Source organism: Ambystoma mexicanum, chromosome 6q, assembly GCF_040938575.1.
Source record: "Ambystoma mexicanum isolate Mex_15411 chromosome 6q, UKY_AmexF1_1, whole genome shotgun sequence".
In the NCBI taxonomy this organism is placed as follows: domain Eukaryota; kingdom Metazoa; phylum Chordata; class Amphibia; order Caudata; family Ambystomatidae; genus Ambystoma; species Ambystoma mexicanum.
Window position 1 is genome coordinate 150,413,899 of NC_090937.1, and position 1,153,433 is coordinate 151,567,331.

Below are 1,153,433 nucleotides of genomic sequence, written 5' to 3' on the forward strand. Positions count from 1 at the left end.
AATAAGTCTTTGCCTTTCTGGTGTTATCCTGCATAAGTATTTGTTGAAAAAAGATTATAGTTCGTTAGATTCTGAGCAGTCCCTACGTTGTAGCGATCTCTCTTTCTAATATTTTCCCTTTATTTTACAAGTTCTCCGAAAAGGCTAAATGCTGCGGTATGACTGCGACTAGACTCAGTTTGAGGAAACATTTTACAAACATAAGTTCATCTTAACTGAGTAATTGAAGCCTTCAGAGACAAGCGCTGTAATAACTAAGCGAAGAAAACTTGTTGGAACTTCAGGTAAGCAACATATATTAAACTTCTTCTTTCTTATTTCTATAAGTTAATTTGTTAAATAAAAATACCTTTTGTTTTGCGGGTTTTCGGAAAAAATGTGGATGAAATACCTTTGGATGATGCAGAGTCTGCTGAGGAAACTTCTGAATGGAGGCACTGCGACCGTGAAGGAAGACTGCTGTGAAGAAGAGTCTGCGGCTGTGAAGGAACTTCTGACAGAAGGTGTGAGGACTACGAATTAAACAGCTGACTGAAGAAATACTTCAGAGTTACTTCGGTTCGGTAAGTTGTTTCAAAAACAATGTAATTCTGTTGATTTTCTGTGGAAACTAATGTCTCTGAACTTTCTTTTCTTTGACAGGTTCTGTCAGGAATTCGTCGGTAGCATTACTTGCTGCCAGCGGAGAAGACGTGAAGCGAGAGCTCCAGCGTAGGCAGGGCTTAAGTAACTCCATCTGCAATACGTCTAGTATGTGCTGTAAGTTAACAATGGACTTGGCGGCAGCCATGTTGGATGTATGAAAACCAATGTAAGCGCTATGAGAGCCTATGGATGCAATGCTATGAATGAGACAAATGCCATTTGTGCCGGGCTTGTAGCCACTGTTGACCCACTGACTGCTGTGAAGTTCCTTGCTTCCCTGGTATGCCTGAATGGGAACTGTGCTCCTTTACTGAATCATGACCGTTTTCTCCCCCAAGAACCCTCCCAAAGATGAACTCTCCTGTCCTGGCTTAGTAGGGTGGTTTTGATTAAACTTCTGAAGTAATGAATGTTTGGGTAAGGTTCCCAAGTCCTACCATGTGGACCAAACCATTTCCAATCTACCAGGTAGAATAATTTCATTTTGACAATCTTGGAATCTAAAATTTCCTTTACTATGAATTCTGGTTCACTTTCTATAATTAGGGTTTTGATGGTGGCTCTAATTTGGTCCCTGGACTCAGTGGTTTTATCAAGGAAACATGGAATACTGGATGGATTTGCATGTGGGATGGCAATTTTAATCTTACTGCTGCAGGATTGACAATGGTCTGTACTGGAAAAGGGCCCAGAAACCTAGGTTGGTGCAATATATTTAGAAGACAACCATACCTTGTCCCCCACCTCATACTCTGGAGATTTTCTTCGAAGTCTATCTGCAAATTTCTTTTGGTTCTCCTTTGCTGCAGCCAAATGTCATAGAACCTCTTCTTGCACTCTGGTAATGTTATCATGAAGACTCTGTACTGCTGGCATCTCTAAAGATTATGTGGGATCAAAGGTGGAAGTGTGCAGATGCAAACCGTTCTCTATGTAGAAGGGAGTATAGCCTGTGGAAGTATGTTCAGAGTTATTATAAGCATACTCTGTGATCCAAAGGACATCCATCCAAGAACAATTTATCTGGTGGAGGAAACATCGAAAATATTGTTCAAGAGTCTGATTGATTCTTTCTGTTGGACCGTCAGTCTGTAGGTGGTGACTGGTAGACGCACTTCAATTTTAGCAAATTCACAACATTTTTTGCCAGAATAGGGATACAAATTGGCTCCCTCAATCTGAGATCACAGTAGATGGAAATCCATGAAAACATACAATTTGTTCCAGGAATACCTTTACTAAGACTGAGGAAGTAGGAAGCCCTTTAAGGGCAAAGAAATGTGCCATCTTGGAAAATAGCTCCACCACAACAAGAATTGTGTTATACCCCAAACAAGCAGGTAGCTCCATAATAAAATCCATAGAAATGGTATGCCGTGGCGCTGGTGGGAAGGGTAATGTTTTAAGCAGTCCTGCTTTAAGGTTTTATTTTGAGCACAACTACCACAAGTTTGAATGTAATGTAAGATGTCCTTGCACCATGTTGGCCACCAGAAATGCGTCATGATTTTGGCCGTGGTCTTAGCGATTCCAGGATGGCGTTCCAATGAGGCTCCATGGTAATCTGCCATAACTTTCTTTTGTAACTCCTGATGGGATGGGTAAAGCTGACTCTGGAAATAAGGTAGACCTTCTTGAAGACTGAACTTAGACCCTCTTGAATTCCAAGCCTCTAATTCTTAAGTGGCCATTTTTAGTAGAATTTGTGCCTTCAAGTCTTCTTCTGAGGATCCAGTGGCTCCCAGCACATTCTCTTCGGATTTATATTTACAGGTTCTGCTGTGCTTTGAATCTCTTCTCTTTCTCCAATCCTTGGCAAGGCATCCGCTTTGCCATTATGCACCCCAGGGCAATAACTGAAGAGAAAGTCGTATTCCACAAAAAATAACACCCAAAAGGTGTTGTCGAGATGACTGAGCTTTGGCGTTGCGCAAATATTGCAGCTTTCGGTGATCTGTTAAAACTGTAACAGTATTGCGGGCCCCTAACAAGTGGTGTATCGACTCTTTGAATGCGTGTTTGATTGCTAGTAATTCCTTGTCTGTGATGCTGTCATTTAATTTGGCTGTTGAAAACTTTTAGGATCAGAAGGCCGCAGGATGCAGTTGTCCGGTTTCGTTATCTTTTGGGGATAGTACTTCTTTCATTGCTGCACTCGACGCATCAGTTTCCACTACAAATGGTAGCTCTGGTTGTGGGTGTCTCAAAATGGGAGAAGTGGTAAATGTCTTATTTAATGTCTGGAAAGCTTCTCCTGCATCCGTGGTCCAGGAGAATGTCTTGTGTTTTCGCAGCAACAAAGTTATTGGGTGGACCAGTTGTGAACGTCCTGCAACAAAGCGTCTGTAGAAATGTGCAAATCCTAAATAACTTTTGACTCCGTTCACTGATGTAGGGAAGGCCAATTTAGAACTGCATCAACTTTTCGGTTGTCCATTTGGATCCCCATAGGCGACAAAAACGAATCCCAGGAACTCCACTGAGGTCACGTGAAAAGAACATTTTTCTAGTTTAACAAAGAGCTTGTGTTGTCGCAGTTTCCGGAGTACTGCTCTTACATGGGTTATGGGTTCTTGGACCGAGTTTGAGTAAATGAGAATGTCATCAAGGTCCACTACGCTGCAGACATCGAGCAATTCGCATAAAACATTGTTCATAAAATTCTGGAAGGCTGCTGGGGCGTTGCATAAACCTAAGGGCATGACTTGGTATTCATACAATCCATTTTTTGTGTGGAAAGCAGTCTTCCATTAATCTCCTCTTTGATTCTCACTAAGTGTAAGCGTCTTGTTTAGTAAAAGCTTTGGCATCCTTAACTTGATCCATTAACACTGGAATGAGTGGATAGGGGTACCGGTTCTTGACTGTGATCTGGTTGAGGGCACAGTAGTCTATGCAAGTACGAAGGTCCCCTTCTTTCTTGGGCACAAAAAAGAGAGGAGATGCCATGGGGAACTTAGAGGGCCGAATGAACCCATTGGCCAGGTAATTATCTAAGTAGGTCTTCAGATGAATATTTTCTTGTTCAGTTAGGACATACATTCTGCTGCATGGGGTGTTTGAGCCAGGGATCATATCAATTTGGCAATCATATGGCCGATGAGGTGGCAGCACGTTAGCCGGTTCTTCTTCAAATACTTCTTGAAAGTCTTGATACTCCAGTGGAAGAGTTCCTGTCAATCCTAATATGTTCTGAGCATTGTTTACCTCCTGAGAAGGCCTGATTGCACGGCCACCGAATATGATTTGCAAAATTAATCACAGCCCACTTGCTTCTGTTGAGGGATACATTGTTTTTAGCCACTTGCATGCCCAGGACAGATCATAATTGAAATGCACTCCCATATAGTGAAATTCCTGCACATGGCGAATTCTCACTGATTTGAAAGAAGAAAAAAGAACGTTGTAGGGCACTTCAGATGGCATAGACATAGACGTGTTACTTTTACACGTGTATTGTTAGTCCTTTTTCCCAGTACTATAGACTGCATTTCTCCAGTTGTATGACCAACCTTAGGGACATTTGTTTTGTTTGTTTTGTTTGTTTTTATTATTTATAATGCGTGAGCGTACAGGTATCAGGGTGCAGCCTTTACACGAATATTCGAAACTTATTTACAGTACACAGAATATACATAATACAAGAATAAAGTACACCAGTGTTATATACAAATAAGTTATAGGCCAGCAGGCCATTATATACAGGTAATTATAAACAGGTAAATGGGAGGCACACAGGCAGGTAAGCAAGAGGGCACAAGTAGTTTCAGTATGTGCAGGGGCGCTAGGCGCTTCAACGTCTATTGGGTCTCACGTTTCAGCCATGAGATTACCAGTGAGCAGAAATTCTGGTAGGGCATGTCAATTCTAAGGTTTGGAGGCAGGGAGTTCCACAACAAAGCAGCTTTTACTGGGAAGCTGTTGCCCCCTATGGTGGCCCCTTTGTAATGGGGAACAGATAGACGGTTTCTGTATGCGGTTCTGGTGGGTCTTAGTGATGACTGTCGGTGGAATCTGTTGATCAGGTAAGTTGGGGTGGCATTGTTCAAGGATTTATGAATGAGTGATGCCATTTTTAAAAAGGATTTTATCTTTGGTGGCTAGCCAATTGTTCTGTTGGCTGAGATTTGTAATGTGTTCCTTTCTGGAAATGCCCAAAGCTGCTCTTAAGGCATTGTTCTGAAGGGTTTGCAATTTGCTAGTGGTAGCCTTGGTAGATCCCAGATAAAGGGCATTGCAGTAGTCAAGGCGAGACAAAATAAGAGCTCTGGCGAGTGTCAGGCAACTAGAGTCCGACAGGAAAGGTTTGGCTTTATCAATATGGGTTTTTCACATAGAATCTCTAGAAACTTTTCTTCAGGGTTCTGCCTTGAACATAGCATGAAGTCCTGCACTCCTTGGTAAAAACTATAGTTTTGGCATGCCAATCAATCTGCGGATTATGTTTCTCTAGCCATGGAATTCCTAAAATCACCTTAAACTGTGGACCAATAATTAGGTCAAACGATATCTTTTCCCGATGCCCTTCCTGGCAAAGCAAGGTACAAACTTCAGTACACATCGTCACTGGTCCGGATATTAGTTGAGTTCCATCTACAGCTGTGACATTTTCTACCATAGCCTTTGGATGTATACCAATACCCATCTTGCCTGCTAGTTTGTAATCCATGTGGTTTCCAATTGCACCACTGTCCACTTATGCTTCCAGGGAATGCATCTTGGAAGGTTGAAAGTCACTACTTAGGATGACTGCAACAACAAAATGAGAGACCTGAATTCCCTTCTTTTGGCTCAAAAAGTTGACCTCTACACTTGTCGGGTGTTGGAGTTTTCGGGCTGTTCATTTTCTGTGATTTTTCTGTCCACCTTGTCTACTGCTCCAACTGGTTTTCATGGTGGTTTCACTGGACAGTTTCATAATTTATGACCCGCTGAACCACAATAGAGACATAGGTTCTGCTGTCTTCTCTTGTCTCGTTCTTCCTTAGATATGGGACCTCAAACACCTCCTACCTGCATGGTCTCAGAACGATTTTCAGTCATTTGACGAGTTCCGGAATCTTCGGAATGAACACAAAATGATTTAGCCTCTGATCTGGCCCAATCAGAGTTCTGGTTCTGCAATTGGTGATCCAGCTGTATGGTCAGGTCTATGAATTCGGCACAACCTGTAGGAGGATTTACTAATTGTGCTAAAATATCCTTGAGTTCTCCTCTCAATCCTCGATAAAAGAGTGTGGTTCTCTTCTCTTCAGGCCAATTGGTTTCTGCTACTAATCAATTGAAAGAGGCTATATAAGCCAACAATTCTTTGTTACCTTGGCGTAAAGAGAGCAGGTCGTTATCTAAGGCCTGACCCTGTGCAGGCTGAGCAAAATGTTTCTCTAACTCCTGCCGAAAACCAGGAAATTTCCTCAGTAATGAATCTTCTTGATTCACTAAGGGTATGGAGCAGTCTGCAGCATGTCCCCCAAATATAACACTGCAAATGCCACCTTGGCCTGATCTGAAGGGAAGACCCCAGGTCTACATAGAAAGTGTAAATTGAATTGGATCATAAACACTGCAAAACGGTGTGGATCCCCTGCAAATCTCTCTGGGGCTGCTAGGGAAATATTCCCGGGTCAAACTACTTCTAGAGGAAGACTGGGAGCGGAAATGTGACCCTGTGAAACCCCACTAGGGAGTGGTGCTTGTCCTGCTTGGGACTGTAGCAATTGGTGACCCAATTCCTCAGTGTGCCCTCTATTAACCACCAACTCTCTCCTAAAAGAGTTGGTTTCAGACCTAACTGCATGGACCTCTGCCCTTAACTCTCCTAAAAGCTGGGATAAATGATCAATTCCTGTGTCCTCCATCACGCTCAAGTGGAGTAGTTTAAGTACTGGCTTCGTGTTACCTGGAACTCCATGGGAGCATAATGCCTTCTCAGTCAGAGGATCTGTTATTTGGGCACGTTCGGTCTCTTTTTGTGTGAAAACAACAATAATAACAATAGAACTTCTGTAATTTCTATTTGCTGGGCAAAAACTGTACAGCAGTGCACCTGTGTTATTTCCCTCCCTTCTCACCTGTGTTTATGTTTTGTGGAGCTCTCCATTCTGTATTCTAAGGGGCGCGTTGGTTGAAATCTTTAAACTTGAACGGCTGCGGTGAATGGTTCTTGTCAGAAATAAGTCTGTGCCTTTCTGGAGTTATCCTGGATAAGTATTTCGTGAAAAAGGATTACAGTTCATGGTTATAGGTCAAAGGTTTGAATGCAAAGGATCGAATGACAAAAGGGTTGAGTCAAAAGGACTGAAAAAAGGGTCAAATTATTTATTTATTTATTTTATTCTTGGCCCCCCCCCTAAATCCCTATTTTTGGTGTAAAAAAACACTTTTTTTATCTATACGAAATCCCCCAAAAAATATACATTTAAAAAGAAAATTCAACCCTTTTGTCATTCGATCCTTTTCGGTCGATCCTTTGACCGGACACCATAGTTCATCAGATTCTGAGCAGTCCCTACATTGGAGAGATCAGTCTTTCTAATATTTTCCCTTTATTTTGCAAGTTCTTGGTTCGCGACTATACTCGGTTTGAGGAAACGTTTTACAAACGTAAGTTCGTCTTAACTGAGTAATTGCAGCCTTCAGAGACGAGTGCGGTAATAACTAAGCCAAGAAAACTTGTTGGAACTTCAGGTAAGCAATGTATGTTAAACTTCTTATTTCTATAAATTCATTCATTAAATAAAAATACCTTTTGTTTTGCAGGTTTTTCAGAATAACTGTGGATGAAATATCTTCGGACGATGCAGAGTCTGCTGAGGAAACTTCTGAATGAAGGCACTGTGACCGTGAACGAAGACTGCTGTGAAGAAGATACTGCGGCTGTGAAGGAACTTCTGACAGAAGGTGCAGGGACTACTAATTAAATAGCTGACTGAAGAAACATTTCAGAATTACTTCGGTTCGGTAAGTCTTTTCAAAAACAATGGAATTCTGTTCAAATTATTCGAAATTAACAAAACTCACTTCTAAGTCTGTGCTGAATAACTATAGCCTATAATTCAATTGGGTAATCAATTTTGTCCTGTTGACATGCGAGCATGTCAATCAGCTTTCATTTCTAAATATACACGCTGCGTGCCATGCAAACATGGCAGGCAGCATGGACAATGGATCCCTATGGGGTCTGCCTGCTTTATGTTACTGCACAAAGCTGGCGGAACCCATATTAATTTCCAGCATTTGCGGTGGCATGAATATATCCATGCCTGTGCAAATGCTGGAACATCTGTATGGCAGAGAGGAAGGAAGGTGTCCGAAATGCAAGCTACACCCTGCCACTCTTCTCTGCCATAAAAATGATTGAAAAAGTGGCATGGTGTGATTGAAATGTCTTAAAACCTTACACAAGGCTTTTACACCTTCCATTCACGTTAGACCACTATACAAAATGAGCTCTGATGTGGCTCCTTCTGTCTTTCGCTATTACTTTTTTCTTTGATTTGGGGAAAGAGCTGTGTCTGTCCACAATGCCTCAGTTCCGTAATCTGGTCAGATCTGCCAGTTGAAGAGCGTCTATATGGAGCCTCGCATGCAATCATCTAACCCACTGAGGTTTATTTTCATCTGTCTATTCTTCCATCCAAACGTCACCCTTGGGCTCCATGCATTTGTATACTATATTACTTCCCCCAATAATTTCCCACCAGGTCATAGTGCACCCTTTGCAATAAATCTTCTTTGACAATCCTTTTTCTTATATCCAATATGTCTGCTTGATTCAGCCAACGGTCTTCCATCCCCAATGGTCCAGCTGCCCACTTAATATTATTTAACCATGGTGCCGACTACGCACCCATGATGCTTACAATGCCTTTGAATGCTTTTTATCCATGGACATGCTTGGTGTGGACCCTGCATGGTTCTTTTGTAAGAGTAGTCTTGTCTTTACCTAATTATCAATACCCAGCTGAGCTAGCTGCAGCTTAACTTTGGTCATTTGGAGTTAGAGCATGAAGTGATGTTTAAAACGTTGGCATACAATTATTGGAAAGGGAGTTCAAATTTGCATAGCCCCATAATCCGGCCCCATACAGGACTGGCCATTTGACCTGAGCATTGTTTACCTCCTGAGAAGGCCTGATTGCACGGCCACCGAATATGCTTTGCAAAATTCATCACAGCCCACTTGTTTCTGTTGAGGGATACATTGTTTTAGCCACTTGCATGCCCCAGGACAGACCATAATTGAAATGCACTCCCATATAGTGAAATTCCTGCACATGGCGAATTCTCACTGATTTGAAAGAAGAAAAAAGAAAGTTGTAGGGCACTTCAGATGGCATAGACATAGACGTGTTTATTTTACACGTGTATTGTTAGTCCTTTTTCCCAGTACTGTACACTGCATTTCTCCAGTTGTATGTCCAACCTTAGGGACATTTGTGAAATCAAAACAGGGTCATCCCCACAAGGAAGCATTCTGTGGTTTGCATTGTGGAGCATTGCTGCATCCGGCATAGTTAGATTGATGATTACTGATACTATGTTGCTAGTAAATAAATACATTAAAAAGTGCTGGGGTGTAAACACAGCCTTGGTGTTCACCCTTCTCTATACGGAAAGATGTTGGGGTTTTGCCTCCGGAGCGCCATCTGACTACTGGCAAATTAAGACTATATGGTTCTCAAATGGTGTCAAGGAATGGATCTGCTATATTAAAGGGGGGGGGTACAAGTCTCTACAGAACATTGCCATTTTTTAATTTACAAAAAAGGACAAACAAAGGAACTTTCTTAAAGACTATGGGCATCATTACAACCCTGGCGTTAAGGGGTTAACAGGGCCGTAAAAGGCTGCAGTGCCGTTAAACCCTTAACGCTCGATTCACACTTTAACGCCTGCTTTTTGCAGGCATTAAAGTCCAACCCGCTAAGGGACCTTGGTGCTAATTACGGCACCGTAATTTGCGGTGCCGTAATTAGCGCCTTCCCCATTCCCATTGAGCCCTATGGGCCAAAAATGGGAATGGGGAAGGGGCCATGGTGAATGGGGATTTACCGCCCAGCCAACCTTGGAATGGGGCGGTAAATCCGCCATCCACCATGGCGGAATCCAGCATGGACCATGGTGCTAATAGCACCATGGTCCAACGCCAGGGTTGTAATGAGGCCCTATATATTTTTGTAAAACCAAGAGGAACTGGAAGTCCTGGTCTTTAGTCACCATACCTTTTTTTTTTTAAATATGCATACAGAGGGGATAGTATTTCATTTGATGCACACCAAGATTCTAAACGGTTGCATAGTATCTTCCCATATGTTTTCCCTAGGCAGTCAATATAGCTATCACCACTGCTTCTGGCATGGAGCAGAGAGTGGGGCGGGGGGCGGGTATACCAGGCAGGTAAAGGCTCGCCAGCCTGACCCTAGGCATGCGTGAGCAAGGCAAGGTCCACCGCCACAACTTCTGTTCATTAATTGATAGTCCCACCTGACCTTTCGACTGAAGACAGCGCCATCTTGGATTTCCTGCAAGAGCAGGTCTCTGTTCATGGCTTCATGCACTGTCCCAGGCTCAGGCAGTCGACTGCTGTGCCATCTCTTCCGAACACATGGTCTTCAAGCACATTGCCCATCTTCTCTCTTTTGCGGGCAGATTCGGGGAGTGTTACTACTTTTATCAGCTGACTCCACCGATCCTCAAATGGACGCATGATACTTCTCTACAGTTTCTCCGGCTGTGTCGCAAAAAAACATTCTTGCATGGTCTGAAGGGGTTTGGAAGTAATATTCCGAGTTGGCAGTTGGGCTCATCTAGTGGGGTACTACTATGTCATTGAAGGGGTAGTGAACCTGCAGCATCCCACTCCATCCACCCTCTGGGAGGTACATGAGATAACAACAGGAGTTACCCAATCCCTTGTTGCTCACCTCCCTCTCATAATAGGATGGGGAGTGCTAACAACTCACCATATGATCGATGTGTCTATAAACCCTGGGCTATTTATTTACCAGCTGTCATATAAAAAGGCAACTTAACAGTGATCGAATTCCCCTTCCCAGTTTTCCCTTGCAATCTAAACATGAACGTTTAATCTCTGTCCGCATTACAATTCTTGGCAAACAGTGACATGTTTAATGTCATCCTCAGTTCGGGGCCGGTGGCGAAGCACGTGCCATATTTTTCATTCATGCTATACATTATTGCAGAGTCACACTAAAAATATCTTTTTGCACATGCAGGATTTTTGTTCATTCTACACTGACACCACAGTTCATTTTAGATGCGTGTCTTTACTTCGTGGTAAATGCGCAGTTTGCTAGGTTTTTGCTTTGTTAGCTAACATAGGAAGATTGCAGATCATGAGCAGGACAGTGAGGGACGACCCTATCAGCAACAAGCATTGACAATGCCAACAGTTTGGGCTTGTTTGTAGGCATGGTAAAGGCACTTGCCTGGCACTTCCGTAGTGACATTAACTTGCCATTGATGGTAGCAGGGGCAAAGTAGTTTGAGTACCTGCGCATATAATAGCAGTGCCTGGCAAATGCCTAATATTTACATACAAGTCAAACACGTTTGGCTTTGCCAATGCTTGTTTTTAACAGGCCTTCCGTGAAACTGACACATAGAGCGCATAACTCGAGTGGCTGGATGCAGACCTGGTTAAGACATTGCCATTACACCGGTTGCTTGTTTACAGCTCCAATTAGTCATTAACTCTCAGAAGACTGTTTTGAAGAAAAAAAAAACACTGACAGGCAACTCTAGTGCAAAGTTTGATGGTAAGGCTTAAATAAAGCGAGGTCAAAAAGTTCCCATGAGGTGGTGTTTTGGAAGGGGATGGGCAGGAACTGGGTGGGAATGGCTATGGTGATTAGCATAGCCATGGGCAGTCAATGGGTGGACAAATAGCCAAACAACACATACAAGCTGTGTGCTCCTCCTCAGACGCCATTTCTCCCCATCTATGCTCTAATGCAATAGTTTTGGCTTATAGGTGGTGCAAGCCCCACCTCATAGCCCAAACTAAAACAGTCCAACTCCATTGATGGCTCTGTGACCTAGGCGGGCTGCCTTAAATTGACTCTGTGTGCTATGCGCAGCCACTGGTGTTCATACAGCACAGGTACACGTCCATCCATGAACATTCGACTCGCTGCGTGCGCATCTGTGAGAATGGTGTGCCCATGTGTGGGTCAGGAGCTAGCTGTGCCCAGGAACTGAAACTTCACTTCACTAATGAGGCCCATCTAGACCACACACATGTCCAGAGTTCCTGTGCTCCCATGCAGAATGCGGAGGTGGCATGACCCAGCAGTGTGGGATTGATCACCCTATGCGGATGTGGGGTTCAACTCCTTTCCATACGGATAATGCAACAGACAAGAGTAAAACAGAAAAATAAACAATGGATTGTATTGCTACCAAGAGGAAGTTTCATTGTGTTATTCTGCCGAAACGGGGAAATGAGGGACACTTTAGAGACAGTCGTGTGGAGAGGGTGCAAAGTGTCAAACATTCATTTCTGCCAGAAGCCGCCCTGAAGACACCTTGAAGAAGAAGAATCATTGGCGAAACCTTTCCATCCATCTCCATTTTGGTTTTCGAGGCCAGTTCATGCGAATGTACCCACCTTTCAAGCATAACTCATGGATAGCCGTCGCGAAGGAATCACATCTGTGGTGTCAAGTCCCCAACCTAACATTACCCCCTCCCCCCATACAACCATTAAAATCACGTGGAAACATCACCCGTGCTTGCATCCGGCTCTCCAGAGAGGCCCATCAACACGTTGTAGCTGCAAGGGTTTTTTTTTCTTCCAATCAGGGATCAAATGAAGCATCATTCTCAGTGGTCTTCTCGCACCGTGTTGCCTCCCAGGACCCCGCTCCCTAATTGTGTTTGATGGTCGTTTTTGCACAGTGCCTCATTCAGCTCCGCGGAGAAAAGCGGCCTCCGTTGGATCCGGGTGGGTTCGATGTCACCCCCCTTTTTGTTAAATGATTAGAGATCTTGGTGTCCTGCACGGGGCGCTGCCACCTTTGACATGAGAGGGGCGGCTGCGTTTTAATCTAGGTGAGATTCGTTGTGTCTCCGGCTGCCACTCTCGGTTTCTCCCACATCTGTTTGAACTCGCGTGAAAATCTCAGGTTCACAAGACAATTACGATATCCGTAATTAAGGCCGCCTCTGTGGGGCAGACGCTGAGCTCGGCCAGACTTCTCTCTGTCTTCTCTACTGTGTCACTTCAAACTAATAATGAAAGCCACTTTAATGGTTTGTCAGGAACAGCAAGCCGCAGGGTGTGCGTTAAGCTTAATTAGAATGAGGTGTATAGGGGATATCGTCTTCTGAGTTGGACATTGTGAAATGTGCTGTATTGTTAAACTGAGAGCACACGAGAAGGGGCTTACAAACTATATGTGTCCACTCTAGACGGCAGCAATAGAACACACGAAATGATAAAGTCAATAGCCCTGGCATTAGATAATTCCACTTGAATTCCCATGTGCAGGGCTACCGCTATCATATGCCCAGGAACAAACACACGTGCACAAGTGATTCCATCAAATGCTCCACTGTAGCCTCACATGGTGTGACGGCTGCAGCCTTGTTTGCCCAGGCGCAACAAAATACACCTATGTACAGATTAAGATATCATAGTCCCTGGTGCAGCGACCTACTTTTTTCAGGCATATATCATCATTCACTGGCATCCTCCCTTGCTTGCAGCACTTTACACCTCTCTCTCTTTCTCTATCTCTATCTCTCCCTCTCTCTCTCTTTCCTCCCTTGCTTTTGCTCTCTTTTCTCATCTTTTTGCTCACTGTTGCATTCCTGTTTCACAGCCTGCCTCTACCCCCCCCCCCCGCTCTCCTTGCTAACAAATGCAATAAACAGTAAACACCCAAGCTCTTGGCTTTACAAAGTAGCAGTGCACTGCTCTGCAGGTTTAACCTCCATATAAGGTGTGAGGAATTCGACCATCGGCATGCTGGGCATGCACTCGCTTGGTTCATTTTTGAAATGTTTAATTAAATGGAGGCTAATCCGCACATAATTTCACATTTTGTCACACCATGACAAAAGCATAGACCTGTGTACTCTGGCATGGACACAACCTACAGGCGCAGTCCGCACTGTCATAGTTAGTTGGAATGTGACAGCCAGGAGTACACAATGTCATATCCAGGAAGGTGGAGGACTGACCTTCCCCCTGACATGGTCAGCCTGATTAACTGACAAAGGCTCCATGGAACCAACCTGCTTTTTAGTTGGGCCTTGCAACTGGTGGCCGTGATTAACATACTAATAGAGGACACCTCAAACAGGACCACATAGCACCTGGCTGCAGGAGACAGGAAATAAAGGAGACAGGAAACCCAACAACTTCAGACATAACTGTGTCCAAATGAAGACAGCTCCTGCCCTCAGTATCAATGACAATGAATTGTATAGCTACGACTGTTGTTTACAGTAGGCCACCCCACTAGGGGGGCCCCATTTATAAGATACGAGAATGTGGTATGCAGGAGCCAGAGAGTCTGGTCTCACCATAGCTACAACAGAGACTTGCCACTTTGTCAGGGACCACACAGGGGCGACCATTAACCAGAGAGACTCTTTGCATTAAACAGACAGGAAGGGAAGATGGTTGGGACTTAGTAGCACAAGGGCTAGAGCCCAGAGCTCTTTCTGTTGAGAGAAGTGTTCAGCCATTTTAGTTCTGGGGCACACTGTGTTCCTTTTTTTACCCCTTTACTTTTCCTGTTTTAAATCACATTGGTTATGACCTCACGCATACAGGAGATTGTTGGTAGGGAACCCAAGATTGTTTCATTAAGGTAGACAGAAGTGGGAGAATGGGAAAATACCCTCCCCCCAGTCTCATCCAGACCATGGCCTAGGGGATCACGGCCTAAGCACCCCCGCGAGAGGAGTTCAACCAAACCTCTTCCTTACCAGATGACAAAGTATCCTGTTTCAAAGGCATACACGTATGAGGAACATGCCCACTAGTACGCCCTGGTCAAGCCGACGCCTGCGCCAGAGACCAGCTCGATTAGACACCAACCATGAAAATCATCATCGTTAGAGATGCCATGACGACATAGCCAACAGACAAGAACACTCGTGCCACCATACACACTGGTCACTCACACACCAACCCACACGAGAACATACTCAGTGCTATGACATAGCGGACTGACATACCCACGGACATGCATCGTTGTTATTTTTCACATAGGCCTTCTACAGCCCCACAGAAATGCAAGATGCCTGAAGAGCTCGCGTATATGCTTGCTGATGCTTTCCAACTACCTATCCCTATGAAGACGACACCATGTATACCTAATACTGCTTGTGACACTCTATCGCCCCGCGACCCCCATACTATGGGTTACGTACCTGGCCCAAGTAGGCTGCAAGCAAGAGTCCCCAGGCAGGAGCCTCACAGACGGAAATCCTCCCAAGACGAAATGCAAGTGCTGACCATGCAGAACGAGCCCCCAGTGGGAGCTCATAGCCAAGGCTGCAATGTTGCAACCCACATGCCGTGCTCCCAGCGCCAAGGTTACACCTGCCGGTGCCAAGTCCTCAGAGCCGATAAACACAAATCTAATGCTCATAATTCTGCTCCATCTACGGTCTCCCCACACGTGACCAAGCCGAACTGACAAGATGCCAAGCTCGCCAGACAGAAAAGTCGCCAGGGTCCCACGTCTGGGACACAATCTGCAACAACGAAGCTGCAAGTTGGACACCTACAGCGATGGGAAATACATGAGTACCAGCCCTTAATCGGACCTGTCCATTGTCCACCACAAACACATAGTTGCACATTGCTGCCAACGCCAGGTACACCGCGAGCTGGGAACGGCGATGGTCCCAGGCTTGGGGGCTCGCAGGAGAACCTATCAGAATACAAGGGGCTCATCACTGATGCCATTACCTTAGCCAATCACCAAGTGTCCCCTTATAACAATTTAGGTGTAGCAACTGTTAGGGACAGCCCAAGTGTACCACCAGACCCGTCCTTATCCACTAATATTTCCTTCCATAGGCACCTATAATAACCCTATCACTCGGGGGACCAACCAGAAGTGGCGTTAGGTTTTGTGACGATTCTTCCCAGGTGACGTAAGTAGCGCATCATACTGCTGTAGAAAGGGCCTGCGAGCCCCACTAACGTCGAGAGCCTCTCCGGATACATACGGTCTGAGCGTATCCCTGCCGTTACTCTAATAAACAGCAGTTATTACCTTGCTCTTGAGTGTGTCTCATACTCCTTTTGGGACGCAAGATCACCCCGACAAAGCTTAACCTACACCAGCCACTGTGGCCCACTTGGCTTTAAAAGAGGGCTGAGCCCCTCTTTTGGCAGATCATCTGAAGACAGGAATTGAGAAAGGAAAACTCAACCTTGGAACCTGACTGTAGGTACAGTCTTCCTTACATCTTCCACCAGTGAAGGAAAGCCAGGATGTCCAAAGAGCGAAGCAAGATTCCCCACCCCCTTATACATCTCCCAGGGAACAGAGGGAGATACAGAACTCAGGGGACCCTTCAGCCGCTGCAGATCCGCTACCCAGCCAGCACGCAGCATGCCCTGCTAGTCTCTGCAGCAAGCTTCCTGGATAGGAAGTGCCCTAAGGTCTTTGAAACTACAACCAAGGATAAGGCAGCTGCCTGCAACACACTCCTCAGCTTTGGGCCGTCTGCCTTAAAGGATGACACTAGCCTGTTGCAGAAGCTGGGAGAAGTGATAGTTTAGAGCCATACAGGCTTTGTAGTCATGTCTTACTGCCCTCTTTTTGATTTCCCTAGGTTATGTCTGTTTGTCTTGCACCCATAAGCCCCTGGGTCCATAGATGCGCGGTATAAATGTAAAAAGTATGTAAAGTAAAGAAGTGCTGCAATGAGCCTCTACCGATATCTGCCTTAAAGGACATTTTCAAGCCTATCGAGACCCTCGATCCGCAACCAAAGCTACGCTGACTGTCCTCAAGCCGCCATCGCTTAGAGACATCTGAGACATCTCGACCAGTGCTTCAGAAGTGCTGATCAGCACTGAGGCAATGATTCCTGACAATGATCCACCATGTAGGCCAGCCTGCTGCTGTTCGTCCACCTTCGCTCGCCGAAACGTTGTGCCGCCTGATACCCGCACCGACTCCTGTCTCAAACTCTATCACAGAAGCCTGCAAAGCACCCTGAAGCGGACTCTATCCCGTTGAGCCCCAAGAACATCTATAGCACAAGGTACATTGCGCTTATGTCCCACTGGTCCTTCCAAGAAGGCCTCTAGAGACATGTTAAGATCGATTGCTCCCTTTGTGCTAAAGCCAAGAAACCTTAACAAACTATTGTGGTTATTAACCATACTGACTCCCCTCTTGTCAGTATCCACAGTGCATCCCTTTTCCTTCCTTGAAACTGTCCTCTGCATTCCTTTACAGGGTGGGTTGTAATTCGTAGTGTTGTTAGACTGTTGTGATTAATAAAGTAGATAGTGTTAATACAAACTTGACTGGACACCACTTTTATCATTGGGTAATTATTGTATGTTTGCTGTGTTGCAACTAACCAACGATCCACAACCTTTTTGGAGATAAGCCTGCCGTTCCAAATACGTTACCAAAATTGGACAAGGAGGTTTATAATGTGCTTGTTATTCCAATCTTTTCAGATCCCTTCTTGTGTATTAGCGGTGTGGGGATGTGGACCACTGGTACCCCGTGGGTTGATTTGTCAAATAAGCAGTGGCTATAATCAGAGTTAAATGTATTTACTGTAGAAGTATTCTCGATGCACAATATTACACAGAGTAGATGCACACTCATCATGGCAGAATCTAGATGCAGTGTGTTTTATCTTTAGATTATATGATATGATATAGGAGGGGTCGGCAGATGGTTTCTTAAGAAGAGGATGCACAAGAGAGTGCTTCAGGGGGGATGGGAAGACTCTGGTGGTGGTGAAGGGCTGATTGCAGATATCAGCCAGGGCAGGAGCCAGGGAGTCGATGTGCTCCTTGATAGTTTTGGAGGAACAGGGGTGAACCTGCTTAGACGAGACTTTCATAGATCGGACTTGTCTAGAAACCTTGTCTGCAGAGAACAGGGGAAAGGCAGAGAAGGAGGGAGGAGAGGTGGCTGCAGAGGGGCTATAGGAAGAGCAGGGAGTATAGGGAGGGAGGGGATAGGAGGAGAGGATGAGAGTGAGGACAGAATGTCCTGAGTTTTAGAGATGAAGTGAGAGTCCAGTGCCGTGCAGAGGGCCTGGGAAGGGACAGGAGAGGTAGACTGCAGCAGGATTGGCCAGTTCCTTGCAGATTTTAAAGAGTTCAGCCGAGTTGTTAGATGCTGCAGAGACGCGGGCTTGGATATGAGCTCTCTTCTTGGATTGGACAGAGAGCCGGTATTGCCTTTGGAACAGGCGGCAGGCCAGTTTGTCAGAGGATGTACATGAAGCATGTAATTTCCTCTCGGCCACCCTGCACTTGCGTTTTAGGGTGATGAGATCTGAGTCGTATCATGAGTTGCACTTGGCCTTGGGCTTCAGGCGGATTCTCATGACAAGGGCCAGATATAGCAGAGTGGAGCGTGGAGAGGTCTGTGTCAGGGTGAGAGTCAGCCAAAGGGGGAGGAGAGGGGGAGAAGGTGGCAGCGAAAGCCTCAACTCACACGCCCTTCATGGGTCGGATGACCGAGAAGGTGGGTGGCAGTGCTGGAAGTGGCTTGGCCTGAGGGGTAGGGAGGGTGAGGTGGGAGGAGAGGAGAAAGTGATCACTCCAGGAGAGAGGAGTGGAAAGAGGGACAGACAGTGGAAGGGCTGAGGACATCAGGACAGAGAGAGAGAGCCTGCAGACAAGGCATTCAAAGGAGTAGGCCTGCGTAGGAGTGAAAGAAGCAGGAATCCACTCAGGGAACATCAGGGCTACACCCCCTCCAGAGCGGTTGGGCCTGGGTGCGGAGAGGATCTTGTAGCCGTCAGGTAGGAGCGTGTCAAAGCTGGTGACAGAGCTGGCCGTGAACCATGTCTCGGTGAGACAGAGGACATCGAGGTCAAGTTCTTCCAGGAGTCGACAGATATCAGAGGAGTGTTTGACAGCAGAGCGAGAGTTTAGAGTGGCAATATGGAGAAGGTTGCCAACCTTGAAGGACTTCCGGGGAGGGGTACAGATCAGAGGTACGCCCTTCGGAGGTGTAGAGGGAGCCCGAGAGGGGGCAGAGAGGGAAGGTGAAGGCAAGGTAGCCAAGGAATGGGGGGAGGGGACAGCAGGAGAAGAAAGGAAATTGATGAGGCGCAGGAAGCGTCTACCAAATGGTGAAGGTTAGCCTGAGGGCTTTGGATCAAGACGGTCCCATTCAAGTAAAAATTAATGATGACCTTAGAGGAATTGAAGGAGGCCAGGCAGGCATCCCAACGGGTGCCACCATTAATGGGAGAAGAGGAGAAAGGGGAGAGCACAGAGACCATGTGAAGGGTCCATTGTTCTGGTGAATGAACAACAAAGAGGATGTCGGTGAGAGTTTCCTTGGAGAATGCACTGGTGTAGGTATCAGCGATAGGGAGGCCTGGGTTGAAGACCAGGATGTCCTTTTTAAACTTCTTCCTACCAAACTTAGTGAGGAGAGCAGGATAGTAATAGAGAAGCAGTTAGAAAAGATAGGAGAGACGGAGTGCACCATAGAGTAGGTGGGAGAGTGGAGAGTTGGAAGGGAGAGGGGGAGGCACTAGAGTAGGTGAACAAGACAGCGAGAGGCAAGCAGGTTGTACCATAGGACACGGTGACTACCCTCAGGAATAAAAGCGTACAAATGCACGCTCTAAGACAGGAGAAAAACCTAGATTTGAGAATCCTGAATAGAGGGAGAAAGGCCTAGGTTTCAAAATGCAATTTTAAATACTGAGGCAGTGCATATTAAACAGGAGAAACACACCTCGATTTGAGAATCCTGATTGGAGGATCTCACATAAACATTGCTAAAGCAGGTGGGATATCTATCTGGACGTTGAACTCTGCAAACGTTATAGGCCTGATTCGTTATATTTCAGTTAATGTTTCTATGCCCTTACAAAATGTACGTAATTTGTATTCCTCGAGTGACATACGTGTTTCTTCATTTGTAGGGTGCATTGCTAAATTTTTGGTACATTCCTGGTTCAGCTCCCGGTATACCATTTATGGTTCAATTTTACCAGTTAAAGTACTATATTAGGTATGGTAACCTCCACCTCACATTCAGGCATGAAAGATTATCCAATATTATTATGCGGTATATATCCAGCGCAGGAAATAGGCCGGAAAAAGACAGAGCGGCGCTCTGCCAAGCACTATCGCACAGACGTGCAACCCGTGTGCGGGTTGCTTGTGCGTGTGATAACTGGGCTTCAGAAGAGCAACCCACGTTTCAGCAAGCAGACGCTTTCAGTAGACTCGACAAGGCAAACTGGATACAGAAACAGCCAAAGCCTTACATACTTGTTGCAGCTGGCCATACTGGTATGTCCTGCAATGTACAGGCATTTTTTTTTTCTTTGGGTGAGTAGTGTGACCAATCAAAACTGTAGAGCCCAACTCCCATGGATTGTGTTCTTTGAACCTATACCTTATTGCGTGAACTAGCCTTGGGCAACGCCCCTCCCCACCACCCCTCATCCCTCAAGGATGAAAGGGTTCCCCAGTACATTTGTTCCATTTCCAGCACTGTATAATATATCTAAACAAACATGAGGAATACACCTGTTGTATTCTTAAGGTTTAATCAGCTGTTGCCTGTGAGAGATGAGGGGCGTGATAGGCGTCTAAGAGCACGATTCTTGCATATAAAAACTCTGAAGCAGGAAGAGAGCGCTCCGGCAAAGCACCGCGTGCTGGAGAGATTCATGGTGACAGAAGGGAGGGGATGGGGGGGGGCGAGGGATGAGTGATAGCGAAGTGGGAGAGTAAAGAGGGGGCGGTGTAAACGCTTTCCTCCTCCAGACAAATCAGCTGTCTGGAGGAAGGCGTAGAAAGGGGTGTGGGGTTGAACTGAAGGGGGATGGGCTGATTATCTCCACGTAGTGAAAGTGCCCGGGAGAACAGCAAAGGCAGGCGGCATCCTTCCGTGTATCTCCCGCTCCACACCTCTTTCGCTCTTCGTTTCCCTTTCTCTCAAGTCCCCTCCTTCCTGCTCTCCATTCCTCGCTCTCTCTAATCTGCTCGGCAGCCAGCCCCCTCGCCGCTCTTGGGACCACACTGGCGCAAGCCCCCGACAGACTGGACCCCTCTCCCAGGATGTACTGAAGCGGGATCTCATCCAGACTTCACTTTTTGGACACCACTCCTGTTGGAAAATTTGCATATTCAGCTAGCCCAGTACGCATTGTCACGTAAGTATGCATGCCAACAAGTTATCTCCCACCCATCAAGGCGACGTGTTTGCGTTAGATCACGTGTTTACTTCCAATATATTACATGGCATTTATCAAAATGGAAAGTAGGTATTTTTCAGACTGACAGTGCAGTCATATTTATTTTCTGTGAGGCAGAACGGTTGTACAGCATGGGGTTGAAGGCGTGTGCCAAGGGGGAGGGGGGTGGGGGGGGGGGAAGAATTGCATGGTGGTTGAAAGTGCACCTAGAAAAGCAGAACACGCTGGCGATGGTTTTCTACGGGTGGCAGTTCGTGTTGCTGAATTGCTGGGTCTAGCAAGCTGGGCTGTGTCCAAGACAGGGGGAGAAGAGATGGTACTGTTGAGTGATGATTAGTGAGGTGTGATTGTGCACTCTTCCCTAGCCTATCACTGCCAACTAAAGAAGCATCCCTTTTGTACCCGTTCGCCTAATTTGCCCCCTTAGCTCTTTATGGAGGTCCGTCGGTTTATCGTCCACCGCCCCTAAAACACCCGCTTCCTTTATCACCCTGCTCCCCGACCGCTGTTCACTCAGAAAGGACTGGATCCTCTCCCTTTCTGTCATCAAGCAGGGAAAGGGCACCAGAGTGAAACCATGTATTATTATGTAGTCTGGGGTGTAACTGCTTACAACTCTCCAGCGGCTTCACTGCAACAACAACATCCAGAGAAAATGACAGTGATTAGAGTGAAATAACGGCGCTAGCCCGCTGTGCAAATCCAGAGCGGTGTTTCCGGTCTCCAGCCACCCCACCCCTCGGATTGCCGATAGCTCCTGCTGCTCCAGTGTCATTTGCACAGACCAGGAACCCGGGGTTGTCGTGCGGTGAAACGTGCAGTTGCCACAGGGCAGCCGTTATTCTAGCGTGCAGTGGCGTGTTTGGCGCAACCCTGTCGGCCAATGAAAGGTGTTGGTGTTGCGGCGGGGTGTGGATGGACACCTGCTGCGCGCACGTGCACCTGCCCCCCCTTTCCGGGCACGAGGGCGGAAGGTGCCACCTTGGCTTGGCTGAAGGGTTCAATAGCCGACGTGATGGGTATTAAAAATGTGTACTTTTCTGAGCTGAATCCTCCCAAAGTTAAATGCCAGAGGCAAGATAAGGATGCACACATCCAACATGAACCCCATGAACTACCCATCCAAGCAAATCATATTCTCCTGGTAGTCGCAGCACATATTTTCAGAAGCGACGAACAGGTATGCTGCGCTGGGTGAATACGATGTAAAGGCTGCACTTACACACTAACAATAGCTTATTTCACGTAGCGCTGCGTGCCGCAGTTTTGATTTGCAGCGCTTAATATATCTAACTTGGAAGTATGAAGGACTGATATGACTCTAATGGGATTCACACCTGTGACCTGCAGGTCGCACAGGGGGCGTTTAACACGCCCATCCCCACCTCCCCTCCCCCCAATCCGCCTGAAAAGTGCATAGTTACTGTGGTCATGTTATCATGGGAAGAGGTGAGATATGCACCATTTTGAAAGTATTCCATAGCATGAAGGAGTATGTCTGTAGGTCAAGCGCTGCGTGAATTAAAGAACACACAAAACACTTTTGCATACACAACTGTGATTAATGGCACTCAGTTGTAGAACCACAGTACGAGTGTTTTGGCTGCCTTTTCAGTCTTGCACGTTTAACGTGACTTTCAGCAACCGTCACTTTGTACAGTACATCTTACTCCTGACCATACATAAAATGGCCGATTTTAAATATAAAGCCACTTCTCCACTTCAGTGGAAACCGTCTAGCATTTGTTTTTCTGTCTTGCCTTCCCATCTGCCATTTTGTATCTCCCTCCCATCCGTCTCCATCCCTCCAACCATTCCCCATCACATGCATTCCGGGCAGTCACTGTAGCCCCACTGATTTCTCTCCTGTCGTCACTAAAACATCACATACATGAAACCACTAGGGAGCAGAGCTCTGTGACAGGAAGCGCTTCAAGGCTCTTCCTTGTTAAGATGAATACGTGTAAGGAGATAAATAAAAAATAAAAAAATAAATAGTTGAGCCATTTTTAGTTTTGGTGTTTGATTGAGCTGAAGGGTCACTTAGTAACCAAAACTTTTGCAATGCAGTACTTCTAGGAGGGAGATGGGATGAGAGAGAGAGAGAGAGAGAGGTACAACTTGTGGGTGCTGTTTGGCTATTTTCCCACTCATTGACTGCCCATGGCCTTTCCTACCTACTACCTGCCCCTCCCAGTTCCCACCCACAACACACATCTCTAGTTTCTCGTTGAGCTAGCTTTGTCAAGCAGTAGCATCAATCTTTGTGCTATACATACATGTTAAGGCAGGTCTGCATCATGGTTGGGGATGGAATCTCTGAGTGTGGAGAGTGTGGAGAATGTGGAATGTAAGTGTCATGTCATTTAGTTTGGATTGTGGAGGTTTAAATAGAGTTATCAGTTAGTGTGGGCAAGGGTGGCCAGTGATTGTATGAAGCGTACATTTTGTGATATGTACTGGATCTAATGGAGCATCAACTTAAATCAATTAAACCTACATGTAAACTTACCTGGAGACGTTGGAGAATTATTATAACATTGCCGACGAGCTGAAGAACCAGGAAGAAGAAGGCGTTGCTGTAGTCGGGGGGTGGTGGGAGCCTGTCACAGCAACTGCCATCCCAGGAGGACCTTGCCCAGAGGTATGCCTTGTCAAAGTGCCGGAGTGCAAAGCTGCAGTCCTGTAGAACAGCTGGTGAGACAGGGGTGGGCGCTGGAGAGTCTTGAACAGGACAAGGGGTACCCTGAAGGGGAACAGAGAAGCCTGGGTGCGCTGTTAGGTGCCAGTGTGGGTCATAGGCATGGTGAGGATGAGGAGCCTGGGGCCGTCCTGTAAAACTTGCTGGGTGCACAGTGTTTGGCAATGCCAGTGGGACCTGGAGAGCGATTATTGCAGAGCAAGCTGAAACAGTGTGGAAAGGCGTCAGTGCAGTGAGGCAAGCCAAGCGTGTTGTGAGGAATGCAGCATGAGCAGGAAGCTGGTGGTGCCAGTATGCTGGCCAGTGGGTGGCAGCCAGTAGTGGGTAGGCATCCCCATTGGAGGACACCGAAAGGAGGAGCACTAGTTGTGAAAAGTTGGGCAGATCATTGGAGAATACTAGTGGTGCAGGGAAGTGGACCCACATGAGCTCCATTGGCTGGTGGTTCTGCAGGACAATGGTGATGTCAACAGCACCCCTCATGAATGTTGGTTTGGTCAATACCAGCACGCAAGAAATGAGAGGCAGGAGACGACAGAGGAAGATACATTTATTTAATAGGATGCCTGATGCGCCGGAAGATGGAGGAAATTGTTTTTTACCCAAAGTGATGTATGTTGAAACACAAGCAACAGAAATGAGCCGTGGTTGCATCAAGATTCACCGGCAAGTGGCTAGAAACTGGTGGGACAAGGAGAAAGTATTTCCTGCTACAGATTTCGGTGAGTGGTGTGCCAAAAATGTGGAAGTGGAGGTAAAGGAGATAGTGTAGAAGAAAATGTTTGCCGTGCCAAGAGAGAAGGAGGAGATATGGGCGCAGCCCTCTTTTTTTGGGGGCCTGACTCTAGAGGGTTGAAAAGTACTTACAGTGATCTCTTTTCAAGCTAGTAGCCTCCTAGCTCCCCTGCAAGGTCTTGTTGACCCCCTGTCACGCCTTTGGCCAGGGAAGCCTTTATCTCTACCCTCCTCTATTACTGTACGTGCCAAGAGAGAGCAATAAAGATACAAAGTGAAGAAGAAGTACAGGGAGATTGCGCGACGAAGAATAGAGAACAATGCACAGGTCCATTCAGAAGATCGTGGACAGATCCAAGGGAGTAGACAAACTAATTACACAGAGACTGGTGATGTGGGCACTGACTTTGGGGATGGAATAATAGAGAATTTGGGAGTGGAACCTGGGCAGCACCAGTCTGTGGAAGAGTGCAGTTACACTTGCGTCCACAAGGTTGTGAATACCACAATGCTTTGGTGGAGTTCACACCAGATCTGCTCCAGTTGTTGGCCAGTTTGAGGCTGGGTCTACCTGAAGGTGAAGGGAACGACTGGAGCGAGAGCGATGAGGGTGACAGGAGGAAGGAGGTTGTTGTAGCTTCAAAGTTTAGGATGATTACAGGTTTTAGAGTGTTCTACCTGCTTGTAGTAATTTACTATGTGTGATGTTGCGAGGTATATCATGTGTAAGGGTGAATGAACATGCTATTGGAAGTTGTTGTTATTTGGGCTCTGGGAAGTTAACCTGCGAGAAAAAATATTCCTGTGAATGGAAGTCAGTGATGTCATGCAGGCTCTGGGTAGTCAACCTGCAAAGGTGAATGCAAAACAGAGTTATTGTTGTTATGCAGACTCTGGGAAGTCAACCTGCAAGTAGATGTTGTATCTTTTCTTTTTGTCTTTTCCTGTGGTCCTTCTGATTTCCATCTTCTCCTTAAAAGATTGAACATTGTTGTGTGTAATTAACTATGCAAGCAATGCTCTTATTAGCCCTGAAGAAGCTCGATAAAATGGGATTATATATTTCCTTGAGATAAGTGAAACACATGTAGACTAGGTTGGAGTTATTTTTGGAATGATATCATAGTTCTAACAGAACTATAGTTTTGGCAATTGTTAAATTTATGAGATATAAATAATATTGTAATACTCAAGGAGAGAACATATCCTGTGTAGGAAGAAATAACGTTCAGAATTGATGTCGGATACGAGGAATTTAGATTATATTCAATATTTAGGTACACAGATTTGCAGCAGTGAGTTTTTTGGTATAAGATAAAAAACGATGTTTTAGTTATTTTGGATTCATTATATCATCCTAACAGAACTATATTTACCAGTAACTGTTAATGTAGTAGAGATAGAGAAGATTGTAAACCCAAGGAGATAACATATCATGGGGAGGATGAAAGCAATGCTCATAATTTTCATAGGATACAAATAATTTGGAGCTCATTGATAATATTTATATATATTTATAAAGGTGAGTCATATGGTAAAAAATAAAAAGAAGTTTAGTACAGCGCATGTGATGTCGATGATAATCATTATTTAAATTGTCTAGTGAGTCAAACATAATATTGTGAGATAAGAAAATGGTCGCTAGTTCAATAAAACAAAAAAAATCAAGCGTACAAAAAACAGAGAAATTAAAGTGAGACATTATCCTCACATCCTGAGGTGTTCGTAAAACCAAGAGATCTACTTAACAAGTGGGCAAGTATAGGAACCTTATATAGAAGCAGTGAGAAGGTCAACATGAGAATTGATTAGACGTTCTTTGTGGGTAGAATAGTAATTCAGGAACCTGGCACAGTGATGTGGAGGCAGAGATGTGAATTTGCAGGGAGGACTTTGGTTTGAGTTGTGAGTCCACCCCTTTCACAACTTGGTGTCGTGGCACAGTTAAAGAGTAGGGCCTCATTCCGAGTTTGGCAGTCATTTTGGTGGCAATTCCAGTGAATTACTGGCAAAATCGGTCAGCGTTACCACCACTTGTTTGCATGGATTTACCCCGGGATTACAAATGCTGGTAGATTGGTACTAGTCATAATTCTGGGAGTCAATGGGATTCCATGGGTTTTTTGGTGGAATTACCACATCGTTATTCTGTCGCTTTTTGGCTTTGAAGTGCAGGATTTACCTCCAGCATGATGCTGGGGGTAAATCTTCCACTTCAAGGTTAAATATCGCAATTTGGCAGTGCAGTAAAAACCGTGGTACTTCAGTTGCCTGCAAAAAACTGCCAGTCATGGAATTACCTCCACTGTTTACTGCACAACCAAACGTGTAATGAGGCTCTAGGCCTTTGAAGATGAAGAGTGTCTTTTGGGTTTATGTTCTTGTACTCCTACCATTTAAGATAGTCGTTCTCAGGGATCCAAGTGAACCATCAATTGTGCCAAACCACCTCTCATCAAAACAAAAAATGATAGAATGAAAGCAGTACGAATAGTTGGTTCTTTGCTTTATTAGCTAGAAATAACATTAGTCAGGAAACAACACAATTTGATTTGAACAGAATTGGGAGGATCAGGAACTAGCACAAATATGTGCAGTAACACCACACTTTATACCTAGAAGATAATAGTATTGAGGAACTGGTCCAAGAGTAACACTTAAACATCACAAGAATACCACTGTTCAAAGCCTGCTGTAAATGAACAATTCAATGTGAAATTCAGACGTGCTAGTCAAAAAACACTGATGAACATTATGGAAGATAACATGGGGAACATCAGAATGCTTCATAAAACATGTACCACCATTTTACTCTGCAGAGGTTACCGAGCTAATGAACTATGCAAGGCACACCACTGCTTCTTTTGAGCCCCCCCCTTCTGCATCTAGCTCATGTGATGAATGGGCTACCCGCCATAACGACGTGGCCATCTGTTCTTAGGCATACATTAAATATGTATAATGCAAAATGTAAGCTTAACTATTTGAAGAATTTGGCTGTTTTCCTGCTGAGAACAATATATGGTGTTGAACCCTGCAACTCCCAATTTTTCTGCAAACACACTATTCCCTACCCCCTCCTGTTCCCACCCTTCTCCAACTGCTCTCTGCATGCTTAAGCGGACTCTTTCTGCCACAGGGCCTTACAAAACTCCAAGGATATAAAATTCTGTTTTCAGTGGCCTCATTATCTTAAGAATTGATTTTGTAAATTTGAACTATAATGGCTGCCACTCTTTCAGGATCAAAAGGCTTGAGCCTGTCCAAAAGACTGTTGCCCTGCTAATCTGCTTACCAGAATATAGGGACTGTATTTGAGAAATAGATTGGCTTCCCCTTCAAATTCAATTAGTCTAGCATCTGCTTCTTAGTGTTAAGGCAATCAATCATTTGGTTCTCAAAAGAAGGGAAAAGCTGCTGGGACCAACATGATCCCGGTGGACTTTTTTGCCACCGAACTCCTGATATGGGTCCCCTCCTTGACCAAACTGTTTAATGAAGTCTTACGTACCAGAAGAGCACCAACGTCCAGGACTGAGGCAATCATCGTCACAGTTTTCAAGAAGGGCGAGAGACACCATTCAGCCAATTATAGGCCTATTTCCCTTCTGATGCTGGGGAAACATTTTTGCAAAAATATTGCTGGTCCATTTGGAAACATGGGTTGTTGAGACTGGTACTCTGAATCACCCCCAGGCAGGCAGGGTTTCTAGGGGGTATCAGTACTGCAAACTAGTCACTAACGCTCTGCTTGATTTGCGATAAGTATATCAAGTTATGGAAAATTGCTATTTACTCTGTCTTTATAGACCTCAGGATGGCCTTTGACACTGTTCCCAGGGCCAGATTGTGGGCTATTTTGTCAAACTCGGTATTCCGCCCCCCCCCCCTCAGAGCAATTATGTTACTATACCGTGAGAACGGGGCTAGGGTGTGGTTTGACATGGGTGGGGCTTAATCTAGTAAAGTGTGCATCGAGATATGAGTTCGCCAAGGATGTGTCTTAGCCCCCATTATGTTTTGCTTATTTATAAATGGTGTTATCTGCAAGCTTCTGTCTCTCTCTCTCTACAGACGCCCCTACACTAGCTCATGATATAATCACAGTTTTGATGTTTGCCGATGATGCCATACTCCTGTCTTTGACACCGGGGGGACTTTGGCGCCAGCTGGAATTTTTTCTAGTTTTTGTGACAAAAATGGCTTGCTAATAAACACTGATAAAACCAAGGTCACGGTCTTCAAGAGTGTCCGGGGGAAAAAGCATCCAAAACTTGATCTGGCACTAAATAGGCCATGTATTGAGCAGGTAAAAAAGTATGACTACCTGGGTATAACTGTGCATGAAGACTGTTTTTGGGGTGAACAATCTAAAAAGGCAGAGTTGACTTTGGCTAGGTATGGTGGTTCCATAGCCAACTTTGCTAAATCTCATAGGGGTGGTGCTGTATGTGTGGCTCTAGAGGCCTATAAGGCCCAGGCCAGGCAGTCTGCTGTTTATGTTACTCAACTATGGGGATGGACTAATTTTGCACAACTATCTGTGGGAGAGAACTGCTCTCTTAAAAATGTACTTGGGTGTTCCATCAAATGCACCGACTTTCCAGATCCTTTTGGAACTGGATTTTCAGTTTATTAGACAAATATGCAGAGCAAAGCCTCTCCTGCATTGGGTTCGATGGTGTACACATTTGAACTTTTTAAAATACCTATTAGCCCTAAAAGATTTAATGAACCAGGAGGGTGGACTATCACTCCCCTGGGTGAGGCACGTAAAGTTCAAGTTGCTCCTACTGAACCTTGAAGAGTTCTGTGCCCAACCCATGTCTATTAATGCAACCGCAAAAGCAAACATTCTGCATCCCTTTAAAGAGGAAGAATGAAGGAGATAGTGGAGAGATCAGGCCCATCATTGCAGTTCTGTAACTACTGTGCCCTTAAACAGGTGTAGGGCTACAAAACCTATCTTGATGTTATGAGTCCTAAGACAATGTGCTCCCTCTTTTGTAAAGCCTGCTTCAGCTCTGTTTACTAACCCCTCACTTTTACCGCATGGTCAGAGAGCACCCTGAAAAGCACTATATGAATATGAATATGGTGTCCGCAGAGTCTCAGAAAAAACGTAATGTTTATAATGTATGTGTTTGTGTTACAGTTTAAAGCCTGAGGACAGGTTTCTTTTTTACAGTGTATGATGTCAAATAAAATAGTTTTGATTATTAACAAGAAGTGATGATCTGCCATATGAAAAACACAGACTAACTAAGCAATCTGTTTTAGTGGTGTGCAGTACTCATATCTGCAGGTGTGGTAGGGAGGGGTAGCCTGTGTCCCATTCACATATATAGTTAAGAGTGTTGGTTCAGAAGATTAATGGTTTCAGGGGATTGCAGTGATCTCTTAGTTGCTTCTTCTATAGTCCTGATAGGAATCCCACCTATGGTTGATTGAACAGGTTGCAGCATAGGTAGAGGGGCCAGTAGGTTGATGGGGATGGAACTAGTTTGGGGTTCCTGGTATAAATCAACATAACAAAACATAAAGCATCAGCTTACAATTTTGTCAATCCAGAAATATATGGTAAGGTACAGTTGAGTGGAGTGGGAAACAGAATCCAGTGGGCTCGCCTAGGGCTGATACGCAGGGCCTCTTTTTGGAATCACAGAATTGTATAATTCATGACTACTTCCACAGGATGCAAGACTCCTTTCAGCAGATTTCACCATTGTGTAATTGCACCCAGCTGGGACGGGTTTGAATGAGTGATAGGCGAAGGGATGAAATCAACCATCCTTCCCTTTCAGGGACCGCTCCGCTCCCACACCATTGCTGGAGGCATCTACTTTAAGAACAAATAGTTTGTGAACATCCGGCTGTACCAAGGCAGGAGGAAAACAGAAGGCTTCCTTGAGAATGGAAATAGGTCTGGGGTATTCGCGGAAAGTCTCACTGCGACCTGGATGCGTCCATTTGAATCATGCAGTCAATATGGTTATAACCTGTGTCATACATGGGAAGTCTCTGGAGTCAACCCTTTGCTCCAAAGGTTAATACATTTAGTTTAAATGACACGTTTTTATTACTATTTTTGTCCTGCGGTTTACACGTGTTTCGGCCGTGGGGCCTTTTTCAAAACCTGGACAAGAGCTATAAGTATGTGATAGTTAGACACCATATAGAAATGTGTGCGTGAGACAGACAAGAAGGGGTTGGAGCAGGGGAGTATTGTACTGTGAGAAAAATAGAAGATCAAGTGAAAAAGGGAAAAGGAAAAGAGAACCAATGAACAAAAATATAGTACAAATTGCCAAACCTATACGTTTTGATAAACCAGGCATCATAAAAATGGTCAAGATAAATCATTAAGACCATCTAGTCGAATGACATCCAATCATTATTTAGGGTATCGTACTCACCCCAAAGGTACGTTATTTTGCTTCTGCAGTTGAGTAAGATGGTTTCAACAATAATTCAGTTAATATAAGTTTGAAATGTGTCTGAATGATTGAAAATAACAAATGGTCTGTATAATCTTTCACAATGTATATGTATGCAATTTTGTCATATATCATACTCAACCCTGAACTGATTTGCTTAAAAAAAGGGACAGACTTATTGCACACATTGTATGCTTAAGGTTGAGAATTTGTCAGTCTAAACATTGTTCTTTACATCACTGTACACTCTAAATTGTTACTTACTCTAAATGTGTGAGTTTCATTTTAGAGACAGGTATTGGTCATACAGGTAGTAGCCACATTATGGGAGATTGACAGACTTTGGGCCTCATTACACGGTAGGGGGAGGACCAAGGTGCTGTTAGCACCTTGGTCCATGCCGGTAAAATACCGGCACTGCCTTGGAGGAAAGGGGAATTACCGCCCAATTTCAAGGTTGGCGGGGCGGTAATTCCCCCTTCCCCCATTGACCTTTCCCATTCCCATCTTTGCCCCATAGGGCTCTATGGGAATGGGGAAGGTGCTTAATTTGGTGCCGCAAATTGCGGTACCGTAATTAGCACTCTGGTCTCTTTGCGGGTTGGTTTTTAATGCCTGCTAAAAAGCAGGCGTTAAAGTACCAACCCACAAAGGGACCTCGTAGTAAGGCGGTAAGGGTTTACCGGTACCGGTGCCCTTATCGGTACCAGTAAACCCTTTCCGCCGTCCCTGTAATGAGGCCCTTTGTTTTTTTATAATATTTGAAATACTGGAGAAGTAGACTTTTGAAGGGTTTATACCCTGTTTAGTTACTGTTAATATGCCCTGTTTCTTTTTCCGCCAAGTACAATTTTGATCATTACTTGATACATTGCTGTCCTTAAATTTCTCAGGACGCTTGCATGTAAATTGCTTTACACAAAATAAATGGCAAATGATTTATTAATGGAAAAAATGAACACTTATGCACACCTAAAATTCTTCAGAATAAAGCCAATTTGTTGGTTTTAGGGTAGGTAGCGAGATGCTGAGGAATGTAACACAACCCTGACACTCGGTTGTGGGTTTGAGAAAACTGGAAAAGGGAGGGTGTCTACAATGTTTGGCCCCCTCGCATCCCCTGCACACTCAAGGGTACTGTCAACAGACAGTCACTATGTATGGTTCTCTAGGTGTAGATATTTGCAGCCATGTAGGTACCACACATTTATGACTTTTAAATGAAACTTCATGTGTATACTTTGACTGTCAAAACTTCAACTAGCGTGTTAAGAGTTAGATGCATGTAAAACTAAGGTATAATACCTTTATTAATTCCTTACGGCCGACCGTTTACTAAATACAAAATAAGTTAACAATTATTTCTGTAATGCATTGATATCACTATAGGTTCTCTAAGAGAAGATTATATGTATCTATATTTGTTTATTCACAAATATTGTTAATAGAAGTCTCTTATTAACCTACATTCAATTTATAACTAACATAGTTGCATAATATCCAATTATGTTCAACATTTAACAGTCTCTGTTAGTGTTCACACGTGATAATCCATAAAAACTCAACGGGTTTTGGGAAAAATCCCTTCTTCTGGAATAAATGTTACAGAGTCTCAAAGTATTTTACTGTCCATAGATTTTCTTCAGTTACTAAACTTCAAAGGTGATGTATTTCTTACTAATTATCTCTGTCAAGATTACACAGTATTTCCTACCTCACATTGGTGCCCCGAGGTTGTATCTATGAGCATAAGTGACTAGTATTGAATTTGTTTCAGTCTTCTCTGACCCAACTTGGTAAATCAGTAACCTATAAATCAAAAGGAGAATCTACTTAGTAGAAGAAAATGATTTTGAGAGTGAAAATGACCAGGTAAGTTTGTTATTCAGTAAGTTTGAAGGAAAATCTACCTTGTTCCTTAGGTTGAAGGGAACTTCTGATGTCCTAGCTTGATTAACTAGGGTGCCTGTAATACAGGGTGCGGTCCCAATGCCCTGCCGTAATGCAAGTCGCTCCAAATTCAAAATGCAGGGAGGGGGGTATCCTCCTTCGGCTTCAAAGTGGGTCAGAGCTCCTATGAAGGAGAGACAAAAAGTAGCGGAAAAGACTATTAATGTCTTCAAAAAGGCATTTTTAATTTTTAAATGGATGAGAATAGAAGAATTAGATAAAGATCTGTGACGCCGGTTCTGCCTAGAGGGGCTTACCTTCAGGTAATATCTAGAAATATGCAGTAGAGGTTACTGTTCACGAGCCCATTGAGGAATGGGCTGCCAGTTTGCAGTGTGTCATGAAATGAGAAAGGCTCGTTTTAGATAAGCAGGAAATGGATTCCTGCGTTATGCGCATCATACGACACATGGCATCATGTGCACGATGACGTCATGAGCGCGATGACATCACATGTAAACATGTGACGTCATCACGTCGTACGCCGTGCGCCGTGCGCAATCAGTGCATTGGAGGTGGTTGATAAAGAATATTAGGCATGTTAGTTGCGATCCCTATAAGGACCTCAGAGCATTCAATATGTTAAAATTAAATCAATCCATACCCCCCTCCCTGCATTTTGAATTTGGAGCAACTTGCATTACGGCAGGACATTGAGATCGCACCCTGTATTACAGGCACCCTAGTTAATCAAGCTAGGACATCAGAAGTTCCCTTCAACCTAAGGAACAAGGTAGATTTTCCTTCAACCTTACTGAATAACAAACTTACCTGGTCATTTTCACTCTCAAAATAATTTTCTTCTAAGTAGATTCGCCTTTCGATTTATAGGTTACTGATTTACCAAGTTGGGTCAGAGAAGACTGAAACAAATTTAATATTAGCCACTTATGCTCATAGATACAACCTCGGGGCACCAATGTGAGGTAGGAAATACTGTGGAATCTTGACAGATATAATTAATAAGAAATACCTGTGGTTCGCTAAATGAGTAAGTTACAATCTGAGTATTATGATTTCTCTTAGAGATATCAAGAAACATCACCTTTGAAGTTTAGTAACTGAAGGAAATCTATGGACAGTAAAATACTTTGAGACTCTGTAACATTTACTCCAGAAGAAGGGATTTTTCCCGAAACGCGTTGAGTTTTTATGGATTATCATGCGTGAAAACTAACAGAGACTGTTAAATGTTGAACATAATTGGATATTATGCAACTATGTTAGTTATAAATTGTATGTATGTTAATAAGAGACTTCTATTAACAATATTTGTGAATAAACAAATATAGATACATATAATCTTCTCTTAGAGAACCTATAGTAATATCAATGCATTACAGAAATAATTATTAACTTATTTTGTCTTTAGTAAAAGGTTGGATGTAAGGAATTAATAAAGGTATTATACCTTAGTTTTAGATGCATCTAACTCTTAACACACTAATTGAAGTTTTGACAATTGAAGTATACATATGAAGTTTCACTTAAAACTCATAAATTTGTGGTACCTACATGGCTGCAAATATCTACACCTAGAGGACCATACATAGTGACTTTCTGTTGACAGTACCCTTGAGTGTGCAGGGGACGCGAGGGGGCCACACATTGTGGACACCCTCCCTTTTCCAATGATTTATTAATAACATATGTCAAGTAAACCATAGGTGGTGTAATAGTTTTGATTCTTTTAAGCTTGAAGTACCACACTAGTTGTTCTACACTGTGTTTAGACATTGTCCATGTATGGGAAATAGAGATTTTCCCATGGTTTTGGACGAAATCTTGGATTGAGCCAGGGTTTCTTTGATGGAGTGTATGTGACTGTAGCTCTGCATTTGAAGGTATGTTAATTTCCATTATTAAATGCATTTTGATTATCACAGACTAAATGGTTTAGGAATTCTATCACAGGAAATTTGAAAGGACATTAGAAACTGGACATACATGAGCACAGTATTGGAAGAAACGTTTGCTTTCAACAGTTTTCAGGTACTGAGAAGGTTAGTGGACTAACTGTTTCTATAATTTCTTTATGATATTAGGTATTCCTAAATGCAATATGCTCCTTTTGGAGTTCTTTTATTAGACACTGAAAGAAAGTTTGATCCCATTGTTCCTGAAGAAGGGTGCTGAAATATACCGAAAGATGTTGACACGGAGCAATTTCTGTTAATATCACTATGGGACATATAGCATAGTTGTATACTATTATCTCTTGGATGCTGTTGAATACTTTGGATTTAATAGTGAAGATATAACGGGATGTCTAACATTGTTTAAGAATTAGATGACTTGATGCATTATAAATGTTGTCTTCCACTTATTTGATGTCAATCACTATTAAGAATGTTGTTATTTTTCTTATGTATGCATTGATATCATGCATTGGAATGCATTTGCTCTAATTTAAAAACTGCCTCAAAACAATGTTTTTATTTATCAATATTTTGTTTTATCTTGTTTTCTTTATTACTTTAAATTATATTTAAAAGGAAGAGATTTTTTGAGTTTTATTTTATTGGTAATGTTTGAATAATCCTGTTACAAGTGTGTTATCGCTTACACAAATAGTCTTGGTGTAACATTGATCCATTGTTTTAATAAGTTTCAGCTGAAAACCTTTGAATACCAGCATCTACAAGTATCCAATTAATAGAATCGTCTATCTTTATTTAGAAACATTTGTTTGGCAGCCTAAATCATAATTGTGGTTACCTTTCAGAAATAAGTAAACATTAAAATAAGTTCCTTTAATTAAATCTCAAAAATTAAACAAAATATCACCCAATATTACTTTTAAATGCAAACAGCAAACTATGTTGTAGATGAGTGTTTGCCAGACCAATAGACAGTATTTCTTGGCACAATCTCAGGATCGACTTAAAGGTGAACTACATATCAAGGAATAGAACATTACTCTTTACATGCCAGTCACTCGCTAAGTACCTGTATTTGTATAATGTCCCTTTGTATCGGCCATCATGGCCCTCTCCTTCTTGTGACCCATCTAATCTTATGACAATACTTATACTTACTTAATACTTAAGTTAATACACTATCAAACAAGATACCGCTGTGTGCTTTCAAGATCCCATTGCTTGTAAGACAGACTCCCATCAAGCTAGCTGGCTTACATTTTCTCCTTCTGGTCAAAACTACTGGATTTCTCTTGAGAACACATGTTCAGATGATTAGAGTGAAATGGCTAACAATAAGTACACTTTCAGGTGAACTTCCCTTATGTGGAAGTTTTTGAGGGAAATCTGTGGGTACTTAGCTGCATTTTTGTGCAAAGTGACTGCAGAATTTGATCTATCTTTTGTTTAAAATGCTCAAGTTTATCTTTTGCGGTGTCCCTGGCGGGAATAGCTGTAAAAGCTGATTCTTAAACCAAGGTCGACAAAGCACAGTATCTGTTCTAGCTCCAAATACTTGGATATTTTCAGAACTTCTGAAATCTTAGTTGTAGGGCCCAAAACCAGATCTACTTCAGTTAGGCCAATGCTCATTCCCTTAGAATGTGTTTCTCTTTGCAACCTCCATGCCTACTAGGTGTTCAAGAATCATTAGGTATAAAGGGCTCTTTCCTGTTGATTCTGATGCTTGTTTGCTATTAATGAATTCTATATAGTCCTCCCAGGACACCAAAGACCCCAGAGACCCATCAGCTCAGTTAGGCTGCCCAGTGGTGACATACGTGATAATGATGACAGCAAAGGCTGTGACACTTTTGTACAGGTGCCATCTGCCATTACCATTAAGAGGTTCAGTCTCCATGAGCCCTGCAATGAATGCCCTAATATTTCCAATTAACCTGCAAAGGAGGGTCTGAGCAGAGTTACTCTACCCTAATTTATTTTCAGGATTATATTCACTTTTATGTCTTTTTTTTACACCTTTTGCATTTTTGCACTTTGGCTCCTTCTCTTAAAATACACTATCACGGTTGCACTCTTACTTCTATTGATATCTCATGTTTGATTTATTTCTTTATTTTCAACTTTCCTCTGCAGATCTGCTACTCTATGTTTGCAACATGTCTCAGTCGAGTGACCATAGAGGTAGGAAGAATTAAGAGGGGCAGTGCTGCAACGAAAGCCCGGCTGGCAGTGCAAACACACACTGGCATGGCCGTTTAGGCCAATTTTCAGGCCATAAGCACTTTCTGAGCCATACTGGCTTGTATTGCCCTTGAAATTGACAAAGGGGGAATGCCACATCACTCTTCCGGATATAATAGCGATTACTATTTATTTTCCAGGGCTCCTATGTACACTATAATGCCAAACAATAGCTTCTGCAAAGCAAACTGCCTTTGGTGCAGCATCTATGGCAATATTCTCAAAGTTTGACTCAAAAGCACAAAGGTTTATAGTCAGAATTTAATAAAACAATTCCCTCTTTCCTTATGGTGTTCTTTGCCCCATTTTTTCTCCATTCCTCTATAGTAACTCGACTGCAGCTGGTTGATAAGCCTGGCCCTTCCCTCCTCATCATGTTTTTACATGGTTGCTGGGAAATAGACAGTTCCCACTAACCAATCTAGGCAGATTGCCTTTTTTTGTACATCACCCCCAACTCTTCACCGCACATAACTGGGCATACTAGCTTTATAGAACATGATCTCAGGCTGTAACTGTAGTTATGGGCCTGTTTGAGCCTGTAACTGGGTCTACACGGACCGTAACATCCGGTATGGTTCTCTGGCTCTGTCCATAATGCTTAAGTTTTAAATGGGAATTGCTCCAGGAATATAAATCAAACAGCATGCTTGAATCAAGGATAGTCCTCAGCAATCACTTATTTGGGATAAAAAAATATTGGTCCAGAGTCTCAAATTATTTTCGGCTCAAGTGAGAAGATGTGGTACCCCTTCTCCCTTAGTAATGAAAAAAAAGGAGAAGCCCGTTTCACAAAGGGCAACTGAATGAGCGCATCTGAAATGCAATCATTCACTTGCTCTATCCCCCTCTTTGCGCATTTGCAATGATGAGTTGATACAGCTAAATTATATTTCAGTACTGGCAGAGTGCCAGCAATTTTGAAAACTTCCTGAGCACTCCTGCCTCTGAATGACCCCTTAGTAGGATGGTCTGCGGGAATGGTGATTGTCAGCTATGCACAAACATGTTGCTCTATAATGTTGCATCTTTACCATAGCTTGCCAAATACAACACAACTAGTCTACAAATTGAGATTATCACTTACTTGGCTCAAAATACTGTTAAATTATTGTGCAAAGTAGTAGACTCTGGACCAGAGTGTGCTAAAAATCCATTTCATGGGGCGTCATGCTATGAAATCTGCAGCAGCCTGTCCTTGCAGAAACACATAGTCAAGAAGGCCCAAACGGCCTGGCTCTGATTCACCATCCTTTGGAAAATCAAACCCTTCAACCCGCTGCAGGACCTCCAGGCCACAGTACAGACCCTTGTGCTCTAGCACATCACAGGGGGAAATGACCCCCTGCCAGGGCTCCCAGCTGCTCACTTGGCTCCCAAAAAAGCAGTCCACCAAGCTGCAGCATGTCTGATTACTGGTGCACAGATATTTGATCAAATCACTACCGTCCTATGTGATACACATTGGTTTCTTCTCCAGGTCACGATATTGTTCAAAACTGCATGTATTATCTTCATGAGTCATGAGTAGTACACCAGCATACCTGGTGGCTACGCTCGACTATTGGGTGACACATGATCGCAGCAAATCCACCAACCAGGTTGAATCATATCTTGTCCATAAAAAGAGCAAACACAAACAGTCCTCCTCTTGTCACGGACCCACCCTCTGGAACTTGATCCCTGTGTCGGCTGTGAATGCCCCCACAATTCTACAATTTGACAAATCTTTCAAAACATGGGTTTTTCAACAACACCTGACCAAGGACTAACTCCAATGGATGAACATAACGACACACAGACCTCAACTCACACTACTGCCCTACTGTTAAATGATGGCAGCCCAAACAGTGGTCTGAGGTTCTACTGCGTGGTGAGTGCTCTCACCACTTTGTATCTCCTGCGAGGGGGTAGCATCTTCAGAAGGCCTCCTTCCTGACTTCTTTTTCGTCTTTGAGAAGAGGCTTTATTTGATGAGGAAAGGACGTTCCCTCTCCATAGCCACAGTGTCTCCCTGTTAGAACAAGTTGGGCACTAAAACCACTGAGAGCAAAGCCCTGTATTTGGGGAAAACGCCATGGCAGAAAAAAAACTTGTTCTGTTGTGCACAGGATCAGATTACAGGTGGCAAAGAAGTTGATAGGCAAAATCGTGTTTCTTCCTGACCAGAATATTAGGGAGGTATTCAAAGTAGTAGTAGCTGGATACTGAGACAGGTAAGGTGCAATGTATTATGGAGGATAGCCCAGGAACGAACCTGTGTAGCCAAAAGGATCTGGAAAAGCAAGGAAAATCATATCCTCTATAGCGGACAGGGTTAGCAGGAGACAGAAGGAGGGAATGGAGGGTGAGCGCTAGAAATGCAATAGCACAACAGGAGATAGATCACAAGGGAGGTAGAAGCAAGAGAGACAAAGACAGGGTGCAGAGCTGCAGAACCTTGAGGAAAACACTAGCGTCTTACCCAAAGGAGACCACCGGGTTGCAACGCTCCATTCGTAGCAAGTCCGGAATGGAAATAGGATGGCGAGTCCCATCTTGGAAGAAGACTAGACAGGCACTGCAATGTTGCAAAAGCAGCGTGATGGAAACAGTGCGTGTAACCATTTCCATCGTCTCCACATGGAATAGCGTGGCTCTATGATAGTTAGCTACCCACACCCTGTACAGTGCTCCGCTGCTCTCGAGCTATGTCCGCGCATTAAACAATAAAATAAAATAAAATATGGTTGAAGTGCAACAAACCAGAAGGACTTGAAGTGAGGTGCCAACTAAAATATTGCCTAGAACCAACAGCAGGCAATATTCCTGGGTGATAGATTTCCTCAACAATGACTACTGACACCGTGTGAGAACCTGGGAAAAATAAAGTTTTGGATTGCTTGGTATTCATATTTCCACACAAAAGAACATGACATCATATCACAAGCAGGAGAAGGTGAATTCCAGAGATGTAGACCTAAAACCTTACCCACATGTAGGCAACAAGGGTAAAGAATGAATCCAAGAAAATAAAATGTAGGATATGGCACATCCATTGCTTGTTTTTGGAGGGGGGCCTGGGTACATTCCTCTTAGGAGTGGGACATCCATATAAACCTGTATGTTTCCATGAAACATATAGTGTATTACTCTAATACATTCCCGCAACCAAGTAGACTGCCCTCAAAATGTACACAATTAAAGCAGAACTCGTTTGCGTTATCCGTTCATCCGTCAGCTTTCTCTTTGACAATAGAATAACATAAGCAACATTACATGTAATGGGTCTATTTCACAGAAGCGTTTTATAATGGCAACACCCGATTGGAAAACGTTCTGGGAATTTGGCCCAATGTGCCATTGCTAGAGTACTTGTCATTGCATTACATTTGACTGTAGAGTTGTCAGAAACGATTGTCACAGTGACTCTATAGTATGCTATTCTGGCAGCTCATATTACTTGATAGCAGGTTCAGCCAGTGCACATTTCTGAAGCCCAGGGCAGATCCAGAACATTGGATTAATCACAAAAAGAAGAGATTGGTGAAATGAAATTTCCCATGAGTACTATATCCCATGCCTAAAACACACAAGGATTTTGTAAATCCACTAGTTAGACCAATAGTGATCATTTGAAACAGCAATTCTCAATTACTTGCAAAGCAGTAATGAACATTGTATATTATTGATTTTAGTGTTGACACATACATGTCAGTAAAGAGGGTGTGTTTATTCTTATTTGTGTTGTTTTAGTGGCTAAAAGCACAAATAGGAGGAAGGGCTATGGCCTTAATGTTGGAATTTAGTTTGTTCCACTAAGTAACATTGATTTTGTTGATTGGATAATATGGACAATATGTGTGACATTTAAGCTTACTTCAAAGCAACATTTGATTGGAACACTGATATATACTAATTAAAACGTTAATTTAATGTACAGACACATGAATAAAATAATGAATTGGACTGGACAAAGCTTTACACTGTTCAGCGTTTAATCCCATGGGTTGCCAACATTTCAAGGAGTTCCTCTGTAAAAAAAAAAAAAACCTTTTAATCCCCTGGTACTGGTGGAATCTGTGTCAGAGCACCAGTTTATTTTAAACATATTGAAAGTGCTCACAGAATTTGCTATTCATGAATGCAAATGTGTATGTGAACAGTTTCACCAGCAGGGATGCAGTTGAAGCATTTATATTATCAAATCGAATACATCATTATTTTGTAATGGTGTGTCACTTGCTGCCACTAAAATCATTCAAGGCATACATACTGCTTGGCAACATTGTTTGTTGAAATATTAACTTGTCATGCCAAATGTTTGAATCCATTCTGATTGCTTGAATGTTATTTATTCTTGTTTTTAATTGTTACTGTAAACTTTGTAATTTTTGTATGCAAACGACTTGAATTAGTCATAATCATTAAATAAAAGAAAAAATAACTACCTGAATCCACACTATTGCATACCCTCTAGTATGCATTGAAAGTGAAGGTGATAAGGATAAAGGTCAAGAATCAGCAGAATGATGACAGTCAAGTTTACCCAAAATATTATTCTAGAAACAAAGAGTTGAATTCCATTACATGCTATCACTTATTAGAATGTTTCAATTCAAGAGAAGTCACATTTTATTGAAATCTTCTATCTGTTAAAATAAACAGTTTGCAATTAAACGCAAGAGGATTTACACACATGTTCACGTGCTTTCCTAATTGCCTTAAATGCAGGGGCTGTAAAACGAATGGCATACATTGCTTAAGTAGGCAGAAAGGGAGGGGGGAAAGCATGAGAGTTAGAGTACCACGATCAAGAGGGGCACCAACAGGATCGGTGGGTGCAGCAAGTGAGAAGTGTGGGTTAGTGTCAGTTAAAGAGACAGGTTTATAGTTGTTTCCTGAAAGGCCAGTAGTGAGGCTCAGCCCGCAACGGGGATGGAAGGTTGTTCCAGAGTCTGAAAGCGGTGACAGGGAAGCTGGAGCCACCTGCTCTGCTGCGTTTGAAGTGCGGAGTGGCCAGAAGGTTATAGGTCTGGCAGACTTGGTCTTGGCTATCCATTGAGAGAGGTAGATAGGTGCTGTGTTGGTGAGATATCGGTGTGTTATGGAGAGTATCTTGAAGTTGATTCTGTCTGCTGCTTTTCTATGCGCCGAGACATATTCCCTCTTTGCTAGACCCAGAGCTGCTCGGATAGCATTGTTCTGGTTGGACTCGAGTTTCAAGAGGTTACATTCTGAGGTGCCAGTGAAGAGGGAGCTGCAATATTCCACCCAGGAGCCGATGACCGCCCTGGCAATAGTCAAGCAGTCCTCTTGGGAGATGGAGTGCTTAGCAGCTATCATTCGTTTGGTGGTTTGGGCTGTTGCAGATGCAATTGTGTTGACTTGGTGTGTCATGCTGAGACTAGCATCCACATAAACGATAATTGTTTTGACAGAGGTAGATCATCAGGTTAGGGCAGACATCAATGGTGAAAGAGCAGAATGCAGGGTCAAGTTTGGCAAGGCATGAGGGAGGGTCTACAATCAGGATTTCAGTTTTCTCATCGTTTAAGCGGAGTTGGTGTAAGGCCATCCATTAATGGTGTTGATGTGTTTAGCGTCCTGGTCGTAGATTCCTTAGAGGGGGATAATGCCCTTGGTGTTATCAGAGTAGATAGTATAGGAGATGCCGAGTAGGACAAGGAGGTTGAAAAGGGGTTTGTTGTAAATGTTGTAAGGAGTCGGGGAGGCACAAGAGCCATGAGGGACACCGCAGGAAACTTGGGTAGGTGAGCTGCAGCACTTCCAGCATATACCCGGGAAGTTGTCTCAGCGAGGAATGAGGCCAGCTAGGTGAGGCTTCCTGGGAAAATTTCGCTGCAGATATGAGATGATGGCAGAGTTGTGTTTGACCAAGACAAAGGCTGCAGATAGATCAAGGAGAAGGAGGAGGGAAAGATTGCCTGCGTCACAAATATCATCCAGTTGATTTTTCAAGTCAAGTAGTGCAGATTGCATACCATGCCGAGGTCTGAAGCCTTACTGATATGGGCTGAGAATGTTGTGTTGTTCCAGGTAGGCTTGCATTTGAATGTAGGCTGCACTATGGAGTATTTTTAGGCAAAATGGTATGGTGGTTATAGGCCTGTAGTTAGTGGGGAAAGTAGGGTCAATAGTGTCTTTCTTAATCAAAGGGGAGATTCAAACCTCTTTGAGGTTGGCTGGGATAGAGCAAGTAGAGAAGGAGGTGTTGACAAATGCTGTGATGATGAGGGGCAAGGCCAAATGTGCAGTCTTTCACAATTGGCGCTGGGCATCCATCACCCTGACAGCGTATGGGTTTCAGGCTGGAAATGATGTTAGCAATTTCTGATTCTGTGACGGATTTGAAGCTGAAAGCTGTCTTGGGATCTGGAGCAGGTGAGGGGTATGGCGGTTGGAGGTTGGGGGTGAGAGGGTGTTAGAGAGCATAGTGGCTTCTTTGTCAGATGTGTTGTTTAGTTGTATGTTGAGGTCAAGTAGGACAATGACTTTGGAAGTAGGTTTGAGACTGGTGGTGAGGAGTTGAGTTAGGTCGTTGAAACAAGACTTAGGTGGGTCATGTGGGCGGCAGATTACATGGAAGGTAATGGTTGCCATAGGTGAGAGTGCAAGCTTGGCAGTGAGGAGTTTGCAAGATGTAAGTGCAGTGATCGAGGTAGTCTTGAATGTAAGGGAGTCCCTGTGGATGATGGTGACTCCACCCTCTTTGGCTACAGGGCTGTCACAATGGAGTATGTTGTAGTTTTGTGGGAGGGCAATGGTCAGCGCTGGGCCTGCTGCAGGGTGGACCAAGTTTAAGTTACTGCAAGGATATCTAGGTTCAGGTTGGTAATAAGTTATCTGATATCGGGGGCGTGCATGGTGATGGAGCGGGCATTGATCAGGGCGCATGAGATAGGCAATGCATTGGTAGTGTGTGCAAGCTTCCTGTGGGAGCAGGTAAAAGGGGGGGGGCAGTGCGCTGAGAGGGTGTGGTGCGTGCACGTAGGTGTAAGCGGCTGGGTGTTGAGAGGGGTGGGAGAGTAGCTGTGAGAGAGAGGTGTGGTTGTGCAGAGTGACAGTTTGAGGTTTCTTTCCACAGCTGATCAGGGCTGAGAGGGCTGGTATAGGTTGGATCTCAACATGGGCTGCTGGTTGTGTCTGAGGGAGCCTTGCTATCAATGATATTCACTGAAAGAGCTACTGGGAAGGGTTTAATCACATTGGAAATCTATTTAACACAAGCAGTCATATCTGTTGAAGCACAATTAGAAACACAGCCCCAAAAGTAATCACAAATGTATCCATATGAATGGGCTACCAGACTCTGCTGCTACTTGGTTTGTGCTGCTTTTGCACATGCCCTGTTGCTGTCAGTGGTACTGCTTCTGTGACACTGATCCGCCCAGCATTGCTGGGTGCACCAAAAGCATTGCTAGGGCTGGCAGGTGCTAAAATGATGCATGTCTTTACTTCTTCTGCATTCACTTCCTCATACATTACCGTTATCACATTTACCTCTTCATAACTTTACTTCTCCTGTCTATCACATCTTCTGACATTCACTTTGTCATTACCGGGGGCCTCCCTGTAGCCCCCCTTCTTTTCTCAACCCTGTTATTCCCCCTACTCTCCTTGACCGCAACCCTAACCTTATGGCTAACCTTGCCATATCCAATGCCACCTTAACAATGTGAATATGCAGACAAAGTTAGTGGAAGTAGAAGACATTTCATGAAGTAAATGTTTGACAAAGTGAATTTAGAAGAAGAAAGTGTCAAAGAAGTTTTTTAGTTGAGGTAACGGGTGGGGATACCAGTAATCCTGGAAACCTTTAATTGACTTCCTTGTACCGAACAAATATAGGTATTATCACGTTGTAGTAATACAGATTTAATTAGAAATACTGACACAATGTTAAATGAACAAAAAAGTGAGGAATCTATTTTTTGGTACTAATGTCGAAGAACTCTGCGCCCTTTTTATCTTTTGTGTTCATACAGTTAAGGTCGCATGTGTAATTAGGGTAACCGTGGAGTCCTATGATTCCTCTACTCCACTAGGAAAAGACCATAACACAAAGTGTTACCCTTATGTGTTACTCATGCGCCCAAGTTGTTTTTACTCCATACAGATGGAGAAGGAAATAAGGTACCACACAAGATTTGTGTTTTGATTCACCAATATTTATATAGAAAACTGTTGCCCTTTAGTGATGACACGTGTTTCAACGTAACCAACGTCTTTCTCAAATCAGGGCTGGTATCAACAAATGACAAGTAATATCAAAAACAGTGCATAATAAATTGATTTAAGTAAACACCAATGTGGTCCACAAGAACGTTTGCACATGCATGAATTAAGAAATAATTAACAAAATCATAATAACATGGCCATGTTTGGGGGGGGGGGAAAGGAAGGAGGTTTGTGGGAAAGCGAGAAGAGAAAAAAATATAAAAACACATGATTGTTAAACAATATGTCAATGGTGTTAATCCTATTTTTTTAATGAGTACATTGGTATATTTAGAATAATTTATTGTATGCTTATGTTCATTGTATTTCTTACCCAATGTAACCGTCCTCTTAAATGTTCTCAAAAGCTTGAATCCAGTCATGGGTTAAATCCCGTGTCCCTGTAGGGGAAGCATTTACATATGCTCGTTTAACTGCCTTGTATTATGGGCACAGATTGTGTCTCTATATAAAGTCTATCCAATGCTGTGTTCATGCTTTAAATACGTGCACACAGAAATTACAAGGATATGCTGTTCTCACCACGTTACATTGCATTCAAAAACTCTAGGGGAGGGTGTTTGTCCTTTCCTATTTTTCCTTTTCCTTTTGTTTGTTATATCTACAGTCGTAAAACACGCAGGCCCACATGTCCGTGAACCTTATTCCTTTCCCACCTGGTGGGCTTTCCTGCTTACCTCTATTTCCTCAAAGTCGTCCCTTTCAGTCCTTGTATGATTGTGTCTCCCAATCTCGTCTTTTGTTTGATCACGTTACTAGGTTACCTATGTCCTACTTCTGTTTCTATGTTGTCTGCCATATTTTGGGGCTGAAAACCTATGTCCTACTTCTGTTTCTACATTGTCCGCCATATTTTGGGCTAAAACTCTATATCGGTATTGTGTTTTGTGTTTGTTTGGACGTACGTTCACGTAATCGAAAATAGTTGCGCTCTTTTAAAGACAAAATGTTCTAATACTTTTTTAGTCTTAATGAAGCGGTGTGTAACACCAAACAAAGTTCATAACAAATGTTATTCTAAATGTTATTACAAGGACACTCCCTAAATCGTTGAAGACTCCTCCCCTTTTCTCCTTTTTTGACGCAAGTCATGTCAATGGGACACAAGTTACTGTATCTCCAAAAAATGTATTGGCATCTGATTAATTCTTGCGTAATGTGACAAAATGTGTCTTAATCAGTCTTGTGATATTATAAGACACAATGTATCATGCCTCCGAATATCATTATGTTAATCTTTTTGATCAATGTTGATGCCTCTGCCTAAGTACATTTCGGTGTGTATGTTATGGGACATGTGTACCTTTTTGTGTGTTGATGTTTCTGAGGTGATAATTCTTTCATGAAACCCACAAAACAGGATACTACATTTATAATATTTTCAGAGAAAAGAATACATCTCATTGTCAGAGTTTAAACCTTTTTCAACAGTTCTAAATTTGCAAATCATTCTGGCTTCTTCTTGTCGTAATTTCAGCTCCAAATTTCCTCCTCTTGGTCCTAAGGTTATTCTTTTTAGACCCAAAAATTTTAAAAGTCTTTTTTCATCGCACTGATGCTCTTTTTGCCAATGCTGTGCTAATGGTGAGTTAGAATTAGGATTCCCTATTCCTGAAAGGTGTTCTCTTATTCTAATCCTTAATTCTCTTATCGTACTTCCTATGTACATTTTGTGACATAAACATATAATGACATATATAACATATTTACTTCTGCAATTGATGTGTTCCAAAATTTGCTGCTTAATGCCATATGTATCCTGAAAACTTGCAGTATTGTCTATGGTGTATTTGCACATTGTGCAAGTCCCACATCTTCTGAAACCTTGTGTTTGTTTAGGTAACCAAGTATTCGAACTCCCAATTTCTAGTATAGGGAGCAGAGATGGACTCAATACATTTTTTATGGTTTTGGCTCGTTTGAAGATTATAGTCGGGTTGTCCTTAATGTAGTTCCTGACGTGTGGGTCCAATTGTAGCAAATGCCAATTCCTTTTTAGGATCTTCCTTAAAATTCCATTATTCTTACAGTAAGTCGTAATGAAAGTCACTTCCTCTGTTTAGTTGTTGATTCTGGTTTTCGTAGTTAGGGTGTCTGCTCTGTTAAGAGCTTTGGCTTTCCTTTGTGCTTTGGCAATAATCTTAGTTCCATATCCTCTGGCCTTAAATCTTCTTGAAAGCAGTTGACATTCTTGCTCAAAAGTTTTTTGTTCCGAACAGTTTCGCCGAGCTCTAATGTATTCTCCACTAGGGATGTTCCTTACAACCGAAGAATGATGACAGCTGGTTGCAAATAAAGTTGAATTAGCCTCTGTAGGCTTCCTGAAGGTCCTAGTCAACAGTTGATTATTTTTCACATAGATATTTAGATCCAGAAAATCTATTTGTTCTTTGCTGGTAATCCCAGTAAATTCAATCCCCATAAGGTTATTATTGGCTCTAGTCTTGAATTGTTCTAACTCCTCTTGTTCACCTTTCCAGATAAGTAACACATCGTCGATATAGCGGGTCCAAAGAATCACATGATCCTGATATATTTCATCTCCATAGATGTGTTTATCCTCATACATTGCCATTGTGAGGTTGGCGAGTGCGGGGGCAAATTTTACTCCCATCGCCACTCCTCTTGTTTGCTGATAAAATTCTCCATTGAAAATGAACACGTTATTTTGCAAAGTTAAAAGTATCATTTCCTTGAGCATGTTAACTGATTGAAATTTTGATGCAGTTTGATTGGAAAATATATAATCTATTGTCTCAAGTGCCGTGTCATGCCTGATGGATGTGTATAATGCCTTTACATCCCATGTGGCTAATATATAATCAAATTCCCATTTGATGGATGCCAATTTATTGATTACAGAAGTTGTGTCCTTCAAAAAAGCTTTGGTCTCAGTGACAATGGGGCTAAGTATATGGTCAATATACTGTGCCATGTTCATTGTTGCCCAATCAATTCCACTCAGGATAGGTCTTCCTTCTGGTACTTTTTCAAAAGCCTTGTGAATTTTTGGCAAAAAATATATTGTGGGTAATGTTGGTTGCTGCATATCTAAAAATGATCTTTCTTCATCTGTGATTAGCCCTTTTCTATGCCAGTTTGTTATGGATTCCCGCAACTCATTTAAGATCTTCTGTTTTGGGTTCCCTTCAAGTTTGTGATAACAAAAAGGAGTATTTAGATGGTTCTCGGCCATTGTTACATAGTCTGCCCTGTTCATAACCACAATTTTTCCTCCTTTATCAGCAGCTTTTATAGTCAAATTTTGATTCTGTTTCAATTCCACCAAAGCTTTTCTTTCTCCTTTGGTCAAATTATCATAATCTTGTTTACTTGGTCTTTTGTGTTTCTTTTTGTCTATGATGTCGTTCAGTTCTTTAGTTACTGCCTTGTAGAAGGTGTCGACCAGGTTGTCTGTGGTTAGTTGTGGAGTAAACTTAGATTTCAGTTTGAGATCCCTCGTTTGGAGACCAGTTTGTTGTATCTTGAGATTCTGTATGGTTTCATGAATCGGTCGATCTGTGGTATCTTGTAATGAACTTAAGAGGTGAATGTTCCTTATATCTTTAATGGTATAGTCACTATCCTCAATGTCGGGTTCTTTGGCATGAAACATCGGAACTTGTGTTGCAAAAAATTTCCTGAGTTTCAATTTTCTAACAAATTTGAACAAGTCTATGTGCACGTTAATTTGGTCAAAGTTGGTGGATGGAGCAAAAGAGAAACCTTTGTTTAGAAGTGTTATATCTTCTGTTTTTAAGTGATATTCTGACAGGTTCAAAATTAAGGTGTCTGTTTGTTCTTCTTGGCTGCTTCTCTTGCTCCTGCTCTTGTCAAACGTCTGAAATCTTCTAGAGCGTCTGGATGGCCTGTATCCACTGCCCCCTCTCTTGCCCCTCCTCCTGTATTCTGTGTTTGTACATTGATCTGCTGAGGTAATAAAAAACGGACCTGTTTTTGCAGAGTGATTTTGTTGCTTTTCTTGTACCTTCTTATCTGATTTAGAAAACCTTGTCCATCAAGTGTTTTTTCTGATGTTTCTGTCGTTTCTGTTTCCTTAATGTTATCTCCTTCTGATTCTGCATCTGAGCTGCCCGGAGATGTATTTGGTGTACTCTCTCTTGATATCGATTTATTGATTTGTCTATATTTCTCTTGAAAAGTGTAAACTCTATCATCCTGATAATCCCTATTATCACGATGGAATTTACGCATTTTTCTTAATTTGATTTCGTCTTGGTAGTCTTTCAAAATTTCAAACATTTTCTGGTAGTTTTTTTCTTTTGTTGCTTCCAAGGCTTTAGTTTCTGAAATTTCTTTCTTAATTATTTCTATTTGGTCGGTGATTCTCTTATGTTCCCTTGATGCGTGTTCTATTAAAATTTCTAACATAATGTTGGAGCTTTGATTGAGGTTTTTTTCCCATGAGTCTGCTAAATCCTTGTCTTCATCTTTAGTAAGGTCCGGAAAAATTAAGATCCTTAGGCCTCTAGGTATTTGTTTTTTGGTTACATAATTTTTCAAAGAAATTATCTCCCAGTATTTGTCCACTTCTTTCTTAGAAGCTCGTTCCAATTTAACAAATTTGTAACGTAAATCCTCTCTGGGTTTGGGCAGGTTTGATGCGAAAGCATGCACATTACTGCCCTTCGGGGCAAAAAGATTAACAGCATCCTCTTCTCTTGTTTCTAAATATTCTGCCATTATGGCTAATAGCTGATTGTTCCTGGTCAGCAGGTTCTGAAGTACCTCGATACAAACAACAAAAAAGTGAGGAATCTATTTTTTGGTACTAATGTCGAAGAACTCTGCGCCCTTTTTATCTTTTGTGTTCATACAGTTAAGGTCGCATGTGTAATTAGGGTAACCGTGGAGTCCTATGATTCCTCTACTCCACTAGGAAAAGACCATAACACAAAGTGTTACCCTTATGTGTTACTCATGCGCCCAAGTTGTTTTTACTCCATACAGATGGAGAAGGAAATAAGGTACCACACAAGATTTGTGTTTTGATTCACCAATATTTATATAGAAAACTGTTGCCCTTTAGTGATGACACGTGTTTCAACGTAACCAACGTCTTTCTCAAATCAGGGCTGGTATCAACAAATGACAAGTAATATCAAAAACAGTGCATAATAAATTGATTTAAGTAAACACCAATGTGGTCCACAAGACGTTTGCACATGCATGAATTAAGAAATAATTAACAAAATCATAATAACATGGCCATGTTTGGGGGGGGGGGAAAGGAAGGAGGTTTGTGGGAAAGCGAGAAGAGAAAAAAATATAAAAACACATGATTGTTAAACAATATGTCAATGGTGTTAATCCTATTTTTTTTTTTTAATGAGTACATTGGTATATTTAGAATAATTTATTGTATGCTTATGTTCATTGTATTTCTTACCCAATGTAACCGTCCTCTGGTGTTTACTTAAATCAATTTATTATGCACTGTTTTTGATATTACTTGTCATTTGTTGATACCAGCCCTGATTTGAGAAAGACGTTGGTTACGTTGAAACACGTGTCATCACTAAAGGGCAACAGTTTTCTATATAAATATTGGTGAATCAAAACACAAATCTTGTGTGGTACCTTATTTCCTTCTCCATCTGTATGGAGTAAAAACAACTTGGGCGCATGAGTAACACATAAGGGTAACACTTTGTGTTATGGTCTTTTCCTAGTGGAGTAGAGGAATCATAGGACTCCACGGTTACCCTAATTACACATGCGACCTTAACTGTATGAACACAAAAGATAAAAAGGGCGCAGAGTTCTTCGACATTAGTACCAAAAAATAGATTCCTCACTTTTTTGTTGTTTGTATCGAGGTACTTCAGAACCTGCTGACCAGGAACAATCAGCTATTAGCCATAATGGCAGAATATTTAGAAACAAGAGAAGAGGATGCTGTTAATCTTTTTGCCCCGAAGGGCAGTAATGTGCATGCTTTCGCATCAAACCTGCCCAAACCCAGAGAGGATTTACGTTACAAATTTGTTAAATTGGAACGAGCTTCTAAGAAAGAAGTGGACAAATACTGGGAGATAATTTCTTTGAAAAATTATGTAACCAAAAAACAAATACCTAGAGGCCTAAGGATCTTAATTTTTCCGGACCTTACTAAAGATGAAGACAAGGATTTAGCAGACTCATGGGAAAAAAACCTCAATCAAAGCTCCAACATTATGTTAGAAATTTTAATAGAACACGCATCAAGGGAACATAAGAGAATCACCGACCAAATAGAAATAATTAAGAAAGAAATTTCAGAAACTAAAGCCTTGGAAGCAACAAAAGAAAAAAACTACCAGAAAATGTTTGAAATTTTGAAAGACTACCAAGACGAAATCAAATTAAGAAAAATGCGTAAATTCCATCGTGATAATAGGGATTATCAGGATGATAGAGTTTACACTTTTCAAGAGAAATATAGACAAATCAATAAATCGATATCAAGAGAGAGTACACCAAATACATCTCCGGGCAGCTCAGATGCAGAATCAGAAGGAGATAACATTAAGGAAACAGAAACGACAGAAACATCAGAAAAAACACTTGATGGACAAGGTTTTCTAAATCAGATAAGAAGGTACAAGAAAAGCAACAAAATCACTCTGCAAAAACAGGTCCGTTTTTTATTACCTCAGCAGATCAATGTACAAACACAGAATACAGGAGGAGGGGCAAGAGAGGGGGCAGTGGATACAGGCCATCCAGACGCTCTAGAAGATTTCAGACGTTTGACAAGAGCAGGAGCAAGAGAAGCAGCCAAGAAGAACAAACAGACACCTTAATTTTGAACCTGTCAGAATATCACTTAAAAACAGAAGATATAACACTTCTAAACAAAGGTTTCTCTTTTGCTCCATCCACCAACTTTGACCAAATTAACGTGCACATAGACTTGTTCAAATTTGTTAGAAAATTGAAACTCAGGAAATTTTTTGCAACACAAGTTCCGATGTTTCATGCCAAAGAACCCGACATTGAGGATAGTGACTATACCATTAAAGATATAAGGAACATTCACCTCTTAAGTTCATTACAAGATACCACAGATCGACCGATTCATGAAACCATACAGAATCTCAAGATACAACAAACTGGTCTCCAAACGAGGGATCTCAAACTGAAATCTAAGTTTACTCCACAACTAACCACAGACAACCTGGTCGACACCTTCTACAAGGCAGTAACTAAAGAACTGAACGACATCATAGACAAAAAGAAACACAAAAGACCAAGTAAACAAGATTATGATAATTTGACCAAAGGAGAAAGAAAAGCTTTGGTGGAATTGAAACAGAATCAAAATTTGACTATAAAAGCTGCTGATAAAGGAGGAAAAATTGTGGTTATGAACAGGGCAGACTATGTAACAATGGCCGAGAACCATCTAAATACTCCTTTTTGTTATCACAAACTTGAAGGGAACCCAAAACAGAAGATCTTAAATGAGTTGCGGGAATCCATAACAAACTGGCATAGAAAAGGGCTAATCACAGATGAAGAAAGATCATTTTTAGATATGCAGCAACCAACATTACCCACAATATATTTTTTGCCAAAAATTCACAAGGCTTTTGAAAAAGTACCAGAAGGAAGACCTATCCTGAGTGGAATTGATTGGGCAACAATGAACATGGCACAGTATATTGACCATATACTTAGCCCCATTGTCACTGAGACCAAAGCTTTTTTGAAGGACACAACTTCTGTAATCAATAAATTGGCATCCATCAAATGGGAATTTGATTATATATTAGCCACATGGGATGTAAAGGCATTATACACATCCATCAGGCATGACACGGCACTTGAGACAATAGATTATATATTTTCCAATCAAACTGCATCAAAATTTCAATCAGTTAACATGCTCAAGGAAATGATACTTTTAACTTTGCAAAATAACGTGTTCATTTTCAATGGAGAATTTTATCAGCAAACAAGAGGAGTGGCGATGGGAGTAAAATTTGCCCCCGCACTCGCCAACCTCACAATGGCAATGTATGAGGATAAACACATCTATGGAGATGAAATATATCAGGATCATGTGATTCTTTGGACCCGCTATATCGACGATGTGTTACTTATCTGGAAAGGTGAACAAGAGGAGTTAGAACAATTCAAGACTAGAGCCAATAATAACCTTATGGGGATTGAATTTACTGGGATTACCAGCAAAGAACAAATAGATTTTCTGGATCTAAATATCTATGTGAAAAATAATCAACTGTTGACTAGGACCTTCAGGAAGCCTACAGAGGCTAATTCAACTTTATTTGCAACCAGCTGTCATCATTCTTCGGTTGTAAGGAACATCCCTAGTGGAGAATACATTAGAGCTCGGCGAAACTGTTCGGAACAAAAAACTTTTGAGCAAGAATGTCAACTGCTTTCAAGAAGATTTAAGGCCAGAGGATATGGAACTAAGATTATTGCCAAAGCACAAAGGAAAGCCAAAGCTCTTAACAGAGCAGACACCCTAACTACGAAAACCAGAATCAACAACTAAACAGAGGAAGTGACTTTCATTACGACTTACTGTAAGAATAATGGAATTTTAAGGAAGATCCTAAAAAGGAATTGGCATTTGCTACAATTGGACCCACACGTCAGGAACTACATTAAGGACAACCCGACTATAATCTTCAAACGAGCCAAAACCATAAAAAATGTATTGAGTCCATCTCTGCTCCCTATACTAGAAATTGGGAGTTCGAATACTTGGTTACCTAAACAAACACAAGGTTTCAGAAGATGTGGGACTTGCACAATGTGCAAATACACCATAGACAATACTGCAAGTTTTCAGGATACATATGGCATTAAGCAGCAAATTTTGGAACACATCAATTGCAGAAGTAAATATGTTATATATGTCATTATATGTTTATGTCACAAAATGTACATAGGAAGTACGATAAGAGAATTAAGGATTAGAATAAGAGAACACCTTTCAGGAATAGGGAATCCTAATTCTAACTCACCATTAGCACAGCATTGGCAAAAAGAGCATCAGTGCGATGAAAAAAGACTTTTAAAATTTTTGGGTCTAAAAAGAATAACCTTAGGACCAAGAGGAGGAAATTTGGAGCTGAAATTACGACAAGAAGAAGCCAGAATGATTTGCAAATTTAGAACTGTTGAAAAAGGTTTAAACTCTGACAATGAGATGTATTCTTTTCTCTGAAAATATTATAAATGTAGTATCCTGTTTTGTGGGTTTCATGAAAGAATTATCACCTCAGAAACATCAACACACAAAAAGGTACACATGTCCCATAACATACACACCGAAATGTACTTAGGCAGAGGCATCAACATTGATCAAAAAGATTAACATAATGATATTCGGAGGCATGATACATTGTGTCTTATAATATCACAAGACTGATTAAGACACATTTTGTCACATTACGCAAGAATTAATCAGATGCCAATACATTTTTTGGAGATACAGTAACTTGTGTCCCATTGACATGACTTGCGTCAAAAAAGGAGAAAAGGGGAGGAGTCTTCAACGATTTAGGGAGTGTCCTTGTAATAACATTTAGAATAACATTTGTTATGAACTTTGTTTGGTGTTACACACCGCTTCATTAAGACTAAAAAAGTATTAGAACATTTTGTCTTTAAAAGAGCGCAACTATTTTCGATTACGTGAACGTACGTCCAAACAAACACAAAACACAATACCGATATAGAGTTTTAGCCCAAAATATGGCGGACAATGTAGAAACAGAAGTAGGACATAGGTTTTCAGCCCCAAAATATGGCAGACAACATAGAAACAGAAGTAGGACATAGGTAACCTAGTAACGTGATCAAACAAAAGACGAGATTGGGAGACACAATCATACAAGGACTGAAAGGGACGACTTTGAGGAAATAGAGGTAAGCAGGAAAGCCCACCAGGTGGGAAAGGAATAAGGTTCACGGACATGTGGGCCTGCGTGTTTTACGACTGTAGATATAACAAACAAAAGGAAAAGGAAAAATAGGAAAGGACAAACACCCTCCCCTAGAGTTTTTGAATGCAATGTAACGTGGTGAGAACAGCATATCCTTGTAATTTCTGTGTGCACGTATTTAAAGCATGAACACAGCATTGGATAGACTTTATATAGAGACACAATCTGTGCCCATAATACAAGGCAGTTAAACGAGCATATGTAAATGCTTCCCCTACAGGGACACGGGATTTAACCCATGACTGGATTCAAGCTTTTGAGAACATTTAAGAGGACGGTTACATTGGGTAAGAAATACAATGAACATAAGCATACAATAAATTATTCTAAATATACCAATGTACTCATTAAAAAAATAGGATTAACACCATTGACATATTGTTTAACAATCATGTGTTTTTATATTTTTTTCTCTTCTCGCTTTCCCACAAACCTCCTTCCTTTCCCCCCCCCCCAAACATGGCCATGTTATTATGATTTTGTTAATTATTTCTTAATTCATGCATGTGCAAACGTTCTTGTGGACCACATTGGTGTTTACTTAAATCAATTTATTATGCACTGTTTTTGATATTACTTGTCATTTGTTGATACCAGCCCTGATTTGAGAAAGACGTTGGTTACGTTGAAACACGTGTCATCACTAAAGGGCAACAGTTTTCTATATAAATATTGGTGAATCAAAACACAAATCTTGTGTGGTACCTTATTTCCTTCTCCATCTGTATGGAGTAAAAACAACTTGGGCGCATGAGTAACACATAAGGGTAACACTTTGTGTTACAATGTTAAATGAAGGTAAGTTATATTGTCATTTGTCTATTGCAATTCTTTGACACTACACATTCTGTTAGTATGGTCTTGATAAACAGCAATCAGATGCCTTTCATACTGTTATGCAAGCTGAACATCTCAGCACTCCCTAGGATTGTCTGACAACCAATGTATTTCTCAAACCAGTTCATCAGATTGTTTCATTGTTCTGTTAAATTCAGCTTCTGAAAATGTGCTGCTGCCATGAAGGTGGGTTCTAAAAAAAGAGCTCATGGAGTAAGTTATGGCAATTGTCTCCCTCGTAACTTAAATTCACTGCCTAAAAAGCCATGTCTTCAGCTTGTGCATGAAGAGGATGAAACGATTTACCCGCTTAGAGTGTGGACAACCCCTGAACTCGCAATCTATCGTGAGGCAGCCACACATATTTTGGACATCGAGGGTGGTAGGTCTTTGCCCTGGTCTGCACATGTTAAGAAATGCCTGACCAATTTGACTTTAAGTGAGCAATGGCTTAACCCTCTGGGTATCACGAAAGGCACTGTAGAATTAGTAAAGTTGTATTTGGTGAGGCAGCTGAATTGGAACTTCTTAAAGCATGTCGATTAGCAATGGGCGAGTCACATCTGATCGGCAAGCATTTGCTAGGGCTTGAACAATACTTGCTGCATAGTCTATACATGACATTTGGACTAAGTCTACTGAACCTGGCGTATTGTTCAAGTAAGTGGCTCCAAGCTGGAAGTGATTTATGCAAAGTGTGTGGCTCAGCCAGGGAGACACTAAGCCATATTTTCTTCTTTTGTCAGGGTTATTGAGTGGCTCGAAGTAGGTATCTGAAAATGATCTGCAACGTATATGCGGTATGTGGTACAAACTAAGCACTTTTGCTGTTTAAGCACTCCAAAGATATCAATATCGTACATTGTGTAGCCAATTAGATCTACCCGGCATGCTGTATGAGATCTATATAATTGAAGATGGGGGAAATAGGGAATTAATTCTCCTGGCCTTCAAGATATTGCAAAAACAAAGAGTTGATGGCGGGAAGGTTTAGAATGAATCTTAACCTCTGGCATTGCTCTGGGCAACCCTCCAGACCATCGTTCTTCACCTGCCAAGCCATTACAGAAGGCGAAAGACCATATGCAAATCAGGCTTGGTCCCACCCCAAAAGGGGGAGTCCATCCCAAACTGATTGGTCACATACCTTCTGCGCGAGACCATAAGCATCCCGAAACATGTTTCAGTCTTGTTGGGCCTCATCAGTGAGGAGTAGCTTGGGTCTCTAGGCCCAGCAGGCACGGGACCCACATCTGGGTATACCTCTCCCACGGTACAAGGCTGAAACATGTTTGAGGATGTGGTCTCGTGCAGAAGGGATGTGACCAAGCAGTTTGGCCTGGACTGCCCCTTTTGGGGTGGGACCAAGCCTGATTTGCATGTGGTATTTCCCCTTCTGTAATGGCTTGGCAGGTGAAGAACAATGATTTGGAGGGTTGCCCAGAGCAATGCCAGAGGTTAAGATTCATTCTACACCTTCCATCCATTACCTGATTGTTTTTGCTTCAAGATATTGTACACTTTCTTTGATTTATACAACTAATTTGGTCTTCTAACATTTGTACTAATGAAGGCTACATTCATACTTTGCACATTAGACCATTTTTGTACACAATTACAATTAAGAAAACGATGCATAGATTTTTAGAGTCTGCTTTCGCCCTCGGGCCCAAAAGGTTCAGCTCTTGTACCCAGTTTGTATTGCTGGTTTACATAGTTCTCATATCCTTGGGTTCAACCACTGGTCATTGTTTTCATTATTTATTTAAACAATGTAATCTGGAGGTAATATCAGGACACAAGTGAATTACTGAGAATAGCTCCTTTGGCAATATGGCTAAAGATGAAGTCCTTCTTTTAATCATATTGTTTAATCTATCCAAGAATTGCATTTTGTCTGCACTGCCATTTTGCACCCTCTTTGTGGGTCCAGTCATGTAATTTGCCATCCAACCTGTAGGACATAATTGAATTATTTAGAACTTCACCCCCTGCACCCACAGAATTGGTAAAGAGTTCCTTCTTCAAATTATGCTGTTTAATCTATTCAAGAATCGTACCTTGTTTGTACTGCTATTTTGCTCATTTTTTTATAAGAGTCTAGCTATGATTTTTGCCTCTCACAATGATGCAATTTGGAGATTATGTTTTTGAAAGAGCTGAATAATTTAGACCTGTTTAAATAGCTCCGTTATCCACACTGGCAAACAGTAGGTCCTTTCCTAACGTTCATTGCGGTTAAATTACTGATGTATTGTTCCATTGTTTTATTGTAAAATGTGTTTTAAATCATATTGTCAAATGTTCCTATGATAAATTTTATGCACTGGCAAATGACGAAAGTCGGATAAAAAGCCAAATGATGGTGATGGTAATACAGGGTGGAGGGGTTGTGCCTAGAAAAGCTTGACAGAGATTTATCTGCAGAAGCGTACAGTCTCTGAGGGGTATATACTTGGACCATACTTTTTCACAAAGGGTCCTATAAAATACTCCACTGCTCACCCGGGGCCTCACAGGCCCCCAAGGGTAATGTGGCATGTTAAACCTGTGTTTCTATTTCCATCGCCCTGGCACTGGAAATGAAAAACATGTTCTGTTCTGAGGGTACTAATAGCATGGTAAGCAAAGGGGGATTGGAGAGAGGGTGGGGGTGCTTTAGAAGTTGGAAAGGCTGCTTTGCAACCTAATGAACTCCATGGAAATGTGCAGGAACTAGAACTTTGGGCTCTTTGTCATCATTTCGGGAATGTTGTTATGGGTTAGTTCTTTTCGTATTCTTCACAAGGCATTATTAGTGTAGAGAATTTGTAGCAATCACTGTGGTGTCAGGAAATTGAGGTAGTGATTACATCGTATATATGACGTTTTCAGAATCTTCTAAAAATGTTGCACTCTTTTGCACAAGGGGCTGTATTAAGAAGTTGACATACAGGGCAAATGGTTGAAACATTTTGCTGTTTCCCACTACTGTTGGTGTTTGTATATTTTAAGCATGCAATATTGTGCTAGTGACCTTGGAAGTTCAGAAATCTGTTTATATTGCCAATACTCCAGGTACAGAAATTCCTATGCGTTCAATACCGCACATATCCCAATGCCTATTTAGCTTGTTATATAAGTGAGGTTGCTTTTCCCATGTATTATCATCAGTGTGTTGATTCAATGCTTTATTGAGATAGTTCTCCCAGCCTAGAATGACAAGAGGCCTACACTTACCTGCAGGTTTCTCTTAGACAGGTTGGTCAGATTGGGAAATGTTCAGAATGTGTATATCATTTCCTTTTACTAAACAATGTCAATCATTTTAATGTTTGAGTTATGGTTGCTCTGTGTACCTCTTTGTCACAGTAGGGCCGGGTGGAAGCACATGATGCATTGTACTGCGGCTTTAGCGTCCTGAAAAAGGGGTTGAGTCTAAAAGTGATCCTTTGTGTCCACTGCAGTTCTTGAAAGACCTCTAAGGCCTTTGTGAGCCATGGATGTGTTCATGAAAGGGCTTTCCAAGGCCAAGGAGGGAGTGGTGGCAGCAGCAGAAAAAACGAAGCAGGGTGTGGCAGAGGCAGCGGGAAAGACAAAAGAAAGTGTTCTCTACATGGGTAAGTGTGGTTTCATCTCTTGGGTGCGCTGACGTATATCTCCATGTTTCGACGTATATCCTCTAAAGATTTGATTAGATGTTGATAGCAGGAAACATCAAGGATGGTATATCTAAACGTACACTTTATTATTATATTCATGTTCTTAAACCTGCTAAGAAACAGTTTTACTGCCATACCTTGCTATATTTTTGATCAGGAATTGTAAGAAAACTCTTCAATATCACCCAACAAAATATCTCAGATTTGTTTGCCAAATGAAATTATGAAAATCAAAAGAATTTGCCTGCTGATTGTTGGTTGCTTTTGTATGTGGTTATGTGGTCGAAACACCGCCATTCTCAAATAAAGAACAAATACAATACAGTACACATAGACATTCTCCGAATCAATGTAAGGCCAGGGTGCCATTCAACTCAGGAAGTGCTCCCTAAACAAAGCAAATGCCAACATTTCCAGTGCAATTCACATTTTGTTTTTGCATATATAAAGAAATCATTTGCTGGTATTAAGTTGTTAATAATAGGTTTTCAAATGTGAAAATTGCAGTTCTCATAAAGTAAAACAGATGCAATTCCACGTGCTGTTGCAAAGGATGTGTTTGCAATGTTCACTTGGTTGCAATGCAGATTTGAAGTACATCTAATCAAGTAGCAATTTCCATCGAAGAAACATGGAGGCTCTGTGGGGGTGCAATGCGAAGGTAGGTTCAGGAGCAACACATTGTAACGTTATGGAATTCCCCAGACACGCTTTCAGCTGCTCTGCACTATTATACGTGCAACCTAACACGCAGAGGAATGGATTAGAAGTCATTTATGCAAAAGGCTTAAATGGCCAAGTTCAAGCAAGGTTTGCGGTTCAAGATAACAATATCCAATTCAAAGCAATTTGATCTTAAAAATGTTAATTGCATACATTTGGTGATCCATGATGTGTACGATATGCATTTTGTAAATATGCTAACATATGTTTTGGGAAATGGGCTTATGTGTGGCGTGTGCACAAATACAATCACGTTGCCCAAAATGTCTTAAAAGACAACATTTTACAATTGGTTTGTAGGATTTTTTCAAAGATTCAAGAAAGTGTTCTTCAGACAGATGTGCTTCAGGGGTATACTAACACTGTATATTATGTTAATAGTTTTTTAATACTATATCTGTCACAATCATAGTGGTCACGTATTGCGTAATAAGAGTTCTAACAGGATTTGGTACATACTGTACAATCGAGATGATTTGTTTATTGTAAACCCCAAAATAATCGAAACATGGATTTAATGTGGAGAAAGTGTAACTGGGGACAGGGGCGTACAGATGGAATGTATGCAAATTTCAAACTTAGCAAATGAAACATTGGGTAAATTGGTGACAGTTACATAATAATGGACAGTGTTAAAGAAATGGCCACCTAGGCAATTCAATACTTATTTGCATGAAAATGCCCACACCTTCTCTTAACTATTAAAATGGAGCGAATAACTTTTTAAGAATAAATGGGTAGCCCTATTAATACCACAGGGTGATGTGCAAATGGAGTTTGCCTGAATGTGTCATGAGCAACATTATTTCTAGTTGGAAATGACCAGGCAAAACGATGACAAAGGTTCACAAAATAATGCAAGATTAATACATGTGCTCTCGGCCCAAGGACTTAAGCCAAACCTGCCCAGGAAATGCGAGTCCCTAGTGCCATTCTGAGAAGAAAACGCAACACAACCACTCCATCCTGTGTAGTCTTCTTCACAACATGCAATATGGCAATTGCACCAGTTTTATCCTGAGGTCCAGCTCAATCCTTTTCACTACAATTATTTGCCCCACATGCTGCAGAAACACAAGCAAAATATCCCCAAAATAAGCAAGAAGCCCTGTTAACTTTGACTCTAAAAGACTGTAGCACATAGTCCTGGACTCAAACCAGGTCTTAGCGATGGCAAGGGATAAGCACAACCTACATTGCACATTATAAGAGCCAAGGTAGCACGTCACCGTCGTCACTGTATCCAATTTTATTCAATATCTGCATGCAACCTCTGATGAGTATGATGTCTAAATTCAATCTTAAGCAGATGACACAGAGCTATACTTGCGGGTTGAAGATCCTTCTGTATCTTTTGCAAACATTATACAATGCACGGAAGAGTATGCACGATGGATGACACTAAATAAACTACAACTCAACCCTACAAGAAATTATATTACTCCTAAGGAGAAGGTATATGACTGTACAGGGGAGGTTATGATCATAGCTGGGTAAAAGTGCTTTGTTAGGTCAGCTACACATGTAGATGCTGTAGCAGGTTTCATGAATGAGCTTCAGAATGGCTTGTCATTGCCTAATTCTCCAGATGCTATGGTTTGCTGGGTCTTTTCTATCATACCAGATTCCTCCCTATAGATAACATGACCCTGATTAAGCATAAGGGTTGAAAGCCCAAGCTGTATGACAATGTAATCAGAGATGCAAAAAAGATCATTGACAAGACCTACAACGGATCCATATACATTCTCTAGATATTCAGGAGAACGGTAGTTGCATTCATAAGAGGAAAAACTGCTACGGGAACTGGGTGAAATAATATCAAGTTTCCAGAAGCATTAAAGTTTGGCAACATATGGGTGGCATATTGAATTTAGGAAATTCGAGAGCATTATGGGCAATATTTAGACAGCAGAATGGCGAGGGGAATTAATCACTATATAATGTCATAAATGAAGAGCATTGGGGGAGGTTTCTGGTCAAAACATGTAGTGCAATCAAGGATTGTGATTTGGGTCCAGGAAGAATAAATATAGAATATGATTACACTAGGATAGTTCAAGACATACATGGTCTTAACCAGTCTCCTGCTCCATGGCCAGGTGGGGTTTCAAATGCAGTTTTTAAAGAAAACCCGTCAGTGTGGGCAACTATCATTCGGGTGTTATTTGATAAAGTATTATTTTTGGGAGTGAATCCTGAATCATGGAGCATGGCCCATTTAGTGCCTGTGTTTAAGATAGGGCAGCAGGCTGGATCCAGACAACTATTGCCTGCTCTCCTTGTTAGATGGGATAGGAAAGACTTTTGCAAGCTTTTTTACCAAGTAGAATAAATAAGTGGGTTTGTGCAAGGCAGGTACTGAGTCCATATCAGACTGATGTCATAAGAGGCGTGTCAGCAGTCTGCAGCATATCTATTGTTAATTCACGAATTAAACCACAAGGCAGAAAGAAGAGGCTCCTTTATATGCCTTGTTCTTAGATTGTTCTGCTGCATTTGACACTGTAGATCGCGAGAGGTTGTGGGCTAAATTATCTGAAATGGGTGTCTCTGATGGCTCATTGCATCCATGTAAATTGCTGTAATATAACAACAGGGCTAGAATAGCATTGATTGAAATGGCAAGTTGTCACGTCCGGTTAAAATTAGAAGGGGGGGATCAGACAGGGATGTGTTTTAGCCCACCTTCTGTTTAATTCTTTCTTGGCTGACCTGGGTGTTGCATTTGGATGAGCTAGGACATTTCTGCTTTACACTGGGTCAACCTATTGTTGGATGACCCGCCTACACAGATAATGTGGCGGTGCTATATAATACCTACGTAGCAATATGCTTAAGTGCACGAGCAGTATTGCAGTATGCTAGATGAAATGCGCTAATAGTGAACATGTGCCAGACAAAATGTATGTTTTTTGGGAAGTTAGACAAAGTGCACCAGTCTATTGGTATCGGGGAAGGTACCATTGAAAGAGTCGGAGGCTATCTATATCTTGGCTATGAGTTAGAAGAAAAGACGGGTGAGGTGGAATTACAGTGGAAGAGGAAATTGAAGGTATTGACTGCTATCATTGTGCCTAAACGATGCGTGCAGAATACTGCTGGCTACAGTCTTATTTGACTGGTGCAGATTTATTGTCAGAAGTTAGTAGCTGGCATAGTAGTTTCTCTCAAGGCCTTTTACTCTGAATTGGATCATTAAGATGATGTCTTGGAAGGGCTTATTTGGAGCACAATTCTTGGATTGTCCAGGGCTACCGCGATAGAAGCCATATGATTAGAGTGGAGTTGGCTTCAAGCTCTATTTCAACACTTGTGAAGATAAAAAGAGGAGTACTATGTATTAAAATATAGACTGCAGAGAGAAGCCCTCTATTAGAGATACTGAAAAGTGTGTATGACTGAATCCAGTGGTCTATTGAGAGAATTTAAACCCATTAATGAGGGCTTCTGTTCGTCTATTGCATAGCATCCTGCCTGGGAGGAGGGGCAAGGTGCTACAATCAGATCCTTTAAGGATAGTGCTGAGAAACAGGACTGGTCATCAAATCATGATTATATTGGAAATGAAGTCTTTTAGCACCTTTGCAAGACTGCACTTTCAGTACAGAACACTCCAAAAGTACATCTACCCGTTTCCCTCTCCAGATCAGAGACAGATGTGCCTGCTTATTTGATTTAACAAACTGAATGTCTTTGCTGTCATAGGGGCTAGGATAGGTGTGCCGAAAATTAAATGCACCTTCTGTGCGTGTGGTGTACCATATTCTCTGGATACAGCAAGGCATACATTGACTGCCTGCCTTGTGTTTTTAAGTACATACCAGAGGAAATAAGGAGAACAGGTTGATGAAATGACTGAAATCCTCAGTGAAATATTCTGGCTGCGATGTAATTTGGGTGATAGTTCATAGCTGGTGCTGGCACTTACAAGAGTTTGAACTGAGGTTGAAGTAAATCTGATTAAGGTACTCTGTGTAGGGTGGGAAGTAGTATGCCCGGTTATTTGATTACTTTTGTTATATTGCAAGTATATGTTGCCTGGAGGTATTAATGAGTTATTAAAAGTGTTGGATTACATAATGAATTTATGAACTATTTGGTGGATGAATGTAATGTTGTGAAATGAATGGGTATGATAATATGTCATAGCCTTTATGATAAATTGAATCTTTTTGCTATTAATAGTGTGTTGAACATTTTATATATGTGTGTAAATGTTTTTTTAACTGTATCACACTAAATAAAAATAAACATTTTGGGGCCAAATGACTGTTTAAAGATTGTACTGTTCCTACTTCTTCACCTCTTCTATTTAACGCACCCTCCATCTTCGCCCCTAGCGTGAAGAATCTCAGGTGCTATTAGCAGTCCAATTTATGTTGTGACGAACAAGTGGGAGCTATAATTCAATCAGTATTCTACACTCCGATTATTATGATCTGCTCTCCCATATCTGATTACATCACATGTGCTAGTACTAGTGGCCTCACTAGTTAATTAAAAGCTAGATCACGCTAATGCTGTTCTTGCTGGCATCTCTAAATATCAGATACAATTATTACGGGTAGCCCAATACGCTGCTGTTAGGTTTGTCTTTGGAGTCTCTAAGTGCACATCAGTGTCTGCCCGTCAGCGTTTTCTACACTGGCTAGCAGTAGACACAAAGAATTTTTCAAACAAATCTCAGTCTGTTGTATAAATGTATATATGGACTTGAATCAGCATATTTAGTAGATAGGATCTCTTGCTACTGGAAAAAGAATTACTTGTGCTTCCCCCTTCCAGCTGTGTTCATATGAAAGTTAGACGTTTCTCCATTTGCGGCCCTCAACTTTGGAATTCTTCACCCCTTGATCTGAGAAATAAACCTTCCCTAGTGTTATTTCCGAAAGCTCTCAGAACTCACCTTTTTCAATGATTGTTCTCTCTCAATTGTATGGTAAAGAGCCTTAATTGCTTTATGAAGACCTGTGCCTAGTCCCAGTTAGTACTGCCCAGTTGCATGTTACAGAAGAAACAAGTACAAAATACAAATATAAATGGGGTGGTAAAGGAGGAAGCCAGGTTCTTAGTCCATGTCATAGAGAAGATCAAAAAAGCTGTCTGGATGTAAAATATAAAATATGAAGTGACCTAAAGTGGTGGTTGTGCAGTAAGGGCTCTGAAATCATGGATAACAACTTGTTGGGTTTATAAGTTCTGTGGAATATTTGTATCCACGCCAATGCACCACACTGCACCCCTTTGCCAAGGGGGAAAGAAAAACTGCCAGAAATGGAGGCAATAACCCCCGTGCGCACTAAATCTGCAAAACTGCGCATGGTTCATAAACCACAAAATAGCTGCGCACCCTGCCACACCCAGGCAAAGTTGGTGTAAAAACAGGAGTCACTGCTGTCACCTCTCACCTGTCATTTGTCGCTTGAAGCAAGGCCACAGAAGGCCTAAAATCCCAAAATGTTCTTAAATACAGCTTTCTAATCAACGGCAACCTTCAAAGTGCTGTTTTGGCGCTAAATTCAGTCATTTTCCCAGTCAATTAATGAAAGGAAAAGTGTGCTGAAATCATAGATTCTCCATGCAGTCAAAGGAATCCAGGCCTCCCTGCCTGACAGCTCCATCAGAAAATTAGCTGTCAAACCCAATTTAAAAGTGTTTCTGTTTCCTGATTAAAATTGCAAAATACGCCTATTTAAAGCATGTTTGTGAAGGCTAATTCTTTTAAAATGTCCAAATCCCTTATAAAATGTGCTTATATTTTATGTGTGAAATGAAAAGACTTCAATTTAAGGAACCCAGTCTGGAGCTAATCAACTGTTTAATTCTGATCTGACAGCCTGGCCTGGGAAAGTTGACATCTCAGCTTGACACTCCCTTGAAAACAGGAAGGCTAATGGCTGCTAATGGTTCCCTCATAATGACAACAAGGAGAATAATGAGGCCGCATTAGACATTCATCTGGTGGCTGAGCCCAGAACAAAGGACAGGCTGAGCATTGACCTTTGCTGGGAGGGACAGGATGCTTCCCTCTACACCCCACCCCGATCAAAAGACTGGACAGCTGCTGCTTGGGAAGGGGAGGTTACAAAGGAGAACTTTGATGTAAAATCCTTATGTGTGATTAAAATTTTAAACTCTTTTGCTGTGCAACCGAAAGAAGGATACATCTGACAAATGGTAGACATTAAACTAATTTCAGCCTTGTGATTTGAAGACATTGATGAAACTTTTACCATTTAGGGAACCAAAGTTCTGTAAAATGTCTTATTGTAGCTGAACGATCAATGTTGCAAACCTAAAATTGTATGTACATGATCAACTGATCAGCGCACAGAGATGTACCAAATTAGAAATGATTAATCCAAATGGTTATAGTTGAAATTGATAAATATCCGTAGAATGACCAAGACAGCTCGCACAAGGATGGGGAATGAATGTGAATGTAGACAATCGAATATCAAATATATGTGTCCAATTTTTATTAGGGTACATAACGTTAGAAATGTACATTTGTGCAAAAGTTATGTTTTGGTAAAAATCCATGTGGGAGGTCCTAATCCTGTCATAAAGATGACAGCTCTGTTCAGACCGCCAACCAGGACAAAGCACTTGCCGGTAGCCACTCACAGACATGGGGGTGTGTTTTGAAGTTCTGCCCATGCCATAAACGTTGTAATGTACAAATATAGGAGTTTCACTACACATAGGAGACACTGCTTCCAGAACCCATCCAGATGTCTGTGCAGCACCTTATTCCAGAACTCTTCATCTTGTAGCTGACTTCAGAATTCCCTGAAGATCCAGATTTCTTTGCAGAATCCAGACTCTAGTCTTGCTGAACTATTGCTAGCTTGACCCAATTGCAAACCTCCAGAATTTAAAAGAATAATTCTGATTCAGCTTGGCTTGCTACCATTAAGGCTTGCCCACTGAAACTTGCATCCTGCTATCTACCGTTTCCAATAACCAGAAGGGGCCCATTCTAAACCAGCCTGAGGCACAGTCCAAAATTGACCAGAACTGCGCCGCTGATCCAAATCACTCCGGTGGTGCCCTGCTGCCGGTAGACCTGATCCGACACTATGACCAGAACCGGATGGTCCAATTTAATTACAAAGGACTGTAAGTATGAATAAGAAGAACAGTGACCCATAGTATATCTGCATTGTGTTATCCCAATCTCAACCCATCCCATCTTTAAATTCAGAACCCTTATATTGTTATAATCCTTCTTGCACTAATTTTCTCCCATGTGTTACAAAACCATAACTCCCTAGTGATTTTGAATAACTAATGTAAATCCCAGAAATCGAGTATCGACCATGGAGTGGTTGCGCTGGCCATGTAGCTGTGAAGTTTCGTGTGTGGCATCCTCATTTCATAGTCATTAATATAGTGGAATGAAACCCATCTGTCATTTTTTAAACTGAATTCCTGTTTTCATTTCTGCACCTATTTTGCAAAAACACCTCACTAAAACCTCTATAACTCCTTCAGTTTTAAAGATAGAAACGAAATTTCAACTCTCACCGATACCTAAGACCCTTAGCTACATCCACAACTAAAAACATCGGACAGTGTATTTGACCCTTTTTCTCCAATATTTCATAGTAAAAGTTTTCTGCGAATTTGCAATTTTTTCCAAGTTTACACGTGTCATTCTCCTATTTTAAAGTGCTTCTTCCATCCCATCCTGATCTGAAGGGTGTATTGTTGTTTATATCATAGCTCATATGTGTTAGGACTTGTGTAGAGTTGCTTTCCTTAGAACTGTTCTCCAATTAAGCGTTTTTGCACCCTTTTGCATTATTTTACAAAGCCATTCTCACTTGTCAGTTCAAAAGTGTAATTTGCAAACCGGTTTTTCTCTCTTGTTTGTGCTGGGGAGGGAAGATTGCCTATAAATTCTAGAACCTGTCTTTCATTCCTGAATACCTGCTGGTTACTCACATTGGTGTAGGATTTCTCATTTGTATTTAAACACATTTTGCAGGGGGAACGATTAACCTAAACGCCATCTGTGCACAAAGCAAAACTGTTCTTTTTCCCGTGTTTCTATTCTGCATTAGTATAGTGAATTCAAGTGTTTTGCTTATTTTTGAATTGTATTGTCACCCTTTTGGGTGATTGCTGCCCTATATATATATATATATATATATATATATATATATATATATATTAAACGTATGTGTGATTTGAATATTACATAAATAAATACATCTTTACCCTTACAAACTAGCCTGATTCCTGGTTCAGTGTGACCTGGGGGGTATTTTGAGACGGGTGTGATATGAGTGGTATATCATTCAGAATACTGAACTTATAGACAAAAATAAATAAGAGTTTCATTGCGCGCTACATGCTGGGCGAGACCTGGGTGAGTGCCTGATTGAAATCCCTTACAGGTCCTGCACCATGTACACAAATGGAGAAATGGAGGTAACATATTCTGCTATCTGGAACACCACTACCATGCTGGCAGGTGTCCCACCCACACTGTGACAGAACATGTGGAAAATGCACTCACTATTGTCCCATAATTGCTCTAGCAACTCAAACCTAGCCAATTCCAGTAGGGGATCTCTAATAACGTGCAGCTGACATTTCTGGAGACCATGTCCCATGGTGCATGGGCACACAGAAACCAGTGTTGCTGTTCTAGGCACTCAAGTTATACAGTTACCATTGGGAAAGCATGTGTCTTGTTATTCATATCGGAGACCACCACTGTTGATCTTCAGGCCAGATTGCAAAACAGATTGTAAGAGGTGCCCACCACAGGTTCACCTGTAACACCTACCATTCTCGTCCCACCACAGCCAAAACAAACACAAATAATTCTGAAGGACAATAGGAGTGGTCCACAACTCCCCTTAAAAAACGACTGCACTAGTCCCTCCTTTGAACACCAGAGAAAATATCAAACCCATGCCACAAAGTATTCCCAGAGCTCTCGGGTAAGCTGGACCATGTGCACCAATTCAGCCAATGCTACATTAAGTGGCAGGCAAATAAAGAACATTCCAGTCGACTGCCACAGACTATATATCTCACAGCCAGGAAACAAAAGACAGCAGTGAGCTATTGTAACACTGTGATGTCAATGTGTGTGATCTGTCAAGGTTTGCTGCTATAAGGTACCAACATTGCCAGGCTTGCTCATGGATGCGATATGCCCAGGGAGAGGCAGAGGACATAATCAGGAGAACGTTAATGACCAGGACTTTGAAAGTGGTCCATGTGTCATGGAAAGAGTGTCAAGACTTTATTGTTGTGAAGATTAGAGAGACCTCTGTCCACAAGTACCACACAGTGAGAAAATAACACCACTCTCTGTGCAATCTTTGAGGCAATAGGTGGGAGATGCTGGAACCCAGAACCACGGAACACTGAAAACCCTGAAGCCGCTGTAAAGCAAATGGTAATTAGCACCAAACAATCACAGTAACCAAGACAGTATAGAAGAAGGGTTGTGTGACTGGCTTACCTAGTAATGGCAGTAAGGACACTGCTAACCACACAGGGCTTAGGGGATGGATCCGTGGGGGGCATGTGAGCAGCACCCTCAGATGGAGGTAAGGGTGAGTTTGGAGTGCTCACTGCGGTGTTTAGCAAACACTGATTTGGTCCACCTGTAGTTGACTTGGGAAGAAGCAAGGAAGTCTGTGAAACAATCCCGAGGTCTATCAATGATAATCAAAGTCCAGATTCAGAACGCCAAAACAGAAGGGAAATCCAAAAGAAGTCTGTGATGCAAATCCGAAGTTGTAAGGTCCGTGAAACAAGATCATTAGTAAACGCTGAACAGAGTTCCAAGGAAACAGCTGTGAAGCAACGAGCAGAATGAGACTCACTATTTCAATACCGATCGCTTCCTTGTCACGTGACGCGCAGCAGCATCACATGAACGGGGACTTGAAACACGTCATCGGGAACCAACTGTCACGTGACACGGACGCGTTCGTCTGTGATTGCCATCCCCAATGTGCCATGGTAACTGCCACTGAAGGAATGGGTACAGCCGGGATTGTGCATGGCGCCTGCCGTGCTGTGAATCGGCGAATCGCCCCAGAGGGACATGGGAAACTATCTGCTCACGTGACCCCCGTCCTATGTGGGTATTAGAGGGGGGAGAAGCGGGACATGAGCGCGCTGTGGGGAACCTAGGGGTTGCAGAGACATGTGTAAGAGTGGGGTGCATGACTTGGGTTTGGTCCAACAAGAACCTCTAGCATTGGATACAGACCAGTACTTTGGATGTCCAATGATTAAGAGAGGAGAATTCAAATGTTGTTTTTACGCTCATTATCCCCCAGTCACATAACCTCAGGAAAGAACAAAAACAATGACAACTGCAAACATTATTGTAACACATGTAACTCAATTAAGCATATAAATATCTTAAGATTTTGACAAACAACTGTTTAAAAGTAAATAATAAGGAAAAACAGCAATGAACATTTCAAGGTACAACCACATAAACCTCAAAACAACAGTAACAGCATACAAAATAATGGACGCGTCCACAAACAGCCAAGAAAGCCTGAGAAACATGGACATACCATCACGACAAAAAAACCGAGGACCTCACATTAATCCTAAAAGAAAATATAACGGGAAGATAAAGAAGCAAGGATCATTAAAATGCGAATATATTTGAACAGAAAAATGCAAACATATGAATAGCAATGAACTCCCAAAAGGTCCTCGAATTCTTGCATCAAGTGTAAGACTTTCCCGACTCTGACCCATAGAGAATAGAAAAAACCAAAACATGCACATCAATTCCTCTCACTCTGCACACACAACTTTTTCCCAAAACGATTAGAGATAAAGTGAAGAAGGCGAAGTCCACATTGTGCAATGTCTGCCAACAATGTCAGTGTTGGGTTTTGGCGTATTTAAAGCTCCTGAGCAGAGCATCTGTCAAAAGTGTCCCATGTAATCACCTGCTCATTCATCCAAATGATTAGCATTTTCATCAGTTACAGTAGCCAGGTGCGGTTAACGCTGGAGAAAAAAGCAAAGGCTGTTGTAACAAGTGTGACGCATCTGTTAAATCTTTTACTGGCACACTGTGCTGAGTGCTATTTCTGAAATGACACTAGCTGTCATGCAGCTGAGGTTTCCAACACGCATAGACTAACCCTTTCCACACTTTTCTTTGCAGAGTCTTAACTCAGTTTCACCAAGTTACCCTGTTGCTCAATCAGCCGAGATCCCGCCCTAAACATTTCGGTGACTGTATCTTACAGGTTTACGCCCCACGTGAATGGAATGTGTTACCCACTAACATTTAAACAACTCCATCACTACTCGTTTTTAAGAAGCAGGTTAAGACATTTCTTTTTAATTTACCAGACATAGATGTCCCTTCTGCTCCTAGCCCTTCCTTCTTCTTTCATGCCGTGCTTTGAGGCCTACAGGCATGTAGCACCCTATAAAAACTGAAATAAATAAATAAGTAGCCTTCCAAGTAGACTCTGTGAAGTCTTCCCACCAGCATTCTGAAAACACTGCGATGGTGTCATTCTATGCGTGCTAAAATGACTGACTATATGCAAAAGGGGACAAAGAAAGCCCCTACCAACTGGGCTCTAGCATAGGCAGAAGTGCCTACAATGCACTTGATACTGAGCCTTTGGGAAAGCGCTCATTGCTAGTGATCACAGATGTAGCAGGAGCAGAATATTTAGGCAGAAAAGGGTCAGGAATACAGTTGGTGATTAATGGTAGGCCGCACGTTTGTCATGATAACTGAGCAAGGATGTGTATTGTTCAGGAACAGGAATATGCAAAGGGAAACTCCCATTGCAGAAGCTGCATGCACCAGTACTATCCACAAACACTCGAGATACTGCAAACTAATATGCATAATCTGTTGCATGAGGGCTTGAAGGCACATGCTGATTAGAGTCTTTGCAGAAGTAGCTGTTTACATGGATCCCTTGCACGTATCTACCAATTCCAGAAGGTACTGCCTTGCAGCGCGCCGGGAAGCCATGCGCTGCAATACTGAAGATATATGTGAAATATGGTATACTGGTATAGTCACCATGGTTACCTAAGGCATGTAGAATGATGGAGGATGTTTCAGAAGGAACAGCATCCGGTGCATTATTTCCCGAGCTAGCGCCAGTGATCGTGAGTGGCAATTGGCGACTGGTATTTAGTTTGCACTTTGCCCACCTCTCTATATGCCTGTTATGAAAAGAACGTTTCTGCCCTCTGATGTATCCAAAGACTTGCTATCATCCCTCTTCACCAACCCATACTGTCATGACACTGCAAGAAAAGAGCCATGCAATTAGAAATATAGTCACTACTGACAGGTGACAAATACAGAACATTCAAATGAAGCAGTGCACTTCTAATGGGGACCCCTTGCACTTCACACATGAACAAAGATAACAGGAGCATCGTGAACAGCATGGGAAATCACACGTCCATGTTACTTTTTCTGTAATGTCTCCAGGCATCCCCAACCATGGTTTACACACTCTAATTTACTTAAGGTTTCTCGAGTGCACAAGGGGAATCTTTGACCCTGATGCTGCTACATAAGATACAATGGCTCTCAGGGCCATGTTCTTTGCCATGCTACAAGGCCTATGCTTGGTATGTACCATTGCTGCTTGCCAGCATTGTGATTGTCCAGACGGAAATCAATGATTTATTGATGGACCTCCTATGACCTTTATCTACTCTTAACTTTACACACTACCAGATGTATGTTGTCTAGTCAATAGCAATGTGCATGTTTTCTGACCTGCTGTTTGAATTTAATCCCCATGCCCTAATTGTGATTTGGCATTTGAGATATAAAGACTATGCTTATTATTTATTTATTATCTGGTGTTCTTTCTATCTCCTATAGCTCATGTGTGTATTTACTGTACGAGATTGAAGCTTATCAGGATTGATATGTTATCATATTGGCCATTTCTGCTTTTTCTTTGAGGACAGATGTGTTCCTTATATTCCACCCTCTCTTCTTTTAAAGACTTACATCTTTGGAATAACGTCTCTGCTCTTGTGCCTCGTTCCACTGACTTATCTGTCCTCTTCTTATCCGACTCGATCATATCTATTTCTATCTTTACATACACAGCACATATGTATTTATATAAGTATTTATGTAGAACCTTATTGTCATCGTCCTTTCTATATAGAACCCTCAATCTACCCAACGGATGACCATGGTCAACCTTGCCCACAACAGACTTAGGACAGCCCGAGAACACCTCAAGCCCCTTATCGACCAATACTAAACATTCTCATTTAGAATTCAATATTCACTTCTCTTCAGTCATTCATTGGCACACCTGTTCTAACTCACACCGTCCCTTACTACACTACCCACCTTTCCTCACTCTTTTTTTTCAAGTAATTTCCTGCAAAAAAGACCAAAGTCCTATGATCCATTGGGCAGGGACGCAATATGCCAATAATTCAGAAAAGGTTTACATGCTTTGAGATTACTATGGCGGTGAACTGGTGCAGTTTGAAACCACATTAATGTATAAATTAATTGGTATGAACCCATATGTGTTTTATCTGAGGCTTTAGTTCCAGACCTTTGCTGCACACAGGGCTGATGGCTATGGCCAATCACATTGGGCCAATAATGAACAAATCTCCATTCTAGAAAACCCATTTTGCCAGACCAGAAGGAATGTCTTGATGACATAATATGGACATCACTTCTCATTCGAGCCTGGATGCTTCTCCAAAGGCGTGTTAAAAGCGACTGGTGCTATTCTTTGCCTCACACCATTCTTGCCAGTCCTCATGGAAGACAACGTGCAGAACACTGACAGTGTGTTCGCTTTGGGCACATGGGGACATATTACAGAAACCTTGCACTGGTGGAAGTCTATTTATCACTGGAGTCGCAATTACGGCATTTTTGCACTCATCACTTGTGCTAGGACTACGCCAAACATTGCGCTTGATCAAAAATGCATTGAAAGAATATTTTCTTTTGCATGTTGGCACATTGTGCTGCAGAGGGTCTGTAGAATCGTCCTGGGAGTTTGAGGACATACTGCTTCTCTATCTTACTTGTACAGAACAATGCAACACATAATAACTTCCAGAACACCCTCTAAGTTTGGATATTAGTGACCAATTATCTTAAAATTATATATTTACTATGATTTCTCACCAGGTTCTTTGGGGGGGGGGCTAGCTAATATTCCCAAATTGGGCAAATGAGGATCTCAAGCTTTGCATTTCAGACATAGGTAGACTTAAACGATGTATCTCATGTTAATTCACAATGAACGTATATAACAGAGATTAACATTTTGAAGCCTCTCGGTTTAGGCATTTAAGAGTTACTAATCCTTAGGTTTAGGAACAATTGTGAGGCCATCACTGGTTTAGCTGGTGACCGGGGCATAATATTGCCAATACGTGCTCATAGGGGTCTTGTGTGACATTTCAACAGTCAGTTCTCAACTCTAATGTTTGGTTAGCCCAATAATCAGTGTTTAATCAAGCCAATATCTGTTCAGCTAACCTTGAGATATTCTGGATGCGAGCTAATTTTCCACATGAGTATCAATGTGAGGGTGTGTGGTTGTGGATTCTTGCTACTGTGTGGCTTTATGCTCACTGCTTTCTTCCTCAACCCGCCTCTTGAAAAACTGCCAGATGAGCCATCACTTTCCAGAGGTCTACATTTGTGCCATACACCACACACACACACACGTAGACATACATACTAGATTATAGAACATTAAGAACAGGATGGCATTAGCCATACCATCAACATGAAACCATGCTGCACGTTCTCATTAAAAAAAAAAAAAAAATGAAAACTACCATAAAGCACCTGGTCCCTTCAATACAAGTAAAACAAGGACTCTCACTTTCGGAAAAACTGGGTACGTGGTGTGACCCATGAGCTGGGGAACCTATAGATTGTGGAGCTGCACACAACACTTTTTAGACAAAGGTGGAAAACACAGTGAACTGCGCAGGAGAAAAGTGAAAACAATGCAGTCTACAATCTGAAGCAACATTGACTTTCAGCTTCACCTCTTCTCCAGCATGGCATTTATCATACAGGAAGGCGCCACCTTGCCTTGGATTTCACCATGGTGATGTTGCACAGGCTGTGTTCAGCATCTTATTCTGCAGCACTCATCGAAATGCCATCAGCCTCTACATGTAAGTCTCGGCCATGGCTTTATTTGGAATACACTTTCAAATCCGAACTAACATTTTGGGCTGAGTTTCTGCAAACCCTTTTGGGCAGGTTTAGTCACCTAGGCACCCTTGGGGGTTTGCAGGGGTGGACGGCCGAGTACTAGGTCACTAGTGGCTATTTCAGAAGGACCCATAAACAACTGTTCACCCTGTTAAAAAAGACAACACATGTGCAGGCAGTAGTAGAATTAAACAGCTCTTTACATCAGTGGACAGGAATGGGCAAAGTCAGATGCTTGCCATCAGTGCAGTCTCTGCTGCACACAGTGGGGTCAGTTCTGTCACTGTCTCATCATTCACAATTCAATGCCAGCTGGCAGTCCTACGAAATCTACCTCTCCACATGTATGCACCAACTGATTACGTCAGAGAGCTTTTAGTAATGGAGCATACATACAATGTCATCCAAACATTAGGATCATCAGTCTCTGTCATGTATAGTTTCTACAGCAAAATGTTGTTTTACAAGATACTGGGAAAGATACGTTGTCTAATATGTTGAAATTATAGATTCCATTAGGGTGACATGAATAATTCCATGTCCGCTGTATACAAGCCCACCCCTAATTTTGGGCAACAAACAGGCAGTGATATAAAGCTGTAATTCAACTTAAAACAAAGTTGGTCTCCAGGTTTTTACCAAGGAAATCACAATTTTATATGCTCATAAACAATTAGCCAACAAAACGAATTTTTCCCTGCCTACATGAAACTTACTACTTCAATTCACACAATCATTAACTTATGTAATCAGTTCTAGGTATATATCATACTATAAAATATACTGCACCTTTAAATAAACTCCTTCTGTAATTGCTTCTATCTAAGCAACACAATATAATTCAATGATAGAATTGCTGCTTACAGGCCAGTGTGAATATACATTTAAATAGAACTATTTCAAAATTCTTCAAAAACACTTGTTTTTGTACGCTATCAAAACACTTACGACATCGGAGAAAAGTTATTTGAACAATTTACATTTATTAACACCTATTCATTCTGCTTAGCTCCCCAGTATAAGTGTCGAGTTGTGTAATGTATTGGCTATGCGCAGGTCATTTAAATGTAGAGAATAATAAATTACCAGTGACTCCTGCAGGTCTGGAATAGTAAAATAACACTCTTAGGGATAATGCCCTCACCTCTGAACACATATGTGTGCGTTCTCATAATATGTATGTGCAGCTCTCTCTAAACATGTGTATGTAACTTTCAATCTATATATGTGCACGCCTTTCAATCTACACATGTTTGCATGACTTTCACTGTACGTGTATTTAGTCCTCCATGTATTCCTATTAATTTGCCTCTTGATCTGTAGGTTTGCGAGTTGGAGATGTACCATTCTCCAGTAAGATGTACCATGTTTTGTCAGCCTTTCCCTGTCACATTCCACATCGCTCTACATGCACAATTAAAGATAAGAGATTTCGGGGGTTTAACATGTTGCACCATTTTCTGTGAATAGGGTACATTCTCTGAGCTCATTTCTGTTGTGCAAACATATGATTTATGACTAGACTCTCACCAGTCACAAATCTGCATGATATCTAATTAGACAATAGTGTGTCATGAACACACTATGGTCCGGAAGATTCCATGCCAACATGAGACAAGTATTCTATTTTTAGTTGGTATAATTCTACAAAAACAATATGTATTTCACTTTTACAAAATGCTGTTAGTTTTACACTGCACCACTCAATAAAATAAATGAATTGGGATTTAAGGAGATGACATATCACTTGACGCTCAATTTAAATTGGAGAAACAGGGCACCATGATGAACACTGCACCAGTATCTTTGTCACATTATCTTTCTCCTGGATTCCCATCCCTTTTGATTCCTTGGATTTTACTATATGTATATACACTTTCTCAGTGCAGTGTTGTGAGTTGCACTCCCGAAAATAAAGATCACCACCAAAAAGATAAAAAATCCTAATCTTTATTCCAACAAAAGTAAATTGTCTTTGTTTTCTCAGATTGTTTTTTCCAGAGAAACCAGCAGCTTGACGCGCTTTAGCACAAACCCGTGGCTTGTTCACAATATATATATATATATATTTTCCCGCCTTGAAACATTCCAAATGCCATATCATATATATAACATTATTTTTACACCTCGGGATAGCAAATAAAAAGACTATTGACTTTTTAGTCCCATTTAAATGTAAAAAGGAAGAAAGACGTTAATTCTATCCACAGCAGCAATGTGTAAGTGTTTGTTTACTCAGTAAATCAAACGCATTACTACACTACAATGGCAGACAAGGAAGGCAGCAGAGATGCAGAGGCGTCCATTTTATTTAATGAAACCTTGCAATCACTACCAAAACAGGCTGAGAAAGCAATGCCACCACAAATGAAAACGATACAACAGAAGATGTTAAAATTGGAAAAATTACATAAAAAGGAAACTAACAAATGGTGGGAAATCAAGTCCTTACATAATTACCTGGACAATCGGAGAATACCCAGAGGCCTTAGAATTTTTACCATACCAACATATGAAGACCCAGATCCGGCAATGCTAAATGAATGGGGGGAAGCCACCAATGAATGTTCTTTTAAAATGTTGACAATATTGGTTAAATATGCTAAAAGTGATAGAACCAAAGCGCTCAAGGAGATTGAAAAACTTGAGCAGGACGTATACAATGGTCCAGATGCTGAAGCAGCAAGCAAAATAAAGACCCAAATGCAAACCAATATCAGCAAATATGAAGAAGAAATAAAGGAACGTAAACAAAGAAAGTTTTTAAGAGACAAGGAAGACTATGCCACAGGTCGTATTTATACATTTGCAAGAAAATATGATAATGTTTGCAAAATCATTCAAAAAAAGGCAGAGGTCAATGATGAAAATGCAAGTCCGATAGAATCAGAAGTCGAAGGGGATGCTAGCACTTCCACAGATGTCTCAAACTCAAGCAGTGAGGACACCCCAATTAGGTTACATTTTTTAGAGGAAATGAGACTTTTACACCAAGTGGGAAAAACAACACAAGTGCGAAATACAAACAAATTCAAGCAATTTCAAAAAACAACTTCAGCAAAAGGAGGCCAACAAGAGGGCACCGGGGAAAGAGGAAAAAAAGGAGAGCAATCGACAGGCCGTCTGACACGCTCTTGCAAAACCAAGAAGAATATTCAGTAAAGGATACAATGCAAGTAATTAACTTATCAGACAGACCCCTAACTCAACACGAACAGGAAGTACTAGGAAAAGGTCTGACATTTTGCCCCACAGCTAACTTCGATTACTCCCAAGCGAGAATTGATCTATACTGCTTTATCCGCAAACTAAGATTGACTAAATGTCATGCCAATTTGAACAACGTGTCAATGCCTGGACTGAACATAATTCCTTCACATCTAAACATCAGTGACATACCGGCCTTAAGAGACCCTGTTAACTTGGGAGAAAAGGAGATTATTCAGATTCCTCAACATGCAGTACAAGATGAGTGGCAAATTGAATTACCAACAGAAATAGATTCCTGCATGGCAGCTCCCAGTGGCATGAAAAACAAGTCCAAATTCAATCCCTCCAATTTGTTTTGTCCTACGATAGATCTATTTGAAGATCTTGTCATAGATGATCTCAAAAAACTGACGATCAGACGAAGCACAGTCCAGAATATGACGAGATTGCAACACACAGCGATGGAAAATTTACAAGCGGACACATCGATCATTCTCAGATCCTCGGACAAAGGTGGAAATGTGGTAGTTCTTAATACCAAGGACTATCAGACAGAGGCAGCTCGGCAGTTAAATGATACTAGTAATTATGTTAAACTGCCCTGTAACCCCTACCCAGAGTATAAAGTACAATATGACACCATGTTGGACCGATGGTATAGTTTGGAACTCATTACCACTAAAGAGAAACAATATCTAAACAAAAACCATCCCAAAACTCCAATCATACACTTTATACCAAAAATTCATAAATCCATGATTAGACCACTGGGAAGACCCATTGTGGCATCAATAGACTCTCTATTTGAAAATACCTCTAAATTTGTTGACAACTTTTTGTTCTCCTTTGTGGAAACTTTACCTTCGTATACAAAAGATACTACAGCATTTTTGAACCAGATTGCACACATTCCATGGCAATCCAACTTTCTTTTGGTCACGTTAGATGTTGTTTCCCTTTATACATGCATTACTCATTCAAAAGGTTTGCAAGCAGTCAAAAGATTCCTGTCAACCAGATCGCTGAGTTTTCGAGAACACTCCATTATGCTTTTAGATATGCTTTCTTTCATTTTAACACACAACACTTTTATGTTTGATTCTAAATATTATAATCAAATTTGTGGCACGGCAATGGGCACAGCAGTGGCTCCTACCTTTGCTAATCTATACACGGGTGCATGGGAAGAAGACCTTTTCCATAATGACAACTACAAAGAACACACAGACAAAGTAATTATGTGGCAAAGATACATTGATGACTTATTTATTATTTGGAGTGGGACGAACACTGAATGGATAACTTTTTTACACATTCTGAATCAAAACCAGCAGAACTTACAATTTACGGAACATCACAGCAAAACAGAAATAGTTTATTTAGACATCAAGGTGAAAGTCATTGGAAACAGCATAAGCACAGAACTGCACAGAAAAGAAACGAGTACTAACACATTATTACATGCAACTAGTGCGCACCCACAATGTCTCAAAGACAGTATTCCATACAGAGAGTTCTTACGGGTAAAAGGAAACTGTAGCGAGAATGAAGTATGGGAAATAAATGCCAAAAAAACTGCGGCTAGATTCTCAATCCGAGGCTACAAGAAAACAGTTATAAATAAAGCCTAAGACCAAACCTGCAAAAAAAAACGAGAGATGATTCTGGCTAAAAGAAGCACACCCAAAGACCTAAAAAAGAATCAACCGTATGAAGATTGCTCACTTAAATTTATCACCACATTCAATTCTGGAGCAAAGGAAACCAAACAGATCTTAAAGAAACATTGAATCTTCTGAAACGAGATCAGGACATCAGTCCACACTTGCCAACACATGCCACTGTGACTTATAGAAAACCACCTTCTATACAAAGTAAACTATCACCTAGTATGTTCCAATCACCTAAACAAAGTACTAACACCTGGCTAACTACCAAAATATCAGGTTTTCTTACCTGCGCTAAATGTAAAGCATGTTGTCATGGAATAAACATGAAAATGTTCTCACATCCTCGAACGAAGAAAGAAGTTAAAATCAAACAAGATCTGAGATGCTTTACACAATTTGTTATCTATGTGATTACTTGTTCCTGCAATTTATTGTATGTTGGTAGCACCAAACTGGAAGCCAGGCTAAGAATATTGCAACATCTACGTGCAATTAAAAATCATGATATGTCCTACCCACTTGCCAAACACTTTGAAGAGGTACATCAAAATGACATCAGTTCTTTTAAGTATTTCATTATTGACTCAGTAAAAAATCACCCAAGAGGAGGGGATAGACTGCGAATACTTAGACAAATGGAATCTAGATATATAGTAGATTTTAATACCAAGTATCCTGGAGGTCACAATCGTGACAAAGAATTATATGCATTTTTGGGATCTTGAAAATTCCAAGACTCCAAAATTCCAATCATTGAAAGACCTGAGCCTTTCCCATCTTTTCCAAATACTCTGCATTTTTGTATATTTGGTGTGCATGCACAATGAAATAAGGTTTTTAGGAAACTAGGGTTGATATGGACACCTGTGCATCTTTATGTGGTTTTTCCTGCAAGCACTTTTTACTTTTATTGTGTGTTTTTTTATATCACAAACCATTTTAAATTAGTAATTTAGCTAAGGGAGAGGATGTTTTATCTTTAGTTTCATTGAGTGCTGTTTTTATCAATATGTAAAGTGCATTTATCATCCAGTTGTCATTCGCATCGCAAGTCTCCCCAAAACGTCTATCAATTGCAGGATTGCTTTGAATGTAACCGATGGGATTGAAGTATGGGAGAGGGCAATAATTTGAATGTTAAAAATATTATGTTCCATATCCACTAAAAACTCTAGGCATAAAACACTGACACATGAATGTGACATCTAGTACTATGCACTTTAATCTCGAGTTGTAGGTTCCTTTTTTTCATCAAATGATATATTCATACATTGTGGATTTTATTATATTTTAATTGTTTGTATTTGAATTATAAGGTGTGGTTTTAACACACAACATCAAGCACTTTAACTTTTTTCTAAATATGCCCTTATAACAATTTGAAAAGGCAACATTTATTCTTGTATTTGCATTAATTACCTTTTACCACATTGCCAAATATACAGGTTAGCACAGTTACAATATATAGGCGCCCGCAAGGGTAACATACTGCCTTTGTGTCTGTATCAGACCAACCCGTGTGTTTTATTATGAATAGTCACAATATATATTATGGACTTCATGTTTTCCTTAGTATATTTATGTACAGCGGAATTAACCGGTGTATGACAGAAACACACCATAGAGGCGCCCGCAAGGGTTACATACAGCCTCAAGTCAGATATATATATATTAATATGGGCAATTCAGAGTCATATTGGGATAGTTATTCTTACATTTGTAATGGGGCTTCCTATTTTTGGGGAAACAGGTTGGACCCTCAATCTGGAGTTGCTGCATCAGCAAAGTCCTTTTTCAGCTGTCTGTCTGCAAATCAGTCTCCAATATTCGGTTTGTTCATCTCTCTCTATAATGGCTCTTTTCCTCATCCTGCCTGAAACCCAGTCATCCAGATGGTGTCATCTCCCAAGCCATCTCCTTCCAGGTGTATGCATCAAACTGCATTATAATCTTCTGCTCCTCACTACATCTTGTGACTAAAGTGTGGCTTCCAACAGTCCCATGACTACAAAAGTGGGAGGGAAATTCACTCCTCATGTTATGGGGAGGCATTCTGTTTAATTTAATGTAACTTGGATGTGAATGTGTGAGTTTATAAAAATATATATCACCATAATCTACAGATGAAAATTCAGAATTCAAAACACGGATTGACAATGTGCATTGTGTATTTGCAGATATAATAATGTTTACCATGTATCTTCATGTTTTTACATTATGCCTCAGACAAATGCTAGGTTTGGGGAAAGACATATTTTGTACCTAAGATTTACAATTAGGCTCGTGTTTCTAAAAGCTTCCCTTATAAAGGCATATCACATTTTTTTTGTACCTAAATTATGACACTTTTCAACAACAAAAAACATGCACACATTTGCAAAAACCCTGCTTTCAGATCCTTCCCATTGCTTCTTACACTAGTTTGCTGCAAATCAGCCATGTTTTATTTTTTTAAAAGTGTCAAAATATACATACATAAAATAGTCATATAACTGAGCCCCACTTGACAAAATTCATTCAGTCTTTCCCCAAACATTCAAGGTTGACTCTATGATCTGTCTGAAAACATTTCTCCACATTCATCAAACTGTAACCAAGATATAAGACAACTAAAAATGTTGAGATCCCCACTCTAATGTTGCCCTCTCTTGAAAAAATCCCACCAAACTTTTCAAACATATTCATATCTATGTCTAAAATCTTTTTGCAACCGTTTGTGCAGATTCGTCAAATGACACATTTATAAGCCTTTAAAATATTTTGGGACCCCCCCCCTCTAAATTTGTCCCCTCTTCACAAAACAGCACCACACTTTGTAGAACCATTCAGAGTCAGGTCTAGAATACATTTCTAAAATGCCATGCAGTTTCAATGAGTGGTGCCAAAGCTATAAGCCATCCAAAAACTGCTTTTCACCAACCCTGTAATTTAGAATTAGGCATAAATGTCCCCGAAAATCTCATATGTTCACGAACATCACAGGACTGCCCCGGACATCCAGCCTGTTTGCGGACTTCAGGGCTTCTTATGGCCATATCCCATCCCATCCTCATCACCACTCACTCCCTCAGAGATTGTTTCATTAGTTTGACAAGAGCAATGTTGTTTTTTAACATGTTTTCACCGCAGTGTTCTGGGACTACAGGCGCAGTCCGCAAATCCAACATGGTGGGCGTTTCCCAAAAATAGGATGTACCTCACGCTTTTCACCATCCAATCAGCAGGCGCGTCCGATGTCTGTGGACATCACGCTGCCCTCTGGGCCAATCGGAGGCCCGTCCGCGGACTGGAACAGGGAAGTGAGTCTGTGGACCGAACCCAGATAGCACACATTTATTTTTGCCTACTTTTTGGATGTTTTAAAGAAACAACTGGATGGGTTTACATCAAATGTACAAAAGCATGCTTTCGTGACCAAGCCGCCGCTCATGCCGCACATATGGTGAAAATCCATCAAGCGGTTTGGGCTGTAGGCATGAGCACATTTTTATTTCCATTGTATCTATGGGAAAAACCACGCATTTCTTACCCCCCATTATAAGTTTGCCCCCCCCCCCCACGTGGATGAAACCTCACCAAACTTTTCAGAATCAATCTGACAGGGCCATGTACCTTTTTTGCAAAGGATTTGTCCAGAAGGTGTGAAGTGATAAGCCACTGTGTGCAACTTAACCATAACGTCTCTTTAACAAAGTTTTTTCAGTCAATATATATATATATATATATATATATATATTGCAAAAGGGTGTCAGGAAAAAGGTGCAGGTAGGCAGATGAACAACACCTCCAACTTTAGCCAAAATTATTTTCCTTTATTTTATCAAAAGTTGTGCAAAACATCATAAAACGCATACATAGCAATACCTGGTCAGACCAGGCATAAGGCACCACTCACCCCAACGGGTGGAAAAACGCCACACGTTTCGCTCGACTCGCGAGCTTCCTCAGGCTTGTAGTTGTTCCCAACTAGTGTGTTCTCGTATTTATATTAACTCATAGGCCATGTCATGTGCTCCTCCTAACTGTTACTCATGCGTCACATGATACACAGTTCAGATTTTACTGAAAAAGAACTCTATGGTTCTGCATGGCCGAAAATCCGCCATCTTGGAGTGACTAAGGTCTAATAGACGTAAGTGTAAATATATGAAGATAAAATACTGATAAATTATTTGAAATTGAACTAGCGCGTGTAGATAGCAGAAACAGGGGGAGTCAAACATGCCATGCCTGAGCGAGAGAAAATTTATATCAATGGAGAATTCCTTAGGGCGAAAAGAGTATGTAGCAGATTTCCAAAAAGAAGCCAAAAATATTGGCAACAGATTTGTGAACAGAGGATACTCGGAAAGTACAGTGACGGAATGTTTTATTAAAGCTGAAAAACAATCGAGAAGAGATCTCTTCAAACCACATCCTAAATAAAAAAATGAAACGGTGGCAGTGCACAGTGGTGGCATGAGTTATGGTTACTTAGCTTACCATTGCTGGTGAATTTCCAGTTTTACTTGTAACCATAACATCCCATTAACACATTTTTTCATTGAAATTCATAGGTTTTTATTAGTGCAACTTAACCGTAAATTAAGCTAAGTAAGTTAAGTAACCATAACTCATGCCACCACTGTGCACTGCCAAGCCTAACACCCGGACATGAAAGATGGTATCACAAATGTCATTGATGACATCACATATCTGGGACACTTGTTTTTGTTTACTGACATATCTATATCAGGCGGTGTTATTCACTGACAGACAGGATAAAAACATTGAACATGTGTTATATATCTAGACATTAATCATCTTGCATGTTCTTAAAGTACTTTCATTAGGGTCTGGTCTCAGCTCATTGTGCACATATAAGGGGCAATAAGCAGGCCTCAAACATTTGTATACCTGATGATGAACTTTAATGTTATTGACAGTTTCTGATGACGTTGTCTCTTTCTTCCTTGCTTTAGTTTCCCTGTGTGTGTAGCTAGTAAGGCCCCAAATGGCATCCACATTCCAGACATAAATGGCTGGTCAGCATCTGAAATGTTAAAACGTCTAAGGCCATGGGAAGGTCATTACAAGTCTTTGCAGCCAGATTATGGAATTCAATTTGAAGATGATACACAGAATTGATAAGTGTTTGCCTTCAAAAGAGAATAGAAACTGTTATCTGCTAATTCGATTATTGTTTGGTCTATCCTTGTGGGTCAGTGCTGAGATGTCCAGTTTGGGATGTAGCACTATACAAAAGACATATTAAATCAAAAATACCTCTGTACAAACACTTAATGCATTTCCTAAGTTGAGGACACTTAAAAAGCAGTGTAAGTGTTGGTAAAAAGCTAATAACATGGTCCCGAGAGTCAGCCAAGTAAATGAAAGGTGAAGAGTGGTTATACTGAAGGGTACTGTGGTCAGATATGACAGTTACTGGATCTAGAAACCCACACATCTAATAGATTAAGAACTTACTTCTGACATGTTCTAAGCCTGCAGTTTGCACATTCGAATCCTGAAAGGGCTGACTCTGCTCTTCATACCTCTGAGGTGGAAACAGTGAATGAAATTACATCTTTTAATAATACATTTTATAGTGCTTTATAGTGGGATCCAATAGGTAGAACTATACTAAAAACTATCATTCAGCAATAGATGTGGTGTTCATACTACACAAATGTAAATAGTTTTCGACTGCCTCAATTTACACTATTTAAGAAACCAACTACGATATTGATCGGATAGCTGAAAACGGTTAATTGTTCCATTTGTGCATATTCACTACAACGCTTAGAAGGTAGATATAATCTAAACAACTCCAATTTACAAATAAATGTGGAGGAGAAGTTGGAAAAGTACAGTGGCATCACATTGCTATGTGAGTAGAATTATCCATAAGGATTTATTCGAAGAGGCCTCCCTGATACTTAGACATGAAAATAATCTGTGGAATAAATTAGTTCACACAGACAGTTCTGATCCCAAATGTCAACATTACTATGTAATGAGTAATCAAGTTAAGAAAAAGGTTTTTCATAGAAACGGGGAATGGAACAAATCAAAAATAACAATCATTCAAAACGTGAGTCCAGAAATAGTAGACATAATGAAATGGCACTGAAGATGTGCTGATGATGAAACACTTGTACATCATCACTTTGCAGGTAATTTTTAAGATCACAATGAGATCCAATGTGCATTATTTCATGGAACTGCCAATGGCTGTAAAATGAATGTCAGGACCTTGTTATGTGGCTTTGTGATTTCAAGAAGAACCATTGTGCTTGTTTTTTTTATATAAAGGATTTGACTTATTTGTATATTCTTTAGCTATTCAAGTTATGTTGGGAAGATAGCTAGCAGGTACTGATATTATAACTTTATCAGTCTGAAACACATAACCTAAACTCCAGTATCCCTGAGCTCAGCCCTGTCCTACTGCCCACGTTTTAATCTATCTCTTCCAGTGAAATCTAAGTTATTGAGACTACAAAACCTGGTCTTTTGACCCGATTCCTGTGGGAAACTCTTAGACAGATAATTCTTCCCCTTGGACACGTGGAAAGGGAGGTGGAAGTTACTGCTTCAGCACTGGAATTGATTCAGTGCTCTTCATGTGACACCGTGTATAAGGTGCCAAGGCACTATGGATAATTGAATACATTTATTGGAAAGCAGCCCTTGCATTTGTGGCATATGTCCAGCTTGTACAACGGGACCAAAACAGGTTTTGACAAGGAGTGGTGATAACGTGCTCTCTACTCCATGCCTAGACACCAAACCCAAAATGCTCTTCTGCAACCTCCTCTGCCCACAGAGTTTCTGTTGGTCCATCTATCTGGGCTGCTATCTTACCCAATAATTAAGCAGATATAATGCATGGCTGCCAGTGCTACCAGCCACATTCTACATTATGTATTTTCTGAATGTGTCATTCCGGAAATACTCGTATGCCATTCAACTTACAAGGGCTCAAGCAATTCATGAAGCATAATGCCATACATCACAGGACAATAATTCCTCTCTTGCACCCAACAAATGGGATAACAACTCATGAAAATATTCTAAAAGATATTGACGATGAAGCAATGGCCTGTCATTATCTCTTAAGCACTATGTGCCAAGCTAAGAGAAATCACAGCACTTCTCAACAGGAACATGTTTGTCTCACCTCTTGGTGGGGCAGAAACCATGCCAAGGATACCACAGCTTCAGGTGACCTCTTCACCACAGCATTGGAACATATACCCTTGTGACAGATACACCATAGAAAAGATAAGAACTTATGTTGACCACAAAAGGCATGTAATGAATGTTCTATTCAGTGGTTCTTTATATCGCTCCTCTGCAATCTTCTGGTGGCTTTGTGGTGTGTGGTCCTGCAAAAGGAGCAGAGGGGTGGGTAGAAGAAGAGGCTGGTGTGATTCCTTTGATGTTGATGAGTACAGGGCAGAAGTAGCCAATCCTGCGTGCTACTATGGTCTGTGTGCTTTTTGGTAGTGACACTTGGGTACATGTTTTATCAGGAGTGGAAAAACACAAGACCAATTAAATGACAACATAGAGACCCAGGGAGAGCCATTTATCTGTGGGGATAAAAGTGCTCAAGAGGTAGCGGGCAATACAGTGAGTTTGAGTAACTTCACCAAATTTAATAAGGTGAGTTGGTGTGAACATGCATACTGCTTCCATATCTGTGATTATCCAAATGTGCTGTCTAAGGATGTTCATAGGTTGAAGTGAGAATTGATTATTTGAAGACGGCAGAGAGGTCGAAGACTCACAAGGAGCCCTGTTATCAGAGACTGAGGGTAGGCAGACGTGGTAGAGTTCTAGTCTGCCATTAGGCTGCAATTATAAGTTCTATCATTTTCTGTCCTTCAGGATGAAGTGTTCTCCCGGATTTGGGTTCCGTTTTAGGCTTATTATGTAGTGGTGTCCTCATTTTGAATGGGGAAAAAAGTTGCTGAAGACAGAGCCAACTGAGTCATATAGCCATGTCCCTGATTGGGCGCTGTTTCTAAGAGTATTGAACATTTTGATGAGGCGGCCCCGAAAGATTGTGCACTGAACAGATGATGTTCCTAAGTTCATGATGTTGTTGATGCTATTATGTTACCTGATCCTCTCACATCAAGGAGGAATATGTGGTACTTTTGTGAAAACAGAGCACTCGTAAGTCAGACACAGCATCTAAGTCCATGTCTCTAAGGGTGTCTGCCACTAATGTAGAAATGGACACAACACTACAGCTAGAAGAACCATCACCAGAAACCGCTGCTATTTCACAAATTCAGGATGCCAATGACGCCATCAAATATTGATATTATTCATGAGCATGCTCCAGGCAAGGATGTTTAGGCGAGAAAGTGATGGCAAGTAGCACCACAAGCCCCAGTCCCCAAGCAGAGGCACTAACAGAGCATTCCTCCGTGACCCAACAAACGAATTGTAGAGTTGTAATAGTTGTGCTCTATGTTTCATGCTTTCTTTCTCTCCAGATATGTCCTCCTTTCTTCTTCTCAAAACCATGATTTTGTGAGCTTGAGATGCCCAATTCACTTGGCAAAATATGGTGTTCTTCCTGCTGCCTGCATGCTTGGGCAAATTGATGTTGCAAGTCTGCAGCAAAACATCCTTACATATTTGCAAAGTGCTTCTTCCTTGGGATTCTTGCTGTGAGACCCTGTCCCTTGAGACAAGTGGTTAAAAATCAGGCACTTTTTCTTTGGAACGTGGGTCCACAAAGGCAGCCAGCAAGTACTTAATGTCAACTTTTAATCCAGCTGCCTGTGGATCCCCACAAAGGTTTAAAGCAGGTCTCTCAATAGCTGTGCTGCACTGGTATCATCTGACAGTATTTTGCCATGTAGGTCAGGTTGAGCTCCCTTAGGTAGAACAAAGGGAAATCTTCACTCAGAGATGCGTTGTGATAGCTAACCTGCTTGGTGGCCATCTCAAAATGCTGTAGCGCAGACCAGACATTAGACAGCAACTGCCACTGAAATGGTGAAAAACAAGCCCCCATCTAGAGCTCTGCAATGGCTGTTTCAGTAGTCAGTGATAGTGTTGCACTGCTCACATTGCCTGCCTATTATGTGTAAAGTAGATTACCAATGGGTGGACATCAAGGTCTTTAATTTGCCCAGTGGCAATTTTTCTCACACTTGAAGTTGGTGTAGTTGACATTTGGCCTGGTAAATCCAGCTGAAATGGACCCTGATCTTTTGGATCACAGTGTCAATTTCTTTGGCAGGCTAACAATTGGTGATTAAGTGAGTGACCACCAGGTGAAGGAGATGTCAAAGCTGGAGATGTGCATTTACATGCCTGTTTACAAGGTTGCAAGGACATTTCAGCCAATGTCTGCTGCCATAAATGAAATGGTCTTTGATCGCATCCATTTTCTCCTAAATGTCAACACTGCTGTTGCTTCTTTCCTTCAAACCCTTGTAAGCATGCTGTAGAATTGTACATACTTGCTACCCTTTTGAATTTCTCCTGTACCCCTCTTGGCTGTTGGTGGAAGGAAAGACTACCCACTGTGCAGTGACGGCCATGTAGTACATTTATTTACCACTGGTCCGCATGTCCTTGGTGAAGTCTGATTGATTGATTGATTGATTTGTTTATTTATAGAGTGCCTTACACCAAGGCACTGTACAATGGAACAACTCATACAGTGAACAACAATAAACATTGGGAGCAAAATTACATAATGAATCATTCGACAACAAAACAGTGCAAAAAGCAATTAACTGAGGGGGAGAGGAAGTGGAGAGGGAGTAGGATTGGTGAGGAGGAACAGAGAAGGATAGAACGAGTGAAGAATAGAAGGGAGGGAGAATGAAATGGGAGTGGGGAGAGAGGAGTTAGAAGAGGGAAAGAGGGGGGAGGAAGAGAGAACAGGGGAGGCCTTCAAGGAGGAGAGTGGAGGAGAAAGGATTTAAGGGAAGTGCGAAATGAGTGAAGGGTCGTGGAAGAGCAGATTGAGAGGGGGAGTGAGTTCCAGTGAAGAGGAGCAAGGAGTTGGAAGGAGCGGAACCGGGAGGAAGCACAGGGGCAAGGAGGTACAGTGAGGAGGAAATGGTCAGCAGAACAAAGTGAGCGAGAGGGGGAGTAAAAGGTGAGAAGGGAGGAGAGATAGGGAGGAGCAAGACCATGTAGGGATTTGAAAACAACGTAGAGAAAGCAGAATTTTAACTGTAAGTGGAAAGGTAGCCAGCGAAGGTGAGAGAGCGAGGAGGAGATGGAGTCACGGGAGGTAAGGAGACAAAGAGTATGAACAGCGGAATGGTAAATGGATTTAAGGGGGGCAAGCTGGGATGCAGGAAGTCCAGAAAATAAGGGGGAGCAGTAGAATAGTCGGGAAAAGATGTGAGAGGAGATAAGGAGTTTGGTCGCATGGAATGTGAGGGATGAACTGCTATTGTGACGCCGGACCCCACACTGTTGTCATAACCTCTTTGAACAATCCCGGTACCACTTTCAGAGAGAAGAAAACATCCTAGCGTTGATCAACTTTTCCCATAAGGTGCATAATCCTGCATTTTACACAACTCAGTACGGCAAGAGATATGTTGCCAACATAACATTTAGCTTAGCATCAAACATAGGATTTGTGATTCGTGCCATGCTCAATTTCTTTCATAACACTGGGCCTCATTACGAGGCTGGCAGACGCTGAATGAACGGTGCTGGTAAGGTACCGGCACCGTTCATCCTGGGCCGCCACATTACGGGTTTGCTCGCGGGTGGCGGTATGCACCTCTGGTAAGAGCAGCACATCTTTCCTTGCCTCTCACTCATTTTGTTACGGGCATGGTGTTCCAAATGTGTACAACTCTGTTCCCCTTGCCTACCTGAATCTCTGCTGCTCCATCCCAGGTGAATCAGGTGAGTGTGACTCTCGTACAAACTGCACCCAGGGATACCTGGCACCACCTGATCCTCTTCCCAGATGTCAAACGAAGGCATGTTTCTTGCCCACACATGTCAAGAGACAGACACTGACTGGTCCATCACCCAACTCCCGGTATCTCTGCTGCTCCCTATGACTCTCACAGAAGCTGTCCTCATGGATTTCTGGCTGCTCCTGATCCTCTTCCAAGATTTCACCTCATGGTATGTGTCTCGCGGTAAGAAAAAGATACTGGATGGTTTGTCATTCGCCTCACAGATTCTCTACTTCTCCCTTGCAGTAGATATGGTGAGCATGGCTCTCCCACAAGTTGCCCCCTAGGAATTCATGACTCCTCCCACTCCTCTTCCAAGCTGGCACTTGATTGCAGGAGTCTTGCCACTCACATCAAGAGACATTGGGCCTCATTACGAGGTTGAAGGTAGCCATTGCGCTATTAGCGCCATGGCTGCCTCCAAACTAGTTCCAACTCCGCCCTGGTGAATGGAGCAATTACCGGTCTATTCCAAGGTTGACGGGACCGGTAATTCCCCATTCACCAGGGCCATTCCCCATTCCCATTTGAGCTCCCATAGGTCTCAATGGGAATGGGGAAGGTGCTAATAACGGTACTGCAAATTGCGGTACCGTTATTAGCTCTAGAGTCCCTTTGTGGGTCCCGTCCTTAACGCCTGAAACAACCAGGCGTTAAGGAATGACCTGCAAAGGAAATTCGTAGTAGGGCGGTAAGGGATTACTGGCACCGGTGCCCTTACCGGTGCCGGTAATCCCTTACCACCCACCTCGTAATGAGGCCCATTGACTTATGGGTCGACCCACCTCCCCAAATCTCTGGGCAAATGTGTTGTTCTCCCACCCCAATTCAGTGAAAGTGTCATGCAGTGCTGCATAAGCAAAACCAAGCCTAAACCTCATTCTATGGCTGGGTACCTTTAACTCATTACCTCTCCCTACCTTACTTCATACAACTACTCTTAAATACACACATGTGGCCAAATTGCCTGAGCCGGCCTCCAGTATCATTCTTCAGGCTCTTTCTGAAAGCTCCCTGACACTGAAGGGGGGCATGAGCCACGTGTCCCCTTTAAACCAGCTGCACGACCATCAGACAAACTTTTCAAAATATTTGTCTGAGGTTCGTCCTTGATGAATAAACCAAAATGTATGGGATTCTGGTTTGTTGCTGGAATATCCTTCTAGGCCTAACACACCCTATCATGCCTTGGCCTAGTAAACCAAAAGTAGCATATAATACCACAGGAAAGGTGCTAGGTCTGGAAAATATCTGCGGCTACGCTAATGTCGTGACTCAGGGCTAGCTAGCCTTTTGGTTGTAGACCGTGAGTTTCTATCCATGGCTACAAACAAAAGATCCGGGGCTATAGCCCTCACCCCCAGTCATCCCCTAGCGACACCTCTACAGGAAAGCATACTTAAAAAAAACACAGTATAATGACCTAACACCATAGTTGTGAACGTATGTGTCCTCCTTTTCTTATCACGAAAGGTCAACATCACTAACATTTTATTATTGAGCATTCTTTGACTCACAGTTACTCCCTTTTCAGCTTTTGTTTTACTGATGCCTAGTCCTTATTTCTTTTATCCAATCGGTCTTGTTACCAGCTCTAATCTTCATGTGGGCCCTGTCCTTGCTCCCAATGGCGTGTCTGCATATTAGTAGGTGGGGCCTTTGCTCATGTGCCTGTGTCTGTAATCGAGGAGTTGGTTTCACCAAAGCCCCGCATCACATTTTTAGCCGAGCAAACGAACATTAAAAATGCCAGTAGCGTATAGTATGGTATTGTTTATTTATATAGAGCCTATACACAGGCAAGTGTTTCAAAGCACTCAAGAAGGGTGGGAACATGGGGAGAAAACAAAAAGTCGCTCAGAGCCCTTGAAATTCTGAGATGATAGTCTGCACAGGTAGAGTACGTGTGTGAAAGTACAGTTAACAGTTTGGGAGACAGCAAATAGGCCTGCCAGTGATTCTGCAGAGTTAACAGTGTAATCAAGGGGTAAAGACAGGGAGACTATATACAAGCGCAGTGCTTACAGATCGAACAAGTGCACAGAAGGTGACAGGGAGGGGGGATCAAGTGCACCCGGTATGCATATAGAGTCATCTAAGAGATAAAGGGCCTCATTCCGAGTATGGCGGTAAGGGATAGCGGCCACCGGTAACGAGACCGGTGGCGGTGATCCCTTACCGCCATACTCCGAGTTCCCTTTGCGCCCTCGCCCTTAACGCCTGCTTTGAGCAGGTGTTAAAGTCGAGGGCGCAAAGGGGCCTCCAAGCCAATAACGGTGACCGTAATGAACGGTCACCGTTATTTGCATCTTCCCCATTCCCATTGAGCCCTATGGGGGCTCATTTGGGAATGGGGAAGACCCTTGGTGAATGGGGAATTACCGCCCCGCCAACCTTGGAATGGGGCGGTAATTCCGCCATCCACCAAGGCACTGCCGGTCCGGGTACGGCGTCAACCAAGGCGTTAATAGCGCCATTGGTTAGCGCCGTACTCGGAATGAGGCCCAAAGTATTCATATATTATGGCACATTAAACCTGTACTAGCAAAATACCTGGTTCCAAATGGGCATAAATGACCCAATTGAGGAGAAAGCTGAATTAATTAAATTGTGGGGACATTTGTGGCTAAAATAGTCAAGTGAAAATTGATGCATAAAAGCTGTGAAAGTTAACCCATGCACTTGTGCGATCTGAATGACACCTGAGCTAGTAGGATTGTTTTCTGTCTTCTCTCTGTTCCCCCTCCCTTGCCTCATCGCGGCTTGAAACCCTTGTGTATAGGCGCGTTATAAATGCCATATCATATCATATATCATATCATAACAGTGTGTCAAAATATTTTAACAGTTGCGGCTGATAGGAGACTTCTCAGGATAAATGCATCAAAAGCATTTGGGCCAATTGGCAAAAAGTGCTCTTCTCTTTTGTGTGCAAAATACATAGCAAGGGAAGAAACCCCAGCATTTTGCTTGTGAACTAATGATCAACAATGAACCTACATGACGCAGAGTGCGGTCAGGGAGCGTGCTAGTGAAGAAACTGACGCAGTAAAAACAAGCATTGGGAATGCCAACAGATAGGGCTTTTGGCTTGGTAAAGGCACGTGCATACTGGTATTAACTGGCCATTGATGGTAGCAGATGAAAAATGGTGTGCGTACCTTGGCATCTAATAACAGTGCCTGGCAAATGCCTAATACTTATACATAGGCCAAAACGTTTGGCTTTGGCAATGCTTGTTTTTAACAGGACTTCAGTGAAGGACACGCAGAGTGCTTATAAATCGAGTGGCTGAAGGCAGACTTGGCAAGACATTTCTTTTACACCAGCAGCGGCTTTACAACTCCAATTAAGTCATTAACTCTGCTTTGAAAAAACACTGGCAGGTACTTCAGATGCAAAGTTTGATGGTAAGGCTTGGTTAAAGGGAGGTCAAAGAGTTCTCATGAGGAGGTGTTTTAGGTGGGAAGGGGCAGGATTTGGGTGAGAATAGCCAACGTGATTAGTATGCCAATGGGCAGTCAATGTGTGGGCACATAACCAAACAACACCTACAAGATGCGTGTCCCGCCTCATATGCCATTCCTCCCTATTTGTACTCTAATAGCTCAAACCAAAAAAAAAAACCTTTACTTGTTAGGGGGAATGCCCTTCCATCTGTTGATCATGGCTTTCCTTGTCCAAGCATGGCAATTTCCAATTGTTCAATATTTTTTCAGGTCCTCAGTAACAGGCTTTCACCCAAATAAACCCTCATGCTTGGAGTATGCATTCTAAAACATATTTTACATTTCCACCTCACAAACCAGAGACAGAAACTTAAAAATGTGATGTTGTGCAGTGATGACCTTTTAAGGCCCGTCACTGCAAATGTGCACACTGACCCCACATGGGAAGGGGGGCGGTGTGATATTTAGGTACATCAGAAGGGGCTAGCTGTTGGTTCTTTGAACAATCTGGTTACCCTCCCTCTTGTGAAGTGGCTACTGGGAACACAGAGATGCAAGAGACCAAGTGCCCCTCACACCCCATGCCTAGTTCATTCGTAAATGTGTGTAAACTCAGAGTAATCTCCTAGAACAGGCCGCTTACTTCATGTCATTCAGAACCAGTGAAAGAAAATCTATAAGGCAGCGGCGGGCAAAGCGCTCCCCCCTTCATTTCCTATCCTGACTGCAAACTTGGCACCCTGCGCTCTTACTATAGTTTAGTTTAGTTTATTTTCTCATATAGTGCACCTCACCCAAGGGTTTCTGGGCGCTTACGGTAGATCCTCACTTTACTGTCCTGACGATTAACTACTGACTCCCCTATGTTTGACTTCATATAATTAAACTACCGAATAACGTGCAATCACTATTAGTATTACTCGTACCCATTACAGTGACACTCATTTGATAGACCTTGAAAAGTTTCAAGGCGAAAACAACCCTGCCATGTTGATGGTTGTGGTTCATGTTTCCCTGTCTCATATAATGTTAACATATGTTCCCAATGATTGTTTCAGTTGATAGAATCATGAACAAGTAGTTATGAGCTGTTCCTAAAACATTAATAATCGGTCTAATGTTTGAATGGACTTTTGAATAGATGTTTGCTCCTCCTACACTATATAGCTTTGCAGTCCTGTTTTGGTTTTGGTGTTTTTTGGTGGTGTAAGCCACCAAATATCACCAAAACAATAGGTACTGTAAAAAAGAAAGGAGAAAGCAACGTTCGGGAGACGATGGCGCAAGCACAGCAACTTGCTGACGCTTGGTGATAAAATGGCTGAAGCGCCAGCTGGGCCCTGTTTTTTCATTTGCTTCCGTAATTCGACATGCCTTAATGATTTCCTCAAGATGGAATTGCATTGTTTCTGTTTTGCCATCTTTTTGAGACAGAGATGGCTTGTTTTTCCCAGGCTCTGCCACATCGTGCCTGGTGCAGCAGGACTCACTGGGAATGAATGAGCCAGGATCCCACTGCCTGTCCTTTCAGCCCATCCATGATTGGTCCAGGGCCCTACATCAAGAAGAGTCTGAGCCTGCATCCCCATCCATCCACCCTACTCCCACTCTCTCTACCCCACCCACCCTACTCCCTCTCTCTTTACCCCACGCACCCACCCTATTCCCTCTCTGTATACACCATGCACCCACCCAACTCCCACTCTCTTGAAACACTTGTGTAAAGGCACGTTATAAATGCCATATCGATCCACCAGGGGGCGCCGAGATGTGTTGAAGCATCTCCGCTCGCCTCCCCGCAAGGGCGCTGATCGAGGGACCCGAGCCCCCCCCGACACCCCTGGAGCGAGACACCAACACCCCCCCCCCAGTACGAAGGTGCCGGGCACCCCCGGTCCAAACCTGAGACCCGGGAGCGGAGCGGAACCGGAGTTCCGAGCCAACGAACTTCGAGGGCGCAAAGCCCCTCCCTCCTGCGGCCCTGCGGCTCCGCGGGAAGCAACTGCGAGCCCGGGCCCAGAGAGGACTCGTAAAGGCCTAGGCGTCCGAGGCCGAGGGATCCTGCCGAGACCCGACGGCGGCTTGCGGAAGTGGAACGGCCCAGGAGGTGGACCAAGGAGCGGGAGAAGGAGACGCTGCAACAGGACGAGGAACCCCCCCAGGAGTGCGCAGATTCTGGCGAAGCCCGCGCGGGGCGAACACGAGTGGCGTGGGCGAGGCCCCCCCGAGGTAAGGAGACCAACCCCGGGGCTGGGCACCCACCGGGGGCAATAAAACTCACGGCTCCCAACCCAAAGGGGGGAAAAAAAAAAAAAAAATATAACGTAAAAAAACAAAAGAAAAAATAATAAACGGGGTGAACCTGAGAAAGGGAACCCCCCGCCCACGACAAGTGAACTGCCAGGGGCTCCAGCCCCCCCACAACCTCCTTCCCACCCCTGGCCGCAGATATACCAGGGGCCCCCGCTCCCCCCAGGACGCAAAGGAGACGGGCAGGCCCCGGCGGCCTCAACTATTTGGGGGCGGACACCGGGGAGCAAGAGTGCCCAGTGAAAGCCTATGACCTGGAGGGAAACGCTGCAGAGGTTTCGGCGCCCATCCCTGGAGCCCCATACAACCCCTGAAATGGCCGCCCAAACACAGCAAGAAACAACAGAAGCAACCTCGGTCTCCAGGGGAATGGCGGCCCTGTTGGATGAAATTAGAGGATTCCGCGCTGACATCACTCTTAGGCTGGACACCCTAGACAAAAAGGTTGACAACATAGAAGACAGGGTGCAGTCGCTGGAGAACAACACACCTTCGAGTGACATTTTCGAATCGCAATTTGACATGCGCCTGTCTGAGCTTGAGAGGAGAGAAGAAAAATGCTCATTGAAAATGGACGATTTGGAAAACAGGGAAAGGCGCTGCAACCTGCGATTTCTGGGCTTCCCGGAACAGGACGGGGAAACCCAGGCGGACATTATCAAGGCAGTCAACGCGGTGGTGAGAGTGCTTTTTGACGGAACTAACACTAACGAACCCACCATTGACAGGGCCCACAGAGCAGGGGCAGCCTCCAGGGGCCCCAGATCCGTCTTAGTTCGCTTCCACTATTTCTCCGAGAAAAGCAGGATCCTCGAACTAGCTCGCAAGAAGGGCCCGGTGGAATGTGAGGGGGCCCAAATCTCCGTATACCAAGATTTGTCGGCCTTCACTCTGGCGAGACGCCGCCTTTGTTCCCCTCTGACGAAAATGCTCCAAGCCAAGGGAGTCCGATACAGATGGGGGTATCCTTTTTCACTTTCTTTCGAGCACGAGGGATATAAGTATACCCTGATCACCGAAGACGACATCTAAAGAGTATCTGGCGAACTCCTAGATAACTCGGAGTCTGAACCGGGAGACCGCGACCGTGAGCGCACCCCGAAGGGCCCAAAAAAGATCAACGCTCCAAAGGAGAGGCGCAGAGTACGAGGCCAAAGGAAATTCAGGAGAGTGGCACCAGCGTCGCCGGACCCTCAGAATAACTGAAATAAAATGCTAGAATCTGATGGAAACCTTTTCCGCACGACGATGCAAAGGGGGGATGTTGTTGCATTTCAAACTTTTGCTACTAGCCCGAAGGGGCGGGGGGGGCTCGAATGGGTGTTTATAATGAGGTAACGAGCCCGGAGGGGGGAGACATGGTTGGCCGGTTGTGTGACTTTGGGACGATGCCTCAACACAACCAGGCGATCTGGGGGGGGGGGGGTGGGGGGAGAGAAGAGGGGATGTTGGGATGTTGGGGAATCTGTTATAGTACGCCAACGTTTGGGGACTTGATCACACCCTGGGGGCTGTTCCTAACCCTCAGCTTGGTGCTGAAACATAGAGGGAGTAACAACGCTTGCAACTTTGAAATTGGAGCTAGGTGCTTCACAATGCGTCCTAATGGATGATTCACTCCAATCCTTGTCAGTGGGGTCTCTGAACGTTCGGGGTCTCAACTCACCCACCAAGAGGTCACTGCTCATGCGGGAATTTACGAGGACGAAACTACAGTTTCTCTTCGTGCAAGAGACCCACTGGGTTCGGGGGAAAGAGCCCAAGCTCAAAGCTAAAAATATAGATCAGGTATTCTCAGCCTCTACCCAGTCCAAGAAGAGGGGAGTGGCTCTACTAGTGTCCCCCGGGGCTCACTTTGGGTTTAAGGTGGCACAGGCCGACCCCGAAGGCCGGTATCTCATGGTAAAAGGGGATGTGCGGGGACGCCTGTTCACCTTGGTTTGCATATACGCCCCAAATGAGTCGCAGGACGTTTTCTGGGAGAGCATGAGGGGGACAATAATGTCATTTGCGGAGGGGACCCTCCTGGTGGGAGGGGACTTTAATATGGTGCTCTGCCCCGAAAGGGACAGAAAGTCTGTGAACCCTTGTCCCAACATCCGCCTCCACAAAAAATTGGCCTCAACCTTCCAGGCAGTGAATGGGGAATTGGGGCTGTGTGACACGAGTACACCCAAGAAAGGACTGAACCCCGACTACACTTTTTATTCTAAGCCTCACGATGCCTTCTCGCGTATAGATTATATTCTGGTTGATTCAACTATGCAGGGTGAGATCTCCAGCGCTGGGGTGGAAACCGTCCCCTGGACGGACCATGACATGGTGAAGATTAGGATTGGCCTCCCCCCTGCCCCTGTAGCCAGCTCCCGATGGAGTTGTAACGACCTTCTTCTACACGACAAGGAGACGCGCCAAACCCTTCTTACAGCCATAGAAGATTATTTCTCCCTGAACGACAACGGGGAGGTGGGCACTATGGGAGTATGGGAAGCATTTAAGGCAACCATCAGAGGCACCCTAATTGGCATTGGGGCGGGGAAAAAGAGGGAGAGGGACCGGGAAGAGAAAGACCTGAAAACCAAGATAGAGGCCATACAACCGGGTGGTAAACTGAAAACACAGATGTTCCCTGGGCAGTGGGAGGAATTGCAGAAGCTGCGCTCTAAATTGGCTCACCTCCAGATAGGGCAAACGGAAAGGAAGCTCTCATTTCTGAAACAAAAATATATGGAAAAAGGGGAAAAGGCCGACAAGATACTGGCCTGGAGACTCCGCGAACTTAGGAACAGCAGGAGAGTGAACTCAATCCGCTCTGTGGACGGTAACTCGACCGCAAGGGACTCCAAAATAGCGGAACAATTCAGGCTATATTATGAAAAATTATACTGCTCAGAATATAAGGGGGATGGGATAGAAGTTGATAGGTTCCTGGACTCCCTCCCTGTCCCGGGCCTGCTCCCAGACAAGGCCGGCACTCTGGAAATCCCTATTTCCCCGGAAGAGGTAATTGACACTATCTCCTCCCTAAAAAGTGGCACGGCCCCGGGGGACGACGGCTTCTCAGTCAAATTTTATAAGACCTATAGATCCACTCTCGCCCCCTTCCTGGCCAAGCTGTTTAACTGTGCGCTAAACCAAGGGTCCCTCCCGCCCACAATGATGTCAGCATTGATAGTGGTCCTACCGAAAGACGGCAAAGACCCAGCCCTATGCCAATCATATCGCCCCATATCACTCCTAAACACTGACGTCAAAATACTGGCGAAACTTCTGGCGAACAGATTGGTAAAATTCCTCCCCACCCTGGTACATGGAGATCAAGTGGGCTTCATCCCGGGGCGCCAGGGGTCAGATAACATCAGAAAAACCCTCGACCTCATGCATGAGGCCACCGAGCAGGGAGTGGAGGGATACCTCCTTTCACTCGACTCTGAGAAAGCCTTCGACCGGGTCGAATGGCCCTACATGATCAAGGTTCTTAGGAAAATGGGATTGGGAGATAATTTCTGTAGGTGGGTCGCAGCTCTATATAACTCACCCTCGGCGAGAGTATCTGTTAATGGGGGTACATCCGAACCCTTTTCCCTTTCCCGAGGCACCCGGCAAGGCTGTCCCCTGTCACCTCTCCTATATGCCTTGGCCACGGAGCCCCTGGCTATAGCGGTTAGGAACGACCCGGAGATTAGGGGTATACGATGTGGTGAGTGTGAGTTTAAGCTCTCCCTGTTCGCAGACGATATATTGGGCTATCTGACCAGCATTCACAAATCCCTACCGAGGCTGTTTGATCTCATACACTTTTTCGGCTCCTTTTCGGGGCTGAGAATAAACGCATCCAAATCAAGCATTATGCCAATGGGCCCAGGGGAACAGGATATTGAGAACAAAACCGACATTCAAGGGGTTAGAATCGAGCGAGCATCCACAAGGTACCTGGGCGTCACCATCCCCAGAGATCTGTCACTCCTATACCAGGGGAATTTCCCTGGAATCCTCGCCCAGGTCAACAGCGATCTCAAAAGATGGGCCCCCCTCACGCTCTCCTGGCTTGGACGCATGGTCTCGGTTAAGATGAACATTCTACCTCGCCTTCTCTATCTCTTCTCAGCTCTCCCTGTCGCGATACCTGAAGCCTTTTTCGAGGTGCTCCAGTCCCGCGTCCTCCACTTCATATGGAACGGCAAAAGGCCCAGGGTTAAAACTTCCACTCTGACCCTCCCAAAGTCCCATGGTGGCTTCGGACTCCCCGATTTTAGGCTCTATTATAAAGCAGCTCAGCTCAGGGTGATGTTGGAGCACATGCGGGACGATATGCGTACATTCTGGACGTATATCGAAGACACCCACGCACATCCGAGGAAGGTCAGGGACTATCTCTGGGCCCCTCCCAGGTCACTCCCCCCACAACTCAAAACACATCCTACCTTAGCAGTCCTCTGGTCACTGTGGAAACCCAGCAAAACTAATAACTTGATATCTACATGGCCTTCTCCTCTGTCATCCCTCTGGGGCCCGCCCATCGATCTGGACATGAGGGGCTTTCGGGACACCCAGGCCTGGTCTGACATGGGACTGGAAAGAGTCTCCCAGCTTACACGAGAGGAGGGCTTCATTGAATACGATAACTTGACAGATGCTCTGGTGGACAAGCCCCCCACGGTTTTTGAATTCCTGCGGCTGAAAGGGATACTTACCCAATCACGGTGGTCCGCTCAGCTTAGCCGCCCCTTCACCCCATTTGAACTAATCCTGGCCAAAAGTAAATCTCGCAAAGGTTCGCTATCTAAGTTTTATAGTGTGCTGATTCTAGCCAACCTAGAAGGCAGACAACCCTTCAAGCGCATATGGGAAGAGAGGTTGGGGATGCCAATAGAGGACCACACCTGGAGGGCGGTTTTCAAGTGCATTTTCACAGGCTCCCTTTACACAGCAGCTATGGAACATAACTTTAAAATCCTCCATTCATGGCATCGCCCCCCGGCGCTATTGTCTAGAATGTACCGGGATGTTTCCCCCCTCTGCCCCAGGGGATGCCATCAACGGGGAACCTGGTTTCATATGTGGTGGAGTTGCCCGTCCATACAGGTATACTGGACGGAGCTCCTCAGTTGGATCAAAGATATCGAGGGTTATGGTCCATCTTTGCACCCGCTGGAAATCCTACTGGGCTCCCCTATGCCAGAGTCGGAGGTGAATGCCTTCCCCAAGGTTATATGCGCCATGCTGCGGGCAGGGAGACTGGCGCTAGCGCAAAAATGGAAAAGTGTCCTGGCCCCCTCCAAAGAGGAATGGCTCTGCAAGCTCAGAGTGATATTCAGCTACGAAAAACTCTCGGCAATAGCAAATAATACTATGTCTGATTTTGTCCAGGAGTGGACGGCAGTACTGCTGCATGATGATTGTATCACTATGCGATTGTAGAGGGGCGATTGAACAAATGCTTAAACTAATGGATGCAATGCGCTGGTCCCCACGCCCCTCAGAGGGTTGATCTTGCCCTGACCTAGTCACCACATGATTTTACCCCACTGTTTCAAGGATCACTTTTCTTTATCAAAGCGCTATGCAAGTGTTCTTCCCTATGCTAAATATAGTTGCATTTTCCCTAAAGTTGGCGTAACAATTGTTTGGGGGGCGGGACTGGGAGGGCGGAAGGGGGGTTGGGAGTTAACCAGAAAATGTTTTTGACAATGTGATTTTTTTTTCTTGCATTTATTGCGGGTGGAACAGGCCAATAGGCCCACCCTGTCGTGTATGTTGTCAATAAAAAGATTTAAAAAAAAAAAATAAATGCCATATCATATCATACCACACCCACCCACCCTACTCCCATTCTCACTACACCATTGACTCACCCAAATCCCACTCTCTCTAACCACCCTACTCCCACTCTCTCTACCCCACCCTATTCACACTCTATCTTCCCCACCCACCCAACTCCCACTCACACTACTCCAGCACCTACTCCCACTGTCTCTAACCCCCAGCCACCATACGTCCACTCTCTCTTCCACCCACCAGCTACACCCACTCTCCCTTGATCAACACACTAGCCCCAATATCTCTTCCTACACCTACTCCCTACCTCCGCTGTCTCTACCCCCACTCATAACCTCCACACTCTCTACCCCAATTGCTACCTCCTCTCTCTCTACCCCCCACACATTCTACCCCCACCAAACCCACCCCCAGTCACTCTACCACCACCCAACCTCCTACACTCTCTACCCTCACCCAACCCCCTCCACTCTCTCTACCCTCATGCAACCTCTTCCACTCTCTCTAACCTCACCGATGCCCCATTCTCTCTACCACCACTGACCCAACCCACATTCTCTCTACCACACCCACCTTACCCCCTCACTCTACCCCCACCCATCCACCGTACCTGCAGTGTCAACCGCACCCACACACTGTACCTCCACTCTCTACCCATCCAACTCACTCTACAACCCACTCACTCACCTCTCCATCAGTGTCCATCCCCTCTCATCCTTTCGCTCCCACGCCTGCTTTATTTCTTACCCTCTCACTCAACCTTTCTCACTCATATTTCCTCTTGCTTATCCTCTCTTAATCATATTCTCCCCTGCTCTTTTCTCTTTCCTTCTCATTCTCTTGCACACCCGCGCCCTTTATCACATCCTCCTTGCACCCTGGTACCTATAAATGCTAAATGCAAATAACAGCAGTAAACGCCAAACGTATTGGCATTGCCAATGCTTGTTTACTTTTTCATTGTGCTTGAAAATCTTGTCTGCAAAGTGTAGTAGTTCTTGTCTAACTTGCCAGAGATCTAAAGACCGATGTATCTGCTCTTAAAACTGTATCATACTTCAATATATGTACTAAAGAATTGCTTAAAAACAAGGGTGTAAACACCTTTTCATAATATGCTGCATTCTGCTTAATATTACATTGTATTTATTATATGCTGCTTTAAATACCATGAAATGGTTAAAATACGTTTGCTTCCTCGCGAGGGGCCTTGAGTAGGGAGGCAGCTGGACGTGACACATTGTCTAAAACATTGGGTCTATCTAAACCCCTACATATTGAGTCACTCAAATAATAGATTGGCAAGCAAGTAACTGGCTGAACAAGGTCTCTATGGAGTTTCAGAAAATAAGTTTTCTTAATGACTTTTGAACCATTGCATGAAAAAATCTGAAATAATTCTGCAGTAAAATTTCAAAGTGGCGAGCTTTGCATACCAAATGTCACATTTCTTTATCAATGGCTTCATGTTTTAATAAAATGTTTCATTGATTGTGGTTTGAACTACTTTTAACGTGGGGTTTTCCCAATTCAACCCGAATATCTTAAAATGTTCTGCTTACATTTTACCAATTTTTTGGTATGCACCTCGATTTCATCAAGAGTTTTTTTTTAAACTTTTTAAACCTATCTATATTTGGCGAATGCCCAGAATGAATGTGCATATTTCATATAAACTGTAGTAAAAAGCTTATGAGTATTACAGTTCATACATTACTTCATTGCATCTCCTGAAAGGTCACATGAAATTCAAGGCTGTTTTTGAAGTCAGTTTTTTGATGCAATTAAAGTGCACAACCTGTACTAAGAGGATTATGACTTTTACAGTTCATCCATTATGCAATTTAAATGTCTGGAAAACATGTATACACTAAAGTCATGACTGACATTAATGTCAGTTTTCAGGAGCTGTACATTGCATACAAGTGCGAACTGTAAAAGTAATATATGCCTCTTGTACCTCCGTTGTTTAGATTAACATTTTGTATATCTACACTAATAACAAACACTCTTACTACGCGTGCTCCTAAGATACCCGCTCCTACGCACATGCTCCAATGGCATGCGCTTCCATGACACACACTCTTAAGACACAAGCTCCTATGACACAAGCTTCTACAACACACGCACCTATGACACACACCCCTGCGACACACAGTCCTGCGACACATGCTCTTCTTATTACAAGCACACTTAAGACATACACACCTATGACACAGACACCTACGACACACACACCTATAACACAGGCACCTACGACATGGGTACATACTTCTATAATACATTCTAAGACACATGCTCTTATGACAACAAACATGCCTACGACAAGTACTCCAGTAACATGTGCACCTATGACACACACACATACAAGACGTGCATCTACGACACAGGAACCTAAGAGGCATATTAGTTTCACAGTTCATATATTATGCCATTACATCTCCTGAAAACTCAAATGAAATTTAGGGATGGCTGTGATATCAGTTTTCAGGTGATGTAATGCATGAACTGTATCAAGAGGTGCATGTGTTTTGCAGTTTGTCCATTACACACTTTACATGGCTGACTTTGATTTCAGTTTTCAGGAGATGTAACGAACGGAAATATTTAATACAAACTGTGCAAATAGGAGTATATGTTTCACATTTTATATAGTCCACCATTACATCTCCTACAAACTCACATGAAACTCAGGGCTGCCTTTGATGTCAGTTTTTAGGGAATGAACATTGCATACAAATACAAACTGTAAAACTCATATACCCTTCTTGTATGTATTGAAAACGCACATCACAATTAGATTTGACTTTAATGTGAGCTTTCAACAGTGCATGAGCAGAATGAAGGTACATTTTATTTTAAAACCCTACATGTTTGTGTGTGAGAAGAACATTTCATATATCTACACTAATGACAAACACTCTTACTTAGAAGTGTACCGAATAGTAGATTTAAGTATTTGGTAGAATAGTTGGCTTTTTAATAAAGTTATGTAGACAAGAAAAACGCTTTGTAAATTAAATACATCTTTAACTTATGCATATCCATTCTTTATTGCTTTTCTTTTCCTTGTCTACAGAATATGTTTGTGTAAAACATGAATGGAATAAATTATCAGAAAATAAACTGTTCAATACCAGCACATTTTGTATTTTGTCCATTCTTAGGTGTTGCTTGTTGGGCAGGGCCCAAGTAACTAAGACTGGTTCAAAAGTATAGCATGCATGTATGCAATCACTGTGACGGAAGACTAGGATGTGTCTACTTGTACTTTTAAATGCCCCTTTTGGGCGCCTGCACCACTTTAACCTTTTGGCTCCAGCGAGGCAATGAAACACAAAGGAAAAGATGACAGCAATTAGCACCATGCTGCCTGCTGAAGTTCAACTGAATACAAGCCTTTGGGATGCTAAAGCCATGCCCTTTACCTGTGGAACTGAGTGGGGGTTAGTTATTTGAAAATATATCTTTTTATTGATAGATAGTATTTTTCTTTCTTTTTTGGGTGGGTATGTTTGTGGCATTTTGAGGCATGGTAAAAGACACCAGACAAAAACATATAGGGAATGCTGAGTCCTCCATAGTTTTCGGCTGACCCTGTATGGTGATTTTTAGATCTTTAAGTGGTATGTGCATGTTTATTTTGCTTGTTTTGTTCCCTTGTACGTCCATTTGGTCCAGTGTTTCTAAATTGTAAACTTGTATCTCCTTGTGCCTCATTACAAGTCTGGTGGTATACCACTGGGAAACCTGACGGGATACCACCAGATGAAATTACTGTTACCAGCACTTAGTCTGATTGAATTAGCGGCAGATTCCAAGTGCCTGTAAGGGTAAGTTAATTCCCATTCCATGGAGTTCCCTAGGAATCACTGGGGGGATTGCTGGTATTACTGGCACTGGTAGTACCGGTGCCCGAAATACCGGCTGGTTTTTGCCAGTGGGGGCCTGACTTACCTCCAGCTCTTGGCTGGAGGTAAATCAGGCCCCCACTGGCAAACTCTGAGTATGCCGGTGAAGTAATGTGCCGGTAAACAGAATTAGTGGCACGTTAACACTGCACCAGCAACCTCCTAATGAGCTGAATTTCGTTACACCCTTACTCTTACTACACACGCTCATAGAATTTGCACTCCTACAACATGCCTTCGTGTGACAAGTACTCCTATGACAGACCTCCTACAATACACAGTCCTATGACATGCACAAATATGACACATGCACCTATGACATGGGCAAAGACGCCAAGGGCACCTGCGACTCACACTCCTATGGCACACTCTTACAGCCCACATTGTATATCACACACTCGTAAGACATATGCTCAAACAACACTGAATGTTACTATGCATGTTCCAACGGCAAGTGCTCCTATGGAATATGCTCCTATGGCACATGATACTATGGCACAAGATTCTATTAGATGTACACATACAACTCACACCCCAATGGCACACTCGTACATTGTGCATTGTTACAAAACATAATCCTAAGACACATGAGCAAACAACACACACAATTACTGCACATGCTCCTATGACACCTGCTCCTACAACACATGCACCTATGGCTACTGCTCCTATGACACATGCTCCTATGGCACACTCTCCAAGACATACTCTTCCGACACATACTCGTACTACACACGCTCCTATAACAAATACTCCTATGACACACCACACACACACTCTTACCACACACGCTCTTACAACAGACACTTGTGACACACTTACATCATGTGGCGATATGCTATTATGACAAATGTTCCAAATCAATGTACTATACAAAATGGGCATTAAAATTTAGATGATGTGCATTACACATGCTGAGAATACATGTACAGCTGTGTTACACAACAAAAAATGTACATGTACATGTACATGTGGACTATGTACATTATACATACTCATAAACACATGCTCATAATGAATGTATTGCTTCTATACAAAATGTATATTTAAATGTACACTCTGACTGTCATGTCAGTTTTCAGGAGGTGTCATTTATATTAATCTTTCATACAATCTGTACAAATATATGTATGACATTCATAATTTGTCCATTGCGCAGGTTACATCTCAAAACTCACATTAAAGTCAGAGCTGATTTTGATGTCAATTTTCAGGAGATGTAATGAATGTACATCTTTGATATGAACTGTGCAAAGAGGAGTTTGAGTTTCACAGTTCATAAATCACACAATGTACATCTCCCGAAAAAACTCCCAACAAAGTCAAGGCTGACTTTGTTGTCAGTTTTCAGAAGATGTAAATTGCATACAAATACAAACCGTAAAGGTCATATGCACCTATTCTATGCATTGAAAACTCACATTAAAGTTATATTACACTTTAATATGTGCTTTCAAATGTATAGAAGGCATACAATGTATGAGCAGATTGATGGTGCATTTTATATCAAAACCCTACATGGACATATGTGATGTGAACATTTTCGAATATGTACACTAATAACACACCCTTTTGCAACATGTGTTCTCCTATGACACACACTCTGACACATGCCCATACGACACGTAGTCCAACCACACACTCCTATGGCACACGCTTCTCCGACATGTGCTTCTAAAACACATGCTCCAATGGTACATGCAGAAGACGTAAGAAGTGTCTGTAGGCCCTCTATTGAGAATGAACATGGTTCAAATAACCTGTTCTATGGAATTGCTTCCACTCAGGAGGGTCTATAACCATCTTTTAGCTCACTGACACTTTACAGAGGAGAAATATGAATTTTGATACCAGTCTGGCCCCACCCACAATGGCAGCCTAGCACCGAAATGCTAGGCAATAGTTCTCCAAACCAAGAGTACCATTAGCCAAGCTAGACACATGTTTCGACCTTGAGTGAGGTGAAGCTAAGCTTCTCTAATGCACAGTGATCAGGGGCTTCTTGTCTGGATTACCCCGTGTTATTTAGGGTGATATATGATTTTAACATAATACATTTTTAGTTTTGGCTATTAGGTGGCACGGAACATGCATTGTCATTAAAATAAGAGCTTTAACATGAGAGCTTGAAACAGGGGCTTTGGATCCAGGTTTGTTGTAATGCTTTTCAATGCAGGTTGGCATATTAGGATGGATACATGGTAGTTTGACTATGTGTCCCAACCATTTAACGCCCATTGCTCAGTGAAATGTATAGGAATTTCCTCCCATTCACACTCCCATCCCCACCCATTTTCCTGCCAGCCATACCTTTTGCACTCTTTGGCTGAATTTCTACTGTGTGGTGGATTTGTCAGCCATTTTAACTCCCAAAATGGCAGCCGCCATGTTTTAATGTTATAAAAAAGTTATTTTGCTTGATTGATGCTTTAAAATCTATTGACTGCAGCTTTCAAGTAATGTTACAAGGCATAAAATAAGCAGTGTCGCATAGCAATTTGCTATGTAATTCGGTTAGTTTGCTAATTAAATTGACACTTTTGTAGCAAAGTTAGCTATTTAAGTTACCCTTTTCAACGAAAGCACTGCTCACCCTGAACTCCTCTCTGGCTCCCGCCACCCTCTTTTCTGTTCACTGCAAGTTCAAATGGGCTAATGAAGGGAGGGTGCAATAGTAATTCTCACAGTCACTCATACATGCCAAAGGGGTATTTGGGAGTGCTAGGCAAGATTTTATATTTTAGAAGTAATCTGGTTGATACTTTTATTACGCTAAGTATGTCCTCTTTGGCAAAGACCAGTATGTGTAACTTTTTTTTAAAGCAGTCATGCAATTCCATTCCTAATAAAAGTTGATGCATAATGCTGTCATGACCCGGCAAAATTGCCCCTTCTGGACCTCATGGTCATTGTCACGAAGGGCTTGTACTCCTTGTTCCTTCCAACATGGCCGTAGCAAGCTCCGTGCTACGCACTAGCTTTCAAGTTGTGGCACGTACTATAAATTGGTCACGCCCCTGCAGGTCCGTGCGTCTCAACGCTATCTTCGGTAGTGACCCGACGTGTGCTTACTCTCTACATTGGTTTCCTTTGATCCTCTTACTTCCTTCCTTGCCTTTTATCCTGTTCCTGGATTTTTCCCCCTACTTACTCGTTCATCGCTAATCCTGGATACCCAGGAACCACGAACTTCCCGGCACTCTGAACGCGTCCTGCAACCTGACGAGGCTCGGGCGAGCCTATTCAAGACCCAAACCATCCACAGGAAGAGTCCTGCGGCCGAACAAGGGAGATCCCGATCACAGGTGAGACGGGGAGATTTACGACAGTTTGAGACGCCAAACGATCAATACAGATTCTACCATGGAGAATGCTATTCAGGACCTGATGCGCGGAATGCAAGAACTTTCCACAGAGATGCAGAATTTAAAAGCCGAGAATGCGGCGCTAAGACAGCTTGTCTTGTCACGTGACTCCGCGAACAAGGACAGCGTATTATTGGGAGGAGTGGTTCATAAATACGACGGTTCAACAAAGACCTTACGTGGATTCCTGGATTCTTCTTTGGTACATTTTACCTTTAAGCCCTACTATTTCTCAATTCCTAGGGCTAAGATGGGCTTCATAATATCGCATCTTTCCGGTAATGCCCTTACATGGGCCACTCCTTTACTCAATTCAGGGGATGCTCTCCTGGATGATTATGAAGGGTTCATTGCGGAACTCAAGACCATATTCGAACGTCCAGAGCTGGTCCACGGTGCTCAAGAGAAGTTACTTGACTTCCAACAAGGATCCCAAGACATGTTGACCTATGTTACCAGATTCAAACAGCTAGCCAAAGAGGCGGACTGGCCCCTGGAAGCCAGTTTTACCTTGTTTCGCAGAGGTCTAAGTGAAGAGATTAAGGACGAATTAGCCAGGGTGGCACGTCCTAGTTCATTACAGGCCCTCCTGGACTTGTCCATGCAAATAGACTTCAGATTTCAAGAAAGAAAGGCCGAAAAGAAAAAGAATAAAGTCTCAATTCAAAGAAACTCCCCAGAGAATACTACAAGGACAGAATCTGCCAAGAATCTGAGCACTGATTCTGAACCCATGCAACTTGGAGCCTTTCGTGGACCAATTTCCCCGCAAGAAAGGTTAAGAAGGATACACACAGGCTTATGCATGTATTGTGCCTCAGATAAACATCTAGTTAAAGAGTGTCCTCTGGCTCCTCCCCGACGCTCGGGAAACGCTAGCTCCCGATCCTAAATGGAGCAAGGTTTCGGGAGAGCGATGTTTGCTCCACATCAATTCCATCCTTGAACTCTCCTGGACAAAACAAATTGGTGATATTACAGGCCTTTTTATCGCCATCCAAGGACAAGGTCTACCCCATACTGGCCTTGGTGGATTGCGGAGCAATGGGAGTCTTCATTGATCAAGATTGGGTCAGAAGTCATAACATTCCATATGAAGCAAGAAGTTTTTCACAGCCAGTGGAAGCAATTGAAGGAAGACCTTTTTCCTCAGGACCCATAAGTCTGCAAACAAGGGACATCCATCTTTCCATAAATCATCATCAAGAAAGGATTGTGTTTGACATTATTAAATCAGCCCATTACCCCTTGGTTCTGGGCATGCTCTGGTTACAAAGGCACAATCCATATATTAACTGGACGGCCGGATCCTTATTCCTGGGCTCGGAGTTCTGTATGAACCATTGTTTAAACCTGGATACCTCAGTCACAGCTCCTATAATTCTACCAAGATGTCCAGAGACACCACTCATGGTTTCCAATATTGTACAAGTTCCAGAGATCTATCAAGGGTATGCTGATGTATTCTCTACTGCCATTGTTTAAGCCTTACCTCCACATAGACCCGAAGACTGTGCCATAGCTACTGAACCCTAAGCAGTGATTCCCTTTGGCAGGATGTTTATCCTTTCAGAACCCGAAAAGAGAGCCCTCCGGGAATACCTAGACACTAATCTTGAGAAGGGCACATTAAGACCTTCAAATTCACCAGCTGGTGCTTCATTGTTCTTCGTTCCAAAAAAGGATACCAAGGAGCTCAGACCTTGCCTGGACTATCAGGGCCTAAATCAATACACCCTGAAAGACAGATACCCACTACCCCTGATCTCGGATATCCTTGAAGCTGTGAGAGGTGCAGTGATATTCATGAAACTGGATCTCCGAGGTGCTAACCATTTGATCCGTATCCGGAAAGGAGACTAATGGAAAACAGCCTTTAGAACACCCTTTGGTCACTTTGAATACCTAGTCATGCCCTTTGGTCTTACTAATGCTCCCGCAGTCTTCCAGCGTTTTATGGATAGGGTGTTCTCTGACATATTATTTCTCAATGTTATCGTCTACTTGGATGACATATTGATCTTCTCCAAGGACTCCTTGAAACATGAAGAACATGTAAAAGCAGTACTTCAACGTCTCTGTGAAAATCAACTCTTAGCCAAACCAGAAAAATGTTTGTTTCATGTTACATCAGTTCACTATATGGGATTTGTCCTTAGTTCAGAAGGAATTAGTATGGACCCTTCAAAGGTGAAGGCCATACTGGCTTGGCCCGCCCCAACATCTGTTAAGCAAATACAATCCTTCCTGGGGCTTGCCAACTTCTACCGGAAATTCATTCCCACCTTTTCCGAGATTGTTCAACCCATTGTTAATCTCCTGAAGAAAGACGTTCCATTTAACTGGTCTATACCACAAGACAAGGAATTCCAAGGCTTGAAAGAAGAATTCACTCAGGCCCCCATCCTGGCCCAACCTGACATAAATCGTCCTTTTCTAGTGGAAACTGATGCCTCCAATTACGCCATAGGAGCAGTTTTAAAACAAGAATCTGATGATAAGTTGGAACATCCCATTGCTTATCTCTCACGGACCCTGACCACCAGCGAGACTCACTACTCAGTTCTGGAGAAGGAGTTATTGGCTATTCGTCATGCCTTCACTGAATGGAGACATTTACTCCTGGGTGCTAAATATCCAGTTCAAGTCCGTACTGATCATCGAAATCTTCAGGTCCTACAATCCATGGAGTGCAGGAACAGTAGACAAGCTCGATGGGCCTATTTCTTTGCTCAATATCAATTTCAAATTTCTTATGTTCCTGGATCGCAAAACTTGATTGCCGATGACCTTTCTCGGTGTTCCGACTACGTTCCCTTGGAGGATAAGATCTATCCTAAAATGTTTCCACCTACAATCTTTGTAGCTCAAGCGATCAATCTCCTGGAAGAAATCAGAGCACAGACTCAATTATCTGAACTCTGGAAGGACATATCGAAGAAAAATCCCTGGTGTCTGACAATCAAGGAAGGATATTTATTCAAGAACAATTCAGTGGTCATTCCGACAAAAGAACTTCAACAGAAGGTAATGAATCTATGCCATGATACTCTTCACTCCGGCCATCGAGGAGTAACCAACACCTTCCGACTTATACAAAGACAGTTCTGGTGGCCAGGGATGAAGTCCAGTGTAGTTCAATACATCAAGACCTGTTCTATTTGTAGTCAGAACAAATACGATAATCAGAGGCCGGCGGGTCTGCTTCTACAACCTATGCTGCCAACCAGACCCTGGGAAGTTATTGCCACTGACTTCATTGTTGAATTACCACCTTCCCGAGGATATACAACCATCATGGTAACCATTGACTTGTTCACTCATCTAGCTCATTTTACACCATTGTATAAACTACCATCTTCCTCAGAACTTGCTGGAATTTTCCTGGAACATATTTTTCGTCTTCATGGCCTTCCTTCCAAGATTATTTCGGATCGGGGACCTCAGTATATTTCACAATTCTGGAAACATCTTTGTCGTGTTCTAGGAATCCAACATGCCCTTTCTTCAGGCTATCATCCACAAACCAATGGGGCAATGGAACGATTAAATCAAACCCTGGAACAATATCTTCATTGTTTTGCCACCAAGGTTCAATACGATTGGTCTCTCCTTATACCTTTAGCCGAATTCTCCTACAATAACTCAGATCATTCAGCTCTCAAGATCAGCCCTTTCTATTGTAGTCAAGGTTATCACCCTTCTGTTTTACCATCAGTTCTTCCAGAATCTACTCCGGTACCTACACTTGACTCTTGGATTCAGACGCTGATCGACTTACAAAGAGAGGCTAAGGATCAGTTAGAACAGGCCCAGACTCGAACCAAAAGATATGCAGACTCTAAGAGAAGACCATCCCCTTCCTATTCAGTTGGCGATCAAGTCTGGTTAGCCTCGAAAATGTTACCTCGACATCTACGACCAAACAAATTAGCTCCTCGCTATTATGGTCCATTTTCTATAAAGGAGATCATCAATCCTGTCTCCTTCCGACTTAAGCTCCCGGATTCCTGGAAGAAGATACATCCAGTCTTCCATACTTCCCTGTTGAAACCCTATGTTAGTTCTACTCAAAAACCCTTCAAACCCACACCTGTTTTTGTGGACGACCAGTTGGAATATGAGGTGTCCAGGATATGTGATTCCAGGTATAGGAGGGGTCGACTACAATATCTGGTCGAGTGGAAAGGCTACCCCCCTAGCGAGAGAACATGGGAACCAGTTTCTAATTTAAAGACCCCTCGTTTGCTCAGAAGATTCCATCTTATTCACCCAGGCAAGCCTGGAGGAACCAGTCTTCGGAGGGGGCATGCTGTCATGACCCGGCGAAATTGCCCCTTCTGGACCTCATGGTCATTGTCATGAAGGGCTTGTACTCCTTGTTCCTCCCAACATGGCCGTACCAAGCTCTGTGCTACGCACTAGCTTTCACTTCGTGGCACGTACTATAAATTGGTCATGCCCCTGCGGGTCCGCGCGTCTCAACGATATCTTCGGTAGTGACCCGACGTGTGCTTACTCTCTACATTGGTTTCCTTTGATCCTCTTACTTCCTTCCTTGCCTTTTATCCTGTTCCTGGATTTTTCCCCCTACTTACTCGTTCATCGCTAATCCTGCATACCCTGGAACCACGAACTTCCCGGAACTCTGAACGCGTCCTGCAACCTGACGAGGCTCGGGCGAGCCTATTCAAGACCCGAACCATCCACAGGAAGAGTCCTGCGGCCGAACAAGGGAGATCCCGATCACAGGTGAGACGGGGGGAGATTTACGACAAATGCATAACTACAGTATTGCTTATGTAAAACACTGCATTGTCTCCATGGTTTACAGTAAAGTTTAGGTTAGTGTATCTAAATCTCATGTCAACTAGATTTGTTTAGCTGGGAAAGATGCATCGCATTGAGTAAACACTTTTGAAAATGCATATAATTACAGAGCCCACTGCTTTTAATGGCATATCTAGTTCTGTGACCTACTAGTGGCATTTATCTGGCCAACTGGTGCTCAACGCATGAGCATACCATTTACCCTGAAAGTGAGATGGCAGCAAACTACAATAATCCATTTAGTTTGACCAGTTCTATGCATGCTATGCCATCTACTCTTCCCAGTCTCTTACTTTCTTTCCTCTTACATAATGAATACACAAGACTAACTAGATGTGTACGCAAAAGTATGATAAAATTTCCATCCAGACTGCACATAGACACATTTACTGCAGTACCACAGAGTGTGGTTAGCCTCCAGAGCTCACTTTGCTCTATGATTGTTTGCATTATATATTAGCACCTGCAGGAGAGAGCTGGCCAATATGTTTTCAGAGCCTTTTATCATATTTATATATTTGTGTCCATTCATGCAGCTAACCTTTTACATTTTACAGACACTCAGGCAGAGCTCGCAGAGTCCAGTTGCCAACTCATATAGTCAAGTAGATTTTATGAAGGACGAGTACCATTTGCATGGGTTGTTTGAAACGTTTATGTAACATATAATGTCAAATAGGTTTCACTGAGCATAGCTGGCAGCAGTGTGCCAAACATAAAGTGGGTTTTTGTGGGGACATACAATGTTTTACAGAAAGCATATTTACCCTTTGTCACCCGTTGCTTAGGGTCAAGTGCATTTCTTTTAGGTCGGGTAGGTGAACTAAATTATTCAACCTTCAGGTCTAGTGGAATTTTAAAGAATTTGCAAGGCCTGATTTGTCTCACTAATATCATAATAAAGCGTTACCAAAAATGCTATATTGATGCTCATTTTATGTTTTGGATGCAAATAACTTCTAGTGACATTAAAAATATTAGAAACACGCAAAAAGCTGGATGCACTCACCCATCTAAGTCTGGTGCTCTCTCAACTGCTCAAGTTGAGCTTTTTCAATTTTTTAATAGCAGTTACTTAGAATTCAATTATTCTCCTGTAGATGTACAGCCCTTTCTGGAAATCAAAAGTACGCAATCCTTATGGTTTCTTTGTGATATAAATCAATGCTTTTATTCATCCAATATAGGTTATCTGATAGTAATAAATTAACAGTAGTGAGGGAAACAATTCCCAAGTCTAAACATAGCTAGAGAACCTATGCATTTTGGAGGGATTCTCCAACTTCAGGGCTCAAATCATGGCATGTCATGCATTCTGTCAACACATCAAGTCCATATCCACACAGCAAATACATTATAAAAGTACATACCATTTGCGTCCATTTGCATTTTCAAAATCAATCCATAATAAAGAAAAAAAGAAGGAGAAACAAGCAAAGTGCTGCAGTGAACATTCTGCTTTTAAACATACTTTGTGCTCATTTAACGTTATTACTCATCCATCTCTCAGCCATGTATCTGTGTTAACATCAGATAAAAAAGGGGGGGACCACATGTGTTTATCTAGCTGCTGACTACTATTATTAAGTGTGTTTCAATAACGCAATATCATGATTGTGAAAAGAACATTGTTTACCTTACTGTCTTTGGTTTTCACTTTCCCGTAAGAATCGAGTGATGCCAAAGTTGGGTACTGTAAGCATAAGGTTGCTATTATTATCCATTCACTATTCCACAACTAGATGCCTGTTCTTTTGATCTGGTGCATCTAACCTTCTTCTCGCAGAATCTGCTGTAGTGCTGAAGTCGCCCGTGAGTGCGTGCTTCTGGTGTTAAATGTATTCTACGTTACTTAGGCAATCAGAAGAGGCGTCATGGCACAGTAGCCAACGAACTGACGTGTCAGCAGCATGCGTCCCGTATCCCCATGGGAACAGGGGAATGGGAGTGGATTGCGCGTTCTGTATGGTAAATTGCATTTTTGGTGACGGCTTGTTAATATTACAGCTTGAACTGACCTCTCGTGTTCTAGTTAAATGTCTGCATGTGTCGCTAGGTGTCTGCACTCATTATTTACTATTATGTACTGTTGAGTGTATCAATGTTTTCTCATGCAGTATCGTTTATTACGTACACATGCAATGGTATCCCAGTGATTAGTCTCTACAGTAGTGTGTAATGTGACTATATGCCCATTCCCGTTACGCTACCCATTCTTGTACTCATGTTCTCTTGGTGTAATATTCTAACCACAGAGAAACCTTGTAAAATGTCAAAGCAAATTCACATACCTTTTGAAGACAAAGACATAATCACATTGCAATTTACTGACTGCACTGATGTCTATGCAACTATATTCAAATGTACACAGATAACGTACCTCATACCAAAAATATTTACATACTCAGAATGAACCTGGGCGGATACACTAATTTGCGCATTGGACAATTTTAGAACTGAAGGCACTCTCAAGTACTCAAACATTTAAATTAGCCACAAGTGGATACAATAACATTCACAAACAGTAGCGTGTGATTTAGAGATAACAAGCAAAATCCACTTCTTCATTGAGTCCCTTTGGGTTAAGTGTCCCTAAATGTTCGATCCAACAGGATTCTCTCCTGTCAAGTCTCCTCTGTATGTTCTCATATGGTTTTCTTCTACTTAATACTTCCAAAACCAGGAAGTGTATTTGTGCCAGTTTGTGTCTCTTGTCTACCCAATATCTTGCCACTGCAGAGTTCACATTTTTGTTGAGTATGCATGATCTATTGCAGGTCGCATAGTCTCTTAGATTTATTTTTTCTCCAGTATGTGGATGGATTAATGAGATTCCCTTCTGTATATATCTGCAGTTGCTACATTGCAAGCATGGAAATGTCCCTTTGCGTGTTGTCACCACCTTTTTAGCAGGTGTCCTTGTCTGTACTAGACAATCCCTTAAGTTCTTGCTCCTCTGGTATGCAAAGGTGGGATCATCTTTAAACAAATGTTCTACTCTTTGGTCACAGGAGAGTTCTTCCCAATTTGTTTTGATTATGGATTTGATCATGTTGCTTTGGGTTGAAAACCTTGATACAAATACCAGCAGTGGATCCTTTTTAGGTTTTGTCTGTGTACCTAATAAGTCCGCCCTATTCATCAGTTCCACTTTAGTCTTTGCTGTCTCAATTTCCTCCAATTTACAGCCTCTCTTGATAAACTTCTCTCCCATTTTTGTTAGTTCTAGTATAGTCCTCGGGATCACTAATTATGCGTTTGACCCTAAGCATTTGGCTATAGGGCAGATTGCGTATTAGGCTGGGTTGATGAAAGCTCAATCTGTGGAGCAAGTTATTATGGTCTGTGGTCTTACTATAAATGTTAGTCCTATATCTGTCTCCAGTAGATTCTACGTTGACGTCCAGAAAATTGATGTTTTTCTTAGAGTATTCATAGGTAAACTGAATTCTTTGGTCAATTGTGTTTCGATATGCAAAACATTATTTCAATTGATCTTCAGTACTGGTCCATATTCCAAATATGTCATCAATAAAACATATCCATATTGCCAAGTTTTGTTTCCATACTGGGTGATTTAAGACATAGGGGTTGATTCCGAGTATGGAGGCAGCCATGCCACTTTTAGCGGCATGGCTACCCACATACCAGGTACCGGGTCTGGGTTCCCTGAATGGGGAAATACCGGGCCATTCCGACCTTTGAGGGCCCGTTATTTCCCCATTCAGGGAACCCAGACCCTTTGCATCCCCATTCCCATTCGAGCCCCCATAGGGCTCAATAGGAATGGGGAGCATGCTAACAACGGGCCTGTTAATGACGGGCCCATTGTTAGCATGAGGGACCGCTCACGGGACCCGCTAAGGACACCTGGTTTTACCAGGCATCCTTAGCGGGTCCCACGAGCAGACCTCGTAATGCGATGGTAGAGGGTTGACGGCGCCTGCAGCTCTACCAGCACTGTTAACCCCCTACTGCCAGGGTCAGAATGACCCCCATAGTCTGTTTGAAACTTGTGCATGAATGTATTAGCGTAGGCGGGCACCTTTGTGGCCCCCATTGAGGTTCCTGATGTTTTTAGAAAGAACTGTCCTTTATACCTGAAGTATGAATTTTCTGATATGAACTGAAGCAACATTATGATGAATTCCTTCTGTCCTCCGATTTATCCTGTGTTAAGTAATAACCATTCTACTGCTTCGATTCCTAAATCATGGGGAATGGAGGTATACAGACATTTTACATCTATTGTGAATAGGATTTGTTCTGATCCATATTGAACTCTGCCAAGATGCTGTAAAAATGAGTGGTGTCTTATAAGTGGCTGCTTGTTGAATGAGAAGTAGCACAAAGTAATCAATGTACTTGACAATTTGTTGTAATATGCTGTTGATTCCTGCGACAATCGGTCTTCTGGATGGACCTGTTGGGTTTTTGTGCAATTAAGGTAGTGTATAGAAGTTAGGTATTTGTGGATGACTGTTAAATAAAAATGTATGCATATGATGATTGATCTAGCCTTCTTCTTCTGCCTTGTTCAGAAGCTGCTCAAGGTTGTGTTTGATAGACATGGTGGGGTCTCTATCTAATCTTGCATATATGTTCCTGTCTGCGAGTTGTCTAGTGCATTCTTTGTCATAATCAGTAGAATTCAAAATCACCAGGGCTCCGCCTTTGTCAGAACAGCATTGCTAATCAAATGGGTGTGTTTGCTAATCAAAAACATTTTAATTAGCAAACTCTGCTAATCAATTTTTGAAAACTAGTGTATGCCTTGTGTCATACATTTTATGGTATTGTCTATTCAAAATAAACAAGGTACTGTAATAGTTTTGTTTGTGTTTAAAATGGCTGTGAAAATGTACATCTAGTGATTTGTGTGGTGTTGGTGTAGTGTTTTTGATGTAAACATTATCTAATTGGCTGTTTAGTGGTGATGTTATTAGGATGTGATTGGCTGTGCAGTGTCTTTTTGTTTCTCAAAGTAAGCCATTTTGTTTTTAGTAAGCCATTTCTTTCTACATTTGAAAATAGCAGTGAAGCTGTGTGAAGAGACCAGTGAAGCTGTGTGTTTTGTCTGGGTAACATTTCATGAGAGAAGTAAAGCTGTGTTTTGTCTATTTAATTGTTCATGCGTCGACATGCTGCCTCTCAGTCCCTGGTCTGCCTGCACAATGCAGTGGCTTGCAGCTTTCCCTTTGCTCCTTGAAAGCATACTTGTACCCTTCCTCCTTCAGGACACCAAGGCATGCCCTTCACCTGTGTGGGCAAACCCTCTCCATCCACCTTCTTCCACCTTTTCCTCCGTTCCCGACCGGTGAGACATCAAAGGGTGGGGGACAGTTATAGAGAGGGAACAAATGCTGTATATGCTTCTTCCCAACAAAGCAGCCATTTTCTACATGACTTTGACTGCTGCACCAGTTTGCCACCTGTTCGGTGGCAGTCAGTAAATGTGAGCCCTCGAAGTGCTCGAAACTCAACATCAGTGCTTCAACCTATATAATGGAGTAAATTTGTAAACAATGCATTCATAAAAAGGTAAACACTATACATTAGTTCAAAAACAAATAAATATGAATATCCACATTATGATAGCACTATGGTATTCAGATACCTCAGCACGCACCCCGTCCCCTCTTCAGAAGCCACTGGAAGTGTTCTTTCCAGAGTTGAGTAAAAGTGCACCATCAGGAGGTGAATGCAGCAGGGCCGCTTGGGCGGTTTGGATGAAGTTCAGCTTCCAACAACGTCACCATTTCCATGATAGTCCTATAAAGTATTACATTGGTGCACCAGCATTTTCCCACTGAGGGTCTGGCTGGGAGGGGGAACTGCCCTTCCTCTGAATCTCTGTGACCCTGTCCACTCTACAGTGGCAGCAGGAAGCCCTGAGAAGCGCTGCATGGTGCAGCCTGAGGAAGCAGCAAGGTGCATTCGGCTGCTGTAGGACATGTCCAGCCCAGCCCCCTCTGCCATAAACCTTCCACATTTCACACGTGTTTTGTCTATTTTGCAGTGGCTCGTGTTTGTTTGTTTGTTTATTGATTCACAAAGCGCACCAAACCCAAGGGTATCTGGGCGCATTTCAAGTAAAATTCAATTTTCATTAAGACAAAGGGCCTCATTACAACCAGTAGCTGTGCCGGTAATTACCAGAGTAATTTTTTTCCAGCACCCGGCAATGGGCATTTACCGGGGCATTCCAGCCCTGCCAGACCCGGTAATTACCCATTGCCGGGTGCTGGTAATTGTCAGTCCCCATTCCCATTTGAGCTCCATAGGGCTCAATGGGAATGGGGAGCACAGTAGCGCCGGTGCTACAGTCAAATTCAAGCAGAACGTGTAGGTTGCCAGTCCAGGAACTACGGTACCGCAAGCTTACCGGTACTGTAGTCCCCCGACCGGCAAACTTGAAATGACCCCCAAAGTCATAGTTACAGTCATTATATACAACAGATACAGCAGGGAACATACAATATAATACAAAATGAAGGTGCATAACATCAATTACTTTGTGAGGACATTGTATTGATATTAAAGGACCTTTCTATAGGAATGCTTCTCGATTCATTGTTGTCTTTGCAGTGCTTCTCAATGTCAGGTTTGTACAGAAGTTGTAAAAATGTAGGATTGTTTAAAGTTTTATATGTTTGAAGATGTGGGGGTATAGCTTGATTAGTGCTGTCAGTTTTGGGGAAGGGGCAGTGGGCATGAATAGGCATCTGCATGATTTTCAATTTGTAAAAAACGTGACTAACAAAAAGTCTAAAAAAGGTGATTGAGCTCTGTTTTTGATTGGCTGAGGTTTGTACATGTCCTAAAGTAAACGATATATGAATATTGGTTTGAGAAGTATGATCCCTGATTCAGATTGTATATTTATATATCAAAAGTTGATGGTGTTGTGTTAACTTTGTTATGTTTATATTTGTATGAAAAAGAGTTCAGGAGGATTGGGCATTGATATAGCATAAACTAAAGTTACGTTTTGCTTTTTTTAATGATGTCCCTGAAAGGAGGCGCTAGCCAATTAGGATGCTTTGAATGCAGACTATATTCTCTGGTATGAGCCTGAAGTTAGGAGTAGCCTGAGTGCTGCTGGCCAGTGTCCCCTTCCCCTGAGCATCCTTGCTCTACCCGCCCCTCCCTCACCTCTTAGCACCCATATAGTTTCCTAGGCAGGTGCTTAGGGTGTTTACTTTAAAAAACAAATGTATGAGCTTGTGGTGTGGCTCTGTGACATGCTACACCTTTAGAAGTCCATTTCCCTGTTGGGAAAATGGATTTCAGGAACTAGGGCGTAGCGCCGAGGTGCAGCGCAAGGTGTGTTTTTAATTTCAATGGAACACCCTAAGCAGCTGTATGGTGTTAAGGGTGTTTAATTTTAAAAATCAAGAAACAAATGGATTTCAGAAAGTAGGGCGTAGTGTCGAGTTGCGCTGCAAGGTAAGTGTGTTTTCTTTTCCAATTAAACACCCTTAGCACCTGCATGGTGCTAAGGGTGTTAAATAAAAAAAGGTATGACCTTGCAGTGTGGCGCTCTGCCATACCGTACTTTCTGAGGTACGTTTCTCTGTTGATGATGTCACAGTTATGAACAGAGAAAATGGATTTAAGGAACTAGAGCATGGAATCGAAGCGTGCGGGAAGGTAAGTGTCTTTTTTCAATTAACAACCCTTAGCACCTGCGTAGGTAACATCACACATGTTAATGAAGATATAATGTGTGGCTGCTGGCCGAGACTGCCGGTAACAGTACAGTTTCATTTGGGCCTTTAACTTGGGCGATAGGCAGTAACCGGTAGGGTAAGCCTGATGCCATGGTGCTTAATGTTAAACCCACCTCCCCCCAGTTTAGATCTTTTTTTAAACTTTTATGATGGTTCTGAAAATAATCTTTAGTTGGTTAAGGACGGGATGGGAGGGAGTGGATGTAGGAAAGATAGGTGGTAAGTACTGTGAAAAACCTGAAGGTGTCTCCCTAATTAGTCCCTGGGGATCTGTCTTTTAGGGAGAATTCTCACCCAAGTGAATAATTCCCTCTACCTTAGAGCCCTCCAGCTCTTTTGATATAATTTGGGACTTTGAACTTTTCATTTTCAATGTGTTTTACTTTTGTGTACTTTGGTTATGGAGTTTTAACACAACGAGATAGGCATGATCTTTTTCTGTGTGTCACACAGCACCTTCAGTGCAGTGGAACAGGGGTGTCTTTTAGACTCCCCAAGGTTTAAATACCTTCTCTGGGACTGACTACTGTCTCCAAGAGCATGTTAAGTTAAATTGACTTTACTAGTCACATTAAATTTACAGACCCAGCTCACACTATCTTCCTATAGAGTGCTGGAGGGGTTGCCTAGCATCCCCTGAGTCAGAACACTCATGTAACAGTCAAATGTTACACTTTCCTACTAGATATGACTGGTGGCAGTGGTTTAGATCAAACTACCATGATTTTTCCCAACTGCGAACAACGGTAGCTAAACATCAGACCAGCCATGTTTTTCAATATGGTGCCCAAGACCTATCTGTAAAAACAGACTCTGGTGTACTTTTTTCACCATTTATTTTTGGAAAGGTCCTTCTTGTGTTTAACTCTGCGCGCCAAACCACGTTTTGACCCTTTGCTCATTGGCCTTTGGCGGTCTTCAGTGCTGAAGCCCTCCTCTGGCGCCTGAGTGTCTGGGATGGACAGGATGTGACCGAAATGCCCAAAGCTCCCTGTGCTTAGTGTCCTAGGAGACCTGAATGCACTCTGGCGTGATTGGCCAGCTGGCTGTCCGGCAAGGACAGCCACCCTGCTGTGTGAGTGACAGCCAGGCTGGAATGAATGGGGGAAAACTGTTTAAAAGCAGGTCTCTGGGACTTGGAAAGTCGACCACTTGAATGAAAGAACCGAAGACGAGCTGAAGGAAGAGGACTGCTGCAACTCCTGGATGACCGGTGAAGCCCTGCTGCAGGTCCGAATTGCCTGAAACTCCATCGACAGAGAAACCCTTCAAGGTTAACTTCTTCCCTTGAGTTTGGTGGGAACAACCAACTCATAAGCCACCTGGACACCGTCCCCATCCTGGTCGAATTATCTTCAGAGTGCTGTTGAAAACCAGATAGCCAGTGGGAAGGAAACCAGGTCGTGGACTTTAAGGCACTCACACCTTAAACCAACATTTTGCCAAGCTTGTGGCCTCTTCCCTGGGCAGTGCAGGAACCTCTCAACGTCCTCCTTCTTGTCCCCACGACAGAAGCTCAGGAACAGCAAGATCTGCTCGAACTGCCAGGAACAACTGCCACAGCTTCAGCTATTCTTCACTTTAAAGGTACTGTGCAAACGTGGTCCGGAAATCTTTTCGGCCACGGTGAAAGTTTGAGAAACTTTCCCCGACTTCGAAGGCTTGGCTTTCCATAAACATTTGTTTAACTTTTCGTCTGACCAAATTCTTCTAAGATCTGAGGCAAAGACTTAACCGTTTACTACCAGAACTGTGCTATCCTATACAAAGACTCTGAACCATTGACTTTGGCCCAGGCCTATGAACTGACGTGCTGCTTGTAGTTAACTGAAACCCTTTCCCTGCCTATGAAAGTATTTGTGCTATTGATTCTTATAACCTTGTCTTTTTACCCCTTTTTAAAGTAACTGAAGTGCCATTTTGCTCCCACTTAAAGGGAGCTGAACTTGTTCTGTAACTTATTGATTGTGTATTTGCAGTATATTAGTATATGATATTGAGCTGCTCTTGCTGACACTTTTAGTCTTAATTGCATGTAGTGATCCCAAAGGGTACTGCATGTGATTCTGCCTAACACTGTCACCCAGGTGGCCAGGACACGGTCATCACTATTGGATCCAGTTCCTGGGGGTGGACCACTGATGGAGGATCACCAGGATCGGAGGTCCTCGGGTAGTGGAAGTAGGACAAGGTATCCCCTTCTTCCAACACCTTTTCCCCATCCTACCACATAGGCTATTCAGAAACACTGCCCCCTCCTTTTCCCATACAAACACTTTCGCATACCACGAAAGACAACAGACTAACACCAGAGACGTTTACCTGACATGTCCCAACACAAGTGTCAGGCAAAGTCAGGCAATTGACCAGAATCACACACACCTGATGGCCCTTTCCCCTGCCCACAGGGATAAAAGGTGGAGCACAAGAGCACAGTATGAGCAAGGCAGACCGCAAGACAGGAAAGCTAACTGAGCACAACAGTTCAAGAGGAGGAGAAAAACAGTGCAAACCGAGAGGGTGACAAGGAGAGAAGCAACCTTGCCCTTTCCAAGTCAGCCCTGTGAAATCTCTGTGGAATGAATCGTAAGACAGCAAACAATAGCTGAAGTGTGTTGCAGCAGATGTCAGCGGTACACAGGGCCCTCCTCTGCTGATAATCAAGGTGGGGAGAGATGCTTACCACTGTGGTACCGGCCTTGACTCCAGAGACAAGTTAAGCCAAATGGTTCATCACAGCCAGTGAGTGGAGGGGAGAGCTGATAAGAAACCAAACTATGCTGGATAAAAGTAGCAAACTTCTAATTGAAGAAAAGTACAATGAATTGTTAATACGAGAAGGGATAACCAGCTGCAGGGTAGTCTGGCACCATGTGGGTGCTCAATTGATAAACTCTAGTTGAATACCCTAGTGTTGAAACTACTGTTACTAGAAGGCCTTGGGAACGGGGCAAGAAAGGGGTCAAAGTGGTCATACAGGGGTCTAGCAAAATCCCCTGTACAGTCGAAATTCTTTGACCGGCAGAAGATTGTAAAGTTATGGGAAGTGAATCACGCATTGTAAGAAAGTAGAAGACATTGTGTGAATGGCAAGAGTGAACAAAACAGAGGGATGCCCATGGAATGGGATGAAGCCTAAAGTCCTGATGAACAATGTATTGACAAAGGTGAACCCAACAAAGTGATGTCCACAGTGAACTGTTTTGTTTTTTAATGCTAAGGGGTGAAAAGCCAGCACCCCATTCACAAGTGAATGCAACCATGAAAGCTTTTGAATACAAGCCAGAGTGAACCCGATGGAGGGATGCTGATATTCGAGAGGGGTCTGAGCCTGAAAGTGAATCATCATCCAAATGCAATCAGAAAAGAACATTTGGTTATAATTTTTGTACAAAGGAACTGTATATGGATCTGAAGAGGGGGATCCAGGGGTGAAAAGTTTTCACCCAATGTACGTATGAAAAGGAACTTTTATTTGTTATTTTGAATACATCAGGTCCTCAGAGGCAAGCGACTTTTTGTATAAAAGACTTAACTACTGAAGGCCCTGATAGCTGAGAACGGAACTGTTGTCTCATGTTGAGAAAGCTTGAGCGTGTGCTGTGCTCAGGAGTCCCACCTTGTCCCGTGCTCAAAATGTGGGGAAGGGAGACCCCGCCTACCACATCCTGACTTATCATTTGTCAACACTTCTTTCTTTCTTGTGAACCTTACCCCAAACTATTTTGGTATTTAATTGTAAGGACTGGCAATACAATTTTTTAGTAAAGGCCCTTTTATTTGACAAGATGCCACTAGGACTGCCTTATTTTTCATTTAATGGTCGTAGCTTGCTCCCATCTAAGCTTTAGGTTTAGATTAGGCATTTTTCCAACCTGCATGTTCAGTTTAATAAACACCCTTGAACTGTGATCACTTGTGTCTGTCTATTCATGACACCATGCCTTTCTTACAGTACACTTTGTTTGACAAGTTTTATATATATATATATATATATATATATATATATACATTTTAATAAACAGGTAAAACCAAACACAGAAAAGGGAGTACAAAAACAGGCACCCTCTATTTCCTCAAAGGTTGTTGTATTCAGTGATATTGCCATATAGCACTTCCTGCAGGTGGAAATGACACCTACTGTCATGACACCTACTGGAGACCTGCACCAGTGTGGAAGGTCCAATGCAGGAGTGGCAGAGTCAACACTCCCATCAATGGCACCAGATGAAGTTGAGGGGAGAGATCCACGGAATGATGCAGCATTGCAGTTCCGGTGGTGGGTTGCAGGGTGGATTGTCTGTTACTGGAACCTGCTCCTGAAATGTTCGTCCACTCGCCACCAGGGGGTCGACAAATGCCTTGGTGCCCAGGCTCTGTGTAGATACTGTAGAGAATCCTCTCCTCTGCACCTTGACACATAATGTGCACTGTCCCTTGTTGATGTCTGACAATTAAGTGTTTTAGGCACCTTGAAGTACTGCCAGCACAGGGAAGTTGTGAAACACCTGCAGCAGTACTTCTTGGGTGGAGATGGCCGTTCTACTGACTCTATATCTTCTGGGTCTCCAGGGACAGTGAAGAGGTCAAGCACTTCGGAGCTGGAGGGTGCCTTGGGATGTTGTGTCTCCATCTCCAGAAAATCATCAGAAAGAAAAATCAAAAGAGAAACGATAATTAAAACAAACAGGATACAAAATGCTTAAAACAGGAATAAAAAAAACTGAAACGAATATAAAAGAAACAAACCAACAGAAAGCAAAGTGAAAAAAATGGGAGAGCATACAGGGACAAGGTTTTGGATGAAAAAAGTGCTCTTTGTACAAATATGACAGTCAAAGTTTGCACTGTGACTAGCTGAATTTATCTCCAAATCAATGGGAAAGTGTCAGGTTTTCTCAAGAGTATATATATGTGATTTGCCATTTGTTTGTGTATGAACCAATCAGCTCTCGAATGTCCTACTGTGAACATGTCTTAAGGCCAATATGTTTGTAGATTAGTTTGGACCTGTGAATCACGATTGAAAAATAAATTGTTCAGTTTTGATCCCTTTCATATTAAGTATTTTTGAAAATGTTAAGTGCCGATTTGCTTGTTAAGAAGATCAGGTGTGGCAAATACTTATTTCTAAGAACAGTATTGCTGCTCACGCTAAGGTTTGAATCGTACAGTTAAACAAACTAGTGTATGTTTTTTTCTCTGTTTGGTTTGTACTTTTTCCAAAAAGAGTGCAATTATCAATGTTTTTGTAGTGTTACATTTTCCCTTCACATAAAATAAACTTATTGGGAGATTAAGATGCAGTTTTCCTTTCATTGGGTTTATATGTGATTCTCGAAATGCATTGTTGTTCAATGTACTCTTCCTTATCTCAGTCTGGTCTGAATAATTCATAGCATTATGAGTTCTCAATTCATTTTGGGTGGGGGGCCAAAACAAGGTACACTTCAAAAACATAATTTCTTCTGATTCTTGATTCACATATTGTCTTTGTATTTTTCCTTTTTTGTTAATTCGCGATCTCAATATTCAAAGGCATAACATCTAAACAATATATGAAACACATGCACATGTGATTGGAGATGAGTAACAAATGAAAATAGGCAACATTTTCAAATGTGTATGTATTTCTAAAGTACTGGGACGAGTAAGGGGGCTGTATGAGATCTAGATTAGTGATACAGTGGACATAACAAACAGAAAGCAAGGATTTCACATGTTATGAGTAGTGTTTTCACTACACGTGAATAATGTTCAATTAAGACAGAATTTACTCATTTGTATAGATACAGTTCATGAATCTAGATCTCATATCAGCACATCCTTCTTCCTCATCCCAGTACTTGTGTAGATCTAGATCTAAGTATTTCTATGAAAAATAAATGTTCATATTTATAGGTAGTGCTTGAAAGGAGTTCAGTTTTTAAATTATGCAAGGGATATTTGTGTATCAACTCAATCTTCCTCATTACAGTCCCCCACTAATCACAACTCACTGTTCCTTATCACAGTCCCCAACTATCCCACCTCACTCTTCCCTGTCATTGATCATAACTACCCAACCTCACTCTTTGTGTCACAGTCCTGTAAGCAAGGCATGGTATCAACCAGTGAAGATAGACACAAGTGATCACCGTTCAAGGGTGTTTATTGAACTTCAATGGGCTGGATGAACGCCTATAAAACCCTAACTCTAAAGAAGGGAGCAAGCTATGACCATCAAAATAAACACAACACAATCCTAGTGGTGGCTTGTCAACATAAAAAGGCCCTATACTAATAGACGTATAGTCAATTCTTACCTCTAAATACGAATAGTGTGGGAAACAGTATTACGTAAAAGAAGTGTTCAAAAAATGATATGTCAGGATGTTCAGGTCGTTGGCCTCCCTTCCCCACGTTTTCAGCACGGGACAAGGCGCTACAATTGAGCTTAGCAAAGTATCTGGTTTCTCTAGCATGAGGATAATGTTCAATCATTAGCATCAGGGCCTTCCATGCCCAAGTCTCTTTGCCTTCAAAGTCTCTTTCTTTCAGAAGGCCTGATGCAACAAACAATACGTTATTTTCCTCAGGATTTCTCAAGTTCTTAGTTTCTCATGCGATTAACTATTCACCTCTGATCCCCCTCAGCCGGGCTCAGATCCTCTTAGCACAATGCTCGTTGAATATTCATGCATCCAATTTCTCTGTGATTCATGGTTCATTCTGGATCCCCCGAGCCGGACTTAGACCCTCTTAACATAATGTTCAATTAGTCTCCCTCCACCAGAATTGGACCAATTTCAACTTAACTTTTAAACTCAAACGTGCTTTAACCAAAAGCTCTCTGCTGATCTCCCTCTGTCGGACTTGGACCAACTTAATCTACTTTGTCATCAACTTTCTTTATGCTATTAACATCGAAGACTTTTGATTGTGCACAGGATTTTGCTTGACCCGTTGAAGGACCACTTCAATTCAGAAATCTTTGTTTCTCTTTTGCTCTTGCCACCTTTCAATTGGATACCTTTACAGAGACTTTGGAATGAGCATGCACGCGGTTCCAGACCACGCTGTCGAAGGTATTTTTTCTTAGTACTTCAGCGTTTAAATTTCAAAAACAAAAATCTGCTTTCAGTTCTCTTCACTCGTGTCTTATATCAAATGCTTCAACACTCATTTTCTTAAGGCCACATTGCTGCTGCTCGCAACCTTCATTCAAACACAGCCCGGTCTCACACAATTTCCTACAACTCACCAGTTGTGTGTAACTCTCAGCTTGCGGATTTTATCTTGGAGTCAGGACGTTACCGTGGCAGCGTCTGCTCCTCCCAGACCCGATTGGTCGTGCAGGAGGGTCCCTGATATCTCGGCCTTACAATAAAGGATTCTCTGGTTTATATTCCAGGCATTACACATGGTTTTTGAGCTTCAGAAAGCACAACAATCAGTTTTTGGAAAGTTCAAAGGCAATTCCCTCCTTGTTCGCTCTTCTCGGCTTGCTGCCTTTCTCCCTTAATTTAGCTGATGCCTGCATTAAGCTGTTCCATCATGGGCTCTGTATCGCTCCTCACTTTGCTGAAAGTGTGCTCTTGTGCTCTGCCTTTTATCCCTGTGGGGAACAGAATCATTTTTGATTGCCTGATCTTGCCTGGCCTCAAAATTGAGACAACATGGCAGGCTCTCATAGGGAGTTATAGCCCTCGTATTCCTATGGGGAATTTATCTGTCTCCTGGTTAATTTTTCCTCATCCTAGTATGGTTGATAAAATCGGAAGGATGACAATCTGGGGTGTTGCAATGTTTGCGGAATGAATTAGAAAAATCCATAAAATAATAGTTTGGAGTGCTGTCGAGGGAATAACCAGGATTATAGTTGTGTAATGGAAATAGAAAGAATGCATTTCTTATTGGTTTCTGGAAAGGTCGAGGGGAGTATTGATATGTTGCTTCTCTATGAAGAGAAGAATGCCCTGTCTTGTCTGTGTTTCCCTCACCTGCGTTTTCCAAGTATCCCTGGGAATACCCTTGTAGAAACGCCTCAGGTTTCTCACAGTACCAACTACATAATTTTAGTCTTTCTCATCACAGTTGCCCAATAACTCCACACCGCTCTTTCTCGTCACAGTAAACCATTATTAATCCTTTCTTATCTAATGGACACAAGAAAATAATAACTACTAGATAAACCCGATGTTGCGTAGCTCAAGAACAGATACTGACAACAAATGATATGACATCAGGATTGTTGTCAGAAAAAAAGACAGAATAACAAGTTGTAGGAGGTATAGCATAACAAACCCTTAAAATTCAGTGTCAAAACTTTAGTTCAGGGGCAGTTAAGGTGAATAAGTTCAGTGCAACAAACCCCTTGAAATACAGTGAAAAAACCGAAGTGACTTTAAGGTGCACAAATCTGATGCAACGAAACCCTGGAAATGCATTCTAAAAAACGTTATTTGAAGTGTTGTAAAGGTGCCGAGTTAACACCACAAAATCCTTGAAATTCAGCAGGTGCTGCAAGCTATGTGACCTTAAATATGATGGCCCCATTGTGCGGCCCCTAAGTACACTGATGACATCAAAAATGGCACCCCTGATAATATCACATATGACATCAATTATGGCATCATGAGTGATATCACTGGTACAGGAGATCATGTGTGCGAGAAAGAGTGATTCAACATTTAAAAAGCATGTTTCTGTATATGTGTACATTCAGCTTAGTCTTTCATTACTAGTACAAACTCTGCTATGACCGGCATGCATAGTGCATGTTTGTCTTTTTATTGTTAAATTAAACACTTTTATCACATTGAGGTTGAAACCCATGTTGCTAATAGCCATAATACCTGCAGAGGTGAGCTGGACTGGCCGCTAATGCCACTGAGGCCCTGTGTTGGAACACGGAATGAGAGCAAAACTGCATCTGCTGCCTCAAACAGATTCTTTCTTTGAAAAGGAACTTTCAAAAGGAACTTCTGACAACTGCAGAAACATTTGGTCGAGTAAAGTAATTGAGCGTTGGTTGATAGTGTTGGCAACGGTCTTTGTAATCGTTTTATGTAGCAGGTATTACCTCCACATCCCCCATAATGCCAGTGTGGAGGACGAGGAGATCACTGTCAGTTTATCCAATAGAGAATGGACCCTGAGTTTTTAGCCGCCATGTCCCAGGCCCCAGGCAGAAAGGTCATTCCTGCACCTGCCAGTGTCAGATTGGCCCCTCGGCCTTTCGGTAATTGGCTGGGGAGAAATCGTCCCTGGTTAGCGGGGGCTGGTTTCTGGCCATGCCTGGGCCGGTTTGGAAGAAAAAACAAATGGAAAAAAATATATTTTATTTAATTCTTTTTTTTCTTTTACTTCAAAAAGCTGTTCATCCTTCTTAGGTCGATAAATGAGTACCAACGCAGGTTGGGTGATATTATATGCATAGTTGTTCTATAAAAAAAGAGCTTAAGCGTAAGTGCTATACAATAACATACATCATTTGGCCTTGGACATCTGCTTGGATTCACAGTAATTTATTGTACTTAGGAACAATGCTATTTGATGCCACTTCTGTTTTATCAGGGGGTGAAAGGTCCTGTTTCATCACTTCCCGGGATGTCACTTTGGGGTGGGGACAAATGACATCACTTCCGGTAATGTCATCAGAGGTGAAGGGTCGTGAGGGGAGGGGTGGGCCACTTTTTTGAGGCGCGGGTTGGGACACTTTTTTGGGTGACCGGGCCTATTTCTTGTCCCAGTCCGATCCTGGCACCTGACACTTGTTGAGAGCTCAACAACAGTTTTTGCCTGATGTTATCAAACCCTGTAAGCTATATTGACGTTAGCAAGCAGGGCCCTGCAAGATCCATTCAGCTCCTGAGGAGAGACCGTTCTATGTTAAAACATCACAAGAATACTAAGCCAGATGTCATTGAAGAGGTGCAAATTACTTATTTTATATCGAATGCAACTGACAGAGTAAAAACGAAGGCATTTTAAATGAAGTTAATAAAAATAGCTAGACTTTTTAGTTGACTTAATTATACTAAAAGAGGTAATTCTTTCCAAATATATTACAAACCACTGGACGAATTTTCACCAAATGTGCGGCAGGAGCAGCAGCTTGGTCCCGAAAGCGTGCTTTTGTAAATTTGGTGAAAATCCATCCAATAGTTTTTTTTAAAATGATCAGAAAGTAGGTCTCAAAAAATTAGTGATATCTATGTCTGCTCCGCGGACACACTTCCCTGTTCGCTCCGCAGGCAAGATATCGATTGGCTAATCGGTCGCGTCATGTCCGCAGACATGTGACGTGTTCGCTGATTGGATGGTGAAGAGCGTGAAGTGCGTCAGATTGTTCCGATGCGCCCGCCATCTTGGATCCGTGTTTTGGTGTCCGCGGACATCGCCGCAAAAATGTATTAAAAAACAGAACATTGCACTTGTTAAACTTATCAAATATACTGTCTGGGGAGGTGAGGGTTGATGAGGATGGGATGGGATATGGCAGCAAGAAGCAAAAAAGTCATACGGTACATTTGGAGGTGTTCCACAATATAATGTGCGTAAAGTACAGGCAAAGGACTAATGTGTCTGTGTTCAAAATGTATTTAAAATAATAATGGAGTCAGACTGCCGTCCCCTAGAGTCTGGCATCTGACGCAGCCACCTGCAGTGTCTGATGGAAAGAGAGGCCCTGCACGTGTATGAGAATACGAGTTCTCATAGATGCGTTGAGCCACGTTGTTGCAAAGTGAGAATGTATTTAGATTCTGAGTGAAGGTCACCAGCTTTGATTTTTTGGTTGAGAGCTAAGGAAGCCCACGCATGGGACACAATGTGTTAGGTTCAATTGTTTTTTGTCCTTGAGAGAAAGGGAATATTCCGTAAGGAATGCAGTGAGAGGAGGTTTGTAATAATGAACATTTGATAAGGTTATGCATTCCAAAAGTGTGTAAGGAACATGTAAATTCAGTTTATGAAGAATCTTTGGTGCAAGCGCAGTGAGCGTTACGGTCTGTGATGTCTGTGATGTCTGTGATGCCATCTTTGATGTCCTAGTCTTAGCAGTGCACGGTGGTGGCGCGAGTTATGGTTGCTTAGCTTACCATAACTTGCGAATTTCAGGGGTTTTGTCGGTTTTACTTGAAGCCATAACGTCCCTTTAACAACGTTTTTTTAATGAATATACATATATATGATTTATAAACATGTTTCTCATTTCTTACGCATTTATAAATACAGATAAACTCCCTGTTCTTCCCGAGCTTGAACACATGCCCCTTCTCTTTCCACCTTTGAAGGTATGCTTTGAACCTGGAGAGAAGCCTCTGTGCCGCAAAACACCCTTCCGTCTGTCTTCACTCCTCCTCTTCAGCTCTATCCCATCCTGCTCCTGATCAGACGTGTTTTTATTTTTGTTTTGGCGTATTGTGTGTGTTATTTAATTGTGTGTATGATGGTTCGGTTATTTTTGCTTCCCTAATATTAAACGTCATCTTAATAAAAAAAATGGGTTATGCCTCTTCTTTTTCATTGATAGAAAGATTTTTAACAGTGTATTGGCAGGGGTAAAGAGCTTTTCTACTCATGCATTCGCTTGTGCACTGCGGACACCAGTGGATCGGACAATTTCCCCTTTCCAATGGGGTCCCTCCAGAAGCTATTCTTTTTTAGGTTTTGGAAAATAGTTGTCATTTGAGCAAAATACATGAAGCTAAAACATGTTGATATGAACAGGGTTGCAGCTATTATCTTCACTGGCAAAGTCACAGGAAGCAGATTGTCTGTGTTATCTAAACACTGTCATATTATGGTGATTCATGATATCCAGTTCGACCTGCAATAACACCTGTCTAAAAAAGAATGGCTTAATTGGGGCTATTCGCAATGTGACACCCAGAGAGTCTCCCTGAGAACTGCGTGCTCACCTTGTGGGTCTGAAATTACCCGTTTGCATTTGTTCAACAAGTATTATTAGATCATTTCTTCTAAGGTAATATAGAAAAACAACAAATTATAGTAACATTTTAAACATAATGATGATGCAATGTTTTAATATAAGTGTGTTTAAAAAGCGAGGATGACAGATGTAAATAGTAATGCATTTCGGACCATTATCAGTCTATCATCAGGGCTCTATCTACATAGACAAGAGAGAGAAAACATAAAAATAAAAAACGATAATGGGGGATGATTCATATAAGGTACAAAAAAGGTTGTCTCAGGAGGATAGCTTTGGGGCAACGTGCTCGCCTTGGAAGCAAGACAACATGGAGCAACACAGGTTCAATCCCCGGGTCCACGCTTAGTACCTGGGTATTAAGAGCGTTATAAATAACCAATCATATCATATCATAACAAAGCATAACATTAGTATCTTTAGTATCTTAATTATGTCATAGCTGTTTCAGCTCTCACTGTATGCATGAATCATCATGCAGATATTAACCAGAAGCAATCCTGTACAGAAAAATGAGGGGATGCAGGAATCAGCGTGGGCAAATAAGGTTCTTGAAAAAATGTCATTTAAAAAATGTCATGTAACAATGAAAAAATATCAAAGATAAATGAAAAGTTCAAAATTGAAATAAACCAAAAAAAGAAAAATAAGAAAGATATATCTGTGATAATAGAAAACCCACTAGTGTAGTCCTGCAAAAACAATAGCACGCAACTTCAGGAAACAATACTGTATGTAAAATAAAAATGGAAAAGAAATGGAAAATCCCCAAAAATCTGGATGTATACTTAAAACAGAGTAATGCCATTAAGTTTCATACCTGTCTCAGCCTATACAGGCAGTCCCGAGAGCCTGTATCCTGCTCTGATGGCAGTGTATAGGTAAATGTGTTAAAAAGGAATCATAATTTAAAGTCCAACGCTCCTCGATGGCATGAGGTCAAGGTGCAATGTTACGGCACAGCACAGCGTGTTGCGCAACGCTACTATGTTTAATAAAAATGAGAGTCATTATCATCATAGGACAAAGGTACCAATGCACCATGATATGATATGACATTTATAACGCACCTACACACAAATGTTTCAAGGCGTGACGAGGCAAGGGAGGGGAACAGAGGGAAGACCGAGACAACGATCTTACTAGGCCAGGTGACATTGAGATCGTGCAAGTGCGCAAGTGCAGGGGGGTGGGGGGGAAAAGTGTGAGGAGGAAAGGGGAGTGCAGTACATAGGATAAACAGTAAATAAATAGAAACAATAAATCGGAAAAATTTTATGTTATTGCATTTCTAAACCACCAAAACCCGTATGCATCCAGTAACAATAAAAAAGAAGTGTGGCCTGCTGGTTGCAGGTGCAAGGGTAAGTGCAGACATCAGGTATCAAGTGCTGGTAGGGGGCTATAGGGAAGCAGAAACAGCCCCAGAGAGCAAGGGTTGGTAGTACAGGTGTGAAACTGGCTGGGAGGGGGCCTGGGCCCGAGAACAGGGGTAGCCAGGTGATCAGTGCAGTTTCTGCTAGGAGTTCAGCAGGGGATAGGAGAAGAGAAAGCAGAAGCAAAGAGGAAGGACTTGAGGTGCTTCCGGAACTGTAGATGGCTCTCCTCAATTTTCAGAGAGGCAGACAGGCTGTTCCAGAGGCAGTCCCCAGCCAAAGAAACAGATCTACCACCAACTCATTGCTTGGAGAAGCGACTGACCCTGAGGGAGTTGGAGGCTGGTGAGTGAAGAGCTTCAGAAGGAAGATATTTAGGAAGAGAGAGTTGAAGGTATTCAAGCCCCAGGCCCAGACTTCCTTGTGGACAATGCAGAGGGTTTTGAACTTAATTCTTGAAGCCTCTGGGAGCCAGTGCAGAGATTTCAGTCCTGGAGAGATACGATCCCTGGGCTTGAGGCCAAGGACAAGTCTCGCAGTCCTGTTCTGGATGAGTTGCAGAGGGCGGAGAGTAGAGGCAGGCAGATTTAGAAAGAGTTTGTTGTGTTGCAGTAGGCCAGCCTAGAGAGAACCAGAGCTCTGGAGACAGTGAGCTTCTGGGGGAAGGAGAAGAAAGGAAGAATACCTCTGAGGAGGTGCAGCTAGTATTGTGACTTCTTAGAGACGTCAGAGATGTGAGGAGAGAAGGAGAGTGTGGAGTGGAAGATGACCCAAGGTTTTTAGCCTCACAGGTGGGAACAGGAAGAGGGCCAAGGGAGGCGGGCCAGAGAGAGACAGGAAAGGAGGGAGAGGGTGTGCCAATGAGGAGAATCTCAGTCTTACTGGCATTAAGGTAGAGGTCATTGGCGGCACACCACTCCTGGATAGCAGACAGACAGTCAGAGATGAGAGAAGGATAAGAGTTGGCTGAAGTGTCATTCGCTTAGCAATGAAATTTTGTCAAAAAAAATAAATAAAGGAGATTAAATATATCTATGTGCAAATGCACATGTGTTCTCTGCGCTGCTCCATAGTTACACCACAAACTGCTCCATATCTTTATTGACTTTTCTATAAATATGCCGTTCTTTTTAATTGGAGCTGTTATCACCTGGAATGCAAGTTTTACTATACAGGAAAGTCCATATTCCATGCAGGTCAGCATCTTATCTACACCACGCTGTTATTTTTTAGTTTTCTATGGTCCCGACACTGTCCCCGGTTGCCCACCCCGCCCCACAGATACACCCTCACTACTAGTCCCTTTTCCCTGCCAACATGAACCCTTCAGCCGGAACGTACTTGACATTTCTGTCCCTCCTTAGCCCGTCCTTCACTGCCACAACAACCATAGAATTGGCAAATTGACTATATTTTCATGTTTGTGGCAGGCATCTTGGTTTGTATTTCTTTAAGGGGATTCAGCATGTGTGGTCCACACAAAACTGCATTCTTTTGATGAAAGCAAGTAGCACCCCGACATGCATGCCTGGGGTGCTGATTACACTATAAACCTTAGAGGGGAAATGTACCAACTGGCAATGGCCCACAACCCACATTACATCAAGAAGAGGTCTGTTACCAGCTGCTAAATCCCCCTCCTCGGCGTATATTCTTGTGTATCTAAATGTGTTAAATCACCCTGTTTCAGAACAAACTGAGCTGTCTTAATATAATGTGTTAAGCGTAGCAAATAGGACTAAAACAAACGTTTTGAACACATGTGCACATTTGAGCATTTCGATTTCTAAACCATGCAGCATTCCAGTACTGTGGCCTGCAGTAGCAACATGATAAACCATAATTACTTATTTGTTTTATTGTATTTATTTATTTTATTGTTTGCTTGTTAGGCGTTTATACAATAAGACAGTACGGTTTCAAAGCACCCACAGGGTAAGGGAGGGAGCAGGGGTGGGAGATACATTGAAATGCATAAAAACACAATATTTAAGAGCAGTGGGGAAGAAAAGGAAAAAGAGGATGAACCTACTATGAGGGAAGGGGATTAAGTGCTGGCGAGTCTGAGCTCATGGATGAGCCACAGATGAAGTGCTAGGAATGTTGAGTGCAACACGGCCTGGATCCGCGAGGGGTGTAAGTGCGAGCCTCCAGGGTGGAACGTCTAAGTGCAACTGCAGAGGTTAGACAGAAACTCTGCCGATTGGGTGAGGGAGGTCAGGGCCCAGAGGATGCATAAAGGCCCAGGACACCAATCGCAGCAACTATGGGATTAGCAGGGGAGAGAAGAAGTGAAGGAGGAGGTAAAGAGGAGAGTTTTAAGGAGCTTCCGGAATTTAAGAAGATCCTGCTCAAGATGCAGAGTGAAGGGGAGGCTCTTCCACAGAGGGGATCCAGCTGAGGAAATCGAATGATCACCAGCCGTGTTTAGCAAAACGCTTTATACACAGAGAGTTTGAGCCAGAGGAGCGTAGTGGTGTAGAGGGACATTGTTTAGTAAAATAAATTTGAAGATATTGTGTGCCCAGACCACCTTGTGGATAATGCAGAGGAATTTAAATGTAATCTGCGCAGCAACCAGGAGCTAGTGAAGATCTTTTAGTGCAGTAGAGATGCAGTGCCCAGGTTTAAGGCCAAGGACAAGTCTTGCTGCCCCATTCTGGATTAGCTGGAGGGGTCGCAGAGTGGAAGATTGTAGATTCAGGAGGAGGCTATTGCAATAGTCAAGTCTAGAGAGAACCAGGGCTTGGGTCACATTGAGCCTCTGGGGGAAAGGTTGAAAAGGGGAATTCCTTTGAGCAGGAAGAGCTGAAAGTGGGACTAATAGTCAATGTCCTGAGTGTCAGGGAAGAAGGAGAGAGGGGAGTCGAAGATGACTCCAAGGTTTCTGGCTTCAGAAGAGGGAACAGGGGAGAATCCAAGGAGGAAGGCCAGAGTGACGGGAAGAAAGAGGGAGCAGGGGTCCTGGTGGGAAGGATCTATGTTTTACAGGTGTTGAGGCACGGATCATTGGCGGTGCACCAGGATTGGATGTCAGATAGGCAGTCCGGGATGATGGATTGGCAGAGAGTTTGAAAAAGAGCTGTGTGTCGTCTGTGTAACACTAGAAGTTGGAAGAGAAGGTTGAGAGGAGGCGTGCAAGCAGAGCAAGGTAGATGTTAAAGAGCCATGGGGAAAGGATAGAACACCACAGGTGGAGAGGGAAGTTAGAGAGGAGAAGGTGCCCAGGATAACTTGGGAAGAGAAGTCAGTAAGGAAGGATGTCAGCCAATCCAGTGCTCATTCTGAGATACCAAGGGTATCGTGGAGTTTTTGCATGAGGATGGAATGGTTGACTGTGTCAAAGGCAGAAGAGAGATCAAGAAGAATGAGGACAGCTGGGGAGTTGGAGTCCAGAGATGCGAGCAGTTCTTGACAGGTGTTCAGAAGAGCAGTTTCCAGGACTCTGGATTCTCGGAATCCAGATTGATGGTCGTGGAGACCACCAACAAGTTCAATTTGCGAATTGAGTTGGGGTAAAAACAACTTCTCCAGCAGTTTCCCTGGGAAGGGGGTGATGGAAATAGGGCGGTAGTTGGCATGGCAGGTAGGTTCTGATTAAGTTTTTTTCAGGAGTGGTTGCCCAAGCGAGTGCTTAAGGGAGGATGGGAAAGATCCTGTGACAAATGAGTGATTGCAGAAATCAGCGAGAGCAGGGGCAAGAAAGCCCATGTTATCCTTGATGGTCCTGCATGAGCAGGGGGGAACCCTGCTTAAAAGAGGCCTTCATGGAGCGGACACCTCTGGTTACTTCTTCAGGTGTGACGGGGGTAAAGGATGAGAACTAGGATGGATGAGGGAGGGGGGCATGGAGGTGAGGGGGTGTGGGATGGTATGTGAGGGTGTGTAGCAAGGGAAGTAAGGATTTCCTGGGTTTTGGAGGCAAAGTGTGAGGCCAGTGTATTTCAGAGGGTATTGAGGGAGAAGGGGAGGAGGGGTCTGAGGAGGGGTTGGCTAATACCCTGCATGTCTTGAAGAGTTCAGCTCTGTTATTGGATGCACCAGAAACCCGTGCCTGAATGTGGGCTCTTTTCTTGGCACGGATGGAGTGTCTGTATTGCCTTTGGAGCAGGCGGCGAGCCAGGGGCGCAAGCTCAGTGTCGTACCAGGAGTTACACTTAAAGGCAATGTTCAAGTGGATCCTCATTACTGGGGCAAGAATGTCAAGAGTATTGGTGATGGAAAGGTGGAGGTTGCTGAGGGCAGAGTCGGAGGTAGAGTCAGAGGTGGGGGTAGGGGGATAAAGGTGGAAGTGAAGGCAGCCGCAGACACTTGCTTCATCGGGCAGATGTTAGCGAACAATGTTGGTGGGACCTTCGGGGGCAGTCAGGCGGCCAAGGGGTTCAAGTTGGAGCAGAGGAGAGCACCCCGTGAGCCCAGTAGAGGGGTGACTAGTGGGGGGGGGAGAGCGAGGTCAGAGTGTATGAGGGCACCCAGAGTTTGTCCAGCTGAGTGGGTTGCCTAGAAGGGAGAGTGAAGAGGGAAAGCGAGGTGCAGAGGTCAGTGAAGAGAATGGATGCATAGCCTGTGGAGTCCAGTTTGATGTTGAAATCACCAATTAGGAGGAGGTTGGATGTGTATGAAAGTAATGAAGAGCAGAAGTTGGCCCATTCAGAGAGGAGCATGGTGGTGGCGCCAGGAGGTCAGTAAATGGTAGCAATGGTCAGGGTAGATGAAGGAGAGATGACCAACTTGCAAACCAGGCTTTCAAAGGAAGAGTAGAACTGGACAGGTAAGATGGAAGCAGGAACTCACACAAGGAAGATCAAGGCAACTCCACCGCCAGAGCAGTGAGGTCGAGACTTGGATTTGATCTTGAAGCCATCAGGGAAGAGGGAGTTAAAACAGTGACTGAGCTAGCATTGAACCTTGTCTCAGTAAGAGCAAGAATGTCATGGTAAATGTCTTCAAGAAGAAGACAGATGTCAGCGTTGTGTTTTCTGGCTGAGCAAGTGTTAAGAGTTGCCAGGTGGAGGAGGTCTGTGCTTATTCGAGCCCAGATGACAAATGGTCTAAAATAAGTCATTCACAGTAATCTTGAGTAATTGAAGTAAGCTACTGAATACAGAGTGATCCAAAGAATTGCAAATAAATTCAAAAATAGTCTGAGGTATTGGCAAGTAATGCAAAAAGTAATCCACTTTAATCCAAAATGATCTGTAGTAACCTAAAAGGTATCCAAGGTAATGTAAGTATTTGCATTATGTACTTAATAGTCAAAGAAAACCTACATGTCAGCAACTGGATCCCACAACCAAACATTTAAAAAGGGGTTTTATTGTATCCTGTGTTTTGTACATCACTTGAACTGCTATGAAGAAGGATTCAGTGGTGTTGTGTGTTCCTCCCTGTGCACTGGCCTCCCTCTCAATGTCTGTATATCTACCAACAGCACCCTGTAAGCTTCATTCTTTTCCACCATCCTCACCCCTCTTTTCCTCAATGCTCAACTCTAATGACTGGCAGCCCCCCTCAAAAGTGACTCTTGATTATTCCTGAGTCACTGGTTCAAAGATTCGGGCACCTGCGAATATTGTTGGCCACTTTTTTGGAGCCAATCTTACCCATGCACACCCCTATATTCGCCTATTCCCACCAATTCCACCAGCACCCTAACCACTAGGATCAAAGTCAACATTCTCCACTGTTTGCGGGAACCTACTAGGCCCCATTGTAGCAGTGGTGCATCCTATAGAGCCCTGCCGGGGCCCTGACATTTTCCGCTCGACTGTCATTGGTGACCCATGCATGAACCTCATACTTTTCAGGACGAATGAATAGAAAAGTTAAAAGGTTTGTGGGACCTCAAGCCACAGTGAATTTGGGTGGTTCGGGTTTTCACGGTAGTGGTTTGCCGTAGTCTACTCATTTGCCTCTTTTTCCCCCTCACTCCTTGTTTTTATAAAACATTCACCTGCTGCTTGTTTTGTCTTCTAGAAAGTCCTCTGTGGCATTGGAAATATAAATATATTAACAGTGATAAATGTGAGATACTGAAACGCTGACATGCACAGTTGATATAGCAGGTCATTGGACGAAGAAGGGAATATGTGTTTCTTACTCTGGCTAACTGTGGCCAAAAATGTAGATTCATGACAAAAGAAAATTTTTCAAAGCAAATTTGAAAAATCCGGTTTGACATAGGTTGTAATCATGATATTGTAAGGCAAATGTAGCAGTCATCTTTCTGAGAAAGGCCAATGGTGAGAGTAGATGGGCTTAGGCTCATGGTTTTGTCTCCCGTCAATATCCCCACAAACCCCAGGAAACCTTTCCTGTACACATTTGGTGATGGGAGTCCCTAAAACCATGACATTTGTTCAATGACTCTGCATTCTGCACATAGTTTTTTATGTCAGTGACCATCTGCCCTCCAGTACTGCAAGCTGAAGTATGCTTAGACAAGTGAAAATCAATTTTACAAGCAGAAAAGGTTCCCAAAAGTAAGGAACTCACATCCCCTGCACTCTATCACAGGACAGAAAATAGACAAGGGTTTAATATTAGATCTCCGAATTGTTAAATTCCTATTACTAGTCTCATCTCAACGCCTCAATAAACTAGACCAAGCCTTCAAGTCTTTCAACATTGATGCCAATGACATTAAGGTCTCTAAGGACACTAACACTCAAGGCATAAATCTGGACTCTGCTCTCTCACTGAACAGACAAACTAATGCAGTAAGGTTGGCATCAGCCTATACCTGCAAACTCATCACTGCATGTAGACCTTTTCTGAACCCCCACAATTGCATTACCTTGGCAAGAACAATCATTATGTCTAAGATCAACTACTGCAGTGCCCTCTACCTGGGGACTTGTCAGTCCAACCTCAACAAACTGCAAACAATCCAGAACAATGACATCAGGGCGGCTCTCAATATCCCTAGGCGCTCCCATATTAGCAACGTCAGATCCGATCTACACTGGCTCCCAGTAAAACAAAGAATCGCCTTGAAAACACTAGCCTTGACTCATAAATGCCTGGACAACAAAGCCCCACCCTACCTCTCCACCCGTGTCACTCTCCATACCTCCACACGACCCATTAGAACTCCACAAATTCACAGCCTCATTTTGCCCAGATTTAAACTCCAAAAAGCCAGAGGTGTGAGTTTCCCTGTCTAGCCTCGAAGCTTTGGAACTCTCTGCCTGTTCCCAACAGAACTGAGCCTTCTTTTCAAACCTTCAAGAATAAAAACAAATCCTGGCTTCTCACGCAGAACTCATGAAGCACTTCATACAAGGCCTGGCCTAACCTCAGGGTCGCTCTGCTTTCTTGTACATGTTATGTTATTTGTTATGTTATTACAACTTATAAAGCGCACGGTCACCCAAAGGCATCATGGCGCTAGAAAGGGAGCTGCTCCGCCGAGGAGGGACCAATGGAAAGGCCGGAAAATTAAAATAGGTACGTTTTCAAAGCTCTTCTAAAACCAAGGTGATCCGCAGTGGTTTTAAGTAGCGAGGGGAGGCTGTTGCAAAGTTTGGGCGCGGAAATAGAAAATGCTCTGCCGCCAAACCTTTTCCGGTTAACTCTAGGAACAGTAAGCCGGTTAGAAGTCGCGGAGCCGAGATCCCGATCCGGTATGTATCTAACAAATTTAGACTGTAAAAATTCGGCTCCCTGGGCGTGAATAGCCCGGTGGACGATGCACAGAGACTTGAAATGAATTCGCTGCTTCACCGGCAGCCAGTGAAGTTGGCGTAACACTGGCGTGATGTGAGCACCATAGGGAGCGCCAGTGGCTAACCTGGCTGCAAGGTTCTGCATACGCTGAAGGCGGTGGATAAGACCAATCGGTTGTGACAAGTACAGCGACCATGAGAGGACTTGCGCAGCCACCACAAGAGGGCGGAGGGCTTCGGGGATCATAGGCATGACCCTCTTGAGGACCCGGATCTGATGATGAGTGTGGACTGACAGACTGCCGTTACCTGGTTAGCCATAGACAGAGAAGCGGAGAGGATGACCTCTAGGTTCCTTACTTTACTGACTGGGCCCGGTAAGGGGCCAAGGGAGAGAGGCCAAAAAGCAGGGGTCCACAATAGGGGGTTGGGAGGGGATCCTACCAACAGTACCTCCGTCTTGTCCCCATTTAACTTTAACCAATTCTGGTCCATCCATATCCCGACAGCCTTTAGACAATCGTGGAGGCAGGCTGAAACCTCAGTTTGATCCTGGTCCAAACGGATCATGATTTGTGTGTCATCCGCGTATGAGTAACAATTAAGCCCATAAGAACGGATGAGGCAGATCAGGGCCCAGATGTATATGTTGAACAAAATCGGCGATAGAGAGGATCCCTGGGATACATGTCGCCTATTTACCTGTTTACTTTATTTATTATGTCTATATATCTTGTATAGGTACCTTCTTATCTTTATTGCCTGTACATCATTGTATTCATGATTCCTCTACGAGAATTCTGCTCCCCCACATCTTCTTGTAAACTGGGGGAGCTTGAACCTCTTGTCACTGACCCTTACTGTAATGTACTGTAACTGTGAATGCAAGACTATGCGCCCAGATGCCCTCGGGCCTGGCTGTGCTTTACAAATAAACTAAATACAAATTAAAAGTTAGGTAGATTACTCAATGTCAAGTTATTAACATGAAATATTTTAATTCATAGCACATTACTGTTTAAAAAATATATTTAATGTGACCCAATGCGTTTCGACAAAACCTCTCTTCTTCAGGGGTCTTGGTGAGATGTTGATTCAACAATTAATCAAACTTAAACAACAATTTTGTCCTTTGGATATTCACACATATCTACCTTTATATTCTCATGGTCCTGATGGTATCAGTGCTCAAGAAGGGCTCATATAAGGAGCAAAGTGAGTGTCAGATATCAGATTGCCAACGTAGTGTAGCCGATGAATTCTTCTTCCCAATGTACCCCTCTGGTTTTGATTTGAAGAAAGAACCAGAGCGATCAATTGGAGAAAAGAATGGATGCCGATGGAAATCCAGGGGTACCAATGGAGCAACACAGGTCGAGATGCCAAATGCCAAAGGAGGACTGGATGTAGGAAAACACAACAGCAGTTTGAGGCCAGACCTGCAAATGTGAGATATAACAAACACACCACAGCAGCAAGGTTTGAGTTTGTGTTGTGCCAAAAGATCCAACAACCGAACAAGGCAAAGAAGCAGTCCCAATAATCGTACCACACAAGTTTGGTTAGCATAGGATACAAAACATACCTCCCTTCTCCCCCCTGGATTTAATTGAAGAGGTTTGCAGCTTACCGGTGGTTCTGTCCCAGGAGAGAGTGGGTAGCAAGCGTAGAAAAGGTTCCAAGCAATCCACGAATAAATGAAGTCCAAACCTAACCCGATGGCACGAGGACGCCTAATAACACCCTGACCCGATGACACGAGGACGGTAGTACACACAGGGAGTCTCTAGTCCATGTACCAATTCTAAACTCCAAGAGGTCCAAGTTGTCGAGAGAAAACCAGAAGTTTCAGGGACAATCTGAAAGTGAAGAACCGTATGCAAACGGGGTCCGGCAACCACCTGATGTAACGTGGTATCCAAGGAGCAGGCAAGGGAAATCCAGTAACAGTCCGTGGTCAGAGTATGTGACGAGGCAATTAAAGGCATAGCGTTCAGGAAGAGCAATCCAAATAGCAGTCCGCGTCGAGGAGCCAAAAGTAATCAAGAACTGAGGGGAAAAAACAGGAATAACAAGGACAGGATCTGATAAACAAGATACAAGGAAATAACAGTGAACAGAGTTCGTAACGCCACTAATCAGCGATCAGAAGCACCGATCTAGGTGAAGGAGGCGCTAATAAGGAGGCAAGTCACATGACAACGCGGCGCGCTACTCGGCGTGGACCGTGGGAGGAGGAGAGCGGACGCCAGCGTTGCCATGCCAGTTTCCAGGCACCAGGTTTCGCGCCTCTTAAAGGGACACGAGCCCGTGGTTTGGAAAGGAACGAGTGCCCATGCATGACAGTATCCTCCCGCAAAGGGGCCCTCACCCCCCGAGTGGACCAGAAACGGCCCAAAAGGACAGGGGCATGAATATTTCCAGCCGGTTCCCAGGTGCGGTCCTCCGGACCATAGCCCTTCCGATCAACCAAATACAAACGCCGCCCCCTGCGCACCTTGGTGTCCAGGATTGCAGCCACCTCATATTCGTCGAAACCATGCACCCTAACAGGAGAAGGGCGTAAAGGCAGTTTGGTCAATGGGTGACAAGGTTTCACCAAGGACACATGAAACACCGGATGTATCCTCCAACTCGAAGGTAGGGCTATACGAACCACCGCTGGATATATGACCTGCAGAATCTTATAAGGACCCACAAAACGAGGTAACAAGGCACGTCGACCCGGTAATCGTAGGTTTTTTGTAGACAACCAGACATTCATGCCTGGGGCATACAGAGGAGCCACAGAGCGGTGTGCATCAGCATACTTTTTCGAACGGCTCTGGGCCAGAACCAGTTGGCTTTTTACTAAGGCATGAGTATCTGAGAGCCTCTTAAAACAACTCAAAGCAGCGGGATTGTGGAATGGCAGTTCTGCACCAAGAGGCAAGGAACGCGGATGTCGACCATACATTGCGTAAAATGGGGACATATGGGTCGCAGAATGGAGGGAATTATTGTAGGCAAATTCCGCCAACGGCAATACGGAGACCCAGGTACCTTGACGTTGAAAGGTGAGGCAACGGAGGTACTGTTCCATGGTTGCATTTAGCCTCTCCGTTTGACTGTCTGTTTGAGGGTGGTAAACGCTGGAATATCTGCCATCGATACCCAGGGTTGTGGTCAATGACCTCCAAAAGCGAGAAGTGAACTGCGGTCCCGATCCGTGATGATCATAGTAGGTAGGCCGAACCTTCTAAACACGTTCTTCAAGAACAGATCCGCTAGCACCGGAGCAGTAGGGACACCCTGGCATGGCACAAACATAGCCATCTTGGTAAAGTACTCAATCACTACCCAGATAGTGTTGTACCCGTCCACCATAGGTAGTTCTACGACGAAATCCATAGAAAGCATTTTCCATGGGGCATCGGGTACAGGCATGGGTTGAAGTAGGCCCACAGGTTTACCATGATGATGTTTGCACTGGGCACAAACAGTACAAACCGCTATATATTCCCTTACGTCTTGGTTCATAGAGGGCCACCAGCACCATCTTCCCAAGAGGTCCAAGGTCTTTCCAACCCCTGGATGGGCTGCTACTGCAGCATCATGGCACCACTGCATGGCGGTACGCCTGGTATTAGCATCTGGCAAGAATATTTTTCCTTGTTTATAGGGTAGTGAGTGAACGAGCTCCAAACCAAGGCTGGCAACCTCGGAAGGATGAGTACTCACCCGGTCCTTAATCGAGACGGTTAAGGAGGGACGTAACGTGCAACCACACACCACTTGATTAGGTAGTAACAGGGAGCCGTGAAGGTTGGAAGGATTCGGAGGTCCATGAAGTCGAGAAAGGGCATCTGCTTTTGAGTTCAAGGAACCGGGACGGTAGGTGATGATGAAATTGAACATCGAAAAGAATTCATGCCACCTAGCATGGCGAGCCGTGGTGCATTTCACCGACTGCAAGGCCAAGAGGTTTCTGTGATCAGTGAAGACCTGGACCGGCTCGGGAGAGCCCAACAGATGATGCCTCCAAACCAAGAATGCGTCTCTGACAGCCAATAACTCGCGCTCCGTGATAGTGTAATTTCTTTCATAGGTCGTAAGCTTTCTGGAGTGGTAAACCACTGGATATAGGCTTTTGGTGTCTGGACAATGCTGGGACAAAACAGCGCCCAAGGCTACATCAGAGGCATCGGCTTCAATGACAAATGGTGTATTTATATCTGGATGCTGGAGAACAGGAGCAGAGGTGAAGGCAGACTTCAGGGTTTCGAAGTCTACTTGTGCCTGCGCATTCCACGTAAATGGGTGTTTAGTGCTGGTAAGGGCCGTCAGTGGAGAAGCAAGGGCAGAGAAGTCTTGGATAAACCGCCGATAAAAATTGGCAAAGCCAAGAAACGATTGCAAGGCTTTCAACGTGTTGGGACGAGGCCAGTCGCGAATAGCGGATACCTTGGAACGGCTCATCTGCACGCCCTGGTTGATAATGTTATAGCCCAAGAATTCCACCTCAATAACATGAAACATGCACTTCTCCAGCTTGGCATATAGACGATTATCCCTCAGTCGCTGCAATACGTTAGAAACATGAGTGACATGAGAAGCAATCGAGGGGGAATAAATCAAGATGTCATCCAAGTATACAACCACATATTGGTCCAACATGTCATGGAATACCTCGTTAATGAAATACTGAAAGGTAGCTGGGGCGTTGCACAGGCCAAAAGGCATAACGCAGTACTCAAAGAGGCCATACTTAGTTTTGAAAGCGGTTTTCCATTCATCGCCTTCGCGTATCCGTACAAGATTGTATGCACCCCTTAAGTCCAGTTTAGTAAACACCTTGGCCGAACCCAACTGATCCAGCAGAACCGAAATCAGGGGAATCGGATATTGGTTCTTGATCGTGACTGCGTTTAAAGCCCGATAGTCGATGCAAGGGCGAAGGTCCCCCTCCTTTTTTGGGACGAAGAACAAGGGAGAGGCAGCAGGCGAAGGAGAAGGGCGTATAAAACCAGTGTCCAAGGACCGCTTAATATAGTCCTTCAAAATCAGGTCTTCCTTTGGGGTCAAGGAGTAAATCCGCCCGAGGGTACCTTGGCCCCTGGAACCAGCTCAATAGGGCAGTCGTAGCGTCTGTGTGGCGGAAGTACCTCTGCCCCCTGGGCATCGAAAACATCCTTGTACTTTTGGAATGCCAAAGGAAGCGTGGTATTGATAACTGCTCCACGGTACCAGCTAGCTCACAGAGAACACGGCCTGGATTGACCATCGAAGGGATTGTCAGACAATGACTCTCGCAGAAATGTAAGAGAACACACACGTCCCCTGAATACCAGTCCGCAGAAGGATTATGCAGCCTGAACCAAGGCAGACCTAGTATGAATCTGAACTGTGGTGCGGCAATGAGGTCAAAGGATATGCTTTCCTGATGACCACAATCCGTGGTCATGACCAGATCGATGGTGCGTTCCATCACTAGCCCAGAGACCAGGGAAGAGCTGTCAACAGCATTCACCATTTCAGGACACGATTTAAGGACAATCGGAAGACCCAATTCCCTCGCATAGGAGGCATACACGTAATTCCCTGTGGCTCCGGAGTCCAAAACCATGCTAACATCCTTTCTCTCAAGACCGGAGGCCATGAGTGACACAGCCAGACAATAAGGGCTACACAAAGGGGGATCTGTAGATGAAACACCCGGCGTCTGGATCCCTTCAGTCACCGGGTTTTGGCGTTTCCCTGTTTCTTGGTAGGTCTTTCAGAGCATTCCCTGAGCAGGTGATCAGATGCTCCACAGTAAAAACATAGACCGTTCTTTTTGCGGTGTTCCCTGATTTCTGCCGATAGAGGGTTTCTTAGTGCCCCTATTTGCATAGGTTCAGAGGACCCTGAAGCAGGAACGGGAACAGAAAGATAAACCGTAGGAGCTGTTCTTTTCTCTCCTTTCCTAGCTGCCTGTCGGGAATCGATCTGAAGAACCAAATCCAATAGCTCGGGGAACGTTTTGGGTATCACTGGAACCGTGGCAAGGGTGTCCTTCAAAGAGTCAGACAAGCCCTTATAGAAGAGCAAAGCCTTCTTATCTTCGGGCCAACCGGTTTCTGCCACCAGCTGGTTAAACTTAGACACGTAGGCTAGCAGAGAAAGATTGCCTTGTTGCAGACTGAGCAGTTCTAAGTCAGTGGCCTGTGTGGCATAACGTGTGTCAAAGACACGACTCATGGCATCTATTAAAGCATCGCAATTACACAGAAGGTGGCTACCTTCTTCCAGCAATGGATTCGCCCAGGCAGCAGCAGTGCCCCCTAGATGGGACAACAAAAATGCTGCTTTGGTGGTTGCATCTGGAAAAGAGGCAGGGCGACAAAGAAAGTGCAACCTACATTGATTCAAGAAGGTCTTGAATGTTTTGGGGTCTCCATGGAACCGTTCAGGAGGAGCCAACGGGAACTGGGCCGTCATATAAACAGGTCCAGTGCCCTGTTGAGGAGGGAGAGGACCTGCGTCAGGAATACCCGCCAAAGGAGACGCCTCGGCCCCCCGAGGCGACAAACCTGCTTGCAAATCATCTATGCGCCGCTGCGTAGCTGTATGGGCAGCGGTCATATCATTGCGGAGTTCGGCCACCAATTGCAAGATGGTGGCCAAGGTCTCATTGGCATCCATTGAGGCTTCTGATTCTGTCAGATATCAGATTGCCCACATAGTTTAGCCGATGAATTCTTCTTCCCAATGTACCCCTCTGGTTTTGATTTGAAGAAAGAACCGGAGCGATCAATTGGAGAAAAGAATGGATGCCGATGGAAATCCAGGGGTACCAATGGAGCAACACAGGTCGAGATGCCAAATGCCAAAGGAGGACTGGATGTAGGAAAACACAACAGCAGTTTGAGGCCGGACCTGCAAATGTGAGATATAACAAACACACCACAGCAGCAAGGTTTGAGTTTGCCTTGTGCCAAAAGATCCAACAACCGAACAAGGCAAAGAAGTAGTCCCAGTAATCGTACCCCACAAGTTTGGTTAGCATAGGATACAAAACATACCTCCCTTCTTCCCCCCCGGATTTAATTAAAGAGGTTTGCAGTTTACCGGTGGTCTGTCCCAGGAGAGAGTGGGTAGCAAGCGTAGAAAAGGTTCCAAGCAATCCACAAATGAAGGAAGTCCAAACCTAACCCGACGGCACGAGGACGCCTAATAACACCCTGACCCGACGGCACGAGGACGGTAGTACACACAGGGAGTCTCTAGTCCGTGTACCAATTCTAAACTCCAAGAGGTCCAAGTTGTCGAGAGAAAACCAGAAGTTTCAGGGACAATCCGAAAGTGAAGAACCGTATGCAAACGGGGTCCGGCAACCACCTGATGTAACGTGGTATCCAAGGAGCAGGCAAGGGAAATCCAGTAACGGTCCGTGGTCAGAGTACGTGACGAGGCAATTCAAGGCAAAGCGTTCAGGAAGAGCAATCCAAATAGCAGTCCGCATCGAGGAGCCAAAAGTAATCAGGAACTGAGGGGAAAAAACAGGAATAACAAGGACAGGATCGGATAGACAAGATACAAGGAAATAACAGTTACCAGAGTTCATAACGCCACTAATCAGCGATCAGAAGCATCGATCTAGGTGAAGGAGGCACTAATAAGGAGGCAAGTCACATGACAAAGCGGCGTGCTACTCGGCGTGGACCGTGGGAGGAGTAGAGCGGACGCCATTGTTGCCATGCCAGTTTCCAGGCACCAGGTTTCGCGCTTCTTAAAGGGACACAAGCCCGTGGTTTGGAAAGGAACGAGTGCCCATACATGAGTGAGGTGCGTGGATAGCATTCTGTCCCTGGTCACCCATATAAGAATAATGATATAAGGTATCTATTCCTCCCTAACTCTTACATTCCTATTTCAGCATGAATAAGTGTGAAATGCCCCAGCTTTTCCACAGTCAACTGACATATTTGAATTCCTCTGGTGTAGACATCTACAAAAATCGAGTGATCATCATTCAATATCCTGAATATATGAGTAATCTGTCTCCTATAAGTAGAATATATGTCAACATCGAATATAAGTATCAAGTGGGTAAACACCTAGGCCCTATGTATGTCCATATTGGTCTCATGATCATTATACTCACCCTGCCTCTTAATGGTGATATTCTAGGATGAGTGAGGTGAATTGTGATGGATGTTGTATCTGTCAAGATCTCTCTGTGAAGGGAAAAGTTATAATGATGGGCAGACCCCAGTTCATAAAAATGGGCGGCCAAAGTCATGTGTTCTCAACCCTGCATGGTAATACAGTTTGTTCTCTCACCTGCTACGAGGTGTGTAAGATATGGGGGTATAGCTGCTTCACAAAGGATCTCTGCTAAGGAGCCAAGACAAAAAGAGTAATATGATGTTAGGTCATGTCACCATGTAGGGATGTTTAGTGCCCAGGCTGTCATAAATTATCATATATGCCGTTTTTACCTTTATAGCTGTCTTCAAATATATTCAAAATGCAGCGAAGGTAGGAGTTCATGGTTCCTGTGTTCTATCACGGCTGCCCAAAAATGATGCAGGGCAAGATAGCCGCTTAATGTAGCTGCGTGTGTTCATTGAGTGATGATGCCATATGGTAATGATGGCAATGACGTTGTATTTGTGAATAAGCTGGCAGTTCCGGTCAGATCGCAGATCCTGATTATTTTAGGAAATAGAGCTTGGATAAACTTTGTGTATCCCTCTGTTCTACTATTCCAGATGTTAATAAATAAGATGAGTGCAACAACATTACATAAAAAAGTGTTAAAAGAGTGTTAAATGTCAAAATGTCAAAATGTCAAAACAGAGGGTGGGAGGGTCCAGAGTCCTGTTGGTTTAAGAGTGCTAATAGAACCCTAGAAACATAACTAAAAATACAAGGATATAAGCTAACGATTCCCTCCCAATGATGAGCATATGTTAGATCAGATGTTGCGCTCCTAATGTCTCGTACAGTGTAGTGTGTAGTGCCCAACCTGTCAACCAAACAGACAGAACAACGATCCTACTAGGCCATCATTCAGATTGCGCAAGTGCATGGGGAGGGGGAAGGGAAAGTGCGAGGGGAAGGGAGAGGGGGAAGTGCAGTATATGGGATAGTAGAATAAAATAAGATACATAAAAATGGTTAGTGCAGACATAAGTGCCGGTAGGTAGAGTGTAGGGATACAGAAACAGTCCACAGTTGCAGGGGTTGCCAGGGAGGCAGTGCAGGTGAGTGGGCAACTGGACGGGCCTGGGCCCAAGAATCATAAAGGGTGGCCAGGTAACCAGTGCTGTTTCTGCCAGGAATTTAGCAGGGGAGAGGGTGAGAGAAAGCAGAGGCAAAGAGGAAGGTTTTGAGGTGCCTCCGGAACCGGAGATGGTTCTCCTCAAGTTTCAGGGAGACAGGAAGGCTTTTCCAGAGGGAGGCCCCTGCCGAATGCGAGAGATCTACCACCAACTTGTTGCTTGGAGAAGCGACTGACCCTGAGGAAGTTGGATGCGGATGAGCGAAGAGCTTGAGAAGGAAGATATTTAGGAAGAGAGAGTTGAAGGTATTGTGCCCAAGGCCCCACAAGGCTTTGTGTACAATGCAAAGGGGTTTGAACTTAATCATTGCAGCCACTGGGAGCCAGTGAAGAGATTTCAGTCCTGGAGAGATACGATCCCAGGGCTTGAGGCCAAGGACAAGTCTTGCAGTCCTGTTCTGGATCAGTTGCAGAGGCAGGCAGATTTAGATAGAGGCTGTTACAGTAGTCCAGACTAGAGAGGACCAGGGCTCCGGAGACAGTGAGCTTCTGGGGGAAGGAAAGGAAAGGAAGTCTACCTCTGAGGAGGTGCAGCTGGGGTAGTTTGACTTCTTAGAGACGTCGGAGATGTGCGGAGAGAAGGAGAGTGTGGAGTCGAAGATGCCTCCGAGGTTTTTTGCTTTGCAGGTGGGAGCAGGAAGAGGGCCAAGAATGAAATCTTTCTAGTAAGAGCATTACTATGAGCTGTGCATGGATTCATTTTGATCTTTATCAACAGGCAAGTGACTGTGAACATTGCATTGAGGGGATTTACACTTAGTGGCCCTTATGTTATCAGTCAAAAGGTATTGCTTGAAAATTATGGCATCAGGACATATTTGATGTAGCTACTGGGGAATCAACATGACAATAAAGTAAAAGCCCAGCAGAGCTATCTATTGTAGAATTGGGGAGTGTATTAGCAAGGCACTTTGGTCATTTGGCTGTGTATGCTGTCCTGTCACTGATACTATTGAACCTTCCATTGTTTTGCAAAAATAGAATGAGCTTTAACAATTGCCCTATTAAAGAATAACCAGTTTGTGTTGGGGGAGGTGATGGGGATATCTAACCCCACTTGTACTCATGAAAAGTGTGTTATTACTCTACAACGCTTGCCATATTTCTGGCGACGCCTCAGGATAACCAAGCCTATATCGCCCAAAGAACAAAATCACCTTGCTGTCTATCATGTTGATAAGAAAACTTTATAATTTTGGTAAAATATAATTTACACATATGGATATAGCTATCATTAGGTGTGCTGGAGGGCTTTTAAGATTCAGAGAATGCCAACAGAAATGCCATATCAGCAAAGTAAGCCAAATCTTACAGATCAGTTCAGATTCAGATGAGTTAAATGTTCATTGGACTTTGCACACAGTTTGGGGTTTCATCCTTCCGAGGGCTGATCTTCTTTAACCTTAATCCTGTTTTGTTTAATGCAAGATTTATCCATACGACAACAACTGTATTGGACAGACCCAGAACCTTAATAATTAGTTAGTGTTAGAGTAATGGTGCAAAATCCCCAAAGCAGGTCCCCATTCTTTAATTTTGCCCCATCAAAAGGATGCAGGCTACCTCCTGGGCCAAGAGCTGCATGAGGAGTGACTCTGGTTTTCAGAAATAACAGTCACACTGATCAGCGTGGTCTTGTTTTACTGTATAAAAGTCAGACCAGCAAGACATGACCATATGTCCGCACACCTATGTCTATCTGAACAAAATCCCAAAGGAGTAATGCTGGTCTGCAGGTAATGTGGTGGACCAAGAGTCAGACTCATAGCGAACATTTCAAGGGTGTTTATTCAAAAGTAAAAGGAACAATGCCTATCTATCCCTATATCTAAGAAGGAGTTCCCTAGCTTACAAACTAAACTCAGGGTGCTCGTCTGTTGTCCAAAACAAATGTCTGTCCTCTGTCCAAACCTCGCCTACTTACTACCTAGCCCTACCACTTTTAGAGAACAACAGAAAAGTTAAGCCAGTTCCTTGTGCATCCTTGTGCATCAGGCTTAGGCTTCACCCCGGCAAAGGTCACTTGGGTATCTCTCCTTATAGTTATTCTGCTTACAAAAAGAAAAGGGTCCATACAAGATCACCAGAAATAAGTCTTTACTTTCCCCAATACGTTTCCCAATAATAGTACTTCTTCATGTAAGGTCAAAGTCTTAGGGCCTCATTCTGAGGCTGGCAGTAAGGGGTTAACAGCGCTGGTAAGGGTTCCGGTGCCATTAACCCCTTACTGCCGCATTACGAGGTCCTTTAGCGGGTCACGCTAAGGGCGGCTGGTTTGACCAGGCGCCCTTAGTGGGAGCCGCTAAAGGACCAGGGAGCTAATAACGGGCATGCTATTAACGGGCCCGTTGTTAGCTCCCTCCCCATTCCCATTGAGCCCTATGGAAGCTCGATTGGGAATGGGGATGGGTTCCCTGAATGGGGAAATACCGGGTCCTCCAAGGTTGGAATGGCCCGGTATTTCCCCATTCAAGGAACCCGGACCTGTTATGCGGTATGGGGATAGCCGTGGCGCTAATAGCACCATGGCTACCTCCATACTCGTAATGACACCCTTAGTCTTTTTGCAAAGGGGATCCTTCCTTTATTTCCTTCCTTTATTCCTCCTCAACCAGCTTATTTGTACTTCTTTTACCTTACGATTTACTTGGGGGAACCATCCAGGTTCGCTTCTACCTTTTTGTTTTACAATATCTGTTGGTTTTATAGGATCATCCCATTCCTGCTAATTATCTTCTTGTGGGTCCTGGCCTTTGCCAATATTCAATGTTCAACTTTCTAGGGAGCTTGTGGCTGGTCTGATTTCCAAATCTCTTGCTTTCTACTATTTCTCCCTTCCCTGGGCAACCCAGGCACCTCTGAGGGTTGGCATCTCAGCTTCTAACTCTGAAGCAGAGGATCCATTCCTCAATATTGCTCTGGCCTTGGTGTTCGTTCAAGAGCCGCAGGCCCACCACGGCTGTCTTGTGGTCACACCACCAGGTGGGGCAGGTCTTCTATCCCTGTCTCCGTGTCTGTGCCTCTTGGCTGTCTCTGCATCTCGATGAGGAACAAATGACTTATTTCTCTGTATTGCTGTGGTCTTGGCACTCATTTGAGGGCCCCAGGCCCACCACGGCTGCAGCATGGCCACGCCACCAGGCAAAGTGTCTCTTCTGTTCCAGTCTCTCTAGCAATTACTCTGCCACTCTAATTTCCGGCCTTCTGTCATCTTTCTCTCTCGCTCAGCCACTTGCCACCACTGTCTCTGTGGTAGGGCGGGACTACACTCCTTCTGGACGTCCTTGCATCAGTGGCTCGCTGCTGTGTAAGATTCTTTCCTCCTCCTTCATCATTTTAAGTTTTCTACTGTGTTCCAAAGGGGCATGTTATTCCTCTTTGATCTTTGAGGGAAATCTAGCGTTTGCTAAAGGCAGCGAGATGGAAACAATGTCACTGTTCATGGAAGGTAGTACAGAAATAACTGCAGGCTTTTCAGTTCCCATATTGGTGGACAATGCTTTTCCAATAGGCAGTTCCTTATGGGAATGGGAGTCCTTTTCCTCTAGAGGGAAGTCACTGTCCAGTGAGGACCCTCTTGCCCAGACCCCTAGGGAAGGTCTTGTTTAGTGGGCTCACCTCCCTAGCCTCAAACGGTGTGGATCCTTTGCGGGAAGAAGGGATGAATAGTCCAGATTTGTCACAATACTCCCTGCTGGATATTAGAAAAGAGCCCCGAATTCTTGGCATTGGTGTACGCCTGAGAGGCGTGTCTTGAAAATGATGTGAGCTGCCACCTACCACTGTATTCCTCAGAACCCAGACAACGGAGGTTACCAGCTGGCAGAAAATATGCATTTCATTGTGATGGCCTTCTCAACAGGATCAGAGGGTTGCTGTGGCACATACCAGAGAGATCAGCAGTATCAATCTCCGGGGACAGGTCTGAAAGGGACATCTTAAATTACAGGCAAAAGCTGAAACAGGCAGAGATGATGCAGCAGGGCTTGATATTAGGGTTTTCAGTATCAGAATGTGATTCTTGTACAGTAAGGTGTTGTATTAGATGCATACTTGTTTCTTGTTTCTCAGGAAGTCAGACAGGAGAAGATTATCAATTGATAACAGTAGATGAGCAAAAGGCAGAGACATTATTTTGATTCTGCCTGCCATTTCCCATGCCTACATTATCAAACAGATATTCCATTAGTTCATTAACACATCTTTTGAATGAAATTAAATGCAAATAATTAAAGATATTTCAATATTATGTACAACTACTAATTTTCAGAGAGAGATTTTGAAACTCCTGTGTTACAAGCATTTCTTAGATCTTCATTAATTTGTACTATAAAATCTAGGTAAATACTTTATGCCACCTATATTTCGATAGAAATGTGTCTATTAGCAACCAAGCAATGTAAGCATGGTTTATCATCAATCCTCCCACATGGTCGAGTGATATACCTGCACACATGCACCTCAAAACGCCTTAGAAGATATGTATGTATAGCTGTAATACAACTGTACTCTTTATTGTCTTATTCTGTGGAAACTCTTTCATACGTTTTACTTGACTTTCTATTGTAAGTAAGCAATTGTTACAAATCATTTGTATTCAATATAAAGATGACCTCATTCCTTTTCACACCCATGACATATCTTTAATTCTGTCAAAACATAAAATCATGGTGGAAAAAATTACTTAAGTTCAATGGCCCACAGCCAATTGTGCTCTAGCTGGAGAAGTTGGTGTTTCAAAACAAGCAAAGGAAGGCTCGAGCTCTATACCATCTGCTCTCTAAGTGTAATTGGTAGGTTTATACAGTATTGCTGTTTGGTGTTTTTCTTGAGATTTTTGTCAAGTGCCTTTTGTCTAACAACCATGCATGCTTATGTTCCTGTGATTTGGATTACTTACACAACTTTGATCTTTTGAGTTTTGAGTTATGTACCATTGTTTTTGTTGTCTAGTGAGAATATGTTTATCAGTTTGTGTTTGGTGTTTTACTTGTGAAGGCTTGTGAAGTTATAATATATGTTAATTCATTGTCTACCTTACATTTGTGTGATTTGTAAACCTAATACAAATTGTTCTTATGTTTTACAGCTGTAATCACAGAACACAACACAGAATAACTTTAGGATGTAATTCTGATTGTGCAACGAATGTACCGCTGGGAAAGATGAGGTATGACATTGGCCTATGTGTGGGATATAACATGAAAACATGAGCACATCAGGATTTAGCATGTACTTGTAGGTATTTGTTATCATAGTCCAGGCCATATTTTGAATCACAGCTCTTTAAAAAAAATATGTTTCTCCTGATGCATGCTTGTGAAAATGCCACTAAAATCCATTCATATGCTCCTGGTCATGTTGCATTATTCTCCGAATCTTTAAACAAAACACAACAATGCTAGTTAGTTCCACTCTACATGCATTTATGAATGGAATGTATAAAGTTCAAAAGCTGGAAAGCAGGGGGGAGTTTAGCAGAAGTGATGCACCCAGGGGTTTATGGGTAGAACAGGTTGACTGAAAGGTTCTGTGGATCGGGTGGTGTGGACCACTCTGGAGGTACTGGGTAGCGTTGAGTGGGGTGATCAGTAACTGGTGAGATGGTTTTTGAATACTAGGGTCTTCATGTCTTTCCTGAAGTGAAAGACTTAGGAAACCCATCTGATCTGTATTTAATAACCTGTTCCAGAGAAAGAGTGAATAGCAATAAAAGCCTGTCTCATCGTTATTTTCTCTCTTGCACCTTTATGGTTCCAGTATGCTGATGTTGTGGCTTCTGATTGTGAGTTTGTCTGGCAGAGTGGTGTTTAAGTATTCACTGCTTAGTAGGTGATGCAGGCTGTATTAAACGGTATGTGTGCCTGAAAGGGCAGCCAGCTCAGCTCCTTAAGGATGAATGTTTCTTAGTCCTGTGATGATATATCATGTGCAGCTTGCAGATGGTTCAAGTTGTCATCTGATACATCTGCGAGTAGGGCATTGTCACCGTCCAGGTGGGAAATGACCAGGATCTGGATGGCTGTTCCGAAAATCAAAACTTGGATAAAGGCTTTACTTTAAAAAAAGTTGATACCATGTTGTTTGTGTCTTCATGGTAAGGAGTGTTTTGAGCGACAGGCGACAGTCAATGGTAAAGCATAGCATTGTTGCAGTGAGAGAGAGTCTGAGTTTTGAGCCTGTTGAACTTCCATTTTGTCAGACATTACTAGACTCTGGCATGCTTGGTAAGGTTTTCTAGTTGAAAGCATTTGGTTGTATTGACCTTTTCGAAGGCACTTGACATCCAAGCTTGATTGAAGGACAGTCAGTGTTTGAGTGAGTTAGTGGATGTTGATGCATCTGATATATTAGCTATAGCTCTTTATTGGTGTATCTTGAGATTAGAATTGGAGAGCAGTTCCCCCAGAGGTTCCCTGTATAGTAGTTGAAGTTGAAATGGGACAGGATGTAGCCTTATGGCACTCCACAGGTTGCGCTAAGTTGTTGGGCCCTGTTTGGGCCCATCTGGCTGAGTTTGTGTTTGTTGGAGAGGTGCAAACGCAGGCAAACTACTGCAGCACTGTTTTGTTTAAAGCTTTTTGGTCAATGGTATTAATGGTGGCACAGGGGTTGGGGAGAATGAGGATGAAGAGGCCCGTGTTTCTAGGATGTGAAGAATATTGCCGATAACTTGGATGTTGATGGTCCGTGCTTGTATCATGTTCAGAATCTGGATTGGTAGTGCTTTAGTAAATTACGCTGCATGATCCTTTCATGTAGTTGGATGTCGATGGTCTTCTCACTCCATTTGCACAAAATGGGAGATCCATGGTGGGGCAACAGTTGGCTGGGTTGCCCGAGAAGAGTGTGCTTTTTTTTAGAACTGCGACAATATGTCCACTAATCTGTCTTTCTGTAACGATGGGAAGATGATGATGTTGTGATTCTATATGGTGGGTTTGAGGCCTACAAGAGTGTTGGTCAGGTCTTCTGGCATAGTTGTGCTGAATTAAGTCCATCTTAATATTTTCAGAATTTGGTCCCTTTCAATTTGTTATAGGCTGTTTGCAACCATCAAATCATTGCCCTGTCTGTGAAGAAGTTGTTGATGGTTTTGCATTTGTCTGTGGATTGCAGTATGTTGGCGCCTGGCATGGGTTGATAAAGGGTTTTACGGCTTAGTAGATCACTCTGCTCAAACTAGATGTTCCCATACTGGTTCCATGTTGCTCTCCCATCATACAGAGAGCTGGAAAATCCAGAATGTATTCTTTAATCCTAATGCCTTAATGTTCCAAAGCTGGAAAAGGCAGCTTCCAATATTTTGAAATTCCCTGTGCATATGCATGGCTCACGTTTACATTTGATCATAGTCTTATATTTTACAGACAGGCAGACGTTACAATTTTTGACTTTTGCTGATATATGACAACCACATTTTTATTCAGCCGTTCATCAGCCTAATCCAACTGCTTTGATATGAAAAGTGGATTGTTTGTGTATTGTATATTCCCTTAATATTTGTGCTTTGATTATTGACCTTTATTGTTTATAATATGCCCCCTACATTGTTACCCTCATTGGGCCTCATTACAAGTATGGTGGTAAGGCAGCAATGGCGCTGGTATCGCTACTGGCACTGTTGCTAACGAACTGCCATACTACGAGTTGTGCTCGCGGGTCTTGGTCTGCCCTCCAGGTCCGACCTGGCGGGCAGTGCGGCATCTGTGAGCACGACTCGTGGATACACCGGCACCCATAGGGCTGAATGGGAATGGGGAGTCCCTTATTGCCGGCACCCGCAAATGGGCAATTACCGGGTCCGCCGACCTCGGCATTACCCGGTAATTGCCCATTTGTGGGTGCCGGTAAAATCACTGGTCCGGCGGCACCCATGTCTTTGTTACAGGCACGGCTACCGCCAGACCCGTAAAGCGGCCCACTGTGTTTGGTGGTTGTTTGGCGTGATTCTTTTAACTTTTAGCTTTTGTTCTTAAATCCAAAGTATCTACAGAGCTAGGATACTGGGACTGGCTGGCTGTACAGGAGTAAAGGGCAAGTCACTACTGTTAAATAGGATGTAAAAGACCGCCCCCAGCCCCGCGAGTTGGCCGACTTGGTAAAGGAGCCTTATCTTGCATCATATTCAGATTGTGATAGATTACCATTTTAGAGCACAAAGGCTAGAATTACTATCAACTAGACTAGCAGGATGAGCACAAAAAAGAAAACACAAAGACCCCTTGTGGTAGAACTTATCCCATGGCATCAGGTCTGTTGTCTAATTCTCCAGATGCAATACCACCAGCCTCTGCACCAGCAGTGTAACAGCCAAGAATAATGCACAAGACGAGGCTGTGCCTGTGACAGTCCGTCGGCTGGTGTCAGTGTAAATAGTGAAATGACAGCTTGGTGGGTGGGAGAAATGGAAGACAGGACCTCAGACTGCCAGTGAGTGTCAAATGGCTTGATCATTAGCGAAATACCAAATGTTATGTTGTTTTGATATTGTTCAGTGAGCCGCGGAAGTTGATCTTTAGACACATGCCTTCAGTGAACCCATCCATGCCTGGCATTAAGCCCAATAATTTCAAAAGTAAAGTGCAAAGGCTTAAATTACTAACACATGGTGAGGCAGACCTTCTATGCCACGCCATCAAATGCAACGCAAGGTGATCCATCTATAATAACAAAGGTCCTTAGCTTAGAAAACATAGTCAGTCAACGCTTGTAATGATGGTATACTGCACAGGCATGGGCATGGTCTGCATGCCTCAGCCTTACCCGACTTCAGCGCAGTCTAACGAGAGGCACTTTCATGTTGTGTTGCCCTAGTCTAAATGAATAACACATTCTCGCTGTTTGGCATGCGGCCATGGCACTGGAAGCTACACACTAGACTAGGGGAGTAACATCAATATCATCTTGGTTATCGATGGCTGCTCCTTGGCATATAGTCCTCTTTGTGAAGGGGGTGGCAACCGTACAACCGTGCGGTACATTCAAAAGCTGCCTGCGCTGGGCACGAGTTATGGATTATGAACAGTGCAAGTAGTATCTTCTTGTTTGTAAATCAATCACGTGTACACATGACATAATATGCATTCTTATTTACTCTAGAACTTTAAGTAGAAATAACCGCTGCAATGAGCTGCCACATTATGTCAAGTGCCATTGCCATGGTGCGTCAGCCCTGATGAAGTCATTCTGATCTGAAACGAGGATTATTCTTTCAATTTGGCGCCATTGGCTTGTGTCGGCAGCATGTTATGTTCGAACTAAGATTGCAATACGTCTATTGCTTCAAAAACATAATTTGGGAGCCCATTGCTGCAGTTATTTCTACTTAAAGTTCTAGAGTACATATTAATGTATAATTAGTACACATGATTGTTTCAGTGCTCATAATGTATAACTCAAACCCAGCACAGGCAGCCTCGGTAGGAGTTCCATAGAAGTGTTTTGATTTAGGGCTGTGGGGTGAATTGCAGCTTTACCCAGGCACAAGCAGCAGGGCTGATATAATACAATTCTAATATAATCATTCCAAATAATTAAAGGGACGGGTGCACTGGTGGAGTTTTCACCACTTTCTGATCAGTACATTCAAATGCTTCCTACAGCTGGTAAGGGGTTGCTCACATTCATATTTGAGATTCCCGCTTTTTTAAAACTAGGCAACAGGGAGATTCTGCTGGGCCACAGATTATGTTGATTGCCTGATAAATTATTTCCATCTTCCAGGCTCTCACTGGGTTTCAGTCAGGCACTATCTGGTAATCTGGCAGAGTTTCCAAACACCTGGAAAGTCAATGTTCAGACCAGGTTGATGAACTCTTTTACCAGTCTTGGAAGATCAGTTATATGCCAGATGGCACCGATCCTGATGGATAACCACAATAAATGATGGATCTTTAGCAATGGATGCACGGGTGACCCTCGGCGTGTTACAAATTCCATGGTATTCAACTTGGACAAATACTGCACATACATTAAGGGTTCTCAATTGGTAAACTTGTAAGCCACCCCCTCAGATCCCGCACCTCTGTCAGCTCTGAGATCAGTGTTACTGCAGTGTGGCAAGTTTGAAATCCTGTAAAAGTTGGTTTGAAGCTAGGAAACAGTCCTGCCCAGCCACCCACTAAAACTAAAATGACCCCATCCCCACCCCCTCTAGACACTGCATTTCTTGTCTCCTCTGCCTCAAAATGGCTGGACATGTGAACACGGAACCGTGGGTCCAAAGGTCGCAGTGTGGTGGATACTAAGCTCCACCTCACTGATAATCCTAATGAGGTAGACATATGTCTGCTTTTTGACCCGAAACCCGATTCAACCTGGAAACTTTGCCTTGGATCATGTTCTCTGCAATGTGTTGATGCAACAAGGGCGATTCTCTATGAAGACTTCAGGTACATGTGTGTCATTGTCTTCCAACATGTAAGACTCATGTAAATAAAATATTTCTGAAAATTATGGAACGATATAATTCTACAAAATTGTCAAGGCTGGACTTTGATAGTACATGTCATGGTACCTGCTACTCTAGAAAGACCAGAATGTTAGAAATCTGCAATATTTTTTTAAAATATAGTTTTTGCTGAACCCAGTGAATCCTTGGAAATGCACACAGGTGTGTCTACCCCTTTTTCTGACCTCTGATTCCTGACCCACCATGGCTCCTCAACTGCTACCAATATGTGTACATAATGTGGTGTGAATGACTTTGTATATATAAACAAGTTGGGAAGACCCTTTTAAGCTACCTATTGCAAACCTGCAGTAATGTTCAAAAGAAAGGCTATCAAGCTGATACAAATCTACTAATCCATAATTCTTTCAATGGGATGTGAATTCAAATAATGAATTAATTCATTTCACTTAATGAAAATCCATAACATTAAAATGTATATGTTATACAAATATAATCTTTTTACTCTTACGACATTCATCACATGATAAAATACCAGTTTTTCTTACAGACCTAACTACATATACAATCATAATCGAATTATTGTCATGTGTGTAAAGAAGGAAAACACAGGGAGTTACAAAACAGAAATAAGAAGGAAGAATAACTAAAAGAAACACAGACAAAACAAATAAAATACAAAGTAAAGTGCATATTTTATGGCATACTATATTCAATATTAGAAAATGGTTTTCTCTTGTAAACATCTTCCCTTTATACAAACAGAGAAGAAAATACATAATGAATTATACATGTTCATTTTTAGTTGTGTTGTCTAAAAATAAGTTCCCAAAATTCAACTCTGGACGTCTGTCCAATCAAAGCGTCTGTGCATTCATCAGGGAAATCATTTGATCATTTTGTCTCTTGCTGTGAATCTATTATAGGGGACACAATATTGTTTAACTCCGATTTGTAACATTTCAAGCCCCTTCTAAAAGAAGTACAATAACAATTCAAAATGACACAATAGTGTTTAGAGAGGGGATGAAGAGGTTAATAGTAAGTAGATTAAAAATGTCTCACATATCGGAGCTCCAAAGCAAACAACTGTCTTAAATTCCTCTATAGTCATAAAATCAATCCACTATAATATTCTTACTTTGATCTGCGATCGAGAGCGATAAAGGCTTCTAATGATCAATTCCACATTCATGCAATGTTTAAGCCAGGTGTCATTTTAAGACACACAAAAGAAAATGACATCATGTGTATGTTCTGCTCTATTTAAGCAATAAACCCTTGATCGACAGGGGCATTATGTAACGACTTGAGGGCCACGTAGATTATAGTGCCTCCGTCCCCAAGCACCAATCGGAGAAGAGCTATACCACTCGCTGATCGGTTATTGAGGCTGCAGGTGAAGGCAGGAACAGGATACACCGGGTCCCGGATGGCTGAAAGGAAAGCCACGGGTTAGAATGCAGATAAGGTAGTAACACAAACACAGGTAGTAGGATTATAAATGACACCTACCCCAAGGATGACCGGTGCTAACGTGGGACCTAACTATTCCTACACAAGGGAGAGGGCAGCAGAATGCAGGTAGGCAGTCAAGGTTGCTGTGATTGGAGAAGCACGGGAATGCACGATGATGGTGCCGAAACAAAACCAGAAGTCAGAATCCAAGGCAAACAAATCCAAAGGGCAATCCAGGTAGGAGTCCAGCTGAGAAGTCCAAGGGTCAAAATCAGCTCCAGAACGTTATAATCAAGGGTAATCCAAAAGCAATCCAGGTAAGCAAAGCAGAGTCCAAAATCCGTGAAATCCAGCAAAAGTTCCAGGATTCGCCACTAGCCAACAAGAAAACAGCTGAGAAGTGCTGAAAGGGCTGACTGATGCTGTTTTTAAGCATCCTTCCGGGTCATGTGACTGCCCACCTGGACACATGACTGCTTCTTATTTTTCTTATTTTTTCTTATTATGCTGTGGAGCATCGGCTTCCCGGAGTGCCCGCGAAGCTGGAGGGAATCCTGGCCCTCCTGCAGGCTCCAAGGTAAACTCCAGGATTGGCAGGGGCGGAAGCACCAGGAACGCCACAAGGGGCATGGCCTCACCGCGGGCCGAGCGGAGGAGAGCCGTGAACGCCCGGACTGCAGGAAAGGTAAGGAGGCAGGGGCTTGGGAAGGCGTGACAGAGCACCCCCCCCGAGGGCACATGTCCACGTGGGCTGGGGGGATTATCCCTGTGAAAAGAGCAACTAGCAAAGGGGCATGGACCTGACTAGCGGGCTCCCAGGACCTCTCCTCGGGACCATACCCCAACCAATCTATTAGATAGTGAAGACGACCCCGGATGACATGAGAACCAAGGATGGAACTGAGCTCGTATTCAACCAAAGAGCCTTTCAGTGCTGGGGAAGGGGGCAAGACAACCCACATCCCCACTGGACAGGGCTTAAGGAGGGAAGTCTGAAAGACCGGATGGATGCGCCAAGAGACAGGCAGTGAGAGGCGGTAGGCTACAGGATTAATGACCTGGGTCACTCGATAGGGACCGACAAAGCGGGGCAGGAGTTTACGGAAGCCCAACAATGGGAGATGTTTAGAGGAGAACCAGACTATGTCCCCTACAGTGTAGATAGGTGCCGTGACACGTTTTTTTTGTCTGTTGTTCTGCACATTCGGACCTGAGATTCCCGCAGGTGCAGTGAGGTCTGAGTGTGTATGTCCCTTAGGTTGTTGACACAAGAAGAAACAGAAGAAGGTAGTGTGGGAGGTCAGGAATAGGAAAGATGCGAGGATGTTGACCGTAGAGGGAATAGAAGGGTGAGTAGCCTGTGGAGGAATGAGGTGCATTGTTGTATGCAAACTCGGATACATGGAGTACCTGGTACCAGGATTGCTGATGTCGCAAGGAAATACAACGTAGGTACTGCTCCATGGATTGGTTGACACGTTCGGTCTGCCCGTCTGTCTCGGATGTTAAGAGGATGAGAAACGTGTGTCGATTCCTAATAACTTGGTGAGGGATCACCAAAACCGGGATGTGAATTGCGAGCCTTGGTCAGAAATCAGAACGGAAGGTACACAAAGTAACAAAAGACATGACGAAAGAAGAGACTGGCCAGAACAGGGGCTGTGGGTATTCCGATGCAGGGAACAAACCATGCCATTTTCGAAAAGGAATCGACCACCACCCATATCGGTGGGCATGTCAGTTACAAGTCCATGGTGACTGTGTGCCAGGGTCTCAAAGAAAGAGGTAACGGTTGTAATAGTCCTAGGGGTCGACCTTTTCTATATTTGCACTGGGCGCAGATTGAGCAAGAGGCTACGTAAGACACTATGTCTCTGCACATAGAAGGCCACCAGCTCCAACGCTGGAGTAAAGCGAGTGTACATTTTTGGCCAGGATGTCCGTTGACGGCTGCATCATGAGACCATTCCAAGGCTATGGTGTGGGTGTCGGGGGTAGGTAAGTATAGTTTGTTTTGTATGAATGGCAACCCATCATGTACCTCTAAGTCCCAGTCACCTAACTGATCTGGGTGTGTAGCCACCCAACGGCAGAGTGCAGTCAATAGATCCGGTGGTGGTGTACACATGCAGATTACATGTTTACTGTCCAGAAGGGTTTTGGGAAAGATGGTTAGTGATGTGCCCCCGGGGATGCGTGAAAGGGCGCCCGCTTTTCCATGTGCGATGCTCAGACAGTGTTTTATGACAAAATCATAGGCGGAAAAAAACAAATGCCAACGGACTTGCCAACTGTTGGTGCATTTAAATGAAGCCAGATCTTGATGATTGCAATGGTCAGTGAAAACCGTGACTTGATGTTTAGCCCCCAATAAATGATGTCGCCACACCTGAAAAGCATCCCTAACAGCCAAGAGTTCCTTTTCTGTGACCGTGTAATGGCTTTCTGTCGGTGTGAACTTACGTGAATGGTAAGCAACGGGATGCAACAGACCAGTGGTGGGGCATGTTTGTGCTAAAACGGCACCCAAGGCATATGAGGAGGCATCTGCTTCCGGGACATAGGGTATTTCTTGGTTGGGGTGTTGTAGGACAGGGGCAGTAGTGAAGGCCGTCTTGAGGTTGGTGAATGCGTTCTGTTGTAAGGAGGTCCATATGAAAGGGGTGTGTGGACTTGTAAGGTGAGTCAACGGTGTAACAATAGAATAGAGGAAAAGCCTTCGATGAAACATCTATAGAAGCTGGCGAAACCAAGAAATGACTGTAACTCTTTTACCGTTTTCGGCACTGGCTATTCCACGACTGCTCGGACCTTGGCGGCATTCATAGCTAAACCCCCAGATCTGATATGAAATCCCAAAAAATCTACTTCATGAACGTGGAACTGGCACTTTTCTGGTTTGGCATAGAGATGATGAGTTTGGAGTCGTTGTAGGACCTCCCGGACATGCACGATGTGTTCCTGATGGGTCTGCGAGAACACCAATATGTTATCTAAGTAAACCACCATAAAGGTGTCAATGATGTCATGGAAAATGGAATTCATAAACCTTTGAAATGTAGCGGGTGCATTGCAGAGCCCAAAGGGCATAACAGTGTATTCGTAAAGACCGTACTTAGTGCAAAATGCCGTTTTCCATTTGTCACCCTCACGAATGTGGATTAGGTTATATGCTCCACAAAGGTCGAGTTTGGTGAACACTGTGGCGTTGGCTAGGCGATCTAGTAATGGGTTGATGAGAGGAATGGGATAATGGTCTTTGACTGTGACATGGTTGAGGCGACGATAATCAATACATGGGCGAAGCTCTCCTTTATTTTTTAGGGATGAAGAAGATGGGACTCGCAGCAGGGGATTGGGATGGTCGAATGTGTCCCATTTGAGAGACTGGTGTATGTACTCTTAGAATGGCATCCTCTGGCGGAGAGAGGGAATAGATTTTCCGCAAGGTACAGTAGCCCCGGGAACCAGGTCTATGAGGCAATCGTAAGATCTATGAGGGGGCAGATGCTCAGACGCCTTTTTGTCAAAGACCTCTAAATACTCATGGTATTCGGGAGGTATGTTGGTAGTAACGAGACCTATTACATGTTTCGAGGTATCCATTTCCATCGGTTGAGGGTCGTGTAATGACATCTGAGAAATGGCGCCCAGTACTTGGGTGGGTGTGGTTGGGTCTGAAGAGGTGAGGCAATGCTCTTGGCAATACATCGATTAAAAAAACACAATGCCTTGGGACCAATTGACGACAGGATTGTGCGTACGTAGCCATGGGATGCCAAGGATCAAACCATATTGTGGGGTAGTAATCAAGTCAAAAGTAAGAACCTCTTGATTTCTGTCCTTCATAAGAAGGGTCACTGGTGCAGTTTGTTGCTTGATGGGACCAGAAAGTAAAGGGGACCCGTCCACTGCCTTTACTTGTTTGGGTTTTGGTTTGTTCTGTAGTGGCAGGTTTAAGGATTCTGCAAGTGTAATGTTGACATAGTTACCCGTGGCTCCAGAGTCGAGAACCAATTGTACCTGGGGTTTGATATTATCAGCGTCAATAAGGACAGCGGGGAGAGACAGAGGTTGCGTGGCTGGTGATAGAGAAGGGGGCATAGTGTGCTATATAGCCAGGCTCGTCTGTGCCCCCTGTTCTAGGGACGAGCCTTCAGAAAACCTGAGGGTCGTGGTTTGGGCCGTCTGGTACACTCTTTAACGAAGTGACCATTCAAGCCACAGTAAAAGCAGGCGTTGGCTTGTCTGCGTCTTTCTCTCTCGGTAGGGGATATGGGACTACGGACACCCCCGATTTGCATGGGTTCAGTGGGTGGTTCAGATACGGTAAGATGGGTGGAGAACGAGGGATTGAGTCTTTTGGATTCCGACCTTCTTTCAGAAAGCCTGGTGTCCACTTGTAACAAAGAATCTACCAATTCAGGATATTGTGTAGGGGGTGAAGGAACAACAGCAAGGGCGTCTTTCATGTGATCGCTTAACCCTTTATAAAAAACAACTGCCTTCTTCTCCTCCGGCCAGGCTGTCTCGACTGATAACTGATTGAACCGTGTTATATATTCAACTCAAGGAGTTCTAGATCATGTGTTTGTGCCTTGTGACGTGTATCAAACAACCTGGTCATCTCTGTTACTAATCTGTCAAAGTCATATAACACAGGACTATCATTTTCTAACAATGGATTAGCCCAAGCAGCAGCAATACCTGTTAAATGGGACAATGTGAAGGCTGCTTTAGTGGTGAAGTTGGGGAAGGCCTGTGGGTGACACAAAAAGTGTAACTTACATTGATTTAGGAAGGTACAAAACGTCCAGGGATCACCGTGAAATTTCTCCGGGGCAGCTAACAGGAAGGGTGTGGGTACATAAAGTGTGGTTTGGGCGATTGGCACTGCGGGGGGGTCTGGCTGGGATGGGGCATCCCCGAATTCCACATCAGGAGGTATAGCATGCCTTTCACTTTGAATCGTGTCTAATTGCTGATGGATGGCTGCGGTAGCGGCCGTCATGTCAGCTCTTAGAACAGTGATCGCTTGGACAAGGGCAGCCACCGGGTCCCCGGTTGAGGCTTCCATAACCCTGTGGAGGTGGCTTCTCAGTCTGTTATGACTTGAGGTTCACATAGATTATAGTGCCTCCGTGCTGAAGCACCAATCAGGGAAGAGCTATACCACTCGCTGATCGGTTATTGGGGCCACAGGCGAAGGCAGGAACAGGATACACCGGGCCCCGGATGGCTGAAAGGAAAGGCAGGGGTTAGAATGCAGATAAGGTAGTAACACAATGAACAAAGGTAATAGGATTATAAATGACACCTACCCCAAGGATGACCGGTGCCAACGTGGGACCTAACTGTTCCTACACAAGGGAGAGGGTAGCAGGATGCAGGTAGGCAGTCAAGGTTGCTGTGATTGGAGAAGCACGGGAATGCAAGATGATGGTGCTGAAACAAAACCAGAAGTCAGAATACAAGGCAAACAAATCCAAAGGGCAATCCAGGTAGGAGTCCAGCAGAGAAATACAAGGGTCAAAATCAGCTCCAGAACATTATAATCAAGGGGTAGTCCAAAAGCATTCCAGATAAGCAATGCAGAGTCCAAAATCCGTGTAATCCAGCGAAAGTTCCAAGATGCGCCACTAGCTGCCAAGAAAACAACTGAGAAGCGCTGAAAGGGCGGACTGATGCTGTTTTTAAGCATCCTTCTGGGTCACGTGACTGCCCACCTGGTCACGTGACCGCTTCTTATTTTTCTTCCGGGTCACGTGTCTGCTAGTCGGTTCACATGACCCATTGCTGGGGAGTGTCGGCTTCCCGGGGTGCCCGCGAAGTTGGAAGGCATCCCGGTTCTCGTGCAGGCGCCAAGGTAAACCCCAGGATCGGCAGGGGCGGAAGAACCAGGAACGCCACAAGGGGCGGGGCCTCACCGTGGGCCAAGCGGAGGAGAGCCATGAATGCCCAGACTGCAGGAAAGGTAAGGAGGCAGGGGGTTAGGAAGGCGTGACACATTACCAGGCCAGTTTTTCACTCAGGATTTAACGTTAGCCTGGGATAGTCCCTGCCCTAGTAATGCCTCCGACAGGATACACACACAAGCTGTAGTCGTTTCTCCCTTTCCATGGTGGACATTTGCCACGATTGAGTTTTACCAGGAACACAGGGATGAGGGATGAGAGATGAAGGGACGCACGGTAAGTGGGGGTGGGTGGGGGATTTGGAAACTGGGGTTGGTGGTGGGGGAAGGTTGGGAAGAAGCATGTAGTAAAACCCCAGTTCCAAGCTTTTGTTTGGCTGCATGGCCTCCCAATCCCCCTACCTCCTCCTCATTCATGCACTCATAATAACTATAGCATTCCTGCTGCTGATAGTCCCATCATCAGCTGCAATGAAGGGAATGACTTTGAGTAGTAGTCTTGGCAAATAATGTAATAGTTATGCAACCTCATTGCTGCTTGAGTACCACCACCTTTTATTCAGAATATATATGTACAGAAAGGTTTAGTCAGTATTTGCCATTGGACTGTATCCATGTTAATTAACTGATAAAGAAATAGTGTATATAAAAGTATGTCTAAAATTGCCATGACACAATCTTATTTTTTTATAAAAGATGATGATTATCTTTGGGGGGAACTTTGCCCCACACAATGTGGCTCCCCCTATTTGATATCCTAATTTTCTTCATGCCGCTCCTGAAATGAATTCAGCCCCAATGCCAACAGCCTCCATATGTCTACCATAGACACGTTGGGAGTTGAGGTTCAAGTACAATAATGATGTTGAAAGCATTGGTTTGAATGTGGAGAGTATCATTTCATTTTCCTAAATTAAGATTTCCCCTAGGATACACTTTGTGTATTTTGGTAGCTTTTTCACGAAGATTATTCCTTAAAGTAAACATTACTTATGTTGCTGTTTAATTTTAGGAGTCGGTCTGCATTCACTGGATGTAAAACTCACCCAGATACTGGACTCATCCACGGTAATGCAGTGTTGAAGTTATGTGGGTACAAGAGGACGGGAGGCAATGAATCGCCCACACCTAACCTCACTGAAACTGCTTGAACTGGAACGAACCGACAAACATTACTCTCTGTAGCCCTTAAATGGAGTTTCTGTTTATTTCTTTAAAGCATGGTTTAAATAAACCTTTTAAAATTGAAAATGTGTCTTTGTTGTCAATCATGTCTGAGTTTCTTTTGTCAGTGTTATTGTGCAAGTGTGGACACACCAACGTGAGCAGATTTAAAATCACCTTTGCATGTTTCCCTAAGTCCTCCGTCAAGGCCAAATTAATCTTTCAGAAGTTACCTGATTTATGATCTTACATTCTCTCAGCATTTTGCATGTTGATATACTGTGCAGAATGCTAATGAGTGATGATGCTCAAATGGGAGTGAAAGTGTTTGTGCTTAGAGATATGGTTCCTTTAAAGGATGTGCTTTCAAAATCATGAATTAGCTTAATCCATTATGTGCCCTGGTGGTTTTCCCTCCCACCTACCCTTTCAGTCAGAAGAGGGCACGTTAAGAACTTGCTCATAAGGTCATGTCTTCGTCAGCCATTTTAGATTGTGCTTTTTTATATTTGCAGTCCTAGTGAAGTTCTCGTTGCATATTTGACCTATATACATCTCGACATCTATAATTCCAATTTTCTTTAGGGATGTGGAATAGTCTTTTTTTCTGATTGTGCTACTAGACAATAGAATGTAATTTCTGTTGCTCTTCTTTCATGTTGGATTTCCAGTCATCCAATGTATGCTCTGCCTGTGTTTCAAGCCACTCTTTTAAAATGTTATCTATTCTGTTTTCAGCAAAAGGCTACAATATTCTAGGTTACCCATCATCACTACATGTTACGTTCTTTAATATTTAATAATACAATTGAACTATCCCTAGGTCCACAAGCTGAGCTCCACCAATCTCGGCCTGGTTGATCTGTCAGAAAGGTTATTGTTTAGCTGTAGGCTTGCATCTTGAATTTTAGAATGCCTGATTTTGTTGCACAGCTATATAATGGCCTTTATTTTGTGACCCTCATGTGGAGATCAACTCACAATTTGTGTTGTATTCTATATGGTATGTATAGAGCGCCCAAAGGCCGCAAGGCATCAAGGCACTAAGGGTGAGAGGAAAACTGTTGGGCAGTCAGGCTGAAACAGTTTAGTTTTTAGTGCCTTTAGTGTTCACAAAATGTTGACATTGCCAAAAGGATCCTAAAATGTCAGAAGTTGTGCTATACAAAAGAATGCTGCATTACATTAGTGTACACATTATTTACATACTTACGTTTTTTAAATCAAATCAAGTATGTTCATAAAAAAGATACAGAACAGTGATTTATTACAAGACACTGTCATTTTAATTAAAAAACGAATGAAAACATATATTTTCAGATGAATATAATCATAAATGGCAACAGCCCATGCAATCAGGTATTAATGCATTGATTGGTAAGGTGATGTCATGAATGAGGACTTTGGTAAGATATGTTAAACGTGTTGCCAACTCTTCCAACTTCAAGCAAACAATGACAATGCCAGTACTTTTGCTTCCGGTCAGTGAACACATTTTCTGTGTTCTTACAAAGAGTGTGATGGTACGGAAGTGGGGAAATGGGTGAAGGAAGGACACAGAGGGGCCTAGAGTGCAGAAGGAGAGGGACAAGGAGGAGGAGTGAAGGAGCGAGTTAAGGTGACGTGGCTCGCTGTGGTGCACGGGACAAAGAGTTATACATGGAATCCGAACGGAAGCATTTGCACATTACCGACTCCATCACTTATGCGGCTGGACTAGTCTCTATCAAAGTGCCATTATCTTCCTTTGAAGGACCATCACTTTGCTTGGGATGTAAGTCCTGTAGTCCTCCTCCCCTCATTCCAAGGATCCATCCTTTTGCGTGGGCTGCAAAACCCCTTCTGCCACCCTGGTCCCATTCACCTACTGTCACCGGGGTCGGTGATATCTTCGTCCGAAAGTGTAGCTTCTGAAATCTCCCCCTCCCCCGACTCCTCACCTTCTTCTTCCTTCCAAGAACCCTTCTTTTCTTTTCTTCGAGTAGACACCTTTTTTTTATGAAGATAGGGACGCCCCCGGAAGGAAGCCACCGTGCTCCCCAAAGAAGGGAGACCAGGGGGCCCACCCCCGGGATCGACCAAGAGGGGAAAAAGCCTTAGGCACAAAAAACCCCTGTAGAATCGTTGGGTGTCTTGTAAACGTGGAACCAGGAGTACTCTAGGTAAGATCTGGTAGAAGTGACTGAAGACAACACGTGGAGTGAAGATTCAGGAACACAGGCAGTCCATTAAGAGGTCCGAGGAACTGGTACACAGGCCAAGTGAGGAAGTACTGATGCAGCAAGCAAAGGCAGTCCAGGGGAACAGGCCGGAGTCTGGTACACGGGAGGTCACAGAAGCAATACTGAAGGTAGGTGAAGGAAGAGCGGGAAGAATAACAGACAGGAAAAGGAAAAAATGCGGTAAGTGAAGATGGGAAGGTGGGAGGGGAAGCTAGATGGAAGGAGGGCAAAGGAGGATTATTGCGAACCAAGAGAGAAAGGGAAAGGCAGACAGATCCAGAGGAATGAATTACAGACAGGTTCAGACAGGGTACGAGGACCCGACCAGCAGCAAGCGAGAGAGCAGCGCGAAAGCCACAGGCAGCAAGCAACACAGCCTACGGACGAAACCGGAAGCGTTGCAACGCGTCCGTGACCCGGAAGTGGCTGGTTAAAACACCGGGCCGCGGAGCGTCTAGCCAATCAGAATCAGAAAAAGGAAACCAGGAAACAGGGGGCGTGGCAAAGCGAACAAAGCTAGGTTCTGCGTCGCCAGCGGCTCCATAGACGCCAAGAACTCGGCGGTATGACAGTATGCCCCCTCCTATACGCTCCTCCTCCGGGTTTCCCTGGATGGAAAAAGTGGTATTTGCGAAGTAGGACAGGAGCATTAATGTGTGTGATGGGTTCCCAAGAGTTTTCCGAAGAAGGGTAGCCTTTCCACTTAACCAAATATTCCAGCCTGCCCTTATGATACCTGGAGTCACAGAGTTGGGCGACCTCATATTCAGCTCGAGTGGAACCCTGGGGAATAGGAGTCTGTCTAACCTGTCGTGCCCATGTATCAGCATGAAATGACTTAAGTTGGGAAGCATGGAAAACAGGGTGTACCCTTTTTAGGTTATTTGGTAGTCTTAGGCGAAAAGCCACAGGATTGATTTTCTGTATGATCTCATATGGCCCTAGATATTTTGGAGATAACTTGGAGGGATGTACCCAACGAGGTAAATATCTAGTGGAGAGCATAACATGGGTACCCACATCCCATCCTGGTACAGGTCTACGATGTTTATTGGCTTGAATGCAATATCGGGCTTGGGCTGACTTAAGGCCTTCTTCTACCTTCTTGTGTGTCTCTCTAAGGAGGGAGAGTGAAGAATCTACTGAAGGTACGTTAGTAGAAAGGCCTGAGACAGGAAGAATGGAGCGAGGGTGAAAACCATAAGTACCAAAAAAAGGGCTGAACCCCAGAGCTGCATGTGTGGAGTTATTATAAGAGAATTCAGCTAGAGGGAGTAGTGTGCACCAGTTGTCTTGTTGGCTGTTGATAAAGCATCTTAAGTACTGCTCCAGGGTTCCGTTCAAACGTTCAGTTTGCCCATTGGATTGTGGATGAAATCCAGAGGTGAGAGCTCTTTCAATACCTAGTCTGCTACACAGGGCCTTCCAGAACTGGGAAGTGTACTGACTACCCCGGTCTGAAATAATCTTGTTAGGTAAACCGTGTAACCGGAATATGTCTTGGAGAAACACTTCCGCCATCTTGGCTGCCGTAGGGATGCCAGGTAATGGGGAGAAGTGAGCCAATTTGGTAAATGAATCCACTACTACCATGACACAGGTGCATCCTTCAGACGGAGGTAAATCCACTATGAAATCAGTTGAAATTGTGCTCCAGGGACCCTTGGGTACAGCATTAGGTTCCAGTAGACCAATTGGTCTTTTTCGGGATGATTTACTCCTCAGACAGATGATGCATGACTGAACGTACTGCTCTACATCCTTTCTCATTGTAGGCCAATAGAAATGTCTTTGAAGATAGTCGTGAGTACCAGCCACACCCCTGTGTCCTCCTAGTTTAGAGTCATGACACCAGACAAGTGCGGTTTTACGAAAAGCCGGAGTGGGTAGATAAAGTTTTCCTCCTACAAGGTAAAGACCGTTCCTGATTTCATAGGCCAGATCTTTAGAGTGTTTTTCAATTTCAAAACGACCTCCAGAATCCTCCTGTACCTGCTGAAGGAATTTAGAAATTATTCCGATGGTCCTGGACTGGGGAAACATCCGTTCAAGATTCGTCTCTGACTCTGACAGGTAATCACACCGGCGGGAAAGAGAGTCGGCTACAACGTTATTTTTTCCCGGGATGTAAGTTATGCTGAATTCGAATTGTGCGAAGAAATGAGCCCATCGGGCCTGTCGAGTATTGTAACACTCGAACTGTTTGAGAACCTGTAAGTTCTTATGATCAGTCCTTATGGTGAACGGGAACCTTCCTCCTTGAAGTAGATGACGCCATTCTACACAGGCCGCTTTCATGGCTAGAAGTTCTCGCTCAATAACCGAGTAGTTCTTTTGGCTGGAGGTTAGGGTCTTCGAGAAATAAGCCACCGGATGTTCTGTACCCTGGATTTCTTGAAGAAGTACAGCCCCTATTGCGGCTGAAGAAGCGTCCGTCTCTAGAATGAACGGTAGATGTTGGTTTGGTTGTTGTAAAATGGGTGCTGAACAGAAGGCTTCTTTAAGAGTACCAAAGCTGTCTTCTGCCTCCGTTGTCCATTTAAATGGAGTTGCAGATTTCTTTAAGAGCGAGGTGATAGGTAATATCTTTTGAGAGAAATTCGGGATGAATCTTCGGTAGAAGTTTGCTAACCCCAGGAATCTTTGTATCTCTTTGACTGAGGTGGGTGAGGGCCATTCAAGGATGGAAGACACCTTATTAGGATCCATGGAGATTCCGTGGTCTGACAGAATGTATCCTAAATAAGGAATGGAGGAGGCTGAAAACACACATTTGGTGAGTTTAACCGACAACTGGTTTCTCTGTAGTCTTCTGAATACTTCCCTAACATGTTCCACATGGTCTTCAGGAGTACGAGAGTATATCAGTATGTCATCTAAATAAACCAATGTGGTTTGGCACAGGAGATCTGAGAATAGTCTGTCCATAAATCGTTGGAATACCGACGGGGCATTTACCAATCCGAACGGCATTACCTGGTATTCAAAAAGTCCGAAAGGAGTCCGGAATGCTGTCTTCCAGTCATCTCCTTTCTGCACCCTGAGTAAGTGATACGCATTCCTCAGGTTGAGTTTGGTAAAGATGGTAGCACCCTGTACAGCTTGTAAGATATCGGTTATCAATGGCATAGGATACCGGTCCTTTATGGTAACCTTGTTTAGACCGCGATAGTCTATACACGGCCTCAACTCCTTAGAATCCTTTTTTGAGATGAAGAACAGTGATGCCCCTGCAGGGGACTTGGAAGGCCTAATTAGCCCGTTCTCCATGTTGCTGTCCAGGTACTTTCGGAGGTATTGTTTTTCTTCTAATGATAGTGGAAACATCCTACCGAAGGGTACCAATGCACCTGGGGTGAGATCGATGCAACAGTCTTCAGGCCGGTGAGGAGGGAGCTCTACGGGTATCTTTTCAGTTGCCACTTCATTGAACTCCTTCAGGTAGTGGGGAAGACAGTGCACCGTTTTGACTTCGCAACTATTAGTGGTCTTGACGGTCTCGAATCTTGGTTCTGGCAAACATTCCGATTTACATAGTGAGGACTGAAAGCTAAGTAGGTTTCTAGACCAGTCAATACAGGGGTTGTGTCTGCGTAACCAACAGGTACCCAGGATAAGAGGGAAGTGAGCAGCTCTGATGATATCGAATGTGATACTTTCGGTGTGTTGTTGGATGGATAAAGTAAGTGCTTTAGTGGTATGAGTGATCAAACCCGAGCTCAAAGGTTCGCCATCAACTCCTTCCACCTTTTGATCTTCATTCTTGGCTATCCTCTTGACTCCATGTCGTTCTGCCCAATGGGTATCCATGAAGTTTCCTGCTGCTCCACAGTCGAGTAGTGCTAAAGCGGTTACTTCTTTGGGGCCTACTCTGAGAGAAACTGTGAGCACCATCAACCGGGAGCCTTCAGATGTTTCTGTAGAGGATACAGAAAGTGGTGCGTAGGGACTAAAAGCAGCCCCTCGGTAATGCGTCCCAATGTTTACCGAGGGCGAGCGTTTCCCGATCTTCTGGGTGGTACTTCCGGACAATCTCTTAATAAATGTAATGAAGATCCACAGTACATTCACAAGGAACCCTCCCTGCGCCGTTTCCTTTCTTCCGGTGTCAGTGGGGCTCTGGTGGTCCCAATCTGCATGGGTTCTTCTTTAGTTGTCCGTTGGAAGGGTACAGATGCTGGTGAAGGAGTCTCCACGGGAGGGGGTGCGCTTAGCCTGATCTTCCTCTTTTCTTGACGTCTTTCCGTCATCCTGAAGTCAATTCGGAGGGTAGCTGTCAGAAGTTCGGCGAAAGACACCGGTCTTTCTATTCGGGCAAGTTCGTCCTTCAATTCCTCCCTTAAACCTCGCCGAAATATGGTATACTGAGCCTGTTCCTGCCAACCTGCCTCTGCAGCCACCTGTTTGAAAGTGGTGATGTATGTCAGTAAATCAGAATTCCCTTGACGGATGTCAAGGAGGTCCTCCGAGGCCAAGTATGTACTCTCTGTTCGCAAAAAGGTTTGTTGAATCAGGGCCTTAAAGGCATCGTAGTCCTGTAAAACCGGGTCTGACTGGTTTACTAGAGGGGTAGCCCAAGCCAGGGCATTTCCGATCATGTGGGTGATCATAAACCCCACCTTGGCGTGATCTGAGGCGAAGGTCAGAGGGCGAAAGGTAAAATGAAGATTGCATGCGTCCAGAAATTCTTTAACCTTCTTTGGGGATCCATCGAACTTCCCTGATACTAAGGGAAGTGGAGGTAAATCGGCTAAAGGTCTTTCTCTGTCCGTCATACGCTGTTGAAGGGTGGCGTTAGCAGTCTTAAGGTTCTGCATCTCTAGACTTAGACTTTGTACAGCGGCTACGAGTTCTTGTACCTGCTGTGGGGTGGCCATCTCTTTTGGGCTTTGCAAACTGTCACCGGGGTCGGTGATATCTTCGTCCGAAAGTGTAGCTTCTGAAATCTCCCCCTCCCCCGACTCCTCACCTTCTTCTTCCTTCCAAGAGCCCTTCTTTTCTTTTCTTCGAGTAGACACCTTTTTTTTATGAAGATAGGGACGCCCCCGGAAGGAAGCCACCGTGCTCCCCAAAGAAGGGAGACCAGGGGGCCCACCCCCGGGATCGACCAAGAGGGGAAAAAGCCTTAGGCACAAAAAACCCCTGTAGAATCGTTGGGTGTCTTGTAAACGTGGAACCAGGAGTACTCTAGGTAAGATCTGGTAGAAGTGACTGAAGACAACACGTGGAGTGAAGATTCAGGAACACAGGCAGTCCATTAAGAGGTCCGAGGAACTGGTACACAGGCCAAGTGAGGAAGTACTGATGCAGCAAGCAAAGGCAGTCCAGGGGAACAGGCCGGAGTCTGGTACACGGGAGGTCACAGAAGCAATACTGAAGGTAGGTGAAGGAAGAGCGGGAAGAATAACACACAGGAAAAGGAAAAAATGCGGTAAGTGAAGATGGGAAGGTGGGAGGGGAAGCTAGATAGAAGGAGGGCAAAGGAGGATTATTGCGAACCAAGAGAGAAAGGGAAAGGCAGACAGATCCAGCGGAATGAATGACAGACAGGTTCAGACAGGGTACGAGGACCCGACCAGCAGCAAGCGAGAGAGCAGCGCGAAAGCCACAGGCAGCAAGCAACACAGCCTACGGACGAAACCGGAAGCGTTGCAACGCGTCCGTGACCCGGAAGTGGCTGGTTAAAACACCGGGCCGCGGAGCGTCTAGCCAATCAGAATCAGAAAAAGGAAACCAGGAAACAGGGGGCGTGGCAAAGCGAACGAAGCTAGGTTCCGCGTCGCCAGCGGCTCCATAGACGCCAAGAACTCGGCGGTATGACACCTACCGTCATTTCTCCTTTGCTTCATCCGCATCCAAAAGCCATGATCCATATGTCACATGACCTCGGGCTCCTTAACATGCATCAATTTCCATTTTCTCTGAGACCGTATGACTGTCCCCTCTTCATGGTTCCTTCATTAATCTCACAGCATCTACCACTCTCTCATCTAAAGCAAATTCAGCCAATTTAGACTCCATTAACCAACATTGGGCCTCATTACGAGTCAGGTGGTAACCCTGCCGGTGCTACCGGGTCAAAATCAGCTCCAGAACGTTATTATCAAGAGGTAGTCCAAAAGCAATCCAGGTAAGCAAAGCAAAGCCCAAAATCCGTGAAATCCAGCAAAAGTTCCAAGATTCGCCACTAGCTGCCAAGAAAACAACTGAGAAGCGCTGAAAGGTTTTTAAGCGTCCTTCCGGGTCACGTGACTGACATCCTGGTCACGTGACCCCTTCTTATTTTTCTTCCGGATCACGTGACTGCTAGTCGGTTCACGTGACCCATTGCTGTGGAGCGGTTTGCTACCGGCGGGTTTCCGCCAGACTCATTACATTTTATCGGCGCTTGACTTCCCGGTGCCACCAGGACATTACAAGTCCCGGTGGCACGGGAAGTCAAGTGCCGTATTACGTAACTCCCATGGGGAGATGGACGGGCCGGCACCGTTTCTAACGGTGCAAGCACTTCTGTGAAGAGTCTGCCTGCTGTGGCCGCTGCACCCAGGAGGGTCAGACCTATTATGCGCAGCGGCCCCGGCAGGCAAACTTGTAAATTGCCAGTTCGGAAAGAAGGGTGCTGGTTTCCGGACCAACAATGTCGTAATGAGGCCCATTGATTAACTCTCCAGAGTTTTGTTGGACAGTGCAGAGCACTAGTGGTGGTGCCGCATAAACTCTGTAGATTTGGATGAATCTTGGTTTGCAATTATATTTTTATTTAAGTTTTCATTTTGCGAAATGTGTGTCTTTAATGGAATTGTTTGTGTAATATTTTGCTATAGTTTATTAAATCCATGAAGTATTCTTGTAGCAGTTATGCTAGGCAAGCCTGTAGATTAATTCCTAGATTCTTCCAGCGTGATATCGTAGCCGCAGAATGTTGCAATGTTGTGCAGCGGCATGATTAGGTGAGTTTTTCAGCATAACCTTGTCATGGCTGTGGCTTCAGGTGTGCATATGGTGTGCCCCATTCCCACTCATGTTTACTCTAATGTCAAGTGAACACTGCCTTTTTGGGTTTGAAATTGTGTGTTGGCACCATAGCTGTCACGACTGCATTCCACCAAAGCTCCTGCCAGCCTCACAATTACAGTGTCACTGTGTCTGTTCTGACTTGAGTGGTAATTTACACAGCTCTTGTCAGATAAGAGCTCACCGGCATGTACCAAGTTATGACAGCCAGCGGGCTCTGAGGGCAAGTTCCTCTCCGGCAATGTGATGTGATGGGTTATTTATAACGCACTTAATACCCAGAGGTTTCTAAGCGCAGACCCGGGGATCGAACTTGCTTCCAAGGCGAGCACGTTGCCCCTGAGCTATCCTCCCGAGAGAACGCTTCTATGTGAAAAATTGCAAAACAACATGGCGCGCCCTATTATTTGGTCTCTACCACAGCTGCCAGCATGGATTGACTACATTTTGAAAGAAAGGGAAATACAATACTTTAAAATATTACAGAGCTATCTGCTAAACAACCAAATACATTGATTAATTGTATCTGACCTGCATGCTTTAGTCACATAACGAATAACAAGTTTAATTCCTGTTTCAAACATTGATTTCATCGGGGGATCTTTTCTGATGATACAACCCACAGCAATATATAAGAACATATATAAGAACTTCTCAAATCCTGCTTTGCACCGTGGTCTGTAAATGTCGACAAAATTGCCTGCAATCCAGATTATTATTTTTTGCCATTATGGTACAGATAATTGAATTCAAAGGATCAAAGAAGGGACTATGAACTACTCATGGCTGACATGATGCATGGGAATGCATCTCTGCTTGACAACATCCATAGAGAGTACGCACGAACATAGCTGGTACATGGCCAGGCTTGGTTTATTAGAGAATATAACTTTGAGTTGTTTGATGATATTTTGGTATTATTTCTTTTTTCATAGATTATGAGCAAGTTCATTTACTGTTATAATTCAAAAATACAGCTCATTTTAAATAGCGAGGCACGTTAAATGGAGGCATAAGCGAGAGGCATAATGCTTTTACACCTGCGTTCAATGATTAGCTGTATTTTGCAGCACTGACAAGAGGGAGGAGTGGCATTGAGCAGAGAGAAGAGATAAGAGAAAGTGCTCCTCTGGCTCATAAGCACGCCTTCTTGTACGCCTGCATGAGATGTTCATGCAGGTGTACAACAAATGGATTCTTACCTGCCTCAATTATGTGCTGGATCAAAATCTAGCAGACATCAACGAAATCCGTAGGCAGCATTTACATTTTCACAAGTGCGATTATGAAAGAGTAAAAAGTGAGTTTGGCATCACATAAGTACTAACGCTGGTGGCCCCCTGCATGCAATTTAGATACGTTTTTTTAATTACCCTAATAGTCTTTTCTCTGGCATCCTTTTTTTTGCCATAACAAGTGCTGCTACCAAACAAACTGAACAAATATTAATGTCATTATTTCTTTCCTGAATATAGCTTTCACCCAAACATCCACACTTTAGCATTCATAAATTGGGTCTACATACCCTCCAAATCTTACAGAAAATGCTGTATTAGTTTACTTGCCCATTCTGATATACCACGTTTCCGGAATCCGTACAAAAAATGAAAAAGAAAAATTTACTGAATTTCGACCGTCCGAAAAGTATGTATGGACGACATTTTTGAAGAAGTCCCCCATTCCGGGGCATTACAGTGAACAAATGAAGCGAGGGCTGTGGGGGTGTTCCCTGCACCCCTGTTCACTGATAGTTCAGCAGGGGTTGCAGAGGTGGCCCCATACCACTTGGAATAACGTCGGGAGAAAGAAAAGAAAAGAGAACCCTGTGACGCCGGTTCCTATCCGCGCAAGTGAAGGTAACCGGCATTGCAAAGGGATGCAGGAGATGGCGGCACACAAGGAGGTGTGTAGCCCACAGGTAAGTAAGGCGTGCAGGCAAGGGGGTTGTGTAAAATGTACAGAGGATGTTTTTCTCCTTTGTACCTTTCGGATTCAATCAATTCACGCTAATCACGGTTTCCAGGTGCCCTCAGCCATCCTAAATGTATTTTACTCTGCCAGTGGCGGCTAGTGAATTTTTAAACTCAAGGTGCATGCATATTTTTCCCAGCTATGCCATAGTGACCAAGCGTAGCAAAGGAGCACAAACACATTAAGGGAGGTTTGAGTGGTTTAAGCAAGGGCTAAAAGTATGCATTTCACAGTACCGCTTTCAAATGAAAAGACTAAAAATGTATACGTTTTACAGGAAGTTCTTATGAAGAAGAATTAGGTATTTCAATACTCCAGTTTCTGGTACAATTCACACAATTTTCACAACCGAACAACATGTCTTACTTTGTAAAATGCCACAAACAATCACAAACATGTCTTTATATCACACAAAGAAACACAACCAAATTGTTTTTGTCACCTGAAAAGGAGGTCTGTCTCTTTTCTAGATCAATTGATGTAAATAAATCCTGATGTCATTGTATGTCTGATCACATACTGAACATGCAGGTTTTGGAAGCTAACATTGAATGTCAGCATTAGCACAATGATCTCATGAAAAAACACCTTAGTATTGAAAACACTGCAACCGTTTTATTGTGCTATTCAGATGCATCATGCATGTACAGCATAACACACACACACACACCCATATAAAAAAGACACAACAATACAAAACTGCCCCTAAATCCCTGACCAAACTAACATGTACTTGTGGCCCTCTTAAGTGGTACCCTCAATACAACAGGTGTAGTAAATGTATGTCAGCAAAATTAAGGACAGATATATAAAGGAGAAGCTTTTTCCTAAGGGATTTGCTTTGTAAAAAGCCAAATCAAGAATGCATATGTACAGAGGCTGTCAGCCTAATGAAGACCGTATGAGCCATCCTACAAGTCTTAAATAAAATGGGAAAATGCACTGTCTGTTAGGTGTCACTCTTGCTCACTTCTTGTAGAGAAATAGTGCACACCTATCTTTAATATGTGCACATTTCTCAATATCTCGCTTATTGAGTTCCGGAATTTCATAGATACGTTGCTTTTCAATAGACAGCATAGCCAGTGCATTAAGTCTGTCTTCAGTCATTGTATTTCTAAGGGATATTTTCGTCTGTTTCAGGGTTGCAAAGCATCGCTCAGATTCTGCTGTGGTCATTGCTGTGGTCATGAGAATCCTCAACAAAATGATAGTCTCTGAAAATTGATTTTCAAGATTGTTATCAATAAATAGCCTAAATAAAGCAAAAGCACTGTTAGCAGATTGGGATTCAGGTCTTCCATAGATCATGGATAACTCAGTGTGCAGTTTGTCTTTATTTAACATGGGATATGCGTGGACAGTTTTACTCAGTACTTCAACAGGAAAAGATGCATTGTATCTCTGAAACTGGCCACTCTGCAATAGTGTGCTACTTACAAGATGTCCAGAAAAAGCCAAGTGTTGTGTGGCATTGACAATGATAATATCACACACTTCCTATGCCACTTGGTTCAAGTGCTCTAGCTTTGTTCTGGTATTTGTAAACACAGAATCATGTGGCAGTTTAGTATCTATATTGTAAGTGGCTTTTCTTACCTTTTTGATGTTGCTGCCAAAGTCTTTTGTGGCTTTTCCTACTTACAATGTATCAATGTCTCTATTCTGTAGTTGATTATAGAGAATCTCAACATGGGGCATAATATCATGGAATAGAAGGAGAAAGAAAATAATCTGTAGTAAATCTGTAGAAATAGAATCAGCTGAGGAATCTGTTAAATGAAGAAAACAATACAATCATTCAACTGCCTTATCATTCTCATCAAGATACCAAAAGACGGAAGCCACCAGAGAGAGCGCAGATGAGTGCACTTTGAAACTAACCTGCGTTCCAACCTGGAATAAAAGGGTCCTGAGCCCCCCCTTTTATACACCCCTGACCCACATTGACTTTGGGGGCTCACTGCCCCCTAAGTGGGTAACTTGGTGGCCTCTTTTCTTGTGACTTTGTTGTGGCAAGCTGCAGAACCACTGTGTGAAGCGTAGAGCGGACGAGGGTCATGGCAGGCCATGAAGAGGAACTCCACCAGCATCAGACAGCCGGTATACGGGAGGCCATGGCTCTCCTTGGGCCTTGCATTGCTGGGCACAGAAGTCCGACCCTAGTGGGAGAGCCACCCAATAAATTATGTGTTGGCACCAGAGCTGTCTACCTGTAGGAGCAAAAGGGCCCCTCCAAGCAGATGCCCACAGCCCCCAGGAGGGGGACAAGATGAGACTTCTTTCCTAGTGAGTGGATGTCCCCTTTCCTGCCCCCTGTCCCCGCCCTGGCACAGAGATGTCCTACAGAGGAAGTGCCAGGGATCGAAACTGTGTTGCTCTGTGTTGTCTTGCTTCCAAGGCGAGCACGTTGCACCTGAGATATCCACCCCTGAGCTATCCTCCCTGGTGGGGAGGCTTGCCTGTCAGGACTTTTGTTGATGTTGCTGGCACAGAAGGCTCCTGCGCTTGGTAGTCCTGTGCCACCAGCCCCATAAGTGCCTGTGCACTGCACCCGCATACGGCCAACCTCCAGGTGTGAGGAGCTGCACAGGGTGGGGGCCACTAGTAATAATAGGGGGCCGCTATTATTTATTATTAACCTACCCTCACCTGGAGCAACTGAGTATTGGCTGGGACACCCCCATCAACCCTTTGGGAGAGGTTGAGTGTCAGAGGCATTTTTGGTTATTCCTGCACGGGGAGCTGCCTCCTTCCCTCCTGCACCCCACCCCTGGGGTAAAACGTGGCGGGGAGTGTTTTCCCCTGCACCTAAGCACTGAAGAGCCCGGAAGAGGGGCAATAGCCAGAGGGGACTACGCAGCGGCTCGTGGGTCCCTCCACTGTCCTGGGGGCCAAGCACACCATATTGCCCTGGAGGATGTTATGTGTGACACACAAAAATAAAGCAAATTCGGAGCCCTACTTTGCGAGGTGAGAGAGAATCAGAGCCTTTCACAGCATTCTGCGCTGAGGGTGTTTGCATAGCACCAGAGCACACTCCGCCTTTGGATTTGTGGCACAACGATATCCGGGGGATCTTGCAACTATTGACGAGCTTAGCCTCTCCTGGATGGATCAGGGAGCACCTGGTCATGCATGGACTGGAGGTCCTCCCTACAACAGTTTCACTATTCACAGGCCCTACCCTCAACACTGCCGTTTTGTGATAAAACCATGGCGTTGGGACCCGGGGACCAGATGTTCACCAACAGAGACATAGCTTCCCTGATGGAGGAAATAAGGTTTATGAGAGCGGACATAGTGGGAATGTTGGACAAATTCAACCAACGAGTGGACAAGATGGGCGACAGGCTACAACAAGTTTTGAAAAACCAATCCTCCTTAGACACTCTGGAAACACAGATGGACATGAGAATAGCGTAATTGGAAAGGAGAGAGTCAGAGATAACCTTGAAGATGGACGACTTCGAAAACTGAGGAGAAATAACCTATGCTTCTTCGGGATGCCGGAAAAGGAGGTAAAAACAGGGACGGAACTCAGGAGAGCAATACACGAAGTGGCATAAACCCTGTTTGAGGATGACTCAATCGACAATCCCAGAATAGAAACAGCCCACAGATCTGAGGGGGGCAACCTGGGGCCCGAGGTCAGTGCTGGCATGCTTTCACCACTATCCAGAGAAAATGAAGATTCTGGACAAGGCACGACAGAAAGGTGTGGTGATCCACAGAAAGCTAAAGATCACAGTCTTCCAAGATGTATCATCTTAGACCCTAACGAGGTGCAGAATGTCCAGTCCACTGACTAAATGGCTAAATATGAAGGGCATTTGCTATAGATGGGGCTTCCCTTTTTTGATTTTATTTGAAAATTATGGGTATACATACCAGTTGATCACTGAAGATGACATACCAATGGTCACAGAGGAATTGGTGGGGCTCCAAGACAGGAGGCCTGGTGAGAGCGAAGACCAAATCAAGGAAGAGCAGTTGCGCATAAAAGAGTCAAACAAGCATTGCATGCCAAGCTCATGCGAGTCCAGAAAGCTTAATAGTCCCCCGAAGGGAACTTCCTGATGACTGAATGGATTTGTTGCATTTGTTTTTTGTTTGCATTCTAAGGTGCCCTCAAATACTTGTGGGGAGAGTGGTGGTCTCTTGATGGGAAGTCAGGGTTGCCTGATCTTTGGGGGGGTGGGGGGGTGTGGCATTAAAGACAATGTCACTCCCAAGGAGGGCAAGCACTGATGTTGGTGGGGGAGAGTGGAGGAACAGGGGGTGGGGAGTTCCCTAACAAGCAAAGGGAAGGTTTGGAGGGGGGAGAGTTGTGGTTGAAATTGCCATGGGGAAGTGTGAAAGGGTTAAGATAGGGATCGTTCTATAATTGTTTTGCTAATAAGGAGTTGGTTTAAGCCCAGATATAGGTTAGGGTGGGTTCAGAAGTTGAGAGGAGTAATTGCAAATTCGGGGGACACAAGAAGTGTCACTGGTGGTCCAGTCAGAGGTTGCTTTGTTGGCTTACCTAGCCTGGATGCTTCGGAGGTGGAAGGGGGTGTCAGGAGTTGAACATTTGGGTTGTTGTTCTCGAAAGTCTCAAGCACTGAAGTGGAGCCCACAGGTTTATACAACCATGAAGTTTGATTACAAGGCACTGTTACGGGGTGTGAGGATGGGAGTTACCGGCTACTGTATGAGGACAAACAAGGGCTGAGTGATGGATAGTGACATAACAATTGGCTCCCTCAATGTTTGGGGGGTCAACTCCCCGACAAAGAGATCCCTCTTACTAAGGTAATTCTGGAGGTCCCAGTAAGATGTCATGCAGATTCAGGAGACGCACTGGGTAGTCGGGAAGGAACCAGCCTTGAAAGCAAAAGTTGTAGGAAAGGGCTACAGAGCATCGGCTACTGTTAAAAAAAGGGGAGTGGTGATTGTTCTTTCCAGCCGTCTTAACTTCGAGGCTGTGCCACAGATGATTGACGTGGAAGGGAGATATGTGTTCTTGAATGGCACGCTAACGGCTGACACTGGGTTCAGTCTACTGCCCAAACGTGGGACAAATACAGTACTGGGAGAGGCTCAGAGATAGGCTGAGCGACTTTGTGGAGGGCTCCTTGGTGTTTGAGGGTGACTTCTGATCCATGTCGCTCCTGACCTCACACCAACTAATGATAGGCACGGATAAAGGGTGGGCGATGACTCCCATCAACAAAGTGGGCAAGGCCTTGACTAGCGCCACTAAGAGGTCTTTTTGCACATCTGCCAGTGGGTCACCAAGCTATCTGATTCGTGCATGTGGGGCCTGGGGGGCTGCGCTGAAAAGTGCCATTCAAACGCCACATACACAGTCAGAAAAAATGAAATGTGCGATGCTCTGCTCTTTCTCTTGAACGCAGTTTATTTTATTATTTTACAGGGCAGAGGAGAGAGGGAGCAGCTCTGCCCCACGTGCCCTCAATAACGAGCCACCACTGTACTCTGAGAGAAAGTGTAAAAAGAGCAATATATATGAATTTCTTTAAATCTATTTCTACGAAGTGAATATTTTTTGTAGTAAATTCACTACCTCACAAATCTTTTAATTTCTAATAAACTAATTGTATATCATCCTATTCGTTCCAAATATCACAAATATTACCGTTCACTTTATTTTCTGGCCATTAAAAATGTCATAAGGCTGTGATATTCAACACTCCGTTTATCACAGTAAGCTAGTTATCCAAACTCTTTTTTTCAAAAAAAGCTCTACAACAGATAGGGAGTCTTTACGACCCGGGTGGTAAGGGATTACTGGTACCGGTAAGGGCAGCGGTACCAGTAATCCCTTACCGCCCTATTACGAGGTCCCTTTGTGGGTCCTCCCTTAACGCCTGGTTTTACTAGGCGGTAAGGACGAGACCTGCAAAGGGACTTTGGAGGTAATAACGGTCCCGCAAATTGCAATTTGCGGGACCGTTATTACCGCTTTCCCCATTCCCATGGGGAAGGGCCCTGGTGAATGGGGAATTACCACCCCGCCAACCTTGGAATGGGGTGGTAATACCTCCATTCACCAGGGCGGAGTCGGTATGGGTTTGGAGGCAGCCATGGCGCTGATAGCGCCATGGTTACCTTCAAACTCGTAATGACCCCATAGTATTTAATAGCTTGCCCAATATGTAATTGGGAAGCAAGCTTGCATTTAATCAAACTACTTACTGCCCCAGAAATATAATTACTGACAACTGGGACAAGAAAATCAAACCTTTCACAGGATCGGAGGTACACATTAATTCAGTCAACAAGCAATCAACATTTGAAAGCCACTGGGTTATATAATTATTTTTCAATAAGTAATTACAAAGTTCAGGAATACTTTTGAAAGTCTTGCCCCAGGAGACAACAACTGGGAAATGTTCATTTTAGATTCATCTAATTATGTTACTCGACCTACATAAATATTTCCAATTGACTGATTACTGGTTTAAACTTAGGTGATTAAGAAACAACCAATTGTTTGAATTTAAAAAAGTGACAGAGTCCAAACAAACACACATTTTACTCCATTATATAGTGTAAGTCGCATTTCGTTTCCATCTCTGTGAATGGGGCATTATTTTTACAGTCAGTAGCTAGATATTTATGTGGACATCCCTGGGATCTGATACCTGGCAACTCCAATCCCAATTTGCCTTTTCGGACTATCTGTACCCTGAGCTACAATATCTGCTAGAAGCGGCCACCAATCTTGTAATTTTTCTATGCTGCAATTAGTCTTTTATCTCTGTAAAGAAGCATGTTTTATGAGCATGTCCAACAACGCATTAATCCTTTCAATTCTTGATTGATCTGCCTATACTGTTTGTGCTATGTGTGGACAGCTTATAATTATTCACATTCTCTTAGTTCGGCACATTTCTACATTACCCCTGATGCATGTACAAGCACTGAAAGCAACAGGACAGAAACATGTACATATCGTTTCAATGGGTTATCGGATGGGTTATTGAGTAGCTGATACACATAACCATCACAGTTGATTTGTTGTTTGCTTGCCATTCCCTTACGTACGCTGTAGTTTCATGTAGATTATGAAGATATGATCATGAAGATATGTCTGTTCTGAATTTATAGTGATTAGTTTCCCCATTGGATTTTTGAATGTGGCTCGTTCTCACACCTCAGGTTTTGGAACTAAACAGAATGTAGGTATATGCATTTCGAATTTGCTCCAAAACTGTCTATCGTTTTATGTATTTTGTACAATTTTGTAAATTCAGCTATATCATTACTTTGATGTAGTATAAAATCTTGCATATACAATTTAGTGACTTAACTAATATAGTAATGATGATTGAATACATTAATTAATCATAATCAATGTTTTTTAGTGTCTTACCTATAAACATATACTTAACTGGTTCAATTTAATTCATGCTTGTTGTACTGATGTCTGCTGGATATGGGCTGAAGGTACAATAGATTGGTCATCTTCACTCCACAGAACTATTATGTTTTTGGATATATACATACCAGTCATTTAATGTGGTGTTATGCTGGAGTCCTTAATGATCTTTGGTTTATGTATGTTGCAAAAATGGACTCATATATTTTTATCAGTGTTAAGTAGAGTAATTGCTATGAAAAGCCCACACGTCTTATTATCATATTGTTTAAAAAAAAAAACAAATAGAAATCACTACAGAATTCTTAGAAATGGTGTGTCTATAAATATTGAATCAAATAGAATATTATATACAGAGAAACACACGACTGGCTCATGCTGAGAGAGCACTAATCATATAATTGATATAATGCAGCATGGTCAATATTGTTTTAAATAATCTTTTGCTTTAAAGTAGATGGTCCAGTATTTTCAAAACCCCACCCACCTGCTTAGCCCTGTCCCTTCCTTCCCTTTCTTAATTCTTTGATGAATGGCATCTCTCAGCCGGGCATCAGAAGTGAAAGACAGTTGAAGAAAAGAGCAATTCCTGTTTGGATTTGTTTGGACCAGACTGACCAAGGACCAGAACCACTGCTCCACTAACATTGGGTAATCTCCCTCAAATATGTGTTTCACCCCTCTCCCCCAGGAGCCCATCCCTACCATCAACACTCATCGCCAAGCACACCAGCAACATCATGGATACCCCATCTCTACAACGTCATCCGTGTCACCATATACCTCCTCAGAACTCCATCACTGACCACTACACGAAAACCGATGCTCGCCATCGATCGCTCTGCAATCAATCATGCAGCAGACATCTCCAACCTCATCAGCACACATGACTTGGAGGCCATCTGCATTGCTGAGAGCTGGATGACATCCACCTCCACTCACATTCTAGATGTTCTCATCCCCAGTGACTACAGAATTCTACAACTAGACCTTCTAAACAAGAAGGTGGAGGCCTCGCCAACATTCACAAGGCATCATGGCTGTTATGAAAGATTTCTTAATTGTAGGTAATTTTCCTTCCATGTGGCAACCCCTAAACTTTTTGCTGTTGTTTTCACCCTGATCTAGACTTTGCCAGAGAAGCGCAGCCTTCCGCCGCACTCCTCTGGGCTTTCGCTCCATTCTTACGGGGAAACTGACATGCCCTTAAAAAAGTCAGTACCGGGAAACGTTTTCCGTAGTTCTTTTTCTCATGTTGCAGCTTTCGCGCAACATGACACAAGAGGGCACTGTAAGCTAAGTTACTGCTCTATTGGGTCTCTGGTCACTCTACAGGCCCTAGACACTCTCTTTGGATTGTTAACAAACGGTGCAAGTGAATCACAGACGGGACTGGTGTCAGCAATCGTTTCTTTGTGTTTTGAGCTCCTTTTGGCTGTTTAAGCACGTTTCTCGCGCTTAGTCCAAAATGGTGGCCTGGCTCCCAAAATGGCCAGACCACAAGGCTCTTTGTCCTGCCCGTTGACCGTCTTGCCCCCTTCACCTTCCCCCAGGTTGAGGCGACCCGGGGCCTTCCTTATTTGGGCATGTACTTTCCCGCGAAACACAGATGCTTTCGAGGGCTTCTGCATGCCTTGTGTGTGCCTCCAGCATGTGGGCTGGGATGTCTGGTCCCAATACAGTCTAGTGTGTCTTGAATGCCTGGGACCACAGTGGTCCGTGATAGGTCCATGTATGGTGTGAGTGTTTTGTGAGCAGATCTCCCATTGGGTCCCCTCCGTTCTGGCGCAAAGGGAACTCTGGATAAGAGGAGGCTGGAAACACCACTACCATGTTGATCTCCTGAGTTCTCACGAACGACGGATACAGGAGCCAAGTATCCTGCAACTAAGAGGCTGAACGGAGGAATCGCTGGTGACCCGCTGAAGGACTGCTCCTCTGCACTGCGGTCACCCTGTGAGACCATTCTGCCTCTGATCGAACGAGAAGGCCTGTACTGGTACTTCGACTCTTTGGAATAGTGGGAACAACTATTCTCGTCATCTTCGTCATCTCCTGCACGTAAGCCTTCGGAAGCGTCCCTGGGCCATCCAGTGGACTGACCAGCCTACCCCGGAGCCTTGCTCTGTAACCGCCGTCAGGTTGCTGCTGTATTCCAGTCCTTAGCACTCTCACACGATTCGTACACTTGGCATTCCCAGGTCTGAAGTGAGAAGTGTGCCTTGGGCTGAAATACACACGTCCGCTGCGTTGCCCTGCTGTGGTAACAAACTGTGCGGGTTCACTGCTTTTGGGGCATCCTCAACTCTAAATTCTGCCGCTGCGGAATCTACACCGAGACGTCCCCTGCTCGTATCTGAACCTGCCAGCACCGAAACTGACGCAGAGAAGCCTGGGTCTGCCTGCATCGGGAATCGGTGAGTAGCAACGCTAGGAACCGATCGCCCTCCTGCAGTAGCCTGTAGCTTTTCCTCGCTGTGTTAAACAGCACGCCTTTTCGCACTCGCGCTCTGCTTCTGCCCACAAGTGGAGGCCGCGCTTGAGTAGCGGAGATCTGTTCGTCCTCATTTGTTCACCGCTCTGAACTGCCTGATTTCCTTGAAGAGACTCCCCTTGGCCCGTTGGCACCAGCGTGTGCAGGTACTTTTGAGCACAAGGCTTCACTCTTCGTAGGGCTCAGACTTCCTTCTAGTTAGGTGGCCTCTGAAGGCGAACTGGGCCTAACGATTACTTGCACTGCCTGTTTTCCTCCCCATCTAGGTGGTCTGCATATTTTGTGCTTCTAACTCGTTAGACCATTCGGTAATTGTATATATATTGTATTTAATTGTGATGTGTTGGTTTACTTGAGTTTTACCGTGATTTTTTACTATGGTCAATGTTACAGAGGCCTTGTAATAAATGTGTCTATATTTTTAATATAACACCTGCTTGGAGTGATTTGTAAGTGTCCTTGATTTGTGTGCTCATTGCGGGCTTTCAGTCACCCTCACCCCTCTTGAGACTTAGTCTTGACCGCTGCCATCGCTACCCTGATTGGTCTTGCTTGTCCAGAGGTTACCCTCTTCCAAGAAACTAGGCTGGCCTTCTGAACCTCTGCCCATCCAGGACAGAGTTCAGAAATCCATCTTAACAATGGCCATGCACCCAACTGGATGTCACCACCATTGGGTCTTTTGAAAAGCTTTCCTGCACCTGCATTCATTACATTGCACCTGTTGGAAGCCTGGCTCAAGAAAATGCACAATTGTTCCAAACATCTATTTTGATCCCTGGCAACATGCCAACAGCTTTCATGTTTCCTGCATCTATTTATCTATTGATCTTACCAACCCATAAATGTTATCAGGACGAGCGCATCTTAGAGGTCCTCATTCAAATGTCCTTTGTGAATCGGGCCCTGGCTGTCACACTTGCAGTTCCTTCCCCAAAACAGGGAGGGAAATGCTTTTTTTCAACATTTCAAGGAGAGGGCCCATGATGTGACATGTGCCGCCAGCAGCCGTGTGGTTGCTGGGAGCCTACCATACATTAGTGTTGGGTGTGTCCAACACTAATGTATGCAAGGGAGCTGGACAATGTCCATCTCCTCCTGAAATGCGCAGGTCACTTTTGAGTCTAGGGTGACATACGCATTTCTAAAAGTAGCACAAATGAAACAAGCTCAGTCTCTGTGTTCCTTTCATTTGTGCTACTTTTGAGAATTGGCCCCTTTTGACTGAAAATCATAATCACCACTAAAGTCAGGTTACTTGCGCCGCAATGCAGTTCATTCGGCCTGGTTGCGGGGTTTAAATAAATGAAAATCAAATAAAGCAATTTCCAGAAGACACAGGATAATGCCTGCTCCTTAAGTAAACCATCAGATACACCATCGATTTGCAGATCTTTCTCATTCCGGTCTCACACCATATTCATTTTAGTTAGACACGGGAGACATGTTCATTTTTCATGATATTCAATTTTAATGATTGCAAGATGGAGACAGTGCAATATAAATGTCTGATTCTAGAGAGACTGCATTATTTCTTCTCAATACGGGCCAGACATATTTGCGCATTAATGAGCATGTTGGATAGATAATTCAATAGGGACAAACATTAATGATTTATTAAAACATGAAAAGAGCAACATATTGTGCTTGTTGACACACAATGCTATATAATATTCTTTGCCACAAACTGAGCTTTCATTCCTTTATCATCACGCTGTGCTAACATTTAAATGTAGGCTCTCATTTACAAAAAAAAAAAAAAAATCTTTATCCGATTCTTGATTTTACATTATTTCCCAATATTAATGATCCCTCTTCAAGAGACACATGTACGTCATCTTACTCAGGGTTCCACGATGGATGTACCAAGGCTGAAAAAGAGGAATGCCCTCCTAGCACTATATATAGTGAATCCTGATGAATCTTGATCAAAAGGGTTGTATTTAATTCAAAAATGTATTGGCTGCTAATTATATATATTTTTTTAATCAGGTATCTATACATATCACAACAGATGCACTTTTTTTATGATGCCTGATTTTTTTTAAGTGTTCAGATTTCGTATTCACAAAGGTGACCTCTGCATTTCCAGAGGCCAGTGTGCGAGCAAAAATGATGTGCCGTCCAGCGCCTTTAATGCATTAAAGCCAAGAGCTCAATCCTGATACTAATGTATGCTGGCTTCTAGCACCCACTGTAGTGCAGAGATTACATTTCAAAGTGAGCGGTTATTTCAGGACCTTTCATTGTGAAATGACAAGAAGAAAAACCTTTCTATTCCTATTTGTGAGATAGAAATGCAAGTGGGACACAGTAACAAATCATACATACCACTGCTCGTGCATTTTTAAATGCATGAAAGGTCAGTAGCAAGCATCTCATGTAGTGCATGCCCTTGTGTACCTGTCGCATGCACATGAGAATGCTTTAGTTTTGTGTTTATTTCAAATTGCATTTTGCCTTGTGAATAATGGATACACACAGACATGTACAGAAATACCACTGCTTCCTCCTGCTTTGCCTCTTTCTGCAAAGGTGGGCACATTTGTTTATCTGTGATGTTTACATTCCGATCATCTTTGTGAATTGGGAAAACAACCATTGGCACAAGTAAAGGGGAATACGGTAGTGCGTACTTTTACCTGCACAAACAAAAACGTTTTTGAATTGGGCTATGTATCTGCATGTAGAATGTTGCTTCTAGTAGAAGACTTATCAATTTGGTCATCTTCTGCTGGTTCTATTCACATAGTTAGCGCATCGCGTACTGAAACAAATGGTGTGGGATTGTAATTTCTAAAATACATTATATTCTGTAACACATTTTACTACACATTTTGTTACCATTGTCTTACTTCAAACAAAAGTATAGAAACATGAGGGTTAAGTGCAGTAAGATAGGATATGTGGTACAAACATATTTGTGAGAAAAAGCGTTTGAAAAAGTATTAGGAAAAATTATATTTTTTATTGTCTGTAAAAATGATATTTTTTACAGGCCGCTTTTCTGAAACAGGTCTGATGTGCAAAGTTTAGTCAAACAGTACTAAGTTGCAACTGATTTATGTTTGAATATTTTTTTTCCTGTGTAATAACCAGCATTGCAGCACGTGTGAGAAATGGCATTAGAGTCAGCCCCTATATTTGTGAGGGAACTAATAAGATATCAATTAAATTACATTCCAATACATTAAAAACCTTGTTGTAGTGAACATCCATATTAGACATAACAGCAAGTAAATAAACAAAATGCATACATGTCCATCAACCCAAAGCAAATAAATAACATAGTAGATCAAAAATGCTTAACTCAGAACATTGCAAATACTACATTTATCTAACAAATGCGTGACCTAAACACCCTAAAATGCGTAGTGCATTACAGCAAATACCTCCAATTCTCAAATTCTTATTGCTGCCTTGAAATAAAGCTGGAGGGCCCATGCAAAAGCTATGTCTGGAATTCATTTGAGGTAAAAAAGAGTTTGGAAACACTGCAAGACCCACTGCCTCTCAAAGGACGTGTCAGCTTGGTTTGCCACAATGTGCATGTTAAGACTGAATAAAATAAAAAGCATTAAGGTTTTCTCAGCCTTGTGGCATCGTGCACAAATGGTGACACTCTTATTTAAACTCTGCCATATGCCAAAAGTATCTGCCAGTGGCAGGCAACAGGCAAATCTTAGATATCTTAACCACTTTCTAAACATTTTGTATTTTTGTGTATTGTACTTTGATTTACACAGCGCTTTTCGCCAAAGTGCTTAACAATAAGAAAATAAACCGTACAGTTCAAATAGTAAAATGACATTAAAAACAATTACAAAGAAAGCAAATGTGCCTTAAAGCCAGAGCCAAAAAGAGAGTAAGACGGAAGCGGGCGGAGAGAGGAGGAGCATTTCAGTAAAGAGGAGAGAGAAGAGGTAAAGAGCAGAAATGGGATTGTGCACAAAGAGGACAAGGGACAGACAGAAGAAATTGTGATTATGAGGGAAGATCTCGAGTTGGAGAAATAGAATGAGAGCAAAGAGGCGAGATATATGAGGGTAAGATTGTGGTGAGACTTAAAGACGACTAAATAGAAAATTGAAATTAAGACAAGAGTCATAGGGTAAATAGATAGACTTAAACAGGGTTAGATGATTAATAGGAAGTCCAAAAAGAAGAGAAAAACAATAGAGAAGACGGAGAAAGGAGAAACTTAGAGAGGAAACAACTAGTTTAGTATCATGGACATTGAGAACACGTTGAGCTTTGTGGATATTAAACACGTGAGTCCTGCATGCATGGGAGAGAAATGAGATGAGGGTATTACGGGATAAGGAAGAATCAATAGAGATGCCCAGCCAGATCCTGGGCAGAGAGAGAAATAGGACGTGAGGAGTGAGGAAAGGAAATTGGGGGAGGAGACAGTGCAGGGTGGGCAGATGAGGCTGGGGAAAAAAGAACCTGGGTTTTAGAGGGACTGAGAATGAGATAGTGGACAGACATCTATGACTGGATAGCCAAAAGACAAGTTTAAGTAGCAAGAATAGAAGAGGAAAAGGACAGAAAAGGATAGGTTTCATCGGAATTCAAGATAAATGGGACAGGCCAAAAGATGAAATTAGAGAATCAGGGGTGGGGGCGTGGGGGGGTATATAGAGAAAAAAAGATGAAGAGGGTGGGTAGGTGAGGCTTTGCCAGCCAGGAGACAGAATATGTGCATTCACAAAGGTAAGATTTGAGCCAATGCAAAACATCCCCAGTAAAGCCAAGGGAGGAGAGAGAGGAGAATAGAATGATGAACAGTGTCAAAAGCTTCTGAAAAGTCCAGAAGGATCAAAAGAGAAGAATGCTTTGCTTAGCGTGCAGAAAGGAGTGCCTCACAGATGGACAGAATAGCAGTTTCAGTAGAATGGGAGGGTTGAACGCCAGATTGGAAGCGAGAAAGCATAGGATTGGTAGTAATAAAGGAAGAACGTTTGAAATAGATGAGGCATTTAAGAAGTTAGCAAAGATTCATTCATACACTCATTTTGTCATTTGTAAAGCGCCTTTCACCATAATTATGGTCTCAATGCACTTTTGGTTTAACGCCCTCGGAGTGATCGAAGTCCAAAATATGGGGACATTGGGAGGTGCTATTATGTGTGCGTGCATTTCGACCATTAAAGTTATGAGAGGGTGGCCAGGCCACTGCTAGTCACCAATGTCTGAATGGCATATGAATGAGCAGAAAGGAGGTATACTTTGAATTAAGCAGGAGAGCCTATGTTTAAGTTAATAGACAATTATGTGAAAGCTACAGTTCTAATTTTTTGTCATGAAAGGTAGCCTCATTCTTATGGCAGAAGTGTTGTGCAAAAGTGGTTGAGTTATATGTGAGTGCAGAGGTGTGTGGGAGTGAGGCCGTGCCTTCGGCTAAGTTATGAAAGTGTGGAGTGTGAGAGGAGAAAGTGGGTTAGCTGTACAACCAATATTGTCTACACCCTGGGTTCAATTCATGTGTAAAGAGCAGTGCGTAGTGTCACATATGATCTAAGTGCAATAAATAAATAAAAAAATACTCACCCTCTGAGTATATATGTCAATGATATCCATGTGAATATAGACCCATTGGGGGAGGAAGTATATGGCAGAAATTAGACAGAAGAGAGGGATCCAAAGAAGGTTCTTTTAAGAATTGGAAGAATAGTAGCATGCTTTAAAAAGATATAAAAAAGAAGGATTGGAAGCAAGATGTTAAATAGAGCAGTGATGTATTAGAGATGGGTAGATTTTGGGGTTAAGAGAGGAAGGAATAGGGTCAGAAGGGACTGAAGTGGGATGAGCTCTGGAGAGAGACAGGGCAGTGTTAGTGATGGAAATAGGATGAAATCAAGTCATAGAGGGGGAGTGAGCAAAAGAAGGAGGGCAGATGCAGAGAAAGAGGGAATAATTGCAGGGTGTATAAGAGCAACCCTCAAAAGAATTAGGGGGCTGGAAGAGAGGAATCGAGTGTAGGGTCAGGTGAGGGTGGAAAAAGAATACGAGTTAGTGTTTGGAATAGGCTACGGGTGAGACGAATAAGAATTAAGAAGGTCAGAATAATAAGATTGTTTAACAGAAAGAAGAGCAGTGTTGAAAGAAAAGTGAAGAGCAGAAAGAATCAAAGAATCTGAGCCAGAATGTGACTTAGACAAACAATGCTTGTGCCACAAAGAGGGTGCCGCAGAGAGCGGAGCTGGGGCATGAGTGAAGGTTGGAGGGGTTTTCGGTTAGGAAAAAAAGGAGAAGCAGGATATAGAGAGTTGGGAGTGGAAGATAAGGTTGATGAAAGAGAGGAGACAGCTTTAACCGCTGAAGGAGAGCCAAAGACCAGGAGTGGAGAGGCGGGCCCTGACACTTCTCCAGTGGTGTCAGCTATCCAAGTAAGATACCTCTCAATAATACTGTGAGAAGTAACAATAAATATAATGAGCCTCCTTTTTCTTATCAGTAGCTTAATATTCTCACTCCCAAATATTTTGCAAAATACAATCGCTTTAACCTTTTACCTAAAAATAGATGGGGTGTTAAATAAACTGGTGCCTTACAGTGCGCTCAGAATATAATTAACCAAGGTTATTTTCATGCAACAGACTGGATGTAGAGACCCAAGAGGATTCATCCTTAAAAGAGAGCTTGTACCACAAGGATAGGCAGAGGCATACTATTCTACTTCTGGAATCATCATAAATATTACGCTGATTTAACTGATTGTGGAGAGTGATGGTGGGGGTAGGTTTAGGCAGGCTCAAGATTAGTTTGAAGAACACATTTTCAATGTTTTAATGCTCGCACCTCCACAAATCAGAGCCATACAGACCAATTTCATGTAATGAAGTCCAAGACATGCAGAAAACATCCTCAATCGATTGCCTATTTGAGAAATTAATCGAATGTAGGATAGCCCCGTTCACCAAGGCTATATGGTAAGCTAAGAAGGTTTAATACTGCCCTCATATCAACTGCAGTGGTCTAACAGGTAACAGCACCAAGGATTGAAAAGGAAATGGTCTTTTATGGCCCCACCCATGTTAAGGAGACCTGTGTATGTGGACCAATGGAAAATGGCTTAATGAGAGGGAGGGAAAATAGGGATAGGAAAACAGAAAGATTAAAAATGGTAAAGCTAAGTGGTTGAGGGAGACAAAATGTGATTGTTGTTGTAAAGGTGCACGTGCATTCATTGGCATTGGATCAGATGACTCGTTGATCAGAAAAAGCGAATTAGAACATCTTATGAAAACAACCATTTCCCAGTAATGCCATTTTCAAGTTTGAGGACCATAGGCATGGTTTGTTTATCTATGGGTGCAAAGCCTTTTAGATTTTCTGAAAAGACTCTCCCAGTTTTTCTCCATTCTGAGAAAAATTATTATCAAATTTCCTTTTCTCTGCCTTCTATTAAATCCTTAAACATGGCAGAATTAACTCAGTGCTTAAATTCATACTTCTATAGTTCACATATATATATATATATATATCTTTTGTAAGCGATATTCAATCAACACTACAGCCAAGTCAATGCCTAGTCTGGGATGCTGAGGAAAACCCTTATTAATGTATTTTTATGTCTAGTTCAGTACTCTGGATGACCACCCTTGTATAACACCCCCTCGTAGAATCCCCCTGACCCCACTGAGCCAAGAAGTAGGTTTGTTTTGCAAATTAAAAGGTTTATTTGAAAAATTAAACAATATATATATATATGTATCACACTTTTATAATAAATTAATATCTGATAGTACACCGAGACATATGATGTTGATCAACAATGGGTAATCTGGCACTAGCACACTTCTTTACAACCAATGAGGAGTTAGTATAGGATGGATAAAGTAGCAAAAATACTTTTATGATTTCAAGGGAAAAGCAATGAGGAATAAAATGCAGTACAGGAATACTTGATATGATTTTAGCAAAAGATAAGATAATCACTTTTTCTCTGGCAATTCACCCCCCTCCCCTATGCAATGTAAGAAATGGAAGGAGATGGAAAGAGGGGAACACAGTTCTCAGGAATGCAATCAAATACAATACGAAACTCAGTCCCCCCCCAGCAAGCTTAGAGGAAACAGGTAGGAGTTTGAAACACAGGCCCAAAATGCTTTTAAAGGTGATGGCAATGGATGGGAAAATGTGCCAACTGATTTTAATTCCCTCTAGAGATTCAGGGTGAGTGGGAGATGCGTGTTGGTATTAGTTCAGGCTCCCTTTAGCAATGCTCTATGAGTTATTACCAAGTTGCAAACGGATTTTAACAAAAGAAAGAATGGAGCTGCTATTTTGACAAGTGGAGAAATTGAGCCAAAATCGCAAATCGTGGTAAATTTCGCGAGTGCGTGAATCGTGATTGCGGAAAAAGTATAAGGAGTAGGAAGTCGGTTTTAGGTTCGTTGGAAAGCTTAGATTCTAAGCCTTCAGAGGAAAGTTAAATATCGTTCCCAGCCCAAACGGTTCCAGAGATACGTACGATTAAATAAAGGTAGATTTCCGGATTTAAAGTAAAACTCAAAATGACAGGTGACAGCTTGCAGCTGCAGAATTGACAGGTGACAGTCGTGCAGCTTTAAAAATGACAGATGACAGGATTTCTAGGAGGCTGTTCTACTTAGGTTAAAATAGTTTGGATTAGATTATTTTAACTAAGAGATTGGTTCTGCACAGTTCTGCTAGGTACTCACAATATAAATTTGAAATAGGCCTCGCCACGGATCTGGTCAGGTTTTGGACTGGACTCCGGTTCTGGTCTCAGCACTTCACAGTGATCTGGGTCAGCTCTCTGGTTCTGCTCACAGCGGTCTGGGTCACTCTGGATCTCTGGTCTGGTCTCTGGCAATTGTTCTTGGCAAAAGAATTCAAACAGCTCGCCCGGCTGTGGAAGAGTTTGCAAATGATTTTAAGGTTGCTGAGGCCTGCTGAGAAGAGTTCTCAGTTTGTGGGTTTAGGCCCTTGCTTTAAGTTCTGAAGTAAAGTTCTGGTCTTTGGAGATTGATGGATTTGAAGTCTGGATCTCTGGATGTGAAGTCGTCGGTCAGCATGCTCCGCAGCAAATGGAATTGAATCTCTCCACCTGTCCCAGCAGTCTCTTTTTATGTGTTTTGGAAAGTGGGTGTGTGCGTTGGTCATAACTAAACCTGCCCCTCTCACTTGTCATTGGCCCAATTCTCCCCTATCCCATGATTGGGGGAAGGAAATGTGAGTCAGAGTGATGCTGTAGGTTTTATGGTCAGCGGAACCTCCCCTTGTCAGATTGCACACAAATCTATTTCTGACCCAAATACATATTTATATATGCACCATTTTTCTAATATTATAGGTCCAGTTAACATATTTTCTGTAGCACCAAACCATCCGATCCCTGTCTTTGTACGATGTCGTGTCCACTGATAACAGAATTCTCCCCTTTTCATCCAGATAACGACCTCTAAACCTTTCCAGATTTTACACAAATGTGCACCAGGGATATGGGTTACAGATGATAAAGTGTCAGATTTTTAACATGCATACATTTGGAGTGAGACCCTGTTTTCCGCTAGCAACCCCCCAGAATACACCACAGGGTCCTAACGCCTCTTAAAATGTGCACAGAAAAATCACAAAAATAATGATATTACTTATATAATTCTGACAAGTCCGCGCTATGAGTTATCTATCTTTTTAAAATTATGCTATGGTCAAAAAAGGGGTGTGGCTTCCCACATCACAGGGTGGAATAACTGGTTTATCCACTTCCCCCAAGCTCAGCTGCTAGCAGAGGCACTGCCCCTCCCAGTTTCCCCTAAGAGGAAGCCACTTTTACGACGCCCCCAATATAACATTTGCCTGAGTCCAGGACAGGCCTTTGTTCAACTCCCAGTAGTCCCCAGCTGCTCCACCCCTAATCTAATCAGAGAGGTGACAACTCCTTTTGGCAAGGGGAAGAGTGGCTGAGCATGTTTCAACTCCTGTCGGGGGTAGTTGTCAGGCAGAATCCAGTTTCATTAAGCCAGGTTTCAGCTAAATGTCACTTTTTGTTCCCAGTTTAAATCACTTACAATTTTTACATATACATTAAATAATTACTTCCTTCAAGTCATTTCAGAATATAGTTTTACATTGTATCCACCTCTTAGCAAGTCTTTCCTTGGTCTGGTTTTGTTTCATTTGTTCAGTTTTACACAAAAGTCTGGTGGTTTTAAAACGCTGGCTTTCTGATCGTGGTGAGTACTGGTAATGCAACCATTTTTGGGATTAAGAAAATTAATTCCCCTGAGTTGCTTTTTTTTTGGCAATCAGCATTGCCATTCCCAATGGTTTCAGGCTACTGTGTGTGTAGCCCAATGGTGGTTTTAGGCAGTGCCCTCATGTGCTCACAACATAGGCAAAAATGGGTGGCAGCCTATTCTTCATGTTTTCCCTGTGCACTCTCTGGGGAGTTCTGGCCATCATGATGTTTTCCATACCAGTACTGCACAGTTTTACTGTAGGGCTTGGATGCATGGGTAAAAACATCCCACAAGCCCCCCTCTTGCGATGGCCATTCTGTCCTTTCGCTGATGGAACTCGCAAGATCTGGGATGTTCACCTCCTCTTCTTCCAATTCCATGGATGGCACAGTTCAGCATCTTTTCCTCCCTCTAGTTGGATCGATCAGTTCTCCTCGCCGGTCCTGATGGGAATATTGGGCGGTACCCCGGGCCCCTCGGGTCTCTGCTCCCGGTCCCCGGTCGTCCTCCTTGGTCAGTCTCCATGGTTTCATCTCTCCTAGGATGATAAAGCAAAGCGGCAATACACATTCCTAGACATTTTTCCACCACTATTAATGGTGTGGCGAACATATACATTTTATGAATCAGAAGATATGAACATATACATTTTCTTTTTTAACTTAGGAGACAAGAACATATATATATACAAGGATCACAGAATTCTATATGCTATATGTGGAATATTTTAGGGTTGGAACTGAATTACTCTAGAGCGGCCCCCTCTGGGATTCCAGTGGATTCCTCCAGTTGTTGTAGAGTGTGCCTGGGATGGCAACACTTTAGCTGATTTATATGTACCCACTTGTCTTCCCCTTCCGCCAAACTGCCTTTGGGGATGCGGATCTTGTAGGCCACAGGGGAGATCTTGTCTATAATTTCAAACGGTCCCTTCCAGGCAAAAGCATGTTGAAGGTGTTTCCTTAAATTCTCCACATACTCATGAGTTGTGGAGGCATTTATCAGTGTCTGCTCTTGGGTCCTGTAGAGCAAATGCGGGGGAACCACCATTTTGCGTCCAGTCATCAACTCAAATGGTGACATTTTGGTTGCAGATGAAGGGGTAGATCTGATGGCCATTAGGACCAGAGGTAATCGGATATCCCAACTTGGGCCAGAATCTGCCACAAACTTTTTTAAGATGCTCACAATGGTTTGGTTATATCTCTCTACTGCTCCAGAAGAAGCTGGCCTGTAAGCAATATGTAACTTCCTTTTGACCCCCAGTATCTCCCACATCTTTGTCATTACTTCACTGGTGAAGTGGCTACCTCTGTCTGACTCAATCCTTTGAGGTAGACCAAAACGGGAAAAGATGTGGTTAATCATCAGGGCAGCTGCTGTTTCTGCCTTGCAGTTTGGTGCCGGGAGACATTCCACCCACTTGGTAAACAAGCATGTAACGGTCAACATGTACTTGTTTCCTCTAGACGAGCGGATTACAGGGCCTACAAAGTCGATTTGCAAATCTGACCATGGCAGTGTCATCCCCCTCTTTTGGATAGGCGCACGGTGTGTGAGGGATGATGGCTGAAATTGTGCACACACAAGACACCCCTTCAAGTATTGGTCAAGGTCCTGCCCCATGTGTGGCCAGTATGCAACCTCTCTTAAGATTTCCAGTGTTGTGTGAAACCCCCTATGACCGGCGGTGGCCGCATCATGGGCGTGACTTAACATCAGGCTTCGGAATGAGGTAGGAACCACCCACTGATCGTGGCCAGCTTTGGATTTCCTTACCACCAAACCGTCTTGGATTCGGAACATTTTTGGACATTTCATCAACACTCTTAGGTCCTCTTTCCCAATGTAATCGGTATCCGTCAGGGGAAAGTTCTCAGGGTCCTCAGGGTGTTGGTAAAACTTACCAATAATTGGATACCCCTTCTGAGCTGTAATTAAATCAGCATCAGGGGTCTCCTTACTCCATTGTGCAGTTGAAAGATCATTGTGAGCATTTGTCTGGGACCTAGTGATAGCAGTGACCTGGATTTCCCCCAACATGGACTCTATTTCTATTAGATCCCCTTGAATGGCCCCAGTTTTGGCCAGCTGATCAGCTAAGTCATTTCCAGTTTTGTCTGGTCCCTCTACTTTGGAATGACCCTTGATCTTTTTCCAGTAAATGGTCATCCCATTTGATGTGACCAGATCATCAATGTTTTGGATTAACTTCCCATGTTTCAAGGGTTTGTTATTAGCACATAACACGCCTCTGGTTTTCCAATTAACCAGGTGCTCCACAAACCCGTTCCGTACATAATCCGAATCTGTGATTATGACCAGTCTGTGGAGTTGATGTTGGACAGCAGTGAGGATGGCCTGATGCACAGCCATCAATTCTGCCTCCTGACTACTTCGGGGACCAATTTTGTATCCAGTGGAGGGTTCTGGGAACTCCTTCACCCATGCATTCCCTACGCCAGCCACCAGTTCTTTCTCCCCGTCGTTGTCAACATGGTAAGAGCACCCATCCACATAGACAGTGGGCATTCCCTCACACTTGTCTTCTTCAAAGACTTTGTGTGGGGAATTAAGGTATGCCTCCATGTTGTCCTTGATTTTAAGACTTTCATCCTCGAGACAGTTTTCTCTGGCACAATCATGTAAGTCAGTCAGACCTTGCGCGAGGGGACTCTTCTTGTTTTGGCCATATCTGACCTCCACAGGAAAGCCTTGCATTGACAGAATCCAGGAAGTAATTCGGGAATTACTCACATTTCCGGCCCGGATTCTGTCACTTTGGAGATATTGCAGAGGCTGGTATGGAGTCTCCACTATGATGTGTTCCCCCTGGATAAACGGGCGGTAATTCTTCAATGCCCACACCGTTGCCAGGAGTGCCTTCTCACAATCGTTGAATTTTTCCTCCGCAGAGGATAAATTCTTGCTCGCATAGGAGATTACTTTATTGACCTTGTCATGCTTTTGGTATAATACTGCCGTCAAGCATGTATTAGAGAACCCTGTCTCCAGGAAGAACTCCTTGTTTCTGACAGGGTAAGCTAGGCAAGGCGCTTGTGAGAGGCTTCTTTTGAGTTGTCTTACTGCCTCGGATTGTTCTGGACCCCATTCCCACTTGACCCCCCCCTTCAAGAGATGAATCAGGGGTCTAGTGATCTCTGCGTAGCCTTCAATGAACTTTCTTCTGTAATTAGTCAGTCCAAGGAGGCTCCTTAGTTCCCGCAGAGTTGTGGGATCCTTCAGTTTCTGGAGTGCTTCCACTTTCTTTTCTTGGGGACAGAGAGCCTGAGGAGTAATCTCATGCCCCAAGAAATTAACACGGGTTCTACACCACTGTGCTTTCTGAAAGGAAAGTTTTGCTCCGGCGGCCCTCAACTGCGTCAGAACATAACGGATCTCCGCTATGTGTTCTTCCACAGATGAACTTTTGATGAGGACATCATCTACATAAGCCACGTTACCCCTCGCACCCAGGTCGGGCATGGCCTTATGTAAGAAAATGTTGAATTCATTGCCGGAGTTGAGGTATCCGAAGGGAGTCTGGGTCCATGTGTACTGCTGGCTCCCAAAGGTAAAAGCCAGTTTGTATTGGTCCTCCCTACTGACAGGCATGGTCCAGTATCCATTGGTCAGGTCTATTGCTGTGAATACCTGTGACCCCTGAATCTGGGCCAGCCCTTGGTCAATGTAGGGCAGAGGCCATCGGGAAGTGTGAACCCCTTTGTTGAGCTCCCTAAGGTCGGCGCAGAGTCTCCACTGGCCGTTTGGCTTCAATATTCCCAGCACCGGATTATTGAAAGTGCTGTGGACTGGACGGATTATTCCCCGGGACTCAAGGTTCTTAATTATTTCAGTAAGGGACTCCATGGATGCGAGAGGCAAGCGATATTGCTTCACAAACACTGGAGTCATTGCAGGGTCCGTGGGAATTGTTGTGGTGTGGATGTCGGTGCGACCACAGTCATATGAGTCTAACGCAGAGATCTTGGAAATCCAAGAAAACTTGTTTCAACTTTTGCTTCTGTTCCAGAGTCACACAGGCATCAGCTAGGTTGACTCTCTCTTCCACCATCTGCCTGAAGCCTGGAAAGACTTCTTGTTTGGTTATCTCAGCGGCCTCCTCCAGCTGGGTTGAGAAGTCCCTGGTCAGAGTGCTGATTTGGACCGGAGGCTTCAGGTGGGCAAGGCAGCCCTCATGGACCTGGAAAATCACCTCATCCCCTCTGAAGTCACAAGTCACATCTTCCTTACCATAAGGGCAAGAAGTGTACACCAGGAACTTCCCCCCATGCCGGGTGAACATCCTGTCTGGTGTTGTATTGTCGCTGTCAAAACAGTCCTTGGGGATCGGTCCTAACAGTTCATTTCCTAAATCAATGGAGAAATGTCGGTCATCAACCGCCATTCCAATAATGGTAACTGCGGCTAGAGTAATACTCTTTAAGTCGCTGTTATCCACCTCTATTGGAATGGTGTCATGTTCTATGTTGACTAATGGTGTTGGGTTTACCCCAACCCTTGGTGTTGGAGAGAAGCATTTAGATGTATATAAGCATCCGGGGTTTGCAATTTTTGTCCTCTTTTAACTTTCACTTCCAGGGAGAATTGTCGGGTCCTTTCTGGGATGGTGACTTCCTCTTTGATCTGAATTTCAACTGCATAAGGTAGCAATTGAGCTGACCTAAATGCTTTTTCTGGATCATCAAAGCCCATGGGATTATCCGCTAATCGGGACCAAGCTTTGAAGTTTATTAGGTCCAAACTAATGGCAAAGCGATTGAGAATGTCACTGCCTAAGTAAAAGGTGGCAGTGACGTCTCGCACGACCCAACAATTATGGACTATGCTCTTGTTGCAAATGGAGATTTTGAGCATACACCTGCTTGGCAGGAGATGTTTGGAATTAGGTGCTTCCAGGTCCATTTCCCATTTGTCTATCAGTTTGAATGTGGGAATGGCTGGATCTTTTGGGAGTTGGCTGAACATGGCTTCGCTGATGAAGCTCTTACCGTTGTTCACACACTTGAGCGAGAACAGAGTCCTTCACATCATTTAACTGAACAGGGATGAACAACTGCTCTCCAATTTGCTGAATATCAGCCAGGCTCTGAGCTGATTTCACCTCTTTCTGGACTATAGGAGTGGGAGTTTCTGATTGTGGATTAGTAAAGTATTTCAGAGTGTTTCCGTCCAGTGTGGAATACCACCTTAAACTGGAAGGAAGGTTGATTTTCAGAAATAGAGAGGACCCCCCATCACTAGTCTGTTGTCCTACTGCTATTACTGTCACGTCTGAAATTTGGTTGTTCTGGAAGTGAAATTCTACTTGGTCAGATTTTTGTTCAACCATATGGAAGGTGCCGTTTAAACTAACATGGTTGACACTCTGTTTTAATTTTATTGGTCGGCTAGTCTGGGTCCACAGGACCTTGTTTACACAATCTATTAGGGGTGACAACCTTCTCAGGAGGTCATTCCCTAGTAAACAAGGGGTGCCCTCTGGAGTCACTACTATGACCGGGTGTTTCACCTTGTGTCGTCCAATTTTAATGTCCAAGTCTGCAGTCCCCTCAACGGGAATTTCCTTCCCGTCAAAGTTCTGCAGTTGTCCAGTAAGAGAGGTGAGAGGAATTCGGTAATTCTCCCCCCTTCCTGCATTTAGTTCCTCAAAGGCCCTTTTGGACAGAAGAGTAACTTGAGATCCAGTGTCCACCAGTGCCAAAATTGTACCCTGCCCCTGTACTTGTACCGGGGCATAGTATCTTCCCTCCTTCTCCTCAAGGGGGCACAGATAATGCACATTTTTGGACAACTGGTGGGCTAACTTTCTGGTTTTGGGCATTGCTAGCGAAGAGATTTGGGCAGAATTCTGTGGAGAGCCTGGGGAATCTGAAAGAAAAAGTTGGCAACTGGAAATGGTTTCGGGTTCTGGGCCAACCCCCCCTTTTTGGAGGCAGTCCTCAGGATGGGTTTGACCCACGGGATTTTGGTATTGTCGGTTCTGGGATGAGATGATGGGCGGCGGTAGCTCAGTCTCCACATCTCCCCAGTCTGAATTGGCATCCCTTGGGACCCATTTTTCCCCCATCTCTGAAGGAGAAGATCCTTTTCCCAGGATCTTCTGAGGATCCCTCTCCCTCAAATTGGAAGACCTGTACCTCCTCCACAAAGTGGGTCTGTTTGGGTCCTTTGTTTCTCCTACCTCCTCTCTGCTCCTTGGGTGGCAGACTTTCAGGGGTAGGAGATTTTGTTTCCGGTTCCTGGTTTTCCAGGGGCTGTTTACAAGTTGGGAAGGAAGCTTCCTCCACGGCTTTACACCCCCCTTCCCCTTGTGCCTCCTCCCTGGGAACCCGTGGGTTATCGGGGTGCTGCCCCCGTCATTGTTCTGGAGCACCAGGTCCAGAGTTTGGGGCATTCTGCGGTGGCATGCTCATCTGAGGGTTTTGTTGAGCCCTCAGTATGTGACCCAGATCCCGTGCCATATTTTGGACCTAGCGCTCAAGTTGTGAAACCCGCTCAGGCTGATACGGGGCTCTATTTTCTCCCCTGGGCTGATCCCGGGAAGGGTAGCTATCCCTTCTCTGGTAGTACCCCTGGTTGGGAAGATTTTGGTACCCCTCCACCCTTGGCCTCCCCTCTCCCGGATTAGGTTGTCTGGGCTCAGGGAATTGGGGAAAGAAGGATGGATGGTTTTGGGGTTGGAAATTGGGTGGATACCTGGGAAAAAAGTTCTGTCAGGATTTGGTGAATTTCTGCCCTCCTGGGGGAAGTTAGGAGGGAAGTTCCCCGGGTTGGGCGCTTGGCTGGATCCCCTCCCTTGGGCTGGAGGAGTCCACACATAACCCAGGATGGGTCGGTTTCCCTTGTAGCGGGGACTTACATAGTCAGGGGAGCGGGGGACCCCATTTGTGGGACTACCTCCTCGACTCCCTGTCTGTGACTGGCCCGAGGGCCTTCTGGGCCATGGATTATTTGGTGCAGGCAGGTTTTTAGGCCCCCCTATCTCCAAATCTAAAACGGGGGCAATCTTTACCTCTGCCACCTTGGCAGCAGCAGGGGTGCTGTTGGTTTTGGGGTTTTTCGGCACGTTATTTTTATTTTCGATAGGCTTCTGCACCTCATAGATCCGGGTAGCCTGTTCAATGACCCAGTCTACAGATCTTTTCTCATGAAAATCTCTCACGAGCTGGGTCATTATGTATTTGGGTAAGGCATGGAAAAATGTATTGATAAATTCTCTGCTATCCGTGCGTACCCTTCTTGTGGTCTGCGCAAAAGCACGCTTTAATTCTTGCACAAACTCTTGTGGGGCCTGATCCTCCCCACATTGCAAATTGTAGGCTGCCTTGCGAGCCTCTTGAGGATTTCTGTGCACGGAAAAATGTTTCAAGATGGCCGCCCTGTAGGTGGACCATCTTAAATGATTTTGGTCCACCAGCCCCGCAAAGAAACTGGCGTATTCTGGAGAGAATGTACATTTGACGTACTGGATGCAGCTACTGCTGTCCTTCAAATGGAAAGTCTCCATCATTTGCTCATAGAGCTCCAAGTGTTCCCAAACGGAATACTTGGCGTTTTTATGATAAGGAGTGATGACACTCCTGATTGCCTTTATTTGTTTCAATGGGTCCTTAAGCAAGGCCCTTTTTGCCTTATTGGCCTTTTTGGTTCGGGTAACCCTGGTCCATTCATCCTCCGACTCAGAAGCACTGCTCGCAGAGGTGCCCGTCTGATCTTACAGGTTTTCCCGGATTGTGCGAGCCTGGGAATGGCTCGCAGAATGTGGGGACCTGGTCTCCTGTGTCCTGTAATGCTTAGAGGAGTCTTCATATCCCTCCTTGCTGCCAGGATTTGATGGGTATCCCCCCCCACTGACCTAACTGGGCAGAGGTTTTCAGGATGCCCTTAATGGGCCTACTATCCTGGGGTTCCCCACTAAATTGCACTGTGCTTGGGTGCCCATGCCCGGATGCCCGCCCCTCCATTCATGGGTGGTACTGGCCTATGAGGCCCATACTTTTAGCTGGATAGTAATCTGCCATCCCTGTGGCCCTGTGCTCACGTGCGCCAGGGAACATGGGGGTGGCAGAGTCCAGGGACTGGTAGAGGTGAAGGCCTCTGGAATTAGGGCTCCTGAGGTTATGCTCAGGAGTTTCTCTTTCCCAGCGAACCTCATCTCTATCCGCCCCTGTTCCCTGTTGCAATGCAAGAGCCTGCACTTTCAGTTCCTCAGTTAAGGCCTTACTAGACTCTATCAGTCTCTCATGCATCACTACCTGTTGCTGGAGCCTATCATTGTGCTGGCAGAGAGCCTCATTCTCTCTCTGAGCCTCCTGATTGGTCCTGGAGTACTGGGCCAGTCTCTGCTGCAGGAGGGTTACCTCCTGAGTCCCATCCCTACTGGCCTGCTCCTTTCTTGCCAGAGCCTCCTCCACCCTCCTGGTGTGCTCTAACAAGTTCTGGTGTTCTTTTTGGAGGTCACCCAGTCCCTGGAGGGCCAGGTGATTTTCTTCCATTTTCCTTTTTAAGTGGCAGACTTCCTGGCTTAAGGTATCCCTTTCCTGACTAAGAGCCTGCATCTGTGCCGCCAGGTCGTCCCTTTGCCTTTGGAAGGCACCAGCTTTCTGGCGCTCCTGATCAAACTCTGCCTGGGTATCCAGGTCCTTCAGAATCAATTTATTGCTTTCCTCTTTTTCCCTATCTAGGTGACTTTGCATGGTGACTACCTGCTCAGCACATGCCCTATTGAAGTCTAACTGTTGCTCCAGCTTTTTCTGGCTCTGCAGTAGAGAGTCCACACCTTCTTGGTACTCCTTCTGCAAGGCCAGAAATCTGGTATCCTGGTCAGACTTTTCCTGTTGCAGCACATCCATATCCTCCTTTATTTTAGTGATGTACTGTCTGCTGTCCTTTTCTGACTCCTGGCTCCTGAGCAGCCTCTGCTCAGAAGAGTCCAGATCAGATTGGGCCTTCTCTAACGCCATCCGTTGCCTATTTGCCAGATCTTGGCCTTCAGCACATTTGTCCTGCATGGCTCCCATATATAGGTACAAATATGCCGCTATCCTGGCAATCTTATTATGTTCATCTTTGGCTTTAGGGGCCATATATAGTTCACTCAGGGCCACATGTATGGGACCCCGATCTCTCCATATATCTGACCATGTTTCAGTGACCTGTTGCGCGATTGCCTGCAACCAGACGGTTTGGTCCTGATGAGTCCACTCACCTCTCACAAATAGCTTATGTAAGAAGTGCTGTCTGGCTATTTTCATATCTACCAAGGTCGTCATTCTGGAATTTGAGTGCCTTCCTGATTTACAGAATTTTGTATTTTATTTTGCAAAACAGACCGTTTCCTTAGAGCGTTCCTTTGAGGGGTGCTTTCACAGTGTAAAACAGCGTGGTGATCTAACCGGTTATGTGTATCTGGTCAGTTGGCACACTGAATTATTCTGCACAAATGGTAAATCTAACCCAGAATACCCCGGACGAGCCCCCACTTTTGTAAGCGATATTCAATCAACACTACAGCCAAGTCAATGCCTAGTCTGGGATGCTGAGGAAAACCCTTATTAATGTATTTTTATGTCTAGTTCAGTACTCTGGATGACCACCCTTGTATAACACCCCCTCTTAGAATCCCCCTGACCCCACTGAGCCAAGAAGTAGGTTTGTTTTGCAAATTAAAAGGTTTATTTGAAAAATGAATCACACGTTTATAATAAATTAATATCTGATAGTACACTGAGACATATGATGTTGATCAACAATGGGTAATCTGGCACTAGTACACTTCTTTACAACCAATGAGGAGTTAGTATAGGATGGATAAAGTAGCAAAACTACTCTTATGATTTCAAGGGAAAAGCAATGAAGAATAAAATGCAGTACAGGAATACTTGATATGATTTTAGCAAAAGATAAGATAATCACTTTTTCTCTGGCAATTCACCCCCCTCCCCTATGCAATGTAAGAAATGGAAGGAGATGGAAAGAGGGGCACACAGTTCTCAGGAATGCAATCAAATACAATACGAAATTCAGTCCCCCCCCCCAGCAAGCTTAGAGGAAACAGGTAGGAGTTTGAAACACAGGCCCAAAATGCTTTTAAATGTGATGGCAATGGATGGGAAAATGTGCCAACTGATTTTAATTCCCTCTAGAGATTCAGGGTGAGTGGGAGATGCGTTTTGGTATTAGTTCAGGCTCACTTTAGCAATGCTCTATGAGTTATTACCAAGTTGCAAACAGATTTTAACAAAAGAAAGAATGGAGCTGCTATTTTGACAAGTGGAGAAATTGAGCCAACATCGCAAATCGCGGTAAATTCCGCGAGTGCGTGAATCGTGATTGCAGAATAAGTATAAGGAGTAGGAAGTCGGTTTTAGGTTCCTTGGAATGCTTAGATTCTAGGCCTTCAGAGCAAAGTTAAATCTCGTTCCTAGCCCAAACGGTTCCAGAGATACGGACGATTAAATAAAGGTAGATTTCCGGATTTAAAGTAAAACTCAAAATGACAGGTGACAGCTTGCAGCTGCAGAATTGACAGGTGACAGTCATGCATCTTTAAAAATGACAGATGACACGATTTCTAGGAGGCTGTTCTACTTAGGTTAAAATAATTTGGATTAGATTATTTTAACTAAGAGATTGGTTCTGCACAGTTCTGCTAGGAACTCACAATATAAATTTGAAATAGGCCTCGCCACGGATCTGGTCAGGTTTTGGACTGGACTCCAGTTCTGGTCTCAGCACTTCACAGTGATCTGGGTCAGCTCTCTGGTTCTGCTCACAGCGGTCTGGGTCACTCTGGATCTCTGGTCTGGTCTCTGGCAATTGTTCTTGGCAAAAGAATTCAAACAGCTCGCCCGGCTGTGGAAGAGTTTGCAAATGATTTTAAGGTTGCTGAGGCCTGCTGAGAAGAGTTCTCAGTTTGTGGGTTTAGGCCCTTGCTTTAAGTTCTGAAGTAAAGTTCTGGTCTTTGGAGATTGATGGATTTGAAGTCTGGATCTCTGGATGTGAAGTCGTCGGTCAGCATGCTCCGCAGCAAATGGAATTGAATCTCTCCACCTGTCCCAGCAGTCACTTTTTATGTGTTTTGGAAAGTGGGTGTGTGCGTTGGTCATAACTAAACCTGCCCCTCTCACTTGTCATTGGCCCAATTCTCCCCTATCCCATGATTGGGGGAAGGAAATGTGAGTCAGAGTGATGCTGTAGGTTTTATGGTCAGAGGAACATCCCCTTGTCAGATTGCACACAAAACTATTTCTGACCCAAATACATATTTATCTATGCACCATTTTTCTAATATTATAGGTCCAGTTAACATATTTTCTGTAGCACCAAACCATCCGATCCCTGTCTTTGTACGATGTCGTGTCCACTGATAACAGAATTCTCCCCTTTTCATCCAGATAACGACCTCTAAACCTTACCAGATTTTACACAAATGTGCACCAGGGATATGGGTTACAGATGATAAAGTGTCAGATTTTTAACATGCATACATTTGGAGTGAGACCCTATTTTCTGCTAGCAACCCCCCAGAATACACCACAGGGTCCTAACGCCTCTTAAAATGTGCACCGAAAAATCACAAAAATAATGATATTACTTATATAATTCTGACAAGTCCGCGCTATGAGTTATCTATCTTTTTAAAATTATGCTCTGGTCAAAAAAGGGGTGTGGCTTCCCACATCACAGGGTGGAATAACTGGTTTATCCACTTCCCCCAAGCTCAGCTGCTAGCAGAGGCACTGCCCCTCCCAGTTTCCCCTAAGAGGAAGCCACTTTTACGACGCCCCCAATATAACATTTGCCTGAGTCCAGGACAGGCCTTTGTTCAACTCCCTGTAGTCCCCAGCTGATCCACCCCTAATCTAATCAGAGAGGTGACAACTCCTTTTGGCAAGGGGAAGAGTGGCTGAGCAGGTTTCAACTCCTGTCGGTGGTAGTTGTCAGGCAGAATCCAGTTTCATTAAGCCAGGTTTCAGCTAAATGTCACTTTTTGTTCCCAGTTTAAATCACTTACAATTTTTACATATACATTAAATAATTACTTCCTTCAAGTCATTTCAGAATATAGTTTTACATTGTATCCACCTCTTAGAAAGTCTTTCCTTGGTCTGGTTTTGTTTCATTTGTTCAGTTTTACACAAAAGTCTGGTGGTTTTAAAACGCCGGCTTTCTGATAGTGGTGAGTACTGGTAATGCAACCATTTTTGGGATTAAGAAAATGAATTCCCCACAGTTCTGAGTTGCTTTTTTTTTGGCAATCAGCATTGCCATTCCCAATGGTTTCAGGCTACTGTGTGTGTAGTCCAATGGTGGTTTTAGGCAGTGCCCTCATGTGCTCACAACATAGGCAAAAATGGGTGGCAGCCTATTCTTCATGTTTTCCCTGTGCACTCTCTGGGGAGTTCTGGCCATCATGATGTTTTCCATACCAGTACTGCACAGTTTTATTGTAGGGCTTGGATGCATGGGTAAAAACATCCCACAATATATATATATATATATATATATATATATATTCAAACTTATCTGCACAGACTTAATGGCGTAGTCCTGAGCCGCACTCCCAGAGTGAAATTGCACTTTGAAGTCAAGTGTGTTCCACAAATTGCACCGCAAGCCAAATAGATTTCAAATATCCTTTAATAAACAAATTATTTTTAAAAAAGCATGGAAACATCCAAACCTCGCCCAGCCTGAAGAAAGTCCACAAAGGATGACGCGTTACGCTACTGTTCGTAACTTGGTCACATGATCTTGCCTTCATGATGGACACCCCTTTATTCCTTTTTCCCCGGTCGTCTTTCCATCAAAACAGAAAGAGGACTGGATCCGCTTTGCAATAATCCTGCCTGGTGTCGGGATTCGGCCCGCCATTACAATGCTTGCTCCGCAACAGTTTTCAAAGTTTGTCCAAACATATGCCCCATTGTTATACATTTGTTTTGATATCGATTCAGTGATTGTATTAACCGCCAAGTTACTTTTTCTTTATTAACGTTTTCTGTGAATTTACAATGTCAAATTCTAAACCTCTCGTCACATTCCTGATAGAGAAATGTTTTTCTTCACAAGCGGGAATGTTGTGCAGCATAGTGAGAGCGGCCTTGACTCTCCGCAGTCCCAAATTGACCATGTAAGTAGCCCTACTGACTCGGAGCTACCCAAAGTTCGCCTAATGTAATAGCCACTATTCTATTGGTCTAGTGCCTCTAAGGTGTTTGATGCATTATATAAAGTGCCATACCCCTGTAGAGTTCAAAGCATCTTCTGACGCATATGGAAACCTCCAAAACTGACTAGCCATATGTAGCATCTGACCCATGTGTGCAGATGCCATAAAGTGCATAATGCAGATTCCTAGTTACGGCAAACTCTCTGCCTCATCTCATAACCTCCTAAAGTGAGTGATGCAATTCAATACGTGGGGTAGGGATGACAGCTGTGTGATACGTTTCCATTCCCTATGTCAAATATACTGTGTCAGTGCAATAATAACTGATCCAGTACCTCCATTAAAGCTTTGGTGAGCATAGCTGCTAAAACTATCTATGCAAACTTAACAGTACCCCTCCTGCAGACGGAATGTCAATTCTCTCATTGAACAGGACCTAGTCAAGGGAGTTGATGTACAGACTGACAAAAAAAATGTTGTGGCACAAGGCACACTTAGGAGTTCCACATTTGACAGAAAAGTATTCTATACACTCAATTTTCAAGCCAAATCTCACACAAGTCTCTATATCACAAAGAAACAATTGAATGGACAAAAAGTGCTTCATCATCCTTACACAAATTAACTGCATGCAAAGTATGGTTATGGTCCATGATGACTCTCTCAATGAACTTGATGTCATTTACTATTTAAAACCTCTGAAGAGGAAATACTCAAATATGAAAGATCGCTTGGAATTCATAAAGGTCATACATCCAGGCTTATCTGAAAATGTTCTAGCATTCCTTCTGCCCAGAGCCCATTCTCCCGAGAACTTGCAAAATATTAGGCCCTCCCCGTCACACCAAACATCTGACAGGCGGACCTCTAGCAAACCACATCCTAATTCTTGGTTCTAATCAAAAAGCAACCTGTGGAAGTTCATTTCCACTTTAAGATTATCATCACCTGAATTTGAATATATGAATTCTGATTGTATGGCCTTGCTGATTTGATAAATGCAAAGCAGCAATATTTTCTAAACTCTTAAGAAAGTTAGAAAGTGCATTATAAAGCTGTATCAATAATATGTAATATTATAGAAGATATGAAATCCTAATCACGTATACGTTTGTGTAATTATGCATTAACTCTTTTTGGGTAAACTCATCTACACTGAGACCTGTAAACAGTGGACCACTGAGTTCCAGCGTTATTCGTGTTAGCAGATTTTGCATAAATAGACTACATTTTCTGATAACAAAAAACAAATGTACTTCAATTTGGGACAAAATGTGTGAAGATGAACATGGGAGGGACAAATTGAGTACCGTAGGAACTCTTATTCTCACTAGAGTCATAGATGGTGTGGCAACTGTGGCCGCCTTTCTGTCACCTTTATTGAAAGATTTGGAATTCTAATCCTTAAAACACTCCAATCATGTTCTCTTAAAGTTCTTTGACAAATGTTATAGATTTCCCATTGGTGGTATGTGCCACAGGAAAGGAATGACCAAAACAAATATTAGACACCTGTATGAATTATTCCATGTGCAGAGTTCTTCAGTCCCTGCTCTCCCTTAAATACTTTGCTGTTCTTCCTTCAAGTAAAATCTGCTCTTTTGTTTTGGGATGGGCGTTATTCGTGCATACACACCCAGGGCCACATCACCAATCTAGAAGAACTGGGATGGAAGATGTTTTTTCTATATTTGGGAGTGGGGGTGGAGGGGCAGAGGCTGGTTAAGAACGGGCATGGAAGCAAATATTGTATTGAACCTACTACATTCCATTTTTATATTTTGATGAGTATGTTTCTCAGAGACCATCACAACAATGGCTTTTGATGGTTCTTCTATCTGTTTAAGGGCTGATGAAGGATGAAAGCTCTGCAGCTGGTTAATATGTAACTTGCATTAGTCTTTTTGATCACCTTTTGTTATTCATATTTTAAAGGAAACTGGAGATATCCTATTTGTAGTTTTGAAGGATCCTCTCCAGGAAGGTTAAACAGTCCCTTCCCCAGATTCATTTCTTTAGGAGTTATAGTGGTAAATCTTGTCATGTACCTTATACTCCCTTTTTGAAGTTCCAAGGTCATTGACGTTTTTAGTACCCAATGTGTATTCTGTTCTAGTCTGTTGGTCCAAGAGAACAGCATATTATATATTTTTCAAGATTTTGACATAGTCATAAGTATCAAAGGCAAAAGAAGGGTTAGACATCACAGCTTTCAGAACTAAAGATAATCACAAGTCACAGCTACCTCTAGAGCCCACCACAAATGGCTCAAAGACTCCTACATTGTTTTGTTATACTACTCAACTCTTCCCCTAGATGCAGGCTGGTAAGTGCAGTAATGTTTACGTTTCATGCTTAAGGTTGTTCACATCTTACTCATCACTTCACTGACTAGCCTGGTCCAACTCAATCCTTTGAGGAAGACCAAAATGAGAAAGGATGTGATTGATCATCATCAGGAGATGTTCCAAATCAATATGTTCCCACTGTTGGGCTCCTGTTTTGGTTAATTGGTCTGCCAAATCATTTCCTTGCACAAAGCATACCCCAGGGTTGTCAATTGACTAGATGGTCTACAAATACATTTCAGACAGACATATCCACAATTCATAATGATGACATTTATGATCTATGGAAATGAGGATGGCTTGATAAATGACCCTCATCCCTGCCACCTGACTACCATAGGGACCACTTTTACAATCCACAGAGTGTTCATGCATGTCACCCACCAGACACTGTTGATTACAAATAATTATCAGTGATGTTGTAAGATCCAAATTCTAATGTCACCTTAGCCCCACAGGTCCTATCCAGAAACATGCGGAACATCACTGCAGCCAGGCTTTTGCCCCTGCTACAACCCATTAGCAACTCAGTCCCTATCGCAGACAAGTACCAATCATTGCTCGTGGACAAGTACAACCATACCTTACTACAGGCATTAAACACAATTGCTCCGCTAAAAACATGAAGAGTCAAACCTATAGCCCAACTAAACAAGTGGTTCTCAACTGAGTTAAAAACCCTACATAGCTCCAAAAGATTCTCTGAAGTCCTGTGGAAAAAAACACCTTCTAACTTAAACAAGGAAACCTTCACAACTTGGACTTCCCTATATAAAACCGTCATTCTAAATACCAAAGGAGAGACCTACAAAGTTAGAATACAAAATGCTAAATCAGGTTCAAAATAACTATTTACCATCCTTAGGGAGTTGGCAACCCCTGTTGCACCCATTGAATCCTGCATCAAAGATGACTCATGGTGTGCCAATATCCAAAAAGCCTTACTTGACAAAATAGCTCTGCTGCAATCCAAAATTGAAGTCAAAAAGCAAAGGGCCTCATTACACGGTAGGCGGTAAGGGTTTACCGGTACTGGTATTTTACCGGTACCGGTAAATCCTTACCGCCTTACTACGAGGTCCCTTTGCGGGTTGGAGAATTTAAGGCCTGCTTTTTGCAGGCATTAAAAACCAACCCGCAAAGGGACCCAGGGAGCTAATTACGGTTCCGCAATTTGCGGTGCCGTAATTAGCGCCTTCCCCTTTCCCATTATGCCCTATGGGGCAAAAATAGGAATGGGGAAGGGCAATGGTAGAAGGGGGAATTACCGCCCCGCCAACCTTGGAATGGGGCGGTAATTCCCCTTTCCACCAAGGCGGTGCCGGTATTTTACCGGCATGAACCATGGCGCTAATAGCGCCATGGTTCTCTGCCTACCGTGTAATGAGGCCCAAAGTCTGACTTTGAGCAGCAATCTCAGCGAGTCACACAACTTACTGCCTACTTCCGCACCCATTCCACTTATCCCAGGTATCCACCAAGGAGGTAGAAGATATCATAGCCAGCCTAAAACCTTCTAAATGCCAGGGGGACATTTGCACAGCCACTAAAATAAAGGAAGGAGCAAAGGATTTTGCTCCGTTCGTCAAATCACTGATCAATGCATCATTTGAAACCGGCATAGTCCCAAACAATCCCAAGGAGGCATGGGTCATGCCTCTTCTAAAAAAAAGTAACCTAGACCCAAATATACCCACCAACTACAGACCTATAGCAACAGTGCATTTCTCCTGAAAATCCTCAATAAAACTGCATACCTCCAAACTCAAAAGCACCTTGAGGACAACAATCTCCTTGGCCTCCGTCAATCAGGTTTCAGACAGAAGCGTGGCACTGAAACGGCCCTCCTCGATCTGAAAATCCAAATGGATGAATAAAAAGACAAGGGCAAACTGGCCATCCTCCTGTTGCTGGACCTCTCAGCAACGTTCGACTTTGTCGACCATAATATACTCGCCAAACACCTGACCTCAGCAGCTTCCTTTGCCCGAACGCCACTGCCTGGATGCAATCCTTCTTAGCATGCAGGACTATGAGAGTCTGCACACAGTTAGCCTCAGCCGAACCTGTACCAATTGTTAGGAAAGATTTCGTAATTGTAGGTAATTTTCCTTCCATGTGGCAACCCCTAAACTTTTTGCTGTTGTTTTTCACCTTGTTCTTGACTTTGCCAGAGAAGTGCAGCCTTCTGCCGCACTCCTCTGGGCTTTCGCTCCTTTCTTACGGGGAAACCGACATGCCCTTAAGACAGTCAGTACCGGGGAACACTGTTTCCCGTAGTTTCTTTTATCATGTTGCGGCTTTCGTGCAACATGACACAAGAGGGCACTGTAAGCTAAGTTACAGCTCTCTTGGGTCTCTAGCCTTCTACAGGCCCTAGATACTCGTTTAGGATTGTATCTGATCGGTGCATGTGATTCAGGGACGGGAATGGTGGCAGCGATCGTTTCTTATGTTTTGAGCTCCTTTTGGCGTTCTAAGCGCGTTTCTCGCGCTTAACCCAAAATGGTGGCCTGGCTCCCAAAATGGCCAGACCCCGAGGCTCCTTTGTCCTGTCCGCTGACCGTCTTGCTCCCTTCACCTTCCCCAGGTCGAGCCGACCCGGGGCCTTCCTTATTTGGGCATGTACTTTCCCGCGAAACACGGATGCTTTCGCGGGCTTCTACATGTCTTGTGTGTGCCTCCAGGATGTGGGCTGGGATGTCTGGTCCCAATACACATCCTGGGTGCTAGAGTGTCTAGGGTGGTGTGAATGCCTGGGACCACTGTGGTCCGTGATTGGTCCACGAATGGTGTGAGTGTTGATGAGCGGATCCCCCATTGGGTCCCCTCCGTTTTGGCGCGAAGGGAACCGTGGATAAGAGGGGGCTGGAAACACCACTACCATGTCGATCTCCTGAGTTCTCACGAACGAAGGAATACAGGAGCCAAGTATCCTGCAACCAAGAGGCTGGACCGAGGAATCGCTGGTGACCCGCTGAAGGACTTCTCCTCTGCACTGCTGTCGCCTTGTGAAACCCTTTTCACCTTTGATCGAACCAGAAAGCCTGTACTGGTACTTCGACCCTTGGAATAGCGGGAACAGCTATTCTCGGCATCTTCACCATCTCCTGCCAGTAAGCCTTCGGAAGCGTCTCTGGGCCATCCAGCTGACTGACCAGCTTACACGGGAGTCTTGCTCTGTAACCGCCGCCAGGTTGTGTAGTATTTCGAGTCCTTGTCACTCTCACACGCTTCGTACACTTGGCGTTCCCAGGTCTGAAGTGAGTAGTGTACATTTGGCTCAGATACACACAGCCGCTCCGTTGCCCTGCTGTGGTAACAAACTGTGCGGGTTTCTTCGATTGGGACGTCTTTTTACTCAACACGACGACGAGGCGTTCCCTGCTCTTCTGAACCTGCCAGCTGCTGAAACTGATGCGGAGAAGCCTGGGTCTGCTTGCATCGGGGACCGGTGAGTAGCATAGCTAGGATCTGGTCGCCCTCCTGCAGGAGCCCATTGCTTTTCCCCGCTGTGTCAAACAGCACCCTTTTCCGTACTCGCGCTCTGCTTCTGCCCACTGTGGAGGCTGCGCTTGAGTCGCGGAACGTGTTCTTTTTCTTTTGTGCACTAAACTGAACTGCCTGATTTCCCTCGAAGAGCTTCTCCTTTTGCCCGTTGGCACCAGCGCGTGCAGGTACTTTTGAGCACAAGGCTCCACTCTTCGCAGGGCTCGGACTTCCATCTAGTTAGGTGCCTCTGAAGGCGAACTGGGTCTAAGCATTATTTCGCACTGCCTGTCTTCCTTCCTTTTTAGGTGGACTACCCATTTCATGCATCTAACGCTTGAGACTGTCGTATTTGTATATATATTGTGTTGATATGGTATGTGTTGGTTTACTATCGTTATATTGTGATTTTCTCGCTACGGTCATTGTTTTAAAGGCCTTGGAATAAATGTGTATATATTTTTAATATAACAACTGTTTGGAGTAGTTTGTAAGTGATCTTGCTTTGTGTGCTCATTGCGGGCTTTCAGTCACCCTCACCCCTCTTGAGACCTAGTCTTGACCGCCGCGATCGCTACCTTGATTGGTCTGGCTCGTCCAGAGGTTACCCTGTTCCAAGTAATTAGGTTGGCCTTTTGAACTTCTGCGCCACCAGGACAGAGTTCAGAAATCCGTTTTAACAAATTGGTGGCAGCGGTGGGATACGACTGAAGGTATCCAGTGTTGCGCACGAACTAAGGCATTTCAGGTTATTCCAACCAGGACACGTAGTGAATTGTTGTAGTCTAACTTTAAAAAGGCCATAGTCCTATCTAACAGTATGGAAACAAATACCTTGTTAACTTTAAATGCTTCCAAATCAGAAACATTGAAAAAGATGTGTGCGGAGAGAGGTGTTTCCTCTCAAGGCATGAAATTGGAAATGATCCAAAGAATCGTGGCGTGGCAAGAAACGCAGCTAGACGCTATAACTTCTGAGGACAGTGCGGAAGGTGGTGGGGCTGCTCTCACTGGTAGAACCGACGGTTCTGCCGCTGCACTGATCCATCGCGACCACGAGGACAGGGAGGATGAGATGTCTAATGTTTCCTCTGCCAGTGCTGATGGGGAGGCTATGCTTGAATTCAAGAAGCAAGAGCTGCGGTTTAGGCAGCAGGAGCTTGAATTCAGCATAGCCAAACTAAAAATCGAACAGGCAGAAAAACAAAAAGACAGGGATCACCAGTTGGAACTGGCCAAGCTTCAGGTTGCAAATGGGTCCAAGGGTCCTGGACATGGGTCTGGGGCTTCCTCTCATCCACGGTTTCCGAAAGATCTGCTCAGTGTGTATGAAGAAAGGAATGACATAATGGACTGGCTGAAAGCATTTGAGTATGCATGCGAAGTTCAACAAGTTGACAATGCTGATAAGATTGCCTGGTTACTCAGCAGACTGCCCCATTCTGGCTGTAGTGCCGTTATGGAAATGTCGAAGGCTGAGCGAGCTGATTTCGCAATGTTAAAGCAAACTCTCATTTTAAAGTTTGGGAAGACTCCGGCCCAATATTTGAAACGTTTCAGAGAGTATAAGAAAAAGGAAGGTGGTACTTGGGTATCTTATGTCACTGAGTCCTTCAAAAACCTAACTGGCTGGGTCGAAGGTTATAGGGTTTCTACCTTCGAAGGCATGATAAATCTTGTCATGCTGGAACATATTTTTGCATCTTCTTCCCCCGAGCTTAAGCAGCATTTGGCCGATTCGAAGGAGATAGATCCTAAGAAGCTGGCCATTGCAGCCGACTTATGGGTGTCACATCGAGTGTCCCATAAGGACAAAACTCATCCTGGTAAGCAGGAGGAAGGGAAAAAGTCCAAAGATATGGAGGGTGGAGAATCTGATAAATCTTCTCATAAGGGCCACAAAAAGAAAAATAAGGGTAAGACACAAGAGAACTCATAGGGTAGTGGAGGCCAGCCTCAGAAACAGAACTCTGGTTACAATAAGCCTCCCTATGTAAACAGACCCAATGGATCTTGTTTTGCTTGTGGAGCAACTGACCACGTGAAGGGGGATCCCCGGTGTAAGGTTAGACCTTTGGGGGTCCACTCCGCTAATCTGGCCTTCTCCTCCTACGAGGAAGAAGAGATTACAGGAGCATCCTTCTCCTCAGACTCATTTCCCAGCGGGATAGAGACTGAGGTAGTTTTAGTTTCCCTGGGTTCCTGGGAGCCTAAAGTCGCAGAGGCTTATGCTAGGATTCCGGATAATACCAAGCACTACTTTAAAGACAGTGTGCTGATCAATGGAGTAGATACTCCAGCTCTTAGGGATAGTGAGTGCAGTCGCACTGTAGTGGATTCTACCTTGGTAGACTCAGAGGAAGTTGCCAGAGTTACTCTGATGCCCACTAAGTTGGCTGACAGGCCACTCCGTATGTTCCCAGTAATACCTGTAAACCTTACTTTAAATGGTACAGCAGTCAGGATTCCAGTGAGCATTCAGAGAAACGTCCCGGGAAAGGTCTTGTTAGGTAATGATCTCAGAGCTTTAGGGCTTGTAGGAGACACTGCCGAAAGACCCTACACACGGTCTCAAGCACGGGCAGCATTGGCCAAGACCAATACGCTGCCCCAGCCGAAGGGGAAACCCAAGGCGAAAGGAGTCGACAAGTCAAGACGAGGGAAAGAGAATATTCCCCCGAGCTCGCCTACCACGGCGGTGGAGGAAGTTGGTCAATCGCCCGGGCCTGACGAGGTAGGTGGCGATGCCTGAAGTATTTGACCCCAACGATCATCCTGAACTAAAAGACTTGTTAGTTGAAGGAGGTCCTGATAGGGACGAATTCAGTAAAGGCCAACGTGAGTGCCCATCTCTGGAAGGCCTAAGGAGACAGGCCAGCTCCCAGCTTGAGGGTGAACCTCCTGGGACGCATAGGATTTATTGGGAAGGTGGACTCCTGTATAGTGAGCCCACAGAGTCTACAGAAGGAGACCATAGGAGGTTGGTGGTTCCCCTTGCTGTTAGGCCCTTCCTCCTGCAGTTGGCGCATGAAGTTCCCCTTGCTGGTCACCTTGGTATGAAGAGGACCAAGCAAAGGTTATCCATGCACTTCTACTGGCCCAAGATGGGGGTGCAAGTAGAAAGTCACTGCAGGAGTTGTGCCTCCTGCCAGTTGTCTGGTAAGGTTGGCGCGACAATCCAAGCTCCGTTGGTACCGCTCCCAGTTGTGGGGGTACCATTTGAAAGGGTAGGGATCGACATCGTTGGTCCCCTTGACCCGCAAACATCCTCGGGCAATAGGTTTATCCTGGTGCTGGTCGACCATGCAACCAGATATCCTGAGGCCATCCCATTGAAAACTGTAACTGCCAAGTCAGTTGCAAAAGCTTTACTTGGCATATTTACTAGGGTTGGCTTCCCTAAAGAAGTTATGTCGAACTATATGCAGGCTATGTGGAAAGAATGTGGGGTCACCTACAAGTTCTCTTCTGCATACCACCCCCAGACCAATGGTCTGGTGGAACGTTTCAACAGAACGTTAAAGAGCATGATTGGGGCTCTGGAGGAACCTCAGAGAAGAAAATGGGATCTTCTTTTACCATGCTTACTGTTTGCCTACCGAGAGGTACCACAGGAGGGTGTTGGCTTCAGCCCCTTCAAATTTCTGTTCGGTCATCCCGTACGGGGACCCTTAGCCATCGTCAAAGAGGGATGGGAGATGCCCACTCCCCCTGTTACTACCAACGTAGTTGATTATGTGCTAGGGCTCAGAAAACGGATGGTACTTCTGATGGGCTTGGCTAGTGATAAATTGAAGGCAGGACAAGCGCTGGTGAAACATTGGTACGACCAGAAAGCTTCCCTCATCAACTTTACACCTGGTCAGTAAGTCCTGATCATGAATCCCATAAGGCCTCGAGCTTTACAGGACAAATGGTCAGGCCCTTACACAGTGGTGGAGCCCCTGGGTGAGGTTAACTATTTAGTGGACCTTGGAAGGCCTGGACAGGCTCCAAAAGTGTTTCACGTGAATAGGCTGAAGGCTTTCGTCCCAAGAGTCGAAATCGCAGCACTGCTACTGGCTTCAGATGTTGAGGAAGAGGAGTCTGAACCTCTCCCCGACCTGTTCCAAAGCGGTCCTTCAGATAGCTCCTTTGAGCGTGTCCGAGTGGCCCCTCACCTGACTTCTGATCAGCAGGCTGAGGTGAAAAGTTTGCTTAAGCAGTTTTCCCCCCTGTTTTCACAGTCGCCTGGTTTGACACCTTGGTGCAAACATAACATAGACACAGGAGACAGTGTACCTACCAAAAGTAGGGGATACAGGATGTCAGACAAAGTACGGTCTTATATTAAGATCGAGGCAGACTATGGCACCATAGCTGCCCCTCTGACTGCCCTCACAACTCCGAAGAAACCCAAGAAGGTAACTTGGACCGACGAGTGTGAGAAGGCCTTCAATGGCTTAAAAGACTCCTTGTGCCAGGCCCCTGTCCTCAGGGCCCCTGATTATCAAAGACCTTTTATCGTGCAGACGGACGCCTCTGACACTGGGATAGGACTTGTACTATCAAAAGTATATGAGAAGGGTAAGGAACACCCTATTGGTTTTATTAGCCGCCAGCTTAAGGACAGAGAGCTCAGATGGTCCACGGTAGAGAAAGAATGTTTTCTGTTGTGTGGGCCCTAAGGAAGCTGAGGCCCTACCTCTCTGGGACCCACTTCACTGTCCAAACTGACCATAAGCCCTTAAAGTGGCTAATGAACATGAAGGGGGAGAATCCAAAGTTGCTTAGGTGGTCCATAAGTCTACAAGGCTTCGACTTCACTATTGAGCATAGGCCAGGTGTCCAACATAGCAATGCTGATGGGTTGTCCAGAATGTTTAACCGACCTGAACAAGAGACTCATCCAGGGGTGGATTAGTTCCCCCTGTCCATAGTCTGGGAGGGTCGAGTGTTAGGAAAGATTTCGTAATTGTAGGTAATTTTCCTTCCATGTGGCAACCCCTAAAGTTTTTGCTGTTGTTTTTCACCTTGTTCTTGACTTTGCCAGAGAAGTGCAGCCTTCTGCCGCACTCCTCTGGGCTTTCGCTCCTTTCTTACGGGGACACTGACATGCCCTTAAGACAGTCAGTACCGGGGAACGCTGTTTCCCGTAGTTTCTTTTATCATGTTGCGGCTTTCGTGCAACATGACACAAGAGGGCACTGTAATCTAAGTTACAGCTCTCTTGGGTCTCTAGCCTTCTACAGGCCCTAGATACTCGTTTAGGATTGTATCTGATTGGTGCAAGTGATTCAGGGATGGGAATGGTGGCAGCGATCGTTTCTTGTGTTTTGAGCTCCTTTTGGCGTTCTAAGCGCGTTTCTCGCGCTTAACCCAAAATGGTGGCCTGGCTCCCAAAATGGCCAGACCCCGAGGCTCCTTTGTCCTGTCCGCTGACCGTCTTGCTCCCTTCACCTTCCCCAGGTCGAGCCGACCCGGGGCCTTCCTTATTTGGGCATGTACTTTCCCGCGAAACACGGATGCTTTCGCGGGCTTCTACATGTTTTGTGTGTGCCTCCAGGATGTGGGCTGGGATTTCTGGTCCCAATACACATCCTGGGTGCCAGAGAGTCTAGGGTGGTGTGAATGCCTGGGAGCACCGTGGTCCGTGATTGGTCCACGAATGGTGTGAGTGTTGATGAGCGGATCTCCCATTGGGTCCCCTCCATTTTGGCGCGAAGGGAACCGTGGATAAGAGGGGGCTGGAAACACCACTACCATGTCGATCTCCTGAGTTCTCACGAACGAAGGAATACAGGAGCCAAGTATCATGCAACCAAGAGGATGGACCGAGGAATCGCTTGTGACCCGCTGAAGGACTTCTCCTCTGCACTGCTGTCGCCTTGTGAAACCCTTTTCACCTTTGATCGAACCAGAAGGCCTGTACTGGTACTTCGACCCTTGGAATAGCGGGAACAGCTATTCTCGGCATCTTCACCATCTCCTGCCAGTAAGCCTTCGGAAGCGTCTCAGGGCCATCCAGCTGACTGACCAGCTTACACGGGAGTCTTGCTCTGTAACCGCCGCCAGGTTGTGTAGTATTTCGAGTCCTTGTCACTCTCACACGCTTCGTACACTTGGCGTTCCCAGGTCTGAAGTGAGTAGTGTACATTTGGCTCAGATACACACAGCCGCTCCGTTACCCTGCTGTGGTAACAAACTGTGCGGGTTTCTTCGATTGGGACGTCTTTTTACTCAACACGACGACGAGGCGTTCCCTGCTCTTCTGAACCTGCCAGCTGCTGAAACTGACGCAGAGAAGCCTGGGTCTGCTTGTATCGGGGACCGGTGAGTAGCATAGCTAGGATCTGGTCACCCTCCTGCAGGAGCCCATTGCTTTTCCCTGCTGTGTCAAACAGCACCCTTTTCCGTACTTGCGCTCTGCTTCTGCCCACTGCGGAGGCTGCGCTTGAGTCACGGAACGTGTTCTTCTTCTTTTGTGCACTAAACTGAACTGCCTGATTTCCCTCGAAGAGCTTCTCCTTTTGCCCGTTGGCACCAGCGCGTGCAGATACTTTTGAGCACAAGGCTCCACTCTTCGCAGGGCTCGGACTTCCATCTAGTTAGGTGCCTCTGAAGGCGAACTGGGTCTAAGCATTATTTCGCACTGCCTGTCTTCCTTCCCTTTTAGGTGGACTACCCATTTCGTGCATCTAACGCTTGAGACTGTCGTATTTGTATATATATTGTGTTGATATGGTATGTGTTGGTTTACTATCGTTATATTGTGATTTTCTCGCTACGGTCATTGTTTTAAAGGCTTTGGAATAAATGTGTATATATTTTTAATATAACAACTGTTTGGAGTAGTTTGTAAGTGATCTTGCTTTGTGTGCTCATTGCGGGCTTTCAGTCACCCTCACCCCTCTTGAGACCTAGTCTTGACCGCCGCGATCGCTACCTTGATTGGTCTGGCTCATCCAGAGGTTACCCTGTTCCAAGTAATTAGGTTGGCCTTCTGAACTTCTGCGCCACCAGGACAGAGTTCAGAAATCCGTCTTAACACCAATCTCCTGCAGAGTCCCACAAAGCTACTGTGTCCCTCCCACCTTATATAATATCTTTACGAAGCTCCTGTTCGACCACTTGGATGACTTGGGTGTCACCTACACTAACTATGCAAATGACACCCACGTCCTCATCACTCTTAAAGGTTGCTACGACAAAGATTCCAAAATGATAAACAAAATCTATCTTCACATCGAGGCATGGATGGCCACCCATGGCCTATGCCTGAATGACGATAAGACTGAGCTTCTTCTCATAGGCATGCAGTCCCACCTAAACAAGCTAGATACCTCAACAAATCCTTCAACATGTATGGGAATATCATCAAAGTGTCTAGCAAGGTCAAAACTCTAGGCATCTATCTGGATTCCACACTCTCCCTCACTAAGCAAGTCAATGAAACCGCCTCAGCTACCGCATACACTACTAAATTGATCAATGCCTGCAAACCATTTCTCTCCTCCATCAGCTGCATTATCCTAGCCAGAGCCCTAATTCTCTCCAAGCTAGACTATTGTACCACCTTATACTTAGGCTCCAATAAACGCAAATTTGAATAAACTTCAAGTGCTCCAAAATAACACACTTAGTTCTGCCCTTAATATCCGTCGCGCCAACCATGTCTCAACAACTAGATGTGACATATAGTGGCTCCCAGTTCGAGACAAAATCTTACTTTGAACCCTAGTAATCACGCACAAATTTCTCTCCAACACTGCTCCAAAATATCTGGTTGAAAAATTCACTAGGAACCAATCTACCAGACCCACTAGATCAAATGATCTGCACTGTCTCAACATCCCTAATTACAAACTTCAAAAAGCTGGTGGATCCAGCTTCCTGGTTCTAGCAGCTAAGCTCTGGAACTCCTTGCCTACAGCACTTAGAGCTGAACCTTCCTTTTGGATGTTCAGAAAAGAAGCAAAAGCTTGGCTCTTCGCACAGGTACCTTGATCAATGATCCCATTCTTGTAACTCTCTGCTATTTATATATGTACCATTTCAATTGTCTCATCTTGCTATCTGTATTATATTAACTGTTCCCTAACCCACATTGTATACGCTGTACCTGTCTAGCAAAATGACATGATATGTAATACAAGTCTTCTGCTCTATGTTCTTCTCTTGTACCTACTGTCTACTGATCAAGCATATGCACCCAGATACCTCAGGGTTAGGTGTGCTCTATAAATAAATACATAAAATAAAATAAACATAAACATTGGGAATCCCTTGGCATGTCCCTACCTGCTAAAGCTCATACAGGGAAGCTTGAACTACATCACTAATATCAATAGTTTTTAAATATTCTTCTTCTAGACAATGATTTTTGGCACAGTCATGCTTTGCTGTCAAGCTTTGAGCCATCATACTATTTATATTGTGTCCATACCTGGTTTCTACAGGGTAGACTTTCATATGAAGAATTCAGGAAATGAGAAATAATCCTTTAAATTATGGTATTCTCAGTCCAATCTGCAAACATTGCAGAGGCTGGTGGAAAGTCCAAACTATAATGGGTTCTCCATGGACCAAAAGAAAATTGTTGTTCAGTGTCCATTGCAATGCGAGAAGTGTTTTCTCACATTCATTGAAATGAATTCCTAGTTCCTAGATCACAGTTCAACAGCTGTTGGGAAATGTGCATGTACAACTTCTGGCTCTTTACTGAGTTAGCCAAACAAGGATCTTGGGAAGCACTTTTCTTTTACTGTTTCAGATCCACTGTTAGTCACACCACTCCTACTTCCACTGTGCCTTCAACAGATGGACTAAGAGCTGAGGGATCTGAGAATACTTTACCATGAATTTAAGATTGTAGAATGTCAATCATAAGACATCTTTAATTCACATGGATTTGTGATGTTCTTCGTTTTCAGTAATGCTGCAACCTTCTTTTTCTAATGATCTCCTTGCTCTGTTTCATGACCACAACAGTTTACTTTGGTTCTGAAACATTGGGCTTCTGGATTGGTAATGTATTACTTGTTTTCTGCAACTGGGTCAGTAGGTGGTGTATCAAAACCATGTGTACTTTATAATGATTTTACTTTTTATTAATAGGTCAGACAAATAGGACAAGCTCCCATTTTTTCTGAGTTCATGAATGGCCTTATGTTGGATTATTTAAACATAATTCCCCCTGTTTATGAAACAAACGAAAGGGTGTATGGGTCCACACAGTCTGTTGTCCCTGAAAGGTAAAGACACATTTATATATGTCAAATCATCGGCAGAGTATACTTAATATCCTTAAATCTGTGTAAGGTCCTGATTGATATAAGGAGGTATCCATCTTGACAAGTGTATCATTTTATGCAGTTTCCCATAGGTCTGTACAGTCTCGAATTGTGCAAATGGTTGTAGAATTCCAGGTTCTGGATTTTTAAAAGTACTATGATGTGTGTGCAAAGTCTGTAAGTGATTCTACAGATGCAAGAGTCAATCAGTACTTTCTCATAAATACTGGGGTCCTGTATGGGTCCACTTGTTTGGTTGTATAATGTAGAGATGTACTTCCACAGTCGCATGAATTAACAGAAAAAAGTGTCCTTGAAATCCTGAAACACCTTTCTCATTTGTTGTTTTTGTTCATCTGTCTCACAAGCATTAGCCAGAAAAATCTGTTCTTTGCCCATGTAAAGCAGGTCTGAGAATTGGAAAGATGTTTAATATATCTTGAATTGTGTGGACAGATCTATTTCTATTTACGATGCCTTAGTAGAGAGGTAATTACTGGTAACTCAGGATTCTGTTTCATGTCACAGGTAACACCCTCAACCCGATAGGGGCCAAGGAAGTATACCAAGAAATTCCCTGCTTGTCAAGTGTAGAGTGTTGCTGGTATGATATTATATATATTATTGAAAAAGTACTCTGATACTTGATAACTGATTAGATTTGATAAATCCATCACAATATATTTAGAATAAATGGGCTTTCCAATAGAGATATTCAGAGACAAAATGATACTTTGTGGATCCTTGTTGTCAACCAATACTCATATATTATCCTCTTAAGTTCTACTAATTGTGTTGTAAGAAGATGAAGTCTTTGTTGCTGAAGAATGCTTTTTAAATTATCGAAAGCTTATACATTAGATACATTTTCACATTCTGATATTTCATGGTAAAATATATATGGACTCATTACGGGTTGGCTGGTGCGCTATTAACATGCCAGTAATTACGTATACTGGCACGTTATTGCACCGGCCAACCTCGAATTTGCTGGTGGGATGGAGGAATCACCTCCAGCTAAAAGCTGGAGGTGATTCCTCCACCCTACCACAACAAAAATCACTGGTATTACAGGTGCTGGCAATACTGGTGCCTGTAATACCAGCAAATCCACCATGGAGTCATGAATGGGGATTAACATTGTCAACCCATGAATCGGAATCGGGCGAGTGCCAGTAACTGTATTACCATTTGTTGGTATACTGGCAGATCTACTGCGTGGAAACCGGCAAGGTCATAATCAGCCCTAATGTCTGATACTTAGTGGGATAGTAATTTCTTCTTTATTCAACATCAAAGGGCATCAATTGAACAGAAAATAATGCTTTCTAAACATTGCTGGTATGCATGAGATTGCCCCCTATACTGGACCAAACATGGCTATTAATAAAACCCAGATTAAGTGGTAATATATAAATTATGTCATTGCAATGTAAAAATAAGGTACAACATCTCACATGAACTAGCAATTATGTTCTGGTATTTTGATCCGACCTCTAAAAATCAACATTAATAATACGTTATTTAGAATCACCCCTCATCCCTTCTCTCTCTCTCTCTCTGCACGTCTCCGGAGGATAGCTCAGGGGCAAAGTGCTTACCTTGGAAGCAAGACGACACGGAGCAACACAGGTTCGATCCCCGGGTCTGCACTTAGAAACCTCTGGGTATTAAGCGTGTTATAAATAACTTATCATATTATATCATCATATCACTTGCACACTCTGAATGCTCACAAGGCATAGTAGGACCGTCTCTATCTTTTGTTGTTATTTTTAATTTTATTTCTATATATATTAATTTATTTATTTATTGTTTGGTTGTTAGGCTCTTATAAAGCAAGTAAAATACTGTTTCAAAGCACCCACAGGGCCAGGGGAGGGAACAAGGGAGTAAAATACATTACAAAACACAATAGTTAATAAAAAGCAGTGGAAGGAAAAACCTACTATGCCTTCTGAGTATTCAAAAGTGCATAAGTGGTGGGGAGTCCAAGCTCATTGGTGAGTCACAGATGAAGTACTTGGGTTGATGAGTGCTATAAGGCCAGGAGCCACGTTAGGAGTAAGTGCGAACCTCCGAGGCAGACGGTTTGCCAAGGCAAGTGCTGAGGGAAGACAGGAGCTGGGCAGATTGGGTGTGGGAGGTCACAGCCCCTGAGGCTGCATAAAGGCCCCAGACATCAATCACAGGAACTGTGGGATTAGTAAAGAAGAGAAGAAGGAAAGGAGGAGATGAAGAGGTAGGTATTGAGGAGCTCACAGAATTTAAGAAAGTCCTGCTCAATGCGCAGAGGCAGGGGGAGGCTGTTCTATAGGAGGGAGCCAGCTGAGTGTCGGTGCCAGAGGATCGAAGTGGTCTAGAGGGAGAGTATTTATTAAGATAAAGTTGGAGATAGTGTGATCCCCGGGCCCAGACAGCCTTGTGGATGATGCAGAGGGATTGTAATGTAATCAGTGCAACAACCGGGAGCCAATGAAGAAGTTTTAGGGCAGGAGAGATGCAGTCACTGGTTTAAGACCAAGGATAAGTCTTGCTTCCCTATTCTGAATTAGCTGGAGGGGGCGCAGAGTGGAAGAAGGTAGATTCAGGAGGAGGCTATTGCAATAGTCAAGCCTAGAGAGAACCAGGACTCAGGGAAGATTGAGCCTCTGGTGAAAAGTGTGAACAGGGAGAATTCCTTTGAGAAGGAAGAGCTGAAAGTGGGACTTCTTGGCAATGTTCTGAGTGTGAGAGAGGAAGGAGAGAGAGGAGTCTAAGCTGATTCCAAGGTTTCTGGATTCAGATAAAGGATCAGGGGGAGAACCCAAGGAGGAAGGCCGGAGTGAAGAGAAGAAGGAGGAAGCAGGGGTCCCATTAGAAAGGATCTCAGTTTTACAGGCATTGAAGCAGAGATTGTTGCAGATGCACCAGGACTGGATGGCAGATAGGCAGTCAGGGATTGTGGAGGGTGCAAGAGGGACAGCATGAAGTTTGAAAAAGAAATGTGTGTCATCTGTGTAACACTGGATGTTGAAGAAGAAGGAGCAGATGAGGCGTACAAGCAGGGCCCTGTGGGTGCTATGAAACACAATTTACTTGATGTATAAGCACCTTACAAATGCACAATAAATAAATACATGCTATTGAGATTAGATTACCATTCATTTAGAGGTCTGCATGTTGGTGCCTCCTGGTCTTTTTGTAACTGCCAAAAGAAATGTTTACTAATGAAACTTTTCCTTCATTAAACATATTTTTCAGAGAGCGAATCATTACATCAATTTATTTTAATTGGAAGAATACCTTTTCTCCTTTCCTTCAGTAGTGCCTAGACTGCTGATCTTTACTGAATTACGCATTGGTAGAGCTTGAACCTCATTGGAATTCTCCTGCGTTGAAAACCTCATTGTATTCCCAACCCGAGTAGAGAGACACTCATTATTAGATGGAAGGTTTCGCTTAAAGGATTATGTTAAGGTTTCCACACTAACACCCTGTTCATTCACACATATGAGATAGGTGCCAGGAACTTGCATATTTTCTAAATGGATATACATATGATGTTGATGCTGCTTACTTAAGTGACAAGTTACCATTTAGACTTACATAATTTGCACTTCTTTTTGGTTTTATCAGGTGGTAAGTTTGGGTCAGGAGGACTGGATTCAGCGAATTAACTGAAGGTGCAGGTCTTTGAAGAAAACGGTTCTCCAGTAAGAAAGGCATGGTGCCAGTAGTCAAACTATCACCACATTTGTAAGAAGTTGTTGCCTGTATAGATTTAGATTTTTTTAATTCCATGTACTGAAATCTCTTTGCCATTGAAAATTGTGCAGTTCTACAAGAAGGATATTAATAGCAATGTAAAAGGGGCAGCCTGTCTCTTTGCCTCATCCGTCTGTCTGGCTACCACAAAAACAGCCTGTTTCCGCTCAGAAGTCTCTCTCTGCACTCATTTGACCCACAGGATGCATTTTACTTCAGAGTATTCTTCACAAGCATTTGGTTCACCTTCCCCAGCTTTTCTCCCACCTTTATGCCAGTTATCAGCCCAAGTAATTACCCAGAAGCTTATGTGCCACTTGTTCTGCTTCAAGTAACAATGGTGTACTTGTTTCTTATGACACCTGACTGTTAACAACTTCCCAGTGTAGTTAGATGCTCTTTAACTCTTAAAAAGACTGGTTTCACAATGAAAATGGGGTGCCTCTTGGCTTGGGCAATGCTTGTTCTTCTCTTCAATACTTTAAACTCGTTACTTCTTTTGAAATAGAACAATTGTCACTTCTGGATACAGAATAGAGTTCAGTATTTCAGTGAAAACACAATTGGGTACACACAACCTCCCTTGCAAGTAGATTTTAAGGTTAAAAGTTGAATAATGAATTGTATTCCCATGTAATGATAAATTATGAGTTTCTGGCTTCCTTTGAGAATTGCAATTAGGCACACACAACCGTTTGATGTAGTTCACACTCTCTGTAACTTGTAACCCATATACAGAAAATGGTAGGTAATCGGTAATGGGTTAGGAAGTGTTCCCTTTTATTAATTAGGTACAAGCGACCACTCAGTTATACAACAGCGGTCTTTAGATACTTCAACAATGGTGTTCAAGAACTATAGCTTCTCATGCAACTATTGATCTTTAATGTTATATGTGAGTGCTACAATTCCATTGTCAATAAGACTTCAGATATAACAAACAGCTTTTACTCGCATTAAAAAATACACAAGTCAATTAGGAGCTGGCTACAGTTAACGGCAAGACTTGTACAGTTACTCACTCGCTGGCTTCATTGACACTGGTTTTGCAGGTTGCTCTGCTTTTCCGACTTCCTCTACCACTTCTACTGCTTCTGCCTCACTGGGAACACACACCGCCAGCACGGGTGTCTCCGCTCCGATCCGGACACTTAATTTGGGAGTTCCTTACATGTATTTCGCTGTGCAGCCTCTGCACATAAGATTTTGGGAGAACAGGACTCTCTCTGAACTTGTGTCCCTTTTGTTTTTCCACTTTCTTGTGAGTTGCCAGCCTCGTGCTTCTCATCTGCTGCTACTGCATCAGTCAGTCTTCCAGCACCTAATACTCCTGCTTTCCTGAGGGGGCCTTTTATGCCTCACAGGTTCAAATATTGTCTTCAGGTGTGGGCTATTAGCTTTAATTGCCTGACTACTGCAATCGCTACTAGGCTTAATTGCCTGACTACTACATCTACATGTGTCTTCAGCCCTTCATCCCAGTTTTACTGGTCTGTTCAACACCCCCTACCCCCCGATGTGGTCCTCCCACAGTACACCATCTCAAGGGTCAGAATCAGAAAGTGTCTGCCTTTCCCTGGCCACATGAGGAAGGTCCTAGACCAAGTTTCTGGGGTGAATCACCTCTGATTAATGACCCATATCGAGGAAGACTGGGAGGCATAAAAAGCCCCCTCTGATGCAGTCCATGAGGAAGAGCAGTAGCAGAAGGTGGAGTGGTTTCCCTTCCTCTATGTGGCAGCAGAGGCAGAGGTCAGATGTGAGCCGAGGTGCCAGGACCACAGTGGTGTGTAAATTGAATGATATTCCTGAGAGGGTCTCCGCAGTGGAAAGTGCACCATTTAGCAGTTTTCTCCACTGCCAGATAAGCACCAGTGGCAGGTGAACTCTAGATAGCTGTGGGAGCCAGGAGAGCTCTGATATTGACAGACATGGGCCGTATGGAGCAGCGAAGGAGAGGTTGAAGGGAGGTGCGGGGAAACTGAAGCAGAAGACCGAAGGTAGCGTAGTGAATTGATACACATGCCAGACCCGGGTAATTCACTGTTAGATTGTGCCCCTGAAGCACTCCATAACCCCCCACTGGCCAAAGCCAGGAAACTGAATCTCAGAAATGAGATAAACAAAGTAACGTTGAAGAGGAAGAAAACTTTTGATTACCGAACAAACCTAAAGCAAGTTAATTCTTCTGTTCTGAACCAAGCAGATGGCAGAATAAGAACCTGATAATCATACCAGAAGAGTGTGATTATGACATTGTGGGCATAAAAAGAGCCACCAACAAGAGACAGCAATATCCATAGAAGAAAAGACAAACCATCATTGCCAAAGCCAAAAGGGAAACATACCTAGGCAATTAAGAAAGAACCAGAATTGCCCAAGCCAAAAGAAGGTAGTTGAGAATTTCAGTGCTGGTAAAAAGTATTGCTCATCTGAAAAGGAGGTCCTAAGAGAAAACGGCTTAAAACACATTGGGCCTCATTACACGGTAGGCGGAGAACCATGGCGCTATTAGCGCCATGGTTTATGCCGGTAGAATACCGGCACCGCCTTGGTGGAAAGGGGAATTACCGCCCCATTCCAAGGTTGGCGGGGCGGTAATTCCCCCTTCCCACATTGCCCTTCCCCATTCCCATTTTTGCCCCATAGGGCTCTATGGGAATGGGGAAGGCGCTAATTACGGTACCGCAAATTGCGGTACCGTAATTAGCTCCACTCGTCCCTTTGCGGGTTGGTTTTTAACGCCTGCAAAAAGCAGGCGTTAAATTCCCCAACCCGCAAAGGGACCTCGTAGTAAGGCAGTAAGGATTTACCGGTAAAATACCGGTACCGATAAACCCTTACCGCCTACCGTGTAATGAGGCCCATTGTCAAACCAAAGTTTAAACGTGGAACATAATCCTTTTCAGCAGTTGGTTAGTTTGAAAGGGGAGAAACAAGAGTGGCAGGAAGGCTTCCCTTCTGAAAGTGGATGTTCAGAAGGTGTGACGCATAACCTGCAGAGAGGGTGGCAAGCACACAGGTGTAAAAAACAACACCAATGTGGTTCTTGTTTCCCTTGAACAGTTACTTATACTTGATGTTGTGAAGAAAAGACATTGCTAACCTGTTTGTACTTAACCTTTACCGCAGAAGTACTTGCAAGTAGTAATCTAAGCAGACAAGCAGAGAGCTTTGTCTTAGTAGGCCTGGCAGGTGAGTGGACCAGGTGGAAGCCATTGAAGTACTGTGGTCTGTTTAAAAACCTTTAAGAAGTAGAAGTGCCACTAAAGTGTTTATGTGGGTTAATTCGGAATCATCCTGACAAATTAATATCACTGAAGCAAGTGTTGTGTGAAATGCTGCAGAAATATTTTATATTGTAAAACAATGTTTTTTTGTTAACCGGTGCAGAAATAGCCTGACAAAGACCTTTTGTTGAAACCAATGAAATAAATAAATATTCTGTGCTGATGAAAAGAAGTTATTTCGAGATCTTTGTTGCAAGTGAAAAGAGGAAAACAATGTTGAACACTTGCGAACTGTTGGTTGAATACAAGTTGGAACTTTGTGTTATCAAGCTGGAACAAAAAGAGAACTTAGGTGGAACTGTGTGACAAGACAGGATATCCTTAACCTTTTTTGGAACTGTTCAAAAAAATCCTGCATGAATTCACTGAGATTAGAAGGAGGACCAGTTGTTATGGTGTGAATTTAATTGTTATATTTGTGTCTGTTAAACTGCCAGACATTACCTTGTTAGGTTGGTTTATGTTTAAGTGTGAGGGACCGAAAACGTTTGTTAGAGTGTTTCCTTTAGTTTATTTTAGGAAGGGAAATCATCATCAGGGTAGGGATGGTGAGGTCTTTATCCAGTCTTTTAAGTTAATAAAATGGCATCTTTTAAAAAACCTTCACAAAATTGTCTGCCTCACATTTCTGACCCCTGACACAGGAAAGGAATCAACCCAGGAGGGCACCCGCACCTGGAATATATAACAAACCCCAACCCAAGACAAATCGGTTACCATCTCCCATTACCTCTCCACTTAAAATCCTACTATAATGGAAAACAACAACCCATAACTATGGACCCATTGAATCCTAGAGTGCACCCCACCAGACTGCCAAACTGCACACCACAACAGACAGAACCTAGCAACTCCCAAAAACATTTCGAGAAAAACCCCAACAAGAATCAGAGCTAAGCTAGAATTCCTAACTATCCTAACTATCCCCACCACCAATAACAAAACTATAGACTGGAAAAAAGTCCACATACACAACCAAACACCCGACTAATACAAATAAAAACAAAGAACGCCATTACTCAACTTAATAGAACTTAATAGAACTCCTCAACGAAGGATTAGAGGCTCCAACCACATAACAGTAAATCACAGACTTGTCGAAGAGAGAACCAAAAATCCGACAGTCACCACCCCAACCGAGACGTGAGAAATGATACACAACAAACAACAAGAAAAAATGCACACTCTACACAGCAGTCTATTCAATGTGCAATCCATGGCTAAGCACAAAAAAGAAATGTATGACATTGTAAATGAAGGCGGCACTCACACACTCAACTTCACAAGAACATGTTTAACTCGAAAACTAGAAAACAATCACCCACAAAGCCATACCCGACAATTTCAAACTAATACACTCTAACAAAGAAAACAGAGAAAACCGAAAAGAGGATGAGGAATCACACTAGTGCAGAAAAACCACATCTGCTCCACTCCGTTCGCCTCAACCGACATAGCTAATGAACATCAAGCTCAATGACCAATCCAGTCTACTGTTCTTCCTGATCTACATACCTAAACATGGTGGGGCCCGGACTACTGTCTCCCTCAACTGAGATAGAAATCTATAAGGAAACAAAAACGCCCACAGGAGACACGTTTGAACTAAGTGACTGACTATTCCTCTCTCATACTCAATTATTCACAGTCTTTAACCATTCATATCTTTCTTCCCACATAGGAGCAAACCAGAAACTCATATACAAAAAAATATATATTTCAATTTATGCTAGTATCAAAAAGAATGTCTAATCGGGTCAATAGTCTCACAGAAATATTTCATCTAGTTTTGGCAAAATTACACTCTATACCACACAATAATTTGTCTGGACTTAATGCCTTAAATCATCACACATGGCCGTACTGAATAATCATGGCAATCTAAAACATTTCCGTTGGCCAAGTATCATCAGCAAACGCAAAAGAAAAAACTGATGGTTAACTTTGTGTTCCCCGTCTCAGACTTGTATACGTTCACTCATGCACTGTGTTAATGCAAACAACAAAATGTCAACAACAGTGTGTTTTGGCCTATATAAGGGGGGGGTCTGCTCTTAAATCGAACACCCCTCTATTTTTATTAGGCCTTCATCAGGACAAAAATAGAATTTGAATCCCCATGTTCAAAACTGTGGTGTTGTAATTTCTTAAAGTGGTGGGGTTGACCCTTCTTTTCTCAATCATAGCTCTTAGGACTTTTACTCGATTTCCCTCTTTGTTTGCAGTAGATGCTGTTTCTGGATTTGTACAATATATTTCACTTTTAACATTGTGTTTTACACCTGAATGTTACTTTCTTGGGCTTGCTAGTTTATTACACAGGTGAGTTTTACATCCTGCGATTCCCCTTCCAGCTGTTATATATGCTGTCACTCAATAACACTCTCTTGGAGCTCCTACGCTCGTGGTGTCAGCTCGCTACTGCTCTACAGACCGCCATCCTAGAACCCCAACTTCACATATCTCACAGACGCCTTTGACAACCTCTCCACTTACCTTGACAACATAGTCATCCTGAGGAACTTTAACATCTGGTATGAAAGAAAAATTCAAACCACAGAAAACTCCCAGAGCACCTCACTGGAAATACTCCACTTCAAACAAATAGTAAACGCTCCCATCCACAGTGCTGGAAACACCTTAGGTGCAATTGCCTGAAGAGATGGACTTTCAACTGATGACACAGTAGTACCAATCATGTGGAGCAATCACCATATGCTCACATTCACCATCAAACTCCCAAGCCACATGATGCCCACAAACGTAAAACTCCCATCAACAAACAAAAGAAACTGGAACAGTCTTGACCTGGAAGCACTAACAGATCTACTGAAATCAACCAAACCAAACACCTCATAGCTAAATAGAATGACACCAGACTCAGCAGAAGAGAAACTTGACACCTGTATCACAGACCTGCTAGACCAATTAGCATCTGCAAAACTCTTAAAACCCACCCCAACGTAAACTGCAGTAAAATTGTCCACAGAAGAACTGAGGGAACTCAAAAAACAAACCGTACAGGAAAAACAATGGAGAAAATACTACAACCAATTGGCCAAAAACAAATAGTGACGACAAATCCGAATTTACAAAACAACAGTCCTGAAAGCAAAGAAAGTATATTACACTACAAGAAACCAATCAGCAATAGACCCACACAAAGTATTGTTCAAAATAAAATAATCAATGAAATTAAAAACCCAACCTCATGCAACAAATGCATTGTACCATCACAATCCCTAGGTGACAACATCACAACCCATCTAAGAGCAAAAATAGAAGCAATACAAAGGACCATCAATGCAAGCCTCTGTACCATAAACATGCCCACAGAACCACCAGAAACCAGCGTACCACCAAACACCATACACCACAACACTCAAACGATTCAAGCCTGTAAGCAAAGAAACTTTCAACAAACTAATAAAAGACACCAACCTCGCCAGATTCCCCAATGACCTATGCCCACCGGGCATCTTAAAAAATCTCCCCAACCACAAAATGCCAGCCTCATACTTTCGACAACTAATTAATCTGCCCCTAAACACGGGACTAGTACCTAAAACATTCAAATCAGCATACATCAAGCCCATCCAAAAAATCAAAAGAGGAAATGTGGAAGACCAACTGCCAACTACAGAATCAAATCTACCTAACCCAGCAAAAATGCTTGGGAACCACATCCACAAAGAACTCCGCAACCTTGTAGAAAGCAAGGGAATACTTGAACAATCCCAAGTCGGCTTCAGACCCATGAATGGAATTGAATTAGCAGTTCTCTCCCTATGGGATGACTTAAAAATAAACATAGACAGACAGCCGCCTTCAACTCTATCAGGCACACAAAACTAATAAAGAGACTGGAGAGGTGTGGTATAAAAAACTACAATGCCTGAAATCTTTCCGCATCCACCAAACAGAAAGAACACACTTACCGCCATTTACTTCTACCACCAAAAGGATCACCTGCGGCGTACCACAGGGATTAAGCCTCTCCCAACTACTCTTCAACATCTACATGCCCCCTTAATGAACCTCATTCAAATCCATGGACTGACAACCTACAACTATGCAGATGACATCTCCTTCCTTCTTCGTACCTGACTGCCTGACTGCTATCCAGTCATGGTGCTCTGCTGATGATCTCTGCCTTAATGTTAGTAAGACAGAGATCCTTCTCATTCGGATGCCAGCAACCTGCTTTCCCCCTACTCTCTGTCCCCCTCCATGTGCACCCTCCACTCACCCTCTTGTTTGGCAAAAAACCTTGGGGTCATCTTTGACTCCTAACTTTCCTTCTCTCTGCACATCACAGACCATGCGAAGAAGTCCAACTTTCAGCTCCACTTCATCAGAGGCATCCTCCCTTTCCTCGCCTTCCTCCAGAAGCTCAATGTCTCCAGAGCTATGATTCTCTCTGGGTTAGACTATTGCAACAACCTCTTTGTCAATCTGCCTCTTTCCTCCTTTTCCACTCTTCAACTAATCCAGAATAGGGCTGCAAGACTTATCCTTGGCCTCAAGCCTCAATCCCTGGGACCGCATCACTCCTGCCCTAAAATATCTCCATTGGCGCCCAATGTCCACAAGGATCAAATTCAAGACCCTCTGCATCATCCACAAGGCTGTCTTTGGCCAGCTTTCTCTCCCTAAATACCTCCCGGCTAGATTTCTTTGGTCCTCTAGCTCCAACTCTCTGCAGGTCAGACGCTTCTCCAAGCAGAGAGTGAGAGGTAGATCTCTTGCCTTGGCAGGTGCCTCACTCTGGAATGCCCTCCCTGCCCCCCTCAGACTTGAGACAGATCTTCTGAAATTCCAGAAACTCCTCAAGACTTCTCCTTCTCCCCCACTCCTGTGCTAAAGTCCCTCTGCTGCTGTGACTCGTGCCTGGTCCCTTCTGAGTAATACTTGGGCCAGCCCCCACCCCCCCTTGAGCAGTCTACCCTGGCACCCCTTCAGCACTTGCCCCTGGCATGCTTCCCAGACTGGCATGGATCTGGTCACCCCCATGTGCACTGCACTTTTTCCCTTTCCCCCTTCCTATGGCACTTTACCTTAGTGGCTCCCCAAAGCACTTGCTCGGCCCCCTCTGTGCTCCCCACTCTAGAACATCTACCTGCTCCCCCTCCCCCTCTTCCCAGCCCTGCCCCGCCCTATTTTTCCATACTATATACCTCGGCTGCACTTTTTTGTTTTTGCTTTTGCAGTGTAAGAATGGAATGGCACAAGACCTAGTACAACCATTATTGTTTTTCTTTTTCCATTGTCCACACCACCCCCCCCCCCCGACTTTGTTTTGTATTGCCTGGAAACACTTGTGTATAGACACCATACAAATGTCCAATAAATAAATAAATAAATAAAATCCAACTAATCTTCAAGATAACCTCCTTCCTAGACACAAAAAACACAAACAAAAAATGCCTTCCTGTAATATACACCTGAATGACAAACAGCAATCTCAAGCTAAATCTGACCAGTGATCTCCACTCCAGAAGACAATGCAACACGGAGCTGGCCACCATGCATGGGAACCCAACTGGAGCCATTGATAAAAAAAAAAACTGGGGATGCTCATGGATCACAGGCTTTATACAGAACCACAAGTCAGCGTAATAGGAAAAATGCTTCTACCTCCTGAACTAATATGAAGAATACTTTATTACCTCAACTTCCCACACTGAACACTCTCAATCATATCCTTGGTACTATCAAAACTAGACTACATAAACAGTCTCTACCTTGGAATGCCAGAACACATCCACAATACTGCAGCAAGACAATTCCTGAGACTAAATAGAAGAGACTACATTACACCAGCCCTGATAAGTCTGCAATGGCTTCCAGTAAAAAAAAACACATTCAATTTACAACACTCTGCATCATCCACAAATCACTACACAGACAAGGAGCCACATTTCTCCAAGCTAAAATCACCTGTTACAACCAAAATGAAACACTACGAGAAAAGGATATTTGGAGAACTGCATTCTCCTATCTAACAGCCAAACTATGGAACTTGGTACCGGAAAAAATAAGAATAACAGAAGACCTTCTAACTTTCAGAAAATCGATGAAAACCTGGCTATTCAACTCACCTAGACAAGCATGAAAATGGGCACCCCCACAAACCATACTCTGGGACCACTGCAAACATGGAACAATATGGATTGAACAACCAACAATTAAACTACCACACACCCAGAGTCTAACAGAAACCAACTAACCACTACCTTTCTTTTTCAATGCTCACATACCTCTCATGTACTACAAATGCCCTAAAGGGCCAGCAAAACTACACACCAAAAAAATGCAAACCACACACCAACCACTAACCATACCACAAAACCAAATAGTTGCAAACACCAAACAATCAAGACACTGGAGGCTACCCATCTGGGCACAACAAACACAGTACACACAACAAAGCACATCTAGAAAGCTCACACACATAGATGCAAGTTTCTCCTGGTTGTGGAGGCATCAACAGAAGAACACAACCTCTATCCTATCCCTCTTACCACACTAACCAAACCCACCCACTTTACTTACAGATTCACATGAGCGCCTGGAGACGATGCAGATGGCAGCTGTGCACAGTATAAATCATCATAAAATAACATAAAATAACATAATCTCATTCTTTCTTTGAGGTTGTTTGTTGTTTTCTGTATAGGCTCATTCCACTTTTCTGTTGGAGGTGTCAGTGCACTTTTGAAAGAGAAAACTCCTGGTTCTTTTTCATCTGAGATCTCCTGTCTCTCAAAGGTCATTTTCACGTGTTTCTCTTATTCAAACCTTACTTTTCCTTTCACTTTGATTAAATAAAGGAATGTAAAGATGTCATAGTTGGCTTATAATTGTTTTCAGCAAAACTGAGGGGTGTTAATGGGGTATAAAGGCTTCCTCTAGGACTTGACAGGTCATTTCCACCATAGCCCTCTTTCCTCCTCTTGTTGCATATTTATATTTTGAAGATTTCCCTGTCAATGTCGATTCTGTCAACCATTGATTCATTTTGGACAGTCCTTTAAGTAGGAACGTCATTTGGGGGTCGCCAGAGGTCGCAGTTGCAATCTTTGGGGCCTTACTTGCCACCCCTAAAAAAATTATCTTTAAAAAAAAAACAGAAGCTGCAGAGTTGGGGTACATGTTTATGTTTCTCAAAATTAAAAGCTTCCCAAACGTAAAATGCATTTAAACCGTTACAGCGGGGTAGGGAATGGGTGTGGGAGAGTTTTTTGGGTTTGACTCGAACAAATATTTCAGCAGCATAAGCGATCTGACACCTCGGTCTAGAGTTGTTTTCAGCTTTCACCCTGTCAGGATTGTTCCTCTCAGCTTCCTCTAGCAACGCTGCTGGGCTTTGATGGACCAGTGTGTTAGCAAGAATCACACAAAGGAGGCGGGGGACACACACACGCATGCTTCAGCTGGTGTAGAAGATGCATATTTAACAGAAACTCTCCCTCTCGCCCCTTTGGTCCTTAACCCCCCAGGAAGCATTGTATCTTCAGACTTTTTCTTCTAATGCGGAAACTCATAGGTCAAGGGTTGTTTGATGCCACTTCTGCTGCCTCTGGCATTTTGGTGAAATGAGGTCCCTGCCTTTAAGGAACATTAGAAGTTGGGTTTGCCTGTTGGACCATCACCATTTCGCTAATGCCAATTGTTTAAACTGTCGCTCCAGCAGGGAGGCCTTTCCCAAGATCTCTGGATTGTGCTGAGGTGTTTTTTCATACCTTTATTCGTTCTGCAGGTATCACCATCCCTTTTAGTGGAACAGTTGTGGTTGTTCTGGTAATTTCTATTGTAAACAATAATTGGTCTCCACTTTTCCTGGTACTGAGACCTATTATACTGTGATTTTGGAAGACAAACAGGAATATTTTATTTGTTGTTAGTCCGAGGAGGAGGTGATTCGTTTCTCTCCTGGGACAATATCTGGTTTGGATTACCCATTGTCTGCACTTACCTCGCACTTGCCACTAGCTGGCCCTTGTTATTTTCCTGTATGCTAGTAACCCTGTACTGCACTTTCCCCTCTCCCTTTCCCCCTTGCACTTTTCCCTTTCCCCTCTACCTTGCACTTGCACGATCTGAATGACACCTGGCCTAGTAGGATCGTTGTCTGTCTCCCCTTGTCCCCCCCTGCCTCGTCACGCCTTGAAACACTTGTGTATAGGCGCGTTACAAATGCCATATCATATCATAATATCATATCATATCATATCATATGCCACCTGAAACTGGGTTCTGATTATTTATTTCCTGTGACAGAATGCATCCCTAGCCAAGATATGCCTACAACCTAAGTAATGGCATCTAACATAGGCCTCTTTTATATGTCGGTCATTATTTTGCATGCCAGGTGGAGGAATATTCTATTGGTTTTGAATAGAGGGTCTTCTCCGTTTGTTAGTATCTTTTACTGAGGAGTAACAGTTATTTGCCCAGTGCTATCTCTATGCCCAGTAATTGAGAGTGTTTAATCGCAGCTACCTAAATGGTCACTGGTACAAGCATCTGTTTGGGGGTCTTTTCTTTACTTTTCAGAGCTGTGGCCTTCTGTAATTCATAGATTCTCATGGCCTGAATATGAATACATTCCAATGATCTAGTATCACCCAAATGTCAGACTCAGTAACAACATATTGTGAAAGGGCACAGAAGAAAGTAGTTTAAATGTGAGATAGTTTGCATCAACGTGTCTGGAAATCTGGGTCAATGCAAGCTTGATCTCTTGAGCAAAATTTCTCAAAGATTGATTCTCAGCAGACACTCTGCTTCCTATGTGCTGATACTTTTAACATTGCTGCTTTTTAAATGGTCAATTTATTCTGATTTTGGTCAACCAATCCGGAAAAGGGCAATTTTATGTGTTCAAAATTATTTTGGTAATGTCTCAGTCCATTTAATGTCATCACCCATTTGTATGGTTCTAAATTATGACAAACAAAATATTTTGCATATTTGTGATAAAGTGTCATAAAGTTGTTTGTGGCTTTTATCTGTTTAATTGGATCATTAACAACGTGAATTTGTGTGTTCTGTTTCAATGTCATTTCATCTGTTTTCCACCTCTCTCATCAGAGTTACTTACTTATGTACCTACTCTGCCTGTCATGATAACGGCATGAAGGCTTCACATATACACAGAACAAGGGGTCTTCCCTGTTTTCCTTTATCCATTGCTCTTCTGCTTGTCTTTAAAGTATGGTGTTCTGTTCCTTCTACTGTTCAAAATCTGTGATTCTCTATCTAACCAGGGATCATGCAGTTCCTGTATGGTCCCTTGCGTAGAAAACACATTTAAAAAATTCCCTTCTGGGTTATGTTCCTTGTCTCTCAAAGTTAGAAATGTGTAATAAATTATCTCTCTTAAGAATCATGGGTTGTAATTACTGATCCTTCTATTCATTTTAGCACATTTCTACACTGATAATGTTTTTGATATCACTCCCAAGTCCACTTTTGTCCACTCCTGAAATACTAAGTGATTTGCTTTCCCCTGTTTTCACCAGCGTGTCCAGGCACCTTTACAGACAGCAACATTACCTCTTCTTATATCTCTGGTTATGATTGAAAGTTGGAAAGAGGATACTGTTTTCCCTCTATGTCTTGCGTAGGAGCAGCAATAGCAGATTAACGAGCTTTGCCCAGGAATGTTCTGGACAATGTGGATAGTATCTTAGGGAGGTAGGAAAATAACCCTACCTTCACAAAACTGGTTTGTCATTGTATTTTAGCCACTTGTTTGGAACTCAACCCTTTCCTTTTATTTCTGTTATCCATTTCAATTATCATATGTTATTTCCATTGGTCAGGTGGTTCACAAGATCCAGCAAGAATGGCCTGTCTATATTAATATTTATAATGTGTAGATCTGCATAATTGTCATGTGTTTTTAAATTCAAAACATTTCCTTCATTCACTAATCATTAGATTGCCAACTTGCTACCTCTTTACCCAACGTTCCTGTAGTTTGACTGGATCTGTTAGACTATTCAAAGCTATTTTTCTCCCAATGCTGCACATGTGTTTATCTTTTTCACTAATTATGTTGCAGACACCTTTTTTGTTCTTCTTGTGCCTGTATGGGTGTCATTTATAGAGTAAGTACATATTGTTATTGGATAGCAATTTCCCTTTCTTTGGCTGTGCGGGTGCTTTGTTGTGTGACTATACTTACATTCTGCTGTAGCTCATAAAAATTAGTCTATGAATTAATTTCTTTAAGAATTAGTCTCATGGTTGTTCCTTGACTGTCTTTTAGCTGCATTTTGAGGGTCACAATATCAATTTACAAACCATTAGTGTAAGCAAAATGATCATTTAATTTACCCTTTGGTTTATCCTGTGTCTGTAGACACGTTTTATGAGTGTCATTGGGACTCAATAACTCTTTTACCTTGCATTGTTTAGCTTCATTGTATATTGTAATGCATGCATGCATTGTTGGGAGGAAACCCTGTTGCCATTGCATTGAGGTCTGGTTGAAAAACAGGACATCCTGCAATGGTTTTATTTATTATTTTGTACTCTGATAATATTTGTGTTCAATAGCTATTAATTGGCTCTGCTGATAATATTTGAACAGTTTTCTTATAGGCATTAAGGTTAATATCCCTTTTTGTTAATATGCCATCTGTCACCTTGAGGTGAACATATTTCTGCTGAAAGGTTGACCAATATAGGTCTTTCATCTCACTTTGTAGAAGTCACAAATATTTTCTGCAACTTTTGGCCTAATGGAGCTTATTATTGCCTAATCTCTACTCCTACAACCTGTGCTTCATTTTGTTTTTTCACAGTGTGTTGAAAACATATTCTTGTTTGTTCTGTTGTGGTCCAAGAAACCATTTTGATGTCGGTTTCTCCCTGGAATTGTGCTTTTATGTATACCACTCGCACAGTTCCAATATATAAAATAATTGTGTCTGAGAGATTTTTTTCTCTATGAGTATTGTCTCATTGAAGAAACGGCAGAGTTTACACAAAAAATTGTGGGATTTCGCGTCTATGAGCAATAGTGTTCTTGAACCTATTCACTTGTGTGCTTTGTTCTTCAGTTAACCCTCCTGGGTAGAATAGGTTCCATACCAGGAGCCCAATTCTTTGATTCTAACTAGTACAGCCCATGGCTGTGGGCATTTGACATACCACCACTCTGGTCAATAACTTTGTTCAATACATCTTTCTTTTTGTCCTATTTCATCTATGGATAACGTGAATGTAGTCGGCTATACGGATGACTATTTTAAACAACTCCTAGGGGCCTCTTCCACACTACGTAACGAGGATGGTGTGCTCACAAGAGGTCTGACAGAAGATCAATTAGAAATCCTTAACCAAAAGAAAAAAAGGATAATCTGAACAGAACTACATGGCAAATTCATGCTAGAATACCTGAGAGCTGGGATAATCCCTGAAGGCCTCCAGGTACGCAACATCCCCAGGGTTTTCACAGACAACCCGAAGTTCACCAAGAACTTCAGTGGGGTGGGGAACAAATGTAGCCGGGACTGGCTGATTCTGGTCATAGACACCGCCAAAGAGGAATGTGACAAACAGGGTGCAGAATTGCTAGACCTAGAGAAAAAGTTCCTTGACGATAAATCTATCCAGGATGCAAAGGATAAATTAGACAAACTTGAACTAGAAATCATCAAGTTTAAAAATCTAACCCTTGATAGGAAGGTCGATAAGTTCAAAAAGGATCTGGCTAATTATTCAGAGGAAAAAACCTATCCTTTTCTCAGGCCGACATACTACACCGATCTGCAAGCGAGTAAAAACTACAGCAGAAGGAACAAATCAGTAAATTTTGCTGGAACCTCCTCTAGTGGAAGTGGAAGTACTTCAAGCCTACCTGGCGCAACAGGACAACAGCTACCACAACCTTTTTCTCCCAGGGGCGGACAACGCGGACGACCCAGGAGACGCCCAACTCAGCCAGGACAGCGCATGAGAACGCACCAATGGTATCAGAACCAAGGACAGAATCAGGGATACCAGTCTTCATCTTATCCGCCCGGACCATGACAACACCAGAGTTACGGCTCCTTGGCAAGGGTTTATCCTTCATCCCTGCCCAAAGGGCACGACCTTTTGAAATCGAATTAGAGCTACGAAAATTCTTTAGGAATATCCGTTTGAAGCATTTTTTTGAAATCCATTTACCATCTCTTAGAGAGGCTGCACTACCTTCACGCACCAGCGCAGAGATCACCACCGGGCTGAAAGAACAGTCCAAATTCTACCCTCCACCGGGCTCTACCCCGGGTGAGATTATCACTTTTGAAACGATTGTCATCAAAACAGTAATGGCCGGATTCAAAAAAGAAAACTTCTACCAGGACAATCTCGATAGAGAAGAAAGGAGTGCTATGAGAAGCCTGGAAACGGACAGATCTGTAACCATCAAGCCCGCAGACAAAGGGGGCGGCATAGTCGTCTGGGACACTTCTGACTACAACACAGAGTGCCGACGTTTATTGAGCGATCGAGAAGCGTACATACCTTTGGAACATAATATCAGCAATGCTTGACGCTGTGGGCGTATCGACTGGGTTTTCCGTTATGTTGTCCACCCCACTCGAACCCTGAGAGTCTTCCAATTCCCCTTCCTCCTCACCTGATGAAGATGAGAAGTCCAACTTCTTTCCGCGGGATCGACGAGTAAAAGTCCTCCTCTCCTTGTGTAGATAGGGTCGGCCTCGGGAGGAAGCCACCGCGACCCCTTGGGAAGAATCAGTGGTGACTCCCCCCCGCGACAGACAAGTGAGGCAAGGGGAAAAGCCTTACGGCACAAAAACCCCTTCGGAGTGTAGATATCCGATGCAGCGGAACGAGAGGATGATCCAAGGCCAGCTGGAATATGGGAGACCGGCAAATCCGGCGGGTAGGGCTAAGCAAAGGTGAGTTGAGAGAATGGCATTGAATGAAGTCAAGGGGGGGGGAGCCAGAGAGAGAGAGAACTCAAAGAGGCAAGGCAGGATAAGAGAAGGGATGCGAGCAATCCAAGCGCCCAAGTGCAATAACGGAGCGCAGGCAAGAGAGAGAAGAGAAGACAACAGAATGAGAGAGGTAAGCAGGGGAAAATAGGACAGGAGCGGAACACCGCCAAGCGAGAGAACTGTGGAGCGCTAGCAACGAAGAGCATTCAGAAGTTGCAACGCGCCGAGCCGCCGAGCGTAAACAGGGAAGTACACTCGGCGGCGGCCATGATGGAAAGGACTAGACCGCTAACAGCGCTTGGGAGCACAATGTGGCGGCACAGTCGGACGGCCGCCATATTTCCACCTCTTCCATAAACGCCAGGAACCTGCGGTTGTGACACATAATCCCACGAAGGATCTCCAAGATGAAATCAGAAGCCTTACGCAACACGCTCTCACCCAAGGTTGGATTTGTGAAGATGAAAAGATGTTCCTGAACAAAACCAATCCACGCATTCCGGCTTTCTACAGTCTTCCCAAGATGCATAAAGACTCCAAAAAACCAACTGGAAGAACGATTGTTTCAGCTTGTGAATCCCTCCTTGAACCCTTGTCCCTTTACACAGATTTTTTTCTGAAACCCTTTGTCATATAAATGCCTTCCTATCTCAAAGACACCACCAGTACAATCAATCTGCTTGATGATCTCGTCCTTACCACCGATAGCCTGCTTGTCACAATGGACGTTGAGGCATTATATACATCTATACCCCAACAAGAAGGCCTTGAAGCAATACGTGATTTTTTGAATTCCAGAACAGACCAAGATTCCACCCCAACTGATTTCATCCTTGAATGTACGAGATTGGCTATGTCAGAAAATTTCTTTCTGTTCCAGAACCAGATCTACAAGCAAGTAAAGGGTGTGAGCATGGGCGCCACCTTCGCCCCAGGCATTGCCAATTTATATATGTCTAAATACGAAGAGAATTATGTTTTCACACCAGAGCACCCTTTCCTATGTAACATCGCTCTATCGAAAAGGTATATTGACGATGTAATCATTGTCTGGAAGGGAACACCTTTGGAACTACAAGATTTTCATATGTGGATCAATTTGAGAAACACCCACATTAAGTTCACGATACATTGGGACCACCATCAAATAGATTTCCTTGATCTCCATATCTACAAGACGGGAGACCTACTAAAAACTGAGCTTTTTCGAAAACCAACAGACCGCAACACCCTATTACATTTCACAAGCTATCACCCGATGGGCCTCAAGTACATTCTACCGTATGGACAGTTTTTGCGCATTCGTAGAAACTGTTCCGACTTGCAGAAGTTCCATCTCCATGCAGCAGGATTGACCCAACGACTTGCTGAAAGAGGCTACCCAAGAAAAGCTGTTAGTCAGGCCAAGAAAAGAGCAAGATACACTCCGAGAGAGATCTGTCTGGGTAACAAACCAAAGAAAGATTTGGGAAGACTCGTGTGCATTACCACTTTTGGGCCCCTGAGTGTCCTAATCCAGAAAACCATCAAGAAGAACTGGCACTTGGTAACCCATCCCGGAACTTTGCAAAATGTGCCTTGTTTTGCTTTAAAAAAAAACAGGAATCTTAGAGATGCTCTTGTTCACACTTACATAGAGCCACCCTCGCAACCACAGCATACACTCTGGGACCTACCCCCGATTTCTGGACACCATAAATGCGGCCATTGCGTGGCCTGCCCATTGACTCTGCAAAAGAAATCCTTTGAACATGACAAAGTCAATGGACAATGAATGATTTCACCAACTGTAATACCAACGGTGTCATATACATAATACAATGCCCATGCAAGCTCCTGTATGTAGGCAAGACCATACGTGCAATTAAAATGCGGATCTCAAAGCACCATTCCTGCATCAGAAATACGGTAGCAGACAAGCCCTTAGTAGATCATTTCACTGCTAAGAACCACAGGGACACGGATTTAAGGTGCTTTGTCCTCCAAAAAGTTAAACCAGCCAAGAGGGGGGTGGGATTTGAATAAAACACTCACCCAGTTAGAACAGCGGTGGGTACACAGACTGAACACCATACATGCTGGTTTAAGTGTTTCAGTAGAATATAAATCCTTTCTGTAACCACTGATTCATGTGTTGTTGTTTTTTTCCCCAGTGCAATGTTGTTTCTACTTGTTTCAGAGCATTAATTCACCCTGCTCCATCTGTGTGAGTAACTGTCTGAATTGGCCTAACATATGGTTTTCTCTCACTATATGATATATGCACTGCACCAACAAGTATAGCCTGGTGTTTGTTGTGTGTGTTTTGAGGACCATATGAAGCATGCATTCATTTTTCTATGCATTTGTAAGCACTTCTTATTTCAGCATAATATGTATACTATGTGTTCATGACATGCACCACTGCCGCAATGCATTGACCCCCTTCCACCCATTCTTGAATTTATTTGTGGTCGATGGATGCCATGGCAACCTTTAGATTGAAAATAGCCCCTAAATTGCTTTTTCATAATCACTTGAACATTAGGCACACTAGTATTTGTTTTAGTGCAATCATACTAATCTGGATCAAGTGCTATACACCAATTCCTGGGGGCACTCGATCCTAGCCTGACTCTAAGATGGCTGCCATATAAAACAGCCTCTCTGTCCTGGCAACAGTGTTACTAACACTTTGCTGCCGGCTCTCCCCAGTGACTCAGCAGCTTGAGGAGACGCTGCCCGCTTTCTTTTTCTTGCAGAGTACCAGTTCTGCCTGATACACGATCCAAGGTAATTCTACTTCTACGGTCCCCAGCTTAGACTAAAACGAGGATCCAGTAGTTCTGGACTCTCATTGTTACTTTATATTTATCTTTTAGCCGTGCACCCAATGGCGGTTTGTTGTTTTTTGAGAGAGCACTCCTTGACCTTCTTACCTGGATTTTGCCGTTGAGAGGTAAGACTCATTTACATTCAACAAAGCATGTACTTTTATAACTATTATGTACATGACACTGGAGGGTTTTTCAACTCCCCACCAATAGTACTTGTTCTGTTTTGTATAACAGGATTACCTAGAGACCAGCCAATGCGGCTAGCGGATCTCTTATACAGTGCCTGTGAATTTACCCCATAGGTAAGCTGTGTGTTTTCAATACCTCTGATTTATTCTTTTTAAATTATTTTGCTCATACACCCGTCTGATTGTGGCCTCCCTCCCCTGCAGCACAGACGTCATTTCACACAGAACCCGTCCTGATGATGGCCATATGAATGATGAGGCTCATCTAGCTCAACTCCAAATGGCCGAAACACCTGGTGTAGACGCACTATTTCCCTGAAACTACAGCACATATATTGCTGTCCACACATGCACATTTCTCTTTTGTGTCCTTGCAAATGTTTTATGTTGTTTTAAGAACCTTGTTTTGTAACTTCACGCCATTGAATTGTGCATTTTTGACAAACCCCCACACAGATTGGGTTTGTTATACACACACTGTCTTTATTTTTGCCTGAAAAACGCCTTGATACAGTGTGTTGAAAACATATTCTTGTTTGTTCTGTTGTGGTCCAAGAAACCATTTTGATGCCTGTTTCTCCCTGGAATTGTGCTTTTATGTATACCACTCACAGTTCCAATATATAAAATAATTGTGTCTGAGAGATTTTTTTCTCTACGATATACCGTCTATGAGTATTGTCTCATTGAAGAAACAGCAGAGTTTACACACAAAATTGTGGGATTTCGCGTGTATAAGCAATGGTATTGGGGAATGGAAATAGATTGGGATGGTCTGACCGTAACCTTAAAGAAGCTAATAGTTGGTGCCAATGCCTATTGCTCAAAGATATGACTGCAGATGAGGCCGTTGATTGGATTGCGACCTGTATGCATGCTATGATGCCTATGGGATGTAAACAACTCCCTCATCCTTGCAAAATTTCCCATGTTGCCCCCTATGACAAGATCATTAATGCAGAAAAGAAAAAGATGCTTAAAGCGATCAAAGCTATTGGATATACTAATTCCCAGCTGGCTTGCTACACCCTGGAAAGGTGGAAAATAAGGAACAAATATAGGAACTGGCTATCCAGAGCCTCTACTGATAACATCTGCTGGCAAGCTATGGTTAAAATTCTCTTGACAGGTGATACGAAAAAACTCTGGGCAAACTTCAGAATGGTGTCTGGGAAAAATAATCAAGACTTAGCCTGCTGTATAGACAGCAAATCTTGAGGAGAAATTTAAGGGTGAATTTTCTGTGTTGGTAAAAAAAACCTATTAAAAACCTTCTGCTGAAACGTGATGATGTTATTGACATAATTAAGAAATTAAAATCATCTCGAGCCCCTGGACCGTATGCTCTATACAATATCATCATCGAGCAGAATCCTGACAGCTGGGCTGATACCTTGCTTATTATCTTTCGTAAAATACTTGATTCTGGTGTTCTACCTAAATCCTGGAACACATCCATTACAATTCCTATCTTTAAGAGTGGAAACCGTAATGTGCCTGCAAACTACCGATTACTTGCACTTACGGATGTACCCAGCAAAATATTTTGTACATTAGTTCTTCATGAAATAAATCTATGGATAGCAAATAATAACATCCTTGATAAGGCCCAAAATGGGTTCCGGAAGGGCTATTCTACCATTGATAATATTTTGCTGGTAAATACATTAGTAGAGCAGGCTCATATTAAATCGGAATTACCTCTTTATATTCTGTATGTTGATTTCTCCTCAGCCTTTGATATGGTAATAAGAAGCCGGCTATGGGAGAAACTAGAGGCGATGGGTATGCCGGCCCATCTATTATACATATGCAAACTGATGTATGAAAATAATACCACCAGAGTAAGACTGAACAATATGGGACTAATGTCTGACTTAATCTCTATTAAGCAGGGTGTTCGACAAGGATGTGCACTGGCACCAATATTCTTCAATCTATTCATGGCTGATTTCTGCAAGATATTCATAGAAAAAATGAATGCTTTCACTAGGATTGGAAACACCAAGGTGGGCTGGATCTGCTATGCAGATGACATTGTTATCTTTGACAACACTTATGTCGGGATCTGCAATAGTGCTAGGCTAGGGCTGTCTGCTCTTATGCCGATAAGAATGGTCTTAAAATTAGCATTACCAAAACCCAATTTATGGTCATTGGGACTGGGCGAAGTAATAGAACAACTATTTCTTGTAATATTGGGCGCATTAAAAGAGTTAATGCCTATAAATATCTGGGCTACGAGGTAGTATCTGGAAAAAAAGTGGGATGAATAACAATGTTCAGGAAAACAAGAGAGCTAAGGTTCTTTCTACTCCTACTCTAGGAGCAGTACTGCCATTCTAAAGAAAAATGCGGGATACAGCCTATGTGGAATCCGTACCATCTATAGACAGAAATGGGTGTCTGCCTTTCTCTATGGTCTTGAGGCTTCATACTGTGATTGGTCTAAGTGGGCAAAAAAAATTGAAGGGCTGATATGGCGCAAAATTATGGGGCTAAGCAATTACACTCCTATTGAGGCAATTAGGCTAGAGATGGGTCTACCCTGATTAACCTGAATAGAGCAAAGCTCTATATTAAGATTATGTTTTCTTTGCCAGACTCTTTCCTTAAGATCCTTCGTTCCAGTTTGGAGACTAGCACCAATGTGGTAATGACTAAATTCAAAACAATGAATGAGAACTTCTTTAGGAAGCTATGTTGGACACCGAGGTGGCAAGACGGTGAAGGTGCAATGCTTAAATCCTTGAAAAATGTGGCTGAGAAGCAAGACTGGGTAAACAGCCACGAAAAAGTTGCTAGTATGAAATCTCTAAGCTACTTTTCTAGGATGTATTTTAACTATAAAGAGCCACAAGAATATCTAATGCTCCTCCCATCCTTGATAACGCGGAGGCTGTTTATGAACATCTGCTTAAACCGTCTTGATGTCTTAGGAGTTAAAGGGGCATGGACTGGAATGCCAGCCCATCAAAGAACTTGCAGACTGTGCTGTAATAAGCTAGAAACAGAGACAGCAAGACATGTGCTTACAAACTGTTCAATGATGAAATCCATCTATGCTCATTACTACCTTAAATTTGTAAAAGATCTGGATGACATAACCCATGAATATTTCTGGTTAAATTGCTTGTCTGGTTATAGTCGTAGTATCGCTATAACACAAGTATGGAAATGTGTAAATAAGCAACTATGGAAATTTGAAAGCGACGTGAAATTATTGGAGGAATTGAGTAAAAGCCTTTGTTCCTAACCCTGAATATACCTCATATGCTGTGCAATGAACATAGGATCTATTTATGTCTGTATTGCTCCTTGGGATCTGATTGATAACTAATGACATTTTTTTTATTATCATTACAAATGGATCGTGTTAAATGAATTGTCATGTACTGGTATTTTTACTAAGGATATGTAAATGTTCTCTATTTTGTAGCCTGATATCATTTTTTATATAATTTTATATAATTTTGGTGTCGGCTAAATATGTGGAAATAATGTTTCTACTTTTAGAAATTCTTGTCTTCTTTTTTGTTGTATTTCTATCTAAGAATGTGTTAAAGTTTGTTTATTAAACTATATACACAATAAAAAAAAATAAAAAATAAAAAAAAAATAACCTTTATATTTTTGGAGCTCATTCACCTGCAACTATCTAGTTCAGACCGCACCTTCACATGTACCTGTGATCTTGTCACAATCTGTGTGGAACAATGCATTCATGTTTTAACAATAGTGATGTCTACATTGCACATTACAGCTTCAAGCCCTCATCTGTCCAGATGCATACTTTTAATTGGGTGGAAATATTTTCAAGGACAAGCTCAAACAATTATACTAATCAGGAGTTTAAATGGATGGAAATAATGTTGGTTTAATCCCACCATGCAATCTGAACAAAGAAATAGACTGGCGTGCTTAGAATATTTTGTTGTTATTTAAAAATAATAAAATTAATTCAAATGCAGCTGAAACACCCCTCACAGCTGGGGAAGTCACCAAAATAGTTTCACTAAATCCAGACTGTCAGGAAATACAGTAAAGAAACAATTTGAAACATGCATCACTTCAAGTGGCTGGTATTACCTTGCAGGCTTTGAGGGGAGCCAAGGCGTTGGTAGCATTAGTAAGGATGGTGATACTGTGGTCAAGCAATGGATCCACATCCTGAACAGTAAGCATTGGATGGTTGAGCGGGGGGCAGACAAGGGCACTGGTGAGGTTAGGGATGATGCAAGCCAGATGGGTGAGGTGTTGTGGCTAACATTCTTGTCTGGGTGACGACTGTTACTCCCATTACTACACTGTGGCCTGTGCAGCACCTTCCTGGATGGGACTTATCTGCATTTGCCACCTCTTAACTCTGAATTGTCACTTCAACCCTTCTTTTTCCTACCTAACTTAACTCTTTTGCCACGGGATTGACCCTATCAGCCTTTGTTGGACTACATACTCGAACCTGTATGTTTGCTGTTGCCACAATCCCGTGTGGCGTTGCTTTCTCATGTGTGCATCCAGCATTTGGTTTGGTCTTTCCTTTGTCACCTTGCATATTTGATGTAACCCCCCGTGCACGTGGGTGTGGCCTCCCTTTAATGCACCCATCATAATTGTGCTTGGTGTCTCCTGCATTCAACTTCTTGCAATCTCTTCACTCTGACTATTTCTAAGCCTTGTGCAGCATTCTTCGTATGTGTTTGCAGGTTTTATTCTTGACTCCTCACTTAGCCTTGTGTTTTATCTTATTGTAACCCTCACCTTCCTGTTTGCACTGCCATCTGCATGCCTGTTGTAGCCCCATGATTCCATGAGGCAAGTCTTTTCCAGTCTGCAGTCACTCATACCTGCTTGTCATAATTGCATGTCTGGTTTTTCTTAATGCAGTTTACCTACTTGTTCCTGCAATTTTTTTTATTTGTTTTGCATTTAATGTACCTCTCACCTTCTTCCCCTCCTGCGCTTCCCTTTCTCCCTTTCTGCCCCTTTTTCATAGTTCAGCACTTACACGTTCCAAATCATTTCACGGCCTAGTTAGTACACATGTGTTTGTTTTCTTCCCTTCTACTCCCTTCCTGCATTCTCCTCCCACACCCTCTACCATGCTCTTATGCTACAGCACTTGCACATTCCGAAGGTTTTAAGAACGTTTTTGTTTTTGTTTTACACCTTTTTTCCTCATCCTTATCCCCCCTTGTCTTGATGCGCCTTGAAGCACAATTTCTGCTGTATAGTGTGCATTGAAAATAACCAATAAATAAAAAAATAAAATGCATACTTTTGTCTCCCGAATGAAAGTAAATAAACCATGAAATGCAGAAATGACATCACGTATTCACACATATATCCATCCATAAATGATAATATGTGAATGACTGTTCTGAACCATAGATACTTGCAATTTGTTTACTTTAATGACAAGCACACACTTAACAAAGCATTTCATTGAAATATCTTTTGTGAAACTTGTCTACATCAACATACTTTAATAAACCATAGCAGTCATGAAAATAAAGGAAGCAAGCCAGACAATAGAATGTAGGCATATCAATAACTTGTTTTCTACTGGGCTTTGAAATTGGGCTTGATATGGCATGTTACTCAGCAGAAATCTATGAAAATATATTTGTGAGATTATATTTTTCACAACTACGCTTCGAAAGTTTGTCTTGTATATACGTATAGTGTAATCCTACCTTAGGAACAATGGAGCATTGTACATAGAACAAAACATTGGTAGCAAGAATTTCCAAAGTGTTCCAGTAAAAAGTAGTAATAATTATCACAGTACAATATATGGATAGTGTGTGCATTAGATTGACAGATTCTAGGTTAGACCAACGTGATATTGGAAGATTCAGGTCTTCAGTTCTTTCCTGAATTGAAGGAGACTTTGAGCAGTATGGATTGCAACTCGGATGGAGTACCAAAGGACCAGAGCTTAGTATGAAAAGTACTGTTTCCTAGTTTTCTCCTTGTGAGGGAGTCTAATTTCTAGTCTGGTGATGGTTTTACTGTGAGATGACCATGTGCCGTGCAATGTCACAAGGCCTAGTAGGCAATGTATTTATTCATTGTTATTTCAATTGTTTATTTACTCCCTTGTTGCGTTCCCTTTTGCCTTGTGGCGCTTTGAAACACTGTCTTATTGTACAGACACCTTATAAATATGCAATAAATAAAATAAATCAAATACATGTTGTTAGTTTGGCCATCAGAGAGGCTGTCATACTGACAGTGGTTGCCTTGTAGATGAGGGACAGAGTTTTGAACCAGATCTTAGCAGGCATGGGGAGTTAGTGTCATTCTTGCAAGGTGGGGTGATATAGTTGAATTTCCTAAATCTAGTGATGAGGTGAACTGCAGCTTGGTGGGTCGCTTTGAGGCAAGCCAGGTGAGCTGATGAGAGTCCAGTGAAGAGGGCATTCCCTTGTCGATATGCAAAATCACTCGGGCCTGCAGCACTGTTTGGAAGTTCGATGGTGCGAGACAGGGCTTGATCTTGCAGAACAGAGATATGATAACAATAATTTGAGCTTTTATTTCAATGTGTTTTGGGAAGGATAGATTGACGTACAGAAATCAAGTCTAGGAGTGTTGCTCTAGAAGTGAGTTGAGATGTGAACCCATTTCAACTCATTTAATCCAGCCACTTTTGAGTGAGTTCCTGTTTCAAGGTGTGGTCGAGGAGAATTAATTCAGTCTTGGTGGGGTTAAGCTTTTAGTAGGCACTTGTCATCCATGTTTCGATGGTTCAATGCATGAGCGAATGTGAGCAATATCTTGTTTGGCTTTGAAATGTAGATGCATCTGTGTATTATCAGCGTACTGATGCATCACAATGTTGTGGCCATCTGCGAATGAGCCTGGCAGTTCCATATAGAGGCAAAGTTGACCAAGGAGAGAATGTACATATGTATCTGAATTAGGAAATATACAAAGGACATTCTGAATGGATTTGTATTTGGTTCTGGGGGTGAGAAGCAAGTAAGAAGGGGAATAGATTCAACACACTGGATCTTTAGCTCTTATTTCCCTAACAAAGTCCTCTGCCAATGTCCTAATCACTAGAAAAAGAGAATTTAATGCAGGACATTGACTGACTAAGGCAGTTACAATGCACAGTTTTTTTTCATTTATTTGTGAAGTGTTTCATAATGCATCCAGAGGACACACATTCCCTGCAGTACTTGATTCTGAAAGAAGCCGTGGAAATTCAATTATTCATGTTAACTGAAGAGGAAAATGCCCTCCTCCAAGATATTCAATTTCTAATGGATTACAATATCTATATACACAAATGGGTCACTGGTTCTCTTATGTTCTCAATAGGTCTGTATAAACCTTTAGGACACTAGTAACCATCAGGCATGAATGGCCCTGGACCCTCTGGTTGGTTGTTTCACCATTTTGTCCCAAATGGAGGGACTCATCATTAGACAGCATCGGATTTCATGTACAGCCCTTGGGAAGAGATAAGAGGATTCCCAAGCTCTGTGCACCTTTTGACTCTGCAAGGAAAATCCTCCTGTTCTTTGGGATGCCTCAGCTCCCTGTTTGCAAATTAGGCATGGGTTTCCTCTGTCAAAATGGTATATGATTTAGGTTTTCAGGATTAAAATGATCTCCACTTAACAATAGGATTATTAGCTTTCATACCTATCATAGATCTCGCACATAATATCCGACAAAGCAATCTTCTACTATATCAACTCTCTGATTAGGTTGCTGTCACTTATGTTAATTTTAATGTTAAAGGACATTTGTACCGCACACTATCACCACCGTAGTGGTCCCTTGGCGCTCTGGCAGCTCTGAAAGAGGAGCGGAGGTTGAGTTAGTGGGAGGAAGCAGGAAAAGTGCAAGAGAGCAGTGATGTGCTGTTGACAGCCTCAGCCCGGTGGGTCCGTTGGCTGGGCTTGGGGTGTTTTGTGGTCCGTAGTCGTCGTGTGCTGTTGTGCAAGTCTATGTGTGGTTTGTTTTGTTGTGCATTGTTGTGAAGTTTGTGCGGATTGCTGCGTTTTAGGTTTGTGGTTGTGTTTGGTTAGAGTTTGAGGGGTGTATGCAGAGGGATGGAATTGTTAGTTGGTTGGTTAGTTGGCATTGCTGTCCTTGCAATTGTGGGATTCCATCTAGGTGCGGCACCTGCTGACAGTCACCTTTCTATCTAGATTTGACGCGAGCTAGGTTCAGAACTCTAAGTGTGGTGCATGCTGAGGATCATATATGCTAATAATCACATTTCTGAGATTCCATCTATGTGTGGCATATGCTGATAATCCCATTTCTGTCTAGATGCGACGCGGGCTAAATTTGAGAAATTTCATCTAAGTGTGGCATATGCTAACAATCATATTTCTGTCTAGATGCGACGCAAGCTAGGTTAAGAATTCTAAGTGTGGTGCATGCTGAGAATCATATATGCTAATAATCACATTCCTGTCTAGATCTGGCGCAGACTAGGCTTGGGAAATGCAAACCAACAAAGTCCACCTTTGCACTACCATGTGCCTGCATTCTTAGAATGTCATCAAAGGGAGTGTCTTACTTCTATTTATCCACCACTCTTAGGAGTGAGTGCTCAGCTATTTTAAAATATGTATTTCTTAAATACCTTCAAGTGTGTTTCTGTGATATTGTGCTAAATAACATAACATTGTTTGGAAGCATTTGATGATTTCAGTGCAATGCCTCTGAATCCTATCAACCACAGAAAATTGACGTTTATCAATATTTGTTAATTGTATGGGGAAATATATATTTTGTAAACCTTTTTTTTCATGTTTGCCTGACTGTGCAGTTGGTGAAGATTCAGAGAATGTACATGACGATTCCCTAACACGTATGGCATTATAATTAAGAATATTTTTGTAATTAAATGTCACTTTAATATTAAAACTATGCTATACATTTAAGTGAATTGTTCTTGAAAGTCTTCATTTGTAAAGTGGGGTTTTTGAGATTATAGATCATGAGCAAGATGGTCTTGAGAAACTATTCATTATTTTATTTTGAAGGATCACTTCTATGTGGGTTTTCATCTGGGACAATACCTTCCTTGATTAATGGATGTCTCACCATTATTCCCATTATGCAGTGCTTTCAAACTTACATAAAACCTCAATTAACTTTGGCTAGTGGTTTCTAAGGGAAATGGCAATGTGAACAGTTGAGGAAATGGTGATTACCTAGAAAGCAGCTCAAAATCCATCAACTTAAAAATGCATTAGGAGAACCATCTCACTTACTAGGACTACAGTTTCAAAATTGAACGCTGTATTTTCCCCAATGTTTCATTTCAACTGCAAAGCAAATGCACTGTTGAAGACACATCACAGTTCATCTATCTTACAGAGCAAATATTTGACATTTTAATGACACCTTCTAAACTGAATTAGCTACATAACAGTCTGCTGAAGTCCAATGGTATGAACTTACAGAGATATATGAGCATTGTTGTTTATTATATTTGATTACAGAATGAAAAGGTCACCTTTCCTTAGAATTTCCAAATAAACAAATGTGGATCTTACAAGTGATTTGAAGGACAATAGTCATACAATACGTTATGATTTGAAGTATCTGTTTGGACTGCTTTCCTTCTTTATATTTGCCCATGTGAGAAACATATAAGATTTATATATAAGATGAAATGCTACAGTTCAAAATGTGTATGCGCTACATTATGAAATTATGCAGATGACACAGTCTTGATAGCCAAAACCCCAGAGGCCCTTCAGAAAATGATCAATGCCTACGCTGACTTTATGAATAATTTGGAAATGAAAATAAACACCACAAAATGTGCGTTGATGGCTTCTAGTGGCAGGAGAAAGACCCCATGGTTTGTTTGGGGCAGTCATCCCAAGAGTTAGGGAATGTGGCTATTTGGGTGTTCGTTTTTCAGTGACAGTAACGGGTAAAGCCCATCTAGGTAAACAACAATTGAAGATGGCCCAATACCGGGGTGGGCTTTATCGTTTCATGGTCCGGTGGTAAGGCCACCCTTTTAGATTTGATATTGAAAGTGTATAGCACCCATGCAAAGGCTGCTCTCCTCTATGGTTCCTCTCTTTGTGATTCTACAAAATTGTTTGATATCCAGATTCAGGAAAATACATTCTTTAAGGGTGCTTTGGGACTTGTGGTATCTTCTCTTACTTATGCTGTGCCCCAGGAGCTGGGAGTGGGTTTCCTGAAGGACCAGTGGGCACTGGATCCAATCTTCTTTTGGTTACGTCTCTGGTTAAATGAGAAGGCAAGCCGCACATGTTTTATTATTCAGTCCTCTTTGACCAGGAACAATTGACAGAACATTACTTGGCTTTCTTTTATAAATCATTTCTTAACTGGAAGCAATGCCACCACACTGTTTCCCCTGAGCACGCCGCTGCCACGCGTTTACCTATAATATTATACATGCATGTTTACAGCAGCGGTCAACGAGAAAAAATTCAACGTGAGGAGTTATCCATTCCATCAAACCGAGCCGTAGCAGCCATTAGTAGTGTTGATCTGATTCAGCCATATCTCCTTTCGAGCTCAAAAAAGGGTGATCGCTGCTTGATTACCCGTTCACTGGTTGAGTGCTTGCTGGTGAGGGGAAGCACTGCTAGCTGGAAGGGCTATTCAGATTCAGAGAGCTGCCTAGCATGTGGAGCCCCTTTTGAAGATTTACTTGATTTTATCCCGTTTTGCCCTGTTTATATGGACATCAGAAAGGCCACTATTCTCTATGTGTTTAGACATTTCAAATTGAAACAACACCGTTCGGCATTATCCATCCTTTTATCTGCTGACTCTCCATATGTTGCCTGGGCATTGTTATCCTTTTTAAAAGCAGCTCTGTATCTCAGAAAAGGTGTCACGGCCATTCTGTGAATTGGATTTTTAGTACTTTGCTTACTTGCACTGAACTGATTTCTTTTTTCTTTTTTATGAAGGTGTTTTCTAATGGTATGCGTTGCTATGGACCAATGTGGAACATCCTACATTGTTATGAATTTGTATTTCTGTGCTGTATAATGGATATTCTCATCCAAATAAACATATTGAGAAAAATATGAAATTACAAAACATCCTTTCTTTTCGTGATAGAAACCCAGCGCTATCCCTTATAATACCTTGGGTAGTACCAATGTGGCAATATCTAACATAATCACAGTTGGTGATATATTGGGGACTAACAGCTATGTGAGGTGATTAATCACATCACATAGTTTAGTCTTTGCTGAGAGGTTAGTTCATTGCCTGGGTGAGATCGGGAGAGGGTTGGGGATGTGTAAGTACAAGATGCAAAAAAAGGAGGGGAGATTGGTAAGGTTTGAATACAGAAAATAAACATGTCACTTAAAGAGGGGGAATGGCTCAGTCACACCAGACAAACGTATTAATTATGCTCTCATCAATTAAATGTAATTGCTTCTCATATACATTAAGCTTGGGTTGGCTTGCTTAACCAGCAATGGCCAATTTGTATAGAGTAAATGTAGGTCAGTTTTACACAATGCTGTAAAACAGTGAGTCAGCAGAGTGTAGGAATGTACTCTGCATGTGTGAACTATTTCAGCACTGATAACTCGCTGGCCAACTAGCCTGCTTTAATACATATATGTAGCCTGTGTATTACATGTGTGTACTTAGTAGTGCTATATTATGTACTTGGCTGTGTTCAGACCTTCCTGAATATACGACCTCTTGATATATATTTTAGTAATACAGTATATCTGATCGAGGGATGCTTTTGGTCTCATGTAGAAGGGATGTGACCAAGCAGTTTGGAATGGTCTCCCCATTTTCCGGTGGGACCAAGCCTTATTTTCAAATGGTACTTCTCCTTTTGTAATGGATTGGCATGTAAAGACAGATGGTCTGGAGTGTTGCCCAGGACAATGCTAGAGGTTAAGAATAATTGTAAGTCTTCCAGCCATTACATATTTTGCTCTGCTAGTTGATGCAAAATACAATTATGAATGTGAGATAGTATATATGAGGTGCAGTATAAACAGTTATTTTTTTCATCAGGTTGTTATGGATATATTCTTTGAAACAATGATTGTATTATGTGTTTTGTCTCTAAATATGTTAGTAGTAGTTACGTTTATCCACAAGCAAACATATGTGCATGCATACACTATGGGCAATCAATCGTTAATTGTGTCTGTTCAAGCTAAAATCCATGAAACTGCTAATTATAAGGACATCTAAATTCTCTGTGATGGAAAATTAGAAGCTATGGATTTATTTTAAGTGCTAGTAGAATACAGTGAACTTTGTTTTAAGGTCATGTGTGGGGTTCCTTGAGGTTCCAAACTCTCCCCAGTTATTTTCAATCTAAACCTGAAACCCTTTGGAACTCTCCTAAATGGCCCCAACATAGCCATTCATCAGTACATACTTACAGCACTCATCTACACCTTAAGGCCTGTGGCCTAAGGACATTGCTCACCTCCATGAACGGATGTCAAATGCCAACCTCAAACTCAACCCCACCAAGAATGAATTTGCTATCATTGGTCCCCCCACCAAACAACAACTCCTGCAACATTGGCCACAAACAATGCATCTGGAATTATTTACCGCACTGCTGACAAAGCCACCCACATCATTAGATTTCTTTGTTTAAAGTAGGCTTTCCTTCCAAAAGCACATAGGCAAAAAGGAGCCAACCAGAAGGCTACAGATCTCTACACCCTGCAAAATCAAACGGATCATCTCTGAACTGTGGATTTACACATTGATTGGAGAAACAGCCTCCTTACCGGACTTCCACTATACACACCCCTTCCCCCCTCAAGGAAGCTCACCATGCCACCACCAGAATCATTACAGATACCTGCAAATCTGACAATATCACTCTGATATTGTGCAAGCCTCACTGGTTCCCCCTCCCTGCCAGGATGATATTCAAAACTGCATGTATCACCTAGATAGCCATCTCAAAGAAAACATCAATATAGTTGGCGGCTTAACGCCACGCATCTTGAGGCTTCCAAGAAACCAATATTGTCAACATAGACAGAGTTACAGTAGCATCATATTTTATTTATTGTTAATTTAAGGATGTGAGACCAAGTGCTCAACTTGAATGCCTGTTCACACTGATGATGAATATGCTTAAATTGGATCATGCCATTAAATCCTCCATAGAGATGGCTCAGAAGCTGAATCAAGCTCAATTGGTAAAAGCTAATTTGTGTCATAGGTCATAATGGCTCTAAAAGCGTTAAAAACCGTTTAACTATTTGTGGATTTTGAGGAAGGCTGGGATAGTGTTGGCAAATCTCTTTGGTGCAAGTAATGAGTTGTGCTTGCACAGCTCATCACTTGTGCCCAAAAAATGTGTATCCTATTCTCAAAGGGTGTTTGAATGTATGCATTCTGAATACACAAACTGAATTTTCTTGGAAATGCACATTCGCCAGTACCCATTTGGACTAGGAGCTAGGAAATGTGCTCTGTATGACAGGGCCATTGCCCACCCTGTCTTGCATTTTCTTTTAAATGGAACACCCACTTGCATTTCTATTCTTCAGTCAAGGATCAAAATGATGTATTAGTTCATCCGTTTCACATTGACTGTCCCTTTATGGCCCTGCCTCTGTGAAATGTGCCCCTAATAACCACGCAGGAGCAGGGAGCCTGTCATACACTGGTGTTGGGAGTGCACTCCAACAATAATATATTCATGGGGGGCTGGACAGTCTATCAACACTTGCACCAAATAAAAAACGTTCACCCTATTCTTAAAGGGAGTCTGAATGTGCACAGCACAGATGCGAATATCCATATGCCCTTTTCCACCCTCTTTGTCGATTTGATCAAATAAGGGGGTATGTCCAGAATCCACTCGAAGAATGCTGTTTGAAATTAATAGAAAATAGTTGCATTCCCCTGTGCCTATTTGGGATAGGCCCAATGGAATGCGTGGATCATGCCATACATTTTCCTTTTAATGGAACAGCAGCAGTATAAACTGCTGCAGTCCAAGTTGCATTTCTATCTTTCAAACAGAGATAGAAATGCTAACATTTCACAAAGGCACTGCTTTAAGAGGCCACCATCGTGGAATGTACCCGCAGCACCCATGGGGATGCTGGGAGGCTGTCATGCATTAATGTCGAGAGCACTGTCATGTCACTAATGTATGCAAGGGGGTTGACCAGTGCATCAGTTTATTGCCTCTATTATCTATTTATTTATATGTATTTATTATTATTTATCAGTTCTCCTCTGCTCTGCACTTTCCACTCTCCTCCTTTTATGCACTTTCCCCTTTCCCTTTCCCATGCACTTGCTCAATGTCACTGTGTCTAGTAAGATCGCTGTTGTGTTCTCCCCTGTTCCCCTCCCTTGCCTTGTCGTGCTCTGAAACACTTGAGTATGAGCGCGATACAAATACAATAACATATCATATCATATGATTTGCTCTGCCACAGTGCCCCGCTGAAATGAGCAGGTCACCTTTCTGGATAAGCTGATCTGTGCATTTCTAAACTAAATGCAAATGAAAAAGGCACATCCTCTGCACTTTTCTCATTTGCATTCATGTGTATGCTCCTGTTGTATCATTTCCTTAGCCACCTATAATCCTGAATTCTAGGATAGTTGCTCGTTGTCCTAGAATTCAGTGTTCTCAAACCACCACATACACATTTCCACACAAGTGGCTTGGATTCTTGTTCGACCTATTTTAACCATTTTGAAGCTCAGTTCGACTGGTTTGAATCTTTCTCGAACGCCCATTGTTTAGATAGGCTTGAATCTTTGCCCAGCTGGTTTCCCATCCCTAGTTTATATGTGTATGTATTTGTATGTATGTATTTATTTTTGTATAGCGCCGATAGCCCGTGGGCATCAGGGCGCTTAGGCAAACAACGAAAAACAAAACAATACAATAGGAACGTCTGCGCTAAGCCATGAGGTGGTCATAATCCCCCGTATCCCAGTTCATCATCTGAAAAGATGTCTCTTTTAATATCAAATTGAATGCATGGTTGGTATGTTTGCACAATATGCTGTGATAAACATATTCAGAAACACAAATAATGGAACTTTGATAGGGGCCACAGTGTGAAAAATGTAGGAATGTATACAATTATCATTTTATATCTTTTCAAATTGGCGACAGCATTAAAACCTGCAACGCCTTTGATAATTTCTCAAAGGATGTTCAAATAAGTTATACTGCTTAAGACACAATAGTAGATTTAGGTCAGATAACTCTTTGAAGAGTGACTCATGGAGTGCACACAAATAGAATGGAACAGATCTGAATCGTGCTAAAGGACACGAGTACCTTCTTTGGATAGATGATCTCAAAATATCTTGCAAAATATAGCGCTCACTGCACCTCATTATAATGGTACACGTTGATACATAACATCTCTTTTATGGAGTCTCTGCATAATTTTATATTATACAGGATTGATTTCATATCTCCAAGCTCATTCATGAGCATATAATAATATATAATGTATTACATATATATTGTAATAGAGCATGGGTATACATATTCAGGCAATATTTGGATATCTTGAGTTTCTGTGAGTGTGGCTTGCTCAAACGTTGAGTGTTCCCACATTCAGGTAAATAAGGTTTAACCACGTGTAACATTGTTTTGATATAAAGGAAAGAACATGAAGCATAGGGACATTCTTTGGAAGGTGTTCGTAGACAAAGGAGATGTAAATTAGAGCTTGTGCAAGTCAGGGGAGGGTGATTTCATGCAGGGGTCACAGCAGACCGCTGAAATATGTGTGTTTTTTAGGCCGGGGAAAACATCAAACCCCACAGAGGTCTGTGAGAATTATATTGCTGGGCAATGCAAAAAACACTGAGAAACAAAGCGATCGTTAGGTGAGAGAGAAAAAGAAAGCGCTAAAAGAGACACAGGACTGTCAGGTGGGAGAAATCACAAAACCACTTAGAAGCACGCACACATTTTTAGGGGAGAACAACTAACTGCTGAATGACAAATGTGTTTTTTAGATGGAGGAAAACATCAAACTGCTGATAAGGACATTTTGGGAGTATATAGAGAACTATGAGAGACATATGCGATGTAAAGGCCTCCCCATGGCATCCTGCACTGTTTTGGGCTCCTGTTTCCACATTTTAATGACCTTCAGGCAACATAGTCAAAATATGCCTACATGCCACATCAGTTGGTCCCTCCTTCAGTGCCCAACTGGCTATACTACCCGCAACAATAACACCAGTGCGGAGTTCCGAGGAGAGTCCCAGTCTACCCCAGAGGTTGATGCGAGTGAGGAGCTGCAGCAACTTGTGTGTTCTCTATTCTTTTGGATTTACTGGATTTACTGTTCACTGTTCCTTTAACATTGACTCTGACTCAGTTGACATCACCTTAAAAGGTGTACGCATGCGCGGAGCACTGCACGGAGTCCCGAGGAGAGTCCCAGTCTACCTCAGTCCACCCTGGAGCAACGGTCAACGAGAAACGAAGCACGACCATCTGTGTCAACTGTGCCATCTGTGTTGATGCTTTGTGGGTGTTGCATGATGGGCCCTCAGACAAGGCAGAAGCCACAAAATCAGCTTGAACTTGAGTGCCAAGGCTCCTTTTGCAATCCGTCATGTATCAACAAAACGGAAGTGGAAATGGATAGACTCTCTGCAGCCCTTGGTGAGGTAAGCAATGATGTGATTGCTTCTGTCTCTCAGTGCCACTCTTTGCAAAAATATTCCCAAAGTGTTTTGCCTCATCCCATAGAGTTACCATCATTGTCCTCATTGGCAAAAGCATCAGTAATATCACACGGGTCCTTGAGAGGCAGAAAGTATTCTTATAAAAAACGCCATCTCTCGCTGCAGCGACAAAGCAACCGCTTGATTCAGTAAATCTCTTGACAGCTGATGCTCAAGGTCCTGTGGCTGCCCACGCTATAAATGGGGAATGCCCATGTACGAAAATATAGAGCATCGATTATAGCTGTTACTGACATTAGCACTATTGAAGTGAATACATCTTCGTTCCAGTCGCCATTTGATGTTACGGACACAGAACTGTTGCTAATCCAAATATCATCAGAATCTGCCAGCCAAAACAATTTTGTTTTTGTTCCTCCAATTGAACAAGCTGAGAGCAACACAGAACTGAAACATTCGAAGGATGTACATTATACCGACAACGTACCTTCCACAACTTAAGACTTTTCTTCATCATTATCAGTTAACTCAAGATCTGGTGTATCTGATGCTAAAAGCCCTAGTTTACATATGCAAGTCATTTTGCCACCCTTCGTTGACATATCTGAAGTAATAATTGGAAATTTGCGTCCAGATTTGGTGCTATGCCCTCACGTAGAAATCAATGCAGGTAGTCAGAACTTGCTCCGGAAGCACGCAGCTGTGACTCAGGATCAAACGACCGAAAATTCACAGAAACTGCAAGTTTCGATGTCGTCCTCTGTGCAGCCAACAAAATGGCCGAAGTACATGCATTCGCCCCAGAGATCACATGAAATAAACCATGTGGGGCGAGAAGCACGTCTGACTGAGCGCTTGACTGCTGATTTCCATGAGATTAAGGAAAAATTAATTGACAGCTTTATTAATACACCAGCGAACACATTTTCAACTCCATGCAATCGGGCACTAAAGGAGTGTGATTGCCATTTGGTGCAGACTTTATCTACTTCGGCTACTCCTAGGAGCCTGGAGCAATGCAGAACACCGAACAGTAAACGACTTACAATAACCGATAAGTCATTATTCTGCCCTGAGGTTAATTTGTCAGGTCACTCCAGAAAGAAAATGGTGGACACCGCTGAGTCCATGTTACAAAATAAAAAATGTCGGCTGGCTTTGGCAGCAGAAATGCATGATCTGCCGCACAAGACATCTCCTTTGGAGTTAGCACACGATCCAAACAGTAAAACGAATCTGTCTGTGGCGGCTGGGATCCAAATCCATAACAATGGCTCACAGAAACATCACTAGCACTTATTCCTTTGTAAAGTTGTATGATTCCCTAAATGACTCATTGAAAGACAGAGGCGCACAACTAAACAACCTAATCTCCAAATTGGGAAATATGGAGCTCGCAAATGTTGCCTTAAAAACAAGACTAGAAAGAGAGGCTGAAATCTCTGCTCAATGGCAATATCGTCTGGGTGATTTGGCAACCAGATATCACGAGGACAATTATTCATCAATGAATGGGATACTCGAGTGTATGAAATGGCTAAGTCACACCGTTTATAGGAAAGCTGATCCTCATCCCCTGCATCCTACTACGGTCGATGTTGGAGGCCAGAAGATTGTTACGTCGCAAGTCCCACAGGGACCACTCATTCCACCAATTATAAAGTTGCCCGATTCCCGGCAACAAACTGCTCAGGAGTCGATTGCAGAAATCTCAAAAGTCACAGAACTGGTCGATAGTGCTGTTGCAATCCCTGGCTCGACTGGTTCGAATCTGAATCCAAAAGACATAATTGTCGGTACCAACAGGTTTAATATTCTTGAGGCGTCTAAAGACTCTCAACCTCTCGCACTGCCAAATATGGCCATTGCTTCAAATGAAGTTTCAAGCAATGAAAAGGAATTGACTTTTGGAATATTTTCCAGTGCTGCTAAATCACTATGCTTTACCAAATCATCAAAAACATGTGTGAATCCAAAAAATTCAACAGTTGATAATACCAAAAAGGTTAAAAATGTACAAAGAAAGAATTCTGCAAATGTGAAACAATTTGTTAGAAATCTGCCAACACCACAAAAATGTGGCCTCTTTCAACGCAAACAAGGGGAAATAAAATCTGGCGATCAACCTTACATAAATTTAAAACCGATTGATGATCCATCTATTGAAGACCATCAGATAAAAGCCCAAAAACAAAATCCTAATAAGCGGGCTTGACTTGACTCAGAGGCACAAACAAGTGAGGCACATGATGGCTCTGTAGAACTATGTGAATTCTCTACTTACTCGATCGACTCAGACGATTCAAAGTGTTCAGAAGACTCTCCAATAATTGTTCAAAGAGTCACTAATAAACATGATGTAAGATCGAATCATGGCCAAGGAACTGATGACTGCTTGATTGAGGCACCAATTGCTATTAAGCAGGAGCCCAGTGTTCTGGAAGCACTGTCTTCTAAGGTTACCAATTTGACCGTTAAGGCGGTTGCATCAACTTTGCATGCTGCTGCCTCGCAAATGACCAGAAAAACAACAACAAATTCTAATCCCAAAATTACATCCGCTCAAATGAATAACCATAAAATATGACAACCAAGAACTTGCGGAAGGTGATCAGATACACCAAGCAGCTCGGCCTGGAGGATTTGGGTGGAGAATCTGTTTCCTGAAGACAAGGAAGTTAATCTTAACAGAAGAAACGTGATGCAGCTGTTACATAATATACCATCATTACGCACAATCACCTCAGATGATATAGTGATTGTAGAATACATCTCAGAAGACTCAGCTGACAAGGTGTTTTTACATATAAAATCAACAGCAGTGGAAAAAACACTGTTAGCTGCAAAGGATGAGATATTATCATATGGCTTAGACATTCAGGTTGAGAGAGATCAGGCCAAACCATTGGATGATGTTGCATTGCAGACAAATGGATCGAAATCATCCAGTGAATTGCGTTGTGAGGCTTTAAGGCACCAATTCAATCTGAAATCGCCAAAGTCTCCAACTAAATATCTTCGAAGTGATAATGACCCAATTGCCAAGAAGCCCAGTCATTCAAATAATATTCGAGCATAACTAGCACATTCAATTGGTGAAGAACTCTGCGGGATAATATCATGGAACACTAGAGGCTTCCATCATTTATTCCAAGACTTTCCACTTCCTCTCTCTAATAACTTTGCAATCTGTCTTCAGGAAACTTGGCTGCGGGAGACTCCAGTTAAGGATGGCTACATCATTTTGATAAATAAGGCAGGGAAATTGCAAGGCGTCGTCCCTTCTCCAGACTCCTAACAATGGTGAATAATTCATACAAATCTTTAACACAAATATTTTAGTTCAAGGGACTTTATTGAACCCACCTTCCTCCCACAATGATCAATCAAAACATTTACTATCAATAAACACATTTTGAAATCCAGCTATGATCTCAACAGCTGGTTTCATCAAAGCAGTGATCTCTATAACTGACCCTTGTTTGACGTCCTCTCTAGAACTTGCAATAATAATCTGTGGTGATCTAAATTTCTCTTGGTTTGTATCACAGCAAATATGGTCATCTGATGTCCTTACCGTCTCCTAAAGAGGCGACATGTGGATGCAGGCCCTGAAATCTAGGAATTGTGAGATGCTAAATGGTTCTATTAAAGGATATATTCCTGCGGGTATTACCTGGCAAAGAAAGTTAAGCCAGAAAATGTTGGACTATATTTAGTTGTCCTCATCTTCGTGGTCAAAAACTGACAGCCTGAAACAGTGATCATCATATACTGGAATTAACTTGGTCACTGCAACGGGTATTTAACCACAAGGAGTACATCTGGACAGTGGAAATAAATCAAGGGGGCAATAGATTGAGTATCAATGAGTCCCGTATAATCTCATTAAGAAAAAGGTTAACTGATGACCTGAGTTCATCATCTTCAAGAATAAACTATTATCCCTTTTTCATTCAGTTTTGATAAAAAATGTCCAACACAAAGTTTCGTTTACAGCCAAAGAAATACATCTTTAGTGTGCAAGTAGGTTTTGAGAAGAAAAAAATGAAGAACAATATCAGACAACTAAAAAAGACTAGATGTGGAGGCAACCTTTCCGTAGAAATTAAGAAATGCAAAATGAAATATCGCAATTGGCTTAAATCTTTTTAAAATAATAAGAGACCAAGAATGTGCTGAACTTATCCTGAACTTGATTGTCCAACACAATTCCAGAGAAATGCGGAAAATTCTGAACAGAAATACCAGTCAAGAGGCAAGATTGGTAACCGGGATCACTATGTCAGTTTGGGAAGCTCACTTTAAAGGTGTCTTTAATGATGGCCTTGATTGTGCAGAGGCAGCGATTCCAGTCAGTTCAGAGCCCTGGGATGTCCGTGAACTCCGAGAGGATATTGTAAGAATGATTCAACAACTAAAAAACTCTCAAGCTGCTGCTCCGATGGGCTGACCAAAATAATGCTCAAGGTAAAAAAATAAGAATGGCCCAAATGTATTGTAGAGCTTTTTTTCCTGATATCTATTTCAAAGGAAATTCCGACTTCTTGGAAATCAGCAGTAATTATCCCTATATTCAAGAAAGGCAATAGGGATGAGCCGGCAAACTATCACCCCATTGCCTTATTGGATACAATAGGTAAGATCTTTGCTACTTGCTTACAATGTAAAATTACTGCATGGGTGACTTCCACCGGCCTGATGGATTGCCTCCAAACTGGCTTTACCAAAGACGTTGGAACAGAAATACATTTTCTAGTCATCATTCTTTTGAAACTTGAAGCCATGAAGTCTCATAAAAAACAGTTTATGGCCTTTATAGACATGAGACAGGCTTTTGATACCATCAATCGTACGAAACTCTGGAAAACGTTATTGGCATGGTCCTGCCCACTATCTCTACTTCATCCATTAATGGCACTACATAACAAAACATTGATTACAGTCTGCATCAATGGCAGCGGTCTATTGATGAATGAAGTACCAACAACTAATGGAGTAAAACAAAGCTGCCCTTTGGCAGCACTACTGTTTAAACTGTACATCTCAGACTTTTCTTAAGCTTTAAACAGTGTTCACTGTTTTCCACCAAAGCTAAATGGCCATCAGATCGGCTGGGCTTGCTATGCTGATGACAGTGTGTTGTTTGATCAAACTGAGATTGGGTTACAGCGACTACTGACCAAATTAGTCTCTTATTTACAGGCCAATGATCTCACAATTAATGCAGGCAAATCCCAAAATTTTCACTTTGATCGAATCACTGATGTATCGATAAATCCTTCAAATGGGCCACAGCAGGTGAAACAATTGAGTCTGTCTCAGTGGTCTGTTATTTGGGAGTTCAAATTAACAAATCCATCAGAGAATGTGATTGGGTAGTAGATCTGAAGCATCACATTCTCTATCCAAGATCAAAGGCTACACTTTGAATATGGCAAATTTACCCTTTCTCCAATAAGGTCCTTGTATCTGCAGAAAGCCATTCCCGCATTAACACATGGGGCTGATGCTGACCTAAATATTGATCATCGTATTTGGACAACATTAGAGGGCCATTTTTGTAGAGGGGTGTTGAGATTGCCTATAAGTACATCTATTGTAGCAATAAGACATGAAGTAGGCTTAGAGCCTCTATATGGGATCATTCAATGGAAATCTATTGCTGTCTTACGAAAAATGCATTTAACTATGGTTGCCCGGCCTTACAGAATATTTAAATCTACAGCTAACAATCCCCATTCTGGAAATCTGTTGAGTTGGGCCAAAAAAATCAGAAGACCATAGAAGTGCCCGATATATCATGGGATATGGTAATGGATACACCCCAACTTGCCAAAAAAAAATTACGACAGTGGAACTGGAAAATATCTTGAAAGATTTCCGTCAAGACCACATCGCAACAGGTTTTTGAGAGTTTGCTTGAATGCATACAAAACTAAAGAAATGTTATGGATGAAACAGGAAAAAGACACTCTAGACAAGCTATGTAGGCTCTGCACAAGCTTTACAGAATCTTTAAAACATTTGATCACCGAGTGTGGTGAATTATCTGCCCAGCGTTCATCATTTTTAGGCAGATTTACACCAGACTATGATCATATCGAGGAGTGGTGTTTTACCTTATTGTCAGGAAAACAAACCAAGTAGCCTTCATCGTGGTTGAAATGAATTTGAATGTCTTGTTTCTGGCAGAAGTACAAGAGATCTTGCAATTCGTGTGTAATTAAAGTTTTGTGATAAAACTAATTGTTACAATAAAAAAATTAAAAGAACAATAACACCAACAGGGTACTGTCGAGGTACCAGCAACATGACATTGCTGGTAAATGGCATAATTGGAGCATGCTGTGCTTGGCAGACATGTAGGGCCAGTTGCTTTGGAAGGCATGGATGGTGAGGGTGTTTGGGCTATGTTGTGTGTCTTCTTGTGCTGAACCTGCGACCATTCCCTTGTCAACATTATCATCACTGGAGAATGCTGTTGTAGTTGTGTCAGTGGCAATTAAGCTGGGTGCTCTGTACTCTGGCAACATGTGACCGCCATATGTGTTTTTGCAGTGCTGCCATTCCCAATGTGCAATTCTTGATTCATTGTACCTGTTTGAGTGCTTTCTCTCAGAGGTTGCATTCCAAAATGCATTCCTATACTTAAAAGTCTTCTCTTCTGCTAAGCTAATGCCCTCTGACGCCCATGATCAGGTTGACACTTGCATGTTTGGGGACGTTATCTAATCTGCATAAAGCTTGTCAAGGAACTCCTGTGCCTGGCATGCCCTCTGAAAGTGCTGCCCTAGATACAGAGGTTCCTCCTCCTTACACTAAACCATGCTCTATGGAACCACCCTATCTCATTTACCTAGTGCTCTTGGATCTCCAGCAGCATTGTAACATGCATCCCTCTATGTTCTCCTTCGGTGTGTTCAACTCTTCCTCTCAAACTGCTGCTGCACTCTCTCCCTGTCAAGTTTCCACCACCTGCTCTCCATCTACATGGTCCACCCACTGAGAGAAATTCAGAAAGAAGTCATGCATTTGCTCGGCACCTATCACAACCATGTTTGTATTTCATTGGCAACTACATCCTCCTCAGCCATCCCACTTATTTCTTTCACCACATCTGCCAAATGAACTCTCTGCATTGTCATGCCCCCTACCCACCCAAAAACCCTTCTTTTTTTTATTTCTTATTATTGTTTTATTGGTTAATCCAATTGTCAACCTTTAACAAATGTTACATGTAATAATCCTTTCCATCTCCAAGGCGGAGAACAGTACAGTGGGTACCATCTTCAAATATTTTCTTCTTAGATATTGTGGTTTCGGACATGATAACGCCAAGTGCCTTGTTGATTCCATCCTTTCCCCATGTTTACCAAAGCGGCAGAGAGTCTCTTCTTTACTTATCTGTTTCCTTAGAAACTTCACTTCCTTTGATGCTAATAGGTTCAGTCGACATCGCATCAACAGATCTCTTCCTGCTATAAGATCAGGTTGCCCTCTGCCCCCAAAGTTTGTGTGGAGACAATATGGTTCCAAAATTGAACGATGGTTGTTGTCAGACTCCTGTTGTTCCCTGACAGGATGAGGTTCCATCTATCACTGCTATCTAGCTCGGGCCCCTTCGTAGATATCATTTCTCGGAACCAATTTCTCTTATCCGTAAGCGCAGGGCAGATCATAATGATATGATGTAGATTCTCCACCATCAGTTTGTTCTCACAAAATCTACAGAATGCTGCTTCTTTCGAAATTTGTCTGTTTTTTGCCATGAGTTCTCGTGTGGGTAATTGATTCAATCGTAATCTTAAAAATTGGTCCATGATTTTCCTATCCGGAAATTGTTTGAGATAAGACGGCAGTTCATTTATTGCACGAATATCTATCTCACATGACAAATTCATCTGGTATTGGGATTTTCCAGCCATAGTACGAATCCAATCATTTTGCTGTATACTCTTTTTTGCGCATTGCGGTCGCTTCATTAACATCTCATGGGATATGGTGTTTATAGCCATTATGGGACTCAATGAGTTTTTCCGCGTTGCTAGGACTGTATTAGCCACTGTGATATTCCTTTCTTCAAAGACTCGATATGCTGGGATGTCTTCCTCATTCATCATCTTTCTGTATAATTCAAATTTTTTCCACTCAGGGAAAGCAACCTCGTGTCTAATTCTGATGATTGGAAAGGATTTTGGTAGATCCAATATTTTCCGCCAGAACAGACCTTCCAGACGGTCCCAAATAGATTGGTCAAGGTTTATCAGTGCCTCACTGCCATAGGTTAAAATGGGAGTCACTTTTTGTCGATAGAAAATGACAATCGGTTTAGCGAAAATTGACCAAATTTTCTATGTAGGAATAAGCCTTGTCTTGCCAATGACAAAGTTTTAGCTCTCAAATGATTTGTCCAGGGTATTTCTACTTGCGATTGGTTCACTAGGAGACCCAGATATTTTATTGATGACTCTTTGCTCAATTTTTTGTCATTCATGTAAAATTGGAACTCCTTTTTTTTTTTACTTTCTTTGCGTCAATTCCAGAATTTTTGTTTTATCAACATTATCTCTAATTTGTTTTCACTCATGTATTTTGCAAGCTCCCCTAAGCTTCTTTGGAGCCCTATGGCCTCTGCATCATGTTGCGCGAGTAAAGATTTTGCGTTCTTTGTCCAATTCCTGTATCGCTGTTTGACTTTGGGGATCTCATTTTCTATGTTCGGACATTTCCTTTTTTCAAGTTCCGATATCTTTCTCCGCATTTCTTTTTTATTTTCTCTGAGTTGGGGATTGTATGCGTGAGTATGGGTGTTCTTATTGCGGAGTTGGTTGTAAGTCTTCTGCAGAAAGGGAGTCAGAATCCACTCATAGTTTATTAGTTTTCCGCCAGTCTGTGTGTTGGACAGATATGTTGTTATTATTTTCCCCATTTCATTGTCATTGATACGCAGTCTAGTGCCTGCCATGTTGATTTCCAACGGAGGTAAGGTGATTTTATCTCCTGTACTATACGGCACTTTCAGGGTGATGGTGATAATATGATGGTCACTATTAACAGAACTTGTATTCGCTTGAGCTTGTCATTTAGGAACTAGATTTGCCGAGATGTATATATAATCTAGAATTTCTACTTGTTTTCCATTCGTCCAAGTAAAAGATGTAGCACTGGATTTCAACTTGTAGGTGCAGTTAAGCTGCCTCAAGGTGGTTTCCTTGGTCCAAATCCTTGCACTCGCTGATAACTGTGCTTTGTCCTTAAGTCGACCTGCTTGTCGAATAAATGAATATTGAGATCTCCACATACTATTATTTCGATCTCCTTAAGTTCCAAAACGAGATTATCTATCGCAGAGAACAGCATGTCAATAAAGTTGTCTGTTTCAATCGTTGCCTGGTTCCAATAGAGATTAAATATCGCTAACGTCTGAGGGGTTCCTCGATGTACGCATCCTTTAATCGTGCTAGTGGATAGAATTTCTATAACGGTTTGTTGGATCCAGGGAGAAATATTGGTACTATCCACCAGACGTATATTTTCTTCGATTTTAATCAGGGTCAGGAGACCAGAAGACGGACGTCCTATTTTCCGTGTTATTGCTGGGTTCATAGAAACGATGTAACCATCGCATCCAGGCAAAGTATCGATCCATGTCTCTTGCAGACAAATGATGTTATGTTTCCAGAGGTCATTCGTATTTGCACAGAAGAGGTGAGAGGACCCTCTGGTGTTCCAAGTGCATAGGGTCAGGGTGGAATTGGTCTTCTTCGTTGATGGTTAAGAGTAATCAGTTCTTGATGACGACACTGTCATGTAAGAGGATTCTGCCTCTCTCCAGAACGGTGTATTGAAAGAATTAATTCTCGTTGTTGACGTTGGCAGGTTTGGAGAGTCGACTTCTCTCCAAGATGGTACGTTAGTTAGATTCGCTCGAGTGCATTTATAGATCACTCTTACTGCTGACGAGGGCTTCCTGCAATGTGCGAACATCTCTGAGGCATAAACGGCATCCGCTCCTTGTTTCTCCTGCTTGTTATGTCGGGAGCACAATCCATTTCTCTTGATTGTTGTTATAGCTGTACATGAGAACCCTAATTTCAGGAAATGGGAAGCCTCCTTGATTATCTTTTGTATATTCTCTGTATTGTGAAATTGCACGTGTACTACATCCAATTTTTTCTCATCCGTGAATTCCACCAGTTTAATGTGACTTGTGTTAATCCATTGAAGTGCAGGAATCGCATGAAACAACCGTAGTGTATTTGTTCGATTCAAGATCAAATCATGATGGTATTTGTTTGCTTTCAATTTTTCCATTTTTAGTTCTGTATCTTGTATTAGTTCCAAAGGATTAATGAAGTGAGGTTGTCTCAATGTTGACCCTGCATCTTGGTCTATACTGTTTGCTCGCAATGACCTCTGGATGCTTTGTGTTCTTTCTTGTGGCTGCGAGATAGCACATTCGCTGTCTGAAATAGATTCCACGCTGAGAATTGACCCTTCTTGTTCCACCTCCCCCTCTATCACAGTGGAACAACTTCCTTTAGCAACCATGTCTCCCCTCTTCTGCTTGACCCTCCCCAAGACTCTCACACCACAGATAACAATGGCAGTTGGCAACATCTTTAGCTGTGGGCAGAAGATAGTATGGCCAACCCCCAGAAGCACAACATGCTCACCATGCTGAAGATACGGCAAACATCCTCAACCTCTGAGAGGCCAACCTCATCTTCTGAGAAGTGAACCTCTTCTTCCTGTCTTGCCCATATTCCGCTCCCAATCTCCCCCAAAGCACGACAACCGCTTCCAGGGCAAGATCTCAGTACCTTTCTGTAAATACACAGACAAGATAAAAGCAAGAAAGACAATTTTCTATGGCAAACAATTGGGTTCACACCCACCTGACTTACACAGACAGGTGGGAAGGCTTCTCAGGACACACAGAGACAAGGGAAGATGACTGACTAAGACATAGGATGGATTCTTTGCTACCACAAAGTAAGGTTTCTTAGGTTTCACATCCCATTTGTGCTTAAAGGTAAAATGGTCTAGGACATGTTTAAATAGGGCTTTTTTATTTGTTCTTAAACATTTTGGGGCGGAAAGTAAAAGGGGTGGAACGTTTGCACGTATGGTTGAAACAAACTGGAAAAAAACAAGGGAAACAACAGGGAAAACCGTTTAGGGTATTTCTTAAACTTTCATGATGGAAAGATAATGACAATAAAGGGAAAATAACGATAGGGCCTCAGAAACATAGAATCAGACAATGTAGAGCAAATAGGGTTCAACAAGAGCACGAACAGGGCTAAGCTTACAAGCCAAGTACAGCAAACTCCAACTAACCACACCACAATTCCACCATACCACCAATTTTGGGCCTGCCCTCCATATATTTCTGCTCTTACAATCGACCAGGCATATAGAGTAAGGAAACTCAAGTGAGCAGGAACAGCTTTAGGTTCACACTTTTCCTGAAGAAATGCATTGCCTCTGATTGACTAGGGGTCTGCAACCTTTGGCTCTCAGATGTGTTTGGACTACCATTCCCATCCGGCCTGTACAGCATAGTCAATGTCAGGAGATCATGGGAGTTGTAGTCCGAAACATCTGGAGAGCCACAGGTTGCAGACCCCTGACTGAGATTCAGGCATGCAAATTGGCCTGTTGAAGTTACCACGAGACTCAAAGTTGATGTCCTGTTCAAATATTTTCACTGAATATTCCCAATTCTAGATGTTAATCCATTCCCCTTTTAATGGACCATGTTTGTTATCTATGCGCAATACAACTGGGACTGAAACATGACTTTAAATAATGGGTATCTATTTTCACTTCAACCACTTTGTTACCATTTTATTAGAAAGCTGTTTGTGGAGGGTGTTTTATAATTTCTCTATAACTGTAAACCATTCTTCAGATGCTCTCCTGCCAAGATGGGCAACATCTATCATTTTAAAACCTCTAAGTGAGCATGGTATGTTTACCAAAATGTAGTACTGTTATTGCCGGCATTCTGGTTTCCTAATGATAGATCTTAAATTAGAATGTGATTATTCTAGTAAGTCTCTTCTCCTTTTTATAATAAAAATTAAGTTAGCGATGTTCATATCTATATGCAGAAGAGCACTCCGTGTATCATTACGAAAAAAAATAACCCTATGCAGAGATCAATTGCTTCCCCATCATGGCATTGCCCACTATAAGCAGTGGATCTAATGAAGTAACTCTAAATTTACCATCCTTGATATTCCTTTCAAAGACCACATTGCAGCAGAGCAACGTGCAAGATTGAAAGACCAATCACAGACATAATATCTACATTCCTGATTCGTAAAATGTGAGTCACAGGCATTCTCAAATAGTGTGCTATGTATGTAGAGATTTTATAAATGTTATTGGTTTTTCAATAGTGTTCACTAAACATAAAGGGAATAAGTAGAACACTGTGTTCAAGATATAATATGACAACGCATTCAAAATACAAATAGCCATGATAACAATTATGGCCAGAAAGCATTCATGGCCAGAAAGCATGTAATACAGAAACTGAGACATAAATAATTTGTTTTCCAATTATAGTTGTAAATTGTTAGAAAAGATGGCAACAGACACAGTTCATGAAGATGTGCCATATGTAGTTCCAAAGAAGAAGCAAAGAATGCTTAGTTTTGAGTTCCAACTTTCTCTTCCAGGGTGAGTTTTATCTGAAGAGCAGTGTTACAATAGTTTTATTGTTGATCAGTAGTTTTAGATATCTTATCTTTCGAAGAAAAAAATAAACCAAAATGCCAGGCTTTATCAACCTCTGGGTGCAAATCAGTATTTTTAAGGGAAATGTACTCAATCCATATTGTGCATGCTGAAATTTCCTTACACACAGCATAAACAATGATGGCTGTGATAGAACATACAACAGCAACTAAGTTCCTTTTACATTTCCACTGGAGCCATTGTGAAGGAGTGCGGGTGGTGCAGGAAGAACAGGTAAAGAGGTTTCAGTGGGAAGGTAGAAGGTAAGAGGCAAGGGTGCCAGGAATAAAATCAAGATGACAGACTCTCTAGGAAGGCATGTAGGTGGCCGAGAGAATGCAGACGGCCTCTGATGGATTCCACCTGAGTTCCCTGCCACCAGATTTACAAGACACTCTTACCTGGGTCTAAATGTGCCAGATTAAGTTTTGGTTTCAAACAGATTTTTTACACATGGCTTGACTGAATATATTCCAATGCCATCTAAAATTGTGCTTCTCTGAAACATTCTCCAGGTGCTCTACTCAGCTTCAGAAACCTCATATCCACCCTGCCCCAACAGATCACTCTGCAATCTTCTTCTCCCTCATGACCTCCCCATCCTGCCCCTCCCAGCAAAGCAACCATCCTCCTCATACCTCCCACTCCCTTGTCCCTCTCTGGAATAAAGTCGATATTAACCTCAATCTAGTCAACTCCCTCCTAAACTCACTCCCACTCTCACTCCAGGAAGGTCCCACTCCATTGAACTTTTTGATAATTGACTCTCCAGTGCCCTCATCCCCCATCTTCAATGAGACGTCCATCTCAAAGGCCACGCACCAACCCCAAGTGGTACACAGCGTACCTCAAATCTATTAAAACCCTTGAGAACCGACTGGAATGGACTTGGACAACCAACCCCACATCTAAAAACAAAAAACCTCTGTTGTAAGATTGACAGGGGCCTACCGGTCAGTAATTAGAAAAGGCAAAAAAAAAACTTCTTTGGGAACCGAATCACTAACCCTCATAACCCTAGCCAGGAACTGTACAGACTCATAACAGGATTCAAGATGCCTTGCTGCTCACCTCCTCCCCCCATTTGTCGCAATCACTCTGTGACTCCTTGTCCGAACACTTTCACAATATTATACTGATAGACACTGCTCCATCCTTTCTAAAGTAGCATCAAAACCCCTGCCTTCCCCCACTCTCCACCTAATCCCAGCCCTACCCCCTTAGACCGATCTTCTTCTCATTCTCCTCCCTCTCACACATGAATTCCTCAAACCTCTAGCTCAAAGCTGACCTCCAGGATCTCTTGATGGCCCCTGTCACCCCGCTCGTCTGAAGAATATCCTACCAACAACATGTACAGGCAGCATTGCACAGTATATTCCCTAAGGCCATCAAACCCTCATACGTCAAACCTCTCCGGAGAAAATGTCAGACGCCATTTGCACTCTGCCTGTATGCAAGCAAGACATAATTTAGACAGCTGACAAGCCACAATCACTTGGACAGACTGCCAGTATCAGCGTAGGGGGAGAGGGTCAATCAAAGGAGCAAAAGGAGGAGACACGTCAAGGGCAAAAAGACAATAAAATGATCTGTCCATATCACCGGGAATGAAGGAAATGAAATTGATGGAGCAGGCAGAGCTAAAATCCAGTCAAGGGTATTACCTGAATGGTGGGCTGGTCCTGTAACGAATTGACATATACTCATATGCAACAAAGAGGAGAGCAGCTAGACTGCATCTGTGTCTATGAGATTATTAGCATGGAGATTAAATCTCAAACAATTATTAAGTCTGAGAAATGTAGCTTCAAATCTGCAACTAGATCAATAAAAGCCAAAACAAAGGAGTCCACAGAGCGAGGATGGTATATTATCAAAACATGAAGGGACTGCGCATGCGCGAGCAACGCATGCGGACCTAAACTCTCCGGCTCCCGGCGGCCGCGGCAATTATCCTGTGAAAATACCCTCTCTTTTCTGATAGCAGGTTCCAGACCTCCCTAAGACCGTCGGTGAATGCACCTGGGCAACGGTCAACGAGCTACTGGGCCAAATCGGACCCGTGGGACCCCAACGCCGACTCGGAAAACCATCGGCCGGCTGGCAGGCGCGCCACGGCCCACGCAGCGCGACTGGAGACGGCTCCTCACCCCTCCCCCTCCGAGGCAGGCCTAAGCATCGCGCCCACGATACAACGGAATACTCCCTCGGGAGCTCCGCTCCGATCACCGGAGTGTCGCCGGAGGGGTGCGCGGGAAGCGCTCCGGCACCCCCCTTGCCTGGGGGCGGTCTCCCCCTCCCCCCCGCCCATTGACGAGACAGCACCACCCAGGGTCGAGCTGCGGCACACCGGGGACGATCGAGTGCCGCGCTCCCCATCCGGAAGGCACCACGGCGGCGGGAGCCGGGGCGCGACCAGGCGGGGGTGTGTGCTAGCCCCAGGTCCCGCCCTGCTTCCACACAACCCCTTGTGATCTTGATCCGGCGCAGGGGCCCGGGCTGCCTGAGACCAGGACTTGTGTGACCCGCAACAGCAGCGCAAGTGGAGGCGGCTCCTCACCCCTCCCCCCCGGGATACGCCAACACTGCCCAGCCGTGCTGCGCGCCTGTGGGGCGCCCACGAGACTACGACACACTCTCTGGGGTACCCCGCCGAGATCAGCGCGGTGCCGCCGAAGAATTGCGCCTCCTCTCCTGGACCAGCCACAAGCCTTTCATCGGTGGTCTTCCCCCCCCCCCCCCATCAGCGAGACCACCCAGGGTTGAGCCGCGGCACACCGGAGAAGACCTAGTGCCGCGCTCCCCATCCGGAGGACACCACGTTGGCCGGGACCTGATCACGACCAGGTAGGGGTGTGAGTGAGCCCCAGGCGCCGACCCCGCTTTTTCCCTCCCTGTTCTCCACACGACCCCTTATAATCCTGGTCTGGCGACAAGGCCCTGGCAGCCTGTGACTAGAACTCCCATGGACCGTAGCATGCAATAACTGCCCTGGGAACTTTACGGGGGCAAGACATCTTCCTCGGATCAGGGTCTCACTACAGCGGATCTGCGATGGGGGCACGGATGTGAGGGTCGATTTGCGAGACAGCTCCCCCAGGACACCGCAACCACGGGGTGAGCTCCCCCCCCACCTACCTACCAGTCGACACAAGAGACCCACACCCCCCTCCCCTTGAGGCCTGAACGCACCAGGACCCCCTCGTGTCACTCCTGGCCCAACTTCGTATTATACTCGTGCCGCTTGCCACCCACGACATGGGGAAAGAAAAGTCCAAACGCCAAACCCTCCAAAGTAAGATGGACTTTTATACAACTGGGCCTCGTCAGGGAGCGCAGACCCCGGAAGAGGATATTGCCAGTGAGGAGACTCAGGATCCCCCAATCTCTCTTTCCGATCTCATGAAGGCGATTGGGGACTCGAGAACGTCGCTGGAACTCAAAATAGGCGGTCTGTCCTCAGAGGTCTCCCTTATCCGACAGGATCTACGCAACCTCTCTACCAGGGTGGGCGAGGCGGAACAAAGGGTATCTGTCACAGAAGACACCGTCCATCGCCTGGAGCAACACCTCGCCACAATCGCTCAGAAAGTCTCCCAACTGGAATACCGCGCTGAGGACAATGAGGGGAGAGCGCGGCGCAATAACCTGAGGATCCTCGGAATACCGGAGAAAGAGGAGGGCCCCTGCGCTGAACTATTCCTTGAGGACTGGCTGACCCACGTCTTTGCCCCTAAAAAGTTATCCAAATTTTTCTCCATTGAAAGAGCACACAGGGTGCCCACCGGCCCACCTACCCCTGGAGCCCCACCCAGAACAATGATCGCAAGGCTGCTCAACTACCGAGACCGCGATACGATCCTGCAAATGGCAAGGGCCTCAGGCCCGATCACCTACAATGGATATAAGGTTGGATTCTACCCCGATTACACCAAGGAAGTCCAAAAAGCCCGCCAGTCGTTCGACTCGGTTAAGAAGAAACTCCAGTCATTATCAGTCAAATACGCCCTGTTCTTCCCGGCACTACTCAAAGTCTACTACGAGGGCACCACCTACCTCTTCCACAACCCCAAGGAGACATGGGACTGGCTTGAAACTCAAATCCTCTCGGGCCCTGGAACGAGGCGTACACCACTGGGCCCGCCTATACAGAAACCCTGGCCTGAGCGACCCTCGCCCCCTCGATTCCTGACTAATGCAGGCGACGACACGGCTGGAAACCCTACAGAAAAAGGATAAACCCTACGCAATATGGGGACGATCCTACAACACGTCAATATGGGATTGCTCACTTAGCGGCCGCCACACCGAGTGCGGTGCGAGCGCTACCACAGTCCGGGCGACCCCGAAGAAGTTCAATAAGTTAGAAGTTTTATGTTTGGGCGACAGGTGCTCCCAGTTGGGGGGGAAGTACAGGGAGGGGGGCGTTTAAGGCATATAAGGAATCCGATTTATGGATCGAGAAGGCATGACACCGACGGACACTGGCGAGGGGGGCGCGCACGGCCTCCGGGCGAAATGGCTATTAACACTACTGCTCTCCAAGCGACTGGCGGGTCGTCACGGATCAACCCACGAACGTCTCCTCTGCGGGAGAGCCCCTGCGCTCCCCTGAACAATATGCACCCGCCACTGATCCGTCCAGATGACGAGCCACAGCACCCACGCAGATAGGATGACCTCCAACAAGATTTCCTTACTATCCTGGAACGTTAATGGACTGGGCTCCAGCATAAAGCGAAGGCTGGTGCTCCAATATCTTAATCGCTACTCGCCGGACATAGCTCTTTTAAACGAAACACACCTGATTGGTACGAACTCCAATTTTTTCAAAAGGTCCAACTACCCACACACTTACCAGGCCGGATTCACGAAAGGCGCCAGGGGCACGATGATCCTCGTTCACAAACGCGTCCCCCTGCAGGTTAGGAAGGTCAGAGCTGACCCCCGTGGCCGTTATGTGTTGCTGCTTGCCGATCTCTGGGGCGAAAAATGGGGCCTCGCAGCGATCTATGCCCCTCCCACGCTCACGAAGGAACTACTGTCTGAACTGCGGCACGTCCTCCTGGAAGAAGAGGCCGATCTGTGGGTGATAGGAGGGGACTTTAACGAGGTCATGGACATCGATCTTGATAGATCTCATAGGAGATCCGGAGGCCGCCCCGCCTCTACGCCACTCGCCTTGTTTGCCGAAGCCCTGGGAATGACAGACACTTGGCGTTCACTCCATGGCGACGAGGCCGGCTTCTCATTCTTCTCTGGTGCGCACAGGTCGTTCTCCAGGATCGATTATGCCTTCATTCCCAGTAGCATAAACCACAGACTCCTTGCGGCTGAGTTCCTCGCAAGGGGAGTCTCGGACCACTCTCCACTCCTCTTGACCCTAAAGAGCGCCTGCCCAGGTCCGGATCGCAACTGGCGCCTGAACACATACCATCTGCGGCTCCCCGAGATAGCGGAGGAACTGGAAAAAAAGACAACAGAGTTCTTCGACCTCAATGAGGGCTCAGTGGACTGCCCGGTCACGACTTGGGAGGCATATAAGACAGTTCTTCGGGGAGAGGCTATCTCGGCGGTTTCTGCCCACCAAAGAAGACAAACCCAGAAGATCAGAGAGGCAGAGGCACATGTCCTGGAGTGCGAAAAACAGACCCTGGAGCGCAATGACCGAGAGACAAAGATGCCCTGTCCACGGCACAAGATGCCCTCAGTAACCTTGCCCTGGACACAGCACGAACTGCCCACCAGCTCGTCCGGAGTCAAATCTATGAACGTGGCGACAAAGCAAATAAAACACTGGCCTGGCTGGAGAGGCGGCAAAAAAACAGGGGACATGTCCGCGCCATCAAGTCACTGGATGGCACACTACTCACGGACGACCATGACATTGTCGAAGTATTTGCCGCCTACTATAAGAAGCTCTATACCCCACCCGCCGAGAGCTCGCCGGCTACACCCTCCCAATACCTCGACCGGATCGAGATTCCGAAACTCTCGCGACGCCAGTCGGAACTCCTGAATGCGGAACTCACAGAGGCCGAGGTGCAAGAGGCGCTTACACAGCTCCAACCCGGGAAAACCCCGGGCCCCAACGGCTTCCCCACAGAAACATGGAAATACCTCGGAGGTGGGCTATCGACCTATATGCACCGCATGTTCCTACGTAGCAAAGAACTCGGGGCGCTCCCCCCGGACCTCAGGAAGGCATGCATTATAGTTATACATAAACCTGGGAAACCTCCGGAGGAATGTGCCTCCTATCGCCCCATCTCATTAATTAATGGAGAAGCCAAGGTCCTCGCCAGAGCACTCGCCAACAGACTCCTAAAAGTAATAGAGACCCTTATTCATCCGGACCAGTGTGGATTTATGCCCAACAAGTCCACTCGTATGAACCTACGCAGGGTCCAACTGGCGCTGTGCAGAGCCAAAGAGATACCGGCCCCACTAGCCCTCCTGGCGGTGGACTTTGAGAAGGCATTTGACTCGGTGGGGTGGGACGCTTTGTGGGCGATCATGGACCGGATGAACCTGGGACACGCTTTCATTTCCTGGGTCAGGCTACTCTATGCACTCCCAGAGGCCACGGTAAGGGTAAATGGTAGATCCTCCAAATCATTCCCACTGGGTAGGGGTACGAGACAGGGGTGCCCGCTGTCTCCGCTTCTCTTCCTCCTGGCGATCGAACCCCTTGCTATTGAGCTCAGAGCTAACACCAACTGGACCGGGTTCGCCTGGCCGGGGGGGGGTGAAGACCGCCTTTCGTTATACGCGGACGACCTCCTCGTCTACCTTAGTAACCCTTGCACCTCATGCCCTATTGTTTCCCACATCCTTAGGGAATATCAGACCTTCGCAGGTCTGAAAGTGAATGAAACCAAAACTATCTATTTCCCAGTCCAGGGTGGTGATTCCGCGATCCCTGAGTCCTGCCCATACCACATCTCTATCAGGGAATTTACATACTTAGGCATACGACTTGACCCAACACTTGACAGGTTCCCCCAACTGAACCTACAACCTGTGCTTGAGCGGTTCAACAGAGACACTTCCCACTGGCAATCACTCCCTCTGTCGCTGTTGGGTAGAGCCGCGCTATTTAAGATGATGACCCTCCCCAGACTCCTTCACGTCCTCCAGAACGCCCCATTCACCATCTCCAAGGAAACCTTTGCACTTATCGATAGGAATCTCCGTACACTATTATGGGGAGGGAAGCAACCCAGAATCGCCCTTGATACGCTCCAGAGATCGGTCTGGGAGGGGGGGATCGGCTTGCCCTGCATACGTACATACTACCTTGCAACACAGATCGGCGTGGTAAACGATTGGATGCATGCTGACCCCACACTACCGCACATCCGTATCGAGCTGGAGACTATGGCCCCGCTATCCCCACTCCAGACATTGTATGCCACCCATGACCAGCTCCCGAGGCTTCCCAAGACGATTCACCACGTCCGCCGAGCTTGGCGGGAGGCACACAAACTGGTCGGCTGGAAGGGAATCCCAACACTGTCCCAACCTATTTGGCACAACGCACTCCTCCCAGAAGTAGTGAAAATGGGTGCTTTCGTTCACTGGTACGCAAAAGGGATGCACACACTGGCACATGTAATACAGGGGGGGCGCCTCCTAGACTTCGAGACTTTGCAAGAGCAGTTTGGTCTGACGCCCATGGACCAGTTTCGACACGCGCAGCTGGCCCATGCCATCCACGCCCAATTCCCAAACACGACAGACATACCCCCGTGCTCTCCCATTGAAACCAACATCCTCCCCCAAGGCATCCCTTCAAAGGTCACCTCCACTCTTTACCAGGCCCTCAATTCTTTCGGGACTCCGCAACTTGATGGGCTCAAGGTGAAATGGGAAAGGGATGTGGGTCAACTGGAGCCGGAAGACTGGGTAGATGCGTTGATGTCCCCCAGGGAAATTGGGATAGATAACAAACTCAGACTAATACAATTGAGAATTCTCCACCGCTCGTATCACTCACGGGCATCGATGGCCAGGTGGGGGGGACTAGATGATGGGACATGTATTAGATGCCAAATCGAGCCCGCCACCTTCTACCATATGATTTGGGAATGCCCAGTGTTACAGCTCTTCTGGGGGGACTGTATTAATAGGATCTCGGCTGCCATGGGAACACCAATCCCTAGGGACCCCAAAATGGTACTCCTGGGCATCTGGGGAGAAGTAGACCTGACAAAACATGGGAAAATGTTCCTGTTGATAGCGCTTGGGGCCGGTAAGAGACTCATCGCGGCCAAATGGGGCTCCGCTGACCCACTGTGCCTGAACCGATGGAGGAACGACCTGGACAGGTGTGCGGCCTCGGAACGCCGGATCTACAATGCACGAGGCTGCCCCCGCAAATTTGAGAAAATATGGGGCAAATGGCTTGACGCGCAGTAAGCCCCGCCGGTCGATACAACTCAACATCTTGCCTAACCCCACCTGCCTGCCTTGACATGCAACTGCCTGTGGCCCCTGGCCTGGTGTTGCCCCTCTTGCCTTGGACAATGTTTCGGTTGCTGCCATGCTATGCCCTTCTCATTTGTTGAATGCCGATGATTTATGTTGCTTGTTATGTTGTTATGCTTTAAAACTCAATAAACAGAGTTATAAAAAAAAAAAAAAAAAAAAAAAAACATGAAGGGTTTGGGATGCGGATATACAAATCTCAACTAACAGAGCCTCCATTTAAATCGTGGGCCAAAGGGAGAGCCACACAGTTCAGAGAGGAGCGATGGATCCATGCAGGTTTCTTCTGAGGAGGGCTCTGCTTTTAGGCTTCCTGGATGATGGGTTTTTGGCTCCAAGGGACATCCAGTGGCAAGATATGGCCTCCTTCTGGCAAACCCTGCATAAGTAGATGTTGGCCTCAAGGGAAACTCAATGTCAAGACACAGATGCCTTGAGTATATGTCTGGATGAGGAGATATTGCCCTCAAATGAATTCTTCCATCAAGACACAGATTTCTTGAGGCAATATCTGTGTGAGGAAATGTTGGCCACAAGGGACCTCCAACGCAAAGAGATGGCTACCTTGTGGCAAACTCTCAACATGCAGTTGGAGACATCAAGGGTCAGCATGCATACTGACTCTTCCACCACTTTTGACAGCCATCATCAGGATCTTGTTGGAATTTGGTCACTCATGCATGCATCCCTCTAAAGAGTGGCTGTAGCCAATAAGGACCAGGCTGTGACCACGCATGGCCAGAGTGCACCATCCCGGGATCCAACAGAGGGCAGCGCTTCCAACTGAACCACACAGGTGATGCCAGTGGGTCCATGAGCCCATGGAAGGAGCACACGTTATTTTCTTTAATGTGTTTTAGCCCTGTCTGCAGTGGACTGTATTTTTGTCATCCTCATGTCACTGCCATTGTGCTCTAGAGGGCAGTGACTCAACTGCTCATGCTACTAGGCACATTCTATTACTGGGTGACTGGACATGCAGCCATGCTCAGTGAAGTCAAACAATATGGTGTTGTGGACTTCTGCAGCTTCCCAGATACAGGTGAACATTCCATTCAACATTGATGTGTATATGTACAGTCTGTCAGACAGACTCCTTTAGCTGGTCCAAACAAATGTCCAGTGTAAATTCAGGTATCTTGCCTCATGCAGTGCCCACGCTTCCTTAGTTGACACCCATAGCACCCTATTTCCACTCAAGTACCCATTACCTCTGCTGGACACTGACCCTCCTAGCAGCAATGCAGTGTCCCAATGTTATGTGGAAGTGGTGAAGGATTCAAAGCACAACAGCAGTACCACCAGGTACGGTTGTGCACTGTCATGCATTTTCATGGCTGGTGACATATGCATCCCAATAGAGAAATGATGTGTAATTACTTATGTTGATGATTGGGCGATGTTCACTGTCACTGAAGATATGAGTTGTCCCACGGAAAGTTTGCGGTAGACTTCTGCACCTTGGACCTCTTTGGTGTGGTATTTCTACATTTCCCGATAGGAAAAGGGTTGACTTTGTTGAAATAGTGTGATATGGGGACACTTTGTAAAATATTTCCAGGACCTCTTTTGGTTCCCAGTCCACCACGGTACATGATGCATGAGCATGCAACACACCTTACTCTCACAATCCATGTAAGAGTACGATCCAGATGAAAAGTATGCATGCAGATGATGTGTGAAGTATGCAGCGCATTGCTGGTGAGGTGCGCGTGTGGGGGGCCTAAATGTCTTTCTGATGTGTCATGTGTCATGTTGCTGATGAGTTCTCATTCATGTGACCAAGAACTGTTGTTGGTGAAGGGTGTGTAACCTTACATCATTTTTTTATGTTTGTATATTCTGTGACTGGCTATGTTGCTTTCCGGCACATTTGGAGAGCATCTTCCTGCTAGGACATGGAACATGTTGAGGGTATCAGAGACATGCATGAGGAAGGAGTTGGTGGGCAGGTTTTGTTTTCCCCCATTGCAAGAGCATGTACATGGCAGTGGTGAGTGGTGATGAGCAGGACCAGCACAATGGTGCAGAGTAACCCATCATCAAGATAGCAGTAAGGTGAGACATGCGACGCAGGGGATCACATGGTATGGAGACATTGTGCCAGGCGCTGGCTTTGCAATATTTGGAATTTGGGGCCTGTGACATGGAAACCTAAACAGTAAATCAAAAAGAATGCATTGTTCTGTAAATAGGAAAAGGAGAATACAAAGAAAACAAAAAAGTCATGAATTAGAATTAGGCTAAAATAATAAAAACCTGTTATTTAAACAGTTCTTTCACCAAAGCTCTTTACAAAGAACATGTGTATAAAAGGCTGAGCTGCTCTTGCTGGGATTTGAACCTGTGAACAGCAGATCACTTAGAAGTGTTTAACCCATTGATCGATCTTAACAGATATGTATTTAAATATTTATAATAATTATAATATAAGTCCTTTAAACTCTTTCAGTTTGTGGTTTCCGAAATTATGATTGTAGAAATGTCCCCTTGTTGGTAAATGTGCATTGCACCTGTAACGTAGTCTGCTTGTTCTTTCTGTTTTTTTTGTGACCTACATCTGCTCCCTCTAATAATTTGAACCATGCATCTTAGGTTGGTGGTTGGTTTTCTTTCCATTTCCACATGATTTGTAAATAGGCTGTGATGGGTAATTTCCGAACAAGAGGGGGGAAAGAAGCCGGTACAGTGATTCAATACCAAACATCAGCGGGCAGTATAGATTTTTATCTCCATTTGTTTAATACTTGGGATTTGCATGAACCATGGCCTTAATTTATTCAGCAGTGGTTAAAATAACATGGCATCCACTAATAGTAATTATATCAGATTCAGAGGAAGAACATGGAGACACCCAAAGATCCAATGACAAATGCTGCCATCATTGAAAAGCCAAATGCGACTATTCAACCACTGGAACCGATACCTCCAAAGGACATCTTGAATGTGACAGAGAAGAGGACAACAAATATAGAAAAAGCCCAAAAGCTACATCCATCCAAATAAAGAAAGCTAAGAACCAAAAAGCAATGAAAAGAAAAAACATGGCTGTAAGAACATTTGTAAAGTAGGTGTTCTTTGCGGGCTTTATCAGGACAAAGCAAAAACAGAATGCGTGAGAAGGAAAATCCTGTGCCTCAGTGCACGGAAGAAAAGAGTCTGACAATGAAATGGAGGAATGCAGGAATGTAAATTTGGACTGAATTGAAAGATCAAAAGAAACAACCTAAGTGATGAATAATGACTGTCAACATCCCAAAAAAACGGACCCACATGCGATCAAAGGTCAAGCTATCTGTTTCATTTCGTACCCAAACAAGTTTAGAGCTCCTAGGGTTGAGAGGACCTCTTTCCAACATAGCTCTAGCTCCAATGGCTGTTGCACCTTTTTCTATTAAACTACCTAACATATCAGTAAGTTCGAACTTTAAAGTGTGCGAACTTCATCAATGAACAATCACGTCAAGAACCGAACTAGACTATCAATTGACAACAATGAGCAATAACAATTGTGGTTGTTGTAGGAATACTCTGCCTGTACTTAATGATGGTCAAAGGGGAAGTTGCTGTAATTTAATGACAGAACCTTACAAAAACACAATCCATTGCAAGAAAATATATTCACGCAATCCCATACAAGAAAGAGAGTCTTACACAAACAAAAATCTTCCCAACCTGAGAAATAACTCTGAATTCCCTCTCCCGAGTGGCAATAGATCTAACATGAATGCAACATCTTGCACATATCACCCGAAGCCTGAACACGAGCACATTAACAAAAGCACTAAATGTAACCCGATCCACCTCGAAGAACAGAAAATTTGCAGTGCCCCTTTGGTAACCAATGGAAACAAGATTCCAATTGGAATAACAGAGGCTTTTGCAAATGAACCCAAGACAATGGGATATTAGCATCCATTAAGAATTACCCGATATTATGCCTTCATCAGACCAACGCTGTCCAGAGTGAATGATGGGAGGCCATCGGGAGGCTTGTGCATAATAATTACACAAGGCCTCGGAATAGCTGCCACTGTATTCTCAAATGAATACAGAGGAGTACTAGGAGTAAGCTTAATGATGCAAATCGAGAAGGCAGAACAGAATATATTGTTAATGTATATATATATTGGCAACCCACCCATTGTGAACTCTCCATCGTGATAGAGGGATTGGAGAGGCTCCTTGAATGTTACAAGGACATTTTTCCAAATTCCGAAATAAAAATGGCCAGTGACTTGAATGCACATTGTATTTCTCTGAGCATAAACTTGGGGAATAAAATAGACTTTACCAACCAACACGCTCAACTCCTAATCGAATATGGCACTTATTGGAGAAACTTCTGGGAGGGTTGGGGTCTGATAGACACTAATGGTCAAAAACAGGGAAACCTGCCCCCTCATCCAACATGGCACAGAGATAAATCAGGATCCTGACTCGATTATATCACAGTCTCAGAAAATATATTTCCTACTCTAACCCATATGAAAACTATACATAATCCTGTTAGCGATCATGATTTAATAGCATTATATATGAATATCATGTTGAAAAAGCCCAAGATGTCCCAATGTAAAAATCTAACCCTGAACCAAAGAAAGAATAGACTTTCATGGAATGCACAAAGTCTAGAAAACATTAATAGTGTGGTCAAATACTTTGGCACTCCACCACCTATCCACAAAAAAACAGTAGAGAACTTTTGTCCTTTTATAATTGAAAAAACCACAACTGCCTTATGCGTAATTCAACTAAACTGTATTCCAACCGCTCTCAGGTCAATATAAAAGAAATTCAAGAAAGAAAAAACCTTAGGCGCAAAATAATAAGGATTCTAAGGTTAGGGCTCCTTAAAAACATCGATCAAAATGGAAATATATAGTCAACTAGACAAATTGGAATTGAATGGACTGTAAGGAAAGATTGGAAGAAGGTGCTTGTACTCCAAACCTGTGTTCTCTAAGCGTCCTTTGCTTCTAACTAGGATTGAATTCTATTCTGTCACTTGTACAGAAGAAGAAGCTGCTCCTATTTCGAAAGCTAATGATAAATATGCCTGACTCTCTGTATGCTGTTATAGGAATGCAAATAAAGAATGGGATAGGAAAACCATTCCACTTTTTCTCACAACTGTGCCAACAAATAATGGACACTCTCGATATAACAACCAAGATGTTGCTTCTCCATCCAGAGAAAGTAAAAAGAAATGTTCTAGACACAGATTGGGAGAACACATGTGATGAGAGAGGAAAATGAAGACTAACGAAAGAAATCAGCTTGATGTGCAAACAGGGGGAGAATTAACGTTCTATCTAAGGCAATGCCCAGATAGGCGCCTTAGCGAATTCTTCATGCGATTTTGCTAAAACTTGTTATATATGGGTGAGGTCCTACATCTCAGAGGCCAACAAGAAAAAGCAACCTGTAGTTTCTGCCAAGATCCTAATGAATCCCTAAATAAGAACCCGGTGAGACAGACATTAATTCCAAATGTGACCATTAGATGTTGTTTGTTATCAGCGCCCTGATGCCTGCGGACTGCTGGCGCTTTATAAGCACCCATAACATAACCAAACATAACAAAGCACGTTATGATATGTTTCCCTGCTCTTCAGAGCATTCAGGAAGATTGCTTTGGATGTTTTGCACACTGTTCATGAGTTTCCATCAAAAACTCACTAATGACTAATTGATCCTACTGCATGTATAATAGTTTCCTACATGGCTTCTTTCTTAACAAGTGGAGCTCTGTTAGTATGATTTATCCTACAGAGGGCAGTGTTGCCCCTTGATAATTCTGTCTTGACAGGCTTGTCTTGCATTATTTATGGTTCAGTTCTCACTGACTTGCAAACGTCATTATGATATGTTTGATGTACTTGCTTAGGAACATATATTGTTATATCTCTTTTGAACATGGGCTTGGGAACACGGCTAAGCTGATGTGTTTTGACCAATCAGTATTCCGTTTTCTGTCCTTTAGCTCGGGGGTCTGATATCTCTCTTTGTTGCTCTTTGGGGACCTCACTACTGCAACCAGGCCTGGGAAGACGCTTGCCCGCCTTGCCTTAACCAATCACTGCACAGCATTTAGTCTTTTGCTCTAGGAAGTAGTAACTTGAGATGTGTGTGTCTCCTTGCAAGGGTCCAGCTAATGTTTTCTACTGAGGGAGTGAGGATTTAAATCTGTGTGAGGATGTTAACTAGATCTCAAGGCCTATGTGTAATGTTTATTCAATGAATGTATGGTCATTCATTATAATTATGAATATTTCTTCTATGTTTCCCTAACTAATGTTAAATGATGCTGTATCCATTTAAGGACACCCTGTTATGCTTAACTATGAGGTGTATGCCTTATAGCTCACTGAAGCATGGCTACTAGTGCTTTGATGGACCTACACAGGGAGGTTTCTTTGTGTGTGGCTGCTTGCTTCCGTAGCTTGCAATTTCATCATGTTTAGGGCATTTGATGTATTCTCCAACATTACTATACTCACCAACCCCCCCCCTTTCATCCCATAAGGGAGGAATCTCTCTGCATATTCTCTGTTATACCTATCTTTTTACTTTGCCAGCCATATACATTCTTAGGTATCCATATTTGTGTGAACCATGGGTTTGCTGAGCGGCGACATGGAAGCACTAGACACAGTCTAGTCTCCTACCAAGATGCCCACCGCATGACATTGTTTCTATAACAACGCTCCCTGACCTCTACACAGTGTGTTGTATCTTTCGACCTGGAACCCGCTGTAGCGTTTGGCTGTTTCTCGGCTCTTTGCTATTTTCCTCGTTCCGTTTTTGGATCTTTCAGGCTCTGCCCTGTGCCCTCTTCAGCCCATTCTTGCAGACTGTTAGCTTTTCTTCGTTTCTTACCTTTCCTTCCGCCTACTCCCCCGAGGCTGCCCTCGGATTGTACTCTCTCTCCCTATACCCTTCCTGTGCGCCTCAGCTCTGCAGGTTCTCCCCTCTCTGGCCGCGGCATCTCTAACGGTAAACTCCCCAGTTTCCTGTGACTGTCTTTCTTTGCTATGCTTCTGCACACCCTGCAGCCGCTCTGGCAATTCCCGTAATTTCTTACTCGTCACGTGTACTTCCTGCTTGCTTCTGTTTACTTTACTTACCACAAACGATCCTCGCTCCGGGATCAAATTTGTATATTAAGCAGTTAAGCTTAAGGACTTTGCTGAGACTCCAATCTTCCACTCAGCATTACTTTGATACCATATCGAGATTGGACCACCTTAAGCATCTGCCAATTGTCACACCACTGAAGGGTTTTTTGGTGCCAAGAAGCTTTTTCCCTGTGTTTCAGGCAGGCTTCCTGGGGTTCCCTTTGGTCAGGAAACGATATCCTGCCAACGTGGCCTCCGGTGGAGCCTGTCCTTATCTGTACAATAAGAGGGTCAAGATTAAGAAGAACACCAAGGACCAGAAATCCTGGAAAAGAGAGACCTCGGAGACTAGGAGCAATTCTTCAGAAGAAAGAGGTGAGGAGGGGTCACGGGAGAGTACACCAGACTTTACCAGTCACAACAATTTTGTAGGTTTCTTCGACAAACACTATAATCCCGTGGGGTGCATCCCAAGAAGTCGTTTGGCCAAACAGCATTAATATCTATGCAGCACTCTAAATACTCCTCTAGGTTAAGGTTTGGGGACCAAAGGATGTCTTCTGAGCAACAGTGTACATCTTTTGGGTATCTTTTTTATTTCTCCAACCTGCAGTTGCAGGTCTGTTTGACATCTTTCATCTTTCCAACGAGGAGTGGCAGTACCTGTCGTAACTGCAAGGAGGTTACATTTATTTTTATGAAACACACAACAGGATGTAGTTATTTGATAAATTCACCAGATAATTATTAAGATAATAAGAACAGGAAACACAACTCGAAAAGAATTAAGGAGCCACTGTGGCATCCATAAAGTGAAGATCACTAGCTAGTCGTCATCGTTAACGATTCCTCCTGGTTTTTCCATGTCTGTTATCAACCTGGCCATTTGTTTTAGTGTGAGGGTCTGTATTCTGTCATCTGCATCATTAGGAGGAACTTAGGTACAGGAGGTGCTGCCAATCTTCTAACAGATGCTGCCTTCCATCGCTGTTAGTAGGGCTAGCACCATTCTGTTCTGCAGTGCTACAAGCCTCAGGGCAAGAAGTTCCTTGTGGATTGCATTGAGACCATTCTCTGGGGATATCTGAATCTATTTTGAGTTGGTGGCAATCTGTATCCTTGGAGCTAGCAGCAAGGCAAAGAATGTCGCTGTCTTTGAAAATAATCTATGTTGTGCATGTATCCTTCCTTGAGAAGCAGTTAGAACATTTGCTCTTCTTCTCCTTTTGTGACATTTTAATACTTCAATTAATCTGGCTAACAGGAGTTCATGCTGGACTGGTGACCCATCTGCCCTTCAGTACCCTCTTCTCTTCCACCTTGATAGTCCTGAGTGTACTGTAGATGTCATGTAGGCAGAAACAGTATAGATGGTTACATCGTCATATGCTAACATCCCTAGGGCTTCTATATGTGCCACAAGTTCTGCTGCCTGTGCTGTATAGTGTAAGGGTAATTTCTGTTGCATTTCTGTCATGCGGCAGGCTTGGAGAGTGTGGCATTGATGGATGGTTTTGGTGCTTCTTGTGTGAAACGTGGGTTTGCTGAGCGGCAGCATGGAAGCACTAGACGCGGTCTAGTCACCTACCAAGATGGCCACCTCGTAACGGCGTTTCTATAACAACACTCCCTCTCCTCTACACGGTGCATTGTATCTTTCGACCTGGTACCAGCTGTAGCGTTTGGCAGTTTCTTGGCTCTTTGCTATTTTCCTTGTTCCATTTTTGGATCTCTCAGGCTCTGCCCTGTGCCCACTTCAGCCCGTTCTTGCAGGCTGTTAGCTTTTCTTCTTTTGTTTTGCTTCTTACCTTTCGCTTCCACCTACTCCCCCGAGGCTGCTCTCGAATTGAACTCTCTCTCCCTGCACCCTTCCTGTGCGCCTCGGCTATGCAGGATCTCCCCTCTCTGGCTGCAGCATCTCTAACGGTAAACTCCACAGTTTCCTGTGACTGTTCTTTCTTTGCTGTGCTTCTGCACACACTGCAGCTGCTCCGGCAATTCCCCTTATTACTTACTGGTCTCTTACATGTACTTTCTGCTTGCTTCTGTTTATTTTACTTACCACTAGCGATCCTCGCTCTGGTATCAACTTTGTATATTAAGCAGTTAAGCTTAAGGACTTTGCTGAGACTCCAGTCTTCCACTCAGCATTACTTTGATACCATATTGAGATTGGACCACCTTCAGCATCCGCCAATTGTCACACCACCGCAGAGTTTTTGGTGCCAAGAAGCTTTTTCCCTGTGTTTGAGGCAGGCTTCCTGGGGTTCCCTTTGGTCAGGAAACGATATCCTGCCAAGGTGGCCCCCGATGGAGCCCGTCCTTACCTGCCTGATAAGAGGGTCAAGATTAAGTAGAACACCAAGGATCAGAAAACTCAGAGAAGAGCGACCTTGGAGACTAGGAGCAATTCTTCAGAAGAAAGAGGTGAGGAGGGGTCACGGGAGAGTACACCAGACTTTACCAGTCACAACAATTTCATAGGTTTCTTCGACAAACACTATAATCCCGTGGGGTGCATCCCAAGCAGCCGTTTGGCCAAACAGCATTAATATCTATGCAGCACTCTAAGTACTCCTCTGGGTTAAGGGTTGGGGACCAAAGGATGTCTTCTAAGCAACAGTGTCCATCTTTTAGGTATATTTTTTATTTCTCCAACCTGCAATTGCAGGTCTGTTTGACATCTTTCATCTTTCCAACGAGGAGTGGCAGTACCTGTCGTAACTGCAAGGAGGTTACATTTATTTTTATGAAACACACAACAGATTGTAGTTATTTGATAAATTCACCAGAGTATTATTAAGATAATAAGAACAGGAAACACAACTCGAAAAGAATTAAGGAGCCACTGGGGCATCCATGAAGTGAAGATCACTAACTAGTCATCATCGTTAACGATTCCTCCTGGTTTTTCCATGTCTGTTTTCAACCTGGCCATTTGTTTTAATGTGAGGGTCTGCGTTCTGTCGTCTGCATCATTAGGAGGAACTTAGGTACAGCAGGTGCTGCCAATCTTCTAAAGATGCTGCCTTCCATCGCTGTTAGTAGGGCTAGCACCATTCTGTTCTGTAGTGCTACAAGCCTCAGGGCAAGAAGTTCCTTGTGGATTGCATTGAGACCATTCTCTGGGGATAATCTGTATCTATTTTGAGTTGGTGGCAGTCTGTATCCTTGGAGCTAGCTAGCAACAAGGCGAAGAATGTCTCTGTCTTTGAAAATAATCTATGTTGTGCATGTATCCTTCCTTGAGAAGCAGTTAGAACATTTGCTCTTCTCCTTTTGTGACATCATTTGTCCTTCAACCATTGGGAGTAGTTCAAGGGACTGGGATTGTCCTTTGGGCAATTCTCATGTTTTACCAGGACCATCTTCACAGTGGCATTCAAAGTTACCACTGAACAGAGACCGTTTCACAAGGGTGGCAGGTACAATAGGCCTTGTTTCTGCATTGCCACGAGATGTCAATGACTCTGGCTGCCCCCTCTTCCAGTGCTGACATTACGTATATTCGGTTGCAGTTGGTATTACCTCCAATTTGCATTCTTCCTTTGCCCCCGAAACAGAATGTAGATCAAGTGAATTTCTATACGTTTACAGGTTTTTCATGTTGATGCAGACTTGTCATCTTGTTTGCGGGCATTGCACATACACTTCTACTACTTCTGTCGGTTTTCATTATTTCTTCTTCTGTAAATCCCACCAGTCACTCCACATTACATAATATTTGCCCCTTCCACCATTTCTTGTTCCAGGATGTTACACCTTCAATAACCATTTGTGGCTTTGCTGGACACTGTGCTTCTTCATCTTTCCCCATCCCTTCACATTAAACTTTGGATCTGGTTCCATTTTTATTCGAACTGTGTGTCCCTGGAGCTGCCCTTGCATTCTGCAAAGTATCAAATGTGCCAAGCATTGTGCCTCTAAAGTTGGCACTTCATGTGATAAGAACAGTGTGGGGGTGCAAACTGCATGTGGGATAAACCCACATATGTAACATCACTCATGTACCTGGGCCCTGCTGATGACTTTCATAAGGTTAAACCACACATTTTACCATCTGAGTGATGCTGATCTAACACTTTTTAAACGTCATCACTCATTTGTGTCTGGTCACAAGGTTATTTCTAAGTGTAAGTACATTCTCTATTCTTGTAGTATTATGCATATTACCTCTAATACCTGCATTTAATATTTCCATTAATGAGAAAGAAATAAGGAGAGAGAAACATTGACAACATATCCTGTAAATAGATTCTTAACATGTCAATGATTACTTTCTTGGACCTCTTGCATATTGATTGTTGCACTTGCTCTGCTGTGCCCGAAAGGCTTCATTCTAATCTTGTACTAGTTTTAAATGTTTTGCACTAATACTCAACTTTTGTTACATCCTCTCTGTTTTATTCCTAATGTCCATTGCTCAACAATGTTGCGGTGCTGTGCTTGTGTCTTTATGCAGATCTGTGAGGTACACCCAGGCATGCCAATTTGTTAGCTTGGCTGCTGTGTCTGTTGATTTCTCCACTTCGTAGGGAGCGGTGAAATTTGGTTGGTTCCACCATTGCATGTGAGGTCATGACTGAAGAGGTTCTTATGTTGCTGTGTCTTGCTGATCAGTTGGTGACCTGTTGCGCACTTCGATGTCTATCAGTGAAGAGATGAACTTTGCATAGGTAGACCAATTCTTAAGATATGTACTAAATTCCTCACCCAATAAATCTGTACATCTGTCTGCATCAGACACAATTCGTGTGGGAACATCTGGGGCATGCATTCTCCTTTCTCTCACCACTTTCTGGGTTGTCAGGTGCTGGCCCTTGCTTGGCTGATTACACAGACTAAATAGGGCCAAAGGCAAGCAGTAGAGTCAGCTCCTTTTGAGAGTCACAGAGCTTGGTTAATTTTATTTTTATCTGATGGTTTAGCCTCTCCACCACCCCATTTGCTTCTGGGTGGTAGGCAGTGCATAGTTGATGTCTTATTCCTAACAGTCAGTTGACTTCCCCAAGTAAATCGTTAACAAAGTGGGGCCCATTATAAGACCTCAGACAGTCACATTTGCCCCATCGGGGGGAAACACCTCCCTAACGAGATATCTGGCCAGGGATTTGGCATCTTTCCATGATTTGAGATCCTTCCCATCGGGTCCCCTTCTCCCTCTTTCTTCCCTTCACTCTGGTCTTCCAACACGGGCTCTCCCCCTACTCCTTCTTCTGATGCCATAAACCATGGAGTAGTCTTTGACTCCTCTCTCTCCTTCCACCCTCACACTCGGGACATTGCCAAGAAGTCCCACTTTCTGCTCTTCCTTCTGAAATTAATTCTCCCTTTCCTCACTTTCCCCCAGATGCTCAATGTTACCCGAGCTCTGGTTCTCTCTAGGCTTGACTACTGCAATAGCCTCCTCCTGAATCTACCTTCTTCGACTCTGCGCCCCCTCCGGCTAATCCAGAATAGGGCAGCAAGATTTATCCTTGGCCTTAAGCCCTTGGACCGCATCACTCCTGCCCTAAAAAGTCTTAACTGTCTTCTGGTTGCTGCACGGATGAAATTCAAATCCCTCTGCATCATCCACAAGGCTGTCTGGGCCTGGGGAGCACACTATCTTCAACTATATCTTACAAAATACTCCCCATCCAGACATCTATGTTCCTCAGGCACCAAATCTTTGTTTATAAAGCATTTTGCTAAACAGAGGGCAGGAGGTTGATCAAATTCCCCAGCTGGTTCCTTGCTACGGAACATCCTCCCCCTCCTTCTGCGCCTTGAGGAGGACTTTCTTAAATTCCGTAAGCTCCTCAAGACTTTCATCTTTACATCCTCCTTCCCATCTTCTCTCCTCTGCTAATCTCACAGTTGCTGTGATTGGTGTCCTGGGCCCTTATGCATCCTCGGGCCCCTGACCTCCCACACCCAATTGCCCCAGCTTCTGTCTACCATCAGCACTTGCTTAGGCACACCCTCCTTTCTGGAGGCTCACACTTACACTCAAAATGCCCCCAGACTGTGTAACACTCAACAAAACATCACTTCATCTGTTGCTCACCCACGAGCATGGATACTCAAGCACCTACCCCCTCTGCTCTCTCCCTTGCTGCACTTGCAGGTTCTGAATACTCACAAGGCATAGCAGGTTCATAGATTTTTTTGTATCCCTCCACTGTTTTTTTTGTTTTTTGTTTAAATATTTTGTGTTTTTATTGTTTTTCAATCCCTTGTTCCCTCCCTTTGCCCTGTGGGCGCTTTGAAACAGTATGTACTTGCTGTACCGTATACGTGAGTAACAAGTAAATAATAAATAAATAATAAATACATAAATCTGCATTGGCACAAGGTCTTGCTTCTATATTTTGGGAGTATGGGCACACTAACACTAGTACATACCTGTATGTGCTGCACCTGTTCACCATAGGAGTCTTTGAATGGCCCTTTTGTGTAGGGCAATGTTGCCTGTAGTGTCTTGAGTGTATGACCAGGATTTCATTTGTGGCATGTGGTGCAATTCGCCACAAACTTGTTGACTTGTTTGGCCCGATTTGGCAGAAACCAATCCTCAATAATGTCAGTAGCAATGTACTGCTTAGGTACATGCATACGAACATTTTGCTGCTCTAGGGCAATGTTTAAAAGCTCTACTGGCATCACTACTTTACCTGTGCTTTATTTACTCCATATGATATCTGTGGGTGATAAAGCACATCCTATTTTTACCCATAATGTGTTTTCTTCAGCTGGGGCTCTTTTCTGAAACTCAATGATGTGTTCTTTGGATAATGCACTATAAACCTCTGGTTATTTTCCTTGCTGAACTGCTATAACAGGCATTTGGCTTTCCTGAGGAAAAGGCATATAAGCTGCCTGTTTTGTGGCTGCATCCACAACTGCATTTTCACACAATATCAAATCTTTCCTTTGGAGTGCGCTGTGCACTTCACTATGGCTACTTGGAAGGGACCTTTTAATGCTTCAATTAGTCTAGCTAACACGAGTTCATGCTGGACTGGTGACCCATCTGCCCTTCTGTACCCTCTTCTCTTCCACCTTGATAGTCCTGAGTGTACTGTAGATGTCATGTAGGCAGAATTAGTATAGATGGTGACATCTCCATATGCTGACATCCCTAGGGCTTCTATAGGTGCCACACTTTCTGCTGCCTGTGCTGTATAGTGCAAGGGTAATCTCTGTTGCATCACTATTTGGAATTCTTCCTTTTGGCCTTTCACATATTGTATTACTGCTGCTTCTTTGTGTTCCTTGCAACTCTCTTGATCTATGCTTGATGACACATCTACATAGAGCACTTTGCCTGTGTCCAGGGGGACTTCACTCAGGCTGCTGTATTTGTCTTTGCTCTCCTTCATATACTGTGCTGTCATGGACTTTGTCTTGAGGCTCATCTTGAATGGCAATCCATGTTACTGGGTTAACTGTATGACACCTCACTGTGGTGACGGCTGGATTTGTTAAAATTACCTGATACCCACTGGATCTCTGTGTGATGATTGTTGACTTGTTTCTCTCAAAAAGGAAAATATTGCATGCTCAACATACAATGTGAGTGGACATCCCATAACTATGTTGGTGGATTTCTCTACTACAAATGCTGCAGCAGCTAGTGCTTGCTCGCATGGAAAGTGGCCTTGCTTTATTGGATCTAAAAGACCACTGTAGTACACTAAAGGCTTGTGTTTCTGTGATGATTGCTGAGTGAGAACTGCTGTCATTACCTGACCATTTTAATGTGAGAATAGGAATAATGGTTTGTTGTAATCTAGAGCTGCTAGTACTGGTACACTGCTGACTGCTATTTTAAAATCCTCAAACATTCAGCCATTTCTTCTGTCCATTCAAATGTGCATTTCATTTTCTTTGCTTCCTTACGGTCCTGCAGTAGGGGTCTGACATACGTGGAATAATCAAATGCCCATGTTTGGCAATAATTGCACAGGCCTAGGAATTTCTGCATTTCGCTGACTGTCTTATGCTGTCATGTGTTCCGGACTACTGTAGCTCTCTCTGGGCTTATATTTCTTCCTGCTGATGGTATGATCTGTCCCAAGTACACCACTTCTTTTTGGTAGTATTGTTATTTGTCTTTGTCCACCATGTACCCTTTATCTGCACATATTGTCATGGGGTTGTACTGTTCTTCTGTGGTGCTGCATACTAATAAGTCATCTATGTATTGTAGAACTACTAATGTTCTCTAAGTCCATTAGGAGGACCCTGTTAAAAACACTGGGATATTTGCAGTGCCCTTGGGGCAAATGAGTGTGCTGAAAACTTGTGGGGTGATATGAAAACACTGTCAAGTATTGAGAGTCTGAATGTAGTTGTATTGTAAAGAATGCGTTCTTGAGATCTATCAAAGAAAAATAAACTGCATCAGTGGGTAGGTTACACAACATTGATTCGGGGTTTGTCACTAATGGATATTCTGCTTCCACTATATCATTCAGAGGGTGCAGATCCTGAATGAATCTCCATGATGATCCCTTTGCTTTCTTCAATGGATATATAGGTGTGTTGCATGGTGTGTCTGAAGGCACTATGTTGCCTTGGTCAAGTAGAGCTGTAATCGTGTCATACAGTCCCTCACCTGCCGCTTGGACAATCAAATTTGTTTCACTCTAGGGAGTATGGCACTTGGTTTGAGTTTGATTTTAACTGCCCGTATGCTGGTCAGTTGCCCCACATCATGTGGGTTACTAGTCCATAGTCGACTAGGCACTTGGCCTAAGTCTTCCTGCAACTGTGATGGTGTTGCTGAAGCTGTCACTGTTGTTTGTGGCACCTCCCTGTGCTGTATTACCAAATGGCAGGGTATGATGATTTCAAAAACTATTTCCCCATCGGTTTTTAAGTTTGCAAATAGCTGTTCATCTGTTATCTCTCTTAATGGCAGTGTGGGTCTATGCATAGTACTGTTCTCCACATTATTCCTTCCTCATATGTGCCTATTATGATGACTGAGTATTTTCTCATGGTCACTGCCTCAATATGCAATGTGAAACTTTCCCCCAGGGCTTCCTTGTGTGGCATTGCTGATCTAAATAGGAATTCTGCTGGCAGGTGAAATATTACATTCTGTACACCTGGTAGCCAACCAATCAAAATGATCACTGCACATGTGAATATGGTATCCTGCAATGGTAATGCTCGAATTGTGTTAGTGCTGCAGAGTGCCTGTATCAATGTGGCTACCCTGTTGTAATGGATGCCTGTGTTGAACACATGATTCCTTTGTCAGTGAATGAAATAGTCATATTCAGCTCCTGAAGGAGATCCCTCCCTAGAATGTTAACTGGCGTCTCTGTGCTGTAAAGTAATGGTGTAACTATCTCTTGAGTCCCTATAGTGCGAGGTAATTTTTCTGTGAAAAGAACCCTTACAATTGCCCCAGACAATCCCTGAGTGTCCATACTGTTGTTTGTTAATGGAAACCGCCCTTCCCTTAAGTAATTTCGGGTGACTCCAGTGTCTACCATGAAGGTAAACAATCTATTCCATGTCTTGACCCCCACTTTGGGTTCCTTATTTGCGTATGGGGTCATCAAGAGGACTGGGAATGCCAGGGCTTGCTGTGGGCTGTCCTATTGTGTACATTTATTGAATCCTGCTGCAGTGTAATAAGCCACTGTTCCCTGTGGGAGGCGATTCTGTTCCCATGGTACTGTAGTTGCTTGTGTTGGAGACTGTTGGGTGACATGCTGCATTACATGAGGGATTGGGCACTGTATGGACTGTCCTTGAGTAGGTGCAATCATTTGCAGCAAGCCTATGTTCTGGGGTTGTGCAGATCCATGGGCATACATTTGTACTAGAGTGGCAGCTTGATTTAGAACATAACATCTATGTGCATAATACAGAGCTGGAGATTGGGTGGTATTGCATGGGGGGATTTCGACAATCCTAAAACATGATCAGCATGCTCCTCCAAACTGAGGTTGTAATCCCCCAAATCCTACCTCTCATCCTTGTTGTCAGTTACCCCTTGCCACATGGACCCCTCCATTGTCTTGCTGGTTATTATCTTGGTTTTTGTCCATTCTTGTGCTGATCCTGACTGCTGTTGTGCATCTGTGGGGTTTGTCACTATTGCTCTCTCCATGCTAACATTTGCTAGTTTCTTTGATACTGGCTTGGCTTCTGCATGCTGTGCCTTTTCTTCAGCCATCCCCTCATTCTCACGCTTGCATTGTGTACTTGTATCTCACCCCATCCATCTCAATGTGAACCTTGGCATGACTGGTCAGGCTCTGGTGTGGCTGACCTCCTTCCTCTTGGACCAACACTCCCAGGTCCAACTTGGGTCTTTTCTCTCCAGCAGCTTTCTTTCCACGTTTGGTGTTCCCCAGGGCTCTATCCTCTCACCCTGGCTCTTCAGTGTCCATCTGGCCCCCCTGGCCCACATGAACTCTACTTTCTCCTCTAACTTTCAGTGTTGTATGGATGGTACAAAGCACTCTTTCCATCTATCTCCTAACCCTCCTCAGTTATTCCTGACTATCTATCCACTATTCAGGCATGGTGTGCCGCTAACAACCTCTGCCTGAATGGCACTAAAACAGAGATTCGTCTCATTGGGGCTCCTGCTTTTTCTCACTCCCTCTGGCCACCCTCCTTGGCCCCCCTTGGTGTCATCTTCAACTCCACTCTCTCCTTCTCTCCACACATCACAGACCTTGCCAAGAAGGCCCACTTCCAGCATGCACCTCTTCAGAGATATCCTACATTTTCTCACCTTCCTCCAGAAGCTCACTGTCTCCCGAGCTCTGGTTCTCTCCAGCCTGGACTACTGCAACAGCCTCTTTCTAAATCTTCCTAACACTACTCTTCACCCTCCTCAACTAATCCTGAACAGGACTGCAAGACTTATCCTTGACCTCAAGCCCAAGGACCGCCTCTCTCGAGCTCCGAAATCCCACCACTGGCTTCCAGTGGCCGCTACAAACAAGTACAAGACTCTTGGCATCACCCACAAGGCTTTCTGGGGTTGTGGTCCTCTCTATACACAACACTCTCTTCCTAAATAACTTCCTTCTAAAGCCCTCTGCTCAGCTACCTCAAACTCTCTGCAGGTCCGACTCTTCTCCAAAGAGAGAGTGGGGGGTAGATCTCTCTCCTCTGTAGGTGCCCCCCTCTGGAATGCCCTCCCTGTCCCTCTCAGACCTAATTCAGATGACCTGAAGTTCCAAAAGCTGCTCAAAACCTTTCTCTTCTCTTCTCTTCTTCCTTTTCTCTCCCTCTACCCTGCTTATCTACCTGTCTGCTCATCCTGACTGGTGGCGTGGTTTCCTTCAGAGTCACAAAGGGTACTACACCGCCCCCCATGACCAGTCACCCTGCACTGCCTTCTGGCCTACCCAGCACTTTTGTTCTGGGACTACACCTGTTTAGTCCTCTGCCATCTTTGCACTTACTAAGAGCCATGCTGCCCTAACTTCTCTTTCCCTCGTACCACTTGCCTGCACTTCTCCCTGCACCCTCTCCCCTGCACTTCTCATTGCACTTGCACAATCTGAATGTCACAAGGCCTAGTAAGATCATTTATCTTGTCATCCGTTTGTCTCCCGTCCTTGTCTAGTGGCACCTAGAAACACTTGTGTAAAGGCACATTATAAATACTGAGGGCCTAATAACAAGGCTGGTGGTATCACAGCGGTAATTGCGCCAGGATACTGGCAATGCAAATTGCATTACCACTTCTCGGTCCTGCGCTAATAGTGTACACAATGAATTTATTGTGTTCTCCCATTGACTACATGTATTCATATTATTGTGTTATTTGTTTCAGCTAGGGAATTGTGGTTGTGATTCCCTACACAATGCTCCGGTTGTGTGAGTTAGTCCATACTTGCAGTATGTTGCTGAGTGGTTGATGTGTATATGGTATGTCTGGATGCGAGATGTGTGATGTTGAATGATTTTACATTTAATTTGTATTGCCATTCTGTTGCTGGTGCATGCATTATTGAATGATGTTCCCTGAACTGTAAATCAATGTTTTTTTTTTATTATTCAATCTCTACATTTTGGGCCAAATGTATTGCTCAGATTCCACTTTCAACTTGTTGCAATGTACATGAGGATGCAAAGTCTATATGCCTTTGTTTAGCCATATCATTTCCACCGTACGTCTCCCATGTGTCTACCTCACAGCTTTTAGACATCTCTTATGTTTGGGAAGTTCTTTTTGATAGTGTGAAGTCTTTTCGTTTGTAAAGCGTCTAAATATTATTGCATCAGAACAAATTGCTAATTCTTCTTTGAGCCCCGATGAAACTTAAAGGTCATCAGTGTTTGGCCTGTGGAAAGATTAACGTGTTTCTTTTTCTTTGGCTTTTTGTAATGGTCGTTCAACTCTTTGTATGCTGTGAGCGTGTCACACTACCAAACACACAGAGAGGGGTTGCACATTTTCTTTACCCTTCTTCTTTTCGTCCATTTTTCTTGCATTGTTGCACATTGTCTTAATCCTTCTTCTTTTCATCCATTTTCCCTGCATTGTTCTTATGTGCTTTTGCTGTTGGGTGTGCAACACTTGTAGATGTTTTTGGACATACGTCCGGATGACTGCCCTTTGACTGGTGTTAAGAAGCCATTTAGGTCAGAGCTTTCATTTGTTGTTAGGTCTGATTCATTGTCCTTTTGGCTAGTAATGTTATGCATTATATAGTCCTTCCCTGTTTGTCCTCTGTCACAAAAATGGACGAACAGAACACCCAAAGATAGGAATCTGATGTTTTCAACAGTTTATTGATGCATACTAAGTCATTGAATTACTTTGGAACTAACATAACAAAAGCCCTCCTGGCAACAAGAAAATAACATGAACCAATTACGAGGTTCCCTCTACCGCACAGCCTCTTGGGAAGTTTTCCCTGTGCAGGCAACCTGCAGTCTGGACAAGCCCATAAAAAGTAACATGTTGGAACAGTTCCAAGCTGGTTATCTGTTTGCTCTATCTCTGTCCCTATATCCTGTGGAAGGATTACTTTGGAACCTGAGTTCTTTCACCCCTTTTGGAGATGACAGACAGGTTGTGAAAACACCCACGGGACCTAGAGGAATCTTTACACAAAGAACAGGGGAGATTTTTTAAAGAAAAAACAGTTTTCAAAAGGAATAGTCAGAACAATGTATCCCCTGCTTTAGAAGAACCTACGTTCCTGAATTTGAGGGGGCAGGGCCTGTTCTGTAAAGCACGGTTTCATACGCAATCAATAGTGGCCCCAAAGGCCAATCACAATGTAGGGAAATAAAGTGTCACTTGTTCAAAACTTTCACTGTTGTAAGGTCTGACTATCTGAGACCCTGGTCATATTATAGCTTCTGTACTGTCCACATCATTTCCTTGGGTGTAACATGAACTTCAGTGGGTGTTTGACCCTTTTTGTCTTTACATGTCTTTAAAAGGCAACATTGTACTTCTCCAGCATGCCCTAAGGGCCTCCTGGCTTTAGCTGTTCGGCCTTGGACAACCCATGGAATGGCCAAATGCATAGTTCCCCTTCCTGCACTACGGATTCTCATTGCCTCAATTGTCCCTGCTGGTGACAATTTGATTAGCCATCCTTCCCACCTGAGTTGGTATAGACTGGATTTTCTACCCTCTGCTGGGGTACTTACCCTAACATCTCAGGTTAATGTTGATGGCATGCTCACTACCACATTGGTCTGAACCCCAACAAGCAGTTAAAGCATTCCAGTTAAAGGGCATCTATTGCCCCAAGATTATTTCACCAACTATCATACTACTCCCTGACTGGTCTCTACTGGCCACTGTCTCCAGGCACTCAGTAGGCCCGCTCCTATACCTGGATCATCAGCCGGTGCACAGGATCCCTAGATCAGAGTCCTCTCTAAGTGACCCACTCATTCTCTGACTCTACCCCAGTTGTTTCTCTAGATCTTTAGGCTGTTCGCCCTACCAGTGTTTTGAACACACATATTCAAGACTTGCCATCTGATATGACTCTGTGACCAACCCTCTCTGCAGTCCGGGCCCCACTTTCTTGCCACCAGTCCCTCTGTGGCCCCTCTCCTCCACTTTGGCCCTTTTGGCTTGCCCAGTGATGGTTCGCTACTTTGGACCTCACTGTCCCTCTCCTGGCTTTTCTGCCTCCTCCTACTCTTTGTCGCCCTCCTCTAGTTCCAACCATTCGCTCTCTCTCCATTTCTTTTCCTCTTTCAAATATGCATTTGCACCCTCCACCTCCAATCATCCACTATCATCCTTATTCTAACCACTGCAGATCCTCCTTTCCCACCTTCAACTGCAACCATCCCTCCCCTCCCCTTCCTCTGTTTCTCTCTCTGTAAAAACATGCTAAGTTCCAGGAATGATGTCCATAATGGCTCTGATTGACTTGACCAGTTCCATGCTGGACTCCCATTGCCCTGATTAGGTCTTCCACCTCGTGTGTACACCTTTCTCCCTAACTCAGGGTGAGAGGCAATTTCTTATGCACTAGGCAATTTTCCCTTCATGTTAGGGTCAGGCACAAGTGTCTTGCCTACCTTCTGGCCCAAAAGTCTGCCTGGGACACTTGTGTGCAGCGGCCCATGTCTATTTTACAGTGTTTATGTTTTTGTACTTTCTAATTCCGCAATTACTTTCATGTTCACCAGCAGTAAGAGGCATCAATGTTCCATGTACCTCTGGTGTGCATTGAGAGGTATGGGTTAGCATTGGGTGTCTCCCCTTTACCATGTCCAAGGGTCACATCATGCAACGTGTGGCTCTCTCTATGTCCCAGAGTGTTCCATTCTGTCTGGGCAGGTGTGGACGCAGTGACTTTGTCACATCTCCCATCCCTCTCTTCCACTGAGATACATCCCCTTTAGATTTCATCCCCATTGGTTTTGTAAAAGGCCCTGTTTTTTTCCATGGCCATCCCTCTATTGCCCATGTGCATTAACATCCTCTCCTTTATCCTATTGTATGAGCATTGTTTTTCCTGTTCATTCCCAAGTCATCTTTTATTTTTCATCCTGTCCTGCCATGTTCTGCTACTTTGTTAAGTGTGTTTAAGTTGTTTAATTTAAAATGCATTTTATTAATAATGCTGTAATGTAATGCTACATGGATTTTTGAAGTACATCATACATCAGCATAACAATTTGCAAAAAAAGACAATCCATCAAAGACAGAAAATGTTATCGGAAAGACATATATGTTTGAGGATTTGATGTCTAAATATCAAATGATCATTTGTGAGCCTCAAGTGAAAAGAATACTGTTCCACTGCCTGGCAACCTGGACAGAGAAAGATGTACCCAGATATTAGGAATGATCAGCCGAAATGCATGTTCCAAGAGAAGGGACGAGTTAAGTTCATAGTTTGTAAACTGATAGAAATGCAGGGCCATTTTCATTACATTCACTTCGTTTGCCTGTGTCTAAATATCATTGTCAGATCCTTCCACGTTCCAAATCATTACTGACTTTATCAGCCTCATCAGTGGGTGGACAAAATTATGTTTTGTCTCTGGTTGTTATTTCCAAATGAGTCAGGTTATGAAGTTGTACACCAACAATTTGTTATTGGAATCTAGACATGCATGCCAGCATTTTTCATCTTGAGTCTTGGATTTCTTTGTTGTGCAATTAGTGATAGTCCATCTTTTATTATAGTTTTATTAGGTATGAGGAACTTGCTTTTTTTAGCAGTACGGTCCCATGGAGAAGAGGGTGCACTCTCTGGACTTCCATTAGGACGTCCCACTTTCTTGGTGTGCGGGTTGGGTTGCGGAAAAGTATGCAGATCTACATATGAAGGTGTTGGTCCTCATTTCCCTCTTTAAAAGTTAATACTTTTAGATTTTAAGTTTAATCAACAGGATCTGTTGTTGATTTTATCAGCTTTTCTTTTGAGGTCCAAGCGCCTCATACTCTTGCGCCTTCCATTGTCTGTGGTTACTACATGCTATTTCCTCAACCTTGCCTATCCGTTCCTCAGGTTCTGGACATGTTGTTCCTTTAGGTTTACATTTTAAGCCAATGTTTAATATAGACATTTGAATGTTTGAGATCTCTCTTACGACCTGCTGAGAGGAATAGTGATGTCCTTCCAGTTCCTGCAAGGTTCTGCCTACAATTGGAAAAACAGGTTGTTCACATCCGTCACTCTAGGCTCATTATCTGTACTGGGCAGTACATTTGCATGCACACTTTCCTGATTTTAGGTGGTGCCTTTGCTTTTTCCTCAGGTTTGGTCCGCCTCTATCAGAGGCTGTAGTACTGCAACTTGTTTCCTCCATATTTGGGCTCATCAGCAGGTTGTATTCCCTGGGCTCGTGGTCCTTCTCATTTTGATCATCCTTGGTTGTGTGGGTGTTGCTTCATTCCGCAAAGAGCTGGAAGAGTGAATCATCCCTCAGTGTTTTCTTTCACCATCGGGCCCAACTATCTACTCGTTATTTAGAATTTTGCGATCAAGTGTTTCCTTGTATCCTTTTGCTAAGTGTTTTCTAACTTCTATATACTCTCATCTGCCAAATACACGTTCTGTACAGGTATCTATCAATCTATCATGTGTACTAATACAAGGTATTTTAGGAAAATAGCCCTGCGTGCTTTTTAATTTATTTCCCAAGAAGGCCTTTTACTTTGGTATGGTAATGTTTATTTATACAGCGCCTATACACAAGGCAAGTATTTCAAGGCACTCAAGGAGGGAGGGAACAGGGGAGAAAAACAACAGTAATTCAGAGCCCTTGAGTTTCTGAAAGATAACCAGTCTGCCCGGCCAGAGTAAGTGCATATAAAACAATTAACAGTGTATATAACAACAAATAGGTCTGACGACGATTCTGCAGTTTTTCCAAGAGCATAGAGGCAACACCATGCAGGAGGGGAGACAGGGAGGAAAAGGTAGACGATCTTCAAGGCATGGCACGTTCAGATCATGTAAGTGCACAGAGGGTGCAGGGGATAGGGGGGAACAGTGCAGGGGGATCCAGATGTGCCCAGTTGATCAGAAACGATGTATGTGCTGAGAGATGACATTCTCCTTGGGTAATTGACCGAGCGCAGTAGCAATGAGGAATGTGCTGGCCCTAAGGCAAGTGCTGGAGGACTGTTGAGGGTGCCTGGGACCTGTGAGAAGAGAGGGATAGAGTGGAGAGAGAGGTTAGCAGGGTAGAGGGAGAGAAAAGGAAGAGGAGAGTGGAATGTCTTAAGGTGTTTCCGGTACCAAAGGAGATCAGGCTCAAGATGGAGGGTGGCAGGAAGTCTATTCCAGAGGGAGGCCCATGCTGAGGATAAAGATCTCCCTCGAAATCTCTGCTTAGAGAACTGTCTCACTCGCAGAAGGTTGGAGGTAGATGAGCGGAGGGGTCTGGAGGGACAGTATTTAGGAAGGCATTATTTAGTGAAGATAGGTGTGTCCCAAGGCCCTAGAAATCATTGTGGACAATGCAGAGGGTCTTGAACTTGAATATTATAGCCATGGGAGTCATAGGAAGGATTTCAGCGCCTGAGAGATGTGGTCAAAGGCAGAGGAAAGGTCAAGAAGAATGAGGACAGAGGGAGTCTTAGTGTCAAGATTTGAAAGCAGATCTTCACGGGTGTTCAGAAGAACAGTTCCCATGCCTTTGGATGCTCTGAAGCCAGACTGATGGTCGTGGGGGCAACCAGCAGATTCAGTCTGGAGGGTGAGGTGAGAGATAGCCAGCTTCTCCAGGAGTTTGCCCAGTAAAGGGGTGATAGAGATGGGGCGTAGTTTGCCAGAATGGAGGGGTCAGCAGAGGGTTTCTTAAGCAGAGGGTGTACAAGGGAGTGATTAAGAGAAGTTGGGGAAACTCCAGTGGCAAAATAGTGATTGCAGAGATCAGTCAATGCTGGAGCGAGAGAGTAAATGATGTCCTTAATGGTTTTCGAGGGGCAGGGGTCCACCTGTTTGGACGAGGCCTTCATAGACTGGACCTGTCTGGTGACCTCATCAGGTGTGATGGGAATGAGAGAAGAGAGGAGAACTGATGGTGGGGCCAAGGGAGGCTCCAAGGGTATTGGTGAATGATGTGGTGTGGACGTAAGAGAGGAAAGGATGTCATGGGTTTTTGCGATGAAGTGTGCAGCCAGGGCAGAGCAAAGGTCCTGGGTGGGTGTGACAGAAGAGGAGGCTGCTGCAGGATTGGCCAGTCCCTGTTACGCTCACCTGGTCTCTGTGGAGGTGTTGGGGCACGGTTGCCGCCCTCCCTGAACTTGAATCACCCCCTTCAGGCCTCTCCCTCACTAGAAAAGTTGTGAGCGGTGGTACGTGATAATCCTGCTCCTGCGTAGAGATAAGAGTGTGTGAGTGCGCCAATCTGTAATTGTTGCACCTCTCAAATCCTTCACCCCAAAGTACGGTTTCTGTGAGCATAAACCGGCCCATAAAGCTCACCTGTGAATTATGGAAGATAAGCTCTCCGTCCTGCTACTCCTGGCAGGAGCTCGTCAAATGGGATCTAGTCCAGTCCAGCTACGATTATGCTTCTCCTTATGATTGGTAAGTCTTTCTTGAGCTCTTGTGATGCTGTTCGTTCTTTTTTAATGTCTTTATATGTTGCTCCTATTTATGCCAGCAATAATGTCTCTCTTCTGTTTTCTTCCCTTAGATGGAAATGTGGCCTCAATGCAACTGTGAGATGCGAGACGCGGCCGGATGGAAGATGGATGCTACCAGAATGTTCGACAGCATGTAAGTGATGTTTTAAGGAAAGCACAAAGTGTGGCGAAGCACAACCTTAAACTGACTATTTTTTCAATGTCTAACCTTGTCTTCTGTTTTTCCTTGCACGCACTGCTGACGACGATGGAGCGTGTCGTGCTGCTGTGCCAAGATGAAGAATTCGGCGGTCCGGAAAGTGTAAAGATGAACACTTGGTTTGCCGAAGAGATGTACAGGTAAGAACAGCTTCCGCCAATTGGTAAGTATGCTGGCAGGAAGCAGGATGTCCAGGAAGCAGGATCTTCAAAGGTAAGTCTGACCTCATGTGACGGTGAGCGTTACGCTGCTTGCAAGTGCAGAATAACGTGAAGCGTCTGTCTTGAGGATCGAGGCAGCTTATATAGCTGGCTGAGATCGTGGGCACGCCCATTAGGGCCGGTTTACCAGCCACACCCTTTCACTCCTAGAGAGTGAGAACGTGCAAAGGCAATACATCAGCAGCCACACCCAATTATACAATTGGGGCTTCTTAATAGATGGAATATTCAAGGTTAATGCATCCTGCTTAATGGATGGAATATTCAAGGTTAATGCATCTGAAGTGCTATGTCCATAATAAATGTTTTTGGTTTTAAATGGATGTTCTTGTGCACTTTTGTTCATGAGCCTGGTGCCAAAGGCGCCAGGCCAGTGTCCACCCAGGTCTTCTGTGCATGCGACCCCTGCATGCCTGTGCCCCTGACTTCATGACCATGACAGTTCCTTACAGAATTGGAAAAGTTTGCCCGTGTTGTTTGATTCTTCGGAGATCCAGGCTTGAATAAAGACTCTTTTCTTGGTGTGGATGCAGAATCAATATTGTCTTTGAAGGAGGTGGCAGGCCAGTTTGTCAGAGGGTCCACCTGATTCATTCCATTTCTTTTCAGCTCTCCTACACTTGCGTTTAAGGGCAGCCAGATCAGAGTCGTACCAAGAGTTGCACTTTTGGGAAGGCTTCAGTCGGAACCTCATGACAGGGGCAAGAATGTCAAGGGTGTTGAAGATAGAGAGATTGAGGTTAGCGAGGGCTGTGCCATGGTGGGAGTCAGCCACAGGAGTAGGAGGGGGAGAGTAGGTGGAGGTAAAGGCATCCGCTGTCACTCTTTTCATGGGTCTGGTGACTTTGAATGAGTGTCCACGTCAGGTGTGCTGATGCAAGAGGAGAGGAGAGCTTTAAGTGTGAAGAGAGAAGAGAGGGGTCCGTCCAAGAGAAAGAGGTGGTGAGAGGGATAGAGAGAGGAATGTCGGTAGAGATGGGAGAATCGAAAGTGTGGCCCGCTATGTGCGTGGAGCCAGAAGGTAAGATAGAGAGGGAGAGGGAATCGCATAGGTTGCAGAAAGCTCCTAAGGAATCAGGGGAGTCCAGATGGATGTTGAGGAGGAGGAGAGTAAAGAGGAGGCCAGGTTAGCCAATTCCGAGAGGAAGAGAGTGGATTGCCTTGGTGGCCAATAGAAGGTGGCCATAAAGAGGGAAGATTTAGGAGAGAATCAGAGTCTGTAGACTCAACATTTGAAGGATGAGTAGGCCTGAGTGGGTATGATGGACACAAGTGTCCATTCTGGTAAGATCAATGCCACTCCCCCTCCTGACCCCTTGAGCCTGGGTACAGAGAGCATCTTGTATCCATCAGGGAGGAGTGTGCCAAAGCTTGTGACAGAGCTGTCCTTAAACCATGTCTCCGTGATGGCGAGCACATCAAGATCCATGTGTTCAAGTAGGTTGCAGATGTCAGACGAGTGTTTGAAAGCAGAGCGTGAGTTTAGCATGGCAATATGGAGCAGTTTGCCATCTTTGAAGGTCTTCCGCGTGGGGTGCAGGGGATGGTGGTCCCCACCGAGGGTGGCACGATAGCCAGAGGAAAAGTGGGGGATGGCAGAGGAGCCGAGGCAGAGAGGGGAGCTGGGACAGTAAAACAAGGCCAGCCTGCCTGTGCAGAGGAAGGCACAGTAGACAAGGGACACTGTGCAGAGGAGGAAGACACAGCAGGCAAGGGAGCCTGTGCAGAGGGGAAGGAAGGCACAGTGGGTAAGGGAGCCTGTTCAGGGGGAGAGGTAATGTTTGAGAGGCGCAGTAGGAGCCTGTCGAAGAGAAGATGGTTGGGTGGAGTACCCTGAACCATGACGGTTCCATTCAGATAGATATTGATGATGTCCCTAGAAATGGCGAAGCGGTCAAGGAGGACCTCCCAGCGGGTGCCACCATTAATGGGGGAAGAGGCGATAGGAGAGAGAAAGGCGACCATGTATCAGGTCCATAGGTCGGGTGAGGGAATGACAAAGAGGATGTCTGTGAGAGTCTGCCTGGCGGAAGCCGTGACATAAGTGTCTGCAATAGGAAGGCCTGGGTTGGAGCCCAGTATGTCCTTCTTAAGTTTCTTCCGGCAAGATTTAGTGATAAGAGATGGATAGGAAATAGAGAAGAAATTGGAGAAGATAGGAGGGATATATAGTGACAAGGCTGGCTGCAATGGGGAGGAGGACACTTACCAGGCTGACGCACTGAGACACAAGAAGGATGGGGAGGAGAGTGGGGGGGGGCCCAGAGTGAAGGGGGCAGAGGGTCCGAAAGTGGGGGTGTTCAGACAAATAACCACATTTCTCTGCAGCAACCAGGTACAGTTAAAACGATTTTCAGGCAAACAACATGCTTTTCAGGCAACCAGACATTTTCTAAGCAGCAAGGGGGCACAGCCAAATCCGATTTTCAGGCAAGGGGGCACACCTAAATACGATTTTAAGGCAAGCAGACATGTTATAATCAGCAAGGGGGCACAGCTAAATGCAATTTCGGGCAAACAGGTGCTTTCTAAGCAGCAAGGGAGCACAGCTAAGTATGATTTCCAGCCAACCAGGTACTTTCTAAGCAGCTAGGTGGCACAGCTAAATACGATTTTCAGGCAAACATGCACTTTCTAAGCAGCAAGGGGACACAGCTAAATACGATTTTCATGCACTTTCTAAGCAGCAATGAGGCACAGCTAAATAAGATTTTCAAACAAACAGCATGATTTTGAAGGACACAGGAAGGGCAGCACAGCAATCACTAGATGGTGGAGTGAGTCACAGTGTGAGGGCAGAAAAACAGAGTCACCACAGAGCAAGGGGCATTTTCAGAATTGAAGACTGGGAAGGCAGAGTAAAGAGGTTCTATGGGGATTAGGCAGCTCCTGAACTCACCGGATGGTGCGGTTCGGGAAGAAACAGTCTGGAGTTGCGTTGAGAGTGAATAGGCCATTAGAACATAATGAATGATGGTGGCAGGAAATTGGGCCTGGAGCACAGCCAGGCACCGACAGGAACAGACAGGAGCCTTGGAGTGGGGCCTTGGAGGCTGGCTGGCATTCACTTGCCCCCGATTCTGTTTGGGCCTTCATGAGGCCCGATCAGTGGTGTCCAAGGAGCAGCTCAGCCCCTCCACCCTCGGGTGAAAACAAGGCAGCCATGATTGAAAGGAGGACAGCTGCAGCCTGAGGCTGCGTGCCAGCCCTCGGCACCAAAAATGCAGGACAATAAATCAAAATCTCTTTTCCTTTTTTTTTGTATCAAAGTCAACTAAGGAAGTAGGAGCAGCCGCAAATAAAACTCCACATGCACCGCTTGTGTAGGGAGTGCTAGAGGATTGCCCACAAAGATCAGCAAGGCCTACCTTTGTTTCGGGTTGGTGTAGGGGTGAGCCTCAGTCACGTGGCTGACAGAGAAGGCCCATGTAGTCTTGCTTCCTGCAAGATGGAATTTCTCGTTCTCGTTTTACAGAAACAACAGTCACATCTTCTCTATTGGAGAGGAACAGACTTTGCAAATAACTACCCACTATGTCAATCGATTATAAATACCTCATTTGGTTAACAGAGTTTACTTAGAGTTCCATCCAGTGCCACAGAGAAGTCCAAGTTTGTTGCATTGAGTTTTTTGGTTAGGTTTGTAGCTTCCAGTAGGTTTTAAAACTTGCTTTTCACTGCTGTCTTTTTCCAATTTTGTATTTCTCTAATTAGTGAAAAATGCCAGCTATCTGGTCTCCATACATTGTATTCTAATGCTCTATCTGCCACCCCTTGCCCCTTTCTAAGGTGAGTCCTGCCCTCTCTCCTGAATCCCTGTGATCTACTCACGTCTGGCATAATTGGTGGTTGGTGTGAATGTTTTGATCTGCATGAATATGGTGTTCGTTTTTCTCACATTTCTATCTACACTGATGCCAATGAGGTTAGTGGGGCTCCTAATGGTGTTCCTATCTGATGCGCTCCAAGTGTGATTTTGGCTTTCTCCATCTTCATGTTCTGCCACCTTGTTTCTTTTGAAGTTGTACTTTCAATGTGTTCAACAGGGTTTTATTAATCATTGTCTTTACACCCATGTTTTATTCTTACAGCATCAAGTAGTTTTTCAGTACATTTTGAGTCTTTAATTAACCCCTCATTGTTTTGACGTTGACACAAACACACACGTAATTCTATACACCTTGAACATTTGCATTTGGACAATGATGGTCCATCTATCTGCATTACACCTTCCATAACTTCAGCGGAATGATTGCATCTGTAACAGATGATAACAATTCATTATTGAATAAATGAAGACTTGAACATATAACACGTGTGCTGTAATTACATATCCCTACTGCAAATATGGGCATCAGAGCGAATATTGGTATGGCCACTCTTTTGGATCTGAAGAGATAGTTCTGGCCTAATTCACATTGAGTTTTCCAATGGGGTTTTGCCATTATAAAACGCCTCTGTGAATTAGGTCCTTCAAATGAGACTGTAGAAATTGAACTCGTCACTATTTACTGGAGATAGTAAAGCCTGTATGTACTTCTTTGTCGGCCATCTTGATGATATCATCAGTAGTATATGACCACCACCATAGATTAGCACCATGCACATTATTCATCTATTTTTAGTTTTTTATGACATCAAACCAGTCCCAGCCTTTCCTCACTAACACTGCCACAAACCTACAAATGCTGCCCTAAGTCAGACATCTTGAAATGTGCCACCAATCGTGGTTCAGCAGCTCCCACAGCTGATATGGGTGCCTTCCTTCGGAAAAATATGTGTATTGCATGTGGGACCCCTCATTGGTTGTGCCACCTTTCGCCTTTTTCTGAGGTCTCCTGCTCGTGCTTCGATTTCCTTCATCTTTGACTCTATCAAGACTCTCCGTCTTCTTATCCCTTGCTGGGTTTCCAATAAGGCTTGTGCAGATTGCTTTCTAAGCTGGAAGTTGATAGCCTAGTTATCATTTTTCATTTTGATAAGACAGCCCAGTAGAAGACACGTTCTTCGTCCTTAACCCTGCCCTCAAGTGGGTAGTGCCCATCGTGCAGTATATTCTCAGAAGCAGAAGGAATAACGTTGTACGAACTGTGAAATGGGAACTTGTTTTGTTTATGTTCTTGCAATGTATTTGCGGCTCTCACCTTCACAAAGGTGTTTGGAATGTACATGTGTGTGCTGGTGTGACTGAACGCAAAACAGGCTATAAGTATGAGGCACCCCCAGAGTAAAGTTACTGCTTGTTAAAAGTGTGCAGATTGTTGTGCTTTAGGTATTGAATTAAAAAGAAAGACGTGTTCATGTGTTGTTAAAACACGTTCGCCACAGGGTATATTCTCTTCGGAAATGCAATTATGAATCAAATGCACAATAAAACATGCCGATTGGCTGCAGGCTGTAACTGGTTTGTTTACTGCTTGAGCCATAAAAAAATGAACGTTTTACGCTTCGGATTGATTTTTCTCAAGCTGGCATTCTATTTTACCCTAAAGCATGCGGCCCTAACTACTTCAAAAAGTAATATTCCTTCTTACGGTGAATTTGTCTCTCACACAAACATTGTATTCTGTTCTTTTCCAGGATCGAAAACACGGGATGGGGTAGTGCATGGAGTCACAACAGGTAAGCACAACAACATTAAATCAGCACACATGCCATCTCCAATGAACATTATTAAACTTTCCTTGCAGAAATGTGAGTTAATACTCTTCAAAGCAATACCGTTTATTGTCTGAACAGCAGGGAGCGCATTTCAGCTCAACGCAGCTGTAATGTTTCATGAAGCCTAATGGACTTTGGTAGGTGGTCCTGATAGTGGCGAGATGCCTGCACTCTTCCCTGCCGGCATTGGGTTGGAATAGGGAATAGCTGTAAACGATCATGTTACATTACCACTTTACACCAGAGACCAGTCTCTAAACACAAGACCCCAATTGTGTTGTTCCATGTTCTTTTGCTTTCAAGACAAGTGCGTTGCCCCTCAGCTATCCCCCTCGCCCCAATAACGTGAATGCTACTGATATCTCCAATGTCTAGAGTCAATGAAGTTGCCAGCCTTTTGAGGCAAAGAAAGACAAAACCGTCTATTCAACAGTGGCTGTTGTGCTGCTGCTGAATTTGAAATCTTTAGAGTGAAGTTATTAACAGAGATGATTGACTGAATTCCGATTAGGCCGATTTATCTCGAGGACCCCAGTAATCATTTAAATATGTTAAGTGCTCAGGCCAAAGTGCTCTAGTTGTAACTTTTTCCATATATCCTAGTAAATCCTCAGGTGTAGTTGCTGTGTATACACACATCGAAGGTGCATGTTCTTCACCGTGTTGGGATCTGCTGTTTTTATGAGTTTAAAACACATGACAAGACTCTTGACTGGAGCTACAATACCCAACAATAGAAACCTCTGGGTATCAAGCGCGTTATAAATAACCTATCATATCATATCATCTATATACAATGCAGGGTAGTTGGACACAGCCAAGATATATTTCTGTTCTCCAATTTGCAAGGGATGCAACCGAAATGAAGTTTTCTCCCTGTAGTGTAGGAAACATCCATTAAAACTGTGTAACAAGACTCTCGCAACACCTTAGCTGGCGTCCAATAGAAATGTTTCGCATCCGTTCCTAAAATTACCACCAGTAAATGAGCTCAGAACTGCAGCAGACAACAGCAGATGGAGGAGCAGAAGCACATCGCCACAGCAGTGCATGCATATATAACATAGGCAGGTATTTTTATATACTTTCACAAAATTACACACACAAACACCACCTGGCCAGGAGGAACCATTGAATCGGTACACAGCTTTTGATAAAGGCAGCCGAGACACTACAAAAACAAACTGGGTGTGTCTCTTTACATTATAACAACAGAAAAGTGAGATTTTGCCTATACTTGTTTGCATAAGTTTTGTGTATTCCTTTGTTTAGTTTAGTCTGCTCGTTGAATGATGCCATCCCTGGACAAAGAGAAATGCTTGTTCAACAGTTCTCAAGGTTATGAAGCCGTTGGGAATGTTTAAACAACAGTCCCCAAGCAGTGATGAGCATTTCTCTCATATAATAAGGTTCACCTCATCTCGAAGCCTTCAGTAAACCACTTAGAACATGTCGGCTGGCTGTTCCTGTAGCTAATTTGCATTTTTTGTGCCAAGCGCTTGCCTGGGTAGGGCTTAATAAATGCTTAAATAAAACAGTTTAGACGCAGCTGCTAGGTTAGTCATTGTTTAGGAAATGCTTTTCATGTTGACTGTGGATTTTTGCAGAGATAACAAACAAAACATTTGAAATATCCTACAAGGCTAGTATCAAACTGTAACAGGTAAGTCCAAGTTGTATACACATATTGCAAAGATGTAAGTGGATGTGTGACCATGTCCCATTATGGGCAAGTATCAGCAGCAGTAATTAGCAGAAGGCTCATGAAAAGCAACACTTTTAAAAGGTGGAAAAGAAAACAACAACCATGTTTAGGAATTTAAGGAAGGCAACATGTGATTCACCCCTAGATCTTAAAGGTGGGGCATCTCTCCCAAACCTCAAGGGAGGAGTGATCAAAAAAATGTAATAATATCATGGTAGCGGTGCCTGGGATTTGGACACCATTTCAGCAGAATTTTTTTTCAACTCATTGGCATTGTTTTGAGAACAGCAGGGGAAATAATGCAAACTTATGCCTTTGCCTTCCTTCTGATTTGGCAGGTTCACTCTTATTCAGTAACTGCATATCAAATTCCCACCTGAAGATATTGTGAAGGGTTTTCACAAACAGCCGCATCTGTAGGTCACAATTTGGCTGTACGCCCTTTTTGATTGACAGCGTTTTGTTTACTGCTTCAGGTATTCGTTCTTAGGGTTTTACTCCCCATGCTCAGTCCTCTTTCCAATCATGTTTCATTGGAGTAAGAACCTTTGCCGTAAGAGGTAAGGTAATCTGAAAATCTCTACCTGAACACCTTCTGGATAGCACCAAGCTTTTCCATTTCCAAAAACTGTTTGTCATTAGGCTGTTGCAATCTTTCCATGCAACCCCATGATCCCCATGTAAATGTGTGTTCTTGGTGCCATGAGCCAACCCTGCGAATGTTGCTCTGTACATATGAACACAATACGTATGTTACTCAATATATACACAAGTCAAGAAGAAAGCAAAAGGAGTGTCAAGTTGACTTGTGATACCAGAATTGCCATTTTGGTGAAGTATTCCTTGATTGGCTTTGTGAAGTTTCTATGTTAAATGGAGGGAGTGCATGGAAATTCACAGCTAACTCAGTTCCCTCGTATTGTGTGTGGACAACCTAGTGGTGGAGATTTGTATTCTTTAAACAAAAGCCTGAAAAAACTTTTTTGTAGACCTGTCTACTGAGTACCTCATCTTGGTGCATGGATTATTTCATGTGCATGATGGCACCTCTTTGACAAAGAGTGAAAGCACAATCACCCTTTTTAATTGTGTTATCCAAAGAGAATTTCCAGGCTTCAAAGGTGTGGACAACTATAACCCTTTTCATAAAGATTATTGCATTTATTATATTTGTAGTAATGTCTTCAATGACCAAAAGGGAATTCACACACAGGGAAATGCGCCCAGCTACTCAGGTGGCTGGAAAAGTGCATAAGAAATGCCAGTGTCTCGTCCGCAAACCACCATCCACCTGAGCTGCTTCCACAGGGACTGTTAGATTGCATTCATTGTTGGACATTTGACCCTCCCTGTTTACTCCCACAATCCCATCCAGGCCCTCAAGATATCCTGCATCCCTTGTCCCACCCTTCTCCCTCCACACACACTTACCTGTTGGCCCAGTGCTTTTTGGTCCATCCTTTTGCCTGCCATAGTCTCTTTTCCATTTGATATGATGGTTGCCATCTTTTCTTTTCCCATAACATTTTATGCAGAGCCCATCTTCCATGGTTAAAAAGAAAACTATTTGCATCCCAGACTGTGCCTCGGGGCAAGATCAGCTGATTAACTATCATTCCTGCATCAGTGGGTGTACATGGGCGGTAACAGTCGGGAGCATTCTTAGAGAGCCTTGCTGCCCAATGTTGGGCTGGAAGATCATTACGCCCCTGTTAGAGGTATTTTGGCAGTATTTTTGGTTGGAGGTATTTTTGGTATTTTGTGGTATAATGGTGAGCATAACTTCAGAGTACCGCCTAACAATTGCTCTTATACCGGAGTCACTAACGATAAGCAAAGACTGGACTGGATTGTAGGCCCTTGTAGTATTTTATTTACAATACCACATTATGCCCTTTTGGCAGTATTTCAGAGTACATTTATCATGTAAATAGAATATTGTCATTCTCACCCCTAGCCCCTCTGAAAACCCAGTTCGCAACAATCAGTTTAGATGTTATTTTACCACATGTGGCACAGTGATTTACCAGAGGTGGTAATAATTTATTTTTTATTTTTTATAAAAGATAAGAATTAAGCAGAACATTCCAACAGAATAAACAAAACAGTGTTCTCTCGGAGTATTTTACATCTGTGACTCAAAACGAAATTGAAACATACAGAAATGCATCTCATCTGCAGTTACTTTCCCTACAATATGTGCTTTGAATTTCTTAATGAAAACTTCCCTCATGGTAGCTGGCTTTTCTGATAACCAGCTATAAATCCTCCCTTCTTTGATAAGTGCCCAAAGTGAAGCTTCTTTTACAACTTAGTTTCATTGCATGAAAGGAGAAACATGAACACTGCTGTCTACGTTTAAAATGTACAGCGCAGAACCTAAAAATGAATTACCCACTATACACTATCTGATCACAAATCATTCTTTTATGCTCACCTCAATTAGCTGAACTCACCAAGAATGATAGTTAATCGTGCATGTGTCTTGGACTGCTCACAACCCCAGTCTAGCTGCCGGACAGCAGAATTATTTATCTGATTCACTCCCTCTGCACTTAGAAAGAGCCTACAGAGTTCTCTGCCAGCCTTTCTGCCACACTTCTCCCAGAGTTAGCCGAAGAGTAAGAGTGCCCAAGACTGCAAACTCATCTGAGACAACTTCCAGCCCAGGAGCCAGAGAGAGTTAGAGAGACAGCCCTCCCTGCTGCCAGCCTTTTTAAACTGTCTGAACAAAGACTGCCCATGTACATAAATTGCACATATGTGAAATGTAAGAGTGCCAGCCTTTTTCTGTGATGCTACTTGTCAGTCAGTACCACATCCCTTGAAACTCAGCCAACCCTCTCGAAAGTTCTGACTGTGTTCATCCTGATTGCTTAGAATGGTAGCCAGGGAAGCAAATAGCTACATATCAGTGCTGTTTCAAGCTCTGATAGTCTTTTAAACAATAAACTAGCCTTAGCATAACAGATTTCACATTCCACAATTCAGACTTGTCACATCTTCAATCCAACACAGCAGCCTTTATTCTGCACATTTTATTTATTGCATTTCCAAGCTAATCTTACACAGCCAAAATGCCTTGCATCAGGTTTGTACACAACAATCATGAACTGATTTGCTCGGGAAGGTTAATAGGAAATATGTTATAAGTTAGATGGATAAGGTAAATTAGTATATGTTAGTCTTATGGCCCACAACATTTTAGTCCATGACTGAGTTATGGAGTAAAATCCATGTTGTGCAGTATCAATTTCGAATTCACCTTTTTGCTGGCATGTGCTTTATTTATTTACAGTATTGACATCTAATAGATTCAGCATAAGTCTCACACATGAGTCTCACAATCTTGTTCATCACCGGGATCAATCTTCCACCCCTGCTGAAATGTGGAGCCCTATCTAAAATGAAGAGTCACTGTTGAAATCTGGAGTCACCTCTCCCTACCACCATCCACGGAGGGGTGATAGCTTTATTAAGTTTCATGGATATCTTGCATATAGTGGGCGTAAGATGGGCACCGCACTGTTAGGCCGTTAAATCACTGCCACTTTCTCTTCCTCTTTTTCATCCTTGTCATGCCCCTTTTTTCATAAACAAAGTTAGGTGTGAAACGTGAAACTTGAAAGGAATAGGTTTCTGCAGCCTGGGGCAGAACCTTCCCTCACTCCTCTCATCCTAATTATATTTGCTTAGTGTCAACGGGCTGGGATAAACCAAACAAGATCCACCATGGGAATTTGCATCCTTTTGTTTTACTGACAGCTACATTTTGGGATTTAAGGGGTTCCATTAGATTGTCATTGGCAACACTTTTGACTATTTAAGTTTCAAATGGTATAGTTGCGACAAAGCTGTACTTTTCTATTTTCTTACTGTATGTACAAGGTGGTCTTGGTCATCAGTGACCTATGCATGCGAGCCCTGGCTCAGATCTACCAGAAGTTTACATGAAAGGAAACACAAAATGCCTGTTTAAGGGGAAATTATTTTTGCTCTTATGTGATTTTAACACTCTTTGTGAGCAAAATAGCTATTAGAGTCATTAGCAGTCTTGGGCGCGTGTGCTAGCCAATCAGGAAGCTCAGACGCAGGCTGCATTCACTGTTATAAGCCTGCATTCTGAGCTTCCCATGTGCTGTGTTCCCCTTGCCAAGTGCCTTTCTTGCTCCCCAATTCCCCCACGTCATTGTAATCGACACTCAGAACTGACTCGCTCTCCCACAACCAGCAGCACAGGACTGAAGGTAAATCTGTTTTTCTATTTTATTTTTAGAATTTAGCACCTGTATTTGCTTTGTTGAGGGTGCTAATGGCGCCTGTTTTCCTCCGGACCCAAGGCACTCTATAAATGTATAAATGAAAAAATAAGATATAACCGCAGCTTTGGGCCGACCCTGTCCATAATGGCCCGCCGCCCAAGTTAAGGGCCTGAGTGAATATAATCACCTCATTATGGTGTTAAAGGTAGTCTGTAGTAACCTTTTAACACTCTATGTTGAACAATGTAGGACATACAGATGTTTATATAGCATTAACGCCCTATTCCAAGGGTTGGGATGGGTGGGTGCAGCCTGGCAGCCCAAGTTATCAGCCTCAGCAAATCGAGGGCCAATAACGAGGGCACCAGGCCGTGAGCCCCCATTCTAGCTCTTGGAACGGGGGCTAACGGTATTAGCACCCAGGGTTACCAAAGTGGGGTGGTAAAACAAAAGTATTTTCATTCATTCATTGGGACGCTGCGCGCATCCCAATGAATGGATGGAAAGACTTAACCAAAATGGCCACCAGGGATATAGAAGGCGGGGCTCGGTACATAGGAGGCAGCCCACAGGTTCTGTAGACCATGGGCTGAGATTACAGGTTTCAACCTTTGATCCACAGAACCTGATTGGTTGTGCCCCCGACCCCGGGTGCTTATAACCATTTAGTCTACAATTAGGGCAACATTTGTAATTAATCTATAAACAGCACACAGGGGACTACCTGCAATTGCTCTAACTTGTCCGCATCTCCCGGGTGCTAGATTGATATATTTTGTGATAGGGTGCAAATATAATCTGAAAAAATATGGTTGAACCCCAGTTTCGGTGTTATGTTTCCACCTGTGACAAAATGTTGTAAATGCTGCATGCCATGTCTGTGCCTGCAGGCACATTTTAATGGATTCGTATGGAATCAGGCTTCTTTATAGATGTTGGTGGAGATGGTCTTTTATTTGTGAGAAAGAGCAGATGTGGGTGGTGGGACCGTACATTTTGAGCCCGCGTCTCAAACACTTCAAAATCACTCTCAGAGTAAAAAACATATGCAAGACTTTTTAAGCCTGGTATTTATTCATAATACAAATAGATTTCCAAGACCCTCTCTTATTCCAAATATTTTAGTTAGTTTCATCACAAAAAGTTTTTCATATTTTGCCATATATATTAACTTGTAGTGTTGACAAAGGATGTAAGTGTTCCTTGCAGTGACTAAAAACTTAAACCCATGCTGTTCTCCTTCAACAGTGGCTGAAAAGACCAAAGAGCAGGTGTCTCATGTCGGTGGAGCAATGGTGACAGGTGTGACTGCGGTAGCTCATAAAACTGTGGAGGGAGCAGGAAACATTGCGGCTGCTACTGGACTAGTCAGGAAGGATCAAATGGCAAAACAGGTCTGTCTCTACCAACTTCTTTTCAAAGCATGGGGTTAACCCAGAATGCAAAGGACGGTGAATGAAAGTTGTTGGTACCTCTTTGGCCAACTGCTCTTTCAATTCTCAATGAATCATTATTCGATAATCGTCCTCAGGTGTCAACACACATTTGACGAACTCCAGACATTTGCCACCTAAAGAAGAAATGGGCAACAGAATCAATGTTTCTTCATATGATTTGTAATTCAGTCCAATGCAATCTCTAAGTAGTGTAGAGCAATTGAAATAATATTTACTTTTGAATTATGTACCATTGCCTGGCTTCACCAGTATAGAATTGAAAAAGGTTCAGTGGGACAAACATGTGCTAAGGGTCATTAATATGCAGCTTTGGTTTGAATGATGATGGTCAAACCTCCTATTCATGGTGCAAAAAAAAGAGAATGTGTGGGACGTCAATGGTGTTAAACGTCAAGTACAATGGGTCAATCACAAAAGCCAATCATTTGAATATGGTGGTTTGGCTCGACCAGGGATCTGCAACTTTTTACTCTCCAGATATTTGCACTACATTTCCCATCATGCCTAGCAAGCATAGTGAACAGTGAAGGATCATGGGAGTCATAATCCAAAACTTCTGTAGAGCAGCAGATTGCAGAACCCTTGCCTAGTCCCTATATTAACTTCACTGCAGCAGCCATTAGAGTTTAGAGCATGACAGTGTGCTGGTGTAAAACTAGGAGATTTGTAGCATTGATGAAGCGCTTAAAATGTAATATCAAAGGAGTAGAGGTAGAAGTTTATCTGAAAACATAGTGGAACTGTCATCCCGGGAGGGGATGAGTATAGAAAGGGAGGATGGAGCAACTGCAAAAAGATGATTTCTAGGACCTTGAAAATGGTTGTAAAAGGTGGCACAACTATTATTAGTGAAGCATACAAGTAGTGGAATTCAGATCTGCTACCGTCCCTGCTCATTTCAAACTGTTCAAAGGAGTTCTTCACATAATGGGTGTGTGAAATTCACATCATGCATTCCGGGTGACCCTGTGAGACTGGCAGTTATTATTAAACCGTGCAGGGTGTTTGTCATTCATTGCATTTTCAATACACTGCGTGGAGGAGACCTGTGCAAGAGGATTCCAAATGCCTAGTGTAACCTTCTGCTATCTATGTTTGTGTTATAAAACTGGTGGTAGACACAAGTTTTGAGCTCAGGCCTATTCAATATGTGGATTCACTTGGCAAACATGGTGGATGCCCTGCAGAGAACCGCGTAAGGACCCCACCAGGGAGCCACACATTCCCCGGCTGATCAGTTAGTACAGTTTCAAGTGATGATTCTTTTCATAGAGGTTTTCCATAAGTGTGATGCGGCAGCTGGTAGCAGGACGGTGAACAGACGTGGATGCAATATGCAATTAATGGCAGCAAGTAGTCCTATTAAGACCGCACGTGAAACATGTTCCATGTGTGATGAATACATTGATTGTAGGGTTTGTTAAACATGTTCCTAAAATGGAAATGTATGTCATTAAAAGCACCCATCAATAAACTTGATGTATGTTATTGTGGCACTTCAAGGGGACATTTTTCGTGGCTGGCCTTAACGCACAGCTGCGGAAATTACTTTGAGCAAGGCTCTGTGTGATGGTGATATCACCAGTGCAGGGACCAAGATGGCACCACTCAGAACATTTCAGTTTTATCGGTTAACGTTACGTTGCTCGACTCTGTAAATTGTTTTTATTACCACTAGGAGTGTGTGCGTTTCTATTCTTTGGCAGCATCTTTCTATTCTTTGGGAGTGGACACATTTCTATTTTGTGAGCATGTTTCTATTCTTTGGGAGTGGGTACATTTCTATTCTTTGGGAGCATGTTTCTATTCTTTGGGAGTGAGTACATTTTTTTTCTTTTTTTTTTAATTACTTGTATTTAATCATAAAAAAAGATTTTTACAAGAGTGAATTTCATCTGGTCGATTTCATATTCGCATTGCGTCTTAAGATCAAGGCCAGCCTTACAGTTAGATTAGTTGTTAGGCCGTTGTAAGCCCAACCTCCGGTGTCAGTTTTGTTCTTTCCATTGGCAAGTTCAAAAGTTTAGCAGCTGCCGTAAGTCATCGAGTCTTTTCTCCTGTAATAAGGCGATTCCACCAGATTTATTCATTTCCGGCGAAGGAGGTGGCCGTCAAAGGGGTGAAGTAGGCAATCCTGGCTTGATGGAGAGCAGGGCAGCACATCAATAGATGTTTTATCGATTCAATCTCTTCGGGGTTTGCACAGAGTCTACAGGTTTTTTCCTCTGAACCTGTTCTGATCGCTAGAATTTCTTGGGTTCGTAAGACATTTAGGAGAGCTTTTAAGAAAATTCTCATCAGTGATTTGTCGGGGTATCTGTTGCATTAATCCATAGGTTTGTTCAATTTATTCATATTCATAGGAAGGTGGGCTAGAAGTTTGTTTGCTGATGCTTTTTCAATCGTGTTAATCCAGTCCAAACATTCCAGTTTTATTTTGATCCTAGTTGGATTTTCCTTCAGTTCTTCTTCGGTACACACTATTGTCTGTAGTTTTTGGTTTTGGTCCATAGCCCACAGATTCATATTGTGATTGGAGCCTTTTTCAATTTCTTTTGCCATCATTCGTTAGATTTCAAGACTCTCCGGGTGAATGATTTTTCTATATAGCTGAAGAGAACGGGGTAGAGTTTGGTAGACCCAGGACCGCTCTCCATATGTAGCCTTCGAGTTTTTGCCAGAGTAGTGGAGGGATTGAAGGTTTGGCGTCCATGCCATAGGTCAACGAAGGAACAATCTTCGCCTTGTAGTAGTTTATTGCCGGTTGAAGTGAGAACTTGCCGTATTTTCGGTCTACTAATCTCAGTTATGCTGTTAGATTTTTTGTTTTCGACCATAAATTAGCTTGCATGCTGCAAGATGTCTCTTTGAGATGCCATTGAAACCGCTCCTTCTTTTCACTGGCAGGTTTTTGTAAGATCATTATTTTTGTTTTAGATTTGTTAATCTCCAGGTTATTTTCCTGTATATAGGTTGAGAGATTATCCAGTTGACGTTGGAGACCAACCTGGGTCAGATCAAGTAGAACTAGGTCATCCGCATACAGCAGTCTTGAAATTCTTGCCGACCCTATTTTTGGTGGAAATGACCTGATCTTACTTTGGCTATCTTTGAAATCCCCCAGAAAAGATATAAACAGCGCCGGAGCCAGAGGGCAACCTTGCTTTACTCCGCGACACATCGGGATGGAATTTGATAGTAAGCCTTGGTTGTTTAGGCAAACTTTTATGCTGGTGTTGCTATGTAGACTGATTATGGGCTCCAAGATCGAGCCCGGACAGTCCCATGTCCTCTGTTTCGCCCACAGTTTCTGCCTGTCCACTCTGTCGAAAGCTTGAGATAAGTCGACAAATACAAGAAAGATTGGAGGGGCTCCTGTCAGGACTCTTTCTTTAAGTATGGTCAGACACATTATGTTTGCGCTGGTTCTTGCATTTTTCTGAAAACCTGTTTGCAGAGGATCAAAACACGTGGAGGTAAGTGCCCATTTCCGAAAATGTGACAAGAGGGTGGAGGCAAAGATCTTTCCAATAACGTCAAGAAGGGCTATTGGCCGATAGTTCAGGGGGTCTTCTCTGGAACCTTTTTTAAAGTTTGGGACGATCAGTTCTTTTGACCATGATTCTGGAACAGTTCTTTTTTCTCTGCACATTTTGAAGATTGTGCCGATAAGATTAGACCACTTGTCTGGATGTTGTTTTAAATCGCAGTTCGCCAAGCCATCAGGCCCTGCTGCTCTTGATGGGTTTAGTTTCATTGTTGTGGCTTTGATGTCACTTATGTCCGTTAAATCCACCCACAGTGAGTCAGTTGCTCGTATAATCTCCTCCTTGTTGCCTTCTGGTGGTTGAAACAAATTCAAAAAGTGCATACTTCAGTTTTCTTCCGAGACTGCGTTAATCATGTGTGAATTTGAGAGCTTATTGGGTTTGTTTATCAGTGCCCAAAAGTCTCAGGATTTTTTGTTGGCAAGTGCCTTCAACATCTGTTCCGAGTCCGCTTGATACAGGAGGCTTCTTGAATTTTTCAGCCATTGCTTGTAATGTATTGTTTCCACTTTAGGAGTTTCCCAATCTGATGGTAGGTTCCAAATTACTGCTTCTCTTCTTAGTTTCCTTATAGCTCTACGTTTGCATTGTATTCATGGGTCTCCTGGTTCGACTGTGTGTTGACATTTATTCTTGGCTTTTTGAAAGCCAGAAGAAGTGGAATGTAACTCGATCTAGCCACACCATCTTGCAATGCAGGATCAGACATTAAGGTTGTGAACTGGTCTGTAAGTTTACAGACGTCTGATGCGATCATACGTAAACGAGTTTGTTTGCGGATTAGTCTCGATTTTCGGATCGTAGAACTGCGACTTGGTCCCCTTGTTTCTGCATGTGAGATTCAGTAAGTTGTGATCGCTATGGCTTGTTTTAATGACGCTGAAGGAGGCTATATTGAGAAATAGAGATTTGGAGACAAAGCTGTAGTCAAGAGTGGCCGATGATGAATCACGTTCCCAGGTTGGAACCAGGGCTTCTGAGTCAGTCACCATGGCCGAGTTAAGGAGATTACGAGATTTCATAATTGCGTTCCATGCCAAACCCCTATTTGAAGCAGTTGAAGGTATGGATTGTTTTCTTGGAGTTGTGCAAGATGTTACGCAATTGGTGTTGAGGTCACCGCAGATCAGAATATTAGAAGATTTAGAATTGCGATTTCGTCGATTGTGTTGGTCACTTCCTCACACATGTTCGCAGTTAGGGTCTTTTGAGGGTTCCAGTACACATTTATTATTGCTACATCATCCTGTGTTCCAGACTTTGTCAAAAAGGTTTCCGGATTCCATGTGTTTAGAACTGCCAAGATTTCATAGGTCCGCTTTATGACCTTTATGATGGATAGACCGGAACCAATCCGGATAGCTGTCAGTAAACCTGACGAAGGACGGCCTAAAAGTCCCTTGTGGGCTGGAGATATTTCAATGCAGTAGCCGTCAAGTGCCGTTTATTTGCACAGCCACGTTTCTTGAAGACATCTGATGTTGTAGGGGCTTAGGTTGTGACTCTCAGGTTCTGTAAGATGAACATGTCCCCTAGTATTCCATGATGCTATGCTTAGGATTTCCCTCACAGGTGTTTTCGAAGATGGATGGGATGTAAGTAGCATCGACTTAGCATCCCCAGATGATTGCTATCTTTTTGACCCCGGAGTTTGGACACTGCGAAACCAGCTCCATTTGTCATTCCTTGTTGATTTTTCTGGCTCAGTCGGGGTTTGCTTAGAGACTCTTCTTACAGACCTGTCATTGAACGGCAAGGTTCTTTCATGGTCTCGAAGTCGTGGGGTTGTAGCAGGTTTTAGACACCGATCAGACTTGTGTTTTTGTCTCCGATCTTCTCTATGTTCAAATCTTTTGTTGCTGCTTGTCTTATGTGTCAGGTGGCTAGTTCCAGAAACTCCTTCCGATGAAGTGCCGTTGGATCTCAGGATCTTGTTCGATACTGATATTGGGCTTCTTCCCCTTCTTACTGATCGATATAAATCTTCAGTTCTGGATTTGAATCTATAGTTCTTTTTTGTGGAAATTCTGTGGTCAAGTCTTGGAGATTCTTTGGGGATCGCAGCAGGAATCTCGCATAAGTTGAACCCCAAGTGTGCTAATTCCCCGTATACATCTTGGGAGAGTTCTTCCACGTTTTTTGATGTGCAAGTACGCCTTTGCTAGCTTCTTTCTATGATATGGCTCAATCAGGACAAAATCGTCCGATTTTAGGTTTCGTAGAGTTTTTACCTTCTTAAGTGTCTTGAGAACCGTATTGCGATTTAAGACCATGTAATGGTCGATTGTGGTTTTTTGTTCGATTTTGAAAAGACGTGTCTCTGTTAGAGACGGACCTCTTTGTCTGGCATGTTCGTCTCTAGAGCGTCTCGATGGACTGTTTTTGCGGTTTGTATGAGTGCCTGGCACTGGAAGTTGTTTTTGATGCTTCTGAGCCGCCGAGTCCGGTGCTGATTTAAGATTTTTCAATTCTGGTTCAATCGTTTGCACCTAGGGAGTAGTTACCTCGATAGGATTGATGGTTTGGTCACGGTTCCCTTTTGTATTCACTGGGCTCATTATTCCACCTTCTGCTCCATCCAAATGTTGAGTTAGGTCCATCATTGAACTCTGGACTATAAATTCATCGATCGACCTGGGAGAGGTGGAAATGCAAATTACTGAGTTGTTGACGCTTTGAGTTGACTGAGGTAACTTCGGGGTTTCTTTTGATGATTCCTTTTGTTTATTTCTCTTTATCATCAGAGAATCCAAAGCCGACACTGTTTGCTCTCCGCTTCCTCTTGATTCATTGATCGTTGCAATTTTCAGCAATGGTTTACTTTTAGTCGTCAATATTGTCGTTTGTTGATTTTCCGTAGTCTTCTGATGTTTAGCCACTATTGGATTGGCTTGGGGAAGTTTTTCTGTTTGTTTTTTAAAGACTGGTGCCAGATCTTGTGGCGTATCCAGCACTTCGGTCTGGGATTCTTTTTCCACAGTAGCCGGAGAAGCTGGTTTAAGACGGGACAGGAGGTCTTCTAGTCGGCTCAGTTTTGCGTCCCATATATCTCTCTGATCTTTATTTTTTTGGTCCAGCGCTGTAATGAAACCTTCTACAAATATTAATTTGCTATGCATCATTGTGGCTAGGACCGAACTGTCTTTCAAAGAATCATTGATGGCTTCATACAGCTTTCCGAAAGGTGCTAGAGCTATTGTAATTGCTGACATGATTATTGGGAGATCTGTTTTTTTTAAGTTGAATCTTTGTTGCCTGAGGCTGTAATTTCACTGAGTCTTCGATTTTTTGGGGGGGATTTGGGACGTGGTGTTTGTTCAGACGCTAGGTTTGAAGCTTGCAAGTGGTCGTCAGATTGAAAAGACCCCACATCTGGGACCCGATGGTCAGGGAGAGGCTGTTTTTCTGGTGGCGTCGAGAATGGGCCAGCTTGTGGTTCCGGGCTACGTTTAGGCGTGGACGACATTTGTTTGCCCCGTGTTTGGGCAGAGTCTTTAGGGCTAGACAGCTTGGTTGACTCATGTTGATTGTCCTCTGTCACACGAGAGTTGTCAATGCACCGATTGCATTGCGGGTCGCTCCCTGTGGTTCTGGATCTTTGTTAATTTCTTTGTCCGATGGAACCTTGTTGATAAGGTTTGGTACACCCCTTTCGGGTAGCTCTTTTGTCTGGGCGCCTCAAAAGCTTCTTTCGATCCCATTAATTGGTTTTTGATGGCTGTTTGAATCTGGGCCTGGTTGGGCGGCCCAGAGGTTAGTTTCCTTGCTTTGCTCACGGGTGGTAGGTCCTGAATGGCCTCCAAAATTTCTGCATCTGATAATTCTTTGGTTTGGTCCAATTTTCTTTTGAATTGCTTATTTATAAAGTCTTTCAGTGCACTGGAGAGAAGGGGCGCCGGTAGGGTTGCCTTTCCTGTTTTCTTTGTTCTATTTAATTTTGTTTTTGCATTTGTTGTAATCTTTTTTTTCCTCTTTTGACTTTGTTTAGTGGCTTCTTGAGAGTGTTTGACTTCTGATTCCGGCACAGTAGCTAATTCCAGATGGGAACTAGACAAATCTGAAAGCAAGTCCGTATGGAGAAGTGTGTTTGGATTCCTTGGATGGACGGGCAAACCCTTTAGGGTCGCACATGGCACTTCCACTTCGACTGCTCTTTCAGCATTTCCCTGAGCGGAAAAATCCGCCCAATCTGTTAATGGGGGGGCCCGAGGGGCCGAAAGACAGTCTGTATTGCTTGACACTTCTAGAGAGGCGTGGTATTGGGCCTCCATCGTTATTGTCATTGAGTTTGCGATGGAACTTTTGTCCATCGTGGAGCCCTTTATGGGGCCCTCCGGTTCAGAAAGCAGAGCAACAACGTTCTGGGCAGGCTTTGCGCTAGAGTCTTGCACCCTGCGGTTAGTGTCGGACAGGAGTCCCGTTCTCTGGCGGCATCCGCCTTTACATTTGCCCAAGGCGACCCGCTTCCAAAGGGGCACATCCCACACCCATCGCTCACGACCGGCTGCACAGGGGTCTGGGCCAACCGTCCTTCGATGGGTAAGCCCAGAGCACCCCTTGTCTCGTTTTCGAGACGGGAAGGCAGAGCCTGTCGGGTGGGGGAGCGGTTGCCAGAAGACGAAATGTAGCGAGCCGGCTGTACCACAACAGGGCGGAAGGCGCCGGAGGACCCCAAGCCCTGAATCCGAACCACTGGAGAAACAGGTATGGCAGGTAGTGTGTGCATGTTAGGCTCAGTGATTTCAATGGGCGTTACTGTTTTTGCCGTTTCTGAATCAGAAATGTCCGACACATTAAGGGTCGTATTAGCCGATAGACTTGATGATTCAGAAAGAGTTGTCAAGGTACTTAAGGGTTCCGCATCAACCCTATGGGCAACTTCCAAGTTCTGGTCCTTTCTGCCAGTAGGAGCCGTTGTTTGTGTTGGAAAAAAGATAGTGTTTGCCATGTTCGTTAAACTCGTACTGGTCGTGGGTACGACTATTTTTGTCTTCGGTGATAATCTTTGTTCTTTTAGCTTTTTAAGGCTCGGCGCTGATTTAAATTTGATTTTCTTGTTGTCAGCTGTTTTCAGGGAGCTCCGTAGTATTCGGAGGGAGACCTCCGAGGAGGAGTCCATTGTGGCGGGGTTTACAAGCTGTCGAGGCCGAGTCTCAGGTGTACCAGTCGGCTTCAACAGTCCATCGTCTGCACGATGACGACTGCTCACCCTCTGCTCTCGATCCACTCACCGCTCCGCGGTGTATGACTGAATTAAAGCGTCTTCCAGCAAAGGACATCGTAGAAAGACCAGTGTGTGACTGCAGATGACTGCTCACCCTCTGCTCACACTCCGCTCACCGCTCCGCGGTGTATGACTGAATTAAAGCGTCTTCCAGCAAAGGACAGCAAAGGACAGCATAGAAAGACCAACATGTGAAGATGGGAACAATAGTATCCCAGATGAACGGCTGACCAGTGTTCTTTGATGAGCCAGGCAAGACACAAGCAGTGAATCTTCCTTTGCTCTGGACCTGTAACGAACAGCCAAGAAGCACTTACAATGCAAGCACATGTGCAGTTGATTTTCTGGCACCACAGGCAAAATCACTGCGCGCCACTCACACACACCAAATATGGATGGAGTGGGTACATTTCTATTCTTTGGGAACATGTTTCCTTTCATTGGAAGTCGGTATATTTCTATTCCTTTGGAATGGGTATGTTTCTATTATTTAGGAGTGGATGTTTTTCTATTCTTTGGGAGTATATTTCCATTATTTGGAAGTGGGTACATTTCTATTCCTTCGGAATGGGAATGTTTCTTTTATTTAGGAGTGGGTGTATTTTCATTGTTTGGGAGTATATTTCTATTCTTTGGGGCTGGGATCAATTATTTTCTTGGGAGTATGTTTCTATTATTTGGGTTGGGTACATTTATTTTCTTTGGGTGGATTATTTTATGCCAACTTAATTTTGATAACTGAATAAGTAGCTGTTCAGTTTTTCGAAAATACAACTGCCGCTACCATAAAATACATCTCCAACTCAAGAAAGAGCTCAGCCCGTAGTTGGCAAGTGGTGCTTAAGAACAAACGTCAAGATGATATAAATACTCGGTGGCACGTCAGATTGATATTGCTGTGTGAAAACATGTTCTAATTTTTTGACAAACCTGCTGTTTTCAGGATGTGTCATGAGATGATCCAACACAGTATTTGCACCGGATTCGAAAAAACTGTAACAATTGTGCTCACTTGTCTGACATTCTCTGTCAGAGGTGACAAAAAGGGCTGGGTGAAATGTCTCACTTAATGCTTCATGTTACCCAAGGAAACCCATTTTGGCAGGTCTATCATGGGTCAGCCAGGAGACTCCCAAAACTCTTGACCTCATTGGAATATGAAGGTAGTAGCTACCGCTCACTCTGTAATGCAAAACGTGCAAATTATATACAACTATTTGTATTCTTTGAAAATGCAAAGACTAGTGTCCCCTATCATCATTCAATTGGGTGTACATGACCCAGGGCTAGAGCCATTGAAAAACATTCCAGACCCTAGCGTGTCTGCAACAATGTACACAGTATTAGCGATATTAGAGTGACAGTGACCTCCCAGCCTTCCGATGAGTGCTAAAGACTGCAGACCCATATAACAAAATTAGGGTCTTAACTCCTCCCTGTCACTGTCTGTCACAGACTGGAAAGGGTTGGCAGTGCTGACCACAGCTACAGCCGACTCAAAAACAGGAAGGGGACAAGGGAGGCACCATTATCCACCACCTACCCCTGCAGTCCCCCCAGCTACCACCACCCAGAGAAGAGAAGGCAGAGGACATGAATAAAGTTTGAGTGTAAAATGGAAACTCTTATTTGTATGTGCACATTTTGTGTGGGTGTGTATGTTTGTGCGCTGGGGTTGTTTGGTGTGGTAAGGGGTGCAAGGTCAGCCAAGGGAACTAGTGGAAGAGTGTCTTTAAAATTGGGCAAATGGCACTGGCCACATGAAAAATAATTCCAGAGCAGCACTGGCATATATTGTTTTTGGGGACTGCAGGATTGAAACATGTTTTACAGGAAAAAGGCTGGCATACATTTGCCACAGCCAGCATACAAATGTGTTTCACTGTGGCAATACAGAAATATGTTGGCCAGAGCCAGCATGAAAGTGACAGTACTGGCAGATAATATGCACAGTGAGGCAGGAAATGTGTTTTTAAAGTGTCAATATCACACATTTTGGGCATATCCAACATAAACATGCCTTTTACAGTGGCATTACTGGCATAAACTGAGCTGAGCCAGCATGCAAATGTGTTTTATAGTGGCATGCTGGCATTTATCGTTTACAGTAAGCAGGAAAATGTGTTTTCACAGTTGATGTTTTCACAGTTGAATACTGGCATATATCTGACACATCCAGCATGAACAATTGTTTTACTGGGCCATGTTGTCATACATCGGGCACGCCCAGTATGAAACCTTGTTTTGCACGGCAATGCTGGCATACAGTGGGCAAAGCCAACATGACATTTGTTTTACAGTAATATGATGGCTTATATTAAACACAGCAATCCTAAAAATGTGATGTTTCATTGGCATACTGGCATATATTGTGCACAGCTAACAAGATAATGGGCCTCATTACGACCCTGGCAGAACGGGTTAAACGGCGCCGTAAAAGGCTGCGGTACCGTTCAACCCATTCTGCCACATTACGAGGTCCCCTCGCGGGACGCGTTAAGCACGCCTGGGAAAACCAGGCGTGCATTCCAGGTCCCGCGAGGGGAAGAGGGAGCAAACATCGGGCCATCTCGTAATGACCCGTTGTTTACTCCCTCTCCCATTCCCATTCAGCCCTATGGGGGCTGAAATGGGAATGGGGATGAACCGTGTCCGTGTCCTCGAGTGAGGAATTACCGGGCCATCCGAACTCGGAATGGTCCGGTAAGTCCTCATTCCGAGGACACGGACAAGGATGCGGTTTTGCTGGCAGCCATGCCGCCAATAGCGGCATGGCTACCGGCATACCTCGTAATGAGGCCCAATGTGTTTTGATAGAAGCAATTCTGTCATATAATGGGCACAACCAGCAAGAACAATAGTTTTTTAGGGGCATGCTGGCAGGATTGGGCACGGACAGTATCAAAACCTGTTTTAAATGGAAATGCTAGCATATATTGTTGGGCACTGGCAGCAGGAAATTGGGTAGCAGTGGCATTTTATGATGTGAGTCATCATGAATTGCTTTGGGAACCACTATCATTAAAACATCTTTTACATTGAAATGCTGGCATATATTTGTCACGGCCAGCATGAATATGTGTTTTAAAGCAGCAATATAGGCATAGAATGGGCACATCCCGAATGAATATGTGTTTTACTGTGGCATGTTGTCATATAGCATGAAAATGTGTGTTAACAATGTAAATACTGGCCCCTATGTAGCACAGTTTGCAACAAAATAATGTGTTTGATAGTGGCATGCAGTGCATCCACTTTGGCCAACCATAACCACCTTGCTCAGAGCTTAAATATAAAATCAGAGTCAAAGGTATCTACGATTCTCTCTTGGAGTACACGTGGCTTCAATCACTTGTTTACTAAACAAGATGAGAACATTGTTTTCAAACATTTTGAAATATGGTTCTTCAAGAAATGTGGCTTCTGGTAAAGCCTCTCCTATATTGGTTTGCAGTTTTTCTTAAAGCTGCCTGTAAGGGGCCAAAGGGCCGACTTTATGGCGGTCTCTTAGTGCCAATTAGGTATAACTTTGTATATGGATCTACGTTGTGGTTTGCCAGTAGCCAGGATTTTCTAGCAGTAAATAGTGTTTTAAGCATACTATTAAGGAATTACCCAGAGAGATTCTGGTAATTAACACTTATTACAACCCCCTAAAAAACAACCAAGACCTCTGCCTGGATATTTTATCTGATATTTTGACTACTTGGTGTGAGGAACATAGTTCTAATAACGTTCTAATTGGTGGTGATATAAACAGCCTCTGCTTAGGTACAGATCAGTATACCCTTTACCGCATCTGAGCATCAGCTTATGGATCCTGAATTGATTACAGGCAATGCCTGGATGGATGTCATGAATCAATGGCAACTTATGTGGTGATCTTTAATCTCAGTCTGCCTGGAAGAGAGGGAGTTTCTCTTCAACCCTGGATTTTATGTTCGCATCACAATCATTGTTTGATAAATGGGCTAATCATTTTACTTCCTTTAGTGACCACCTTGCACTGCAAATGTGAATGGTTTAAAATATTTGTAGTTGTCATATGGGCCCTTTCAATGACATTTTGAGCACCAATAATGGGACAAGTAAAAGAAAAACAAAAAAACAATAGAGATGCAAAGACAATTTAGGGCTGCATCTGGGAATAAGCCGAGCAACATAGTGGCGTGCTTTAAATAAATGAAACAAAAATGTAAAAATTGGCTTAAAGCCCATAAGCATCTTCTTATGCATCTTCTTATGCAAAGGGGTGCAGAAGGAATGCTACATAACCTTTCTTTAAACAACTCACAATGCTTTTTGGATATTAGGAATACAACAGACGTGCTCCAAGTTGAATCCCAAGTAAACCCTATTGCTGAATCCATTTGGTGTAAATTGTTATTGTTATTGTTATTTTGCACTTATATAGCGCCTTATATACCATTGGTATGGTCTGAAGGCGCTGGTAGGTTGAACGCCCTTGGGAACCGAAGTTCAGATCAGTAGAGAGAGTAGGGAGAGTCAAAAGGTGCGTGTGTGCACCGGATATGTGTGCAGCTCGTGCGGTACACAAAGTAATAGCTGATTCTTATTGGTAGGTGTGGTGGTTGAGAGATCAGGAGAATGTGTTCGTTCTGGCAGGATTTATCCGGAACGGATGTGGCTGCGTTAGGCCTGAGGAGAACGCCTGGCTGGGGGTGTGAGACCAGCAGTGTTTACATAGAATGATGTGGAGTAAGCGGTGGATGTTCGTATGGGAACAGTTATACCGAATGGTGTCATAGTATCTCTGTGTTCTAGTTGAGTGGTGATGTAAAGGAGAGAGTAAGCGTGGGGTGTGGTAAGAATGGTTATATGCTCTTTCAATGTGCAAACTTCTAAAATCACTTTCAATAGGCGTGTATGGACCTATACACGCCTATTACCTCTGTGTTGAAACCAGTGAGGGCTCTACCAAACGGTGATGAGGGACTGACATTTATCATGGAAGATATTGAAATAATAATTAAAATGTGAAACCTTCTAAAGGCTCTGGGTCCAGACGGTATCCCTAATGTAATTTTGAAATGTGATCCAATCGTATGGAGTTTACTACTCAAATTCTATTTGCCACAATTATCACTCATGAATTAATACCTCCTCCATGGGAATTATCGCATGGAATTCCCTTGTTCAAGAAAGGCGTCAGACTATCACCGGGCAATTTTCAGCCCATAGCCCTTTTGGAGTTGGCCAGTAATGTTTTTTTGGCCTGATTTTACCTGATTTAACAAAATAGATGTCTGATTGACAGAGCTCAGTCTGGTTTTAGGAAAAGATTGGGCACAAACCTCAATGGTTTCATACTCTCTATTTTGCAGAACGAAGTAAATAGGATGAGGCATACTATTATTTTTTAGCTTAAATTGACCTGACCTTTGTTTTTGATTGGGTTAATAGTGAACGATTATGGAGTAAGTTAATGACTTGCTTGTGCCCGCCACATTTGGTTGCCATTTTGAGAGACATTCATATACACTCCACAAATATGCTTAACCTCGGATGGCAGAATGTCTTGTCCTATAACCACACAGAGAGGACTGCGGCAGGGCTGCATCTTGGCTCCGGCATTGTTTAACATTTATACAGATGACCTGGCATCAGCCCTGCATGAAGTACCTACCGTATGCAGATGATCTAGTCATTATGGACCAAACACTGGTTGGCCTTCTGCGCTGTCTCTATTCACTTCAATCCTATATGCAAATGAATGACCGAGATTTAAATACTAATAATTCCAAGGTCATGATTATGCAACCTCACAGGAGACAATTTTTCTTTCAGAGGTTTCTGAATGAAACCATCATTGGCAAAGCTGACCAATGGGAATATATGGGATACACTATACTCGGATTATCAGTTACAAAGACATCATGAGAAAGATCTGTTTACTTGCCATCTATGTAGTGGTTCAGAAGTAAATGAAAAAAATAATGGAAAATGTTATCAATTTTCACTTATTCCTATCATTAGATTCAACAAGCAACAAGTTATTCCTAAAATGACTCATGGTGTATACGTATATCCCAGTAAACCGAAAATTGACTGGCTAAAAATAGAATTTATATTTTGGAAAATAGTATTGAATTTACCTAATGAGGTTCCCATTAGAGCTCCCAGATACAAACTTAGTCTTCTTTCCATCCGGGCCAATAGCAGCTGGAAGAAACTGTCCTTATTTAGGAATATTTTAGATACTCATGTTAACTCAATGTATATCGATTTAAACAATCTTATGCATTCTAAGGCGTCGAACACACGTAATAAGTGGATTCAGGGGTGTGTTATTTTATTCAAAACGCTAAATTCAACTACACTGGGTCTTTTTAATAAACCCTTCAACGTATTTTTTATATTTTTTTTATTTTATTGTTCATTTATAATGCACTTATACAGCAAGACAGTGTTTCAAAGCGCCAATGGAAAGTTACATAATTGGGACTGAATAAACTTTCAGGGTAATTCATGGATTATTTTCGCCAAAAAAAATGGGATTTGTGCGCCATTCTGCCCGCAAATCCCCATTTGTTAAACAGGGATTTGCGGGCAGAATGGCGCACAAATCCCGTTTTTTTGGTGCAAATAATCCATGAATTACTGTTTTGGTATTCGGCCTGTAAATATTAACTGTTCTCTTATATTGTGGCTAACGAAAAGGCACTGAAAGTTTTGCCTAAATATATAAGTAAGTTTCCCAATGAAAAATGTATGTTAGCCTTCTTGCGTTTGAAACTTATTATGTACCCATTCATGGAAATAATTGGATGCTGGCAAAAGGTGCAAAGAGAGAATAGATTGTGCAGATATCGTTTTCAATCTGTTGAAACATTAGAACACTTGTTTATTTATTTTACTGTTTTGCACTTAATTAGTTTGAGCTTTTGAAACTCTTTTGTACATAATGAATTAACACTCCTTCTAAAATAGTTCTGGTTAAGGATTCTTAATAGCAGTGAAACTGCCCTAAAAGTCACATCAATTAATTATGTGCACAACGTTTTGAATGCAGACTTTTATTTAGTGATTTTAACAAATGTAATTACTTTTATTCTTATCTATTCCTTTTTCTATCTTACAATTTTTGTGAAGAATGTATGATTATGTGTATTATGAAGATCACTCTTATTTTCCTGAATTATTGTTTGTGAAAGGTTTGTAATAAACCAAACACAATTGATTTAAAAAACGATAGTGACATGCTGGCAAATATTAGGCACAGCCAACATGAAAATCAGTATTTAAAATTGAAATACTTTGGTATATAGCACATCGAGCATGAATGAAAATGTGTAGTATGCCAGCATATATTGGACACAGCCAGAATTGTGTTTTAGTGGGCAATGTATAGCCAGCAGGAAACTGTGGTAAGCATGGCAAAGCTGGAATTTATTTGGGCACAACTAGCATGAAAATATCTTTTTTATTGTAGTGATACTGAGACATTCTGGCACAGTCAGCATGAAAATATGTTGATAACAGCCAGTATGAAAAATGTGGTTTTACAGTGCAGTGCTGATAGTGTCATGTAGTGTACACAGCCAGCTTGACCGATCATTTGTATGGGGACATGCTGCGATCTATTGTGCACAATCAGCATGAACATGGGATTTCATAATAGAATGCTATATTTATTGGGCAAAGAATGCCGTCAAATTAATTTTCAATGGCAATATTGGCATGCACTGGGCACAGGCAACACGAAGATATCCTTTACAGAGCTCAGCTAGCACATATATTGGGCAAAACCAGCATGAACATGTGTTTTGACTGTGGCAGTAGCGGTAAATATTGGGCACAGCCAGCACAAACATGTGTTTTGCAGAGGCATGCTGGCATGTATTTGTCTCAGCCAGTATGAACATGTGCTTTTCCGGTGGCATGCTGGCATCTAGGAAAATAAAGCATTAAAATGTGTTTTACAATAATGACATGTATTGGTCACTGGCAGCATTAAAACATGTTTTACAAGGTACTTAACGCATATATTGTACACAGCCATCTAAAAATGTGATTTTATAGTGGCATGCTGGCATATATTGGGCACATCTAGCATGAACATGTTTTTTGACCGTGAACATGCAAGCATATATTGGCCACAGCTATCACACGTTTTAGAGTAGCAGGGTGGTATATGTTGGGCACAGCAGCATGACATATTTCACCAGAGGCATGGGATTTTAGATCTGTTATACTTAATGTGCAATACATTGTTTTGTATTACTTGTTGTGTATTGTATTTTCTATGCGTAAGATTTTCATGTAAACCCATGGACACATTAAATACATTAAAAAAATATGCCTTAAAATGTATTTTACAAAGCAGTCCTGTCACATGTTTTTTGAAACATCCTCATGATTGTCCAATGAGAGAGGCAGCATGAATAATTGGTTGCAAAATGCTTCTCTGTCCGGTTGCTGACCTGAAATATATTACAGTTGTTTAAGTGTTTCCCAGAACCTATTGCAAATGGTATGGCTATTCGAACCAAAATGTCTAAAATGTGTGCTGTGTAATGCATCCTTTGAACCAATTATTAAAATAAAGAATTCTCAGATGACATCCCCAACAAACCACCCTAAATTGTTCACTTCACTTGCTGATATCCCTCGGGCCATTTAAGGGAGAACATTTGCCACCCAATGAGGTAAATACGAATTTCACATTTTACCTACTGTCATGTCACAGACTCATTTCTATACTAGCATAAAGAATATGAAGGTGAACAGCTCTAGAATTAAGCAGTGCCCTCAAGCACGTGTCCATCTTGCACTTGCACATTCAATCCCTGACTAGGATAACTCAGCCTTTCCCAATTCAGAGGTTCACAAATAGAGTGCCTTTAACTTTGGCAGTAATACGCACAGTAAAATATTTGCTTCATTGTTATAGATAGTTTGATATTTCAGTGTGGGAAAATGTGGTACATTACTGGTGGAAAAATACAAAACACTGTTTCATCATTTAGGCTCCTGGATGTGCCCTAGACAACTGCTGACAATCAAAGTGATCACCACTTCTAGTCCTTCATCTCTGTCCCCTTTTTAAGGTCTTCAAAGGAATCTGTTTTCTTAGTGACATATCTGTCAGGAGGGGCAAAACATGCTTTCAGAAAGAGTGGGTATGCTCATGTAAAATAGCAATATGTTCGCATGAAGGCACTCTGGCATTACTGAAAAGCAAACGGTTGGACCTACAACTTCAGTTTATGACATAGAGTTCCAGCATATAAGTAGATATGCAGCCACCTCTCTGGCACTCTCTTCTTCCTCTCTGACTACCCTGCCATCTCTTCCTTCCTCGTCTGCCCATTCTCAGACACCTCCAACATTTCTGCAGGGTGTAGCTCTGGCCTGTACCCCTCCACAGAAGTTCTGCAAAGGTGGCAACCAGTTCCACATTGCTACTAGTAACACTTGATTCACTGTCAAACATTCCACTGACAGCAGGCGTTTCCTGGAAGAGCTTGATTTGGATGTATTCTGTCTCACCAAGACTTGGTTCATGGACAGCTCTGTCAAGATTTTTAACACTCTCCTTCCTGATGGCTACAAGATCCTCTCCTAACCCAGAACCAACCGTGTCGGCGGGGGTTTAGCCCTGATTTTCCTGGAGTGAATCCCTGCTTCTGTCATTCCAACGCAAGACTACTCCTCCTTCGAATGCCTGGTCTGCAGTCTCTATATCTCTCCTGGCATCTCTCTCACTTTGGCTACTATCTACAGGCCGCCTGGTCACCCTCTTCCTCTCTGAGTGGGCTGACCTCTCCTCCTCCCTCCTTGCCTCTTCCTCTCAACTTCTCCTCCTCGGAGACCTGAACATCCACCTGGATGCTACTAGCCCCTCTGCGGGCTCTTTCACACCCCCTGTGTCTCTCTCTCTCCCTCTCTCTCTCTATTCTTCCCTCTGGCCCTACTCACTCATCAGGGTATACCCTGGATGTTCTGATCTCTTCAGACCTCTCCCTCTCTAACCCTCTCACCACTCCTCTCTCTTGGAGCAACCACTTTCTTCTTTCCTCCATCCTTTCCTTCTCTACCCCATGGGCCAAGTCGACCCCAGCACTGCCATCCACATTCTCGATCATCTGGCCCATGAAGCATGTGTCAGTTGAGGCTTTCGCTGATACTTTCTCTCCTCCTTCTACACCGTTGGCTGACTCACGCTCTGACACAGCCCTCTCTAATCTTCATTTCTCTATCTCTAACATGCTTGACGTCCTTGCCCCTGTCATGAGGATCCATTTGAAGCCCACATCCAAATGCAACTTTTGGTACGATTCCAACCTCGCCACCCTTAAACGCAAGTAAAGGGCATCGGGCGCACCCTCTGACAAACTGGCCTGCCAACTGATCCAAAAGCAGTACTGGCTCTCTGTGCTCTCTAAGAAGAGAGCCTGCATCGAAGCCTGTTTCTCTGCGGAATCTAACAACTCGGCTAAACTTTTCTAAAACTGCAAGGAGCTGACCAATCCTGTTGCAGTTTCTATCTCTTCTGTTCCCTCCCAGGCCCTCTGCACAGCCCTGGCTTATCATTTCACCACTAAAACCCAGGACAACCTGTCCACTCTCTCTTCCTCTACCTTATCTTCCTCCTCCTATATCACCCCTGGCCCCTCTTCAGACGTTTCTCCCCCTACTTTCTCCTTCTTTCCCCTGTTCACCCCGACAATGTTTCTAGACAAGTCCGATCTATGAAAGCCTCATGGAAGCAGGTTCTCCACTGCTCATGCAGAACCGTCTCGGACCATATCATCACCCTTGCTCCAGCCTTGGCAGATTTCTGCAATTACTCTTTTGCCACTGGAACCTTGCCTTCCCCCCTTAAGCACTCCTTTCTGAACCCCCTTCCAAAGATGCCCTCTGACAATCCTTCCTCTCTGGCTATCGCCCGATTTTCATCACTCCTTTCCTGGGCAAACTCCTAGACAAGCTGGCCATCTCCCAGCTTATTCTGCGGACTGAATCTGTTGGTTGTCTCCAGTACCACCAGTCTGGCTTCAGAACTGCCAGAAGCACGGAAACCTTTCTCCTGAACACCCGTGAAGACTTGCTCTTTAATCTTGACTCTGTCTTTCCTTCTGTCCTCATTCTTCTTGATCTATGCCTTCGACTTGGTCAACCACGGGATCCTGCTCAATTGATTCCGTGACAACCTGGGTATCACTGGTCAGGCCCTGGCCTGGTTGACCTCCTTTCTCACTGACCAACCCTCCCAGGTACAACTTGGGTCTTTCATCTCTTCTATATCTCTCTCTATTTGTGGTGTTCCCCAAGGGTCTAACCTTTCTCCCTTGCTTTTCAACCACTGACTGGCACCTCTTGCCCACCACATCGCTACATTCCGCTCTAACTTTCAGTGTTATGCAGATGATACCCAGCACTCCTTCGGGCTCTTCTCAGCCACCTCTGCTCCTTCTCTCATACCAAACTGTCTGGCTGCAATTCAGGAATGGGTTGAGATCCTCCTCATGGGGACACCTGCCCCCTCTTTTCTTCTCTCTCTGGCCGCCCACCCTTGTCCCTCAACCTGCACCTTCCAATGAGGCTAAGAATCTTGGTATCATCTTCGACTCCACCTTCTCCTTCTCTCCTCACATCTCTAACATCTCTAAGAAGTCACACTATCAGCTCCACCTCCTCTGAGATATTCTGCCTTTTTTCACTTTCCCCCAGAAGCTCACTGTCATCAGAGCCTTGGTCCACTCTAGGCTAGGCAATTGCAACAGCCTCTTTCTAAATCTTCCTGTATCTACTCTTTGGCCTTTACAACTTATCCGGAACAGGACTGCAAGACTTGTCCTTGGCCTGAAACCCAGGGATCGTATCTCTCCAGCTCTGAAATCTCCCCACTGGCTCCCTGTGGCTGCAAGGATCAAGTTCAAGACCCGTTGCATAATCCACCAGGCTTTCTGTGGCATGCGACTGCACTTCCTCCAGCTTTCACTTCCTAAACATCTACCTTCTGGAGCCCTCCACTCATCCACCTCCAACTCTCTGAGGGTCAGACGCTTCTCCAAGCAGAGAGTGGGGGGTAGATCTGTTTCCTGCTTGTCCAGTTGCCCTTGCACTGCCTCCAGGCTCCCCAGACCTTCAGGGTCTGTATCTGCAACTCTACAGTTCCGTGTCTCTCTGCACTTAGGAGCCACCCTCTGGCAGGACTTATTGAGTTACCAGCACTTCTCCCTCGCCAAACCCTGGCCTTTCTGCCCCTCCCTCTGCCTGCACCTGCAAGATCTTAATGACACAAGGCCTAGTAAGATTGTTGTTTTGCCCTCCTTCTGTCTCCCCCTCCTTGTTTTGTCGCACCTAGAAACACTTATGTACAGGCATGTTATAAATAACTTATCATATCATATCATATCATATAAAACAGTAGCTCGCCCATTTAATGTATAACTCAGTAATGCAACATGATGTCACCAAAGGGACATGGGTGAACCACAAAAGCATTACCAGCTATTCAAACACTGGGGTTCAGTTTCGGGCTAGTACAAAGACATTCTGTTTGCCCTTGGCTGATATTGTACTGGTGATAAAATGTGTACACTTGGCCCACATGGATGAACTAAAATTAAGTGCCATGATTTACAAAGCAATCTAATAATGAGTGATGGCATAAGAGAACATGGTTGAAAACATTCTGACCTAACACAAAACATGTTTGCAATGCATCTGCCAGACTAATCAAGGGATACTGAAAAAGTAATGGTATACTTTCATAAGACATCACATTTCTGTTTAATATAGTGTGGTGCTGCACCATGAGGTAGAAGGTGTTAAATCTCTGAGTGGCATTACCGGGACCACCAAATCAGTTACACTGTGTGAAACAATTACTTCTGCCCCACAGAAACAGGCACAGTTAAGAGACATGCCACCTTTGACTTTTGTGGTAACCTGGGCCCACAATGTTTGTAAAAGGATATATCTTCAAGAAAAAGGTGAAAAATATGACCTAGCCAGTCTCTAGGGCTCAAGGTTGGACAAGGGGGTAGTTAGTAATCAATAATGCTTCTCACTGTTCTTAGCGATTGAACAGCATCGTACCAGGCTTCTTGGCAGTGTATGATAAGTTCGAGGATATGAAGAGCAAAACAGCACCAGTGGGTCCTCATGGTCCAAATGTGTTGAACTGTCTCATAACATGGCTTAATGCAGTTTGACTGTGAAAAACAGAGTTCCTGGCTGATCTGGCTCTCAGGTTACTGTGAGTCCCAATCCAGGAGCTCGGGGACAAGGCAGGCCCTTGTTATCATTCTCTCAAACACAGGAAAGGTTTGCAAATACCTGCAAGGACTCTTCACCTCCAGTGAAATCCTAGGTACTAATTTAGCTGGCAGAGAGTCAGATCTTGCTCCAGCAACAGGTCACCCCCAATGTGCCCTGGGGATGGTTAGGGAGAAGTGCTTGCCTTTGCCTTGAAACAAATTCTTTCACCTCACAACTGAAGGACTCTGGAAATGACTGCTCTCCCAGCAGCATACAAACAAATTCTTCTTGAAGACTTGAATTCCAAAAACGAATCAGGGAAGGAATGGTAGACCCCTGTCCTTTATAGGTAAACGCCCAGAGCTGATTGGACAAAGCAAAACTTGCTTTAAGGGACCCAATCCCTGCCCTTGTGACAGGTGGTCTTTGCTTTATTGCATCACACCCAAAGCGCTTAGTGCTAATGTAAGTGGAGGAGAAAGTAAGGAAGGAGAGGTACAGAGAGAACCAAGATGGTGGAACCTTTCCCCAGCTGTGCTGAGCTCCCTCTCTCTGCACTAACCCTTGCCCCTTGTCTGGCCCACCAGATCAAATACCCTCTAGTATGCAACACCATGATGTGAGTCTTGTCCTTTTGTGTAGGGTGCCCTTTGATTGCTGTTTCCCAGGACAGATCCTGTGTTGGGCATAGCTGCTGCCCAACCTCACAAATGATCAGATGAGAGGCACAGTCTGTGGGTTTCCTGCCCTGCTGGCTGACAGGGACAGGCTTTCTGAGTAGAATACACATAAACCGTCCACAGCTGGCCTGGGCTCACAGCGTTGATGCTTGTATGATAAAAATCAGAGGTGGCTCTTAATAAATATGTCCACTGTCGACCACCATATCACACAGGGTGTGGCTTATATTTTCAGATTACCCTGCCACCATGTGGGGAAGTGCATCATAACCATATAGAATTTGGAACAGAGGTACAAACTTAAATGCATTGGTGTCAGAGCAGCTGACAATGTGGAGACCTGTATCCTCTGAACCTGCTCTGTGCCACTGGAGAGGAGGAGCTGCATGAGCCTAATACAGCAGGGCACATGTCAATGTCATGCATTGGCATTAAGTTTATGTTTAGCAGGCCACCCTTCCTGAGATTAATCAAAATAAAAAAAGCCAGGGCTTCTACACCCTTGCCAGATGGCAATTCCTCACACACTGTCCGAATCAAGGACAGACTTTGATCATACATAAGGCAACACACAGTTCATATTTCAGTCATGGTAGTGAGACCATCAGCACAGGTGTTTGCTCAATTTCTCATTCAGAGAAAAAGCTATGTGGACAGTCAATTTGTCCTATTGTATGTCCATGTACAAATGTGATTTGAGTTGGTTTGGGATTTCCAGTTTCCAAGAGTAAATATTTGAAAATGGTGAAAGACTTGTCGAACCACTTTGAAGCATTCGGGGTTTTGCTGAGCGAGAGCCAGGTGCACCATCCATCTTTCCTAAAGGCTGATAATGATATACTGGGCTGCGCTACATGTGTCATGCTGCCACTTTTCGCCTGAATTCTTTGTCCATCGACTTAAGCATTTCAGTGTAGATTGCAATAGAGAGGCAGCCCATTTCCATCACTCTCTCGAACAACTGCAGCCATATTTCCAGACAATCAGACAGGACGTGATAGAAATTAAGGGCTGGCTGAACAGATTGTGGAGCTTGTAACCAAGCCATGAACTGTGGCATTAATCTTGTGCTATTCACGCAGTGAGTGCAGCCAAGGTTGCCTTTCAAATTGCGGATTTTGAGGCACAAGTGAGTCATGTGCAATGCATGATAACAGATATCCACAAAGACGTGTATAAGCACTCTACTACACACACACGCACACACACACACGTGTGTGTCCTGAGAACCAAATTAACTCTGTGCCTTGATCATTCGCTGGCGCTTTTGGGATGTGTTGGACACTCTGGATTGATATGGCCATGAGACTTAAGCTAGACAACATTACCATTTTAAGTGCAGGTATTGACAAGCACTCTGTTCTTTCTCCATAATTAATAGAGACAAAGGCAGGGTGTGTTGGTGAGTATATCTATACCCAGGAGTAGGAGTGTGAACATGGGCAATCTTTGGGACAAAACGTGCCCTGCAGGTGTATTGTGACTCGTGCACATATCTTACAATGCAAAGAAAAGATGTAATGAAAACAACAATAACAGTTTTGTTACAAAATACCACATTTAAAAATACATACAAACCTATTTACTAAAAAAATGCATATTTAAAAAAAAAAAAAAACAATCGACAGAAACATAGTGTGTGAAGGCCATTTATTTTTTTTTAGATCCGAAACCTAATATATGAAGTAAGAGCAAATACACACAAAATGATCATAGTATAGGATAATGGGATGGCACCTGGAGTGGCCAATCAGATTCCAGGGATAGCACGTGCCATCCCAGGCCTCCCCCCAGACAAGCCACTCTCTGACTCCTTTTGTACAAATTTAGTGGACACAAAAAATGTTGAATTCACAGAGAATACTTAAATCATTTCAGAACTTGGATTGGGACTACAAATGACTAATTGGTGCCATCTGTGTAGGAGGTGACACATTAACTAACGCAGGTACAGATGTCCATCACAGCTGCATCCTTGAGGTGCATGGCATCATCTATCAGTACTCATTTCTACTTCACATGCTGGCTAAAGGAAAGTTCTGCACTGTGTGTCTATTCACCAGAAGTTGCCAAACGTAACCTTGAGCAGCCTGTAGAACACTCTTTTAAATCAGGGCTTTTATCTGATCTACATTTGATCATATTACTCCCTGGCGCCTGTGCAACTTTCTGAAGCAAAGTAAAATCCAACAAGACTGATCACCTAGAAGAAAACTGTCAGCAGATGTGGTGGGAGAAGCATAGCACCAGCCTGAGTGATTGGCAGAAGGAACTGAGTAGGTCTGACCCATATCGAATTGCACCATGAGCCAGTTCAAATCCTCATGAGTTCTACACAACGACGCCCCCAAAAGAATAAGCTGTAAAAGTCTTTGGGCCTCATTACGACCCTGGCGGTAAGGGGTTAACGCCAGCGTTAGCTGCGCCGACCCCTTACCGCCAACTACGAGGTCCCTTAGCGCCATGGCGCATTTAACACCTGCTTTTAGCAGGTGTTAAAATCCATGGCGCTAAGGGACCATGGAGTTAATTACGCCACCGTAATTTACGGTGGCGTAATTAACGCCTTCCCCACTCCCATTATGCCCTATGGGGCAAAAATGGGAATGGGGAAGGGTAAATGGGGATTGGGGACTTACCGCCCCGCCGACCTCGGAATGGGGCGGTAAGTCCGCCAACCACCATGGCGTAAACGTAGTTTACGCCATGGTGGTAAAGTCACGGCCCAGGCGGTAACTTACCGCCTGGGTCGTAATGAGGCCCTTTGTCCTGAATCACTGCACATTGCTGATCCTGCAGAGAGTAATCACAGGACGTTTCAAAGATTCAAAGAGCAACGCATTTTTTAATGTAAGGATTGCTTGCCAATGTACACTGTTCATACTAACCCATCCTCTTCTTGGCGTCTTCCAGTTAAAACACCATCAGTTAACAATGTTTACTTGAAAAACATGTGTCTTATCTCGATTCAGCGTGTGGATGTGGTAAGTGACAACCACCTTACCTCAGATTCCCCCCTGGAGATGTACCCCGTGGTGTCATGTCTTATCTCATGTCGATCCCTGATGTGATTTCGTGTATGTGCTCATGGGCTGAGCAACTGGGGTAAGGCTCTAATTTTAGATGTCCATCACTTCCCACATACAATTCATTTAATGGGTGCTGTTGTTGGAAATGTGATCATCTTGACGTTGTCTTAACTTAATCCCCCACTGCTTTACCCCCCCTCCGTTATGTAACAGGTAACTTTATTCCTTTGGACCTCTTTCTCGTAATATATCAAGTAACCTTGTATGCTAATGAAACTAGCTCCGAGATACCCAAGGGTTTTGTGTGCTGTAACAAATGCATAAATAAATAAAATACATAAATAGGCAGGATAGCTCAGGGGCAACGTGTTTATCTTCAAAAGCCAGAGAACTCAGCACAACACAGGTTTGAATCCCGTTCCCGTGCTTAGAAACAAATAATCATAAAGTCTTTTCACTAAATTTCATAGGTTTTTTATGCCATATCAGGGCCACTGTGGCCTCTGTCCACGTTGCATCAGTTGTTAAAGATTGTGGTCCAATGGCCATGTCCTTCGCCAAGTACACTTTGTCTTTGGCCACTGTCCATGTTGTCCTAGATCATATAAAGACGCAGACCCAATAGCCATGACATTCAGCCAAAGCCAATCGCTGACTGACTGACTAATCATATCTCACTGACCATGTCCTTTGGCAGTGGTCCATGGCCATCCTCTTTTATTCCTCAACCTTTCCACACTAGTTTCCATGAGAAAATCCATGTTGGTAGAAACTGACTAGCAGCGCTCTCTAGTTGCACACGTAAGTCCTTTAATCTGGAATGTGGCAGGGGCACGCTGCAAGCGAAGCGACCCAGGCTGGGTGTAGTGATTAAAAACTCACGATGTGATATGCCTACAAGAGACTTGTTTGGAGGAAGACCCTTTTCTTATTGCCTTATTGCCTCCTTTTGCGAGTTATGGGTATTTTCAAGCACTGCATGGTGCAAAGGATTGAGTCACCCAAGGAAGGGCTTGGCAACTCTTATACGTAAGTCACTTAACTGGCAACAGACAATCATATCAAGTCCCTCAGGCCAAAGACTTGCAGTATCAGTAGTCCCTCGTAGTAGTGCCAATTATAGGCTTTTCATCATTAATGTGTATTTACACCCAAGTGAGGATCCTAAAAACATGTTTGGTACCAAAGGGCTGGCTAGCATCGCTGATGGACTGCCCCAGTGATGTAAACAGAATCATCATGGGGGACTTCAATGCTAAATTAGGTTGACATGTAGATATTGACGATGATAGGAAATCAATGGAGGACACCTGTGGTATTCCAAGAAGGAACCTTGTCTCACATACTGCAGACATGTGAGGTACTTCTCTTAACACTTTTTTGCTTTATTTCTCTGTAGTCTAACTGAATGGGAGGTGTCCTGGTGATGTTCTCCAAAGGCCCTCTATCAATCAGGCAACAGAGCCTCACTGATCGATTACTGATCGATTACTGACTGGCAGACTGTTACTCCTTTTGGCAGGTAATGGACTTTGAGGTATGCAATTGCCCAGAAAGTGACCATAACCCATTGATCCTTTTCTGGGCTTTGCTCCTGCTAAGTTCTAATATGCCTCTCCTGTACCATCAAAATGTTTGTATACAGTGAAATTACTGAAGTAGAAGCTAGTTAACATTCTAGAAGTGGCTGTGTCAGGCTAAGCAGGGCTTTTTCTCTTCGATCGAAATGGATAATCCAGTAGAGGCAATCTTTGCTTACAAAGAACTATCCTCTTTTATAGCTGGGAACTACTGTCAGGTTATTAGCCTACCAACAGGCTTTTCCATTGAACAAGCGTAAGGACACTTGCTGATTTGATGGCACGTGTCGTAGGGCAAAATTCGAGTTATCGGCAGCATCAAAGAACATGTCGAAGCCGGCAGACAGTCTACACACTCTTAAACAAGAGCATAAAAAACTTCTAAAGGGAAAGAAAACAGCATTTATGGTGAGGCAGTGGGTCCACTTAGAAAAGACAATTATGGAAAATCACGTAAAGGGCTTCTGGAGTTCAGCAGCATGTGGGTTTTCAAGCATCTCCCATGTGCACAGAAGAGTAATCGCATCGTCTGAGTGGGTCTCTTTTTACAGTGCAATTTGTATGATGTTGAAGCAGAGGCCCCCTCTGTGCTTGGAAATTGAGTTGCTCCAATAGCAGGATTACTTTTTCATTAGAAGAGGTCTCTCGTGCTATAGAAAACTGCAAGTCTGGTAAGGGCCCCGGGCCAGATGGTAATAGGTCAGATATCTATACATGGTTTTCGGGTTGCTGGTTAATGTGATAGCACACTCCCTGGTTGTCCCTGGGAAAAGAGCACTATCACCCCTGATTTTAATAAGGGCATACACACAGACCCACATTGCTATCGCCCGATTTCTTTGCTTGATTGTGCTTTTAAGATTTTTGCTCGCTGCTTGGCAGCGAGGCTAGCTCTATGGGTGGCGGACAATGACATTCTTCCTCCTTTCCAAGCAAGATTTTGGAAAGCTTATACCACAGTAGATCATGATTTTGTTTTAAAAATCATAACTGAAAAGCATGTTTTAATGAGAGGTGGCTGTGTTTACGCTCCCTTTTGTAGATTTAGCTAAGGCATTTGACTCTGCTCCTTATTGTGGGTAGACTGCAGAAATTGGGTGTGCCGCCCCCCTCTTTTACAGCTGATTATTTGTCTTTATTCAGGCTCAAAGGCCTCTGTCGTGGTCACTTAGGTCAAGGGGTTGCTACAGAGTTTATGGTTAACAAAGGGGTAAGACAGGTCTGCCCAATGGCTCCGCTGCTTTTTATCATCTTTTCATCGTATTTTAATCCCAGTTTTTACCCAGGAATAACTGTTCCACCCTTTTTAAATAGAGTTAGTTACTCCACTATATTATATGCAGATGATGCTATTTTACTTGCCCTGACTCAAAAATGACTTGGCTGCTGTCTGAGTTATGCAGCTAGCTACTTTGAGAAACATGGTCTAAAGCTAAATCTGGCTTAGACCAAAACAGCGGCTTTTGGAAGTAAAAAAAAAAACAAATTTACCTGGTTGAGTAATGGAGTTAAGCTAGAAGTAGTGAGTTCCTATCGCTACTTGGCGTAGTTTTTTCAGCTAACTTTTCTTGAGCAGATGGAAAGTCGTTTTCACACAGGTTTGTGCGGACTGGCGAGATTCTGACAAATGTATTCAGGTCCTGTGTCCCAAGGTTCACTCAGCCGCCCTCTATATATCAAAATCTGGGGTAGCACAGATTGCCTTGCCCTAGATTGCATACAAGTGTTTCTCAGGAAGGCACTGGGTTTGGGCCTCTGTGCTCCTGGGGTGGCTTTAAGGCTGAAAACTGGTACCACACGTATTGGCAGGCTGGTTGAATTATTCCTTTTGGATTTCTGTCGGAAAATGTTTTCATGTTCCTCAGATGGTCATTTACCCTTGGCTGAAAGAACTGTACTATAATACGCAAAAAGTGGGTTATAGACATTGAACAGCTTAAGTCTGGTGCAATCAACAAGCAACAGCTGCAAACGATAACCAGGGACTTGGAGCATGGCCAAGCCATGTATACTATTAGTAACTTGTGTTTGCTGAGATTTTTTACTTCAGCTCGTAGCTCATCACCAATTGCTGCGTCAATTTGTTCAATTTGCTCTCCAGCACACAGGCGTATAAAGGCAATGGAAAGACTACACATCTTGTCGCTGAGAGTGCGCATGTCATGGATATACAAGAATAAGTACTGCTCTTGCGACAGCAGGACTGTCAAAGACTTGTCTCATTTTCTGTTAACATGTAAGCTGTTGTTGGCTTAAGGAGGCAGTCGTTATGTCGCCATTTTATTAATAATAATGTTACCACTATTTCGGAGACAATGCAGTTCATCTTATCTTGTACTGATAGCTGCTTTGTTTGCGACTTATGTGAATACATTAAAGACACTTTTTTTGTGCCTGGGTAGGACATTTTCTTTCATTATAAGAAATCCACCAATTTGTATATTTTAATTGGTTGTGTGCCTTTGAGGTAATATATTAATTAAAAGTAACACACAGTCGTATTTTATTGTAAAAAGTATTTTGTGTAATATTGTAATGGCGGAAGCTGAATAAAGTCTTGCTACTACTACTCCCATGCTGTTTCTGTTCCCACATTACCCATCCCAAGGTAATTCATTATTTTCCGATTACCATGCGAATTGGAAAATGCTGAACAATTTAGAACGCTTCCCCATTCTCAACTGCAACTTTCCATGTGCACCAATCCTCCTTTCAGGGAACCGCTCTTTATGTAAATTCTGTAAATCCTCCTTTGCCCTATACTACTACTCCCTTTCACTCACCAGTACTTGTGACAATCTTTTGTTTTTTAACAATCTTGCCACATTTCTGCAGTATGCAGTGGTAATTCCTTGGTACGGGCATTTTGGCACAAACAAGCTCACCAGCACACCCCTAACTGAAAGACCAAAGAAATATGGAGGCTTAGTACCACAAAATGAAATACGCCAATTACGGGTCGAAAGATATAAGTATCTTTATTACTGTACAGTATTCAAAGCCAATCAGATAGCTATCTGGCTCCCAACACCTCACAGTGTGTACCAGCAGACACAGTGAGGGGTGAGAGTACTGGACATCTTAATACTGGTTGTTTTATACATTTTACAATCATTGTCCAGCCCCTCTCCAAACTAATAATTTACATGCTAGGGTTCGTGCCCAGTGTATACGACAAATATGACAATATTGTTTAACAGATTTAACAAATTTGCTTGTCCATGAGGATACAATGGGACTCCGGATCATAGTAAACCTTGTTTCAAGGAAGAACACGATATATTAAAACCAAAGCACAAGGTTTGAGTTTGCTCTACATTGTTCCGTTGTTTAGATGAGGATGAGGCTTGTGAGTGCAGACAACACTTGGATTGCAGTTCATTCAAGTCACAAGGTTTGTTTGCATAGAACAAACAGTCTGCTCTCGGTCAGCCTAGATGTTGACATAACTCAAAGGTCGTTCGGCTCGGCTGTAGTTGAAAACACAGTCCACCATTTTAGAACATGAAAAAAGAGTGGAAATCAAAATGGCAAATGATTCTTAAAATGGCAGCAAAGTTGATAAAAAATCGGACCATTTCAGACGCGGTTTTCCGTGCAACGCGAATGGGTTTAGGCCAATATTCATATACACAAAACGGTATTATATGAATACAGTTTAACATAACTTTCCCCACTAAACATGTGTTCCTCTTTCCACCTCCCAAAGTCTAACCTGATGTAAAAAGACCCCTTTACTTCCTCTAAATAACATTTTGAACACTTTTCTTTTCCTCTTTACCGTAGGATTACCACTTCTCTCAGATTACTGCAGTAATAGCTTGCATCAAGGTAAAAATGGCGGGTTGTCATTTTTGAAAAGCCTCAATGATTGAAGACACCAGGGGAGATTTTAAAATTGTTTTGGGTCCAGGATGCACCCACTTCTCTATTACATTATTTAAAAAGTACCCAATATTTCAATATAAGTGTGCTGTAAAATGTACCATTTCAATTTGTTATTTTGAAACATTTCTCATTGCTGAAAACCACCCAATTCACGCAGTTTTGGCTGACACCCCCTCACTGTCATTCATGCACATTTGTAAGAAGTAGTGTGAGGAACTCATGGTGGCAACAATAAGACAACGACAAGTAATCACAGTTCAAGGGTGTTTATTGAACAATGAATGCAGGGTGGAAAAATGCCTAATCTAAAACTAAATCTAAAATGGGAGCAAGCGTCGACCATCAAGTGAAAAATAAGGCCTTTCTAGTGGTGTCGTGTCAAATAATATGGGCCTATACTAAGAAACCTATTGTCAAACGTTACAACTAATACAAAAAGGGTGTGCAATGGTTTTCAAGAAAAGAAAGAAGTGTTCAGAAATAATATGTCAGGATGCGGTAGCTTGGATCTCCTTTCCCAACGTTTTATGCAAAGGGTAATGTGGGCCTCCTGAGCACAGCACACGCTCAGGCTTTTGTAGCACAAGCCGACAGTTCAGTTTCAACCGGTACAACATACGCACAAGCTTTCTCAGCACAAGCTGACAATTCTGTTCCAGCTATCAGGTTCTTCGATGGTAAAGTCTTTTTGCATAAAAAGCCTCTTGCCTTTGAGGCCTGATGTATCCAACAAACAAACAAACAAACACAGTTCTGGTTTACAAATGCTTAGGTTGAAGGCTTCACTCCTGGGTCCCCCTCTTCTGGGCGCTGACCCTTCTGACACTATTTAGGGTGATGGCTTCACCCCAAATCAAATAACAGTTCCTTCATGGACTTCGGGTGATGGCTTCACACTTGGATCTCCCTCGTTCAGGTTCGGACCCCCCTTGGCTGTTGGCCTCCCTCCGCCGGGTTCACTATGGCTCTCAACAAACTCGTTTTCTTTCGGTTTCAACCAAAGTCTTTTCAACAGTTCACTGTGAACCTCCCTTTCTCTGGTTCACTTGATCAGGGTGATAATGGCTCATCACTGGGTCCCCCTCTTCTGGGCGCTGACCTTCTAATGACAATCGGGATTAACTCCCCTGTCTTTCTCATAGTGCTCCCCTTGGGGGTCCCCCTCTTCTGGGCGCTGACCCCTCTTCTCACAGTGCATGATTCACTCCCCTTGGGGGTCCCCCTCTTCTGGGCGCTGACCCCTCTTTACTTTCCCAATTCTCTTATACACAGTTCAATACTGGAATTTGCTTCCCTTGCTTTTCAACAATTTGTAGATCAAAGACTTTTGATTGTACAGGGACTTTGCATAACCTCCTGTATGACCACTTTGACATAATTTGGAGGTTCACCTACTGCCTTCTGGTATGTGTAGTTTCACTCAGACAGGGATTGACCAGAGTCTCTCAAGTTAGCACCTACGTGCATCTGGTTTTCCCCTTTTACAATTTACAGTTCTTTGAACTTTCTTTACATAGCCACTTTGCGACTTTCATTCACCACAGCCCTGCTCTTATCGGTTCTCCAGTTGACTCACCGGCTGTGATGAACCGCTTGGCTTTCCTTCTTTCGGAATCAAGGCCAGTAATACAGATGCAGGAATCTCCCTTGTTCCTGCTTATCAGCGTAGGCTTGCCCCGTGTACCTTTGACGTCTATTGCAAGACACTTGTGCTATTGTTCGCAGCCTTATGTCCTCTTCCACAAAGATTCTGCAGGCCTGGCACGAAAAGGCCAAGGTTGCTTCTCTCCTCACCACCTTCTCGATTCCCGCTGCCTTTCTCCTTCTCTTGAACTGCCGTGCCTGGTTAGCTGTGCCGTTGTTCTGTCTGCCATGCTCGTACTGTGCTCTTTTGCTCTGCCTTTTATCCTTGTGGGGAAAGGAAAGGGCCGTCAGGTTTGTTTGATTCAGGTTAATTGTCTGACTTTGGCTGCCCCTTAGATTGCGACATGTCAGGTAAATAGGGTGCATATTCTGTGGTCTGTTACAAAGTAAAGAAGTGTTTGGGTTATAAAAAGAAGGTGATAGAGTTTCCAGGTGTACAACATGGTCATAAGGGAAAGAGTTGTTACATGCAGTTATAGCCTTCGTATTTGGGTTCAGTGTGATCTCGGTAGGGTAGGTTTTGGAGGGTTTTTGAAACAAACGATAATGACCAGAGTTTTTATCGTGACCTGAATTGGGAAATTGTGGGAATGGCAGTGAGATGTTATGTTATGTTAATGTAAGTTATTGAGCGCACGTTCACCAAAGTATCATGGCGCTATGAAAAGAGAGATCAAGAAGAGCAATAACAAGGTTTATTAAAATAGGTAGGGTTTCAACAATTTCCTGAAAGCCAGATGATTGAAAGACTGTTTCAAGACCAGGGGAGATCATTCCACAGTTGCGTGGCAGCAACTGAGAAGGCTTTGCCTCCAATCCGGGCACGGCGAAAGAGGGGGACAACAAGAAGACCAGCAGAAACTGAGCATAGCTGTCATGTCGGGAGGTAGCGTATGAACTTGGTACGAAGATATTCAGCACCCTGGTCATGGAACGCCCGGTGTACCAGACAGAGAGACTTAAAAATGATACGATGGGATACCGGCAGCCAATGTAGGGAACGCAACACAGGTGAAATTTGGGCCCCATAAAGGGGAGCCTGTTGCTACTCTGGCTGCCATGTTCTGAAGATGCTGCAGTCTCTGAATACGCTATTTAGGCTGAGCCAGATAAAGCAAGTTGCAGTAGTCTAAATGACTGAGCACTAAGGCTGCGACCACAGGTGGATGAAGATGAACAGGAATAAGGGGAAGTACCTTCTTAAGTATTTTTAGATGAAAATGAACCGCCTGGCAGACTGCCGCCACTTGAGCCTACATAGAAAGTGAGGATGAAATAACTACACCACGGTTCTTGACCTTGGCAGATGGAACTGGATGTGGGCCCAGAGAAGAAGTCCAAAAGGAGAACACCCAAAGTGAGGGATCAGCGGGGGAACCAACCACCAAACCTCTGTCTTGTCCCCATTCGGCTTCAGCCAATTGTGGGACATCCATGCCCCCATGGCAGTCAGACATCTCAGTCTGATCGTGATCCAACCGGATGAAGATCTGAGTGTCGTCGGCATACGAATAGCACCTGATGCCAAAGGAGCGGATGAGGCACACAAGAGGCCAGATGTAGATATTAAAAAGGATCGGAGACAAGGCAGATCCCTGATGGACACAGCAAATAAGAGTGAAGAGAGTAGAGAGAAAGGGAGGGAGTGAAAGAATATGGGTTCTGTTGATCAGGAACGAGGTGAACCAGGCAAGAACCTGGCCAGATATTCCCACCTGGGCCAGGCGGGAGAGCATGGTATCAAAGGCCGCAGAAAGGTTGAAAAGAATCAGGGCACCAACCCCACCATCATCAACCAGCCTGGTCATGTCGTTTTGAACCGTCAAAACAGCCTGGGGTTTCAGAGAGTGACATTCAGAGGGATGGGATTGGTAGGGTTTGTTGGGCAAACGCAAATAGATGGGATCATGAAATGAACGCATGGAATGGTGGGAACCGTAGTGCACTATCTGGGCAGATGGGCGCTGTGGACAGTAGTGACTAGAGGGAACATAAAGACAGAGATTCTGGGAGATGTAATTTCCCACGGCACAGGGGTTTGGGTTCTGACAAGGTTTACCATAGGCAGATGGTTTGGTGGCTTTGGATAAGGGAAATTTTTTTGGAGGAGAGGGGTGGATTTGGTGCAGCCTACAAAAGCCCTATGGACTTTACCATCCTCATCTTCTTCCCTGATATGATACCATGTCTTCTCCGGGCCATTTCCTCAAACACAAACCTAGCTTTCCATATCCAAGTGATTCTCTCTCTTTCTCACTTTCCTAGAGTTGGGTTTTGCGAGCACCAGTTATTTCCAGACCACCTGAATAAGGGAGTCTCAAGGCTGGCCTGGGAGAATACCCTCAGGTTTCTCACAGTAGTTACAACCATATGATACAGACAATAATCTCGAGCGACCGCTGAATACAAATGTCATTAGAAGTCCACAAACAAAGTTGGGATTGGCCAACAGACGTTATTGCTTTGCTGCTGAATACACATTTTCTGGCATTATACATTTTGTATCTCAGAAACAAAAAGTAACAAATGATTGTTGAATTCCTATGGTATGGTACCAGAGTGTGGTGAGTGCTCTGATGGAGACAAGGTGCGTTTAGTGTTTGCCAGTCAAGTGAATGAAGGCAGGAAGTCTTGCTTTCAAGGTCCTTATTCGGCCAGATGAAGGCCTATTCAGGACCAGAGCCTTGATCTTGGGCCTATCCTGCAGTAGGACCTGCTGAAGAAAACAGCGACAAGAAGTGCCTTAGGGTAATGTAGAGAAACTGTGTAATTCTGGGCTCATTGTTTTTGATGTATTCAGCAGACCTATGTGCTGACTAGTTTGAATAGGATTGAGGTTTCTCTTTGGCTGGCTGTCAAGCTTGTACTATCCATTTGTTTGTCATAGGGAATTTTGCAATGATTGTTGTTCTTCTGGCATGGAATTTAATCTAATAGTGGCATCCAGCCTGTGTGCAGGGAACTTCTTTTGTTCAGAAGACCAGAGAAATCTGCCTGATTGTAGGAGTCTGCCAGATAGATATGTCTGTCTTGTGAATGATCCTGGAATCTGCAACCCTCACAACCCATAATGTATTATTCTGGCTTTCTAGATATGTTAAAGACCATGGGCCTCATTACGAGCATGGCGGTAGCCGTGCCTGTATGGTAGGCACAGCTACCGCCATGTTCGCTACCGGCACCGCCTCCCGCGATTGGGCAATAACCGGCCCATTACGAGATGAGTGTGCCGGTAATTGCCCATAACGGTGCCGGTGCAATCACGATTTCTGCTTGCCGGTGCCGCGCAGCCCCCTGGGGGGCTGTCAGGAACCCGCGAGCAGGACTCGTAATGCGGTGGCCCGGTATGAATGGTGCCGGTGCCTTACCAACACCATTCATACTGTGGCCGCCACCCTTGTAATGAGGCCCCATGCGTCATCAATCTGAACAGTGGCTATTTGCCTCTAACTTTGTCTTACCTTTGAAGAAGATAAAATCCATGTCACCCATTGGAGACTTTTGAGAAGGCTATTGTTATCCATAGTGACAAATCTCACAGTCAGTTCAAGTAAAGCTGGCAGTGTTTCCACTCTGCTGTTTACGCTTTACTGGCGGCCATGCAATCAGCAGTTTATCATGGTCTGAACACTGAGCCGATTCATTAAACCGATCAAAGTCATAGAGCAAGATCTATGTGTGAACATGTCTGTACTGATTTGTCGATAGGTGTCAGGGTCAGCGATTTATATGACATTTTGTCTACCAAAGAGGGGAAATAAAACATTGTTTTGATTTGTTGCCAGACTGATATGGCTATCTATGTATTCCTTGAGCTCAGACAACAGTGCTCTGGATGATAGATTGGATGTAAAAATGTTTTAACAACCCTGGTTGTGCTTGGGGTAAGATTGCCGTGTGGAATGTGGGGGCTGCCAATTCAGAAGCTGGTGGCGATGGAGGCCATTTTGAAGAAATATGGTATATGCCCATTGACTGACCTGTGTGTATGATTTTGTTGAAGACGGCTGATATTTCCAGTAGTATGAGAACCGATTGCGTGCTGTTGTCTGCATTTATTTGTGGTCGTCCCAAATTGACAGAAGTGCTGATGCCATTCCTCTAATGGGTCTGAAGCTGACTTGGGAGTGGTCGAGTGTTCCGTTGGTTTCTACGTGGTTGAGTAGAATTTTGTACATGTGGTTCTCCAATCATTTTGCTCGGTAGGGTAGATTCAATATAGGTCTGCAGTTGGTGGGATTTCCTGTTTCATTTTTTAGGAGGGGCTTGATATATGTTGATTTGAAGGTTTTAGGTACTATTCCTGTGTTTAGGGATAGGTTCATCGGTAGCTGGGGTTCTGTGGTGGAGGATTTATTTGAAGATACTTGGTGGGGATGGGTCACTGGGTGATCTGGCAAGGTTGGTGTCTTTCATTAGTGTGTTGAAAGCTTCTTCATCTATCGGTTTGAATCGGCTGAGTGTTTCTGTGGTTGGTGGTGTGCTGGTTTTTAGTGGTTCTGTATTTGTGTTTATTGTTGCATGGCTTGCATCAATGGTTTTTTCAATTCTTTTGATGTTTGTTCTTAGGTCATCCGTGATGTTGTCACATCAGGATTGTGATTGAATGACACATTTGTTGCAGGATGCTGGCTTTTTGATTTAATTGATGATTTGAAATAGTTATTTTTGTGGGTTTGTGACAATTGGATTATTGTGGTGTAGTATGCTTTTTTTGCTTTAAGGACTGCTGATTTGTACATTCTGAGTAGTTGTTGGTATTTATTTTTGTCTGATTGATTGTAATGTTTTCTCCATAGTGTTTCCAGTTTGCAGTCTGTTGCTCTGAATTCCTGAGTTCTTCTGTGAACCATCATAATGCAATTCTTTTAGCTGTGGCTTTGAAGGAATTTGCTGGTGCTAATTGGTCTAGGGCCTCTGTTATCTAGTTGTCAAGTTTTTCTTCTGCTGAGTCAGGAGTCATTATGTTTAGCTGGGAGATGTTTGGTTTGGTTGATTCCATCAGTTCTGTTAGGGATTCCAGTTCAAGCTTCTTCCAGTTTCATTTGGTAGTAGCGTGTATTATTGTGTTTCCGGGCAATAGTGGTTTCAGAATATGAAAGTGAATGGGATCAAGTGGTGACCACTCCATATGATCGGTACTGGTGAGGCAGTGGTCAAAAGTCCATCTCTGCAGAAAATGTTGTCTAAGGTGTGTCCAGAACCGTGTTTGGGTCTGTTCACTATTTGTTTGAAGTAGAGTGTTTCCAGTAGGGTGCTGAGGGAGTTTGCTGTGGTTTCTCTTCAGAACCAGATGTTGAAATCCCCCAGGACAATTATGTTATCATGAGTGGAAAGGTTGGCAATGGATTTAGTGAGCTTGATTGCAAAATCCAGGTTGTAGGGTGGCGGTCTGTAGATCAGGAGGAACAGTATGTTGGCCTGCTCATTGAGCTTGATGCTGACTGAGAGAGATTTGTCACTTGGGAGAGTGGTGTGGGGCAGATGTGGTCTTTGTGTGCCACTGGTGTCTATTAGTTTGAAGCTATCTGGTATTGCTTTGTGGGTGATTGTTTTGTAGTTGTCCTATAGCCATGTTTCTGTGAAAAAGAGTTGGTCAGTGCTGCCCTCGCTTAGGAGGGCATACATTTCTGTTTTGTGTTTACCATGGATCTTATGTTGACTATGCTGCAGTGTAGTTTGTGTGTTTTTTCCTTATGTGTTGTTTATTGTTGCCTATCCTTTCTTGTGTCTCAGTCAGAGTGGTGTTTGTTGGGTTTTCCTTTTCTTAGTTTATCTCTTCAATTAGTGTGTTTCAACACTTTCTTGGTTTTTGTTGTGTGGTTGGTTGGGGTTCACAGTGGCAAAAGTCTGTCTATGGTGGTTGTATTTCCATCTCAGAGTTTCCTTTGTTATGGCTCCTCATCCCCTTGTGTTGATGAGTTACTTAGATTGGTTTTATTTTCCTGATGGTTTGTTCTTTCCTTATGGGATCCTGTTTAGTTTTCTGCTCCACAGTGTGTAGGTTTCTGAGTCTCGTGGTGCTTTGGCCCCTCAGGTTGCTGGGGTTTTTGTGACTGTATGGGGTTCAAAGTGGCAAAAGCCTATCTGCGGTATTTGTATTTCCGCCTCAGAGTACCTTTTGTTATGGCTCCTGAGACCCTTGTACTGACGATTGATTTCGATTTGTTGTATTCTCGCAATGGTTTTGCTCTTCCCTTGAGGAGTTTTGTGCAGTTATCTGCTTCACAGTGGTGAAAGCCTCCCTGTGGTGGCCTAATACTCAGTGGCTGCAAGGTGTAACAAACCTTACGTCAGAACTGCACTAGGGGAGGGGATTCAGTGCAATGTAACTCATCACAACTTAAGTCAAATGAAACCAAGCCTGATTGAGGAGTTGTTGTGGATGAAGAAAGTACTGTAGTGGAACACCTTATTATCCAGTTTCAGGATGCAACCTTACCGCTGTGACAAGGTCCCTTACCTGTGTGTCGCTGAAGACAGCCACAGTTATAATTTGCAGTGTTGGGATACCAGTGCAGATAGGCAGACAATGGAGGTTCCCTGATGAGGTGAGGTGCCTTTACCTTCCGCTAGCCACCCGACCAGTAAGGCTGACCTAGGACTAACTAAAGGTACTATTTTCTATTACGTGGAGCCTATCGGGGGGGTGGGGTGGTCGGGAATGGGGTGGGGAGATGTGCAGGGGAAAAGAACGGAAGGACGCGCAGTGGCAAACTTCACTGGGCAGATGGGTTCCACAAAGTGGGCAGCCTCGGAGCGGAGCGCACCTGGATTCAAAGCAGTGGCAGAGTTCTTGCGGTAATAGGATTCAGTACTATGGTGCATCTTAGTGTGGGATGATTTAAATCAGTGTCAGTTTCACGTGGCACCTGAATTCAACACATTGGCCAACCTCAGAGCGCAGCAGGCTCCAAAGGATCCAATGCTCCAACCCATTCAATAGGAATCCATTGCTTTTACACCGACATGAAAATCCCATGAAGGTGTTACATTTGGTGCTCGAGTGAATCGGAAGACAGAAGCAAATCAGAGATGCAAACTCAGCTTTGTGCTCCTCTAGTTATACCTCTCTTTTGATCGATTGTGCTGTCTCTATACATTTTCCATCTTGCCTAAGAATCTCTAACAAAATCATCTATCAAAATGGACAAAGCTGACTGGGAAATAGTTCAATTCGGAATACACTGAAAAAGATCGCTGTTAAATTTAGAGAAATAAAAAAGTGACAAAATCGTGTTATATTGCTCGATACAAACTAAATTCTTCTCGAATTCAATGTATACTTTGCTGCAAGACACTTGCAAGACACTTGCTTAACTACTTGTCAGGGCTGGCAGAAGGGAGAGACTGATTGGAGGGAGATAGTGCTGACCACACAGTTATGATATGACATGATATGTTATGTTTTGGTATTTATATTGCACCTCTACACAAGTGTTCCTAGGCGCCAGTACCTCTACAAGCTTTCAAAGACCTCTCTGGTATTATGACACAATGGGGTGAAGTTAGTTTCCAGGGGCAAAGAAGAAGGGTATGTCTTGATGGCATCTGATTGGGATCATCTGGATATTTCCTTATCCTCCAAATGTTTGAAATCTTTTGAGCCCCTTCACACCCCTGTTGTTTAGAACAGCTTGAATCTTCTGCTAGCTGGTTCTCCCATTCCTACATGAAATGTGATTTGAGTACCTGTTATTTCATGGCATATAATATAAGAACCGTACATTTGATTGACCATAAGAATTGTGTTATGAAATGAGTAGCTGCCATTTATTGTGAAGGATGTGACTTCCTGATATTTAAACATATAATTGGCATATGATGTATGTGTGTATTTGATGGAAATACATGAGAAACGGTGCATGGTAAATAACAAATCAAATAAGTAGTAGACATGGGATAGCAATAGCACACATATGATGTACTAAATTGTATTGGATGTGAATTTAGGGAATAAAGTGTCAGATTGATGGGACTGCTTCTCATGAAATCTACATACCTGGTCAATGATGGTAATACTTGAAAAAATATAGTAGCGTCTTCGCATTTGCGCTAATTTGTGAGAGAGTGGTACCAGCTGTGAGTTGTGTAGTGTGAGGAGGGGGGTGTATAAAAGGTGAATGAAAGAGAGAGAAAGAAAGATGACGAGAGAGTGAGAGAGAGTGTCACACCGCAGGGGAACTGGCAGCTTTGGAAGAAGTGGAAGCTGCGCCCGCCCTAGCGGGTTCCATCACGTATATTTTTGAGCGTGCGGTGCAGGTCTAGTCGTCGTTGCAACATTCCTGACCTCAGTATTTAAGCCTTTTCACTTCCGGGGTCAGGTGCGTTGCAACGTACAGTGTTTTCGTCCTGTTCCTGCCCCGCTGACATTTTTCTGTGTAGCAGCCTTTTCCCTTCCGTATTCTTGTTTCACTCCTTCTTCCCTTTCTTTCGCTCCGAACCTTCATCTGGTCTTATTTCCTCGCCTACTTTTCCTCTCCTCCTTTGTCGGTTCCGTTCCCATCTAAACCCCTTCCTCCCTTCCGTTTTGAGATTTTCCTTCTATTCTTTTTCCGTCTTTTCTAGTCTCCTCCCTGTAAGGATTTCTTCACTCTTGTTCCTCTTCTTATCCTCCCTCTTTCCTATCGGTGATATCCCGGATTCACGACCTCAGCCTGTCTTGTGGATTGCCTCGTCCAGCCCTTTTTCTGCTAATCTGTACCAGAGTTACCTCCCGTTGATTCCTGTGTACCGACCTCTGCCTGCCATTTGGATTGCCTCGCCTAGTCCTCTTCTGTTTATTGTTCTGGAACTTTCATTGATCTGGTTCTTACCCGATTCTTCCTGGAATTTCTTCGATAACTGGACCGTGTTCATCCGATTCCTCTCCTCCTACTGCAGCCTCCGGAAGAGGTAACTAATACCTCACTACGCTTGAAGATCTTAATCTTCTGGGGTTTTTTGTGCCTTTGGCTTTTTCCCCGTATAACTGCGCCCGAGGAGGGTTGCCACAGATCACCCAGAGGGTGTCACTGTGGCGTCCTACCTTGGTCGTCCCTATCTTCAAAAAAAAGGGGTGAAGGCTCGAACTAAGGACAATCCAACGCTATCTCAACGCCGGAGACTTCAAGGTGAGGAGGAAGGGGAAGAAGGGGAGTCTGGGGTATCACAGGAAGAAGAGGAGTCTACTGACCTGCCTGACAGATTGCAACGCCTGGAATACGACATGGCCACACCGCAGCAGGTTCAGGAACTTGTAGCAGCCGTCCAAAACTTGAGCCTGGAAGTCCAGAATCTAAAAGGCACAAACGCAGTGCTACAACAGAGGATGGCAGAGCGAGAACTACCGACAACTGATTTGCCTCCCTTACCGTTAGTCTCTGGGAAGTTTGATGGCCAAAAGGCTAAAGGAGTTCTTGGATGCGTGTCACTTACATTTCTCATTTCGTCCACATGCCTTTACTTCCGGACATACCAAGGTTGGCTTTATGATAACCCACATGTCTGGCAATGCCTTGACTTGGGCCACCCCTTTAGTCAATAGAAATGATCCTGTGCTCCAGGATTATGAGGCTTTCAAGACCTTGATGAAACAAACCTTCCTTCGAACAGAGAGCACCTTTCTGGCCTCCGAGGATCTGTTGGACATCCGACAAGGAAATTCAGACTTAATGTCCTATATCACCTCATTTAAACAGATCGCTGTGGAAGCTGGATGGCAAGAACAAGCTCAGTATGTCATCTTTCGGAGGGGTCTGCGAGAAGAGTTAAAAGATGAACTTGCATGTATCGAACGCCCCTTAACTTTTGCCGATCTAATCACTGCAACTCTTCGGATCGATTTCCGGCTGTCTGAACGGCGAGCTGAGCGACGTAGGATTAAGAGTGGTCTTCCTATGCCCCCAGCTACTTCTCCTTCTGCACCACCTCCCTCTTCTCGTCTCTCGCGGGAAGAGCCTATGCAGATCGGCATTACCCGTTCTCCTCTCTCGGCAGAAGAACGTAGGAGGAGGCGAGAAGGGAACCTATGTATGTACTGTGGATCTTCAACTCACCTGCTTCGAGAATGTCCTGATGTGCCTCCTAGACGCTCGGGAAACGAGCACCCTCGGTAAATTTGGGGACATATTACCGAGGGAAGGAATCCAGTCCCTTTGTTACCCTCTCAGTCACCACTTTGGAGTGTTCTGACGATGATCGACTGATGGTGATGACTGTCACTCTTCTGCACGGCCAGACCTCAATTCAGACTCAGGCCCTTCTGGATTGTGGGGCCGCAGGTAATTTTATAGACACCCACTGGGCAGAGAGTCAAGGACTAACTCGGATAGCTAAGACCGAGGATCAATCGGTGGAGGGAGTTGATGGCGAACCTTTGAGCTCAGGCCTTATTACCCATTCTACTGAAGTCCTCACCATGCGTATTATGCAACATACTGAACGCATTTCCTTTGATATTATCAGAGCTGCTCACTTCCCGTTGATTCTAGGCATAGGATGGTTGCGTCGGCATAACCCTACCATTGACTGGTCTAGAAACCTGTTAAGTTTTCATTCAACCTTCTGCAAAGCAAACTGTTTACCAAAGCCAACCTTTTCCATGATGCAAACTTCCTGTGGGATAGAATCTAAATCCATACATTGCTTACCATCCTATTTAAATAGTTACGCTGAAGTTGTGACAGAGAAAATACCGTTAGAACTTCCTCCTCACAGACCCGAGGATTGCTGCATAGACCTGCACCCAGATGCCTTAGTCCCATTTGGTCGTATGTATCCCTTGACTATGCAAGAAAGGCATTATCTGAGAGACTATCTCGACAAGAACTTAGCTAATAAGTTGATCAGACCTTCTAAATCTCCTGCTGGTGCCTCCTTATTCTTCATTCCCAAGAAGGACACGCAAGAGCTACGTCCCTGTATTGATTACACAGGATTAAACAAGGTAACCATCAAAGACAGATATCCAATGCCTCTCATCTCTGAAATCATACATGCCGTATTGTCGGCCACAGTATTTACAAAACTAGACTTACGCAACGCTTACCATTTGCTTAGGGTCCAAACCGGAGATGAATGGAAGACTGCCTTTAGGACCCCTTATGGTCTGTATGAGTATCAAGTGATGCCCTTTGGCCTTGTAAATGCTCCATCAATATTCCAACGTTTCATGGACAGACTTTTTTCGGATCTTTTAGGACACTCTGTCATCGTTTATCTTGATGACATATTGGTCTTTTCCCACTCACAAGTCGAGCATAACACTCATGTCAAGGAAGTATTTCACAGACTCAAGGACAATCAACTCTCTGTCAAATTGGAAAAGTGTGTATTTTCGGCCACGTCCATATCATATCTGGGGTACATTCTTTCCTCTGAGGGAATTGCCATGGACCCTCAGAAGGTCAATGCTATTCTAGACTGGCCGTCTCCCAAGTCTGTTAAAGATATCCAAAGGTTCCTTGGGTTATCGAATTTCTACCGAAAGTTCATACCCAACTTCTCTCAACAGGTACTCCCGATGACCTCACTTCTTAAGAAATCTTCCTCTCCTTTCCAATGGTCTTCTCTAGCCGAAGAGAGTTTTCAACAACTCAAGCAAGCCTTCTGTTCAGCTCCCGTATTAAGACAACCTGACCAGCTCCATCCTTTTATAGTGGAAACTGACGCATCTTCTGCTGCTATCGGGGCAGTGTTACTGCAAGAGTATGAAGGGAAGGAACATCCAGTGTCCTATTATTCCAAGACACTTAACCCCAGCCAACGTAACTACTCTGTGATAGAGAGAGAATTGCTGGCTATGAAATTAGCGTGCACAGAGTGGCGACACCTTCTCCAAGGTGGAGAACACCCTTTTACCCTCCGAACAGATCATAAGAATCTACAGGTATTACGTCAATTTGAATGTTACAACACAAGACAGGCAAGGTGGGCACATTTTTTCACCCAATTTGATTTTAACATTACTTACATTCCGGGTGAACATAACTTAGTGGCAGATGCCCTGTCTCGACGTAGTGACTACCTGTCTGAACAAGAAACAACTACAGAACTGATGTTTGCAAGAACCCAGAGGATAGGAGCGGTGGCCACATTCCTGCAACAGGTCAAGGACAATTCTGGAGGGAGATTTGAAACAGAAAAGGTTAACAACAAGAGCGATTATGTAATCAAGGAAGGTTTATATATGGTTAAGGTCAAGTTGTATCTGCCTACTACGTCATTAAGGAAGACAGCATTATCCTGGTGCCATGATACCAAGATTGCGGGCCATCGTGGAATTCGGAATACGCAAGAACTCTTATCGAGATATTTCTTTTGGCCTAGGATGAAGGAAGAGACCAGGCAATACGTCCAGTCTTGTGTTACCTGTCTTCGTAACAAGTCTTCCACACAAAAACCTCTGGGATTATTGGAATCCGGTGCCATTCCCACAGGTCCATGGACCACTATCTCGACCGACTTCATTGTAGAGTTGCCAGTGTCTCAGGGTCGTACCTGTATAATGGTGGTCATCGATTCATTCACTAAGATGGCACATTTTTCACCCCTACCTGGTGTACCTTCTGCATCTTGCATGGCTGAAGTCTTCTTGAGTGCCATATTCAAGCTATATGGTATGCCTACTAAGATCATCTCTGACCGTGGCAGCCAGTACACTTCTCATTTCTGGTCTGCCTTATGCAAGCGATTAGGCATTGAAAGGGCCTTGACCTCAGGATTCCATCCACAATCGAATGGACAAACCGAACGTCTTAATGGTACTTTGGAGCAGTATCTCCGGTGTTTTGTCAACCAACAACAGGATGATTGGGTCCAGTTACTCCCTACGGCAGAATTTTCATATAACAACACCTGCCACTCTGCCTTAGGTTCCAGCCCTTTTTTCTGCACGTACGGGTATCATCCCCGTACCTTTCTTCCCTTAGCAAGCATTGAGTCCTCGGTGCCCTCTGTGGAAGCTTCTTTAACTACTATTCGGGAAGCCCAAGACAAGGCTAGACTAGGACTCTTAGAGGCTCAAGAAAGGAATCGAACCCAAGCTAATAAACACAGGAGACCAGTGCCCAATTGGGGAGTCGGATCAAAGGTACTTCTGTCCACTAAATTTCTACCACGTTGGGTTCACCCATCTAAACTGTCCCCTAGATATATAGGACCATACAAAATAACACATATAATCAACCCAGTAGCCTATCGCTTACAGCTACCTGCTCGATTAAGTCGGGTACATCCGGTGTTTCACACCTCTCAACTGAAGACCTTTATGGAAGATAGGTGGTTCTGTAGAAGGAAGAACACTCCGGTCCCTCCAGACCCCACTGAAGACGTCTATGAGGTATCCCAAATTTGTGACTCTCGATATCATAAGGGACGTCTAGAATACTTAGTCCACTGGAAAGGATACCCGAGGTCTGAAGACACATGGGAACCTAGAGCACATTTAAATACACCTCTCCTATTGCGTAGGTTCCATTTCAGACATCCCAATAAACCCGGTGGGGTGGACCTTAGGAGGGGGCATACTGTCACGCCGCAGGGGAACTGGCGGCTTTGGAAGAAGTGGAAGCTGCGCCCGCCCTAGCGGGTTCCATCACGTATATTTTTGAGCGTGCGGTGCAGGTCTAGTCGTCGTTGCAACATTCCTGACCTCAGTATTTAAGCCTTTTCACTTCCGGGGTCAGGTGCGTTGCAACGTACAGTGTTTTCGTCCTGTTCCTGCGCCGCTGACATTTTTCTGTGTAGCAGCCTTTTCCCTTCCGTATTCTTGTTTCACTCCTTCTTCCCTTTCTTTCGCTCCGAACCTTCATCTGGTCTTATTTCCTCGCCTACTTTTCCTCTCCTCCTTTGTCGGTTCCGTTCCCATCTAAACCCCTTCCTCCCTTCCGTCTTGAGATTTTCCTTCTATTCTTTTTCCGGCTTTTCTAGTCTCCTCCCTGTAAGGATTTCTTCACTCTTGTTCCTCTTCTTATCCTCCCTCTTTCCTATCGGTGATATCCCGGATTCACGACCTCAGCCTGTCTTGTGGATTGCCTCGTCCAGCCCTTTTTCTGCTAATCTGTACCAGAGTTACCTCCCGTTGATTCCCGTGTACCGACCTCTGCCTGCCATTTGGATTGCCTCGCCTAGTCCTCTTCTGTTTATTGTTCTGGAACTTTCATTGATCTGGTTCTTACCCGATTCTTCCTGGAATTTCTTCGATAACTGGACCGTGTTCATCCGATTCCTCTCCTCCTACCGCAGCCTCCGGAAGAGGTAACTAATATCTCACTACGCTTGAAGATCTTAATCTTCTGGGGTTTTTTGTGCCTTTGGCTTTTTCCCCATATAACTGCGCCCGAGGAGGGTTGCCACAGATCACCCAGAGGGTGTCACTGTGGCGTCCTACCTTGGTCGTCCCTATCTTCAAAAAAAAGGGGTGAAGGCTCGAACTAAGGACAATCCAACGCTATCTCAACGCCGGAGACTTCAAGGTGAGGAGGAAGGGGAAGAAGGGGAGTCTGGGGTATCACAGGAAGAAGAGGAGTCTACTGACCTTCCTGACAGAGAGGCAGAAGTGCAGATGGGAATAGAGAGAGATTAAACCACAGGGAGTGAGAGAGGATGGCGCGGGAGAGAGAGTAGTAACCATCTGGTGTTGGAACCTAACCCATTAATCCATATTGACAACCCTGGGCAGTGTTAGGCCAGGGCATATTTAGAAAATCTCCAGGGGAGCTGGATGATAAAGCTGTTGCCTTTAGGCCCTGCCTAAAGACTAGCACTAGAAGGTAAGTGCTACATGTCTCTAGTTTCAAACTTGGTGAATAGGGAAGCCTGGACTAAGGAGATAGGATGCACAAGGGAGGACAAGGGAGGGATGCTGCATAATGTATCTACCCAATCCCAGCTCTGGTGCATAACCCTGAACAATCTGCTCAAATTAACATTCAAGAGTCTGCACCGCTTAAGTTATTTAAAAGAATAAACATTGTTGAACTCTACAAATTTGTAAGACCATCTGTTACAACATATATATCGTCTTAAAATAGGTAGCTTCATGGCAAGCAAGCAAAACATCCCTTTTGTATTATGTACCTATAGTTTTCCCTAAAAAGATGGTTTTGTTTTGCACAGCAGGCTTAATTCTACAAAACCCATATTGATCCTAGTAAAATAGACACATTTTAAAATGGGATAGTAGAATAGTCTATTTGACAAAGTCACACATTCCACAATGCAACCTAGTAACCATTGCTGGAAGTTCACTGCACGTTCTGAGCCACATCAGCAAGGCATTGTGGGTACACAAATTCACCCAAAAGTAAGCATATTTCTCCCAGAAATTGTGGAAAGTGCTACTTTATAAATAGCTTAATCAACCCAAAATAGATATTTTGTAAGGCTGATCAGGACAACTACTTACCTTATTTCACCCTTATTAGGGATCATCAGTGCAGTATAATCCTGACAGGCTTGTGGTTGGAGTATTGAGGCATGTATACACTACATCAAGAAGGTTATGGTGGGGTAAGAAGGCATTGAAAAAAACGTTTCACCTGCAATGTGAAATGATAGTCCATTTGAGCCAAGTCACACATTACAAAATGAAACCTAGTATCAATCGCTGCAAGTTCATCTCTAGTTCTGATCCACATCAGCAAAGCATTGTGGGTATGCAAATTAGCCAAAATGCAATCCCCTTTCTCCATGAATATGTCTTTGTCATAGACGGCACCGCTACTTTATACATAGCTTAATCAAACCAAGACAGACATTTTGCAAGGCTGTCAGGACAAATGCATACCAGGTTTCACCCTTATTAGGGATCATCTTGTAAATGGGCTATACTGTTTTAATCGGTGTTGAAGTCAAGATCCCCTTTCGATTTCTGTGTAGTACCTTTATTTCTCCAGTTCTCGTTTGCTTTACTTATCATGTTATCTTGATTGAGTTCTCAAAAGTATCTGCCAATTCATAAACCAATCTTTCACCTTTCCATGAAACACCATTTATGCATGCTTTCGGAATCAGCTGATTTACATTGCCTACGTGTTAAAATAATGTTCCTTTTCATTCTCATGTGTGAATTGAAGTATCCCTAAATTTGTTTATATCAATGACCGCATTAGAGTTCTCATGTTAATATAAGGAACCTTTCAACACTGAAGCAAAATATTAAACAATATTAATTGAGTAGCTACTGGGTGTATCACATTTACTCTATTTGTCAATTTTATTTTATTTGAAGAATATCTATCCAATACAGGATATTGGGTGTCTGACTACTGATTGTGACCAGTGCTGGATTGGGGTTCTCTGTATTTTGACCGGGCTTTGCTCAAGTCTTGACTATTCTTACAAGATTTAGTTAAGTTATCAACACACCTAACATAATGTCTCATAACAGCCTCATAAGTATGACATTCTAAGTCCAAATATCCTGAACTCTCCAAGAAGTCATGTACCTTGTGGTGAGCTGTTCCTATGTTTTTAACTCCCCAATTTATATGATTCCTGCATTGTTAATGAGGACTATTTCCCATCTGTCATATTTTTCTTCCGGGTTTGTGGTTAATGCCCAATTTATAATCAAGGGGTTATGGTCACTCTCTTCTCTTGGGATGATTTTCGAGGAGCTAATATTAATGAGTCCTGGCCCACTTACAAATGCAGTGTCTATGAAGCTAGTAGAATAGTTGGTTACTCTGCTGTAGCCATCTGGAATATAGAGGTAGGTACGGCTGTTCAGCAGACACAGTCCGATAGGTATTAATGTTTAGTACCAGAATCCCCCTTTCTTGCTGTGTATCTGTTCTAAGGGTTCAGCTTCGGGTATCATCCAGATGTCATCCATTATTTTGTTGTCACAAGAACTCAGTGTTGTAGGTAATCTGGAATTAAAGTCATCAATAATGAACAGGGCAGTGTTTTCCAGCCTATTTCCTCGTTTTTGGTAATACCTTTATTAATAGCAATGTTTGAATTATTGCATTCGGTTCCACAGGGATCATAAATGATTATGATGAGTATGTGTGTGATCTCTTTTATGTTAAGTGTGTGTTTTTTACACTTATCAGTAAACCAGCACTGGGTCTGCCTTTTCTGACCATATTGGCCAAATGTTGATAGCTGTTTCTGCCATCTATCAAATAGGACTATGTACACCATGTTTCTTGCAGAACGTAAACGTCATAGCTGTCCATATTTTGCAAGATGCCACCTGGATCCTCATAGTGGGAATGTCCTCTGGTGTTCCAAGTAAGTATTATAATGACTTGGGGTCATTGCTATGCCCTCATCTTAGGTATTGTTGGTAGCTTAGAAGAAATCCAGTTCCAAGAAGCCAATTGCAGTTTGTTAGATTGTCCGCTCTTTCTATTCTGGTTGATGTGTACATCTCTTCTCCTCTATTGTGTAACCCTTATATCTATATTCTCAATTTCCCTGGTTTGATTATGGGTAGGGTTCTTGTTGTGTTTGATGTATCCAGTTTGTTGTCTGTGTGTCAACAACATTGTAGTGAGTTTCACCCTCAGTACCCCAGTTTTCCCAGTGATTATGTGTGCATCAGTGTCAATTAAGGTACAGTCACAGTGAAGTAGATCATTGAAATTACATTAGCATTGTCGTCACATTGGTCAACTATGTCATTGTTGCCCATGCTTAGTACCCTTTTAAAACATGTCAAATCTGTAATATGTCATTTCTACATAGATCTATTTTTTTGCAAAACGGAATTTGCATAGGGATTGCTTTACCCATGATCAGAGTATCATAGCAATATTTTTCCACTTGCTTCTGTTGGATATTTTTGCTGTTTTCTAGTTCATTACGGTGCCTAATATTAATTTTCTTGTCCAATCAATTTAGTAAGGGCCCGCTTGTAACTTTTATATAAATATCAATATTGTTTACACAGCAAGGTGTTTTATATGGTTTGATGTTTTGCGCAGGGCCAGGTAGTACATTTCAATGGGGGAACGTTGGTGCTTCCTGGTTTATGTCAAACAGTTCTTGCATTCGATCCAATGACAAGGATTCATCACAGTTAGCCAGCCGCATGCATCACGGACCAGAGTTAGTGGAAAAACCAGAGTGTTTAATACCAGCATGTGAAACACCATCAGCTTCATTAGAGGTCTGAGTTGAAGCTAAATCATTTCTAATGTAGTCTTTGTTTTTTTGGTTCCTTGTTTATTGCACTTATTGTCCTCAGTCTTTTTTTGTTTCTTCTTATTGGTTAGAAGACTATATGTTCCATCATCTTTCATAATTAATTCAACATTATTTGTGTTAGAATCAATAAAGCCACTATTGTTTTTCCATTTAGCATTTTCAAGTTTCCTTGTTTCCCCAGAAACCTTTTCAGGTATTCTTGCAATGTACAATAGGTGATCCGATTCATTTTATTTTGTTTTGTACTTCTTAGGTCTTCTGGCCTCATCTTCAGATCTCCTTAGGTCATGTTCTGTGTCGGCAGTATTAATGTGTGAGCTATCTTTGTGGATGGGACTATCCATTATAATGTGTCTCAATAGAATTTGTATTACCTTTAGAATCGGGTTTCTTCTTAGATACATCAGTCTTGTTACTAGGAGCTGTGGCCCTAGGGTCACGTACATTAAGTTACATTATATCCAGTATGTGTAGGCAGAGTCAGCCGCAGCTCCAATGACAATTCCAATGGTCGCTGCTGTTCCCCCAAATGTTATAGGTACTCAGGGGTCAGGTTCAGTAGTAATTGCGCCGCTTCAGCGTACCTGGCGCGTTTTGTGATCTTAACCAGGAAGTAGCTGGAGCCAGCCACAGCTCTAAGGGCAATTCCAACGTTTGCTGCTGCTCTGCCAAATCTCAGTAGTAATCACGTGTCTGTTTTGTGACATGTTGTGTCTTAGGTTTTCTTATATGTCTAGTAGTGTTCACTCTGGACACAATCATATGAGAATGCGAAAATCAATTGCATATCTAAATAATATGTTTTGATTAATTGACAAATTGACTCATTTTGAGGCTACATTTGTTCCGTTAATATAAGCAATTTTTGTCACCCCTACCATTTCTGGCATGGGCCTTTGTTTGGAACCAGGTGAAACCTTCTTCTTATATGTAATGTTATGTTGACTTATACCGCACACAGATGCCACCCAAGGGCAGTCTCCCAATATGTTGGCATCTTTGTTTGCTTGCAATGGAAATGTAATGGCATTTTATTGAAGTTCAAGGCCATACCCCATTTGCTTGCAAGCGTTCATGCACCTGTACATTTAGATAGCGATTGCCTCATATATTTGCTTAGAGCTCCATCAGTTTGCATGGGAACACGATCACCCATGAAAACACTTGACATCCCATTTGGTAAAAGAAAATTCACGGACATTCAATGCAGTGAATGTGAAACTTTGATTGCACTTATTATTTCCTAAAAGGTCTGATAATGTGTGCACTTTGGCAATAGGAAATATTTGACTTTTAATTGGAGATGGGGACAGACTGAATATTGACATGCTGCATGCACAGGGGCTCAGCCCTATCTCCGCACCCTTATTTAATTTATTTTTACGACCATTGACAGGATTCACTAGGAATACATTACACGGCCACGGTAGTGGCCGTGTAGTTATGGTTAAGTTGCTGTTTCCATGGGAAGAGCACTATTTGGGCGGCTTATAACTCCGCTCCTTCTGGACGAATCCTCACCAAACTTTGGGAAAAAAAGTAAATGGGCCACTCTGATTTTTTTTGCAAAGTTTGGTGATGTTTGGTGCAGGGGGAGAAAAGTTATAGGGGGGGTCCCAAAACGTATTTTTTTCCCATAGACTAAATGGGGGAAAATCTTTGCGCACGCCTACAGCTCAAACCGCTGGATGGATTTTCACCAAATGTGTGCCAGGAGGAAGACCTTGGTCCTGAAAGCGTGCTTTTGTTAATTTGGTGCCAATCCATCCAGTAGTTTTCCTTAAAATGACCAAAAAGTAAGTCTAAAAAACGTAATGATATATATGTCCGCTCCGCGGTCACACTTCCCTGTTCACTCCGCGGACAAGATTCCGATTGGCTAAGGGGCTTGCGTTATGACCACAGACACGTGACATGTCCTCCGATTGGCTGGAGTGAGGCGTGATGTGGGTCAGATTGTTTGGATGCAGCCGACATCTTGGATCCGCTGACAGCGCGACGCCGACCAGAGGCGAAATGCAGTTTTGGGGAGCGTTTTGGTGTGTCACAGTGCTTGGGCAGGTTCACAGAGTAGGAGATACTTGAAATACTGTATTTGTTTAGGCAGCAGGTTCTAATGATGTATTCGCCATGCCCTTGCTGTCCGGGATGTTTGTAATTACTGAAAATGAGGGGTGTCATAAGGATAGTACTTCCGTCCATGCTGTGCGCAGGCAAGTTGACACTGTTCTAAGGAGACGTGTGGTGTTAGCGAACGTTAAAATTGAGTACAGGCCGTAGTTAAAATTTTTGTTTCTATGGGTGTGCTCCTGAGTTATATGCCGCCATGGGTGTGATATGCTGCGGTGGTTGTGGCCAGGGACGAGAGTCTTGGGTGCATGGCTGTAGGCCGCAGGCCGTAGACCAAACTCCCAAGACTCTAGGCCCTGGCCACAACCACTGCAGTATATCACAGCAATAGATACACCCGTAGTAGCGCATAACGATCAGGTGGTTGAGGGGAGGGCCTAGAGTCTTGGGTGCATGGCCGAGCGCCATGCACCCAAGACCAAATTTATACGTAGAGAAGTTATAAGCCACAATGGGTGTGATATGCTGTGGTGGTTGTGGGCAGTACCTAGAGTCTTGGGTGCATGGCCAAAGGCCATGCACCCAAGACCAAAGTTATAAGTACTGCAGTTATAAGGCACCATGGGTTTTATATAGTGCAGTGGTTGTGGGCAGGACCTAGAGTTTTGGGTACATTGCTGCAGGCTGTAGGCCATACACCCAAGACTCTAGGCCCTGCCCACAACCACTTCAGCATATCTCATTCATATATCACACCCATACAACGGAATATCTATCTGGTAGTTGTGGGGAGGGCCTAGAGTCCTGTGTCCAAATTGAGCATATGCTGCAGTTAAGATGTTTCATTCTATGGGTGTGCTAATGATTTATAAACCACAATGGGTGTGATGTGCTGCGGTGGTTGTGGCCAGGGTCTAGAGTCTTGGGGGCATGGCCGTAGGCCGTAGGACATAGGCCATACTCCCAAGACTCTAGGCCCTGGCCACAACCACTGCAGCATATCACAGCAATATATACACCCGTAGTATTGCATATCGATCAGGTGGTTGTGGGGAAGGCCTAGTGTCTTGGGTGCATGGCCAAAGGCCATGCACCCAAGAACAAAGTTATAAGCACTGAAGTTATAAGCCAACATGGGTTTCATATACTGCATGGCTATAGATTCAATTATCTATGGCTATACACCCAAGACTCTAGGCCCTGGCTACCACCACCGCAGCATATCACAGCTATAGATACACCCGTAGTATCGAACATGGATCAGGTGGTTGTGGGGAGGGCCTAGAGTCTTAGGTGCATGGCCAAAGGCCATGCACCCCACCCCAAATGTATACGTAGTGGAGTTATAAGCCACAATGGGTGTGATATGCTGTGGTGGTTGTGGCCAGGACCTAGAGTCTTGGGTGCATGGCCAAAGGCCATGCACCCAAGAACAAAGTTATAAGCACTACAGTTATAAGCCACAATGGTTGTGATATGCTTCAGTGGTTGTGGCCAGGACCTAACGTCTGTGCATGGCCAAGGGCCATGCAACCAAGACTGAAGTTATAAGCACTGAAGTTATAAGTCAGCATGGTGTGATGTTGTGCGGTGGTTGTGTGCACAACCTAGAGTCTGCGGCCATGCACCCCAGACCAAAGTTATAAGCAGTGAAGTTATAAGCCACCATGGTTTTAATATGTTGCGATGGTTATGGGTAGGACCCACAGTCTTGGTTGCATGGCTGTAGGGTGTAGGTTGTAGGTTATACATCCAAGACTCTAGGCCCTGCCTACAGCCACTGCACCATATCACTGCAATAGATCAGACGTATAGATTAGAATATGTATGAAATGTGTGAAATTATACCTAATGTTTACTTTGTTGAGATTCGATATATTTTTTACATGACTTTAGTACTTGGAGGAAATATGCTTTTCTAATTACTGTGATAAAAGAAAAGAGGAAAAGAGCATGTTAGTGTTTAGAATTTAAGACTTATTACATTGTATAATAGACATTTTAGCTTTTTTTACCCTCATATTTCCTTTACAAACCAGTGTATTGTGCATTTTGCTCAGTTTCTATGTTTGTTTTTGAAATCATTGGGTCTGAGGGAAAAAAATCCTTGCCGGATTAAAAAAAAACCCTTTTTTTGCTATGCTACAAACTATTTCTTTGTTTCCTTTGAGTGTTCACTTGTTGTTTCTGATTAATGTTCTGTATGTTGGCATGTTGCAGATTTTTTAAACAGCTAGATACCTGTTGGCGTATTCTAACTGTGTATTTTTTGTTACGAATCTGTGGTATTCATTTATCTGTGTGGTTGTTCTACAATCTTGGGCAGATAGATACCTGTTGGCGTATTGTAACTGTTTATAGTCTTTTACTTGAATTTTTGTTAATGTTGAAGTACACATTAGTTATTAAATTTTGGCTTTAAGAAGATTAAATACGCGTTTGTAAAATTTGCTGGTAATCTCTGCTTTAGAGTAATGCTACTATCATTACATTCGAACCATCCACATTCTTTTTAATATATGCAGTGTAGTGACCTGCATTGGTTGTGGCTCCTGAGTGGTAGATTATACCTATTGTTGTGAAGGTTTTCTTACCAAGTGACACATGACCGTGTGTGAATCCAGTCAGCTTGCAGTTGTTTTTTGTACCATCTGCATTATAACGTAGAACCATTAGTATTATGTAGTTACTATGTGTTTGTATCAGTAAGGTGGAGCGATTATCTGAATTGCAGAAAGTACATAATCTGCCATGGTTTGCATTTTGTAAAAGTTGCTGAAATGGAATGGATTCACAATTAGGTATGGATACATACACACATTGCTCATTAGGGATTTGTTCCTGTGTCACATTGTTACAGAGAATGCATGTATGTTTCCACATGTATGAAATATGGAAGATTTCATTTATAGGTATGTTTTTGTTTTCGAGTACTTGTAGTAAGTACATTAGAAATTCTTGTGGATCTTCTTGTGAGTTTATAGTGAGTTTTACCATTCCAGCACAACAGTTCAATTCTTGTCTTATTCCGTGAACACTATACGTGTTGTCAGGGTTGTTTGTTGCGTTTCTATGAAGGACTAACATTTGCAAACACAATTGGTCTGTACTGTGTAAGTAAATCTTGTTAAGAATTGGTGGCAATTGAAATAGAATATTCATTGCTACATTTGCGTAGCAATTTACACCAGTTTCATTTGAAAATTTCAATGGACCAGATAGTTCTGTCTCCGAGTGATTTTTTCTGAGTTTCTGTTCCTTCTTTGAAGAAGTACCTGATTTACTTTCCCTAATAGGTTCTTCTTTGCTTGTGGTAATTGATGAAGTATTACCTTCTTTTGTTTTCTTTGAAGGATTTGCAGTCAGATCCTGTTGCATTTCTATTAGACTTAGTTTTCTTTTACAACATTTTCCTTTTTCTGGAACAGGATATGATTTCAGATGGGGGTGTACAGTGAACACAGTCGATTGTATTCTAAAATGCTAGGAATATCAGCGTTCACTTTACTTGCATCAAAGTTGATTAGAAATAGACCGTCAAGTGTACGTAAGCGTGATAGTGCTACGTAGCTCATGACTTCTTTAAAGACTGTCATGGAAATGCATGGAATAAATGTGCGCTGAAAAGGGGAGCGCAAGCGTGAAAATAGCAGCGCACGCATGCTAAAGCCGAGCAAGCAGCCGTTCATCGATTCATGTAATGCGCTGCGCTTTTAAAACCTGGGATGTGCGCTAAATCCGTGGGTGGTGCACACGTCACTAAACGGCACATAAGAAAAATGGGTGGAACATGGGGCATAACAGGCGGAATGGGGAACAATGCGTGAAAATGTGGGCGTCACGGGGGAAGTACGGGAGGTAAATGCTCCTAATGCCCACACGCGTGCTAACAACAGGCATTCATGGAATCGAACAGGGGAAACCCATGTGCCAAAAAAGATGTGCTAATCCAGAAACACGTACGCCCGCAGGAAGCGGCACCGCACAGCATAAAAGTGCGCGCAAACAACAAACAAGCTCCCATACGCTACAATGAATATACCGGTCCTCACAGCAGTGGCTGTGGGACACCGCAGGAGGAGGAGGATAGCCAGGCCCCGCATCTTTTTGCCCAGCAACAGTCTTTTTGGGATGCCTGATGACCAGGTGTATGGGAGGTACAGGTTTCCACCACTAATAATCCTAGAACTGGTCAGGGAGTGGGAGGATTACCTCACATCACCCACCCTGTGCTCCCAAACACTGAGCCCCTTGGAAAAGGTGCTCAATGTACTGCACTTCTTGGCTACTGGGTCATTTCAGCGGACAAGTGCCATAGTTGGGGGTGTCTCACAGGCCACACAGTCACGCTGCCTACATCAGGTGTTGGTAATTATGACTGCACGCCCGTCAGTCGCAGGCACATATACATGCCCAGAAGACCTGCAGAAAGGCAGGCTATCGTCCAGGACGTTTATGGGGTTGCACACTTCCCCAAAGTGCTAGGTGCCATTGATTGCACCCATGTGGCTCTACGTCCTCCCAGGGCCACTGAGCACATCTATCGAAACCGCAAGCACTGGCATTCCATCAATGTGAAGGTTGTGTGTGATGCCAAGGGAATCATCACCTCAGTATATGCCAACTATCCAGGGTCCAGCCATGACAGTTTCATATTCAGAATGTCACCCCTAAACCGGGACCTGGAAGCTGGGCGGCCTTGCGACACATGGCTAATTGGTGAGTATAAATGCCTCTGCACATGCATACAGGTCAGACACTGAGAAATGTGAAAACCCCACTAATGACAACCATTATCACCTCCCCAGGGGACAGTGCCTACCCTCTGAGCACCTACATGGTGATGCCAATTCGGAACCCCACCACACCACCCGAGGTAAGATACAACACAGCCCATATTGCAACCCGGGGCATAGTGGTGCGCACATTCAGAGTGCTCAAGTCACGCTTTCGCTCCCTTGACCGCTCTCGTGGGCAGCAGCTATATGCGCCCCCAGTAGTGTGCAGGATCATAGTGGCAGCATGTGTCCTGCACAACGTTGCAACCTGGCGGGGCTTGCCGGTGGACATGGTGGTGCCCCCACATCCCCAACCACATGCACAGCCGCTGCGTTTGGGAGGTGAAAGGGCACGTGGTGAGGCAGCCCATACCCAGCTTGTGGCAAATTACTTCACCTCAAATCCCACCCCTGCAGAGTGCACACAGGCCTGGCACATACCAACTGACAATCAATGATGATGACAAAAGGGACAGTCAACTGTCACAACCATACCACCCTGAGATTGTTCACCTGGAAGTTCTACATTGTGTGCATCCCTAGCTACTTAAACACACCCAATGCTGTGTCATTAAAAGGCACACATTAATGCAGCATAAAGGACTACCCCCTTGCAAAATACTACATCCAAATAGTGGCATGTCACCTAACCCCTCCCCATCTCAGCTACCCGACACACCATGGCATGGCATGCAATGTGAAAGCAACCAAATGAATGCAGAACACATGACACAAGTGTCACAAAGTGCACTGTCCCAAATGGAAAAAGGCCAGAGACAATTTCCTCTCAGTAATGAATAAAAAAATAACACACATTAACAAATACCAGCAAGACAAAACATCAGTACAGGATCCAACAGTGGCAATATATGACAGTAAAAAATTAAAGTAGTGCAAGTGTCACAACCTGACTAAGGCAGCACATCGACCCCTTCCAACTGCAGTGTGTTGCTGGTAGGCAAATGTGGCAGTGTACTGCATTCAACATGAACTGCATCTGCATAGGAGACGGCCTTTTTAAGACATGAACAAGCTACATGTATATAAGGATAAAGTCCTGGATGTAAAACTATATATAAATCCACCATGCAGTGGAGAAATGAACAACAATCCCCACTAGGGATGTATACACAGTTTGGACGACGGACTGCCGACACAATTTATGGGAGCCCAATGTCCCTGTGTAAGGTACTGTCACTTGGTCACACCCTTTGAGAGCCCATGGAAAGGGGAAGCAGGAGGGGTGCGTGTGTCAGGAACCCAAGTTTCTAACCCAAAGACAGGACAAGCCTGCATGTGCCCAGCTGGAATACACAGTGGATGCCTGTGGGAACCACACAAAGCAACACACTGTAACATTAATTCACAATCTTAAAGAAAATGGTTATGAACAAAAATGAAAATGCAAATGAAACATAGAAAAAGCGAAAGTAAATGTAAAGTAAAACAAACAAATTAAAATAGGAAGGTAAAAATCAGAAGCATAACAAAATAAAAATAAATGTATGAAAATAAGAAATCAAGATAGAAAAGAAAATAAATTTAAAAAATTGAAAAAATAAGAAGAAGAAATAATGATAACAAATGAATTGAATACTATTATCATTTAGCAAATCGGAATGAAATGTGAAAAAAGCAAAAAAAAATAATCAAAAATGACAGGGGGTGAGGGGGATGGGCACCCATGAGGTACGAGGTACAGGGTGCAACCCAACACCCACATGCGTGGATGTTGAGAAAAAAAACCCCTCCATGTAGAACTGCCGTCGCTGTCATCACCCTCTGGTGCTACATCAGAAGGTGGGCGTGATATGGGAGGCAGACCACCCAAAGCCCTGGCATGCTTCTCCATGGCAGCAAGCATGCAGGTCTGAAAGGTTTGGTTCTGCAGGATAATGGTACGGAGATCCCCACGCAACACCTCATGGGTAGCGCGCATTTCTGCCTGTATGGCCTCGCGTGATGCCCGGATCTCCTGAGAGGTTGCCTGGAGCTCAGCTGAGAGTGTGCGTGTCAGCTGCTCCAGCTGATGTTCTGAACTTGTATGCCGGAACACCTCAAGTTCACACAGAATATCTCTTAGGGACCTGTGTTCTAACCTCAGGGCATCCCTGTGGGCCTGTGACTCTGCAGATATGGCTGTGCGCAGAGTCTCCAGTCCAGCCCTTTGGTCTCTGTTGGACGGCAACTTGTCCTCCCTGTGTGAGTGGCAAATGGACACTGTTGCCTGCTGCTGGAGCTCCACCTTCCTTCCAGGGGGGAGAATCGAAGTGGCCACCCTATCCATGGCCTGAGCCATCATCTCACACACTGCCCCTTTTGTGCTGCTATAGTGTATATGGAGTTCTCCCACACAGTATTGCCTTGTGGCGCACGGCCACCGCGTTGGCGGGCACCACACCTGTTTGGGGCATGGTGATGTGCACCTTGCTGTGCTGGCACTGCCTGAGGCTGCAGGACTGCATTCATCCTTTGATCTGCTGGCCCAGGAACAGGAGCAAATGTTGTTGAGTGTGACCCAGCATCCGTAACCGCCATAGGCAGACTTTCCAACACTGAATGCCCCATAGAGGGGTCTACCCCCAGTGCAGGTGGGTTGGACAGAACAGCATCCCTGCCAGAAACACTCACCTGCGACGGGACATATGTCTCAATGTGTCATGAAAGGAGGTTCACGGAAGATATGGTCCCGGTGGAAACTCCGCTAGTCCTGTTTCTATCTCTCTGCAACTATGTATCTCTTCCCCTTTAAATGCAGGGAAGCCACGCCCCCTTAGTGCGTTGCAACTGTGTTGCGGTTTCCTCGCTCTCTGGTTCTCTCGTAGTTCCAGCCCTCCTTCGTTTCTTCCTGAAAGCCCTCCGTAGCGTTCCTTCCAGAGCTCATTTCTTCCTGCCTCTCTGTCTGCTGTTGTTACCTTTATCTGCATGCAGTATTCGAGGGTTTCTGACATTGTTTACTTTCACTTTCCGTCACGGCGCTCGCCGCTTTTCTTACTCCGCCTCTTTCAGTCCCTTTGATTACCTTACCTTCCTTACAGGAGTTCCCAGGTATCCTGACCACTTGGTCCCGTTTCGGTGCCTTCATTCTGGGGGTAAGAAGTTTTCCACTTGCAGATGTTTCTTTTTTGCACGTTAGTATGGTGACCTTATGCGCTTGTACCATTCTCTCTTTCTTAAACCAACTTAATCTCCTTCTATCTTTTCCCCTGATATTTTCCTTGGTTTCCTTTCTCCTTCTATGTTTCCACCAAAGTTTCATCTTCCTGTTTCTGGTACTCTTCCGCCCTCCATTTTTCTTTTCTTCAGAACCACAATTCCCAGTTCGCATCTTGCCTTCAGAGTTTTGTCTCTTCTTCGTCCGCTGGATCTCCATCACACCAGCCTTCAGGATCACACCAGCCTTCAGGATCAGATTTGCAGAAAGAACAGTTACTTTTCAACTTACCTGATTTATTCAAGTCATTCTACTGGATCGGACAAGCCATCATCTCCACACCTTCTTGCCATTCCATCTATAGGGGTTTTTATGTGCCACAGGCTTTTTCCCCCCCGTGGTCTGCACAGGGGGATTGTCATTTCTGTCTGTGACTGTTACTCAGCACGACAATTGTGGCGAGCTCCCGGAACAGACCTTACCTCTTCACAAAAAAAGGAACGCCTGATCTCTCGGCAACGATTCTTTCCGGATCCGACCTCTCCTCTGGCGAATCGGATCTCGAAGCACAGGTGAGCCCCACTTTTGATGACACAATGTCCGATTCACCAGCTGATTCATAGAGGTCTCCGGAATTGTATCCAGAGACACCCGTGGACAGTATGGTCTGTAGGAGTAATGGGTTTTCACCCACCACCACCCCACGTCCTCCACTGGTGCCCAGTTGTGGCTGTGAGTACTCCTGCCTCTGCGCCATCTCCTCCTGAACAGCATCAAGTGCCTCATCGCCTGCAACAACATAAAATAAAAGTAATTAAAACAGGCATGAACACCATAGCCCACACACATAGTCATGACGAGGCACACATCCAGTACATAAATGACACATGTCACACATGACAATAACTCTGCCATGCATGCACTGGCAAGGAGTTGGAAGGGGATGCAAAAGCAGACACTGAGGACTCCAAGATGGAAAAGCAACACATGTGCTGCATGCTGAATAACACTGGCATCACACATAGCCTGTGAGTGGCATGGACAATCCACATACATGACACATGCCAGCACACAGATGTCAGGTTGCATAGCCATGGCAGATTTCACAAGGACACCCAGATGGTAGCAAATCAGTACTGTCACTCACCCATGTGTGATGGCCATCATGAAATTGAACATTTAAGATAGTGTGACAAAACACGCATGTGCCACAAGCTGCAACAAAGCCAGTGTTAACTGCTGCAGTGATTACAGGCACATGGATACATCAATGGTTGGTCACTTCGACATGACAGAAGACAATTGTCATGTTGAACATTCAAACAGGGCCCGAAGTGATTGTGTGCAGGCCATGTGTAGGTGCACATTATTCAATCAGCTTGATTGGTGAAATCATTCCCATAATAAGGTAACAAATATGGGCCATTGTGGGGTGTAACCTATGTCTGTAGTATGTTACATTTGGGGCAGAACGGCACAAAAATGTGTGGTAAAAATGCTAAGGATTTCATTAATCAGGCAGAATGGACAGGAAAACAGTATGAACAATGTTATGGCAAGGTGGCAGTTGAAGGGCAAGTGCATTAGTCTGGTGCAAAATGTCTACTGCGGTCAGAAGGGATACTTGAAAACCCAAACCCAAGGCAGGGGTATGGTTTGGAGGCACCATATGGGTGACCCATAGCAGTCATGACTACACAGCCTCACCTGGCACTCAATCAGAACACATCACCCAAGCAACATACACATGGTTTGAACACACATGCATGGCCACTCACCGGACATTTATTCAAGATCTGGTAGGTCTCCCACGCCTTGGATCTGATCCTCTGTGATGAAGCCTCCAGCGATAGACTCATGTTCTGTGAGTACTTCCTCCTCTTGTGGAGACCCACTGCCAGTCACCAGAGTAGAGGCATGATTGGAAGCCAGCTTGTTCTTTGCTCTGCATTTGAGGTCATTCCACCGCTTAGAGCAATCATCAGCTTTGCGCCTCACAAATCCAAGGGAATTAATCTGGTCCGTGATGGACTGCCAGTGGGCCCTACGTTGAGCAGTCGTAATCTTGCACCCTGCAGTCACCAGCATTTCAGGGCCATGGGCCAACACGTAGCCCACAAGTGCGTCTAGTTCTGCATTATTGAAACTACGCTTCCTTGATGTGCTTGAGTGGGTAGCCGTTCTGGTTGGTAGGGGCTGAAGTGCAGGTCGACTGGGCACAGGAAGTAGCCAAAGGCACGATGACCAAAGGTCTCACTGCAGCCATTGGCTGCTGGGTGATGTTGGCAGGACCAACCTCGTGTGATGGACTTGGACCAACACTGTCCCAGCTGGGAGACTCAGAGCTGGGTGCATTGAGCTGCAGCTGCCCCTGCAGCCTCCTCACCCTGGCTACTTGGGGCAGCAGATGACATTGCTGCCCCAGATCCATGTGGCCTGGTGACATCAACTTTCACCGCCACATGTGGCTTTGACTTGGTGACATGGAAGTCAGCCTGGGAGTCATCCTGTGCCGGTTCGGTTGACAAGGCCTGAGCTGGGATGGTGTCAGCTGCATCTCCCCGACCCATTGTGGGGGGCATAGGTGTCCTTGATTGGTCCTCCACACACTGGCCTCTTGGGTCACCCTGCACATCCTGGCCACGTCCCCTACCGTGCCCACCTCTTGGAGGTCGGCCACCTTTGCTGACCTTACTGCTTGGTCACCTCCCAACCATGGCATTGATGTTGATGTGCGAATGGGAGGTGCAGTAAACCATTGTCCTGGGCAATTGGGGTGAAAGGGGTAGGGTACTAAATGGAATAAGTACCTTAGTGATCTAGCAAGGCTGTCTGTGACCCCTGGGGGAAGATGACGGGACCAGCAATGCTCAGGCACCCCGAAACAAAATTTAATGTGCACGCAACCCCTCGTAGCCCATATGTGTGGATTAGAGAACCCGCACTACGCTGTGGCACCCAGAAACACAAAAATAAGTGTACGCGTGGTACACGCAGGCTACAATGACCTCTGAATGGGTAAACGACACACGGGGGCAACCACAGTTGAAAAATACGTGTGCGACTCACTGTCTGCCTGGAAAAAGAACGTCAAAAAGATGCATTACCCCCGCCAAAAGAGGAATTGAATGCTGTCTGAGTATACAAGGAGTACAAACTGGAACCGTTGTGAAGTAATTGCGTGTGAAAAGACAAGAAGTACAAGAATCACCCGCTCGCTCTCCACAAAAAGCACGTACAAGAAAATGGCATCCTACACATACCTTTTAACCCAGCCCACACGTGCAACGTCACTTATGCACGTACGCGCTAAGGGCCTTTCCTCCAATTACCCGCAGTGCCACCCAGACGTGCAGTTTTTGCACATGTACAATGAACATGCACCCGTGTTGAGGGAAACGCCCTTGCGCGTTACGTCACAGATGCGCTTACACGCTAAGGGCCTTTCCCCAAATTACACGCTGACGTGCAGTTTTTTCATGTGCCAAATCACTCCGTATCAAGCTTGCCACACAACAACACACGGAAGACCACGATCCTGCCGAGAAGGCCATTTTCCTGCCCCCTAGAGCCCCGAGCACGCTCCCAACTGCCGTCTGCTGCTGCCTGCCTACTGGCCACGTGCCCTACTATTTGGTGCCTCCACGTCAGCCATCTGCAGGGGTCCAGTTCCTGTGACTACCCATGCTGGAACAGAAGACTGCCGACTGGTATTCCATCGCTCCAGAGCCCAGCCCCAGGACCCAGTTGCCCACCCACACCTGCCTTGGGTGTTGCCATGTCTGGCTCAACACCATTTGGCACCCGTGGCAACCCCCCAGCAGAGAGGCAGAGGGCTGCCAGCTTCTTTGCCATTGAAGTTGGCATCCTGTTGGAGCAAGTCCTGGGGCATTATGATGCCCGCTTTGGAAGTTCACGCGCTGACAATGAAGGACGAAAGAGGATCTGGATGTACATTGTGGCTGCCATCAACGTGGAGGGGGTGGCAGCCTGCGACATTCAACACGTCTGGAAGCGCTGGGAGGACTTCAGGTCCAGGACCCTCAGCAAGGCCCGGCACCTCTTGAAGGCAGCGGATGCTGAGGGGTGCCGGGTCCGCCTTATCAACAACCAGATGAGGGTCCTGGAAAGTATAGGCCCAGCGCTCCACCTCCAGGTCCTTGAGAGGCAGACCCATCCGGAGTCGAGCGGTAAGTGTGCATGCGTACTGATTGGAAGCAATGCATGTTTAGGTGTGCCAGGAGTGTGCAGGTTGGACATATGTCTTGGTAGGCCCATGTATGGATGTGTATGTACAGGGACATGAGCCTGCCGCATGTGAGTCCAGTCATGTGTGAGGCACATCAATGGCATATGTGTTGAAATGCATGGTGCCCAAATGCATGTTTGGGTGCACACATGTTTAAATTTCTGTGTATGTACTGTGGCCTGGTTGTGGTGTGACACATGGATGCTGGTTACACCTTCATGTATCTGCACAATGTACATGTGAGTGTGTGTGTGTGGGACACGTGTGCCATGACTGCTATGGGTCACCCATGGATGCATGTGACGGCGACATGTAGGAGGCTGATTAGCAGTTGTGACATGGATGCTGATGATTTCACTGCGACAGGTGGGGTAGATGTACAGATGCATGTATGTCTGGTGGCGTGTGTGCATGTGTTCAGCACTCCCCCTGTTGCCTGTGACGTCAGGCTATTCTTTGGATGCTCATGCTGTTGTGTGTGTATGGATGGTGTTGCTTGCTACAACATTCCTGTTAATTTGTGCATGTGTGTGGCTCCAAATGATATGTGTGTTGGGGAGTCTGATGCCATGTGGGAAGTTTGACACTGCCACTCATGTGCAACTGTCATGTGTGTATCAGACCATTGTACAGTGCCCTGATGCCTGTGTTCTATCTCTCCCTGTCTGCAGCGTCAACTGATGAAGAGGGCAGAGACGGTGCTGTGGAGCACAGCGGCAGGGATCCCACCACCAGCCGGAGATGCAAGGCCCAGCTACCCTCCCATGTTGTCATCTCGTCGGGGAGTGAGGAGTCTGGTGCCGCATCCGCGGACGCCGCTGCCGGGGGTAAATCCAAGAGGCGGAGGTCAGAGGTGGACTCCTCGGCAGCCGAAGGGGCAGCTGAGACCCCACAGGGGCCTATGGAGGAAGATGGCACGAAGTCATCCAGGTTGGAGGGGGCTTTAGTTGAGTAGGAGGCCGTGGAAGGCCAACGCATGGGGTCTGGAGGGGGGATTCCACTGGTGCTGGTGGTGCAGTCCAGGGGCAGGGACAGGAGGCAGCACAGGTGGCCGCGGAGGTGCCTGTGTGTAATCCTGTCCCCGATCCCGTGACTGCATCATCCCGCACCAGCAGGGATGCCTACGTCCAGACCGTTCTCAGGGAGGGGATGCGCGCACAACAACTGGCCTTCCTCTCCCTGCGGACATGGCAATCTGGGACCGTGTTGAGCCTGTCCTGACTGGGGTGGCGTTGCAAGTGCGTGATATTGAGAATGATGTGCAGGGTTCTCGTGAGGACAATGCACGTCATTTTGGATGCCTCGCAGACCACGTCGACCTACTAGGACGGGTCACCAGTGCTGGGTTCCTCCGTGTGCTGGATCTTCTTCCGATCCCCTCCTCAACTGAACCCCCTATACGCCAGTCATCCTCCATGCCATCTTCCTGCCCAGGTATTGCCTGGGAACCCTGTGGAGCTGCCCCTGACCCAGCAGCCAGGCTGGTGAAAGACACATTCCTCCCACAGTCGGGAGTCGGAGGTCCAGCAGGAGGACGTGCAGGCTACAACAGGCAGGGCACATGCACGGCAGCAGCAGGCTCAAGGTGGGATCGATGATGGCTCCAGAGGGGCAGGCATCGGCCGGAGGGCAGGAAAACCCTGGATTGGGGGTGTCTTCCGTGTGGCAGTGGTTGGGCCAGCAGATAAATACGGCGCGGCGGCGGGCGGAAGAGGCATGGCTCACTATGGTCAGGGCGAGGAACTCCATGCGCAGGGTGCTGAGGCAGGCTGAGTGCCTCAAGGCAATTCGCAGGAAGTTGGAGGCGGACATAGCATTATCCCTGCGAAACCTCGGGGCCATGGAACAGGGCGCCTCCAGGACGTAGAACAGGAGTTCAATGATGCCCTGGCCTGGGAAATCAACAAGTGAGCCGTAGGACTTGCCTGCCGCCATTGTATATAGTTAATTAGTGTTAGGATTCCTTTCTTTTTTCTTTCATTTGGGGCGCTTTGACTATGCCCCACATTTGTATATAGTTGTTTATTAGGTAGGTTTTTTTGTAGGTTTCCTTTGAATTGTTGGGCTCATGGACCCTGGATTTGTACATTGTATATAGTTCAAGACTGGATTTTACTTCATTATTTTATTTTTCCCATGGAGTAATGGATTTCTCTTTTTTTCTCCTTTGGATTTGGTTTGATGGACGAACACTTTGGAGCCATTTTCATTTGTATTCAGTTGGATTCTGCATTGATATATTTTCTTTCATTTTTTTGGACATCCAGCCTTTTGTTTCTTATTATTTTCTCTTGTGTGATTTTCTTTTATTCCATTGATTTTGTATTTAATACATTTTGGTTTCATACTTCAATTGTGTGGTATTCTCTCATTGGTTTCATGTATGTCACGATGTGGGTTTTCTCATTCACTTGCATCCATTGTGTGTGTGTGACGGACATGTATTGATGTGCATACTTGTCATCTGGGATGTATCATGTAATGGGGATTTCAATGTGGGGTGTATGGAATACTTGGTTGGGTGTTTGAACTGGGGTGGCGTGTGGTGGGATTTGGGTGGCCATAAGGGCCATGATTGTGGATCGTGATGACGTGTTGGGGGGAACATTAGTCGGGGCCTGCTGGCAGGTGCTTGTCAATGCTGGGTGGGTGGGAGTGCAGGGGGACATGAGTCGGGGCCTGCTGGCAGGTGCCTGTCAATGCTGGGTGGGTGGAGGTGCAGGGGGACATGAGTTGGGGCCTGCTGGCAGGTGCCCGTCAATGCTGGGTTGGTGGGGGTGCAGGGGGCCATGAGTCAGGGCCTGCTGGCATGTGCCCATCAATGCTGGGTGGGTCGGACATGTGTTGGGGCTCACAAGTGCATGGTGCCATGTGGGCTGCCTGCAGGGCATGACCAGGGTGGATGGGCTACCTGCAGGGCATGGCCTGGGATGGAGGGTAGTCCCCTGTGGTGTGGGCTGCCTGCAGGGCCTGGGGAGGGGGGAGGTGGCACACCCGGGAGGACCCACACTTCCAATTTGCGTATAAAACTCCCCGTGCACCCCTCAGAATACACGTACCCCTCTCGCACTAGCGAAATCGTGTGTAAAACACCCCGCACACCCCTCAGAATACATGTACCCCGCTCACACAAGGCCTATTGCGTTTTAAACTTCCCGCGTTCCACCAAATACACGTACCCCACTCACACAAGGCCTATGGTGTGTGAAACTTCCCGCACACCCCCCAAATACACGTACCCCGCTCACACAAAGCCTATCACATGTGAAACTTACCGCGCACTCCCCAAATAGACGTACTCCGCTCACACAAGGCCTATCGTGTGTGGAACTTCCCGCGTACCCCCCAAATACACGTACCCCGCTCACACAAGGCCCATCGCGTGTGAAACTTCCTGCGTTCCCCCAAATACATGTACCCCGCTCACACAAGGACTATCGTGTGTGAAACTTCCCGTGCACCCCCGAAATAAACGCAGCCACCCCATCCACCCTGGGCATGCACCACAGGCGCCCACTCACCCTCCCCAAGCCCCACAGGCAGACCAAACACCCTGGGCATGCCCCACAGGCAGCCCACACCACAAGGGGTTGCTTTTTCTATGGAATTTACCTGGCGCGAGCAGGGTCGTGTATTCAGAGGGGTGCACCAGTCCATTTTCACGCTTTGGCTGCCGTGAGCAGGGTACGCATAGTATTTAAACCCGATTACAGTTTACCAGGCCTGTAAACTGGTGCAGTGTTAGCGCGACCCTTTGCGCTGCATTGGGGATTTCAATGCCTTTTCCTTGTGCAAGGGGCGTTCTTGGGGGCGTAACTGGCGCTGCGGGATGTTCTCTGTGCTAGCACTCAAAATTCCTTGGAAATTCCATGAATACGTGGTGCGCCACAATCCTGTTTAGCGCACACGGCTGGCGCACGCTCCCTCTGTGCACTGCTCGCGTGCGCTGCCTCTGCGCTGAAATATATGAATTACCCCCTGTGTTCCCTATATCTATCAATGCTTTGTCTAGGGTAAGACCTTGGGATTTATGAATGGTGACTGCATATGCAAGAGTTAGAGAAAATTGTTCTCTACATACATACATGTCTTTGAAGAGAAGGAATCGAGCTGTTGAGCGCCCTATCCTTTTTACTTCTGAAAGTTTGTCAAAGAGAATATTGACAAACTGAATGCTGTTGTCACGTGGTTATGTTTGAAAGCCAACAACGTTACCCAGTGCCCCATTAACTAGTCGTTGCTCCACGTCAAGGTTACGTTTAAGCATTACTCTACAATTTAAGGATAATTTTAATATTTTTTCCAACCCAGCTGAGTTGGAGATTGAATGTTCTAAGGTATTTAGTCTTGTTGTGGCTTGCTGACACATGGGTAGTGTCATACCTTGTACGTCCAGTTTGTCTGTGGAGCAAATTTCAATTATTGGTTGCATTCTTTTTTTAACATTGTTTCATTGAATTTGAAACAGCTTGCATTAAGGCCATACAATTGACATTTTTCTGCGCTAATTGTTCCATAACATCAGTAGTACATGCGTTATCACCATAAAGTGCATGGATGTGCCGGTTTTTCAATATTGCTTGTGCTTCTTGAGATAGTATACCAATTCTAATACTTTTTAAAATGTTGGCGTAAGTGAGGTCAGCAGATTGACGCATGTTTTCTATTAATTCTCTGTATTGGAAATGTTGCCACAGGTTGATGTTTCCTATGCTGCCAACAGTTTTACGGCAGAGTTTGTGTCCTAAGCTTTTAAAAATAGGTTCACCTTTCACTGGGGTCAATTGTAGAAGATCTCCGAAAACAATAATGTGTTTTCCTGCAAAGAGTTCTTTGTAGTTTGTTTTAAGTACTTCTTGCAATCTGAGGTGAATCAAAGCCAACCTTAGTTTGGAGACCATGCCCACTTCATCTATTAGTAGCATTTTCATTTGTTTTAATACTCTGCATAGTTCCATTGCAGCTTCTTCAGAAAGTTTGTAATAGTCTAATTTGTTTTGGTGTTCTACTGGAAGAAGTAGTAATCGGTGTAAAGTGACACTGCCTATGTTGTAGGCAGCTAAACCTGTGGGGGCCGTTACAACAGCTGACAGTTTGTTGTTTGTCAATTGTTGAAGGAACGTGCTGATGATTTTGATTAAGGATGTTTTTCCTGAACCAGCTTCACCACTGACGTACAGCAGTATAGGTTTGTAATTTTGGCAGGTACATTCTTTATTTTTGTGTTGTACACCATGTGCAATTTCTTTTGTTACTTCTTCAAAAACGGTGCGCTGAGCTTTGTTAAGTTTTGATTGTAGTATAGTTAAGTCTTCTATATCTTGTTCATAGTGACACATGGTATTTCCCACTTCTGTCATAGCTAATTCTGCTTCATTTGCTATTAGTGGCTGTCCTAGTGGTTCTTGACTTCCTGTTGCAGAAGGTTGACTACTATTGGAAGTGTCGGAAGTGTCCTTATCTAGTTGGGCCTGGAGTTCTTCTTCGTGTTGCTGCTCATTGTGCAACATTGTTTTGTACTGCGTAAAGTTCACATCGGTGATACCGCTTTCATTTGCTTTGAAAGCGCCTTCATAGCAGTATTAGTTATCTAGTATCTCTTCCTCTTTTCTCCATGGTTTAAAAAGTTGTAGCAGGGACATGTAATATAGTTCTTTCTGTTGAGCAGTTTTTAATGACAATTTGACATGATTAATTATGCTTCATTTGGTTTCACTAAGCTGCCTTCTCAATCTGTCACTCTATATCTACCTTTGCTTTCTTCGGGTTTTTTAATATTTTTGTATGCAAAGTTTTGGGCTATGTGGTATATACACATGCTTTCCAAAGTGGTACTCCTGTTCAGGTAGTATGTGTCCAGTAAATTGTTTTTTAAAATGTCTTGGCTGTTGGGATCATTTTTGGCAATTGCTTCTATGTCCTCTTATGATTTGAGAACTCTTTTTCTAGATTTAGCAGGACCAAGACTTAGCCATACTATATTTTCTGATTTTCCATACAAAGCAGTACCGGTTAAACGATCTGCAGCTTCATAGGCACCACATTCTCTATGAGAGTGCATTTTTTATGCCTAGGCTGTACAATTTCTGAGATAGTGTTTTGTCTGCTCTGTTTTTTCTGCTTTCGTTAAGTAGGCTGTAACATATCGTGCAACTGCAGTGGAATTGTCTGCAATGTACTGCAAACCTATGTTTGCATTCCATCAGAGTGCAATGACTGCATTGTAATCATTGATATATTTTGATTCTTCTGTTTTTTTATGTAATACATGTTCTTAGGTGATTTACCTTTAACACGATGTTGAACTGAAGACATGAAGTTGTTCACTTCACCTGTTTCTGTAACTGGTCTAGGGAAACCAAAGCTGCATTTGGTGCAGTATTTCCCTTTGCTTTTGTATTTGCGATGAATATATTTGCCTCATTTGTGTCTTTGAAATTGTACAATCTGGCCATGAAGGTCACTATGTGTACTTTGTGAAGGGATTTCACAAGTGACATATTTTTGGATGAACTGCAAAACAGTGGCATCACTGTCCTGACCAAATTTAGGTGCATCTTTAATCCGTAAAAGCATGTGGATATGTAGTGCTCCTCTGGCTTGGTATTCTTTTTTCCAAAAGAAGTGTTGCACTTCTCTGAGGGGAGGAACAGTTTTATTACAAATAAAGTGTAGCATAGCAATGAAACGATGGTGGAAATATCTTGCAACATTAACAGGATCTAGAGAGCAATGTTCTCCAGGTGATAGTATATCTATGTTGGTTTTGTTGTTGTTTGATATGCATAGGCAATCATGTAAATCTTCCCATCCATATTCTGCACAACTTAATGTAACAAACCAAGTGGGTGGTCCAAGATTTCTGATCATACAATGTACATCTCCGTGCCGTCGGAACCAGTATTCTTTTGTACCACGCATGTTTGCAAACAGATTTGTTATACTTGATTGTAAAACCTCATCTTTTTTTACACTTTTTGTATTAATTGCGTAGCTGACATATTTTGAAAGTGGGTTCCAGATTTCAATATGTGTGCAAATCCGTAACATAGGGTTGCTAGTTCACTTTCAAAGAGTAGGTGGAATATGTATTCCACATTTTGTCTAAATCTGGGATCTTCAGAATACATTCGTAATCAGCGGTATTCTGATGCTGTTATCTGAGTGGGTCTATCATCGTACCTGCCTCCTTTGCCAGTAGGAAATAGTAGTGGAAAAACACGTGCTTCTATACTTTTTTCCCATATGCTCATTGGTGACCATTTGGTTTGTCGCATTTGGTAAGATTCTAGTGCATTATCTATCCTCTCATTAGATAGCAATGGATGAATTGTATAATGGTCCAAAAGAGTGGATACTGCAGCAGGATCCAGAAGTTCAAATTGACCAGTTTCTGCTGACTCTTCAATTATTTCAGTTGTTTCCCTTAAGCTTTCTTCAATATTTATTTCTTTGTAGTATGCATTATTGACTTTCAGATATTGCAAGGATTGTCTAACTTTATGTAAGTCCACGAATTGTTGCCAATTTTTTTTTGTCTTTTGTTGGTACACTATTTACTAAGACAATTAAAAAATGCTCTATTGGACGTTGCACTCCTAGAGTGTGCACATTTTCTGTCAGATCTAATGGCAAATAAACTACTTTACTACGAATGCCTTTCACCCATTTAGAGGTAGGCAATTTTGCTGTTTTTGGTTGAAGGCGTATTATTGCTTGAAATGGATGAACTGTTTGAATTATGATGCTCTCATACAAATTGAGTTGTTGCAGGGGTTTTGGTAGTGGGAATAACACCCAGTCATTTGTGATAGCATGTGAAGGAGTTTGGTTGCTGTCAAGTTTTGAAGTGCAGTAACTGCAAAGTATTAAGGGTTCACTTACTTCGTATTTGTTTTCTGCTAAAAGGTAGAGAGCTAATTCAAACCATTTGGAATATTCATTGTCTTCTATTGTGTATGTTATACCTATAGTTTTTGTATTAATTTTGTAAAAAGTTCTGCAGCAACACACACACACACATGGTTTGGTACTTCAGTGGATGTACTTTAAATTTTAGTATTTCTTTTTTGTATGTGTGTAATAGAAGGTTGCTATGTGCAGAATTGTTGCTAGTCTGTTCTAAAACTATTGCATTTTGTAAGTGGTTTTCACTTCTGAAATATTTTTTTCTGGATACGGTCGATTTCTTCTTGTTGGTATTTGGGTGTACCATGCAGAAGAGTGTTATTTAAATTGACTAATTCTAAAACTGGACTTTTAGCATTGTACACTTTATACACTAGATTTCTTATATTTGAACGATGTGTTGATGTCATTTTGATATCATGGAAGGTGCTTTTGCAAATAGGTCCTGAAATGCAGGCTAATGAATGTCCTTGTAGTCCTGTGTATTTGTGCACTGGACAGGTGTCCATATTTTGCAGCACTTTCATTTTTATTTTGTCTTTACCTTTCACATACTGATTGAGGAACTGGCGTAAAGATTTGAAAGATTTGTTAGAAATGTTACACATTGACGTACACGCCCATTTGTATACTGGACGGTCTGGTTCAGTCGAATGGAGAGGTAATTCTGAGTTTTGTGGGGATACTTTTGTAAGCAGTGTTTCTTGTTCCATGATGGTATTATTGATTTTTTTCATATGCTCATCCACTGCTATGGATGGAAATTGTGTTTGTTTGATTTTGTTTGTATGCTTCTTCATTAAAATATGGTTCTGTGGTCGTTGTGTGACTCCATTCACCTCCACAAATACTTAAGAAGTTATTTTTGCTGACATTCCGTTTATTGAGAAGTTTCTTTTGTAGTTTAGTACTTAGGTTTATTAGTGGTTTCATCCTACTTAACACTAAAACAAATAACTTCCTTTTGAGAAGGATTGCACTGTCTACGAGAGCTTGTAGGATTAATTTTCTACGGTAAGTTATAAGGGTTGAGGATGATTTTGCTCCACTTCTTATTAGATTCTGAAGGACTCTGTGGCGGAACATTTTTGCTAAAATACTTTATTACTATGGGTTCTTGCTCGTATATCAGGATTTATAGGAGCATTGTTAGCAGTAGTGGTAGCCAAATTCTTGTAAAGCATTTTCTGTTTTGTGACACATTTTGATCGAGGAGGCAAAGTTTGTGTAGTTGAAGGTTCCTTTGTTTCACTAAATGACTGTATTAGCTGTTTTGTTTCAACGTTTTGTACAAACTCTGCTAGAGATGGATCCTTACTTTGGACACTTTTATTTTCATGTGCTCTATTTCTGCATTCCTTTCTACGGACTTGCTTTTAGATAGGCATTCTTTGGGGTCTGTTGAAAAATAAAGGTATGGGTTGGTCTGTTTTACAATGTATGTGTGCTGTGTGCATGCGTCTATGAGTTTTATGGGGAAGATGTTTGTGGGTGTGTGTGAATGTGAATTGGGCACTTGCAATAAGTTGGGAAGGCTATTTTTCTATTTGTATATTACTGCACTGTGCTTCAGATGAGAGTAGAAAGTGAGCTAGTGGTGAGGTGAAGCATTAATAGTAAACATAATGGTATAGAATTAAAACAGCTATTTCTTTTGTAGTACTAAGATTCTAAGGCTTATGTATGTTATTTGTGTTCCAAAAACACAGGGATTTGTGTGCCATTCTGTCTGTTAATCTTTGTTTAATAAATGGGGATTTGTGGGCAGAATGGTTGAGAAATAGATGTTTTTTTTGGTGCGCAAATTACATAAATAACCCACACAGTCTCTTTGAGGAACAGTAAGAATATAAAGGTAGAACTGTACTTACTTTTTTTGGTGGATTGAACAGGTTTCTTTGGATATGTTGTTTGCAGTGTAGATGCTGTTGATTTTCAGGAGAGTGGTCTTCACTGCAATTGTAAAAGGAGGAAGTTAGTAATTTTGTGTGTTTAAAGCACTGATGTTAATGTAGATGTTCATTTTTCAGCCTTTGTTGGAGTATTCTCGTTTGATATTTCAACACAGTGTATGCGTGCATTTCATTTCACTATGTGCAGCCTTTACATGTTATTTGCAGTATGTTAGTTGAACTTGCTTCGCCAATGAGTACCATTTTCAGTTCATGAACATCCCTTGTTTTTTTTCAGCTGTGTTGTACATAGCAGAGAGGTTTGGCAGTGGAGGTCATTGTAGTAGATTGGAAACATTTGCATAATTTCATATTATAAGTAGGAATGTGAAAAATCAGGAGTACCTGAGAGGGAGATGTCGCCACATCAATCGGGAACGTTTATTTCTCATATAAGATCGCATTGGAAGTAGCATTAATTTAGGCAGAAGACAGTAAAAAAATGTGCCATTTTTTAATGGAAAATGGAGTTTCGCGCCTAAATCGGGAGGGTTGGTATATATGTATAGGTTATGCGGCAGATAGTAAGAAGTAGTGCGATTTTTCAACCAAAAATTGGAAGTCTCGCGCTTAAAGCGGGGGCGTTGGTATGTATGTATTGACTATGCAGATTTAGTTGCATTAATTTGTTTAGATGGAATCATAAGAGTTGCACATGTACTCTGAATAAAATATGCATACCTGTACTTTGTAATCATGAATGTGGGTATGCTTGGAGCTGTAAGTAGGAATCTGCGACACTTGCATAGTCATTTTTGTAGTAGGTGCTTTGCAATGATATGAGACTTGTATTCAGAGTGATCAACAGTACATTTGAAGTGCGGAACTTTCATGACAGAGTTAGATGTAGAGGTCTTGGATGTGATTGGTGGATGGTTGTGTGACTGCTTAGCTGTGTCCAATGAGCAAATGGATTCACAAGTGTTGTGGAAAGGGTAGAAGGACTGGCTAAGAGTTACGTGCCGCACGGACACCGTGCTTGTCTGCGGGTAGGGCGTGCCACATACGGGGTTTTACAGCAAATCCAGCATGGAAAGGGTACTGTAGGCATCAGCCAATCAGATGTTGACATTGTTGATTTGTGTTGAAAGAGAGTGTGTGTAGTGAAGATGGCAGAGGTGGATACAGTCAGGGTGTTGGTGCTCGGAGACATTTTTGTCCATAGTTTACAGCACTATTCTGAATGTAGGCATGTGGCAAAGAATTTCCATCTGAGAGGAGTGGAGATGGTGTGGAGCGCTGCGATGGATTGCAATGTAGAGACAATTCTCCAAGTTTGCAGAGATATGCGTATGATGAACAGTCCCCATGTGGTAGTTTTGCACTATGGTGCTTGCCATTTGGGCTATGTGAGTTCACGTACGTTGTTGGGAGATTTGGAACAGTTGGTTCAAGCAGTCATCACCATCTTTCCAACTGTGAAAGTAATTTTTTCTGGCTTACTCCCTAGAGCAAAATGGGACAACAGTTCTGTGTTTTGTCCTGATCAAAGTATTGGTAGGTTTGCAATCAATCACGGCATGCGTCCTTTCATGTTAAGAGCTTGTATATTTTTCTGCAGCCATGAGAACATTGTTTCCAGTAATGCGGCTTATTTTGAAGCAGATGGTGTTTCTTTATCTCTTTTGGGAAATGCCATGTACTTTTGGAATGTAAGCCTTGCTTTGGAGAAGGTTATGTAATGATTGTAGGAGTAAATTAATAAGAAAAAAAACACAAAAATACAAAATAACAGATGTCTGTCAGGCCTCATGCAAAAAAACCAAAAAAAAGGCTCTTTTCAGAGCCCACCTTAAAGGGGAAAAGGAGAACACTATTTAAATGTACAGTCGACACGCTCAGATCCTCTACATGTCCACGGACATGGCGGTAGTCTGCAGGCAGCGCATACTACATATGGGGATTCTGGGGTGAAGAGGCATGCAAATGAGAATGAGCGGAGCTAGGGATTGGTCAATTAAGTTCAGTGGGTGTGTTGTGAACTGAGAGATTTAGTGAGAATGTCTTTTCCCTGAGAGGAGAACAGACAGCTATAGCTGTGTGTGCTCGAAAATAGATTATCTGGGTTTTGGGAGACTCATGGATACATTGGTTGAAGGTGCATGCAGAACGTTGCGGTATATCTGAAGATCTTGGATTACCTCATGTGGAAGTGCACTGGCATGGAGTGCGTGGAATGAAGTGGCTGGACTTGGTACCTCTCTGTGCTACTTTACAGACAGAGCGTCATCCTGATATAATTATCATTCATTGTGGAGGAAACAGTTTAGGGCATGTGTCTGGAAGGTCTTTGCAATTTGCAATGAAGGAGGAACTTGAGAAGGTCATGGACATGTTTCCAAATTGTCAAGTAATTTTTTCACGTATTGCACAAAGGCAAATGTGGCTGCGTTCTTCTTTTTATGGTCCACTAATGGAGAAAGTGAGGCGCAATGCCAATAAGGCTGTGTGTGCCTTTCTAAGAGATGTTGGTATGTCCTCTTTCCACAATGAAAATATTATGTTTCATAGCACATTCATTTTTCGCAGAGATGGAGTCCATCTTACATATGCTAGCAATCAGATTTTTCTTCGAAATGTACAAAATGCATTGCAACCTTTTTTGCCGTTATAGTCACCTATTTTGCATTTCATGTTGAGGAATCCAAGTTTTTCAAACACAAACAACACCACCAAAAGGCTCTTTTCAGAGCCACCACTTACTGCCAGAGAAAAGTGCATTGGTTTTGCTACGGTTGCACCCTAAAATTTTGTCTGTCTGCAGACTTTTTTAAAAATGCGCGGACGCCTACACCGTTTACTTGGTAGTTCCTTTTTTGAACTGACAAAGGCGGCTCTGAAAAGAGCCTTTTTTTTAAAAAATGTTGTTGTTTTATTTTTGGGGATTTTGTACACACGACGCACTAGGGAGGAGGGGAAACGAGGGTAAGGAAGGGACACCAACCACAGGGATAAGAAAGGGCAGGAGAGAGAAAGATGTAGGGTGGCCCTTATTTAGGTAGGTAGCAGGTCTTCTGTGCTCCGAGACTGAAGTCTCGAAAGCACTTCGAAGACTCTCCCCCCTGCAGAGTACTGCCTCACAGTACATACACAATATTGTGACCTTTGAAAGGTAAGGGTCAACAGCATCACGAATAGCCTGTGAGGCAGCTGGAGGGATGCACGCTCCCACAGGAGTGTCTCTTGAGGTGAGAGGATCGACACGGAGGATGCTGCAGAGGAACTCAACCTACTATGTTCTTTACATGGTACCACTTTGTGAATGTCCGCACCGTGGAACGAAGTCAGGTGTCGCTTCATGGTTGTCGTACCAAAGCTGTACGCACCAGGTCTCCCATGACTCAGCACCAAATTGCACTAGGCTTGCACATGCTTTTGGGACGTTACCAAAAACGGTAAACAACCGCCACACCCACGACTCCCGGCGAGTGGTGGTAGTAGGGAGTTCCCCCACCTCATTCTCTTCATCCTCTTCTTCTTCGCTTTCTACATCCTCACGCGTATTTCCCTCTGCAGGCCCTTGAGGAGGCGGTGGCGGTGGAGGGTTTGGGGTGGTGCTTAGGCTGATGTAGCAACAGCAGCCATGGAAGGGGTTGGTGAGATAATCTCCACTAGAGCACTAAAGGCAGCAAAACTCAATCTACAATCGCCAGAAGTACAATGAAGATAAGCTCGGGGTGTGGCCTTTTATGGGGGTGGAGGGGTGCGCCTCATGACCATATCGATCACTCAAAAGCGTTGAAAAAGTTCCAAACAATATGTGGAAAGCTAGAGCTATTGTATGGGACATGTGAAATGGTGATTTTGTATTGTAAAATAACTTTGGCTTGTCTGCATAAGTTCTTCTGAAATGTTACGGAATCAGACAAAGTGCTCAATTTAGGGCACACGCTCAGCGTGTGTGCGGTCACATGATGACGTTGTGAACACATCCGCGAAGCAAATGGGTGCCCGCAGGACACCAAATGCTCAGGAACGGTGGTGCGCATGTGCGCGGGTGTTCTACGGACAGTGTTCGGGTCCTGAAACTAATTAAAAGTGCGACACAAGTGAGAAGGACAGTTACGGACAGGCGCGATGTTCACAGGACTTACGGGTGTGGTGTGCATATGCGTAGATATTCTGCTCACTGTACGGCCAGGTACAGTGTCCTTAGGACACCTCAATTCTGTTTGACTACGGACATGCCGGACACCGTGCCTGTTCTATGGCCAGTTCCATCTTCGCTGCGGACGGTATGGACAGGTATAGTGTCCTTAGGATATCCATATTTTATTAATTACGGACAGGCAGAACAGGCGCTCTGTCTGCAGACATTTTAACTCCTTAAAAAAAATATTTGATGCACAAAATTCCATTAAAAATAACATAATATTTTTATTATTAAACACATATTCAGCAATTAAGACAGAGAGGGGGAGGCAGACACTGAAACAAATGTAGGGGAATTAGGGGTTTCCAAAGGCTCGTTGTGAGGGGATGAAGGGATGGAAGTTTCGTCGAAATATTTATATTGTTCTTCAGGGTTTGGGGATAGTTCACTGGGAAATGGAGAAGGGGACAAGTACAAGTAGGACAGTGGTATCTTATTTTTCCTTTGTCGTGGTCCTCTACAAATTGACTTAACCCGTTTAAATTCTCTTTTAGCATGTCCACTTTGCCTTCTATGCGTTTCAAGGAGTCTTGTACTGTGTCTTTTGGTGGGCTTTGTTAATTTTTTACCTGGTCTGTTAAAAATAAATATATATATATATATGTTAAGTATCCATAAAGTACTGACTACTAATTTGCTTATGCAGAGAAGTGTGTACCATTATTATTGCTATCTTCCGACATTTTGCCATGCAGAAAATTCTCCTCCAGCCAGTCCAAAGTACTGCACATTTCTGGGTGAAAACAACAGAAATACATTATTTGTTCTGCACCTCATAGAAAAAGTGTACCAACATACACGAAAAATGAAGGTCACTTACTACTTTCTTGTAATTTGTATTCATTGTGTTGTGTTCGTCTACTGTCGCTCCTAGCTATACAGTTTCTGTGAGGTAATTACGTTGGAGGCATCTCTTTTTTTGGTATGGTATAATCCATTTCATTACACATGGTGTTTATATGGATGGGTTATGTGTGAGATATGTAGGATCCAATGGTTATCTATTACTACTTGCAATGTGTTTATGTGCTGCTTTTTAACCTTGTGCAGTTTTTATATGCCATGATAGAACAATTTCAAATACCCCCTGACTGTTTGGGTAGTGTTGCTCTCGTCCGTGCCCGTCCGCGGACAGACGCTCAGTCCATGCCCTTCAGATATCATTAGCAAAGGAGGTTCAGTATGTTCTACGTTACATGTACACAAAGTAAGGGAATCCTAGTAATGTTCTCCCAATTTCACATGATGAATGTGTACATTCCGTAAAAAAACTTTGTAAAAGGGATGTTATGGTTAAGTTGCCCTAATAAAAGCCTATGAAATTCAGTAAAAAAACTTTGTTAACGGGACGTTATGGTTAAGTTGCCCTGCTAAAACCCTGTGAAATTCAGTAAAAAAAACTTTGTTAACTGGATGTTATGGTTAAGTTGCCCTACTAAAAATCTGTGAAATTCAGTAAAACAACTTTGTTAATGGGACGTTATGGCTCCAAGTAAAACCGAAAAACCCTTGAAATTCGCCAGTTATGGTAAGCTAAGCAACCATAACTCGCGCCACCACTGTGCACTGCTAATACTAACACCCAGGACATCAAAGATGACATCAGAAATGTCATTGATGACATCACTGATGACATCACATGCACATTTACTTTGAATGAAAACTCTGTAGATATTCTTATTATAATGTTGACCAACAGGTGTCAAGGATCATTGGAATAACTATCAAGTGCTAATTAGTGCATTAAGCAATGCGTTGTTATACGTAACATTCTATTATGCAGTATATTAAGGTACTCCTGTAGAAATATAAGCATTGTGTGCAGGATACATGATGGAGGTGCAATATTCATAAGCTTGCCATGTTGAACAGTGAATTGATAAATGTTTTCTTATTAGAGTTTTGGCATGTGAAACATGTGATAAGTAGGTAATGAAAACAAGTTACTACATAATGCCATTATTATAGACACAACACAAAGAGACATCATCACATACAAATATGAGTATCTACACACAAATTGAAGTAAGGAAAAAAATAGCGGTACTAGAGCTAAGTGTTCATAACCTAACTGATTATCTTCATGCACAGACATTATTGCTCTGTTTCAAAGGTGATACCTACCCTATGCATATGCATAACATGATTTGACTGGACCCTAATGGAATTACTGTAAGAACATACTTGAAGGATAAATCTACATATATAGTACCTTTCCATTCCTGACTGTTACTGAAGAAAACCATGTGGCCTACATATGTCAGTAAAGGAAAAAAGGGGGAGCCAGACATGTGATGTCATCAGTGATGTCATCAATGACATTTCTGACGTCATCTTTGATGTCCTGGGTGTTGTGTTAGCAGTGCACAGTGGTGACGCGAGTTATGGTTGCTTAGCTTACCATAACTGGCCAATTTCAAGGGTTTTTCGGTTTTACTTGGAACCATAACGTCCCATTAACAAAGTTTTTTTTTACTATATTTCACAGGTTTTTAGTAGGGCAACTTAACCATAACATCCCGTTAACAACGATTTTTTTACTGAATATATATATATACATATTATATATATATATATATATATATATATATATATATATATATATATATTCATTTTTTTCTTCTTTTTTTGCATTTTTAAAGCACGCACACAGCCCGAGGACATCAAGGTGCCGTTACAGGAATTATTCGTTTTTTAGTTGCGTAATTGTTTTTTTGTTGTCTTAGTTGCGTATTTATAATGTGCTTAAATACCCAGAGGTTTCGAGGCGTGGACCCGGGGGGATCAAACCTGGGTGCTTCGTGTCGTCTTGCTTCCAGGGCGAGCATGTTGCCGCTGAGCTACCTCCCGGGTCTATATATATATACTAGATATACTTGTAAGCATTGTTTGCGAGTAGTTGCATGTCTTTTAAAGTTGACTGGACCACAGATAAGAGTTGGTTGATTTACAAGGTTGGTCGGAGGGGAGCGAGCCAGGAAACAAGAGCTGAATAAAAAGCATTAGATATACTGCCAAGAACTCCTCTCTAGATAGCGACTCTGCCACTCTAATGAGATGAAGCTGCTCGTGTGCTTGCAGCCCTATAATTATCTCAGCTGGATTAGCAATGCAGCTGGAGCTTAATTACCCCTGCGCTCTTTTCGAAAGAAACACAATGCTTAAGTGTTTTTCAACATCAACAGTTAACAATATTGTCTTTCCTCGAAATCGTTTATCATAACACAAACGCATAATACAGTGTGAAGCATTATTTTTAACTGGCTGTACTTGATGGTCATATGCCGATCTGGCACTCTCTCGCACTCACCATCTTTCTCTATCTTTGCACTCTCTTTCTCTCTCTATCGCCCTTCCACTCTGTCTCACACTATATTTCTATCTCTTTCTATGTGCTTGAGATTCTGGCGGGCAGGTGCACACTTGAAAGAGCCTCTGCAGCCGTTGCTGACAGCTGTGCGACTAGGGCAACAACTAAGGTATATTGGGGTGTGGGGTTGTGGGATTTGCAAAAGCAGGCATTAAACGAAAAACATTAAAGGACATTATTTAATTGTCCTTACATTGTGAACAGGCTCCTTCTAAAATGGGACATTGTCTATTATTAACTATCCCATATCATGTATAGTAGTCATAAAAGGACCGTTTCACTTGTCTTACTGAGCAAAGCATGTTATCAAAACCTAGAATAACCATATACATATTTATGTTTCTGATAGAAGGTTATCAAACCAAGATGAAGTATCTTCTACACTCCTACTGCGCTCTTGAGAAACACTGCTCCGAGACACAGGAAGGGGACACATACCACCAAGTGAGGGCTATAGGCTGTTTTGCATAGAATCAAAGACCATTATGGGAATATAAAAATGACCACGGATCTTTATATTTCAAAAATATGTTGATGTTAAAAGGGTTCTATGCTTGAATCACTAAGTACAGATTGGACACAAAACTCAGCTTAACATTTAAATGCATTTATCCTTTAGGCTTTTAATGTACGGATACAAAGGCTGTGATAGCAGTCATTCCATATCAGACCAAAACCAGTTCAGAGATAATGAGGGTGATAACACGCTTGGTGATGCAATAATTCCATTATCACCACTTCTTTGGTGGTAATGGTATTACTGCCATTTTTGCTGCACTAGTGAATTCCCCAATTGGGTGAAAAGTGGAGCATTCAGCAGGAGGTCAATCCACCAATTTACTCCCACAATTTTACCACAGGCAAAATTGCAAGTGCTACCTCTGCCAAATCCTCAATGGGATTCTATGGACCCCAAAACTGGGCATTAAAACCATTTCCCACTCATAATCCAGTTGTAATTCTACTGGTTCAAGCGCTGTTAACCATAACTGATTTGAGTTGGCTCGTGGAATAAGGATGGCTGTTTCCAAGCTTAGTTCCCAATGTACACACAAAATATGAGAACTACATGCATAGTATGTGCCATTACGTATTTGCCATCACAGCACTAGCTCTTTTTTTAAAGCAACAGTTTGGTACCTGTCGTTGACATTAGCATACTTTGCGTATTATCTTTCAACATGTGTTTCTCGTGTATAAAACTCTGCACTCTGTTGGCTGCATTTATCTTTTTAAAGGCAAGTGGGTGTGAATACAATCCCCCAACTCTGCTGTTTGTTTTGCCTCAAGTTGTGCCCTAAATGTGAGAAGGCTATTTTGCCACCTGATGACCTTTAGAATAATTATGCACACTTTTTTAGTCCAGTAATTTTTATTTGAGCCACTAGTCATCTAGTAGAATGACTGCCAGAGTAGGAAACAAACGTCTCCAAAACACATACGTTATTTACATGTTTTTTTTATATATGTAGCGCAACACTCACCCAAAGGCCTCAAGGCGCTCACAAAGACAAATACACAGGAATAACAAATAAGCTTAGTAGGGGAGAGAAAAAGTGACTAGCAACGTCCTTAAAAGAATAGCTGGGTTATCATATGCCAGTGAGTGAATTGATGTTTGTTTGTTTGTTTTTATTACTTGTATTGCGCACCAGACCCAGGGGTAACCGGGCACATTTTTTATAAGACAATTTACAGCTTAGTCACAGGAAAAACACATGGCAGAAAGAAACAAGAAATATACAAAGAATATATATATACACAATATACACAACAGGTAGGAGTGCTGGTGCACGTATTTACAGTTCTACTTAAGCAGGCAGTAACTGCTAGGCAGTAGGTGTGTGCAAAATGCAGAAGTGGAGAGAGATGCAGGATAAGTCCAGGCAGGATGGTAGTCTGTTATTTGTCTGCGTCTTTAATCCACCTTGTAAGGTTGTGTCGGAAGGTGAAGTATGGTTGGTTTGTCCGCAGGGTGGATGGTAGGAAGTTCCAAAGTTGAGCTGCTTTAACCTGGAAGCTACAGCCACCGACTCTGGACAATTTAAATCTGGGTGTCGATATGTTGTTAGAGTTAACGGATCTGGTGAGTCTTGTTGGTTTTGTTCTCGCCAGTGTGATGCAGCTATTGTTGGACAGGAAGGGTTTGCCTGCTCTTATCAATTTGCAGGTGTAGGCGGTGGCAGAAGCCATCGCGTTTGCCTGCTTGTTGACAGAGAGGGTAGAGTCCAGGTAGAAACCCAGAGTTTTTACCGCGTGAGCGGTTGTGATTTGGTTATTATCTATGTTAAAAGAGAGTAGTTGGGGCCCAGTTTTTTGAGGGTAGCGGGTGTGCCAAGGATAATGATTTCAGTTTTGTTATCATTCAGGCATAATCCATGAGTGGCCATCCATGCCTGGATGATGAGATACACCCTGTTCACCAAGGCCAAATCCTTATCATAATCACCAGTAAGTGGCAGGAGAATCTGAGTATCATCTGCATACTTAGTGTAGGTGATACCAAGAAGGTCCAGATCATCGAAAAGGGGCTTCGTGAAGATGTTGTAGAGTGTAGGAGAAACGCAAGATCCCTGGGACACGCTGCTTACAATGGGGATGGAGTCTGCTGCCGCGGTGGTGGAGAAGACTCTCATGGTCCTATTGTTGAGGAAGGATTGAATCCAGTCTGTGGCTTCTTTAGAGAGGTGCGCAGCCATGTCCAAATGCCTACAAAGGACCTTGGGGTCAACAAGGTCAAATGCAGTTGATAAGTCCAAAAGGAGGAGTAAAGCTGGTTTTCCTTGATCCCTTAGCTCGTCAATTTGTGCTTTTAGATCTAAAAGGGCTGTTTCGGTCCCGTGCTGGGGACGGAAGCCAGACTGCCGTGCTCCTAGCAGGTTGTTGGTTTCAAGATGTTTCTGAATTTGTGAGTACACCACTTTATCTATAATTTTTAGGAAGAATGGCACGGTGGTGATTGGGCGGTAATTCGTGGGTATAGCTGGGTCTAGCGTCTGTTTTTTAAGCAGTGGGAGAACCCAAGATTCTTTTAAGTTGCTCGGTATAGATCCTGTTGTGAATGAGGCATTAATGAGTTTTGAGATAAAGGGAGCCAGGTCTCTGGCTGCGTCCTTTATCAGTTGGCCTGGGCATTGGTCCCCCTGACAGTTTGATGGTTTTAGTGACAGAATGATTTTTTCAGTCTCAATAATAGAAACTTTGGAGAACTTGAAGCAAGGAGTGTCAGTGTTATTTTTAGGGGGGGGGGGTGATAGACATTTTAGGATTCGTATCCAAGCTGAGTGAGGCTTTTTTCTTGGCAATTTTAGATTGGAGAGTTGGCACTTTGTTAGCTAGGGCTAGCTGAATATTGGTGCACCATAGTTTGTCTTTGACACAATTGTCTGGCACTGGGATAGGAGATTCTATTTCCTTTAGGATGATAAAGAGTTCCTTCATGCTAGAGTTGGCTTCGGCTATTCTAGTGTTATAGGTTTCTCGTTTTGCCGACAAAATTTCCTTTTTGTAGAGGGTAGATATATCCCTCAGAGTGATTTTATTTTCTTCAGAGGGTTGTAGTTTCCATGCGACCTGAGATTGTCTTTTTTGGTGCAAAGTGTTTTCAGGTGGGGTGTGTACCAGGAGTTGAGGTGGGCTTTAGGTTTGCTTTGTCTCATTTTGAGCAGTGCAATCGAGTCCAGTGCAGAGGCCATGATTTTGTTATACTCATTCACTAGAGTTTTGGGGTCCAGGTTGTCTGGCTGGTAGAGAATTGAGTGTGGGAGGATGAGCGGGAGTAGGTTATCTGGGGTGATGTTTCTCTTATTCCTTGTCGGGATGGACGGAGCTGGCTGGGCTAAGGTAGGATTAGGTCTGTCTGTTTGTAGAACAAATGTTATAATGTGGTGGTCTGTCCAGATTTGGGGGGAGATCGATAGTATGGAGGCGTTGCAATTGTGGTCTGCCACCCAATCAAGTATTCTGCCTTTGTTATGGGTAGGGTGAAGTACTCTTTGTGAGAAGCCTAGTTCAGAGAGTAGGTTAACCACTCTGCTTGCATGTGGGTCGTTTTGGTCGTTGAAGCCCAGGTTAATGTCCCCTAAGAGGATGACCTGTGATGAATTTTTTAGGTTATGAGATAGAGTGGTGAAAATGTCCTCCTCGAAGGTTCCGATCGGGCCTGGGGGTCTATAAATCAAGTGGATGGTGAGGGTTTGGGAGTTGTTAATAGCTAATTTGACTGTTAGGCTTTCACAGGATTTAGTGTAATTAGCTGGGACTATCCTGGTCGATAGGTTGGATTTGACAATAAGGCCTATGCCTCCTCCACGGGCTTCGCTTCTGTCTAATCTTAGGATGGTGTAACCATTAGGGATCGCTAACATGATGGCAGGTCCTGCAGCGGCATGAAGCCAGGATTCCGTAATGGCCAAGAAGTCGAGGTTTTCAGTCTGAATGAGATCAGCATTCTCAATGGCATGAGCAATAATGGATCTGGCTTTAATTAAAGCACCTTTAAGGTGGGGGGTGGTGGATGGAGGTGTGCGTATCTTTTCTTGGGTCATGGCAGGGGAGTGCATGTGCACATTCTGTGTTTTGAGGTTTGGGTTGTGAAGTTTTTCTGTACTTCTATTAGGTGTAGGCTTGCTACGGTTGGACAATGTCTGCGTTCTAGCAAGAGGTTCATATATTTTACCAAGTCTGGCTCGGAGTCTGGCATTTCTGGATGTGGTGTTGCACGGTTTGGACTTGATTGAGCAGGGCTGTTGGTGTTCTTAAAGTTGGTCATTGTGGCTCGTTAGTGGTTGTGGATGTGTCTGTGTCATGGTGGGAGAGAGGGCCCAGAGTTGAAGGGTAGTGTAATCAATAGCAGGGACTGGAGCGATCCTGAGTTTGTAAACTAGGAATGCTGTTAGTGTTAGAAGGGCTAGTGTGACTCGTAAGGTTTGCATCTTGTGGTGTGGTCAAATCAAGCTTTAACAGTGCTATGTAGGTCAGCCTATCGGAGTAAAACCAGTACGCATAGGAACAAATGATTCAAGTGTATTGGGCAGCACCTAGGTTAGCAGTGATAATGAGTGACTAAAATACAGTGGGGCAACACATGGGAACACTTGACTCAAAAATCAATAGGCAGCACATATTTCAGTGTGAGCAATAGACTAGAATGTAATGGGACTGCACATGGAACACTTGACTCAAAAATCATTAGGCAGCACATATTTCAGTGTGAGCAATAGACTAAAATGCAATGGGACTGCACGTGGGAACACTTGGCTCAAAAATCAATAGGTCCGATATAAAACAGTTGACTCAGGTGCAAAGGGGTGACATCTAGGTTCAATATACGAGCAGTTGACTCAAATACAGTGGGATGACATCTAGATTTGAGATTAAAACAGTTGACTCAAAAGCAAGGGGGTGACATCTAAATACAACCTAAAAGCAATTGAGGATAAAGGCAATTGCCTGCGGTGCAATGGGCAGAGTCTAGACATGGAGCGAGAGGGTAATATAGAAGTGAGGGTAGACTGAAGGTAATATAGGCAGTTCGCAATGGCGGCTACGAGTGCAGTGTAAGGGGCCAGCCATGTAGATTAGTTTCGTTTTAGTTCCATATGCAGGCACAGTAAGGGAGGGCTCTTAGGTGTGGAGTGACCAAGATGAGTGATACTGTTGGTGCCTGTTATGTGTTGCCGGGTAATGTCTGTAACAGAGGGCGGCACTCTATGATGGTATCGTATAGCTGCGAGGCGTTGGGCTAATGCAGGAGGGCATTGCAACAAGAAGTATAAAGAGGATGATTATAGCGCTTACCAAGTCTCTGAGCCAGTTTGCAGCAGGGGGACTGGCCTCTGGACTTTCTCTGGACAGGCTCAGGACAGGCAGTGAGGAAGCCTTTGTTGAAGTGAGCCGTCGCTGTGGTGGGCCGGCTCAACTAGCCTACCAGCTCGTGGTTGGTGCACAAGAGCACCAGGAGGGCCAATCAAGGCGCAGTAAGGCTGTGAAGGAGGCGGATGCACCTCGCAACGCTCGGGCGGCCATCTTGAAGTTGCCGCAACTCGTGGTGGCTAATGGTGGATGCAATCGAATTGGGGCAAACGAGGAAAAATGAATAGTGCTGGCTGAAGTACAGGCCAGATGTGAATTCTGCAGCTTGCAGCAGAAATATGCTGCGATGAAACGGCGTTCCACCGCACTTTCAGGGAGACGATTTCAATCAAGCACAATTGTGCTGTGTGGCCAGAAGGCTTACCTTCAGGCCAGGGATCCTGGGCACTGCTCCTGAGGATATGGAATTCAGTAGACTGTACACAACAGGAACAGGAAGGCAAAATCTGATGGGAAGGAATGGCCAGTCGAGAACAGTACTGTACGAGGGAGAAGCAAAGCTTGATGCCAGGAGAAGGGAACAAAACAAATGGAAAAGGCCAGGCGAAGGAAGGGGCAGAGGATTCACAAGGTAGGAGAATTGATGTCAGGAAACAGGAATAGCAACTTACTGCAAGGGAAGCGTTCGATCAGAAGGAATGCAGAGCATTGCGATGCGCCGGGTAGCTGTCCCGGACTCCCTTATCTTCCGGGTCTGACCCAAAAGAATGTGTCATTAGCGTATGATGCTTACATGCAGCGTGTGTATGTAGCATACACTGCGGGCATCATGGAGTGGGCCTTCCTCCATGTGGATTTCCAGTTTAGTGAACGGAGGATAGCACAGGGGCAGCGCGCTGGTCTTGGAAGCAAGACCACACAGACCAACAGAGGTTTGAATCCCAAATCCGCGCTAAGAAACTGAACTCAGGTATGGTACTAGGTGCATTATAAAAAACAATTAAATAAATAAACCAGAAGGTCAATCTCCCATTAAGGAGATCCTTGAGAGCCCCCGCTATTTCTATAATCCTGGTAGTTCCTGTACAGAAATCTGTTGGCTCAGCATCCGTCTTAATGACTGTGTTAACACAAATGAAAGCCAGTCTTCAAGAGGTGCCTCCTTGATTCTATGTCATTGGTCATGATACCCAGAATACAATGTTCCACAGGCTTTCTACTAACAAGACAGTGAACTCTAGTTTGCTGGATGCTGCAATGGATGCCAAAGATTGAAGTCAGAAGGAAGAGATAGGTTGTGATAGGATGTGAGAGTTCTCTCACCTATGCATTCCTTCAGTGGAGCATTGCAGATTTACCTTCTGAGTTTTGCAATCCCAATTAGGTAGATTGCTGATAAACGTACAATTAGCTGCTTCCTGAAGACTTGGGCCATGGTGACAGTCCATATGGAGAACTTATTGAGTTTTTTTTTCCCACTGCCCAGAAATGGAGAAGGTGATGCCGAAGGGACGGCAGCTAACTTTGTTCTCTGTTAACCTCTCTGTCTCACTTGATTTGTCTAAATGCGGGAGCCCAAATATTGTGCATCTCTGGGTGAAAGGAGCAAAGTATCTGGATTGAATATTTTGAATGTTTGTAAGAGGGGTCTAGAATCCAACATGGGCTTTTTTGATCTCATAGCTTTTATTTTGATTGCTGATAAATTATGGACAGCTCTTGAGGATACATCTGCTTAGGCTAATGTGTGTGATCTGAACACTTCAGTGGTGCAAAAGGGCCTGGACCTGAGGTAGGGATAACTAACATGGAGTATCCCATGAAGTTTCCTCTGAGGTTCATCAATACCGTAATGCAAGGAACACACTGTTAAGCTTTTAAAGTTATTTCTCCTTACACGCCATGAATCGGTGGCCCCTTTCTGATTGTGCGGCAGTGACTACTTTTAGGATTAATGATATGATATCATTATTCAATTATTCAACTACCTCTCTGGGTGAATGAACATATGGTTCTGACTTAGAAGTTAGCAGTAGAGTAGAGAGAGGCCACAATCCTATTATATCGATGTTACCCTCTTCTGATTCCTTGATAGATCCTCAGAGTAGTCCCTGTGCCAGAATGCCCAGGCTCCCTTGCCAAACCTTGCAGGTATTCAGATCTGCTGTGATTAGAAGTGCACAGACGTATATAATGGTGATGTTGTCTCAGATGTCTTTCCCCCCATGGAAAGTCATTGAAGAGTTCATGGCACTAGTGGAAAACCAAACAGACCTCTTCTTTACTGAAATATTTCCTCCCAAATTCCAACCGGTTTATGGGCATGGCTGTTTTGATGAAGCATGCAGAAGAAAACAGTTGGTGCTGCTTTGAGTCTCATGCTGATGTGAGGGTCCCAAGAGCCCAGAACAAGCAGTTTACTAAAAGCAAAAAGTGTAACGTGGATCTCAGAAGATTTAAGGGAATTAGTTGTGTCTCATGATTATTAGAGCATCTGGGTCCTTGTTAAATGGGGACAGCGGCACTCACCCTAAAGGTGCATTGTAATGTCAGTGCAAATGTATGGTTTCAATACTTGTCACTGTTATGTGTGAACCTCCACATGGCTATGGATCCTCCTGATTTTAATAGAATCCTGGGGTATCTTGTATGTGAGCCAGGCAAGCAAGCTAGGGGGACCACACATTCCTCATGCTTTTTTAAAGCGATTTGATGGGTACCTTGAAGGAACAAAATAAAAACAAGGTTCTCAGTCCCAAAAGGATATGTGGATGTGTTCAAGCAAGGCCCTGATGTTTAATGCTGTATTTCATAGCTTTTGTTCCCCAGGGTAGTGTTTTCAGACCCTCTCTTCTTAATATATTTTCATATCATATCTTAAGTCCCTAAAGTTGGATGGTTCCTGGATTGTGTGTCCTTTGTTGCTATATTCTGGCAATGCAGTTGCCTTGGCAATGAGCCAGAAATCCATTCCTTCGTTGCTGCTGTCACTTACTTTTTACTGTGACAATAAAAGAATAATAATAAACAGCTTGAAGACTGAGGCGAAGGCGAGGGGAGAGGAATATTGTGTACCACACCTCGGTAAAGGAAATAGGTAACAGTCCTCTTGTTTTATTAGGGATGCACTTCTCAAGGAATGGTTCCAGTATCCACAGATAAATCACCTTATATCTTGGGTCAGGAACAACCTGCGCCTTTTAATGAGCAATGTGGTGGCTCTGTAATAATCCATGCTCTTCGGGCCCATCAGGACAAAGCTTTCTCAGTAGCTCTGAATGGGGGCAAACTTTGGCGCTGGGCGAAATTAAATGCCCTTGCCCCATTTGATGACACGTTTAACTGGCAGCTTACTACCTGTATAGGGGCCTCATCGGGTTCTATGAGATGGGAGCTAGGTATTACCTCTATTGTTGATCAGACTGTCTGTGAACTGCTCATTTAATAAGTACACAAGTTGTCTAATTTCAATGCAAAAGCCATAAGGCATCCCATTAAGTAAGTCCTATCCTTGGATAGTTACCATAGGGCAAATTGGCTTCATTAAATCGATGATGGCTTATTTTAGTTGGGAATTATCGATTGTGGCTACATCCCAGTAGCTTAAAATGAAGTAATGCTACAATATTGAAGGCAAGGTAATCGGGTTAAGGCAGCGAGAGGCGGTGGTCTAGTTAGGGTACGGTCATTGGCAGATATTTACATTTCAACATTTCCAGTTGAAAAACAGTACCTCTACCTGGCAGAAATGCCCCCCCTCCTTAATACAACATTTATATGTTAATGTTTATGGCATCCTTGAAATGTATTCTTAATACTCATGGAATTTGCTTTTGCTATTGTATCTTAATAGAGGCTGCAATGCATGTTCTTTTATTTTCTCCCAAGACGCAGCACCACCGAACAAAAATGGCTGCTTCTGTGCTTTTGTTTTCTGGAGGCGAGGCACTGTGGGGCTAAAATTCTCATTTGCCAAGCCACTGACTTAGATTGCCAACAGCTCACTTTTGGCTAATTGTATCTACTTAGCCTGGCTTAACAGTAGAAGATGTTTATCTAAACAGATTACAACATCTTTTAGGGCTTCATCGTAATTGTTCAATTGTGTACTTTTATATTTAACTGCAATAATCTACTTTTGTTTTTCATGCATTTCCTAGTATTTTATCATCTGTATTGTAATGGCATTGTTTTGCTGGCAATACATTTAAATCCACATTGCCTGATGGATCCCTACGGTCTGATATCGTATTTGCTTTCTATATTGTCGAGGCATTTAACGCTAGAATAGATGTACTCAGAAGGAGACGTCTATCTAAAGGTTGTTCACCTTGCACATAAATTAGTGAACTAAAACAATGGGCCTCATTACAAGTTTGACTGGGAACTACAGTAACGGTAAGCTTGCTAGTACTATAATTACCGAACCGGCAAACTACGAGTTGTGCTCGTGGGTGCCTTTCTGCCCGCCAGGTCTGACCTGGCGGGCAGAGCGGCACCCGCGAGCACAGCGTGTCGGATGCACCGGCACCATTGCAAATGGTGGCCGGTGCATCCGACCTCCCCATTCCCATTGAGCCCTTTGTGGCTCAAGTGGGAATGGGGAGCATTTTTTTCCATCGCCCGCAAATGGGCAAATAACAGGTCCGGAAAGGCTACCGCCAAACTTATAATGAGGCCCAAACTCTTGATTATTAGTTTTATAGTCTATTGCCCGCGATCTACAGATTGCAGGCACAGAAGACTGAGAAACGAAAGCTTAAGGAGCTCCGAGGACGAACCCCGGCCCACGCCACACATATACGTGCACACAGGGGCTGACAGGATTGACCTCAAAGCATCTGGAAGACAAAAGAGGAGCAATGAGAGGTGTGTGTGTGTGTGTGTGTGTGTGTGTGTGTGTGTGTGTGTGTGTGTGTGTGTGTGTGTGTGTGTGTGTGTGTGTGTGTGTGTGTGTGTGTGTGTGTGTGTGTGTGTGTGTGTGTGTGTGTGTGTGTGTGTGTGTGTGTGTGTGTGTGTGTGTGTGTGTGTGTGTGTGTGTGTGTGTGTGTGTGTGTGTGTGTGTTAACATGTATAAATACTAGTGACACTTAGCAATAAAACATTTATTTGCCTGTCTTCTGTTTCTAGAACAATCTGTTGGATATATTTACTTTACTTTATTTTATTACATTTGTATAGCGCTACCACTGACCCGGAGGCTTAAGCGCGCTAACGGTCAAACAGTACAAACACAGAGGCAGAAGGACAGCCAGCTGGAAGAGAGTCCATCAAAGCTTAAGAGAATCAAGACTTGAACAGTGCAACTAATTAAAAAGGAAGGTCTTGAGTCTTTTCCTGAACAAGGTGATTGAGGATTCCTCCCTGAAAGTCAGTGGCAGGCTTTTCCAAGCCACCGGCGCTGATACATAGAAAACTCTTTTCCTAACTTGAGTGAGTTTACATGCAGTAATGTTCCATTATGTGGCATTGTTGGACCTCAAGTTATGGCTATTTGACTTGATGACCAGTTTATCCTTCAGATACACTGGCACTGTGCTTCTCAGACATTTAAACGAGATTAGCATCAGCCGAAAGCAGATTCTCTCCTTGCCCGGGAGCCAATGTAGGCTCCTTCTCACCTTCGATACATGGTCCCTTTTGTTCCGGTCCATAATCACTCTAACTGCATTATTTTGCACTACCTTAAGTCTACTGACTTCAGTCTTGAACATCCCAACAAGGAGACTGCTACAGTAGTCGATTCTTGCACCGATGATGGCTCTTGCCAATGTTTCCTGACTATCTTTTGATAAAGGACGTGTGTGAGATAACAACTTAATGTAGTAAGAGGCCGACAACACCAAGCTACTCACTTGGGCCTTCATGTTTAGATTGCAGTCCAGGTAAACCCAAAGGGTTTTTATCCTGTTCTTGATTTTTATTGTACAACCTTGAATCTGACACTGAGTATATTTTGACATCATCTTGTGAGTTTTTACCTCCGTCCCAATGAGCATCAACTCAGTTTTTCCTGTACTGAGAGCAAGGCTGTTGAGACACATCCATTTTTGGATTAGGCCGTAAATCCTATTAATGTTCCGCTCATATTAGTGTAGTTGGTAAATTCAATGTTATTCTCTACTAGGACGTCCACAAAAGGGGCTTTAAATATGTTATAAAACATAGGTGACAGACATGCCCCCTGTGGTACTCCTTGAGACAACTCATTGGGTTCAGCATCTGCCAGAGTGCTACTCACTCTCCACTGGCACTCACTAAGAAAGGATTTGACCCATTGTGCTGCTGGTGTTGCAAAACATGCCACCTTTTCCAACCTGGTGACCAACATTGTATGGTCGACCAGGTCCAATGCAGCAGACAGATAAAGAAGCATAAGCATTGAACTTTTTTCCTGGTCTATATGATGAATTAGGCTGGACTTAAGATCGAGCAATGCCATCTCAGTTCCATGACGTTCTCTAAAGCCGGATTGACATCAATTCAAGATGTTATGTGTCTTAAGATGACTGAGGACTTGTGTGCATGCCACGCAATCTAATATTTCAGGAGAAACATAGAGTTTGATCAGTCTTGAGCAGCCTACACATGTTTCAACACATTGGGCTCCATTACGACCCTGGCAGTTCGGGGTTAACAGCGCCTTTAAAGGTGCCGGCGCCGTTAACCCCGTACCGCCTCATTACGAGGTCCCCTCGTGGGACCTGGTAAGTAACGCCTGGTCAAACCAGGCATGCTTACCGGGTCCCGCGAGGGGAAGAGGGAGCAAACAACGGGCCAACTCGTAATGGCCCGTTGTTTGCTCCCTCTCCCATTCCCATTCAGCCCTATTGGGGCTGAATGGGAATGGGGAAGGACTGGGTCTGGGTCCTTGGAGGGAGGAATTACTGTGCCTTCCGAACTCGGAATGGCCCGGTAATTCCTCATTCCGTGGACCCCGGACGCGATTTCGGCGGCAGCCATACCACCAATAGCGGACTGGCTACCGCCGAGGTCGTAATGAGGGCCATTGTCTTTATCAAGGCTGCCAGTTAATGCAAATTATACCGCAAACCAAATAAATAATATAGGCCATTGCATTAACAGAAAATCAAAATACACAAATTTGGTTAATTTAACAGAAAATCAAAATACACAAATTTGGTTAATTTAGAAATATATACATTAACATTTCATCCTGTAGATAAATTGATAGCACATCCCTGAGAGAAGATGGTAAATCATATTCTGATTCCAGTAAAACATTATAGTTGAACTAGTGAGGTCAGTGTACTACATATCGTGTAAGGTGCTCACTGTTGCTAGAGTGCACATGTGAAATACCAAAATGCCAGTAGATGCAAGGATTTCAATTAGCCGTAGTGAATGTTGTTGCCCTTAATGATAAATCAACCACCTCCAGGAATATTTTATGGGTGATATTCCTAAACCAATGATCTTATGGGTGCAAAGAGGAGGCGCTAAAATGGTCCAGGTAACAGACAATAAGGTGAAACTGTATGCACCTGTAATACACGCTCAATTGATTAAAGGTTCTAAATGATCAGAGTATCCTATGAGAGACGAAGACTTGAAAATTGTTTTAGAATATCTTACCCCATACTGTTGGTGAGTCTGGTATGCCGCACTCTGATTTGAAATTAGATTGCTGTTGGGACAACTAATATGATGGGTTGTTTATAACGCGCTTAATACCCAGAGATTTCTAAGCACGGACCCGGGGAATCGGACCTTCGTTGCTCCATGTCTTGTTGCGGCTAAGGCAAGCAAGTTGGCGCTGAGCTATCCCCCTGAGATGCTTACCTGGTAAAGATATACCCTGCGTTATATTAGCAAATGAGTATTCTTGAGATTATGATTACGCTATGTTGCCAGACTCCACTGTAATAGGATATGAGTAAATCTTCTGACAAATCTATAACGAGATCACCATATGCATCATTGTGATCTCTTGGACGGTATAATAATGATGAAACTTGGAAGTGTGAAAAGTAAATCACCTACTGTATACCAGTAGGCAGATGTCCGGTCAGGAATCATCCGATGAGGCATCTGCATTTCTTAACGTGTGTGCATCTTGCTGCAACAGTTTTTTATTTTTCTGGGTGTGGGTGGCCATGACGTATGTACGTGAGCCATACGCCAGCAACCAGACTGTTCAATAAGATAAGCAGAACTGTGCATCTGGGTTTGTCCAATATATATAGTTTGAGGTCTGAATCCATCAATAGGAGGTGCCAATGTTTCTGAACAATTTGGTAGAGAGTGTGTGCATTTTTTGAATATTCCGTAACAATATCCACTGTCTGCTTAGTATCCTTGATAGGCTTGGGTGAACATTGTAACAGATCTGTCCTTTTCTGTATCTCAATTTGATTACGGGATTGTTTAACATTGATACGAGAATACCCTCTTGTTTGAAATCCCTCTGTTATAAATTCACATACTTTAGTACATTGTATATCCTCGCTACAATTCCTCCATGGCCTATGGAATTCACCAACAGGTGTATTATTGATGGTAGCCCTCCTATGGCAACTGCTAGCATGCAGAACAGAATTTATTTCGGTTGGTTTGCAAAAAGTATTGGTTTCGATTTTACCATTTTCTTATGTAAATATGTAAATCTAAAAAAGTAATATTGCTAGAATCGCAGTGTCCTATCAGGATGATACCAAATTGATTGTTGTTTAGATAATGAATATATTGTGTAAAAGTCTCAGGTGTGCCTTTCCAGATGATTAGAATATCATCAATATATCTTTTCCACATAATTACATTATGATCAAAATCCTTGTTCTTTAAAGCATGAGTGTCTTCATATTCTGCCATAAAACGATTTGCCAGTGAAAGTGCATATTTTGCCCCATGGCTACCTCAGTGGTTTGCATATAGCAGGTACCATTGAAAATAAATGCATTGTTCTCCAGAGAGAATTTAAGAAAGGATTTCCGCATATCAATAGGTAGAGAGTACAAAGCGGAAAACAACATAAGTATAATCAATTGCCTTAATGGGCAAGGATTGGTCAATAGAGGTATACAAAGCAGATACATCTAATGTGTCTAGTAACACATCCTCTTGCTAAACAATATGTGCTAGGAATAGTAATACTTGAGTGCTGTCTCTTAAGTAAGAAAGTAATTTGAGTACTAGTTCTTTTATGGCATTGTCCATATACTGGGACAACCCTTCCGTTGCCCAGACTCTGCCACTAACTATTGATCTTACCGATGCGACAGCTTCAAAAGGTTTTTGAATTTTAGTCAGAAAATAAAGTGTAGGCATAACTGATTTTGAAATGAACAAAAATGTATTTTCATCATCCATCAGAAGCCCTAATCTGTACCAACCCATAATCAGAAGCTCTAAATCTTGTAGTTTTTTTTGGTTGAATTGGAAAGTAATTTAGTATAAAATACCAGTGTTTGCAGATGTTTGAGGCCCATGTTAATGTAGTTCACTTCTCTCTTTGTCCCGTAAGACTTTAGAGATCACATCCCTTTCTGGAATTTTCTCTGGACTCTCGTCACTGCTATAAACAGGCGGCTCATGCGTTGGATTACTGTATCCTGCCGCTGCTTTAGGCTCCCTTAATGGAGTCCACTCCTTCATCTTTCATACTATCACCATTTACTTCAGGTGCAGTGGAGGGGGCAGAAGGCTCAGCACCCCCCTCTTTACACTGGTCAAGCATCCAGTCTTCAGGAGGCAGGTCTTCCCATTCCTCATGGTACATCTTCCAAAGCTCTAAACTAGTAGCGTTTTTTCTAATTTCTTTCCCGTGTACGCAGCATGCAAATCCGTAGTCATGTGTTCTGATTTTGACAGCGATCTCCCTTATGGCCATGGCATGAACATCTTATTTGTCGAACCCATTCTGCACCATATTGCTTAAACCTGGGTGCGTGTTTCGGCAGCCAAAGGTGCATGAGCAGAGAAACATCTTCCATCTTGACAAGTTGCAATCGACTGTCAATACTTAGCATTATTTTACACAAGAAATACTTTTCAGAAAAACAATGCAATATGAGCACGCACCAATCGTCGCCGCTCTAAACCTCTATGTCTCACTTTATTTCAATCCACCTATACAGTCAATACTCTCATTGACTAAATAAATAAATACCTTTACTTTCAGCCTTTCGACCCTAATCTATTATTTGTCGCTCTTCAACATCTCATCATTTCCCCAACACAAATAACATATACAATAAAAAAACAGACAGACTGGCCAGCCCCACATATATCTCTGCCAACGCTCCTCTTGGTTACTTTCGCCCCTAAAATGACTCCTGATAGGGAGTGTGAATTGTTTACTTTAACAGATCTATCTGTTTGTAGATGTCCTTGATGTAGGATTTTGTGCTTATCTTATGGATCGATCCATGTACATATATATCTACTTGACACTCTTCATCATTAATTAAAATACCCCACCAACCCTCTGTTACCTTCTTCCTATTATTGCTTTCTGCATTTTAATACACAATTATTTTTGCCACCTTTCTCAATCTACTCACCATTCGCTTTTCCACTCCTGACCCTCGGGATCGTCTCCTCCTCGACGGGCCACCTTAGCCTCCGGTCCTCTCAGCTGCCTATACAAACCGGGAGGGGAATTTCCGTGAAAAAGGGACCGTTCCCACCTGTCTCATTGTCTCACAAGATCATGTTTTGGCTGATATCCACAGGAATCCTCACTGTCCTCCAGCTAAATGGCAGTGGACATCTGATATTTCCAATAACCTTAAAAGCCTACTGGGTCAACGGATCTTGAACCATCCTCTCTCTGCTACCACATGAACCCATAGACCTAGGGCCCTTTAAGACAAGGTAGCAATACTTAGAGATGGATGGGGATGCAGAATTTACTCAAACATCAATAATCAAAACTGACTCGGGAAGTTATCAAAACTTTGTTCTGTTTTATTTGCAATTGTCTAAAACAGGGAGGTTACAACGGACATCATCCGACGTTCGCTCAAGCTCTCAATACATTTTATGAAATACATAGCTTTTATAGTAAAAATTCATCATCAATGATGTCACACTATATGGAAAACTACAAAAACCTACTTAGGGATATGATAGGCTTTCAGGGAACATCTAAGTATACGTTCCTTACTAGCGGGAGTAGTGAGTGGGTCTCTAACATCAGGTGGACAACTAAGCCCTCCTCTAATACAAGTCATCTTAATCGTCATAAAATACACGACGAGTCATTGGTTACACAAACTATATGGCTCTCTTAATACATGGCCCTCCACAATTGGTTGGCATGCTTGCACCCTTCTGGAATATTCCTCACGCTAGCAGCACGCAGGCTACCACTTCAGGTGCAGAGAGGGTCGGTGTTGTCATACCTTCCGACCCAATTAGCCCAACATGTATCATCACTCTTGCCGTTTGCCATTCAATTAAGGTGTTGTAGTTGGCCTTGCAGAGACTCTCTGTGCCTGAGAATAAAAGGGAGTATGACATGGTCTTATCTTCTGGTTTCAGTGTAACTCAACCGAATGTCTATTTTCATCAGACCATGTGACTGGAGACCACGTTTTCGAGCTCTTTGCTGCGTATGATAATATTAAATGATGAATTCTTGACTCCTTCATTGTTTTTCCATTCCATTTCGAACAGAAGTTTGTTTCTTTCTCACGTTCATGTAACTACTTGCTGGAAAACCAGGATCACGGTAGCCTCAATTCTTGGTGCTGGGCTAGCCAAGCCTTTCTTGAATTTCTCCTTTGCCATTAGCAGTTTTCCAACTGTGCCACACTAAAAACCCTTTCCAATCACTGGGTTTCAAGCCTTGCTAAAGTGTATCGTGGAAAATCCAGGTTCTCTACATTCCTATGTGGGTGTCTAGTCAAAGGATCGAAAAAAAAGGGTTGACAGGACAAAGGATCGACACCAAAGGGTCGACAGGACAAAGGATTGAATTTTTTTTTTAAATTATATATTTTTTTTAGGTTTTCGTATAGGTACAAAAAATGTTTTTTAGCAAAAAAACAGGGGTTGTGGGGACCCGCCCCCAAAAAAAAAGTAAAAAAATAAATAAATAAAAATGTGATCCTTTGGTTTTCAGTCCTTTGGTGTCGATCCTTTGGCCATTCGACCCTTTGGTTGTCGATCCTTTGACCTACAACCTCCTATGTGTATACATTGGCGCATTGCCGCAAACTATTCACTATGTAGCCAGCCTTAAGATCACTTTGTCTACTTGCATTACTGCATCTGTACAAGTGTAAACTGATTTTGCATTTTCTTCATAGTTTCTTTGAATGAGCATCTTCATCTCAAGGCCGAAATGTTGCTCATCTTCGACACCTCCTCTTCGATGTTATAGAATGTTTATGTTCTTTCATTTTACATATCTTTTTAGGGTGCATCCGTTCTGCTTCCTGTGACATCACCAGTCTTCTTTCTCACTCATTTTCATATTTCTTCTGGGACTTCTTCCTGAAGAACTTCATTTCTTTGTGCATGCATATAGGGCTTTCTCAATGGATACCTTGTTTCAAGGATGCTTTGGGGTACAGACATCCTCACTGGTACTGTACGTGTTACAATTTTCGGTTCCCAACATATAAACAACATGGGGGGTGGAGCTTCTGGTAGGTGTTTGACTCCTCCCCTACAAAAGGCTTTGTATGAGCCACTGACTTTATTTAACCGATGTAGTGTACCGATGAGGAGTAGTTTGGGTTTCTCTTCATTAAGGCATAGTCCGTGTTGTGCCATCCAGGCCTGGATGGTTTGGTATAGTTTGTTAAGCGCATTGGAGTCAGTGTCATAGTTGCCAGACATGGGTACGAGGATTTGGGTGTCATCTGCGTAGTTAGTGTAAGTGAAACCCTGGACATCGAGGTTGTCAAACAGGGGTTTGGTGAAGATATCGTACAGTGTCACTGATACCCATGAGCCTTGGGGAACTCCACAGTTGACTGGTGCAGGGGGGGTCTGTCGCTTTGGTGGAGAACACTCTCATTGTGCGATTAGTAATGAACCGCTCTATCCAGTCTATGACTTAGACTGAGAAGTGGGCAGCTGAGGACAAGTGTTGGCAGAGTATTGAGTGATTGACCAAGTCAAAGACTGCAGAAAGGCCAAGTTGGAGGAGGATGGCCATACACACAAACTTTCCCAAATGTCCTGTAATGCAGACAGTCTACAACACCAGTGGTCACTACACACACAACTTGACACAGGGCCATTATTCTCCCATCAGCCCTCGGCAGAAAGGCAGGGTTTATCTTTGTTTGCAAGGGGGCTGGGAGGTCACTTTTGGTCACACTATAGGTGGTGCAAGGCCCAATAGGTTATATGACTCCGAATCATCATCACATGAACAAGAGCATGTTCTGGGTTTATCAATATGCATGAGGGCCAATGCACAGATGCAAAGATTCATAAACCAGGGGCAGAGTGATGTGACATTGCAAAGACAACATTACAAAACATGACCTACTATATTGACACAGGATTCAAATTTCTTTTCCTGGTGAAATCATACAAAGGACAGCTAAAAGAAAAATATTGTAAAGTTTCTTCCACTGTCAAACTCATGGGGCAGAGTGGAGAGAATATGTTGTCCCACTTAGCCCTGACAATTGCAAAGAGGTAAGTTTCCAGGGTGCATTTTGGTATGCAAAGAACATTTCACAGGGTCATCAATCAAGGTAGATACCCCTCTAGCATGTATGTGTCTTTTCACATGAGATGTTCATAACCCAGTGCCAGATTTATGCATCTTGTGATAAACACACCACAGAGATACTGGCACATATCCAGGGCATTACTTTATTGGCTTCCCTAATGGACTCTGGGCAAATCTAAATAACCTCCAGACCAATTTTGTAAGCAAGATACTTTATGTGTAGAGACCACCCCAGCAAACATACTTCACTGTGTGGCAGCAAATACTTCAAAGCATCATTAAATTCTGTGTGACCAACACCCGACCATATGTGCACCCATAACATTAGCGGTTTCAAAATAATCACATTTTGAATGGATAACAGGTCCATTTACATATGGGCAGGTACATTGAAGGAACTCCCCGGCAGACTTATCAACCTTTTAAAAAAAGTTGTTTTTAGTTATTTTCAGCCTATTGGAATTGCAACAACCCCACATTTCAGCTCCATACAAGGTATCCAGCAGAACCTGTGTTCTATAGACCTCCACTGCTGGATCCCATGAATTACGTTTTGATTATTTACAAATTGTATAATATGGTGCATTCTCTTTCCTTAGTAAGATGTATTTTGGCCACATGTTTTACCCCATTTTCCAAGACAACAAATACTTATATCAAAGTAATTCAACTGATTGACTTCTTCAATGATCTTCTCCTTGATGGTGAATGCCAGATTCAATGCGTGCCCCCTTCTTTTAGCACATCTCAACAAATTTGTTTTAGAGACATTTACCTTCAACTCTCTTCCATCAAGAAGTTTACAAAATGGTCCACTTGGTTCTTTAATCCCAACGTGGTGCAAGAAATAAATTTGAGGTCATCGGCAAAAAAAAAAGGTTTCCCAACTTTCTCTCCGGCTATATAACAGGGGCATCCGATACTCACATTGGAGAATTCTGCATTACATCATTGAAAAACAAATGAAAGAATAGAGGGGCTAGGGTTCAACCTTCTTATACTCCCCTTTTCACCCCAATTATGTTAGGGGTTTTGCTGCCCAAATCCCATCTCACTATTGCTGAAGAATCAGCATTGAGTCTGATAATCGCTTTCTACTGATCCATCAGAACCCATTTAGCAAGAAGTATGTCCCAAAATGTTGATCTTGGAATACTGTCAAATGCGGCCTTTAGATCAACACATGATAAACAACGACTGCCTTTGTTCAACTCCACATATTTATCATGAAATAAGCTTAATTTTAGCACTTTGTCGACTGTGCTCAGCTTCCTAGCAAAGCCCACTTGGATGTGACTAAGTCCTTCTGGTTCTTCCACCCAATATTCTAACTTGGAACACAGAATGTGTCCCAGAATTTTTTTAGATATACACAAGTGGTGATGGGTCTGTAATTGCCAGGATTTCCACAGTCTCCCCTTTTGTATATTGGAACTATTTCAGCTAAGTTCCAAATTGGGGGTTTTGAATATGAGCACATGATTAAATTGAACAATTTATTTAGATAAGGCATCCACATCTCTGGGTTGTTCTTAGAGAGATCAGCTGGCATGTTTTGCCAGAAACATGACTTCCCACTGCCATAGCTACTTTGGATAAACTCAGCACAAGTGGGGATACACCCCAGCACCTTTGTTCTAATAGAACAGGGAGCAAACACTGGTTGGTTTCCTGTTAGAAGTTTGAACATGTTTTGAACCATATACCTTCTGTGATGGCCACTTCAACTGTATTCAACTTATCACATTTTCCCAATGTCACAATCCTCCAAAACTCTTTGACATTTTTATTTTCTAGAGACTTTTTTTAGGGAACCCCGCATGTCCAGATAATCTATCTCCTTCTATTTGATCAGCAATTTCTTAAATTCCTCTCTAATAGTACTCGTATCTTTCCTAATTGCTGGGTCCCAAATGTTGGCTACCACCAAGTGTCTAGATTTCACGGTTCTACACTCTTGATCATTCCAACCATCTTTCCACAATTGGATGTCCGTTATCTCCACCACTGGCTTCTTCGAATACTTGCTAAAGAAGGTTGAAATCCCTGTGGCAGCTTCAATACTATCAGTGTCCTTATCTAATGCATCATCACATAAACTAGTGATTTCAGGCAACGCCCATTTGTATGCCTCCGACAAATCAGCAGCCAGAGCAGGCCCATCCTGCTTTAATCTATGCCTATTATTTGTTAAGCTCATTTTCTGGGTGGCATCAGTTATCTCTGTACTGCTGTGTTGTCGAGGGTTAGAGTGAGCAGGTTATGATCACTATCTGCTTCCTCTAGAACTTTAAAGCTTTTGACCAGGTCCAAAGCACCTACATCGACCAAGACATAGGCGACATATGTGCTCCTATCCCCAGTTCTATATGATGGAGAAGGGGGTATATCTGGTGCAACCCTACCCTTACAAGCTTTCAGGCCCATTCTAATAAATAGCTCAGCAGTTTGAGGGCATATTTACAGCCTGGATGTTTTTTCGTGAGCAGTAAGACCCGGTATTCGACAAATGACATCCTCATCCTCAAAAGGTTCTGCTATTTCTCCCCCGAGGTTCATACTGCACATTTAAATCATCTAATACTATGGTATACACATGATGCCCATAATTGTATTCTAAATCGAACCCCTCCAGTTTATTTAAGGTGGCCATGCAATTAATGCCACAAGGCCTGTTATAGACATTGAAAACACACAATCTTAGACCACAGTTGAACATTATATTTAAGCATTGTAAATCCAATGATTGGGTATCCACTACCATGCTTGTGCATTAAGTGTGGTATTAATCCAAACATTTAATCCACTTCTTGGTCACCCCTTTGCAGACTTGTTGACTTCGATTGACTCTTCTGATAAAGAGTAGTAGGGAGTGTCATTTTAAATGCTATATTGAACATTGCTGCCTTTGTTCTACTGTGACCTTCCTTATTATTCATGGAAGTGCCTACAAGTGCTTTCATGGTTGCCTTCATGGCTGCACATTGAAAGAGGGGAAGGGAGGGAGAGTGGGAGAAGGGAGAGGGAGGGGCATCATGGGGGGGAATGGAGAAGGAGGGATTTAAGGGACGTGCGGAAAGAGAAAAAGGTAGGAATAGAGCGGATTGAGAGAGGTAAGGAGTTCCAGTGGAGGGGGGCCAGGAGTTGGAAGGAGCGGAAACGAGAGGAGGCACAAGGGGAGGGAGGAACAGTGAGGAGGAAGTGATCAGCGGAATGGAGGGAGCGAGAGGGGGTGTAGAAAGAGAGAAGGGAAGAGAGATAAGGGGGAGCGAGATCGTGGAGAGATTTTAAGACTTGGCAGAGAAAAAGAAATTTAAGTTGAGAGTAAAAGGGGAGCCAACCAATGGAGGATAAGGAAGCGGAGATGGAGTCACGGGGGGAGAGGAGACAGAGCGTACGGATGGTAGAGTGATAGATAGATTTAAGGGGGGCAAGATGAGAAGAAGGTAGACCAAAAAGTAAGGAGAAGCAGTAGAGGAGACGAGAAAAGATAAGGGAGGAGTTTAAAAGTTTAGTAGCATGGAAAGTAAGGGAGGGGCGAACTTTGCGAATATTGTAGAGGTGGTAGCGACAGGCACGAAAGGTGAGTGAGATGTGGTGGGAAAAGGTGAGAGAAGAATCGAAGTGAAAACCTAAGTTGCGAGCGTGAGGCGAGAATGTGAGATTAGTGGGAGGAAACTGAATGAAAAGAGGAGGGGGAAGGGAGGTGAAGGGAAGGAAACAACTTCAGTTTTGTCAGAGTTAAGGGAAGAAGACATCCAGTTTTTAATAGCAGTAAGACAGGAGGAAAGTTTAAGGTGGATATCAGGAGTGAAGGAAGAGAAGGAAAGAAAGAGCTGTGTGTCGTCGGCATAGAAATGATGAGAGATGCCAAAGGAGGAGATAAGAGGGGCAAGGAGGGAGGTGTAGAGCGAGAATAGGAAAGGACCAAGCACCGAGCCTTGGGGAACTCCGTAAAGGAGAGGGTGGGTGGGAGAGGGGCGGCCACCCCAGGAAACAGTAAAAGAGCGGGAGGAGAGGTAAGAGGATAGCCATTTAAGAACAGATCCCTTGAAACCAAAGAAGGAGAGAGTGTTGAGAAGAAGGGGATGATCAACAGTGTCGAAGGCAGCAGAGAGGCCAAGAAGAATAAGGACAGAGGATTGCTTTGCGTGTCGGGCAGAGAGGAGGGAGTTAAGGATGTAAGTGAGGGCTGTTTCAGGAGAGTGTTTGGGACGAAAGCCAGATTGAGAAGGGGGAAGGAGAGAGAGATTAGTGACAAAGGGAAAGAGCTGTGAGTAGGCAATGCACTCAAGAAGTTCAGAGAGGAATGGGAGAAGAGAGATAGGATGGAAGTTAGAGGTGAGTAGGGGATCAGCAGAAGGTTTCTTCAGAATCGGAATGATGGTGGCGTGCTTGAAAGCTGAGGGGAAGGTGGCCGAGGAAAGGCAGGTGTTGAAGAAAGAGGTAAGGTAGGGAATAAGAAGAGGGTAGATCTTAGGAATAAGAAGGGAGGGGACAGGGTTTGATGGAGCAGACGAGGGGTGGGCTTTGGAGAGGAGAAGAGAAACGTCAGAAGGGGTGAATACAGACATACAAGTAGAGGGTGAGGAGGGAGAAGGGCGCGGGGGTCGATGTTTGGTCGGTGTTCATTTAAACAAAGGTCTGAGGTGGTGATCTGATACAGGACAATCTGTGAATAAAAAGACTGCAGCTATGATTAAAACACGGTTCAACACATTTGTGTAAAAGAAACTGATTTGCTAAGAATTCCTGCATAGACGCTTCCCATTCCAACTAAACTAAACACTATGGCATATTTTGGTTAATGCTAAATTTGACCTCTTTTGACTTCAGACCCCAAATTGGCAAACCCATTTCCCCATCGGTACTCTACAGATAGACAGCATGGGAAGTGTCGACAGGGAGTGGTGGAGGAAAGGAGACTTTGCTTTCTGTAGATCTGAATCCAATATTGTACCCATAAAACGAAATATGGGCCTCATCACGAGTTGGGCGGTGCAGTAAAATTGCATTGGTAATAGCATTACTGCCACATTACTGCACCGCCCAATCACGATTTTGGGGGAACATTGGAGGATTTACCTCCAGTTCTGAGCAGGAGGTGAATGCGCTGACTTTCAGCACATTTTCGGTGCAATTACCACGGTGCAATTACCGTCACATTCATTGCACTGAAAATGCCACATTGAGTCCTATGGCCTAAAATAAATTGGGGACTTACACCGCCACTTCTACTTGTAATCTGGCAGTAATACTGCCGGACCAAGTGGTGGTGACGTTAATTGCATTGGGTGGTATTCTGGTGGATTTACCACTGGGACACCGCCCCACTTGTGATGAGGCCCATTGACTGTGCACTATGGGGCAAACTTGCCAAACGCTTCACTAAACTGCAAGGGCCCAAAATGGTTTACATATTTACAGTTTACAATATGTGGTCTTAGTACAGCAGTGTTTCCTAAATGGAGTAGTCCATACTGGAAAAAATCCCTAAATATTTGCAAGCAGCAATCTGCACACAATAATTCTAGTGCCATCTGCATAGCTCTGCAGTATTTGATACAAATTCCGCTTTTTTGAGCTCCAACTTGGGTTCATACCTGAAAACAGAGAAGGCCCAGCCTCACGGTTTGACCAAAGGAGGTCTAAGGTACTCCACGGGTGTCCCTTTAATGATGTATGGATCTTGCTGAGCTACTAGACAAGTAGCAACCCTTCGGTTGATCATAACCATAGTAGTCAGGTACTTTCCCCACAAAGGCATGGGAGTGTCACCAAATGACAGTGCTTTTAAAACGATATATTGGTTCTACCTGACAAAGTATTTAAGCCTCTCTCTGGGATAGAGTGTTATCATGAATCTTCTCCATAACATTCGACTCCTGAGATGATGCAGCTAGTTGACCATGACCACCAAGGCGTGAGTAGAGCGCAGCTGGTAGTTCTGTTAGCCTATTCCAGGAACAGTAGCGAACCTTTACATCAGGGTCTGGATGACATCCCTGGCAATGTCCATCCCGGTTGGAGTGTAATTTATGTGACGGTATCAAATCTCCACCTTAAGATTCGCATTACATACTCCTATTTGTGGTAACTTTGCATGAGAGAAAGGTAGTATGTGCTTGCTATCTAATGTTTCACAGAATAGTTTGTCATAATAATCAGTGTGATGGGTGTCTAAGTCCTTTGACCATATGGGCCTGGCAGGAGTGTTATAACACACCCTTACATTTGCTAAATATAGTGTGGCTCATATATGCTCTAGTTAAAACAATCTGAAATGCCCATCACTAATGGTGCATAGCATATTTAAGTAATCGGGTTCAAAGGAAAGCAGGGAGGGAACCCAATTCCATTGTGAATTCATATGCCTTACTTTTTCACTTTAAACTTTAGTAGATCCTGCTCCAAAACGGGCCTTCCTCTCTTCTTTTCCCAGCAAGTCTATATTAAAATGGCTGAATGAACCATACAGCTGATCCATCAAACATCTTTACTCACCATTAAGTCCCTTATTCCCCGTTACTCCATGTAACAGCACTGGTGATTTCACTACCCACTCTACTATTGATAACAATGCCACTGATTCATTGGCGTTCCCATATGGGTGTTAGCACCTGATTGCTTCCTTAACATTGCTCCGGCATAAATTCCTTGTTCTATATACCAAAGATCCTTCACTGCACTCTCAGCTTCTATTGTTTTACTGTTATTCCAGCTGTGCTGTTCATCACTCAGAGAGGCTGTTTGCATCTCACAGCAATAGCTTATCCCTTTCTGATATCTATCCTCAAAGATTGTCCTTAGAAGCCTTTCCTACTAAATGGGAGTCGTGTACAGGTGTGCAGATCAGGGATAGATCCCGGAAAAAAAGAATTGAGATTCGTAACATATCCATACTGAAATGAAATGTGTGTATCTTTCGTATTCCAAGAACAGTGCACTATATCTGCAGCTGTGAGCCTTTATGGTTAACATTAATACTGCAGCGAACCCACTGCGTGGATGCAATAGGTGGAAGATGAAGGCAACACGAATTCCTTGAGGTAGATGTGTAACATTGGTTGCCTAGGTACAGGGCCAATTTAAAAGTGCTTTGATTCAAATGGCTCCCTTACTCTCTAGTTTGGCACAATCAAAAAGACATGTCTTCCCTTTAATGTTCACAATAAAGCATTTCAAACCCTCTGATGCCCTCGAGTGACGTTTCGCTGTATCTCTCGAGAAAGGCAGCGGATGGCGTGATTGCGAGCAATGCTCCGCTTTACACAGCAACAGGGACACACACACATAAGGGTACAGACCATTATTGGTGGGGGTGGGCATTCAAACTACAAATGTCAGCAGTGTTGGGGACTAGTGCACACACAATAAAGAAATGATTAGTCCTGTAGTTATTATAATTGTTTTTATAATGTGCTTAAGTGTAGACCCGGGATTTGATCCTGTGTTGCTTCGTGTCGTCTTGCTTCCAAGGCGAGCGCGTTCCCACCGAACTCTACTACCAAAGACCATTACCCTAGACCATTAGTACACCAAGCACGTTTGTAGCAAACTGAAATCAGGAGTAAGTACAGGAGGAAGCAGCAAGACAGAGTCAGAGAAACCTAGGGGTTCTGTTTCAGGAACTTGATATGGAGATGGGCATCAGTGCTGCCGACTGTGGCGCGCGGAGATGGTGGAAGTTAAGATTACCAGATGACTCCATGTACCTGCAGCACCATCAGAGACCTACGCTTTACTCGTGTAGTGATCCACCTTTGGTGCTTTATATGTCTTGTACACGACTCTCCTCTTTGCCCAGTGCTAATTTTAATTTGCACAAACATGATTATGCCTTCCAGGTACTTCTAAGTTAGTCAGACATGTCTTTGTTTGCAAAGGTGACTATCAGGCCGATTCATGGAATAATTAGCGCGGCGCAAGTGGCCAAAAACGTGCGATTCGCAGTGGAATAGCGAAAATCGCAGTACAAGTGCGAAAATCACACGAAAAGCAGCGCACATCGATTCATGGAAGGGCGTGCGCGAGAAAACCATCGGATGTGCGCTAAAAAAGTGCGCGGCGCACGTTGGCGCACAGGCCATCTAACGGCGTGCGCCAGGTCACAGCGAAAATCGCACAGGCCACAGCGAAAATCGCACATAGCGCGGCGGACACAACAAAAGTAGGCGGAACACGGGGCGTAACACTCAGAATGGGGAACAACTTGCCAAAATGTGGGCGTTACGGGGGAAGTACAGGGTGCAAGTGCGCGGAACGCCCACACGCTCGCCTACAACACGTATTCATGGAATCGAATAGGGAAAAAAAGCGCACGGTCAAACCAGCACACAGGCACAAACACGACCGCCACAAGAAAGCTGGCAGTAGCGTCTCTGCGCCTGTAATAAATGTGCGCCAAAAGGTGCGCCAACAAATAGCACCTATATACAGCTATGATGAATGTCCTATACTGTGGCCCTCCAGGACAAATGACGTGCCACAAACACGGGCACCCGTTGACTGAAAAATAACATGTGTGTGTATTCCGGGGTGCGCGGGAAGTTTCACACGCGATTTGGCAGGGTACGTGGATTTCAGGGGTGCGCGGGAAGTTCCACACGCGATTTGGCCGGGTACGTGCGCGGGAATTTCCACACGCGATTTGGCTGGGTACGTGGATCTCAGGGGTGCGCGGGAAGTCTCACACGCGATTTGGCAGGGTACGTGGATTTCAGGGGTGCGCGGGAAGTTCCACACGCGATTTGGCCGGGTACGTGCGCAGGAATTTCAACACGCAACTTGGCTGGGTACGTGGATCTCAGGGGTGCGCGGGAAGTTTCACACGCGATTTGGCAGGGTACGTGGATTTCAGGGGTTCGCGGGAAGTCCCACACGCGATTTGGCCGGGTACGTGCGCGGGAATTTCCACACGCGATTTGGCTGTGTACGTGTATTTCAGGGGTACGCGGGAAATTCTACACACAATTTGGCTGTGTGCTCCCAGGTATTCCCTGTAAACCCTCCACGGCCTGTGCAGGCAGCCGACACCACAGGGGACTACCCTGCACACCTGCTCATGTCACCCAGCACCCCCACCCCCCAGCCCTGTGGGGCACCCTCCACCAGGCCCCCACTCATGTCCCCTATCGCCCCCACCCCCAGCAGTGCAGGGGCAGCCTCCACCAGGCCCCCACTCATGTCTACCACCACCCCCTAGCAGTGCAGGGGCAGCACCACCAGGCCCCCACTCATGTACCCTATCACCCCCACCTCCCAGCAGTGCAGGGGCAACCTCCACCAGGCCCCCACTCATGTCTCCCACCACCCCCACCCCCAGCCACCGGGGGCACCCTCCACCAGGCCCCCACTCATGTCCCCTATCACCCCCACCCCCAGCAGTGCAGGGGCAGCCTCCACCAGGCCCCCACTCATGTCTCCCACCACCCCCACCCCACAGCCACCATGGGCAGCCCCCACCAGGCTCCCACCCATGTCTACCACCACCCCCACCCCCCAGCAGTGCAGGGGCAGCCTCCACCAGGCCCCCACCCATGTCTCCCATCGCCCCCACCCCCCAGCAGTGCAGGGGCAGCCTCCACCAGGCCCCCACTCATGTCCCCTATCACCCCCACCCCCCAGCAGTGCAGGGGCAGCCTCCACCAGGCCCCCACTCATGTCCCCTATCACCCCCACCCCCCAGCAGTGCAGGGGCAGCCTCCACCAGGCCCCCACTCATGTCTCCCACCACCCCACCCCCCAGCCGCCATGGGCAGCCCCCACCAGGCTCCCACCCATGTCTACCACCACCCCCACCCCCCAGCAGTGCAGGGGCAGCCTCCACCAGGCCCCCACTCATGTCTCCCACCCACCCCACCCCCCAGCCACCATGGGCAGCCCCCACCAGGCCCCCACTCATGTCTCCCACCACCCCCACCCCCCAGCCACCGGGGGCAGGCTCCACCAGGCCCCCACTCCTGTCTCCCACCACCCCCACCCCCCCAGCCACCATGGGCAGCCCCCACCAGGCTCCCACCCATGTCTACCACCACCCCCACCCCCCAGCAGTGCAGGGGCAGCCTCCACCAGGCCCCCACTCATGTCTCCCACCACCCCCACCCCCCAGGAGTGCAGGGGCAGCCTCCACCAGGCCCCCACTCATGTCCAACTCATGTCTACCATCACCCCCACCCCCCAGCATCAAGTGGCACCCTCCACAGGGCCCCCACTAATGTCTCCCTGCACCCCCACCCCCCACCGGTCAGGGGTATCCTCTACCAAGGCCCCACTCATGTCCCCCTGCACCCCCAACCCCCAGCATCCAGGGGCACCCTCCACCAGGCCCCCACTCATGTCCCCCTGCACCCCCACCCCCCAGCATCCAGGGGCACCTTCCACCAGGCCCCCACTCATGTCTCCCACCACCCCCACCCCCCAGAAGTTCATGGCACCCTCCACCAGGCCCCCACACATGTCCCCCTGCACCCCCACCCCCCAGCATCAAGGGGCACCCTCCACCAGGCCCCCACTCATGTCTCCCATCACCCCCAACCCCCAGCAGTGCAGGGCACCCTCCACCAGGCCCCCACTCATGTCCAACTCATGTCTCCCATCACCCCCACCCCTCAGCATCCAGGGGCACCCTCCAGCAGGCCCCCACTCATGTCTCCCATCACCCCCACCCCCCAGCAGTGCAGGGCACCCTCCACCAGGCCCCCACTCATGTCCCCCTGCACCCCCACCCACCAGCATCCAGGGGCACCCTCCACCAGGCCCCCACTCATGTCTCCCACCACCCCCACCCCCCAGCAGTGCAGGGCACCCTCCACCAGGCCCCCACACATGTCCCCCTGCACCCCCACCCCCCAGCATCCAGGGGCACCCTCCACCAGGCCCCCACTCATGTCTCCCATCACCCCCACCCCCCAGCAGTGCAGGGCACCCTCCACCAGGCCCCCACTCATGTCCAACTCATGTCTCCCATCACCCCCACCCCCCAGCATCTAGGGGCACCCTCCACCAGGCCCCTACACATGTCTCCCTGCACCCCCACCCCCAACCAGTCAGGGGCACCCTCCACCAGGCCCCCACTCATGTCCCCCTGCACCCCCACCCCCCAGCATCCAGGGGCACCCTCCACCAGACCCCCACTCATGTCCCCCTGAACCCCCACCCCCCAGCATCCAGGGGCACCCTCCACCTGGCCCCCACTCATGTCCCCTATCACCCCCACCCCCAGCAGTGCAGGGGCAGCCTCCACCAGGCCCCCACTCATGTCTCCAACCACCCCCAGCCACCATGGGCAGCCTCCACCAGGCCCCCACTCATGTTGAACCACCACCCCCACCCCCCAGCAGTGCAGGGGCAGCCTACACCAGGCCCCCACTCATGTCCCCTATCACCCCCACCCCCCAGCAGTGCAGGGGCAGCCTCCACCAGGCCCCCACTCATGTCCCCTATCACCCCCACCCCCCAGCAGTGCAGGGGCAGCCTCCACCAGGCCCCCACTCATGTCTCCCACCACTCCCACCCCCCAGCCACCATGGGCAGCCCCCACCAGGCTCCCACCCATGTCTACCACCACCCCCACCCCCCAGCAGTGCAGGGGCAGCCTCCACCAGGCCCCCACTCATGTCCCCTATCACCCCCACCCCCCAGCAGTGCAGGGGCAGCACCACCAGGCCCCCACTCATGTTCCCTATCACCCCCACCCCCCAGCCACCAGGGGCACCCTCCACCAGGCCTCCACTCATGTCTCCCACCACCCCCATACCCCAGCAGTGCTGGGGCAGCCTCCACCAGGCCCCCACTCATGTCTCCCACCACCCCCCCCAGCCACCGGGGGCAGCCTCCACCAGGCCCCCACTCATGTCCCCTATCACCCCTACCCCCCGGCAGTGCAGGGGCAGTACCACCAGGCCCCCACTCATGTCCCCTATCACCCCCACCCCCCAGCCACCATGGCACCCTCCACCAGGCCCCCACTCATGTCTCCCATCACCCCCACCCCCCAGCAGTACAGGGGCAGCCTCCACCAGGCCCCCACTCATGTCCCCCTGCACCCAGGTCCTCACAATCCCCAATCATGTGCGTTATGGTCAGCCTCCACAGCCAAAAGGCCCTACCAAGTAACCCATTCACCCACATGGAAATGGAAATTACATGTTACACCCCCAATGTTCATAAAGCAAAAGAACCCATGTCCGTCACACACAATGGTTGCAATTGAATGGGAAAACACCCAACATGACATAGCACCATGGCACACAATGAGGGCTGAGTAGCTACAGAACCAGTACTTGATTGACACATGTCCCACATGACTAAAACCCTCCCATGCATGCACCCTCACTGCGTATGAAGGGGAGGCAAATGGCACACATTGATGACATCAAGATGGAAGATGAACACATTTGCTGTATGCTGCCTAGCAGTGGCATCACACATTGGCCTGTGATTGCCAGGTGAAATACACATGCCATCACACAGATGGCATGTACCATTGCTATTGAGTGAAGATGGAGAGGAGGGCAGCACTTATTCATTCAGTCCAGTTCCCTCATGTAATAGCTTTTCTAATTCAAACAGGTCTGATTTTTCACCTGGAGCTGCCAGTCCAAAATGGTCCGATTGCACAGGGACATGTCTAAACAAATGATATCCAGGTAACAAAGTCACTCCACTTTACCATAGCCATGTCAGACATGTGACTAGAGGACTGAGAAATGCCTAGTAAAAGTGGTGGAATGCAAACAATCTGCCTGAATGAACAGAGAAAAATAAGCAACAATGTTGTGGCAAGGGGACACTTCAAGGGCAACTGGCATGCTGTTGGGCTAGATGTCCACTGTTGGCAGAAGGGATACTGCTATGGCCAAATGCTGCTGCGCAAAATGTATTGCATGAAGCACCTGGGTGACCCAAACAACTCAGGCGCACACACCCTCACCTGGCACACAAACAGAAGCCCTCACACACACACCATGCACATGGATGACACACACATGCATGTGCACTCACCGGACAATGCCTCATAATCAGGCAGATCTCCCATGCCTTGGATCTGTTCCTCCGTGACGTAGGTCCCAGCGACTGACTCATGTGGAGTGAGTTCCATGTCTTCTACTGGAGACCCACCTCCAGTAACTAGAGTTGCGGCATGACTTGAGGCCAGCTTATTCTTTGCCCTGCGCTTTAGGTCATTCCAGCGCTTATAGCAATCATTGGCTGTGCGCCTCACGATTCTAAGGGCACTTACGATGTCCGCAACGGTCTGCCAGTGTGCCTGGCGTTGTGCAGGTGTGGTCTTGGATCCTGCAACAATGACCATCTCGTTATCATGTGCGGACACATACTCGACAAGTGCATTCAGTTCGGCATCCGTGAAGCTGGGCTTCCTCGACGGGCCGGACTGTGTAGCCGTGTCTGGAGCATCAGCCTGTGCCGGACGAGCACTCTTCCTCTTCTGCTTGGAAGGTGGTGGTGATCCTGAGTGTCCTACGCCGCTCTGGACACTAGGGGCAGGAGCCCTGGTGGACTCTGTATCAGGAGTGTGGGATTGGACACTCAGCATGGGAGTTGGTGCAGGCATTGGCTCAAGTGTAATGGTGTCAGGGGGAATGTCAGCAAGATGGACTAGGACCGACACTGTCCTGGCTGGGTGTGTGAGAGCTGGGGTGGATGGAGCCGCAGCTGCCCCTGCAGCCTCTCCACCCTGCCTACTTGGGGCAGCAGATGACCTTGCTGCCCCTGATCCACGTGGCCTGATGACATCAACGTGCACCAGCGCATATGTCATAGGCCTGCTGACCTGGAAGTCAGCCATGGAGTCAGCCAGGTCTGGTGCCACAATGGGCTGGTCCAACAAGGGCTGAGCATGGATGGTGTCAGCCACATCACCCTCAACCAGGGGGGATGAGGGGGCATTATGGGTGCCCTTGACTGGTCCTCCACACATGGGGGGACAGGGTCACCCTGCAAGTAACGACCACGTCCCCTAACGGATCCACCACGGCCACCACTTGTGGCTCGTCCACCTTTGCCACCCTTACGGATTCCTCGCCTCCCAACCATGGCACTGATGTTAATGTGCGTATGGGAGTGGCTGTAAACTATTGTCCTGGGCAATTGGGGGTCAAAGGGGTTGGGTACCAGATGGTAATCGTACCCTAGTGCTCTAGCAAGGCTGAATGTGACCCCTAGGGAAAGATGACGGGTCACGCAATGCACAGGAAGCCCAAAAAGGGTGTGCGGAAAAAAAAACCTGCACTACGCTGTGGCACCCAGTAACACAAGAATGAACATATGCGTGTCACACGCAGCCTAGAATGACCTCTGAAGGGGTAGGCTACACACAGGGCAAGCACAGATGTTAGATACGTGCGTGACTCACCGTCTGCCAGGAAAAAGAGCGTGAAAAAGAAGCTCGTGTGCGCGATGGCAACACCCCCGCCAAAAGAAGAATTGTACGCTGTCTGAGGAGACAGGACAACAGTAGAAGGGAACGCTGTTTGAGGGAACAGGCCCAGGAAAACCAGAAAAAGAGAAAAAAGAGAAAAAGCTGTCAGAGGTAACAGGGAGTACGAACTTGAAACGCCGTGAAGTAAATCGCGTGTGAAACGACAAGAAGTACAGATTTCACCCACTCGCTCTCCACGAAAAGCACGTACAAGGAAATGGTGTTCTACACGTACCTTTTATGCAGGCCCACACGTCCAGCGTCACTTCCGCGTGTACGCGCTAGGGCCATTTCCACCAATTACACGCTTTGTCACTTCCGCGTTTATGCGCTAGGGCCATTTCCACCAATTACACGCTTTGTCACTTCCGCGTGTACGAGCTAGGGCCATTTCCACCAATTACACGCTTTGTCACTACCGCGTGTACGTGCTAGGGCCATTTCCACCAATTACACACTTTGTCACTTCTGCGTGTACGCGCTAAGGCCATTTCCACCAATTACACACTTTGTCACTTCCGCGTGTACGCGCTAAGGCCATTTCCACCAATTACACGCTTTGACACTCGGACGTGTCTTTCATTTTTTTAACATGCAACATTTCAAACGTGTGCCATATTCAACGTGCACGTGACTTCATAGACGCGCATACACTGGTGGCCTTTGGGCCAATGAATGTACAGACTGTGCTGACGCGCTTACGCGCTAAGGGCCTTTCCTCGAATTACACTCAGACGTGCTGGATTTTCACGTCCAAAATCACTCCGTATCAAGCTGGCCACGCGTTCACACACGGAAGAGCACGCTCCTGCCCAGAAGGCCGAATTACTGCCCCCCAGAGCCCTGAGCACACTCCCACCTGCCATCTGCTGCTGCCTGACTGCCTGCTGCCCACGTGCCCTGCCATTTGCTGCCTTCACATCAGCCAGGGGTGCTGTTGCTGTGACCACCCCTGCTGGAACCGAAGACTCCCGACTGCTTTTCCATCGCCCCACAGCCCAGCCCCAGGACCCATTTGCCCACCCACTCCTGCCTCTGGGGTTGCCATGTCGGGCACTGCAACATCTGGCACCAGTGGCAACCCCCGGCCAAGGAGGCAGAGGGGCACCAGCTTCACTGCCACCGAAGTTGGTGTCCTGGCGGAGCATGTCCTGGGGCAATATGATGCCCTCTTCGGAAGGTTGCGCGCTGACAAGGAAGGACGGACTCGGATCTGGATGGACATCGTGACTGCCATCAACGTGGAGGAGGTGGCAGTCCGCGACTACGAACGTGTCAGGAAGCGCTGGGAGGACTTCAGGTCCAGGACCCTCAATAAGGCCCGGCACCTCCTGAAGGCAGCGGATGCTAAGGGGCGCCGGGGCCACTTGTCGGAAGATCAGATGAGGGTCCTGGAACGCATATCCCCACCGCTCCACGTCCAGGTCCTTGAGAGGCAGACCTGTCTGGAGTCGAGCGGTAAGTGTACATGCATACTGATTGTAAGCTGTGCGTGTGGTGTGCCAGGAGTGTGCAGGTTGAACATGTATTTTTATGTGGGCATGTAGGGGGGGGGGGTGTACAGGGCCGTGAGGGTGACACATGCGAGGGGTCTCATGTGTGACACATGGTTGGTGCTTGTGTGTGTGGGCTTGCATGGCACAGGATGTGGAGGAATGATTGTCAGGTGTGACATGGATGTCGATCGGAACACTGCGACAGTTGGCGGAGGTGTACACATGCATGCAAGTTTGGTGGTGTGTGTGCATGTGTAGTGTACTCCCTATGTTACATGTGATGTGTGGATGACCTTTGGCTGCTCATGCTGTTGTTTGTGAATGGATGGTGCTGGCTGTTGCAATATGGCTGTGGTATGGCTCATGTGTGCAAGTTGAAATGACATGTGTGTTGGGGATTGTGATGCCATGTCTGAGGTTTACCAATGCCACTCATGTATGACTGTCATGTGTGTATGAGTCCATTGTACAGTGCCCTGATGCCTGTGTTTTCTTTCTCCCTGTCTGCAGCGTCAACTGATGAAGAGGGCGGAGAAGGTGCTGTGGAGCACAGCGGCAGGGGTCGCACCACCAGCCGGAGACGCAAGGCCCGGATCCCCTCCCAGGTTCTGATCTCGTCGGGGAGTGAGGAGTCGGGTGCCGTGTCCCAGGCCGCAGCTGCCGAGGGGAGGTCCAAGAGGCGGAGGTTGGAGTTGGACTCCTCGGCAGCAGAAGGGGCAGCTGGGACCCCACAGGGCCCAACGGAGGAAGATGGCACAAAGTCATCCAGGTTGGTGGGGGGTTTGGAGGAGGAGGAGGCCGTGCAAGCGACAGAGGCGGGGTCTGGAGGTGGGGATTCCACTGGTGCTAGTGGTGCAGTGCAGGATCAGGGACAGGAGGCAGCACAGGCCGCCGCGGAGGTGCCTGTGTGCAATCCTGTCCCTGTCACTGCATCATCTTGCACCAGCGGGGATGCCTACCTCCAGACCCGTTCTCAGGGAGGGGATTGGCTTACAACACCTGGCCTTCCTCTCCCTGCGGATGTGGCTATCCTGCACCAGGTTGAGCCTGTCCAGGGTGGGGTGGCGTTGCGTCAACGGGCCATGCGAGCTGACCTGCAGTCTTTTCATGATGAGTCTGCACGTCTTCTCGCATGGCTCGTTGACCGCGTTGACCCACTGGGACAGCTCACCAGGGCCGGATTCCTCCGTTTCCTGGACCTTGTTCCGACCCCCTCCTCCATGGAACCCCCTATGCCCCAGTCGTCCTCCATGCCATCTTCCCACCCATGTGTCACCTGGGTGCCCTGTGGAGCTGCCTCCGACCGTGCGGCCAGGCTGGTGGACAACAGATCCCTGCCACAGTCGGGAGTCGGACGTCCAGCAGGGGTGGCCACATCAACGACTGCACCCCAGCTGGAGGAGGATGTGCAGGCACCATCGGACAGGGCACATGGACAGCAGCAGCTGCAGCAGCAGGAGGCTGTAGGTGGGAGCCACGATAGCTCGGGGCCTTCAACATCGGAGGGGCAGGCATCGGCCGGAGGGCAGGAGGACCCTGGACGGGAAGTGTCTTCCGTGTGGCAGCGGTTGGGCCACGCCATAGATGCGGAGCGGCGGCGGGCGGAAGAGGCGCGGCTCACGATGGTCAGGGCGGAGAACTCCATGCGGAGGGCCCTGAGGCGGGCCGAGTGCCTCGAGGCAATCCGCAGGGAGTTGGAGGTGAACATGTCGGCGTCCCTGCGGACCTCCGGCCATGGAACAGGACCGCCTCCGGGACATAGACGAGGAGTTCGATGATGCCCTGGCCCGGAACACCACTAAGTGAGCCGCTGGTCTGGCCCGCCGCCATTGTATATAGTTATTTAGCGATAGGTTTCCTTTATAGTTTATTTTTATTTGGAGTCGACGGACACTGCTCCACCTTTTGTATATAGTTCCATTTTAAATAGGTTTTTTGGTAGGTTTCATTTCTTCTGTTGGGATGATGGACCCTGAATACTTTGTACATAGTTGGAATTTGGATTTGGATATTTTTTTTACTATGAATATTTTTTTCCATGGAGCAATGGTTTTCTATTTCTTTTTTCCCTTCATTTCCTTTTTATGGACTTGAACTTTAGAAGAAATGTTTTTGGATTATCATTTATTGATTTTAATTTGAAAAGGGACAGCCAGCTTAATTTTGTTATTTTTTTACTTGTGTATTTTGTTTAATTTTGATTGCCATTACTGTTGTTTTTAATACATTATTTTGATTTTTTCATTCTTCAATGTGTGGTTTCATCTCATTGTTTTCATGCATGTCATGATATGGGTTTTCAGGTTCACTTGCAACCATTGTGTGTGTGTGAGACACGTGTTGATTTACATTGTTTCCATTTGGAGTAGTATCATGGGCGCATGTAATACTTGGTTGTGTCTTTGGGCTGTGGTGGCTGGCCATGAGGCCCATGCTTGAGGATTGTCAGGGCCTGTGGGCAGGGGGGCATGAGTGGGGGCCTGGTGGAGGCTGCCCCTGCACTGCTGGGGGGTGGGGGTGATAGGGGACATGTGTGGGGGCCTGGTGGAGGCTGCCCCTGCACTGCTGGGGGGTGGGGGTGGGTGGGAGACATGAGTGGGGGCCTGGTGGAGGCTGCCCATGGTGGCTGGGGGGTGGGGGTGGTGGTAGACATGGGTGGGAGCCTGGTGGGGGCTGCCCATGGTGGCTGGGGGGTGGGGGTGGTGGGAGACATGAGTGGGGGCCTGGTGGAGGCTTCCCCACAGTGCTGGGGGGTGGGGGTGGTGGTAGAAATGGGTGGGAGCCTGGTGGGGGCTGCCCATGGTGGCTGGGGGTGGGGGTGGGTGGGAGACATGAGTGGGAGCCTGGTGGGGGCTGCCCATGGTGGCTGGGGGGTGGGGGTGGTGGTAGACATGGGTGGGAGCCTGGTGGGGGCTGCCCATTGTGGCTGGGAGGTGGGGGTGGTGGGAGACATGAGTGGGGGCCTGGTGGAGGCTGCCCCACAGTGCTGGGGGGTGGGGGTGATAGGGGACATGAGTGGGGGCCTGGTGAAGGGTGCCCCATACGGCTGGGGGGGGTGGGGGGTGGGAGACATGAGCAGGTGTGCAGGGTAGTCCCCTGTTTTGTGGGCTGCCTGCAGGGGCTGTGGAGGGTGTACAGGGAACACCTGTGAGGACCCACCCAGCCTAATCGCATGTGTAACTTCCCGCGCACCCCTGTAATACCCGTACCCAGCCGAATCGCGTGTGATAATTCCCACGCACCCCTGTAATACACGTACCCAGCCAAATCGCGTGTGATTATTCCCGCGCACCCCTGTAATACACGTACCCAGCCAAATCGCGTGTGATAATTCCCACGTACCCCTGTAATACACGTACCCTGTCTAATCGCGTGTAAAACTTCACGCGTAACCCTGTCATACACGTACCCTGGCTAATCGCGTGTAAAACTTCCCGCGTACCCCTGTAATACACTTACCCTGGCTAATCGCATGTAAAACTTCCCGCGTACCCCTGATATGAACGTTACCCGCTTTGCGTTCCTTGTTTGGCAGCCCTGTAAACTGGTCCAGGGTTAGCGCAGCCCTTTGCGATGATTTAGCGATTTTGATGGCTTTTCCTTGCGCGATGGCGTTCTTGGGGGCGTTAATGGCACTGCTGCAGGGTCGCTGCGATACTCTGCGCCACGGCTGGTTTGGGAGCCTAAAATCCATGAATACGCTGTGCACGGAAATCGGTTTTGGCGCAGACAATCGCACGCGGACACTCTGCGCCAGCCGCTTGCGACACTTTTCTGCGAAATTCTATGAAATACCCTGTAAGTGTTCAGCAGTGTCGCCCCAATCATACATTTTGGCCTGGTGCTTGAAAACTGCTTACATCATTCAACACTGAAAGCATTTCTGAAAATGTTTGCCGTGGCCATGCATGATGCACAAAGTCCACAAGCGATCACCACACTGCTACTCTTAGGTTCCCACCTCACAGACCTCGGCATTGCAATGTTGAGCTAGGCTTCTGCGTCTCAAGTATGTACCGAGTAGGATACGGCACATCATCCAAACTAATTATAAACTACCAGCAGATTTTCAGAATGACCAAGAAATGCGCAAATATTAACCATTGAATTTCATAGTGTGTAAATTGTTCTTATATAAACTCATTTTAGGCTATCCCATGCTTATTTATACAAAAGCAAAAGTGGTATTGCAAAACTAAAACAGCAACTCAGATGTATGTAACAAAAACTAGAGGCACGCCTCTCCTTCCTACAGTTAAGAACAACATATATGCATACAATTGTTCAAAATCAACCATTATCAGTAGTTATGCTATTAGTTGTTATTAACTATTTGCTTTTCCCTATGATATAGATCAATGATTGTAACTTTATAACATCAAGCGTAACAAATGGTATAAATCATTTAACTTCCACCATGTATTACTAGAACGTGTATTTAAATTTAAAAATATTCCCATAGACTGCAAAGAAAAGGACCAGAAAGAAGTTCCTGAACCAAACAGTAAATCGTTTTGTACAATGATTAAAGACAAACAAAAATGAACACAATTGACACACAAACAATATACCATACACAAATAAATAAAAATAATTGCATATGACTAAAGTAAGAGTTACACTTTTGAAACCTAAGGCTGATTTAATTTTGAGTCCTTCAGTTAGGATTAGTGCAACACGTATATGCCGACTAATGAGATATCAACTCATATATCCATGATCAGTGAGGTCCAATTAATAAACCATGAGGTTAGTTATGATCAATGTGATCTCTCATGGTTAATGTGGTTTGTGGTCAATGTGCAAGATGTTTCAGCAGGCATTATAAAGGCATATGCCTTCATCAGGGCCATATTCTTAATGATCGCTTTATCTGCATTTAAATCAAAATTATATGTCATCAATTAAAGGGATTGTAAAAAGATTAAATGATGCTGCTTCCAAAAATGTAAATTAACGATTCTACAACGTTTGAGTAACTATATTAAAAAAGAAAGCAAACACACCACCAAAACTGCCATCACAAGAATTGCCACACCAAGATTCACCCAGCCTGTGTGCTAGCCCACTGGAAAAATGTGTACTTAGAGAAGCCAGGGAACAACATAAGTATCATACCTAAGTGATTCCATTTGTTACTGCACCCTGCACAGACATGGAAAGAATTTGAAAGGTTTTAGCTTCATCCTTCCCCATACCATCAGAAAATCAGCTCACCTACACCAGTCCACACAGTAACGCCTAAAAATAATGCAGTTGTGGCAAAGCTTTGGAGTGGGACAGCGTGTTGCAACCTCTTTGAATATCAGTGCTCCCCCATTTTGTCAGGAGAGTGCTATGGAAGCATTTGAGCGTGGCTGCACATATGAAAGGTCCCATGGGAGACGAAGCCTGCTCTGTGCTAACCTGGCTAAAACGTTGGCGATATATCTATTGGCCTTCTTGTTTGTGTAAAACCCGAGATTCCATTGCCTAAGAGGAAAGGTGAATGACCATTGGGAACTTTCTAAATGACATTTATTCTCTCTCAAAGCAGTGCCAGAATTGAACGAGAAAGTTATGTCTGTAGTAGGGCAGGCACTGCAGCAGTCCGTTGGTCAAAAAGGTCACTTCACCATAGACCAATATTCAAATCATTGACTATGTGAATGCCAAAGCAGACTTTAACAACCAGGAGGGCTCGCAAAGTAATTCAAGTAGACAGCACGTGTATGCAGTTCACCACCATGCATTATTCGGCATGCAAGTGCTACAGAGCAGATGCCACAGGGGAGTTGACATCTCGATTTTGCATTACTCCTTCTAGTTTTCCTCTCCTGCAGTTTCTCCTCTCATTCAGTGATGGGTATATGCCAACAAGCTTTCAAACTGTAGCCTTTTCTGTGTCTCTTGCTATGTTCTTCTTACTTGCCCCCCATGACCAGACTCCCTCTGGCAGCTTCACTTGGCTTCTGCTTTTCATGTTTTCATGTCTCTCTCTCTTTAAATTCTATGCAGCTCTGTGCAAGGCTCACGATGCTTCTGCTCCAGCAAGAGTTGTCTCTTCATCTTCACTGTTAACCTGTGCCTTTGTATTGGCCGTCAAATGGGCCCTAGTCTATCAGTCCTCATTACGTTTCCTCCACCAGCATGACCCCATACCAGGTGCAGAAACTTCTCTGCTTAATTTAAACCCCACATTCTTTGCTGTCAATTTCATTTCAAACAATTGCAGTGCTTCAAGTCAGATCACATGACCATTTTCAGGGAAAACAGACTTCAAATCTATTTTGCTCCATGATGGCACTTTTACTAAACTTATTTTACGCACCTTCCTCCCCATCCCTCCCAAAACAAATTTAAAAATACGCTGGATGTCTTGCCACTCTATCTTATTTCCCTCATGTGTTGCCCTCCCCCTTAAAAGGAGAAAGGTAGTAGGTATTCTTCTCCACCCTGCCCATATCATTCACCTTGCTCCTTCCTCTGCCGACCCAAAAACACAGAAGAATACTTCAAATCTTGTCATCTTCCCACACATCTCTGAGTTTCCCCTTCTCCCTTATGCTATCATACTTTATAAGTGACAGCAATCGAGCCACAGGTCTGACACTGGACTGAGGCTTCAGTACTGTCATGAAGTCAGCCCCTCGTCAGCTGAAGGCAATGTGAGGTCAAGTAGAGGAGCAATGAGCCTTCTTCTTCAACATGCATGTGGTGTTAAGATGGCCCAGGAAAGTCCTAAATTACCCAGAGGACTCCGAGTCAATCCAACTCAACAACGGAGTAGACAAAGTGCAATACAAAATCCAGCTTTAGTATCATCCAAATAGAGCAGGGACAGCATACAACCATTAACATATTGCGACTCTCGGCACGCCAATTACAAACAACGGTTTAAGTAATTAGTACAACTTCGTCATAAATTACATCATCACGTTATTAGTTTAAACAAACCTACAGGGAATGGGGATTAGTTAGTGGTGGTGGCTACATATACACCCTATAGGGTTCAAACATTTAATTGAGCTACACTTGTCTGATGGCTCCTCTTGAGACCACCCCATATATTGATAAAGGGTAAATTATGTAATCTGTACAACAGGTAATTGGTTGGCAGCTTACTTCATGGGCGGCATAACACTGAGGGTTTTGATTGGCTCCTTGCTTACCAACCTTGGACAATTGACAGGTTGTCAAGACATGATAGTTGGGGAGAGAGGCCTGTGGATGGCGTATTATTTAATTAAAGAAGTTACCATCCCTCATTCATAGGCCATGAGACCAGACAATTTCTTTGTATTTGATCTTGTGTGGTGCCTTGTGTCTGTGTGTTCGGGTAGGGGGTACAGCAGGTGTCCTATCTGTGTTTGATTCTAATGAATAGGCTTTGTTGTTCAATTATGGGTCACGTGTGATGGCAATGTTTATGAAATGGAATGATCTCCTATGTGCAGGTATTTCAGCTATTTTTAATGCACGTGCTGTGTTTTTTTTTTTTGCCACATGGGACAGTCTTCAGTTACTCTTCATGGTGTCTTTTGCCTTTCCATGTTACTGCACCTTGCCTCCAAAAGCTGGTTGTGCTCCTATAACATTTAATTAATCTGTGAGTATCCAGCCGACATCCTGGGATTTACTATCGTGTGCCTTCTTCTGCTCTGACCCACCTTATTTTCTTGTAACCTTGGTACTAGTTGCCAAATCTTGTCTGAGCACTGCACAGATATGCGTTTTGAGTTTATCCAAAGTCTCGAGGCCTTTAGTTTAAGTAAAAACAGTTTGTGGCTTCCATTTTAAAGAAGATGGCTGCCCAATTACACTGTGGTTACTGTGTTAGTGAGCTATATTCACATATTGTTTATGTTACATTCACCTTATACATGCTAGTATTCTACATGTCTTGTGGATGCTATGTTAATATTCTTCATGTATAAATGCATATTTAACCTAGTGTGTATGTTCTTCATGTTGAGTGAACATTTGCTTTGTGTTTAATGTATGCACATGTATTGCTACAACAGTAGTTCGACTACTTTTGCCATCTTCAGCCTAAATGATCTCTATGTCCTGCTGTACCTGCCTGGGATAAGGGTCGTACGGTTGCCTCAGTGAGTAACGTTTCTCACCTCTGCAGTATTGGGCCGGGGAGGCAGAAGCTAAAGCTGACTCATTCGTCTGCCTCTCAGCAGTGGCTTCAATGCAGCTGTGTGACACACAGCAGATGGCTGCTCAGTGCCTGAAGCCTCTGTCAAGCAGAGCACAGGCTCTGTTGACAATATGCACCGCCTCCATCGCTCTCCTCCTGGCTCAGGAGACCCAGGATAAGCAAAAAGAATGCTATATTCCCTGCTGTGTGACTTCACACCTATGGAAAAAAAGTTCCATATTCCAGTGACATAACATCGTATTTGGAGAATATGCATTATGTCAAGTAGATATTTGCTCATTGCTGCCATTAGTCTAACCTTAAGATCTTACTAAATAAAAGTGCCAGCAAAGTTCACTTTGCACATTCCTTTCTTTAAGCAACCCATAACAAAATGATATTCGCTCAAAATAGGGTTTCTTAACAAAAATGGCATTGTAATCTGGGTACATTATTAAATTAAACATTGCTCTGATGCAGTCTTATTAACCAGGCTACTGCTCCATTAGTGATGTTTGGGGCGCATGCTTAGCAGCAGTCTTGCAGCCCCCTTCTATCCCCTTTAGAAGGGCGCTGTGAATGGTTATGGATCAGAAGCTTGGCTGATGCATCCCAAATATTCAGATGTCTCTATTCGCATGCTTTGGTCAAGCTCGCCATTTAATAAAACACTAAAGAGAGAGTGGGATAATATAAATACACCAAGACCAGACTGCACTATCTATGACCCTAAAAACATATGTGCCTGTTGATGCTTTCAGCACTGGTGTACTCTTGTTTAATTCCAGGGATAGAAATGAGGCAAAGTGTTCGGATACGCAGAATATGTCTGCCCCTAGTGAATTACGTGATTGGCTGCTGCGGACGTGCGTCTCCTTATGCACCCAATTGTCGTAATTACTTAACATGTCCATTACTTTCTATAGTGCTTTAAGAACACTGAAGTATGGAGCCATGTCTAAAAGCAATTTATGAAAAATAAATCAAACTGCTTCCTTCCCAGATTTGTCTCCCCCATGATTTGGAAGTCAGGCTCAGAACAGAAACTGGCATTGTATTTGCACCACAGTGCACATGGTGCATGTCACCCACGGTTTGCCCAAATATCTAATGCATACGCAACCCTTAAGTGTGTATCAACATGCATGGAATGCTTACCAGAACCATTTACTCCTAGGGCATGGGGGCATGTTCAGAAAGGGGACATGAGTGGAGGCGGCCGCGTAGCGGCGTGGCATATGCCACTCTAGATTGCTCCGTGCTGATTACTGATAGATGCAGGAGGTGGGGCAAGCCATCGCAGTGGCCCACCAGCATGACTGTACTGCTGCGGAACTGCCACACAGAGTCAAGAAGCCGTCCAGCACCCAGGCAGTCCTGAGTATGTGTGATCCACTCATCCTGATAGCTAGCTGCAGGTGCTTAAAGGGCACTGATGCTGACTCCAATGAGGTCCCTAGGGGCGGGTATGAAGTGACCCGAGCAAGCATGGGCAATTTTCGGGGTACTTGAGCCTAGGGGAGACTACTAGCACAAAGCAGGTTCACGGTTATATGTGAGTTAAGGGGGTTTAGCCGCTCCTTGTCACTCTCCCCGAGGCCAGTGCTGGCACCATGACTGCATCTTGACTGGGATGCTCTTGCTGCCTGAGCAGGAGAGGCCACATATGGAGGCGATGGGTATCTGTTTGGACAGGTCCCTCAGCTCTTTCGCCCTCCATCATTTCCCCTTTTTCTCTTCCTGTCATTCTGAGCATCACAAGGATATCGCTTGTTGCTACCAAGAACTATTTGTCAAAACATGTGCCCTGAAAACTGCAGAAAACCCTTTCATTCCACTCACTTGCCTCCTCCTGCCCAGATGTTCTGTGTTCAACCCTTCTTATTCCTACTGTTACCCTGCACCAAAGCTCAGGCTACCCAACCAGTTCATTATCCCTGCTTAAGTGTTTTCCAGCCGTGTGAAGACAACATTCATCGCCCACCTGTCCACAAGCTTTCAGACACTGAAGGCTGCTGGTGCCACGTTTGAGTGGTGCAGAGAAGCTACCGATGGCTGCAACCACTGCATCTTCGATGCTCACGCCATGCTAGTCACAGGCGAAACACACTTGCATGTGTCTGCTTCTCAGTACTTACATAAAAGAGGTAGAGAGCAAAGTGTAGCAATCGAAGCAAGGAGCGATTGGGATGCAGGATTCCCTGAAGCACAGCTTTCTAGAAATGTCCCTACTGTGACAGGCCAAGGCGTGTGCAGCACATCCCTGTGTCCTCTCCGAAACCCACAATTCACCACTCAACCCTTGAATCCTGAGAATTGTTGCTAAGTTTGTATTCTTGAAATAAGTTATTATTAACCTGTTGACGCTGGATTAATGGAAATCGTGTTTATCTGCTGTGCATCTAATCTAATCTAATTGGTTATTTATAATGCGCTTAATACCCAGAGGTTTCTAAGCACGGACCCAGGGATTGAACTTGTGTTGCTCCACGTCCTCTTGTTTCCAAGGCGAGTGCGTTGCTCCTGAGCTATCCCCCAGAGACCTCAACATCACATATCCATTCTGAACCATGCAGTGGGATGGGGGAACATGGGGGCAGTGGAAAGTGGAGCAGGGCTAGAATGTACTCCATGTAGTCCGATCCAGCCCCTTTAGAGGTGGTTTCTGGGTGTTTGGGGCACTGAGATCATCTCTGGGAGTCTACGTCATTTGTTTAGTTGGTTGTTTCATTTCAGTGTGCACTCCTGCGCCCCTGAAGGCTCCATCAGCGAAGTGCAAAGGAACTTCTAAGCATGAACTGACCGCTATCCTCCTAATGACTTTCCAAACTGCACCTCTCCCTCGTCGCAGATGGCCTGCACTGCACCATGACTTCCTCGGAGTGACGCAGACCAGCTAATCATCGGTAGACAGTTTTATCCATTTAAAACAATTCCTGTTTCCAGTTGCTGCTTAAATGACAGGGCCCTCGGGCGGTCCTTAGCACAGCTTTCCTGTGCGAGAACCGTTGCCCAGCTAATACTGTGTTCTTGCTAGCGGTTTCAATATTTAACCTACTGTACACAACCCTTATGTGCTACAGGCAAGTACGGTGAAATGTCATACAAATCTTACAAATATACTAATTAAATCTTTTAAAAGTTATCATGTAAACAGTCACCGCGCTGGCCCCTCGTCTTTCTTCATTGTTATCATACATTGGAAGAAATAATACAACATCCATATACAATGATAAAAAACAGCATTAAAAAAACCAATAAACTCAGAGGGCACTCGAGGATCATTTTAAGATTTGCATTAATCTGAAAATAAGTGGATGAAGCAACCTTTATATGGTCACGACAAAGGGCAGCTCCCCTCTGGGCAGCCTACATTCCCCATTCTCTGCTTGCCCCTGTTCGCCAAGGGACGCCTGCTGGGACGTCCTACTGCGACAATTCAGGTAAGGTGTTACGGGCGGTGAGCACAGCCATTAATGCGCTCAATAAAAACCCTGGCACTTCTTCACTGCTACCTTCAAATCAGAACATTGTGTAGATTACCTGCTGCATTCCCTAGATACACTGATAGATTTATTTTGGAGGCAGGAAATGTGTTGTACTTGGATGTATTTTGAGGGTGGGCAAGGTACTGCATTTAGATGGATTTGGGCGTAGGCAAAGCACTGCACTTAGATTGGGGGGGTGGTCTATGTATGGCACTTAAATGGATTTTGGGGGTAGGCAATGCATTGTATTTCAATGTTTTTGGGGTTGGCAAGGCATTGAATATAGATGGATTTTGGGGAGGGGTATGTATGTCACTTGAATGGATTTTTGAGTTAAGCAATGTATTGCACTTAGATGTATTTTGGCATTGGGCAATGTATTTCACTCAGATGGATTTAAGGGTTGGGCAAGGTGTTGTATTCAGATGGAATGTGGGGGTTGGCAATGTATGGCACTTAAATGTATTTTGGGGTTATGCAATGTATTGCACTTAGATGTATTTTGGGGGTGGACAATGTACTGCACTTAGATGTATTTTGGGTTGGGAATGTTATTGCACTTAAATGGATTTGGGGGTGGGCAATGCATTGCACTTAAATTGATTCTGGGTGTGGTCTATTTATGGCACTTAAATGTATTTTGGGGGTAGGAAATGCATAGTATTTAGATGTATTTTGGGGGTGGGCAAGGTCTTGCATTTAGATGGATTTTGGGTTGGGCCATGTTTGGCACTTACATGGATTTTGGGGCTAAGCAATGTATTGCAGTTAGATGTATTTTGGGATTGGGCAATGTATTTCACTTAGATGTATTTTGGGGTTGGCATGGTATTTCACTAAAATGGATTTTGGGGGTGGGCAATGCATTGCATTTAGAGGAATTTTTGGGTGGGCAATGAATTGCACTTATATGGATTTGAGGTTTGGCAATGTATCGCACTGGAGGCATTTCTGATGGTGGCCAACGTGTTAAACCACATCATTGCCATTGCTTCTGCTCTTAGACGAGTTATAAGTGTAGCCAAGGTTTTCACCCTGTGAATATCCATTAGGGTAGCCAAGTTGTAACACTTAGAAAACTTGTGCAATTGGCCTTTGTGCTGCACTTGGAAGGGCGATGTGGGTGTTGGTCACAGAGGATTTTGTGAGGGCAGCCTTTGTATTGCACAGATTGTAGCATTTGCAACAGAGGATCTCTTTTGATAGCCATTGTATAGCACTAGGTAAGGATTCTGCAGTTGACCAGGGTCCTGCACTTAGTCAAGTCCATGAGGGTGACCATGTTATGGATTCTAAGCGATTGTAGAATGTGTTCCACTACAGGGAATGCAGGTGTTGGCAGTATGCTTCCATCATGGTTAAGTGGGGTCTTGCATGTAGCCACTGATAGCTGGAAGCATGCAGGATATATCCCCCATAATTTATCAACCCAGATGTTTTAGAATTTTGCAGAATGTACCAATCCCAGGCTTTCATTTGATCATAACTGATGCAAATTTTCACACTCCTGCACGCATCTGCTTTCACATACAACTCAAATGACATTGTGCACAACACTTCTGCTATAAGAATGTAGCTACCCCCTCATAACCTTTACTGGCCATTATGCACGCACGCATACTGGCACCTCTTAACTTTCCCATTCCTCGGTCCCTCTGAGGGCATTCAACCAACAGCATGTTGGGACCATACCCATGGTGAAAGGTGCTATACAAATGATGAAATTAAATCAGGGTTTAGAAGGCAGTGACTAGCCACAGTCTGCGGTTGATCAGGCTGTGTAGTCTATCCAGGAATGGACACCAAAGCCCAGGGGAACATGATAAACAAGCACATGGAGAGGTCCAAGAGAGATAGCATAGCTCATTAAAGAGCAACTTGTGAGGTGCATGTATACAGTTTTCGAAAAGGCTGTGAGTTAAACTAGCCAACAATATTAAAACAAAGAGGGTTGAATGTTCCTGAAAATAGAAATTGAGGACACTACGTGCCAATATGTATGCTCCAAACAAAGAGAACTGGCTTTTCCAATGTGATGTCTTAGGGGCTTGCATTGTGTACTGCAAGAGCGTGATAATTGCAGGAGACTTCAATCTCTTCCTTGACCCACTACTGGACAGATTGGTAACTGTACACACGCGAAATTCACATGCTAGGGCTCATTTTATGAAAATGATTTGGATTAATCCTTCAAAGATGTGTGGACCAGTTGAGACTACACATTTTACTGGGAAGTACGTAGGACCTGCTTGAGAATAGAATACTATCATGCAGCCGAATGGCAACTGGCAAATGTGGAGCAAAGTTAAATTGTGATCATATCATTAGCAGATGAAACGTTGTTGTACCTAGACCTTTAACCTTCCGATGTGTCAGTCAGCACTTTTATTTTGCTTTTATACCCCATGTTTGCTGATGTAATAAACGAATAGATCTGTCAATGCTTGGAGAAGAAACAAGAAGTATATCACCTGCTGCAATGTGGTGGGACTCACTAAAGGCATTTCTGCAAGGTTATATTATCTCCTGCTCTGATGGAAATAGAAGAGATATACAAGATGCACTGATAGATGATGAAACAAGCATTGGCAATGTCCACAGTTTGGGCTTTTGTTTAAACGTGGCAAAGGCACTTGCTAGACACAGTCATGGTGGTATTAACCATTGTTGGTAGCAGGTGCAGAAGGGTGTGAGTACCTGGGTGTCTAATAGCAGTGCTTGGCAAATACCTAATACTTATAGACAACCAAAGCTGTTGGCTTTGCCAGTGCTTGTTTTTAACAGGACTTCTGTGAAGGAGACAAATAGCGCTTATGAATCGAGTAGCTGAAGGCAGACCTGGCTGGAATTTTTATCACACCAGTAGCACGTTTACTGCTTCAATTAAGTCATTAACTCTCAGAGACCGCTTTGAAAATACACTGGCAGTCACTTGGAGTGCAAAGGTTGACGGTAAGGCTCCAATAAAGCGAGCACAACGAGTTCCCATGAATAGGTGTTTTGGGCAGGGTGGATAGTAATGTATGGGTTGGAATATCCAAGGCACAAGTCCAGGGAAGGCACACTCTAATCCTCAACAGGGTGTTGTGTAGTGTGTTGTTCAAGTAGTAGTAGGGCTTACAGGAAACTAAAGTTGTCTGATATCAGGATGTTAACTGCTCAGTCAGTCCTAGTTGTAAAGGTCACGTCACTTTGAATGCTGGTATTTCAAGTCTGATTTATAAGGAGAACATACCACTGTATTTTCATCTAAGGAATTCAAAATAATGCTAGCTAAGATCCAGAATTCACAGGCCATCACTTTCAGGCTTTGTAGTTCTTTAAAATAAGTGTGAAAGAACCGAGGAAAGTGGGTAGTGTTTTTTTTTTATTACTAGGTTTATTGCAATTTACCATTTCCTCTCCATTAGGTACGGTCCATGCAGATTATTGCTGGGTGGTAAAAATATGTTCCACTTCAATTTAGCAGCAAAAATATGTATGGGTTGACCAGAAGGCAACATGACCATGGCCATTTCACTCGTTCTTGTGCTGGAACCCTACAGCATTTTGTATCAATGGTTTTGTTCGGTTTTGTTCGGTTTTGCCAGTGAAATTAAATGCCATGAAATAGTGGATCCACGGTGGCAGGCTCTGCCATGAATCCAGTCAACCATTTTCTCCTGCTCTGTGTGGAGCGTGAATCGGGTCTCTCGTGAATGGTACGGGCCACACACGTTTTTTTTTCAGCTGTCGAGTTCATTCATTTTGTAAACATCCCTTCCTGTGACGGAGAAGACGATGCTTTTAAGCCAGCCCCTTTATTAAGCTTTGGTGGGGGGTAACACGGTCTGTGGGAAGGCAATATCTTCAATAAACATACAATGGATTTTGTTAATTTAAATATCCATAAAATCATGCCAGGTGACATGGTATACACACATTCAAGTCATGTCAAGACAGGCTGCGAACTGAACCATGGAAGTGATGACCTATTTTATTCATTAGCATTTTGCTTGGCAGGAGCCCAGTTCAAGGCACATTTTGACACCTGTCAGTTGTTGCCAGAGGGAAGTATTATGGGGCCCATCGCTATCACTTAAGGAGGCTAGTGAGGAGGGGCAGACGCTTGGTGGGTAGCTCAGTCTGTGCCCTGTCATCCACAAACCTGCGGGTGGTGCAGTGGAGGTGGGTACAGTGGCTCCCCTGTTTCTTCCAAACAGAGAAATCGAAAGGGCACCCCCTCAGCATGCTGCCCACTGCCCTGCCAGTGGAAATGTGAATCTCTCAAAAAAATGCCCTTTCATCCCATAAAAGGGCCACCCTCCCTCAAAGGTGTGACCTGAATGCTGCTACCAACAAACAGCAGGGGGAAGGAGAGGTCTTCGTGGTTGATCATATCCATCGTTATGAAATGTGCCAGAGGCCCATGCCACCCATAAGGGAACTATAAACTTAGCTTGAACTCAACTATTCTGTTTTGTGCAAAAGACACCTTTCCTTGAAAGCCTCAGTATCCAGATCTCATTAGCCACCATTTAAAGCAATGAATAGTAGAGTAATGGCCCATCTGTGTATATCCAAGACAGTAGATGATCTTCATAAGTAAATAAATCAAGTACACATACATTCCAGAAGCAGGTTCCTTATGGTCTAGTTTTTCTTTGAGCTAAAGTGAAGGACCATTAGTGCATTAAGTAAGGACATTTGACTGGCAGATCAAGAGCATCATTCTTTATTTCTCACCACTCTCTTTTGTCTTTCTACTCCCTGTGATCCTACCCAGCAGGCAAGCAGGCTGGCACCCCTTTCTTCTTATTGTCAGTAGTTATGTCTTGTGGTGAACCTGCTCAGCAGGTATATATATGACATATTCATATTCAGTTGCCAGCAGGAAAAGGAGCTTGTGTTCACAGGGGTCATGCTGCTATTGTCCCTTCAATATTCTTATCCCTTTTTGGTTTGGGCTATTAGGAGGCGCGGAAAGCGCTACCTTCAATTTAAGTCGAAACTATTGTCAATAAAATAAGAGCTTTAACATAAGACCTTCAAATATGGGCTTTGAATGAGGGTCTCTAATGCGTTTCAATGGAGATGACATTTGAGGAGGGATACGCTGTGTATTTGGTGTTGTTTGGTTATTAAATCCCTCCCATTCCCTGCCCCAGGCCAGTCCAGGAGCATAGTCACAAGTCATTCTGTCCCAATGCATGCGCTTACCTGTGATGGATGGGTGTCACTGTGCAGTGGATTATGAAGCTGCAATGAGTACACAACAGGGTCCCACATAGTACCTGTGTCTGAGCGGGGCCATTTGTGCATTCTTTACTCACTGTGCATGTGCCACAGCTGTCACCAGTAGGAGGCGCTCGATCACATGAGACAAACATTGGTCCCTTCCCTTTACCGCAGAACCAGGCTTCACTATTCGTAGTGAATCACACTGATCACACTAGAACATGTAAACTCCATAACACAACACCAAACCAGGAAACCAAGAAATGGCAAATCCACAAGCCTTGATTAGTACAAGTTTAACATTATTACATTGCATGAGACGCATACACTGAAGGCGGCCACACGCCGCACACTTTCCACACAACTAAAGTGTTAGTGTTACTTATTCATTCACTGTGATCTCTGAGATGTGCTCTTTGAAGGTGTAGAGAATGAAATCACTGTCTCTTATTGGTTGGGGTTCATTGTGCACCTCTCCCCCCCCCCGCCAGGATAGAACACATATCTAATGACATGCTCTAAATAATGCTATTCATGCAGAACATGATAAGAAAGTTGATAAACAGGCCACACTCAGGGCTGATGAAACAAACATGCGGCCTGTGCAAATAATTCAATAATCGGTCCCCAGTTAGAGCAAATTAGCCCTGCATTATTGATTCTCAGAACAGAGAATTCTGGATGCTTCATTCTGATGCTCCCGCTTCACCAATAAGCCTTTCTGGGCCAATTTGAGAATGCCTTCTCTGTCCATTAGAATATTAGCATCTCTCCCAAAATGCCAGTGCTATCCAGTCTTAGGCACCCAGAGAGAGAGGCGAGCAGCTGGTTTAGCATGAAGTCATCACCCAAGGTAGATGCACATTAATGATGTTAAAAACGCAAATGAAACATGGCAATTTAAATATGAAAGATCTGTGCAGAATTGTTCTATGTCCTCTGTCAAAAATGGGTTAAATGCCCTTATCGCCAGACCAGCGTTAGACATTCCGTGTGTTCCTATAATGTTCAGGAACATTTGTCATAATTCACATACCCATCTGTGACAAAAGTATCTACCCATTTTCTTTTTAAAGAGGCATATCTATTATATTAAACCATTCCTGTTAGTCTGGGTCATCCATTTTACCCCATAAACGTGCTCAATTCTAATTCTTCCAGGATATGTCTGTGTTCTTCATGCCACCATGGCTCATGCACAGGTGTAGGGTGTTTTCCCAGTGAAGCTAGCAGTTTTGACACATGTCAGGGCATTAGCAGGACATTAAAATAAGTCCTAGTCAGTGCTTAATGTGTGGGGGTGTTTGCCAGGGCTTAGCCGCAGGACTTATTTCTGAGCCCAGGCATTTTGTTTCTCAGAATCTGATCATGATGTGGTGTTTTGGAAGCCTTAGTATTTTAACTCTCATTCAGTAGTTGTCACATAAGGGAAAACAGTGCACTAGGCGCGGTCTCTTTGTCCTGGGCCAGTTCATTGTTATTCCTGAACTTAATGGCCAGATGGGCAGGACGGTGCTGGTTTTCATGGATAACAATGAGTTGGAAGGTGACAATGCTGGGTGCCTCCAGCCACCCTGCATGACAATGGTGCAGGTCTGCTACTGCAGTGTGAGTTTACAATAAGAGGACAGTCACCAGCCGGCAGCACCAACACAGTGGCAAAACCAGCGAAAAGACCATTGCATTAGAGGAGTGCCTGCCATGAACGCCACACTATACACACATATTTTGTTTCAGTGTTTGACAGGCAACGTCAGTAGTTTATGAATAACTTTCCTGCATTTGTCAATTAAATGTACCAGAGAAGGAAAATATGATTACCTTGTTTTCTGTGGCTAAATGGTCAACATGTTCCACTTGCCACCAATGGAATCCAAGCAAAATGTTAACAATGATGATATCTTTAAAGAATCACTCAAATATTTAACTTAAACTAGTATGTTATGTTATTTTATGTCAAGTGATATCTATAAATTGCACATCTGCCATGGGTAGTGCATCCATTGCTCACAATAACCACAACAACCCGTAAGAGTTGTAGCTTTTACCCTAAATATGCTGACACTTTGGGGCACAGTCATGAATGGTGGCACCAGTGTGCCAGAAGTTGCCTGCCCAGATGTGTCCCAGATGGGCTATAAAATGTTTGTATTTGGACCCTGGCACATATTTGTTTTACAAATCAAGCACCGGTGATTGCCCTTTTATAAACGTTATATTCTGAAGAAGAAAATAGTCCGGCTCTTTTCGCAATTTGAGAGCGTCTGGCGGTAGAAAGCAACGAGTGTGTTGGGCTCTGCTAGTCTGCTAGCCTGGAGTTAGCCTGCACCTGTGGATGCTGGCTTTGAGGAACGCCCACCAACCTGCAAAAGCCACATAACCTACACCAAGGCGCCCTTGTGGCGATAAGCCCAGCGGGAGAAGCCTACGGGTCTGTTTGGCTCTGCTAGTCTGCTAGCCTGGAGTTAGCCTGCACCTGTGGATGCTGGTTTTGAGGAACGCCCACCAACCTGCAAAAGCCACATAACCTACACCAAGGCGCCCTTGTGGCGATGAGCCCAGCGGGAGAAGCCTACTGGTCTGTTTGGCTCTGCTAGTCTGCTAGCCTGGAGTTAGCCTGCACCTGTGGATGCTGGTTTTGAGGAACGCCCACCAACCTGCAAAAGCCACATAACCTACACCAAGGCGCCCTTGTGGCGATGAGCCCAGCGGGAGAAGCCTACGGGTCTGTTTGGCTCTGCTAGTCTGCTAGCCTGGAGTTAGCCTGCACCTGTGGATGCTGGTTTTGAGGAACGCCCACCAACCTGCAAAAGCCACATAACCTACACCAAGGCGCCCTTGTGGCGATAAGCCCAGCGGGAGAAGCCTACGGGTCTGTTTGGCTCTGCTAGTCTGCTAGCCTGGAGTTAGCCTGCACCTGTGGATGCTGGCTTTGAGGAACGCCCACCAACCTGCAAAAGCCACATAACCTACACCAAGGCGCCCTTGTGGCGATAAGCCCAGCGGGAGAAGCCTACGGGTCTGTTTGGCTCTGCTAGTCTGCTAGCCTGGAGTTAGCCTGCACCTGTGGATGCTGGCTTTGAGGAACGCCCACCAACCTGCAAAAGCCACATAACCTACACCAAGGCGCCCTTGTGGCGATAAGCCCAGCGGGAGAAGCCTACGGGTCTGTTTGGCTCTGCTAGTCTACTAGCCTGGAGTTAGCCTGCACCTGTGGATGCTGGTTTTGAGGAACGCCCACCAACCTGCAAAAGCCACATAACCTACACCAAGGCGCCCTTGTGGCGATAAGCCCAGCGGGAGAAGCCTACGGGTCTGTTTGGCTCTGCTAGTCTGCTAGCCTGGAGTTAGCCTGCACCTGTGGATGCTGGTTTTGAGGAACGCCCACCAACCTGCAAAAGCCACATAACCTACACCAAGGCACCCTTGTGGCGATAAGCCCAGCGGGAGAAGCCTACGGGTCTGTTTGGCTCTGCTAGTCTGCTAGCCTGGAGTTAGCCTGCACCTGTGGATGCTGGTTTTGAGGAACGCCCACCAACCTGCAAAAGCCACATAACCTACACCAAGGCGCCCTTGTGGCGATAAGCCCAGCGGGAGAAGCCTACGGGTCTGTTTGGCTCTGCTAGTCTGCTAGCCTGGAGTTAGCCTGCACCTGTGGATGCTGGTTTTGAGGAACGCCCACCAACCTGCAAAAGCCACATAACCTACACCAAGGCGCCCTTGTGGCGATAAGCCCAGCGGGAGAAGCCTACGGGTCTGTTTGGCTCTGCTAGTCTGCTAGCCTGGAGTTAGCCTGCACCTGTGGATGCTGGTTTTGAGGAACGCCCACCAACCTGCAAAAGCCACATAACCTACACCAAGGCGCCCTTGTGGCGATAAGCCCAGCGGGAGAAGCCTACGGGTCTGTTTGGCTCTGCTAGTCTGCTAGCCTGGAGTTAGCCTGCACCTGTGGATGCTGGTTTTGAGGAACGCCCACCAACATGCAAAAGCCACATAACCTACACCAAGGCGCCCTTGTGGCGATAAGCCCAGCGGGAAAAGCCTACGGGTCTGTTTGGCTCTGCTAGTCTGCTAGCCTGGAGTTAGCCTGCACCTGTGGATGCTGGTTTTGAGGAACGCCCACCAACCTGCAAAAGCCACATAACCTACACCAAGGCGCCCTTGTGGCGATAAGCCCAGCGGGAGAAGCCTACGGGTCTGTTTGGCTCTGCTAGTCTGCTAGCCTGGAGTTAGCCTGCACCTGTGGATGCTGGTTTTGAGGAACGCCCACCAACCTGCAAAAGCCACATAACCTACACCAAGGCGCCCTTGTGGCGATACGCCCAGCGGGAGAAGCCTACGGGTCTGTTTGGCTCTGCTAGTCTGCTAGCCTGGAGTTAGCCTGCACCTGTGGATGCTGGTTTTGAGGAACGCCCACCAACCTGCAAAAGCCACATAACCTACACCAAGGCGCCCTTGTGGCGATAAGCCCAGCGGGAGAAGCCTACGGGTCTGTTTGGCTCTGCTAGTCTGCTAGCCTGGAGTTAGCCTGCACCTGTGGATGCTGGTTTTGAGGAACGCCCACCAACCTGCAAAAGCCACATAACCTACACCAAGGTGCCCTTGTGGCGATGAGCCCAGCGGGAGAAGCCTACGGGTCTGTTTGGCTCTGCTAGTCTGCTAGCCTGGAGTTAGCCTGCACCTGTGGATGCTGGTTTTGAGGAACGCCCACCAACCTGCAAAAGCCACATAACCTACACCAAGGCGCCCTTGTGGCGATGAGCCCAGCGGGAGAAGCCTACGGGTCTGTTTGGCTCTGCTAGTCTGCTAGCCTGGAGTTAGCCTGCACCTGTGGATGCTGGTTTTGAGGAACGCCCACCAACCTGCAAAAGCCACATAACCTACACCAAGGTGCCCTTGTGGCGATGAGCCCAGTGGGAGAAGCCTACGGGTCTGTTTGGCTCTGCTAGTCTGCTAGCCTGGAGTTAGCCTGCACCTGTGGATGCTGGTTTTGAGGAACGCCCACCAACCTGCAAAAGCCACATAACCTACACCAAGGCCCCCTTGTGGCGATAAGCCCAGCGGGAGAAGCCTACGGGTCTGTTTGGCTCTGCTAGTCTGCTAGCCTGGAGTTAGCCTGCACCTGTGGATGCTGGTTTTGAGGAACGCCCACCAACCTGCAAAAGCCACATAACCTACTTCAAGGCGCCCTTGTGGCGATAAGCCCAGCGGGAGAAGCCTACGGGTCTGTTTGGCTCTGCTAGTCTGCTAGCCTGGAGTTAGCCTGCACCTGTGGATGCTGGTTTTGAGGAACGCCCACCAACCTGCAAAAGCCACATAACCTACACCAAGGCTCCCTTGTGGCGATAAGCCCAGCGGGAGAAGCCTACGGGTCTGTTTGGCTCTGCTAGTCTGCTAGCCTGGAGTTAGCCTGCACCTGTGGATGCTGGTTTTGAGGAACGCCCACCAACCTGCAAAAGCCACACAACCTACACCAAGGCGCCCTTGTGGCGATAAGCCCAGCGGGAGAAGCCTACGGGTCTGTTTGGCTCTGCTAGTCTGCTAGCCTGGAGTTAGCCTGCACCTGTGGATGCTGGTTTTGAGGAACGCCCACCAACCTGCAAAAGCCACATAACCTACACCAAGGTGCCCTTGTGGCGATAAGCCCAGCGGGAGAAGCCTACGGGTCTGTTTGGCTCTGCTAGTCTGCTAGCCTGGAGTTAGCCTGCACCTGTGGATGCTGGTTTTGAGGAACGCCCACCAACCTGCAAAAGCCACATAACCTACACCAAGGCGCCCTTGTGGCGATAAGCCCAGCGGGAGAAGCCTACGGGTCTGTTTGGCTCTGCTAGTCTGCTAGCCTGGAGTTAGCCTGCAGCTGTGGATGCTGGTTTTGAGGAACGCCCACCAACCTGCAAAAGCCACATAACCTACACCAAGGCGCTCTTGTGGCGATAAGCCCAGCGGGAGAAGCCTACGGGTCTGTTTGGCTCTGCTAGTCTGCTAGCCTGGAGTTAGCCTGCACCTGTGGATGCTGGCTTTGAGGAACGCCCACCAACCTGCAAAAGCCACATAACCTACACCAAGGTGCCCTTGTGGCGATGAGCCCAGCGGGAGAAGCCTACGGGTCTGTTTGGCTCTGCTAGTCTGCTAGCCTGGAGTTAGCCTGCACCTGTGGATGCTGGTTTTGAGGAACGCCCACCAACCTCCAAAAGCCACATAACCTACACCAAGGTGCCCTTGTGGCGATGAGCCCAGCGGGAGAAGCCTACGGGTCTGTTTGGCTCTGCTAGTCTGCTAGCCTGGAGTTAGCCTGCACCTGTGGATGCTGGCTTTGAGGAACGCCCACCAACCTGCAAAAGCCACATAACCTACACCAAGGTGCCCTTGTGACGATGAGCCCAGCGGGAGAAGCCTACGGGTCTGTTTGGCTCTGCTAGTCTGCTAGCCTGGAGTTAGCCTGCACCTGTGGATGCTGGTTTTGAGGAACGCCCACCAACCTCCAAAAGCCACATAACCTACACCAAGGTGCCCTTGTGGCGATGAGCCCAGCGGGAGAAGCCTACGGGTCTGTTTGGCTCTGCTAGTCTGCTAGCCTGGAGTTAGCCTGCACCTGTGGATGCTGGTTTTGAGGAACGCCCACCAACCTGCAAAAGCCACATAACCTACACCAAGGCGCCCTTGTGGCGATAAGCCCAGCGGGAGAAGCCTACGGGTCTGTTTGGCTCTGCTAGTCTGCTAGCCTGGAGTTAGCCTGCAGCTGTGGATGCTGGTTTTGAGGAACGCCCACCAACCTGCAAAAGCCACATAACTTACACCAAGGCGCTCTTGTGGCGATAAGCCCAGCGGGAGAAGCCTACGGGTCTGTTTGGCTCTGCTAGTCTGCTAGCCTGGAGTTAGCCTGCACCTGTGGATGCTGGCTTTGAGGAACGCCCACCAACCTGCAAAAGCCACATAACCTACACCAAGGTGCCCTTGTGGCGATGAGCCCAGCGGGAGAAGCCTACAGGTCTGTTTGGCTCTGCTCGTCTGCTAGCCTGGAGTTAGCCTGCACCTGTGGATGCTGGCTTTGAGGAACGCCCAACAACCTGCAAAAGCCACATAACCTACACCAAGGTGCCCTTGTGGCGATGAGCCCAGCGGGAGAAGCCTACAGGTCTGTTTGGCTCTGCTAGTCTGCTAGCCTGGAGTTAGCCTGCACCTGTGGATGCTGGCTTTGAGGAACGCCCACCAACCTGCAAAAGCCACATAACCTACACCAAGGTGCCCTTGTGGCGATGAGCCCAGCGGGAGAAGCCTACGGGTCTGTTTGGCTCTGCTAGTCTGCTAGCCTGGAGTTAGCCTGCACCTGTGGATGCTGGCTTTGAGGAACGCCCACCAACCTGCAAAAGCCACATAACCTACACCAAGGCGCCCTTGTGGCGATAAGCCCAGCGGGAGAAGCCTACGGGTCTGTTTGGCTCTGCTAGTCTGCTAGCCTGGAGTTAGCCTGCACCTGTGGATGCTGGTTTTGAGGAACGCCCACCAACCTGCAAAAGCCACATAACCTACACCAAGGCGCTCTTGTGGCGATAAGCCCAGCGGGAGAAGCCTACGGGTCTGTTTGGCTCTGCTAGTCTGCTAGCCTGGAGTTAGCCTGCACCTGTGGATGCTGGCTTTGAGGAACGCCCACCAACCTGCAAAAGCCACATAACCTACACCAAGGTGCCCTTGTGGCGATGAGCCCAGCGGGAGAAGCCTACAGGTCTGTTTGGCTCTGCTCGTCTGCTAGCCTGGAGTTAGCCTGCACCTGTGGATGCTGGCTTTGAGGAACGCCCACCAACCTGCAAAAGCCACATAACCTACACCAAGGTGCCCTTGTGGCGATGAGCCCAGCGGGAGAAGCCTACGGGTCTGTTTGGCTCTGCTCGTCTGCTAGCCTGATGCAGACTCATTGAATATCGAAGTCTGTGAGCAGTCACCGGGACACAATGTGTACTTTCATATTCATATTTCTTTCCACTGCGCTGTCCTGGTCATCGCTTGATCGCTTCAGAGTGTACAAAGCATAAAAGCAGGGCTGCAGGGTTGCTGTTGGCTGAAACTAAGTCCACCTCACGCCCATTCCCCGCGGGCTTCTTGTTGCCGGTTATTTGACTGTTGTTCACCTCTTGCGGCAGGTTGCAACGGGTCGATGACTGATTTGGACTTGGATTTGATTACACCAAGAGCTGCCCCTGGAGTGCTATCCCATGGCTGGCCTTTGTAGGAAACTCTGTCCCTGTGTGTCCTTTTATTCAGGAGCTGGATATCAGGGCCCTGCATGGAATCTCTGGACATCATAACATCCAGCTGTCCTCAAAGAGTCGGGAAAAGGGAATGAAGCCTTCTGTCTCACACAGCTGACAGGTGTGGCAGCGAGGGGAGGGAGTCAGACTCTGGAAGCCCTTCGAGCCGTTGGCCGTGCCTTACTCCACACTTGATTCATTGATTTCAACCATAATAATATTCTGCTGCTGGTTGCATAATGCTTGTTTAACCCCATCTAGACATTGAATTGCCATATATTGGATTTTATTGTCACACGGTCGCAACTGGGCTTATTTCCTATTTTTCTCCAGCGCTCTTACAGCGCTCTTACTTGTTCGACCTATTGGGAAGCGCTTCTATCATGTTACGCATTATCCGCTGGTGTAGGTTTAGCATGCGTGTAGTTGTTAGCCATTTGCTCGTTTGGCAATAATTGGTCTATTGCATGATTTGCACACTAGCATCTATTTTGCCAGGTTTTTTGGGGTATATAATATTAAATACCTTGCATATCTGCATATATACGACCAAATAGCTCAGGCATATTGGATGTGCATCCTTAAAGCTTTGCCTGTGGACCAGGGGACTACCATATCCAAAGTGTTTTTTACTCCTATGTGTCTTGATCTTGCTGGATGTTAGTCGATTGTTTTTCTTCCATTTTATGTTTATGTGTATTCATATGTATTTAAGTGAGTGTAATGCACAACCACATAGTGTGCCTCACAGGGACCTGCATCCTCTTGGGGGAGACAGGCTGATGTAATTTTTTTGACCCAACCACGTTGACCTGCACATCGTTGTGTATTGTTGCTTTTAGTAATGTGTTTTTAGAACCAGTGCTACACCTTTTAACAGGTGCATTTGGGGTAGTAAGTTGGTTGCCTATACAGGCAGTACTTCTAGAATCGGAGGAGGGGATTGCCCGATTGGAGAGTGACATTTTGTATGAAATTTTGCACCACATTGCATCACTCTACTATGGTTAAGCGTAAGGAGACCACATCTCCCCCCAATGCCCAGGCTGAGAAGAAATCGGCTGTCTCGTCCTCGCACATCAAGTAGGGGAATGCTCTGATAGACGAAATAGCCTCCATGCTTTACAAGATCGAGTCTATTCCCACACGACGCGCCAATGTATCATCTAAAAGTGTGAAGAAACCTGGGAATCTTGGGAAACTGAGCGTAACCAACCAGCCCAATAATTGTGCTATAGGCGATGATGAGGAACTCACACCACTAGGCTCCCAACCAGAGCCCTCAGCAGCAAGGATCGCTGTCGCTAAAATGGCCCTCAATCTAAAAAAAGGGTCTACCCTCATGGCTATGAAGAACCTGGCCCAGGAAAGTGTGACAACAGTGAGGGTATCTTTATCTGCAATGGGCGATGCAGGTAAGATACTACCAAGCTGTGAATTCCCAAACCCACCAGCACAACACAAGGGTAAAAGATTTAATATCCTGGTAGAATTAAATGACTTGATACAGGGAAGAGAGGGTAAATTACTCACTGGTTCTGCTAATTCTAGCAACCAGGCTGAGGCCTGTAAAGCCCAGGACATGGTGACTTTTTCAACGGGAGCTGCAGTGAATGTCCCCACTTCTGATCGATTTAGTTCTCTTGCAGATTCAGCTATTCTTAGCTCCAATGCTCTAAAAGTACCGGAAGGGACGCGTGTCGTAACTGCTAGAGAAAATATTAGGGACCATCATATAAGCGAGTATGTTCTAACTGGGAGTGAGCCGACAGATAATGTGGATTAATTAACGATCTCCATGTTGCTAACAAAGCTTTGCACATTTGGTTTAATAAACTGAAACTTGAGGTGGGGACACTCAGTGGGGCACAGTGGCCCATACCCGGGGCAGAGCCCATCAATAGCCATTCTGCCTCGTCAAAAGTTCAGTTTTCTACCCCATTACCCCATCAGGCCAAACAATGGATAGTATTGTGAAGTTTATCAAACACCATGAGGCTAGCCATCCACCGGTGAGATCCGCTCAACCTGCAATTTCTGTGAGCAAGCCTGACAAGTCTCCCCATGCTGGCAGGCTAATAAATTGATCTTGCTTCTATCTGTACAATGTCCCCAAGTTGGCAACTAAACATTCAGAGACAAGGGATAGTCTGACAAACAAGGTGACCCATTCGCTCAGAGCTAATACGGGCTGTTTTTCTATCAGAGAGGACGTTGTTGCCTGGCAGTGATTGTCGGCTTCCCCAATAGGGATTTTATCAAAGTCCAATAGGCCTCGGACCATTTGTTGGAGGGTATTTTGGGTATAGAACAGAGGGTGCTTTCCCATTGGGGTTAGAAGTTGCAATTACTTTGGTTCACCCATTGCAGGATTTGATTATTTCCCAAAATAATGAAAGAGGAGGGACCCCTGCTCTGGGATGAAGTGGGGGAGCGGGACCAGTAGAACTTGGGCAGTTGGCCCAAACGTCTCGGCCCCCTCTGCTCCTAGTTCTTATACTCTAGGATGCACACCTATGATCCTTGAACAGCCCCTGGTTTCCCTATGTCCCCTCCTTTGCCCAATAACCACAAAGTGTTGCTTTCGAAAAACCATAATGAAGTTTTCAAAAGGGGGCCAATGCTTGCTACTACTTCAAGAAACAACAATTCAATCTTGGGGCAAATTGATTGATGGGTGTGCCTCCCGAACTGGATGGCACCACATCAGTGGACACAGACTTCTCGGTGCCCACCATTAATGTTCTGAGGCCCCCTGGTGGTGTGAGGACCATTCCAGGCTTAAGGTTGAAGGAAATATCCTAGAATGTTTCTGGTCTCAACAGGCACCTGGCAGATGAATCCTGGGTGAGCTTAATACGTAAGCATCGTATCATTGGAGTCCAGGAAACATGGGCCATGGTAGCACCTGTTGTACATGGGTATGTATCCTACTCTATCCCAGCAGTCCAGGGAAAAGGGGTTAGGTCAAGTGGAGGGCTACTTTTTTTGATCGCCCCCTCATTATTCAGATCTATTAATGTGGTTGATACTGGTCAACAGGACTACTTGAAACTCTGCCTAAACTGCCACGATGGTACAAGGATGCTTTCAATTACCATGTAAAACTGGGAAGCAGCATAGGGAGGAACCTCCCTTTTTTCCTACCTACAAGACCATGTGGAAACATGGTGAGTTCTCGAAGATCTTAGTTATGGGTGACCTTAATCTGCAATATGAATCAGTTGAGTTTCATATTTTTTGAGCAGAGGAGGTTGATCGAGCCGTCCGCCAACTCAAATCGGCTGCCCCCTCAGATCCAATTCCTCTGGCCACACTTAAGGCAATTATGACGGGCTTGCTGCCTTTAGTTACTGATTCCATGAACCATGCCTGTCCGGCAGGTCTGATTACCACGGAACTTAAGCAAGCAACAGTCATCCCTTTACTTAAGAAGCCTTCTCTGGACACTAAAGTATCATCTATTTTTTGGCCTATTTCCCGCCTCCCTTTAGTTACTGATGCCATGAACCATGCCTTTCAGGCAGGTCTGATTACCACGGAACTGAAGCAAGCAACAGTCATCCCTTTACTTAAGAAGCCTTCTCTAGACACTACAGTATTATCTAATTTTTGGCCTATTTCCCGCCTTCCATTAGTTACTGATGCCATGAACCATGCCTTTGAGGCAGGTATGGTTACAACAGAACTGAAGCAAGTGACAGTCATCCCTTTACTTAAGAAGCCTTCTCTGGACACTACAATATTATCACATTTTTGGCCTATTTCCTGCCTCCCTTTTTCTATGAAGCTACTTGAATCACTAGTTTAACCCCTGGGAGGGGCACAGAGAGTGTCCTGGTATCTCTGGTGGATGATATGACCATCTTGGTAGACCAGTGTGGAGTGGGGGCCCTGATTTTGTTAGATTGGTCAGCGTCCTTTGACACTGTCAACCACTCCATCCTGATCTCCTGGCTAGCTATGGCAGGCCTCTCTGGGACCGTCCTGGCACGGTTCACTTTGTTTTTGTCAGAGAGGAGCCAGGCACTGTTACTCTCACTCTATCTTTCTTTGGTGCGTGGTCTCACCTGTGGTGTTTCTCAGGGCTCCGCCTTGTCCCATATGCTTTTTAATCTTTACGTCCAACCTCTAGTTCACCTCATCCGCTCCTTGGATTTTCCTGTTACTCTTATGCCGATGATACCCAGATCCTGGTTCGTCTTGACAGGGCTGGGAAATTGCCTGGCCTCTGGGAAAGTCTTTCTGCAGTTGGAGATGAATGCAAATAGGCTCAAACTAAATGGGTAGAAGACGGAAGTCTTGGTGGTGGGCTCTCCATCTGAGTCTATGTTATGGACCTCCTCACTGTGGCCTACCACCCTGGGCAATCTTCCTGTTCCTGTGATGACTGTCAGGAATCTGGTGCTGGTTCTCTCAGCCTTGCTTTCTATGTCCACACAGGTGAGCGTGGTGTGTAAGACAGGTCATTTCATGTTGAGAGGACTCAGGAAGGTGCTCCCTTTTTTTCGTGCACTCTATGAGGCAGCTGGTAGTAGCCTCACTGATTACTAGTCGAATAGACTATTGCAATGCTCTCTACCTGGCCCAACGTCTAGGCTCAATCCATCGGCTTCAGCTCCTGCAAAATGTAGCCGCTCATTTCAGCCCTGTGCTACGGATTCTACACTGGCTTCCAATTGCCCAGAGAATTCAACTCAAGTCTCTCTGTCTAGTCCACTGGGTATAGTCTGGACAAGGGGCTGAATATTTGAGGGGAAAATACACCCCGGTCTGATCACTCCGCTCTAGTGAGTCAAATCTCCTGGTCATTCCTAACATTTGATTGTCCTGTGTGGGCAGGGCTGGACTAGCCTATAGGGAACTCTGGAGATTACCTGGTAGGCCTCTGCAACCTGGGCCTCTTTTGTGCGGTATTTCCATTTTCCCATAGGAAAAGGGCTGGGCTTGCTGAAAATATGTAATATAAGGCCACTTTGAAAGATATTTCCAGGGTCTCTTTTGGTTCCCAGTCCACCCCTGCGTTAGGGAGGTTGAGCTTTTTCTTTCGCAGCCGCTAAACTGTGGAATAGCCTACCCGTATATTTCTGGGTGATGCACACATGACCTCCTCTTTAGGCAGGCCCTGAAAACCTTCTTGTTTTAGCTGCTGGTCTTGACCCTGAATTCCTTGCGCCAAGATGCCATTGGGTGAACCTGCATGCAATAAATGTCCCTAAAATAAAAATATCATAGCATTGCAATAGTAATTAGACGGAGGCCACGTAAATTAGCTTTCATGCAATCAGGGCCTTTTGTGTATTTGATTAATTCTCTCACGTTTGAACATAGGAATTGAGTGGAACCGTTTGAATAGCTCTGAGGGGCATGACTAAAGGTCCTCTACATTCATAACAACCGTGGCTCGCTGTAGAAGAAGACCAACAAACGCCTGAACAGACCATAGAACGCTTCTCATTATAAATGTGAGCACAAATGAGCAGGAACGTTGGAAAGAAAGCACTTTCCCATCGAGTTTACTGTGGCATTGGCATCACATGTCCCAGCTGTCTTGCGCGCTATGTGCATGCCGTTCTCGAGCCTTCATGCATATTTAACAGGATTTCTTCCCACCTCCTACACAACGGGGCGGCGCCCTACCCAAGATACCACATGGTGACATTTTCAGATGTATTCGACTCTCTTGATACTCTAGGCTTTAAAACGTGTAAAGCCATGGGCCAAAAGTGGTCACTCCGATACAAAACATTGGTTAATGTTTTCTCGATTGTAATGATTTGAGAAACGCAGTCTCCTTATTGGCTTTAAGGGGCAGAAGGATGAGGGGGACCTGCTTCGTGTTCTCTTTCGTTCTGATTTTGAAAGCCTATGTCTTATTAAAATGGAAGTGCGCATAATTAGCTGACATTAATTATGGATGGACGCTAGACTCCGACTCGTCCAGAAATAACTGAGCAAGAGAGAATCTCTTTCTACGTCAGCGGCTTTTTAGATGAGTTCTAAATAAATCCGTTTTTTTTTTCGGATGAAAGATTGTTTTTACCGGTCAACAGATTTTATTTTTCAATATTTCGTATTGAGCAGGTCTTGCTCCAGGCAGCATCAGAAAACCTTAACAAGGAGCATATGCATCGCATGAGAAAGAACCTGAACAAGACATCCAGTGGAAGGAATGGGGGCGGTGGGGGCGAAGGAGTTGAGACTGAAATACAGAAATGGTGCAGTTATGGAGAGGTGAGCCAGGAACATGAATGTAGGACACCTTTTGATAGCACACTGCGCAATTGACGTTTACATGTTTACATCACGTAATACGTATTTAGAAATTGCAACACGAGGTTAAAAGATGATGTTCCTGCAATGGTTTGGTGAAGTGCCAAAGCTGGGATCAGAATCCAGAAGCTTGCATATCCTCTCCACAGGTATTCTGAGCCAGTAGAAAGCCAAGCCTTCCTTTGGGATGTCACTGGAACCTCTTTTTTTTTTTGCAAACTAAAAGATTATAACAATATAATCTCTTGCAGGCTTTTTTTTTTTTGTGTGGATTTAAGGCTAGCAGTAGGGAAGGAGATGTGTGGACCATTCTTAGCATTGTGCTCTATATTTCAATCTTTCATTTGAATTTAATGAAGAAGAGCTACTTAGATCGTTTTACATGTTTCATTTCTGACACCATTCTGTCTGCATTTGTTTACAAGCTGTGATGTCTATAATAAGATCATTTAGAAAGCCAGAACAGTAAGGTGCCTGTTCACATAATGTGAATGTGCTTGTTGTGGTTATTCAGTCAGATGGGAATGCCTGGGGTGCAGCAGCAGCCCCACTAAAAGCCTTATCGCTGGGGCTCATACATATTATGAGCACTGCTTCAAGTACAGGCTTGTCACCTCACAACCCCGGTGCTGGCAGCTGCTCTGGAGGCAAGAGGACCGCACTAGAATAACTCATGCAAGAACGCGTAGTGTACACGTCACAAACTTTGTCCCCTACCTCCACAGTCACTGCAGAGGACCAGAGCCCCTGAAAAGGACCTTGCAGATGTGGACCGCTGTTCAACAAGAACCATGAGTGCTGTGTTGTCTGGTCTAGGTGTTCTGCGACATTCATCTTCCCACCTGCATGAACTGCTGGTAGCGGCATGTGGCATGACCTCAGCTACCTCTCTGGATTCTGTATACTGGCTTGTCACACTCTGCTCTCCTAGTTCTCGACTCCTGCCTTTTTCACCTGGACAAGTCACTAGGACGCCCATTAAGCTGGTAGCAGGACTTGTTGCTACTGGTTCTCGACCCCTCACCTGTGTTGGTGGCTGGTAGTTTGGATTTCCCTTTCCCTTTTCCCTTTTCCTTCGTGTACAGCCATTGACCCCTGGCCTGCTTTCTCGATTGTCTGTGGAACTGTTCATAGGTTTGCACGGCATCAGTTCTTTACTATACCGTGCATCGATCTTGCGGCTGACTCTAGGATTCCGGGACCTAGAACCGGAACGTGGTGTACATTTTCTATAACACTACAACCCTACGACTACTAGTCCTGGCACGCAACAACCTTGATGACAATTGTCTACGGTCAAGCTAAGCACATACTATGATCGTGTAATAGCAGTTTTTCTAACTTCCTCTTCTAATACCGCAGGGATGAGAGATAGCACGACGTTACCACATGCCAGTAATCCAGCACAATACTGCAATCCCTGTATAACCATCCGGAGCACCAAACTCCTGATTTTTTCTATATTACCTGAGCCTGGTAGCCAAGGTACAGCTCGCGTTTTGGGGTCCAGCATTGAAGAAAGGGGACCTCAGAACCCTGTGCATGTTCCAGTCACGCTCTGATGAAGGCGGACGCAACAACCACATTGCCGCCAAAACACAACTCTTCTAGCGGTTTATGTGTGGTCTACTTGTTGGACCAACTCTACAACCAGTGGACAGTTTCTTTCCCCTTCTCCTATGGCTGCCCCTGGTCACGTCGGCAGACCCTATTGGTGTACGCTTCCAAGGCTGGGGAAACAAAACTGAAACACAGCAGAATAACAAAGTGTACTGTTCACAATCAACAACTGCTTCTTTTCAAATGTGCAGAACGATACACGTATGAATGTGTTTGACTACAGATTATGACAAACAACTATTCCATTGGGTTTTTTGCCCCTCAACAGACAGTACCCAGTGATTTATGTTGTGAATTGAGATCCAACTATGCCTCTGAATAGCAGGATTTAAGATACTGTCCGTTCAAGTCGAGATACTGTCTGTGAATAACAACATATTTTTCAAGTTTATTTTGTATAATTGAGTTCAAAGTTTTTAATAACAGATGGAACCTTCATGTAAATAGTCTTATCCGTCGCGTGTTTTCCTTGCACTTTTGCCGACCGGCCTTGGTCTTGCACACCTTCTTAGCACTGGGTCTCTTTCACCAACTACAATCTATTTATTCATTCCACATTGCTTTGTTCATGACTACAGTATACTTTAACACTGTAGACGTATACCTATCACTTTAGGTATACATATTTGTATTGGATTTTGCATTTTGGGTAATACACTTAATAGTGTTATGAAATGTTCTTTATTCCATGCTGAAATATTAGTAAATCAACATCCTTTATTTTATGAATACACTAGAGTGGTCTGTGTGTGTGTGTTTCTTTTGGCATATAACCACTTTTTTCTGATTGAATCTTTGCTCAAGTTATTGATTGATAGGAAAAGGTCTTGAATCATTAACCACACTGATATCAACTTGCGGCAGAAGCTTTTTCTGTTTTGGTTTAGCTATTTGCATCTATGACTGTGGCCTTTAGTAGGCTCCGGATTCCAAATAAGGATTATAGAGGCGCCTTAGTGTCTTATCACCCCCTTGCTACCCGGTTTTGGATGTTTACTTTCCTGCCTTGTGGCTTCCCTCTGAACTCTGAGAGGCCTCCTGGATCCCCTGCACCCAGTATAGTGGGATCCTGAAGGTGTTGGTGTAGGGGGATTTTCTGATCTGTTCAACACCCCAATTAGATCACCTTGCATTAGGCAGCTCCTCTGAGGAAACTGGTCCTTTCAGCCGACCATGTCTCTCTAGGCCTGCTCTTTCTTGCAGCCCACCCGACACACATCCCACTATTGCAACAGGATATCGGGGGGGGGGGGTGGGAGCAAGGCTGTGACTTCGCTCCATGGGAAAAAACCTGTCTGCAACCTGACAACAGAGGACACCATCTCTGAAGTGTGGCACAAGGATTCTATATTTGAAATGCCAAGGTTACATAATGTACCCCATTTTTCCAAGATGAGTACTCACCCTGTTTGGTGGCAGTTTATATCACTGCCTCGTAAGTGTTCCAGAGATGAGGCCTTCTGCCAGGCAACCATCAGTCTTCACCAGATATGAGCAATGTAACTGGGATGTCTGAGGACGTGAATGCATCCACATCGTGTGTGTTTGTTTAGGAAGAAAACTGTGAAGTGTGAATGACAGTAACACCACCGGTTGGGTTTCAATCAGGATGTTTCAAAGAATGCAGCCATGTGAATACATTTTGGGACTCTATCTGACAACTCAGTTTCCAGAATATGTGCATGGCCTGTCTAGTTATTTGGAATTGTGTGGAAAAAAGAAACCTGTCCTGAAGACAGAGTGAGGGATCTTGCTGCTGAGACTACATGGCGTTCTGATGGCACATGTCTAGCTTCACCCAGACTGAGACCAGAACTGCTGCCTACTTTCCCTATCTAAGTGGGACCAATGTAGACAAAGCCCCTCCTTTCACCCCCTCACCATCTCACCTGTCCTTATAAAGAAGGGACCTGGCCAATGACCCTCTAGAACTAGCCTGCAGCTGGTAGACCTAGTAGACCTAGTAGACCTGGTAGACCTAGAGACATACAGGGCAAAAATGTACAAACAACCATTGTGTTTGGTGGTATGACCTTCATGGAGCCCTCAAACCCTAAGCACCTACCCCCCCTAATAAAAGCCCATCCGAATCTCACTGTTGTCCCCTGCAAAGGTGCTTTGACTGTTCTATAATAGAAGGTCTGCCTTTCACCCTAGTTTTTGTGGTGACACTGCGGCTGCACAATCCCTCAACCATGTCTGTAGAGAAGGTAAACACCACACAAATTCAGGAGACCACCCCCCCTCCCTCCCAACCCTCCCACCAGGACAAGTCTGCAAAAGTCTCTGACCCTAACAGAGCCAAATGCTTGACAGCTTTGACTTGAGATCAGCCAAGAAGACCTCATTGCAAAATACCGACACAGTCATTGTGCTGTTAACCAGAATCTTTCTCCTTTAGCCCTGATACTAACTTTGCCACCCAGTTACCCATAAGGGGACTATGAAGGAGCAGGGCCATCAGATTACATGCATTTCCAAAACATGCACTATCTTTGAATTATGACTGCATACCTTAATATTGAGTCCATTGCTAACTCATCCCAGCATCAGCATCATTGTCCATCCAACTGATGAGCCCACAGTTGTCTTCAAACCATTGTGGTTCGATTACCCAAAAAGTGCCCTACAGTTAGGTAATTATGCAGTGTGCGGCCAATAGTTATGCAGCTATGCAGTGTGCACTATTCATGTAGGTCCACCTGTACAGTCACTGAGGGCCATTTTATAGTATTTTGGGGCTGGGGCATAGACACATTTGGGGCCCCTCCTGAAACAAAGGAATGAAGGGATCCAGAATTCATGGTGCCCCCCCCCCCGGCCATCCCACTTCTACTTGTCACAGTCACACCCGATAGCTTCATATGCTGCCCTGGCAGTTTTCAGAAAAGCCATAGCACTCCCTTCAAGTCTCCTTAACCCCTTTATCCAAAGTGAGAATCGGAATAAAAAATGAGGGGCGTTTCAAGGTCAACATTAGCACTACACAACAAGGGTACTTATTTCCTGACATAGGCACAGGACACTTTTTAAGTACAGCAGCCACAAGGAAGTTATACGATCTGCAGTAGAGATGCGGGACATAGATCAGCAGCTGTATGAAAAAAGGGCACATTCACCTGCATAGAAACAGAACTCAGATTAGCAGAATTATAGAATGTAGAAATGTTCAGGCACCGCTACAGGGGACCAATTGGAAGCAATGATAAAGGTACACATTTAACAGCATAGAGAGCAGATATGGATCACAAGTTACCAGGAAGGAAAGTATATCTAGACAGACTGGGATTAGAAGAGGACCATCATTTCCAAGTGATGTTGCCATTAGTGAGCAAAGAAACAAACTACTTTGTGATGTGCAATATATGAATGATGACTTGTATTATAGATGAAACAAAACCAAAGCCTGATAAGTCGTGAGAGAGACATTTTCTGAAAGTGCATCCAAAGAAATAACTCACTCTTAAGTGCTGACACTTCTGAAATATAAAGGGACTTTCAATTGCAAAAGGCTAGGCAATATGAGATTAAATGAGTTGCCCAGGATCACACACTTTGGTTAAGAGGTGAAGCTAGGATTTGAGTCTAGTCTTTCATTTAGATAGGGGACCACAGTTCCTGTCATAGAGCAAGACACAACAGTTTGTGAATGCTGTATGTTTGTGAAGTAAAATAATGCACAGATGGCATCAAAAACACACAGCTCATGAAGACGGTTCAAGTGTTTTATTCTTTTAAACAATTAATATGCAGATTAGGAGCAGATTGTTCAATGGGTAGCTTGTGAATGTGTATATTGTTGATTACATCATGGAAAGGCGGTGACGAATACGCTATTTGATGTCCCTCTCTTGTCTCTCATGGGTTTTACCTTCCTAGCCCATGCATCCTGCAATCCCAGGTTCCCCAGCTAGCATTCAGTAACACCCACTATATAAGGATAGCTTAGATGAGGACCTAGAGGTAAATATCTTTTCTGTCTATTTCCATCTGGGGTTCTTCTAACTGTACCTATTCCCAGTGTGTTCACCAGAAGTGATGGTTTCTATATGCCAAAACAGAGATGGTGCTCCTTCCAGCTTCTTTCCCAGCCACTTTCAATCTTTCCTGTTTCTGATCTTCTCCCTCCTTTCGTTTCTCCTGTCTCCTCTCCATTACTACTCGCTCTAGCCTTCTTCCTCTCCTCTCTTTTCCTATGTTCTTATCCCATTCCATTCCTCTTAGCCATCTCCCTCTTGTTCTCTCTCTCTCTTGGAGAGTGAGTGTATTGAAAGAGAGTGCAGTGAACTATATCTCTATGCGAGTGAGTTGGGAATAATACGTTGGGAGCAGGGGCGTTGCTAGGGGGGGGCTAAGGGGGCTATAGCCCCTGATCTTTTGGTTGTAGCCCCGGATAGAATCTCAGGAGCTACAGCCAAAAGACTAGCTAGCCCCCAGTCCCAACAGTTCCGACATCAGCTTAGCCCCGGGTCTTTTCCAGACCTAGCAACTCCCCTAGTTGGGAGTAATGTCCTGGAAGGGTGACCAGGGCACCATATCCCTGAGTAGGTTGTGAGAAGAGGGGTGAGAAGGGGAGTGTAGTAAGAGATGAGAAGAGGGGTCTAGTGAGAGGTGCAGAGCGTGATGAAGTGAAAGGTAAGGAGAGAGGTAGGAGAAAGGTGAGAGGAGAAGGAGGGAGGAGAAAGAGTGTGTGAGGACAGAGTGACAGAAGAGGGGAGAGAAAGAGGGCCAAGAGAGAGAGAATGATAGCAGGTTATGCCACCTTTTCACACGGGTCTAGCATCTTATTGGTTGCTTACGGGGTTATCATGGGTATCCTACTGCCTTGATCCTCGCGGCACAAGGAGTCCATCCATTCCCTGTTCCATCTGTGGTTAATTGGCGAATACTAAGGGATCCACCTGTCAAAGGCCTTTCAAGCATGGGCATAATCTTGGACCCTTATAAGCCAAGCTATGTCGGACGATACCCTGCATTGCTTTTGTCATTGTTCATTCCAAGTACGGAAAGCTAGGCATGAGAGCATTTGTGAAAGGATGTGGGAGGGCCGCTTGCATGAATCAAATGGCATTGTTACACCCATGTTCCCTCATTTCTTTACTAAATTCTATGGACACTGTGGTAGGTCAGAAGAAGGAGACAGACTAGATTTTGTCATATTCAAAAAAAGGATTTATTGAAATAAAAAGAAAGTGACCCATGTACCCCTATTCTATGGGTTTCCCTACTTAACAAAACTAACTAGTGTGCTTATCGTCAGGAGTGAAGTCCAAAAACTAAACAGACTTTCCCCCATCTCAAAAGAAATCTATTTTTGCCCTACCAATAAAGAAAGAAAGGATAATGACTCACTTCTCCTGGATAGGCTGTTTGGCCCTAACAGATGACTTTAAAATAGTTCTTGGCTATCTCTTGGATTCGTTCCTTTAGTTCTTCTCAGGGACTCTTCCTCCCTTCTGGCATCCCCTTTCCTTTTAGAGATGACGCTATTCTCCTTGCAATATTTGTGTGTTCTCCCCTTTGGTTTACGTCCTCTTGAAGTTTCTCTATAAGGTACCCTTTAACCAGCACTTTAAATGAACATAAATGTCTCTTCTCTTGATCTTAACCTTCTGTATTCCTTTGCTTCCTTATTTCCCGCAAACCAATGTGCTTTAGAAAAATCTTCTCTTGGTCTTTAGATATGCTTGCTGTGTCACTGGGACGATTAGGCTGAGTCTCATCGTTTTTTTCACTCTTATAAGCACTTGTACTGTCACTGGGATGAGTAGGCTCTGTGCCGTATTTACTGACGCTATTCTCCTTGCAATATTTGTGTGTTCTCCCCTTTGGTTTACGTCCTCTTGAAGTTTCTCTATAAGGTACCCTTTAACCAGCACTTTAAATGAACATAAATGTCTCTTCTCTTGATCTTAACCTTCTGTATTCCTTTGCTTCCTTATTTCCCGCAAACCAATGTGCTTTAGAAAAATCTTCTCTTGGTCTTTAGATATGCTTGCTGTGTCACTGGGACGATTAGGCTGAGTCTCATCGTTTTTTTCACTCTTATAAGCACTTGTACTCTCACTGGGATGAGTAGGCTCTGTGCCGTATTTACTCTTGCACTTATGAACACTTGTGTCACTGGGATGAGTAGTCTGCGACCTGTAGTTGTTAGTACTCTTATAAGCACTTGTTGTGTGACTTAGACAAGTAGGCTGAGACCTGTAATTACTCTCACACTTATGAACACTTCTGTCAGTGGGACGAGCAGGCTGAGTCCTGTAATTACTCTAATACTTATTAACATGTTTGTCACTGGGATGAGTAGACTGAGCGTGTCTCTACTCCCCATAGCCCTCTACAGGTCTCCCACCTCTCCCTCTTTTTTCTCATGGGCTAGTATCACTGGAACTCTCTTAGAGATTGGAGCAACCTTTGGCGTCAGAACGACCTGAGAGGTCACCCTGGCTGTTTTTGGTTCTTCAGTGTGTCTCTTCTTAGCAATGGCTGCAGCAGTCTCAGTGCCATTTCTGGATTGAACAATCCAACTTTCCCAGGTTACACAACAGATCTCTTGGTTCCCCGTGTCTTGCCGGCATGTGCAATAGCGAGGTCCTCACGACCGGGTCTTTCCCAGGCCTCAGCAGCTCCCAGCTCTTCCCAGGTTTGAACTTCTCAGACTTCACTCTTCATCTGGAGTCCTTCTTCTATTTTTACATTTAAGCGCTGGGACCTCCCCAACGTAACATTAAGGTATTTTGATGAGTAATCTCTCTTACTTGTCTGGGCTACTTCACCACAGAGGGATTAACTTTAGTGCACAAAGTAATGTAAAAAAACTGTATTACTCACCCAACTGTCTTATTTCTCTCAGAGGTTTTGAATGACATTTCTTCAAAATGAATGTTAAAACTAACATTACAATAACAAACAGTGGTTTGTTCTGACAAACTTCTCTGAAGTGTGGGTGTTATTGATGGTTCAACAGAGATGGTTTTAGGGAGTTACTTAACGAAATGGAAGTCCTTATCCTCAGCAGGGAAGTCTCTCCCTGTGAGGTCCCGCTGACCACCACTGCTAGGGGTAATATTGCATAGTGAGCTCACCTCCCTAGCCTCACAAAGAAAGGCACTGCCCTAGGAAGAAGTGATGAAAACCTACAATTCATCGCAATGCCCACAAGAGTGTGTCTATGGCCGGTATAGGTCCAAGCAGCCCATCTTCAATTATATCTCCCAGGCTGTATTCCATATGGACAGTGGCATTGTTTTAATACATTGCAGCAAATTCCCTCTTCTTAGCTCTCTGGGCTCTCTAAATTAAAGGGTATGCTGAAGCCATCATAATGCTAACAAAGGTGACATATCCTAACAATAAAGGGATTCTTAGGGATCAGAGTTGGGGTCATGCCAATTGTATCTGTATTCTGTGCAATCAGCTTAGTTAATCAAATCTACCTCGTGTGATATTCTATTTCTTAATTCCTTTGCTTTTTAGACAGTCTGCTTTCAGCGAACCGACATTTTTCCTCCGAGCCATACCTGTCTGTGCTGACCAAAGTTTGTTGAGCTCTCGGCAGGATGTGTTGACTTAAGGCTAGGGATGAACAGGCAACATCTGTGTATGTATCTCCTCTGAGTGCCCCAACACAGAGCTGTGATGGCACCACACCCCCAGGTCGTCCCCAGTCCCATCACCCAGCCTCGGACAATGAATTTTGTCACTCCCCTTACTATTTTATTTTATCTTGTTTTATTCTTAGTTTGGTTTCTATTATTTTTTAAGTAGTATTCATGCATGCAACTGATGTTTACCATGAACAACAACAAAAAACCTGCATGATCAGAGTGCATGAATGATGAAGCCATTACGTTTGTTTACTGATTGGCAGTGATATAGAACACAGCACATTACCATTTTGCAGGGCCCTAAATTGCAAAAGATGTGTCCATGAGTCACAGTAGACAATTTTCCATAGCTCTCTAACTAAGTTTAGACACTGCATAGTCCCTCTTAATCATAATGCTGGCCACCTCTACCCTTTCTAGCACCTGGCAGCTACCTATTTTCCCAGCAACATGTCCATTGGAACACCATCCCAGAGCCAATCTGGACTGCGACAATGTATTTACAGTTATTAGGTAACTCAACATATTAAAACAATTATATGTTTTTTTTTATAGGTGGTTGGCTGACTGTATCTCAACCAGACAAAGTATTGTTTTGATTGAAATAGAACTATAAATTGTTGTTTGTTCAGTGCAGTTCATCTTTCTGTTCTGGTAACTTCCCTGAATATTGATTGTACCACCCCTGAAGAAGTTCCTTGACCGGTGTTCAATGGATTTAAGGAACAAAACATGTTGGGTTTTTGATGTTACGCTACAACGAGTAGCTTTATAACAAACAAGAGATAAATCTGCTACATTAGTATGTATGTGGAGACAACAACAATAATGTGTTTATTTTTTTACTTATGTGGTGATGGCTCTGTGAAGCATTTGTCACTTTAATTGTATATTTTTTTAACAATGTGTTGATTGTTATGTGAATAAAGAATATATTTGTATTTATATAATATCTAAGGTTGTGTTCATGTTCACTACCTCCTACAAAGTTAAGAAATAAGGTTTACTGATGTTGTCGTGGCACAGCAATAGAATGCTTTTCTCCTGGTGTTGTCGCTTTGTGCCAGTTTCATGTCATTCCTAGCGATGGCCTGACTCCCAAAGGAGCACAAGCCTCCTGAGCTACAAAGGTTTGCAGTTAGGTAGTGCAATCTGTGGAATCTGTGGTTGCCTCTGATGAATGCCATCTTCACTTATGTGGTTTACCTCATTCCCTTGGGTATCTCCTAACTGTGATTATTTTGCATTCTTGACTTAATATCCAGGTACATGTATTAAATGAAGAAGGTGAGATGGTGCCATCTTCTCATGAGTAGTTAACATGACCACAGCAGTCACATTGCCTCCTAAAAGGGACTTTCCTTGAAGTTCTAAGAATTATAAAATCAATTCTGCTCGTCATTTTAGGGTGAAACTGTACACATGGGGTTGACTTGGAGCTTTAGCACAAACAAGTGAAAATGGCACACATGTTGTCATAATAACAGCCACAATTTATGTTCATAAAATAATAGTCATGCCAACTGTAATAGAGAGCTATCACCCCTCGCATCTCCCTTTCGTAATCCTGACAAAAACTGCAACACATAAAACTGTAATGTTTACATCACAATTCCTGTGTGCTTCTTTTATTGCCTAGTGGCGGTAGGGACCAATATGTTGTGTCTCTGCGCCCCTAAGGACGGCGTTAGAAATATTAATATGGTCAGCAGCATGGTATAAAATAGTCGCATTACCCAGTGGAGTATGCTAGATGAAAGAACAGCAGAATACGAATAACGAAGTTGCAAAGTGAACATTCGTCTCAACCTTAATAAATGAGTCAAGCAAAGTAGAGTGCCTACTTTTGCAAAGTTTGCTTTGTGTGTTATAGGACTGGCAATTAAAACGGTGTCGCTTATAATGCTGTCTGCTTGTCTCCCTTTAAACAAAGTAACCCTGTTTCGGATCACAGTAACTTGATAAGTATTACTTGTTTAATCGTCACAGTAATCATGTGACATATATACAGGGAACTGGTTCTAAACACTGCTATTTGCAGTCTATATATTTCTTGAAGTCAGTGGTCGAAGTGGGCGGGAGCAGTTGGGAGCAGAGCTCCTCTACTTTTTTTTTAATTAAGTTTTACTGTTCCTATACTTTTATTTTGAAAAGAAACCAATTCAGAACGGTTTTGTTTTTAAAAAAGTGTAGTAAGAAGTTGAAACTTGCACTGAACGTTCCCTAAAACAACAGACGCATGTGTTTGGGGTTTGTATTGTACTTGTCAGGGGGAGTGGTGATGGCATTTACGTGGGGAGCGGGAGCAGGCCAGTAGAGAACATAGTTGTACTTTTTGTACACTTTGACCACTGCTTGAAGTGGTTCCAGCTTAGGGTGCTGGTGTCTGAGCCCTTCTGGGCTTCCACTCAGCGAGAGCACCAGAGTGCGACCTCTCTCTGCACCTACGTGTGCCGAATAGCGTTCGCTCCGTCGGAGCCACTCTCGCGGGACTGTGTCCCCACCCACTCCCTATTTCAAACCTGGAACATGTTTAGCTGTCTTAAATGTCATGTCAGGGATGCCAATTGAGGTCATTGAAAAAGAAATCCAGGGCTAACCTCGTCACTCGCAGCTCGCACCGCGTGTTGAACTAAATGCAATTGGGAATGTGATGGACAGACTATGTACTAGTTGTTATACATATTAGGTGCCAGTTACGTCACAGATATTATGTACATATCACATTAATATGCACACTCCAATTTATGTATTTAGTGGTCAGGCCCTTTTGGCGAAACACAATTTGGTTTTTGCAGTGTACAGAGATGATAGACTATCCCGTACACGTTGAGAGTAACAGCTAAGGCTGCTTTCCCCACAGTAAACAGTACAGGACCTAAAGAACCACCTGTGAAGGGGTATCTTGCCCCTCTTCACTGGTGCAACCCTTGTGTTCCTCCTGGAAAACAGTTAAGAACAGCTGTATTTTGTGCGGAGTATGCCAGAGCATCTGTCTTTGGGGCATCTTAGTTTAGAGCAGCTGTCTTAGGTGTAGCCTATGTGACGAAATGACTTCTGCTCTGCAGGAGGACAAGGGTGAATGGTAGTGAAACCACTTCCCCAACCCTCACATTTCTATCAACCAACAGTGATCTCAATCATAAAGTTAAAACAGACACAGTTAAGCGATATACCTCCTTTGCCTTTTGTGGTAAGGTGGGCTGAGGGGTGGCTATCCTATCAAGAGAGGTGTGAATGTGATTCAGCCTTAACCCAAATAAAGTATAAAAGTCCAAAATAAAGTGAATGTCCAATCAGCGTTCAATACAATTATATAAATATATACATATATATATTCATTAAAACACACCATCTGCAAGAAACCTGAATAGAAATCTCTGTGCAAAACTCAACCATGTGGAAAGAACATAGAATATGCAGAGATAGAAGATGTAGGACTTCTGATCAGGCTTCATTATTCCAACCAGGTCTGTGTTAGAGGTGTTAGAAATGGGCGAGGTACAGATGGAGATGGGTGTGCACCAGGAATGTGTCTTGGCACCCCTGCTATTTAGCCTGTACATCAGTGGTCACTACTTCCATTTGGTTAACTCTACCCCAGTCTTTCTGAAGCTGGGCGTAGACACTGTTCTTGTTGTGCTTACCACAAGAGCACTTCAGAAATGTATTTTGAGCTATACGACCTTCCTGGATTACTTGGACCTAAAGGTCAATGTGCAGAGGTCGGCTGTTATGGTGTGGTTTAAACTGAGTCAGCCTCTAAATTGTCACCCCATTATCAGCAAGGGCGCAATTATTCTTATTGTCAAAACATTTTATTATCTTGGGATTACTTTTTCACCGAATTTTGCCTCAGCAGATCACATTATACAGCAGTCTGTAAAATGTAGGCAAGCGCTACGGGGGACTGAACAGGTTCCTTGTTCAAAACCAATCCAATGGCTCTGATTTTAAAGATGTATAATAGTAGGGCAATTTTGGAGTCTAGGTATGGAATGGAAGTCTGGGGGTTGAGTCATTTAGGTCATTTGCAGACAATTGAGAACAATGTATTTAAGTGTATTTCGGGTCTTCCCCGTTCTGCATCTACTTTTGATGTACAACGCGAACATGCTTGTGATTTGAGGTGTGGCAATCTATCTCTTCAGCCCTTATTTCTTTGGCTCAGAGTACGGTGTATCATCAAAGTCATCTTGACTTAAGACCTCATTAAGTACACCAGTTTGAAAAATTGTAATGCTAGAATCCCATGGCTTGAGTTGGGAAACCTAAATGCTGAACTTTTCCCGGAAACCCTATTGCCAAAAGAGGTTAAAAGAATGGTTCGGTCAACATTTTTTATTGTCCCTACGGGTCAGCCATGTGTTTTTAATCCTAAATCGCTCGATTTTAGAAAAATTTCCTATGGACCTTACCCGAGTTTTCGTCCATTAAACGCACGCGAAAACAGGCATCAGGGCGCTGCCATTTTGTGATAATCCTATCACTTGCCCCATCGCCCTGGCTGACCTGCTTTTGCGGCACTAAATCATATCCCCCGCCCCTGAGCCTGTCATCAGCAGACGCGTACCGCTCATTTCACAACGCCAAAGCACGTCTCGTGTCAACATTTGCCGCGCTTCAGCTAATGACGTGTCGCCATGGAAATGGCAGGACGCCTCTTTCCTCAATAAGTATAAACAGACCGTTTCACAACACACAGCAGCAGATTTTCGATTCCATTCCTCTCTCTGTGTTACTTTGAGTATTCTGTGACTCGTTTCTGTGCTCTGGTCAACTACCTTCGTTGCTTGTAGCCCGTGTGAACAGATAACAGTACCACCGCTATAAATTATTTTAGTTTGTTTAACACACAATGGCTACAATAATGCCCTACATATACGAGCCCGAGTATACCGAGGAGGAACTACTGGAAAGAGAAACACGTGAAAACGATGGGTCTTCGGACGGCAGTTGGCAGGACGATTCAACAGCTGAAGAGCCTGGACCTAGTCACATGGACGGTGTTTCCACCTGGTGCACACGCAATCGGTGCGAGCTAATGCCAACCGAGGACGAGAACTGCTGCTGCTGTGAAAACTTGGGATGCGTGGCCTACATTTCGGAAGGCGAGCCACGACCGCAATGCATCACCGAGCTACCAGACTTCAGGGCAGCCTGCCTCACACGGTCCATGTTGAGGATAATGATGGTGCTTATGCACGAACTTCGCGCAACTGTTCGTCCTCGTAATCCGAGTAACGAGTAAGTATACTCTGCTTGTCATGCCACTCCTATTTCATGGTCTTCTACTATATCCAAAATTACATATACATATCATTGTAACGCATGAAAGTCGTTCAATAGTGCGCAGTGTCTAGATAGCATTTGCCCGAGCAGAATGCCATTAGTTACAAGAATTGTCATTGACAACAAACGTTTATTAAACTTATCTTGGTCATTTAAAAACAGTTTGTTTCATTCTTTTTCACAGGTGGTACAGGCTGGTGGCCTATCGTTTCTTTACATGGTGGCTTCTCGGGAGGCTGGGGCACCGCGTTTGAAGAGTAATACCCACCTGTGCCGTTCGTGCCATAAGAGAAACTTTCCCAAGTGACAGCGGTCAGTACAGGGGATTTTCTCTCGCTGTGCTGCAACCTGACCTGTACAATGTGTAAAGTCTTGTATTTTTGTGTCATCAAAATAAGATACAAAATAAAACACCACATATATTTTAACAACGGTTGTTTCGATTTTTTAAATGAATCAAGTGTGTCTCTATTCAAGGAAGGACGTCAGACATCTGTGCTCCAAATGGGTGACGGTCAGGTCGCTGTGAAGCAGGGTGGTCACTATCTAAGCTAACATAATATATTCTCAATAATGCATGCACTAAATAACACTTGTTCAAAGTCTTTAAGTCGGTTATGTCTCTATAAAAGTCACACATATATCTATACTATCAATCAACATTGGATTATACAGGCCTTAGGTTAAGGGTCTTGACCACTATAATAGACTGTTTAAAGTGTGGGTCTGTGCTCACAAGAATCTCCGGTATGTGGCATTTGTTATTGATAGGCAACGATATACTGCAGTAGGGGTCTAATGTTAGTTGGGGATCTGCTAGGTGGGCATCATGGCGTGGTCAGTGGTCTGGCACATGAAGAGAATACCTTGCAGGGACACAGGGTCAGAATGGCAGTAAATTTCCACTGGCGAGGGTGCGTGGGCAAGGACACGTTTGTGGAGATGAACGAGCTATGTGCTTAGTTCAGGCTGGTTCACATGCAGGACAGTGATCTCAGAGCAAGAGTGATGTGTTACATTTATTAGCTGTTGCAAATACCTCTGGAGTTTTCCAGTCAGAGTGGGAACGAGGGTGGGGGCTATGTGCTCTGTGCAGTGAGGCCTGGTCACCAAGATGGAGTGGAAAGGGGGTACAAAAATGGATGCCCCGTGTCCTGCTCAGTGGTCCCATCTACACGAATGTCAACCAAAGTTAACATCACATAAGGGCAAGGGGCGAACCCACTACTGGAGGCACTTGGCTCGAGTTTCTACTGAGAAGTAAAAGATGAGAGGGGCCTGATGGCCCCTCGCTCCCACACACTTGCCTGCACGCCCACCGGCCCATCCATCCCACCCCCCTCTATCAAAGGCGGTTCGCACCCGGGGATGAGCGCTGGCATGGGGGGCTGTCACGGGCGCAAACGGCGAAGGTGCCAAACAGCATGTACACTTCAAACGATATCCCACGCCCAGGGGCCATCGCTCACATGGCCTCCTCAGACCCTGTGTCTCCAGGCAGGCCTCCCCTGAGGCAGGCCGCCCCCCTGAAATCCACATAAGTGTGTCTCCATTCAGCAGTCTTCCTGTGCCTTATCTGCACGCCCACCGGCCCATCCATCCCACCCCCCATCTATCAAAGGCGGTTCGCACCCGGGGATGAGCGCTGGCATGGGGGGCTGTCACGGGCGCAAACGGCCAAGGTGCCAAACAGCATGTACACTTCAAAAGGTATCCCACGCCCAGGGGCCATTGCTCACATGGCCTCCTCAGACCCCGTGTCTCCAGGCAGGCCTCCCCTGAGGCAGGCCGCCCCCCCTGCAATCCACATAAGTGTGAATCCATTCAGTAGTCTTCCTGTGCCTTATCTGCATGCCCACCGGCCCATCCATCCCACCCCCTCCATCAAAGGCGGTTCGCACCCGGGGATGAGCGCTGGCATGGGGGGCTGTCACGGGCGCAAACGGCCAAGGTGCCAAACAGCATGTACACTTCAAAAGGTATCCCACACCCAGGGGCCATCGCTAACACGGCGAACGACACGAAAATTGCTGCAAACGCTATTCCAACTCTATTCGTCCACATTTTGCCACTGGTGAGTCAAGTGTCCGGATTTAGCTTTAGGCCTTCCGGTAGTGTGTAGGTAGCCAAATGGATTAATTGATATTTTAGGTGTTGTGTCCCTTGTAATACTTTCTATATTGATATGCGTGTATCGCTTTTTGAATAATGACATTTATCAATAAATAATTTTTCGATTTTATAACCCCCAAAGGAAATCTATGTATGGGCACAGGGAACTGTGCTATATTGCGCATTTTCAATAGCCTTATTCTCAAGTATTCTGTCGGTTTACATGGCAATTTTTTAATATTTGCATTTCATTATCAAACAATAATTTACCTTTACAACTGCTTGACTATCCACTGAATCTGAAGCAAGAACATTCTACATCCGTGACGTGCCCGCAGTTATCAACCACTTTTAGTGCGTATCAGGTAATCATACTTGGCTATGCAGCTACAGACTTGTTTTATGCATGTCAAGTAATAGTTTTTATGTATCGTGTGATTATTTTACAAATTGTTTGGTTAGTGCTTTCCAATTGATAAACACCTTAGTTGTCGTCCCCTGGTGTTTGTTTTCAGTTATAATTAGTGTTATCCATACTAATGCAAGTACTGTCTTTCAGGGAGATGCTAAAGCGTCCACCACATTGACAACAGCCCTAGATGTTCTTCTGCAGCACGAGGTATGGATACTGACAGCTCCATCGACCGTGATCATCAGGACTAGAACACTTGTCGTTTGATTGTTCTACACAATGTTTAATTTGTGTTGAGCTATTGAGATGTACCTGTGTGTTCGTCCTCACGTGTGTTTTATGTTATCAATATTGTGATACATAGTAATGAAAGTACTATGTTTCAGGGAGTCGATGGAGCCTCATTCCATGCTGTCTATCCGGATACAGAAAAAATAGTCGTTGCAGCGCAAGAGGAAGGGAAGAGATGTGGAAACGAATCAGAGCTACAGCATGCAGATGTTGAAGGTTGAGTCAAGAAAGTTGCAAAGAAAAGAAACAAAAATAAGTTTAGTTACAATCAGTTCATAACTTTAGAATTTCTTTGTGCTGGGGACTATTTTATGTTTTTTCCAGTCAATTGTACTATACTTTATCTTGTGTTTAAACTGAACATCCCTTTTCCAATCTGTCCTGTAGTTACCCGTGTGTCTACAAACTATACATACACAGACAGTGAAGTGAATGAGAGATGTTGCTTGCCAGACCATTTACACTATGGAGGAACTATTAATTCAGATGCCGCGTGTTGAGACTAGAGATGCTCATATCCAATGGCCAGAACATGAAATGAATGTGTCCGGAGAATCCAGTAAAGTTGTAATGGACCATTGCTACAGTGCGACTCACCACCACAAGAAGATGATACTGAATGTATTGACAATAGCTCGGAAGTAGTCTCAGATCAATTCACACAATCTACACCCGCCAAAAAATTGCCACCAAAAAAGCTGTCAACAATGTTGTGTTCTCCCATCAATGTTGAAGTAACAGATGTTGAAATGACAGAGAATGAACCAGCAGCAGCATTCACCGACGCATCAGAACCTGATATCGGCGATATTTTTTTTCAGTTGTGGTGAAATGTCCTCAACGATGCAGTCCGAAACAAGTGTGACACTGGATAACAGTCTAATGAAAGAGGGCAAATACATAGTATTCGACAGTTGTTTGATGGATATTATAAGTATGCTGAAATGTGGGCATTCCGTCAGAAGGAAAGTATCTCGGAGGCCATTGATTCATGTGACTCGTCAAAAACAAGGCAGTAACGTCAAAATACATGCCGCCTGTAGATGAAATCATGCGTTCTCATGGTCTGCACAACCGATGCTGGGGAAGCTGCCAGCAGGCAATCTACTGCGTGCAGCTGCATCACTTTTTAGTGGGTCCAGTTTTAGAAAGTTAGAGTCTTTCTTTCAGTTTGTGGGACTTCATTTCATTTCTAAAACGCAGTACTACAAATACCAATATGATTATCTATTTCCGGTCATTAGTGATGCTTGGAAAATTGAACAATTGTCTCTAGCAAGTACATTCGAAGGGAAACGATTCAGGCTAGCCGGCGATGGACAGTGCGACAGCCCTGGATTTTCTGCCAAGTACTGCACCTACCACTTTCAGGACATGGATAGTAAGAAAATTGTGAGTTTGGTGGTCGTGCAGAAACTAGGATTTATATAATCAGTGGAATATCTACAATCGAGGGGAATGCACATCGACCTTATAGCCATGGACAGACACGCTTCAATTGCCAAGACAATGAGAGAGCAGTTCCCACATATTAAACATCAATTTGATGTATGACATCTTGCTAAATCAATCAATAAGAAAATCTCAGCTGCAGGGAAAAAAAAAGGTTTGGAAATTATTTCACATTGGTCTCAGTCTATCAGCAACCATATTTGGTGGAGCTTCAAAACTTGTGAAGGGTCAGTGGAAATACTACTTGATGGTGGTCACTGATGCACCACTGTACCAACGTTCACCGCTGGACAGCAAATCAACATTTCCACCAATGTGAACATGGCCCTTTGTCCCCAGAGGAGGCAAGGAAGAAAAAGTGGTTGATTCCATCTTCACTGACACACAAAGCCATTGAGAAGATTGTTTTCGATAAAACTCTATCAAGAGATTTGACGGGACTGACAGAATTCTGTCACACAGGAGGTTTGGAGGTGTTCCACAATATGTGCCTAAAGTACAGGCCAAAGCGCTTGCATTTCAGCATACAAGGCATGAAACATAGGACTCTACTTGCGGTCTTGGCCCATAACGAGAATCTCTGCCGTGAACAATCTAGGACTACGGGTAATGTAAGGATGCCTCGCTACACTAAGGTGTTTTCTAAAAGAAGTAAGCAATGGGTCATCAAAGCAGTCTATGAGGAAATGGAGTTCGACTTTGTAAAAAGCCTTATTGTTGCTGTACTCGAGAAGCACAGATATGGAATTTTTAACGTTTCTGTGCAGAGCACTGATGCATTGCCACCGAACATTGCCACTGTGCCATGTCCACCCAAAGCAAAGCTGGTTGCGAAGTACAAATCCCGGTTTAAATAATTGTAATATGATTGTCTTTTTGTAAATAAATGTTATTGTACAGTGTATATACAAAGTATGCTAACCCTAACCCCTCCCTTCACCATCCTGGGTGCCGAACAACCTGGGTGCCATGTTTGACTTCTCTCTCTATTCACCTCATATCGCTGACCTTGTCAATATGTTTATGTATATATTTTTGTTACTGTAACTACGTTTCGCAAGGCTTGCTTATTGCAAATAATAAAACAAACAATAAATCTCACTTTCAACTCAACTCCTCGGGTACGTTATACTTTCCCTGACCTTCCCCCAAAAAGTCAATGTCTCCATAGTTATGGTTCTCTAGGGCTGCAAAGCTCACGGACAACGAGGACAAAATTGGGGGCCTCAGAACACGCCAAGCGAGCCTTTGCAGATGGGACAGAAGCCAGTTCACATTTGCACATTGAGGCCTAGTAGATGGCTTTACTACGGGATGTTGCAAAGTAAGAATGTATGCTCCTTTAGAGTGAAGGTCAGTGGCTTTGATTTTCAGCTGGCGGCCTGAAGAGGCCCACAACTCACACTGGCAGTATAAGGTTTGATTGGTTTTTCACCTTGAGAGACAGGGACCATGCCGAAAGGACTTGATTTGAAGGAGGGGTGCAATAACATAAAAGACGATAAGGCAGAAAATTCTGAAACTAGACCGAGTTTCATGTTAGTTCAGTATACAAAAAATCGTTGTCAAGAGCACAGTGGGATTTACGGACTGCATTACACAGAGACACAATTTAAATTGCAAATATAATGTAAGTAACTCTTTAGACGCTTTTATACCGGAATGAAGAATTAATGAATGGATGAATGAATGAATGAAGAGCAAGTAAAACATTTGTGGGATCATCTTTGAACCGAGCACATGGGCATGCAGGTCCACATTCCACACGCATGTAGACAAACAGTCGTTTCTCATTGTGTGTTAACCTCGATTTACTTCGTTAGTTTTCGCATTGATTTTAGAGCCGAACATATTCCATTGCACTATCCTTGAAAGCAAATAGTTTCAGATCGGCCGTAATAAATAAAATGAATAATATTAATAAAGATCGGCTGGCGAGACTAATTATAATTTTTATGTTTTCAAAACAGGTATATCCTACCTTACTGCTACTGCCACCAGTTTCAGACCCCGGCAGATGGTTTCTTCAACCGCCAGCTGCAGCTTTTCGTAAACAACTGGACCACTTTGACGATCTTATGGGACGATCGCCAAGGGTCCATATGCCCTTACGCGGTACTAGCGGCTAGAAGCAACATATCAACCTTTACGCTGGCCTAGTGCCTAGTTGATGGAACAGCCTTGCGGTTCACCGTACGACCAAAGTGCTTCTTTTAACGAAAACCAACACCCTGTGTACCATAAAGTAACAGCACGTGACTCACGATAAAACGGAACAGGATTTGCGGATAGAGAGAAAAGAAAAAAATGACATTCCGATTTAATATGCCAATTGCTGAATATTCTATAAAAATGTAATGTTAAATGAATGTACTTTACCAAATGTACCCTGTTGCTGTTTGATTTGAAAGTACAGTTTCATATTCCGAATTGTGGCACGCTGTGTTGTGAGTTGATCTGTGTTGGTTTCCGGGTTCTGTGTGAAGTCGCGTAGAAGACGACTGGGCGCGTTTGCCTACGCAGCATAGTAACGTCATGGAGAGAGGCGGGGAATATGAATGTTTTGATAATGTCAGGCTCAGGGGTGGGGGATATGATTTAGTGCCGCAAAAGCAGGTCAGCGAGGGCGATGGGGCAAGTGATAGGATTATCACAAAATGGCAGTGCCCTGATGCCTGTTTTCGCGTGCGTTTAATGGATGAAAACTCGGGTAAGGTCCATAGGAAATTTTTCTAAAATCGAGCGACTTAGGCTTAAAAACACATGGCCGACCCATAGGGACAATAACATTTTTTGACCGAACCATTCCTTTAAGGCATGGAAAGCACTGTAAAAAAGTGACTTTGCACTGCCAACACAAACCCGGATTCATGGTACCGTGCAAAGTCACTTTGCACTGCAAAAATACACTCTGCACTGCTCCTCCCTGATTCATGGATCAGTACAAAGTGTATTTTTTGCAGGGCAAAGTGACTCTGTCTGGCAGAAAGAAACTTTGCACTGTACCATGAATCCGGGTGTTTGTTGGCAGTGCAAATGTCGCTTTGCACCAGTCAAAAGCCACTTTGCACTGTGCAAAATATTCCATGAATCAGGACCAATACGTTGAATTAAGGTCAATCTATTAGGTTGAATCAATTATGTGCAAAGAATTAGGGACACATTAACTATGGACAGTACTCCAGGATTAATTAACAAACAACAGTGGATAATGATCATTTGCCAATACTAAATAACGTGTGATAATATTTCTGTCTGGGCATTGTAGTGGCTCTCAGCATGACTCTAGATACTCAAGGCTCTAGTGACATCTACTCAAACACCCTCCTAGCCACCCTCAGTTGGAAGCTGTTGATTTCAATGGCAGAGGGACATGGGGGGACAATGTGAGGTCATGGCTGAACGATATGCTGTAAATATGCACCAGCCCCACCGGGTTTGGACCTATTCTTAGTTCTTGTGGCAAGTTCAATGGAATTGTCTGCCGATCGATATATAACGTGAACAAGAACTGGGAATCAGATCCACTGAGGCACAGAATGCCACCCTTTACCCTGTAAGCATGCTCTGTTTCTCACGACCTCTGTCTAGGTGTAATACAGTAGAGCACACTCAGAGAAGGTCACACTTGCTTCTGCTCCAGTAGGACTGATAGGATCTATTTTAAATCTGTTCCTGTCACCCTTACCCATTACCCAATCAAATTGAGTAGATGTGAAATTGACTAGAAGGTTCTAATCCACTGTATCACATGCCACCAATAAACTAAGTAATATCTTCACTACATCACCTTTTTTTTAGCATGCTATGTCCATTTCATGCATGCATAATATTCTCTTTATTACACAACATAGCATTTATCTACAATCAGTATTGCAATTCACTACATCTGTAATTCATACTTCCTACTAGTTTGTATCATTGCTTCATGGTACAAATGCTGTGACTGTCCTTTGCAGCTAGGTCGCGACTGAAAAAAACTCGAAATACCAGAAGTACAATGTTATCATGAGTTGTGTTAAGTCACAGGGGTCCAAAAGACTCTGTGAAGCAGCAACAGAGGATAATAGCAATTCTTCAAATGATCCCCACAATTGGAGCATTATCTCTGTGCCACCACAGAGCCCAGCAATGTTCCTCATAACTGTAAAGCAATGTGAATCTGTTGTGTTCATTGCCCTGAAATACCAAAGAGATATCTATGCTTAGTACCACAAAATGAAATACGCCAATCACGGGTCGAAAGATACAAGTATCTTTATTTCTGTACAGAATTCAAAGCAAAACAGATAGCTTTCTGGTTCCCAACACCTTGCAGTGTGCATCAGCAGACAAGTGAGGGGTGAGAGTGCTGGACATCTCAATGCATGCTCTTTTATACATTATTCCAATCATTGTCCAGCCGCTCTCCAAACTAATAATTTACATGCTAGGGTCTGTGCCCAGTTCACATGACAAATATGACACTATTGTTTAACATATTTAACACGTTTGCTTGTCCATGAAAATTCAATGGTAACGTTGATTCTCCAATCCACAGTAAGCCTTGTTTCAAGAATGCACACAATGCAGTTCAGCAAAGACACACAGTCTAAGTTTGTTCTACATTGTTTCGTTGTTTATAGGAGGATGAGGCTTGAGAGCGCAGACAACACTTAGGTTGCAGTTCATATGAGTCGCAAGGTTTCTTTGCATGGAACAAACATTCTGCTCTTGGCCGACTAGATGTTGATGTAGCTCAAAGGTCATTCGGCTCAGCTGTAGTTGAAAACACAGTCCACTATTTTAGGACACAAAGCAAGAGTTAATATCAAAATGGCGGATGGTTCTTAAAATGACGTTGAAGTTGATTTGCATCGGAGCATTTCAAATGTGGTATCCTATACAACGCGAACGGGCTTAGGCCAATATTCATAACAAGACGGTATTATACGAATACAGTTTAACAGCCCTGTATTCAATTCGAGACTGAAACACGCATGTCTGACATGCATAGGAATCCTAACAACATAAAAGGAGGCATGCAATAAATGTATACACACCTGTAAATAATGTCCTTACTACAGTAGTGACATCGGTACTCATTGTACTAAGAACTAAGCAACTATAATAAAGTATTACAATTTGTCTTTGGAGTCACTGTCAATATGCAGTCAGCTTAAGCAGAATTCCATCTGCCCGTTGAACACTTAAAAGTGTGACTAGCTCTTCATATTCCTTCCTTCTGAAATACCGTTCTGTGACACTTTGCAGTCATACTTAGAGTGCAAACTGTTTATGATAGCCTATTTATTCTGTGCACGGCTGAGGGCGAGCAGGATCTGAGGGTTAACACTTATTTCAAACAGCTAAACGACCTTAAAATGGATCCCATAAGACTGCTTAAAATACAGTTTGTAACACATTATCTGACCAGAATTGCCATTTACTATATGTATCAACAATGGTAAGATCTCTAAAGGAGAGGACTGTACAAACATGTATTAAACCAAATTAAATACCCTGGCCATAAATAAGAAGGACGTTGCAAGTCACATTAGACTTCTGTGACCTTATAAATGAATGCCACCATTTGCCTTATTCCTAAATGTTGCCACAAAACTCCTTGGTAACTTGCAATATCCTTATAACCTCTCATTTACAATTCCAGTCCTGTCAAATTAGCCCTAGATGCTTGTAGTAGCCAAAATGAATTCAGCTTTCTAAATAATTCATTCACAGACTAGATTTGTATTCGACAAAACCAAGCCCTCCTTGTCAAAGTTTCCAGCTGGGTCCAAGGTAACTTGTAACTACAACTCTAGTGGAACTAGCACAATAGGAAATTATTCTGATTGCTAATTAATTCGTTTTTTAATCATCAATAGGACAAATGGTAAGGTTTAATTAAAACCAAATTACAATGAATAAAAAAGAGGGCAAATGGTACTTTATAATGAAATATTGGCAAATAAGATGGTGCTGCATGGATAGCTAATTGGCAACGCGTTCTCAAAACTACAATGTGTTTTTGGAATTGTGTGCTGCAGCTTTCCAAGAACCTTGGGTAAATCACTCCTAAATCTGGACTCCTTAAGTACTGAGTAATTTCCCTTGTATGGTCTGAGTGCATCTCTGCAGTTGTGTGCTTCAATAAACTGTTCACATATTTGTTAGATAAGTAGTTCTGTGAGTGACTATGCTGGTGCGCACTTATTGTTATCCTAGTTATTTCTTCATCAGCAACACCCTTCCGATGAACAGCACAAGTTTGAACAGCTTAAGTTTTGTATATTTTTTCATTAGAATTAGATTCCCAACCATGTTTCTAGGAGTTACAAAAACAAGATGCACTATGACTGTACTGTACGTTATACCAAATAATGGTCATTTATTGAGAGCCTTTGTACAATTATTAGAAAAGGTCATAATAAACATGTGTTTTTCAAAAGCATCAACCAAGGGTACAATTAAATAAACAACCACAATTTGACGGGAACCTAAAACAATTTCGGTTACCAACACAAACAAAAGGTGGAGCTGTCCCTGAATACAAAATCATGTTGAATCTGCCTGTCCCGATTGGAAAATGTGAAGAATTTCCTGGCTAATCTCCTGGAAAACTCTTCATTCATGTTGCTTCTGGCAAGTAACTGTGTCTAGGTGTCAGCTTTGGAGAAACTGATTAATGTTTTGACAGAGGGTAATGGAATCCCACTGGCTTGCAGTCATAGAATTGAAAAAAAGAGCGAGAACAGTAATTTCCCAACCCTAATTTGTTGGATTTACAAATCGAACATTCATATGTATGGCAGGTAGTGAAAGGAAAAGAAAGGTGGGAAAAAAAAAGGAAAATGAAAAGGGACAGAAGGAAAAGAAAGAGGAGTAGGTAAAATGGCAGTATTTCATCTGTATACACTGGATATATTATATGATAGGTTATTTATAACGCGCTTAATACCCAGAGGTTTCTAAGCACGGACCCGGGGATCGAACCTATGTCACTCCATGTTGTCTAGCATCCAAGTTGATCAGTTTGCAGGTGAGCTATCTTCCCGGGACAAAGAATAGCTCTAATAATGGGTTTCAGGATGCTTTTATTTAATAGGGTTGTCAAAATGTTTGACTTTGAGACCCCAGCAAATGCTGTTTTAAGGTCCACAAAGGACAAGTATAAACACTTTTTCAGCGTTACATATTCCTGAATTAATAGATGAAGCCTGAAACTGTGATCACTCATGTAAACACTATTTTGAAACACAGCTTGAAAATGCCAAATAAACTTCTTATATCTAGCTATGTTTCTAAATGTATTAGTATTGCCTAGTTAACGATCTTTTCCACAAATCTAGAAGAAGGAGAGGTTGATAATAGTTTGGATTCCCCCGGCCTCCTTTTATTGCAAATATGAACTATCTCATCAATTGTCCAGGAAAGTGGGGTTTTATCAAAAGCACCCATTATTTTTACAAGGCTGTCAAAAAAGCACCCATATATTGATCTCGCTTTTCAAAAGCTTGGTCGGAAACCTTTCCAATTATAGGGTTTCGCGATTGCAATCCTAATCTCACTAACTAAAAAGCTGAGAAGCTCTTCTGTTTCCGCACCATAAAAAATGACTTTTTTGGTTCATTATCAGTAATGCCAAAGTCAGACCTTTGCTCTCTATAGAGCACACGGAAATAATCAAACCATTTACTTTACAAAATGTTTAACTCACTCAGTTTTTGTCTTTCAATAGAAGCAGCAATCACAATTTTCCAAAAAGCTCTGATTTTAGCTGCCGTGGTTCAGGATTCACACTTCCCCTAAAACAATTACCTTTCTTCCTTTTCATTTTTGATTCTGGAGTCCTGATGGGCCATTCTGATCTCCTCTATGGGGGACAAACCTGGGATTGTCATCAGCAAAAACAACCTTTTCTTCAAAACTGTAATTCCAAACCACAATCTTCATCTTTAGTAAGAGTTGAAATGGTATCCAGGGCACAATTTGGAAATGAAAATCACCTGCAAATATAATTTGAGTGTTTTTCGGCCTATTATACATGTTAACTATTAGTATGGGAAGGGTCAAATTGATCTTTAATAAAAATGGATTGAATAGCAACTGAGTGTCTGTCTAAGGGCAAACCGATTTCATAAAGCACAATTCTCACCCATTCTATCAACCTTCCACTCGGGCCTCCAGAACTACTTTTCACAGCAAGGATTTGATAGTTTGCATAACCTTCAATATGAAGTGGATCCATATCCCGAGTCTCTTGGACACAGAGAACATGCATTTCCTTACAAATTGTAGCTAATCTCATTGCAAAGGTACCTAATAAATACTGCTATATTCCTAGACAGGACTATAGTATGTTCCCTGAGGGTACTTAGAGCTTTTTTTTGACATGTCAACCAAGGTGGGTTAATGATGTCAAACCTTGGTGTTCGATCTAAACACAAGAATGCCTTCTTTTCTTATGTTATGTTTTCTTGCAATTGTATAGCGCCTCCTGCCATAGCTTATGGCTTCGAAGCACTCTGATAGAGCATTCAGTGGTGGTAGGGAGAAGAATAGTTGGGTAGATAGTTGGGATGAGGGTGAGGGATAGATAAGATGCACAGGAAGGCATGAGAAGGAAAAGGTATAGTAGCTATGTTTACAATTGGACCAAATTTATCATGGGATTCAACTGTATTTAATGGGGTACAGCAACAAGAGGAGGTATAGCTGGAGAGGAGGTGTTCTCTGCACAAGGTGGTATGTCTGAGCATTACTCGCTGCATGGTGAGCATAAGCATGTTGAAGCCATGCCCAAGAAAACACATGTGGCAAATCCTTTACGCTTACTTCCTTAGGCCCCCCATCAACATATGGCAGGTGTTATATGTCAGAACTCTGAATCTGCTAAGTTTGCAAAAGCAGCCTGAAAAGTGAGCAAAGAACTCACATTTTCTGGTTTCCTTATTTATTTCGTGATTACCAAAACCCTAGGCTTCTGCATAAAGTGCACCGAATTTCAGTGTTCCATGGGGTCATGGTGAACCAAGAAAACACAGTGTGCAAAGCCTCTCTACTTACTCCCCTAGGCCCGAACAGCCACAAATGCAAGATACTTTATGTGGGAAAGCTGGACGAAAATACGGGCACATTTAACTGATTTGTTTATGGTGTTTATAAACATTTTGTGGTTACTATATAATGGGCCTCGTTTGCCAGTCCGGAAACTACAGAACTGGCAAGCTTGCCTGTACCGTAGTTCCCGGACCAGCAAACTACGAATTATGCTCGCGGGTGCTTTTCTGCCGGTCAGACCTGGCGGGCAGAAAGGCACCCGTGAGCACAGCATGGCGGATGCACCGGAACCGTTATAAACAGTGCTGGTGCCTCCGACCTCCCTGTTCCCATTCAGCCTTATGGGGGCGAATGGAAATAGGGAGCATATTTTTCCCAGTGCCCGCGAAAGGGCAATTACCGGGCCTGGCGGGGCTGGAATGCCCCAGTAATTGTCCATTCACGGGTGCCAGAAAATATTGCACATTTGGCGGCAGCCTGCCGGTTTTACCGGCAAGGCTACCGCCAAACTTCTAATGAGGCCCAATGTGTTTCATTTATAAGAAACACTCTATGTGAGTATGATTCTAGGACCTGTGATCCATTTAATGGCTGGTTTGACAGATTCAGAGAAACAGCTGCTTCTGAACGGGGGCAAGACCTACCAAGGGGATTTTGGGATCAGATGCCATTACTTTATCTGAATGCCTGTCTCAATATCCAGGATTGCTTCAGCTACATGATAATCAACCATGACTATATGCACATAAGCATATTCTAAATTTCCTGGGTCATTATGTCCTGAGATTTCCTGAATGTTACTTCAAACTACTGAGCATCACCCTTTAATGTGATGCAGCAGGGGAATATTTATATTTATCAGAGTGACCCTTTACCCAAGATCCTTTTCCTAGGAAATATTTTTTTTACCCGCTCCCCCTCCCCAACCCCCACCCTCATTCGTTTTTTTTGGGACATGGTGTCATGGTTTGTTATTCAATCTGGTTATGTCATCGTATGTCCTGTTTTATTGTTATGTTCTATCGTGTTGTTTCACAACAATGTCATGTTGCTCTGTACAATGCCGACAAGCACCATGAAGCAGCCAGAAGACAACGGGTAGCACACCAAAAACACCCAAATAAATAAATGATACACATGAGCAGCACCCAGTTCATGAAGGGGCCACTAACTCACAAAGCAGACCTGCAAATTATTCTGCCAAATAGAAACCATAAGGTAACTGTAGCAACTGTTGAGAAGGGTAGACAAGGCTGGATTAGGCAGATGAATTCCCAAAACAACACAGCCTCAGCCCAATATGAATCCTGCCTCATGCACTTATATACCCATCAGCATAAAGCTGCTAGCAGGTCCCAAGAACTTCCATTAAGCATGATGTATGGCTTTGCTCTCATAGGAACCAACACTCAATACTAACACTCAGGGAAGGGAAAAAGGAGGAGGGCTTTGCTCCTCTGCTTTCTTGTACATGGCTTCAACATGCCTAGCCTCAAAACAACATCTTGGCACTATTAAAAGCCTTAACACTGCCGAGCGAAAGCTGTGTCATGTCCTTAATCATTGTGCACAAATGTTGAAGCCTAGGCACTCTGAGACTAATTGGGTGGTGATTTGGTACAGCATAACAACTGCAAAACCAAATAAAATGAAAATATTTGCAAAAATGAAAATCAAAAATGTCATTCATTTTTCAGGGAATCACAAAAATGACAAATGTGGATTTCTGACATACAACCACTCCAGACTAGAGATTGGCCAGCCAGCTCAAACAGATTCAAGACTACCTACACATTGGGGGTTCTAACCAGCTGGAAAGATTCAAACCATTAGGATCTGTAGCTTGAAATGGACCAAAACCATCCAAAAGGAATTTGAGCTGCTGGCAGAGATACACAAATTTAATGGCTCAAGTCAGCTCAAATAATACTTGACGGTAATACTGAGTTCTGAGATACTTGGAGCTGTTGAATTAGGGCCACCAGTTTCTGCTTAGAGCCATTTTGTTGAAGGGACAGCATAATGACAGACCTCTAGGCCTTGTGTGCTTCGTTCCAAAGCCATCTTTACTACAAATCCCAATCTAGTTGAACTGCTTAAGTTCATATATGCCATTGAATCATTTCATTTGAAGAAAATTGATTATTTTGGTTTACTTTTGGATTTGCTTTATTTTCGAACATTAAGTGAATAAATCAGGGCCTAGTTTATTGAGTCAGTGACATAGTACATTTAATTCTAGAACATTATTCATAGTAGACATGCGTTCCTCTTTCCATTAATTTATTTTTTATATCATTTAAAAGTAAATAGCATTTTGTTTATTCTACTTCATTCTCCGTGTTGTTCAACTGCGTTCTACAAATACATGTTCTTTTCCATTTAATTTGTGTGATTGCTTCTCTGTTATTTTTTTTCATTTATGTTGTTATTTTAGGATACAAAGGTAAGTAATTGTTATGTGATGATTACCATCTAGCTTTATAGTATTGTTTTGCATTTGTATTTATTGTTTTTATGAATGTTCTTATTCTTCTCGCAACAGGCATTTTTTGCAGTACCCATACAAACATTACATTTGTTTTGTTCAGTCAAAAGTTTGTACAAATGTCTTTAACAGGCAGCTATTGTCCTTGTCCCAGTTTGTCAGAAAGCCTCTTTTGTCTGAGAGAGAGCGGGAACAAATTGTTAGAGAAAGAGAGTGGCTTTTCTGTGAGTATGTGAGAAAGAGCCACGCCAAAACAAACCTTGATTCGGTGGACGCTTTTCTGCTAGAGAGAGAGAGCTGTAAATGCATTTATAGAATGCTTGGATCAAAAACATTCTCATCTATTGGAAAGCTGAAGGTCAAACCATTTTTGCAGAAGACAGAACAGGTACATATGAAAGTTGCTAAAGGGCCAACAAAAAACTGCATGCTGTATAAGTGCTTGTGGAAGTGTACTTGGTGACCAAGGCATTTTTGCAACACTTGGGGCATCTGTAAATGAAAGGTCAATGCTTAACAGTGCCACAACCCAATTTTTAACCAGAGAAGGAGGTCCTACTGATAAATAAAAGACGTGGTAATATATGAGTACATAATATAGAGGGAGGGAGAATCTGAACAGTCCACAAATGAACAGAGGTCACTTGAAAGAGAAATAACTGGTGAGCTAATTAACAACATAGAGGGACTGGACTCAGATGAAAACTCTGCAGATGCTGATGCCGTAGAACATGTGACACAAAGTGAAAACCAACATGCCGATAGACAGGAGAGTGAAAAAGATTGTCTGGCAATGTTTCAAAATGTCACATTTAGGAAACCTGGCAATGAAACAACCAGGGGCCAGATGAAAAACTAAAACAAATAAAGTTGTGATAGCTCATGCCTAGAATTGACTTTAATAGTTACATCTGAAAAATCTAGAAACACAAGACAATGTGTTCCAGGATCAATCAGTTAACACCTAACATCCATGAATTAGAAACACTGTGAAATCAGACCTGAAGCTATTACTATGGCTATATGAACTATGTGTACTGTGTATCACTGGAACGAAAGCCGTGGAAGACAGGCAGGGGGGTTGAGTTGCTTGAGTGATGTCATCCAGTGGCTTTTTATCATCAAACAGAAATCACATAGTTCTATGACCATATTAAATTTGTGGTTGAATGTTAGAAGCATGATAACATAACTTGGGATGTTATATCATCAGAAAGTAGAACATCGCTTCAACATCAAACTGTAAGTGGCAGGTTAGAAAAGAGCACAGCATATGGCGAAAAGAGTGTATAGCCACAGACATGCAACTATTCAATGTTATCAAAAATATTGGTCTCCTTATTGATCATGTTGTGCCATGGTAAAACATGCTAAACTGGAGGTTTTTTGGTAACTGTTGGAATCATATGAATACTTGCAAAATATCAACTGTGCATTCTGTCCTGAAGCTTAGTGAAAGCAATACATTGCAGGACTGGTATCTCAAGGAAGGTTTAACACCATTTGACACTGATTCATTCAAATAATGAGCAAAAAGAACCAAATGTGGCCTAGTAGTTCCAGATTAGCTTTTAAGTTGATGAGATGCCCACCAACTAGTGGTTATTGTGTTAAGAGAGGCCCCAATATATCGATAAGAGAGAAAACTCGATAAACAGAATAACTCCAAGTGCACGAGAAAACCTAGCTTTATTCCAATACAGATGGCCGCTGGGAGAGCATACAAAGGACAATCTCAAAATGTAATTAGAAACAAAGAACTTTTGAAAGAACAACATCATCATCGCTGATGTCATTGTTAGTACAATCACAACAAACATTTATTCTCGTACTTCATTTGTTGGTAGAGTCTAGGACATATAGTTATTTGTAAGTGAACCCCCTGGTAATTGGTTCATCTATAACTAATATCCTCTCCCAGAGACAACCTTATACTGATAATGTATTTCAATCTAATGTGCTATTGGTTGGAATTCTACTACATTTGTCCATAAGAAGAACAGACTTTGATTGGTCTGTTTGTTCATCCGAACTTGAACTCATGTATGCAGTGCCAAATTACATGGTGAGTAAGGAGAGATGTGTGAACCGCTATGATCCAGTTTAAAAAAGCTACTCCCCTTTGTTCCTAGGCCTGAGGTCGGTTTGTTCATGGCCGTGGCTTGCCGTCTTGGTGTCTGGATGTGCTAACAAAGTGGCAGGTGTACTGTCTAATTGGGTCTGTAATAAATGCCCATTGTGTGGACCATGTGGTAGAGCAGCACTGTTCAGAGCTCAATTCCAAATATTTATTGGATTTTCTGCTATCCTAACATGTGTGCGCTTTCCTTCAGCAGCCACTTGGGGCCCTGTGTATTCATTTGCTATAGGATTTGTTGCCACGGTAACCACTTGCATCTGCTATTCAAGGATATGTCGATTTCTCCCTGCTACCACTGAAACTAATTAACTTTAGTAACTGTATACTGTATGCCCTGGAAGCGTTATCTGGTGTGGTTTCAACTTGCTAAGCTGAACTCCCATCACACACTGACCTTGGTGTCTGAGGCTCATCTGAGCATCTTGATGCCTGGAAACTTCTTTTAAGCAATTTTATGTCAGGCTGCAGCATTTGAAAATTGAGGCCTAGCAGAGTTTGGTCTGTGTAATGGCAGTACTTCTGTTCATTCTCTGCCATGTTGTTTTCTCTGTGCATATTAGTTTCTACTGCAATGTGTTCTTCGTGTTGACTGCAAGTTACCATTTCATCATTCCGTGCCTGTGTATGCACGCCTCCTACTTATGTGAATGCAACTACCTGTCGCCGTACTTGTGTTGCACAACCTATTCTACACCTAGTGGTGGCTATGTGACTGTCAGTGTTTACTGACTGTTTATAGACCAGTTCCCATCGTGTATGTTCGTACATGCCAGATCTAGTGCAACCTCATCTCCAACATTACAACTGCAAGCTTACTCTTAGGACAGCTAGAAATATAATGTCCGAAACATGTACTCTATGCAGTGCAAAAAAGTTCAGTGCCTTTCTTTCATGAAAAACAATCTTAAGTATTGCCCCCAACCACTGATGACAGTGGAATGGGTGACATGGATTCAAAGTAAGAACAACAAATCACAACACAAATAATTATAGCATATTAATTTGACAAGTATACAGATTTGGACAAATGGTAACATGGATTTAAATGTATCATAGGTTAGGAGAGAGAGAGAGAGAGAGAGAGAGAGAGAGAGAGAGAGAGAGAGAGAGAGAGAGAGAGAGAGAGAACATGTTTTCATAGAGCAGCAAGTGTTTTTTTTTCCATTTGCGCCAGTCAATGAATCATCAGAACATCCAAAAAAACAACAGACACACCCATGTTTCTCACTCCAGTCAATCAATTGTACTTTATTACCAACTTCAATAATTTGACTTCACTTGGATCCATCATTAGTCAACAGAGAGTCTGAAACTAACGAGGAAGTTGTCAGAAGAATATTTTGTCTGTGGAGAACAGATGCGGCCACAAGATTCCTCGGATACCTTGTTGAATGAAATTGATGAGCCTTAACAACTTTTTAAGTTGTGGATTTCATACAAAGGGATGACTCCATTTTCCAAGTAGCAGCCTTTGCACCAAGTAAGACCTTTAACAATTGTACAAGGAGCTACATCACTACTGGGGATGACCTTTAACCATTTTTCAAGGTGCTTTCACACAATGGATGACCTTTAACATTCTTTGAAGACATGGCTTTTGCACAAGGTATGACAGTTAACCATTTTTGAAGGAGCAGCTTTTGCACAAGTGATCACCCTTCGTTTTTCAACACGTGGGTTTCTGACATGGGATGACTAGTAACAACTTTTCAAAGCACAGCTATGATACAAAGGATATCACTTTACAACTTTCCAAGGCTCAGCTTTCTGCAGTGGATGACGCTTAGCAATTTTTCAAGGTACATTACAGCTTGACTACAAGGAAAGACCATTAACAATTTTTTAAGGCACATCTTTTTACTGTAATTAGTCATTGTAGTTTCTATTCCCCTCATACAAATCCTCTTACATGGGCATTTTGCACTATATGTCACACCTACTGTATCACAATAGGCTACAGTTTACATTACCCGGAATACAGAGGTGAACATGATACCCTCAGAATGATGCACCATGGGCCAAAACACCTTGAAATAGCAGTTCAGAGCTTGTGCAGCAGATCAACATGATCATCCTAGTTAAGTCCTGAAATTAAGGGAGAGAAATAATCCTTTGAAAAGCTGCCTTTTCAGTTTTCCAGTGTAAGGACAATCCCTAACAGGTTTCACATTAGGAGCATGCGGTATCCATTTATCTTTTGTGATTGTTGGGCGCTGCTTTACTCAGAACTTTAATTAGGGAGCGCGCCTTGAGGTGCATTCTTCATAATACTCCAGCTTACTTAGATTAGCTCTCAGCAAGCACTCTTTCAGGGCTCCACTCTCAAAGCCCGGTGTGAATGACATATCTGCCTAATAATAACCAGAATCACTTACACTTCTGTCCTTAAAATGCACAGGCTCACTCAGAGTTTTACTCCTCATAATACCAAGATTCAGACAGATTATATTCCGAATTTTAAAAGGAACCTTTTAAATGATTTTCGATCTGGCTGATGAGACTTAAGCGCTCTCTGGAAAATGTGAAAAAGTTAAGACCGTCAACCATTTTATTGATGTAGGGCTATTAACCTGTGCACCAAATGTGGTTAGCCCCTCCCCTAAAGTGTGCCAATCAGTAGTACGCTGTGTGCCTCCTGTAGGTATTAAATTCCTATAACAGAGAGAGACCTAGTGCCTAAGCCGTGTTGTGCAGCTGCTTTCTATGTGCTTGGAGAATGCAAATATGTTCTACCAATAAAAATCTCTTCATGGAATGTTTATCCAGCTTTGTAGGAGTTCAACATCTGTCTCTGCATGAACACTGTGACATGATGCAAAGAACAGCCATCTGCTATAACATTATATGATATTTCTGAAAACTGGAACAGTGTCAACTAAATGCCAGACATAGGAGAGGCGGACTTTGTGCAAGGTGCATTGTGTGAAGAACATGCCAGTGTTCCTCTTACCTGCTAAGGAGGGTAAGGGGAGATGTTAAACCCGTTGCCCATCCAGTCGAAGGCCTCTCTATTGAGATTGCAAATGAGTGTCACTAGAGGACTGTACTGCCAGGAGTTAAGCAGGCCTGCTAAGAAGAACTGGTGCGTTCCTATTGCTGGTTACCAGCTCTTCTGAACATTCCTTATTCTGTCCTATCAATAGAGTGGCCGCCCTACTAAAAGGGGCACACAATGCAAATTAAAGTATAGTAGCTATGCTAAGATGTACTAGAATTGTAATCTTAAAGTACTGTGGCCTCGCTCAGAAGTTCGAATACCGTCCTATTAAAGTATGGAAGCACTGCAGGGTGGTGTCCATATTGCCCCAGTGAACCCTTTGCAGCTCTTGTGAAAAGTGAATGCACATTGCTCTGAAGGGGCAATGATGTGACACTGACTGCCAAGTAAACTAAACTACTTTCTGAAATTATTCGGGCTAGTTTTGTTGAGAATTGTGGGCTCTGTCTAAAGGTTTGGCAGACCTACTGAGAAGTGGAAACCTCAGTCTGCTGAGCTGTGATTCACGGCGGTAAGCTGCAGGTTGGTACATATCTCTGGTCACGCACATGAACACAATGAGCTATTTCAGCCGGGTGACCTACTGGTGCCTGCCCAGTGCACTACTGCAGCTGCATTAAAAGACTCAGCTATATTTATACGCAAGTTATTGCTGCTGGAAGGCCTACAAACGTATGTACGAGATACCCCCAAAACGGAAAGCCTTGCTTAGTCATGTATCACTTGAAAGCGGGAGGCACTTTTCAGGGTTAGGGTTAGGGAGTTAAATGGCATGACATGGGAGGTGCCTGATTGGTAGCACTTTAGCCTGAGGTTTGGCACTGCCATGTAAAAACCTCCCACCACCTGCCAGTGCGTTTCATGCCTGCTCAGAAGGACAGGAAGGGAGCTCAGCCACTTTGTCCATCCGGTGCTGTCATTTACTGCTGAGACCTAGTACACCTCCTGCTGTTCTGAAATTGAACATATAGCAGCACCTCTTCCAAGTGCAGGTGTTATCTAAATACATGACTTCTCGCGCTTCTGAGAGCCAAAGGTACTGCCCTGTAAAAACTCCGGCAGCCCTTCTGAGAAAAGCCACTAATCTTCCATTAACGCTATCGCAGGTCTGCTGGAGGGTGAAAGTACTAGCCCATTAAAACAAATGGCATATCTGCTCCAAACCCCTCACTCTGCGCTGAGCACGCCGCGGTCTCCTGAGAAGTACATGGGCTCTCCCATTTCTAAAAATATAACTGAAAATAGGGCAGCTCTGCAGAAATGTGCTGCAGACTGCTACCTACAAGCTATGCACATAGAGGGAAAAGTTCACACTCCAAGAGCCGTCAATCGATGGCATATCTGCTGAGATTCTAGAGTGGTCACAGTTCCTAACATGCACACTATTTTAAGCACAGATGTCGCACATGTTCATGTTACTCGCTATAAAAAGATCCATATTATTTGTTTCATCATTTTTAGATCTGTGTGGTTTGAGCAAGGTTTTTTTCATTTTTTTTTATTTTTAATGTATTCGTATAATGCTGAATCCCAGACTCCTCCATCTTTTAAGCACCAGAGACTAAATCTAACCCATATGGCACAGCATCAAATGCTTCCAAAGGGCAGTATTTTGCATCTGAGATATCCTCCCAGCTTAATATATGATATTTTATTTATATCGCACCCATACACAAGTGTTTCAGGGCGCGATGAGGCAAGGGAGGGACCAAGGGAGGAACAAAACAGCCATATTACTACGCCCAGTGACATTGAGAACATGCAAGTGAAGGGGAGGTGGAGGGGGGAAAGTGCAATGGGCAGGGAAGGAGTGGAAAAGTGCTGAACAGGTGATCAACAACAACAGGTAGTGCGGCCAGCAGGAGACAAGTGCATGAGTAAGCTGCATACAACGGGTGTCTAGTAAGTGCAGGAAAGGGATGGTAGGGTTGCAGATACAGACCCAGGTGCAAGGATTGCCAGGTGACAGTGCGGGTGTGTGGCTCGGTGGGCAGGGATCTGGGCCCAAAATCATAGAGTAGCCAGGTGCCCGGTGCTGAAACAGAGATCAGCAGGGGAGAGGAAGAGAGAAGGCAAAAGCAAAGAGGAAGGTCTTGAGGTGCTTCTGGAACTGAAGATGGTTCTCCTCAAGTTTGAGAGAAGCAGGGAGGCTGTTCCAGAGGGAAGCCCCAGATGAAGAAAGACATCTACCCCCAACTCGTTGCTTGGAGAAGCGACTGACCCTGAGGGAGCTGGAGATGGAGGAGTGAAGTGCTCGAGTAGAGAGGTATGTCCGAAGGGAGAGTTGAAGGTAGTGCGGACCCAGGCCCCAGAAAGCCTTGTGGACAATGCAAAAGGTCTTGAACCTAATCCTTGAAGAAGCCACAGCGAGCCAGTGAAGAGATTTCAGGGCTGGAGAGTTGCAGAGGGCAGATTTAGGAAGAGGCTGTTGCAGTAGTCCAGCCTAGAGAGAACCAGAGCTCTACAGACAATGAGCTTGTGGGGGAAGGAGAGGAAAGGAGGAATACCTCTGAGGAGGTGCAGTTGGTAGTTTGACTTCTTAGATACATTAGAGATGTGTGTGGAAAATGATAGTGTGGAGTTGAAGACGACCCCAAGGTTCCTAGCCTCGCAGGGGGGCGCAGGGAGAGGGCCAAGGGAGGCCGGCCAGAGTGTAACAGGAAAGGAAGTTGCAGGAGTGCCGATGAGGAGGATCTCTGTCTTACAGGCATCACGGCAGAGGTCTTTGGCCGAACACTACTTCTGGATTGCAAACAGACAGTCTGAGATGAGAGAGGGAGAAGAGGTGGCAGAGGGGAGCCTGAAAAAAAGCTAAGTGTCATCCGCATAGCATTAGAAATTGGAGCAGAGAGCAGCAATGCGGTGGGTGAGTGCTGCCAGGTATTGGTTGAAAAGCCAGAGAGAGAGGTTAGACCCATGGGGAACACCACAAGCGGAGCATGAGATTGAGGAAAGGAAGGGCCCAAATTGTACCTGGGAGGGTCAGTTGGAGAGGAAGGAGATCAGCCAGGCCAGGGCGTGATCTGTGATACCCAGACTATCATGGAGGCGGTTGAGCAGGATGGCATGGTTGACCATATCAAAGGCAGGAGAGAGATCAAGTAGAATGAGGACAGAGGGGAGATTAGAATCAAGGCTGGAGAGCAGGTCTTCATGGATCATCAGGACAGCAGTTTCCATGCTTCTGGCTGCTCTGAAGCCAGACTGATGGTCATGGAGACAACCAACAGAGTCAGTATGAAGATTAAGCTGGGAGATGCGAGCTTTTCCAGGAGTCAGCCCAGGAAAGGAGTGATAGAGATCGAGCGACAGTTAGCAGGGCAGGCGGGTCGGCAGTAGGTTTCTTTAGAAGAGGGTGCACAAGAGAGTGCTTCAGAAGAGAGGGGAAAGCTTCAGTGGTGAAGGCGTGGTTGCAGAAGTCTGCCAAGGCAGGAGCGAGGGTGTCACTATAGTACTTGATGGTTTTGGACAAATAGGGAAGAGCCTGTTTTGATGAGACTTTCATAGATCAGACTTGTCTGGAAATCTCATCAGGGGAGAACAGAGGAAAGGAAGAGAAAAAGGCAGGAGAGGTGGCTGCAGGAGGGCTGGAGGTGGCAGAGAACAAACAGGGAAGAGGAGGAGAGGATGAGAGGGTGGAAAGGATGTCCTGGGTTTTAGAGATGAAATGAGAGGCCAGGGCTGGGAGGCAAAGGGACAAGTAGAGACTGCAGCAGGATTTGCCAGCTCCTTGCAGATTTTAAAGAGTTCAGCCAAGTTGTTAGATGCTGAAGAGACACAGGCTTAGATGTGGGCTCTCTTCTTAGTGCGGACAGAGAGCCGGTATTGCCTTTGGAGAAGGTGGCAGCCCAGTTTAACAGAGGATGCACAAGATGCCCGCTATTTCCTCTCAGCCACCCTACACTTGTGTTTAAGGGTGACTAGGTCAGAGTTGTACCAAGAGTTGCACTTGGCTTTGGGCTTCAAGCGGATCCTCATAACAGGGGCAAGAATCTCGAGAGTATCAGAGATAGCAGAGTGGAGCTTTGGAAAGATCAGTATCAGGAATGAGAGTCAGCCAGAGGTGGAGGAGGGGGAAAAAAAGTGGCAGCAAAAGCCTCAACTGACACACGCTTCATGGGCCGGATGAATGAGAAGGTAGGTGGCAGTGCTGGAGCAGGCTTGGCGTGGGGGGTAGAGAGGGAGAGATGGGAGGAAAGGAGAAAGCGATTGCCCCAGGAGAGAGGAGTGGTGAGAAGGTTAGAGAGGGAGAGGTCTGAGGAGATGAGAACAGCCAGAATGTGCAAAATATATGGGGGTAGAGGGGCACTAATGTGTTCAAATAGTATGTATGAAAGGGGATGAGTATTCCTAATAAGTTCCTAGAGCGGTAATAGATGTGCATAAGGTATGTTTATGTACTTCAGGTGCAAAGGTGCAAAAGAAGTCTGAAGACCACTATAGACTATGAGGAAAAATAGACCAAAGAATGACTTGTTCAATGCGTGTGTTGAATCTACCCGAACGTTCGAGTTGCATCAAGACACGGTATCAAAAGTTGTTGTTAAATGGTATTTCTAAGTCTGAACAATTCCAGGATATTGTTACCTATATTAATAGTAGGTTACTCTAATGGGGACCTTAAAGTGGCCCCACATATTTGATTACCAAAGTGCCAAATAAAAAGAACAATTAAATACTTCTTCAATCAATTGGTTTTCAAATTATAATTAGGAAGACAATATCAAAAGGAGAAAACAATTTAACTCAAATACATTGGTACATGTGTCCATGAACATATACAACATATGCAATGAGTGTCCTTCATCGTTACTATGCATTTCATTCCATACTTGTGTTATTAATTCCACACAGCTATTCAATACAAAGTACTAGATACAGTTCACCAGGTGTCTATTGGTTCACATATACTAGGCTCCTATAAAGATGTTGTGATGGCCAACGCTTTTTTTGGATAAAAGATCCTTCTTCAGGGCTTTTAAGAACCTATTCTTACACATACATGTCCAATTTTCATGTCCAGATGTATGCCTGAAAGGTAACATCCAATGACAGTATTAATCGGGGGGGGGGGGGAGGTGTTGACATTCCAAATTGTCTCAATAATAGAATGTGTTGCTAAAATTGTTAGACTGACCTTTAGTCCTATCTGTAGCAATAGAAAATGTGTATTGACTGTATTCAGTCTTCATGCAGTTGTAGGAGAGATAGGAGTTAGCGCTGCTCTGCAGACTATAGCTCAAGTGCTAAATGTTGAAGTCACAGGCTGGCTATTTTGGGTTGTGTGAACAGCGGTCCAGCCGAGTCGAGCTGTCCAGTAGACATACACATTAATGATGTTTGTTGCAAGTCCAGAGACAGAGCAAACTGTTTACACCTAGAAGAAAGGGAAAAAGGGAGCCCTTTATCTAATCTCAGTACTGAGTATACTAGGTTACAAAACATACAGGTGATAGTTCGTGCCTCATGCTGACTCTACTAGGTGACAAAACATGATGGAATAGTGAAGGTTTGTGCCTCATGCTTGGCTGTGCAGCCAAACCACATTCTGTTCTGTGTGATAGCTAAGTGCTTTTTTAGTATCACACTGCATGTTCTTACACGGCCCACGTTGTGCAGCCCGGTGGTATGGTTTGTGTGATTGGGTCAGGTTTCACTGTGACTTCTGTGTCAATGACTAGTGCCCAATGTTATTCCGTACAGTGCCGCACTGTGTTCATGAGCGCTACCTCGAGGCGGAAACTCTCGTAGTGTCGTAAATAATGGATCCACTCTGCTGGATCGTAAAGGGCTGACCGTGTGTATGCGCCACTGGTAAGGTGGCTGATTCCGTAATGAGATAAATGAAAGGGATTGTGCTTACCAAATTCGCGGCGGTCCTTGCAGAATGCCAGTCTTCTCTGCGGGTCGACGCCGCTGATGCTGGTGTTGATGTGGTTGCTAGGTGACGATCACGTATGCGTAGTCTGTTGTTGCGGTGGCATATTGGTGTGGGAATGTTTATGTTGCCATAGTGACGTTTTATTGCTGCGCCACCAGATACTATAAGTCGGGTGGGCTGGAATCAAGGATCAAGGTACAGCATATATCAGGGAGTATTCCAAGAATAGAGTGTGCTGATCTCTGGAGAAAGCCTCCAGTTCGTCAAATTATACCAAAAGCTGATGCAGGTTACTGGCAGACAGGGAGAGGGGCAGACTGCCAAAGATGTCATCTGGGTGCCCCTTCCTTGCCCCAATTAGGTGTGAGGATAGCCATAATGTACGCCGACCTTATGAGGTTGCATACATTGGATGGTACATCGACGGTTTACCACAAGGTCTTTGTGAGTGGTCTTGCGTTTGGATGCATATGTTAGAGGCTTTATGTATCTACTAAGTTGTTAACCTGTGGATTACTGTGGTGGCCAACAATTGAGTGTGCCCTGCAGAGTGGGTCGGGCAAGGGGGGTGAATAGAAAGAGAGAGAGAGTCTCAGAGGTTGCAACAGAGTACAGAAGAGGGACAGGAAGTAACCAGGTGGATATTGAGGTCTCCAAGGAAGAGGAGTTTAGTTGTTGAGGCCAGGAGGAGGAGGAGAGGTCAACCCACTCAGAGAGGAAAGAGGTAGTCTGACCAGGTGGCCAATAGATAGTAGCAATGGTGAGAGAGTAGCCGGGAGAGAGAGAAAGCCTACAGACAAGGCATTTGAAGGAGGAGTAGGCTCTTGTAACCATCAGGGAGGAGAGTGTCAAAGCTCATGACAGAGCTGGCCGTGAACCATGTCTCGGTGAGACCAAGGACATTGAGGCCGAGTTCTTCCAGAAAACGGCAGATGGCAGAGGAGTGTTTGACAGCCGATCGAGGGTTCAGAGTGGCAATATGGAGAAGGTTGCCAGCCTTGAAAGACTTCCAGGGAGGGATACAAATCAGAAGTACACCCTGTTGAGGTGTAAGGAGCCCAAGGGGGGGCAGTGGAGGTAGGAGGAGGGGTGAGGTAGCCAAGGAGGAGGCAGAGGTGGGAGTCAAGGAAGCCAGAGTGGAGATAGTGGGCATGGCAGGGGAAGGAAGGAAGTTTATGAGGCGTGGGAAGCGTCTATTGAAGAGGAGAAAGAGAGCCTTGGACCAGGACGGTGCCATTCAGGTAGACATTGATTACCTTAGAGGAGTGGAAGGGGTGCAGGAGGGCCTCTCACATGGTGCCACCATTAATGGATGAAGAAGAGAAAGTAGAGAGCACAGAGACCATATGAGTAGTCCAAAGGTCTGGTGAAGAAACGACAAAGAGGATGTGGGTGAGAGTCTGTTAAGAGGATGCGCTTGTGTAGGTGTCAGCAATAGGGAGACTAGGGTTAGAGTCTAGGATATCCTTTTTGAACTTCTTCCTATCAGACTTAGTGAGAAGGGTAGGATAGTCAATGGAGAAACAGTTAGAAAAGATAGGAGAAACAGAGAGACCATACGTGATGTGAAGGAGGGTGAAGAGGAGAGAGAAAGGGGGGAGGGAGGGTAGTGAGAGAGTAGTTGAGGGGGGAGCAGAAGGGCGCAAGGGAAGACAGAAACCGTAGGACAGGGTAACACAATGTAGTCACTGGGCGCAGCCAATTCAAAACACAATACAGCCACAGGGCACAGCTAAATTCAAATTGTTAGCAGAAACTGAAAACACAGCTAAATTCAAAATGTTAGCAGAAGGTGAAATATGTCTTCTTCAGCCGCTCCTAGGTTTCAGAAACAGTGCTACCGGGTTTCATCTACGAGATCCAACACTTGCAGTCAGAAAAATAAACACAGATATGAAAGCTGAAGAGATGCACAGCAAGTTTGTCATGTGTGTATTCCATGAACATTGCACCTAGCACCTGACTTTTACATAGGACTCTATACATAGTACTGGAAGCAAACCCTGTGTAGGCATTTTTGTCCGATCTCCTGCTGAGCTCAATACCAGGCCCCTAGTTCTCGACTTTGGCCGGCTGGCTGAGGGGAACCTCTGGGCTCATCTATGGACATGCCTGTTGTCACAATGTTGTTTTGCAGCCTGAAAGATTCCCTTCCTGCTCCACATTCTTTTGAGGTGGCTGTACAAGCAACAAAGGGCACCATAACCTGAATCCAGTTATATAATCGCTGGAAATAACATTGAGGGTGACTCGATATTTTTTTAAAGGCACTATCCAACACTTTCTGCAAATATTCTAGGACTGGTGTTTGTGTATATAATTGCACCAGTCCTACAATGTATTGGGGAGGGTGTTTAGTGCCTTTAAAAAAAAATATCAAGTCACTCTCAATGTTATTTACAGCGATCATATCACATACAACCCCATAGCCTTATGTTAAGAGTCATGTAACGCACGTAGCTCCTTACAGCTCCTTGCGCAAGAACCCTGAGCCATTCAGGGACTGCGCTCTAACACAGTATAGTATCAGAGGATCATGTGAACCCCCCTCTGTGTTTCTGAATACCACACATGCAGTGTATACTAGAATGTGTTTATGTATTCATAGCAGGCTGTATTTCCATTGTTGTTCTCCAACTATGTACACCTTTGACTCAAAGGTGAACATACTGCCACAATCTACCCTAAAGCAGGCCACCTTGGAAGTCCCACTTTACTATTTGTGAGTTTGCCCCATGAAAAAATGTAAAAAGTAATCCACAGTAGAAAAGCCATCACACTTTAACTGTAAAATGGGATGAATTGAGGGAATTCGTCCCTTCTCCCCAAGGGCGAGCCCCCCCCCCTGTGAGGCTAGCGAGGCAGCCCACTCCACCACTCCCTCCCTAAGGGTTGAGGCAAGTGGCACATCACTGGGAGAGACTCCCACTTGTGGACAAGGACTCCTGTTCCCGTGAGGAACTCCCTAATGGCCTCCAAGTGATGGCTTTTATGGAATTACCTAATACACCAGAAGGTTATCAGTTTTATGAAGATAAGGTGAACCTATATTATGAACAACAAGAAACTGAGGAGATCACATTAAATCAGAGTCTTCAATGGACTGTGCTGAGCATGCTGAAAAGGGATGGCAAGCCAAATAACGAGTGAGAGCAGATGGAAAGCCGAGAGGGGACTGAAAGCCAAGAATGCCAGGCAAAGCCCACTGTATGTAACAGAGTGGAAGGAGCTGGAGCTGTCACAGAACATGGAGCCTGCGCAAACCAGAGCAGTGTCAGCAACAGCACAGAACGAGAAATACTGTGAGACTGGAGTGCAAGAACAGAGGATATTCAAAGAAGTTAGAACCAAGAGTTCAGTGGTGGCGTGACCACAAGGCAATTATGGTGGGCACCCGCCGGCCCACACAACAACTCCGACACCAGCAGGATGAAGCAACTCACAAAGCGAGTCCCAAAAACAGTACTATGTATAAGGCGAGAGCAGGACACATATGAAAGAGACATTGCAGAAAGTGAACCGAGGAGCTACCAAGAACCTGGGAGAGAGTGCAAAGTCCTACAGGTGCCGGCAATATTACCCCTCAAGACAGAAGTTAACACAGCAAATGGGAATGCCGGAAAAGGGACTCACTATATGTTAAACAAAACTCAAACCAGTACTAATGAGAAAGAAATTGAAAACATGCCAATGAATCAGGATTTTAGCAATGAGATAAAGAGAAAAAGGAAAACCACAGAAGAGGAGAGAAATACAATTGGAATCCTATTTCACCAGAACTGTGTTAATGAAATAAATAAAATCCCATACCCCACAAGGTGGGACAGAAATAGAATTGAAAGCTTAACACCTCAGAACTATGCTAAACAGATACAGAAGTACAGGAAACACACCAAAAGGATAGAGCAATAGAGTTGGAATCGTATCGCCTTGGGAAAAGTGAAAGGTCAACCCATATCCCGAAGATAAGAAAGAACAGAAAACAACGACATTTGGGAAGCCAAGACCTGTCAGGTCAGAAAGATAATATTATACAGGAAAGACCACCCCATGAAGAGGTGAATTATAGTTGGAAGTGGAGCAACCACATTTCCAGAGAGTAGAACCATATAGAAGGGGTTCTGGAAATCTACAAAAGAGTGAAGGAACTTGAGCAGAACAAAGACAATCACTACGAAACAGGACAAAGAAGCGACCAGTCCCCTAAAAGAACTGCAGAACCTAGTCCAAAGGATAAGCAAAGACTATTTACATATGTTCAATTGAGTAGAACAAAATAATCAAGAAAACCCCTGTGAAGAAACAAAGCACCTAGCAGAAGGGATTCATTCCCCAGGCCTTAGTTAGTTATAATAGTGGTAGGTCAGATAGGTTAGAATTGGACAGTGGATAGCCTTGTTTTGGACATTCACTCTGACTGTCGAGTGCCTTAGTTGGTAAAATAGGTTGGGAACACCCCATAGACATAGGTAGGCCTTATTTTACTTTAAATAAACAATATGGTAAAAATGTCTCCACAGCGTCCACGTCCTTCTTCGAATTCTCCACAGAACCTAAAGTACAGCTCAAGCCCATCTCCCAGCCAAACACTACATATTATTAACTTCCTGTTTCCTCGCAAAACTCATTCACGTAGCCATTCACCTCATTGCAGGTCTAATCTCACTCAGAGGCTGCTTTATCTCCAGGATTATGGTCTACATTTTAGATTCACAACTCAGTATGCACACTACAGTGGTGTTTGATTCTCACATCTACCAACACAAAAGCTAGCAAATCAGGAAAGAACTATAAGTCATTTCAAGCTCACTTCATGGAATTGGACCAAGAAGGACATTGTCCAGAAACATGGCAAAACAAAAGGTTTGCATTGCACCTAGCTCTGGAAGATAAATCTATATGTCTCGGTTGTGAACAACAACAGACACAAATTTCCAAAAGTAGTATGGTTCTTATTAACAGCCCCCAGGGTTGTTACCCTTAAGTTTCACTATTATAGTTTCACTATCACTGGGTCACAAGCATTATGCAAGCAAGAGGCTCTGCACACTTCTCCAAATCCGAGTGAAAATTGGCCATATGCTCTAAGGTATTACTTCAAATGTCAACCGAGAAGAACAGGAAGCCCATCAACATTCCTTACCTTTACATCTAAAGGCAGGGATGTTTACATTTGATTTCATTCATTCTGTTGAGTCCCACTCCCCTAAATTTTGTTACCAACACCATTCACATTTTGACATGTCCTAGTTATGGAATACGCTACCATCTGGAGTTCACACAGCTGTACCAGGATTACTATTTGGCAACTTACCTGGGTACCATGAATACACATTTCAGGTATTGTAATGTGCCCGAGAATGCGATCAAGCCCTTCACACTCACTCAACACTACTTGATCCCTAAACTTGAATTCTGCCAAAAATTACCCTGGAATCCCAATGAGTACATTAACCCAACACAATGTTCTGTGTCACATTTCTCTATACTAAAATTAATGTATAGTGGACTAATACACACACACTAATACAAAATATTTCCCACTTCCCTGACTACCGCCCTGCATCTGCAACCTCCTTCTCCAGTTTCCCTCCATCTTACTTCACACTTGCTTTTGCTTTTCTTCCAAGTAGACCTCAATGTTTTTTTTCTCCAGCTGGGGAACATTGTATCATTGCCACGGAACAGTGCTGTGCAGCTACTATATGGTGATTAGGGGCAGTGCAAAAGCATAGTGAATTAACATAACATAAAAAATAACCTGTTATTTTTTTCCCAAAGAATTAGCATCTTACCTATTGTGCTTTATTACTTTATGCTGTAACATATATCCTTTCCCAGTAAAGTTAATACATCCCCACCACGAATGAACAGAGAGTAAATTATCTCAATTCAGATGTTCTTCAATCTACATAGTGTGCTCCCCCGGGTGGAACGTGGAGCCATTGCTGTGAGGGGCACATATTCTACAGGATAAGAATAATTAATGCCCACCCATTAAGTACTGCTGAGTGGTAGAATGTGGCCTTTGGACCCAAGGCACCAATTATGCTCTGTGATGGGGGGAAAAGGGCAGGCTGGATTAGGTGTGATATTCAGGAAATAAACACAGTATGGACGACCATCCTTGCTGTGTTTATTTTGTTTGGAGTCTGTAGCATACTTCTAATCGGAAATCAGACATTGTAGTCTCTGCCCACTCCCCACACCTGAAATAGTTTCTCCATCAACATTCAGAGAAATGGCGATTGAGAATGAGAAAAAAGTGGCTAACTGTTAACGGCATAGGATTGGGAGCAGGGGAGGAGAATGGATTGAAAAGGAGAAAGAAATGATTGTGAAAGATCAAAGAAAGAGATAAGAGGTTGAGGCAGAATAGGAACAGAAAACAACACAGCATAAAGAGAGAACAAGAGATAGAAAAAACATAATTTGAGGTAACGATAGAACAAGAGGGAACAATCAAATGTGGTGCAAATGTGTATAGAAAATTCAAGGGGGAGAGAAGGAGATAGACCACCAGACCCAAAGTAAAGTGAGGAAACAATGCAAAGAAGATAGAAATAAATAGCAATGACACAGAGAGAGCTGGAAGCAAGGGTGACAGAGAACAGAATGCAGAGTGAGGAGAAACAATTGAAAAGTGAAAGGCAAGACAAAACCGGTGGCAAAAAGAGAGAGAAATTATTATTATGGTGTCGTGATATGAGAAAAAGCAAACGAAGGAGTCAGAACAAATGCAAATGCAAAAGAACAAAGTGGAAGAATGGACAGGGGTACTAGAGGGAAGAAAAGAATGACAAGAGAATGAAAGAGAGAGGGGTGTAGGTGGGCAATGGACAAGCAGGCAGTGACAAAGAATCAAAAATAAAATTCCAAAATAATGATGTGAGTAGGTATGTGACCATTCTACATTGTAAATCCCAAACTTAGTAAATCTCAACCTTAATAACTAAATTGTTGATGTAATCTAATTGGGACGGATACATGCAAACCCACTCCCGATGGTACTGTAATGAATAATGAAACAACCAGTGACATAAGTCTTCTGGTGCAGCCTCTTCCTCGACCAGCCCACCGCATAAGCAAACCTCTCAATTATTCCTCATTTGGAAACTCTCACTCTTCTTAGACTAATTTTAATCTACCAATTAATGCCTCACATGGAATTTAATGGGACCTCCTTAAAAAAAGTATCTGATTTAGTCTCTGGGGAGACTGAACGGGTTGGGAAGTATGAGCGATATGTATGTCAATGTGGGTTGTTGATCCTATGCAAGCTACCTGCACCCAGACACTTCTATGGTGACTTTAGAGTACAGTGCCGCCCCTTCCCTCCACCCATGATCATTCCCATGATCTCAACGATCAAGGGAGCCTGACTTCAAAACCTTATTGTCTAAGGCGGTCTGGAATTCAAAAGGTTTTAAGACCAGAGATTGACATGTACATTTCTTAACAGCAACAGAACTCAGTAAATTCAGTATTTTATACGTAGATTTGTAAGGTGCTATTTAAAAGGTAGCATGTTTACAGTGGACAATTTCCCAATTTACACCAGCAAAAGGTATAATTCAAATAAAGATGTTCCAAATTGTATTCCAGAAATCATTAATGACAGGACACTAAAATATCATGTGGCAGGTTGCCTTCTTCTCATTTACAATGCCAACAAGTCGTCTGAACTGTAGATTTTATAGAATGCAATTTAGAAATAGTCCAGAAAAGTCCTATGCAATGATAAAATATTCACTTGAGAAAAAGCTCTTCAGCAAAAAGTAATATTGTTACTTTACCAATCTTGTTTGCACTTAAAGCAGAGGAATCTAATCCCATCTAGCAGGTATTCTCCCAAATTAGAATTAGCTTTCTCCTAAAATTGATTTTCACAAAGAATTTTGTAACCTTTAAAAATAACATGACCTCAAAAGGTTCATTGAGAGAGTCTTATTTTAATCAAGAGGAACCTGGATGAGAAATGTTATTCTTATTCAGACTAAAAAGCAATTCTGTTTTTTTTAAATGTTGTATGGAATCATTCGCTCAACCCAAGAATGATTATATTTGAGTTCAAGAATATCAAGGTTCATAAAAGTATTATGAAAAATGACATCGAACAGGGTAAATATATTATGCATGATCCATTTTTGCCATCTAATCAGCCTAGCATTAATTTGAATAGTTGGATTAAGCCATAATGATGCATGACCAAAAAACCAAAGGTATTTGCCATAATGAGTTCAGCAAATTCTGTCTAAGCTCATTTTGGTCGCCTTTAATACAGAAAATGTAGTCATCTAGAAAATTGTTGAATAATAAATCTGTATGGTAATATAAGTTATTTTTCAATAGGGAACCACACTAGCATTAATAGAGAAAAAAAGAGAAAAAACATTCCTGGAGCCATAATGTACCTTAGATGATAATAAAAGCTACATAATATGAATACAAATCACGCAGGTGCACTCCACAATTAGTTTGAAATATTTCCAATCAGTTTAAAACCTTTGCAGAAGGCTCATCATTTCATGTAGAGGCTAACAGTATTTTATCGATTTAACTAAGGACATGAGAAAGTACAATGCAAAAAGACTACGAGAATAACATGTTTGAGGATGAATACTAATTTCAGAAGCAGCATTTCCACGTCTCGAGACCATCTGTGTGAAAGGTTTTAAAGTTTATCAAGAATACTTGTAATGTTTAAAGAAACAGTGTGTGGAAATTTGCTGCCGTCTAAATACACATTTTGCAATCATATAAGGGGTACAGAAGACAGTTAAAGGAATTAACTTTTGACTTATTCAACAGATATCCCAAAACAGATTGATCAGTAGTCAGCATATGCCGGAAATCTGACTGCACTATCCTGGATTTTGGATACCATGATTTCCTCTTATGAAAAAATAGAGCGTAGTAAAGGTTCCAAAGAAAATCAAAATAAAAGGGAGAATATAAAGGGCAACTGTGTCTGTAATTAAATTAAAAAAAGTAGAGGTGTGTCCTTTCACAAAGTGCCCTAGTGTCCAGATATCAGACTTAAGTCAAATTACAAAAATGATGACCAAAATTAAAAGCTCCTAAATTTGCAAAAATAAAGTCTAAAGAAATATGACTGGGAAAATGCATATCACACCATTCCTGCTAACCATTTTCTGAAATAAAATAATAATAATTCAGCAGTTATATAGCGCTATGAACCCTCAGGCATCTGAGTGCTGCTTATTATTACCCACAGTGTGTGGTGCTCATTTATTATTAGCCACAGTGTGTGGTGCTCATTTATCAACCTCAGAAGGATGAAAGGCTGAGTTTGGCCCTGCCGGGATTCGAACCTATGTTAGCAGGCTCTGCACAGATGTCAAAGCGAGAACCCTATGCTATCGGTCCAGCTACAAATAATTCTCCCAAAAACACAATTCCAACAAGGCATTGAAAATCAGCCGAGTATTCTTGATCAATAATAAAATTAGCTATCTACATCAAATAGAGACAAACCCAACTGTGTCAAGTAAACTGGCCAATAATCTTGCAAATGAAAGTCAAAAGGATACAGGAAAACACCCAAAAATCAAATATGATCCAACCCCCCGACCAACCAGTGAAAATGAAGTGTGTACTTAATTACCTATTTTTGCACAGATATCTATGTACAGCAACTGTAATCATAGAGTTAGTACACACACTGGCACAAACACCAACTCACAAATGGAATGCTTTACTGATGAAAGGGCTGATACCAGAATACCTGAAGTCTGACACTATCACATCATTACTAAAATAAGACTGTCACCTGGCAGAGGAACATTAACAGCAGCTGGGATGAACATCTAGAGCATGATACCCAAACTCACAACCATGACATCAGCTACCCGTTCAATTCTTCACTCGAAATAGGAAAACAGCCAGACTGACTCATTTAAACAAGTTGTCATCATGTATCTTTAGCTAGCAATTATTTTGACTCTTAATACAATAACTGTTTCTTCAGAATACATGACGGATCTGATGCTTGAAATAGTTAGCGTGTATTTTTCCTCGGTCCTCCTTACGCCCACTTTATTATTCCCATCCAACAAGATCCATTCTTATCCCTCTCTCCTTGTTCTTTCTGGTGCTTGAAGCAAATGCTTGTAGTTTACTAAGATGTTGGTGTAGCAAATTGTGCCCACATTGGCTTAATCAGAAAACCCATGCAAAAATTTAAATTGTTCTGACAAGTGTTTCACACCTAAACGCTTTCTCAGGGTAATATTGGTTACTGCTAGTTATATTCACTTTTCAAGCACATAGCTAGAAATCATACATTATCCATCCAGTAAATAGTTCTTCAATTAGTTTCAGTCATTACCAATTTTTGGTGCTCCTGACGGGCATCCTGTAGCTCTTATTTTTTTGTAGACACAGATTGGAACTACAAGAAGAATGGTAGACCAAAGGCGAGTGATGCAGGAACACTCAAAGTCACACTGTGAGGTGCTCCCTTTACTGCACTGTAAAAATAAAGCATTCTTTGCTAACACAGTGAGCAACCACCCATCAGAAGCCTAAACGTGTATCTATTTCTCCCGGGTCCCAGAGTATTTCTAACTTTCCAAGTGTATTGTCTTGTATTTTATTTATTTATTTATTGTGCATTTGTTAGGCGCTTATACAAGTAAATTGTGTTTCAAAGCGCCCACAGAGCAACATGAAGGGAACATGGGATTGAAAACAATGAATACACTAGAAGATAGAGACAGATCTACTAGGCCTTGTGGGCATTCAGAGCTTGCAAGTGCAGGGAGAGCAGAGGGGGAGAGGGAGTGGAGGGGGAGAGCGAGTGGAGGGTAAATGCTGGAGTGTCTGTGCTCCTGAGTGATCAGCACATATAAGTGCCCAGTGTAGGAAGTGCTAGGGAGCGATCAGCTGAAATAATTAGGTAAGAACAGGCTTACAGTGGCATAGGCCCGTGGGCGCCAGGCAAGTATTGTGGGCGGGCGGAGGCTGATGGCGATTTGGTGTGGGATGCCAGGGCCCGAAGCACACATAAGGGCTCTGGTCACCAATCTCGAAAACTGTGGGTTAGCAGAGGAGGGTGGAAGGGAAGGAGGAGGGGAAAAGGAAAGTCTTGCAGAACTTGCAGAATTTGAGGAGATCCAGCTCAAGGCGAAAAGGAAAGGGAGGCTGTTCCATAAGAAGGAGCCAGCTGAGAAAAGAGATCGGCCACCGGCCCTCGTTTAGCGATATGCTTGACACACAGAGAGTCTAGAGGTTGATCATTTAGTAAGAGCACATTGCAGTGGACTGGCCCTGAAGGGGACTGGACTCTGCCTTCTAAGGTGAGTGCTTATGTGTGGCTGCTCCTGTTGGCCTGTCATGGCATTTAATCATACAGCAAATGGTTTATCCTCTGGTCTGATCAAACAATCAGATAAAAGAAAATCTTACATCACTGCTGATGAATGAACACACTATGTGCAAATTATGAGTATGTTGAGATACTGTTTTAAAAATGTTGTTAGTGTTATTACTCAAAAAGCGTTAATGGTGAATGGTGTCTGTCCTTGTGAGCTGCATGGTAATTGATTAAAGAAAGGGGAAGTGACTCAAAGTAGAGATGACATTCTGGGCATACAATCATCAGGTTACCACAAGTCTGACTAATGTACTGTGTTCTGTACTGGTGTACAACTTTAAAAAAGATTAGCATGTTTGATTGCAAAGAATGAATTGGCAAATAAAGGACAATACGCGAAAAATAGGAAACATTTGTTGCATAACACTCTAAAGTCTCTTTTAACAGGTCTCCCATGGCAGATGACTATAAGATCAGTGTCTTTGAATTCAAAACAAACATGTCCTGATTGGAAACATATCTGGTACAGCTTTTGTAGCTATTCTTCTAGAAAATGGTATGCATGAGGAACAGGTGTTTGTTGCTGTCTTATTGCGACTGGTGTTGTTGGGGAGCGTACACTTTTATTCCATAAAAACATGTTTTTATCACAAGAAATAAAGTTAAAGGTCAATAAGTGAGTAAAGTGCATGGAAAGATGTGTGGATGACGGGTGATGAACCTAGAGCCTCATTAATACATGAGCTGAATTTCCCTGTGCAGAGTTTACCATTAAACCATACTTACAAGGCAAATGTTAATGCTATATTTGCTGTGTAACGGTCATTCCAAACAACAGGATACTTGAGTATGTAATTCTTCTTTCCAATTGTAATAAAGTAAGCACAGCCTACCCATTTTCTTTATTTTTTTATTATTATTTTTATTGCACATAAAGTCAAATATAGACTTTATTTTTATGTACTTTTTATTGTGTTTTTAATATAAATTGGATATTTACACAAACAAGTAATCAACTTTACATTCAATTTGAAATGTCTCAGCTTTTCAATACAAAAACTATATGAAAAGGAAACCATAATTACCAAGTTACCCAAAATAACAAAAATAGCAAGTTCTATCACTTAATCATTAACATAAAATAAGTAGGTATACACTTGTGATGATTTTAAATTACTATTCAGAAAATTTGCATACAATTGCCAGGTCCAAAATTCCTTTCACAGTGACCTTATCAATTTCTGCAAAGATTTCAAATAGCATTTTTACTAAGGCTATCAACAGTGTCAGTTGAGAAGTTGTCATTAAACTATGCCATAAGTCGTTGGTCAGCACAGCAGAGGGTGAATGAATGAACCGTTCAAAGTACCTTGTCCTATGACTGAAGAATGTTGGTCACAGTAGTACCAAATGGAATAGTGACTCGATAGAATTGGAATTACACATTCTGCAAGTTTGCAATTCCCTGATTACTCCCAACTTTGGCACAACTACCTCTGATGTTGGGAGACGGTTTAACCAGAATTTTAAAATCAATCATGGTAATTGGAACTTGGGAATTTGGCCAAATAGGGTGTCAGATAAAGCAGCAGTAGATACATGAGTTCCTTACCCTTATAAAGGTTTAGACGACTGAGATTCGTAAGATCGGTTGACATATCCCTCCTTTTTATCTTGTTTTTAAAGATTGTTTCTGATTCGGAGCCGTCCAAGTCTTTCATTGTCGCAAACTTGTCACACCTTTTTTCATTTTCTAATGGAATGGATTGGTATTTTGCTTTATTTGGATATTCAAATAGAAGCCCAATGACGTCTGATCGGACTGGTCTAAACTATAAAGCACAGATAGGCTCCTGGTGATATAGTGGGCCCACCAAGATGTCAGGCCTAGTTTGAGTCTTATTGCGCTAGTGGGAACTGATACTGGGAGCCCCAGTATCTGTTTCAGAATCTTTCCCTCTAACACATCGAAGAGCTTTCTACTTGAGATGTTCATAAGCTCACACCCGTAAAGAATGCTGGGTGAAACATTTGCTACGTAGAACTCAATCAATGTAGCAATTGAGTAGGAACATAATTTACTCTTTACCATTTTCCGCAATGATAGACAAGAGCCTATATTATCCTCAATTCGAGACCCATCAATTCCGCTTTGTTTTTAACTGTGATGTCGTACCCCAAGTACCTGATTGAGTCAACTTGTTTAATTACAGAATTTTTCAATTTCCACGTGTACTTTCTATATTTCTTTTTACTCGAAATGACCATTACCTAAGATTTTTCTGGATTTATTTGCAATGAGTTTTCTTTCAGATATTTGTGTAGGCCATTCAGTTGTCGTTGAAGACCCACGGGGGTATAATCCTTTAGGAGAATGTCATCGGCAAATGCAATACCTCTCAGTTTCAAGCCTGAGTACATGGGCACATACCCCCCCACTCTTCACTGGCCTCCCACAGGTCTGCCAAATAGAAATTAAAAAGTGTGGGGGCTAACGTGCATCCCTGGCGTATGCCCTTTTTCAATATAATTTCTCTGGATGGTTCCCGCGCAGTATTCAATCTTACCCTAGTAAAATTATTTGAATACAGCAGTTGGAGCAATGCCAACAAGGATGGGTCAATGTCCTGTTTCTGCAATTTAGACCATAATTTTGAGATGTTAACATTGGCAAACGCAGCTGACAAATCTATTGCTGCAACATATACGGAGCGCCCTGAGTAGGATCCAACATCTGACAGACACACTTTCAGTGTTAGTCCGCTGATGATTGTGCCCACACCCTTTCTATACCCAGTCTGCAATGGGCTGAGAAGATCAATGTTTATACAAAATCATCAAGAATTCCAATTAAAAAATGACCAAAACATCAATAAAACCAATCACTCAAAACACAAGAATATTCTAAATTTCCAATAAACTATAATTGAATTTGACCGTAAAACATAATATTATAATCATCACCACTCCCTCAATTCCTGCTTAGAAAAACTAATAACATAATTTCTGTATTTCATTAAATATTGTCTTCTAACAGATACTAAACTCTCACAATATATACATAAATGCCTAAAAGTTTCAAAAAACATTATCCCCACATAGCCAGCACACATGTTCTTCTTATGGTATGCCCATCCAGGCTCCCATTATTTCATAGGCAGCCACACAATTAAACTTAACCAACATCTACTGACATGCGATTCTTACATTTGGATAGGCACATAAATAATTTGGTTGCTGACCTTGCCTATCCATGTTTTCTTTACAATTTTTCCTTGATGCCAGATCAACCCACACTTGATCTCTATCCAGAGCCTTTATAGTTTTCTTCCTCTGGAATTTGTAACTACCAATTACAGCTTTCATAGTGCCAGGAGCTAAAACATAAGTCCAATGCAGTATGTTACTATTGATCATCCTAAAACAACTATTACGCATAGGCGCATTTCTCTATTCAGATAATACGTATATATCTTATGAATCATTGATTCCGGTTTCAGTTTGATCAATATCCAATGTAGCAATAAGCACTTTTTTATTAATTGTAATTTCAACATTTGTTATACCACATTCTAGAAGTATATCTTCACTGGCTCTTTGGGAGTCTCCTTTTAAGAGTTTTTTCTTTCCATTTTTTTTTCTCAACACCATACACCAGCAGCACTCTAATTTTGGCCATATAGACCATCAGTATTGATGAAACAGAGCATCCTCCATTATAACCAGCAAACTTGCCAAAAGCATCCACCTGCTGATTAACCTTATTCTCAAGAACATCCCAATATCCCCGCCACATTAGACCGTCATCAATAATCACCCCAAGGTATTTGTACAGAGATACTACTTCAACAGAATCCCCATTTATATTCCAGCAGTTCTTATACATTTTGCTTGAACAAAGCTTAAATTGCATAATCTTTCTTTTATCGATGTTAATTTTTAAGCCACTTAAAATAGCAGAGGTTCCCATAGCATTCATCTTTAATTGTAAACTATGTGGGTTATAATCCATAATTACGATGTCGTCAGTGTATCCTAACCAGGACGCGCTGATCCTACTGCACTTAACTGCAAAGACACTTGCTACGTCAAGTGCTTGCTGGAGATCCATCAAGTACAAATTAAAAAGAGTGCGGGTGAGAATACAGCCCTTTTTTACACCACGGCATTTGTGGTACCAATTAGATGCAGGCACCTCACCATCCAACCTTACTCTTACTCTTGTTTCAGAGAATAGTTTTATAATCATCTTCAGCAGGCCCTTTGATATACCTAATGCATCTAATTTGGCCATAGACAATCCCTCCATGTAGTATCAAAGGTTTGTGCTTGGCACCGGCAGTCCTGTTTTTATTTCTTAGCCACACTCACTTAGGAGTTCCCTGTTCATAGCAGTGGGAGGGGATCGGCTGCCACTGAGCTTTTAAGCTCCTTTCTTGCAGTACTCCGGTGAATGCACACGGTAAACAATTGCCTTGGTGCCTTCAATTGTGCTACTGCCTTAGTTCTATCTGTTTATTTTCATCATTATTTTCCTTTCAGCCACAGGCTTGACCCCGGCCACGGCGGGTGACTGGCTGCAGCATACTGCGCACACACGCTAACTGGATTAGCATTTTTATTATTTGAATTTATTTGCTTTATCTATTTCAATCCGCATTCATTTCCTTGTATTACGGCTCTGGACCGGGTCTGAGGGTGCCTGGCCTCACGAAGAACTTTGAGGCTCATGCTCGATACCGGCAGTCCTGTTTGTATTTCTTACCCACACTTACTGGGGAGGCAGTCCCCCTTCCCTATTCATAGCAGTACGTGGGGATTGGCTACGGTTATACAATGTGACTATATAGGACAACAGTACACAAACAGCGCAGCGGTCGAGTGCAGCAGGAATGGGCCCGTCACGCCAAAGTTAAGCCCGTCCGGGCCCGTCTGGGTCACGGGTGGGCCCAGAGGCTGGCTTCCTGCGTGCTTTCACCACTACTCCCACTCATGTCTGTCAGATATAGCTTGCATGTACTGTTGTTCCCCTGAACTTTAATTTGGTATGTGCCACTTCTATTGGGGATTTTGCCAGCTCTAATAAATCTCTGGGTGTCTTTTTGCTTAATTCACACTCCCTGGTCCTACAAGCTGACCATATTTATGATGTTATTTGAAACGATGGTCCAGATATACTCTGTGTCACGGAAACCAGGCTGACAGCCTCCTCTGCCCCATTTTTCCCCAATTCTTGCCTGAGGGGTATAAAATCACTCATGTAGATAGAGCTGCCGCCCATGTGGGCGATAGCTGTTATATTTAACGCCACCTTTAAGGTTACTGCCGTACCGATAGATCACGATTTAACCATGGAAGATTTTTTAGTGTGCATGGAAATCTGTGCTTCTGACTCTGTTAATTTTTTGTTGTTCTTTTATTTTTTTGGTCTATCGTCCACCTGGCCCTTACACACATTTTCTGCTACCTTTCCTTGAATTTGTGGCTTCAACCCTCCTCTTGTCCCTACTCTAGATGATTTCTTTGAGGGTGTTGAGGATTTGGGCTTAACCCAACATGTAACTGAACCCATCCATATTTTTGGGGGGATCGTGAATCTTATTTTTTTCCACAGTCCTGGGTCTGGTAGTCTGCCCATCACTGTCTCTCCCTTGGTCTGACCACTTTTTGGTTCCTTTTTCAGTACCCCCTGGAGTTTCCCCTCCTATGCTGTCTAGAGGCACTGTTCTTAGGAGGAAATGGCATGGCATTGATGTTTGTCTTGGCATCTGTTTTGAAGACCAAATAAAACAAGTGTTTTGCCCTTGGACTTTGCCACCTTATCTCAGGCACTGTTAGCTACTGCTGATCAATTGGCCCCCTTTAAAATCATGCAGCTGCATGGCTGCTGGTTTCAGTGATGATTCACTAAAGAACTAAGAGTGGCTAAATTGGGGCTAGGCCAAGCAGAGCACAAGTGGCGCTCTTGCTATAGTCCTTGTGATAAACTGGCGTTTTCCTCGCTTTCCAGAAACTATCATCTGTCTATTAAGTCAGCCAAACAGACATTTTTACTCTCAAGGTTGAAACAGCACTCAGTCAATCGAAGGTCGTTAAATCCTTATCTTCTACAGCTCGTTTTCTTCCCACAGCGCTGTGATGTTTTTCCATTCCAAAATTGTCAATATTCGAAACAATATTCATCTCACACAGGTTAGCCCTAGGATGACTGTCGTGGGTCACAGCCAGCCAGCTACCTCTGGCTGGGCTACCTTCCCTGTATTTACTGACAAGGCCGTATTGAAGCCCTTTGCTCACTTGAAAGCTGCAGCCCCATCCAACCCTATTCCTCTATTCATTCTCAAAGATCTCTTGTCTGAAATTATCCCTCTGGTGACTCATGGGGTAAACCGTTCTTGTTGCTCTGGTGTAATTCCTAAAGAACTTAAGCAGGCTATCGTGGTCCCTCTTTTAAAGATGCTTTCACTGGATGCCTCGGTTCTGTCTATCTTCTGTCTCTCTGATCCCCTTAATTATGAAACTTCTTGAGACCCTGATATCTCCACTTCTTTCTGGGTTTTTTGAGTCCTCTTCTGTGCTTGACCTCGTTCAGTCAGATTTCCACCCCGGGAGAGGCACCGAAAATGTTCTTGTTTCAGTAATGGATGATATGGAGGTGATGTGGGGGCCTTAATTCTGAAGCCTTCAACACTGTCGACCACCTCATACTTCTATCCCGCCTGTCCTCCATCGGCATCTCGGGTCCTGTCCTGGCATGGTTCACCTCTTTTCTGACTGATAGGGGCCAATCAGTATTTCTACCTCCTTTTCTCTCTCTCTTTACTCTCTTTCTTGTGGTGTCCCCCATAGCTCTGCCTTGTCCCCGATGTTATTTAACATCTATGTGCAGCCTTTGGTGGACCTCCTCCGCTCTCACGGCTTCAGGTGCTACTTATATGCATACAACACGCAGATCCTGGTCTGTTTACATCGGGACCGGGAGGAGGACCTGCAGCCGTGGGGGAGTGGATGGGCACGAATTGGCTCAAACTCCAAGGGGACAAGACTGAGGTCCTGGTGGTGGGCTCCTCTTCTGAATCCTGTTCTTGGTCCTCGGCCTTCTGGCCTTCCTCACTGGGTGATTTTCCTATTCCAGTGATGGTATTATCTATCTATCTTCAGCCCTCTCTGTCCATGCATCAGAGGTAGTGTGCCAGACTGGTCACTTCTTACTCACTTCTTACTCAGGGTCCTTCAGAAGATCCTGCCTTTTCTTCCTCCTTCTCTTTGCCCTTCAGTTGTGGCTTCTCTTATTTCTAGCAGGCTGGACTATTGTAATGCTCTTTACTTGGCCCAGCCTTTTGGCCTAATCCATCGGCTGCAACTGCTGCAGAACCTGGCTGCTCAGACAGCCGCAGCCACTCCTTATGGTTCCCAAATCAGCCAAGTGCTACATTCTCTGCACTGGCTCCAAGTGAAACCACAAGAAGTCTTTAAATCTCTCAGACTTGTTCACTGGGCATACTACCAGGCTGTTGCCAATTTCTTGTGGGATAAAGTATCTCCTTATATTCCCTGCTGGCCTCTTCGCTCAAGCAGTGACTGTCTGGTCATGGTCCCCAAACTCCCTCTTCAAAGAGTGGGCGCTTGAGCTTTTTCGGTGGCCGCTAGTAAGTTATGGAATGGTCTCTCCCTTTAACAATGTGGCTGACCCTGTTGAAAACATTCCTCTTTCATTAGTCCCCAGGATTGATGTAGTACTACTGTGACTATCCTCACGCCAAGATGCCTTTGGGTGTATGTGCACGTTATAAATCTGAGTAACATAACATAACTAAAATCGTTGTAAGCCATATATACTGTCTGTACATACCAAGAATGTTCTACCAAAGATGTTAGTGTTAATAGATTATGGACAGTAGAGAAACCTTTTCTCAACACAGTTTGATTGGGAGGCAGAATATGCTTATCATCTATCCAGGCAGTAAGCTCCTTCAATAACACTTTTGCGAATATCTTAGATGGTATGTTGAGCATGACCACCATCTTATAATTGCCCGGCGAGCTTCTGCTGCCTTTTTTATAAATTGGCACAATATTACAACAATAAACTCAGGATTGTATTGGTTTTACAGGTACATATCATTACATTAGAAAGTGTATTAGCCCAATGTTCAGGATTGGAATTTACAAGGGCATTACATGTGCTGTCCGGGCCTGCAGCTCGTGAGCTGTTCAACTTACTAAGAATATTCTTGATTTCCAGTCTCAATGGCATACCATCTCATGTGTGCTCACAGGTCATAATATAAGGAATATCCACCACCGTTTTCGCTATCGTATTGCCAATGTATGCCTCCCATTCTTCACTGGAGGCCCCACCAAGGAGGGGGTTAGTGGTCTTTGTATCCCTAATTGCCTTCCAAAAACCCCTACATATTCCCACTTTTGGCACAAAATGGCAAGTTAATCCATGTTTCCCTCTATGTTTGCTTAGTATGAAAGTGTACACATGAATAGTATGCATTTATGGACTTTTTTATAGACAGCTTAAGTTGCATACTGTCTGATCTATGCACAACAGTTCCAAAATTGGTAACCATGGTCTTAATGTTAGCTCTAAGTGTCTTTTTATTTTCCTTAACCATGGTATCTAATGATATATATGTGATGAGCTAGCATTGCATTGTATATCCCTACTATTCCTTTTGCGCACTGGACATGTATGCTCGCTACCCACCTGCATGATACTTTCACATCTGACCATACAATTAACTTTGTCCATTCTCAAGTTCTTATTGTAATCTATATCAAAAAGTGAATGAGCAAGGTCAGGTTGATCTATCTGCTGTTGAGCGACCACTGGTACATCCCTCGGTAAGTCACCCCATCAGTGGATGGACACAGAATTATCACAAAATCTGTTTTTCTGCTCTAAAGTTTTTATTTTTAAATGCAGTTGGTGTGGTAATACACTGTTGTTTTCAAAGAACATAAGACATTCAACATTACGAATGTACAGAGTGTAGTATCTGAGTTGGGACAATCAAGTAGTTAATATTTGAGAAAATATGATTCTTATGTTTGTTCATTCTCTATGGGCTCCTTGGGAAGGAGGCTAGAGAATTTAGTGGCATCATCAACAGATAGGTAGCCCATTAGGTGTGGGCACTATAAAGAGTTGAACAACAACATATATAACATGTCAACACGACAGTGTTTCGGACATTTTGCGTGGAGCTAGGTGAGCTCTAGTGGTGTAGGCCTTCATCAGGACAGGAGTGTCTTTAGGAGAGGAATATCCTATGCAGTCCGTTGGAATGAAACAGTCAAAGAATATGTCAGGATGTAGGTGGTCGACAAAGGTTTAGCAAAGAAGTAGTAATAAAACTTGAGAGGCGGATGCCGGTGCTTACCGAATCCGAGGAGTACAGTGGCTCAGATTTCGAAGTGGGAGAATCCACTTGCACAAGATGGAGTCTTCATCTTGTGTATAAAGCGCAGTCGTACCTGTCAGAGGATGAGGAAAGGTACGATGACCATTTGGCGCAACAATGGTGTAATCCCTCTGTAGCCTAAGGTGAGTATAAGGCTGGAAGAGGTGAGGGTGGATGTCCTATGCGTGGTGGTGATAAGTGACCTAATAGCGAACCCACTGTGGTTGACTAAGGTGGTGCCATTTGTTAAAAACAGAAAGGAACTCTGTGGAAATTCACTTTGCAGACATGGTTATACAAGAGTGCCTGTGTGTGTCCCTACAGGTGCACGAGGTGCTGCGGGCCACAATGGGTGGAACTTAGCCGTGCCCGTGACCTGTGTGGACTGTGACTAGAGAGCAGGATAACTTAAGGTGTTGCAAGCGTTCCCTCCCGCCTTGGAGTGGAGGAGTCACAGAGTACTCCGACATTGCACGGTGAATAGCTGTGCACAAATGATACGTTTGAGTGTCTGTGCGTGTTTTACCAAGTCACCCCTCGAAATACACGTACCCCGCTCGCGCCAGCAAAATCACGTGTAAAACTCCCCGCGCACCCCTCGGAATACACGTACCCCGCTCGCGCCGGCGAAATCGTGTGTAAAACTCCCCACGCACCCCTCGGAATACGCGTACCCCGCTCGTGCCAGCAAAATCGCATGTAAAACTCCCTGTGCACCCCTCTGAATATGTGTGCCCCGCTCGCATCAGGAAAAATGCACGGGAAAAGTCCCCTCTGTGGTGTGGGCTGCCTGTGGGGTATGGGGAGGGTGGATGGGCTGCTTGCGGGTCATGGACTGGGGTGATGGGCTGCCTGTGGGGCATTCCCAGGGGTAATGGGCTGCCTGTGGGGCATGGACTGGGGTGATGGGCTGCCTGCGGGACATGCCCCGGGGTGATGGGCTGCCTGCGGGGCATGGACTGGGGTCATGGGCTGCCTGCGGGGCATGGACTGGGGTGACGGGCTGCCAGCGGGTATGCTCAGGGGTGATGGGCTGCCTGCAGGGCATGGCTTGGGGTGATTGGCTGCCTGCAGGGCATGCCCAGGGGTGATGGGCTGCCTGCGGGGCTTGCTCAAGGGTGAAGGGCTGCCTGCGGGGCATGGACTGGGGTGATGGGCTGCCTGTGGGTCGGCATGGTCTGGGGTGATGGGCTGCCTGCGGTCCTTCGACTGGGGTCATGGGCTGCCTGCGGGGCATGGTCTGGGGTGATGGGCTGCCTGCGGGTCATGCTCATGGTGGATGGGCTGCCTGAGGGGCATGGGGAGGGTGGATGGGCTGCCAGCGCATATTCCAGGGTGCACGTGGACTTTTACACGCGATTGGCCTGGCACAAGTGGGGTACGTGTATTGCGGGGGGAGTTTCACACGCAATAGGCCTCGCGTGAGCGGGGTACGTGTATTCTGGGGGTGCGCGGGGGTGCACAGGGAGTTTCACACACGATTGGCCTGGCGCGAGCGTGGTACATGTATTCCTCACAGGTGTGCCCCTCCCCATGCCCCGCAGGCAGCCCACACCACAGTGGACCACCACACACTCCTGGCCATGCCCTGCAGGCAGCCCATCACCCCAGACCATGCCCCGCAGGCATCCCACACCACAGGGGACCACCCCACAGCCCTGGGCATGCCCCACAGGCAGCCCATCACCCCATACCATACCCCACAGGCAGGCCACATGGCACCATGCACTTGGGAGCACCAACACATGTCCCCCACCCCCAGTGATGGGCACCTGCCAGCAGGCCCTGACTCATTTCCCCCACCCCACCCCCAGTGACGGGCACCTGCAAGCAGGCCCCGACTCATGAATGAAACAAAATCACACAAGAAAATAAATAATAAATAAAAGTCTGGATGTCCAAAATAAAGGAAAGAAAATGAATGCTGAAATCAATAAAATCGAAAGTAAAATGGCTTCAAAGCATCCGTCCATAAACCAAAATCCAAAGTTAAAAAAATAAGCAAACCATTCCTCCATGGTAAAAAAAATAAAAAAGTTAAATCCGGTAAATAACTATATACAATTTAAAAATCAAGGGTCCATGAGCCCAACAATCCAAAGGAAACCTAACAAAAAACCTACCTAATAAATTCCGATTTACAAAAAGGCGGGGCACAGTCCATGCGCCCCAAAGGAAAAAATAAAAAGAAAGGAAACCTACACCTACATAACTACTTACAAAGGTGGCGGGTTAGTCCGACGGCTCACTCATTGATGTCCCGGGCCAGGGCATCATCGAACTCCACTTCAATGTCCTGGAGGGGGCCTGTTCCCTGGCCTCGAGGTCTCACAGGGATGCAGCCATGGCCTCCTCCAACTCCCTGCAAGTTGACTCGAGGCACTCAACTCGCCACAACGCCCGGCGCATGGAGTTCTCCACCCTGACCATTGTGAGCCGTGCCTCCTCTGCCCGCCGCTGCTCCACATCTATCTGCTGGCCCAACCGCTGCCACACGGAAGACACTCCCAATCCTGGGTCTTCCTGCCCTCTGGCCGATGCCTGGCCCTGTGATATTGATGGCCCCGAGCCATGATCGCTCCCACTCTGAGCCTGCTGCTGCCGTGCACGTGCCCTGCCTGTTGATGCCTGCACGTCCTCCTCTTGCTGGGGTCCAGTTGGTGGGCCACCCCTGCTGGACCTCCTACTCCCGACTGTGGCAGGGATGTGTCCTCCAACAGCCTGGCCGCTGGCTCAGGGGCAGCTCCACAGGGGGCCCAGGTGATACTTGGGTGGGAAGGTCCACAGAGGAAGACTGGCACATAGGGGGTTCTGTTGAGAATGGGGTCGCAAGAAGATCAAGCACACGGATGAACCCAGCGCTGGTGACCTGTCCTAGTAGGGTGACGCGGTCAATGAGGTATTCAAAATGATGTGCATTGTCCTCACGAGAACCCTGCACGTCATCCCGAATACCACGTCAGCGCAACGCCATCCCAGCTAGGACAGGCTCAACACGGTCACAGATTGCAACGTCCGCAGGGAGAGGAAGGCCATTTGTTGTTTGCGCATCCCCTCCCTGAAAACGGGTCTGGACGAAGGCATCCCTGCTGGTGCGGGATGATGCAGTCACAGGATCGGGGACAGGATTACACACAGGCACCTCTGCGGCGGCCTGTGCTGCCTCCTGTCCCTGGACTGCACCACTAGCACCAGTGGAATCCCCCCTCCAGGCTTCGTGTGTGGGCCTTCCACAGCCTCCTCCTCAACCGAACCCCCTACTAACCTGGATGACTCCGTGCCATCTTCCTCTATAGGCCCCCGTGGGGGCTCAGCTGCCCCTACTGCTGCCGAGGAGTCCACCTCCAACCTCTGCCTCTTGGACCTTCCCCCAGCAGCTGCAGCCATGGACGTGGCACCAGACTCCTCACTCCCGGAAGAGATGACTACGTGGGAGGAGAGCTGGGCCTTGCATCTCCGGCTGGTGGTGGGTGATCGGTAACTACGTCACCTCTGCCAATCGGGTTCCTACATGTCTGTGTCACATGCATCCATGGCGTATCACAATCGCACACATGTCAAACACACACCCGCACATGTATGCCGTGCACGTACATGAAGGTGGAATCAGCATCCATGTGTCACACCCTAACTATGCCATAGTACATACACAGAAATGCTAACATGTGTGCATTTCCACATGCAGCTGTGCATCATGCTTTGGAACACATAAACCATTGATGTGCATCACACATGACTGTACTCACATGCTGCACAGTCATGTCCCTGCACATACACATCCATACATGGTCCTTATCAGACATATGTCCTAGCAGCACACTCCTGACACACCTCAACATGCACTGCGTCCAATAAGTATGCATGGACACTTACCGCTCGACTATGGACCGGTCTCCCTCTCGAGGACCTGGTGGTGAAGCGCTAGGTTAATGCGTTCCAGGACCCTCATGTTGTTGGTGGTAAGGTGGACCCAGCGCCTTACTGCATCCGCTGCTACCAAGAGGTGCCGGGCCTTACTGAGGGTCCTGGACCTGAAGTCCTCCCAGCGCTTACGGACGTGTGGTAGGTCGTGGGTTGCCACCCCCTCCGCATTGATGGCAACCATGATGTCCAGCCAGATCCTCTCCGTCCATCCTTGTCAGAGTGTGTTCTACCGTAGAGGGCATCATAATGCACCAGGACTTGCTCCACCTGGATGCCAACCTCTCCTGCTGTGAAGCTGGCAGCCCTCTGCCTCTATGGCTGGGGGTTGCCAGTGGTCTCCGATGGTGTTTGCCCCAACATGGCAACCCCCAAGGCAGGTGTAGGTGGGCAACTGGGTCCTGGTGCTGGGCTGTGGAGCGATGGAACTGCAGTCGGGAGTCTTCTGTTCCAGCAGGGGTGGCCCCTGCAGATGGCTGACGTGCAGGCACAAAATAGCAGGGCACGTGGCCAGCAGGCAGGCAGGCAGCAGCAGATGGCTGGTGGGAGTCGGCTCGGGGCTCTGGAGGGCAGGAAAAGGGCCTTCTAGGCATGAGCGTGGTCTTCGATGTGTTGGTGTTTGGCCAGCTTGATACGGAGTGATTTCGCACGTGAAAAACAGCACGTTTGCGTGAATTCTGAGGAAAGGCCATTAGCGCGTAAGCACGTAGGTGACGTAAGATGCGCGCGGGCGTTTCCCTCGGCACGGGTTAAAGGTCCCACGTGGGTTTCCATCGCTCTGTACATGTTTTTCGTGGAGAGCGGTGTGTGTGTTTTGCAGATGTTGGGGTTCACACGCGATTACTTCACAGCGGCTACAGTGCGTACTTGTTCTTTTGGTGGGGCTGTTGCCTACGCGTTCTTCTTCTACACGCAAGGCAGACGGTGAGTTGCGCATTCTATTTTACCCACTGCGGGTGTCCCTTTTTGTCGCATACCCCTTTTTTTCAGTCATACTAAGCTGTGTGTTGAACATGTATGCATGTATTGTGTTCCTGGCTGCCGCAGCGTACTGCGTGCTTTTTTTTACATGCACGTGGGCTACAGTGGTCGTGTATCTCTTTTTCATGCTTTTTTTGGATGCCTGAGCATTGCGTGACCTGTCATTTTTCCTAAGGGGCCACAGGCAGCCTTGCAGGACCACAAGGGTGCTGTTTGCATCACGTACCTTGCCCCCATCACCCAAGTTGCCCAGGGCAATTGTTGTGTGCACCTCCCATTGGTACTAGTACATCTGTGCCATGGTTGGGAGGCCACAAAAGGTGAGGGGCGCCTCAGTTGATCTGCCTCCACGTGCCCTTTCCCCTCCCATGCGCAGCACCTGTGCATGCAGTTGGGGATGTAGGGGCACCACCATGGCCACCGGTACGCCCCGCCGTGTTGCAACATTGTGCAGGACACATGCTGCCACAATGATCCTGCACACTACTGGGGATGCATAGAGTAGCTGCCCGCCAGAGCGGTCAAGGGAGCAGAAGTGTGACTTGAGCACTCCAAATGTGCGCTCCACTATGGCCCAGGTTGCAATATGGGCTCCGTTGTTCCTTACCTGGGGTGGGGTGGTGGGGTTTCGTATTGGTGTCATCATGTGGGCGCTGAGAGTGTAGGCACTGTCCCCTGGGGAGGTGATAATGGTTGTCATTAGTTTGGTTTGTGTATTTGTCTGTGTGTGACATGCATGCATGTGCACAGGCATTTGTACTCACTAATGAGCCAGGTGTCGCCATGCTTCACAGCTTCCAGGTCCCGGCTCAGGGCAGACATTCTGTATATGAAACTGTCATGGGTGGACCAAGGATAGTCAGCATTGACAGAGGTTATGATCCCCTGTGCATCGCATACTACCTGCACGTTGATGGTATGCCAGTGCTTGCCGTTATAGTGGATATTCTCTGTGGCCCTAGGTGGACGTAGGGTCACATGAGTGCAATCTAGGGCACCAGGCACTTTGGAGAAGTGTGCCACCCTGTAAAAGTCCTGGACCATGGCCTGCCTTTCTGAGGGTGTTCTGGGCATGTATATGTGCCTGCGGACTGAGGGTCGCGCAGTCATGATTGCCAACACCTGGTGTAGGCAGGGTGAGTATGTGGGCTGTGAGACACCCCCCCACTATGGCAGTGGTCTGCTGAAATGACCCAGTGACCAAGAAATGCAGTACATTGAGCACCCTTTCCAAGGGGCTCAGTGCTTGGGAGCATAATATGGGTGATGTGAGGTCATCCTCCCACTCCTGGACCAGGTATAAGATGATATGAGGTGGAAAACTATACCTGCCATAGATCTGGTCATCAGGCATCCCAAAAAGGCTGGTCCTGGCCAAAAAAATGCGGGGCCTGGCTATTCTCCTCCTCCTGCAGTGTCTTATGATCAGTGCTGCGAGAAATGGGACATTCATCGTAGCTGTATGTACGTGTTTGTTGTTTGCGCGCCCTTTTATACTGTGTGGGGACGCTTCCGCCTGCCTTCGTGTGGCGGATGTGTTAAGGCCCGTGCGTGTATTTTGGCGTGCGTGGGTTTCCCCTATTCGATTCCATGAATACATGCTGTTTGCATGCGTGTGGGCGTTCCGTTTACTTCCCAGCAGAACTTCCCCAGTTACGCCCTTATTTTCATGCGTTGTTCCCCATTCCACGTGTTCCGTCCCCCTTTTGGTGTGTGCGCTAACGTTCTGCGCATCGCGCACAGCGTTCAGGATGTTGCAGTGATGTGTGCGCCTGTGTGTGCCACCCGCGGATTTGGCGCACATCCTGGGGAAAACACACGCAGGGCCTTCCATGAATCGCACATGCTTTTTCACGCTTGCGCCATAAATTTCAGCACACATTTGTTCCATGAATCGCCCCTGTGTGCCGTCGGCATAGGTGTAAAAAAGGACTCAGCAATTAGATCAGCCAATAAGCGCATACCAATGAATAGACCCGCAAGTACATATTTGCTTCCAACACTGATGTTATTTTTAGAAGCAATACGAAGTTGACCTCTCTTGCACCTATTGGATCCCTGGATCGCAGGATCAATTGTGATAACAAAACCATCTATTGCAAGTGCACCATGCTTCCTGTAGCTTTATTATTCCAAATGTGTCAACATAATCCAGTAGACCCCTTATTCAGAATAGTGCGCATGTCCCGTGGTATTCCATGAGCAGAACAGAATCCCTGTATCAGGTACTTCTATTAAAATTAACTTTCAAAGCCTTGGGGAGCCATTGCCAATACCCCTCTATTTTGTCAGCCTCTGCTGAACATTTACCAATTACCTCCCGGGGTTTCCCAACTTGTCCACCACATGATTGGAGGCACTTTCTGCTATGTGGTATGTGTGCAATTTATTGACCTGAGTAGTAATCCTTAGAGTCCCATCGCTTCCATTGTTGTTAATTCTTGGAATGATCACATTTTCACAGACGTACCCTTTTTTAAACAGTTCCTCTTCATGTGGAGGATTTCAGCCGTATAAAAGACAACAACTTTTATCTTTATTACAATAATTGTATTTCCTTTCCTTCACATTCGGGCGTCACAAATATCCATTTAACATCAAAGAGAGATCAATATATTAGAAATAAGGCATCTTTTTAAATTCCTCAGAAGTCTATGGCCAAGCCACAAATGGATACAGGCCTTTTATGTTTATAATCTATGAGGTGTCTATCTTTGGGGGAGGGATGAATCACATGAAAACAAGTTCCACACAAAGATTGGCATCTGCTGAAATGCACAACTATGCACCACACTTAAAAGGCTGAAAGCATCAACTTTAACGCTGACTTATTGGGGGAGCTGCAGAATCCCACTGGTGCAAAGTAGTGCATATAGATAGAGCACCTGGCATGGAGCAACCTTTGTGAAACGGTACAGAGAGCCTAGAACATTGCCTCAGTTTAAGGATCATCGTTTAAATAAAAAACAATGGGCTCAACGAGCTAGCTTGGGTTTCTACCCAGTGGGAAATGCTGCTTTCTTCATGGAACTTGTTAGCTCATGCTTATAACAGAACAAATGAAACTACCCAGTCCCAGCAGGCAAAGTGATGTTTATTAAAAAAAAACATGAATCAGTATGCGTTTTTAGGCATAAATATTTACACCGCGTGAGACCATGTGTCACAAGCTTCTCCCCTTCTCACCTGTTTCTCTTTTCTTGTGACGTTCTTGGACGTAGCTTCCTTTTTTCTTGCTGTCCGGGATTTCTATAAACCTGGACGCGGTTCTTCGGAGTCCAGCGTGAGGTTTTAGCCTTCCAAATGGAAGCATTCAATGTCCAGGCGAGGAACCAAGAGGCAGACGAGTCGGCTTGACGGAGTTGGACTCCGACCTTGAGCACAAAGTATTTACAGCAATAGACCACGAAAAGAAGGTAAGGTGAAAGGATTAATGAGTATCAGGAAGGAAGGAATTAAGGTATCAAGGAGGGCGCAAGGCGAACTTCGGAGACACATGTCTAACTACACCAAGCAGTAGCGTTGAGACGCAGGAAGCCGAACGAAGCATGGATAAGCTAGTGTGTAGTACTTCGGAAGCGCCGGCCATGTTGGTATTACCGCAGTGTTTACACCGCAGTGCATCATGCACCATGAAGTCCAAAATGGGCGGGTTCGGCGGATCATGACAGCATGCCTCCTCCTAAGCCCGGCACATCTGGGTTTACCTGGGTGGATCTGATGATATCTTTGCAACAGACGAGGAGCATTCATGTTTGAGACTGGTTCCCAGGTGCGCTCACCGGGAGGGTATCCTTTCCATTCAACCAGATACTGGAGTTGACCGCGTCTGTATCTGGAATCACATATCCTGGAGACCTCGAACTCAAGTTGCTTATTGACGAGTACTGGAGGGGGTCTTGGAGCAGTTCGGGTGGATTGTACAAATGGTTTTAGTAAGGAAGTGTGGAAGACTGGATGAATCCTTTTCCACGAATCCGGAAGCTGGAGTCGGTAGGCTACTGGATTAATGATTTCTTTTATGGAGAAGGGTCCATAATACTTGGGTGCCAATTTATTTGATCGTGGATGTCGAGGGAGAAGTTTCGAGGACAGCCAAACCTTGTCTCCGACATCGTAAAGAGGGCTTGGTCTTCTTTTGGTGTGTTGGTGTCAGCATAACGTTTGACGTCTTCCCTGGCCTTCTCCAGTCGTTCTTTGGCATCTTTGTGGACATTGATTAACATTTCGATCCAAGAATCAACCATAGGGACTGGGGTTGGATGAGGCAGGATAGACGGTAGAACTGAAGGATGAAATCCTTGGCTACAGAAGAACAGGCTGGTTTTGATGGCTATATGATCTGAATTGTTGTAAGCAAATTCAGCTGCAGGAATTAGAAGTGACCAATGTTCCTGGACTTTGGTGGAGAAACAACGAAGATACTGTTCTAAGGTCTGATTAACTCGTTCTGTAGCTCCATTGGTCTGTGGGTGATATCCTGATGACAATGCACACTGAATTCCCAATAAACAACATAGCTGTTTCCAAAATTGGGATATGTATTGGGGGCCTCTGTCAGAGATGATTTTGGAAGGCTGTCCATGAAGTCTGAATATGTGTTCCAGGAAGATACCAGCCAATTCAGATGAAGAAGGTAGCTTGAATAAGGGTGTAAAGTGAGCCATGTGTGTAAACAGATCAATAGTAACCATTATGGTCGTGTATACTCGGGATGGGGGTAACTCCACGATAAAATCTGTGGCAATGATTTCCCAAGGTCGGGTTGGCATGCCTGGTTGGTGTAAGAGACCTGCCGGTCTTCTGTTATCATGTTTGTTCTGATTACAGACTGCACAGGACTGAATATAGGTTTGTACATCGTCTCTCATCCATGGCCACCAGAACTGTCTCTGTAAAAGATGGAGGGTGGTGGTAATGCCTCGATGTCCTGAATGAAGGGTATCGTGACATAGTCTTGTGATTTTACCTCTGAGTTCCTGTGTGGGTACTACCAGCCGGTTTTCCTTGAAAAGATACCTGTCTTTCTGCTGGAGGTTCCTACGATTGTTCCTTTCATATTCCTTCCAGAGTTCGGAAGAAAGTGTCTTGGCACGAATGTCCTCCAGGAGAGAAATAGCTTGAGCTATAATTACAGAATCAGGAAACATCTTGGGAAAGCAGCATGTTTCGAGAGGCTCGTAATCAGGACGTCTGAACAAGGCATCAGATATGATGTTATGTGTTCCAGGAAGGTGAAGAGTTTGAAACTGGTATTGGGCAGAAAAGAAGGCCCAGTGGGCCTGACGGCTGTTTCTGCACTCCAGGGATTGTAACACTTGTAAGTTCCGATGATCCGTGCGGACTTGTACTGGGTGTTTGGCTCCCAGAAGAAGATGGCGCCAGTCAGTGAAGGCTTGTCGAATGGCTAGCAACTCCTTTTCCAGCACGGAATAATGAGTTTCACTGGGAGTCAAGGTACGGGATAGATAGGCAATGGTATTTTCCATCTTGTCATCAAGTTCTTGTTTCAAAACCGCTCCGATGGCTTAATCGTCTCAACTAGGACAGGTCAGTCTGTATCAGGTTGAGCTAGGATGGGAGCTCGGGTGAATTCCAACTTCAGTTGTTGAAATGCTGAGTCGTGGGTTGAGGACCACTGAAATGGAGTGTCTTTCTTTGAGAGTGTTACAATAGGGTGTACAATGTCAGAAAACATGGGTGTGAAATTCCTGTAAAAATTGGCAAGCCGAAGGAAAGATTGAATGTGTTTCACAGTAGTAGGGACAGGCCAAGACAAGATGGAATCAACCTTGGAAGGATCCATTCCAATACCTTTGGAGCTAAGAACAAACCCAAGATACTGGAAGGTAGATACATGGAAAAGACATTTTTCAGGTTTGGCCAGGAGCTTATGTTCACATAAACGCTGTAAACCTGCCTTAACGTGTTCTTGGTGCTTTTGAGGATCCTTAGAATAAATCAGAATGTCATCTAGGTATATTATGACGAAAAGGAACAACATGTCAGAAAAAACCCGATCCATGAAGCGTTGGAATACTGCATGGGCATTAGAGAGACCAAAGGGCATTACCAGGTACTCAAAGTGGCCAAAGGGAGTTCTAAAGGCTGTCTTCCACTCATCGCCTTCTTTTATACGAATGAGATGGTAGACACCCCTGAGATCGATCTTAGTGAAGATGACAGCACCCCTCACTGCCTCCAGGATGTCCGAAATAAGAGGTAATGGGTAGCGGTCCTTGAGGGTGCATTGGTTAAGGCCACGGTAATCCAAACAAGGTCTAAGCTCCTTAGAGTCGTTTTAGGGATGGAGAAGAGAGACGCACCAGCTGGGGACTTGGAAGGTCGGATAGTTCAATTTGTTAAATTGGTGTCCAGATACTCCCGGAGAGCTCTCTTTTCCGGTTCAGACAGAATGAACATTCTTCCAAAGGGAATCACTGCAGAAAGCTTTGTATCTATGGCACAATCCTCAGGTCTGTGTGGTGGGAGAGATTGAACAATGGCTGTTGAAAACACATCCAAGTATGTTTGGTATGCTTGGGGAATCTGGATGATGTTGGAGACAGTTACTGAGGATTGCTGAGGTTCCTGGAGGTTGTCTAAAGGGCTTGACAAGGGGGTAAGAGATAAACAGTGGGACATGCAATGTTCTGAACCAAGAAACAAGGAACCTGCCGCCCAGTTGATTTAGGGATTGTGTTTCTGCAACCAGGGCATACCCAAAACCAAGGGATAATGATCCGACTTAATGATGTCAAACTTGAGGATTTCCTGATGATTGTTTATTGACAGTAAGTCCTTGGTTTGGTGTGTTATGGGTCCAGAAGACAAGGGTCTGCCGTCTATGGCTTCGACCGGTTGTACTACTTCTTTGGTTTCTCATGGGACGTGATGTTTGACAACCCAATCCTGGTCTATGAAAATACCCATGGCACCACAGTCCACTAAAGCCAGGATGGGATAGGATTCCTTTTTGGAAAAGGATAAGATTGTTTGCAGGATCACAAGAGAGTTCTGTCCAGGAGATTTCAAGGAGGGAATAGACGAGGAGCAAAGGTCTTTCTCCTGAAGCTGTGCTCTGCCTAGGATCGGGAACTGATGTTTCCCGAACGCCGGGGTGGCGCTATGGGACATTCCCTTACAAGGTGTTTATCAGAGGCATAATTGCTGAACCCATATGCATGCATTAGTATTGGCCGAACCCCAAACCCTCTCCCGTGATGATAGGCTCACAACTTGTGTCAAGTGTTGGCAATAAAACGCCGTAGGATTTTATTGTACAGATATGAGTTATGGCAATAACAATATCACAAATCATGATGGTATCATACTTTTGGGCACCGGGTCCTGAGGTTGCCCCCTCTGGCCCGTGCTGCTTTCTTGTGTCCCACGACTTGTAGTGGGCACCGTACAGTGCCTTGTACTTCTTTTTGTTCTGCTCCCCTTTTTGTAGGGTGGGCAGGTTCTGTGGTAAAGAAGCAAGAAGATTTGGAAGACACTGAGTAAACAGTGAACCTCCTGTTTGTTTGGGTCCCCGTTCAGGGTCCACAAACAGATTGTGTTTACTCTGAGCATGCTGCTCATATTTATAGGACCCAGGGAGGCCCTCAGTCTTTGTTGTGTATGTGGTGGGGGCTGCTGTTGTCGCAGCCTCCGGCCGGATAGCCGAATGTCTGTCCCCCTGGTGGGGGCAGATCTTTTGAACCTGGGCCCTGCCTGACGGTTGTTTTCCTTATGGCGGTTAGCACCTTGCTGTTTGGAGGAAGGGTGAGATGACTGTTCGCACCTTACCCTTCCGTGGCTTTGCGCTGCCGAGACTACGTGTCTCTGTAGCTGGGGGGAGGAGAGGAGCAGGCACGGGGAGGTTGGGGCTGCCCCTCTCCCAGCTGCCGATGGTAACAGCAGTTACCCTGCCTCGCTTGTGGGATGCCCATGCAGCATTGCCCATAACTGCTGAACCCATATGCATGCATTAGTATTGGCCGAACCCCAAACCCTCTCCCGTAATGATAGGCTCACAACTTGTGTCAAGTGTTGGCAATAAGAGGCCGTAGGATTTTATTGTACAGATATGGGTTATGGCAATAACAATATCACATATCATGATGGTATCATACTTTTGGGCACCGGGTCCTGAGGTTACCCCCTCTGACCTGTGCCGCCACACACGGGCAGGTTGCCGGCTGACCGTGTTCCCCCAAGTGTATTGCCTAGAGACAGCCCCTGTGAGCAAGTGTTGCATTGATTTCCCGAAAGAAATGCTCCATGCCCTGGTTAGACAAATGGGTGCCGTCGTGGAGAAAGAGGTCTGGGTTGCCTAGTGTAATGGCTGGGTGTTTTATGAAACCGAGTCCTCTTGTCATACAGAATCTTTCTATCGTCCTGTTCAATTTTCTTCTGGATATTTCTATAGATTTGTAGCAGTTGGCCCCTAGCCATTTCTTTCTTGGTAAAATGGCTGAGAAGTATATTTCAGTACCCCTCCAGTTGTGCGAAATGCATGCTAGGGAGGAGCAGATTTCTTCGCATAGGATGCGTCTAGCCGTGTTGACTAGGTCGTTGCCCCCTAGATGAATGATCAGGAATTCTGGGGGGTCCCTGTATGCCACCAATTCTGCTAGTGTTTTGTGGACGTCGGCCCAAAGTAGGCCTCTGTATCCCCACCATGTAGTAGTGGTGTTTCTGAAAGGTGGCCCTTCTTTAGTCTCGTCTGCCCATCTGCCTGTCCTGGAAACTAATGAGTGGCCAACTATCCATGCTGATCGGAGTGTGGTCCTCGATTCGCCTGTTGTTTCTGTGGTGGTGGGAGGGAGGGAAAAGAAAGAACATTTTAGGGAGGATGGCTATATCAGTTGTGGCCTGATATATCTTTTATAACAATCTGACTTCCATCCCCCTATGTTTTTTAGTTGTTGCGGTGCTAAGCCTCCCTGCCATGCTGCAGTGGCGGCACCTATCCTGAAGGAATAAGTGCCGAACTGTTTGGGATCCCACCCTGCTTTGCTGATTGCTTTCATCAGCACTCTGTTAAATTGGTAGCGGCTTAGGGCCGATGCATCCTTGTGGATTAAAACCCCCCCCCCATGTTGGGTTGTTGTGCGTAATAGAGGTTGGTGATGAAAACCGGGCAGTTTGTTGCTTCATCAATGCAACAAATGTTGATGGTTCTTTTTGCACCCTTTTTCGACTGTTGCATTTCTATGTTAACACTCTCCAGTCTCACCCTTATTTCCATGACACCCAGGCTGTTTATGGCCTTGGTGCTGGAAGCGATGAGCTCTCCTACCCGGAAAGCCCCCAAGTAGGCTAGTAAAAAGGCTGTTTTAAATAACATTATCTCGTATGGGTGCCAACATATGGCTTCCAACTGGCTTGCTATCTGCACCAGTTTGCTGAAATCAAGGGGTCGGTGGGTGCCCACCTGGGCACCCTCTATTCTGCCCCATCCCTTCATTGCATAAGGGATGAGGGCGTTCTGGGTGGGGTCTGAATTGCCCCGTATTTTTGTAAAATATGAAATTGCCACCAGGTGTCTTTTAGCCCAATCCCTTTTGAAACCTTGTTCCCGAGCCCATTTTAAAAATACTTCTATATCTTTAATCGTTATTAATTCTACATGGTTTACACCTGTGGCCTTAAATACTGTTTGTATCCAAAGCTGAGTATTGCTACACAGCAAGCCTAGATGCACTCAAAAGGGACATACCATCCCTCTATTTTAAATCAAAATTAATTTAAACATTTGGTGCCCAAAAAGGCGTAAATTCTACGGTGTACAAACACCGCCTAGCTTACTTTGGTTTACAAAGGTAAATGTAATTACACAATTTTGCAGCGTTAATAACAATGAATTGTAACTACAAGTAGCAAAGTAAATGGAACACTCAGAACCCAAACATACGAGCTAACTTTTGGATTTTAATCTTCATAATCCAACAAGTCGTACATGAGTGAAACAAAACTAGAACAGACAGTGTTCTCTATTTTTCATAGGAAAAGGGCACCAACGGATGTTCAGTATAACACAAGTAAGAACAAAAAAAGGCGTTGATGGACAACAGCTCTAATAGAGTAACACAAATGCAAATCTGTATAACAGTTACAGTTCACAGTGCTCGAAATGCATAGGTTCAACCATTAAAATTTACAAATGAAATCTCAGATTAAGATGTAACAAAATAAGGCCGACGCGTTTCGGTTCAAAGAACCATCTTCAGGGGATAGACTTCATTTTTCATAAGCATAACCATTAGATCATAGCACAGTCTCTGTGGGGTAGTAGAGAAAAAATATTTTTCAGTAAAACTCTATAATAAGTGTAAAGTCCAATAGTTAGGTACAAAGAGTCAAAGTCACTAACCTTGCTGATGAAAGAGTCGGGACACAGACAAGGAGTCCAAACAGGCACAATGGGTAGCAAGAAGCCACAGGTTGCTAAGGTATCTAGGGGGTAAGATCAAAGGACCAAACATTAAGGAAAGCAAAAAGGCTAAAAGTCCGTATTTAGAAGAAAGCAGGATTAAGTGAACAGGTGGAAAAAAATAACACCAAACTAGGGGAGGTAAAACCAGTAACAGAGGAGAGCCCATATATGCCGACCACATAGCCATCGGGTAAAACACAAACGTGGAAAGATTGCGATGTAACTATCGGGTAAAACACAAATGTGGAAAGATTGCGATTTAACTGTATATCCACTTGGAATGCGTGCATAACAAACGAGCATACTAGCACGATTCGAAAAGTCTCATTAGAGTAAGAAACGTGAACCTGGTGGTTCAGGGTGTAGGTCCCTCGAGAGGGAGACAGTAGCTTACCTGCGAGTGCAGGAGACAACAGGTCCTCTCGCTGCAGACGTGCGAGCAGAGTGACCGTTAGCAGGCAACAAAAGCGTTGTCATGGTAACCTCGCGCATGCGCGCAAGTGCACCATGGGGACGTCCATCTTGGTGTGGGAAGCTGAGTGTGGTGTTGCCATAGGGATATCAATAACAACTTAAAAGATATGCGGCCAGGAGGTCACGAGGAAATGTGGGCCGGGCAGCAATGCTATGAGCAAGGTAGAGCGATACCATAAAGGGGTGTCTTAGAGGTAAGTGCATGGAAAATTAGTAAAGATAACGCGCGCGTGGTCGCAGCGACCGTAGCTCAGGAGAACTACGGGATGCCCCCACGGCGCGAAGGTGGGCAGAAAATGAAAAAATAACTCTAAGGCCGCCAAGCAAAAGGTGTATAAGGCAGCTCATAAGTCTGGGTAAGGGCGGGGGTAGCAGGAGACCAAACAACTCGCGAGAAAACCAATGCTCAATAACAGTGGAATAAGGTATTAAGACCATGCGTGGCATGCTTTAAGGGAACAAAACAAGTACAATATCCAGAGGTGGGGATGAAATAGAGGATACAGCAGAGGGGACACTGGCAGACAGGGCAACTGAACAAGAAACTGAAAGAATAAATGAAAGGATGGACACAGACCTGGAGAAACTTCAGTCATTGGGAGATAAAAAGAGCTGGACCAAGCTCAAGAGGGGGCAATAGTAGTCGTCATGGAGTAATAGAATCAGTAAAACAGTACGTCATACATGAAGCCCATGTGTAGATGGTACAAGCTGTTGGATTTGCAGTATAACCACAGACATAAAAAAGAATGTAAGTAGCACTATTACAGTGACATATTTTTGCAAGCAGAGCATAGTGATTAACAATTTTCCAAATATGCAGTTACACAAAGCACATGAGGTCGAATTTGGTATTCATGCCACGTGGGTTTAAAGAGTCCAGCAAGTCAATCCACAAAATTTCACTTTGTAACAGTTTACGCTGTATATCGCCTCCCCTGCTTCCTGCTGTGATTTGCTCCAATATAACACATTTCTATTGTGCAATGGTGTGCCGTGCTTCAGAAAAATGTAGTGATACTGGTGATTTGGGACTCTTGGTGCGGATATTTGATTTATGCTCAGACCATCTAAATTTAACTTTCCTTGTGGTCATGCCTACATAGTATAACCCACATGGGCTTTTTAATGCATAAATAACATTTTGGGCATCACATGTGCATGAGTGTTTGAGAAAAATGGGTTTACCAGAATGGGGGTGTGATATGCTGTTGCCTTTAGTGATATTGCCGCAATGTTGGCAATTGTGACATGGGATGGTACCTTTAAACACTTTCTGTGGGCTAGACGATGGAATTTCAGCTTTGACCAGGCTCTTACGTAATGACCTACTATTTCTGTAGGCAAAAGTTGGAGGTTCATGAAACAGTTGCTGCAATTGAGGATCCATTCTAAACATGCTCCAGTTCTTTTTGATAACCCTTTTAATCTTCATGCTCTGCATGGAATAGGTAGTCACGTAAACCAGTGCTTCGCCCGGCTTGGGAGGTTTAGGAGTCAGTAATGTTTCTCTCCCAGTACTCTTGACTTTGTCTGCGACTTCTGTGATCTTCAATTGGTCGTACCCTCTCGATGTAAATTTCGTTTCTAAAAGTCGTGATTGTCGTTCATACTCGGTAGTCTCCGAGATTATTCTTCTGTAACGCAAAAATTGACTAAACGGGACGCTATCAACAGTTCTCTTAGGATGAAAGCTTGTGGCCAGCAACAGGCTATTCCTATCAGTCTTCTTGGTTTAGATTCTTGTTTCAAGAGTGTTGCTACTCGCATAAATCTCCACATCCAAAAAGTGGATGGTAGTGTCACTTGTCTCAGTGGTAAATTTAATGCGGGGATGAATCGAGTTCATCATTCCGTAGAAACTTTGCAATTCTTCTTCCGGGCCGGTCCAGATTCCAAAAATATCATCTATGTATCTTAAATACAATGGCAGATGCCTCATCCATCTTGGTGAACTGAGAATATTTTCATGTTCGAGGTAGTACATGTAGATGTTGGCGTAGCATGGTGCCATTGCTGCCCCCATGCTGGTTCCACATATCTGAAGGAAGAAACGATCTTGAAATTTGAAGCAATTGTTCGTAAGTACTAATTTCAGTAAGGTTAATACAAATAGTCTGTCTCCTTGACATTGCTCTGATTGGAGTAAGAGCCATTCGGTTGCTTCAAGGCCGGCTTTGTGTGTGATGTTGGTGTAGAGAGATGTCACGTCCATCGTGAACATCACATCTCTTCCTTTGACAAATTGCACATTTTTAAGTTTGTGTAGAAAGTGCATTGTGTCCTTGACATAAGTCTTAGATTCCTGTATGAGAGGTTGCAAAATTTTGTCCAAGTATTGGGCCAATGGTTCAAGGAGACTTGCAGTGGCCGCTATAATGGGACGTCCAGGTGGATTTGTCAGTTTCTTGTGTATCTTAGGAAGTATATAGATCACTGGCATAATGGGATGTTTGTTTTCAAGGAATTGCCGTGTCTTTTCTGAGATGACATCATTGGCTTCCGCCTCATCAAGTACCACCTTGATGAGTGATCTTACTGCTTCGGTTGGATTTAGGGGTATTTCCATATATTTGTCTTGGTCACCAAGTTGACGTTTAATTTCATCGATGTAGTCCTGTTTATTCATAAGAACTAACGCTCCACCCTTATCAGCTGGCTTGAAAATGATAGTTACTTGTTTTGTTCCCTTGAGCTACGGTCGCTGCCCCCACGAGCGCGTTATCTTTACTCATTTTCCATGCACTTACCTCTAAGACACCCCTTTATAGTATCGCTCTACCTTGCTCATAGCATTGCTGCGCGGCCCACATTTCCTCGTGACCTCCTGCCCGCATATCTTTTAAGTTGCTATTGATATCCCTATGGCAACACCACACTCAGCTTCCCACACCAAGATGGACGTCCCTATGGTGCACTCGCGCGCATGCGCGAGGTTACCATGACAACGCTTTTGTTGCCTGCTAACGGTCACTCTGCTCGCACGTCTGCAGCGAGAGGACCTGTTGTCTTCTGCACTCGCAGGTAAGCTACTGTCTCCCTCTCGAGGGACCTACACCCTGAACCACCCGGTTCACGTTTCTTACTCTAATGAGACTTTTCGAATCGTGCTAGTATGCTCGTTTGTTATGCACGCATTCCAAGTGGATACACAGTTACATTGCAATCCTTCCACGTTTGTGTTTTACCCGATAGTTACATCGCAATCTTTCCACGTTTGTGTTTTACCCGATGGCTATGGGGTCGGCATATATGGGCTCTCCTCTGTTACTGGTTTTACCTCCCCTAGTTTGGTGTTATTTTTTTCCGCCTGTTCACTTAATCCTGCTTTCTTCTAAATACAGACTTTTAGCCTTTTTGCTTTCCTTAATGTTTGGTCCTTTGATCTTACCCCTAGATACCTTAGCGACCTGTGGCTTCTTGCTACCCATTGTGCCTGTTTGGACTCCTTGTCTGTGTCCCGACTCTTTCATCAGCAAGGTTAGTGACTTTGACTCTTTGTACTTAACTATTGGACTTTACACTTATTATAGAGTTTTACTGAAAAATCTTTTTTCTCTACTACCCCACAGAGACTGTGCTATGATCTAATGGTTATGCTTATGAAAAATGAAGTCTATCCCCTGAAGATGGTTCTTTGAACCGAAACGCGCCGGCCTTATTTTGTTACATCTTAATATGAGATTTCATTTGTAAATTTTAATGGTTGAACCTATGCATTTCGAGCACTGTGAACTGTAACTGTTATACAGATTTGCATTTGTGTTACTCTATTAGAGCTGTTGTCCATCACCGCCTTTTTTTGTTCTTACTTGTGTTATACTGAACATCTGTGGGTGCCCTTTTGCTATGAATAATAGAGAACACTGTCTGTTCTAGTTTTGTTTCACTCATGTACGACTTGTTGGATTATGAAGATTAAAATCCAAAAGTTAGCTCTTATGTTTGGGTTCTGAGTGTTCCATTTACTTTGCTACTTGTAGTTACAATTCATTGTTATTAACGCTGCAAAATTGTGTAATTACATTTACCTTTGTAAACCAAAGTAAGCTAGGCGGTGTTTGTACACCGTAGAATTTACGCCTTTTTGGGCGCCAAATGTTTAAATTAATTTTGATTTAAAATAGAGGGATGGTATGTCCCTTTTGAGTGCATCTAGGCTTGCTGTGTAGCAATACTCAGCTTTGGATATGTTCAGTTTTTTCTGTCCCAAGTGGCCTTGTGATGACAGCCTGATTGCACCATAAGACTACGTGTTAGCCAATTTGAACATTTGAACTCTATTCCTTGTTGATACATTTGGATTCACAAACCTTCTACTCTGAAACCTTTACTTAACCTGTCTGTGCACCCCTATACCCCTTGTTCTTATATACTGTTTGCAAACACTTACTGTACTGTGTTGCAGTAGTGCTTGCCAGTGCCCTCTGTGCCATCTCCGTTAGGAAGCCTGTGAGGTTGTTGGCACCCGTTGTTGATGTGCCTGATTCTTGTTGGGCATCCCGGCCTGGGCTCTCTGGCGCTGGCGTTGATGCCAATGTGTTGTTGGCACCCGTTTTAGAGGTGCCTGCTTTGTATTGGTCATCCCGGCCTGCACTCTCTGGTGCTGGCGTTGATAGCAATGTGTTATTAGCAGCCGTTTTGGAGGTGCCCGCTTTGTATTGGTCATCCCGGCCTGCACTCTCTGGTGCTGGCGTTGAGGCCAATGTCTTGTTGGCACCCGTTTTAGAGGTGCCTGGTTTTCGTTGGGCATCCCGGCCCATGCTCTCTGGCGTTGGCGTTGATGCCGTTATTCTTGTCTTCCCATTATTGCCCAGCATTCTGCTGGTATTGGCGTCATCTGTTCTTGGGCGTGCAGCGCTAGCTCTCGGAATCTTGTCCACTGGAAACGAGATAAGGCATCAGCAATGTTATTATCTGCCCCTGAAATGTGCTTCGCTTTGAGTACAACATTTACTTGTAGTGTGACTGTTGTAATGGCTCGTAATACTTTCAGTACTAAAGGGCATTTCGTAGACCTTCTGTTTATGGAGCCCACTACAGCCATGTTATCGCAGCAGATCAAAAGTTCTGTATTCGCTAGTCGCCTGCCCTAGATGTGTAATGTTAGCCAGATGGGAAATATTTCTAGTAGGGTGATGTTTTTTGTCCACCCTGCTGCTTGCCATGAATTGGGCCAGTGTCCTGCCACCCATTCGGAGTCTAGTATGGCTCCAAACCCCTTGCTCCCAGCTGCGTTGGTGTATAGGACCCTGTTTGACCGGGTATTTAAAGGCGTTCGCCAAAGTAAAGACCCGTTGAAATCTCTGAGGAATTTTCCCCATGTTTCCAGGTCTTGTTTCACCTCTCTGCCTAGCCGAATATGCAAGTGTGGTTTGGTGAGTGATTTGATTTTGAACTCTAGGTTTCTGGAAAATATCCTCCCTTGAGGTATTATTCTGGATGCGAAATTGAGGCTGCCTGCTAAGGATTGTATTTCCTTTACTGCCCCCTTTTCTATCGTTATCAGGTTTTGTATTTTAGACAGGAGTTCTGATATTTTTATTTTGGGGATTCTGCAGAGCCCCTTTGCTGTGTCTATTTCGATGCCCAGGAAAATTATGTTGTGTCTGGTTTGGTGGTTTTTTTCCCTTGCTAGGGGAATTCCCCACTGTGCGGCCATGTGCTCAGGTTTTGCTAAAGCCCTGCCGCATTCCCCGGAGTTTGGTGGCCATATGACCATGAAATTGTCTAGGTAATGCACTATTTCTGTCCCTGGTCTCTGCTTTAGGAAAGCCCATTGGAAAAAGGAACTGAATTGCTCAAATAGTGCACAGGATACTGCGCACCCCATGGTGAGGCATCTATCTACATAGAATTTGTTGTTAAAAGTGAAACCTAGCCACTGCTGTGACTCTGGGTGGACTGGAAAAAGTCTGAAAGCAGATACGATGTCCAGCTTGGCCATCAAGGCGTTTCTGCCGCACTCTTGTATGAGCCTTACCGCCTCTTGGAAATGCGTGTAAGATACAGCGGATTCTGTGTGTGGGATGCCGTCGTTAAAGACTGGCCTTTAGGGTAGGAGAGGTGATGGATTAGCCTCATTTTCCTGGGTTCTTTTTTGGGGACCAGGCCTAGTGGAGATATTAAATAGTTCTTTAAAGGCATGGCGTCCCAGGGACCTGCTGCCCTGCCTAGTTGCAGTTCTTTCTTGATTTTGGTTTCTACTATCTGGGGGTTGTCCCTGGCTGACTTTAGGTTCATCGGGATGGTATGTGACCCAGTGCCCTTAAATGGGATGGAAAAACCTTTGGTGAAACCCTGCCATAGTATCCTGCTGGTTTCCTTGTCTGGGTAGTTGTTTAGGGCGTCCCTAAAGTTGCCCGGGTTGATGGGTGTTCGTCCTGGTTCTAAAATTGGGATATCATTCTTTCTTGGCTGGTAGTCTGGTGCAGTTGCTTGCTGCATAGTCGCCGTTGCAGTTTGTGCAGGCGTGTTTGTACCAGCATTCTCTGCCCCATGTACACTGGTTTTTCCCAAAATTTCTGCATGGGATGTTGGATATGGCAGCCTGCTGTTTGTTCTGTCTGTGGGCATTATTTTTAGCCGCCCAAGGCTGGTTCCTCCGAAAGGGCTGCTCCCCTTTTTTGGATTTATCATTGTCATGGGATTTGCTTCCTTGCGAATTTTTGATATTTTTGGAAGAAGAATGCATGGTATCTTCTTCCTGGGGAGGTTCGGCGTTGAGGGTGTATAAATCATTCTGGACTTCATCCCACTCAATGGCCGGCCTTTCTGACATGCTCCTCCTAAATATGATGTCGTATGCTAGCCATGTCTTCCCCCCTGTGTTACTTTTACTTCCCTTATTTTATCAACGTATGCCCAGATCTTCCTACCATTCATGGGGAATTTTTCTTCATATATTGTTGCTAAAATGGCAAAGGCCTGTAACCAGTTGTCCCAGTTTTGTTCGACCTGGGCACTTCTGGCAATAGCTTTTTCTTCTATCTTTTTGGGGTCTCTGAAAGCGTCTTTCCCTTTGCGTTGGGCTTCTATTAGTGAAAACATTTCTATAAATTCCTTGGGCCATATGGCTTCTTTGATTGTGGTATCAATGTTCCATGCCAGGCATATTTTGTATCTATTTAATATCTCTGTTTGGAAAGATTTCATTTTTTGGTCTAACTGTGCATTACAGATTGTTACAATGTCAGTTGTATTGCTGCCGGGTGTCCCTGTCACGCCCGTGTTGTCTGTGCTGGGGGTTGCCCATGCTTTTAGAGCACCTGCTGAATCTGTTGCTGGAGTTGTGGAGGCTGTTGTATTTATAGCTGTGGGTGTTACTGGCAACTGCTGTACTTGTTGTGGCGGGATTGCTGTAGGTAGTGTTACGGGTGGGTTGACAACCGTTATTGTAGGTTCTACTGCGATGGTAGGGTTTGAGGGCCCAGGTTCCCTTGTGGGCGGTATCTGTTTTCCCCTTATTTCTACCATTAGTTGCTGTAATTCCACTACATTCTCGCATAGTTTTGACAATTTTTTGGTACCTTTTTTGGCGCCTTCGGATACTTTTCTCCTTTTTAATGGTGCAGAAACCTCCTCTTGGCTGGGTGGGCTGGTAATTCCTTCCCTGGGTAGGCCGTACATGTTTTCTCTAACCCATTCCCATCCGTAGTGCTCTGCCGTTTCAATGGGTGCTAACAATTGTGGTGATTTGGGCTTCTGCACCGGTGTTGAGGGTGCCCGTGCTTTCCGTTTGGGCCCCATGTTCTTCTATGCCTGTTATAGGAAAAGGAAAAAGTTTTATCAAGGAGTTAAACTGTTGTTATCGGTGAGCTCTTTGAGCCTGTTCTATTTGTTGCCCGTGCTGGGTAACTGTTGGATGGTGCCTTCTTGACAGGGTTCAAAGAAAAATTGTCTCCTAGTGTCCACTTTGTGCTGTGTTTATTTTAAAAATGTGCAGCCCCCAGGCTTGTTTCACTGGTATTTAACTAATTGGTTTCGCTGTGAGGGCGCCCGTGCAATATTACAGAAATTATTTTAAATCTGCAGTATTTGGGCCCGCCGAGCTTGAAATTGTGTTTGCAAGCTCTGCGTGGATGTCAAGAAAAACGAGCTCCCGACTCGCCGTGCTACCAAACTGGCTGTGACTCTGCCCCAGTTTAAAACTGGCTTGTGTTATCTTCCCGCGCCTGCCTTATAACGCGGGGGCTCCGGTCCACTGTAACAAATTGTATCTCTTCCGGACACAAATGTCTATTTTTCCTCCCTTGTAGCCCCAGCGCGGTGGCTCACCTCTAAGTTGTTGAATAGGCCACCGTCCGTGCTGGGCTGCTCGGGTGCCTCTCTCTCCTTCATTCGCACTGGTTTTGGGATGATTCCGCAGCACGCGACTTTGTTTGTTTTGTTTTGGACACGCTCGCTGCTCGATTTTTCCTCTATGCAGAGATGTTCAGATTGACACCGTCCACACTGGCTGTTCAGTTACCTCTTCTTCCTTCATTAAGGCTGCAATGCAATTGCTTTGAACAGTACAATGTTCAGGAAGGAAAAAAGACGCTGCGATGTACAGTGAACTTCAAGAATTGCTAAAGAAGCAAGAAGATTTGGAAGACACTGAGTAAACAGTGAACCTCCTGTTTGCTTGGGTCCCTGTTCAGGGTCCACAAACAGATTGCGTTTACTCTGAGCATGCTGCTCATATTTATAGGACCCAGGGAGGGCCTCGGTCTTTGTTGTGTATGTGGTGGGGGCTGCTGTTGTCGCAGCCCCCAGCCGGATAGCCAACTGTCTGGCCCCCTGTTGGGGGCAGATCTTTTGAACCTGGGTCCTGCCTGACGGTTGTTTTCCTTATGGCGCTTAGCACCTTGCTGTTTGGAGGAAGGGTGAGATGACTGTTCGCACCTTACCCTTCAGTGGCTTTGTGCTGCCGAGACTGCGTGTCTCCGTAACTGGGGGGAGGAGAGGAGCAGGCACGGGGAGGTTGGGGCTGCCCCTCTCCCAGCTGCCGATGGTAACAGCAGTTACCCTGCCTCGCTTATGGGATGCCCATGCAGCTTTGCCCACAATACATGCGTAGCCCGGTATTGATCCTACATATCCTTTCCTGGGGGGAAATAGGTCCTCGGAAGGCTCCTAATTGCATTGGTTAAGGTTCAGATGCTATGTAATAGTTGTTTCTTTAGGACCAGGATAGTTCATGGCTGGCTTAGGGGATGCTGATTTAGATTTCCTCTTCTCCGCCTTCCGTTCCTGAATCCGGAAATCAATTTGTGGAGAGAGGTCCATGAGGGCTTGAAAGGAGCTAGGGTGAGCTACTCTGGCTAATTTGTCCTTTATCTCCTCATTTAACCCTCTTCGAAAGAGGGTAAAGCTGGCTTCCGGGGACCAGTCAGCCTCTTTGACTAACTGTTTGAAACGTGTCACGTAGGTGAGCATATCCTGGGTCCCTTGTTGAAATTCGAGCAATCTTTCCTGAGCACTGTAAATGAGCTCAGGACGATCAAACATGGCTTTAAGGGCTGCCACAAACCCATCGTAATCATCCAGGAGAGCATTGCCAGCGTTGACTAAGGGAGTTGCCCAAGTTAAGGCATTGCCTGTAAGGTAGGATATCATGAAGCCAACCTTAGGTCGTGGGGTGGAAAAATAGTATGGTTTGAAAGTGAAATGTACCAAACAGGAATCTAGGAAGGCGCGTAGACTTTTTGATGATCCGTCGTATTTGTCTACTACTCCCCCTAACAGGACACTTTCCTTAGCAGCAGAATCTTTGGACAAAACCAGCTACTTTAATGCAGAATTCTCAGCCTTAAGGTTCTTAACTTCAGTGGTTAATTCTTGCATGCCTCTCATGAGGTCCTGGACTGCGGCTTCCATATCTTTCTTTGTATCAATTTTGAGGCGTCTCAATCTGTCACAAGCTTCTCCCCTTCTCATCTGTTTCTCTTTTTTTGTGACGTTCTTGGACGTAGCTTCCTTTTTTCTTACTGTCCGGGATTTGTATAAACCTGGACGCGGGTCTTCGGAGTCCAGCGTGAGGTTTTAGCCTTCCAAATGGAAGCGTTCAATGTCCGGCCAAGGAACCAGGAGGCAGACGAGTCCGCTTGACAGAGTTGGACTCCGACCTTGAGCACAAAGTATTTCCATGAATAGTCCACGAAAAGAAGGTAAGGGGAAAGGAGTAATGAGTACCAGGAAGGAAGGAATTAAGGTATCAAGGAGGGCGCAAAGCGAACTTCGGAGACACATGTCTAACTACACCAATCAGTAGCGTTGAGACGCGTGGCGCTGCAGAGGCGTGGCCTTTTTCTAGGAAGCCGAACGAAGCATGGAAAGGCTGGTGTGTAGTATTTCGGAAGTGCCGCCATGTTGGTAGTACCGCAGTGTTTACACCGCGGTGCATCATGGACCATGAAGTCCAAAATGGGCGTGTTCGGTGGATCATGACAACATGTTACTGGCAAGCTACTTGTTCAGTGCTTTCTTCTTACAGACAATTCTCCTCACCTGTGTTCACACTATTGGTCAATTGAAGAAAACCATGGCTAGCATCTCAGAGGGCCGTGTTTTAAACTCAGGTCAGGAAACGTGGTCTCCCTGTGATTTGGAATGATCTGGTCACCGTATGTATTTAGTGGAGAAAAAAACCCAAAGTATACTGTTTTGAAAAGTATCAATTAAAACCAATAGACGCAGGCCCTCCTTAATGCCTAGCATGCCCTAGTGAAGAGGACGGGAGGATATACATCTTGGATTTTGTTTAACCATAGAGAAGACTGGACTCTCCTGTTTGTTGAGTTAATTTGTCCTGTTCATTATTTATTTATTTACTATTTATATTTTTTTGTGGGTGCCACGTCCACTAGATGGGCGTGGCACTCTTGTGCTCCTGGCCGCTCCGGCCCTTGGCGTCGCCTCTTGGCTGTGGCTGGTGACACGCAAGGCACTCCCCAGGCATTGGTGTTCATCACCGCATGAGAGGCCGGTCGTGCTCACATTAGTCCGTCCACCTCATCGCCAATGTTGTGCATGTGCCTAGCGGGGAATCCGCTAGGTCTGAGAGCTAAAGAAATACACATGGGCTCGATTAGTTAACTGCACTCCCCACTGCCTTCCGTCTTCGGGGCTCGTGCTGACATGCTTTTATTCCCCACCTCTTTTACACACGCGTCAGAGCCTAGTGTTGTGACACGTTGCCCTGGTGTCGGCGACACTACATTGGGAACTGAAGGCTTGTCTAGGTAGGATAAACAAGCTGATTGAATGTTGCAGGGCTGTGATGTGAATGAACGGGAAATCGCAGCTCACCTCCCAGGCAGACAACTGGAGCAACTTCTATAGAAAGTCTGATATGTTTTAACTTTGGAGTGAAATATTACTGTATATCCTTCTTTTGTCTGCTGGTTTTAAAGAATAAATGCGCGTTAAAAGTGGAGACGGGCAAGAGATTCAGAAATGTATGCTATTTTACTATATCTCACCTAGGCAGAGGGAGCCTTTTTCGAGGGCCGGTTTTGCGACCATCAAACATCCTGAGGTGTGCTTGGTGCACTGCCCGTTGACGTCTCTCCTTTTGTTCTATTAATGCGTTGCTAACCTCTAAAAAGGCAACCTTCTGCCCCTCCCCTGTGAACCATCAACATAGCCAAGACTTTTGTTTATGCCTTTCCCTGAAGCGCCTTCCATGCACAGGAGACCTCAGACTGGATTTGTAACTGACCAGGGCTAGTGAGATACTAAGGGGAGTCCCGGAAGAGCCCTGGTTTGAGAGAAGCTTTTGGAGAGTCCCGGGGCTCTGCCCCAGCTGAACCCAGCCCACTTAAATCCCTGACTGTTGTCATTCGCAGCAGCTGTGTTGACAAGAGCAGGGCCTTTAGCTCTGCTCCATGAACCCTCTGGCCACACAATGTGTTCAATGGTTATCGCTTGCAGCCATGCCGCATAGCTACTTTGAATGGCCGGGAACCCATGGACAACCTGAAAAGTTGACTGAGCATGGCCTGCAGAGAAGCAAGTAGACAGTCTACTTAGGGCAGGGCCTTCGTCCTTGCCTTGAGCACCCAAAAGCCACCTGTAGTGGACTCTGGCCATGGCCAATGTACATGACCAGCAGTCACTTTGGCAAGGCATGAATAGCCCTCTGCTAAGCCACAGGCCATCCCAAGGCACTCAAAGTGACCAATGTCCATAGGCATAGCCTGCATCCATGCCAGGTGGCCCTTCCCTGCTTTGAAGTGAATGCTGGGCCTAACCACAGATCAGGTGACTTTTACAGTGTTATGACCTTCAGCCTGTGGCTAGTTTGCTAGATTCCACTGTTCTCCCCAAAATGAGCACTGGCCTGTGTTTGCGGAATGGCCTGTGGCCATGCGTCAGAGCCTACAATGTCACAGCCAATGGCCAGGACCAGTGGCCCCATTGATTCTATTGATGGGATTCTATGCTGAGACAATGGATGTATGACACAGACCTGCATTGTTGCCTGTGCACCCATCTTGAAGGCCACAGATCTCAGTGCCATTTTGTGTGATATTTGGGGCTATGGTGGAACCCCTTTCTGGTCCTCACTCAGCATTGTTGGGGTTATTGCAACCCAAAGAGAGCTCCAATATATCCCTTTTAAAAATGATTGCTGTATGGCGTCCTGCTGGAACCCCTTAAAAGCCCCCTGGTGACCACTCAAAAGGGGTCTTCTACAGGAGCCAATCTGTTTGCCCCTTTCTGGGTCCACCAGTGTCAGGTCTGTGTCTGGGTTTATCCTGAAGAGGGTACACCAGCCTGGTAACTGGTCGCGAATCCAGTTGCAAAAGTATTGTATGAGGGTCTCCAAACGGATCCTTCTGAATAGAGATATCACTCATTGGTTTTTAGCCACGTTTGTGCAAATGTGAAAAGAAATATTGTATGGATTTGCACTAAATTTGCAACAGCATGCTTTCGGGAAGTGTGGCATGACTCTGTCAACTAGCTACGGCTGCATGTGAAAGCAAGCAATTCTCTATTGGAAGTGAATGCGAGAATGTATGTGTTTGAACCTGCCCCTCCTTTAACATTTCATCCACAAGACAAAGCTGCACAAACCTTTCCAAAAAGTTTCAGCTGGGTCTCCATTTTTGGGAAAGTTTCATGAACAGTCCTTTCACACAGTGGTTAGCATCTCAAAAAATGTACACACTCGCTATCACCAACTCAGTGATATATATGTAATCATGATGAGTGTGTGATTAATTACTCTGTCACAGTCCGTCTTCACTGAAGACATTCAAGAGAATGGGTCTCATTATGAGTCCGGCGGTATTCCTGCCAGTAAAAACGGCACGGCTGCCGCCAGAGTCATTTTTTCCCGGCGCGTGGCAATGGGGATTTACCGGGCATTAATTGCCCATTGCCGAGCGCCAGAAAATATGACTCCCCATTCCCATTCAAGTCCCATTGGACTCAATGGGAATGGGGAGGACGGCTGCACCGGCACCATTCATGAATGGTGCATCCGTCAAGGACACATCTGGCTGGCGGAAAGGCACCCGCTCGCAGAACTCGTAGTTTGCCAGTCCGGAAACAATGGTACCGGCAAGCTTACCGGCACCGTTGTTTCCGGACCGGCAACCTTGTAATGAGGCCCAATGTGTCTGATACATGAACAAATGATATGGGTTGGTGAAAAATAACAATTTTAATATAGTGGGCTAAACAATGACTTTCCCATAAACTGAAGGTCTGTGTTGCAAATGCCCTGACTTTCGTTGTTAATAGTGCATGGATTTTAAGGATCATTTTCGTATTTAAAATATGATTTTAAGGAACCATTCAATTTTGCCCCAGCCACCCCGATCCTCCCTTTTTTAGGAATCTGACATCATCTCTGCCGCATTTTTAATTTTGGGGCAGTCAGAGATTATGGATTATGAAACCCACTTGATTTTGCACCTGCATTAAGAATGAGGAGTCCCTAGGAATCAATGTAATTGCCTTCTGCCATGCACTGCTACAACAGGTGACATTTATGACTCTAGACCAGAGGTCTTTCAAATTCAAACTGTGGGGAAATTTGCAGGGGCGGCTAACAGGTTCGGACTGGAGCATAAAACTGTCTCGGGCACCGATAAAAAAGTGGCCTGCAGTAGCAAATGGCAATTAATTCCTTTAGTGACAGACTGTTTGACTAGTACACAAGGGGGTGTTTTTTGTTCAAATGTAAGCAAATTGTTATATTTAATGAATATTCATTCAGCAGCAATGGTCAAGACGACTAGCTGCATAGTGAAACAACTAATCAAACTGGCCCACATTGCCCAAAGAAGTGGCCCATTTAGAATTTAAAAAAGTGCCCACACTAGCATTTTGCATTTTTGATTCAGGCTTTGCCCGATTGCTCTATGGGCCAGTCCGAACCTGGCAGCTTATCCATAATGGGCGAGAGGGCATTGACCCAGTGGCCCCCTCACCCAATGTGGAGGAGCCAGACCAGAGCACTCCCTCAGCTGCATTTTCTAGCTGAGGGAGTGCTTCTGGGTTTGCTGAACTGTCAAAGGGAAACACTGTTTCACATGCTCACTGAGCCATGCAGGGCTGGAGGTGTTTTGCTTCTCTAGCCTTGCATAGCTCATTGGAAATGCTGGCTAGGAAACCGCATGTCTGTGTGTGCGATGGGGAGCTTATGTGCCTCCTCGCACACTTGCGGACAGAGCAGCCTGTACCGGGGTGGAGCAAAGTGCTTGCTGTGTGAATGATGTGTGAATGTCTGTGTTTGAGTTGGTCCGTGGAGCTGATTTTGGCGAGTCGGAGAGGCGGGCTGGTCAACAAAGGCATTTTAAAAATGCTTTTGTTGAACAATCGCGCTACCCACCTGCCAAAATCATCTCTCCTTCTGAGGCGCTGTGGAGCCCAAGGGACAGGGATGGTATTTTTTTACTGGACATCTATCATAGATATGGAATGGAACGCCCTCCCACAGTCACTAAGAGCAGAAGAATCCTACTGGACATTTCACAAAACCCTAAAAACATGGCTATTTTCTTAAATCTTCTGTCACTCATACAAGTCCTCTGCTGAACAAAATGTGCTCCCTTCTCTGTAACCTATGAAAGAAAACTTCCATAATTGCCTGCCTACTATTTACACAATATGTACTTCTGCCTATTTTGTTTTTTCTGATCTAAGAATTTGTTTCCCTACGGACTCCATGTAACTGGTTTCAAACAATCAGATGCATGAGGGTTTGCTTGCACTCTACAAATGCAAAAATAAATAAATAAATGCATATCCAGTCAAAATGCCATGCTTCCCCTGAGCCCCCCAGCACCTTGCATATACACATAATCATGTTGATTGTGTTAGGCACTGAGGGGCTCAGGGGACAGGGATTGTATCTTGTTACTATCACAGATGTCCAGTAAAAATATATATATGGGGGGGTATAGAATAGAATATCAATATGGTGGCGAGCTGCAGGGGTCTCCCCCGCATATATATGTGGTGTAAAGGGATTTAAGTCTGCATTTTCAGCCGTCGCAATAATCACATAGATCCGAAGGGATATATTTTTGCAGTGTAAATTAGCCAAGAAAGGACACTGCGGCTGCATCAAATACTGAGGCCAATCACATCTATTTTCTCATCAGATGAAAGGAAAAGTCAGAAAGTTCCAATCACAAGTAAATAATGGGTAAATCCGCTAAATGAGGGGCTGTAATTAACATTTGTTCTCACGCTTCATGGATAAACACCATTTATTAGTGGTAACTAAATCTTGTCAGTCAGAGTTCTGAGGAAACACAATTTGCGTGGGTTTCTACTGCACCGTGTAAAAAAAAAGTGTTGAGTCACAGAGAAAGAGCACAAACACTTCAGGGAAGCAGGTGGAGCCAGGAGGAAATATATGTGAAATGTGTTATCAGCTGAGACCAGGAACGAGGTATGACTAATGGCTGCTCAACTCACGTGTGTAGCATTGTGACAGGTGTGGGGTCTCAGAGAATGTCAAAAGGGAGTCACAATTGGAAGTCACAAATGCTGAGGGCAAGAGCCGCGCCTTAATTAGGAGGCCACCCCTCCTCCCGCCTGTCAGGCTGGCTGAGAGAAATCGATAGTGTGCCAATTTGCTAGCAGACTGCAGGAATTGATTTGTTTTTGGGCCAAATTGATGATGCAGAATATATTAAAGTGTTTTCTGCTACTACACCATGCACATACACTGGGTCTGGTTGAGACACATCCATGTACCATTCAAAGAGAAACTAGTCTGGGTGAACAGCTCTGTGCCTCATGAAAACATACAATGAGAAAGCCCTGAAAATGGTTGTATACTAATTGACCTTTTCACAATAGACCTCGGGAGAATTGATCTCGGGAGAATTGACCAAATTTAGAAGGTCAATTAGGACATATATGCGGGGAGAACCCCCTGTCACCCCCTACCCAACCCAAAAACCCCTGCAACCCCCTACCCAATCCCCTTATATCATTTATAATCCAAAACCAACCCAATACATATATAAAATAACTAAAATAATATAAAGGTCAATTGTGCAGAAAGTCAATTAGGACCTTTATAATTAGCTCAATTGTGCAAATGGTCAATTGTAAAAGGTCAATTTGGGTAATACCCTGAAAATAATACATCATCTCTGATATTGTAGCCTTGCACACCTGGGATGGGTCATTGTTAGAGAATAATGCCCTGATCACAAATAAGGCCCAAGGCCATACGTTGGAGAAGGGTCATTATCCGAAGCAATAACGAGCCCTCGAAGGTTTCTAAGGCTAATAGCACAATGTAGGAACAGCAATGAAGGCTTTGGTGTTGTGGCAGTAAAATATCACGTTATTTTAAACAATGGGTCAAATAAATAAACACACTATCTTAGTGCATTACATGTGTTTTTATGTTGTAGTATATACATAGCAAGGTTGCCTTTATAAAGTATTTTATTTGTGAGGTTGGTTGAAATGGGACTGTTTCAACATGAGCATGCGTTAGATGTAATGGAAAATTAAACCGTTTTTATATGAAAGTGAAATAATTGTTCCCTTGTTTAACACTTTTGTGTTAAAGTGGATGCTGTCTGTCAACTGAAGATGCAGTGAGAACATAACCTCACGAAACCTTGCCTTGGAATAATTGCATTGCTCTTTCGCTAATGCAGAGAAATGTTCCTGGCTGGTTCATTGTCTGCTTTTGAAGCCAGTTTTGAAGGCAGTCGATACGAGTAGCTATCAACTGGATTCTGAACACTCTAATTGGCTCAGATGAGACCTAAAATGACACACGGCGTAATAGTAATATTTATTTTGAAATAGTAACGTGTGGATAGCGTAAGGGGTTGTGGAAGAATGTGCAATTCTTGCCTGACTGCAAGCAGACCCCAGAGAGGTGGATGCTCGAGCAAGAGCAGAGGTCCAAAGCTGTGAATGAGAATTGAGTCAGATTTACGTGTGAGGCTGGCATTTCAAAGAGATCTGAAGTTTAAATGTCGTCCAGGGTCCCCAGTGGTGGCCGCACCAGCTAATGAGCTTGAAAACACTGTACTGAAGCGTGACATCATGTCCAGTTTCCACTGGATGTAAAATGGCGGCGTTGCACCGCCATCTCTATTGAGACCTTGGGCCTCATTACACGGTAGGTTGTAAGGGTTTACCGGTACCGGTAAGGGCAGCAGTACCGGTAAACCCTTACCACCTTACTACAAGGTCCCTTTGTGGGACCCGACCTTAACGGCTGGTGTAGACCAGCCGTTAAAGTTGGGACCTGCAAAGGGACCTTGGTGCTAATTACGGTACCGCAATTTGCAGTACCGTTATTAGCTCCTTGGGAATGGGGAAGGGCCATGGAGAAAGGGGGAATTACCGCCCCGCCAACCATGGAATGGGGTGGTAATTCCCCTTTTCTCCTTGGTGGTACCGGAATGGTACCGGCGGCAACCATGGTGCTAATAGCACCATGGTTTACCGCATTCCGTGTAATGAGGCCCCTTGTCTGTGGAAGCGAATTAATTCACTGCATAGGGCCTCATTACAACCCCGGCGCTAAAACCATGGTGCTATTAGCACCATGGTCCATGCCGGGGTCCGCCATGGTGAATGGCGGAATTACCACCCCATTCCAAGGTTGGCGGGCGGTAATTCCCCATTCACCATGGGCCCTTCCCCATTCCCATTTTTGCCCCATAAGGCTCAATGGGAATGGGGAAGGCGCTAAGTACGGTGCCGCAAATTGCGGCACTGTACTTAGCACCAAGGTCCCTTTGTGGCACCCTACTTTAACGGCTGGTAAAACTAGCCGTTAAGGTCGGGTCCCGCAAAGGGACCTCGTAATTAGGCGCTAAGTGTTTAACGGCGCCGCAGCCTTTTACGGCGCCGTTAAACACTTAGCACCTGGGTCATAATGAGGCCCATAGTCTTGCGATACTGAATGCTGAATCGTAGAATAGTTCTTAAACATGCCAGTCCTGTGCATATGTATTCCAGTACTTTCTATTGTTGCCCATAATCGACTGTGCTACATTTGAACCATATTTAGCTACAGGGCTAAGAGGATGACAGTTCAGCCTCATTATGACCCAGGCGCTAAGTGTTTAACGGCGCCATAAAAGGCTGCAGCACTGTTAAACACCTTGCGCCTAATTACGAGGTCCCTTTGCGGGCAATTTGCGGTACCGTAATTAGCGCCTTCCCCATTCCCATTGAGCCCTATGGGGCAAAAATGGGAATGGGGAAGGGCCATGGCGGCATGGGGAATTACCGCCCCACCAACCTCGGAATGGAGTGGTAATTCCCCATTCCGCCATGGCGGACTCCGGCATGGACCATAGTGCTAATGGCACCATGGTTTAGCGCCAGAGTCCTAATGAGGCACTGTGTAGAGATGAACGCCACGGAGCTGAAAGACGGGGCTCCAAGCGGAGCCCCTCTTCCATATCCATAGCGACAGGAAGACAGGACGAAGGAAGTCAGAGCAGCTGCAGCCATTGGGAAAATGGGGGTGGCAGGGACAGGGAAAATTATGTTAAGGGAGGTAGGGTGGGGGAATATGGCAGGGTGAGTGAAGCAACCTCCAGGGTGCTCGGACATGGCCGTGGGATTCAGCCCGAGATCTGAGCAACCTGATTGGCTGCCCTCCCCGTCCTGGGTACAAATGGGTATTATTAGCATTTAGTACCCTTCCATTGCTTTACTGCATCAGTCAAAATCACATGGGGATTCCAGTCAGACGGTGCCCACTCGAAAATGTACCACAGCAATAGTGTACTATCTTTTTATATAATAACTGTGCGCCATTGGCTATAGGACAAACCATTGTATTAGGCTATCATAGTTAAGCAAACCCATGCCAAGATCTAAGGAAGTGTGATCCAAGAAAGCATACACATTGTTGATTAATAAGCACGCACATGTTTTTGCAACATTGTTTTCGGTTAGATTGGCCTATTTTTATGGAAATTGTTATTTTGTCTTGCTAAAGAGAGCTCTGGGTTCCAGCTTATGGGGATTTAGGACGTCAGAGACCGTGGCCCAATTCCACTCCATGCTTGCAACCCTGCACATGGAATTGTGACATACTGCTGATACGTTTTGCTCCTGGCAGTGGATGGCTATTATCAGCTGTAAGGAGTAATCTCTTTACAGAATCAAAGAAAGCAAAGGATTTGTGATTGCAGGAAAATCAATAGTGCCGCACGGAGTGCTATTTTAGACTCAATAAATAAATATGCTGTTTTCATAGTTGCCTAACACTAATCGCTAATATCACTGTAAAAGCAATTACGTATACAAATCATATTCTTTGCCGAGTCGACTAGCACCATAGTACTTCAAAAATGTTGAATGATGGATGGAAGCTGCTGTAGGAATCATAACCACTGGCATTGCTCTGAGCAACCCTCCAAACCAGTCGTGCACAACTGGTTTCGTTGAAGGGCCGAGTGTACCAAACAAGTCTTAAGTGGTGGGCTGGGCTGTCTATTGGGATGAATGTGTGGTAAGGGCGTCAGTGCACGAATCTGAGGTGAAAAAATAGAAACATGGGCTGTAAGGTGTATTGCTAACATCTGTAACTGTACATTGTTTGATACATCCATTACCACTTTGATTTATATGTATTATGGGACATTTATCAGGTTTTAAACAGAAGTAAAACTGCAGGTATCCGGATGAAAAGACAAAAACTAGCTTTAGGATAGGCAACTCTTGTGATTTGGAGGCCCAAACAACACTGTCCTGAAGGGCCGCATCTGGCCCATGGAGCTATGCTGTGCACTACTGCTCCAAGTCATTGTTTTTCAGCCAGCTATGTCATTCTGAAGTGGCAAAATCATATGCAAACCAGCCTTGGTTCCACCTCAAAAGGGGTCAGTGCATCTCAAACTGCTGTCTCACAAATCCTCTGCAGTAGGCCACAGGCAACCACAGACATGTTTCGTCCTCATTCAGCTCCGTAAGTGAGGTGCTGCTTGGCACTCTAGGCACAGCAAGCTCGTGGCCACATCTGGGTACATCTGCAAAATATAAGAGTTATGGAGGAAAGAATTGAAATTAACAATAGCACTGGCATTCTATCGGGAAGCCCTCCAAACCACTGTTTTTCATCCCTAGGAGCCATTTCGTAAGGGGAAAGAAAGTATACATTTTGCAGATCAGAGAGGCACCACCCCAAAAGGGCAGTTCTGCCCCAACTGCTGGTCACATCTCTTCAGAAGGAGACCACAACCACCCCAGACCTCATAAGTGTGCTGGGTTATTCCCAGACATGGGTCCCTTCATTGCTGTGACTAGGGAATCAAGCTGGACTTCACTGTTGATGCTCTGTGAGACTGAATCATGCCTGTGATTGCTTGTATTGCTGTGATGAGGGTATCTCGACTAGTGGTTCTGACTGGACTGCTCCCGTTGATAGCAAGACTCTTTACATATGGTTGGTCAGGTTCTATAATTGAGCAAGGATGCTAAGAATGATGAAATTAGATTTGCCTTGAGTAATTCCAATAGTTATGCTTTATTCAAAGCTTTCCATTCATGGCTTGTTGGTGTCTACCATCAGTCATTCGAGGTGGGATGAAGTATACCCAGACATGGACCCCCTGCTTGCTGTGCCTAGCGAATCAGACCCCACCTCACTGATGACACCCAGCAAGGACGAAACATGTGTGAAGTTGCCTGTATTCCCATGCTAAGGGGACTTGGCTCAGTAGCTGAAGGTGGACTGCTGACATTGGTGGCATTATCAAAACTGAATAGCATATGGCTGATCCCCTTGTGTAATGTTGCAGATGGGCCTCTACCCTTGTGAACATCATCATTGGCCTCAAGTCGTCTCACTGCAAGTGAGACACCAGCCCAGTCTCCATGGTAAAGGAATGTGCAGAACCCTTACTCCCACTCGTCACCGCTATCATTAACTCTTCCATTGCCACCTGCACTGTCCCCTCGACCTTGAAAGAATCTTGGATTTGCTCGTTGCTCAAAAAGGCTGCTCTTGACACAGCTATCCCTACAAATTATCGACCTATAGCAATGGTCCCCTTCCTCCTGAAAATCATGGACAGAGTCACATATTTCCAAATCCATTCATTCCTCGAACTCCACCATATTCTGGGGACTCGACAATCAGGCTTCCACCGGGGCACCCTTTTGCTTTTCCTACTGCTCGGCCTCTCCGCCATGAGATCCTTTGTCATGCCCTCATCTCTTCAGGCAATTTCTTTTTGGAGGTCTCCAAGTGGGTTGCCTCTTTCCTGGCCGACAGATCCTCGCAAGTCTTCATCAGGGAGGCTGCTGCTAAATCTACAACTACATCCTGTGGTGAAACCTACACCTACATCCTGTGGTGTACCTCAAGTCTCCATTGTCACCCCTTCACTCCACAATGTGTACACAAAAACACTGTTTGACCATCTTGACTCTATCAGCATTTCATACACTAACTACGCCAGCAATACACACATTCTCATCCCCCTCACTGGCAACTACTGCAAGGACGCTCTCAGAATAAACTCTAACTACGAAAGGTATGCAATCCTGGATTGCCACACACAGCCTCTGCCTCAATGATGAGAATACTGAGCGACTTCTCTACATTAGGCCTACAAAACCTTCACCATTGATGGTCTCAACATTACTGTTGCCGCCTGCGTCAAGACCCTAGGCATGTACCTGGACTCGTCTCTGACCATGACCCGCCAGGTCAACCATATTGCCTCGTAATATGGCTACGCCACCAAGCTCATTAACACCAGCAAACCCTTCCTCACCGCTAAGAACCGGCTTGAAGTTCCACATGCCCTCAAAGGGTCTAAACTTGATTATTGTAGCTCATTAGTCTGCGGCACCTGTGAAAAACCCTGCACAAACTACAAATAATTCAAAACAATGCCCTCCAGGTGGCAGTAGACATTGGCAAGCATGAACACATTTTGAGGCCAGAAAAGCTGCTCACTGTCTTCCAGTCAAGAACCGATTCAACTTTAAGGTCCTGTCCATCACCCACCGATATCTTCCTAACGATGCCCGCGTGGCTTGCATCCTTTCTCTGTGACCGTCCTTCCCAGGTCTCCGCTATTACCCTCTCTACCTGTGGTGTCCCCAGGGAACTAATCTATCCTCTGGTGATTCAATCTCTACATGGCCCCTTTGGCCCACAGAATCTCTGCTTTTACCTCCAACTTTCAGTGCTATGTAGATGACACACAGCTCTCTTTCAGGTTACCCTCGGCCTCTTCTTCCTCCTCGCTCATTCCTGACTGTCTGTCCGCAATTCAGTCCTGGTGTGCTGCTAACGACCTCTGCCTTAATGTCAGCAAGGCAGAGTTCATCCTCATTGGGACCCCTGTTCCCACTTTCCCACTCTCATTCTGGATGGCCTCCCTTGGTCCTGTGCCCCCACCCACCAGTGAGGCGAAAATTCTGGGGGTCATCTTCGACTCTACTCTCTCCTTTGCTTCTCACATCTCGAATATGTCCAAAAAGTCCCACTACCAGCTGCAACGCCTGAGAGGTATTTTGCCTTTTCTCACCTTCCCCCAAAGGCTCATTGTCTCCAGAACCCTGGTTCTCTCCAGGCTTGAGTACTGCAACAGTCTCTTTCTCAATCTTCCTACTTCTACTCGTCAACCTCTTCAACTTATCCAGAACAGAACCGCAAGACTTATCCTTGGCCTCAAGCCCAGGAACCACATCTCTCTGCGCCAAAATCTCTCCACTGGCTCCCTGTGGATGCAAGGATGAAGTTCAAGACCCTCTGCATAGTCCACAAGGCTTTCTTGGGCCTGGGCCCTTACTATCTAAAATGCTCTCTTCCCAAATACTCTCCTTCTAGAACCCTCCGCTCTGCCTCCTCCAACTCTCTCAGGGTGAGCCGTTTCTCCAAACAGAGATTTGGGGGTAGATCCCTATCCTCTGCAGGTGCCTCCCTCTGGAACAGCCTTCCTACCTCTCTTCGCCTTGAGCTGTAAACTCCCTTAGCCCTTCCTCTTCTCTTCCTCTTTCTCTCTCTCTCTCCCTTGCTAACCTCCTTCGTTTTGCTTGTTTCCCTCACTACTTCTCTTCCCCACCTGCTCATTTAGCTTGACTTTTGGCCTGGGGAACCTCCAGAACCTCAAAGATCCCAAGCTTGCCTCTGGGCCTCTGCACTCTGCCTAGCACTACACTATTGCAATATGCTCCATGATAGGGGCAACCACTCTGCACTTAAACCTGGCCCCTGCTGGAACAGGTGCATTTGCTCTGCTCCTGCTCCCTCACACATCCAGTTCTGTGCACTTACTCAACCTTGAATGTTCTAGGCCCAGCATGTCTGTCTGTCCAGTCCTCCCTCGCCCCCCCCCCCATCCCCAGCTTGGTCGTGCTTGAAATACTCATGCATAGACACATTGGTTGACCAACCAGCAACCAATCTGTAATGTTCGCCAGACCAAAACTGTAGTTTACTGAGTAGGTGTGTGTTGGATTCCTACGATATTGGTGCTTTATACTTAGGTGATAGATTTTAGGAGAATTCCTATGTTCTGTTGCATCAGAGAACATTGAGAGATATAGTCCACTCGTTATAGATTTATGCCATTAGGTCTTCATTATCGCTGTGGGTGCCGACACGTATTTTGACCCACCAAGGGTCTTTATTAAGGCTGTGGTCTTCATACATTGTTCACATATTTATAGAATGTCATATGAAACACAAGTGTGGCAAGTGCAGAGTGATTTTGTGGCAAGTGTATGTAGTGACATGCGCACAAGTTTGAAAAAGAGGAAGGGTTTTTTTGGTGTCATTTATTCATAATGAGCACACATTTGTCAGCCCATTATCAACATACAGTATATTCAGTACAGATTTGGGTGATGGGTGTATGGGTGGCATACAAGTGGAAATAATAAACATCGTAAAGCAAGAGAGACATAGTAACACCAAGGAAGGAAAGGAATAGGAGATTGTGTTAGTTCGCAGTTGGTTCTACATTGAGTCTGAAATTAAAATGTAGTTCATTTTTTCAATGGCTTATAGTAATGATGTAAGCTTACAAATTGTGATAATTCCTGGACATTGGGTTAATGTGGCGTGTTGCCAGTGGTGGTTGGATGCCCTGAATAGTGCTTCTGGGAAGAAAGAAACTAAAGATCACGATTTTGGCGTGGTCCTTAAAACCTGGCAATTTATGGTGATTAGTATAGATACTTTTATGGCAAGGCTGGGTGTGCCCTATGGGTTAATAGAGTATCAATGTGGAACCTGACCTTTCGGTTTTTATCCTGCAAATAGCACCATTGAAAAATGATAATGCAATTGTGCCCTAAGATTGTTAGCCATTCGGATATTGTTAGATTGATTGCCTCGGTCGGGCACAAGGTTGGCGTAACTGCCTGAGAAACAAGAGTGCATTGACTTGTTGGTGGTGGGGCTGGAGTGCGTGACGAGCATAGGTGGTGTGAGTGCGCTGCTGTGTCAAAGTCTGGGTTAGCAGTGCATTTGATGTATAGATCAAGCTTAGTGTGAACGGCTGAGAACACATCAATGTGTCGTACGCATCGTGCATGCGTGCTTGTGAGCATGTCATAATGCTTAGTGTACCCGGGGAATTGAGTCGTGCCCATTTGTGCATATTGTGTGTTAGGATCTAGATCCACGTCCCATAGAAATCATGCGCCAAATACCTCTTATAAGTTGTCATGGTTCCTGTAGCACTGTAAACATCCTGCCTAAGCGTTGGCTGACACGCGCACGTGTCTTGTCCGAAGATGCATACCACGGAAAGCTCAATTGAGATACTCTTCTGGATGCTGAGATAATTGTTCGGAAATGCATACAATGAAAAAGGCTGATCTCCTGGATGGTGATATACGCGGTGCCTCAATAATTCCATGGTTGTGCCGTGCTTGTTAGGAAATGGATAAAAATTAATACATTAGCCGTACTTTGGATCAATAAAAGTATTCTAAGGACCGGGTCGGGTAAGCTACTCTCCCAATTTTGGAATGTAAAGTGGTGCCTTGGAGATAAAGTGATAGTGCCAGTGGCTTCCATTAGTCATTGCACCCAAAGTCGTCCCTGTAAAGTGCCTGCTTGACCCCTTCACTTTATTGACGAACGAGAATGCCTTAGAGGGGTACCAGTGAGTCGCTTATCCAGGGAGCTGTTGGAACAACCATGGGTGGGTGGCGGTTGTGAACTGACTTGGAAATTAAGTATATTCATGATTCTTGGACGTTCAGTGCTGATTAGTATAGCACATATCCCATACAGTTGTCTATTGTAGTTTAAAAAGAGGGAAAGAAGAATTGCACCCTTCTCCCAGTTGCCAGCTTACCTTAACAGCTTAGAGCCACAGTATTATCTGGTTCTCGGTCAGCGTTCACTCCAACCCGCACTATTACCGTGCAGAGTTATATTTCCCTCAAGGCACCCCATTGGCCAGTGCCCAAGAACCAGTATTGGCCCACAGTATGAGTTCTCTGATTGGCCTGAGTGTGTGCTTGTCGGGTTTATTTTACGATCTGTGTCTCCTGATACAAGGTTTTGTTCACCTTATTACAAAGTAATTACGCTGGTAACAATGACGGACAAAGGTGTTCATATGCTAAGTTGGTTCATGAACTCAAAATACGCGGCATGGTGCCGGTTAATACAAAAACTATTGATATATAAATAAAGTAAATACAATATTTGTTGTTAGTGTTTATTTTTTATTTTTATTTTTTCTAGTTCATATGTATAGTATAGTCATGGTCTATACTATGATATGTATGACCTAGATGGCATTGTGTTTGGGGTGTATGTGCGCAAATCGGAATCGGTGTTGTGCTCCATAGAGCGTGGCATCATAAGGTCCTTGAGGGTTCTCTGTTGAGGCCAGGTATTGTTAATGGGTTTGTGACAGAGCTCAAGCTATAGGGCCATGGTATATCAGGCGCTAGGTCATAATTGCCTGATGTCACTGGGCAACAACATTGGGAAAGTGGTTGCTTTAGTATGGATATGCTCCATGGCTAGCCAGTTAAAGCCTGTTCAACCAGTTGTCGTGGCTTCCATAGGAATGGTGTGTCTAAGCTTGGGGGAGACTCAGGTTACTTATTGGGAGCTTGTATTTTGGAGTTATGGTTGATCCTCGATATGGATTAGATCCGTGTGTGGCCAGATAAGGCCTGTTCAACCAGTTGTCATGGCTTCCTTAGAAATGGTGTAGATTGGTTTCAGGTTTGGAGGAAGGTCACGTTACCTAGTGGGGGATCGTATTTTGGAAACATAATTGATCCTAGTGGCGTGTATTGTGTTGGTATCACATTCTATGAATATGTGAACAGACACTTTATGATGAATGATGACCACACCCTTGATAAAGACCCCTGAGTGGTCAGAACACGTGTCGGCACCCACAGTGATAATCAAGACCTAATAGCATAAATCTATAACGAGTGTAATACATCTCTCAACGTTCTATGATTGAACAGAACATAGGAATTCTTCAAAAATCTCCACCTATGAATAAAGCGCGAGTATCGTAGGAACCCAACACACATCTTCTTATCCCTCACTTGGGGCACACGAGTACTGTCCTAACGGATTTTTCAGCCGGTGGCTTTAACATTACAGACATATAAGGATGAGTTTGGTGTGGTAGCCACATGTTCCTGGCGCTCTCACCCTTTGTTTAAACTGTAGTTTATTGAGCTGTATCTCCACCCCTCCACCCTTTTTCTCCCCTCACCCTTTGTCAAGCACTTCACTAGTAGATATGCCTCTGGCCTGGTATGCTAGCTATTGTTGTTAGATCATTCAGAATCTTCAGGGCCTAAGAATAACGACTGTATTCCCTTGTTCCCTTCCCGCCTTGAAGGGCTTTGAAGAACGTCACTTGTGTATAAGTGCTTTACAAATAAACAATTGCAATTACAATTACAATACCTTGCCAAAAAAAATTAAGAAGCATTCCTTGGCATGGCCGATAAAATCACTCTACAAACATTGCCTCGTCACACGTAGGTTCAACCGGAAAAGATTGGGGATCCAGCTTCCCAATCTGGGCACCCACACTCTGGAACAAGCTCCCACCCCATCTGCAACACAAACCCTCCTGAAACTCCTTCAGAAAGCATCTCAAAACGTACCTTTTTACCTGACATTGCCACTTCCCTTACTTCCTCGCTTGCCTCTTTCCATCCATAACTGTTTCTCCTCATTGTAACTACGACCTAGATTCCCATGGGCTTTGCACGCTGCTTTATACATGTACAAATAAATGAATAAAAACGACAATATGAAAGATGCCCAGAGCAATACCAGTGGCTGCAATGCATTCAAAGATTTCCATCTGTCGCTGCGTGGATGTCCCTATCTGTACAAGTCACTGATTTCTTAATATTTATCTTATGATGGACATATGTTTTTTTTTTGTTTAAAAGCTTATTTTTCATGTTGACAGTAAGTCTCGGAACATGTTTTTCCACCTTTAAAAAAAACAAGTAATAAATCCAAATTTGATTGTTAGTAGTTTTTAATAGAAATTAGAATAACTGTATTTCGTTTAACTGTTGTGTGATGGCAGGTTAATAAACACATGTGTATGGCATATTGTTTCCCATTCTTGAAACTGATTAGTAACTGCAGAGCATACTTTAGAAAATCTCAATAGAATGGAGCAATCAATAGATAAATCAGCTTAATGTGACAATGTACGGCGGTAAGAGTCAGTATGCTGGTAGTCAGCACTGAATTACGACTCAGGCGGTAAGGGTTTTACGGCGGCGTAAACAGCGCCGACCCTTACCGCCTGATTCCGAGGTCCCTTAGCGCCATGGAGGTTTTAACACCTGCTTTTAGCAGGTGTTAAAATCCATGGCGCTAAGGGACCTTGATGTTAATTACGCCACCGTAATTTACGGTGGCGTAATTAATGCCTTCCCCACTCCCATTATGCCCTATGGGGCAAAATGGGAATGGGGAAGGGAAAATGGGAAAATGGGGATTTACCGCCCCGCCAAGGTTGGAATGGGGCAGTAAATCCGCCAACCACCATGGCGTAAACGTAGTTTACGCCATGGTGGTAAAGTCACGGCCCAGGCGGTAACTTACCGCCTGGGTCGTAATGAGGCCCAATGACAGCTAACCGAAGACAACCAAAGGCCGTTATCTGGGGGCCCACTAAAAATAATCCCTTGTACATCTACTGCTGCATCTCCCCATTAGCACTCGTTAAGAGCCAACACGGAAGTGATTAGCCTCCAAACAATAGCACAGCGTCCCTGTTTCCTTGCACATGAGTGACTTCAAATTGATATTTTCATTACATTTTGAAACTGTGAGACCGTGAGATGAAGAATTACACACAATTCATTAAACTAATAGAGGAGCATTAGCTGGCAACTTCAAAGGCAGCCTGCAAAGCTGTGCACTGCGTGTGAATGCAGCTCCATTTCTGTATTTTTCAGAGGGGAGATAAAAAGTCTGTCTGCAGTGTTTATTAATTGGGGCCGGCTTGTACTTTGAAGAGGAAGATGTGGCCTAAAGAGACAGTTCAAGTTGCGAAATGACTCATCACAGAACTGAATCATTTTGCACCGACTACGTCACTGCAACCCATCATTTGATGTTTTAAAAAGAAAAAGATTCCTTTGGCAGAAAGCTCCCTGTGAGGTGCTACCTCCAGTGAAGATATCCTTTGAGATGCTTGCTAAAGGAGCTCAAGCGTCATCCTTTTAATTCACTTAGATGTCAATGTGCTTGTATTACTTTAACTGAAGATGCCTTGTGTCGAGCCAACTGCTGCTTGATAATGGATACAGTATCACAAAGTGCAGACAAATACTTTTCTGATTTTGAGCCCCGGGGAGAGGAAGCGCATTTTTCATGCACATACACTTTTCCTCATGCACCAACACAACATACACTCTTTCATTCATGGGTGCACCCAAACATAGACTCAGCCACCCACACATGCGTTTAAATAACATAATGTACAGTGAAAGTTTGGGGTGCATGAAATGTTTCTAAGAAGAAGATAGTCGTAAGAGAGAGGGAGAAAAACAAAGAGAAGCTCTCCACGGAACCTGTTGTCTATACTATTGTGAAGGAATAGGGCGAAATGTCAGAAAAGAAATTACCGACCCCACCAAAAGAACTAAAACACACACCAAGAAATGTTCTAACTACCAAACGTTCGAACTTTTCGTGGTATGTGTTTAGGTGTTTTGGTGGGGTCGGTGTGAACATTTTTATTTAAAAGGCTGCGGGGGGCTGCCAAGGTGCCCCGCAACACACTGCTCACTGCAGTGAGCGGGGGTTGCGGGAGAACTATCCCGACAGAACAAAAATAACACAAAAGAAAACAGGGGCTGCGGGGGTGTTCCCCCCAACATCCCGCTCACTATGATAAACAGTATAGTGAGCGAGGGTTGCGGTGGACACCCCTGCATGTTCGCATGGAAATCTATGAACATTTTATATTCATGTATTTCCCATGCAACCATTTCCGTCATGGCAAAATCAGCCACGGAAAAATCCCGTAGATCCATTGTGAAGTATAGCATACATTAGGTTTTCAGAAATGTTAGAGTATAGGTGTGGCAGTAGCTCCCTGTCTTCTAACTGCTAAACAAAAATGTGCAAACCAAGCACTGTGTAAAAGTAAAGTGTAATAGCAAGCATAGCATAGAGCATTGGTTTTGGATGATACGCATTCGGAATAATTGCACTCATTCTATCTCTTCTAATGTCTCCTTCTCTTAAATGTTCTTTATAATGATCATGCCACCTTCTGCATCCAATGAGCATCTGGCTAAATTAGATGGTAGGTTTGATCTTGCCAAGCAACATTCCTGGCAAATATGTAACTATTAGAATAGCTGTAGTAGCGTGTTGTAAGGTTTTGCGGATTGTGCCCAATTAATAATTTTCTCCGCCCTGGCAATGTTATTCGGAGCCAGATTGTGTGCTTGTTAGCACTTGTGCCATATTGGGCTGCCGTTAGTCACAGGGAAAAGCTGTTATGAAATAATGTTCAGGCAGTCAATAAAGAAAAATGAAGGTAATATCCAATTAAAGCTTTCTATTGCAAAATACAATCCCGCGTGGGAGAATAATGGAGCTGGACTCAGGGAGACGTAGGCACTCTTGGAACCATCACAATAAGGCAGGAGCCGGGATCTATGCTTTATGAATTCCATTGGAGGTGGCCTTCCTTCCACACAGACTAATGACTGGATTTCATCAATAGTATGTTAAATAATCACAATACATCTTTTACAATATCATAATCCTTAATATTTCTTACTTAGACATTGTGCTGCTAATTCAGTATATTGCGTTGCAGTATGGCTGACATGCTTGTTTACTGTGAATGCAACAAGATCACATAAGTGCTAGCCTTAATTATTTTATGAAACAAAAGTCCTTCCGCTTAAAGAAATGGACATACCAAAATTGGGGTATGTGTTATTAGTCAAACAATTGTGGCTTGAATTAATCTGCCTGGGGAAACACCACAACACTAAATCTAATTATTTTGACTGACTTGGTGAGGGCTACTTTGCTTCTCTCCTGTCTACAACCCTTGGGAAAGATGGGCAAAGAAAGATCTACAAAAAAACCTTTTCAAATAAGCATAAAATACAATCAGAGGCAAATATCACTCATCACTCGCAGATGGTTTGTGACTTACTTTTTTAAATCCACCTTCAACTGTGTTAGATGTGGTGCCTTTGTTTTGCAGACTCATTAAAGCCTTGACCATATGGGTACAATATTGCCTCACATCTGTTTAGATGAATTGTGTAATTTCGTGTGTGCCACATGTACGTCTTGTTATCAGTGAAAATATATTTTGAAGTTAAAAGGACCTTGATCAAATAATTAAAAACATATTAGGTTCAGTGATTTTGAAACCATGTGGTGTGCAGATATTATCCAAATAAAGCTTTTAAGGCAAATGATTCACGAATGTGTCTCGGCTGGACCGGGAAGCTCTGCCCATGGCGTTGGTTAACAACAATCTGGCGGTCTACAACTGTTCTGATGTCAGCCAGCACTCTTCATCTGACTACTCCAGTACCGGCACTGAGGCACACTGGAAGTGATGAAGCCTGAAGAGACTGTAGCCAGCAGACCCTGAGATACAGGATCTCCTCCTATGAGTTGACAGGAGCCTAACGAGTACTGCAAGCACCATCCCCTCATTAGCAGTTTTTGAGTTTTTGGCCCAAACTTGAATTCTTTTAGACAGCATTCTGTTCACAAACATGAATTCTTGCTGTCGTTTTTTGTAATTTAGCCACAAGAGGTGAGAGCCCCCGTCCCCCACCACCTTAATTTGAATTATCTTTATGAATTATAAAGTGACTGCTCTAGGCAGATTGGAGAAAGCTGCTGCTGAGGTTGAGGAAGATGCAATCGGCAGTGGAAAAGGGTGTTGTCAACCTACCGATCATGACGATTTATCATAGAGCATACAACCAGGTGAGCAGGCAGGAGAGAGGAGAAGGGAGATGCCCAAGAAGGCTGTATCCATTTGTATGAATGGTACAAAAGACTAGAAAAGGCCTGTATCATTCGTAGGAAACCAAAAAAACGAACACGAGGAGCAGGTGTTGCAGGGGGATAAACAAAAAAAAGGAAAGGCCCCTGCAGCACCATTTCCCAAGCACGTAAGTGACGGGAACCGGTGCCGCAGGGAGTTGGCGGCACACAACGAGCTGTGGTGCTAAAAGCAAAAGGTAAGTAAGGGGAGGGGGAGGGGAGAGTGTATTTGTGGGGTATGTTTGGGGAAGCATTTACTTGGGGTTGGTGTAACAGTCAAGTTAGCTACAGTCTTTTCAGCCACAAACATTTCCGTTACGGAAAAACAACCCAAATCCGAGAAGAAGAGGCTAGTGCCCCAGCATAGGTGCAGATGAAGGCTGATTTGGCAACAAGTCTGAAGAGATCCGACACACTTCATACAAAGAAAGAACTGAGGAGAGTGACAGAACGAGAATTTGCATGAGGTAAATGGAGAGCCTTTGCCAAAGAACACTGTACGAAAACCCATTCAACCATGAAGATGCACACATCTTGGAAAATCAATGAACAGGACTGAGCCATGAGACACACTGAGACAGAACTGCTAACATTACCCACTCTTCATGAAAACTAAGTTGTTACGAGCAGAGGAAAACAGATAGTGCACATAGACTGCTCCCCGATTATCACTTGAGTAAGAGTGCAAAGACACCCAAGCCTGGATTCATATGTGTAAGGTATAAATCATCTGAGACAACTGTGGCAAGTAGTATTGCTAATGCTATTTTGGAAGAGTTAGAAACCTTACTATAAGGATTGAGGTTGCAATTAAGTGTCCAAAACGTTGGTTGTGCATTCTAATTGCACTAATCAACATCACGAACACCGAGTGGTCAATGCACCAGAAAATGATAATCCCAAAACCAAGGCAGGGAGCAGTTGTGTGGGGCTGGGATTAAGGTTCCATAGTCACTAGGGAGGCTTACACATGATTTGGGGGTAAGATCAACCTAATGGATCATGCTGGGATGGACGGCGGAGGGGAGGTTTCAGAGGTAACGCCAGTATAAAGTGGGTTAGGGTGCAGTCTGCAGCAGGTGTTTTTTTTGCACATAACTGTGAAAATTACCTAGTCTCTGCTAACATTCATTCTTGTGTAAAGGAGGCACCTTCTCTGTTGAAGAACACCTACTTGGGATTGCACCAAGCCCTTACAAAATGGAAGAGCAAAACTGTAAGTCAATGGAGAACAATACAAGGCGTCATTGCACATGCATTGGCTGTGGTGAGCTGAAGTGAGACATGACAAGGTTAACTTCAGCAATACATAACCTAGCAGACTGGACACAGGAACTCTCCTTAGAACAAATACACCTAGAATTATTGTCTCTGGAAGCACAGGGGTTCAGTGCTTTTGAAAGAGCAAGAGGAGAAGTACTGAAGGGATAATATGGCTCACACCCAACATTATTTCAGACTAGATTAAACATACGACCTACCACAGGTGACTCTGTACTGAAGCAGAAGATCACTGAACTAATACAGAAATGTCACAAAAAGCCATCACCAGCCAAGCAGCATAAGAATAATCTGCAGTTAACATTAGGGACAACTCCTAAGGGAAGGGCACATGGGCAAAGAAGTGATCAAGATGTCCGCCAGCACCTAATTATCCCACGACAAATGCTTACTATGTGACTAGTAGAGGTTATCAAATTATTAAAGAGCCAACAAGAATCAAGAGTAGCTATAATAACATGATAAACTGGATCAGGCACAGGAGAGGTTCAGTGATGAATGCAATTGCGTTATCACAACCACTGCAACGTAATTTGTTATTTGCAGGATGTAAACGTGTTTTTTAATTTTATTGTGGTTTTTACATTCTTGGAATGTTTGATTTGATAAATTTTACCTCTGCAAGTGTAATCTTAATATTTAAATAATGGATTCAATGAGGTTAACTCTGTATACATGTTTTATTCTGTCCAAAGCTTTTATGAGAATTGATTGAAGTAAACATGTCTATGAATGAATGAATGACCTGTTAGAAACCATCCAACAAAGATAATGAGCAAATGGGATGAGTAGTACTAGAAGAATCTTAAAGATTTCAAAAGTCGGCTCATGCAACAGAAGACACTACTCAAAGGATACTGGACACCTGTGGGGATGTTTAAAATTGGAATACACGACTATGACACCTCCTGGTACTGTGCAACACCGCACACACATTTGTTATGTATCATTTGGTTGTGCAGAAAAGTTACAGATTTTTGCAAAGATATCTCTGAGAGTATTGACCTGGGTATTTGGGAGCATGTAAGGTTAGATGCCAAAATGACCACACTTGTTTCCAAGCTCTTCTTACAGTCGGTGAGCAAAGAAAATGTGTTGGTGCTTCTCAGTGAAGTTACATTTGCCAAATGTGCATAAAACTGTGGGTCTGGAAAATGCTGCATAGGCCACATGTAGAGTAATGGCCGACATTCTTGGCCCTGGAAAAGAGCATTTTATTAAAGGACGTCCAGATGGGCAGGGAATTCCCTAGAGTGATGTGGTGATTGAAAAGATTAGAAGCTCAGCACACACCACAGGTGTTCTCCACATTTTCTTTACCTTTATGTGTATCCCTATCTCCATTTTTAGTTCATTCGTCATCTTATTGGTTGAGGTTTCTCTGTCCGTACCATATGTTTGGCCCAAGTAAGTGAACCCTGGTTATCATTTTTCACCGGTGGGGTCTTAGGGAATTTATATTCAATGGTATCAGAGTTATGGACTTCTCTACCGCTGGTTAAAATGCATACAGACCTTCGATCCAAGGTAACACACTCTACTTAGTTAGAAAAATTGTATAATCTCAGTATTACAAAAAGGGAAGCAAGGTGTTATAAGTGCTTTAGGCCCACCTTGCTGCATCACATATCGCTGAAGGTGATGGACAAAGCTAATCTATGTGAACTGCATGAATTGGTCGGTGGAAAAAATCTAATTTCTGACTGTCAATTTGGATTTCATGCTACACTCTGTCCTGTGAAGCCATGGTTGACACTTTCAATTGTCACTGTCAAGGTCAATGCAGCCAAGATGGTGTCGCTCAACCTGGCATTTAAGGACTGGTTGATTGCCTTTCATAAGGTCAAACACTGTCTGCTTTGGGGAGTGTTTTCTGAGATTATCTAAATTAACCCCTGCTTTTCATATAGGTTATGATGTCAGGCAGGGTTGTGTATTCACTCACTTAATAATTAATCAGTACATTAATGCTGTAGAAAATAATTTTTTAGAGATGTCCGATGGTAAACATTATGTAATGAGGAGAGTGTACCCGTGTTGTCCTATGCAGAAGATACCGTTGCACAGACTCCCCTGGCTGTGCAGAACCTAAGACAACTAAATGGATGGTATGCCGATGTCAGACTAAGCATAACAAGGTAATTAATTCCTTAAAACCCTGTATTATGTTCTATAATATATTGAAGCAATAGAAGTACAAATGTAAGGTAGATCAAGCTGACCTAACGCAGATCCACTCTATTTGGGTGTGCGGTTTTCTGATAATAAATTACAGAAGGCTCCTGTTTAAATGTCCACCATGGTAAAGGTAAACCAGGCAAATAGAGGGATTTTAACATTTTTCACTAGACACATTAGGGATATGGTGTGAGCCCAGCACTGTCTATGAGGCAAAATCCAGATAGATTGTTTGCGACGCGGCAGGTGTGTGGGGTCTTTCATCTTCCGGGAGTATAGTTACTTCCAAGCAAATGTTTTTGAAGAATTTTGTGGGTGTGGCTAGATCTCCAACAAACCAGCTGATCTATTTCCAAACTACTCTATTTCCTATCACAACACTGTCCTTGGGTCCCCTGCTACCATGGTTCTCAATATAGCAAAATGAGAAGGTCATTCTAACGAGTATTTGGAGACTAACTCGCTGTTGACGGATGGTTCATAATCTAATTGTTGAAATATATCAAATATTTGTTGAATTTGTTTTCGGTATATTTGAAGCTTTTTGAAATCAAGGAAACCAAATCTACTGACAAATGTGTTCTACTCTTTTTCTCTCTAATTGTAGACCAAGACCTATGATTACAAAACATAGGTTTTATCAACTGCCTTTGTTGGGAAATAGATCAAATTGGCTAACAATAACCACCCGACTGGTCTCTGTGATAATATGTCTAGAGAGACTGACATGCCTGTTTTGGCTTTTTGAAAATGGCAAAGTATTCATCATAAGACAAAATTAATTCCTTTCTTAAGATTTTGGACCAGTATTGTCCTCCCTATTTTCTTTGAATTCTAGAAATTGATGTAAGGGACTGCTTGAACCTAGCATGCTATCTACCAGCATCCCTTAGTATTGGGGCCAAAACATCCATTGTAATAAGTTGAATATATTATGTTATTTATATTTCTATATTTTTGTAACTTTGTTAATGCATTTATATGTTTTACTGCTGCTATATGGATTATTTATATCTGAATTAAACTACATTGACTAACTAGTACTTATTACAGGGAAGAACTGGATCTGAGCTAACATTCATTACTAATATTAGGGAAATATGCATAAATGCAAACTCAGAATCTTGACATGATTTGTTAAAATGTGCATTTTTGTTAAAACAAAGAGAATAAATGTGTTGAAATGTACAAAAGAGAAAGCAGGGACCCCTAACCTATGTCCTGATTGGACGTTTTGAGACCCATAAAATGCATATAGTTGTGCCAGGGGACCTCCATCAAAAAGAATCCCACGGAAGAAAAAGTAATCCAAAAGGAGCTTACGCCAAGCAAGACGTAATTCAGATTTATTGGACCCAAACAGCTGGGAGACACGGTTCAGACAGCCTCATGGAACTGAACGGAATTAAAAGAGCTCTAGACACTGCACACTGCAACAGTACTTTTTATACAAAGTTTACAAAATTACCATACAACATTTTAGTTATACTTTTGTGGCAGGTAACAAGAGCTGATTGGTGAAGATATGTCACACTCCAATAGTGTTCCTTACATTAGGTACCTTCAATTGGATAAAACTATTTTTGGAACAAAATCACATCAACACATCTAATGATGTCACAAATCTTCCCACACCGCCCTGCAAATATGTTATAGTGCTGATCGGTCAAAAGACACTTAATGGTTATTGATTGGCATTGTTCAATATACAAACTGATAATCTTCTATGTACTGATTGGACATGGCATCTTGAGATGGCATGGGATGAGACCTTATTACAGAGTCTAACCATTGATGTACCCTGTGGATATCAGCGAGGATACTTTACAATGTTGCACCCTAGGAATACCGAAACCTCTCTCTGCTGATTGGCTCCCTGTCGCACCCCCCACACCCCCTGCTCCATTGCTCTAGCCCCACAGCTATCTTCTCATGCCCTGCTTCCAAGAGTGCTTCCTTGTAAAGCTTATCCTACACTGTGAACATATTTTAATTAACTGTATTTGATTTCATTTTCAATGGCCATTCACTTTGGACACATAGGTGCCTAGCTCAGTGGCTTTGAAAGTATCTCATGGAGAGGCTTTGATAGGCATGTGTTCTCCTGGGAAGCTTCAATCTTGCAACATTACTGTGCACGGTTTCTGCTGAGCCTTCAAAATTGAACATTGCTGTCAGAAAAGCCTGCAGCCCTTTATTATGAGATGCCTACAAACATGCTTTCCTAACATGGGCCTAGAAAACATGGCTTCTGTAATGTCCACATATTGTTCAAAAGCCCCTACCAAGTTACCCACAGGGCACCTTGCAACCCCACCCCATGCCCACACTGAGCCAGCTACCACATTACTAGACAAGTTACACACACTCCTTTCCATTTCCCTGTGGGACCTCTCGTGCTTCTTCAGATCCTGTGTCTTAACAAACTATATGTATAATACCTGCGTGGCGTTCAATTATGTCACCACTTTCGATTTCACCCACTCCGTAACTTTTATGTCACCACGTTATTTGCATAACTGGTACGTGCGGCCCCTTGACAGCGCTGGATCTGGACCCTTACAACATAGTTCTAGGCACTAATGTTCAACGGCCTCATGGGATGGAACAAAAGGAATTACAGTAAAGAAGAGTGTACCATGTCAATACTTCAAGAGCAATTTGGTGTACATTTTAGTGCAAAAAGATGACATTTTATAAAAACAAGTCTAAATGGCCTGCAAAGGTTTGGACTGAATATTTCAAGACTGTGATGGTTAAATGATGAGCAGTTTCCAGAGCTCATTGTAAACAACCAGCAATGGTGCCCTTCTTGGAGATGAGTGACAGCACTGCAGGTTGAGACTAGTTCTAGGTTAGCGTAAGTGCTGGTGTATGCATATTCACACTCACTCTCCACTTCCAACACCTTTGGCTTCCATAGTACAATTCACAAACAGAGGGCACAGTCCTAGAAAGCCCATACGGACAAGTCCCAATCGCACTCATACAAATATCACTCCAGACAAGTAGCTTTTTCTCTTTTGTTTAAACTCACAAAGTGGGGGCAGGGTGGGCATAGGAGAGAAAGGGGGAAGGTCAGCTGCATTGCCTACTGGTAAAGTTGCCGCCCCTTTTCCATACAAGAGTTCTAGGGTTTATGGAATGCACATTTTGAGGGCTGCTTTGGTGTTAGGTAAGGCAAAGCAATGTGGTCTTGGTCCCAAGAGCAAGCAATCTGCCTTCTGTCCCTCCCCTCACTCACACATTTGTAAGATGAAGCCTCTTCTCGGTTGATAGATAAGAGCAAATGCATCTTATAAATGTGAGTAATGCTTGGCTGTGCTTTGTAGTCTTATGCAGGTGTTGAGAGCCGGCTGGATACTCAGTCATGCAAACAATGTAGGGGTATTCCTTTGTAAGCAGAAATAAAAAGTACATATCTTAGGAAGAAGCAAAGAATCACATCAGGAAAATATGGAAAGATCAGTAAGCATTGCTCAGAAGGCAGTAATAATATGGAGAACATTCAGCTACTGGAATAATGCACGTATTATGCATAGCATGGTGATGACTTTTTTAGCGGGGTCTGGTGATTCCTTTCTTCCGTTATTATATGTTTGTGTGTGCATTTTGGTACACACTGTATTTATGAGGATATCTACCAATCGTCTTGTCTATAGAAACCTAGACCTGAATCACAGACGTGACTAATGTTAATGCATAAACGGATATCTTATGCATGACAACTCTGACATCTTCCTAGGAATTATGTCCAATGAACGTTGACCCTGATGGCATCACAATAACTGATATTACTGATTTAGAAACTCTCTGCTCTAAGTGTAAGATTCATAAAATAGCACAGTTTTACCAAACAAGCAAAAGGTTACTAACTATATATAAAATGGGGACTGTCATAATAAACACAGTTGTAGTCATGATAACACCAACAAAGCCATTATCGGCCCAGGCCACTTTTTTCACCTCAGAGTATATTTAGACAATTACCGACATTCTTTGTCAATTACAGAATCATATTTTAAATAAAGTCTAACATTCGCACGTGATACTGTTATATGTCAGGATTAGCCTCCTATGTAGATACCACCATTTTATGCCAGTTTTAGCCTCATGTGGCAAGGGTCTTCATAAGATGTAAGGGCTCCTTCCCGGACTCAAAAAAAGGGATGATTTGCCCCCTCTTGAAAAAGTCCTCACTCATTCCTGATGACCTAGCAAACTACAGACCCATCACGAGCCTCCCCTTCATAGGCAAACTAATTGCTACCCAAAATTGACCAACTCGGCCTCCTCTGCAACTACCAATCAGGGTACTGCCACAAATGTAGCACAGAAACTGCAACAATTCAGGTGATAGATGTTGCACTAAATCTTATGGACAGAGGTGACTCCTGTCTCATCGTCCTCTTCGGCCTTTAAGCAGCATTCAACATGGTCAACCACTGCACACTCAACTCGATCCTCTCTACCAGAATGGGCCTCACAGGAAAAGTCCTTGACTGGTTCTCCTCATGCCTCGCCAAAGGATTCCAAGCATCCAAATGGGGCAGTTCAGGTGCAAACACCTACCAGTATCTTGTGGCATGGCACAGGGCTCTATTCTCTCACCCATTATCTTCAACCTTTACATGGAGTTCCTGGGAAACCTCTTAAATGACCCCAGCATCACCATCCACCAGTATGCTGATGAAATGCAGATGTACCTTAAGGTTACTGGCCCTCGAAGACACCTCTAGTCTCCACTGCTGCTTGGACCCCATCCAGACCTGGATGTCATCCGCCTACCTAAAAGTCAACCCCACTAAAACTGAGTCTGTCCTTATCGGCCCTCCCTCCAAACAGATCGTCCAAAACTGTCTCAACACCATGAACCTAGATGTATTCTCCCCTAAAATGCCCGACTCCCTAGCCTTCTTTGTCGATAGTGATCGCTCCATCCAAAAACATGTGGCCATAAAGCTCAAACCGCCTAGCTCCAACTCTCCACACTTAGGAAAACCAAACCTTTCATCCCCCACTAACTTCCAAACAGTAGTCCAAGCACTGGTCATGTCAAACATTGACAGGGGGAATACCCTCCTCACCGGGCTCTGAGCCATGTACCTGGCTCCCCTCAAAACTGCCCACCAAGCCACTGACCATCTTATCGTGGATGCCCATAGATTCGACCACATCACCCCCATCCTACGTGATCTCCACTGTCTCCCTCTCCCTGCAAGGATTCTCTTTAAAACCGTGTGCATCACATACAAAGTGGTCTCCAATGGAACTCCATCTTACCAGGCAGCCAAACTCCATATCTCTGTTACTCACACCCCTGGAGGCTCGTACTGCCCCTTACATCATGCAGTTCCGCAGAATCATGACCATCCCCCACAGTACTACAATTATGTTCAAAATGCGAGCTCAACTCTAGCCTCTGGCTTCTCCTGAACTCCCTAAAGCGCTCCGCTGACTACGGACCAAGTTCACGCTGTAAACAATCAAATAAAAAATAAAGAAATTATAAAAATAAACTACATTTACACAGGTCCACGTGCTGCAAATATATGTCAAGCATATCTTCAAGAGCCCAATGCCTGCAATAAAATAAAGTCCTACATACCAGGGTATATATACATCATTTGTAAGGTACAGTCTCACATGTTAAGTTGGTACCCTTATACGTCAAGTGCAGCCTAAAATGTCCAAGTACTAACATTTTACGCCAAATAGATACTTAAATGTTTGTAAAAGCTATACATAAGGTGCAATCCCACATGTCCAGCTGCAGCCAACAAGTACTCCAATCCATATGCAGGATAATACCCAGATTCCAGGTGTAGACATCTTATGTAAAGTGCAGGCCAAGTTGCTGCCCTTCCTAGTCTTTCCAAGCTGGTATCTTTAGGGCTATACTGCCTTTTTCAGAGGTAAAAATAATATGGGCAGGAATGTGAAATGTGCCTATGAGAACAGTTCTGCTTATTCGAAGCAGTACTGCCCCCACAATTCCACCTCCAGTTTGGAGGTGAAAGGTGTCAATAAAGGAGGAGCCTTCCAGGTGCCTTTGACACAAAATAGAGCAAGTGGGAGTGATAACACCCGCTTGGTAATGATTTGGGTATATTAAGCGCTCTCTTATGCAGTTGAAGGCGCATCAGTCGCCTTAAAACAGTTTGTTAAAGGAAGACTAGAATGAAAAATGTTTAATTTCTCTAGCTGCAAATACCTGACTTAGCCAGATGAAAGGATGGTTAGCAGATTGAGGGGGAGAATGGCAGATCCAAGGAAAAATATACTGGCAAACAATGTTGGTGTTTCATGGAAAACCACCTTGTGGCTAAAATATTTGTGAATCACTCTTTTGGGACCACTGAAAGTCAATGAGCATAGCCCAAGACTTGCGTGATATGAGCTCCCTCAGGAAGTTTGAGCGGGACTTCATCAGTGTGCTTCTTTTCAGTTTCCTGAGGCTCTACTGTAGTTGTCAATGTAAAACCCATTACAACAATATTCTTGGGAAGGTAGTTAGGGATTCATTATTGTAACCTGGTGGATTAAGGAAAAAAGGAGACATTTTCATCACCTTTTTTTTAGGAAAACTGTCCTTGATAGTTTCACTAATCTGTGCCGACATAGAAGGTTGGTTATCAAGCATAACTTCTAGGACATGAGCAACTTATTCCAGGAGGTACTTTAGAGCTATAGGCCAGATCTTTGTTTCAAATGCTTACATCACCCAGGGATCATACTCTCCATGTTCTTTACATTTAACTTTAGTCTGTTGTCATCCATCCAATTTCTCATCCAAGTCATTCACTCAGAAAAACTCCATTTGAGATGGCTTATGTGGGATATTGCTATAGTTCTTGGGAAGACACTAGAGCTGATGGTAAAGAGTCTGTATGAATTTTGTCCATTGCCAATAATAACTTTTGTTTTTCTGGTGTCATTGTAGGATTTCCTAATGAATAAGTGAAAAAACCATACCCACATCAGGAGTCCAGTTTAGTACTATCGGGGAGCAGGTGCTAATAGAGAAGTCCAAAGTGAAAGGTCCAACATATGACCCAACACCTTGGTGGCTCCTAAGAAAAGAAGTGGTTAAATCTTCATTCTGACAGAGTGTTCGGAAAAGAGTCCAATCTGTCAGAGAGAGTCGAGCCAGCAATGCAAGTTCCTAATACACATAGTTGTAAACTAGCAGTAATAACAAATGTGTAGAAGTCTTCCACAAACGAAGGAAGGAAGTGCAAAGTAGGGCAGGACAATGCATCAATATCATATCAGAGGCACTTGGATGAGAGGCTGCATTTTTGGATCTGTTTGATTTCCTTGCAGAAATTTGCTCAAAGCCCATTTGCTCAAATTCTTGTTTACAACATTGTACCACAGAAAATGCGAGGGGAGTCTCCTGCAGCCTCTCTACCACCGTCCCCATCTTTCTAAATACTTAAACCCAACCCCCATCTACATTGTGCAGGAAAAAACCTACGATCAAATGGGCTTCGAGTACAATGGCCTGCGAGGAAACAGGGTAGTTCCAGATTTTCTAGGTAAGCAGATGACATTATGGTAACTTGAGGTGGTAAGATTGATGATGGATAGAGGTTCTTAGAGTGGGAGGACTACTATGCCATCTGGTATATCCTCCTGATTTTGAACAATTATTTTAATACATGGGGAGGAAGTGATATAATTGATGGCATTAGGATTGTTGTCCTTGAACCCGGATACTGTGAAGCAAATAAAATCAAGGTCCTGATCCAAAATAAAATCATACATGTGAAGTCTGTTGTTTACAGTGCAACTGGCATTGGTTAAGGGGCTATGTACGTGTTTAGGAATTAGGGGCTGGTTTTCCCACCCCTTCCACCATCCTTACCTCCACAGTCCTCTCCCATTAGCTTCTTCTAGGGAAACAAGAACAGGAAGTACATATGCTTTTTTGACCACCATATTTGCTTTCGGTCCCTAGTTCAGCCACTCTGATCTCTGTGGATGGGTCGCAAGGAAAACACCATGAATTCAAATGAGGGAATGAGGTGAAGCAATTGTCTACCCCAGCTGATTTCCATATGACATCATAGATAAGTCCACATCATTGGCTCTTTGGGGATATGGTGAAACTTGGGTCACCTAAACATCATGTCTTAAGAACAGCATGCTGCTCTTTGTCATGATATTCTAAGATGTTGGCCACTGAAATGTATTACAATATATGTTTTTTTTTAAATAAGAATAGCTAAATAATTATATTTACAGTAAATATACCTTACTGCTAGTACAATTATAATGACATTATGCCAAGTAGCGGTCGGTTCAATTTGATATGAAACAATCTGCTTGCATGCTGTTATTAAAACATCAAATTAAGTCGAGCAACAAAGACAAATGAAAATTGATTTCCAAAGCAACACGGAGCTAAAAGCTGATTCAATGAACTCTTTTGACAGAGTTGTTCGCAAAATGCCACACACGCTGGTGTGTGGGAGGCTAACAAGCATGTGCTTTGTATGACTATAATGAATGGATGTTCAAGAAGCTTAGTGTGTGGGAACATAATGTTATCATGTGTGCACTCGGGCTTCCAAAGACTTAATGGAGACAATGTAGGTATTTCTCAAGCTTGTTATGGTAAGAAAAGAAGAAAGGATGGCCGTAAAGTGGCATTGCATTAAATATATGCAGCTATCAGACGCGAACTAGGTCTGTTATCGCTTGCGGCCTCGGTGGAACAAAGTCAAATGAGACTCTTCAGAAAAATGATAACGCCAGAAAGCCTCCCGACATATAAAATGATACAGGAGGAACTTAACAAAGGTCGCTGCAAAGCTTTGAACTCCTGGGAACAGAAGCTCAAGAGCAAGCTTAAAGATCTTGCTTGTACCCAGGATGATTTACTCCAAAATCCCCAAAAAGATAAAATCAAAAATGGCCCAAGAAGACTGGATTAATACGTGTGAAATGGCAACAGCTATCAAGCTACTATGCCATCTGCCACCAACAACCAACAAGTTAAGAATACCTATGAATTACTGTATAAAATTTCCAAATAAGAAACTTCAAAAATCGTTTATGAAAATGATACTAAATCTAATCCCTACTCAAGAAATCCGAGCCATTTGCTCCCATACAGCTTCGAAAACCTGCAGACTATGCGCAAACGTTGAAATGGTGGAAACCTCAAGACATCTGCTTCTGAACTGTGTCAAAACAGCCCTTTGCTGGAAGCTTTTTTGGTACCTTTATTTCACGATTCCTGACTTAGAGATGAAGATACATGGTGGTGCCGCCTGGTTGCAGGAGAAAAAACAAAATGGTCAACTGCTGCAGTTAAGATGTTAGAAGCAGCATTGAAAATGGCCACAGAGACTGAAAACCTTGTCACTACAAACTAGGCGAGAGCCACCTGACTACAACTGTGATCGCATACACCTACATTGTCTGTGAACCGTTTCTTGTAAAAAGCAATTTGGTTTTGATTACAAACAAGTAAATTAAAAAAAATAAAACATAAAAAATATATGCATAATGGTCCTAACATCTGAAAGAAGAAAGACAAAATGCAATGCAGAAATGGGTACTGTTATGTGGGGTGACCCACAAGCACCCATCCTCTCCTCGACCCTATTGAATATCTGCTTGATTCCTTATATGAGACAATTTAGGAACCTGAACCTATCCTTCCACTCAAATAGAGGCGTGACTCTACTATGCCTATAAGGTCTGTGGAGCATACCACATTTTTGTATAGATCTCCACAGGTTTGCTGTTAGGCAAAGCATGCATGTTCCACACTCTCCATTCACTGTACCTTTTCCCTTCCTTCTTCAGAAACTTAAACTTAAGCAGCCTTATTGCCTCTGTCAAGAATCTAGGGGCATAATTAGTCCACCCAAATGACTGAAGTGATGAAAGTAGTGTTGTGAAATCTGTGTCTGTGACTATGAAGTACCCCACCCACAGATACTGCCAACCAGTCTATGCTACCGGTAGTGAACGCATTGCTCATTCACAGACTTGAAGTTCTTTAACACAGACCCTTAGCTAGATAGATTGCAGCAGCAGCACAACACTGTAAGACTGTCCTTTTAAGTCTGCACTGCCATTGCATAAGGACCAGAATGCACCTCAAATCCCTCTGCCTCAATGTACAGTTCCCTCTTAGGCTTAAAAATCACCCTGGCAGTCCACACGGACACTGCACCAACATCGTCTTCTTTGAAACAGTCCAATATGGAAATGGAGATATGTGCATCAGACCCTAGATCATCCCTCCACTATAGGTCCCTCCCAATGTTCTTCTCCTTATCACTAAATATCACTCAAAACCTTCATTAGTGTGTCAGCACAATAATACTACTTCATGGCTAGGGGCGATGCTAATACATTTGGCCATGTTGTAACAAGGAGGCCCATGTCAACAAAATGCCCAATCAATAAAGAAAATACGAGACCACCCCATGAGCACAAAACATCAAACACAAGGTCATTATACCTCGATTCCTGGTGCCAATGGATTGGAAGGACATGCATTAAACTCCAAGTGGAATATTGTTTTAGAGATTCCTGAAGCAAGTCCAAAATTGAAGAATACGTGCCAAGCTAAAAAATGGGGTAAACTTGAGATGAGATACATTTACTAGAAAAAGTAATGGAAGTCAATCGCAGAAAATAAAAAATACACATTTGTTTGGGGTTATTCATATGTTAGCGTAAAACATTTATCGTGATTAAACTAGGAGACATAAAACAATAATAATATCTAGCTGGTTATCAGACTCTAAAATCAAGAGATTGACGTAAATCATAGGAGGTTGAGAAAAATAATAAATAAAAGAAGATTCTTAGGGCCTCATCACAAGTTGGGTGGTATCCCGGCTGGGATACCACCAACTTTTTTGCGTTAGCGCCCACCCGTCACGGGTTGGGCTGTAACTGTTATTCCCCACTGCTGGTCACTGCTGTTGGTAATTGCGTTGAAAATTGGCATTTTTTGGCCGTGTTTACCTGAGCTGGGGGTAAATACGCCAGACTTGAGATGGAGCGGACCCTTAAATACGGCAGTAACACCATTACTGCCGCATTTAAGGGCTGCCGCCCAACTCGTGATCAGGCCCTTAGAGTGTTAATAATAAAACAACAGGACAGCAAGAATTGGTAGAACTTTAAACGAAGGGATAAAGAGAATATTACTGTGTAAGCTTTAAAATCGGTTAACGAATTGTGCAATGGGCGACGATTGATGGTGCTTGCCCAAATTGATTATTATGGAATAATTGATTAAAGTAAGAAAGAAATAAGAGAACGGGTAAGTATTGACAGTTAAAAATGACTTGTCATTATGGGGACACTCCCCTGTTACATCTATGCAAGACATAACTGAGATATACACCCAAGGTTAGGATGTGCCATGCTGAGTGGGTAAAAGGCACGGCTGATAAAATGTTCATGCCTTGGCCTCAAGAAGGTTCGCAAGAACTGCATTGCAACCATGACAACATACTTACATGCTGCATATACAGGGAGATATTGCAGAAAAGTTTAGCCATTTTAGAGCTATGGAAAATGTATCATAGTGAGAATGGAAGACCTGCCCGAAAAGGAGTGGACGCTAAATCAGCTTAAAGGGGAGGACCCAACGCCCTTGGCTCCTCTTTCTCCTTCTGAAAACAAAAGTACAGACTCTGCGAAACAGGGATTTTATTGTTTAAAGGAGTTAAAAGCAGCAGCAGAGTATGTTAACCTGACATACGTGCCCCCTGCTTATAACAGTGAGGACAACATGGAAGGAAGCAAGATTAAAGAACGCAAATATATGTCAACACACAATGAATATAAAGAGCGTGATGAAAGAAGGGACAGAAAGCTAGAGTAGGAAGCTAAGAGACAAAAAGAAGGGAAGGAAAAAACCAAGGAAGTGACAATGGTACAAAAAGAATGAATGGGAGGACAGATATTACTCAAATTAGACAGACAGGTATCGATGGTGTTAGAGAAAAAGAAGAAAGAGAGGAACAGTAAAGGAAGGAAAGGAATAAGAGAGAACATACAAAGAAGAGAAGGAAAATGAGAGGAAGATAAAGGAAGAACAAAGAAGGGAAGAGGAACAAAAGAAATAGAAAGAAAGACTAGAGTAGAAGAAACGTGATGAAATAGAACCACAGAGATTGAAAGAATGTAGGTTGCAAAGAAGGCGAGAGGAGGAAGAGAAAAGGGGACAAAGGGGATGAGAAGGAGGTAAAAAGAAATGAGAAGGAGTAGGGGACAAAAGTGTGACGAAATAGATCATCTTGTTAATAGATGTATAGTGCCAATTGAAGCACGAGAACTGTGGGAAGAAGAGAGAGGGTTACAACAGCCCTGCAAAGGATACCGAGAATACAGACATGGGCCCGTGAGCATGAGCCAGAAGGCATAGGAAAAAGGATTGGGGATTTATATAGGCAAATGAGGGAGAAAGATGGTTATAAAACCAAAGGGAGAATCGAACGATCTCCACTGAAAGAAACAGGAGGTAGACTGGATGATGTAATGATGGACGAGCATAGAATGTTGTCTTTAAGTAGACTAGATCTTGATGACGAGGAAAGGGACGACAGCCATACAAGTTGGGGAATAATGATGTCAGATGAAGAAAGTGAAAATGCATTTTTTTGATCGACCCAAGCATAGAAAAAGGGGTAAAGTGGTCAGATTCAGAAGATCCCAAAGAAAAGACACCAGAAACAACCCCATATTCTGAACAACCACCAGCACAATCGTGCAGTACAGGAGATATATCTCCAGCATATGTAAGCAGATTAAGTCCATTGCCAGGAACGAGAAGAGCGAGCAAAACTAGCCGCACCTGGAAGACAAGAAGTGTAGGTAGGTATAATTGTGGACCAGGATTTACACAATTCCCCTTATTAGAGAAAGGGGAGGACAACCACAATACATACCGTGGCCACAAATTGATAAAGAAAATGTGAAATGTAAATTACCTAGTTTGGCTGCAGGTGCAATAAAAAGAATGAAAGCAGGAATGACATAGTCAGTGAGCAATATAAAAGGCTTGCTAGCAGCTATCATAGGCGAGAGAGCTAACGACATTTGGAGAGGAGCAAGATATGCGAGTGTAACCGCACAAAACATGACACACAATGGAGTGCCATTTAATAACTGCAGAGCAGAGATGTGGAGGGCGCTTAGAGTACAATATCCTGACACATCAGACATGGGTGTGATTATGACAAGAAAAATGGGTGAGGACACAAATCCTGCTGCCTTCATTAAAGAGATTCAAGAAAGTTGCCATCTCAAAACAAGAGAACCATGGGATAAAACAGTATCATTATTCTATCATATTTCATGTCAGGGATTACCTGAGCCAGTGCAATGGCAAATAAAGAAACAGGTAGGGATGGAAGCGGAGCCATGGGCATAAATGCATTTGACTATTGTACATCATTGTTGATTATTACAAGTGAAGAATAAGAAAAAAGCTGAGAGTAGAAAGCAGGAGGAAGGAAAGTTAGTCTAGAAATAATGTATAAAATTCGCTCTAGAAGTAGCAGTATTGATAAGTGGTGACCAGCGCCACCAAGCAATGTAGGTAAACCATATAGATCAAGGGGGGTACAACTTCTGGCCACAGTCTAGAGGGAATGGACCAAGAGGAAGTGGAGGATTTCAAAACCCTCAGTGGAGAGGAGGATTTAAAGGAGGACAGCCACAGCAATGCTGGAATTGTGGGAGAGTAGGACATATGACCCGAGCATGTAGAAGTAGAGGGGCATGCAGCAGAACTGGCAAGCTCCAAGTGGGGGGTGGGCTATTCTTCACATTGTAATACAGAACCGCCAACATCTAATGCCCAAGATCACACGCAGAATCAGACACGTGCGCCACAAATACAGCAAATGCCGCAAGTTCCATTGCAAGTGAAATTGCCACAAGGGTAACCGCAGCAAGCGCCTATGCAAACTCAGCAACACAGACACAACAAGCAATAGTGCCACAATGGAATGTGAATACAGGGGTCCCACAAGCACTTAGACCCAGGATAGGGAGTGTGAACGAGGTAGGCGACATCCTTTCACTGGTTCAGGGATGAATGTATGTCCACAATCGGAAAGCCCACAGAGCAACTTGATATGTTCAGTACAATGAGTGACACCAACCCCAAGAGGAAACAAGGGTCAGGATAACGATAGGAGACAAGATATTTTCACTTCTTGTAGACGGTGGTTCGACTCATTCCTGTGTTCGAGAGGCAAAGTACCCAATGTCTTGCATTGCCTTGAATGTGCAAGGATTCTCTTGATCTATGAGTTTCTTTACCTTTACTGGCGAAGTACCAATTTCAATAGGCGGACATGACGTGTCTATGCCACTTTTGTATTCTCGGCAGACACCAGTTAACATACTAGGACATGATTGATGACACAATTAAACATGACGATATCTTTCACTGACAAAGGGATAGTGTTTTCCACTCCAGGAATACAATACATGAATGTAAGGGAATTTATATTGGCTTTTATATATCTTTCTATCTATCTGTTTCTCATATGACACCACTCGCCCAAAGGGCTCAGGGCTCACAAGACAGACAACAAAAAACAGAGAGGAAGAGCAATCAGCCATAACTAGATGGATCCGAGCATATGATGTTAGACTATACTTCTATCAAAAAGCAAAATCTTCAGCTGCTTCATAAATTGGGTCATTGATGCGCAGCCCCTGATATCCAGGGGGAGTGAGTTCCATAAGAAAGGTGCCCGTGCATTAAAGCCAGCGACACCAATCTTTTTTAAGAGGACTCTTGGTTCTAGTGGTCTAACACTGTTATTTAAGCATAAAGTCTGCCTCAACGGGACTATTATCACTCTTGAGGAAAGATACACAGGAGCTTCACCTAAAAGGCACTTAAACACCAAAATGGAGCCCTTGAACTGAATTATTTGTTCAACAGGAAGCCAATGCAATTTCCTGCAAGACACCTCAGACACCTGAGATCGACGATCTAGTCCACTAACTGCACATACTGCTCCATTCTGTGTCACCTGCAACTTTCTTATATTTGCTTGAGATGTGCCTACTAGAAGACGGTTGCAGTAGTTTAGCTTTGTATTGATAATGGGTGCTGCAATCATGGCTCTATCTACCTCTGAAAGATAGGAATTGGGCAATTTGACCAAAATTCTTTTACCGTATGGCCCAGTTGACTGAATTTAGGCTGTACGGAATGATTGTACAACCAAAAATTCAGTCAAATGGGCCATACGGTTCCATTATAGCGAACAAGGAGAACGGGGGGTGCCGGGGTTTCCCCCGCTTCTGGGATATTGGAAGCGGGGGACTAAAAAAAAACAGAGTAATCGACCAATGGCACGTCAGTTCCGACATGTGCTGCAGGGACGGAACTGATGCTGCAGGGTCAGATGGAAAGCAGACGCTGAACGGTAAGTGGGGGGAGGGTGGGATGCATTGGGGCTGGGGGGGTCATGGATTGGTAAGATTTTGCCCACTGCAAAATTGGGTTTGTGGCAAAATTGACTACGGTCAATTCTGCCGCATACAATTATGCAACGGTCAAATCATATCAATCTGTAAGATAGGGGCAGATCTGCCACAAAAGGTGAACATAGTAGGAGCAGGGGGGTTTACATTAGAAGACATGTTTCTTGAAAGATAGGTGTGAGTCAAAGAAGACTCCTAGTGTTTTAACAGAGTGAGAGACTTTGATGGCATTAACACCAACTATGGAAATTGTATACTGTGCATCAAGTTTTTGTTAACTTTTGTTCAGTGCCAAGAATAAGCAGATCAGTTTTGGAATTGTTCAAGGCCAAAGAGTTAATGGCCATCCACACCTGTATGGCCTTAAAGACGGTATTTACTCTTGCTACATCATTGCTGTATAACCCTGATAGTTCAATAGACAAGAAGGTCCAAAGATGTGTGGAATACAAAATAAAGGGTAAAGGCGACAAGCACAAGTAAGAAGCATTCTTTGTGATTGAGGATTTGCCCTAACCACATTAGCCGTCCTAGGTGCAAAAAAAGATTTGAACCAACACGCTGCAGAGGAGTACATTTACCAACCTTAATCAGCCTATTCCCCAACAAGGCGTGATCAACCAAATCAAAGGCGGAAGAAAGATCCAAAAGTAAAAGCAATGCTGCGTTACCTTTTGCAATTATTCCTGTAATATTTGTTTTTAAATCCAGGAGTGCATTCTCCATCCCATGATTTTCACGAAAACCAGACTTTTCGTTTGCCAGGATTTCATGCTGCTCCACAAAGTTTGGTATTGAGAGGAAGCTATTCTATCAATTATTTTTACCACAAAGGGAACATTTATAATGGCCCTATAATTTCCTGCAACTGTTGTATGGATATTCTCCTTTTTTATCAGAGGTGTGATCGATGACTCTTTAATATTCTCTGGAATATGAGCCTCCTGAAAAGAATGGTTAATAAATATTGTGACCCAGGGAACAAGGGTCCTAAAAAAAACCTTGAATAGTGAGGCCGGAAAATTATCCCCCTTACATGATGTAGGTTTCATCTTGTGTATTGTCTCCATCAGCTCTATTTCTGATACCTCTTTAAAGTCGAATAGAACAGTCTATGATTTAGTGATACTACTCGAAGGCAATATCATTTCATCTCTGGGCAATATCAGTTTAACTTGGTCCAAAATATGTTGCTGATCCTCTATTGTTTTCTGGACAAAACCTTCATGAATGGACAACAGTCGTTATCTATAACTACAGATTACTCAACCGCTGTGCCCTTTAGATCCTGTAGGACTGTAAACAGTTATTTTGGTCTTCATTTAGCCCTTTATATCTTTACATTTAATTATATTCTTTAGCTTTAATCACTGCAGTTTTAAAAGGCCTAGCTACAGGTGTGTAGGGCTCGGCCATGCCTTCCGCTTAACCCCTCCGGCACAGAATACCTCTGAGGTAAACCACTGGTTATATCTAACAGCTTTATTTTGCTTTACAGATCTAAGTAGAACCAGAGAATCAAAGGCTTGGTTAGTTGCTGCTCTGAAAGAAATTATTAAATCTTCAAGAGGAATGTTCTCTGCCAGTTAGGGTAATAAAGGTATAACTAATGAGTCAAAATCCTCATGTGTAACCTTTCTACAGTTTTTAGCGAAGACCGATGATTTATCCAATTGCAATGTTTTATTTAGATAATGAGGGATATGAACCTCAAAAAGAAGAGAGGGATGATCAGACCAGATGCACTTCTCCACAGAAATTGACGACATGTTCTGTTTCGTAGATAGAATCCAGTCCAAGGTGGTCCCACCACTATGTGCAGAGACATTAACATGTTGAAGAAGACCAATGGACTGAAGGGTCTGTAACAATGATGATGACTCATGATCAAGTGGATTGTTTGCCCACTGGTTAAAATTGCCCAGAATGATAAGCCCTGTTTTATTTTTTACAATACTACCAATAAATGCTAATAATTGTTCTTCAAATAGTGGTGTCATCCTGGGAGGTCTATATAATAACATAAAACTAAGCAAATTGACAGAATTAATTTTCAATTTCAAAAACACAGCCTCACATTGGTCGAACTTTGGCAGGGCTGAGATATAGAATTTCATATCTTGCTTAACAAACAAGGCTACTCTCCCACCTCTGCTCCCTTCATGATCAGTATGGAGGCAGGAGTAGCAATCAAGGGTGGCCAAAGATACTGCATGAAGAACTGCCTCATGAAGACAGGTCTTGGTAATTGCCAAGACATCAAGGTTGATTTCTAGTCTAAAATCAGATACTTCAACTGCATGCTGAACCAAAGACCGAGTATTTAATAGCCCAATTATCAGTTTATCGTTGGGTAATACTGCAGAAGACTGAGTTCCTAAACAGTTGCTATAGTTATCTAAATTGACTAGCTGAACTTGGGGGTTTATTTGATGCGTGGCAGTTTACTCTCTGCTGACTGGGGCATCAATCCATGTATCTTTTGTCACTAATACTTGTATAGAGCAACTTCCTGAGAGAATGAAGATATCCTCCAACATAACCTGGAGACATCCCTTACGGTTTCTAAGAATAAATGTTAATAGCCCACACCGTGCAGACATGTGTAAAGACTTTTTAACAAGTAATCCAAAGTATATAAGGAGCACAACACTGAATAGGTAACACTCACCGTACATGAACCAGCACAAACCGCCTTAGATGCGCCATCACTGATGTGCCTGACGTCGTCTCAAAAGAGCACCGAAAATACAACAATGAATGGATTTTTAGTCCATGCAATAAAAACGAATGAAGTATGCCATTCAGTGCAGAAACACACGGAGAACAATAACAGAAAATATATTACAAATCAAGGAACTTTAGGCTAACTGCTCAATAAAATGATGTATTCTAAAAATCTTCTAAAATAAGTTCCCACAGTTAATCATTTAGAATATTAAAATTACCCCCAGTTAAAGTGCATGAAATGAGCAGCAAAAGTGAGCACAAAGCTATTATATATGACAAAAGAACCTACAAACGTAGGCAGTTCAGCTTAAATAACCCAGCACAAATCGGCTTGGACGCGCCGGCACTGACGCGCCTGACCTCATCTTAAAAGAGTACAGACACTACAATAATGATGGGATTCGTAGTTTGTGCAGTAAAAATGAAGGAAGGATGCATTCAGTGTAGAAACACAATAAGGGCAATAATGTACAATGCATTACAAATCAATATATATAATTGATCTTTTATGCCTGCTTCATAGAATTGGCTTAGCGGGTGCCCGGCTAAGTGAAGTCTTGCCACTGTGTCTCTCTCCTCGATGTGCACTTACCACAGCTCTCCCTTGCTTGTGTTAAACTGCCAGCACCTCTTCCTTGCCTTTGTGAGATTGGGTCAGCCTCTCTGCTGTCTGCCTCAGCGTGTCTACAGCTCTCTCCATTCCTGCTGCTTCTCCCTCTCCTTCTCGCCGTAGACTCTAATTTACAGGCCAAAAAGCATTACGAGGTGTCCTTTAAGACCCAGAAGTACTTTTGTGTGGAGTAAATGTTTTGTTACCGTAGCTGCCTAGATTGGTGGTTAAATTCTTGAAAATACCTGACAAATTTTTATCTAGGCCAGAAATACCTATGAATGACAAAGAAGGACAGATTATCCCTTTAGAGTTAGAAGCAGCAGTATTCAGAGAGCAAAGTGTTGTTGTTCTTGTGACAGATGATGAGGGAAGAGGATGGAGAGCAGTAATAGCTCAGGGTGAAGGATATAGACTAACAGGCCTGACAGGCAAAGAACTGTTTATAGATGCTTATTCATACAATGAAATAGTATTTTTCATAAGTTTCACTTATTGGATCAAAATAGAGAATATAGAAATATCACAGAAAATGGCATTGGTAAAAAAGAAACCGTCAATTTTATGGGAATATTTAGAAAAGGTGCCAAGCATCTTATAGACCAGCAGTCCATACGACATGGGTCTATTGAGTGGAGCAGGAGCAGTTAATGTACAACTTGAGAGCACAATAATTCAGTATGTAGATGATATATTAGTGTGCAGCGAGATAGAAGAAATGTGCAGAAAAGACTTGGTTCAACTAATCACCACACTGGCAGAGAAAGTATACAAAGGGGACAAAGAGAAATTACAATATTGTCAAGAAGAGGTTCTGTAAATAGGACAGTTCATCTCTTAAGAGGGGAGAAAAGTGACACCTGAGAGAGCAGACACAATCATGAAGACCCCCAGAGAAAGTGAGGGAAATGCAACACTTTTTAGGCCTATGTTACTATTGCAGAGCCTGGGTTTCTGATTACAGAACATATATTCAACCACTTTTAACGGCACTCAAGGAAGAACAGGTAGGCACAAGTAAGATAACATTGACAGATGAGATGATTGAAGGATTTGGAGAGTTAAAAAGGTTGATTTGTACAGCTCCTTTGTTTGGAATTCCAGACTATAATGAAGAGTTTTACTTATTCTCACACTCAAATGGAGAAGTAAGTTCAGCAGTTCTCCCAAAGAAGACAACATTAGGACATTGACATAATCCATTAACCTACTTTAGTGGGACTTTAGAGCTTTAGCTGCTGCTACTTTTGCGATTGAAATGACTGCAAGTATTACCCATATACTGTCCTTTTGCCGATGGCCGTCTTTTCAATTGATTTTTTACTGAAAGAAATCCATCTAAAAAAACAAATTGAAATGTGTATGGGGGTAGGTAACGGTGTAAAAGGAGTCAGGGGGGTTTGGGGTTGTGGAACAATATATGGAAATGGGGGATTTTGTCAGCAAAAAATCCATCAAAAAATGATTGTCTGTAAAATAACATAGAACCAAGTATTAACTTGGGGAGCTCAATGACATTAGTTGTTGAGCATTCCTTATTTGCTATTTTAGAGAAGCCCCAAAGTACATTGACTACACAAAGAACATCAGGATATGAGGTAATTATTTCAAACCCAGAAATCAAAATTGTTAGATGTAGAGTGTTGAAGCCAGCAATGTTCAAAGTAGAACTAGTGGGGAAAGACTATGTACATGACTGGACAACCTATACTGAATTCTATGATGATATTACCCATGTTATAGAAAATGCTCAGAGAGGGGGAAATCTTATTTATTGATGGTTCTTTGAAAATTGATCAAACAACGGGAGAAAGGCATATTAGCACTGCAGTAATAAATTTAAAAAGGAGTGATGAATTTGAAGTAGTGACAAGTTGCGAGACTGCATTCACAATTAGTGGCCCGTATCTCCGCCTTTCAGAGATATGAGGATAAGCAAGTGACAGTGTACTCTGACTCCACCTATGTGACATCAACTGTAGACACAGGACTGTCACGCTGGAAAAGGAGGTGTTTCCTCCAAGCAGACGGCACACCAGTGCAACATGCGTCTGTATTGGATAAACTCATTAAGGCACCAAAACTGCCGTTGGCTATGGCTGTAGTGAAATGCGCAGTCCATAGTAAAAGGGCAGACATGATTTCTTGCGGTAACAAAGCCACAGATTTTGAAGCCAAAGGGAAAGCATACTTCCCAAACATTTCTGATTTTGAAGTACAAAGTGTTAAGCAAATGTCAGGGAGATGTATGATGGTACAGGAAGGTTTTAATATGCATTGTGCAGTTAATCAAGTTACAAGTTCGAGCTCCTCAAGAAGAGCGGCATTTATGGAAGAGACAGGATGTTCTTTATCCCCCACTGAGGCTTTATGGAGACAAGATAGTACTGGACAGCAAGTTATGCCCACAAATAGAGAGAGTCTTGCTAGCCTGATCGCATAAGACTAGTTCTCACCAAATTCATTAGAACACATGGCACAGTTTATTGTGAACTGCATTGTATGACAGAGGTTCATAGCAAGGCATACTTTGAGAAAAGTAAGAGTAGCAATCCCTAGACCCAATGGTGCCTTTCAGGATCCACATATAGATTATTTGGATATGTTACAAACATGCAAGGATTATGGATATGTGTTAGTGGTTGTATGTCCCTTTCCCAGGTGGATTGAGGCAGGTCGATGCATGCACCCCGATGCCACATGTGCTGCCAAGATTCTCATATGTGAGGTGTTTCCTAGATGGAGTGTGTGTGAAGTCCTGCATCTGATAATTGGCCGCATTTTGTAAATGAATTGTCTGAACAGATAACTCTTCTATTAGACATAAAGCACAAGTTCTCATCTGTCTATCAACCAAAGTTGAATGGTACTTCTGAAATATTAAACAGACTCCTTAAAAAAAGGATAGCTAAGATAACTCTGAAGAAGAGATGGCTACATTGCCTACCCCTTGCTATGTTTTCTCTAAGAAAACCAGCCTGGCTCAGATCACCACTTGAGCCCTCATGAGTTACTGACTGGACGCCACATGGGAGTACCTCTTGCTCCTCGTACTTTAATGTAAACTGATGCCCACAGTGTAGCAAAAACATTAGGTGATGAAATGCATGATTATGTTACAAATATGACCGCTGGTGTTTCTATTATTTCTCAACAGATAGAAAATTGGATAGAAGGTTCAAAGAAAATTGAAGAGCACAGCCACACAGGTGATCACAATGACTTGTTAAAACAGCCTAGTTTGTACCCAGGGGACCAAGAGCTTGTAAGGAATTTTGTACACACTTTGAATAATCCCCGCTTTGAAAGACCGTACCTAGTTGAGGGTGTTACTGCCACTGCTGTGAAACTTGAAGGAAGAAGAGCCTGGCTGCATCTGAATGACACAAAGTAGTATAAATGATAGACCCTGACCCCTCCTGCAACCGTTGACAGTGAAGCAAAAGAAAAAGCCCCACAGATGATGACGAGATTGGCTGCCAAGAGCCAACACAAAGATTTATTAAAATAAAGGCACTAAATTGCCACATCTAAGGGGAAAGAACAAATAACTTTTGCAGTAGTTCCGGAACTATTCTAAATAGGCAAAAAGAAACAATGCGTTGGTGATCAAAGAAGAATAGGACATGGCACTTTATATTGCCTCTAATAATAACATTGCATGTAACATGTCAAACTGCACTTGTCATGGTGCAATAGTTTTCTAATATTTCCCAGTGTTTTTAGAAATAGGGCAAACTTTACCCTAATGCTAATACCATGCATCTTTGCACTTGCACTGGTGCAATGTTTCTGTAATATGGCACCATATGGCTATGAACACAATTCTACCTCAGTGATGTGCCATTCGCACCTGGGAAAGGTGGATTGACCAATCACAATCTGCCTTCCCTGCGGCGCGATTGTGAATTCAATGCCCGTTATGGATGAAAAATTGTTTTTTTTAAAGAATGACTGCCGCCATTAACATAGAAAGGTGACAAGGTCCCTTTTCGGATGAGAGGGGCCATTTTGGGACCTGTTTTCCATGGCCGCTGTCATACGAAAAGGGGCATTGTCCATTTTTTTTTTTGGGTGACAGCCATTTTTTTGTCATTTTGTTTCCATTCCGACAGGCGATGAGCTTGCACGGAGCTCATCTCCCATCAGAAGGGGAAAAAAATGAAAACTATTTGCACCCGGGTAACCGGGTGACCGTAGTGATGTAGCATTGATAATAATACAGTAGAGTAGGATCTGCTAACGTTTTCAGTTAGCTTGGTTCAAAATGTAACACTAAAGTTTGCTTTGGAAATTTATAAATAATCCTTTTATTCGTGAACTGAAAGCACCAAATCAATCAAAGTCGGAATTATAAAGTACATCTTACATGTGGTTACTGTTCATACTTAAGATCACATTATGGAGACATTTGAAGGCACACTTCCTAGATGTTGGTAGCACCTAGACATGTCGGCTAACTCTTACATACAGCGGTCATACCAAGCCCATGGCAGTCATTAGAAGTTTGGTGGCATGGGAAAAGTGTTGGTAAAATTGACTGTAATTCCGTTACCACCACTTTTTCTGCACCGCCAAACTACACTATGTTTGTCGTGGGGGTTACCTGATTTACCTCCAGCCAAGAGCTGGAGGGAAATAGTGGCCCATTAGCAAAAAATAGCCAGCACCGAGATTACCTGTGCTGGTAATACTCACAATTCCCCATATGGAGTCCTTTGGGAATGGGGAATGACCACCGATGTAGGCACCTGGAATATCCCGGTAACACTGGGATATCAGGTTTCGCTAACAGTAGGTCTGTTTGTCGGTATCCCACCAGAACTACTCGCAGGATAGCGGCAAAGCCATAATGAATGGAATTTTTAAACCGCTTTTGGCATATAATGGCAGAACCTATTAGGCTATATCTTACATATGTTAAATTACCAGGCCATATAGGCATTATTTGAGTGTTCAGCCAGACTTAGAATGTGATCACAGCACCTGCATATGAGTGGTAAACCTTTGCAGAAAGTAGTTAAGCCAGGCATATAATAGCATTAGCGTTGCATTTGAGGTTGCACTTGACATATCATATTGAAAACCTATTGCACATGCCCATGAAAGTTGTTAAAGTGTCTACTTTCTAGAGAGACAGTGGGCTTGATTCACAGAACGTTTTTCAATGGGATTGTGCGATTATAAGCGCTTTTGTGAATCAGGCCAAGTTTTGCTTGCCCTGTCTACCACAAGCTCAACAACTTGTAGATTGTAAAAACCTTAACCACACATCAGGTTTAAGGCCTGATGTAAGGACAAAGTCTCATTCTTAGAGGGCAAGTAAAGGTACAACATGTACCATTTCTTATGTTTGAAGAGATGCAAACTACTGTACCCTAAGTTAAACAGGAATTTGCAAACTGACAAATAACTTTACAATCAGCATGTAGTGTGATGTATTGCGACGTAAAGTAAAGCAATATTAAAGTAAAGCAATATAAAGTGGTCTTATATAGTGCTCTTCTGCTATGTTTACTGGCTGTGCTGTCTGTGGGTATGTAAGAAAAGTGGAAGAAGACTTAGTGTGATAGCAGGAGAGGCCAATTCGAAACCTGTGATCGGGGGAGTTGCTTGGAAATATGTTTGTCTAGTTAGCCACTGATTTGGGGGAGTATATAAAAACTAGGGAACAGAGCAGGAAAACATCCTCTTTGTAATAGACAGGTTTTATATTTCACCGTGTGAACCCCCAGTAACCTTTCACTTATTCTGATTTAGATGGTTACTATGCATCTACAATTGTTCACCTTGAGCTGGTGCATGTAGTGATTACCACCTGCATGTGGAAATATGAGGACCTCTGCCTTCTCATGGCTTTTCCTCCAGAAGGGCCATAACATATGTAACCTTTTCTCGAACTACTGCATGTTATTTAGCAGAGCATCTACATGTAATGTTTTTAATCAATGTCCATACTTATTTGGGGGAGTGAAATAGATTTGTCACAGTAGTTGGTCATACCAATGCTGTAGCATGCAGAGCAATGTACAGTATGGTCAGTAATGATCGTTCTGTGCAATATACTGCAAATGTGGTGAGAAGGAGGGTATTTCATTTATCTTACTAAGCATTTGTTAGGCGCTTATACAACAGAATTGTGTTTTAAATCGCCACAAGGCTAAATGGAAAGGGAACACGGGAGAGAAAAACATTGACACAACAGTAAATATACAGTCATGGTCCTACTATGCCTTGTGGTATTCAGACGTGCAAGTGGAGTGACGACGCGCAGGAGATAGGGATGGGTGGGTAGGGCAAGGAATTGACAAGTGCTAATGGGGGGCATGGGAGGGAAGTGCCAAGGGGAGCCAAGGCGCAGGCCTCAGACTAAATGCTAGTGTGGGGCGCTCCCAAGAGTGGGATGTAGAGCCACCAAGCAGGGGTCCGCAGGTGCAGTGCGGTGGTGGGGGAGGTGCAGGTATCAACTGTGTAGGTGGCCTGGTATCCTGTGAGATTCCTGAGGACCAGGCCACGAGTCTCAGTAGCAGTGGGGTGATTAACAGGGAAGGGAAAGAGGGAAAGAGGTAGAGAATAGCAGAGTTTTGAGAAGTTTCCGGAACTTAAGGAGGTCTGGCTCAAGTCTTAGAAGGGCAGGGAGACTGTTCCAAAGGAAGGCACCAGCCAAGGAAAGAGACCTAGCCCCCCACTCTCTGCTTGGGGAATGGTTTGACAATCAAAGAGTTGGAGTTAGAGGAGTAGAGGGCTCTAGCAGGGGAGTATTTAGGGAGGGAAATTTAGAGATAGCGTTGTTCCGGGCCCCTGAAAGCCTTGTGGATGATGCAGAGCGTCTTGGATTTGACCCTTGCAGCCACCAGGAGCCAGTGGAGAGTATTCTGAGCTGGAGAGATACTTTTTTTGGGCTTGAGGCCAAGGATAAGTCTTGCAGCCCTCTTCTGGATTAGCTGGAGGGGGAGTAGGGAGGAAAGAGGGAGATTGAGAAAGAGGCTGTTGCAGTAGTCCAGCCTAGAAAGGACCAGAGCTCTATCTGAGTATCTGAGATGATAGAATGTTCACCACCTTTCAAGGTGCACCAGCATATGTTTGTCCCTCAAAGGTATGTGATGGAACAAAACTTCACTTAATGAACAGAAATGTTAGCACCATTTTTACCTTCACCAACATTTGGGTGGAGGTAAAAATATGAGTCATTATTAGAGATATTTTGCCTCTTAATAATGAAGTATTTACCTTATGCTGCATTCCTCCTCTATATCATACAAAGTAAGCATCTCAAGAGTTATAATCAGAAATACCCCCTGTGTTTACCATTATAATGTGGGCCCTAGTATTTCAAATTGCCAATATGAACAAAAGTCAAGGTTGATCTGGAGTTCTCCATCTCAGGATTGATTTTTGTTGGAGAGGACACAGTGTACCAGAGGTCTGGGGATTGTTACGAGCTCACCCATTCAGCTCCCAAGGGTCCAACAAACCTTTCCCCAGAACAAACGGAGGACTCAGCCAAGGGCAAGTTAAAACTGTTGTTTATTGCAAAAACCAACAGTACTCATAAAGGACAAGCACAGATCTCCAGAATCTCCAGTTCCACAAGACATGTCTCTCCATTTTGATACAGAAGTGCATCAGCACCTGGGCACTCCCCCAAAAACCTATCACTCAAGTTTATTGGGTGCTCAGAGTGGTAGACCCTATAGATAGTCAATATAATTCTTACTCAACTGGTCCATCCATGTCGGGTGGCTGACCTGCCCTGTCCCAGAGAAACTATCTATTACATTGTTGCAGGTTTGCAGACTTAACATTGGCCCTTGCCCCCTGCGGTCCATCCCTGGATTTCTGAGCCATGATTGGCTGGAACTGGTCTCCCCAGGCCTGGGACCCAGTTTGGTTCTCAGCCCTCCATGCACTTCCTCAAGGTGATGTGAAATGACTATGTTTTCCCAATGTATTTGGTAGTAACACAGCATTTGCCTATGAGAGTGCTCTCCATGTTGCAAGATTGTTAACTTGTTCATGTTTCACTTCTCATCTGAGTTGCTGAGAACTGTTCGTCTTCCCATCACGGGCGAATACCCATCGTCTTGCTTGGCCACCTCACATGGTTTTGGACCACAAAATCAAGCTCTCTGGCTCTGCAATTATGAGGATTTATTCTGTTTTCCAGCAGCTGGCCCCTTGTCATTTGAAGTTTGGAATGTGCTGTTTATCTCTGACCTTGCCTTTGAGCTCTGGCCTTCCCACTTTGTGCAGCCTGTTTCTGCTTCCCTCATCTTGTCCTATGGCTTGAAGCCTTCTTTGATTTTCATTAGACGCATGCTTCGATTTCTACACACTTCTATTGTGCTTTATCTCCTATAGGTTAGCCATACTTGGTCCTACCAGGCTCCTTATATACTGCTGTAGTTCCATAGGGTCAGTTGCCATAAGCATATGCAAGCTTGCTCTGCATCTCTTTGTTGCCTTGCGTTTAGCAATTCTGCAATTGGCTAGTGAGGAAAAAATAAAGCTCTGACAGTATCTATATGTATCTGTCCTCTATCTACAGAACTGTGTAAGCATGTTCTTCGTGCATACGAGTATTTGTTTGTGTAAGATATGCATGGTCGCGAGTGTACTTCATGAGTAACGCGGCTATGCGGCTATGTTGTGGTGTCACTAATGATGTCAGCACAGTGGTTTCTCAGCATTTAGTCAATGTTGTCCATTATGATATTTGGATCCATGATCACTGTTGAGGCTCATGTATCCAAAAAGACGTTCACTGGATAAGGCTGGAATGGCTGTCTGAGAGAAAATCTCTCTTCATACGTGTCATTCATTGGTACTCGTGGGGGTTGTCTGAATAATGAGTGACTTTGTGCGTTCTTGTCTCTACGGGCAGTCATGTTCATAGAGGTGAGGAGGGGTATTCTTGGGACCCTCTCTTCAGTTTTCTAAAAGGCATCTTGCTAGTGTTTTGACAAAGGAACTGGTTGCAACCGCCTCTTTGATTTTTATTTGATTACAGTTTGTTGCAACAGCCAAAATACCCTTTTGAAATCGTTTAAGCAACATGAATTATTTAAATTCACCAATAAATTGTCATCGTCAATAACACCAATTAAAACCGGTTTGATTCACTAATATTTTGGAAAAGTAAACCTGACTATCAATTAACTCATTTTTTGTGACTTCTTTTCTAATAATTCAAATTCACAGTTGTAGGATTCCGAGTGCGTTCCACTGCTTGAGCCCATGTGTGATTAATCTCACTTTATTTTTCACATTCCTCGTTTATGACAGTCAGGCCTCATTTGCGCTGCTAACGTGAGAGTTCCACAATTCCGAGTCAATAATTGCCGTTCCCGGGGGATTTACATTTCAAAATCCGTCTTTTTGAACGGGAACGACAAGTTAATTATGATGTTGACTTTTCAATGTAAAGTGCATTAGTAAAATTATCATGCCAAGGCATCTTCTCCCCCTTTTACTCGTGCTTTGTAAATTTACAGATTTCATAAAAAGAGATACAATTTTCATATAATGGCATATTTAGTTGGAAAAACATGTGTATCTGTCGCATGTTATGTACATTGTGTGATCAGTGATGTAAGATTGTGTGTGAAGTGGCTAGAAGCACATGTTGGCCGGCACCTAAGCAGGGGGTAAAAGTCTTGAATGGCTGCAGTCTCAACTCCACTGACCCTCATGAGCAGTTGTAATGAAATTGAGTGGGAAATGTGGGCTGCCATATTGTTAAATAAGACTAATTTGGCATCTTTGTGGTGAATATTGACAATATAATCACAATTGACATGTTCTTAATGGCACCGTGTGAGTAATTGAGTTGTGTCTAAACTACTTACTCAGCCTTCACGTTTCTACAAACCAATAGTGAATCCAATCGTAAAGGTAAATAAGGACTTGTTAAGAAATACACCTCATTTGCCTTTTGTGTTAATGTGGGCTGAGGGAAGGCTATACTCTCAAGAGAGGTGTGAAACTCAGTCAGTGGCAATGCAAACAGCAAAATATAACAGCCCAAAATAAAGCAAATGTCCAATCAAGGTTCTATAAAAAAAAATATGTCCGTTAATTAAACACACCGTCTGCAAGACAACTAAATAGAAAAATACTGTACAACACCCAGCCCTGTGGTAAGAACAGAGAAGATGCAAAGATGGAAAATGCGGCACTCTTGTTAATGAAACGGGAGAAAAGGCAATAATTAATCACAATAATTGTAAAAAAGATATGTACTTAAGCCAAACAAAAGGTTGGAATGATGACATAACCAGTCTCTAGGGCCCATAAATGACCCAAGGGCGCAGTTCCCAGTCAATTATACTCTTTGTTGGTCTTGAAGGTTCACCAATCGTGAACCAGGCTTCTTGGTGCTGTTCGTGCAGAATGTGATGGTCGTGTTGTTCTAGACTGGGAGTGAAGTTGACCAGGGGTTGAAATGATGTTTGTTGCAATTTGAGGCAATACTTGAAGAAAGGCGGTTTGTTAGGGCCACAAGGTTCCATCCAATGGTCCATTTGATGGCAAAGCTGCTGGTGATTGGATGCTCTGTTTTATGCAGTTGGATGCACTGTTTTTTTAATTTTTTTTATTTGTTAATTTGTTTTTGGTAGAAAAACTTAATTTACACCTTTACAAATTTTACTCACTTACAAACAATAATCGTCTTTTACAAAATCCTTATCACATAATAAGACACTTTAAATACATAATAAGACACTTTAAATACATATTAAAGGCCCACATAACATACAAAACAAAAACAAAAACTACCACCCAGCATACATTAGACATGAAAAAATGATTTACAGTCATAAAAAAGCAAGTGAGAACATAGCTGGGAGATAGAGAGTAACGCAAAATCAAACGGTCAGCACAAGACATTCCAATTATAAGGCGAATGTTAATTAATTTTTAGTGGAGCGAGTCAAGAACGAACCCACTAAGAATGCCATTGTTTAGAGGCAGCAGGTACACCTCAATTAGCAGAACAAGCCTGACAGTTGCAAGTATGATGGTATTAGAGTTTCCCTGCATACAACGAAGCCAAACTAAATGGCATTCAAAAGGTGAACATGAGGATAAAAATGCACCCAAACAGCATCGCCTTTGTTGCTCAAAAAACTTACAATGCATAAACAGATGTTCTAGGGATTCTATCTCAGCATGTTCTAAGCAAAATCTGCAACAATCCCACTGCCCCAAGTCCCTATAACCAGACCAGTTCCTAATACGGGAGCCGGTATGGACAAGATCCAAACGGAAGCACATGTAAGTCCTTCTTGCAGCATTTTCAGGAAAACACAATAGATAGGTGAGCCGAGGAGTAACTGCCTGCCTAAAGATAGCATAGGAACTGAATGAGGAATAGCCACCAATCAAATCTGAATTGCGTGCCCAGGCATTTTTAAAGAAACGAGATTTGACTTTACGCGGTGTGTCAATTAAATCCTGCTGGGACATATTCAAAGATATTAAGATGGCATATGTACGATCTTTGAATTCCACAATCGAGACGGGACACTCATTAGCGAGCATTGACTTAAAATCCTCATACAGGAAATTTGGAGGAGGAGAAATCATTTTACTAAAGGTAGTAACCATCTGCCAGAGATATTTGTCTGCTAAAGGATATAGACCTAGTTCATGTAAAAGGATGGCATTTGGTAGATAATCTAGTAAACCTAGGATCTCTTTCCAAAGTTTGGCTTGTAGAAGATTTAATAGGGCCCCAGCTTCATCAGACACACATCGACGGCATAAAGCAAGATGGGCTCTACTTTCATAGTGTAGTATTGTAAGAGGGGCATAAGTGAATATCTACAACGCCTTTGAAAGATAATTCTCATTTGGGTGGCCAATGGGTTGAGCTTGGAATTCAACACTATGCGCCATCCATCGACAGACATCCTATTCGATAGGTGATAACCCAAGTAAACTCTTTTCTCATGATAGATTGTGTGCCAATCACAAAGTTAAACCTGGGTATTTTTTTGTTATTGCAGTAAACACAATAATATGAGATTTAACTGTATTTATAGTCATATTATTCAACAAGCAATAAGATCTTAAGTTTATTTTGGAGGCCAAACGGAACCCTATCGAATAGGATGACGTCATCCGCAAAGGCCAACCATTCAAGACGTAGCTTGCCCAAGACTATCGGAAAGGAATTAGAACCACTCCAAATTTTGTCTACATCGGCCAGGTAAAGATTAAATAATACCGCCGCCAGATTACATCCCTGTTTGACACCAATGCATGTGGGGATGTTGTCAGTTAAGAGCCCATCAGAGTTAATACGGACCCTATATGAGGTATTACAGTGCAAGACAGCAATTATTGCTACAAGCGCAGACGGAATACCATATGACAACATTTTATGCCAGTGACGAGTTCGTAGTACATTATCGAAGGCGGCAGATAGGTCCAACGATCCCATATAGATAGTGCCGTTTGACTTGGAGTGCGCATGCCACAAAAGATGGGCAAGAATCGAAGCATTTAACTGCGTGCCCATTTCCCGCCGAAAACCAACTTGTGCTTTTGAAATGATATTTGAGGCACGTAGGTGTGCTTCCAAGTCACACAAAACCAACCGTGTAAACGTTTTTGCTGCAGTATCTATTAAGGCAATTGGCCTGATGTTTAGCGGGTTACATAGGGCACCCTTTTTGTGAAGCGGAATTACTATTGCCATTAACCAATATTGCGGGATTCTACCAGTTTTATAGATCAGCTGATAGCGGGCAAGCAAGTACTTAGCCCAAAAATTGGGATCATCCTTGAAGACACATGCGGGAAGCCCATCTGGACCAGCCGCCTTCGAAAATTTCAGTTGCGAAATTGCCCATATTATGTCTTTGACATCCCAGGGACACTTGGAGTGAATTTCCGGCAATGCGTATTTTTGACAAAAAAACTGCTCCCATTCAGCACCAGAGATGGTAGCAACCATTCGTTGATCTGCCTAATCTGTCGGATTTCTTAGAATAGACCACAAATCTCTGGATTTTTTTTTGCATAACAGCTCAATCATATGTTGATTGGCTACGTTGTATGCGGCCTGTCGAAGAGTCTTTAATTGCTGTTTAAAGCGAGCTGCAATAACATTTTTTTCTCTCACATAATTCGGCAAGTTATAAGACGTAGCTTATAAAGTTCCCTATTTTTTTGCTTTTTTAAATCTGCAACCAGAGCCAAATTAGGGTGGACATCCTGCGGGTAAACCAAAGCCTGTGAGTCTTTCACTAGGCTAAGCAAGTGCCTGTGGATCATCAATAAATGTATTTTATTGATTATTTCCTCATTACCAACCAACAGGTAGTCCTCATGGCACACTAGGAGGTCCCTGTGCACCAAAAAGACCAATTTCCTACAAACTGATGAATTCCATTTGACAGAGATAGTATGCCTGTCGCTTGCCACCAATACAGCAGGGGCCGAGGCTTCATATGCATCAATCCTTAAATGAAGACTCGAAAACAGCATGTAGTGATCGCTCAGTCCCAGATCCAGAATGGAAATTGGGTCGAGCAGACCATTACACACCCTTGACGCCAATAAGTAATCAATGAGAGAAGTGGCTGTTCCACGCTTCCAAGAAATTTTGATGGAATGTGGCGCAAGTTGAATTGGATAAATACCCCATGCTTCAAAAAAACGTGTCCATTGTTTGCCTCTATAAAACGCTTGTTGGACATATGCTGAGGAATTACAGGAAGGCCGTGCAGCGTTATAGAGTTCTAGATATGAGTTGAAGTCGCCTCCTATCACAATTTCATGATTTGGACAGGAAACGAGTGCATGGCCTAAAATTCGATCCAGTTCCTCTAAAAGCAAGCGCAACTTCACCGCATGCGGGTTCCAATATATGGACAGCAATAACAAGGACGGAACATTTATATGCTCAAACGACAGTTCCACCAATAAGCATGAGTCAGAGTAATCCAATAATGAAGACACCACCTTCAACCAATTGTTGATAAGGATAGCGATGCCACCAGAAGGGCGACCTGTTTGGACATGACGGGCTGGGACAGAAAAACAAATATAACCGTCTAATACTACATCGCCTAGAGCCATCGTTTCCTGTAAAAATAGAACATCAGGTTTTAGCTCAAGCCCGACATGTCTGTGCCATGCCCCAAGGTTGCTTATACCACAGCAATTCCAAGAGGCAACGGTAATACGACCCAATTATGAGTCAGGAGAAGGATTCTTCATGGCTACCGCCACTTTTATCAAGGGCTCCAACCAAGATAAACCGCTAAGCGCTTGCGTAAGCGAGGCCAATTGAAGAGACAGTTGGTTAGCATGCGACTCAAAAGGAATTTGAGCTGAACCTTCTGAGCCTTCTTTATGGGGGGCAGGTACCCAATCGAAAAAGGCCCAGGCACTCTCCATGTCTGCAAACCAACAAGGCACAAGCCCAATAGAGTGAAAGTCATCTGAGAACTCCAAAAGCATTTTAGATATAATTTGCAATTGCTAACACTCTGTGGTTATTATGGGCCGCTAGTTTTACCCAATCAAGGTCCTTTGCTGAAAGATTTCTTAAAGCTGGAATCTGAAAGAATGAATTCATCAAAAATGACCTACGAGCAGCGCCGATGATCTCAGGGTCGCTAGTCCAACCAAGAATAAGTTTCATGTCCCTAGGAATTTGCGAAAAGGACAATGTGTCATTTATGGCTTCTACTAAAGGTGATTGTGCACATGACACCTCCTCAATGGCGAGAGGGCACGCCGGAATCAAAGAAACCTTGACAACCTGGGGTTGTAGGGTATTCACCCCCTGTTCCTCACTTTCGACGGCGAGAGTTGCCGATGTAGGGGACTCATCTGCCTGACCTCCAACAGACGGTGCCACGGGCAAAGAGACGATCGCTGAATTTCGAACGGGAGCTTCTTTTGATTTTACAGGGAGCCAAACGAGCACCTTTTTAGATTCGATATTAGGAAAAAAGGAGGGAAGCTGAGGTTGTGTCTTTGCATTTGGAGTCATAGGCATGGAACAGGATGCAATTTGGACATTGCCACTTTTCAGGGCTGCAATCTGTAGATGTTTTTTGCTTTCCTCGTTTAAGTCACACAGGTCCAATCCCAAATCATCTTGATTATTTATGTTTGTAGGAAATACAAGTACCCCTGCGTCTATTGGCACCGGCATTTGAGGGACAGAGGGTGCCTTAGTTGCCATTTTCTTCTGCATGGCCTTTGTTTGATTTAGTCATTTTTGGGCTCTTAGGAAAGACTTCCTTGCCTTATGAGAGACAAAGTGCCTCCCTTCATGCACAACAGGGCCCTCGTCAGATTCCGGTGGCAAAATAGGAACCACGGGGGGACAAGAGAACTGGTCATCGATAATATCTGTCAATATAGAGGGACTATCTGGAGGAGTGGTAATCCTCTCCATAGTTTTGGTTTCCTCACCTAATCAGACCAACGGATCTAAATTATGGGTCACAATCAGCTTATGGAGAAGTTGTTCCACCTGCAGAATACGATCGTGTTGGAGTTTGGCTACTACCAATAGATCGATAGCCTCAGCATCACCAAGCCCCAATCCAACCAACTTGTCACCTTGCACTACCTGTGAGTAGGATCTTTGAGGCGGGGGAAGAGGCAGGATCCCAGAGTCAGTTTGAGAGCCTTGTGAATGAGTGGAGGTGCAGGTCAGAGGAGGTTGTAAGGCGGACCTCACACTCACCAACATTTTTTCAAATTGGGCCAGATGAAAGGGCTTGGATTGTTCTTCTGCAAAGATAAAACCCTCCAATCGAGCCATCTTGTCTTTCATGAATGCAAGAGAGCCCTGCATTTCCCTTATAGAACAATGTGTAAGCTCATGTCCCTTGTCCAACAAGTTAAGAATCCGCGAAAATACCGGAAAACTCAAGGGATCAGATGGCTGGATGGTGGCAGAAGAATCAACCGGGGTGGAGGCTGATCTTTCATCCCCCTTTGGGGCCGACAAGTCTGCTTTGTCATTACCTAGGGAGAAGACATCTAGTCCTGATGTCAGAGAATTTCGAAAGGGCAGTCCCTCGTCAACCTGAAAATTGGAGTAACCAGTGGCTGGACCACCTTCCAGCCCCCTTAATGGAATAACTGAGGGGACACTTGCAAGATCACAACATTTTTTGCTGCCCTTTCCTAATGGCAGGTGGAAGTGCACTTGTTCCCGAAAGGGAAAGGAACATGCAGCTGGAGAAGAGGGACTCAAAGAAAGCCGCACTCTTTTACCTAATTCACTCACAATTGTGGGTGCCAACATTGAAGTATCAGAGATAGGGGGAAGGCCTTCAAGATCATGCAAAGGGGAGCAATTTATATCATTTTCATGCCCGACAGAACCACCCACCTCCCCATGATTTTCATTAGCTTCCTGAACGGAAAAAGTTGGCAAAGGTGAGGCAGGAGAAGAACCAGGCGGGGGACTAACTTTAACAGCGGATGGAGCTACTGTTTGAGAACTCTCAAGACGTCCCTCATGAACCTGGTCACCAGCCATCTCCTCCGAGAGGTTAGACATAGATAAAAATGACTTTTTATCCGTAGGTAGCAGAGGGAGAGTAGGGTTAAGGATTTTATTCCCAGCGTGTGGCTTCTTAGATTTCAGTAAGGGACCTGTTTTACCGCCACTTCTTAAAGTTGGGCTCATGCTCAACTGCTGTAGACACCTCCAATACGAATGTCAAAGGAGGGCTCTTGTATTTAAATAAGTCAAGAGCAAAAGAAAAAAAAAACATAGCCTGCCACAACAGCCTAAGGGGGAAAACTAAGTGACCTCCTCGTCCTTCTTAGCCACGCTGCACGTCGGCTAGGGCTAAAGGAACGGTTTAAGTGCCAACATTAAAGAATGAAGTAAGTGGATATAATGCGTTTGTGGAAGTTGCTAGGCACTTTGGAAACCGCCAACTAGATGAACAAAATAAACAGCAACCCAACAAATGAACATGCAATGAGACCTGCTGTAAATGTAGCCAAAATCATTTCCCCCAAATAACTGATGAAGACATAAGAATTACTGCCGTCATAAACCACTTATGATGTAGACTGAGCACAACAAATCACCTAAATGGCCGCACCAAGCCCGCAAGATCAAAGGCAATGAAGCCTGCAGTCTCCTGTGGGCACGGACAGCCAAAAGGTGAAGAACCGCGAACAGCAAACAGTACTTGTTGGTACTTTGCTGGTGCACGGCGCAGGTGCGCGGCGGCGTTGGTAGTTGTAGAGGCAGGGCGGGCGTCACAGAGCGCGGGGGGCGGAGCCTCCCACACAAGGGAAACCTCCAGAATCCGATGAGCAGGACAGGCAGAAAGTGTGTTTCACACTAAGACGTCCTCCAGCCGGACAATTGGTTTGCAGATCCTCCAGGCTGCACCAACAGAAAAAAGCAAGCGTAGCGTGGGATGACAGCAAGCACTTTAGGGAAAATCCAGCAGCAGGAGACAGACGTGGAGCAAACCACAGCAAACAGTACTTGTCAGTACTTTGCTGATGCTCTGTTTTATGCGGTTGGATGAGTCACGTGCATATCATGAAGGCGACCAGGGACAGTTCAACAGTCAGTTCGCCGACAAAGGTGCTGGGGGCTGGCTACACAGGTCAAGTCAGGCAGTTTAATGCGGGATCTGCTAATCAAGGTTCGATGGGCTACCAGGGTTGGTTCAACTGGCAATGTCCCAAAGAGCTTTGAGTTTGAGCCAAGGCAATAACATGCTTAGCATGGTGCACAGTGAACTGGGATGAACTATTCCATTTACATGTTTGTTAGTCCACCATTCCAATCAAACATGACTGGTAGGAATTCCTTGCCAGGGTATACAGTCTGCAGACAGCTGTCAGGTATCAGTACCTTGAACCAAAATGTAGAGATCCTGTCAATCAGTTCTGCCTTATGGGTGGGCTTATAGCCACTTTTCAGGGATACTACTTGAGTTTGGCTCAGACCATCTTAATAGGGTTTAGGTCTGGCAATTTGGGTTGGGATTTCACTGAGTTGAGGCCTTGTTCTGCGATAAACGCAGCAGCTTCTGTGGCGGGACTAGAGTTGTTATCCTAGTTCACTGGTAATTTGTGGGTGTCTTTGGTGTAATGGCATCTTACTCAGGGAAAAAGGCATTGTATAAGAATGTTTCCTGTTGCAATGTCCTTTCCTCCTGAGTGCCCTTTGGGTAAACAACACTAGTATTATCTGTAAAAAGGACATTTCAAAGTCTTCCCCAGTCTTCATTAGGGCCTTAACATACGCCATCTGATTTTGCTTGCTGATGTCACAGATCATCCTGCAAATCATGTGGACAAAGCACAATTCAAGTCAGGTTTAGATGAATGTCACAGTACGAACAGAATGGACCATTACTACTATAATAGACCAGGCAAAGAACAACACAAAACAAAAACATAAAAGACCTACAAATGTAGCATTAACCTAGGGGAGCAAGTGCATCAAACTACAGAGGAGTACTTTACAATATAAAAAGTATTATGAATGCACTGCTTTGCAAGCACATACCTCACTGTGGGCGCATATCAGAAAGAGACTTCACCTCCATGGATGCACTGTATTCAGAGCATGGGATTCATTGCTGTACATATGTAGTAGTGACTACACATCTAGCATGCACTGTAGTAAGAGCACAACATCCCGTGTGGACGCATACCTGCCAGGGACTACATGTGTGAGCATGCACTGTGTGAAGAACAAAAAACTCACTGTGGGTGCATATCTGGCAAGGACTACCCATCTGAGAATGCACTGCATTAATAGGACATAACTCACTGTAGTCACATATCTGGTGGAGACTACATATCCTTGCATGCACTGAATAAGAGCACAAGGTGTACTGTGGGCACATACCTGGCAGAGACTACATGTCAACAAGTGTGCACTGTGTGACGAACAAACATTTCACTGTGGGCGCAAATCTGGCAGTAGCCACACATTTGAGAATGTACAGCATTAAAAGCACACAATTCACCATAGCATGTACTGCATTAAGAGCACAAGACTCACTGTGGGTGCATATCTGACAGAAAATGCATGTTCAAGCATGCACTACATTGATAGCACAAACGTCACTGTTGATGCACTGAATGTCTTAACATGCACTGCCTTTAGAGTATCAAACTCACTTTGAGTGATTATCTGGTAATGAGAACACATCTGAGCGTGCGCTCCATTTACATTCTCTGTGAGCGCTTATCTGACAGTGACTACATTCCTGAGCATGTACTTTGTTAAGAGCACAATATTCACTCTAGGCAGTAATTTGGCAGAGATTACACATCATACCATGCACTGCCAAAACAGTGCAAAACTCCCTGTAGTCACCTATCTGGCAGAGACAACACATCGTAGCATGCACTGCATTAAGTGCACACCACTCACTTTCTGACAGAGGTTACACCTCTGAGGTTGCACTGCCTTGAGAGAACAAAATTAACCGTTGGCGCATACCTGCCGGTGGCCACACATGTTATGTTAACTTCCCTTATACAGCGCACGGCTGCCCGAAGGCATCATGGTGCTAAAGACGGAGGTCAATCAGTCAAGGTTAAACCATAGCTTTAGACCTAAAATAGGGTCGTTTTGAGCGCTTTCCTAAAAGCTAGGTGAGTGGTGATTTTCCTTATTGCGGAAGGTAGGCCATTCCAGAGGTTAGCCGCAGCAATCGAGAAAGCCTGACCACCTGTTCTACTACGGCGATATCTTGGAACAACAAGAAGATCACCATTGGAGGAGCGAAGATCTCGTTTTGGATGATAATGAGAAAATGTGGCCAGCACATCTGAGCATGCACTGAGATAAGAGCACAGAATTCACTCTGATCACATGCCAGGCAGCGACTACATGTCCAAATGTACACTCTGTGAAGAGCAACATACTCACAGTGGGTGCATATCTGACAGTTACCACACATCTGTGAATGCACTTTCTCACTCTGTGTGCATTTCTGTCTGATACTACACATCCGAGCATGCACTGCGTTGACAGCACAAAAATCACAGTTAGCACATATCTGCCAGGGACGGCATGTCTGCGCATGCACTGCTCTCAGAGCCCCAAACTCACTTTGAGGACACATCTGGTAATGAGTACACGTCTGAGCATGTACTCCATTTTAATCCCAAAATCCACTGTGACCGCATATCTCAAACTCACTTTAGGCACATATCTGGCAGAGATTACACATCCGAGCACCCACTCTGGTAATAGCACAAAACTCAATGTGGGCACAATTCTGGCAGAGATTACACATCCACCCATAAAATGCATTAAGGGCACACAACTTGCTGTGGGCACATATCCAATAGTGACTACACATCCAAGCATACACTGTGTTAAGAGAACAAAACTCACTCTGGTTGCATATCTGGCAGTGATCACATGCCCCAGCATGTACTGTATTAGGAGCACAGACCTCACTGTGAGTGTATATCCGGCCTTGACTACATATTCAAGCATGCACTTCGTGGAGAGCACAAAACTAACTGTGGGTGCATATATGGCAGAGACTATACTCTCTGAGCCCGAACCAGAGACAGCTCACCCATGATCTAAATAATTGACTTCTGCCTTGTAAGATAACAAGGATGAATAGAGGCTAAAGCGCCTTTGCAGTCCTCACACTTCTACAAACTAAGAGCCAAGAGCCAATACATTCATAAAGGTAAAACAGGCAGTTAAGAGTTATACCTCCTTTGCCTTTTGTGTTAAAGTGGCTTGAGAGAAGGCATTCCTCCCAGGAGGGGTGTGAATGTGATTCAGTAATAACCCAACCATGAAAGTATAACAGCCAAAAATAACGGAATTAAGTACACCATATACAATAATAACTAACTAGAAAACACACCTGAGGAAAAAACACAGAATAAACAAAGAAAACAAGATGCAGCACTCTGAGTAACCAATCAGGAGTCAGGGACAGTAAAAGCCCCAATGTTAAAAATGATATGTCCTTGGGTGCAAAAGAGATCAAAGAGAGCTAACCAGCCATTGGAGACAAAAATAGACAAAGGGGGTAGTTAGCAATCAATGATACCTTGTTGTTGTTCTTGGAAGTTTGACAGCATCGAACCAGGCTTCGATATGTTGTGCGAGCGCTTTGAGCCAAGTTTGGATGGAGAGGGTCATATTGTTCCAAGCAGTGAGCTGGCATCTAGTCGGGTTGAATGCAGTGGCTGTGAGCGGTTCAAAGGTGGCATTCAACAAGATCGGTAAAGGATCAAGCCAGTTTGCTACCTGTGGTAACCTCTGGGTAGAGATTGGTGAGTGACTCTCTTGTGTTTGGAGTTGAAGGTTGATGACAATGTGCAGCAGTGATCCTGATTCTCTTGTGTGTGGTTTGAAGAAGCAGCAATTTAAGATTGTGCCAGGTCCAGTCTTTGTGTAACTGCTGGATCATGTCAGCGAGTGACACTCTAATGGTTTGTTTTGGGGTCAGGTGATGAGCAGTTGCATTGAGCCGAGCAGGTGTGAGGTCCAATGCTGTGTGGAGCTAGTTCGAGATGCAAGCATGCTAGTACTAAGAGGTCAGTTGAGTGCCAAAGACAGCAGGGACAGGTCATGTGGATCAAAATGCAGTGACCCAAGTTTGAAAGGTGTTTGACTGATTTTAGGCCCTGAAAGCAGGGCTCCCGGCTGTCTTGGTTCTCAGGGCACTGTGAATCCCAATCCAGGGATTCAAGGGGCAGATTAGTTCTTGTTTGTGGGTTTCAAAACATGGGGGAGCCTGACATACAACTACATGGGTCCTTTGACACAGTGAGGCCCTGGGTACTGTTGTGGCTGGCAGAGAGGCAGGTCTTGTCCCAGCAGCAGCTCAACCCCATTGGACCCTGGGGATGGTTAGGGGACAGAGCCTCCCTCTGTTTTGGAAACTCAGTCTTCACCTCACTGGTGGAGGACTTTGGAAAGTATCCACTCCTCTAACACAGGTTCAATGAATTCTTCCTCAGTTTTTCGTTCAAAAGTGATTCCAAGAAGGAGTGCGAGACCATTTCTTTTAAAGGCGAAAACCCACTTGTGATTGGACTAAAGCTAGCTTGCTTTAGGGGCCGAATCACTGTTCATAGACAAAGTAGACTGCATACTGACATCACACCCAAAGTGTTTTCTGCTAAAGGAAGTGGAGGAGACAGGAAGGAAAGTTAGAGGCAGAGAGAGCGAAGATGGTGGAACCTTTCTCCATCTGCAGAAAGCTATATCTGTTTACACTAACATCTCCCGCATTCCTTCTCAATAGGCTCAACAGGATCATTTGTCTTGGTGTGCAGCACCCTGGTGTGAGCCTGTTATGAAGGGGTGTGCCCTGTATTATTTTATTATTATTATTATTATTATTATTATTATCATCATCATGGTATTTATTGAGCGCAAATATATATCTAAAGGGCGCCTGGCAATGTCCTGATATGCCCAGGAGGATACATATATAAATATGAAAAGCTAGGTCTGCGCACAATAAATAAATATCAAAAGAAATCAGGATCTGAGATCACCATGTAGCTAAGAAGTTTTGCAAACATTTTATTTCAAAACAGATTATTAATTTTTTCATTTTTACGCACACAATCTCACTAAAATGTTTGCAAAACTTCTTTACTACATGGTGATCTCACATCCTGATTTCTTTTGATATTTATTTATTGAGCGCAGACCTAGCTTTGAGAAGCAACGGAGTGCTGTACAGAGGCATAAACCAATATAGATACATAATGGAGAGCTTTACAGAGGTGCACAACATTACAGATGCACAATGGAGCTCTTTTCAGTGGTACAATAGAACAGATACACAGTGGGTTGTAGGATACAGAGGGGCACAGAGGAGGGGTACAGCTGTACCGGGAGACGGCGAAAAAAGGGGTGGGTGACGTTTAGCAGGTCAGGTGGTGCAAGGGGCGACATGATGGTCTAGGTGCTGAGGAGGAGAGACTCCTTGAAGAGGTGGGTCTTGAGCGTGGGGGCGAGTCTGATGCTAACAGGGAGGAGGTTCCATAGTCTTGGGGTGTAGGCAGTGAAGGCTTGTTTTATGGTTCTTTCCTTATTGCAGTATCAGATTTCAAGTCTGCACCTGTCCTGGCTCCTGTTAATGCGTTGTCCGCCAGAGATGCTGAGTTTCTCTGCAGGGTAGCTGGGTGACTTGATGGTGAATGCCTTATAGAAGATGCATCAAAACTTGAAGGTGATTTGTGCATGCATTGGGAGCCAGTTTAGGTCAATGGGGGCTGGGTTGATGTTGTCGTATCTGAGTAGACCTTTGATGAGGTGTACAGCCGTGTTTATGACACTCTCAGGTGCACACTGGCAGATGATGGGAGGCCATCGAGGAGTGCATTGCCCCTATCCAGGTGGGATAGGACCAGTGCTTGAACGGTGGATCTAAAGTTGTCCGGAGGGAAGAAGGGCTTGGCTTTTTGCAGGCAGGAGAGCTGATACCAAGCTGCCTGAGTTTTGTTAGCTATGAGTGTCTTGAAGGAGAAGGGTTTATCCCTTACCCCACCCCTCACATATACTTTTATTAAAAAGGTTGACATTGTTTTCATTATTTGGGTTTCACTGAAAATGTTTGTATTTTTCGTTATTGACATTGTATACCGAAAATCCTCTCCTGCCCTGTGAAAATCCTTCATTGGTCTTGGCAAGGTGCATACCCGTCCATTCATCCTTGTCCCATTCCAGTTTCCATTTGTCCCTGCTGTGCTGATTGTCCCTGCTGGCCCTCTGTTGAGCTGGTTATCATTGCTCCTTTTCTTTTAAACAGATCTTTGCCAACTTTTTCAGAACCAGCTTGGCCTCAGCCTTTTGTGCTTGTTCCTTTCTTTCCTTCTCCTTCTCCTGCCACCTTTTACAAAAATACATAATGTGTGCTTGAATCTCCTGGCAACTCTTGGCCTCTATTCCTACCACTTTATCCAGATCATGATGAGCTTCTTTGGGGAGTCCCTTTTTTTACATGTAGTAAATGATGGTCACATTCTTGTTCCCTGCTTCTCCCGTCTCTGCCCTCCACATTTCTTGAATTTATTGGAAGTGGGTGGCAGGATCCTCATCTGCTTTCATCGTTTTCACCAAAAGGGCATTTTTATTGGGTGAATTGGACTACATCATTCTCACCCCCCCAAACGTGTGCCCTATAATTTTTAAAGGCCACTCCATCATGGGTGTTCGTGTTCAAGTGAACCCCTGGATATCCCACTTTTGTCCAGAGCTCATCTTCCCATTCCACCATCAAGGCTGTGAAAAGGTGTTTCATGTCCACAACCGCTAACATGATAGTGGAGGTTTGTTTTTCCAAAGCATAAATCCACTTCCCCATGCCTGCAGTGAGCAAAGGAAGTATCTTCATCAGATTATTCTGGTCCATGTGTGACCATGGGCATAATACGCCTTCCCCTAACCCTTCTGGAGTAGTGTGAATTGAGTTGCCGTTGCTGGGCTTTCCCCACCTGTCTTTGGCATCTCCCTACAGTCATGTGAGCTCCACGGTGCATGTGAAGGCCCCATGGTGTTCTTTCCTGGTTACTACTGGAGTGGGAGGTGCAACTACTTCCTCTTGTCCTGCCTGCTCATCATCTGTTTGCCATTTATTTCCTCCTCTGTCCCTGTTAGCACATCCCCTAATCTTTCTATGGGAATGGAAGTGTATTTGGCACTGCCGTAGTATGCAACCTCTTTTTCTACCTGTTATGATTCTGTACCTGCCACGGCACGTCCTTCTTCCAGATCCACTTTACTCCCTTTATAACTGATTTATCTAACCTAACTAGGATCTGATCATGCCTCCATCTCCCTTCCTCAAACTCCTTCACTGCCTGTCCCCTTCTTCCTGTTCTTCACTCTGTCATAACCATGCTACTTCATTCTCTGCTAACTTTACTGCTTCTTCCTGTTTCTGTTGCTCTTGCCTCTGTACTGCTACCTGCAATCTATCTTCTATTGTGGTAATGGTGGGGCACCTTCTCTCTTCTGTGCTCTCCATTACTTCTTCCTCTTACGGTTCTTCTTCGCTCTTGTTCCTCGAGCTTCAATTTTGGTGATGGTCTATCCATCAAATAGACTTTTCTTATTCCACCTTCCATTCGAGGTTCATCATTATTTTTTTCTAAAAAAGATGTCATCCTTCTGCTGATCCCATCTTTAAAAAATTGGAGCCAATGGAGGTCTCATCCCTGTCCATCTTGTAACCACTGGAGTGGTTACTGGAGAGTATGGAAGTTCAAAGTCAGGGTTGGCATATCCTTCACGGGCAACAAACGATAGCACCCATAAGCTGGTGCTGCGAAAATAAAAATCTTACACCCTGCTTTCTTGTCCCCTCCTCAATGGTCATAATTATATGGGCCTTCCTGCCCTTCTCACACAACCTCCATAACTCCAAGATGTTCAATCAATTCCCCAATTCAAACCTTTATACTTAGTTACTAGGAAAGTATGCAAGTTCTGCAATATACCCCTATTGTAAGAACCTTCGTAAGGCCAAGAATTAAGCATTTTGCGTTTCATTTCCCTCAACCATTCTCAATGGTATTTTAAAATCCTTTCCTAATATCCAGGCAGTACCTGACATAAACGATTCAATGGATTTTCCATACTCAAAACCTATCTTACTCAACCACATTTCCAAAAATCACGATATAAACCCCAAGAACCAAACACGCAGCAAAAAAATAATTACCCAAAAAATCCCTTTTCCCTTGCCTTTTCTAAAAAACAAAATTCCTGCACTCCCTTCCTTTACTCGCTTTCACTCGCTATCACCACAACTGTCTCAGTGCTTATGCACTCCTCAGGCATAAACAAAAGATAGCATATTATCAAAACACACGCCAGCCAAGATCCTCTTTACTTCTCTGAGATTTCTACTTCATTCAAGCATAAAATGAGTGCAATGTTTTCCACTACAACACTCCTGTATCTCTATCTTATTTACTAGGACAACACTCTTGAATACAGTGTTGTCTTTTCCTGACTACAGGAAGATACCCTTCACTACTTTGACTAACCAAGTAAAAGCGAGGCACAGGATCCTCTGCACATTCAATACAATGTAATGGGTTACCAAGGATATACTCCAGAAAGGTATCTACAGGTGGACCGATCCTAAGATGCCACCTCACCCTAAGGTAACAGCTCCTGCCTAACAAACAAGCAAACTGAAGGCTATCAAGGCTATCCTTACAATGGATGTTCAGGTGAGGGAGACCACACCTCTAAAGTAACAAACTAGATAAAAAAGAACTTGCAACATAGAGCAATCCATCCACTCTGCCAAAACACTCACTCTGCCAACTTACTTAGCCTCATGTAAACTCCACACACACCTATCTTAACCTATACAATAACAAAAAAACGGTTTCTTTTCCCCTGTTATCCTCTTCCTTTACCTGGCAATGATGCACTCACATGAAATAAGCGCTCCAAAGTGGTGCTCCTTTAATCTCTCCTGCCCAGCTTGGCCAAAGTACGATCTTTTGTTTGTCGTGCACAAAAAACTGGTCCTGGCAGAGAAGCACCATAACCAAGCTGGGCGGACCAGAAAACTCCAATGTCTCGGAGAACCTGGCTCCCACCCAGGGATGCCAAATGTAGGAGTGGGCCTTTCATCACCATAACCCTAAGTAGGCCCATCACTTAAAGAGCGAGTGCACGTTTGTCCATAAAGCAAGTTTATTGTACAAACGGCTAGGCTTGGCCAGATGATATCAAAGAGTCAAACTAACCAGAGTCTCCCTGAACCACACAAAGAACACACATTTTATTCAAGTTGCAACGGTTAAAATAGACCCACAAGTTTTGTTACAAAATCAACCCCCACACATGATTGGCCATACCTATAGAATGTAACCATATTCCTGTTGCTGGTTTTATCGCCCAAACCTGCTGGTGTCCGCATTTCATTCTAAACTATGCGACTTACCACATGGTCCAAACCCACACGCTGACAACTCAATTGAAAATCTGTGATATATTGGTGCAACTTCCCTGTAAGCAACCCTTGTATCATGTTAATTGTCCTGCCGTTAAACCCGGCCCTACCAGGTGGGCGAAATCCCTCAGTCATTCAATAAAAGGCTCCCATGCACTTACAGAGATTACATCTCTCTTCCAAATTAGCAGCAGGCCCAAAAACAGACTTGTTTGAAAATGACCGGCTGCTGCTCCCTCTCAGCCTTCAATCTTGTAAAACCAGTTTCCTGGCCATACAAAGTATCAACTCGCAGATACAAGCTTAAGTGATTCACAAAAACTCCCACAATGAGGGGGCACATGGCACACAAATTCATTTATTCATAATATCCACATATATCCCAACTATCCCAAAAAAGCTTCCTGTGAATGTATGTTCATGTATATGTGGGTTATAGACTACTGTATTCCATCATCACAATCTCCATTCACAACCTTCTACCTTAAATGCGCACATTTAAACTCTTTGCTTCTCATTAAGGTTGAGTGACACTCATGCATTTATATTATATCTATACCATATCAACAAAGTTGTCATTATATTGCTGCACGCATGCAAATTTAAAAATGTATCATCTTACCCAAATAACCCTAAAAGTAACATTTATCCCATTCACATTAACTACACTCTATTTGTGGCAATGTGCAACATTGCTGTCACCCCAGTCCCCAATATGACACGTGCTATTCAAGCTTCTCTTTACCCATGGGACTTTTATTAACTACCCCAACACCCACTTAAAGAATGTTTGAGGCAAAATTGTAAATTTCACAAAATGATATCAGTGGATACACACTTTTCACACCCCTAGTCTTGGTCAAATCCCGTTGTTTCTTTGTTCACTCTGTTGTGAGTTTGCACATAATTTGTGTGTCATTTGTACATGTATGCATTGTTGTAGCAGACTGTTTGCAGTTTTTGGAATTGTCTTAAATGGGCAATTTATGTTTATGTAGAATAGGGAGGGAGAAAGGCTGCTCTATGTTTGATTTAAAGGATGCAGGTGTTTAGCTTCTGTGCTGCCTAAGATAAATAAGAGAATGAAAACACTGTATGTTCCACTTCTGCTTCATCGAGTCTGTCATTCAGAATTGTGTGAATTAATATGTCAAAGGTGGCTAAGATGTCAAGAAGCATGATGCTATCGGTTTCTGAGTCTGCATTGTTTTTAAGGTTCTCCCAGATAGCTGAAAAGGCAGGTTCTATTTCCATAATAAGCATGAATCACACATACTATTATCATAGGGTCCGCTTTTCTACGTAAGCGAGATTGGAGCTTGCCCAGTAGTATATAACATTAATTTCTTGCTTTAGGAGTGGATTACTGTAGGTGATAATTAGGGCTTGAGGTGTGATTTCTGGTTCAACCAAGCTCGTGTGTTGAGCGCTAAAGAGCTGGGCAAATTCCAGTTTTTGCAAGATAGTTCTGTAAAAGTCTGGTGACCCTGCTGGATTTATGGTGTTGATAAGCTATGCATGATAATTGGGTGAAATGACATCAGTCTGAAGTTATTTTGGCATAAACTGTATGTAGACGGGGGTGTTCAAATTATCAAGACATGTCTATTTTAGATTTAGGTGCTCATGTGTTTCTGTTATTGCATTTGAGGAGTGGGTAGAGATGGCATCACAGAGGTGTTTTAGCAGTGTGGGGGTTGTCCATGTTGGATAATGGGTTCCTACTTTCATTGATCAATTTGAACACCTGTGTTTGTGAGTCTTTTGCTGATTTAGTTTGATTCGAATAATGGACTTTTTTGTCTTTTAATGTTGCACTCCTGTAAATTCAAAGGTGCTGGTGGTGGGTGAGCTTGACAATGTTATGTCCATATGTGTTCTTTATTTCTGTTTTCTTTTTTGAGGTTATTAAGATTATTCGAACTATATCTTTATGTTTTCATTTTCTAAGAGTGTTTGAAATGTTTCCTGCACAATAAGTTCTCCAGGGTGTTTGTTATCCTTTCATAAAGAGTTTGGATTACCCCCTGTGAGATACTGTGGTCTCTTGCAATGCTCTCCTGATTTGAGGATTCAAGGGCTGCGAGTAATTCCTCTTTTGCCAGGGACTATTGCTTTTGTTGGGCTACTTGGTATCTGTAACAGAGTGAAACTTTGAACTGAAATGGGATTGCAAGGTGGTCTATCCCGCAGGACCGAGAATGGTTAGCGACCATGATGTGATTTTTATTGAAGAAAATCCCTGCCCATGTATGTTTGGCTATGTGACTGTGTCCTCCTGCTGCTTGTCTCAGGTGTAGAATGTCTAGGTTTGCTAATAGACACCTGAACAAAGAGTGGGGGTCCCTTTCCAGCCACAAACTGAAGATGGCTAGGATGATTACATAGTCCCTCTCCTTGCAGACCTTTATTCGGAGAAGGGAATTGTTAGATCAGCAGGAACATTGGTGTCACCTACTGCATGTTGTTGTACTGCATTTTGAGGGATTCACATTGTGGAATGAAGCCAGATGGTCATATTTTTTTATGGATGTATTTGGGAATGATTGTGACCCACCTCCCTTCTTGCCATTTCTGTTGATGAAAACTGCAATGAAGAATGATGAAATTGCCACATGAAGGACAAAGTATAATGGACCACTATCCAGGCTCCTTTGATGAAGGTGGCTGATGTTGCCTCCCACACATATATAATAGATGTTGAAATTGTTTGGAATTTGATTTGGCATTGATGAAGCATGTGGAATTGTGTTTGACTTCTGTTTTGAGTGGCCAATCTCTTAGCTGGCTCTTTGGTGAATTTTGTCATGGTTGTAATTGCATAGATAAACTTGGTTTGTTCTGGTGGCCGGCTGAAGGCTGTTGTGTTGTTTATTGTACTTAGGTTCTCATCCAGTACTAAGTGAGAGATCTTGTGGTGGATAACGTGCTTCTGTCTTGAGGTGGCTTAGGAAATTCTACTCAGGATTGTCTTTGAGGTCAGGACTCTGATACCAGAAGATGCTCGGTGAAGTTTAGCTCTGCGTTTTGTTGATGAATTGTATTAAAATCAGTGAAGGAACCAATCATGGTTTATGGGGAAGAGGAGGGGGACACTGCCATGAGAAACAGATGTGCATGTTTCAGTAGGTTGATCAAAAATGCGTGTGTGGAGGGTCTGTTTTTGTGATGTTGATGGAGACATTGTGCTATTTCCTGGAAGGTTGTACAGTATAGTAAAATTGGGTGAGAGATATTGCAGTGGTGGTCAGGAAGCAAACGATCTGCCTACATTTGCAGTAGTGGGTGGTTGATGCAGTGAGGACTTGTTATTGCTTCTGATTTTGTCAGGTGCTCCTGTTCTGCTGCCTTTTTGTATTCATACATGTTGGGAGTGATAGTTGACAGTGGGCAAAACTGCTTGATTTTGCAGGTATGTCTGTTCTTTTCTTCTAGATTGGGTTTTAAGGGTTGGTAGTTTTGGTAGGGTAATGCATAAGTCAGGGCTTGGTGACAATGTTCAGTCCACCATGACTACTGATCCAGTTCTGGTGGCAGCATATGTTAGTGAAGAGACCAGATAAGAGGATGGCAGTGTGTGCAGTGAATTATAATGCAAACCAAAGGAAGTGCTGACTGGAAGGTTTAGAATTAAATCTAAGCTGCTGGCAATTGCTTTAAACCATCATTCATCAGCTTGCCAAGCCATTAGAGAAAGGGAAAAGACTATATGCAAATCAGGCTTGGTCCCACCACTAAAGGGACATTCCAGCCAGAACTGCTTGGTCACTTTTCTTCTGCATTAGACCACCAGTAATCACAGACGTGTGTTGGCATCATTGGGCGTCATCAGTGAGATTTAGCTTTGGTCTATAGGCCCAGTAGGCTGGGGACCCATGTCTGGGCATAGCTGTCCCATTAGGAGACATTAGCAACACTAAAGAGGTGTTCAAACAAGCTTTATTGAGTTACAAAACCATAAAAGCATCAATGAGGGCCATGGTTGATTTAAATCTGAGGTATATTGTCAAGGGTTTTGACCCATGTTAAATCAATAGACTGGGTAGATGTGGGGATGAGCTGTCGCCGCCCATTATTCTATCCCAGAACAAACAAAATCAATAGACTGGGTGGATGTGGGGATGAGCTGTCGCTGCCCACATTCACGCCAGAATCCAGGAGAACTGTGCAGTTTGCGCACACCAAAATGGACACCTAATCTGCCACCCACCAGTGCAAAGAAAGGTGGTTCTATTCAAAATCCGTTTTTTTTAATGTCAAAAAGTTGCTAAAATCATGGGCACAAGACCACTCTAAAGATACAACCTTCTTGTGGGGGGTTCCAGATCACCACTCTACTGTAAGGATGCCATCGAAACAATGTTAAGCAAGGGTCCTATACTATCAAGCAAAAGACCACTCTATTGAAATGCATTAATTCAAGACAGATCCCAAAAGTGGGTGCAGTACCAGCTTTGTCCACAAACCGGCGCTAGCGGTCTAAACTCTGACAGTAGGACTGTATCGCAGGAGTGCAGGAGGATCCAGCCTAACTGGGACTTCAAAGCCTGTTGGTTAATTAAAAATCTTAGCCACCTGCTGATCCCAGAGGCCAAGAGGCTGAGAACTCTTAACACCCCAGAGACTCACAACAGGAGGCAGGATATCACATGGTCCTTCTGAGTGTGAGAGAGGGGGTTTCGCCTTCAGCCTGGAGGAGAGAGACATTAGCCCCTTTCAGTTGAATGGGGTATGTTAATTTTGAATGTTGACTGTAAACAGAGCTCTGCCTGGGAGCAGAGACATGTGATCCCTGACCCACCCTGCTTCAAGGGGCGGGCCAAACTTGAGTGTGGATCCCTATTGCAGCAAATATATATTTTATAGACACATTGGTAACTTATTGTAACCAAATGACAGGAATGTACAACTTTGAGATTCTTAGTATGAAAAATGCCCTCACGATTCCAAACTCCAATTTCTACGGTGTTCTAGGACCAAACCCCGCTATTTATTGATATTACAGACACCGGGTTTATGCTAGAAACCTAGTAAATAGCTGGAATGTGTGTAGAAGGAGGGTGTACATTGGTGTAATTTTTAATACAGATTTAACATTGGTAAACCAATTAAAAACGAAATTAAGTTGTCATTTTTTAATGCAAGCCCCCAGGAAGATAAGAGTCGGACAAGCATGGACCATAAGAAATCTGTAATATGTACATGTAATTTCAACAAATTGTGTATCTAGGAAATATGTATTTGGATCAGAAATAGATTTGTGTGCACATTGACAAGGGGAGTGTCTCTCTGTAAGCCATAAAGATGACACACAACCCAGCTCCCCAATCAAGGGAGAGGGGAGAACTGGGCCAATGACAAGTGAGAGGGGCAGGCTTAGCTAGGCCCAGGCACACACCCATTCTCAAAACACATAAAAGGAACATTGAAACCCAGGTATAGACATTCACTTTCCACTTTCTTGTGGGACGCTTTGCCGGGAGACTTCAGACTTCACATCCAGAGATCCAGACTTCAAATTAACTCCAGAATTTGTAGCAGAGAGGCCTGAATCCACAGGCTGAATCCTCTTCAGCAGACCTCAAAACCAACCAAACTATTCAACAGCCGGGCGAGCTGTTTGAATTCTTTGCCAAGAACTTTTGCAAGAAACTGTAGCAGTATCCAGAAAGCAGTGCTGTATCCGGAACCAGAGAGAACCAGATACCAGACGCTGTGAGCAGAACCGCCAGAAGTCCTGTTCAACCTGTTGACCAGATCCGTGACGAGGCCCATTCCTGTCCAAAATCTAGTGTGAGTACCCAGCTAGCACTGTGCCAAAACCAATCTCTTAGTGTAAAATAATCTAATTAAAACTATTTTAACCTATTTAGAACTACCTCATAGGAATCGTGTGTGTCATTCTGTCCTTTTTAAAGCTGAATACTGTCATCTGCCATTTTGAACTTTTAAATTTCAAATCCGAAAAACTACCTTCACAAAATCGTCCGTATCTCTGGAACCGTTTGTCCTAGGAACGAAATTTAACTGTCATTTTAAAGCTTCGCATCTAAGCTTTCCAATGAACCTACTTATACGGCCTCCGTAATTATGCTTGACGCAGGTGATTAAATTTGCCGCGATTTGACATTTTGAACAATTTCAGCCACGTGTAAAAATCAGCAGCTCCTTGCTTACCTTTGCGAAAATTCGTTTTAACCTGCTAGTTACTCATAGAGCATTGCTAAAGTGAGCCTGAACTAATATAGACTAGATATCACCCACCCTGAACCTCTAGAGGGAATTAAAAGCATGTTTAGCACATTTCTCACTTCATTGTCATCACATTCAAAGCATTTTGGGCCTGTGTTTCAAACTTCTACCTGTTTTCCTTTATATTGCATAAAGGGGGGGAGTGAATTGTCAAGGAAAAGTGATTACATTGTCTTTTGTTGAAGCCATATCAAGTTATTTTCTGTACTGCATTTCATTCATCATTGCGTTTCCTTGAACCATATAAAGCATTCTTTCCCACCTTATTCTTCTGTTCCTTTTTATAAGTAACCAAGAACTGTGCTACTGTAGGATTACCTCTTGCTGATTACTGCTCATATTCACAAGTGTACTATCCATTATCAATTTATTTATAGAAGTGTGATATATATATATATATATATATATATATATATATATATATATATATATATATATATATATATATATAGTTTAATTTTTCAAATAAACCTTTTAAATTTGCAAAACAAGCCTACTTCTTGGCTCAGTGGGGTCAAGGAGGATTCTAAGAGAGGGGTGTTATACAAGGGTTCATCATCCAGATTATAACTTGCCATAAAAATACATAAATAAGGGCTTCCCTTGGGCATCCCAGACAAGGCACTGACTTAGTGGGATTGCTTGATCGGAGTCACTTACAATATTCACCAACGTCTTTTAGGCCGTATTTATTGGACACCAGTGAAAATGAAGGAGAGAGGCTTGGCTGATGTAGATCTGTGCTGGGGGTGTGGGGGCTCGAGAGGGACCTATCTACATATGCTCTGGGAGTGTAGTAGAGTGCTGGACTTTTGGAGAGAAGTTTTGGATTGCATTAATATGGTAACTAGTATGACACTGCCTCGTACTTTTCTGTCAGTGATTTTCCTTTCAACTGATATTCGAAGTGTGGAGATGTGGGATTGTTCGGAATGGATTGATAGAGCATTGTTGATGGCCATAAAACAAATAATGAAGGTGTGGAAATCCAGGAAGAAGCCACATTGCGAGAACTGGGTGTCGAATATGTGGACGCTCTCTTGGTATGAGAAGACTCAGGCAGTTCGACAACATCGGGAAACTGAGTACGAGGAGAGATGGGGGTCATTCAGGGATTTATTTGGATGAGGTGTAGGCTTTAGTTTATTTTGTGGATATTGAGTTTGGGGATTGGTAGGGGTGTATGTTTTGTACTTTTTTTTTGTGTTTTGTGTTGTCACGTCTTGCCATGAGATAGGAGGGTGGGGATGTTTTCGGATTTTGTTTTGAATAGCTGTTACTTTAGTAGTAATTTGCATTTTGTTGCACTGATGTACATGGAGTAATCTTTTGCTTGTTCCCATTCTGTTGTTACTCAGTTGTATTATGTTTTGTATAATTATTAAATAAAGTTGATAAAAAATTTTTTTAAAAATTAAAAAAATAATGAAATAAAAGCATCAATACATTTGATGAGATAAAAGCACATTAAAATACACGGCGTACATAAAATAAACCAACAGTCATTACATAAGATCCACCATTAAAACAAGAACAATTAGTTACAAAATATAGTCAAATAAACTCATGATATCAGTGTTGCTCTTTTTATCCAAGCCCTGTGAAGAAATGTTGTGATGTAATAGACTTCATTCACATCAGTAGTACTTTTGAAATGTACTGAGACTGCTTCCAATGCAAAATATTGTTCGATCTAAAAAGGGGGTCCAAGTAGCAACTCCTAAAGTCCTGATATACAAGGCAAATGAGTTAAAAGTGTTCCAGTGTTTCCACTGTACAACCACAAACTTTACATCGTGTGTCCAGGGACTTAGTCCATTTTGCAGTAACAGCGTCTACCTTGAGTGTATTAGTCCTTAGTTGAAAGTACAACACTCTTGCAAACACTGGAGCTACACAATCTAAGTACGACTCAAAACCCTCAAGTTTCTTAAGGAGTAAATGGGGGGCACCCGTTTTTAGGGCAGCACATACCCTTTCCATGTTCCTGGTTATTACATCATGACACCTTAGTTTCACCACTTGTGTTGAGCTTGATGAGAGTCCCTCTGGATTGGACCAGACGTTTATCAGTTTATCCACTCTAAATCTGCAAAGCCTGAACAGATGTGCCTTAGTCCTGGTAGTGCTCCCGACCCAGGCACATTCTGTAAATTGATACTAGTTTCTTTATACTTTACCAATTCAGGTGTACACCACAGTATGGTCACAACTTTAAAGGCTTATTGGCTACAATTTCACAGAGGGGCATCAAATCACACTCCCATTGCAGGCAAGCCATTGGGGCTCCATTTGGCTGCATAAGCAAAGACCTCAGGAACTGGTTGTCCACCACCTTGATCTGTTGGCACATACAGTGGCCCCATAACTCAGCCGCATTATAGCTTAAACACCATCCCTGGGCTAAAGAGATGATGGTCAGAAGGTTTAGAATTCATCCTAAACCTCTTGCCATTGTTCTGTGTGTCATGCAGTTGGGATGTGTCCAAGCAGTTCAGACTGGACTGCCCCTGTTAAGGTGTGACTAATCCTGATTTGCATATGTTCTATGCCCTTTCTGTAATGGCTTGACTGGCTGAAGAACGTTGGTGTAGAGGGTTGCCCAAGGCAATGTCAGAAGTTAAGATTAATTCTAAAGCTTACAGCCATCACCTCTTTTGTTGTGTGTAGTATAATGCAACAGGTTGAACATTTCTCAATGTAAGTGCTTCTTCCAAACCCAGCAGGGAAGAGACATTGCTGAGAAAAAAGCAGCAAGGGCATGTGTCAAAATGAAGATCAGCAAGGTTCGATTTGCATTCAGTGCAGTTAATCGGGCTACAACCCCAATACTTCGAAGTAAACTAGAAGCAAGCTTTAAATGTGCAAGTCACCGGAACACACACTTGCTTGTCCTAATTGATAGGGTGGAAAACATGGAGAAAAATCACTAAGGTGCGAAATCACTTAGTGCACATATTCAACATCAAAATGCAAAATCTGTGATGATAGCTCAGGGGCAACGTGCTCGCCTTGGAAGCAAAACAACACGGAGCACCAAAGGTTCGATCCCTGGGTCTGCGCTTAGAAACCTATGGCTATTAAGCTCATTATAAATAACCTATCATATCATATCATACATGCAACATTTTATACGCATTTCAATTGTGCAGGGAGCAGTCACCCAGTGCAAGATGAACAGGGGGCAAAGTATTGCACGGTTCCAACCATGAACACAACATGGCCGAGTGCTAAGGAAGTCAGTAACACAAGCAGTGTTGGCAATCGCGGATCATTCAGTAGGCGCTCTGATTTAGAGGCAATGCAGCTAGTTTGTCATCCATCTTTGTTTTCTTCCTACCCATAAATCCCCTTTTATATAGCGATGTGGTCGACTCAGAAGGCAGCGTGGGACACAGAGCAATGCTCGGAACGTATATCATTTCTGTGAGTAATTTATCTTCTGAGCAGTACAGGGAAAGTAAGCAAGCTGAGGCAATAAAGAGAGTTCAGTAAAAAGAAGCTGACAGAAATTCAATTCAATGCTTCCAGTTCAGGGAAAGTTAGTAAGCGCAGGTCGCTAAACAGCTTAGTAAAAATGCGTTTGACAGTAGTTTGAACACATCGTAAGAAAAGCAATGAACACAACAGAAATGTTGTTTAGGATTTCATTTTTTGAAAATGTTGTGAACACAGCGAAAAAACTTCACTCTGAGCATTTTACCTAGCGGCTGATGATATGTTGTAGAAATGTAGCGTGTTGAACATGATGTGAGCCCACAGAATAAAGCTTAACTTCCTGTTCTGATGCGTTTGCTGCTGACCCGACAATGGCTTCAGCCGCCCAAAACTGGAAGTTCATGTGTCCCTAGCACTATTGTCCACCGCCTTGTCCTCCGATTCGAGATCACCTGGGAGAAGCTAATCAGGGGAGGAGGTCCCCAGATATCGAGGTCGTTATCCTTCTATCACAGCCTTCGTCTGCAATGCAACCAATGAGGTTTTCCACTGTACTCCTATGCGTTTAGGAATGTCCCACTTTGCAAGCAGTTCCTCTGGATATTTACACATCTTCCCAACAAAATGAATCCCAAAGAGCAACAAATTCGCTGCAAACCGTACAAGAGAGGCACAAACATGTATTGCAAACAAAATTGCAGGTACAAAGGTTTAAACCTGACCCAGGAACCGAGAGGAGATGGGGTATTGCCAGAGGGCATAGCTTGCCTCACTAGAGACCTAAGCCACTCAGGAAGGATCATGTATACTCATGTTAGTGCCCGGACCAAGGTAAACAACTAGAAACTAAATCCACTCACTCAGAAACAGGAAGTTCCTGAGGGCAGATTTATTACCATTGAACAACTGAAACATGTCCCAACAGAATAACCTCATGACACATTAGCTTTGCTCTCTGCCCTTCTTTGCCATAAATCAAGTGATTGAGTGGCACATTCAGCTCAGGAAATAATATGTATTAGTACCCGGCGAGGGTCAACCAGAATGTAACAAGCATTCTGATTGGCCCTCACCGGAGCATTACCCGGCCGGGAATCCCTCGGCCAGGATTCCACACCTTTGTCCTCGGTGGCAGCCCGTCAGCCAATGAGGAGGCATGAAGCGGGGCTATCCCGCTCCGAGCCTCCACGCGGCTTTAGGCCGCCTTCACCCCCCGCTGGGGATTCAGGTAAGTTTTTTTTTTTCCCTCCCCCTTCCGGCCCTCCCAACCCCACTTAACTTCAGATTTCTTATTTTCCAGGGCGTGAACGCACTGGGAATAGTTCTGTTCCCAGCGCGTCTGCTCCCATTGGCCGCCATGGAAAGGGAAAACAAACTCCGTTTTCCCTTTCCTGGCGGCCATTTCCTTAGACATTTTTTTTTTCTTTTTTGTTCCGAAACACTGCAGCGTTTCATAACAGAAAAGAATGCTATTAGTACCCGGGTCTTGCGGGCCGGGGTGCTAATAGCACAGCAGGGGCATTACCTGACTCAGTAATGCCCCCGCTACTCGGGGCATATTGCTTAATTCATTTGCATACTGAAATCAATATTAACCAAATCTACTGCGCCAATCTTGTCATGCACTCCACCCATGGCTTTAAATGCTCGCTACTGCCACCTTCGACTAATCTGTTTATTTGGGAAAAGTCGTTTTAATAAGAAAGTAGTCTACAATGCCAAAAGCAATTTATAGTTTAATAAATACACCTCATTGACAGTGCCCTGATCGCTCTTTTCTTTAAAAAGGGAAAACGGAATCTTCCCAAACACCCATTATGTGTGAATGCTGCCTTTCTTCCACAGATGCAGACAGCATGCAGTGGGAATCGCCCCAAAGGGTTAACGTGGCTTGCAGGGCAAAGCACTCTAGCTTGCACTTCATCTAGGTGGTGATTCTGCTTCCTTTACACTCTCTCTTCTAAAACCTGTGAAACACATCTCTACAAATGTCTCTCACAAAAGAGACAACAAATGATCGAGAAAAGCATTTGTTTACATGTTTCAGGGATCATAGGTTGTTCATTTGCATTGCCGAGAACAATATTATTGTAACATAAAAAAAATATGTTGGACAATTTCTGGAAAAATTAAGAAAGGATTGACTCGGTGTTGCTCAGTTTTAAGGTCATCAGGAGCTATTGGGTGCATAGCAGCTCAGGGGCAACGCGCTTGCCTTGGAAGCGAGACAATGCAAAGCAACCCAGGTTCACACTTAGAAACCTCTGGGTATTAAGTGCTTTATAAATAACCAATTTTAATAAAATAACACAAAATCCAAGTTTTGATACCTACCCTTACTGGTTTAACGATATATATCATGCTGGGATGTCACAATACATATCTGATGAAGACATATATTGGCTTCTGGAAGTCAATGGGCCTCATTATGAGTATGGAGTTAGCCATGCCGCTTATAGTGGCATGGTTACCCACATACCGGGTAGCGGGTCCGGGATCCAGGAATGAGGAATTACCCGGTCATTCCGACCTTGGAGAGCCCGGTAATTCCCCTTTCCTGGGACCCGGACCCGGTCCATCCCCATTCCCATTTGAGCCCCCATATGGCTCAATGGGAGTAGGAAGGATGCTAACAACGGGCCCATTAATGACGGGCCCGTTGTTAGCATCCTGGTCTGCTGGCAGGTCCCGCTGGTTTTACCAGACTTACTTAGCGGGACCCGCGAGCAGACCTCGTAATGAGGCGGTAGAGGATTAACGGCGCCGGCAGCTCTACCGGCGCCGTTATCCCCCTAATGCTTGGGTCGTACTGAGGCCCAATGTTTCTAGAGGGAATGGGTAAGAAAAATCCTACAGTGGACATTTCTTTCTCACAGGAAAAGTGTATTTCCCTGTTAACTTTGCTCGGTAAAGCAAGAGTATGCAGGGGAGAAGGCCTGTGATGATCACTTTGTCTATAGAGGCTTATGCCTGGCAGCAAGGGGTGGTACAGATTGGAGACCATTCACAATAATTCAGGTTCTGGGGATCATACTTCAAGAAGGCACAAACCATTAAAAACATAAACACTTTTGGCATAATACGTTCACAACATCAGGCACACGCAATGCCAAAATGGGAAACAGTAATTAAAAAAGACAAGGTTACCATAGAAACTAAGGGTGTACTAAATAGCATACTTGGTATTCAACAAAACACTGAACTTAGTTGCCTTACTATTTGGCCGGGAGTTAAGCCTTAAGAGAATAGTTGTTTCATATATAGGTATCAAACATTTTAAACAGACTTTACAACACAAGGACAATCTTCTACATGTGTGGTTCCCTTCTTGTTCCTTTTTCGAAAATGTTCAGCTACACAATATGCTAGTTTAATGCATAAAAAGGCAAGAACATTACATAGTATCAGAAAAAGCAGTTAAAAAATTGTTAATTTTGTCTTTGTGTGCATCCCTTGGTGTAGCAAGCATGGGGTAGGGTTAAGCTGGACCTAACTAACTGAGAAGAGCCCAAAGGCACAGAAAGGTCATACCCAACATGCTCTTTCACCCTTTGAAGTGTTCCATATACTCCTGTTCATATATAGATCTCTGGATATGGGAGGAAATTGAAACACAATAGTAGTGACAAATATGCATTGGCACTGCCACACCCCCCCCCCCAACCTCCCATGGGGGAAGCAATGCTGACAATTAAGTGCCAAGAAGCCTAACATTATGGCCCAGAGGGAAGCAAGGGCCAATAAGAAAGGCTTCAGAAATCTAATGGCCACAACTCCTCGCAGCCCCCCAGGGTTGCTAAGGGTTTTAGCATCTGGGATGATGCAAACAGAGCGGCGATGGGGAGTTGAGAAGGAGTGCTGCATTGTCAAGGAAACGAGTGCGCACTTCAGAGAGAAGAGGCAAGCTGGGTGGACAGATGGGGCTGGCCGCAGAGAAATTGATGTGGTTTGGAAGACAACCTGCAGAGGACACGGCAGGAAGTGGTTTTGCCTGAGCCCAGCACCCTGAGTGTGACGAAGGAGGAGGATTAGAGTGAGTGGGGACAGAAGAGTCAGGAAGCAAGGATTGGGCAATGTTACAGAGGTCTCGTCCTCACAGAGTACGAAATATACAGACAGTACCAGGGATTAGTTCCCAGAATTCCACATCCTGATACGCTGGACCGAATGCAACGTTCCATAAAACGTGTTAGCTTCAATTAGCACCTAGCTGATTGATTAGGCACTCGTACTTTGAACCCGCTGTGCTGTTAATGCAATGTGTTCTCCCTATAGTGACGCGCGACCAAGATTCTTTATTTTCCTGTGGTTACAATATGTAGTTAAAGGGTGGTGCACACCATGACATGTTTCAGTCACTAAGTTACCTGTGATTCGTAGACGGGTGTAGAATTGGGGTTTCATACAATAGCCATTGTCCTTTTCTTCCCTGGATTAATTTTCAGTTTTTTTGTGCTGAGGGGAGCCTTTATGGTGCTTTGCGAGAGGTGGTGTGAGCAGAAAAAACAGGCAACTCATCTTGTATCACTTGTATATCCTGACCTGTGAAAAGGGGCGAGTTTGCCAAGTATCTCTTTTTTGCAAAATGTTGATAGGCATGCTTTTCTGGAGTTCGACAGTGAGGCATTGTTTCAAAAACAATGAGGAGGGATTATGCTTCTATTAAATACTCACATTTTAGGAACATGCATGTTATCTAGTATCATCTGTTGCTATTGCTTAACACAAAGGCACTGGTGTTGGCAAACTCATAAAGATGGGGCTTTGAGCGGACCGTGCGGGAAGTGACACCTTATTTACAGACCACAGACAGAGCCCCACTGCAAGCATGCTACTCCCACCGTGCTATCTTACTGGCTTTGGGGCCTTCCACATAGAAATTACATACAGATATCAGCAGCAGGCACATTAACCTGTTAATCAGGTTTACTAGGACTGGAATATGCAGTGCCTTAGGTGGCAATGCAAAATGAGCCAGGGCTCATCAAGGAGGCGTAGCCTAACAGCAGGGGGTCGTCTGCTGGCTCATTAGGCAATGCCCCTTGGCGGCCCCGGTGGCTCAATGGGCTACAGGCACCCCCCCCCACCAGGAAGCCTTCTTTAGAGATCAGCACCCTCTCCACAGTGGGGGAGAGGGTGCTGCCTCTCCACAGTGGGGGAGAGGGTGTTGATCCCTGCATTTATTTTCTATATGCTTGCCTGGCCGGGGGTAGCACCTCGCCTATTCAGCCCCGATGGTGGCGCTGCTCCTCGCCAGCTGGGGAGGGGCAGTATCAGCATGAAGACTCAAAGGGTGAGGCCGCTGGAAGCGGAGGCCTTTTTCCTAAAGACTGAAACTCCAGCAAATGCATGGGAGCTTCAGGATTTAGAAAACAAGGGCTCGGCTTCCACCTGCCTCACGTTTCGCTCCATAATGGTGGTGAGGACCCCGCCTCAGAATGAGATTTTGGATCCTCCCAGGGCTCAGCCCAGGCTGGCCCGGCCCACTTAAAGCCCTGGGAATATGTCACCTGCAGACTATACACACACACACTCGACACTTGACCAACATTGTACTAGCACCTTGGAAGTGTTGAGAGCTCTCCCTCAACTCCCCTACCTACTAAACCAACCAGATGAAAAGATTTTCCCGCTCCTTCTGGGAAGGAGAGAAAATTTACCGTTGTTATCATTCGCCTCGCTCTGATGCGCTCAATCATAGAAGCAGTGACAGGAGCCCATGTTTACTAACCATTTAAAAGGTGTAAGAAGACGGTACTTCTGTGTCTTTGGGCTGCTCGTCACAGAACTCTGGGCACACAGCAGGCTTGTCATCAGACAGCACCAGATTCGAAATCTACTATCATTATTCTGCAGCATCTGCCACGTCCTCTTCAATTAGTGAAAAACAAGAAGTGTTGCTCTTTGTGATTCGAGCTGTGCAACCTGCAATTAGCTCAACAGATGAACATGAAAACATCAGTGAAAGCATTATATAGAACGTCTATTTGTTTCTGGTATGTGTTCTACATAAAGTTCCAGGTTTTTTAATTACAGCATGTACATTTCTGTTGCAAACATGAGAGGTTTCACTGAATAGTTATTTGCTCCCATGATGTTTTAAGAGTGGTTTAATGGGTTCTAAGATGAGACTGGTTTGTGACCTGGAGATCCACACTGCTGACTGCAGCTCTATAGAACAAAGTCTGATCACAAGGCTTCAAACTGTCATGAAACACTACAAACCCACAGTGTGGATAAAAAGATGCAATGGTTTCCGTGGACACACATGCTGAAAGATGTTCGTTCTTTTGAAGCTTGTAGAAAATACATGTTGAATGTGTGTCGATTGAGGATGCTGTTTAAAGGGACGAGTCAAAAGAAAAGAGATAGTGGGCCTCATTACACGGTATGCGGTAAGGGTTTACCGGTACCGGTAAACCCTTACCGCCTTACTACGAGGTCCCTTTGCTGGACCCGACCTCAACGGCTGGTTTTACCAGCCGTTAAGGAACGGCCCCGCAAAGGGACCTTGGTGCTAATTACGGTACTGCAATTTGCGGTAGCGTAATTACCTCCTTCCCCATTCCCATTGAGCCCTATGGGGGCAAAAATGGGAATGGGGAAGTGCCTTGGTGAATGGGAAATTAACGGCCCCGCTCACCTTGGAGTAGGCCGGTAATTCCGCCATCCACCAAGGCGGACACGGTAAAATACCGGCGGCAACCATGGCGCTAACAGCGCCATGGTTACCGCATACCGTGTAATGAGGCCCAGTGTCTGGTATTTATGCGTGAAGTGTGACTATTGTTCTAGAACTGTTGCCAATACGTGTTCTCCCAGGGAAGAATGTGCCCTGCAAGGCCATGAGAAGGTGCTCGGCGCCGCGCTGCACGTGTTATCACAACCAGGCCAGAGCAATCCTCCCATCCCCACCCAGTCAACTACAAGTTATTGCCCCTCCGACTGTCAGATCCCCAAGACCCCTGAATTCCTAGATACCAGCTAACCACAGGCCAGCTGACCATAAACCAGACCACCATAAAAGATGTAAAAGAATGGTCATCCCATCTGTACCTTACAATGGCATAATTTATAATGCGAGGTGCGGGGAGGTATACATTATATTTCGAAAGTGAGGGTGGAAGCCTTGGATGCTGGACGACGTGACTGGAATGGGTGAAATATGTGCGGGTTACAGTGACCTCGAGCCTCCCCCTGTATCAGTCCATGAGCATGCCAGGTGCCCTGTGTAGCAAAGAGTTGCATTGCTAGACTGACACACTTAATTGGATTTTCGACCGTGGTACCCTGGAAAACGATGAGCCCTGCTGACTCCACGTGATGGAAGACAGATGGACAAGGTGTGGGCCAATGGCCTGGCATCCCCCTATGGAGTAGGCTGACCATGCATAGGGTCGCACCAACCAGCCGTGCAGGTTTTTACTGTACACTGATGACGCTGTGCCCCTTTTTAAGCTCTTGCACCCTTTTTGCTCAGAACGTTCCTGAGCAACAGAGTTCTTTGCTGGTACACCTATTTTTTGATAATTAAAACCTGTTATACTTCCAAGAATCTCTTGAGCTTTTTTACCTAGTGGGTTGTATTTTTTCTGGTGTGAGCGTTTGGGGGCGTGCCTTCACTACTGCAAGAGAGCACCTTGGCAGTAAAACAGTGTGAACAAGAATACTCTGACGATTGCATAAGAATATATACAATTAGAATAAACAAGAAACAGCAACACTTTAGATAATCTTGGTACCATTGCAAAGGAGGGAGAGATTAGCCTGGATTCTTTGTAACTGAGGCAGACATTGGAATGAGGGCCAAAGGATGCTATATGCCCCGAAATTAGCGTGTAGAGTGTACGCCATGCCACCATCACAGAAAACCCCCAAGCAGCAAGCAAAATGCCAGAGGGAAGGAGTGGTTAAAAGTTACAGCTAAAATACATAGTCTAGATAGTTTACATGATTTGACTAGAGAAATAAGGGGGAGACAAGCACCCTGGTGTCACCCTTATAGTCCACCAAGCTGGCGCACACACCAAAGCCCAAAGAGTCCCTGTATGTTTATAAGTGGTGCAGCTGCCCCTCTACAGAGTGTCACAACAACTGCAAATGTGTTGTTCTTTCCAAAGAAAGTCCTGAGAAATCAAGAAACCAGAGGACGACTGACAGCACCGCACAAACAGCTGCCTATTAATCGTCTAAAACGAGATAACAAATATATCTTCTGCCCAATCTGCGAGCATACCCAGAATGAGGCCCAGCAGAACCTGTAATAGGCCTCCCTTCCCCATATATATATATATATATATATATATATATATATATATATATATATATATATATATATATATATATATATATTCAGTGAAAAAACTTTGTTAAAGGGACATTATGGCTAAGTTGCGCTACTAAAAACGTATGAAATTCAGTGAAAAAAACTTTGTTAAAGGGACGTTATGGTTAAGTTGCGCTGCTAAAAACCTTTCAAATTCTGTGAAAAAACTTTGTTAAAGGGACGTGCAATTATAATGTAAGTAACCATTTAGATTATTTTATACAGGAATATAATAACAATAGCGTGGCATTAAAGCTCGGTCAAGTTGTACTTGTTCGTTCAATGTGGCATATTGTTTTCTACCACGCACTATCACCGCCGAATTGATCCCCTATCCTTTAGAGGGCTCTGAAAAAGGCAGACGACGCAGGGTGGGTTAATAGAAATAATTGAACCGGTCTGTAGCCGGTCAAGCGCTCTACTCGCTGTGCCACTTCACTGTAGCCGGTCAAGTGGCACAGCGAGTAGAGCGCTCGCTTTGACATCCGTGCACAGCTTGCTAACGCAGGTTCGGCGCGGCCAAACTCAGCCTTTCATCCTTCCGTGGTCGATAAATGAGCACCACACACCGTGGGTAATAATAAGCAGCGCTGAGATACCTGACGGTTCTTAGCGCTAAATAAATGCCAAAATATTATTATTTTATTATTAACATACTCCGTTGCACTATCATCGCTAGCAAATAGTTTCACGCCCTAATAAATAAAATGAATATTTTTAATAAAGATGGGCTGGTGAGAATAATTTATGTTTTTTAAAACAGGTATGTTGCCCCATTTTGCCAATGTCACGATTTTCAGACTCCAGCGGATGGATTTTTCAACTGCCAGGTGCAGCTCCATGTAAGCAACTTCATGACCCTCACCATTTTATGGGACAATCGCCAAGGACCAATATGCCGTTACGCAGTACTAGCGGCTAGAAGCAACATACCAACCATTATGGTGGTCTTATGCCTCGTTGTTGGAGCAACCTTCTGATTATCAGTGTGACCATTTACTGCTTTTATCATAAACCAACAGCCTATCTACCGCAAAGGAACAGCACGTGGCTCAAAATAAACTTTTGCTGATCGACAGCAGAGACAATTGCAAATCGCTGAATATTCACCAAACATTTCATGTGAAATAAATGTACTTTACCAAATGTACAATCCTGCTGTTTACTTTTAAACCACAGTTTCATATTCCAAATTATGGCTCACTGTGTTCTAAGCTGATCTAACACCCTCTGTACCGCAAAGGAACATCGCGTGGCTCAACATGAACTTTTGCGGATCGACAACAAAGACAAATGCAAATCGCTGAATATTCTCTAAACATTTGATGTCAAATAAATGTACTTTACAAAATTTACAATCTTGCTGTTTGCTTTTAAATCACAGTTTCATATTCCGAATTGTGGCACGCTCTGTTGTGACATAATGTGTGTTGTCTTCCGGGTTCTGTGTAAAGTCGCGTAGGACTGGAGACGACTGGGCGCGTTTGATGACGGAGAGAGGCGAGGAATATGAATGCTTTCATAATGTCAGGCTTAGGGGCGGAAGATATGATTTAGTGTCGCAAAAAAGCAAGTCAGCCAGGTCAATAGCGCCAGTCATAGGATTATCCCATTATGTCGGCACACACCAGCCTGATTTATCGTTTCTTTAGTGGACAAAAAGTTGGGTGAGGCCCATAGGAAATTGTACTATCAGCGGACAAAAGGAGGGTTCGTCGAACACTTTCAACCTGACAACGAACAATACAAACAACGTTCTCAGAACACCCCCATTTTGTGTGATTACGAACATTTAAATACACCGCGAGTGTTTTTAGCTCAATTTTACCTTCCTTGCGGACAAAAAGTACACATACTCCGTCCTCTGAACACCCCAACATTTAGTTTATTTAGAAAATGTCAGAACAGCTGTGTTCTCCGCGTACAAATCGAACACAACAAAAGCATATAGCACATAAAAAAACAAAACATTGACCCTATCTCATACTCCCCCACCCTCCCCAAACACTCTTACACACCAACACACTCCACTAAATACAATTTTTAATCCAAGTTTCACCGCGTTGTACGCGGTCGACGGCGAATACAAGATCACGGGCGCCACAGAAAATCTGACGGGCTCCACGCCACACGCCGTCCAATCAGCGAACACGTCGCATGTCCGCAGACATGACGCAAGCCCATGGGCCAATCGGTGTGCTGTCCGCGGAGCAAACAGGGAAGTCCGTCCACGAAGCGAACACAGATATCACTAATTTTTTTGCCTTACATTTTGGTCATTTTTAAAACTGGAGGGATTTACACCAAATTTGCAAAAGCATGCTTTCGGGACCAAACCGCCACTCCTGCCGCAAATTTGGTGTAAATTTGTCCAGCGGTTCGGGCTGTAGCCATGCGCAAAGTTTTTTCCCATTATGTCTATAGGAAAAAACAAAAGTTTTGGGACCCCCCCTATAACTTTGCTCCCCCTGGACCAAACCTGGGTGGTCAATATCCTTTTTTTGCAAAGTTTGGTGAGGATTCGTCCAGAGGGAGCGGAGTTATAAGCACCCAAAAAGTGCTCTTCCTATGGAAACACCAACTTAACCATAACTACCGCGTCCATGTAATATATATATATATATATGTGAGACTCAGGCAAGCAAATGTCCATGCCATCCCAGGAGTAGGAATGGCCACAACTGAAAGGCAACAAGCAACACTGCACGAAACCAACAGCTATAAAATTGTGAGTCAGCCCTTTCCACCATCTCCACGCCATTGCGTCCCAGGAGGCCGGAGCTCTGCTTGCCTTTGCCTTGCTCACATCCTGCTGCCATCTTATCATTCTCTAAAGGCCACAGATTCCTCCTCTGTCTCTTCCTCTTCATGCATGCTGCACCACGGCCGCCCCGCCAGAAACAAGGACCCATTTTATCATCCGGGTTGGTCTCTATCATGACTATGCAGCACAGTGATTTTTTGGCAGTGCAGACTCATTGTATACAACTGTCAGATTTTATGAAAGTACCATTTTATGTTTCAGCCAATGCCTTTGTGGGTAAGGTAGCATGAACCTTTGCCTGTGCCCAGAGGATTCTAACAATCAAACCTTATTTGCAAGTTTTCTCTACATGACTTAAGTGGTTCATCAGCATTGTGGGTGAGAGCGCACCACTGAAAACCATAGGTCATATGGTGGACATATTGTATTGCTAATAATGCTACTTCTAAGATGAGAAACCATTCGCACTCCACGCTTGGCCAATATAATTAGCAACAATTGTCCATATATACAGTATACCTAAGTCTTCAACCGATTGGTATTCCAGTTTATTGTCTGGTATTAAGTAAGCAAAAACAGCCAACACGTGTTTCAACTCGAAAGTCTTTCTCAAGGCAATTGGGTCTTTATATATAAGTTGCCAGGTAAGTGGATTGGAGCGTTCTTTTGAAAATAAGAATTTGATTTGGTAGATAGTGATACAGCAATTATCGCCCTAGTTGGAGTCAAAGGTTTTTAGAGAATTGTCCTGTAAGGTATCACTTCATGCTACTGTCAAATTGATCAAAGGTCGGATATCTGTGGCATAACTGTTCACTCAGTCATAATAGTTAAACCATGGATACCAACTAAAACATAAGGTGAAAGATCATTGTGTTTGGAAAAGTAGACATGTAGACAATGGAGTTGCTGATTGGCAGTTTTGAGACGAGGCACCAGTGGCTTCACAGAAGCTCAGAGATGTGCCATCACAGAACATTCGGCCAGAACTTTGCCCTGTGTCCAACGAAGGGCACGCAGGGCACTTTTTTCTTATATGTACAGCAGCAGATGCAGGGAGGGAGGCTAATAAGGACCATTCCCAGGGTTATAGCAGTGTATAGTCCAAAGGCACGCTGCAAGGCAAAGACACGCTGGGGTGCAGGCAGCAGTATCGAGGAATCAATGTCCCTTCCTCCAAAACCAGCTGATCCTGAACGCACAGTGCAAGTATTCCTCAGGGGACTGTATATGTTACTGCCTGACCTGGACAATCAGAATCCTTTTGGATTGCAAGAGCCTTCCAAACCAAGTAAGATTTGTCTGATTCGCTAGAGGCTTCAGTGTGAGTACTGCAATCCACAATTCTACTCGCAGATGTGAATATTCTCCATGATGAATTGAAACAGCCTGGGTTTACTCTCCCAGAATCACTGCAAACCAGCTCCTACAATCAGGCCACGTGCCAGAGCATGTTCCAGGAGAGAGGGCATGACTCATGCACTAGTCATGTATCATGGCTGGTGTTTTATTTGGAACACTCCTATATACACATACCAAATAGTCAACACGTGCTCAGTGCCAAAGGCAAGTTCTCATGTTTAAGATGGAGGGTTGGTTAGCTTCAGCACCAAGGATTTAAGGCAGGTTCAGTTTCTCCACTCCAAGAACTCAGTAGTTACTCCGATTGCCTATGTCACGTGACAGTGTGACCTGGCAAAACTGCTTGCCAGTGCTTGCACTTTCTTTTTCTTTAGCTCCAATGATTACTACATGTTATTAGAGTTTTCCATTTAGCTGGTTACATGAGTAACAGTAAAAATTGGGATGGAAAATGCAAATGTTACCGAGTCAACTAACATCCTAGGCGTCACAATGTCCAGTATCAGTGTTTAGCAACACTTGCTCTGGGTTAAATTATTCTGATAGCGCGACAGCTAAATGCACGCAGCACGCTGCTGCGCAGCCTCAGTTCTACACATTGGCCACCAATTAATCAGGTCTTGGCACTCACAGCTTGTTTTTCTGGAATGAAGCTTTCTCCAGGGCTCCGAGTCTACGAAAAATATGCCCATACGTCACCTGCTAAAGCAGCATCCTTCCTCCTCACAGTAAAAGGCATGAGAAAACAGCGTTTATTTAATTATTTTTCAAAACATCGAAAATAAAATGTCATTACAAAAGTTAGTACTCTGGTATTAAACTTTATAAAGTTCCCATCCATTTGAGGCGTGATTGAGGCTGCTCTGAGCCCTGAGCCCTGAGCAAAAAATCATCCTTCGCAGAAAATAACTTGCAACTGCATAATTTATCTGCATGTCTTCAGCTCTTAACGTGCTGCAGGGCATCAGGATGTGGAGTTTTAGCAGCATGTGCCTGAATAGCTTCTTTCTCAGCAGCAGGCATTTGGAACAAGTCATAATGTTCTAAATCATCATCTTTAAAAAAAATGTCATCTTTATCCAAAATGAGCACGTAGACGTGCTGTCCCAGAGGTTGGGTACACTATATTATTCATTTCCTCAAAAGAGGTGACTGATGTCAAATGGAAAAGGCTCAGGTTGAAAAGGGTACATAAAGAATTAACGAGAATAACCTATTGATCTGCCAGCTACTTATATTCCGGTTATGATTAGTCTCAACCTATATGTGTTTATGTAATATTTGTCTACGGGAGATTCCTCGCTCTCCACAGATCGTGTAGAAGGCCTTCGCTCGCATTAGTCGAGGAATGGCCCATTACTGAGAGCAAGAGAGATCCACTGGAATATTACCTCAGCTTTTAAGCACACTCAGGAATTTGCCCGGGAAATAGGCCTCCAGTGGTGAAATGAAAAACGTCTCAACACGTTGTGTGCAATCAATCAATTTTACAGCTAGACTGGGGCTAAACCAGTGCCACAATCTATGGCTGATGCAGTCAAGTTGGCTTATTTAAAAAAATGGCCTTACTCAGAGGTATTGCAAGGCTAAATAGTAATGCCGGGTTAGTGGACCATAGTTTGATCCAGACTCCACAACGTGCATCTCTAGATGACATTTCCAGAGTGCACAACCTTACCTTTTTCTAGATTTAATGGCAAATGTATTGCAATCATATCTGACACTTTGCAGACTCTGCTGCAACCCCTTGTATAAGGTGTAATAGTAGTATGTCATAGGCACACAGCCACTACAATCAATGTCATTCAATTCTGGAGCATGCAAGGGATGCTGACCTAGAACATCGTCAATGTCTACGACATGCAAAATACACTTTAAGCAGGCAAGAGAACCACCATGTCTCACCTGCTTGTCAGCACAAAACAGTATAGCCGCCCTGGGCCCAGAAGGAACGGGTGCCATAGAACTACTGAGCAGCAATCAAATGAATTATTGCAGGTGTTCTATCACTCCCAAGTTCCTAAGACTGGCATGCTATATGTCATTATTACGTCATAGTTCTGTCTTACAACCAGAAAGGACGCATATACATTTGTGAACTCAGCCTATTTTTCAGTTGCCATGAATGCCATACAATTGGCCGTCAGGAAAACCCCAGCTGAAAGTGTGTTTGTCCGAGGGATATGATGTTATTCTTACCCAACCCTTGACTCTCGGAGTAGGCACTTGGTCAAGTCTCTCCTAAGATATCACGCAACATGGTTGACCTGTTACAACACAGTCCAGTTTGCAAGCCTTTTTTGGTGAATTTGCATTATGATACGAAGGGTCCAAAAAACTGGGATAGACATTTTCAATAGCTGAGCAAGTTATGTGTGAAACTGGAAATTATCAACCTGGGTGTAATGCACAGATAATACACCTATTGTGACCTTCACACATTTTTTAGGAGGGTTAGTTTGACTATGTGAATAGTATCTAACAATGTGCGTGGGATAATTATGGGAACAGGGGAGAAAATCGCAGCTCTGGGACAAAAAGCTGTAACTTGAACACATATCTACTAAGTGTCCTTAAGTGTTCAACACTTCCATCCCCTGCACACCTTCCATACTTAACCAGTGAGTCAATAATGTGTACGTTTGTTATATATATTTCTAATTATACTATCTGCATGATATCACAACATGTAATTTTGACATTGGTTATTCATAATAAACATTAACAAAATTCCAACTTTTATTATATCTGAACTATTAAACAGTGAACAATAATATATTGAGCTCTATGGGTTTTGGGCTGGGCCCTTCCTCGGGAGCATTTATCTTGCAGTGATTTCTGCTTCTTCACACTGTGTATTATATCTAGAGCTTAAGTAAAAGTAAACATATTTTTAAAAAATCTCTCTTATGTCTACATTTTCTTTATTCAAACAATCTCATCATTGAGGACTAATTGAATAATCACTGGGTTGTCTTCTTTCACTAGATTGGGTTTGTAGTATCATCTCTTAACCTTAAGTCCGTTAATTCCATGGTACCTAAGAATGAAGGCGATTCAAACCTATCAAGAATTACATTTTAACCAATGTAATTCTTGGTTCTACCAGTGTCAATCAATATCTTATTAGAATATGTGTGATAGGTATCAAAGATAATGTGCGCACCTCTTAGTTGCTTTGACAAGTGCACGTCAATCTTAAAATATGTAGAGGACGTTCGGGTTGAACCAGGTTCTGATCTTAGCTTCTTTAACAAATATCTAAAAGTAATGAATATGTGTGGTTAGCAAGCGTTGATAAAAAAACAACTATACCATGGAGTCATTCATAACTAATTATAAAATCGGCATGAATATTTTGGAGTGCATGCCTTAAGCGCATGTGATCTATCACGCGTCGGACTTGAGCAGATAGTAGAGGAAGTAAAATCAGTTTTGTATTTATATCACTGTGGTCTGCCTGTAACCAACAGATAAACATATGGACGAGTAGGACAATATAGGTTCTCTGTTGTGCACATTGTTCTTATAATCAACTCAATAATCCATATTATGATAAGTGTAAACCACTCACTGATAATAGAAGGGCTATTCAAGAGCAAATCCTTGATAATGTGTTCAGCATTGTACTGTATTGTACTCTACTGTATTGTACACAGACAAATATAATACAAGTACTGTGTCACAATGGGTCTGGCCTGAATGAGAACCTTTAAGGGACACTATTATAAGCTTCACCTTTGTGTTACCTAATTTCAGTTGAAGCAATTTGATGCTATCCTGCATTTACATGTGTCTAGTTTAAATGTGTCTAGTTTGTGTTTATGTTTTTCGATTATAAGATATTTGCATTTATTATTGTGCTCAATATAATTCTGCCCTTCATGCTTGAAACAATATTGAAGCTTATTCTGGATTTATTGTAATTGTATCTTTGCTATCATTATATCAGCCGAAATATTTGCCAAATAATAGAAAATAGTGTGGGCTATGTTGCAGCTATTTGTTTTAAATGCTGCTTCCCCTTCTCAGACTCTGAGGTGGCTGTCATACATGTGCATCATGGCCATGTCCACCCTTATATGACCCCCTCCAATATGGCCATTCCTTTCAGCCCTACCTATATTACTTCGGTATCTGTCTGCCTAATCCCTGAAATGCTTCCGGGTTCTACTCATTACACTACTGTGCCGGCCTGAATTGGATGGCAATAGTGTTGCAAACCAAGTAAATGATTCCAGAGCTGTCTGGGCTGTGGATTATCATTCTTTATTATTCTGCATTGCATATTGGTTATAATACCCACTGCCTTCACAGCCATTCGATCGGGAGCATTTTCATCTCCCAGCTCGACTAAGCGAGGCACTCATTCTATTTGCAAAGCAGATATCTCCAGGATATCTCCAGGTGGTTGTGTTCACTACCGCGCCATTTTCTCCCTCAATACATGAAGGTGGCCTGACATACCACATGTCCAATATAAAGGAGGTCTTTTAATTTGCCCTTCCTGCATGCCAAGATTATCAATCTGCGTGTTTTGAAACCCATCTTGGTTATTCTGGAAATGTCCCTGGTTATTCTGGAAGCCTCTACCTCTGAAGTTTCCCCTACCTCATGGTACGAATCCACTATTTCCTTGATCATACTGCTTTTGATTATTCACCTGTGGCATGCATGTTGCTTGCGTGAACTTGACCCTTCTCCGCTAGTCAACATCGCCCCTTCAATGGCGTACTTTGATGATTTTTTCTGCACTCATTTTGCTTCTTCACCTAACATTGTCTTTCTTTCTATTCTTCTCTTGCAACAATCTGCAATAATGAGCAATGGTCAGCTGAATTTATGACCATGGCTTTGCTTCCATGTGCACTAACTTCTTAAGCTGCTTCTGCACTGGCTCTGGCAGCCCTTGGCATAGTATATGATAAAATACGGGTATAGATTTCTCCCAAGGCTCTTGCGTCTCCAAGCTCCATTCCTCCTGAAAATTCTGAATGTAAACAAGAGGATCAACCCCTTCCTGCATCTTTTTCATCATTATAGCTCCAATATCTGACGTGTCTGGATACAGCATTCTAAGTGCTTTCCAGACTCCTGCCCTGTAGTTGTTAAACGTTGCTCAATCATGAGGGTGCTAAATGCGGTAACACTCGAATATCCTGCTCTTGACCAAACATTATCTGCTCTCTCCCCAAGGATAGCAACTAGGAGACCTTTAATGGCTCCTACAGCTAACGTGTTTCCTCCTGTCATTTTCTCTTAACTCATGTATGCATTTCCCTGCACCAGAAGTTAAGCTCGGAAGTTTACACCTTAAATGATCCTCATCCATTTATGGCCAAGAAATAAACTGTGGTCTGGCTCCTCCTTTCTCTAACAAAGGAAACTGCAAAATCACAAACTCACATTCATCCCCATACCCCCTTGTCTGTCTGTCAATAGCAGGGACAATGGTTCCGCACGGCCTGCTTCCTGGCAACGACCATAACCTGCTGACATAAGGTGGAGAGTGCCCCCTCTGACCATGGGATCGCCCTTTGGGTTGATCTAGCTGCATCAGCGATTCTGACGCCCGAGATATAGGTTGCTCTAGATCCGACCATATTACTCCCTTGTCCATTGAAAAACATCCTTCAGAATCACATATGTTACCTCCCTCCTCCCCACAGAAGGTTTCTCTGTCCTTGTCTGATATTTCCTTTCCACATCTTGTGTGGCTCCTGTCTTCTTAAACTCTATTCAGAGTTAGTCTATCTAAAAATAGCTCTTTAGGCTCAAAACTACACAATCCTCCCTCTCTGTCATACAACTGCGTGCTCTCGAGTCGATCATTTTTAACCTTTCCCTTCAAATCGTTCTTAGTCCTCATATCATGATGGATCTTATCGATTGCGTCCCCAATGCTTTTAGAGTCAAACTCATCCTCTAGGTTTGCTCTAGATGGACCTGCTATTGGTTCATGTGCTGGGAAGAATTCTTCTATGTCATCCGATGCCACTGGATTAGGATCCATTATTTCCTTTTCTACACGTTCAAGATCGCATGCTTTCTGCCTCCTCTTTTGTTCTATTTCATCATCAAGCTCTCTTTGCTTCCTTGCTTGTTCTCTCATCCTGTCTTCTTCCTTCCTTTTCATATCTCTTCTTTCATTTGCTCTTCGTATCTCCTCATCTCTACGTCTTTGTATCCTGTTATCCCTTAATTTCTGTTCCTACTCTTCCTCTCTTTCTTTCTTGTCTTGCTTGTTCTTCGATTGCCTTCTGTCTGTTGTCATACGTTCTTTGCTCCTCTGCTCTTTCCTGCTTTTTCAGTTGTATGTCTTGATACAACTGTTCCCGTCTTTGTCTATCCTTCCTTTTTGCCCCATCTTCTTTCAATCATTCTTCTCTCTCTCTATCCTTTTTGTCTCTCTCGTCTCGATCTTCGCTTTGCCTCACGTAGAGGAAGTAAAATCAGTTTTGTATTTATATCACTGTGGTCTGCCTGTAACCAACAGATAAACATATGGACGAGTAGGACAATATAGGTTCTCTGTTGTGCACATTGTTCTTATAATCAACTCAATAATCCATATTATGATAAGTGTAAACCACTCACTGATAATAGAAGGGCTATTCAAGAGCAAATCCTTGATAATGTGTTCAGCATTGTACTGCATTGTACTCTACTGTATTGTACACAGACAAATATAATACAAGTACTGTGTCACAATGGGTCTGGCCTGAATGAGAACCTTTAAGGGACACTATTATAAGCTTCACCTTTGTGTTACCTAATTTCATTTGAAGCAATTTGATGCTATCCTGCATTTACATGTGTCTAGTTTAAATTTGTCTAGTTTGTGTTTATGTTTTTCGATTATAAGATATTTGCATTTATTATTGTGCTCAATATAATTCTGCCCTTCATGCTTGAAACAATATTGAAGCTTATTCTGGATTTATTGTAATTGTATCTTTGCTATCATTATATCAGCCGAAATATTTGCCAAATAATAGAAAATAGTGTGGGCTATGTTGCAGCTATTTGTTTTAAATGCTGCTTCCCCTTCTCAGACTCTGAGGTGGCTGTCATACATGTGCATCATGGCCATGTCCACCCTTATATGACCCCCTCCAATATGGCCATTCCTTTCAGCCCTACCTATATTACTTCGGTATCCGTCTGCCTAATCCCTGAAATGCTTCCGGGTTCTACTCATTACACTACTGTGCCGGCCTGAATTGGATGCCAATAGTGTTGCAAACCAAGTAAATGATTCCAGAGCTGTCTGGGCTGTGGATTATCATTCTTTATTATTCTGCATTGCATATTGGTTATAATACCCACTGCCTTCACAGCCATTCGATCGGGAGCATTTTCATCTCCCAGCTCGACTAAGCGAGGCACTCATTCTATTTGCAAAGCAGATATCTCCAGGATATCTCCAGGTGGTTGTGTTCACTACCGCGCCATTTTCTCCCTCAATACATGAAGGTGGCCTGACATACCACATGTCCAATATAAAGGAGGTCTTTTAATTTGCCCTTCCTGCATGCCAAGATTATCAATCTGCGTGTTTTGAAACCCATCTTGGTTATTCTGGAAATGTCCCTGGTTATTCTGGAAGCCTCTACCTCTGAAGTTTCCCCTACCTCGTGGTACGAATCCACTATTTCCTTGATCATACTGCTTTTGATTATTCACCTGTGGCATGCATGTTGCTTGCGTGAACTTGACCCTTCTCCGCTAGTCAACATCGCCCCTTCAATGGCGTACTTTGATGATTTTTTCTGCACTCATTTTGCTTCTTCACCTAACATTGTCTTTCTTTCTATTCTTCTCTTGCAACAATCTGCAATAATGAGCAATGGTCAGCTGAATTTATGACCATGGCTTTGCTTCCATGTGCACTAACTTCTTAAGCTGCTTCTGCACTGGCTCTGGCAGCCCTTGGCATAGTATATGATAAAATACGGGTATAGATTTCTCCCAAGGCTCTTGCGTCTCCAAGCTCCATTCCTCCTGAAAATTCTGAATGTAAACAAGAGGATCAACCCCTTCCTGCATCTTTTTCATCATTATAGCTCCAATATCTGACGTGTCTGGATACAGCATTCTAAGTGCTTTCCAGACTCCTGCCCTGTAGTTGTTAAACGTTGCTCAATCATGAGGGTGCTAAATGCGGTAACACTCGAATATCCTGCTCTTGACCAAACATTATCTGCTCTCTCCCCAAGGATAGCAACTAGGAGACCTTTAATGGCTCCTACAGCTAACGTGTTTCCTCCTGTCATTTTCTCTTAACTCATGTATGCATTTCCCTGCACCAGAAGTTAAGCTCGGAAGTTTACACCTTAAATGATCCTCATCCATTTATGGCCAAGAAATAAACTGTGGTCTGGCTCCTCCTTTCTCTAACAAAGGAAACTGCAAAATCACAAACTCACATTCATCCCCATACCCCCTTGTCTGTCTGTCAATAGCAGGGACAATGGTTCCGCACGGCCTGCTTCCTGGCAACGACCTTAACCTGCTGACATAAGGTGGAGAGTGCCCCCTCTGACCATGGGATCGCCCTTTGGGTTGATCTAGCTGCATCAGCGATTCTGACGCCCGAGATATAGGTTGCTCTAGATCCGACCATATTACTCCCTTGTCCATTGAAAAACATCCTTCAGAATCACATATGTTACCTCCCTCCTCCCCACAGAAGGTTTCTCTGTCCTTGTCTGATATTTCCTTTCCACATCTTGTGTGGCTCCTGTCTTCTTAAACTCTATTCAGAGTTAGTCTATCTAAAAATAGCTCTTTAGGCTCAAAACTACACAATCCTCCCTCTCTGTCATACAACTGCGTGCTCTTGAGTCGATCATTTTTAACCTTTCCCTTCAAATCGTTCTTAGTCCTCATATCATGATGGATCTTATCGATTGCGTCCCCAATGCTTTTAGAGTCAAACTCATCCTCTAGGTTTGCTCTAGATGGACCTGCTATTGGTTCATGTGCTGGGAAGAATTCTTCTATGTCATCCGATGCCACTGGATTAGGATCCATTATTTCCTTTTCTACACGTTCAAGATTGCATGCTTTCTGCCTCCTCTTTTGTTCTATTTCATCATCAAGCTCTCTTTGCTTCCTTGCTTGTTCTCTCATCCTGTCTTCTTCCTTCCTTTTCATATCTCTTCTTTCATTTGCTCTTCGTATCTCCTCATCTCTACGTCTTTGTATCCTGTTATCCCTTAATTTCTGTTCCTACTCTTCCTCTCTTTCTTTCTTGTCTTGCTTGTTCTTCGATTGCCTTCTGTCTGTTGTCATACGTTCTTTGCTCCTCTGCTCTTTCCTGCTTTTTCAGTTGTATGTCTTGATACAACTGTTCCCGTCTTTGTCTATCTTTCCTTTTTGCCCCATCTTCTTTCAATCATTCTTCTCTCTCTCTATCCTTTTTGTCTCTCTCGTCTCGATCTTCGCTTTGCCTCACGTCCTCGATGCTCTTACCATCGAGTTTGAGCAAAATCTGACCACCCATCGATTCGTCCTGTATGAGTGCTACCTCATCATCCTTATCCTTTGCTCCTTCCATCTCTTTATTTCTTGTCCTATATCTAAGGATGTACTTGGTCGATCACTTCTTTCCTTGTCATGTCTCTCCTTGTCCCTCAGGACTTTAGAGATTACATCTCTCGGGAATTTTCTCTGCACCCTCATTGCTGCTTTGCGCTGGCAACTCATATGCCGGATTGCTCTACCCTGTTGCTGCCTTAAGCTCTCATATTGGGTACAATTCATCATCTTTTTTGCTATCGTCGTTTACTTCAGGTGCAGCGGGGGGAGTAGAAGGCTCCTCACCGCCCTCTTTACATATATAAGTATCCAGTCTTCAGGAGGCGGCTCTTCCCTTTGCTCCTGGTACATTTTCCAGAGCTCTAAGCTTGCTAACCTTTTGTCTAACTTTTTTCCTGTGTATGCTGCATGCAAATATGTCATCATATGCTGCAAAACTGCCTTTGATAGTTATCACCTTAGTGGCCATGACATGAACATCTAGTCTGCTGTGCCTTTAACACATTCCGCACTGTACTCTTTATGCTTGTGTGTGTGTTTCGGCAACTGTTTGCACAGATGTGTAAGCAGAGTAATATCCTCCATTTTGACTCATCATACTTGACTGTCAATACTCAACTTTACACTTTGCACTTTTTTTAAAAAAAATTACGTTTCAAGACAATAGTACAATATGAGCGTGCACCAATCATTGCAGCTCCAAACCCTCTATATCACGTTTTACTCCAATCTGCTTATTTCAATGAGCACCATCAATTCAACTTCAACAAATAAATAATTAACTCTTAAATCTCGCATTTTCCTTTTTATATCGCTTAATTCCTATACAATCACATAAAACAAACAGACATACTCGACCGGCCACATATATCTCAGTCTACGATCCTCGAGACTTATCCTTGCCCCTAACAAATACACCAATTGGGATGTGAACCATTCTCTTTGGACTGTCTTTAAACAAGTCTGTAGCATACATCATCCGCAAATGGGACTCTAAATACGGTTCCTTCTGTTACGTGCTTATGACGCAGGACACTGGGCTTACTCTACTGTCAGAATGCTCATCTCACAGTTTCTTAACTGCTTGGCTCCACTCCACAAGTTAAGTACTTAATAACTTAACGCTCATTGTCTCGAGTAGCTTTTACCCAACCTCCATCCATTACTCACTTTCCCTTATCACTCTCTGCACTTACTGCCCATTCACAATTTTGCCACATCACTCAGTTTTTACTCACCATTCGCTTTTTCGACTTCCGTCTCTTTATCATCCGCTCCAACCTTCCATCCATGCAGCTTCCTGTAGACGTCGGGAGGGGGATTTTGCCTGAAAACAAGGGACCTGTCTCACTTGTGCTGGCAAGGCTTATCTTAAAAATGGGTTTCGCTATCTACTGGGAGCTTCACATCCATTCAGTTAAATGGCAGAGGACGCTCGATATTGCTGGGACCCCAAAGCTTACTATCTCGATGGATTTTTAACCATCATCTCTCTTCTACCATGTGAACTGTGGGACTCCTTTAAGACGAGGTAGAAATATTATGAGATGAATGGGGATGTAGAAGTTTCTCAAACATCAATAATAGAAACGACTCAGGTGGTTGGCAAAAAGGTTGACTGTTTTAATAGCAATTATCTAAAGCAGGGAGTACAACGGACATCAGTGGACGTCTCACCGCATGATCTCTAAATTTGCTTTAAAAAAACCTCATACTTTATAGTAAAAACTCATCATTGATGACGTTAACTTACGTATTTACTAACGTCATCCTAAGTGGCATACTAAAAAATCCTATTGAAGAGAGCAATTGGTTCTAAGGGAAAATCTAAGTATACGCTCCATACTAGTCTAGGAAAATGATAGGATCCTTAACATCAGGTGGGCAACTAAGCCCTTCCCTCAAACAGGTCACTATGAACGTCACTAAATACACAACGTAACGTTGTATAGGGCCCTTAATTACGTGGCCTCCTACATTTGGTTGGCACTCTTACATCCGTCAGTACTTTTCCATCTATGTTAGCAGCACGCAAGCTAGACTTCCAGGTGCTTGTGAGCTGGTCATAACCATAGCTTCCCACCAATTAGCATGTCATCTATCATCACCTCAGTGGTCTGCTGTCAATTCAGGGTGTGAACTTGTCCTTGGAAATGTTCTTTGCTCTAGAGAATTCAGGGGAGTGAAGGCACGTTCTGCCTTCATGCGTAGGTGTGGTTCGTCATGTTTGTCCAACTTCATCCTTCCTCGTGACTGAAGACCACAAATTTGAGCTCCAGTGCATTTACAATATTCTTTTCTAATAGACTTCTGATGTCTTCCTTATTTTTGCCTATGTTTTCTGAACATGAGTTTCTTTCTTTCACATTATTTGTAGCTAATGTCTGTTCATCCCAGTCCAATAAGACCTTGGCTTCTTGGGGCTCATCGAGCCTCACCTTTCTGAGAACCGCTTCTGTAACTCAATTTCTTTTTTAACTGCGATATGGTGGAAAGGCCTTCCTTCTCTGGTCTAGCCCTGTTATAACACGTAGTGGAATCATCCATTCTTTACTTGCTCCTATATATTTATACATTGGCACATATACCACAATCTATTCACTGCATAGCTAGCCTCAAGAATACTTTGTCTGCTTGTGTTTCTTTGCATATGTACACATGTAAAATGACTTGATATCTTCATTGTTTCTGTAGCATAAGCCTCTTCATCTTGAGCACAAGATGTCACTTACCTTTGATACTTTCTTGTTGCCTTATTGAATATCTTCATTCTCTTGTCTCTGCATCTCTTCTATGTACGTCAGTCCGGCTTCGTGTGTGTTGTCACGATTCTCTTCTTCCGGACAATTGCTCTGTCTCTTCAGGGATTTAATTCAAATGGCCACCATACTGTCGTGTATGCAGATATGGCTTTCTCAATGGGAACCTTGCTTCCAGGATTCTCCTCGGTATCTGTATTTTCAACGGTACTGCATGTGTCGCACACTCTGGTTTGCAACATATAGGCAATATGGGCGAGATGGTTGAGTCGGGGGTACTTGGCTCCTTCTCTACAATCACTTAGCAACCCCCTACCTTTCATTCTAACCATATGACATGCACCTGGTTTTTCAACGTGAAATCAATGTGCAACTTCAAAGTCAGCTTGATCCTTGGGAACAAATCAGCCCTCTTCTCATCCCAGACAAGTTGGTGCCCCCATCATGACCTCCCCAAAGTATGGGCATCATTCTTAGCTCTTCCTGGCACAAAACATAGATTGTTCTCCGCTTTCCCCTTTATCATTTCCCCTTTGCAAAGGTGAACCTGGTGTCCCACTAATCAATCCATTTCTCAAAGAATTTAGGGCCCATTTCCCCACAAATCTGGTAGTTCAAATAGAGTGACCAGGTGTTCTTAGCGGGTCCCGCGAGCCGGCCAGGATGCTAACAACAGGCCCGTCATTAACAGGCCCCGTTGTTAGCACCATCCCCATTCCCATTGAACCCTATGGGGGCTGAAATGGGAAATGGATGTATTGGGTCTGGGTTCCCTGAATGGGGAAATACCGGGCCCTCCAAGGTTGGAATGGCCCGGTACTTCCCCATTCAGGGAACCCAGACCCGGTACCCGGAATGGAGGTAGCCTCGTAATGAGGCCCAAAGTCTGATGAAAATCTGACCCTGCTGAGTCGACTGAAGCACTGAACCAACAGATTCCACTCGCAAAGAGAGAAAAGGAGTGGAAGATGCGTTGACGTGAAGCAATAGCTTATCAAACGGTTTTGAGGTGGACACAGGTGCACCCAGGTGACCAAAAGCATAGAAACCACACTGGGTTTGAGGAGACATTGAGGGCAAAGGGGAAGAGCATACTATCTCAATCCACTAACTTGGGACTTAGGACAGGTGAAGCTGTTCCTTAAAAATGACTGCTACTCCTTGTCCCTACCTACCCTAATACATTGTCTGAGGGCCAGCTTGATGAAGATGGGCTGGGGGGTGGGGGGGTTGTACCATATTTCAGTGACTCAGATTATGTCCAGAAAGTGCCACTCCAAGGCATTGTGGGGGTCTATACAGGGCTTATACCGCAGAACAGGTGCGCATCAAGCCGCATTACAGTAGTTACTATAATTGCAGAATCGGTTTAGAGACAAGTATAAAGGGAATAGGTGAACCTAGTCATGTAGAATGCCTAATTTAGGTAATTATACCTCCAAGGTGTTAGAGATGAAATCATTCCTATGTAGTTTTTATAATAATCGGACCCAGCCTGGAACCACAACCATGGTTAGAGAACCCAAAGTAAACTAACCAAATGCATTAAAGTGGGTTATCGCTAAGAGATCATAGACATCATTCTGAGTACTTTGTAAATGTGGCAATAAGCCAAAACCTGATGTCCTTACCTGCTTTCCTTTTACAGCCGTGCAAGATCATATATGTTTATGGGACACATCATTTTGCTCCCACTGCTAACTTCTACATGCTGGAGTCAAAATAATTCTGATGACTACAGACACAACAAGGTGTCTGTGTAGTCTTCTGCTGACATCTATGTGTTATATGGCGAGAGGATGCTGTAACTGACATCCAAGCAGTTGTATTGTGTTATGAGTATGTTGAATTTGCACAGAACCATGATATACTTTTCACAATGGATGTCACAAGCCTCTATACGAATATTGTCCATGAGGCTGGGCTAGAGGTAATGGAGTCACTTCTGTTATCTACTGACACCTGTGAGGTAGATATTTTTATTTTTTATTTTAACTCCCTTGAAGATCGTTCTGACAAATACTTTTTTTAGGTTTGGTGATCACTTTTTTCTAGAGGTCTCAGGGACCTCAATGGTTGCCGCAATGGCCCAGAGTTACGCTAATACATTTGTTCTATACCTTGATAGTTTGCATGTTCTAGGTTCTGATGAATGCAACATATGTCGATGTACAGTAGATATATAAATGACATTTTTGGTATATGGAACGGTCCATCTCATGAATAAGAGCATTTAAAAAAAAATGTATTAACCATATACAGCCATGCATCAAGATTACTTTAACATTCAGTTACACCAACATTCATTTTTTGGACATGGAGCTATACTGTGAAAATGATGTACTTAAGATGACAATTGTTTTGAAGTCTACGGATCGTAATAGTTTACTATTGGCCACGAGCTTCCATCCAAAGCGAATACTTGAAAGTTTGCCCATCAGTAAATGTTTTAGATATCGTCATAACATTTAAAAAATGGATGAGTACAGAACTCAAGCCAGCAAATTGAAGGAAACATTCTTGCAGAGACAATATATGCCATTAATTTAAACAGTGGCCCAACGGGTGGAACAGGCATCACATGATTCACTACTAGCACCAAAACTGCAAAGGTAAATCTACTATTGGTATATGTTACCATGTGTTAATCATTAAACACATTCTGAAGAAGAACTGACCAATGATTTAATTTGATTTAACCATGTATATGTTATGTCCTACTCCTCCTTATGTCTCTCAAGAAAATCCTGCTGTGGGCAGAATTTGATAAAATAATCAAACCAAATGTTTCCTTTACAGGTACAAAACCTTGCCATAGCTGTCAACATTGTGGCAACATTATTAGGGGAAAAGTGATTACGCATCCATACTCGGGGAAGAAGATACCTTTGAGACATTCCTGTACCTGCAACTCTATGAATGTTTTGTATGGTTTAAAATGCCTATGTGGCTATTTTTATGTTGGCATTACAACACGTAAGGCTAAAACCCGGTGGCCAGAGCACAAGTCCAATATCAGGTTGAAGAACTTAAAATCTTCAGTACTCTTGTATTTTGTCGAAGCCATGCACAGTATAGCACACGTACAATGTGTTTTTACAACAGGCAATGATATAAAAAAAGGTGGTGACCTTCAGAGAAGGTTACTACAAATGGTGGTGTTTTGAATAGAGGCCCTAGACTCTATGTCACCCAGTGGTATAAACTGTGATTGGGATCTGTCGAGCTTTGTGTAATATTGTGCAACAAGTTTTTGTGAGATTGTGCATGGGATGTATACATGTGGTATTCCTTCCGAGAAGGATAGTTATGGAATTAAGACAGACTCTGGTATCTAGATTGGCACATGTGGGATTGTTTAGCTGCATGGCACAAATGAATTGTGGTTGAATGTATGCACATTTGTGGAGAGGCGATCATGGTTCATTCTTAATGAAGATATTGAAATGAGAGTAGGATGAGAATCGTGTGATTCATCAAAACTATTGGTGCTTAATGATTTGGAGCACAATATACATGTTAAAGAGTTGAGACTGTGAGTGGGAACTCTGCTCCCTGGCCACCCTGCTCTTCCTCTGGCCATTCTTTGGCCACCTCTGCTCCCTCCTTCTCTGCCTTTCCGCAGTTCTCCCCTGATGAGGTTTCTTGACAAGTCCGATATATGAAAGTCTCGTCAAAAGCAGTTTACCCCTGTTCCTCCGAAACCATCAAGGACCACATTGACATCTTGGCCCCTGCTGTGGCTGACTTCTGCAACCACTCCTGCAACCCTGGTGTCTTCCCTTACCCCCTGAAGCACTCCTTTCTGCACCATGTTCTTAAGAAACTCACAACAGACCCCTCCTGCCCGCCTAACTATCACCCAATCTCCATCACCCCTTTCCTGGGCAAACTCCTGGAAAAGCTGGCCATCTCCCAGCTTAATCTACACACTGAATCTGTTGGTTCTCTCCACGACCATCAGTCTGGATTCAGAGCTGCCAGAAGCATAGAAACTGCTCTCCTGACCATACCTGAAGACTTGCTCTCCAACCTCGATTCCAACACCCCCTGCGTCCTCATCTTACTTGATCTCTCTTCTGCCTTTGACACAGTCAACGATGCCACCCTGCTCACTGTGATAACCTGGGTATCACCGATCAGACCCTGGCTTGGCTGACCTCTTTCCTCTCTGATTGACCGTCCCAGGTCCAACTTGGGTCCTTCCTCTCCTCTATCTCTATCTATACCTGTGGTGTTCCCCAGGGGTCTAACCTCTCTACCTGGCTGTTCAACCAATACCTGGCACTTCTTGCCCACTGCATTGCCGCTCTCTGCCCCACCTTTTCTGTGCTATGCAGATGACACCCAACTCATCTTCAGGTCCCTTCTGCCACTTATTCTCCTACTCTCATCTCTGACTGTTTGTCTGCTATCCATGAGTGATGTGCCACCACTGATCTCTGCCTTAATTCCAGTAAGACCAAGATTCTCCTCATCAGCACATCTGCTCCCTCCTTTCCTGTCACTCTGTGGCTGGCATCTCTCAGCCCTCTTCCTGCTCCCACCTGTAAAGCTAAAACTTGGGCTCATCTTGGACTCCACACTTCCTTTCTCTTCTCACAACTCTGACATCTCTAAGAAGTCACACTACCAGCTGCACCTGCTCAGAGGTATTTTTCCTTTCCTCTCCTTCCCCCAGAAGCTCACTGTCTCCAGAGCTCTGGTTCTCTCTAGGTTGAACTACTTTGAAGACCTGCTTCTACTCTCCGCCCTCTGCAACTCATCCAGAACAGGACTGCAAGACTTGTCCTTGGCCTCAAGCCCAGGGATCGTATCTCTCCAGGACTGAAATCTCTGCACTGGCTCCCAGTGGCTGCGATGATTAAGTTCAAAACCCTCTGCATTGTCCACAAGGCCTTCTGGGGCCTGGGACCTCAAAACCTTCAACTCTCTCTTCCTAAATATCTTCCTTCTCAAGCTCTTCGCTCATCCACCTCCAACTCCCTCAGGGTCAGTCGCTTCTCCAAGCAATGAGTTGGTGGTAGATCACTTTCTCCCTCTGGAACAGCCTCCCGGAATCATGAGAAGAACCATCTCCAGTTCTGGAAACACCTCAAGACCTTCCTCTTTGCTTCTTCTTTCTATCCTCCCCTCCCCTGCTGAACTCCTGGCCGAAACTGTGCTGGTCACCTGGCTATGCTCTGATATATGGCCCTGGTCCCCTCCCCCACCAGTTGCACCCCTGCACTGCCTCCCTGGCATCACCGGCATTTGGGAACTGTTTTTCTATATCCCTACAGCCCCCAACCAGCAGTTGACGCCTGATGTCTGCACTTAGCCTTGCACTTGCCACCAGCTGGCCGCACTTTTACTTATTGCTTACCTATTCTATTTATTTTACTATCGTTCACATGTACTGCACTGCTCCCTCCCTCTTCCTCCACACTTTCCCCTTCCCCCTTCCCCTGCACTTGCCTCGTCGTGCCTTGAAACGCTTGTGTATAGCTGCGTTATAAATGCCATATCATATCATATCAATATGGGCTTGAGGTTCCCAAGAGGTATAATGCACAACAGTCTTAGACTGTCACTCTGAAGGTTTGTTAGCATGATTACAGTGTTCTCGTAATTCATGGGTTGATAGATGATGTGAATTACCACTCTAAGATGGCCGTCGGAATTCCGCTCCACAAGGGCATGTCTGGTATTTTCCTATTTGTCGGCACGTGACATCTGACTCAATATAATGAGTGTGGGGCACTCGAATGGTTGCTGCCAAGCTCTGCCTCATCGGCCATCATAACACAGTTACGTGTGAGTATGAAATTGGATGTTAGCGGTTAGCTATGTGTCTGAATTCTGATTATGACGTTGGCTTCTTCTGAAATCTATGTTGTTCATGCAGGCTAAATGTAACTTCTGACCAGTGTTTGTCGATCTGAGTGTTTTTGTTATATGCTGAAGGTTACTCTACTGAAGTGGGGTAAGGTCGGGATCTCTCATATCTTCCTTAAATATCAGGATGTTGGAAGATGTATGGGGACTCATAATGTATTTCGTATTGTAGGTATTTGTGCTTGGATATAATTTGAAATACCTTGTGAGGTTAGTGTTATTTAAGGTTTCTAAATGTCTTGTTATATAATGAAAAACGGATGAATGCAATACATTCATCACTATTTGGAGGTGATCTTAAATGTCAATACTGTGTTATGAACACGTCGGCTGTATAACCCCTTAAGAAGGATATTTTGTTTTATTTGAAATGTGTTGGGATGATGTAGAATATTCTAAAGATCTTATTTTCTGTTTCAATTATGAGCTGTCAATTTAAGTTGAATGTTTGTATTTATAAAAGGATCAATTTGATACACTGGTTTGTTGTGATGAAATGCTGTTGAGATGTAAAAAAACAACAGGTCAGATGTTCACCAATATTAGTTTCTTGTAAACATTAAAACTTGCGCTAATTACAGAATTTCTATTCAGTTTATGTTGTGTTCACTTCGTGGATGGGTATACCTGTGATTGAAGTGGAATATATGATTTAGATTGTTTAAATATAATTAGTAAGAAAGTTGTCCCGATAGAAAAGCATCCAGGTTAGCCATTAGTTTGATGTGTATAACAATTTATTGGCCCACCAACCTCAACACAGAGTTCCTTCCCTCCCCACTCAAGGTATTGCTCAACAAGATGCTGAACGTGTTCCTATTTGGGTCGATTCACGACCTGTAAAATGCCACCCAGCTCCCTCATCCTGTACCACAATGAGCCAGGAAACAGGCCGGTATATAGAAGAATATATATATAGATGAATTTAAACTGTGGGATTAAAAAACATTACCCTGAAAATAACACAAGCCACCCACCCTGTGGCACAACACAATAGCTCACTTTCTTGTGATAATGAACTAGCAGGTATTTCTCATTAGCATTTCAATTGCAACAAAAACAGGTTTGCATTTAAACCAAATCACACATGGCATTTCCAGTGCTTTACACATGGGGTGTCTTTACACATTAAAACATAGGCAATTTTGAAACACACAGTCATTTAGAATGAACAACGTTGTTCCTTCTTTACCCCAAAGCCTCCTCAAACCTTTTTCCTATGCATGTCACTTGCCCACCCCCAGAAGAGAGTGGATTTCTTTGACTGGAGAATAAGGCTTGGTTTAATTTAGCTGGCAACAGACTCTTTTCTCCCCGGACCCAATCTAGGCATCCGTTATGTGTGACACCCCTCGGGTTAAAGGCAAAGTTAAAGGAATGGAAATATAATGGAATTTCCTTTTTATTTTGAAAGGTAGGGTTCAGGTCCATGAAATGGATAAGGATTTTTGTTTTGGGACGGTAGCAAATTCAAATGAAAGGCAGAGTAATGGGAAATGGTATCCGTGGAAACATTTGTTTTGGGCACAGCACATTCAAATGAAAGGCAGGGTTTGGGGATTTTCGCTTTGGGACCAGGGACACCCCTCCTCGTCAAGAAGTCTAGGGTTACAAGAAAAATAGGGATACCAAATTAATTTAGTTGTTAAAGTTAACTGGGAATGAGATTTGTTAATTTGGAATTTTAACAAGAATCATCCTGTAATCTTATGTATTGGGGAATTAATTAATTATCTTTAATCACTTGTGCTAAGAGTCTGCATAGTTTCCCCTCCACCGAAAATTAAGGGAAATGATTAAGGTAGGTAGTTTCCCCACACATTTAATTTTAATGGGATATGTTTACTTACATGGCAGATCTCTGTTATTAGCTCAGGAGGCCAGTCAGGTCTTAGGACCCTCTTTTGGGAACAGGTAGGAGTTAGCTCACACCTCAGTTAAGGATAGCTCAGCTATTCACAGCAAGGCCCAGTCAGGTTTTAGGCTGTCTCCCTCAGATGCTACTCCCAGTCGTCCAAGCAAAAATCTCCAGCAAAAAGATTTCTGAAAACTCCAGCAAGTGTCCAAGTGCCCAGTGTAACAGGGGATTGGCCATATATAGTACCTATGACACCATTCATTTTATGAATAATGTTGCAATGCCAACCCATTTTCCCACATCTCAGATTGGACACTCATTTTCTCCTCCCTCCAGAAGTCCATCTTCTGCCAGTCGATAGGGCAAGGGGTTTGCGAGATCTAGATTATGGATAATGAGATGAGGAGAGAGAGGTTTGTCTAAAATTAACATTTTAAACTTACACTTTAGCAACTCCAAAAAGTCACAACATGACAACTTTTTGTAACTCACAACTAAACACAATAATATATATATTTTCTGATTCTGCTATTTTTGCCAAGCCTAGAGAAACTAATGTGGTTGTAGCACAACCTTCTTGGAGCTCATTATAATTTTCCGCCATTTGTACCAAAACTAACATAGCAGGGAATATGAAACTTTATAATCCAACCATTAATTTCACGTTTTATCATCTCTCCAACTTCAGATTTCTATCATTTATAGGAACATCAGAAACACATTTAGATCTATAACTCACATTCCACAACTTCCATTGAGTTGATATTTACATAGAACTGACAAGCTTTTTCCTAGCTTCACCATGGTATGGGTTGTTTTGTTCCCTTTTTATTAAGTAAAACATGCCCAATGTTAATCAATAATAATGCACTAATATGGAAATCCTTGGTTTCACATCTAGTAAGCTTATTAAGTTTAATTTCTCAAAGGTCACATGACATGTGTCTGTGTTTGGCTCAATGTTGTTTCAGTCCTGCAATTGAGTGTGTTAGAAGGTCTCTGTTTGAAGATAAGGCACAGTTTATTGGGACTGTAAAACATTCTTAGAGGTCAGACCTGGACATCCTTATCTGACCCCTCCATGAATTTGATCTCAAAACTGTATTTTCTTGCATTTTGCTGAAACAAACGAAGGATCTCTGGGGTCAGAGGTCCAGTTACACAGTCCAGAAGTACAATGGGGGATGCTGCTAAAGAAATCCACATGTGCAATCTGAAAGCAATGGCTTTTTAAATCAAGAGGATTCATTTTACATGTACAGCATTTTATTTCAACACTTTGCATCTTGGCCTTCTGTCCATGTGTAAGTATCATTTAGAATTATCCACACATGGATGTCTGTTTAACAGGGGAAACAAGTGTCAATTTTAAAACAAAGTAGGCCTTTACATGTTATTTTGTATGTTGGAAAGTAAGTGTTTTATTTTTTTTAAATTAAATATGTCACTTGGCTTCACTTTCAGCTGTAAGGCACAGTTCCTTCTTTTTATTTCCCAAATACAGAGCATTTTCATGTATAGGTGTTTCATGTATAATGCGCCAGTGTGTCTTTCTTATTCATAATGTGCCTTTTGGACTTATACATGAAGTCAGCATTTGCAGAAGCTCATGTTTTTAGAATCCATTGGGCACACTATGCTGTAGTAATTTTTGAGGCACATTTTCCTTCACCTGTGTGCCTTTCCATTTCGGTAATGTTCATTGAGGCCCACTTTTCACATTCACTAGGCCTCAGTGTTGTATCAAGGTTAGAGTGGATGCCTTGCTTGGCCTTTCAGTTCATGTTATTCTGGGGCTGAATGTACACCTCTCATGTGTTATGTTTTTTTTTATTTATCAATCCCATGAAGAACCATTGCTCTTTCGCATAGTATCATTTACCTTTCCATTGACCGGCTCGGTCTGCACCCAATCATGTCTTATTTGGAATCGGTATTTGCCCTTATCTTGCTTTATCTCGCATCTCCTTCTCAGCTCCCCGTAGATGTAAGTTTCCACCTTGACATCCTTTTCTACTGACATTTTATCCACCAGCTTCCATCGGCTCGCTTGATCCTCATAACTGTCCCCTTGCTAATGCACACATACAGCATATAAACCATTTCCTAGACATGTTCTGCAGAGCACACTCCTTCCTCTTTTACCCATCCCTGCTGCTCCTCATTCATATTCCTGTGTCACACATTTATAAAAAAAAAAAAAAACAACCACATGTATGACATATATCTACTACTACTGGTAACATACATGCTGACACAGACTAATTACCACAAACACGATCTCTGTACCCATCCTTCCACCTTTGACGAAGCCAAATCTCCCAGTTCTGGAGATGACTCTGCCCATCACATCATCACAGACATCCTTGCACAAGTCGCTTCCCCGTTTTCAAAACCAATCCCTGCATAACCTCCCCACAAAATAATCCTCAAAGTCTCCAAATTAGTTTGCACCTTCTTGTTATAGATCCAAACGATAAGTTCATCCCTTTCCTCACTCATCATTCTCCCATCTTACCCCCCTCTTTAGCCACTGAATAAATCACACCTCTTTCTTTGTCTTTGTCGGCTTGCCACTGTCTAAACATGCCCTAATTGTCAAATTAACCACCCACACTTGTCCCATCTCCCATCATGTTGCACTGCAAATTGTCAACACTCTCTCCCACTCACACTCCATTACTCAGTTCTTATTTACCACTTCATACCCCCACTGTACACCATTCCTGACTGAGGTGCTAACCAAGGAAGTAGATATAGTAAATAACATTACAGGGAGAGTCAAAACCAAATTTAACTTGTTCATTCAATCAGTGATTCGGCTGCAATTTTGGAAGAAGAATTTGTTACGGTCCAAGGATCAAATTGTGGACGCTATTCCATGCCATTGGAAATCAAGATGTATGTGTGCTAAATATGGGAATTAATCTCTTCCATGTGAAAATATCTAGAAGTCCTTCTTTAGCTAATAAAGATAGGTGCAATTCTCCTTTTCAAGTCTGATAACACAACGGATAACACGCAACTTGATTTGTAAAAGTCACAATCTGCTGACAGGGAACAGAAAAATGCCATCAACACGTCATGAATACTGTGATTTCACAACTGGGAGGGCTATTTAAAAAAAATGGGAAATATACCAATGTTATTGGCTTCAGGCTTAAATGGAATAAAAAAATGCAATAATGAAAAGTGCGCAGAGTCTGAACGAAATAAGAAGTTTCACTTTTTATAAATGCTTCTCATTTGGGATACTTATATGTGGGATTGTTTAAGGGTTTGCTGCATATGAATTGTTGTATTGCAAGTTTCCAGTTGGGCCTAGAACACTACTTGTATCGTGATGTTTCCTAAAATTGGATACAGTTTAAGAAACCATGCCCCCATTGTATTATATTCATGCCAGACACTTTACACTTCCACCGATAATTCAAGCAAGATGAGGAACACACATGACGTGGGGTGGGTCCCCTGGGGCCCCTCCAACCATGTTTGGTTATTAGACTTATCTGGTCACTGGAGAAAGGCTATGCCTCTGCTAAGTAAGGATGTAGCTGTATTGCAAACTGAATAGCTAATGATATCTGGCCTCTGTTGTCTCTGTAATAGCATCACAGGGGATAATTATGCTTTCACGTGTCACGTTGTAATTGCAGATATAATAGATGGATATGGTGGTTGTGCTGTCATTTGCAACACAAAGGAAATGACTTAGAAGATTGTGGTGTACTGAGCGTCGTATGGCGCTGCCTTTGTATCCTAGTTAAATGCTTGGAACTGTGCACGGTGGAAGGCACTCTGTTCAATCAGCGTTATCACAACATGGCTTGAAACCTGATGCTGGAATCTCTGTTGCAGTGGTTACCTATATGTTGTATTGTTCGCTATTCATTACTTGTATAGACAGCTATTTTGGAAATCGAGAAGATACCTGGGGTCCTGGTTACTTTTCACAATTGTCTTGACAGCAATTCCAATACAATTAGAATATGTACAAAATAAGACAAGGTGTTACAGGACAAGAAACATACAAATAGTTTAATTGCACTCAAGTTTACTCATTATTCCGGTTCTGCTTCTTTTTGAGGAATTTGCTTGGTGGTGGCACAAAGCAATACCTAGTGCAGCCAAAAGCTAATGCTATGAAGCATAAAAGGGGAGGATGGAATTGCCAATTGAATACATCAACAACAGTGCTGGGGTCATGTCTCCCCCCTCTCCGGATTCATGTCAGACGGGCATTGATGGAAAAGGTCACACCAAGATATGGCATAGGGATATTGATGCTGTCATTCAGATTTAGCAAGTGTAAAGTCTGGAAGACAACAGCAATTGAATTCCAGTAACACAACCATCTTGTGACTTTTTCACTAATTTCAATCATGATAATGATCTGCAAGGTTTTACAAATGTACTTTCTGGGAATATTAAGCTGCAACGGTGGTAATTGTTCTTGCCTTTTCTAATTGTCTTTAGTGATGTCAATGTGTATCTATGAAGAGATAGAAAGCACGAGGGAATGAAGCCCTTTTCCAGTAACAATTTGTTAGAGCAATTGATGCACATAGAGGAAAGCTTTTCATCATTCTGCATGTTTTATTTCGCATTTAGTGCTGCCTGTTCAAATAATGTAACACATTAGTTTTGCTTTTAGATTTCTTCCTTACTTGGCAGGAAAGACGTGATTTGGCTGTACCACCTCACTGAAGAAGGGTTCTTCCCCTGAAATGTATTCCAAAAATGTGTTCTTTTTGTTTGGTTATTGTGTAAGACAATTATTGGAATTCGCCTCTTCTATGTCATATTTACCAATTCAAGGCACATAGTGTCCTGATATGAATTCCAACGACTACTTCCAAATAGTATCAATTGCTTTCATATGAGATTGTGTGCATCACATCAGTTGCTAGCAAAGAAGACCTAGGGGTGATTTTATAGTATCAGCTGAATTTTTGTTGTTGTTTCTTCAGGTCATGTGAGGATAGATCACACATTGAAGCATTTGCCACAGACATGAAACCAGCCTACATGTCACAAGTATGAATCCTGGCACGGCTGTCCCATGCCTTCATCCTGATGAAATAAATACATTAAATAACATTACATTGAGGTATAACAACAGCATATACGGCAATGCTTACAAGAACGAGGAGTATGGTATGTTAAACCTAATTTTTTGTATAAGTATACCTAGTATACATATAATTATTATTGTTGTTTTAAAACACGCTTTATACTGGGGACAAGTTTCTAAGCGCAAGCCCAGGATTCAAACCTGTGTTGCTACGCGTTGTCTTGCTTCCAAGACAAACGTGTTGCCCCTGAGCTATCCTCCCAGCCTATAGCATGCATTTTTAGCATAGTCAAGCTAACACTGCACTTTCTGGGCTTTTTCTTTATGTAACCTTTGTTCTCCTTCATAATATTTGACCACATTTGTATGCTAAATTTGGTCAAGTTTCATCAATGATTCCTGCCCAAGATAATTGCAAAAAAACCTGCTTTTGACATGGAGATTTCCCTAAAGGTAGAAAATGCCACTATTTAGCCAATGATATCTCAAAAGTGGTCTCTCTAATTTTGAGATACACCTACACCTTAGGCATAGTATTGCACACCTAAAATGTTTAAAACAACACATCAACAAAACTTGAGATATTCACTTTTTTTGACCAATCTAATGCATGAATATGTTCATGCATTCCCAGTAGGTACAACATACTAAATAGAACTAATATGCAAAGACTCACAGAATATGTCAACCAACTCAATCACATACAGTATGGAGCACACAATCTCAAAGCCCCCAACAAACTGAAAAATAAATGTCACCAATCTGCAAATCTAATAACACAAATATGCACACTGCTCCTATTAGGAGATACACACATGTTCAGTTTGTAACCATTCAGAAAATCTCATAAATACTATAATTCTCCCCAACGGACAAGAATATCATCTGAAAGATTTCATCAATTGCAACCCAAAGTACGTGGTATATGGCATACAACGTACGTTCCAAAAACTGTATATAGGCAGTACAATACGACATTTAAGAACACACATAACAGAACACCTGAGAACATTAAGAAACAAGGATATCAGATACCCCCTTGTCAACCACTTGTTTCAAGAACATGCACAAGATGACGTAAAAGTAATTTCATGTTCTGGCATCGAAAGAATTGCCAAATTGGAAAGAGGAGGAAATAGAGAAGAGAAATTGTGACAGTGTGAAGCCAAATTGATTTGTTTGGCAGACTGCTGCCACAGCAGTTTAAACTCAGACAATAAAATGTCCCACTTTATTTAATGCTACTCTTATTTCTCATAACAGCATATTTTTGTGTCTTACCACAGTATTTAAAATATCTTTTATCCAAAGATTACTGTACTTTGATATCTAACCTGAAAAGTCTTACTAAGCTGTTCAATATACATATGCTACATATATGATACATATATTAAATAATTACCAACTGTGAATTATTCTCATCACACATAACAAGTATTTTTTCCTTGTGTTTCACCATTGTATCCAATATATTTACTGATATCACCATTGTATTTTGGCATCCAACTTGAACTGTTTCACCAAGATCCCCCATATCGAATCACCAACTAATTATACATTTAATTAATCCTTTGCCATTTTTTCCAGTTTGACCAAATTATTGTATCTCCATCCACTAATCACCTGAAGAGAATTATGACCAACTTTCTTTCTTCCCTCCATATAAATGATTCAAGGATTGAATACAGTATGCATGAACATAAGCAACAAAATATAAGGCTTTTCTAGCCATCAAGTACACCTGAATGAATGCACAAAACGATCTTATTCGGTCGTCCCGATTCAAAATGGCGCCTGACGTGATGATGTCATCACGTCGCAATTGGACACGTGACATCATCACGTCAGTATATATTGCAGCCATTTTGGCAGAAAATAGTAGCACAGCCTCAGTTATCAAGCCATTGAGGAATCATTCACCTATCTTCCAATATTTTCTAAGGAGAAAGACCACCATTGACTATTAAGGTAAGAATGACTGATCACACTCCCTTAAGGAAGCACCCAGAATTAGCATATTGACCTTTAGTCATGATACTATCCAAATTGATGGCTCATTTCTTTGCCTAAATAGAGTCTATATGGATCATTAATCCCAATATCCCTTACTATTGTCAATTGGAAAGGATTCACAAATAACAGAGAAATCTCAGCATGCAATTACAACAACTCTGAATACACAGTTTCCAACAACAAAACGTGAGTACCAGTTTTTCAGCCTTTGAGTCACATCACATATTTAATGAAAGCATGCACCTTGCATCTTTTATACTTTGACTCCTTATGTTTACCAAAACCACAATTAAGTACTCACAATTAACATGATGTATTCATTCACAGCCATGTATTAATAAACCCTCCTGAAGAACCAGACAACTCTATTTGGAGAAACACGTGTTTCGGGCAATAAGGGTAATTTGCACATCTTTGAAGACCTAAGGCTATTTGTATGATTTTGAAGAAATTCTCATTTTTGACCATAACATGGGGAACAACATGTAATCGACTTGTTGAGGGCAATAAGGGCAACTTGCACAGCTTTCAAGGTCTTAAGATACATGTATGGATTTGAAGAAATTGTCATTTTGACCATAGCATGTGGAGCAACATGTAATTGCCTTTTTTGAATTTGAAATCCTATAAAAACTATTACTTTCATCACAAAGAAGTCTTAAATCTTTTCTTTATTCCAACGTGAAGGGCACAGTGACGCGCAAGGTGTTTTCCAAGAATCAAGTATTTCACAACACTGGGCAGTCTCAGTGATCAACACCGTATACCGCAGCCCTTTTCTGATCATCACAAGTACAATTAAGAATTGTTCAACTTTCAACCCGCCACAGGTTGCCTTAAAGGCTGCCCAATTTATTTTTCCTTATCACACTGTGGTCAAAGGTGCACATGGAAATGAGAAAAATACTGCTCAAACAAACAAAACAAATTATCCAAGATAACATTGGCACTACAATCTATCACACCATGCTACGAAAGAGTATCCCTTGCAACTATGAAAACTAGCCACCACAACAATGCAGGATACACCACACATGCCAACCTAAAAATCAATACACAAATTCAAATGAAACAAGATGCCATATGCCATAACAAATCATATGATTTACAGTGAAAAGAAAAACGGATACAGGGACCAAATCAAAACGAAATTACATTACAGAAGAAACAAACATTCTGAAGAAACCTTTACTAGATTTGTGCAACATCACTGGCACACACTTTCGATTTGGTACCCAATGAAAAAATTATACAGTGCCACATATAAAACTATGCAATGCCAACATAAAAGAAATATGCAGCCAAAGAAAATATGTCACAACAAATCATACTTTGATAGAACCGAAGGAAATAATTCATGGTAAATGATATTCCCAACTCAGGAAAAAACTAAATGAAACCCATAAAGCACAACATATGAACCTACAGAAAAATATAAAACTCCTACACCATTGCAAAGTGCAAAAATCGGTCTCAGAATAAATAAAAAAAAGCATATACCATACAAGCCTTGACCACACATATGCAACACAACGGCAGTGAATAGCAGCAACGCACAATAACTCAAACATGCAACAGCAGACAAGCAAAACAGCATTTCATCACAGTTTCACTTTTGCTTTCATAATGTTCCAGAACAAGCCAAACAACCAGTCAATAATATGCACAAGTAGACACAAACCCTCATGAGTGTTCAATACTCAGACAACACAGACATTAAAACCCTCCTTCTTAAAGTTGCAAAACGTGAAAAGAAAAACTTGATTGGCTCTGTTGTACCTGAAACAGTAGTTCATTTCAGAAAACATGTTTTCCAAATAATGTTTCCCTTCTACATCAACATCAGAAAATCCATTTAAACCTAGACTAGTAACTATATGTTGATGCCACAAACGGACCAAAACAAAATGGTACAACAAAAAGAAATAACTTTGTGTGATATATTAAAGTGTAACTATCAAACAGTGACTATTTACCTGTTAGATAAGCGATCATGCAGTATAAAACTGCAGTGCAAGCTCAGCAACCTAGATGTGTAAATAAGTGCCTTGTTTGGACCAAAACAAAACACATTTAAAAGAAAATCTAACTGATAGTTGTTAGATAAAATATACCAGACATGAAAAGTTGATGAATCCTCGTTGAAGATGAATAAAGAACATTAAGTGTGGAAGAAACATACTAAGGAATGTTCTAATGTACCAAACAACAAAAAATTAATGTAATCTCTCCACAGAAACCATAAGCAGATTTGAAATGAGATGGCAACTTTGAAAGCTTTGTGAACCAAAATGTTAATGGCATGATGCATGTAAACAGCAACTAAGTACATTTCACCTTGAGAATGGCACACTGAGGTGTACACACTCATACAACCCCTGTGCATGCACACACCAACTAGCAGACATAATCTACCGTATCAGGCAAGCACTCCAACACAAGTATATGAACACCATAAAAAGTAAAATAGTTTCACCGTACCAAGGAAAATAAGTACACGCCCACCAACTAACCCACAATGCAAAAGATTAACATGAACAGGGGACACATGCCCAACACATACAAAGCAACTAGTAGACCAAAATCTACAAAAACAGGCATCAACTGCAACACAAGAAGAAAAAGACGAAGAATAGACACAGTGACAAGTAATATAAATAGTTCAAGCCACAAAACCAACCCTAAAAGTAAAAACATATATGTCACATATAAGACATCGCCGGTTTATGCACTAACATCAGTAGACCAAATCCTGATCAAGTAGGCATACACTTCAACAAAACAAAACAGGATATAGGGGGGAAAAGCAGCAGTAACAACATTGGCAAATTGTAACTATAAACAGAATAACCATAAAAGTTGATGATAACAAAACATATGTAACACACATCCAACAACCACATAACAACTAGATGACCAAAATGGACAGAATCATGCACAAGACCCAAAAGAACCAAAATAATAACTGCACAAGAAAAAGTGCACCACATAATCCACCAACAATAATAACAGTTGCAATGCATTTAAGTAGCAATGTAATCCAAATAAATCTAAAAAGATAAGCATACCCCAAAAAATTTAATAAAGTTCAAGCCAAAAAGCAATCAAACAAACTAATGACAAGGACAAACATGTGCGTGAAAATAAACATAATGTGAAAGTTGAGGTCCAAACACCATTTCAGTAACATAAAATGCTCAAGCAAATCATTCACTTAATGAAAGTCATGACCACAATTAAAAATAAACATAAAAATAAACCACAGTTGAAAATGTGGGAAAATACTTAAACAGGAAATTGAAAAAGTCTTGAAGAAATATGGATATGCACTTCTTCAACTGAGAAATGCATAGAAAATGGTTAATAGCTAAATATATATGTTTTCGCCAAAGAAAGGCAATGGTTTTCGATGCAAAGATGAAAAATTAACTTATTTATTAAAAAGTCAACAAAGTATGCACCTACTGAAAATCAAACTGGAGAAGTTACACAGGGATGTTTAGCAGTCAGCCCAATACAAAAGTTAATAGCGAAAATGTTGAGACATATGTTGTATCACAGAACACACATTGAAAATGTTCAAATTATGTTCTTACAAATACTCTGTAAAATGAACATTTTCCAAAACATTAATCCTTCTCCATGCAAGAATTGCAAGAATGTACACAACTATGGGGACACATTTCCTGCAGTTCCAATGAACAAGAAAATTGTATATTTGACAACATTAGAATGTTAGCTCTACATAATTCACAAATATGTGATTTAGCATGGGAAATGTACATTGCTGAAAACCCACAAAATGTTAATTTGGAACAAGTCACATTGCAAAGTATGCTTCAAATTATCCAAGATATACAAGTCCATTTGTTTGGGTCAGATTGAAAGAGAAAAGGGGTCCCTTATGTGTTCACTCTCCAGAATCTTAGGATTTAACCAGTAACATTTTTATTAACCCAAAATAGATAAAAAAAATAAAATATATCTTTGAAATGTTACAATACACCCGACATGTATGTCAATGTTGTAAGTGTGTGATTTACAATGAACATGTATGACATTCATCTTTGTTAAAAACGACTGATTCTGAAAACAAAACGTTGCTTTAATTAGTCATGTACATATTCCTTGAACAGTGTTTTCCACAGGATGACTAAGTAAAAGTGTGTCTGTACTGTCGTACAAAAACGAGGCATTTAATTCCCACTATGTTCCATTGCAAATACCATGAAGCCCAAATCTACCGCACAACAATTTCAAGCGTCAAAATGTATGAGAATATTGTTTATCTATTTTGTTTTCCCCAGTCCAAACAAATGTGCAATTTAATAAACTCTATATATTGGGCATTCCATTATTTAATGCTACGAAAGACTACCTAGACTTACATGGCAAACTCAGGTCACTTGGTGTTAGTCATGCCACTAAAAATAAATTATTAGTCATTGTAAATGGGGTCTTTACTAAAAGTTAACAAAGTATCTGCGACTGCAATATACGTAAAACAATATAATAATAACTACACTCATAGATCTTACAAAACAGATGATACTCAATTTGAAAATGTTAATTTCCAACCAGCAGATAAAAAGAATTTGGGGAATAAACTATTCATCCACTTAACTTCCATGATGTAATGAGTGACTATTACACTGAGTCAAATGTGACAACCTGACTAGATCAAGCATCTGGTCAAATCATTTTGAGGAAACAGTCTTTCAACAATTATTCCTGACTGGTCATGGTAGAAAATTAGACAATAGACCAGTCAGAATCACTAATACCGAATACAGAGCAAGGCATGTGTATTCTGCAGAATCCCAATTTCAATGTTGACTAAATCACAACCTAATGTTCCACTTACAGTATGAGGGTGCGCTGGCTCATTTGTGGTATGGCGTTGCACACATAAATGATGCATTTACACAATGTTGTAACGTGATTGCTTCAACTTTAGTACAGAAGTTTGAATCTAAAACTCAATTATTTTAACTCAGTATAACAAGCAAATTAGCAAACATCATGCACATAACTCAAGACTATTGTTCTATGTGCTAGCCTGAACCCAGTTGCATGCTGCTCAACCTCCAACCACTGGCATTGTTCATCACACTAAGTTGTGCATAATATGCAATGGAAAAATCCATTGACTTCTCATTCTTGCCAACAGTCACCTATCTAACAAGCAAATGATGACTTATGATGAAAATGCCAATGCATGTATTGCTGACTGAATACAAGGAATTCCTTACACCAGCAAACCATACACATCATCCTTCCCATAGACAGAATAGCAGACCATTTAATCTGTTCACATTTTAAGCATTTGCACCATGATCACATGATCTCCCTCTCACTACAATCACAAGATTTAGGGGCCGATTCATGGAACAAATGCGCGCTGAATATCAAGGCGGAAGCTGGCGCAAGCGTGAAAAAGCAAGCGCACGTGCACGCGTGCGATTCATGGAAGGCCCTGCGCGTGTTGTCCCGGGATGTGCGCCAAATCCTTGTGTGGCGCACATGGGCGCACACGTCATTGCAACATCCAGAATGCTGTGCGCGACGCGCACAGCGAAAGCGCACAAAGTCAGCGCACACACCAAAAAGGGGATGAAACATGATGCCGAACACACGGAACGGGGAACAACCCGTGAAAAAGAAGGCGTAACTGGGGAAGTGCTGCACGGAAATACACGTAATGCCCACACGCACGCGAATAGGGGAAACCCGCGCGCGGCCAAAGACAAGCACAGGCCTAAACACGTCCGCCACATGAAGGCAGGCGGTAGCATCCATGCGGATTACAAAAGTGCACACTAACAACAAACATGTATATACAGCCATGATGAATGTCCCATTCTGTTGCCCCCTAGGAGAAATGACGTGTCACGCAACACTCAGGCATCCCAAAAAGGCACAAAAAATAGATACGCGACTCCTGTAGCCTATGTGCATGTAAAAAAACACACACAGTATGCTGTGGCAGCCAGGAACACAAAAAATGCGTATGTGATCAACACGGGCTAGTATGCCCGGAAAAAAGGGGTACGTGACCAACCGGGACACCCGCAGTACGAAAAATAGCGTGTGTGCGACTCACCATCTGCCTTGCATGTAGAAGAAGAACGCGTACCCAACACCCACGCCAAAAGAAGAAGTACGCACTGTATCTGCTGTAAGGTAATCGCGTGTGAACCCCAACATCTGGAAAACACATGCACCGCTTCCCACGAAAAGTACGTACAGAGCGACGGAAACCTACATGGGACCTTCAACCCGTGCCAGGGAAACACCCGTGCGCACGCTACATCACCTACGTGCTTATGCGCCAAGGGTCTTTCCTCGAATTACACGCTGACGTGCTGTTTTTTCACGTGCCAAATCATTCTGTATCAAGCTGGCCACGCAACAACACACGGAAGACCACGCTCCTGCCCAGAATGCCGAATTACTGTCCCCCAGAGTCCCAAGCAGCCTCCCATGAGACATCTGCTGCTGCCTGCCTGCCTGCTGCCACCGTGCCCTGCCATTTGGTGCCTGCACATCTGCCATCTCCAGGGGTCCAGTTGCTGTGACAACCCCTGCTGGAACCGAGGACTCCCAACTGGTATTGCATCGCTCCACAGCCCAGCCCCAGGACCCAGTTGCCCACCCACACCTGCCTTGGGGGTTGCCATGTCCGACACAACAACATCTGGCACCAGTGGCAACCCCCAAGCTGAGAAGCAGAGGGCTGCCAGCTTCACTTCCAATGAAGTTGGCATCCTGGTGGAGCAAGTCCTGGGGCATTATGATGCCCTCTTCACACCATTGCGCACCAACAAGGAAGGACGGAGGAGGATCTGGATGGACATAGTGGGTGGCATCAACAAGGAGGGAGTGGCACCCTGTGACATCAAACACGTCCAGAAGCGCTGGGAGGACTACAAGTCCAGGACCCTCAAGAAGGGGCCAGCTTACCAACCAGCAGATGAGGGTCCTGGTGCGCATTCGCCCAGTGCTTCACCACCAGATCCTCAGGATGCAGGCCCGTCTGGAGTCGAGCGGTAAGTGGCCATGCATTGCTGTGTGAAACAGGGCATGTTGCAGTGTGCTGGTAGTTAGCTATTTGCCTGTATGTGTGACATGGGCCATGTATGGATGTGTGTGTGCAGGGACATGATGGTGCTGCATGTGAGACCAGTCATGCATGAACCACATGGATGGTATATGTGTTACAATGCAACATGCGGAGCTGCATGCGGAATGCACACATGAATACATGCCTGTCTCTGTTCTTGGACATGGTTGGGGTGTGATAGATGGATGCTGCTGTCATGGACATGTATGGTGTACATGTCTTTGTGTCTGAGTAGCGTGTGTGTGACTTGTAAACACCATGGATGCACGACACATGCCTGTGACGATGTTCTGATTCACTGATGCAGCCTAGTCATCCTTGTATCCACTGTGTCTGCGGTGTAGGACGCCAGATGCATGACACTACGGCGATGTGTGTGCATGTGATCAGTATGACCCATGATGCATGTGAGTTTCAAACCACCATTGTATGTTTCAACAGTTCCTTGGACATGGATGCAAATGTTCATTGCATGTGCCATGCCTGTTTCTGCATGTGTGTTGCCTGCACTGACCCATGTGTTGGGGAGGGACATGATGGAAGTGATGTTTGAGAGTGCCACTCATGTGCTATTGCTTCCTGTCTAGGGGACTATTGTATAGTACCCTGATGCTTGTGTTCTATGTCTCCCTCTACACAGCGGCGAGTGAAGAAGAGGGCAGAGACGGTGCTGTGGATCAGAGCGACGGGGATGCAGTGGAAGGGGCGGGTGAGCCCCCACAGGGGCTTGCAATGGCAGAAGACTGTGTGGAGCCATCCAGGTTGGTGGTGTGCACAGAGGAGGAGGAGGCCACTACTGAGCCGCAAATGGGGCCTGGTGGGGGTGGTGCCACTGGTGCAAGTGGTGCAGTCCAGGGGCAGGAGGCAGCACAGGTCGCCGTGGAGGGGCCTGTGCATGTCACTGTCCCTGACAGTGTGACTGCACCACCATGTACCAGCAGGAATGCCCCCATCCCATGCCTGTCCATGTCATCTGGCACTCCTCTACCTGCGGACGAGGGGACCCATGACAGTATGGAGACCGTCCTGTTTGGTGTCGCGTTGCGCACTTGTGACATTCGTGATGACGTGCGTGCTTCCTGGGGGGACCACGCACGTCATCACAAAGAGCTGCGTGCCAACGTGGCCCAGTTGGGAGGGTCCATGGTTGGGGGTTTCCTACATGTGTCGGGCACTCTGGCGGCCCTCTCTTCCTCTGTGCAGACTATGCGCCAGTCGTTCGCCATGCCGTCTTCTGGCCCAGATGCCACCAGGGCCCCCTGTGGACCTGCCCCAACCAATGCAACCAGCTCGGTGGAGATCCCATCCCTGCCACAGTCAGGAGTCGGAGGCCAAGCAGGGGAGAACACCCCAGCAACTGGACCCCAGCAGATGGAGGATGTGCCAACATCATTGGGAAGGGCACGTGCATGATGCCGCCGGTGGATTCCATCAGCCCGGATGCCATTGTGCTGACACAGACAGTTGCGTCGGAGGCAGCGACAGGCTCAACGTTGGAGGCATCATGGCTCAGACCATCAACATCAGAGGGGCAGGCATTGGCCGGAGGGCAGGAGGACCCTGGAATGGGTGTTTTCCGTGTGGCAGCAGTTGGGCCAGCGGATAGATGTGGAGCAGCGGCGGGCGGAGGAGGCACAGCTCACTATGGTCAGGGCAGTGAACTCCATGCGCAGGGCATTGAGGCGGGCTGAGTGCCTCGAGGCAACTCAAAGGGAGTTGGAACAGGCCAGGACTGCATCCCTGCGAGACCTCAAGGACAGGGAAGAGGCCCGCCTCAGGGATATCGACGTGGAGTTTGATGATGCCCTGGCCCGGAACATCACAGAGTGAGCCATAGGAATTGCCCACCGCCATTGTATATAGTTCATTAGTCTTAGGTTTCCTTTGTTTTTCTTTCATTTTGGAGTTAATGGACATTGCTCCACTTCGTGTATATAGTTTTTTCTTCATTGGACTTTTTTGTAGGTTTCCTTTTATTAGTGGATCATGGACCATTTAGACTTCCATTGTATATAGTTGCAGACTTATACATACTTTCTTTTTCTATATTCCCATGGATCAATGTTTTTTTTAAAAATTTGGATTATGTTTTTATTATGGTCATTGGCAATGGACCATTTTTTTATTGTACATGATTTTTCTTTTTTTTACTTCATTGGATTTACAATGTTTTTATTCATAATCTGTCATCGTACATTGATTTTCATTTTACAATTCCTCCAAGTCAGTTCATTATGTTTCTGATACATTTTTTCTAACTTCTGAATTGGTGTTGTGTTCTGTCATTGGTTTTGTGCATGTCTCATTGAACATTTCCTCAGTGATGTGTTGCCACTGTGTGGCTCCGTTGTGCATTCCTGCATGGGCATAGTGGTTCATTTAGACTATCATGGCATGGGTAATTTGGGAGTGGGTTCTGTGGAGTGTTGCATGCTTGGATTGAGGGGCAAGGGGGATTAGGCATGTTGTTTGTTGGGACATGTGTCGGGGCCTGCTGGCAGCGCCCATCAATGGTGGGTGGGACATTTGTTGGGGCTCACAAGTGCATGGTGCCATGTGGGCTGCCTATGGGGCATGCCCAGGGTGGATGGGCTGCCTGCGGGGCATGCCCGCAGTGGATGGGTTGCCTGCAGGGCATGGCCAGGTGTGTAGGGTAGTCCCCTGTGGTGTGGGCTGCCTGCAGGGCCTGGGGAGGGGGCACACCCAGGAGGACCCACACTGCAAAATTGCGTGTAAAACTCCCTGCGCACCCCTCAGAATACATGTACCCCTCTCGCGCTAGTGAAATCGTGTGTAAAACTCCCTGCGCACCCCTCAGAATACACGTACCCCTCTCGCGCTAGCAAAAATGCATGTAAAACTCCCCGCGCACCCCTCAGAATACACGCATGCAGCCCATCCACCCTCCCCATGCCCCACAGGCAGCCCATCACCCCAGTGCATGCCCAACAGGTAGCCCACGTCACAGGGGGGATTTTTCCCACGCATTTTCACTGTTGCGAGAGGGGTACGTGTATTCGGAGGGGTATGCAGGGAGTTTTACATGTGATTTCGCTAGCGCAAGAGGGGTACCTGTATTCTGAGGGTTGCGCAGGGAGTTTTACATGCATTTCCACTAGCGTGATAGGAGTATGTGTATTCTGAGGGGTGCGCAGGGAGTTTTACACACATTTTCGCTAGCGCGAGAGGGGTACGTGTATTCTGAGGGGTGCGCTGGGAGTGTTACATGCAATTTCGATAGCGTGATAGGGGTATGTGTATTCTGAGGGGTGCGCAGGGAGTTTTACACACGTTTTCACTAGCACGAGAGGGGTACGTGTATTCTGAGGGGTGTGCGGGGAGTTTTACATGCGTTTTTGTGGTTGGAGAGCTGTATGCTGGTCCACTGGCCTTTGCGCCATGTACTGGATTTGTGAGATGTTTATGGTGCACGGGCGGGGTTGGGACCGTAACTGGCACTGCTGCAGGATCGCTGCACCACTCTGCGCCACGGCTTGTTCTGGATTTTGAAATCCATGAATACGCTGTGCGCTGAAATGGGTTTTGACGCACGTGGCTGGCACAGACTGCCGCACGCGCACACTGTGCGCAAGGCCGTGTGTGCCACTTGTGTGCTGATTTCTATGAATAACCCCCTTAATCTGCTACCTCTAAAAGGGGTTACAGGCAAATGGCCATCAGCAAATACTGATTTAGAGAGAGATCTTATGTGTTTACTATGTAGTAAACACAGTTAAGATTTGATTTGCATCCTATTTTTCTGCCTGGCCTATTGTAGAATCAGGAAAATCACCTTAAATGTTCTTTTATGTCGTATTCACTTTAGTCAGTGTAGACCTGCCTTGCACTTTATACGCCTGGCAAAATCCAAGTTAGGGGCTTGGATGTTACTCAACTAGCTTCGAAGCTTCGAATAGCACTAAAGCACAGAGACTTTTTAATGAAATTGTTTTAAATTGTCCTATTTAAATTGATATTTAAGTTTTTTATGACTTTGCTTTTAGAAAGAGGCTTTACTAATGTTGATTATTTTGTTGCCTGATCATTGATGCTGATGTATTTACTTTTTAATTCCTGCCCAAAATAATATATTTCAACAGCGACTTCAAATAAATGATGGGCCATGGATCCAGAAAACCTGCCAAGATCCTTTCACCATCACTTTTGAGTGATGATGAATTTCATTCCAAATATAGAACATTCACCATTAGAAGAAATCAGACACTATTTTGGGCACAAACTGGGGCACTAGTCATCCATATGGTATTTTGGATTAAGTAGCCACTAAATTTGATGACGAATGTGTTGGATAGGTAACTCAGTTCCTTGGAAAGCTCATAACAAGTGAATTCCCAAATTAAAATACCAATCCAGGTTTACACAACAAGTGTATTCATTACAAAGAATGCAGATGTACATCATATTGTAAAGGCACCTTACAAAACAACAAACAGTATTATAAAATATGCTATTTTAAATTCCTCAGAAAATAATAGAATGGCACTGCAATCATTGACCACTTATCAGTAATCAGGCACTGTATTAAACATAAAACATCCAATGATTCTTATCAATTGAAATGAATGTCTGAAGCACAGTAATTCAATTACTATTCCCCAGTCTTATTAAGTATGTGGAATGTTAACATTGATATACAGTTTGTCACAGATATAGTTCAGCTCCAGTGAGTTATTACAGAATGTCTTACATTAGAAAGGCTGAAAAATGTTAATTACAACATCACTAGGAAGTAATTACTAATTCGAAAAGCCTAGCATCCAGATTAATCAGTTTATGGTTAAAACACATTAACCCATTCTGAATGTGGTACTTACAAAGCAGTGGATAGATGAAAAGGAACATGCTAATATGGCAGGAGCATGTGCGTGTAGCAGACATCCAGAAAATTGAAAAACAAGCCCTAAAATCGTTTCATCCAACTGAAATATTAGCACATATTGACCCAAACCGTATTGATAATACAAAACAAATGATTGATGATCACTTTCCAGGTTGATCAGATGATTATTATGATCTGTTAATTATATCATGCTTTTGCTAAAGCACTGTACATAGAACATATTTACATACATTTATCATTGGAGTGGGGCAGAGTGAAGTGGTCTGATGTGGTTGCATGTCGGTGCCAGCAAGTATTGAGTAACTTTACAGTGCTTTGTGTCCAGGCTTCACTGCAGAGCTACAATATCCCCACAATACAGCGGTGTGGAGTGGGGCAAAATGAAGTGGTCTACCGTGGTCCTCTGTAGGCCTGAGGGACGTGCATGCCAAGGTGTTCTGTACTTGATTTTGTTACGGATATAAGAAATAAGTACTAATTTCCATCCCAATGATAAGCAGTAACTGCCTTTACTGCCTGAGCACCTGTGCTGGCACGCTAAACAATTATTTGGCATGTGACGGAACACGCTGCTCTTACATTGTCTCGCTGAGTAATAAACCGTCATGCGAAGAACCACACTGCTGTTACATTGTCTCACTGAGTAATAAGCCTGCGTGTGAAGATCCATGCTGCTGTTATGCTGTCTCGCTGAAGCATTCGACGAGTGTGCGAGGTACCACATTGTTGTAATATTGCTCTGCTGGGTTCTGCTCTGAGATTTGTGTCTGTTCCAGTTTACGGCTCCTTGAAGAAGTAGTGAACAGCTTTTTTGTAATTGCCACAGTTTCAGCATTAAGGAGTGCAAAGGTGGTGTATATTGTGAATTGGTATTGACAGTCTGTACGCAACAACATGGCAAGAAAACGATAAGTGGTCCCTTCTAGTAGGTAATAAACTAAAAGCAGACTCTACTCAGCTGGTTTTATAATCCCTTGGTTGCTGTGTTGCAAAGCAATGGAAGTTGGCAGATGGCTGACATGGACCCGGAGTTAAGTTTGCCACTGGTGAATGGAGACAATAGGATACCTCTGACTGTGAGATAACTGTCACGGTTTTAATTAAGCATCAAAAGCTGTAGTCTACTTAGAAACAATAATAGGATCTTAATATTAGTGTAACAGATCCACAATTAGACATCAGATTGGTATTTATACTTAAGATGCTAATGTTAGTGATTGTGTATTTTTTATGTGTTGTTTAGTATTCAATTGGATGTGTGTGTGTTATATTATTAACAACCTGTAATGAGACATATTGATTATTTCAACCGCTTTACTGTTTTTCTGTCTATTAAAGGTATAGGTGTTTGGTTTCAAGTTGAACACAGAACCCCTTTAGTTCTATCTTTGGTGTTTTGTTTTCTTTTCTGATTTTTTTATATACTTTTTTTTATATTTTTTCACTTGAGGTTTGTTTTGTTGCTCCACATATATGGATTACTGTGATCGAAATACTGGTTGTATATATATGAAAAAACATTTTAATATGAAATTAATTTTGTAATAAAATATACATATATTTTTTCAATGTCGCTAGTGAGTGTAGTCTGTTGCAACTGAGGAGGGCAGTTCGTTAGGTATCCAAACTATTGCTGTTGGATCCTTAAGGGTGAGGACTTGAGAGGAGCTAGGACCTTCTGTTTGTAACAATACAAGTTCTATTGGGCATTGTCCCAGGCCTCTTTTTACAAAAAAAACCCAGTCCTTTGTAGTTCTTTGGAATGGAGACAATACACAGCAAATTCCTGTGGCAGTAGAAACAGTATTTGCGACTCCAACAGGTAACTACAGGAAGTTTATGGATGCTGTATAAATTACTGTAGAAGCCTAAGACGCTATGGCCTCGAGAACTGGGGAGGAAGGTGAGTATTGGATTGCCGCATTTTTTACTGGTGTTGTGGCTGCAGGTAATGGAAAGGATCAGTTTATTTCTGAAGGCTTATCCATACTTGGGGGCAATGCCATAAGGTTGCACGAAGTTAAGGGAAATTGTGTTTCTAAAGTTGACCTGGTAGTGGATTTGGTCTCTGATGTGTCAATCCTGGCACCTGCAATTTCTCACAAACTAAGAAATTACTGAGACTTTGCCTAGACTTTAAAACAAATAACTGGATCCTGCCAGAGGAAACCTCTGAGTCCCAAAAACTATGTGTGGTGATGTTACATCGCCCGGATATGCAAGTCAAGGGGCAATTTGGTATATCTGCTGGGTCACAATTATCTTGTTCAAATTTGTTGGGGGATACCGTTCTCAACCTAGGTGTTTTAAACCCCCAAGAGGGCATTACTGCGCCCCAGTCATATATCACTTGATCTGTTCACTTTCAATGGCTAATGATGCAAAAAAACATGGTACTTACCAGCACCAAATGGTCGAAAGAATCATATTGCTGATGCTATATCGTTTCCGGTGCTATTACGCATACTCCATTTGAATAAATACAATGGATAGGGGGTAGGATGTCCTTGATTTTGAAATGTGAGAGATCAGTTTGGTTTTAAGGGACTTCTGTGCAAAAATAAATTTTCTACATGGTTACATCACTGTTGCTAGTAATATTTACTGGGCCTTTAAATTGTAAGTACCAAAATGACCAGGTTTATTACTTAAGGGGGATTACCTAATTCTTCCTCGGTTGTAACAGGGTCTTTAACACTGCCCTTAGGGCCAATTGATTGGACATCTGCCCCGCTCCCAGAAATTAGTGTTTCTTGCACCCCTGGGTTTAGTTCTGGTGTTGTCAATTCTGATATATTATGTGGGGTGGAGGATGAAGTAAGAGCATAGAGCTCAGTTACTGGGCCACAAAAAGCGAAGGGGAAGCATAAACATATTATTCCAACCAAGGGTAGGGGAGTGATCAAACATTTCTTAAAGCCCATTGAGGACCGTGATTGCTTTCTTGGTCTGAGTAATATTTCTACTTATCCAGTCTCTTTGTACTCACTTGTAGGGGATAGGAATGAACACAATTTTGGGGGAAAAGGAAATAAGCTATCTGACAGTCGGTAAGGCTAAGTCCTGCAGGCTGAGTAGTTCATTGCCTGGGTTCAGAACAGGGAATTATTTCTGCCCCACTGCTCCTATCTTTAGTCCAAAAGCTGGGTCTCATAAAGTACGCCCTCAAATATACCCAATGTTCCGTACCCTTAAGGAGAGTACAAAGGGACTGCAACGACCCCTAAGTAATATGAAAATAAGGAAAAGTATAGAGTTGAATAAAACATTGTTGACTGGAGGTCAACCGAAATCTAAAGGTTTTGGCCATGATAAGATTGACACAATGGAGTTGTGTGATCCAGTTTATCGTTTTAGTGGAGTATTTTTGAATAGTCTATTTGGGTGGCTGGGTGAAAGGCCTCTGAACCAACAGTGCATTATGTCTATGCTTTTTGAAATACCTGTTTTGCTTTGTGTATGATAACTGTGTTGATGTGGTCAAAATCCACTTCCAGTCACAAATGGTGAAAAAGGCCATGCTTGCTGAATAAAAAGCATTCCTGATACTAGGCTACAAACTGTTTGAGGAGATGGGAACTTTTGGTTCAAATTATTATACTAAATATACTGTTAAGTTAGATAGACAAATGATGATAAGGCTACAGTGTGACACTTTGTGCTTACATCAGGAAAATTATGACAGGCCAAGAGACACAAAGAGATTGGTCGGAAATAATTGGCCTGCTATAGTTGACACCTTAATCCATGGACAAAGGGATGCTGAACATTGGGTTTGAGGGACCTGGATGATACTACTAACTTGGAATTCCAGAGGTTTCTATCTATTGAAAAATGGTGTAATCTTTGAGATTTATTTTGCTATATGTCTTCAGGAAACATTAATGATTGATTCCCCCATTTTAGAGGCTTTTGAGGTCTTTTTCGTTAAAGCGAATAAAGGGTAAAAGGGTCGCCCATTTGGTGGGCTGATGACGGCAGTCAGGGTTGGTCAAGGATTTTCGATGAAACAAATAAAAGGCACAAGAAAGGATATTTTACTTGTTCTGATGGAATGGAAGGAACCAAACGCACACGTGGTGCAAACATGTATTTTATATAATGTGTATTTTAACCCGGCTAATGCTGTGATTGATGAATTTCTAGATGTTACTTCGTCATTAATGTTAGCAGAAATCCCTGAAGATTGTGTGAGTATTATTGTTACAGGTGATTTTAATGCAGAATGCCTAGGTCCCCCTTTGTATATCACTACAGAAAGACTAACAATGTTAGTAGGCCCGGGAAAGAGACCTAAGAGTTAGGCATGACTTTGAGGCTTTGGATATGTCACCCATAAATGGCAATATATAGGGTGACACACCCCCGAGTTTCACTTGGCATAGCAGTAGAGGTAGATCTACCTTGGATTATATTTTTGTAACATCATACTTGAGACATAGGGCCTGGGGGTCTTGTTATCTCTCCCACGAATCGAAGTGATCATTGTATGCTGGAGCACATAATTCTATTATCCTAGAGTGCTGTGCAAACCTTGGACGATTGAAATGTGACGATCAGGACAGTTTTGTGGCGTCTAGAGGTAGCTCCAGCATTTAATGATCTGGGGTTTTCTCAGCTGTAGTTTAATAGCGAGTACTTGTGCAATCCGTTTTCTTTCAAACCCATTGTTCAACATCTACTGGGTGGACTAATAACTGTAAAGGTTATGGCCCTCATTACGAGTTTGGCGGTAGCCATGGAGCTATTAGCACCATGACTGCCACCAAACTGGGCTGGGTTCCTGGGGACATACCGGGTCATTCCGACATAGGAGGACCCAGTAAATCCTCCTTGCAGGAACCATTCCCCATTCCCATTTGAGCCCCGATAGGGCTCAATGGTAATGGGGATGGAGGTAACAACGGGCACATCATGAGTGTCCCGTTGTTACCTCCTTCTTCCCCTTGCAGGATCCAAAAAGCACGCCTGCTTTACCAGGCGTCCGATCTGGGTCCCGCGATGGGAATCCTGTAATCAGCCCTGACGGAATGAAGGGGGCCGGTCCCGTACCGGCCCCCTTCATTCCCTGAGCGCAAGCCTCGTAATGAGGCCGCATTGCTTTTATAGCTGGTGAACATCACAGACATGTCTTTGTGATGTTCAAGAATGCAAGTGCGATCTGCATGTTAATTTAAAAGATTTGCAAATAATTAGGTTCCTGCCAGTGCTGACAATATGCAAGTTGAAATCCAATTTTAAAAACTGGATAACGTGCCATAAATTCTTGATGCATATCAGAGACAAGAAAGAATGCTTTACTGCATACGCAGTAGGGATTCCAACTCCTTTTGGCATCTAAATAAATCAAGTGGTACAGAGTCTTTCCTCCAGTCTCAACCTTTATCTGAAAACATGTGGTTAGACAATTTCCACCTAAGCTCTATGTGAAGGATTTTATGCAAGACATAGGCCCTCATTACAAGTCAGGCGTTAAGGGGTTAACGGCACCGTAAAGAGCGTCGGCGCCGTTAAACCCTTAACGCCTGATTACAAGTGTCCCTTTGCGGGTTGGTGTTTAACGCCTGCTTTAAGCAGGCGTTAAAAATCCAACCCGCTAAGGGACTTTGGAGCTTATTACGGCACCGTAATTTACGGTGCTGTAATTAGCACCTTCCCCATTCCCATTATGCCCTATGGGGGCAAAAATGGGAATGGGGAAGGGGCCAGGGTGAATGGGGAATTACCGCCCCGCCAACCTTGGAATGGGGCGGTAATTCCGCCATCCACCATGACTGAGTCGGTGAGTTACCGGCATGGACCATGGTGCTAACAGCACCATGGTCCACCGCCTGACTCGTAATGAGGGCCATAGTCATAAAAAATTGGTCCAGCTGGCTAACAATAGTTCATCTGGACATGGATATAATTACTTTTTGAATAAGACAGAATAAGAATTCCAACACTCCTAGTCCAGATGGACTGTCTAATTTGACACTTAAATCAGATGTGATCTTGTGGTCCAAGGTTCTGTTTTTTTTTAATATTTAATAACACAAGTAATACCCTCCTCGTAGAAAGCTGCAGCGGTGATCTTGTTTTTTAAGTGGGGGTATACATTTTTACCATCACATTACAGACCAATCTCATTTTTGGACTCCACAAATGAAATTTTTGCTCATGTACTCTTGAGAGAAGAGCAGCTGTGGGCTGCAATATCCGACTGTCTCAATATGTATCAGTCTGGGTTTAAGAAGGGTGTGGGGACGGCTCTGAACAGCTTTATGGTGACACTGCTTGACAAATAAAAACTATCTTGAATTCCTTGATATTTTCAAGGCCTTTGATTGCATGAACTGGCCCAAATTGTGGGACCAGATGTTGTTGTTTGGCTGCCCCTCAGCATTGGTTAATATCTTGTCAACATTACATCAAGATACTAGATTCAAGATAAGGCTAATAGCCAGGGGAGTTGCATGCAGCGGATCAATACTCATTGTGGGCTTCTTCAGGGATGTGTCCTTGCACCCTTCTTATTCAGCGTATATATATATATATATATGTGACATGGGTCTTTGATGGTATAAGGTCGAACTATAGTCCACTAATTTGCAACCTAATCCCGAAAGGCCTTCAGAGGTCATTTGAAAGTTTAAATTTATCTCTACTGAATTTGGACATGCTTTTGAATGTTTGGAAATCAATCATTATTATAATCAATATAGAAAAGTCCAAAAGGAAAACCTTAACTGGAAAATAGAGGGTAAATGTCTTGATGTAGTCTAGCGTTTAAAGTACTTCTGGAACTATTTTTATGCAAGAGGGGAAAAAAGGCACTATATAAATTATTACGATCAATGTTTTTAGCCGTGGCCACAAAGTTACGGCAATTTGATTTTAAATTTGGTTGATTTTCTCTTTTACCTGTTTTAAAAAAATGTAACCAAGCAATACTCGCTGATTTAATTTTCAGAGTAGAAACTTGGGACAAAGGTGTAGGCTGGTCTAACTTGGAAACTCCCCTCCCTGCCTAAATTGGTTCATATAGCAGAAGTCAGACATTAACTGGGCCTGATTTCTTTGGATGCACAGGTGGTTTGGAAGGTGCTGCAGATCTATGAGAGACTTCTGTCACCTCCAGAGTCAACTTTGAACATTAAATTGAATGAAGAGATGGTAAAGAAAACAAATATTCCCTTGATAACCTGGAGGGAGAAATGTGGCGATTTACTCAAGCAGATATATTCCAGTGTTGAGGAGTTGGCCTTAAACCTAAGAAAAACACCACACAAACTATTCAGAAGGGATTGGATTTTAAATAGGGAGGTTTTATTATGGTATACTTGTTTCAACAATTATTTTAACTTGTCGATTAAAAGTTATAATGCACTTGAACCTTATTTGTTGAAGCACCCTTTGTGTGAGTTTAGGAACTCACTGCTTAGATCGAAACTGAATTTATATCCGACTAGGGATGTTTTAGATGCCAGATCAAAAATCGTAAAAGAAGATAGATGGTGCTGTTTTTGCACTAAGGCAATTGAGACCCTAGAACACTTGTGCACCTAATGTCCAGTCTTCTTAACAGCAGTAATCGCCATATTTTTCCATATCCTGGAAAGGGCTATGTCATCATGGTTTTGGCTACGTTTTTTGAATACAAGTGAAATATCACTAAAAATTGTAACATATTATATTGTGTGTTTTGTTTTTGTATCATGTTTTTGATGTCATGTGTTGTTTTGCATACATTATGCATTATTTGTAATTAAATTATATGTGTGTGAAAAGGTTTGTTTGATAACTATATTGCACAATAAATAAATAAAGGCTGAGCAGGTCCTGCTGAGATTCAAACCAGCGACCTGTAGATCACACATAGATTGCAGCACTGAGCAGTCTAGCCACAGAGCTATCTTTCCAACCCAAAATATCCATGTTTATTTGACATTTACCAAATGAAACTCACAAAGAAGAAGTCCATGAAAACAAAGAGCATGATCGATACAAAAATAAAACCACTAATGATTGCCGGGTATGATGTGCACATCTAAGCCTAATTTATTAACAGAAAATGACCTGTACTAAAAGGTCACGTGTCATCCAACTTGTTGTGCCTGTGCACCATGAATAAGGAATAAAAGCATGCATGTCATGATTATGCAGTCCTTCAGTTAGCAAAAAGACCATATAAAATGCTTACAAATTTAAAAAATGATTTCCAAATTTGCTGTACAGAAATTGATCAAGACAGATGGAAAGAAAATTACAAACCACAGGATATGCTATAATTAATGGACCCGATCAATCATTGAAACCTATATTAAAATATTAAGCAGCATACATGGCCACGCACAATGTTGTGACAGCCATGATATCAGAACAAAATCAAAATACCACCTTAGAGAAAATGATCTGCCAATTCAATATTAAACAAAACAAGTATGTAATACATTCCATTACAATATTATTCATTAATTCTTAAATGATCCCTACATGTTTAAGTGTGCAGATTATAAACCTACACTTCTGTACACCAGTGGTAAGGCATGTACAGGTAAAGGATGGCTTAACCAATAGCATGTGTAGCAACAGCACCAGCTCGTTTTGCAGCTTACAATAAATGTGGCATTAAATTACACAGACTATTCACACTCTCTGTCGAACCCAACTAAACATGTGAATACACTAAAAGAAACATGCTGAGGCAGCACACGAAGGTGCCAAAATATCAAAATCTGTTAACCTACTTACAATAAAGGAGGTCACAATGTTCCCAGACATGATGGTATCATTGACATTTCTTTAGATTCCAAAATATACTAAAGTGAGATGACAAAAAAATATTTGATAGGAAGCATGTCATTGTAGTCAGGGACCTACTCCAACTAACACCTGTAAATAGCCAGAGTATTTCAAACAATGACCATAAATGATAGTTCCAAAACAATGGGGAGCAGTGACAGCTGTTAATTTTTGGATTTCTTTTTTTGAACATGTTGAATTAACTTGAAATATGAGTCAATTTAAAGATGAAAAATATGCTAATTTACTTAAAGACGTTTGGCAAAGAAACTTCATGGAAAAAGCAAAACTCTATGACATAGTAGGCTAGTCACAAATCTTTATACTGAGAATGTTGCTGCAACACATATACTAACCAACTTATTTAAAGAAGGGAAGCAACCAGTCCACTCAAAGCCCACTGCAGCAGACTGGACAACATTTAACAGGGAAGCAGCAACAAGCCATCATTGTATTTGAAGCGGCTGATCAAAGCCAAAAACAGGACTCATCTAGCAAAATGAATAAGCACATTTAAAAAAGAGTGAATTAAATAGAGAATACAAAATTAAGAAGAGGTGGCAGTGATAGAATGTCAGTGTCGTATGCAAACAACTCTGTTGAAATATTAATGCAGAACATGGATTGGCCAATATTGCAATGGTACATGTTGTTTGTTTTCCAAGACATTGCTTTAATTGTAATTTAATTTGTCAAAGGAAAAAAAAAGATTACATCTTATCAAAAGAGTAAGGGCCACATGCTTTAGGTGCGAAAGACAAGCCAAAACGTGTTACATTTGTCTTAGCATCTTGTTTTTTGATGAGGGGAAATGTGAGTGCGTTGGGGGTGTGCAGTGGGGACACAGAATGGATGCCACAGGTCTGCCTTTCAGTCACACTTCAAAATTAAAATAAAAAATACTTGGTTTTAAACCAGCATGCCATTGTTATGCTCTTGTATAACCTATGAATGTCTATGGAAGCCGCCTATTGTTAGCAGCTGTAGAAAGCAGTTGAAGGCCATTGTAAATCAATGTAAATGCTACCCACATTCACAATTTGTTGGAGTCATTTACACCTTTGTGCTATGAAGTGCAAAAACAGTGTAAGGCGATTTCACCTGCTATTAAGACATTTCTTAAAGTGGGTCGCGCAAATATCAGAATCTGCGTGGATGGGAACTTTGCTGCACGAAAATGCTACTGTGCCACATGCCCTGCTTTCAATTAATAGTTTTCTTCAAAGTGACGAACTAGGCGCACATTTCCAGCTACTAAAGAAGTTGAAATAACCGAAAACAGTTCCCATCACACAGCTTATCCATTAACTATGACTAAATCATAAGGGCCGAGTCTAGGGAAAGCCATTACTGATATCTCACCGAAAAACCTTTACCGATGAAATGAGCAATGTAGCACTAGGCTGGGTATGTAACGCCCAAGGATTTGAAGTACTTGCTCTTGAACACCTAGTTAAATAACTGGCCACTTACTATGTATAAAACAATAAGATAGCCTACTCTTTCTATATGCCCCACATCTGCTTCTAAATGATATGCCCAAAAATAGAGCACAGAAACCACTAAGACTACAAAACAAATAATAGCGACACCATCTAAAATCAGAAAAAAAGAGTGTCCCTACTCAAAAACATTAATCAACAATAAACCTGCCAATGCACACACATTGATATAAAGAAGCTCTTGCTGTTACATAGTATCCCCTTATGAGCTGTAAATGCGCATCAACAAAACCAAAACACAACAGAAGCCTGGAAGAATGGCTACACGGCAATGTGCATTCCAAAGCTGTCCAACACCACCAAAGGTGCATGTAAACCAAATTTAAAAACCTTAACAACATACAAACATGTACCACTCCCCTTCATAAAAAACAAACGTTTGCCTAAAGTAATGATTATTCCCACAATATATTAGAACTTGAAATTTTTTTACAACGCACTTAATACCAAAGACCAGTCTCTAAGCGCAGGACCCAGATTTGAACTGTTCTGCACTTTTAATTTAATATCTTTAATGTGATTTAGTTTAGTTAATAAACTTTCCACATATTCATCAGCATAAAAAAGGCATAAAAACAAAAAATATTCATGCATTAATAAAATACAGTTATAACAAAATCCAAACATTGATCATCATACATTAATAAAATACAATTATATCAAAATCCAAACATTAATCATCATATACCAATAACCTTAACCAAATAATTCTATTATACTATGTTATACATTTAACCTCATTCTTCGTTCTCATGCTATCCTTTCATAGCAAAATAAGACAACTTATGCTGGCTTAACCTAATATATCGTACATGCCCTCACAATAAAATGCCCAATTTGGTTTCCACTTTCAGCCAGATATTATAAAGTGCAGTTAACAAGCGCATGCTTTCAGTGTTGACACAATGGTTCTAAAACGACCTCTCCTCTATCATGTCCCTATTATGTACATACATTCCCAAACAAAATGTAATTTCATCTCTCATTTCATAGCATTTGGTAAGGACATGTTTAGCGGTCTCCAGAATATCCCTCTTGTTACAAAGGCGACAAAATTGCTGAATCTTATCTGTCACCCATGTGCTCACCTTAGTGCGGAGATGTTCTAATCTTAATAAAAGAATAAATCGTCTTAACCTATTTGAGGGACATAGCATCAGATATTGTTGTGGCTTCTTGTATGTATATAGCCTAGATTGCACAAAATTGTACCTTTTCAATTTGCGGAGGTGTTCGTAACTCTCCAACCAGTCCCATAATTCTACCCGTCTTCCTAATGCGGCCTGCTTTATCTCCGTAGAGGGACCAGCCCGATGTGACCAACAAATGTCCCTTTGACATGAGGAGCTTTGTTTGTTTAGTTCCTGAAAAACTGTCCTCAATAGGGCATTTCCAGCTCCATTCACCATTTTTAGGTATAACCCTGCTCTCTTATTCAGAACCAATGCTTTTAAAGATATCAGCCCAAGCTCAAGTCTTAAAAGAGCCATTGGGGTGCAAGTTGGGAGTCCCAGTACCCTTCGCCAATATTTTCCCTCAATTAGCTGTAACCAATTTAATTCCATCTGTATGAGTGCTTCCAATCTATACACCATCATAGGGGCCAAAACTTGAATGTATAGATGTCGTGTTCCCTAAAGCGTGTAGCCACCCTGTTTTATTGTAAAACTTTTAAAAAGGGCTGTAATTTGAGCTGCTTTCATCATACAGTTACGCTTACATATGAGGTAAATGTCTGTAGGTTCTAACTCAATTCCGAGATATCTGTAAACAGGAACATATGTAATTTCAACGTTATCAATATAGAGCTTAACACGTGTAGTTCTTTTACTAGTATATCTTATCACGTGGGTTTTCTCTACATTGACAACAAGGCCGTTTCTTTCAGAGTATTCCCAGAGAGCAAGGGCCAATTGGCGTAACCCACTAATAGTGTGATCAAATACCACTAGGTCATCTGCATATGCCAGAACCAAACAAGGTACTTTTCCAATGCTCGGGGGACAGTTACTAGCGAAGGCTATTGCCTTAGGTATATCGTGTACATATAAATTGTACACTACTGGGGCAGTAACACTCCCCTGTTTAACCCCTCTATTTTGCAGGAGGACCTCTTCGGTCAAGTGGCCTTGCTGATCTAATTTTAGCCTCACCTTGGTGTTCTGATGTAGTAACCTAATATAGTATAAAAGATCAACTGGGCAGCCTAACTTTTCCAGCTTTGTCCATAATTTCTCTCTTGGAATAGAATCAAATGCCGCCTTAAAATCGACGTAGAGTGCATACATGGGAGGTTGCCCACTCTGCCGTGCCCCACTACGCATTATATCTATTACCAAAAGGTTATGAGTAGTGGAATAACCTTGTCTAAATCCACATTGAAAGTTGCGTAGAATGTTAGCTTGACCTACCCATACCTGCAATTTTTTCAGTAGTAATGAGGCAAATATTTTGCCTGTGGCGTCAAGTATAGAGAGTAGCCTATAGTTACTGGGATCCATATGATTTCCCTTTTTAAAGATTGGGATTAAAATCGCCGATTGCCAAGAGTACGGAATTTTGCCTTCATTCAAAATCTTCTTAAATAAGATATTGAGCAAAGTAGCCCAAAAGTCGGGATGACTCTTAATTACAATATTAGCCAATCCGTTGGGACCAGGAGCTCTGGACGATTTCAGCAGTTTAATCTCTGCCAGAATTGAGTTATATGAGATATCTATTGTGGAATTGGGCGGTACTTTGATTATCTGCATCGTTTCCTCAGAGTCGATTACTATATTACGATTTTCCAGAAACCTAATCCACTCAGCACTGCCAATGGGGTTTACTGTTTGTCGTATCTTATTCCCCCTAGCTTCATTCACCAATGCCCAGATGTTAGATGTTTTCCTCGAGCAGATAGTCTGCACTAGTCTTTGCCAAGATTTATTACGATCTACACTTCTCTTGGCCTTAATATCAGCCCTATATCTGTTCTTTAATCTCTTAATAGTCAAGATATATGTTTCCCATGTCAAGCTAGATTTCTTCACACGGTGCAGCTCCGCCCTCAAGGGACTCTTAGCATCCCTGATATATCTATCATGTGTAGGAGGTTCCCCCTGTTCGCTGTCCATTGCTCTGATCGGCATTGTTGCATGTTTGCCAGAGAACAGGAGAATCCATGCCTCCACCTCATTCATGGACATCATATTGGATTCAACAAAATCAGGAAGGCACTCCTTATTTAGGGCTTCCGCCGCTCGTTGCTCGTTAATATCTGACCATGGAATTCTTGTGCCCGCATGATTCACTTTTATATCGCCCATATCGTACTGTGGGATCTCAGCTTCAGGATTGTCGAATGTACACGCCAACATGGCATGGTCACTCCAGTTATTTTGTACAACGACCATATAATCAACAACAAGTAACATACTTGGAGAGACAAAAATATAATCTAATGTACTGACTGATGATCCGTTGCTCCATGTATGCTTACCCGGATGATCACTATCAGTTCGACCATTGATCATCTCAAGTTCCCAATTTTGAAAGAATTGCACCCAGCCATGCCCTTCTCCATCCTCCTTGTCTTGAATCATTACACATTTTGAATGCAATTTCGGATTATTCATACTCACTTCTCCCCCTAACATGTGAGCATTAAAGTCTCCCATCACACAGACATCTAGCTTCTCTTCAACTAATAACCAATTTGCAAGGAGTTCATGAAGTGCTTCTTGTATTGACTCTCTCAATACTGCTCCAGGTGGGTTTTACAGACATACCAATAGAAACCTATCCAAGCTCCCCTTGCCTTTATGCGCTATTTCAACAGCAATTATATGATCCACTTGACTCACATTGATCTTTCTAGAGCTAAAGACCTTAGATACCCCAAAACAAAGACCTCCATAGGACCGCCCTCTTTCACCTCTTTTAGCAAAGATCTGATATTCCTCAAACCCATCCAAGAACAAGGAGTTCATTGCCAATGTTTCTTGAAGACAAATGCAGCTGTATCCAACTAACTGGGTCATCGGCCCTTTTTCAGTTAATAGGTGAGCAAAGCCCCGGCAGTTCCATGACACCAAAGATAATTTTCATTTACATTCTGCAACCATAGGTATTACCTCAGCTAACCATTTCAGCACCAATTGGACATCTATCAGCTCCACCTTCCTCCCAGTGGGTAATTGAGGCCATGAGGCATTAGCATTGGAGGATACTATTTGCGTCTCCGGACAAATGGGATCACCATATTTTATGTCTGCGTCTACCTCAATATCCACAGTCCTCTACTCATCTTTATATGTCCCTGATAACTGGGCAGTAGATAAAAATGTACAGTGCAAAGCTGACAGATTAGGGTTAGTTCCTGTCAAAGGTTCTAAAAAATGAAAATCATCAGAATGGAGTACTCTTAATTGGGGTACTGACAACATTCTCTTCAGGAATTCCGAGCGTGAAAGCCATTTGCATTCACCACTTTGATACAAACTTTTAATAAGACAGATGCGATTTCCCCCGACTTCGTCACCCTCTTTATTGGTTTCAGATGTAAAAAATGCCGAATCTGGAGGTTTAACTTGGGCATTCGCCACCTTAGGTGTATTTGAGGGAATAAGATCTTCCTCGGACAGGTATTCATTCATCGAGGTTTCCACTTCCATGGCCTCATTGGGGGCTGCCACATCCTCCGGTATCAACCAACTGGTCAAGCGACCTTCCCCCAGAGCATTCCTTTTTTTAGCACGTGCTGCTCTATTTTTAGCTTTCTTTGAGCGAAAGAGAGTCGTCCCCGGCTCTGTCAATGGTGGCTCACTACTGTCCACGCTTATCTCCACAGATGCTTGCCGGGTCGTTCTGCTCTGTTTGCGTGTAGATATTACATCTATGTGCTCCGACGGTGCTAGATCTGCGTCCAGCACTTGCTGCTGCTACATCTCATTCGCAATCAGCATGGCTTCTGACAGGTTGCTTTCCACCTCTTCATTAGCAATCTGTTTTTGTGCATTATCATAAGTCAATGTATCAGTGTTTGCCAGAATACGCCCAGACATCTGTAATAGAATTTTTAGTGCAAACTGCAGCGACGCCACTGATGCTTGTATTTCAGCAATTTCCGTAGCCCCAGGATAGTTGGTTATAGCTCTCTCAGCCTCAGAGCCAGCGGTTGTATCTATATTTAGATTAGGTGAAGCAGATAATCTGCCCTTGGCCGCCACACAAGTAGATGGATCAGAGAGATCTTTGGACTGGCTCTCCATCTGAGGGATAACCAAGCTCGCCGCAGGCGCTGCTAGTTGCGGAGTAATGCCCCTCTGTATGCTCAGGCATAATTCTAAAAGTGAAATATTATCGATATCTCCAAAGTTCAGCAAACTGCCCAAATTAGAAGTGTTTATCTTTGTCACTGTGGGTGCCTCCAAGACCGAAGAATTAATTTCCACTGAGGGGTTCAAAGGAAAGAATCTGGTAATCCTACTTTGATCTGTAGGAGTGCCCCTCTTGGGTTTACTCTTTTTACCCTTTGATTCCTCTACAGTGATCACCATAGCTTTCTCCTTTTTCTTTCTTCTTAGATTATATTTATTTGTTGGCGCCATTTTTGATTACCCCAACTCTAATAGGAGTACACCTATTCCCCTTTGATCCTTTTTGAAAAACACTGATAAATAAATGATACCACGTATGTTGTGCCACACAAAAAATCAACACATAACCAGATACTGCCGCAATTAACCAGAGTGAGTACTTTTGTAAGCTTAACTCATCAAGCTCTAACAATATCTTTAGTAAGCTTCACTCGACAAGCTCTATCATGTCAGTATCAGGGCTCAGTATCATTATCAGAACTCAGGATCAAAGGGAGTATGTCCCCACAGTCTCCTGGTTGCTTCCTTTTGATGTAACTCGGTTTCCCCGCTTTATTTCGGGAACTGGTTGAAGTAGGTGGAGCGTATTATTGTGCCTGATATAGAGCTCAGCCTGCACTGCAATAAAGTAAAGGCGACGGTGGCAACTGTACCAGAACTACGTAGCACACCGATGCTTACGAGTAAATGAAGCTGGGGAGGCGTGTTATCCTAACAAATGTAGGACTCAGCCTACACAATGTTTTTATTATAGTATCCTTAAACGTTCCAGATTATTTGGTGCTCACCGGTACCTGTACGTACCCTTAGCTCCTAGTATCCTGAGCAAGCGTCATCTGGCCACCTAGTGCCGCGACCTCGGGGGCAGCTGCGACCGGACACTTCTCCCGCGGAGATGCTCCTTGCTCCCCGCTCCCGGCTCGGAGCTCCCCATTCCGGACTCCTCCGGCTGCTCAATCCTAACAAATGGAGGACTCAGCCTACACAATGTTTTTATTATAGTATCCTTAAACGTTCCAGATTATTTGGTGCTCACCGGTACCTGTACGTACCCTTAGCTCCTAGTATCCTGAGCAATCATCATCTGGCCACCTAGTGCCGCGACCTCGGGGGCAGCCGCGACCGGACACTTCTCCCGCGGAGATGCTCCTTGCTCCCCGCTCCCGGCTCGGAGCTCCCCGTTCTGTACTCCTCCGGCTGCTCAAGCCACTCACGAGCTCCTGTGGCACGTTGCCTCAGTCAGAGGAAAGGACCCACGCTCCTCGTCCTCACTCCTCGTTCCGCGCGTACAGCGTATGTGTATGCATACTGCACACTGCTCTGATGTGTCAAGCCGCACCTCAGCTTGTCAATACCGCAACGAAGAGAGGCCGCCTCTGGCACTGTTCTACTCTACGTTGTCTCGCTCCCAAGTCACACTGTCAGGGGTGTTGCTAGTTCAGGAAAAGATCTGGGGTTACACTAATGTCAGGACTGTTGGGACTTTCGGGACTCAGGGCTACTAGCCTTTTTGGTTGTAACCCCTGAGTTTCTATCCGGGCCAACAACCAAAAGACCCAGGGCTGTAGTCCCGTCAGCCCGCCCTCCCCACACCCTCCTAGCAACGCCTCTGCAATACCGTTGCCTCTAAGCTATCCTCCGAACTCTGGCTTGGTGTATTTTAGAATGTTGGTTTCTTCAGACTGCGTCTTCTTTTTTACACCTGTTGGTACTCTTGTTCAGAAGAGACTTGCCTTGCATTTTGGTGCCGGACCTCCGAAGTGGGTGGGACCAGACTGATATGCAAAGGGGTATCAATCGTCTGTGAAAGGTACAGTGAGCTAAAATGTGGTTGTATACCTGCGGCACCTTCCCATAGCACAGATTATTGGCCGTGTTTGTTCTCGGCAGAGGGGCTCCCAGACCTTTTTTTAATTCTTTTTACACCCAGCTTGTCTATTTTGTACTTGTTGCATGAAAGCATGTGAAAAATATAGTTAGTGGAGAAATACCAAAGCATGCCGTGAAATCTGCTGCAACTATCTCAACACAACAGAGCATGTTCAACACAGTAAGGCATCCAGGGGCATACATATATCATATCTCATAGATATCTGGACAATCAGTTCTATCGATTTTATTTATAGCCAGGTTCCTCCCACTTCTAAGCACTGTTACTATCACTGAATGATGTCAAGCAATTTAGTGGCACTCAGGTTCTCATCTTCAAATGGATGAACTGCTGTCTAAATTGTATACTGGGGCTGCAGCTTGCACACAGATATGCCATTTCGACACCTACATTGCTGTGCAAGCTTACCAGCACTGATTGGCCCAGGCACCAATGGAAAAGTGGACGAAAATCACATGCAACAATATTGTTTGATTTCAGGACAGACTGTTTGAGTACTACCCAAAGGGATGTTTCTGGTAAACTAGGTTGTAAATAAAGAATTGAACAGCATCTTTGCTTAGTAGCATTCTTTAAAACTAGTGTAGTAACTTAGGAAATTGGCCCACTCTGACAAAAAAAATTGGCCCATACTAGAATCATGGCCAGTCTGAACATGTTGCATGCAGTGGCTAAAGACTGTGCTGCACCAGACACAAGCCGGGATCTCGGTAGGCCCGCCCCATCATTGAATATGAACAGATTCATATACATTTAGCGTCACACATATATATACAGAGATCATTTTGTGCAGAAGTTAATTTTATATAGGGAAAAAACTAAAAAATCATCCAGAACCCAGCGAAGTTACTATCTTTTGAATGAACGGTCAATCAGATGCCCAATGGTAAGAAAGCAACTGCCACCCGCTAATCCCTTTCAACAAAGTTCAAGATAGCAAAGAAAAGCTCTCTAAAAGATATAACTTTTTGATTGGTACATCACACCCTACTGAAACGTGGAACTAAGTCTCTCTTTGGTAATTGAGCATCTAAGTTCACAATGTGTGATTTGCATAGTTCATTACACAAAATATTGGTTGCTCATTATGAGGTTATCATTCAAATTGTGAGCCTGACATTTTGCCTTCAAACTGACATCAAGCCTCATGAGTGCTTTATTTAAAAAACTTGCAATACGTTGCTTTTTACCAGCTTTGGGCTTCTTTTTTCAAACATTGCCCTTAAATGTGCACAGACCTTTTATGATATATTATGTAGCTCATGACAGAACATTCGAGTAAACTGACCACTTTGCTATTGTGTCTCCCTTTTTTCAGAATGATGACGGCTTCATCCACGAGGGAACGATGAGTAACGCAGACAACACCCTCGTGGATCCAGACAATGAGGCGTACGAGATGCCACCTGAGGTAAGTCTGCTCCTTCCATCTTGTTTGATGTCCTGAAGATACAGTTGGAAAGACAAATCCAAGGCCTATTTTGAAATGTACCTTCTCTTACATCTTGAATCTCAACATAAAGTGGTAGTACACAAACACACAACATTTGCAGTTGGGACAGTGTGAATGGAGACAGGCAGTCAGAGACACCAGGCACAGGAAAGAAGCATGTCTATGAACAACGACCAATGTACATAGAAAAATAGGTTTGGGTCTATTTGACCTAAAACATTTGACTTAATCACATTTGATCGAATTTATTTGACCTTTTTTTCTGTGACCCCGCCACCCTCCTCCCACTTTCCCTCAACTTAATTTATACCCTTACCCACCCCCATATATTTATTTAATTACATTTGACCGAAAAAAAGGTCAAACAAATGTGATCAAATGCTTTAGGTCAAATGTTTTTAGGTCAATTATGCTAATACCAAAAAATACAGTTCATCCAAGAGCAATACATAGACGCCTGCAGCCACTGGGGGAGCAGAAGCAGAATGCCCATTGGAGCCTGGGCCTTAACGCTGGGGAAACGTAATCCTTCCATAGGAATGCGGGCAGTAGAAAGGAACATATATTGTGCCTCTTGGGGGCATGATAAGCCTGCAGGTGTGTGTATGGGGGAGATGATGTGCCTCTAGGTGTGGGCATGGAGGGGAAGTGGCAAGGATGACAGGACAATATGCTTCTGAAACAACCACAAACCTCTCACTGCTTTTCAGTGCCAATTCTCTTATCTAACAAATGTTCCTCCTGTTGGGGGACTCCCTGCTTCTAAAATAGAATAGGATGGTAACCCTAAAATGAATAACTTAACAATGACAGGAAGCACATTTTCGCAGTCTTTCTGACAGGACCCCTTTGTTCTCCAATAGGTGGGATTCTCAATTGTCCATGTTGCTACCGAGTGGAATAGTGGGCTACTTGCGCTGGTACAACATACTTTCATCGACAGACTTTCTTTTCAATGTGTTTTTTAATGAACATTTTTCAAAAAAAAAGCTCTTTGAAAAATATAGAGGGAGGTGCGAAAGTGCATATAATGGATGGGGGGTCAGGAAAATAGAAAAACAATAGGGTGTGGGGGCTTTGAGGGGGAACCTCAAAAAATAAACATATTCGATGAGTTTTTACATTGAAAAATATTCGTTAAAAAACCCATGGAAAAAAATTTGTTGCTGAAATGGAATAGAACTCTTGTGCTGTGGCCTCATATTTGGATGTTTTAGATGTCAGTCATCCCCAATCAAGTGATTTCAGGAATTTGCAACAACTGAACGCATGAAGACCAGGGTTTGTACATTTTGTCCGTTAGTGGCACTTACCAACCACTTATTCGCGAGTACAGTCATTTACGGAATGAAGATCCACTTCTCCAAATTCCTCCCTCGAATCCTGATTGACAGGAATATGTTTTTGATGCATTACTATGTTCACGTGCCAGGCATAACACCGGATCAAAGCACACACCATGTCAGAAGCGGATTTTAAAGCCAGTCATTATTTCATAAAGCTTGCAACATTATGAACCCTTCTCACTTCTGATCACTACCTCCCATTCCAATTTCCAAAGGGACAAAAGTCACTGCTAATAGGAACCCCCTCCCGCCCGTCAGTGCCTAATGGCTCACATTGTAATAATCAGTTTATACAGAGCAACGTGAGGACTCTCTGCTGCCCGGAGCTCCTTGGGACATTGTCCTGGCAGCGGGACATCTCTACCATTCAGAACGGGTAAGGTGTCCTGCTGCCAAGACAATGAGCGTGCTCAGCAGGAATTGCTCAGCACACATTGTCCTGCCAGAGGGGCACTTTTGCCGTTGGGCACCCTCTTTGAGGTGCTGAATGGGAGAAGTGTCCCAATGACAAATGTCCCAGTCTGGCTCTTAAAAGAGCTACGGAGGGGCAGCTTGACCACCCCCTTGCGACTCTCCCGCTTGGTACTCCGCTGCTTGGAGCCATTTGCACACAGCAAAACATACCTTAATTTTAATCAGCCAGAATCTTGTAGAAAAAACCTATCAGCACGTAGACATATAAGGTGCTGTGCAGAACCCACTTTTGGAGATGTATGGCATTTAAAAATCTATACCAATTATACTTGGTCACCCACTGCACTGCATTAACCAATGGTTTCTGCCGTTGAATGAAAGGAAAAATCAGGCAAATTGCTGACATTCCAGTGAATCTGGTCCTTTTGGCCATGGCTTTATAGTTCAGTTAGGTCAAGTCAACGTAGCCCAAAATTTCAGGTATGAGGGGGTGATAAAGTCTGGTCTGCTCAATGGACGTTGCGCCACTGTTTCCATGTGTTATTGTAAATGTACATATAAATGTTGTGTGCACACAGTTTATGTCAGTGGAGGTGCTGGGTGCATTTGTGTGTGAGTGAGAGTGTGTGCACGCATATGCATGTTGACTTTTGTGTCTGAATGAATGATAAATAATGCATTGTTTGTATGTTCTAGTGGAATGAAGTTAGTGAATGTTATGTTGTGTCACTGGGTGCATGGCAGGCCGGCTGAAGATGTGTGGGGGCCCAATTGAATTTTAAAGATGCGCCACCAGTCTTATGAAAGTTATAACAGAGCGTCAGCAATGGACTCTTGTGGTGTAGTAGTTTAGTGTTATCCCTAGGGATTTAGGTTGTTTGACCGACATACAAAATCATGGTGGAATTAACTGGAGTCCTTTCTGCTGCAAATCTGTTTTTACCTTGGTACAAAAAACCAAACCCATGTCACCTCAAACTGCTAGTGCTCCAATAAACCCCCCCACTTACCTTTCTCCATCCGCTGCCTCCCCAGTAACCTGTAGCGTCAGATCCACCCCTTTTACGCGGGTCGGATCTGATGCTGCATCGTCCCTTTTCTTTTGTTTTGATGAGTCCCCTGCCACCAACACTGAGGAAGCAGGGGACACCCCTGCAACCGCCGAAGACAAACATTTCAATATCTTCAGCTTCGAAGTAAGGTGGTGACCGAATTTATTTTAACAATTTGGCCTAAAACAATCCCTCAGAGCCACCATCCGACCTTCCCTCACCCGACCCCTTTCCTTCAATTGTCATGGTCCCCCCACCCAACATTTTCAGCAAAGTTACTCCACTGGGCCAAATGTCGGTTTCTAACACACAAATGTTATGCTTGTGATGTTTGGAAAATGTTCACCGGTGTGCTGTAAGGAGCGCTACATAATGCACCTTTGTGTTTCACCTGGCCAGAAAGCAACAAAGTGGGGCAGTTCTGGGTGCAGTGATACTGTCTGCACAACACATTGACAGAAGTAAAGAGGCGTGATTGCAATTCCACAATCATAGAGCAAGGGGTTAATCTCTGAGAGCAGCTTTTAGGAAACCTCATAATGAACAAGCATTGACAATGCCAACAGTTTGGGCTATTGTGTAGGCATGGGAAAGGCACTTGCCAGGCACAGCCGTAGTGGTATTCTCCACCCATTGTTGGTAGCAGGTTCAAAATGGTGTGGGTACCTGGGAATCTTATAGCAGCAGTGCTTGGAAAAAGCTTAAAATGTATCCACATGCCAAAAATGTTGGCTTTGCCAATGCTGGTTTTAAACGGGACTTCAGTGGCTTTGCCAATGCTTGTTTTTAACCGGACTACTGTGAAGGACACGCAGAGTGATTATAAATCAAGTGGTTAAAGAAGGTGTGGTGAGGCATTTTTATTACACCATAGCGTTTCTACAACTCCAATTAAATCATTAACTCTTACAAGACTGCTTTGAACAAACACAGGCAGGCACTTTGAATGCAAAGCCTGATGGTAAGGCTTGATTAAAGCAAGCTCAAAGAGTTCTCATGAGGAGGTGTTTTGGGCAGGCAGAGGCAGGAATCGGTGGGAATGGCCATAGGGATTAGCATGGCCATGGGCAGCCAACGGGTGGACACATAACCAAACAACACCTGAACACTATGGGCCTCATCACGAGTTTGGTGGTAACCCTTAAATCCGGCGGTCGCACTATTACCGCCAGATTTAAAGGTCTGCCAAATCAGGGCTTTGGCGGATTTCTCCCCAGCTCTGAGCTGGGGGGAAAACCGCCAAAAATTTGCATTATTACCGCCGGCGGGAAATCCACCGGCGGTAAGAGCATGAAAATTCCCCATTGAGCCCAATGGGGAATGGGCATTCCCTAATGGGCTCAGTGGGGAATGGGGAATTCCATTACCATCAAACCCGTGATCCGGCGTAGGGTCCTATAGGACTCAATGGGAATGGGGACCATGGAAACACGGCACCATCTCGTGATGGTGCCGGTGTTTCCACGTCTGCCTGCAGGCGGATGGTGTTAAACCCGCCAGGTCAGACCTGGCAGGAATGACACCTCCGCCTGCAGGACTCGAGATCAGGCGATCCGGAAACAACGGTAATGACGGGTTTACCGCCACCGTTATTTCCGGACCGCCTGACTTGGAATGAGGCCCATTGTGTTTTTAGCTTGACAAGAAGACACTGTCCACTACCGTTACATGTGTGAAAATGATATCTGTGAAGAAACCTCCCCTCTGCCAGTCCTGTTTCCTTTTAGCTGCATTACCCAAAATCCAGTGCTGCCACTGTTTACCAAGGTCCCTTCCTTTATGACTTTCTCTGTTTGGTTTACAGACTTTTTCCTTGAGCAGCGATGTTCTAAGGCCTCTTTAGAGACGCACACACTGTTTGAGCCTCCCAACAAAGCATTGTGTCTGAGGGTCCTGGCACACCAAGTACCCTGTTTTGCTGAGTCTCCTCATAGCGCAGGCTCGGGGGAGCGAGAGGAGGGCTTTCACTGGATATTGGCATCTTGTTGTATGCTTCTAATGCAGAACAATCTGATGTACCCAGGTGGTGTCCATGTACGGTCATGGCTAATGACTCTCTTAGACAAGGGTTACACATTGGTCCTGTTTACAAATGGTGTTTGGGATGTGTGCCTAAAATCAAAACTGAGAGAAAGACTGTTACGAAGTTTGCATAAGTTAATGAGGTGCATAAACTGATTTACAGGGTGCCAAAATGTTTGACAGTATGCACCCCTCTGATTGGATCCTAGGTTTTAGAGACAGGCCCAATATTCCATAAATGTGGAGGGTCTGCTCCTTCACACCTGTATCCAAATCTGTGGAGGCAGATGCCAACCTGACAATAGATCATTTGGCAACCCTGACTGAACACCCAGTTACCTTTCCAGAGTGGGTGAGGAAACACTTGTGTACAGGCGAGTTATAAATGCCACATCATATCATGTCATATGATAACACTACTGTGTACGCAATCGATGACACTACTCTGTGGCTCACACTCTGTGGATGGTACCCACTTTGTTGTTATGCCAAGTAGGGACACCTGCACTATTTATGTCGCCAGAGTGTACTCTCCACCATAACAGAGAGGATTACACCACAACTTAAACTTCCCTTGCTGTGAAACGCTGGCAGGATAACAATTCTCCGACACTCTACTCACTGAGATTGAAGTTGCTAATGCTACATGGCCCGTTGTTAGGATTTCCTGCTTAAAGAGTCCCAAGTTGAGTACAGTTATCAATGATTGTGCTTATGAAGGTTTCAATTGAAAGCTTTTGTTGTAGGGGAGGTAGGCCCTCCCGGTAAGTCGTGGCATAGTTACTAGTGATAGAGTTGCAGTGGTTGCAGGCTGTGTTGTCTGTTGGGCCTCTGAGCTTTGGCATCAACAGGGAAGGAAACCTTGGTGTACAGGTGCTTTCGGGGTCACAGCAAAGGGTTGTCAATTATTGCAGAGCTTAGATGCAATAACCGCTCAAAAGCATATGTGTGATAATGATTGTATTCATGTAATTGCATTGTGTGTTGGAAATTAAAAAAAAGAGCATTGAAAGAAAAAATATTGCTGTGTTTTTTCAAGTGAATTTGCAGTGTGCATATTTCCTGCACCATCATTAAGATATAAAGTTTTGAAATACAGTCTGTATGTGTGACCTGCTTCTTAATTCAAAATGAAAACCATGTTACCCCTTACCTTGTATACTCCGCTCCACTCTAGAAAACAAGGCCTTGCCAGCTCGACAATTCTACCAATAAGCTTTAATGTATCCCATTTGCCTACATCAGGAACTACACTTGTTCCTAACCTATTGTGCCCAGGAAAATCATTGACATCTGGCAACATTTTGCGTCCTGCGACTTGTAGGCCCAAACAAATAATTGGAAAGACTAAACACAGAATGCAAAGAACCAGCGGGCAAAACGGAGGACTAGATGTAGTTCACATACATGACATTTGTCTATTTGTATCGTCATCCACATGCCTTTCTTTAAATATTATCTCAATAACCTGTTGCAACTAGCACTTCCCACAGCCAGCCTTTCTCTATTTCCCAGAAGAGGCATTTCAGCCTCAAAAGCCCGAAGCAACATCTAAGTCTCACATACATCCTGATTCACATAACTAATTAAGAAAGGGGAAATTATATAATGCACCCATATGCGTTTCTTTCCAGTAAAGGAAGACCTTGACATGTGTTGTCACTTCTGTGTTACTGTCACGACTCGCTCCCTTCGCTCCCGTTCCCACCATTTGGGGGCATGATTTGGGGTTTATTCCCTACTGGACTTTTCCTCCGAACTTTATGCTACAGTGCTGTGATGATTTGGGAGCGCTAAATCCCTATTTTCCCAGCTACTTCCCTTCCGGATCCATTCCAGGTTTTTGGCAGCCAGCATGCTTCTTTAACCAAATGACTATGCTTCCCAGAATGCCTGGCCCACTGCTCCACCTCCACCCTTGCAACACAAGGTTGGGTGGAGGATAGGTAACAGCTGTGGCGGCAGGTGCAGCAATCAGCACACCCGAGGCGTGTGCTTGTTAAGCAGCTTTAAAAGCCTCAGTCTTACTTCAGTCCAGCGCTGGTCATCGTTTGCAGTGTTCCTGTTTTTGACTAGTCCCTGGTTCCTGATTCCTTGCCTTTGTACCTACTTCCTTGTTCCTGTTTTCTTGTTTCCTCCGCCCTGAATTTCGGATTCATGCGCTAATTGATTTCTGCTCCCTTGATTTCTCTTTTTGTCTTCCTCTGTTTGCAGGCAGCATTTCTCAGTGCTTTCCCTTTTTAGATGCAGCCCAGTTTGTCTGTGTTCTATATTTCTTTGACTCTGTCCTTTGCTGCTGTTACCCATTTGCCTTAGCCTTCCTCTTAGTTTAGTTTCCTGTCTTTTCCTTGGAGGGGTAGGGAGAAGTTTGCATAGGTTATTTCGTTTTTCCCTGCTCCTGATCCTTACTTTCTAGAGGATCCATTCCATGTTTTCCAATGCACTTCTGCATTTATTTTCCCTTTGATTATTAGGTGTGGTGTGCGGTAGTAGCTAGCTCCTGTGTGAATGCTTATGTTTTCCTCACTATTTTGTAAACACTATTCCCACTTAGGTATTTAGTTTTCCTTCCATTGCTGTTCTAGCCTTTCGGGGTCCCAGTTTCTTCAACAGGATTCGTGGGCTAGCTGACATTCAAGAGGTTTATCTCGTCCTCGTGAGTACAGTTCTTAAGTTCCCTTATGTAATACCATCAAGAGTGTTAGTACACAGATCCTGTCATTGCTTGCCCTCCACGTGGTTTTAGCGCTGTCAGTACCTGTAACAGCAATTGGGGGTAAGGCGCTTGCCGACTTTCCTCGCGGTCAGGTGCTTACCCCACATCCCTTTTCATATATTGGTTTTGATGTCACACTCTATTTACACCCTGGGTTCTAGCATACCTGAGTCGTAGTTCCTGGGTGCACATTTCCCTTGCCATATTCGCTGCCTTTGTACTCGCCTGACTAATCCTGACAGTATGACCAGCCCAAAATTCCCATTGAATATGGCAAGTTTAAGAAAGAAAGGCAGCAAGGCCTCTAACAGGTTTGTACAGAAAGCTTCCCCTACATTTACCTGTGACAATCAAATCACTAGTCCTGACTCCAATGAACACCTTGTCACGAATGGGCATTTACGTGCAAAGTATTTTTCCCATAGGATGGCACATCCTACATGGCCTGATCCTAGTTCTATCTTTGGTTTTGATCCCGATTCTATGTCAGCACAAGCCTTAGCCGCAGAAAACAACACACTGTTAGACTTATTATACGAGAGTACCTCTGTTGTTGAACCCCATGATTCCAGTTGTGCTTCACCTCAGATAGAACAGTTTCATGATACCAACATAAAGAATGGAGGGGTTTCTTGCATAACTTCTGTTTTCTACCCTCAGTCTAACGCATACTCTGTTGCACAGGTACATACTGTAGTCCCTAATGCCAAGAGGTCTAATGTCAATAGTTTGTTTAAGGGAAACACAGACCAAGTTGGAAAGATAAACTATAAATCACAGAACCTGCAAGCAGTAGAGGACAATGTACAATCGATGCACATCCAGATTGCTAGTGCAGGATCCAGCCCTGATGCCACTATGCTTCCCCCTGTGCCTACTGATAGTGATGTACAGTTAATGCAGGGCATGCTAAGAGCTAAACTTGAGGAGTTAAGACAAGAACTCATTTCTGCACAAGAGGAAAATAAAACCTTACACTCTTTACTGAATACACCTCAGACTTTATCTGTTGATGTGGAGGAAGTGAACACTGTTCAGCCCCTGAGTGCAGAGACTTTGGTAAACCATGATATTTGTCGATATGTTAGATCTATTGGGAGTGAAGGTCTTTCGTCTAGCACAGCGCTTAATCTAGGCACAGGTTCTAACAATTGTTCTGCTGTTTATCAGGGATTGCAGTTAGCTGAAGAGTTACAAGCCACTCCTTTACCAAAAATACCCTGTGTAGCAGTTTGTCATAATTCTGAGCTAGCACACATACAAGCTTCTGATTTCCAAACACAATCCACAATGGTGGCATACACAGATTCAGTCACTACCGTAGGCTTAGGCCCTGCTCTTGATACAGCTGCTGAGACTGAAGTAGATGTTAAAGCTGATGTGGAAAACAATGTTACCTCTGGGTTCACTCTTCCTTCTGCCACTTCTGATCAATACGAACAGTCAGAGACAGTACAGATTTCATGTTCTGATGGACTCATTCCACAGTATACTGAACCAAAGAACCATCAGGCGGTTCCTGAACTGTTGATTGATAATCTGCCTCTTTCAGAAGCTAAAACAGAGGAATGGACAATAGACGAAATCCTGATTAACAGAGACTTTACTATGGTGATTCCACTGATTGATTTTGACTTCTACAAAGAAAAAGACTCTGTGTCACCCACTAAAGAAAGGGACTGCAAGGGTACAGCTCAGTCTTTGGTTACTGGTGCCAAGGAGTCTACTGCCCTAAAGGTGCCCTTCATTCCTGAGCCACCGATGGGTCTGTCAACTTCTGAGACTTCTGTCTGTCCTCCTACAACCATTGACTCTTCTATGATTCAATCCACAGCCCTGCAGTCATCTTTGGCACACCTGTCTTCAACCAATGAACCGCTGCCATGTCTGCCATTTACTCAAGAGCCAGTCCCAAAGACCTGGACATGTTTGTATCCAGCAACCGAGATTGCTCCAGCTTGCATGCCCTCAGCCTCAAGGTTTCCCCTGACCTGCCTGTCTTCAGCTACAGTGACTCATCCTGCAGATCATCCTTCAGCTTTAGAGCCTCAGGTAGTCCATCAAAAGAGCATGTCTTCAGTCCCGGAGTATACTGAGTATTTGCCTTCAGTTCATGAGACGCCTGTATCCTGCATAGCCTCGCTGCCAATATCAGAGGTATACCTGTCTACACCATCAGATTCTGCTGTATTTTCTTCTGCTCCAGCGATTCCTCCTGAATCCCAACCATTTACAGTCGATGAACGTCTAGCCTGCCTTTCTTTTGCTTCAGGAGGAGCACCAGAATGCCTGCCTTTTCCACAAGACGATTCTCCCAACTGCTTCACTTTAGCATCAGAGCCTCCTAAAGATGCAGCATCAGAGTTTGAGACTTTTGCCAGCTCCCGCTTCAGAGTCATCAAGCTGGACCAAGTGGTGAGTCAGAACCACTCACTTGGGTGTGCACAAGGGGTGGTGCAGACCGGCGTATTACCTACAGGACTTGTGCAACAGAATTCCGCCAAGAAGCACCAGTCGGGTGCTAGTAGCCAAAGGAAGGGAATGACTGCTGCAGTTCAAGATGTGTCTGTTATTGCTCATTCTGCGAGTCTGCCTGAAATACCAAGTACTGCGTCTATCACTCCTATCAGGATGCCAAACATCCCTGCTGTGGTATCCCACGTGAAACAAAGTGGCTACACGACTGACACCAGGAGTACTAGCCTTGTACAACCCATTGGACTTTCAGGTCTCCAAGGCGTAGAACATGTGCAGTCAAACCTTAGTCACTTTCAACCACAAGCCTTTTCCCAGATGGATGACAGAAGGAAATCTGAACCTCTACCTCAGCCACCACCTTCTCTAATGGCTGAGCATAAACCTTTCCTGAAGCCAGCATTTTCCTCACCTCCCGCATGTCCACTCTCGGCAGAAAGGCTAACAGAGCTTCTACCATTGCCTAAGGCATGTTGCACCAGCCTGCCTCCCTCCTCAAAGACTTATAAGGGTCCACTCCCTGTGACTGAGCTTCCTGGACCTTCCAACTCTGCTTCTGGTCCTGCAAGTCCTTCATGCCTTTCTTCGAACCATGAGTCTCTTCCTCACCAGAAGCCACCGTTTCCATCAGTACCACCTCCAAAGACAAAGCACTCCTATCATGGAAGTCCATCTGCCTTTGCCCACAGGCCACCATTTCCATCAGTACCACCTCCAAAGAAAAAGCACTCCCATCATGGAAAGAAGATGTCTCGTGCGGGTGGCGGGCACCCGAAGCCGGCCGTAGGAGGGGGTATACTGTCACGACTCGCTCCCTTCGCTCCCGTTCCCACCATTTGGGGGCATGATTTGGGGTTTATTCCCTACTGGACTTTTCCTCCGAACTTTATGCTACAGTGCTGTGATGATTTGGGAGCGCTAAATCCCTATTTTCCCAGCTACTTCCCTCCCGGATCCATTCCAGGTTTTTGGCAGCCAGCATGCTTCTTTAACCAAATGACTATGCTTCCCAGAATGCCTGGCCCACTGCTCCACCTCCACCCTTGCAACACAAGGTTGGGTGGAGGATAGGTAACAGCTGTGGCGGCAGGTGCAGCAATCAGCACACCCGAGGCGTGTGCTTGTTAAGCAGCTTTAAAAGCCTCAGTCTTACTTCAGTCCAGCGCTGGTCATCGTTTGCAGTGTTCCTGTTTTTGACTAGTCCCTGGTTCCTGATTCCTTGCCTTTGTACCTACTTCCTTGTTCCTGTTTTCTTGTTTCCTCCGCCCTGAATTTCGGATTCATGCGCTAATTGATTTCTGCTCCCTTGATTTCTCTTTTTGTCTTCCTCTGTTTGCAGGCAGCATTTCTCAGTGCTTTCCCTTTTTAGATGCAGCCCAGTTTGTCTGTGTTCTATATTTCTTTGACTCTGTCCTTTGCTGCTGTTACCCATTTGCCTTAGCCTTCCTCTTAGTTTAGTTTCCTGTCTTTTCCTTGGAGGGGTAGGGAGAAGTTTGCATAGGTTATTTCGTTTTTCCCTGCTCCTGATCCTTACTTTCTAGAGGATCCATTCCATGTTTTCCAATGCACTTCTGCATTTATTTTCCCTTTGATTATTAGGTGTGGTGTGCGGTAGTAGCTAGCTCCTGTGTGAATGCTTATGTTTTCCTCACTATTTTGTAAACACTATTCCCACTTAGGTATTTAGTTTTCCTTCCATTGCTGTTCTAGCCTTTCGGGGTCCCAGTTTCTTCAACAGGATTCGTGGGCTAGCTGACATTCAAGAGGTTTATCTCGTCCTCGTGAGTACAGTTCTTAAGTTCCCTTATGTAATACCATCAAGAGTGTTAGTACACAGATCCTGTCATTGCTTGCCCTCCACGTGGTTTTAGCGCTGTCAGTACCTGTAACAGCAATTGGGGGTAAGGCGCTTGCCGACTTTCCTCGCGGTCAGGTGCTTACCCCACATCCCTTTTCATATATTGGTTTTGATGTCACACTCTATTTACACTCCTGGGTTCTAGCATACCTGAGTCGTAGTTCCTGGGTGCACATTTCCCTTGCCATATTCGCTGCCTTTGTACTCGCCTGACTAATCCTGACAGTTACAACGTGGAAAGTCCAGAATTAACCTGCTCAATAACCAACACCCTTTTATCAGATTCCTTCTGAGCATCGTGGGAACCAAAATTAAGAAACCAAGTGTCCATGCTCGACAATTTCAGCCTCCTCATTGCCCAATATGGCAACACATGTAGGTCTCCTTCCACACACTCACCAGTGTATCCTAATGAAAAACACACTTGCTGTCAAATTCTTTTGATCAGTGTGTACTGTGATGCATCCTTAGATGGTGTCACTTCTCCCTGAGGTGGAGCCCCTTCCCATGAGGCCAGGGAGGTGAGGCCGCTACCCGATAGTCCCCCTGGGGGTGGTACATAGCAGGAGGATCTCATGGGGAGAGATTCCCCCTCTGGGAACAAGGACGACCATATAGGGAGAATGCTGTATGACATTCCTCAGTCAACACCCTACACAACTCCATACCTCATGCACCCTCACATCATCCGTAACCAACCCATGTATATGTGTAAGGTCAATGAGTTGAAATCAACTGAGACGAAGAAGAACATAGACTACCTAAGACTACGATAGACTGCCTAGGATGCTTGTCTGATAAATAATGAGACCAGGAGGAAGTGGTGCAGAGTAATGAAGAACATCCTGTGGAACAAAGATGAACGTTCTAATCTTCCATGGGGGAGTGTGCAACCAAGTAACCAGTTGTTTAACAATGAAGGGGAAGAAGGATTAAGGGAAGAAGAGCACTTATTGGGAAGTCACAAGGATGTAGAACGCTTAGTGAGACACCGCAAATAAGCAGCCAATAAGCAAGTGTCATGTTGGGGACAGCAGCTGGTATCCAGAGTGAGATAGGAAAGCGCAGAACAGTAACTGGGGAGAAGCAGAGCACAACGGTGACTCCAAAGGAGTTCTCCATTTGCCAGGAGGTGAAAAGAACCTGAAGCCAGGATTGCACACAAGCACCACGATGGCAGTAGAGACCAACCCGGGGAGCCACAGAACTGCACCCCGAGCACCGGATGTCCCGCAAAGTATCTAAACCCTGGAAGAGGTCAGGAGAGATACGAAAGAGCCAGAGGGGATAGAGGGGGCAAGGCACAGGCTAGGGTGGTTCTCCCAGAACCCAGTAATGACAGGGATGTTACTGGGAACAACCAGAGATGGGTCTGGGACCCACACTAACAAAAAAGAGTAATATAAGTCATCCTCTTCGTGGCAATACTGGGCAAGAGAGTGAAGCAGGTCTTTCATAACCAAACCATACATAAAGAGGTGTCTGGGACACACACTTTAAAGATGGGAGAAATAGAAACCATCTTCCTTGTGGCAGTACTTGGGAGGAAAGTGAAAAATGAAGTCTGAAGAGGAAGAAGCCAGGGTCTGGGACCCTCTAAAGTCAAGAAAGACCACAGTAAAGTAGTCATTCCTGCTGATGTTGTGAACGGTCTAACAATGTAACAGGAAAAAAACAGGGGAATGGAGTAATTTACCCCGGTGCTGTGAACTATGTAACAGAGTGTGAGAAAGTCCAGCGGAAGGGAGTCATTCCCCCTGGTGTTGTGAACTATGTAACAAAGTGAGAGAAAGTCCAAGGGAACAGAGTCATGCACCCTGGTCTTGTGAACTGTGAAACCATTTGTACAAAAAAGTTAGGGGAAGGGAGTCATTCCCACGTATGTTGTGAACTGTGAAACAAAGTGTAATAAAAGCCAGCAGAAGTGAGGCATCCCCCTCGTGTTGTGAACTGTGAAACGTAGTACCAGTAGAATGGAGACATTCTGCTGGAAAGCAAGAAAGGCCAGGGGAAGGGAGTTATTCCCCATGGTTCTGTGAAACTGGGAAGTCAAGAGACCAGGAGAAGGGAGCTAATCTCCTGGTAACCTGTTCTCACTCTAATGGGACACAACTCCATTGTTACCCTGTTGGTGTTGCTAGTTGAAGCCTCCATATAAATGCTATGAAAAGAGTCCTACCGGCAGTTCCTATGTGGTGTCAGTACCTTACAGGTTTACCCTAATATGCTCCTCACCATGGCTCTGCCAGCCACAAGAACCAGGGGTTCTGTGATCGATAACAAATACGACCAGTTTGTTAAGTGTATTTGAATTCAAGGTTGAATTCACACATGCTGAGTTTTCCCGAAAAGTGACTTTCTCATAAAATGTACAAGCTCCCAGAGATTTTGTGACTGATGAACTGTGTGAATGAATGTAAACCTTCGTTGCTTTACTACAATCTGCAATATTATCCATGAATATTTGCTTCAGGTGTTTGTAGAACATAAAGGGGCCACCTTTGAACACTGCACACCTGAAGATTGGATGTGATCAGATGCTGAAGCATCAAAGGTTCCGAGCTACTGACTGTAGGCCCCAAGACTTCTTCTCCCGGCTGAGTCTGGGGACCATGCACATTTCCGTTACTTGACAGAACCAGCCTTGTTATAAGCCTCAAGCCCTCTGCTCTTATTAACCTTGTTTGCCTGCTACCTGAGTTGAACTGATGACGAAGAGGTGAAAGTACAAGAATGGACTCACACAGACATTCAGAAAGAAATTGTGACCTGCAACTACATAAAACATCACTATCATACTGTACAAATCACCCAAACACACTGGGGAGTGCCCATCATATAAGAAGCGCTATCCTTGCGGTTGCCTGCAATCTTCCATGACTATAACTGTAGCCACCTTATATTGGCCTTGTCTGCACCATACTCTTCTCCATCATATCATTTGTGATGGCTCACAGCTGCTTGTTTGTGTCAAAGATGGACTGCACACGCTCAGTGACCCTCATAGTACGACCACTGCAGTATCTAACCCTCTGATTGGGTGGCTGATTTATATTTTCCACCTTGAAGTTTACGCATTGTTCTTCAAACTTGGTTTCTGCTTTTTTTGCCTCTCCCTTGTCTGTTTTGGTGCTCCGGTATTGTGCTGTGACGCCCATAGGCTTAAGCACATAATACATAATTAAATAAACATATATATATTTTAATTGTCAGCCATGCAACTGCCCATGAATTCACAGATGACCCTAACATCAATGGTTAGGAGCAAGAAGAGGATTTCCATTGATAATCTTTGTAGCCAGATCTCTGACAAGGCTTCATCTACAGAATTTAAACTTGACAGGAAGACTCGGCCGTGCATTCTTCCTCTGTTAATAAAAGAGTCCTTTAAAATGAATAATAATACCTTTTGTTACATCACTTAGAAGTTTGAGGAATCCAGGAAGTAGAATTGAACAATACATACTAATTTAGTGACTCCGTTAGGACTACTTGCAAATCCACTGCTATGTACTGTAAAAATCAATGAGATTACTATTACCCATTTATAGCACCCAATGTATAGAGCTTGGGAAGATGAAGCAGTGAGTTCTTTTCACTGAACAGTGTCAACATCCTCACTAAAAACCAAGTAGAGAAAATCACCCAGACTTCCTTGCCCAACCCCACTAGTCACCCAGTCAAATAAAACAAGCTGAATCAAGCATGCATATACTTGGTGCAACAAAGCTGCTGTTGATCCTGTGGTTATTGCCCTTATATGTTCCAAAATAACTTATTTACGTGATTGCAATTACTTTCACATCTTGAAGGTTGAGTTGGCAGACCTATAATTGCCAACCCTTCCTCTGCTCCACTTTGGGTAATGGACCTACATCTGAGTTGTGTTCTTTCCCTCATGATCAGCCTATATTACAGCAATTTATTTGACAACTAACAAGATAATCATGTATTTGGAATTAATTAAAAAAAGATGGATGCAACAGGTTGGCTTACATCTCGTACCTTAAACTCATGTAATGTCACAGTTGAATGCCTACAAAAGCTTGTACTCACCAGAAATGTAGCACATTTAAGTCATTACTTACAACCCCCAAGCCAAACAGAATTCTTGGAATGCAGTCAATAACTAGTGTTATCGACTGCACTCTGAGAATTCTGATTTCAGAAGAAGGTAAATCAAGAAACAGCCATGCAGTTTCCCAGCATGAATTATTTCAACAAAACACTCCCTCTCTGCAAGTATCATTTGTTTCACTGTATCTTCAACACTGCAGACAATATTTAATTAACAAAGATATCTGGGAGTTCCTGTACAGAATGTACCCACTCAGCAGGGTCTACAACCATGTTTTAGCTCACTGTACCTTTGATAGAGGTGAAATGCCCATTCGCATATCAGTCTGGTGCCACCCACTTGAACAGTCTGGCACAACTAAGCTGAGCAATTCTCCTCTGAACAAGAGTACAAACAGCAACCCCAGACACATGTTTCAGCCTTGATGGGCCTCATCAGTGAGGTGAAGCTGTGCCTCTATAAGCACAGTGAGCAAGGAGTCCACGTATGGATTACTGTGAGTAATTCAGGGTAAAACCCAAGTTCCCAAACATTCACAAAGAAGTCTGGGAGCCCCTCTACCGAGAATGAACACAACCAAATAACCTGTTTTATGGGTAGGGTCCCACTCAGAAGGGTCTACAACAACATTTTTACTCAATGTACCTTTCACAGAGGAGAAATGTCCATTTGCATGTTAGTCTGGTCCCACCCAGTTGGGCAGTCCAGCACCAAAATACCAGGCAATTTTCCTCTGATCAAGGCTACCAACAGCAACCATAGACAAGTGTTTCGGCCTTGTTGGGCCTCATCAGTGAGGTGAAGCTGTGCCTCTCTAAGCGCAGTGAGCAAAGGATCACCGAAAAGACATCACATTTCTTTCAATTTTTTTTAATTTTACTGGTTTCTTTTTAAGCAACAGATCTATTTTCAGAACATATGTCTATCTCACTAATGAAATGCTGTGTGTACTCCTATTTTTGTAAATTGAGCTTAGTATCAAATGTAAAACCAGAATCCTTCTCTCCTATAACGAGCGACTTTTTAAAAACAATATATAGTGTAAGAGCGTCTTTTTCTGCTGCAGCCCTCGCACTCTGGAATGCTCTCCTGCCTCTCTAAGATCTGTTCTTGGCCACATGCCCTTCTGTAAAGCACTCTGGGCTAGGCTTTGCCGTCACGCTTTTTATTAATACCCCTTTGTTGTTTAACTGACTCCAACCTCAGCATCAAGAAACCCAAGTCTGGGGCCTAAGGGCAGTTTACAAAATTCAGAAACATAACATTTCTGAGCTTGGGACACATTTAAGGAGAAATTTTAGGATACAGTGAAACTGAATTACACTCAGATCATGTTCGACTCCACCCTCCTTCTCTCCTCACATCACAGACCTTGCCAAGACGGTCCACTACTAGCTGTACCTCCTCAGAGGTATTCTTCCTTTTCTCACTTTCTGCCAGAAACTCACTGGGCCTCATTACGAGGTTGGAGGTAAGGGATTACCGGACCCGGTAAGGGTGCCGGTGCCAGTAATCCCTTCCCTCCATATTCTGAGGTCCCTTAGCGGGTCCCGCTATAGGCGCCTGGTTTTACCAGGCGCCCTTAGTGGGAGCCGCTAAGGGACGAGGGAGCTAATAACGGGCCCGCTCTTAGCGGGCCCGTTATTAGCTCCATCCCCATTCCCATTGAGCCCTATGGGGGCTCGAATGGGAGTGGGGAATGGTTCTCGGAATGGGGATTTACCTGGTCCTCCAAGGTTGGAATGACCCGGTAAGTCCCTATTTGGAGAACCCAGACCCGGAATGCGATAAGGGGTTAACCATGGTGCTAATAGCACCATGGCTACCTTCAACCTCGTAATGAGGCCCACTGTCTCCAGAGCCCTGATTCTCTCTAGGCTGGATTACTGCAAAAGCCTCTTTCTATCTGCCTTCCTCTACTCTCCGCCCTCTGCAACTAATCCAGAACAGGACTGCATTACTTGTGCTTGGCCTCATGACCAGAGACCGTATCTTTCCAGCCCTGAAATCTCTCCACTGGCAACCGGTGACTGCAAGGAACAAGTTCAAGACCGGCTGCATCATCCACAAGGCTTTCTGGGGCCAGGACCTGCACTACTTCAAACTCTCCCTTCCAAAACACCTTCCTTCTCAAGCCCTTCTCTCAGCCACCTCTAACTCTCTTAGGGTCAGACGCTTCTCCAGACGGACCACCTGAAGTTTTAGAATTAGCTCAAGACCTTCCTTTTTGCCTCTGCTTTCTCTCTCTCTCTCTCTCTCTCTCTCTCTCTCTCTCTCTCTCTCCCCCCTGCTGACCTAAGTGTCTTCTGCATTGACTGGTGGCCTGGCTACCCTCAGAGTCTCACTGATTACCAGGATATTCCACGACCAGTCACCCCTGCATTGCCTGCAGGCCCACCGTGCACTTAGGGGCTGTAACTGTAACCCACAGTCCCCTGCCTCCTTGCACTTACCCAGAGCCATGCTGCCCTGATTTCACTTCCCATTTCCCTCTCCCTGGCACTTCCCCCTTCTCTCTCCATCCTGCACTTTGCATTATCACAGTTGCATGATCTGAATGACACAAGGCCTAGGAAGATTGCTTGGTCCTCCCTCTGTCTTCCCTCCCTTGTCGTGTCGCTTCTAGAAACACTTGTGTAAAGGTGCATTATAAATGACTTACCATATCATATCAGATTTTCTTAAAATAAATAAATGTAAGTATGTGCCATAAAGATGAATAGTATACACAAATAATTGTCAGATAGTTTTCTGAATCCCTGGTTGGATTGTGGTGCACACAGTGAAGCTAGTCTGGTAACTCAATTGGTTGTACATCAATAAAATATGTGTATATTACAGGGCCTGTGGTAGCGGTCCTGTCGTTATGGTTAAGTTACTCAACTTATAGAAAGAACACTTTTTGGGTGGTGCATAACTTTGCTCCCCCGTCCCCGGGGGTCACAACATTTTTTTAATTATCATAGACACAATGTAAAAAAAAGTTTTGCTCATGCCTACAGCCCAAACGGCTGGATGGATTTTCACCAAATTTGTGCCAGAGTCTGTGGCTTGGTGCCGAAAGCGTGCATTTGCATATTTGATGTAAATTTGTCCATTTGTTTTTTTCAATTGACAAAAAGTTGAAAAGAAATAGTGATATCTGTGTCAGGTCTGCAGACTCATTTCCTAATTCGCAGTCTGCAACCCCTGGACCAATCGAAGAGCATATTGAAAAACACAGCATTGCATTGGTCAAAGTAATGAAACAATCTCTGAGGAGTTGAGCGGTCATGGGGATGCGATGGGATATGGCCATTAAAAGCCAAAAATTGGGCGGTTTTTCATCTCCAAATTCCTCGAACATCACAGATGTTCTGGGGCAATCATGTGGAATTCGCGAACATCTCTGCATGAACCTTGGCAATATCATTTTTTTACCTGTCCATTTGTTTACATTTTAGACCCAAATTTGAATGTTTGTGCAGAGTGTGTTGGGATTTTGTCAAGAGGGGGCTAAATTAGAGGTGGGGTATCAACATGTTTAGATGGCTTGTAACTTTGTTTCCGTTTGATAAATGTACACAAAAGATTTCAGAGAGATTATAAACCCAACCTTGAATGTGTGTGCAACGTCTGAACGGATTTTGTCAAGAGGGGGCTAAGTTATATGACTAGTTTATGTACGTCTATTTTGACACTTTTCAAAAAATTAAACATGGAAAGATTTGCAGTCAACATGTGCAATGAGCATTGGCAAGGACATGAAAGCATGGGGTTTGAAAATGTGTCCATGTTTTATTTTTTAAAAAGTGTCATAATGTAGGTACGAATAATTGTGATATACCTTTGGTGAATGAGGCATAGCCTGTGGCCATGGGCAGTGGCCAGATTGCCCGAGTCACAATCTGGCTACTGGCCATGAGCACAAGGGACCGGTAATGGGGTTAAAGTGGGCATGGCCACCACCGACTTGCTAGGTGGTAATGATTTTCGAAATTGGGGTAGGTTTGAATGGGAAAAAGAAATCTGCTCATGGCTACAGCCCGAAGTACTGGACAGGATTGCAGCAAACATTCGTGAGGAGCATCAGCAAGGACCTCAAAGCATGGTTTTGCATATCTGTCCTGTTTTTTTTTTTTCTAAAGTATGAAAATGTAAGCACGAAAAAATGTGATAAACTTTTGTACCTGGGCAATGGGCCTGGCCCTAAGCAAGGACATACGTGTCCTCTGATTTGCTTATTGGGGTATCCAGCATGGCTGAAGTGCTGGGCTGGATTAGAACGAACCCACGCGAGGACCATCAGCAAGGACCTGAAAACATGCTTTTGCAAATCTGTCTTGTGTTTTATTTTTCCAAAGTATCCAAATGTAGGAACAAAAAATAGTGATATAACTCGGGTGCATGGACAGTGGGCCTGGCCCTCGGCAAGGACACATGCCTGCTCTGATTTATTTATTGGGGAATGCAGCATGGTCGAATCCCTAGATTTAAATGGGAACATTAATTCTGCCTGCGGCTGCAGACTGAAGTGCTGGATGGGATTGCAGCAGACTTGCGTGAGGAGCTTCAGCAAGGACCTGAAAAGCATGCTTTTGCAAATCTGTCTTCTGTTGTACTTTTTGAAAGTGTAAAAAAGTAAGAACAAAAATTAGTGATATAACTGTGCTGCCTGGGCAGTGGGCCTGGCCCTCGTTAAGGACAAATTTCTTCTCTGATTTGCCTATTGGGAAAAACGACATGGCTGCAGCCCATGCCCCATGGATTGTGGAGACTGGCCATGGCTGCAGCCACGAGCACTGGCTATTGGTCATATTATGAGGGTATAGTGGACACTGAAATAGGATGCAGTGAAAAATGGGGATGGTTTGGTGGGGCTGGGGTCATGATCGATGCTCATGCCATAGGCAATTCAACCATGGCTTGCCTCCACAGCATGCGTATACATTGCAAAAAATATGTTTGTTGAAGGAGGTTTACAGTTCTTTCATATATATTAAAAGAGGAATTATTAATAACTTATAAAAAGTGACATAACATCATAAAATATTTTCACTCATAAAAACTTATGAAATTCACAGAAAATATTTAGTTAAAGGGATGTTATGGTTAAGATGCACGAATAAAAACCTATGAAATTCATTGAAAACACTTTGTTAAAGGGACGTTATGGTTACAAGTAAAACCTAAAACCCACAGAAATGCACCAGTTATGGTAAACTAAGGAACCATAACTCGCGCCACCATTGTGTGCTGCTAAGACTAACACCCAGGATATCAAAGATGATATAACAAATGTCATTGATGACATCACTGATGACATCACATATCTGGACCACTTGTTTTTGTTCACTGATATATCTAGGCCAGGTTATTTTGTTCATTGACAGTCAGAATATGAAAATTGAAAAGGTGCTGAAATTGTAAATCCATGATGTATTTTTTTTGTACTGTTTGTGAAAGGCATGCTCTGTACTTATACAGTTTCAAGCTGTTTCCATAGGAAGAGCACTTTTTGGGCGGCTTATAACTTTGCTCCCCCTGGACGAATCCACACCAAACTTTGCAAAAAAAGTATATGGCCCACTATAATTTTTTTTGCAAAGTTTGGTGCCGGTTTGGTACAGGGGGGGGCAAAGTTATAGGGGGGTCCCAACATTTTTTTTTTCCCATAGACTACAGCCCAAACCGCTGGATGGATTTTCACCAAATTTGGACCAGGAGCAGCGGCTTGGTCCCGAAAGCGTGCTTTTGCAAATTTGGTGAAAATCCGTCCAGTAGTTTTTTAAAAAATGACCAAAAAGTAGGTCAGAAAAAATTTGTGATATCTGTGTCCGCTTCGCGGACAGGATGGGTATTGGGCAAGCGGCTTGCGTGATGTCTGCGGACATCTGACGTGCCCTCTCATTGGCTGCGGTGAAGCGTGCAGTTCATCGTACTCTGAGAGACGCCCGCCATCTTGTTTATCGTTTGAAGAGCGGGATCTGCGCCTGCATAGTAAGCTCAGGCCCCATGTCTTCCTCCTGTTCCCCCCACTCCACTCATGCCCGTGTCTTCCTCTCGTTCCCCCCACCCCACGCTCATGCCCCGTGTCTTCCTCCTGTTCCCCCCAGCCCCTCTCATGCCCCGTGTCTCTCTTTTGTTCATCCATCCCCCGCTCACGCCATCGGCACACGGTGGCCTGCGGAGGGCCGAGGAGCGGGATCTGCTGCCTGCACAGTTAGCTCAGGCCCTGTGTCTTCCTCTCGTTCCCACCACCCCCGCTCATGCCCCGTGTCTTCCTCACGTCATGCCCCATGTCTCCCCTGTTCACCCCCACCACTGCTCATGCTCCATGTCTGTCTCCCTCCTTTTCCCCCCACCCCCAGCTCATGGCCTGTGTCTCCCCTGTTCACCCCCACACCCCGCTCATGCTCCGTGTCTGTCTCCCTCCTTTTCCCCCCACCCCCGCTCATGGCCCGTGTCTCCCCTGTTCACCCCCACCCCTCGCTCATGCCCTGTGTCTCCCCTGTTCACCCCCACCCCCTGCTCATGCTCCGTGTCTGTCTCCCTTCTTCCCCCCACCCCCGCTCATGCCCCGTGTCTCCCTTCTTTCCCCCCAACCCTGCTCATGCCCCACATCTCCCTTCTTTCCCCCCACCCGCCGCTCATGCCTCGTGTCTCCCTTCTTCCCCCCAACCCCCGCTCATGCCCCGTGTCTCCCTTCTTTCCACCCCCCCACCCCGCGTTCATGACCCGTGTCCCCCTTCTTTCCCCCCCACCCGCACTCATGCCCCATGTCTCCCTGCTTTCTCCCCATCCCCCGCTCATGCCCCATGTCTCCCTTCTCCCCCCCACCCCCCATTCATGCCCTGTGTCTCACTCATGTACCCCCCACACCCTGCTCATGCCCCGTGTCTCCCTCCTGTACCCCCCACCCCCCGCTCATGCCCCGTGTCTCCCTCCTGTACCCCCCACCCCCTGCTCATGCCCATGTCTCCCTCCTGTACCCCCAACCCCCCACTCATGCCCCGTGTCTCCATCCTGTCCCCCCACCCTCCGCTCATGCCACGTGTCTGTCTCCCTCCTTGTCCCCCCACCCCCGCTAATGCCCCATGTCTGTCTCCCTCCTGTACCCCCACCCCCGCTCATGCCCTGTGTCTCCCTCTTGTCCCCCCCCGCTCATGCCCCGTGTCTGTCTCCCTCCTTTTCCCCCCACCCCCTGCTCATGCCCCGTGTCTCCCTTCTTTCCCCCCCTCCACCACCTGCACATGCCCCATGTGTCCCCTGTTCCCCCCACTCCCTGCTCATGCCCTGTGTCTCCCTTCTTTCCCCCCACCCCCCGCTCATGTCCCGTGTTTCCCTTCTCCCCCTCACCCCCCGCTCATGCCCCGTGTCTCCCTTCTCCCCTCCACCCCCTGCTCATGCCCCGTGTCTCCCTTCTTCCCCCCCCACCCCCGCTCATGCCCCGTGTCTCCCTCCTGTACCCGCCACCCCCCGCTCATGCCCCGTGTCTCCCTCCTGTACTTCCCACCCCCTGCTCATGCCCCGTGTCTCCCTCCTGTACCCCCCACCCCCCGCTCATGCCCCGTGTCTCCCTCCTGTCCCCCCACCCCCCGCTCATGCCCCGTGTCTCCCCTGTTCACCCCCAACCCCCGCTCATGCCCCATGTATCCGCTGTTCCCCCCAACTCCTGCTCATGCCCCGTGTCTCCCTTCTTTCCCCCAACCCCCTGCTCATGACCCGTGTCTGCCCTGTTCCCCCACCCCCCGCTCATGCCCTGTGTCTCGCTCCTGTACACCCACCCCCGCTCATACCCCGTGTCTCCCTCGTGTTCCCCCAACCCCTGCTCATGCCCCGTGTCTCCCTCGTGTTACCCCCACCCCTGCTCATGCCCCATGTCTGCCCTGTTCCCCCCACCCCCCGTTCATGCCCCGTGTCTCCCTCCTGTACCCCCACCCCCGCTCATGCCCCGTGTCTCCCTCCTGTACCCCCACCCCCGCTCATGCCCTGTGTCTCCCTCATGTTACCCCCACCCCCTGTTCATGCCCCGTGTCTCCCTCCTTTTCCCCCCCCACCCCTGCTCATGGCCCATGTCTCCCCTGTTCACCCCCACCCCCCGCTCATGCCCTGTGTCTCCCCTGTTCACCCCCACCACCCGCTCATGCTCCGTGTCTGTCTCCCTTCTTCCCCCCCACCCCTGCTCATGCCCCGTGTCTCCCTTCTTTCCCCCCCACCCGCTGCTCATGCCCCGTGTCTCCCTTCTCCCCCCCACCCCCGCTCGCTCATGCCACGTGTCTCCCTTCTTTCCACCCCCCCGCTCATGACCCGTGTCTCCCTTCTTTCCCCCACCCCCCGCTCATGCCCCATGTCTCCCTTCTTTCCCCCCCGCCCCCCGCTCATGCCCCGTGTCTCCCTCCTGTACCCCCCACCCCCTGTTCATTACCCGTCTCTTCCTCCTGTACCCCCCACCCCCTGCTCATGCCCATGTCTCCCTCCTGTACCCCCCACTCATGCCCCGTGTCTTCCTCCTTTCCACCCACCCCCCGCTCATGCCCCGTGTCTGTCTCCCTCCTTGTCCCCCCACCCCTGCTCATGCCCCGTGTCTGTCTTCCTCCTGTACCCCCCAGCCCCCGCTCATGCCCCGTGTCTCCCTCCTGTCCCCCACCCCCCCGCTCATGCCCCGTGTCTGTCTCCCTCCTTTTCCCCCAACCCCCCGCTCATGCCCTCTGTCTCCCCTGTTCCCCCCACCCCCCGCTCATGCCCCATGTCTCCCTTCTTTCCCCCCCACCCCCCGCTCATGCCCCGTGTCTCCCTTCTCCCCCCACCTCCCGCTCAGCCCCGTGTCTCCCTTCTTCCCCCGCCCCCCCGCTCATGCCTCGTGTCTCCCCTCTTCCCCCCCACCCCCGCTCATGCCCCGTGTCTCCTGTCTCCTTCCTGTACCCCCCACCCCCGCTCATGCCCCGTGTCTCCCTCCTGTACCCCCACCCCTCGCTCATGCCCCGTGTCTCTCTCCTGTACCCCCCACCCCAGCTCATGCCCTGTGTCCCCCTCCTGTCCCCCCCACCCCCCGCTCATGCCCCGTGTCTCCCCTGTTCACCCCCACCCCCTGCTCATGCCCCGTGTCTCCCCTGTTCCCCCCAACCCCTGCTCATGCCCCGTGTCTCCCTTCTTCCCCCCCAACCCCCTGCTCATGCCCAGTGTCTGCCCTGTTCCCCCCACTCCCCGCTCATGCCCTGTGTCTCCCTCCTGTACCCCCCACCCCCCGCTCATGCCCCGTGTCTCCCTCGTGTTCCCCCCACCCCCTGCTCATGCCCCGTGTCTCCCTCGTGTTACCCCCCACCCCCCGCTCATGCCCCATGTCTGCCCTGTTCCCCCCGCCCCCCGCTCATGCCCGTGTCTCCCTCATGTTCCCCCCACCCCTCATTCATGCCCCGTGTCTCCCTCCTGTTCCCCCCACCCCCGCTCATGCCCGTGTCTCCCTTGTGTACCCCCCCACACCCCGCTCATGCCCCGTATCTCTCTCCCTCGTGTACCCCCATCCCCCGCTCATGCCCCGTGTCCCCCCCACCCCCAGCTCAGGCCCTGTGTCTGCCCTGTTCCCCCCACCCCCCGCTCATGCCCCGTGTCTCCCTCGTGTACCCCCCCACCCCCCGCTCATGCCCCGTGTCTCTCTCCCTCGTGAACCCCCCCGCTCATGCCCCGTGTCCCCCCCACCCCCCGCTCAGGCCCCGTGTCTACCCTGTTCCCCCACCCCGCTCATGCCCGTGTCTCTGTCGTGTTACCACCCACCCCCGCTCATGCCCTGTGTCTCCATCGTGATCTCCCCCACTCCCCGCTCATGCCCCGTGTCTCCCCTGTTCACCCCCACCCCCCGCTCATGCTCCGTGTCTGTCTCCCTCCTTTTCCCCCCACCCCCCGCTCATGGCCCATGTTTCCCCTGTTCACCCCCACCCCCCGCTCATGCCCCGTGTCCCCCTTCTCCCCCCACCCCCGATCATGCCCCGTGTCTCCCTTCTTTACACCCCCCCACCCCCCACTCATGCCCCGTGTTTCTCTTCTTCCCCCACCCCCCGCTCATGCCCCGTGTCTCCCTTCTTTCCCCACACCCCCCGCTCATGCCCGTGTCTCTCTTCTTTCCCCCCCACCCCCCGCTCATGCCCCGTTTCTCCCTTCTTTCCCTCCCCCACCCCCCGCTCATGGCCCGTGTCTCCCTTCTTTCCCCCCCACCCCCCGCTCATGCCCCGTGTCTCCTTTCTTTTCCCCCCACCCCCGCTCATGCCCCGTATCTCCCTTCTTTCTCCCCCCACCCCCCGCTCATGCCCGTGTCTCCCTCATGTTACCCCCCACCCCTCATTCATGCCCCGTGTCTCCCTCCTGTTCCCCCCACCCCCGCTCATGCCCGTGTCTCCCTTGTGTACCCCCCCACACCCCGCTCATGCCCCGTATCTCTCTCCCTCGTGTACCCCCATCCCCCGCTCATGCCCCGTGTCCCCCCCACCCCCAGCTCAGGCCCTGTGTCTGCCCTGTTCCCCCCACCCCCCGCTCATGCCCCGTGTCCGTGTCTCCCTCGTGAACCCCCCCGCTCATGCCCCGTGTCCACCCCACCCCCCGCTCAGGCCCCGTGTCTACCCTGTTCCCCCACCCCGCTCATGCCCGTGTCTCTGTCGTGTTACCACCCACCCCCGCTCATGCCCTGTGTCTCCATCGTGATCTCCCCCACTCCCCGCTCATGCCCCGTGTCTCCCCTGTTCACCCCCACCCCCCGCTCATGCTCCATGTCTGTCTCCCTCCTTTTCCCCCACCCCCCGCTCATGGCCCATGTTTCCCCTGTTCACCCCCACCCCCCGCTCATGCCCCGTGTCCCCCTTCTCCCCCCACCCCCGATCATGCCCCGTGTCTCCCTTCTTTACACCCCCCCACCCCCCACTCATGCCCCGTGTTTCTCTTCTTCCCCCACCCCCCGCTCATGCCCCGTGTCTCCCTTCTTTCCCCACACCCCCCGCTCATGCCCGTGTCTCTCTTCTTTCCCCCCCACCCCCCGCTCATGCCCCGTTTCTCCCTTCTTTCCCTCCCCCACCCCCCGCTCATGGCCCGTGTCTCCCTTCTTTCCCTCCCACCCCCCGCTCATGCCCCGTGTCTCCTTTCTTTTCCCCCCACCCCCGCTCATGCCCCGTATCTCCCTTCTTTCTCCCCCACCCCCCGCTCATGCCCCGTGTCTCCCTCATGTTACCCCCCACCCCTCATTCATGCCCCGTGTCTCCCTCCTGTTCCCCCCACCCCCGCTCATGCCCGTGTCTCCCTTGTGTACCCCCCCACACCCCGCTCATGCCCCGTATCTCTCTCCCTCGTGTACCCCCATCCCCCGCTCATGCCCCGTGTCCCCCCCACCCCCAGCTCAGGCCCTGTGTCTGCCCTGTTCCCCCCACCCCCCGCTCATGCCCCGTGTCCGTGTCTCCCTCGTGAACCCCCCCGCTCATGCCCCGTGTCCACCCCACCCCCCGCTCAGGCCCCGTGTCTACCCTGTTCCCCCACCCCGCTCATGCCCGTGTCTCTGTCGTGTTACCACCCACCCCCGCTCATGCCCTGTGTCTCCATCGTGATCTCCCCCACTCCCCGCTCATGCCCCGTGTCTCCCCTGTTCACCCCCACCCCCCGCTCATGCTCCATGTCTGTCTCCCTCCTTTTCCCCCACCCCCCGCTCATGGCCCATGTTTCCCCTGTTCACCCCCACCCCCCGCTCATGCCCCGTGTCCCCCTTCTCCCCCCACCCCCGATCATGCCCCGTGTCTCCCTTCTTTACACCCCCCCACCCCCCACTCATGCCCCGTGTTTCTCTTCTTCCCCCACCCCCCGCTCATGCCCCGTGTCTCCCTTCTTTCCCCACACCCCCCGCTCATGCCCGTGTCTCTCTTCTTTCCCCCCCACCCCCCGCTCATGCCCCGTTTCTCCCTTCTTTCCCTCCCCCACCCCCCGCTCATGGCCCGTGTCTCCCTTCTTTCCCTCCCACCCCCCGCTCATGCCCCGTGTCTCCTTTCTTTTCCCCCCACCCCCGCTCATGCCCCGTATCTCCCTTCTTTCTCCCCCACCCCCCGCTCATGCCCCGTGTCTCCCTTCTCCCCCCCACCCCCCGCTCATGCCCCGTGTCTCCCTTCTCCCCCCAACCCCTGCTTATGCCCTGTGTCTCCCTTCTTTCCCCCTAACCCCCTGCTCATGCCCTGTGTCTGCCCTGTTCCCCCCAGCCCCCGCTCATGCCCCGTGTCTCCCTCCTGTACCCCCCACCCCCCGCTCATGCCCCGTGGCTCCCTCGTTTTCCACCCACCCCCCGCTCATGCCCCATGTTACCCCCCACCCCCGCTCATGCCCCATGTCTGCCCTGTTCCCCCCACCCCCGCTCATGCCCCGTGTCTCCCTCCTATACCCCCCACCCCCACTCATGCCCCGTGTCTGCCCTGTTCCCCCCACCCCCTGCCCTGTGTCTCCCTCATGTTACCCCCACCCCCTGTTCATGCCCCATGTCTCCCTCCTGTTCCACCCACCCCCCGCTCATGTCCCGTGTCTCCCTCATGTAACCCCCAGCCCCCGCTCATGCCCCGTGTCTCTCTCCCTCGAGAGTACCCTCCCACCCCCCGCTCATGCCCGTGTCCCCCACCCCCCGCTTATGCCCCGTGTCCCCCCACCCCCCGCTCAGGACCTGTGTCTGCCCTGTTCCCCCCACCCCGCTCATGCCGGTGCCTCCCTCGTGATCCCCCCAACCCCCGCTCATGTCCCGTGTCTCCCCTGTTCACCCCCACCCCCCTGCTCATGCTCCGTGTCTGTCTCCCTCCTTTTCCCCCCACCCCCCGCTCATGGCCCGTGTTTCCTCTGTTCACCCCCACCCCCCGCTCATGCCCCATGTCTCCCTTCTCCCCCCCACCCCCGATCATGCCCCATGTCTCCCTTCTTTACACCCCCTACCCCCCGCTCATGCCCCGTGTCTCCCTTCTTCCCCCCCGCTCATGCCCCATGTCTCCCTTCTTCCGCCATCCCCCGCTCATGCCCTGTGTCTCCCTTCTTTCCCCCCACCCCCTGCTCATGCCCGTGTCTCCCTTCTTTCCCCCCCAACCACTGCTCATGCCCCGTGTCTCCCTTCTTTCCCCCCCACCCCCCGCTCATGCCCCGTGTCTCCCTTCTTCCCCCCACCCCCTGCTCATGCCCCGTGTCCCCCCACCCCCAGCTCAGGCCCCGTGTCTGCCCTGTTCCCCCCGCTCATGCCCCATGTCTCCCTCGTGTACCCCCCAAACCCCGCTCATGCCCCGTGTCTCTCTCCCTCGTGAACCCCCCCACCCCCCGCTCATGCCCGTGTTCCCCCCACCCCCCGCTCAGGCCCCGTGTCTGCCCTGTTCCCCCCACCCCCGCTCATGCCCGTGTCTCTGTTGTGTTACCACCCACCCCCCGCTCATGCCCCATGTCTCCCTCGTGATCCCCCCCACCCCCTGCTCATGGCCCGTGTCTCCCCTGTTCACCCCCACCCCCCGCTCATGATCCGTGTCTGTCTCCCTCCTTTTCCCCCCACCCCCCGCTCATTGCCTGTGTTTCCCCTGTTCACCCCCACCCCCCGCTCATGCCCCGTGTCTCCCTTCTCCCCCCCGACCCCCGATCATGCCTCGTGTCTCCCTTCTTTACACCCCCCAGCCCCCGCTCATGCCCTGTGTCTCTCTTCTTCCCCCACCCCCTGCTCATGCCCCATGTCTCCCTTCTTTCCCCCCCACCCCCCGCTCATGCCCAGTGTCTTCCTTCTTTCCCTCCCCCACCCCCCGCTCATGGCCCGTGTCTCCCTTCTTTTCCCCCCGCCCCCTGCTCATGCCCGTGTTTCCCTTCTTTTCCCCCCACCCCCCGCTCATGCCCCATGTCTCCTTTCTTTCCCTCCCACCCCCCGCTCATGCCCCGTATCTCCCTTCTTTCTCCCCCACCCCCCGCTCATGCCCCGTGTCTCCCTTCTCCCCCCCACCCCCCGCTCATGCCCCGTGTCTCCCTTCTCCCCCAAACCCTGCTTATCCCCCCAGTCTCCCTTCTTTCCCCCTAACCCCCTGCTCATGCCCTGTGTCTGCCCTATTCCCCCACCCCCCGCTCATGCCCCCCCGTGTCTCCCTCCTGTACCCCCCACCCCCCGCTCATGCCCCGTGTCTCCCTCGTTTTCCCCCCACCCCCCGCTCATGCCCCATGTCTGCCCTGTTCCCCCCACCCCCGCTCATGCCCGTGTCTCCCTCCTATACCCCCCACCCCCACTCATGCCCCGTGTCTGCCCTGTTCCCCCCACCCCCCGCTCATGCCCTGTGTCTCCCTCATGTTACCCCACCCCCTGTTCATGCCCCATGTCTCCCTCCTGTTCCACCCACCCCCCGCTCATGTCCCGTGTCTCCCTCGTGTACCCCCCCACCCCCCGCTCATGCCCCGTGTATCTCTCCCTCGAGTACCCTCCCACCCCCTGTTCATGCCCGTGTCCCCCCACCCCCCGCTTATGCCCCGTGTCCCCCCACCCCCCGCTCAGGACCCGTGTCTTCCCTGTTTCCCCCACCCCCGCTCATGCCGGTGCCTCCCTCGTGATCCCCCCACCCCCCGCTCATGCCCCGTGTCTCCCCTGTTCACCCCCACCCCCCCGCTCATGCTCCGTGTCTGTCTCCCTCCTTTTCCCCCCACCCCCCGCTCATGGCCCGTGTTTCCTCTGTTCACCCCACCCCCCGCTCATGCCCCATGTCTCCCTTCTCCCCCCCACCCCCGATCATGCCCCATGTCTCCCTTCTTTACACCCCCTACACCCCACTCATGCCCCGTGTCTCCCTTCTTCCCCCCCGCTCATGCCCCATGTCTCCCTTCTTCCCCCGCTCATGCCCCGTGTCTCCCTTCTTTCCCCCCACCCCCTGCTCATGCCCGTGTCTCCCTTCTTTCCCCCCCCAACCTGCTCATGCCCCGTGTCTCCCTTCTTTCCCCCCCACCCCCCGCTCATGCCCCGTGTCTCCCTTCTTCCCCCCCACCCCCTGCTCATGCCCCGTGTCCCCCCACCCCCAGCTCAGGCCCCGTGTCTGCCCTGTTCCCCCCACCCCCCGCTCATGCCCCATGTCTCCCTCGTGTTCCCCCCCACCCCCCGCTCATGCCCCGTGTCTCTCTCCCTCGTGAACCCCCCCACCCCCCGCTCATGCCCATGCCCCCCCAACACCCCGCTCAGGCCCCGTGTCTACCCTGTTCCCCCCACCCCCGCTCATGCCCGTGTCTCTGTTGTGTTACCACCCACCCCCCGCTCATGCCCATTGTCTCCCTCGTGATCCCCCCTACCCCCTGCTCATGCCCCGTGTCTCCCCTGTTCACCCCCACCCCCCGCTCATGATCCGTGTCTGTCTCCCTCCTTTTCCCCCCACCCCCCACTCATTGCCAGTGTTTCCCCTGTTCACCCCCACCCCCCGCTCATGCCCCGTGACTCCCTTCTCCCCCCCACCCCAGATCATGCCCCGTGTCTCCCTTCTTTACAACCCCCCAGCCCCCGCTCATGCCCTTTGTCTCTCTTCTTCCCCCCACCCCCTGCTCATGCCCCATGTCTCCCTTCTTTCCCCCCCACCCCCCGCTCATGCCCAGTGTCCTGCTTCTTTCCCTCCCCCACGCCCCGCTCATGGCCCGTGTCTCCCTTCTTTTCCCCCCCTCCCCCCGCTCATGCCTGTGTCTCCCTTCTTTTCCCCCCACCCCCTGCTCATGCCCTGTGTCTCCCTTCTTTCCCCCCACCCCTGCTCATGCCCCGTGTCTCCCTTCTTTCCCCCCACCCCCCGCTCATGCCCCGTGTCTCCCTTCTCCCCCCACCCCCTGCTCATGCCACGTGTCTCCTTTCTCCCCCCCAACCCCCGCTCATGCCCCGTGTCTCCCTTCTTTCCCCCAACCCCCTGCTCATGCCCCGTGTCTGCCCTGCCCTGTTCCCCCCACCCCCCGCTCATGCCTCGTGTCTCCCTCCTGTACCCCATCCCCCGCTCATGCCCCGTGTCTCCCTCATGTTCCCCCCACCCCCTGTTCATGCCCCGTGTCTCCCTCGAGTTACCCCCCCAACCCCAGCTCATGCCCCATATCTGCCCTGTTCCCCCCAACCCTGCTCATGCCCCGTGTCTCCCTCCTGTACCCCCCACCCCCCGCTCATGCCCTGTGTCTCCCTCATGTTACACCCCAGCCCCTGTTCATGCCCCGTGTCTCCCTCCTGTTCCACTCCCCCGCTCATGCCCCGTGTCTCCCTCGTGTACCCCCCACCCCCTGCTTATTCCCAGTGTCTCTCTCCCTCGTGTACCCCGATCATGCCCCATGTCTCCCTTCTTTACACCCTCCCACCCCCTGCTCATGCCCCGTGTCTCCCTTCTTCCCCCCACCGCTCACGCCCCATGTCTCCCTTCTTCCCCCCACCCCCCGCTCATGCCCCGTGTCTCCCTTCTTTCCCCCCACCACCCTCTCATGCCTGTGTCTCCCTTCTTTCCCTCCCACCCACTGCTCATGCCCCGTGTCTCCCTTCTTTCGCTCCCTCACCCCCTCTCATGGCCCGTTTCTCCCTTCTTTCCCCGCCACCCCCGCTCATGCCCCGTGTCTCCCTTCTTTGCCCCCCACCCTCCGCTCATGCCCCGTGTCTCCCTTCTTTCCCCCAACCCCCGCTCATGCCCCGTGTCTCCCTTCTTTCCCCCGCTCATGCCCCATGTCTCCCTTCTTTCCCCTCCACCCCCCGCTCATGCCCGTGTCTCCCTTCTTTCCCCCCACACCCCGCTCATGCCCCGTGTCTCCCTTCTTTCCCCCGCTCATGCCCCATGTCTCCCTTCTTTCCCCTCCACCCCCCACTCATGCCCCGTGTCTCCCTTCTTTCCCCCTCCACCCCCCACTCATGCCCTTTGTCTCCCTACTTCCCCCCCACCCCCGCTCATGCCCCGTGTCTCCCTTCTTTCCCCCCACCCCCCGCTCATGCCCCGTGTCTCCCTTCTTCCCCCCCACCCCCCGCTCATGCCCCGTGTCTCCCTTCTTTCCCCACTCATGCCCCGGGTCTCCCTTCTTTCCCCCCGCCCCCGCTCATGCCCAGTGTCTCCCTTCTTCCCCCCACCCCCGCTCATGCCCCGTGTCTCCCCTGTTCCCCCCACCCCCGCTCATGCCCCGTGTCTCCCCTGTTAACCCCCCCGCTCATGCCCCGTGTCTCCCTTCTTCCCCCCCACCCCCCGCTCATGCCCCATGTCTGCCCCGTTCCCCCTCCACCCCCCACTCATGCCCCGTGTCTCACTCCTGTACCCCCCACTCCCTGCTCATGCCCTGTGTCTCCCTCCTGTACCCCCCACCCACCGCTCATGCCCCGTGTCTCACTCCTGTACCCGCCACTCCCCGCTCATGCCCCGTGTCTCTCTCCTGTACCCCCACCCACCGCTCATGCCCCGTGTCTCCCTCCTGTACACCCCACCCCCCGCTCATGCCCCGTGTCTCCCTCCTGTACCCCCACCCCCCGCTCATGCCCCGTGTCTCCCTCCTGTACCCCCCACCCCCGCTCATGCCCCATGTCTCCCTCCTGTCCTCCCACCGCCCGCTCATGCCCCGTGTCTGTCTCCCTCCTTGGCCCCCCACCCCCCGCTCATGCCCCGTGTCTCCCTTCTTGTCCCCCCACCCCCCGCTCATGCCCCGTGTCTCCCTTCTTCCCCCCCACCCCCGTTTATGCCCTGTGTCTCCCTTCTTTCCCCCAACCCCTGCTCATGCCCTGTGTCTCCCTTCTTTCCCCGGCTCATGCCCCATGTCTCCCTTCTTTCCCCCCACCCCCGCTCAAGCCCCGTGTCTCCCTACTTCCCCCCAACCCCGCTCATGCCCCGTGTCTCCCTTCTTTCCCCCCCACCCCCCGTGTCTCCCTTCTTCCCCCCCACCCCCCGCTCATGCCCCGTGTCTCCCTTCTTTCCCCCCCACCCCCGCTCATGCCCCGTGTCTCCCTTCTTCCCCTCCACCCCCCCGCTCATGCCCCGTGTCTCCCCTGTCCCCCACCCCCGCTCATGCCCCGTGTCTCCCTGTTAACCCCCACCCCCCGCTCATGCCCCCTGTCTCCCTTCTTCCCCCCCACCCCCCGCTCATGCCCCGTGTCTGCCCTGTTCCCCCTCCACCCCCCACTCATGCCCCGTGTCTCACTCCTGTACAACCCACTCCCCGCTCATGCCCTGTGTCTCCCTCCTGTACCCCCCACCCACCGCTCATGCCCCGTGTCTCTCTCCTGTACCCCCACCCCCCGCTCATGCCCCGTGTCTCCCTCCTGTGCCCCCCATCCCCCGCTCATTCCCCGTGTCTCCCTCCTGTACCCCCCACCCCCTGCTTCTGCCCCGTGTCTCCCTCCTGTCCCGCCCACCCCCCGCTCATGCCCCGTGTCTGTCTCCCTCCTTGTCCTGTGTGTTAGTCTTAGCAGTGGACAGTGGTGGCGTGAGTTATGGTTGCTTAGCTTACCATAACTGGCGAATTTCAAGGGTTTTTTGGTTTTACTTGGAACCATAACGTCCCTTTAACAAAGTTTTTTCACTGAATTTCATAGGTTTTTAGTAGCGCAACTTAACCATAACATCCCTTTAACAAAGTTTTTTCACTGATATATATATATATATATATATATATATATACCAGAACCCCTGCACAAGTGAAACCAGCATTTATACCACAATACCAAGGTAAATCCTTACAGACATGTATCTAGCTGCTGACTTCTGCATTTATCAATAACCCGAGCTGCCTGAACTTATTAATTTGTCTGCGCACCTGTCACTTACCGTAGCACCAAGGCTAGCTTGTTATTATTTCAGGCGCCGCCTATTCGCCTCAAGCATTACACAATGACCCGTGCAAATTGCGAGTCCGTTCAAGCTGCATCATCCCACAGTGTATAGATCTTATATCCCAAACCGTGTTCAGTAACCCGCGCAACTTATGTTCTGTGCACTGTTCGATCCATCATCCATCAGCATTACAGTAACAACCTAATTTGCTATGCCACCTGTATAGTTACCAGACCGGGAGCCTCATCACGAGTTAGTCGGTAACGCCGGCGCTATTAGCGCTGGTGCTAATAGCCCTACCGCCAAACCCCCCGGCGCTATTAGCGCCGGATCACGGGTTTGGCAGAAGGGTTATTGCCCATTCCCCATTGGGCCCATTCGGGAATTACTCATTCCCCATTGGGCCCAATGGGGAATATTTGTGCTATACCGCCGGCGGATTTCCCACCGGCGGTAATCGCGCCGAAAATCGGCAGTTTTGCTGCAGATTTCCCCCCAGCTCAGAGCTGGGGGAAAATCCGCCAAAGCCATGATCTGGCAGACCCTTAAATGCAGCGGTAATAGCGCTACTGCCGCATTTAAGGGTTACCGCCAGACTCGTGATGAGGCCCTGTATCTTTACCTTTGTTATGCCAGTGTAATTATCATATAAATAAATAAATAAATATGTTCATTGCTATAGGTACGTGCTGATCTTGTGCTTTCCACATGTACTCCACTGTACTCAACTAATTGCCTAATCTATTGCTCCCAGCTCTTGATTTGCCTCCACGTTCCCTACCTTGTTTTCTGTACATCGACATTACATACTGGTTATACTGTCCCCTTTTTATGCCCTGGACACACCTGCCTGTATTGCCCCCATCTCTTCACACCTACAGCCTAGCTGCGTAAAATGTTAAGCCTAATTATCATCCAGCTTTACTTGAACTACTGCTATTGTAACCAATTAGACACACTGTTGCTTACCATCTGATTGTTGCATTTAGCCCTAGGTGCCTTATACTCTACATCATGTTATTCCACACACCAACCCTTGGGATTCCACCCACCTTGACGTCCTCCACTATGTTGATTAATACTACTACTAAATTACTCATAGATGTGAAAGATTCTAATATTCCCATAACAAGCCATCCCTGCCCAACTACGGCTAGAAACATACACCTCATAGCTAGGTTAGCTGAAATATACAAGCCCCCTGTCAGCTCTCTCCCTACCATTATAGGAATAAGGACTACTAAAACTCTGCCTAGTCGAACGACTACTAGCACGAACCTAGCTCACAACTGCGGCCCTAGGTCAATAAACAGCACAGCCCAAGTATGGCAAACCAAAACCTTCACAAGCCCCTCAACTGACAACAACAATCACTATGAGCACTCAGATCAAAGGAGCTCTAATAAATCCAGATCCCCAGTAGCACATGCCACGGAAAATGCCGACCTGATCCAGAGAGATGACCTAGATTTCCTCGCATCACTGAGACATGGCTACACCCCGCTGTAGGTCCTATGCTTATGCTAGCATTCCCTGATGGCTACTCTATCTTGAGACAAGACAGAGAGCAGGAGGCATCGCTATTATTTACAAATGTAGCCTCTCTATGAGATTAGCCACTCCGATCGACGTTCACTCGTGTGAACTATTATCAGTTAAAGTACCACTTACCAATGCCCAAACCCTTAATATCCACCTGATATATCGCCCCCTGAGGCCTCCTGGATCATTTGAGGATGATATTAACTCTATCTTGTCTAGTAATCTCAAAAGCTCAACGCAAGTACTTCTACTTGGAGACTTTAATATGGGCTTTAATGATCCATCAGACCAGCTTGCCCTAACTACAGCTAACATCCTCTCAGAACTTGGATTCACCCAAAGAAGTAAAACTTCCACCCACAACAAAGGTAGAATACTTGACTGGGTGGCAGACCATAACTGTCTGGCCAACATCCTCTCCATCTCACCACTACCTTGGACTGACCACCACCTTGTGTCATTCATGCTTTCTACTAACAGACCCCCACCCGCTCTCAGGGCTCCACCTACACTAACCAGAAACAAAAATAATATTACTGTGGACAGGCTTATCCCAGCTTTACTTCCCGCCCTCAACGTGCTCCCAGACAATACCGATCCCGAGAGCCTAGTCGAGTAATACAACAAAATTATGACCACCTCTTTGGACCAGATTGCTCCCCTCAAACTTAAACCAAGCAAGCCGAAAAATCACTTGAACAAATGGTTTACACCCTTCCTAAAAAACCTAAGGCAAAAAAAAAGAAACTGTGAGGCTGACTGGAAAAAACTACTGTTAGAAGCAAACAAACTTAAACTCCCCAAACTGTCTTCCCGCTATAAAAAAGAAATATATCTAGCTAAACGAATATCCTTCGACACGCGCATATCCCAAGCCAAGTCCAACATGAAGGAACTATTCACCATTCTTAAAGAAATAGAGACCCCCATAGCATTACCTGACACATGTACTAAAGATAAAAAAATGGTGTTCAGATAGCGAACACTATTTAGCCAATAAAATATCCATCCTACAAAACAAAATTTCTTGTAAAAGAGCTTCTCTAAATGACCCCCCCTCCTCTATCCAAAATAACTGGGAATACCAATGCTGATGAATCCATCCGATTCAACTTCACCAAAGTTTCTATTCCTGAAGTGGAAAGGATTATTTTGTCCCTCAAACCCTCCAACTGCCAGGGCGATCTCTGCCCTGTGCAGCTCATCAAGGAATCGGCCCGAGACCTATCACCCTTCATAACAAAACTTATCAACGTGTCCTTCTCTACTGGTATCATCCCTACCAACCTTAAACATTCCTGGGTACACCCACTCCTAAAGAAACCTACTCTTGACCCATCTACACCTGCTAATTACAGGCCAATTACTACAGTGCCCTTCCTTCTAATAATTCTGGACAAGGTAGCTTATATACAAATCCAAAAGCACCTGGAATTGCACCACCTACTAGGAGCCAGACAATCAGGCATCCGTCCCCAACATGGAACGGAGACAGCCCACATCGATCTCAAGACCCAAGTTGATGAGATTAGAGATAATGGCAAATCAGCCCTACTCCTCCTCCTAGATCTCTCGGCTGCGTTTGACATGGTTGACCACACTATTCTTTGCAACCATCTTGACACAGCAGCACACTTCTCTGACGATGCTGTCACCTGGATTAGATCCTTCTTAAATCGTAGAACAATAGGGTCTTCTCGCCTCTAGCAGCCGCCAAACCCATACCCATCACCTGTGGTGTGCCGCAGAGATCCTGTGTTTCGCCCACACGCTACAACATTTTTACTAAGCCCCTTTTCGATGATCTGGATCATCTCGGTATCACCTACACTAACTATGCAGATGATACCCCGATCCTCCTCCCACTTTCAGGGGATTATGAAAAGGATTTGGCCTTGGTAAATAGAGTGTACATCATCATCCAGGCATGGATGGCCACACGTGGTCTATGCCTGAATGATGATAAAACCGAACTCATCATTCTGGGTACCCCCTCTAACCTAAAAAAAACAGGTTCTGACTATTCCTCATTCATAATTGATAGCAATAGCATTAAAGTGGAACACGAGGTAAAAACACTAGGCTTTCATCTTGACTCAAACCTCTTATTTGCCAAACAGGTCAATTCTTTAGCGTCATTCATGGTTTACACATGCAAAATTATTCGCACCGGCAAGCCATTTCTCTCTGACAGTAGCTGCACCATCCTGGCCAGAGCCCTCATCCTGTCTCACCTGGACTATTGCAATGCCCTCTATTTAGGATCAACTAAAGCCACTATCAGAAGAATCCAAACATTACAAAACAATGCCCTTAGAGCGGCATTAGGCATTTCCAGAAGAGATCACATTTCCGAGTGCAGCCGACAGAACAACTGGCTCCCAACCAATGAAAAAATCCTTCTAAAAACCTTGTTGCTCACCCACAAATCTCTCAACAATGCTGCCCCCATCTACCTGGCTGTGAGATTCCATAAACAGACCTCCCTGAGACTACCTAGATCAGCTAACAGAGATCGCCTCTACATACCTAGTTTCAAACGCTGCACAATCGGAGGTAACAACTTCCTCGTGAAAGCAGCCAAATTGTGGAATTCCCTGCCTCCCACACTGAAAATAGACCAATCTTACCAAAACTTCAGATCCAACATCATTATGTGGCTGAATTCTAATGACCAATAAATGATAACTCTTGCTCAGCAAGCAGCTAGGACTCACTGCTGCGGTACCTTTTGCCTGTATGGAGTGTTTCCTTCCTTGCTTCTCTCGACCTGCTACCCGTGTGGTAACTATAACTGCCCTACTCACTGCTGTATACTTGTACTTATCTCCGCCCACCCGGTTATATTTATAAACACCTTAAACCATGTATATATTGCTTCTGTAAGATGTCTGTATGATTTGTATATACCTCTCTTGTATACTACGCCTGTAAATAGGTACCATCTGTATATACCTCCCTGTAATTAATGACTTGTATGTAGATTCTATTCCTTTTCTGTTGTAACCAAGCCTTGCATATACTTGTAACTGCTGCGCCCTGTTACACCCGGGTATGATGCGTATTATAAATAATAAACAAACAAACAAACAAACATATATATTCAAGGGAAAACTTTAGTTGCAGTGATGTTAAGGTGAGAACTAAATGCAACAAAACCCCTGAAATTCAGCTAAAGCCACCTTAACTTTGTGCCCCTGTTGCGCAGCCTATGACCACAATGGTGACATCACAGATAACATCACTGATGACATCACTAATTACAGTACAACAGTAACTGGAATTAAGCATAGCCTTCAGCCATGGTCAGTGTCAATGGCCAAATATATTTTAACACATGAATGGGTACTAGTCATGGCCTTCCGTTATGGACAGTGGGCACAACATTCACCCATGTGCATTGAATATTTTAAAACACTAACAGGCTACCAATCATAGATTTGAGCCTTTACCAGTGGATACAGCTTTCAACAATGTCCACTGTACATTATATAAACTGGTCAGGCACTAGCCATGGACTTTAGCACAATACTGGGCAGTGACCACAATCTTTGGCTGTGTCCACTATATATTCTAACATATAAATGGGCCACTAGCCATTGCATTTTACCTTGATCAGTTTGTACATCTTTTTACCATGTCCAATGTATATTTTAAAATAATAAAATGCAATAAGCGATGGCCTTCGGCCATGCCCACTGTATATTATATACACTAATCAGCCACTAGCTATGGTCTTCAACACAATACTAGCCAGTGGCCACCGTCTTTGGCTGTGCCAGCTGTATATTACAACAAATTAATGGGCACAAGCTATGGCTTTTAGCCATGGCCACTTACTACAGCTTCCAACGTTGCCCACTGTATATTTTAAAACCGTGATGGGCTACTGGGCATGGCTTTTAACCACTCACATTGATATTTTTCATCTTAATGCCCTTGCAAATTAAGTTTTTTCCTTGTGTGTGTGTGTGTCTGTGTGTGTGTGTGGGTGTTCGTGTGTGTTTGCATGTCTCCAAGTAATTCGGAAGGTGCCCATCCAGTTCCTGTTTTTTCTTTGCATTTTGTGACTTGTTTTGTTTTGTCCATCAAGTGTCCTGTACTGCAAGTCCCCAAATCCAAAGTAAAAAGGAAATCTGAATGATCATCTTCCAAATAACAGGGAACATGTGGCATATAATAATATATACAAGGCATGCAACTTGGCTAGGCTACAATAATAAAATATGACCATATACTTTCTTCAACCATAGCAAAATTTAAAAGCTGGAACCAATCAATATACGCACAGTACTGCTTAACTTCAAAGTGAGTAAGAGGTCGGCCCCCTCAGGCCATGTTGCTCTAAGTGGTCTTGTAAGTTTGCCTCACTTTTTAGGCACCATGGTCTGAGGGGGCTGGCCTTTTGCTCACTTTGACGTTAAGCAGGTTTCGATCCTGTTTACGGCATGGATGGGAGACCCGGGTCACGAGTGATTTTTCACCCATGATGCCACTATAGCTGTAAAAATATCTATTTTTTGTATTATGTATAAAAGATTGCAGGCTTTGAGAACTCCCAATGTTTTCATTTAATGCCCTGTGTGAATACATTATTTGCAAAGGATCTCACACTTTGGTTAAGCAGCGTGCTATAAGCCCCTTATTTTATAACGGTATCTTGGTGACTGTTATCATACATTGCACAGCCCCAACTAACCACATTTAAGCAGCACGTAAAGGGGAAGAAAATTACCAGCTGCAAAAATAACATATGCCCAGGTACTTTTGCCCCCAAAGCGAAAATCAAAAGATGGCGCCCATGAATATATGTACAGTAAGTGAACATATATCTTGAAATGAAATATACAAATGTAGTTCAATAGACCTACTCCTTAGCCGAAAGTGTGCAAGACAAAATAGCACCAGACTTTAAAAAAAAGTAATGAACACCAGAAAAATAACCGTAGAGATTAAATGTTCCAATAAATATGCTGACAAAGTATGAAACGTGCTCACCTTTTTAACCCAGCAATCTGTTGTGAAATATTCCCTTTGAAATCTAAATCCCAAGACAAAACAAGTGTTTGTGGTCTTGTGAGTAAGTTTCTGCACTGGGAACATGACAACTTGAGTAAAATCCTGGTAGCCAGATACTTGAGCAAGCATGCCAACCTAAAAAAACAAACAAAGGGTTGCATCTGACCTCTGAAAAAAGTTACGCTGTCCACCCACATGTGTCCTTTACTGGTGCCATGAAAAGCAGCCACAGTCAGGGAAAATAACTGCATCAGTGTCCAGGATTGCAAACTCTGTTGCTACATTGCGAGTAAATACTCATGACTTACTTTCTCTCTCATAATTTCCCCTCCTCACCGCCATGCGAAGCTTTCAAAAATACTCTGCTTTATAAAGCTGACTTGAAAATTACACATACCACAGTGTCACTAAAATATATAAATCTTTTTTTTATTATTGATAACGTTGAAACAAATCAACTTTTCAATATAAAACTTTACATTCAATCAATCATAAGCAAAAAGAATTCATGATTATAAAATTAGTAGTACAAAACTAACAATCATTTAAAAAAAAAATCAGTTGATATAAAACATCAGACGAATTAAAAGTTAACAAAACACACAGAGAATAAGAAGCACCAATACATGAACACAACATTCTTCAGCAAGTCAATTTCACTGCATAGAGAAAGTTGACAACTGCAATTTGTAAGGAGACATTTGTCGTGCACAACAAAGTGGACCACCTCTGTGCTGGATCCAAATTCCCCAAATAGCTACAATGAGAGGAAAAGAATGTCAGACGCTCATGAGCTAAAGCTGGACACAATGACAAGATGTGTTCCAGTTTTTCTGTGATCTTAGTGTCTAAGCAGAACCTGCAGGAAGTTACGTCCCCCTCACAACACTTGCGTTGAGCCAGTAATTTGCGAGTGTGCCATAGGTTCAAACGCATTCTTAGAATGCCAGACCATATTTTTTTACAAGGGAACTTAAGGAGATATGGTTCCATGTATCCCAACCTTTTATGTCAACATTTTTCTGGTATTGCAGATTTGTATTGGAGGCATTTGGATCTAGTCTTCATCCAATCATAACAATAAATTAGCGGTTTTACTTTATCGGGATTTATCAAAAGCATATTAAGGAATGCATCCGCTTCCACTAGAATGTTATAGATGGCACGTTACCACTGCTTGGCAAAATGATGTGTGGTTTGAAATATGTAATTCGACAGGAATTGCAAGACATTTTGTTCTCGATTAGGCATCAGACATTTCCGCAGAAGGGCACAAGCTCTCCCCTGGTATTGCGCATGCAGAGAGGTTAGCCCTAGTTCGTAATGCGCCCAGACTACTGGGATGCATTGTGGAAGTTGAAGAATTGTTTTCCAAAATTTACCTTCCAACCTGTCTAAGACTCCTGACTGCCAAGGTGTTTGTGATTCAAGACCATATAATATGCATGGAGTAGCTTTTTGTTTCCAGTAAAGCACTGCCTTTTTTCATAGTAAAAGCACCAAAACAGTGCATTATGATTTTAGTCTTCGAAATGGCTGAATCAAGCTTCCGCTTCACAGCATCAAGATGAGCAATAACTGAGGCACTACCATCAAAGACCATGCCCAAATAAACATAGTTCGCTACTGTCGCCAATTTTATATGGTTAATGGTCCAACGTAGAGTGGATCTGGCCGTGTAATTTGGTCTATAGATGACAATCTGGGTTTTAGAAGTGTTAACCCGCAGTTCGTTAGTCACTATGTAGCCGTTGAAACCATCAAGTAGGTTTTTGAAATTAGCACCAAATCATCGGCATACATAAGAGTCTGAATTTTATGGTTGTTTATTTTGGGTGAGTTAGATGATATTGCCTCGAAAATGTGTCGTACATCATACATAAAGTAATTAAAAATTGTCGACGCCGGGACTGGCCACCGGGGGGCGCACGGATGTGGAAGCTCTCCGTGTGAGCTCCCGTTACGCAGCCCCAAGAAGTGTGTTGAGCCCCCACTTTTTGGCCCCCCCGCGCGTACAAACTAGAACCTTGCAGTGTGACACGGCCCCCCACCGGCTGGCCGAAAATCCGACGAAAAACGGACCTTCCATCGCTGTGAAAACGTCGTGTGCACAGAGGCCCCCCCCTCCCTCGGCGCGCAAAAGTGAGAGGAGTACATAGAAGCCCTGCGGAGCAACGAGGAACCTCGTTGCGGAAGTGCGTGGGCTGCCGCCTGTGCTCCGCGGACACGTTTGTTGAAATAAGGTGAGAGGCAGCACGCGATCAGACAACCGCCCCCTGCAGCCCTCAGACCGTGTTGGAGCCAAATCATGGGCCTATTCCCTGGGCCCAATCCAGACCCCCGGCACACTGTCGCGGCTTGACCCTGCGGCGTGACTTGCCTTGATTGTGGTGCAGAGCCCCCGGTGTGGTGGTGGGGACATAGCAGGGGACGCTGCGTGGATTCGAGAGGAGGCCACCCGCACGGGCACTCAGTGGGCCACGTAGGGGACACCCGCGTATAATACGCGCGATCCCGCCCTGGACACAAAGCGGGCCCCCAGCGGCTGGGAATGCGACATCATTTGTCCAGATCTTGTGCCTCATCAACACCTCCCCTCACGGACCTGCGAAAGTGGTACCTACGAGGCCCCAGAGACCCCCTGGCACATTCAGAGGGCCCATCAGTAGAGAACATCCACACGGCAACGTGATCAAAGAGGACTGGAAAGACAGACAGTGCCTTAATTTTGCGCACAATAGAGGCCCCCCACTACAGCCTGGCACAAAGTACCCCTCAAGAGACACCCCGACAGCACACGCTGATTTTGGAAAAAGGGGGGCCCCTGCAACACCCGAGGTAAACCAGGGGGTGTACGCCTACCCTGCACAGGCGGCAAATCAATAATTGAACGACGCTGCACCCCCCGAGAACACGCAGGGAACGTCTGTGAAGTCTCTCGAAAGGCACCCACCTGTTGCAATAGAAGCCATACCAAACAGAGGGTACGGCCCCTGGAAACAGGGCGAGTGCCTCCTCCGACTATACGGACCACGACCACCACTGCCCTCGACACCTCGGCAACATATCCTCAACACTCTAGATTGATGCTGAAGTTGTTCTGCCACCACTGAAGAGGTACAAATCTGTGAAAACTCACGACGAACTAGCGCGGAGGGTAAGGCCCCCAACTCAGGGGCGTGTGCCTCCTCTGCCTAGCCTGTCGGGAAAAGAGCCCACGACCCTGACCAGCAAGACCGGCAGGCTGACCACACTGCCAGGAGATTACATGGACATTAGGCACAAGTTGGCTCCTTTTGCCTACACCGCCACCCCACATACACCAACAAGGTCTACAATGGCAAACAACGTTACCACAGCGAATGACCTGGCCGCAGCAACAAAAGGCGACATCGCTGCCCTGCTAGGAGAAATTAAAAATCTGGGCGCCAACATAGGGGGGAAGATAGATAAAATCACCCAAAGGCTGGACAATATGGAAGACAAGCTCGAAGGGGTAGAGAACAATCAGGCTTCCATTGACACCCTTGAGATCCAACTCGATCAGAGACTATCAGAACTGGAGCACAAAGAAGAAGAGTTTAAACTCAAACTCGATGATTTGGAAAACAGAGAGCGCCATAACAATCTACGCATTTTTGGAATTCCGGAAAGAGAGGGCGAAACAGAAGCGGACCTGAGGGAAACTCTCCACAATATCATCAAACTTCTTGTAGCTGATGACGTGGTGGATGCACCAATGACGGAAAGAATTCACAGAGCAGGTGGCCCTCCAGGGGGTCCACGATCAGTCCTCGCCCGGTTCCACCGGTTCCGAGACAAAGCCTGAATCCTCGGGAAAGCGAGGGAAAGCGATGAGATCACGCTGGGAGGTGCCCGGATCTCGATATATCTCGACCTTTCCCCCTTAACATTGGCCTTAAGTAAAATGTGTTGCCCCCTCACAAGGAAACTCAAGGAGAAGAATGTTCAATATAGATGGGGTTACCCTTTCTCTCTCACGTTTGAATATGAGGGAACCAAATTTAGATTGCCATCTGAAAAAGAAATACAGAAATGCATCTCAGACCTTCTTGAGCTCCGACTAGACGGGGAAAGCCTGAGAGAGGTGAAAAAAGGAGACCGCAAATGGCTGATTCAGGGACCCAGGAGGAAGAAAGTAAAAGGATCTCGAAAGTTCTAACCTCTCTCTGGAGGGGAAAAACTGAAATTGATCGACTCTGGTAAGACGAACACACGTGTTTCACCTACCAATGCTACAATAAGACGTTAACATGTATATCGTTCCAAGATGAGAATGGAGAAATTTAGGGGGGAACCAAAGAAGGGCTCAACTCAGTTAAGAGGAGTAGTATGAAAATGAGGGGCGTGAATTAACGGCCCCCACAGGTGGTTCGATGCCGACTCGGTGCTGTCAACCGGGTTCACTCGAATGCCTTCGACAGGGGAGAAGGGAGGGTAGGGGGGAGGGTCGGGAGGGGCCGAAACAAGGGAAACGGGCAGAGCAATATCAAATGCACCTCAGAACAACGGATGCAGCTCATAATCTGAGATAAAAGAACGTTACCGATCACATGGCAAACATTAACATAAGGGAGCTTGCCTCCCTAAGAGTCGGGACACTCAATGTCAAAGGGCTCAAATCACCGACAAAACGGTCCCTTGTGGCCAGGGAATTTCGTAGAAGTGGTCTAGACATCCTACTATTACAGGAAACAAAATACATAAAAGGAGAGGAACGACAGGTCCTGGGGAAACGAGTTGGGTTCGAGTTTTGGGGGTCGGGCCCGTTCAGGAGGGGAGGGGTGGGAATCCTCATCAAGAAAGGCACAGGCTTCACACTAACCAAGACATGGTCGGATGTAGAAGGATGTGCCATGCTGGTGAACGGTCAGTTGGGTAAGCTGAGTGTCACCATTGCTACTCTTTATTCCCCAAACACAGCCCAATCTAGATTTCTTTCCAGAACAATCCCTAAGATACTACTTGAAGCCACAGGGCACATTATCTTGGGAGGGCATTTCAACCAATGGGCAAATCCGGCAAAAGATCGCAAACCTGGGAACCCCGATATGGTGCAGCAAGACAGGCCCGAACTCTCCGAGCTGGCTCATATGATGGAACTGTACAATATGATAGATGCATGGAGGGTCCGCCATCCGGAAGAACTGGGCTACACCTTCTATTCAGCTCCCCACAATACGTTCACCCGTATCGATTATATATATCTCTCCAGGGAGCTCTCCGAGGTGATATCACAAGCACAGATAATACTGATCGCCTGGTCTGACCATGACATGGTCCTCATGGACATCCAGTGGGCTGATTTGCCAAAAAACAATGGAAAATGGCGTTGTAATGAGAGCCTCTGGAGAGATGTTGTCTTCAGAACAGAAATGGAGACAGAGATCTCCGAATTTTTCAAAGCAAACGACAATGGTGAAGTGTCCAGACAAACGGTGTAGGAGGCTGGGAAGGCTACCTGGAGAGGGATTCTGATAAGGGAAGGCGCATCGAAAAAGAGGGAATGTGCCCTCGTTGAACAAAGGCTACGAGCCAAAATCTGCCAGTTAGAAAGCAAATCCAAAGTGGATGAAGAATTAGACCCGCAGAAAATGAATAGGGCCAAAGAAAAAAGAAGCTAATTGAAACTCCTGGAGTATGAACAGGTTGTGCGCAAACTGAGAATGTTAAAACAGAAATTTTACGAAAAAGGTGATAAGGCTGATGCACTTCTTGCTGCCAGGCTGCGTGAACAAAGAGCTGACCGTAAAGTAATAGAGATTAAAGACAATTCCTCCCCTACACCATACACCCACACCACTATTCTAGAATGCTTTGCCAACTTTTATGAAACATTATACTCCTCCGACGTGGACATAGGGCCATCAGAGATTGAGTCATACCTGTCCTCAATAGATGTACCCTGCATTCCTGGCACAGATGCCGAATCCCTAGAATCGCCAATCACGGAAATGGAGGTCCAGGCTGCTATAAAGAGGCTGACTTTGGGCAAGTCCCCGGGCGAAGACGGCTATACAGCCGGCTTTTATAAAACCTTCATGCCCATATTAGCTCCCTTTCTGACACTCCTCTTCAATGACATAATGGAAACAGGGAAACCCCCGGACTCTTTCACCAGGGCACTGATTACTGTCATCCCCAAGGCTGGGAGGGACCCCACGAATTGCGCCTCATATCGCCCCATCTCGCTACACAGCCTCGATGCAAAGATTTATACTAGAGTTTTGGCGGCGAGACTCGAATCCCTTGTCCCACAACTCATTCACTCTGATCAAGTTGGGTTCATATTAGGAAGACAGGGGGCAGACACAATCCGCAAAACCCTCCACCTAATCCACGCGTCCCAGCATATGGAGAACGACCCGATCTTACTCTCTGTTGATGCAGAAAAGACTTTCGACAGGGTGGAATGGGGGTTCCTAAAGGCGGTATTACGAAAGGTGGAATTGGGCGATAAATTCAGACAAGCAATACATGCGGTGTATACAGACCCCAAAACATCTATATATATGAATGGTGAATACTCACGGTGGTTTAATCTCCAACGTAGGACCCGACAGGAGTGCCCCCTCTCTGCGATTCTCTTTGCCCTCTCTCTTGAGCCCCTGGCAATAACGATGAGAGCGGACCCCACGCTCGAGGGTATCCGACTGGGGACAACGGAATATAAAATTGCCCTCTATGCTGACGACATCCTCCTTCATATCACAAACCCCTCCTTTTCCGTCCCCCGAGCTCTATCCTTAATAGAGGAATACGGCAAACTCTCTGGGTTTAAAGTAAACAGAACAAAGTCGACACTCTTTCCTCTACAGGGCCAAGAGGATGACAACACCATCAAATTTTCCTCACTCGGCCTACATATTGAGCATTCAAAACTGCAATATCTGGGGATACAAATAACGAGAAATTTAGAGGACCTATTTGAAGCTAACTTTCCCCCCCTACTGAAACAATTCAAACTAGATTTAACGAGGTGGGATAAACTCACAATCTCCTGGCTAGGTCGGCTAAACGCAATAAAGATGAAACGCAATAAAGATGGTATCACTTCCCCGCTTCTTATACCCCTTCCAGACATTACCGTTAGGATTCCAAAAAGCTTCTTTACTGAAATCAAAAAGGCCATGCTCCACTTTCTATGGCAGGGGAAGAAAGCGAGAATCCCATATAAGACTTTAATACTTCCCAAAGACAAGGGAGGGGTTGGTCTGCCCAACCTCCAAAAATACTATGAAGCCTCACAACTCAGAGTATTGATCCCACACCTGCGCGAGCAGACAAACATCCAGTGGGTCAATATGGATAACCACTACTTTTCGCCGGCCACAGTATCTGAATGGCTCTGGGCACCCAAGAAACGGATATGTCGAAAACTCAAAGGTCACCCGATACCTATGACCATCTGGGACATCTGGATGCATGGCACGAATATGCAAGGCATTACCATCTGGCCGAGCCCCTTGAGCCATTTATGGTCCCCAGGAATCAACGACCACATTCCAGATGTAGGAAGGTACCAAAGCTGGTACGAGGCAGGCTTAGAGAGAGTAGGCCAACTACAAAGGAAAGACGCCTTTATTTCACTCCCTGGGTTGACCGAGGCCCTGTGAATAGGCTCATTATCCACATTTCAATATCTACAACTCAAAGGGGTTTTGACAAGAACCATGTGGAGACCCAAACTGATGAGAGAACTCACCCCTTTGAGAAAATACTGGACTCAAGAACTGTAATGAAGAGGCTAATATCAGATATGTACAGGGCATTGATAGAGGGAGAAGGTGTGAACACTGACGCACTAAAAAACAGATGGGAAATAGATTTCACTGAACAGTTCACACCCGAACTTTGGGACACCGTATGCCAAGCAGCCACACGGATATCCATTTCAAATCAGTACAAACTTCATGCAATCAAATTATTACACAGATGGCAGTATGACCCCGTCAGATTATCCAAAATGTTTCAGACCGCAAGTCCGGACTGCAGGCGTGGATGCGGACAGAGGGCAGACTACTGGCACATGTGGTGGGGATGTCCCCGGATACAGGTATTTTGGTCAGAAGTTCTAGGCTGGATCAAGGAGGTCGATGGCATTGGCAGAATACCCACGCCCTACCTCATACTGTTCAGCCTCGAGAAAGATGAAGACGACTGGGTCAAGATCAAAGACATAGCCCCGCAACTGCTCCTGGCTGCTAGGGCAACAATGGTTATGAGGTGAAAGGCTCCCACAAGCCCCACGAAAAATGAATGGATCCATGTATCCACCAACATTTGTATAATGGAACACATAACAGCATCGCTGCATGGTAAACTCTCACAGACTGAGATCTTGTGGATGGAATACAAAAGCATTTATCTACCAGATGGTCTGTCCCGTAACACAGCCCTTACTCTGATGGCAGAGGATCAAGGAACAAACTAAACGACGTTTAAGTTGAACTTTTCGACGGACACTCTTACGAATAACGTGAACCCGACAATAAACTCTGATTCTGATTGTTGTACGATGAATGCTGCATGATCTGTGATAAAGGCTCTGACCATGGGGGTGGGGGGGGGGATTGGGAAGGGGGAAAAAGTAATGATGTTGCGCGAACATTATGCACGCAGAAAGCTTACATGTGACGGACGCAAAACACAAGAGATTTGGGGGGTTTGCTTTATTATAGTGAAATTCTTAATTGTGTACCTATTGTATACTTTTCCTGCATAACTTGTATTTGTAAAACTAATAAAACCAAATTTACAAAAAAAATTGTGGACGCCAAAAGGCAGCCTTGTTTTAGGCTGCGTGCAGTGGGAATGGCCATGGATAATAAGCCTTCTAGATTTAATCTAATACGCACTGATGTCTCACAATGCAGTGATTGAATGATTTGCTGTAATGTATGAGGGCACTTATCTCTGATGAGTTTGGCAAAAAGGATGGGACGGGAAATGGCATCAAAAGCCATGTGGAGATCCACAAAAGCAAAATATAGTGCTTGTTTGGAACATTGTGCTTGAGATTTAATAGCATTAAGGCAAAGCATATTGATGTTTGTACCCAGGCCAGCAAGAAATCCCGTCTGAAAGGGGTCTCTTGTATGGGAGTCTTTAGTCCAGAGGTTAAAATCCCAAAGGATGAGTTTGGAAAAAAGCTTGGCAGGCGCATCTAAAAGTGCAATGGGCCTATAATTGCAAGGAAGGGTACGATCACCCTTCTTGTGAATCGGTACAATAATGGAGGTTTTCCATGAGTCTGGAATATTACGGAAAACAATAATGTGTTGAAAAAGATTGTTCAGGATTTTAGCCCACATCGAAGGAATTGATTTAAACATAAAATTGCTAAGGCCGTCAGGGCCTTTGGGTCTAGAAGAACTAATATGTTTAATGTAACCTTCAAGAAGAAGTGGGGAGCAATCAAGACAAGTCTGAGGGCTGTCAGGTAAATGGGCCAGATAGACAAAGGACGGACTGCATATAAATTGGTATAGTGCTCGATCCACTGAGCCTTGGTTACACTAATAACCTGTAAAGCACTCTGGCTCTTGTGAGCACATTGATTGAAGATGGCCCAGGTTTCAGACGTGTTTTTATTCGCTATTAGTCTGAGCATGTGCTCACTATCCGCTTGCAGGATGTGTGCTCGATGTTGATGCATCCAGTTGCGGTATCTGCATTTAGCTGATCTCAGTTGCTGGTTGCGATTGGACTGATTTAGTTTACAGATAAGCCTTTTTTCACAATGGTATTCAGTCTTTCTAGCTTCAACTAGAGGATTGAAGGAGTGTTTGTGGGGGGTCTCTACTTGTTTACCATGTTTCACCAAATGCTGGAATGTGATTAGGAGATTAGTATACTGTGTTGGGTTATGAGAATTATTGTTGGTCAGGTTCAAATGGGATAAGGCTAATAAGTTGTTGTCTCACCATCGATAACGAGTTTTAGCATTGTTGACCACCAGCTTGGTCGGGTAATAGAATTTATAAGGGGGTATATAGTTCCAATTCATTGTAAGAACCAGCAAATGGTGATCACTATGTACCTGAGGGATGATTTGGAAAGATTTGATCTGTCCAGTTAGGTTGGTATGAATGTACATGTAATCAATTGTGGTACATACAGACTCTCTTTGCCACGTTGGCTGGGCTGGGATATCACCTTGCATTGAACCATTGGTCATGTGGAAATTGCGTTCCATCATAAATGAAGACCACCGCTTGACCTTGTCAATGGTGGTTTTACCTTTACAATGGAAACAGTCTAGGTTGAGGTCTCCCACAATAAGGGTATCTGTAATGTCCGAAGAGAGAAACACCAGATCCAAAAGTCTAGTCAAGCCCGCATAAAAAGCAATGTCAGTTAGCCGGAGAGGGTTACGATAAATGTTAATTAATGCAATAGTATGTATTGGGCATGAGATTTTAACGAGCTGAATACAAACAGATACCGAGGCCCAAGCCTGAACAGCAAGTCCCCCTGTCATATTTACTCCCACTAGTAGGCCTGATGACGGTCGGCTCTTTTGGCCTGCCATGGCTGGAATTAGTACGACCTCATAGTTATTCCATTCTGGGGTTTGCAAAAGCCAAGTTTCTTGTAGAGCTATTATGTCAAATGCTATCAGGAAGCCAGAGATAGAAGTTTGCAAGTGTGAGTGGCCTCGGGTGTTCCAACTAGCAACAGTAAAATGGCCATCAGTCGATGACACTGATGGTTAGGACAAATAAGGCTGAGTACCATAGATGTGATTCACAGTTGTTTATGCGAATTAGTGTAAGAAGCCATTTGTTTTGCATCTGTTCCCACATTCATACGTGCTGGGTCTTGTGCTAGTAAAAAGTCCATATTGAACAGTTGCATTTTTGATTTCCACACAGTATTTAGGACAATTCCCGAAGGAATCCACAGGCGCACCACCGAACAAGTGGACTCGGAGATAAATTCAATTTGTTCGATGTCACTAGAACAGGTGTCTTCGAGTTCCACTAGTTCTGAGAAAATGTTTAGCACACTACGTCGATTGAGATCGTAGGTGCCAAAACTCCCTCCCCGACATTTTAGAATCAATGAGTGACATTTCCGAAAGGCTGAGGCATGGATTTTAGTTGTCCCCGCAGAGACAGTCGTGGCTGAAGGTTTACAGGTTTGGTAGCCTCATTAGATTGGTATGCGGACATTTCCATGTGCCGGGCTGGAGCGGGCTGGGGCAGACTGAGAGGTGGCACAGGGTGCTGCGGAATGCCTGCTAGCATTGGCGAGGGACCTGGAGAAGACATTGGTGCAGATTAGAACGTGTTTCACAAGGCTTTTGGACTGAGTTAGAAAGGATGGGCTTGGTACATGATGCTAGATACGAGTTCACCGCCTCGCGTATTTGAGTTGTTGTAAGTTCACAGGCTGTTTTGGCTCTCGAGTTGGTAATGGGGGTCATGATGTTATCACGCGCAACCTGACCCGTTGAATTTTTATCAAGGGCGGGATGCTTTCGCGAGGATGCCAGTTCTAGTTTGCAAATTAACGCATCCAGGGGAGGCTAAATTGGAGCCGCTGTGATACTAAACGCTGGGCGCACCACAGGAGCATGGGGTCTGGAGGAGGACTCCAAAAGAGCCTGTCTCGGCTGTAGGGCAGACAAACTCTCTTGTGATGCTAGCACTGAATCAGCTGCCAAAGGTGCTGTTAATGTCTGCACAGGTGGGCTAGTTTTCTCAGAGCTAAAACTAGATGGTACAGTAGAGGCAGGTATTGGCATAGGAAGTGCAGGAACTAGCAAAGGCACTGAGCACTGGATGGCTTTTACAGCGTCTGTTGTCTCTGACGCTGGTCTCAACTTTTGAAAAAAGGTTTTCATTGTTTGTTGTCAATGTGAGATGGTTAGTGTTTTTTTTGGATGTAGGGCGAGACACCCTCGAGAACTTTTTTCTTTTTCTGAGAACCGGGAGAGTGGGGATGTTATTTCCTTCCTTAGTGGGATTCGTGAGTGTCATGGCAACTGGTTTAGGAGAGGGCACAGGAGCAAGTGGAGAGGGCGGGAGGCTAGCCCACGACTTATTCGAAGGAGCAGGACCAATGGGAGCACTGGCTCGAACCTCTGGAGTAATAATATCAGCAAATGCTGGAAGGACTGGAATAGGCAAATGGATGGAAGACGGAGGTCCTGCCGAGCCCATAGTAATGATCGAGATCTCATTGACTGAAGCATTATCTAAAGTCAGAGTACCATGCAGATTCGACTTAGAATGACAAGCCAGTGTTTTTAATAAAGCCATGATTTCATGTGCTTGTGCCGAATGTTCTGTGACTTTAGCATCTAGGCCTTCAAATAGTTTGAACAGATTTAGCAAGTTTAGCTGCATTGCGGCTAGGATGACATCAAGCACAGGAAGGGGCGCAGGAGCCACCGATATTACAGCATCCAATGTACAGGCCAGAGGCACAGTATGCACGCTTGGGGCTGGGGGATTTCGAGCACGGGGGGGGGCAAGAGGTGCCGCTACTGTAGTATCCAACATGCAAGGAAAGGGAGGAATGTGCTCATTTGGGGAAGTGCAGCCTTCAACCGAACACCGAGAAGAACACTCTTGTGGAATCTGGAGCCTGCGCTCTTCTAGGAGTGGGGTAGACAATGGATATGGATTGAGAGCTGGTGGAAAACTCTGTGCCTGAAGTGAGGTCTATTACACCATGAGGATCTATGAGCATAGAAGTAGGAGACTCACATTGGCTCGCATAAAGGGAGAGATCAGGATCAGAGCACGGACTGGAGGTTTGTGGCCTCGCTATATGTCTGGCACCTTTCCTTGTGATGGAAAAGCGAGGAAGAGGTGTATGCAACATGGTGTTATCTGATAAGCGGAGTGCAGCCACATTTGCATCAAACTTTAATTGAACCGGTGCTAACGGATCACATGGGAAAAAGGTTCTTACATTGTGTGAGGCTTCAGTACTTGTCCATGGCAGAGCTAACATGGTTGTACTCTTTGTGCTGGCCATCGTATTTACAGGAGAAAGAGTGATGGTTTTACGAGATAAGCACGAAATGCGTGCAAATGGAATAGTCTGTTCCTTCTGATGTAAAGTCATGGGCATTCCCGTTGTTAACGAATACGCCATAAGTGTGTATTAACACGTGTATTAACACAGAAGGGCACACAGACAAACCTGTAAGAAGACTGTTATCAGTAGCACAACACAAATAAATAAATAAATAAATAAATAAATAAATAAATAAATAAGAGAAAGTAGAATATAGTGGAGGGTACCGTCGTCGCTAGCTGCGCAGCTAAGCAGCCAAGCAGTACTTAAACAGTACTTGTGACAGGTGCGCGCGAGGTGCGCGTGCAAGATGGCTTAAATGGAGAAAGGCCAATCCGGTTTGGATAGAGGGAGGAGCTCTAAAGACAGGAAAGAGAAGTGCATCAGCAAATAATACAAATTCCACAAAGTCCACAAAGTGCTCGTGCTTGAGCTTGAGTTTCAATCCAGTTCACCTCCTTAAAGGGTCCACAGCAGCAGCAACTCGAGCAGCACACAAGCGGCAAAAGCGGCAAAATCAGCAAAAGCAGAGTGCAGGGAGCAGCCGTAGCAGCCAAGCAGTACTTGAACAGTACTTGCGACAGGTCCTTATAGACCTCTGTTAGGCAAAAAGTGTACATTTGTGTCATTTTTACCCCCATGTTGACTGTGAGGCTACGCCTACCTGAAGGCAAGTCAGCAAAATGTAAACATTTGTCTCTGAGTGCAAAGATTTCAAGGTATGAAATAAAAAATAATGTGGATGCTGGGTGTTATGAGATATTTAAAACTAAGAAAACACATGGCATTCGAGACTGTGGACCGTCTCCCATCCATGCAGTAACCGGGACCGACCCAGCTTAGTTTGAAAGCGAGGAAGGATCCAGCCCCTTTAAGCCATGTTTCTCTAACTGGTTTTGTAACGTGGGCTCATTTATTTGGCAACTTGGCCTTAGGGGCAGACCCCTTGCTCACTTTGAAACTAAGCAGGGTTCGTCTCAGTTACTGCCGGGATGGGAAACCCACTGTTGCTGTAAAAATATCTTTTTTTTTGTTTATTATTAACTAGGAGACTACACCTACCAGAATGCAATTCAGCAAAAGACAAACAATGGTCTCTGAGTGCAAAACTTTCAAGGACTATCAGCAAAACGGCTGAAAATAAAATGCTTTCCTGCCCCCCAGTCCCTTCTTATCTGTGCCAGCTCCCCCCACTCCCCAGATAGCCTCCTCACCTACCCCGCCTTCTCCATTTCCACCCGCATCACACGCATCTTGTGTTACAGAGTTTGCTTTGAGATGTCGGATAGCCTAGGCTACAGAAAGATTTGTGTTGCAAACTCAGTCCATATACCCCCTCCAACTCCCACATTTCACTTGGTGACTCTAGCCACCCCCCACCTCTAGCCGGATAGCATTTGCATGTTTTTGACCTGCAAATAGTTTTTTTCCTGAATTTCATTTTACCATATCATCGGCTATAGCTAGTGAATATCTCTCACATCGAAAGGAAAACAAGATGGCGGTTGCTTCATTTATAAAAAAAAACTGGTTTTGGGTAAATCCCAGAGATATCTCCATCTATTTTTGGGAAGGGGGCACCCCTGTGTCAAATATTTAAAAAGCTACTGCATGGAACAACCCCAAACCATGCATGGATGACCTGGTCCAGCGGTTTGGGCTCTGCGCTTTGGCAGATATTGACCTTGTTTGTCTATGGGAAAATGAATGGGAAGTAGGCCGCACTTTTGGAAAAAGATTTTTTTTTTATGCTTAGTATCTTTTGTATTTCTAAAATATTCTTTACAAAACTTTCCAGTCTAGGGAGGGCCGTGGGTTTTAAATCACTTTCGAAATTTCAACCAAAACCATTACTCGAATCGTACGTTATTAATGACAGAATATTGAGCGGTTCGATGGGAGCCCAACTCACCTTAACTATAAATAAATAAACTTAAATAAATAAATAAATAAATTGTATTGTATGATGTATTATGTGGTATATCTGATCACAGGTCACTGCCTCACTGTAACCCAAGGCACAACCTGCACACATTGTAACTAAGTCTTCCTTGCAAGTAACAGTGCCACAATGCCCCTGGGCTGCCTGCGCGCTATATAAATTTAATAAATAAATAAATAAATAAACTATGGGGGGTCTATCGACGCCCTGTGCTATGTATTTGGATGCATGTTAACCTTGTATTGAATTTAACCATTCAGCTGCTCAGATGCAATTCTGATTAAAATAAGTTTCTGAAAACACTGCCACAGCTATCAATTTTGAACATAGAGCACGTATTACCTGTGCCCGACATATTTCATAATGGTTCCTTCTCTTTTTCTGCACAGGAGGAGTATCAAGATTATGACCGCCAGGCATGAGGACTTCTTTCCTGAAGATGAGAGTCAAAGAGACACCCTGCGGAGGAGTACTAATCTACAATATAACCAAGTTGCAAACTTTTATGTACAGCCTGTACAGTGTGTCTTGAAGCCTTCCATCAGAAATGGTTCCAGAACGTTCTTGTATGCGGCCAGGGCAGTTGTTCGGGCCTTTGTTGTGTGTGGCTATTGTGACATAAAAGTAACAGAATTCACAATAATTCAAACAAAAGGTAGAATCCCCATGTGAGCGCCTGCTAATGTTCTACTTCTAAAGTCCACTCTATTTTGTGATATAGTGTTGTTTATATTGCAGGATGTTGTGTTGCTAATGTTAATTTGGTCAACGGATGGAATACGTTTGTGCTTTTTTGACATCATTTACCAGTACTACAAACAGCGCGCATGAACTATGCACCTATACATACAGAATGTGTAACTTTTTAATAGTCTGTGATGTGTTTTCTTAGCCGTGTTTCTTAAATTGTATTAAATTAAATTAAATTGAATCTGTTATAAATGAGTTTCCTTCAAGCGTTTGTCTAAAGTTTGTTATGTAGTGGAATCTTCATTCAACGCATAAAAATGTACCTAACCATCACATAGTTGGAACATTTTGAAGAAAATGTCGCACACTTCATGCATTTCCATTTTTTTCTATATTTTTCAGTCATTTGATTACTATAAAAACCTATGTACTTTATGCATACAATGAGACGGATTGCAGAAGCTCGGCTCTGTGCAGATTCCAGGTATGTATGCGGACAACACAACCACAGATGCGACACATGTGCAGTTGTCCATATAGTGCAATCCAGATGGACACAACCCGGATGGACTTGGTGAACACTGTGACGCACATCCGTGGGCTGGGTGCAGCACACAGCTTCTGTAATCTGACCCAGTGGATATGTTTAGGTCCGGACCGTTGCATGGCCAAAGTGGGAGCTGTAAGAGGAGGAAAATAACACCCAGGACCCATAGTATTTATTCGTACCATTGAGTAGCAGGAACTAGGCCTACGAACGATGCAGACAAGTGTCAGGCATTTGGCGGAGCATGAAACAGCCATTCCATGATCTATAATTACAAAGGATAGGTAAGAGGGAAAGACCATGCAATGGACTTAGTCGGCCTGCTCTTAAGCATAGCTAGATGTTGAGAGGTAGGAATACCATACAATGCCAATAATGCAGAAGTGGATGATCGTCGATCAAAAGGAACCCCTAGACAGTTGATAGGCAAAGAAGGATGGCTCCTGTGGAATGTTATGTTATGTTATTTTGCATTTATATAGCGCCTTATATACCATTGGTATGGTCTGAAGGCGCTGGTAGGTTGAACGCCCTTGGGAACCGAAGTTCAGGTCATTAGAGAGAGAAGAGAGAGTCAAGGTGCATGTGAGCACCGGGTATGTGTGCAGCTGGTGCGGTATTCATGTAATAGCTGCATTTTAGCGGTAGGTGTGGTGATTGAGAGATCAGTAGTATGTGATCGTTCTGGCAGGGTTTATCCAGACCGAATGTGGCTGCGTTAGGCCTGAGGAGAACGCCTAGCTGGGGGTGTGTAACCAGCAGTGTTTACTTAGAATGATGTGGAGTGAGCGGCGGATGTTCGTATGTGAACAGTTATACCGAATGGTGTCATAGTATCTCTGTGTTCTAGTTGAGTGGTGGTGTAAAGAAGAGAGTAAGCGTGGTGGTGAGATATGATGGGTTACATGCTCTTTCAGACATTCCCTGCATTCCAAGCCATACTATGTACGTCATGCACCATGCATTCATCTGTTTTGCTCACTCACCCGCTCTACGCACTCGTCTGTTTTATGTCCTCACACGCACTATGCATTCACCCCCTCTACGCACTCATCCCTTCCACGCATTCATCCCCTCCACGCACTCATCCCCTCCACACCGAGAGGCTATTGGGCATACTTCTAAATGCACTTTTCACAGAGATGCTATTGGGTACACTTCTAAATGCCCTTTTCACAGAGAGGCTATTGGGAACATGTCTTACTGCACTTTCCACAGAGAGGCTATTGGGCACACTTCTAAATTCAACTTTTAAATGCACTTCTAAATTCAACTTTCACAGAGAGGCTATTGGGCACACTTCTAAATGCACTTTCCACAGAGAGGCTATTGGGCACACTTCTAAATTCAACTTCTAAATGCACTTCTAAATTCAACTTTCACAGAGAGGCTATTGGGCACACTTCTAAATTCAACTTTTCACAGAGAGGCTATTGGGCACACTTCTAAATTCAACTTTAAATACACTTCTAAATTCAACTTTCACAGAGAGGCTATTGGGCACACTTCTAAGTGTACTTTTCACAGAGAGATTATTGGGTACACTTCTAAATTCAACTTTTCACAGAGAGGCTATTGGGCACACTTCTAAATTCAACTTCTAAATCCACTTCTAAATTCAGCTTTCACAGAGAGGCTATTATGCACCCTTCTAAGTGCACTTTTCACAGAGAGGCTATTGGGCATACTTTTAAATTCAGCTTCTAAATGCACTTCAAATTTAACGTTCACAGTGATACAATGGGCACACTTCTGAATGCATTTTTCACAGAGGGGCTATTTACACTTCTGAATGCACTTTCACAGAGAGATTATTGGGTACACTTCTAAATGCACTTTTCACAGAGAGGCTATTGGGCACAGTTCTAAATGCACTTTTCACAGAGAGGCTATTGGGCACACTTCTAAATGCACTTCAAAATTCAGCTTCCATCTAGAAGCTATTGGGCACTTCTAGATTCAACTTTTCATAGAGGGGGTATTGGGCACACTTCTAAATACAACTTTCCATGAGCGGCTATTGGGTACGCTTCTAAATACAATTTTCACAGGAGGCTATTAGAGATTCCATCTAATTGGGGCATATGCTAACAATCACATTTCTGCCTAGATTCGGTGCAGACTAAACTTGAGAGATTCCCTCTAATTGGGGCATATGCTAACAATCACATTTCTGAGATTCCTTCTAAGTGTGGCATATGCTAACAATCACATTCCTGCCTAGATTCGGCACAGTCTAAACTTGAGAAATTCCATCTGAGTGTGGCATATGCTAACAATCACATTTCTGAGATTCCTTCTAAGTGTGGCACATGCTAACAATCACATTTCTGCCTAGATTCGGTGCAGACTAAAATTTGAGAGATTCCCTCTAATTGGGGCATATGCTAACAATCACATTCCTGCCTAGATTCGCCACAGACTAAACTTGAGAAATTCCATCTAAGTGTGGCATATGCTAACAATCACATTTCTGAGATTCATTCTAAGTGTGGCATATGTTAATGTTAAAGGAGATCTGCACCGCGCACCATTATCACCAATGTGGAACTGAGGAATGTGAAACGCAGGGTGGAAGAGTGTTGAGAATGTAGGACGCAGAAGGAAATAAGCTGAATGAACAGGACTTAATGAAGGATAGGTGCCGCAAGTGTTGTATACTCCCAAGACATGTAGGAAGTTTGGACTGTGGAATGAGTGTGCTGAGAAGGAGATTTTCACAAAAGTGCCTCATCATGTTCATTGTAGCCTAAGGAATAGAAGGGAGGAGTGAGCAAGATATCAGTTTAAGCAACAACTAGCTGATCACATGGTCCATGAGATGGGAATGTAACCCATTAGACATAACACACCAATACGCTGGGGGCAGACAGACCTGCCTAAATTTAAAAAAAAAAAAAAAGAGAGCTACTGTCACCGAGGCACCGTCCAAATCCACCTAAGACTCCGTCCACTTTCCCCACGCATGTGTTTAAAAAAAAGTCCAAACACTCTCCATGAATCCAGATTTGGGCGGGAATTGGAATTTTCATGCAAAATCCTGCCAGCACCTCCATGTGATTGGCCACTGGCAATCTGCTTGTTGCTAAACTCATGGAGGTGTGGGCGGAGTTGTTGGACCAGCAAAAATCCCAGAGGCTCCAGACTCCACACTCTTCCCTGGAGAGCTGGAGAAGAGCGTAAAAACCCATAGTCTCTGGGCTAAGTCTATAGAGTAGGAAGGTCTGCAGGCAGGGCTCCAGATGAAGTTTTGAAGTGGTAGCATTTTACTCCCTATTTTTTTTAATTGAAAGTCGAATTATGTTTTAGGGGGAAAAAACGAAAATGCCATTACCAATTTGAGCATTTTTAAGATGAGTAAAAATATATTGTATCCATTTTGTGGCAGCAGGACTGGTTTCCTACGCTCACTCAGTGATTATATGTGTAAGTCGGAGTCTGCAGAGTCTCTTGGAGTGACCAGTGACCAGTGGCTCTTCTCTTTCCTTGCTGAAGGCGGAACTATTCTACAAATACCTAGACTCACCGCGGAGCGGCCGCGGAGTCAGCAGAGTCTCTTGGAGAGACCAGTGACCAGTGGCTCTTCTCTTTCCTTGCTGAAGGTGGAACTATTCTACAAATACCTAGACTCACCGCGGAGCGGCCGCGGAGTCTGCAGAGTCTCTTGGAGTGACCAGTGACCAGTGGCTCTTCTCTTTCCTTGCTGAAGGCGGAACTATTCTACAAATACCTACACTCACCGCGGAGCGGCCGCGGAGTCTGCAGAGTCTCTTGGAGTCTGTGGAGTTCTGTGGGAGTTCTGTGGGAAATGGGACCCGGAACCACACAACAGCCCATTAAACCTAGTGTGAGGTGGTCCAGAGGCAAATCTCCAGATACCCATACTGGCCCGCTCGCTGGACCTCACCCCCTCACCAGGCTTCAACTGCGCAAGGGAGCCCTTGGACTGGAGGGAAAGGGCTCCCTCTCGGCGCCCCTAATGGTCTCCAAGCTACAAGTGAGTAACTAAATATCACCTAAATTGATGACCTTTGCCACTACTAGATTGCCATGTTTGGAGGCACCGGATCAAGCCCACGGTGATGGTGATGGTGTTGTGGTTGACTTAAACATACAGTGTGTGGAAGGATGTAACAACTGTAACAATCGTGAACAGGCAGTCTGCGAACTTGCAGACTTCGAAATAGCTGAATCAGTGGACTTAGTGAACCTACACGCAATATATGAAATGCAGCAGCCTGCAATGACTGCTAAAATGAGCAGTCCAGTCTTAATTGCGGCCAATTCATCGCTATGTGGAAAAACTAAAGCTAAACTTACATGCTCACGTGCGGACGAGCTGGGGTCTGCCGACTTGGCTGGCGGTGGCTGCGTGGAGGAGTGCTGGGCTCCCACGGTCGCCGCCGGGCTGGTGGGTGTTGTGGGAGCCGCTGGTGTGTGTTTCGCGGCCACGGCCCCTTCGTTCCTGGTACAACCAGCTGGTGCAGCTGCCGAGGCTGGTGGGGCTGGTGAGGCAGCTCCTACCGCCCGGACGTGTGAGTCCACGTGCTCTCCTTGTTTGCTGGGGTCCGTGGACGCTGTTGCGATGCGGGCCGCCTCGCCTGCCGCCCCCGGCCGGTTGGCAGCGGGCGCGGGTGTGGGCGTGCACGGACTGTCGGATGCCGGATGGAGTGTCCCTCGGGTCTGCGTGTCTCCTCGAGGCATGCCTGGAGGGGAGGAGCCATCGCCAGGAATACGAAACGAAAAAAGGACTAAACTTGGCCATGATGCAAGAAATAAAAAATGGACTGCTGGCTCTCTGGACAATATGCATACTGGAGAACAGCTTAGCACCACAGATACAAAGGAATTATGTTCCGATGAACGTGGTGCGGAGGTCTTTTTCTCTGCCAATTTAGATCCAGACCCTTCGTTTGGAATTATTCCTGAGCCGTCAGCAAATATTTCTCCCTTCATAGTCCAGCGACAACACAAGGATCAGATAGAAAGAAGACAATCATTAGTGAACAAAATATTAATGGATCTCACTCACATCAACCAAAAACGAAAAGATCAAAATCCAAACCTTTCTATGATGAACACAAGCGAGATAACTAAGAATATTAATTCACACGCTAATCGGTGCAAAGACGATGAACCCCAGGCAGGTGTACAACATGATGACAATAACACAGATCAAAACATAAGCAACGAGGAGGAGTACACTAGACAACGGACCATTCAGACAAATACCAAATCCATATGGCCGAGTGGATTAATGAAACGAAGACGAATAATGGACAGTGAGTCTCCGAAGATTCTCGACTCACAAAAAAGGTTGAGACAAGCTCAAACTGACATGGAGCCAGCTGAAAAGGCGCTTACAGACAAATCAATAAACATCAATGATACTGATAAACAAGTGTCGAATAACACTAAGACTGCAAAGTCCGCAATGGTTACTTCCTCAGACGAAACCAGTACGGAGTCCTCTATAATGGACCGTGAGTACCCCAAAATCAGAAGAACGTACTACAAAACTAAGCACAGAATGCAGAATGTGCAAAGAGACACATCTGATTATTTGGAGGACACAATCAAAAAATACATAAAATAATTATTGCCTGCCTTGTCCTCCGTAATGTCAATGACCATCTCGCCATTCCTGAAAATGTATGAGCACTTAAATGAAACAATAAAGGATCAAACTACTTTGATCGCTTTGATGAATTCTAAGCTAATTAGCATCGAATATGAAACGACACATGACAAACAGTGTTATAAAGAACTTGCTCAGAAAATTGATGGAATTATAACCATACTAGCAACACAAAAACGGAACGATACTGAAGATAAAAAGCTATTGGCTGAAATTGCAAAAGAAGCACTCTCCCTGTTAAAACAGGAAAAGAGTACCGAAGGACCTAATCCCATACCAAAAAAGATGTGTGTAAACAGCAATCTGAGTACGGATGTAACTGTTCCACAAAAAGAAGTAACAAATGAACATCTTTTTGGGGAACCAACTACTATGAGTTCAATGAACAAACAAATAAGTACTGCAGAACCCAAAGTGATGGATCTGACAATACAAGAACCATTAAGTGTGGCAAGAGACAATCTGGACCCAGCCACAGAGAACACACCGACCACCAATGAAATTCAGCAACAAACCAGGATTCAGCCGCAGGAGTCAGGTATAAGCCTCTCCTTTAAAGACGTACTTGTGTTAGCTACTAGAGCAGAAAATGGAGCTAATACAGATAACCAAAAACCTTCCACATCCCCAAAGGATAAACCTGAAATAACAGAGGAACACCCAATAAATCTGACACCTGAAAAGCTGACGACTAAGCCACCTGCACAGACTCTGTTTGACATCTTCAATGCACTTAAACAACCTGCAAGATCGAAGCGTGCAAATACCGCACAAATTAAAAAGACCAAAAATCAATTTATGAAAAAAAATAATACAACCAATAGCTCAAGAAAGTTTCTACAAAACCTAAAAACTGTGAGCTTTACAATAAATCAAGGTGAAGATAATACAGTAGAAAAGGTGAAGGATCCCAATATTGGAATGAAAGAAAACAAAAAACAACAGGAAAGCTGTAAAAATATAACTATCGATATGGAAAACTCAAACGATTTAATGGAGCTATCGATATATGAAGATGCAGGTGAAAGCGAAATTAAGAGCTCAGAGGACATCGTAGTCGGTGATCAACCCAAACCGTACGACAACCCCACTCGGAGGCCACGCAGGAAGCCAAAGACAAAACAAATGAAACTGTCTATGTCCCGTCCACAAGGGAAGGTCAGGATACAACAGAAGCGCGTGTATGTGTGATGGTGCCAGTAATAAACATCGAAAAAAGCAAGAAGGTAAATGAAAGCAGTCCTGTGTTTCGAACAATGGAGGAGAAACGGAACCAGCTAGCTTGTAAAGAGCCGCACATCAGTGACCAGCCCAAGAGAGCTAGTCGATCCACAAGTCCATACATGCACAAGAAAGTTGCGACTCAAACCAGAGATGTTGCAGTTAGCCAATGCGCCTCAAAGAACAATTCCAATGGCCCAGCGTGGATCCCTCCTTCCCAAAGAGCTCAAACAGAACATGCTTATGAAAAGAACAGTCGGCAGAATGGTAAACAGGAACCGGAACGAAAACCTCTATTTAAATATTGTCTTGGTTTAGAACGGACATTTACAGGAAAAGACGGTTTAACGCTGAACCGTACAAATGTCCTACAACTCTTTCACTACGTCCCGGCGCTAAGGACAATTGAATCCGGAGACATTAAATGTGTCGAATTCTTCAAAGAACTGAAAAACGATAAAGTAAAGCTCCATCTTGACTCTAGAATAGTATGTAACATCCTCCTAGATGCAACGGCAGCCTTACTCTTGCTAGGATTTGACATCTTTGAAGTCAACAAGAAGGAAGACCAAATCAACAACAGAACAAAAAATTCAAACATAAATATGCCATCCCCGATAAGAGAAAAAGTGAAAGTAAATTATGAAGATTTAGACAATGAGAAGATGGCAAGAACGTATACCTTAACCGACAACTCAATAATAAGTGAAACTGCACACAACAGAGAAGTAGAAATACAAGTAGAGAAAGAACAAATCCAAATCACGTTCACATGTAACAACAACCAAAGAAAGGACAGTAATACAAGATCTCTGCTGCCTGAGAACGATGATGATCTAGAAAACTGGAACTGGATCCCGGTTGCATTGACCAAATCTAATAGAAAAAATTAACGCCAGGCCGTTCCAGCTAAATCAACAATTAGATGTGGATCATGGAATACACGAGGATACAAACATCTTCTACAACAGGAGTGGATGCAAGGCCTAGACATAATATGCCTCCAGGAAACCTGGATGACCGATCCTCCAATCTCTGACGCATATGATATCTGTTTTAACCCAGCCATTAAAAACGAGAAAGGAAGACCGATGGCTGGATTAATTAAACTGGTCAAGAAAGAACTAGGATACAAGATAACTGAAGATATAAATGTAAACGCGTACATACAAGTGATCGACATGTACAAACAAGATGAAGAGCAAAGGGCTACAGACTCAATTCATATTATTAACATCTACTGGCAACATAAAACAATGAAACCAACGTGCTTTATTGACATGATAACGCAATTGCTCGACGAAATCAATGAGCAAGTTGAAGCGTCTAACATTATACTCTGTGGTGACTTAAATATCAAGTGCATAGAAGATAATACATCAGAGCACATGAGCGAGTCTACCACAGCTAAGCAATGGTGTATAGAGATGGAAGCACGAAAGATGCATATGCTGAATGGAAACACGCCTGGGGATATTCCAGCTAACATGACCTGGAGAAGAGACAACCAGAAATCCATTTTAGATTACTTCTTCGTATCTGAGACTTTGCACTGGAGAATAAAGACCATGCAAGTCCACGAAAAGCAAGAAAGCGACCACAACTTGTTGGAAATAACTCTGGCCAATATAACATCAGAATCCCGAGCTTATTGGAAACATGATGTTGTCATTGATTCGTCAAAACTCCGTTTGAAACTTGAGGACTCGGATGTTAAAGACCTTACAGCTATGTATAATTCTGAAAAAGATGTACTGGAATATGATCATATTCTCGTGCAATTCAAGGTAAAAAATCATGGCCTTAAAAGACCAGGCTTTGTACCAAAACATACATTTGATCTAGAGATTCTAAAACAAAAACGTAAAATGAGATCACAAATACGAGCTATACAAATAACGAATACTCCAGAAAAACAAAGCAAAAAAAAACACATTATGCAAATGTATAAAAACTGGTTAAAGTCCCGTAAGTCGATCGTGAAGCAACGCGATGCCGAAATGATGTTAGCAAAGCTCGATAAAAGAAACACACGAGACTTCTGGAGTGTCATTAACCAACATGGTACCTCGCAACAAGGAACCATGACAAATGCAGTAAAAGAAAAAGACTGGATAACTCATTATACAAATGTATATCGTAAGAAAGAGAATACAAAAGAGCCAAAATTTGCACCCGTGACATCGTGGGACTTAACTTTTGAGTATGATGAGATTCCAACAATCATCAAAAATCTAAATCTCTCAAGAGCGCCGGGCCCAGATTGGCTGAACAATCACATATTAAAATAGAATCCCGATGAATGGGCCAGCTTCTGTCATGTACTCTTCCATAAAATTGCGATCTCACGCCGTACCCCGAAATCCTGGAAAATTGCTATTGTAGTCCCTATATTCAAAAAGGGAGATAGAAGCAATCCGAAGGACTACCGTCCAATAGCACTTCTAGATGTCTTGGGAAAGGTATACGCAACAATGCTAACACGCAAATTAAACCAATGATCCACACCACAAACCAACTGGACCCAAGGCAGACAGGATTCGTTAAAGGAGTCGGGTGTGCCTTGAATCTGCTAATTGTCAACACTCTAAAAATGGAAACGATAAGATCGGGCAAAAAAATATACATCGCTGTCATAGATTTTGCTCATGCTTTTGATAGTATTCCTCGAGAAAAGGTATGGGCCAAATTACACGCTTGGAAATGTCCCATAAGTCTTATATTGGCAATACGCGAATTACATACTGAAACTAATATACAGATTAGACTGGACAGAGCTGGTAAATTATCGGATGCCATACCTACCCACTGTGGAGTCAAGCAGGGATGTCCATTGGCATCCATAATTTTCAATTTATTTCTCTCTGATATAGATGTCACTCTTGATCAGATCCAGTCATTCCCACCAAAAATAAATGGTCAGCAAATAAGCCGTCTTCTCTACGCGGATGATCTAATTTTATTAGATCTTACTCCTATAGGCCTGCAACGAAAACTAAATGCACTAGAGAGATATGTTCAAACTAACGGACTCACCATTAACACGGCAAAGTCTGAAATTCTCGTGCTAGAAAATCTAAGAAGCAAAAGCAAAGGCAGAGTAAGTAAATTCCGCTGGTCATTAGAAAATACTTTCCTTCAAAGCACACCATCGACAAGATACTTAGGAATGATCATCAACTCATGCATTAATGACACACCTTGGGTTGCTAGTGTTAAATCCAAATGCCAACAATTGGCAAATCAAGCATGCATCATACATAAAAAATATGGACAATACTCACTCCTCCCAGCCTTGGCGTTTTACAAACAAAAAGCAGTTCCAGCACTCATATATGGAGCTGAATGTGCATTTGGGGCCTCGTGGGAGCTGTGGAATTCCCTTGAAAATACCTTTTGGACTAAGGTATTACATCTGCCCCAAGGTACTCCGACGGCGTGCATCAGATATGAGCTCGGCCTAATATCAATTCACGCCAGAATCTGCTGGAACACGCTAAATCTATACTCGAAAATAACCAACATAAATACTCCTATTCAATTTGAGATCTTAAAAAACATTGAAAACTCCAAGGAACTAAATGTGCTAACCTCATGGGTGGAGAGCTGTAAGATGATTTTAAAGAATCTTGATACTGATACCAAAACCTTACACAGTAACCCAAACTTGGTGAAAAAATACCTATGGAGAAGTGACTGGATCGCAACAGAAGAGAAAAGAAGAACGCACAAATTGATGGAAAATGTACCACATGAAAAACGAGCATACAACGAAATCCCAAACTACCTAAAATTATTTCCAGAGATGCGGCGACGTGATTTATACTTTAAATTTAAATTGAATCTATTTAAGACACAAGAGCGAAAAAGCTTATGGCAGAAAAATAAAAACATGACAAAGATCTGCAGATTTTGTGGGCTATGTGAGGAGACGTTAAAACATCTTACTTTGCTATGCACAGCCCTCACAAGGGAAGGAACAAGATGTCTCGGAGACTTGATCAACAAAAGACCCTTCCTAAATGCTGACGAGTGGTGGCAAATCGTGTTTGATGAGACAGATAGGAAATTAACTTTTGCCCTTACCTTTTTTATAGATATTGTGGAAATTAAATTAAATAGTTTTGAAAAGGAAACTGCATAAGCAAACGACCATGAAAAAAATACTGAGTAAAACTGCAACAAGCTGTTGAATGAACATTTTTATGTTATGTTGTATGGATTCGATGATGTAATCATATTTTAAAGGTTTGTAATAAACCGTATAAAATAAAAAAAATAAAAAAAATAAAAAAATAAATGTATTCTCCATAACAGATATATTATTGCAATCCATGCAAGATCCATCCAATTACTAGGTGCAGTGCAGCTAGTAATTCTTGCAAATTAAAATATACTTTTTTAATGTGACTTCAGATCTGTCAGTAATGATAGTAGCAGGGCTTCTTCCCTTGGAATGTATCTGTGGAGCAGTGTGGGTGAATGCAAGGGGCAGGGTCCTATGTATTCTTGGTTGCCTATTTGTTGTTCAGACTATTTCTACTCCCTGTTTACATTTTTGGTACCCTGTTTTTGTGGAGTAAATAGTCAGTTGGGTCAAGCCCTGTAGAGGTGGCGCTGCATAATACAGATGGAGCTCACAACTTTGCAGAAGAGGGTGATGTACAGTATAAGGGGAGAGGAAGTCTTGAAGGGAACATGTATTGTTTTTTACTTTTATTGTTTTAACTTCTACCCATTTCCCAGCCGACTTTTATTTTCATCTACCTCATGTTCACCTTTTTCTGGAAACACTTTTCTTAGTTAGGCTGTCCATCATTTTGTGAATTGTCTTTAAAAACTAAAACAGGAATTGCCCGCCCCATGCTGGTTGATCGGTTGGCATGGAGGCCATGGGGTTCTCATCTGGTCTACACCCTAAGAAAACTTGACCAGCTAATGTTCAATTGATGTATTTATGCCTTGGGTTGTGCAGCTTGTTGGCACCATTAGGCTTTCCAACTGCAATGTGCAACACCTTGATAATGTGTTCAGGAATCTTCACCTGGTTAGGGCCCCTTAAATCCATGTGTAGCCCACCAATAGGACACCAGTTAGCAATCCCTGGAGCTTGATTGGAAACTGGTCGTAATACATTGGGTATTTTAGCTCAGTTGTGCCCCAGACCTTGTGAACTTGAGCCTAAATATCAGAGACTGATGTCATCTCCAAATGAGTGATGGTTACGCGGACTAGAATGCTGCGGCACACATGTGCCAACAACTTTTGTTATTACTTCCAAGAACTCTTGGATTTTTGGATCCATTACAAGCTAGTCACTCTGTATTCCGGTGCCCTTGCCCATGGACAAGGTATCCTCCAACGTATGATTTTCAGCTCTTTGTGATCAGTATTCAGGACTCTGAACCATACAACTGAAAGCAAAACTCTACGGACTCTGGCAGACACAGTGTATCCTTTCTCCATGATCATTATGTGTACTGTAAATGGTCCCATGGACGCATGTTCTCATATTCCAGTGTTATACTATGTTATCCTCATGTTCACTTGTACCTTCACTTTAGAGTACACTGTGCATTAACCGTCTTGTCTGAAGAATGGTTTTCATTTTATAGTTTACATCTTTAGTAGAACATGCATTGGGAACTGAAATTCAATGTCTGGTGGTTCTACATGTTGACGTTCCTGAAGGATTTAGCTAAAACCTAAGGACAGCTACTGGCAGAAAGACAAGCTCATGGATTTAATCTCCCATGGGCACTATGGACTAGAGGGGGGATATGTCGCTTTATTTAACACACTTTCAGAGGTGAAAGAATAAATGGTGAACATAAAAAAAAATACAATGTTTACATTCCAACAGAATGTCTTTCTCAATATAAAATTCAGTCAGCAGAATGTTTGAGACACATTAGTAGTTAATCGTATTTTATTGTAAAATCCGCTGGGACTCATCTCTTTGTAGCTTTTGCGATCCTAGCGAGGTATTCTGGAGACTCCAAAAAATCTCTGAATTATTTGACTGAAATGTAGGGTAATTTCCTGCATAATAGCCTTCATCAATAATGTTGGTATTCTGTCTTTCGTTATTTCTAATCACTCACGAGATGCCATTTCCTGAGAGTACACTTGGCTCAATGAGAAACACTTGTTTTGGGGTACTGTATAGGTTGAGGAATGAGTTCAGTAGAGTTGGTGATCCGTGTTCGTTTACCCAGGCACTTGATAAGCAACAGTTGGAATGTAAGCAAGGGAACTGTGATAGCTTGACACTGATTACGGTCTCTTGGCCGCTTTTCCAGTAGACCGACACACTAACGTCTTCATCACATTGCACGTCACTGAGTGCATCGGGTTTATGGGTTAATGACATGGAGACTGTCTCGGAAGGCCGCTGGAGCCAGCAAAAGTTAGTGGTCGAGGTAGTGCAGTGGCAGGGCTTCATAGTGGTGGGGGCGGGAGAACCACACTAACAGGGAAAGGGTGCAGGAGGCAAAAGACTGGCATTGAGATGGGGTTGCCTTCAGATAAACAATGATAAACAATGGACCGGATCACATGTGACTGAAGTAGGTCACATGTACAAAATCTTCCAAACATTCATATTTTGAAAGATGTGCAGACTTTTACATAGAAGCACCCATTCCTGAGCCCTTCAAACTCAGACTACCCTCTGCCTCAACTCCCGAAGCAACCCATGTCCATCTAGGCACCAGAAGTTCAGATGAAAAAATTGTAATACTGCTCCTGCCCCAGATAACAGACCTATACAATGTATGTAATTGCACCAGCTGCCCTTTGGATTATACTCCTCAGCATGGAGGAATCTCCTTAAATTATAAAGAGGGAAAGGGATGATCAGATGGAGGAGGAGGGAGCTGGATAAGGTGTAAGCAAAGGGGAAGGGAGACACAGAGAAGAGATACAGAAGACAGGGAGCATGAGGATGATTAAACTATCATTAGATAATAAAAAAAGCATTGCCACGTTTGAGTCATATTCCATGAGAAATAAGCATTTGGTATGGTTATTGCTGCATTGTACACCTGCACCAAATACACATGTCCATGGCATACATACTCAGTAGTAATCATATCTTCAGCAACACTTGGGGAAAAACTGTAGCAGTGAAGCCTGGTGACTGCCATTGCCAATCTGAAAGATGGGGGTGTTACACGGGCCTGTGCACCCCATCAAAATACCTATGAGGAGGAATCAGTCAAGAGGAATGCACACCTCAGACGTCCTGATCCAAAAGCCTCCAGAAAGTATTTCTTTTAGGCATAGATCTCTGAAGAAGGCTATCATAGGGCACCATATAAATTGGAGAATGGACAGAAGGGCAGCCATCTTGGCTATGCAACTTTCCATGTGTTAAATATGGCATTAATTGTTCCACCAGCCACTCCGTCATTCCAAGAACATCCCCAATCCTGGCCAAAACCAAAACCCAGAACACTGATGTTAGAGAAGTAGAAAGAATACGTTTACTTGCTCCTGAATGCTACAACCACCTGCTTTCTGGTTCAATTTTGCTCGTAAAACAGGTGCATATAATGATGAATGCAATCTGTGAAAAAGCAGCTGCGGACAGTTTTATTGTGCCATGATGAGAAGTAACTGTCCCCTGTGACTATTGTAGAATCCTTTCAGTCTATTAAAAAAGGGGGGGGGGAGGAGTGAAAAAAAACAGCAGCCAGCCTCTTCCCCTCCGACAACAGACTGAATCTTCACCAGTCGAGATTTCAGAAAACGTCAGCTGAACCTATTCCAAACCAAGTGCCTTTGCTTAGGTTCTAAAATTAGAAATTCTAACTCCTCCTTGCTCTTTCTCTAGATGTAGCTTCTTGAGTGACGTCCCTATTCCCCTTGCACAGAAAATGTGTCCATACAGGCTCTGCTTTCTTAAAGAATGGAGCAGGCCAGTAGACTGGAATCATGCTAACCAAGTACAGAACGACCATCATTTATATTGCGTCTATTTACCATTACAAGGAGAGCCTTGATGGGGACCACTTCAATTATATTTCTGTTTTTCTTAAACGGGTATTCCAAATGTTCCTATACGGAGTCATGCAAAGACTCTGCAAAACATTATTCCCAAATACTTTGTCAGTGGCATGTTCTGTCTTATCTGTAATAACCATATAAGCAGAGAATTTAGAGCAGGCTTTAACCTCACACATAACATGACAGAGGGAGTATTCTTTGACCTCAATGTGTACTAGAATGTCATAAGCATACAACTTTACCTTAATGTTTGTGACACCAACCACCACCCGCTTAATAGCAATGCTTCTTCAAATGCTTTTCAGTGGATATACCACAGACAAAACAATTAAGATGGGACAGGAGACGGCCCTTTCTAGTACCTCTTTAAGGCCAAAACATTGTGAAGCAGTATTGGAATACTGCATAGGACCTTGATCATGGAAATACATGGCTCCCCTAAAGCTTAACCATCTCAAGGCCCGGAGGAGGAAGCATCAAACAACCCAGGCAAAGAGCTTTTTCCCATCTAGGGCCATTACTGTCTTCTTCCTAAATGTACAGCTTGCATTTTCCAAACTGAGGGAGAACAACTTGGTATTGGAGGCTGCCAGCCGACCTCTGAGGAACCCAGTTTGTAAACTGCCATTTAAGCAAAGTTTACAGAAGGGATGCAAGGGCTCTAGCATAAAACGTAACTGGCATTGGTCAATTAAACTGGTCCATACTTTAGAAAGGGGGCAATCCTAGCTAGCAATGCTGATGATGCTTCCAACAACGTACCCTTCACTAGCTCGCCCTCCTGGTTTGACACAACTCGAATAAGGTATGACAGACTGCACAAGAAAGCTAGGACATACATGGCGATTCCATGAGAGGCAATGACCTTACCATTACACAGCTTATACTATGTCACATCGGTCAGTGAGATCAGTTCTTGCATACTATGATAGACAAGCAATATCCCCAGGATCCTTGTAGATATTCTCATGCAAATGGATGTGGTCCGCAGTATATAGACTCTTGTGGGAATAGAAACAAGTGTGCTATATCCTGGTGCCGAGTTACTACTTGATCCCTGTGGGGTTTAACACAGCTAATAAGCGTTCTCATTTTTTCATCCATCAAATAGGACAATAGAGGTGTGCAAGACCTATTTACCCCACCATCATGCTTAGATTTACACCTGAGATGGGTGCAACTAGTCACACTAGGCACTGTGACATTATACCCAAATTACAGCCAAACCATCTGATGATATAAGCTTTGGTCCGGCTTCTCAAGGTAGCACTTCTCTATTTCCTTCACCCGATATAGAAGCCTGTGCCTGTCACTCCCTTTCTCGTTTTTTTACGTCTTCAACATACTGTGTGATAAGGCTCCAAAGAGATGCACTGATGCACTGATGTCTGAGAAGGAAAATTAATAGAAAAGTACTCTTTACCAAAGGCGGCAACCCTCCATTGATCACCATGAGAGTCATATGAATATTTAGGTCTAACACGAGCTACACCACCATTAAAGTATGGTCTTAGGTCACTGGGCTAATGAACACCTCAGCCAGGGCCTTAAGGAATGACTTGCTAATGAATGCATAACACACTTCATTTATTATTTATTTATTCGCATTTGTTGAGTGCGCAGCAGCCCGGAGGCATTGTGGCGCTTCTTACAAAGAGTGATAAAAACTTAGTTACACATGCGAAATACACACAGGCATGATTATTGTACATGCAAAGGACAGTTTGTAAAACATGAAGTAGCGAGCATTTTAGTTAAAGGGAGTAGTTTTAAGGCTTTTTCTGAAGGCAGGGAGAGAAGTTTCTGCTCTTAGGAAAGTGGGGAGCGCATTCCAGAGCTTTGGGGCTAGATATGGGAAGCCTTTCCCTCCTGCTTTGACCTTGTTAATTTGCGGTACAGTGAGTTGGTTGGTGTAGTATATTCTGGTGGGCCTAGTTGAGAAGGATCTATGGAGTGTATCTGAAAGATATGGCGGAGCTGTGCGGTGGATGCATTTGTGGGTGGTAGTGAGAATCTTGAATGTGATGCGTTCTTTGACTGGGAGCCAGTGAACGGACTGTCTTGCTTGTGAGATGTGGTCTCTTTTTGGAATGCTTAAGGCTGCTCTTAGTGCATTATTTTGGGTGATTTGAAGTCTGTTTACGTTTTTTAAGGAAGTGCAGACTAAGAGTGCATTACAGTAGTCAGGTTTTGCACCTATGGTAGCTCTGGCTATTGAGAGACACTCCTGACAGAAATCTGTGAACAGGGAAAGAAAAGTATATTTGTGTAGACATGTGCAACACTCGCCATGCATCCCCTACCCTCAAACCTTTCTCAAAACTCTAAATGCTCTGTGCGTCTTGGCTACTATATATTTGGCTTAAGGCTGTTTGTTGAAAATAGGATCACTGGCCTGATTACACCCGGCAGCAATAAGTTAAAAAGGTAATCCCCACAATAAGGTATCTCATTTTTTAGAAGTTTAACCCAAAACATTGGCATATTCAGTGTGGGGCAAAGTCAAGGGCAACCATTGTTATTGAGTTTGACAAGTACCCATGTAGCTACCTTGTCAGACCTTGTTAGAGTGATGGAATACTAAGGTGGCTCTTAGAACCAGATGTATCAGGACCACTCATCACCCCTTTCCCCATTAGCTAGTGAAATCAATACCTACCTAACCCATTGTCATTTTCATTTTTCATAACTCAATCTAACTCAGGTGCGCTTCCTCTTTGAATGGGTGTTATAGACGTCTCACAATCAAAGATATTAGGCTAACTTCCATAGTCAGGAGAGAATGAAGCTACTATCATAGCTTGAAAACAGAGAATGATACAGTTACACCCATACCTTTGTAGGTCCATCCTTGGCTATCATCTATGCACATGCATTCTGACCATGGGAAAGGTATCGGAAGGGGGGAAATAGGAAGTTTTAGAAAAACAAAATGTTCTATGAGCCTGCAACCAACCAACATGGGAATATGGACTAAGCAACCGAAAGAGGGCGGAGATCACCAACAAGGGAGACCAACCACTGTGCATAAACAGACATTTAAGTTTGTGGATGCAATAGGATTGGTAATGTTAAATGTCAATAAAGACTAATTAATCAATCAAACAGACAAACAAACTGTCATGTGGTGGGAGACGGGAGAAGCCTATGTTACATACAAGATGTGTACATTAGCATTGCTATACCCTGTTTTCAGAGAGCCATGAGTTGTAAAAAGAATAACAATTGAGAAAATATAATGGACACTCGAGCAATCAAATACCAAGTGACACGGCCGGTAATGTGCCTTACAAAACAAATCAAGGCCACCAGACTATTCCAACACTCACAGGAAAGCCAAGGACTTGACATCAACCTGCATTGTCAGGATTTTCAAAAACATGTGTTTGATTTTTGAGAGTCATCTTCAATGTGCAATTTTGGAACAGAAACATTCTTGCACCAAGATACTTCAGTGCTGCCCACAAAACAAGGAAATCCTTGCAATGGGCTCATGTAGACTTGGTGACATCTTGTAAAACCATCGCTTTTACCTCACTGTACCTTTCACAAATTAATTTGCATATCAGTCTTTGTCCCGCCCACAAAGACAGTCCAGCACCGAAATGCCTGGCAAACCTCCTTTGAACAAGAGTGCCAACAGTGACCCCAGACATGTGTTTCAGCCTTGTTGGGCCTCATCAGTGAGTTGGAGCTGTGCCTTTCTGAGCACAGTGAGAAAGGGTTCCACATCTGGGTTCCCGAGGTAACTTAGGGTGGCCAACGCCACGTTCCTTGCAAAATACAAAAAAAGGTAGCAAGCACCCCTCTCTAGAAAGAATATGGCATGATAACCTTTTCTGTGTTTTTTTACACTTTGAAAGTCTGCATCCATTGCTTTTCGCTCACTGTACCTTTCACAAAGGAGGAATACCTATTTACATATAAATCTTTATCATGCCCACAAGGGCAGTCCAGCACTGAAATGCCAGGTAAATCTCCTTTGAACAAGAGTACCAAGAGCAACCCCAGACACGTGTTTCAGTTCAGCCTTGCTGGGCCTTAGCAGGGAGGTGGAGCTGTGTGGAAATGGGTGTTGGGATAATGCCAAGAATTGATGACCAGTGAGAGTTGGCTTACCCAATGCACATTTCGTGTCAAGATCAGCAATACACTGGAGTGGCCTTGTGAGAGCCCGATTGAGACATGACTCTCGGACCTCCACAGCTCTGAGAGATTGAAGTTTAAATTCTGATGAAAATGTAATGTAAAATAAGTGGCAATCCGTTCAATAGCTGCACACAGTCAATGAGCTGTAAGTTTGATGGTGATCGGGAAGGAAGACAGTAAAATCGTCCCAGTGGTGGAGCGAGCGGACGATGTCCCCAAGATGGCAGACCTGTTCGGAACAGCCTGATGAGGGATAACAATAGAGGCACTATAGCTCAGAGGCAAGGAGGAAGTGATCCATCATTAAGTAGCTCCCAACTGGTGAACACCCACTGCATCTGGATCTGGAGCAGGGGACTGAGGCAAGTCTGTGACGATCCGGTCCCCCGACCCACCATTACACAAAGTGCATGGCGCAATCCTTCTTTGCATCCATTGCTTAGAGGCAGGAGACCATGCTGGAAGCAAGGTATGTGGGAGCTGGTGAAGGCTACAGAGATTAGCACACCATCTGGGTATGCTCAAGGACTGGTTCAAAGGCAGAGAGACCCCAAGCTGTGGCAAAGGAAGGGTGCCATGGAGATTCACCCCCCCCCCCTCTCCACTTCTCGGTCTCCCTCCTCGCCACCAGTCTAGATCTGGGAAGTAGGAGAGAGGCTAATTGCAGATCAAAGAGAGGTGACAAAGCCCCCCAGGCCCACGACCTGAGGTTACAGCATTAAGGGCCTGAAGATCAGCTGTAAGCATAACAGGGTGACTAAGTGTGCTTGAAAGACCAGCAGGCACTGTGGTCGTTAATATTAGGAATCATAATACAAGATGAGCCCATCCAAGTCTAAAGACCGTAATGCCCTGTCCTCCATTAGGGCCAAGTTGCAATCAGCGAACGTGCCCTCCACAAGCTCCTCTCTAGATTCGTCCACACAAGCGCATCATCGAGAAGAAGAAGCACAACCAACAAAGAAAGGGGAAATTGCACATTAATTACATTCTCTGCAACAAGACATGATGACATCCATGAAAGCGGTAAAGAAGTCCCTCCAAGACCTCAATCTCAATTCACAGGTAGCTGAACAACATTTTAATTACTTGGAAACAGCATTCTGTGATCATACGTACAATCATACTAGTCTGTAACAGAGGGTCCTGGCTTTGGAAAATCACCACTGCCATATGAAAGACAAACTGGAGGACAATGAGAACAGATCAAAGAGGAACAATGTCAGGATTCGAGGGACACCAAAGGAAATTTCAAATCGGGATCTTGGAGAGTATATTGGAGCTCTGTTTAAGTCAATTGTAATGGAATCCACTGAGGTTGACCTGACACAGGACCGGACCCAAAGGGTGTTTACAAATTCTCAGAAGCAGGGCCATTTTTCTAGATGTGCTGATGAGCCTGCATTTCTTTAAGTGAACAAGAGCTCATCCTGCAAAAGGCAAGATCACAAGGTTATATCCACTTAAGGAGGCCCCCATTCAACTTTTTGAGGATTTAGACTCAACAACTATATGTAGACATCAACAAATGAAGCCACTTAGGAGTTTGTTGCAACAGAAAGCAATATTATGTCGATAGGGATACCCCTTTAAAATATTATTCTCATATGAAGAGTATCAACATCAATTCCCGTCACTACGGGCAGCTGTCAATACACTTAAAATCCCCCGTGCTGAGAACAAGGTGCCAGAATCAAATAATTCTTTGGTATCACAACCCAAATGGATTAGGGTGAGATCCAGGAAAGGGAAACACCAAAATCCTCCGAGACTCTCAATGGACAGACGAGAAAGGAGTGCTGACTCCACTGAACCCACCTGAATGAGGATAGATATAGATTGAGAAGGGATTGTTTCCATGAATGGTTTCAAAGATGATCACAATTAATTGCAGTTGCCATTTTGGGCCAACTATAGCAGTTTTGGCAGAGTTTCATTTTAGACAATACTAGATACATTCAATGAATACACAGTTGCAATGGGAGCAAATATCCCTAATTCGGTATTATACCTAATATTTCCCCACTGCAGGGTTAGTGTGATTTTGATATTACAGTGCATTTATTCTCATTTTGTTTTTATTATTATATATTGTTAGGACCCTGGGGCTGTTCCTTCATGTGGGGGCGAGGGTGGCAGAGGGTGTAGCCCTTGGAAAAAAGGTTTTTACGGAATACGGACTGGTGGCAATTCAGGGGTGGCTGATTGGTTCTTTAACTATGAACCCAGTTGAGATCCGTTACACTCAGATCCAAAGCAGGGAGAATTACAGGTGAGATGTATGTGCTGTGTGTGGAATCCAATCTAAGGGACATATGCAAGCTATTCTTCTGGGGGCTGAGAAGTTTGGCCTCTTCCCTTAAGATATTCATGACAACAGATAAATTAGATGGATCTAAGATCAGGTCTCAAACTCCAGGGTAAAAAGAAAAGTATTCTTGCTAGGCTTGTGACGCTATGTGCAGGTATAGCCTTGCTTCAGGAGACTCATCTGCTCAGGAATGAGTGGCCCAGACTTAGATCGGCTTGGTTCTTTGAAGGGGTCAGTAATGCGAGACAGATAACTGTTGGAAGATCTTTCAAAATATGCCATTTTATTTTTAAAGAAAATATATCAACATTCCTGACTGTTCCTACTCTCCTGAGGAATTCCAGGACTAGTCTAAAAGATAAGGGAATAAACTCTAAGCGCAGGACAACTGCCCATCACACTAAAAAACAAACACATAAAGAAAATGTATGGCAATTCAACATGACTTGAACAGTATTTACATTTCCGAAATGACCTTCTAATGTCCCGGTGATCTCCCTTCCCCAGGATTTAAAGTCACTTCATAAAAAGGTTCAACCATAGAAAGAAAATGCCTTAATTCAGTTCTTGACGATTTTAAAGTCTGTGAAAAACCTGAGGGCATCTTCACACCTACTCCCCTTGGATCCTCTTTCAGGTGGCCAGAGAAAGGCCATTGCTTTTGGATCCTGAACCTGGGGCTGGAGATGCAAGGGAGGATCGCCTGGGTGGAGGTTCAATGGGGAGTGGGGAGAGGATATCTTTAGACAAGGTCTGAAATCCCTCTTTCCCTTGTGATAAAAAACCCTCCCCTCCCCCTACCTTCATAGATTGTTGCCAGTCTTTTCCCCCTCGGCTTGACAATTGCTGCTGGCCTCAGTCTATTGGCACTCCAGCAGCTCGCAACCGCAGCAATCAGGCTCACATAGGGAAAACCATTTCCCCTGCACGTCTTCTGCTGCACAGCCTCTGCACTTCAGAGTTTGGGAGGACAGGACTCTTTCAGAACAGGCAGATGAAATCTGCTGTCTCCACATTCTCACATCCCTCTAGTTCTCCCACTTCTGCTTGGTGTGCCTGCCTCATGCCTTCCTTCTGCTTGATTCCACCGCTGCAGCCTAAACTCCAGCCAACGATCCAGCTACTTCCACTCCTTCCTGCATGCACCTGAGGGGGCCTTTTAGGCCTCCAAGGTTCCTTCATTTGTGGGCTGTTAACTATAATTGCCTGACAGTTACAAATGCATGACTCTTCAGCCCTCTTCCTTGTCTCAGTCCTTCTTGAATTCTGGGACTTGTTGTTCCATTCAACAAAGTTGGTTTCTATAACATTTACATTACTTGCAAGGGTATATTTAATTCCCTTAAAGTTTTTAAGAGATGGGCTATGAGAATTAGCTGTTTTAGCGGAAGGTCGTTTATTGAAAACAACATTTCCATATCCCTTTACATTGTACCCTTGGGATTTAGGAAGATGTTTACTTTGGGATTCCCAAAAAGACCTTTCTTGTGGTAAAGTTTGCTAGAATTTTACAACCTTAGGGTCCACAACCCTAGATCTAATATGACGTTTAGGGACATTAAAATGACAATAATCCATGACCTCTTTAGGTACACTGGGAAGATGACTCCTTCCAGAGGAAAAATACTGCGTCTCATCCCATGCAAACTCCTCACCACGCTGGGCAATGTCTCCTCCCAGATGATGCTACCACAGTACACCACCCCCAGGGTTGGGATCAGGAAGTTTCTGTCTTCCCCTGGCTACCTAGTAGGAGGCTTTAGGCAGGTTTCAGCGAGAGATCCGTAGGATTCTTCAAAGTTCCCTCACCAATTATTAGACTCTTCTGTGGATAAGAAAGCTGGGGCGGGGAATTTAATTAATTAAACAGTATCGTAGAAGAAGTTAACTCAGATCAAGGATAACCAGGGCAGATTTGTAGGTATTAACATTAGCTGCAGAGGGAGGGAATTGTCGATCTTCTTGGTTTATGTCCCCAAACATCATTGCAGACTGTTTTATGCCTGAATATTTCTGTGAATAAAGTAAATCCAGATAGGGGAACTGATCATTGAGGGAGATTGTAATGTAATAATGAATCACAACTTAAATAGATCCCTTTCCACTCACATAGGAGAATCTTGCTTAACATTCTATGGAGAACTTTCATTTGGTGGATGTTAGGAGGCATTGTTTTCCGACTCAGAAGGAGTACACACATTTTTCACACTTTCACACGTTCATCACAGCTATTCAAGGCTGTATTCTTTTTTTACACGCTTGTTGCTATCATTGATTTCCTATTCCTCGATTGAATTCACCACAGTCTCGAATCATACCCCTATTATCATTATAGATTTGGGCAGTCAACAAACCTGCAAGCCTTTTCAATGGTGTACCAATGACTCATTAGAGATCCAGTATATCAGGCAGCGATCTACACGAGAATTACTCAACAGCACAGACCCCAATAGAGGCGGTATGGGAGGCCTTTCAACCTACAAGTAGAGAGGAACATACCAAACAGGCTTTGCAGACAAAGAAAGCATTATAGGCCCAGCGGGAGGCGGTGGAGATCCGGGGGCATGAGTTGGAATCTCAGTATAATATTCAGAGTTGGAGGAAAATATATAGGCAGTTCCAAATCACTCGAACTGAGGAATTAGCGGCCTCAGAGATCTCTTGGAAGTTATTAAAAACTAAGCAATGTTATTTGTTGTACTTCCAATAAAGCTTCACAACAGCGGGCCTATAAGCTGAAAGCTCAAAGACCGAGAAATACAATTGAAGGTCTCCAAGACAGGGATGGAAAGGTGCAAAACGCTGAACCCACTAAAATGCACTTTCTCTCCCAATACTATACAGAGTTGTTTCAATCTGAGCATTTAGATGAAAATACGCAGGAGTCATTTATCCAGGCAGAAGCTCTCCTGGAGTTATCAGAACAGGATAGAGCAGACTTAGAGGCCTCAATTTCCTGGAGGAAGTCACACAGGTTATAACAATCTTGCCAGTAAATAAGGTCAAAGGGCCAGACGGCTTCTGAGCCTACATTTGAAAAACAATTCTCCTTAGTTTTAATCCCACACCTGGTCGCCCTTTTCAAAAGTTTCCTGAACATGGGAGTGATCACTAAATCCATGGAAGAGGCGACTCTCTCATTGATGATGAAACCAGGGAAGGAAGCGACTAAATGCAAATTCTATAGGCCATTCGGGGTGCTCAATTATGAAGCCCATATCTATTCCAATGTAATGGAAAATTGATTAGCAGCAGTTCTTCTGGGCCTTATTCATATTGATCAGATTGGCTTCATCCCTGGAAGATAAATGCTTCATTCCATCTGCAGGGCATTCAATATTATTGATTGGGCAAAGCACCACAACACTTCCTTAGCAGTACTGTCTACACGCCAAAAAAGTGCAATATCATTTTGGGCGGGTGGGGCTAATTTTCTAAAATGTGTGCTGTCTAATTATGTTCTTCCATCTGCAAAAATTAAGCTGAATGGCCATCCCTCTGAACCGATATCATTAATGAGGGGCACCTGCCAGGACTGTCCCCTGTCTCCATTATTCCTTGCATTATCTATGGCACTGTTAGCTCAAAGGGTTCCTTCCAACATACATATATGGGAAGTTCAATTGGCATACTTCCCTTCCGCTAGGGGCATCAAAAAGGTCTAGCAGAATGGCACTGTCATGGCCAGGCCTCTTCCTTCTTGATAGGTGTCTTCTGTCTCTCATCAACCCCCTCCCTTCTCCTACCACTCCTCCTTCTGTCACCTTCAGCCCCCTTTGCCACCACTGACGGCCGTACCACACTCCTGTACCCTCCATCAGAAGACCTTCAAATGGGGCAACAATTCTCGCTCTGCCGTTAAACACTCCTCTGACATCTGTCACCTCCTTGAAGACTTCGACCTTAACATCCTCACTCTAACTGAGATGTGGTTACACTGCCAACTTCCTCTCTATGCCCATGCCTAACTGGTCTGGGGTCATAATGGCACTGTTCTTTCCTGAATGGGTCCTTGCTACTATCATACCCACTCAGACCTACTCTTCCTTCGAATTCCCCGAATTCCCCTTTCTTCGAATTCCCCGTCTGTAGGCTTGGTATCTCTTCAATCCTCTTGCTGACTCTTGCCCCATTTACAGGACCCTTGGCCCGGTCTCCCTCTTCCTTTCGTAGTGATCTGACCTCACTTCGTCTCGCCTGGCCTCCACCTCCAAGCTTCTCTTCCTTTGAGACTTCAATATTCACCTTGACTCTCCTGATGCGGCCACTTGACTCTTCTGCAGCCTCTGCGACTCTCTTTTCCTCACCATTCTTCCCTTCGTTCTGATGTACTCAGCCAAACACACCTTGGATGCTCTCATCTCAGCAGACATCCCCATCTCCAAACCTCTCACTACTCCTCTCTCCTGGTATGGCCATGCTCTCCTGTCCTCTCACCTGGATTTCTTGGGTCCCCCGGCAAAGCCTCTGCCCACACTGATAGTATCCTTCTCAGACATCTGACTGATGAAGAGAGTTTTAGGCGCTGCTTTTCCCACAAATTTCATTCCCCCTCCCCATCAGGCCACTGACTCTCACACTGACACAGCCCTTGCTAACCTTCACCTTTCCATTTCCAACACCCTTGACATCCTTGCCCCTGTAATGAGGATCCACATGAAGCCTGTCTCCAAGCATAACAGCTTGTATGATTTCGACATAGTCTCTCTGAAACGCAAGTGCAGAGCTGCTGAGCGAAAGTGGCAGGCTTGAGCACAGCCTCTGACAGACTGGCCTGCTGCATGCTCCAAAGGCAATACAGACTCTCCATCCACTCGAAGAAGAAGGCCTATATCTAAGCCTGCATCTCTGGGGCCACTAACAACACAGCTGAGATTTTCAAAATCAGCAAGGAACTTGCCAATCCCACTGAAGTCTCCACTTCTCCTCTCCCATCCCTGACCCTATGCACTGCACTGGTCTCTCACTTCATAACCAAAACTCAGGACATCCTGTCCTAACTCTCCTCTACACCCCTCCCTCCTGTCTCACCCGCACTCAGGCCGCCCCTGGCCTCCCTCTCCTCTTTCCTCCTTCTCTCCTCCTTCTCGCCATCGCACCGGATGAGGTCTCTAGACAAGTCCTCTCTATGAATGTCTCCTCCAAACAGGAGCTCCCCTGCTCCTCCAGAACTATAAAGGACAACATTGCCTCCCTTCCTCCAGCTTTAGCTGATTTTTGCAATCACTCCTTTGCCACTTGCTCCTTCCTGCTATCCTTCAAGAATTCCCTTGTGCACGCCCTCCTCAAAAAGCCTTCTGCCGACCCCACTTGCCCAGCTACCTACTGCCCTATATCCAATACCCCCTTCCTGGGCAAACACCTGGAGAAGCTGGTAATATCCCAGCTGATCCACCAATGTGAATCTGTTGGTTGTCTCCAGAACCACCAGTCTTATTTTAGAGCAGCCAGAGGCATGGAAACTGCACTCTTGAACACCTGTGAAGACTTGCTATCAAATCTCAATTCCAACTCTCCTTCCATTCTAATCCTTCTTAATATTTCCTCTGCCTTTGACATAGTCAATCATGCCACCCTTTTAAATTGGCTCCATGACACCCTTGATATCACAGAGCTGGCACTGGACTGGTTGACCTCCTACCTAAATGAGTGACCATCCAAGGTTCAACCGGGCCCTTATATCTCCTCATTACATTCTCCACCTGCAGTGTCCCTCAGGGATGTACCCTCTCACTGTGGCTTTTCAACATCTACCTTACCCCCCTGGCCCATTTGAACTCTGCCTTCTCTCCTCACTTCCAGTGTGATGCAGATGACACCCAGCTCTCCTTCAAGCTTCCCTCTACTGGCTCCTCTTCTTCATCTCTCATTCCTGACTGTATGACTACTATTCAGGCATGGTGCACTGATAATGATCTCTGCCTTAATGCAGGTAAAACAGAGATCCCTCTTATTGGGACCCCAGCTCCCTCCTTCCCTCCTACTCTCCATCCAAGCTGCATGGGTCCCCTTCCCTCACCCTCTTGTGAGGCAAAAACCTTGATGCCATCTTTGACTCCTCTCTCTCCTTCTCTCCTCACATCATGGACCTTGGCAAGAAGGCCCACTTTCAGCTGCACCTCCTAGGCTGGACTACTGCAACAGCCTCTTCCTCAATCTGCCTAAATCATCCCTTCGCCCCCTTCAACTAATCCAGAATAGGACTCCGAAATGTATCATTGGCCCTAAAGCCCAGTGACCTGATCTCTCCAACCCTGAAATCTCTCCACTGGCTCCCGGTTGCTGTGAGGATCAAGTTCAAGACCCTCTGCATCATCCACAAGGCTTTCTACATCTCTCTCTTCCGCAGTAGCCTCCTTCAGGTCTCCCTGTCCCTCTCATGCTTGTGCTGGATCTCCTTAAGTTCAGGTAGCTTCTCAAGACCCTCCATTTCTCTTATTCCTTTCCTCTCCCGCCCTTCTCTGCTAATTTCCCCCATTGCCGCACTTTATTTGACTGGCTGACTGGTTACCTCTGAGTCATACAGGGCTGCAGGCCCGCTTTGCCCAGTCTACCCCAACTCCTTGGTCTCCCCTGACCCACCATTCCTGCACTTGCCCTACCAGGCTCCATCCCCCTGTACTAGCCTGGTGGGGCTGTACCCCTACTGAGACCAGTCCAGCCCCATCCTCACACTTAGCATGTGCACCCCTCTCCCTTGCACTTCTTGTTACTGCACTTGCATGATCGTAATGACACAAGGCCTAGTATGAACTCTTTTTGTTATTCTTCTCCCCCTCCCCCTTTTTGTCTTGTGGTGCCTTGAAACACCATTTGCTGTAGAGGCACATTATAAATACCCAATAAATTAATAAGCCTGACAGCACCACCACACAGCCATTCTAGGGATTCTGCACAAAGCACTGTGCGTTTTCTCTCATTTACATCAATCACTGGATGTGTTTCTGCACTTATAGGTTAAGCATGTGCGCATAATTGCACACTGTATTGTGGATTTTGCAATAAGCACTTTGTCTAACTTGCACCCAACATTGAGTGTGCTTCCCCTTTCTTGCTGTGTAAGTGGGTGAGTGAGTGTTGTGGTTATACATTTGCATTTGCACTTTTGGTGTATCAAAGGAGCTACTGTTGATGCTATGCTATCTATTTGTTTGCTTATTTGCACCTCATTAAAAAGCATTTTACTTAAACACAAACCTGTAGGAGGTGGGAGATCAGACCTTTAGGCGTATAGATCAACACGTGGCAGTAGTAATTGTGTAATATTGTGGGAACTGCATTAAAAACTAAAATGGCAAATAAGAAGGCAGAAAGCCTGATTTCCCCAGAGGATAGACAAAGGAAAATATCACGCATGTTTAAACCTATCAACGAGGTGAATACCCTGATCTTAGAAATCAAGTGGTTACTCTTTGACAAATATGGCATCGATGTTTCTAATAAATGCCCTTTTACAGAGGAGGGGATAAGATGGGGCAAATTGGTACCTACTAGAATTAGTCGTTCCAATTGTGTCCTTACAATCGATGACAGTGAATCTTCCACAGCCGCACCTAATCGCAACCAGAGAATAATGCCATTTCGGCCCCTCTTAGTAGGTGCGGCCTGGCTGAAGGCTCATTGTCAATTTTTGCAGCAAGTCAGAAGCCAGGGCAAGAGGGTGGGATGAACTATATTCTGCCTGTGAAAAGCACTGGAGCTGCGGTGGGGAATAAAGCACCAAATAAAATTGAGCATTGCCACACACTTTACAACAAAGACTCAGGACATCCTGAGCACCCTTGCCTCCCTCTGCCTCCCTCCATCACTCCCATGCCTCCTTTGGCCTCTCACCCTCTTTTTTCCTTCCTCTCCTCCTTCTCCCCCATCACACCTGATGAAGTCACTAGAGTTGTCTGCTCTATGAAGCTCTCCTCCAAACAGGTTTCCCACTGCTCCTCTAGAATCGTTAAGGACAATATTGGCTATCTTGCCACTGCACTTGCTGATTTCTGAAACCACTGTTTTGCCACTGGATCTTTCCGCTCCTCCCTCAAGCACTCCCTTGTGTGCTCCCCTCCTGAAAAACCTTCAGCAGACCCCACCTGCCCAGCCAACTACCGCCCTATATCTATCACCCCCTTCCTTGTGAAACGCTGGGAGAAGCTGGCCTTCCCCAACTTACCTTACACACTGAACTTGTTGGCTGTCTCCACGACCATCAATCTGAATTCCGAGCATCCACAGGCATGGAAACCTCTCTTCTGAACACCCATGAGGAACTGCTTGCATCTTTTGATTCCAACTCTCCTGCTGTCCTCATTCTAGTCACCCGGCACTAGTGACTGTCTGCCCAAGGTTCTTCAAGGCACTTTCTCCCTCTACCATTCTCCACCTGTCGTGTCCCCCAGGCCTCGAACCTCTTTCCCTGGATGTTTAACACGTACCTTGCTCCACTGGCATACCTCATTTCCACCTTCTCCCATAACTTCCACTGTAACGCAGAATACACACAACTCTTCTGCAAACTTCCCTCTGACCCTCTCCTTACTTCTTCCGTCTGTCCGGACTGCCTATATGCCATCCAGTCCTGGTGCACTGCCAACAATGTCTGCCTCAATGCCAGCAAGACTCAGATCCTTCCTATTGGGACTCCTGCTCTCTCTTTCTTCCCCTCATTCTGGCCGTCCTCTATGGGCTCTCCCCCATCTCCTTCATCCAAAGCAAGAAACCGTGGAGTCATCTTCAACTTCTCTCTCTCCTTCCTCCCTCACATTTAGGACCTTGCCAAGAAGTCCCATTTCAATTCTTCCTTCTCAAAGGAATTCTCCCCTTCCTCACTTTCCACCATTAGCGCAATGTCTCCAGAGCTCTGGTTTTCTCCAGGCAAGACTACTGCAATAGTCTTTTTCTAAATCTACCCTCTTCCTCTCTACGTCCCCTCCAGCTAATCCAGAATAGGGCAGCAAGACTTATCCTTGGCCTCATGCCCAGGGACTGTATCTCCCCAGCCCTAAACACCCTCCACTGGCTTCCAGTTACTGCAAGGATCAAATTCAAATCCCTCTGCATCATCCATAATGTTGTCTGGCGACACGTATCACGCTATCTGAAACTTGCTCTTACTAAATACTCTCCCTCCAGATCTTTTCGTTCCTCTGGTACCCACTCTCTGTGTGTCTAGCGCTTTACTAAACAGTGGGCTTGTGGCCGATCTCTTTCCTCAGCGGGCTCCCTCTTATGGTACAGCTTCCCCTCTCCTCTTCGTCTTCAGCCAGATCTCCTCACATTCCAGAAGCTCCTCAAGACTTTCCTCTTCACCTCCTCCTTCCCTTCCTCCCTTCTCTGCCAATCCCACAGTTGCTGAGATTGGAGATCAGGGCCCTTATATGTCCTTCTGGGCCCTGCCCTCCCATGCCCAGTCAGCCTCCTCCCACTTCCAGCACTTGCCTTGGAACCCACTGGCCTATGCCATTGTAGGCCTGCACTTGCCTACTTATTGGCAGCTAACCTCTCCATAGCTCTTCCTCCACTGGGCACTTACATCTGCTGCTCATTCACGAGCATGGGCACTCCTAGCACTTACTCCCCACTTCCTCTCCCACTCTCCTCTCTCTGCACTTGCACGTTCTGATTGCTCAAATGGTCTAGTAGGGCCATATTTATCCTTTAGTGTTTTAATAGTTTTTCCATCCCATATTCCTTCTCTGTTGCCCTGTGGGTGCTTTGAAACACAAAAAACAGAATGTTTGTTAAGGGAGTTAGTTGTCGAAATAAAGACACTTAAATATAAGGTGCCATTAATTGGCTCTGGCAACATTGAACCAAGGAGCGTAACGGCTACCAGTGTGCCACCTCAAAACTATTTGCAAGGCCCTCAAAGGAAAACCACTAGTACGAGTAGGGAAAAGCTCATTACCCAAGCCAGGCCGCAACTGATACAGCATATAGGAGCCAGGAGGATGAGGAATGATGTTATAAGACCTCCATTGAGCCCTGGAACCATGAGCAGGTCTCCTCTAATTAGAGTCAGCATACCGCTATAAGGCCCGAATTGAATCCCACTGAGATGTTCTGATTATAGTCACTCTGAACTTGGCAATAAAAGAAAAAGTCTGATTAAAAAGAGTAGACAAAGTTTCCCTTCTGTAATTATGGCCAATGTCCCCCGCTTATCTAGCAATTCATTTGAGGACAATGACGCTTTAGTAAATACATGTACGCACTGGTTCAGACATTCTAAGGGGTGCCTCTCAATTATTAGGGAGGACATTGTTAGGTGTATTAAGCCGCCAACCCCAAACACTGTGACAGATCATATCCAGGTGTTCTTGAAATCTTGAGATCTGGTGGATGGGGTTTGGGTATTGACATCAGGGCCTACACCCCAGAGACTCTGAAAATAACACTTATGCAAACTGAATGTTTTCAGACTAGATCACTAACCCCAGCTAACTTAACATTAGGTTCTCTCAGTAATGTCACTGTTTAGGGATCAAGGGGGGCCCAAACATCTAGAATGAGATGGGAGAAAGGCTGAGGTTCATGTGATCTTGAAGGGGTTGACTGATTGGATCCTGGTATTGGCCGCTCATATAAGTTACTGGGATATAAGCTTTTGTCATGCAACATAGCAGGGCTGACAAGGGTCTTTGATGACCCCGACTGGAACACCTTCATTAGAGGATACCAGGTAGTGCCCTTGCAGGAAACATGGGCCATAGAATAGGTCTCACTCCAGGGGTACCAATTTTTCTTCACCCCGGCTACTAAGGGCCCCAAAGGCAGGCCAAGTGGGGGCCTTTTACTATGGATATACCTTAACTTAGGGTGGGAAGTGGCAGAACACCAGACAAACACCCCTGACCGCCAGTATCTGTCCATATGAACGAGGGAGAAGCTCACTTTGTGTACAATCTCTACAATAGGCCCTCTGGAATACGGGAGTTGGCAATTTTGGAAAAACTACAGGAATTTGTACTCTCCCAGGACAAGCAGAACGCCCCAAATCGGTATGCTATAGTTGTGGGTAACATCAACCTTCAGTTCGAGCCGATCAGTGAGATGGGAGGTTCGTGGGAAGATCAAGACTTGGCCTGGTAGTGGGACATACCTACCCTGACAGCCACACACCCAAAAAGAGTCCACCGCCTAGCTATAGTTACTGCCCGCATATTCTAAAGCTTAAATCTAATGGCATGCAATGGCCATTTCACAGAAGCAGTCGGGCGAAGTATACATTTAATGATAGCAATGGTGCATCTAACATTGATTATATATTGATTACAGGCAAACACGGGGCAAGAGTGGGACATGTTGAGGTATTACAGAGGCCTGAAAGTGATCACAACCAGTGTAACCTCTAAGCTGTGCGCATGTGCGCTTGCCCGCTTCCTTCTGGGAGCCGCTCAGAAGAATTTTAGCAGCACACACAGACAATTCTCAGCTATTCAAAAATATTTAATAAGGCACAAGCCACAGCAATTAATAGAAATTAGCTTTCTCTTAAAATAAGCAAATAGTCTTAATATTCTGCAAATTTGCAATACACTACTATGCAAGGGTGACCATAAACACCTGCCTGAAATTCCTAACAGCACAATACACACATAAGAGGTAAAAAACCCATATGAAAAACTGGCTCCATGAACAGAAAAATGTAACCAAGATATGCCTTTAGACATTAACCAAATAATGGGCCTCATTCCGAGTCTGGGGGTAAACCTGCCGGTGCTACCGGCGGGTTGCCGCCGGACTCGGAATAATTTACCGACACCTAACCTCCCAGTGCCACTGGCTCATTCCGAGTCCGGCGGCCGGGAAGTCAGGTGCAGGTATAGTTGTAAATCCCCATTTCCATAGAGTCATATGTGACTCTATGGAAGTGGGGACATGGGAGCACCATCACCGTTGCTAACGGTGCTGGTTCACCCTGTGAAAAGTCTGCCTACCATGACCGATGCACCCGGTAGGATCAGGCATGTCAGGCACGGTGGCCCCGGCAGGCAGACTTGTAGGTGAGCTTACGTCACCCTTGTTTCCAGACTGGCAAACTTATAATGAGCCCCAATGTTTCCTCCCCACCCATGACTCCTAAACTTGATTCTACCACACTTTTACCTTATGACTCTAACTTCTGCCCCAGAACACATTAAGATAGTACCGGACAACCTTGACTCTTCCTCTCTTTGCTCTTGCAAAAGGTTAGCAGACGTGTACCTACATCCTCTTTTTTAAATGTTTTTTTTAATATGAATAATATGAATAGCGTTCACATGCCAGAATTTCTGTTACTCATTGTGCCTTACCAAAAGCGTCACCCACATGATACAATCGAACTATCAGCTAAAATATCAGATCCTGACTGTAAGTAAGCAGCCTGCCTGGGTGTGTACCCTTATCCCATGCTTTCTCTTCTTTGTACAAATGTCACGCAAGTGCGTTGAAGCGGCCCCTTTACAAGTTAACGCATTATGAAACTCAAATACTAATTTGCCCTTCAAGGATTTTGAGAAGACAAATGTGATGCTCAGTATCTCCTACTTTAGGAGTACTAACATTACCCCATAAGTGGAGAGCAACATTACAATATCATTTTACTTTGCCTACAAGGGATAATGGGCATGCAATATGCATGGGATTACTCGTCCATAGTATCAGGGCACCGGATATTCAGACAGGAGAATGCTTTTCACACAATCTACCTTGTTTCCATGTGTTCAGAGTTCCTTTGGACATAGACCTTTACACATTATTTGGTAACTCACTGCTATAGAAAAACAGTTTCACAGAGTACATTGTAATCTTACACAATGTTATTGCAAACAATCTTGTATGAACTGCAAAAGAATTGTGTACATGCATAGTCATGACATTCTTAAAATGCACATAATATGTTGAGGCATTAAATATGCCTTGCTTTCAAATTATTGTGGGTCTGCAAATATCCCAGTGAATGTTCACTGCTACAGGCACTCACTTTTTACAGTGCTCTATCAACTAGTATTGGAGGCTAGCACAGGAGCCGGGGATGGGTATGGGAGGAAGAGCACAGGTCATCACTCTTTGCGGGTGATGAACAAAACAGCAAATTTCAAAAACCAAGTTGTACGTTTCGACAGTACACTGAAAGAAATGTGTTGCTTGTTTGCTAAAGGATAGGAAATTCCAGTACCTGTCTAGACAACAGCACCTTCGTTTTCTTTCTATGCACAGATGCTGAGGGCTTTTCAATATAACCATGTATTCTTTGTGTATCGTCTCTAGCATCCCCCGCCTCTTATTTAACTGATAAAGAATTACAGAAGAGGGATTCATATTCGTAGTTACAGAAGAAAGCACTCAGTTGTATCTCTAATGAATTAATGCTATTAACTTAAAAGGCATATATGTATATATATATATATATGTATATATATATATATATATATATATATATATATATATATATATATATATATATATATATATATATATATATATATATATATGATTTTCTTCATCTGGGCTCCATAATAAACCTCAGTATGGCTATTATTTAATTTTATCTAGGCTATGGTGTGGAGGGTGGGCAAAACTATAGACTTTATTATGTGCCCTGTCATTTAACTTCCTATGCAAGGGGTATAAGCAGGGCTCTAATCAGATGTTGCTCCTTACTTGGAGTCAAATGATTTTTCAGGGACTAAAAAAGTAATTGGCTTTGTCAATATCGATACTTTCTGCTTATTAAAATATGTTCTTCCCCTTAACATTCCTGTTGAGATCAGGCATTAATGTTATTAGAGTTCCTTCCTATACCACTGCTCTACTGGTCACTAATTCGAAAAAATATCAGTGGAGCTTATTTGGTTGAAGCAACAAAATGTTTATTGTTTCTCATTTTTGTTGAGCACATTTTCATTTTTTAGGAAGTAAAAATGGATGGTGTATATGTCTCTAGCTGGAATGCTGTTATCACTACCCAAAGGACAACTTAATGTGGATAGTAAGCAGAGACACAGGAATATTTGATCATCATATTCTGAGGTGCAGTTATTCTGATGCAATTATCATCCTTACACAAATTATTAGAAGCATGTTCACCTGGCCCTTGAATTACATCAATAAAGTGGCACTTGAACTCCTATTAGCATGTTTTTTGACACATTGCTTTTAATTGCCATTAATCCATCGACAAATGTGTATTCTGTCTGAATTTATTGACAGCCACATCAGTTTATGACAAGTGATATTTGTGTTTTGTAGTACACATGAGTGATTTTCCAGTGGCATAAACCGTTTGCAAGGTACTGTGGCAGATGTTACAGTCTTGGACTGGTTGAGGAGTTTTCTGTTTAATGACATATCACATACTCCGTTTTAGCCTATGCGTTTGGAAAAAGAGTTGTAAGATTTGTCAAGAATTGCAGTGGCTGCGAAAAGGAAATTCCTTTCCAAACTCTTGTCTGCAACAGTAGTTCACTAAACATGCATGCTCACAAAGTGGATTACCTCATTAGTCAGTTGCGCACATGGAAAATTATGTGCGCAAAACAGCAAACCAGATCCACACATAGAGAAAAATAATTAGAGGGAACATTGATCACAGCCCTCTGAGCCTTAGAATTTTAGGCAACCAGGTATGTCAGGGGGGTGACTCGGTAGAGTTGAAATCACAAAACAATCAGCATCTGGGGACATGACAGCAAGTCAGTCAAGTGGGCTAAAATGATCTAACAATCAGTAAAACCTGCCATGTATTTTGTGATCCAGGATAACCTGTGTGTTAAATTCAGGGAGGTGGGTTTCCACCTTGGAAATTGGATGAGATTTTTAATGTTTGAATCACAATTTGATCCCTTTTATTTTGTCTCAAATGAGCCATGTAAAGAAGAAAGCTTTACATCAAGGCAGCTAATACGACGGTGCTTGTAGAGGGGAAAAACAGAAAATAGTGGCCTGTTTCAGACATGGTTTCAATGTAGACAAGGTGGAAACCCACCTCTTTCTCTGCATGTTTATCAGCTGCATTTAATAACCTTAGAAGGCAGACCTGAATTATGCTGCCTTCTGCAAAAATATTGTCTAGTTTTTCTTTCTGCACTTCACCATGAATGCGGTCATGACATTCTGAGGCACTGTTCGATGACCACGTCCCATGTGCATATAACTTTGCCTCTAAATACTGCACTAGCTCTGGGAATGTGGCTTCCATTTGAGACATTCTCAAATTCGTTTTTAGTGTCACACTGTTATTATGAAATGGGTTCCCTTTAATGTACAGATGGCAGTGTGAGACACACTTGCCACGCCCAGTAGGTGCTCTATGATCACTTTCCCGGCCTGCAACGCACCATAAATATGTAGGGTATTTTGTGTAAATTTGGGGCCTAGCGGTATTTTCTTACTGCCAAAAACAAAGGTAATTTAGCAATAACTACACCTTGCATTTAGATTGGGTTTGGCTTTATGGTGGTATAGTGATGATGCATTATTTCAGTACACAAATACATTTTGTTGGTATGCATTTTGTTGTGGTATAGTGATGAGCATAGCTTTCTTTTTTATATGTGACCCTAATATACAAAACCCCCTTCTTCTTGCTTGGTCTGTTCGTGTGATCACTAGAGAGGCCGTGGGCCTACATTATTCAGAAACACCACATTTTCTTATAGATTGCCACCTACGGCTGTTATCACTGATTTATCTACACCAGTGAGCTATGTTTCCATAAATTATTCACAATAACATGTGGTATTATCACTAATTTATTTACATTAGTGAGACTATGTTTCCATAGGCCTCTCTCTGCTGATTCATATACGCTCAGCAGACTATTGCATTATATTCCACTCAGAAGCCACACACACATACCCTGAGTGGAATCACGTGCACAACTATTTATAATGGCTCATGACATTGCTTCATCTGTATAGGAACCTTGGCACATTAAACATCATTCTCTCCCCTACAGAGTATTTTCTTTTCTTTTTTTTGAGGTACCAAATGAAGAACAGAAGCAAGAACACTCTTCGGCAGACTGTGCGTTATCACAATTTCATTTCAAAATGATACATTACCATTCTGGTGAGACAATCCTTTCTGAAATAAACATAAGAGAAACAAATGCAATAATACCACGAATTTCATTTTACATTTTCAACAAGAAAAAGAAAGATTACATCATTTGTCTTGCAACATTATAACGTGGCAGTTAAACACAGGAGAATTCCCTATCGCTACACTGCCTGCCCAATAGTAGATCATTCGTTCGGCAGTCACAGCAATCTCACTCCATTTGTATATTTACCAGCTATTTGTAGCTCTCCCACACGCGGTCTCCCTTGGCTAGCCGCCTTCGATGAATGAGCCCAGGGTTTTCTTTGAGTTTGAAGTTTGAAGTTTGAAGTGCACAGCGAGAACACGGAATTCTCAACCCAGTGCCAAGTGACTAGGAAACCCCAGTCTCTAAAGGTCAGCAATGTAACTGGGACGACCCCTCCCAGCAGCCCAGCCAGGCAATCTCACAGCAGCTCCAGCCAAGTGACCTCACTGTAGCTCCGCAAAAATGTCTTCTCCCTGTAATTCTGTCAGAGCTATTCCAAAAAACCTCTGTTACCTCCCCTAAGTTTACGTAGCACCAATCAAAATTCATAGTATCGCCTCCTCCTTCCTCAACAATGGCTCACTTTTACAGAAAGCAACTGTATCTAACTGATTTCCTGGCATTCGAATTTTGCTTCCTGCAAAGACAGTGAACAGGGCAAAGAAAAATTGCACGTTTAAAATGAATCTCAGCCTGCCTCATTTTGCACATGGAGAACACATTATAATGTTAAGGAGTTAGAATCATGTTAGTATTTGTTAGTTAAGTTAATTAATCAAGTATCTAATGTGTCTCCTGTAAGTGAGGCATTTCAAGTGAGAAAAAAAATGGTGTGCTTTTAAATAGGTATTGAGAAAAAAAATGGTGTGCTTTTAAAATAGATAGCCCATGCAGTGGCGCTGCACTCCAAAACACGCTAAATTATACTACAGAGCTTTCTTAAATACTCTTTGGCGTTGCATGTAGTTTTTGCAACAGCTTGTTATTTACATAGAGTTTGGATGCAAAGAAACAGGGCTATAAATCAGGTTGTTCCTAAAAGAATGTGCAAGGAAGGCACATAATATTAAGATGTGCTTATCCCATGATGGCCACCTTGCTAAGAACCTGCCACTAATTTCCAGAGGCTGTGAGCATGCTGTCCTGGCACATTTCCAGTTGATAAATGTACATTTCTGCTACCTATGGCTTCTTCTCATATTGATTAAATGCTGTCTAATACTTCTTTTAACTTGTTTTATTAAACTTTATAAACGGTCACGGTTTGTATCTTGTAATGCCAAATGGAGATGGAAATAAATAGAATTATTTTATGTGTGTTTTTCTTTGTCCTTTAAGGTTTTACACCAAATAAAAGTTGTTTGACTGACTAATAGCAACTTTCACTGTGGTACCAAACAATGGTCAGGAAGTGAACAACATGGGTTGGGAATGGAGATATTTGATTGGTGCTGGAATGCGCGTGGGGCGAGGTGGCGTTCTACAATGAAACTACCGTTCATAAGGGCATTGGTCTATTATTGGGACAGAGTAGGAAGGAAATATGAAACAACTACAGTCCCATCACCACTCCCTCCAATTCTGAAGAATCCAGAATTCCCCCGGACGCCTGAACTCAACATATTTTAATCTTTGGACTGAGGGAGTGCTAAAGAGGATAGGCCAACTATTTGTGGGAGGGAGAGCTTTGTCCTTTAATGAATGCAAACAGACAGTTATTCTCCCAGAATCAGCCAAATATATTTATAAACAGTTGCAAATTTGAATTGCTAGTTCTAAAATAGCTTGTGGGGGAAGAAGGAGAGCAATGAAATTTGAATATCTGTTCATCAGGGACCCACCATTAAGAATCTTGTACACTGTAGAGATCACATTGTACAAGATTCTTAATGGAAGCTGCTCTGGGCACCCTCATGTCTATATGACTAAATGGGAAGAAGATATTGGGAACTGTAGAGATGATTTGCCATGTTTAACATTTGCAGTAGAGTGTCCTTATCTTCATGATGTGTACAATTAAAAGAAAATTGTTTTAAGTAATTTGCTGTTGGTATCTCACTCCATGCAGGCTTCCTTGTATGAATCCAATACCATCCCCAAATTGTTTGAGATCCTGCCAAACTATAGGTACAGTGTTTCACATATTATTGTCCTGTACCCTCATTCAGCAATACTGGAAGGAAGTAATTTCACACATCAAGAAGATAATGGGAGTTCACTCACTACTATTTTATTGGGAACAGAGAACTCAGTGGGTGGTAATAAGCTGTCTAGTAAACACGCTAAGCTGGTGACACACTTATTGGGAGCAGCTTCCATTAAGAATCTTGTACAATGTGATCTCTACAGTGTACAAGATTCTTAATGGTGGGTCCCTGATGAACAGATATTCAAATTTCATTGCTCTCCTTCTTCCCCCACAAGCTATTTTAGAACTAGCAATTCAAATTTGCAACTGTTTATAAATATATTTGGCTGATTGTGGGAGAATAACTGTCTGTTTGCATTCATTAAAGGACAAAGCTCTCCCTCCCACATATAATTGAAAAGTGAATGCTGCCTCGAATATTTGGGAATGGTGGTTAAGCATCTGGTTTGGAGCAACCATGGATAAAATGGAGGCCTTCAATAGGACTTAAATGCCAAAGTATCTAGAAACATGGTACCCATGTATCCAATTTGTTTCACACAATGACTTTCTGATGTACATAAGTCCCATGACATGCAGGCATTTATGTTGATATAAGAAGGTTTTGTTGATCATAGGAGTCATATGTATGAAACCAGCGGCAGAATATTGAAAAAATCTGTACTCTACTCCTTGCAGCACCATTGGCTACACAGCCTCAATGACCAGAGTTGTTGTTTTCTTTTGTTGTTTTTTCCATGGTTCAGGATCATAGAGCTTGGCAGGGAAGATGGAGGCACAGAACAAAAGACAAGCGTATTTAAGGAAATGGTAACATATGTTCCTGCAGTATCTCTGAGGTGTCAAATTGTTAATGGTGAAGATCTTTGTTTTCTTATGTTGTGAATAAAACGATGTATTTGTTGCTTACAGAAAATCAATAAAAATATAATTGCAAAAAAGATCAGCAATACATGGTTTGGGGTTTTATGAATGCCTTTAGGTACTGTGAAGTATTTTAGAAAGAATAAGACAGAATGTGATCAACTATTGCAATTCATGAGATAACTTAAAATGGTCCTTCTGGATTCCCTGCACCTCAGGGTGATCATTTGTTTTAGCACAAAATTTCCTTGAAACTACTCTCATAAAGCCCTGTACTTCAACGGATACCAAATTCTAATGACCAAAGTCCACAGATTATGGCCAACTCAAACCTATTCTTTATGAGTCATTTAGCGTCTTGACCAACCCTACACTAAAACATTAAGTTCTCTATGTTTTCCCAACAGAAAGGTTTCAAAAACCAATATTTTCGGAGTAAAATGTAAAATGTTCCTGTAAATTATCGCCCTCGTTGTTACTCACACTGGGTGTTCTCTTTAGGGCATTTTGTCTTTTCCTTAGCAACTCCAGTTTTGGGTTCTCACTACCCTCCGGTTTTTGGTATACTTCTTTGTAAGTCTCTGTGTGACTTCTGGTTTGTATTGAAATTCTCTTACTTCCGCTTCACAACCTCTGGATATAACACAATTCGGGTAGGGCTCTTTTTCACAATGTCTAGGTTCAAAGCAGGACTCTTTGCTGGTTGTTCACGATGTCTGGCGCTCAGCACTGGTGTCTTATTTCGGCCCAACACTCTTAAGTTCCATCACAGATTCTATTTCTCAACACCAATATCTTAGGACCTTTTATGAACTCTGAATTCTTCTAGGTCTCTTCATGAACCTGGGCTCTCTTATAGTTCAAATAGGTATTTCCCTAACCTCTTATTGCTCTCAGTGATCTCTTAGGTCTCTCCATGACCTTTACTTCTCTTCTGATTCCTTTCAGGATTCTCTCAAGTATCGCCATGGCCCCTGGTTCTGTCAGGTTTCTCTTACGTCTCAACATAACCATTCTTTATTTCACGCTTGTTTACATTTTTCACTGAACTCTGGGTCTCTTTTGATTCTTTTAGGTCTCTCCACAACTTTGGTTCTCTCAAATGTTAATGAGGTTTTCCACAACAGCTGGTTCTCTCAGGTTTCTCTTAGTTCCATTAGCTCCTTTATTCTCAGTATTCTCTTAATGACTACTTCGGGACAGAAATAGTATCTCATTCCTGCCAGGGATTGTTAGGGGAGCACTGAAACCTCAGGCCTTCCTTCAAGCCTCAGATCACGCTGGTAGTACCTGCCTGTAGGTTCTTTGATAAATGTACCACTAGCTCTTGTAGGACCTCTGGTGTACCTCCACCAGAACAGCTGTTGCTTGGCTGACGGAAGGTAAACTACCTCTTCCTAGGTAGCTTTCTTTCCATAAAGTGGCCCCATATGACACATTTTCAGCAAGCCCAATGCTTTTCCTATGAGAACATTTGGAAATACCACACAAGAGGCCCAGGGTGCAGAGGCCTACCGGGAAATCTCCAGAGTTCCCGATAGGCCAGTCCACCCCTGCACCCACTTGTGGCTTTTTCCAGCCTCTCTTCTAGTGCTGGACTTGTGTCTGCTCTTGTAAGGATTCTGAAGGTGGGTTTGTAGTGGGGTAAACACAAGCAAAATAAATGTCTCCTCACAATTCGTTTGGTTGTGTTCATCTCATGATTACCTGGACATCAAAGCAGTATTATTTCATTGGGGTCCAATGAAGGAGCAATGCTGCATACGGGGAAGAGAAATCCCAAGCATTTTGTGAACGAGAAAGAGATTTCCAACAAAAAAGAACGATGGGGCATTGTGGGAAGTGATCCCCTAAAGCATTTAGGGAATAAGAAGAAATAAACAAAATACTTAATGTGACATTGAAGACCAAGGGAGTAGGTAGGAAGGCTGCAACAGGTTTTATCAGTCCACATGCGAGTTATGAACCAGAGGCAAAGTCGAATGCACACAATGAGGGTAACACCCGTTTCAGCCCCGCTGCTCTAGGGCTGTAATGCCATTAAAATATTGAAAAATGACAAAAACATGTTGTTTAAAAGTTTAGAAACAAAAGAAATCAGTTGGAGAAAATGCCTAGAACCCTTCAGTGTGCATTGTTTTTGGGGAAGGTTGGCAGAGGAAGAAACTGAGTAGTGAAATCGGATGTTGGGGGAGAAACATCAAGCTGGCACACTTAAAGGCCCTCTTGTACCAATTTTATACAATGACTTGTCACTATTTCAATGTTATCTTTAAGGTTTACGATCTGGTCTGAGGGCTGGAACAGCATTATGGCCCCTAAAGATTGAGTTAAATAGCTCAGTGCACTGAGGGTGTTCAATTAAGCTTTATAGTTCTAGCAGGGGGCCGTACCAGGAGTAATGGGTCGTGAAGACCAAGTTAAAGGCCCAAGCACAGCAAGGGCATTTAAAAAGGTCTTCAGGTGCCATGACTCTCGGTACGGTCTGAGGGCATGGTCTATAAAGCTATTATTTCCCTTAAAAGGAAATAAAAAGGAGTTCTGACTTAAGCGGTTGCTTGAAACTGACTCGTTCTCGGCAACCACGTCCACATATGATGAGGAGGGAGGGGCAAGAGTTCATATGTGGCCGGGCTGCGTCTGCCAAGTGCGGCCCAGCGAGGACGGCAGGCAGCAAAGGATGCCTCCTTAAGAAGGTAAGGAGTGAGGAAAGGGAGCGGGTGATTTCACATATCCGTGTGGTGTCTGTGAGGTGTGGCAGGAGCAGAGCAGCACTCTGACCCCACCATGAAGGTAAACAGGGGGTGGGTGATTTGTCATGCCTGGACAACATATTTGAGGTGTGGGTCGGGGAGGAATTCCACCCCTCATGGCTCTTTCCATGCAGCAGTCCCTCTGATCATGGGGGAGCTGTGATGGGAGAGGATCAAGTGCAGGGCTCTCAGCAAGGCGCTCCTCTGGTGAGAGGGAGTGCTGCATTGTGAGTGCATCAGAGCTGTTAGTGCAGCATTCCCATGATAGGAAGGAGCACCACGCTGAGATCTGCAATGGCTAAGGGGCTATCAGCACGCTGCTCCTTCTCATCGTGGGAGCACCGCACTGGCAGCTGTGTCGCTGCTCAAGAGGCATGGCTCCTGTGAGGCCTGCCTCCAGAGCAGTGACAATGGAGGAGTGACACTGCTTCCCCTAATTGGCCAGTTTCTGGGACATGTACAATTTCAGAGCCATACCAGCTAATATGACCGACCTGGAAATTGATCAATGGGGGAGTGCCACGTCACTCCCACAGGACATTATGAGATTTACAGACCCATACAACCCAGTATGGCCCAAGGACGTGGTCTATAACCTTCTACTCTTTCATGAGAAATGGATTAGTCATAGGGGCATAAATGGTGGAAGGAATTAATGTATTTTTATGCATACAGAACAGGCTGGTGGCATTCTCTTCTTCCTGTGGGTAAAGCCCGCTCTGCTTTTGGTATTTACATTAACAAGGGTAAACCGGCCTGTTAATGGTATATAAATGCAACTGGGACATTGTGGGGAATTGGTACGGGAACCTATGAATGGGCATGTTGATAGTATATACATCTTCTTGCATTGTTGTGGATAGTTGGGGGTGTGCACGTATCCACAGGCGTGTTGATAGTATTTAAATCCACCAGTGTGCTTGTGAGGAATTAGCTTCCGGTACTCTCTGCCTTTCTGCTAGGCTTGAAAGGTGGCATGCAGGCTGCACGGGTGTGTGCGGCCTCAGATCACCCAGTGATAATGCTGTATGGATGTTCCAAGGGTTATACTAAATGATAAAGGCATTGTATGTTCAAAAGACACATAATGTTGCATTCTGAGAAGTGGTGCCACAAACAGTTCAATGAATGCTACAGAGATCGGGAGCACCAAGGAACCAGAATGCATTCTGCAAAGTCCAGTTTCAAAGTATGTAAGGGATCAGCAACATTCTGGGAACTGGTGACTGTGGTGGATTGGACCTGCTCCTTATTGTATGTTGTGAGGGGGCTGAGCCACGGGACTTCCGCTTGGCTGACTTCTGTCTGATGTGCCTCCCAGTGGGTGGATGTAGATGGATCCCGTGAGTTGTGCGCCACCTGTGTGACTCGGTAATGTTCTTCTGATAGGGCAGGTAGACATAAGTGAATGATTACCAGGCTTCAGCAAACAACGGACCAGCTCTCAGTATCCATGCAACCGGCGACCTCAGAGCATTGGCGAGCACGCAGAGTGTGTGACCGCTTCACAGCAAGTGTGCAGAGCTCATTCCTGGGGGAGAAGCAGATCCAGAGTGCAAAAGAGAGGGTCAATGAGAAGCAAATCAGGAATGCTCTAACCATCAAAAGTATTCACTGTGTCAGGATGGGAAGCGGCATGAAGCTTCAGCAAACACACAGCAAAATTCTAAGATGGCGCTGACGGTGTGACATGATTTCATGGGTTCAGAATTCTTGAGATACAATGGCCAAGTCTGTTCTAGAGCTGACTAATAAACACACCGCTTGCTACCCTACCCAGCAAGCCCAGTGAATAATAACGGCTTGAGCACATTAGAGGCAGGAACAGGTCGAACTTGAGCAGATGTGTCGAAAAGCACTCCCTTCTATGCCTGTGTGTGTCCCTCAGGGTCTCCTCACCCTCAGACTCAACGCCTCATCACCTTGCAATTTCTCTCAGGGGTTCTCCAGCTTCACGTTGAACATCACATCACCGGTCAGGTTCAACACCTGAATACCTTTCATGTTTTCTCAGGGTTTCATCACACCTAGGATCCTATATTTTCTCTCCTCTCGGGTTCTCAGGATATTTAGTTTCCCCTCAGGTTCAATGTTCCTGTACCAATCAGATTCAAGAATGATCACCTGGTGTAACCACTCTCCGGCACAGCTCTGACAGTGCTGCTCCAATGCCTTGAACCAGCAGCGCTTCCTTTCCTCCTCGTGCCAGACGTGATTTTTTTATTTCAATTCTTATAGAGCGCTACTCACCCAAAGACCTCAGAGTGCTTAGAGCGAATAGAGTGATGGCTGTGAAAGGTGGACTGCGGCATGTGTCAGAGCTCATCTGCATTTTCCCTGTCCTCTTCGATCCGCAGCTGGCGTTCTTGACTCTTCAGCTGATAAAGCTCCTTTCTCATCACTGTATACTGTTATTATTCGCAGTGAGATGACAGTCCAGCTCCTGGGCTTGTTGGAACTTGTCTTGAATACCTGCTTACGGAATCAATTCATACGGCCAACACTTTTCAGACATATGTACAATTTGATCTTTGGTGAAAAATGGGCCATATTCTGCATGGTAGGCTAAGATTCTGCAGCTGCATAATTCATATCTGTTTATTCAGATCTACTGGTGCACATAAAACACATGCTTTCGTGCTTATAAAAACAATAATTCATATGTGTGTGGGCATGTGTGTGTGTGTATTTCTGTGCCTGAGTGGGTAGTTGGGTGCCGTTACTGTATATGTGTAAACAAGGGCCTGCACCCCACCCTCTGAGTTGATGCTAGTGATTAATCAAGTAAGAGCAGCTGAATTCTAAATCATGAGCAACTATGGGGAGGTGTCAGTGTTGGTCATTAGAGGCCTAGAAGGCTGGCTTAACTGTCTTGAGCGAAGCAAAGGCCATTAAGACAGGATTAGAAGACTTAGGGCTTCCTTCAGGGAAGTGTTTTATAATGGCTCTATCCGATAGGAAAACGTTCCATGAATCAGGTCCATAATGTCTGACATTGCCTCCTGGGAATGCTAAGGCAGTTTGGGCCTGATTCATGGAATTTTCTGTACAGAAAATAGGGTACTTGCGCGTGCAACTGCGTGCAAATCCGCCTTCTTCAATTCATGGAATCGAATGCGTAGTACTTTTCCTGGACTTGGATTGAATTTGCGCTGGCTCAACACGTCTGTACGAGCCGTCGAGGGCCTTTCCCGAGACTCCACTCAGAGCGTTGCCCTGGCTTGCACAGAGGGCTGGGAAGGGGTCAGAACACCAAAAATGGGGAAGAACATGCGGAAAAGTTGGCGTTCCAAGGGACGGCCCGCAGACAGTACTTTGCATGCCCACTATTGCGTGGCATGAGATTTAATCATGGATTCGATCGTGCAACCTCTCAGGCAAGAAATGACCACGCAAGTCCTCCGGACAATCCGCCACCCAAAGGCAGGCATAACTACACTTGCGCGTAGGATTTGCAGCACGGAGGTGGGGTTGCATTTTGGATTTTAGGGTGTATGCACTCAACCGAGGTTCCGATGTAACTTAGGGGAGCACTTAAGCATTGTAGTGGGGTGCAGCAACGGTTTACGGGGGTTTGCATGCAGATTTTCTGAGTTTAGACCGAGATACGATTTTTCATACGCAGGTTCAGTGCCGGGTACAGTTACCAGGGACCCGGGCAGGGTCCACGAGATGCAAGTCTGCTTGCGGGGGACCTCATAACCTGTTTGAAGGGTACATGTATTTGCGTCCGGAGGAGCACGCAAAGGCGTGTTAGGGGTGTTCCTGCAGCGACTTGCGAATACAGTGACTTTGAGCAAACAATTCCATGAATACGCAGGGCGCACATTTTTTATTCTGTGTGCAGGCTCGCACAGTCTCCTTCTCGGAATGCGGCCCTCGCAGGATTTGTGTGCAAATTTCCATGAATCAGGCCCTTGGTGTTTGTGGGGCACCAGACAATGGGCCTCATCACGACCTGGGCGGTAACCCTTAAAATCGGCGGTAGCGCTCATAGCGCCGATTTTAAGGGTCCGTCGGATCACGACTCTAAATACTGCCGGCGCAATAACAGCCAGCGCAAGGACAGCCGGCTGTACAAGCGCCGGCCACAAGAGCGCCAGGAACCTTTAGCGCTAAAACATCATCGATCAGGAGTCCGGCGTAAGCGCTATTAGCGCCATAAATGCGGCAGAAAATCCGTCGAAAATACCTCCAGCAAAAAGCTGGAGGTAACAGTACACAGGCCACAGCAAGGAAGGCCCAGGTGTAAGCAATGCAATCTAGAGGCCTACAAAGGACCCACCCATGCACAACACCCCCTCCCCAACCCCATTACACCAGCAGGAGCAGGGAAGAGACAGCAATGAGGGCCCAGGTGTAAGCAATGCAATCTAGAGGCCTACAAAGGACCCACCCATGCATAACACCCCCTCCCCAAGCCCATGCTGCCATTTGGAGCCGGGAGCCTTGATGTTGACTTCTACCTGCTGCGCCTGGAGCTACAGAGGCCAGTCAACCAGGCCCGGGCCCTTGGAGTGCAGGGGGCAGTGGGGATGAGGAGAAGGATGAGGAGAGCAGCAGCAGCAAGGCGCCCAGCCATCCCCAGGGTCAGGCCAACACCCTGGGCCCTAACTGATGGTCAGTTGGTGACAGAATATCGGCTGGACAGGGCAACCATCACCCAGTTGCTGGACACAATCCAGGGTGACATATGCAGCCGCATAGCCACCAGCACGGCAGTACCTCCCCTAGTGAAGCTCGTGTCTGTGCTTCTCTTACTTGGGACTGGCAGCTACCAACATACTGTTGCCATGATGCATGGAATGGCCCAGTCCACATTCAGTGCCAGGCTGGCACAGGTGCTTGATGCACTGTTGAATCATATGAACGAAAACATTGCATTGCCAGCCACACAGGCACAGGTGCACCAGCTAAAGGGTCAATCCCATGCCATTGGCCAAGTCCCGAATGTAATGGCAGCCCTGGACTGCACACATGTGGCACTTGTACCACCCCAGGCACATGAGGCTGCCTACAGAAACCGGAAACAGTACCATTCCCTCAATGTGCAGATGACATGTGGCCCTGACCTCACCTTCAGCCACTGCTGTGCCCGCTACCCAGGATCCACCCACGACTCCATGTTCCTACGCAACAGTACCCTGCCAGCGTACATGGAAAGGCACCGAGGCCAAAACACATGGCTACTGAGTGAGTACAAATGTATACCACAAAGCATGTCAATCCACAACTGAGGGTGCCTGTCACAGAATCCATCATTCCCAATGGTCAGCAGCATCACAGCAGCATACACATCCAAGCAGCTTGCACGATGAACCTTGGACATGTCCAACACAGCAGAACACACCCATGCAGGATGTAAGACATGTGGTGGCACAGTGACATATGGAAACCCCACCACAACAAGGCATCCTGTGTGAGTAGCACCATGGCTCCCAACACTGACACAGTACAGATATCCCAGCCTGGCCATCCGACAGCAATGAAATACCAAACCATCAGTTGGCACATCCATGAATGCTCCACACATAAGTAGGCCGAGTGATGACAATGCAGATCCCACAAACACTGTCCCCAAAATGGCCATGGGAATGCATGGAGAACAGTACAGAATAGTGAAGAGCAGCAAATGCAACTGTAGGCCAATGGATTACCAATGACACATGAGGCAGCCACTTCTGTCAAGCAGAAGTAGATGGAAGGGCCCCCTCATCCTGCGACATGTGAATGAGTACTGTTACATATCGAAACATAGCCGTACCAAGTGGAGAGTACCCCATTGATTTAATCGTGCCCATAGGACAGCGCACTCCACAATGTCATAGTCCAAATGACAAATATTGCAAAATCACACTGATGACAGGGCTCTGTACACCCACTGGACTTACCTTGTCCCTATACCGGCTTTCTCTCCCCTACAGATGAATCTGGATATCCCCAGTACACGTGGCTCATTACACCTGTGCATCACACACACACGGCTGCGGAGCGGGCATACAACCTTGGCCATGCCCGTACACGGATCTGCGTGGAGAGGGCCTTTGGACTTTTGAAGGAACTCTCTCGGTGCCTCGACCGCACGGGAGGTGGTATGATGCATGCACCAGAAGAAGTTGTGAAATCTTACTGACATGTGCCATGCTGCACAACATCTGTTGTCGCAGAAATGTGCCACTGCCCCCTGATGCTCATGTGCAGCCACCTGAGGATGGTAGTGAGGGCTATGAAGTGTCAGAAGGTGTAGCACATGCACAAAGGGTGGGCCTGAGGGAATGGAGGTTGGCCAGACAGGGATTGATTGATGGATTCTTTTCGAAATAGGTAATAGGTAAATGGTGACTTCTACATCAAATTGCATTTGTAACAATCACTACTGTCCATGCATTGTGATTTTTGTAACGTGATTTATTTTCCCTCAAACAATCCCCCCTCCCCCCAGTGAACACCCAACAATCACCCCTCCCCCCAGTGAGCATCCAACAATCCCCACTCCCCCAGTGAGCATCCCACAATCCCCCCACCCCCCAGTGAGCATCCAACAATCCCCCCTCCCCCAGTGAGCATCCAACAATCCCCCCTCCCCCCAGTGAGCATCCAACAATCCCCCCTCCCCCCAGTGAGCATCCAACAATCCGCCCTCCCCCCAGTGTACAACCCCCAACTGTGCTGTTGCCTGATCAGGCCCACACCAATAATGCCATGCACCGCTATGATGGGCGCGGGCGCTTCCCTCTCCCAGGACCCTCCGGTGTGTGTGCCCTCAGGTGGCGCAAGGACCAGCACCTTGGAGATGGTTCCAGTGAACCCTCTGTTGGTGTGGTTGAAGTTGAGGGCACGGAAGCGCTGGCCATCATGTGCTGGCGCATGAGGGCATTTGCCTCGCGTTGTTGTTCTGCTAGTGCAGACACAGCCTCTGTGAATTCACGTACCCTTTGGCCAAAGCCTATCAGGGCAGCAGTGCATTGTTGCATGACATGGCATGTGCGTGCATTGTCCCGGAAAATGTACTTGCATCCATGCCTAATTGAATTGCTCACAACCTTAATGTGCCGGCTCTGGACTTTGGCCATTGCGTCCACCCTGGCCTGTTTAGCTTCTATTATGTCCAGCCGGCCCATGACTGCTGCCCCAGTGACAAGGCCCTCACCTGGCGCGTCATGTGGTGGACCGCGAATTGGGCACTGTCGGGGGGGCTGCATGGTGGCATGCCACCAGACTGGACTGGGCTTCCTGGCTCTGAACGATGGCCCTCTGGGATCCCATAGACATGGTGTCCACATCGGGCTGGGGTGTGCTGCAGCAACGCACAGCCACATGCCAACTCCCTGTCTGCTGTCTGCCTGTGCTTGGACTTCCATGGGGTGTTGACGCCCTTTCCCCATCACTGCTGCTGTGGGTGTGTACTGCGGTGGCATGATGCCCACGTGGAGGTGTTACTCCCACATCGGGCTACGATTCCAGCCTCTCTCCCTCGGCATCGGGGCTCTGGATGTTGGCTTCCGGTGAGCTGCCGGTGGCCTCCCTGCAGCCATGTGGCTGCCGCTGCTGTCTGGCGGGGCTGAGTCGGGGTGAGGTGGGTGTTCCCCAGTGTTCTCTCCCGTGGGTGCGGCCTCCTGGGGGGGGTGGTGCTGGTGGAGGCATGGTGTTGTGGGCACATTGCCGGTGTGGCCTCATCGTCAGCATCAACGGCCGCTTGGGATCGACGTGTGCCTGTGGGGTACATAGGGGATGGTTTGAGTACAATGCTACATACATTTGTGTGATGCAGGTCATGCCAACAACTGTGAATGAAGACAGTGACAATGACGCATTCAACTTGCATTCTGTTCAGTCAACATGTGGTGCTTGTTGTGGATGTGCATGGAGGGACACTGCATGGGAAAGCGTGGTTGGGGTGGACTGCGCTCAGGCTTTTGTGGTTGTGTTGATGCACAGTACCACTCTACATAGCTGTCCTATGGCTATGGGAGTCTATCCCCTGCCCCTGTCATTCATGCACTGCACGTACAGGGTCGTCTAGGCAGCACTGACGTTCTAGGGATGTGGCCCTCACTTACGGGTGTATGCAGTGCCTCAGACACATGTCTTCACTCTCATTCAGATGCATGTATTCGGGGATGGGACTCACCTGCCGTTGGATCAATGCCAGTCCCTGCCTCCGCTCCACCAATGCCCTCAATGGTCCCGACATCAATGAGGCCCGTCAGTTTCTCCTCCCATGGTGTGAGGTCGGGGGGGAGGGTGGTGGGCCTCCTCCTGTGGCCCTGCTTGCACTCCTGTGCTGGGACAGGATGCCTCTCACTCGAACCTGCAGGTCATTCAGCCGCTTGCGGCAGTCTTCCCCATCCCTGGGCACGTGGCCAACTGCACTGACCCTTTGTGCAACACTTTTCCAGATTTGGCCTCTGCGCAGTGCGCTTGTTTCATGCTGCTGCAGCTCGTGATGGTCAGTCAGTGCCTCATCCACAAGGACCTCAAGTTCTTGGTCGCTAAACTTAGGTTTTCTGACCCTGTCCATGGCAGACCTGCCCCTGGTGCGCTCCTGACTCATTTTCTGCTTTTGAATCAAGTGGATGGCTTCCAGTGCCTGAGATATCCGACGGATTGTGATTTCCAAAATGGCCGCCGCTTAATTTCCCGTTCCGGCGGTGACGCGTTTCCAGTAACCCTAATAGCGCGACGTGGCGGTAGCGCACAGTGCGCCGGATTTAAGGATTCACGCTAATCTCACTAAGGCCTTGGGCCGGGGCGCGTGCACGATTAGTCGTGATCTGGCGGATTATCCGCCGGGTGCCTTGGTATAGGGCTATTTAGGTCCGGCGGATAATTTACCGCCCAAGTCGTGATGAGGCCCAATGTGTAAAAATGATGCAGAACAGGAAAAGAAAGGATGCATCTTACTATGTTAGCTGCATTGCCAAAGTGATGCTGGTGCCACAGAGAGATGGTGCATATTGATGTTGTGGTAGAATGAAGCATGACATGTATGACAACCCCCAAAGCCTCAGTCTGTGCTCGCACGCCGGAGGCATACTGGGGCTCTAGTCAGAGCAACCTGAGGAGGGAAAGAGAAGCTGATTGGCTAGGTTGTTGTCAACATTTCAAAAAGTAAGCAAGTTGTAGGTTGGTGACCCTAGGGGTGCTTAAGCATTGCTACCCAGACACTTGGGTGATAGTGTGGGTGAGTGTGCCTCACTTAATATTCCAAGATCTTGAAGGACTACATTTAAGAAATAACACCTGATCCGGCCCGGGGACCCAAGTTACAGCACAAGGGACTTAACGATGGGCCCGGTGCCGTTACCACCCGATCCGCCACGCTGGATTGGGTGTTAATGCTATTAGCACCCTGGGTTTCCAATTCATAATCCTGGGGTGCTGACAGCAATGTATTTTGCATAAATGAACGGGACGCCTCGCAGCGTTCTTTTCATTCATACAAAATACTTAAGTAAGATAGCCGCAGTGGAGCTGAAAGACGGGGCCCCTCTTCCATTTCCATGATGACCTGGGAGCTGGAGTGGCAGCAGCAATTGAGCCACTGCCAACAGATTAAGGTGAGTGGAGTGGGGGGGTGGGAACAGGAGAGAATGGTGAGGGGAAGCAGCCATTAGGTTGCTTGAAACATGGACTTGGATTCAGCCCGTGAACCAAACAACCTGATAGGCTGGCTCCCCCGCCATGGGTGCTAATATGAAGATAGGGATGGCATGTGGTAGGGCAGCTTCATTGGGAATTGCAGTGAGCCTCCCACCTATATAGCCAGAAAATTCAAATATACACTAAAGGAAATGCAATCTTAACATGTTCCAATAATTAGACCTACAAATGCAAAGGGGCTATTTACATTTTTAAAAGCTGTGTCTGTTTGAGCTCAACTACAGGAATACTCTCCCAGCCTTGATTATTGGTGCCCGTTGTCTTGGTGTGCCGAGATAATACAATGTGTGAAATCTCTGGCCAATGCGGCAGAGCTACTCACCATGCAGCTGGGATAAGTTGGATCCTAGAATTTTTAGACAATAATGAGTCTCCCACTGAGTGGCCTGGGCCTCAAGGCTGCACTTTGTTTCTCCTGAATTCTCTAGGGGATGTTCCTTCACTCTCCTTATTGTTGATGACTACAGGTTACATGTGATTTTAACAAATAAAATTACAGAGAATGCTGTAATAACGAAGATTTTACAACTAAAAATATCAATTTGTTTACTTTTTTTTGGGGGGGTTCCAAACCACCCAGTTCCCTATGCTTTTAAACCCACCACAACCCCCTCCCCAACCATTTTAACCCCTCACCCCACCCCATATACATTTTAAACAAAAATTCATCATTGTTTCATCATAAAATGTTCGTTAACACAGCAGTCTCTGTAATTTAATTAGTTAAAATCACTGCATACCATGGCTACATACTCTGGCTTCTCTATTCTGGATCTCTCCACCTGGGCTTAGGGTTCTAAGGTCTATATTTACTTTTGTGCTGCAAGCCTTAAATCCTCAATGCCAGCATAACCTAGAGCTGGTAGCCATGCCGCACAGTCATGCCTTGGGGAAGGTGCATGACTCCACTACAGGCTGGTGGTCCCTCCAGGACCATTCTCTCAGTAAGGACACACAAGGTGGGTGTAAGATCCCCTCGTGAGCACCTGTTAATTCCACTAGGACCGGCATAGTTGAGCGAGTGCTGTGACACAGGCCACTATACTTGCTGTTAAGCCTGGCTGCCACCCTTTTCTTTAGAGGCAGTCACATGAGCAGGACAGCCCTCTGTAGCTTTGTATTGAGTTAAAGAATGGTGTGAAGGTGGTGGTGGGGCCAGCATTGACATCACCCTCCACCCTAGTCCTTCTGGTCTACCCTTGGCTCCCCATGGTCAATAGTGCTATGGGAGTGCAGTGTGGTGATGTGGCATTCACTGCTGCAGTTTTCTTTCTGCATCCCCTTGGGCAGTGAAAACGTGAGCGTGTAGTTATGTCTTTGACAGGCCATAGCTCAACCTTGACAACCTCCACTCTCTTTCCCATGGTTGGTGAATGAAGGACAAGGGAGAAATCAGAGACCTAATGATACTGATGTGAAATATCTGTTGGACACACAGTCACCCTTACCCTCCTGCTGCAAATGATTCAGGCTGACTAAGGCAGGGGGAGGCAGCTTCCAGGTCCGACCGACCCAGTCCTGGAATACATTGCCACATCCTCTACGTGAGGAACAGCCCTTTCTGAAATTCAGATCCAACTATACCAATCTACTGACGTCTGCTGACGTTTAGTTGCCCACTAGCTCCTCCTTGACTCCTGATACCGCCCAATGTACTTACACTTATATTCACTATCCTGTCGCTCATTTGTACATCTTCCCTTTAGGCTAGTGATAACTTGTTTGTGCCTCGTGCCTGTGACAACCTGCTTGTGCCTGTACATATTCTATTCAGCTTGTATTCTGTATCTGATCTTCCACAAACTGTATATATTGTGTTCTTTGCCTGGAATTTTTAACTGACTTTCTATGGCCTGTATATACTGTGTTTTTGCTTGTTCTCTGTAACCATGTAACCCTAAGCCTTGCATATTCTGTACTACTGCGCCCGGTTACCCTCAGATCTGGTGCCCATTATAAGTGAATAAAACAAACAAACAAACATGTCACTAAGGGGGAAACTTACACATGATGTTGCATATGAGAAGAGAAGAGAAGCAGTAAAAAGAGATTTTGCTTATTTCGTATACTTTTTTCCTCAGCAATCTCGCAGCCTTCACAGGATGTGCATCACAACCTCCACAACATTCGCGCAATGCTATAGGCAAACAAAAAGCACACCACTCCTCTCGCCTCTTACTGCTTAAAAAAAAAACGATGTCTGTACGTCACAGAAGTCAAGCCGCAGTGTGTGGAATGTGCTTGTGACTTTTAGCCATTAAAACACTCACCGCTTTGGAGACGTCTGATTTGCTTCTAGAAATACGAAACATATAATTTCCGAATCTTCTTAAAATACGGGTTCATTTTTGCATTCAGGTGCACTATGCGGCGCACTTAGGTTTCAGAACGTTACCTCAACTAACAGCTCACAAATTGCTCCCATGAGTGTCATTTCCTTTCTCTCAATTGAAAACGCATTTACTAGTTAATCACAGCTGTAATTTCCCTTCAGAACATGCACAGCACCATTTATATTTTTTTTAAACTAACAATTTTTGCGAGCTGAAGCTTGAGCACCTGATTCATGTAAAATATATTCAGTGTGAATCTCGCTGCTTTCTCACAGATATCTTTAGAAGGCTTTTTAAAGATCTCGATTGCTTATCCAGGCCGTAGATTCCTAGGGTGCGTATAAAGAAATGACACAAGGAAAACCAGATAGAAACTTGCCATTGGGAACATTGAAAAAGAAACAAAATACATCGAAATGTAATGTAATCTAATATGGCCTTAAAGCGCTGTAGATGCTTGCCTTTGGAGGACCGAAGTCTGAGGTATGAGAGATTGGTCAGAGGGGAATTTAGAATGCATCCATGCATTTCAGCAGTACGAAGGCCAAGTCGAAATGGCTTGTGGGTGGGAGCTGCAAAGACTGTCGGTAGAGTATCGTGGGAGTTAGCTGCATTCTAGTGGCAGAGGCGATATAAGATCTAGTAGTGGGTGAATGCAGATGTTTGCGGGTGGGTGGCTGTGCCTTGGAAGGGTGCGGTTAACTTCCATTGAGATGGAGTGCGATACGTACCCGTGAGTGACGGCTGATTACTTATTTCATTGACGAAGTACCAGTCCTGTAGGTCTACGGGAATCCTTTTTGTGCGTGCTTGCCACTTTCTTGGAGTCTTGTCTCCGCCCACCTGATGTGCAATTACATCCAAACACTAAATTAAAATTGGTAAAAATAGTCAATAAAAATGTCTTCTTTAATGAACAGTGCTGTCCGAAATTGAAGTGGCACGTTTGCCAAAGAAATACTTTTAGTGGTTTCAATGGTGTCCAGTCAAAGGATCTAAAACAAAAGGATCGAATACAATGGGGTTGAGTCAAAAGGACTGAAAAAAAAGGTTGATGCCTTTTTTTAAATGTATATGTTTTTTTGGTTTCCGCATAGGAAAAAAAAGTGTTTTTTACACAAAAACGGGGGTTTGGCCTTTCACCTATAACCGGTTTCAATTCCCCCACTTAGCAACTAAAAATGGATTGTTCCTCATTACTAAAAGGGGTGTGGATGCAGCTCTGGTGCAAATGTTAAACTGCAGCTTCTATCATGTGATGGCCAAATAGCACCAGGAGTTGGAAGTCAGGTAAGTGCCATGTTAAGATGGCTGGGCACTTTGTTCCCTTTGCCACTATTACCAGACTTGCCCATTACAAAAAACACTCTTATATACTTGAAATCCCAATTATAATCATCTATGAGAAACTCTTAAATACTTCTAGAAACAACCATGGGTTTGGTGTTGGGGCTTTCAGTGTAACACCAATATCTTCATCAAACATACTGGCTCTCTGCCCTCTCAACTCATTCTTTACTAACCTCAATATTCTACTTGACTGACTCCCTAAGAGAAGTCCAATTTTACATGTGGATGACTCACTCGCCACACTTCATATCTTCAGTACTCACACTCTGGGTAATTTCTTTTACCTTATTTTCCTCTCATCTTCCACTCTCGTTCACTTTGATGTTGCAGTCTCTTTGCTTCTTGTTCTCCAACCTACCTCATCCACCACCAAATGTAAATTCAACCTGAATCCAAAGCTCTGTGTCGGGTGGAAATTGAATCTTCTCTTCTTGCTCTATCCACTCCTTAGGTTTCTTGCATACACCAAGTATTCTATAACGTCAACATTGCTCGTCAATCCTCATTTAAACACCACTACACTACCGAAACCTTTTACTCCATTTCCTCCTTGAACTCAACCTTGGATCACCCCTGTGTTCTGACTACATAAGCCAAATGTGATTCATCCTATACCTGTGGTGCAAATCCCCCTCCCTACTTCTCACAACTACCTAGTAGAATGCTCTCCTCAATCGCACCATGGCCTTACATGCTGCAAAGTCCCACTATGTAACTAGCCTCTTCATCGCACTCTGCTCAAAACACTGGAAACACTAATTGACCGCCCACAATGTTAATCACCCATCCTCCCTCAACCTCCTTCTCTCTTTCTGACAGTAACTTTAAATGCAATGCTACTTCTCTTCTAAGATATTTAAGATCCTTGACACCCTGACAGCACTTCTCACCCTCCCCTGTCCACCTGCTTCTCCCCTCCTACCACCTCTTTTCCTATCTGTCTTTGCTGCTTCACACCCACCCCACCATCTGAAATTGACTTCCATCTTCTGAAGATTCAACCAATCCAGTGGATTCCGCTGCTCCACAAACCATTACATAATTGACACTACCATCCTGATCCTTGACACTTTAACATTTCCATCTGAGATATTCTGCCACTGCTTTAAAATCTCCAGTTTTCTGCCTATTTGAACCCTGATGGGATTGCAAACAATCTGAGCCTATGGCCCTTTGAAACGTGCATATGTAATGGAAGGGATTACACCAGAATAATTGTGAGTCCAAATAACCGGACAAAGTCAAGAAGATGGCAAGTTACTGTTTTATTAACAATAATCTAAAACAGGGAGGTTACAACGTACCTCAACGGACATACTCTCAGTCTCTCAATGATCTTTACAAAAAAGTACAATTCTTATACTCAATAATGTGTCAGAGTGACGTCATACTATGTGGAAATATTGAAAAACCTATCAAGGGCTGGGATTGGTTAAGGGAAACATCTAGATATACTCTTATATACGAGCTAGTATTGTTGCCTGTCCTTTATCAGGTGGACAACTTTTGCCTACCTCTTAAAACATGTTGTTTCAGAAACACTAGATACACAGTTTCTCATTGGTCTTACAAGCTATAAGGTCCTTTGTTATATGGACTAATACAATTGGTTGGCATGCTTGTGCCATGTCTGGAACATTTGGTTCATTTAGCAGCACATAAACCCAGACCCATGTGCAGAGAGATAGGACATGAAGCTACCTCACCACCCAATTAGCTCAGCATCTCTCATCACCCATAAAATTGTCTTTGGACTTGGCCTTGTATAGTATTCTCGTCTTTGGGAATGCACGGGAGTGAGGTCACTCGCTATTGTGTCTGGAACTCCAAGTTCAAGCTCTATTTCCATCCTTGGCTCACGTGACAGGAGACCACGAGCTGGCCCATTTTGCAACTTCCGAATGCTCTACATGATTTAAAACTTTGTCCTTTGTGTTCTTTCTTGCACATTAACGTAAGAAGATTAATTCTCTGCACACTCGTTCTTCTTCAGAGTAGATAGCTGACCTTGATTTCTATGATGTTGACTTCAGACCAGACAGACACGCCAAGCAGCTCCATGAGCCTGATATTCTGCTGCGACACAGCCTTTCCATTTCCCCTTCATGGTTTCTGGCTTATTTAATTCATGATACCAATGCCCAGTTTCTGTACAATGGTTGCTTCTCCTGCATTCTATTTAGTACTCATAGCTAGCCTCTATGATGACTTGATCTACCCTGCATTTCAGCGTCTGTACATTTATTGGACTTTGTTTGCTGCAGCGTTTTGTCAACGTGTAATTTTCTTCTTTTCCACGTTGGCAGTTCACTCTATTCTTTACTTCATCATCTGTCCTCTAGGGTCTATACATTGGGCCTCATTATAAGTATGGCGGTAAGGCAACAACGGTGCCGGTATCGCTACTGGCCCCATTGCTACCATACCACCATACTACTAGTTGTGCTTGCGGATCTCACTCTGCCCGCCAGGTCCGACCTTGCGGGCAGTGCGGCACCCACAAGCACAACTCGTGGATGCACCGGCACCGTTATGAACGGTGCCGGTGCATCCAAGCTCCCCATTCCAATTCATCCCTATGGGGCCGAATGGGGTTGGGGAGTCCCTTATTGCCGTCACCCATGAATGGGCAATTACCGGGTCCGCCGTCCTTGGCATGACCCGGTAATTGCCCATTCGCGGATGCCGGTAAAATCACGGGTCCGGCGGCAGCCATGCCTTTGTTACAGGCACGGCTACCGCCAAACCCGTAATGAGGCCCATTGTCTTTAGTCAGTATCTTGGGACGTCATGCACACTTTCTTATTATGTCAACAGTTCATTTGCTTAGCTTCTTCTCACGTTCCTACAGGGAGTTCCTCCTATAGGTTGTCATCACTCCGGGGGTACATTTGATAGGGTTGTCTAAATGGCTATCTTCATCCAAATACTCGCTGCGGTATTGGTACGATAGCTGGTGTCAGGCAAGGTACAGCCTCATGTCTCCAATGCAGGGTAGGGGGGTGGGGTCTCCTGCCGATGTATACAGCTGCTCCTCTACAGATCAACTTGTTTTTATTCTCCCCCACTACTCTAAAGGCCTAGAATGTGCAGTTTTCAATATATTCACACACTGTTTAGAAACATTCATCTCTCTGACCCACTCCAATCTGGGTTCTGTAGTCATTGTGTCTTGGCAGACCTCCAGCGCACACACTTAGAAAAAATACAACCGGCTAGGGAAAAAACACCCAGCACACCTTTTGCAAGGAGAACAAGGTTTAATTTCATACAATAAAAGTAGATGCCAGCAAATAACTCTGTTAACACGGAGTGCACTGAGAAATTCAAGGCAGACATCGTAGTTTTGAATGGCCATGTCGTCAGAGGTGACGTGCATCACATAAGTTACAATTTCCAGTAGCTGGTTGGTGCGACACTACACATATACTGTCTGCTCCATAAGGGATGCCAGGCCGCTGGTCCCAGATTTTCCTGTTCATCTTATTCCACATGGGGTTCTTCTCCGTACGTCATCAGGCGCCAAGCTCCTAATTGGCAATCACCAACACAAATCATCACATCCACTATCTGTGGCCTAATGTGCACCTGGTATTGCAGACATGGGCGCAGAGGCTACTTTGGAGGTCACGATAACTCTCTAAACTATGTAAACTCTTGCTTGATCCCAGATGCGTTGGCGCCTGTCCAACTCTACCCACCCAAGTTTATATTTCTTATTTTCCCTCTCAGTACTTATTGGATACATGTACTAATCGTATGAGATAATGGGAGGTTTATGACCCGAGTCCACATGCACACACTCTATGTATTGGGCCTGGGCCTAATGCCCTAGCTGCAGCACTGCGCTAGGACTCGATTTCAAAATGGCTGCTGATTTCTGAAAATGGTGATTTCACTACTAGTGCGATATATGCCTAAATATATAATGACTTCCCCCTGTCCAGTTTGGATTACTGACCCCCCCTCCCCTTACAACCGCCCCAGGCGCCTACAATGCACTTTTATGTCTCTGCCTCATCTGGAACCTCTTGGGGGCCTGGGACGACCATCCCTGCTTCCCAACAATTGCTCCACAAAAATTGACCCTGCCCATATCTCCACCATCAACTCTTCTAGCTTCAACACCAGTAAAATGTCTCAATTTCTCATTCTCCTCCTCTTCGTAGCAGCGTTGGGCAGCTTTCTCTCCTCACGGCATACTCAGACGTAGTAATTCAAGGCACTGTACTACAATGGATTGCCTTCTACCTCTTGGACAGTTCTGTTTCAATTTCATGGAATACCCAATCCTCTGGCCCAACCATCCACTCCGGAGAGTACACGAGGGTTCCATCTTTGCCCTCTCGTCTATACCATTTGCACTTCTTCCTTGGGCAAACTCATTTCCTTCTTTTTGACTATTCCTATAACCTCTTTCCAACAACACCAAGATGTTCTACTCATTGCCTACATTCATCGTACACTCTCCAAATGAAATTCTAACTTCCTCTCAGGCATCCAGCACTGAATGGTCCTTCCATGTCTCATGCTAAACCAATTGAAGACAAAAGTGGCATATTGCACTGCCCATAAGGCTTGTGCCTTTCTTTGCTCAGCTATACGTAAACCCCATATCAAATTAGCCCTTTCATGTAGGGAGTGATTGATAAATAGATCAAAGAAAAGACAAGGACACAATGGGTACAAAAGTTCCTTTATATAATGTGCATGTGCTTATGTGCTTAACTGGACTAACCTGGCTGTACCATATGTCCCATTAAGGGGGACTTCTAAAACTTTGAGAGTGCAGACCATGGGCAGGTCTCCCTTGCCGATAATAAAGGAGTTACAAGGGAATAAAAAAAGATGAAAAAGACCATACAAGAGTAACGGTTGAAGGTGAGAGAAGACATAAAGAGACAAGTAAAGAGAGAGAGGAATAAGTAAGAAGAAGTGTCGAGAGAAGAAAAAAAAGAAAAAAAAGCAGCCCTACCTGGGCTGCAGAGGCCTCAAGCATCCCCACAGGACATCATGAAGGAGGCAGGTCGGGCTGTGTATGCCAGCTGCAGCCCAGTGCAATCCGAAGCCCCAGGCTGCATGTGAGGTGTGGGCTGGTTGAAGTAACGCCTCGCCGGGGCTGCGTGTGTGGAATTACCTCGAAACGTGAGCATGGCCTGGTAGGCAACAGCAAACCTGGAGTGGATGATCTTAGAAGAACCATAAGTCTGCACTGCATATTACCAGAGACCCTGAAAAGAAATACCCCAGCCGTGAGGTCACGCTTGTGGGTGTTCTCGAGCTGAAACCTGGCCTCTGGGGATACAGTCCACCTGGGGGCCAGACCAAGTGGCCTGGGGTAAGATGGGACAGGTGGTGAAGAAGCAGAATAATCCCAAAGCACCAGCAGCATTTGTGAGGCCGCCTGCACCGCCAGTGGGGGCTGTGAGTGCCTCATCCTCCCCTGGGCCAGATAGGGAGGGTGGCAAAAAGCTCTATTTACCTGGAGCCCAGGCCACAGCTGCTGCAGCTGACATGGCCGGCGCTCAGCACGGAGTGCCGCAGTTCCTTACAGCCTCCACCCAGATAGACAGGACCAGGGCAGAGCCCAACAGAGATGCTGCCTGCCCACCACCACAGAGGAAAGTGACATTGGGGTGCACCATCATGAAGGAAATAGAGGAGGGGCATCATGAGCCCTAAGCCCAAGCACTGCCACAGAGTAAATGGACAGGGTTTCCAAAGTCCTATAAATCAAACACTGCCATGTGGGAATTAGCTGGGCTTTTCAAGCCCAAACAAATGCAATACCGACCACACTAGCCAACAAGGCCCCAAAGGGCCACTTCTGCAAGCCCTGGGTGTTGAGATTCGGGAACCTGCTTTTACCCTGCATACACAAAAAACAAACAGTGAATGGAGAACACGAATGGGAAACCAGTGGTGGGAAGAATGTATTAAAGCATGGTTTATGTTTTTATATTGAATTCAGGAAAAAAAATCAGGAACCCGGGATTTTGGCCCATCTCCACTAATAACATCTTTAAATTGCAGGTTGCTCAGTGCCCTAAAAGAACATCTGGTCTGGGATGGTGAGGTGGTTCCAGTGTGGCCGATTACTGATCTGGGGTTAAAGGCTGCTCGCCTGGGCCGGGGCCATAAAAACCAGGAGCTACATATAGTTCTCTGCCCTCTCCTCGTCTACCATTTAAGCTCTCATCTGAATCTTGTTCTCAGTTGAGTTCACTACTGTTCTAGCCTCCTCCTTGACCTGCCTCACTGTTATTTTGTTTGCCTTGGTAATATGCTGTTTTGCTACTCATGCTATCACCTTCCCTGTACGTCCCCGACCTCACAATCTTCCTGCTGGCTGTATCTCCATATGCAAAACAAAAGAGGTGATGGCTGGAAGGTTTAGAATAAATCTTAACCACTGGCATTGCTCTGGGCAACCCTCCAGATCATCGTTCTTTACCTGACAAGCCATTACAAAAGGGGAAAGACCATGTGCAGATCGGGCTTGGTCCCAACCTAAAAGGGGCAGCCAAGCCCAAACTGCTTGGTCACATCTCTTCTGCACAAGACCACAAGCATCTGCAGAAATGGCCACTCGTCAAATATAAAACAAAGAGAGGGTCAATGCTTCTACTGAGGGAGAGTAGGTCACAAACAAATCATTTCAAAGGTTAGTCCATGGGACTGCATCCTTTGGTTTTGCAGATGATTTAGACTACCACTCCCATCTGTGAAGGATTGCTATCTGGCAAGGTTGTAGAAGCTCTGGCTTTTTGGACTTTTATTAATTAAAAAAATGATGCAGGTCATTATGTCTCAAAAAGGGTAGCCTGCTAACTAGATCACCCTTCAGCAAACTCCATGTCAAAGCATAGTATACACCTATATCCTGATCTGCAGCTCCTGCTCTCCAGAGGGACAGAGCATGTTTATAGGTCACAGGTGTCCGCATGACAAGTGCAGCGACAGCCAAGTCACTTGAGTACAGGGGCTGCATTTATGATATGTACCTCTACTCTCAAACTGCATAACTGTGAGATGTACTATCCCGGTGGTAGTTGTAAACTTTAAATATAAGCCGTACCCGGGTTTAGGGTATGGCGGCCAGTATTTATCATAATTATTAAATCCACACCTGAATCCGTATCATACACGTGTCAACACTGTGAGCCCAGGCCAGCTGTGGACAGGCGATGTGCATGTCCTTCTGACTTGCTCTCTCTGCTTTACCCAGGAAGACTGTACCCATGGGGGCTGCCTCTGTTTGATCCTTTGTTAGGTCAGGTAATGTTTCTCTCCAGCCAGACAGCCACTCTGAAGGAGCTGTCTTGGGGATAGAGGAATCAGAGGACACACCCTACACTAGCCTCATAGCAGGGTTTTGCATACCAAAGGGCCTTTGATGCTACGGACCTGAGAATCTTCCTCATGCCTGCATAGTATTAACATATTTAGCTTCACATCTTTTATCTTTAGATCGAATTCTCAAAATATGACCATGCATCAGTCAGTAATCTCCCTAATCCATTTCAGCGACCCAATATTTGCACTGTGAACATATTGCTACAGATCAAACTTTGATTGTCACACACAATAGTAGGGCAAGTACTGATTCTATAGGCTAAGTGGATGGCCAGCTAATTCGAAATGTTAATCTTAATCAAAATGATGGCCAATATTGTCCAAATAGATTACACAATACATTTTATTGCAGATTATATGCATTAGAATGAATCAGATACTTCTTCCATGAATATTATCAGGATTATCTCTTGGAATTTGGCTGGCAATATGGCTAAAGCTGCATGTGGGTGAAGGTGACCCCTATTGGATTTTGAAATTCAATACAAGGGAAAATGGAATACTGTTAAATGGAAACTGTTTACCATAACTTAATGCCTTACATTGAGGGGAAAAAAACATATAATTGGCAATGCTGGCTGGGGGGCTCAAACTGCGATCACCTGGCCCCAGTTGTTTGAAGGTTTCCCTAGGCATGCATCTTATCCACCAGCATGCCATCACGATGGCAATATTGGACAGATGAACACCTATAGGCTTAGAAGATGTCTTCCTCACACAGTACATGGCGCAGGTGCTTCGGCCCTTTACTGTAGGTAAAAAACAACAGCAGTTCAGGTGTCGAATGTTCTGAATTCAGAACACATTCACTGGCCTAGAGCCCCATGCTTATAACCTGTTGGAATTCAGGAGCAGAGCAAACAAAACGGTACATCTGCATGCAAAAACATGAAGGCATAAAAAAGTCACAGGGTAATACGGCTTGATATGACATTGTACTTGCAGGACCAGTACATTTACCTAACAAAAAGAAGGTCTTGAAAAAGAAAGGTATGCTCACTGGTGTCTACTCTATACTGTCAAAGATTACACTGATGGAGGGGATTGAACCCCCGTTTCTAGTTGATTGAGGGGGTTCACAGAATTGATTGAGGGGTTATTCAGGTTTACATCCTGCTTCCCAACAATTTGAGGGGACACCAGCGAACACTCAACAGTGAGCTTACCAATGTTATGTGGAGCATAGGCGTCTGGATGCCTACGTGCTTTGCATGGGCTTTTATATCACACCTACCTCAGAATGTGTCCATATATGTGTGCTGAGCATGCAGGTGCATGCACTTTGACCCTTGCTGAATGTCCGAAGACATCTAGGAGCTCAGTTTGCTCCTATTCATAATTGTATAGCACGGACCTGGTACGTTTGCACTCATGTGTAGCCAGGTCCATGCTGCCAAATATTCATAATTAGCATGAGCGAGTGCAAATGTGCAGGGTAAAAGGCAATATACACATCTGTACACCGTCTTTTGCCCTGCACTTTTGCACTCCACTGTGCAAAGTTAGTAAACACATACCTAGCATGCTCACATGCCAGGCAGAGTTTACTTGTAATTGTGAACGCTGTTACCATGCACCCATGACAAGCAGCATGCATAATTGCAATCCAATGCTGCTCTACATCCAAGCGCGTCGAGCAGCATTTAATCCCAGTGCATGAAGCCGACACACCCCATATGGATTTCCAGCATTTGCACCAGCATGAAGCTCCATGCCTATGCAAATGCTGGAGCATCAAACACTTAGTACCGGAGATACCAGCTCACCTCAAGGACCACTAGTACCAATTGCTAATTTTGATATGGTCCATTGTAAAGTATGGATAGTGTCCTTGAGGTAATAGGTACTATTGGTCCTACTCCAGTACAACACTAAATGGGAAAAACTGGGATGAGAATCCACCAAGGTCATACTAAGTTCACAACTACAATTCCTCTAGCAGGCCTTCTCACACATCTCCTTCACTTATGTGCAGTTATGTTACCAGAGCACTTTAGCATGTACATAGCTGTGGGTCCATTTACAATAAACATATTTATACCATGGCAAAAATCAGCAGCCAAAATCCTATTTATGGTCAAAATGTTGTTAGAAAAGGAGCACCATGTATTTGTGATCATCAGTTGGGTCCAGGCTACTTTGGCCTCTCTAGAAGGGTTAGGAGATCATGTATATTTTTGCAAAAGCATGATGGATGGTTTGTTAACAGTCTTTATGAAGTATATGAAGTGAAAATGCAAGATATGCAAAGAAGGTGTGTGACTTATGTCTGATAAATATTTCTTTGAGTTTGGAATATATATTTATAATGTCTGTTTTATCTATAGATAACTTTAGATGTCTGCCTGCCTGAGCTCTTGAACAGCGTGGTGTCAATCAGCTTCCCCATGATTCAGAAAGAGTGCATTATGGTGACAGCTTACTTATAGTGTTAGCCGTTTTGTATGAGCAAATGGAACTGTTTCAGTTGGGGAAAGATGTGTTGAATGAGACAGCTTTTGGGCTCTCTCTTTTTGGGGTCTCTCAGACATCAATTACGGGCCCTGAAAGGGCTGGGGGACCCTGGAGAAAGCCTTAACCCGTGTCTTTTGCTTAGTAAGCACATTGAGAGCCATCTGTCTGGGATTGGTTTCACGTTGCCTTGGTTACTGCTGAACATGTTGGTGTACATGCACCGAGACTTGGAGGTTAAAGTGAGGTTTGGACCAGGGGTTGAATTCACGTCATGTAGAGGGGTCTGACATGGGTGCAGTCTGTCTCTGACCCCTTTTCTTAACTTATATACATATTACATACACATTCCGTTGAGGAAAATCTTCAAGGTGTGCTCTTCAATGTAATGTGTGTGATGTGATTAGGAGGCCTTGTAGCACTGAAACAGGATTAAAATTGTTGGTTTTAGATTCTAGAACTGTCAGTGATAGAAGCAGCAGGCTGAGAGCTGAGCTCCAGCTTCTCAACATTTAACCGACTCTACTGATTCCAGGTAAGATCTGAATCCCTTGAAATGGCTAGTCAACCCCTCCTAAAATACTGCCAAAAGATCACAAGGGAAGGTGGACAATGATCTGGCCTTCAAGAATGAGGACAAACTGATGGCAACAGTAATTCAAATCACCCCTGTACTATGTGACCTATACTTGTTCCCTCTGTAGGCCAGGATCCTGTTAAGACTGCATGTATCAACTACAAAGCAGTCACTAGAAGCAAGCCGGTGTCCCCGGAGGCTAACCTCCACATATCTGGAGGCACAGGCTCATTGCACAGCAAATCGACCAGCCACCTCAAGTCACAATTCACATGCAAAGAGAGGACCCACAAACAATTCTTCTCTTGTCATGCACCCACCTTCTGGAGCCCAATCCTTGCTCGGAATGGCCATACACTTCTCCAATTCCACAAAGCTCCCAAAATGTGGCTTTTTCAACAATACTTGACCAAGAACTAATCCTGATGGATGCATAAACTAACAAACAGACCAGAACTCACAGTACAGCACTAGTGTAAAATGACGCCAGACCAAATGCAGTCCCTGTGGACCGTTCTGCTGATCCCAAGCTAGGTCTGCACTTAAAACAATAAAATAAAATGAGCAAATATAAAACCGACTCTAGAAAAATCTGAGGAATTTCAAATGCTCTTACACCAGAGAACAGACATCTTAGAAGTCATTGTGTCCAAGGAGGGGGCTGAACTGCCATCCCACAGTCTGATATTGAGGCTCATACTGTACAGTTGTTGATGGTGTTAGACAAGATCTGCCCCCCTTTGAAAAAGACAGATGCTAGGGAAGAATTCCTTTCTTGGCTAAAAGGTTTGTGGACATGTTCCTAATTGACGAGATTCTGCATGAACCAAACGCTACTATCATAGGTAAGATAGCAGGGCAATCTGAAAATGAATTTGTAGGTGACAGTAGAACCCCAGAAATACTCCATCATTTTATCCTATTTTTCCTAGCTATATATGATTATAGGTTGTACATTACTATGCCCGGTTATAGGATGTTGAAGCTTAACACAATGCTGTCCTGCATTCATGTTTCATTAATAATGAAATAACGTGTGTATTTCTGACTAAAGCTTTGTAAAGGAGACAAATCAAGGTTGTCAAAATGGAAAAATACTAAATAGATTAAACATGAATTTTTCCTATTATTACAGTAGTGTTTTTGAGAGATAAAAACATGTGTGCATACATGTATTGTAATTATCTTTATTTTTGGCATGTGTCCTTCAAGCTCTTCTTGAAGACAATGTTGACATAACTGGAAACATAGATTTGAATCCATGTAATGGTTTGTCTTATTGTCAGGATTCCTGGTGTCCGCCACAAGAAAGCAAGAACTAACAGCAACTCAGCTACTTCTGTCAATCACCCTAACAACCCTCCCACAACAATGACACGCTATTCTCACATTTCAAGATCTGTACAACCCACTTTAATTCATTCACAGCAACGCACCACTTACGGGTATTCATGGAAAGGCAGAGGTTTAAAACAGTTCGATACATATGGGAGGTTGCCATGGAAATTGTGGCGTCTGTATCGTAAGACACGTTGAGCTCATTCAACACCTCACGTCTGTCATGTGACTGATAGTATTTAGGCTCGTTCCCATTCGCAATCGGTACTTCTGATTGAAGTTTGTCTGGTTGTTGCCTTGCTTTGCATATTCTTGGATTTCCTTGTGTTTTGACCCACGGATTGTTTTGCTTACCAGGTTTATCTGTCTCGACCCTTGCCTGCACTTTGCTTTTGGATTACCGCTGCCTAGGTTTTGACCCGGAACGCTACTCGGATTCCCATTTTTCTTCTGTTTTCATCTTTGGTACTGTCATCCCATTGGTGAATCGGATTTCTCTCAGACTGCTTTAGATTATGTTTTCACTTCAGGTTACCTGCAAATTGCTCCTCTGCATTTTTCTGGACGTGTTGAAACCATGTCGAATGAAGAGGCATTAATCCTATGGCCATGACCCCTGTTAATTCCAGCCCAAGTTCTGTTGAACCTATACAAATAAGTGCTGTTTGAGGACCATTAACCCCCGAAGAGAGAGAACTTGGATGTAAAAACAATCTATGTTACTATTGCGGTTCAGCTGAGCTTCACTTACGGCATGTACTATGAAACCAAGAAAACAGGGAAACGCCAAAGCTCTGCAATAGAAGGAGCCCAATTGCCAATCTCTGACTCTATGGGCTCAAGTCCTTTCACTATCAAGGCTTTATATTCTTACCCTGATGGTTCCTCCTGGTCCTCAGAGGCTGTAGTGGACTCGGGTGCCACTGGCAATTATGTTGATTGTGCTTATGCCAAGGCTATGGGTATTCCCACTATACCGTAATCTCGACCTGAATTGGTAAATGCTTAGACGGTTCCACTCTGCTGTCAGGGTTAGTTACGGAACGCACAGTTGATCTGTTAATGGTCACAGGGGGCAGTCATAGGTAGGCCATTTGGTATGACCTAATAGCCGCTCCCCAATACAAACTGATACTTGGCCTGCCTTGGTTAACTCTCCACAATCCTGTCATTGATTGGCAAACAGATGATGTAGAATTTGTGTCTGAACATTGTGAGGCTGTTTGTCTGGGGACTACCATGAAATCCATGACTCCTTGTCATCTGATTATGGATAACGCTCCGACTATTGGGGCATTTTTTTCTACCACCTTGCCTAAAGAGTACAAATTGTTTAAAGATGTCTTTGATGCTAAAGGGGCAGACAATTTACCACCACACAGACCCTATGACTGCCCCATAGATCTAGTACCTGGTGCTAAGATTCCTTCTGGCAGAATATATTCCTTGACACAGAAGGAGGATGCTATATTGAAGGAATATACTGATAAAGTCCTGAACACCAGATTTATTCACCCTTCTTGCTCGCCGGCTGCTTCCCCTTTGTTTTTTGTCCCCAAGAAGGAGGGTGACCTTCGACCGTGTATAGATTATAGGGCCCTCAATGCTGTGACTATCAGAAATCAATATCCTATATCCCTGATCTTAGTACTCCTGGATCAACTGAAGTCATCTGTAATCTTTAGCAAATTAGATCTCAGGGGGGCCTATCATTTGGTGAGAATACGTCACAGAGATTAATGGAAAACCGCATTCAAGACGAAGTATGGGTTGTACGAATATTGTGTAATGCCATTTGGATTGTGCAATGCACCAGCGACTTTCCAACATTTTTATCAATGACGTGTTTCGAGATATGATTGACCAGTTTCTGGTAGTATACCTCGACGACATTTTGATTTATTCCGCTTCCATGGAAACCCAGGTTCATCACGTTTCATTGGTATTGCAGCGTCTTCGAGAGAATTCCTTGTACGCTAAGCTTGAAAAGTGTACATCTCACTCTAAAGAGGTAGAATTCTTAGGTTATGACATTACCTGCAAAGGAGTAAAGATGAGCACAACAAAGGTTAAGGCCGTCTTGGATTGGCCGACTCAAACCAATCTAAAATCTCTTCAATCTTTTCTTGTGTTTGCACATTTTTACCGATGATTTATAAGGTTGTTTTCAGAGATCGCTGCACCCCTCACGGTATTAACATCAATAAGAAATTTTTTCTTGGAACCTAGCAGCCCAAAAGGCTTTCGTTTTGCTTAAATCTGACTTTACCACTGCACATGTTTTACAGCATCCAGATCCATCATTGTTCTATGTTGTAGAGGCGGATGCATCTGATGTGGTGGTGGGAGCCGTGTTGTCACAGGTATGCATGGACACTAATGCCCTTCACCGAGTTCCCTATCATTCCAGGAAGCTAACAGGATACAAGCCCAACTATACGATCACCGAAAGGGAAATGTTGGCTGTTCGGGATGCGTTTTTTGTATGGCGGCATCATCTATTAGGTACCGTAAAACCGGGACAGGTTTATACAGATCATCGGAATCTATTGGCATTGCAGTCAGTAAAATGCACCACCGCCCGTCATGCCCGATGGCATGAATTCTTCTCCATGTACAATTTCATTATCACTTATCGACCTGGTTCCCAACATACGAAGACTGATGCTCTGTCTCGCATACATGCTTGCTCTATACAAGGGACTCATGAGGATAACCTCCTTCTTCCTCATCAAGTGGTGTGTGGATGTACATTGGAGCCATCCATGAGGACCTCAATTCAGAAATGGGTCAAACAGAAACCACAGACCATCGAAGATTACGACATCGACGTAGTCCAATCTCTACCGTATGTACAGGGTAGAATATTATTACCCAATACAGCAACATGCCAAATGGCGTTACGTTGGTGCCACGATTCCAAGATAGCCGTGCATCCTGATATATACGTAAAACCACAGAATTATTGCATCAGTGGTGTTGGTAGCCAGCCATGATTGATGATGTAAAAAGCTATGTTTTGTCATGTTCAATTTGTGCACAGGCCAAGAATGCTCCTGCTAAACCTATGGGTCTCTTGCAACCACTTCCAGTACCCGATCAGCCATGGGTAATGATTTCTATGGATTTTATAGTGGAATTGCCTGCAATCCAAGGATACGATATTTTATGGTTTGTGATAGATCACTTCCCCAAGATGGCCTTGTTTGTTCCGTGTCATGGTCTTCCAACGGCCCCAGTCTTAGCTGGCTTGTTCCTAAAACCTGTCTTTAGGCTTTTTGGTTGGCCAAACGTGATCATCACAGACCGTGGATCACAATTCACTTCACCTTTTTGGAGAGCCCTCACCCATTCTTTTGGCATTGATGACCATTATTCAAGTGCATACCACCCAAAGACGGATGGCCAAACTGAACGGGTGAATGCTACGCTAGAGCAGTATCTGCGTTGTTTGATCCTGCAGTACCAGGATACCTGGCTTAATGTTCCAGTGATGGCCGAATTTTCCTACAATAATTCTCTACATACCTCTATATGATCATCTCCCTTTTATGCCCTGTATGGTAGACATCCATGTTCTTTACCTTTACCGACCATGGGTGCCCGGACACTCCGGCGGCTTATGCCTGCATGCAGGATTTGTCAAAACTACAGGATGGTATCCGGCAGCATTTGCTTGAAGCCGAGTCTCCAACTAAGGGTTTTGCTGATACTCGTCATTCCCCAACACCAGCCTACAAGGTGGGCTCCAAGGTTTGGTTGTCAACCAAAAATCTGCATCTGCCGGGTCGTAAGACTCTGTTACCTCATTTTGTTGGTCATTATCCTGTCACAGAGATTATAAATCCTGTGGTGGTTAGATTGGGTTTATCTATTGGCTAGAAAGTGCATCCCGTGTTTCACGTCTATCTTCTGAAACCTGTTCATCCTTCTGCTCGCCTTTTGACCCATCCTCGTCCTGTATGGGTACAGGGTACTGATGAATACAAAGTCAATCGTATCATAGATACCAGGGTCTATAGAGGCATCCGCTTGTATCTAGTGGATTGGAAAGGTTACGGGCCGGAGGACCGTACCTGGGAACCAATCGACCACATTCATGGTACAGCGCTCATTTCAAGATTTTGGTCAAATCGGAGGCAGAGGCGTTCTTTGAGGGAGGATACTGTCAGGATTTCTGGTGTCCTCCGTAAGAAAGCAAGAACTAACAGTAAATCAGCTACTTCTATCAATCACCCTAACACCCCTCCCACAACATTGACATGCTACTCTCACATTTCAAGATCCGTACGACCTGCTTTCATTTATTCACAGCAACGTACCACTTACAAGTATTCATTGAGGTTTAAAATGGTTTGATACATAAGGGAGGTTGCCATGGAAATTGTGGCATCTGTATCGTAAGACACATTGAGCTCATTCAACACCTCACATCTGTTATGTGACTGATAGTATTTAGGCTCCTCCCCATTCACAATCAGTGCTTCTGATTGAAGTTCGTCTGGTTGTTGCATTGCTTCGCATATTCTTGGATTTCCTTGTGTTTTAACCCACAGATTGTTTTGCTTACCTGGTTTATCTGTCTCAACCCTTGCCTGCACTACGCTTTTGGATTACTGTTGCCTAGTTTTTGACATGGAACACTACTCGGATTCCCTTAGTCTTCTGTTTTAATCTATGGTTCCATCAGCCCATTGCCGACTTGGATTTCTATCGGACTACTTTGGATTACGATTTCACTTCACGTTACCTGCAAATTGCTCCTCTGCATTTGTCTGGATGTGTTGAAACCTTGTCCAGTTTTGCAAAACTCCCTTTAACTCCTGCGCCTGAACTAGAGACTGCTGCGGCGCTGGGAAGCCGTTAGGCGTCCGTGCGCTGTCAGGCATAGGGAACCTTACTAGAGACTTTGTTTCCCATTACTTACACCCTCAAGCCGTTGGGTAGGGCTCTGGGGATATTGCATACTCCATCCACATCTCCACACGGCTTGCAAGAAAGGACACCTGCTGCTGAAGATTTTCCCTTCACCTTCTTCTCATATACACTACTGCTAAGGATTAGTTAATACAGGGCTACATAACCCTCTTTGTTAATAGCTAATTATTACACTTGAATTCTGAATACATCTGCTATTTTGTGGTTTACAGTGTTACCTTACTACCCGTTCTTCATTTAATATCCACTGGATTCAGGTCAGATTACACCCTGATTTATTGTTTTCTTTTCACAAAGCATGTTCTATGCAGATGATACCCAGATTTTCCTCTCCTTCTCCTCTTTCACTCCCGACATTCATGATAAACTATCTTCTTGCCTTCTGCTATCAAATCCTGGATGTCCTCTCACTTACTTACTCTTAATACTGAAAAAACTGAACTCCTCTTCTTCCCTGCCAATTCTCTTCCTCCACCCTCCCCTCCTGCTTCCATTCTCTTCCCCCCTCCCACCTCTTCTTCTCTTCCCATGCCCGTAACCTCGGTCTCCATATTGACTCTCACCTCTCTCTATCTCACCATATTTCTCTTACTGCCAAATCTTGTTGCTTTCACCTCTACAACATACGTAAAGTTCGACCCCTCCTTACCTTTCATGCTACTAAACTTTTAATTACCTCCCTCATCTTCTCCAGACTCTTCTACTGTTCCTCCCTTCTCTTTGGACTCCCCTCCTCTCATCTTTCCCCACTCAAATCCATCTACCACTCTGCCATCCGCTCCCTCTGCCTTCTCTCACCTCTCAATTCCATCTCCTCTACTCTCTCCTCTTTAGGTTGGCTCCCGTTTCACTCCCATCTCAAATTCAAGTTCCTCTTTCTTGTCTTCAAATCCCTCTATGCTCTTGCCCCCCCCCCCATCTCTCCTCCCTTTTAACTTTCTATACCCCTTCTCGTTCTCTCCGTTCTGCTAATCTTTTCCTACTCTCTCTTCCTCCACCTCTCTGTGCCCCTCCCGCTTCCGATCTTTCCAACTCCTTGCTCCCTTCCACTGGAACCGCCTCCCCCTTCACATCCGCTCTTCCCCCTCCTTCCCTTCCTTCCACTCTTCTCTCGAATCTTACCTTTTTCACTCACCTCCCTAGCACCCTTCGTTTCTCCTCATCCTTCTCCCTCACCTTCACTCCTCACCTCCTACCACTGCTCTTCCCTTCCCTCTCTACCTCCTCCTCCCCACCCCCTGCTCCCATATAGTCCCACTCTTTCCTCTCCTCTTCCTCATTCACCCTTACATTCCCTCTTCTCCCGCTCCTACCCCCACTAACTCCTTCCTTTCCCTCGCTCAACCTGCCCCTCCCTACGCCCTCCTCACCTCTGCAATGTTGTTAATTGTTCTTTAACTGTTTTCGTGTTATTCATTTACCATCTCATGTTTGTTGTATTTTGCCTGTTCTTATTTAAAGCACTTTGGATTAAAGGGCTATATAACTTCAATAAAATACAAATACAAATACAAATGTTTTCTTGCTAGTGCTAATTACGATTCTTGTCATTTGTCCTAACATCCTGGTGTTGCATCACGTCCATATCTTCCTAGGAACTGATCCCTCTGGTTTGTTCAGTTATTCAGACAGAGGGTCACATTGCTTGGAAATATTCTTCCACTACACTACGGGGTCAAGTGTACGGCGAATTCTGATACTTATAGAGATGATTGACAGCTGTTTATAGGAAATTACAAGTATTTATCATTGTATTATCTGCAATATACTTTGTAAATCTTTGTTTATGGATCAGTGATGACAGAATAAAAAAATTAAAAGAGAAGTGGGGCAATGGGACTTGAACCAACTGCGCACGTCAATGATAATACACTGACCCGCTCAAGAAGCTCAATCGAGCCTGCGTGTGCATGCTATCTGTGCACTGCCAGTTTCAGTATTTCAAGCGTTCAGTCTACTGCAGCAATATAATACTCACACTCCTTTTGCAGCTCTGTCAGAATTTAGAATTTAGGTGTTTCAGCCTAGAGGTAGACTGTGAGGTCGAAACATGTGTCGGCTGTATGCTTCTCAATAAATTCAGATTCCCTTTGAACTTTATGTTTTGACAGCGCAGAGTGGTTGTGTTTTTGTTGTATTGAGTCCAGAATAAAGCTTACATTTGACTCTGACTTATGCCATTTAGAGAATGTTTTTTTCTACTTTCCTCGGCTCATTGATGTCTTTTCAGCTTTTGTGCAGAATACCATTGCAGGTGTTATTGTTGTGATTATTGCTCATGGCTGCCAATGCAGTATAGACCTGGGGTGTGCAACCTGAGTATCTCCAAATGCTTTGGACCACAACTCAAGCAATCCCTTACTCTGTTGGTAATCCTGATGGGCGATATAGCCCAAAACATCCGGAGTGCCAAAGGTGGCAGACCTCCAGTGTAAACAAATTGTCTCCATTATTTCAAGCACATATTTGCCGATGTAGTCTTTTTAAAAAAAAATGATTGTGCTTTGGTTTATATAAAAAAATGTCAATCATTAAAATAAAACAGCCTTAAAATAGCATAAAATTACCTTTACATTTCCACATTATTAATTCATACCATAAATGAGTTACTCCATTTCATTGAGTAAAATAGCAACCCTCTTCTACCTATTTTGAGGCAAAACATGGTTAATGTATCTAACTTGACAGCAAAGAGCCTTGTGGGACTCCACATTTTGTTTTCCAAGGTGTTGATTTGAATGGGGCTAGCCAAATTGTTTCTCTTCTATCTGTCAGGAATGATTTTAGCCAGAGGAGTGCTGTGTTGATGATCCCAATATCTTCTAGTCTGTTGATGAGAGTGTTGTGGTTCACTGTGTCGAAGGCTGCTGAGAGATCTAGTAGTCTTAGTGCTGAGTGTGTGTTGGAGTCTGCATTGAAGTTTAGATCATACCAGAAAGATAGTAGAGCAGTTGGGTTTGAAGCCTACTTGTGCCTGCTCTAGCTGATGGGGTAGTCTTGCACACAGTCCAAGATTTGTTTGTAGACATAGCTTTCTAGTAGCTTTGCCGGGTATGGGATATTTGGTCGGTAGTTGTTAAGGTCTTCAATGTTTCCCGAAGTGTCTTTAAGCCAGCCAATTTGAAGGCACATGGCACTATTTCTGTTGCTATGGAGAGTTTGAAGAGGTTGAGATAGTATTCTGCCTGTGTTCTCTGAGAGAGGATGATATGTCGATGTCTGGTGCGCAGGGATCTGCTGGGGAACCTACTCTGTTGCTTTTTCTCACAAGGCTGTTGAGTTTATCTGTTGAGGTTGGGGGAAGGAGGTTTAGCCTGGTCTGTGGCTCCGGTGTTGGCTGGTGTTGGCTGGTTGAGGTGGTAGGTGTTTTTTCTTTCCTTCATTGTATGATTTGCTGAATGGTGATGTTGTTCTTAAAATGATTGGCAAGGTCGTTGCAGAGTTTTTGTGTAGGGATCAGTTTGTTGTTGCACATGGATGGGTTTCCCATCTCGTTTATGATGTTGAACATTTCTTTTTGAGTTTTATCTGATCTAGTGATCTGTTCATTGTAGTATGTCTTTTTTGCTTTCGGTATTTCAGCTTGGTATAGTCTAATCTGTCTTTGATATGTGTGCTTTGTGTGTTCAACATAGCTTTTCCTCCATTCCTGTTCTAGTTTCCAGTTTGTTTTTTCAGTGATTTGAGATGGGGCGTGAACCATTTTGCTTTGTTTTCTTTTGTCGTGGGCTGAAAGGTTTTTCCAGTGCAATGTCATCTATTGTTTTCGTGACCTATTTGAGGAATGCATCAGCACTTTCTTCTATGAACTATAGGGCTAGGATGGTGATTGACAGTTTTTTGGGCTTTTGGTTTGACATTTAGGTTCACACTGAGAATGATTCTCCAATTTAATGTCATTGTTGGGGGATTATTAGCGAGCGTGTTGGGTGTTCTTGATGGAGATTGGATCACAAAGGGTATAAAGAGTTGGGTGCAGTTGTTATCAGGTTGATTTTGCTGAAGATTAAGTCTAGGGTGTGTCCTGCTGTGTGCACTGCTCCTTTTAACATTTGTCATAATTGCATCATCGCTAGTTGGTTGGTTAGTGTACTGGGTGAGTTGATGTTGTCTTTTTCGAAACCAGAAAATGAAGTCTATGAGGATGATTAGGTGGTCGTGCTTAATGGACATGTTGGTGACAGCTTCCACGGAGGAGTCTATGAATGTAGCATTGTAGGTTGGTGGCCTGTAGAGGAGTAGAAACATTAGATTTGTTTGAGGGTCTTAGGGTAGGTGTAGAATGAGTGTTTCAAAGTTTGTGATGTTTAGTGGTTGTTGTTATTTTTAGGTGGTCATTTTAGACCACCGTGAGTCCTCCTCCTCTTTTTCCTGATTTGTTGGCTTGCTTGAATTTTTTGAAGTTTTTGGATAGGCAGTTGTGCACTATGAGCTTGTAGATTTAAGTTAGCCAGGTTTAAGTGAGGAATGGGATGTCTATCTCTCCATCGCATAGCAGATGGATGAATGCCTCTGGTCAGCCTACTCACAGAATGTAAGCATGCAGGCCTGTGAATCTGTTGACCAAGCAGCCATAATTATCCTGTGACCAAGAAAGAGCTACAATCGCATTACCTATCTGCGGCACCATAAACAACCACCAGCCAAGTAAATATGTCATTAGAAATCCTCCCGCTTGCTGACTCAGCACTAGAAGCAAATCATCTTTAACCTTCTGGGTAAGAAATGTTTGATGGGGCCAAAGCCCTTCCCAACTGATCACAAACGCCGCTCCCAACATGATCACACATACACTCACTCTGATCGATGCTGCCCCCCCTTCAACTTCAACGTGATTATAGGTAAATTCTACCAGCCAGAAAAAAAGACCATCTTCAAACAAAGCCCTGCAGCTGTGCCCTCTTCAGAGCAACCCCCTCCCACCCGCTTAATACCCACATTCCTAACAGCCTCCTACACCTGTCCATATTTCGGATCATCTGACTCTGCCTGGACATATGATCTCTGTACCTGGCATATTTATATATAGTAAGTTCTAGCATCTGCCCATACATGACATTAGTAAACATTTGGTGCATGCACCTGGAGACAAATGGCCATATGATCCCAACAGCGCGCATATGAGCACAGTACCTGACCATGTGAGTACACTCCAAGGGCATATGGCACTATTCCTACAATGGTACAGCTTTTTAAACATCAATCGAATGTTACATTCAGACACACAAACATATTCATACATAATACACCCCAAACTCAAAGAAACTGCTGCACATTAAACATCTGAAACCCTGCACTCATTAACTTTGCACCAGTGCATAAAGCACAATTAAACAAGCCAAATGTATTGGTCTAACCAGTGCCTGTGGTCAGATTATATACCATTCATGGCATTTGTGCACTTACTGGTATGCACTGAGGCCCGATATAGTACGTGCTTAAGGCCGTCATTCTTCTGATCACGGCTTATCAGTCAGAGCCCTAATATTAATCTTGAATTTCTCAACATGACATCCACTTCATCAAAACATTTGCATCGGATTTTCTTTGAAATCAGTTCAACCATCACTGCTGAGATACAAATTGTATTTTTCCATTCTGGCTGTGTTGAGAAAAAGCTATCACTCTCTCGCCTGTCAGGTCCACAGTGGGTGGAAACAGCAATCTCACACTCCATGTGAAGGAGCAGAAGCTACCCTGACTGTGCTTTCTCTCGCAATGTGTACGAGCCACTTCTCCCATGTCAGAGAACTGCCAGGCTGTAACTCGTTCCTTCGCAAAGTGGAAACCTCATATTTGAGAAAAAGAAACTGTGAGACACTGGTCATTCCAAGTTTGGCGGTGTTGTAAAAAAGTGGTAGTAACAGAATTACCACTACTTTCACCACACCGCCAAATTCTGACTCTGGAGGTAAAGTAGAGGAAACACCTCCAGCACTTGGCTGGAGATATTTTCGTCAGTTTACTGCCAAAAAATAGCTAATTTAACTAATTTGCATACCCATAGTGCATTGCTGTGTGTCTTTGATCTAGAAGTGAACTTTCAGTAATTTCTACTACATGGGCGCAGGACATGGGGGGATGTGGCGGACAACCCCCACAATTTTAGGTGAGGGGGACACAATGGCATGTATCCTCCCCAGTTCCCCCATGTGTGTGTGTCTCTGGAGCATAGCTCTCAACGTACCCGCTTTTGGCGGGGGTCAACTGCCAAAAGCATCCACACACCAACCCGCCAGCTCCTTTGTTTCACCCGCCTCCTCCCACTTCACAAGACTTGCATAGCACTGTGCAGGCGCTGGCTCTGGGCGCAGGCGCACTAAATGAGCCAGCGCGGTGGGAAAGTGACAGTTTCTCTGCCATTCCAGGCAAGAGCGTGGTGCTGCATTCTGCTGCAAGCATTTTGCCTGACGCTTCGCCGCACTGTTGAGTGACTCGGATCCGCCAAACTAACCTGTGCAGGACTCTGCACCACTGCCAGCCTTGGGGCTGCTGCTGCCACCTTTGAATTCCGGCATCTGAAGACGTGGAAGATTACTTACAATAGGATAAGGTAAATACTTCACTTGTATCCCTTCTCTGCGGCACAGAATAATGGTGAGACGGCGATCCAGAGTCACAACCGACGCTCTAATACTGTGTATTGTCACTGAATTTGCTGTTTGACATAATTTTAATACAGGAATTGTAATTGCTTTATTGTAACTGAAAAATGTTAATTTACCGTAATGTTTCTTTTTTATTCCGCACCCGTGACTGCCTTCCTCAGCTTTTAATAATATAATTGTTGAATCTGTTTACTAGTACGTGAGAGCATCTTAGTAGGAGTACAATACCATTAAATTATAACCCTCTGCCAAAATCAGTACATCTGTTTTGCAGGAAGTAACCTCCGTTGGAGTATATCATGCTAAAAATGATAATAAATATGACATGCTCTCGGGCAATAAGATAACATACAATCTTCAGTCAAACACTTACAGAGTAAAACACAGAGCTGCAGATTTGCCCAGGATCACACACTTTAGTTATATGGTGGAACTGGGATGTTGACAATTTTAGCCACAGACCACATCTTCACAAGTTTAGTTGATATAGATATTTATTAAGGTTTCCCTTTGCCTTTCATGTGCGTCAATAATACATTATTTGTAAAAATGCCTTTCATAATTAGCTTTACATTATATACATCATCATTGAAATATGTTGAGCAATAAGAGTATGGCTTTAGTTTTATTCTCCCCATCCTGCATGCAAAGTAACATTAGCATCATGCAGGTTAATGTGTGCCAAACAAACCCCCCTTGGGTAAAGCCATAGTCATTATTTCACGGGTATTAAGCGCGCTGTTAAAAAAAAACACGAATAAATAAGCATGTAACATTATGCACCCCTTCCTTCTCACTGGGGATCACTCCCTCCATGCACATTTCTAAAGGGACAAACGTCTCTGCTACTAGTAATCCCCCTCCCTCCCATCACTGCCTAATGGCTCACACTGAAATGCTCTGTTGACACAGAGCAACATGAGAGCTCCTCTGCTACCCGGAGCTCCCTGGGACATTGTCGTGGCAGCAGAACACCTCTTCTGTTCAGAAAGGGTAAGGTGTCCTGCTGCCAGGACAATGAGCAGGTGGAGCAGGAATTGCTCAGCACACATTGTCCTCCCAGCGGGATACCTTTCCCTTTGGGAACCCTCATTGAGGTGCTGAATGGGAGAAGTGAACCGCTGAAAAAAATCCCGGTCAGGCTCTCAAAAGAGCCGGTGCAGGGGCAGCTTGCCAACCCTCGGTACACCACTGGTGACAACGCACTAAGCAACACCTGCCACAGGCCTCCTGTTCCGTGTTGGCCATACAGAACTTGATTATTCCATAGATCCCAAGTGCTGCTTGAATAACATTACAATTTCCATCCCCATTGCTATTAGTGGCCAAAATGCTGTATGTCCACTGCTTCAGCACACTCTTACACAGTGAATTCCTTTCTTTGTAGCAGTGATAAAGCACTTTTCAAGGTTGTGAGAAACTATGCACAAGATACCTTACTACAATGTATTTTAGTGTGTGTTAAACACTTGCATTGCTTTGCATTTCCAGCTTGTAGTTTTCGATTCAGGTGGAAATAAAGCAGTAACATTGTTTTGGCGCCACATGCTGAACGTGGCGGATTTGTCTCCCTCCACCTCCCTCGCACCTCCCATTCTGTGCACTTGCATGACCTTGACCTGAATGTTCTAGGCCTTGCAAGTCTGTCTGTCCGGTCCTCCCATTGTCTCTCCTCCCTCGCTTGGTTAAGCTTGAAATACTCATGCATAAATGCATTGGATGAGCAACCACCAAGCACTGTACCTGTGGACTGAGAGATGTGACGAAATTCTAGTTGATCTCAGCATTAATAAGCACATACTGAATACGAATCCAGATAGTGCCAAAAAGAAGCTATGGATGCAGGGCTGGACTGATGCCAGTGATCAACGAATCAAACATAAGTCATGCATCTTGTTCCAAGCAAAGCAAAAGTACTAAACAAAACTTGGAAAAGTTTTCTGATAAACATCGAAAGTTAATATTTTTGAAATTTCGTCTGAATCAATTTAAGACCAAAGAAGTCCGAAATCGCTGGAAAAGCTGTCAGAAAAATGAAATGAGCTGCACACTGTGTAAAGAACATGATGAAACCATGAAGCACTTGATATTTTTCTGTGCAACACTAAGAAATGAAAGAGCAAGGCACTTGGGATGCTCCATAAGAGAAAGGCAGACATTGAATGCAGATGAATGGTGGCAAATGTGCTTTGACGAAAGTGACCGCAAACTGACCATTGCACTGAAGTTCTTTATAGAAGCTATCATGAAAAAGATAACAGTGCTGGAAATGGACACATAACTTAATGAAGAGAAATAAGACATGTATAAAAATGAAAGAAAACTGTTTTTAACATGCGTCTAGAAAGTCTATGTAAGATATTTTAAGGTTTGTAACAAACCAATACAATTATATATAAAAAAAAGTATTTGGGCTGCTGAGGTTTACAGTGCTATATTAATCAAACCAATCTTCCCCTGTCATAGCCCGATAAAGGAACGTGGATTAATCTGACTCCTTAACCACCTTAAGAGGAATAAGTAGTGGGCAGGTTGTGACCACTGGGTAAGACCCAGTTGATCCCATTTCTGGTATGAGATGTTGTGGGGTTTTATTCTCGAAAGCACAGGCGTGGAAATGTAAAACAAAGAGTGGCAATGTTAGAATGTACACACACAAATTAGTCTCCTTTTTTGTCTCCTTGCATTGGGCCTATCATCCTCTGTGCTTCCTTCACTACCTTGACACAGGGCCACCTCTCTGGTAAGTAAAATACACTCCCTCGCAGTCGCTGTGGCTGTATAGGGTTCCACACAATTCTTTCATGGCATCTGTTTTCCTCATAGCCTCTTGTTGCTTCTCCCATACTCAGGCCAGGTACCACAATACTGGTACCCTAAGGTCATCTGACAGGGATAAGGTTTACACCTCTGTATGCACAGTTAGACCCCAGGGTACATTTTCTGTCCCCATCTCTTCGAATGCAGAAGTGCCCATTTCAAATAAGAGTGTGACTAGAGACGCTCTTCCATAGTCTCTGACCTTTGGTTGTGCTTTTCTCCACCAGTTTAGTAATATCTATCCAGCCCACATCTTAAATTATGGTTATGCTTTCTCCCTGTAGTTGCTCCTTCCCCCTCTACTCCTTCTATCCTTTCAGTTGTTCCTCCTCTCCTTCTCTGCCTCTCTCCAACACTGCTCTCCCATCTCTCGTCTCCATCTGTGGATGATATATTCCTCCTTTGAACCGTTCCTCTCTCTCCCCACACCACTGAATCCACTTGTTCCTCTTTCTAAAGATGTTCCCCCACTTCTTTCATCTGTCTCCCTCATGCCACTCTGTCCTCTTCCTCCTCTGCCTTCTGCCATTCCCCTTGATTGTCTTTCTCTGCATAAATCAATGATCTACTAATGTCTTCTTCTCAATCCAGTTTGGCCTTGTTTTTATACTCTAGCAAAAAAGGATAATTGGGCTTTTGTGCAGGAAATCTGTGGCAACTGGAGAAGACTTGGCAGCAGGCCCTCTGATTTGAAGAACACTAAACAAACTGTATATCATCCCTGCAGTGTAATTGTGTTTCAGGAACTTCGCTCTTTGGAGAATGAGGAATCATGACCTCCATCGTGGGGTCAGACAGACCTTGCTCCATAAAAAAACGATAGCGCTGCTGTGAAGGGCTACTGATTCTCTCAGTCTTCGAGATTCTCTGCCCCTTTGTATTGCCAGTGAGGTCTCCAGATGCAGCAAGGTCTTACTGTAAACCTCAATAAATAAGCTTGTCAAATCACATGCCTTAGGCGGGTGTCACCTGACCTTGAATGAATGCATGGAACGCCAAGTCTCCTACTCGTCCATTACTTTCAATGAGTTCTCACCCGCCCCAAAACAAAATTCTCCATTTCACCCATCCTGGGGAATTAAAAGTTTGGAAGGTATGGATTGTACTCTGGTCTTCCGCTAATGAGTGGATCTCTGGCAGCTTTATGATCATAACATACATGACTAACATACATGACTAACATACATGACTATTAATGATTACAGCCCCTGAGGGAAGCCCTAAATTCAGTTTCTGGGGCCATTATCACAGAATACACAGTCCCTGGCACCCAGGGTGACCCACACCTTTGTCTTATTCCTTTCAACTATGCACTCTTCACATAGGTCACCAGACAAAAAAGTATTGGAAACACAAGGCGGTTTGGCCCATATTTCCTGGGAGAATAGAGGACACGAAAACAATCTGTGAGAAATGACATTAGGCAGTAGTGCTGGGCAAAGTAGTTTGTTGATCATTCAAATTCTTCCATTTCAATGTGGTTTAAGATTCCAAAACTTGAATTGCAGGTTCATCTGGAAAAAAGTCACGGTTTACTCAAGAGTAATCAATCAGGTCCCTGTGAGGGAGGGCAGGATGCTTCTATCACTTGGGAAAAGGGGGCTTGCTCTGCTATCATGCTTCACTCCCTATGGGGTACGGCCTTCACCCTCTAGCCATCTGGAGTGGAGATTAGCCTAGCGCTGTAGCAGGCACGCAGGCACAAGGTTCCAAGGCTCGTGTTGAGCTCTTTACTCTTGTGTACTCAGTAATTACTTGTGCATTCATTCTCCTGTACCTTATTTTCCTGAGCCTGCTGCCCTACCTTTTCTTCTACACATTCCATGTTTTGATTTCCCTTTTGACTTTTATTGGACTGCCTTTCTCTGGCTTGTTTCTGCCTGAACCCTTGAATATTTAAGTGCCAGATTGACTTGTTTGCATTGAATTTGATTACAGACTGTTGCAGGACTTCTTGAATCTATGTTTTTTATTTGGAGACCTTTTTGGGTGCCTGTGTTCTGTCAGGTTTGCAGACTGGGTCATCAGGCCTATTTGTGTTGTTTGAGGACATTTTCTTCAATATTCTTTGAATCATGGAGGTGTAGTTAACGCCATCTTCATGGACCATCCCTGTTTTCTTCCAGGGGAACATTGTATTTTCTGAATTCAGGACTGCCACTTTTTGAATAAATCATTCAGAGATTTATTTTCATTTACACAACCTTTTCTTAACCCTTTGTTACATGTTGCAGCCATCTGTGGAAGTGTATGGTTATTTTTTCTCCCAGCCTTTTCTAAGATTTAATGTTTTCTTTTGTTCAAGTCCAGAAACTGAGGAGAGAGGCCTGTAAGGGCTAACAGCAGATTAGGGAGTAGCTCTCCCTAACACAAGTACCATGCTCCACTTTCTTAAAGCCGACTGTCCTACTGCTGTTTGGCTGTCCCCCCACAGGTTAGTGGGGGATGTGAACATGTCTAGCTCTCTTACTATAGAACGAGAAACCCTTTTTTACCTCTCGGGGTGCTTTTGTTGGGAGTCATGGGAAGTTGCAGATGGGGAAAGGGCATAGGGTGCTTCGGGTGGGGTAACTGGCTTCGCTTCTCAGCGGTGGCCTGCAAACATTTGCAGGTCACCGAACATTTTGTGTTTTCACCTGGGTCAATTTACCAGGTATGATAGGCCAATCCATGCACGTTTTTATAAACCAGGAAAGACATTTGAAAAGGAATCAATTTCACATTAACAGCCATTGGACGATCAGACCATGAGAAGATTAGTGGAAGAGGCTATGGGGTGTTGTCGACAGGTTAAGTATCACAGTTTAGTACTTTGCTGGAAAGAGTGAAGGAACAGAAAGGAAGGTGCAAGAGGAGGCTCCAGAAATAGTTTGATTGAATTCAAAGATATACATCAAGATTTAGCCAAAGAGGTAGGGGTAGGGGGATGATTGTTCTGTATACTTAAGATGTTAATCCTTGTACACCCGGCAGTGGTGCTTAAATGTTACTATCGAAAAAGACTAAAACGTTGCAAGCTTTGGGGGGTTTATCAAGGAAATGTAGACAAAGGGAAAAGGGGATCAGCAGATGGTCCAATAGGTAGGAGGCAATCCAGTTGAGTACTGGATCTTGAATGCCTGTAATGGTAGGGAGATGGGTATGTGTTCTGCAATAAGAAAGCCAGCTGATAAATCAAGGAGAATGAGAGTAGAGGACAGTTGTGAGTGGTGGACAGTTGAGAAGAAGTTAGAGATGTGTGCCTGTGCAGCCCCAGTAGAAAATCTGCGGTGACCTAGAGAGTGGGTTTGTATATGTCATTTGACCGAAGATGATCATTGATTCAGCTGAATACAAACCGTTTCACTATTTTGGAGTAGAGGGGGGATTTTAAAAAAGGCCAATTCTTGGAAGGATAGTTTAACTCAGCAGAGGACAGTTTTTAGAATAGGAAAAACAGTTGAAACTTGGTTGTGTGCAGGAGTTTGCAAGAGAGATGTTGAAGAATGGACAGAACAGGTAATGGGTACGTGGTCCTTGATCATCCATGGTGCAAATGGGACATAGGAGCACAGGATGGGTTTCATGCAAGAAATTCTTGTAAGAGATAAGAAGATCAGAAGAGCGGGAGCTGCACTAGCTGTAAATGTTTTGTTACGTGGCAGTCTTCCGCTATTGGACCATTAGGGGCAACCAAGGCTGTTGGCAGGGATTGAAGGTATGAGAAAAATAGTAAGAATCAAAGGCAGAAGCTAAGGAAGTCACACTTGATAAAGTGGACCTCAGTTGGAAAAAAGGAAAAGGAGAGAGGAACTGACTTCAGCAAGATAGGGATCTAATGAGTAAGGTTTACATTTGCATTTTGTGAGAATGAATGTTGGGGGGAGAGTGAAGAAGGGATGGCAACAGTAAAGTGGAGCCTAGGTGGGTCAGAGGAAAAGGGCTTGTTTGTGAGGATGATTTAAGTGAGGGATGAGGAGTGGAAGATGATGTTCATGTAGTAGCCTTGGTCATGTGTGGGTAGGTTCTGGTGTACAATCAGGGAATGGCTATTGTGTAAACAGTCCCATATGTGGCTGTGGGAATTGGAGATGTTTGAGAGGATGAACTCTGTCCTTAATGCAAGAAGAGAATCCATGTTATGGAGTCAAGAAGGAGGTCAAACTCCATAATTGAAGAGTCAGCACAGGATTGGTAAATGAAGAGAGCAGTAAGAGGAGTAGACGTGAGGTGGTTAAAAGAACAGTGAAAAAAACAGGGGCAGATCAGGAGATCTTGGTCACCATGAGACATGTTCTCCTTATTTGGCCAGATGTGAGCAGCATTTGAAAATAACATGCTTGTGTCTTGTAGCTAATGGTTATCTCCATCAGGCATGTATACAAATCAAATAAATTCATACATGAACATAATAAAGTAATTCTCAGTGTGGAGCAAACAGGGCAATGCCATGATGGTTGATCCAAGTGTCAGTAATGGCTGTGAATGAGAAGCGATGGCTGGGAGTCAAAGTATTACAAATACAAAAATTAATGGGGGGCAGGAGTGTCTGAAAAACAGAAATTTGAGGCACATTGATTTGTGGCTAGTAGTGGTAGAGTGAGCAGAGTGTCCAAGAAGCCTTTTTATGGTGAATGCAAAGTAGGAGAATTGTAAGAAAGAGGGCATGGGGAGTAGAATGGGTATGTCAAGGTATGAATGGACTCTGCATGAGAATGATCTTAAGAGTATGCTGAGGGGTAGGGCTAATATGTGGAGGCACATGTTTTAAAGGGATAAAAATCTGAGAAGGCATAAGGAGAGACATGAGTTGAGGGTTAGTACTTATCGGAGAGAGCAATGTAGGTGAGCAAAGTTAATTTATGCAGGACATGATGGCAGATGTATAAGTATAGGGATGCAGCTTGCATAGTCGTCAAGTAGCAACCAATAAATTAAATGATTGGCTGGTCATGATCAATAGATGATAATCTATGTGGTGCACCAGTGGGTCGATATCTATCAAAGTTAGTAGTATGTAGTATGTAGTATGTATGACATTTTTAGTCATTGAAATCAAGGCAATGTTCATCATGTTTGCGTTGTTTTCTTACATGTGCCCATTTGTCTATCAAGTTTGACCTCTAAGCCCAGTGATAGTGAACACCTCCTTTGCTATTTGGAAGATCGGATTAAGCTTGCACTGGTGTCCTTTTTTCCTAGAACAATGGCAAAATGAAAGCCAAATTATCTTCTTTGATCTTGATCAAACTTATTAAACTCTGAAGGAGGCATTAAAAGTCCCTTTTCAGAGTTCTGTATGGAAGTTCCTACTCAAGGTACATGTTCCATCTTCTATTGCTTACGGCTTGCATGTGAAGAAAACACTGATATCTAAAATACTTATAGGTATTTAAAATCATTTTTTAAATGACAGGGAAGACATAGAATTGGGTAAACCTCTTAATCAAACAGAATTGTGAATTTCCAGTGCAATATGTCTGCAACTTTTTCTCATGCATAATATATATTTTTTAAAAGATGGACGACACATTACCAGATTTCATTCAACTGTCTTCATTGAAATGCTAGGTGGCTTACTTGGTTACGCAATTGGCATGCTGCTAAGATAAAATGTTGCCCTTTCAGCACTGGTGTTTTGAAAAATATGCATGGCTCTCAATCATGACATTCTTTTCCACTTTTCAGGAATCAAAACATCTGAAAGTGTCGACTAGAGTTAATTTACTTACTTTGGACCAATTACACATCAACATCATGAGTTTTAACACAATTTAAAAACAATGTAATGTACTTTGAGAACAGATGTAATGTTTTAAGCTTATTTTTTTATCATTTTACCTATCAGCCTAAATATGATTGGTATGCTTATTTTTTTTTTATCTTGAAAATGAATTATTTTTAGAAGATGTTTATTTATAATGTTTGTATGTGTTAAGTTGTTAGGGACAAATGCAGAGCCTATATAAACTATTATCTACCACCTGAACACTGCACGCACACACACATGCATAGCCACACATAGTGCTTCCCCCAGCGCATATGGCACCTGTTAAGACAGCTAGGCAAGTCCCAAATTACACAGAGGTTCTGGAGCCAGTTCAAACTGGACTCAATAATGCAAACAGACAAAGTGCAATGCAAAACACAGCATTATTATCATCAAACTAAAGCAGGGACAGCATACAAGAATGGAATTCTTGGCGCTGTCAACATGCTTATCAAAAACAATGGTTTACATAATCAACATTTGTCATAACTGACATCATACTGTAATCTTAGTTGCCACAACCTATGGGGTACAGGAGTTAGTTAATAGTGGTGACATCTCTACTTGGGCAACACTTGTATGATGGCTCCTCCTGTCACCACCTCTAAATTGATAACGTAAAAAGACATAATTTCTACAATATATAATTGGTTGACACTGTACTTCATGGGCACTGTAACATTGGAGATTTTCATTGGTTAGCTTCTTACTACCCAACCTTGGACAATTGATAGGGCGTCAATACATGGGCCAGAGAGGATTAGAGGTAGAGAAGTCCATGCCCTGCTTTCCTTTCAATTAAAGAAGATACCATCCCTTATTTCACCGCCATGAGCTAGGGTAATCTCTTTGTATTTTGATTTTTGTGGCCTCTCATGCCTAGGGATCTGTGAAAGGAGTAAAACAGGTGCCCTATTTGTGTTTGTGCTAATTAATAAACAGTGTTCTTGAATTATGGGTCACATGTGATGGTACTCTGTTTGGAAATATTTCAACCTTCATTTATTGGGAATTTAGCTAATATTAATGTGAGTGTTATGTTTTTTGTTGACACTGGTCACACTCTTGATGTATTCTTTATGGAGTCTTCTGCTTAAAGTTGTCCTTCACATTGCTTACAAAGGCTGCTTGCTCTCTTATAAAACCTTAATTATTCTGGGAGTGTACATCTTTTATCCTGAGAATTACTATCTCGTGCCTTCACTGCATCATTCTGACCCTCCCTTAATCCGTGGTAATCTTGGATGTGGTTGACAGCTTCTGCCTGGGCTCTGCAGTAATCTCTTTTTCTGTAGTTTAAGCACCTTGTGTTCTCTCGAAGCCTTGAGGCCTTTGTCTATCTGAAAGAGGAACAGTATCTTGCATTTTAGAAAATATGGCTGCCTATTACTATGTTAGTGAGCTAAATGAGTGTGTGTCATTCATTTTACATTAAGCTTGTACATTGCATATGTTAGTATTCTCCATGTCGTATGGATGCTATATTAATATTCTTCATGTATAAATGCATATATTACCTAGTGTTTGTGTTCTTCATGTCGAGTTCACATTTGCTTATTGTCTAATGCATACACATGTATTGTCACATGTTAGTTTGGTTGCTCTTGCCATTTACAGCTTAGATCGTGTCCATCTCCTGCGGTACTTGTCTGGGATAAGGGTGGTACGGGTGTCTTAGTGAGTAACATTTCTCGCCTTTCACAACATTGGGCCAGGAGCTATGGATGCTATATTCATCTGCCTTGCAACATTCCTCCCTCTGGTAGAGTTCTTGACCACACTCTTCCTTCTGCCCTCCCCCATGTAGGGCTCCTTGGGTATCTATATTTTAGCCACCCCCTCAAGCAGCCTGTATGTCTAACATGTTTCCCCACACTGCAAGTCATATAGCAACATTCCCCATTGCAATCACAATATACTCAATGCTCAGTGTAATTGTGAGGGACAAATACATTTTGATCCTGGAGGGGCAATGGGGCATTCCGATGCTTGGGCACGGGGAAGGTCATCTGTTTGAGTATGCTTGTTTACGTGAACATCCAGGTTTATTACTTTTTTCATTCCCACTGCCTTTTTTACAGTCTTTTTGCATTGGCTTATTGCAATTATTAGAACACAGAAGGCAAATAGTACTGGTACTATAATGGCCAGCAATACTTTTAATGTGCTAGCCAACCAGTAGGGAATCCATGAGAACAAGTAATTAAATCAGTCATCATCAGCAATATCGTCTACCTTCTTCACCATTCTTCTGTGTATTTCTGTTAAGGTGGCTATGGTCTCTGTGAGCGTTCCATTCTCCTCATTGTGGCCAGATAGGTATGAGCAGGAAAAAGGCCCATTTTGTGCACACACGCCCCCCCCCCCCACCATGGCCATTATCAGATCGAGAATATACCTGTTCTGAAGGGTCATGAGTCTTATTTCCTTCAGCTCTTCTCTTATGGCATTACTACATTTTACTGCTGTGTTTATAGTCTGTGCAGCTATTTTGCATTTGTGTTGGCTTGCACCCTGGCAATAAAGAAGGATGCAAAGAACATGTCAGTTCTGCTGAACAATTTGTGCTCACCTGGTATGGTGTCATAATCATCTTCTATTATCATTGAGTTATAGCTGGTCCTCTTTATGCGTTCAAGTGTGAGAGACCGCTTATGTCTTATATGTGTTTTCACTTTGGGGAAATTACCCATCTGTTCTTCACTCTGGGGTGCTACCAAGGCTGGTGTACTTATTACCACCAGGGAGCACAAGCCTCCCCAATTTGGAAGGAGCTGCAAATAAGACCTTGTACCACAGGCCCAATAGTAGTCCATTAATTTGGCAGTGCATATTTTCATGCCTGGCACATAAAAAATGCATGTGCACCCTTTGTTTCCCCCATACTTTCACTGGGCCAGTATTCCAGAAACATAATGTGGCATTTTTCACAGGTATTATGGGCAGGGGCCTCGCTTCATCCTCTACCCATGTGAGAAATTTGGAATATTCAGTCCAGTCTTTGAGGCATTTTTCATTTGCATTTTGCACCACCTCTTCTGGTACTGTCAGGAGTTCTTGTACTTTGCACCCCATTATCCATTCAACCCTTCCTTCTGAGGTAAATTCCTGTCCATATATTAGTAACTAGGGTCTTTCTGCACACCCAGGTATCTCTTTCCCTGTGGCAGTTTTGCATTGTAATAACTTATGGTCTGTTATTTTAACCTCTCCTCTATTTGTGCCTTCTAATGTAGATTGCATCACCTTATTTTTTCATTCCAGGATCATCATGACAGCCTTTTGTTTTATGCAACTATACTCAAAAGGAAACATCTTTTTGTCATCCATCGCATGGTGGCCCACCTTCCTTGGAATTTCCCCCTAGTTGGGCAAAGATCTAAGTGTGTTTGGAAGTGTGCCCTAATTGCAGGTATTTCTGTGGTTTCGAATGTCCTGGAAGTGTTCATGGCGTAGGGAATGAAGGAACAGAGAACAGCTCTCATCAGACATCTCCCACCCTGCTTTGCTCGTGTGCTGGTATCACAAATTATTAGTGACATGGGCAGACTCATTAATATATTTTTCAGGTGCCTCGAATCATCTAGTACACTCCCCTTTAGTCTCCTCATCTGAGTGTTTACTACAGGGAATTCCTCTGGTATTATGTCATGTGTCATTGTTACAGCACTTATGTTCATGTTTACTGGTCCAGCAGTTTTATAAATAATAATTTCTCTTGCTGCAATAAAAATATTATATGAAGACTATGAAATGTCAAAAAACATGCTATTATTATTGCTAGGGTATTACTTTCTGCAAACTTCTATGAGTAACTTCTCTTCTAGGCGCTAAAAGAGAATATCTTATATTATTCAACATATGCATTCTTGTATCAGGAGTAGCATTTCTTTTGTATCTTTAAAAACATGTGTTCACAAGAAAAACATTTTCAATATTGAAAGAAAATTCCTTTCCAACACCATAAAAGCCTTTAATTTTAGTAGTATCACGGTAATGCAAATGTTCCGGTCTCTTAAAAAGTGATAAGTGTTCATAAATAAGGACAAAACCAAGAAAAATGAAATTGCTATAGAAAACACCTGTTATTTCCCATTTACTATAGAAGTATCACCATTTGTTTTAGACAAGCATCGTTGAATGTATGTTGGATTGACTTGTCTGTGTATTTATAGAAAAAACAATGTGTCTTTTAATCTTCTTGCTGCTGATTGGTCCTCATCATAGAGCTCGTTTGGACTCTTCTTACGTGTTCTTCACCTTCATGCTCAATGATGCAGGACAGAAAAGGGCTCTTTGTAGTATTTAACGTCAACGAGATGCAACCAGGCATGTCTTCCTTGAACTTTCACTGCAGACTCTGTTATTGCCTCCACTCTGAACGGTCCTTCAAAGCAGGGCTTTTGCCACCATTGTGTGGAAATCCTACACAGGACCTTGTCCCCGAGAAAGAGTACTAGTGGTTTTAGTAGAACACTTGGATAAGTTTGTTAATTTGCTTCATCAGTCTTCGTTGAATCCCCTTGCCACATTCAAACCCGTCAAGGTATACATTTAAGAGATTGTTTCATAGCTGTCAAATAATCATGCATTTCCTTCCCTTACAAATTGACAGCACTCTCTGCATATATTTGAGCTTGAGTGGAGGAGCAAGGGACATATGCATTGGGCGTCCCATCACCAGCACATGTGGAGTCAGTTGATGGTCAATGCCATGATGATTCTGTAGTGCAAAAGGGCTACATTAAGTGCCAGATTGACTTGTTTGCATTGAATTTGATTACAGACTGTTGCAGGACTTCTTGAATCTATGTTTTTTATTTGGAGACCTTTTTGGGTGCCTGTGTTCTGTCAGGTTTGCAGACTGGGTCATCAGGCCTATTTGTGTTGTTTGAGGACATTTTCTTCAATATTCTTTGAATCATGGAGGTGTAGTTAACGCCATCTTCATGGACCATCCCTGTTTTCTTCCAGGGGAACATTGTATTTTCTGAATTCAGGACTGCCACTTTTTGAATAAATCATTCAGAGATTTATTTTCATTTACACAACCTTTTCTTAACCCTTTGTTACATGTTGCAGCCATCTGTGGAAGTGTATGGTTATTTTTTCTCCCAGCCTTTTCTAAGATTTAATGTTTTCTTTTGTTCAAGTCCAGAAACTGAGGAGAGAGGCCTGTAAGGGCTAACAGCAGATTAGGGAGTAGCTCTCCCTAACACAAGTACCATGCTCCACTTTCTTAAAGCCGACTGTCCTACTGCTGTTTGGCTGTCCCCCCACAGGTTAGTGGGGGATGTGAACATGTCTAGCTCTCTTACTATAGAACGAGAAACCCTTTTTTACCTCTCGGGGTGCTTTTGTTGGGAGTCATGGGAAGTTGCAGATGGGGAAAGGGCATAGGGTGCTTCGGGTGGGGTAACTGGCTTCGCTTCTCAGCGGTGGCCTGCAAACATTTGCAGGTCACCGAACATTTTGTGTTTTCACCTGGGTCAATTTACCAGGTATGATAGGCCAATCCATGCACGTTTTTATAAACCAGGAAAGACATTTGAAAAGGAATCAATTTCACATTAACAGCCATTGGACGGTCAGACCATGAGAAGATTAGTGGAAGAGGCTATGGGGTGTTGTCGACAGGTTAAGTATCACAGTTTAGTACTTTGCTGGAAAGAGTGAAGGAACAGAAAGGAAGGTGCAAGAGGAGGCTCCAGAAATAGTTTGATTGAATTCAAAGATATACATCAAGATTTAGCCAAAGAGGTAGGGGTAGGGGGATGATTGTTCTGTATACTTAAGATGTTAATCCTTGTACACCCGGCAGTGGTGCTTAAATGTTACTATCGAAAAAGACTAAAACGTTGCAAGCTTTGGGGGGTTTATCAAGGAAATGTAGACAAAGGGAAAAGGGGATCAGCAGATGGTCCAATAGGTAGGAGGCAATCCAGTTGAGTACTGGATCTTGAATGCCTGTAATGGTAGGGAGATGGGTATGTGTTCTGCAATAAGAAAGCCAGCTGATAAATCAAGGAGAATGAGAGTAGAGGACAGTTGTGAGTGGTGGACAGTTGAGAAGAAGTTAGAGATGTGTGCCTGTGCAGCCCCAGTAGAAAATCTGCGGTGACCTAGAGAGTGGGTTTGTATATGTCATTTGACCGAAGATGATCATTGATTCAGCTGAATACAAACCGTTTCACTATTTTGGAGTAGAGGGGGGTATTAAAAAAGGCCAATTCTTGGAAGGATAGTTTAACTCAGCAGAGGACAGTTTTTAGAATAGGAAAAACAGTTGAAACTTGGTTGTGTGCAGGAGTTTGCAAGAGAGATGTTGAAGAATGGACAGAACAGGTAATGGGTACGTGGTCCTTGATCATCCATGGTGCAAATGGGACATAGGAGCACAGGATGGGTTTCATGCAAGAAATTCTTGTAAGAGATAAGAAGATCAGAAGAGCGGGAGCTGCACTAGCTGTAAATGTTTTGTTACGTGGCAGTCTTCCGCTATTGGACCATTAGGGGCAACCAAGGCTGTTGGCAGGGATTGAAGGTATGAGAAAAATAGTAAGAATCAAAGGCAGAAGCTAAGGAAGTCACACTTGATAAAGTGGACCTCAGTTGGAAAAAAGGAAAAGGAGAGAGGAACTGACTTCAGCAAGATAGGGATCTAATGAGTAAGGTTTACATTTGCATTTTGTGAGAATGAATGTTGGGGGGAGAGTGAAGAAGGGATGGCAACAGTAAAGTGGAGCCTAGGTGGGTCAGAGGAAAAGGGCTTGTTTGTGAGGATGATTTAAGTGAGGGATGAGGAGTGGAAGATGATGTTCATGTAGTAGCCTTGGTCATGTGTGGGTAGGTTCTGGTGTACAATCAGGGAATGGCTATTGTGTAAACAGTCCCATATGTGGCTGTGGGAATTGGAGATGTTTGAGAGGATGAACTCTGTCCTTAATGCAAGAAGAGAATCCATGTTATGGAGTCAAGAAGGAGGTCAAACTCCATAATTGAAGAGTCAGCACAGGATTGGTAAATGAAGAGAGCAGTAAGAGGAGTAGACGTGAGGTGGTTAAAAGAACAGTGAAAAAAACAGGGGCAGATCAGGAGATCTTGGTCACCATGAGACATGTTCTCCTTATTTGGCCAGATGTGAGCAGCATTTGAAAATAACATGCTTGTGTCTTGTAGCTAATGGTTATCTCCATCAGGCATGTATACAAATCAAATAAATTCATACATGAACATAATAAAGTAATTCTCAGTGTGGAGCAAACAGGGCAATGCCATGATGGTTGATCCAAGTGTCAGTAATGGCTGTGAATGAGAAGCGATGGCTGGGAGTCAAAGTATTACAAATACAAAAATTAATGGGGGGCAGGAGTGTCTGAAAAACAGAAATTTGAGGCACATTGATTTGTGGCTAGTAGTGGTAGAGTGAGCAGAGTGTCCAAGAAGCCTTTTTATGGTGAATGCAAAGTAGGAGAATTGTAAGAAAGAGGGCATGGGGAGTAGAATGGGTATGTCAAGGTATGAATGGACTCTGCATGAGAATGATCTTAAGAGTATGCTGAGGGGTAGGGCTAATATGTGGAGGCACATGTTTTAAAGGGATAAAAATCTGAGAAGGCATAAGGAGAGACATGAGTTGAGGGTTAGTACTTATCGGAGAGAGCAATGTAGGTGAGCAAAGTTAATTTATGCAGGACATGATGGCAGATGTATAAGTATAGGGATGCAGCTTGCATAGTCGTCAAGTAGCAACCAATAAATTAAATGATTGGCTGGTCATGATCAATAGATGATAATCTATGTGGTGCACCAGTGGGTCGATATCTATCAAAGTTAGTAGTATGTAGTATGTAGTATGTATGACATTTTTAGTCATTGAAATCAAGGCAATGTTCATCATGTTTGCGTTGTTTTCTTACATGTGCCCATTTGTCTATCAAGTTTGACCTCTAAGCCCAGTGATAGTGAACACCTCCTTTGCTATTTGGAAGATCGGATTAAGCTTGCACTGGTGTCCTTTTTTCCTAGAACAATGGCAAAATGAAAGCCAAATTATCTTCTTTGATCTTGATCAAACTTATTAAACTCTGAAGGAGGCATTAAAAGTCCCTTTTCAGAGTTCTGTATGGAAGTTCCTACTCAAGGTACATGTTCCATCTTCTATTGCTTACGGCTTGCATGTGAAGAAAACACTGATATCTAAAATACTTATAGGTATTTAAAATCATTTTTTAAATGACAGGGAAGACATAGAATTGGGTAAACCTCTTAATCAAACAGAATTGTGAATTTCCAGTGCAATATGTCTGCAACTTTTTCTCATGCATAATATATATTTTTTAAAAGATGGACAACACATTACCAGATTTCATTCAACTGTCTTCATTGAAATGCTAGGTGGCTTACTTGGTTACGCAATTGGCATGCTGCTAAGATAAAATGTTGCCCTTTCAGCACTGGTGTTTTGAAAAATATGCATGGCTCTCAATCATGACATTCTTTTCCACTTTTCAGGAATCAAAACATCTGAAAGTGTCGACTAGAGTTAATTTACTTACTTTGGACCAATTACACATCAACATCATGAGTTTTAACACAATTTAAAAACAATGTAATGTACTTTGAGAACAGATGTAATGTTTTAAGCTTATTTTTTTATCATTTTACCTATCAGCCTAAATATGATTGGTATGCTTATTTTTTTTTATCTTGAAAATGAATTATTTTTAGAAGATGTTTATTTATAATGTTTGTATGTGTTAAGTTGTTAGGGACAAATGCAGAGCCTATATAAACTATTATCTACCACCTGAACACTGCACGCACACACACATGCATAGCCACACATAGTGCTTCCCCCAGCGCATATGGCACCTGTTAAGACAGCTAGGCAAGTCCCAAATTACACAGAGGTTCTGGAGCCAGTTCAAACTGGACTCAATAATGCAAACAGACAAAGTGCAATGCAAAACACAGCATTATTATCATCAAACTAAAGCAGGGACAGCATACAAGAATGGAATTCTTGGCGCTGTCAACATGCTTATCAAAAACAATGGTTTACATAATCAACATTTGTCATAACTGACATCATACTGTAATCTTAGTTGCCACAACCTATGGGGTACAGGAGTTAGTTAATAGTGGTGACATCTCTACTTGGGCAACACTTGTATGATGGCTCCTCCTGTCACCACCTCTAAATTGATAACGTAAAAAGACATAATTTCTACAATATATAATTGGTTGACACTGTACTTCATGGGCACTGTAACATTGGAGATTTTCATTGGTTAGCTTCTTACTACCCAACCTTGGACAATTGATAGGGCGTCAATACATGGGCCAGACAGGATTAGAGGTAGAGAAGTCCATGCCCTGCTTTCCTTTCAATTAAAGAAGATACCATCCCTTATTTCACGGCCATGAGCTAGGGTAATCTCTTTGTATTTTGATTTTTGTGGCCTCTCATGCCTAGGGATCTGTGAAAGGAGTAAAACAGGTGCCCTATTTGTGTTTGTGCTAATTAATAAACAGTGTTCTTGAATTATGGGTCACATGTGATGGTACTCTGTTTGGAAATATTTCAACCTTCATTTATTGGGAATTTAGCTAATATTAATGTGAGTGTTATGTTTTTTGTTGACACTGGTCACACTCTTGATGTATTCTTTATGGAGTCTTCTGCTTAAAGTTGTCCTTCACATTGCTTACAAAGGCTGCTTGCTCTCTTATAAAACCTTAATTATTCTGGGAGTGTACATCTTTTATCCTGGGAATTACTATCTCGTGCCTTCACTGCATCATTCTGACCCTCCCTTAATTCGTGGTAATCTTGGATGTGGTTGACAGCTTCTGCCTGGGCTCTGCAGTAATCTCTTTTTCTGTAGTTTAAGCACCTTGTGTTCTCTCGAAGCCTTGAGGCCTTTGTCTATCTGAAAGCGTACAGTATCTTGCATTTTAGAAAATATGGCTGCCTATTACTATGTTAGTGAGCTAAATGAGTGTGTGTCATTCATTTTACATTAAGCTTGTACATTGCATATGTTAGTATTCTCCATGTCGTATGGATGCTATATTAATATTCTTCATGTATAAATGCATATATTACCTAGTGTTTGTGTTCTTCATGTCGAGTTCACATTTGCTTATTGTCTAATGCATACACATGTATTGTCACATGTTAGTTTGGTTGCTCTTGCCATTTACAGCTTAGATCGTGTCCATCTCCTGCGGTACTTGTCTGGGATAAGGGTGGTACAGGTGTCTTAGTGAGTAACGTTTCTCGCCTTTCACAACATTGGGCCAGGAGCTATGGATGCTATATTCATCTGCCTTGCAACATTCCTCCCTCTGGTAGAGTTCTTGACCACACTCTTCCTTCTGCCCTCCCCCATGTAGGGCTCCTTGGGTATCTATATTTTAGCCACCCCCTCAAGCAGCCTGTATGTCTAACATGTTTCCCCACACTGCAAGTCATATAGCAACATTCCCCATTGCAATCACAATATACTCAATGCTCAGTGTAATTGTGAGGGACAAATACATTTTGATCCTGGAGGGGCAATGGGGCATTCCGATGCTTGGGCACGGGGAAGGTCATCTGTTTGAGTATGCTTGTTTACGTGAACATCCAGGTTTATTATTTTTTTCATTCCCACTGCCTTTTTTACAGTCTTTTTGCATTGGCGTATTGCAATTATTAGAACACAGAAGGCAAATAGTACTGGTACTATAATGGCCAGCAATACTTTTAATGTGCTAGCCAACCAGTAGGGAATCCATGAGAACAAGTAATTAAATCAGTCATCATCAGCAATATCGTCTACCTTCTTCACCATTCTTCTGTGTATTTCTGTTAAGGTGGCTATGGTCTCTGTGAGCGTTCCATTCTCCTCATTGTGGCCAGATAGGTATGAGCAGGAAAAAGGCCCATTTTGTGCACACACGCCCCCCACCCCACCATGGCCATTATCAGATCGAGAAAATACCTGTTCTGAAGGGTCATGAGTCTTATTTCCTTCAGCTCTTCTCTTATGGCATTACTACATTTTACTGCTGTGTTTATAGTCTGTGCAGCTATTTTGCATTTGTGTTGGCTTGCACCCTGGCAATAAAGAAGGATGCAAAGAACATGTCAGTTCTGCTGAACAATTTGTGCTCACCTGGTATGGTGTCATAATCATCTTCTATTATCATTGAGTTATAGCTGGTCCTCTTTATGCGTTCAAGTGTGAGAGACCGCTTATGTCTTATATGTGTTTTCACTTTGGGGAAATTACCCATCTGTTCTTCACTCTGGGGTGCTACCAAGGCTGGTGTACTTATTACCACCAGGGAGCACAAGCCTCCCCAATTTGGAAGGAGCTGCAAATAAGACCTTGTACCACAGGCCCAATAGTAGTCCATTAATTTGGCAGTGCATATTTTCATGCCTGGCACATAAAAAATGCATGTGCACCCTTTGTTTCCCCCATACTTTCACTGGGCCAGTATTCCAGAAACATAATGTGGCATTTTTCACAGGTATTATGGGCAGGGGCCTCGCTTCATCCTCTACCCATGTGAGAAATTTGGAATATTCAGTCCAGTCTTTGAGGCATTTTTCATTTGCATTTTGCACCACCTCTTCTGGTACTGTCAGGAGTTCTTGTACTTTGCACCCCATTATCCATTCAACCCTTCCTTCTGAGGTAAATTCCTGTCCATATATTAGTAACTAGGGTCTTTCTGCACACCCAGGTATCTCTTTCCCTGTGGCAGTTTTGCATTGTAATAACTTATGGTCTGTTATTTTAACCTCTCCTCTATTTGTGCCTTCTAATGTAGATTGCATCACCTTATTTTTTCATTCCAGGATCATCATGACAGCCTTTTGTTTTATGCAACTATACTCAAAAGGAAACATCTTTTTGTCATCCATCGCATGGTGGCCCACCTTCCTTGGAATTTCCCCCTAGTTGGGCAAAGATCTAAGTGTGTTTGGAAGTGTGCCCTAATTGCAGGTATTTCTGTGGTTTCGAATGTCCTGGAAGTGTTCATGGCGTAGGGAATGAAGGAATAGAGAACAGCTCTCATCAGACATCTCCCACCCTGCTTTGCTCGTGTGCTGGTATCACAAATTATTAGTGACATGGGCAGACTCATTAATATATTTGTTCAGGTGCCTCGAATCATCTAGTACACTCCCCTTTAGTCTCCTCATCTGAGTGTTTACTACAGGGAATTCCTCTGGTATTATGTCATGTGTCATTGTTACAGCACTTATGTTCATGTTTACTGGTCCAGCAGTTTTATAAATAATAATTTCTCTTGCTGCAATAAAAATATTATATGAAGACTATGAAATGTCAAAAAACATGCTATTATTATTGCTAGGGTATTACTTTCTGCAAACTTCTATGAGTAACTTCTCTTCTAGGCGCTAAAAGAGAATATCTTATATTATTCAACATATGCATTCTTGTATCAGGAGTAGCATTTCTTTTGTATCTTTAAAAACATGTGTTCACAAGAAAAACATTTTCAATATTGAAAGAAAATTCCTTTCCAACACCATAAAAGCCTTTAATTTTAGTAGTATCACGGTAATGCAAATGTTCCGGTCTCTTAAAAAGTGATAAGTGTTCATAAATAAGGACAAAACCAAGAAAAATGAAATTGCTATAGAAAACACCTGTTATTTCCCATTTACTATAGAAGTATCACCATTTGTTTTAGACAAGCATCGTTGAATGTATGTTGGATTGACTTGTCTGTGTATTTATAGAAAAAACAATGTGTCTTTTAATCTTCTTGCTGCTGATTGGTCCTCATCATAGAGCTCGTTTGGACTCTTCTTACGTGTTCTTCACCTTCATGCTCAATGATGCAGGACAGAAAAGGGCTCTTTGTAGTATTTAACGTCAACGAGATGCAACCAGGCATGTCTTCCTTGAACTTTCACTGCAGACTCTGTTATTGCCTCCACTCTGAACGGTCCTTCAAAGCAGGGCTTTTGCCACCATTGTGTGAAAATCCTACACAGGACCTTGTCCCCGAGAAAGAGTACTAGTGGTTTTAGTAGAACACTTGGATAAGTTTGTTAATTTGCTTCATCAGTCTTCGTTGAATCCCCTTGCCACATTCAAACCCGTCAAGGCATACATTTAAGAGATTGTTTCATAGCTGTCAAATAATCATGCATTTCCTTCCCTTACAAATTGACAGCACTCTCTGCATATATTTGAGCTTGAGTGGAGGAGCAAGGGACATATGCATTGGGCGTCCCATCACCAGCACATGTGGAGTCAGTTGATGGTCAATGCCATGATGATTCTGTAGTGCAAAAGGGCTACATGAAGGCAATGGAGCACACCTGTTTTAAGTGTCTCTATTAGTCTGGCTATTTGCTCATTTAGGAGGCCCTTGAGGCATTCACATATGCCATTTGCTTTTGGGTGATAAGCTGATAAGAATGCATGCTTTATACCCAACAAGATAGTTATGTGTTCAAATATCTCATTTACAAAGTGTGGTCCATTGTCAGACCAGAGCACTTTGCACACTCCCCACCTAGGAAATACCTCATGTATGAGGAACATCGTAGCACCTTTGGCATCTGGATGTGTCTATGGACCTGCTTCAATCCAATGGGAAAAAGGACATATGACCACTAGCATATTCCTGTAGCCAATATACATTTTGAGCATGCCTACATTGTCAATATGCAAATGCTGAACTGGTCAAGTAGGATTGGGTATTGCACCTCTCACTGTTCTCAGAGTATGTCCAGCAGTGAATTTCTGGCATGTTAAACAATTTACAATAACATTGACAATGTGTTCTGCCAAATTAGGTACACACCAGTCCTCCAAAATCAGTACTGCAACTCACTCTCTTGATGTGTGTTCTGGGTAGTGCAAGTGGTATTTTGCTACTGTAAGCAGCCCTATAAGCATGACTGGTTTCTGGTGCTGTCCTACCTCCACATTGCATCTGTGGGGGGACAATGAGCACTCCCTTCATTTCCATAACTCTTGCTCTTATGGTGATTCCCTTCCCTGTAGTTTGGTAATTATGTTATGGGTAGTGTATTAAAACTTTCCTTTATCACCATGTTGCATGCACATGGGTATTTGTTTGGTGCAGTCGCAATGTCAGGTATTTCACAAAAATATGCTTTTCTTTTTGCTTCAAATTCGGTGGCGTCATTGCCATGAGAAATCAAAACTGCAGCTCTAGTGTGTGCTGCACTGGGAATTAGAGTGCATCTATGAGCATGTGCAATATGGGAGCTTGCTGGAATGGTGTGCCGTCAGTGCACAAGAACCCTCTTACAACATGACAGTCCTGAAGGTAATGTTGACATCACATAGGCAGAGTTGGACTACACCATTACTGCCTCGTCTTCATGCACTTCAAGTGCCGAAATCAGCGCTACCATTTCTACCACTTCTGCTGCGAAATGCACGGGCAGTCTCGCACTTCTCACTGTCTCAAAGCTGTCGCTCTACTTTGGCTTCACTACTGCTGTGCCACTGTGCTTTTCAAAAGTGCTCTGCTTTATTGATGTTGACCCACCAATGTATAGAATTATCCCCATCTAGGTCACTTTCCTTGACTTGTTTTGCTTTAACTTCATAACCAGAGGCTTTTTGTGTAGTCAATGTGATTTTGGGATTCTCAATAATGGCAAATAGGGCATGCTCAACGTACAATGTAACTGTGCAGTCCATAGACATACTCACACATTTCTCAATAGCAAAGGCTACAGCCACCAATGCTCACTTGCAGGGATAATGACCTCTCATTGTCGGAATAAAAAGAGTATATCGTGCCCCCTATTATGGAAAATATATTTAATATTGGCCTACGCCAAGCTGCTCGAAAGTCACTTGCCAGAGAAATCTGTGTTGCAAGGTCCTGACCTTTAATCCATGTAGGTCGCCATTTAAGGTCAAACCGCCATTTTAGGATTTGTGTGGAAAAGTCACCCTGTAAGCTAAAATGGTGGACGATGTCATTGCAAAATACAACATGGCCGTCTTGACCTCTGTACATCACTAATGTGTAATCTGCCTGCAGGCTACTTGTTGAGGTCATGAACTGAGACCTCGTCCTACGTTGACCTATGTGTAAAAGGATTACTCTCGCAATGAAACCAATCCACGAGTATATATTATGATAATGTATTTACATATTGAACAAAGAAAATCTGTTTGACTACATTGTATTTGTGTTTAAGAAGATCTGCAATGTGAAACTTTAGAAAACACAGTTAATGCATACACTTATTGTTACATGTAATAAAAACAAACCAGTTAGATGCGGTTATTTGGGATTCGGCAACAAACCCTAGAATTGGTGATGTATAAAGTGCAACATTAACCCGAAGTAGGGCTGGACATAGTGCCCACAAAATGTATAAAAAGCGAATGCATTCTAATGTACAGCGTCTCTCACTGAACACACTGAACCACGCTGGAGTTCGGTGTGTTGTACTGAGGGCCGATAGCTATCTGACTTTGCACTGTTTTTGTAATTGAATTCAGTAGAGAATAAAGTACTTTGTATGTTCCTTTGTAACCTGTGTTCGATGTATTTCCTTTTGGGGTACTCAGCCTCGATATCTGTTTGTGTTTTCACAGTTGGTACCCGAATAGGGACCCTCAAGATTGATGCCGGATTGTTGAAGGTTGACACACGCTATCGGACCGGGATCGGACGGTGTGACAAAAAGTAAGGGGCCCCTGGATGAGACGCGACACCTCAGCAGTGCTGCACGATCCGATCCCTGGACGAATAGCCTGTGGTCTGAGACGGCATCTTGAGGAGGGTCCACTTATCGAGGCCGGCAGATTTTCTGAAATCACCATACACAAGGTAAGATTAGTTAGGTAAGATTCTTAGAAGTACCGATCGGTCCTCCAAGGTTTGGCCAGGTGAGTCATGACCCGACTCTTAATTAAACCCTGGCAATTTGAATTTTGGCGCATTGTATCTGCAGACACAATTATAGACCAGGTAACACCAAGAATTTGAGATTTGCCTGGGAAATCGTTTACCTGCTTTAGGGCATTATTCCGCAGTGATAGACAATCTTTGAAATGTAGCTGTCCCGCACCACAGGAGGGGTCGCCGGCATGTACTATGTACTGGAAGCATGGCATTGGAAGTATAGTATTTAATGATATTTGGCACAGACAAACCAGACATGCCTCTGAACCTCAGTGGCCAATCAATGGTAGTTTTGAGATCCCTCGCATTGAATATTTGGAGTCAGTATTGTTAAAGAAAAAGGCTATACCTGCAGCATTTGATGGTTTGCAGAATTGGAAAAAAGAAGCATTGAGAGAAACATGCGTATCGTCATAAAACGAATGCCGAAAAAGCGTTGTTATATGACCTGGATAAACAGGCTGAATCGGCTAAGAATATGGAAAGGGCTTTCTCGCTTGGTATTCAAAAAATCTATCCTTCCAAATGAACGAAGGCCTGGTGCCTCTGCGCCACCTCCGTATGTTCCTCTTTCCAATGCTGTACCTTTTCCTGTTGTTATTCCGGCTCTTCCTGATCAACATGTTGTTCCTACTCCTCCGGTTTTTGTCCCTCCACCTGCTCCTCTGCCTCTTTTTATCACACCAGTTATAGCTCCTCCATCGAATTTGCCTGCTCCCCCTCTTCCAAGTGGTCTTGGGCCGCTTGTAATCGATCATGGTTCAGGTTTAAAGGTTGTCACTCGCAGTACTGTACCACCGGAGACGAAACGTGAGTTAATTGCATGGGCTAAGCATTGTATGGAGAAGGATGGAGGAATCAAGCTAGTGTTTTTTGATGAAGGATCAAGCTAGTGTTTTTTCCACACTTTTTAATACGGATAATTTTCCTGAGAAAATGTTTTTTATTGAAGGTTTGTGGATTCAGTTATGTATAATGTGGGGAAGATTAAATAATGTGGATGTTCCGCAAGGGTTAAGGGATCTAAATACTTTAGCACTTTCCAGAGACACTGTGGAGAAGGTAAATGAGCATGTCGAGAGGTTATTTGAGGATAGAAAGGAGTTAGAAAGGATACAGAATGAAGATGATGAAGAGGAAAGTATGTATGTACAGAAATAGTACCTTCCGTGTCATAAACCGATATCGGAGGAAATGCGAATTTGTAAGAAAGATGCGATTAGATGGGTTTCAGACATATCGATAACTCCAGTTGAGGTATATGACACATATATTCAATATACGTTGGAAATGCAGAGGAAAGTGATACAGGTAATGGTAGAGTACCTGCAGGATGAATGTGTAAAGAGGAAGATTAGTTGTCCCACAGAGTTATTGAATATTTATAAGAGAGCTTTTTCGCCTGACACTTCTTCGACTGCTTTAGCGCTCGACTTGGCTCTGTTGCTTAGTAAGCGTACGGAGTTGCCTACATCTCAGTTGCCTATGAGAGAGAAGTTCCTCCAACATTTGTCCCGAAGGTTGAGGTTGCGGCCAATGCTGCTCAAGGTATAGTCGCTGTGGACATTCCCGCACATTATGTATCACAGTTTGTTCACGTCCCGTTTTCACGACAGGAAGTGAACACCATTAGACAATCTATTCCTGACATTAGGAAAAATCCGACAGGGTTCTATAAAGAGATGGAATCTGTTTTGCAATCCTCAGTGTTCACCTTAGGTGACATTGATTTATTGTTTCCTGTACTCCTGCCCATAGATTTATGGAAACAAGTTAGAACCATTGACTATGTACCCGGGTTGGGAGATACAGGGGCGAATTTAACTAGGCTCGATGAGGAAAGGCCAGCTGGCGAAAAACCACAACAGGTGATATTAACTCTGCCTGATAGAATTATTGCTTAATTAAAAACCATAATTCCTGAAAAAAGAATTATTTGGGACAAGCTTACGGCCTGTGTCCAAGGAAAGTCTGAGGGTGCTACCGAGTTCTTTAATCGGTTCGAACAGGTATTTTCAGATTTCAGTGGACAAGACTTAGGCACAGAGTCTGGGAAAAGATTATTTGTGGACAAATTTGTACCTGGATTGCTGCCTGACATCCAGTCACAGATTATGTCCTCTGAGAGCGCTTGGCAGGCGAAATTGCAATCAGAAGTACTGCATATGGCTCAGTACTATGAGAATCGTGTCAATAATGAAAAAGATAGGATTGAAAAACAGAAAGGTGATTTAAAAACTAAGGTGCTATTGCAGCAAATTGTTAGAGGCCCCAGATGGGGTAACTCTCAGGTTAGAGGTCAGTATGTCCCACAGGGGAATGTGCCTTTGGGTCCTGTGAATATTAATCAATGTGCTTATTGTCGTCGAGAGGGTCATTGGCGAGCACAATGCCCCGTCCTTCAACAGAGGTCGAATAATACATTTGGTAATATGGGTAGGCGATCCAGAGGTCGCCCGGGCATATGAGGCCCTGGTAGAGGTCAGTTTACACAGGACCCACAACAGCCTTTTTTACAGGACAATCAGACTCCGAGTGTGGACATTAGGAACATATTTGATCATCCTTCCACTGCATATTTATCTGAAGAGCTTCCTTTTGATAATATTCTGTTTCGTTAGGATTGCCCGAAGCAGGGTTTGGAACCTACACCTATTCCCGTTAATCAGAAAGGTCCCTACGTTGAAATGATGGTGGGAAATAGAAAACATCCGTTTTTGATAGACACTGGAGCACAGAAGTGTTCCATTGATCGTTCGCGGGTTCCAAACATTCCATTGTCAGGGCAAACCAATGTTTCTGTAGGGTTTTCCGGTATACCAGTTGTTTGTCCGGTCTCTATGCTGGTACCTATTTCTTTGGGTCCCTTTACGCACCAGTGTCCTTTTCTATTGAGCTCTATTGCGGGGAAAACTTGCTGGGGTTGAATTTGTTAAAAGAATTAAATGCAGTGATTTATTGTTCTTCCGATGGAGTGCGCTTGACGATTTCACCACAGCAATCTTCTGCCTCTCAATTTCTGATTAGACCTTTGCCTCCAGAATTCATTGATGTACCAGCAAACTTGTGGGCTGTTGACGACAATGATGTTGGTGTTTTGCAGATTGAGCCTGTTAAGATAGTTTTGAAACATGGAATTGAGCTGCCACGCATTCCCCTGTATAAGGTTTCGGTTGAGGGCGAGCGAGCTTTGAAATTTATTGTTTCCGATTTTGTGCATCGCGGTGTGATTGAAGAAATTTCAGGAAGTTTGTGTAATAGTCCGATTTTACCCGTGTACAAGAAAGGCGATAATGTAATTCCATTCCGTTTTATAATTGATTTACGTGCTATTAATAAAGTTGTGGCACTGCAATTTCCAATTGTGCCTCATGTGACGATAATCCTAACCATGATTCCAGCTACAGCTACTTACTTTAGTGTTGTGGATCTAAAGAATGCGTTCTTTAGTATTCCTATACACAAGGATAGTAGATATTTGTTTGCGTTCACCTTAGGGGGACGCTCGTTTACATTTACTCGTGCACCTCAAGGGTACACAGAGACTCCTAGTATTTATAGTAGGGCTTTGAAAGAACAACTTGATACCATTGAATTGCCCTCTACTTGTACTTTGCTTCAGTATGTTGAAGATTTGCTTCTGGCTGCTGACTCTGAGAGTGCCTGTAAGGAGGGGACTGTGTTACTACTTATTCATCTAGCTAAGCATGGTCACAAAGATTTGCGTAAAGAAATTTCAATATTGTTGTCCGGAGGTCGCCTATTTAGGCTATCTCCTGTCAAAGGAGGGAAGAAGATTGACACCTGAAAGAATAAAACACATTTCTGGCATGTCTGTCCCAATTACGCAGAAGGAAGTTAGGGCCTTGATAGGTATGGCTTCTTACGGTAGGTTGTGGATCCCAAATGTTTCACTAGTGATAAAACCGATGTTGGCCTTGACGAGGAAGGGCATTTATTTGCATGTTGCCATGGACCTCGGAACACCAGCAATCGTTTGACTTGCTTAAGACTGCATTATGCTCTGCACCAGTTTTCGGCACACCACACTATGAAAAGACCTTCGTATTGTTTGTGCATGAATGTGATGGATGTGCTTTGGCTGTATTAACGCAGGAGCATGGAGGGAAGAATAGGCTGTGCGGTTACTATTCCTCCGCCCTTGATCCGGTAGCATGCGCTTTGCCAAGATGTTTGCGCGCTGTCGCTGCTGCGTCTGTAAAGCAGAGTGAGGGAATGGTCCTAGGCCATGATTTGACCCTGATGGTGCCTCACTCTGTAGATGTTCTATTGAACCGAACTCAAATGCAACACCTCACTTCCACACGGTTGACGAGATATGAATTGATCTTGTTTGCCCCTCACATTCAAATTAAGAGGTGTTGTGTCCTTAATCCGGCTGAACTCCTACCTTTCCCGCAAGATACTACTTGTGGCAATGAAGACTCACAAGATTGTTTGTATACGACCAAACAAGAAACAAAGGGCAGGACTGATTTGAAAGATACCCCTTTGGATAATCCGCAAGGAGAGCTGTTTTGTGATGCCTCCTGCTTTAAACTTCCGTATGGTACATCCACAGCCGCTTATGCAATCAATACCTTGAGAATGGTTGTGGAAACTAAGAGAATTACGCATAATTCTGCGCAGGCCGCAGAGATTATAGCATTAACCCGAGCTTGTGAACTTTCCGAAGGGCTTGTAGTAAATATATATACTGATAGTCAGTATGCCTTTGGGGTGGTTCACAACTTTGGGAGACTTTGGTCAGAAAGAGGATTCCTAACCTCGCATGGCACCAAGATCCAATATGGCACCCTAATAGTGCAACTACTCTCAGCACTTACGCTCCCTACTCAGTTAGCAGTTGTAAAATATGCAGCACATCGAAAGATTGTAGATACCATTGGAAAAGGGAATGCTTTTGCTGATCAAATAGCTAGACAAACTGCCACTGATCTCTTTACAGAGATATATGTTTCTAGAGAGACTGAAAATGCTTATGTGATGGATGAGGGCGTGGGGTCTGTACGGGATATCCAAGCCGATGCTACAGTAGAAGAAGCTAAGAGGTGGGCCGAGGGCTTGGGAAAACTTGATGATGATGGGTGTTGGGTGGACACTGAGGATGGAAAATGGTTACTTCCCAATGCTTAAGTGATGATGATGGTTGTAATGGCACACGGTCCTACGCATGTGTGTGCACAACAGATGACGAAAATGTTAGAAAAAGTTTGGGTAAACGACAAAATTTCAAAAATTGCTCAGCACTACGTCCAGAATCGTATGATTTGCTTACAACCTAATGTGGGAAAGGGGACAGCAACCCCGAGGGGAAGTTTTGGGCCACCCTCTGTCCCCTTTGAAGTAATTCACTTTGATTTCATTGAAATGGAGCGATGCAACAATTTAAAATATGTATGGTAGTCATTTGTGCCTTTAGTAAGTGGGTTGAGGCTTTCCCTGTTAAAGATGCTACAGCCATGGCCACTGCGAAAACCATTTTAAAGGAGTACTTTCCCCGGTTCGGTTTGCCAAGAGTTATCTGGTCGGACAATGGTCCACACTTTGTCGCCGCTGTAATCCTACAGATATGTACAGCGTTACGAATTGACAAACGGTTCCATTCGGCCAGACATCCTCAGAGTGCCGGACTAGTTGAAAGACACAACGGTATCATAAAGAACAAGCTCACTAAGATGTGTACTGGCACCAAACTAAAATGGCCGGACGCCTTACCGATCGTGTTACTAGCTATGCATACAACCCCTCAAACTAAGACTGGGCTCTCTCCGTTTGAGGTGGTATTGTGGAGACATGCCAATATCTGGAATTTGCCAAAATGTCGAAATTTGAGAAATATTGAAAATGTACTACTTTCAGATTATTGTAGCCAATTGACTGAAGACCTTTATTTGATTTACCACCAGGTACGAGAGGCCTTACCTGTGCGTTACGAAGGCCCGGGCCACGGCATGTGACCGGGGAGCTGGGTGCTCATTAAATCATTTGAGCGCACCTCCTGCCTCGTGCCTCGCTGGCTTGGGCCATTCCAGGTCCTCTTGGTCACCCAAACAGCGGTGCGGGTAGCTGGGCGAAAGAATTGGATCCACGTGTCACACATCAAGAAACTTCCTCACCCTGTGCCACACGTTACAGAAGAAGCAGAACCCCTCGCTGATACTGCAACTGATGATCCCAAAGCAGTAAGCAGCACTGAGAGTGTGTCAGAGAATATCTCTAAGCTCGAGAGGCTTGGGGAAGCTGCCATTTTGTTTCCACACTCTCCACAAATTTTGCACCCGGAAACGGCTGTTTCAAATTCAGTCTCTTCTTCTGTCCCTGATACGTTGCTTCCAATGGGAAGTGATGACACATTGTTTCCGGATCAATCAGTACTAGGAACAGCCAGATATCACTTGCGTACGAGAAAATAGACATACGGCACGGTTCTGCTGTGCATCTGATAGACATACGGCACGGTTCGGCTGTGCATTCAAGGAAGGAAAAGCGTCATCGAGGGCCTGCTTTTGCCCAAATTTGAGAAAGGGGATTCTGTTGGCTAGGGTTTTGGAAGGACACAGAAATCGTGCTACCGGGGGGTCGCCAGCAACGAACATTAGGGTTTCCGTTTGAAGACTGCAATGCCTGCTACCGCTGCCGCTCGTATTGGACTTGTAAATAAGGGGGTGACCAACCGGGACAATGGACAAAATGCCTGGGCCCCAAAAACGTATTTCTGTATTTTTGTAATAATATTAGGGTTTTTAATAGTCACTGTTGTAGGCCTTTGGTATTTAGAGGAAGCTCATCCTTTAGAGTTTTCGCTACCGACTAAAAATGTACCCACTGTCCATACACCTTTTGTGCATTTGCATACTTTGTCCCCTAGAGATTCCCAGCACAGACAAAGGTATCATAATACACTGTTACTTATCATGAACGCTACACATGCCATTTTTAATAGGTCCAATTGCTGGGTCTGTTCACATTTACCGCAACACAGGGATAAGGGCCTAGGTTGGTATATTCATCCTTTACGTTGACAATTGCTTGCTATGCTTCTCTTAAAGCACTGTTCTTTGGCCGATGGAATGATAGCGTCTCAGGGAACTTTGATGGCACCAATTTGAATAGTTTTGAGAAGCGTTTTTTGACTCCCCTGGGATACTCCCTTTTTGCAAATAGGAGTAAGCCGAATGTTGCTTCTATCAGGCCTTATGGTAGACTGTCTCGTCCCTTTCAATCTTTTATTTCCTTTAAAATGGCTCTGATAGGCAATAAGGATGCCATGCCTCCTTCTTACACTGTTAACCATAGCCCCGATTCAGATTCTTTCTGCATACAGAGGAATGGCACTCGGTCAATGGGAGTTTTTAAAGGTTGTGCCAGCGTTGCAAATTTGACTGGGGAAGACAGACCTTTGTATATAGGCGAACCTGTCTATTTTGTTTGCGGTAATGTAGCGTTTCCATGGTTGCCCAGGTATTGGCAGGGAACCTGTTATTTAGGATCCTGTTACCTGGGGTGTTCATAGCAAGTACTAAAGAACTTTCAAAAGCTCGTCCACGACGGGACGAGAATGGTGACACCCCAGCACAAGTCTTGGGAGATATAGCGAAATCAATTGTGCCATTTTGGGGGCAGATAGCGAATTCAGAGGATATCAGGTGACTAGCGAGAGTACTGGAGAGAACCATCAACCGGACCATGGATATACTCTACAATATGACATTAGAGCAGAAAGTAATAAGATTAGTAGCACTTTAAAATTGTATGGCATTAGATGTCATTTTAGCTGAGGGTGGTGGAGTATGCAAATAAGTGGGGTCCGCTGGCTGTGTTTTCGTACCGGATTCTTCCCCAACCATCTTCAAGGCAATACAGAATCTGCACATCCTTAGTTCCAAAGTGCATGTTCCCAAGGGAAATTGGGTTCTTGGCGCTTGGTTCTGGGACTTCTTGCGATCTTGGGGTTGGAAGGTACTTTTGGTCTTATTAACTATTTTAGGAATTCTGTTGTTCCTTTGTTGCTGTATTCAGTGTCTGCCTGGTATGTGTTCGATGTTAGGGGGATGTTGCGCACAAGCAATAGATTTGATAGGACATAAGGTGTATGCCTCAGATAAGACTTCCGAAGAATATGTGTTAAAGGAGATATTAGTAAAAGACTTAATGGCAATAGATATTTCATATAGTGATTTAGGGTACATGGATACTGATGCATGGAATTATTCCGCAAGGAGACCCATAGTAGTTTTTAGCACTTGGCATAGGCCAAAATGAGGGTTTGTCGGAATAAAAAAAGTATATTGTGCCTCCTATTATGGAAAATATATTTAATATTGGCCTACGCCAAGCTGCTCTAAAGTCGCATGCGAGAGAAATCGGTGTTACAAGGTCCTGACCTTTAATCCACATAGGTCGCCATTTTAGGTCAAACCGGCATTTTAGGATTTGTGTGGAAAAGTCACCCTGTGAGCTAAACTGGTGGACGATGTCTTTGCAAAATACAACATGGCCGTCTTGACCTCTGTACATCGCTAATGTGTAATCTGCCTGCAGGCTACTTGTTGAGGTCATGAACTGAGACCTTGTCCTACGTTGACCTATGTGTAAAAGGATTACTCGCGCAATGAAACCAATTCACTAGTATATATTATGATAATGTATTTACATATTGAACAAAGAACATCTGTTTTAATACATTGTATTTATGTTTAAGAAGATCTGCAATGTGAAACTTTAGAACACACAGTTAATGCATACGCTTATTGTTACATGTAATAAAAACAAACCAGTTAGATGCGGTTATTTGGGATTCGGCAACGAACCCTAGAATTGGTGATGTATAAAGTGGAACATTAACCCAAAGTAGGCGCTGGACATAGTGCCCACAAAATGTATAAAAAGCAAATGCATTCTAATGTACAGCGTCTCTCAATGAACAAAGTGAACCACGCTGGAGTTTGTTGTGTTGTACTGAGGGCCGATAGCTATCTGACTTTGCACTGTTTTTGTAATTGAATTCAGTAGAGAATAAAGTACTTTGTATGTTCCTTTGTAACCTGTGTTCGGTGTATTTCCTTTTGGGGTACTCAGCCTCGATACTTTGTTTCTGTTTTCACATCATGACTAGAATTAAATCCCACTGTAGAATGGTAATGTGTTATGTCCCATCGAACTTTTCTGTGCAAGTGAATATGTTAGCACAATGCACACCTTGGTGTCAATAGATGAATAGGAGATGCAGGTGCGGGGGAGAAAAAACAGCCATGGCCCATGGGCCGTATAAATATACCAATGAAAGTAGCCAAAACTTTCAGTGAGTGTAAATATGAGGCATTCCAACAAGTAGAGTATATTCATCGAAAATATATACATATATTGGCAGTTCAATTCCCCAAAAGTATTTTTACGCTTAACAAAGTAATACAATGCTATTATTTCTTGGCAAAGGTCATTTATTTGTGAAACCCAGCGCATTTCGTGAGTTCATCACTTCATCGGGGGTATGATTCATTCAAAATTCTGGAATTTGGAGAAAGAAATAGAAGAGCTTGCAATAGAAATTTCTGAACTCACTAGTGCTGAGTCGTATGCTGAAACCCACAAGAACATCAACAAAAAACTTGAGGCATACAAAACAGAACTAGAGTCCAAAAAGATCAGGAAATTCAAGAGGGACACTTCTGACTACCTGAACAACGAGGTGTACACATGGGCCGATAAATATCAGCAGCAACCAATGAGAACAGGAGGGTATTCATCATCCGACCTGAGTAGTACAGAAGCAGATCAGGCTGGCGCTCCGATTGCTAGTTTAGCAGTCCAGTATGTAACTACCTCGGGTGTCACCACTGGCTGTATAGGGGAGAGAACAGACATCACACAATGTTATTTTTTAGGGCAGGGCTCAAGGGGAAGATTACAAGGAAGGGGAGGAGGTGAAAGGAATCAGTGAATGCAGACCCAACACCAGTCACAGAGAACCTAGTTATCAACTTGTCCGACAAGCACTTACTGCACATGAGACCTGTATTTTGCAGAAAGGATCAAAATACATTCCTACGTACAGTTCCAACCTTTTCAACATGAAACTGGACCTTTCTAAGTGCACACACAAACTCAAACTGAAGACGTTCTTTGCAGAATTACCCTCTAAAGAAGACAACATAGATGGGGACATAACATGAGATGATGACGTTGCTACTGCTAAGTTTAAACGTAAAAGTTCCTTTGTCCTGCCTATCATAGTGCCATCCATTGACATTTTCTAGAACATGGTAATGAGCGACATTAAACAACTCAAATTCAGTAAACCCACACACTCCAATGTTAACAGAGGCGAAATTTCTCAGCTCAAATATTTAAACACTGATCCAAACATTAACATACACCCGGCTGACAAAGGCAGAGTACTGGCCATATTTAACATTATATTTTAACATGACCAACATGATAACATGAAATTAATATTTTAACATGACCAACTACCATGCTGAATTCATGGGGCAACTCCAGGACTGCAATGTGTATGCTCCAGTAGTCAATGACCCCACTGCTGACATTAAATCTAACATTGACGGCATACTCCTCAAAGCTGAGTAATTGGATTGGATCTCATTCAAAACTATGGTGTTCCTATCTACTACATACCCTGTGGTACCTACCCTTTACCTTCTTCTGAAGATACACAAAAGATTGATGGACCCACCAAGTAGACCCATAGTAGCAGCAACAGGTGGACTATTGAAACCACTAGGTACCTACATTAATCATTTTCTCCAACCACTGATCAAAGACCTCCTATGTACATTAAGGACAACACACATTTCCTTCAACTGCTTGAGACCATCAGACTGACAGAATAAGACATTCTCCTCACAACCAATGTCACCAGTCTCTATACTAGTATTTCACATGACCAAGGACAGGAAGTGGTCAAGTGGTTATTTTTTACAAAATAACAACATTGGAGCTGCTAAAGAGTTCATTATGATCCTACTGGAACTCGTCTCCCAAAACGACTACTTTAAATCAAGGACCAATACTATCTGCAAACATCAGGGACTGCCGTGGCTGCTACTGTGTCCCCAGCATACGCTAACTCCTTGATGCACAGATTTGAGACCCTGTATATACTGCACTAACATGTCTGGCAGAACTATCTTGTTAGATGGCTAAGATACATTGACACAAAAAACTACAGGGATGCTTCTTTTAGCAATTTTACACCTCGTTCCTGGGGTATCATGTCCTCGCTGTTACCTTTATACACATTATCACACAAAACAACGGACATTCAAAGCTTAAAAGTTGCTAATGATTTTTCTCACTATTATTGTGTACCCTCAATGCTTATCCTCATCAGAAGAACACCCTTTCCCTTTGTAATGTAATATAGCCCTAGGTAACACTGTGGCTCCACCTATCTAAAAATAGGTATCCCGAAATTGCAATTTTTAGTAATTTTTCATAGAACGTTGAAATGTACAGCCAGAGCAGTTTGAATAAAAATTCCTCTCACAATAAAAGTACAGACTCATTGTAGAAGGAGGGCGAGTTCCCTTACCTATCCCTTTTAGATAGGCGGAGCTACAGCGTAACCTCGGGCTATATTACATCACAAAGGGAAAGGGTTTTCTTCTGATGAGGGTAAGCATTGAGGGTACACAATAATAGTGAGAAAAATCATTGGCAGCTTTTAAGCTTTGAATGTCTGTTGTTTTGTGTGATAATATAAGATACATAGACAATATTTTTGCGGTGTGGCACGGTACCCATGATACGCTGAAGGACTTCCTTATTTACATCAAGGAAATAGATCCTCGGATCCAGGCCTCGCCTCAAATAGGGTCACCAGACATCCATTTTCTTGACGTCTATGTCAGAATTAAGGATAATGTTATCACTACCACTCTCTATTCCAAAGCTACTGATGGGAATTACGTGCTTCATTGGATGGGCTTTCATCCTCTCAACACACTTAGGAACCTACCATATGGACAGCTGTTAAGAAACAAAAGGATCATGAGTGATCCCGAAAAATGCAAGATCTTTTTCTTTTTTGACTCACAGCTATGGCCCTTTTGAAGGATATCACATCTGCAATGCATTGGCATCTGTAGCGCATTGGCACAGGGCATTGTTTCTTTGGTTTTACATCAATAATGATTCAGACTCTGCCTCAAATTTTGCTTGGTGTTTCTCTTTCCTATGAATAAAAGTAATCTCAGGATAGCTTGCACAACCCTTTAACGAAATGTTATTCTAGCAACAATGGGGTATGCAGCCCTCACAGCTGCCTGTTTTCAGCCAACGTCTTCCGTTTTCTCTCCCACTACTGTCACACCCCCTATTCTAGGTGTAGGTCCCTGTGGCAATATGTTTGTGTTTCATGGTGTCACTGCATTCGGTTCAGGGTCAAGGAGGGGATGAGGAACCTAGTGGAGAGGTCCGGGACCCACGTGGACGGCAGTACCCCAAGAGGAGTAGGCTCAGTTCGCCTGTCAGCAGAAGCTGTGGAGCTGTGAAACTGTGAGGCAAGGAGTTCAAAGAACCAGGGTGCAAAAGGGTGATCCAGGAGGCAGTCCAATAACAGTCCGTGGTCGAGAGCCGTGTATCACTGTGCAAAGAAATCCGAAGGGGTAAATCCAAGAGGAGTCCAGTAAAGCAGGCCAGGTCGATTCCGTGAGTGATCCAAAGATGATTCAAAGTCCGTAGCGCCAAACAGAATGCAGAGCACAGCTGAGAAGCAACGAATACCCAGGTTTCCGGGTTTATGTACTCGCGCTTCTGGTCACGTGATGCGTGGCATGGTCACGTGATCGGGCAAGAGCATCACGTGACCTCACAGTCCCGCGATGCGGAAGCTCAGGGTTAGCCCTTCGCGATCCTATGCGCCAAGGCAATTGCCAATGTAGGAACGGCCGTAGTCTGACAGCCGTCCTATTACGGACCAGGCGCGGGTGTGCCCGCAAGACGTGTGTGAGTCCACGTGAGTCCCGGGGAAGGGGGGAAGTGAGAGAAGGGCGGGACTGGGGATGAGGGAGTGCCCTGGGGACCGCATGATGAGGGATCGTGACAGAACCCCCCCCCAAAGGCCCACGACCCCGTGGGCAGGAAGGGTGATCCCGGTGGAAGCGAGCCACCAACCGGGGAGCGTGGACATCAATAGCAGGAACCCAAGAGCGCTCCTCCGGACCATAACCGACCCAATCAACCAGGTATTGCAAGCGCCCCCTGCAGACCCGGGAGCCCAGAATGGAGGAAACCTCATACTCGTCTGGGGAAGCCAAGGACACCGGGGCAGCAGAGGCGCGCAAGCGGGACGGGGCCGGACACGGTTTGAGAAGGGAGACATGAAATACAGGGTGTACCTTCCAAGAACCCGGGAGAACCAGTCGGTATGTGACAGGGTTGATAACCCGGGAAACCACATAGGGACCCACAAAACGGGGCAACAACTTCCTACAACCCACTAGCCTCAAGTGACGAGTGGAAAGCCACACCCGGGAACCCACCGAGAAAGACGGAGCCAACAGCCGTTTCTTATCTGCCTGGACCTTCATGGAAGACTGAGCCTCACGGAGATGTAAAGCAGTCTGGTCGTGGATAGAGGACAAATCCCTAAGACAGGCGCTGGCGGCCGGATTGGTGGAGGCCGCAAGGTCAGGGATCGGTAATGTGCGGGGATGTTGGCCATAGAGAACATAGAAGGGGGAGAACCCAGTGGATGCATGAACTGCATTGTTATAAGCGAATTCAGCGTGTCGGAGGGCACGCAACCAAGAGCACTGTTGTTGCAGGATCAGACAGCGGAGATATTGTTCCATTGTTTGATTAGTCCTTTCGGTCTGACCATCCGTCTCCGGGTGGTAGGCCGAAGAGAACCGGACATCGATACCCAACAACCTAGTTAGAGCGCGCCAGAAGCGAGAAGTGAATTGCGATCCCCGGTCTGATATAAGGACAGAGGGTAACCCAAAAAGACAAAAGACGGTATCAAAGAACAGGGTGGCCAGGATGGAAGCAGAGGGGATACCCTTGCAGGGGATGAAGCGTGCCATCTTTGAGAAGGAATCCACCACCACCCAAATAGTGTCGTAACCCTGTACCCGAGGGAGTTCCGTGACAAAGTCCATGGTTACCGTATGCCATGGTTTCGGGGGCACTGGTAAAGGGAGAAGCAGGCCTAACGGGCGACCCCTACGGGTTTTGCATTGTGTACAAATGGTGCATGTATTGACGTAACAATCCACGTCCCTCTTCATGCCCGGCCACCAACACCAACGCTTCAGGAGGGATAACGTACGGCGTTGGCCAGGATGACCATTCACAGGGGCATCGTGCGACCATTCCATTGCCATGTTGCGTGTGTCGGCAGTGGGCAAGAATAGGCGGTTCAGCACAAACGGGAGGCCATCCTGGAACACCGGATCCCACTCAGATAGCTGGTCGGGATGTAAGGACACCCACTTGCGTACTGCGTCCACTAAGGGCATCGAGGGAGTACATAGACAAACGACCTTAGTGTCGTCCAACATTGTGTTAGGGTATACGGGAAGAGAGACCCCCCCGGGAGAGCGGGACAGCGCATCGGCCTTGCCGTGCGCGGAACCAGCCCGATGCCGAATTTGGAAATCGAATGCTGCGAAGAAAAGGTGCCACCTCACCTGACGGCTGTTAAGGCACTTCAGGGAAGCCAAGTCCTGCAGGTTCTGGTGATCAGTAAACACCGTGACTCGATACTTGGCGCCCAAGAGATGGTGTCGCCACACGCGGAAAGCGTCCATAAACGCCAACAACTCCTTCTCGGTCACGGTGTAGTGTGACTCGGGGGTGGTAAACTTGCGGGAATGAAATGCAACAGGGTGCAGACGACCCGTGGCCTGACATGCTTGGGATAAGACAGCACCAAGAGCGAAGGAGGAGGCGTCAGCTTCCACGACAAAAGGGAGTTCAGAGTCGGGATGCTGAAGAACAGGGGCTGTGGTGAAAGCAGTCTTCAGTGAATCAAAGGCCTTCTGTTGTGTATCAGACCAAAGGAAGGGAACTCTAGGACTGGTTAATGCAGTGAGGGGAGACACGATAGAAGAAAACCCAGAGATGAATCTCCTGTAGAAATTCGCAAAACCCAAAAAGGACTGAAGGGCTTTCAGGTTCGCAGGAATAGGCCAGTCCAAAACCGCTTTAACCTTGGAGTGGTTCATGGACAACCCCCCGGGAGTGATACAGAACCCGAGGAAATCAACATTACCAACGTGGAACAGGCACTTTTCCGGTTTGGCATATAGTGAGTGTTTCTGTAAGCGTGTTAATACCTCACGAACGTGTCGCACATGCTCTTCCAGGGATTGAGAAAAAATTAAGATGTCATCGAGGTAAACCACGACGTAAACATCTAAGATATCGCTCAGGATATCATTCATAAACCTCTGGAAGGTCGCCGGGGCATTACACAGCCCAAAGGGCATGACTGTATATTCGTATAGGCCGTACCGGGTACAGAAAGCGGTTTTCCATTCGTCCCCGGAACGGACGCGGACCAGGTTGTAGGCTCCGCGGAGGTCCAGTTTTGTAAAAATGGTAGCGTGTGTGAGTCGGTCCAGCAAGGGCGTGATGAGGGGAATAGGGTACCGATCTTTCCTCGTGATAGCATTCAGGCGTCTATAGTCAACACATGGGCGTAGATCGCCTTCCTTTTTCGGCACAAAAAAGATAGGGCTGGCTGCAGGCGAGGTGGATGGTCGTATGTGCCCTAAGCTCAAGGACTTCCTAATGTACTCCTTGAGAGTCATTTCCTCGGATGGCGAGAGGGAATAGATCCGCCCCGTGGGAACCACTGTATCAGGGAGTAGATCGATAGGGCAATCGTACGGGCGATGTGGAGGCAGTGTTTCAGAGGAGCCACGATCAAAGACAGCTGCGAAATCTTGATAGACCTGGGGAACGTCTAGTGCCACTAACCCAACTACGTGTTCTGATGGTGTATCTTGCGGATCCTGTACTGTAAGATGAGCTATAGCCTGGGCGGGATTGTCGCTGTGTGCGTCTGTGGGAAGACAGAAATGCTGGCAGACAGCCGACTCAAAATGAACCAAACCCAATTTCCAATCAATGAGGGGATTATGTTCCTGAAGCCAAGGGATTCCCAGGATGAGCCCAAACTGTGGCGTGGTGATAAGGTCAAAACTAATGGTCTCCCTATGTCTGGATTGTATTGTTAATAGCAAAGGGGCTGTTTGTTGTTTGACTGGGCCCGAAATCAAGGACGAGCCATCTACAGCCTGTACCGGTTCAGGCCTGGTCTTGGTCAAAAGGGGCAGGTTTAACAAACGGGCCAAGGAAATGTCGATAAAGTTTCCCGTGGCCCCAGAGTCAATTATCAGAGTAACAGGATGTGAAACGGACGCTGTGGGCTGTAGAGTGGCTTGTACATGAATGGGTCGGATACGCCCGAAAGAGGGTGTAGGGTTCGGGGTGTCTGTGGTATAGCTCGATCCCGTCCCCGGTACTATGATCGAGCTATCCGAAAACCCTGTGGCTTGTTTTTGGGACGACGTGGGCATTCCTTAACAAAATGACCTAGGGTGCCGCAGTAGTAGCAAGCGTTATCCGCCCTCCTGCGTTCCCTTTCCAAAGGAGATATCGGACTCCTGACCCCCCCGATCTGCATGGGTTCTTGGGAGGAGTCAGAAGAAGGAACTGTCATGGGAGAAGGGGAGGAGTGAGTGAAACCTGCTTCCGCTCTTCTTTCGGACCTACGTGCGTCCACCTGGAGTGACAAGTCAACCAGATCTTGGAATGCAGTGGGTAATGAGGGTACTACTGATAAGGCGTCCTTCATAGGGTTGTTGAGGCCCCTATAGAAGACGACTGCTTTCTTGCCCTCTGGCCAAGAGGTTTCAGCGGATAGCTGGTTAAAACGGGTTATGTATTCAATGAGAGAACCCCTACCCTGGCACAAATCCAGAAGTTCCAGATCTCGAGATTGGGCCTTGTGTCTAGTATCAAAAACCCTGGACATCTCGGTGACGAGGAGATCGAAATCATATAATGCCGGGTTATCGTTCTCCAATAAGGGGTTGGCCCATGCAGCGGCAATCCCAGCCAAATGGGAAAGGGTAAATGCCGCTTTCGTGGTGGAATCTGGAAAAGCCTGAGGCCGGCACAGGAAATGCAACTTGCATTGGTTTAGGAAGGTCCTAAATTTCTTGGGATCCCCGTGGTATCTCTCAGGGGCCGCCAATGGGAATGGAGTAGGTAGCATCATGGGAACGGGATTCTGGGGAACAATCGGAGGTGGAACAGGTCGAGAAACAGAGGGTGTGTCTCCGAATTCTACATCTGGGGGTAAAGGGTGTCTGGTACTTTGTATGTGGTCGAGACGTTGATGGATAGCCGTGTTGGCTGCCGCCATATCGGCTCGTAGCACTGTAATGGCTTGGACTATAGCAGACATGGGGTCTTCAGCGTTCCCCTCCATTGCCTACACGACTATAGGCTTCTCAGTCTGTTGAGACTTGAGTGTCGTGTAGGCAGTAGAGGCCTCCGTCCCCAAATGCCGCACAGGGAGAACTTAACGCAACTCTCTGTGCAGCCGTTGAGGTCACAGGCGAAGATGTTCGAATGTCCAAGTCCGGGAACGCGAACCTCGGGGACCCCACACTGCTGCAAGAAAATGCGGATTAAGTACCAAGCAAGAAACAGTACCTACAGTATTAGAATAACTGGAAAGGTCTTACCAGTCAGGGTCAAGGAGGGGATGAGGAACCTAGTGGAGAGGTCCGGGACCCACGTGGACGGCAGTACCCCAAGAGGAGTAGGCTCAGTTCGCCTGTCAGCAGAAGCTGTGGAGCTGTGAAACTGTGAGGCAAGGAGTTCAAAGAACCAGGGTGCAAAAGGGTGATCCAGGAGGCAGTCCAATAACAGTCCGTGGTCGAGAGCCGTGTATCACTGTGCAAAGAAATCCGAAGGGGTAAATCCAAGAGGAGTCCAGTAAAGCAGGCCAGGTCGATTCCGTGAGTGATCCAAAGATGATTCAAAGTCCGTAGCGCCAAACAGAATGCAGAGCACAGCTGAGAAGCAACGAATACCCAGGTTTCCGGGTTTATGTACTCGCGCTTCTGGTCACGTGATGCGTGGCATGGTCACGTGATCGGGCAAGAGCATCACGTGACCTCACAGTCCCGCGATGCGGAAGCTCAGGGTTAGCCCTTCGCGATCCTATGCGCCAAGGCAATTGCCAATGTAGGAACGGCCGTAGTCTGACAGCCGTCCTATTACGGACCAGGCGCGGGTGTGCCCGCAAGACGTGTGTGAGTCCACGTGAGTCCCGGGGAAGGGGGGAAGTGAGAGAAGGGCGGGACTGGGGATGAGGGAGTGCCCTGGGGACCGCATGATGAGGGATCGTGACACTTGGGAAGTCCCTGACATAAAATATGATAAAAAATAGTTATATTCTTGTCCCATGGTTCTCTAGTTTCTAACTGCCCTTTTTCCTAAATAGCCTGAATATAATCCATTGGATCTGCATCAGCTCTCATTTTACATTTCATAATTGTGCTCATGTCTGACGAACCTTGGTATTGGGACCTTATTGCTATGGTGTGATAAGTCATTTATATTGTGCCTGTACACAAGTGTTTCTAGGTGTTACAAGACATGGAGGGGGGAACAGAAGGAGGACAAAACAATGATCTTACTAGGCCTTGTGTCATTCAGATCGCGCAAGTACGGGCAGGAGGCAGGGGAGAAGTCCCAGGGGGCGAGGGGTGGAAGTACAGGTAACTCAATAAGTGCTACCGGAGGACGGTTCAAAGTACAACTGGACAATTGACTGTAGGGTGGCAGATACAGACCCTTAATTACTGGGGAGACCGCTGGCAGTGCAAGGGCAACTCGACAAGCAGGAGTCTGGGACAGAGTTTCAGTGGGTGGTCAGGTGACAAGTGTGTGGAGCAGTCAGGAACATCAGCAAGGGAGAGCAAGAGAGAAAGCGGAAGCGAAAAGGAAGGTCTTGAGTTGCTTCCAGAACGGGAGGTGGTTCTACTCAAGTTTGAGAGAGGCAGGGAGGCTGTTCTGGAGGGATGCCCCAGCTGAGGAAAGATATCTACCGCCCACTGTCTGATTGGAGAAGCGTCTGACCCTCAGAGAGTTGCGGGTGGATGAGCGGAGGGCTCGAGAAGGAAGATGTTTAGGAAGAGAAAGTTGGAGGTAGTGTGGTCCCAGGCCCCAGAAAGCCTTGTGGACGATGCAAAGGTTCTTGATCTTCATCCTTGCAGCCAGAGGAAGCCAGTGGAGAGATTTCAGAGCTGGAGGGATACGATTCCTGGGCTTGAGGCCAAGGACAAGTTTGGCAGTCCTGTTCTGGATAGGTTGTAGAGGTTGAAGAGTAGAGACAGGCAGATTTAGAAAGAGGCTGTTGCAATAATCCAGCCTATAGAGGACCATGGAGGAAGTGCAGCTGATAGTGTGACTTCTTAGAGACATCAGACATGTGAGGAGAGAAGGAGAGGGGGTTGGAGGAGACAGCAAAGGGAAATAGAGACAGCAAAAAACAAAATGGTGGAAGACTTCTTCCAGTGTCAAGAGCATTCCTGCCTATCCTACTCCCATCCCCTTACCTCCTACTGACAGCGAAGACAGTTAGACATGCAGAACCCTAGTGTATTTGTATTTTGTATTATATTTTGTTTTATATAGTGCTTTAACCCTGTTTTACTTGCTATCCTTGAAATAGTCCTGGAGCCATTCACCTCATATCCTATGCAGAGCCACTGTCTGTGTAGTTTGTTTTCTCAAAATATAGACAGTTGAGGCTGGCACTGTTATTCTCTACATCCGGCCAGCGTGGCAATAATTAGAGCTCGTCATCCTCCAGCATGTCTGAGTACTCACTGGGCCCTCTCCACAGGGAGCGTTGCTAGGTAACTGAATGCCAGCACAGCCTCTGCTGCTGGTGCGCATGGCACATAGTAAGGTCCTTTCCTCAGTGATTCCACAACAAGCCCCCAGTTTCACCACCCAACCAGTCCTTCTTCCTTCCCTCTGCAACTGCTTCTCCCAATATTCCTTTTCCAACTCCCATTCCCTTCAGAACTTATAACTCTTAATTACTATATACATGTTTACAAACCAGCTGAGGCAGTGGCGTTGCCTCCTCTATTGCCATTACTACAACTTAACATGGTATAACATATAGCCTTCCTTTCCCCCAGCTTGTTTTACCACAAAGCTGAAGGAGATATATCTCTCGATTGACCCTCTTTTACCTTTACGATTGTGCTGTGTTTTGGTTTGTAGAAGTGTGAGAGCTGAGTGGACCATTTTAGTCCTACTCATACTTTCAGTCCTGCGTGGCAGAATCCAATTCATCACACTAAGGCAGTCAGAGGTGCAGGACCCTGGTGTAATGCTACTCCTTTTAAATGTGTGTGCCCCTTTGAATTCCTAGCCCAGGACAGCATCTTTCTGTGTAGCTGTTTCTTGTGGAGGGTGTTACCGGCCCTCACAAAGAGATCAAAGACAAGGCATGGCCATTCAGTTTCCTGTCTTGCCAGTTGGCAGTCTCAACCCATCTGGCCAGAATACACATCACCTTCCACAGCAGAGCTGACACATGCATGATATCAATTTGGATGTGGTGGTTAATCTCATAAGTTGTGTCATGCACTGTGCCTACACTCAGGCATAACTTTATTCAGATACACTTTCGGCTTTTCCGCACAGAGCTTATGAAAGGGAAATATGATCTGCAGATTACCCTTTCAGATATAGAATTACCTGTGTCATTTTATCATTGAATCAAATAAAAATAGCCAGGGATTGCAGGGATAGCCCAGTCAAAAAGGTTTAGATTCACCCTTCTAAGGGGTCTGCCTCATCCTCTTGGCACAAGTACCGACTGTGAACATCTGCATTGGAGTGCTGCAACCTAGTTATATGTTGTATGTCATTGTCCAAACTCTGTAGGGATATGGCCCAACACACTAACTTTGGATTGTGGTGTGTGTGGAGAGATTTATTTTAAAAAATGTATTTATTGTTTCAAGCATGGACCTAGCTCGAGAGCAGCAGAGAGCTGTACAGAGTATGGGTAGACAGCATTTGGGCTGGCATCTTTTAAAAGTAGCACAGTACTGTGAGGTCTGTGTATCAGTATATGTGTCCATTGGAATTAGTCGTTGACCAAGAGCTGTGTTTTGAGAGATTTGTGAAATTGGAGAATTGTAGCAGCAGTCCGAGCCGATACTGGAATTGAGTTCCAGAGGGTGGGTGCATGAAAAGAGAAGGAATGTTTGTGGGTCCTCTCTTTGCGGACAAGCTGTGATTCAAGCTGGTTGGAGGGTTTGCTGCACAAGTAGTGTGTGTCACCAGATATGTGGAACTTAGCCACCAGATACACTGGTGTGCTACTTGTGACTGTTTTGTATATGATACATGCAGTCTTGAGCAGTAGCCTGACTTGGAGTGGAAGCCAATGTATTTTGTGTAGGATGGGGTTAATTCAGTCAAATTTCCGTGCTCCAGTAATAGGACTTGCTGCAGTGTGGTGAACTGCTTTTAGTGGAGGCATGTGAGCAGCTGAGAACCCTGTCAGGAGAGCATATTCGGCATTGATGTGCAAAAACTCAAGGGCCTGTACTGCGGTCCAGACGTCCTTTGGCAGGATGAAGTGTTTGATTTTTTGAAGGGTGCAGATTGTGGTCCAGACTATTTGGGCCTTCTTAGCTACGTGTTTCTGGAAGGATAGATTACTGTGAATGATGAAAAATAAGGATTTTGCTGAGTCTGGGATTTGTTGACCAAATCCTTCAAGGTGCATATCATTGAGCCATTGCTGGATGGTTGTTTTTTTAGCAGGCGGACCAATGAGGATGAATTCAGTCAATTTTAGTTTGCTGTAGTCAGGTGACATCCAGAACTGGATGATGACTATGTAATCGCGGAGATGAATGATGTCCTGCACACTATTAACTCTCATGTACAACAGTCTATCATGTGAGTATTGGTGGGTTGCTTGGGAGTATTGGGATCTTTGTGGAGAGTTCCCAGAGGCTCCATGAAAAGGATACAAAGGATTGGTGACAGAATGGAGCCTTGAGTCAGTTAGAAGACAACAAGTACATCTGGACCGCCTGGTGTCTGCCTGAGAGGTAGAAGGTGAACCAATTCAGGAAAGTGCGAGAGAATCCAATCGTGTCAGCAAGGAAGGAGAGAAGGATGCAGTGACTGACGGTGTTGAATGCAACCGAGAGGACAAGCAGGAAGGAGAGGCATGAGTCGCCTTATCCATGATTTGGAGAGTATCTTCCAACACCTGGGTGATGGCTGTCTTGATGCTACAATTTGAGCCAAACCCTGAATTATAGTCATTGATGAGGAGGAGTTGTTGGATTCTGGCGAGTAGTTGAGTAGCAACAACTTTTTCCAAGATTTTGCCAATAAGCAGGTGGTTCGTAATTGACCTGTAGTTCGCTAGGTCATCTGGATCTAGTGTTGTTCTTTTCAAAAGAGGTCGTAAGAGACAAGTCTTGAGGATATCCGATAATGGTCCTTCTGTGAGGGAGGAATTTATGATGCTGAGGAGCGCATTGAGCGCTAGGCCCATCAATTGTTTAATGTGGAGCACGGAATTACGTTGTCAGAGTGACAGTGAAGTGAGGTAAAAAGAAATATAGGGCATCAGCTTGTGTACCACTCAAACCACTGAAAATGCCTCCTTCTCAATGGTGGTCAAATTGTGCTCTTGCATGGCCAAGTGTCTACTCAGGTATTCACACATCTGTTCTACCCCTTCAAGGTTCAGTCACACTAGCACTGCACCAATGCCAAATTCACAAGTTTCTGTCTGAAAGATACGTTCTTGCCCAAAATCCAGGATCATTAGAACTGGGGCCTGGGACATGCCTCAATCAAGCTCTGGAAGGCAGACAGGCATGCAGGTGTCCTCTTCGTCAGTTTCTTTGATTCCACATCATTTAGGGGGAGTCCATACCCCTTAATAAATCACCTGTGGGACCCAGGAAGGCCCTCACTTGAGTCTGAGCTGTGGGCATGTCCCAATCCATCACCACCTGGACTTTAGCCTGTTGAGGCTGCTTCTTACCACTACCCTCTTGGTGTCCTAAGCAGAGCATCCTGCTCTGTCTGGCAAATGAAAGCCTTGATAGTGAAGCCAGCCTTATCCATGGCTTAAAGCAACTGTTCTAGATAGGCTAGATGGTCTTACCAGGTATGGCTAAATACTGCAGTGTCTTCTAAGTAGGCGGCGCTGAAGTCTTCCAGCCCAGTCAAGACCTGATTCACCATCCTCTGGAAGGTGGCAGGGGCATTCTTTAGACCGAACGCATGATCGTGAACTGGTAATTCCTTTCTGGGGGGAAGAATGCAAACCTCTCTTTCGTTTGATCAGTCAGACTGACCTGCCAGTACCCAGAGTGAGGTTGAAGATACTCATGAATTTTGCAGCACCCAAACGATCAATCAATTTGCCGCCCCCCGGATTAGGGTGGACATCTGTCTTCATGACAGAGATGAGCTCCCAGTAGTCCACACAAACCAGACTTTGCTTTTCCTTCTACTGGACGTTTTAGGGGCCAAAACCATTGGACTAGCCCAAGGGCTGCTGGAAGACCTGAGTACCCCTAAGGCCAACATCTCAGAAACGTTTGTGTCTTTGACCTTACAGACATCCTGTGAATCCTACTTTTAATCCATTTTCTGTCCCCAGTGTCAATGTCACGGACACAACAATCAATCTTCCCAGGAGTCAGTAAGAACAGTGCTGCAAACTGATACAGTAGCTGTAGACATTCCTTCAATTGTTGCTTGGTGATGTCTGGGGAGATCTGAATTCCTTCAAGAGACCCACCAGTGGGCTCTGTGTGCAATAAGCCTGGGAGGGAATCTGTCTCCTCCTCTGTCTTGTCACCCGTGACCAGAGCCATGACTAAGTCTTCCTGGCTATAATGGAGTTTCAGCTGGTTTATGTGGAACACCCAATGCGTTTGTCTCAGTGCCTTGTTATCAATGAGGTAGTAAACCTCACTGATTTTCTCCAGCACCACATAGGGCCTAGTCCACTTGTAATGCAAGGCACTGGGCTTGACTGGTTCCATGATCCAGACCATGTTGCTCGGCATGTGTTCAGTCATGGTGACCTTCTGGTCATTCAAGTGCTTCATGAGCTCCTGGCTTGCTTACATGTTCTGGGTGATCTGCTCTCTGTAATTGGCCATCTTGGATCTGAGGCCAGGCACATAGTGAACTATGTTGTGGAAAGGATTTTGGGGATTACCCCCCCCCATTCTTCCCACACCAGACTTAGCAGACTCCTAATGGGACGGCCTAAACGGGGCTTGAAAGGTCTGAATACAACACCATTTTGTGGCACCTCCGATAGGAGAACAGGAGGCATGGCAGAAGAATATCCAATCTCCCCCGCAGCGGCTCTTCCAAGCCACCAATGCTCTCGAGGGTCTTGTTGAACCGTCCACAAGCCTATTGGTTTGGGTGTGAAAGGCTGTGGAGAACTTGTACTTTACTCCACATTCATCCTACATAGCCTTCATATAAACTGATATGAAGTAAGATCCCCTGTAAAGAATGACTTCTCTAGGCAATCCTACACGAAAGAATGTGTCAATGGCAGCCGTTGCCACCTAAGGGGCTTTGATGCTCCTCAAGCGTACAGCCTCAGAATACCAGACGGCATGAACTATCACAACCAAAATGTTCCTGTTTCCTGAGGAGGTATGGGGACCCAAAGGACCGCAAATGTTCATACTTATTCTCTCGAAAGGCTGCCCAACCACAAGGAGTGTAATTATGGGGGCCTTGGTGGCTCTGGAAGATTTTCAGGATGGTGGCATTCATTGTGGAATAGATAGGCCTCTCCTCAGGAGTCTACTGAATAATTACATCAGTTTCAACAGTCTATAGGCGGCTCTTAAGGACTGCAACCCGCAAATCCTATTCCACCTCCTGGAGAATCACAGCTAACTGAAGCTCTTCGAACCAGTTGAAAATGCCCCCCCACTCCTCTCCTCACAAGGCTGGACAAAGTCCTTGGCAAGGTGGCGCATAGGCTTTCCTTGGGACCCCCTGCTGGATACAGTTCCTTCCCACTAGAAGTCTTGCTGGTCTCCCTCTGATTCTCAAGCTCCAGCTTGTGCACCATCACATAGTCCCTCTGCTTCTGTTTGGCAAGGGCTTCAGTAGCTCGCTGCTTCTGCTCCACTAAGTCTGCCCCTTCCCTCTACGTCTATTTTCTTATTTTTATTTTTTTAAGTACATATGATTTAAAATATTAAAACCATTACACTTAATTTGTAATAAGTTAATGAGTACATATAATAACAATTCATTCAAAATTGAGACATGATATAAATAAAAATCCTAAAACCAGCACTAACGAATGATAATTAGCATTATAAAAAACAGAAGCCATGTTATTCCTTATAAATAATTTATGTGTTTTACATCCATCTTCCAAATATAAAAAGATGCTGCAGTTATAATCAAAGAGTCTGCTGAATATATGGTGGGACATAATTGATCAGTAATGATTCTAGTTAACATGCTAACCAGATTAGAATAACCTTTACAATATTTTTCACTGAGCAATGTACAACTGGTTTATAAGTGTCACGGCCTTTCTATTTCACCCTGAATCAGCGGCAATCTCCTATGTATTCATAAACAATGAGAAAGTTAAATCTGAGGTATAGTCTAAATCGGCATAGTTCTTTATCACAGAGCTTAAGTAAATAACAGTGTTTACAAAGCGAAAAGGTCTGAGTAGCAAATTGCAAATATCTCTTCTCCGACATGAGAGTAGATAGATTTTGCTCTCAATCAGTCTTTGGTTTTAATTTTTGGTGGAAATCTTGGCAAGCTCATCCATAGCAGGAACAATACTGATGGCCTTGAAATGCTTAAGCGATAGCTTCTTCAATTCACTAACTGCCTGATTACGGGCATTAGAATACATACTATCAGCTATGAAGCACTGCAATGATTCTCCTTTACATATAGCCCAACACATGTTCATGTACAACTTACAACGCTCATTCTCCAATGAGCTTTAGGGAGGTAGGCCAAGTTCGCACAACTGGATGATTGGAAGCACACAGGTCATACTGCCCCAATAGTCTTCCATAATGGGATTAATCTCCTTAACAGTTTCGTCTGCAAGAACTATCCTATACAGGTTGCCATCTTGGGCACTGAGTACATTAAAAATCAGTTACCAACTGGCACTCTTGGCATCTGCTTCTTTTCAGCGAAGGCTACCCTACTTTCTTTCAGAAGGTAGAGCCTATTGGAGTCATCTCTGGCAGGGCTTCTTTGCGGCCTAGCAGAGTTTTGGGACTGGGCCAAAGTGCAGGATCTAATGGACAGGGAGACTTGTGGGAGGCTGGTGACCTCTTGGATACCACCATGTCTGCCCTTTGGGAGGAATGCTGAGGTGTACTATCACTGTTGCTCTCCCCCCCCCCTTAGGTGCCTGGGCTAGGGTATTCAGCTCACCCCTGATCCCCTGGGAATGCCCACTCTCTAGTTTCCTCAAAAGCTTGGAGGCTTTTACCAGCTCAGCTCTCCTAAACTTGCTGCCATGATGGAGTCCCCTCTTTTGACAGTCTTAGCACAAGACACTTGCTTTCATGGTCTGCACAACGTTCATGTTGAGTTCTGTGGTTGTAAAATATATTGGCAGTGAAAATTAATATTAATAACTGTACACTTTTATTTTGGTTGGCCGAGCTGTAGGCACTGTCTATTTCAAATCACACCCTGCCACCGTTGTGACAAATTGGATTCTGCTTGGCAGGAGTACAAGGATGAGTAGAGGCAAAAAGGCCCACTCAGCCCTCACACTTCTGCAATCCAAAAGCCAACACAATCATGAAGGTAACACAGTTAAGAGATATACGTCCTTAGCCTTTTGTGGTACTGGGGGCTAAGGGAAGGCTATGCTCTTAACAGCGGTGTGAATGTGATCCTCTAGTGACCCAAACAACACAATAACACAATCCAAAATAAAAGGACTTTCCAATAAAGGTTCTATAAATGTAGATGTACTTTAATTAAACACACCAGCTGCAAACAGAACCAAAATAGAAACACTGTACATAAACCCACCCTTGTGGAAGATAAGAGAGGAAGCTACAGTCTGAAGAAAGTAGCCCTATAAGCATGAGGACTCGGGTGATAGACAGATACCAACCATGACATTATATGTCTAAAGTGAAAGAAGGTGTTGAGGTGAACTAGCCAGTCTCTGAGGTCCCAGGGGGGAAGTTTGGGGTCAACAATACCTGGTTTTGGTTTGTGGATGGGTTGACACTGGAGTAATGGTTGATGTTCCTGTTGGTGTGATTTCATTAATGATGACTACCATGAACTTTATTATGATGTCATCATCAATGTTTTGTATACAAAGGTTGGTTGTCACCAGAATTTTTTGTGAATTCTAACTGAAATTTTGATTGAAATCTTAAAATTGCATTAACTGACAAGGTCTTGAAGATTTTGTAATGATTCATTTATTACATTGTCATGACTAAAAATGATCTGTGAAGTGAGAGCTTGCTCTTTGAGAGGCCTTTTTAACAGATCAAGTCCCTGTTGAGTCGCTTTAGGTGTAAAACCACGTGTAAAAGATGCATGCATAGTTTTACTCCTCATTCAGCACTACAGATGATTTTCAACTTTGTTGACAGTTCTGGCAGAGTCACCAAGCAAAATGTATATGTTGCCCTCCTCATCCTCTCCACATGTCGAAAGTGAATGCATTTCCACCAGTATCAGGTTTTGATACTTGCAGACATGTTTTGAATACCTATGAATCCATGTTAATGCCTCGTAGCATACAAATACATGCTGGGAGGCATGTATGATTGCTTGCATGGAAACCCACGTCTGCCCAGGCATGCATGCATCTTTTGGCCACTCTCTTACTGTGGCTATCTACCGACCACCTGGTCAGATCACCTCTTTTCTCTCTGAGTGGGCGGGCCTCTTCTCCTACCTTCTGGCCTCAACCACTCAATGTCTCCTTCTTGGTGACCTCAATATCCATCTTGACACTCCTTGTTCCTCCTCTGTACTCTTCCATGACCTCTGTTACTCCCTCTCAATTTCTATCCTCCCCTCTGGCCTGACTCACTCTGCAGGGAACACACTTGATGTCTTGATCTCCTCTGACTTCCCCCTCTCCATCCCTCTGACCACTCCTCTCTCCTGGAGTGATCACTCCTCCTCTCCTCTCATCTCTCCCTCTCTGGCCCCCAGGCCAAGTATACCCCAACACTAACACCTACCTTCTCAGACATCCATCTCATGAAGCGTGTGCCACTGGAGGCTTTTGCTGCTACCTTCTCTCCCCCCCCTCAACCTCTGGCTGACTCACACCCTGACACAGCCCTGTCCATTCTCTCCCCTTCCATCTCTGATACTCTTGATGCTATTGCCCCTGTCATGAGGATCCTTTTGAAGCCCAAAGCCAAGTGCAGGTCTTGGTGTGACTTTGACCTAGCTAAACTTAAATGTAAGTGTACGGTGGCTGAGAGGAAATGGAGGGCTTCTTCTTCATCCTCTGACAAACTGGCCTGTCGCCTGCTCCAAAGGCAATACCAACACTCTGCCCACACTAAGAAAAAATCCCACATGCAAGCCTGTGTCTCTGCTGCTTCTTACAACTCGGCCAAACTCTTTAAAATCTGCAAGGAGCTGGCCAACCCTGCTGCAGTCTCTACCCCTCCTGTCGCCTCCCAGACTCTTTGCACGGCCCTTGCCTCTCAGTTCATCTCAAAAACCCAGGACATCCTGTCCACCCTCCCCTCCCCTGCCCCTTCTCTCCTCCCTCCTATGGACTCAGACCCTCCTTCAGCCACCTCCCACCCTCTTTCTTCTCCTTTCCTCTTTCCTCCCCTGACTAGGTCCCTAGACAAGTCTGATCTATGAAAGTCTTGTCAAAACAGATTCATCCCTGTCCTTCTAAAACCAATAAGGACCACATTGACATCCTCGCTCTTGCCCTGGCCGATTTCTGCAACCTCTCCTTTGCCTCAGGAGCCTTCCCCTCTCCTCTAAAGCACTCTCTTGTGCATCCTCTTCTCAAGAAACCCACAGCAGATCCTTCTTGCCTGGCTAACTACCACCCAATTTCCATTATTCCTTTTCTGGAAAAACTCCTGGAAAAGCTGGCCATCTCTCAGCTTAACCTCCACTCTGATTCTGTTGACTGTCTCCATGACCATCAGTCTGGCTTTAGAGCTGCCAGAAGCACAGAAACTGCTCTCCTGAACATCCATGAAGATTTGCTCTCAAACCTTGTATTTAACATTCCCTCTGTCCTCATCCTACTTGTTCTCTCTTCTGCCTTCGACACGGTCGACCATACCATCCTGCTCAACTGTCTCGTGACAACCTTGGCATCACCGATCAGACTCTGGCCTGGCTGACCTCTTTCCTCTCTGATTGACCCTCCCAGGTCCAAATTGGGTCCTTCCTTTGCCCTATCTCCCTCTCTACCTGCAGTGTTCCCCAGGGGTCCAACCTCTCACCCTGGCTCTTTAACCAATACCTGGCAACTCTCACCCACCGCATTGCCATTTCCTGCTCAAATTTCCAGTGCTATGCTGATGACGCTCAACTCATTTTCTGGCTTGCCTCAGCCACCTCTTCTCCTTCTCTCATCTCCGACTGCCTAACTGTCATTCAGGACTGGTGTGCCACCAGCGATCTCTGCCTGAATGTCAGCAAGACTGAGATCCTCCTTATCGGCACACCTTCTCCCTCCTTTTCATTCACTCTCTGACCGGCCTCTCTTTGCCTTCCTCCTAGCCCCACCTGCGAGGCCAAGAACCTCAGGGTAATCTTTGACTCTGTGCTTTTCTTCTCTGCCCATATCTCTGAAGTCTCCAAAAAGTCATACTTCCTACTCCACCTCTTCAGAGGTATTCTGCCTTTCCTCTCCTTACCTCAGAAACTAACTGTCTCTCGAGTCCTGGTTCTCTCAAGCTTGGATTATTGCAACAGCCTATTTCTAAATGTACGTGCTTCTACTCTCCGACCCTTTCCAACTTATCCAGAACAGGACTGCAAGAGTTGCCCTTGGCCTCAAGCCCGGGGATCGTGTCTTTCCAGCCCTGAAATCTCTTCACTTGCTCCCAGAGGATGCAAGGATTAAATTCAAGACCTTTCGCTCCTCTAACTCTTTCAGGGTCAGTTTTCTAAGAAACAAACTAGGGGTAGATCTCTCTTCGGCTGGGGCCTACCTCTGGAACAGCCTCCCTGCCACTCTGAAACTTGAGGAGAACCATCTCTGGTTCCGGAAGCACCTCAAAACCTTTCTCTTTGCTTCTGCCTTTTCTCCTCCTCTCCCCTGTTGATCTTTTCTGTCTCGACATCATGCACCTGGTCTCCCTATGTCTTTAGGGCCCAGGTACCTGCTCACCCTGCCACCCACCCGCACTTCCAATCCCTTGCATTGGCATCAGTATCTGTAACCCTACAGCCCCCCCTTTTTCTTTTTCTGCATTTATTCAGACACACCCCGTCTGTTGCCTTATTCCTAGCACTTGCCACTTGCTGGCTGCACTACCACCGTTCGTTGCCTTTGTTCGTTCTTTATTGTTCTCCCTTGTTCCCCTCCCTTGCCTCCTGGAGTTCTGAAACACTTGTGTAGGAGCGTGATACAAATACAATATCAATATCGATATCAAAAACAAAAAAATATATATTATTACAAAACATATGTCTGTTATTTTATGTTTCAAACCTCTGATGTCTGATCATATTCTTTTTTTATTATTTTGTATTGAATGTATTGATACAACCATTACAGACAGAGGCATCCTTTCGCGAGCATAGTTTTTTTCTGCTTGCAGAATATGTAATGTAGGCAATATTTTATCCACGTTTTTCCAATTGTCATGGGAAACCACTTCGCTCTTAATGAAGCCATAATTCCTTGAATTTCATAAATCTGCTTTATAAACTATGCATGGGCATGCCAGTGTACAGTATATCAGATGAAATAAATCGCCGCGTAAGTTTAATGAATAGTATTTGCTATCCAAAAATCATGTTTATCAAAAGCACCAGCGTGATTAGTTTTAACCTGTACTGATCGCGGTATAACGTGCATACTGTACGTCAATTGCTGAGTGTAGCTGCTTTTGCCTCCAGGTAGGCTGAATAAAATCAATAAAGCCGAAAGAGACGTGCTCCATAAGATTAATTAACCGCCCCTTAATTTTTTATCACAATGCACTTAATGCAAAGAATAGCCGAACTTACTAAGCGCATTTGTCATTTTGCATCCAACAGTGTTGCGATGAAACCACGCAGGCGACATCCACTATGGTGCCAGTGTGCCCTTCAAGACCAAGCACTTGTAAGAGGGATGAAGATCGAGTCCGTATTTCATTAAGCACACTATCAAGACTTGATTTGATCATGTTGTTGTGCACTGTGCTTGGCACGGTTCCATGGGAATAAAAACGTGTTTTACCAGGAATAATTTCATTGCATACTACTTTTTTGAATGATTATCAAACCCATTTAAATCAGATTTGATTTTGCTGCTGATGATAGAGTGTGAATGGATTTTATGAAATCCAAATAGACTGGTCAAATATCAATCAATGGTTCACTCTTATCAAGTGAAGTTCCATAGAACCGTAAACACTCAATTACAGACCTTCTCCCGAAAAACACCTATTATTCAGATAGTGTCAAGATCTGAGTCTACCTCCCCTTTCTCCTCACCTGACTCCCCTGAGGTAGATCCTTGAAGGTCAGTCTCAGTCTTCTGGGGTTTCTTCTTCGTCCTTGAACCCTTGCCTTTAGGTGCTCAAACCTTCTTTTTGTGTAGGTAAGGTCTGGCCCCTCCGGAGGCCCCCTTGGCAGAGGTAGAGACCTGCCCTAGGGAACCCCAGGGGGCCAGCCTCTGATCTAGGGAAAAAGCCCAAAGACAGAAAGAACCCTAGTCCGTAGATGGGTTCTAAGGATGAGTCAAAGAGATGGCACAGATCTTCAGATACAATGTCCAGGATACCAGTAATGTGAAAACCAATCTGAAGCAAAACTGAAGTGAAGAATACTAATAGTAATAGGGACAGAAGGAAAGAGATAGTAGGGACCAACAATAAAGGTGAGAAAGAAGGAATGACAAGAAAGATGTGGAAAGTAAGGAATAAAGATAATATAAGGAGCAGAGAGCAGAATACAAAGGAGGAGGTAAGTTTAACGGAAAATACTCACAAGAGGAGAAGCAAATGAAAGGCACTACCACAATAAGCTCCGCGATGGCAAGCGAAAATGTGGCACTGAGGAGACAGAAAGAAAGGAAAATCGAAGCCGCCGAGCAGGTAGCAAATGAAAGGCACTACCACAATAAGCTCCTCGAAAGGCAAGCGGAAAGCGGTGCAGAGAAGCGCCACCGCGGCCGTCAGCAAGAAAGCAGACAAAACGGCGGAGGCAAGTTGTCGAGCGGACAAGGAGGTAAGCAAGGAGTACGGATAAGCTCTGTCAAAGGCTAGCGGAAAGCGGCGCGGAGAAGCGCCACCACGGCCGTCAGCAAGAAGGCAGACCAAACGGCAGAGGCAAGTTGTCGAGCGGACAGGGAGGTAAGTAAGGAGTACGGAAGGTTCCGTGAATGAGGAGCCGGCGCCGATTGCACATGGCGGCTGGCGAACACGGATAGATAGAAGGAGAGGGTGAAAACCGACAGCCAGGGATAAGGAAGGCAGGAGAATAGAAATACGGAAACAAAAGAGGATAGACAGAATAAGAGGAAATCGAACATAGTACAGAGCTACTACTGGAGGGCTATGGAAGGAGCAACAAACACTGGAAGGAAGAACGAGTACACAGGACTCAGAGCGTTGAGCGAAACAATGACAGATACAATGCTCCAAGTAGTGGGCGGAGCCTGGATATAAGGGCACCAGCGCCATGTTGGGTGAGGACTGGAAAGTTGATCAAAGTCGGAACTTCCAGCGACTCCAGCATTTCAAGTCCAGGTTCCTGACAGATAGTCTGGCACATAGGCTTGTGCAAAGCTTGATGGAAAGTGACCGAAAACATTTCAAGCGACCAAACGACATCTGTTGTTCTTTGGAGGAATCCTAAATTCCACCAGCTCACAACGAAATTTTTGACTTTGGCATTCCAATGCTTCTCTATCTAACCCGCCCAAAAGATATCAAGTGTAGGTCTTGAATCCCAAGCAGAGAACGATATTGAATCACAAGACTTGTCATATGTGCAGCAGTGTTTCACTAAATCTTTATAATATGAAAAAAGGAGCACAGGGCTAAAACTGCCAACTGTTTACTATGCAAGACTGCAATGGGGCATGACAGTGTCATTAATTGGAGAAAGCCCATTCCTACATCATGATTCAACAATAGCAATTGTTCCTCAGGTAAATGTGGGTGCAGAAGCAAGGAGCCGGCCATCATCAATGTCAAGAGGCTCTACCAGCATTGGAAACCTGTACAGCGACATCCAAATGCTCCCCTAAAAAAGCAGGACAAATAAATATGTTATCAGGCATATGCTGAGTGTAATAACATCCAACTTCTGGGGACAACAAGGGGGGCACACAAGCACTAGACAGAGATGATACAGAGATGGGACATGGCCATGGAAACCCTGCAAATGCTCACACAGGGAAAAGAGGCAGGGCCAACAGAGGTTCATAACCATTTTGGACATAGGGAAAAGGAAGAAACAGATTGGCCTGTCAGGTCAGGTGTTGCCAAGAACCAATGGTAATGTGGAGGAAGTGGCCAGGGAAGAAGGTCTGGGTATCAAAAATGTGCTCGGCCAGTGGAGGATGACGGGGGTTTGGATGAGGTCAGAAGAAGTGGAGGCAACCAAGGGACCAGGTGGAGAATGGAGTTGTGGCGGTGTTCTAAGGACATGTTGTAGATTGTGGGAGAGTGTGCGGTTGAGGTATTTTGGATGAGAGAGAGTGGGACCAAGGCTCAGAGTGGCAAGTGACTCTGACAACAGTGAGTGTTACCCTGTGTGAAAGAGAGATAAGGGGAAGGTAGGGGAGAATGACAGTAGAGGGAAAGCAGACAGAGAGAGAGAGAGAGACAGAGAGAGACAGAGAGAGAGTGAATGCATGGAAGTACGAGAATGGAAGTTCGTGTGAAAGAGAGAGGAGACAGGTGTAGTGTTTGTATTAGAGAATAGGAGTGAGCAGGAGAAGAGAGAGAAGGGAACAAGGAGTATTTTGGGAAACATCAGATGATATAATATGATACTATATTGTATTGTATGATATGGCATTTATCACGTGCCTGTACCCAAGTGTTTCTAGGTGTGAAAGGGACAGAGTGAGAGGGAGTTACAGTAAGGAGAGACAAGCAGTGGGTAGGAGCGGTAGGAGAGTGAGAGAGAGGAACGACCTGAGGAGAATGAGAAACATCAGAAGGACAGAGGCACACAGCGGGAGTGAAGAGAGAATGGTGAGGAAGACAAGATGGAGATGGAGTATCAGAGAAGATAGAGGAGAGAGAATGAGGTAGAAGAGAGCGTAAGGAAAAAGTAGGTGGGGCAGAGTTGATGAGGTGAGGAAGAGAGAGGGAATGAGTAGGTTGAGAAGACAGTGAGAGTGGAAGAGGGTGTGAGAATAGTGAGACGTCAATCAGTATCTGGGAGAAAGTCAGGGTACCTGGCTATTAGGAATTCCCGAAGAGTGGGAGGTAGAGAAGGCTGTGACCTATAGGCCCTCATTGGTAGAACAGCTTAGCAATAGACACTGGGTGTTACCTGTCTCTAGGCCCGACGTCCAAAAACAATTCTCCCTATTACTAGGATTTCTGGTCTCATCAAAACGTAACTCAAGCAAGTTGGTTAGAATACTGGACCAGCCCATTTTCATTTTCAACAAATTGCTGTATTTCTTTCAATGTGGACCGGTTGACGAATATACAAGCTATCAAGTCCAATAGGGTGCATTTCGAGACAAGCAGGTCTGCTTTAAAAATCCTGCTTTAGGAAGGAACACCGGTGACCACTAATTCAAGCCCTGCGACAAGTGTTAAAATGTCTCTTGTAAAGTACACGTAGCATACTGATCAGGCTAGTGCACCATGAACTTTCAATCCTCAGAATCTTGCAAGTTCTTAATGTTTTGTACACGTTTCAAGTGCCTCCTTGAGATGCCTGTCAGTTGGGGGAGAAGAAGAGAAAGCCCTGGACACATTCAAGAAATGGCACAGGATGTTAAAAGCGATAAAAGGCCGAGGTATAAGATAGACTTGTCTGAGTAAGGAGCAGAGATTGGCAAGAGGCAAGGAAATGACAACATTTTTATCCATGAAAAGGTAGGAAACTGACAGTGGGGTGCCACCACCTTGAGACTTTGGAAAGGGGGTATTGCAGAATGTCATTTGTGAAAAAAGAAATGTGGAACATGCTACAAAACTGTGTAGAGATTGCTTTGTTGCAATAACCAGTGGCCAGGTGTGAGCAGGTAGAGACGGGCGATCCGAATAATAGACTGGTGTGGAAGGCTGTTGACCATTTGGTGCTAAGAGGGTGCAGGGAATTGCAAGGGAGTTTGCTTTAAAGAGGGCATGGTTGGAGGGGTTTGTATGGCGATGGTTGTATTTTCTGGTTGGCGGATGTTACTTGTGATCAGGTTAAAACTCAGGGGGGTACCTTTGATCAGAGGTAGAGTATTTGTGGTCTGGTTGGGATTGGAGCTTCTGAGCAGATGGAAATGTCTCTGGCCTCACCACACATTTCTTGCCCAGCTGGTTGGTGATGTTCTGGTTTTTGTGCTAGGCCTGCAATAGGGAGGGGTCAGCAGTGTTTGTTGTTCCTGGGAATTGCAGTAGGTGATTCAGTCACAGCTCAGGTTTTCCAGTTCTTCATGGGTCAGGCACTTTGTATGGCGGGCAGGGAACCAGATTCTCAGACCTGTGTGCTTGCATTCTAGGTGAAGAATGACCAGCTGCAGCTCCAATCCATCTGATGCTTCCATAATGATGCACACAACACGTCCTGGGCTCCGCAACTATGACTAATTAATAATCGCTGTTTCATTCCAATAGAGTGGTTGACATGTCCACTCTGAACAGATGGGTAGGGCCTCAACATGAACAGAGCGTTCTACTGATAAGATGTCAAAGCACAACATACTGTAAGTAAGAAATATGGCCAACTGGTTGCTTTGCACTCTATGATGAATATGATGGACTCTTCACTGTTTTCCCAGCGGTAACCTCCTCTCATCTGAGAATACATCTCCTTCGTTATCGATGGAAATGTTATTAAAGTTTCCAACGTCACGAAAACACTAGGAATTTACTTGACTCCACCCTCTCTCTCAATAGACAAACCAACCCAGTAGTTTTAGCATCATCGTACACCGGTAAACTTATTACAGCTTGTCGCCCCTTCCTGACAACAGACAACTGTCTGATCTTAGTCAGAACCCACATCATGTCCAAACTCGATTATTGTAACGCCCTGTACCTAGGGACTAGTCAAAGAAACCTCGACAAACTTCAGGTCTGCCAAAATAATGCCATTAGGGCTGCTCTTAACATTCCCAGGCGTACTCACATCTCAACTACTAGGCGCAATCTACTCTGGCTACCCATCACACTGCGCATCTCATTCAAAACACTTGCTCTTACCTACAAGGCACAAAACAATGCTGCACCTGCTTACTTATCCACCTGCTTCACACAACATACAGCATCCAGACCTCTGAGATTGGCACAGGCGCACACACTAACCATCCCTAGTTTCAAGCATCAGACAGCCAGGGGTTCTAGCTTCCCAGTCCTGGCTGCTAAACTGTGGAACTCCCTACCTAATGATCTCAGGAACGTGCCCGACATCCAATCGTTCAAGAATAAAACCAAACGATGGCTTCACAAACAGGATGCCCCCGCCTTGTAAATCCTGTCGCGGTCACCGCTAACAGGCCATTCACTGTATATACTGTATATTTGACCTTTCTGCCAGTCCGTGTAATATCTTCTAGTCTATGTTCTCCTTCTATGTAAATAGGTCTTCAATGTGTAACGTGTAACTATCTTTGCAAAACGTTTCTGTAACTACCTTTCCAAACATGCGCCCTGATGCCCTTGGGCAGGGTGCGCAATACAAATAATAAAATACAAATATAAATACAAAATACAAATCTGGCCAGGGGACGGCAGCCGCTAGCTGATCCTGACCCTGTGGGCAGCTATATGAGCTAGGATCGCATGGGAGGAGATAGCCACCAGGGAGATGTCATGGCTTCCTTGGATGAGACACAGTGTCCCCCATTTTCCCATGAGGAAGACCCCCTGTTACTAAATACCCTTATGGCCTATTGTTATGTGCCAGTTATCCCCCTTTAGGCAAAGTAGAAAAGCCTTTCCCAACACCCTACAAATCAACCTCTCATTCTTGGTCTAAAATCTTACAGCGCAGCGAATACCTTGTATAAAAGCTACACAAATGCTTTTTCCAAAAACTCTAAGGAAACCTTCTTCAGTTCTAATTCCCCTTCACATAGAACTGATCCTTCATATATAGCGGATTCTTCATACGGTATCATTGGAAAGGATCCTCCAACTATTTTGCATCAGAAACCCTTAATGGACGTCAATTCCCACAACCGCCTAAGTACTGAGGCAATGAGGATGAATGAATTGACACTGAGGCACAAGCATATTGAGTGTGCTAGTTGTTGGATGAAGGCACCTGTGCGCTGGACCTTTACACATGTGAACTGAACGGTAAGAAGCAGCTTAAGAGGAGACATGATAGCTTCAGTGAGAACATTTACATTGGAGCTATTCTACTATTATTTAAGACCACTTTTTGCAAGTACCAACCTATAGACATTTCCCTTGTCACTTTAAATATTTTGTTTTTGTGTGAGGGTCAGGATAGATTGTTTGGACACAAGGACGGCTTTTGATTTATGCCATCCTGCAAAGACAGATCCTTTGTTTTGGTTTTTAGGTAGGGTCAGATGGGCATTTTTCCAGCCCATTTAAGTTACATAAAAGTCTATAACCCAAGCATGACAACATGACAACTTTGTGTACAGCTTTTATTTCTGACCTTCACAACTTGAAGAAGAACAGCTCCAAGGCTGTTAAATTCCTGTACAGTGAATGATTGCATACAAAGTGTTTTTTTGGTGATGTCACTGAAGGCAAGAGAACACTGCAGCCAATCTTTTCTCCAGATGTATAATGCCCAGCATTGGCAGCCTTGCAGAGTTTTACACTATGAGTATCCCAATCCTTCAGGGCCACAATTGTAATAATGGGGAAAAGACAGCTTAGTCTTGCTCCAAACGTTGTTCCAGACAATGGAAGCCATTAGTATATGCCACATTTCGGCAACCTTTGGCTCTCAAGATGTTTTGGGCTACATCTCCCAAGCCAGCATAGTCAACCCTGAGGGATCATGGTAGTTGTATTCCAAAACTTCCAGAGTGACACAGGGCACAGACCTCGGGTCTATACTTCAATCCCATGAACATTGGCAGCTTTGGACATATTAACAAAAACAATTAATGTGTAATGCAACACAAAAGTGGAAAACACGTCAATGTACCAAGAAACATGGAAACAAAATATACTCATAAAAGCGCTAGTCAAAGACAAAGAAGTCAAAAGTAAGTTTTATTTTGGCATAACTTCCACATAAAAACATGTTTTCAAAATGTAGTACAGACAATGTAATAATAAATACTTTCAGGCTTATTTAAGAGGACCGTGGTGCATGACAGAAGACTCAAAATACAGGCAGAAAGGTGTTCTGCCTGTCTTAATGCCTCCATTCACACTCTGAGGCATTTTCATTGTTTTTGAAGGCAGGGGGCAGGGCAGATGGACTGTCTTCAACCCTCCACCTTCAAAAACAGCTTGGTTTAAGCTAGCGTTCATTCCTATGAAATCCACTTGCTTTTTACACTAGCAAAAAGCAGGCAGATTACATAGAAAATGATTGCAAACACTGCATGCCATGTTTACATGGGAAGCAGCGTTTACTCATTTTGCACTGCAGAGTGCAAAAGAGCGGCGTAAAGTAGAGATGCTTCCACTGCCAATGTACAGTTCTCTTTCATGCTCTACAGTTAAAAATGAAGAACATTGCATGTAGGGGCCCTGTTTGCACGTAATTACAAACATAAACTGTCCCCTCCATGCAATTTACACTCATTCATAAAATGAGCTCAATTGGAGTATGAATGTTCCTATAAGAATCAATCATTCATTGCTAAATGCAATCCGTAAAATGCATTACAAACAATGATCCCACTTAAGTTAAGATTTCTGAAAATTGAGTTTTAAAGGAAGGGGCCTAAACTAAAATGCATTCCAATGTATTTATATAAACGTGTTTTAATCCCTCATGGGCTTTATTGTAATGATTAAATACAAAAGCTCATTATACCCTAATGAGAATTTCTTCAGCACTCCTCTCGGATTTACCTTCAATAAGTACTAATGGAAATCAAGCATGGATAATCATTTGTATATGAAATTACTTATAAAATCAAAATTCATTTCACAACATCTACTGTAAAAAAAAAACATCCTATTATTCATGTTTTTTTGGTTTATTCAAAAACAACAAAAACCTTGTTTTTCATCATACAAGTTATTCTTGTAGTTTAAAGGACAAATAAGGAAAGATCACAGTCCTAATCCCGCCCAACGCGTTTCGGATGTGAAATCCTTCTTCACAGGAACACGACCTTTCTTCCTATGATCACAAGCAAACGCTACATTAGCCCAATATTTAACATGAATATAATCCATTCCAACACTCAGAAATAATGTCTCAGTCACTAACCTGCAGGCATCAAAATCTCCATGCTCCCACCGAAGCCACAATGTTCTAAACCTAAAAGCAATCAGAAGATCACTGTTAGTCTTCAGACAGTGCAGCGTCCTTTCATCGCCTGCAATTTCGTTCCCTGACATTTTAACGTGTACATTACAACGAATATGCTCATCAAATTTTTTAGGGGGGTCAAAGGGCAGATAAGGGTTTGGGGGTAGGGAATACCTAAAAATAATTGGGGGATGAGGGGTAACCCCCCAAAAAGGAAATCGCTGAGCGTTTTCGTTAGAATGTACACGTTAAAATGCCAGGGGATGAAATTGCAGGTGATGAAATGAAATAGAACCCTTCACACCATCTAGTGCGATAAAATGTTTAGAACGCAAAAGCCCGAGGTATCTTACCTAACTCATTGTGAAAATGCTCCAACAAACAGAAGATGTCAATTAACAAGCCACTCATGGGGGAGATCCATTAAATCCCACTGAAAACTAATAACACACAGATCCAAATGATTCTATTAAAATATACTCAGTAAGAACATACTACTATGCACTCTTCTTCAAAATCTTCACCTGTCCTTGATTAAGCAATGAGCAATGGCGTGAAAAGTGATGGAAAACCAGCTCCTCACCCCATGCTCATTTTTAAATTAAACTGCTAGATCATCTGACCCAAGTGCAAGGTGATGACATCACGCGTCATGTCGTAAATCAAGCGGTGTCCATCTTTATATATTATATATATTTTTTTCAGTAAATATCACATCAACAATATCCATACCCTGAACCTCATCAGTTTGATATAGTGTATGGGAGGAAAGGTCTTTAGGACCCCCTCCCCCTACATGCCTCCCCTACGTGGGGCATATGACTCGCTGGCAGCCATCTATGCACCTGGGCCCGGGATGTGGGATGCCTGCGGGGCGACGAATGAGTCTGCACGGCTCACCCTGTAGCATGATACAGACTCCATTTTGTGATGCACATAGACTCCATTTTGAGTACAACAATCTAGGCCTCAGTGGAACAAGCAGCCTGCAGCGCTGCAGCTCTCTCCCACCCGACCGCGCACAGTGAGCCAGCATCCCTGCACCCTCCTTCCCATGGCGGCTCCGCTGAAGGCCTGTTCTCACGAGCAACTAGGCGCGAACAAGTAACAGTACAAACTACAAATACTGTATCTTTCACCTTCCGCAGTACATCATTGACCTGACGGTGACCGGACCTTAAACTGGGGTCTGAGAAAAAGAAAGCTGCCTCTGTGAAACATGTCCTGTCTCCTCGCAGACCCCTGCATCTATAATATATGTTGTGCATAACCCCCAGCCCTGTTCCCCGTTTGAAGTATCAGACATGAATATTAAACCTGTGTGCCACCCAGTTTTATCCATGCTGCTAAGCCATTTGCAATGAGGATGAAATACCATCATAGGGTTGATTGTTCATATTAAAATGGGACGACCTCTGCCCATCCCAGAACACCCACATGTAAAGTTACCAAACATATGTATATTCAAATTTATCATTTCTAACCAAGGGTCATTGTTGCTGTGCAATATTTAAAAAGCAATGTGTAAAACCCCTATGCACAATATTATTTTCCATAAAACATGCAAGTCTACTAGTAGATAATTAAGTGTTGCAATATATATGAGTCTTTTAAAGTAACACGCACCGCCTTTTTATCAATAAAATGTCGTTTGAGGTAATTGTTTAAACCTTGAGCATGTACACAAGTCTGATCATAAGTAGAATGTTGTAAACTTTCACTGATGCTGATGTATACACCATCCTGGTTCTACCTCATGTTCTATGCTAGCTTTCCCCATGTGTCCCCGCGCCCAAATACAAAACTATGAATGATGTGATGTTAACAAAAACCTTTAATTGATTCTGCAAATACAGTACCTACGAAATACGAAAAAGTGTAATACAAATAGTATTCATAAGCTCACATGATCGTTGATACATATATATATATATATATATATATATATATATATATATATATATATATATATATATATATATATATATATATATGTACATATATATATATATATATATATATATATATATATATATATATATATATATATATATATATATACATGTAATTGTACTGGCCTACCTCAGTTTTTCATGTTATAATGATGTGCATGCAACCCTGTAACGTAGACGGGTGAGAAGTTACAAGGCCATTTCCCCCTTTCCCTGGAAAGCCGCGTACTTAGCCCCCCTCCAACTCCCTCCAAGGCCCGGCTGGGGATTGAAGGTCTCTGGTTTATTGATGTTAGAATAACACAGCTACACCTCCTTGATTTCTTTCCTGCTGAACCCGCACAAGGTATTTACCTTCCCCCATGCCCCCTGACATCCGATGCCACCATAAAATCACTGTGTACCTCCACGCTCTGGTTAGAATAATTATGAGTAACAAGGCCCCACATGCCACCATCTTTTGATGTACCAGCTATGTGCCCCCCTGACCCAATGGTATTTTAGTTCACCCCAACCTCGACTGGCCATGGTGGCAATTATTCACTCTTGTACTAACACACTATAAAAATGTCTCTTACTACATCTAACAAAGTAGAATGATAAAGGTGCCCCGACTCATGCCCCCTGATAAGACACGTGGGCTCATGAACCTGCCCCTCTCTGTTAACAATGACTTTATGATGATGTATTGAGAAGACCCAGAGTTGCATGCTATTTCTTTTGTGATGTTAGATTAGCAACTTGTAGGATTCATATGACAGATTGAAGTAGAAGTTAGTAATGAATGAGTATGTGTGGCCACAAAGGCAAAATGTTAGTGCAGCCGCGATGTATCAACTCGAACAGCTCGTGACCTGATACTCCACCCCGATGAGCCCTGCTGACCCGAGCACCCCATGCTGCCACCACGTGGATCTCCGCCAATCATGAAGTGCTGCACCTACATCGTACACAGTAGTTAGTCTTTACCACCCAATCCCCACGATTATGTGGCCCCTATAACTTACCTCAGCAATGACGTGTTTTTGTAATAAATAGGAATGTTTTTCTATTATCTGGCAGAGCACTCTCGAAGTTTGTAGAGCCCTCTGCATGCCCTATATTGATTTAGATAAAGCCTTTTATACTTCACCAGCACTTGGTCTTGGTCTCATTCCCTGCTGGGGTGTGTCCATTATTGACTCCCATTGTAGAGTTTAAATGCCTTTTTCGGGGACGCTCACTTTCAAGTAGTGACCCCTTAGATGTGATTTGTCTTTTTGTCCCTTTTGGCACGAGACTTCCCCGGCCACAGCGGAGACGCATGGCGCGCCCCCTCAAGAGAGCTGCCCGCCTACGGCAACTGGTACGCTTAGACATGCACACGCAGTAGGGCGAGAGGGTACGGGTCCCACTTCACAAAACCCATAGTACCACTCGCTGGAGCCGGGAGCGGCCATTGAGCGTGGGGCACCGCCGCCTGGACGGACCGGGTCCGGAGGGTCTTGAATCAAGACGGACACATGAGTATCAAGTGCGAGCGATATTAAAAGGAGTCGGATATAGGTAATAGTATATGAAGTCAAGTTAAGTTAAAGGGGCTCTTTCGAGGGTAAAATAGTTGGTGCTTTCATTCTTTCTTTTTTTTTCTTTTGCATATGGCCATTAGGATGGGTTAAGGAGATTACAAGGTGAAAAAGGGAAGACGGGAACCTAGCTCTGCAAGGGGGTAGAAGGCGAAGCCGCATAGTGCTATCTTGACTAGAACTGGGAATAAGTGAAACAGAGAAACATATTAGTAAGAGTCTCAGATGAGGTGAAGACTCGGAGTATAATAAAGAAAACACTTTTTTCTTTTCATCTTTTCTAAAAATCTATGAGGAGTTATTCCGACAATTTCAGGGTTAAAACTGTGTGACGGGTTAAAATAAACAGGATCCTTTGGATGAAAAATAGTGTAGAGAAGAGAAGGAGGTATGTGTTATAAATTGTATGTAAAACGTTTGTCAAACGAATGTCATGTATTGAATGTGTTATGTTTACTTTGAGATTATAATGTTTTGGTGAAATGATAAAATGATTGTGTAAGGTTTTGACGAGAACCGGTTATTGTAAGTGTGACCATCAGCGATTGGGTATGTAAGATATATAAAAGTGGTACATTAGTATTAGAGTACTACCATCATTAGTAGAGTGTACATAAAGTGTACCAATTAAAACAGGGTGTTAGAGGAGGGTGACAGGCGGGGGGAGCAGGATGGGGGCAGAAACACCCCTGGCCCATATTTGCCAAAATTTACCAGATTATGCGGAACGCGTAACAAAATATCACAACCAATGGGTCATGGAATTAAAAGGGGAAGAACTGCCCCAGGTATGGCCCCAAGGAGGATCGTTTGACAAAAGTGTGCTGGACATGGTGGCCACATGCTTGTTTGTGAAATACAAAGGAAAGCAATTGCAGAATAGAATGGAGATGTTAGATTTATGGGGCTGTTTGAAGAAGTGCACCCAAATAAAAGAAAGGAACCAGCACAGGAACAGATTACCTCTCTCCTGGCAACAGAAGGAAGTGAAAAAAAGGGCAAAGGGAAGGAAGGGCCAGTAGAAGTAACACGACTATATTCCCTTTTAAATAAAGCAGTGCCCGCTGAGGGATACAGTGACCCAGTGTATGTGTCAAAACCCACCACCCCGATTGCACCACAACCCACTGCACCTCCACCATATGAATGCCCAAGAACAAGTGGACAGGTGAGTACTCCGACACTAGATATTGAAAAATTCACAGAAGATTTAGATTCCAGACTATCAATGGCCCGAAATGAACCGTCTAGGATAAGACATATATGTGAACAGAGCGGATCAGACAGTCCCAGAATCGAACAAACACAGATGGTGCAAACACCTGACCGGTCTATAGAAGAAGGGTGGAAAAAGGGAGAGATACTATTCCGAACACAGGATGAGCCGACCAGAATAATGGAGCTAGAACAACACACGCCTGAGGGAGAGAGAGGGGAAAATGGAATGGCCACTGGAGGGGCAGAGGAATTGTGGTGTGACATTGAGGAAGGTGAGTTAGAGGGAAGAAGAATAGGGTTCGCGGCAGGAGGGGCACCAGTGAGGTTAGATGAAACACCACTGGGGAGGGCAATGGAGGAAGAATGGAATGGAAGACTAAGGGGTAGAGTGGGAAGGATGGCAGTAGTGGGAAAGAAAGGTTCGAAGGTGAGTATTGGGAAAGGAATAAAAAGTAGGTTACAGCTGCCCTTGATACACAGAGGAGGAGGGAGGCCAAATTATATACCCTGGGCACATATGGATAAGGCCAACTTGTTGAAATTGTTGCACCCTCTGTCAGGAGGTGCAAGTGAATGGATATACGCATTTGAGAAACACACAGCAGGGGTTTTATTAGCGGTAGGTGATGTTAAAGGTTTGCTAGTATCGGCAGTGGGTGATCAAGCTTCGGGTTTGGGCAAAGCCAGATTCCCAGGAATAACATTAGACTGTGACAGGCATGATGGTGCTTCTTTCAACACCGGGAGAGCAAGATTTTGGGATGCATTAAGAGACACCTTTCCAGACACCCCCGATTTACAGTCAGTGATGCAGTGCACAATGAATGATGGGGAAGATGCAATGGCTTTCATTTTACGGGTGCAGGAAATGTGGAGAGCGGAAACGGGTACAGCCTGGGACCAGTCAACATCCTTGTTTTACTTTATAATAAAGAGGGGGCTCCCAAAAGAAGTTCAGAAAGTGCTCGACAAAATAGCAGGGATTGAAGCAAAAGGCTGGCCCGAGATACAAAGCATCATAGTACACCACTGCAAAAGGATCAATGAAAGGGAGAAGGAGATAACGCAGAGAAGGTTTGCAGACGAGGTAGAATGAATACAGACGAAACTGGTGAAGGTCACAGCAGCTGTAGCTGCACTCCCCACAGATAGAGAACCAGAGGAAGAGGAGGGGTCAGTAGCAATACAAGGGAGAATGGCAGCTAATTGGGTGGGAAATGGGCAGGAGCAGTGGAACGGACAGGAGCAGTACAGAGGGCCGCAGTGGCAAGTGTGTAATGCCCGGGGAGGAAGATGTGAGTACAGAGGGCAAAGAGGTGGTGGTACAGGATACGGAGGGCATGGCGGGTACAGAGGTCCAAGGGGGGAGAATTCTTGGAATTGCGGGACGTGGGGACATTTATCACGGGAGTGCAGAAGCAGACCTATGAATACTTATCAAAATGGACAGCAGTATGGCCACCCCCACCCAGGAAGCCCATATGGGCTGCCAATGAGCAGTGGAGGGGGAGGAGGACAGCAAGATCAGAGGAGCCCAGACAAGCATTGGGTACAGCAGCGTAATGCTCAGCAACACCCGCAATGCTGCGTGCACATGACACACACACAGGGCAACCCTTTTGCCACAATGGCAAATGGTGCACCTACACCCTTTGGCAGGGTGGCTGTGGTATCAGGAAATGTTTTTTGACAATGGGGGTACAACAAGGCATCCAGCATAGGACAGACCACAGAGAGCACTTGCATGTCCAGTACTATCAACGACCCTCGATGCAGCAGAGGAACCAATGGTGGGAGCAGAGATAGGGAACAAACAATTCATTTTCATGGTAGATTCGGGATCTGAAAAATCATGCCTACGAGAAGGCAGGTTTCCGCTATCTAATCTTAAATTGGAGACACAGGGGTTCTCTGGGGCGGTGGTTGAAGTTCCTCATACAGAAGATTTGGATGTAACAGTATGGGGAAAAACAGTTCGAGCTCCCCTGCTGTAATATGAAGAATCTCCGATCAACTTGCTGGGGAGATACCTCCTCAGCAAGCTCAATACGACCATTTCATTTACAAAGAGGGGGATAGTTTGCTCAACCCCGGGGATCTGCCCATTGCGAGTCATGTTGGTAGTACACACACGAGCAACAGCACCAGAAATACGTGGCATACCGGTGGACCCAGACATGTTCATTCAGGGGTTGAAAACACTAGCACAAGTGATTCCAGAGTTAAAACGCCAAGAATGGAGGATGCCCGCAGAGTTTGTTTTTCATCCTGTAGCACGCCCAGACATAGTGCCAGGAACTGTGATGTCCTTAGACTTGCATGCAGTACAGGTATCATCACAAAGAATAGCAGTTATTGGAATGGACATGCATGGCTGCCAGTGGCGCACAGTATTGTGCATTAATGCTAATATCGCATTGCAAGATTTGTCAGATGAAGACCTCTTCACAGATTCAGACAAAGATGGGGAAATAATAATGGAAATAGCGATCCCCTGTGAAATCATGATACAGACAAGACAGGTACCAGTGCAGCTAATGGCAGTAGTAGGAGCGCCACCTTCCTTCTTTGACAACGGAATGCAACTAGTGCCAAGTGACCTTTGGACCATATGCCCACATGATGTAGGGCTGTTGCATGAGGTGACACCAGTTAAGATATAAGTCAAACCTGGAGCATTACTGCCCAGAGTAAAACAGTACCCCCTGTCCCGGGAAGCAGAAGAAGGGATAAAAGAAACGATTAACGTACTGTTAGAACAGGGAATAATAGTGCCCTCAAAGTTGCCATGCAATACTTGCATTTACCACATCAAAAAAGCAAAGGGCGGGGCGTGGAGAAGGATCCAGGACCTACGCCCCCTTAATGATGTCATACATAAGGAATTCCCATTAGTTCCTAACCGTGCATCAATTCTGTGCAGTATACCAAAAGATGCATCTTGTTTCACAGTAGTGGATTTGAAGAACGCATTCTTCTCAGTACCACTAGATCCAGAATCCCGATACTTGACAACATTCACATTAGGAGGAAAGAGATACGAACATTGCAGGCTACCCCAGGGATACTGTGAAAGCCCGAGCATATTCAACAGAATCATACATGAAGATCTAGGAAATGTTGTCACAGAAAGCATAATTATTCAATACGTGGATGATCTACTGATTTGTGGAAAAGATGAGGACGAGTGTAGGAAGTATTCTATTACACTTTTGACATTGTTGGCCCACAGAGGTTACAAAGTTGACAAAGAGAAATTACAATATTGTCAGAAAGAAGTATTGTACTTGGGACAACTGATATCAAAATATGTTAAAGGAATAATACCAGACAGGGCAGCTGCCATCAGAGGAGTAACAGTGAAAGAAATGCAGAAATTCCTCGGCATATATAGCTACTGCCGAGCCTGGATCTCAGAGTATGCAGGGTATACTAAGCCATTACTGCAGGGACTCAAATAAGCACGAAAAGAAGGTGCAGAGATACAATGGACAGCAGAAATGCATGAGGCCTTCACCACACTTAAAAGCTTAATTTCAACAGCACCAGTACTCGCGAGCCCAGATTACGAATGCAAGTTATATTTATTTTCACATTGCAATGGGACACTCATGACAGCAGTTTTGACACAAAAAAAAATCTCTGGGGAACAAACCCTTTGGCCTATTACAGTGGGACACTAGATGCAATGATGCAGGGACACTTCGCTTGTGTGCAGTCTCTCGCAGCCGCAGCATTTGCAATAGAGAAGAGTGCAACAATTGTGATGGGATGTTCTGTAACACTGTTTGTGGAACATACACTATTTGCAATATTAGAAAGATCAAAGAGCACATTGACAACACAAAGAGCCACAGTTTATGAAGTAATTTTATCCAGTGGCAACATATACATAGTGAGGTGCAAAACAGTTAACCCTGCAGCATTCATCACAGAAGCCTGGACAGTGGAGGATATGCAAATACATGATTGTGCAACAAACAGAGGAGAAGATGGGGACGCGCACACAGTAAGTGAAAATGCACTGACAGACAGAGAAATATACTTCATAGATGGCTCAGCATCAATACATTTCGAAACAGGAGAAAAACATGTGGGGATAGTGGTTGTGAGACTAGCGGAAACTGAATATGAATTACTCATCCAACAGAGACTACCAGCCAATTACTCAGCACAAGCAGCAGAGTTAGTAGCACTCATTGAACCTCTACACGCAGCCAAGGGGTGCGCAGCAACAATCTATACGGACTCAGCATACATGACTACAACAGTACACAGGGGTTGGCTAGATGGGGAGAAGAGGATTCCACAGAGCAGATGGATCCCCTGTGCAACACGCACAGTTACTTAAAGAATTGATAGAGGCACTAAAAGAACCTACAATTGTGGCCATAGTGAAATGCCAGGCCCATACAAACAACAATGATGTCATCTCTTTGGGAAACGCAGAAGCAGACGCTGCCGCGAAAGAAGCATTACATTTAACAAAAGGGAAAACAGGTGAGTACTTGATACAGAAACATGTGGAAGAGGATCACCCAGATGGGTATAATTCAATGCCCATATCGCAAATATTAGAGATGCAAGAAGGGGTGTCAGATGAGGAAAAGGAGTTATGGGAGAAACAAGGGTGCAGCCAGTCATCCACGGATCTCCTTTGGTGTCAGAACAACACAGGTAAAGTATTGATGCCCCGCAAACTACTAGATGTAGCATTCCAACAGCTTTACTTCCCAGCTCACAATGCAAAACAGCACATTGCCGCAGATATACAAGAAAATTGGTTCGTTCCAGGGTTACAGGAGCAGCTTTCAAAACTAACAACGGAGTGTAGAACGTGTCAGATATATAATTCAGGAATGACATTAAGAACATTGCGAGGGACATTGCCCAAACCAACAGGCCCCTTTAGAGAGCTGCATATTGATTATGCAGATATGGGAGAAAGGTGCAATGGGTCACGCTACATGATAGTGGTGGTCTGTCCTTTTTCAAGATGGGTAGAAGCAGGAGCGTGCGCCCACCCGATGCGAAGTGCACTGCAAAATTGTTAATGTGGGAAGTGTTTCCGCGCTGGGGAATTTGTGACGTAATCCGCTCCAACAACGGCACACATTTTGTAAATGATTCATTCAAAGAAGTAACAGCACTATTAGGAATTACACATAAACTATGCACAATTTATCACCCGCAATCAAACGGCATGGTTGAGAAAATTAATGACCTACTGAAAGGAAGGTTGTCAAAATTGTGCTTCACACTCAAGAAAAATTAGGTGTACGGTCTACCCCTGGCATTGTTTGAACTGAGAAATCAACCCAGCAAGGACCACCACCTGTCCCCACATTAAATTGTAACAGGAAGATGCATGCATACTGCACATTCTCCTCTCCGCAGACATTCAGATGCTCACAGAAGTAATACAGTCCTAGGGGAAGAATTCACTGAATATTTGACAAAGCTCACAAGAGCAGCTCGCATGATAGCCAGGCAGCTAGCACCCGCATTTACGCGCGAAGAATCCAGTGACACCATAACACCTGCAGTAGAAGGTCCAACAGGCCAGCTAATGCCAGGGGAGATGGTGTACATGAGGAGTTTCGTTCATCGGTGGAATGCTCCAAGATTTCATGGCCCGTACAAGGTGGTTTATTGCACTCCAACTGTGGTCAAATTGAAGGGCCTGAGGTATTGGATACATTTAACAGACTTACAAAAGGCTTATGAAAGTATAACACAGGAAAGAAAAGGGGGGATGAATGAAGGAGCAACACAGACTTAATAAAGAAAAGCGTGGACATTTAGTGGTATCCATGTGACAAATGAGAAGAAAAACAAAAATGAATATATATCCTGATGTACATAATAATGGTAATGAAATTAACAGATGTTGTTTTACTCTCTCTCTCTCTCTCTCTCTCACACACTCTTTTTTCTCTCTTCCTCTTTTTCTTCTCCTTCCCTCTCTCATTCTAGAAAATGAACATGCTAATAATGACATAATTATGAGTAGTATTAAAAATAAAAAATGGATGTTATGGGATGTTTAATGCACTTTTATGTCTCACTATATAGGAGAAACTATGGCAACTGAGGGGGCCCCTGCTGTGAACAGTGTTAGAATAGATGGAAATGGAAATACTCATTTTGACTTGCGTAGGTATTCGTATGAGTGTGAATTGTTTGTGTGTGTTGTGATATTTTTTACAATGATGTTTGGCCTAGTAATATACTGGGCGGTTGCATTTATATCTGTCGATATAAATGAGGGGGGAGGAAACAGAACAAGTATGATAAAACAAGGGACCTACCTCATATGGGATGGCTTTCAGCTCATATGGGGGCATGGTACCCACCATGATGGCACACAGCACCCAAATGTTACAGACAGTGAGCAGATAACCCCACGTCCTATTTTGCTGTATAATGCCTCTGAATATAACGTTTATGAACTGAACGATCCAAATCCTTCTGTTTTGCCTTGGTTATATGATGACACCACCACCGCTGTAACACCAACATTTGAAACACCTGTAGGGTATAATTCCCCCACAAGTATAAAAGAAGAAAATACGGAAATAGCTGAGAGATTTCTTGCCCTGTATGATGAATGGGAAAAGGGGAGACCTGGGGTACGCCTTTAATACGGCATGAAGTAGAAAAAGAGAGATTAAACGCCAGAAGCAATAGGAGAAAGAGGGAGGTTGGGAGGAGAAAGTATGATGAATACTCCGGGTTGGGGTTAGACACCATAGAAGATCCCAGACACCCGCACCAGTCCAACAAGTGGTATACAGATATGAGAACCAATGCCAAACAAACTACAAACGAGAGCTGCTATGTGGCTCTCTAATACCCCACGCCTCAGGTACCCCCAAAGTGCTCCAGCCACAAGAACTACCTCTTACAGATGCCCAGTGTCTCCTTCATCTCACCCTATGTAGAATAAAGAACACCTTCCAGGCACACACAGTCTCTTTTGAAATGCTGCAGAATGAGAAAACGTGCTACTCGAGACCGAAAGGAGTGATATGCCTGAAGGAACCGTTTCTAGTGATTAAAGGGATGCTGTATTTGGACAACAAATGGAAAGAGGAACAATTGACAGCAGAGAAATTGCAATGGGTCGAGAAAACGTGTGCTCCAGTATGGGCCGAACATATCACGAAGTTCACCTGGGTCACAGCCCTGGAAAAACCCTTCAAACTGCAAAAAGAAATTACATATGAACTGTGCTTGCTCGTTGAAGGGAAAACTAACATGGGCACAAACAGGAACTGTAACAAAACGCTCATCATTCCAGATATGAAGAAAGGGACAGCTGCCCTGATGGACACTTACTGGGTTTGCAGTAAACAGGCATACTTGCACCTCCCACAATCCTGGAGGGACACGTGTTCTCTGGCAACACTGCACTCTGCCCTGATGGTGGTTCCGGAGAATCATATTGAAGAGGGGATAGGGCTGCAAGCCGTCCAAGTTCCAGAACACACACAACCAACAGATGAGACGCCAGTGTATGCCCCATCTCCGGACAACATGCAACGCCGGATATCCAGAAAACGGAGGTTGTTCAGCTACATATCCAAAGCATCCACAGAACTTTTGGTGCAAATTCCAGACAGGTGCTGGCTGTTCAATTCCGCTGAAACATTCTTCGCCTCCCTTTTTCCCAGTATCCAAGCGCGAGACAATGCAAAATGGCTTCAAATAATGCGCTGGGAACTGATCCAACTGGCCAATGACACTGAAGAGGGGTTCAGCGTGATCAAGGTGGAGCTGAGGGCCCTGCGGCTAATGACAATGCAGAACAGGTATGTCCTAGACCTGTTGACATCGATGAATGGAGGTGTTTGCCAAAAAATAGGAAGCGCATGCTGCACGTTTGTACCTTCTGCAGACGCGGACGCGGATTATGTAACACTGTCTCACGTTATCACAGCCATACACAACCTGGGCGAGCAGATGAAGAATGAAGGAGGTGTGGAGCCGAGCTCATGGCTCGACGAGATTTTTTCATGGGTACCTTCCTGGCTTCGGATGACTGTTAAACTGTTAAACTGCTGATACCCATCATCGTGTTTTTGCTCCTGATTTTTTTGTGTGTGCCAGCTGGGTCTTTGATGCTGCACAAACGCAGTTCCTAATGGTGCAATGATGATGGTGACAATGGACAATGCTAGAGGAGTGGCGCAGATGACACAAGAGGCACAAGTATAAACAGGTGAGGACCCTGGGCCCAAATATAGAATGGTAGCACTCTACTATGATAGGGCCATAGTGGACAGATTGTATCACACTACTCTGCAGTGAGTCTCTCAAGATCCTGAAAGTCATAACAGCCAGGATCCCAACTTTCATTGCATTGAACCGACCAAACCAGATTTGAACCATGTTTGCCGCATTCGAACGTGCAAGACCCTCCGATTTCCGATGCTGCCTTTGGCACTCATTCAAACTTTGAACCACTGCTTCTCACTTCATTGAACTGGCTTGACACTGAATTGCCAAAGCAGAGCCTTGTTACTTGTCTGGCTCGAACCGCCTGGAATTCGTATTGAACCTTTACTCAAACTACGAGACCATTGTGTCACTTATTGGCCCGAACCAGCAGTAATCTTGAACAATGCTTGATCTTTGAACCGCTCCTCGTGGTCTAATCAACCTGCATCACTCACTGCCACCTTTGAACCAAACAGAGCACCCACTCAATGCCGACCAAACCAGATTTGAACCATGTTTGCTGCATTCAAACGTGCAAGACCCTCCGATGCTGCCTTTGGCACTCACTCAAACTTTGAACCACTGCTTCTCGCTTCATTGAACTGGCTTGACACTGAATTGCCAAAGCAGAGCCTTGTTACTTGTCTGGCTCGAACCGCCTGGAATTCGTATTGAACCTTTACTCAAACTACGAGACTGTTGTGTCACTCATTGGTCCGAACCAGCAGTAATCTTCATTTTGAACAATGCTTGATCTTTGAACCGCTCCTGGTGGTCTAATCAACTTGCATCACTCACTGCCATCTTAGAACCAAACAGAGCACCCACTCAATTGTGAGTCACAATCTGGGACGAACTAGACACCTTCAAATCTGGTTTAACCCACAAGCACAGCAATCTGAAGCCTGTTGAACTGCCTAACATTAGAGTCAAGAACTTTCAAGTGACTGTGTCCTTTGATTCATTTTTTGGCATCCTAGAGATTGGTTAAGTCCTGTTGCAACTTGAAACCCTCAAGACATATGGTCCTCATTATGAGTCTACTAGTAATGCTACTGGCAGGTTACTGTAAGACTCGCATTACCATTTCTGATGCCTGATATCCCGGTAATACCGGGATATTATGGACATCGGAGGAATGGTAAGTTCCCATTCCCATGGAGTGCAAAAGGACTCCCTGGCAATGGGAACCCTAAAGCACCGAGATTCCAGGACTCCATGGGAATGGGAACCCTGAAGCACCGCCACTGTTAGTAACGGTGCCGGTGCTTCAGTGAAAACTCTGCCGGTAGGGGCCAGAACTACTGGTAGATCAGGCCTGCCAGTAGTTCATAGCCCCTACTGGCAGACATGTAGTTAGCCAATCAAGAAAAGGTGCTGGTAACCGTTGTTACTGACCCTTTTTTTCTGGACCGGAAAAACTTGTAAAGAGGGCCATATACTTTTGAACAACATTGGTCCATGCCTTGCCTGTTTTGCTCCATGACAAAGCTCCTGAGTGCTTATGCATTTCTGCACTGCATCTTCTGTTCTCATTTACAGGGGCAGGTTTTTGACAGTGTTTTTAAAAGTTCTAAGATTGAGTTGTTTAATTAAAGTATATATTTTTTAGAACTCTGATTGGACATTCTTTTGTTTTGGTACCTTCTGTTTCCATGTGAGTATAACATTGCCTGAGGCCACGCTACCACAAAATACGAAGGAGGAATATCTCTTGGTGTGCTGGTTTTCACTGTTGTCTTTAGAGGTGTGAGCGCTGAGTAGGCGGTTTAACCACTAGTCATCCTTGTACTCCTACAGAGCATCTGCGGGAGCACACACATACACAGAAACACACACCCTACTTTTTAAATTCAGCTAATGGTTTTTCCAATGTAAAGGTCAACTTTTCATGTCCAGCAGCAGAACGTTTGGCTGTATGGGAAATGAACAATTGATGTTACCTACGTCAAGTAATAAATATGGCTATCCACCTAATACCTGTCACAGGCTTTATTAAAAGCTACAGTATCTATCGACATCCATTACAATTGGATTGGAATAACTCGTGATAGGCGCACGCTCCATAAGAACGTGTTCTTTTGCTGTGTACATTTCTCATTTCTCCCCAAGAAAACTGAAAACAACTACGTTTCATTGCAGTGTGTTTCCAGGATGATCAGGGTGATTTAGGTTACCTGTTTTCTCGTGACAAATGTACGCATTTCATTTGCAGTAATGGCCATTAAGATGGCTGTTTGGAATCATTCAGACGTTTTATCGCATTGATCAATACACGTGTAAACATTTGGGTTTCCCCCCCTGGTGTATGCCTCTAACTCCCCATGTTGATCCGCTCCGTTGTGTTTCCTTCCGTGTGTTCTGCGATTAATGGTGCAAAGAATTTAATTCCCAAGGCGCCTTGCTGTGTACGTTGAACAACTGGGACCCTCTCACTGCGAGGAGCTTCATTAATCAGGTTAACAATCACCTCAGCAGATTGTCCTTGCTGTTCCTTTGGTAGCTGCACGCGCGCCAAAATGTGTAGCTTGAATGTGTTGCAAGAGAGAAAATAACACCTGTTGTCGTTTCTCTTCTAATTTGAGCAAATACGTCTGCAAGGAACAATTTAGGCTGACATAGTTGCCACAGTCACTAGTAGAAGTCGAATCCTCTTTGGAGATATCTTACTAAAGAGTACTTTGTAAACACCTGGACCATTTAGAACCAGAGGATGTGCCTTCGCTATCTCCAGTGGCTTTCCTTAATTGTTGTGTTTCCTAAAAATAAGGATATGTTCCTCGTGTCACATTGCCCCAGCTGTGCTTATTTACAGTTCATGCAAGTGGATCTTAAACCGCTGCATGATGTAACACGACTTTACAAAGAGGAGAGTTTTGGTTTTCACACTGGTACTGCACAATGTGTGAATGTGTGCTTGTTCACCTTGTGGCTGCATGTGCAGCATGCAGAGTGTGTGGATGCTTGAAGAGTTTGTGTGTGTGTGAGCGTGCATTATATGGGAGTATGACCAATGTGAGAAAGTATGCTTCAGCGTGGGCAAGTGTGTGCAGTGTAAGGGTGCATGTGCACTGCATGAGCAGATGTGAAGTTTGTGGGTGCATGAGCAGTGTGAGCATTTATGTTCATTGCGAACTTACATTACCAGTGTGAGGGTGCATATGTGCAGTTTGAAGGAACATGCATGCACAGGCTTTGAGTGCATGTACAATGTGTTGGCGCGTATGTAGTGTGTGCATGTATGCACAGTGTGGGGATATGTGTGCACTGTGCTTCTGTACATGCATAATGAGGGTGTACATGCACTGTGTGAGTGGATATGCAGTGTGTGGAGGTATGCGAAGATAATGCTTCCGCAGGATGAACAATGGCATTCAAGTTTTCCTTGAAAGATCTTTCGATAGCGCCCAAATTACATCATCACGTGGGTGGCGCATTTAGCAAAACCTAACATTATTTGCTAAGAGGACCCTGCACGCCTCGATTTGTAGGCCCAATCTTATAATGGAAAGTAAAACTACAAGTGCCAGACTACAAACTAATGCTGCCTGGACAGCCAGGACTACATATAACACAGGGCATTGGGCCAATTGATGGCTAGATCACCAGTTGATTTGCTTATGGAGCCATTGGTTCAAAAAACAGTAAGTACACTTTTCATGTCTTAAAAAGCGTGAAGATGTGTGATCTAGAATGTACATGGTCATGTGTGGCTAAAGGCAATCCAAGTTGTTATCAGAGTATCCCATTTTTTTGTGATTGTGTGATCTTGAGCAAAATGCATGATATCTGCAAGCATATCGACTTGCAAAAAGTGAGGAAGGAAGGAAGGAAGGAAGGAAGGAAGGAAGGAAGGAAGGAAGGAAGGAAGGAAGGAAGGAAGGAAGGAAGGAAGGAAGGAAGGAAGGAAGGAAGGAAGGAAAGAAGGAAGGAAGGAAGGAAGGAAGGAAGGAAGGAAGGAAGGAAGGAAGGAAGGAAGGAAGGAACTGAGAGATTTTAGGGAGCTGGCTGGAGAGAGAAAAACATATCTGTGGAGGGAGTTTGATACTGAGGGAGTAAAGAATGAGTTTGATTGCTAGAAAGAGAGCGAGAGAGAACGAAACATCAAGATAAAGGGAGACAAAGACACAGAAAGTGTGAGAAAGATGCATTTTTGAGTGGTGGATTTATAGAAAATGTTGGAGAGAGAGAATGAGAAAAGCGGAGGAAGTGATTGGTACAAATGGATAATGATAAGCAGAGAGCAAAAGTTAGCAGTAACAACAGATAATAAGAATACTGTCAAATTCACTGACACACTAGCCACATATTAAAGAATACACCTTCATAAGAAATGTCAATAAAGCACAAACTCAAAATCAACTATCACCTATTATTCACAGAACCAAAGAGGTCGAAGGGTCGTCTAAAAAGTCCGACCAGCCCACGCTAATGCTAAAACTCCTGGCTTTCTCCTTGCTTGTTTCGATTCCACAGATGTGACACATGTACCCTCTCCCACCAAAGCAACACAATGCAGATGTATCACTTCACAGAGCTATTACATGACCCAGCAAATGTAAACACAGCTGCCTCAGTCACCTACTGATAACGTGAAAGCAGTCTTTGTAGGAAGCGCTAAGAAATAAAACCTCATTTACATTAGAGTGACAGTGAAGGCAGGCAATAAGACAGCGCACACACAGCTAGCAGTGCATGGCTATTCCAGAAGAGCTCAGATTGAATGCCGCCTTCCCCTCACTCATTACACGCTATTTTTACATTGGTGACAGTACAGTGGCATCCGTGAGCCAACACTAAACATGGAGGCATATTCTATCACATTCAACAAGCACGATATGGGCAATCAGAAGCTCATTGGGGGAATTACAGTTATTATGGTCATCGAAGGACAGGACTGAAACTCTAGCATCCCGGATCTGTAGTGCAGACGGCAACTCCACTTGATCAATTGCACAGCATGTCTCAAACCATTGCACACGTCTAAGCATGAGTCACAGGAAAGATTAAACACAGGCGCCATCTTAGAGTTAGAAGAAGGCCTCTCACTTACTGCCGTTGAAATCCGAACTGAGCTCAAGAGATGGTTAACATTTCATGGCACTAGGTGACTTGGAATACAGATAAAATCGCCTTTTCCAGCAAAGGCATCTATAGTACAGGTCATTCATATCTGTAAATTCAGCTAAAACATGATGTGCGCTTTGCCACGACACGATTCGCTGCATATTGCTCTTAGCACAATCACTTACTTTGATACCTCTTATGCTGCTCTGCCAATGCATAGCATATACCAACTTGCAGAACTGTGATTACCACTCTGGAAAGGCTGGTTTAGGCATTCTATTGAACAGCACACACCAACCTATCAACTATTCCTATTCATTAATTGCCTGCCATTATGTGCATTATAACTCTGTTTATATTATGATATGTGCCGTTTGATAATTTTTTGTTTTAAAGCATCTCCTGATTTTCTTTGTATCTCCATTGCTGGAAAAATTGTTTAGAAAGTGCAACATCGCATATCTTGGTATTAAAAATTTGACTGTATTTTGCTAGCATTTGCAATAGCTGTCTTTCCATTTGTGAATGAACACCGGAATGCAGGATTATATTGTATTTATTGTAACTTCATGGTTGTTTTTTTAAAATGTATTTTTGTGCTCAGTTTACAGTTTATATAAGATACAGCTTTTAAAAAACAAAAGAGCAGAATTGTTCACTTACACTTTTGATGATCTATTAATCATAAAGTACACAGAAGATTGAGTCAGCTTTCTTCCATAACAGTGTGAGATGGAAAATGAACCCCTCCGAATTTCCCATCATAAATATCCTCCAAACCTCCTCCAGAGGCTTATGCATGTCAGGGCCAGTATTTCTAAATGCTATAGTCCTTAAGGGTAAGAGCGCTTTGCAATAAATGCTCGATGGTTTCCACACAGTTATTACTGCATAGGCCACACAGCCTACCCTCCTGGGGGATATTCTGCCAGGCAAGAGATCTCATGCTATTAAATTTAATTTTAGGTAGTCCCATATTACATAGTTTCCTGCAAAGCACTCAATGTACTCCGGCTCACTTGTGCGAGTGGCGAGATATTCAATAAAGCCTAAGGCCCGTGTCCTGCCAGACAGCTTGGTAGTGCACTGTACAAGTCCCACCTGGCGTAGGTTCGAGGTGATATAGTTCTCTAATTTGCTTTGAGGCCAGTTTATTCTGTCATCCAAGTCACTTGATAGATATGCAAGGCAGCACTTTTTTTTATTTTCAGCACATTACTTGTTGGCATAAAACTACCCCTGGTTTGGACAGCATCCAGGAGCAGGTGAAGCAGAGTTCCTTCTGGTGCAGAGTGAATTTTCTGGTACAGCAATGTACAGCGTGATTTTAATTTGGCCCAGATTGGTATAAGATTGATTTCCAAATACATGTAGTTGGCAGGGATGTAGTGAGGTAAGCGGAATCATTTTCTGAGACATTTTCCTTCAAGTTTACCTAAACTTTCCGCATTCCCCAGACTTTCCGACTGCATCAATGCCCACATTTCTGCCCCGTACAGCATTATCGAGGCCAGTTTCGCTGTGTAAAGTTGTAATGGGATTTTTAGAGAAAAAACACCTCCTTTTCCAGACAGAGTATTTAACAGACCATTTGCCATAGCTGTTTTAAGGCAGACATAGTCAAGTTGTTGTGTGCCTCTTAACTCTGCATCAAGGTATACCCCCAGATATTTAAAGTCAGGTACCAATTCCACTCTGGAGTCCCCCAGGGACCAAGTCGTCTTCTTCACTCTTCTACCCCTCTTTACAAATGACACAATTTTGGTTTTATCTGTGTTAATGATTAAGGTGTTTTTTTCAGCATACTTTGACAGCTTATTTAGTGTCATTTGTAGGTCCCACGGGGTAGAGTCAAGAATGACAAGGTCATCTGCATAACCCAGCCAGTGTAGGACAGTACCTCACAATTTAGGTGGATTTGCTGCTGGGTTGGCCAGTTCTGCACCAAGGTCCAAGAGATAAAGGTTGAATAACATGGTAGCAAAGTGACATCCTTGTTTTACCCTCTTATTAGTATCCACCCAACCTGTCATCCTACCCGTCTGATCAAGCCTGACCTTAACTCATGTTTGAATACATTTACACCCCAGAACTCTCTGAGATGATAACCTGGTCACTCCTACGAGGAAAAGATTCCTCTTCAAAGAACAAAATCTAACTTGTCAAAATAAATTTAAATATTCAATTCCTGACGTTTTTTAAAAATGAGAATTTTCTAGAGTAAACATTCTTCAGTTCACTATTACAAATCCCTGTTCTACTTAATTCTAATGCTACTCAAAAAATAATTTAGAGCACGAAAATCAACAATGGACAAACTTCTTATGAAATAGTCATTTCAAACATGATATGTCAATTTAGTTTCAAGATTAAATTCAAAGAACATTCAAACAAATATATATGGTACATTCCAGTAACAATCCTTTGTTGATCAAACAGTATTCACTTCATACTGTTTTACAGTGATTTCATCAACACATCATACGACGCGTTTCGGGGTCTTTTAATCCCCTTCTTCGGGTATGGATGTTACTTGTTCAATTTCCTTTGTCTGTTAACAGAAATAAATAATTTCAATCATTAACATCTAGAGGATGCATCCCATTCCAAGACCAAGTGTACATGCAACATCAAAAGAACTTCACTGTCCTTGTAGTCATGGGGTAACTCTCACCCCTGCCGGTCAAGCTGGTTAGTGACCAGGAGTCAATTTCACCATGATCTGTGGACAATGGTCCAGAGAAAATGTGTATAAACATATGATCCACTGTATGACGAATAAAACCAAATAATATGCCAATATAACACTATAAACAAAAAAAAGAGTCAACTGAACTGCTACCTACTTGTAGAAGCCTACAAGAACTTCCTATTCAATGGACACCAATACTTTCAAAATGAACGCTGCTGTCTGATGGCCCAGGTAGATCTGTAATAAAAATCACCCATGTACCATGAGACCCATTCACCAACAATATGCTCTCTAACAATATGTATTCAATTAAATCTGTTTATCACTCAATACCAAAGAAGTCTAAGCAATAAGTCCATAAGAAAATCTACACAAAAATATTTTATAATTATCCTCAAACAAAATATCCATATTCCTGTAGACCCATTGGGACTCACCTTTCTTTGCATAAATTCAAAAACGAGGACCGGGAGTACGGAGAACAGCTGCATACGCAGCCTCCCGTCCCGGGCCTCGTTTTTATCTATTTCCTGGATAGTGTCACGTGATCGCCTATCCGATCACGTGACCAACGCTACGTTGCTTTTGTGAATACTAAGATGATTCATGAAGGAAAGTGAATTCCGGTGTTTATAATCGTACATGTTTGGTCATGCAGAAAGATGATCATTTTGAGTATCCCTGGTGGGATATCCCAGGCTGTCAACTTGGCCCACAGTCTAGGTCCGTCCACCGTATCAAATGCTGCACTGAAATCAATGAATCCGGTGTGCACCAGCGTATTACGAATGTACCAAGATTGTTGTATGACCGTGACCAGGGCCAAGCTGTTGATGGTGGTATCACAGCCCTTCCGGAACCCTGTCTGGTTGAACGGTCTGATGTTCCTGTTTAGTGTCCAGTCATACAACTCGTCTAGAATGATGCAAGCAAACATTTTAACCGGCATGTCCAACATTGCTAGTAAACGAACAATGTTTGGGTCTTCAGGTCTCCCCTTTTTGGGGATCGGCACAATGATACTGTCTTGCCAGGAATCGGGAAATAGACTTAGTCCTTTCAATCCACGTGAACAGCAATTGTGGAGTTTCTACCCACCTGCCTGGGTCCTTCTTCAGAAGAGAGCTACAAGCTCTGTCCGGGGCGGTTGCTCGTGAGTTCTTAGAATATCTGATGATTCTTTCAACACCAGGGATGCCTTGAGTGTAATGCCAAACTGCATTGATCATATTCGGCACCATTACATATAGAGTCTTGCCCTTGAAGTGTTTTGTAACATAGGCCACCCAGACCACACTAGGTACTCCTTTCAGATCTCAGTATTTAGCCGATTTCCCATTTACCGTGTTCCCGAATAACACAGGGTCATTTGATTTGCATGACCACACCAGGATGCACCATTTATCGCACTCCATTTCATATTTATGGTGCTTAAGCCAGTTTCCATAGCATTTTTTCTCCTCCTTCAATGCCCCAGTGTGTGCTTGGGTATCCAGCTCACAATGGGCGATTGCACAAAGCTTCTGGTGCAGCAGTTTCTTTCTCTGCCGGATTTACGGATTATAGTCGTGTGCATGGGCCTTAGAGTAGACCTTACCTAGTCTGTTGCAGGCTGTTTGTCGGCCCACTGAGCAGGCTTTCATTTGTTCCATGCAGGCCTCAAAGTGGGAGAAGGCACTGAATGCCGGGGTGCTCAGGTCAGTAGATCTCCCCAGAATACACAGAATGTTTCCAGTGTGAGCCAGGCTTTGATAGCAGCTTTCTGAATGTTATTGTCATGCAATGAATAAGGGTGTTACTCTCTATCACAACTCAGAGATTGCTTCGTAGTCGTTGCAGATAATACCTCCCCACTCTTTTGGGGAAGTTACCTTCACTCAGGGAATATGAAATCTTTATGGTGATGTGCCAAAGACTTCCCCCCCAAGAGCTCAGCCTACAGGAATCAATAGACCTGACAGGCCGTGGGCTTGAGTGAAAAGGCAGGAGCAGAATAGTCAGAGCTAGCGGGACAAAGAACAAAAACAATTGTTCAGGAAATGCAGCCAAGTAGTGCCGGAAAACAAACAGCCAACACCGCACACAATTACCCGCTCTTACCTGCTCCGTAAAGACAATATACCAGTAACATACTAGTATCAAATGCAGAAACAAGGAGGGTGTATGGTGAAGGAAGGGTGTGCCAGTATTCCAGGAACACCGATGTTAAAGCAGCAAAGCATCCAAAAGGTGCCCAGGAGAAATCCAATGTTCAAACAGCAAAGCGTCCCAAAAAGTGTTCAAAGCAATCCGGTGTCAAAGCAGCAGAGCGTCCCAAAAAGTGTTCAAAGCAATCCGGTGTTTAAAGCAGCAAAGCGTTCCAAAAAGTGTTCAAAGTGTTTGGCCAAGTAATAGTAGCGGACAAAAAGAAGAAATGAAATGACCAGGGAAGCGAGCGTTCACCTCACGCTAGTTCCCTTACAGAAATGTTCAGTTTATCAGGTCACAATGGGCGACCTGATAAGGATTCAGAAATGGGAGGTCAATAATGAGTAAGCCGTGTTCGTATAATCCAAGGGGGGCAATCGAGGGAGGCAGGCGTCGGGAGGCAGACAAGGGCAAGGCAGAGACAAAGACTTGGTTCGGGCGCCGGGTCGTCAATAATTAAACAGGAGTCCGGAAACAGGAGCTCGTAACTAACAACAGTTTAGGAGCACCCGATCTCCGAATAGACGGCATTTAAATACGGTCCACAATGAAGGAAACACAACAACGTAGTGCGCGTGTGTCACGTGACTACAAGTAGCGGGAGTTGTGGAAATTGTAGTCTCAAAGGGCTCTGCGTGTCGGGTAGCGCTCAGACAAACGCCATGGTAGTCTCCAATTTAACCGGGACGTGACACTCACAGAGAGTGGGCCTAGTTCTACCCGATTATCCAAGGTCAGGCATAGTTTTAGTTTGATAAAGAGTGGAAAGTTCACTCTCAGCCCAGTTCCCTATACACATATCCAACACAGCTTGACCAGGTTTCAGGGCAAACACATAATCAAAAATACTGCTAGTGGCCTTGTGTTGGCCAGGAGAGAGTCTGAGGCAGTACTGCCATTTATCATTGGAAATTTGAGAGGATATAGTGCATTTTCCCTATCCATTCCTCTTTTACAACAGGAGGTTAAGTCAACTATTTGGTTTCCTGTGATGTCATCAGGTGTACTCAGTATTTTGGTGTTGAAATCACCCCATATAAAAAACGGGTAGTCCTCACCCGAGCTTGGTTAATAGTGTCTTCATGTATTTTGAGACCTCTTTGTGACAGGCTTTATGGGGGATCATAGATGTTGATCACATAGATAAACTTACACGCAATACCAGGCAGGCAGACATTGAGTGAGACTCTACCAACAAGAATGTTGTGTAGGCAGGATCAGTTTGATTCCGAAGTTCTTCCTTACCCCCAGCACCAGACCGCCTATTGGTCTTCCTCGCGAGCCTTGTGAGGCCAGTGAAGAGAGAATGTTCCTACCATCTATCACCAATTGCGAGGTCAGCAATGTCTCTTGTATAGCAATAATTTGAAATGTGTCAACATTGGTGAGGAGGCCTCCTTGTTCAAAGCGATGTAGGTTACCACGTGTGTTCCAGCTGAGTAAATACGAGTGACACACCACCTTTGGGCTAGGAAACTGACCTGCCCTGTCGATTTACCAGACGGCCTAGCCAAGACCAGTGACCTTCATCATCGTTGGCACTACTGGTTAATGTGTTGGCCAGTAAGTTTAGAAACCACCACGGGAAATCTATTGTGCTGTTCTTCATTTTGTGTTAAGGGTCGTACTTTCCTGTATGCCTTGTCGTCATGATAATTTTTTTCACAAAGTTCTACAGCGGTACAGTTTTAACTCCACTCAAGTAATGCATGGCTGTATTCAAGTACATAAGAGAGGGCTCCCTTAGAGGAGAAGAAATGTTGGAAGTTGCTTTGTCTCCCCTGCCAACTGGTTTGCATGTACCCACAATGGGAATATCCTCGGGGAGAATTATGCGAAGAGGAATTATAGCATGAAACAGTTCAGGTGCCCGACATCTGTTGACATATGCACACCTTTCACGTCCGAAGAAACTTTTTATCTGAAGGGACGTCGTTGTCCGTTTAACTTGCTTGACTGGCCACTTTGAGCCCCAAACCTGCAGAGAAGGGCAAGTGAAGACAGACGGCCAAGTCTGTCTGTACTGCTTTGTGTGACAAAGATGATGTTACGGCTGTCTCTGCATTCATAGGCAGAGTGCCCTCTACTTGGAATAGTTTGTCCAGGTTAAATGAGTCTTTGCCATTTTCTAGAATGTTTTGGCCCTGACCTTTCTTTTTATTTTTATTTGCCTTTACATTCTTGGGGCACTGACAGATCTTACTGGGGCCACCTTGAGTGCCCTTTTCTCTGGATTTTATGCAACCTTGGCTATCCCTCTTTAATTCTTCTTTAGTGGGGGCGATTTGTGTGTCCGAAGTGTAGCACAGTTGGTCAGACAAGGACGAGTTTTAGGTGGAGCTGAGTTGGGAACTGAGGTTGTTCCTGTGTGCAGCAGTGAATTTATCTAAGTGCCTGAACATGCTGGTCCTTCCTTCAGTTGCTTTGCTTTTTTCTTCTTCATTGTCGAGAGGTCCTCATACCTAAGTACCTGTTTGGCAACAGGTCTCTTTTTCGTGAGTACCAAGATGGAGATTCAATCTGCTCTTTTTCCTGATCGACACTGAGTGAACTGTGCACCCCTTCCAGTCCTACAGTGGGTCTGGTATTCGCTGTGTGACCGGATCTGTGTGAAATTACCGAGGTGAAAAGGCAAATCACCAAAAATCTGTATAGTTTCTTTCATTTTTTCGCATATATATATGTGTGGGGGGAGACCCCCCACAGCCTCCCATCTTACACCCATACATTTTTATTAACTTTAACCGCCCCACATATACATATGCAAATAAATGGGGGTCAGACTTTTGGTGGTAGGACTTTTCTACTTAGATAATTTCGTCCTAACCCGTGTGAACACTCACTGGCTGACTTTGAGTTTCAGATATCAAGTTTAGGAGATTGTCCTGCTCTGTAGCTAGGACACAAATAGCTTTTACCAGATTATATCCCCAGACTGCTGACTGAGTAACAGCATTTTGAATATTCACCAGCGCGATCGCCGTGTCATCAGACTTCGTGTTAAGGCAATCAAGGGAGGCTTCCAGTGGTGGCACTAGAATTGCTTGCCAGGGACAAGTCCAGCACTTCTCTAGTGCGTTCCCAGCTATTGTCGTCCAGCCTCTGTGTGAGAGTAAGACTGACAGAGGTTTGTGGATGAATTAAAGCCCTAACACAAATGGTGTTTGAGGGGCCCATCGCAGGAATGGTTGGTGCAGGAGACTGAACAGGCAAAGGGTCCTTCAGATCAGGAATGCCCACCAAGTCACCACAGAGGGGCACAACATCCTGTTTGTCGCCTATTGCCTTATTGCAGGGGTCATCCAATGGGGGGCGAGGAGGTATTTGTTTTACTGTAGTCTTTACTTCTAACACCTTAGGCTCCTCTGGCACCTCTGGCACCTCCAGCATCTCCCCCTGTTCTGATGGCTCCAAGGTCCTCTCTGGACTGTTAGTCACACCAGGATCAGCTTTATTTTCAGGGTCTAGGCAGTGTATGGGAGAGCTGGCTGTGGGGGGTAGCAGTAGTGGAGGGATTGCATTGCATCAGGCTCGGAGTCACCACGTCAACTCAGACAGGGAGTAACCAGTGCTCTCGCCACCTGTTCCATAATTTTCGTGCGTAGGCAGGGGAGCGTTGGTAACATTTCCTTTACGAGGTCTGCCTCGAGATCAGCTATTTCTGCCATGTTTGACCCTCGCGCTCTCTTCTGCGTGACTGCAATGGGGAAGTAATCAGTCATTACAGTAGAATTGGTTCCAGTGTCTTTTACAGGTCTGTAGACACTCCAGTTTACTTTTATTTACGTTATCCTTAATGTTTGTTTGATGTTTGACAGCCATGTGGGCAGCCTTTCAGGGGTGACACAGAGCTGTTGGCCTCAGCGGGTGTTGATGGTGCCCATGAACCAGATGTGTGCATTAGTTCATTGCTATGCTCCGCCCCGCCCCCGTGCCATCGGGTACCATCTCATCCCCCCCTTCCAATAACAGCAGTTTCGATTCGAGAATCCTCACTGGATATGTCCTTACCCAACTCTGGCCACCCTACCCCCGTCTTACGTTCAGGCGCTCTTGTTTTGGCTGGTGAAGTCATAGCCCCTCGTTTAGGCATAGGGCTCGAGAGAAGGGGGGCGTCAGGTGGCGAGGGGCAGAATGTGTGTAGCTGTAGGAGAAGTTAGACAAAGATAAATTAAAATAACACACAGACTTATATGCAGCTCCGCGCAGACCCGTGCCATACCACAGCAGGACCACTTAGCCTCACCATTTCTCCGTTGGTATTCGAATGGCTGCCACCTTGGCACTTTGATGACTGGAACTGCGTATCTGATTAAGGTCAACAGTACAGCTTAACCTGTAACAATGGACATAGTCTCGGAAGGATAGCTCAAGGGCAACGTGCTCGCCTTGGGAGCAAACCGACACAGAGCAACACAGGTTCGATCCCCGGGTGCGTCCTGTCCTCTAAACTGTAATTGCAATCATTTCTTGCAAGTTATTCAAACCTTCGTAAAAATACCAGTGGAACAAAATTAAAGTTTGTATCACTGAGAAAAATCCATCCATACACAGAGATTTGTAACATCTGCTTGTTAAATTTGGCTGTAGATGTAGGTATAAGTATTTTATATGAAGAAAAAAGGGTGCTGAGAGTATGTCAGAACAAATCTATAAGCAATACATATAGTCAAATAGACACAAAATTTGGTCATATGCACAATCCAGTACCCATAGATGATTGACCTATCCAGTAGTGCACTCCTCGGGAACGCGCTTAGAAACCTCTGGGTATTACGTGCGTTATAAATAACAAATCGTATCATATAGTGAATGGTAGTTATGGTTATGTTGCACTCATAAAAGGAAGAGCACTTTTTGGGTGATTTATAACTTATTGAGCGACTGAGCAACATAACACTTTACAAAAAACAAATAGACCAGACTTGGAATTTTGGATGCATGCAATGTTATCAAGGAGAGGGTAAAGTTATTGAGGGGATCCCAGTTTGTGAAATCCTGATTGACTGACTTTGAAAAAAAAATAATTTTGCACCTACAGTTTAAACCACTGGATGGATATCCCCAAATTTGCGTGAGGGGCATCAGCCTGGTCCCAAAAGTGTGCTATTGCAAATTTGATGTTAATCCGTCGAGTTGATTTGTAATTGTTTTTTAAGTAGGTAAAAAAACAGCAATGTCTTCAGTTTGTAAACCTACTTCGGGTGTTTGCACTTAAAACGGGCTTTTTGGTCAACGCAAACATGTGGTTAACATTTTGAAGGGGCTGTTATGTTTGTTTTTTGAAAACTATTGGTCAGTTAATGAACACTGCGGTAAAAATAAAAAAAATGTATGCAACCTCGTGGATCCCTGGTCCGGCCACAGCAAATGCAAAGACAGGGACAAACTTCCAGAGATTTCGAACTGAAGGAGCCCTGGCCTTGCCAAGGCAACCACGAGGTCCTTCTGAAACTTTCATGGGGAACCTGGAAGAACAAGCAGAAGTATCTGACCTTGTGGAGCCCTCACACTACCAAGCCATTTGTGAGGCTCCACTCACTCGTGGTTGCTGTTGCCAGGTCAGGGTTCCATGAAGTCAGATACTGCTGCTAGTTTGTCCTAGTCTTTTGTAACTTGTACAAATTACAACGTTCCAATATAAAATTTCAGCAGGACTGGAGACCGCTAGGAGGTGTGGAGGAAGATGTCCATGCGAACGGCTCGCTCCCACTCTGACACGGAATAAATAGGCTTAATCACAGCCACAAAATCGAGGATATCCCCACAACCGAGGGTGAAGACCTCCCTCCTTCCCCGGGTATCCCTGCACTCGGATGAGAACCCTGGATGCAACAACAGGCAAAGTGACTTTGCAGGAAGAGCCCTGAGGGAGTGGCTGGTAGCAGGCAGCGATTGTGCAGCGGAAGGTTTGGCTGTATGGGATTTGGTCCCCCAGTGCCTTGGCTGAGGAATCCCCCTGAAGCAATAGCCAGCAAAGTGACTAAGAGGGATACACCCGGACAAGTGCTGTATAGTGGACTCCTGCAGAACCAAAAGCAGTGGCTTTGTCGGGTGAGTTCCCTGACCCCTGGGCTGAGAGGTCTGGTGGTAGGCAATGCATGATCTGGATACAGGGCTGATGGAATAAAGTTGTATTCTCCCGGTGGGGTCCCGGAGGCTTCTGAAGTTTACATGTGTATGCAGAGAGTTGGTGCATTATCACAGGGGACTGGAAAGAAAGCTTCTTTCAGAAAGAGGCAGAGGGCAGCTAGAGCGCCGCCTGATGCGGATGCCTTATGTGACCAGGGAGGTGAGGTGGTGGGTGGAAGCGAATCACCCCTAGAAGGTAAGAGGGTGGCCTCTTCAATGGCACGGTTCTTGAGAACGATTTCCCCTGGTGAGGGATTTGTTAGTGGAACATTGATGGGTGACCAGTGATTAAATAATAGAAGTGCTTGCCTGGCTGTAGGCCTTGGTCCCTGTGTCACATTTCCGGAGTAGTAGGTAGATACTGTCACTGAGAAGTAGTGTTTGGTATCCCCTGAACTTCGAGGGTCACTTTGAAAAGGATTATCCGATTCAGAATGGAGGGTGCACAGCAGAATGGCCTGCTGGAGGCCTTAAAAGCAGACATTCATACAGTGTTGTCAGAAATAAAGGCCTTTAGGACAGAGGTGCAGTCCTCCCTCTCAGCCCTCAAGGAGAGAGTTGGGAAGGTTGACGATGGAGTTGAGGCCCTTGAAAACAACTAGCTGCCTGCATAGGTCCTGGAGGCACAGATGGAAGAACGGATCAAAGAGTTGGAACTCTTGGAGAGGGACGTACAAAACAAGGTCGGCGACATAGAGAACAGGGAGCAGAGAAAAAACATACAGTTATGGGGCCTACATAACTGAGAGTGAACAGAGAGTTTAACAGTCTCAAAGAGACTGAGAGATCTTGAGCAATGAGTGGGGGGCATGTTCAAGACATTGCTGAGTGCATATGATTCCAGGACAATCATGTTCAATGGGGTGCATTGTGGAGCAGGCTCAAGCTCGGGTCCCACATTGGTGGTCATCAAATGCCATCACTTCAGGGATAAAAAACATATTTTGAGGAAGGCAAAAGATCTGGATACTTTTGAGTAGGCAGGGGCCTTGATTAAGCTTTTCAATGACTTATCATTGCATACTTGGTGTAAAGCACTCTATAAATAAATCAATCAATCAACAAGCCACTGACTTCCTTGCTGCGGTCTGGGGGGATTCGATTTCGCTGGAGATATCTGTGCTGTCCTTTGAGGTCCATTGGATACGATGTAAAGGATGGGGATCAAGCCAAACAACTGATACTTGAGCTGCAAGGTACTTGTCATCAGCTGGAAGTTGAGGAAGTCCTTCGCCTGGCGGTGAGGAGAAAAAAGTGACTGGGACACGAACGTTCAGAAAAAGGAATGACTCTCCATTAAACCTGGTTGATACACGTGCTTGGGGAGGACGGGGTGGGATATTCTGAGGCACTGTAAGTAGAGATTGGGATGGGAATATTGTTAGTGGCTGATTATTGATCTGTGGAGAAGTGAAGTTCTGGTTATTTTAGGATTAGAAGAGCAGGAGGAGTGACAATACCTGTTTTCCTAAGCGACCTGGGAATGCCAAGGCATCTCATTGAATTGTGGGCACTTTATCCCTTTGTTGTGTTGTTCATGGTTATTTCGTTGCAAGGAGTGAGGGATTAGGCATAGGCGGGGACAAGTAGAGGGAGAGAAGGGTTTCATTTTTCTGGGCTGTGGTGCAGGGATGGGTATTTTTATGATGTTTAATGACACATGGTCGACACATTCAGCAGTTACAATCTGGGACCATGGGTTATTTTAATGCAGTGAAGTTGAATGTAAAGGGGCTAAACTCATCACACAAGTACTCGCTCTTGGTAACGGAATTCAAGAAGTTGTGTTTATCAGTCCTCTTTTTGCAGGAGACACATGTTCATTGTGGGGAGGAGTCCCGCTTGGTTTGTAAGGACATTGGACAGTCCTTTTAGCTTCAGAGTGCAAGCAAAAAATGAGTGGAGTGGGTATTGTCCTTGTGATAGCATGTGTGCTAAAGGAGGTTCAAATTAAGAGGACACTCTTTTGCAAAGCGCTCAAAACTCAGCTATTCTCTTAACCCCTAACTCCCCCTACCCACCGCACCCACTCGCCAGACCAATTCTCCACTACTCCACTGTACTGTATGATTAACTTATATGACCATCCCACTATATTAATGTAACTGTTTTAACCGTGTATTTTTACCTATGCTACCCTTGTTTTTTTACAGAACAACAGGATTATATATTTTGACTGATTGACTTGTACCTATAACAGCGCCTCAATGCCTCCGGGTTGTATGTGCACGATACAAATGAAATAAATAAATAAATACATAAATAGAATGATTAAGGGATATCTAGGGACACACACAACATATTACTCTGGTGACTCTTTATGCTCCCAATTTGGGCCAGATTACGTTTCTGTAAACGCCATTCTCGGCAGTGAAGCAGTGTTCTGAGGTGCTCACGATACTGGGAGATGTGATGAATCCTGTGGAGTCATCACTTATCCCCAGACTAAAGTCTCCTCCCATGTGGTCTGGGGAAGGCAGCCACTAACTGATCCTGACCCTGGGGGTGGTATTCTGATGGTAGATCACTTGGGAGGAGATGGTCGCCTGGAGGGGTGATGGCTCTGACAGGAAAGATGCAGTATTCTTCCTCTGCCTGCGGAGAAGAAACCCCAATCCCAGAGTTTCTAATGGCCGGTTGTCATCCTTCAAAACCCTTTAATTGTTAGGTCTTAAAATTAATTTCTGTTAAACATCTTAAGCAGAATTTCATTCATCCTTCACATATGTATAACACCTTAAAACGTATTTGACATCTGATGGTTATGATGATGGTTATGTTGATAAGGGTGTTAAGCAAAATAACTTAAAACACTAGAGTGATCCTTTGGACTGCAATTGTATTTATTTATTTATTTATTGTGTATTTGTAAGGTGCCTATACATCAAGTAGATTGTGTTTCAAAGAGCCCACAGGGCAACAGGGAGGGACCATGGGAATGAAAATAACAATGAAAGATGGAAGCATACCTATTATGCCTTGTGAGCATTCAGAACGTGCAAATGCAGCTTTAAGTACAGGGATGAAGAAGAGGAGTAACGAGTTAATGTGGACCAATAATTTTGTCAAGAACAACATGCAGTCTAGTTGTTATCCATTCAAATGACTGAGCAGGACACACAAGTGAAGGAAGGTGACAGAGATGTTGGACCGGCTGCAGAGTATGCAGTGCAGGAAGTGGAGTCACAGAGAGTGGCGGAAGCACAGGAGGGATCCCCTCTAAAGGAGAGTGGTGTTATCGAAATGCCTCTGATCACTCTGAGATACCGCAGTGGCAGGAGACCCAGCGGAGACTGGCGGGTTGCTGAGAAGTACTGCTAAGGCACTGTCAGCCGTAGAAAGGTTCTCAGGGGTACTTTCGAACTGAAGGGCAGCAAAGGTACCCGTGAGGAAACATGAGCCCGGCAAGGGAGCTGAGAGAGGGTTTGACAGGCCATGGAAGCCATTTCCGAAGCAATACCACATCGCAGCAACGTGCCATGAGTCGGAGACGTCAGAAGATACCAGTGAGTTGGCCCAGTGAGAGTGGTAACCCCGGGGGGTTCCGACAGGCACACAGACCATTAAAGGGAGGTTTTGAATACAGACCAAAACAGACATCATAGAGAGAGAATAAAAGGGCAAATATGGTGCAATTCTCCTGGTAAGAGATGCCAGTTGGGGGAAACCTCGAACCAGTGTTGCCATGAGCCAAAAGACATTACAGAGAGAGAACAAGGAGGCAAGATATGTACAATTCTCCTGACATGACATGTCAATTAGGGGAAACCTGGAACCTTTGCCAAGAACAAAGAGACATTGTAAGAAAAGTTGACATAAGGTGCTTGAACACACCTTCATAAAGGGGCTGCTATCATGGGGGAAATTGATGCAAGTCCTAACTGAAGTCAACAAAGTTATCTCACTTATAAAGTACAATTGTTATGGAGAGACCTGATGAAAGCATCAGGTAGTGAACATTTTGGAAGCCATACCTTGCAAACCATTCCTGGCATTAGAGTACACCAGGGGATTTGTGTAAGCCAAACAGGGGATATTCCTGTCAGGAGAGTAAACCAGGATAGTCAGAGTTTCAGTTGGAGTTTCAGTTGAACATTTTTGGAAATAAATACCTGGCAGGAGACATGCCAGGGGATTTGATTGAACCAAAAGGGGAATATGTTGGCAGTGAGTAAAGCAGGAAATTCAATGTTGTGCTGAGAAGGAGTTTCTGTTTTATTAAATCTTTGTTGAAATGTGATATTTCAGTAGAGGAGTTCCTGGCAGAAGAGTATATCAGGAAATCCAAGCTGCTCTTGGAAAATAACTTTATTATATCAAGCCTTTGTTAAGAGTTAAAAATGTTACGTTGCCTTCCTAAAAACTGCACAAGACCTCCATTCCATATACTGCAACTTGTATTACAGAAAGAAAATTTGCTCTGCCATCCTAAAGACTGTGAAAGACGTTTCTTTATGTAATTAAACCGTTATGGTAGAAATAACATTTCGAGGCATTGGGCCTGATCACCACCTCGGCGGTTACGCTAACGCTATAAGCGCGGGGGCTATTAGTGTGACCGCCATAGCCCCCGGCGCTAATAGCGCGGGATCACAAGTTGGGCGGACTTGGAAGTCCCCATTCCCCATTGAGCCCATTCGGGAATGCCCCATTCCCCATTGGGCTCAATGGGGAAAATTTGCGCTCTTACCGCCGGCGGATTTCCCGCCAGCGGTAATAGCATGAATTTTCGGCGGATTTCCCCCCAGCCAAGAGCTGGGGCGAAATCCGCCGAAGCCCTAATTCGGCGGACACATAAATCCGGCAGTAATAGCGCTACCGCCGGATTTAAGGGTTACCGCCGAGGTCGTGATCAGGCCCATTGTCAATACCTTTATTGGAACGTTGATGAAACAGAGCCATTCAAAATACTTTTTCCTGAAACAGTTCAGGGGAAGGGAAGCTAATCCCAGGAGGCAAGTATTGCATTGTTGAAATTGTTTGTATATGGTTTTGCACAATTTGGGGAAGTGAAAAGAGAAATTCTATTGTAACTTTTTCTTATTGTGTATGTTACTGTGAGGGTCAGATGGGATTTGGACATGAGGTCACTTTGCTTTAGTTTTGGTTTCAAAGGTAGGAGCATTCTCTTTTGGTTACGGCAACATAGGCCTTATTCCAACCCCTTTTTCTTTTAATAAATATGGCTAATGTTGAAAACACTAAAACTTTGTATCTGCCTCTCATTGCTGACCCCTCTGATATGGTGTGTTAGAGGTGGGATGTTGAACTGGTTGATACAAACTGGGAACTTAATACTAAAATATTTACCCCCTAATTAAATTGTGTACTTGAGCTTAATCCTCACCACCACATTCTAAGAATCAAACAAAGATCCTGACTAAATTTGCTTTTCTGATACACCATCAAAAATGCTTTTTCCATAGTCAATTGGTGTCAGATACCTTTTGTTAAAACAACTTTAGTTGTTAAAACAGCTAGAAATTGTGTAGAAGCCAACCGCCAGGTTCAAAACCTTCATGAAGTAGAAGAGGGTAAGAGAGATGTGAAAGGATTTCCCAGAGGTCCTCCTTTTAAAGATAGAAATCAAGATAATATATCTAAAACCAGAATCTTTCAGGGGAGAGAAAAGACCCTGAGTAGGTGAAAGAGAGATAAGAACTGAAGATGTGCAACCCCAAAAGCCCATCCCATTAGCATGTTTCTCATGTCGGTGATCTGGACATCTGGCCTGATATTGCCCTTCTAATAAAAAGGAAGAACCAATGGAGATTGTGTATATGATGGGACAGTATGGGTAGGAAGATGAGGTTGATGAGGAAGAAATAGATGTAGCTAGTTACTTATTCCTTGATAGTAATACTTCTAAAACTCATGATTATGCCATAGTAAATGGGTCCCAGTTAGAACTTTAATTGATTCATGAAGTAAACAAATAGCTATAAGATCTGATTTGATGTCTCACAGAAATCACAAGAAAGTAACCCTGGTTAAAGTTACATGCGTAATGTGAAGGCATCATGAAGCAAGACACAGACAACAGACTTAACGTTCAAAGTAAAAATACCTTATTAAATCAAAGGTCAGGATGGTAGAAGGCCTAACTTGCCCTATAAAAAGTTGGAATTTCCCTACCTGAATGAAACTAAGGAAAGTCTGACTCAAAAAGCTCAACTTAAAAGTCTGTCTGTGTCCCAAACCTATCCTTGTCCTCACAACTAAAGTTCCTCTTCCCCAAGTATAAGAAAGTTGCACAAAATAGTCTCAAGATGACCTTTCTCCAGTTCACGGTAATACAGTTCAATAATGTTCAATACAAATCCTCTGGGTTCCCTTTCCCAAATTCCAGACAACACGGTTCACAGAAAAGAAAAGTTCTTGAGTCTTTGTTCTCAGAACCACACAATGTGGCTCATCAAGTCTCATGGTTTCCTTCACCAAAACTTTCACTTCCTCATCACAATTTCTTTGGGTTTTCACCATTTAGGGCTCACCGATCTAGGCGCAGTTCTCAGACCAAACAGTCCACCCTTCCCATGTCACACAACCAGGACCCCTGACTTTCAGCCTCTTGGCTTAGATATGTAGCTTCACAATCTTCTGGCTTTTCCTTATCAGCCTCTTTGCTCTGCCAACACTTGTCACACATCATTTCCAATCTTTGGACCTTGTCACTCTGTATTCATTCATAAATTCACACCCACCTTATTATGACACTCTGGTTGAAGTAAACTATTGAAAATTGAGGAGGGTGGACATGGGTGTAGTTGTATGTATTGAGTAGATTACTAAATACTATACAGAGGGGGGGGGGTATAGAAGTGGTTATAGCGCCCGCCAAACTAAATGTAGTGGAGATAAATCCCCTCCACCTGAAACTGAATGATGATGAACTATCGGGTTGATCACTGACTTTAAATGTTACAGAAATCTGAATTGTAGCACCTTCGAGGAAAGCCCTTTGGAAGACGATCTATTTTTTTGAGTCAAAACGTCATGTGCAGTAGATAATCTGCAGGAGGTACATGTTATGATACATTTTCAAAGAAACTAGATTCAAATCACAGCAGGTACCAAGTTTTAAGTAAACATAGGTTGGTCAGGCATTTTGTCATGTGGGCAGCCATTTTGGGTTTGAGGCAGGGTCAGGTACTCTAAGATGGATGCTGGGTATACAAATAAGTGAATTTCTGTGAAACCATGCTGAAAGGATAAAAGAATGACCTCATGATAGTTCAGTGAGAGTTCAGTAGTCAAGGACAGGGTGTCTCGGCTTCTTATCTCTATTCTTGACAGTGACGAGCCGTGGGAGCAAGGTAGCAGTCAAGGGAAGATAGTGGGTGATGCATTCAGCTTGTTCAATTAGCAGATGGATACAGCTGATGCCCATATTTGTGCCTCCGGGACAGGAAACCATGATGCAGCTGCTAAAATTGTCTCAGGATTGATGTCATTGATGTTCCCATTTTCAAGGTCAGGTACAGCACGCACAATCTTAATCAGTTACAGATGTAGTTATGACATAGGAGCTTTTGTGAATTGACAGCTCAGTTAGCCAACCAGAGAGTAGGAAGGGGTTTGTCTTGGAGTGCTGAACCAATGAGAGTGTTCTGCATCATAGACAGGGAACTGATCCAAGGAAGAAGGGTATATAAGGAGGGACATTTTATAACGTTTAGCAGAGTCCCAGAGATGTCCCGTAAGCTGTATGATGTGCCTATTGGAAGAAATAAATCTGTTGACATTTTTAAATCAGTCTGAGTGTCCTGCTTTGCTCCAGAGTGTCATCCGGGCCCCAGAGATGCCAATGCCCAGGAGAGAGGGTAATGGGACCCTCCTCAACACATAGATCAAGATAGGCACTACCTTTTGGCGATAGAAGGCCAACAAGGGAGCAAGGGAAAATGTGTAATACAAGTGCAGAATTTTCAATCCTTGTGCCTCCAGCTGTGTTGTTTTGGCGTGGAGTGAGAGGAAGTGGGCATGGTCATCAATGCTTTTGTTAATGATGACACTCAGATACACTAGCGTCTGTACTACTTCTAGTTTTTCACTTCGAGCCCACCACACCTGTTCTTTTGTCCTGATCTTTTGTGCAGACATCATACTCAGGACTTTTGATTTATTGACGTTGATTTTCATGTCAAGATAAACTATAAAGCATTTGATGCGCCTCTGTAGGCCCACTTCCGTAAAGTCCCTGAATATGATGTCATCAGCATAAATGATCCAGGGAATCTGCACACCATTGGGCATTGATGGAAAATCTCTCACTTCCTTCTGCGATTCACCCATATCAGAGATGTACAGGCTGAACAAAAACAAAGCCATGCACATCCCTGCTTCAATCCCCGGTGAGTCAGGATTTTCTCAAACAAGACCCCTGTGGAATTGAGTCTGGTCTGTACTGATGTATCTGAATACAGGGTCCGAATAGCTTCCAATAGATAGATCCATAGGGCATTGCCAGTTTCTCAATTGTGTGCACAACTTGGATCTATTTACACAATTGAATGCTTGTTCCAGATCCATCGATGTCATGTGGATACAAGTGCCAGATTTTAGCTCTTCTTGTTGGAACATGCCAAGAATGAAAAGGTTCAAACAAGTTCCCACCCACCTTATAAACCATGTTTGCCAGGGATCTAATCTTCCCAACTTTGAGGCCCATCTTGTCAGATCTCGCAAGAGGATTGAGGCAAAAATCTTTCCCATAGAATCAAGAAGGGCAATTGGCCGATAGTTCATGGGATCAGCTTGATCGCCCCTCTTGTATATGGGGACAGTTATCACCTCTCACCAGGTAAATGGAACCAGTTTTGTTCTCAAGATCCGGTTAAAAACCAAGGCCACCAGCTGGCTCCATACCTCAGGATTTTGTTTGAGTAACTAGTTCAAGATGCCATCAGGCCCTATGGCTCTAGATGCACTAAGCCCTCTTATTCTCACTTCCAGATCTTCCCTGTCCACATTAATATCCCACTGTTGCAAAGTACTCCTGTCATCTTTAAATAGTCGATCACCAGGAACAGCAAACAACTTGGAATAATGGGCAAACCAGCTGGCCTCACTCACCTGACTCAACATATTATTTTTTCTAAAGGGACCTCCATTGTTTAATAGTTCCCAGAGATCTCTGGTGAGTGTCCTGCAAACTACTCTCAACATGTGTTCTGCATCCGACTGTATTCGTTGGCCTCTAGTTGCTATGCGCCAATTTTAGTATTTTTGCCTCCGGCAGTGACAAAACTCGGATGTATTAGCAGTTTTGCCGGCCTTGATTTGTCTTATGTCAGCATGCAGTTGTTTTTTCACTACTGGATCATAAGCATGCTTAGGAGGATGCTCATACACATTGATATTTTTGATCAGATACTTGAATTGTTTTAACATCCAGTTATATTCAACCTTGGAATGACTCATTTCAACTGACTTCTCATACTTCCCACAAAGTGAAAGTAAATCTTTCTTACACACCCTAAGTCTATTTCTGGCCCAGTTCATTTCTAACAGGTTTATTATTTGTCTTAGTTTTAGCCTTTCCTGTTTGTTGACCGCTATAGCTACCAAGTCATGATCACGTTCACATTGTGGGATGATTTTCAATTGGGCACTTTCTTTCTAAGAGTGCCTGACACAAAACAATAATCTAGATAGCATCTTCTTGGTCCTTGCCCCCATGTGCACAGACCTGGTATGTCTCCACTAGTTTGTACGTTTAGCATGTGTAGATCGCTCACACTAGATTCGAGCACCACTCTAAGGCCATGTCTTTTAATTCTTTCTCAACCCTGGGCTGACCATGCACCTTCAAAAGATGAATGTTCAAATCCCCACATATCATCACCATAGCGTTCTCCCATTCAGCCAGGGATTTATCAACAACACTCATAACTGAAAGAACAAACTTGACATCTTTCGATAGATTTACCCTCCAATAGATGATCAATAATACGAGCTGCCCTTGTTGCCCATTTACAGATTTTGACAACTTTAGCACTTGGAAATAGGGGTTCAGTGTTTGATGACAAATCACCTCATATCCCGCATCGATTCTTATTAGTGTTAATAGGCCAGAAGAGGGCCGGCCCATTGTCCCTTTGATAGCCAGATTTAAAAAACACTAATATCCAGCACATGCAGGGTGTTCTCTGAGCCAAGTCTCTTGGAGACAGATAATATCATACTTGCCCAGAGACGACAAGTCATTTGTGAACAATTTACTAAAACCCCTTGTGTTCCAAGAGCAAAATCAAACGTGGGTGCGCTCCTCCACTATGATGATCGAATGTTGACCCTTACTGGTTAGAACTCCAGCTAGCCAATCCCAGTTCTCAGGTTTGGGCTCCGTTCTATGCATATCTTTTTTTCCTGGGTCAATGTACCAGAGGTTTGAGCTTTATTAGGTACATTGGAACACAGGCAGACTTGGATGATGGTCTTAAATTTCGACTTGCTCTTTGATCTTCATGTGTTTTTACACTTTTACCTGGTTTATCTTCGACCTTCCCCAGGTTAGCAATTTTTTTTTTAAATGCAGCGAATGGCCGCGCCATTCCCTGGAACTCCCTCATGTCATACCCAAGTGGTAACATCTTTTCACTCTGAAGTAAACTGTATCTTTGATGTCCTATGAGTGAAAATGTAGTATGACCGAATCCATTTTTTGTTCCGTTGCAAATTCTACCACTTTGATGTCATTTGTCAAGACGAAAAGGAGCTCTCGAACATAACGGAACAACTTCTCTCTAAATGTATTTTAAATATGTCCTTTTTTGGACCTTTCGACTTGGTTTCAATATTGGGTACTTTAGTTTGTTTGGTGGGATTTTTTGTCTGGGATTTTGGTGAGGGACAGCCTTTTTCGCTTTTGTTGCAACGTTAGGAACAATGTGTCCCAGTGTTCTTCATTTGTTTCCTTATAAGATGGTTCCACCAGAGATTTAGTGGCAAGTTTTAAAATTTTGTCCCATTCAGTATTTGATAGATTAATCCATTCCTCATCCTCTCTATTTAGTTTTATCATTTCTAACAGGTTGCTCAGGCAAGTATCATTCACTGTATCATTCATCTCCTCACAGGTAATTCTCTTTCTTTCCAAGCTTGGCAGAGATTTAATCACTGTCTCCTCTATTTTAGAACTATCAAATTACAATTATTTAACATACAATGTTTGTGATCTAGTTGGCAACCATGCACAACACAAAGGTATGAGGGGTGGCATGGCAAAAAAAATGCCTTTCATCCCTCCTTATGGCAGATCACTAGCTGGTGTCATCAGCAGAGAGATAAAAATATGCGTTTTGTTCAGTGAAGATAAGTAGTTATAGGGGGCCCCTTTTTTCCAATGTAACATTTTTGACAGGTGGGAACGCCCCCTGGTTGTTCTTATTCCTGCCCCCTTTTGATATGGGTTTGATTTCTTTTGATATGGAATTTGACATCAATTAATCTTTTATATCAAAATGATTTGATATCAAATTGTATATCGATGTGATATCCGTTTTATATAAACAGCTATATAAAGTGTGTTTGTGTACTTTGATACGGTCTGATATAAAGTTTATAACAAAATGATATGAAGTGTATATCAAAATGTTTTCAATATGTGTGTGTTTTCGCTGTTACCTGGTCAAAGGAAAAGTGAGTTGTGAGGCGTTAGACGGCGAGTGTTAGGTTTTGGTGACGTGGCGATGATGTGGGAGCGGGTGGTGCTGCATGTGTGAGAGTTTGATACAGATGGAATATAAAGCTAGGCAGATTGGGTGACATCAAGCAGTGCTAAGAGGTTTATGAATATAAATCTAGGTGTGCTAAATGATGTCAGGACTTGATAAGGGTTTTAGAGAGTTTGAATATAATTCTAGGGGGATCGCTGCAATGCTTTTATATGGATTCAATATAAGGGTTATAGGCACACCATTAATGGGGGTGCAGCGGGGGCAGACATGCACAGGCATGTATGTTTCCAATAACAATGGATCCATTGAAAATAAAGCTGCCAAAACATGTGTAATATTCCAGTGCAAATGGGTAATGTGAATCTGTGGACAGCGCGGGCGCAATTGTGTGCTTTTGTTATTTTTAAAACTGATTAGTAGAGCCTTTATCGAGGGCTTGCTATAGTTAAAATGTGCCTGTAAATGAATTCAATACATGAGAATAGCCTGCTCTGAAGAAATTTTTGCTACACTTGCAAGCAATAGAGTTGTGTAGTTGGCAGGGTTTACACACACACCGATTAGGAGATTTAAAACTGTTAACAAAATACAAATATATGATATTTCCCCATTTCTTGAACACAGCCGGAATCAAAGGCCTATGAGCGGGGGCAGGAAATGCATTTCACTCATTTAAAAACAAAAAAGCTCCAAGTGTTTTTTAAAAGGCTTAATTAAATGCATCTGTGCCGAGCTGAAAGACAGCACACTGCCCCCTGTGGAGTTTGAGATTAGAAGACAGTGGACAGCCCATGGATCAGGGGCCTTGTTATGCCTGGGGGATTGACCAAGTATTTTAATTAGGTGTGACAAAATGACACTGTCAGGAGACACAGTGTTGAGTATCGCAGGCTCCCACAATTTAGAGAGATAATATCAAACATTTAAAATGACGGGGCATTCATGATAATGCGTAGGCCCCCGCACGTGCACATCTCCTGATAAACCTAGAACTTTTAATTGCTATTAGACTAGGCAGGACAAATTGACAATGTCAAGAGATCCAGGGCTGAGAAGACAGCACTTGAATCTGGGCTCTTGTTATGCCCGGGAGGTTTAACCAAGTATTTCAATTAGGTGTGACGAAATGACACTTTCAGGAGACGGAGAGTTGAGTATCGCGGGCTCACACAATCTAAAGAGATAATATCAAACATTTAAAATTACGGGGCATTCATGATAATGCCCCAGGCCCCCACACATGCACATTTACTGATAAACACAAAACTTTAAATAGCTATTAGAGTAGGTGTGAAAAATTGACAAAGTCAAAAGTTCAGGGCTGAGTATCGCGTGCTCACACAATCTAAAGAGGCAATGTGGGACACTAAAAATTACGTAGCCTTAATAGTGTCAGCTGCGTGTCACGAGGGTAAAAAGAACTATAAACCCCCTTCAACAAAGATGTGTAACTGTAATAAAGCTGCTTCTTAGACACTGTTGTAGGTTCCTTCAATTAAGCTTTATTTTAAGTATCTTTAAGAAGGTACAGAGTGAACCACTGGGTCCCATCACCCAGGCTGACTTATCCCCAACTGACTAAAACTGGAACCTTGCCACACACTCACACCCAAACATTCCACAAAAGGCACAACCTCCATACTACAACAAAATATACACTCCTTCTCTACCCATTCCTTAAATGAAGGCACAATAGACCTGAACCTTTTTATGTAAACATCTCTTTCCATTCACAGTATGCTTACATATCTCTCAACAAGCATAGTTAATTACATTAACTAGCCATTTCAAAGCTTCAATATAAATGACTTCAAAACCTAAACGTCCTTAGGTGCGTTGCACCTGTAACCTAAAATTCCTAAAAAGCTTAATACTAAATCAGCTTTTAACCTCTCACACACTCTGGAACTCAGCATGCCCTTACCACCCGAACCAACGATAATCCCTAAAGGTCCCCAGAGGTGTTGCACCTCCTAATGACTTCACTTCTTAAAAGTCCTCAGGTGCTTTGCACCGCTAATTCTGTAAATCCTCAAAAACAATTATCTCTGGCCTACTTAAACTGGCTCTCATACTTTACTTGGCTCTTTCCAAACACTTCTAAAAGTCCATAGGTGTTGTACTGCTAATCTGCAAATCCTAATAAATGTAAAGTTCTAAGGCACTTAACCTCTTAATTGCCAAGGATGAGGTATCTCGTCCTTGACATTACTTCCGTAGTGCCAAGGACGAGATAGCTCTTCCTTTGTGGTAATCTGTTTTGTGCGATCCCTGCAAAGCCGACATGAAACTGAAAGTAATTTTCATTGTGGCAGCCATTTCGGGCTGTCGCAGTGAAAATGAAAGGTGAGTCTCCACCTTTCTCCCCCTCGATCTAAACGGCTATTGTGGGGGCAGATTTCTGCCCCTGGGAAGGGTTACATGCGATGCCCCCATCCATTTGGGGTGGGGGGAGAGGCCACCGGAAATATTGGCACAGGCCCCATCCCAAGCGTGGGGCAGTACGTTTTGTGCCCCCCTTGGGGCAAAACAAAAAAAGTTAAAAAAAATATTAAAAGATTTGGGTGGGGCGGGGGGGCCACTAGACCACCAGGATTGTTTGTGCCTTCAAAGGGGGGGTGGGCCCTCTCCCCCTACCACTCTCCCCCCTACCCTAAGTGGATGGGGGCACCTCATGCAGCCCTCCCTGGGGGCAGATTTCTGCCCCTGGGACGTGGTACATGAGATGCCCCCATCCATTTGGGGTTGGGGGGAGAGGCCACTGCAAATATTGACAGAGCCCCCAAGTCTGGGGCAGTACGATTTGCGCCCGTGGGGGCAGATGGGCACAGACATGTGCCATCTGCCCCCAAGGAAAAGGGCAAAACAAATATATAACTTGTTTTGGGTGGATGTGGGGGTGGCACTAAACCACCATGGATGTTTTCAGTGGACAGCAGGGTGGCCCTCTCCCCCTCACCCCAAATGGATGGGGGACATTTCATGTAGTCCTCTCTGGGAGCACAATGCTAGTGCAATCTGTCCTAGGAAGGAGTACATGGCATGCCCCCCCATCCGTTTGGGGTGGGAGGGAAGGCCACCAGAAAGCATTGCAATGGCCCCCCAATGCATGGGGCAGTACGTTTTGCCCACCCTGAAATTTGGTGAAAAAAAACACGATTTTCACTTTGTCGGGGACTGTGGGTAATACATTCTGGGACGATTTGCGCAAGTTAAACCTCTGTGGATTCCCACACGTCTCTTCTTTTGGGAAATGCATCCGGTTCCCTGTTTTCCTTTGTGGCTCGACACCCTGGGCCTCATTACACGGTAGGCGGTGAGCCATGGCACAATTAGCGCCATGGCTCATGCCGGTAAAATACCGGCACCGCCTTGGCGGTAAGGGGATTTACCGCCCCATCCCAAGGTTGGAGGGGCGGTAAATCCCCCTTCCGCCATTGCCCTTCCCCATTCCCATTTCTGCCCCATAGGGCTCAATGGGAATGGGGAAGGCGCTAATTACGGCACCGCAATTTAGCGGTGCCGTAATTAGCTCCGAAGTCCCTTAGCGGGTTGGTATTTAACGCCTGCAAAAAGCAGGCGTTAAAACTCCAACCCGCTAAGGGACCTCGTAGTAAGGCGGCAGGGATTTACCGGCACCGGTATTTTACCGGTACTGGTAAATCCCTACCGCCTACCGTGTAATGAGGCCCCCTAGGTCCAAATCTGTAGGTTGTTCACATGATCAAAATCTGCTTTGCCGAAAGGCTTGGGGTTACCAGTGGGTTAGACTTTTCCCTTTGCGCCCAGGTAGGTGCACCCACACATGTGAGGAACCGTTTTTGTCGGGACACCTGTGGGACCGCGGGAAGGTAGGGCATGTGTTGTTGGCGGCATGTTTTGGTGGGTGAGCAAAGTGAAATGTGCGAAAATGGTAGGTTTTTTTGCCAAATTTTGGACTTTGTCAGGGATTGTGGGTAATAAATTGTGGGCCGATTCGCGAAAGTCTGACCCCTGTGGATTCCCACGGGTGTCTTCTTTTCAGAAATGCATGGGGTGCCCTGTTTTTCTTGGCGGCTTTGACACCCTAGGCCCAAATCTGTAGGTTATCCACATGAGCAAAATTCCTGAAAATCTGCTCTGGGGAAAGTCTTGGGGTTACCAGTGGTTTAGCCTTTTCCCTTTGCACCCAGGTAGGTGCACCCACATATGTGAGGTACCGTTTTTGTCGGGACACCTGTGGGAACACGGGAAGGTTGGACATGTGTTGTTGGTGGTGCGTTTCGGTGGGTGAGCAGAGGGAAATGTCTGAAAAATGTGTTTTTTTTCTCAAAATGTTGGACTTTGCCGGGAATTGTGGGTATTAAAGTCTAGGCCAATTTGCGCAAGTCAGACCTCTGTGGATTCCCAGGGTGTCCTCTTTCCGGAAATACATGCATTTCCCTGTTTTCCTTGGAAGCTTCGACACCCTGGGCCCAAATCTGTAGGTTATCGCCATGAGCAAAATTTGTGGAAAATCTGCTCTGCTGTAAGGCTTGGGGTTACCAGTGGGTTAGCCTTTTCCCTTTGCGCCCAGGTAGGTGCACCCACACATGTGAGGTACCATTTTTGTCGGGAAACCTGTGGGAACGCAGGAAGGTAGGACATGTGTTGTGGTGGTGTGTTTCGGTGGGTGAGCAGAGTGAAATGTGCAAAAATTGTGTGTTTTTTTTTGCCAAATTACAGACTTTGACAGGGATTGTGGGTAATACATTCTGGGTCGATTCGCGGAAATCAGACCTCTGTGGATTCCCACAGGTATCTTCTTTTCGGAAAGGCATGGGTATCCCTGTTTTCCTTAGTGATTCGACACCCTAGGCCCAAATCTGTAGGTTGTCCACGTGAGCAAAATTCCTGAAAATCTGCTATGCCGAAACACTTGGTGTTACCCGTGTTTTAGCCTTTTCCCTTTGGGCCCAGGTAGGTCCACCCACACATGTGAGGCACTCTTTTTGTGGGGACACATGTGGGAACACGCAAAGGTATGACATTTGTTGTGTTTGCATGATTTTCATTACGCTTTGACCCATTTGCTGCTGCCCTGTCACACAACCCTTTCATTTCCCAAATGTGACCTACACAAACTGCTTTAGGCACTACACACTTTTGTAACCTGCACAAGTCACCTACCCTTCAAAAGGACTGCCTCTGCTCTTTCAAAAAATGTATGCTTACCTTTCCTCACCACATTTGTTTTCCTTATTTACACATGCAAAGTATGTCTGTTTAGGCCGTCAGCATAAAACTACTGTGTATCATGGCTAAGGTTTTGGCTTGTGGTAATGCTTGTTTTGTGAAAAGTTATGAAAAATGTGTGATTTCCAAACTGGAAACGTCGGGGGAATATAGCGGAGCATTGTTTTTCTCAAAATACAAGAAGCCATTGCTTTACCGGGCCAACCATATCCACCACATACCTTTTTTTCTGTCATTTTCCAGATTTTTCCCCAAACTATGACATTTTTCCCAACACAGTTGTTGCCTGACCTGCGCAAATCACCCCTTCAAAAAACCCAAAAGTTTCTCCCGTCTTGGTTATTTTCTCTCACCCCCCCAGAGCAAACTAGGATTCCTTGGTGGCATTACGACTGCCTACATTTGGTAAAGAAAGGGGCCAAATTTGGCGTAGATATTGCATGTAACAAACAAGTTACAAGGCATTGAATGGCGACATACCGAAATCACCAAAAAAGGCCTTGGCACTGGAGGGGAAACCCATGGCAGTTAAGGGGTTAAATTGTGTCTTCATTTCCATTTCTCTTGCGCTAGACATCACTTACCCACTTGAAAACACGCACATTCAACTCATCAAAACATTTTACTTCACATGTTTATGTGGACATCACACAAAGGATACTGGTCACGTCTGTCGGTTAGCAACATGGACATTTCCAGACCCCAATTTCCAGTCCCCGGTACAAAGCACTTCACTGCTCTCCCCATGCATGGTACAACCTGCTCTCCACGCGCATTTAACTTCACCTTGGAATTGCCATATTCCCTACTATCATTCATCGCGTAGTGTAGCTTCGCACCCCAGTTCAACAGCACAGTCATTGTGTCGGTCTGTACTGCTCAGATTGTTACTCCTCTCAGTAATCCGCTTTGGATTTGTTGTCCCGAATTATTTCTTCGGTCGTAAAAACCAACAAAAGACTCCTGCCGTGCGTCCTGATACCCTTACACGGGTGTTGCTGCGGGCAACCTCACAGAACAATAATGACCGTATTTCACTATATCTGCCCTTCCAACCGCTGACTGAGCCTTCCTGCTCCTATTTGATGAAGCCAACGTCAAGATGCGTGCAACGTCAGCGAACTGAACGGTCCTTTGCTCTAAACTGCCAGAGAAAAACACACGCACAGAACGCAGAGGCCGGCGTTCTGACCTCCGCCATACCCCATCAGAAGTGTGCCACGTCACCATTAGTCTTGGTGATCCTGACCTCGGCTGAGCTCTGCACTGAAAAAGTCCGCCAATGGTCGTCTGCTTCACCCCCCACTCCCATAGTTCCAAGATGGGTGCCGGAGCGTCACTGAACAGTGTGTAATGAACACCCCTCACTTCTATTTGGGGCATTTTGGAAACTGGTGGCTCTTCTAAACTTGCTGGGTGACTGCAGCACCCTTTTGTGCATTTTGCCAAATCCCTCCATTGGCACACTTGCTCACAGTTCTGTGCCTTCTACTTTGCCATGAGGAAGAAGTTAATGCTCTCCCCAACTGCATCAGTTTCACTTCTTATATTACTAGACACAGCGCTGAGCTTCACAGGCTCTTCCCATTGTGATCTCTGCTGGGCCTTCTCTTTTGGACTTCTTGACCTTCTACTTCTTAATGCTCTTGGTCTGCTCTCAGGCTTCCTCTTCACTCCTTATACCTCTGGACACAGCGCTGGGCTTCACAAACTTTTCCTCTGGGGCCTTATACTTCCCCTTTCTTTTTTCTTTTTCTCTGGGTGATGGGATTTACTTCTCTTTGGGGGGCAGTGGTTCCTCTTCTTTTCTGCTGCTCCCCCCTCAGTAGACTGCTTCCTCTTCTTCTTCTCTGCACAAAGGGTCTTTTTGCTCAGTTTCCTTGTCGCCACTGTACTAAAGCTGCCTCTTAGACACTCTTGAAGGTTCCTTCAATTAAGTTTTATTGTAAGTCTCTTTAAGATGGTACAGAGGGAACCACTTGGTCCCATCACCCAGGCTGCCTTGTCCCCAACTGACTAAAACTGGATACTTGCCAGATAATCACACCCAAACATTCCACTGTGACACATCAACTTTCTCTCAGCTCATACATACGCAGCAAGCACGATACAAGAGTAACTTGTTCTATATAAGAGGGGTCACCTGAACCATTTTTACAGCGCCAGGCTTGCACAACTGGATGTGTGAGGTTCAGCCACCCCTGCGAAGGTGAATAGCTAACACGGAAAGCCCCTGCAGGCATTGCTCTCAGCTGGAGATGACGTACCGGGCCAGCGGTGAGCAGCTGCGGGCTGGCGCCAGAGACCTTTGTGAACCTACTCAGAAAGCAGATATCTTGGCTGGAGTAGGAATACACCGCCCCAGGCCCAGTTTATCTTATCTTGACTTCGAGGCTTTGAACAACACAGTGTGACTAAGGTAAGGGACGTTGCCCGGGGGGAGTTTGCATCTATTTTTCAAAAGGTGTTTCTGACAGCAGGGCATTGTGTTTTTAAAATGTGAAACGGCAGTGCTAGGCCTAGTCAATCTGTGTTAGGAGGTATTGACAGCTATCCACTCTGTGAAAGATAACTACAGACAACGAGTGTGACATTTATAATGTAAAGACATGTGTTTCTCTGCAGACCTTGTGATATCTAGGGTATTAGAGGCTTTTGTGTGGGGACAAAGTTCATTACCAGCCACTAAAGAAATATCTTGTATTTTGTTGCAAACAACGAGTGTGAGAATGTTTTTTAAATAACTGCAAGGTGGTTTACAGCGCACTACTTCAGTTAAGTGATGCAGTATTTCAAAGCTTGGCTTTAGAGAGCTTTAGCAATTTCTGGTATGGGGTGTTTAAACTACAGAGTCGTCTGTGTTAAAGAAGTCAGTTTGCATTGTTCACCAAACTTAAATAGCACACAGCTGGATGTTTTACTGCTAGCCACTGTAACTCTAACCCTACCACACGGCTGTTGTTGTCTATTACGCTCTAATCAAGTGATCCTGACTCACATTTTTGCGGGGCTGTATTGAATATTTACAATACCCAAAGTTGAAATACATTTTGATAAACTTAGACGCAGTGATGGTTCAGGAGATAGCTCAACGTGTTAAGCACATAATGCCTTGAACATTTACAATAGACAATGTTGAAATACATTTTGATAAACATAGGCGTGGTGAAGGTTCAGAGGATAGCTCAACATGTTAAGCACATACTACAGAAAGTTGTGTTCATGTGTATTATTACAATCACAAATTCAAACAAAGTGTGCGTGTGTGTGTGTGTATATGTGTGTGTGTGTAAGTTTTTAAAACACAAATGCGCATTAGATACATAATATTTTGTGTTAATTATTTATAATAAACACGGGCCCTCTTTCAAATTTGCTGGAGAGCACAGTTGACCATCAGGGACAGTGCAGCCATTCGGACCGTTAGGTACATCTTCGGTATTAAAGCAGTGATTCCGCGGCTGTCCCTACCGGTCCAAACAGCTGCACTGTGCCTGATGGTAGCATACTTTGATATTGTGTTGTTTTCTTAACTGTGTGTCATGATTTTATAAAAGAATGTTCGGTTTGTAAATGTGTCACAGATCACAGAGCGGTTGACATTTTTTAAGCCGCCGAGATTCAGGATCTTATGTTCTGACTCAGGGTATAACTATTGCCATTATAAACCGGTGATTCTATAATTCTCTGATTTTATAGAAATGGCCTACAAAATCCGAATGGCGCAGGCGTTTGAATCGCTGGATGTGAATTGCAGAGCCACTGCTTCAGTAAATTACGGATGATAGGATGGAGTGGGGATGGCTCTTTTGGCAGACGGTTCAACAAATCTTGGATGTCCTGAGGTGAATGGAATGATGCAACCTGTTTTTGCTGGGGCTTTTGAGGGCGTTGGGATGGGGGCTGGTCTGCACGGATCAACAAATTTGGAATGTTTTCAACAACAACGGAAAGGGGTACCCTCATTTGTTACAGCATCAGCAAAAGTTATTTTGTAAATTCAGCACTAGGCCCGCTTCGGTCTGCCGTGTTTGCTACGCCCGATCGAGTGTGTATGGGACAGGCACCGCAGAGTTCTTTTGTACATTCAACACCAGGCCCACTTGGGTCTGCATGGCTCACAATTCTTTGTCATCCCCAAGGGTTGTACGCCGGAGGAGCTGCTGCTACCAAGACATCGATCACAGAACTTTGACAACTGACGCCACAGAGGGTGAAGCACTGTTTTTGATTCATCCTGAGGGGGGCCACAAGGAATCTCTCGGGGTCCCCTAGGATCAAAATTGTTTCTGGTTCGTCCATTGGGGCCTGAGGAGTGTCTGGGGGCTCTAGGATCAAAGTTGTTTCTGGTTCACCCATCAGGGCCCGGGGAATGTCTCAGGGCCCTGTAACATGGAGTTGTTCTTTTGTTACATCCAAAGGGGCCAGAGGAATGTCTGGGGGGCCCCAAAATATATGGAGTTGTTATTTTGTTTTTGATTCATCCAAGGGGCCCTCAAAAGCCCCAGTAGAAACAGGTTGCATCATTCCATTGATCTCGGGGCATCCAAGATTTGTTGAAACCCTCTGCCAAAAGCACCATCCACACTCCATCCTGCCATACGTATTTGCTGAATCAGTCTCTCTACAATTCACATCCAGAGATTGCGACACCTGTGCCATCCGGGTGTTGTAGGCCATTTCTTTAAGATCAGAGAAATATAGAATCAGCGGCTTATAATGTTAATATTTATAACCCGAGTCAGAATATAAGATCCTGAATCTCAGCTTCTTAAAAAATGTCAACTGCTTGTGTGATCTGTGACACATTTACAAACCAAAAATTATTTTATAAAAGACGCCGTTATATTTTAAAATCATGACACACAGTTAAGAAAACAACACAATAGCGAGTATGTAACCATCAGGCACAGGGCGGGATTGTCGCTGCAATACCGGGGATGTGCCTAACGGTCCTAATGGCCTGCACTGTCCCTAAGGGTCGAAACAGTCGCACTGTCCCTGATGGTCAACTGTGCTCTCCAGCAAATTTGAAAGAATGCCAGTTAAAAAAATATATATATATTTAACACACAATATTACATATCTAAAGCACATTTGTGTTTTAAAAATTGACACACACACACGCACACACTTTGCTGGAATGTGTGATTGTAATAATACACATGAACACAACTTTCTGCAGTATGTGCTTAAGTCGCTGAGCTATCCTCTCAACCATCAATGGGTCTACGTTCATCAAAATGTATTTCAACTTTGACTATTGTAAATGTTCAAGGCAGTATGTACTTAACACGCTATGCAACCTTCTGAACCATCACTGTGCCTAAGTTTATCAAAATGTATTTCAACATTGGGTATTGTAAATGTTCAATACAGCCCTGCAGAAATGTGAGACAGGATCGCTTGAGCAGCACGCAATTGACAACAACTGCCGTGCAGTAGGGTTAGAGCTGCAGCGGATAGCAGTAAAACATCCAGTCGTGTGCAATTAAGTTTGGTGAACAATGCAAACTGACTTCTTTAGTACAGACGGCTCTGCAGTTTAAACAAACCATACCAGAAATTGCTAAAGCTCTCAAAAGCCAAGCTTTCATATAGTGCTTTGCTAAACTGAAGTAGAGCGCTATGAATTACCTTACCCCGTCATTTTAAATGTTTGGTATAATCTATTTAGATTGTGTGAGCCCGCAATACTCAACCCTGAGTCTCCTGACAGTGTCATTTCGTCACACCTAATTAAAATACTTGGTTAAACCCCACGGGCATAGCAAGACCCCCGATCCACGGGCCGTCCACTGTCTTCTAAGCTCAAACTCCGCGGGGGGGCAGTGCACTGTCTTTCAGGCCAGCACAGATGCATTTAATTAAGCCTTTTACAAAAATCGTAGAGCTTTTTTTTTAAATGAGGGAAATGCATTGCCCGCCCCCGCTCATAGGCCTTTGATTCCGGTTGTGTTCAAGAAATTGGGAAATATTAGATATTTGTATTTTGTTAAGTTTTAAATCTCCTAATTATGTTTATGATTGTGTTAATAAAATGTATATAGCGCTTTCATCCAAAGCGCTTTACAGTATAACAACGAGGTACAATAGTGAAAGAAGCATATTTCCCAACATGAAACAAACCAGTGATACAGTAAGTAGAACAATTTCCTCAAAAGGAGGGGAAGAGGGTAGGAGGGAAGGAGAGGGGAGATGAAGTGGGTAAGGAAGGTTTCAATGTCTGAATTGAGGTCAGCGGGAGGAAGGGGGAAGGCGGGAGGGGATGGGAGGGTGGGAAGCCCCCTGGTGGCCCGCTGCGCCCCCTGGTGTTTTCAATGTCTGATTTGAGGTCAGCAGGAGGAAGGGGGAAGGAGGGAAGGGATCAGAAGGGGGGGAAGGGTGGGTTGGGGGCAGAAAGGTACGGGAGGAGAGTCAGAGGGAGAGTGGAGAAGAAGGGCTTTCAGAGAGGAGCGGAAGGTTGAGTAGGTAGGGTTGGAGTGGATAGAAAGATGTACGGTGTTCCAATGAAGGGGGGCCAAGAGTTGAAAGGAGCGGAAGCGTGAGGAGGCACATGGGGCTGGGGGTACAGTAAGAAGGTAGAGATCGACGGAGAAGAGAGAGTGGGAGGGAGAGTAAAATGAGAGGGTGGAAGAGAGATAGGGGGGTCGAGATCATGGAGAGATTTGTAGACAAGACAGAGGAATTGAAATTTTAGTTGTCAGAGGAAGGGAAGCCATCTGAGTTGAGAGGGTGAGGTAGAAATCGAATCTCGAGGATCAAGAAGACGTAGAGTACGGATAGAGGAGTGGTAGATGGATTTTAGGGGAGTCACATGAGAGACAGGGAGTTCAAAGAGGAGAGAGGAGCAGTAGAAGAGGCAGGAGAAAATAAGGGAGGAGATTAAGAGTTTAAAGGCGTGGAAGGCGAAAGAGGAGCGGATCTTGCGGATGTTGAAGAGGTGGTGCCAACAGGCACGAGAGGTGAGAGAGATGTGGTTGGAGAAGGAGAGGGAGGAGTCAATGTGGAGGCCAAGATTGCAGGCATGGGTGGAGATGGAGAGATTGGAAGGGGGAAGCGGATGAAGGGGGGGAGAGTGTTAGGAAGGAAGAAAAGCACTTCAGTCTTGTCAGTGTTGAGGGAAAGAAAATGGGATGACATCCAGCTTTTTATGGCCGTTAGGCAGGAAGATAGAGTGTGATGGAGGTCAGGAGTAAAAGAAGAGAAGGAGAGAAAGAGTTGGGTGTCGTCAGCATAGAAATGGTGGGAAATGCCGAAAGAAGAGATGATGAGGGCGAGAAGGGAGGTATAGAGATAGAAAAGAAAAGGTCCAAGTACAGAACCTTGTGGGACGCCATAGTTCAAGGGGAAGTTGGAGGAGGTGCGGCCACCCCAGGAGACAGAGAAGGATCGATTGGAGAGGTAAGAGGAGAGCCAGGACAGTACAGAGCCTTTGACGCCGAAGGAGGACAGAGTGCTAAGTAGTAAGGGGTGATCTACGGTATCAAGAGCTGCAGAGAGGTCAAGGAGGATGAGGATTGCTTAGTGTAACAAGCAGTGAGGAGAGAATTAAGTACATAAGTGAGAGCAGTCTCAGTGGAGTGTTTAGGGTGGAAACCAGACAGAGGAGTGAGTGAGAGGATACGAAAGCTGAGAGTTGAGAGTAGGCTAGGCGCTCAAGAGGCTTAGAGATGAAGGGGAGGAGGGAGATTGGTCTGAAGTTGGAGGCAAGAAGAGGACTAGCAGAAGGTTTCTTCAGGATAGGGATGATGGTGGCGTGTTTGAAAGCCGAATTGGTGTGTGCGTGTATGTGTAACTCCTGCCAGCTACACAACTGTATTGCTTGTGAGTGTAGCAAAAACATTTTCAGAGCAGGCTATTCTCATGTATTGTATTCATTTAGACAGCTGCAAGATTTATAGGAGGACATAAATCACACACACACAAACACACACACACACACATCATTATTTCAAATATAAACCCATTTCATTCTTAAAAACAAACATGCCCGTGTTTAAAACAGCACACAAGTTTTACAGGCCCATGTAACTATAGCAAGCGCTCTATAATGCTCTTCTAATCATTTTTAAAAATAACAAAAGCGCACTATTGTGCCTGCGCAGTCCACAGATTCACATTTCTCATTGGCGCTGGAAGATTACACTTGTTTTGTCAGCTTCTGTTTTTAATAGTTCCATGGTTCTTACAAACATACATGCCTAGGCATGGCCTCACCCATGCATCCCCAACAATGGCGTGCCTAAAACCCTCCTGTTTATATTGAATCCATATAAAATCATGTCGGAGATCCCCCTAGAATTATATTCAAACTCTCTAAAACCCCTATGAAGTCATGACATCATTTAGCGCACCTAGATTTATATGCAGAAAACTCTTAGCACCATGTGACGTCACTCAATCTGCCTAGCTTTATATTCCATCTCCATCAAACTCTCACACCCAGCACCACCCACTCCCACGTCATTGCTGCGTCACCAAACCCTAACACTCACTGTCTAACCCCTCACAACTCACTTTGCCCTCGACTAAGCAACAGCGCACACACACTCTCCCATATTAAAAACATTGGATATACTATGTATATCACACCATACCAAAGTATGCAAACACACTTTATGTAGCCGTGTATATAAAATGGATATCAAATCAATATAAAATCTGATATCAAAATATTTTTGATATAAAACATGAATCGATATCAAATTCCATATCAACAAGAAATCAAACCCATATCAAAAGGAGGAAGGTAAAAGGACAACCAGGGGGCGTTCCCAGCTGTCAAAAATGTTACATTGGAAAAAAGGGGCCCCTATAACTACTAAGATAGTTTTTTCCATTTGATCAATTTTGAAGAATATACTAAATCACGACTCGCTGGAACCATGGGCTGTTAATTCCAATTTTCATTTAAATGGTGGAATCAGCTTTTGACAAAATGAGGGTATAGTCAGCTATTCTAAATTGATAAGAGGAGGGCTCAAATATCAACAAGATGCTTTTGTATGTCACCAAATTCCAGGTTGTTTTCCATCTGTGGGACTCTAGAAAAGATGGTGTTGTTCAGTGATCGCCTGCATGACTCAGTGGATCAGAATAACTACCACTAGATCTGCATAGAAGTGCTTCTTATATGTGTGACCAGGAATCCACTGTCCTTCTTTTACTGAGAAGAGGATCAAAGAATGCAGGGAATGACAGTCTACGCTGGATGTCACAATTAAGCTTCATCTCTGTCCTTCTTGGCCATATCAGATCATCTTTGAACCTGTTGATTCTTGATGAATGAAATAATTCTTGTCAAATTCGTATTCATGGCACAGTACAAATTCCCCCAGAAGGTCTTCTTAATCATGGTTTCTGTTGCAAAAACCAAAAAATAATAGAAGCATTTGAATCAATGACAAAATATCATCCACTCCATCTTTTCCTCTGTCACCAATCTCTTTAAATTGTGAATAAGCAGGCAATGCACACCTCACCACTGTATTCCACTGCTTGTATCTATTCTATTATTTCTATTATTCTTCCCTCTCAGTCAATGACAAATAGGCTGCTAATATTCCCAAATAACTTAATCAATGGGGGATGAACAATTGAGATTGAATCATATGTCAAAGCACAGATACATGACCAACATGACAACATCAGTTTTATGTCATGTTATGTTACATGGACTTTATACTGAGCCATATCACCACAGTAGTAATATCAGAGCACATAGATGTGTCTTTTCAGTGGTATACTGTGCCCCTCACAGGGGTATCCAGACAACGGTTTTCAAGCGGAAAGGGAGCGGGGGAAGGTTGGAGGAAGGAAACTGAGGAATCTGTGCCTCAAGTCAAATGGACGGGCAGATGAAATGGGCTGAAGAATGTCTTGTGATAGTATGGATGCATGGCAGTCATATTAGAAGACAATAGAATTATGATGTACACAAGGGTGGCATAGTCAAAGTGTATCAAATTAGCTGGAATATGCTACAAGGCATATTTGGAGAATATCTAAAATATAAAGTATGTAATATTTGGATGCATGAGGGGTTGAGATGAGCTCACACAACCCGAGATGTTTTGGTGGCTTATTTGCCAGGCATACCTTTAATTATACTACAGGTCAAACTCCAGAATGGGAATTTTAGGACTGCCAAGCCTGAGGGCTAGCTGTGGCCTTGCCAAGAAAAGGCTGCATAAGAAGTGTCTGTGGATAACAAAAGGTAATGATGGGTTAGAATGGTCCAACTGAGTAAGTCAAAACTCATAGCCTGGCACACTGAAGGTGATACGTCATTGTTAGGTATTTGTGTCATTTTCATTTCATGTTAGACTTTGTTTTACTTCCCAAGTATAGGATGCCTAAACCATAGAAGATGCAGTTGATTGTGCATCCGATTGATGCCTGCAGCCTAAACCTGTGCCGGAAGGAAACTCCTTATCATCAAAGTGCAGCAACAGCATTCCTACCATGCCCACATCTGGAAAACAATGGCTGTGCTTCTACTCGCATGATATGTGCAACACATTGGATACATGCTGGCACCCCACACATGATCAACTTCTACCATACTCAGATATGTAAAATCTAAAACAGACATGCAAACAGGCCCATAGTATAAAAGAGCAGAGGTAGCAAAAGGTACATGAGGTCATTACATAATAACACCAACATTACAATAGCCTCAATCCCGTGGGCTGATTACAAGTACATTACATGTTAGTATTAGTTTTACATGAGAGATAATCACAGCATTCTGCATAAAGACTAAAATGGCAAAGTGGTTTGGTAATCTCCCCTACGTTTTCCAAACTGCACATACACTTTCAGAAGAAGATGTCATGGTAAATATTTAACAGAAATGAAACTAGACCTCAAGAAAATCCACTGCTGTCCCTGAAGAATAATTAAACAACCCGATGTATGAGGCTGTGCCATAAAAAGACACAACCATGAAGGGAATGTTATAACAAATGCAAAAATAGAATAGAAGTATAAGAAAGATGAAGAAAATGGCAATCCCAGGCTCATGCCTACCTGCTCCATTGGGAAGGTGCAACATGGGTTTCTGGGTCGGTAAATGGGTCAGGTCTTGGTTCTAAGTGAGCATCTCTGTCTCTTTCTGCCAGGAAGGCACTACCTTCATGCACTCTCTCTGCCAACTCCATGCCTTCTTTCCATTGCATGTCTAGAATCCAGAGGAATCGAGCCACTGGTCTTCTATGCACATTTCACCGGTAGATGCAAATGTAGAATTGGTTTTATGGGACAAATCTTAGCAACGCTCCAAGGCCAATGTGGCAGCTGAACTCCAGCTTGGTATCATCACCCACCCTGCACCATCCCGATGGCAACATAAAACACAGAAAGAAAGGCTCACATAACCATATTCTGCATGTACTAATGGTGTTAGCCAATGACCCCCATTATTGTATATGCTTGTGTTGTTTTGTTCATTATTGTATAACTTAAGGATTGTCTTGGAAAGATAGCTCAGCGGCAGCGTGGTTGCCTTGGAAACAAAACGACACAGAGCAACACAGGTTTGATCCCCGGCTCTCCGCTTAGAAACCTTGTGGTATTAAGCGTGTTATAAATAACCTATCATATCATATAATTTGTTTTGTATCTCAATCAATTATATGAACTGGGTTTTATACGGTGCAAACCTAGCTCGAAAGCAACCACTGTGCAACAATAATATACATTAACAGGATAAAATAGGTATCCAGACATAGTTTCGAATGACAAAAGTTTTTAAAAAAAATGCATCGAAAAAATGTATTTTGTTTGTAGCCAAAGGTTTTGTTTTCTAAAATAGATGTTAAGGGGTCAAAAAACAGAGGTTGGGTGGACCCCCAATTAAAAAAAAAAACACAATATTATTCGAAACTTTGCCATTCGTAACTATGGCATTCGAAACTATCACTAGGAACCATTAAATACTATGGCTACAATTATAAGGATAGACTATTAACGGTACATGTCGAAGGCTGTGGGGAGAGGGGAAAGAGGGGATACAGGTTGGGAGTAAAAAGGCCAACCGAGTTTGGGTCGGGAAAACGCCTCAGAACATCGCTCTGTTCCCTGAAAAGATGCATCTGCCGCAGTTCGATGAATTGCCGGAGAAAAGGCTTGTCTGATCTGTACAGGCAAGAGCCAAAAACATGGAGAAATCCATCAGTGTAATGTTTACTAGAAGATAAACATTCCCTACAATTGCTGCAGAACATGGTAGGGTTATTTATCAGTTGAATAATTCCATCAAACAAAAATTGTTACAGTACAATTTAATCTAATAACCTTTAATAAATAATCATGTTATCGAAAAATGTAGATAGCCATGTCTTTACGTATACCTTGTGGGTTAAAATGATTTCACGATCCATTGCACTTTAATTATCTGTGGTCAGATCAGCTTTTGGTAATAGTGTTGTGTACTTTGATTTCATTGTCACAAACAGGGCATTGAATTGCTGTGAAATGGCAGGCAGGCAGGCAAGGGTGGACTGGGGAGTAAAATACATCCATGAACCAAACAAAAAGTGGCCAACATTCCCCATTAAAATACATTACTATCCAGAACAGAATGTTTGAGTCTATCGAAGGCGGTATTGTTGGTCAAATACGTTACAAATAGTCAAAGAAGTAATAGATGAAGACAGATCTGAGAACTAACAATATAGGGTTAGATAACAAAGTTGCTGCTCTTTCTCTCTGAGACATTTGAAATGGAAATGAAGATAAAAGAATAATAACTAACAGTAAAAACGTTATTGTAAGTATTTTTTCATTTGTAAAGCGCCTAAGCCTGGGGGCATCAGGACGCTGTTGCAGAAACCAGTTACACACAAGAAATCAACTCCATCAGGCAGTGCATTACAAAGCCCGTAAGCATACAACCAACAGACATACGGGTGGGTTACTTACATATCTATAAACTCTTACTCATGTGTCCTAAGGTAGTAGGATTGTCAAGCGGGTGACCTTTAGGCAAACAGCCACTTTCTTAAGGCCTTTCGGAAAGACCAGTAGGATTCCTCTGCTCTTATGGCAGGGGGACTGCGTTCATGTGGTTCACTGCCATGATGGGGAAGCTGGACCTTCCTGCTCTGGCTCTTTTCACTTTCTGTAAGGCCAGGTGATGAGTGTGGATATGCCTTACCGTTCTAGTAGTGTTGGTTCTCACCATTTCTATGACAGGCATTGCGAAGCAGAAGTGGAGAAACATTTGTGAGTGATGGACAAAACTTTGAAAATAATCCTTTCAGGCGCCAGTGAGCCTTTTTTCTTGCGGGCCGAGATGTGGTGTCTTTTAGGGATCTTAAGTGCGGATAGACGGGCATCGTTTTGGATTACCTGCCATCTGTTGATGTTCTGTTTGAATGTCCATGCAAAGAGGACATTACAGTAATCCAATCTAGCACCAGTAAGCACTCGCGTGATAGTTTGGGATATGGCTGGTGTCAGGAATTGTCTGGCTGCATTGATGAGTTTAGCTGTATATGCAGCTGAAGAGGCGATCACATTCACTTGTTTGGAGAGGGAGAGGGAAACATCCAAGTGCATGCCAAGCATTTTTACTGAGGCTGAGATGGGGATCTGTATCCCATCTATGGTGAAGGAAGTGAACCGCAGCCTAAGCTTCTTCTGCATAGCAGGAGAGCCCGCCAGCAGGATCTCTATCTTGTCATGATTAAGACAGAGTAAGTTTGTGGCCATTCATGCTTGGATTGTTGAATACATTTTGTTGATGGTGAGGGAATCCTCATCATATGCGCCTGACAGGGCAAGGAGGATTTGCATTTCATTGGCATAGTTAGTATAGGATATGCCAATGGTATCCAGGAGGTCGAACAAGGGTTTGGTGAAAATGTTATAGAGGCAAAGGCTGACACAGTACCTTGAGGGACGTCATATGGAGTGGGGTTTGGTGGGGCACTCACAATGTCTGAGAAATCTCTCATGGTTCTTCCTTCCAGAAAGGAGGCCACCCAATATGCAACTTCATTGGAAAAGTTTTCTTCGGCTGTCAGGTGGTGGCACAATATTTTATGATCCACCAGGCCAAAGGCAGCAGATAGATCGAGCAGGCGGAAGAATTCTGGTTTGCCCTCATCTGTAAAGGAGTCAAGCTGGTTTTTCAGATCTAACAGTGCTTATGCCATGCTGTGACCTGGCCGGAATCCTGATTGATGCATCCCTAGGATGTGGTTGGTTTCTAGGTATAGTTGTATTTGGTTGTATTTTGTCCTATCCAGAATCTTTAACAAGAATGCTACAGTTGTAATAGGGGGAAGCCTGTGGGTCAAGACGGAGGGTGTTGGGCTCACGCAAGCACTTGCTGCCCCTTCCTCTTGCTGGCTGCGCCCCCCTCACGAACAGACGTAAGGACCTGGAAAATTGCCTGTCGGGTGAAGCCAGTGGGTCAAGGGCATGGGGTGTTGAGCCCCCACAGGGGTAGTGTGCGAGTGAATGGAGTTGCCTGCTTAATATGTGCCCACATTGTAGCACTCACTGCACAGGAGCGGAGAAGACCCAAACAACCAAGGCGAAGGTGAGGAGTTGTGAAAAGGGGGCCCGTATTTGGACTGTTAGCTGTATTTTGCCCTCGCCCTTTCTGTATGCCTCTACGCCCCCCTTGTATTAGTATGGCAGCCATGATTGCAACGGCATGTAATTGTAAAAGGTGGGGATAGGACACCCTGTTCTATCACCACAAAGTCTCCCAGCCCTTATTGAACTGAGGAGGAACATCTTTAAAGTGAGACGGAAGCTGGTACCGTCCCCAATTCAGCCATGCATTTCCACCATGATAACTAGCGAAGTGTACCAATTTATCGTGGAGATTAAGCATTTTCTAAGGAGTACCTTGGACCCCACTAAGAGTGCCACAATTGATCTAAATTCAGAGACAGAAACAGAGGGTAACCTCTCCAATAATGCTTGTAAAAGCGAAGGCACGATTATTGATAGTGGATTGACTACACATGGTGAAGGAAGTAGCGGGCTACATTGCCCTGCTTACATGCTTGGCTCTGACATATGTAGCGTCACTGAGGATGCATTGAGTTGAGGAGGATAAGATTTGGATGAGGCAAAGTGAGGGGGTGATGAGCCCACAGTTCCCCACCTCATTGTTGCAATTATGAACCCCACACTACTATTGGGACTCAGGCGAATTACACTGATGACTGTCATTTCTACAGTGCAAAATCCTGCCACATCTAGCATTAAGGGCACTGCCGCAATCAATGGTGTCACTGGCGCCAAGAGTATCTTGCTGCAGAATGGGGTATCCGGCCCCATTTCTAACACCCAGCTAAAAGGTCAGGGAGGGTTTTTGCTATTTACGGCCTGTCTTTCAACAGCAGCAAGAAACTCTAGTGACTGTAATGGTATGTGTGTGGGGCTAAAGATTATGCAACGAGCATTAAGCTGCCTGGAATGCCCTCTACCCCTACCTTGGATCAAGCTAACGAGGGACCACCAAACAGGGTGTAACTGTACCCTCGTCTTAACTGAATTGGTTGCCATAAAGAAGCTGTTAGTACTTATCCTCGGAAGAAGTAGAGGGAAAGCATTATAGCGGCTGTCCAACCAAGTAGAGAAGATTTCACAAGGGCCTCATAGCCAGTAGTAGAGAAACTATGTAACCTTGGGGTGAATGAGGCTTTGCAGTCGAGTGGTACCACTGGTATTGGTACTGGTGATATTACTGCTCCTCCTGCCCCCCCATCCGCCCCGAGATGGTGCCCCGGTTTCAAGGGGATCCTGATACCTGGGCCCCCACTCTGAATAAACAGTATAAATCAATGCAAAAATCACAGCTGGTTGGGTTTGGGGAGGCCGATCGAGGGCCTAGAACTGTATTACGGGATGGAAAGTGGGTAGGAAGGGCTGGTATCACTGGTACAATGAGTTCAAAGTGGCCCCCAGTCAGGACAGCTGGGAGGCCTTAGATCCCAATGGGGCCAACGTGGCCAAGGCATGGTGTGTGAAGGCATGAAAGGACCCCGAGGGGGAGGAATGATAGGTCTGCACAAAGTTCCAAAATGAGACTGTGACCAAACGTTTCACATTGGTTTATAACGGTATATGGTTGTCACTAATTAGAGAGGACATTATGAATTGTGTAAGAACACACTATAATGGGGGAAAACATTTGATTCTGTTCTCATTGAATTGAGTGACCATGGAATGGCTAACGGTATATTGAGCATTGCAACTAGACGGTCTCCTTCATCAAGTGGCACAATAGAAATTAGTGCCATTCCCCTTCATAATGATATTCCTTGTATTGGAGCGCGGACTCAGCATGAACCACTCACTGTGGCTAATGCACTCCCTTTGCGGAGCAGAACTGGGTGAAACAGCAATGTCAGTAGAATGGTTGTACATATGACTAGTTGATTGGTACACAATCGTGTTAGGGGTGGCTGATTCCAAAAAAGAATTCTGGGGTTGTAATTACCTTTGTAGATATTACTCTATGACTGACGGTAAGTGTAATTTGTGTTATGCAAATTTCTTATGTGATTTGTAATATGTGTATGATGTACTTTGATGGTTTTATGACCGAAAAAAGTTGAATGAAATGAAATGATAGGGGGTAGAAATTGTGTGCTAATGGGACAAGCAAACGATTTTTTAGTAGTGGGAGGACCCCTGATTCTTTTAGGCTGGTTGGGGCCAGGTATGAGATGAAGGAGGCGTTAATGAATTTCATACTGAACGGGACTAGGGTTCCGGAGCAGTCTTTGATAATATAAGCTGTGGAGGTGTCCCCTTTACATCTTGAAGGTTTTAGATTTCTGAGTATGTTAGTAGTTTCTGCTTCTGTGACTTCTCTAAAGTGGAATGGGGGTGCAATCTATGGTTTGGAGTGTGTGCGTGTTGGTTGAAGCTTGTTTCCTTTCTATTTTCTGTTGTAGGGAGCTTATTTTCAATCGCATGGAATTCTGGCTATTAATGTACCATGTCTCATGTTTAATGATATAGTTGGGGGAGTGGATGGGGTCTCTAGCTCTTTGAGAATTTTGAAAAATCCTCGGGAATTGGAGTTAGCATTAGCTATTCTCATGTTATAGGTTTCCGCTTTAGCTGCAATAATGGCCTGCTTATAATATTTGGCAATCATGTTAAACGAGTCTTTCGAGTAGTCAGCAGAGGTCTTTCTCCAGATGGCTTCTGTCTGTCTTTTTTTCAAGCGCAAGACGTGGAAGCCTTTGGTAAAGAAGAGTCTTTGGATATCTTCCGGGAGCTGCTAGCCAAAGTGGGGGGCATGGCTGGAAGGGTCAGCAGGGGCAAGGTGAAGCTTAATATATGGTGGTCTAACCATGGACAGGGGGTGTTGGAAGAGATAGTGATCTGGCTGTTCAAATCGGCTAACCATTCCAGAATTCTTTTTTTTTAAATAATGAGTGGTAGCAGAGACACGGTGTTTGAAGCCAAGGGCTGAGGGTACGTTTGCCACGGCTGTAGCAGTGGTGTCCGAAGGGTCATTGAGACGTAGGTTTACATCCCCCAGAAATATAGTTCTAGACGTTGGCTTGATGTTTTCCCCAACAATGTGGATGAGGCCTTCCACAATGGCAGAAGTTGGGCCAGGGTGTCGGTAGGTAATGTGTATAGTAATGCAATCTGAGGAGGAGGATGTGAACTTGACAGAAAGGAGCTCACAAATGTCCATCCATTAAGCTACTGATTGATCTAATTTGCAGGGAGTCTCTGTAAATGAGTGCAACACCTTCACCACTGGCGTCCATTCTATCGCATCTGAGTATGGTGAAGCCCTCAAATTGTTCTTTGGACAGGGCCGAGTTAGATGCTTGGTGGAGCCACGTTTTGGTGATGGCTGGTAGATCTAGTTTTTGAGAGGTGATCAGATCATGGATGTCTAAGGCGTGGGCAGGCAGTGATCTCGCATTGATGAGGGCTCCATTGAGGGAGGGCTGATGCAAGTCCACCTGCGGCAGGGTTGGTGTTGCACATAGCAGGGACACCTCCTGCCTCATGGAGTTGGTGCTAGTTGGTGTGCTAGCATTGCCACTGTGGGCTATTGCCTGAGTGTAGAGGGTATTGGTGTTTCTTTTAGGATGGTGACTGCTGTTGGTGGTAGTGGGATGCTGCTTTTTTCCTTGCAGGTGGCTGGAGTCCCTAGAGAGCTCAATTCTGGGTTGCCTGTTATTTGTTGTGCCACAGTAGGGTGTGCCCTTAGTGCTTGTGGTGGGAGAGTGAAGCCTAGTGTGTGTTCTGAAACCTAGGTAGTGATTCCTGGTTGAGGTAGTTGCTGGAAGGTGAAGGCTTATTCTCGTTAGTCTAGTGCCTAATAGTGGCAGCTGAGGTGGAGGCATCTGCTCCAGTTGTCTTGGGGGGTAGCTAGCAGTGGAGGCTGAACAGGGATTGTGCCTGCCTTGGGTGCAATGTGTTTTGGCCCTTGGGCAGAAGACTTGCCAGTTTTGGGGCAGGTAGTGTGTTGGTGCTGAGTCCTGGTGAGAATGGGCTGCTACAAATCAGTGGGTTAGTATTGGCAGGCTTCTTGGGAGGCAGTGGGGACCTTGGGATGGTGCTGACACTTTGCGCTTTCCTACTCGTACCTAATGATGTTTGTGGAATGCAGGATGTGTTTGATAGCGATATGTCAGGTTCACGACCAGGTGGGTTGAGTTCTCAGGTTGAATATGCAGTTTAGTGATGTGCCAGTGAGGCAGCACTTCCCTGTGGACTGGGAGCAAAGTCAAGGCATCACTTTCAATGCAGGCAGTCATCCCCACTCCAACTAAGAGGCAGCAGGTTTTAGGGGCTTGGGGTTCACTCAGAAAGTCTTGCTATCGGAGTGGGCTTGTTGAACTTTAGTGCGGGTAGCGCTAGTGGTCTCCAGGTAGTAGAGCCGTGTGGAGGAGCAGATCGTAAATTCGGTAGGGAGGAAAGGGCGGGCAAGGGGTCGGGAAGTGTTGCGGGCAGTACAGGCGCGCATACCCTCCTGGGACATCAACATAAGTACAATAGTGTCACAGCCTTTGCAGCGGACGGCTCCACAATCCGGCTTTGGTTTGTCAAAGCTATTTCATTAACCCAAAAAATGGTAGCAGGCACCCCTCTCTCGAAAGAACATGGCATGATAACCTGTTCTGTGGTTTTTACCCACTTTGAGAGTTTGCAGCCATCACTTTTAGCTCACTGTACTTTTCACAAAGGAGGAATATCCATTTTGATATCAGTCTTTGTCCCACCCACAAGGGCAGTCCAGCACTGAAATGCCAGGCAAACCTCCTTTGAACAACAGTACCAACAACAACCCCATACACGTGTTTCAGCCTTGTTGGACCTCATCAGTGAGAGCATTGTGAGAATGAGCATGCCAATGAAAGGATATGAGCTTTATAAACGTGCAATTGCAATACCAATGTTCTAACCTCTGAGAATGTATAGCATTTTTAATTATGACATGGCCATCAAAGGTGCAATGGGTGAACATGCATCTGGGAACTAGCAATGCCAGACTGGATAAGCAAAGGCACTGATCCCTCTCTCTCAGCCATTTGTCATAGAAATAAAGGAAAAAACTATATTTTTATAATGGTACAAAAATGTAACATTTCAAAATGTTACCTATTTCCTCCCAACCTATCAGTTTGAGTATTTTCACTTCAACATAAACATTGCTAAACCCATGCACTAACCTCAGAGGGACTGTTTTTTTCTGTCAGAAAGTACAGCTCTATGCATTATAATATAGCTGCCAAAGGTGTAGTTGATGAAGATTCATCTGGGAATTAGCCAGGGTCAGACTGGAGCCTAAAATCTGTCAAGGCGGCAATTAAATAGTGGCCCACAATCACACCTCACAATTAATTATTATCCAGAACATATTATTTGAGTGTGATCCAAGAGGGTATTTCTGGTAAAAACAGCATCTAAAAACATATTTGCTTAATAACATTGGTTATAACTAGTGTAGTAACTTATGAAACTGTCCCACTCTGGTCAAAAAGTTGTCTATTCTGTCAAAAAGCCCATCCTAGAATGATGTGCACTATAGACCAGTCTGGGCCTGCATGCTCCAACCTCTGTGCCTCTCGGTCTCTCGTCAGAAAGCATAGATGTTTGTATTATAGCATAGCTGTCAAAGGTGTAATGGGTGAAGACGCATCTGGGAACTAGCAATGTTTGTTGGAATATACACATTTGCTGGTCTCTCTCTAAGCCATTTGCAATGGAAATATAGATTCAAAAAAATGTGTTTAACAGTAAGAACGAAAAGGTTTGGCTATTTCTTCCCAATGCACAGCTCAACCAACCAGTTTAATTATGTTCATGTCAATGCACGGAAGTGTACCTGCAACCTTGCCATATGGTAAAATCATGTTCTAACCTCTAAGCCAGAGAGTCTTGCTTAAAATAAAAGCATAGCTGTTTGCATTATGACAAAGCCGTCACAAGTGGAATGGATGGATGAAAATGCTTCTGGAAACTAGCAGTGCTGGTTGGGATGAACATAGGTGCTGCTCTCTCTCTCTCTCTCTCTCTCTCTCTCTCAGACATTTGTATTGGAAATAAAGATAAAGCAATATTTTACACTAAAAAGTTACATTTTAAAAAAAATATCTATTTCCTATCATCACACAGTCAGTTTGAGCATTTTCGTGCCAATATGGGGACTTCACTATGGAAACTCGATGCTGGTAAACCCATGTTCCAACCTCAGAGCTACTGGCTCTCCCTTCGCAAAACACAGCTTTCTGCCTCATTGCATAGCTGTCAAATGTCTACTCAATGAAGATGTTTCTGGGAACTAGCCTGGGTCGGGCTGGGTCATAAACTCTTTCCAGGAACTATTGAAAATGTGGCCCACAATCGAACATTACAATTTTATTAGTACTGAGAAGATACTGAGTACAATTCAAGTGGGTGTTTGTGGTCAAGTAATTTGCAAATAATGCATTTTAAAACAAATATACAATTAGTTAAAAATAGTGTAGAAATCTATGAAACTGGGCCAAAACATTACTGGCTCACCCTAGAATAATGGGCTGTCACTTCAGACATTGCCATTCTGCCACATAGGTCAGTCTGCGACTGCAGGCTCTAACCTCTGAGCCACACTTTTTGCTTTATGACATGGCATCCAAAGGTGTAATGGATGAGATGCATTTGGGAACATGCAATGTCTGTTGGAATAAACAACGTTATTGGTCTCTCTAACGGAGCGATTTGTAATGGAAATAAAGATAGATTCTTATAACTATAAAAAATAATTAGAAATAGCATGTTTAGCTATTTTCTCCCACTGTCTTGCTCAGCCTACTTCTTTGAGTATTGTCATGCCAGTAGGGGGACTCAAACCTGCAACCTGGACCATTGGTAAACACATTCTCTAACCTCTGAAACGCTGGGTCTGCTTTTGGCAAACATTGCATGTTGCATTATGACATGGCTGCCAAAGGTGTAATAGGTTAAGATGCACCTGGGAACTAGCAATGCTGGGTGGGATAAACAAAGGTACTGATGCGTCTATCAGCCGCTTGTAATGGAAATAAAGATAAAACTATATTTTAATGATAATACAAACATTTTAAATGTTATATATTTCCTCCAAGCATATCACTTTGAGTATGTTCATGCCAATGAAGGCACTTGGCCATACAATCATTAGTAAAACCATGCTCTAAACTCAGAGGTATTGTCTCTTCTTTCAGAAAACACAGCTTTTTGCATCATAACATTGCTGTCAAAGGTATAATCGATAAGAATGTATCTGAACTAGCCAGGGTCAGACTGTGGAATACAATTCCTCAATCTGCCAATGTAAATGTGCCCCCCAATCACACATTACAATTCATTACTATCCAGAACAGACTTTTCTAGTGCTATTCAAGGGTGTATTTTTGGTAAAATAGCTTGCCAATAATGCATTTGAAATCATGTTTGCTTAGTAATATTGGTTAAAACTAGTGTAGTACCTTGTGAAACTGGCCCACTGGCAAACAAAGGTCATCCATTCTGTCAAGAAAACGAGCCCATCCTATAACACTGGGCTGGCATTACAGGCATTGGCATACTGCCCTATAGGCCGGTCACAGCATGCCTGCTCTAACCTCTGAACCACTCAGTCACTGCTCAGAAAACATAGATTTTAGCAGTATGAAATGGCAGTCAAAGGTGCTATGGGTGAAGATGCATTTCAGAACTAGCAATGTCTGTTGGAACAAACTAAGTTGTTGGTCTCTCTAACTGAAACATGTGTGATGGAAATTAAGACAAAACTGTTCTTATAGCAAGAAAAATAATTAAAAATGCTTATGTTTTAGCTACTTCATCCCAATTTATAGCTCACGCTACCTGTTGGAGTATTTTCATTCTACTGAGGGGACTTTAACCAACAACCTTGCCATTGGCAATCCCATTCTCTAACCGCAGAGGCACTGGGTATCCTTTGGGAAAGCCTAGCATTTTGCGTTAAGTCATGGCCATCAAAGGTTGCGTTATGTCATCGACATCAAAGGTTGCGTTATGTCATCGACATCAAAGGTGTAATGGCTGAAGAGGCATCCTGCAAGTAGCTATGCCTGGTTGCATAAACAAAGGCCCTAATCCTCTCCCTCAGGCGTCTGTAATTGAAATGCATAAAAAACAATATCTTTCTAATACTCCACAAAATTAAAATGTTCCTTATAACTTCTCAACCTATCAGTTTGAGCACATTCATGCCAATGAAGGAACTTGACTCTGAAAACTTGCCATTGGTAAACTCATGGTCTAACCTCAGAGTTACTGGCTCTTCTGTCACGAAACATAGCTTTTTGTACCATTAGATAGCTGTCTGAGGTGTAATCGATGAACATGCATGTGTGAACTAGCCAGGGTCGGACTGGGGCAGAAATCCCTCAAGCCACCAATGAAAAAGTGCCCCACAATCACACATTACAATTCATTAATTTCCAGAACAGATTTTTTGAGTTCTATCCAAAGGTGTATTTATGGTAAGATGTTTTGCTAATAATGCATTTGAAAACATATTTGCTTAGTAATATTGGTTAACACAAGTGTAGTAACTCATGAAACTGGCCCACTATGGCCATAAAAGTGGTCCATTCTGACAACAAAACACTGGCACATACTTGAATAATGGGCTGGTACTCCAGGCATTGGCATGCGGCCCCAGAGGCCTGTCAGAGCATGCCTACTCTAACCTATGAGCCACTTGGTCTCACTTCTGTAAGCATAGCTTTTTGCAGTAGAACATGGCCGTCCAAAGTGTAATGAATGAAGATGAATTTAAGAACTAGCAATGTCTGTTGGGATAAGCATAGTTGTTTGTCTCTCTCACTGAGCCATTTCTAATGGAAATAAGGATAAAACAATATTCTTATAACAATAAAAATATAATTAAAATGTTAAGCCATACTTCTCCATAGTCATAGCTGAAACTAGTAATAAGAATATTGTAATGCTATGGAAGGGACTTGAACCTTCAACCGAAAAGTGTCAGTAAACTCTAAGCTATGCTCTAATCTATAAGCCACTGGTTCTCTATTGGGAATGAATAGCTTTTTGCCTGAGGACATGGCAGTCCAAGGTGTAATGGATGAAGATGCATTTGGAAACTAGCAATGTCTTTAGGGATACACAAAGTTGTTGATCTCGCACTGAGAGTGTAGTGGAAATACAGATACAACAATGGTCCCATAAAAATACATCATATTGTTTTTCTCCAAATTCATAGTATCTGAGTATGTTCATGTCAAATTGGGGCTAAACCCTGCAACCTTGCTTTTGGTAGTCCTGTGCTCTAACCTCAGTGCCATTGCTTCTGCTTTTGGAAAACAGCATTTTGCATTATGTCATGGCCGCCAGCCAACGGTGTGATGAGTAAAGCAGCATCTGGAAAGTAGCAATGGCAGGTGTCATAAACAAAGCACGGATCCTCTCTCAGACACATGTATTTGAAACAAAGATGAAACAATTTATTTATAATACTACAAAAAATAAAATGTTACCTCTATCCTCCCAACATATCAGTTTGAGCATATTCATGCCAATAAAGGTGTTCGGCCCAGCAACTTTGATATTGGTATGGTCTAAGCTCAGAGCTACTGGCTCTTCTGAAAAAGAAACATAGGTTTATGAATGATATCATAGCTGTTAAATGTAAGTGATGACAATGCATCTGGGAAACTACTCAGGATCAGACTGGTGGACAAAATCTGTCCAGTCACCAATGAAAAAGTTGCCCACGATCACACATCACAATTCAGTACTATCCAGAGGGGTTTTTGTGGTAAAATATGTTGCAAATAATGCATTTGAAAACATATTTGGTTTGTAACGTTAGTTAAAACTAGGGTAAGAACTCATGAAACTGGCCCACACTGGCCCAAAAAACGGTCCATTCTGTCAACAATGTCTAGCTTACCTTAGAATGTTCCCTCTCCCACTCCTCCTCCCCCTGTCTCCCTTGCTCCCTCTCCCAGTAATAGAAGTATAGCAAATAAGTAGTGGAACTGTGACTCCGACGGAAGCAACGGGGGACACATTTGTCAAGGGTTGCTGTCATGAGTTGAAACGAATTTCAATTTAGCTGTAACTGATATCCGGTGGTAAAATTAAGAAGTGTGGTTTAACTTCGCAAAGAACAGCTCATGGATGGTGAAAATGGTTGCAAAATGTAGTGGACTTGTTAACAGTAAAAAATCAAAGTAGTGGAACACAGCTCCCGAATGTTCCTCCTCACTTCGACCACTGTCCTCTCCTTCTCTCCCATTTTTAAAGAAAAATAAAGATAAAACTATATTTTTAGAACAGTAAAAAAAACATAGAAAATTGCACCTGACTCTCACGATGCACAACTTAAACTACAAGTTGGATTATTCTGATATCTTGGAGGGGATGCAAACTTGCAACTTTGCCATTGGTAAACCATGCTCTACCCTTCTCAGTCACTGGGTCTCCTTTGCCACCAGAATGATTCTTCAATTATGACATGGTGGTCAAAGTTCTAATAGATGAAGATGCATCTGGGGACTAGCACTGGCAGTTGGGTTAAACAAAGTTGCTGGTCTCTCACTATCTCTGAGCCATTAGTAATGGAAATATGAAATAATGGAAGCGGGACCGTCGGTAGGTTCCTTGTAAGCTTTATTGTCCTTGGTCGGGTACTCATTCAGGGTCCATGAGACAACAGAAAAGGTAGATAGACGGAGACACATGTATAAACGTTGGACACTGGATTCCCCACACCCATCCAGCCAGCCTCTCTCACTCAAGTCCCAGCCATCCCTTTGGAACTCAGAAACCCCTACATTCCATAGACCTAGAAGCTCTGACATTACCACATCGACACGCATGCCTCATTACAACACTTCCCCCTCCGTCCGTTACCGATTACGCAAACCACAACACATGCAATGAAGCGATGACCTGCACAGCTGACATTACCTTAGGCACACACAACACACTCTCCAACCTTTCCCTCAAAGTGGCCAACTGTATGGGTAAAAGCCAGAGTACAATGGAAACGCAAAAAGTACAAACCTTTCACCAAACCAAAACACGGATCTTACGAAAATGCCAGGATACTGCACTCTGCTTAGCTTTCACTCCACTATCACTCCACTCCGTCCTTACACGTATGCAAAATCTGAAAACAAACGCCCACCGACGTGCAAAAGGGGCATTAATGCTTCCCACCAAAGCCAACCAAAAACCGACAAGACAACCACAGAGAACAAAAAAAAAAAAAAAAACTTAACAGTCACCTGCCCTGATCTGCTCCTAAGGACCTCAGGTCTTCCACCCCCGAGCTTAATAAACGTCAACTAACCAACATATCCACCAATGCACCAACACCTTCCACCCTGCCACGCCCAAACACAAACAGCTCAACTACGAGCAACTACACTGCACAAAACAAATCTCGTCAGCCAACCACCTAAAACACTTTCTGCGGACAGAGACATGCACCAAACATAAAGCTAGATCTGACAACACTCACTGGCACCTTGAACACCTAAAACTACTTTTCTTCATAACACAGCAACGAGGTTACATTACCTACCTTACATTGCCTCGAAGGAAAGTACCTGATAACAACACTGCATAAAGCAAAACTCGACCAATGCACAATACAAACTACACTAAAGCCACAACATGGGCAACGACATAGGACACCTACATGCACCATGATACCACTCAAATGCTGTTAAGGTGGCACCCCTCAGCAAAATGCAAACCTGACAACAATAAATACCTGTTGTGACTGAAATTGCTAACACACCCAATAAACGCTCACACTACCCCTTACTCTCGTAATTGATCCTTAAAGATCGCATTACACGGAATATGCACCAAGCTAACAGGACATTTACACTGGTAAACACCCTGCTCTCGCTGACACCTCCTCAACCAGAGAATCAACCAAAAGGTAAAAAAACACGCACAACATTCTAGCTATGCCTCACCCGCTCTCGCTGACACCTCCTCAGCCAGAGACGTTACCGATAGGTAGATAAGCACACCAACATTCTGGCTCTGCATCAGGCCTCCCTAGCAGAACCTTACCATTCAGGAAAGGATATGGAAATGCTCACGCTCACATTCTCGCCCCTCCTCTGGCCTCATTAAAAAGAACACGGACTATTTGGTAAACACGCGCTCACGCACACATACAGAATATCTTACCATTCGGTAAAAATATATAGAAACACCCCTCGCTCCACCCGGGGGCATCCTGAACAAGAACCTACCATTCGGTAAACAAACAATACACCTTAAAGAACATGAGAGGCTTCTATAACATCATTGAAAACATGTTCGTCTCACATCGCACAAATGAACACATGTTAGAAGTATTATACATTTCTTCACTTGCACAGTTAACTCCACTTTAAAACCCCCACCCTCATGTCGAAATGAGTGATGGGAATCGCAGTAATCAGACATGTAAACAATGTCCACAACCAAACTTCTAGTTGCCACATCCCTCTCGAAACAGAGCTAAGCTGAATATGAAAAATCTCTAGTGAAAGTGAACAGTCTTAACCTAGCAGAATGCTGTGCAGTAAAATAAACTCACCACATTATAAATGTTTCCTACAATCCAACACAGGCGGAGAGCCAGGGGATCCTAAAAGGGATGAGACCACAAAGGAAAAACATCAAACAGGAAACAAACAACGGCCTCAATACAACATACCACTCCTACCCGGGTAATGATCCTAAGCCTCGTTAAAATGGGCCACAAACAGAGAAACATAACACCATAACAACAACAACCCCAACATAACACCTAACTCTACCCAAGGACCTAACCACAGTCAAGTCCTCCTGTATCTACGCAGCTTCCCGAAGCTTGATCCAAATCACTCCACACGCCTGAATGGTTGCTCTCCTGTGAACTCCCCGGAAACCGCTGGAACAACCCCATGACTGAGCATACGTAGCCTCTCCGGTACAAGCGCTGATGATTATGACACCAGCTAAATTCCGAAACTCTCTCTCTCACTTTGCAAGGAGGGATCACCTCCAGGATGCTGTGCGCTGGGCAGTGGCCGCACACGCACCAAAGACCATCCACGTGACTGGTGCATGCTGCCTTACCCTCTGGTGACAATACCATTTGAACGAAGGAACTGGTGGGGGAGGTTCATCCTCCTCCACCCTCAGTGGTAAACCTCTCGGCCAACCTGCTCTCTGACACCATAAAGGAACTGGTGCAGGCAGTTTGTCTTGCTTCCTCGTTAGAGGGATTCCTCTCAGTAACTCTGCTGCCTGCCTCAGGCACCAGTTTCTAAGATGGGTGCCATGGCCCGCACATCGTCAGCTCTCCTGCCAGCTGCAAGGACAAAACACTGACTGCACAGTATTCCGGCACCCTTGCCATCGGGCCCGTGCCGCTGCCTGTGTTGGTGGCCCACTTGGTTATTTGATGTAAGTTGCCACAAGGATCACCCTACTTATTGCTGCAGGCCTTCCGTCATGCTGGATACGTTGCTGGGGCTCTGCACATCCCTGGCTCCCGATGGCTGGCACTCACTTCACCTTCTTAGTGTGGGGAAAGATTTGCGGGGGCATTGTCCGCGATGTGCTGCACCCCCCTCAGCAGCCCTTGTGTCTTCATCCCTTACCTTGGGCTGTCATCCTCGTCGCATGTGAAATAATGGAAGCCGAACCATCGGTAAGTGCATGTAAGCTTTATTTTCCTTGGTCTGGTTCTCATTCAGGGTCCATGAGACAGCAGAAAAGGTAGATAGATGGAGACACACGTATGAACGTTGGACACTGTATTCCCCACACTCATCCAGCCAGCCTCTCTCACTCAAGTCCCAACCATCCCTTCGGAACTCAGAAACGCCTACATTGCATAGACCCAGCAGCTCTGGCATCACCCCTTCGACACACACATTTCATTACAACAAAATACAGATACAATATTTTATAACAATATAAAGGTTACAAATGTTACCTATTTCCTCCCAACACACAGGTCACCCTATCAGTTTGATTATTTTGATGCCATGGAGAAATGCGCCCTGGAACCTTGCCACTGATAAGCCCACCTTCTAACCTCTGAGCTACTGGCTCTTCCTTCAGAAAGCATAGCGTTTGCAGCATAAAGTAGCAGACAAATCTCTAATTGATGAAGATGTGTTTGGGAAATAGCCAGGGTCAGAGTGGGGCATACAATTCATCCAGGCACCAATGAAACAGTGGCCCACAATCACATATTACAATTGATGGCCATCCAGAACATACTGCTTGGGCATTATCCAAGCTTCTTTTGGTAAAGTATGTTGTAAATAATGCATTTGAAAACATATCTGCTGAGTAACATCGGTTAAAACTAGTGTGGTAACGTATGAAACTTGCCCATTCTGGCCAAAAAAAGTGACCAATTCTTCCCAAAAAATTGGCCCAACCTAGAATCACAGGCTGGCAATTTGGCATTACCCTATTTCCCGATTGGCCAGTCTGAGTCTGCATGCTGCTACATTTGTCTAACCAGTAGTTGGAATTTATGGTGTTGCACGGCATTGCACTTTTTGTTTGCTCATTTAATATCCTAATTTAGTCACTAACCACAACTTTTCGCAAGTGGACAAGTATGCCATGCTCATCAGCTGAGAGTCATTCTGATCATCAGTAATGCTCGCTCTACCGCACCAACATCCTTGTAGCCCATGAATAAAAGTCTTCTTTTTAAAAAAAAATGTATTGAATTAGTTGAATTTAATCAACCTTGCAATATAAAAATATAAAAATCAGTATATAAATGTATCAATTAAAACATCAAAACAATCAAATATATACAAGTTCATAAATTCATTATCAAACAACTAAGAAGAAAAAGAATTACAAGAAAAAAAGAAAAGAAAAAGAGAGGACAAAGAAATTCTAATATGATAAACTAAAGATTACATATTTAAAACTAAGAATCTTTACAGACAACTAATAGATTCCATATTTCATGTTCAGCATTAATATTCCACTGTTTAATAATCACAAATAGTCAGCAGATAGGCCCTCTCATGTTTTAAGATACAACAACAAACTTCAAACTACGCAAGTTCATTTCTATGGACAATCATCACCTAGTGCCAACATTTGTAGAATAAACTTGTTATTATTTCAAAGAATTATTCACAAATGTTATATAACTATATTGACTAATTCACTACGAAGCAGGATCTGGTATTCATTTAAGACTTAGTAAAAAATTCACTGTAGCGTATTGGATCATTGGCTTAGAACAACTAAGAATAGTGGACCAACATGTTTCTTCATTGAGGTTACCCAAATATTGACAATGTTTCGCAAAATGTATTTGTCTATAGGATTTCAAACATGGGCATTGGGTTATCAGATGTTGAAGGGTCTCAGAGACTCCTCTTGTAACACAAAACCGGCAAATATTATAATCAGGAGGCATCAAATTCTGTTTCGTTAGAACTTCCCGTGTCAACCACAGATTAAATCGCAGTTGTATGACTCCATATCTATAGGCTGGAGTGGGAGATCTTAACAAATACGGAAGCAAGATTTTTAATTTTGGTGGAAACCTATTATAATCTCCTCCTTGATATTGCAGACAATTATCATGGGTCTTAATCCAGTCAGCCTGGTATAGCTTCACTTTGACTTTGACCGGGTTCGATGCTAATAATTCAATAGATAGATCGGCTTTACACAATATTTGTTCAATCTTATTCAACCAGATTGTTATAAATTTGTCCTTAGTTGAGAACATATAGGCAGATAGTGATTGCAAGGTAATCTCAGCTTTAGTAGACAATGGGCATTTCCTGAACAGGGAACATAGTCTCCAGTTATGGAGTGCGTGAAGCGAAACTAGACCCAGCTCATACCTAATCCAGGCGTGTGGTACACAACCTGGTAGGTGAAGAATGTGTTTCCAAAATGTGGCTTCCCATTGATCGAATTGAAACACGGTAGTGCTCGGTAGAGTTTCTAAACTGTATAACATTGCTGGAATTGCCTTCTGGATCCAATAGGACCAGGCCGGCTTGATTGAGAATTTTCCAAATTTGGCCATAATTAATTTAGTTTGTGCTATGGCTGTGTCGAGTTTCCTCTCCACCCATTCCAACTGGGTGCTGACATTGGTTGAACCCTCAAAACAGATGCCCAAATAGATATAATGTGAGACTATTTGCAATTCCACTTGGTCAAATGACCACAAGAAATGCCTAGGACCTACTCTTTTTGGCAAGTAGATGACAATTTGTGTTTTCTTGGTATTAACTCTCATTTGGTTCAATTTGATGTAATTCTGAAAAGCTGTCAGTACATTTAGCAAACCATTTGGGTTTTCTAGATTAATACCAAGTCATCTGTATACATAAGAGCCTTAACTGTATGCAAGCCCAATTTTGGAGAGTCAGACACAATGTGAGCAAATACATTTTTCAAGTCATGAATAAAATAATTAAAGATGGATGAGGCTAGCAAGCAACCCTGTTCAAGCCCCCTCGCTGTTCTAATCGCAGTAGGCAGAACTCCATCTAACGAGAGTCGGACACGAATAGATGTGTCCTAATGTAATGCATAGATGATATTATACAATAAAGGGGACAATGATGTCTAGTTAACTTTTTGAATAGTAATACCCTAGAGATGGAGTCGAATGCTGAATGCAAGTCTACAAATGCAATATACACTGGTTGTTTCATGACTTGGCACTTGGCGTTGATGGCGTTTAAACAAAACTAATTGATTTGGGTCCCCATACCCGGAACAAGGCCTGTTTGGCAAGGGTCTCGTAGATGATTTTTTGTGGTCCAGGAATTAAAATCCCGCAGTACAAGTTTCGTGAAAATCTTGCCCGAAGCATCCAGTAATGCAATGGGCCTATAATTTTCTGACAAGTTGCAATCACCTTTCTTAAATACTGGAATAATAATTGAAGTTTTCCACGAAGCTGGTATCATACCTGTTTTCACTATAAGCTGGAGAATTTGATCCAATATGATAGCCCACTCATGTGCATTTGATTTTGATGAGAGGAGCTTGCTTGTTGGATCATGGATTCAATATCATATGGTGAGATCTCTAAATACCAGTCAGCTACTCTAGGTATAGTGGTTTGTCCTTTAACAAAATCAGGGTCAGCATATAATTTGTCAAAATATTCGACCCATTTATCTTCTTGGACAGCCGTCAAATGAGCATCAGCTTGTGAGGAGGCAGCATGATTATTTAGAAGCATCCACATCTGGGCCGAGTTTTTATTAGCCTTAGCACTTGTCAAATGCTCACTATCGTGTTAATACATTAGATATTTTCTCGATCTAATCCAATTTTTGTAAGTGCATTTTGCATGTTTTAAATCCGTCTGACAAGTGGCATACCCTGCAGCAATAATGGATCTTCTTTCAATAGGCCACACGTGCAATTTGAATATCATGATCAAATGTATGCCAGTGTTTGACATGAGCTTTAAGCGGATCATAGATGGTGTTAGTAAATGGTTGCAGTAGCTCAGTGTATTGTAATGGATTTACTGCTCTTGCATTTTCCATCACAGATGTTCTATATGCTGCCACCTTTGTGTTAGACCATATCACTCATGATTTAGCAGTATAGATCAGCACTGGCTGGTGCACACAAGCTCTTTTGTCCAAATGAAAATCTCCTCTTATGGTTAACGATAATAGTTTGTGATCACTATTTGGAGTTTCAAGCCGCAATAAACTTGTCACATGTTGAAAAAGGATTGAATCCACATAGATACAATCAAGTGTACTACAACTGTTGTTTCTGAACCAAGTTGTGTTCGCAGGCACATCACCATTTACCGCTCCGTTAATCATCACAAATTGTCTTTCTTTCATATATGATGACCATTTTTGTACTTCTTTCAACTGACGATTTAGGGCCCAACAAACTAAGTTTAAATCACCTAGGATGACTTTGTGCGTTATATAACTGGTGATATTAATTGTATACAAGATTTTACTTAAGGCACTATCGAAAGCTTAATCAGACAAAGCCATTGGATTTCGATATCAATTGACTGGTGCTATACACCATGAGCCAATGTTAATTTTCACTAACTGCAAATAAGCACTTTCTGTAATCCATTTGTTAATTACCACGCCCAGTTTTAAATTCACTGCCACCAGAAGACCCGAGGAGGGACGCCCACCTGTTAATAATGCAGGTGATAAGATGACATCAAAAGCATCCAAAATTGGAGTCGAGGTCAACCAGGTTTCTCGAAGTGCAATTTTATGATATTCAACACCAAGTTTTTTAAATGAGAATTGCAGATGGGAATGTCCTCTAGTGTTCCAACTTGTGAGGTTTGGGGCAGGGAAACTAGGTTTTGTTTGCAGTTAATATGGATTCTCCCTTGGAGGACGGTCCTCATTGCCAACAGTATTGATGCTACTTTGATAAATATTTGGTTTTTACTCAGGCTTTGCTGCTAATAGAAAACCCATATTGAAGGGATTCATTTTTTCTCTCCAAATCAAATTAGCAACAACTCCTGAATGTATCCACAATCTAATAACAGAATTGGTAAGATACGATATAAATTCCACTTGAGCAATGTCCTTGGAGGATATATCCCGAAGATTTCTTACATCACTAAAAATGTTAAGCACACTTCTGCGATTGAGCACATATGATGGAAAATCTCCTTCCCTACATTTCATAATAAAGGAATGTATTGAGTCATTTTTCTGAGCACGTGATTTAAGAGAGTGAGGTTGGATCACATTAGATGGAGTATTATGTGTTTCAGATGGTTGCATGTAAGCTAGCCTTTCATTATGTAAATTTCCCGTTGTAGTCACACTCTCAGTTGCTCGAGAGATTGATCGAGTGTTGTCTTCTCTCTCTCTTAGTATTTCATGATTATTGGACTCTGTCTGAGAACATGGTGCGATGGTCACAGCTGCATGTTCAGATAGATACATATCTATCATATGTTTGATGGATGTAGCTATCTTCTGTGTTTGCTCACCGTTTGCTATTAAAGTTTTATTGAGCTCTGGAAGTCCTATCGGGACAGTGCTCAATAACAAAGCACTTGCAGATGTCAGAGCATCAAGTTTTGCCGACTTCAAGGAGTCGACCAATTGATTCAAAGGTGAGTAGGCTAAAGGGAGCATAGTGGGAACATTTCTCTTCCCAGAGATAGGAGCACTCAAATTGGTTACAGTGGGCACTTTCCCTGGGAGCGTAGTGGGAAAATGTCTCTTCTCAGAGATAGGAGCACTCACATTGGTTACAGTGGGCACTGCCCCAGTGGTGGTACATGAAGTAGTGCTATCTGTCTTAGTTTCAATAGAAGCTACAGGTATCAGTGAAGGTGGAATCATACCACCAATAGCCTGAAAAAAGGCATTCAAAGTTTTTTTAGGCCCTTTAATGTTTGGCATATTTTTTGATTTTTTTTCCAATGGCTCTAGGACCTTTTATTTTAGTATGTTTAGTGGATTTCTTTTTTTGACAGGGCTTTTTTAATTGCTGGTTAATGCGCAATTGGGGCACTGTCTTTATCTCAGAGCTCTCTGGAACCGGCTCAACCACATCTACTGAGAGGTCGATATATGAGGAGTCTTCGATAATCTGAGGGGGTAAACTTGATAGAGAGCTCTCCAAAGGATGTCTAATTTCTTTAATCAAAGGTAGAGCTGTCATAGGTACATTGTTATGGGGACCAAGATCTATTTGGGCCCCACCATTATCCGTATCTTCACCATTTAACAATTCATTTGAAGGAAAGTCAGTATTCCCCAATCTCAGACACTTTACACTCAGTTCTTGGAGGAGCTTGCGATTAGCAACCAGACCATTAGCAAGATCCTCCAATCATGATGTTTGCTTGTTAAATCTATGATCCAGGGTTTCAAAATGTCTAAACAGACTCTGTACTGAGGAGTTAATTGCAGCAAGAGCCAATTCTAACATGGCAGTATTAGTTGGTGGTGATGCAACTTGTTCACTAGATGGAGGCAAGTTTCGGCATACTCTAGGAGTAGGCTATACAAAAGAAGGTGAGAGAGATCGCAAGAGTGAAATAGAGGAGGAAATAAACTCTATCATACTCTTGCAAGTTTCAACTTCATCCATGATGGAGATCAGTGATTCACATTGTGAAGTATATATTGATATGGCTGAATTGTCACACGAGCCTATAGAAAAAGGAATATGCATTGAAGCTATTGGTGAAGAGTTAGTAGCAAGAGTATGATGTACTTTAATAGAGTCAAGAATTGTTTGATCTGACACATGAGTGTGTTTATGAGTCTCACCAAGTGACGACCCCTTGTTCTCGGGACGAGATGGAAATGATAATGGCAACCTGTTACCTGAATCTATGTTAGAACAGGGACAGCAATCAGCAGTAAGATTATTAAGAGAGGAAGCCAAAGCCATTTTGCTTACACTTGTCCCCAGTCCTCTACTGTTATAGGGGGGTTAGCATGATCACGGCGCGGCTTGAGCAAAGTGCTTGAGTCGGCGGAGCCGTCGCTATTTAATTGAATCTCTTGATAGATAATGGCATATCTGCTTTCAAGGTATACATATAATCCGCCCAACACAGAGGCAGTTGCCTCATATTTTAACACTCTAATTACTTACAAAAAGTTACCGGATAGATCACAATAAGTACAGAAATTACTCACAGTAAGAGACTACAAATCACAAAAATGAATTTTGCCAAGATTTTAGGGCCCCAAGCCGCAATGAAGCGGGAAAGCAGTACTTATGCTGGTACTTGCCTGTGTGTGCGCACGCTGTGCGCGTGCGCGGGCAATATGTAGACAGTCACAGGCAGTCACAAGCTAACGCAGGAGCCATTCCCTGCAAGTCCACGGCGGGACCAACAATAGTAGTGTCAATCACACGAAGCACAAAAGTTGCCACTGAAGAAACACTGAAATAAAAGAGAAAGACGGCGTCAATGGTCGTCACTGAGTTTACACAGGGCACTAATGCTTTGCAGCCACAAAGCCACCTTTCTTTTCGTTGATTGCAGGATCCGAATCGCGAGTCCAGGAATGTAGTTTTCCAGCAGCGTAGTCTAGCGGGAAAGCGGTACTTATGCCGGTACTTGCCCGTGTGTGCGCGCATTGTGCGCGTGCGTGGGCAATATGTAGACAATCACAGGCAGTCACAAGCTAATGCAGGAGCCAATCCCTGCAAGTCCAAGGCGGGACCAACAATAGTAGTGTCAATCACACGAAGCGCAAAAGTTGCCACTGAAGAAACACTTTCTTTTCGTTGATTGCGGGATCCGAATCGCGAGTCCAGGAATGTAGTTTTCCAGCAGTGTAGCCTAGCGGGAAAGCCGTACTTATGCCGGTACTTGCCCGTGTGCGCGCCAAAAGTCTTCTCATTACGCTGCACTCTCTCTCTGGTTCCCTTTTGCTGTGTTGCCCTGATGAGTGCAGGCCCCATCAAGCAAGTAAGGACCCGGAAAAAGCGCTTCCCTCTGTGAGGCGTCAATTTCTGTCTCAATCTATATAAACTCTTTGGGGGGATTGGAGTACCTTTCAGAAGTCTGGCATGGACAAACTACTTCCACGATAATGTGTGATTTGAGGTCCTGCAAAATGGTGTACCTTTTCAAGAGATTTGTCCAGAAATGTTTGAGGTTCACCCAGGCACGAAGGTTAAGCCACTGAAATGGTGGGAAGAATGCCAACCAAGGTTTTACAGGATGCCCCACATGCCCTCATGGGTCCTGGAAGGATTGTGTAGACATGGGGCATGTTATCACGTTTTCTAGTCCCAGCACACTTGCTTTCCTTTATTTGGGGATATGTGAGGTACCGTTCGTTGCAATGGCTAGGAAGGGTGTATTAGAGTTGCTTTGGGGGTTGACTGTGACTGGTTCATCCCCCAAAAGTCTCACATGGTTCACTGAACTTTTGAATTGGTCATCCATGAATATTCATGGATAATTTCTTTGGGAGCGTTTTCCCATCTCGTAGATTCCTTCCTACTTGCCCATGCGCTAGGATTTCAGCATTTCATTTTCTGTAATGACCTTTCATGCAATCTGCCGGTCTGTACAGATGCAACCTGCCGAAAGCCTCATAGAATGAAGATAGTTCAGTCTTCACTGAAGAAGGCAGGCCAAGCACAGCAAAGGAAACATGAAACAGGAGCATGTTGAGAAGACTGTTGCAAAAACAGGATTCTAAAGCTGGGCAAAATGTTTGACACAATAGACAGATATCTAAGCGTTGCAACCCTACGATGACAGCAACCATTCAAAGGCCCAACAAACCTGCAAGGTTGGAAGATGTACTGATGTAAATTACATGCCTAAAAGGCATTCTGCAAGCTCCCTTTTGTGATGCTTTAGACTTCATGTAATATACGTGTTTGTAATATTTATCATGTGATTTTTATTATATGTATGTTTAACATGAGTATTTTTAATTGAATTGGTGATATATTGTATTTATATTGTCGCAGGTGAAGGGACAATATCCCCAAGCAATCCCGGAGAATGAAAGAAGGTTGAACTTGGAGGAGGATTGGGGATGGCAGCGGCATCCTTAGCGCAAAAATCAGATCTGTAGATTCATAAAATAAGAAGAGGGCCTTGTTCTCTGATATCTTGGAACACCAGGGGTTTTAGGCATTTATTTAACGAGGGGGGCTTAGATCTAGACCCCCTGGATTTGATTTGAATGCAGGAAACCTGGCTGGTTTCCAAACCACTCTGTGAGGGTTTTGATGTTTGCTTCTCTCCAGCCTTGCAGAAAGGCAGTGGAAGACCTTTGGTAGGCCTGATAACTCTGGTGAGAAGGGGAGGACGGTGGGGAATACTAAAATTCACACAAGTGAGCCCTTTTGTACATCTAGTGGTCTTGTCATGGATAAAAGAGAGAAAGGAGGTTCTGCCGATATTATTTCTCTTCAATGTCTATTGGAATCCGGTGGGGGTAGGGGATGAGGCTTTGGTTGACTCAGTGCTGAATGTATTGGATTCCGCTATGGGAGAATATAACAACGCATCAGTTATGATATGCAGGGACCTTAATATCAAATGCCTTGATGGGATGGGTCTAAAATTACATAAAGATAAACTCTCTGTAAAGGCAAGGTTGTGGGTATCTGAATTGAAGGAGAGAAACATCACAATGGCAAAAAGGAATATGAAGGGGATATCCCGGCAAGAGCAACCTGGTCCAGGGATGCATTAAGGGCCCACTTGGATTACATTTTTGTATCAAAAGATACGTATGAATGGCTGGAATCTTTGGTGGTGGCATCGATGGCAAGTAGTGACCATGCTCTTTAAAACTAACTTTCAGAGGGGAAATCGAAGGGGGAGATAACATCATTGGAACAGCTGCTGCAGGTTAACCAAGGGTGTAATGGTATAAAAATCCCCCAGAAGGAGGTTACTAACATCTCGACTGGATTGAAAGATCTTATGCGGAGCAATAGCGGGGGGATTGACTACTCTGTGGTCCTTTTAACTTTCCAGCAGAAAGCCACAACACGGTCTACACCTGACGCAAAGAGGTTACATGTCGCAAATTGGGAAGTTATACTGAAGAAAAGAGAGTTAAGATTTGACCTTAGAGCAATAGATCAGCAGAAATCAGGAGACAAAGTGACCCAGGAAAAGGAAAGGAAGCAGCGCTATAGAAATTGGCTGCTGGATTCCAGTTTCAAATGGTTGAATTCTCATGTCCAGTGGCATTTATTTTTTATTGGAGGTTTCTCACTATTCCCCACTAAATAGCATGTAAAACGGAGCATAGCAGGGGAGCCCAAAAGCTACCAAGAGCTATTTCGCGAGGTCCTCTGCCAGGATTTCTTCGAAAACAATGTATTAAAGGAGTATTTTCCAGCACACTTTTTGATAAAAATTTGGATAAAAAGCTGGATCATTTACATTTGGTTGTGTAAGGTAAAATATGTAAACATGTAATAGATTCCAGTTCACCAACAGTACACATGAGTGTTTTTAATGCACTTTATGATGCAAATGGCTACATTATGTGCTAGCGATGCCAATGTAAAACACAATACATATCAGTATTTTACAACAGTAATACATTCATTTAGGCTGGCTCTGCCCCTGTAGGAAGACAATTTAATGCTGGCCATGCTAATATACGCCAGCATTGCCTCCCTAGGAACATACCTATTTTTAGCTGTGCCCTTTGTTGCTAGAACAACCACTGTAAGTACACACATGTTGGCTCTACCCAGTAATGCTAGTTTTTGCCACTGTACCAACATTCATGTTTACTGTAAGAAAACGTGTACTGGCTTTGCCTATTAATGCTAGTATGTGCCACTTTAAGAAGGTTCCTGTTGGCTATGCCCAGTAAGGTCACTATTTCCCACAATAAGAACACGAATGCTGGCTGTGCCCAATAATGACAACAGCTGCCACTGCAAGAACATTTTTTGCAGGCTGTGCCTAGAAACGTCAATATTTCCCACTATAAGAACACCTGTGCTGGCAGTGCTCAATAAGGTCACTATTTGCCATTGAACGAGCACTCTTGTAAACGCTAGAATGTTCCATTGTAAGAAGCTCCTTGTTGGCTATGCTCAGTAAGGCCTTTATTTGACAATGTAAAAACACTCAAGTTGGCTTTGCCAAGCAATGCTAGTATTTGCCACTGTGAGAACATTCATTCTGGCTAGGCCCACTACGGCCAACATATGCCACTGTAAGAACAGTCCTGTTGGCTGTTTCCATTAATTCCGTACTACATACACATACACAAACAAATAGACACGCATAACAACACATAAACACACAAACTCAAACACACACCCTCATTCAGACCAACACAACCGTTCTCTCTCTCTCTCTCTCTCTCTCTCTCTCTCTCTCTCTCTCTCTCTCACAGAAACACACACAGACACGGAAACACAGCTATATGCACAAACACACACACATACATCTATGAAAATGCTGAACTTGCCTCAGGCCAGACAGACCTATGACAGACTGGCCTCAAGAGACCTTCATTGTCCTCAATAGGCTGAATTTTCAAGCTACCATTAACAGAAATATAGGACATGACGTCACTGCAGATCTCCCCAATGCCTTTCCAAGCAAAAGGCTGTGAAAAGCTTGTGCTTTAGCGAGATCGGTTTTGTGTTTCAAAGACTTTCAATATTTTAGGATCATTTGCAGATGCATATAAATACATAGCTTTTAAAAGTCACTTTTCGGAAACCAGATGGTCTCGAAAAATGGAGAGCAGCACCCAAGTGACCCTTATTAACGAGGTGCAATTGCTCAGTTCCATGCTTAAAATTCAAGGTTTTTATTTCACCACTCAGACTAAGCTGGGCTTGGTCACACCAGTGACAAGAGAGAGACATTCCAGAGAGGTTGTAGGGTCAATGCATGTAATAACAGTGAAGGAGAACCACTTGGGCATTTATATGTTAACTTCTTTTTATTGAATGTTTTCAACATTACAATACCCCCCAACACCCCCCCCTCCCTTTCTCCCCCTTACCCCTTGGTGCTCCCTCAGGTTCTTTCTCTTTCCGCTGTAGTTTGTTCTGTTCCTTTGTGTTCATTGTAGGTCTAGTAGTATAAGGCATTGCAGGCGCCACCCGATCCTGTTGTCGTCACTGAGAAAGGTCAATGTTTCCCCCCCAATCACTTGCGAAATTCTGCACTGTGTTGTTCATGGCATATGTAGCCCATTCCATGGCAACTACCTCCCACACTTTGCGCAACCATTCCTGGAACGTCGGTATGGTCGAGCTTTTCCATTTCTGTGCAATAATTGTCATTCCTGCTATAGTAAGCATTGGTCTGTGCTCTTTCTCTGGCTCTGGGTTTCTCCGCCACTTCCGTGCTACTGAGGCCCTGTATAGTCCATTCCGGGGGTCTACTTCCCCCTGGTCCGAATGCCTGTTCCTGTGCTTGTTGAATTTCCTCCCAGAAAGTTTCTTTTTTTGGGCATCTCCACCACATATGTTCAGCTGTGCCCTCCTTCCCACATCCTCTCCAACAGTCCCCCGATGTCCCTGGGTATATCCTGTGTAGGTGGGCTGGAGTGTAGTGCCACCCGTAAAGAATTTTGTACCAAGCCTCTTGAGTTTGAGAAGCTCTCGCTAGTTTGGGAATTTTTCTCCATAGTTTCTCCCATTCCCTCTTCTCTATGTCCCTACCCAGTATTCGTTCCCATCTGCCCATGTAAGCCCAGTGTTGCCTATGGGTAGCCTCGTCTAGTATCTTATATGGCTGTGATATCAATCCCTTAGAGCCATCATTTGTTATTAGGAATCTCTCGAAGGGAGTCAGCAATCTGGTGGCCGCTTCTCTGTTCACCGGGTGAAGTAGCCAGTGGCGTAGTTGGGAGTATCTTAATCTCTCCTCCTCCCCTATTGCGAAATGCCTTTTAAAATCTATGAAGGTGATTATCTCGTTCCCTATAAACATATCTCGCATCCTCTGACAGCCCCCGTCCTGCCATTTATTAAAAGTTCCCCTCTCTAGTCCTGGCGTGAAGTCTCTGTTGTTGATTATGGGTGTGAAGGGGGACTGGAATGTGATGATTTCCCTTTGCCCTACCAGCCTGTCCCAGTTGTCCGCCACTAGTTTGATTATGGAGCTCTCGTACATATGTTTTGGTCTGTGTTGCTTTGGAAGCCATAGGACCTCCCTCAAGTTATGCTTTGTTACCCCTCTGTCCATTTTAACCCAGTCTTTCTCTTCCCCCTGGTGGAGCCATTCCCTAATTACCCTTAGCTGGGTTGCCTCATAATATTGTCAGAAATTGGGATGGGCTAGTCCCCCTTCTTTCCTCTGGGCTGTAAGTTCAGAGTTCCCTGAAGATGCTTGCCGGCCCTGCTTGGGGAATAGCCTGGAACAGTTATAGCATCCGTGGTAGTATAACCATTTTTATTGCCGCTAATCTCCTCAACCATTAACTTCAGAGATTCCGCCATCTATGAAGATCCTTCTATAGACCCCGCAAGGGGGGGGGGGTAATTTGCCACATAACACCCTGTAAGTGCCAGGGTTATCTTCACTCCCAAGTATGTGATCCCCCGGGTCCCTATGCAAATGGCATTATCCTTTTTAGCTTGTCCCTCTCTTCTTTCCCCAGTGTCAAATTCGTTAGCTCGGATTTACCCATATTAATGCATAGCCCCGACGCCTCCCCAAATTCCTCAAGTGGTATCTTACTCGTCCTGCTTGATTCTGCAGGATTGGTGAGAATGAGCAGCATATTATCGGCAAATGCTGCCACCTTATGCTGCCTGCCCCCAAATGGGATATCCCAGATTCCATCCACCTCTCGTATTGCCTGGAGTAGGGGTTCTAGGTAAATTGTGTATAGCAACGGAGATAGGGGGCAGCCTTGTTTTGTACCCCTTTGTAATTTGAATGGCCGCAATGTCGTTCCATTCACTACCACCCGTGCCTGAGGGCCCTCGTAATTAGCCTTCACCATTTGCAGGTAGTTGCCTCCAAGCCCCATCCTTTCCATGACCCTAACTAGAAATGACCATTCCACCCGGTCAAACGCTTTTTCAGCATCTAGTAATAGTAAGATCGCCGGAGTGTTTCCACTGTTTCCACCAGGTGCGCTACTCTCCTTATATTGTCCGCCGTCTGCCTGCCTTTAATGAATCCCACCTGATACTGATGTTTCAGGTCCGAAAGTAGCCCCTCTAGTCTATTTGCTAACATTTTTGTGTGTATTTTAGTGTCCACATTAATTAGTGCTATTGGTCTATAGGACAACCTTTCCATGGGATCCTTATCTGGTTTCAGAATCACGGTGATTTTCGCTTCTTGCATGGAAGAGGCTATGTGTCCTCTATCCTTAAAGGAATTGAAGAGGTGGGTCAGCTAGGGTACCAATATCCCTGAGAATGTTTTATAAAATACTGCTGTGTAGCCATCTGGGACTTGAGCCTTGCCTGCGGGCTATTTCCCAATGACTCTCCTTACCTCGTCCTCTGTTATATTTTGGTGTATAATATTCTGAGCTTCTCTACTTATTTTATGTAATATGAACCTCTCCATAAATTCCTCCTGAGCCTGGGGGTCCTGTGACGTGTATAATTTCTCATAGAATTTGGCCATAATGTTTTGGATGTCTTCTCTTCGTGTGGCGCGGTCTCCTGCTTCTGATTTTAGGGCCGTGATTACATTTCTCGACATCGCCCCTCGTAGGAGACACGCTAGTAGATCGTCAGCCTTGTTTGTTTTTGCGTAGTATTTTTGTCTTACAAATAGTAGGGCCCCCTCTGCTTTTTTGGTCTGTAGGATCCCCAATTGGCCTATTGCCCTTCTGTATTCCCTCTGGTTGTTTGTATTGGGTACCTCTGCCACTTTTTTCCTTGCACCCTCAATTTCTTCTTCCAACTGTTTCTCCAGGGCCTGAAGTTGATTGTCCCTCTGAACTTTGGCTGCTCTGATTTCCCCCCCTCATTGTGGCTTTGAATGCGTCCCAGCTGGTGTTTTCCCCCGTGTCACCCCTTTTGTTATTCTCAAAGAATTCTCTCATCTTACCCTCCATCTCTTCTCTGAGTACTGGGTCCCTTATCAGGGAATCCGGGTATTTCCAGCCTCATACCCCCCGCCTCCTGTTTCCCAATTCCAGTTGCATTGATATGATTTTGTGGTCCACAATTCCCATGGGGCCCACCTCTATTTAAGAAACCCTTCCTACCAGGGTCGCCGAGACCCATATATAGTCTATTCTTGATTTGGTTCCTTGGACCTCTGAGAGGAAGGTGTATCCCTCCCTATTTCCTTTCAGTTCCCTCCATACATCTCTTAGGCCCATGCTAGAAATTCTGTCCCTCAGCTCTGCCAATGCCACTGCTCCCCCTCCTGTGCTCTTATTTCCTGCTCTATCTATGGCTCTATCCAAGGCTACGTTAAAGTCACCCATTATGATCATTTGACCCCTTGCGTGTTCCTCCAGTTTCCCCAAGATGTCCCTTAGGAAGGCTTCTTGTCCTGTGTTGGGCTCGTAGATGACCGCTATTGTGTATATCCCATCTCCCAGCCTGCCATTTACAATTATATATCTGCCTTCTTTCTCCCTTGTTGTCTCTTCTACCCTGAAGTCTGCTGCGTTTCTGAGGGCCAGTGCCACCCCTCCAGATTTTGTAGCCCCTGATGCCTGGAGTATTTGGTCAAACCCCCTCAACTTTAGCCGATTCTGGTCCTGTGTTTCTTGTATCCCCAAAATGTCTGGTCTTTCTCTTTTTGTAAATAGTTCGAGTTTTTTCCTCTTCAGCGGGGAAATTGAGAACCCTAACATTATGGGTTACCCACTTGAATATTATTTTTCCGCTCTCCCTTTCTCAATATAGCCCACCCCCCCTATTACCCTTGAACCTTTCTTTTAGTCTCTGACCCAAGTTCCCGTTTTCATTGTTCATTTTGTTCCCTGAGTGGCACCCTTTCGTTCCCCCTCGCAACCCGCCCTCCTCCCCCACCCCTCTCCCCATCCCTGACCCCGAGGTCCTTCTTCCTAGGTCTTCCCGCCCCCCCGTTCTCAGGCATCATCACCCTTGCTAATCCCATGATGTTTGCTCCTTAGCCCTCCTGCCCCTTTTAATTACCTTTCTGTCCACCAACCCGTTACTCCGGGTTAATCCCCTTCATCCCAGCTCTCTCTTCTGAAGCTGTCTCCTTGCCCCTTCCCTTCCAGGCGGGGCCTCATGGTGCAGGCCTCCTCCTTCTCCCCTCGCCCACGACTGTCCATTCCCACAGCCTGGGTCTTCTTCTGTTTCCTGCTTCTGGTGACCTCTCTGGTCTAGCCATCTCTTGGTCTTGTTCGAGTTCGATGTGCAGGATGTCCGCCCCTTCTTGCAGCGTAGTTATCCACTTCTGCGTGCTGTTCCACTCAAATAACAACCCAAATGGAAAGGTCCACTTATATCTGATCCCCTTCTCTTTAAGTTTTGTGAGTATTGGACCCATTTGTCTCCGTTTATCTAGGTTTCTATTGGCCAGGTCCTGGTATAGCTCTATCCGTTGGCCTTTGTATAATATCGGTTCTTTCTGTCTGGTACAGCCTCTTTTTGAGCATATCTTGTGAATGCGGTTAGCACATCCCTAGGTCTTGGTTCCTGTTGAGGTGGCCCACTCTGTGAACCCTGTCCAGCTCTATCTTGTCTGAGGTGGCCTCTCCCAAGATATCTGCATATATCTCTTCGGTAGTCTCTTTGAGGTCTCTGTCTAACACCGTTTCCGGCAGCGACTTTAGCCTGATGTTGATTCTTCGAGACCTGTTTTCCATGTCTTCCATTCTGATTTCTAGGTTTCGCGTTGCCGTGTCCAGTCTCTCGATCGCCTCACTGTTCTCCATTATTTCTCTGCCCACCTCCTGTAAGTCTTTCTCCACGAGGTCAGTTCTCTCTCCCAACTGTCCTACCTCCTGCTTAATTTCGGCCACCGCCTGATTTATGTCTGTTCTTACTAGCTGAAATTGGTCCTGAAATGTCCACGCCAGCGCTGTTTGCAGGGAGAGCATTTCCCCATGTAGGTCTTGGCAGTAAATTTGTGTTACCGGGTCTAGATCTTCGGGGTTGCCCTGTCCTGGGCTCCTTCTTGGTGTCATCTGCGCTCTTCACTGCTTTCTTTATTGGCCCACATCTTCATTAGAGGTCCAGAGGTGTCCACCTGTGGCAGCCCGCTTTTGTTTGTCCTACTCTTATTTTTGGCTTGCCATGGCTGTGGGGCCCAAGAAGGGTATTGTTGATTGATTGACTTTGTGGTTAGAGCGAGGCTTCAGCCTGTGTACCTCAGTCTGACCCTTTTGTCCTGGGTGCAGAGCCGTTGTTCTCTGTTTCTGTATGGTCCTTGGTGATATTGTCTCGAGAATTAGGCTCACTTGCTTAGGCATGTTGTTATGTTCTAAAAAACCAAAGAGAGTGGCTTATGTCCAGCAGCCTCCTTTTCCGCGCTCCGGGCCTGTCCCTGGTTTATGTCGGTGCCGTCACTTCACTTGGGCTGTGTCTTCCCGTGCCGTGGGATTGGGGGCCTCCAATGCTTATTTCCTTTCTGGCCACCGGTTTCTTTGAGGCCTGAGAGACAAGAGCTGCTGCCTCGAGTCTTCCAATCGGGAGGCTGTGTCCCCCTATGTGCCGTTCCTCCTAGGGGGCCTCCCCCATTTGCGGGCCCCTTCCTTGTTTGGTGCCATGTGCTCCCCTCTCTCCGTGGCTCCCTGGGCTCACCTTATTTCTGATGCCCCCGGGCGGCCCTCTGTGTCTCCCTGCCTCCAAAGGCTGGGCTTCTTGTCTCTGTCTTCGTTGCAGCTGGAGATGCCTAGGGCCCCGATGCAGGGTCAGTGGATTCTCTCTGCACCTTCGGTCCATGCCTCCACCTTGGGTGCGCTCGTCCCCTCGTTGTTTCGTCCTCCTTCCTCCCCGGGTGGGTTCCTTCTTTTCTCACCCAGGTGGCAACGCTCAGGATTGGGGTGCTCCTGTGTCGGACGATGTAAGCCCCAGTGCGCAGGGGTTATCCACGTCCCGGTTTGCCTTTCTGGCTTGCCTCCTCTTCTTCTTGCCTTCCTGGTGGGTGTCAGGCCGATCCTCTGTGCGACGCCATCCGTGTCCTCCTCTGGTGGTGTTGCACGCTTCTTTCTTGCGCTCGCTCTGGGCCGATCTCGCACCTCTCCAGTTTTCTGGCCGTATTCACTTTGTTTTTGCCCCCTGCTGTCGAGAGTTCCATCCGGGGTAGTCTTCGGGTGTGGTGTCTGTTCTCGTTCTTTTCAGCCGCACTTCAGCTTGATTGGGGTGGTGGAACCGCTTTCCTAGTCTGAGGGTCTCTGGAGCGCTGTCAACACACATCTATCTGGGTCGGCGGCCATCTTGGAATTGCCATAATTTTTTTAATAACCTTTGGTTAATGTGAAGTGGCCATGCTATTATTGAGTTAAAAGTCTAGATCCGAAGGATTACATCATTTCTTGTATTTTGTTTTACAATCACCTCGTTTTTTTTTTTTTAAGTAATTTAGCCCCAGCACAGAAAAGTGGTGGCTGCTTAAATTAGCGACACTGTCAGCACCTCAACGGAGTCGCGAAAGTTTAAAATAGTAACGCAGCAATTGGGACAGTTATACAATTTCTCTCTTTCTAGATTCGGCCTGGATCACTTCTGAACAGATTTGGGCATGGTTATAAAAGGATAGGAAGGAAGAATCATTAACTTGGCAGCTTGTGCGGGCAAGGACTCATCTTGGCACAATTTCAGTTTTCCTACAATGAATTTGAAACCCACTCAGTGCATCCTGTCACACATTCTTCACATGTCTCCATTAGGATGCTGTGATAAGAGGTGCGGGTGTGCAAGAGAATGAGAAGGAAGAAGAACAGAGCAAGGGAGGAAACGATTGAGAAAAGGGGCCATCAATGATGAGCAAGAGGAAATATGAACGCAAAAGATTCAGAGTGAGAGGGTAAAAAATAAAGCCAGAGTGTGAAAGGAAGGAACAGAGGGGCTGGAGAGTGGCGGTGGGGTGGGTGTATTGCAGAGAGATTTGGGTGGGTAGGGATAGAGAAAATGGAGGTAGGCTGGGTAGGTGGCAGTAGAGAGAGGTGGTTGGGGGTAGTGAGTGAGATGATCGGGTGAGGGTTTGGGGGTAGAGAAATTGGGTTTAGGGGGGTGGGTAGAGAGAGTGGGAGTCACGTGGGTGGGTTGTGGTTGCCAGAGTGGGGTTAGTGTGGGTGGGTGGTGTTACAGAGGATGTGGGTAGGTAGAGAGGGTGGGGGTAAGCTGGTTGGGGTTACAGAGAGTGGGAGGTGTGTGGGGGTGTGGGTAGAGAGAGTGGGGATATGGTAGTATTGGTGGGGGGAGGTAGTGAGCATGGGGGTAGGTTGGGTGAAGGAAGAGTGGGGGCAGGGTGGGTGATTGGGGGTAAAGAGAGTGGGGTAGAGTGACTGGGTGGGAGTAGAGAGAGTGCAGGTAGGGTGGGTGGGGCAGAGTTGAGAGAGTGGGGGTATTGTAAGAGAGGGTGGGAGTTGGCTGGGTGGTGGTACACAGGGTGGGGCTAGGGTGGGCGGTGGTAAAGAGAGTGGGTATTGGATGGTTCAGATTAGAGAGGCTGTGGATTGGCTAGTTGGGGTAGAGAAAGTGGGGATAGGATGGGCAGGGCAGAGGGAGTTGAGTCAGGCTGGGTAGATGGATGGGGGTAGAGAGATCAGAGGTAGAGTATGTGGGTGGGGTAGAGTGAGTGGAGTTAGGGTTGGTAGAGATAGTGGAGGTAGGGTGAGTAAGGATATAGTGAGTGGAGATAGAGTGGATGTATGGGGGTAGAGATAGTGGAGGTTGGTAGAGATGATGGAGGTACAGTGGGTGGGGCTAGAGAGAGTGGATGTAGAGTGGGTGGGGGTAGAGAGTGTAGGAGTAGGGTGGATGGTGGTAGAGAGAGTAAGAGTAGGGTGGGTGGGGTAGAGAGAGTAGGGGTAGGGTGGGTGGAGAGAGTAGATGGAGGGTGGGTGGATGCGGGTGGAGAGTGGGGTTAGGGTGGGTGGGGGTAGAGAGGATGGGGCTAGGGTTTGTGGTGGTAGAGAGAGTGGTGGTAGAGTATGTTGGGTGGAGTTAGAGAGAGTGGGGATTGGGTGGGGGCGGGTAGAGATAGCAGAGTGGGTGGGTGGTGGTAGAGAGAGCGGGGGTTGGTGGGTGGATTGGTGTGGGTAGAGAGAGTGGCGGTAGAGTGAGTGTGTGGGTATAGAGAAATTGAGGCTATGATGGGTGAGCGTAGAGAGTGGAGGTTGATACAGTGAATGGAGGTAGAATGGGTAAGTAGGGGTGAGAGATGTGTTTTGGGTGGATTGGTGGGGTTGAGAGATGGGGTAGGGTAGGTAGGGGCTGAGAGACTAGGGGGTAGTGTGGGTTGGGTACAGAGAGTAAAGGGTGGGTGGGTGGATGGGGTAGAGAATGCATATACAGTGGTTGGTGGTAGAGGGGGTAGGGGGTGTGGGTGCAGAGGGAGTGGTAGTAGAGAATGTAAGATGTGGTTAGATAGAGTGGGGTTTGGGTGGGTAGGTGGTTATAGCCATCATGGGGGTAGGGTGGGTGGTGGTAGAGACAGTTGAGGTAGAGTGGGTGGATGGTGGGGGTAGAGAGAGTGGGGTTAGGATTGGTGGGTTAAGAGAGAATGGAGATTGGTAGAGAGAGTTGAGGTAGAGTGGGTGAGTGGAGGTAGAGAGAGTGGGGGTAGGATGGGTGGGATTAGGGAATGTGGGGGTTGGATAATCGGTGGCCGTAGAGTAGAGGTAGAGTGAGTGTGTGGGGTTAGAGAGAGTGGGGGTATGGTGGGTGGGGGTAGAGACAGTGTGTGTTGGCTGGACCGTGGGGGTAAAAATAAGGGGGTAGGGTAGGTAGGGGTTTAAATAGTACAGATACGGTGGGTGGGGTACAGAGAGTAGAGAGAGGGTGGGTGGATGGGGGTAGAGATTGAGTGTAGGGTGGGTGGTGGTTGAGATGGTGGGGGTAGGGTTGAGGGTACAGATAGAGTAGTAGCAGAGTATATTGGGTGGGGTTAGAGAGAGTTGGGGTCGGGTGTTTGTTTTATAGAGAGCATGGGGGTAGGGTGGGTGGTGGTAGCGACAGTGGAGGTAGGGTGGGTGGATGGGTGGGGGTAGAGAGAGTGGAGGTAGAGTGAGTGAGCGGGAGTAGAGAGAGTGCAGGTAGGGCAGAGAGAATGGGGTAGGATGGGTGGGGCAGAGTTGAGAGAGTGGGGGTATTGTTAGAGAGGGAGGAAGTTGGCTGGGTGGTGGTACACAGGTTGGGGCTAGGGTGGGTGGTGGTAAAGAGAGTGGGAATTGGATGGTTCAGGTTAGAGAGGGTGTGGATTGGCTGGTTGGGGTAGAGAACGTGGGGATAGGGTGGGCAGGGGCAGAGGGAGTTGGGGCAAGCTGGGTAGATGGGTGGCGGTAGAGAGATCAGAGGTAGGGTATGTGGGTGGGGTAGAGTGAGTGGAGTTAGGGTTGGCAGAGATAGTGGAGGTAGGGTGGGTAATGATAGAGTGAGTGGAGGTAGAGTGGGTGGGGTACAGAGAGTAGAGAGAGGGTGGGTGGATGGGGGTAGAGTTTGAGTGTATGGTGGGTGGTGGTTGAGAGAGTGGGGGTGTTAGGCGATCCTCTGCACACCAGGCCACGACACATCAGAACACTGCTCACATTCCCCCAACATCTCCTCCCAAGCTTCGAGGCTCAAGTGATTCGGTGAAGCCACAGAACCGAAAACTCCGTACCAGTGTACGGGCTCGATTGCAACCCTTTCTGCATTGGCAACAGCCTTGGAGAACGTATAGCAGAAAGGGCGGCCTTACGTCTCCACGCCGGTCACGTGATACGCTATGGCGTTCCCCATGTGATCTTGGTGGACGTCACATGATCCAGAGAAGTCACGTGACCCAGGGGCGATCAGTATAAAGGTCTGAGATACAGAACGCTCATTGCTACTCAGCTGGCTTCGGACACTGTTTGGCGTTACATCTTGCTCCTTGTTACCTTGATCACGGAACTCTATCTCGGACTCCCTTGGACACCCCTTGGTACTGCTGCTTGGAACTGTTTACCTGTTGCCGGATATTTGGACTGCACCTCGACTTGTCTTTGGATCATCCCTTGGTACCTTGCTGATCTTCTACGTCTTTTCCCTACTGGGGATTCAAGTCAAGCCCTGACTCCCACAGGTGGCTACCCTTCATCCACGCTAATCTGCGGTTCTACTATTCCAGGGACCGCCGCATCAAATGAGCCTCGAACCTCCCTACTAGGTTACCTGGGTCTCCCTTACACCAGATAGGTAAGACACTTTAGATTCTTTTGTTTACCTGCCTGTATTGTGATTGCCTGGTGCTTAACCTCCTTCCTTCTTGACAGCAGCATCGGTGTTCCAGAGGCTCCGTGGATCTGGGAAGACATCTCTCACCTGTGGCCTCAAGGGTCGCACAGCGGGTTTCTATTTCGTTCCCCTGTGCGTCACTTGGGGACGGAGGTCTCATCGATCTACACGACACTCAAGTCAGAACAGACTGAGAAGCCTTATAGTCGTGTTAGACGATGCAGGGATCCACGGACGAACCCATAACTGCTTTAGTTCAGGCAATTACAATACTAAGGGCAGATATGGCCGCCGCGAACACAGTGATCCACCAAAGGCTGGATACCATACAGAGCGTTCAGCATTCCCTTCCTGCAGACCCGGAGTTTGGAGAGGGCAGCTCCTCCCCTACACCGCCAGTACCGACTCCAATAGTCCTCCCAACTCCTTCCCCCCTGGCTGCTCCTGAACGTTACCAGGGTGATCCCAAGACATTCAGAACCTTTGTTAACCAGTGCAAGTTACATTTCTTATGCAGGCCTTTGGCTTTTCCCACGTCCACTGCTAAGGCCGCCTTCTCCCTTTCCCATTTAGCTGGAACAGCTGCCGCTTGGGCTAATCCCCTGTTAGAAAACAATAGCCCGGTTCTTTATGACTTTGATTTGTTGGTCCTAGAAATGTCCCGAGTATTCGATACTCGGCACAAGGCACAGTCTAGGGATTTGGAGTTGTTGGAATTGACTCAGGGCAAAAGAACGCTGATAGAGTACATCACCAGGTTTAATCAGCTAGTTGCGGAAACATCATGGCCAGAAAATAAGCGGGCGGTGGTCTTTTATAGGGGGTTGAGTAACACCATGAAAGACGCTTTAGCAGTAATCCCTTCTATGCCTACTCAGTACCAGGAATTGGTTGATCTCGTCCTGCAGGTAGATGCACGCCGAGCGGAGCGTAGAGCTGAATCGGGGGCCTCCTCCTCTCCTCCTCTTGTTAATACTCCCGTTTCCGTTACTGAAGAACCTATGCAAGTGGGAGGGGTACGCAGTCCTATTACAACATCTGAGAGGGAACGAAGAAGGGTTGATAATGCGTGCTTTTACTGTGGCACCACTGGACATTTCGTGAAAGAGTGTCCTCGACGTCCCAAGAAGAGTCAGGTTTTTCGGATGGCTCGACCTTAGAACCGGAGACCAGGTCGAGTGTCCCATCATCTTCTCCGGGAACCCCTCTTACCTTTGCTCGTGTTCAACCTATCTCCGTAAAGGCTACTCTATGTCCCTCTACTGGCCTTCTGCATGCAGTCAATATCATTATTGATTCTGGTGCCACTGGTAATTACATAGATATTGATTTGGCCCATTCCCTCAATCTACCTTTAGTGGTAAAAACACGACCGGAACCTGTCCAAGCCGTAGACGGCTCCGCATTGATTTCTGGTCCTGTTAGACATCAAACCGCACCCCTCTTGTTGAACATACAGGACATACACACAGAAACCTTAAGTTTTGATTTGATCACCGCACCTCAATTCGGTATCATACTAGGGATACCCTGGTTACGTGAACATAATCCATTGATCAATTGGCAAGCAGGCACTGTACTCTTTGAGTCCGATATTTGTCAGAATTATTGTCTCCCGATCCATCAAGCCCCTGACACACCCTCTCGGGTCTTGGGAGCCCTAGCACAACTCACGCTGACGGTTGACGATCCAGAAGTCACACAGTCCCATACTGTTGGGGGGTTGGTGTCTGGGATCCCGCCAGAATATCTGGCTTTCGAATCAGTTTTCGATCGAGGCTCGTCTGAGGTACTTCCTCCACATAGACCTTATGACTGCCCAATCGAATTGCTTCCTGATTCCACCGTTCCTTCGGGCAGGATCTACTCTCTGTCTCCTTCGGAGGAACTGGTGTTAAAAGAATATGTACAGAACGCCCTGCGTTTAGGACACATCCGCCCCTCCACTTCACCAGCGGCAAGTCCTATCTTCTTTGTACCTAAGAAGGAGGGGGATTTACGTCCTTGTGTGGATTATCGGCGTCTTAACGCGATCACCAAGAAGGATAGATACCCCATCCCGTTAATCACTCCACTCTTAGATCATTTAACACATGCTACCGTTTTTACCAAACTTGATCTACGCGGCGCATACAATTTGGTACGCGTTCGCGAGGGAGACGAGTGGAAAACTGCTTTCTGTACACGTTACGGATTGTACGAATATCTTGTCATGCCCTTTGGCTTATGTAACGCCCCGGCCACGTTCCAACGATTCATGAATGACATTTTCAGGGATATTCTGGATGTGTACATGGTTGTATATTTGGACGACATCCTGATCTTCTCTCGTGATCTGGATGATCATGTAAAACACGTCCGAGAAGTATTAACCTGTTTAAGCAAACATTCCTTATTTGCCAAACCTGAGAAATGTCAGTTCCATAAAACCTCTGTTGAGTTTTTGGGTTTCCACATCACCCCTGGGGCGGTATCCATGAACGAGTCTAAGGTCAAAGCAGTCTTAGATTGGCCAGTACCTCAAACACTCAAGTCCTTGCAGGCCTTTTTAGGATTCGCCAACTTCTATAGGCGTTTCATCTCTTCATTTTCCACGATTGTAGCCCCACTCACGGCCCTGACTAGTCCTCGGGTGCCATATCAGTGGCAGAGAGAACAGCAGGAGGCTTTTGAGACTCTGAAAACCGCCTTTACTACCGCACCGGTACTCCAACATCCCAATCCGGATCTTCCGTTCATAGTCGAGGCAGATGCCTCTTCCTTTGCCCTCGGGGCGGTGCTGTCACAAACGTGTCCTAATACCGGCAAATTACATCCAGTGGCATTCCACTCCCGTAAGTTTTCCAGTACTGAGTCTCATTATACCGTTACAGAAAAAGAACTCTTGGCGGTCATGGACGCGTTCCGTGTTTGGCGTCATCATCTTCTGGGGGCTAAGTATCCTGTCACAGTATACTCCGATCATCGGAACCTACAGGATTTGGCCTCCCTGAAATGCATTAATAGCAGACAGGTCCGATGGCATCTTTTCTTTTCCTCCTTTGACTTCCGTATTATGCACCGTCCTGGAACGGCGCATGGGAAGGCGGATGCCTTGTCACGTTCCCCGGGGGGGGTCCAATTGCCTATATTCCCCGACACTGTTCTCGAAAAGAGTCATGTGATTTGTCTCTGTACTCCCTCATTGTCACTGATAGACTCGGTTCGATCCTGGACTAGCGATCATTCTGACCAGTTACGAGAATGGGATCCGGTATATTCTGATGGTTTACCTTTCGTACATGAACGCCTGTTCCTTCCTACACCTGATACACGTAATCTTGCCCTTGAGTGGTCTCATGACGCCCCCTTTAATGCCCATCCCGGACAAGAGCGCACTTTAGACCTTCTCAGGCGTTGGTGTTGGTGGCCTTCTATGAAGCGCGATGTGGAGTGTTACGTCAGGTCTTGTGCGGTATGTGCTCAGGCTAAACATCAAAGGGGTCGACCGATTGGGTTGTTGCTTCCGCTTCCGGTACCTCCCAGGCCCTGGCATACATTGACGATGGATTTCGTTACCGATCTCCCCAAGTCGAAAGGCTTCGATACCATCTGGGTAGTGGTGGACACGTTCACAAAAATGGCCCGTTTTGTCCCTTGCAAAGGTATCCCTTCGGCCCCTGTCTTGGCGGACTTGTTTTTTGAACATGTGTTTATGCTATTCGGCCTCCCTTCGGTCATTGTTTCCGATCGAGGTTCACAGTTCACCTCTCGGTTTTGGAGATCCTTGACGAAACTATTGGGCATTGATACGAGGTATTCTTCGGCCTATCATCCTGAGACCGATGGTCAGACCGAAAGGACGAATCAATCGATGGAACAGTACCTTCGTTGCCTCATATTGCAACACCAGTCCTCTTGGTTGGCCGTTTTGCGGCTTGCGGAGTTTGCGTATAACAATGCGGCTCATTCAGCTACTGGTTATTCTCCTTTTTACGCCCTCTATGGTCAACATCCCAAGGTTTTGCCGGTCCCTGATGCCTCTGGTTCTTCGAATCCTGCGGCCACGACATGTCTTAGGGATCTTTCTGCTATTCATGCGAGTACAATGGTTCATCTCACTGAAGCAAAGGCCTCTATGAAGGCCCGTGTGGATGGCAAACGTCGTGCTGCTCCCCCTCTGGTGGTGGGTTCTAGGGTCTGGTTATCTTCCCGACATCTTCGCCTAGTGGGTTGCCGGAAATTGCTGCCTCGCTTTGTCGGGCCGTATGTGATCTCACAGGTTGTTAATCCGGTGGCTTTCCGTCTAGTACTCCCCAGCTCTTGGCGTATCCATCCTGTGTTTCATGTCTCCCTCCTCAAACCCTGTCCTGACTCAGTCCGTCTTCGTACCCCTGTTGCACCGGTGTCCTTGACCTCTCCTGATGTTTTTGAGGTGCCGGCCATTTTGGGTTCTAGATGGTTTAGGGGTAGGCTCCAGTTTCTGGTGGATTGGACGGGTTACGGCCCGGAGGAGCGTTCGTGGGTTTCCGCATCTGATGTGAACGCCCCGCGGTTGGTAGCCCGCTTCCATAGGGATCATCCGTCCTGCCCACGGGGTCGTGGGCCGTTGGGGGGGGGCTATGTTAGGCGATCCTCTGCACACCAGGCCACGACACATCAGAACACTGCTCACATTCCCCCAACATCTCCTCCCAAGCTTCGAGGCTCAAGTGATTCGGTGAAGCCACAGAACCGAAAACTCCGTACCAGTGTACGGGCTCGATTGCAACCCTTTCTGCATTGGCAACTGCCTTGGAGAACGTATAGCAGAAAGGGCGGCCTTACGTCTCCACGCCGGTCACGTGATACGCTATGGCGTTCCCCATGTGATCTTGGTGGACGTCACATGATCCAGAGAAGTCACGTGACCCAGGGGCGATCAGTATAAAGGTCTGAGATACAGAACGCTCATTGCTTCTCAGCTGGCTTCGGACACTGTTTGGCGTTACATCTTGCTCCTTGTTACCTTGATCACGGAACTCTATCTCGGACTCCCTTGGACACCCCTTGGTACTGCTGCTTGGAACTGTTTACCTGTTGCCGGATATTTGGACTGCACCTCGACTTGTCTTTGGATCATCCCTTGGTACCTTGCTGATCTTCTACGCCTTTTCCCTACTGGGGATTCAAGTCAAGCCCTGACTCCCACAGGTGGCTACCCTTCATCCACGCTAATCTGCGGTTCTACTATTCCAGGGACCGCCGCATCAAATGAGCCTCGAACCTCCCTACTAGGTTACCTGGGTCTCCCTTACACCAGATAGGTAAGACACTTTAGATTCTTTTGTTTACCTGCCTGTATTGTGATTGCCTGGTGCTTAACCTCCTTCCTTCTTGACAGCAGCATCGGTGTTCCAGAGGCTCTGTGGATCTGGGAAGACATCTCTCACCTGTGGCCTCAAGGGTCGCACAGCGGGTTTCTATTTCGTTCCCCTGTGCGTCACTTGGGGACGGAGGTCTCATCGATCTACACGACACTCAAGTCAGAACAGGGGGTGGGATTGAGGGTACAGAGAGAGTGGTAGCAGAGTATATTGGGTGGGGTTAGAGAGAGATTGGGTTTATAGAGAGCATGGGGGTAGGGTGGGTGGTGGTAGCTACAGTGGAGGTAGGGTGGGTGGATGGGTGGGGGTAGAGAGAGTGGAGGTAGAGTAGGAAAGTGGGGTAGAGAGTGTGGAGGTAGAGTGGGTGTGTGGGGTCTAGATAGTGGAGATATGGTGGCTGGGTTGGTGGGGGTAGAGAGAATGGAGGTAGGGTGGATGGGGTTAGAGAGAGTGGAGGTAGGGTGGGTGGGTTGGGGTAGAGAGAGTGGGGGTATGTTAGAGAAAGTGGGTGTTGGGTGGATCGGTTGGGCTAGAGAGGGTGGCTGGGGTTAGAGAGAGTGGAAGTAGAGTTGGTGGAGTCAAGAGCATGGGGACTGGGTGGATGAGTGGGGGTAGAAAGGGTAGGGCTAGAGTTGGTGTGGGTAGCAGAGAGTGGGATAGGGTAGGTGGGGGTAGAGAGAGAGGTGGCAGAGTAGGTGGGGTAGAGAAAATGGAAATAAGGTGGTTGGGGTACAGAGAATGTGAGTAGGGAGGGTGAGTTGGGGTACAAAGTGTGGGGTAGGGTGGGTGGGGGTAGAGAGAGTGGAGGTATGGTGGGTGACTGGAGGTAGAGAGTGCAGATAGGATGGGTGGGTGGTGGTAGAGAGTGTGGGAGTAGTATGGGTGGGAGTGGGGATTGTGGGGGTAGGGTGGGTTGGCTCGAGAGAGAATGGGGGTAGGGTGATTGGGGTAGAGAGGGTGGGTGTAGGGTGGATTGGTAGACAGAGAGGTGGGAGGGTGGGTGGGATTGAGAAAGTGGAAATAGGGTGGGTTGGGCTATATAGAAAGGAGGTAGGGTGTGTTGGGGTAGAGAGAGTGGTGGTAGGGTGAATGGGTAGAGAGAATGGGAGTTGAGTGGGTGGGTCGGGGTAGAGACAGTGGGGATAGAGTGGGTGGGTGCTGGTAAAAAGGGTGTAGTTTGAGTGGGGTAGAGAGGGTGGGGTGGCGTGTGTTAGGTCTAGAGCGAGTGGAGTACAGAGAGTGGGGGTAGGGTGGATGGGTAGAGAGAGTGGGGGTCGGGTGGGAGTGTAGTGGTTGCGAGAGTGGGGGTAGTGTTGGTGGGTGGTGTTAGAGAGGGTGTGGGTAGGTAGATAGGGTGGGGGTAGGCTGGTTTGGGTTACAGAGAGTGGGAGGTGGGTGGGGTAGACGAGTGTGGGGTAGGATGGGGTGGGGCTATGGTAGTATGGGTGGGTGGAGGTAGTGAGCATGGGGGTAGGGTGGGTGAAGAGAGAGTGGGAGAAGGTTGGGTGAGTGGGGGTAAAGAGAGTGGGGGTAGAGTGAGTGGGAGTAGGGAGAGTGCAGTTAGGGTGGGTGGGGCAAAGAGAATGAGGTTGGATGGGCGGGTCGGAGTAGAGAGTGTGGGAATTGCTAGAGAGAGTGGGGGTTGGCTGGGTGGTGGTACACAGGGTGGGGCTAGGGTGGGTGGGGGTAAAGAGTGGGGATTGTATGGGTGAGGTTAGAGAGGGTGTGGATTGGATGGTTGGGGTTAGAGAGGGTGTGGATTGGATGGTTGGGGTAGAGAGATTGGGGTAGGGTGTTTTTGAAGTAAAGAGAGTGGGGGTCGGGTGGCTAGTGATAGAGAGAGTGAGGGTAGGGTGGGTGGGTAAGGGTAGAGAGAGTACCCCCACCGCAACCATCTCACCCACAGCACCTATATGTTGGATGCCAGAGTGTGAAACACGGGCAGTACCAGTGAAGATACTGATACCTAGGAGAATATGGGAAGCAAGGTTCCCATTGAGGAAACCATACTTGCATATGACACAATACGATGGTCATCTGAATGAAATTCCGGAAGAAACAGGATGGTTGAATGATGAAGAAGAATGGTGACTGTTAGGCAGAATTACATGCAGTACCCTTTGGGAACACTACACGCAATTAAGACTACAGGTGTAAGCACAATCTCACCTTTGGTATAAGTCTGTACTACACAGTTTTGTGTTGTCAGTGCTGAGCAGCCAGGCCTATCTCAAGAGGGATGTGAAAAGTACAAGGTGTTACACAAAGGACTTGCAATCACAGTGGTTCAAACAAACACTTACTCAAGGTTTCTTGGTAAAACAATATTAATTTATTTACACAGTTAGGTAGAAAACATTACACTGGTAATAACAGCTCAATGTCACACTATAATACACTACAGTACCAAACAAATACGTTTCTGTTCAAGTTAGGCTCCCCTGAAGTGGGAGCAAAATGGCACTTCAGTAACTTTCAGAAGGGGTAAAAGACAAGGGTTATAAGAATCAAACACAATTACTTTCATAGGCAGCGCAAATAGTTTCAGTTCACTACAAGAGGCAGTTCAATTCAATAGGCCTGGGCCAAAGTCAATGGATAAGTGTCTTGTATAGGATAGCACAGTTCTGGTAGTAAACGGTTAAGTCTTTGCCAATGTTCCTAGAAGTAGTTTGCACAGAAAAGAGTTATATGTCGGATTAGGAGCGAAAAAGACTCCAAAGTTGGGAAAGTTTCACAATCGTTCACCGCGGCAAAGAGGATTTCTCTACCGCTTTTGCACAGTACCTTTTGAATGACGAAAAGCTATAGCTTAGGCAGTTGTTCCTGGCACTTCCTGCAGATCGCGCTGTCCCTGAGCCTCAGTCGTGGGGGCAAGGGGTAGGACGTTGGGAGGTTCCTGCACTGCATGGGGAAGGATCCACAAGCTTGGCAAAACATCGGTTTAAGGTGTGAGTGCCTTAAAGTCCATAAACTGGTATCCTTTTCACTGGCTATCCGGTTTTCAACAGCACCCTGAAGAAAATTCTACCAGTATGGAGATGATTTCCAGGTGGCCTGCAAGTTGGTTGTTCCCACCAGCTCAAGGGAAGAGGTGGTCCTAGAAGGGGCTTCTCAGTCAAGGGAGTTTCAGGCAATTCCGACCTGCAGCAGGGCTTCACCGGGTAAACCAACGGTCCAGGAGTTGCAGCTGTCGTCTTCCTTCAGCTCGTCTTCGGTTCTTTTGTTCCAGTGGTCGACTCTGCCTTCCAAGTCCCAGAGACCTGCTTTTAAACAGTTTTCTCCCATTCATTCCAGCCTAGCAGTCACTCACCCAGCAGGGTGGCTGTCCTTGCCGGACAGTGAGCCAGCCAATAATGTCAGAGCGTATTCAGGTCTCCTAGGAGACTAAGCACAGGGGGTTTCGGGCACCTCCCTCACATCCTGTCCACCCCAGACACTCAGGCGCCAGAGGGGGGCTTCAGTACAGAAGCCTGCCAAAGGCAAACAAACAAAGGGACCAAACCTGGTTTGGCGCACAGAGACAAACACTAGAAGGACCTTTTCAAAAAGAAATGGTGAAAAAAGTCGATCAGAACCTGTTTTTACAGAGGGCTCAGACGCCATCTTGAAAAACATGGCTCCGGTGGATTTCAGCTACCGGAGCATTTAAACAGGTCGCAGTCGGGGAAATCATGGTAATACCACTGCCACCAGCCATTCTGAGGGGAAAGGGTAGCTTTTGAGGGCTACATGGGTTTTCTAGGCATAGGGAACACTAGGTGGTCCCTCCAGCACTCTGCTGTAAGGCAGTGTTTGCTGGGTCTAGCAATTTAAAAAGACTAACAAAGTTAATTTAACTTTACATTCACTGGGAGACAGTAGTCAGTCGCAGATAAGGTATTTAAACCTTGGGAAGTCTAAAAGACATCCCTGTGCCACTGCACTGAGGGTGTTGTGTGACACACAAGAAAAAGATGATGCCTATGGATATCCAAAGAACACAAAAGTAAGACATACATCAAAATACATGAAAGAGTGGGACAAAAAGCTCACACTCTTTCCAAGTAAAAACTTAAGTCCTAGAAATCCAGCAAAGTTGCTGGGGATCTCAAAAGGTAAGGGAAATTAGCACATTTAAGAGAATTCTCCCTAACAGTGACGTCAACAACACCTCCATCACACAAATGCAAAGCTGACGTATATAGAGAAGAGATTCAGAGACTAGAGAATGCAAACAATTCTATAAGGCATCAAGAAAGTATCGAGATGAATTACATCTTGGGATCAAAATGAAGAAACTTAAGCTGCAGACATAATGAAGATATCAAGCTATTTCACACGTGTACACATGCAAAGAAATTAATGCAGTTGAAGTATTCTTAAAGGCTAGCTAAATAGTAAATAGATTGCGGCATGCGCCAACATGTACATATATATATTGGAGTCAGTATAAGATGGATGTTCCCGCTACGTACAATAGCAGTGCTGAGCAAAAGATGGAAGGCCGCTTTTCCCAGTTTCCAAGTTTGGCGCAGTTAAAAAACAAGTGAATTAACAAGAGTGAAGCTCAGGAAGGTGAGGTTGGATGAGCTAAGAAGCTAAGGCCATATCAGACAGGGGTGAGCTGACATTGGATACAAATCGCGTGAAAGAATGTAGCTTCTGTTCAGAAGGTATGGACAAAAACAAGAAGAAGTCAGAGGTCTATTAAAGAATAGAATTTTAAAACACTGAAGAAGAAGTTGGACGAGCATGATGGTCACACCTACGCACGAAGGAAGAACATGCCTTCATCCCTCTGAATTTCCCAGAGCAAAGAACATGTTCAAGGTCGAGTTCAAAGACCTAATTGAAAGTGGACCACTGAGGTGATGATGGATGGATATGCTAATTGGTGGGAAGCTATAGTTAAGACTAGCTCTTCTGCACCTGGGCTCTCAGCCTGCGTACCGCCAACGTAGGTTGGGAAGGGATTGACAGAGGTTGGAAAGTAACCAATGATAGAGGACTGCATGATCAAGGGTCCTATAGTTGTGCAGCCAATTAAACGTTGTATATTTAGAGATGTTCATAGTGACATATTTTGGAGAAGGGCTTAGTTGCCCCACTGAAGCCTATCACATTATTCCAATTCCCTAAACGAGTATGGATCATATACCTAGATGATCCTTGTAGAGCCTATCACACTCACCATTAGGTTTTTGTAGCTTGCAACGTAGGATGACATTAGTATTACGCAGGTTAAATGTCACCTAGGACGATATTTTACTATAAGAATGTACTTTTTATTAAATGCTTGAGAAGTCTCGAGAGGGATCATGATGAGGGATGTCTTTTGATATCCGTTCTACTCCCTGTTTTAGATAACTGAGATTAAAACAGTATATTTTGCCAACTATCTGAGTTGTTTCTATTATTGATGTTTGAGTAAACTCTGCATCCACCATCCATCTCTAAAGTATTGGTAACCCATCTTAAAGGGCTGGGCGTAACCCAAGTTCAGTCGGGTGGGTGGGTAAGGGTAGAGAGAGTATGGTAGGGTGGGTGGTTTGAGGGAGTGGGGGTAGAGGCAGTGGGGAAAATGTAGAGATGGTGGGTTAGAGAGAGTGGGGGTAAAGTGGGTGGGTGGAAGGCAGAGCAGGGGTAGGGAGGGTGGGATTACAGCAACCAGGTATAGGGTGGATGGGTTGGGATAGAGATAGTTGGGGCTGAGTGGGTGGGTATAGAGAGTGGGGTTGGGTGGTGTTAGAGAGGGTGGTTTTAGGGTGAATGATGTAGATAGAGTGGTGGCAGAGTGAGTGCGGAGGCTGGGTAGGTCGGGGTTGGTCAGGTGGTGGTAGAGACAGTGGGGTTAGGGTGGGCAGGGGCAGAGAGAGTTGAGTCAGGCTGGGTAGATGGGTGGGGGTAGAGCGAGTGGAGGTAGGGTTTGTGGGTGGGGTAGAGAGAGTGGAGGTAGGGTTAGTAGAGAGATTGGAGGTAGGGTGGGTAAGGGTAGAGTGAGTGGAGGTAGAGCGGGTATATGGGGGTAGAGAGAGTGAGGTTGGTAGAGATAATGGAGGCACAGTGGGTGGGGCTATAGAGAGTGGAGGTACGGTGGGTGGGGGTAGAGAGAGTAGGAGTAGGGTGGGTGGGATAGAGAGAGTAGGGGTAGGGTGGATGGGGTAAAGAGAGTGGGGGGAGCGTGTGTGGATGGGGTAGAGAGTGAGGGTACGGTGGGTGGGAGTAGAGAGAGTGGTGGTATTGTGGGTGGGTGCGAAGGTTAGGTGGGATTGGAGATAGTGGGTCTTGGGTGGATGGGTGGGGAGAGAGTGGAAGTGGGGTAGTGGGTGCGGGTAGAGAGTGTGGAGTTGGGGTGGGTGGGGTAGAGGGCATGAAGATAGGGTGGGTGGGTAGGGTAGAGGGTGTGGAGGTAGGGTGGGTGGTGGAAGAGGTAGCAGAGGTAGAGTGGATGGGTCGGGGTAGAGACAGTGGGGGTATGGTTGGTGGAGGTAGAGAGAGTGGAGGTTAGTAAAGCGAGTGGACTTAGAGTGGGTGAGTTAGGGGTAGAGAGGGGGTGGGTGGGTAGAATTAGAGAAAGTGGGTGTTGGTTGGATCAGTGGGGGTAGAGAGAGTAAGGTAGGGTGGGTGAGGTAAAGAGAATAGAGGGAGGGTGGGTGGGTAGGGTAGAGAGGGTGGGGGTAGAGTATGTTGGGTGGGGTTAGAGAGAATGGGGGTTTGGTGGGTGGGGGTGTAGATGGGTGTAAGGTGGGTGGTGGCAGAAAGAGTGGATGTAGGGCTGGAGGATGGATGGGCGTAAAGACAATAGAAGTAGGGTAGGTGGGTGGTGGTAGAGAGAATGAAGGTAGGATGGGTGGCGGTAGAGATAGCAGAGGCAGAGTGGGTGGGTGAGGGTAGAGAGAGTGGGGGTCAGGTGTGTGGGGTTAGAGTAAGTGGAGGTTGGGTCGTTCAGTGGGGGTAGATAGAGTGAAGGTATAGTGGGTGTTTGGGGGTAGAGAGAGTGGGGGTATGGTGGGTGGGGCTAGAGAAAGTAGAGGTGGTTACAGAGAATGGCAGTAGAGTGTGTGGGTTGGCATATTGAGAGTGGGAGTTAGTTTGTTAGTTGGGGTAGAGAGATGGGGTTAGGGCAGGTATGGGCTGAAAGTAGTGCGGGTGAGATTGAGAGAGTAGAGGGAGGGTGGATTGATGGGGTAGAGAATGAGGGTAGCGTGGGTGGTGGTTGAGAGGGTGGGTTTAGGGTGTGTCGGTCTAGAATGAGTGGTAGTAGAGCATGTTGGCTGGGATTACAGAGAGTGGGGGTTGAGTCGATGTGTGTAGAGATCATGGGGGTAGGGTGGGTGGTGATAGAAACAGTGGAGGTAGGGTGGGTGGATGTGTGGGGGTAGAGAGAGTGGAGGTAGAGTCGGAAAGTAGGGTAGAGAGTGTGGAGGTAAAGTGGGTGGGTGGGAGTAGAGTGAGTGGGGGTAGAGTGGGTGGAGGTAGAGTGGGTAGGTTGGGGTAGAGATAGTGGGGGTATGTTAGAGAAGGTGGGGGTTGGGTGGATTGGTGGGGTAGAGAGGGTGGGTGGGGTTAGAGAGAGTGGCCATAGAGTTGGCGGAGTAGTGAGCATAGGGTTGCATGGGTGAGTGGGGGTAGAGAGGGTAGGAATAGGGTGGGTGGGGGTAGCAGCACATGGGGATAGGGTGGGTGGGATAAAGAAAGAGGTGTGAGGGTGGGTGGGAAAAGAAAGTGAAAAATAGGGTGGGTGGGGGTTTGGAGAACAGGTCTAGGGTTGGTGGGCTAGGGTAGATAGATTGGGGGTAGAGTGGGTGAAGGTAGAGAGAGTGGAGGTAGAGTGGGTGGCTGGGGCTAGAGAGTTGGGTGGGGTGAGTGGGTGTGGTAGAGAGTGTGGTGTAGGGTGATTTGGGTCTAGAGAGAGTGAGGGAAGGGTGAGTGGGTAGAGCGAGTAGAGGGTGGGGTGGATTGGTAGAGAGAGAGGTTGGAGGTTGTGTGGGATAGAGAAAGTGGAAATAGGGTGGGTGGGGGTACAGAGAACAGGGGTAGGGTGGGTGGGTTGGTGTAAAGAGAGTTTTTGTAGGGTGGATGGGTACAGATAGTGGAAGTAGAATGGGTGGGTGGGGTAGATAGTGTGGGGGGTAGGGTGGGTGGGTGATGGTAGAGATGGTGGGGGGTTGGTGGGTTGGGCTAAAGAGAGGGGTGCAGGGTGGTTTTGTCGGGTAGAGTGTTGTTTAAGTGAGGGTGGGTGGGGGCAGAGATAGTAGGGGCGGGTGGGTGATGTGGAGAGAGTAGATGGTGGGTGGGTGGATGGAGGTAGAAAGTGGGTTAGGGTGGGTGGGGGTAGAGATAGCAGAGGCAGAGTGGGTGGGTGGGGGTAGAGAGACAGGGGTAGTGTTGGTGGGTTAAGAGAGAATTGAGGTTGTACGGAGAGTTGAGGTAGAGTGGGTGGGTGGGGCTACAGAGAGTGGGGGTAGGATGGGTGGTGTTAGAGAATGTGGGGGTTGGGTGGATTGGTGGGGTAGAGAGAGTGGAGGTAGAGTGAGTGTGCAGGGTTAGAGAAATTGGCGGTATGGTGGGTGGGGTTCGAAAGGGAGTGGAGGTTGATAAAGAGAATGGAGGTAGAGTGGGTAAGTAGGGGTAGAGAGAGTGTTTTGGGTAGATTGGTGGGGGTACAGAGATGGCGTAGGGTAGGTAGGGGCTGAGAGAGTAGGGGTAGTGTGGGTGGGGTACAGAGAGTAGCGGGAGGGTGGGTGGATGGGATAGAGAAAGCATGCAGGGCGGGTGGTGGTAGAGAGGGTGGGGGTGTGGGTGCAGATGGAGTGGTAGTAGAGAATGTTGGGTGGAGTTAAAGAGAGTGGGGGTTGGGTGGGTGGTTATAGACATCATGGGGGTAGAGTGGGTGGTGGTATAGACAGTGGAGGTAGAGTGGGTGGATGGGTGGGGGTAGAGAGAGTGGGGGTAGGGTGGGTGGTGGTAGAGACAGTGGCGGTAGAGTGGGTGGATGGGTGGGGGTAGAGAGAGTGGGAGTAGGACACCGGGATTAGAGAATGTGGAGGTTGGATGATCGGTAGGGGTAGAGTGAGTGTGTGGAGTTAGAGAGAGTGGGGGTATGGTGGGTGGGGATAGAGAAAGTGGAGGTTGATACAGAGAATGGAGGTAGAGTGGGTGGGTGTGGGCAGAGAGAGTGTGTGTTGGGTGGATTAGTGGGGTTAGAGAGAAGGGGGTAGGGTAGGTAGGGGCCGAAAGTATAGGGATATGGTGGGTGGGGTACAGAGAGTAGAGGGAGGGTGGGTGGATGGGGGTAGAGAATGAGTGTAGGGTTGATGGTCATTGAGAGGGTGGGGGTAGGGGTTGTGAGTACAGATTGAGTGGTAGCAGAGTTGGGGGTTGGGTGGGTGGGTGTAGAGATCATGGGGGTAGGCTGGGTGGTAGAAACAGTGGAGGTAGGCTGGATGGATGGGTGGGGTAGAGAGAGTGGAGGTTGAGTAGGAAAGTAGGGTAGAGAGTGTAGAGGTAAAGTGGGTGGGTGGTGGCAGAGAGAGTGTGGGTATGTTAGAGAAGGTAGGGGTTGGGTGTATTGGCGGGGGTAGAGAGGGTGGGTGGGGTTAGAGAGAGTGGGGGTTGCATGGGTGAGTGGGGCTAGAGAGGGTAGGGATTGTGTGGATGGCGAGGGGAGATAGGGTGGGTGGGGATATAGATAGAGGTGTGAGGGTGGGTGGGAAGAGAAGGTGAAAATAGGGTGGGTGGGGGTTTGTAGAACAGGGGTAGGGTTCGTGGGTTGGGGTAGATAGATTGGGGGTAGGGTAGGTAGAGTAGAGAGAGTGGAAGTAGAGTGGGTGGCTAGGATTGAGCGTCAGGTAGGGTGACTGGGTTGTGGTAGAAAGGGTAGGTGTAGGGTGGGTTGGGTCTAGATAGACTGGGGATAGGGTGAGTGGGGTAAAGAGAGTGGGGTATGCTGGATGAGTAGAGAGAGAGGTTGGAGGGTGGGTGGGATAGAGAAAGTGGAAATAGGGTAGGTGGGGGTACAGAGAACAGGTGTAAGGTGGGTGGATTGGTGTGGAGAGAGTGGTGGTAGGGTGGATGCGTAGAGATAGTGGGAGTAGAATGGATGGTGTAGACAGCATGGGGGTAGGGTGGGTGGCTGGTGGTAGAAAGGGTGAAGGAGGGTTGGTGGGTTGGGGTACAGAGAGGGGTGCAGGGTGGATTGGGTGGAGAGAGAAGATGGAGTGTGGGTGGATAGGGTAGAGAGTGGGGTTAGGGTGGGAGGGGTAGAGAGGACAGGGCTAGGGTTTGTGGGGGTAGAGAGAGTGGTGGTAGAGTATGTTGGGTGGAGTTAGAGAGAGTGGGGATTGGGTGGGAGGGGGTAGAGATTGCAGAGGCAGAGTGGGCGGGTGGGGATAGAGAGAGAGGAGGTTGATACGGAGAATTGAGGTAGAGTGGTGTTAGGGAGAATTCTCACCCAAGTGCTAAATTCCCTCTACCTTAGAGCCCTCCAACTCTTTTGCTATATTTTGGGGCTTTGAACTTTTCATTTTCAATGTGTTTTACTTTGTGTTCTTGGGTTATGGAGTTTTAAAACACCTCCATAGGCATCATCTTTTTCTGTGTGTCACACAGCACCTTCAGTGCAGTGGCACAGGGATGTCTTTCAGACTTCCCAAGGTTGAAATACATTCTCTGGGACTGGCTACTGTCTCCCAGAGCATGTAAAGTTAAATTGACTTTACTAGTCTCTTTAAAATTAAAGACCCAGCGCACACTATCTTTCTACAGAGTGCTGGAGGGGTTGCCTAGCATCCCCCAAGTCAGAACACTCATGTAACAGTCACGTTACCCTTTCCTCCTTTAAATAGCTGGTGGCAGTGGTTTAGATAAAACTACCATGATTTTTCCCGACCGCGAACAACGGTAGCTAAAAATCGGGTCAGCAATGTTTTTCAGTATGGCGACCAAGACCTATCTGTAAAAACAGACTCCGGTCAACTTTTTTTGCCATTTCTTTTAGGAAAGGTCCTTCTTGTGTTTGTCTCTGTGCGCGAAACCAGGTTTGGTCGCTTTGTTCATTGGCCTTTGGTGGGCTTCAGTGCTGAAGCCCTCCTCTGGCGCCTGAGTGTCTGGGGTGAATAGGATGTGAGGAGGTGCCCGAAACTCCTTGTGCTTAGTCTCCTAAGAGACCTGAATGCACTCTGGTGTGATTGGCCACCCTGCTGTGTGAGTGACAACCAGGCTGGAATGAATGGGGGAAAACTATTTAAAAGCAGGTCTCTGGAACTTAGAAAGCAGAGTCGACCACTGGAATGAAAGAACTGAAGACGAGCTGAAGGAAGAGGACTGCTGCAACTCCTGGACAACCGGTGAAGCCCTGCTGCAGGTCTGAATTGCCTGAAACTCCATAGACAGAGAAGCCCTTCAAGGTTTCCTTCTTCCCTTGAGTTTGGTGGGAACAACCAACTCGCAAGCCACCTGGACACCATCCCCATCCTGGTCGATTTTTCTTCAGAGTGCTGTTGAAAACCCGATAGCCAGGGGGAAGGAAACCAGCTTGTGGACTTTAAGGCACTCACATCTTAAACCAACATTTTGCCAAGCCTGCGGCCTCTTGCCTGGGCAGAGCAGGAACCTCCCGACATCCTCCTTCTTGTCCCACGACTGAAGCTCAGGAACAGCGAGATCTGCTCAAACTGCCAGGAACAACTGCCTCAGCTACAGCTTTTCTTCACTTTAAAGGTACTGTGCAAACGCGGTCTGGAAATCTTTTTTTTAATTTGTTAAACTTTCCAGACTTCGAAGGCTTGTCCTTCCCTAAACATTCGTCTAACTTTTCACCTGACAAATTCTTCTAAAATCCCTGGAAAAGACTTAACCGTTTACTACCAGAACTGTCCTATCCTATACAAAGACTCTGAACATTCACTTTGGCCCAGACCCAGGCCTATGAACTGAATTGCTGGTTGTAGTTTACTGAAACCCTTTGCCCTGCATATGAAAGTATTTGTGTTGTTGATTCTTATAACTTTGTCTTTTTACCCCCTGTTTTAAAGTATCTGAAGAGCCATTTTGCTCCTATTTTGCTCCCAATCCAAGGGAGCTGAACCTGTTCAGTAACTTATTGGTTGTGTATTTGTAGTATATTAGTAGATGATATTGAGCTGCTCTTGCTAGTGTAATGTTTTCAAACTGACTGTGTAAATAAATGTATATTCTTTTACCAAGAAACCTTGATTAAGTGTTTGTTTGAATCACTGTATTTGTTAGTACTATGTGTAACTTGTTCTACTGCTCACTCTACTCTTGAGCTACATCTGGCTGCTCAGCCACTGCTACCACATAACTGTGTAGTACAGGCTTGTACCAAAGGTAAAATTGTACTGACACTTGTAGACTTAATTGCATGTAGTGTTCCCCATGTGCACTGCATGTGATTCTGCCTAACAAGTGGATGGGTAGAGGTAGAGAGAGTGTGTTGGGTGGATCGGTGGGGCTAGAGCATTGGCGTTAGGGTAGGTAGGCCTGAGAGAGTATGGGTAGAGTGGGGTATAGAGAGTAACAGGAGGGTTGTTGGGTGGGGTAAAGAATGGGTGTAGGGTGGGTGGCAGTAGACAGGTTGTGGGGGTGGGTGCAGAGAATGTTGGGTGGGGTTAGAGAGAGTGGGGGTTGGGTGGGTAGTTATAGACATCATGGAGTTAGGGTGGGTGGTGCTAGAGACAGTGGGGCTAGAGTGGGTGGATAGGTGGGGGTAGAGAGAGTGGGGTTAGGGTTGGTAGGTTAAGAGAAAATGGAGGTTGGTAGAAAGAGTTGAGGTAGAATGCGTAGGTGGAGGTAGAGAGAGTGGGGGTAGGACAGGTGGGATTAGAGAACGTGGAGGTTGGATGATCGAGAGTGGAAGTATGGTGGGTGGGGATAGAGAGAGTGGAGGTTGATACAGATAATGGAGGTAGAGTGGGTGGGTGTGGGTAGAGACAGTGTGTGTTGGGTGGATCGGTGAGAGTAGAGAGAAGAGGGTAGGGTAGGTAGGGGCTGAAAGAGTAGGGATAGGGTGGCTGGGTTACCGAGAATAGAGGGAGGGTGGGTGGATGGGGTAGAGAATGAGTGTAGGGTTGCCGGTCGTTGAGAGGGTGGGGGTAGGGGTTGGGGGTACAGATGGAATGGTAGCAGAGAATGTTGGGATGGGGTTAGCGGGAGTGAGGGTTGGGTGTGTGCGTGGTTATAGACAGCATGGGGGTAGGGTGGGTGGTGGTAGCGACAGTGGAGGTAGGGTGGGTGGATGGGTGGGCTAGAGAGAGAGAGTGGAGGTGCAGTAGGAAAGTAGGGTAGAGAGTGTGGAGATAGAGTCGGTGTGTGGGCGTTTAGAGAGTGGATATAGGGTGGCTGGGTGGGTGGGGTTAGAGAGAGTGGAGATAGGGTGCATGGGGTTAGAGAGAGGTAGAGTAAGTGGGTTGGGGTAGAAAGAGTGGGTGTATGTTAGAGAAAGTGGGTGTTGGGTGGATCGGTAGGGCTAGAGAGGGTGGGTGAGGTTAGAGATAGTGGGAGTAGAGTTGGTGGAGTAGAGAGCATGGTGGTTGGTTGGGTGAGTGGAGATTGAGAGCGTGGGGGTCGTGTTGGTGGGGGTAGCAGAGAGCGGGTATATGGTGGATGGGGGTACAGAGAGAGGGGGGGAGTGGGTGGCATAGAGAAAGTGGAAATAAGGTGGGTGAGGGTACAGAGAACAGGGGTATGGAGGGTGGGTTGGGGTACAAAAAGTGGGGTTGGGTGGGTGGGGGTAGAGAGAGTGGAGGTAGGGTGGGTGGCTGGAGGTAGAGAGGGTGGGAGTAGTGTGGGTGGGAGACAGGAGGGTGGGGGTAGGGTGGGGTGGGTCTAGATTGAGTGGGGGTAGGGTGATTGTGGTAGAGAGAGTGGGGGTAGGGTGGATGGGTAGACAGAGAGGTGGGAGGGTGGGTGGGATTGAGAAAGTGGAAATAGGATGGGTTGGGATATGGAGAAAGGAGGCAGGGCGGGTTGGGGTAGAGAGAGTGGTGAGAGGGTGGGTGGGTGCTGGTAAAGAGGGTGGGGTTGGGGTGGGTGGGGGAAGAGAGCGTGGGGGTAGGTGGGTTAGGTCTAGAGAGAGTGGTGGTAGGGTGGATGGGTAGACAGAGAGGTGGGAGGGTGAGTGAGATTGAGAACATGGAAATAGGGTGGGTTGGGGTATGGAGAAAGGATTTAGGGTGGGTTGTGGTAGAGAGAGTGGTGGTAGGGTGAATGGGTAGAGAGCGGAAGTAGAGTGGGTGGGGTATAGAGAGTGGGGATAGGGTGGGTAGCTGCTGGTAAAGAGGGTGGGGTTAAGGTGGTGGGGTAGAGAGGGTGGGGGTAGGGTGGGTTAGGTCTAGAGAGAGTGGGGTAGAGAGGGCATCAGTAGGGTGGGTGGGATACAGAGAGTGGTGTATGTAGAGAGTAGGGGTAGTGTTTGTGGGGGTAGAGAGTGTGGGCTGCAGTGGGTGGGGGATTGTGATGGTGGGGTGGGTGGGGTGGGTGGGGGTAGAGAGAGGGTAGAGAGAGTGTGGATTGGGTGGGTGGGGGTAGAGAGGGTGGGTAATAGGTAGGTGGGGTAGAGCTGGAGAGGTAGGTTGAAAGGGTCGGGTTAGAGAGAGTGGGGGTTGGGTGGGTGGTGGTAGTTGGTTGGGGCAAAAACATCAGGAACAAAACAGCCAAAGGAGACCAAAATAGCCCAAACAAAACCAAACCAGCGCAAGTAATAGGGGTTGGGTGGGAATAGAGACAGTGGAAATGGGATGGGTGCAGGTAGAGAGAGTGGGGAGTGGGTGGGTTGGGTAGAGAGAGTTCGGGTGTGGGGTTCAGTGAGTGGACGTGTGGTTCTAGGTAACTGCTTTGAAAGACATTTGAATGTTAAAAAAATGTTTGGTGACTGGCAGAAGAATTAATGCACGTGTTGACTTGGGGTCAGGTCGACAGCGTGAAGATATGTGAATACTTCATAGAGACTAATAAAATGTTTTCGCTCTATGTTAACTAAAAAGAATAAACGTTTCCTTTTTTAAGTTGTATTTGTTTCTGATTTGTTGGTGTAAAGAATGCAATTTGCTGCACACGCTGCATGTGTGCTAATTGATCATCATTGCTCGTGCTTGTAAAGATTGCAGGCGACTGACACTGAAATGCATGAGATAATGTTGCATGCTAGTGGGTGGAGGAAGTACCCCAGAGCTGGCCAAGAAGATACCGTCTAGCTGCTTGGGTCCTGAGGAATCCCCAGGGCTGCCCTGGCCTATAGGGAACTCTGGGGATTTCCCGGTAGGCCTCTGCACCCTGGGCCTCTTTTATGTGCTAACCTGTTTTATTTCCACATGTTCACGTAGGAAAAGGGTTGGACTTGCTGAACATGTGTAATATGGGGCCACTTTGAAAATCATTTCCAGGGCCTCTTTTGGTGGCCACTCCACCCCTGGGAATAACTCTAAGTGCAATGGGTTTCCGCATCTCCAGACACCACCGATCGTGGCCATCGCTCAAATCACCCATGAAAACCCTTCTCTTGGAATGCGTTATGCCCCATCTGATCTCTTCCTGTGAATCTTACCTACACAGGTGTTTGCGACTTTGCTGCAATTTGGTTATAAAGGAGATCAGCTGGGAGTGGCAGCCTCAGAGGAACAATCTGCTTGTTTTCTGTTTACATAACGGAGAGCTCTTAATGATGGCCAACTCTGCCCACTTGTGCCCACGTTTTAAACTTGCGCACGCCTGGTACACCACAATGCAATTTACCAGGATTGGAAATGAAGACAGGACTCTATGCCCCTGCCCTTCCTCTTAAGATGCCCACATACCATGCTTGAGCTTCGCCTCATCAAGCAGGTCTCATCACGGCAGATTTGGTGTGGGAGCACTTGCCCATCTCGATGTCACCTGGCAGCACCATGTAATTTACCACGATTGGAAATGAAGACAGGACTCTATGCCCCTGCCCTTCCTCTTAAGATGCCCACATACCACGCTTGAGCTTCGCCTCATCAAGCAGGTGTCATCCCGGCAGATTTGGTGTGGGAGCACTTGCCCATCTCGATGTCACCTGGCAGCACCATGTAATTTGCTGCTGCTCTTGAGGTGTAGCTGCTCAGAGGGTGGTACCAGACTCTGCGCCGGCTGGCGCTGCTGGACTCTTTGCATCTACTTTTCACACCTTGAGTTGGGGTGAAACACCACTATGGCAGAAGGTATGTACACCAACCTCACTCTGTCAAACCACCCCAAGAAAGGCTTACAGGCAGTTAGTTCTGTGTCTACCGATTCAGCCACACTATGATCTACCCATGCGCTGGCATGGTTTCGGGTCTGCCAAGTCCCTTGTTTTCTTCAGTTCAGTAAAAAAGAAAAGATTAAAAGAAATGAAAGTCAGAAGCTTCAGCAGTTTCCCTACAATCTGCCAAACAAATGTAGAGAGGACAAGGCATGATAGTGGCTGTTTTTTCTTACCGGGCCTACATAAGAAAGCAATTAAACATAGGATTAGAGACTGGTTGTGAGAGGCAGACACATTTCTTTTTTTTACATTTCCGAAATATTTTGAAATTTTAAAGAACAACATTTAAGAACAAATTAAATTAGGGAATTTAATTTCATTTCATTTCATCCTTTGTATAGTGCCTTTCACCATGGGTATGGTGCAGCGCGCTGTGTTGAACGGCCTCGGAGGGACGGGTGTGGGGAAACAGAGGGGTGTTATTATGCGTGTGTGCCTTCTGGCCATTAAAGTTATGAGGGATGGCCAAGTCCATGCTAGCGCTAGAATAGTGGAAGAAATGGGACATTGTTTTCCAGGAAACCAGAGGAGGCCAATCGGTCAAGGAACGTTGTGCCAAATATTAGTGAGGACAAAACAGTGCTTAAAAGAAATAGTTATGTTTTCCCAACTACAAAAAGGTTTTCGATAAAAACGTATTATGGACAGCTTTGGAAATAAGCAATTTAGACGAGCCGTTACGGAAGCACACTATACAATGAATGTGTAAGAGAAAAATACAGAATTTTGCATCAAGTAGGTGGGTAGCAGTTGCAAGAGCCAGCGTGTCTTGGGGAATGAATCATTGAAAAGTTGTACGCACTAAAGTTATTTAATTTGCGAGAGGGAAAGGAAAGACCATTGTGCTGCAGATATTGAGGCCAGAGTTGTGTAAGTCATTGCAAAACAAAATAAAATAAAACATAGTTTAATGTATGTGACCCTAACAGCAACATTTGCACCAGAACGGCCGGTTAGGTGTGGGTGCGCCAGCCAGAGTTACGCAAGAGTCACTCAAGAGACCGGGGAACAGATTCGAGTATGGATAGCCGACAGGATTATTCACTAGATAGGCATTTGAGAGAAGGTGGGGGACCATGACATGAGAGTGACGTCATTGTGATTTGGGATACAATGTAGCCTCTGCAGCTGTTGAACTCCCTACATATTAAGTGAACAATATGGATGTGGACACACTCAGAAATAATGAGCTAGCTACATGCCATACAGATATAGCATCCTCTGCTGACTGCGGACGAACGTATCCTCCCACAGAGCCATGCGGACAGTGAGGTGTGACCTCCGGAAGTAAAGAGCATTCGACAGGTTATCATCGGATGCATATAGATTATGCAATCTTTCTGTAGGTGATAATCCACTCATGAATTGGCAATTCCCTCCCACTTTACATGATTGTGATGTTTATTAAAAAAAAAAAAGTAAAAGTTGTTCATCTTCTTCCCTAACCAGTTGCTTCTAGAAAACCAAACCGAGACTTTACAAATGAGCAATACATAATTGTGCAGTGCAAGAACTGCTTATAATGAATCATAACCAGAAATTGATGGGTGGAAGGTTTTGTATTGATCTGAACCACTTGCAGTGATCTGGGCAACCTTCCACAACACTGTATTGTAGCCCATCTGCGCCATTGCAAAAGGGGCCCAGCCATATGCAAATCATTCAGGTACTGTCACCAGTAGTAGCGGCCCAGCCAAAACTGCTAGGCCAGGTCCCCTCTGCACGGAAACACAAGCAGCCCCAGACATGTTTCGGCCTTGTTGGGCCTCCTCAGTGAGGTGCAGCTTGGTTCCCTATGGCACAGCGAGCAAGGGACCCACGTCTGGGCATACCCTCTCTCACATATGGAGACAAACTACAACCAATGAATGACACACCATCCTCTAACACTTGACCTTTGGCATTGACATTTTGTGAGTGTCTTGAGGCTATGGTATTGAAAAACCACGAGAAGGCTATGTGGGACCTTTGGAAATGTCTTTCAAACACCCCCCCCCATTCAAACAGTAAACTTCATTTCTGGAGGTATATTTCTTTCTCCCCTCGGACTACAATCCTACAGAAGAATTATCTTTTATTTACTTTTGGAGCAGGGTGCTATGCATTTCCTGTTCTGCTACCAATTTTTTTTAATATCTGTGCTGCAGAGGAATGGCACTTGCCTTTTACTTGACTGGAGGCCAGAGGCTTGTTAGTGAGAGTCGAGAGGCTCTTGGGTGACGCATGTTGCGCCCAGCTGTGTTCGGGCTACCGTAAATTTCAAATAAACAAAATAAAATAAATGTTTGCTGTGGTTAGGGCTGAATGTACAGACACTAGCGGCACTACTGTGTAGGGGGTGTCTGCCCACAAAATCTGCATACATGTTGTGTCAATTGCAGACGTTGTATTGTTTGAAAGCTTGAGTTCAACACTGCACTTGTGTCTCAAATTATATGAGTGCATTTTTGCAGATATACCAGGCAGGTTGCCTACAGAAAAAAGGGTGCCCAGAGTGTCCATTTAGTTAATTGATCTCCCCAACTAATCCCACTCCTTTATTATTAGACCCCTTAAAACTCGTTTGGCATTGACACTTTGTGCCTGGTCTGAGAATATAGCACTGGAAATCTGTGAGATGTATGAAGATACCACCCACATGTACCCCCATTCAAACCATTTACACATTAAGCTGCATGTCGGATAGTATAGTGTGTCTCCCTTCCCACTACACTCCTGTTCCAGGGTTAACCTGTACCTACCTTTGGAGAAGGTGTCTGGGAAGTCCCTGTTGTGCTAGAAGTGTTTCATATCTGTGCTGCTGAGGAAGGGCACAAAGTCTGCACACACTTTGTATCAATTGTAGTATTGTGTACATCATCCCTTGCAAAGGTTAACATGCCAGTGTCTTAATTCCATGTTTTAGTAAATCTGACCTCAACTAATATATGTACTCCTCTCCTCTATTTTATGAAATATTTGATTTGGAATGGAAAATAGTGTTAAGAAAATAAACCTAGAAATAACTACTTTACATATGAACATGTTCATACTAAATCATCTTTGATACTTGCTACCAATACCTTTCATCTCCATGACGAGTAAAAGAATAGTGAACTTAAAAAATACAGAAACCTTGCACGTGAACTACAAAATGGGCATTTGAAATTGGGGGGTTGCAGGGATATTAAACATTAGAAAGTGTTCACATTAGAACACATCAAGGCTACAGCAGGTAACTCACTTGATGTAATAGTCTGTACATTACATGACTTTGAAAATATCTTGTTATGCCTTTAAATAATTGATGAACTAACACAAACATAAAAAGAACATCCATAAAATAACAGTGTAATGATCTCTGTAGCACACTTAGTGATGTTGCCTGTAAGAATCTGATTGTGGGTGGAAGAGGTTATAGACACCCAGTCAAAATTGCTCTTTTCATACGCCGAAGCACTTGATGAACAGTGTTTGAAACTGTTCTTGCATCTGGCCACATTTTGGATTGAGGCATAGGCAATTTTAGCTTGATCTCCAATTTTAAACTTTCCAAACAATCATCCTAGAACAGATGTGCTTTTTAAGGGTTTGATTAAGTTATTTCAACAGAATGGATTAACTGAAAACACACTAGGCTCTTCCCTATTCAATAAACAAATGGTGTTCTTTTCCAACAAACAATCAAACACACGTGGCTACAAGATTTTCCTCAGTTCACTACTGGGCCTTCTGGACTCAAGGGGGTCTTCCAATGTCATACCTGGATAGGCCAATCTTCCCAGGCATTCCCAGCCTTAAGCAAAGGTTTGTAGTTGTTTCCTAAGATCACAATCCCAAAGTGGTTCCATCAACCCTCTTGGTCGGGTCCCTTTTGTTATTAGACAGAGAGGATGCCACATCCTCCTTCCAATGTCACTAATTCCAATTTTATGGGATGCCTTATCCAGTCTGATTGTGGAGGCTCCTCATCAGTCAGGAGTGGTAAAGTAGCAAATGTGGTGGCCATCAGAGAGAGGCAGGAACGTAGGACACAAAGCCTTTTCGCACTTGGGTCTCCCTGATGTCTCACCCTACTTCCTCTCTGAAAGGTTTGCAACCTCCTTGATCCACTTTTGAACATCCTCGCACATTCTTGTTCTGCCTATTGCCAGCCTGGCCCACTGGAATATTCCTATTGTGAAAGCTACTATTGGTTTGTTTCAGTTAATCCGTTGGCACCGTACCATCTTCCTTCTTTTCCCTTTGGATGCCTGATACTTCCCCTGGACTTTGTTGCACTCTCGCTCCCACTGCCAGCCCCCAGAGCATTTAATCCTTCCCACTTATCAGAACCTATGATGTTCCTTTCTTCTACCCTCTGCCCTGTCACTATCTACAGTCATCACCTCTTCCTCAGTAGGACCATCACATAACTGATAACACTTTCTCCTGTATAATGGTACCTGTGGTCTACGTCTCCTCTTCCTCCATCCCAGATGTTATCATCCTATCTTTGATATCACCTCTTCCTGATGTTACCACTTTTTCCTGACAGCCAACTTCTGTAGTCATCACATTTTTCTCTCTGCCACCTCCTGCTCGCTACTATCTGGGCCGATGTTACCACATTCTCCACTCTACCACCTTACGTTCATATTGCCAACTCCTCCTTGCTTGGGATTGTGGGATGTTTTTACCCATGCATCCGAGCCCTACCTCAAAAACGGTGCAGTACTGGCATTGAAAACATCATGATGGCCAGAGCTTCCCAGAAAATGCCCAGGGAAATGCATGAAGAATAGGCTGCCACCCATTTTTGCCGATGTTATGGGCACAGAAGGGCACTGCCTAAAACCACCATTAGACTACCCACACAGTAGCCTGAAACCATTGGGAATGGCAATGCTGATTGCCAAAAGCAACCTAGAATTGTGGGGAATTCATTTTCTTAAATCCCAAAAATGGGTGCATTACCAGTACTCATCACTATCAGAAAGCCGGCGTTTTAAAAACAACACCAGACATTTGTGTAAACTGAATAAATGAACCCAAAGCAGGCCAAAGAAAGACTTACTGAGAGGTGGATACAATGTAAAGTTATATTCTGAAGTGACTTGAAGGTTTATAACAAGACTGGCTGAGCTGTGGATTTCAGCAGTTTAAGTAAATTTGGACTGAAAGACACTAAAAATCTAAATGTTTAAAAGAAATGAGTGACCTACTTTGAGTGTCACATAGGTTGCAATTGTTTAAATGTCATAGTTTTAAACTTAGAATCAGCATTCTAGCTGCATATGTAAAAATTGTTAGTTTTATTTGAATGCAGAAAACTGGGTAACTAAAAGTGACATTAGCTGGGGCCTGGCTTAAGGAACTGGATTCTGCTTGACAACTTCCCCCCAATTGGAGTGAAACTGGATCCACAGCAGTTCCCAGGCCTCGCTGCCTTTTGCTGTTCCCACCAAAAGGGATATGACACTTCTCTGTTTGAATTACCTGGGCTCTGCAGGAAATTGAACAAAGCCCTGTCCTGACTCAGGCAAATGTTTTATTGGTGGGAGTCGTAAATGTGGCTTCCTCCTGGAAGGAAAGGGGAGGAGCACTGCCTGTGAGAGCAAGCTGGCTTGGCAGAACTGGAAAAAACAGAAATTCAACCTTGTGCTGGGGGGAAACCACACCCCTTTGGGGCCAGAACATAAATCTAAAAAGATGGATCATTCATAGAGCGGACTTGTGAAAATTTTATAAGTGATATCATTATTCTTGTGATTTTTCTGTGCACATTTGAAGACGTGTTAGGACCCGGTGGTATGTTCAGGGGGGTTTTTAGCGGAAAAGAGGATATTACTCTAAATGTATGTATGTTAAAAATCTGACACTCCACCACCTAATGCCCACATGCTTTGCGAACATTTGTGTAAATGCGGGGACAAATCCAATATTGGTAACCCGACCAAAAGTGAAATATGTTGCCATTTTTGAACCCAAGCTCCCAGGAAGAGCAGAGTTTGTACAGGGGATACCTCATGTGATATGTGATGGGTGCATGTAATTTTAAACAAATGTGTACCTGTGCAAATATGCATTTGGGTCAAAATATAGATTGTGTGTAATTTGACAGGGGTGGGTTCTCTGTATCATAAACAGACCTCATCATGATGACACTTCATTTCATTCCCCCAATCAAGGGGAAGAGGAGGAAGTGGCCAATGACAAGTGGAGAGGGGTAGGGTCTAGAAAGCTAGCCTCTCCACCCACTTTCAAAACACATAAAAGCAGACAGTCAGGACAGATAGGGACATTCAATTCCATTTGCTGCAACGCGCTCTGCCGGACCACACAACATCCAGAAGATACTAGATTCAACACTTAGACTTTAAAACTCCAAAGAACTTGATTCAGAACTCAACGCAAGGGCCTAAACCCACAAACTGAGAACTCTTCTCAGTGGGCCTCAGCATCCAGCAAACCTAACAGCGGTAGCAGCATCCAGGAGCCGTGCAGATCAGCGCTGGGTCCAGAGAAAGCTGTGCAGAAAGATCCAGAAGCAGTGCTGTACCCAGAGAAAGCAGAGCAGTATCCAGAACCAGAGGCAGAGCAGAGCTGACCCAGACCGCTGTTCGCAGAACCAGAGAGCTGACCCAGACGCTGTGCGCAGAGACCGTCCGTGGCGAGTGAAGAAAACCTGACCAGATCCGTGGCGAGGCCTACTTCTAAATATATTGTGAGTACCTAGCAGAACTGTGCAGAACCAATCTCTTAGTTAAAATAATACAATTCAATCTATTTTAATCTAACCAGAACTGCCTCTTAACTGTCACCTGTCATTTGCAAAGCTGTCACTTGTCATTTTCTAGCTGCAAGCTGTAACCTGTCGCTTTGAACTTTTAGAATTTCAAATCCGAAAAACAACCTTCACAAAATCGTTCATAACTCTGGAACCGTTTGTGCTAGGAACCTGGTTTAACTTTCCACTGAAAGCTTAGAATCTTACCTTTCCAACAAGCCTAGAACCGACTTCCTACTCCTTATACTACATTCGCGAATTTTGCCGCGATTTGCGATTTGCGATTTGGCCCGATTTCTTTACTTGTAAAAAGATAGCTGTTTTGCCTGAACTGCTAAATTCGTTTGCCTCTTAAGAACCATCCCTAGATCCTTGCTAAAGGTAGCCTGAACTCATCCAAAGTATATTTCACTCACCCTGAACCTCCTAAAGGGAATTAAAACCATTTTCAGCATATTTCTCACTGCATTGTCACCATATTCAAAGCATTTTGCCTGTGTTTCAAACTTCTGTAGTCTAAGCTTGCTGGGGCGAACTGAATTACATTTGATTGCATTTCTGAGAACTGTGTGCTTTCCTTCCATTTCCTTGCATTGCATAAAGGGGGGGAGTGGATTGCCAGAGAAAAGTGATTACATTGTTTTGTTGAAATCATATTGAGTATTTTCTGTATTGCATTTTCATTCAACATTGCATCCATCTGAACTTATATAAAGCATTCTCTACCACCTTATTCTTCTGTTCCTATTCACAAGTGTGCTAGTGCCAGACTATCCATTATTGATTACTGCTCAGATTAAGTGTGATATCCAATTATTAATTTATCATAAAGTGTGATATATATATATATATATATATATATATTGTTTAAATTCTCAAATAAACCTTTTAACTTGCAAAACAGAACTACTTCTTGGCTCAGTGGGGTCAGGGGGCTTCCAAGAGAGGGGTGTTATATAGGGGTAGTCATCCAGAACGCATGAACTGGACATAAAGATATATTAATAAGGGTTTCCATTCAGTTTCTCAGACTAGGCATTGACTTAGCTGTAGTGTTGAATTGAATCCCCTTACAGGATACAGTTACCACCTCCTCCACTTTACCACCACGGGCTGATTGCACCACCTCCTCCACTCTGCTACCATCTGCACCTATTACTGCCACCTATTCTACCACCTTCTCAACAGATGCTACCACATCTATCAACTTCTCGATCACCACAAATTCCCTTTTGATCTCACCACTTCCTTCACATCTGCTGTTGTCACCTTATCCACTTAAATGCTGGCACCTTACCAGCTTCCTTTGTCTCTTCAGCCACCACCCTCCGAGCTCCACCCTTTTACAAAAGTATGCCTCCCGATCCTGCCACCCACACTTGCCAACTGGCACTATGAGCCTTTATGTAGTGTTCTCCCCTCCCTCTGGTTGGGACTTTATTGAAGGTCTATACTGGTGACCTGGTGACCTGTAGTTAGGGCTGTGCAGAGTTGTGGGTCTTCTTCTATGGACACATCGCAAAGTTTACTGTAAATCTCTGTAAAGTTCATGAAGTTGCAAAGTTTTCCACAGGAACCATAAATGCCCAAAAATCAGGAGTTGTGGGCATTTAAATAAATATTTGTATTTGTATTTTATTGAATTTGTATAGTGTTTTAATCCAAAACACTTTACAAGAGGAACCAACAATATACAGCAAGCATTACATAACAATTGAATTAAACCAGAAAGCAGTACAACAACAATTTACATAATGGAAGGGATGATTATTTCTCTTGTGGATTGACTGACTACATGCTCATAACATTATGAACCTGGATGCCTTCTTTGTTCTACTGTTTGATTTCTCACATTGTTTCCATTCTCAAATAAAGTTATTCACTATTTACGTGCATTCATTTTGAATTATTGGGCAACTTCTGTTTACTCTTTTCAACATTTTAGGCAGTCATGGGTCGGATGGTGTGGGTGGTCCAGGTCGGGCCACAACAATGTTGAATTTAGTTTTAGCATGTCTCTGCAATGTATGATATGCTTTTGGGTGCACAGTGTACAGGCAGAGGGCAAGGGAAAATGCTAGATGGGGGAAGAGGGAATTTGGAGAATGGACAGATGGTAGATTTGGGATTGGTGCTGCTGGAACTGAAAGCAGTTTCTTTGTTCACCCATATCTGGGTTCTGTGTCATGGCAGGCTAGTCACTGCAGTGCCAAGATTTTTGTTTCCTTTGCTGAGAATGGGAGGAAGGCCTTATGGGCTTAGAAATGGAAGAACATATTTAGAAGGTGTAAAACAAAGAAACAAATAACACATTTCTTGTGCATTTGTACATTGTATTTAACCACGAAACAGCAGAAACGGAAACCATATACTTTTATATTAATTGTGCAAGCTTCTACAAATGTGTAAACATATGGATGCAACATGTCTGATATTTTAAACAGCATATTTTGCAATTCGATTGTTATACGGTATAGGTGCCGTGGTTTAAGCACATGAAAAAGATGCTTGCCAATATTGGGCTTGAAGAATTATGGTCAAACCAAACTAAATTTGACTCTGGCAGTAAAAGTCATGTTAAGACTTGTTTTAAGTACTGGGCGTGTGGTACGATGATTGACTCTTGCCTCATGAGAAAGTTAGTAGCTAGTTATCTGTCAGTTATAAAGATGTGGGGCTTGGAGCCGTACTAGGACTATCAATTAAGCCCACGTGTGAAGAGTTTTTATGACAAACTTCGACTTGGCATTCTGCCACTTGCGCATTACACTTGTAACTGAGGCGAGACTAAGTAATCATTGTGGCCCCGGTGTTTCGCCATGATTGAAGATGAAATGCATTTATTTTGTTCTTGCCCTGCCCATGCAAGGAAGAGATCTCATTGGCTAAGCCACGTTGGTTGCGCCTAAAAATGAGATCTTCCAGCATGCCTCTTGAATCTCTAAAAATGCTGTGCCACTTATACCGATACAACAGCAATTGTAGCTTTTAAAAATTCTTCTTTAAGGAAAATATTATTTTTTACTCTAAATTTTACGTCATTTTATGGATGTGGGTGATGTGTATGGTATGATATGGATTTGGTAATTTTGCTTTTGATGTTTTAATTTTGTGTGTTCATGTTTGTTTTTTATGATTGTAACTATTGTATTTTATGATTATATTATGTTTTTCGTTTATGGCGTAACTACGCCGAAGTAAAGATAAAGATTGTTATTATTTATTCATCATTTATTGTTTTTCATTTAAAATTAATTTTGAATTTGGTTACATTCATTTTATATCACTATTATTTTGGGGTTCCTTTATTACTATATTTAAAACATTCTTTAATTACCTTGATTATTATTACTTCTGAGAAATATTATTTGATTTGTTACTGGTATGTTTTCGGAATTACTACATTTATATTCACTGTGATTATAATTTTTTTGTGTTCAATATATGTATTTTGTGTCTGGCATTTTTGTGAATTACTATAATTTTGTATTCACCTTCATTCTGATGTTTTTCTGGTCAGTATTCATTCTTTGTTTCTCTAGAATTGTACATTAATTACTATACTTCATTTTTGGTACTGGTAGTTTTAGAAACTATTCCAATTTTGTATTCACCTTGCTCTTATTATTATTTCGGTTCACTCTCAAAAAGTTTGTCACTGATAGTTTTCATAAATTACTACAACCTTTCTATTCACCTTGATTTTTATTGTTTCCGATCAGTATTATTGCAAATTCATTGCAGGATTGTCCCTAGATTTCGCAGCAATATCCGCATCATGCATTCACCTTGAACATTGTTATTTGTGATCAATGTTCATTTTTTGTCACTAATATTTTCATGAATTGTGTGTTTATTGCATTTATAATTCGCACCAGACCCGAGAGTAGCAGGGTGCAGCAAGGATATGCGAAGCTTACAAAAGTTACTTAATGTACAGGCATGTATAAGTAGTCACATTACACAGGCAGATAATACAAAACAGTATACAAGTCACATTATAAAGAAAGGCAGAGTTATATACATCTAGGTATGCAGGGATATACATATGCAGGGAAATACACATTTGCAGACAGTCAGCGGGTCGTGCTGACTTCTCTAGGAATCCAAGGAGACTAATTCTCAGTCACATTGAGATGCATATTGAGGTTCTTTCTAAAGAAGGAGTAAGGCAAGTCAGCTCTCAACTAATGAGGCAGGGAGTTCCAAAGTTTGGCGGCCTTCACAGGGAAGCTATTGCCGCCAATCTTAGAGGATTTAAATCTGGGTACTACCAGGCAATTAGTGTTGGCAGTTCTAGATGGTCTGCTGGAAGTTCTTCTGGATATTCTGTCAGTTAGGTAACTCAGTGCGACATTATGTAGTGCTTTGTGTGTCAGGGAGGCCATTTTTAGCTGTATTTTGTTATGGGTGGATAACCATTTGTGATGTCGTCTAATTACAGAGATGTGCACTCTTTTGTTGATGACTAGTGCAGCTCTAATGGCATTGTTCTGTAATATTTGAAGTTTATGGATGATAGTTTTATTGGCACTACTGTAAAGGGCGTGCCAATTACTACACATTTTCATTAACACTTTGGTATTGTTCATGAAATATTTATTTTTCCATATTTTTGGGGTAGATTTGTGCATTGGAGTAGGTGACTGGATTGGGTGTAGTAAAGAATCACAATGGAGGATGGCATTTGCAGGGGATATATTGTGGAGATATGCCCTGGGGTGGCAGACCCACCTTCTAAGTAACAGCCTGCAGCCCAAGTTAAGGGCCCGAGCGCAGTCATCAGCATTGAAAACAGGCTTCCTGTCCAACAGGACTGTGCTGCGTTGGGCAATGCTTCTAAGGTAAGTTTCTTTTTTATTTGAAAACAAAACAAAACACTCTTAGCACCCATGTAGGAAACCACCCGGGTGCTAAGAGATGAAGTGAAGGGAGAGCAGGGAAGGGGTTGCTGGCTGCCCAGGCAGTTTGAAACGCAAGTGTGTCCCATATATACAGCCCATGTTCCATATATACAGCCCATGTCCCATATATACAGCCCATGTTCCATATATACAGCCCATGTCCCATATATACAGCCTATGTCCCATATATACAGCCCATGTCCCATATATACAGCCCATGTTCTGAGCCTCCTGATTAGCTGGCGCCCCCGTGCAGGGTGCTAACGAAAATTCAACAATATCATACAATGATTGCTACATCAAAACTGAAATAGAAGTTACAAATAAATCTTGCAACTGTTTCAATACATATGCAAAATTAGAAATATTGGACTATGTGCATAAACCTTCATGAAAATGACACAATAAGTAATTTGTCGATAGTGGCTTTCATGCAAGTAGTGCTTAACTCATGTCAAGCAGTTCAGTCGGACTCCCAGGCATATTAGTCATTAGATTTATAAACAAATTCTTTCTAATATACTTGTTTTTTTTTTGTGTTCTAGTTTATTCAACTTTTAACATATTGTCACATTGTATCCAAACATCAAGCCAGGGCAACATTAATACAGCACTGTACATTAAAAAGGAAGAGGAACACTCTTCTCACGACCATCAAAATAATAGTTCATGGATGCTATGAATTCTTCCCACACCCACTCCCCAGGCAGATTCTTCCCCCAGCCTGCTGCTGCCCTTAGCTCGCCTAGTGCCTCACACCGGCATAGGAGATGTCTTACTGATTCTAGAGCTCCTTCACCACATAAACAACATGCTCTATTTACTCTAGGGACCTGGTGTCATGCCCCCTCCATTTCCCATGATCTTACCATATTCAATTTCAATTTTAAATAGTCCCATGCTAAGTAATTACCCAGAAATAGTTGGATGTAAGTAGGGGCATGGCTCCTTCCTGGAATGTAAGACACAAATTCTGCTGCGTGGTTTTTAGTGGCAAGGTTGACCAATGCCTTCTCTAAACCATGCCTCAGTACCAGGGACTTCAGGGATTTCTTAAAGCTCTTCCAAGGTAAACCTAAGGTTTTTTTCAGGGGCAAGTGTTAGCCATTTCCTTGCCGTTTGACTTATTTTTGCAAGGTAACTTCCTGGCATCAAGTTGGCTATGCTTAACTTAGCCACTTGGTACAATTATTGACCTATTGATTGCCTCTGGCAATAACCTGAGTGTGCAGGGGACGCAAGTGTTCCACAGCCCGTGGACACTCTCTTTTTCCATTTTGTATCTCTACCCAGTGTCAGGGTGGTATTTTTATTTTTCTCCTCTGCACTTCACTATATATCCTGCAACTTTATATACCTTCCTTTACACCTTGGTGTGCAGACTGGGTCCACACTTTGTTTGTATGCTTAACTTGGTCTCATTCTTCAAAGTTCCCTTTACCCGGCTGGATATTCTTTCTAGTCCTTAAATCAAATTAAGTATAGTAGCAGTCTCTTCTTTTATCAACAGAACAGGAAACAATGCTCTTCTTCTAAGGTTGCTGAAAATTCAAACGTTTCTGTCTTTTCTTCCTTTTAAATATTGGGACTCCCCAAAGTCCTACAATCCTCAAGTTGGTTGCTTTCTTTCACACAAATTAGAGATAAATTATAGGATAGTTGTCCACCCCATTTGGTTCAAATTTCGAGGCCCTCATTACAACCTTGGCGGAGGACCATGGTGCTATTAGCACCATTGTCCATGCCGCTAAGGTTACGATTCCGCCATGGTGGATGGCGGAATTACCGCCCCATTCCAAGGTGAGTGGGGCAGTAATTCCCCATTCACCATTTGCCCCTCCCCATTCCTTTTTTTGCCCCCATAGGGCATAATGGGAATTGGGAAGGCGCTAATTACGGCACCGTAAATTACGGTGCCGTAATTAGCTCCAAAGTCCCTTTGCGGGTTGGATTTTTAACGCCTGCTAAAAGCAGGCGTTAATCACCAACCCGCAAAGGGACACTTGTAACCAGGCGTTAAGGGTTAACGGCGTCAACGGCGCCGTTAAACCCTTAACACCTGAGTTGTAATCTGTCTTTCTTAGCCTGGCTTCAAAAGTCTTTATACTTTTCTTCCCCTTTTCAGGGTAGTTACACACTCATGTTTCTCAGGCTCCTTTAACGTAGATTGACTTTCCAGGTATTATTCACAGTGTTGATAATACTTCTATTCCCCTTTCATAGGGTTTTTTCACTCTCAGGATTCTCAGGTTTATGAAACCTGGATAGCTTTTCCGGCGGTTTCTCACAATAAATATCTTATTTTCACTCCCACTTTCATAGGGAGTTTGCAAACTCGGATTTCTCAGGCTCTCATAACCTCAATAGTTTTTGTAGTCATTATTCAAACTGTTCACATCACTCTCAGTCAGAGGCGTCGCTAGGAAAGCATAGTGGGGCTATAACTCTGAGCCTTTTGGTTGTAGCCCCAGATAGAAGATCAACGGCTACAACCAAAAGGCTAGCTAGCCCTGAGTCCCGACAGTCCCGACCTTAGAGCTGTCCCAGATCTTTTCCATAGCTAGCAACACCCAGGCTCGAAGTCCGCTTTTCATATGGTGTTTGCACTCTCAGGTTTCCAAGGCTCCTGTAACCCTGGTAGCATTTGTAGCCATTATTCAAATGGTTTGGGTCACTCTTAGTCCCCTTTTCATAGGGTGTTTGCGCACTCAGGTTTTGCAGGCTCCCGTAACCTAGATATATTTCCCATTCATTAATCACAAAGTTTGTACATTGTAGCAGTATTTTTTCCATCAGGTTTCTCAGGCTGCCGTAACCTTGTCGGCTATCATAGCCTTTACTCAATGTCTCTGTTGGGTTTTTCAGGATCCTGTAATGTCACCATCTCTCCCTGTTGCTACTTACCTTGGTAGCTAAGTTCCAATGTGTGATGAGCTCAGGGACACAGACTCCCTCAGATGGTCTGGTCGTGGAGTCCATTACAGGCCCACTTGTCAACCACAGCTTCTTTGTGGTCACGCAACCTGGTGAGACGTTTATGATTCTGTCTCTGTCACTCTTCCAACCTCAGCTTCTTGGTGGGGCAGAACGCCAACCTGAAGGTGTGCAGCTAAACCTTTGCTTGCCCTCAATGCTTCCACAGGCCTCATGGACCTGCATGGCTCTGCCCCTCTAGATATAGATTCTGCAGTGTCTATCCTCTGCATAGAAGTTTTCCTTCCTTGTGGGAGTTTCTCCTCTTATACACATCACAAGAATTAACAGCACAGTCTCCTTCGCTGACTATGGTGTGCAGGCTGTGTTCAGCATTGCCTGTAGGCAAAGGGTTTGAGGAAACTTCACTATTTTGTGAATCCAAAGTGATGTTGAAAATAAGAGGGTTCTGTTGATGCTCTTTGACATTGGCTTTCAGGCGAGATCCAGTATTACCTGAAGACAAAGATATAGAAGACATGTCACAGTATGGTGGTTTTAAAATAGGGGTATTCAAAACAGAAAAAACACCAGTCTTTTTAAATCCAATGTAGGCAGATAGCGTATTCTGGGCGGGGATTTGCTTATCAGAATGGGAGTCCTTGTCCCCAAGAGGGGAGTCACTCCCACTGAGGTCCCGATTTCCCAAGCCCCGAAGAGGGTTTTGCATTGCAGGCTTTCCTCTCTAGGCTCAAGAAGGTGGCTCCACCTTGGGGAGAAGGGAGGAATACCTGGATTTGTCACATACCACTCCCATTAAACAATTCCATGAGTGGAAAGCAGGAAACGGCTCAAGAGTCCTCTCTTTCTTGTTCTTTCCTTTTCTGATGAGTTCCAGAGAGGTTCCCTGTTCTTTGTTTGTGGAAGCTTACCCAGGTCCACACAGATGGGTCTTTTCCTACGAAGATCTACCATGAGGATGAGGGGGAGTATTTTGACAATTTCTAGGCAGGAGGATGGTGTAAGGGATTTGGGCCTCTGGGATCGCCTAAAAGCAGGGAAATAGTTTTACGCTCTGTGAGAAACCTGAGAAACCTGAGGGTATTTCCACTCCTACTCCCCATGGATTCTCTGTGCAGGTGGCCAGGGAAAGGCCATCACTCTTGGATCCTGACCCTGGGGGTAGACAAGCGAGGGAGGATCGCCTGGGTGGGGGGTCTTTGGGGACTGGGAGTGGGGTGCCCTTGGGAGAGACATGGTAATCTCTCTTTCCTGCCAACAACCAACCTGACCCTAGCCCAACCTTTATGGGCTATTGTAAGCCTGTTTCCCTCACTTTCCCTATTGCAACATATGACAGTACTGTGACGAGGAAGAAGAGACTAAGAGGAATGAACACCACACATTTTCACCACTTAGGTGCTGAGACGAGGAAGCTGCATCCCAAGCTTTGGGGAGGTAAGACATGTCTTCCTAACTATGTCAGGCAGATCTAATTGACCAGGCACAACTGCAGCCTGCTAGAAGGCTGCAGGTAAATAAAAAGAGGGAGGAGCTCCAGAAAGGAGAGAAGCAGGGAGGTATGCATGGCAGAGATCAGCAGGGGACCCGCTCTTTGTGAGAGCAGCCGTGATGGAACTAGATACAACACCAGGATGCCGGCACACCAGGAGTACAGAGGACTCTGTCCGCATCCACTGCAAACCAGAAGGAGAACCGGGGAAGTTAAAGAATTATTACACATTGCCAGCCTTAGAACATCAGTGTATCATCCCCAAACAGATGGTCTAGTAGAAAGATTCAACAAAACTCTTAAAACCATAGTTCGAAATTTAGTAGAACAAGATGGGTAAAACTGGGACCACATGATACCTTGGGCCTTGTTTGCAGTTAGGAATACACCTCAGGCCTCCGCACGGTTTTCCCCGTTTGAACTTCTTTACGGACAGGAACCTTGAGATGTCCTGGATATGTTAAGGGAGACTCACCCAGATGGTAGTAGGCTAAAAGAACATTTGAAAGTTGTCAGATCTCTGGTACAGACCCATAGGATTAAAGCCCAAGAAAAAACAAAAGACCACTTATGATAAAAAAGGTTTCTCTCAGATCCTTTTCAGTAAGTCAAAAGGTGCTTGTCCTGTTACCAGAGCAAGAAGTATCCAGCAGACGAGCCAGACTCGCAACGGCAGTGTTTCCTGGCTCCAGAAGCAGAGCAGAAACAGCAGAATCCATTGGGAGAAGGATCAGACCACTGGTGAATGTCAGGAGGACACACAGACACCAGGGAGCTCCGAAACAGACTGCAAGCAGGTGCCGGTCCATGTATTTTGAATATCGAACTGAAAGCAAACCTACATTTAACTACCAAAGTCCATTTTGGATACCAAACTGAAAGTAAACTTACCTTTAACAACAAAAGTGCTTTTTTGAATGCCGAACTGAAAGCAAATTCATAGTAACAATTCCGAACTGAAAGCAAACCTACATTTAACATCTCAAGTGCCTTTTGATTACTGGATATACAGCAAACTCATATTTGACTTACAAGAGTGTATTGTAAATGTATATTTGAACTTCAAGAACCATAATGCATTTCAAATACACAAGAGTGTTTTTCTTTCCAGAATGGAACTTAAACCTTAAGCAACACAAGTGACTATTGAATTGAGAACAATTCACCTTCAAAGCACCTTAAAACCATTAAGCAATTTACATGTGAAACCCAATAAGAATATTGAAGTACAACCCGATGGGCTAACTAAGGGAAATCCAAAAGGAGTGGGACGGTGCATACAAAGTCAGGAGGCCTACCTAAAGACATTAAGCATAAATACTTTGGTGCACAGGAATAAGTGCCAAGGAACACTGCGGGACACAGGAACAAACATCAAGAAGCAAGTGCCAAGGAACTGGCAAGGGTCTGAAGAGCGCAGGGATCCTGGATGCATGACCTGTAACTGCTGGACCATATGGTCTGACAACTGCACCTAGACCAGTGAGCCCTGAATATTGAAGACCCAGCATATTGGGGAAAACTAACCGATACAACTAACTGGAACAAGTACAAAAGGTGAAGTTGAAGTCTTGCGGAAGGGGGCCCTGAGACTGAAAAACCTGTTTATGTTGTGTTGAAAGCGAGATCTCAAGACCCCCCAGCTTTTTTTGTTTGGAATTGTGTTGCATGATACTTGGGGAAGGGAACCCCGAAGATTATCTTGAATTGGAGTTTGAGAGCGGTGATCTTGAGACTTTTGTAGGACTATATTTCACTTGTGAAAAGAAAGCTGAGAGCTGGAAGAAACACCTTGCATTGAACTTTTCTTATTTGGCTTTATTTACATCCCTACATGTTTTTAGTTTTAATGGTGAGTGCAATTATTGGTTGTGGACACAGACAAACGTACAAGTGGAGCTACTTGACTGAGACTTTCCTTAGTTTTATTCCGATAGGGAAATCCCACCTTAGCATAGGACAAGGTAGACTTTCAACCATCCTGACATTTGATTTAGTAAGGTGCTCTAGTTTGAAACACAAGTCTGTTGTTTTGCTTCATGGTGCCTTCCCATCGCCCTCTTGGCAATGTCTGATAACCACAGATGGGTTTGTGGGACATTAATGACTAGAATTTATCTTTAGGTAGATTAAGGATAATTGTTGTCTCGATGCAAAGTTTATCTCAAAATGGTCACACATATTGGAGCAAAGGGGCAATCTCGTGTATGTTCATGAATACACTGGAACGGCCCATTAGGTGACTCTCCCATGGATATTAGTCACAGATGGATAGCATGCCCCTTGCTCCAAGTATCGAGATAAGACCCAACCCTCTGATGCTGTATGGTGGCAGGGATTCTATAAGTGGTTTGGGTTCCCGCAGATAGATATTTACTGTTGGGCCATCCGACTTTTTAGGAGAGCAGTAGATGGACTTTTCTTTCTCAAAGATGAGGAGTTTCTTGTAGTTTGCATATATAAGACTGGGGCAAAAGACATTTGGGAATTTTCTGGCCGCGTATAGCGAGTCATCTCAGGGCCCTTCTTGTGTGGTTATGTGGGAGAAGACAAGATATTTAGGGGGAAGCATCTTGAAACATGTCCTAATTCCTCACATGAATAACATATGTATCTCTTGGTGGAATCTAAAACTATCACTGGAATTATATAATCTCCCATGTCTTCTCCAGCAGGAGTATAGGGTTCACCATCTTGTGGAATCTCCTGTGGCTCTACTCCCCATAGCTTCTTGAACATCACAATCACCTCTGAGCAGCATGTTATATTTTAAGAGTTGGTACTGGGGAGGAGAATTCACAGAATATATGGAAATCAGAGGACCCTATGTTCTCCATGGAGGTGGTAAATTCGACCTTAACTGGACTAAGGGTACATTCTACACATTCTACTTAACTCTCCAACCCAGTATGTAATGAAACATTTTCATGAGGTTGTTGCCCTAGTTTGCTGAATAGAGGGTCCAGACACCCTCTTTTGGTCTTGACAGCCCGGGATCAGGAAAGGGAGGCTGAAGCACATCAATAGACTCAGACTGGATTTCAACGGCATCTGTTTATTCTTCTCAGAAGAGCAGGACACAGCATACAGCATACTGTAGAACAATCTGTGACTCCCAACTTCCCTGGGCTCTTAAAAAGTGAGTTAATGCAATGATCAATGTACAACCCCTTTTCCTGTCTGTGATTAGTTGGCCTACCTACCATTCAGAACTAGTTTCAACAGGTCTTATCTGACTCATTCTACACCAGTGGACTCTTCTTGAACTACTATGAAAAAGTGTATCCACTGACCTCATCATGACTAGCAGAAATCTACCATCTTAGAAATTGCCTGACCATGCCTGGCTTATCACAAAATGGAGGATCAACCTATTTATTATAAGAACTTGGTACCTGCTCCAATTTGAATGTAGACTTTTAGTAACCTTAACATACTTTCTATCACACAAGACATTATGACACCAAACAATAAACGTCATCCTAATAATGTGTTTTCTTGTCCTTTTAATCCCTACAAATCTGATTTTTTCACACTCAGGAATATTGATCATCCTAATTAGCTATCTATAGCCTGTTTGAGGGGGTTGAGGCCTATCTCCTAAATATTCAGTTTGAGGGGGAGGAGGGCTTGTCCCTGTACAATGCTGTTTCCTGAGGTTCCCTACATCTCTCTCTCCAGTCTCCCAGTTGGGAAGGTTTTCCAGGAGGACCTTGTATATTAAATACCCTACCAATCACATCTCTGAACTTTGATGAGTTTGGGAGAGTCATTTAGGAGGATGAGTTTGAACTCTCCTTCACAGGGAAAATTAGAAAAATCTACTGAGCCGGTTTTCCAGCAAGTTCTTGCCAATTGAGTCACGTAGGCCTGAAACAATGGAAGGATGTCTATGTGAAAACCGTGTCTAAGAATAACCTTGTCCCTCCCAAGTATCCACTGTTCCTGGAAAGTAAGGCCCAACCTATTTCTAATGATGTTTTAATGACCATAGGACTCTGACCAATCAGGGTGTTGGGTCTCTAATGGGGACTGTGCCGACTCCATCTCGGGTGTTACCGTGCAGGTCGGGTCGATAGACTTCACTACGTGGGCCAACACTCTGTTGGGTTGTTCAAATCCCACTTCGGACACCATATATAGCGAACAAGAAGAAAGATTTCGATGAATAGGGGTCAAGAGTTTTAGTTAAAAAAAATGTTGGCACGCCTAACTTACCCTATTTATATGAAGGAAGTTCCCTACATCACAAAACAAAAGCTAAGGATGGATGTTGAAGTCCAAAAATAAAGTCATTTGGTCCAAATCCTAACAGACCACTTTAAAACAGCTAACTGAGAAAAAAGGAAAAATGGGAGGTTTTGTATATTAGCCTCAGCAAGGCTTCTGTCCGACCCAGTTCACTCTTCACTTGACCTCAGTCTTCAAATGTTCTTTTCCCCAGAGTATATTCTTCTTAGTCTTTAAACCAAATTAAGGATGGCAGTCTTTCCTTTTATTAACAGAACAGGAAACAATCCTCTTCTTGCAAGGTTGCTGAACAATTCATATGTTTTTGCCTTTTCTTCCTTTGAAATATGGGGATCCCTCAATTATGGGATGGTGTTCCATCTAGGTTGTTCAATGTTTGTTATCTCTCTGGCTTTCTTGCCTTGCTTCATAAGTCTTTATATCTATTTTCTTCCCACTTTCAGGGTATTTGCATCCTCAGGTTTCTCAGGCTCCCATAACCTAGATAACTTTCCAGCCGTTATTCAGTGTTGATACCACTTCAGGACCTCCTTTCATAGTTTATTTTTTACTCTCGGTTTTCGCAGGCTTCTGAAATCTGGATGGCTTTTCCAGTGGTTTCGCAGAATATTTATCTCATTCTCACTCTCCCTTTCATAGGGCGTTTGCACATTTAGATTGCATATGCTCTTATAACCTTGATAGTTGTTCCAGTCATTATTCAAACTGTTTGTATCACTCTCAATCCCCTTTTCATAGGGTGTTTGCACTCTCAGGTTTCTCAGGCTCCTGCAACCTTGGTAGTATTTGTAGCCATTATTCAAATTTTTTGTGGTTACTACGGGTGCAATCTGGACCCGCATGGTTGCTAGCTGGCATCAAAAACATAGTATGACTATTTGTGGATCAGTGCCACTTCCAAGATGCCCCCCAGATGTAGCCATCAGGTGAGAAATAAGATGGCCCCAGGTTTTTCCTCACATAACATTTTCCATGGTGGTCTAGTGGTGCTGGATGCAGCCCATGGCTATATAAGCCACGCCCTGGGCCGCACCCAGTGCTTAGCGTTTTCTTTGGCTGCTTCCAGGCAGCATGTCGCTTGACTCCTGCTTTCATCTCCATGTGCGTTGGACCCGTTTCCAGTATTCATGCGAATCTGCCGCCTCAGCAACAATCAGCATAGCGGCTCCTCCCCTGAACGTTGGCGCGGCTCTGCAACACTGTGAAGGAAAACAACGCTGATCGCCGGTGGCATCTGTAATAAGGAAACACAGACAAAAGTAAGCAGATATTGACATTGCCCCTCGGCCCCTCCTTACCAGCTAAACTTACCGGGAATTGTTCTGGACGCCGCCGAGGGAACACAAAGCACATCAGAAGGCAACCCTGATCTGAGGGAAGAGAGGGGCATTATACAGTGGAATTGAAAACCTGTGCTGCATAACATGTTTTGGACAATAACCAATCTTGTTAACAAGTACAATCAACAGAGAGAGAAGGGCTGATTGGAAGCTACAACGTTTTTGGACACTACTCTGTCTTTGTTGAACAAGCACAATCAACAGAGACAGAAGAGCTAATTGGAGGCTAGAACGTGTTTTGAATACAAGCCTATATTTGTTGAACGAGCACCATCCACAGAGAGAGGTGGCTAGTTTGGGACTTCGGGACTTCGAATAAACAATAAACATTGTTAGTAGCTGTTGACTCTAAAACACACCCCAGTGTGTCGCAGCAGGTCTGGGCCACTGCTCCCAGTGAAGGAACTGGAGAGATTTCTTCTGCATGGTGTGACCACGGGGTTTCCACTCTGAGAGATCCCAGAATCGTCCCTGCAACCCTGTCAGCCGTTACTAGACAACTTCTTTCCCTACCTCTCCAGTCGCTGGACATTCAGCCTTACAGTGTATGGTGGGGGAAGGAGTGGTTTGGAACAGCAGCATCATTGGATCCCTCAGCACACATCCACAGTCCAGACCAGGTGCTCCTGCAGGGTCCCACAGGTAAACGTTACACTTAATGCCCTTTTCATAGGGTGTTGGAACTCTCGGGTTTCTCAGGCTCCCATAACCTTCATATCATTCCCATTCATTAATCCCAGAGTTTGTACCTTGTAGCCATATATTTTCCATCAGGTTTTCAGGCTCCAGTAACCTTGCCACCTCTCCCCATTGCTACTTGGCTCGGTAGCTACGGTCCAACGTGTAAGAAGTCCGGGGACCCGGACTTCCTCAGACAGTCTGGTCTTGGAGTCCGTTACAGGCCTACTGGTCCACCACAGCTTCCTCATGGTCACGCCAGCAGGTGACACGGTTGTTTGCATCTCTGTCTCTTTTCTGACCTCAGCTTCTCAGTTGGGTAGAATGCCAACCTGAAGGTGTTCAGGTAGACCTTTGCTCACCCTTCTTGCTGCCACAGGCTCTGTGCTTCTGCATGGCTCTGCCATCTCCAGGACATAGATTCTGCTGAGGCTCACTTCTGCATATCAGTTCTCCTCCCTCGGTAGGAGTCTCTGCTTTTATGCACATAGCAAGAATAAACAGTGCAGTGTCCTTCTTCGGTGACTATGGTGTGAAGAGTGTGCTCAGCATTGTCTGAAGCCAAAGAGTTTGAGGAAACCTCACTATTCAGTGAATCCAAAGTGATCTCCCAAATGAGAGGGTTCTGTTGATGCTCTTTGATGTTGGCATTCAGGCGAGATCCAGTATTACCTGAAGACAAAGGGACAGAAGACATGTCAATGTTTGGTGATTTCAAAATAGGAGTATTCAAAACAGAAGTAACAACAGTCTTTTTAAGTCCAGTGTAGACATATATAGCATATGCCGGGCAGGGAGTTCCTTATTGGAACAGGAGGCCTTGTACCCAAGAGGGGAATCACTCCGTGTGAGGTCCCAGTTGCCCAGATCCCTACAGAGGGTCTTGCATCATGGGTCCAAATCCCTAGCTTCAAAAACAGCACCTTGGGGAAAAGAGCCGAATATCCTGGATTCATCACAATGTCCTTTCAGTTAAATTAAAGGCTTACTTTTATAGAACCTTGATTGGCCATTCAATAATTAGTTAATTTCCAAGGTTACCCCAAAACGGTTAAAGAGATTTCTTTTTCAAAAGAATCACAAAGAGAAGAAAAAAAAGAAAATCTCCAATTAGTAACTGTGCACTTTCAGTGGAGTCACAAACTATGAAATTAAACAATAGGAAGCAAAGCTTTGGATCTAGTTAACAGCATACACCAGGTGCCTCATTACGACTTTGGAGGCAGCCATGCCCTTAATAAGGGCATGGCTGCCTCCAAAACCGTGTCCGGGTTCCCTGAATGGGGAATTACCGGGCCCTCCAAACTCGGGAACCCGGGTCCGGACATTCCCCATTCCCATTTGAGTCCCCATAGGGCTCAATGGGAATGGGTGAGGGAGTTAACAACGGGCCGATTATGACTGGCCTGTTGTTAGCTCCCTGGTCCCCTCACGGGACCCGCTATGGACATCTGGTAAAACCAGACGTCCACATTGGGTCCTGCGATGGAACCTCGTAATATTGCGGAATGGGTTTACTGGGGTCGCCACCATTAGCTGCGCCCGTTAACCCATTCCGCAATAGTCGTAATGAGGCCCCATGCCTTAAAAACACTTTCCAGGATCAGCATTGACATTGTTGGCTTAGAGTAGACCATCTGTGCATTTTAAAATCATGATATGTTCTATTTTTTGCAATGGGCAAAATGGCAAAATACAAGACATAGATCCTCGACCAAATTTGGGCGCAGTAGAGGAAGACCTCTCACTTGCAACTCCGCAGGTAAGAAAGAGGAGAAATGCCTTCTTCTTCCCCTTCCAATAGATTAGTCCCACTGGCACCACCTCCATCCCACTCCCCATTGCTACCACACTGACAGGGAAATGGAAATCACTTGTCTCTTCAAAGTGTCCTCCTTCTGTTACCAGTGAGCATAATAGCATAAGTGCAAGTCTATCTTCAGATCCATTCCCAAGCAGAAAACCCTATTTAGAAAGGCCTAGCCACATTTGTCTTCAAAACAAAGCCAACAAAACATGTGTCTGCATCCAGAAACAACAGTAGAGAAAGTACTTGATCAGCCTGTGACAGAATGTCATTTGCGAGAGTTTTTTCAGGGTTTGGCTACACATAAAAACGGTCGGTCCTTTCAGAATAATAAGCTCTGGACAACAACAGAAGACTGAGTGCAAGTATTCCTTCTACAGGAAACTTGCCTTCTTCATGGACTCACGTACAGAGATATTTTAAGAGGAATGCTCTCTTGGATTTTTTGTCTCTATATTGTTTATATTATTCAAATTCTGAATGCACAGTGCACTTTACCCTCAGGTTAGTATTTTTTATAATATACCCCGTCCCACTGTGCGGAAATGGAAACATAATGTTAGAGCTACTCTGCATACACATGAGAAACATGAGACTTTAAGAGCTGTGGAGGAAGAACCTATCCCCCACCTCTGGGTCCAGGTAGGCCATGTGACTATGCCATTCATACCGCTTGCCACAGCTCTCTGTGACATGATGACACTGGTCTGGTGTCTTCAATGAGCAAAACAGAACAATATGAGAATTGTCGCAAGAGATGCGAGCTCTTATTTATTTAAAATACATATAAAAAGTTGTTACCTCACGACAGGTCACACCAGTTAAAGCAAATAAGTGTCCGAGATGTCATAATGTCCTTGCTTTTAATGTCCACCTCCTTCTGCTCCTGTTGAGGGACTAGATTTCACAGCCTCCTGAACATGCATACTCAGGCTCCTGGCACAGTCTGTCATCCCACCAATGTTGTGCATGTTTGGAGTTCACTAATTCTACCCTCCATCTTGCGGACCAGCTTCTCCAACAATGCTCGGACTGTTGGGAAGAGGCACGGCCGCCCATCCTACACCTGCATGTGTGGCATTAAATGTGCCAAGTTAAGTATTAGGCAGGCCACCTCCATCTAACTGAATTCTGTGCTCCTAGTTTGCCATCTCCCAAACTACAAACACCCTGCCACAATCACCAAGACAAAACAGTACTTAGGCTGACCCCAAAGTCGCATGCGTTGTGTGGGAACATGGACCTCCGATTTTGACTTCACCATGCACACTATGTATGAATAAATATCTGCAAATGTTTCTGCTAAAAGTATGTGCAACCAGTAATAATGTTTGTACATTATCGACCTCATTACGGGTCCGGCGGTAACCGTGCCGGTGCTGCCGGGAGGTAGCAGCTGGACCCGTAATGAATTACCAGCACCTGACTTCCCAGAGGACTACAACCCCAGTAGGTGGGAAGTCAGGCGCTGGTATGTTTGTAAATCCCCATGCCTATAGCATCCTAATGGAATGGACACCAGAGAAATTGTTAATAGTGCCGGTGCTTCAGTGAAAATTCTGCAGGCGGGTACCATCCCACACAGCAGGTCTGACCTGGCCGGCGGGATGACAGCTGACCGCAGAGTTGTAGTGTGCCGGTCCGGAAACAACGGTGCCGGTAAGCTTATCTGCACTGCTGTTTCCGGACCGGCACTGTTGTAATGAGGCCCTATGTGTGTTTGTTATATTTGTTAGCAAGTATCATACTTTGAAAATGCGGATATGCTTCTCAATACTTCAGCACAACTGTACTGTAGAGAACTACTTCACACCCACACACACACACACACACGTGTGTTTGATGATTATTAGCCACAAACAGAGTTTGTTCGATGAATGGGGCTTGCAAATAACCTCTACGCTGGCTTAGGTGGAAACAAAATGGCAAACCACACACATTTTCATAGCAGCGAAGTCGTCCAATTATGCAGAGGAAAAAAGAAATACTCACCCCTACTTATAATTAGGTACATACTGGGATTAGGTGATGGCCCACAAAGCACCTGGGCTTGCATTAGGCTTACGAGGTTGGACACATTTTATAACTGGCCTTTCACCATTTTGGATTGTAGTTTTCCCTCTTTGACCCTCCCCGGAGCCACTTTTTTGGAACTGAGGTCTTCTGTGCTTTCAGCATGTGCTACAGAGCCTAGAACAAGACTGGGTATGCCTGTGGAACACGTAGTTCTTGTAGCACATTGCCTGCATGGTGAAAGTGAACATTATATCACAAATAGAATGTTCTCCTACAGGAGAACAACGGGTTTGCAACTTCAGTTCCTGCGCTGTATTGCCAGCGTCGAAATTGCTCGTTTGATGTCTTATCTGAAGCTTAAAATGTACCTAGACAGACCCTTCTGCTGTCCAGTGAATGAAGAACTTTTTCCTAAAGGGAAAGCGCCTGATCTTATGCTGGAACTGCAAGCTTGTTAAAAGAGAGCCACAGGCTCTCTCGCGAGGGATGCGTAGGTTAAACTATTTATTCTATCTTATCAGGGTTTTTATTTTAATGTAGGAAAGGGTCAAGGCTGGCTTGAGAAACGTCCCGAAAGTGGTTTTGGCGCCATCCTGACTCAATTTTAGCTTTTGCGTTGCTATGCCTAGGAAGAGTCTGTACTGCTTTGGTTGCCCTGTGTAGCCCTGTAGAGATAAATGGAGCCAAAACGATCCCCCTAAAGCAAACAGATGTTAAAAACCTGCGCTGTCTTTCTCTAATATGACGCATTTGATTCAGTTATATGGAAAATGTTGCTCGAACACAAAAGAGAACAGGTCTCACCTTTTGTAATGAACAGCAGCACCTAACAAGAGATGTGGAGCGAACCCACACACTCTGGAGTTTTCAAACGCTTACCAGGAGCATTTATACAAGCAAGCCCACAAGGAATGGATGTATATTCCACTTGAATTGCAACAACAGAGTATTCAGAAAGTCCCTTTGTATCCAAAGGCAACAAGGACCTACTTCACAACTTGGCTAGGCAAGGAAATGAATGGCCTTCGGAGCAGAGAATTGAATCAGACAATATTCAACAACTGTACAATTTACTGTACAAAGCCATTATGACACCTTGAACTGATTTTAATTACTATAGTACCTATGAACACAATTTGAAAAAACATATGTTGTGTTACTGAAAAACATGTGTATACAGTTCTACATTCTGCTGAACTGATTGCAAGTCGACCTGATTTGAAACTCGGAACACGCCAGCCCCCACCCTCGAGAGTGGATCAAAGTATATTTTAACTAAATAAGGCTTGACATTTGAGAGTTCAGACTTCTATGGTATATTCTCATCAAACAAAGGCAGCTCTGCATTCATTGCGAGCTTCAAAACAAGAGTCATCCATCAAAAAAGACATTGAGATTTAAGTGGTAATACACTCTTGCCAATGACCAACCAATGCTGATGAAAGGCATTTGTCACATCAATCTTTCTGAACCCCTCTGCTTACTTAGATCATGAGACTGCAGTCACACGAGTGGGAATAATTACCTGTTTAAGCGTGCAGAAACCATATATTTATTCATACCAAATTGTACTTTGTCTATTAAAAACTCTTTAAATCAACACCCAACTCGAATTCCCCACGATAATTAAAATGAACATTATGAAAAATGAATAACTTCATAAATAAATATGCCGCAGAGTCATGCCATATGTCGGATTTTGCACCCTGAAGCACATATTCACATGGCGTTTATTTTATTAAATGATCTCTTTCCTGTCAGAAATGATAAGTTAAAAAGAAATAGGATTTAGCAGTGAAGGAGGGAGATCACTCCATCATTTCTTGCTCATGTTAAAATACAGACATTCATGAATATCTAATGTAGATTAATAGGGTGTCCTGCAGGAATGTCAGGTTATAGAATAGCCAAAGGAAATTAGTAGCACCATAAAGCCCAAGGGGAGGATATTTTAATTATAAGCGGGACTCCACCCAGACATAGAGGTGGAATATCAATGTAACTGGAAGAAGATGATTGGCTGGGGAAGAGATATCAACTACTGGGGAGCTAGGATTCAAAAGAGGCAACAAAAGGGTGAAAGCTACTCATAGGAATTGAACACTCCAAATAGGAACCTGTCCAGAGCAGCTTAGGGAACTTGCTGATGGAAGGATTCAAATGTGAGAGGGCCCAGGCTGATTTCCAAATATTGGCAGTACCATTTCAAAGTAAGTCCTAGAGCCTCAATGTTAATCCAGGTCGCCTTATAGTTCTGCTGATGCTAATTTCCTGGAGTGGGGTAGTGGGTTCTGGGAGCAAAAGAGAGATGCTAGTTTTAAAAGGAACACAGGAACAGGGTATGGCTAAATGTACGTTGTTCCTCCTATTAAAATGAAATGCAATGTGAGATTTCATTTCCATAAAACATACTCCATTGTAGGGTTGAGTGTGTAACACTTGAGTGTGACAGTACTTTTATGCATGTTAAATGCAGTTTGGTGTCTGTAAAAATAAGCCAATTTAAAGTAGAATCCATGGTTTCCTACTGGCAAGTGAATGGTCTGGGCTATGGAGCAGTCATGACGTTTCATAATCTGATAACAAATTATTCGTATTTGGCTGCCAGTGGAAGATGAAGTCATTAAAACCTTTTGTGGATGAGAGGTATCATGGGGGATGTATTTCTATTCTCAGAAAATAGTGCACATTACAAAATCCACACAACCCCTTTTTTAACCGCACAGGGAGATTCATGTCCAAAGTAATTATTAGTAGATTGAAAATTAAACACAGATGTTAGGAAGCCCCAACACCACAGCAATTGGAAGTATTTTTTAGATTCTGTAAATGATAATTGTAATTGGGGAAAGTAAAAAGTAATTTTAATGCATTTGCAAATGTGACTTTGTAGATAGATATACAAAGGTCTGGGGCCCCTCTAGTGAGAACGAACATGGCCAAATACTCTGTTCTCTGGGGAGGTTCCCACTCAGGAGGGTCTACAACCAAGTGTTAGCTCACTGTACCATTCACAGAGAAGAAATGCCCCTTTACGTATATCAAAAGGTCCCACCAACATGGGCAGTCTGCACCGAAGATCTTGGCAATTCTTCTCTGAATAAGAGTACCACCAGAAATCCCAGATATGTGTTTCAGGATAGTCAGGCCTCATCAGAGAGGTGAAGCTGTGCTTCTCTAAGCACAGAGAGCAAGGGGTTGATGACTAGATTACCATGGGTAAATTAGGGGGAACCCCCAAGTTCCTAAAGATATATAGAACAGTGTTGGAGCCCCTCTATTGAGAAATGCCCAGCATTTTGGTGCATGACTGCCCTTGGGTGGCACCAAACAGATATACAAATGGCTATTCCTCCTCTGTGAATGGTGCAGTGAGCTAAAAGGTGGTTGTAGACCCTTCGGTGTGGTGTGGAAGAAATTTCAAGAACAGGGTATTTGGCCTATGTTTGTTCGCAGTAGAGTAGAGGGGCTCCCACACTCCTCTGTAATTTTGTAAAACTTGCGGTTTCACCCTAAGTAACCCAGGGCAATCCATACCTGGACCCCTTGCTCGCTGTGCCTTAGAGAGGCTCAGCTTCACCTCACAGAAAAGGCCCAACAAGGGTGAAACCCGTGTTTGGGGTTGCTGATGGTACTTTTGGTCAGATGAGAATTGCCTAGTATTTTGGCGCTGGACTGCCCTTGTGGACCAGACTGATATGCACATGGGTATTTCTCCTCTGTGAATGCTGCAGTAGGCAAAAACGTAGTTGTAGACCGCCTTGAGTGGAAGAAATTCCACAGAACAGGGTATTTGACCTATGCTCGTTCTGAGTAGAGTGGCTCCCACAATCCTTTATAAATTTGTAGATAGTGTTGAGATGTTTTTGTGGGTCAAGGATTTTGAGAGTTATTTATGAGAAGTGGCAAAGTCATAATACGAATGCCCTAATAGTATTCTGAATGTAATAACTATATATAATTGGTTGCATATTGGTATCTGTCTAATGTGCGCCAGTTATGTTATGTATCAATATTTTTGTCTATTTGTTAGAAATAACACTGCTTCACATTTTTCTTAATGTAAATAGTCATTTTCTTAATGTTTCTCTCACTTTTCTCTCTCAACACGTGTTACACCATGTGTTGTACATGGATGCAAAGCAGTGTTATTTCTAAAAAATGGACAAAAATATGTATACACAATATAGCGGGTGCATATTAGACAGATACCAATATGCAACCAAATAATAATCATTTGTTGACTCGGTCATAATAAAAGGTATCTAAAGTGATGACAGCTATCAAGAAACACAGATTCGCCAAGGATTGAAAGCCTACAAATTGACCATATCAAAACTTTAAAAACTATATATAATTGATTGTGGACATTAGTGCTTGTGTGTGGAAAACAATGAGGTTAAGGAAGGCAGGTACATTTTCTTTTGAAGACCTGCTGTTGTCTGTGATAGTGCGCCATTTTGGCAGCTTCTCCTGAATAAAGCTGGAGACCGCCTTTGCATGGATTTGACATTTGTATTCCTATAAATGAATTTGACTTTTAACAACGCTGCCTCTTTATTGCCTGGAACTGTGGGGTGTAACTGCACAACCAGGGGGTATTAGATTGGTGGTGCCCGCCTGATGAAGAATTCATTGAATGATCAAAATACAGTCAGCAGGTATCTGTTCCATGCGAAGGTGACCAGGGTATCCACCCCATGCCGCTCCCCGGCCCTTCGTCTGCTATCTCATGATATACCTACCCCCTGAGCCACCCACTGGTGGTCCGTAGGGCCAGGCATGAGACTGTCACAGTTGCCATTTGATATAACAGCACATGTAGTGCAGAATAATTGACATGGTAGCTTTTTTGATCAGGGTCTTTTAGCAGACTCAAAAATATGCAAACTGTAATTTGACTCCACTTCTCCCCAACCCACATCCATTGAAGCGGAGAAGCTCCTCTTATGGACACACTGATGGAGATCATGTGGTAAAAGCACTGTTGGCTGGAGACATGAGATGGAGCATTGTATTATCATTATGTGCACATATATTCATGACATATTAAACCATTTCAGATCAGCACATGCAACCAAAGGGAGGCCCTATGCTACCAATTGCTGAATTTTTGGAGTGAATGGAATGGGGTACATAATATGGTGTTAGCACCCCATTCCGAGGGCTGGAACGGGGATAACGATCTGGCAGCCCGAGTTATAGACTTGAGGAAAACAAGGCCCAATAACGAGGGCACCAGGATGTTCCCCCGTTCCAGCCTTGGAATGGTGTGCTGATGCCATTAGCACCCCAGGTTACCGGAGCAGTAAACTGGGGTGCCAAAAAAAAAGGAAATTCATTCATTGAGTGGGACACCACACACACCCTGTTCAATGAATGAAATACCTTTGCTAAGATGGCCACCATGGTTGTGGAAGGCCGGGCTCCATACCGATCCCCCTTCAATTACCCAGGTGGCCAGGAACAATGGGCGGCAGGGAAGCTCCTGTGGCGGCATCAATCAGGTAAGTGGTGGGCAGTGGAGCAAATGGGGGAATTGTTAAAAAAAACAAATTTTAAAAAAACAGGAGCATGGGGGAAGATTGAGGCTAGCGGCGGGGAAGGTAGCATGTGGATTCCGTGGATCGTGGGCTGAGATCAGAGATTTCAGCCTGCCATCCACAGAACCTGATTGGCAGTGCCCCCCGCCCCGGGTGCTAATGAGGGGAATTGTGCTATTAACTTACAAAAATATGTTTTTATTAATAAAAACAGCACTTAAACCTGCTTTTTATCAACATTCCAGGAATTACAAGTACTCATTCCAGGGCACTTTGGAAGAAGTAAAGGCTGTGTGGATCCCTTCTGTATTAAGAAATGTTACCTAAAGGTTGTACATTGTTCTTTGCAGGCACTGCATTAACTTGCTCTCTTTCTTTTGCTTGTTCTGAACATTTAACCTTGCTTCACACACACACACACACACACACACACACACAGGCACCCATACACATGCAGAGACAGGGCTACTTATCTAGCCCTGTTAGAAGAAGGAGGTACCCGAATAATAACACAGCTAAGGGTGCCAGAATGTGTGCCCATGGACCTCTCGCAGGCTCTGCTTCACTGATGTGTTATTGCACACCGGGTAATGGCAATTGCCCTGCACACCACTGCTGGAACTGATGAAGACACTGACAGGAAAAAGGTAGCATGGCTGTATTTGCTTTGAGGCAACAGTGGTGCACTGCAATGCCTCAAGCAGAGGGGGCAGCCATGAGAGGGACACTGTGATGCTGGAAATGCATCGGAGGGACAGGGCCTCCATATCCTTGTCCTTTATTGCTTTATCATGTGTGTTCTGTCGTATTTTCCATGCAGGATTTCATGTGGGACTCCTGGTGGTGCAGCTCTCTCTTTTGGTTTGGTGGACAGACCATTGGGATACCCTTATGGCACCCATGGGTGGGAATACAACCCTGTACTCCTAGTCTATGTTTTTGGGCACATGTGAGTAGCCCACAGAGCAGGGTACGGGATGGTGGCAGCTCCATGCTGAATGGGCAGGTGCTCTGCACGTCCTCCATTTTGGGATGCCCAGGCACTGTCATTGGAATCAGTTGATTCCTGATGGGGACAAGATGGCCCCTGTGGCCTCTTTTTATCCATAATCTGTTACCGTGTTTCCTGAAGTCCGGGGAATCCCTGACTCTGTCCCTCCCCTGAATGGCTGTTGGGTGGAAGTTCCATATATGGTTGTGTGGGGAAGTGCCAACCAGATGGGCTGGAGCCATCCCAACGTCCGTATGTTGTGGATATGCCCGTGGGGTGGGACATGGGTGAATGGAGTGTGTGACAAATACGCATTTCTTGTTGTGGATGTCTAGTATATGGTAGGTGACCCTAAGACTGAGACAGCCCTGCTCGAAACTGGTAAGAATGCAGTGTGGAGCGTTGAATGGCTGGGTACTTGTCCCAATACACATTACTTGTTGTGGGCGTCTGGAGAGAAGTGAATGGACTGAATGCACTGTGTGCCTAATTGGCTGCCTGACTGCTTGAATGCCCTTCTGAGTGATTGCTTGCCTGAGTGTGACCCAGCATAATGAATGGGAGATCAACTAGTATATCTGGGGGCCCCTCACTGCTAGAAATCGTTCAGAAGCTGAAGTTGAAACTGACATTGAAACTGCTACTTAATCTTGAAACCCTGCTGCAAGAGAAGAATTGCTGTTGCTCTACCTCGTCGATCTGAAAGCTGTCGTGTCTCCAAGAACTGATCCAAGAGAGGACCTGGTAAGCAGACCTCTTTCCAAGCTTCGAGCACCGCTAACCTTCGCCGAACTGCCCTGGAAGCCAGCCTTCGAAAGACTGTCAGCCCGAGACAGGGACCGCTGAGGAGAACGAAGAGAAGCACCAGACATTCCGTCCACCGTCGTCGACCAGGGTTTGCAGGATTGCTATAACTGCTGGAGTGCAACGCTTCACCTGAATAAGACATTCAAATTCACGGATGCCCTCATCTGCACTGTCGACCACTTTGTCCCGACGGAGAAAGTCCAGGCCGTCAATGCACCAGGGAGCATCCACTGGTGGGTTTCCCGCCACCCAACGACCGCTGAGACGCCGGACGACTCGACGCCCTTGCTGGGCATGAAGTGCTTCATAGACTCTTTGCGGTCCCGAACTATCGACGCCGAGGTGCCCCGCACGCCTCATCTTCGCAGGACATCCACGACCACACATCGACGAGCACCGCCAGGACCGAAGCTGCTGCCTCAATGCCATTGTTCACCATTTCTACGAGGGGTCTCGACGATCTGTAGCTCCGGCATTAAAGGGAGCCACTCAAGAAGGACCCGTTGATGACCCATCATCGAACTATGCGATTCCAGGCACATTGGGGTTGTAGAACTATTTAGAAGGGAATAAGACTCTTGTGAACAATATATGGACTGGACTTGTAGTATCTCTTTATTTTACAGGTTGCCCAGGTGGGTTGATCGTCATACAGTACTGTCTCCAGGTATCGGGGCCAGTATTCTGCCAATTGTTCTAACCATCTGCTTTCCTCCTATGTCCATCGTTGGTTCCCTTTATTAATTGATTTGTGTGACATTTGACCACAGTACAGTTGATGCACTTATTGAAATCTGATAGTAATTGTGGTACCACGTAGAACTGTGAATATATTTGCCATTGTAGATTAACCGAGCACAAAATGAGTTATTGTGATTGTGTATATAACCTTGAACCTTAATTATATAAAGACTGTGTTTTCACTAATACAGTGTGTGGACATTCCTTTGTGTGTGCTTAAGAACCAGCCTGCACCACCTCCTGAGAAGCTAGGCCTTGATTGCTCATCCATTGCGACCGTCATAGAGAATCTTGGCTGGGGTCCTCTGTGCCTCTCCTCTGCCGTGTAGAGAGCAGGAGTACAGACACGACCCTCTGGTGCTTTACAGACACCACAGGAGCGCTGCGACCGGGCGATTCATTCAGAAGGGAAGAGTGGTTCCAACAGACTGCATCTGCTGAAGCCCATGCATGGAGAGCCAACACTAATCCATCATTATATAGAAAGACCCCACTAAACCACCAGACACTTACAACATAAATTTTCTGTAGGCCTTATTGCTAAGGCCTACAGAAAGTCCTTAACAATAAGCAACACAAGTCCACTATGGGCCATGACTTGTCCCATATTGGGTATGCGACAGGGCTGCTTGTAAAATGGAGTGGGGGATTTAAAATCCCTTTTGAAGACTTCTCCCAGCACTCCCCTGTCATATCCCTGGTAAGAAGATATGTGATTGGGTGGGTACAGTGGGTCAATATTGGGAAGGGGTGGGATTTTTAAAAAGGTAGTTAGGGAGTTGTTTTATGTGGGTTAGTTGGGTGAGGACACGAAGTAGAAGGAGTGTGGAGGTTGTTGGAGAGATGGGTTTGCGGAGTGGTTGTGCATGAGTGTGAGAAGTGAGTGAAGTAGTGGTTAAGCCGGTGTAGAGGAGAGGTAGTAGTGAGTTTAAGAGGAGGTCATGGTAGCAGTAATTGGATTAATGGAGTAGTAGCGTGAGTGAGAAGTGATAGTAGTGAGTAGAAGGTGTTTTGATGGTAGAAGTGGGTGGCTGTGAGAGGGGAGAGAGAGGAGAGGAAGTGAGGAGAGAGGTAGTGGTGGCGGAGAGGCAGTAGAAGTGGTAGTGGTAGTGGATAGGTTGTAGTAGTGGGAAGAGTTAGTAGAGTAGGAGTAGTGATCAGTGTGGAGGGGTAGTAGTGTAGGAGAAGTAGTAGCAAGGGGGTGAAGTAGTAGGGCGGCGATAACAATGGAGATAACAGTAGGGTGATAGTTGGAGGTAGTGTTAGTAGCAAGTGGAAGAAATGGGAAAGGAGGAAGTGAGTGGAGGAAAGAAAAGTAACATCAAAGGGTGGAGGTAGGAAGGCAGAGAGTATCATTCGAGGGATAGTATGATTGGAAGGAGAACACTGTAGAACATGAGTGTAGAGGAGGGCAGGGCCAGACTACCCCTGTTTGCTGAGCGATTCGAACTGCTGACAAAGGCACTATCCCTATACTTTCTAGAAATCTAAGCATCTAGGAAAGGTACTGCTAGAAGGCACCTAGAGAGTTATACAGCCAGCGTCTTAGGGCAACCATCTGTAGCTGAAATAAGAAACACACAGTAGGTGTCACCGAGGGGAAGACTAACCCCTGCTACAGATGCTTGGGTTAGGGAGGGGGAAAGTTAAGGGAATTGAGAGAGAGAGGGATGTTCCCAACACCAAATTACCAAAAATACCGGTTTCCTAGAAGTCTTGTGATTCTAAGCAAGTCCATTCTAAATGTAAGAATCACGAATAAACACCCTTGGACAATCAGTCAGTGTTGGGGTGGCTCTAGAAAGTGATGCCACATCAATAGACACTATCAGCCTGCTTACTAATTTCACCTTGTTAGCTAATTCACATGGAACGTATGTATTTAGCTATGTAGGTATCCACGTAGAGCACAAACCTAGCAGGATAACAGCATGGAGCTGTACATGTTGTTTTTATGATTCAATGTCGTGTAAACAGTAAAGGAATTTGGATGCATGGTCCCTCTTTCCTTTGTGAGGTTTCTGTAGTGACATCTCTCTCTTGCTGACCAGTTTCTCCAAGACATTTCTATATCCGAAGATTGTTTGACAGTGTTCAGGATACAGGCTCCCCATACCTAGATTCAAATATAAAATGAAGACAGACTTTGGGAAAGTTTAACTATGGGTAGGTCTGTGTGTTCTTCTCTTTACTCAAAGTATGTCCTGTGTGCTGTCCTTCATTTCTCAGTGCCCAGCTGGCATTTTGGTGCTGCGCTGAACAGTGTAAATCAAAGGAGAAAGTGCTCCAGTTGAGCCGAAGCTTCGTGAAAAAGTGGGACAGCTGCCCACAGTTACACTGCACACATAGCCACATTTCACATGACATGTTTTGGTAAGTTAGAGACATCGCATATTACATTATTTTTAAAGTTACAGGAAGAGCTATCGTTTCTCAGTACTACTATGACATCATTCCAGTTTATTGCAAGGTTGATAAAGAATTCTATTAAATTAGGTAATACAAGAAAACCAGTTGGTGGAACTTCCAAACAGAATACTGGCAAAAAAACAAAAAAAACAATAGTAATAGGTGGCTGCTTTTACAAGGGGCAACCTGGGACAGAGTTAGAACTGTGCGAAGCGGAACAAACACTGCCCCAGTTTCAAAATAAGTGCCAAGGTGGAGCTCCTGACATCTCGGAATCAAAATAAACAGTGTGCCCAGCCCACTATCCCTCCTGATGACCACCTTCTAGAGCCGACCCCCTGCTCCATACACACACTGCCTTCTCAGCATTGTTACATGATCCCCATTAACTGAATGAATGGTTCCATGTCTTATCAACGAATAAACAGATAACGAATGAATGTATAACTAATTGAATATAATAAACATTTTTATGGGGGGAGGGGTAGAGTCTCCCAAACCGCTGTTTCCCCTTGCAAAAAAAAACCACCAATCCCCCTGCCCACAAGATTGAACCCTTTACCCCACCCCCACAAATATTTTCTTAAATAAATTTGGTATTTTGTCGTTTTTTTCAAATTTCGTTATCATTTCATTCTTTATTCATTTTTCGTTATATTCACTGTATACCAAATTAACTTTTGCCTGTTACCCTAAATGTTGCTCAGATGTTAAATGCCATGTTGGAAGTATTGTTCCCCTCTGTGACCATCGGATTTGTGCTGTAACTTATACTGGTGAACAGTGCTTCAGTCCATCTCAAAGCTATCCTCATGCTCAAAATAAATTTAAAATTGCATACAATTGATTAAGTGCTTTTCTCGGCCAGACCCAGTAGTAAACTATAACAAATTGCAATATGGAAAGAATTCACAACTGCTCTGTTTTGCCACACATCTGTCACAAAAGAAATCCTGTTTTTTCTGTACAGCTGTGGCATATGGGTTGGTTGGGATCTTTCCAGGTAAATTACATTTGAGCCCTGGCAATATCAATTTCTTTTTATTAGGATTGACATTTCACCTTGCCTGACTGAATTATACATAGCCAGGTATTCGACAAACTGCCATCTTGTATCAATGTTTTTTTACAGGTGTGACCCATCATCCCCAGGGACCTTTGATTAAAACCTATGGGGAAGCAATGTTGCCTTTGTGACATCAGCAGATCCTGGTACTGATTCTTAATTGTTGAATGGGCAATCTCCAGCAGCAAGAGGAGACAGCCCATAGAGCCCAGAGGATCCCGAAGGCCCTGAGAGCCCTTCTTCTGGTGAGCGCGGCATAAAGCACTGGCACAGCCAGTGGAGCTCAGGGGGCCCAGAGGACACTGAAAAGACTTCTTCTGGTGAGCGTGATGCGAAACACTGGCATGAAAGAGCGGTCAGCAAGGGCAGTTTCGATGCAGTGGAGGAGACAACCCGTGGAACTGAAAGGACTCGGAGGACTATGCAAGTTCTTCTTCTGGTGGGCAAGGCGTGAAGAACATGCATGAAGGGGCTGGCAGCAAAGGCAGTTTCGGGCAGTGGAGGAGACAGCCTGTGGAGCCCAGAGGACCCCGAAAGCCTTTCTTCTGAGTGAAGTGCTGGCGTGAACGGGCAGGTGGCGTGGTCGGCCTCTGGCAGTGGAGAAGACAGCCGATAGAGCCCAGAGGACCCTGAAGACCCTACAAACCCATTTTGTATTCAGCGCCAGGAAAATCACCAGCGCAAAAGGGCAGGTGGTAAGGTCAGTATCCGACAGTCACCGGAAGACACAGAGACAGTCAGGCAAGCAGAAGCAAGCACTTGGGCCATCATAAGTAAGCTAGAACTAACCTGCGCTGTGGATCTAGTGTTTATAATTGATCTTCAATCTGCCCCAATGGGTCTTTTTTTAAATTCTCATTAACTTTATTTATAAACCACATAGCATATAAAGCACATATAAATTCTGATGTGACCTTGAACTGACTTTTCTTGGATGTTATCCTCCAAGCCACTGCTGACTTTAAAATCTGCTTTAACTGCCCGTGGTTAAACTTAATGCAATTAAGGTAAAAAAAGGAAAGTTTCCTCCAAACTGTCCTCCATCCCCCCAAGGCAGCCACCAGATAATTAAAATGTATGGCTTCAATTCGGGAAGCTATTACATTAATTACTAAAACTGAGAGCCTTCTAACGTACTTAAACAAGAATGATAGGCTCAACAAAGAGATAAGTGGGTCGGGCGAGGCAAAAGACAACATCTTAAATCTGCCCAACAGGTCAACAAAAATGTAAATGGGCTTAAAGCAAAGAGGGAGAAAAATCAATGGATAAACACTTGTGTATAGGTGCGTTACAAATGCCATATCATATCATATCATGCCCCCCCCTGCCTGCAAGCCAAGAGAAATGTCTTTAACCAACTACAATTAAAGTTTGCCCCAAAGGATGGGTCATACCTGTCCACCCGCATGATTAGTTTTGGTGTCTAACATTCAAACAAGCAGCTTGACTCACCCTCAAGGGAAGAATCTTCTGTTAGGATCCAGGGAGGGGGGCACAGCCAATCATGTTTTGTGAATCATTGGCTGAAAACTCTAATCTCAGCCCGCATTCCCCAGAACCCACAGGTTGCATCCCCTGCGCAGACCAAAATCTTGTCCCCAACTTCCTATCCCGTTTTCTTTCTTTTTCTCAACCCCACTCCTTAGCCTGACTTACATGATTGTTGTGGGTACAAGCTTCCCTTCATTCCTCTTTTCCAGCTGCTATGGAAATGGAAGAGGGGATCCATATGGAGACCCGCTTTCTATCCCGCCTTCAATATCATGGCGGCCATCTTTAATGAAAACACTTTTTCCTTAACACCCCAGGTTACCGTTATGGTAACATGGGGTGCTAATAGTGTTAGTGATGTGTTCCATCGGCTATACCAGGGGTAAACATCCTGATGCCCTTGTTAACTGCCCTTGATTCTCTCGGGCTGTTAACTCGGCTGCTGGGCTGTTTACCCCTGGTATATCCAGTGAAACGCGTCACTAATGCTTAATTACAAACAAGTAGCCATCTGGGAGTATGGAGCCAATTAAACCTCTCAAAGGTTCATCATCTGAGTTTATGGAGGTTCCCCGCAGCCTCAAAGGACTAGGAGGGAAAGCACTTGCGATCCCACTTGTCTCGGGAGGATAGCTCAGCAGCAACGTGCTCACCTTGGAAGCAAGACGTCACGGAGCAACACGGGTTCGATCCCTGGGTCCGCGCTTAGAAACCTCTGGGTATTAAGCGTGCTATAAATAACCTATCATATCATATCAATACCATCAGAAAGGTATTGGAGCTCTTGGAAGGTTTGAGGTGCATTTGTCCTCAGGTGGGTGGGGGCTCTGAGCCACCAGCCGTATCTACGAAATATGAAGGACAGAGGTGGTAGAAACTAGGTGTGTGTGTGACACGTCATATGTGACACTGGTCCATAGCCCATCCCACACCGCCTAGGCATGTACTAAAAGAGGCCCTTGCGCAATACCCACATTATTAAAGCACTGTTTTATTTTATCTTCATATGCTGAATGTGGAAGCACTCAGTAACTTCATGGCCTACCAATGTAGAGACCCTTCGAGCAGAGGTGAGCCCTTTTAGTCTGTTTGTTGCAGTAGATCTAGTAGTCTATCTTTAAATCTCTGTGCGCGGCCATCTGTCTGAAAGTCAGCAGTCTTTTGGTGCGCAGCAGCGGGCGTCAGGTGTGCAGGAGTTACCTTTTAAACTTCAAAGTGCAAGCTGATCTGATAAGTTTCCACTCTTACCGCCCAAAATGTGAGTTACTCAAACGTTCGGAGGTGATCATCTGTTTTGGGTGAGGGACTTAGTTATGAATCATCTGAGAAACAAATCTGCTACGACTGACAGCTTCATTGAGAAACTTGATTCTTCCAGAGTGACGGATATAATGCTGTTCAATGATGTTCTTAGTATAGAAATGGGTTGTATACGAATTGTTCGAATGTCAATTGTTCGAATAACAATTGACCTTCTGCACAATTCACTGAATTTAAACGGTCAATTAGGATATATATGCGGGGGGAAACCCCCCGCACCTCCCCACCAAATCCAGCCCCCACCCCAACCCCCCTCCCAATCCCCTTATATTATTATTACACCAACCCAACCCATAATATACATTAAAATGACCATACGGTCAATTGTGCAGAAGGTCAATTAGGACCCCTATTATTCGAACAATTGTGTCATTCGAACAATTGTAAACGAACAATTTCGGGTAATACCTAGAAATGCATCCATAGGTCACAGACCTTACTCTCATGGAGGCGGGTGGTTATGTAAATAACAAGAAGGGGCTAATTACAGAGCACCTAGGATTTCAACCGATTCATGTAGTTGAGCAAATTAGCTTTTCGAATGATCAGAACAAAGGGGCTAGCTCTAATGGCGAACGTGGACAATCAATGGCTGGCTCAGCAGAGAATAGTGGGTGAGTCCATGCCTTGAACAAGGCAATTATGACATCTCCGGAAAAAAACATGGCTGAGTTTCCGAATATCCCGGTGAGCATAACTAACGCCATTCAGGTTGGTCTGCCCAGTGTCCATCTGGACTCTCTTAGGGTTGATGCAAAGAGTGGGTGGGCAAAGAAAACCTTTCACACAAAAAAACATGCTTAACATTTACCCGACAGCGGGTAAAAGCACGGAAGTGAGGTGAACTTCAAAGAGCCGACTATGTCATTTAATCAATGATGGTAGTGTGCTTGCGGACCCAAATGAGGTATTATTATAAATACCGCAGCCCATTTCAGATTTGTTAGCAACGGAGGACAAGAAGGGAATACCCTCCTTTCTAATGGAGCGCAAGTCAATAACTGATTCAAGTCCAGAGACAACGGTAGCCCTTCACCACAGCATGAGCTTCACCACACCTTAAGGGATTTATATAAAACAGTAGCATTGACTGCACCATCTATTTCAGCTCTAAAATTGGCATTCAGCTAGTTTGTACCCCTATATGATAACATAAAGATGGAACCCATTGGTTATACCATACAATTAAGTGAAATCAAATTGAAACTAGAGCAAGTGGATGCAAAGATAATAAATGGCTGTTCTGAAAGTTTGAAAAGTAAGCAGCTGGCTGATGCCCCTGTGCTACAGCTTGATTGAAAGAAGTCTGGTGAAGTTGTCATTTCGGAAACAACTCAGTCAACTACCACCACAAATATGGTTACCTCTGCAAGGAAAGCTACGAAAAAATCTAAGAATTGCCGGAAAGGCAACTTAAATAAAGAAAACTCTTGTGAATTCCTGAGAAGCTTGCACATGATGGAAGCAGCAGCAAGTAAAGCATTGGATAACAGAATGTCGGCTAGCTCTGACGATGGAAAAATGAATCAATGTGTTCAAGTACCACTGGATCGGTACACTCAGGATAATGTTGCCTTTGGTTCCAATTCTGTCAGAATGGAGCCCTCTCTGGGTAGATGCATGAGCAAGACCAGTCAAACCTTAAACTTTCAGTCTGAACCACTTGATTCATTGCATAATATAAGGGTTCCGGGCATACAAAAAAAGGTATTTGCGATACCAGGGAGATTGGAAACAGTCACATAAACTTTTTCCAACTACAGCCCCAGCGGGACAGATGCTCAGATGGGACAAATGGCGAGAAGAATTCAAAACCTTCATCAAAGCAGTATGGGATGACAAGTCACCAGCCCTACTAGATATCTTCACCAACTTGGAGGGGAAAGAGGTCAAGATGATCTTCAAAACAGTTCCTACACAAGAAAGAACATCCTATTACATGAAAATCGTGGCCCTCAACAGAAATCTAATAGTGCAACCAAACCGCAACTATAAAAGATATGCTTTGAATCAGTGTCATTAATTACGCCACGCAATGGTAGACAAATTCGTCATCTGACTACAAAACGTACATATTATGAATTTGCTAATTTCTCATATTATAATAGAAGGGTGTTTGTCATCGGTCTTCTGGAAACACCTCTTAAAAAAAGACTACCCCTGGAGGAAATAATAGACTTGGCACGCATACTCGAAGCGCATTGGGAAGTGCTGGTTAGCTGGTACTGGCCAATGGTGCTGCTTTCTTCCTGCTGAAGTTCTTCACTTTGTGTGATTACATACTGAAGGACATTAACTCCATTTTGCGAAAATAGTAGGCTCTGCCTACTTTTTCCACAAATCATATGAAACTGCAGGCATGCGTGCATTCTCGAAGTGCTTAGAAACGTGTTGGTTAGCTGGTGCTGGCCGGTCGTGCTGCTTTCTTCCTGCTGAAGATCTTCACTTCATGTACATATTGAAGGACTTTAACTCTAATATGTAATGTTGATGAGCTAACTTCGATCATCTGACATTGTTATACTTCCGAAAAAACAAAGGGGTTTGGAAAACTGATTACCCCTCTCTGTGCCCAAAAGTCTGCGATTGGTGACACTTCAATAAAACCTTTAATATACATCAATTGATCAAAAACAGTTAAATATTTACCAACTCTTTCCACCACGAGCGAAGTGTTTGAAAAAATACATAGTTTATTAGTTTTTGTTTACCCTAAAACATAACTTCATTTCTAAAAATTACAAACATAGATCCATCTGAAAATGTACACAGATATAACATAGCAGTGAAAGCAGGTGACACATATCATGTTATTCCACAGTCAACTAATAATCTAACATTGTTGTAACACAGGACCTAATACATAGAAAACCTCTTTTCTATTCCAACAGAAATATTTTGTCTATGTGTATTCCTTAACTTTAGGAATTACAAAACTGTGAATCTGGTAATCAGTTTTCCAAACCCCTTTGTTTTTTCCTCATTAAACACTTCCCAATTGAAAACGGATCCCCTGTGAACAAAAAATAAAGGAAAGTACCCAATATGTTAGTACAACGTTATACTTCTACATGGACTGATTAGAACTTGTTTCTTTCTAAATTTCAGTTGCGAAAATAGTAAACTCTGACTACTTTCCCCACAAATCCTAATCCTACAAGACTACAGTTGCGCACACATTCGCGTGCGCGCATTCTCGAAGTGCATTGGGAAGTGCTGGTTTGCTGTTGTGTTGGTGGTTAGGGTTATGCAGAAATATGTGTCACTAGCTGTCTAAGTGCTGTATTTCTAAATAACTTTTGTTGTGACTCAAAATGTCTACTGCATATCATCTAACAATGGCTACGCCACCGCCCAAGCATATTACAAACGTAATCACTAATACAAAGGTAACACCGAAACACACAACACACACAGTTAATCTAACTCGGAGTGCTGGTGCTACTACAAGAGCGCATACAATATCATTGACTAATGACATTCGTAAATTTTGCTCAGAATCAGCTGTATTAGACAAATGAACAGCACCGCCCTTGGTTAAAACTGTGCTGACTGCTACCTCAGAGTGTAAACAGACCAATCACAGGAGTGGACTTACTCCTCCTGCGATTGACCTATGCACCCCAATGGATTCATTGCTGATAGCAGGCTTTGTGTTAGAGTCTGTCACAGGAAAGGAGCCAGTTCCTGAACTAACCAAGGAGGTGGTCACTACGGCTCAAATACATAACTCGACACTTCCATTACCACTTACATTGAAGTCACCCGCTTCATGGTCTTGTGGCAAATCTGATCACAACCAAGAACAGTGCACTTCTGATTTAACTATGTCAAATCCTCTCTCTGAAAATGAAAGTATATTCAACAAAGACGCTTCCACCACCCAGTTACACCGTGGAGCAAGCAAACTCTCCCAATCTCCCATCATGATCTCAGCCTCGGCGCATGACTCATCTGTGCTGCCTATATCATTTACCGAACCGACGCAGAGGAAAAAATAATTACCCGCAAATCTGTTTCAAAAGTAATGGTTGTAGAGCCATTGTTTAACATTGATCTAACGTTTCAAGCCATGAATACGGCTCTATTTTCTTTGGCAAAGCTATACGAAAATCTAGATACAAAGCTCAATGAGCAGTCAGACCTGATGTTGCAAATAATTCAACTGCATAAAACCACAGCACACATGTTATTTGCTGAGACATCAACCAATGACTCCAGAAACCAAAAGGGCACAATACCAAAGGTGAAGGCGCTGGTTGAGAAAACACAAAATCACATGGTAGAAGATGCTCCAGTTTTTCTAAAGTCTCCTGAGTTGTTTGGAATTCACTTGCCGGCAAATAGCGGGTTGAATGGTAAATTCTGACTCTAGAAAGAGAGTCGGAGGTAATGACTCGAAATGTGCAGTCAGAAATTCCTCTTCTCAATGGTGAGTCGAATTTAAAGCCGACCTTTACCATTTTTACAAAAAAAGGCAAAAATAAAGTGACAAACCAATAGCTATTGTAAAGAAGAGCAAACATCTAGAACAAGCAGTGGTCTCAAATAAGACAAGCTCACAATATTTTATCCATTCATTAACTTTCCTAAAAAGAATACACAACTCTCAAGTCTTCCAGTAAAACAAATATATGCAAGAATGGCACAGGCCAAAATATACATGGTGGAAAAGTAGATATGCATCTAATGAGCCCCCACCACTAGTTTATGAACAGTGAGATAATTTAATCTCTGAGGTGGAACTTGATCAGCAATCTAATTCAGTAGTCATCCCTCAGAAAGTTAATACTGAGTTATCAGGATTTTTAGCTGTAAACAATAGCATGTCAAAAGTTAGTACAAGTGAAACCTTTAGCACTTTAGCACTTTCGAACAAAGGCGAGAAGAGATAATGAAATCTGTAGCAAGTTATTTTGCTCAATCTGATACAAATGATATTACAAAGAAAGATTGGAATAGGAAACCAATAGGTCTAAATAACATCAGAAAAGAGAGTATAAACAAGCTATCTGAGAGCAGGAGAAGTTGCAAGCCAAGTACACATCATCGCCTAGTTTTGCAATGCAGCGCTGGAGATTTTGCTACATATCATCTCAATCGAACCAGTGTATTAAATATCCTGGGTGATGTTCCAATGCCTGAAGATTTATGTTCAAGCAATCTGACTAAGATTGAATTTATCAATGAGCATGACACGCCAATTGTAAAGATTTAGATTCTATCTGGTATAGTAATGAATATGATTTGACAGGCCTGTGATAAGCTGTATAATTTAGGAATTTTACTGTCTGAACAACCAACACAAAATGATCATGACTCAGGACAAATACCAAGCAAAATTAGTGATTATCAAAACAGTCATACACCTATGATTCCCCTAAAGATAACGTGCTCACATGGGCCTTTTGAGATTCATCTAAAGATAGAATCAACCAAATGCTCTGTGAAAGTTCAGGGTAGGAATTAACAACTCAAGAGATGTAGGCTAACTTTGTGGAATACTAGGGGCCACAAGCATCTGGTCTCAACAATATTAAACCCATTGAATGCATATGATATTGTAATATTGCAAGAAATCTGGCTCACAAGCAGTTTGGGATAATTATACATCATCGCTAGAACTGGTGAAAATGATGACCAGAGGAAGGCCGATGCAGGCTTAATAATTGTGGTGAAAGTGTCTTCAGGACTAAGAATTATTCCCTCTGCACCTCCTAATATGTATCAACAGTTGGTTAAGATCCAGGCGGGCCCTTTCACCATCGCAATCATAAAAATATAATGGAACCATGTCGGTATCAAAGACAAGGTTTTCATGAAGGACATGGAAGCCTTCCTAGACCTTGTAGCAGGCGACCCCTCTATTCATTATACCGTTATAGCAGACGATTTTGGCATCAACTACCTTGCTACACCAGGTGCCAAACTTTCCAAACTGGTGAATGAATGGGTCACTCTAATGAAGGAAAAACAGCTCCTAGTGATCAATGGGTCTACACCAGAAGATTTCCAGCCAAGAAATACGTGGCAAAGAGGCAAACAAACTGCTTGTATCGATTACATATTTGTAGAACACAATTTATTTGCTGCAGTGGATACATTTGAAGTAATAATACAGAAATTCAGCGATCATGAATTACTATCTTTAGAGTGGATGTGGCCCTCTGCCTTTAATATAACTTCCTCTCAGATGGGCATTCATAGTCTCACTATATCCAACACCAGAAATAGATTAAGATGGAACCTGGATCGATTACATGAGCTAGAGTTTTATGCAAGATATCCACAAAATGTTCTTCACCCAGAACTTATAGTAACAGATGGTTTGTTTGTACGTTGCCGCCATGCAGTCGTTCGTAACAGCTGAATCTGGAAATAATAAAAACAAAACTAACCACTTGCACATTTGTGATCATGAACTTCAGGCAATGAAAACCAGCTATTGAGCGGCCAGAAGGGTGCTGAACTCTTCTCTTCCTGATGTTAAGACGGTGGGTTAGAAGAATTTGAAAACCGGATATAAAAATTGGTTAATATCTAGGAAAGCTGCAATAATGTTAAAGGATGCACAGTTCATGTTACAAGCTATAACTTCTAAAAGCTCGGCATTAATATGGGGTCTGATTAACAAAGCCCAATAAATGTTCACAAACACCAATGCAGATAAACGCAGTTCCTGAGGAAGAATAGGGAAATGTCTATTATACCTTATATGCTGCTACTCCGTTATATTTCCCAAATACTAAGAACATTCTACATTAAGATAAAGATATAACATTTAGCTTGGAAGATCTGATATATCATATATCTAAGCTTAGTGCATCCACAGTCCCAGGCCCTGAAAGGCTCTCCAATGCGACTTTCAAGTTATATCCGTAGGCTTGGGCCAATATTTTATTCATCATGTTCTCCCAGATTATTCACACTTGCCAGATTCCACAATCTTGTCAAAAATCCATCATTGCCCCGATCTATTAGAAAGGTGACTGCCAGCGTCCTGAGAATTATAGGCGGGTGGCGGTTTTACATGCCCCAGGCAAGTTGTTTGCCCGGTTAATCTTAAAAGAATTTATTCTCTGGATTCCGACGACCAAACTACAAGACCCTTTCCAAATGTGGTTTGTTCGAGGACTAGGATCTGCAGTTAATTTGATGACACTACATGCTATAAAATCTCATGAGTGGCAAAAGGGGCAGCTGCTGTATTTAGCGTTTATTGACTTTCAAATTGCGTTTGAATCTGTTTCAAGAGTTTTACTTCCACTCCAATACAAGTATCCAGGTGCGTTTCACACTTGATGGTAGATTGTCAGTCCCCATTGCCACCTTTCAGGGGTTGAAACAGGGTTGTTTGCTTGCATCAATGCTGTTTAACTTTTGCCTAGCGGACATGAAGCATAGTCTTGGTAACAACAAATCTGACTCTCCTAAATTAAATCATAGGACGATTACGTTGTTATTCTAGGCTGATGATCTGATGCTAATCGCGAAAACCCTGAGAGATCTCCAAGCTCTTTTGTCACAACTGGGGAGATATACTGAACTAAATTTGCTGACCATTAATTGGTCTAAATCCAAGGTGGTGATAAGTGTGACAAAACAATACCGCAAAAAAATTCTGTTTAGATGATCGCTTTTCAATAAATATTCAGAAATTGTAGATGAATATAAATATTTGGGTCTTAATATGAATAATCATAGATCTGACCAACACTACTTGCTCGATCTACATAGAAAAATCAAAACTGCGATTTACCAAGCCTGTATTTTACATGCTTAATATGGCATATTTTGATTAATACCATTGCTGACTATTTATAAACAAAAGGTAATTGCGATCATCACTTATGGATCTGTAACAAGATCATGGCACAGCAAAAAATGTTGGTTACAAATGGAGGGTGCCTTTTGGAAGAGAGTTTAAATCTTCCAAGGAGTGTCTCCATGTGTGTTGTGAGATATGAGCTTTGGCTGCTATCGTTACATGGTATGTACATGTGGAAAATGTGTTCCTTTTACAGAAAATGTTTAATGTCACATCAGTTAAATTCTGTAATGGGTATTTTATCTGAATATATCAAGTTAACATCTATTATCAAGCTCTGGAGACAAAGGATTCAAGAATGCTTGCTGGCAGCTGATATAACGGCAGAGCTGTTGATATGTAATCCAAACAGAGCAAACACTAAACGGTGGCAGGCTGATTGGATTATAACGAGAGAGGAATCTAGGCAACGTCAGCACTTACGAGAGAATATGTCATTACTGAAAAAGTCTAGACACCGGAAGCATATTTAGTTATATTTACGGGAGCAAGTGCCAGAAATCAATTTATGAGATTTCGGTTTAATTTGTGGTATACAAGAGATGAATTAGCAAAGTGCAGAATAATATCTAAAGCTCCACATTTTTATAGATTTTGTCTCAAATCTGAACAACTTGAAACATTGAAAAATGTTTTAGCTGATTGTTCAGCATTAGCTCAAGAATATAGGTTGGATTTCTATAATTGTTTGGCTGATTATCAATTACTAACTACTGAAATTCTGTGGGATACTTTATATAATGCACATCAAACGTCATTGAAATTGGCAGTGGTGAAATATTTATCAATGTTAAAGCTGAGTTAATTGATTTTTAATCACAACTGCTACGTTGCTGAAGACATGATGCTAAATGTAATATATTTTGTTCTTTTTTCTTTTTCATTGGAAATGTTTATATACGATGTACAAATGTTGAGGAAACCTTGTTTCTGTTCCTTGCTTTTAGTGATTTTTATTGTGTTTTGTGATGAAGTGTATTAATTTGCTGATTTTATATGAAATTTATGTATTGAAAGGTTGAATTCTTTCAACAAAATCAATAAAATAAAAAAATAAAAAATAAATAATAGACTTGGCACACATCTATGAAAGTGTGGAGGTCCAGGCAGCCACCAATGAAGCACCCAAGAAAGGAGAAACGGTTGCCACTGTCCACGCTGCCCAACCCCTAACACACCCTCACACATCCTCAACACAATGCAAACCTGCCACCATGACATCTAATGACTCTCAGAAACCAAGAAACATGAATATGCTATGTTGCAGACTAACAATTTCGCACAGGGAGATGTGCCCAGCCATTGAGCAACAATCCTGTTCAACCACTTTGTCAGTATTCAGAGAACAAGTGCCATACCAACCTGCATGGATGAACACACTTGCAATATCGAACACTCGTGCAATATCAGGAGCATCAGGAGCGACTACGGCCCCTAGAATGATAGAGTGTTGGAAAGCATCTGCATCCAAGAAGATGAGACCCAGGAATGAGACTCCTGACAATATGTAAACCTGATCAGGAAAGAAGTATAAAATGACACCAAGGGTAATGCTACAAGTAGGAGGTCAGATGTCCAATTTATCATTGACATAAGTGCCACTATCCATGTCATGAGTGACAGTGCATACACTGCCATTTTAGGAACATATCCTCTCATGAAATCCAAAGCCAAAATATACCAATTGGGTGCAACCCATCCATTGTATTCCATTGGGAATTCATATGTCAACTCTGACACAGAACTATAACAATTTCAGCAACCATACATGTCCTCCAGAGTTAACTGGACGGTTGATGCCTGCTAAGCTACAAGATGGCTAGTGCTCTCGCTCTCATTGACATAAACTACAACAGCTCAGGAAAAGTACAATGACATCCAGTCACACCAGAAACATTAAACAATGTACACACTGGCCAAATGATGATGAGTTACATAAGCACCATGTTTCCAGCATTATTCATTTGGTTAGGAAAGTCAAAACACATGGTCATCAAGCTACACATTGGGTTGGATTCCACCTCCAAACAAAGGTGTCAGAAGAAATAAACCTGCTCCTCCAAGATGACATCATCGAAAGAGCTGAAGGCCCAACCCTTTGGGTATCATCTCCAGTACTAGCACCGAAGGATAGCAGCCATATCCGTCTGTGTGTAGATATGCACATCCCCACTATGGCCATCCAACAGGAGAGGTAACCTGGCTGAAATATAGAGGACATGATCGTCAGACTTAACATAACAATCAGATTCTCCACGCTTGATCTGATTCAAGGATGCCACCAGCTAGTCCTGCACCCCACCTCAAGGCTCATTACAACATTTTCCACTCACGAAGGTCTGTTAAAGAACAAGCAGATGAACTTAGTGTCTCATACACTGCAAAGGTATTTAAAGTGACTACCGTTCACCTCTGCTTTCAACTACGTGGATGGCATCCTTGTGTTCAGCACATCCCAGAAAGAACAAAATCAAACACTACTGGAAGTCAGCAGAACACTAAAAGCAGCAGGACGAATGCTAAATGAAAGCAAGTGTGACTTGAACAGGACACACTTGGAATTCTATGGATATATCTATTCTGATCAAGAGATGATTCTTGATCCTGAGAAAGTACTCACCATCACCACACTGCCACAGCCGACCCAAGTAGCAAAAGTCAGATTCTTCTTTGGCATGGCAGGTTACTGTGTGCACTACCTACCAAACTACGCCACCATAACAGAAAAAATGTTATGATTACTCAAAAAAGAAGTCTCCTTCCAATAGCATGGTGAGTGCCAAACAGAATTTGAAAACATACAAGCTGCGCTAACAACAGCGGGCCACCTCACGTATTTTAACCTGGCTTGGCACACAGAGATCACAGTAGATGCCAGTCCTGTAGGTCTAATAGCCATCCTGGCTTAAAGCAAGACAAATGTAGCTTCCATGAAAAAGGTGGTTGCCTATGCACCCTACTCCAAGGCATAAAATTAAAGCCTGGCCGCTGTCTGGGCCTGTGATTACTTTCATCATTTTATCATTGGATGCAACTTTACACTCAAAACATACTGTCAATCATTGCTGTCCCTATTTGGAAATCCAAGGATGAAAATGTACCAGCGAATAGTGAGATGGGGAATCTAAATTCAGACTTTGAGATTGTTTACAAACCAGGGTGTAACCTAAACCCAGATGACTACATATCAAGGCACCTAAAGGGGCGAGTTAATAGCAACCTAGAACGTGCAGCCAAATGCTACATACAGTACAACTCTGAAAGTATCCTCCCATCTGCTCTTGCAATGGCAACATTTGTAAAAGAGTCAAAAGAAGACCCAACAAAAAGTCTATCAACACATCTAACAAAAAGGAATATGTGGAAAAATTATAGGAACATACAGCTACAATACAGGGAAGCTGAAATAAAAGACATAGACATAATGGCCAAAGTCCATATGGAACTAGCAGTAATAGAATAGGGCTTTCTCCTAAGAGGATGTAGGTTCCTGGAGCCCAAGCATCTGAGGAAAACAATACAATAGTTTACAATGGCACATGAAGGCCACAGAGGAGTGGGGAAAACCAAGAAGATCCTCGCACCCAGATGTGGTTCTCATACATGGACACTATAGTGTATGACATAAAACACTGAATGGTGTGCCAGTGCACCTCCGCTCCAGCAATACCACTCACGCTGACAATCACACCAATACCAGAAGAGCCCATGACATTATGTAGCTAGTGGCATTAGATGAGCATTCCCAATTCACCATATTGGAAGTCACATTGACCACAGCATTCTCCAGCATGGTGGAAATACTAGATTACATTTTCAGTGAAAGGGAAATCCCCATCATCATATAAACAGACAATGGACCACGTTTCAATGGACACAATTTCTCAAGATTCACAACCCACATGGGATTCAAGAAGCAACAGATCACTCCACTATGACCACAAGCAAACCTAATGGTGGAGAGATTCATGGCATCCATCAAGAGAACAAGGCAATGAGCAATCTTCAAGAAAATCCCAATGCTGCACGTGTTATCCAGCTGCTGCGCCATTATCGGAACACACCACATGAGGCCACGAGGACAACATTGATAGAGTTTATGATTAATTACAAACCAAGGACGCCACGTGTGCATTTGTCATGGAAAGGAAACACTGAACGAAAGAGTGAACAGACAAGAAGGGAAGGGCAGAGGACAAGTAATGTGTAGTGGGAGAAGAAGTGATAGTAAGGCAAAAGCAACAGAAGAAAACAGATTCAAGATATGTGACAGAACACTCATGATAACAAATACAAAGTTATCCATGGTCATAGTACAAGATGGAGGAGGAGAGATCACCTGAAATGTGTACATCTTCAAACGGTTCAACAGGCCCATGGAAATAAATGAATGCCTGGAAGGAGAACTTCTAGTAGGGGATCATAGCCTAGAGATACATAGTGAAAAATAAACTGAAACATCAACTAGAGCAGAGACTGAAAAAATGAAATCCTCCCTGCGTCCTTGGTAAGCCAATAAAAAAACAAAGAGAGTGGTTGAAGAAGTATAAGAGCAAGAGCAATATAAGTGGGGGGGGGGTGTTGTGTATGAAGGAAGAAGTGATACACCTTTAACAGGAAAGGGGAAGGAGGAAGGGATGGACAAGAGAGGGGAAGATGAGTAGCCAGGAGAAGGAGAGGGCAGTCCGTATTACGAGAATAAAAAGGAAGGTTGCATGCCAGCATGTCTCTGTGTATTTGTAAGGTGTGACTCCTCAGCCCTGTCATATACACCCATCCCATTGCAGTCAATCCAACAATGGGAGTTGTCGTTTTTGTGAAGTGTTTCACTCTCATTGAACTTGGTTTGCAAGACAAAAACAGCTTTTTCAAGCAAATAAGACAGTCAATTGTTGTGTACCAAAACACTATGCTTGTCTTGTTCTTAAGGCACATTTCCCCATCACACTGGACTACCTCATGGAATGTCTCAGTCAGGTCTTGGATGCTGTTTTGCCTTGTTTTTGCACAATGCTATACCTCTCTCCTTCCCTCCCAACATACAACCTGATATCAACTAGTAGCAGGGATGGAACATGAGATGGAAACAGATTAATACACTAGAGGATAAAGATGAACCTACTAGGCCTTGTGAGCATGCAGAGTGTGCAAGTGCATAGAGAGGAGAGGGAAAGAGGGAAAGGGGGCAAGTGCTAGAGTGCCGATGCTTGTGAGTGAGAAGCAGGTGTAAGTGCCCAGTGTAGGAAGTGCTAGGGAACTTTCAGCTGTAATATATAAATGGGTACGTGCAGGCCTACAGTGGCAAAGGCCAGTGAGTGCCAAGGCAAGTGTAGTAGGCGGGCGGAGGCTGAAGGCAATTGGGTGGTTGAGGCCAGAGCCCGAAAGGACACATAAGAGCCCTGGTCACCAATCTCAGGCATTGTGGAATTAGCAGAGGAGGGAAGAAGGGAAGGAGAAAAGTCTTGAGCAGCTTCCGAAATTTGAGGAGATTGATTTGATTTGATTTAGCATTAGTATCGCGCATATACACAAGGAACCAAGCGGCAAGCCGCATCTAGGCGCAGATCTTATCTGAATTTGATGAAACCGTCATCATTAACATGACATTATTCTAACAGATATGTCTTTAGCTGCTTTCTAAAAGCTGTCAGAGATTCTAGCTTCCTTAGCTGATATGGAAGACCATTCCACGCACGGGCACGCGCTGCCGAAAATCTTTTGTCCCCCCAGTGGACAGATCTAGAGGTAGGAATCACCAAATGATTCAAAGCCACGGATCTCAAGGATCTACTAGGGATGTAAGTTTGAATCTTGTGCATTAGGTAGGATGGTGCATGATTGTGTATCCACTTAAAGATCAAACACAATAACTTAAACTGGATTTTTTGGTGAACTGGAAGCCAGTGTAATTTCTTCCTGGATTCCAACACTGATTTTCTCCAGGGTAGTGCACACACTACATGTACAGCCACATTCTGTGCCACCCAAGACGTTGTGACTGGTATTTAGGGCACCCAACCAGGAGATCATTACAATAGTCCAACCCAGCGTTAACAAGTGTGCCCACCAACTTTGCTCGATCACCTTCTAAGATGAGGGGAAGAAGTGGTTTCACTCATTTCAGCTGAAAAAAGACTGATTTTAACCATTTGGTTTAAAAGTCGATTACATCCCATATATGACTGCCAGGTACACCCCAGATGTTTAACAAAATCTGTGTACATCTGGGTATTGCCAAATATTTGTGGACAGGGGTCCATCTGGGCAGTCATTGCGAGATTCTTTTTGGAACCAAAAATAATTATCTCGGTCTTGTTAAGGTACGACTAAAGTTTATTGTCTATCATCCACCCTCGTACTGCCGCTGCACATTTTAGAATGTTGTCCACTAACTCGATGGGCGGTTTCATGCTCAGATGGATCTGTGTATCATCCGCATTGGAATGATATTGCAGATTGAACCGTGCTAAAATTAGCAGTAGGGGGCGAATGCAAAGTTTTAAAAGGACTGGGGACAAAGAGGAGCCCTGAGAAACGCCATAGATTGTAGTCAACATGTCTGACAAAAGGGAGCCCACCTTGACCTGCTGTGAATCATCACTTAAGAAGAGCTCAAACCATTTCAGTGCTTCTTTGTGTTAATTCACTCAGTCTTGTGGTCAAAATGTTTGGATCGACAGTGTCGAAAGCCACAGACAAGTCCAAAATAATAAGCATACTAACGTTACCAGAGTCTGCATTCCCCAGTATGTCATCCAGGACTTTAATCAACGCTGTTTCTGTTCCATGTCCGGGCCTAAACCCGGACTAGAATGTATCAAGAATTGTATTTGTCTCCAAGTGTTTTTGCAATTGTAGAGTCACAACTTTTTCTAGAACTTTCGTTGGCCACATCATCCCAGCAATTGGGCGGTAGTTTGCCAGCTCATGGGGGTCCAAACTAGGCTTCTTTAGTAAAGGCATCAGATAAGATTTCTTTAGTTTCTGTGGCACACATCCCTGTGCCAGCGAGGCATTGACAAAGCTCTGCATAGACCCACTTAGGGCATCCGCATGCTCCTGTGCTAGATACGCCGGGATAGGGTCATAACTATAGTTTGTTGGTCTCAATTGTTCCAGCAATTTTTTATAGACTCTTTATCTACTGGAGAAAATTGAAACTCCACCTTTGAGGCTAGTCCCTCTGCCATATGCACTGGTGTAACAGGACTATCTCCTCCTGAGGGTTGGCTATCCAGAGTTACCCTAATGTGTTCCACTTTATTAAATTATTATTGAGATCCGTCTCAAGATGAAGAGGGAGGGGGAAGCTCTTCCATAAGAGGGAGCCAGGTGACGAAAGAGATTGGCCACCGACCCTCTGTTTGGCGAAACGCTTGACACACAGAGAGTTGGTGCCACCGATCCAGTCCCTGCTGCCTCCTTAACCCATCACCTCCTTACACAGGTTATTTTCCAAATCCTCAGCCCTTACCATGATGTGAAACCATGACAGCAATGTGAAACCTATATACAGAGATGATTTATGTAAGGTAGAAGTCTTGATCAGAGGCATGCACAGTGTCCATTACCATAAGGCCAAGTGTGTGTCTGGCATTGCCATGACTAAATTGTCTTCCTGAAAGAAGATGCTGGATTCCCACTTCTGCCATGTAACCTAACGGCCATCCATGACCCCAGAACTCAACATAAGGAGAACTATAACCTAGTACGATTCTAACCTGTGTCCCATAGAGCAGCTATGTGGCCTCCGTAAGGCCCAGTTTAGGAGTCTGCCTCATATGACACACTGCAGTGCAGCTCTCGAAAGGTTGGCAACATTGTTATCTTGTGTTTCATGTTGCACAATATAGCGATTAGGTCCTGTATGCCAATGTCAAACCTGGAGAAGCAGGATCCAGCCAGTGATCAGGAGATGGATAACATGGAAGGTCCATCTGGCAAACACGAGAAAATGATTTGTCAAATTGTGCACCAGGTATTATGGGACAGTTTTTCTAATCTAATGTGGCCATGAACACAATTGATGAGTGGCCAAAAATGCCCTATGGTGCCACCCACACCCACCATCCCATTTCACTGTAAACATAACAAAGTATGCCATAATCATGTATAAGTGGTGTTTAGGGATGTCACCCTGCTCCCGTCTTTAACACTTACCATACCACCCCATAACCCACAAATGTCCTGTTGTTCCATATTTGGCACTGTGCACCTGGCCACCCTCTGTCCCCTGGGCCAAGGTACCTGCTCACCCTGCCCCCCTCCTGCACTGCCTCCGGGCCACCCCTTGAACTGGGGACTGTATCTGTACCCAAACAGTCCCCCACTCCCCCTTTTTCTTCTTTTCTGCACTTATCAGACTTACCCAGTCTGCTGCCGTAAACACAGCACTTGCCACTTCCTGGCTGCACTACCACTGTTTATTGCCTCTATTCTCTATTTATTTTTATTTATTATTATTTATCTGTTCCCCCTCTGCTCCGCACGTTCCACTCTCCCCCTTCCGTGCACTTTCCCCCTTTCCCTTTCCCATGCACTTGCACGTTCTCAGTGTCACAGGACCTAGTAAGATCTTAAGTTGTTGTGTTCTCCCCTGTTCCCCTCCCTTGCCTTGTCGCGCTCTGAAACACTTGTGTACGAGCGTGATAAAAATAAAATAGCATATCATATTTACAATACATGCCTTTCAATCGGTGTGTACTCAAAGTGAGTACTTGCTTTAGTTCTGTTCATTTCTAGCGAGCAAGGGCCATGGGGGAAATTAAAGAGTAAAGGGGCTTACATTAAAAAATGGGACAAACAATGGACTTGCCAACCTTTTTTTGAGAAAGAAAAAGAAGCAAATACATTGATGTAAGTGCACTAAAGGATGGACATTTAGATGTTGCTCCGTTTTTTTGTGGTGCACACACTTATGGGGAAAAAGATAAGGGGGAATTAAAAGAGTTTTAAAGGGGGGTTATGGGTGACTTGCTCATAATAGCAACATTTTGAAGCAAATGCATGAAATGCGTGCACCAATGCAAAGACATATAGGAGTGAAGATAGTCAAGACAGTGATGGAAAAGCATGGACCCACCAAGCACCACCCTCCTGCCCTGAGGGCAGTCAGCAGGAAGTATGTCCCTACATCCCCACGAAACACCTCTGTGTCCTCTTTCCCCAACTAGCTGGAGAAACAGTGGGGTGAGTGGCAGTCCAAGAGGCCAGCCGATGGAGCCTGGTGCTGGTGGAATATGCAGTATATTAAATGGAGGGTGTAGGTGCAAATCTGTCCTGGCTGACCAGCTGGCCTGAGAACTGCTTTCTCTAATTCAGGATTTCGGAGAGGAGGGGGGGGGACAGAATAAACAGACTCTGTGACATCCCCCATCTTATGGAAAGTTGCAGTAGCCATTGTGTTCTCTTCGAACCTGCAATGGAGGGTGGGCTAATGCTTGTCCTTCTTCTCCAGACTCAGCACTGCATTCCAGATACCATGTATCTTCTCCACTGTGTGATTGTCAACTTATGTGTGATCATCATGCCTGTTTTCCTGTATGCAAAGCCTAAACAGAACCTCTTGGAGTTCATTGTAAGGGGCGTAGCTTCAAGCAGCCCCACCATACCCACCATTGGCATCTTTTGTATGCTGGCCCTCACCGTTGATATAATGATGAGGTTGAGCCTGGGAGTCTTTCTACCCTAGACTGTTTTAGGCACTTGTGCCCGATTCTCCCTCCTCATAAAACTCCACAGAAACAGTCTCCTGATGCTGCAGATAGTTTGGTTGCTCAGTGGGCACTAAAAGTAATCATATCCAATACAGGACAAATAGAGTTTTAGAGTAGGTAAGGTGAGTATTGAAGAAGTATATATTTCATAAGAGGTGCAGGATAGATAATAGCAACTCTGGCACATAATTTACAAATACAGCATACATAGTGTAAGAGGATTCAATTCAGCACTACAGCCAAGTTAACGCCTAGTCTAGAATACTGAATGAAAACCCTTATTGATATATCTTTAGGTCCAGTTCATGCGTTCTGGATGACTACCCTTGTATAACACCCCTCTCTTGGAATCCCCCTGACCCCACTGAGCCAAGAAGTAGTTCTGTTTTGCAAGTTTAAAAGGTTTATTTGATAATTTAAAATAGATATATCACACTTTATAATAAATTAATACTTGAATATCACCCTTAATCTGATATGTAAAAGATTAACAACGGAGAATCTGGCACTAGCACACTTCTTTAATCACTAATGAGTTGACATGAAATGGATAAGGTAGCACACTGGTAAATAGGAACAAAAGTATAATGTGGTAGAGGATGCTTTATGTAAGCTCAGGTGGATGCAATATTCAATGAATGCAGTACAGAAAATACGCAATATGATTTCAACCAAACAATGTAATCACTTTTCTCTGGCTACTCCCCTCCCCCCCTTGATGCAAGGCAAGGAAATGGAAGGAAAACACACAGTTCTCAGAAATGCAATCAACTGTAATTCAGTTCAATCCAGCAAGCTTAAACAGAAGTTTGAAAACACAGGCAAATGCTTTGATAGGTGCTAGCAATGAATGAGAAATATGCTGGAAACGCTCTTAATTCCCTTTTAGAGGTTCAGGATGAGTGGTATCTAGTTAATATTAGTCCAGGCTCACACTAGCAATGATGCAGGGATAGTTAGCAGGTTAAACGAATTTCTGGCAAATGAAATCAGGCAGCAGCAGTTTTTTTACATGTGAAGAAATTGCAAATCGCGGCAAAATTCGCGGATGCGCCGAGCGCTATTACAAAGGAACCACAAGGACTATCTCTACCGTTTTGGGGTCCTAGGAAAGCCTGGGATCTCAGCTTCCAAATGAAAGTTATTGCAAGTCTCTAGCCCAAACGGTTGCGGAGATATGAGTAATTTAGTAAAGGTCGTTTTTGGTTTTGTAAATTTTAAACGCACACTTTTTCAAAATGACAAATTTTACTAGAAATGACAGGTGACAGATAGGAGGCAGTTCTACTTAGGTTAAATAGATTGAATTAGATGAATTTAAACTAAGAGATGTGTTCTGAGTTTTGCTAAGTACTCACAAGAGATTTTGAACAGGAAAGCGACTTGGTCACGATCTTCAGTCTGGTCAGGTCTTTCCGGATTCTGCTCACAGCGCCTGGTCTGGTCTCGGCTAGGCACAGCACTGCTTTCTCTCTGGTCTGGTCTCTGCTAGGCACAGCACTGCTTTCTCTCTGGTCTGGTCTCTGCTAGGCACAGCACTGCTTTCTCTCTGGTCTGGTCTCTGCTCTGGATAGATTGAAGTCTCTAGTTTGGCTTTCTGGAGTTTGATGGAGGTAAGTATGGATTTTTCCGGCAGGGCTTCCAGCGGCAGATGAAATTGAATCTCTCTATGTGTCCTGACTCTCTGCTTTTATCTGTTTCTTGAGAATGGGTGTGTGTGTTGCATCACTAGACTTGCCCCTCTCATTCGTCATTGGTCAGGCTTCCATTCCTCCGCTTGATTGGCAAACTGAACTGTGAGTCAGATTGATGTCATTTTATGATCTCTTGAAACAACCTCCCTTATCATCTGTGCACCCAAATATATATATGATCAAAATCCATACTTCAGAGTTACACAGTTGTTTGAAATTACATATACATGGTGTGGCTGAATTTAGCCATGTCTATGTCCAAATCTGCTCATTCTCGGAGCTTGCATTCAAAGAGTGTACATAATTGACTTTTTAACTGCTTTTTCAATTTCTGACATGGACCCAACTTTACATACATGTGTGCAGGGGGTAGGGACATTAACTGATGAAGTTTCAGATTTTTAACATGCACACATTTAGAGTAATATCCACTTTTCCGCTAAACCCCCCTGAACATACCACCGGTTCCTACCACGTCTTAAACTGTGGGCAGAAAAATCACAAGAATTATGGTATCATTTATAAAATTTTCACATGTCCGCACTATGAATTATCCCCCTTTTTATAAAACCATATCCTTGCTGCAGGGGTGTGTCTTTTCAGGTCACATGGTACAGAAACCAGTCTTTCCAGTTTCTGCCAAGCCAGCTTGCTTCTCACAGGCAGTGCCCCTCCCAGCTTCTCCAGGAGGAAGCCACTTTTTACGACGTCTGTAATAAAAACCTTTGCCTGAGTGGAGAGGGCTTTGTTCACTCTCTGGCAGAGCACAGGAAATTCAATTATCAGATAGATGGCATATCCTTAGTGTGGGCAGCAAAAGGAACATTGGCCTGGGAACATAGTTGTGACTCAAGTTTCACTCCTGATGGGATCCGTTGCTAGGCAAAATCAAGTTCCTTAAGCCAGACCTTCAGCTAACTTTTTGTTGCTTTTAAAATAACTTGTAATTTTACACATGCAGCTAGAATGCTGATTCTAAGTGCAAAACTATGACATTTCAACAGTTACAAAGGCATGTGACACCAAACATAGGTCACTCATTTAATTTAACATTTTCGATTTTGGTGGTTTTAAATCCAGTTGCAGTTAGGCTTAAGCTGCTGACTCCATAGCATTTTTGTTATAAGCATTGTTTTTGGGCTCTTCATTTCCCAGATTTTGTAGGCACACAAAACTCCATTCTGCCAAATGTCTGCTGGTGTTCAGTGAATATTTTGCACATGTTGCAAGGTTTGAAATAGGCATTTTGCTTGCCTTCAGAAAAACACACAGTGGGTTTTAAAACGCCGGCTTTTGGATAGTGGTGAGTACTGGTACTGCACCCATTTTTGGGATTTTCTTGGATTAATGCATTCTAAACAGGAATGGTTCTTACATGGTAGTAAATCCTTGCTTAACATTGTTTTGATGGGGCTCCTTACAGTAAGATGGTTATGTGGAACCCCACAAAAAGGGTTGAATCTTTAAAGTGGTCCAATGAGTCACGATTTCAGCAACTTTTTGACATCAGTAAAAGTGGATTTTGTTAACAAAGACCTTTCTTTACCCTGGTGGGTGGCAAGTTAGGTAACCATTTTGGTGTGCGCACAACTGCGCAGCTTTCCTGGATTTCGGCGCACATGTGGGTTTTCCGCCATCTTGAATTTCCTAAGCCCACAGCACCAAATGTTGTAGCAGGGTAGCTTAAACGTGGGTCAGGACACCCTACAAGCCCCCCCACGTGACTGCACTTTGAGTGTGGGTCGATGGGGAGTCGCGTGCCCAAGGGTTTTGACCCACGCACCGGTCTGTCCGCATAATCTTCTTCCTCTTCTGTAGATGGCACAGTTCAGCATCTTCTTCTCCATCCGGTCAGATCGATCAGTTCTCCTCGCCGGTCCTGATGGGAAGATTGGGCGGTAACCCGGGCCCGTTGTGTCTTTGCACCCGGTCTCCGGATCGTCCTTCTTGGTCATCCTTCATGGTTTCATCTCTCCTAGGATGATAAAGGAAGAGCGGCAATATCTACTCATAGACGATTTTTTTTTCCACCACTGTTGAGATAGTGGGGCAGCATATGCATTTCATCGTAACAAAATATTACATTCTTATTTTGAAAAAAAAAAACAGCATCACTAGAGACAGTTTCATGTAAATCACAATATTTTAGAGACTAGATGTGGTAGGTTTTATGATTGGAACTGAATTAGTCTGATACAGTACCCGCTAGGATTCCAGAGGATTCCTCCAGTTGTTGCAGAGTGTGCCTGGGATGGCAACATTTCAACTGGTTTATGTGGACCCACTTGTCTTCCCCCTCTGCCGAACCACCTTTGGGGATGCGGATCTTGTAGGCCACAGGGGAGATCTTATCGACGATCTCAAAGGGTCCCTTCCATGTAGGCAAAAATTTGCGCTGCTTGGCCTGGTTCCTTTGGAAGTTGTATAGATAGACCCGGTCTCCCACCTGATATTCCTTCCTGGAAGTTTTCAGGTCATAATGGGTCTTCATGCTATCAGTCGATCTTTCTAGATTCCGCTGAGCATAAGCAAAAGCATGTTGGAGGTGTTTCCTTAAATTCTCTACATACTCATGAGTAGTGGAGGCATTTATCAGTGTCTGCTCTTGGGCCCTGTAGAGCAAATGCTGAGGAAGCACCATCTTGCGCCCAGTCATCAACTCAAATGGTGACATTTTGGTTGCAGATGAAGGGGTAGATCTGATAGCCATTAGGACCAGAGGTAATCGGATATCCCAACTTGGCCCAGAATCTGCCACAAACTTCTTTAATATGCTCACAATTGTCCGGTTATATCTCTCTACTGCCCCAGAAGAAGCTGGTCTATAAGCAATATGCAGCTTTCTCTTGACCCCCAGTATCTCCCACATCTTTGTCATTACTTCACTGGTGAAGTGGCTACCTCTGTCTGACTCAATCCTTTGAGGTAGACCAAAACGGGAAAAGATGTGGTTAATCATCAAGGCCACTGCAGTTTCTGCCTTGCAATTTGGGGCTGGGAGACATTCCACCCACTTGGTAAACAAGCATGTCACGGTCAACATGTACTTATTCCACCTAGCCGAGCGAATCACAGGGCCTACAAAGTCGATTTGTAAATCTGACCATGGCAGTGTCATTCCCCTCTTTTGTAAAGGCGCCCGGTGTGTGAGGGATGATGGCTGAAATTGTGCACACACAAGGCAACCCTTCAGGTACTGGTCGAGGTCCTGCCCCATGTGTGGCCAGTATGCAACCTCTCTTAAGATTTCCAATGTTGTGTGAAACCCCCTATGACCGGCAGTGGCCGCATCATGGGCGTGACTTAACATCAGGCTTCGGAATGAGGTAGGAACCACCCACTGATCGTGGCCAGCTTTGGATTTCCTTACCAGCAAACCGTCTTGGATTCGGAACATATTTGGACATTTCATCAACACTCTTAGGTCCTCTTTCCCAATGTAATCGGTATCCGTCAGGGGAAAGTTCTCAGGGTCCTCAAGGTGCTGGTAAAATTTACCAATTATTGGATCCCCCTTCTGAGCGGTAATCAAATCATCATCAGGGGTCTCCTTACTCCATTGTGCAATTGAAAGGTCGTTGTGAGCATTTGTCTGGGACCTAGTGATAGCAGCGACCTGGATTTCCCCCAACAGGGACTCAATCTCAATTAGATCCCCTTGGATGGCTCCGGTTTTGGCCAGCTGATCAGCTAAGTCATTTCCAGTTTTGTCTGGTCCCTCTACTTTGGAATGACCCTTGATCTTTTTCCAATAGATGGTCATCCCATTCGATGTGACCAGATCATCAATGTTTTGGATCAACTTCCCATGTTTCAAGGGTTTGTTGTTAGCACATACCATGCCTCTGGTCTTCCAATTAACCAGGTGCTCCACGAACCCGTTCCGTACATAATCCGAATCTGTGATTATGACCAGTTCGTGGAGTTGATGCTGGACAGCAGTGAGGATGGCCTGATGCACAGCCATCAATTCTGCCACCTGACTACTTCGGGGACCAATTTTGTATCCAGCGGAGGGTTCTGGGGACTCATTCACCCATGCATTCCCTACGCCGGCCACCAGTTCTTTCTCCCCGTTGTTGTCGACATGGTAAGAGCATCCATCCACATACACAGTGGGCATTCCCTCACACTTGTCTTCTTCAAAGACTTTGTGGGGGGAATTAAGGTATGCCTCCATGTTGTCCTTTATTTTTAGACTTTCGTCCTCGAGACAGTTTTCTCTGGCACAATCATGCAAGTCAGCCAGACCTTGCGCGAGGGGACTCTTCTTGTTTTGGCCATATCTGACCTCCACAGGAAAGCCTTGCATTGACAGAATCCAGGAAGTAATTCGGGAATTACTCACATTTCCGGCCCGGATTCTGTCACTTTGGAGATATTGCAGAGGCTGGTGTGGAGTCTCCACTATGATGTGTTCCCCCTGGATAAACGGGCGGTAATTCTTCAATGCCCACACCGTTGCCAGGAGTGCCTTCTCACAATCGTTGAATTTTTCCTCCACAGAGGATAAAGTTTTGCTCGCATAGGAGATTACTTTATTGACCTTGTCATGCTTTTGATATAATACTGCCGTCAAGCACGTATTAGAGAACCCCGTCTCCAGGAAGAACTCCTTGTTTCTGACAGGGTAAGCTAGGCAAGGCGCTTGTGAGAGGCTTCTTTTGAGTTGTTTTACTGCCTCGGCTTGTTCTGGACCCCATTCCCACTTGACCCCCCCTTCAGGAGATGAATCAGGGGTCTGGTGATCTCTGCGTAGCCCTCAATGAACTTTCTGCTGTAATTAGTCAGTCCAAGGAGGCTCCTTAGTTCCCGCAGAGTTGTGGGGTCTCTCAGTTTCTGAAGTGCTTCCACTTTCTTTTCCTGGGGACAGAGACCCTGAGGAGTAATCTCATGCCCCAAGAAATTAACACGGGTTCTACACCACTGTGCTTTCTGAAAGGAAAGTTTTGCTCCGGCGGCCCTCAACTGTGTCAGAACATAACGGATCTCTGCTATGTGTTCCTCCACAGATGAACTTTTGATGAGGACATCATCTACATAAGCCAGGTTACCCCTCGTACCCAGGTCGGGCATGGCCTTATGTAGGAAAATATTGAACTCATTACCGGAGTTAAGGTATCCGAAGGGAGTCCGGGTCCATGTGTACTGCTGGCCCCCAAAGGTAAAAGCCAGCTTGTATTGGTCCTCCCTACTGACAGGCACGGTCCAGTATCCATTGGTCAGGTCTATTGCAGTGAATACCTGTGACCCCTGAATCTGGGCCAGACCTTGGTCAATGTAGGGAAGAGGCCATCGGGAAGTGTGGACCCGTTTGTTGAGCTCCCTGAGGTCAGCGCAGAGTCTCCACTGGCCGTTTGGCTTCAATATTCCCAGCACCGGATTATTGAAGGTGCTGTGGACTGGACGGATTATTCCCCGGGACTCAAGGTTCTTAATTATTTCAGTAAGGGACTCCATTGATGCGAGAGGCAAGCGATATTGCTTCACAAACACTGGAGTCATGCCAGGGTCCGTGGGGATTGTTGTGGTGTGGATGTCGGTGCGACCACAGTCATATGAGTCTACCGCAAAGAGATCTTGGAAATCCAAGAAAACTTGTTTCAACTTTTGCTTTTGTTCCAGAGTCACACAGGCATCAGCTAGGTTGACTCTCTCTTCCACCATCTGCCTGAAGCCTGGAAAGACTTCTGGTTTGGCTATCTCCGCGGCCTCCTCCAGCTGGGTGGAGAAGTCCCTGGTCAGAGTGCTGATTTGGACCGGAGGCTTCAGGTGGGAAAGGCAGCCCTCATGGACCTGGAAAATCACCTCATCCCTCCTGAAGTCACAGGTCACATCTTCCTTACCAAAGGGGCAGGAAGTGTACACCAGGAAGTTCCCCCCATGCCGGGTAAAAATCCTGTCTGGTGTTGCGTTGTCATCACTGTCACTGTCAAAACAGTCCTTGGGGATGGGTCCTAACAGTTCATTTACAAGATCAATGGAGAAATGTCGGTCATCAACCGCCATTCCAATAATGGTGCCTGCGGCTAGAGTAATACTCTTTAAGTCGCTGTTATCCACCTCTATTAGAATGGGGTCATGTTCTATGTTGACTAATGGAGTCGGGTTTACCCCCAACCCTTGCTGTTGGAGAGAAGCATTTAGATGTATGTAAGCATCAGGGTTTTTCAACTCTTGTCCCCTTTTAACTTTCACTTCCAGGGAGAATTGTCGGGTCCTTTCTGGGATGGTGACTTCCTCTTTAACCTGAATTTCAACTGCATAAGGTAGCAATTGAGCTGACCTAAATGCTTTTTCTGGATCATCAAAGCCCATGGGATTATCCGCTAATCGGGACCAAGCTTTGAAGTTTATTAGGTCCAAACTAATGGCAAAGCGATTGAGAATGTCACTGCCTAAGTAAAAGGCGGCAGTGACGTCTCGCACGACCCAACAATTATGGACTATGCTCTTGTTGCCAATGGAGATTTTGAGCATACACCTGCTTGGCAGGAGATGTTTGGAGTCAGGTGCTTCCAGGTCCATTTCCCATTTGTCTATCAGTTTGAAGGTGGGAATGGCTGGATCTTTTGGGAGTTGGCGGAACATGGCTTCGCTGATGAAGCTCTTACCGTTGTTCACACACACTCGAGCGAGAACAGAGTCCTTCCCATCATTTAACTGAACAGGGATGAACAACTGCTCTCCAATTTGCTGAATATCAGCCAGGCTTTGAGCTGATTTCACATCTTTCTGGACTATAGGAGTGGGGGTTTCTGATTGTGGATTAGTATAGAATTTCAGAGTGTTTCCTTCCAGCGTGGAATACCACTTTAGACTGGAAGGAAGGTTGATTTTCAGAAATAGAGAGGACCCCCCATCACCAGTCTGTTGTCCTACTGCTATTACCGTCACGTCTGGAATTTGGTTGTTCTGGAAGTGAAATTCTACTTGGTCAGATTTTTGTTCAACCATGTGGCATGTGCCGTTTAAACTAACATGGTTGACACTCTGTTTTAATTTTATGGGTCGGCTAGTCTGAGTCCAGAGGACCTTGTTTACGCAATCTATTAGGGGTGACAACCTTCTCAGGAGGTCATTCCCTAGTAAACAAGGGGTGCCCTCTGGGGTCACAACTATGACCGGGTGTTTCAACTTATGTCGCCCGATCTTAATGTCCAAGTCTGCCGTCCCCTCGACGGGAATTTCCTTCCCGTCAAAGTTCTGCAGTTGTCCAGGAAGAGAGGTGAGAGGAATTTGGTAATTCTCTCCCCTTCCTGCATTCAGTTCGTCAAAGGCCCTTCTGGACAGAAGGGTAGCTTGAGATCCAGTGTCCACCAGTGCTGAGATTGTACCCTGCCCCTGTACTTGTACCGGGGCATAATATCTTCCCTCCTTCTCCTCAAGGGGGCACAGATAATGTACATTTTTGGACAACTGGTGGGCTAATTTTCTGGTTTTGGACATCGCTAGCGAGGAGATTTGGGCAGAATTCTGTGGAGAGTCTTGGGAATCTGAAAGAAAAAATTTGCAACTGGAGATCAGAGCCATTGTGGGTTCCCCTGGCTCCGTTTCTGGGCCGCCCCCCCCTTTTTGGAGGCAGTCGCCAGGATGGGTTTGAACCAGGGGATTTTCTTGCTGTTGGTTCTGGGATGAGATGGTGGGCGGCGGTAGCTCAGTCTCCACATCTCCCCAGTCTGGATTTGCATCCCTAGGGACCCATTTTTCTTTGGGAGGAGTTCCCCCCTCTCTGAAGGAGAAGATCCTTTTCCCAGGATCCTCTGAGGATCCCTCTCCCTCAAATTGGAAGATCTGTACCTCCTCCTCAAACTGAGTCTGTTTGGGTCTTTTGTTTCTCCTACCCCCCCTCTGCTCCTTAGGAGGCAGACTTTCAGGGGCAAGAGATTTTGTTTCCGGTTCCTGGGTTTCCAGGGGCTGTTTACAAGTGAGGAAGGAAGCTTCCTCCAAGGCTTTACACCCCCCTTCCCTTTGTGCCTCCTCCCTGGGAACCGGTGATTTATCGGGGTGCTGCCCCCGTCATTGTTCTGGAGCACCAGGTCCAGAGTTGGGTGCGTTCTGCGCCGGCATGCTGATCTGAGGGTTCTGCTGTGCCCTCAGTATATGACCCATATCCCGCGCCATGTTTTGAACCTGGCGCTCTAACTGGGAAACCCGCTCAGGCTGATACGGGGCCCTGTTTTCTCCCCTGGGCTGATCCCGGGAAGGGTAGCTGTCCCTCCTCTGGTAGTACCCCTGGTTGGGAAGATTTTGGTACCCCTCCACCCTTGGCCTCCCCTCTCCCGGATTCAGTGGTCTGGGCTCAGGGAATTGAGGAAAGAAGGATGGATGATTTTGGGGTTGGAAGTCGGGTGGATATCTGGGGAAAAAGTTCTGCCCAGGGTTTGGTAAATTTCTGCCCTCCTGTGGGAAGTTTGGAGGGAAGTTCCCTGGGTTAGGTGCTTGGCTGGATCCCCCCCCTTGGGCTGGAGGAGTCCACACATAACCCAGGATGGGTCTGTTACCTTTGTAGCGAGGACTTACATAGTCAGGAGAGCGAGGGACCCCATTTGTGGGGCTGCCTCCCTGGCTCCCTGTCTGCGACTGGCCCGAGGACCTTCTGGGCCTAGCATTATTAGGTGCAGGTAGGTTTTTAGGCCCCCCCATCTCCAAATCCAAAACGGGGGTGACCTTTACCTCTGCCACCTTGGCAGCAGCAGGGGTGCTGTTGGCTTTGGGGTTTTTCTGGGCATTGCTTTTATTTTCTATGGGCTTCTGCACCTCATAGATGCGGGTAGCCTGTTCAATGACCCAGTCTAAAGATCTTTTCTCGTGAAAATCCCTCACGAGCTGGGTCATGATATATTTGGGCAAGGCATGGAAAAACGTGTTTATAAATTCACGGCTATCCGTGCGCACCCTTCTTGTGGTCTGTGCAAAAGCCCGCTTTAACTCCTGCACAAATTCTTGTGGGGCCTGATCCTCCCCACATTGCAAATTGTAGGCTGCCTTGCGAGCCTCTTGAGGATTTCTGTGAACAGAAAAATGTTTCAGGATGGCCGCCTTATAGGTGGACCATCTTAAATGATTTTGGTCCTCCAGCCCCGCAAAGAAACTGGAGTATTCCGGGGAGAAGGTCCACTTTACATATTGAATGCAGCTTTGGCTGTCCTTCAAATGGAAAGTCTCCATCATTTGTTCAAACAACTCTAAGTGCTCCCAAACAGAATACTTAGCGTTCTTATGGTAAGGCGTGATGACGCTCCTGATCGCCTTAATCTGCTTTAAGGGGTCCTTGAGCAAGGCCCTTTTTGCCTTATTGGCCTTTTCGGTTCGGGTAACCCTTGTCCATTCTTCGTCGGACTCAGAGGCACTGCTCCCAGAGGTTCCCGTCTGTTCTTCCAGGTTTTCCCGGATTCTGCGAGCCTGGGAATGGCTGGCAGAATGTGGGGACCTGGTCTCCTGTGTCCTGCGCAGTTCAGAGGAGTCTTCAGATTCCTCCTTGCTGTCAGGATTTGATGGGTACCCCCTCCACTGACCTAACTGGGCAGAGGTTTTCAGGATGCCCTTAATGGGCCTACTCTCCTGGGGTTCCCCACTGAACTGTATTGTACTTGGGTGCCCATACCCGGATGCCCACCCCTCCATTCCTGGATGGTACTGGCCTATGAGCCCCATGCTTCTGGCTGGATAGTAATCTGCCATCCCTGTGGCCCTGTGCTCATGTGCGCCAGGGGACATGGGGGTGGCAGAGTCCAGGGACTGAGAGGTATGAGGGCCTCTGGTACTAGGGCTCCTGAGGTTATGCTCCGGAGTTTCCATTTCCCAGCGAACCTCATCTCTATCCGCCCCTGCTCCCTGTTGCAATGCAAGAGCCTGCATTTGTGCCTTCAGTTCCTCAGTTAAGGCCTTACTCGACTCTATCAGTCTCTCCTGCATCGCTACCTGCTGTTGGAGCCTATCATTGTGTTGACAGAGGGCCTCATTTTCCCTCTGTGCTTCCTGGTTGGTCCTGGAGAACTGGGCCAGTCTTTGCTGCAGGAGGGTTACCTCCTGAGCTGTGTCCCTATTGGCCTGCTCCTTTCTTGCTAGAGCATCCTCCACCCTCCTGGTGTGCTCTAGCAAGTTCTGGTTTTCTTTTTGGAGGTCACCCAGTCCCTGGTGGGCCAGGTGATTTTCTTCCATTTTCCTTTTTAAATGGCAGACTTCCTGGCCTAAGGCGTCTCTTTCCTGACTAAGAGCCTGCATTTGTGCCGCCAGGTCGTCCCTTTGCCTTTGGAAGGCACCAGCTTTCTGGCGCTCCTGATCAAACTCTGCCTGGGTATCCAGGTCTTTCAGGATCAGTTTATTGCTCTCCTCTTTCTCTCTGTCTAGTTGGATTTGCAGGGTGGCTACCTGCTCTGTGCATGCCCTGTTGAAATTGATCTGTTGCTCCAGCTTTTTCTGGTTCTGCAGTAAGGAGTCCAAACTGTCTTGGTGCTCCTTCTGCAGGGCCAGAAATCGGGTATCCTGGTCTGTCTTTTCCTGTTGTAGGATGCCCATATCCTCTTTTATTTTAATGATATATTGCCTACTATCATTTTCTGCCTCCTGGCTCCTCTGCAGCCTCTGCTCAGAAGAGTCCAGATCAGATTGGACCTTCTGTAATGCCATCTGTTGCCTATTTGCCAGATTTTGGCTTTCAGCACATCTATCCTGCATGTCTCCCATATATAGGTACAGGTATGCTGCTATCCTGGCAATCTTATTGTGTTCCTCTTTGGCTTTAGGAGCCATATATAGTTCACTCAGGGCCACATGTAAGGGACCCTGATCTCTATATATATCTGACCCTGTTTCAGTGACCTGTTGTGTGATGGCCTGCAACCACACATCCTGGCCCTGTTCGGTCCATTCACCTCTCACAAATAGCTTATGCAAGAGGTGCTCTCTGGCTATTTTCATGTCTACTAAGGTCGTCATTCTAGAGATTGGTCTCTGTCCTGACTTACAGAAGTTTGTATTTTATTTTTGCAGAACAGAACTTTTCTTGGAGTGTCCCTTTTGAGGAATGCTTCACAGCGTAATGCAGCATGGTGATCCGACCGGATGTATGTATCCCGTCAGTTAGTACACTGTATTAAGCTGCACAAGTGGTAAATCTAACCCAACGTCTCGGCTCGAGCCCCCACTTTGTAAGAGGATTCAATTCAGCACTACAGCCAAGTTAACGCCTAGTCTAGAATACTGAATGAAAACCCTTATTGATATATCTTTAGGTCCAGTTCATGCGTTCTGGATGACTACCCTTGTATAACACCCCTCTCTTGGAATCCCCCTGACCCCACTGAGCCAAGAAGTAGTTCTGTTTTGCAAGTTTAAAAGGTTTATTTGATAATTTAAAATAGATATATCACACTTTATAATAAATTAATACTTGAATATCACCCTTAATCTGATATGTAAAAGATTAACAACGGAGAATCTGGCACTAGCACACTTCTTTAATCACTAATGAGTTGACATGAAATGGATAAGGTAGCACACTGGTAAATAGGAACAAAAGTATAATGTGGTAGAGGATGCTTTATGTAAGCTCAGGTGGATGCAATATTCAATGAATGCAGTACAGAAAATACGCAATATGATTTCAACCAAACAATGTAATCACTTTTCTCTGGCTACTCCCCTCCCCCCCTTGATGCAAGGCAAGGAAATGGAAGGAAAACACACAGTTCTCAGAAATGCAATCAACTGTAATTCAGTTCAATCCAGCAAGCTTAAACAGAAGTTTGAAAACACAGGCAAATGCTTTGATAGGTGCTAGCAATGAATGAGAAATATGCTGGAAACGCTCTTAATTCCCTTTTAGAGGTTCAGGATGAGTGGTATCTAGTTAATATTAGTCCAGGCTCACACTAGCAATGATGCAGGGATAGTTAGCAGGTTAAACGAATTTCTGGCAAATGAAATCAGGCAGCAGCAGTTTTTTTACATGTGAAGAAATTGCAAATCGCGGCAAAATTCGCGGATGCGCCGAGCGCTATTACAAAGGAACCACAAGGACTATCTCTACCGTTTTGGGGTCCTAGGAAAGCCTGGGATCTCAGCTTCCAAATGAAAGTTATTGCAAGTCTCTAGCCCAAACGGTTGCGGAGATATGAGTAATTTAGTAAAGGTCGTTTTTGGTTTTGTAAATTTTAAACGCACACTTTTTCAAAATGACAAATTTTACTAGAAATGACAGGTGACAGATAGGAGGCAGTTCTACTTAGGTTAAATAGATTGAATTAGATGAATTTAAACTAAGAGATGTGTTCTGAGTTTTGCTAAGTACTCACAAGAGATTTTGAACAGGAAAGCGACTTGGTCACGATCTTCAGTCTGGTCAGGTCTTTCCGGATTCTGCTCACAGCGCCTGGTCTGGTCTCGGCTAGGCACAGCACTGCTTTCTCTCTGGTCTGGTCTCTGCTAGGCACAGCACTGCTTTCTCTCTGGTCTGGTCTCTGCTAGGCACAGCACTGCTTTCTCTCTGGTCTGGTCTCTGCTCTGGATAGATTGAAGTCTCTAGTTTGGCTTTCTGGAGTTTGATGGAGGTAAGTATGGATTTTTCCGGCAGGGCTTCCAGCGGCAGATGAAATTGAATCTCTCTATGTGTCCTGACTCTCTGCTTTTATCTGTTTCTTGAGAATGGGTGTGTGTGTTGCATCACTAGACTTGCCCCTCTCATTCGTCATTGGTCAGGCTTCCATTCCTCCGCTTGATTGGCAAACTGAACTGTGAGTCAGATTGATGTCATTTTATGATCTCTTGAAACAACCTCCCTTATCATCTGTGCACCCAAATATATATATGATCAAAATCCATACTTCAGAGTTACACAGTTGTTTGAAATTACATATACATGGTGTGGCTGAATTTAGCCATGTCTATGTCCAAATCTGCTCATTCTCGGAGCTTGCATTCAAAGAGTGTACATAATTGACTTTTTAACTGCTTTTTCAATTTCTGACATGGACCCAACTTTACATACATGTGTGCAGGGGGTAGGGACATTAACTGATGAAGTTTCAGATTTTTAACATGCACACATTTAGAGTAATATCCACTTTTCCGCTAAACCCCCCTGAACATACCACCGGTTCCTACCACGTCTTAAACTGTGGGCAGAAAAATCACAAGAATTATGGTATCATTTATAAAATTTTCACATGTCCGCACTATGAATTATCCCCCTTTTTATAAAACCATATCCTTGCTGCAGGGGTGTGTCTTTTCAGGTCACATGGTACAGAAACCAGTCTTTCCAGTTTCTGCCAAGCCAGCTTGCTTCTCACAGGCAGTGCCCCTCCCAGCTTCTCCAGGAGGAAGCCACTTTTTACGACGTCTGTAATAAAAACCTTTGCCTGAGTGGAGAGGGCTTTGTTCACTCTCTGGCAGAGCACAGGAAATTCAATTATCAGATAGATGGCATATCCTTAGTGTGGGCAGCAAAAGGAACATTGGCCTGGGAACATAGTTGTGACTCAAGTTTCACTCCTGATGGGATCCGTTGCTAGGCAAAATCAAGTTCCTTAAGCCAGACCTTCAGCTAACTTTTTGTTGCTTTTAAAATAACTTGTAATTTTACACATGCAGCTAGAATGCTGATTCTAAGTGCAAAACTATGACATTTCAACAGTTACAAAGGCATGTGACACCAAACATAGGTCACTCATTTAATTTAACATTTTCGATTTTGGTGGTTTTAAATCCAGTTGCAGTTAGGCTTAAGCTGCTGACTCCATAGCATTTTTGTTATAAGCATTGTTTTTGGGCTCTTCATTTCCCAGATTTTGTAGGCACACAAAACTCCATTCTGCCAAATGTCTGCTGGTGTTCAGTGAATATTTTGCACATGTTGCAAGGTTTGAAATAGGCATTTTGCTTGCCTTCAGAAAAACACACAGTGGGTTTTAAAACGCCGGCTTTTGGATAGTGGTGAGTACTGGTACTGCACCCATTTTTGGGATTTTCTTGGATTAATGCATTCTAAACAGGAATGGTTCTTACATGGTAGTAAATCCTTGCTTAACATTGTTTTGATGGGGCTCCTTACAGTAAGATGGTTATGTGGAACCCCACAAAAAGGGTTGAATCTTTAAAGTGGTCCAATGAGTCACGATTTCAGCAACTTTTTGACATCAGTAAAAGTGGATTTTGTTAACAAAGACCTTTCTTTACCCTGGTGGGTGGCAAGTTAGGTAACCATTTTGGTGTGCGCACAACTGCGCAGCTTTCCTGGATTTCGGCGCACATGTGGGTTTTCCGCCATCTTGAATTTCCTAAGCCCACAGCACCAAATGTTGTAGCAGGGTAGCTTAAACGTGGGTCAGGACACCCTACAATAGATAAAAATGACTGAATAGAAGGTTCTGTAAGTATAACATGTCCTAATTGGTTGTTTATTGTTTCTAAATTTTAGAGTGAAACATGGATTATTGAAGTAAGGGATCTCTACGGCTCCTAATGAAGGGATATTTTCCCGAAACACGTTGAGCTCACACTGAAGGTTTTCTTTTTATATGTTGTTCCAATAAATGTTTTTCATTTTAGATTTGTTTGCAGTGTTTGTTCAAACTCTCACTTACTATTTCTCAAGTTACATACTGGTTTTACAAACTCCCCTAAAGAATTGGTTGGTTATCCCAATATTGGACAGTGTGCAGGCAACAGTAGTCTCCTCTACTTTAGGACACTTTTTTTCTGTGTATGCTCAGTGGAAGCTGCCAGTGCAGTTTGCAATGGATAAAATCAGGTAATGGACTGAACTTGGCTGGTATCTGGGTTGCAGGTGACCTCCTTCATGGCATATGGGTGTAACATACACTTTGCCCACCGGCATTGTTAATGTTGCAGGGGTGTGGACAAAGGAAGAGTCAGCGCTGCTGGTGACACTAACAGCTGTGGTGGTGGCAGTGGGGGGGGCCATGGTGCACTTTGTGTTGCATGTGATTTCTGGTGTTTCATTATGTTCAGCTCTGGTGGCCCACTTGAAAATGCAGATAACAGAGGCGTATTGGCTGTTTATAAAAGATCCAGAGTGTGCCATTCACACGTGGCATTTCGAGCTTTTCATTCTGTTTTGGCAGTTGGGAAAGAGGGCCTGCATGTCTTCATGCTACATGTATGGCCTTTGCATTTGGCGTGTGGGTCACCACATTTTGCTCAACAGAGTTGTTCGTTTTCAGTGATAGCTTTCTGTCAATTGTTGCAAATTATTTCATGGCCACTGCAAGAGTGAAACCTATATTGCTGCTCATTCAGGAACAGCCCAAAAGGTTTCAGCTAATGGTAACCTGCTGGAGCTATCAATTTAAACCTGCTCCCTTTTGTATTGATTTAGGACAGTTGACTTCGATTTTGTCGGACAGCACACCTTAGAAATCAATAGTGACTTGTTGTATGGCTTGCAAAAAATGCTACACCATGAATTCATTCATGCTTTTAAACATATTTGTGCTGGGCATTTTGGGACTTGTAGGCTTGTAACATTGTGGGGCCATCATGTCCCAATTTGGGTGAATATGTGTAACAGGGTTGGCTCAGCCAGGAGATTTCAGCTAATGGGAACGTTCAGCATAATGTATGTGCCTCTCCAAATAGCCTTTGGTTCAAATAACACTTTGATCTCTTATCTGTACATGTGATTGGATTTCTTTCACACCCATCTACCCCTTCAACACTTCCCAATCCCTTCCTCCAGAAACATTGGATTCCTGCCCGTCTGACACTAATTTAGAAGTTCTTCTGACGCAAGGGGGGCGCTGTTGCGCACTGAGAAGATGGCCGCTTAGACCCGAAGCTCCCGCGCCACCTTCACATCCTGTGCTAATAAATCCTTCCTTGGGCTGGCTGAGTTGCTGTAGATCGGAGTGCCGGTTGAAGCCGGGCTCAGGCGCCACTTGTGGAAATTTGAGCCCCTGGCGTTGCCGCATTCTCGAGCTCTGCCCTTGCCGAGTTCCGCTGGCGCGAGCGGCACCCCCGGGCCGACTCCTGGCTCAAGGTGACTTTACCCGACAGTCGCGGCTGCTGGGTGCTGTGGGCTGCTGAGGGGTGGAGCTTCCTCCTTGGCGCCGGATCCTGCATCCTTCTGTGAAGACGCTCTAGAGACTCGTCGCGTTAGATGGTCTACTGTGCCCCAGTCCGGCTTTGACTGACGCTGCCTGCCGGACCACCTCTCCTGGCCCTGGTGCCACCCGACTCTCGCCGGTGCTTGATCCTGACGCTGTCAATCCGCGTGCCAATTAAGCTGTTGCCGGGTGTGGGGGGAGGGGACGCGGAGCCCTGCCGGCGCCGCCGGGGCGAAGCTTCTTGGCTCTGGGTCTCCCCTGCGGCCGTGGTCCCCCTGCCGCGCCGCTTGCCTCCCTCTGTGTCCCTCCGCTTGTCTATGTGGCTGGGGGCCAGCTACGCGGCACATACGGACCGCTTGGCCCGCTTCCCTCCCTCTTAAATTGGACACTGGTTCCCGTGCCGCCGTGGGCCGATATGCATATTGATAACCATCGCCAGCTGAGGTTTACATCTATGGCCCTTTGAGTGCCTTGCTTGGCGGTACGGGTGGCATCCAGTGCTGGGTGACTGATTGACTCTCGAGTAATCCCAATTTGGTGCGGCAAACCTCCCGTGTTCTATCTTCACACATTGGTTCCACAATCTCCTTGACCGGACTGCAGTGGGCCCTAGATATTACTTGTGGCTGATTCTTGCTGGCTGTGACGACTAAGCGCCCCCTCGGCGCAACAGTTACTCAGTCTCTCTGGCTTCGCACTGCCATCTGGGGAGGACCCCTGGGGGCTAATATACTGGAGTTCTCGCTGGTGCGCTGGTTTCCTTATACGTTAGAGGACACAATCCATCCTGATTGCGCACTCTGTTGTTTACCTCTTGAGTCTGCTCCCTTGGGCTGGGCCTCGACCCTACGGAGATCCTTTGCCAGATCCAATACACGTACAGTCAAGATACAATAATGGGGGAATCTGGTAAATCAAACAGAGCCTCTAAGACCCCTGGGGGCAAGAAGAAGGGCCCCATGGACACATTTACCAATACGGCTAGCCATCCTGTGGCAACTTGCATGCAGCAAGATGAGGAAGAACAGGTTGAATGGGATGCGTTGGACACAGAGGGCAAACTGGCCACGCTAGTTCAGAACGGATTCCTGGCTGTAAATACCAAACTGGATGAGATAGTAGCTACTATAGGCTCCTTGAAAGCCAGGATCGATAAGGAGAGTGCTCGGGTCACCGAGGCTGAAGGTAGGATAAGTGTTAATGAGGATACTATCGGGCACCACAGTCGTTATATATCCTATATTAAAGACACGATGAGCAAGCTACAGAGCAAGTGTGAGGACCTCGAATCCAGGTCCAGAAGAAACAATATCCGCGTTGTTGGGGTGGCCGAATCCTCCGGCAAGGGCCAGATGGAGAAACACATGGAAGAACTCTTTAAATCCTTATTTGGGCCTGAGGCATTGTCTGAACACTTCCTTGTTGAGAGGGCGCACCGTACCCTTGCCCCGACGCCCAAGCCGGGGGCACCGCCTCGGACTATAGTTCCTTGCCTGCTGAACTACAGGGACAGGGACACAATCCTCCGTTTGGCTAGAGAGGCTGGCACATTGCATTATGAGGGAAACCGCATACATATCTATCCAGACTTTTCCGCCTCTGTCCAGGCGAGCAGACGATCATATGAACCTGTTAAGAGGCTCCTCAGAGAACGGCAGATCACGTACGCATTGATGTTTCCGGCCAAAATGAGAATCCAACATGCTGGGAGGTCGTACTTTTTTGAGAACCCACCCGAAGCCCTATCCTATATTGAGTCTTCTATACCCCTCCCTCCAAGAAGGGAGCGACCTGCCCCGAACAATAGACCCCGACCGGCGGACTAGGAAGCACGCATTTTCATGATTTGGCATTCAGTGGTTCTGTGGCTCCATTTCACGGGCCCTTTGGATGGGAGATTACAGTCAGCCATCTCCTGTAAGAGGTGGCATTGGTTGCCGGGGTTGGCAGTCATGTGAGGCAACATGGCTACCCCGGGAGTGCTCCACAAGTTTGGGATCATACACTGTCGAGTTGGGGCAGACGGTGAGGGTGGTGAGCGGGTTAGGATGGGGAAAGTTGGGGACTGTTTTTTTCGAACCCCATGGAGTGTAGTTGGATGGTTGCCCAACTGCATGGGTCTCTGTTCTGGGATAGTTCGTTTGGAAAATGGTTATGAGTTACTGTTGAAAAAAAGTGGTCTGGAGTGCACTGACATGGTCCGGTATGCCTGATTTGACATCTAAGAGTCTCGGGTTACTATCCTTACAATTGTTTTGCAAGGTCCTGCTCACGCTTTGAGGGTTAACATTGTTTCATGGAATGTAAGGGGTCTAAATAATCGTTTGAAAGCCAAGAAGGTGGGAAACTACATATTCAGGCACGGTGCCCAAATTATTATGTTACAGGAAACTCATACTGTTGGTTCTGATAACGATATACTGTTGCCTGGTTGGGGTAAGTCCAGATTCTGTACCAACTACTCATCCCAGTCCAGGGGGGTCGCTACACTTATACACCCGAATCTTGGGCTCCGACTCGAAGGCCATAAACTAGACCCTTAGGGCAGATATGTTCTTGTCTGGGGCTCGATCGCTGGTCAGCAGATATTGTTGGCCAACACCTATGGGCCGGACATTGATGACCCTGCCTTTTACACAGATGTATACCAGCTGATCTCTGCGATCGATATTCCTAATATAATCTGGGGGGGGGGATTTTAATATGGGTATGAACCCGGTACTTGATAGATCCAGTACGACTGTTAGAGCACCAAGCAGGACTGTCCTAACTATGCAAGTATCCTTTCGCAGCTCGCCCTAGAGGATGCCTTGCGTGCCCTCCACCCGACTGCGAGGGGATACACGTACTACTCATCGGTTTATGCTTCCGAGTCCAGAATCGATTACTGGTTTGTCTCCCCCTCTTTGATTGCTGGAACACAGGCATGTGAAATATTGGCTCGCACGATGTCTGACCATGCCCCTATAACACTGGAGGTCACGTTTCATAACTGCCCTAGAACCCCAAGAGATGGAGGATGCCCGAGGGTTTGTTGCGGGACCCCGCTGTGGTGGAGGCGCTGCACACTGAGATTTCTGAGTTCCTCGAAATTAACATCGACTCAGTCGAGAAATGCTCCACGGTGTGACAATCCTTCAAGGTTTGGGTCAGGGGTACGCTACTTTGCAAATCTGTGGGTCTTCTTAAAGGAGTTGGGCTGAACTGGCCCTGACTGGAGGTAAACTGAAAGTTCTGGAAGACACTTATGCTCGCACCCATGACAAAGCCTCAATAGCTGACATACAGCAACATCTCCAGGAATTTAACAAACTAGCGTCCAGGGAAGTGCAGTTCATTGCCGCACCAATCTGAGCCCGGAGATATGGCGAGGGCAACAAGGCTGGTAGGACACTATCTAATCTACTCAAACAGGACAGACACACAAATCAAATTACCAGCATACAGAAACCCAACGGTGCGATGTTGGTCAATGAGAATGAGATTAATGCTGAGTTTGCTGGGTTCTACGAACAGTTGTATAGTAATAGAGACAGTAAATCGGCTACTGAGATAGGGGCATACCTTGCGACACTGTCGCTGCCAAAACTCCAAGAGGTGACCCGCGTGGCACTGGACCAACCTCTCACTGTAGATGAGATTGCTGAGGCAATTAAAGATTTAACGTCCAATAAAGCTCCGGGGTTAGATGGCCTGGGCGCAGAGTTCTACAAGGAATACAGTGCAGAGCTTGTTCCGTTGTTGCTGGGGGTCTGGGAAGAATCCCTCGACTGTAATATACTTCCTGTATCCATGAGAGAGGCACTGATAACTGTTCTCCCGAAACCTCGTCGCCCTCCACAGGATATGTCGTCCTATAGACCTCTATCTCTTATTAATACAGATGCCAAAATATTTGCTAAGGTACTGGCCAATAGGCTTTTACCGGCGGTTCCGACACTCGTTCATCCGGATCAGAATGGGTTTGTCCCCGCTAGATCTACTGCGCTTAACCTGCGTAGGCTATTTGGCATAATGGCCCAGATTGACCCGGGAAGAAACGCTGTGGCCGTTTCATTGGATGCCGGAAAGGCCTTTGATTCTGTGTCCTGGGTCTACTTACTGGCAGTACTTGAGGCATTTGGGATAGGCCCAAACTTTATTAGGTACGTGAAATTGCTTTACACGGAGCCCGGGTCCCGGGTCCTAACCAACAAGGCAATCTCAGACATGTTTCCCCTGGGACGAGGCACTAGGCAAGGCTGCCCGTTTTCACCTATACTAGTAGCGGTCAGGCTTCGACATTCCAGCAGGGGCATTAACCTAAAGGGGATGACCCAGCTAATCTCTCTATACGCGGACGACACGCTCCTATATATCCGTGAGCCGGAAAACAACCTAGTGCGTGTAATGGCGGAGATTCAAGAGTTCACTTCATACTCTGGCTACTCCATAAACAAGGACAAGTCAGAGGTTTTCCCGCTTACACCGGCAACTGGCTGCCCTGGCTCATTGGGGGGGCTGAAGTGGTCTAGTGAGTCCATCAGATAATTGGGGATACTTGTGTCACACGATAAGAATAGGTTATATGCGGATAATCACGATGCAACACTACAGGTCCTGAAGGCCAAGCTTTTATTATGGGACCGCCTTCCGTTATCATTAGATGGCAGGGTAGCTGTGCTTAAAATGGTAGTTTTGCCTAAATTGTTATATCTGTTTGTGAACATACCGATTTGGCCGGGGAGACCCTTCTTCACTAAACTGAGGTCAATGGCTACAGCCTTCCTTTGGCATGGGCAGACTCCCAGAATTGGGTGGGGAAAAATAACTGAACCATACTCGTCAGGTGGACTGGCGGCCCCTGACTTTGAATTATATTATTATGTGTCCCAGGCCCAGTTCTCTAAGTATTGGTATTCCGGGGAGGGCGGCCCACCGCATGTTGATGTAGAGGAACTCATCACCTCTCCCACGAACATACAGTCTGTAATCTTTGATGCCCACTATAGGGATTCGTGTGATTTCAACCCGGTTAGTTGTACTGTCGGTGCCTGGAGGGCAATATTTAAGAGATTGGGATTGTCGACCCTATATAACCCGGAGGTTTCCCTCTGGAACTACCCTGGCATCCCCCCGACACACAATGTTTGTCTGCGATCAGCCTGGGACCCTGGAGACGAGATGCGCCTGGGAGATATGTTTATTGAGGGGAAATTTGCAACTCTTCAGCAGATAACTGGCGCGTTCGGCAGGGGCCCACTTAGGGTACTGCAGTACTATTGTATGAGATCGGCTTTCCAAAAACACTGGGCATCTTTCCCTGATGAACCCCCTACACACTCCTGCATTCAAATGATCACGGCCAGGGGCCGCTTGAAGGTGTCCAGCCTATATGCCATAGTACAGACACACTCACCAATGGCCAATCTGAACAGAGATAAATGGGAGAGAGATCTCCAGTTCCCTCTAGATGATAAAACATGGGACAGGTACTGCTCTCTCACCAACAAAGTTTCCTTAAATGCTGGACTGCGAGTAATCCAGTTTAAAATTCTCAATAGGTTGCACTACACCCCGGCCAAGATAGCCAAGTTCGCTGCTGATGCTCCAAGTCAAGGCCCCAAATGCAAAACAGATTATTCTGGCTTGTTCCACATGTACTGGAGCTGCCCGGTGGTGGCTGGGCTCTGGAGGGAGGTGGCAGATGTACTTGATGAAATTACACAAATTCCTCCGGTGTTGACTCTACAGAAATACTTATTTGGGGATATAGGAAAGTGCTCCGAAAAGATCAGAAGACTGTTTAATGTCACATGTGCAGTGGCCAAAAAATGTATTCTGCAACAATGGAAAAACCCTGCACCGCCCACTGTGAAGCAGTTCCTCCGTGAGCTGGTCTATGTAAACGAGGCTGAAGAACAGTTTGTCCTCACACCCCCTTCCGTGAGCAGGCCCAAGGACATTTGGGGACCCCTCAGAATGTTTCTTTGTGATATGATCCCTGATGATGACAGTGATGTTTAGACCCGATTCCCCTGGTGGATTTGGGCTATATGTACTGCTATTTACTTTGCTTTTTTCTGATTTTCTCTATTTTCGTATCATTTTGATTGTAATTTGTACGATGATGCTGTTGCTGTGTTTGTGTTTTCCGGACCACTAATAAAAAGAGTTTTAAAAAAAGAAGTTATTCTGACGCAATGTATCCCCTGCCTATCCAGTTCCCACCTGCCAAGCTCCCCTACTCTTCTTCCGCTAGAAACCTTGGTACCACCTATGACCTTTCTCATGCCTTCTCTACTTTCATCTCCAACACTGCAACAGTGGCTCACCTCAACCTCCTCAGTATTAGGAAAACTAAGGCACATCCTCCCTTTCAGCACTGCCAATGATCTCCAAACCACTCTTGTCTTCTCTAAACAGAACTGCCAGCACTTACTTTGCTCTCCCAAACTATGCTGTCGGTCATCTCAACAAGAGGATTAACTTTGCTACCAGGACTCTCTTTGAACTCTCTCATTTCACACCTACCGCTTCATACCATCACAAGACTTGATGCCTGATGATGCAGAACAGGGCCAGATTTAAGTTTCTTCTTCTGGTTCACAAATCTATTAATGGTAAGGCACTGCTGTATCTATCCTCCTCTATTCAACCCTACAAGCCTTTTTGTAATCGCTGATCTGCCTCCTCAACTACCCTTGTGGCACGTCTCCCTCCTCGTTTTTCTTCTCGCTTCAGCTCTTTCTCTCTTCTTGCCTCACTTGCATGGAATTCTCTTCCACCATAGATCCGAGAAACAGTCCACACCAATTTGTTCAAAACCAAACTAAAAGCCTACCTCATCACCTCTGAGTTACTCTCTTGAGCCTCTCACCTGCCTCTGTCCCTCACGTTTTCTGCCTTCTCTCTAGCACTTCATCCATCATGGTCACATCCCGAGCACAGCTGACTTTACCGCCTATCTGCACTTAAAAATTACTAATGTTGGTTGTCCTTAATCTATGTGTGTCCGCCCATGCATTATGTCTGGTGACTGTTCCATTTACTTCCCTCTACAACCTGGTCAGAATGTCACTCAAACACACCCCATTGTGGGAAGCTCACTGCTTCCCATCAAATCTGATATCTTATCTATTGTATGTTCTTTTGTGATCAAAGGACCATTGTCCTCCCTGTATATGAAGAAATAAATGAAAGAAATAAAAGAAGTCAGAGAGGAGATGGCTTGCCTGCCAGTGTTAGAGCAGTTATATCTTTGTCCATATGACATGGTTGCCAGGCATGGAATGTGAATTTGTGATCCCCTGAAGTCACTCAGTGTTATTTGGAGTAAGACATGCAAGGGGTAGAAGGTGGTTGGTGAGTAGGGTTTCGATGTTACTTTATTGGACTACTTGCCTACTGTTCACCTTCCAGAACGTAGGAAGAGCTGCTAAAGTACCATGAGCTGGAGTACCTTCCTCCACAGAATGTACCTTTGAGCAGTTGCAACACCCTCCTCTTGGAACTACTTCCTCTGTCCTTTACAGGGTAGCAACATAAGCTGTCTCTTATACTCCGCAACTTGACCGTATCCATGTCAGTGCAGCACAGAGTCATGAAATAAGTTGCAGTAATGTGCAAGAGAAGATAAGGAACAGAACTGGAAGAAGCAGCAGATTAGACGCAAGAAGTGATGGTTGCCAGGAGTGGGCGCTGGGAGTGGCGGAAGAGGACGAGAAGAAACTGTGTTAGAAGTGGAAGATATCCAAGTGGTAGCTTCAGGAGAAAGTTTTGGCTGAAAGTGGCACATGGGGTAGAGATATGTGCTGCTGTTTGATGCAGAATGGACAAGAAGGGAAAATGGTCCCAGGGCTGCCCCGGCAATGCCTGTCACATCGTCTTCACTGTGGGACTACTTGTCCATGCCTGATGGCAAGATGGTTCAAGCAGAGAAGTGCAACATGGTGTGTAACCTCTACAAAACGCCCATCCAATGAGGGATAATATGAAAGGGTACTGATGTGGGCTTTGTGACAATAAGTTGCCACATTTATCACTGGTATGCTTTCACTCTAAAGAACCTCGTGCTAATCAATCAGCCTACATCCACAGTGGCCTGCATGGGGAAGCAGAATATTCTGCCAACACTCCATGTCGATGCCTGATGTTGAACTAGCAGGACAACTGAAGCAAAGTTGTGGAAAGCACAATGAACCCAGGACTATCCAATGAAGATGCACAGTTATAGCAACGTATTCCACAATATTTGTATTTTTATACGGGGACTTGGGTCTCAAAAATAAACCCTCAGTGCATCATACAGTAAGCTGGTCAGTCCTGACGTCAGGTTCTTTACAAATGAATATAATAGCCCCACATACGTGCCCATGACCTGGTGGTGATGGGGGTTTGGAGCAATACATAGATCAGAGGTAAATGCATAGCGGGACTGCCACTCACACTTTTAGGGAGGTATATATTTTTATTTTCTAGGAGTGTACAGGGTGTTTCATCCAGAAACACTTACTGTGGGTGCCCATGGTGTGTGAGGGACAAGCACATTTTTTTTTTTTTTTTAATTGTGTTACAATTTTTACAAAAAATATGGCATGAGTAGTCTTCATACATCATATATCAAGCGTCCGGATTCCTTTTAATAAGCTTAGGCTTGAGGGAATTCCTCCTGCTCGAGCTTCAAGGATTTAAGAAAGAGTGTTACTCCTATAACACATCTGATATTGTTCCCGTTCGTCAAGAGTGTCCAGAGGTTTTCCTCGTCGAGGGTAAGATGGTTTTCCAGTGGATCTGCAAGGTATTTGTCTCTTTTTGTTTTGAGCCCGGAACATTCCATTAGCAGGTGTTTTGTGCTTTCTATGGCATTTATAGATTGGCAGAAGCGACAGGAACTCGATGGTACTTGGTTGCGAATTGCCAAAATTTCGTTGGTTTTTATTTGGTTCAGCTTGAATCTTAGAAACAGACGACTTAGGTTCTTATCTGGAAACCTCAGTAGGTAGCCACGCGTAGCATTTAGCTTCATTGGAGCAGTTGGTAGTTTTGCTGTGATGGAATACGACCAAGCCACTTCTTGAGTGTGAATCCAGTCTGCTTCTAAAAGTTTTTGCGACACTCGATTTGGATTGTGTATGAGTGTCTCAACAGGAAGATCCAATTCTTCCAACATTTTCCGGTTGAATTGTTCCCAGTTTACAAGCGTCTGATTTTTTCCCTCGGAAAGTTCTTTCCGTATGAGGTCCAGGACTCTGGCTTCTGGATTATTTATTACCTTGCGGTATAACATCAGGGTGGCTCTCAATTTTATTGCCAGCAGTGAGGAAGTACATAGCTCTCTTCTTATTAGTGCAATTGGAGTGGATTGGGCTAAACCAAGGACCCTACGCCAAAAGAAAGCTTCCAATTTCTCCCAGATGGTGTTCGGAGCTAGCAGCATTGCGTCCATCCCATAGATTAGGGCCGGAACAACCTTGGCTTTGTAAAATCTCACGATAGGTACGATCGAAAAACGGCCGTGTTTCTTGTCCACGGCCTTGGCTTGGGCTGTGAGATTTTTTAGCTTTGCCCAGAGTGTTTCAAGCATAGTTTTTTCCTCTTTATCGTTACTGATTGTGATCCCAAGGTATTTAAAGGCTTCCACTCTTTCCAGCTTCCTTCCGTCACAATGCCAGGTAAACTTGGAATTCCACTTTAAGGATCTGCCCAGGATGAGCACTTTAGTCTTTGCAGTATTTAGACGTAAGTTGTTTTCCGACATATATGTTACCATATTGTCCAATTGTCGTTGGAGGCCTATAGGAGTTAAATCCATCAGGATGATATCATCCGCGTACAGTAGTCGATCTATCTTCTCCCCTCCCATTGTCGGGGGAAAATGTCTGATCGTGAGGGTGGAATCTTCATAATCGGCGATATAAGAGTTGTACAGCGATGACGCCAAAGGACAGCCCTGCTTGACTCCTCGTGCTGTTTCAATTTCTTCCGAGAGTCGACCATCTGCACTCAAACGAACTCGGATTGATGTCCCTTGATGTAAAGCCTTGATTGGGTTTAGAATTGACTCCGGACAACCTTTAGATTCCAATTTCACCCATAGGCGCTCCCTATCTACCTGGTCAAACGCTTGTACCAGGTCGATAAAAACGATATAGATTGGATTGCCACTTTGAAGAGCCTTTCCCTTTAGGACACTCATGAGTAGGATGTTCGTTGAAGTTCCGGAGTTTCTGATGAAACCATTCTGGAATGGGTCCATTGCTTTTGACGAACGCGTCCACTCTTGGAACGCATCTAGGGCCAGGGACGCAAAAACTTTCCCCATTACGTCCAAGAGGGCGATGGGCCTGTATTGGTTCGGGTCGTCGGTCGCACCTCTCTTGTAGATGGGCACAATGTTGGCTTTTCGCCATGTTGGTGGTATGGCTCTTTTTCTGTTACAATTAGCGAAGAGCTCACTCATGATATTGGCCCAGCACTCAGGATTTTTTTTCAATTCCAGATTACTAATCCCGTCGGGTCCAGGAGCCCTCGAGTTGTTTAATTTCTTTAATTTATCTAAGATAGACTCTTTATCATCAGGAATAGACCATGGGCTTGTCTTTTTGTGACGGTCGCTCTTAGAAATTTCAGTTACGTTCACTGCATTAATGGGTGCGAATAATTTTGAAAAATGGTCGATCCAGCGCGCCTCACCCACGTTGTTCTGGATACTCTCATTGGTGTTCTTTTGTGTTCCTTTGATCAAGTTCCAGAACTCTTTAGGCTTCTTGCCACAGATGGTTGACAGCATTTGCTGAGAGTCGTTCAGGTACAGCTGGTAGCGGTGATTTTGAAGCCAGCTTCTGTAGTGCCGGGCCGATTTTAGCCACTTTTCGTTGTTCTCTGAGGATGGAGTTCTTTGTGCTAATCTTTTAAGTCTTCTGAGTTCCTTCCTTTTCACTACCAGATCTTTATTATAAGCATGGGGATAAGATTGATCTTTCTTCTCCGCCGATGCTTTTACTGGGTCCATTAGAAACCTGGTTAGTAAGGGTGTGTAGTCCAGGTCAAACTCTTTTCTTTTTGACGCTTTTGATCTTGAAATTTGAGAGCCAGCAAATTGGGCTTCCAGTTCCCGTATACCCTTTGCAGATATTTTGACTCGCTTGCCTTTTTCTGTTGTCTCCAATGGCAGATTCTTCAGAGTCGTTTGGGGTTTGGCGGCCCATGCTTCTGTCACCAAGAGATTATGGTCACTAAAAGTTGTTGGCCTTATTGTAAAGGAGCAGATCTCTGGCAAGATATCTCTCGAGACGAATATATGGTCTATCGTTCCTTTTTGTTCGTCTCGTTGCCATGAAGGAATTGCCAGATTTGCCTTATTTCGCTGCCAGTGCAGGTTGTGCATATCTCGTTCGGCCATGAACTTATCAAGAAAAATGCCTCTCTCCCGCGCGGGAGACTTTAGGTTTGGCGATGTAGAACGGTTGCCAATTCCTTCACATATGGCATTAAAATCCCCGCCTATAATGGTACTATGGTCATTCCATATCTTCTGTGCTTCCTCAAAAGCGTTTTGAAGTTCATTGATGAAGTCTTCGTTGGTTGTTACCTGAGGGTTCCAGTAGACGTTGACCAAAAGAATCAAACTTTCCTTTTGATTCAGTGTGTAGGGTTTTCTTGTAAGAAGCAGGGCTTGTATCCAGTAAGGAGTTTTTAGTATTTTAAAAATTTCCAGGCCTGATCCTGCTTTGATGGCGGTAATGAGGCCTGCTGATGGTCTTCCCGATTCACCTTTTCTAGCACACATGAATGCTATGTCGTAACCATCTAGTTGGGGTTTAGTAGTTAACCAGGTCTCCTGGAGGCAGAGTGCATCAAAATTTCCCAGATTAACGTCGGTTTCTCTTGTTAGATGTGCAAAGCCTCTCGTATTCCAACTGCCAAGTCTTAGTGGATGTGGCGATGGAGTTTGTGTCTTCCGTACTTTTGGCTTTCCCAAGCATATAGAGATCTTCGTTCTCCTCAATCGTTGCTAGCACATTGAGCATGGTGCCAAGCCTTTAGATCTGAGGTCAAGTGCAGTGAGAGATACAGGATGCAAGGAAGTGGGGTCAGGGGCAAGGACATGAATAGAGCGGATGACAAGACGTATACAGAGATAATGGCTGCAAATGGATGGATAACCAGAATAAAAGTAATGGGGTGAGGTGGAGCTGAAGGAGGAGCAGGGGAGGTTGTGGATAGGGAATGGTTACAAAGTTAAGAGCTTTCTCCAGAGGCATGGGAAGCCTGTGGGTTGACTCCAGCAGTTGTAAAGGTGACTGAAGACCAGGATGGATATGAGAACATTACGGGAGTGATTGGTGAAGAGGGGTTGATTAATGGGCCCTGTAATAATATTCTACCTGGAGGCAGAGGGTGTGATAAAGTAATAAGGTGTTGAAGTTATGGACACCATCAAAGAGGAGCACAAGGCTTCGTGCTTTGGAGGAGGTTGTGAGGAGTCCAAAGGAAAAACAAATAGGCGAGGGGTGTTAGAGGCTGAGAGACAGATAACTTCTGTTTTAAAACAAGTTAAACATAATGCATTAAAAAGTCATGCAACGATAGTTAGCATAGCAGCAGCTAGAGATGATAGGAGAGTGGTTAAATGTTAAAGAGACGATGTTTATAGTAATGTCCATAAAGATGTCATTCAAACTGTCTATTATCAACTTAGGCTATGGAAACCTGTTCTGCCATTCATCTCCGAACCGGATCGTGCATGGTTGTGGGGACGATCATTAATTCTAGACTGGACTACTGCAGCACTCTTTTTTTGGGAGGACCAGTGAGTCAGTTACATTGAGTCCAAATGAGCCAGAATGCTGCAGTCAGACTTGTCACAAAATTCCCAAAACGGCATCTGTGTCCTTGCACCGAACAAAGTTACACTGCTACCTGTCCAGAAATGAATTGAGTTTAGATCTCTGTGCCTAATACATAAATGTATTCAGGGTACAGCACCTAGTTACCTGATTTCTAAAATCAGGCTCCACCATCCGCCCGTTATCTTCGTTCAATTGGGCAAAATCTGTTGGTTGTGCCACCATCCCACTTTGTCTTTCGGGGTGACGGATGCTTCTCAATAAGGGCTCCTATCTCTGGAATGCACTGCCTTCTGGACTCTTGCTCTCTTCTGAAGAAAACTGAAGACCTACTTGTTTCAATACTTACTGCTGTTATGACTTTAAGTGCTGTGTAGGAATTGAACATATGTGCATAGATGCAGGTCTCTGCTTGGCTCTGAAAACACATGCACAATATGAATCCAAAATCATTCAGAGAACCTGAAGGAGTGATTCAAACCAGTCTCTCGGAATTTAATCTGCCTCCTAAATAATGTCTGTTGTGTATCTCACTCATGCAAGTCACTATAATGTAATTCAGGTTTTGTGGTAAAACACAAGAAGTACGTTTCAAATACTTTATAGATTTATTAGGACAGGGTTGGGATACATTCCTTTAGAAAGTGAGACGTTTCTACAACTAAGCATGGTGTTCCTATCATTGAATAATCGAATTGAATTCTAAACTACACATAGACCCTTCTCCCTTTCCATGGCGGTCATTTAGTTTGTTTACTTTTGGTAATTATTTTCAATGGCCGCCATGGAAAGGGAGAACAGACTGTTTTCTCATGCACAGCGGGCATTTTTTTTTCTTCCTTTCCAAAATGCTGGAGTGTTTTGCAAAGGAAGAACCAAGCTTTTAGTACCCCAGTCAACGGGCCAGGGTACTAATAGCAATAATCCTTTTGCTGGTCCGGCATTACCGAGTCAGGTAATGGCCCGGGGCCTTTTTTAGCTTGGGCCTGTAACTATGGGCCCTGGGGCATTACCTGACTCAGTAATGACCCCCCTACCCCTCCGGTTTGCAGATTATTGATTAATTGTGGCATCTGAGTGACAGGCTGATCTAATGGTGACCCACAGGTGTTCCTGCTGATGTACAATTCCCTGTGGAACTAATCTTCCCTGCACCATCTTTTCTTTCAAAGTCTTCTACAATGGTCACTGTCTACCTTTAGGGGGGCTGACACGGAATGACGTCCACCGGCCTTGAGTTTGTTGCATTGTCCTTGTTCCCGTATGATCCCTTATGTCACTAATTGTATATATAACTGAAAGGTTGGGCATTACAAGAATGGCATCTGTATGTCATCATTCTTTGGGTCTTCTAGGTATGGGGATGTGTCTCAAAGGTTGAGGTATGGGTAGTGACTTAGAGGGGGACTCTGCAGCTCCTCCCCTGTACCATCATCAGGTTGCCCACAGCTGTGGTGGCAAATATGCCCTGGTAGGTCAGCTGTTCTGAACTTCCGAGTCCACCCCCCCAGACCTTGGGCTGGAGTCAGGCATCTGACTGTCCACCAAAGTCTATATCTCACTCAAACCCATCAGAGGAATGTTCTGCTTGCCAAATAAAAAGCTATGTATGTTTCAGTAACTCAAGCAAGTCGGAGTTTGGTTTCCTCAGAAACAGTACCAAGTTTTCAAACTTAATTGTAATTATTAAATGCACTGTTTAGCCTCTGCTTGGGACTCCAATGTCCTGCTCACTCAGAAACAAGTGATGTGCTTGTGTAAATGTCACTAAAGCCAGCCATTAGGCATACTGCTCCCTCAGACATCATCTGCCTGTATCACACACCCAAACGAGTGTCTGTGATTTTGTATTCCTTAATAAAAAAAGTAATGTGTTTTCATCTAATTCAAGCATGTCGTTGGGTAGTTTTGCTCCCTCTGAAAGAAGTAATTACTGTGAATTTCGATAAACCCCAATATAGTGTCACAGATGCATACATTTCCAACAATCCCGATTTAGGAGGGAGGCTCTTGACTTTTCAGTGAAACATATTGCTTTTTTCCACGTTCTCCCACCTAAAATAATTCAAGCGTCAGTGCATTCCTATGGGGAAAATTACATCTCCCAATTTCTCTCACACATTCTCCCTCCCAGGTGCGTCAGAATGTTGCCATGTATGCAAATGCACATTTTGTATCACATTCATTCTTTGGTGGGGGGCAGCCACAACCAATTCACCCTCGATAAGCCAGAAAAACTAAGAAAATGTGTATGTGCGTAAACTGCTCCAGAGAAATGGCAGGAAAATAAAAGATGGCGGCCAAAGATCATATGATCTCATGAAAACGTCATAAAATGAGAGTGTTGTCAAATGAGGAAATGCAACTGGGCTCTGACTGGCCTTTAGACAATAGACACATGTTCAATCAAAAACATAAAATGCTGGTGTGGGCCATTTTTGGGTCAAAGTGGGCCACTTTTCTGGCCAATTTGGCCCAGTTTGATCACATAATTCACTCTGTGGCTAGTAGTTTTGACAAATGTTTCTAAATAAATATTCTTTAAAATGTGCAATTTGCATCACACTTGATCAAAAAGCCCCTCCTTGCTTACTATTCAAACAGTGTCACAAAAGGAATGCATAGCCATTTGCACCTGTGGGCCTCTTTTTCATTGGTGCCCGAGACAATTTGGTGTGCCAGTCTGACCCTGGATGCAACAGATCAGTAGATCAATGAGATTTTTGCAAACAGTTCATGGAACCTTCAGTAATGGGGGGAAGTCATGAGATGTACGAGAAGGAGAAGAAATTCGGCAGAGGAGAAGAAGTGCTGGAAACCTGGAAGAGGGACACAGAGTAGCTGAAGTCTGGAGGAGAGATGTCCCAAGCGCGACTTCTATCAGACTAGTCCCAGGTGCCAGACTGCACAAGAAACCTGATGTTGCTGGGGTGGTACTGTATGTATCACACACTGAAGCCTTTCACTGTGGTGGGGTCTCAGAAAACGTTCATTTGCATATGAAAATCAATTGTATTCACAGAATTTAACGTGTAACCTCTGTCAGTAATTAGAATGTTCTGTTCAGTCAGAAAATAGTTACATATGCTGATCTTAATGAAACCAGTAACTTGGATGTCTGCTAACTCAAACAATAAGAACGTTTGTGTCATGCACTTAAGCCAGTCACTGTGATTCTCACAATGATGTGCCAACAGATGAGAGAATGGCCCTGATTCACAGAACGTTTTCCAATGGGGATTTGCCACTACAACACACACCTGTGAATGAGGCCCACATGTCTATGTGCATCTCGAATTTGCACCTGCTGCCAAATAATCAAACTCACAAAGCCTAAAAGTGGACCAGATCCGGAGCTGCCTGGAGCATTTCTGAGATGTCCTGAGATGTCTCTCAAGGCAACCGTGCTCACCTTGGAAGGAAGACGACATGGAGCAACACAGGTTCGATTCCTGGGTCCGCGCTTAGAAACCTCTGGGTATTAAGCGCGTTATAAATAACCTATCATATCATGAGATGCCCATGAGTGAGTCATATGTGAGCATCTCAAAGATGGGTCGAGCAACTCAAGATTTGGTCGGGTTTTAGGCTCTATGCATCAGGAATAAAGAAGCAGGAGCGAATATGAGATGGTGACGGCCATTTGCTCCATTGTAAATCAATATGAATCAGGGCTTGTGAAACACCTCAAAATGGCGTATTGATTTGGCCTGCACTTTTTGAAAAGTCACTTGCTAATTATGAGGCTTCAGATTAGAACAAAAGATGACAGATCTGGACAGGTCCCTCGGAAAGTGGAAAGTCTGATCTGATTAAAAAAACTGAAATGACCAAAGAAGCCTTGAATATCAATGAAATTAATGCAGTATACTGGTGTTCCAAACGAGGAGTGGTAGCTTACAGGCTGTTTTGATCCTTAAAACAATTACTTATATTAGACCTTTAAATCATTTACTACCTGCATGCCACACAAATGGGTATTTTAGAAGTAGTAGCCGCTCTAGCCTGTACATGCCATGAAATATGTAAAGCACAGCATGTGCAGGCATGGAATATTAATGACCACTTCTAAACAGAATCGCGCATCAATCAAGGTCAGAGGTGGTGGCGCAAAGCTGAGAAGGCGTGTCATTTCCAACCAGATTTGAACACTCATGTATTCCAAGAGCAAGACTGCCTGAACATGAACAATTCACGTCTTTAGTGACTACTACGGATAGAGTGGCTCAGGGCCACCGGAAAGGAAAGGAATTCAAAAATAGCCTCAAGGTAAATGTGTGAGAACATCTGGAGGGCTGGATAAATCATTACCATTGCATTTTAATATCACGAAATAATAACGTGGTCATTTGTGACACACTATATTTCAATACACAGACAATCCGATTGTGAAAAATGCAACCCCAAAAAATGATTGTGGATTTGCCACTTCAGTTCTGCAGAATAGAAACTGTGAGTCAAGTTTGGGAGATAACTTCTGAGTGTTCAATTGGCAATGTGAGCATTGCTTTCTTTGGTGAAAACTGTCATGGATTAAGTTGTGGGAATGGGGTGTATACTGTGCACGGCTTCCATGCAACCGGGAATTACCCAAGCACTTCATTGATCCCAGACGGCATAGGTTTGACATGTGCTATAGATAGCTGCCATGACAAAGGTATGCTAAATAGGCCAGAAGAATCCTGCCAGGGATCCAGAAAGATCTAAGCGCAATTGCCCTGATTTAGAGTGCTGACATATTCCTCCCAATCTAAATCAATGGGTTCACCTTCAAAATATTTGGCGATTTCACCATATTGGGTCTAGGTTGGGTTTCCAGGTAACTCTCTTCACGGGACAGCAGGATACTATTCCTGGGCTTTGCATATATACATGTTGCTGCCAGAGCCGGCTTTATGGGAGGGCAAGAGGGGCACATGCACAGACCCTTCACCTTGTGGGAACTCCCTCTGCACCCCCCACTCCCTCCGTGGCTTCCCTATAAACAGAAGTCAGTGGCCATGTTTTAGAAAACATAAGTAACACTTGTCATGATATTGTGGTCTGAGTCTGCTGACTAGCTGTTGTTGACCAATACTGAACATGAACTTTCTGTTTTCACTGGAACACACCTGTGTAACTGTCTAAGCTTGTGTATGAAATATACTGATCACACACAAAATCCAAAATGCAAATTATTGCATTTTATTTCCTTTGTGGTTCAGAAGAAAGTTCTGCGTTTTAAGCACGCGCTACAGAGATCCCAGTTCATATGAGGAATCATAGTAGCACATTCCAGCTGGCTGACTCAACTTTTCCTCTCTCTGAGATTGATAAACTCAAGTCAATATTTACAATGGTAACACAGACAACGGAAGTGCACCAAATACCACACGTCACAACAAATAACATCACATCAATATTTATTTTATTTATTTATTCACATTTGTAGAGCGCACAGCAGCCCGTGGGCATCGTGGCGCTTGTTACAAGAGAACAGAGGAAAAACATAAAGCAAATAGTAAATATTTGTTTACAGACAAAGAAATAGACAGTCAAGAGGAGGGGATGGAAGGCAGTAGATTAGTTGAAAAGGGTGGTTTTATTTATTTATTTATTATTTAGTATGGTCTTGGTCTAGAGATTGGTTTGCCAAATGAGGGCTGTATAAACTGGGCAACCGCTCCCCAGGAAGAGCAGAAAGATAAAGTGCTCGTTAGTAGTGGTAATTAGCTAGCCACATTTCGGTCTCTAATAAAGTGTTCAGCCTCACATGCCGGCTTTGCAACTGGAAGGCGCGGCGATCCGGGACACATCATCTTATCTTCACGCACTACGTTCTCCAGCCCGTTGATGTCTCTTTACCATTGCTGTCTCTTTGTTGGTATGCAGGCCATTTAAGTGGAAGGGGGTTCGAGTGGTAAGAGAGCTGACCAAAAGTCACAGGTCTCTAGCGAGCTGATTTGCAGGCCTGCTTATTGGACACCAAAACTGTTCATTCTTTTGCATAATTTCAAATGCTTTTCTGCACATCATGAATGACAACCCACAAGGCTTTTTGTTAGCTCTATTTGACATTTTAGAATACTGTTGTTAAACCCAGGGGATCTTTGTTAAGGCTCACATCAAGTCCTTTTGTGGTACTTTTATTTTTCCTTTTTTCCATGTCAATTTTCTGTAAAGCTTTCTTTGAAAATAGTGTCAATTGGGTTATTGTGGGATGTGTGTACTTTCCAAGTAAGGCTTATAGCACAGGTATTCATTTAACTTCATAAAAGTCAAAGGGTCTCATTATGGGTCTGGCGGTAACTGTGCCAGTAAAACCGGCAGGTTGCCGCCCGACCGTAATGAATTACTGGCACCTGACTTCCTGGTTATTCCGAGACCGACAGCCGGGAAGTCAGGCTTTGGTAATTTTGTAATTCTCCATTCCCATTGAGTCCTATAGGACTCAATGGGAATGGGGAACACTGAAGCCCCAGCACCGTTAATAACAGTGCTGGTGATTCCGTGAAACTTTGCGGGCAGGTGCTGTTCCGCCCACCCGGACTGACCCTGGCGGGCGGGATGGCACCCGCCAACAGAGTCGTACTGTGCCGGATCCGGAAATACCGGTGCCGGTAGGCTTACCTGCACCGGTGTTTCCGGACCGGCACAGTCGGAATGAGGCCCAAAGATTCCCAAATAATTGCACCCTGCTATCGTAAATGAACTGGGAAACAATATGTTTGGTGAAGTACAGAAATCATAGACTAGTCACAAATCCCAGCGTCACCTCTTAACGAAGTGTGTGATCCTAGGCAACTCTTTTATTCTCGTGCTGACCAACCTGTCACAATGGTCAGTCCCTAAATATTTCAGAATTATTAGCCCATGAGAGTGATTTAGATCATGGGGTACGGTATTTATAAAGCCTCTCTTTTTTAACTGACTTTATTGGTGTTCATATATAAGAATATTGACCTTTGATACACTGCACACCACTAGTTATTTGATTTGTATCACTAAATGAAACAGCACTTGAAATCCATTGCCCTCTGTTAAATTAGGATAAGCGGTTCTACCTGGTAGCTTCTAACCCTTATCCACCACCTATTCTATCGTATGTGCATTTTTCACATTGCTTTCAATGTGTCTCCTGTAACGAAGCTTGGGCAATTCTACATTCCGTGAAGCTGCTAGTCTGAATGATGTGTCTATAATGGGGCATGTGTCCATCTATAATACTGCTATACTGTGCCCTGCTTCTATACTACAGCCAGCATAACTTCCTCGTGGCTGCTCTTGTCCTGTGCCTGCGTAAGAGCACAAGTGCTCTCCTCGTGGACTACTAATGTTGCCCTTGAAATACCACTTGTTTATGATTAAAGCAACCTCGACGGGAGTAAAGGAACTTTAAGGGAGTACATATGTTTATTTCGATTGCCATGGAAGCATGTCAAGCATTGGATTGTAATCTCAAGTGGGGGGACAACGAAAGATTCACAATCCCTTCATTTCATGGGTTTGGGTGGGCCATAAAAAGTGTTTGTGCCCCAGGCCTCAAAATCTCCCAAAACAGCTATGATGGCTGGAAACAATAAGGCAAACGTCTTCAATTGGAGAAAACAAAGTCTGCAATGTCCAGGATGCACCAAAAAAAGCCCAAGATTGGAAAAGTGGTATTTAAAATGATATTTTGTAACCATTTGGGCTATGGGCTTAGGGCAGAATGCAACTCAGGCATATGGGAAAGGTGTTTACTGGGTAAGCTATAAAGGAGTGATCAGGATGCATTCTGGAACAGACTGATCTCCGGCCAGGAAATCATGCTCACTGCAGCGATAGTAAAAGTCTCAGAGAAACTTAATATACTAACAAAGCATCAAAAGATGACAAGGCCTACTGAACTTCCTGGTTGACATTCTTTGGCCCCCCCAGTTATTCTATTTATTCCCTGGTTTCCAAAATCCTATTGTAATTTTATTTAAGGAAATGCACCATTCTTTTGTAAAGGTTTTTCTTTTAAAACCAAAAACAAATAAATAAATAAATAATAAATAAAAATAAAGGAGTGAGGCTATAAGAGGCAGGTGTGGCCATCGCATAGATAGAAACGGTGTAGTACAAATCGGCACTAGGAAAGAACCCACCTTACACAGCAAAGATTCTCTAAATGGTTTTGAAATCTTATTGAAGAAAACAGAATCTGTGGGACTGAGTTTACTAATCTGCTTGTGTGATTCAGCTGCTACAATAAACAATGTCATCTTACAGCAGGTGTTACAGTGAGGGGGGTGTCTGTGGAGCCTTAAACCGACCTAGAGGTAGCCCAGTGCTCAGAGTGTGGAAGAGAGTTAAGCATATCAAAATGCTCTACAATAATGAGGAGAGAACGGTGACACACGATTATTAAGCTTGCAGAACACGCACACTTTAAATGTCCTGAAACTAAAACTGCAGACGATCCAGTCTTCATTTCTAAAGCCACCCCAGGGATGTAGAGCAGTTTCCAAGCCCCCTGAACTAAAAAGGTTTTGTGATCAACTATGATAAAGGTGTTTCGAGGGCCTGCTAAAAGAGCAACGCACTTCCACTGAAAATGTTCTTGGATGGAGAAAAGATTGTTGATGGTAATGTTTCTAATTAACTGGGGTGAGATTCTCCAGCAATGGAGTTTGCGAACCTTTAGCGAGTAGACGGAATGGGACAACTCTATCCTCAACCGAATTGGTGCTAGAGCTGCATAATCTACCCTTTAAGTTTCTCATGCCCAAATTAAGGGCTTTAACATACAGTGCTGAAATAGGGTACTGTGCCAAGGCAAACAGATTCCTGGTATGCAAGAGTACATTTTTACAGACATTGGGTCTCATTACGACCTTGGCGGAAGCCATGCCGGTAAAAACGGCACGGCTGCCACCGGAGTCGTTTTTTTTCTGGCACCTGGCAATGCGGAATTACCGGGGCATTACAGCCCCGGCGGTCCCGGTAATTACCCACAGCCAGCCGCTGAAATAAATTACTCCCCATTCCCATTGAGTCCGATAGGGGTCAGGGGCAACGGGAGGACGGAAGCATCAGCACCATCAAAGTCTGTGAGCGGGTGCCGTTCCGCCCACCAGGTCAGACCTGGCTGGAGGACGGCACCCGCCCGCAGAACTCAGAGTGTGCCGGTCCGTTAACAGCGGTGCCGGTAGGTTACCGGCACCATTGTTACCGGACTGGCATACTCATAATGAGGCCCATTGTCAGTTTTGAGATGGATTACTAAACTCTGACCTGGTGGACAGAAGTTTAGGAGGCCACCCAGTTTAAGGAAACAGGGGAACCTTCTGGACAAGCCCGACCAATCTAGGTAGCTTGGCAGGCAGTCAATACTAAGGACCTCATTACGAGGTGGGCAGTGAGGTGTTAACGGTGCAGTTAAAGGTGCCGGAGCCGTTAACCCCATACCACCCTATTACGAAGTCCCCTTGCGGGACCCACTATGGCCGTCTGGATTTACTAGACGTCAATAACGGGTCCCGCGAGTGGGCTAGCATGCTAACAATGGGACCGTCATTAACGGGCCCGTTGTTAGCATACTCTCTATTCCCATTGAGCCCTATGGCATCTCAAATGGGAATGGGGATGGTCCGGGTTCCCTGAATGGGGAAATACCGGGCCCTCCGAAGTTGGAATGGCCCGGTATTTCCCCATTCAGGGTGCCCGGACCCGGACCGAGTTTGGAGGCAGCCATGCCATTATTAAGGGCATGGCTGCCTCCAAACTCGTAATGACTCCCTAAGTCTCAGGAGGGGAGAGAGTGATCGGAAGTCCACAATGAGAAAACGCAGTAACGAACCACAAATTACTCTTAGATAAGTGTATATAGAAAATATCTATACATTAATTGTTGGCCGAACCAATTGACACAAGAAAACTTCAGTTGTATAAAAACAGTTACCGCACAAAAAACTCTACTACATAACATATATACAATATGTTTCCTAATGCTACAGATGAATAAAACACAGCCACAACCTGTAAAGAGAAGACACTAGGAGCATTAGAAAATTCTAACTTTCGGGTCCAGCCCTAAGAAGTGGGGAGTCTTGTGCTCAACAGTACAGTTGTGCATAAAAAAATGCACGGTCGTGCATGCAGAACAAAAAGCGGGTCTTCTTGGGACAGCTGTAGCAAGTCAGGAAGGGACTTGAGGTGATGACGAATTGGTTCCCACTCTTCGAGTGGGATCTGCCCTTGGCGGCAGAGCAGTTTTAAAAGGTGAGAATAGCTAGGGAGCGCAGGCTAACCCAGCCAAATGCAAATACCTTTCAAGGGATATTCATGCATAAAATAAATCGGTTGTGCCAGGGGCCCACCGGTAAGTGATGCCAGTACTCACTGATCCCCGGCACAGTCCGGACCAAACTTTGCCAGTTTAGTCGCAGTCTGGCTCTCGCAGCTGCGGTATAGAACGATCGCCCATGACAGGATAGTTGCCTTTGCTCTGCTTCCAAAGGAGATACAAAGAAAATTCTGGTGCAGCAGGCTTCAGGGCACAGAAGAGCAGGTCAGCAAGACACCTACAGTGACTGTCACCAACAAGTAGTGATGCGGGAATAACAGATATGTGCAGCATTACACACTCTCCTAATTCAAGACCTAGAGGAGCTAGGGCTGGGTAATTTGGCGGGAGAGGCCACTGGATCACAAGCAAGCAATGCCCCAAGTCTTGGGTTTCCACTCAAGACGGCTGCGATTATGCAGGATACCCTGAGCCAGAGCTTGACAGTTCACTGGATGGCCCAGGAACACTTCAGAAGGGGCTTGTTTGGGGGGTAAGCAGGGGTCGCCTAGAGTAGTTGTTCCCACTACTCCAAAGAAGCAAAACGCCCTGGCGGGCCTTCTTGATCGATGAAGAAAACAAGGGTCTGGAGGGACTACAGAGGGCGAAGGGTGCCAAACCTTCTACAGTTTCTCTAGTGGAATCACAAGTCGGTTTCATATTTGCAGGTGTAAAGTCTCACTCCCTGACTTACCAATGCAGAATTATAAAATGTAACACACCCCATTGGGGAATGAGATTAGGGGTCCAATGTACATATGGCCTAGCGCACACCTATGTTTTCAATTAATTCAAGAGTAAGTAAGATATTAATGGGGTGCCGGGGAGAATAACAACCTTGACACTGGGTTGTGTTAACCTATGTAAAACCAACAGATGTCCACAATTCTGTGGAACTTTCCCGTCCCCTGCACACCTGATCAATTGTGAAAACAATCAATATTTACGTCAATAATGACTATTTACTTTTTAAGAAATGTTTGAAAAAGCAGTTTAAGACATTGATTATATCAAAAAAATGATGATGATCATCAATTTTTCTTTTCATTATAAATCATAGGCAACAAGTTTAAATTTCAATTAATTAGTTAATCAACAACTGTGTTTTTGCAAATTCAACATTGCTTGTATAGCACATATATACATATCTTTAATCACAGTCAATTTTGGCGCAATAATCTTCGTGGGCACAGAATATGTAAATCACACTTCCCTCAATTCTATGGAGAATTGCCTTATGCCATATATTGATCATAGAAAAGTGTTAACATATATTACTCGACGCGTTTCGGGGTTGGTTATGTCCCCTTCTTCAAGAGATGTTAGCTCTCTTTCATTTCTTTTTTCTTTTCACCTAAAATATATAATACGGTATTCAAATCTTTTGTTTTAATTATATTCTGTCATTTTGTTTTTATAAATTGTTTAAATAATAATCACCTGGATGTCCGATGTATTAATTTCCTAACTTGATGCTTCCTAAAGATTTGCGGTCTTTTCAATGTCAACCAAAAAGGTTGTGTGGATTACCCAATTAGAGAGCAACCTATTAAAACAAATAAAAAACAATAGAAAATGGCTAGATTAAAATAGGGAATTAGTCCTGAATTATAGAATAGAGTTTATGCACAGTAATGGGAATTCAATGCAACTCGATTTACCTGACGTTTTCAATCTTGCTGTCTCACTTCATAAGTTTGGAAAATGTAGCTGTAAGTCCGCTGTGAAACAATCCCGTGGTGTGAAATTGTCTATGTTGGATAGCAAGCCAAGTCGTATCTGCAAAACACATATGCATGTGTTTTAAAGGGTGATTCAGATATCATCACCTTAGGGTTATAGTGAGTATTTAGGTAATAATCTGTGTGGTATCCTGAGAGACTATAGGGTGATAGTTATAAATCACTACTACAACATAAGCTGTGGGCTCGTATTCGCATTGTAAATAGTTGGATGTTTCTGGGTGTAAATATTTTGACACATGGGGTTGGAATTATAATTTGTGGCTTCCATTTTACCTCGCTGTGGAACAGGGGCTCCAGGAGTTGGTGCTGCCTTTCGTGCTGCTTTCGTGTTTAGCGCTAAAAAATGGACGCTATTTATGTCGTGACGTCATCACATATGAGCGTGATGATGTCACTGTGTTTACATCGTCAGCGTGTGACGTAGGTATCGTCATCTCGACGCGGGTAAATGCAGTCTACAGGTGTAGAGATATGTCTGGTTAAATTCACTTGGTAACTATAGGTGGTGGTTATGAGCGCCTGGTATTACCTAGGCATAATAGTATTAGAGAATTAAGCGTAAATATATCCTCTTACTACATGGATTCTCATAATGGAACCCCTAGAGGGAATGGTGCATAGCATTTTTTGTCGTGGTATCCTATCCCTGCCTGAGTTATTATACATAGTGATCACCTGCAGGGCATGGTATTGGAGCATCCATGTGTTTATTATTTCAAAAAGAACATGCTCACATTCTCCATATTTTTTAACATTGCATTATTGCCGGATATTTGCTAAACAATTCTCACAAAAGCCCAAGTGTTAATCTGAATCATATTACTAGATATTTTGTACACCTAAAAAGTTTCATGTGGTTCAAGTCCCTATGGTTTTTGTGTAAGGTTATTTATAGAGTATCTTTATTAGGGATTTTCCAATTACCTATAAAAAAGCAGCTAAACTGTAATCTTCATTCATCCCACTGGGTGTTAGGCTGTTCAATTTTTCAATCCAAAAGATTTCCCTCTGATTCATGTGTCTAGAGTGGTTCCCCGCTCTTTGAGTTTTCTTAACAATCTCCAAGATTACCACCTTCAGTTGGGCAATGTTGTGTTTTTTTAAGGCAAGGTGTCTGGCTACCGGTGAGTGTACACTGTTTGTTCTTATGTTGTTTTATGCTCATTCCAGCGTTCCTTGGCTTTTCTTTGTGTTTTTCCGACATAGTAGATGCCACATGGGCAACTCAAACCGTAGATAATTGATTTGGTGTCACATGTTGCAAAGTCCTGTAAGGGGATTTTGTGTCCGTTTGATGGGTGTCTCATATAGCTTCCCTTCATTATGTTGTTGCAGTTACAACAGTTCAGGCATGCAAAATTGCATGTTTTTTTATTTGTAAGTGTACATTGGCTGTCGATTCTTGGTCTTTCAGCTTGCACTAAACTGTCCCTGAAGTTCCGGCCCCTCTTATAGGCAATAATGGGTGGTTCTGGAAATAGTCTCTTCAATTGGGGATCCAGGTTGATTATTCTCCAATTCCTCTTAATCATCCTCGTTATGTGATGACTCTGTGCTGAGTACCTTAGTGCGTAAAGGAATGGGATTTCCTTTGATCTGTTCTTTGGTGTACGAAGGTCTTTTCTTTCCAAATTATGTGCTTTCTCCTCTGCCTTCTTGATAATGGGTTCAGGGTAGCCTCTTTCCTTGTATCTTTCTGTCATAAGTGCATTCTCATTCTTAAGGGTGTCTGGAGTTGAGATAATCCTTTTCAATCGAAGGAATTGGCTAAACAGTAGGTTGTTCTTTAAATGTTCTGGGTGATGGCTCATAAAGTGTAATGTATTGTTAACATCAGTAGGTTTATGATAGATGCTTGTGATAATTCCTCCTTGATCAATCTCTAGTTCCACATCTAAAAAGTGTAATGTCAGTGTTCCAACTTCCATGGTGAAATTAATTCTATCGTGGCCTTCGTTGATGTATTGTAGGAATTCTTCCAGTTCAGTGTGCTCACCTCTCCATATGACAAAAACGTCATCAATATACCTTTTCTAGGTGATGATTTTTCTACTGTACTTAGTTGGTATTAAAATCCATCTCATCTCTAGATGGTACATGAATAGGTTAGCATAGGCCGGATCCATGGCTGACCCCATCGAGGTCCCTGATGCATGAAGATAGTATTGTGTTTTATATCTGAAGTAATTATTCACAAGTGTAATTTTACTTAACTCAAGAATAAAGGTTTTGTTTGCTTCGCATTCATTCTGTAGTAAAGACCATTCAAGTGCTTCTAAACCATCTTGATGTGGGATACATGTGTACAGGCTCTGTACATCAAATGAGACCAATAACTCATCTCTGTTGATGTTTGTTAAGGTGTGCAGATGGTTGAGAAAATCTGTGGTGTCTTTTAAGTACGTAGATGTTGTTTGTACTATCGGTTGCAGAGCCTTATCCACATAAATTGCTAATGAGTTAAAGATACTGTCCGTCTTTGCCACTATAGGTCTAAAAGGAGGATTCATCAGATTCTTATGTATTTTGGGCAACCCGTAGAAAATTGGGGGAATGAGACTAGGGGAACAGGTTGCAAGATTTAGCAAGTTTTAGTTTGCATCCAGAGTACTATGCTTCCTCGAGAGCGCTCTGTAAAACAATACAATTACAAGGAATTATAAAGTAAAACAATGTCATAAATGACGCAACTAACATAGGGTACTACAACAGTGCAGGATTGGCTAAGGAGTGATGGCACATATATCACTGTAGGCACTGCTTCTTCCGGGTAGGTTGCCCAGTTGGCGGGAGGGTGAGCGTCATGAGGTCCAGCTGCCTGTGTCTGGGAGAGGTGAGGGTTAGGTCACGGCGAGATAGAATTGACAATAACTAAGCTGGCATGAGAAACTACCACTAGTCATATAATAAACAACAATCATTAGTATACTTTTGAATAAATCATGAAAACCTATAAATTGCATACATGTGATTACAGCATTTTCATTGGGACTTTTATGAGGTTCAGGGCTTAGGGGTCTTGTTCTGCAGGATGACCTGGGTGACTGGGCGGTTCTTAGCACATCAATGCAAGTGGGGAGTGTAATGACATATGTTAGTTTTAGGGCACAATATACTGTGACAGAGGTCTGGGTTTATTGGGGGCACTCTGGGGTGTTCTGCACAGCAGGGTCACACTTCTGGTACATCAAGAGAATACCTTAGGAGGTCACAGGGTTAAAATGGCAGTAATTTACCAACAACGGGCGCAAGGGAGTAGGGGCAGGTTTGTGGAGATGGATGAGCTACAAGGCATGGTTCGAGCAGGTTCACACTCAGAACAGTGATCAACGAGGAAGAGTGATATCATACATTCTATTATTTGTTTCCATTATCCCCGGTGCATCCGTGAGGAAGGGATTTGTTAAGCTTTCAGACAGTGGAGAAAAGGTGAGGGCTGTGAGCGCGCGGTGCTGCAGAGGGTAGAAAAGCCTTTTCGTATTATCGAAGTGAGGCCTAGTCCAAAGATGAAGTCGAGGGCACACAAAATGGAAGCCAAGTGTATCCCGGTATAGCCCAACTTATGCTAACATTAACATATGGGCAATGGAGGCGGCCCTCGCTAATGCATGAGGAAGTGGGTTATTTCATGCGGAATGTGTGTAACGCTCACCTGGTATCCACGGGGACTTCACTCAGCCTGTTCTGACCTCTTACAACCTCGAACCCTTCCCTGGAGTCTACTCGACTCGAGACTGGGCCTGAAACACAGGATTGGTAGAGTTTAACTCCCTATTGTCTCTGTGTGCTTGAACCCCTTCTTCCCCAGGGTCCAACCCTTCCGTTTGATCCACAGCTCACCTTGTTTTCTTGGAAAGTGTGCTCTCCGTCCTGCTTTCAGCGCAGGGGCACGTTGATTGATGCAGGATCGTTGCTGCCTAGTTACTTCACTGGAAAGAGTCCGCTAGTTAAGTATAATGAGTCTTTTGAACAGTTCTCTAACTTCGTTCCTTTCCTTCCTTAGATGATGGCCGGCATCCAGGGATGGCGACATGCTGCTGAGAAGAGTAGCGCTGAAGGTGAGTGAGAGCGCTATGCACGATGCGACCCTTTCGTGTTTGTATTGAACTGAGTTCTTTTTCTGTGTCTTTTAGGTCCCGCGACGTTTTCAGCGTGGATGCCGGTTATGAAGAATAAATGCGGTGAGTAAGCGCAGTATGCGGCGCCTCTAGATGTTTCCACGCTAACCTGGAGTGTCTTTTCCCTCTTGCAGATGGATGAGAAGTTCCGGAGACAGAGTTCCCCCAGAGCGGCTGGGATTCAAGTAAGCGTTTGAAGCTTGTACAGTCTTTACAAATAAGCGAAGATTTGCTGAATGCTTACTAATGCCTTTTTTCTGTTCTTTTCCCTTTTCGTTAGGAAGCGGCGTGCCGGGATGGGAATGACACCACCGAAGATGCCCGCAGAACAGAAGAAGCGATGAATGATGGGCAGAAGCGCTGCAAGGTAAGGCTGTTCCTAACGGTGTTCTTGCAGGAGCTGAGCGCAGAAGAACGATGCAGGCCTACTGGAGACCGATCCGAACACAGTGAGTGTCACGCTGCAGGTGCAGAAAACACAAAGCATGTTTCTCATCCTGGGCATGGCTTAAATAGTCTATGGGTATCCCAGGTGTCTCTGGGCTGAACCACACCCAAAAGACTAGACTGCACATGCAGTTCTGCAAACCGAAATATGTGGGGGCATCCATCTTGTCCCCATCAATGCACTACAAGTCCAATCCCCAATGTTATCCTATGGGAGTGAGTGAGTGAGTCTGGTGCCACAAGTGTCAAGTCTGACTCCAAGTGGGTCCTTGGAGGGATGGAGAGGCCCTTGAGGGCCATGTTGGTTATTGTGGCCTGGCTCCAGCCTGACATCTTGGAGGGCTGGGGACATGAGGTGCAGGAATCATGACAATGTGTGAGGGGGGCCCAAACGAGCCCTTACTCCCACACATTCCCCCCTTTCGTTACATCTAAAGTAACAAACTAATCCTTATTACTATTTTCACTCCGATAGTACTCTGCTTCTTGCACTGCCTCTTCCCATGCGGGAGTCCCTTTTATTGACATCCAAGCCCTGAAAACACTTCGTAGGCTTTGGTGTATATTTCCCCGTCCCCATCCAGGTCCACCCACACCTCCCTGTACCATTGTAATTCACATGGCTCTTTAATGGTGGTGTGGTATAAGTTATCCAACCTATCCCCATGCTGATGATATACGGCTGTCAGGCGATACTTAGGAGGGTTAGACTCCCCTGTTTGTATTTGAGCATCTTTCACATTTGCTACCATTGTCGATGTGCCCATTGTTACCATCATCATTGTAGAACTAGGCATTGATTTTGCACAACATTGAATGTCCATCTGACACACACAGAAAAATAGCAAAAGAAAAATAATGACTGGGACAAAAATTCTCATCATCACACTGAACCAGGATGGTATCCACTTAAAAATGTCATCAAACCAGTTGCTCGTCTCTATTCCTCCTTCCTTCCGCATTCTTTCCCCCAAACTATGCACTGCCGAGATGACGTGGGAAAGGGTCCCTTTGCCTGCATCTTCAGAAGTTATGAATGTACAGAAGATACTCCCGATTTTTTGGCAAACACCACCGTCCATTGCTGTGAGAAGGTCCAGAACGTACCGGTTCTGCATCGTCATTAGGCGCAAGGCGCGAATTTCCACCTTTATCACGTTGAATCCTTCTTCAGTGTCATTGGCTAGTTGGATCAACTCCCAGCGCACGATCTGCAGACATTTGGCGTTTGTTTGCGTCTGAAGTCCTGCACCAGGAGGGAAGCAAAAAAGGTTTTGGCAGAGTTGAAGAGCTTGTATTTATCTGGAATCTCTGCCAGGAGCTCTGATGACTTGCTGGAGATATAGTTGGATGACCGTCGTTTGCGAGACACCCTGTCTTGTAGTTTGTTTTCAGACAGAATGTCATATGTGGAAGGCTCTGTTGTTGCTGGCTGGGGCGCTGCCAATATGTCAGCCAAACTTTTCCCCCCTTGGATATGGCTTTCTGAAATCACCATTAGCACCGAAAGCAGTGTGGCCAGGGCACAGGTACCCCTCGACGATGGTGGGAGATGCAGGTATGCTTGCTTGCCACACACCCAATACATGTCCATGAGTTCTGCTGTACCCTTTTTCATATCTGGAATGATGATCGTTTTGTGTTAGAGCCCATTTGTACCTTCCCTTTGCCATGGAAACAAAGTTCATGTCCAATTTCTTTCTGTGTTTTAATGGGCTTCTCGAGAGCTGTAACCCTTGTGAGTTTCACGATGTGCTGGGACCAGACGGGGGTGCATGTCTCTTTGACCCATTGAAAGTTCTCTTCATTGAGGCCTCGCAGCGCCTCTGCCTTGCACGTGATTGTCTCGCCCTGCCATTTGTTTTCTGTGAACTGTGTCCCTATGATAACAAAAAATGGTTCTTTGATGCAAATCACTCCTTGTGCATGTTTATTTGTTCTTCAGCATTTCTATTGCAACTGTGTGTGCCTGGAAGGTGCTTCAAATCTTACACAATACTAGATCAACTAAACATTGAGTATCCGACAAGGGCACTTCTTGAGGTATAAGAATTTTGGATGTGCCAGAGGCATGAGGGATGAGAGAGCAAACATAACAGCTCTCGTTCGTTGATTGTTTGGCGGTGGTGCTCATGTCTGAGTACAATTTGTTGGATTGGTCGGGGTGGCGGTGGTCTTCAATTTTGTCTAATCCCAGGCCATGGTATGCATCATAATTCTTCCCTCCCGCCCCCCTTTTCCGTCTCCTGCTCCCCCTGGATCATTATGTAACATCTTTACTCTTTGATACTTTATAGAAAAAATATCTGCCCATGTTGCATCATCTCGTACATTATCATTTTGCCAGGGCTGTGATACCAAGTGATATTGGGTGGTTGGGGCATTTGTGCTAAAGTGCATATCAGTGCCATATGAGGTAGGTTGTGCGGTTGCATGTGTGTGTCAGGTCAGGTGTATCGAACAGGGAATAATCACCATCATATTATGTAATTTCAACATCATTATCAAACCGCATAGCAGCATAGGTAGGGACAGGGGTTTTAACAGTTCTGTTGTTATGGAATGTTGTAATATTATCATTTAGGGAGGCATTATGTGACCAAATGACCTTAACTCCAGTTCATTTAAGGCTTGATCCTTCTCGTATTAAGTTTACCCCACTCCCCCCTCTTTCATATCCCCAATTATGAAAGACACACTCCAGTACAATCCAAGAAAAAAGTAACATTACAGAAAACACTACTGCAGCAAAATATAGGCCGCAGTCATAATTATAGCATCTATTCACTTTATTATCTGCCCTATCACTATCTAAATTGGATTAGTTGTTAGTGAAGGCCCTCCTCTCCATCATATTTCCACTTAAATGGGCGATATAAAAGGGTTAAATATATCATAAAATACTTTGGGCCTCATTCCGAGTTTAGAGGTAGCCATGGTGCTATTAGCACCATGGCTGCATCCAACTGGGGTCCGGGTCCCCTGAATGGGGACTTACTGAGTCATTCCAACCTTGGAGGACCCAGTAAATCCCCATTCAAAATACCCATCCACATTCCCATTCGAGCCCCCATAGGGCTCAAGGGGATTGGGGAGGGAGCAAATAACGGGCCCGTTAATAACCGGCCCGTTATTAGCTCCCTGGTCCCTTAGCGGCTCACGATAAGGACGGCTGGTAAAACCAGCCACCCTTAGCGGGACCCGCTAAGGGACCTCGTAATGCAGCGGTAATGGGTTAACGGCACCGGCATCCTTATTGGCACCATTAAACCCGTAACGCCGCACTCGTAATGAGACCCATATATTTTTTTATATACATTTTCTGTCCATAAAATAGCACATACGTATTTACAAATTCCACTCATAAGCTTTATCTTATTTTACGTAATTTAAAACCTTTTAGTAAGAAACACCTAATTTGTCTGATATTGACTCTTCTATGTTTATTTCTTTAACTTCTATTAGTGTCCATAAAGGTATACAAGAAAATGTAAGCTCAGTAGAAATACATGAAGAAATAGCAAGTGATAGAAAGAGAGAGGGAGAGAGAGAGAGAAAGAGAGAGATGTATGTTGTTAACCTCTTTACCACATTTTCTATAAATGTTTCTTTATTGTTACTTTTTTTTCTTCGTTGCATGCTCACTGAAATTTTTTAATATTATATTACATTTTTCATGCCTCATTTTTTAGCTACTTGCAACTTCTTGGCTTGGTTGTTGCTCACTCTGGGGTGTTGTGCTATCGTGTGCCTTCTCACATCTGAGAGATGCACCCAATACTTCAATCCCTTCACTTTCACGCAGTGGGCGTGCAGTAAATAACTTTGTATGGGCTATGAAATCGTGGGGAGTTCCATCTCCGCATGAAACTACGCACATACGCATTTTCTCCTGGCATTAACTGTCCTGTTGGGCTGTCTTGTGCTGGCGTCGTCGTATCTGTCTCACTATTCTGTGTATATGGGGGTGCTATTTGCCTTGCTATACTCCGTACTGCACATGTCAGTTGGGTAAGGTAGTCCTTCCACCCGTTTGCTTGCAGGTGATAAATCAAACATAATTGTGCTTTACACCTAACAATGTCGTCACCGCCTTGAAGAGATTGTTTACAAAATGGGTGCAGTTGTCTGACCTGATCATATCGCATATACCCCACCTGGAAAAAACCTCTCGTACCAAATATTTCCCAGCTCAATTCGCGTCTGGGTGGGGACATGTCCCAGCTTCCACTCACCATGAAAAGAGACAAACTATTACAATGAGATACTTGGCTCAATTACATCTTTCTCCCATGTCTGCATAGTCAATGTAGAGCCCTCTAAAAGGCCCCACAGGACGGGGCAATGTTCCTCGTAGTGTTTTGAGAGTCATCCATGAATTATATGTTTGGCATGTAGTGCATTCAATTGTTAATTTAGAAAGATGTTCCTGCAAATTGGGGACAAACCATTCTTCCTGAATCTCTGCTGCAATGTGTTGTTTTGTTAGATGTGTTAGGAAGTGTAATTTTTGGAATGCTATCAGTAACAATTCTACTGGCATCACTACCTTCCCTGTCAGTTCTTGTCGCCGTATTAAATCTGTTGGTGATTGTTTGCATCCTCTTTTTTCCCATAATTCCAGTTCTTCTAATGGTGCACGTTTTTGCAATTCTATAACTTGCAGAATTGGTGTGCAGTTATATCCTTCCTCCTGTACTTCTGAACTTGTTGTTTTTACAATGTACTCTAGTGGACGTGGGACATCAAAATATGCAGCTTCCTGCTGCTGTGGTCCCGAGTGAGATTGCGTCTGTGTTATGGGTATGTGCTTGGCACTTTACCAATGCTACCACTGACGGTTCTACTAGTGCTTCAATTAGGTCATTTAATAGTGCTGCATGCTGTACTGGCGAGCCATCTGCCCTCCTGAACCCTCTTCGTCGACATTGTGAAATCCACGAATGTACCGTTGTTGTCATGTATGCCGAGTGAGAATATATTGTTACTGCACATCCTTTTGCTGTATGTAATGCGTCAATGAGCGCTATTAGTTCTGCTGCCTGCGCTGAATAATGTGAGGCGAGGCGTTTCTGAACAATAAGTTCGTACTCTTCCCCTTCAATTATGACCACTGGTGCCCCTACATGTTTTTCTCCTGACTCACTGTCTATTGATGCTGACCTATCTACAAAGTATATTTCCCCCTCCTGAAGGGCATTTTCACTCGCTTTTGGAATGCCGTCCTCTTCTCCTTCATATGTGGTGCAATCGTGTGCCTGCATGTCTTCTACTTTGCGTCTTACATCTGACCACATGGACGTTTGGGCTGGATATTATGATCTTGTATGCTGTGGCCCTTTGTGTTGTGAGAGTTGATTTGGACCTTTCTAAAATGGCAAACAAGGAGTGCTCCGCTACAGTGTCACAGAACAGCCCATCATGATGGTGGCGCTTTTCTCTATTGCGAAGGCCGCTGCTGCGAGAGCTTGTTCACACGCAAAGTGGCCCTGCATTACTGAGTCTAATGTGCTGCTGTAGTAGGCCAATGGCTTGTGGCCTAATGATGTTCTCTGTGTTAGAACTGTATTCAATTACAGTGTGAAAATAGGTAGAACTCCGGTCATAATCGGGGTTCACCAAGACTGGTGCGTGTGAGATGAGGTCTTTTAGTTTGAAATATTGCGTCATCATTTCCTGTGACCATTTTATGAGGGCGCTGTTCTTTTTATGCTTCTTTTAATTCTTGCAGTTATGGGTGTGTGTATGCTGCATAGTCCAGTATCCATGCACGAAAATAATTACAAATGCCAAGAAATGTCTGCATGTCCTTTACTGTCTTGGGTATTATGGTGTGATGTATTGCTGCTGCTCTGTCAGGTATAATTCTTTTACCATCTTTTGAAATCAACTGTCCTATGTATAACACTTCTGCTAGGCAGTATTGCAGTTTACCTTTGTCCACCTTGCATCCTTTTGTGGACAGTAAATTTAGTCATGAAATAAAATACTCTCTGCACTGTTCTTCACTCTTACTGCAGATGAGGAGATCATCCAGGTACTGCATAATAGCGCTCTCTACATCCACATTACCAAGGTCTTCATGCAAAATCCTATTAAAGATGCTTGGGCTCTCACAGTACCCCTGTTGCAATCTACAATGTTCATATCTGTTGCCCCCAATGTAAATGCTGTGAGATACTGACAACTTGGGTCAAGTGGCACTGAGAAAAAGGCGTTTTTAAATCTACGACCATGAAACAAGTGGCTTCTTTAGGTATGCTACACAAAATGGATGCAGGATTTGGCACTAGTGGGAACTCTTTCTGTATGACGTCATTAAGTCAGCGCAGGTCCTGTATCGTCCTCCAAGTCCCGCCCCTTGCTTTTTTGATTGGGTAATTTGCTGTATTACAAGGTGAATTTGATGGCACTATTATACCTTGTTTTAATAATGCGTTTATAGTTTCTTTTATTCCTTCCTCTGCTTCTCTTGATGATGGGTACTGTTTTACTCTAGGCGGAATTGCACCTGGTTTCAATTTTATTTTTATGGGCGTGATAGCAATAGCCTCTTGTAATAGCCCTACGCCATGTGGGCCTGTAGTCCATAATTCTGGCAGTACTTTTTCCATGTCTTCATCAAATATAGTGGGTGGTGCACTAACGCTAGCCATGAGAGGGTTTTGTATTTCTCTATGATGGACCATTATATCACAAGGTACACTTATTTCCATTACAATTTCACCATCAGTATCATTGTCAGTGAACAATTCCTCATCAGTCAAATAACGCAAAGCTACATTCGGGTCTATACAAAGCACTGTTCTCCATTCACATCCATGTGTGTCCAGTCCTACTACCGCAATACGTTTGCTTGACACTTGTAACCCTTCCAAATCAATAGATATTATTGTACCTGGCATAATATCTGAGTTTACAATTGGGCGGAAGACGAAATCAGATGGCACTCTCCATTCTTTGCATGTTATCTCAGGCACCACTCTAGCAAGTACCCGTATTCCATAAATGAACATGTCCATATCTATGGGCACCCCTCTTACCACAATTTCATTTGTCATAGTGCTTATCATCAACATTGCTCTTAATGGGCTTAACCCTGGAGTGGAGCACATTATCCCTCGTTCTTTAAAGGAAATGGTCATATTCAATTTGCTCAGGAGATCCCAACCCAACAAATTTATTGGCGAGTCTTCATGATATAGAAGGGGTGCTCGCACTGTCTTTCCCCCCACCGTTATGTCTAGATCTTTTGTGTAAAATAGCCCCAGAGAAGCCCTGCATTTCTAATTTTTTTCCCGAGAGCGGGAACTGGCCTACCATGAGGCACGATTTTTCAGCTCCCAAGTCCACCATAAAGATGAACTGTTTGTTGCCTATCTCCGCCCCCACCAGTGGTTCCTCTTATGCACTTAGGGTAGTTGATAGGACTGGACACGCAAGTGCTTTCTGTGGGCTGTCCTAATCTGGGTATGTTTCTGTTCCGGGGACAGAAAAGACATTGTCCCCCACCACAGCTGCGCTGTGGAAAGGGGCTGGCATGCCATTTACAGTTGTTGCAAAAATGTTAGTGTTTGCGTTTCTCATTGTGTTCTGACGTGCTACCTGTTGTTGCATACCTTGCTGTTGAGGTTGCTGCCTGCGTGGCATTTGCTGTACTCTCTGCTGCTGTGCAATTATAGCATTGTTTGTTCTGCCCACTCCCACCCATTAGCAGCCCATACGGACTGCCTGGATGTGGGTGACCACACTGCTGTTCGTTCCCCATGGGAGGCAGCCCTTGGTAATATCGCATTGGTCGCATTCAGCATTCTCTAGAAAAATGTCCCCACCTCCTGCAATTCCAACATGACCCTTGCGGTCCTCCCCTCATTCCTTGCCCTCCAAATCCTCTATTTCCCATTCCCCGAAATCCTCCTCTCTGTCCGCGGTACCCACCTCGTCCTCTTGCAGGTCTGCCCTGCCATTGGGGGCCTTCGTACTGCTCCTCTCCTTCCCATTGCTCCTGTCCGTTGGCAGACCAAGTTGCTGCCATCCTCGCTGGTGTATTTCCTGACCCCTCCTTTCCTTCCCCCTGCCTGTCAGTGG

At 44.3% G+C, this 1,153,433-nt stretch overlaps 1 protein-coding gene across 1 annotated transcript; it reads left to right on the forward strand.

Annotated features, from left to right (window-relative positions):
- The first annotated feature begins 20,666 nt into the window (after positions 1–20,666).
- Positions 20,667–777,737, forward strand: SNCA (synuclein alpha). The gene is made up of 6 exons (XM_069630568.1): positions 20,667–21,024; positions 59,527–59,679; positions 324,314–324,355; positions 331,610–331,755; positions 720,398–720,490; positions 777,182–777,737. Exons 2-6 carry the CDS (start codon positions 59,559–59,561, stop codon positions 777,212–777,214), a joined length of 435 nt encoding a protein of 144 aa, XP_069486669.1. The 5' UTR covers positions 20,667–21,024; positions 59,527–59,558; the 3' UTR covers positions 777,215–777,737.
- The last annotated feature ends 375,696 nt before the right edge of the window (positions 777,738–1,153,433 follow it).

Bases quoted from the DNA above. Each gene is read 5' to 3' on its own strand.
- SNCA (XM_069630568.1), top strand. From the start codon at position 59,559: ATGGATGTGTTCATGAAAGGGCTTTCCAAGGCCAAGGAGGGAGTGGTG. The intron at 59,680-324,313 runs GTAAGTGTGGTT...GTTCTTTTCCAG, and splicing joins AGAAAGTGTTCTCTACATGG to GATCGAAAACACGGGATGGG. The intron at 324,356-331,609 runs GTAAGCACAACA...CTCCTTCAACAG, and splicing joins AGTGCATGGAGTCACAACAG to TGGCTGAAAAGACCAAAGAG.